This window comes from Lissotriton helveticus, chromosome 10 (assembly GCF_964261635.1).
Source record: "Lissotriton helveticus chromosome 10, aLisHel1.1, whole genome shotgun sequence".
Lineage (NCBI taxonomy): Eukaryota > Metazoa > Chordata > Amphibia > Caudata > Salamandridae > Lissotriton > Lissotriton helveticus.
The window spans coordinates 235,195,387-236,348,819 of NC_136071.1; the positions used below are offsets into that span (position 1 = coordinate 235,195,387).

Here is a 1,153,433-nt window from a genome sequence, read left to right on the forward strand (position 1 = left end):
TAGAAATAAAATAACAAGCATGAACATTGCCGGCGCCATCTTGCCTAACAAGAGCCTCTGCATGCGCGTAAGCGCGAACCATTTTAGACATCACGGCCATTTCATACTCTGCTGGTCACCTATGTTTCACTCTGACCTCGCTATCATCCCCCAGTGCTCTGACTAAGCCTGAACCAATGTACTGGGATCATAAAACATTGTAATCATGACAAAGCCCCGGAGCCACTTCCCGCTTAAACCCGTTTGTCCTTTCATCCTCCATGCACAGGAAAGCCCCTTTGATAACCTCCTTCCCTGCACCTGGCCACTCAGTCCGGTCCCAGGCACTAACCGACCCCTGAGGACATTGTTTATTGCCTACACACGGCAGGGCTTGTTTCATCAACAAAGGGGCCTGACTTAATCAATAACCCAAACCCCTTAGATCTCACCGATCCCACGTGTTTTTAGATCCTGTCGGAATGACCAGCTGCGAGATAGCGATCATCTGTTACATCTGGGTGGGGGACGATTGCTGCTGGGTCTGTGTGGGAACTAGCTTGAGGCGGGGATTCCAAGGATGTTTGACTATGCAATAAACTGATGCCGGGAATGTTTGACCGTTTAATAAACTGACGAAAAAGCATATAAAAGGCCAGGCCACAGAGATGCAGTTAGAGCACCTCCTGACGATAGCCCCGGTGTCTGATGTGATGTGTTCTCCTCCTGGAGTAATAAACCTGTTCTTCGCTTTCCAGTTGCCAGCGCCTGCCTCGTTATTTTGATATCTAATATTAAGGTGAATTAGAGGTGGTTTGCACCAAGCGGCATCGAAAGTCTTGGGAGTCACGCTGCTTTTCATCACCGGCTGGCACATTCTATGTATCACGGGAGAAGACAACTGGACAAAATATAAAAATACATGGTTAATGCTAGCAGACATGGTCGCAAAGAAGAATATAGCCAGGGCATGGGGCAAGCCACAGCCACCAACAATGAGAGAATGGGAACAAGACCTTGACTGGTGTTGCTTGACAGAGAAGTTGGTATACCAGAGCAGAGGCTGTCCCCCGGAATTGGGATAAAGGTTGGGCAGGTTGGCTGCACACAGAGGACTGTAACCAATGTGGCAATTCTTACTAGCAAACCTAGATGAGCTCGATGCCACAAAGAAATGTAATTTGAAGATACTCACTAAATAATGCAGTATAAGGATAGGCAGGGATATGCACAAGGAGATTTCTGTGTATTGTAAATTGTGATTGACAAATATACTGGAATTGTGATAATGTAACATGTATTAATGTGTTGACGGGTCTTCACTGCATCCTCTGCACAGTGTGCCTCCGTCTTTCGTGAGCCGTTTGTGGTCCTCCTGCGACTCCTGTGCCTTCGGCCTGTGGGTCCTCCTAAGGGTCTTCTCTTACTTCAGTGGGCTCCCCTACTTGCTTGGGCCTGCTCAGACTCTCCTGCATTTGGTGAGTCCCTTGCTGGTCCCAACGTTTGCTCCTTTTCGTTTTCCATGCCAGTTGTGACTACCAAGGCTTGTTGGTACTCTCACCAGACACCGACCACCTAGTGACGACACCCAATGTGGTACAGCTCATGAACGGCTCCTTGTCTTCGTCGGCATCACCTGGTCCTCACAGCTTCAGCGACATGGTCACCGTCGTCTCTTCGGAACCTTCCGACATCCGTGGGCACTGTGATTCCAGGCCTTCTAGTCATCTCTGAGTGGCACAGACTCTATCCCCTCTGCTTGCAGGTTCTTCACTTCCAGAATCCACACTTGGATTCCCCCGGACTCCCTCGCAATCTTCTTCAGAGGCATCTTCTTCGAAGTCTCACTTTACTGTCTATGGCAGGTTTTGACGTCTCTTCACCACTATGCATTCGGCTTCACTGGTGCAGGTAACCTGTTTCCTAGGGCATCCATGTGTGGAGTAGCTCTCCAACCTTCTGTCTTCCAAAGGGTTTCTTCAGAGTCCTCCGGGAAGAATCCTTCTTTAAAACTGCGACTGCGACTTCTCAATTGACTTCCATTGGGCAAGCAGTTGTGTTTCCACTCTGCGCACAGCCTCCTTGGGGCTCCAGGGTACTTATCTTGTGCGGTTCCTTGTGTCCCCGGCTCCTCTGGTTCAAGTACCGTTCTTGTTTGCAGTTCGTATTCCACTTTATTAATATATGGTTTGGTCTCCCCCTTGAGACCACTCTATTGTGTGCTACTTACCTGATTGCTTTCTCAGTATTCATGTGTATTGTGTTGATATCTCTGAGTGGGAGATATACCAATGTTATAGTGTGTGTAATAAATAAGCCCTATTTTTCTAAACACTGTGTGGTTTTTTTGTCATCCAACCTACACTACAGATTAAGGATGGTAAAACAAGCTGCTTTACACTCCTTAAAGATGAGCCTGAAGCCCGCTCTCCACAGCTACCACTTTCAGAGCTTTCAAAGGTTATCAAAGACCACTAAAATCGCCATTAGGGTTGTCTGGTTAAAGTGCAAGGTTCATCACTTAAATAAGTGTGCACCATATACCTAGCCAGCCTCCTACATTGGTGTGCAGTGGTATAAAGCCTGCACTGTTTTACCACTTGATCTAGGTGAGGGTTACATGAAATACCATCCCTAGCTAGGCACATATAATTCTTTGTAAACTAGTAATTTCTACTGAACTTTGTGGATTGGTAGTTGAGGGTCTACCACAACCCTTTCTCCAATCTCCGGAAGTTTCGTTTTCACTAGGGTAGGCATGTGCAAAACTACACTACACCTAGTACCATATTTTTGGTTGGTGAGTCCAGTGAGGCCCCTCCCTCTAGATACAGAGGTCTTAATTTCCAGGAACGTAGGACCCTGGCTGCATCCAGAAAACTTAAGGCTGGTAGCAACCCTAACACAAAGCGGCTCTTAGAGTTGCTCCTGCAGGGTGACCCCCAGAATCCTGATAAGTCAGAAGGGCAGGACAAAGTGGATATGGCTGCTGTGGCTCCAGAAAAAAAATCAGGGGTGTCTCACACCAGGGACCCCAATTCAGAGCCTGACCAGGAGTAGACTGAAGACCTGTCACTGGTGAACTCTAATCCCCAACACAAATAGTTCTAGTGACACAGAGGTAGGACCTCTTTATACCTGGGAGGGTGCAAAGAGTCGTGGGGAGGTCTGGGTCCCCTCTGTAAATTCAACCTCCTTTGCTGCTTCCATAGGTACCTCCATCCCTAGCCAGAGGGAGGACTCTTTAGAAAGGGAAAAACATCTGCTCAATCTTGAGAGAGCCAAGCTCAGAATCAGGAAGGAACAGTTGGCCCTAGAAAAGGTGACCCTAGAAGTTCAAAGGGCTAGGAAGAATTTGGAATTAGGATCCCATGGTGGCTGCACGAGTGGACATAGGGTTAGGGAACACACCTTTGACAGTAGGGGGCGTGGCCACAGAGGCGACCAAGATGGCCGCTTCTGTCTGAAGCTCCGCTGTCCGGGCGGACTACGCACGACATCCTGAGGGCCTGAGGAGTTGCTGACACCGCTCCCCTCTTCCATCCTGCTGCGGAGGCGAATTGCTGCCGATCGGTCCCAGAACTGGGCTCGGGGGAGCCCGGGAAGAGACACTACGGCGGAGGAGCGGGTCGCCATTCCAACCGCGACCGCTCTCCCTGCGCCTGGTCCACGGGTGAGTCCATTGCTGGGGGCGCTGCGCCTACGGCCCGGGGTCCGCTTTGGGTGTCGGGTGGCTGTTCCCGTTCTCCCCGGTTGTCTCCCTGGGGGCTAGCCGGTGCCGGCTCTGGGGTTCTGGACCGCGCGCAGCCTTGCGGCCTGGTGCGCGGGCCGGAGCAGCGGCTGCCCGAGCGGGGAGCGGGGGGTGGGTCGGACGCCGGCGCCTGGGGTAGGGCTTCTGGGCGGGGGTGGGCGTCCTCTGATTCTGGACTGCCGCATGACCGGGCGGCCCCGCCTTTCCCATCCTGTGGTGTCCGCTGTTGCCTGACGGTCACACGGAGCGGTGTGGGCCTTGGACTTACAGAGGCCTTCCCGCCCTCAACCACCATCTTCTCGAGTGATTCTGCTGCAGCGGCGCCGAACGCGCTAACGACCAGCTGCTGCCCGTTTGCCATACTGCCCATTCAAACATTGGAGAGTGGGGCCCTGCCACGTGGTCAACTGCTCCACGCTTGCCGACCGGCCTCCTGCTTGACACTGTCCGTGTCCGCGGACGCGACTTGCCCTGGGTATCCCATCCTGCCCTGCCAGCACGGCTGATATCACTGACGCACCTGCCGCCGTGAGCCTTGGCTGCCAGTCCTTCTCTCCTTTGCCCCTCCAGGCTTCGACTCAACCCTACCACCTCTGTACCTGACAGCAGATTGACCTCCGGCGACAATGGGAAAGAGGGACCCAAACCAGCGCAAACTTAGTTTCGATAAAAACCCCCCTGCTCAACACAGATGCAGCCATGGGTGCAACTTCGGAAGCGATCCCACCCAACTGGACAGCGCTGCTACGATGGTTGCGACCATGATGACCGAGATGAGAGCAGGGTTCAAGGCGTTGGACACTAGATTTGACACGCTGGAGCAAAAACTCGCAGATATGGGCTCCAAAGTACAGGCCCATGATCGCCGCTTGGACGTAGCTGAAGCCCGCGTTTCAGACCTGGAAGACTCGGGCGCTAAAACACTGAAACGTCTGGAGAGGGTTGTGAAGATCTTGAAGGAGGTGGCCATTAAAAATGAGGATTTAGAAGCGCGAGGACGACGCAACAACATACGCATTTTGGGTTTGTGGAGACCACCCAGACTGGCCGGATGGACGTCTTCGTTGAGAAGCTTCTTATTGACTTGTTTGGGAGGGACCTCTTTACCCAAGGGTTCGTAGTGGAACGGGCTCACCGTTCATTAGGCCCGTGGCCACAGTCCGGCCTTCCACCACGCCCAATCATCGCCAGGCTTATGAACTTCAGGGACCGCGACGCAGCCCTGCGAGCCGCTCAGGAGAAAGGGGAGGTCCAATAGCAGGGTAACTCCCTGTCTTTTTACCCTGACTTCACCGCCATGGTTCAGGAGGCGAGAAGGAAAGACACAGGGGTGAAGGCCACACTGCGTGATCTGGGCCTGAGGTACGGCATGCTTTACCCCGCACGCCTACGGGTTGAGGTGGCCGGCAGGGCCCGCATTTTTGACTCACCGTCCGAGGTGCAAGAGTTTTGTCGTACCTACAGGGCCAGCAGCTCCCAGAACCCGTCCGGCTCCAGGGCCCCGTCCCCAGCGCAGGGAGACTCACAACAAAGTGTTGATCTATTCACGGACACTGGGCGGGGTTGACATCTACACTCCGTGTTTTGTTTTCATGCTCCAAGGGTACCTGGTTCGTGTCGCTGGCTGTGCTTCACTGGATTGACTACTCCATTTTAGTGTTTTGGTTTGCCCGGATGACGTGGCGTCGCTGCCCCCCCTGGCGATTGCCGTGTGCACTGGGGACTTGCTTGGCTCTGTTCTTTTTGGTTTTCCGGAGGTTTTGACTGCATTTGTGTTTTCATTGTGCATGATGTTGCGTTTTTCCTCCTTAGGGGGTGGGGCGGTCCTCTTTGGGGTTTCTAAGAGGTTGGGTGGAGGGTGGGAGTGGATTTCCGTTGAGTTTTGTTCTGTTTTCAGGTGTCCTAAAGTCTCTGTGATCACTGTTGTGATAAGTACCGGTTCCTATTGCAGGTCGTTAAACCCCATTTCATCCCTATGGCCGCGTTAGGACTGCAACAGGGCCCTTCGGACCTGTCTCTAATGACCTGGAACGTTAGGGGTCTGAACAATGACAAGAAATGCAAACAGGTGTTCAACTATATCGCTAGGCACAAGATCGACATTGTCCTCCTACAAGAAACCCACCTGACCGCTGAATCTGCCGCTAGGGTAGCCAGGAGTTGGGGCACTCATCGTTTTTTCGCTAACTACAACAGATACTCTCGGGGGGTGGCGATTTGCATCCACAAATGGCTCCCATTTCAACCACATCGCACCATCCTCGACAGGGAAGGCAGATATGTACTGGTTACGGGGACCCTGATGGGACATAGGGTCACGATCGTTGGAGTATATGGCCCTAACACTGACACCCCCGCCTTTTTTAGCGACCTACTGGTCCACTTGTTGCAATCGGACACTGGCTTGTTATTGGTGGGGGGGGATTTCAATCTGCTCCTTGATCCACTGAGGGACAGCACGGCGACTACCCCGGATGCGCGACCCCGCTCACGCCCAGTTCTACGTGACCTCTGCGCGCGCTTTCCCTGGTGGACATTGAATCACTACTGCACACTGCTACCCCCGCCTATTCCCACTATTCAGGATTTCACGACACCTGGACCAGGATCGATTATTGGCTGTTATCCCCTGAGGTGGTTGGGTGGGTGTCAGACCTCCTTACACTCCCACGTACACTGTCCGACCATTCCCCTGTGGTGCTCCGGTTGAAGATCCCTCGGGAGGGGGGTTACGAGAGGAGATGGCGCTTCCCTGGGAAGGCACTGCAGGATCCGGTTTTTGCGGAGGAACTCCGAGAGGCCATAGTAGAGTACTTTGATTTCAACACGGGCTCGGTGGACACACATGCTGTTCTTTGGGAGGGTTTTAAGGCGACCATCAGGGGAGTTTGCATCACTAAACACACTGGTCTGCTTCGTGACGTCAGGTCTACCCTCTCACGCATAGAGCACGACATAGCGGCACTGGACGCGGCACAGCTGCTTCACCACACAGAGGATGGGGAGCGCAGGCGATTGCAATTAATGGTTGACTTTCGGGAAGAGGCCGAACGGGAGCTTCGTTTCCTGTCCAGATCATTTACGGCCAGACAATATGGGGAAGGGGACAGACCTGGCAAGCTGCTTGCGAACTTACTTAGCCCCCCCCGCTCCACCTCATACATCACTGAACTCAGGGGCCCGACCGGGGACATGGTGCACACTACACCTGAGATCTGCGCCGCCTTCCTATCCTACTACACCAGCCTCTACACCTCCACCCTAATTGACGATGCTGATGAGAGAGGGGACTATCTTAATGAGATTGCCATGGTGTTTTTAGAAAAATGGATGATTGATTTCTTAGCAGACCCCATAACAGCAGACAGTATCGAAGAGGGCATAGATTCTATGAAAAGCTTGTCGGCCCCCGGGCTGGATGGGTTCTCAGCTGACTTCTACAAGGCCTACAAGGACCTCCTGGTTCCCCGATTAGTTGACGTGTACGCGGAGGCGCTCGAAACTGGATGCCTGCCCCCGACTTTGAGGGAGGCGGTCATTGTGCTGCTGCCAAAACCGGGTAAGGATCCTACCCCTCTGTGGCTCCTACCGCCCCCTGTCCCTATTGAATCTTGATTATAAGATCCTAGCGAAAGTTCTAGCCATTCGCCTCTCCCTCCTGATGGAAGCCATAATCTCACCCGCCCAATCGGGCTTTATCCCGCACCGCTCCACTTCCCTCAACCTCCGCACATTGTTCTCTGTCCTGCACAGAGTGGACCCTGACACTCCGGCGGCGGCGATATTACTGGATGCAGAGAAGGCATTTGACTCCTTGGAGTGGCCTTTTCTGATGTCGGTGATGCGCCGCATGGGCATACCGGAATGCTTGGTCAGCACGGTTGAACTGCTGTATACCATGCCCGCCTCCGCCTCAACGGTACCCTCACCGCCCAGTTCCGACTATCACGCGGCACTAGGCAGGGCTGCCCACTGTCCCCCCTACTGTATATATTGGCGATTGTCCCACTGGTTCGTCATTTCCAGGAGAGGCATTTACATCATGGCCTCCAATTTCGCACGGGCCCACTCCTTGTCTCGTTATATGCAGACGATACTATCCTTTATGTCCGACACCCACAAACCAACCTGGAACCGTTACTCCTTGAAATTACCAGATTTGGCAAGTACTCTGGCCTTCGTATCAACTGGCACAAATCGGTAATATTCCCACTCGCACCCAGCACCACCGACTGGCCCAATTCTTTCCCCCTTACATGGTGCCGCAAATCCGTGAAATATTTAGGTATTCACATTCACTTGGAGACGGACTCCATTCTTAGATTGAATTACGGCACTGCACTCACGGCTTTGGAGGGACAGATAGAACGATGGAATAGACTCCCACTATCCATGGCTGGGCGAGTTTCTATCATCAAAATGGTAGTTTTGCCTAGGTTCCTATACCTGTTCAATAATATACCTATACCCCTCACCAAGACTTTTTTTACGCAGCTCCGCTCCTTGCTCCTAACGTTGGTGTGGAGAAAAAAAAAACCCGGGTGGCTTGGCAGGTGCTGACACTCCCGTACGACCGGGGTGGCCTGGGCGTACCTGACTTTTACCTTTACTTTTTAGTGGCGCAGTGCTCGTACGCACATTCATGGTTTCATCCTGACGCCAGGATCCCTTATCTAAAGCCGGAGGCCGACTTGGTGCTACCGGGTGCATTGTCTACCACACTCCCGTCGGGTTTCCCGAGGGATCCGACTGACATTCAAATGGTTTCCTCTACGTGCTGGGCGTGGGGGAGACTGCGCCGTCTGGTGGACCTCCCGCAATTGTATTCCCAGGCCCTCCCACTTCCAAACGCCACTTGGCTCCCGATTACCGGGGAATCAACGGTTCGCCGAACGTTAGCCAAGTTTCACTTAGACACCATCGGGGATCTGTTCCCAGACGGGCACGCTTTCACACTGACGGAGGATCCTAGATTTACTGATAGGACGTTCATGGACTCTTTTGCCCTCACCAGACTACGCTCTCTGCTGCGCGCTTCCTTCCCTTCGTTTCCCCTCCCCCCTGAGGAGATGACACCTTTAACTTTCGTTATTCAGCACCCTTCGGGTACTCATCTGGTCTCCAAACTATACCGACTGTGCTGTGATCTCCACCCCTCCCGAGATCAGACCGTGCGCGCTGCTTGGGAGGCCGATTTGGGATACTCTATTTCTGACGAACAATGGTTGTGGTGCTGCAGGGTGACCAAAAATGTGTCTATCAATAGTAAACATAAGCTTTTACACTTCAAATTCCTACGTAGGTTATACTTTACTCCAGCGCGACTACACAGAATAGACCCAGCACGCTCTCACAGCTGTCCCAAATGCGGTGACCAATTCACTGATTTTGCTCATCTCTCTTGGACTTGTTCTAAGCTGCATGACTACTGGTCCGGTGTACATGCTACCCTTGGCACCATGCTCAAACTAACCCTGGTCCCGATCCCTGAAATCGCCCTTCTAGGTTATGTGGCAGAGTTCCCGAGGGCTGTGCGCAGACTGGCGGCGCTGGGATTTCTCCTGGCAAAACGAGAAATTGCGCTGAGATGGTGTGACCGGCGTCCCCCTACACACGACTCCTGGCTCCGGAGCATGGCCCATTGCAACTTCAACAGCACTGAATACTCAGAAATGGTCCACTTGACATCCAGGCCAGTCGACATCTGGGGCCCATATCGGGCGTACATAGCGAGCTCAGCCGAGAGTACTCAACTTTCGCCTGCCCCCATGATGGCACCGGAGGGTATTGGTTGAAGGGTGGGGCTGGATGCTGTGGCTGGTCATTTGTTATTTCCACACTTGGTGAGTGCGCCCCTGCTTAGGGCATGGCTCCACACGCTCGCTTGATTGGTGGAACTGGGTGGGTCAGTCACCCTGCATGCTCAATGTCGATATAGTTCCCTAGCGTTGGCCTCTTTCCCCTTGTTGACTGCATAATTGGAACGTGGTTGGTTAGTGTTGCAGTTACTTGTTGAGACTGAAGTGACACCTTTTGAATCCTCAAATCGTATTGCATTAGCCTGCTCTGTTTTGTTGTTTTTTTTCTATTTTTCTTTCTGGATGACAATGCTTACTTTACTTGCATGTTATTTCATGATGCTTCAAAAAAGAAAACGTTCTGCTGTAATGATACACCACATTTATATTGCACTCGATGCGCGCTGCGATATATACTATATTTCCAAACGCCTCCGGGCCTCCGGGCTGTCAGTACCAAGGCTGTGTCACCGTATCGTCCATCTGCCTTGCTTCAGACATATCATGCTGCCGGCCTCCGGGTTGTAGGCGCTAACAGCAGTGTACCGTTTGCAACATCCAATAAACAGTTTAATGCAAAAAAAAAAAACACACCTTTGACAGTAAGAGCCTTAGCAGGATAGTCCCTCCTTACCAGGAGGGGGATGATATCCCTAAAAAGGATCACTGCTTTAGAGAGGACCTTTAAGGTACAGAAGGTCCTTCGGGGGAAGTGGGCAGCAATCCTGTGGTTCTCCTTTGCTCACAAAGTTAGAGACAAATTTAGTAAAGAAGGAAGATGCAGATAATTACACACTCTTGAAGAATGCCCTCAGAGATGGGTTTGGTTGAACAACAGAGCAATACAGGGTTAAGTTTAGGGACACACAGAAGGCACACACTCAAGACTGCGTAGATTTTGTAGACAGTCCTATTAAGGCCCTGGGAGGCTGGCTTCATGGAAGTAATATACATGACTATTAGGGACTGTACAATTTATTGATGAGGGACCACATCCTTAATAACTGTCAAAATCAGCAACTGCAACCGTACTTGGTGGACTCGGATCTGACCTCTCCCCAAGAATTAGGAAAGAAGGCCGACAAGTGGGTCCGCACCAGGGTGGAGCAGAAATCTCATGGTGGTGGTGGTGACCAGAAGCAAGATTCTCCTAGGGCCCAAAAGAAAGGTGGGGAGAAAGGTAAAGACAAAAAGGAGTCTTCACAAGGTCCCCAAAAGTCTTCCATTGTAGGTGGGTCCCAAACCTCTACCAACAAGAAACCTAGGTGCTATCTCTGTAAGGAAAAAGGCAATAGGGCAAAGAATCCAAATTGGTCTAAGTCCAGCACCAAGGACACTACTACTACTGCTCCTAAAGCACCTAATGTCCCTAGCAATAGCACTGGTGGTAGTAGTGCCCTCAAGATTTTAGTAGGGTTAACCTTGGGTACTGAAGTTGTTGTTGTTGTTGCAGAGTTTTATATAGCGCGAACTAGACCCTAACCGAATCAGGTATCGAGCGCTTTACATAGCACCAGTTACGTTACATGAGGACGGACACACATTCATTTTAGGCACGGGGAGATTAAGTGATTTGCCCAGAATCACAGGAGGTTTTGGCGTCGTTACCGAGACTCGAACCCAGATCCCCAGGTCCGAGGTAGAGCGCCCTAGCCGTTAGGCCAACTCCTCTCCAGTGGTTCTGGCCTAGTCAGGACACCCACTCAGGCTGTTTTGGTTTGTGATGGGGGCATGGAGCTTGCCACCTTACTTGTAAGTCTCACTAATTTGGGCAAGTGCAGACAACCGCCTCTCACCAATGGCCAGGAAACTGTAGCTTGCAGGGGCCAGTGTCACTATGGTGGCAGAGAAACTTGTGTCTGCTGATCAAATCATATGTGGTCAAATTTACCAAGTGACCAATGCAAGCAATGTCAAAACAGATCATTCCATGAAAGTTGTGAATCTCAGCAGGGAGGGGTAACCGGCCCAAAGAGAGTTGTGGTTTCCCCAGCTCCATTGGGTCTTCTGGTCCAAGTCCTGTTCTCCTTTTCAGTTCGCATTCCACTTTATTAATATATGGTTTGGTCTCCCCCTCGAGACCACTGTATTGTATACAACTTACCTGATTGCTTTCTAAGTATTCTTGTGTATTGTGTTGATATCTCCAGGTAGGAGATATACCAATCTGATCGTGTTTGTAATAAATAAGCCCTATTTTTATAAACACTGTGGTTTATTTTCATCTAACCTACACTACAGATTAAAGTTGGTAAAACAAGCTGTTTTACACTATTTCAAACTGAGCCGGAAGCCAGCTCTCCACAGCTACCACTTTGAGAGCTTTCAAAAGTTATCAAAGACCTGTGGACTATCAATGATTTAGTAACTTCAGCCTGGTCTGAAGTGGAGTTCAGGATGCATGCAGAGATAATGGGAATCTCAGCCAGTGCCTTTGCTGTTACTAGGGCTCAGGCCAAATAGTTAAGCACTTAGGGAGCTCTGGATCCTGGAAGAATGGACCAGGCAGCTCCCAAGAGAAGGAGCAGGAAGGGTAAGGAATGATCCACCTCACAGACTCCCAGTGAGAACCAGTCCTCACTGAGGGAGATGATTTCAGTACCTGTGAAGGAACTGTCCCAGAGGAGCTTGGGACTCACAAGGCAGAGCTGCTGGGAGTAAGGGACCTTCCAGGGAAGACTTGAGTTTGGAGAAGAAAACATACCTCTCTTTTGAACAACTCAGACAGCAAGCTGCTGCTGGGGAGGCAGGGAATGTCAGTGAATCCCATAGGACGTATTGGGAAGATGGGCTCCTGTTTTCTAAAGGAGTAGAGACCCCAAGCCTGGTGCCACCAGGGGGTTGGTCATACCTCAGAAATGTAGGGGTTTTCTATTTACCCTAGCACATGATATCTTGGGCAAAGCAAGACTTGTGACAGGCTTGTCCCTCATTTTCACTGACCCCACGTGTCTGAGGATACCAAGGAGTTTTGTTGCACCTGTGTCATCTGCCAAGTTAATGGTAAGTCAGGTGGCACTACAAATGCCCCGTTAATCGGACTCCTTGTGGGTTGGGGTTCCCTTTGAGAGGGTAGGAATAGACATTGTAGGTCCCTTAAACCCTTCAACGGCATCTGGACACAGGTACATCCTAGTGGTGGTGGACCATGCCAGACCAGAGGCTATTCCGCTTAGGACCACTACAGCTTCTGTTGTGGCCAGGGCCCTCCTGGAAATATTTTCCAGAGTTGGTTTCTCTAAGGTGGGCTTGGCAGACAGAGGTACTAACTTCATGTCTAGCTACATCAATGCTATGTTGTGGAAAAGTGTGGTGTTACCCAGGTCAATGGGCTTGTTGAAAGTTTCAACAAGACTCTAAAGGGTATGATCATGGGACTCCCAGAAAAGCTCAGACGTAAATGGGATGTCCTACTACCCTGCCTTCTCTTTGCCTTCAGAGAGGTTCCTTAGAAAGGTATGGGTACAGCCCATTTGAACCTCTCTTTGGACATCCAGTTAGGGGTCCACTGTGTTTCGTTAAAGAAGGATGGGAGCAACCTCTCAAGCCTCCTAAACAGGAAATTGTTGACTATGTACTTGGCCTGCGTTCACGTATGGTTTGGTCCATGAAGAAGGGCAGGAAAACCCTTGATGCCTGCCAGGAGCTTCAGAAAGCTTGGCATGACCAAAAGGCTGTACTGACTGTTTAACAGCCAGGACAGAAAGTGTGGGTGTTGGAGCCTGTGGCCCCAGCCGCTCTCCAGGGCAAGTGGAGTGGCCCCCACACCATACTTGAGGAGGAAGGGGAGGTCACCTACTTGGTTGACCTAGGTACTCCCAGAAGTCCCCACAGGGTACGTCATGAGAACCACCTAAAACATTTTATTGACAGGGCTGAAATGAGCTTTCTCATGGCCATTGATGAGGGACAGGAGGAAGAGAGGGACCTGCTCCCGCATCTCCTCTCACAAGACCCTGTTGATGGATCAGTTGAAGGAATAGCCTTGGCAGGCAGCCTCACTGATCAACCGCAAGCTGATTGTAAACAGGCACTCAATCAGTTTCCCAATCTATTCTCTGACACCCCGTCAAACCACTTGGTGTACCCATGAAGTTGGCACAGGTGACAGTCTGCCTGTGAAGAGCAAACTTTACAGACAGCCTGGCCATGTCAGAGATTGCATCAGGGCAGAGGTCCAACAGATGCTGGAGTTGGTGGTCATTGACACTTCAGATAGCCCTTCGGCTAGTCCTGTAGTTCTTGTACCAAAACCTCACATTCAGGATGGTAAGTGAGAGATGAGCTTTTGTGTTGACTATAGAGGCCTCAATGCAGTCACTAGGACTGATGCCCATCCAAGTCCAAGGGCAGATGAGCTGATTAATACTCCCCCCATCTTCCCAGCAATGTTATTTTATAAAAGAATATGTAGCATCAATCTTTGCCTTGTGATCTGTCCAGTCTTGGGTTGCCTTAGTTCTGCACACTGCAAAGTCAATAATGTTTTCAGCTTCAAATTCTCTGATTCTTAATTTCGCACTCTACACAGTTGTATCTGCCTTTGGGCTCCTAGTCTTTCTGTGCCTTGTTCTTTTTCTGTGTGTATCCTCTTCCCGGTGGTCTACTCCTACTCTCTGCCATTTGGACCTTTACTCAGTTGTATTGTTTGACACAGGGACAACTTCAGGGTGGTCTTCTCCCTCTGTAATATCCAAGATGAAACATGTTTGCATATTGTATTCCTCCCCAAACAATGGAGATTCTGAATATCTACCCTCATCAATTATATATTTCTTTTTTTCATGAAAATCTGTAAATGGTGTAGAGGGTTTCCAATTTGAAGAGTGATAATTAAGGCTCCCAGTTTTCCATTTTTACAGATTTTTAAAGATTAAATACAGACAGATTACAATTTATATCCTGTCTGTATTTATTTGTACAAGTGGAACAATACAGAAAACTGAGCCTCTTGTTAGGGACTCTCCATGCTGTCCTTCATGAATTCCAGGTCAACAGCTGAACAGATAAACAACACGGGAACTAAAAAACAGGATGAGCTATTCTTCAATTCAGGGATATGTTAACATACATTTGTTTATAATGCTAATATTGACCTGTGGCTATAGTGTTTTGTTATATTTGGCTGCTTAATCTGCTAAAATGCGACACGCACCAAAGTAGAGTGGATTTTATTTGTTAAATAAATGAGGAAATATAACATTTTACGGCTCCATTTTGTTCTCAAAACACAAAATAAATATGGATAAATACCAATAAGAAGGCTACAAAATAAATATGGCTAAATACAGACTAAGTGTTAAAAAAAGAAATACCATAAAACCGGGAGCCCTAGTGATAATGCATAGATTCTGGTAAATAAGCAGTGAAATCCCATTGTAAGAGATGCCTCCTGCTCCTACTACCTTTCACATTATTAATTATTTATCTTCATAGTAATTAAACTGTGGTATTAAGTTGGGGAGAATGTGGTCATACTTTTTGATTGCCATTTGATTCACTCTGTATATTCTGAATGGTGTATAACCTCAATAGCCCATGATTGCTCCAACGGTCTTGATACATTTGCCTTGTCTTCCCCTGACAACCCATCTGATCAACACATTATTTTTCTGTGAGTGGTTCTTTAAGTCTTCCTGCTTTTCCTGGATGTAGACATTTTGTTTTAGTGCCGGTTAGCCTGATCAATTCTGTTCTATGTGGGAACTGACTCGCCGAATCTCCCCTCTAGTGTGTTTGCTCTCCAAGGTCTGCCACATATAGTCTAAAATCTTTCACCTCCCTTGTCGTCCATCCAAGCTTCTTGAACTTAAGTGTAGTAGTTGTCTACATTACTCAAGTCCATCTCAATCCCTGGGCCACTCTATCTCCTCACATCTAGTGATCCATGGTTCTCACTCTAAAAGATATTGTTAATTGCCAAGCCTGTCCCACCGCAGTACCATCATAAAGATCCACCCACCAGCTGCATCCAATGCTGCTCGCTAGCTGGCAGATGCAACCTTCCAAGGATTTGTGGCGCCTGCTCAGCACTGTGGTTTAAAACGTCACTACTGTCTCCTCCCTCTCTTAGTCTGGTGAGACCCATAGCTGTCTTCTGTGTCGGTGGAGCTACAGAGCTTTACTTTGGGAGCTGCCTGGGATACGGCTTACTCCTCCGTTGTTAGGGATGGTGCCACTCTCAAACTGCCACCTCGCCTCCAAACCTCCTCGAGTCAGTAGGACCCATCTGGGAGGAGACTAGCTTCAGGGCATGGGTGCTCAAAACGTCAGTCTGACTGGACGTTGACAGAGAGCTCCCCTGTCAGAGGTCCTCTGCCATCATAAGTTCAGGACACGACCCTTGTGCTTCATTATTTTAAAAGAGACTGAATGCCTTAAACTCCAACAGGGACTGTTTGATGTATTGTACCAATAACATGAAGCAATGTTCTTCTTATGCCATGATGTTGATAGTCCAATAACCATACTTGGGAAACTACATTGCAAGTATGTAACTCATATCACAAGTTGCATCAGCCAAAATTGTATTTTTAAATTAACTTGCAATGAAGTGAAAGGGAAGATGTTCGAAAAGGGATAAAGGTAATATAGCATATGACAGAAAACAATTTATGGAATAACAAATAAAGACCAGGTTTTGCGTGCCTAGTCTTCATTTGTTATTCCATACGTGAAATGACCGCAGAGACTCAAAGCCCTCTTTTCAGAGAATTATGAGCATCACTTCCTTATAAAACCAAGCTCTGCCTTGAAAAAGCCCACGGCCAATAAGTCACTACGGCGAAACACGTGTCAGCTTTTTTTTCACTATCTCTGTTCTCATTTCACGTATGGAATAACAAATAAAGACCACGCATGCAAAAACATCAAAGAACGTTTGTTTATTATTCTGCACCAATGTTGACAAATGAAGAGGGCACATTCCTCCATCCCTATCTGTCCAGAATGCAAATTAAAAGAACTGGACTGATGAGCTAGTTATGCCTTGACCTAGAAAATATTGAACGGCTGTCAGAGAGACACTCGATCATGTCAGACTTGTAAACAATAACTAGTGCTATGAAAAAAGATTGCCGGCACACTATCAACTGCAGCTTTTGAGCCAAACAACCATCCCTTCACAGTAAGTAAAATCTGCAATTGCATGCTGAGATGAACACCCCACCGGGTTGTTTTCTTTGCCATAGTAGGCACAGCCCACATTTCGCCTGTGCCTGAAACAGTGTAGTTTAATGGGCCTGCCTGCCCGCCTGTAACTAAACTTTGCATGCTCCTTTCACACTTGAAGTAAGCCTGCCTGTGCATAGGGGCTATGGCAGGGCATTTCTTGGAATGTGCCTGGAAGTCTTGGGTGACTTAAGAGGTATACTATGAACTTCCTGGACCTGTGTATGCCGCCCGGTCCACCAAAAAATAAACAAACAAGAAACACTACACGTGTGCCTATCGTCCACCTCATGTCCCTAAGAACCGACATGGACTGGGTGAGAGAGGGGCCAGAAGAGCAAGCTGAAAGAGGCATATCGGGGATTGACTTAAAGCCAGGCATTGTGCTGAGCCAGGAAAATGCTTGGTTGAATTTATAAGTGCATATTACTCTGTATTGCAGGGAGGCCACGGAGGGGAAAAAAGCAACAATAAATAAATAGAATTGACGGTGGTGGGTGCGTATGCAAGCATGGAGGTTGGGGGCGTGTGGGAAATGGGGACAGAAACACGGACAAGTGTTGGTTGGGATTTGAAAGATGCAGCACAGACAATACATTAAAAATGCATATTACTTGCAGCGTGTGGTGCAGAGACCTGAGCCTTTAAAAACAGGATCGCATACGAAACGACTCAAATTACTCGGACCCGAGGTGTTTGCGTGGTGCAGGTAGGTGGTGGGAGAGAAAAAGAGCAATAATACATAACTAAACGTGGGTTAGTGCGTATGCAAGCATAGAGGGTGGGAGACTTGTGGGGACAGAGCAGCGTACACCTCTTGTCCCAAAAGGACGGGCATGGACTGGTTGGGGAAGGGGCTGAAAAAGCTACATAAAATGGCGGGGGAGCAAGATGAAGCAGCAATGGGGAATGTGAGGGATTGTGTCAAAGCTGGGCACTGCGCTGAGCCACAGTAACTGTTGTTTCAGTTATAAAGGCAGATTACTCGAAGCGTATGGCACCCGGACCAGAGGTGTCTGCATGCTACAGGGAGGTTGAGGGAGACAAAAAAAGCAACAATAAATACATTAAACAAGCATTTGCAATGCAATAGGTCTCGCAGCATTAAAGTTTGAGTTATTGGCATTGTATATGACAATGTGTTGCATTACATTTTTAACAAAGTCTGTATTGGTGTATAAAGATGATTTGCAAGATGATAGCGATGGAGTGGGGATGGATGGATGGATTGATGGATGGATGGAGTGGAGGGGATGGATGGATGGATGGAGTGGAGGATGGATGGATGGAGTGAGGGATGGATGGAGTGGAGGGGATGGATGGATGGATGGAGTGGGGGATGGATGGATGGAGTGAGGGATGGATGGATGGATGGAGTGGAGGGGATGGATGGATGGATGGAGTGGGGGATGGATGGATGGAGTGAGGGATGGATGGATGGATGGAGTGGAGGGGATGGATGGATGGATGGAGTGGGGGGATGGATGGATGGATGGATGGAGTGGAGTGGAGTGGAGGGGATGGATGGATGGAGAGGATAGGTCTCATATTTACACTAGTTTATGCTATTGGCATTATAAATGACAATGCTTTTTATTTATGTTTTGGTTTTAAAACATAAAAGGCATTGTCATTTACAATGCCAATGGCTTAAACTTGCGTAAACGCGAGATCTATTGCATTGCAAATGCTTCTTTAATATGAGTGATTTAAAAGTCTGTGGAGGGCGTTGCCTCAGTTTAATGCATGACTCACTTAAACTTCTGTGGAAGGGATGCCTGTCAAGAGTCTGGGGAGGAGCTAGAGCTGAAATTATTGTTAAATGGAAAGAATGCTGTAAAAGGACGGAAATCCTGATATTGATAATTTCAAGAAAAAGAATGAAGTGAAAATGGCATGAATAAAGATTTTTAACGTTAACTTTTGGAGCCCTAATAAGAGATGCTTCTTTCTGGTTGTGCATGGGACTTTTCATCCAACAGTTGCTCGACAGAGTGGACTTTATACTTTGAGAGGCCCCAGCCGCCCTGCACGCACCCCAGCACCAATTGATTTTCGGTGTAGGCTGTTGGGAGGCACATACTACAGGATAGAGAGGTCTGTTTACAAAGGCATTTATGAGGCCAGGAAGTAGTAATGCACGAATGCTCTTTCACATGCTATTGCACTTTTGTGAAACGGCCCCAAACGTCCAATTCCATATTAGTGAAAGTGCACACACAGAGTGCAGAGCTTTTTATGTGCACCAAGTGTGTATCATTATTATTTTTTTTAATCTTTTGGAGACAGTTCACAATGGCATGTAAAAGTAATTACCTGCTTCATATATTCCAATATGCCTTTCTGAATATGTCCCTCTGTGTTCTGCCATCGGACAGTGGCTGACTTTGCCCCTTCTCCACAGGGGCGTAACACAGGCCCCCGCAGTGTGGGGGGGCCCCGGGGGCCTCGCGCTTCAGGGGGCCCCTCACTCAGCAAAGGTAGCAACCAAGCCTCTTCAGTGCGCGCATGCCATGGCCTCTTCATTAATGAAATGGTTGGTGCGCATGCGCACGCCCGGGCCCTGGCGTAACAGATGCCATTTCTAACTCAGGACTGGGCCCCTCTTCGCGCCGCCCAGATCAGACCGGGAATGAATCTCTTGAGGGGCCCCACGCCCCCCACATGCAGTGAGTGTGGCTTAGGGGAGCGGGAGGGAGGCTGCCAGGAGCAGCAGGAGCGGTGGCACGTGATCCGAAGGACGCAGTTGGAGGAAGGTGTTAAGGTAAGTTTAGTTGAAATTGTATTTACATTACTCTGTCGCTCCCCCCACACTCGCGCCGAGCTCCCTCCCCCCCCCTTTACCCCCTCTTGCCGGCCGCGACGGGACTCCTGGAACGGAAGAACTCCGAGGCCCAGAGAACCGAAGGATGTAAGGAGAGAAAAAGAGAGACCCCATTTATTTCTTATTATTATAGACCCAAACGGACGTGAGAACCGAAATATGTAGCAAGATAAACGAAAGATGCAGGGGGGAGAACCAAAGGTTGCAAGGAGAGCAAGAGAACGGAAGAGTGGATGCGCTGAGAGAGGCGAAGAGAGAGTGAACCGTAGGGTACAGGAGGGCCATAGAACCATAGGGTGCAAGAAGGGACCCAGGGCCGGCGGGAGCAGAGATAGACAGACAGCCATAACAGGTCCCAGGACCGATGGGTGCAGGAGAAGAGAGCTGAAAGGTTCAGAGGCCCAAAGAAGCGCATGGCGCTGGGAGAGAGAGAACCGAAAGCCGCAAGGGCCCCGAGATCCAAAGAGTGCAGGGGCCAAGAGAACTGAAGGGCCCAGTGGTGAGGAAAACCGAAGGGTGGAGGGGCCAGAGAACCGAAGGGTGCAAGGAGCAGAGAACCGAAGGGTGCAAGGAGCAGAGAACCGAAGGGTGCAAGGAGCAGAGAACCGAAGGGTGGAGGGGCCAGAGAACCGAAGGGTGCAAGGAGCAGAGAACCGAAGGGTGCAAGGAGCAGAGAACCGAAGGGTGGAGGGGCCAGAGAACCGAAGGGTGCAAGGAGCAGAGAACCGAAGGGTGCAAGGAGCAGAGAACCGAAGGGTGGAGGGGCCAGAGAACCGAAGGGTGGAGGGGCCAGAGAACCGAAGGGTGCAAGGAGCAGAGAACCGAAGGGTGCAAGGAGCAGAGAACCGAAGGGTGGAGGGGCCAGAGAACCGAAGGGTGCAAGGAGCAGAGAACCGAAGGGTGGAGGGGCCAGAGAACCGAAGGGTGCAAGGAGCAGAGAACCGAAGGGTGCAAGGAGCAGAGAACCGAAGGGTGGAGGGGCCAGAGAACCGAAGGGTGCAAGGAGCAGAGAACCGAAGGGTGGAGGGGCCAGAGAACCGAAGGGTGCAAGGAGCAGAGAACCGAAGGGTGGAGGGGCCAGAGAACCGAAGGGTGCAAGGAGCAGAGAACCGAAGGGTGCAAGGAGCAGAGAACCGAAGGGTGCAAGGAGCAGAGAACCGAAGGGTGCAAGGAGCAGAGAACCGAAGGGTGGAGGGGCCAGAGAACCGAAGGGTGCAAGGAGCAGAGAACCGAAGGGTGCAAGGAGCAGAGAACCGAAGGGTGGAGGGGCCAGAGAACCGAAGGGTGGAGGGGCCAGAGAACCGAAGGGTGCAAGGAGCAGAGAACCGAAGGGTGCAAGGAGCAGAGAACCGAAGGGTGGAGGGGCCAGAGAACCGAAGGGTGCAAGGAGCAGAGAACCGAAGGGTGGAGGGGCCAGAGAACCGAAGGGTGCAAGGAGCAGAGAACCGAAGGGTGCAAGGAGCAGAGAACCGAAGGGTGCAAGGAGCAGAGAACCGAAGGGTGGAGGGGCCAGAGAACCGAAGGGTGCAAGGAGCAGAGAACCGAAGGGTGCAAGGAGCAGAGAACCGAAGGGTGGAGGGGCCAGAGAACCGAAGGGTGCAAGGAGCAGAGAACCGAAGGGTGCAAGGAGCAGAGAACCGAAGGGTGCAAGGAGCAGAGAACCGAAGGGTGCAAGGAGCAGAGAACCGAAGGGTGGAGGGGCCAGAGAACCGAAGGGTGCAAGGAGCAGAGAACCGAAGGGTGCAAGGAGCAGAGAACCGAAGGGTGGAGGGGCCAGAGAACCGAAGGGTGCAAGGAGCAGAGAACCGAAGGGTGCAAGGAGCAGAGAACCGAAGGGTGGAGGGGCCAGAGAACCGAAGGGTGCAAGGAGCAGAGAACCGAAGGGTGCAAGGAGCAGAGAACCGAAGGGTGGAGGGGCCAGAGAACCGAAGGGTGCAAGGAGCAGAGAACCGAAGGGTGGAGGGGCCAGAGAACCGAAGGGTGCAAGGAGCAGAGAACCGAAGGGTGCAAGGAGCAGAGAACCGAAGGGTGGAGGGGCCAGAGAACCGAAGGGTGCAAGGAGCAGAGAACCGAAGGGTGGAGGGGCCAGAGAACCGAAGGGTGCAAGGAGCAGAGAACCGAAGGGTGGAGGGGCCAGAGAACCGAAGGGTGCAAGGAGCAGAGAACCGAAGGGTGCAAGGAGCAGAGAACCGAAGGGTGCAAGGAGCAGAGAACCGAAGGGTGCAAGGAGCAGAGAACCGAAGGGTGGAGGGGCCAGAGAACCGAAGGGTGCAAGGAGCAGAGAACCGAAGGGTGCAAGGAGCAGAGAACCGAAGGGTGGAGGGGCCAGAGAACCGAAGGGTGCAAGGAGCAGAGAACCGAAGGGTGCAAGGAGCAGAGAACCGAAGGGTGGAGGGGCCAGAGAACCGAAGGGTGCAAGGAGCAGAGAACCGAAGGGTGGAGGGGCCAGAGAACCGAAGGGTGCAAGGAGCAGAGAACCGAAGGGTGCAAGGAGCAGAGAACCGAAGGGTGCAAGGAGCAGAGAACCGAAGGGTGGAGGGGCCAGAGAACCGAAGGGTGCAAGGAGCAGAGAACCGAAGGGTGCAAGGAGCAGAGAACCGAAGGGTGGAGGGGCCAGAGAACCGAAGGGTGCAAGGAGCAGAGAACCGAAGGGTGCAAGGAGCAGAGAACCGAAGGGTGGAGGGGCCAGAGAACCGAAGGGTGCAAGGAGCAGAGAACCGAAGGGTGCAAGGAGCAGAGAACCGAAGGGTGGAGGGGCCAGAGAACCGAAGGGTGCAAGGAGCAGAGAACCGAAGGGTGCAAGGAGCAGAGAACCGAAGGGTGGAGGGGCCAGAGAACCGAAGGGTGCAAGGAGCAGAGAACCGAAGGGTGGAGGGGCCAGAGAACCGAAGGGTGCAAGGAGCAGAGAACCGAAGGGTGGAGGGGCCAGAGAACCGAAGGGTGCAAGGAGCAGAGAACCGAAGGGTGCAAGGAGCAGAGAACCGAAGGGTGGAGGGGCCAGAGAACCGAAGGGTGCAAGGAGCAGAGAACCGAAGGGTGGAGGGGCCAGAGAACCGAAGGGTGCAAGGAGCAGAGAACCGAAGGGTGGAGGGGCCAGAGAACCGAAGGGTGCAAGGAGCAGAGAACCGAAGGGTGCAAGGAGCAGAGAACCGAAGGCTGCAAGGAGCAGAGAACCGAAGGGTGCAAGGAGCAGAGAACCGAAGGGTGGAGGGGCCAGAGAACCGAAGGGTGCAAGGAGCAGAGAACCGAAGGGTGCAAGGAGCAGAGAACCGAAGGGTGGAGGGGCCAGAGAACCGAAGGGTGCAAGGAGCAGAGAACCGAAGGGTGCAAGGAGCAGAGAACCGAAGGGTGGAGGGGCCAGAGAACCGAAGGGTGCAAGGAGCAGAGAACCGAAGGGTGGAGGGGCTAGAGAACCGAAGGGTGCAAGGAGCAGAGAACCGAAGGGTGGAGGGGCCAGAGAACCGAAGGGTGCAAGGAGCAGAGAACCGAAGGGTGCAAGGAGCAGAGAACCGAAGGGTGGAGGGGCCAGAGAACCGAAGGGTGCAAGGAGCAGAGAACCGAAGGGTGGAGGGGCCAGAGAACCGAAGGGTGCAAGGAGCAGAGAACCGAAGGGTGCAAGGAGCAGAGAACCGAAGGGTGGAGGGGCCAGAGAACCGAAGGGTGCAAGGAGCAGAGAACCGAAGGGTGGAGGGGCCAGAGAACCGAAGGGTGCAAGGAGCAGAGAACCGAAGGGTGCAAGGAGCAGAGAACCGAAGGGTGCAAGGAGCAGAGAACCGAAGGGTGCAAGGAGCAGAGAACCGAAGGGTGGAGGGGCCAGAGAACCGAAGGGTGCAAGGAGCAGAGAACCGAAGGGTGGAGGGGCCAGAGAACCGAAGGGTGGAGGGGCCAGAGAACCGAAGGGTGCAAGGAGCAGAGAACCGAAGGGTGGAGGGGCCAGAGAACCGAAGGGTGCAAGGAGCAGAGAACCAAAGGGTGCAAGGAGCAGAGAACCGAAGGGTGCAAGGAGCAGAGAACCGAAGGGTGGAGGGGCCAGAGAACCGAAGAGTGCAAGGAGCAGAGAACCGAAGGGTGGAGGGGCCAGAGAACAGAAGGGTGCAAGGAGCAGAGAACCGAAGGGTGGAGGGGCCAGAGAACCGAAGGGTGCAAGGAGCAGAGAACCGAAGGGTGCAAGGAGCAGAGAACCGAAGGGTGGAGGGGCCAGAGAACCGAAGGGTGCAAGGAGCAGAGAACCGAAGGGTGGAGGGGCCAGAGAACCGAAGGGTGCAAGGAGCAGAGAACCGAAGGGTGCAAGGAGCAGAGAACCGAAGGGTGGAGGGGCCAGAGAACCGAAGGGTGCAAGGAGCAGAGAACCGAAGGGTGGAGGGGCCAGAGAACCGAAGGGTGCAAGGAGCAGAGAACCGAAGGGTGCAAGGAGCAGAGAACCGAAGGGTGCAAGGAGCAGAGAACCGAAGGGTGCAAGGAGCAGAGAACCGAAGGGTGGAGGGGCCAGAGAACCGAAGGGTGCAAGGAGCAGAGAACCGAAGGGTGGAGGGGCCAGAGAACCGAAGGGTGGAGGGGCCAGAGAACCGAAGGGTGCAAGGAGCAGAGAACCGAAGGGTGGAGGGGCCAGAGAACCGAAGGGTGCAAGGAGCAGAGAACCGAAGGGTGCAAGGAGCAGAGAACCGAAGGGTGCAAGGAGCAGAGAACCGAAGGGTGGAGGGGCCAGAGAACCGAAGGGTGGAGGGGCCAGAGAACCGAAGGGTGGAGGGGCCAGAGAACCGAAGAGTGCAAGGAGCAGAGAACCGAAGGGTGGAGGGGCCAGAGAACCGAAGGGTGCAAGGAGCAGAGAACCGAAGGGTGGAGGGGCCAGAGAACCGAAGGGTGCAAGGAGCAGAGAACCGAAGGGAGGAGGGGCCAGAGAACCGAAGGGTGGAGGGGCCAGAGAACCGAAGGGTGCAAGGAGCAGAGAACCGAAGGGTGGAGGGGCCCAGAGAACCGAAGGGTGGAGGGGCCAGAGAACCGAAGGGTGGAGGGGCCAGAGAACCGAAGGGTGCAAGGAGCAGAGAACCGAAGGGTGGAGGGGCCAGAGAACCGAAGGGTGCAAGGAGCAGAGAACCGAAGGGTGGAGGGGCCAGAGAACCGAAGGGTGCAAGGAGCAGAGAACCGAAGGGTGGAGGGGCCCAGAGAACCGAAGGGTGGAGGGGCCAGAGAACCGAAGGGTGCAAGGAGCAGAGAACCGAAGGGAGGAGGGGCCAGAGAACCGAAGGGTGGAGGGGCCAGAGAACCGAAGGGTGGAGGGGCCAGAGAACCGAAGGGTGCAAGGAGCAGAGAACCGAAGGGTGGAGGGGCCCAGAGAACCGAAGGGTGGAGGGGCCAGAGAACCGAAGGGTGGAGGGGCCAGAGAACCGAAGGGTGCAAGGAGCAGAGAACCGAAGGGTGGAGGGGCCAGAGAACCGAAGGGTGCAAGGAGCAGAGAACCGAAGGGTGGAGGGGCCAGAGAACCGAAGGGTGCAAGGAGCAGAGAACCGAAGGGTGGAGGGGCCCAGAGAACCGAAGGGTGGAGGGGCCAGAGAACCGAAGGGTGCAAGGAGCAGAGAACCGAAGGGAGGAGGGGCCAGAGAACCGAAGGGTGGAGGGGCCAGAGAACCGAAGGGTGCAAGGAGCAGAGAACCGAAGGGTGGAGGTGTTTAGAAAACTTCAAAGAGAGCAAATGGAACCAAAAGTTGTAGGGGTGGGGGGGGCGAAAGCTGCATAGGCCCACTGTACTGAAGGGAGTGGGGCCACAGAGAAAGAAAGGGACTGAAGATCCGAAGGCTCAAGTAAGAGAACTGCAAGATGCAGAGGAACCAGAGGGAGGGGGTGAGAGAACCCAAGGCCAAGGGTGGAGGAGGGGCCTAGCGTACCAGAGGATGCAAGGAAAGAGAGAGAGTGAGACGAATGGGTCGTGGGCACAGAGAAATAGAGAGTACAGGAGGGAGACCGAACTGGAGGCCCCAGGGAGAGAGGCCCAAAGGGTCCCAAGAAGGAAGGCGCAGGGGCTAGGAGAACTGAAGGGCCCAGAGACCCAGAGCATCGCATGGTGCAGGAAGAGGTACAAGGACGCTGAGAATAGAAGGTTACAGAGGTCAGGAGAATCCGAGGGTGTAGAGGGGCACAGAGAACTGAAGCATAAAGGGCGAAGAGAAGCGAATAGCGCAGAGAAAAGCACAGGGAGGAAACAGTACGAAAGAGGGCAGAAGGGTAAGGACAATGGAACAAAGGGTGTGCGGAACAAGAGTTCTGAATGATGAAAGGGCACAGAGACTGGTGGTTTGTTTCCAGTTCAAACATGTCTGACTGCCGTCCACTTTTCCTAGTCATGACAGACTCACATGGATTCAGTTATCAGCCAGGGGGTAATACCGAAAACACGCACGCACTTCTGGCGTGAACAGATGCAGATTGTTCAGCATAGACTAGTGAACTCCGAGCACGCACAAGTGCGCTCCTAACAGCTGCTTGCACACAGGGATCTGAAATGAACCCCTTTTTCTGACACTATACTGAGCGGAATGTATGGAACACAAAATGATGAAAGGCTGAGATAAATCACCTCCATGATATCTTCAGACCCTGAGAATAATTCCAGATTCGAGCTCAGCTAACCGGTTTTATTGCAGAACGGAGGCGAACTGCAACTCCTAACACTTATACACTTTTGCAACTTAAGTAATGTTCTCGCTGCCGTGCTTTGAATGTGCTGTGTAGAGGTTGAGTGCTGTTGTATGGGAACACTGAAAGAAATTCAAATGTACTACAACAAGTTAATCTGCAATTGTTAAGGCTAATCTGCAAGTGTAAAGGGTGGTTGGGAGCTGGGTATTGGGAAATTGGCATTTATTGATCAAATCACTCCAAGGTTTGTGGCAAATATTTATTGTTTTTGAGCATCAGTGCAAAGAGTTGACAACTGAGCTGTAAAGTAAGTGTGTGCTTTTAATTGTAAGTGTATATATATATATATATATATATATATATATATATATATATATATATATATATATATATATATATATATATATATATATAGCCGTTACTACCCCATACCAGGTATGGAAGGGACAGTTATGTTAAAAAAAATGCATTAATAGTGCACTGTTAGCTCTGAATCTTGCGTACCCCAAACACATGATACATATAACTAATAAGGGAACGATTTTCAGTCTGTGTGGCTGACTTCCTTATTTATTTCTATATTGCTGCACTAAGCACATTACATAGATAGTACAGTGTGCAACTGTCTGTATGTGAGGCTGCACGTCACACACATATTTTACAGCATTTTAGTTTTAGAAACACGGGCACGTATGCTTGGAGCAGTGCGCGGCATGTCTTTGGGTATACTGAATAAGCAGCTACCTATGTTGTTGAGGGATATCTCTTTAATAATTTATTCAACAAAAGGAGGGACTGAGGGGGCGTGTTTAACGACGTCCATGTACAAGCCCCAAAATGACTAGTAAGCAAAGAGAGTAAGAAGTTCCTCTGTGTGTGGTTGGTAGAGGACCAAGAGGGGCCAAAGCATAGTGAGTCCAACTGGACCACTTCGTGTTTGCAGGGACAAGGGAGGGGGGATTCCCTTATCGTAACTAGGGCTCTTACACACCCAAAGCTAGGTGTCATGCTTCATCATATGAGCCTTCCCCTTGTCAGGTCGGCGCTGCAATACCTGATGGGCACCCAAACCTTTGGCTCTTTGTACCATGAGCTGTGGTGCATTGTACAGTAATATGTACTGTAAAGTACTGTATGTTATAGAGTGATGTGTATTATAGAGTGATGTATGCTGTACAGTAGAATGTGCTGTAGAGCGGTGTACGTTGTAGAGTAGTGCTTTGTAGATTGATATGTGCGTAAAATGTTGCACACTGTAGAATGTTTTGCACTGTAGTGTTGCATACTGTAGAGCAGTATGTGCTATTGAATTGTATGTACTGTATAGTAGTATGCACTGCAAAACAATGTGTGCTGTAGAAGGGCATGTTTTGTAAACGGGCATATGCTGTAATTAGGCATGCGCTGTCAAGGGGCATGCGCTGTAAAGGAGCATGCATAGTAGAGGAGCGTGCGCTGTAAAATGACGTGTACTGTAGTACAACATGCATTGTACAATGGTATGCGCTGTAAAAGGCTATATGCTGTAGAAGTTTATGCACTATACAGGGATGTGCACTGTACAGCATTGTGCGCTGTAAAGGGCTATGTGTTGTAGAGGACTGCATGTTGCAGAGCGATATGCGCTGTAAATTAATATGTGCTTTAGATTGGTATGCATTGTAAAGTGATATGTGCTGTAGATTAGTGTGCGTGCTAGAGTGGTGTGCGCTGTAAATAGGTGTGTGTTGTAGAGTAGTGTATGTTGTAGAGTAGTGCTCATTGTACAATTAGGTGCGTCGTAGAACAATGTGCGCTTTAAAGTGTGCATTGTAGAGTGCTGTGCGTTGTCGAGTGCTATGCATTCTACAGGTGCGCATTTTGTAGAGTGGTGTCCATTGTAGAATGCTGTGCATTGTAGAAAATGTGCGATGTACAATACTATGCGTTGTAGAGTGGTGTGCACTGTACAATGGCGTGTGCTTTAGAGCAATGTACACTGTAAAGGGGCGCACGCAGTATAGAGGCGCATGCAGTATAAAGATGCATGCAGTACCCAAGTGCACCCTGTAGAAGGGTGCATGCTGTAAAGAAATGCGCCCTGTAGAGACGTCTGTGCTATAGAGGGGTGCGCGCTGAAGTGTGTCATGCTGTACAGGAGTGTGCATTTTACAGTGGTGGTAGAGGCGTCTGTGCTGTAAAGGGCTGCGCGCTGTACAGTGATGCACGCTATAGTGTTACACGCTGTACAGGAATGTGCATTGTACCGGGATGTGCGCTGTAATGGGATGTATGGTGTAGAGAGATGCGCAATGTAGTAAGGTGCCTGCTGTAGAGGAGTAGGTGTTGCAGGCGTTGTGCACTGTACAGTAGTACACGCTGTAAAACACCATACGCTTCAAAAGGCATGCAGTGTAGAAGGGCATGCGCTGTAGAGTAGTGCATGCTGTAGAAGCGCCTAAGCTGTAGAGAGGTGCACACTGCAAAGGGGTGCGTGCTATAATGTTGCGCACTGTAACAGGATGTACGCTGTAGAGGAATAAGTATTGTAGTAAGGTGCGCATTGTAGAGGGGTGGGCATTGTAGGAAATTTCCACTATAAAGTGGTGCACACTGTCTAGAGGTGCACGCTGTGAGGGCGCATGCTGTAGTAAGATGCGCGCACACTGTAAAGGAATGTGCAATGTAGATTAGTTATAGAACAGTGTATACGTAATAAGTATTAATAACGTGTAAATGAATTGTACTTTTCTAACAATATGGCATATTAATTTGAGCATTAGTTGGTTTGTAAGACTGTTTGTGATTTAAAAACTGCGTGGTCATAGACTGCAATACAGAATAATAATGAGAATGTGAAGTTATTTTGTTTAAGTGAGATTGCAAAAGCACTTAATGAATAGGATGGAATTGCTAATATACCTTTCAGTTGTTTGAGCTTTTATTTTGTGTTTCTTTATGTATTTTGCAGCCGTGAAAGCGTAAACTGCAACACATAAAGAGAATGATATCTTAACATTTTTTGTTCAGAAGAATTGTAGTTATTTTTAAAGGCTATTTAAAACACACCTAATGTTCTAAGTCCTTTTAAAGAAAAATTAATGTCTGAGTTACATGTACGCAGTTTAAAAACGCTTTGTTTGTGCTAAAATGGCTTTTATGTTATAAGAAAGTTTCTACGAATATATAGCATCTAAATGGGCAAATGTTGTCGTTTGAAACAGTTTCGTGTGTCCAAATTGAAGCCAGCTGTCCATGCATGACTGAAAATGAAACTAAATGTGTAAGCACGGCTAAGAACGAAACTAAATGTCTAAGCAAAAACATATTTTGCAACAACAGGGAAGTGCCATCTCGATGTAAATAGCTGTATGCCTTACAATTGTTTAAGCATTTGCCCTTCATTGAAGCTATATGTGCCTTACTTAACAAACGTATTGTTGTTTTAGAAAGCTTTTTTATTGTCTCAAGAATTAGCTTGTAGTGTGGTGTATGCTGTAATAGATGGTATGTGTTGTAGTGGATGTCTGCTGTTGAGTTGTATGTAATAGAGCGATATGTATTGTTAAGGGCAAAGTACATAGTAGTGTAAACTGCAGACTGGTATTGAATGCAAAATGCACATTGTTGTTAAGTGCAGAGTGCCTATTGTTAAGTGCAGAGAGCAGTTTGCTGCTAAGTGCAGGGCACAGATTGTTTCTGAGTGCAAAGTGCAAATTGTTAATGAGTGCAGGGTGCAGATCGCTATTAAGTGTACAATGTTAAATGCACAGTGCATATTGTTGTTAAGCGCAGACAGCAGATTGTTACTGAATGCAAGGTGCAAATTGCCACTGAACACAAAGTGCAGATTGTTGCTGAGTGCAGAGTGCTACAGCGCAACGCTCCACTCTACAGCGCAGTGCTCCACTCTACAGCGCAGCGCTCCACTCTACAGCGCAACACTACACAACGCAGCATTCTGCTCTACAGCGCAGCGCTCCACTCTACAGAGCTGCATTCACTCTACAGTGCAGCATTCACTCTACAGTGCAGCGCTCCACTCTACAGCGCAGCGCTCCACTCTACAGCGCAGCGCTCCACTTTACAGCGCAGCGCTCCACTCTACAGTACAGTGCTCCACTCTACAGCACTCCACTTCACAGCGCAGCGCTCCATTCTACAACGCAGCAGTCCACTCTACAGCGCAGAATTTCCCAGTATAGCACTCCACTCTACAGCGCAACGCTCCACTCTACAGAGCAGCGCACCACTCTACAGCGCAGCGCTCCACTCTACAACGCAACACTACACAACGCAGCATTCTGCTGTACAGCGCAGCACTCCACTCTACAGCGCAGCATTCACTCTACAGTGCAGCATTCACTCTACAGCGCAGCGCTCCACTCTACAGCGCAGCATTCACTCTACAGTGCAGCATTCACTCTACAGCGCAACGCTCCACTCTACAGCGCAGCATTACAAAACGCAGAACCCAGTCTACAGTGTAGCACTTCATAGCCCGGCACTCCACTCTACAGCGCAGCACTATACAATGCAGCACTCCACTCTACAGCGCAGAGCTCCACTCTACAGCGCAGCGCACCACTCTATAGCGCAGCGCTCCACTCTACAGCGCAGCGCTCCACTCTACAGCGCAGCGCTCCACGCTACAACGCAGCACTACACAACGCAGCACTCCACTTTACAGCACAGAACTCCCCAGTATAGCACTCCACTCTACAGCGCAGCACTCCACTCTACAGCGCAGCGCTCCACTCTACAGCGCAGCGCTCCACTCTACAGCGCAGCGCTCCACTCTACAGCGCAGCGCTCCACTCTACAGCGCAACACTAGACAACGCAGCATTCTGCTGTACAGCGCAGCGCTCCACTCTACAGTGCAGCATTCACTCTACAGTGCAGCATTCACTCTACAGCGCAGCGCTCCACTCTACAGCACTCCACTCTACAGCGCAGCACTCCACTCTACAGCGCAGCGCTCCACTCTACAGCGCAGCGCTCCACTCTACAGCGCAGCGCTCCACTCCACAGCGCAGCGCTCCACTCTACAGCGCAGCACGCCGCTCTACAGCGCAACACTCCACTTTACAGCGCAACACTCCACTCTACAGCGCAACACTCCACTCTACAGCGCAACACTCCACTCTACAGCGCAACGTTCCAGTCTGCAGCACAGCGCGCCACTCTACAGCGCAGTGCGCCACAGCGCCATGCTCCACTCTACAGCGCAGCACTACACAACACTCCACTTTACAGCGCAGACCTTCCCAATTTAGCCCACCACTGTACAGCGCAGCATTCCACTCTACAGAGCAGCACTCCACTCTACAGCGCAGCGCTCCACTCTACAGCGCAGCGCTCCACTCTATAGCGCAGCGCTCCACTCTACAGTGCAGCGCTCCACTCTACAGTGCAGCGCTCCACTCTACAGCGCAGCGCTCCACTCTACAGCGCAGCGCTCCACTCTACAGCGCAGCGCTCCACTCTACAGCGCAGCGCTCCATTCTACAGCGCAACACTACACAACGCAGCATTCTGCTTTACAGCGCAGCGCTCCACTCTACAGCGCAGCATTCACTCTACAGTGCAGCATTCACTCTACAGCGCAGCGCTCCACTCTACAGCGCAGCGCTCCACAACGCAGCACTCCACTCTACAGCACAGAACTCCCCAGTATAGCATTCCACTCTACAGCGCAGCACTCCACTCTACAAAGCAGCGCTCCACTCTACAGCGCAACGCTCCACTCTACAGCGCAGCGCTCCACTCTACAGCGCAGCGCTCCACTCTACAGCGCAGCGCTCCACTCTACAGTGCAGCACTACACAACGCAGCACTCCACTCTACAGCACAGAACTCCCCAGTATAGCATTCCACTCTACAGCGCAGCACTCCACTCTACAAAGCAGCGCTCCACTCTACAGCGCAACGCTCCACTCTACAGCGCAGCGCTCCACTCTACAGCGCAGCGCTCCACTCTACAGCGCAACACTAGACAACGCAGCATTCTGCTTTACAGCGCAGCGCTCCACTCTACAGCGCAGCATTCACTCTACAGTGCAGCATTCACTCTACAGCGCAGCGCTCCACTCTACAGCGCAGCGCTCCACTCTACAGCGCAGCGCTCCACTCTACAGCGCAGCGCTCCACTCTACAGCGCAGCGCTCCACTCTATAGCGCTCCACTCCACAGCGCAGCGCTCCTCTACAGCGCAGCACGCCGCTCTACAGCGCAACACTCCACTCTACAGCGTAGCACAACACTCCACTCTACAGCGCAACACTCCACTCTACAGCGCAGCGTTCCAGTCTGCAGCACAGCGCGCCACTCTACAGCGCAGCGCGCCACAGCGCAGTGCTCCACTCTACAGCGCAGCACTACACAACACAACACTCCACTTTACAGCGCAGACCTTCCCAATTTAGCACACCACTGTACAGCGCAGCATTCCACTCTACAGAGCAGCACTCACTCTACAGCGCAATGCTCCACTCTACAGCGCAATGCTCCACTCTACAGCGCAACGCTCCACTCTACAGCGCAACGCTCCACTCTACAGCGCAACGCTCCACTCTACAGCGCAACGCTCCACTCTACAGCGCAACGCTCCACTCTACAGCGCAGCGCTCCACTCTACAGCACAACACTACACAAAGCAGCATTCTGCTCTACAGCGCAGCGCTCCACTCTACAGCGCAGCATTCACTCTACAGCGCAGCGCTCCACTCTACAGCGCTGCGCTCCACTCTACAGCGCTCTACTCTACAGCACAGCGCTCCACTCTACAGCGCAACACTCCACTCTACAGCGCAACACTCCACTCTACAGCGCAGCAGTCCACTCTACAGCACAGAACTTCCCAGTATAACACTCCACTCTACAGCGCAGCGCTCCACTCTACAGCGCAGCGCTCCACTCTACAGCGCAGCGCTCCACTCTACAGCGCAGCACTCCACTCTACAGCGCAGCACTCCACTCTACAGCGCAGCGCTCCACTCTACAGCGCAGCGCTCCACTCTACAGCGCAGCGCTCCACTCTACAGCGCAGCACTCTATAGCGCAGCGCTCCACTCTACAGTGCAGCACTACACAATGCAGCACTCCACTCTACAGCACAGAACTCCCCAGTATAGCATTCCACTCTACAGCGCAGCACTCCACTCTACAAAGCAGCGCTCCACTCTACAGCGCAACACTCCACTCTACAGCGCAGCGCTCCACTCTACAGCGCAGCGCTCCACTCTACAGCGCAACACTAGACAACGCAGCATTCTGCTGTACAGCGCAGCGCTCCACTCTACAGTGCAGCATTCACTCTACAGTGCAGCATTCACTCTACAGCGCAGCGCTCCACTCTACAGTGCAGGGCTCCACTGTACAGCGCTCCACTCTACAGCGCAGCGCTCCACTCTACAGCGCAGCGCTCCACTCTACAGCGCAGCGCTCCACTCTACAGCGCAGCGCTCCACTCTACAGCGCAGCGCTCCACTCTACAGCGCAGCGCTCCACTCTACAGCGCAGCGCTCCACTCTACAGCGCAGCGCTCCACTCTACAGCGCAGCGCTCCACTCTACAGCGCAGCGCTCCACTCTACATCGCAGCGCTCCACTCTACAGCGCAGCGCTCCACTCTACAGCGCAGCGCTCCACTCTACAGCGCAGCGCTCCACTCTACAGCGCAGCGCTCCACTTCACAGCGCAGCGCTCCATTCTACAGTGCAGTGCTCCACTCTACAGCGCTCCACTCCACAGCGCAGTGCTCCACTCTACAGCGCAGCACGCCACTCTACAGCGCAGCACGCCACTCTACAGCGCAACACGCCACTCTACAGCGCAACACGCCACTCTACAGCGCAACACGCCACTCTACAGCGCAACACTCCACTCTACAGCGCAACACTCCACTCTACAGCGCAACACTCCACTCTACAGCGCAACACTCCACTCTACAGCGCAGCACAACACAACACTCCACTTTACAGCGCAGACCTTCCCAATTTAGCACACCACTGTACAGCGCAGCATTCCACTCTACAAAGCAGCACTCACTCTACAGCGCAGCGGTCCAGTCTGCAGTGCAGCGCGCCACTCTACAGCGCAGCGCGCCACTCTCCAGCGCAACACTCCCCTCTACAGCGCAACACTCCACTCTACAGCGCAGCACTCCACTCTACAGCGCAACACTACACAACGCAGCATTCTGCTCTACAGCGCAGCGCTCCACTCTACAGCGCGGCATTCACTCTACAGCGCAGCATCCACTCTACAGTGCCGGATTCACTCTACAGCGCAGCGCTCCACTCTACAGCGCTCCACTCTACAGTGCCGGATTCACTCTACAGCGCAGCGCTCCACTCTACAGCGCTGCGCTCCACTCTACAGCGCTCTACTCTACAGCACAGCGCTCCACTCTACAGCGCAACACTCCACTCTACAGCGCAACACTCCACTCTACAACGCAGCAGTCCACTCTACAGCACAGAACTTCCCAGTATAACACTCCACTCTACAGCGCAGCGCTCCACTCTACAGCGCAGCGCTCCACTCTACAGCGCAGCGCTCCACTCTACAGCGCAGCGCTCCACTCTACAGCGCAGCACTCCACTCTACAGCGCAGCGCTCCACTCTACAGCGCAGCGCTCCACTCTACAGCGCAGCACTCTATAGCGCAGCGCTCCACTCTACAGTGCAGCACTACACAATGCAGCACTCCACTCTACAGCACAGAACTCCCCAGTATAGCATTCCACTCTACAGCGCAGCACTCCACTCTACAAAGCAGCGCTCCACTCTACAGCGCAACACTCCACTCTACAGCGCAGCGCTCCACTCTACAGCGCAGCGCTCCACTCTACAGCGCAACACTAGACAACGCAGCATTCTGCTGTACAGCGCAGCGCTCCACTCTACAGTGCAGCATTCACTCTACAGTGCAGCATTCACTCTACAGCGCAGCGCTCCACTCTACAGTGCAGGGCTCCACTGTACAGCGCTCCACTCTACAGCACAGCGCTCCACTCTACAGCGCAGCGCTCCACTCTACAGCGCAGCGCTCCACTCTACAGCGCAGCGCTCCACAGCGCAGCGCTCCACTCTACAGCGCAGCGCTCCACTCTACAGCGCAGCGCTCCACTCTACATCGCAGCGCTCCACTCTACATCGCAGCGCTCCACTCTACATCGCAGCGCTCCACTCTACATCGCAGCGCTCCACTCTACAGCGCAGCGCTCCACTTCACAGCGCAGCGCTCCATTCTACAGTGCAGTGCTCCACTCTACAGCGCTCCACTCCACAGCGCAGTGCTCCACTCTACAGCGCAGCACGCCACTCTACAGCGCAGCACGCCACTCTACAGCGCAACACGCCACTCTACAGCGCAACACGCCACTCTACAGCGCAACACGCCACTCTACAGCGCAACACTCCACTCTACAGCGCAACACTCCACTCTACAGCGCAACACTCCACTCTACAGCGCAACACTCCACTCTACAGCGCAACACTCCACTCTACAGCGCAGCACAACACAACACTCCACTTTACAGCGCAGACCTTCCCAATTTAGCACACCACTGTACAGCGCAGCATTCCACTCTACAAAGCAGCACTCACTCTACAGCGCAGCGGTCCAGTCTGCAGTGCAGCGCGCCACTCTACAGCGCAGCGCGCCACTCTCCAGCGCAACACTCCCCTCTACAGCGCAACACTCCACTCTACAGCGCAGCACTCCACTCTACAGCGCAACACTACACAACGCAGCATTCTGCTCTACAGCGCAGCGCTCCACTCTACAGCGCGGCATTCACTCTACAGCGCAGCATCCACTCTACAGTGCCGGATTCACTCTACAGCGCAGCGCTCCACTCTACAGCGCTCCACTCTACAGCGCAGCGCTCCACTCTACAGCGCAGCGCTCTACTCTACAACACACCACCCCACTATACAGCGCTGCACTCTACAACGCAGCACTCCACTGTACAGCACAAACAGTTCCTAACATGCTCATTGTATTGAAAACACACACATTATTATTGTAGTTAAACACAAACACTTTTTTACGGACTAATTATCGAAAACACCCACTTTTCAACACACTTGTATTAAAACACGCACATTATATTAATAAAAAAACCATTAAAAAAAATTGTATGCAGAAGCTGTTTGCACACAGTCGGCAAGGGGAAACTGAAACTGACATGTTCTTCACAAACCAGCCTGCAACAAAGTAACAAAATGTAGAACTGCTCGTGTAAAACTGAAACTGACATGCTCTTCACAGTTGACGTGCGCGCGACCTAATCCAAGTCGAAGATCTGCGCGTTCACATCTCTTGTCTCTTGTCTGTTCCCCTTGAGCCCTTGAAAACTGAAATGATCACAATAAGTCTCGCAGCGACGGATCGCTTTCGCGATCCGGTTCGCAGGTGCGAGACCTAAAAAGACAGAGGTGGATGTGTGTGGATGAGAGGAGGGTGGGGGGCTTATGGGGACAGGGGCAGAGTGACACTGGAGAGTAAATCAAATGGCTTTCCTTGTGCTGTCATAAAAATGCAGGAGGATGTAAATGCCTGAGCGGGTCATTAATCTTGCAAGTAGTAAACACGCAAACGTTATTAACCCCGCCGCTCAGCCTGCGGCCATGCTTCACTCTGAATGAAAGATTTGTAACAAACAGGAAGACGCTGGCCGTCTAGTGCCAAGCGAAATAAATAAGGGCAAATTAATATTGCAGCGATGAAAGATGTGGCGGGCTAAATTATGGAGACTTGTGGGTTCCAGGAAAGAGACCGTTCCGATTCCAGGTGCACACATTGCAGTTTATTCTAGGAGTAGAGCATGTTATGTCTCCAGGCGTAGAGCGCGTTGTGCAGTCCAGGAGCAGGAGTACAGACTTGGTAGATTTAACGTCACAATATGGTTCTGGACCTTAGTGGTAGAGACAGTTGTAAATGAGCGGTTCTGGCAGTCAGCAAGCCAAGGCTCTCAAAAGCTGCAGCCAGAGACTTCCACCCTGCCTGGAGCTACAGACAGCTGGGACAACTCACAGAAAGGGCGAGTTTTCATCCAGGTGCCAGAAAACATCCGGTCTCAAGTCAATCTGCTTCGTATTCCAGTGAAATACAGTAGCAGATTACTGCAACAAGCAGGGCTGTGTAGAGACTGCTGGTAGAAACAGGCCGGGATAAAGACCCCGTGTAGAGACAGCTAAACCGAGAGGGCTAGAAGAAGACTTCTCTGCAAAATTAGACGTTTTTCGGAGAATGGGGTTAATATAGACAGCTTTAGAGAAAGGATTCAATAAATATGCTTTCCTAGAGACGAATGATAACATGTATAAAGTGCCTTTGGAGAGTGGGGTAAACGTAGAATGTTCTTGAAACAGTGGGGCGGCCTCTAGAAAGGGGAAAAGAGATCCTTCTCGGTAGGCAAGGTTAAGACAGTCGATAGAGATAGACAGTACAGTAGAAGCGTCCCGCGAGTGGTGCACGCGTGGCCATGTGGCGGCAAAAGTGAAAGCAAACAAACAGCAGCTGTTTTGAAGCATTCGTATTTGTGCTGGCCTCCACCTTGCGGGAACGAGCAGCAGCGGCGCGCGAGCCATATGTTTGCAATTAGCACGTACGCCGCTGCTCGCTCCCGCAAGGTGGATACAAGCACGAGTGTGGGGAAAAGGAGCAGACCGATGGCTAAAGGCCCTCCTAGATCAGTGCATGCGCGCTGCCTAGGCGAGACCTAAAAAGGACTATTTAGTATAATTCCAGAAATCTCATATAAAGAATTCACAGTAATATATATATGAATAAACACACACATATATATATATATATATACACACACAATATACCATAGCAGTTTTAATTGCCCCTAGGTCAGGTGTACTGCTGTAGGTACTTCACTGCAGAAATGTACACTATGCTGTTGACTACCAGTCCCAGAATTCAAAGGAAAAGCATGTCCTAGATAGGCTAATCAGATATGGAACTACATACTTGAGCTCCCTGGGGGGCAGCACGTGCACAGTGTGATCAGATGACTCTCCCCAATTTTCGAGTCCTATTATATTACAGATCAATGCAATCTGGGTGGCGGCGGCTTGATTAAATGCTACTGAAACAATTGCACTAACGCACCCAAAAATAATTACTGGTAAAAAGAGAGCATTCGGCGGAAAACATGCTGTTACGGTGGCATGGAGCTATCTAGTTACCCGTGTTGTTATTTTTGTGTGGGCATGGGTGTTTAGGGACTTTACAAATGTTACATGTATAAAGTGTGATTTAGGTTAAGGTGCGCGAATAATAAATCATATATCAACCAAACCTATTGGTTTTGTCAATGTTTGACCGCCATGACAGTGGACAAGGATATCGAACTCTGTATTTGTGACCTTCTGCATACATTTCGTAAAATCTAAATCATTTGACCTTATGAACGTTTGTTACATTACCTCTCAATACAAACCGCCGAAAATGACACTTTCAAAAGCATCTCTACATCGGAAGTGTCAGGTTTCTCGGCGAATTTGCAATCTCAAATTTCAAACCTGTCCCGCAGCTGAATACTGAGAGTGAAATCTAATTTTGGATTCAGAGCTCCGCTGACGGGGTTACTAACGGACAACCGTTTTCTCCCGCCCACCTCGTTTACTGCAAGCTGGATGCGTTGTTGTAACTGAACCACGAGACTGACTGAGAGGATTACCATATGATGTAATCACTGGTTAGAGAGCAGTGACGTAGAATCACCCCATACAGGCTCAGCCCGCCATTGGCTGAGGCTCACTGGTACTACTGGAAGGGGGTTTCCCTGCCGCACAGACAAGCTTTGGCCGAGCTAAACCCGCCCTCGCTCTCTGATTGGCCAGCAGGGTGCCGGGAATGGGCGGGGGGTTAAGAAGCATTTTCGCTTTATTTTCTGGCTAGCTTTGCTGCCTTTGCTGCAGATATACAGGTGCATGATATAATTAAACAAGTATAAAACTGACCTTTCAGAATAGAGAAATCAAGATACAAATTCCACATAGGAGTTATCAATAGGGTGCCAAAGCTTAATTTTTTGACCAAAGGCCGTTGAAGACACTGCATTTCAGAGGGAAGTGGGGTGAAAGGGGTTTGGCCTCAACTTCGAGCCAAAGCATGGGCTGAGCCATTAAAAGATATAAACCGGGCAACATATGTCATGAAAAAATATGATAAAGACTTTAAGATTAACAAAAATATATTATCAACATTTCTTACTGTCTCAAGTACATAATAGCTCAACTGAATTAAGTGGCATTATTGAAAGTAATTTAGTTTTAATAAAATATTCAAGAATACCAACATGCCCTGCTGACATTGCCACAAGATATATAGAATGTGTCCGTTTGTCATGTTCTCTATTACATAGCCTATATAGGTATTCACTATCAAGCAAGATTACATCCTCATCACTTCCGTTTAACGTCACAAGTGAGTGCTTTGAGTTCAGTTATTCAATTCATTTTATTCAATTGGTATTAGTATGCGGAGTTCAGTATATACTCTTATCACACCTTAAATTCAACTGACACTATACACACATAGATCCATGTGCATAGTCATAAGATTTAAAGGTGTGCGTTTCAGTTAGATACTGAAGATGAAGAAAAGTGACAGAACATGCTGGTGTAAAAAGATGCTTCTGGAGTTAACTATGTAGGGGCTCACAGACCTCTGTTTTTTTGTTAATTATTTAATTGCAGTCATTGGGGTGTTCAGCTACTCCTTAAATGTTTTTCTCAAGTCAGCGGGACCAGAAGTAAACTTACCATAAAATAGTATCTCCTTCCTTTCCTTACTCTGCTGGCTCGACACAAACAGATTGATTTTAGAAGCTCAAAACCTCAGTCACTGCAAGTAAATTAATGGAACAAGCAGGTCTCAGAGCCCCCGCAGAGTTTGTACCTCAGATTAGAGCACTTCAAGGAAATTTAGGTAACTCGAAGCATGGCTTCTTCATGGTGAGATACTGTCTGTCCCCTGTGTCCTAACCATTCCAAAATCTGGGGGCATATTTCTCCCCTACCCACCACGGTTCTAACTCCCATGGTTTGGACATAAAAAATTATTCCCGAGTGTGTGACTCATGGACTAAGAGCAAGGAGACACTTGACACTAGGTAATCAGTTTGCAGTCCTATTTCATTTGATAACAATGAATTTCTGGTGTTGTTGTCTTTGCTTGTATCCACTTTACTAGATAGACTAATGTTAGAAATGTGATTTCTCGTTGGATAAGGCATGCGCCTAAGCCAGGCAGAAACCCCACTCAAGTCAGGGCAAGGGAGTTACACACTGAATATAACCCCTGCACACCCCCTTGATAGCTTGGCACAAGCAGTCAGGCTTATCCCAGAGGCAATGTGTAAAGCTTTTGTGCAACACACACACACACAGCAGCAACGCACTAGGCACACCACAAAAGAAACTCCACACAAGGTTATGTAAAAAAATAACGTTTGTATAACTCATAAACACATTAGAATGTAATCATATATGAACACTGTGCCACCTGGCACTAGATATAACTTAAAAGGGGATTATATACATGACAAGGCCAATTGGGCCACTGTCATAACCATTAGAATGCAAGTAGTGAAAATAAAACAACCAGCAACTACTGGTATTAGCACTTATGCATAAACCCCATTAGGCAGTCACATTAGGCATAAACACGTTATGCATAAACCACATTAAGCAGTACCATAGTACCACTAGTAAGGTGCCCACATCGCCCGAGGGCCTTACGCCCCACCAGGACGCCAAGTGATCCCTGGCCAACTGGCCTTCCTCAGGGGCCCGTCTGAGCAGTCCCGTATGCCCTTTGTCCCACAAAGTCAGGGCTCCAGGAGCACGTGTCTTCCATCAGCCGGTACTCTAGTGGGGGAGAGGGTGCAACTCGCTCTTGTTTCTCTCATGCCAAAAAAAAAAGAGAAAGGCCGGTCGTCGCAGCTGCCCGCAATCTGGCGGTGCAGCTGGGAAAATTAGCACTAACAGTGCTTTGTGAGCCCCACTAACTGGGACTCCTCTGTGTATTCAAAACGATCAGGACATATGCGACCAGCACCAGCAGGCAGCAACAGGGTGTTTGGGGTACCCCAACTCGCTGGGGCTCTTCTTCAAGAGTAGATTTGACCCCGCTGCACTTCCTCTCTCCTCCTTGGCAATGCGGAGGTCAACCAGCCTGGAGCAAAGTCTCGGCAACCCCTTCCCTCTCGTTGCGCCACACGCGGGGCTCTCTATGGCACATGGGAGCCCCGCCCTCTTCCAGGCACGAGTCTGCCTGACTTCCGACAGCCGGGCCAGCTGTTTTCTTCTCTCGGCCCCACCCGTAGTCAGGCCCAAGATGCTGGTTACAGGGGAAAGTCAGAGCCCTCCCCTCTCAGACTGCAGATATCATCAAAAAGTGTCCATCACGCGCTTCAGATGTAAACCTTTGGTGGCCCCCAACTGAGGGGAGGCCGCAAGGCTTGAGTTTCTCCTTATAGGGAGCCCTACTGTTAGAAAGGCGAACCCGGGGGAGGCAGAAGGTGTCTGACTGACCACCCCTAGGTCTACCCCTCCTTCAGAGAAGGGACCGAGCGATGTCGAGAGGCCTCCGACGGGAGGGCCCTCTCCTAGAATCGTACAGCAGAGTAACCACACCACTCCAAATATACAACACACGTAGATAGAGTTTTCAATCTTTATCGGGCAATAAGTATCGTTTCAATATATACAGCAGATCCAGAGATCTGGAAAGTCTCGTGGCAAGGGGCAAGGTAGCGGGACAGTCTTATAGATGGTTGGTTGCAATGGGACCCTACGCACAGCTCTCAATCCTCGAGCTGGGGGGTTCCGGAAGGTGGGGCCGCGGCAGCGCCAGCAGGCTCCAGGATGGTTCAGCGAGTGTGGACCGTGGCAGCGCCAGCAGGTTCCAAGATGGTTCAGCGAGTGTGGACCGCGGCAGCGCCAGCAGGTTCCAAGATGGTTCAGCGAGTGTGGACCGCGGCAGCGCCAGCAGGTTCCGAGATGGTTCAGCGAGTGTGGACCGCGGCAGTGCCAGCAGGCTCCAAGATGATTCAGCGAGTGTGGACCGCGGCAGCGCCAGCAGGCTCCAAGATGATTCAGCGAGTGTGGACCGCGGCAGCGCCAGCAGGTTCCGAGATGGTTCAGCGAGTGTGGACCGCGGCAGCACCAGCAGGCTCCAAGATGATTCAGCGAGTGTGGACCGCGGCAGCGCCAGCAGGTTCCAAGACGGTTACGGCAAAGATGGACCGCGGCAGCGCCAGCAGGCTCCAGGTAGAACAGCAAGGTGAGTTCGTCTCAGGGTCAGCCGCGACAGCGTCAGCAGGGCTTCTCGACTCCGGGATACAACTCCCGTCCTACTCCGGGGCTGGCCCAGATATAGGTCTGGAGTCCTTTGATGTCCGGACCCTCTCGCCTGGGGGTCAGAGGGGCCGGGATGATGGTGTCCAGACACCCAGCAGGGGGGTGGAGCCGGAGCCCAGGGAGGCCGGAGGGTGATCGAAACCAGGCATCCGGGGATGGTGGGAGAGCCATCGAAACTCCCCTCTCCTTGTCTCTGGTGGAGTGGCCACTCTACCACCCGGAGGGTTCTTGGTGCCTCGATGGCGGGCTCGCTGGGGCCGTGGCCGCGGCTGGTCCAGGACCACGTGTCTGTGACGTGATGGGCCCAAGATGGCATCGGGCCTGGAATGAGGGTCGGGGTGGGCACCGGACCGGTAATGCTGGGGCGCCCGAGGGTGCCGTGTCAGTGGTTGTGGGCCGCCGGGTGGCGGATCTGGTGGTTTGGAGGGCGTGCAGAGGTGTGCCCGAGGCCGACCCGGGCTGGATGGAGGGCCGATGTCGTCCGGGGCCCGCCATGCGGGAGGGGTAGGACCACGCCACGAGGCCGGGTCCCTCACGCGTCCCCTCCAGCTGAAGGCAGGGGAGAGTCACCCATCTTCTTGGGGATTCTCCTCGCCAAGGCGGAAGAATCTGGAGAGGCCGTCAGCGTTGGCGTGGTCGTTGCCAGGGCGATGTTCCACGGTGAAGTTCATCCCTTGGAGGGAGATGGACCAACGTAGCAACTTCGGGTTCTCGCACCGCATCTGCATCAACCACCGCAGGGGCCGGTGGTCGGTCTGTACTTGGAAGTGGGTGCCGAAGAGGTAGGGCCGGAGCTTCTTTAGGGCCCATACGACGGCGAATGCTTCCCTCTCGATGGTGCTCCATCGTTGTTCTCGGGCCAGCAGGCGTCGGCTGATGAAGGCCACAGGAAGGTCAACTCCGTCAGAGTTCATTTGGGACAGTACGGCCCCAATGCCGTGTTCCGAGGCGTCAGTTTGGACAATGAACTCTCGGCTGTAGTCGGGGGCCTGGAGCACCGGGGCGGAGCACATGGCAGTCTTTAGTGTCTCAAAGGCTACTTGGCACTCGGGGGTCCAGTGCACCTTCGGGGGTAGTCTCTCGGAGGTTAGTTCTGTGAGGGGCTCCACAATGCTCCCATAGTCCTTTATGAACCGTCGATAGTATCCAGTGAGCCCCAGGAAGGCTCGGACGGCGGTCTGGGTGACGGGGGGCTCCCAGGCCTGGATGGCGTCGATCTTGGGTTGAAGGGGAGCCACTTGTCAGGACCTTCCAGAGGTGGGTCAGGTGCTCGTCCCAACAGAGGCTGTACACCGCAATATCGTCCAGATAGGCGCACTGAACTCTTCCAGCCCTGCCAGCACCCGATTCACTAGTCTCTGGAAGGTGGCCGGAGCATTCTTCATGCCGAAGGGCATCACGTTGAAGTGGAAGTGGCCATCGGGGGTTGAGAAAGCGGATCGTTCTTGTGCCCCTGGCGTGAGGCCGATTTGCCAGTATCCGGCCGTGAGGTCTAAGGTGCTGAGGTACCTGGCGGCTCCCAGGCGATCGATCAGTTCATACGCTCGGGGAATGGGATGGGCGTCGGTCCTGGTGACGGCATTCAGTCCCCGGTAGTCGACACAGAACCGCAGCTCCGGGGGTACCCCGTGGGCGGCGGCCTTAGGGACCAGGACGACGGGACTGGCCCATGGACTGTCTGAAGGTTCGACTACCCCTAGGGCTAGCATCTTGGAAACTTCGGCTTGGATGCAGGCCCGGACTAAGTCGGGGACTCGGTAGGCTCGGTGCCGCACGGGCGGACTGTCCCCGGTGTCGACGTCGTGGACACACCACTGGGTGACTCCGGGGGTGAGGGAAAATAAGTTTGCAAATTGACCCAGCAGTTCCTGGCAGTCCTGGCGCTGTTTGGGTGTCAGCGCGGGAGAGAGGGAGACCCCCTCGACGGAGCCATCTTTCTCGGAGGTGCTCAGGAGGTCTGGTAGAGGCTCGGAGTCGTCCTCTGCTCCGTCATCGGTAGCCAACAACAGGCTCAGTTCGGTGCGGACAAAGTGGGGCTTGAGCCGGTTGGCGTGTAGGACCCGGAGGGGGTTCCGGGGGGGCTCCATGTCCACTAGGTAGGTGACGGGGCTCTTGCGCTCCACCACTTTGAAGGGCCCCGTCCATCTGTCCTGGAGGGCGCCGGGGTCGACCGGGGACATGACCCAGACCTGCTGGCCCGGCTCGAATTCAATGGACGAGGCATTTTCATCATACCAGCGCTTCATCTCCTCTTGACTGGCCTTCAGGTTGGTTTCGGCCAGTTCCCGGAACTTCCGAGTCTGGTTGCGGAGAGTCAAGAGGTATCGGAAAACATCGGGCGGAGTATCGGAGGCAGCCAGCTCCCAGCCTTCCTTGACCAGGCTGAGGGGGCCTCGCACCGGGTGCCCATATAATAGTTCAAAGGGGCTGAACCCCAGGGACTTCTGGGGTACCTCCCGGTAGGCGAACAGGAGGCATGGCAGCAGAACGTCCCATTTGCGCCGGAGGGGCTCTTCTAGGCCCTTGATCATTCCTTTGAGGGTCCTATTAAATCGCTCCACTAGTCCATTCCCTTGAGGGTGATACGGGGTGGTGAACTTATACGCGACCCCGCACTGTTGCCACAGGGACCGCATATATTTCGATATAAAGTTTGTGCCCCGATCACTGACGACCTCTCGGGGGAAGCCGACTCGGGAGAAGATCCCCATTAGCGCCCGACCCACTACGGGGGCTGTGATAGTCCGGAGGGGGATAGCTTCTGGGTAGCGGGTGGCATGGTCCACCAGGACGAGGATGAAGCGGTGCCCCTGGGAGGTTGGAGGATCCAGGGGCCCCACGATGTCGATCCCGACTCGCTCGTAGGGAGTGCTCACCACGGGAAACGGTTGGAGTGGGGCCTTGATTTTCCCCCCACTCTTTCCGCTGGCTTGGCAGGTCGGACAGGTTCGGCAGTGGTTGTACACATCGCGGCGCATCTTCGGCCAATAAAAGTGTGTCACCAGGCGGCTGTAGGTTTTGTCCTGCCCCAGGTGTCCGGCGAGGGGCACATCATGTGCCAGGTTTAAGAGAAAGTCTCTGAAGTGGAGGGGGACGACTAGCACTCGGCCGGCCCCCAGCTCGGCAATCTTTTGTTCACTGTACAGGAGGTCCTGGTCCCAATAGATCCAGTGGGACCCCGAGGAGTCTCCTGTGGCTTACGTGGCGGCTTGTTGTCGGAGTCCCTCAAGGGAAGGACATGTCTTTTGTTCCCGACGGAACTGCTCGCGGGTGGGGCCCCCTTCTTGGCGCCACTGGGCGAGCTCGGGAAGTTCTTCATGGCTGGGGCCCTGCGGCCCCAGTTCGGGTTCGGCCGTGGCAGTGGCGGGTGGCGGAGGTGCCGGCCATTCAGGTTCTTCGGGCAGATTGTCTTCGGTTGGGACGGCGTCCCGGGTGGACATGGATCGGGTCGTTACGCAAACCCATTCAGGAAGGCCTAGCATCCCCAGATGCTCTCTTCGCTCGATCTGTGCCCAGGGGGAACTTTCCAGGTCGTTCCCTAGGAGGCAGTCCACCGGGGCATCGTCTCGGACGGTGACTTTCAGCAGGCCGGACACTCCTCCCCACTCGAAGGGGATGCGGGCCATCTGGCACAGGCTCTCGGAATTGTCCGCTGACCGGACAGGGCACAGAACGTGGGGCAAGATTTGTTCTGGGGTCACCAGATGGCAGCGGACGGCGGTTATGCTGGCCCCCGTGTCACGGAGAGCCTCGGCCCGGCGTCCGTTGATGGTGACCCACTGGCGGTACTTCTGGGTGTTGACCGGAATCTGGTCTCGGGGGATCATGTCTTTGTCGCCCAGGGAGGTGAGGCACATGGCCGCAGACTCCCATTCTTCTGGTTCCATAGGGACCTCTTCTTCTTCATCCTTTTCTGCGCCCAGGGCAGCTGCAGTGATTTGTCGACCGGGGGGCCCGGTGGTGCCGGGCCGCTGGTTCATGGGGCAGAGAGGATCATTGGCATAGTGACCCAGCCGTTGGCATCTGTGGCACGTAACGTTGGGGCGTGGCCCCGGTCGGGCTGGATGGGCCCCCCTCGGGCTGGCGGCTGGTGTAGAGGAGGCGGCCGAAGACCCCGGCGGAAGGTCTCGACCTCGGCTGATGCCAGACCCGCCGCCTCGCGGCCGGTGGTTCCCCTGGGACCCTCGTCCGTATTCTCCTGTGGTGTTCCGGTGGACGCGGTTGCTCGCCCACCGATCTGCTTCGACCGCTAGCTTCCGCGGCTCGGTCAACTTGCTGTCGAGGAGGTGCTGTCGTAGTTCAATGAAGCAGTTGTTGGAGAGGTGCTCCCATAACATCAGGTCGACCAACTGCTGGTAGGTAGTGACCTGACTGCCTTTGACCCACCCCTCGAAGGCTCTGCTAAAAAAGTTCACATATTCTACCCAAGTGGTACCGGGGATTTTTTTACAGTCTCGGAACCTCTGCCGGTACATTTCGGGGGTGAGCCCGTAGCGCGTGAGTAGGGCCGTTTTCATGTGTTCATAGGAGGTCATTTCGGTGTCAGGGAGTTCCAACAGGGCGTCTCTCCCTTCGTTGACGAACTTTCCCCACAGGCCGGCCCCCCAATCCTTCAGGGGCACCCGATGGGCGGTCTTGGCCACCTCGTAGGCTTTGAACCATTGCTGGATATCATCGTTCTTGTAGTATTCTTTGACTACATCTTTCGGTAGGTGAACCTTGGTGTCCACGGGAGGGGCCGCGGTCTTGGCCCCGGCCGCGCTATCTTCGTTGATCTTGGCTTTGATTTCTAGTTCTCTCAGGCCTCGTTCGTGTTCATAGGCTAGTCGTTTTTCTTCGAGGTCACGTTGTCTCCGTTTCTCTTCTAGATCCCCCTCCAGCCGTAGTTGCTCGAGGGCTATCTTTTTCTCCGCTAGCTGGAGTTCTCCGTCTAGCCGGAGTCGTGCAAGTTCCACTTCGTGTAGCCGGTTGCGCTCTCGTTCTCGAGCGTCTTCATAAATGAGGTCCGCGTTTAGTGTTGCGGTTCTTTCCCCCGTCGGGGGTGCGCTGGTTTCCTGTTGCCCGTTCGGGCCATTCTCCTCTTGGGGTGGTCTGTCTCGGGTTTCCACCCAGGCTTGTAGGGCCGATTTGAAGTCCTCTTTTGTGCTCAGGCCAGTGGTAGCGATACCCATGTCTTTACAGAATTGTTTTAGTTCTTTGTGGCTGTATTCTTCTATCTTCTCTTTCTGGAATTCGGCAGGTAGGTTGGTTCCTTGGGTCATCATGGTCTCTGTGTGTTTTTCCGTTGTAGCGGGTCGATCACTCTCTGTACGATTTTGCGTTGGCTCGGATCGAAGCGCCTGCCACCAATGTTAGAAAGGCGAACCCGGGGGAGGCAGAAGGTGTCTGACTGACCACCCCTAGGTCTACCCCTCCTTCAGAGAAGGGACCGAGCGATGTCGAGAGGCCTCCGACGGGAGGGCCCTCTCCTAGAATCGTACAGCAGAGTAACCACACCACTCCAAATATACAACACACGTAGATAGAGTTTTCAATCTTTATCGGGCAATAAGTATAGTTTCAATATATACAGCAGATCCAGAGATCTGGAAAGTCTCGTGGCAAGGGGCAAGGTAGCGGGACAGTCTTATAGATGGTCGGTTGCAATGGGACCCTACGCACAGCTCTCAATCCTCGAGCTGGGGGGTTCCGGAAGGTGGGGCCGCGGCAGCGCCAGCAGGCTCCAGGATGGTTCAGCGAGTGTGGACCGCGGCATCGTCAGCAGGTTCCAAGATGGTTCAGCGAGTGAGGACCGCGGCACCGCCAGCAGGTTCCAAGATGGTTCAGCGAGTGTGGACCGCGGCAGCGCCAGCAGGTTCCGAGATGGTTCAGCGAGTGTGGACCGCGGCAGCGCCAGCAGGCTCCAAGATGATTCAGCGAGTGTGGACCGCGGCAGCGCCAGCAGGCTCCAAGATGATTCAGCGAGTGTGGACCGCGGCAGCGCCAGCAGGTTCCGAGATGGTTCAGCGAGTGTGGACCGCGGCAGCGCCAGCAGGCTCCAAGATGATTCAGCGAGTGTGGACCGCGGCAGCGCCAGCAGGTTCCAAGATGGTTACGGCAAAGATGGACCACGGCAGCGCCAGCAGGCTCCAGGTAGAACAGCAAGGTGAGTTTGTCTCAGGGTCAGCCGCGACAGCGTCAGCAGGGCTTCTCGACTCCGGGATACAACTCCCGTCCTACTCCGGGGCTGGCCCAGATATAGGTCTGGAGTCCTTTGATGTCCGGACCCTCTCGCCTGGTGGTCAGAGGGGCCGGGATGATGGTGTCCAGACACCCAGCAGGGGGGTGGAGCCGGAGCCCAGGGAGGCCGGAGGGTGATCGAAACCAGGCATCCGGGGATGGTGGGAGAGCCATCGAAACTCCCCTCTCCTTGTCTCTGGTGGAGTGGCCACTCTACCACCCGGAGGGTTCTTGGTGCCTCGATGGCGGGCTCGCTGGGGCCGCGGCTGGTCCGGGACCACGTGTCTGTGACGTGATGGGCCCAAGATGGCGTCGGGCCTGGAATGAGGGTCCGTTGTGGGCACCGGACCGGTAATGCTGGGGCGGCCCGAGGGTGCCGTGTCAGTGGGTGTGGGCCGCCGGGTGGCGGATCTGGTGGTTTGGAGGGCGTGCAGAGGTGTGCCCGAGGCCGACCCGGGCTGGATGGAGGGCCGATGTCGTCCAGGGGCCCGCCATGCGGGAGGGGTAGGACCACGCCACGAGGCCGGGTCCAACACCTACCTACAATCAGGCTTCCTTGGGCAAGTCCCGCCCCAACCAGGCAGCACGGGGGAATCCCCATGCTGGGTTTCCTTCAGAGAAATTAGCGACCCATCGCTTTGGAGGTCAAAGACCCCTGGGGCACTGCTCAAGCCCCGGGGCAGTGTGGGCCCCTTCTGGGGTTCCAGTCACTTTGGGGAGGGGAGCGCGGCCCACACTGCAGGGCACAAGCCTTCTGGTACCAGGCAAATAACCCTGAAGCGCTGACAAGGCGCTTAGTCCCAAATTCCGTGGGGCAGAGCTGGGCACAGACAGGCCAGCACGTAGGGACCACCCAGGAAGCAGCAGCTGGGTGCCACGGCGGTTCCTTCTTGCCCAGCAGTCCTTCAGCTTCATGCTCCAGGGAAACACACACTTTACATGGGGTCACAGCCCCAATATTTATACCTCATTTTTCTGTGTTCTTCCTCCTGACACAGGGCACTGGACCTAGTCCAAACCAGTTCTGGGGGGCACTCAAGCATTTCTTTACAGTGCTCACACACCCTCATTGTTAGGTTAGGCTCTGGCCCCAGTCACACCACAGGGGGGTGGAGCCAGCAGTGTATAAGGCAGGGACAGACCTATTCAGGGTCAGAGGCTACTTCTCCCACTACTCCAAATGCCTATCTGCCTATTCAGCCTAGCGCTGACTCATCCAGCCCCCCTGGAGCCACTGCACCTCACCATCCCCTGTCACTCCAGAGCCAGACATGTAATGCACATCAGGCAGGCGCAAAGACACAAAGCACACAGAAATGCTCACTTCTAAAAGTGGCATTTCTAAAATAGTGATAATAAATCTGCACACACCATTACGCATCATTTATTACCACTATTCCAAACATACCAAACTTGATCATACTACTCCTCTCATATCAGGAATTACCACTGACACACTTATCAGGAAATCCCCAATGTATTCATATGAGAAGGCAGTCTCACAGCAGTGAGAAACCAAAATTGCTGTTTGTCACTACCAGGACATGCCACACAGTTGAGGCACATGTCCTAGCTTTTACCTACATTGCACCCTGCCCATAGGGCTAGCTAGGGCCTACCTTAGGGGTGACTGATGTGTAGTAAAAGGGGAGTCACAGACGTGGTACCCACTTTATGTGCCATGTCACAGCGGCAGTAAACTGCATGTGCAGGCCCTGCAAAGGCAGAAGCCTGAGACAGGTTTGAAAGGCTACTTTGGTGGGTGGCTCAAGCAGCGCTGCAAGCCCACCAGTAGTACTTCATTTACTGGCCCTGGGTATATTAAATACCACTTTACAAGGGACTGACAGGTAAATTAAATACGCCAAACAGGTGTAGACCAATCTTACCATGTTTACCACAGAGAGCACATGCACTTTACGCTGGACAGCAGTGCTAAAGTGCCCAGAGTCCTAAAACTACCAACACCAGGTCAGAAAAAAAGACTAGGAGGAAAGCAAAGAGTTCAGGCATGACTCTCCAAAAATGGCCAAGTCCAACAACTAACGTGAGAGCCATGATTTATTGGGTGAAAGGCAAGGACTGAACCCCTCCCAGATGGGAGCTCCCAGGCCATTGCTAGATGCACTTTACCCTCTTTATTTATACACAATAGCCATTGTTGGTGCAAAAACGCAATTTATTCACATATCAAGTATCATCAACAACAAATCCATGATCAACACAACCTTCATGTACAGCTGGTATTGTTAACACTAGGTTTCGTTTTAGTCGTTTGCCAAGACAGCACCATCTAACAGCGCCTTGAGCGCTAGCCTCATCTTCTTGTGAGCATCTAGCACTTATGCGAACCCTAGGCTTCACCTTGCTGCTGAGGTGTGTGTGAGAAGACCTTGTTCCTGGTCTGGGCTGTAAGTGCTGTGTCTGCCCTGCCCTAACCCCCTTTGCTGACCATTTGCCTGCTTTCCAGTGCCCTTGCCGTAAGGCATCCTAAGGACATGTACTTGAGCGGCTCCTCCTTATCGGCTATTAAGCTCGTCCTAGCTGTTCTTCTCTGCTGTCTGCGGCATGCTGCCTGTAGTTTTTGGACCTCAGGCAGCTCCACCCACACTATATGACTTTCTCTTCTAGCTAACACCCAGTTGTTCAAGAGCTCCCACTATATTAAGTAGAAAACGGTCCATGCCCACCCCAATCAGGTTGACCCCGTCTGCCTCATAATACCCTTGGGTTTTTGGGATAATGAGCTTGTGTCATATGAAACCTCATCTATTACCTTTGCATGTATTTGCCATTGAGATATTCAGCTTTCGACCTGGACCTTTCCACTACTGCATGATCCTAAGCTCCTTACCAATTGCACAGTGCTAAGATTTCCGACCAAACCAGCACTGCTAGGGGAATGAGCCTCGCAGTTGCTCTGAGGATGAATATCATCGCCCCTAGCAGGTCCCTCCAATCCAGGCTGGCCATCATTCACCTGTTGTGTACTACTATCGCGTCCAGCTTCCCTAACCGTTGCAGCATACTCTGAATGGTGGGTAGGAATTGTTTCCCTCTCATGCCAGGCCTGCCCATCTAAGTCACAGCTGTGTTGCGCAACCAGAGGTCCTTGTAGTCCTTCCGTGCTGATGCCCACCATTGACCCCTCACAATGTAGGAATGTCCCAAAATCCAAAATCTGCACCTGTGTCCAAGAGGGCCAGGTTTTGCAGCTGTTTTGGGAGCCAAGGCATTCTCCACCAACATTGTCAAGTCGTGTCTACCAGTCTCCAGTCGTACCGGAACTGGTGTCATAATAGGATCCTCATGCAGCCACAGGGCTCTGAATGTCTGCCACTGCCAATGAGTTTTCGCACCCCAGAAGGTGTCTGGCTCTAATGGGCTGTGTTTGCCCAAAGCTCACAACCGACCAAGTGTCTAAGCATGCGTAACACCACTAGGCAACGACCTGTCTCTAGGTTCAGTACTTGGACCACCACATGATTGTCCTCCCACAGAGTGATTTGCCTGCTGGTGAGACGTTCTTCCCATTTGGAGAAAGCGACTATGATGGGGAAGATTTCGAGAACCGTGACGCTCTTAGTAATTCCTTTTACGTGCCATTGCGCTGGTCAGCGGGCTGCTGTTCAGGCTGAATTCAGTATGGGCCCGAAACCTTCACCCGTTGCTGCATCAGTTAAAAGTTCTAGTTGCTCTGCTGTCACCCAAGGTTCGCGCCACATCATTGTTCCATTAAACTCTTCCAGGAAGCCTGCCCATTCCCCGAGGTCGTATCTTAACCCTTGAGTGAGCTTAACCCTGTGGTGTCTTCTTGTCCGTCTTTTGGTCAACAATGCTGGGTTCCTCACAAACGGTCTCCCTGCTAGGATCACGTGGTTTGTGGAATTCAGTTTCCCTAGCAGTTGCTGCATTTCACCTAGAGTGGCCTTGTTCTTTGAGAGCAGCTGTTTGATTATCCACCTGAAATCCTCTACCTTGGCTGGAGGCATCCTACATAGGTCCTCCTCTGTGTCTAGCTCAATCCCCAAAGAGGATAGCTGCATGACTGGGCCCTTTGTTTTTTTGTGTGCTAGTGGTGCCCCCAGTTCCCCTTCCATTGTGACACAAAATGGGCCAACAGATCCTCAAACTCGATGATGCTTGGTGCACTGATGAAGAGGAAGTCATCGAGAGAGTGTACTTGTCCTCCTGCCGGGTGATGGACCCTCAATTCCAATTCGAGGAAACTGCTGAATGTTTCTAAGTATGCACACAAGACTACGCAACCCACAGTAAGGCTCCTATTCTAATAATATCTGCCCTCGAGATAAAGGGCCAGCAGGTAGTAGCTTTCAGGGTGCACTGGTAGGAGGCGGAAGGCCGACTTGATGTCTGTTTTGCTAGCAACGCCCCTTTTCTTATAGAGTTAATCAGATCTATGCCATCATCCTGGATAACAGGATACGAACAATAGTTACTTACCTGTAATCTGTGGTTCTCCAGTATTGGTGTCTTTCATAGATTCACATGCCTGAATCATTCCCCGTCGTCGGAGTGGGAGTCCCACGGTATATAAAAAAGCAATAATATGCTATAATAACATTGGAAAAACCAATAAATACCAACCAGGAAGTAAAGTAGCCCAAGCTACAGTAGAAAAAACTTCCACACTCATGACTATCCTAGTCATTTTGTATAGTCCAAACTACAGCCAATCAGGCGACAGCACCCACCAGAATGTTCTCCCCAGAGGCTCAGGCTCTCAGATTTTCTCGCACAGGAGTGAAACTTAAAACATCCTAGCCTAAAGAGCCTCAGAGGGGAGGTGGGCGGGTTGCATGTGAATCTATGAAAGACACCAATACTGGAGAACCACAGATTACAGGTAAGTAACTATTGTTCTTCTCCAGTATTAGGGTGTCTTTCATAGATTCACATGCCTGAATCAGAGTAGATAGCAGTACCGAAATAATGCTTGGAAGACGCTTTTTGTAACAAATTTGTACATAGCAAGTATATACATTCACATAATAAAATGCCAACACTCATATGCATGAAAAAACTTGCAAGCACATGAGAATGCATCCATAGTAGGCATGGAATAAGCGTCTGGAAAGCAGTACAGAGGAGGTGGGAAAAACAGAGGCTCATCTTATCTGAAAAGATTGCGTAGAACCGCTTGACCCACTGACGTAGCAGCCTCGCTGGCAGCATCCGAACAATAATGCCTGGTGACAGTATGTCTGTTGGATAAAGTCGCTGCTCTGCAGATTTGCTGACGAGGAACTCCAGCGAAAAGAGCAGTCGAGGAAGAAACAGCTCTTGCAGAGTGAGCTCTTGGAATTGTCTGTAAAGGTCTTCCAGCCTGAAGATGGCAAAAGTCAATAGCTGCAGAAATCCATCTAGCTATGGTTTGTTTAGACACTGCTTGTCCTTGCCTTATCTTTCCATAGGCAATAAACAGTTGATCAGATTTGCGAATGGCAGAGGTCCTTTGCAAATAGAATTTTAAACATCTTCTGAAGTCAAGGGTATGTAATGCCCTCTCCGTAGGGGATTGCGGATTAGGAAAAAACATCTTTAAGATGACTGGTTAGTTCAGGTGAAAAAACGAAGGCACCTTAGGCATAAACCTTGGGTTTGTAGTACCACCACAGAATTGGACGTGAATTGCCAGAAAGGTGAATTGACGGTGTCAGCTTGAACATCACTGACTCTTCTAGATGAAGTTAATGCTACCAAAAAAGAAACATTCCATGTTAGGAATTTGAAATACACCCTGTGAATTGGCTCAAATGGGTGGCGCATGAGCTGCGCTAAAACTACATTAAAATGCCATGATGGAGGCGGACGACGTACAGGAGGAAACATTCTGAATAGTCCCTTAAAGAACTGTTGTATTCTTGAAGAATAAAGAGAGGTGGACCCATCCTGACGTCACCTTGAAATGGTTGCCAAAAAGACCTTCAACGTTGCATGAGATAAGCCTGATCTTGCCAAGTGCAAGAAAAAAGGTAATATCTGGTCCAGCGTTGCATGAAATGGGTGAACCCCAGCAGATTAACACCAAATGCAGATTCTTTACCATTAAAGTCTGTATGTCTTTAATTTAGCAGGTGCTTTCGCGTAAGCCAGTACCTCCTTACAATCCGGCAAGATTTTCAGATGAGCTAATTCAAGGTGCTCAGAACGCCAAGCTGCTAATTTTAGAGAAGCCGGATCCGGATGGCACATCTGACCATTCTGAATGGAGAGGAGATTCGGTATTGGTCGAAACTGTATTGGATCGCACTCAGAGAGGAGAAGAAGTTCGGTGGACCAGAATTGGCGAAGCCACCTGGGGGCGAAGAGAATAAAGCGACATGGCTCTTTCTTCATCTTCCGGAGAAACTCCCGGAACCAACAGTATCGGAGGAAAGGCGTAAGCATATATTTGAGACCAGGTTATCGAAAAATGCCTTCCCTTGCGAGTCCCTGTGGGTAAGCCAGCTTGCAAAGAAACAGGCATTAGCTGTTCTTTTTCATCGCAAAGCGGTCCAGAACGGGATGACCCCACTGCTGGAAGATTCAATCCGCTGTTGGCTGATGTAATTCCTATTCGTTGTTGGACACCGTTGACCTGCTGATGGTGTCCGCCAGCACATTTGCAACTCACGGCACATGAACAGCCAAGAGATTGATCCTGTGTCGTATCGCCCAAGCCCATACCTCTTGGGCTTCATAAGATAGAAGAACCAACCTCGTTCTTCCCTGTATGTTTAAGTAATGCATACTTGAAGTATTGTCTGAGCGAACCAATACTGTGGCCCCTTGAATGATTGCACGAAAGGATTTGAGGGCTAAGAAGATGGCACCTAGCTCTAGCAGATTGATGTGCCAAGCCTTTTGTTGAGGGTTCCATTTCCCGCTGACTTTCAGCCCTCGATGACATGCTTCCCAACCCTCGAGGGATGCGTCTGTAGTGATTGTGTAATTTTGGCGCTTCTTGAAGGAAACGCACATACCTTATACAAATTTCTTTCTTGGACCCGCCAAACAAGAAAGGCCTCTTGCATCCGAGGAGTGATTAGAATGATATCTTAGGTTGAACTGGAGACCTGCAACCACTTCTTGTCTAGCTCCTCTAACAATTTTATCATGTGTAATCTGTAGAAGCACCACCAAGTGGGAGCTGCAGGCCCGTCGTTCGTGTGAGACAAACACCTTTGCTAGGTTTGTACGGATTGATGCTCCGAGAAACGTTCATATTGGAGTTAGTACTAGTTGGGACTTGTCATGATTTATTGAAAACCAGGTTTTGAAACAGTGAGTGACAAGTCTGGGTGTGCTGGACTGCCTGTAAATAAGAGCGAGCACCTATTATACAGTTGTCTCAGTAGAGATGAATTTGTATGCCTTGCAGACATAGATAGGGTGCCACTGGTGCCCGGAACTACGTGAAGTGAACTACAATTTTATCATGTGTAATCTGTAGAAGCACCACCAAGTGGGAGCTGCAGGCCCGTCGTTCGTGTGAGACAAACACCTTTGCTAGGTTTGTACGGATTGATGCTCCGAGAAACGTTCATATTGGAGTTAGTACTAGTTGGGACTTGTCATGATTTATTGAAAACCAGGTTTTGAAACAGTGAGTGACAAGTCTGGGTGTGCTGGACTGCCTGTAAATAAGAGCGAGCACCTATTATACAGTTGTCTCAGTAGAGATGAATTTGTATGCCTTGCAGACATAGATAGGGTGCCACTGGTGCCCGGAACTACGTGAAGACACGTGAAGCCGACCTAAGTCCAAAAGGTAGGACTTTAATTGAAAATGTTTTGTACCTATTGTAAAGTGTAGCCACTTCCTGTGCTTAGGAAGAATTGGCACATCAAAATAGACATCTTGGAGGTTGAATGTAGTTATAAAGTCGTTCTGGCATAAGAACCTTAGGACTTTCTTGAGGTACAACATTGGTAAAGTTTGCGCAAAGATCTAAAATCATGCGCTGCTTTCCTGATTTGCTTGTTGAGGAGGAACTGAGAGTAAACCCTAACGCTGTTGGAGATTCGGAACCACTCCGACGGTCCCTGTTTGTATCCATATAGACACTTGTGCAAACGACTCCCGTAGATGAGAAAGGTGGAGGTCCCTTTGGAGGTGTAGAAAAAGGGAAATTTGACAAATTCTAGAGTGTGCCCTTGGGCATGACGTTTAAAAACCCAACGGTCCTCTGTCACCTTTGACCAATTGGAATAAAAGTGAGATATTAGACCTCCGACGTTTTTTGGAGGGAATAAAGGTGGGTTCAAGGTAATCCATTGTTTCTTAGAAGAGTTGCCTCAGCTGTACGATGATTTTCTATGTAGGAACTGTTGGTACTTTGCCCATATGACTGTGTTTGATTTGAGTGACGCAGTTGGTTTTGATTGTAGGAGCCAATACTGGATGGAACTCCCTTGAAAAAAGGACGTGGATCTACGTCCTCGGCACCCCGAAAAGGCTGCGATTCTATATCCAGAGGGTGTGGGCAGTATCTGTGTGCTGGCCAGAAGGGATCCTCAATCAAAAGGCAAGTGAAGTATTGAAGTTGGAACCTCCTTGCGAAAGACGTAGCATTGAAGCAAAAATGTCTGCGCCATGCTGCCCCTCTTGCGAGCTGTCGAAAAACTTGTACACGCAATGTCCGCTGCACAGTGTATTATTAATGATGCACTACTCTCTCTCTCTCCCTCCTGCAGGATCTTCAAAGTGTGAGGCTTGGAGGATTCTGGAATACGTTCTACTAGCGCCAACATGTCAGAGCACATCTGGCGGCATACCTGCCCACTGGCTTGCAAGATAATCGCTGAACCGCCTGAGTAATGACTGAGTCAGGGTAGGCTGAGAGACTAGAAAAACAGGTGAATAGTGGCGAGCTTCACACGTCTTGTCAAGGCGTGGAAAAAACGCTGGCACAGAGTTTGGCCCCTGCATGAGTTTAACACCTTCTTCCTAATAAATTCTATGATAGGAAGTGAACAAACTTGCATCTGTGGTTTCCCCAGGACGAGGGGAAAGGGGAAAAACCGATTCGCCGCTCTCTTAATAAGGAGGGGAAAACCTCCAATATTCTCCAAGAAGAATAATGGCGGAAGTAAAAAGCCATCACGCCATCATGTGGATGTAGCGGACAGCTGCTGTCGACGAAATAAATCGTCTACAAAAGCACTGTGCATAAAAGTCAATAGTGTGTGAAACCAACTGTCAACGGGCTCAAACGTCGACGAATCCAACAGTTGACAGGGTCATCTGTTAACGAAGTCAACTGGCGTCGAAGCTGAATGTTGACGGAGCTCACCGTCTACAGAGCTCACCGTCTACAGAGCTCACCGTCTATAGAGCTCACCGTCTACAGAGCTCACCGTCTACGGAGCTCACCGTCTACGGAGCTCACCGTCTACGGAGCTCACCGTCTACGGAGCCCACCGTCTACGGAGCCCACCGTCTACGGAGCCCACCGTCTACGGAGCTCACCGTCTACGGAGCTCACCGTCTACGGAGCCCACCGTCTACGGAGCCCACCGTCTACGGAGCCCACCGTCTACGAAGCCCACCGTCTACGAAGCCCACCGTCTACGGAGCTCACCGTCCACGGAGCTCACCGTCCACGGAGCTCACCGTCTACGGAGCTCACCGTCTACGGAGCTCACCGTCTACGGAGCTCACTGTCTACGGAGCTCACCGTCTACGGAGCTCACCGTCTACGGAGCTCACCGTCTACGGAGCTCAACATCCACGGAGGTCACCGTCTACAGAGATCACCGTCGACGAGCCTACCGTCGGCGAGCCTACCGTCGACGAGCCTACCGTCGACGAGCCCACCGTCGACGAGCCCACCGTCGACGAGGCCACCGTCGACGAGGCCACCGTCGACGAGCCTGCCGTCGACGAGCCTGCCGTCGACGAGCCTGCCGTCGACGAGCCTACAGTCGACGAGCCTACAGTCGACGAGGCCAACTGTCAAAGACATTTACATCGAAAAAACTCCCAGTGGTCGACGAGCCTGCAGTCGACAAGAGGGCACTGTCCTCACTGTCGTCGATGTCCTCCGAGAGTAAATTGACCGTATCGTCGACAAGCTGGCACATTTTTACGTAGAAAAGTGCGCAGAGTGAGTCTAGACGCCTGAGAGTAAATCTCGTGGGCGTAGATGTGGGAGGCACAGACTCAAAGAAGGCCAGAGACCCCTTAATTGTGATGTTACTTCAGCTGGTGAAGTAGAGGAGAAGCATCTCTTAACATCTTAACGTGCAGGACAAACAAAAAAATCCTCCCACATCAGAAGGGGGGTATAGTCTAAGCACAAGAACAACCCCTTCTCCTCCTACCATGTCAGAGACAGGCAGAGTGCTGGTCCATATACTCTTCATGAGGGTTCACAGAAAAAGTCTCAGCTTTCCACAAGGCACGCAGGGCCTGAAGGTAGACTTAATGTAAGAAGACATTACAAAACTGTGATATTTTGAAGAAAAATTTGAGAAAAAACTATGAAAATTGAAGAAAACTGAGCAGAGCTCAGGGAGACTCCCTTCACACGACGTGCGGTAGAAAATCTGAGAGCCTGAGCCTCTGGGGAGAACATTCTGGTGGGTGCTGTCGCCTGATTGGCTGTAGTTTGGACTATACAAAATGACTAGGATAGTCATGAGTGTGGAAGTTTTTTCTACTGTAGCTTGGGCTACTTTACTTCCTGGTTGGTATTTATTGGTTTTTCCAATGTTATTATAGCATATTATTGCTTTTTTATATACCGTGGGACTCCCACTCCGACGACGGGGAATGATTCAGGCATGTGAATCTATGAAAGACACCCTAATACTGGAGAATGAACAGCTCCCTTGGTCTAGCCAATTATTTACTGACTGACCAGGGGTGTGTGACAGGTGTTGAATCAGCCTATACTATCCTTCTTCCTTCTTTGGTCCCACCTGAGAAGGGAGACCACAAAACTGTCTTTATTCACCTTCTGTCTAGCCACCGCTGAGTTCATTCAGACTGACTTCAGGTTCTGGCTAAAGCGTTGTACTCTAGGGACTTGATATGAAATGGTGAAACCCCTAGTTAATCCGTGTGCCAGCAACTGACTCTGCTTCCGGTAATTGCTCAATAACCGTAACAATCTTGCCGTCTTCATGGGTGTGGGGAGAGGGGTGACTTGACTGCGGTCACTATTACATGCTCCCGGTGCTCGGTTGCTACTTCCTGTTGTTGTTGCTTTTGCCTTACTCTGCCCCTTAAGCCCTTTTGCAATCAATTGCGGGGTGCCCCCCGCTGCAGTTACTGCAAGCATGTCTGCTTTTACAGGACTACCCCCACTTGTATTCGTCCTTATCATATTTCCAGCAGGCCGTTTTGTGACCTTTCCCAGGCTTCCCCCAGAAAAGGGCTTCATTCCGTTGCTTTGAAAAATCCCTGCTTGTCTCCTATTTGGCCCCATTGTACGGAATGTTGGCTCCCATCTTCTAACACCTTCCCTGGCCGCTACCATGTGATTTGTGAAGCCCTCCATGTCCTGATGGTCCCAGTCTGTTACGGGCCAGGTCTGCATTTATTTTCTAAAGGCTCGTCATAGCGGAGCCATGCTTCCCCTTGGTACTTCTGCTGTGCCTCATGTACCTTCTCCTCATGCAGGAAAAGTGCTGCCTCACTTTGAGGGATCTTTTCTACAAAGACACATGCCAGGGTCCTGAAGGCTCATAGCCAGTTTCTGATAGACCTCTCTACCCTTGGCTTGCACCTATCCCTTTTGTCCTCTTCCTTTTTGTCCTGCAATGTCAGGTCCAACCCCGACTGGCACACTTCTAGTAGGGAGAATATGTCTATAAATTCGTTCCTCAAATGTTTTCTTTTACCGCTAACGGGATGAGACTGACCATGCCAGTTTCCCAGGCTATAATGGGCTGATTTTCCGGAGAAGGTCGAATGTATTAGTTAGCGGGTTTCGCTTCCGCACCCCCAGTTGGCCCTTCCCCTGCCCAGGCTTTTGCAGGATCAGTTCTTCTGGGCTGAGTTGGTTCTTTGTTAGCTACCAGGTTCACCTCTTTGTTAATCTCCCCGGTCTTTGCTTACTGCCTGCTGATTACCCGTGACTTTCCTGCCCGCTGGAGCCTCGTCTGGAGTCTCTGCTGCCTTCCCATGGACTCTCTTATCTTGAGCCTAAGTTGGGTGTGCCCCACTCTGCTTCTACCCCTGCCAGGACCCCATGCCTTGCCAGAAGAAGGTGGGGGACCCCCGGCCCTGGGCCAATCCCACCATAGTGTCACTGGGAATGGTGATAGGCTCTGTTCCTGTGCCCCTGGTCATACTTGCCAAAGCCCTACACTGTGCAGCATGGCCAGTCCTGCCAGCATTGCCCTGGTAGCCCAAATGTCCCTGCGATGTGAGTTCATTACCTCTACTTGCATGCCAAAGTTAGTAATTCCCCCTATGGGTACCCCTTCTCCTTGTGGCGCAGCTGCATCACCCAAATGAACCCTCGCCCCTGCGCCACTTTGCTCTTGTGACTCATAGGTGTCTATAGCTTTGTATTTATCCTTGCCAGATTTAGACCCCTTGGCTCTGGCCGCCATTCTTGCTACAGGCACCGTCCGGTAGCCATAAACACTGTCTTCGCTGCTGCTGTCCGTTCTGCTGTCTTCCGAGGCGGTGGTCCCTTCTGTACTTTTGACCCCTTACTAGGCATCCCATATCTGACCAAGTTGCATCCTCTCTTGGCTGAGCTCTTAGCGTTGAGCCGTCCTCCTTGTGCCACTTGCCATCATCTTTTGTGGTTGGTGGCCACCGTTCCAGCTGCATATATCTCGCAACTAGGACCTTGGGTCTGCGATCATCCTGTTGCGCTGCGCCTAGCCTTTGCCACCATTCCTCGGGTAGCCCCCTTTTGCTTCCGGGTGTCTCAATTTTCCTGCTTCAGCATCTGCCCGCTGACCCACTCCTTGCCTCTGTGTACCATCATCTCCAGTGCCCTACCGAGCAGGTCCTCATCCAGCTCTGGACCATCATTCTCCCTATGATCGCTGAAAATGCGTCTCTTTGTGCGCTCTGCCTGCCTCTCATCATCCTCTGTGTCGCTCCTGTATTTGACAGGTTTGTGGTGCTCTCTCCTTTCGTTTGCTTCCCTGCCTTCAGGCGCCATATTTCAAAGCACTAAGGGGCAGATTTACAAGCCCCATTCACCACATTTACGCCGCCGTCGCATCACTTCTGTGACACAGCCACGGCGTAAACCATGCACCACGTTGCGCCCTATTTACAACGTGACACATCTAGAGAGATGCGTCATGTTGTAAAGCCCTGCGCCACATGAAACATGCGTCACTGAGTCACTTTTATGTCCATGCTGCATCAATACCCTGCGCCTGCTTGAAGCAGGCTTAAGGAGTGACGCAGCATGTTAGGCATAGGGAGCCCCTGAGCATTGCTGGAGCCGCGTCGTGCTTGCAACAGGACTCCAGCAATGCGTCGCCTTTACGTCACAGATGCGACACACATTGCCCTCTCCTTGCGCCACGGTGCTATGCATTTGTGGTGGCGCAGGCATGGAATTGCGTGTTGCATCTGTTCTGGCGCATCCCTGCTGATTTGCAGAGATGCGCCAGAACTCGTAAATCTGACCCGAAGTTCCTTGCTCAAACCAGCTATTGCCACCGCTGCCCCTGCCTTGCACTCACTGTGACCTCTGCTCCCGCCCTGCACTCACTGTGACAGCTCCTCCCGTCTCCGTTGGGTGTTCGTTGCAGCTGACAGCTCTCGCAGCATGTTGTCTTGCCCGCTCCTCTTTCTTGCTTCTTCCTCAGGCTCGTAGGGTCGGTCTACCTGCTCTTCTGCGGTCAACTGCTCCTTTTTTGACCCCACAATGTAGCGGCACACTTTCCTGTGCTGCAGCAGGCCTGCTGGGTGGGAGTCCGAGATGCCCCTCTTTTTGGACACCAGGAGCGCAGCCTCCTCAGGGTCCATGCTGGGTGCTATCCGCAATCCTTCTGCAGCCAATAACATACCAGGCTGGTGATCCTCCAGAGTTCTTACAACTGAAGCTCATGGCATCCTCACAGTCAGGGGGCAGTCCAATCTTCTGGGGCAAATTGCAAACTGTGCCACCGCTTGCCCCTTTAACTTGTCCTGCACAAACGGCCATCCTTTTGATGGGCCATTTGAATGCCGCCAGCCAATCGCGGGGCCCACTTTTCACGGGCTTGCTGTCCTTTCCACCTCCTGGGTGCCAACTCGCGGGAGGCGTTCAATGCAAGCCCCTATTTGGACGAGCTGCACCTTCCCGGCCTGCGACTCAAAACAGTGCTGGTGAGGACATTGAGTGAGGTGACCACCCTAGGGAGTGTTGAGATTCACACTTAGGGTAGGACTCACTCCATGTCATCAGGGATATCATGTTTTTGGATCTGAGCTTCTTAGTTACAAATCATTATTTAAATATTTTAGTCTGTTAATCCAACATAACTAAAAAAGTCTAGAACATCACAGAACACATTATTATACTTGCCATCATTCTGTGACTAAAAAGAGGTAAGATTTGTCAAAGTTGAAAACCCTTAGTAAGCATAATGAGGATCTCATAGAAAAATCCCATCATATGCTGGGCCACTGGAATTATGCGACAGGGGAGGGCCAAATTATGCGGCATGGTTAAGTAAATTCTGCAGCAAGAAAAGGTCAATTATGCAGCAGAATGTCGCACATTAAGAAATAACATTACTTCATTATTTTGTCATTTTTACACTTGGTAACACTGTCTGGGCATTGGTTGCACCTCAATAGTACCAGTTTAGTACTCAAATATAGCAATAAGCAACAGAAAGGTAAAAAAGTCAACCTTCGCAAAGGGCCTTCCACTTCACAGCAACACATGTTGCAGCATTTTTAGTCACGTTTGAACCTTTGGAGCTAGTAACAATTTTTTTTGTTAAAATCTGCAGATTATGTAGGAGATGATGGATTATGTGGCAAATCTATAATTATGCGAAAAATGCAGCTGCCACAGAATAGCATCATTTCAGTGGCACTAATTATATGATATGAGACGCGGACGAGAGGAAAAGTCCACGTGGCTTCATGAGAAATAAATGTAATTGCATAATAAATGACCTCTGTACAGTATGACCAGTTGTAACTTCGCTAACATGTCATCAGCAAACAAACGTGTGCAGTGTAGTGATGTCAGTAACTCTAGCGGCATGTGAGTCATGCATTTTAGAATATTACATTGTCTCCAAAGACTTTATGGTATGTTCTTCGTGCTTGGTGAACTTGGTTTCAACTCTTATTAGATTTGAATGCACAACTTCCCCAAGAACATTATTAGAATGACTAATATGAATGAGTTGGCTCTAGTTACAGGAAGAAAGAAGTAGCCTACCAGCTAAATCAGTAGGCTTGGCAAAGATACATTAAGCTCAAAAGCCCAGGACATGTGCTGAAATGTGACGCAGTGCAGCAACCAAAGTTACAAAAGTTATTCAAACCCTCTGCAATGTTTTTTTTGAAACTATGTTTCATACCTGCCATCTTGAAGAACAATCTTACAGTGTGAGGAGGGGGTGGTGCCTTGAAGGGGCTGAGAAGTACATACAAGGCCTCACCCCGCCCCCAAGTCCCCTTCTTCCCCCCCAAAAAAAACCTTGCTAAAGCTGTCGCGGAGGTCCTGCGGTGTTTTCACACTCCTTAATGGACGTCGGCAGTTCAAAGTCGCAGAAAACGAACTGGAAAATATCTATTTACAGTGGTTTTCAGCTTGTTGTCCCTGCAACCGTGTGATATCAGCTCCGCACCAGGAGACCCTATGATGGGAGCTGATATTGTGTGTCACACGGTGGTACTGTGTGAGTTGGCAGGTACGATGTTTACTGGCATTTTTAGAATGCAGTATAAGTATTCCAGTTTACAGTGGGTGGGAGAAGTGGGCTGCAGCCTACCTTGTATGGCATGGAGATCAAAAGCAGAAACAATTAACAAGCACAGCCACCCATTGCACATTGATGGTAGAAATTAATCCGTCACCTACCGCAACGGGGAATCATGCATAGTCCCAATATAAGACAGAACAGTGAACAGCAAACGTAATATCTCTCTTCTAGAGACAGAGGGACTTGGCAGTGTTAAAGCAGATGGATGGGTGGTCATGGTATCAACAACTGGCACGCGCAGGGTGATTGATGTCTGAAGCCACTCTCCAATCAGCTAGAAAAGAGGTAGGAAGTAGAAGAGGGGTCGAGAAAAGCGGAGTGAGCGTGACTGGGGCCAGGTAGTATCCAGCAAGAGTATCCATTAAGAGCATCCAGTAAGTGCTGGGTGAGCATGCTAACGAGTCTAATACCAAGGCCTGTTTGACCACCGTCATCCGGGTATATGACAAGCTCAGAAGTCTTTTAAGGGACTCCCTGCTAGAATTACAGTGGCAATGTATCGTCTTTGGGTTCCTCCTTCAGATTTAGCAGCATAGTGTCTCAGTCGCTGGCAGTCAAAGGGAATCAACTAGGACCCGGTACTCAGGAGCTGTCCTTTGTCAAACTGTTCCCTAAGTACATCAAAGGAGAGCTGTTGGCCTTCCTGAAACAGATCCCCAAAGATGCGATGCTCGCTTCTTTCCAGTGCTTTATATCAGCAGCCATAAGATGGCCTAAATGCTTAGGTAAGCCAAGGTAGGGAATGACTGGGGCAAAGGATGTGACGTGTTTAGTGATCAGCAGACTTGTGGCGAAGCCCCTAAAGGCAGTATGTGCTAACTGAAACCATTCTTACTCCAGTTTAGTACCTAGAGGTAGGAACTCACATAGATCCCCTAGACGCAGGGATTGTCCATTAGTGCACGCAAAATTCGGAGCCCACTGTCCACACTAGTAGACCTGGATTCACAACTTAGGCCCTCATTACGATGAGAGTCGGAAAGCCTCCGACCGCCGGTCCGAGGATTTCCAAGCCTCATTGTGGTTACATTTCGTCTGCCGCATTACAATGCAGGCAGTCGAAACGGAAACCGGCCGGTCGATCCGGCTGGATTCCGATGGGATCAAGGAGCCCATCGGCCATTCGGAGACCGGCACGTAATCCTTATGGATGGCGTTTCCCCGTAGGGATTACTATGTTGGTTTCTGACAGGCTTTCCATGCCGTTCTTTCCAACATGGAAACCCTGTTGGAAAGCGACAATAGGGGCCCCTGATAGGGCCTCCTTTATCCTGCGGCCTCCAGTTGGGGGCCGTGGGGGCACCTACGGTGACCCCTGTTAATCCCTGCACCATGCTGCAGGCACCCAGAAGAATATTCCCAGAAGAAGGATGGAGAGATTGATGACAACGCAGCAATTAGTCCAATGACTGAGAGTGGAGAGTCCTCCGCAACATAATTTATGCCCCAAAGATAGAAACTGTTTTGAGTAAATTTTTCCAAAGGTCCCCATCAGCATGAAAAATCCCAATTTCCAGGTTGCATAAGAAGACACTCTCCCATTCTATTGTGCTGCCGCCCAGATCCAGACATGCCGGAGTACTGTGTGGTCGGCAAAAGGAATGGACAAGATGTAGACTAATTAATGTACAACCCGGATCCAGGGCCAGATGCCTTAAGAGTCCAGCTAAATCTTCATGGTGGTTGTCCACCTATAACTCTGATATAGATCATAATTAGGATCTGCGTTTGACACGTGTTCTATCAGTTAGTGGGAAGCTACAGGCTCCCCACTAAAATCTCAGTCTGATGGCCATTAGTGCAGGAACCAACTTGCCTAAATTGACCCTGGCAGTAGGGCCTATGTAAAGTGGCCTGACCAACCGCATTCCCACTCCGGAGCCAAATTTGGCCAGCTCTTTAAACAGATGCTTTCAGCCTAGCATACCGACTGCCTTTTGGATTTTTCAGCTTCAGCATCTGCACCGTTGGCCTTGCCCTCACAGAGCACACAATAATATTCAGCAAAGGCTGTGTAGATGTCTTGCTGGGTGAGTAAGGTAGTTCCCTATGTGGTATGGGTTGATGAGCTAGGCACATGTGCATCTTCTCAATTAGTGAGCCACACCAATAGCCTTGCTGCCCTGTCCACTTCAGGATTAGCCTGAGCTGTATAATGGGTATAATCAATGCATTACAGTTGTTCCATTATGGTGGCCTGTTCCTCAAATGCAATCCCAAGAAAGCCCTGAAGGTTGGCGGCATCCACCAGATTTCTTCGATTAGGGAAAGGGAATCTTTAAACTTATGTTGTTCCTTCTCTAGGGCTTTGTGCATGCCACCCACAGTGACCTCTAACTATTTCCACATAGGGCACCTCCTCACACCTGAAGGTGTGGGCTATAACTCTGTTGAGACAAGGGAGCTCTTGCAGGTTTTTTTTCATATTTTGAGAGAGCTACCTAATAAAGGATGTGTTTATCCTAATGTAGAGCATACAGGGATATAGACAATTAAAAATACCTAATTGTGGACATGCCATATCTTCAATCTTGTCCCCTTATGGATATGGTTAAAATCGGAAAGGGGGACCCTGAGTTGAATTATACCCCTTTCCAGTTCTAACCCTATGATGAAGCCTGCAACCATATTTGTGGGTGAGGGCTACCATCCTTTATAAAACTTTTTTTATACAGCAACATTTGTAGGACACTGGCTCTCTAAATAGTGCACTGTGCACAGAGTCCAGGGGATCCCCAATAGGTGCGCAGTGGTAAAATCTGATGATTCTAATGCTCTTTGTGTGATTGTGTGAGCGAGCAGTTAGACTTATCAGAGTATTGTGCTAAGCATTTGCTGTCACACACAGAGGCAATAAATGAGACACACACTCAGGAATAAATCTGAGATCACTTTATAAATATTTTTAGAAACCAAGAACTTCGTTCAACAGTTAATAATTGCTTTGTTTAACCAAATGCAGTTCAAGACACAAAAGCTCACAGTTTTTAAGCAACAGCAGTCAATACCACCAGGCAGAGACAGTCGCAGTCAAGGGGAAGAAAGCATAGGGTTAGGTAGCGGCGTACTACCAACACATTTACCATCGCGATCGTGGAAGCAACTCTCCGCCATAGGGTTTTGGGGGACAACGGTCGCCCAGAGTTCAGGGGAAGTTTTACTCCAGGGAAGTCAGAGTTTTGGAAGTCCCAGGGATCGGGCACAGCAGGCAGTTCTGGGTTACATGGATTGGGGATGCCGGAAGTCTTGGGATGCAGAATTGGTTCTTCGTCGGCAGCATTCAGCTACAGGTGCAGTGATGGCAGTCCATCGCGGTCGGGGCGGTCTTGCCAATGTTGCTGCTTTCACGCAGTCGACGCCACCAGAAAGTGGGTACAGGTTCACAGTGGGTCTGTTTCCAGCATCAATCGCAGGTACTGTGAGGGTCCCTCAGGCTGGTGGATGCGTTGTAGGAATTGGTTACCGGCCTGGCAGCCAACAAGCCTTGGCTGCTGCAACTTTTGGTTGGTGGGGTAAATCGCGTCAACACGGTCCGTGCCAGATTTAACCCCAGCTGCCTTTTCTGGCGGTGTGCTGGGGACTGGTACTACTAGTCCAAAGGGAGGTCCTAGGCAATTGGTGAAAGCTGACAGGGCTCTGGGGTTCTTGGAGGCTGCACAGGTTTCAGGTAGGGACGGCAGGCCATAATTGTTTAGTCCTTTTGCTGTTGGCAGGGTTTGGCGCCGGTTTCTTCTGCAGCAAGGCTCAATTCAAGCTAGGAACCTTGTGCTGATGATTATTCATCCCATATATTCTTTATGGCTTCCCTGTTCACTTACAACTGCAGAGTGGACTGAACATAGGAGGGGCATATCTTCTCACGCTGATATGCTCACACATATAGTGCACCCCTGCCTTAGGGCTAAAGGCCTGTGGTAGGGGTGGCTTACCTATATCTTATGCAGTGTATACTCTGGGCTGTGTGCCATGTCGACTCTTCTGACTTTCCTGCACCAAGACACGCAGCCTGCAGTGGCAGAGTGTGGAGCCTTGATGAGGGGGCCCTGGGGTGGGACAAACAGTCCTGAAACCCCAGAAGCCCGTCTTCAGTAATCATGCGCTAGATACCAGGGGTACCATCTTCTAGGGACTTACAGGGGTAGCTGAAGTTGTACTAATCGTGGTACAGTGTTTTGGGAAAGAGATCTGACACTGGCAACCTGGTTAGCAGGGACCCAGTGCACATACAGTTCAAAATTACACCAGGCATCAGGCAAAAAGACGCACTTTCTTACATTTGATTGACTATGACCCATTAAATAGTTGTTTCATAGGCTGCTTTAGTTTTGTTATGTTCATTTGAGGGTCTGTACCCTATAGTGTTTTCCTCCTTTACCCTTTAAGTATCTCTAGTGTCTGATGTTCCCTCCTGGGAGGCACATCTGATTGTGCTGAGGATCCCTGTTGCTCATCCCACTCCCTAGCATCTTCTGGTTCAGAGAAGAAGAGAGCAGTATGGCATGCCACAATCTAGAGCTTAACACAATCTAGAGCTTACAGAGAGTACTACAAGTGCATCTCTGTAAGCTTTCTCTTTATCCATAGAAAAGAGGCGTGTTGATTCTATTTAGCCAATGTGTAATCAGGGACATTGAGGAGCTATTGATTATCTAATTAAAGCCACTAGACCTACCTTGCCGCCAGCAATATTTCGTCTCTGTCCTTGAAATACAGCAATTTGGTAAACATCGACCAGGGCAGAGCACCAGGAGCCGACCTGCCTGCTTGTATTAGGTGGGCTTCCACAATGGAGGAAAAAAAGGAGAAAGTTTGTGAGGCACCACAAAGCCCTTGACCCAGTGTCCTCTGGCATTTTATGTACTCTGATATTGCTGCACCGTGAGTGGAACTCTGTGTCCTTTACCGTGCCCTCCAGGGAACGCACTTGTCCAATAAGTCTTGGATTTACTGCTGTCCGGATGCTCTTCGGTCTGCCCAGAACCTGCTCTACTTCTGACTTCATCTCCAGAATTCATTGGCTTCTGGTGGAGAAATGAATCTACTTTAAAGCTCTTTGTATCTCCATTGAATCCTGAATGCCCAATCCCCCGATATCCTAGCTGATCATCTCATACCCTACATACCCACCCGCCATCTGCACTCGTCTGGTCAGCAACTGACGCCTGTTCTTCGGGACAAGAGAGTTAGGGCAGGAGGGCGCTCCTTCTGATCTCTTGCTCCAAAACTCTGAAAGTCCCCCCCCCCCCGGTGATCATCAGAAGCATCCAAAACAATGCGGCATTCCGTAAGGCTATAAAACCGTATCTCTTTCCTATGTAATCTACTTCCCTGCCTGCTTCCGCCCTGCCCCTCTGTCTTACTGAGATCAGCGCTGGGACGCCCCTTTGCTGGGGCAGCCATGCGCTATACAAAAATTATAACATAAAATAACACATAACAGTTTCAGTCTGATGTCAGGGACTGCAGCTCCTACAGCACATGCACTGACTGGGTGACCTTTTCTGCTACGTGATTTAGGTCTTCTCGCAATAGGCTACGGTTGAGATTGTCCGGCCAAATTCTGACTGCCTACGATGGGTGGACGCTTAGGGGCTGATGGACTGACCGCTGAAACTTTTCAGACATTCATCCCCAGTAACAGATCTGGGTTGAATCAATCATCGTTCTTTAGCTTACTTCGCCACCCGAGTTCAGACACAGCTATATGCAAATCAGTCTAGACCCTGTGCCTCATGGGAACAGTCCAGCCCAAACTGCCAAGCCATGTCTTCCCTGGACTGGAAACAAGCACCCTGAGACCAGTTTTGGGCTCACAGCCCTTATCTGCCAGACTAGCTTCAATCCAGTGGCAAAGTCAGCAAGGGACCCACGTCTGGGCATACCCTGCTAACTTAAGGCGAACAAAGCAAACAAGGAGATGATGGACGGAGTGCTGAAACTTTTCAGACACTCACCCCCGGTCACAGATCTGGGTTGAATCCATCATCGTTCTTTAGCTGACTTAGGGGCTCATTTACAAGAAAATTACACTATACAGCGCTGCAAGCCAGCTTGCAGCACCGCGCTGCACCATAAGGAAAGTGCATGGATGCGTCGTATTTATGGCAACATGACACATTCCTATCCTTCACTTTGCTTTGCGCTGGCCCCGTTTAGGCATCCTTGTTTCAATGCAGGCATCCTTGCACCAATGGCACATGGGTGCCAACTTTGAAATCTGGTTGTATTTGTGCAGAAAGGGACACCTTCTTTCACAAAAACAACTGTGGCGCCTGCCCTGGGGAGGCTCACAGTTTTTACGCATTCCCAGAATTATGCTATGTTGCAAATCGGGGAGTGTGTCAAAAACCATGGAAGTTGAGTCGGAACACCCACTGCAATGCCCATGGCTTGCCTCCCGGTGCAGTGTGAGGCAACGCAGTGACTTGCACAGCAGTGCCTTACACCATATCTACAAAGCCATGAACAGCCATGCAGGGTGCCTTTTTAAGCCTCGTAGATATGGGTCTGCACTGTGCACCGCTGGAACGTCAAAAAAAGTGATGTTCTGGCAGAGCACTGGGATTGTTAATAAGCCCCTTCGTTTTCTAACTTCAGCCTCCCCCTTGGTGTTCTGGCGTAGCGTCAGACTCTGGCTATATGACGTTACAAATTACCTAGCTTGGCGGGCCAGGAAGGGAGCTGTGCCTAGGTGGAAGAGAGGACAAATAGAGAGATGAATTGCAGATAGCTGCCTCCAGGCGAATACCTCCCTCGCCGAAAGAGAGCAGCCAGTGCCCATAGCATGAGCAGCCTGACCCTCTCACCTGTGAATGACTCAATGTCGAGAAAGTTGGGTGTAAGGTGCCAGAAGACTAGACCCAACCAGTTACAACTCTAATTAAGTAAGCTAAGTATTGTCTCAGAGCTTTATGTGCACTTCCACTTAGCAGCATGGTGTCCTCTGCCCTGTGTCTCAATCAGTTGGTCCACCACTTGGGCCTGTAAGGGAGCCAGATGCGCCCCCACATATATGTCAAGGCACTGGCAGACACTTAGGGGCACATCAGCCTGCTGGAGGAGGAAGGTGCCAGTACCTAGGACAGGGTCAAAGCAGGAAAACAGAATGCAGCAATCTAATAAGAGAGGGTGTGGGCCTGCGCTCTTTAATCAAATGCAGCTTGCCAATACAGATGCACATGGAAGGACTTGCTAGAATGGCTGTCATGAATAATATTGAGATTCAACTGCCTCATGGATGCACTGTATCCAAGCTTCTTTCTCATTGGTACTTGGGGCCACCCTTCTCAGGCCAGAGAGCTAGGACGATTTAACATTTTCTTCCTTAGGCGATTGCTATGACCTGCTGACACAGGACCACTTGCAGTTTTGCCTTTCATCTCCATCGTGCTCCACAGATCAGCCTGTTAACTACTTTCCTGAACTTTCCTTTTTGCCCTTTACTCTAGTTGGCACTGTATTGCAAACCTCGGGACAAGCTATAGTTATCAGGCCTAGGAGGAAGCACAACACTGTATATCTTATCAGAATGGAAGGGTAAAGTAATCAGGTGTGCCTTGTTGGGGTGAAAGTCCACTGTATGGTCTGGAAAAGCTGTGCCACTTTGCCCTGTACTATTATTTTTGGCATGACAGTCTGCGAGTAAACTGAAGGTGCTCCATGCTTGTGATGTGTGGTGTATTATCTCAGTCTAGCTCTGTTGACATCGAGTGATGAAACGGAAACTGAGTGGCGGGAGGGACTCCGTCCTCTTCCAAGGCTTTATGGAGACTGGTGAGGGTGGCAGTGTGATTCTAGTCCAGGCAATCGACCTTTTTACTTATACCTTTGTGGGAAAGGTATAGACTACCTATCTCCTATAATGGTCCATTAGACCCCCTGACTGGGGTTCTTTACCTAATTTCATGTATGAGCATGCTCTCTGTGTGTTTCTAAGTAAGAGTGAATGAGGGTGGTTATTTGGGACAAGTCTTGGATTCATAACCCCATCATGTTGTCGGAGAAGTGGTTCTGAATCTAGAATAGTTTGGGCCACCTCTCTAGCCCCTAGGTTTCTGGAAATTATATTGTGTGTAGTCACGGGTAATCTCTGACCCTAAAATCTAGTTCCCATGCAGCCAATCGTCGTTCACAACTACTGTGATGTGCTAGTTTTAGGCCATTAGGTGGGATGCTTATTCTTTGCCAATGGATAGGATTTGCTGTGAACAGTGGCCCACACCCATGTTAGAAACGCTAATACTTTTCATCGAAACATTCTATGCAAACCCCTTTATAGGTAAACTATTAGGGGGCATAATGAGGAGAGGCTTCACATCTGCTTGCATGTTACCCAAGCTGCCTCATTATTAATTGTGCTAGCACCACAGAGGAGATGTCAGGCATTTGTGGGCTATGTACCATGCCATGAGGAAAGTTATAGCCAATAATCCAAGATGGCCACCATCTCTCTGGAACATGCATGAGCATGGTCGGATAGAAATTGTAGTTTATTGCCAGCATGCTGTTTTGCAGCTAATGCTGCGCAGTTTCAGTCCAAACAGCAACGGCGCTCTATGATGCATCAGGCCTTGCTTTGCTGAAAGCCACCCAGCACAAATAGATTTGGAGTGCAAGGGTGCACAAAGCGGTCAACAGAACCTCCAGCCTGCTTCCTGACCAGAATAAGGAACACTAGATCTAGTGGTTTGCAAGCCGATTTTTGGCGGCTGTAAGGGTCTTCAATTTGTCACGCGGCGCCCCCAGTCGCAGCGCGGTAATGATGACCCCAGGACACGCTCTTAGTCTCCGCGTGGTCCGGACTAGTTCCGTGACCACGCCTCCCTTTATTTATAGTATACGCGACCGTGATACGTCACGGTCGCGCTAGCGCACGGCTACGTGCGCAAACACTAGACCGCGTACATGTGGTCTTCAAACATTACACTCCTTTCAACCTTTATTAAATCAAAAGGAAAAATCAAAAAAGGGGGGGGGGGGGAAACCCCAACAGTAGTCTGTCTCAAAGTCACTTGGTTAATCAAGGACAGGTGATAGATCAAATGGCCGGCAGGCCTGTTACCAGTCTGATGAGCAGGTGCCACAGTCTTAGCCCACGGCAAAGTCCGCCAGCTGCGAAGATGGCGCGGGATTTCTTCTCAATCCATAGCCAGCAGCCTCTCCTCGGAACAGGACCCTTCGAGGGGTGTCTTGTCGGGCTGGGGTTGGCGATAACCCCTCACCGAAGAGGTGAGGGCTATCTGCATTTGACCTTCCGGAATCCTGAGAGTTCGCCACAGCTCTTTCATCGGGGCTTCTTTGCTCACTCCCTGGGGAGTCGATGCCGGACGCCGTGGGGCTTGACGAGGTTCTGTCTTGGTCTTGATTTTGTTGTCCTCCCGACGGGGTGGCTGCTCGCTTGAAGAATGATACGTTGCGTGTGACGCTTTCGCCGTCGCGCTGGGCAGTTACCATCGTGCCCGACCGGCGAGTGACTGTCCATGGACGGGGCTCAAACGAGAGCCTGAACTTGCTCCCGGGGAACCGATCCCTCACGTAGACCCAGTCTCTTTCCGCTATGGGTGATTGTCTGGCCCGGCGTCTAAAACTGGCATATTCATTCGATCGTCTTCTGTTCCGCAGTGTCTGCTGGGGGTCTGCCTCATGAGGGGTCCAGGTGCGGTGATTAGGAATGGTGTCTCTGACGATTCTGCCCATTGCGGAGGGTCCCGGGGCAGCAGTAGTTGTGCGGTGAGGCGTTAGCCTGTATTCTCTTAGGAATGTGTACAGGGCCCTCTCGACTGGTGTTCCTTCTGCCTGAGCGATCCTGATGACCTTGTTGAGGGTCCTCATGAACCGCTCCACCTCGCCATTGGCTTGGGGCCATCTGGGGGTGATCTTCCGGTGTTGAATCCCCCATTCCTGGAGGTAGTCGGCGAGCTCTTGGCTTTGGAACGGTGGCCCGTTGTCCGTCTTCATTTGTTCAAAGATGCCATGAGTGGCGATTATCTTCTCCAGTTTGGCAGTCACTTCCCTGGCGGTCAAAGGGTAAAGAGTCATAATATCGAGTCTTTTATTTCGACTGGACAGAATATCGAGTAAAAAATATAGAATGGACATAATATCGACTAGACATAATATAGACAACAAAAATATCGACTAGAGAAAATTAATATCGAATAGAATGGACATAATATCGAATCAAAAATATAGAATGGACATAATATCGACTAGACATAATATAGCCAACAAAAATATCGAATTTAAGGTAAGTTAATAATAATTTTTATTTTTTGTGTAATATAAGTCTGTAGCGGGTTGTGGGTTTATAGGGGAATAGGGTGGGAAGTAATTTAATTATAATTAATTAAATATGTTAATTTATTTATTGATATTTATTTAGAATTAATTGTTAATTACTTATTAATTGGTAATTAATTAAAATATAATTGGTAATTAATTATAATTGATTAATATTTTAATTTTAGTAATTTATTTTCTGTAGCGGGTTGTGAGTTTATAGGGGAATAGGGTGGGAAGTAATTTAATTATAATTAATTAAATATGTTAATTTATTTATTGATATTTATTTAGAATTAATTAATTAATTATTAATTGGTAATTAATTAAAATATAATTGGTAATTAATTATAATTGATTAATTGATAAATATTTTAATTTTAGTAATTTATTTTCTGTAGCGGGTTGTGGGTTTATAGGGGAATAGGGTGGGAAGTAATTTAATTATAATTAATTAAATATGTTAATTTATTTATTGATATTTATTTAGAATTAATTGTTAATTAATTATTAATTGGTAATTAATTAAAATATAATTGGTAATTAATTATAATTGATTAATTGATAAATATTTTAATTTTACTAATTTATTTTCTGTAGCGGGTTGTGGGTTTATAGGGGAATAGGGTGGGAAGTAATTTAATTCTAATTAATTAAATATGTCATTTAAATTATTGGTATTTATTTTGAATTAATTGTTAATTAATTTTTAATAGGTAATTAATTAAAATATAATTAGTAATTAAAATAAATTTATTAATTTTGAAATTGTAAATGAATTTATTGTTAATAGGTAATTAATTAGTATGAGTAGGCAATTTTTATAATTAAATAATTTTATTTTGGATTTATAAATAAATATTTAATATTTTTTATACACAAGTAAAATATTTTATTTATTTGTAATTGGTATTACTATTTATGTTATTTATATCTATTTGTGAAGTATTTACTTTCCCTATTATTGCACTCTCTGAAGTTGGAATAGTAATTTTAACCCCTACGCTATACAACCCTTTCCCTACTGTTGCACCCACTGGAGTGGGTATGCAACGTTTACAACGCAACTTTTACTATGCACTACCATTACAACGAAACTTTTACAACGCAAAAACTTTTACAACGCATACATTTACAAAGCATGTTTTTACAACGCAGATACCTTTACAACGCATACCATTACAACGTAAGTATTGCTAAGTATATAATTATTTTTAAAATGTTATATGTTTGGGTTTTTGGGTAAAGGGGTATTTTTAGGGTTCAGGGTCGGTTTTCAGTTTTTGGGTAAAGGGGTATTTGTAGGGTTCAGGGTCAGTTTTCAGTTTTTGGGTAAAGGGGTATTTTTAGAGTTCATGGTCAGTTTTCAGTTTTTGGGTAAAGGGGTATTTTTAGGGTTCAGGGTCAGTTTTCAGTTTCTGGGGTAAAGGGGTATTTTTAGGGTTCAGGGTCAGTTTTCAGTTTTTGGGTAAAGGGGTATTTTTAGGGTTCAGGGTCAGTTTTCAGTTTTTGGATAAAGGGGTATTTTTAGGGTTCTGGGTCAGTTTTCAGTTTTTGGGTAAAGGGGTATATTTAGGGTTCAGGGTCAGTTTTCAGTTTTTGGGTAAAGGGGTATTTTTAGGGTTCAGGGTCAGTTTTCAGTTTCTGGGGTGAAGGGGTATATTTAGGGTTCAGGGTCAGTTTGCAGTTTTTGGGTAAAGGGGTATTTTTAGGGTTCAGGGTCAATTTTCAGTTTCTGGGGTAAAGGGGTATTTTTAGGGTTCAGGGTCAGTTTTCAGTTTTTGGGTAAAGGGGTATTTGTAGGGTTCAGGGTCAGTTTTTAGTTTTTGGGTAAAGGGGTATTTTTAGGGTTCAGGGTCAGTTTTCAGTTTTTGGGGTAAAGGGGTATATTTAGGGTTCATGGTCAGTTTTCAGTTTTTGGGTAAAGGGGTATTTTTAGGGTTCAGGGTCAGTTTTCAGTTTCTGGGGTAAAGGGGTATTTTTAGGGTTCAGGGTCAGTTTTCAGTTTTTGGGTAAAGGGGTATTTTTAGGGTTCAGGGTCAGTTTTCTGTTTTTGGGTAAAGGGGTATTTTTAGGGTTCAGGGTCAGTTTAGGGTTTTTGGGGTACAGGGGTACTTTGTAGAAATAAAGTAAAATTACATTTAAATTACATTAATTAAATACAATTAAATAAAATTAAATTATATTATAATATTTTAAATTAATTTATATTAAAAATAATATGATATACTTACCAATACTTATGTTGTAATGGTATGCGTTGTAAAGGTATATGCGTTTTAAAGGCTTGCGTTGTAAATGTATGAGTTGTAAAAGTTTTTGTGTTGTAAAAGTTTTGATGTAATGGTAGGTGTTGTAAAAGTATGCGTTGTAACGTCATACATCCCTGGAGTGGGAATAGTAATTTTAACCCCTACGCTATCCAGCGCTTTCCCTACTGTTGCACCCACTGGAGTGGGAATAGTAAATTTTACCTCTAAGCTATCCAACACTTTTGCTAATGTTGAACTCACTATAGTTGTTACAATAAATTTTAACCATTTTCTATGCTACGCTAAAAATGTTATATATGTTTATTTAATAATATGTTTATATATATATATATATATATATATATATATGTATTATTTTTGGTGATATAATTTTTTTAATTATAGAAATTATTTATTAAAATTAAAATTTTAAAATAATTATTTCTAAGTTTATATTAAATATATATATTACTATATTAGTTTTAACTTAATTTTAAGACATTTAAAAAAATCGATATTTTGACAGTCTATATTTTTGTAGGTCGATATTTTGGAGTCGATATTTTGGTACTTACCTGTTTGTAGATAGGGAGTCGATATTTTGTCACTCGATATTTTTCACTCGATATTTGTGTATCTCGATATTTGTGACGTCGATATTATGTCAGTGATCCGGTCAAAGATGTTATTATCTCTACTTCGGGATATTTTGTCAAGTCGTCGATGACGACGAGCATGTAACGGCCATCTGGAAGGTGTCCGAAGTCGGCGCTTAGTCGTTCCCATGGTCTTGTCGGATCATCCTCAGTGATTACCTGGGTTGGAGGCTCGGGTGGACTTGCCGCTTGACACCAGTGGCATCCTTTTACCAGCTGTTCGACTTTATCATCCATCTCCGGGAACCAGACCTTCGCTCTAAGCCTGCTCTTCATTTTCACGATCCCTTGGTGGCCGCGATGCGCCAGCTCGACGGCCTGTTGTGTTAGACTAGCAGGCATTACAATTCGGGGTCCGCGGAGAAGGCAACCTTGCGCGTCCACCGATAGTTCATCTTTCACTCTGAGGATCGCTTCTAGAGCCCTGTTTGCCTCGGGGGTTCTCTGACCCAGTGAATTCTGGAGTGACTTCCAGCGCTGTTTCGTGAGGCGTCTATTGCAAGCTGGAGGACTTCGTCACTGCGGGTCGCTTCCATGATCAGGTCGATGCCCATGGGTAGGGGTCGTGAGCGCTCCAGGATGATCTTTACGTACTCCTCCGTTTCTTCCGCATCTTCCTGTTCCTGCGTGGTTGCCGCGCGGGGATGCCGGGAGAGGTAGTCGGCCGGATTATTTGCTCCGGGCTTGAATTCCAGTTTGTAGTCATACTCTTGGAGCTGCAAGATCCACTTTTCTATTCTGGGGGGGGGGTTTGGAGACTGACCCCCGGAATAGAGGAAGTAGGGGCTTATGATTGGTGGATACAGTGAAGGGATGTCCATAGACGTACACATGGAAGTGTCTGCAGGCCCAGTGGATTGCGATGGCCTCCCTTTCAATTTGAGAGTAGCGCTGTTCAGTCTCTGTTAGGGAGCGGCTCGCGTAGGCTATTGGCACCCAGTCTTCTCCATTTTGGCTCTGTGTCAGTACTGCCCCTAGTCCATACGGGCTGGCGTCGACCGCGATGTTGGTTGCTTTAGTGGGGTCGAAGTATGACAGAGTGGTGTTAGCAGACAGGGCGGCTTTAGTGTTCTGAAATGCCAGCTCTTGCTCTTTTCCCCAATGCCACGGGGTGGTAGATTTTGTAAGTTCCCTTAGTGGTCTCGTGAGATTGGAGAGATCTGGGATGAACCGCCCGCAGAAGTTCACCATTCCGAGGAAGCTCCGCCCTTCTGACGTGTTGGTCGGGGCGGGTGCTGCTTGCACGTCTCTCCCCTTTTCAGGGTCTGGCGCTACTCCCTTGTCGGAGAAAGTGTATCCGAAGAAGCTGATTGTGTTATGTAGGAATTGGCACTTTTCTCTGTGTAGCGTAAGGCCTGAGTCTTTGATCCTTTTCAGCACGCTCCTGAGCCTCCGGTGATGTTCTTCCACGGAGTCGGCGTATATCAGCAGGTCGTCGCTGACATTGAGGACTCCAGTTATTCCGCTCAGTACCTCTCGAATGGTATTTTGGAATACTTCTGCTGCACTTGATATCCCAAAGTTGAGCCTTTGATAGCGCCGGAGTCCGACATGGGTGGAGAAGGTGGTGATGTACCTGGAATCCGGGTGCAGGGGCAGTTGGTGATATCCTGACCTCAGATCCATTTTGGAAAACCACTTCGCTCCATTTAATTCTCCCAGGATGTCATCTATCGTGGGTGTCAGATGTCTTTCTCTTTTGACTGCGGCGTTGGGCAGGCGCATGTCGACGCAGATGCGTACTTGCCCTGGCTGCTTGGGTTTTCACGCCACCACGATTGGCGATACCCAGGGGGTGGGCCCACTGACTTTCTCGATAATTCCCTGGTTCTCGAGGTTCTCCAGTTCTTGTTCCACTTTCTTCCTCAGGTGGAATGCTATCCGTCAATGGCGCAGAGCCAAAGGCTGAATGGACCGATCGATGTGTAAGGATACTTCCTTCCCTCAGAGACATCCAATGCCCTTAAAAACGTCTTCGAACTCTTCAATGATCGTCTCGAGTTCTTCCTCCAGTACTGCCATTGTGAAGGATATTAGATGAAGTTCTTCGGCTGTTTGGCCACTGAGTAGCATCCCACTGCCTTCTTTGGTGACGTAGATGGTAGATGGTGCTCTCTTGTCCTGGTGTTGTACTTCCGTTTGGAAGCACCCAATTAGCGGTATGGGTGTCTTCTGTCCGTATGCAAAAACTCTGATTTTGGCAGGCTTCAGACTCGGCTTGTCTCGCAGTTGAGCGTAAACGTTTGCCGCCATCAGTTCGATGGATGCACCTGTGTCGATGGTTGCTCTCACCTCTTGGTTCTGTATCATTATCCTGCACTTTGGAAGTCGTCGCTTCTTTTTCAGCGGCTGGTCTATGGCAAACACATAGTGTACCGGGTAGCTGTGTGTGTCGTCATCCATGTCTTCGCTCTCGGGGTCTTCCCGTATGGCGTGAGCGGCTTCGGGTTTGGGCTTGGACGACCTGCATACAGATGCGAAGTGATTCATGCGCCCGCATGACCCGCACTTTCTTCCTCGAGCTGGGCAGTCCTGCGCTCTGTGTGGCGCGCCACCGCAGTACCCACAGTCTTTGCGGCGTTCTAGCGGCCTTCCTCTCCCCGCCGGGCGTTGTTTGGGCCGCACCACGTTGACGTGTTCTGCCACGTGCACCTGTTCGGTTTTAATTGGTCTGTGGAGTGCTGCTTCCATATGAGACGCCCTTGCCTGGGACAATTCTTTGGAGCGGCCCAGCTTTAGGATCTCCGCTAGTGGTTTGCCATCCTCTTGGAGGATCTTCACCCTCAGGTCTGAGGAGTAACAGGCTTGGATGAGTTGTCCGCGAATTTCTTCTTGCTCATCGCGGAATCCGCACGTGCTCGCTAGCTCTTTCAGGCGGCCGTGGAAAGCGTCGAGGGATTCATCCGCTTCCTGTCGCGCTTGCCGGAAAATGAACCGCTCGTAGTCCTTACTTTGCATCGGCTCAGAATGGGCGTTGAGCGCGTTGAGGAGCGTGACATAGGTGTGAGGAGTAGCTTCCGTAAGGGTTTTGTAGATCTCTCTCTCGCTGTGCCTGCGCCTTCGAAATAGAATTGTAGTCTTTCAACCCAGTCCTTCCATCTTGGGGCAAGGGCTGCTGGCGCGCCGTTGACGGAGAAGGGTTCAATTGGCGGAATGGACGCCATGTTGGGGGAAGGTGATGTCACACACTGCCTCGGGCACACAGGGCAAATAGCCGCAGGGCTGATGTCCCACACCGACCAGGCAGCCGGGATGCACCTGCAGGGGGCGGATGCTGAACTGTTGTTTTTTTTCAGGGCCCCCTCTCAACACAGGTTTTCTTATTTTGGAGGGCTTGTTTAAAATCCCAGCACCCTTGGTGGCACAGAGAGCGCGTGGCACCCTAGTGCAAGATTCTCTTTCAGGGCCCAGGCGCTTCGGGGCTGCGTAGAAAGCTAAGCTCCCCTCTGACCTTTCTGGCAGCTGGGAATTCATGCGTGTGCCGTCATTCACTCGGCTCAGGGCACTTCACCCCACGTGGTGTTGCCAGCGGGGCCCAGCCAGGCACAGGACCTCGCCGATCAACGGAGGGGCGGGGCAGGCAGTGCTCCAGGGCACGCTACGGGCTCTTCAGGCCCTCGTCGCCATTGTAAGGGTCTTCAATTTGTCACGCGGCGCCCCCAGTCGCAGCGCGGTAATGATGACCCCAGGACACGCTCTTAGTCTCCGCGTGGTCCGGACTAGTTCCGTGACCACGCCTCCCTTTATTTATAGTATACGCGACCGTGATACGTCACGGTCGCGCTAGAGCACGGCTACGTGCGCAAACACTAGACCGCGTACATGTGGTCTTCAAACATTACAGCGGCCATGTTAAAGTGCCTGTTGTGTCTGCATAGTCAGGCAGCACAAAACAAGCCCCACCGATTGTTGAAATTGCAAGTTTTTAGATGCACGGTGGCCATCTCTGTTGTTTGGGAAGGTGTGGATGGATTTGCATGCACCTTAAGTGTTCTAAACGAAACACATTTCGCAAGCCTGTTGTTATGGTGACAGGCACACCTTTATACAATATTGCACACTCTGCACACCTAAAAATACGTATCTTCGCGCACATTTTTTGGGTAAAGTTGCATCCTGTTGCCAGTGTACTTAATCGTGACAGGCACACATTCTAGTGTGCCTATCAAGCTTGTTTTTTACGATGACAGGCACACCTCAATACAATATTGCACGCTCTGCACACCCAGAAATAATTATTTTCGTGCAACTTGTTTTGAGTTTAGGTTGCAGCCAGGTGCAGTGTATTTTACTGTAACAAGCACAATTTCAAAAGTGCATAAAATGAAGAAAAAAATAGAGAACAGTTGCGTGCGTGTATATTACGGTGACAGGCACACCATCACATATTTCTTCTGCTGATTTAAAATTTTTGGAAGGTATCACCACGAGTGTATGTTACGGTGACAGGCACACCTTTTGGAAATAATTACAGCCTGCCTATCGGCAACGAATATTATTACAGTAACAGGCACACTCTGGGTAGAAGACTATACCATAGTTTTTATTTTAAGTGTCATTCATTGCATATTTTACCCTGCAGATTTGAGGTATACTGTTAGTACAACGTCTATACATCGGTTGTAAACATTGAAACTATGCAAGCTATTAACTCCCCTCCACCATTCTTACAATCCCCAGGAGAGCCCACCATACCTTGGAAGCAATGATTTAGAGTGTTCAACACATTTCTTGGAGCTATAGATGGGTTTACATTTAGGCCTGAAAGGAGGAGATGGTTACTAGAGCACTCTGTGGGCCTGGAAGGACCAGAGATAGTTGTTTACCTTCCTGTATTTACAACTGGAGATGAGGAAGAGCTGGATGAGTATAAGGAGGCCATAAAGAGATTAGAGACTTGACTTGACTTGACTTGGTTAGGAGACACAAATTCTTTTCCAGGGAACATTCATACTGAATCTGTAGACACGTATGTAACATCATTACGTGTACTGGCAGCCAAATGTGAATTTGGACATTTCACTGATAAATCGATCAGGTATCAAATTGTTGACAGATTTTAAAATAAATAAATTCAAGAGAGACTTCTCACTTGTAAAAATCTGTCATTAGATGAAGCAATAGAGATAGCCAACGCAATTCAAGACTCAAAGGATTCAGCAAAACAACACAGTAAGACAGATGATCCTGTTTTGTTAATTAAAAGCAACAAGTCTTATGTGAACAAAAATATGACAATGGACATCGTTGTGGATCCATATTCCAAATCGCCTCTTTTAAGCAGTGTCCTGCTTCCACCAGCAAGCGTATTAGGTGTGGGGCTACTGGTCATTTTGCCAAGATGTGCTGATCTAGCAGTAAGAAGAGAAAGGTGAATCTAGTAACTGATGATTGCGACCAGGGTTTGTCTGATGACATGAACAGTTTGTTGCTGTGTGTAAGGGTCCAAGTGTAGGAAGAATCCAGTTCTGGCAGCAATGTGATACCACATGAGACTGTCATCAATGATCATAACAATTCAGTGTGCTGTATTAGGATTCATGAAAGTGACATACCCAAATCTGAGGATCCGGTAGAAATGTTCAAAGTGGGTGAGGTAATGATACCCTTATTGACATGGGTCCAAATTGATTATTATCTCCAAAGATACTGTTCTCATTAAAAATATAAATGAGGTGTTGTTGCCACTAGATGCCATCCCTCAAAGGTATATCGTCGCAAGAATTATTTAGTGAAATATTTTGAAACAGTTCAGGGGTCGAGAAGTGCAAGGGAAGGTATGTGTCTCACAACGTGGACCAGATATTCTTGTTTGGCATCATCAAGCCTGTTTAGGTATTATTCTCAAACCTCGTGGTGCACATCAAATCTTGATGATTGCAGGTCAACCTGATGTGCACGATAATTGTTTACATGCATTATTAGAGAAGCATAGAAACATTTTTGATGAATGACTAGGATGCCTTTTGGACTTGCTTCCGCTGCGGCGGTTATTCAGAGAATTATATGTGATGGTTGTGAAAGGTTTAAAGGGTTTCCTTGTCTTCCAAGACGATGTTCTTGTCTTTTGGAAGGATGACTCAGAACACTGAGGCAGGTTAGATGCTGTGTTAACTGCTATGGGTGAAAGGGGGTTGAGACTGAGAAAAGATAAATGCAATTTTAGGGTGCGTGAAGTGGAGTATTTGCTCCATGTAGTTGCTGGCAAAGGGATTGGCCCACGGCAGGTTTACTGAAGGCCATTGAGATGTGCCAATTCCTTCAGGCAGAGAACAGCTCAAGGCATTTCTAGGTATCTGAGAATATTATACTAAGTTTGTGCAGAACATTTCAACCATTGCTGAACCTCTACTTGCATTGTTGAAGAAGAATGTCGGATTTGAGTGGGGTGAGTTGCAGAAGGTTGGTTTAAGGAGATCAAAAAGGGATTGGCCAATGCACGTTTGTTGAGTTAATTCACTCCCCGTGAAACACTGACTGTGACTGTGGATGTGAGTGGTGTTGGATTGGGAGCTGTGCGGTTCCAGGGTAGAGGAAATTATGAGTGTACCATTGCGTTTGCATCTCGTACTCTTAGACCACTTGAAAGACAGTACTCAGTCATTGAGCGTGAAATGTTAGCATATGTCTGGGTGGTGGAACTGTTTAGATCTTATGTGTGGGGTACTAGGTTTAGACTCAGATCAGATAATAAGCCATTGACACCTATTCTGAGGGGGGCGAATGCGCATTCCAATAAAGCCACTGCTAGGTTGGTAAGACTGAGTGTAAAGCTGCTCGTATGTGATTTTTCGGTCTAATTCATACCGGATGGAAGGAACATAAAAGTTGACTGTCTTTCCAGATTGCCGGTTCTGGGAGAATATGAAGAAGCGGATGATCAGCAGAATTTGGAGTGCTTGGTTGCCAGTGTATTTTGGTTAAATTCTAAAGGGTTATGATGTCGTTTGGAGTTGCCTCCAAACTACATCATCACGGAATTGTGCGACCCACCTCCTAGGTTACCTGAACTTGCATCATAGTGTTATGTATAGTTGCGCAATCAATTTGTAGATTCTTTTTTTTTGTATTGCATTGTTCTGTTTTTTTATGTCATTTCAACTTTTTTTTGCATTTCTTTATTGTAAGGCGAAAAGAGGAGATGTGATATATGTGCATATGTATGTAGGGAGATGTGGCTTGTGCCAATGCCAGCTTGTGACACCTCTGCGCCGCTGCCATTGACAGTTGGTTAGAAAGTCAAGGAAGTGGTGTGGCAGTTGGAATGGCAGAGAGCAGGTGTTGGTGAGTGGCTGCCCTAATTAGATTTACTTTTCATTTCAAGTAAATAACCTCTCATCTATGCTGCATCCTATGATTATTCTCCATGTAACATAATTGTTTTATCTTAAGATATTTTTTTAAATATAAAAATATGTGTATTTATATTTTTAAACAGTTTAAATAATGTAATTTAATTTTAAATTATTTTCTATAGGGTTTTATTTTAGGTCCCTACCTCCAGTACTTTCTGTGGGAAGGTGTTGCGGTACCTGTGCTTGGCCATATGTGGTGCTGGACCTACTTCAGCTCTGAACTAGAGTACATTTACTACTGTTTTGGGTCCTTTTTGGCTTCAGTAAATTTAGCAGTGCAGTTTGTGAATGGCAATAGGCTTACTCATTTGTGGATGGACGTCTATCCCTTCCTAGACCCCCCTGTTAGACCTCTCTAAACCACTCCCATTTAGTAGTAAGTTTGCTCCTTTTTCCAACCAATCCGCTGGGCCCACCCACATTTACTATTAAGGTATAAACTTACATTTTTGAGGATCTCTAAATAGAAAAGACAGGCGAGATAGAAGTGGAGATTTACACTTGTAGGTTTGTGAATTTCATTTTGTTGTAAGTACTAGACTAGTACTGTAGAACTACATTACGTCCTACAATATGCAGTTTGTGAATCAGCCCTACATGTTTTCAATGTATGAATGAAATATGTTTATCGGGTTAGACTGGAGGACTATGGGATGCATATGTTTTCAGAGTGCTTATGTCCTGCTGCAACAGTAGCAGATGATGTGTACAGAAAGTACCAGAGTATGGCACCTAACCTTTTGACTCCCTGTTCTTTTTCTGGAAGTAAGTGCAACGGGCGTGTGAACCTCATGCCATTCTTTTTGTGTATTTACGCAAACTTTCATTAAAAATATCCTAAATTATGCATAATTGTGCGAAATGCAAATCTGTAAGTTAGTGCTATTTTTTATAGCAAAATGCATCCTCGTCAATTTTTGACTGACTGGTGTGCAAGAAAAAATAGTCTGAAAGATACAAGTGACGCAAGCTTACATTCTGGCTGATCATGTTATTTCCACATGCTGACAGTAAAATGTTCTTGTGAATGGTGTGTAAGTACGAGACATGGCATAATGACATAATTTTGTGTAACAAAATAATTTTGCAAATTTCGCTGGTGTAATTACAATTCGCCTAGCCCTAGTGACTATAGGGATTCCTGGACCCCAGTCACCAGATGGAGACACTAGGTATGTGTGGTTTGCTTTATTTCAAGTACACCACAGCAGGCACAGTATACAAGTCTAATCCTTTGGACATTAGCACCAAACACAGATAGAATGCCTTAGTGAGAGTAAGATAATGCTGAGCTACACTATAGACATAATGTGCTGCAGACATATCTTGCTGTAAAAGTTATTTGGGTGCAGATATAAGATCTGTAAAAGGCCAGAGTTATTTGACAAAGGGTACTGAAGGGAGAATAAGCCAGGTTTGGTAAATGGTGTCCTCGGTATGGATACAAACGTAGTAATTCATAAGGCCTGACTCGGATTTGAAGATAAAGAGTTTATGGCTTCCACTAACTTGTATGTGAAGTATATGTTAAGTATATAAAGAATCATTGCAGCAGGTACCCTGTTTTACTAGCCTCATGGTAAGACATTGTTTCTCCTACCAGGAAGGAAAGATGGGATAGTCAGATAAGTCTGGTTTGTATCCAGTGAGAGTGGGAATGACTGAAGCAATGTGGTTGATTTGTTTATACAGAGGCGTGGCAGGTGTTTATGTGTATCTGGAATTTCTAAAGGGCCAGTCTGTGTGGAAGCCATGGTGGGCCTTAGTTCTGCCAAGCTTGGCATGGGTGGCAGGATGATTCAAACATCTCCTTTCAGGAGAATTGTATTCCTATTCGGAGGGAACTTAGAGGAAGAACCAAACCTTTGAGAACCCAAGGGCAAGGTGATCTGGCAGTAGGTCATGTCCGAGCAATAGGCATGCTGATTCTACATTGTCAACCATGGTTCATCTAATTCTCAAAGCGTGACAGGATGGGCTGCAAAATGGATGAGAGGTGAGGAGGATGGCGAGGAATCTAGACCCACTGATGCCTGTATATGTAGAAAGTGAGCAATAGTGTGCAGGTCACTACTGATATAGCTACAACCTTCCAGTGGGTGAGAAAAGGGCACCCGGTAGGATCCTTCTTCAGTGCCCGAGAGCTGGGTCCTGCTCACAACATGGGCCCATGGCCAAGCTAGAACACTGCATGCTTTACAGAAAAGAACTCTAGTCAAGGCTCATACTTAAGCTGGCTTTTAACTGCAAATAAGAGTACAGACAATGTAAAGAGTCACTCTCAGCACCTACAAAGATACATATTGAGATGCTAGAAGTTAGTTAAGGAATGACATCAGAGACAGGACACATGTGCAGGAACAAGCTGAGTATACAAGCTGCATATATTGAAGAAGAATTAAAAATTTCCTAGCTAACGTAACGGAAAGTTTCAATTCTATTAAGGACTAGGAGGCGAGGATTATGCAGTCCTTTCTTCTCTTTATTCAAATAGCAGGTTCAAAGTTAAACAATACAAAAACTTTATTCAACTACACCTCCCATGAGCACATGGGGCACAGTGTCCATAGTAACCATAGTCCAATGCCGAGAACGTCCGCCGTATATATGCTTATTACGTCCCTTCCGCTTCCTCTTCTTCTCTGTGAGGAAAATTCTCTGTTAACCCACTCAGTCCATCTTCTGATCTTGTGCTAAACAATACAAGAAAAAACGTTATTCTGTTCCCCTTCCATGGAAGGAAGCATAAGGAGGCAATTTACATAAGTCCTCTAATAACAGAAGGACATTTTTTCTCAAGCAATGCCAAGGAAAACGTAGAACATATTATTCATATCCAGAATGAACCAGTCAAATCGAGACATATCAGTAAACAAACCCTCATCAAACCCATATTGTAAGAACTTACTTACTGACCAAACGAAGGTTCCCGGGTGGGACGAGACGCCCCAGTCTCGGGGAGGGATAATCCTCGCCTCCTAGTCCTTAATAGAATTGAAACTTTCCGTTACGTTAGCTAGGAAATTTTTCATTCTATGTCAGGACGGAGGCGAGGATTATGCAATTTCAAAGCGTATCCACCACCAACGCTGCTGCGCCATAGATGGGTTTGAAATAAAACTTCTTGAACGTGGATTCGGAGGACCAATCCGCTGCATTCATAATATCCTCCAACCGGCCACCTACCTGTACGGCTTTCGAGGCCATAGCTCCTCTCGTGGAGTGAGCCCCAAATGTAGTCACATCCACCCCCGCCTCGGTCATGATCCAACGGACCCACCTAGCTATGGATGGAGATGAAACCGCCTTAAAAGGCTTCTGCAGGGCGATAAGGAGCTGACGCTCCCCCGTAGGGCGATACTCTGCCGTCATTTCCTCATAAGCCTTAAGGCATCGTACCACACAAAGCTTGGGTTGCTCCGGAAATACAGGGTAAGATACCGACCTGATATTAGTCTTAGTCCTGCTCGCGACCGTGAAAGTTACTCCATCTGGAGTGAACATACGAGCCGTGATGTCCAACGCCCTTACATCCGAGACACGTTTACAAGAAACCAGACAAAGCAGGATCGCCAATTTTGCTGACAATTCCTTCCTGGAGAGGTACTGGTTGTCTCGCCAAGAGCCGAGAAAGCGCAGTACGATGTTGACGTCCCAAAGGCATTCATACCTGGGTTCCGGGGGCTTAGAAAGACGTACACCCTTCATCAATTTGCAAACCCAAGGGTGTTCCCCTGCTGGTTTACCATCGATATGGGCATGCCCCGCCGAAATGGCGGATCTAAATGAATTGTTAGAATGATATGCCAGCCCTGACTGTGCCAAATCGGCTAAAAAATTCAATATGTGACTAACATCTGCCCCCACGGGATCGGCGTGTCTTCCCAGACACCAACGACGCCACCGTCCCCAAGCCAAGCGATACCTCTTGACGGTTCCTGGAGCCCAGGCTCGTTGGATGAGGTCCGCAGCGGCCGCTGAAAGGCGGCCGTCTTGCCAACGTCCCCTGAAATCCTCCATGCCATGAGGTGCAATGTCTCCTGCAGAACTAACAGATGGGGTTCCCCCAGGGGACCCGAGAGCACAGAAGGGAACAAGGGCAGTCGAATCGGACGGTCCCACGACAGTTCCAACAGGGAAGGGAACCACGCCTGGGCCCGCCAAAAAGGTGTCACCAGGATCATGGACGCTTGCTGTCGGCGAACTTGCGCCGCTACCCGAGGAATCATCAGGAAAGGAGGGAACGCGTATGGCAGCTCCTGCGACCAATCCTGCCGCCACCGCCGACGGGTCTGGTCTCCAGCTCACAAACTTCGGAAGCTGACGATTGAGCCGGGATGCGAACAAGTCCATCGTGCAAGGACCCCACTTGGCCATCAAAGCCCGGAAGACTGACCGCTCCAGTCGCCAATCGCTGAAGTCGCGGAAGTTCCTGGAATGCCAGTCCGCAATTGAATTCTGAAGACCCGGAAGATATTCCGCTGACACAGAGATCTGCCTCTCCAGGCAGTAATGCCAGAAGTCCTTTGCGAGCTCTGCCAAGGCCCGAGACCGCGGGCCGCCCAGGCGATTGATGTATTGCACCGCCGACACATTGTCCATGCGTAACAGGATGCAACACGACACTCGGTCCTGGGTGAGGGATCGCACCGCAAAAGAGCCTGCCAGGAGTTCCAGGCAGTTGCGGTGAAGTTGTAATTCCTCCACCGACCAGCGGCCCCCCATCGTAATGTTGCCGCATCAGGCTCCCCAGCCCGACCTGCTGGCATCCGATTCTATGATCAGATCCGGGCTGGAGCCAAAGATTGCTCTCCCGTTCCACGCACTCATGTGCTCTATCCACCAATGCAGTTCCGTTCTGGTCTCCTCCGTCAGAGAGATGAGCTCGGAATACATGAGTCCCTTTCTGAGATGCTGCGCTTTCAGCCGTTGGAGGGCCCTGTAATGCAAGCGACCCGGGAATATCGCTTGAATCGAGGACGAGAGGAGACCCACGATTCAAGCCAACTGCCTGAGGGAGATTCTGTCCTTCCGAAGGACCTGAGAAAGTTCCTTGCAAATCTTGGTCACCTTCTGCAGGGGCAGGCTCAGGGAGGCCGTCTCTGAATCGATTATGAAACCCATGATCTGTCTGGATGGTCGGAGCTCGGATTTCTGTGCATTTATCACGAACCCCAGGTCCTGAAGCAGAGAAATAGTCATGCTCACGTTGCGTCGGAGGCGGTCCGACGATTGCTCCATAATCAGGATAACGTCGAGATAAATGATCAGCTGAACGCCCCTCTCGCGTAGAGTCTCCACTACCGGCCGAAGTAGCTTTGTAAAGCACCACGGAGCCGATGAGAGGCCGAATGGGAGCGCTTGGAACTCGAAGACCATCCCGTCCCATAAAAATTGCAGGAACCGCCGATGAGGCGGAAAAATGGGAACCGAGAGGTAAGCGTCCTTCAAGTCCAGACGGACCATCCAATCCCCCAGGAGGAGGATGTCGCGCAGGAGATGGGTCCCTTCCATCTTTAAGTGGCGGTAAACCAACCACTCGTTGAACTCTCGCAAGTTTATGACCGGGGGGAAACCTTCGTCCTTCTTCTGGACTAGAAAGATATTGCTCAAGAAACCCGTAGGGTGAATAACTGACCTGCGGATCGCTCCTTTCCTGAGGAGCTCCGTCACCTTGTTGCCAATCAGAACCGTGTCCTCTTTGGAAAAAAACAGCGGACGGGGGCGTATCCTCTGACGGGGAGTCCCGTAGAACTCTATTTTGAAACCCCGGACCGTTTGGAGAACCCAAGGGTCTGCCGTGATCTTGCACCAGTTGTGGAGATGATCCTGTAACCTCCCCCCCAGTACGGATGGGGAAAAAAGGGTAACACTCACCGACTGGACTTCCCGGTGCGTTTGCTCCACCTCGGTAGCCTCTGCCGCGCCCTTTTCCTGCGCCTCTACTGGGGTAGAAAGAGCCCTGGCGGCCGTCGTTCCAGCCGTTGTTGCGGCGCTGCTGGTTTTTGTTGTTAGGGCCCTGTTGGTAAGGGCGGCCAGAGGAGCGACCCCGCCCTCTTCCGGCCCCAGCAAAAACCCGTCCAGGGAAGATCTTGTTTATCGAAGTTTGCGCCCTATCCAGTGCGGAAAAGGTGGTAACAAACTTGTTTAGTTCCTTGATGAACGGTTCGCCGAACAATTTGCCCTGTGCAATAGGCCCTGCCTCTGAAGTTGCGAGATCGCCCAGCTTAGGGTCAATCTTAATGAGAAGCGATCTCCTACGCTCGGCCGCCAACGCACAGTTCGTGTTGCCCAAGAAGCATAGGGCTCGCTGGGCCCAATCTGCCACGACGTCCGTGGATAACGCGGTCCCCGACTCTTTAGCCCTCTCGGCCAACTGAATGATCTGGGTCACGGGGCCCACGGCATCCAGGAGCTTATCCTGACAGTTGCGCCATGAGTGGTCTATGCCCTTCTTAGGGTCTTTCATGAACTTGGCGAAGAACGCGCAGAGCTTCTCATCAATATCCGGAGTGACGGCCACCTTGCCCTCCAATTTCGGCCGAGGGCATTCACCCCGCATGCGGGTCCTAACCTCCTTCTCCAGAGGTTGGCGGACTTTACTCGCCACATATGCCGCCACCTTAGGGTCCGGAAGCCACTCAGACGACCTAGGGTGATATATCCTAGTAGGGTCAAACATGTCTGAGGTCTTTCCGTCCCCATCCTGGGACTCAGAGGAATGCGACGCCGGGCGCCAAGGCCGACCTGCATCAACATCCCCGTCTGAGGAAACGTCATACTCGGACACACCCTCCCCCTCAAAGGGGAAACCATCGTCCTGGTCTGATTCAAGAGCGACCTCGTCGCCATCTTCTCCGGGGTGAAATCCCTCCCGGCAGGGTACAGGTTTAAGCGTCTGCGCACTCTTACGGAAGGAGTCCCTCAGGCGATCGAACTCCTCCAGGTGCCCCGCGTGACGTTTCGCGGTCCTCTTACCACCACCCTGCGCGCCGCCGGAGCCGTGTCCTGCTTGCACTGGGGTACCGAACACCCCGGGGATACTCTGGGTGAGAGGGTCCACTTTATCCCTCAGGGGGGCCAGCGCCATGTCCCGGGCCTGCGAGAGCGCGAGACCCACAGCAGGCAGCAAGGGTTGGGGAGGCCAAAGCTGTTCCGCCTCCTGAATTGAGGTGTTTGACTGTTCACATGACCTGTTCAAAATGAGGGTGAGAGCACTAATATACACCTTTCCTATGTACCTCAAGGTAGCCCCCTCGCCAGTGCTCAGACAGCTTTAGCTGTGAAAAGTTGGGTGCGGTACCCAAAATACGCCACCAGATGGCGCTGCGCCCAATGCGCGTGTATGGGGATGCACCGATACCGGTGTCAGGGCAAGAGTTGATGAGGCTGCGAAGAGCTCGCCTCAACGCGCCGTCACGCCGAGGAGAAAACAGTTGAGAAACCGCCTCTCCCCGTGTCGGGCGCCCCACAGAGCCGGTAAGTGCGGGAGCGCGCTAACGCGGTCCGCGATGACAGCGGGATAGTGACGGGGCAGTCAGAGCCTGACGCGCGTCCAAAGCGGGACAGTAAGAAGGCGCGAGTTGAACCTGACGCGCGTGTATCAGTATCGCTAGAGACAGCGGGCATGCACAGGCACAATTATCGTGTAACAGATCATCAAAGACAAAACAGTTTGTCAGGAAAGTAAATAAAGCGTGACTTATCTGACGAGCAGAGAAGGAAGAGGAAGCGGAAGGGACGTCATAAGCATATATACGGCGGACGTCCTCGGCATTGGACTATGGTTACTATGGACACTGTGCCCCATGTGCTCATGGGAGGTGTAGTTGAATAAAGTTTTTGTATTGTTTAACTTTGAACCTGCTTTTTGAATAAAGAGAAGAAAGGACTGCATAATCCTCGCCTCCGTCCTGACATAGAATTGAGACACTTTAGAAAAGTTACAAACCGATCAGCCACACTAAACTATGCTCACAGTAAAGGTGCTGCACGTGATCTCTGGGGAAACAACCAGTGTGAAAGAAGTGAGTCCTGCTCCTGGAGAATAACCGGATAGTGTCACTGCTCACTACGACTGCAGCCACCAATGACTTGTATCAGTTCGTACTCATGATGCCTCTTATAGTACCTGTGCCATCATCAGCACCAGCCACAGTCCAGCTATGATACAGTGCCCACATAGGTGACTGTTTCTTTGAAGACTTCATAAACGCAGTGAATGTTACGCTATCTATGCTGTACTCCATGTCACCGCGACCTACTCTTACATCTAGATTTAAATAATTTTGATTATCTAACATTAAAGCATTAAGCACGTACACTGTAATCTTAATCAACTATTCCATCATAAGTAGCACTGCAATTAACCATGTATACCCGAACCGAGCATTACTTAATAGACATCACTATTATAGAACATAGTTCAATCTCAAGGGCCCAAGAACCTAAACCTAAGTCAGAACAGGGGAGGAAGGTGAAAAGAGAGGAACAGGCACATAAAAACACATCAAAGTATACTGTTCACATAAAAAATGTTGCACCATACAACCAGAAACACTGACTGTAAACATTCTGTCCAATCTCAACAGGATATCAACTTCAGACAGGACCATAAGACAAGAGATCCAACTTCATAGCTTTCTCTAGGAACGATAACTTCAGTGTACAGCAACACCCATATTTTTCCTGTATCTCAAGAAATTCGCAAGCGGCCTTAGTTTCATAGGGAGCCACAAACATGCCTGTCCTATGTTTCCCTTTTTTCAGAGGTTGTAACCAGGGCCGGACTGGCCATAGTGGGCATTGGGCAATCCAAAATCGGCCCTGTACCAAAATCGGCCGAAAAACGGCCCCGGCAAAGAGCTCGGCGGCACTACCCGAGTGGGGAGGGGGGGCCGGCCGAGTATTTTGCCTGGGCCGGTTGTGGTTCCCAGTCCGGCCCTGGTTGTAACTCTGCTTATCTTTGCTGATTTGCACAGCGTAGATTATGGAACAATAGGGGCCTGATACACAAAGGTAACTTACACTTTTGAGTAAATGTACTCTTCACTTTTTACTACTTTTCGGTATTCACAGACTTTTGCAGTCAGTCCAGCACTAGACATGGCCAACCACTGCTACTTTTGTAATCGTCAGAGAGGGAGAGAGAAGTAGTTGTAATTCATTCGGTTTCCGGCCATGTAACGTATAATCAACAGAGAATGAATCACGTGTCCTGTGTATACCAGGGTCAGGGTTCTTGTCTATCTTAAAAAAATACCTCATTCACAAATTAACCTTGGTTTTGGTATATCTTAGGTCTCCACAAGAGAATGGTTACGTGAAAAGCATCATCATAGGGTTTTAGTTATGCTTCCCTCCACCTAGAGGAGGACCAACAGCTATTGACAGTAGTGATTAGGGAAAGTGAGTTGTAAGGTGCAGTGAGATTAAAATGACCTACATCTGACGACCCAGTGTTTATTTGTCGTGGATAGGGCATGGTTAAAATTTTGTGGTGGTGCGATGTTAGAAAAGTTACTGTTCTAACGCACCTGTGGTTCTAGCGATCGTGGTTCAAGAGGTCGACATGTTTCAGCCCTACTTAGCCTCGTAGGGTCTATGGGCCTTCTTTAGGACCAGGTGTAGCACGCAAGTGTGAGATTGCATGCTGAGGGCAGGTGATTCACTTACTCTTCTTCTTAAGTGAACATATAACACTATTTGTGTGGCAGAAATTTCATTGTCTACAACTGGAAAGAAAAGAGCATAGAGACAAGTAATGGTGCAAAACAGTCTGGGTTAGCAATCATGTGCACACATACTTGTCATTTAAGATGCTTTTATGTTGAATTGGAACTTATGGAATTGTACTGGGAAGTCTGGTTCATAGTGACGCTATGTGCTGTAGTCGGAGAAATGTGCCTGATCGATCTCAAGCTAGTGTTTGTGCTTTAGGCCAGATGGGTGTGGTGTATTAGTACTAAATAAGGTGGCCCAGTAACGTGTTGGTATACGTTAGCCCTCCTATTTTATGGTTGTGCTCCTCATTGAGGTGAAGAGCCACTGTTGGAAGTGGGTAGCCTGGCCTAGGGCAAGACAAACATTTCAGAGGCACAGTGTTAAGGTTGCAGACCACCCAAGAGTAAATCCACGCAATAGCACACAAAAACAACACTACACCAAATTTTAGAAAAATAAGTACTGCTTTATAAAAATAATTTCTTCTATTCTTTTATGCTTTAGAAGTTACAGTTCAGTACTTTATGATCACTCAGGTGAAATCCCAGTCCGCTAAAGTTTTGGAAGAGAAACTACTACTCACTATACGCAAGGGCGGATATCATCACAGTATTAGCATTCTTTTTAGCAGAGTCACTGGTATTAAGAATTCACATTACATTACTAAGATTTGGTATCAGTTAATTAGGCATAGTTTCTAAATATGACTTATACTCTACAACTGGTCTCAGCAATAGAAGTAATACGCTTAAGTTACTAGGCAAGTTGTTAATTAATTCCAATAGCCTATTTCAGTTAAATATGAAAATTAGAGTCACTTTAACAGCTGCCCTTTCGTTACATTAATCAGGTTTCAAATTCACTATACTTTTTCATTCAGACATAAAATCTGTGACTTCCCCAAAGATTAACAACTTAACCACTTTTCTTGGCTTCAAAAGAGCACATCACAGCACAGTAGCCTCCAAAGGAAGAAGTTTCTATTCTTTACTAGAGACAGTTAACTCCTTTGCCCTCTTTACCACAGAACCAGAAGAATTGGTAAGCCTTTCGCACTTTAGTGGTTTTTGAATAACTCCCCTCTCAGAACTGATAAAGAAAAAGAGGGGGAAGAAGTGACAAGAAGTCGTTTCAGTCATTAAGGAGGGAACGAACCAGCTTTGTGGAACTTGTCTTAAGGATCCCTCGTGAAAATCTGGTTGGTCAACTGTAGGTTTAGATTTCCCCTGGGGTTACTAAGGCCTCCAACGACCCCCTTCACCACCTCCTTACTTCTGTTTGGTTGGGCCCTGTTCTCACAGGCCTGCAGTTATGTCCAGCCAGCGTGGGTATTACCAGCCTGCAGCAGCGCTTATTGAGGGACTTCACCCCTCCTCGTCTGCGCAGCTCCGCTCCTCCTCGTTGGAGCTTCGGCAGAGGGAGAGGCTTCCCGAGGGTAGAAGCGATGGGGCTCGCTTCCCGCCCACTCCCTCGGAGAGTTCTCCTCAGGTGCTTCCCGTCGCGTCTCCTTCAGTGGTGCCACCGCGCATGCGCGGGTGATCAGTGTACCTATCCCGGAGTCTGCTCCAGCCACACTACCGCGATCAGCGGCTTCTCCTCGGGCCTGCTCCCTCCAAGGCCCCTCCTAGTAACGAGTAGTGGGTCCGCCTGGGCATGCGCGTTAGCGCTCAACTCTCCTCAGCCAGCCCTCGCACTCCAGGTCAGTGGCTCCACCACAACAACGCGGCCGGTGCCCCCGGGGTCCTGCACACAGCGAAAACAGCGCTGCCTCCTAGAACCCGGCACCCCTGTCCTTTCTCTGATTCTTGCGGGGAAATGGAGCTCTGACGACTGCGTGACGGGTAAGGACCCACAGAGTCACTTGGCTAATAGCCTGCTGTACATCCAGGGCGAGGGGGAATAAAACCAGATCTCTATCCTTTTCAGAGTCTCATTACCCCTCGGTGCTGGGCAGGGGTTGGGGTTGAAAAGCACCCTTTCATAAAGTCTCTCCCTCTGGGCAGAGGACTGCGCTCCGCAGCGCTGCAGTCTCCTTCTCCTTTTTACACCCCAGTATTTCTAAGCTAGGGGTCGGTCAGGCGCCCAGGGTCTCCCTGAATCCTTCACAGCGGGGACAAGACAAGGATCCCAAAGAAAGGGTAGAGAAGTGGATTTAATAGGCTGCTTCCCAGTCCAGGTGATCAACCCCTTCACTAATCTCTCCCCACCTCTCAAGATAGCCTGTCCTCCAGCTGACTCTCACAGGTAGACAAAATGGCTGCCCCGCATTCCGCCTTTTATAGGCTGCCCTTCAGTGGTCCAGAATGGACCAGAAGGTTCTAGAATGCCCTATGCTAGGCTATGGCCAAGTTCTAGGTGCGACAGTTGGGGCAGTTGGTGGCCACCATTTTAGGTGGTGCCAACTTTCCTGTCAGAACAGGCCTCAGGGCCTGAGGTAAAAGATTATGGGGGGAAAAAGAACACCTATCCCCTTGACCAACACCTAAAAAAAATAGTAGACAGAAAAATAGTAAGGGTATGAGGGGCAAAAAGGGGACAAAATAAATAATAATGAGGAGGGACTGCGCAAAAAAATCCAGACAGGTCTAACACGCGTCCCCCCCAGCTGAAAGTGGGGAGAACTACCCAACCCCTTGGGAGTCCTCATCACTAAGGCGGAAATACCTGGAGAGACCGTCTGCATTGGCATGGTCCACTCCAGGCCGATGTTCCACCCGGAAGTCCATTCCCTGTAGGGAGATGGACCACCTCAACAGCTTGGGATTTTCCCCCTTCATTTGCATCAGCCAACGAAGGGGGCGGTGGTCAGTCTGAACCAGGAAGTGCGAGCCAAAGAGGTATGGCCGCAGCTTCTTCAGAGCCCACACCACCGCAAAAGCTTCCCTCTCAATTGCACTCCACTTCTGTTCCCGGGGAAGCAGTCTCCTGGATAGGAAGACTACAGGCTGATCCAGGCCCTCTTCATTTAGTTGCGATAACACTGCCCCAATGCCATGTTCGGATGCATCTGTTTGAACAATGAACTCCTTGGAGAAATCGGGAGCCTTCAGGACCGGTGCTTCGCACATTGCCTGCTTCAACTTTTCAAAGGCTTGCTGACAAGCCTTTGTCCAAACTACCCGTCGAGGTTGTTTCCTAGAGGTGAGCTCTGTGAGGGGCGCTACAATAGTGCCATACCCCTTCACAAAGCGACGGTAGTAACCTGTGAGGCCCAGAAAAGCTCGGACCTCAGTTTGTGTCTTGGGGGGTTCCCAGGCCATGATTGCCTCAATTTTTGCCTGCAGGGGCTGCACTGACCCCCTACCCACCAAGTGTCCAAGGTACACAACCGACCCCTGCCCAATCTGGCATTTGCTGGCTTTGATGGTCAATCCAGCTTGTTTCAGCGCCTGGAGAACTGCTTGCAAATGTTGCAAGTGGTCCTCCCAACTGCTACTGAAGACAGCAATGTCATCCAGGTAAGCAGCCGAGAAACCCTCCATTCCAGAGAGGACCTGGTTCACCAGTCGCTGAAATGTGGCAGGAGCGTTCTTGAGACCAAAGGGCATCACACAGAACTGGAAGTGTCCCTCGGGCGTGGAAAAGGCTGACCTTTCCCTTGCTCCATCTGTCAAGGAGATCTGCCAGTACCCTGAAGTGAGGTCAAAGGTACTGAGGTATTGGGCAGCTCCTAGCCGGTCAATTAACTCATCCGCCCTGGGGATTGGATGAGCATCAGTTTTGGTAACTGAGTTCAGTCCTCGGTAATCCACACAGAACCTCAGTTCTGGTGTGGTGCCCGGTGGGGCGGCCTTTGGGACTAGCACCACTGGACTGGACCAAGGGCTGCTGGATGGTTCTATCACTCCTAGCTCCAACATCTTGGCAACTTCGCCATGGATGCTAGCCTTCACCTTGTCCGACAGCCTATAGGTCTTGGATTTCACGGGGGGGCTGTCTCCTGTGTCCACATCATGGGTACACAGGTGGGTTCTTCCTGGGACAAGGGAAAACAGTGAAGAGTACTGCCCCAATACCTGTCGGCAGTCCTCTCGTTGCTCGGGAGTGAGAGACGGGGAGAGAATCACTCCCTCCACCGACCCATCCTTCTCTTGACATGAAAAGAGGTCTGGGAGAGGCTCGCTTTCTGCTTCCTCAGCACCATCAGTCACCAACATCAGGATGACCTCTGGCCTCTCATGGTGGGGTTTGAGGCGATTGGCATGCAGCACCCGTAGGGGCTGCCGCGGGGTCTTAAGATCCACCAAGTAAGTGGCCTTACCCTTTTTCTCCAACACCTCAAATGGGCCTGTCCAACGATCCTGAAGGGCACTTAGCTCTCCAGGTTCCATCACCCAAACCTTCTGGCCAGGCTCCAACTCCACCGGGTGAGCATTTTGGTCGTACCATTCCTTCATGACTGCCTGACTGGCCTCTAAGTTGTCAGCAGCCTGCTTCCACAACTTGGCCATCTGGCTTCTGAAGGCTAACATGTAGCTCACCACATCCTGGGGAGGTTTTCTGGGAGACTTCTCCCATCCTTCCTTCACCAGGCTGAGAGGCCCACGCACCGGGTGCCCATACAACAATTCGAATGGGCTGAAGCCCACTCCTTTCTGTGGCACCTCTCTGTAGGAGAACAGTAAGCAAGGTAGGAGGATGTCCCACTTCCTCCGTAAGCTCTCTGGCAGACTTCTTATCATGCCCTTCAGGGTCTTATTGAACCTCTCAACCAGTCCATTGGACTGGGGGTGATAAGGAGTGGTGAACCGGTAGGTCACCCCACACTCCTTCCACATGGTCCGCATGTAAGCAGACAGGAAGTTAGTCCCCCTGTCAGACACAACCTCCTTCGGGAATCCTACCCTAGTAAAGATTCCCATCAGGGCCCTAGCTACCACAGGTGCAGTAACAGTCCTCAGAGGGATGGCCTCTGGGTACCGTGTGGCATGATCCACCAGAACCAGGATGAACCTGTGACCAGCTGTTGTTGGTGGATCTAATGGCCCTACAATGTCGATGCCCACCCTTTCAAAGGGGGTGCTAACGACAGGAAGTGGTTCCAGGGGAGCCTTTAGCTTCACCCCGGTCTTCCCACTGGCCTGGCAGGATACACATGTCCTACAGTATGTGTTGGACGCCACTTTCATCTGAGGCCAGTAAAAGTGGAGGACAAGCCGTGCAAAGGTCTTGTCCTGGCCTAAGTGTCCTGCCAGTGGTATCGCATGAGCCAATTCCAACAGAAAGGCTCGGTATTGCTGCGGGACCACCAAGGCCCTTGATGAGCCAGGTAGAGGAACCTTAGGTTCACTGTAGAGGAGGCCATCCTCCCAGTAGATATGGTGGTGTCCCGTAGCATCACCTGCTGCTTGGGCTTCAGCCTGACGCCTCAGTCCCTCAAGGGTAGGGCACTCCCTCTGCCCCCTACAGAATTCCTCTCTGGTAGGGCCTCCCTCCACATGCCATTCAGCAGGGATGGGCAAATCCTCCAGAGAGTCTACTTCCCCCTCCACGGACTCCTGGCCTACCACTGCAGGTGACCGATCTGTCACATGGGGCGTGGAAGCAGGAGCAGGCTGTCCCTGTCTCCGTTTCTGACCCTTTTTAGCAGCGGGTTGGGCCATTGTTCCAGGCTCCAACCCAGGCGAACTCCCTCTCCGGGCAGTCGCAGACCTTGTGCTGACACAGGCCCAGTTAGGTGTACCCAGCATCGCAGAATGCGTCCGGTATTCCACCTCTCTCCAAGTGTTGTGTTCCATGTCATTCCCCAACAAACAATCGACTGGCACGGCAGGGCTTACGGCAACTCGAAGTGAACCTGCAACCCCCTCCCACTCAAAGGGAACCTCAGCCACTGGATAGTGGCCCATTCTGCCGTCAGCCATCGCGGCGGGGTGGAGTACATTAGGAACAACCTGCTCTGGGGACACCAGCTGACTTCTCACCATAGTCATGCTGGCTCCTGTATCCCTCAGAGCCTCCCCTCTCTGGCCATTGATGGTAACCCATTGCCCATACTTTGTAGTATTTGGGGGCACCTGGATCTTTGGCACCATCTCCCGCTCTCCCAGGGACACTAAGGTGACACCCGCCCACTCACCCCCCTTATCTAAGGGCAACTCCTCCCCGAGCGCTACACTAGCTACTCCCGGTGACTTTCCTCCGGTGGGAGGGGGTGGTCTCTTTGGGCATCTGACATCTCCCTTATAATGTCCAACGCCACCGCATTCAAAACAGTGGGGAACCCTGGGCTGCTGGCTTTGGCCAGGATAAGGGTTCCGGGGCGGGTTTGCCCTAGGGGTGAAACCTGCTCCCTTCCCTTGGAAGTTATTTTGGGGACCTTTGGAGAACTCCTTCTTTTTATCTCCTCCCTCTTTCTTCTGGGGGGCGCCCTGTCCGGCTTTTTGAGAATCCCCTCCAGTCCCCTTGGAGGACACCCGGGTACTTGCCCAAGTGTCCGCCTCCTCTGCAAGCTTCCGGGGATCGGTCAGCTTGCTGTCCACCAGGTGTTGGCGCAACTCGGGAAAACATTTCTCGAGGAGGTGTTCTTTCAAAAATAGATTGTACAGCCCCTCATAGTCCTTTACCTCGCTGCCCTTGACCCAACCCTCTAAAGCTTTCTTGGCGTAGTCTAAAAAGTCTACCCAATTCTGGGTACTCATTTTGTGACTTCCCCTGAATTTTTGTCTGTACCTTTCAGGGGTAAGTCCAAACTTTTTCACCAGTGCCACCTTCATGACAGGGTAGTGGGTTTGCTCATCCTGCTCCAGAGCCAACAAGGTGTCTCTGCCAGCAGGTGGCATGTATTTATACAGCCCACCTCCCCAATGGGTTTCCAGGATCCCGTGAGCCCTTAAAGAAACCTCATAAGCGGCCAGCCATTTGGCAATGTCATCACCTGGCGTGTAACTAGCAATTACATCTTTGGGTAGGTAGGGTCTAGATTCCCTGGTGTCTACTTTCTTTTCGCTGCCACCATTGTCTGGAGTGGGAGGCCTTTGTATTAGGACCTGTAGGTCCATCTCCTTGAGGGTTCGCTCATGAGCTAACCTCCTTTCCTCCCTTTGCATATCCATCCTAGCTAACTCCAGCCTCATTCTCCTCTCCTCCCTCCTATCTTCCAGCTCGGCTTCGGTTAAACCCCTGTCTGAGACGCTGCTGCTTGCCCTTGAAGGTATCCTGGGACCTGTCAAAAGATTCCCTCTCCCCACTTGGTTCAGCGATGCAGCCTCAGTAACAGTGTCCCCTTCACCCACTTCAGTTTCTGGTTCCTCCCTCAAACGAGCTTCCACCCATGCCCTTATGCTTGTCAGCAACTCTCCTTTCTTGGCACCTTTGTTAAAAAATACCCCTTTCTGCTGACACCAATCCCTGAGTTGGGCCACAGTATTGGCTTCCAGCTCCTTAAGATTCACCTCCATCTTTGCCATGGAATGTAATTACTCGCAGGAGAAAACCACGAAGTGATCTGAGGTTAACCTCCACCCACCACCAGAAATAAATTTAGAAAAAAACAAAAATGTAAATTAGGAGGGCCGCAAGGAGAAAACTCCTGGTGTAGGTTTAGTGTATTGCGTTGAATTACTAGTGAGTAGCTGCAACCAAGTCAGTGATCCCACCGCTAGGCACCAAATGTTGGAAGTGGGTAGCCTGGCCTAGGGCAAGACAAACATTTCAGAGGCACAGTGTTAAGGTTGCAGACCACCCAAGAGTAAATCCACGCAATAGCACACAAAAACAACACTACACCAAATTTTAGAAAAATAAGTACTGCTTTATAAAAATAATTTCTTCTATTCTTTTATGCTTTAGAAGTTACAGTTCAGTACTTTATGATCACTCAGGTGAAATCCCAGTCCGCTAAAGTTTTGGAAGAGAAACTACTACTCACTATACGCAAGGGCGGATATCATCACAGTATTAGCATTCTTTTTAGCAGAGTCACTGGTATTAAGAATTCACATTACATTACTAAGATTTGGTATCAGTTAATTAGGCATAGTTTCTAAATATGACTTATACTCTACAACTGGTCTCAGCAATAGAAGTAATACGCTTAAGTTACTAGGCAAGTTGTTAATTAATTCCAATAGCCTATTTCAGTTAAATATGAAAATTAGAGTCACTTTAACAGCTGCCCTTTCGTTACATTAATCAGGTTTCAAATTCACTATACTTTTTCATTCAGACATAAAATCTGTGACTTCCCCAAAGATTAACAACTTAACCACTTTTCTTGGCTTCAAAAGAGCACATCACAGCACAGTAGCCTCCAAAGGAAGACCCACTTCCAACAGCCACCTTCTCTGTGCCGAAATTTGGAGCTGTATAAATTATAACCTCCATGGTTACTGGCTAGGCGTTCAATGAATGCTTAAAACTGCCAAATATTACTGCATGAGATAATGTGTGTAAATTGAGTGAGTGCAGCTTCTTGGTTGCAATAATATCCCATTAGGCATTCTCGTTTGCAGTCATGATTACGCGCTATTAAGCGTTTGACATTAAGTGTTCGGTTGGCGATTAAAAATGCGCGATTCTTTTACCTTTACAATGGGTGGAGATAGTCTCCTTCGAGGAACGTGTGGCTTAACTCACTGTGAGGAAGAAAGAGATTTCTAATAATCTGTTAGCGTGGTCATGTTGACAGCCATGCTGGTTCAGGCCGCAAGTCTTGGCATACCTCTGTGAGCCTCAGGAACAACTTGTTCTGATGCTGTCTGCCGTGCCCCGGTGAATGGCACCAGCAGCGGAGCTTGTTTTATGCTAATGCCTTTCTAGTGGGCATAGTCGAAAGACTTGCGTGTGTGAATATGTTGAGAGACTTACATGTGGGCATATGTCCGAAATGTATTATGTTTTTTAGAATGTATTGTTGAGTCCAAAGAACTGTAGACAGTTATCTCATCATTGTGTGATGTCAGCTTTCTCAATAAAATGTTCCCTCAATGTCAAGACTATTCCGGCGAGCAGTGTGGAAAGACTCACATCCATTTTAACATTGGTGATACAAATAAATCACTACTGGCCTCATTCTTTTTTTTATAAATAGCCTTGTATGGTATATGTTAGAATGGTGTTTCGATGTTGCAGGAATTGATTCTCTCTGAGTAAGGACTACTATATAGAAAACTTCTCACGATGGGCATTGTGGAAAGGCTTGTGTACGTTCTGACAAGAGGGGGATATATTTGCATTATACCAGATATTATACAGGGTGCGATGGTCATTCTTTTTCATTAGGACTTTGATGGTTTGCCATTGCTTGGATGTGAGGATGTTACTGTACGTTTGACATTTCAAGGTGATGTTCGCAAGCAGGGTCGGACTATATTTGTCACGTTGTAGGTCTGGTTCATCGTGAGAAGGAAAGCAATGGTATATTGTCATTCAGTCCTTCTTTATAAGTTTTCAGACGATGGACCAGTCTTTGCTCTTTTTCAAATAGGATGCGCTCTGCGTTCTTATTTTTGTTCTTTAGGGTCTCTATAATTACCCCGCTAATTTCATCGATGGAGTGTTTTGAATTGATGTAGTGGGTGCTCATTTTGGTCATTGTTTTATTGCAGTTGATGTTACTCCTGTGCACAGAGATTCTCTGCTTTACTTTTCTATGTCATCCTTATATATTTAAGGTTGCATGGACAGGTAATCATGTAGATTGCATGGGTTGTGTTGCAGTTTGTGTGGTTTCTCAAGGTCCATTTCAAATCGTCTGTTAGTTGTAGGGTCTTTGTTGTTTTAGTAAGTTTGCATACTGAGCAGGATCCACAGGGGTGGTGTCCTGTAATTGGTAATACACAAATTGGATAAAACACGCACCGTTTTCAGTATACCAGAGATTGAATAGATGAAAGATTGTTGCGTGCAGACCAGGGCTTCGCTGTCTGAACAAAACAGCGTTGAGATAAACACAAGGTAGCAATCTCCCAGTGGGAGTTGTCCCCCAGTGCACCGCGTTATATAATACCCGTAGGTATGAAAAAGTTCAAACAAACACCAAGTTCATTGCAATTTGTTTTGTAATTGTAGTATTCAAGTATTCATTGCAAATCCATTTGTTTTTTCATGTGGTACAAGTATTCCTTTAAGCATCAGTAAATACATCCACAGTTTTTCATCATACGTCCCTATGCATTTCGGGCTAATCCAGCCCTTCATCAGGGGGATTGTCTGTAAATGAAAATAAAAACGAACTGTTTTCAGGGATGATCTCTCCTGTAAATAATAAAAGTCTAAACAACAAGTGTCCGATGAATTTCAAAACAATCTCCGTGATTATTAAACATGCAAGAATAATAGTCAAGAACTGTGCCAATAATTCAATAACTGTCAGGTTTAAAGTATCACCGTAAACTGAGTATCGTGCAACCAGATAGATAAAGAGTCAAAACCACAGTGAAACGCAACAACGATATGCCCTTGTATACATGGTGTGATTTAAAGTGGTCCGCATTGTGATGACTGACGATATCAAACTAGGAGTGTCAATAAAGTTAGAAACAGCGTCCTATGTATGTATGTATGTATAGGCATTTATATAGCGCACTACTTACCCGTAGGGTCCCAAGGCGCTTCGACCGCTGCGAAACCCTTCCTGGCTTCCCTGAGAGATGGTCCCTTAATGGGTATCTCCAGGGTGAGACCAGGCATCCCCGGCGGTCTGGTGGGGCCGTTAGTGAAGATGAGGCAAGCTAATGCCCAGAGTTGCCGAGTGTGATCGCTGATCAGAGTGGGCACCGAGGCGAGAGAATTATCGAGTCCGCTGACCCTGGTCCAGAAACCTGCCGCGCCGGGAATCGAACCCTGGTCCCGGGCCGTCCTCTGCTCTCGGGTCTGCCGCCTCTAACCAGTGAGCCACACTACTTCACTCCTAGGGAAACACTGACAGAACGCATAATATTAACGTGCTCAATATCACTAAAAACATACTCGTGTGCGCAGGTAAAGTTTAAACACCGCCCGAAGCGGATACTTACTAGAGACGTGATTCAGACGCGCAGTTAGTCGCAGGTTCCTGCTCGCGTGTGCGTTTGGAACCGATTAATACTCGTGTTACATACAACACGACCGGTGCATTCAAAAACATAAATGACGGACTGTAAAACAGTCCGAAGTGCGGGGGCCATTACGAAGCGGGGAAAGAGTGCATAACAGTGCAGTATACAGGAGCCATATTGCAAAAGTAAAAAGGTTACGGAGAAAAATCACGAAGTGTGTGGGAGCCAGATGGTAAACTCACATGATTAACAAAAGCAGAAAAACCCAGTGCAGGAGATGTTAAAGCGTTTCAAAAACTAAAGAAAATGAAAATTGAAGTAAAATAAAATGCGAAAAATCTGTATATACAAATACATTCTTATACTATCAGAAACATGTTAATGGTAGATTAATCAGACATTCATGGGTTAAGCTGGAAGCAATAAGAGTCAAAGATAACAAAGAAATTCCATGCGATCATTGAGCCCTGTGGGCTGCATCGTGTTCAAGTAGCGTATCCAGAAGTTCTCCCTTTGTAACAGTTTATTCTTGGGATTTGTGCCCTCCTGGTTGACAACATTATCCAGGATCATAAATTGTAGCTGAGCTACGTTGTGTCTGCGTTCAAGGAAGTGTGTGGCCACAGATGATTTTGTGTTAGCTGTTCTTATATTGCTCTTGTGTTCCAGAATTCTGGTTCTTATCTTTCTTTCCGTGTGCCCAACATAGCACACGCCACATGGGCATTTCAATAAGTAGATCACGTTTGACGTGTTGCACGTCGCGTTCACTTTGAGTTTGATTTTATGACCTTTCATCGGGTGATGTAAGATGTTGCCCTTAATAACATTGTTGCAATTACTGCAGTTGTAACAGGGTTGAAGTCCTGTTATTGGTGTCAGGTTCCAGGTTTTGATTATGGACTCGATTTGTTGATTGTGAGGTCGTGGTCTCGTGTGGATGAGGAGGTCACGGACATTTCTGGTTCGTTTGTTGGCAAATCGTGGTTTGGGCCACTTTAATTCTCCTGATGTTCCAGTTTCTGTTGACCATTTTCTTGACTGCTTTTGAAGCCGTATTGTATGTTGTCACACAGGTGATTATGTTGTCATCTTGTTCTTTTACTGAGGTTTCAAGGAGATTGCCCCTATGCTGATTCCTGGCTCTCTTTTGGCATTTCTGGATGATCTTCTGTGGATAGTCCCTTGCTTCTAGTTTATGGCTCAGATCTATGCTTGTACTTTGTAATCCTGTAGTTTGTTTCAGTTACGTATGAGCCTCAGGAATTGACTGTATGGTAAATTTTCTCGAACGAGGGTGGAAGCTGTGGTTGGAGAGTAGACTGTTTTTGGCCCTGGGTTTATTAAAGGTTTTGGTGTTAATCTCATTGTTTTTGACATAGATTGTGATGTCAACCACTGCTACTGCAAATACCTTCGTATACAAAGTAATTGAGTAGGGACTTACTACAAAAGTATTATTTACCCCAAAAGTGTAGTGGCCTGATTTAGATCTTGGCGGACTTGATCCCGCCATTGATTTTCCGTCATATTCTCTATGCGTCTACTCGGCGGAAGCCCACTCTCTTTAGATGCTGGTGAGTCAATGAACTAAAGACCATCAGAGTGCCACTGTCTCTGTCTGAACTTTTCTCTTGCATCAATGGCACCATAGTAACATTAAAGCTGCAGAGCTGCCCTGGTCCAGGATGGCTCTTAGATCCTCTGCGGCTGCAAGCAGAGTCGGTTGTGTGCTGTTACCTGGTCTGAAACACATTTGGGAGGGATGCAGAATCCCATTTGTTTTCACATATAGTGACAAATTCATTTCAACAAAAGTTTCCAGTATTTTCCAGTATTTTGAGTCCTGGAAGAAGGAATGTAGTTTTATAGTTTTCACATTGCAGGGGGGTCGGCCGAAGTTTTTTTAATAACGGTTTCACAATAGCGTGTTTCCATGCTGATGGAACCGACCCAGACTGTAGTGAATGATTAAGCATGCCTGTCAATGTTGATATACCTACTTTTCCACCTTTTAGCATTATCTCCAGGGGGGGCAGGATCCTGGGGCGAGTCTAATTTAACCAATTTTAAGATTTGCTCTGTGTCCTGCATGTTCATTTCTGGAAGGCAATTAGCTTTCTTATCGCTGTGCTGATGACTTGTGGCATTTGGATAGGTTTAATTGCCCTACAATAGGAGCCTGTACTTTAGTCTTTCATATAGCCTTCGCTTTTCTTGCAAAGAACTCTCTCTGAAGTTTTCAGTAACCATATGCCTTATGACCTGGTCATTGCTGTAACCTAAAGGGTTACCTGGGCTTTAGGTAGGCACTTGGCTTGATTCAGTCCTTTCACACTCAGCCATCGTCAATTGCCAATGACCTTCCTTTAAACTGGAAATAGATGTGGAAGCACTGATGGGCATCAGAAGTGATTCATGACGTTTGCTGACCACAATACCTGTGAGGCAGGTTTAGCTGGTGTGCCCATTTCTCTTAGGAAATGGTACCCACATGGTCACATCCACCTGTGCCACAACACTGGGAGAGTGTGAGGTTCCTGAGTATTTCTGCCTGGAGCCACAGGTCCTTAGGTACCAAGACACTCTTTTGTCCTCAGTGCCTGGGTAAATAATGAAACCGCCTGGCAAATCCCCATAAACCCCATCCTGTACAATGATAGAGAAATAATGAACCCAGAGAACAAAGTTAGGAAAGAGGTAGAAAGAATGCGGACTAAACTAGGTGCCAGTATGAAAGCCAAGACACTTATCCATCGGTTCGTGCCTCCTGGGGACCATGGAAGTTGTGGTTCTGAGGTTACTCCTGGAACAAGCTTCAGGAGCTGGAAGCCAACTACAACTTCCTGATAGGCCTACCTGACAGGACATTGCGTTCTCAGGGAGAGAGTGAGGTTCCAGAGGATTTCTGCCTGGAGCCCCAAATACCTTATGTACTGGGACGCTCTTTTGACCTTAGTCCCCAGGTAAATGCTGTGAGGGCCTGGCAAATTCCTATAGACCACGTCCTGTACAATGATCGAGAAATAATTAACACAAGAACGAAAATAGGAAAGAGGTAGAAAAAATGCAGACTAAATTAGGTGCCAATGTCAAAACCATAGCAAAACACACAAGATGATGGACGGAATGTTGCACAATGGCAACACATTCACCCTCAGTCACTGATCTGGGTTTAATCCATTGTTATTTTGCTCACCAAGCCACCCCAGTTCAGACATGGCCATATGCAAATCAGTCTTGACACTGTGCCTCATGGGAACAGTCCAGCCCGAACTGCCAAGCCATGTCTTTCCTGGACCGGAATCAAGCATCCTAGGACCGGTTTCTGGCTATCAGCCGTCTTCAGCTAGGATAACTTGACTCCAGTGGCTTAGTGAGCAAGGGAGCCACGTCTGGGCATACCCTTCCAACATAGGGTGAACAGCAAAACACACAAGATGATGGACGGAATGCTGCACAATGGCAAAACATTCACTCCCAGTCACAGATCTTGGTTTAATCCATCGTTACTTTGCTCATCAAGCCACCCCAGTTCAGACATAGCCATATGCAAATCAGTCTTGACACTGTGCCTCATGGGAACAGTCCAGCCCGAACTGCCAAGCCATGTCTTTCCTGGACCGGAATCAAGCATCCTAGGACCGGTGTCTGGCTATCAGCCGTCTTCAGCCAGGATAGCTTGACTCCAGTGGCTTAGTGAGCAAGGGACCCACATCTGGGCATACCATTCCCACATAGGGTGAACAGCAAAACACACAAGATGATGGACGGAATGTTGCACAATGGCAAAACATTCACCCCCAGTCACAGATCTGGGTTTAATCCATTGTTATTTTGCTCACCAAGCCACCCCAGTTCAGACATGGCCATATGCAAATCAGTCTTGACACTGTGCCTCATGGGAACAGTCCAGCCCGAACTGCCAAGCCATGTCTTTCCTGGACCGGAATCAAGCATCCTAGGACCGGTTTCTGGCTATCAGCCGTCTTCAGCTAGGATAACTTGACTCCAGTGGCTTAGTGAGCAAGGGAGCCACGTCTGGGCATACCCTTCCAACATAGGGTGAACAGCCAAACACACAAGATGATGGACGGAATGCTGCACAATGGCAAAACATTCACTCCCAGTCACAGATCTTGGTTTAATCCATCGTTACTTTGCTCATCAAGCCACCCCAGTTCAGACATAGCCATATGCAAATCAGTCTTGACACTGTGCCTCATGGGAACAGTCCAGCCCGAACTGCCAAGCCATGTCTTTCCTGGACCGGAATCAAGCATCCTAGGACCGGTTTCTGGCTATCAGCCGTCTTCAGCCAGGATAGCTTGACTCCAGTGGCTTAGTGAGCAAGGGACCCACATCTGGACATACCATTCCCACATAGGGTGAACAGCAAAACACACAAGATGATGGACGGAATGTTGCACAATGGCAAAACATTCACCCCCAGTCACAGATCTGGGTTTAATCCATTGTTATTTTGCTCACCAAGCCACCCCAGATCAGACATGGCCATATGCAAATCAGTCTTGACACTGTGCCTCATGGGAACAGTCCAGCCCGAACTACCAAGCCATGTCTTTCCTGGACCGGAATCAAGCATCCTAGGACCGGTTTCTGGCTATCAGCCGTCTTCAGCCAGGATAGCTTGACTCCAGTGGCTTAGTGAGCAAGGGACCCACATCTGGGCATACCATTCCCACATAGGGTGAACAGCAAAACACACAAGATAATGGACGGAATGTTCAGCCAGGTTAAAACCATGACACTTATCCATCAGTCCATGAAACACTCATTAAAGATAGTGAATGGACACTTTTCAGAGCTCTATAAGGAAGGGCAGGTGGTCATTAAGAGAATTCAGAAGGAAAGGTGGCTGGATTCCTTCTTCATCTGGGGCATAAGGGCCAAACAAGTGTTTAACCAAAAATTATGTTCCTTCATAATGTTCTGCACAATCCTTAAGTTTTGTGTAGTAAAAAAATATATGTGCTGTATGACAAAAAATATGTTTTCAAGAAGAGAGATCATGGGTTTGGAAAGGAAATAGTGGACAGGAAGGGGAAGGAAAAAGATGGGTAGAATAAAAGTGCTAGAGAGACTCATAGCCATCAAAGATTATTTTAATTGTGCTTGAGGAAGAACAGAACAGTAGAGTGTGAAAGATAAATAAAAAATATGACAGTGCCCATGATACCACGACAGTACCCATGATAAGAAAACAAAAAAATGAAACGTGTGTGTGTGTGTGTGTGTGTGCAGATGACTTCCTGGCCGGCGGACCTCTACTTGACACCAAGAACATCTGTACAGATCACTTTTCATCCTTGGTTGACCCTGGAAGAATGCAAGCAAGCAATTCTTGGTTTGAAACATGTGCTGTCCCCACACATTGCTTACCACATGTCATTGTACAAGACAGAACTATTAAGCATTTTATTCTCTATTTTGTTTTTGGAAGCTGAAACTGTTTCTAAAAACAGGAATCCTTACTTAAATTATGTTGCTCAGCGTTTAAGCTGTAAAACACTATGGCCCTCATTTATGGCATTTTGGTGTAGGGCAGCGTGCAGCAAGTTACCTTGCTGTACTCCCCTACCCCAAAGTGAAAGGGCAGGAATGCACCGTATTTAAGCAATACTGTGCATTCCTATCTTTTCTGCCTGCGCTGGCACCCGTTTGGCAGCCTAGCGCCAACATAGGCATCCTTGCACGAAGGTACATGGGTGCCTCTGTTTTAGGCAGGATTGTTTTTGTGCAGGAAGGAGCACCTTCCTGCACAAAAACATTCCTATGAGTCATTAGTCATTTTCCTCTTTTAAGTGTGCTTTAGAATGCAGCACACATGGAAATATGAAAAAAAGAAGAGAAATAAACATATTTCTCCTTGTCATGCCTTAACTTGGGAGGCGTACGGATTTGACGCTCCCCAGGTTTACATCACTTTGCAAATCTGGGGCAGCATCAGCTTCCATGCGTGTTGCATGGGAAAACCCAATCTAACGCCCAGGGAACCCCTCCCAGGGGCAGAGTAGGGCGATGCAGCGATTTGTGCTGTGTCGCCTTATTCATGATTTATGAGACCACACAAAGCCACGCAGTGTGGATATGTGTGGCTTCATAAATAAATGGTAATAAATATTTATGAGAGCCCTGCGTCACGCATGTACCACTTTACGCAGTGCAAAAGTGACCCAGGGCTCTCATAAATAAGCCTCTATGTTTGTACAGGCCTAATCTTACGGCAAATCAGATAATCTCTGAGCATGGAGATTTGTATATATTCTGGCTGGGTTTTCAGTTTTAGGAGGTGTCTGGTGGTCGATGTTCTCTATCGGTCAGCACACTACCTCGGCGTCTAAATAAATGTATATTCTGATATTACCTGAGTAAAGTGTTTTTTCCCACAACACCAGATTGTTAAAGACATATGGAAAGGATTTCCGTTGACCCTTGAAGACATTGGATATCTTGGATCAACCAGAAGACCAGTCTCTTACCTTCACATGGCCCTGAAAAAAGGCAGGACGAAAGTTGCCCAAAAGGTAAGGGCCAAGTGGGCCTGATCATTACTCAGTAACTTATAATGACTTTCATAGAAGAGACGACAGTAACGCAGCTCATCCTAGCAGATCTCTTATTCTCCCCCATCCAATCAGCCCAGATCCCTCAGATCCAGCAAACTGGACTGAATATGTCAGGTAATCATAATTATCATAGAAAGACTTGCAGAGCTGATCAAAACTGCTAACATACCATAAACCATAACTGCGCGCCTGTCTCTCACACTTCTTCGTCCATTGTACCGCTAAGCAATGCGTCCCATAACACGATAACTGCATCTCACTGGTCATTATGCACGACTGGAAACACTTCCACATAGGATGAAAAACAGATACAACGCCCTACCAACCACACACCCTACACAATATAGTGGCTCCTGATGCATGCACAATTCAAGCTTCTCACCCACACAAAGCACTCCATAACTCAGGCCCAGACTACCACAACAGCTGCATACATTTGGGCCAACTCCCCAGGCACCTCTGCTCAGCAGGGCTCATACTAGCACACATCCACAGAAGCAGTTCTGGAGGTCAGGCCTTCTCGTACATTGCTCCAAAAACACAAAATAACCTTCAGAGGATGTGGCATAAGGGGCAGAGCTGCCAACTTTGCAACTGAGGAACCAGCTTTGAGTCTCGACGGCGGCTCAACATCCTGTGATTCTGGGTAAATCACTTATTATCCGTGTCTACCAAAAAATGAATGTATCCTTGTGTAATGTAAGTGGTGCTCATGTAAAGCACTCTAATACCTTTGAGTCGAGTTTGCGCTATATAAAACTGCAAAAAAAATGTATTACAGCCCCCTCCTCTCGTCTTGAATTCTGTAAGAAGTTGAAGACTTGCTCTTTCTGTAAGTCCACCCGCTGAGGGCTAGCTGAGTAGCCTCCAAGCACTTCAGCGCCCCACATGGGGGTTTTAAGCGCTATATAACTACTACCCTACAATTTTCGATCCCCTCACTTCAAACATCCCACTCTATACATTCAAACCCCATCATTATTTGGCACTTCCCCTACATCCTCGAGCCTCTACTCCCCTCCAAACCCATATTACCACGGCAACTTATTGAAAGAGTTATAAAAAAAAAGTCAAACGTGTTTGTAACAAGTACAAGCAGCAACTGGAAAATATTTGCTCTTTACTTTAATAGGTTGCCCGCCCCGTCCCTTAAAACATACAAAGCCTAGATAAACAACCGCCTAGCTGCCTGCCTCCACGCCGGCTTCCTGAATGCTACTGTGTATGCTGGCTTCTATCGCAGCTGCTCTGTCACATTTTAAGGGGCTGGTCTCGGGAGGAGGAGGGGTTACAACAAGATTTGCCACTCAGTGAATAGGGGCGGGCACTCCACACCCACTCTTTTTGGGATCCGCCCCTCGGTTCCCCTCTAGGCAGCAGGTTTGATCTTCCAGTTTACAGAACAACTTTTCACGAGACAGACCTGCGAGGTGGAGAATGCCAAGCCGGTAACCTTCAGCTACCCTACCCGGGGCAAAAAATAATAACAACGAGAAACCACGTGCCGTTTCCGGGGGACAGGTTGAGGCGACCCTCGATTGCCAAGTGCATGGGGAGATAGCCGGATGGGGGACTATTCATTAATAATGAGTGACAGAGGGCCGGCGGGGGTCGGGATGGACAGCATGGTCTTTGAGGACCCCTCCCTCGAGGGGCTGGATCCCTCGATCGCCTTCAGCGACCCCCATGAGATCGACACCGCCCTGCTCAGTGACATAGATGGTGAGTACCTGGCCCCAGTACTTAGTTATCTCTGCCCCTCCTCCTCCGGGATGCATGTCACATCTTTACGTATGTTTAATGAGTTGATGTCATTTCTACACGATTTTCCTGCTTTATGTATTTGTTACATTTCTGTCATATAGGCTATAGAGCTGCATGTGACTGGAGACTGCTTCTGGGCTCTCAGTGACGCCATAAAGTAAACATAGATTGGTGCACGTACATGAGCTATGATTACTCCAGAAATGCCTGTATTCTGCTGTTGGGAAGGTTTGGTTTAAGATGGGAAGGGTATTCGTACGAACACCCCTGCCCATCCCCATGTCTCCTATTCAGAAGTGGGGTGGCTTTAAACGTGTGAAGAGACATGATTTACTCTGGAAGGCAAGGACGTTAATAAAAAAATCTGCATTTCAAGTTATATCGGATTTTGTCCACAGACCTTTCTTCTAAGTGATTTTATGGTTAGGTTAGGTTAATGACATTTGTTAAGCGCATGGTTGCACAAAGAACAGTGCGTCCCCGCGCTGACAGCCCTATCTACATCTCATCAGCTGGAACCCAGAAGGAGAGCCAGGCCTGCTATGCTGAAGTTAGCTTGGGGAAGAGGTTGGTTTTCAGCCTCTGTCTGAACCTGGTTTCAGACGGCTCCATCCTCAAATCGATGGGTAGGTTATTCCAGTCTTTGCTGGCATGATGTCTAAAGGAACGACCTCCCATCCTTGCTCTATGTATACGAGGCGCCACTTTCCTTTTCAATCTCTATCAGAATGCGACTGCACCGCCTCTGTAGTCACCGTCTACCAGATGTTTTGCTCGTGCTTTTTTTCCCCTGGTGGCCTGGCCACCTCTTCTTGCATAGTATTAAATCCAGGGCCACTTGAATTATGAGATTGTCGCATAATTATACATTTCCCGCATTTGCCTCATAATGCATCATCTGCTGCACAATCTGCTGATTTTAACAAAACATAAGAATAACTTCTAGCTCAAACGGTTCAAAAGTTACTAAAATGCAGTGTCACGTGTTGCCGCACAGAGGAAGGCCCGTTGCAAAGGTTTACTGGTCAATGAGGTGGAACCAGGGCTCGAGTCGGGGTACCACGCGGGTGGACGGTGTCCCCCCACTTATTTTACTGGGAGCTCAATAACTGGAGGAAATGGAGCCACACATTCACTCTTTGGCCTCTCTGGGGCGAGATTGGAGCTCATTCAGAATGCTGCTGGCTTCTTTGATGCAATCGCATGTAAGGGGTGAGCGAGGGGAGGCAATGAGTCTGATGGTGCAAGCCACCTTTCGTGACATCACTTCCTGTCGTGACGTCATCGTCCCCCCACTTCTTTTTTTAGGACTTGTGCTCTGGGTGGAACCAATGACAATACTGTGTTACTAAGTTTAATAAAAAGGACGAAAAAATGAAGTAATAGTAGTACCAAACGTGCTGCATTATACTGCATAATTTGCCTTTTCTTGCCGCGTAATTTAACCAACCCTGCTTCATAATTTAGCCCTCTCCTGCCGCATAATTCCAGTGAGTTCCAAATCTCACCCATTCTCACTTCTCCCTGAAGGCTATTATAAATCATCCCTTCTCTGTCACAAAAAGTATTATAGTCCATTTCTTTCTCTGAATGAGTGGGATCACACTTCCTGGATGGCATCATATACCTGAATTTTCATATGCTGGGTTTGTTCCTCGTTACATATTTTATCACCTTTGCCTGAATGCATGGCATACATCTTAAACTTTCCCTGGCAGACATTCCTTGTCCTTTGCCCTGCCTGGCTGGTTTATATAGCTCACCCTTCTCCTGCCCCAGGATGGGATTAAATCTCCTAACTTCTAATGGTTTAGAAGCTTTATACCCCACCCCTTGGGGTGTGTATTCATTCCTACCTGGTGCCTTCCACTCCTCAGTCTGTAATAACGCGCCCTCCCACTCCTGCAAGCATGAATCTTGGTGTGCCCTTTGTTCTAATATGGTCGTCCCCCTTCCAGGCTCTAACACACACTGGCAGTTAGGTCCCCAATTTTGCTCTACATGCACTTTTCAGTGAAATATAATTCTGTCAAATACTCCCAGAAAGTCTCCCAGCAGCACAAGGTCAGGACATTCGTTCGCGTTGAAGATGCCATCGCAGCCCTAAGACATGCCAGCCAAGGCGTGATTTCGCGCAGATTTACTGTCGAAGTTTAACGGGAAAGGCCAGTGCCACAAAATGTCCCCCGCCTGCCGCTCAGCGTCGGAGAAACGGCCGTTTCCTGGGTCGCGAGCTTCGCCTCGCGGCTCCACGCCAGTGCTGAGCTGTGTTTGTTCGAGGCCACGCCCCTCGGTCCCCAGAGCCCGTGACGTCACCGGGTTACTAGCGTTCATTCCCTGAGCTGCTCTAACAGGGTTCACTGACGGGCGGCCATGTTTTCTTCCCACGCGGCTGTGCACGGCACGAGCGCCTAGGCATGCAGTAGCTTAATGCACTTCAGTGCCCCGCCCTTTATCCTGGGTTACCGTATACTTTATTTTTATATCTGTTAATCTGGTCTCAGCAGGTACTTTAGTGATCTAGAGAGGATAGCAATGCGAAATGCAAGAACTGTATTTGAGTCCTTTCCAATATTTATGTATGAAATTTATTATGTAAATGTCTAGGTCACCCATTGGGTCTTGTCTAAATAAAGTCCTTGAAATTACACAAAAGAACATGTGTTGAATCTCCTAAAAAGTCTTCTACCAAGTGTTCTTTATTACACTTCCTTCATCATCCAAGGGCTTCTGGCCAACACATGTTTCGTCCAGCTTTATCGCCTAGGCTTCCCCAGGCTACAAAATATACATGAATTGGTGGACCCTAATGTGGCATCATATGTAAAACATTAGACCTTAACTTAGATGTTATGAACCACAGTGGCATAATTACAAAAAATAGATTGCTGGCATAATTACAAAAAATAGATTGCAGCCCATTTCAAAATGGGAAGGTAATGCATTGAAAATAACTATACATGTTGACTGTCTACAGGGCCCATAAAGAAAGCTACATAAATAATCGTGAGGCAACACATTTGGAGTAAGTAGTCAAGCTAAGTTTGAGTAAGAATAGGGACGGAGAAAATCAATAAAAGGAAAGTAAGCGCACCTTGTGTCTGAAAGATAAATGCCCCAATATTGCATTCTCCCAATGAAATGTCAATTAGGTTCCAAGGTTGTGGTCTAAAATAAGAGAAATAAATTATGTATAGGTCAACCAAAAACGAATTTTGGCAACATGATAACGAGTTACACATGTGCATCCCACAAGCCACCTCAATCCAGTTCATGCCCAAACTGTGTCCCTCAAAAACACATACATAACCACAATTGATATACATGGCCAGCTCTGATGCCATATTTGTGTAGTTTCTAACATCAGGTGATCACAAAACCCTAAAGTGAGAAAAATCACATTAGAAACAACACGTCTGTGCTACATACACTTGCATAATTCACATCCACAATGAGATTTGCAGCGGAGTAAACATGAATAATCAATTGAAGAGCAGCAATTCCAATCTGAAATATATATTTCATATAAAGACCCCTTAGTTCTAGTGTCAAATGCCAGTGATATAAAACCCCAAAAACATTTTATGACCATAATTCACATGGAGTGTGTTTTAATAAGGCCCTATCACTATATTGCGAATGCTTCTTGCAGCTCAAGTATAAACGAGGTTATGATGTGAGCCACAGAGTTTTACCAGAACTTCTATAATTAAATACACATAGTGTAACCCATGGATGTCCATTATTCCCAAAAATACAGGATCTTGGACAAAGAAACATAAGCGGCAATACTCCCTGTATTACAGCCTGGTGGTTATTTCATCCTGAAATAGTGTGTGTCCACGGAGTCCTGTCTAGGCACAATCTTATACCCAGGTAGGATCAGAAACTAACATGGCCTAGCTCAATCAAGTAAATCCGTGTCAGCCATGTCATAATGGGGAAGAGAATAATGAAATTAAATATACAAAGCGTGTTTCCGGCTAGGTCCCTAATACGTTGCTACCATTATAAATATAATATCCAATAAACTACATATTGCAGAACAGTGAATCAAAAAGTACCCATAGTAAAACATGGAAACATAAACTTGAAAGCCGGCCAAGAGCAAATGTAAATTATGGACCTAACATCCACAGCAAGTGTACTCCCTCAGTCAGTGTGCTGGTATCTTTGTATTATCAATTTAAAATGTATATATTTGAACCAAAATGATCATGAAGCGATCAGTATGAGGAGAAAGGTAATTAAAAGAGGTCTGAATAAGTGTATATTTAACACTATATTGGAAGCAGTAAATAACGCAGCTTACTCCAAATGCGTTTCCTCTTGACAAAAGAGCATATGATGTACCATATCCATCTAGTCTTCAAGATAAAAATTCCATAAATGATCCCATCAGAATAAATTGATTTAAAGTAAATTACCTTATAATGAATATATGTACTGATTCAGTGTACCTCAGTTGGTACAACATAAGTCAATCTTTCATGTAGTTGCCACAGCTCGTTAATGATAACCTTGTAGTTTATTCTTCATACATAGGTTGATTACGAGGCCCTATATCACCCCATATTACTCCCTCCAAAAAATCTTGATCCATATTGAAACCTCGTTCAATTGCTTTTAATTTTAAAATCCACAAGGCTTTTGTTCTACATGGTGTCAATGCCATATTTCTATGTCTGAAGTCCATTGCAATATGGCGTATTCCATGAAATTTAATTGGTCTATCCTGGAATTCGGCGAGGCCGGATTGAGCAGGGCAGCGCTGTGGAATACCTATTATCTCACTCTGTGATTGCTCAAAGGTGTTCCAGAATTCGCTCCCTAAGTGGTCTAACAGTGCTACCGACATAAATCACACCACACCTGCATACAGTGTATTTAGTGGAACATGTCATGTGGATATGTATTTGATATTTGACGATTGTACTGTATTGAAAATATTGCTTTCTATCTTCAGCAAATATACAAAAACTACAGTCCCTACATTTAAAGAAACCTTTGTTGGAGCGAGTCAACCAATTGTCAGCCTGACTAGTAGTGGGAAAGCTAGAACTCACAATATTTCCCAGGGTCCTTCCTTGTCTAAATGTAATACCGGTGTCATTTAGGCATAAGGGAATCATTAGTCTATAAACCCCAGTGCCTATTGAGTATCTTGCCCAATTTCTCAGTATTATGGTCATCTGTTGTAATGACCCTAATGGTCTCAGCATTGGCTTTGTTCTCCTTAGAACCCTTCTTGTTTCTCAGTGTGTCTTCTCTGTGCTAAATGAAACTGTTCGTAAATATAACGTATTAGTGGCAAAATTGAAACAGGGCAGTGGTAGGTATTGTGGGAGTATTGTTAACGAAAGACATGGTGTAGACACTGAATAGGTTCTATAATGGCCGTCACACTTGGGGGAAAGAAAATAATGCCTATACACCACCAGGTGAGACATATATGTATTTTTGTTATGTCATACTGCAACATCAAAGGCAGAGTCAGAGACTAAATAAATTATGCTTTTGTGCTTCCCCAGGCGATGGTCAAAACCCGTAGGCATGCCGCTGCTTACATGCCATCTATACATTTACATCAACGCATCATAACAATTCGACTATGCACACCGCTGTCATCACATGGGATAGGAGACTAAGTGGACAACCAGCGTTGTGATACTTGCAGCATTATTTCTTCTTACTTGCGGCATTATTTATCTCTGGCTCCTCCAGTCGTTTCTAAGTAAAATACAAAATCTGGTATTTTACATCAGCTTTTAAGACTGCAAATGTCTTTCCATTTGCAAATATCACTCTGTTTGTGTAAACGCTTGCTCTTTAGGGAGCTCGTCCTGTTGCACTACCGTTGTATCTAAGTTCTGCCCATTCTACTGTATTTAATGGTCTATTTACTGGCTTGGGAAGTATGGCAGGCTAGTTGGACGTACCTGGGAATCCATATTGTGGCCCTATGGGCATCACCTATTGCAGTGGGAAATGACTCACACTTTACTGGCTGTAAGTTATGTAATTGTAAATTTAATTTATATAACACTTACTCGTTCTGACAAGGCTGTAATGTTGTTTTATTCGGGTTTGCGAACTGTAACACATAGCCGATAGATAGCATCTTGAAACTCAACAGTGTTCGAAACATGTGTGCAAAATAAATGATCTTTGGGCACTCTTGGGAACTTCATTAGGGTTGCCAAAAAGCTTTATGTCAGAAGGATCCTGCGTATACAGTCGTAGACTCTATGTTGACAAATAGTTATCGGGTATTAGTCAAGTTAGTTCCACTGAAGCAAAGTGAAAGAGGTAGAAATGTATGAAAAGTGGCAGCTGAAGTCCCATTCAGCACAAACTACCACCTTTCGCTTGTCTCTGGGTGTCAAATCTGCTGAATTTGGATGTAAGATTTGACCAGACTGCACCCCCAATCAATGCATGACCTTTATGGTAGGTCTGTCAAAGCGGCTCCAACCTGTGACAGTTGTTTAAGGTGCTTACTTTAAAGTGGACTTCCTCAATATACTAAGAAGCGAACCTGTGACAGCTATATTTATCGCCTCACTCGATTAGTGTTATCATATCAAGAGAACACCTCTTTTGCTGTCCAAGGCTGAACTTTTGCACATCTTTGTTTCCATGTTTGGTAGGTTCAAATGGACGAGACCAAGAAGGTAGGTCTCAGAATGCATTGATATGATAAATGGAAGGTAGTAATGAAAACGGGTGTGCTCATGACTTGGCATTATGTGGAAACTCTACCGTGTTCCAGCACCAGTCTTTATAACAAACAGAACTCTCGCAAGTGTGTTCGTGTTATTGATGGTATACAGGAAGCCGAAGAGATAGAGGACACCTTGAAGTCACAAAGATGGCGTTCGTTTCTTGGAGCCTTAAAATTACTGTCCTAATACCAAGAACTCTTTCCAGAGGCTTGCTTGTGTACAGTTTGCTTTTGCCCCCACTTCTGTAGACTTTGCGCTAATAAGTGTACCTCCTAAATATCGAGTAGGGATTATCGTAGGAACTTAATATTGTTGACAGATTATCGAAAGGTAAGTATGTATAGATTTTCTGTTCTTAACTCTATATCCGGATTGGGTGGAGAACATGCATATAAAAGGAGTGTTTAATAAAGTAAGAAGAAAGGAAAGCTCCTTTCTGCCGGAATAACATTTTTGAGAGGTCAGTCATTTATTTGTTCATCGGTTGGGCTTGGTTTTGACTTGTGTCCTTATCAGGAGGCCATAAATATGAAATCCATAGTTCTTCCAGTTCCTCTATTTCTAGAACGTATCCAGTAACTCATTGAGAACTGCCATTCGGGTATTCAAATGGGCCCCCCTCTGCTTTGTAATTAATACTTGGAGCCAACTCTGAGGATGAACACCAGAAGACATCCACTTCAGCATTTACAACATTTCCTTTTCAATCTGTATGTAGTTTCCCATGTATTTTCTCACACTTCTGCGATCTGCTGACTCTGACTACAGCCGAAAAGCTCTTGATGTTTCTCGTCATGTGAGCCAAGTATATAATGTTGTTGTTTCTTTCTACCATTTTGCATCCTCAAGCTGTATGCTCATCTTCTGATTGTCACCTCTCCTTTGTGTCCTTTGTTTCTTCTCTTTTAAATGCCCCTCTTCTTCCCTTCCTTTCTTCTGCATACCTCCTCTCTCTGAGCACAACCTACCCTGACACACGCATGCTTGCCTTATTCTCTATTATTGTATTTCTGCAAACTGTCCACAACTCATTTACAAGATCACAATCTCTCCTCCTTTCTCTGAGTCATACCTATGCAACCTAACAATACCTAATTTCCACTAACTCAACTATTAATCCCACCAACCAACCAATGACATGAGCTCACACCCCGCTAATAATTGCAACTAACCCCTATTAATTGAGTCCGCCATAAAGAAACTGGAATGACTGCATGGAATGGGTTGCTTAAGCACACAATACTAGTCCCAATCACTCACACTAACTAATAACACTGGACTAACCACTAACCTTGGGTTCCAGAGCAGTGTTCTGCCCGGCATAAAGCGCTTGAATGCCTTGTCAGGGTAGTAAGCACTATAGAAATGCAATTTCAATGACAATATATGCACCTTAATGATATATATCTTTAAAGTATGTAGATGTAGTTAAGAATAGTTAATCTATTCTTCCTCTACCTCTCTCGGTATTTGGTCCCTCTCTATTTTGCCTATGATATTACAATTCAATGATATTCCTGTCCTTCGAACAATTGCGCTAATGTGACATAAGTTTTGATTTCTCATGTATGGAAGAAATAATACCTTTTGCCGACAGACCTTTAAATTTAACAGTGAGAAATGGGGACCAGTCAGCCTGGAGGAAGTTCCTGCAGTTATCTATGAGATATGTTCCATGTGAAAACATAGACTGCTAAAACATATTCCGCAAATACATAGACTCCAGAATATGGACATGCAAAAACAATTGCACCTCACAAAAAATATCTTCATACAAACATTTTGACTTTTATTTTGGGAAAGTTCTTGATTGTGTGCTGGTGGAATATTTTGGTAGTTTATGTTTTGGAGTATGAGGTACTGCAAAAGGTGTGTTTGAAGTCTGCATTTTTACGTATTACAACGACGTGCCGCAGCTATGACACAGGTCTGTGTTTGTAAGCAGATTTGAGGTCAAATGTAAGGACCATCTGAATGTCTCATTTTTAACATGGGGCAATGACCTCTATCTGTCCCCTGAAATTGTTTTTGACCAGAGTTATCTTCCATGTAATCTGATAAAATAGTTAAGCTGGTGTAGCTGCCAAGTGATGTCTGATGGGATCTGGAGCCACATAGCAGCCATGAAACGAGCAGTGCAGAAATAGGTGTGTTTTCTACATATCATTGCTAAGACCCTCCACTGGATACCATCCCCACAGATTAACCTGCAGTATGCCCACCACTGCGAAATTAGACATGTCTGTGTTATGTTCTTACACAACAGTCTGGAATAACGCCCTTCCTTTGCAATCGCAATTGCGGTCTTTTAAGCTGAATGTCTCCTTGAACTGCAATTGGAGTCCCACGGCTAGCAACTTTTCCTTGCCTTCCCAAGAGAGCCCACATTCATTGACATTGGTGGGATAAGCGCTTAAGCATTGACAACGTAACTTCCATGGTATGATTTAGTAGTTTATTATTTTTTTATGTGTATTGTTTTAGAGTGTGGACATAGCTTGGTGGGCAGAGTGGTGCTTTAAAGACTGGTTTAACAAGAGATACAAGTGGAACAGGCATCTGTAACAAAAGAACAATAAGAACAGAAGCTAACAAGCCACACTGCAGATAAATATCAGGGTATGCTAGACTTTGAGGTATATTTTTAAGATGTAAGTCTCCAAGTTCTTTTGGAAAGAGGTTAGGTCTGAGGCTGATGTGGTCTGGGTTTGATTGCACAATCTGTGGCCAAGCATAAGAATATCTGATTTCTAGTCTTACTTTTCTTTGTCTTTGGTTTTTCAAGAAGTCTGCACGTTATTCTGCATTCCCAGCTACCTCACTTGTCTCTAAGATATGTTGGACCCAAACACCCACATCAGTACTGTCAACTATAATGCATTGTGGATGAAAAGTACAACTGCCTTTGTAATGCATTGCTTTTTATTTCCAAGAGCCATAATTTAGTTTAATTTGAGTATTTATAAACCACGATATAAACCTTATTGTTTCTTGGTGTTGATACATTAAGGAACACACCTCCATATCCTTGTACGTGTTGCGGCGAGTGTTACATTCACATATTTTCTTTATATTGTGGCCACCCATTGGCAAAGCTGGAATATGTGGTTGGATTCTCCTCGATTTTTCAGTCAAACTGATAAGGAAAGTACTGGGGGTGAAGGGTTGAAAGTTTCAGCACTCTGTCCATCATCTTGTTGTTTACTATGTTCACCCTAAGTGGCCAAGGGTATGCCCAGACGTGGGTCCCTTGCTTGCTGTGCCACTGGATTCAAGCTAACCTGGCTGGTGAGAGGTGATACCCCAAAACCGGTCCCGGGATACTTGTTTCTGGTCCAGGGAGGACCTGGCCAGGCAGTTCGGGCTGGATCTGTTCCCACCAGGAGCAGGGCCACGACTGATTTGCATATGCTAGGTCTTAATTTGGGTGTCATAGTGAGCAAAAAATGATGGATTAAACCCAGATCTCTTGACTGGGGGCGAGTGGTTGAAAAGTTGAAGCACACCGTCCATCATCTTGTTGTGTTTGCTGAGGAATGAACTTTGCCATGTTCTTTGGATGTAGAAGTGCTGGCAGGAGCATGGGCACAGTGAAGTTTTGGCAGCTTCTTCTAACACGCAAAACATAAAGTGACTCATCTCAAAAACTTGACTGTGAGAGCAGAGGTAGTAGGGATGGTAAAAAAGACACTAAAGGGTGGCAGTGAAAGTGAAATCGCTAATGCCGGGGAAGCAATGAAAGAAATCAGGAGGTGACAATATGAGAAATCAATGGACAGTGAAATTGAGGGTGTCTATGAAAAATCGAGTCGACATGGAAAGGGGATAACACTAGAAGATAAAGAAGATTGTTCAGTTTAGTGTGCAGTCAGGGGTCACACTGAAATAGTTAGTAGTTTATTAAGATGAAAGGGACGACAAGGAAATTGATCAGGGCCATACATTTGCAGAGAAATCTATATATATAAAAACAAAAGTATGTCTGTTTGTCCTTTATGCATTACTACACCATTCATCCGATCACCATGAAACTTTGGGAAGTTGTTGAGTACACTCCTGCGAAGGTTTCTGGCAAAAAGAAAAAGAAAAATGTGTTAAATATCGTCCCCCCAACCCCCTCATAATTTTTACAATACTGAACGTTTACAGTTTACGGTGCGACTCGCTTTTGCAATGACCATCAACAAAGCACAAGGACAATCTCTGCAAGTGTGTGGACTAGATTTGGATAATCCGTGCATTGCCATGAAACTTTGGGAAGTTGTTGAGTACACTCCCGCGAAGGTTTCTGTCAAATTTTTTTTTTTTAAATCGGCCCACCAGGGCCCTCATAATCTTTCGAATACTGTAATAGACAGCGAATTTGCGAGCATCGTCGACAGTTATGACCCCCAAACGGAAATCGATTGGTCAATCTACATCAGAAGCACGAAAGAAAAAGGCATTATGAGCTTCCGAAACAGACGAGGAATGGGAAGCAAGATTAGAAGCTGTTCGAATACAAACTGCTCAAGCCCATAATTCTCAAACGAACGAGCAACGAGAATCAAGATTGGAAGCCGATCGAGTACGCACTGCTCAAGCCCGTTCTTGTCAAACGAACAAGCAACCAGATTCAAGATTGGAAGCCAATCGGGGATGCACTGCTCAAGCCACACTTAAATGTTTTCAAAAATAAAATGAATACGTTTCAATAACAATGACACAATGTAAATTTAATGTTATCATAACGAGTTTCCTTGAATTTCCTTTCTTCTGAGATCGCAGCAACGCGCGACGGTTAAGCTAGTAGGGAATAAAATGGAAGAGAATATGGGTAACTTTGACTGAGGGTGACTGTCAAACAGGAATCGGAGAATGACAAGGAAATACATTTGGTAAAATGAGTGACAACAAAAAATGAATCTGCACAATATCAAAAGACAAATTAAGAGGTGATATGAAAGAGGACCTGGAAAGGAGGAAGGCCAGTTTCGATCTTGAAGCTTCCATTCCTCCTTATTGGCATCTCTAATGCCAGCAAAAACTATTACTCAGCCCACTGAGCTTCCTTTCCCGTCCTGACATTTGAAGGTATTGTCACTGAATTATCATTGAACCACTGACGAGGAGACTTAAGGGGTTACGTGAACGTAAAAGTTCCTACAAGGATGAGGGGCGAATAGTCCCTAGGTAGGACAGTGATGCTCCAAGTACGGTCCTCCTATCCTTCACATGCGCCTCCCTGGTGAACACCATACCTGGGGTACTGTTTACTTGAGAGAGCATTAACATTCAGAAAGATGTTAAATAAACCGGCAAATATGTATTTACACGGTAACTGAAGTAAAAGAGAAGACGCAAATAAGGTGTCCTGCAACTCCTAACTCCAGTAACACATTTGTTTTAAAGACATCCTGCAACAAACCTGGAAAAATAGGATGAAGTCTATTCAACATTCAAAAAAGTGTATTTCGTTATAATGTAGAAGTGTTACACCACAATACATCAGATTATAACAGTGCATTGAGAAGTACGTTTTAAAAGTGATCGTTTTCAAAATGAATCTGGAAATATTCATGCCTGCTCCCATCCCGACTAAGGCAATAGTGAATTAAGTGGCAAATCAGTACATGTATTTCAAGCAGTCGCGGTCCTTGCAGGTAAGCGCAGCGGGGCGGGCGGGGGGAGTCAATAGACGACAGGTTAGGATTTATTTATTTTTCCCTATTCTGTCGTTTGTTGACACCCCCCTCACCACCATGCTTACCTGCACCGGCTGCGACTGATTTCAAGGTGCTCTCAGATGTGATATTGAAGAAAAAGGCGGGAAGGTGAAATAAAACAATAGCCTAGAATCACACTATTTGTTTGGTGGGAAGCCTGGATTGATTCGTTTTCTGGTCTCATATTGTGCAATTCTATTTCACTCCACTTCAATAATCAAGTAACTTTGTTTTTCCACTTGACTCTCACAGGTTAGCAAAGGCGAGTTAGCCCAAGGTGTAATAGAGGGATAGCAATTCATATAATGCATAACGCAGTATTGTCTAACCTATTACTCTCATAGAGATTAGGGGCTTCATTTAGAGGCAGTATGACATTTATTTGTATTTATTTATTTTATTTAATGCGATTTTCTATAGCGCAAACATTACCCGGAGGTGTCAGAACGCTTTACAAAAGAACCAGTTGCGATACATAAAGATTTACATAAAAGATAAAAAACAGGAAAAAAAATTGCAAATGTACAAGTTGTAAAGTCACACAGGTAAGAGATACAAATACAAAAAATTGCAAATGTACAAGTTGTAAAGTTACTCAAGGAAGAGATACAAATGGATACACTCTAAGAATCACATAGGAATGGTAGTGACTTTCTGTCCACACCATGAATATGCTTCGCTTCCTTTATTCCCACCCTACACTCAGGCACACCACCGACCATACTTTTCGGGGGGAGGGGGTCTTTGAGAGTTCCCACGCCCTAGGAACTATGTATGGACTTTGTGTGAAGCACATCTTTCTTACTACCTGAGACACCTACTGAAAATATTCAAAGCGAAAGTACACGCGGCGCGCGCTCTCGGGCCTCCATTGCGGCTCTTCGGCGCGCGGGCATGGCCGAGAGTAACCTCAGCGCGGAGGCAGTGAAAGGGTTACTCCAGCAGCGCCCTGCAGTAACCCCCGCTGGTCACCTCTCGGGCTCGGTCTGCAGCCAGGGGAAGGCCCCAGGTCTGCCAGCCGAGGGAGGGCAGCCCCCGACGGAGGCAGGCGAGCAGGGCGGCCCTCCATTGGCCCAGAGCGATCACCTCATCCCAAAGCCGTGATTCCGTATTCCGCCCTCCGTCTTCAGGGAGGCGGGAGCGGGCGCGAGGAAGGGAGGGAGGGAGCGCGCGCAGGGGAGGAGGCAAGCAGAGGCACTCAGGAAATAATAAAGCATATATATAACCCAGCGCAGGTCTCTGCCTCTATTGTGCACCAGAGGTGGAGGCTGTCCCCAGAGCAGTGTCTCAGGCCCCCAGCATCTCGTGTGTAAGGCTGCCTGGGAGCTGGGTGCATAGCCATGGATTGCACATTTGAAGGTATACATGTTTTTTCCTTCTAGGTACACTTCATCTTGTAGCTCTCAAGGATCTCAAGGTGTATCATGTAAAGTGTGAGTAGTTCAGCTAGTCCTTTTTTAATTTCTGGTAATTTATAGGGCTGCATTTCTAACAGGAAAAAACAGGTCACAAGTAGGATGTGCTATGAAGAGGGACAGAGTGACAGTTTCTGAGAGTTTAGGGGTTCGTCTGGTGCTGCCTTTTTTTCTATCTCGTATTTGTAGTCCAGTAATTGTAATGGGAAAAGCAAAACTACACATACCAGAAGGTAACAATTCTTTCTAGTTTCTACTCTGGTTATTGTAGTCCTGTATTTACGTTGAGAAAAGCAAACCTTGCCTGTGCACACGGGGCACTAGAACATTATGTAATACAGAGTGGGAAGGCTTCAAAGTGTTATATGGTAGGCATTTAGATAGCACCTGTAACGCTCCTAGCGTTTTGTGGCACTTTAGGCTTATGGACTCTTGTCTAGACGTCAGACACCTGGGAAAACTCACCAGTGGCAATTCTGCCCTAAAATGAACTTTATCCACTAGCATATACACAAACAGACAACTACATATCTATCTATCTGTTTGTCTGTCCAACTATCTCTCTCTATCTCTCTATCTATCTCTCTATCTATCTATCTATCTATCTATCTATCTATCTATCTATCTATCTATCTATCTATCTATCTATCTATCTATCTATCTATCTATCTATCTATCGATATGGATATATGTCCAAGAAAGAAGTGACTCAAACAGATGGACTTGCCTAAGAACACAAATATATTTCTTCTACAATGTTTCAGTTTCCGCCTTCCTCAGGTAGTACAAGATGGTTTGCTCAGTGGCTGCACAGAGGATACTGCTGGAATTTCAAAAAGCATCAAGAGTGAAGATTCCATTTGGAATGTGGAATCAATATAGTCCTGAGATCTCTTGATATATGCAGTCATCAGGTGGTATTTATTGTCAGTGATGTTCAGTCCATCTGGATGCAGTGATTTTAAACGGTCCATCCAGAAGTTTTCTCTGGGGTCCAGTAGTTCTTCCTGTAAGACATGTTCCACAGGGAAAATCTTCAAATCTGATAGTAAATGATCCTCAAGGTTAAAATGATTAGCTACAGGCTGGTCAAGTTTCTTATTAATTATTGCCGATTGGTGGTTCCTGAATCGTGCCTGGAGGCCATTCACTGTTTGGCCTACATATTGTTTTTTACAGCTTTGACGTTGGCACTGAATCGCATAAATAATGCATGTAGAGAGACATGTAAGATGCTGTCTTATTCCATAGGTCCTTCTTGTCAGAGAACTAGTTACTGATGATGTTTCTAAAAGGTTTTCACACGTGATGCAAGTTTTAGAGTCACAGCAATGAACCCCTGCATGTGTAACAGCTTTCCTGAGTTCAGCTCTCACAATAAGAGATCGCAAATTGGGAAGTATGCGTGACGCAATGACTGGCGGTTTTGGAAAAACTTTTTGCAATTTTTTACAAGTGGGCAGTAAGGGAAATGTTTTTTTGCATTATATTTATGTATTTGGGAGCTGATAGATGATAGTCGACCACAAATGGAATCCTGTTTCTATTGTTGGTATTACAAATAAGTACTCCTCTGGGTTACTGCAAAGACGCCAATTTGTTGCTGTATGATATGCCAAGGATAGCCTCGCCTTTTAAATAATGTAGCAAGCTCATGTAGATGGTCTTTACAGCTGTCCTCCTTGCTGCAGATGCGTCTTAGTCTGAGTGCTTGGTTGTAGATGAATCTGAGTTTAGTGTGGTGTGGGTGACTTAAAGTCCAGTTTAGATACAAATGAACATCTGAAGGCTTGTCGTTATAGATCAGTTATAATTTTCTGTTCATGAATAGTGAGTAGCACATCCAGGATAGGGAGCTTGCTCATTTCTGTATGGAGTGGATCTATTAACAGTTATGCTGTATCTCCAGTGAAAGAAGCTCATTTGTCTTGCAAACAACTACCCATACAAATGCACATTCCTAGTTAATGTGTCCTTTTCCATTATATCACTTTTTGGTACAGTGACAAAGGCCTGACATTCTTAAACGTATGCACCAAGGCAAGTGGCTGGCATTGCATTCCCTTGGCAGCATGACACCTGCTCGAACAGGTTATAAATAAATAGGTTGATAAAAAAAAAAATTCCCCTCCATCCTTTTGAACTGCCACAGGATTTGCGCAAACTCCACTAGTAGCTTTGAATATTCAATTTGATTCTAAAAGGGAGTTTATCATTCCCGGCTCAAGTCCTGGTCTTTCATTTAAGAAATCAGTGCATTGTGGTTGTTATAGTCGTTTTACTTTAGCCAGTTGAACAAGTTTGCTGATTTGTAGAAGGAAAGCTCTGCTTGGAAAATTGCCTTGATGGAGCCATCTGGTTATCCTGCATCCATCAGCTTCTCTTTCTTTGAGAAATCTACGATTAAATGACACAAATATTTCCAACCTCAGACTGCCCTTTAGAATGCACTGGTATCTGGTACTTCATTTCTGTTGAGGTGAACCTCACAACAGCTCCCAGGTTACATTAGTTTGTTACATAAAGCCCTAGACCAGGAGGTAGGGTGTGTTAGCGACTTGTGCGGCTCAGGAGGGGAGAGGTAGCATCTTCCAAAACAATGTACCTTACCTTGCTGGTTAGTTTGTGTGCCCCTGAAATGTATACTGCTTTCATGGATCCCCTTATGTGCCCAAATGAAGGACATGTGCGAGAAAGACTCCTTTGCCAATGCTTGTTTCATTCGGCAGAGGCAAAACAAGATGAGCAATTATCGACAAATGTAATAGCTCTGGCGATGGCTGTCAATCAATCAATCAGGGAATTTTAAAGCACGCTACTCACCCGTGATAATCTCAGGGCGCTGGGTGGGGGGAGCTCCGGTCAGTCGAAGAGCCAGGTCTTGAGGGTCTTCCTAAAGATGTGCAGGGTGGAGGCGCATCTGATGTTGATCGGGATCTTGTTCCAGTTCTTGGCCGCGATGTAGGAGAAGGTTCTTCCACCCGTTCTTGCTCTGCAGATGCGCAGGGGTTCGGCGAGGGCGAGGTTGGCGGATCGGAGGTTTCTCTTGGGTACGTGGAGGGAGATTCTAGAGTTGAGATATTGTGGTCCAGTGTTGTGGAGGCATTTGTAGGTGTGGGTGAGTATCTTGAAAGTTACTCTCTTCTCGAGGTGGAGCCAGTGGAGGTTTTGCAGGTGTTCAGTGATGTGTTTGTGTCGAGGGATGCAGAGGACGAGTCTGTCTGCTGTTTTCTGTATGGTCTGGAGTTTGCGGAGCAGAGACTTGTTGATACCAGTGTAGAGGGCGTTTCCATAGTCCAGTCTGCTGGTTATGAGTGAGTGGCTGACGGGCTTCCTTGATTCAGAGGGTGATCTATTTGAAGGTCTTCCTGAGTTTGCGGAGGGTGTTGAAGCAGGTGGAGGTGACGGTGTTGACCTGTCCGCCTTTTGCTTTGTTGGTACTTGTTTTGTAGTGGGTTTATTAATGTTATTGTTGGATGAGCTGCCAGGCTATCACTAATAGTTAAAAATGCTGGCAAAAAGTAAAACAATTTTTTGGTTTCAAAAAGCACACATTGCCATAAGAACTACCCTGTGTGCTAATGGACTCCTTGCGGAAAAGCAGAATGCCATCACTTACAGTGAAGTTAGCCAGTGACTGAAATGAGCTGGCCTACTGCCCCATTTTGTATGCTGTAGTGGGTGGGCAGGGGGGGGGGAGAGAAGGGGGCTCACCGAAAGCCCCTATAACAGGGGTTCCCAAACTTTTTTGACCTGTGGCTCCCTTGACGCAATCAGCAGTTGGCCGTGGCTCCCCACCATTTTTTTACCGGTGGGCGGATGGAGGGGATGTAAGCCTGACCTTGGGAGTACTTCCTGTTGCCTTCCTTAAAGTAATTGGGACGCAATGATGGTTGGACTGCTTGAATTATTAATCTCATCCACTTGCAGTGGGTGATCAGTTGGTGTACTTTGCAGTGTGTGGTCAGATGGCACACCTTGCAGTGTGTGGTCAGGTGGCGCAACTTGCAGTGGGTGGTCAGGTGGCGCAACTTGCAGTGGGTGGTCAGGTGGCGCACCTTGCAGTGGGTGGTCCGGTGGTGCGCCTTGCAGTGGGTGGTCCGGTGGTGCGCCTTGCAGTGGGTGGTCAGGTGGTGCGCCTTGCAGTGGGTGGTCAGGTGGTGTACTTTACTGTGGGTGGTCAGTGGTCAGGTGGTGTACTTTGCTGTGGGTGGTCAGGTGGTGTACTTTGCAGTGTGTGGTCAGATGGCACACCTTGCAGTGTGTGGTCAGGTGGCGCAACTTGCAGTGGGTGGTCAGGTGGCGCAACTTGCAGTGGGTGGTCAGGTGGCGCACCTTGCAGTGGGTGGTCCGGTGGTGCGCCTTGCAGTGGGTGGTCCGGTGGTGCGCCTTGCAGTGGGTGGTCAGGTGGTGCGCCTTGCAGTGGGTGGTCAGGTGGTGCGCCTTGCAGTGGGTGGTCAGGTGGTGTACTTTACTGTGGGTGGTCAGTGGTCAGGTGGTGTACTTTGCTGTGGGTGGTCAGGTGGTGTACTTTGCTGTGGGTGGTCAGGTGGCGCACCTTGCAGTGGGTTGTCAGGTGGCGCACCTTGCAGTGGGTTGTCAGGTGGCGCACCTTGCTGTGGGTGGTCAGGGGGCGGAGTGTGCTCAGTCCTCCAGCCTGCACCCTGTGCTTCTCTGGAAAGGCCCCCCGTTTACCAGAGGATCACAGAGCTCGAGGTAGAGCAGTGATCTCGGGTGATGGAAGCCCCCGCCTACAGGGCCTTGAAATCTAACCAATCAGCTTCGGGTGATGTAGAATTATGTGGCGAGGGCGCCCTCTACGTGCCACAAAGGCTGTTTCACCAGAGCTGCAGGATTTGCGCCAGCAGCTGCACAAATCCAATGTAAACGTTTTATATTAACCCACAGGGCCGCAGTGGGCAGCCACCGGGTTATCTGAAGCACCGCATCATTGTACACCATGTCCTGGGATGCTGAGGTCACCTGAGAGGTGACGTCTGATCCCACCTCAGAACAGAAGGAAAGACGTCAGGGAGAGCCAGCCCCTCCCCCACCCTAACACCCCTAACCCCCCTCCCGCACCCCCAGACATTTTCATCACGATGGACTTCCCTTCCTACAGATTTACGACCCCCCCCCCCATCACAGACCCCCTTTCAGGAGGGAGCTAGGCGCTATTCTAACAAACAGGCTCATGTCCTCCACAGCGCCTGGGTGTCCACAATTCTATTTTTTTTTAACCTTTTATATTTTAAATCAGGATCCAAACTGAGGTTCACGTTCTCATGACCTGCATTGTATACAAAACTACGTATCTGTACAATTTAATGTATTGTTTATTATTTGTTTAAAAGTTATTTCGATTTTACTTGATTTTCTCTGTCCCAGGAAACAAGTCAGCACAATGCTTAAACATATCTTTAAGTCTTGTCTCACAGCATAACAAACATATTCATATTGATAATCATGCCGTCTTATGTCTTGCTCACGTACAGCCATTGTTTTGATCTCTAAGTCTACCTTAATCTGTAAACCTATAACTACTGCTATGCAAAATTTGTGAAGCGCTCTTATGCCTTCGGGTCAAGTTCGCGCTATATAAAACTCCACAAATTAATGCTCTACATTCTCTTCGAAGACTTTCTCACACTCCCGGTCGGTCTTATACAAAGGAATATGTCCAAGCTGTGATGCAAATACTATACTCAACCAGCCCAGGGAATTTCACTTTTACAATACAATTATTTCGGCATCCAAATAGAGTGGAGTTTATTTAAACACTTGGGCAAATCACTGAACATGAGACTCAGTTTTTTGTCCTGATCTCTCTGTTTTTCTGTGTCGTTGCCTCTGTCACACTTACCTATCTCTTGGTGCCTTTGTCTTTTTATTTTCCATCTCTCTCTCTCCTTCTTATTCGTGCTCTCTCACAGTTTCACTTATGTGTGTCTCACTCCTGTCCAAGCCGTGCCCGCTGAATGACGGACGGGTAAGGGTCGTTGGTAGCAATTTCCCACAGTGTGCGCGCGGCGCCCCTGGCACCTCATTGCGGCGCACCGGGGTGCCGCGGCGCACAGTTTGGGAACCACAGCCCTATAAGTAAGTATATTATAAATATAACTTTTGTAGAATCAGAAGGTCTTGTCTAACGCCAGACTTAACAAGCATTTACAATGCAACGGTTTCGCCTTTTCAAAAGTTAGAGCTATTGGCATTGTAAATGACAAAATGTTTATTTATGTGTTGGTTTTGAAAACAGATAAATAAATGGCATTGTCATTTACATTGCCAATAGCTTAATCTCTCGCAAATGTGAGACCTATTTTACCCTACTGGACGAGCTCAGCAGACAGCAATTACTACCACACACACACACCCAGAGCCACAGACACCCAGACCACACACACACAGCCAGCCACACACACCCAGAGCCACGCACACACACACACACACCCAGAGCCAAACACACACACACACCCAGAGCCACACACACACACACACACACCCAAAGCCACACACACACACACACATACACCCAGAGCCACACACACACACCCAGAGCCACACACACACACACACACACACCCAGAGCCACACACACACACACACCCAGAGCCACACACACACACCCAGAGCCACACACACACACCCAGAGCCACACACACCCAGAGCCACACATACCCAGAGCCACACACACACACACACACACACACACACAGAGCCACACACACACACACACACACCCAGAGCCACACACACACACACACTCAGAGCCACACCCACCCACCCAGAGCCACACACACTCACCCAGAGCCACACACACACACCCAGAGCCACACACACACCCAGGAGAGCAAGCACAGCGAGGGGGCAGGGAAGCAAGCACAACGAGGGGGCAGGGAAGCAAGCACAGCCAGGGGGCAGGGAAGCAAGCACAGCCAGGGGGCAGGGAAGCAAGCACGGCCAGGGGGCAGGGAAGCAAGCACAGCCAGGGGGCAGGGAAGCAAGCACAGGCAGATTGCAGGGGAGCAAGCACAGCCGGGGGCAGGGGAACCAGGGGGTGGGGGAGCAAGCACAGCCAGGGGGTGGGGAAGCAAGCACAGCCTGGGGGCAGGGAAGCAAGCACTGGCAGGGAAGCAAGCACAGCCAGGGGGCAGGGAAGCAAGCACACTAGTCACTAGTAGGTTTCAAAAGAGATCCTGGGCTGCACAATTTTGAGATCAAGTATTTGTGCAACAGCTGGCCGGAGATCCCTACTGGAATACTGGGAGAGGTCATGAACCCTCTGCCTACTCAGAAACGCAGATAAGGAGCAAGATTAAACTTTCAAGCAGGATGAAACAGAAAGCATGATGATCAACGCATAACCAGTGTTGCTGCCACAGCCAGAGTTAAAAAAAAACGTAAAGAATGTCGCTACGACGCTTGGACAGAAAACTGACACCTACTGCAAGTCTGCAACTTTGGATCAACTGGCCTGCAGTGCCAGAGTCTCTCGTGAGCAAAAAGCATACCGGGCTCCTGTTATTTAATAATTAAATCGCGCACCGGGCGGAGAAGAGCTGCGGCAGAGGGAAGGGGGGGAGGGGGAGGGAGGCGAAGCGAGAGCGCAGCCAGAGTTTAAAAAAACGGTAAAGAATGTCGCTACGACGCTTGGACAGAAAACTGACACCTACTGCAAGTCTGCAACTTTTGATCAACTGGCCTGCAGTGCCATGGTCTCTCTTGAGCAAAAAGCATACCGGGCTCCTGTTATTTAATAATTAAATCGTGCACCGGGCGGAGAAGAGCTGCGGCAGAGGGAAGGGGGGGGGAGGGAGGCGAAGCGAGAGCGCAGCCAGAGTTAAAAAAACGTAAAGAATGTTGCTACGACGCTTGGACAGAATACTGACACCTACTGCAAGTCTGCAACTTTGGATCAACTGGCCTGCAGTGCCAGGGTCTCTCGTGAGCAAAAAGCATACCGGGCTCCTGTTATTTAATAATTAAATCGCGCACCGGGCGGAGAAGAGCTGCGGCAGAGGGAATGGGGGGAGGGGGAGGGAGGCGAAGCGAGAGCGGGACGGAGAAGAGACGGAGAAGAGCTGCGGGGAGGAGAGCTGCGGGCAGAAGGAAGGGGGTCCACGCACGACAACAAGCCGAGACCACAGGACACCCAGATGACAAAAACAAGCCACGGACGACGATACACAGAGACGACGGTACACCCAGAGGACGGTACACGGAGACGACAGGAAACGAGATAGACATACAAAGTCAATACATTTAAAAAAGTAGTACAAAATGCAGCTTACCTGCTTGCAAATCAAGGAAAGTGAAATCGCGCAGCCCACCCCTGCAAAGCACACGTTAGAAATGACAAAAACATGCCGAGCCAAAAAAAAAACAACAACCGCCCACCGCCGCATGACGTACGAAAAGAGGCGCAGAGCGAAAAAATCACCGGAACGCCCACGAATCTGCTCCCACAATGACTGACGCATCTCTCTTCCAATGGCTAGCCTCCATTTATGGAGCTAGCCAATGGAAGAGACAGGCGGGACAAAGCCCCGTACTGCTTAACAAAAGATTTCGCCTGTGCGAACACTGCTGCGCAGTGATGCCAGGCGAAACCTAAAAATGGCACGCTCATCTATCATGACAAGAGGCTATGTGGTCTAGCTTCTAAAGATGCTGACTTTGAAACCCAGGGATACAGGTTCAAATCCCAGCCTCAGCGCTTAGTTCAACATCCTGTGAGTCTTGCCATGTCACTTAATCACCCAGTGCCTAAAAATATAAAATGTGTGTCAAATCATTGGTGTAATTCCCTCCTTGATGTTCACGATCAAATATTGTCTCCAAACCCCATTCTACATACATCGCTCAGTTGCTTCCTATGTAGATTTGTTACATACAATAAATACATACATGACATCACGATGCATCTATTCTACACACCAATGCAGCCATGGTGTTTTCTCAAAGAAAACGTCAATCAAAGATGGCCGCCAAACAACCATTGTATATAATTGTATCAGTATCTGTGTTCTCTAGCAAACCGGTGTACTTACAACAGCTATAGAAACCCTTTTCGGTTTTATTTGCAGCACAGGAATACATGATTCATACCTGTGCAAAGAATTGGTACAAAGGGCTTAAAAGTACTGTAACCTGAAAAAATAGCTTAGCTACTAAAGGATGACTCGAAAAACAAAAAAAAGAATGAAGAACGTAGGGAGAAAGCCCTGACATAGTAAAGTATTGGCCCGCAAGTCATGGCACTGAGTACATTTCGTTGTAAGTATAGGTGCACATGTGATCAGGGTAAATGCTGTTACTCACAGTGCAAGAAACCATTGGCTGAAATGGGCTGGCTGGTTGTCAATTGGGCAGTATCGAACTCTTAATGACATTTGAACAGGCCAGTGGATGACGAGGGGTGGACCCTAGGTCCATTATGTATGTGTTTTTTTTATTTATGATTTGTTTTTTTATCGCCTGAGACTGGTGAGTAGCTAAAGCTGGTCGAAGGCCAGACCTAAAAACACTACTAAAACACTACTGTATACCCAAAAATCCATCTCCAACTCCAAATGTTGGGTAGAGTCTCACAAAGCAACAAACCGCAAAATCACAAATGCGCTAAAAACCCCACTCAAACCCGTAATTCGTTCACATGGAGTCCTGGGAAGTTACTTAGTTGTCTAATAAGAAGCAACAAAAAGGTTAGATACTAGGGGCCCCATTATGATATCGGGCAGATCGCCACTGCCAGCACGGCGATGGCGATCCGCCGGCCAAATGTCCCTGGTTCACCCCCTGCCATACTAGTATGGCTGGGGGCACCGCGGCTGACGGGAAGACGGTCTGCCTCTTTTCCGCTGGTCGGATTGCCGGCCAGGCGGAAAAGTGACACAATATGGTGGCGGTGCCTTGCAGGCACCGCCATCCATATTAGGATGCATGCCTTTCCAGAGCGGAGACTCCGTCATGGAAAGGCATGCAGGAAATCTCCGTGGGGGCCCATTGCGGGCCCCCGGGGGGTGGGGGTGGCTGCACTGGGAGGTACCCATGGTACCCCCCATCAATGCCATGCACAAGGTGGAAGGCACCGCGCGGTGTCTGTCACGTTATGCATGGCAATGCACAACATGGGCATTAATGCACCCGCCGCAATGGTAATGTCTAGGATGCGCCTGCCAGTCTAATTTGCATGGCAGGACCGCTACAACTTTGGAGGTCAGTCCCGTGCTCCGTTGCGGTGGTGGGCGGACAAAGTCTGCCCGTCATCGTAATAGGCCCTTAGGTGTTCTTCTTCATGACGGTGTGGTGCTGTCATAAGTAAGGCAGCGCCACGCCCACCCCCTAGCTCTGCCCGCGCCGCGGCGAAAAGGGTAATTCCTTTGTTTACTTTTTGTTCCGATGAATGGCAATAAAGTGAGTAGTATCTTGGCCTTGATCTCTTTCCCAATCCTACATCACAAACAATCACTAAGTATAAGGGTTTCAGATTGTCTTTTAACGTTATGATGTCTCATGGGGGTTTTGACACCTTTTATTGGATCATCTACTATATGCGTCCCCTAGCCCCCCTCCAATCCGCTCAAAGAAATGGTCTTCTGATAACTTTGTCTTGTCCATGTGATGATTCAACCCACCCAATAGACTAGTTACCATTTACAAACAAATTATTAGCAAAGCCAATAAGTCTTTGTTGCCTGCAAACATGTTGGCTTTGCCAATGCTTATTTTCTATGGAGATGTTTTTGAAAAACTTTATTACAGAAATGTTTACAAATGACGGCCCTTGCAGCACTTGTGCAACAGAGGCACCGGCAACCATCTTGGAATGGATTGTGTTTTACAGTATTATATAAACCATCCAACTATGGCCGCTTGTGTGTTACAAAAATACACCCCCCTCTCCCATGTGACGTGTTGCAAACAACTGTTGGGGACCAGTAGAAGTGCCTGGGGTGCTGTTGTTCCTTCACACTAGGAAAACAAATATCAGGAAAGGGTAAAATGATTTTTTCAAAAGAAAAATCAAAGTTTGCCTAAACAGACTTGGGGCACATGTTATGTAATCCTTTGCAGAACTGCACAGAGTTGCCAGTTTTAATTCAAATCTTGTGCACACTGAGGGTTGTAGATTGGTTCTGAAAGCTATAGACACTTCCCGGTACACTTTAGGTACACCTCTTTCCAGCTTATTTCTTCTGGAAGGGTGTTCCGCAGAAATGGGGCTGCTCCAATATGGGATTTAGATGTCGTGGGATTTATTTTGAATATCTTAATTTCCAGTGTTAGCACGTGTTGCTATTTGGGGTGTTACTATCACTAGAGAAGTTTATGAAAGAGCAACTTTAACGTGCAGGTTGTAAATTGTGACAGAATTTTAGTATTATACATGCCAGTTTGAATTTGATTCTAGATTCACCAGAAGCCAATGGAATTATGGCAGGATCTTACTATGTTGTGTTAAATGAAATCACAGGAGTGTGGATTACACTAATGGATGCAGGAAATAACCAGTGTTTGGACAATATTAATCTTCCAAATATGTAGATATAGAGCTAGGAATAGTGCATCTGTAGGTAGTCAATATTCTGGATTTAGTATTTTTGTAGGTCGATTTAGACAACTCAACAATGTTGCAGAATGTCATTTATACATTTTTGTACTGTGCAACAAGGCAACAACACTAGTTTATATTAGCACAATATTTAAAAAAATGGTACCTAATTTCTCTGCATTCTCTTTTCAGATATGCTGCAGCTCATCAACCAGGAGAATGATTTCTCTGGCCTTTTTGATGCTCCCTTCATGAATGGCAGTGCACCCATGCACCAGGAACCCTGTCCGCCGCTGAGTCTCTCAGGGCCAGGCTCGCTGGCCACCTCTCTCGACAGCCTTTTGGGGAGCACTGACCCTTCTCCTGTGGTCCCTGTCAAGGTATACCAGTCATCACTGGCAAGTTTCCAAACGCCACCACAGCAGCAGCAGGCCACCTCACCTCCGCAACTCGTGAGCATGCCCCCCGCAAGGCCGCCATCCCGCCAAGTCAAAGATGAGCCCATGCAGACGTCCGCTGCACCCCAGCCGCCGCAACTGTTGCAGGCGCCGCCTATTCAACAAGCACATCTGCAACAAAAACAGCAACATAAACAGGTGCAACAACAACAACAGCCGGATCAGTTGAAACAGTTGCAGCACCAGCAGCAATTGCAACATCCACCACCCCAGCAGGCTCCACCTCAGCAACAACAGCCACTGCTGCAACCACAGCAAGGTGTGCTCCTGGGCCATAACTTCATACCTACGTCACACTCGCAGTTTGCAACTCAACCTGTATTGACCTACAAGAACCAGAATGGCTTCACTGGTAAGGACTGGTTGTGTGCTTTAGAAAATGTTGCTTCTGGGTGAATTGTGGGGCGCGGGAAGGCCACGAACTCCCACACTTTGACAGCTGTGATGTGAATGTCACTCAGTAAGTGACAAAACAGACATCATGTACGTACTGATCCTAAAACACAGGTACCTTCTCTGTGCCAGCAGTGGGCATGTACTGGAAGGCTGATTTATGGTACTTCTTTTTTTTGATAACCAATTTTATTGACTTTTAGTTGCAACAAAGAACACCGCACCATTTAGAAATATTTATTTTATTTATTTATTTCAATTCATATAGCGCATTATCACCCCAAGGTCTCTAAGCGCTTGTACAGAGAAAAGAAGAAGACACCGACTCTACCGAAAACAGATGACTACCTTACGACCCTCCCCATGCTTCCCGAAAGAGAATAGTTTTTAACATTCAGCGGAAAGGCAGTAGGTTAGACTCCTTGCGGAGATTAGTTGGTAATTTATTCCACGCTGCAGGAAGCAGAGTGGAGAAAGCACGCCCTCCCAAAGTGGACAGGCGGAAGCGTGGATTAACCAGAAGAGCGGCTTCAGAGGACCGTAGCATCCTACCCGGAACGTAGCTAGATAATCTGGTTTTAATGTAACTAGGCGCATTACCATAAAGTGCCTTGTGTGTAATACACAATCCTTTAAACAATGCCCTCTGTCTAACAGGGAGCCAATGTAACTGACGCAGGAGAGGTAAAGCATGTGTTTTCCTAGGCTTCTTAAAAATCAATCTCGCTGCATCGTTCATTACTGTCTGAAGCCTCGCAAGTTGTTGCTTGGGCAGCCCTATGTACAGTGCATTGCCGTAGTCCAGTCGTCCCAAAATTATAGCTGACACAGCACTTCTTAGCGTGGAAAACGACAGCAATTGGGCGATCTTACGGAGCTGTCTCAGAAGACCAACACACGTACCTACCACTACAGACACCTGTTTCTTCATAGACAAAGTGCTGTCAATATGGATTCCCAGGCGTTTCACCACGGTTGCTGGTTCCGGCGTCCTGCCCAACTCCCTGGGCCAAAACCCATCATTCCAGGGGCTACCCGAGATGGCTATAGGCAGCACCTCGGTTTTATCCGGATTAATCTTCAGGGAGTTTGCGGACATCCAATTTACCGTATACCTTAGAATGTTATGCAACCTGGCTTGTGCTCCCGGAGAATCCTCTATTTGGATGACGATCTGTGTATCGTCAGCATAATTAAAGATCTGACATTCCATCTGATTGAGAGCCGAAATCAGTGGCTGCAGGTAGATGTTAAAAAGGAGCGGTGAGAGAGCCGAACCTTGCGGCACTCCACAGGTAATGGCCGCTGATGTTGATACTAGGTCGGACACCTGCACCTTCTGCGATCTATCTTGCAAGAAAGAGGTGAGCCAACCTAGTGCAGGCCCCCCGATGTCCAAGTCTCTCACCCGGACAGCAGTTGACTATGACACACCGTGTCAAAAGCCGCGGAGAGATCGAGTAGCACCAGGGCCCCCGGGATCTTCTTATCAGCTCTACACCTCAATTTGTCTAGAATAGATACCATCACCAGCTCTGTGCTGTGATGTACCCGGAAGCCAGCCTGATTTTGCTCTAGCAGATCATTGATCTCCAGATGTTTAGAGAGATATGTCAGCACATGCTGTTCCAAAACCTTTGCTAAAAAAGGTAGTTGGGAGATGGGCCTAAAATTCGTTAGGATTTTTGTATCCGTCCCTGGCTTCTTAAGCAGCGGAATCAACCGGGCCTCCTTAAGCATAACCGGCACTTGTCCAGTTTCCAAAGACTTATTAAGAAGATTGAGAACATCCTCTTCCATCCCTGGCATAGCTAGCTTAAAAACCCTCGGGGGGCAAGGATCCACCTGGGAGCCTGACTTTACCCTCCCTACCAGGCTGGCTAGCATCTCCTTCGTGATCAAGGGAAAAGGGAAAATACCCCTTAGAAAACAAGACCAAGCATATCACATTGGTATAAAAGACTTGACGTACATACGGCCAATCTCAGCAAACCCACTTCCAAGCTAGAGATCATATCAGTCCAAATCAGTCTTCTATCACTCCGACCCATTTGCCCCACATTCTGTGAAATTTCTTAGGACAACCCCATGCCACATAAAGAGGCCATTCCTGTGTGGCTCTCAGCCCTGGTGCCATCCAGCCCCTCTGTGATGCCCAGGAGAACACGAGTAGGGACGATGGGAACCTCCCAGCACAAGACCTCCGAGAGCTCTCCCGTTACTGACTCCCAATACCCCTGTATTGCAGGGCAAAGCCACACCTATGGAACTTCTTTTTATGGATTTTTTAATGTTACAACAACGGCACCGATGTCCCTGTGGGGGAGCTATAGAGCGATTAGCCACAACGTACATAGATTTGGGTGGGTTATACAGGGTAGAACATCGTTGGAAGCTTATTTTGTTTATTTAGAATAACATATACAGCTTACATTTAAATGTTTATATTGTTTGTTAATTCAAATATGTGTAGAAACCATAACATAATAGCAACGGTAAACAATAATTCATAACTCAACACATGGCAAAAATCATGAAAACAAACAACTATCTCACAGGACACTGGCTATTGGGCTTGAGGTTGCTTTTCTCACAGTCGCTTTCCATCAAACATTGAAGTGTTTTAAACCGAAGACAGAAAAAGATCTGCTTTTACAGATCTAAAATATAGAAAAGATGGGCAGAGGTACTGACCCCATATGTAGTGTTAGTATTATTTGTCATTATTTGAACTTTAAACTTTATATAATAATTTAAGATATTATGCTCAAACTTTGGATAGATCCATAGTAATTTGAAGAATGCAGGCTTGAATTTATAATGTATCTAAGGGCCTTATTAGACTTTGACGGACAGGGTAAAAAACGTAGCAGGTGTCCTGTCTGCTGTATTGCAAGTGCATTATAGTGAAAGGCACTCTGAATACTGTGGCCGGGACATCGCCGCCTGCTGTATTACAAAAGCATTATAGTCAAAGGCAATCTGAATACAGTGGACGGGACATTCCAAGGTACTCTAAATATGGTGGATGGGACAGTCGTCGTCTGCTGTATTACAAGTGGATTATAGTCAAAGGTACTCTAAATATGGTGGACGGGAGGGACAGTCGCCGTCTGCTGTATTACTAGTGCATTATAGCAAAGGCACTCTGACTACGGTGGACGGGACATTCGCCACGTTCTAGTGGAGTCCCAGGTACGTCAGGCTCGAATTAATATTTGGCATAAAAACAGTTGATGGGCCTATCATTTAAAATAAAAAAATACCACTAGTTTGGACCATGTATTCGCACACAGCCTTCCTTTTTGCATGCTGCTCATCATTTCGTTTAGAGTGTCAGTGCTCGATTCATTGCATATCCTATATTCTCGACGAATATAGGATATGTAATGCAACGGTGGAGTGAGCTAAAGAATGATGATGGATTCAACCCAGATCAGTTGACTGAGGGTGAGTGTTTGATTTGCTCCAACGCTCCGTCCATCATCCCCTTTGGTATCGCTTTGTTCGCCCTAAGTTGTCCGGGTATGCCCAGACGTGGATCCCTTGCTCACTTTGCCACTGAAGGCAGTGGAGTGAGCTAAAGAATTATAATGGATTAAACCCAGATCAGTTGACTGGGGGTGAGTGTTTGATTTGTTCCAATGCTCCGTCCATCATCCCCTTTGGTATAGCTTTGTTCGCCCTAAGTTGGCAGGGTATGCCCAGACGTGGGTCCCTTGCTCACTTTGCCACTGGATTCACGCTAGCCTGGCTGATGACTGCTGATTAGCCAGAAACCGGTCCCAGGATGCTTGTTTCCAGTCCAGTTAAGACATGTCTTGGCAGTTCGGGCTGGACTGTTCCCATGAGGCACAGGGTCAGACTGATTTGCATATGGCCATGTCTGAACTGGGGTGGTGGAGTGAGCTAAAGAATGATGATGGATTAAACTCAGATCAGTTGACTAGGGGTGAGTGTTTGATTTGCTCCAACGCTCCGTCCATCATCTCCTTGGGTTTCGCTTTATCCTGTATTCTCAGCACTTCTTTATTGCTTTATGACATAATTGCACAAAGCTTATTAAACTTGTTATCTTTAGTTTTGGGTAAATTTAACATTAGAATATTATTCCTCAAGATGGCGCAAGGAGAAGATTGAAAAATCCTGTCCTTCGTAGCGGATGGTAGGCTTGATTAGAAATACCCAGTATGGGCAATTTCCCAATCAAGCGATATATGTATATGTGTGAGTTTGGCTTTTTGCAGCGCACGCTGTCTGCTAATTTTGCTAACTTGGCGTTGGGAAGTTTAACCAAGGTTGAAAATGTCCTATGTAATGTGTGCATTTCACATTGTGTTGATGGTGTAGATGTAAAGATTGTGTTAGCAGAGCAGATTTTATTCAATTTATTTTTGGCAAACAGTTCTCCTCTCTAAATAGGTTGCTCCCCTGTCTCCCCGCTTAAATTCTAAAATGAAGCACTCTGGCCTTTTTTTGTGCCAGATTAAAAGAATTGGGTCACCAGGTCAACTTTTTATTTTTTCCAATATTTTGCTTATTTTTTAGTTGGCTGTGGAGTTCACGATTTTGGAGATCTTTGTTCTGGAGCAGGCGGGAAGAACATTAGCAGTAATTGCTAGCGGTTTGAAGACTGTTCACTTCACTAACTAGTAAATTATTGGTCTGCGCCACCCTTTGTCAGTGTGTAAGCCTCCATCCAACCAAACTAAGTACTCATACCTTTCTGAAGAAGACTAGTTAACTGAGCTGTTGACGGTCACACCTCTTTACTTTCAGCTGTAGGCTTGCCTTACTTGGTCCAATAGCTTCTGTTGTAGGCAAGCTACATTGCTTTTAAAGGTCAGTCATTTCTGAAGTAGACTGTAACGCTTGTAAATATTTATTTTAGATATTTCATGACTAACATTTTGTCAAGGAGCAAATCTACTTGACATTACAGTAATTTCTATGCGGACTTACTTGACTTGAATTTACACCTTGTTTTGCAAACACATGCCCATTTGAGGTTTAGGCGGATAAAGTGCTTGGTCCAGGATCGAATCCAATTTTTGGGCTAAGTGGCGACACCGAGGTTAGGACCCAGGCTTCAGGTCCCAAAACCAACAATTTAGCCTCTGTCTCACATCAGAAAGGCAGTATTTGCTAAAGTATTGCTGTTCTCCCATTTTTTTCAACTTTAAAGCTTTATTAATAAAACACAAATTGCGTATATCATATCCAGGCCATTGAAGTGTCGCATTCCTAAACATACGTTTGATGAGCCCTCTGTTATTAATAATCTCGATTTCATTTGGCCAATCATATGCTTTCTTTTATTTTACATAATGCCATTAGTAATGTCGGTCCAGAACTCTGAGATGCACTGGTTGCATCGTGCCTCAGAAGCGTACTATATGCCTCTACATTAGTTCATGATGTCCCAGAATCACCATCTCCGATATGTCATAATTAGGCTCCTGGTTTTATGGTATTTATTTTTTCGCCTTTTCCGTCTGTATTTATCCATATTTATTTTTTGATAATTTTATCTGTTTTGATCCATATTTATTTTGGGGTTTGATGAAAAATTAAGCTGAAAGTAGTATATTTCCACATTTATATAGCCAATAAATATGCACTCATGCTTGAATGTCTATCAGGTTTCAGTGCTGTGAACACCCGCAGAAGATAAATCAGTGCCCTTATAAGAAAATATGCAAATTTCAGTATTAACCATGTGAATATCTACTGCTGTTAAACCCTCTTTACTAAAATTCCTTTATTTTTTAACCCCCCCTTATCAATCCACACATCTATTGGCTTGGCAGTCGTGGCAGACAATATTAGGAATTACTCAAAAAGCAACCCAATTTCCGTTTTTATCAACATTTAAAAATAAATACAGACTAGAAAATGAATGTTTTCTGTCTGTATTTAACTGTAAAAATCAGTAAAAACGGAAAACAGGGAGCCTTAGTCATAATTTGGGTATCCCAGGACATTCTTAATGCGACTGAGTAGTTCCGTCCATTGTAGCTTCAGTTGTGAGCATGTCTTCTATTCTTTAACGTTCATACCTTTATCAAGTGCACATCTTCAGTAGACTAGCAATAACCCTGGAACCAGCGCGTGACCTTTTTGTGGCATCAAGTACCAATTAATTTGCAGAACTGTTGTCAGGACTGCATCATCCTGTGACCCACTGCTATATCCTACCACAGCGTTTTGTAATCCATATAGGTGATCTTTCTATCAAGCGTGTGCTCCTATGACAACAGATAAGGCCACTTTGACTATATCTCACCTTTCTGTAGTAGCTTATTGATCTTCTAAACTACCTCTTTTAAAGTAGTATATTCTCTCCCCAGGGCCAAAATGGTGTAAAAATTCTAACTGCGGATTCTCTGTTCATTGGATATATTACTGTATGACGTATATGGAAATAATGCAGCCTGTCCAACTCACTCAGTCATAAACCAAATATTTAGATGGCATGCTACTTCTGTACAGCCTGTTGGCGAAAAACTAGTCAACCTGTACCTACTGTGCTACTGCTTGCAAGGGGTGGGTCTTAGTTTTTTTTTATATCTCCCTATGCCCAATTTCTGGTCATCGGTGAAAAGGCAGCTCATTCCAGAGTGTTTTTGATTTCTCGTTCTTCCCAAAACACGTGTTAGTTGATTGACGCGTTTTTACAGGCACATATAGCATAAACAGTGATGTATATTGCCTTCAAACACTCCAGAGTAGCACAATGTTTTAATGTGTTCACTGTTGGCCACATCGAAGTCTTTCTGAAGTAGCAGTGGTATGATCTAAGGGGATGCTTTTGTGATAAACAGTTCTTGCTGCAGAGTTTGCAATTTTCTTAGTCTGTTCTTTTTGGCAACCCTCAATATAAATGCATTACGGTAATGTAGTAGTTCCCAAATGAGCACCACGGGCACGTTGCTTTATGCTTGTGTTTGCGTAATCTGAGGTAGTACTTGCTGCACGGGCAGAAGAGGATGTAGAGTCACCACCAAGATTTTAAGTTTGGGTAAATTTGGGATCAGTCACTGAAATCTTTATACGAAAGGGCCAGTTTGTGTACAGCATTTTTGGGCCAATGATCATCATCTTTGTTTTTTTGTGTTGTAGTTAGTTTCATCCTGTCTAGAAGGGTCCTATGGTCAGTTATATCATAGACTGACATAGGATTAAGATATCTGCATACATCAGAAACTACTTTTTCCATTAGTCCTTGCTCAGCCCTTGCTCCTGCCTTGGAGAAAATTGAATTAGCAACTTCTCAGTGAGCTTTGCTTTCTAATGAGGGTTCCCTGCAAAGCTGATTTCTACTGAATACGTTTCACAGAGATTGCCTTTCTTATTGGTCAGTAGCTGGAAGGATCCGCATGAACCGCTTTTTTTTCCAACCAAGGTCAGTCTTGTTTTATTTAATGCATCTGGAATACCGCATTATGTAACCGACAAGTTACTATTTTTAGCACTTTGAACAGTAAATACTTCAGCATGTACAGTTCACAGATGTAGCTGAAAGGGGATGCTTTTTATATACTTAAGACTTCCACCCTCAATCTGATTTTGTCTACATTAGCTATTGAATTCAGCCCAAATTATGTACCTCTTGACCTTGTTCTATAAGGGGAAGCATTACAGGGTCACCTCAAGCGATCAGGGACAGCTTATTTTCTGTACCTTACGTTATGAATGTTTCCAAAGACAATATCATATATATCGTTACAGTACTCCACTGAAAATGGAATTCTGAAACCTGGGGTACTGATTTTCCATTTTCTTTTGAAATAATTAATTTCCCTCCTTGAGACCCTCGCATTTTGGATAGGTCTGCTACCTCTCCACTGTCCCATTAGGGAGGCCACCGCATTTCACACCTTTTAACCAGTCACAAGTATAAAAGCACTGGCCAGTGCTCAAGACGGGCATACTTGCAGCTCCTCTCATGGCCACAGGGGTCACTGTTGCTCTCTTCCATTAACTTGTTTATTTTTGTAGAGTGCAACATTGACTATAGTTTCTTAAAGCAGCTGATAAAATGCTACAACTCCATAAGCATTTAGAATGGGTGAAAATGATAAAACATACAAGAGCGAATAAGGAGCGAATTCAGAATTAAAAAGCAGCCCCTTTGCCTTCATGCAAAAAATCTGAAGGTCAGGAAGATCCTCTTTGCATTATAAGTGATGTTGTTGTATAACGGTGGCCAAAAACTGGCTTAAAGAGAAAGTGCCCCTCTTCTGTGTGCTGTCCTGGAAGCCCACAAACTCTTGACAGAAGCGTACACTTAAAACAAGCTTTGCTAGTATTGTAAAGACTACCAGGAAGATTGTTTTCAACTTAAAAAAAGGATTAAGAGTACAAATGAAACTACTTCTTTACCTGCTATTTGCCAGCCAACATCCACTACTCTGGCTAAAAAAGGGTGTATTGCACTAAGCGACAACACGTTTTTGCTTTTGTCCAACCGGCTTCCCATCGGAGTGAGGCATGGCCAGACCCTCGTCGACATTGAATCCATAGAAATGAGTGTCATGCTAGGACTGACCCAAAGCAAACACCATTCTGTTTGTCTCAGCTAATTTAGAGGATGTGTCCCATCCTCTCACAAAGTAGCAGAGTGGACATATTTGAGATTGCTGACTGTGACGTCCCCATGCTGCTTCACACAGTCAACTTTGATGGTTTGCGGGTTATGCGGCGCTGGGTTCTGCATTTCCAGCTCTTTCTCGAGCAGGTATCTCCTATCTTATCAGCTTTATTGTAACCAATTGAAGCTGCCTGATGTTCCATTCGATATATGTCCACCCCATCTCCGCTGGTGCATAACAGTGATCCTCTAACAGATTGCGTTTACACAACATTAGTAAAAAATTTGCTTATGGGTCTACCCCTCAACAAAATTAAAGAATTTAGCATGTAACCTGTAGTAAATATACATCCATTTGTTGGTCTTTTTAAACTAAACCTTGGATCTTTGGTTTTGTGGTCTCTGTGTCAAGATAATTCTAGGTTAAGAGGGTTACATGTTCATTAGTGTGTCACATAGTAGGACCCAAAATGGAGAGGCATGGCCCTGATAGGGGAACTGTGTCCTGTCAAACTTGTCGTTCAAGGAACACTCTCTAACAAGGCCAGAGACACAAATGCAGAAATCCCTAATAATACCTGTTAGACATGGCAACTTTAGGGTGGTCTTCCCCTAAACGTTTTGCCTTCTCCCCTCCTGTTGTTGCTGAAATTCGTTTTGTTGGCTTTAGGACTCTGTGCACTTTACCACTGTTAACCGGTGCTGAAGTGGTTGTGCTCACTCCTTTAACCCGTTAAGTGCTGCTGTCGGCCGTTGAACGTTCGGAGCACTACCTGGCTGGTGCTGCGCCGTTCAACGGCCGACGCAGCCCCGCCCGCTCTTTAAAACGGCCGCACTGCCGCGAAAAAATGGCAGCGGTTAACGGGTTAAACATGGTCACATTTGGCTTACATCCCATTGGCACATTTAATTTACTTAACCGTTCCTAGTAAAGTGGTACTACACGTACTTAGGGCCTGTAAATTAAATACTACTAGTGGCCTGCAGTTCTTATTGTGCCACCCACTCAAGTAGCCCAGGTAAACAGGCCTCAGGCCTGCTGTTGCAGCCTGTGTGCAGTTTCATACTGCTAATTGGACTTGGAAAAATAAACCCTTTGCCAAGCCTAAAACCCCATTTTTACTACATATAGGTCACCCCTGGAGTAGGCCATTAACAGCCCATAGGGCAGGGTGCATCATATTAAAATAGTTGGACATGTACTTGTACGTTTTACATGTCGTGTAATGAACAACTCATAAAGTCTTTTTTCAATACTTGGATGCCTACCGCACCCATAGAATAACATTGAGTTAGCTTATTACATGTAATAAGTGATAACTTTTGTTTGGGAACAGGTAGAAATATCATGCTGGGTGTCTAGAGAATTTTAATTTAAAATCTCCTTTAATGGTAAAGGTGGATTTTCAGTCACATTTCTGAAAATGCCACTTTTAGAAAGTTGGCATTTTCCTGGCCTAACCATTTGGCACCTGAATCCTCTGTCATATGATTATTTGTAGTTGGCATTTGGACTTTATATACTCTTCCCAGACTGTAACACAAAAGGGAACTGGGTGTTGGCAAGGTGGGTCATCCTGGTAAGATAGAAGTGGAGCTGTGCACACCCCCACATACATTTTAAAGGAGCTGCTTCCGCACACACACAAAGACATAAGGGACTTCACATTAGCCTTTTGCCACCCCAGACATACTAGGACCAGGGCAGGGAGGAAGGGATTTCCAGAACCGTCTTGGGGGGGACTCTAGAAGGTTCTACCACTTCAAATCTGGCAGCAGGTACAAAAATAAGACCCTTGACCCACTTTTCAGTATACTCCTGGACCTGTGTAAACTACAAAAGAATGACTGTTGTGCTGCCAGAGAATTGCCCTGCTGCTTGAAACATGCCCTACTTTCTGAGAAGGAAGACTGGACCTGCTCCCTTCATCCCAGGCAGATTGACTCCAAGGATCTGCTGACTGACTTCCTGTTCTGAGTGACAGGGACACAACAAGTTCCAGAGCCCTCCCTTCAACTGCCAAGCTGGCCTGCTACATCTGGACCTTCTTGAGCCATGCAGGCCTCTGCTAAAGTCAGTTCCTGATCCACTAGAAGCACTTCCTCAGGTCCTAGGCCCCTGGTTGGCAACAGAGTGCACTACTCTGAAGTAAAATGGAGAAATCTTGGAGTTCGTGCCGATATCTTGCCACCTGTGACAACCCCGAATGTGAAGCTCAGGTGGACTGAGCTGTTTACCCTACAGTGACCACCAATGACGATGCCAACACAAGATCTTCACATTGTGCTACAGCGATAACAGCCGAGAGTGACAGTCCATACGAAACTCCAGCAACGACCATCCATGATGCCTCATAGGACCGTTGCACTACAGCGATGACCATCTGTGATGCTGTTCTAACGGACTCCTCTCCCATGAACTGTACTCTTTGCACCAGACTGAGAAGATAACTTTTCCAAAGACTAACCTGGTCCCTGTATCCTGCTGTCCATGCTTCAAAATGGCCGGCCTAAACTAGTAACTTTCCCCCGGACTAGCATGACAAGAAAACCGTGAGTGGCGCCTTGTGCTGTTAGGTGATGTGCTTACCTCTTTGAAATTACATATCTCCGTTTCTAATGATTGGATTTTTGTTATTTTGGTCTAATTGTACTTATCAAAATTTACTCTGGTTTTCTAAAATGGTGTGGGATTTTTTCTTATGTCATGTTTCATTTTATTACTGGTTCTGTGCTGCAAAACTACCTTACACATCACCTCTAAATTAAGCCTGGCTGCTTTTGTGTCAAGCTACCAAGCACAGGTTGATTTAGTGACGCTTGTGGCTCACACTGACAGGGATTGTAGTTGTTGCTTGAGGAGGGTCATCACCCTGTCCGCCACTCTCCTGGTTTTCACCCTCTATTTAGAGTTGGGCGAGCCGTCATTTTTCTGCCAACAGACCCGTTGTGGAGAGCTTAGACCGACTGGCATTGTACTGTCAGTGGAAGTTTTGCAGACCTTCCCGCCTATTGAGGGCAGACAACCCAAAATACTTTGTGATCGCCATGGAAAGCTTGGTTCTCCTGAACATGAAATCAAATAAATGACCCCCAAAATACTGAGAGAAAACTCAAATCGTATCAGGAACATTTATTTTAAGTCTTGGATGTTTCTGTCATCTTCTGTGCCTGTAATGAACAACATTCTATAAACAAAAGTAAGTGGATTATTTCCGGTTTGGAAAAGACCAGAAATTAATTTGCATTACTTTATCCCGACAGTGATATCACTGAAAAATCGAATCGTGTGACGTTTTACCCAGTTCAGGCGATAGGACAGTTGTGTTTTGGAAGCCGATGACATGATGAGGAATATATGACATGGCAAAGCTTGCCTTTTACTCATTCTGGGCTGCTTTAACCCCTTGCGTGCTCCCGTTGGCCATTGGCCGACGGGAGCACTACCTCTCTAGTGCTGCCCCACCCACCCTTTAGAACACCCACACCGCGGCGGAAAAAACGCCGCGGTTAAGGTGTTAACCTCACTGCTGTGTAGCTGCAAAAGCAAACATCTATGCTGGACTTCTTTATTTGCTCCATGCTATTCAATACTAAGGGGTTGATTACGATGTTGTTACGAAAGCATTCCGAATGAATCGGTTTCGGAATGCTTTCCGAATGACTTGGATCAGGGGAGTCGGAACGTTTTTGATGCATCCGGATACGATTTGGTCAGACTCCCATTGACTTCAATCGGAGCCTGTGTTCCAAATGAGAACACAGGCTCCCATTGAAAAAGGGGTGGTTGGGGAAAATCGTGCATCCTGTGGCGGGCACCGCATGGTGCCTGCCGCATGCATGGGTAGGGGGACCCATGGGTACCCCCACGGGCCCCCTTCGGCAGGACCCTAGTGAAGGAAGGCCTGCTACGGGCCCCCAAAGTCAGATTCCAACAGATGATCTATTTCGGAACAACCGATCCAGAAAGGCTGTCCGAATCTGACATCCTAATTGCTCGGCTAGAAACGCACTCTGTAGACTGCTACGATTCGGCACTGTCCGACTCGGTTGCTCCCAATGCCTTTCGGAACCGAGTCGAACAGTTTGAATGCTTCCACGCCATTGTAATCACTCATTGGGAAACGTTTCATAGTCGGTCCGAAAGGTGGGTTCCGAATCGGATTCAGATGAATCGAATGCCATTTGGAGCCTTTCCTAACGACATCTTAATTGACCCCATAATATAAAATTAAAATGAAATGATGAACATGTGTTTAAAATTCCTTACTGGATTGTTTGGAATATATAGAGCACTATCATTTTAGCTGTACCGGTATGGATTTATGAATGATTTTTTATCGGAATAAGGAGTTGGAGAGACATATCAAAGCAGCGGCATCTTGTCATCTCGTAACTCCTGCCACTGCTTTGGAGCATACATTCAAGGAACTACGCAACTTTCAGAGTCTTAATAATAATTCTCTTTATGCTTAGGCAGCTGGCTTTCACCTCTTAAAAGGTTCAATTTGCTGCTTCCCTATAGGGAGTATGACGACTAGTAAATATGTAGGCCCAGATCACTATGTTGGCAGGTATGTGTCTCTTCCACTCTGTTTCAGCAGCCGTGGGAATTCTGTGTCTCTGTTGAATGCCTGTCTGTGTGTTTCTTCTGCTTTATGTATGACGGCACTGTCTGCTGGTGTCTGCCGATGCAGTGGGTTATTGCTTTTGTATTAATTTGTGCTGCTGTTGCATGTTTTAGCTATGTGCTTTTGTATGTCTCTGTGGTTGTATTTGCTGGGTGTGTATGGGTGATTTCTGCTGCGTGTCTGTTGAAGTGTGTCTTTTCTGCTGTGTGTGTGTTGCAGTAAGTTGTTTCTGCTGTGTGTCTGTTGCAGTTTCTGCTGTGTGTCTTGCACACATGAGGAGACGTAGATTGGAAGAGACATTCAAAAGAAACACCCTGTAGAGGAAATGACAGGTGGCAGGGACATAGGTCAGCAATGATTATTTTTTGTGCTGCTACTGTTGCCTGCTATACACCCTTCTGTGTAGTGGGTGAGCGTAGAAGCTGGAGTGGGCTATCCACGACAGCCTGTTGAAGTCGCTCAGTCTGTGGGTCCCTTTATGCCTGTGAGGCAATACGGGGAGCTCTGGACGCAAAAAAAGGAATGGGAACGGGGCATGGTTTGAGCAGATACTCCAAGAGTGAGTTTGGTTGTGTTGACTTATCTTCACAGAAAAGTCATAAATACCTGCTTTATAAATCTGCTGAAGTCAACCGGACGCGGGAAACTGGACAATAGTGTTCTGGGCTGCCTGTAAAAGTCCATGTGTTGAACCTTGGATTTAAAGCCCAGGTCCAACCTATGGAAATAACCTGACAGGAGATTTTTTGTTGATGGTGATAAAGCCATCTTACTGGTTGCTACTCTGATGTCCTGTTACTTTCTCCTTCGTCCTCCGTTCATTGTATGCAGCTGTGCAGCAGGCGGTACCAGTGCAACAGTTGCAAAATCTGGCGACCTCATCCCAGCAGATGCAGCCGGTTACCATCCATACTCAGCTGCAGAACATCTCTCCCCAGCAACTTCTGACCGCCACCACCATGAGCTCGGGCCAAGCCGGCTCTCCACACATCCAGCAGGTAGGTGTGGGGGCTGGGGCCAGGAAGTGTTAAAATAAGGCTAGGCGTGCACAGAGTCCAGACAGGAAGTGTCCAAACTCAAATCAGCAAGTAAACAGTTCAAGGCACACCAGTTGCTTACTCACACATATACTTCTGATAGGGCTAGCCTTGTAAACGATTTTCTACAGCTGTTTGAAATCATGGATTAAACATGAATAACTTTCACCCACAACTGATTTAAGCCAACACATTCACTCTACTGAAGGCGCCTCTCCACAGGCTAAATCACAATCTGGGTTGTGACATAAACCTTGGAAACCGCTTAGAAAGTCATCCTCCCACGACTGATGCCGTACCAGTGACAGATTGAGCATTTTATCAAATACTTTAACATGACATATCAACAAAGTACATGTTCAGGACTGGAAATGCACTATGTCAAGGCAGCAAATGTGCAAGATTGAAGCAGCAAGTACCCAAACTCAGATCAAAGTCATAAAACTCAAAGACTGGGAGTGCGTGCATTCAGAACGCGCAGATCATACGTTCATCGCAAGTAGTGCCCTTCCGTGCCAGGAGTTTGCACAAGAACAATCTTCGAAGTGAAGGAACTCTCGAAATTGCACAAACTCAAACCAGAAAGTGCAGGAACTTGAGGCATTAAGTGTGATAAGTCAGGGCTGGAAGCCATTAACTTAAGAAAACATGTCCTTTGTGCTAAACTCAAGTCAAAAAGTGTTTCCTAACTCAAGACAAAGCACCAAGGTGCTCAGAGCATTCAATCCTAACATAAAATGTGGGCTATCATGGCAGAAAGTGCAAAACCTCAACAAAGGACATAGTGATCTCCTGACCAAGACTAAATGTGGGCTGAGGTAATATGCTTGAGTGCTCAACTTGATATGAGAATGGAACAAGATAAATAAATCTAGGAAACAAGACAGGAAGTGCATAGATGTAAAAGAGGCAGAGTGAAAAAGCAGGGAGTATACAACCTCAAAAGAAAGAGAAAGGTGACGCAAAATTGGAGCTGGAGAAAGTAACAGCCTTATATGCAGAAGTTATGGTCCCAGCTTTTGTTTCCCACGAACCAGAACAATACTATAGTAGGCCCTCTCTGTAACTGGACACACTACACCCAAAAGGGCAGGTTTTCTCTGTAACATAAACAAAGGTCTATCCATACCTCTGGTAGATCACACTATGGGCCAGCTGTCCGCCTGACCTCAACATGTAAGCCGAAACTTTCGGATCGACCTGAGGGCATCAACCATATACAGAATGTCGAGGAATACATTTTGAGGATAAAAGAGAAAGCGAAAGACAAGCAGTGTGAGAGCATGAGACAGGCAGTGCAGGAACTTAAACAGAGATTTCAGAAAGCAGGAATCCAGAAGTGAGGTTTTTCACTGAACTTTAAAATAACAGAGAAAAGTCATAATTCTTGGATGAGACTCCATTGGGTCAAAGGGCTGTTGAGGCTTCCTCAAAGTGAGACTATCCTCAGAGGTCACAGACTTGCACCCGATGAGCTAGAATTGGTGTACCCAGAAGTCTGGGAATCCTTTGCTATTAAGTGGGTATTAGACGCAAAGCAAAAAGTTAAGACCAGGGTCCATGTCAGTTGAGAGCGAGCATTTGGAGCAAAGGGAGACAGAACCTGACACGGTAGTGATGAATCGAATCAAAAGGAGTGGTTGAAAGCCAGGAATTCTCAGACTAGGAGGTGGGAGAACGGAAGGGAGGAAGATCGATGAACAAAACCAGGAAAGCTAGACCAGGAGGTGGGAGAACAGAGGACAGGGTGAATGCTGGGCACAGAATGGAAATCTGAGACCAGGAGGTGGAAGAACGGTGATCTGGAAGAAAAGTGACCAATAGCAGGGAACGTAACAAGACTACTAAAGGGAAGATGGTAACTGGAAATCTTGGAAATAGGACTACAGGGAGCCACAGCCACGAAGTCAGAAAACATGAACTTTGAATTGTGAGGATTGAGGATGGGGAACAAAGGAATTCACAGTCAGTGTTGTTCCCTGTCTTACCAATAAGTGGCCTGAATCAGACAAACAGTTAAAGAAAGTTTTAAGAAGAAGCAGCGGTTGGTAAGGGTGAAAATCTTTATATACAGTAATTTGGAGCTATATTTTCCTCTTTCTATTTCTATGGGACGGACAGGGACTCAAAGGGCGATATGTGGATCTTGTTTGAGGCGATTTGTTAGTCTACTCTTGAGACATGTAACATGTTTCTTCTGTTGTCAAAAACTAATAAAAGATATTTGAAAATTAAAAACCTATTTACAAGTTAAAAATCAACACAACAAAAGAAGTTAGTGAAAAATTAACCTATTTACAAGTGTAAAATCAACACATAGGAAGAGACGGAAGACAAACAGTACACAAAAATGTTATGCAAAAGAAGAGAACGTGTGTGTATGTTTTACGTAAAAAAATTGTACTACTTAGATCTTCTCTAATTGGTCAACCATCACCATGAACATGATTCCCCGCTTCTTCTCTCACTTCCTGCCCCGTTGTTTTCTCATGGGTTCATTCAGGGCTTGTGACTTTTTTGCCTTTGTTCTTGTCCTCTTTCTCCATTTTGCATCATCCATTTTAGCATTTCTTTTTGCTACTGCTTTTTTCCTTCATTGGCCTGTCAAATTTTTTCTTTCTTTCTAAAGATTTGCCTCCTGCTTTCTCTCGTCTCTTTCCTCTTGCTGAGTCCCTGTCTTGGTACCTACCGCTTTCTTTCCCCCTCTTGACCCTCTCACCTCTCTCACTGTCTTTTTACAGTCTTTTCTTTTGCTGTTGCCTTCTCTCCCTTGTCTGCTACATTCCCTTTTCACTCTTTCTTTCCATTTTTTTCTCCGTTTTATATTTCTTTCATTTACATTTTTTAATCTCTAATTTTTAAGGTCCTTTTGCAGCCGCATTTCATCAAAGCCGACTCCCTGCTCCTGACTGCTGTAAAGACTGAGGTTGGTGCAGTGGTCTCCGGAGTGAAGACCTCAGGCATGGCGTCACTTGCAACTACCACCGCTATCCAGAGCGCCCCGCTTCAGATGCCGGTAGGTGATCCTAGACCCCCATGAAATTAAACAGCAATTTAATACAATGTAAAGGAAATTACAAAACAAAATAAGACTGCAGGGCACTGCCAAGCAGTTTTATTCTCTCCTGAAACCCCAAAGCATTCAAAATTGTTCAGAGGTCAGCGAGCAAAATGTGGCTTTTCGGTGTATCGCTATAATACTGACAGAACAACTTTAGGAAACAAATAATGAAAAACTGTAAAATGTAACATTTTTCTACCTGACAAACTTTTCCTCCGGAACTCGAGGAAGTTGCCTCCAACAGATAACACCAGAAGTAAACAGGAATCTTCTGTAAAAATGCTTACGCTGGATTGCTTTTCTTCAGTGTTTTTAGGTCTGGGTTTGCTAGCACAGTATTCTTACTAGACCTAATGCTTACGTTATATATAGCGTGGGCTTTGGATGTGCCTACTTGGATTATTTGGATCCACCTCTTTCAGCATGTGGGCTTTCTTTTTTTTCCATTTTTTTTAGAGATTGTCACTCACATCTTAGTCAGGTCAGAGAGGTATTGCCTTCTCGACGCATGCTAATGACTGAATATACATTGAATCTCTGTATCCTTGCACCGGTAATATATTACATCCAGAAATTAGAGTGACCATCACACTTTTTGTTGCATTCAATTCTCTATCTCACAATTTAGTGCAGGCCTTACCCTTACCCTAGCATTCTCTCTTAATTTGTTTTCATTGTTTATAATATCAGGAAGGCCTATCAGGCAGTCTCGAAGTGATGCCCTCTACACCATAACATTTTCAAGAAATTGAACACATTGATTTTCCTGCTTTTTAAGGACTTGTGATTGAAAAGAATATTCCACATCTTTAAAAGAAAAATGTTTACATAGCAGGATTTTTTGGCCACATTACCTTACAGTTTTTAGCAGGCGTTTCTTCCTGTTTTTGTTTCAGACAGAAAGAGAGGCAGGGCTGCAATGAAGGCTTCCATGCTATCAGGCATAAATCTTTATAGACCTGCGTTTGTTTTCAATGCGATTGCAAATCAATGCGAATATGACAACTATTAAGGGTGCAGAGTCCTTTTCTGTGAGGAGATTGTGCAGATATGGAAGATCCTACAATAAAATCCCTGGTTGAATGTATTGCCTTGTGACTTTTCGTGATGGTACGCATGATCTTATCTGGTGAAGTTGTACATTACGATCCATGAATTGTGGCTCTCTTTCTGGTCCAGTTCGAAGGACATAGAATCAGCATGGCCGCCTGCTATGAAAGCTACACAGACGAAGGCATATTTTAATAATAGTGATAGGCATAGTTTTAGGAGTGATGTCAGTGACCCTACTGAATAGTCGTGACCTCCGATTCCATGTGTCCTATCCAGACAACGGTGGCCATATTATTTTCTATCTTAAAGCTCCTTCTGCGAGTTTGTGCATCTCTTTGTTTACATGTTTGTTGGCACCGGGGTGATGTTGCCATGGATTCTTCTTGCAGGCTTTGATGAGTGGTGGTACCATACTGACAACAATGCCTATGGTTATGGACACTGACAAGTTGCCCATCAACAGGATTCCAGTGAATGGAAAGCCCACCATTCTGCATGGCAAGGGCGAGAAGAGGACTGCGCACAACGCCATTGAGAAGCGCTACCGATCTTCCATCAATGACAAGATTGTGGAGCTTAAGGACCTTGTAGTGGGCACAGAGTCCAAGGTATATGACCAATGGAACGAAATGTCCTATGACTAACAGCGTGTAATAAAGGGAATAATAGGCTCAAAGGTGTCTAGGTTGGTAGTTTAGGTGCTTAGGGGAATATGGTAAGAAATTAAGGGCTGTGTAGGGCGAGAGGTGTCAAGGGGAGCACAAGCCTATGGGGGAGGGGCAGAAGAGGAATATAGGAAGTGAGGGATTGGTATATGTATGAAGACCTCAGGCTAGGATTACAGAAAGATTAAAAGGAGAGACAGAGGTGAGGTTTGGAGCTGAGGGGAATTGAGGGAAGGTGGTAGTGGATAATGCCTCATCAATCAATCAATCAGGGGTTTGTGAAGCACACTACTCACCCGTGAGGGTCTCAGGGCATTGGTGGGTGCTGCCACACGTGTATTTAAGGCCTGGTGGGAAAAGGTGTTGCAGGGCATGTGCAAAGGGATTATAAGAAGGGAGCTGGTGGAGGGTGTCACATAACCAGTAGAGTGTGGTTATAAGGTATTTACGCGCTAAGTCTTTTAATGAAATAACAATGTAGGGTGAGGGGGCAAACTTAAGTACATCACTGACACGACAGGTTCGGATAGACTGGAGACTATAGGATTAAAACAATAGAAGGTGATACAGAACCGTAAAAATGTGGGTCTAGCGGACTTAAAGCGAGAGAACAGGATTAATAGTAAAACATCTGCATACCAAAGGAAGGGCTTCCATTGGGGGAACGGATGGGATGGGCAGTTACGATACAGAATCTCATCGAAGAAAAACAGGGCCTATTCCTTAATAACCGATGGCGCAGGAGGAGACATTAATATAGTGGGATAGATGGCGGCAGAGTGGTTGAATGGCAGGGTTGGACTAAGAATAGAAAAATGCAGAGATGGTGGAGGGGAAGCTGTTATTAAATGGGGGATATATGTCGTTACTACGCATGCTTTTACAACGCATGCCTTTACCTCGCAATTTTCCAACGCAAGTCGTTACAACGACTTGCGTTGGGGGGCGCTGGATAGTGAATAGTTTAATTTACTATTCCAACTCCAGTCCCCGTGGATAGTAGGGAAGGTTTTGGATAGTAAATTAAACTGTTCCCTATCCTATAGCGCCCACAAGCGCAAGTCGTTGTAACGACTTGCGTTGTAAAAGTTGCGTGGTAAAGGTAGTGCGTGGTAAAAGTTGCGTTGTAAACGCTGTTTACCTTAAATGGGGTATAATAACGTTATGTTACTGGACCAGCAGGGCTGGTGCATGTGGATGGGGGCACAGGATGAGAGATGGATGGATAGACGATGACACAGGACCTGCATGTTTATCTAGATCTGCAGAGGGTGAAGGAGAGGGAGATAGTTAATAAGGATTGACAGCAGTGTGTGGGTTTGCAGTTAATAGATGGGGAAGGCACACGGTTGCAGGGATTGCACCTGATGATAAAGTGCAGGAAAGAAAATAAGCACGGCAGTTTCTACAGCAGATATTTGTTTGCACAGCTAGTGATGGTTAGCGCTTGTAGTTGTAGGCCACAGACCCCATGCTAACTTGCGTATACAGCTAGCTGGGAACGCATCTGCTCAAACTCCAGCCCCATGGACACGACTGGCTTAAAACAATTTGTGTTATTGCGTCAACAGCTGAACAAGTCGTCCATACTGAAAAAGGCTATTGACTACATCCGCTACCTGCAGCAGACCAATCAGAAGCTGAAACAGGAGAACATGGCGCTAAAGATGGCTGCTCAGAAGAACCGTAAGTAGTGACACAAGGGCAGGCGGGTTGCAGCCCTCAGAACAATCAGAGCTGCTAACTTTCAGCAAATATGCCACCATTTTCAGTTCGCTGGATGCTGTACATAGTGACTCTGCTTGTGTCCCATGTGCAACATGCTTCTGCAGATCTCTTTTCACCTTTTGCATGCCATTGAGTAACTCGGGCTTCACTCAGGTGGTGAACCACAGCACTGTAGTTGGTTTCTCATAATCACCAGGGGCTGCCTGTGGCCGAGTTCATAACTATGTGCCCTATGCCATATTCATCTCTCGCATGGAAGGTCAGTGGTACATTGCAACCTGACTCGGATGCCAAGCCACTCACTGTAGAGCTTCCAAGTGTCACTCATCCAAGCAATGATTATCTCCCGGTTGGACTACGCTAGTTCTCTCCTTTTAGGAGTGAACCAAGCTGAGATCCTTCGTCTACAACGGGTACAGAACGCAGCGGCCAGGGCGGTGGTCGGTTTGCCAAGGACCTGCCCCACTTCTAACACTCTGCGGTCCTTTCACTGGCTACCGATTAAAAAGAGAATTCATTTTAAGGCCCTTAGCCTGGTTTTTAAAATCCTGCGAGAGTCGGCTCCAGAGATTCTCAATAAACTTATCTCTCCCTACGTTCCCACCCGTTCACTCAGGTCTCTTGGTCAATCCCTGGTGGTTGTCCCCCGCTTCAGACTCTGCCGGATGGGTGGACGCTCCTTTCGGGTGAAAGCTGCGATTCTTTGGAATGCACTCCCCTTGGAAATCCGTCTCTTGGATGACCTTTTATCTTTTCGTAGGGCCCTGAAAACCTTTTTGTTTTAATTCTTCCTTTTAGCATTTCTGCTTCTTTGTTTGCTGGTTTTAGTGTTGTGTTATGTTTGCCTTTCCCTGCGCCAGGACGCTCCTTCGCTGGAGCAGCTGTGCGCATTAAAAATATAATTAACATAACATAACATAACATAACTCATCTAGAGTGAGGGTCTGTTGTAATGCAGCCTTGACGCCACTCAAAAATGCATTGCACAACGTGCATTTCAGTATGTGGTAGAACATTGTACTCATTGGTACAGTGTACCAGCTTTGCCAGCTTGGCAGTGGTGTGACTGCAGAGGAGCACCGAGCAATGCAAGAGTACAGAATAAGCTGAAGCATGTAATGTCAGTGGTGTTGCAGAGGCGGCAGATGGGCAATACAGGCAGTTTTAGTGGTTCCTATATTCTTTTTTAAGCTACGCTTCCATGTAGGTTTCCTGTAGCACTAAGGGAACACATTAGCTTGATCCAATTGAAAGATCTAATGTGCCACAGTGTTAGTATTTTACATAAGCCCAAAAAACAATTAGTTGATCACGAAGAAAAGTTAGCAAAAAAGCCATGTTTTTAAAGCTTTGCGAAAAGCCAACAAGATTAGTATTTGCAGAGCTTAACCGGAAATTTGTTGCAGAGTTTGAGTCCAATGACAGAAAGCCCCCTGTAGCCCAGAAATTTGTTTTTATCAGAGGGGCGACGAGGAGCATTAGAACAGCAGATGGCAGCGGCCATCTTTTTTTGCTGTTTAACCCTTGTTTTGACAGTTTCTTCTTCCTCTTGCAGAGTCGTTGAAAGACCTGGTTGCATCCGGCGTTGGCAGCGTCGACCCAACAGAGGGCATTAAACCTGAAATGATGGACGTGCTGACCCCTCCGCCATCGGACATCGGCTCCCCATCCAATGGCAGTCCGGTGTCCCAGTGCAGCAGCGACTCTGAACCGGAGAGCCCCTTCTTCGAAGATGCTAAGGTGGGTGTACTGTTACATGCTTGCATCTTTTCTGTGATATTGGGGTCAGTTCTAGCATACACTGTGCTGGTGAAATTGCATTACAAAATTTGTCGTGAATATAAAACTACCATTATTTACTTATGTATTTACTTTATGTTAGGTTGAAAGGCCATCTGATGTCCACACAAATTTGATAAGAAAAAGTTAAAACGTCCAATTAGGTGTTAGAAAACCCTGGCTATTTTAAAATACAGCAATTAATACATGACACTTAAAAAAACAACTTCTCTTTGCTACATAATTACAGACATACATTATAAGTGAGGTATTATATTTGCACGTATCTCCATGTCATATCTAAAAAACAAAAGGTGTTAAAAAATTGCTTCACTGTGTGGAAAACTTGGGGTAGAGGTAGAACAGTGTCAAGTGTCACAGCCTATTGGGACTTTTAAAAGAGCAGCTACTATGAACTGTATATAGGGCAGGATGAACCGGTCCATTTTGAAGTTGCGGGAAAGGGCCTAATTAAAATTCAGCATTCGCGCATCACATCTGATACAAAATGCAAATAACATTCACATCCGAAATTATTCTTAGTGAGCACATATTGAGAACTGTTTGAAAGCCCTGTGTTGCCCTTTATTTCATTTTTGCATGTTTCGTTGGAAAGCTGTTTTTCTGTGAGCACCGTACGTTTAGGCCACTGAGCAGCACTTGCCTGTTAGTGAAGAACATAGGGGCCTTCTGTGACCGAGAAATGCTGAGGGCCATTATTTTGGAGATTGTGTAGCGTTTAGTCCCACCTTGCATTTGAAAACGTCTTTGGAAGGACATGTGATGCTATAAAATAAGGCAAAGAAGACATAATTTCTGTCAATGGTACATCATGTACTTGACTCATTTGAAAATGCTACCATACAAGCTTGAAAAAACACGAAACACAGTATTTCCATTGTTGACCTAGCACAACCTGTATCCTAATGAGCTGAACTAGACCCAACCCGCCCTCCAGAAAGCTCCTGAGGGCTCTTTTAAATGTGCTCTGCACCAGGCCTTGCCTTGTTCTCTAAATATGCACTGTGTAAGAACATCTGTATCTCCCCTTATTCTTCTATTATTTTATATCTGCTGTGTGAGAAGTTCGCCTGGTATATGATGTTCACTATTCTAGTGAGCACCTTGCACCAGTCCAAACAACCCTTATGGTGATGGTTGTAAAGTCAACCTTATAGACCAGCTATCCTAGTGGTAGCATGGACAAAGCAGTCTTAGGCTAAACTCAAGAGGGCATGTGAAGCCAGCTCTTTTACCATATGCACACCTTTTAATACCAAATGAAAGGACACCACACAGGTTATATATTTAAAATATATATGTATTTATTTCTAAATCAATCCCCTTAACTCTTTATGAGCACAGGAGCACAAGCGCATAACAAGTAACTTAATATAACATACAAAAGTTGCACAAATATGGATAGGCCCTGGTGGCCCGCTAAACCATATACTAAAATAGTGGTATAAGAACCACGTCACGAACAATGGTAAGGCCTAGGGAATCGCTGGGGCTACACTGGACTAACAGCAGTTAGGGAGTGGGAGGCCCACGGGATGCGGGTGCAGTGTCTAAATGCAGACGCGTGCACACATAGAAGTCAATGGGTGCGTAAAGGTAGAAAGTTAAAGATTTAGGAGTCTTCCGGCTGGACTAGAAGCTAACCACTTGAAACTAGGACACTAGGAGAGTTACTCTTTACAGGAGCACCGCAGTACTCGCGTTACCTCACCCACAGGAAGCGGGTGCATAGGTGTCAAAGTGTGTCGGGTTTCGTCGTGGAGTTCTATGGAGCCTTGAAGAAAAGATGCTGCAGGCGACCAGGAGCGAAGAGTCCGGTTGGATCCAAGGGTGGATCGAGGATGAAGAGTACCTGAAAGCAGAGGGGACAGAGTCTGGGTCACTAGCCAGTGACCAGGAAGGAACCAGGCGATGTCGGGATGCGATCAGGTGATGTCGTGAAACTTGTCTCTGCAGCCACGTGGACCAGGAGGTGTCGAGGACGACCAGGAGCTGGATACGGACTGTCTCATGAAGGCTCTCGCTGTTGGCGGTGTCGGATCTTGATTCGGAGTCAACAGGCCTTGGCAAATGCAACCCACGCAGGAATCGAAGATGGCTTCTTACTCAGGCCAGCAAGGACTGAGGGGCTTCTCCTTCGCAGGGAAGCAAGGAGCAGTCTGGAGCAACCAGACCAACGGTGTAGATTTAGGATTTCGTCGTCACAGAGTCCACCAGCCAACGGGCAAGTGACCGGACAGACGCGTCGAGCAGGAAAATGCAAAAGGGCCCCACGCAGCACTCGGTGATTGTGGAGAGGTGATCTTCGGTGCAGTTGGTGCTCGGGGCTGGGGCTTCTCAATCCCCAATGCACAACTTCGAGGGTGCCTCAGAAGTTGCACGGAAAGCAATTCGCTGGCTTTCCAAGATGGCCGGTCCCTCGTCTCTCGTCGCCTCCACGGGTCTCAGCTTTGCTGTGGCTGTGGATCGGGCTGTTGGATGTCTGGAAGTCCGGGTCTTGTCAGGCTCTGTGTTCAAGTTCCGGCGGGAGCAACGACAAAGCAAACCGTTGAGCGCTTGATAGTGCCTGCTTGCACAGGGTGGTCACTCCTTGACCACAAGGGAGATTCTTCAGTATTCTACGTCGAGTAGGATGTCGAAGGGTCCAGAGTTTCGTATCAGAGTTTCAGTCAGGATTATCTAAAGTCTAAGGACACAGCTCCTACCTATATACCAAATCTAGGGGCTGGATTACCTGCTAGGTCCCTCCTATGGGTGGGACCCAGGAAGGGGGTGGTAACACCCCTTTCCCTTTGTCCAGTTTCGCGCCAGAGCTGGGACTTGAGTGCCCCAGCACCGGTTTGAACTGGACTATGCATTGGACACCTTGTGTGCCCCAGGCAGTGTCTCATTCCATTCAGCCCTCCCTGCCCCAATCCACTATCTCCTGTCTGGGGTGGTGCTAGCACCTCCCTGTGACAGGAAACCTATTGTCCAAGCCTCCCTCGCTGGAAGGACTCCCAGCAGCAGGAGGTCAGACTTGTGTCTTTGGCAGCAGCATCCATTTTGTGATGCTGAGGCTCTGGTTAACTTTAACCGGGATTAATGGAAGTAACATGTCTTCTCCCTCTAGAAGGGTGGAATGCTACCCCCGTCGCCAGGACTGGCGTGGGGGTTGTATTCCAAAGCGTATGACACCTTACACGACATGTTTTGATAAAGCCAAACCAAAGTTAGCATCTGACCGCGAGGTACTTAATGCACTTAAGAGTATATGGTATGGCAATACCCTAGAACAGCTATACGGACATGGTTCCGAAAGCTGCAGACAGGCTCAGCTCATGCTAGAGCCCCATCTCACATAAAACCAAGCACTCTGCCTTCAGGATTGTTAAGGCCTGCCATAGGAGTGACTTATAGGTGTATATGTGTCTAGATATAAGGTTAGATATAGGAATACTATACCTAAGCAAGGGGTGATTACACGACCTTGCCCCAGCTGAGTGATCAGCCAGTTGTGTCATTTTGGAGGGCCAGCCAGGGGTGGCAAAAGATATGCTGCAGCCCCTGGTAGGCCTGGATGCACCTATGCCCTGGGTACCTATAGTACACTATAAAGGGGCTCATAAGGTGACCCAATATCCAATTGTGTATGTACCTAAGGTACATGGAGTCCATTTTATAGAGAGAGCAGATAGCCTGGGGCCCTGATTAGCAGGATCCCACGCCAACTAAGTCGAAAACCAGCTAAACACAAGGCAAAAAAATCTGGGGTAACCATAGTCAGGTATCCACCTTCCTACATGCTGCACAACAATTACCTGGTCCTCTAGATATTTCACTTGGGTTAGGGGTCTCAGTACAGATCAGCTTATTTCCTGAATGTGTTCATTCTACATGGGAATTGCCTCAGATTTACTCCTGTTCTCAAGCCATAGCCTCCAGGTTGCATTACTCTGCACTATACTGCTCCTATTTTCCACACATATCTCTGTATCTGCCTCAATTGTCCAGACATGACCCTGGAAGTTAGTGCTGATGTTGTGGGTTTGTGAGTTCCCCTGTGACCAAGTCATTTGTGTCAGAGGAGACTGCTGCTTGTGGTGTGGCATGTAGACTCTATATTAATCTTTACTCTTAATCTTAAATAAAAAAGACTTTTCTTATACATCTGCGTGGGGCCTCTTCGAAACGAATGGATTTGGAATGGATCTTGGCCTCGTTGCCAATGTATATGGTACTATGGAAGTAGCCCCTTTATTTTGCTCTACGTTTGCAGGTTAGTTGCCTCTTAACATGCCACATCAGGAGCTGGTATATGGTCTCTCCAGCCGCAGCTTTCAACATCACAAACACAAAGTAGTCAAAGTAGTAATTCACTGGCACTTCTATCAGTCCATTTCATTATATCTCACTTCATCAGCAACTGCACAGACTACAAACCCTAAAACTAGTCCCCCAGGTTAAATTCCTCAGTCCCGTATACGTTTCATTCCATCCATGGTTTGTATAGGAGAGTAGGACCAGACCTGCTGTCCTCTAAATGGTGTCTCCAGGTTGGTGTTCTCTGGAGCAGATCTGGCATATTTCCTGTGGAGCCTCTCTGTAGAGGAGAACGTACCCTTTTCTCTGCAGACCACCCAGATAGGTCATCTAGGTGGGCCAGATACACTTTTTTCTCTTTATCTTAAGCAGCGTGCAGTAGCCTACCTGCTTAAGTGCCTATAAGCAGAGATTCCTATGGTGTGATGGAAAATCTTGGTTCGCCATACTTGCTCTTCTAGCGAGTTGCCAGTTCGCCATCGAGGTTGCTTCCGTTTTTTCCAGAGTGACTCTTGGGTGGGTGGGGGGAGCAAAGAAAGGTCAGGAAACCATATCATCTGTCACCAACCACTACCATAACGACCAAGAGAGTACTTGTGCTCACTGATTCATAGTGACGTGCACTACACAGGGGGCTGGAATCTATACCCCCAATAGGGGTAGTTTTTACAGTATTTTGTCATTTGTCAAACTATTTAATGGAGGAGTATGTTTAGGTGGTACGTGTGTTTCCTACTATCCCTAACTTCTGGTAGAGTTGTTCTCTTTTCTGTCAAGATCTGTCATAACCCCAATCCCGTCTCTCAATTTCAAGGTGAAGCAGGAGATGCCATCTCCCACCAGTCTTGGAATGTTGGACCGCTCACGGATGGCACTGTGCGCTTTTATGTTCCTGTGTCTCTCCTTCAACCCTCTGTCCTTCCTCTTTGGGAGCATCACCAGCTGGGGCTCAGCAGGCAGTGCAGACTATCATGGCGCGAGTAGGAGCATGCTTGGCTTGGACACTACAGGTAACAAGACACTTATTCATTCATTTGTTTATTTGGTTTCATATAGACTGATGCAGTCCCCTAGGGGGATCAGACCACTGTTTATGTATTGGCGGGTGCCCGGGGACATGTGTGAACTGTCTAACACGGGAAACGGCAAATACAACTACTGCCGAACAATGTGTTGCCTTTGCAACACGGGCAGAATAACAAATGTGTCTGAATCAACATATACAACGCAAGTTGTTACAACGACATGCATTAGGTCAAGTGGCATTGGACTTAAAAGTCCAACGCTTTCCCTACTATTACGGTGACTAGAGTTGGAATAGTAAATTATACTATTACAAAGTCCAGCACTCCGCTAAGGCAAGTCATTGTAAATGGAATGTGTGGTTCAGATGCATTAGTTGTTCTGCCAGCGTTGTTAAGGAACGCATGGAAAATTAATGCGTGGTTGTGTCATACAACCGTCTAACATACCTGAGAGCATGTTATAGATGCAGAGGCACCACTTGTATCCCCGCCTTCTTCCGATTAAGCAGAATGGGACTAAACTTAGAACCTGATTTAAAGTTTGGCAAATATCCCCTTGCCTTTTTAGAGTGTACACTAAATGATGTGGAGAGGACAGCCGCTGCTCTTAGTGGATGTCCTGTCACTGTGAAACTCTCAAGCCTCCCCCTAGTTACCTTAAAGTAATTCAAAAAGGGAGCTAGTTAAGCTAAACTTAATTGCAGCATTTAGCACATGAAACTCAACATTCACGCTGGCTCAACTGGAAGGCGCAGGATGTGGGCAGCTCTGGGAGGCATCTGGAGCCAGTAGATAGAGTGGAGCAGGAGACAGTCCAACCGGGGCGGGTGAGAGAGGGTTCTGTGAAAGCAAGACAGGGAAGCTGAGTAGAAAGTGTGACAGCGGAGAGAGACAGCGAGAGTGGCTGAGGCAGGGAGAAATACTGGGGTGGGGAGAGTGAATGAGGTAGGTAGAGAGAGTGGGGTAAGAGACAGGCTCAAGGTGGCCAGAGGGAGTGCCAGGAAGGACTATGGGAACAGAAGAGAAAGAGAAAACACACACCAGGAGAAGGGACAAAAAGGGTCACAGATCAGGGCTAGGACACAAATACCAGTGGGCTGAGGGTCCTAGAAACGGGACTGAAATGGGGTTACGGAGGGATTGGTAAATTAGAATGAGACTATCATGTGGTACCAAAATGGCTTCGCTTTGTATAAGTTACCAGCGTTGGAAGTGAGAAGTCTTACTTTTAAAGCTGGGCAAGTCTTACCATTACCAGATACTTCTGTCGGTGCTTCAGTTATCTTTGGCTCTGGTACCTCTGTCTGTGTTTTACTTCTGCGCCTTCATTACCTCTGTCTGTACCTCGGGTACCTTTGACTCTCGCACCGCTGTCTATGCCTCTGTATTACTGTCTGTGCATCAGGTACCTTAGGCTTTGCCTTAGGTACCTCTGTTAATGCCTCTGTTACCTCTGTTTGTGTCTCGAGTGCTTCTGTGCCTCCGTTACCTCTGTCTGCACCTTTGTTAGCTCTGGCTCTGCCACATCGGTCTGTGCCTCCCTTTCCTCTCTCTGTGCCTCTGTTACCTCTCTTGGTGCCTCATAACCTCTGTCTGTTTCTCCTTTACCTCTGACTCTCGCACCGCTGTCTATGCCTCAGTATTTCTGTCTGTGCATCATGTACCTTAGGCTTTGCCTTGGGTACCTCGGTTTATGCCTCTGTTAACTCTGTCGGTGCATAGGGTGCTTCTGTGTCTCCTTTACCTCTGTCTGTGCATCGGGTGCTTCTGTGCCTCATTTACCTCTCTCTGTGCCTCATGTCCTCTGTCTGTGCCTCTGATATCTCTGTCTGTGCCTTTGTTACCCCTGGCTCTGTCACATTTGCCTTGCCTGTGCCTCCATACCTCTCTCTATGCCTTTGCAACCTCTCTCTGTGCCTTTATTACATCTCGCTATGCCTCTGCACCCTCTCTCAGTGCCTGCGTTACCTCTCTCTGTGCCTCATGACCTCTGTCTGTACCTCTGATACCTCTGTCTACGCCTCTGTTACCTGCACCTGTGTCTCTGTACCTGTGCCCCAGTTTCCTGACTGCATAGTGCCAGTACTGGGACAATAGATCAATTCACTGTAACACCTGCCTTCCCTCCTTACAAGGTGCCCACCAGTGGACTCCTGGGACTGAAATGAGACTCCTGAAAATAACCAATGGTGTGGTTTGTGATCCTTCCTTCAGCAGAATCCTTTGGGTGGTCGGACTGGCTTCTGTCCTCGCTGCTGCTGTGGCTGATCAATGTTGCTGTGATCCTGGGCGTCTTTGCCAGGCTGTTTGTATATGGCGAGCCTGTCACCCGGCTGCACTCGGAGTCCTCGGTCCTTTTCTGGCGGCATCGCAAGCAGGCTGACTTCGACCTGGCCAGGGTAAGTACCATGTTCATAGGTGTAGGAGTCGGAGGCTCGTATGTGGGATATGAGGGGCCGCGCTACGCCAGAATGTACATGTTCCATAATGAGACTGGCCAACATGATGGGTATATCAACATATATCTGAAAAGGATGGGGGTGTTCCCATTATATCTTCTAAAAGGAGGAGGTGTACTATCACATACGTGCCGATATGAGGATGGCGTAACTGAATAAATCTCCCTATTGGAGCTGTACCATATTATACGCCCCAAAAGGCAAGGGTGCACCAAAATATACCTTCCTTCGGGAAAAAGTTGTACCATATTATACCTTACTGCAGGAGAAGCATGGACCATATTAGATCTCTCAACGGGATGAAAGTGTACCTTTGCAGGGGATGAATGGGTACCATAATACTCCACCCAACCGAACAGGGAATACTAGAACGGTTGCACCTGCCAATAGTAGAAGATGTATCAGAATATGTCTTCTAACAGAACAACAGGTTTCCACTAGATACCTCCCAACAGGAGGAACCTGTACCCTAATATAACTTCCAGAGGAAAGGGGTTGTACAACAATTTGTTCCGAACTGGAGGATGGCACACGATAAGATACTTGGTAACTGTTGGAGGGCAATGTTTTCCAACAGGAGGAGGATGGTACTTCCCAATAGGATGAAAATGTAGCATAGGATTCCTCCAATTAGGAGAAGGGTGTTTAAGAATAAGTATATCATATCATACGTCAAAACAGCTAGGTCTACAGAACATGTATATCAACAGAAGGAAATGCGCCCAACATAATCCAAAGTCAGAATAGCGGTGTATCAGAAATATATTCACCCGAGTGGGCTGGGGATGCTCAGACGTGAGTCCCAGGCTCTCCACACCACTGGAGTCAAGCTATCCAGGCTGAGTACTATTGTGAGAGGTATGTGTTTGTTCATGTCCTGAGGCGAAAAGCCGGGACTTGCTGTGCGTGACCTTTTGCTGTAATCTGTGTATTTTGAGTTAAACCTTACCAATATTGTTTCTTTATGTAGCACCGAAATTGCTTTTAAAAAACCTTTTAACTCACTTGCTGCCATCGCTAGACATAGCGTGTTTCCTCCCTTGCTGCAGACTCAGGTCCGCCCACTCTGATCGTGAGACTTGCCAGGACCTCCCCCTTCCAGCCGAGTAAGCGCTGGTTAGGGTCGCGCCATCTTGGGTGAGGAGCAAGGTGAGGGATAGCAGATTAGTGATAAGCCCCTCCCCACCTCACGCCCTGGCCAGTACAAAAGCCCCACAGCCCATGCCCCCCCAATGAGTACTATTGTGAGAGGTATGTGTTTGTTCATGTCCTGAGGCGAAAAGCCGGGACTTGCTGTGCGTGACCTTTTGCTGTAATCTGTGTATTTTGAGTTAAACCTTACCAATATTGTTTCTCTATGTAGCGCCGAAATTGCTTTTAAAAAACCTTTTAACTCACTTGCTGCCATCGCTAGACATAGCGTGTTTCCTCCCTTGCTGCAGACTCAGGTCCGCCCACTCTGATCGTGAGTCTTGCCAGGACCTCCCCCTTCCAGCCGAGTAAGCGCTGGTTAGGGTCGCGCCATCTTGGGTGAGGAGTAAGGTGAGGGATAGCAGATTAGTGCTAAGCCCCTCCCCACCTCACGCCCTCGCCAGTACAAAATGGAGCTACCACTCCGGAGGCGCAGCGGACGGGCGCAGCGGGCGCGCCAAAGGCAAGCCCGTCTGCGCCCGTCCGCGGCCGGCCGGGGACAGGGGCTATGACCCCTGGCCAAAATGGGACTTTAATATGCTGGAGCGCTCAACAACTCCATGATCTATGTCCCGACTATGCCAAAGCATGTCTCCACAGTCTGAACGTGGAAGATACCATCAGCTGTAAGGTGTGTCAGTACAACTGGCAGATTAAACCTCCTGCCAGGGCTGAACATACCAAGCTTACGTGTGGGCTACTCAACACCAGATCCATGAGGAAACACAGTCTGGATATTTATGATCTGCTTTCAGACATGAAACTCGATCTACTGTTTCTCACGGAGACCTGGCTTGATTCCAATTCAGAGCCAGACATAGTTGCCTCTCTTCTCGCCAACTACACTCTGGTTTATTTGAACAGACCCGTAGGTAGAGGTGGGGGGATAGGGATAATATCTAAACAACCATTGAGCTGCCAACTCGAACCTCTCGCTATCGCTGACAGCGAGCTAGGAGCTTTCTCCATTAAGGTTAACACGGGGAATACGCTGAATGGCCTACTGATATATCGTCCACCGGGCCCCTCTACCCAGTTCATCACTAGCCTGACTGAAGGCATTACGGAGACGGCCCTGCGTAGGGATAAGTTTCTGCTTCTGGGTGATCTTAACATCCATTTGGACAATCTAGCAGACAAAGGAATTACTGACTTCTTCCAGCAACTTCAATCCCTCCAATTATCCATTGGATCTAAAGCCCCAACTCATCTAAAGGGCCACTTGTTGGATCCCATTTTTGCCAACTGGGCAGGTGTAGAAGTTCAGTCTCCAGTTCCTGTCCCCTGGTCAGACCACTTCCTAGTACCTTTTATAATAACCATCCCTGCCGGCAATGCCCAAAAGTTTTCCAGCACTAAATATCTGAGCCGCAAATGGACGGCGTTCTCCAAAGCTAGGTTCGATTCTGCCCTCACCAACGGTGGCAGACCAGGAGGGGAGGATGCTGCTACAGCATCCGATAGACTTGATGAGCGCATTACTAATGCCCTGGATAACATAGACACTCTCTGCCATAAGAAACCTTGGAGTAGACCGCACAAATCTGCCCCTTGGTTTAATACCGAACTTCGCCTAGCTAAAACTGAATGTAAGCGATTAGAAAGGCAATGGAGGGTGGCCTATCTTGATCAAGTTAAATTGAGATATATAGGCAAACGCAGGGAATATCATAACCTGATCAGGCGCGCCAAAACCAACTATTTCTCAGGCAGGATTGGAGAAGCTCATAACTCCACTAAGGAGCTATTTAAAATCTATAAAGAAATTTATTTATGCAGCTTATCTGTTGATCCTTCCTTGGTCTCAGTGGAGTCCTGTAACCGCATTGCCACCTACTTCTTTGACAAAGTGGCCACTATCTACTCCGCCTTCACAGGGGGAAAGGAGAAGGCAACAGAGTTTAGTGAAAACTCACCATTAGTTGAGGGCGCAAATAGGCTAGATAACTTTATCATTCCACCCTCCAATGAGCTTCAGCAGATCTGCCGCTCTATTAAGTCCGGGTCCCCCCGTGATCCGGCCTCACCGAAACTTCTTGGAGGGAGTATGGAAATTCTTGAGCCTTACTTTAGAGATGTTCTGGATCTTTCTTTCAAGACCGGCACCGTACCCGAAAAGTGGAAGCAAGCGATTGTGCTCCCGCTCCAAAAGAAACCTAACCTCAGTTGGGACAGGCTGGACAATCTCCGGCCTATTTCCCTTCTTCCCTACATGGCCAAAGTGGCAGAGAAGGTGGCCAATCTCCAACTTATGACTTTTGTGGAGGAAGCCAACCTTCTTCATCCTACCCAGTTTGGATTTCGCGCACGTCACTCTACGGAGTCTGCGATGCTCCTGGCCACCGAGACCATTAGGCAAGGGGTAGATGAGGGACATACCATGCCTCTCATTTTACTCGACCTAAGTGCCGCATTTGACACTGTAGCACATTCCACCTTGCTACAGTGTCTTAACAATGGTGGAGTAAATGGGGTGGCACTCAGTTGGATGCAGTCCTTCCTGACAGACAGGACCTTTCAGGTTAGACAGGGAGAACACTACTCTCGTGTGTTCAATCTCGATCAGGGGGTTCCCCAGGGCTCTGCCCTTAGCCCCACCCTGTTTAACCTTTACGCCTCCCCTGTAGCCACTATTGTGGAAAGGTATGGCATCCAACTGGTATCGTACGCCGATGACACACAGCTGGTCATCTCTCTGTCACGGGCACCCGGAATCGCGGCATTCAACTTCAGAGCCTGCATGCAGGAGCTTACCTCCTGGATGTCTAACAACTGCCTGAAGTTGAATGGGTCCAAAACTGAAGTGCTCGTGGTGGTGGGGGGGGTGGGGGGGGGGCGTCTGTGTGGTCCTCGGCATGGTGGCCTGACTGTCTGGGCTCAACCCCGTGCTGGGTCAACAGGCTAAAAATCTTGGGGTGCTTTTCGACTCCGATTTGTCTTTTGCTCCCCAGGTAAATCGGGTGGTTGGAATGTGCTTTGGGATACTTAAGAGTTTACGTAAGGTCCTTGACCTGCTTCCTGTAGGTGCCAGACAGACTCTTGTGCATGCCTTGGTTACATCGAGACTCGATTATGCCAACCTATTATATCTGGGTATCACGGCTAAAAGTCTCAATCGTCTCCAAGTACTGCAAAACGCCACAGCCCGGCTGGTGCTGAGGCTTCCTAGGAGAACACCCTCTAAAGCCGCTTTGAGGTCCCTTCACTGGCTTCCGATCCGTGAAAGGATTGCCTTCAAAGCCTTATGCATGTGCCATTGCATCTTTGGAGGTAGAGCACCCGATCCTCTGAATAGCCTTATCACTCCCTATAGACCAGAGCGGATGCTTAGATCCTCTGGCACAGGTCTGGCTGTTGTCCCCAAAATCCGTAAAGCTCGGATGGAGGGCAAATCGTTCAGGTTCCTTGCAGCCAAGAATTGGAACCTGCTCCCCACTGAATTGCGCCTCGAACCTTCTGAGACCAAATTTCGCAGAGCCCTCTAAACTCATCTTTTCCGCCAAGCACTGCTATAGCCTCCCGATCCTCTCACAGATGTACTCTCAGCGCGGGGACACGCCGGAGCGCGTAACGAAGCGCTTTATAAAATCCCAAAATAAAATAAAATAAATGATGAAGGCTGATAGCCAGAAACCGGTCCTTGGATGCTTGATTCCGGTCTGGGAAAGACATGGCTTGGTAGTTCGGACTGGACTGTTCCCATGAGGCACAGGGTCAGAGCTGATTTGCATATAGCCAGGTGGTGTGGAGTGCAAAAAAACGATGGATTTAGGCCCAGATCCTTGTACTGGGGTGAATGTATGACATTGTTCTACATTCTGTCCATCAACTGTGTTTTTTCAGAAAAATATCTCACATAAAGAGGACAGCATACCAGAAAATACCTCCCTTCTCTGGAAAATCTGAAAGAGATTGACACTTTGGTCATAAAAGTATTTAAAAAGTGAAAGTCTCTCAATTGAATTTCTCAGCATTTAGGACAGTTGTTGTAAAGAATTGTTACTGTTTCCCTTTCAGGGTGACTTTGCTCAGGCCTCCCAAAACCTGTGGACTGCGCTGAGGGCCCTCGGTCGCCCGCTTCCCACATCCAACTTGGACCTGACCTGCAGCCTTATGTGGAACCTGATCCGCCATGTGTTACAGCGGCTGTGGGTGGGACGCTGGATGGCTGCACGTGCCGGCGGCTTCCGGAGAGACCAGGAGCTAAAGGATGACGTACGCAAAAGCTCAAGGGATGCCGCCTTGGTGTACCACAAACTGCACCAGCTGCACATGACAGGTACTGAGAGAAGTGGGCATGTATTGATCACTGAACTCCATGTTACTAGGACACTCTTTCCAGGGCTTTTATTTTACAACTCATTGTAATCTGGTACTTCAGCCCAATCGGATAGACTCTAAATCTCCCAGAATGTACTTTCAGTTCCATGAGCAGTGACGGCTCCGCGAGGGAGTGCTGCGGGGTGGGGCAGGGCAGGGCAGGGTGGGGGAGGGACACAGTGGGGGGTAGTAAACTCTGGCATACGGCCGAACTGAGTTAAATACATAAATAAATAAAATAAATTACATTGCGCCCGCTGCACCGCCGATTAGGTTGCAGTGCGCGCAATGTAATTTGTTTTATTTATTTTTTAATTTTATTTTTGCACTTAACTCGGTTCAGCCGTATGGCGGAGTTTCCTACTCCCCACCCTGCCCATCCCCCGCCCCGCCTCACCGCCCTCAGCACTCCCTCATGGAGCCGCCACTGTCCATGTGTGTAATCATGGTGTCCTGTCAACCCACAGTCTGCTTACGTTTCCTAAATATGTTAGAGTCCTACTAGCTCAGCACCAAATTCAGAAGTGGATTACGGTGCAAGCGTGGACATGTGGGCAGACACATGCGCTTACATGTACACACACACTTGAGCCCACATGCACACTGCAAACCAGCAAGGGTTTTAGCACAACTCAAATATCCTAAACATAACGCTGATTCCGCGCCTGCGCTGAGCGTTCTATTAAGCGGGTGGGGCTGTGACGGAACCATTCCGTCACAAGCACAGCGCCACTGCGGCTCGTGACAGAGTGGTTCCGTCACGAGCATGGCGGCGCCGCGCGGCCCCCCCCGGCCCCCTAGCGCCGCGCGGAATTACCGCCGCGGCCAAGGGGTTAAAGTTGGGCGGATGAGTAACTGTCAACAAAACGTGTGTCTTCTCTATTTAGAATGTACTATGCTTCAGTACACTCCAATTGGGCACATGGGACCACCACTGCTCTTTTATGGATGTCCTTCATTGGTCAAGCTATAAATAAGGCCTATTGTTATATATTTTTAAGGCAAAATAAAGTGTAATTCCTGGAAAAAAATCAACTTATGTGCCCTTATTTGCAAAATACTAGAAAACATCACAATTTGTTAAATATAGGGAAAGGTAGCATGAATGCAAAAAGAAGCAGGAAAACTTAGAAGTCTGTTTATTTGGTAATTGCATGCTCAACATCTTCAGTTTAGGGGATTCTTGGTAGATAGGGATCCCCCCCCTGTGCTGGGGAAGATACATAAAACATTTCATGGACACACAGTGAGCCTTCCTCTCATTCTGCAGGAAAGCATGTTGGGCGTGATCTGTCTGCGATCAACATGGCTCTGAGTGCTGTTAATCTGGCAGAGTGCGCCGGCGACACCATCTCTGTGGCGACCCTTGCCGAAATATATGTGGCGGCAGCTCTGCGGATCAAGACCAGCCTTCATCGCAGGCTTCATTTCTTGGCTGTGAGTGCGTAGTGCAGACTGAGCATTTAAGGTTGTGCATGATTGGTACATGTGTGTCTAAAGTGCAGGCTACTGGGCAGCAGTGCGGGGGCTGGCATTGGCTGTACACACACAGCAAGTGTACTTTCTGTGTGGCTGCTGTCGTCTCAGGAAAACCATCCCTTGTATCTTTCTAATTTAGTCTAATAGAACCACTGGAGTGGGGAGAATTTTGGTCCAATTCCCATGTTTAAAGTTCACTTATTCTGCAAGTTATTGCTACCATATAATTTTGAGTGATGTAGTTGTTAAGTTCAATCCAATGACAAAAAAGTATTACATCCAGAAGATTTATTCACAACAGCACAGTACCCTTCACAGCAAACAAAGATCAAGTATTGCCTTTCTTCTCCCAGCCCCTCACATTCCATTCTAGAATTTCTCTACATTATACTGTCTGACCTGAACTAATGCATGCACATATAACCCTAACCTACACAGATAATAAACTGCAACAGTATTTACAAATTGTCTGCTTTTTTGGGGTGTAATATATCTATAATAGAGTTAGGAAAATACATTTTTTCTTACATCCCCTTTTATTTACCAAAGTTATTTAAATTCCAACAATAGACTGATTACCTTTTGGATGGAGACAATTTCTTGTGTTGAATTCCCCCCTACCAAATACGTTGCAGGGACACTGGTCCCGGTTTTACCATCCATAAATTCTTGTCGCTAAAATCGCTTGAGGCTTTAGCCGCAAACCCAGCAGGCCTCAGTCCTGTCCCTCTCTGCCCTCTTTCTACGGTGAGTAGGGAGAATGCAGTGCTTCCCCCGTCTTTTCCCTAGTCCTCAAAACTCTATCCCTGCTCTGCCGCCCACACAGAGAACAGCTCCTGCTGCTATTTACCACCTGCTCAGCTCCATGCAACTTCTAATCAGGGCCTATGTCAGCAAAATGTCAGACTGAGGGCTGGCTTGTTGCTACCCATGTGTGTGTGCAATAGGAGGTGTCCCAAGAGGGGAGTGGGTTTCCTAGGGTTTTTGAATACCAAGCCAGCTCACAGCAATGCAACCAGTCTATATAAGAAAATATCTTTAAGACTGCCTCATGTAAACCATTTATTGATCGAAAGATGCATTGATGTTGTTGCCCCAGTCAACTAAATAATGTCTACAGTCGCCTCTTTACTTGCCCACAGTCTGCAGTTCATTCCCCGATTTTCAGGCAGATCATTTCTGAACAGACTGTACTCCCTGCATGTGATGAGTGGTGACCTCTCTTCCTCTTTCCTGATTCTTGTGTGTGCTTAAGGGATGTACCATTGAGTTGGGCAACAATAAACATCTGGTATTCAGTGCCAAGATGCCTATGGGCAAACGTGCTCGTTACAATTACATGTTCTGTTATTTTGACATACCCAACCCTTCTCTTTGCAGCGCTTCTTCTTGAGCAGTGCCCGTCAAGTCTGCCTCTCCCAGAGCGGCACCATCCCAACGGCTATGCAGTGGCTCTGCCACCCTCTTGGGCACCGTTTCTTTGTTGATGGAGACTGGGCGGTGAAGAGTGCTCCGCGAGACAGCATCTATAGCACGGCGGGGAACCCAGGTAGGCCACATAAGCTCATATGTGACTGTGTGAAGCTCTCACAAGTCGACGTGTGACTGTCTGGAAGTAATACAAAGTCAGGCACACAATGGCACATGTGTCACTGTTGAAAACACACAAAATCAGCGACATTGTGACACATTTGCGAAGAAACACACACAAAGGCAAGGACATGCTTGGTATTAAATGAACTCACAAGTAGGAAACCACTACAGCAAGTGTGACCACCTCAAACAGGGTTGACTATCTGCAATACACAAAGACAGTGCCGCACTTGTACCTGGGTGACTGAAAAATACTCTAAGAAGGGTGCCACTGGCACACATAGGACTGTCTGGAACACCAAGGAAAGGACATACTTGTTCCTGAGTATCTGTCTGAAATGTACAGTTAGGTTACTGCTATCGCAAGTATGACTGTCTCAAACACACATGACTGTCTGAAAGATAGACCTGGGGAGCTACTGGCATATGTGAAGATCACTGAAGCCACAGAGAAAGTTATAAATAACCTTGTACACCTGTGAATGTGTAAAACTTTAAACATAGGTATTGGGTACACTACAGTAGATATGGCTTTCTAAAATGTGTGTGGCTGTTTGCAGTGTATGCAAAGGCAGTGTCCTGCTGGTAGTGTGATACAATAAAAACATCTCCTTGAAATAGGAGGGGTCTGTTTATTATCCATGGAAACGCCTGATCCTCAAAACACTCTCACATTCACCCGCGCTCACTCATCACCTCGAACCTTCACATGATACCTGTCTCCACAGCACACTCGCAGAACAAATTCCCAGACAAATTGGCTTCTGTCAAATCTTCACTGCTCATTACTGTTTTCTTGCTGAAAAGAAAGGCAGCACATTGACCTGCCATCTCCTCACCATGGAGTCTGGCTTGCCTCAGCCCACTAACACTAGCCCCCTCTTTCCTCTCCACACATTGAGTGGCCCCTCATTGAGACCAACACTAACAGACACCCACTGAACTCTCCTCCATGTTATTCACAAATGTCTGCAGTGGGTCACTTCAATATGTATGCTCTGCTCTCTCTAACCCTTTCACACAAGATAAACCCTTTAAATGTTGGATTAGTCTTCTACGTACTTCATTCACCCCCAGGACCACAAACCCAAATCATCCCTGAGCAGGACAATGGTGAGAAATACTATGAAGAACAGGACAGCGAGGGTGAAAATCAATGAGACCGCAACATGTCACTCTCCCAACAGCCGTCTGCAACCATCTCAAACAGGACATTCCAGGAGCACAGACTCCTACATCGCCGCAATCGCTCAGGCCAAAAGCCAAAACTTTTTCTTAATGTTTCTACCACTTCCTCAGCTGCCTTCTCCTCCTCCTCATCCAACACTCTGTTAAGGCTTGCCCTGCAATCTTAAGATTTACATCACCACAACTGACACCATCAATGTTGACCTCAGCAACAGTTTGCACAACCCCACTGATCTGCTCCACTCCCCCATTGCACTGTTATCCTCTGACCTTCGAAGACTTGGCCAACCTCATCAATTCCCTAGACCTAGAACTAAGCACCTATGAGACTGAAACAGTCCTTGACTCCTTAGCTCCACTTAAACCATAGTCAGAACCTCACTATCTACCAGCGACATCCATTTCACACTAAATTCACCTGTTTAAACCCCAGTTGAGTTCAGAGGGACTGGCCAATATCCTCCAAGCACTCACATCTCATTCTTTAGCAGAATACTGAAAGTGACGTTGAACCAAAACTACACATCTACATTCCCCAGCACCTGCTCCAGAGTTAAACATCATGGTTTGTCGAAAGTGGAGACAAGGCCATTGTACATGTAGTTGATGGCAACTGTGAGAACCTTAACAAAAGGAACCATAATACTGTTCTTCATTGATCACAACACTCTTCTACGTTGGCATTGACCATAAAGTCCCTCCATGGTTCACTTTCACCTTGCAGAAAGAAAGCAATTGGTAAACTTTTAATTCTCCTAAGCATCCCTCCGGATTTTCTCCTACTTTCAAATCATCACAGAACAGCTGAGGGTCCTGCTAACTGATTAGAGTCACATACACTGATCATACGCAACATCATCTCACTGTATCCTTGGGCAGAGGCATCCTAAACCATGGGTGTCCAACGTAGGTCTAGAGAAGCAGGATCCATGGCAGGTGTTTAAGAAAACAAAAGTAACTGAGATTCATTTAGACAGATTGTATGCAATCTTATCTGATGTAGCTATCAAGAAAACCTGGCATAGATTTACCCTTCGGGATCTGCAGTACACACCTCTGAACTAAACCAAAGATCTTGTGTCACCTTTATTGAAACCTTGATGTTCATGACATCCTTTATCTAAATCGACCACAATGGAGTCGGTCCTACTCTGCAGTTGCAAACGCAACCGCCTCTCAGGCTAGGTGTGTATCACAGTTTCTGGAGTGTTTTCTCCTTTTCTCACTCCTTGCTCAAAACCGGTTGTGTTCTTCAAAATCCACATGAACAAAAACACGACTTCCTCAACAAAGTCAAATACTTCCTCTGTCCCACCTGCCCTGGAGATTAGAGTAGTCAAAACAGGCTCTTGTTCGACTACATATAGGCGGTGGTAGTGTACTCTTGACAACCACATCTTCCTCACACTGGGGATGCCACACCAACACCGCTTACCCACCGGGATTCAGTACTGGACATACTGCATCGGTTATACATCAGTTACCATTACAAACGTCTTGCATAGATAATGGCAATCTCTTGACATCACGCCCTACCGGAAACCAAATTCTGGCTCTGATTAAGACCCAAAAGTGCTGCAGGGATAAGACACAATGAGAAAACGCATTTACATCTTCCACCCTTCTCAAGTTTATGGGATGACCTTTATCTTCTCCAGAGGCTCGCCCTAATGATTCTGAAATTCAAAAAAAGTCTATAGACTCTACTTCTCCAGTGCTACTTATCCCCTTGCCTGTGACTTCTAGTCCCCTGTGAACCTAAGATTGGTCGCCTTGCTTCATGCATCGTCTACACTTTCGATGCATCCTACAGCGTAACCGACTAAGGGCAGAGTTTCATACATTAGGAATAGCGATTACGTAATTGCGATTCTCTTCAAATCGCAATTAGGAAATCGCTATTCCTAATGTATGAAACTCATACAGTTTCATTTAGCGATTCCTAGTGAGTTGCAAATCGACCAACACATGAATATTAATGACTGTGTTTAAAAAAAACAAATTTTTTATTGTTTTAAAAATGCTGCTATGGATTAAAAAACCTGTTGGATTCACTTTGTGATGTTCAGATAAATTTTGATAATCGTCTTTAACATTGGATGTGATTTTTGTAAATTACAGCCTTAAAGATCTTATCAATTTTGTTATTAGAGTGGTATTCAACTTTATCTGAATTGGGGGTCAAAGCTGAGTATTGTATGAAGTTGAGAGTTATGAGAACCTGAATTAATTGATGTATCCTTGACTAAATCCCAAGGGGTGTTTTTTTTAAGTATCTTTGGGAACCCTTTGGTGTGCAGACTGAGGTGTTGTGATAGATAGGAAAAGCTGATGCAGTACAGTGGTCTACAGTGGCACTGGTCGCATGTGAATTATGATGCCTGTCTTCCTTAGTTTGTTTTCTATTTTCTGGTTGTTGTGGCCAATATCTTTTTTCTGTTTCTTGTGCAGTGGATCCACTGGCCCAGGTCACTCAGGCATTTCGGGAGCACCTTCTCGAGAAAGCCTTGTACTGCCTGGCGAAACCTGAGCAGACCAAACCTCTTGCCGAAGGAGAAGGGTAAGTGGAGAGTGGTCTTGTCTTCCATGGAATGTCGTTGTTTTGGGGTTGTGGAGGGCATGAGAATCTGAGCATGTCTAGCAAAAACTACTCGTGTTGTGCCACATACTCAACAGAAATAGGAAAGGTTCACAGACCAGCTGGTCTCGGCTAAAGTAAAGTCTTAAAGTTGTTCATAAGGCTGTTGCTGTGGATGGCTTAGACCTAAGGTTGTTCATAAGGTCCAGGGTGTAGATGCTTTAGCCTTTAAAATGCTCATAAAGTCAGAGCTATAGATGACTTTGCATCAAATGCTTAAGGGAAGTGAGTTGAGACGAAAAAGGTTTTACTCAACTGAGAATTCAGTATAAATATTTTAAAAAGCTCTAAAGGGGTGAAGTACATTTAATAGGAGAGTCCCAGCACTTCTTAATAGCAAACGGGAACTCTGGAATCGTGATCAAATATTTTACTACATGTGCTTAAGTACCTGCCTGGTCTTGAGCTTTCAAATACTGTGGAGGGTTACATTTTAAAAACCGCCTCCTCGAGGTCTCATCCCTGGAGGGCTTCCGCCGTTGGGATTGGTGGAGATAACACAACTCGGTGACGTATGGGTAGGGGATCACATGCGCTCCTTCTCTGACCTACAACACAGGCCCACTCTCCTACACTCCCAGTTCTACAAGTATTTGTAACTCCGCCACGCCCTTCACATACACCTCCCAACGCCCACCTCCCTCCCGGAATTTAGTCCCCTTGAAGCACAAGTCATGATGGGTAACTTGGGGAGAGGGGGGTGTCCCGTATATACCGAGCCCTGGTAAATAACTGTTTCACATCCCTGGACCGGCTTAAGGAGCGATGGGAGGGATGGGTAGGTCCTTTGGACGAAGAAGACTGGCGTGATGCCCTTATGGCACCCAAAACCCTGACCACATCTTCTAAACTACACCTGGGCCAGCTTTCCTACCTCCACGTGGCCTACCTCACCCCGGCGTGTCTCTTTCGCGCTGGAATACGAGCCTCCCCGGACTGTGCGCGCTGCTCTGGTGCCCCAGCCGACTTCTACCACATGGTGTGGCTATGCCCGGCCTTAGATCTGTTCTGGGGAGGGGTGGAGCGTGAGCTCACTCAGGCCTTGGGATGGGTGGTTCCTCACGACCCGAGACACTTCCTACTGGGAGTGTTCGACGGCCTGGATGGCTCCCGGGCCGACAAGCGCTTCCTGGGAACAGCACTAGCAGTGGTGAAACGAGATATAGTGGCTAGATGGTCCCAGGCTGGGGCTCCGACACTGCAGAAATGGAGGAGGGGTGTGGACTGGTGCGGAGTGCAGGAGGAGTCCTTCTTCAAGGCTCGGCGATGCCCAGAGATGTTCAACAAAGTGTGGGGCAAATGGTTTGGCCTGCTTCCACCTTGACTGGCCCCAATCCGCTCTGCCGGTCTGATGCAAAAGGGCTATTTCCTTATTCAGAAGTGACTAATAAAAATTTGTGATGTCATCATGGGGGAAACAGGGGTTTTTAAATGTGATATGTGACTCGCTGCCATTGAATTTACATGTAGTAAGTTACTATGGGGTAACCCAGTTCCCTCAGAACCTGGGCAAAGCGTTTCAAATAAACAATAGTTCTGTCGGGTAAAAATTAGTAATTCAAGCTTATAGGAATTATATTCACAAAATGATTTCAGGTTACAAAGCTAATTGTTCTGCGTAGACCAAATGCAAATCCAAGTTGAAAACAAAAACAAAGGTTGGGGTATAAATAAATTATTTTATGAATTAAGGTTTATTTATTTATTTATTTATTCAAAGTTTTATATAGCGCGAACCAGATCTTTGCAGATATCAGAGCGCTTCACAGGGGGGGGAGTGGGCAACAGGAGGGTGACTAGACATAATAATTGGGTACAGTATAGTAAAACGGTAGCATAATAGGATAACAGTCATGTGCTGATAAGATACCAATAGGCACTCAGATAGACAGTAAAATAAAGGGGGTGCAGAGTCTTTGATCTAGCTACAATAGAGATCATGAGATAACAGTAAACACTCCAATAGGCAATAATATAAGACGGTGCAGAGTCTGATCTAGCTACAATAGAGATCATGAGATAACAGTAAACACTCAAATAGACAATAATATAGGACGGTGCAGAGTCTGATCTAGCTACAATAGAGATCATGAGATAACAGTAAACACTCAAATAGACAATAATATAAGACGGTGCAGAGTCTGATCTAGCTACAATAGAGATCATGAGATAACAGTAAACACTCAAATAGACAATAAAATAAGGCGGTGCAGAGACTCTGATCCAACTACAATAGAGATCAGAAGATACCAATAAACACTCAAAATAGACAATACTATAAGACGGTCTTTGATCCAACTGCAAAGGAGGTCAGGAGGTCATGAATATAAAGTTATTGGACCATTAAGTATCCAACGTTACCGAAACGGTGCAAAGTCTCTGAACAACAACAGTAAGGATCAGGTGAACTTGGCCATAAGGATGGCTTTCACTTCTTTCTTGAAGAGTGCAGTGGAGGAGATAAGCCTCGTTTCAGGAGGGAGTGCATTCCAGATCCTGGGTGCCATTCCTGAGAAGGAGCGTTTGTATGTTTTTTCCTTACGGAATCTGCGAGGTTTCAGGAGCAGAGTTTTTGTACTTCTGTTGGATCTCGACCCTCCTGATATAGACAACTTTTGAGTGAGGTAGTTGGGTGCTTTGTGGTGTATGGCTGAGTGTGTCATAACAGCAATTTTCAGCTGTATTCTGGCTTCAAAGGGAAGCCATTTCAGGGATTTCAAGTCAGGGGTTATGTGAGAGTGTTTCCTTGAGCCAGAAATGAGTCTCGCGGCAGCATTCAAGGAGGCTCTTAGGGGTGCGGTTGTTGCTAGAGGGAGTCCGCTGAGGGCCACAATTCCATAGTCTATGCGGGGGATGACTAGGGCTTGTACAGTAGTTAGGAAATCTTTGGCTGGAAGGAAGGGTTTGAGTTTCCTCAGAGTGTTGATTTGGAAGTTAGCTCCTTTCGTTGCTTTGCTAATGTGCTGTTGCATATTGAGCTTTGCGTCAAGTGTGATACCTAAGGATTGCGCAGAGTCCACGATGGTGGATCTGACATTGAGTGCTGTTAGGTGATTGAGCCATATTTGGGTGGTGGTGATTTTCGCAGGGGGTGATATCAGGAGGAACTCAGTTTTCAGCGCATTTAGTTTGAGGTGATTGTCGGCCAACCACGATTGGGTGTTTCTAAGTGTGCCGTTCAGAAGTTTGATATCATCTGGGGATTGTACCTTTAGGTAAAGTTGAGTGTCATCGGCATACATATGGAAGTGTACATTGGATGCTTGGAGCAAGGTAGCGAGTGGTTCCATGATGAGGTTGAACAGCGTGGGTGAGAGGGAAGAACCTTGTGGGACGCCTAAATCTACTGGCACAGGTGAGGACAGCACGTTGTTGATCTTGAACTTCTGAGATCGGTTGTGTAGGAAGGAAGTGAACCATTTGAGCACAGTCCCGGATAAGCCCATTCTGGTATTTAGGAGCTCTAATAGATTCTCATGTTTGACCGTGTCGAATGCTGAGGAGAGGTCCAAGAGGATGAGGAGGCAGGAGTCGTTGCGATCAAGGATTTGAAGGGCGTCATCAATTATGTGTGTCATGGCTGTTTCCGTGCTGTGTTTCGCTCGGAAGCCTGATTGATGAGGGTCGAGGAGTTCGAATTTGTCAATGTGTTTTGTTAGTTGGAGTTGCACACATTTTTCCAGCAGCTTGGCCAGGGTGGGGATATTGGTGATAGGGCGGTAATTGTTTAAGTAAGCAGGGTCAGCTGTAGGTTTCTTGAGTATAGGCGTGACTTGCCTCACTTTGAGGGAGTCTGGGATGAGACCTTGCTGAAGGGAGCTGTTAATGATTTTAGTCCAGAGTGGGAGGAGAACGGGGGTGAAGTCTCTTACAGCATTAGCAGGTAGGGGGTCTGTGAGGTGATTAGAGGGCTTCAAGGTGCCGAGCAGTTTGTGTATTGCTTCTTCAGAGTAGGTGTCGAAAGACGACCAGGAAGCGTTATTTTTAGGTTGGGTGTCAGGCCTTTTGATGAGGCTCGGGTATCGACTTACATCATTAAGGAGGTCACCCCTTATGTTGTCGGTCTTTAGCTTAAAGAAAGCAGTAAAGTCTTCACAGTGTGGGATGTCGTTTGTTGTGTCGTTTGATAGTAAGGGTTGCGTCTTGGTTTGAGTTTTGACTAGTTCGAACAGCTTTCTTGGTCTGTTTTTTGCTTGGTCCAGCTGAAGGCTGAAGAAGTCAGATTTCGCACGCTTGATTTTCCTAAAGTAGGCATTTCTCTTGTTCTTAAGTGTTTTGCGATGTCGTGATGAAGGGTCAGATCTCCATGTGCGCTCTGCCATTCGCATAGCACGCCTGTCTTCATTGAGTCTGCCAAGGGTTCGAGATCTTGGTGGAGACTCTCTTTAGTTGCAGTGGGGCGGCTTCATTGATTATTGAATTCATAGAGTCGAGGTAGTGGTCAGTCAGTGATTGAACATCAGAGGTGCCAGGAGGGGGAAGGAGGCGATTGGTGAGGAGAGGAGGCAGGGAGTTTGGTTTAAAATTCTTCATGTCCCTTTTCCAGATCTTAGATTTGGTGGGTTGAGCCGTGATAGGTTTGACTTTTTCATTGATGAAGAAGGTGATAATGTGGTGGTCTGACCAATCACAAGGTTGGATTGCCCCTAGTTGGGTGGAGTCTTCGTTGGCGATGATGAGATCAAGTATGGAGCCTTTGTCGTGTGTTGGGCTGTTGCATATTTGGGTGAGGTTAAGCGCGTCAAGGAAAGTTTTGAGACTATTCACCACTGCGTCTTTCTGATCGTTCCAGTGGAGATTGAAGTCACCCAGGTAGATTTGCGTGATCTGCCGACCAGCGTTGGATGAAATCGTGTCCATGAGTTGTTGGGTGAAGATGAGGTTGTCCCCAGGCGGGTGATAGATGAGATGTAGAGCACATACTGGTTTGCCCTCGCTGGAGATATCAAGACAGAAGAGTTCACCAGACGTGAGGGAGGGGGAAGTGATTTTAGCAACGGAGAGGTTGCTCCTGAAAATGCATGCGATTCCCCCGCCCGTCTTGCTGGTCCTGTCGAGTCTAATGATGTGGTAATTGGGGGGAACTAGTATGTCCATGATAGGTGTAGAGGCTTCAGTTAACCACGTTTCAGTCAATATGGTTAGGTCAAGATCCATAGATGTGACGAGATCTGCAATGTTGGAGGAGTGCCTCTGGGCCAATCTGCAGTTGAGTAGGATGCATTTGAGTCTGGGGGTGAGAAGGGTGGTCGAGTGTTCTAGAGCGAGGGGGATTTTTCTGAGATTGTTGGGGATGGAGCTTCTGCTGCTTAGAGTTGGATGCCTAGTGGGATTTGTGAGAATTGTGGGTATGGGGAGTTGTGAGGACGATGTGTGTTTTACCGGGCCAGGGCCAAATGAGCGGAGGAGGGTGTCTAAGTCTTGATCCGATAGGGAGTTATGAGCACGACGGGGGCGGTGTATGTTGTTGCGGTCGGGGATAGTGGGCCAACGCGGAGAGTGTGAGCCCACCCGTCTCACCCCTGGAGCGTGCTGAGTGCGAGGGCCTGTGGGGAAGGTGTGGCCTTTGTTGGATACGGAGGTGTTGGTTGTATGTCGGTGTTGTCTGGGGTGTGTGTGGAGAAGTTCTTTGATGGTGTGGAGCTCGTCTTTGACTTGTAGGAGGGTTGTTAAAATCAGGTCGAGCTGTGGGTTGGGGCTAGCGTTGCATTCATACGTGCCCCGTTTCAATATACAATTTACAAATTCGGTATTACTTACACAGTGGCGCATCAGAACAAGGTGATTGTGAAATTGAGTGCAGTGATCTAAAGTGCAGTTGTGATCAGTGACTTATATACAAGTGAGAGCACGAGGGGAGGGGGGTAGGATGTTGGCCAAAGTAACGTTCGATTGGAGTTATTCCCTTGAGCCACAATGTTTGGCAAGTTCTATGGAATACTCTCTGTTGGTCCAGGAGTTTGTCGACGTTTCGACCCTAGTACAGCCCGATTCTCGGGTCAGGGTGGGTCTTCATCAGGACGGGGAGGTGCGGGAGGGGCGATGTCGCCTCTGGGGACCCAGGAGGGTCGCACCTAGACTTGACTTGTTCTGTGTCTTGTAGGCAATTTGATTTTAGTTCCAACTGGGACTGGATTCCCTAATTCAAGGATAGAATGCTCATTCAATTCCTTCCAGAGCGTCTCCTATCGTTTTCAAGTTCATTCAATCAGTCTGAAGGCGGACTGTCAACGGGAGGAATCTATCCGTGACAGCGGGATTGGAAGGAACTTGAAAACGATAGGAGACGCTCTGGAAGGAATTGAATGAGCATTCTATCCTTGGATTAGGGAATCCAGTCCCAGTTGGAACTAAAATCAAATTGGATTTGCATTTGGTCTACGCAGAACAATTAGCTTTGTAACCTGAAATCATTTTGTGAATTTAATTCCTATAAGCTTTAATTACTCATTTTTACCCGACAGAACTATTGTTTATTTGATAAAATTGAATTTACATGTATCAAAAACTTTAATAAAATGTGATTATCAAAAAAAAAAGACCGCCTCCTCTGACTGGTAAACTTCGTAAAATGGCTTTGATACCTGGCATACCCCAAAGACTAGAATAAATAAAGATTAGGCAGTTGCTTGGACAGGACTTGCACGTGCCTAATCTTTTACTATGACCTCGTAGATGGAGTAATTTGGTAATACAGATGAAACAACAATTTGACACTTGAAGTGCACTTACTCTGCAGCAAGAGAACAGTTATGTGACCATTCTTTCAGCTCCTTGGATGGATATGCTTTTTACAAACATAAAATATTATATTTAAGAAAACTGTATATAAAAAAACTAGTTTTCCCAGCCATACTTAAAATGGAAATATAAAACTGCTGGTATTGCCCAGACGTGGGTCCCTTGCTCACTGTCTCACTGGAAACAAACTGTACCCAGCTGATGAGCCCATAACTAGGCCGAAACTGGTCCGGGGTTGCTTGTGTTCTGGTTTAGGGAGGATTTGGCTTGGCAGTTCGGCATGGACTTCGGCAACTGTCTGATGAGGGACGAGGCAGGTTCACTCACAGGCTCCCTACCTTGATGAATGTGTGACTACATGAGAGAGCCTCTTGATAGATGCACATGATATCTGAACCATCTGAATATATACTTTCTGAAGGAAAGTGTCTTTGAAATATGGTGAGAGCCTTAAGCCTCATTTCTGCCTGGCATGACAGCTTAGATAGGCAGGGACATCCCTAGCTCTGGTGAAGGCCCTACATGCATGAGGGCTTTTTAAGGCAGGCCGAAACATGTGGCTTAATAAGGGTCTTTTTGAGAAATTTCAACTCAACTACAAGATCCAAACTCTGTTTTTAGTTAGGTCTATGGTTCCCACTTATTAAAGGATATTTACCTGGGTTTACCCTGAGACATTTTTACCTCTTATCTTCTGGATCCCTGCTATATATTCAGCTACAATTTATATGAGAACTCCCATCCTTTTTTAGGTTGAGTCTCCCCTGGTTGTACTATCATTCCGGGGTGTGGATAGGCGCCAGTGATAAAGCATGCCAGTATTAAGTGGATGAGGAGTCTACTCCAAAACCTTTGAATTTCCCACATGACCTTCCCTTCTGACAACTCTAGACTAGCTGTCCATTTGTGTTTGTGTTTGTGATTATAGTTGGGAGAATGCAACTAGGGTTCCTTTTCTCTCGCTCTCTCATTCTGATTGAACGGGATGGACTGTGCCCATGAGGAGCAGGGTCAAGACTGATTTGAATATGGCTGGGTTCAAACTGAAGTGACGTGGTGAGCAAAAGAAGGATGGGTTGGAGTGCTACCCAGAGCTATTGCCAGTGGTTAGATTTATTGAAAGCAGCCCCCCATCGCCTTTTGTGTGTAGCTTGTATCTCGAGACATTGAAAGATCTCTGAACTGGAAACAGCTTGAGAATGACAAATGCAATGGTGCTTTTTAGCTATGGTAATCTGCGTTAGAACTGCCCTTTCCTCATGGTTTACTGGTAGTGGTTTCCTTGTGCATACAGGTTAGGGTTTTCTGCCTTATCATATATTTTTCTCTTACCCTGTGCAGGGAGTTCTCAGATGCCCTAGAGTATCTGCAGTTACTGAATGGATGGTCGGACGCTGCAGGTACAACCAACCACAGCTTCTCCATCAGCTCCAGCATGGCATGTGTCACAGGTGAGAATATTATCTGCCATAGTGATGTCACACAAGGTCCAGCCTGTGCTTTGGGTGGAGGTGCCTCAGATAATGATGTTTCACAGGGTCCAGCCTGCGTTCACGGTTTTGGTCACATGAGAGAACATTATCTGCAGCAGTGATGTTACTCAGGGACCAGCCTGTTCTCTTGGGCATGCATCACAGGTGAGAGGGTATCTCTTAGTGAAGACACACAGGCTCTGGTATGTGTTCGGGGTAGCGCTGCACACGTGAATAGGTACCCGGTGCGATAATGATGTCACTTGGACCAGGCTGTCTTTGCTGTGGTACCTGTCATAGGGATGGTACGCATGGGTCTGACCTGCTTACATGGGTGTGGGTAAAAGGAGAGCACATCACCTACATGAGGGATGCCCCTCTGGGACCAGCTTGTGCTCCTGGATGTGTATCACCTGTGAGAGGGTTTCCTGCTACTGTAATGTCAGACAGAGGAGTGCGCTGCTGAGCACATATCACTGGTGGTGACATAACCTCCTGTACTGAAAACCTGCAGGGCCTCAGGAGTGAGGAACCCATCTTCCTGCTCCTTTGCTCATGGATGCCAATTCACTCAAATGCTAGGGTTAGCAGAAGTAACATCATATGCCCTTGGACCTCCACTTTCAGCCAAACACACATACTTACACATACACACAAATCCACACGTATACACTTTCACACATAAACACTCTCACCCGTAAGCACGCACACAACATACATTTAAAAGCATTTTTTACTTACCTCAGCTGCCAAAGAAGGGCATATTCCTGCTTATTGTACCCCATTTTTTATACACTATTAGTGAATGTTATGTTTTATTTATTCACTATTAGTGTAATAAACAATTGACAGAAAATCAAGGGAGGAGAGCCCCAGCTGCCTCTGTGTTCCTGGCACTGAATTTGCCACCTCTGAGGCCATGGGTCACAAGGGGCAAGCAAGGGGTCGCAGCTGCGACTCCTAAATGGCGTCCATAGCTTTGCTCTCTTCTGTATTTGAGTATAGGTGGGTCACATACATGCATTCCTGGGGCCCACTGTAGTGTTCTTCCTGTCACAGGCTTCCTAGCTCATTTCTTCCTTTTCTCCATATAGTTGTCCCTTCTTGACCTGTTCCAACTGCAGCTGATGCTAATCCGTTTTGTTCCTCTCTCCGGCAGGCACAGATCCTGTCGCCAAGTGGTGGGCTTCCATCATAATTGTGGCAATTAATTGGCTCCAAGGAGATGACGAAGCAGCAGAGCGATTGTATCCTCTAGTGGAATACATGCCAAAGGTCCTCTGTGCCACTGAGTGAGTATTGGACTGTAATTGAGATGCACAACTTGGGTACTGAAATACTATTGTCAAAGACAGAGCATAATGTGAAAAGATAACCCAGGCACGAGAAATAAGTCCTAGATTACTAACCCTGGGGGCAGGGGATTTCATAATAACGATGGGGTAATGTGTCAAAAGGCAAGAGTAAGGGGTAATTGTATCCTATTGATGCTTCGTTTGAGAACTGAAAAATTAGATGTAAGGACTCACTATCCGTGACGTATTTCTCTTGCTTGGACGATTAAGGATGTTGTGTAACTACTTTAAAACTCATTGGAACATTGGAATGTTGAGCGCTCGATAGAAGACAGTGGAGTGCTCCGGGCTTCTATAGAAGCCCCGGAGCAGCAACATTCCAATGTTTGTTCACAGCTGTTGCTGTGAATAAAGGCCAGGAGATTTCAACCCCACCCCTCCTCCGGGCTTGGTGAGGCCTTTATTTTACAAATTAGAACATTCTGCCCTCTAGGAGAGGAATGTTCTAATAGCCTTAGAGCCCTCCGTACCAGGCTCTACTGGCCATTAGAACACTGGAATGTTGGGAGCTCCATTGAAAACAATGGAGTGCTCTGGGCTTATAATGGCTGGTATAAGCCTGGAGCTCCAACATTCCAATGTTTCTTTGTTCACAGCTTTGCCTGTGAACAAAGGCTTCAGGGAGCCTGGGGGATTTCAATCCCCTCACGCTCCCATAAGGCTTTGTTCTTTTTTGTTAGAACATTCTGCCCTCTATTGGCAGAATGTTCTAATAGCCTTATAGCCCTTCGTAGCTGGGCTATACCAGCTATTAAAGTCCCTCTCCCTTGTCAAAGGCACTCGCCTTCGGCTCGGGCCTTTAAAGCTGGAGAGGGCCTTTAATAGCCGGTATAGCCCTCTACGGCGGGCTATAAGGCTATATTAAAGGCACACATCCTTGTTAAAGGTTTAACACTGGATAGGGCCTTTAATAACCGGTAGAGCCGCCTACGTTGGGCTTCTAGGCTATAATAAAAAACGATTTGAGGAAAAAAAGCAAGAGAAATACATATTAGAACAGAAAGAAAACCCGAAGGGTGTGACAGAGAATCATGGCGTGTGACGGGCTAAGGCACACCTCAAAAGAATCAATCATACTTCAATGACATAAACCACACCTTGGGAATAAATGATACTGCCTGGTGGAGTAAACAAACATTGGATAATGTAAATATGATTTAAAGACGCCTAGGATTAATTTCCACAGGTCTTTGTACAATTATGAATAATACATACGCCTGGGGGCAGGGGATTTCATAATAACGATGGGGTAATGTGTCAAAAGGCAAGAGTAAGGGGTAATTGTATCCTATTGATGCTTCGTTTGAGAACTGAAAAATGAGATGTAAGGACTTACTATCCGTGACGTATTTCTCTTGCTTGGACGATTAAGGATGTTGTGTAACTACTTTAAAACTCATTGGAACATTGGAATGTTGAGCGCTCGATAGAAGACAGTGGAGTGCTCCGGGCTTCTATAGAAGCCCCGGAGCAGCAACATTCCAATGTTTGTTCACAGCTGTTGCTGTGAATAAAGGCCAGGAGATTTCAACCCCCCCCCCCTCCTCCGGGCTCGGTGAGGCCTTTATTTTACAAATTAGAACATTCTGCCCTCTAGGGGAGGAATGTTCTAATAGCCTTAGAGCCCTCCGTACCAGGCTCTACTGGCCATTAGAACACTGGAATGTTGGGAGCTCCATTGAAAACAATGGAGTGCTCTGGGCTTATAATGGCTGGTATAAGCCCGGAGCTCCAACATTCCAATGTTTCTTTGTTCACAGCTTTGCCTGTGAACAAAGGCTTCAGGGAGCTTGGGGGATTTCAATCCCCTCACACTCCCATAAGGCTTTGTTCTTTTTTGTTAGAACATTCTGCCCTCTAGTGGCAGAATGCTCTAATAGCCTTATAGCCCTTCGTAGCTGGGCTATACCAGCTATTAAAGTCCCTCTCCCTTGTTAGAGGCCCTCGCCTTCGGCTCGGGCCTTTAACGCTGGAGAGGGCCTTTATATTAAAGGCACACATCCTTGTTAAAGGTTTAACACTGGATAGGGCCTTTAATAACCGGTAGAGCCGCCTACGTTGGGCTTCTAGGCTATAATGAAAAACGATTTGAGAAAAAAAGCAAGAGAAATACATATTAGAACAGAAAGAAAACCCAAAGGGTGTGACAGAGAATCATGGCGTGTGACGGGCTAAGGCACACCTCAAAAGAATCAATCATACTTCAATGACATAAACCACACCTTGGGAATAAATGATACTGCCTGGTGGAGTAAACAAACATCGGAGAATGTAAATATGATTTAAAGACTCCTAGGATTAATTTCCACAGGTCTTTGTACAATTATGAATAATACATACGCCAGGTTCCCATGCTTGACAGCACCTGCCTTCAAAGGGAATGTTTCCCTCTAAGCCATCCGGAGGAGTCTAAAGTCTAGAATACAGAAAACTGAAGAAGCTACTGCACATTAATTACCATATCAGAGGAATCATGCATTCCATAGGAAGAATTAATCAAAAGGCAGTTCCGAAAAGAAAAAAAAGTACATCACACCATCTGCCCTAAATAGAGTGGACAGTCTTATGTATTTACAGTGACATGTAAGGTTTCCCTTGGCGGAGCCAGGAGAGGCACCGCTGCTGGAAACATGACAGTCCGCACACTGTTCTAAATAGAGCCGACAGGCCAGTTTAGAGAACAGGGCACTCCACCACGCTTGCGGTGGAGCACCCTGTTCGCCAGGCTCTAGACCCATGCACAAATCGTTAGATTCTCAGTAACTAACAAGCTCTTACACATGCTAATATTGCTTTGGAGACGTATACCCAGAGCTCAGATGATTATCGGGTGCCCTTCTTTTTTGGAAATGGATGTAACCATTCCTAGGGGAAGTAAATATTTTGGTATGTTAAAATGTATTGTGCCAAACAGCACATTTACCAGAGTTTCTTGGGGCTGGTGAGGGCAAGAAGAGACAGGGACTATTTTTCCAATTACCCAGGTGCAATAAAGCCTGAAGGGCCATTAGCTAAGTTTCCAACATTTTCCTAAATCTCAGGTGCTCTGGTTTGCTAGACACAAAGCTTTCCATAGGTCTTTGAAAAATGTGAACTTAGTTTCAGTTGTGTAAAGGATCTAGGCGCTTTGTGGTGGCTTATTGATGCCAACATGTTTTTTGTCCAGAAAGCAAGGGTTTCTCCATAGCTGTGTGAATCAGACACATTAATATGAATGGAATGATTTTTGAAGCCAGCGGTCATTGTAGTGCTAGAGACACATGGTTAAACAAGACTGAGTTTGGCGTTTTGCAAGTGATGGATGGATTTTATAGGGGCTCCCAAATAAATGCTGTTTCCATAATCAAGATGGAATTGGACAAACACATAAACCCTATTACTAGGGCAATATACACCATAACTCATGAGATGAAACATGTCTCTGTGAAACAAACTGTACAGCTGAAGGATGAACTATACCTCATGAATCAAATGTGCGGCAGGGTGTTGACCCATCCCTCAGGGGTATTACATTACACCAGACTAGTTCTACAACAGACCAGTTGACATTCAGCAGTCAGCGGTTTTTACTGATGTCCGTGGTGCTGTGTGGCTCAGTTTCTGCTGGTGTCCGTGGTGTTGCATGGCTCAGTTTCTGTTGGTGTCCATGGTGGTGACAAGAAAGAGGTGTGGCGCCGCGGCTAGGGCGACTGACTCTGGAATCTGGGGATCACGGTTCGATCCCCGGCACCGGCGGCAGATTAGTCCAGCACCATGTGACTTTGGGCATTAGCTTGCTTAATCTTCCCGACGGCCCCCAGCGCCTAGAGACCCTTACGGGTGATTGTGCGCTTTACAAATGTGGATTATTATTTTGCTACAGCCAGTCTCACCGCTATTTTGTCTCTCCTTGTGCTTAGAAACCCCTTGCCCAAGGCGGCGCACTACACATTCAAGGCTTTACGTACCATGCTGGGGAAGCAAGACAGCAGTCAGGCCAGCCTGGCCCAGTGTGATAAAGCCAGTGTGTACCTGCGGGACAGTCTCACCATGACCTCTACAGCCTGCAGCGCTATTGATAAAGTAAGTTCAATTCTGCTGACTTGCCTTATGTCTCCAGACTAGTTGGTAGTGAGTGTCTCTCTCTAGTGGGTGTCTCTCTCCATGACTAGTGGGCAGCAGGTGTCTCACTCAAGACCAGTGGCTAGCGGGTGTCTCTCTCCAGACTAGTCGCAGCGGGTGTCTCTCTCCAAGACTAGTGGGTAACAGTTGCCTCTCTCAAGACTAGTGGGCAGTAGGGTCTCTCTCCAAAACCTGTGGATGGCAGATGTCTCTCTTCAGAACTTTCATGAGCCATGAGGGTTCTACAGAGAGACATCTGCCGCCCGCTTGTCTTATGAGTTGAATGGGATGATGTCCATGGTGTTCTTTGGCTCAGTTTCCGCTGGTTTCCGTGGTGTTGTGTGGCTCAATTGATGCTGACGTCCGTGGTGTTCTGTGGCTCAGTTGATGCTGATGTCCGTGGTGTTCTGTGGCTCAGTTTCTGCAGGTGTCTGTGATGTTGTGTGGCCCAGTTTCTGCTGATGTCCGTGGTGTTGCGTGTCTCTGTTTCTGGCGGTGTTCGTGGTGTCGCTTGGCTCCGTTTCTGCTGGTGTCCATGGTATTACATGGCTCTGTTTCGGCTGGTGTGTGGCTCCATTTCTGCTTGTGTCCATGGTGTTGCATGGCTCCGTTTCTGCTTCAGTCCGTAGTGTTGCATGGCTCCGGTTCTGTTGGTCTCCATGTTGCTGCGTGGCTCAGTTTCTGCTGATGTCCTTGGTGTTGCATGGCTCAGTTTCTGCTAACGTCTGTGGAGTTGCGTGGCTCAGTTTCTGCTGATGTCCGTGGTGTTGTGTGGCTCAGTTTCCACTGGTGTCCGTGGTGTCGCGTGGCTCAATTTCTGCTGATGTTCGTGGTGGTTGCGTGGCTCAGTTTTTGTGTCTATGGTGTTGTGTGGCCCAGTTTATGCTGGTGTCCTTGGATGTTGTGTGGCCCATTTTCTGCTGGTGTCTGTGTTTTTGTGTGGCTCAGTTTCTGCTGGTGTCTGTGGAGTTGAGTGGCTATGTTTCTGCTGATGCCCGTGGTGTTGCAGGGCTCTGTTTCTGGTGGTGACTGTGGTGTTGTATGGCTCAGTCTCTGCCGATGTCTATGGTGTTGAATGGCTCAGTTTCTGCCTATGTCCGTAGTGTTGTATGGCTCAGTTTCTGCTGATGTCCGTGGTGTTGTATGGCTCAGTTTCTACTGATGTCCGTGGTGTTGTATGGGTCAGTTTCTGCTGATGTCCGTGGTGTTGTATGGCTCAGTTTCTACTGATGTCCGTTGTGTTGTATGGCTCAGTTTCTGTTGATATCCGTGGTTTTGTATGGCTCGGTTTCTGCTGATGTCCGTTGTGTTGTATTGCTCGGTTTCTGCTGATGTCTGTGGTGTTAAATGGCTCAGTTTCTGCCTTTGTCCGTAGTGTTGTATGGCTCAGTTTCTGCTGATGTCCGTAGTGTTGTATGGCTCAGTTTCTACTGATGTCCGTGGTGTTGTATGGCTCGGTTTCCGCTGATGTCTGTGGTGTTGTATGGCTCTGTTTCTGCTGATGTCTGTGGTGTTGTATGGCTCGGTTTCTGCTGATATCCGTGGAGTTGCATGGCTCGGTTTCTGCTGATGTCCGTGGTGTTGTATGGCTCGGTTTCTGCTGATATTCGTGGTGTTGTATGGCTTGGTTTCTGCTGATGTCTGTGGTGATTTACGGCTCAGTTTCTACCGATGTCTGTGGTGTTGTATGGTTCAGTTTCTGCTGATGTCCGTGGTGTTGTATGGTTCAGTTTCTTCTGATGTCCGTAGTGTTGTATGGCTCAGTTTCTACTGATGTCCATGGTGTTGTATGGCTCAGTTTCTGCTGATGTCTGTGGTGTTGTATGGCTTGGTTTCTGCTGATGTCCGTGGTGTTGTATGGTTCAGTTTCTGCTGATGTCCGTGGTGTTGTATGGCTTGGTTTCTGCTGATGTCTGTGGTGATTTACGGCTCAGTTTCTACCGATGTCTGTGGTGTTGTATGGTTCAGTTTCTGCTGATGTCCGTGGTGTTGTATGGTTCAGTTTCTTCTGATGTCCGTAGTGTTGTATGGCTCAGTTTCTACTGATGTCCATGGTGTTGTATGGCTCAGTTTCTGCTGATGTCTGTGGTGTTGTATGGCTTGGTTTCTGCTGATGTCCGTGGTGTTGTATGGTTCTGTTTCTGCTGATGTCCGTGGTGTTGTATGGTTCAGTTTCTGCTGATGTCCGTGGTGTTGTATGGTTCAGTTTCTGCTGATATCCGTGGTGTTGTATGGCTCAGTTTCTGCCTATGTCCGTAGTGTTGTATGGCTCAGTTTCTGCTGATGTCCGTAGTGTTGTATGGCTCAGTTTCTACTGATGTCCGTGGTGTTGTATGGCTCGGTTTCCGCTGATGTCTGTGGTGTTGTATGGCTCTGTTTCTGCTGATGTCTGTGGTGTTGTATGGCTCGGTTTCTGCTGATATCCGTGGAGTTGCATGGCTCGGTTTCTGCTGATGTCCGTGGTGTTGTATGGCTCGGTTTCTGCTGATATCCGTGGTGTTGTATGGCTTGGTTTCTGCTGATGTCTGTGGTGATTTACGGCTCAGTTTCTACCGATGTCTGTGGTGTTGTATGGTTCAGTTTCTGCTGATGTCCGTGGTGTTGTATGGTTCAGTTTCTTCTGATGTCCGTAGTGTTGTATGGCTCAGTTTCTACTGATGTCCATGGTGTTGTATGGCTCAGTTTCTGCTGATGTCTGTGGTGTTGTATGGCTTGGTTTCTGCTGATGTCCGTGGTGTTGTATGGTTCAGTTTCTGCTGATGTCCGTGGTGTTGTATGGCTTGGTTTCTGCTGATGTCTGTGGTGATTTACGGCTCAGTTTCTACCGATGTCTGTGGTGTTGTATGGTTCAGTTTCTGCTGATGTCCGTGGTGTTGTATGGTTCAGTTTCTTCTGATGTCCGTAGTGTTGTATGGCTCAGTTTCTACTGATGTCCATGGTGTTGTATGGCTCAGTTTCTGCTGATGTCTGTGGTGTTGTATGGCTTGGTTTCTGCTGATGTCCGTGGTGTTGTATGGTTCTGTTTCTGCTGATGTCCGTGGTGTTGTATGGTTCAGTTTCTGCTGATGTCCGTGGTGTTGTATGGTTCAGTTTCTGCTGATGTCCGTGGTGTTGTATGGTTCAGTTTCTGCTGATATCCGTGGTGTTGTATGGCTCAGTTTCTGCCTATGTCCGTAGTGTTGTATGGCTCAGTTTCTACTGATGTCTTTGGTGTTGTAGGGCTCAGTTTCTGCTGGCCTTGTGTTATATGTCTCAGTTCTTCAGGATCTCAATCATGTGTGGAGAGTCCCAGCTCTTCGAACTCCTAGTCGTATACATAGATGGGGGTTCTAAAAGCATTGCGCAATGGCCAGTTAGAATGTGCTGTTACTCCAATACTGAAGTTACGAGTAGTAAGAACAAGGAATAATGATTCTATTCGACATTTTAATTTTTTATTTACCCACATTATCACCCAACCTAAATGAGCCTGATAGTCTTATACACATGAATGCAGGTGGGGAATGACCCTCCTCTTGGTATGGTTCAGTGGTTCGTTCTCTACAGTATAGCCATCTGGTTGCTGCCCCTTGTCTCTCCAAACTTTTCTCCTGTGTGAAGTTCAGTGGGTCACTTCCTACAGTGGCATCTCACTGGTGGAACCTCCATGGCTGCAGCTGTTGTGCATTGTAGTTGCATTGCATGGTTCAGATGAGGTGTCCAATGCGTCTGCAGTGCAATACAGAAGCAGCTTCTTTGGCATCTGCAGCGAGTGACCTGAAGAAGGACATACCAATCGATACTATTATCGACACAACAATCGATTTTACTATTGTCTGCTTCAATGCTACAAGATGGTAAATTTCTTATTTTTCATTGGCTGTTTACTTTGATGTCTCTGTGATTATTTTTGCTTCTCTTTGTGGAAAACCAGGATGGACCCTGAATTCAGGGGAAAACTATATGCAATAATCATACTATTAGAAAAGACATCTTCATAAATCTGTTTTAGAATGATGAGATGTATTTCTCTTTCAGCATATTTCTCATAAAATGCTCGAGCATCACATCGTATTCATCAAATTCCTCCACAGATTTTTTGACAACTTCTTTGCCATTTTGGTGCTTACCTCTCCATTTTGATTTTTCACATTCACAAAGGAAGCAAAAATGTGATTATGAGTGGTTTAGTGTTCAACTTCAGTCATGTTATTCATTGGAAGTGCATTTACGGTTGTATTAGTTCAAACAGGCAAAATACTGATGGTCAAGTGCTAATGAGCTAACGGGTACTGGTTGAATGTAAACAATGTTTAAGGTGCAGGCGAGGGCAAAATGTATGCCGGGAATCTTGATTGGGGATAAAATGTGCTCATTGGTACAAGTTTAGGTCCTTAGAAATTAGAAACAAATTGTTAATGTCCAGTGACCAGACTGTGTAATTTACTTTGTAGCAAGTATTAATGTCAATAGATGTATTCGCAATTAAGAGTACAGGTAAGATGGATGGTACAATTCTTCAACATGTTGTGGAATCTGTTTTTTTATTTTATTTATTTTTTTAGGCCTTCATTATTATATTATTTTTAAAATATATCAATGTCTCATTCTTCCCAGGGACCATTCATTTTAACTTCGGTATTTTCCTGTTCTGTCTGTCTGACCACGGTGGTAGTTACTATAAAATGCCTCGTGTTTGGCAAATGAGGCAGTGAATTAAATTTCTTGAAAATTGGAAATATTTTCAAGATCAGTAAATACAAAAAGCTGAAGATAGGGCAGATTACTTGTTTGCTTATAATCTTACGTTTATGTTTTTTACCTGGATGTTTTTCATATATATCCCACAAATTCATTTATTCACTGAAGTTTCTGCTACTTATATTCTTGTACTAAAATGTAGAATGGAGCATACATAGCTTTGAAAACTTGCATTCTGCTACCACCTAGTGGCAGGAAACAGAATTGTTCAAGTTATGTATTTAAAATACACCAAGCAAGTCGAATTGCTCAGTTTGAAACATTGGACATTTAATGTGTGCATGTTTATTGAAGAATGTTCCCACCATTACTTGTTTGTCGTATGGCAAGCTGAAAATATCAGTATCTTTGCTTTTTATTGTGCAGGGAATGCAGCTGGCTTTATGAAGAATTTAAACTCTCAGACGTGGTGTTATATCCAATCCATTTTAATTAACCGAGAATGGTTTTTAGTGAGCTTGGAAATGCGACATTAAATCTACCCAGGTCTTCATATGTTCACTCTTTTGGGCATATGTTGGGAAGGATGTTTGTATACACCAAAATCCAAAATCAGAGTTATGAAATTGCTCTACAAGTAGCAGCTTTACCTATATATTAAAAACAGGTGCAAAAGATAATCTGGTTGTTACTCGAATTATGATTAACATCGCAGGGGGATGAAAAAGGCTATATATTGAAGGATTGCTATAATATCCGTTGTTAGGTAGATCAGTAGAGATATGCTTTAATGACTTGAGTGACCCTTCAAAAAATAGTCTGTAAAAGCTACAACCCTTCCATCCTGTTTTTTTTTTTGTATGGTCTTTGAAGGCGGTCCAGCTGCTGTTCTGTGACCTGCTATTGGTGACAAGGACGAATGTTTGGCAGCAGCAGATGAATGCAGCAGGGCAGCAGATGAGTGGTGTGTTCCAAGCTTCTCCACTGGAGCTGAGGGGCTTCCAGCAGGACCTGAGCAGCCTCCGCAGGCTGGCGCAGTCTGCCCGGTCTGCAATGCGCCGGGTGAGTCTCACAGGGTCCAGTCCCTTTATGGAGGGTGTATAGGAGGCCGTCTGAGGTCTTGTGCGATTGTATGATCTGCTGGCAACATGTAACAGCATTATATTCAGAATCTGCCATTATATCATCTGTCCTGACAGCTACTCATCAGGCCCTCCTTTATACAGTGATGACGCGCACTATGTCGCTTTCGTTGATAATAGGCACACTTTTTCTTGTCGACTAATGGACAAACTTACCCACTCGCATCCCCAAGTGCATTTTCCAGCTAAAATGCATAATGTCCCAATCTTAGTTAGACTCTTAAATGTATTTCTCTCTCACTCCTTTGATGAAGGATTTGCGGTTTCCCATGTGTATCCTTTGAGGTGAAACCAGCCCTCTCCTTCAGTTGCTGCATTGTACCCTGCCTTCCCCCCGCCCTAAAATGAAATTTTCCCCTCTCCACTTACGAGCTTTGTTTTCCATCCTCACCCCCTCCAGAGATCATTCTTTCCTTCAGCTTCTCTAAGTGCACCCTGTCCCACTCTTATACTTTTGCTTTGCACCTTTAGTCCTCCAAGATCATCCTCCCTGTACCGCTCTGCTGAGTGTGCTGTGCTCCTAACCCGTCCATGAATGTTCTCGGAAGGGAAACATCCTTTACCACGAAACTTTTACAACGCGGTACCATTACCACGCAGGTTTTACAACGCAAGTTGTTACAACGACTTGCGCTGGAGGGCGCTGTAGGATAGGGAAGAGTTTAATTTACTATCCAACTCCTTCCCTACTATCCACGGGGAGTGGAGTTGGAATAGTAAATTAAACTATTCACTATCCAGCGCCCCCCAACTTGCGTTGTAAAACCTGCGTGGTAATGGTACGCATTGTAAAAGCACTCGTTGTACTGTCATACATCCTTCTCGGACTGTCTCACTCTTCTAGAAACTAATTCTTTGCTACTCCTTGACTGCTTTTAGTAGACTGTTCTAATAAGTGTCTTTTCTAGGTGTTTCTGCATGAAGCCACTGCACGGTTAATGGCTGGAGCGAGCCCCACCAGGACCCACCAACTCTTGGATCGCAGCCTGCGGCGGAGGGTTGGACAGAGCAGCAAAGAAGGTGAGGGAGTGCTGCACAAGATATTGGCTAATGGGTGCCTGTGACCCTTTGCTGAGCTTGTGGACGAAGTATGGGACCAGTGCCCCATTGATAGGCAATTTTGTAGTGCAGTAAATTCGTATGGACACATGCCATTTGCAAGGGCCAGTCCAGCTGGATTTTTAGCACGGAAAATGTAGTTTACCTTTTTATTTTTCTCCGTTATTTTTTAAAGGTACCGGTAACTATTCCTTTGGGTTATACACATTTTGGAGATTTAATTTTTATATTAAATGCTTCCTATGTTCTATGTAAAATTTACATTTCAAAAACTTGAGTTTTTCAGGAATTGTGTGACATGTACTGCTGGTAACTCAGAAAGGCCCTTACTATGCTTGATAGAAATCTGCTTCTTTGCATGACACAGAGACTCTTCTGAGGCTACACTTCTGTTCAGTCAGGTCTTCTTCACGTCCATGGATGTAAACAGACATGTGCCCGATTGATTGGTGCCAGGTTCTAGTAACAGGTGCATGTTGACACTGGCATCCAAGTGCCTGCATACCAGTGGATCCTTTATGTGAGGAACTTGGAATTTGTTTAGCCAGAATTTCCCTAAACAAAATCTACCTCACATAATATTCAATGCCATATTCATGGTGCTGGTGCTCTTCCTCCCTGCGCTGGAGCACAAACAGGCTTCCTAGTACAAGGCACACACGTTTGCACTATAGTACAAAGATGTGTGTGCAGTGTCGATTATTATTGGTTCTGGAAGGGTATTCTTTCTGTACAAAATACCATGCTTAGACTAACTTTAAAACGTTTCACACACTGGATGTGTGTTATCCAGTGCAGGAAATATTTAGGGGCAGATTTATGTTGGGAATGCGCCACGTTTGCGTCACGCAACTGCGGCGTAAACGTGGCGCATCCCTACGACCCATTTACACCGTGACGCATCTAGGCAGATGCGTCACGTTGTAAAGCCCTGCGCCACTTGTGGGCGTTCCGGCGCAGGGTGGGCGTTCCGGGGCAGGTGCGCCTCGCAAAAGTGGCTGAGTGAAATCTATAAGATTTCACTCAGTCACTTTCAGGCCAATGCTGCATCAAAACCCTGCGCCTGCTTGAAGCAGGCGTAGGTCTTGACGCAGCATTGTAAAGATGGGGCACCCCCGAGCCTTGCTGGAGCTGCGTCGCGCTTGCGATGCAACTCCAGCAATGCGCCACCTTTACGGCACAGATGCGTCACGCATCTGTGCTATTTTTGCCCCATGGTGCGCCGCATTGTAAATGCGGCGCACCATGGGTGGCGGAGCAGCGGCGCAAAATAACTGGCGCATCCTTGGGGATGCGCCAGTTATCATAAATCTGCCCCCAAATGTGAGAAAAGTTAAGAGAAGTATTTACCTTTCTCCTTGTTAACGACTCTCTCAAAGAGGTGTTTTTTTGCGCAAATCCCTCTCTAACCATTTTAGTGGATAGTGGTTTGCGTAAAAACGCATGAATGTGCCACAAATGAAACCTCCTTTGATGCAAAGCGCTCTTTGTGTTACTTAAACAGCTATTTCCTAGTGCAAAAATGTTTTGTGCTGGAAAGTAAATACTTTATCGTGTGCCACTTTGCATCGGCACAGAATGTTGGTAAATCTGACCTTAAGTATCACTGAGCTTGAGGGGAAAAAGTATTTTGTTGTTTTTGGGCACATTGGGAGTTACAAATGCACCTCAGGCCTGGTGAGGGCAAGCCTGGCTATTGAGGATGGTGGGTCTAGTATGTGTATGTGCACTAAATCGTCAGATTTCAAATGCTTGTGCAAACCTTTCATGGCTGGTGGTTTCAATTGGTGCAGAATAACTTGGGGCCAGAAGCCTCCAATTCAAGAAGTAGAAATAGTCCACCCGCCATATGGAGACCAACTACCTTACGGTCTCCCAGGGCTTCCGTACTGGCATATAGTCCGGGACAGACGCCAGGAAGTGATTCTGTGAAGTAGGGGTTAGTTTCACAACAAAACTGAAGTTAATGTAATTCTGTACGTTTGGATTGGGAATCAATGCTATATATTGGTTACATTACTTTCTAAAAGAAAAGGGCTGGGGATATTTATAGCATGAAACACTCAAATCAAAGCAGCAGTAGGAGGTGGATCCAGTGTCAGTGAGGCTGGCCTAAGGGCATCTGGCCCAATACCAAATATATTACAATGACAGATTATTTGTTCTGCCTTTAGTATGGTTCCTTTATCACACTGTGCTCCCAAAGGCCCCGTACTAACTGCACTATTAACGTACGTATTAACTGTACTAGTAAATATTTACATTGAGTACCAGTTCAAAAGTATGAGATTAACAACATCAACTTTCTGTGATGCGCCCAAGCAATATAAAAAGGTAACGCTGCTTCAAACAAATCGTTCTCCACAAGCTGTTTCATACCTTTAATATGTCAATGGTCCAAATGTTAGTTATTTCTGCCCTGGCCACTGTTTGCAAACTTATAAGAGATCAGTAGCAGTTACCTTGAACCTACACTTTCTAGCTTCTTCACTTGAAAGTCAGACCTCCTCTTTCTGAAAACCAGATTAATAATTTCCCTTTTCTTCCTATGTTTATGGTACTTCTTAACGCTGCCCAAGAAGTTTCATGAGGAAGATGGCTGACATGCCATGAAGGCTTCAGGTGTAGAGATAGGAGCTGCATGTATCTCGCTGGTCTCCAGTTGATTGCTAGTGCCTTGTATTTGATAGTCTATTCAGCAGAGAGGATTGTACTTCCTCTTAAAGAACAATTTCTTGTCACTCAATCCTGTTCAAAGATCTGTTCAATGTCGAACTCGCTGGGTGCAAGCTTTCTGTAGTATTGGGTTCACCAACCTGTGCTGCTTCCATCATTCTGGTATTGTTTTGCTCACATGTATGTTCACTTAACTTATTTGATTTGTTGATTTCATGTTCTGGAACCTTGATTAGTAATGCACAAGCTCTTGGGGACTGTTTCTTTAGTTACTTCTGAGCTTCATGGATTGCAGGTCGTGGGCATTTGTACTTAAGAATAAAAATGTATTACTACAGACCTCCATTTGGGTGGAGTCCCTTTTTGGACACTTGCCTAATCAGCCTCACCAAAGGGCCCTTCGGTGAGGCCGCCTCCACTGACCATTAGATTGCAGTGGAGGCGACTTAACAGTATAAACCTACCCAAGATGGCGTCTGAAAGTGCTTCAGAATACAGTAGCGCCGAGGTCCTTCCCAAAACCAACATGGCTGCCATGTTCTGTCTATAGAGGCACAGCTTGAGGAGGAGGACACAGATCGTTAAGGTACATGCAGGGGATCTTTTCTTTCGGTCCTTGGAAGTCTTCAATCATTCTAAACATATAGGGGCATATTACCAAGGGCCTGATCGCCGCTTTAGCAGGAATTTTTCCCGCTAAAGTGGCGATAATTTTATCGCCCTATTACCTAGCTGTCGCTAACGCCAGTTAGCGACAGCTAGTAGGAGATAGCGATCATCTTGGGGCCCACTTTGCATGTCAGCGATATTCATCGCTAATGACATGCAAAGTGGGCGTGCCAAGAAGTAAGCGACTGTTTCCAGTCGCTAACATTGCTATCTCCTATTACCTACTTTTGGAAATAATCGCGCTAAGCGCGATTATCTCCAAAAGCTAACGCCTGCCCAGAGCAGTTCTTATCCATGTTATCCAATGGTAGGTGGATAACATGGCTAAGAGCATTAGCTCAGTAATGCATGAATATCGCTGACTTTACAGCGATATTCATGCATTTCGGCCGATTTTTATCGCTTAGGAGATAAACCTTGATAATTGCAAGGTTCCTAAGCGATAAGAATAGGCGAAGCACGGCGATAAAATTACTGCCTCTAACCAAGCTTAGCGATAATTTTCGCTTATTCTTGGTATAATTTGTTGCCACTGACCCTTTGTGTTTGTCCTTCTTTGCCACTGCCATACCAGTGACTTAGTAGAGACAAATGACTCCACAATGTACCAGCTTACACGATTGTATTTACTTTTGCTTGCATATATAATATACAATTGTGCACAGAGATACAGGGCATTGTTGAGCACATGGATCTGAAGTTGTGTGTCTTTTTTGTTTATCCACAGATGTTATAAGGCTGGTCAGCTGCAGCGTGAGCTTCCCCACACTTCCTTGCCAGTGAAACCCACTCTTGTGTTGGGCGAGACCCAGGTGGGAATGATGAGTTTAATTCCACCTCCCTGGCCGTCTTCTCCTCACCTTCACACACTGAAGAGAGACTTAGATGAAAGCAACATGATGGTTTTAGGAGGCAGACTCCTGTCTGAATTTGGGCTGAAACAAGAGAGAAACAGAAAACATTATTCTCAGTGAAGGGATAACTAAGGTTGAAAAGTGGCTTCTTCCGTACCTTGAATGTGATAGGCGAGTTACTCCCAGTTGACACCAGACTGTATTGTTTTTACAATTGTTTCATTTATACTGTATTCTTGAGTTGGATTTTATTGTCCTTGTGTGCTGTTCCTTTAGCATTTCTCTCTCTCTGCATGTGGTCTTTCTCGGTTTTCTTAAATTTTCTGTCCTTACATGGATAAGCCGAAAGGCTGTGTACAGATCGAATATACACACATTGACAATCACAGAGAGGAATTCACAACTGATGCTGAGACTGTTCAGTTGGGGATGCCAATACTACTGCTGCATTGTGGGTTGCGGGAGCCTTCTTTAATAAGGTGCGTCCATTCGTAATCCTTGGGAACTCTGATAACCACTGCCCGCAAAATACCTTATGATGCAAAAGTTTAAAGGAGTTAATTTGTTCTACCCCTCCAGCTGGATCTGAACGTGCTGCCATTAAACACAGGATGTCAAGCATTTTCTGCAGATCTTTCATGGTCACAGGGTTAGATGTCGGTGGGATTCGTTATGAACTAAGGCTCTTTTTCTCACACAAAATTGGGGGATATCCCATGTGTAGCTGTGCTTGGTATAGAAGGCGAAGGCTCGTCCGATGGTGCTTATGGGTTACTTTTTTTTTTTTAAGCACTTTACTCTTGGTAAATTCAAAAGCTAACCCCCTTTTGCACCACCTTTCTTCTTAATACAGTAGAAACAACGGGAGGAGAACTTTCTTGGTCGCCAGTAGACGGTCTTACCTATAAATAAAGAATTGTGAGTCTGTGATCTGAATGCGAAGAGACAAGTCACACATTCCTCCTACTCTTTTAACCAGGCCGCTTGTGAAATCAATTTAGAAGCCAGTTCTGGCATGCACCACATTGGTTGTAGCCAAATTTTGTGAAAACACTGCTTGAATTTTTGTTTTGATGGTCTCAAATAGATCTCTTCTCTGCTTGAACGGGTATGTCCCTCATAAAGACCCTCTTTAGGTTTAGTTTGTCACATCTCTCTTGTATAAATATGTATTTAGTGTGACTGATCACATCTGTCTCTCAAGCGTGCATTTAGTGTAGATTTTCAACTCTCTTGGGTTTGATCTGCATTTATTTTGCACTGATACTTTTCTCTCTCCTGGGAATCTTCTATGGGCTTAATGTCACACAACCACAACTTCAACTCTACTCCAAGTTATTATACCAAGACACCCAACTTCTTTCTCATATTGTTCTGCTAGGTTTCTAATTTGTAGCTTTTTACTTGCACTCATGCAGAACATTTCTCAATAAATACATTTTTAGGAAAACATCAGATACAGTTATATGTCAAAGTCTTTTGTGCAACAAAAATATAGTTTGTTGAGTTTGGAAACAAAAAAATCGTTGTGAAGAGCACTTTTTCGCTGTGCTTGAATTGCAGACGCCAGTCATTTAAGGGATGTCGGTAAAGATGTAACCAAGCTCACTGGTGGCACAAAAGATTTGTGGAAATTTTTAATTCATATGTCTAGGATAAATCCATTAGTTGTAAAAACAAAATGTTTACAAAAAGAATAGGATAGGTTTCTAAAACCATCACTGTTGATTATCTAAGTCTCAAAAGAGAGACCAAACTGTGTGTTGGTCTGGAAATATCTCCCTTGCCCAAAAGGATGTTTACTTAATAGCATGGTTGGGGTACACTGGCTGGCTAACGAGAAGGCTTACGCTGCTGCTGCTGTCACATGTGTACCAAATATGTGGATCAACAGAAAATATGTAATTTCTGAGTGATCAGCTTGACACAAGAGAAGAAGTGGGCCAGCAGTTTGGCAATAGATACTTCCGCGTCTATTTTGCAGGTTCCAACAAAATAGTTGAAGATTTACCCTCTGATGGCTTACATGATATGCATCCTGAAATTGATTTGGGGTTTCTACGCAATTCCCAGTTAAAATAGGGTGATGGAGCCCTTCATTTAAAAGTAGTCGCAGCAGTAGGCTCGACAGAGAATGATCCCCATAAATGTTCTTTTCTTTGTAGCAGAAGCAGGACAGTGGGCTGAAGCTTACACTGCCACTTCCTACACAGCAGCTGGTTTGTTTATAAAGGAACCAATGTGGTTTGTAGTTTGCTCATGTTGCAGCCTTTCACAGCAGAGCCATCAAACGTACACACATCAAGTGTACATAAGAACCCTCTCACATGTCCTCTTAATTGTGTGCACATAATTTTGGGGTGTACAGCCTAAACTACAGAGAATATGTATTGATAGTTTATGGAAGGTGCTCACAGTGTTCGCTTCTTTGCTTCTAGTTTATGGAAGGCGCTCACAGTGTTGGCTTCTTTGCTTCTCAGCAGGTGAAATGGAGATGCACCCGACCCTGCGGGAGCACGCTGAGGCCCTCCTGCTGGCCTGCCGCTACTTGCCACCATCCTTCCTCTCCGCACCCGGGCAGCGGGTGGGCATGTTGGCCGAGGCAGCACGCACCCTGGAGAAGCTGGGGGACAAACGCTCACTTTACGACTGTCAGCAGATGATCATAAAGCTTGGCAGTGGTGGAAGCCCCGTCGCCTCTAGCTGAAGGGATCCACCATGAACAGCACCCGAGTCGTCTGCCAACTCGTTTTTATCTTGCTCTCTGATGCTTTCTCAGAAGTGGGCATACCCGTTGGCCACATTGGCTAGAACAGACCCCATCTGAGGGCAAAACGCTGCGTCAAAAAGTCCAGAAGATTAGGATCAGCTACGCAGAAGACCTTTCGCCCACATCAAAGAAATGGCATCAGTATTTTGGGCAAAAAAAACGCTGCTCTTCCTTTTTCTGTGTTTTCAAACCTGTGGTGGCTGAGAAGTTGACCAGTGTTTCCCTCAAACCCTTCCTGATGGAAAACAAGCCTTATCTCTGAGATAATTAAGATGCAGTCCCTTGGCTGGTGAGGACTCTTTACGTATGATGGCGTTGACTGGTCACACTAAGTGAGCTCGAGCACCATTAGAAGCGAGCTTTGCATCAACGTTGCGTTCATCGTTTTACTGTGTATGTAGAATCAGTGCATGGGCTGAGGTCCCATTGGAACTACAAATACTGACCTGCTCCCCTTATTGTTGGTGACAACCCCACTGTGTTCCTGACTTGCCCCAGATATTCTGGGTTGTTACTTCTATAGATGAGGAGGAATACTGTATAGTGAGAGGCCGATCGTGCCGATACATGGACAAAGATGGCACTCTACTCTTGGAATTGTGGCCACGTGTTATATTAGATTTATTTATATAGATTACAATTTTTTTAACGATACATTTTTAACAAATTCTTCTTAAAACAGATATGTCTACTTCATAGTTCCATATATCAGTGACATATACAGTAGCATTTTACCACAATATGTTGTATATGAAACGAAATTCATCCTCTACTCTCAGACTAAAGATGTTTAATGTTAAATTTGGCCTACATATTTATAGCAGAATATATAGTGATAAGTCATTCAGAATTGGTCCATATATCTTTGATATAAAATATGTCATGTGTCTCTATCTGTAAGAGTATTTGGTAAGAAATCTGTACAAATGATAACATAGGAGTCCATCCTTTGGCACCATGGGCTGACTAGTAGCATTTTCTCGTCTTTATTTGTAGGAATCAGTCAAATTCCCGAAATATGTGCTCGTGACAAAAAGAAACCCAAGTTATAGTTTTTTATGTGGATGCTACTGGGGTACACCTGCCTTGTGCCTTGTATCCTACGTCCAACCCAAAACCATTTAATTAATGGGTCAAATAGGTCCCAAAATGTGGCTACATGTTGCTTCTCTAGGTTTCCAGTCCTGATGGTTGGGGACAGGCAAGAGCATTCCCATAAAGCCAAGCTACCCCTATTTTGAAAACTAAAAAAGATTCTAGTTTTGTTGCATTTTCCTTAAAAATATTTTCTGCTAGAAATCATTCTAAAAGAGAGTTTGATCCGGTCTCATTTGCACTGTACATCTAACTGATATCACCGTTAATTACTGGTGCCAACTGTTTTTTTCTGTCACACTACAAATGTCTAATCTTGGTACAGACACCATTTTTAGTCAACGGTTTTTGATTTCGCTAAACTTGTGTGTATAACATGCTTACATATAGAGGATCTCAGCAGCCCTCTTTATTAGTCTGTTATTGTCATTCACATTTTCCTTCCGCCCACTACAGCATACAGGACGACACATTGGTCAGCCCACTTCTACTATGGCTAACTTCACTGTGAGTGATGGCACTCTACCCTTTTACAAGGAGCACATCCACACACAATGTAATTCCCTGAATTGCACAGAAGTACATTTGCAGTGTGTGCTTTTTGAGAACAAAAATATATATTTTTTGCTTGTAGCCAATTTATTTATTTTTTCTTTTAGATTGAAAAAAGTCTGACATCTTCACTAGTAATGTTTTGTAAAAACATTGACAAAACAAAAACAGCAATGGCAGAGTCAAAAAACTGGCTGTAGGCTTGCCACTTGGCCATTTTTTCTGTATGACAAGCATGGAAATAGGTACAGAAAATCTGCTTCAGCCTGTATTCTTTCCTCTTATCAGTATTTACTTAAAACAGCAAACATAAGAAGAAAGCACATTAAAATATGTTCTAAAGGTGCCTGCTTGCCTTGATCTGTGACCAAGTTAAAATAGACAAAGGCAGAAAAAGCCAAGTTAAAAATTAATACAGACTATTTTATACAAAGTTCTATTTAACTATCATGCCCAGGCCTTTGCAGAAACATGAACAAACTACAGTGTTTTCCTCTGGAAAGGCTGGCAACCCTACCTCTCGGCCATTGCCAGACGTTTTGGCTTTTCCAGTGCATGTTTGCTAGCCAGCAAAAATGAGTGACATGATCAGAATAACTTGCTGAGCCGTCCTACCAGCTTTATTGCCCTTGTAAGGGTTGGAAGCCTGGAATCAGCCATGTTGTGTTTCAAACCCTTGACCTACAGATCATTACATACGTCATCAGCAGCCTTCCTGCAAAATTTTGTCTTGGCTGGAGGATGCTACATCAAAGGACCACTTGTAATACAACACTCTATAATTCACAAGGTGGGAAGTGTCTGTTTTTTTTTTTTTAAACAACCTTGTTGAGAAAGACGTTTGTCCTAGGCCCATTAAGGCATATTAGAAGTCACCGCCTTGAGTTACTGGGAGTTTTTTGCCTGCAATTTCTGGAACTACATTTGTGAGAATCAGCATAGCCACAGGTTTTCCAACTTTTCCATGTTCCCCTTTTCTTTAGTTTAAATCCCAGGCGGAATAAGTGCAAGTAGCCTCTGTAATGTGTAGATTTTCCATCGAAATTTAATTTGTATGGCACTGCACGAAATAACAGTGACGCAGTTAGAGCAGAGATGTCCGCCATTTTCCCGGTAGAGGATGATTCACTGCTGCTCTTCAGCGCCGGGCTCCGAATAGTAATGGCTGCGTTGTTGGCGACGAGGAGGCGGCCATATAAATCTCTCCAGGCGGGGCACTGATTTGTGGGTCCCGGGCACTATCTTTCTCCTCAGAAATGGCGAGGGCCCAGAGTACAATACTTTGTCAAGGCGTCCTGGAATACATTGTATGTGACAACGGTGCCCTCTAGAGGGTACTTGAGGGTACTGCTGTACGTCAACGGACTGCAGAGCACCATGAATTACTAGCATGCTTATTAAATGTGGGTTTATATAGTGCGGGCATCACCCGAAGGTGTTCCAATAGAAGTAGCATATCTCAAACGAGGATATATTTACACTATTATACGAGTTATAAGACGTAAATAAAGCGAATTGCAGACTCGTACAATCATGGGTACGCAGTAATACATAGGGCAGGGAGAGAAAACGGGCCCGGCGCTGAAACAAAAGTGGACCCCATTATGGAATTATAAATCTAAAAAAGTGGCCCATGTTTGTAAATTGGGGCAGTTTGGAAAGACACGTGGATAAGTTTCTTGTAAGATATGGAAGACTGCATAGATAGACGCTTGCTGCACTCACGTTTGTATTTAATATCAGGTAATTCAACAGTAAAAACAGGCACATCAGTTAATAAAGCAGGCTAAAGAACAGCCAAACAACCGGCCCACACACTGACCTGTCAGATCAGCCCACCAAGCACTGTCTAGTTACCCTGCAGGCCAGCCCGATCCCGGCAATACAGGTAGGGTTGCCACCTGGCTGGTTTTGTACCAACGCCTCTGGTATTTTAACGACCCTGCCGGTACAAAAATAACAAAATCAACTAGTGCCGATTATATTTTTTGCTCCTATCTATACATACTCCAAATATAAATAGAAAGCACGTTTATATGTGTTCTAGAGCTGCATTAATGAATACTGACTAATAATAAAAGTAAACAAATGCAGAAAAGTCATGTTACAAATGAATGCCTACGATTTTGTTTACAGTCCTATTTAGTATCATGTCTGGGCCTTTGTAGAGGTGGCAACCTTATATACACAGCTAGAGCAAAATCTCAGTACTATTGCAAACAAATACAAGTCAAATAACGTATTATACAAAGAGTAAGAAGCAGTACTGGGCAAGTGTAAATTAACAGTTCGCTGCAATTGCAGCAGGAAGTGAGTGTCAAGCACTAAAAGCTACAGTGAGCCATATTGCATATTGAAAAAGATTATTTGACGTATCTTTCAAAGAGAAGGGTTTTCAGTTCGAATTTGAAGATAGGAAGATTTGAAGTGATGCGTAGGCGGGGAGGTAAAGAGTTTCATATTTTGGTAGTACTCCCTTTGAAGGATTGAGCCATGGTGCGGGCAGGCGCAAATTGAGGCGATGCGATATCCAGGAAGGGAGGTAACCATAATGCTGATTGTATGAGGTGCAATACACACTGCAAAGAAAAACTTCAGAGATGTGCTTGCATTTTACTCTACATAGAGGACACATTTTAGGCACCAAAAAAGAGAAGAGTTGTGTGAGTGAGGGAAGGACACTGGAACCCCAGGCACCCATCATTACTTCATTATCTCTGGACAGAACAGAGGCTCTTTATTACTTGATACAAGTGTCTGACCACCTCTGTGCACTCACATGTTTGTCAGACAAGAGAACTAGTGCATAGGAAGGTACACTGACCTGCCCAAGAGCTCACCAAGTTGGTTAAGTGGCCAGACACTGGGATTGGAATCTTGGTTAGTTAAATCTGAACCAAATGACCACTGAAAAATAAGTATTGCAGAACGGTGTCAAACACAAATCCTTATTCTTTAACCATTAATGATAGGTATGGTATGCTCATCCCCAATATCCAACTTGCCAAAAGGCCAAGCTTATGTCTTGAAGGGTAGTCCTTTTTTTGTAAGCACTGTAAATAATGGCTGTCCTGTTACTCAGTTTAATGCTACTTATCAACCTTATGAGGTTGAAAGTCTGAGTTGTCCTTACCGGTATTCAGACTCTTAATATCCTGTTCACATCAGTTGTCAGCAGTGAACAATTAACTCACAGACCTCTTGGCAACAAAGCAAGATACTACACAGCGCTCCAACTTTTTGGATCATTTTATGAAAAATTTCAGTATGCAGTTGCAATTCAAATGTTACTACTTGTATTAAAAAAGCCTATCACAATAATTTGAAAACTGTTCATGTGAAGCATGTGTTGAAACAAACCGATCGGTTTCTAACAGATGTATTATTTTTAGAAACACAGTATGCTCATTTCCCTTTGGTGTAAATTTGTTTTTTTTCTGTTTACAAGTATACACCGTAATGTCTATTCTTTAAAGAACTTAGATTTGTAAGCCAGTTCAGTTGTAGTCAGACCACCGAGGGACCAGTCCCAATCGTACAAATAAGGTCTTCCTTATTTTCTCTTTTTCCAACCAGTGTGCAATTTATTTACTCAGGTCCCCTCCTCATCCCCCACTTACTTTTTTTCTCAAAGGATTTGACTGCTGTCTCACACAAGGGAGGATTGAATCCTTAGCTCTTTTGCTGCCTACCACTTGGTCAGCGTAGTAGCAAGTAATAATTACATTCTTCAAGAAAAGGCATGTTTAGAAGCAACCACTTGATTGCTAACCCCACTGGAGTCAGTATAGATAATCTAATTTATACAAAAGTCTCACTAACCCTCACTTTGAACCTTCCACCCCCCCTTCTTCTGTATTATGCTCTTTGGCTTTACATCTAGGTATACTCAGACTTTTAACACTGCATCTTAAAGGGGCCATCCAGTGTAAAGAGAAAACAGTTCTCGTAGCTCAGTCCTGCATCGCTAACAATCACCAACAACAAACCATCCAGCCTGTTCCTTTTGATGATGTCTGCTTGGGTTTTAAGATCTGTTGGGACCTCATTCACCGGGTTGCATCTTTGAAGAAGCTAGGCAAGAGTGTCGCCTCTTTGCTTTTTGAATTTTCTAAAAGCAACACCATTCACTTGAAAGCAAGAACAATGCTAAAGCTATTTCTAAAGTTGGAGGCACAGTACAACACCACGTGCTACATGGGTTGATGTTACTGAGGTCAGTGCAAAAATGATAAACAGATAATCCATCTGATGGTCACAGGTAAGAAGTGCAGGTTCCTGGTTTGGACAAAATGGAGTATGAAAGGTAGGGCTAAAAGACGCACAGTACTATTGTGGTTGTTGGTAAGAGGGGGCATTTTACATTAAGATGCTAGGTTTAAAACAGCATCTTTACTGCTTGTTACTTTATCATGTTTGGAAAATCTCTATAGGTCCATAGTTAACTTTTATAAATTTGTACCATTCTCACTTGTCTCATGGCACTTTTATCATGCTCGTTCACAATTCCAAGCAAACCAATGTTTAAAAGAGACCGCATGCGAGGAGGTTTAATTCTCGAAGCATAATTACAGATGGGCAAGATGTTGATCCTTTCTCATCAATTTGGAATTTCAAATACGGTTTCTTATTTAAAAGTCCGAAATACGAAATTTTGAAACTCTGACCATTCAAGTTCAAAATTTTAAATTCTGATCTGATGTAATTTAATGCATCTTCGGGTTAAACATTTCAAATTCAACATGCAAAATTACATAAGAAGCAGAAACTTGTTTTGGGAGGAACTTACAATTGGAATGTACTTGTTCTATGAGGTAGAGAAATCAGAAATCCAACGAAAAAATGTGTGGTCGCGAACTATTGGATTTCAAATTCACGAGATTCTATGGTCAGATTGTAGTAATCTTACCAGTAGAAAACACCGACCTCAGCTTCAGAACTCGACTTTCTTATTCCCTCCATTGCCTGTCAACAGGTGGGGCGTGATGCACTAAAGCAGGTGTGTAGAACGTTGGTCCAGAAGTTCTGGGTCCTAGCCATATTTTCAGAACACAACTACCGGTTATAAGATTTTTCCATTCAGGTGTACTGTATGACATTTCATCTCATGCCTATCTTGAAAATTTGGCAAGGTACCCATCATCCTGAATCCAACGGGACACCCCTGCACCAAAGGGAATGTACTTGGTCTATGGACCAGGTACATCCCCTCACGTCACAAATGTTAAATATGTGCAGTGTATGGCCATTGCTTTTGTAAATACTGTACACAGAGGGTGAGGCCTCAAGAATCAGCCACTTTAAGTTTTAATATAGATTGTTGTTATTCATTTTTTAAACCTACATTTTCATAGTTGTAAAGGAGTTTTGTACATATGGTTTAGAAAATAAATATTTATAATTGTGTTTTTGTATAGACAGGAATGTGTTTCTTTGGGCTACCAGGGAGTAAAAAAACGTAATGGTATTTTGTAGATCTGAACTTGTGTCTTCAAACTGTTGTTTTTCTCTACCCTGCTATTTTTGTTTCTTTGCTGAGATTGTAAGATTAATACACAGTATTTTCAGCTATTACCCATTTGGGGTGTTATATTTTTTAAAGAAAGCAATTTCAAATCAAAGAAAATGTTTTTAAAAATAATAAAAATGATGGTTTCAGTCTCGTGTTGTCTCCTTTGTGCACATGGCAAAACAGCTGTAGCGGGGTCTTCTCGCTTAGTTTTGGAGTATTAGGCCCACTGGGCAGTTCAGGAGTTTGAGTCCTGCCAGAGGTGTTTAATGCAGTGTGCTCCTGGGCCTGACAGATGTGTATTCCTTAGTATCTTTTCTATGAAAACAAGAAGTTACCTCTTGATATCACTGTGCCTTGTTTCTGCTACTGCAGGAAGGACAGACCAGCCATGGTACCCTTAGAGCTTTGATACTCACTACTCGCGACTTCTGCTCTCATTTAAACTATTTTTGTTAACTTATAGAGGGCAAAGGAATCATAAGTTTTCCTTCTGCAATTGATAATGCGGACAGAAAACGGTTGGCCAGTTTAATAATGCAATGCTAAGACAGCTGCAAATATATATACGCTTACCACTGATGGTCCTCCAATCTCTCCATGTTCACAGGAAGAGGTGGAGGAAGACCGCTCTGCACAGGATAGTTCTTCCTCTTCCAAAATTTGTGGAAGTAGTTATGATCAAGTTTGAGCTGATGCCCTGGATAACGTAATTGGATTATGCGAGGGAAATGGCGGCATTACTTTAGTGCTTCACTGCTCTTCTGCTACTGTTGTCAAAAGCTCAGAGTGGAGACGGCCTGGTTTACAACCAGCTACCCAAATTTGAAGATTGGATACGAAGTATAGTACAGTGATACAGCAGAAGCTTTGTACATCTACAGCCAACCACTAATAGACCTCAAATATATCAGGCCCCTGAGACATTACCTGGAAAACGTAAGACAGATGGAGAGAGTGAGACACATAACAGAGAAAATGCTGAGCACTGATATTATGATACTGTTTGGCTTATAGAAGATGAACAGTTGAATGTATACTGCCTGAGTAGAACATGTCAAATTCCAAGTATAGAAACTAATACTAAATTGTTAATATTGGAATTCAAGTTATCAGTGCTAAAGAGAAAATGGCCAGAAGTAGTATTTAGTGGTCACAATTTGTGACCAAAATGTTTGTGTCCAGTAAAGAGTATTAAGAACCAGCCGATGTACTAATAAGGGTGGTTCTTAAAAATCCGAATTGTAGTGGATCTGAATCGGACCTACCTCATGTTTAATACGGTAGGTTGCATAGTGCGTCCCTCTAATTTGTTGCCATCCTATGAATGGTGGCCTGCTTGGGTCAGCAGACAACCATACCGGTTATTGCTTTTAAATAAAGCAATATTATTTTTCCCTGCAGCTCTTTTTCCTTAAAGCAAAACGGAAAGCGTACAAAAAAATAAGAAACATTTGATTTTTTTTAGCTGTAAAAGGTGTTCCCATGGATTTAGTTGAAGAATATTAAAGCCGACATTTTGTAAAATGGGTTGCTACACATTACCATAGTGGACAACTGTTTGGTTACCACCCATCCCCCCCCCCCCCCCAATCACATTAAAAAAATGTTTTTTTGTTAGGATTTCATTGGGTTGTAGGTCAAAATTGAATGTTGGTCTGCCTAAGACGTAATGCCATTGCTCACCACTGATAGGGACATTGGGCCATATTATCAAGAAAGGGCGATACATTATCGCCGCTTTTATCGGCAGGAAACTGCCGCTAAAGCGGCGATAAGGAGTAGTTTCTGTCCTGTAACTCCAGTTCTGTAGTAGGGGTATCTCTGTTATAGTCATAATCTAGTGAATAGTCCCGCCCATGTGCGTGGACCCTGCAGCAATCAAAAATAATCTCTTAAAGTGTCAAAAAATGCAGAAATGCACAGACACTTAAGAGAGAATTTAAAGACAGATAATGCAGCCTATATCCACAGGCTACACTGTCCCGTACTTCAACTAGAAATTCCACCAAAAATCCACAAATAGCAAAGCCTGTCCAGATTTCCCTTGCTTTAACAGCAAAACACCTCTGGAATGATAAGAGAGGAAGACATGGACAGACAAGCCCCATAGGCTGCCATTATGTGGCTCAAAACAGGATACTGTGCCTTTAAGAGAACCTTCCAGAACTTCACAGTATCCCAGAATGCACTGCAGGTCCCTTTTACTTTCAGTTCTTTTTTAATGCGTAACACGCCAGACCTGTAGCATTCCTTACATGAATATCTCTCTCCACCGGGGAGGAGGGCGGGCGCTTATAACTATAACAGAGATACCCCTGCTACAGAACTGGAGTTACAGGACAGAAACTACTCCTTCTGTAGTAGGGGATCTCTGTGTATAGTCATAATCTAGTGAATAGAATGGCAAGCCCATCCCCACACCAAAGCGGCGGTGGAGAAAAAAGAAATAACACCACTACTGTGCGAACAGATTTCGCAGCGAAGCCTGCCCAACCTGAGCGTCTGCCCAGGCATCAGAGTCCAGGTAGTAATGCTTAGCAAAGGTATGGACCGACTTCCAAGTGGCCGCCTTGCAGATTTCTGCAATTGGAACATTACAGAGCAAAGCAGTCCTGGCAGCTTTGCCCCTGGTGGAATGAGCCTTAGGTTTACCCCTAAGGTCTTACCAGCTTTTTGGTAACACAATTGTATACAGGACACAATCCACCTAGAGATGGACTGTTTAGAGGTAGCAAGACCCGTCCTGACTGATTCATAATTGATGAACAATTGGTCTGACCTACGAATATCCTTGGTTTTATCCAGATAAATTTCAACACCCTCCTGAAATCCAGGGAATGCAGGGACCTTTCCGCTGGAGAGGAAGGATTCTGAAACAAGCATTTACAATGCAATGGTTTTGCCTTTGTGAAAGTTAGAGCTATTGGCATTGCTCTTGACATTATTTTTATTTATGTTTTTTTTAACATAAATAAATGGCATTGTCATTTACAATAGCAGGGCAGGGCACAGGGAAGGGGGGCGAGGAGAGACGAAGGAGAGCTGCGGGCTCAGGGAAGGGGGGGCGAGGAGAGACTAAGGAGAGCTGCGGGCTCAGGGAAGGGGGGCGAGGAGAGACGAAGGAGAGCTGAGGGCTCTTGTTGTAATGCTTGAATGGATGAGTTGGTGGATGCAAGGATGGGTGCATGCATGGATGGATGGGTGTATGGATGGATGGACGGGTGTATGGATGGATGGATGGATGGATAGATGCATATATACAGCCAATCCCTCAACAATTTATGCAATCCACCAACCCATCCAACCAACAACCCATCCATGCATCCACCCATACATCCATGCATCATGCATACATCCATCCATCATGCATACATCCATCCATCATGCATCCATCCATCCATCCATCCATCTATCCACTGCGTCCCACTCCGACCCCTCTAAATATAACTCATTTTTTTTTATAGAGATGACTGTATTCACTAGTATATGCAGTAGACCTTTCTACTCTAACATTCTTATGTGACTCTTGCAGTACATCTATTCATATCCCTTCCATATGTATATAGAAATATAACGAGAATCAACAGTCTCTTCTTTGTGTGACTACATCTAGTACATTTCAATTGTTTTCCTGTTTGTATCTTTTACTTAACGCATGTAAATCAAAGTCCTTAGGTTTGGCAACTGGTTCTTATGTAAAGCGCTCTGACACCTTCGGGTAAAGTTCGCGCTACATAAAATCACATTAAATAAAACTTTACCCCACAAATCCAACCATCCATTTGTGCCTAGGCTTACATGTTACTGCCTCGAAGCACACAGAGAAGGGACAGTTTACTAAGTCGAGGCTGTGTAGGTTGCATGGCAAGGGACAGTTTTAGGTGCCAAGGAAGGGTAGGGAGCAGAGTCAGAGTACTTCACGGAGGTAGGGGCAGTTTTTTATGGTTCAGGGCAGGGGGCTGCGGTACTTTTTGGAGCATGGCCTTATTTTAAAGGGCTCAGTTCAGGTGGAGGAACGGCACAAAACACCAGGCAGACAGAGGGCAGAAGTACACAAAAACGAGTGGAAACAATTATAACTGAGGGCAGATTGGCACAAAAAACCAGGCAGACAGAGGGAAGAAGGACACAAAAACGAGGGGGGGGGGATGATTCTAAAGGGTGGGCAGAACGGCACAAAACACTATGCAGACAGGGCAGAAGGACATAAAAGCGAGGGGGGATGATTGTAATGGAGGGCAGAACGGCACAAAACACCAGGCAGACAGAGGGAAGAAGGACACAAAAACGAGGGGGGGGGGGGTGATTCTAAGGGTGGGCAGAACGGCACAAAACACTATGCAGACAGAGGGCAGAAGGACACAAAAACGAGGGGGGGGGGATGATTGTAACGGAGGGCAGAACGGCACAAAACACCAGGCAGACAGAGGGAAGAAGGACACAAAAACGAGGGGGGGGATGATTGTAACGGAGGGCAGAACGGCACAAAACACCAGGCAGACAGAGGGAAGAAGGACACAACAAGTAGTGACAAAGCCAGTAGGTCTAGGCTGATTGTACTAATGCATGCAACGTCAGCACACTAGAACACGACTCAGGAGCTCCACCGCAAAACAAGGATACACACCACGGGCTGTGGTAGGCAGTCAGGCGGCGGGGCTGCGATGGGCCACGGCCAGAAGCACTCCACTTCACTGTGTGGGCATCTACACTAATAAACACAACAAGAATTTGTGTATTGCTCTCAGTGTGTGTTTGTTGCCAGAACTGTATAACTTTCTTGTGCATGCATAAGGCCGAACGTGGACGGTTTGGGGAATGATTTTAAGGTGTAAGGAGATCCCGGAATCCCAGATCCCCGAAGCAGCGGCAAGATGCCGGGCAGGCGCGACCGCGAGCCCCGCACAGCAGTATCGCGAACACCCAGAGCTGCAGGCAGGGCCACAGGATTCCCAGCAGCCGCCGCTGCCCCACAGGACAGAAACACATCTCTGTCGGCGGGTGACATCACCGGGGCTACGGTGCTCCAGAGCCTCCTGCACGTACGGGTCCTCCCACAGGACACGGCAGAGTGAGCTCTGCTCCGAGTGGAGTCGAACCTCGCAGCCACTCCGAGTGATCCCGAAATGAGCTGCATTATTCCACATAATTTACAGCAAGCCCCCGTTCGTTACTGTTGACTTATACGCGAGTGTCTTGAGTGAGTGAGGGCTGGGGGAAGGCCTCTCTCTCACGTACCATGTGCACAGCAAGCAACGAGGGCTACGGCTGTTTCGAGTCCTTGCCTATCACGCAGACTTAATCGTTGTCTACACAGAATCACAGCAGGACCTGACCACGGGCAGCGGAAGCATTTACGGGCCGGGGGGGGGGCGGGAACGGGGCACACACGGACAGCGGGAGGGGGGCGGGATATCAAATCAAAATGCAGAGCACTCACCTGGACTTCTTGGAGCAACGAGAAGTCGACGGGCCCCGGCGCCATCTTCGGCGGAATGAGAGAACACGCCCTGACAGAAAAAAAAAAAACACGCCCACCGCCGAGATGAGCGCACAGAGGGGCGGAGAGCGAAAAATTCTCGGGAACGCCCCCGAATCTGGTCCGGCCTTGACGGACAGGTCTCTGTTCCAATGGCTAGCCTCCATTTATGGAGCTAGCCAATGGAACAGAGGGCGGATTCAAGTGTCCCTTACTGAAGACTACAGATTTCTCCTGGGGGCGGAGCTAAAGCTCCGTGCCCCAGGCAAAACCTACAAACGTAGGTAAAGTTATGGTCTGGTTAACATGAAAGTCAGATATAACTTTAGGAAGAAATTTAGGGTGAGTAGGCATAACAACCTTAGCAGCATGAAATACAGTATAAGGTTCTTGGCAACACAACGCCTGAATTTCACTCACCCTGCGGGCCGATGTAATGGCCACGAGGAACGCCGCCTTCCAGGACAGGTGCTGCAACGAAGCCTTATAGGTTCAAAAGGCTCCTTCATCAATCTGAACAGCACCACATTCAATTCCCATGAAGGCAAAGGAAGCCGGACAGGAGGGAACACTTTCTTCAAGCCTTCCAAAAAGTCTTTGATCACAGGGATCTGAAAGAAGGAAGTCTGTGAAGGGCATTTCCTGTAGGCAGTCAAAGCAGCCAGATGAACCTTAATGAAATGGACATTCAGGCCAGACTGCGCCAGATGTAGACGATATGGTAGGATGGCATCTTCCTTACATGTCATTGGGTTGTAGGTCAAAATTGGGTCATAGTTCTTGGACTTGCACCAGATGCAAAACCTCTTCCACTTGTAAGCATAAGAAGTCCTAGTGGAAGGTCGCTTAGCCTCCTTCAGTATGTCAATGCAATCTTCTGGGAGATTCAGATGGCCATATTGCACTATCTCAGGAGCCATGCCGCCAAACTCAAAGACGAGATGTTGGGGTGCAACATCTGCCCCCCGAACTTCGTGAGAAGGTCCGGCCTGCACAGCAACCGTATGTGAGGAAGGAGAGACCGGTGAAGCAGGTCCGTGAATCACCACTGTCTGGGCCATTCCGGGGCAATCAGGATCATCCGCGCCCTGGACTGGGACAGTTTGATGAGCACCGCTGGAATCAGGGGAATGGGTGGAAAAGCGTACAGAAAGCTGTTCGACCAGTTGATCCATAACGCATTCCCCAGCGTCTCCGGCTGGTAGTACCTGGAGGCGAAGTCTCGGCATTTGCTGTTTTCGGCGGTGGCGAACAGATCTACGTCTGGAGTCCCCCACCTTGCGAAGACTTCTCCTAGTACTTCGTCGTTTATGACCCATTCGTGGTTTTCCTGAATCAGTCTGCTCAGTGCGTCTGCCTGAACATTCTGCACACCTGGTAGATGGGTAGCCGTTATCGTCAGTCCTCTGGCTAGAAGCCAGTGCCAGATCGCCTGCCCCTCCTGCGACAGAGTGCGCAATCTCGACCCCCCCCTGCTTGTTGAGGTAACACATCGTGGTCGTATTGTCCGTTTGAACAAGCAAAGAGTTGGTCCGGAAGGACGGATGAAAGGCCTTCAGTGCCAAGTGAACAGCTCTGAGTTCCAGGAAATTGATGTGGTACGTGGACTCCGTCAGGGACCACGTCCCTTGAATCTGTAGGTCTCCGGAGTGCGCCCCCCCAGCCGCGGAGCGACGCATCCGTCACTATAGTCTGGGTGGGAATGTCCTTGTGGAAGGGAACCCCTCTGAGTAGGTTCTCCGCTGAACACCACCACTTCAGAGACTGAAGAGCATGCAGAGACAGTCGTATCTTGTCGTCCCAAGATCCTTTCCTCTGATCCCACTGATCCTCCAAGCACTCCTGCAATGGTCTCATGTGCAGCCGTGGGTGTGGCGTGAGGAAGATACAAGAGGCCATCGACCCCAGTAGAGAAGACACCGTCCTCACTGTTGTAGATGGAGCGGTCATAAGAGCCTGAGCCTTCCGAAGGAGTGATAACCGTCGCTCCTCCGAAGGAGACACGCTTGCTGACAGCGTATTGATGGAGGCTCCCAAGTACTGTATGCACTGGAACGGAGTCGGGGCAGACTTGGACATATTGATGTGCAACCCCAGCTTGTTCAAAAGAACGCACGTCTTCTGGAAGTGTGCTTGAGCTTCCGAGAAGGAGGCCTTGATCAACCAATCGTCCAGGTACAGGTAGACAAACACCTTGTTCTTCCTCAGGTGTGCAGCTACCACTGCCAAGCACTTAGAAAATGTTCTGGGAGCAGACTTCAGCCCGAATGGCAGTACTGTGTACTGATAATGATTGGCGCCGACTTGGAATCGCATGAACTTCCTGTGTTTGTGTGCAATGGGCACATGGAAGTACGCATCCTGTAGGTCTATAGCACATAGCCAGTCTCCCTGTTGCAGCTGAGGATAAATCTGATGCAACGACAGCATGCGAAACTTCTCTCTGCGAATCTACTTGTTTGTCTGTCGCAAGTCCAGAATGGGCCTGAACTCGTTCTTGTCCTTCTTGCGAACCAGAAAGAACCGGGAGTACAGACCTCTTCCTCTTTGAGACAGAGGTACGTCTTCTATCGCCCTTTTCCTTAACAGGATATCGGGCTCGCGCAGTTGAAACTGTGAGCTGAACGGTGGAATTGATGGAGGTGGGCTGGTGAACCGAAGACTATGCATTGCAAACAATATTCAGCACCCACTTGTCCCGAGTAATTTTTCTCCACTCAGCCAGAAAAAAATTGAACGCTTCCCCCCACCGGAGCAGGTAACGGATGTAGGGGAAGTAATCGAGACCCAGCCGGGCCTTTGTTCGCTGTAGAGGACTGTTGGCCTCCTCTACCCTTCTGGCGCTTCTGGAAGGGCCTCCGGAACTGCTGCTGTTGTTGCTGCTGCTGTCCCGAAGCCTGTCCTTGCCCTCTGCCCTGTGCCCCGAACCGTCTCTGGAACGGGCGGTAGGCCTGCTTTTCTTTGGGCTTCTCCAAGCCCACAGCCGTCAGAGTCTCGGCCTCTGCCTTCATGAGGGCCATCTCATCATCCGCATGTTTGCCGAACAGGGTTTCCCCCGAGAAGGGTAGATTGGCCACTCGCTGCTGGGCCTCCGGCTTGAGTGATGTGAGCCTGAGCCAAGCATGGCGCCTCTGGTTGATCCCATGACAATACCCATGGGCCGCCAAAGGAGAGACATCAGCGGCCGCGCTGATGACCTGGTTCGAAACCAGCATCCCTTCTTTCTGGATCTCCAGGAAATCCTCCCTCCTATCTTGTGGCAGGAGTTCCGTGAACTGCTGGAGGGATTCCCACAGGGCACAATCATAACGCCCCAGCAGAGCCGCATCGCTAGAGGCCTTCATGGCCGTAGATACTGTCCCACAGGCCTTCCTGCCAGCTGAGTCGATCCATCGGCTCTCCTTATCCGGAGGCACGGTAGAAGACGGAGAGGTTGAGTGTTGTTTCCAGGCTGCCGTCACTATAACGGAGTCCGGAATCGGGTCTATCCGTAGAAAGGCCGGATCGGAATCCGGAGGCCTGTATTTCTTCAGAAGCCGGGATGGGGCGGCTTTTGTCACTGCAGGCGTGAGGAACAGCTCCTCCGCAGGCTCTACCAATCCTGGTACGAGCGGTAGTAAGGGGCGAGACAAATGCTTCTTATGCAGCGTCTCGAATATCACGGACGTCGTAGGTGTTGGAGCCGTCACCGTGATTCCCAATTTTGCTGCACCCCTCAGGAGGACATCTTGGAACGTACTGATATCGTCCACAGGAGACACTCTCGTCCCCGGGGAGTCCGACAAAGTCGGCGAGTAGGATCTGGTCCTGGAAGAGTCCGTGTAGGACCGTGATCCACGCCTCCTTTGGCGCCATCTTGACCTCGTGGAGACTCTGCGACGACTGCGCGATCTCCCCTTCCGTCCGGAGCGCGACCTCCTTGGCTTTGGTCGCCCCGCCGGTTCAACCGGGGCAGGTGACTTAGGCTTTGCCGGGGCCCTCGGCCGAGGGGTCCCCTTAGGAGGAGTCTGAAATCGTGGCAACAAACCTGTCCTCGGAGGAATAGGTAGAGGCTTGTCAGCCGGCGGTTGAGGAGGAGGAGGAGGAGGAAGTGGAGGCGGGGTGGGAACCCGCGGAGGAAGTCCTCTTGGCAATGGAGGAGTAACTGTCCTCGGCCTAGCCGGTGTATACACAACAGAGTACACCGAGCCCGGTGACTCTCCCTCCTTACTAGGCTGGGACTTTGGAGCGTCCCCCAAAGGCACTGGACGCCTGTCAGACCGACTCCTGGCGCCAGAACTCCTTCTACGCCTCCTTGGCGTCGAAGAACGGCGACCCGACGGCGAGCATCGGCCCCTCGACGTCGAGCTTCTTCTCGACGGTGAGCGCCCCTTCTTCAACGTCGAATGCCTTCCCCTCGACGGCGACCTCTTTCGCCTCGACGGCGATCTCCAATGCCTTGATCTTGTTCTCGACGACCTTCTCTTCGACGGCGAAGTCGCCGTGACGGCGAGCGCCGACGCCGGTCCCTCTCTCGACGTCGAGTCCTCGACGCCGACGACGAAATCGTCAACGGAGACTTAGACGGCGGTCTGTTCAGTTCCTTCGACTTCGAACGTCGACGCCGCTTCGACCCGGACAGGGAACAGACTGTAGTCATCCCTCTCGACGCCGTAGTCGGTGCAATCGACACAGACGGAGAATGGTGATGCTTGATGGTCTTCCTGCTCCTGGGGAGCCCCCCAGAGGCCTCAGCATGGTCAGAGGAAGCCCCTCCAGCCCACCTTGTGCGTTCAGCCTTCTGTCCTCCAGGCCCTGAAGTCTGATCTTCATTCTGTCCCTCAGGGTCCTGCCAGAAACGCCCTGGCAAATGTCACACTCCTCTGGGACATGAGAAGAGGGAAGGCAGATGATACACACCTCGTGTGGATCCGACTTGGCCAGGCATTTGTCGAATAATGCAGGCATTTCGACAATCAAGAGTGCACCAAAAGACAAACAGGAAGAAAACCCACCAAAGTACTTCAGAAAAGTACTCAAATAACTTGAAAAAAGTGAAAAAATCACCAATAAACCCTTGAAATGGGAGAGCTCAATGTTCCAGGGTCCTGCTTGCAGGAGCCGGAAAAAAGAACTGAAAGTAAAAGGGACCTGCAGTGCATTCTGGGATACTGTGAAATTCTGGAAGGTTCTCTTAAAGGCACAGTATCCTGTTTTGAGCCACATAATGGCAGCCTAAGGGGCTTGTCTGTCCATGTCTTCCTCTCTATCATTCCAGTGGGGTTTTGCTGTTAAAGCAAGGGAAATCTGGACAGGCTTTGCAGTTTGTGGATTTTTGGTGGAATTTCTAGTTGAAGTACTGGACAGTGTAGCCTGTGGATATAGGCTGCATTATCTGTCTTTAAATTCTCTCTTAAGTGTCTGTGCATTTCTGTATTTTTCGACACCGTAAGAAATAATTTTTGATTGCTCCGGGGTCCACGCACATGGGCGGGACTATTCACTAGATTATGACTATATACAGAGATCCCCTACTACAGAATGGGCTTGATAATATGCCCTTAAGAATTCCCATAGAAGCCCAGGTTCTGGTGTTAACCAGGGCTTCTATGGGAATTCACAATGGCATATTATCAAGCCCATTATCGCCGCTTTAGCGGCAGTTTCCTGCCGATAAAAGCGGCGATAATGTATCGCTCTTTCTTGATAATATGGCCCACTGTTCCTGTAGATCCCAGTTCAAAAGCTGTAGAAAAGGCCTTTGCCTGGTGTAAACCCATCACCAACACTGTAGGAAGAAGTTTCACACTATGAACTCTGACAAATACTTTAGGTATGGGTTTTACATCGAACTGTCTGTCACAATTCATACGAAGTGGCTTTGCATGGTGAACTCTTACTTTGTAAGGGGTTTTCAGTTGTGAACTTCATATCAATAACCATAAACAGGGGCTTTACATTGTTACTTCTCTGACAAATGCAATAGGAAGGAGTTTTATAATATAAACTCCATGACAAACACCTTAGGGAGAGGCTTTAATACTTTAAATATTTGCCAAATACAATAGTAATGGGTATAGCATTGACAGGTCTCTGACAAACGCAATAGAAAGGGGGTCAGTACATATATTCCTTTATATGTCCAGCCACAGGAAGCGCTTGGTGTCTTGGAAGGTGAGTTAATGTTTATGTTCAAGTTAAATTTTGGGGCTGACTAAATTGTTTGTTGGATCTCTCTGGTCAGAGACCATGAGCCTATTTACGAACTTGTCATGCAGTACAGCGCAGAAACACTGCGTGACAGGGAAAGGCCAGGAGTATGCTGTATTTTAGTCAATCTGGTGCATTCCTGCCTTTTCCCCTGCACTGGTGCTTTTTTGACAGCCTAGCGCCAATGCAGGCACCTTTAAACCATAGTGCAAGGGGGCATCGTTGCATGCAGAATTGTTTTTGTGCAGGAAGGGGCACCTTCCTGCACAAAAACAATCGGAAGAGCCATAATCCTCTTTCTATGTGTGCTGCAGAATGCCGCATACATAGAAAGAGAAAGCACCAAGGAGAAATCAAGATACTTCTTTTTTCTACTCCCCTGGGAAGATGCATATTTTTGGCACATTCCCAAGTTTACCAGTTCTGGTAAGTCTGGGAATGCGTCAAAAACCATGGGAATTGCAACGTCCATAAAACACCTGCCCTGGGCAGAATAAGGCAACGCAGAGTTTTGCGTGGAGCTGATTTACTCCAGATCTATGGAGCCACTCAAGGTGGCCTTGTGTGGCTTCATATATCTAATTTAGGACTTGCGTCGCTCTGGCACCACCACCTTGCGTGGTGCAAGGGCAATGCAACTCCACTCGTAAATAGGCCCCTACATGTTTAAAGCCAACAGCCTTGCTTTACTGATTATTAAATGTGGTAACACAGGCAGTTTGCACTCTCATTTTACACAGTGAGCATCTGACAAAATCTGTAAATGGAACATTTTTGGTTGTGAAAAACCTACGGGTTTTCCAATAGGCATTGCAGGACTATTGCTGGTTTTTCTATTAAAGTCTGCTGGTGGGTAAATGGCCACATTGTACCTCACAGATAATGGCAGACTACTTTCAAACGGTTAGTTGTTCATGTTGTTCTTTTGGGTATGTGATTTGCACCATAGTGAATGCGCAAGCACCCTAAAGGAGGGATCACAATTTTAAACTCCACCACAAATAATGGAAATATTTGTCATTTTCAGTTTAGTTTTTAGTTCTGTGTGCATTAGTTTTTCTTTTTTTTTTTTTTAAAAAGAGACATTGTTTTATACATTGATGTGTGTGTGTTTTTTCTGTATCACTCCTTTTTGAGTTTCCAACACACAACACCTCCCTATTTCAACTGTCTGCTTCAATACCTTGAGGGCACGTTATACATTGTGAGCTTTTGGGCGATTGCACTAGGAAGGGGCTTTAACCTATGAACTTTGATAAAGGCAATAGGACAGGGTTTTAAAATGAGAACGATTTCACAAATTAACATGGAAGGGGATTTATTTTGTGAAATATCTGACAAATGCATGAGAAAAAACGTTTTGTATTAAGAACTATGTGGCAACGTCGGAAAAAGTGACGTTCTGGTGGCATTAACTCCTTGTAAATATGCCCCTTAGTGTCGATGGCACCTGTGTTGCGGGGATGATTATTTTTGTGCAGGAAGGGAAACCTTCCTCCACAAAAACATTCACAAGAGCACACATAGAAAAACGAGGAGACAAAGATATTTCTCCTCGTTGTGCCTCCCTCAAGCCTCCCCTGGAGAGGCGCAAGTTTTTAGCGTGGTCTCAGATTAACAATTTCGCATACATCTGGGGCAGATTTAAAAAGCCAGAACTATGTGGCAACGTCGGAAAAAGTGACGTTCTGGTGGCATTAACTCCATGTAAATATTCCCCTAGTGTCAATGGGTATATGGAGAGACCAAACACTACCAAAATATACTCAGTTGTTCTGTAATACATTAACCCCTCCGCTGCGCCGAACGTTCTGCGCTGGTGCGAAACGTTCTATTGCGCAGGCGGGGCCGGAACTTTCAGAGGACGTGCGCAGCACTACCGAGGTAGTGCACGCGACGAACGTGCGCCGCACAGAAGGGGTTAACCGTTGCAAAACTAGACTTTGTGATACAATGCAGCAGCCAGTCTGTCCCCGTAACTTGAACAATGAGAATGGACTGGTGTGCGGAAGCTGCACAAACAGTGAACAAAGCGAGAGGGTACCCACAAAAAAAAAATCACCAAATTCTGGAGCCCTTGGAGGGAATGTCGGGGTGGGTGATGAACGAGTAGTCCTCACTTGGGACTGTGAACTAGAAAACAAAAACTGATGTATTCTACTAAGGTGGTACAATGGAACGTCATGAGGTGATGACAAAGGGCGTCTGTGTTGCGGGGATGATTATTTTTGTGCAGGAAGGGAAACCTTACTGCACAAAAACAATCACAAGTCTTTTTCCTCTTTCTATGTGTCCTGCAGAATAAAGATATTTCTCCTCGTTGTCCTCCCTTAAGCCTCCCCTGGGGAGGCGCAAGTTTTTGGCGCGGTCTCAGATTAACAATTTCGCATACATCTGGGGCAGATTAAAAAAGCCATGGATGTTGCTGGGAACGCCCACAGCAACACCCGTTGCACACCCCTTTATCACCAACAACTGCGTTAAAGTGAACAATATTTACGAGGCAGCATTAAGCCAAAAAAGATGGCTTATTGCTGCTCGTAAATATCGAGCAGGCTCCAGTGCCACGAAACATCACAAAAAGCATCTGTTCCAACGGTGCAAGGGGCGAGGCCCTCCGTGTATACTTTGTGGAGTACTTTAACATTTATTTAACCCCTTTAGTTGTTTTATTTCATTAAACGTTTGAACTAGGCTTTTGATATTCAATTCCTGATACTACAAAGTCATATTAACTCTTACTTTCCACTTGAACCTCAGGAATGTCTTCCTTCAGTTGCATGTTTGATGAACGACAACTGGAGGCTTTGGTTCTAGAGAATCAGCCTTAGACCTGGACCTCCATTTTGTAGTTACTGGCTATTGGTCAAATCCCAGCCTATACTACGTTGACAAAAAATGTTGGTGTTGCTATTAAAGCTGATCTTCCCTTCTGTCTGCTTCAGACTGTGCAAAATGCAGCTGTCACGTCCATTACTTAATTTACCTCAGCACATATATGTTAAATCCCAGTTGGAATTCCAATACAGACGGCCAGTGAATAAACCTACTGAGTATAAGACATGGTGCACAAGACACTTGAAAGCACTTGTCCTGAGAACATTAGTTCTCGGCTTCAGCCCTACATGCCCACTCAAATGCTTCATGCATCTTCTCATGCACTCTCAGTTGTTCCCATGTTCCACTGCACCAGACCAGATCGGTTCTTGTTCATCTTCCCAGTTACACCAGAGGAAAAAAGACAAATGTGAGTGGCGGGTGAGCAGTGTGTCTGTGAGAGTGCAGCACATTATGGTTAGACATTTTGGCATTTCCAATGTGTGTTTGTAGGTGGAACAGTGCTTGTCCGTAGTGTTTTCCATAACCAATTCAATGCACTACTGTGTTTCAATTCCATTCAATAAAGCAAATATTAATCAGTCGGCAATAGCTAAAAAACATACACATTTTATGTCATTGGCACTTCCCATGTTTTTACTGCCACACCCTCCCAACCATCCCTCAAAAAATGTGACACACAGAGACAGCACAAAAGCTCACATAAACATCCTTCCAAAACAATTGTATCTTTATTGACGGTTGAATGCAATGACTCGTTTTTACTTTTAAGGAAAATAAACATCTTTTAGAAACAGCTTGTCACACACAATCTTCAGTGTGAAGCAAATGTACTAATAAGAACACTAGTCTTAAACATTTACAGTCTTCATATATATTATATATATGTATATGTATACATATATATATATACACACTATATAATGAGGCATTATATAATACACACGGTTTACCATTTTACAGTAATATGTACAGTATACCACTACATAGCCAGAGTCAGGCATGGCGCCTGGGACAGACTGTAGTCCAAGGCAAGCTTCAGAAAGTGATAGTGGGAAACAGGCTGACAAACCTAGGACAGCAAGATCCGAATTGAGATAGTGTATTCGAACAGGATGTATTTGAACAGGTCAACCATCTTCATCACCACCAAATGGGCTCCAGGCACCAGAAGGTAAGGAACAAATAAGGTATCCACTTAGAAATAAAAAACACAGATAAGATTTAGACATTAAGATTTCTTTTTTTTAAAGAAAATAAAAGCAGGAATTTAGTGTACTTTCCAGGGTATGGGTGTAATGGTTTATTATGTTTAAAGTCTTTGTAGCTGATTTGTTACCTAGGACATGGATGTGTCCTGTAGTATACCACCTTGGCTGAATGGGAGTCTGATTCTAATATATTTCTATAACTGCCTGTTGAAAGCAGGTGTTACAGACAGCAGAAGGTCTCGCCAATGCCATTTATATATGGCTGTCCTGATTTATATAAAATTGCCTTTAGATTTGTGTGTGTGAAAACAGTAAAGATAATCTCCACAGAAGTTGAAACCTTCATCCTAATAGTTGGTGCACTTATTGAGGAAGATGATTCAACAAAAAGTTTAGGGACAGATGTACGTACATTTAATTTTGCAAGTCTGTAATTGCGATTTTTTGCGACTCGCAAAATGAAATATACTGTGTCTCAGACACATTAGCGATTCCGAAATGGGTCACAAGGGACCTGCCTCATCAATATTCATGCGGCAGGTCGCAATTTGCGACCCATTGGGAATTGGCAATAACACAGGGATTGTGGCCTGCTGGAGACAGCACACCACCATGTCTGTGTTTGCTTTTTAATAAAGCAACTTTTTTTTTAAAATGTACATCTCCCTGCGATGCGCTTTTAGAAAGAGACGCCCTTGGCATTCCACTTCCAAAAGCGACTCGCAAACCCTATTTTGTGTGCCGTAATAAGTTACTGACTCGCAAAATACGGTTTGTACACCGAAAATTGCATTTTGTCAGTCACAAATGGACCAATGGGCCGTTTGTGACTGGCTAAGTGCGTTGTACATCTGGCCTATAGTGTTCAGCACTCAGCCGACTATCCCAGAAACACTCACCTCTACAAGTGCGCATCTGCTGCAGAAACTGATTTGGAGTTATATAGCAGGAAACTCTGGAGGAAATGGTTGACCCTTCTGCAAGCAAAACACTTCTATAAACTGTTAATTTGATCCACAAGTGATGCTGTGACTAGACTCTGTCACAGTTGTTTGAAAGCACTATGATGCTTCCTGCGGCATAGTCTTCTGCCACCTGATGCACTATGTGAACGAGGCTGAGACACTATTAATGGTCAAACTGAGGGTCCACTATTGAACTAAGAAGAAAAAAATATTCTCTGCACTGCATCCTCTAGCGACTCCAAATTGATGAAGTGAGAAATGAGCTTTCACAAGCAACCAGTCCAGTGTCTAGAAGGGCTTTCTGAAGGCAAAATAAAAAACATTTAAATGGTGTGGTGATTTTAAAAATGTTTCCTGAAGAATACAAATAAACAAATCAACCAGTAGAATTGCATGCAAATCACCAGGCAGTGATCTTGAGCTAGCAAGGACGAACTCTACAATCCATCAAAATGCCTCAACTACTCAGTGATGGTGGTACATCAGGCGTTTGTCAGGCTTCCTCCTTCTGAAGACCTGTTGCCCTTTAAGCTAAGAACAGAAACAGAAAGGAAACAAAGTTGTACCACAACTTGAGGGTGCTGAGGCCCAAGATTGTGAAAGAACAGAAAAGCACAATTTTAAAGGGGTGGTTCAATGACTTTCACCTACCTCTTCATCAAAACGCACTATCAGATGGACACAACCTTCTGCAAAAATGAAGCAAGTGATGAAAGGCCAGTTTGGAAGCTAAGCGGACCCAAGATGGCCATCACTCAATCCACAATGTAGCTAGTTCTTCACCTATAGAGGCGAGGTTAGCTCATAGATGCCTGGTCGTAGAGGTGGAGGAAGGATACAAAGCTCCTCAAAATGACAATTTATGGTGTAGTCTTTCGAATCCTATTAGGACCAGATATAGCAATTTATCTAAAATCTGCCTGATGCTTTAAATGCTGCTTCTACCAAGAAGGTGCATGCACGGCCACAGTAAAAAATGAGGGGATTATTCTAGGATTACACCACACGACTGAATCGAATAAAAAGCAATTATTATGCAAAGCTGATTTTCCAATCTTTTCAGGGTTGTGAGTTTCTTGTCACTGAGGACCCAGTCACCTTGGCCGAACAAATAAAAGATAGAAATCAGATGCAGAGACGCATGAACACAAAGCTGAATTGGTTTTAGTTGCACACTGTCACACCAACTTTGGGGTGTTTCAACTCCAGGCACTGCAACTTTCATGTGCTGGGAAGTTATGCAAGATTAGTTCTATAAATTGATTTGCAGACATGGATTCTGCACGTAGAAGCCTCAGAGGTATGGGAATTATTAGTACAATGGCCCCTAGATTGTTTGTGGTCCACTCTGCATTTCCAAACTAGTAAAAATGTTTACACATGATATAAACAATCTATTTCAGAAGTCGAGGAACAGCTGTGGGTCAGGGGTGAAAGCAGGGTCTACTACTGGTGTTCAAGTCAAGCAGCTATTCTACGTCAGTGAAATAGTAATGACATGGTAATGGCATTACATACCTCACAAAGCACTGGCACTGCCTGAAAGAGTACCATATAGCCCTATTTACTGACTAAGAGGCAACATGGTCTCCCTAAGATCTAGAGAAGAGTCGTCTGCATCACCTCAGCCCAGGAAGACTGTGCAACATCATTGCTGTCGGGTAGAGTTTGTATCACAACAGTCATACTCAATTTGGGTCAGAGGATGAAAGGCAAGAAGATGGCAAATGACATACCGTGTAGAAATCTTTATACCCTACCCTTACCTGAGAGTCAATCAAAGGATCATTGAGTGTCACGAGGAAAGAAAGGTTCAATGACGTGATGATGACTTTATAGACGAATGTTGGATAAGACTTTGAAGTAAACACCACACAACTGCAACAACCTTTACACACACACGAAGTGAAGAAACACACAAGGAAATGTTGGTGTGCTGGGATTCACAGGTATGCGCAGCAAGACTTTGGCTACCCGAATTAGAATGAATCTTTAACGAGTGGGAAACGCTGCTAACAACGGGTTTCCAGCACCAATGTTATTTTACAGAGAGCCTTTAGAGCTCTGCAGAATGTGCAACAGGAATCTTCAATACCAGGGCACAAATAAACTTCCATATTGGACGCATTGCGTTGGCTCACATGAATGCTTGTGTAGTAGAGGACAGACCTACTGGAACCACTAGCAAGGAAGACAGCTACCCTTGTCAGTGCAGTGCGGTACTGATGAGAATGTTCAGCAAAAAAAAAAAAAAAAAAAGAAAGAAATATAAAAACCAAGACGATTGCTGAAACATGTCATTGCATTCGGTCTCCAATTTACTCATAAGTGGTGATCAGAGTGTGGGCGAAGGCAGAATTGAGGACTGGAATGTGCGGAACAAATGCAAAAACTAAATAAAGGATTCAATTGCACAAAGTTGAATTTTTGCAAATTTCCATTGTATCTATACAGCACAAAGGGTCAATGCCCTCTTCAGACCCAATTTCTTAGAGATCAAGAATTGCCCTTCAGAAAACTGTGAAAGGCATTCAAAAAGGTGCTGATAGTGAACTTCTGAAATATTCCTTCTCCTCAAGTGCGCTCGTCTCAGGAAATGGTGAGAGGATCCTATTTCAATGTGCATTAATGAAGAGTAAATTGCACACGCTAATGCATTTTGCCAGATAATTTCAGATATTTTCCATCCGACTGCCTAGAAAGGACTGACAAAAATGACCCTATTATTGTAGTTCAGGGTTCTCTCCCCTATTGTTTCTCTCTGTGCTCTTATTTTCACGAGGATGTCACAAAGTTGTGCACCCATGAGGTCTCTTCTCTCCTTTCTCTCAACTTTTTCCCCAAAAATGTGCACGTGCCCAGGACAGGCTCTTTTTCTTCACCTCAAACCCATTTCTCCCCTCTATGCGCTTCTTTCGTAGACCCCCTATATGAAATCAAGAAGATGGCTGTTAAATTCCTTGTCGTTTTGAAATATAGTGCACCTTAGTTGTCATCATTGTTTATTTCTTTTACATATATTTAAGGGTTAATGCTGAAAAGGGAAAAATCTCACACTGGTTCAGGGTTTCACAAAGAAGTGATATGTAGGTGAAGGCTGGTGAACTATTGGAAAGAGGCTGCCGGAACCGTCTCTATTCGGGGGTGGGAATAGGCAGATCGGCTCCTGAAGAAATTAGGAATATTGCCCAATAGTCTGAGGGCTTCTAATGTCTTGTGGGCTGTGCAGCACTCTTCCAAAGCCACTGGAGTTTCAGAGGCAATGGCCCGTGCAAGGAAAATCTTGCTTTTCCTTTTACGCCAGGTTACCTTTCGGCCAAGCCTCCTCTGGATCATAAAAAGCAGGACCTATGAAAAAGCCCATGTCTCCATCTCTCACAATAAAATAAGCAGCTTATTGTAGCAGCTAAAGTGGTATCAATGTACATAAATACATCATAAAAGAGTAAAGGTGCTGAATGCAATGTACTGACCACACTGTAGTGAAACACTGACTCTAGCAAGGCAGAGGGAAACCAAGCTTTCCGTCGTCCCTTTCTGAGCCCATGGCAACAAGTAACCTTCTTCGTGCTCAAAGGGTAAGGAACACTGGGATAAAATAAATTCTTTGATTCATGTCAATTTATGTTAACTATTCCGGGAGACCTTATTTGGACACATAACCAGTTTAAGAATCAATGTGTGAAAGGTATACTAGTTCTCTGATATAGTCTGGTCAAAAGGTTATGGCCCATTGAAACAGAACATCTGATCAAATAACACCCGTAAAATTTTATATTTTTTCATGGATCAAAGCAGAACCGTAGGATACATAAAGTTTTGAACTCAGAAACACGAAAAAAAGGCAAATTAATATTTTTGGTTTTCTACACCTAAGTTGATGGTTTCAAGTTTTCAGTGAAAAAAAGTTCAACCAGCGTTGCTCTTCTGCCTCCAACCACTGGATGCCGATGTACACCTTTCCTTTCTCCTCTTACACCCTCAGTCCCTACATATAGCATAACCCTACCCGGAATGTTTCTGCACACAAGTTTTTATTCCAACGTGCCTGTGTCACCACCAGAGTAATTCATATTACGTCTGAGGTGTTATCAGTTATAGAGCATCAGCAATTTCCCGAGCGAACAACTGCATATGAAAACATTTTTCACACTGGGGCTACTGCAAATATTTTGTAGCTATGTTGTAGGAGGTTCAATCCGAGCTCTGATTGGTGCAGGAGAGGTGAATAGTGGAGATGTGGAACTCAAAACTCCAGAAACCTTGACTCTTTGAGGTCAGGGGTTGGTGGTAGGAATGCAACACTCTTGCCACAAAAGAACATTTCCTAAGCAATGCTGAATTCTGGTGGGGGTGGGGAAAGGAGATGGGTGTGGGCAGGATGAGAAGCTTGCTGACCAGGAAGAGGCATCAGTTGTGGCTCTCAACAAGAAAACATTGCCACTGTGTGGATTTAGCAAGTATTAACACAGTGTAGTGCACACACTAGCTTGGTAGCCCTCCCCCTTCTGCCCCACCATACGAAGACTGTCAATGGGGGAGTCTTGATGGGTGACTTTGCGATCCACCAGGTTTACCCATGATGTCTCTAAAACAAATGACTACCTGGGCCAGCAAGGCTTGAGATAGTGTTTGAAACCCAACAACGAGGCCGCAGGAAGAAGTCCATGAGGAAAACTATGAAAAAATACAAATAATAATAATAAATTATACTGTTTTTTGAGTTTCCGCTAGTTTGCCTTAATCTTGAGCAGTTTGAAAGTTCCCTTGGAACTGGGTGCCAACCCAGGGCAGGTTTTCGCCAGTCCTCACACCCTGGAAATGCAGACAGGCCTCGTGCAGAGTATTGCCGTTAGTGGGTGCTGTCCACACCCTCTGTCATGATTCCCTTTGGAACAGATGCTATAGTAGTGCCATCCAGATAGATCACCCAAGTCTCCATCAGGCACAGAGTACTCCATGGCTGTGAAATGGTTGCTATCAACATCTCCGCTAAGGTCCGAGAGGCCACAGTCTCTATGAAGCCCCCCTTGCAGAAGAGCTGAGAGCTCGTACATCAACCAGGAACAGACTAAATGGGATTCGTCCTCGGAGAGAAGGATCTCAGAAGAAAAGACGAAGCGATCAAAATCAGGTGCTTGTTGTCTCGCTTTCCTTCTCATGGGGTCCTGGTAACACCTTCTTGCAGTGCCAAAGACGGGTGACAGATTTTCGGCATATGTTTCACAAGAACTGACGCTGGAATAAAAAATAAATATATCTATTATAGTTAATACTGTTAAACAACAGAGCTTTTTCGCTTCTTTCTATCTTGGTGAGTGCTAATTCAGCTTTGTGAGACAACAACTCTATCTGAAGGTGAGCATGCAATGTGTTCAATGAACTGAAAAAAAGTTGAGAAATTATAGCAAGTCTCATCTCCAACAACCAACAAAAAATGAAAGCAATGTACAAGTTAAAGCAAACAGAGACAGTCCTCTTAAAAAAGCATTTTAAAGGTCAAAAATGTGAATCACTAAAATATCAGAGTGACTGACGCTGTATGTCATATCGTCCATATATCTTGGAATTTATCTTAAAGGGGGCATTTGGTGAATGATGTCAAATATGTCTTAAAACCAAGCAGACGTCATCAGGCAAAGCAAAGTTATAGAATGCTTACTGTTGGTGACTGGTAGTGAGGAGGAGTGGGTAAAGGGAGTTGTTTTTTACTCTTCACCGGAGGTCCCTTTAAGGTGGCCCAGCAGTCACAATAAGTATGAGGTTGTAAGGTCAGTAGCTTTAACAGCAAGTGACTGCCCTATCCCAATGTACCTTCTAACAACAGGAAACATTATCAAAAGCCACACCCAGCCCCTAGTCACAGTCTTGATGAAGAATTGACAACAGTGCTAACAGCAAGTCCCTAAATGCTACTGATGTTCAAATACACGATGGCTCAAAATTCATTTGAATATATTGTGAATGGGGATTAGGCCAGCTAATAAATGCTGTAGTGACTTTCTACCAACACAATCCTTACATACATCTAACAAATGCTACAGTATGTAATTCATAATTTAAAAAGCGTATAGAATGCCAGCAATGTGGTCTCAAAGCAACCAACAGCTGATGGATGATAGATCTACAACTCTGAAGACGATGATGAGAGTGTGGGGAGCAGCGTTGGGACTGCTACATCAGGCTGAAGGCACACAAGCTTGTGATAGCCGTATGATGAGTATGTGAATCTATAACAGATTCAGACTGAAAAATACAGCAGCCTTCTTGACACTCCCCTGCAAGTAAAGTAAATAGCCAGAGGTTGGTACATCTACAGGCACTGCAAAGGCTGGATCAGTACTAGCTCCTTCAGTAACATCATACCTGGTGTGAGAATTAGTACAGTTAAGTTTGGGCCTAAGGTGTTTACTTATTTTCAACAAGAAGTGGATTTTTGTTGGAAAATACTGCATGACTGAAGGAAGTTGTTTATATAAATGAACAGTGAGATCAGGGCCACCATCCTATTGTGTACCTTCTATATTATTCAAGGATAGACATATCCCGTGATGCAGTTTTTTTCCTTTTTGCCATCCTAATAGTATGAGCATGGACAGTGCAGCCTTCAAGTAAAAATCTTTCTCTCATACTATGTTATGGCAGGCATGTGGAATTGAGACTTTGATGAGAGAGAAAAAGTAAAATTATAGTTTGCTGTACCTTATGTTTCAGACACCTCAAGGAAAAGTTGTCTTCATTTAATAAACAACCTGACAAGTAGAAAAACAAGAGATTAAGGTTCTTCAACAGTAATGCGTATGGTAAAATGTCATCTCCACTGAAAGCTCTTAGCAATTGCATTGTTCTCACTCAAAAATAGAGAAGCTACTTACTATAGTAAATCTGTGTATCCCAGTTTGTTGACTGTTTCGAGTTACTGACCTTTAGGGGCTCTGCATTAGACAACAACTGCACTGGAAGTAGTAAGTGTAGCTTTAAGGGTCTGATGTACGAAATTTCCATTTGCAAAAAAATGGTCATCATTTGTGCATCAACGTTTTTAAAAAGGGAATTTTTTTGTATTACATAGGTCAGTTCACAAAATTTCGAATCGTAGCGGATTGCAATCTGACCTACCTCAAAAATATTGATGATGCCGGTCACAAATTGCAACTCACTAGGATAGGATGTCATCAAAGGTATGGTGGCCTGCTGGGGTCAGCAAACCACCATGCCTGTGTTCACATTTTAATAAGGTGAATTTGTTTAAAGTGCAGCCCATTATCTTTAAAGGAAACAAGACTGCATTTAAAAATTACCAATGCCTACTCCTCAACAATTGTTTAATGTACTTTTACAAATGGGAGGGGTCCCGGAGGTGGTCCTGGGGGACGCTTTGCCTTTTGTGAGTGTTTGACCACCTCAACTCAGGAACTTTTCAATGTTTTGTGAATTAATTATCGTAAAAAAAACATTGAATCATCATGTTACAAATTGCTATTTGGAAGGGATGCCGTAAAAAAAGGCCCTTACAAATAGCGATTTGTTATGGGTTTCAAAACCATCTGATTCAGTAACCGGTTTCCAAATCGCTAAATATGTTTAGTACATAAATATCCATTTTGCATTGATAAGCACCGTGATTTTCCGAATTGCTGGCTTTGAGATCGCAAAATGGCTTTGTACATCAGGTTGGACATTTTGCAAAGAAGGTAGAGCAAATGTCCTACTTGTGTGGCCTGACAAGATATATCTTGTCAGCTTCCACCAGTACCTCCACCTATGTCTGTCAAGCTGAGCTGGGCCTCCCATACATATCTGACCTCATAAAATTAGAGCCAATTCTTCTTTGGCGTAGGATTTGGTCAAAAGAGGAGACCAAATTAAGGGTCCGATTATGATGGCGGACGGACTTGAGTCCGTCCGCCACCATAGAGTAGGAGGGACCGTCCGCAGGGGCAGCGGCGGTCCCTCCATACAGATTAGGATGTGACCGCCAGGGTGGCGGTCACATCCTCTATTTTTAACATTGCGGCGGGTGGAGCTTCAAGCTGCACCCGCCGCAATGTTAAAAATGCATGCACAGCATTTGCGTGCACAAAGCGGCAGACACCGCGCGGTGCCTGCCGCTTTGTTCACGCAAATGCACGGGGGTACCATAGGTACCCCCCATGTGCACCCCCCACCCCTCCTTCACCCAGGGGACCCGCTACGGGCCCCCGAAGTCAATCTCCGTATGCTTTTCCACGGCGGAAAAGCCGCCGTGGAAAAGTATACTTTCTATGCGATCATAATATGGCTGGCAGTGTCTGATAGACACCGCCAGCCATATTATTGCTTTTCCGCCGCGGTCGGAAGGCAACCGCGGCGGAAAAGCTGCGGACTGAAAAACGATCCCCCAGCCATCCTAATCTGGCGGGGGTCTTTTTCAGTCCGCAGCGGATTTCCCGCATCCTCCGGGCCGGCGGTGGCTTCCGCCGGCCCGGAGGATGCGGGAAATCCACAATCCTAATGAGCCCCTAAATAGGGAGATCCTACAGGATAGTCTGAGGCTTAAAGGGGTGCAAAAAATTCTATGGGTCAAGTTTGTGAAAGAGTTTATGAAAGGCTTAGGCCATCCGGAATATTTTACTTGCCTGAGCTCGCTCACGTTGATTACCAGTAAAAGCCTAAGAAAGAATGCCCTTCAATTCCTGGATATGTTACGATTATCTGGGGAAATCATGAAGCCAAGTGTCCAGCAACATCAGATGCTCCATACTACTTTTAGCCTGCAGCCATATTTAATATTTGTACCCGGCGGTTTTGGTAGGGTGCTACATTTAGATTGGGGACAATCCATAGATTTGTCTCTTTCCCAAAAATGAATGATTGGGAAAGTGAATTACAATTATGTCCTTGTGATAACAAATCGGCTCAATCTTCATCTCATCTAGTCTTATTTTGTAAATGTTATATTGAGTTAAGAAAGACCTGTATAGTTCCACTTTTAAAAAGTCGTCCGGCTTTTATCAAGCTCCAGCTTTTAGAAAATGAACATGTAGCCTGGAGGATATCCATGTTTTAAAGAAAGTCTGTTGTGTGTCGATTTAGATACCGTATATAGGTTTCCCGACTTATGCCCGTATACAGGCACGATTCCTGCTGCTCTTATTTAGGCATAGAAATCCTACCCTATTTAGGCATTATCCATGCTAACCAAATACAAGCATGGTCACCTACATCAGTCACCACGAATTCTTGGAAAACCAGACTCTTAAGCCTTTAGGGCTTCCCCTTGCTTGGATTACTGATTTCTCCAAGAACTCATTTATTATGCATGAACATCTATTCCTTAGGGGTTCATTCATGACGTTCCTATGCCCAACTTTTACGTCAATACTGGCATTCCTAAACAAACACCTTCAAGGTATAAATATACCTTCACTTGCCCTGGCAAACTACGGTGCACGGTACGGTCCAGCTGCATACTTGCACGACGCGGTCCGTCACGGCAAGTTCGGAAGGAGATCGAGTCCCAGCCTGAAGCACTGACCAGATGCTGTCATCCTCCTCGCAGAGAATCCAGCTCCAGTGTTTCTGACTACCCTTGCGGGGTGTTAAGAAATCGAGACCCGGAAAGAGATTCCAACCTCTCTCATTCTAAGGTATGGAGCGGACTAGAACCGTGAGGGACTTTTGGCAAATCTTGGCAACACCAATCTAAACTATAGCTAAACTAAACTATAGCGAAGCAACACCTTCTTCTCACCTCATACTACACTTAGGTTAGGTACACTGGGGTAGAACTAGCTAGAAGCATTAGTTGAGTATTTATATTTTACCCTATGTTATTTATGTATGTATTTTTATGAATATATGTCATAGCTACAAACCATGCTATTGCAGTATTATTTTATCCTACTGCTAACACTGTACGTATTATACTTTGCATTATGTCTTACGATTGTAGCAGCTCATATCTCTTGCATGAGTAATAAGACTGTTCAATAAACCCCTTTTTATTGAAACGCCCATCTATCTATTTCTGTGCAACTCTGTAGAAACGAAGCATGCACAATTGACTGAGTGAAACTGTTATCTATTGTTTCCGCGACGCTGAGACTGTTCCGATTCTAAAGGAAAACAAAGTTGTCATGTTTATGCAGTTGCCAGAAACTAATCCCTTCTTGTTCATTCGAGAAGTTTCTAGTGACCTCGGAGTTAGCTGGCACACTCAAGTAATTAAGTTTAATGTACTCGATACCGGCATACTGACCGTAGTCCTATGTCAAAACTATAGTGTATATTATTCCAATGCGCAGAGCCTATCAGGGATATAGGAACTACTCTACAAGTCCTTTGTCAAAGGAAAAGCATTATGATTTAGGGGGGCGACATTATTTAGATGTACTGTCATTTTAATGTATACTATTCTTTTTAATAATATGGAATATATATATCAAGCTCACAAGTGTTATAATGGATACGGTCTCTAAATTCTGGCGTAATTTTTTGTGTAATCTGTGTATTTTATCTGTGCTTTTATGATTGTAAAAAATGCAATCAAAATAAAGCTTTTCTTGACTCTCTCTTGACTCCACAACTGCTTTCATGGAAGGAATACTTATAACACAGTTGTGGGTGAGTCAATGTGACTAACCTGCAGAATTAATCTATGGACAAGTCAGTTAGCTTCTGTAACTATTCAGAAGGACCTCTGTGTGCCAGTAAGTGGTGCTGTGTGGTTCCACACAGATACCCTTCTGTTCCAGAAATGACATGCGGAGCATACATAAGCGCCACGCCTACACGCTGACACCAGTACCTTTCTCGCGGCGCCACTAGATGCCGATTCGGAGCTACCTCTCATCTCTTTGAGACCATTTTTACCTCAAACATTTTACAGTGTGGAAGGAAAATGTCACCTCCCAAAACAATAGGTTTTAATCACCATAAGGACTGTTGCAAGGAAATATCTGTGAAGGATCCTCATCAGGTTTGTCTGTGGTGCCTGGAATCGAGTCACAAATCTAAGGCCCACAGTGACTGCATGCCGATGAATCCAAAGGTCATAAGGGACTGCGACAGAAACACTACTTAGTCGAGCATCACAAGACTTCTTTTCACGACCAGTTCAAGTCCAAGAGTATCTCTTCTTGGAAGGAGCACAAGTAAGCAAGAGATTGACACCTGCTTCGAAGGAATGAGCAAGGCCTTCCTCTAAAATATTTTTACAGTGGAAAATGAAATAAGTTATCCATTGAGGGATAGCAAAGATGGAGCTTGTCGTGCTGAAATCTACGTAAGGTAAACTATGAGGGAAAGACTGAACTACTCGGTGCACTGAATCTGAACACCAACAAAGTTTACTTCTACGGCAAAATCCCTTTTACAGGTACAAGTGGTGCCTTTATTAGATTTTGCATTTAGTGTAGACTGTTTTACTGTGTTGTAGATGGATGCACTGGGGAGGAGTGCAGTTTCACCACCAGACTCAGGACGAGCCAACTATTTGCTTCTCAGGACCCGACTTCTGTGCGTCACAAGTGTCATGATTCCAGCTTTCAAGAGCATTTAAAGAGAGCCAGCACATGGTCGCGTGACGAAGACAGGGAACCTGGCAAGCCTGTCTGCTGCCGGACATGTTAATGAAGACTCTGGCACACCTGTGTGTCACTGGATAAGGTACTCCAGCCGGGAGCCTAAGGACCTCCCTACATCGGCTTATTAAACTGAGCCCCGAAGAGCCATTTCATTACTCCACTTTGTCCAAAGTGGTGAGCCATGTGATTCTAGAATGTCCGTTAACATCCTTGGGATGGGAATGGACAGCACATTTAGTTCCACGCCATACTGTGTTCCTCTAAGTGCTAGATGTGGTGGGAAACATCAAACAAACATCTTCGATTAGCTCCACACCAGTTACCAGACTTAGTATTTATTACAGAATCATGGCATAACAACTCTTTGTCCTTCTCCTTCTCCTCCTCCTCGGTCATTATGGATGCAATTCCAGCTGGTAAAGCTATCTATTTTAAGTGGTCATCTCTTGGCAGAGGACTTAATGATTCCCTATAAAGAACATTTTAAAACTAAAGGTATTGGTCATTAAGAAATAGTGACTTCTTTATCGCAACCGAGTAACTCCTCCTCCTATGAAATCTGTTCTCTCTTGCAGCTCTACCACCCTCTGGCTCACTTACAGCATGCATTTATACCTTTAATCTTTTAAATGGCTGCTGTCACTGTACAAATTGATACCATGGTGATCTGTCTGTGCTGAACTCCGAGTAAAAAACACATGACCTGCTTTTATAGTCTAAACGTCATCAGTGGATTGTTATGCACACACAAATTAAGGGGCACACTCTCGCCCAATCATTTGTCAAAATAACGTTTGCCAACTCCATTCCCCTCTGGTTCTGTTCAGTTCTTTCCTGCTTACAAAATACCCATGTGTGGGGTTTCACAGGGGCATGGAAAGTAATGAAATTACAAGTTACTGTTGCGGCACCGGAGTGTGTTATTGTTGGGGGCATTGTATTAATCTAAATGTGAAATGAAACAATACAATCTAGAAATCATGACAATATAAAATAAAGGAGAGTCTTTGCATATGCATTAATGTATCAAACAAATTATTTGTTAAAGGACATTTGTAATTTACATGGTTACACCTGCGAACAGGACGTCATCATATTACAGCTAACCATGTGGCAACCTCAGAACTAGGATGCGTTTATACTGAACAATTGCCCCAAGGCTGAAGGCAGCATACCTGGCTGCGTGCTTTTTAAGTATCAACATGTGAAAATCCAAGGTGTATTAGAAGTGTGGAATCATGCATCGCTGGATTACAATTTAAGTAGTTGCAGCACCCCAGTTAGTTCAAATGCCATCTACTGCTCTGAGCTTTTATCACCACTTTGTCAATGAACCTGGAACACCATAGACAAAACTGCCCCGCTCAAAGACAATAAAATATGATCTCTTTTTTTGCCCTTCGGTAGTCACGACCAATCAGAGGAACTGAGTGATCCACTAGATTACTCAAAGGCATGCTTTGTGCTGAAAGTTCTTCAGTAAGCCACACCAAATATAACAAGCATTTACAATGCAATGGTTTTGCCTTTGTTAAAGTTAGAGCTATTGGCATTGCTCTTGACATTATTTTTATTTATGTTTTTTTTAACATAAATAAATGGCATTGTCATTTACAATGCCACTAGCTTTATCTCTCGCAAATGACACACACAAACACACACAGAGCCCCCCCACACACACACCCACACAGACACACAGAGCCCCGCACACACACAGCCACACAAAGCCCCCCACACACACAGCCACACAAGGCTTCCTACACACACAGCCACACAAAGCTTTCCACACACACAGCCACACAAAGCTTCCCACACACACAGCCACACAAAGCCCTCCACACACACCCACACAGCACAAGCAGGCAACAGGGGCACACGGAGGCACAAGCAGGCAACAGGGGCACACGGAGGCACAAGCAGGCAACAGGGGCACACAGAGGCACAAGCAGGCAACAGGGGCACACGGAGGCACAAGCAGGCAACAGGGGCACACAGAGGCACAAGCAGGCAACAGGGGCACACAGAGGCACAAGCAGGCAACGGGGGCACACGGAGGCACAAGCAGGCAACAGGGGCACACGGAGGCACAAGCAGGCAACAGGGGCACACGGAGGCACAAGCAGGCAACAGGGGCACGAAAACGGAGGCACAAGCAGGCAACAGGGGCACACGGAGGCACAAGCAGGCAACAGGGGCACACAGAGGCACAAGCAGGCAACAGGGGCACACAGAGGCACAAGCAGGCAACAGGGGCACACGGAGGCACAAGCAGGCAACAGGGGCACACGGAGGTACAAGCAGGCAACAGGGGCACACGCAGGCAACAGGGGCACACGATTACTGGTGGCTGACATTATTTCATGAAGTCGACCCATCACTTGTTTTGCTTTCCTTAAACAGAACAGGGTAGGAATCGAGTTCCTGCAGGAAACACATTAAAATGCACATGGAGTATTCCAAGCTAGCAGAGAAATGGGGTGGACAGTGATATTATTATGTGTCTTCTACCGTCAACAGAGGGGTGGCTGTCTATTTGTTCTAGAAGTGATAAACATGGACCAGGAAGATTACTTCTGATAGAGGTTTCATAAGCAAGAGCCCTATGAAACGGACAAGCAATGGTAACTGTGTAATGACGGGTAAAATGGATATCCTCAATGAACAGGGACAGAGCACATATTTTCGAATGTAGTTGGCTGACTTGATGGATAGCGTAGATATGATGGATGACTGGAGAGAACTGCATTGCACTGAAAGGGCTTATTCCTTTACCCTCTCCACCTACCCCCTACCCCTCCCCTAGTCATGTGCTGTGTGAGGGGAGAATATTCTCAGATCATTTTCTGATCTGCAGGTTCACTGTGCTAAGGGCTTTGATTATTTCACCCATAGCAAATAATAATTGAATTACTTACACCAATCACATGAAGTCTGTGGCTAGAAACGTGTGGTAGACCAATTGCGTTACAGTACACTTTCCACCAGGAAAATGTTTCCTTCTCCACCGCGCCGTTTGCAACCATCCACAACCCTTTCCTGTCTGGACAGGTGCCATATGTCTCTCTGTGGTGGCAGGAATTTCCCTGCAGTGCTGGACTCCCTATTCTGTCAGACACAATAGTGCTTCCCCATTACATGCTGGTAACAACAGCGTCTGTCCGGCAACAAGCCACATTCCACCCGCTCAGATGCCAGACCCCCACCTGTCAGAAGATAGCTTGGCCCGCTCGCCCCACCGTTGCCACCTATAGATACCCATGCTGACGCGCTCCTGACAGGTATTCGAGGCACCCTCCTCCCTGTCAGGTACAGCTGTGTTCATCTGTTGTCTATCCTCCTACACCAGCCCCTTCGCGGATTCCTCCAGCCTCCTACCTCAGTGCTCCTTGTCAGTCTCTCCGGCTCTGATTGACCGGATTTCAACCTGCTCGGCTCTCCGGGTCGGGCCTTCCCTTTTTTCGGCCCTGCAAAGTCCTGGGGAAACACGGACAACTTCCTCCTCCTCCTGCCCCCCTCCCCGAAAAAAACAACAAACACAGCAACTTCCGGTCCGGCGCGAGAGAACTGCATTGCACTGAAAGGGCTTATTCCTTTACCCTCTCCACCTACCCCCTACCCCTCCCCATGGCTCAATAAAAGTAAAGACACGAGAAAAAAAGCTAAACCTAGCATCTTCTTTCAGCCAGTGGGGCTCTCCTGCAACTCCGGCAGCCGAGGCAGCGGTAGGGGGGCGGGAACGGGAGCCGAGGCAGCGGTAGGGGGGCGGGAACGGGGCCGAGGCAGCGGTAGGGGGGCGGGAACGGGGCCGGGGAGACACAGAGAGCGAGGCAGCGGTAGGGGGGCGGGAACGGGAGCCGAGGCAGCGGTAGGGGGGCGGGAACGGGAGCCGAGGCAGCGGTAGGGGGGCGGGAACGGCCACACACTGACGGGAGAGCGGGAGGGGGGCGGGAACGGCCACGGGAGAGCGGGAACGGCCACACACTGACGGGAGAGCGGGAGGGGGGCGGGAACGGCCACGGGAGAGCGGGAGGGGGGCGGGAACGGCCAAACACTGACGGGAGAGCGGGAGGGGGGCGGGAACGGCCAAACACTGACGGGAGAGCGGGAGGGGGGCGGGAACGGCCAAACACTGACGGGAGAGCGGGAACGGCCACACACTGACGGGGGGCGGGAAACGAACCAACAGCGGGAGGGGGGACAGGAAAGGGAAGACTCACCTGGACTTCCTCGGCCGGCCTAAACAAACCTCGAGGAGCCCGAAAAAACGCCCCGCCCACCGAGTGAACACGTCTACATGACGTGAGCAGAAAGGGAACAATTCTCGGGAACGCCCCCGAATCTGGTCCGGCCTTTGACGGACAGATCCGGCTCCCAATGGCTAGCCTCCATTTATGGAGCTAGCCAATGGGAGGAGGGGGCGGGATACCCGACTACACAGAAGAAAACTGAAGAAAACATTAGATTTTGCTAGCGCATGCGTACTTCGTACGCATTGCGTAGGCAAAACCTAAAAATCACCCTCTCACAATTATCCTACCCCTTCTTCCTTCCTTTACTCTAGAAATGGTATTGACCAACTTCCTGTCCTGAGGAGACCCCGGAACCAGGTGGGGTAGAAAGGAGCCAACAGCACTTCCTAGAGAGTTCCAGGGTTTTCAATTCCCCTGCTGTATTTACGATGTAACAGGAACCCATAGTCAGGATATTTCTGCCAAACTCTACACTCTAACATTACTGGACTGGTGTTTCATTAAAAAAACGGATTTTAGAGTATTTTCACAACTATTTGAACTTCCTTTTCACTGATGATGGTTTTCACATTTTAGTGTTTATTAAGGTTACTAGTAAATTGTGTGATTTTACCATTTTCATTGTGAACTGAAAGTTTATTGAAGGTATCAATTCTAATTCAAAAACCCTGGTTATAGAAATTATTGATTTTAGAAGAAATGAATGATGTCATTTGTTGGTTATCTAAAACCGTGATAAAAAAAAGTGAGGGAATTATTACTTTTTTGTTTTCTAAGCTGGAAAGACACCAATTCAGTTATGGCCTTCATTTTGGATGGCCTGTATTTCGTTATAGAAGGAGAGCCTACTGGTGTATCCTTCTAATGGAACCCTCATACAACCACTGTACAGACAGGTGCCACTATGAAGGAGAAGTAGTTAAAGTCCGGAGAGTCCTGACAGCCTAGGCTAATACTTCGCTTCATGTGAGAAACCTAAGGACAGCATGCAATTGACTCTAAAGCTGCCCTCAGGGAGGTAATGCTCATAAAATACAAGTGGACGAATCAAGGTGACTGACTACCCAACAGATCGATTTGATTTGTCATATCTGTGGATAGCCACAGTTCCTGGTGTATTTCTAGTTAAACGAGCACACATCATCTCTGAAGGACATCAAAGAATCAAGAGCATCAAAACAAAGACACAAAAAAAGTGAGAAGCTTGCTGGCCAAATAATTCAATCGTAGGTAACTATACGCAGTTAAGAGCTATTGTTGCATCTGAACTGTAGATAATTTATTTTACCATAATGGACTGGGGCATTGGTGCTGTGAAAATCGTAGATTAACAATAAAATAAATGAAAAGTGGGTCCAGGTGATCACATAAGGCCACTATATTTCTAAAGAAAGGGTTACTGCAAAGTCTAAACAGAGAAAGGACGTGCGGTTCAACCATTCATACGGCAGAGTTTATGGTTACTAAAACCATATCTACTACGTATTATGAACTTTGAAGCACCCTCTGCCCTTCACCACTCTTCCTAGTTGTGGACTTTGTTTTTTACTCAAGTCTTTCACCTGCTGGCACATAATTTGTTGATGAAACTCCAATTATGCTTAACCTTGCTACTCCTATGGTCTTTAGGACAGAAAAGATAAGAAACTGCCAAATCAACATTTGAACACAAATTAACATACTTACAGTAAACCATAAAAAGCAAAGGTTTTGTTAGTGGGTCATTAAACCAAATTCTGACTTCAAGACTTGAAGTTAAGAGATGTTTGTAAATGTTAATGCACAACACTTGCTTGAAAAAATGGGATTTTGAAAAAATGGGATTTTAGTTTTACGTTTAGGTATCTTAAAAATTCCCAGATAGTCTGTAATGTTAAGGCAGAGTTTTCTCCAATTTTCCGCAGGGATGTTGCATCCTTACCTAAACTTCTCACAAAGGCTCAGGACAGTGATTGCACTGGTAGTATTGCAAACTAACGAGAACAGCTTGTGTCTGGGAGACTCCCCTTAAATCAGATCGCACACCAGCAGGCACGATGAAGCAGCACGGAGACCAGTATACAATGTAGTATGTAATAAGTGAACTTCAAATTGTCTGTATGACGAACAAAGCCTTTTACAAACGGGGCCTTGTGTTACGGTACAGGAGACATATCCATAACCTAGTTATCATTATCGCCACTTTCGTCTAAAGTCTCCAGAGGTCAGGCAAAATGTATAGATGAAGCTCGTTTGTGGCTCTGGGTCTAGGACTATAGAAGGCACTACCTAATCAGCTCTAGTGTTCATCTCCTACAACCCCAATCAGGAAACAAAGAAGTGTATTTTGCATAAATTAATCAATGTGGCACCAATAGATGTCCTACTTTTCAGATCTCAGATTCTTTTCCTCTTGTGCAAAGAGAGAGATAAAGATAAATGCTCTGTAAATGTAAAGGAAATTGAATTGGGAGCTAAAAATTAAGTTGGTATACTTAGCTTGACTTGGTGGATCGGGACAAGCACAGCCAACAGAATTTAGTATGGCTGACTGGTGATATCAACTAAATCACTGGTATATGCCAACAAAATGAGAGCATGCTTAAGAAGTAAAAAAATAAAAAGTGATATGCTACAGTCTAGCATATGTATTCATCTTTTAAAAACAAAATCAAAGTCTGAAGATATCCAACCTTTCCATTAAATTACCATTATTGTTCTTTGTATTTTCTTGCTTGTGAACTAAATGATTTTTTTCGTAATCTGTGTACATGAACTATATTTGTTTTTGTATTTGTGTGTATTATTTTGAGGTTCAAATCATTGAAATTCCGTTGTCTGGAGTTCCCGGCTTCCAACAGTGATTCAGTGGGGGGGGGGGGGGTCCACAGAAGTCAAATAGTTAAGAATAATGTTCTAATGTATGAGGGGTCTATAACCACTCAACAAACAGTAGGGTGGAATTCTGACAGAGGCGCTTTCTAAGTCACAAACGCCTGAACAATTTCTGAGCTGTAACCCTATACAAGAGTCCTGTTTGCTGTACGACATCAAAACAGTCAACCATAAGCAGGCCAGAAGAATAAACCCGGCTCAGCATGGTCCAAATCTGCTTTACAAAAGGGATATTGCCTTTCCTGTACGTTCCTCATTTTTACAGTGCTAGGGGTATAGGTTAACATCACCCTGTAAGGTATTAATGCATGTCAGTCCCCACACTAGCACATCCAGGGAATCCTGCCGGATTAATTTCACAATTTTAAATCGCCCAGGAACAGCCAAAACCTGATCTGCCAACATCTCGCCTTCTGTGCATAATGCATGGGAGAGGAATGCTATTTACTCTAGCATTTGTGCTATTTACAGAAGCATGCCTTGATAAAGGCAAATATCACAAGCAGCCCATGTGATCGCCCCCCCACGTTTTGGACGTGATACTGGAGATAAGCGCCTTCAGCCTGTGCCCTACCTAAAATTAACAGCATCCAATGGATGACCCTTATATATGTGACATCTGGCCTCAGAGATGGCACAATCAGTGCCAAGAACACAAGGGTGTCTTGCATCATCAGAGGCAGGCTCCAACGTTGTTTTCTGGTGATTTTTATGACATAAATAGTGAATAATAGTTATTAGTGCAATAAAAAGTGGAGTAGCAAGATCTGTACCTTCACTGGCTTCTGAGGTAAGAAAAATAAAATGGATTTAAATGAATGTTGTGTGCATGCATGTGGGGGAGAGTGAGTTTGTGTGAGAGTGTGTGTACATGTTTGAGCATGTATGTTTTGCATGTGAGATCGTGGGTGTGTATGTGTCAAAACGAGTAAGTAGAAGTCAGTCAGAGAGACTGCGAATGAGCGATTCAGAGTTAGAGTGCAAGACACTATGTGAAAAATAATTACTGCAACTGAATGCTAATGAGTGAATGAGATTGAATAAGTGAATGTAAGAGTCCTGTGTTATGCTTGCAAATCCGCTGTTGGACCTGGCATACTTCTTGGCATACAGAAGCACCCGTGGCAAAATGTTGGCACTGGCATACTGGAGACAATACTTGCATATGGGATACCCTTGGCAAAATGCTAGTGTTGGCACAATGTAGGTACATTTTGGCACGGTCAACCATGAAAAAATGCTTGCGCTGGCCTATTAGAGGGAAATCCTTGGCATAGGTAGCACCAGTGGCAAATTGCTGGTGATGGCACTTAACATGGAGGAAATTCTTGACAAATGGGATGACAACTGTGGCAATGTCATGGGGCCATCCATGACAAAATGTAGTCCACGACATATTAGACATAACCTTTGACACGAGGGACATCCATAGCGCAAGAGAAGCAGTATTAGGAAAATTCTGGCACTGGCATATTGTATGTAATGTTTGGGCAAAAGGGTCCACAATAGCAAAATGCTGGTCCTAGCAATGGAGGTAATTTTTTTTACATAAGGAGGCACCCATAGGGCATTTTAAAAACATAATTGGGTGAACTCATGGGGACTGTCAGGTTTGATTAGCTATGCACACCATGAACGGATTTGAATATAAAGGGAGTGTTTTTTCAGAGCCTAGAAGATTAAAAAATATTAATTGTGCAATTATTATATAACTTCAGCAATGTTAATTATTGTCAAGTCAACAGGATTAGGGTCGTGTGCCATCACGTCTTGGGACGAATCAGGGTCAAAGGTCATAGGATGCAACTTCCTGTGACATCATTAAGGTCAAAGAGTATAGGCTGTCATTTCCGCTCCCACTGGGATTTTGGTGAATCAACGTCCATGCGCTCCTTACCTGCGTCAATGGCACATGTGAAGTGATATGTCTGCGCACAGCTTTTGTGACAACAGCTGATAGAGGCTCCCGCTTGTTGGCACCCGGGACATACCTTGAAATGTAACAAAAGAGAAACACAAAAAAAGAGTTAGGATGTGCACTCACAGGACGGCCATCTTAGGTGTTAAACTGAGTTTGGAGAATATTAGACTGGAGAGGTTAAGCAGTCTTTAGCACCTTCCTACCAAGCAGGGGAAGATGTGAGCCTGCCGAACCAAGTGTGAGCAGGTGGTTGTCAGGAAACGACCGGTCTGCGGTTTATTTTGTCGTCGTTTCACTTATGTGCCTATTTGGAAGTAAACACTTTCCTGGCAGGTTGAATCAGCAGTTCTCACTTTCTCCGTGGATCCCGCAGAGCAGTCGTGCATGTAACTGCAATTTTATTTACCCAGGCAGTGACCCTAACTATGGGGGTAGGCTATGAAAGGGCCACAGATAAGGTCAAGAGTTTATCTGTGCTGTTAAAGCCCTTTCACATAGCAGACACTGGGGCCCCTTCGTGTCTTCATTCAAGTACTTATTGCCTTCAGGTTAATTTGCAGCTGAAGAACAACAGTTTGACACAACAATAAACTTTGTAACAGCCTGGACTGGGAGTACCGGAAAGGTTTAGCGTTAAACATTTTAATTAGAAGGGGTTCATCTCAGGTGAATCTGGGGTCACACAGGGGGTGGCAAGACCCTTCCTGACTCCCACAGGCAAACAGAAACTCTGGATTCACAATCCTCAAGTAACACATTGCTCTATTGGCATTGTAGAGCATTGCCTTGACTTACCTGGTCCTCCTTCACTGCTGCCTTATTTATTATTGGAGCCTCAGCCCTCTGGCTAAGGGTTACTTGGTCCTCTCACCCCATTTAGTTTGGTTTTTAACTTATTTTCGCTGTTGGTGTGCCAAAGGCAATCCCTTCTGCACCTATCAGCACACTGCCTGCGCCTAACGCCCAAATCCTTGAATCTCCCATGCTCTAGCCACAGGTCAGACTCTGTTACACCATGGCTACCTTGTGCAAACTCAACGCCGACCCCTCCTTTTACAAATACTTCATGGTCTTTCCTTCCACAGAGCATGGCGCCTTCTGCTGCCTCCACTGCCGCTTCAGCTGCGACCTGACCAACTTTCCTGCAATGAAGGCCCTACAAACCGACCCTCATAAAGGGGTTAACCACATTGCTACCCGCAATGCTATATTCCTAACCCCTAAGGAAGTTTCAGTTTGGCCAACCTCAACCACGTTTATAACAACGGCCGCTCCCTCGCGAAACATGCCAGACAGATTTGGGACATTATCTGTACTCTGGTTCCTGACAGGTTTTTCGATGAAACATGGCTCAATCCCATCACTGGACCTGTCTCTGCCACCACTATCTTACCAGGTTTCAATATTTTAAAGCAAAATAGAGCTCACAGCCCGGAGACTGGGTAACCTTAATTTACTGCTCCTCATCAACTGCATCATTGTGACTAAGGATGCAAAAGATTGGCTAGAAATCCTATTTTTTTTTTTAGAAATAGAGGTCCTAACCGATCTTATATGGGAGGTATTCTCGTCGCCTTCCCAGGCTAGAAAAAAAACCTTCAGCCCAAATGAACGGAGCTTATTTCCCATTTTGCACTCAATGCAACACTTCATTACACTAGTCGACCATCTATAAGACACCACTAATAGCTACTCCTGCAACTGCATGGATGACCTGAAAGCCTTAGGCCTGTCGTAGAGTAGAGTAAAGGATGTACCCATCTGGCAGGCCATGTGCTTGATCCCATTTTCACAAACCTCATCCACATTTAGATACAGACACAACTCCTCCCTCAAACCAGGTAAAATCATCATCTGATTGCTTTTCACTTCTCTACTGATCTACCAACTGCCCCTCCCAGGCTCAAGGCTCGCTCTTGGAAAGAAATTACAAAAAGAAAACTGGGAATCTGAGCTCTCTAAACACCACCCTCACTTGGTGACCGATATAGTCACAACCACCAGCAAATTTCAACACATGGCTCACCAATACTGCCAATGCCTTTACCCCCTTAATAAGCACCTTATTCATGAAGAATCCTACATGCCATCTGGTATACAGAGGACCTAAGGCTGTTGGAGAACCACTGTAAGCATCTAGAGAGCGCCGCTGGAGATGCACCTGATCCGGTCTAGATAGAATCACTTACAAATCCCGCCTTACACAATTTTCATACTCACTTGCATGAAACTAAACAAATGCCCCTGTTCTCCTGCACTCAGGAAAGCTGTAACTCTATGAAATAATTCTTCATCATTGTGAAGGAGTACTGTCAGCCACAAACAAACTCCTGAACCATTGATTCTTCTTGCCACCTCTGTATCGACCCAATTTCTTCTATCACAAAATCTAACATATTTATGCTAACTTTAAACCACAACCCTTATTAGACTTGTTAGATTACATCAGCCTTCCATCCACTACTACCTCGGGGCATCCATGCCATTCCTCTCATCGACAAACATTGGATAAGCAACTAGATCCATGCTCTCCATCACATCTAGCTCCACCCACGATCCCTTGCCCTCAGTACATGTTCATGGTTAGTCTAGAACCTTTAAGCCCTGCTCTCAGCACCCCAAATAATCACTCGCTATTATCTGCCTCCTACATAACTCAATGGAAACATGCCCAAGACCTGCCCCTCCTCAAGAAACAATTGGCTGATTCCAAATTTGTAACTAATTTCAAGCCTGTCTCTCTTTCCTCCATCCCTACCAAAGTTATTGAGAAACTGGTTAATTTGAAACTCACAAGTAACATACGGACCCATCAACTTTATGATTCATTGCAGTCGGGCTTTCGGTTTGAGCACAGCATGAAACCGCCCTTTATTGCTCCTACAGATGACATTAGCTGCATCACTGATCACTGAGCTGCAGCTGTCCTGGTTCTATTGAACCTCTTGAAGGCGTTTGTTAATCTGTTCTATTCATTCTCTTTGGGCACTTCCACAACCGGGAGTCTGCCTGAAAGCTCGCCAGTGGTTTCAATCTTTTTATTTCATCAGTCACAATCCATCTTCAGCCTAGCTTTTCACTCTAATTCTCTCACAATTACGTGTGACGTTCCACAGGGCTCTCATTCACCCAGACCCACTTTATTTAACATATACACAGCCCCTCTTATAGCAAATATTTTATATTTCAGCTGCAATGAGATATCCGAGGATGATGCCACTTAGTTGATCCTATTCCTATCGGAAACACAGACAACGCCAAAGCCAACTTCAACCTCTATGTTTCCGTGGTTCCCAAGTAGATGATCTTCAAATGCTTAAAACGTGACGGCGACAAAACAGAGATAGTACTGTTTGGGAAAAACACAACACTCTGATCTGAAGCCTGGCAGCCAACAGATTTGGGCACAGAGTCAGCACAATCCGAGTTATTACAATCTGCGAAAATCTTGGTAATCATTTTAGACCGCCAGTTTCAAGAGCAGACCAGACCACTTGGTCTCTGCTACCCAGTGCACAATTTTTGTAAAATAAGTGCTGGTGCGTAACGTTTTGCCCAGAAGTCCGCGGCCAGCGACACAGATAGTCGGCATGCTGAATACCAAGGATGCGTAGTCTTGATTTCATCTCATGCCTCTTTAATCCACCACCCTACACCATTATTTCATTTGTAAGGAGTTGTTTCATCGCTCCTTTCTCCCCTTAATACGGTTTTCCCTTCTTTCTCTTAATTCTTCTTTCTCCTTTTGTGTTTTTTTCACTCTTACTCTGGTTCAAAGTTTGTTGCTAAAAAATAAGTGCCAGTCCCCAAACATAAGAGCCAGTCCCCAAAAATAAGTGACAGTGGGCTCCACCTGAACCCACAGTCTCAAAGTGAGCACTACTACCACCGGTTTGATCATCCAAGATACTTAGAAAAATTTCAAATGGCTTCCAATGGCCATGAGGAAAGCAGTTACGCAAGCCCTCATTACTAGCAGGTTAGATTACAGTAATGTTATTTACGTAGTCATCTCTGCCTACCTTCTTAATAAGCTGCAGGTGGTTCAGAATGCGGCTGCCAGACTGGTGCAGAACCTTCCCCATGGTACCTCTGTATCCAACCACCAGCGCACTTTCCACTAGCTCCATATCCACAAGTGCTCTCATTTTTATACTCCTCTCACACCTATAAGTCACTCCACAACTTAGGCCACCATATCCCAGCAACAGAATTCGATTTCACATTCAGACCAGACTCCTCCGGTGAGCTTCTCTCTCTCTTGCTTAGACCCTTCATATCGTCTGCAGCAGAGCCGGAGAATGCTCCTAGATTGCCCCTGATGCCTGGAACAAACTTCCTGTCCCCATTTGATCTGCCAGCTTCCTACTTGTTTTCAGAAAAACTCAAAAAGTGGCTGTTTTAATCATCTGTCTTCTCCAGGCTTTTCCAAACAATGCAACCCTTCAGACTTGTACTAGGTTACCCTGAGGTTATCACCTGCCCTACAAATTCAAATAACACCCCATAACATAGCTTGGAGATTTAACTGAACAGCACACCCTGGAGAGAGAAGTAAACTCTTTGGATCCTACAAACCAGGTGAGTAACAGCCAGACACACCAACAACTCCATGTCCTTGATACCAAGAAAAAAAACCTTCATCTGCATTTACTGCACAAATACAACCAGATACCTCCTACCGCCCATCAATGTTGCCAAAGTAAAGAACATGTGTAGCATCCTTCGGAGCTGCATGAAATGATTAGATTTGAGGATTTCTGCAGTCAAAAAACATGTGGCTAGGCACAGCATGCAGAATTCATTAACTCTCCCATTCACTCATGCAACTTACCCTTACACAGCATGCCTTGTAAGCATGGTAAACCAATACCATCAAGATGCGGCAACATTCTACCCAAGTAGGAAAGAGCCATCCTGAAACAGAACTCTGGGAGAAGAAAACACAAATATCTCAATCTTCTACTTAGAGAGCACAGAGGGAACTCCGAATGAACATTCCTGACAAAATAAAGGATCTCCCTAGACCTTTGAGACAGAATGAAGCAAAATTACATTTAACAGTCCAAATGACAGAATATACTTCTCGCTTGAAAGAGAACGTGCCAAACTCCCAACTATCACTCGACACAGACTGATGCACCTCACACTACCTTTGAACTGAGGGAGGTGTTTTACACCTCCAATCACAGACTGCTAAAGGTCAATAATCCATCAATCAATCATCCCAATGGCTAAAGATTATAAATAAAAGTAAGAAAAAACCTAGCACAGTACCTGACCTTCTTGAAGGAGCCAGTCAGTCAATGTGTTGGAGAAAGGTAAAGAATGCAGGGCCAGATGATGGCATCTATTCCTACTGTTCCCACACCAAGAAGGTTACAGGAGTCAATCGAATTGACCAGAAACCTGATGCTTACAAGTGCCCAGAACATCTGCATAGTGAGACTATGAGAAACCACCCTTAGCTGAGCTGGAAAGCCTTCCCCAAAGACATTGGAATTGCCAAATATCCCAGACAAGTTGGCACAAGTTCTTCGTTGGTGCCCAACTCTTATTCCAAAACAGAGTTGCCATCAATTTCTGCATTAAACAACATCATTCATTCTTTTCTGGATGTGCATATGTCACTCACGAGCAGCAGCACCAGCTATACGCTGAGTTCCCACATTATTCACATATATTTGCCCTGAGCAGCAGGCTGCTACCCACACATGGACAGAGGCATTCAATGCAAGCAGGTTTGCGAGGCAGAGCATGCTTGGCTTAAACCCACAAGTCTTCCTAACAAGAACACCATAGTAGAAGCCAGGTATTCCACAAAGTAGAGATGGGCAAGAACCCTAACATTTTAACATACGCAAAGAATAATAGCCATAATTTGGTATATGGAATAACGAGTACTCATGTAGAGATGGAAAATGTGCTGTTCTAATCTTCTTAGTCACAGGACACAAGCTCAGGCAGGTATGTGCAAAACACTCCCCACTAAGTCCTGGCATCCTTTCACTCCAAGCTACAACCACCAGCTGCCAACAATTGTGGAGCACTTGTACCACATGCAACTGCAGAACAGCCAACTCAGTTAAGCAAGGCAAGCAGGACCAGGATATAACTCAACATGGCTAGTGAGCAGTGTAACAACAATGGTGATCTTTTTGTTTAATGATGGGGTAGACGGGTTTTGCCTGGTGGGTCTGTCTGAATAATGCTCCTGCATGGTAAGAACAATCTGACATAAGAGGTTGATGTGAAAAGTGTACTCTGCCAAGTAAATTACTTATTTTGACTAGTACCGAATAAGTTTCTTTTTCCAACACCTGCTGCCAACAGACAATTGGCCCTAGGCATCTAAACAAGGCAATGCTCACTGGAGATGAGCAACGTGTTGCGCCTAGTGAGAGTGGTGTGTTTTGCCAAGTTAACTAATTGTATGGGAAGGGCTAGAGAACGATAGTGTTTTTGTATCCATGATGTTTTAAAGCATTGCTACAGCCTCTCTGTGTGCAGAGGGAGGCTGTTTTACCAGCTGCGGTCGGTAGGGGAGTACCTGCCGGGGCGGTGACGTGGGGAGAGGGCAGGGTGGGGGTTAGTAATGTATGGATAATGGAGGTTTGTAGGTAAGTAAACATATAAATTAATCAAACGAATTTCGTTGCGTGCACTGCACCCCCAAATGCAATGCAGTGCGCGCAACGAAATTCGTTTGATTTATTTAAATGTTTACTTACCTGCAAACCTCCATTATCCATACATGACTAACCCCCACCCTGCCCCTCCCCCTCCCCACGTCACCGCCCCGGCAGGTACTCTCCTACCGACCGCGGCTGTGTTTTATGACAGACACCAAAACTCCTGTATAATCATTTCTTGGCTATGTCCCTTGCATCAGGGAACAATGAAGGATTCTCCCCTCACATATATGTAACATCCACCAATCTGGTGGCATTGCCAATGTGGCAGCAGACCCCTCAGGAACTAGAAGCACTTCTCATTTCTCCTGCCACATAGTAGGTCAACAAGCCTAAAATATTTCTTAAGACTGTGATTATGAGAAGAGCTCGGACCTCCATATGGTAAAGTATATAGAAAAGTAAAATAAAAAACTATTTAAAAAACGAAAAGGTAAAAATCTTTTTGTTAAATGCTGTTGTAAATTAATGTTATATATTTATTTTAAATGTACAACAAAATAAAAAAAATGCCACTGCACTAGTAACTTAATTTTGAATTAAATATGACTTGGGCTCTGTTAAACAATCAGTGGATCTGTGGTTTTCTGGTAACAACCTGGTCTCAGTCGAACCGTGCATCATTGAATCAATGATTCACTGGTAATCACTTAGGACCTGTCCAAATTGCCATCAGTGGACCTGTGGTTCATTGGTATCCACTTGGGCTTTGTCGAACTACACATCAACGAACCTGTGGTTTATTGTAACCATTTGGGGTCCAATAAACCGTACATCAGTAGACCTGGGCTTCATGGAAATGACTTGAGCTCTGTCGAACCACGCATCAGTGGACCTGTGCTTCACTGGTAATCACGTGTGTTCTATCGAACTGCACATAAGTGGATGTGTGTTTCACTGGTATTGATTTGGGCTCCACTGAACCACCCATCCCTGTGTTCCACCAGTCTTGATTAGAGCTCTGTCGAACCTCGCATCAGTGACCCTGTGGTTCACCAGTACTGACTTGAACTCTGTTGAACAAGGCATAAGAGGAGCTGTGGTTCCCTGGTTTACATAACCTTGAGTATGTCACATGGAGGCTTTTTAAGTATAATTTTTACTCTTCTTATCTCATCCTCGACATTTCTCACTCACCGCAAGTCCAGAAAGACTTGTGTAGGAGTGAGTGCTCTACAAAACTGATTCTCATCTTTATGTAGCCAACACCACACCATTTGTTAGGAGAGAAGCAGACATTTTCTTAATATAACCTCCTCTCATCTGTGATGGCACTTATTATGTTATATTTCAAATTATACCAGCACAGTTGTTGCTGTTACTCAGCACTGTAATAGGTAGGTCTTACAATGATGCAGTGTAGTCGTAAACAATGTATAGACCTCAAAGGGCAGAAAAAGGCAGGCCTTTTAGCCATGTAGACCACGCCAGGTGTCAGCACAGAGCGCTTCACTCACTATGACATCCTGTTGGCTTGTGCTTGTTATACATACTTGCTAGCTCATTCTTTTCTGGGGGTTTCTGTGTGGTAATTATTTTGTCCAGTAAAACATCAACATTAGAAGCAGATCATTTGGGGAAAATGTTCGATAGTATAATCATGAACACATTTTGGGATTTGTGAACAAAAGAAGCGAAAACCTCTAAACTCAACACATTCTAGGCTGCAGCATTTGCTCTCCTGATAGTCTGCATGCATTCCTGCAGTGAGGTCATTTATCTTCTCTTGGGGTGGGGTGACCTTGAGATAGGTTCTGCTGAAGTCTCCACCCTGACTCATTCTTATGTCTTGGCTGTTCTGCAAGACCGCTACCATATGCTGACCTCATTCTGCGTGCACCACTGCAAGCAGTTCAGCACTGTGTAATGGTGAAACTGGGAATAGGCAGAGAAATCCCCCCCCCCCCATGAATAAATGATCTGGCAAAGTCAGTCGGGGCCTGCTGTGCCCTTCTTCTGCTATGTGGCAGGGCTCCTGAAAAATAGAGAACAAGTCTCTCCACCATAAAATCTGGTCGAGTTTTGGTGTCAAACTCTTTAACTTGATAACATTCATGCTGGGGCTTAGTCCCCATGCAGAAACCGGTTGATGGTCATACAGCTGCAACTACAAAAAAAATTGATTTGACGTGCTGAGAAGATGAAACTGAAAGAACTTATGTTCTGCAGAACATTTTTCTAGCACATGGCGTGGTAGAGCAGGGCTGTTCAACGTGGACCAACTGAGCTGGATTCATGTCATATTTTTAGGATAATCACGGATTATGTGAATTATTCCCACTCAAATTCACTCATCTTAAAATGCTCTGTGAATCTCTTGAAAATCTGTCATCAATCCAGCACTTATGGATCAACACCATTATCGAGATTAAGGACTGAAATGTACTCCCAGCAACAGATGCACTGAACATTCCAACTCAATTTAAGAATTATAAGTATCTCAGTGACCTCTACTTGGGGCTGTTAGTAAGAAAGTGTTTTGTCCATGGTGCAGCACACACCTTGTTCTTTCACATTTAAATATATATGACTTCAGAAAGAGTAGGCTACTTCCATGCATCTTACTAGTGTCTTGCTTGACATGCTTTACTTCTGCACAAACACACAACATGAAATTAAGCGCAGCGTCGTGGAGGCAAACCCTCAGACCCTTAAGATTACGCTTATCTGAAAGCAAACGTCTTGATAAAAAATGTTACACCCTAAATGGCACTACATTTATGCCCAATATAACAGCACCATGTGAAATTGACATTGGAGGATGCTTTATGCTAAGTATGTGGTTTTCTGGGTGTTCGAAGCAAATGTGAATGACAAAAACAGACCAATGGATGAAGATAGCAGGCTGAAAGCATCTGCCCATACATGCATGTAATGTTAAAGACTATTTTTCTGGAGATGCCCGACCTAACAAGAAGAGACACTAGAGTATAGGTGTGGATTTACTGTTGTTTAAACCAGGTTTGCTAAAGCTGGTCAGATGTTCAGTTGTTATTGGGTAGAATTACTCCTACCTTCTGGACACGAAACCTCAGCCTCAACCTAGGGGTGAAATTGGCATCTGTCGTCCTCTACATATATGCTGGTGCCACAAGGTGACAACGCGATACATCCCAGCAGATAGGCTGTGTTTTTGTGGCTTGTCTCCATCTGAGAAGATCAAAGCACTGGGGTCCGTGTGCTGGAGCTACACATCTAACCATGCTCTACCACCTTTTTAGGTCTCGCCTAGACGAAAGCAAAGCGAAGCTTTGCTGTCTAGGGCGAGACAACTTATGTAGTTACCTCAGGGGGAATGTGGACAGCAGAGTTCCACGCGCTTTTCCTGGCCGAGATTTAACCTCGGGAGCGCGCACGTCGCCGTGCCTCGTATTCCCATTCACAAACGAAGCCACTCTCACGCATGCGCACATACACACACTGCATACACACACGCACCCCCCCTTAAACAGACACACGCTGCATACACACACGCACCCCCCCTTAAACAGACACACGCACGCACGCACAGACACACTCAAACAGACACACGCGCGTACACCCCCACCCTCAACCCCACTCACCGGGCTCCTCTCCCCTTACGCATGGGAAGGCACTGTGGAGCTCTGTGGCAGAAGGAGCGCTGTCTGAAATCACCGCCGCCTCCCACAGCGGCATTGTAGGGAAATTAAAATTTGGCTCCCCGTAAACACCGCCGCAGCCCGGGAACCTTGGGAGCCTGAGAAATCCCGAGCGCAGCTCCTCTGACGTCAGACGAGGAGCCGCGCTGGGATTGGTGCCGGTGGGGCCGTTGCCTAGCAACGGAAGACCCGTCGATGGCGGGCGGGAGGGGCTTCTTCGCTCCTCACCCGGGCAGCGCCTGCTTTTTTTTATCAAGCTCAATTTGACTCATGTAGGTGCAATCCGTGCACAGCTGTCTTATTATTTTGGGGCACAGGTTGAGAAGAAACATTTTTCTAGTCACTCTTCTGCCTCAAACACTGGCTGAGTGCAGCAGCCTAACCCCCTCCAAGCCTCCGCCCCCATCCCCTCCACCGCCCCATCCCCTCCACCGCCCCCGTTCCCGGGCTGTAAATGCTGGCTTTGTTTGCAATGGCCAAGGCTTTCGTGAAACATGTGGAATGCAGGTGATAAAAGGAACCAACATTCAGAAGCCTACTCTTCAGTCAAACCCTGCAAAAACATACTTGTTGCTGTGCTTTTAAGGACGAGCTGTGAGGGATGGGGAGAACCCCGTTGAGTACAGGGGCGGGCAGGGATGTGAGGGGGTAGCACCACGAGAGAAAGAGAGAGCGAAAAACATGCGCCCCTATGGTGTGCTCAAAGAAAAAGAAACAAGCATTTGCAATGCAGTAGGTCTCGCATTGACGTGAGTTTGAGCTATTAGCATTGCAAATAACATTGCATTTTACTTTTGTCTTCTTTTTAAAAACATTTAAAAAAGGCATTGTAATTTAGAACTCCAATAGCTTAAACTCTCGTCACTGCGAGACCTATTGCATTGCAAATGCTTGTTTTGAATATGTGAACACATTACATGCTTGTAGATGGACAAACTTATATTTAAGTTTTTCCTGGTGGCTGAGATGACAGTGTGTTAACAAAAATACACTTCCCCATTAATTCGAGGCTTGGAGTTAGAATAGTACATTACTCTGACTCCAACTATCAGGGCAAATTTCTATGCCCTTCTTCATTTTTTCAGGGAAAGCACAGAAATAAAATTGTGTTCAGGAGGCCTTTAAAGACAAGGGAAGCTTTAATAGTTAGAACACCAGCATCCTTGCGAACATGTAGTGCGCATGAAACCGTCACTGCTTGGCGTGCAGTACGCCAATAGTGGTATCGTGCCACAGTCCACTGGGTTGAGTCGATGCCTTTTAAGCCTAACCTGACCTCACATCCACTTCATGGGAGGAGTTTACTACTTCCAAGTATACAGTAGGACTGCAAAAGGACATGCACACATGCTGCTACTAAGACTTGAAAAGGCTCCACCATTAAGTTGAGTTCAACTTAAAATTCATTCGGCACGGGCGCATGCTTGGGAGGTTCAGTTACACTGATTTCTCACTTTCACTTTTCAGGCCCTTTGGGGTGATTTAGCCCTACGCCATAGGATATATAGAAGTGCTCGTAATGTTGCGGCACTGGCACTCGGTATTCCTTTTGATGCTATCACTGCTTTTGCTGACATACACCCAGGTGTGACCTTCCAGGAGGTAAATGATATTGCAAAGAAAAATGCAATCTGAGGCATTCATAGAAGGGCACATTCACTCGACGGAGCATCTAGTCTAGGTGATTATGACTGGGAGCAATAGGGTTTGGCTCTAGCATTTTAGATAACTATACATTACTTGTGGTAAAATCACGACAAACAGATGGTCTATCTATAACAGCATATACTTTGCCAAATTACATGTGGAACAGGTGCAGAACCCTTGGTGACATATGAGGACAATAAGCTTACAGCAGGCCCTGATGCGGTGCTACAGTAGCCCTTTCCCAGAAAGGTATTGTGAACAAGCTCCGAGCTGCCCCCAAGATACAATGTCCCACAAAGTGTGCAGCTACAAACACCTGCCACCTTAACATCACCTTTCCCAAGCAATATAGGAGTTAAAACACAGACACACAATGAAGCAATTGCAGTTTCCTACATAAATGTCCTCCAGACTTCCAGAAACTTATTTTGGCGAGTTTACCCAGCTCAGTGACCTGCCTCCAAACTGCGTTCTAGTGCCTCCTTGAAGGGAATAACTAGTCAAGACATACTTATTGACTAGACACACTGAACTCTCTCACTCTTTCTAGGTCTGCGGTTCATGACCACTTCAGTAGACGTCCACTGCACTCAGAATCAATTGCAAATTTACAAGCTCCCTCCCAGAGCCATACTGGACCTTTTCATCACAGCCCAAAGTGATTTAGCTGTTCCCCATCTGAGAGCTGTGTGTTTGTATCATCATTCCGGTAAGACCGCACCCATCATTTGGAGCCCTCGACAGTCAGCAACCTGATCCACGGTTTGTTCGTGAAGGCATGAGTCAACACCAAAGTGTAACACACCACAGCGAAACATTCCACTCAACTACCTCCTCCGAAATCAAACCAGCAAGTGATCGAACAAACATCCAATCAAGTTATACGTTAAAAAGTCATCACATAATGTCACACATTTTATAAATATGTTTCACTCGTACATTAGGATCAGCTGACCTAAGAAGGGATTTTTTTTTCCAACCAAAGACAGCTGCAAAGTCAACCATTTTACAAGGGAGAATCCCTCATAGACGCCTTTCTTGTATATACCTTGGACACGATACTTTGATTGCCTCTGCAATTTCTGTTTGAGGAAGTAGGGAAAGAGGCAGTTAAGAAGGAAAATTCCTGGGTAAAGTTGGGACCATGCAGAAATCTGAGTCATTTAAGGTTAAATGTTGAAGAACAAGGAGAAAATTAGAAGTAGACCAAAGGCAGCGACAGAGAAAGGCTGTTTTATTAAACACTTCGATAAATAAATGTACTTTGAAATATTGCTACATGTTTGCTAGGCACCAAGCGCGAGTTAAGGACCTGACCGTCCACAACAGTACATAATAAGAGAACAGCCGGCTGTAACAACATCAATACCCAAGTGGGAGCTGACTCTAGCGCAGAATCCAATTGCAATGTGTATAATGCAGCTGTCTGCAGCTCAAGGGTTACTGTCTTCAAAGAGGATAGCACATCAGCATATCGAATAATGGCAAAGTTAGGTAGCGGGAAGCTGCTTAAATTATTTTACCCCGAAGGATAAACAATTTTACAGCGAAAGAAGCCGGATAATTTATAACACAGCTGCTGGCATGGCTTAATTTTAAAAACGCAGCTTTGGAGAGGGACAAAAAGTTTCACATTTTTCAACTTTCTTGCGGCTTCCTTTGCGATTCTGCTGGTCTTAAAGAACATTTTTTGTTGCTGACATCAATGTTTATTTGCAGGTTTTATAGAAGGATTTATGTTGCATACGCAAAGATTTGTTAAAATGAATGTGCTAATGCTGTTCGCCTCTGCAGTAGTTTTCAACTGAGCCTCGTAGTTAGTTGTAATCTAGAACCACCTGGTCTACATTGGTACTAAGCCAAGCAGAAAAGAACACATAACAGGCAGAAAAATCAATACCCTAAGTTTGCTTTCCTCGAGGGCTAGATTAAATGCAGGATCACCTATTTTTGTTGACCCTGGGTTTATATCTTCCCAATAGTTGCGCAACGTGTAAGAGGCTAAATTAAAGTATACAACGAAATAAAGGCACTACGTGGTTGTAGCTGGTTAATAGGTAAAAAAAAAAAAAAAAAAGACAGACCTGCAATTAAGTCTGGGTGAGAAATCAAAATTCAACTTGCGCCTGCGTCATGAGTGGGACTTCCCCTCCCCCCCAACATACGACGCAGACCCGAGTTTCATCTAGTTACTCCACATTAAAAAAATATCTATTCCTACTCTGCACTTTGTCTCATAGTGTCAACCTTGAGTAGCAGTCATTGTACAGGCCTTAATATTCGATCGATCGGATGAAGTGCTCCCTTCTTCAGGAAGTCTAGCAAAGCAAGGTATTTACACAGGCCTGCAAGGATGGGACCAGGATCAACGGACGTAGAGCTACCAAAGAAGGCTTTTTGGCACTTCTGTTGACGAAACACCGAGTCAAGGTGCTATCCGCTCATACTGATTTGGTTCCCCAGTGCACAGAGACAAAGGTACTGGCTGTGGTTGTACTCTCCTCGGGTTACTCAGCTAGGGTGAGGTCTTCCCAAGTCTGAAAAGTAAAAAACAATGACACTAAATTACAAGTCTCTGGACTCGAGCTATCCAGCATCAACAGCAGTTGGTGTCAAGGGATTCTGATCAGAGCCCTGATTTTAAGGCTTCTAGCAGAGCAGCAGCAGGTCCCCCAACTGGACCTCAACACTTTCTGTCATATCCTTTCCGTCAGGGCTACATGGCTTTACAGGTGCCAGTTAGTACTTTAAAAGCCTTCAGGCCCTTGGTCTTGCAGCAGTGACGACGTGCCCAGGAGTCAAAAAAGGGCTAGAACGGATCAAACTGTTAATTGCAACCTAGTCCTGAAACACCAATGATTGTATGTGTTTAAATAAAAAAAAACCTGCATAAACTGTTTCTGACGAATAATTATCGTCAAACCTTTTATATCAATTCTTCGCCAAGAATGGTTTTCAATAGGCTGAGAAAACACAAACTGGAGAATGGTCCTCTTGGAGAAAAATATTTTCTTGTAGGGTAGTTTTTATTTTTCTCAAAGGGGGCTGGCCTCTCCTTTGAACCTTTTCTTCCACCTATATATGCTGATCCAGCTCTCCTTTTGGCCTACTACCCCAAACCTTGGAAGGTGGTGTGGCCCTGTCGTTCTTCCCCTCTATTTTTTGTACTCCTAGTCACCAGTACTTATTCCTACTTACTGTTGTTTCTTTCCTACCTTTTATCTTCTTTACTCCTTTGCTTTGCAGTGTCCCTCTTTTTCTCTTTTTCTATTCTTCTGATTGGTATAGCCTTTCATTCAATTCCCTAAAAAGGAGCTTCCTCAGCTCGATTTCATCAAGCAGGGTTTCTTTATTTTGCGGTTCTGTTATAATGACAGAATTCCAAAACTGTCATATCATTCCTGAAAGCAATCTCCTGTCCTGCTAGAACTCTTAGAAAGCAGAGTAGGTCTTCCACTAACACTTAGGTAAGGCACCTTCAGAGTGTTCGAGGTGGAGATAGAAAACTTGGATATATAATTGGATAGTGGCTTTCCTTTACTATGATACACACCCAACTTTAGAGGCAGAAGGAGCTACAAGAACCCTTGTGTAACCTGCCTAAATATACAACTACGCTATTGCCACATACCTAATGAGACTCCATGATGTTTTATTATTAGCTCATTCTCCAAACTACCTCCTCTGCTTTGTTCCTCATCCCGTTTTCCTGTCTACCTCAAAGGACCAGATACCAGAGTGTTGGGGTTTGGATCGGACTTTCATATTGTGTAAGCTCGATGTTTTAATGTGTCTATTAAGCAGGTCTCGTGTTGACAAAAGGTGCAATGCTCCTTCTTTATCAAAATTGGTAGATGCAACTGAGGACATTAAAGTACCCTGGCAGACCGTGAGCTGTAGTTTGTTGCCATTTCCAAATGCAGTTTCCCTGTGGGAAGGGGGTGTGGGTGGGAGTCATTCACACAACCTTCTCTCACTGTAGTCATTGTGGGTGACGTGATTTGAAGGGTCAGGGATTCCGTAAGGGTTAAATGCTTCAAACCTCCACCTAAAATGTGTGAGTGACAACTACATTGCAGGATTTCCCGTGCAAGATCAGTAGGTGCGCAGGATTTAATTTTTGTACCCATGCCACCTAATCCGTGCAAACTATAGCAGTGTTGTTTTTGTAATGCTATCAGATCCTTTGCAATGATGGCTTGTCTACTTTCCGTCCAAATGCATGAAGGGGTTTCCCAGAAACTACTGTGTGGTGTTTTGACTCTGAGATGTATCTATCGTGCATGATTCCTGAAATTAGATTATATTAGTGCCTTCTCATTCCAATCTCATTGTCTGACTTCCCCTTCTCTCAAACTGCTTTCTTTTGAGCTAAAGTCCATTTTTTCTGTGTTCTTGTGTCTACAGCTCTAGAGTCCATGATTCAATAGATGTCAAGAGTGTCCTGTACTTAGTTCCCCTGGTCTTCATGTCATAATGTCTTTTTGTCTCCCGGACTACTTGTCTCTGAGGTACCATATCCCTAATCCACCCTCCTCCCTTGCTACCCGTCTCACAAGCTTTCCTGTCCAGGTATAATTATTTTTCTGGATTACCATGACCCTTGATTTCCTGGTCTCCATATTTTCCTGTTTTTAGGTTCGTCCTCTGTCCCAATATTTTGATGAGGAATATGACATGTAGGGCAAACCCTTCCAACACCATGCTAAACTTGCTCTTAATCAAGCAACTACTATTTCTCTAAGACAGTCCTGTCCATTCGTTAGTAGCACAGAACTGAAACGGAAGACTACTTCTGATAATGAAGTAGTACTAGCACAACACTGGGATCAAGATACCACCCAATAAGGCTCCCAGATCAAGTTAGTTCAATCAAAAAGCATTTAATGATTAAAATAAGGCAGAAAATACAAAACATTGGTCAGTCACTGTAAAGTTAGAGCATTTTAACGTAAAAGTTCCCTTTACTATGGATTTTCAATTCTGCATTAACAGTCAATGAACATACCAGTACATTACTCAGAAATGGCCACAAGAGGATTCTTCCAACTCCAGTAATAAGGCATGACTCCCAGCTCCAGGCTACCTCGAGCCTACAGTCAGTCCACAGTAGCTGGATGAGAATCAATACCCTTCTGTAGGCAGGTACAGTTCACAGATTTCCAAACATCACATAGTTTGTCTCTACCATAGGTCTCCAAGATATATGGCAAATGAAGCCTCAAGCAGGAGGACGGGTGGTTCATAAATACAGGGTCGAGGAAGAAAGAAGAAAGAATCAGAGTGAGGAATATTACTGGTAAGTATTCTACACATTACCTCCTCATCTCCTTCCTTATTCCATTCTGTATTTGATGAGCATCTACGCAAGCTTCATAGCAATCAACCAACCTGATTATAATATATACCGAAATCCAAAGCAACACAATATTAAAGAAGGAGGCTCACATAAAAAACGCCATACAAGAGTCATTAGTGTCAATGATACTTTCATAGCTACAAGTCACATCCAAACCAAAGTGGAAAATTAACATGAAAGTAGCATCAACGTAACTATGAAGCCTCTAATTGGGATATGAATTTGACAATCGGGAAGAGACAAACCTACCAAAGAGATGACAGAAGCCACTCAGAGGCCCTGAAAGTGAAAAAGACCTGATACTACTTCAACACAACAATAATTTTAGAAAACAATTCCTCAAAGTGATCTATAAACCACAGTGCTCATACAAGCATGATATGACCTAATGTATATTAGATGAGTGTGATATCACAGGCAAGAGTGCCTGCCATTGAGCTACTACTTCTAGCAACATTTTCCTACGAGGCAAACTCAAGCCATCTTTCAACAAGCATTAGAAATGCAATCGGGCTCGGATTTATTTGAGTTTGAGCTAATGGCATTGTAAATGCCAATGTCTTTTTGCCATGTGTTATGGAGTGTGTGCATGTGGTGTGTAGTGGAAGTATGTTGGTTGAATTGTAATTTTACCAATGGTGGCATGCTGTGCTTTATATGAATATGTTTAAAAGTAAAGTGTACCATACTGCGATTGCTTGGTGGAAAAGTGCACTGCCGGCTGGAGGTGTGTGTGCCTGGTGGAAGGGTGCACTGACGGCTGGTGGGTGTGTGCTTGGTAAAAGCGTGCACAGATGGATGATGGCTGTTGGTGTTTGTGCATGGTGAAAGCATTCATTGACGGCTGGGGGTGTGTTGTTGTGTGTGTTGTTTTCTGTGTGCTGGTGAGTGTGTGCTGGTGAGTCTGTGGGGGTGAGCCTGGGGAGTGAGTGTGGTGGTGAGTGTGTTGTGTTGAGTGGTGACAAGTGTGTGGTGTTGAGAGACTGAGGTGTGTGGTTTGTGTGTGCGTTATGTGTGTGTGGTGTATGTGTGTGTGGTGTTTTCTGCACACTCACACACTGCCCCGTAACATTCACACACTGCTCACCCGCACACTCCCAATGTCACCCTGCATAGTCACACACTGTCACATAGTCACACACTCAGCAGCACACAGCACTCAACAACACTCTGCCCTCAACAGCACTCTGCCCTCAACAGCACTCTGCAATCAACAGCACTCAACAGCACTCTGCCCTCAACAGTACACAGCACTCTGCCCTCAACAGCACACAGCACTCTGCCCTCAACAGCACACAGCACTCTGCCCTCAACAGCACACAGCACTCGGCCCTCAACAGCACACAGCACTCTGCCCTCAACAGCACACAGCACTCGGCCCTCAACAGCACACAGCACTCAACAGCACACAGCACTTTGCCCTCAACAGCACACAGCACTCTGCCCTCAACAGCACACAGCACTCTGCCCTCAACAGCACACATCACTCTGCCCTCAACAGCACACAACAACACACAGCACTGCACTCAACAGCACTCTGCCCTCAACAGCACTCTGCCCGCAACAGCCCTCTGCCCTCAACAGCCCTCTGCCCTCAACAGCACTTAACAGCACTCTGCCCTCAACAGCACTTAACAGCACTCTGCACTCAACAGCATTCTGCACTCTGCACTCAGCAGCATTCTGCACTCTGCACTCAGCAGCATTCTGCACTCTGCACTCAGCAGCATTCTGCACTCTGCACTCAGCAGCATTCTGCACTCTGCAGCATTCTGCACTCTGCACTCAGCAGCATTCTGCACTCAACAGCACTCTGCACTCAACAGCACTCTGCACTCAACAGCACTCTGCACTCAACAGCACTCTGCCCCCAACAGCACTCTGCACTCAACAGCACTCCGCCCCCAACATCACTCTGCCCCCAACAGCAGTCTGCCCTCAACATCACACAGCACTCACCAGCACACAGCACACACTATCAACAGCACACATCACTCAGCACTCAACAGCACTCAACAGCACTCTGCCCTCAACAGCACTCTGCCCCCAACATCACTCTGCCCCCAACAGCACTCTGCCCCCAACAGCACTCTGCCCTCAACAGCACTCTGCCCTCAACAGCACACAGCACTCATCAGCACCCAGCACTCATCAGCACCCAGCACATAGCACTCAACAGCACTCAACAGCACACAGCACTCAACAGCACACAGCACTCAACAGCACACAGCACTCAACAGCACACAGCACTCAACAGCACACAGCACTCAACAGCACACAGCACTCTGCCCTCAACAGCACACAGCACTCTGCCCTCAACAGCACACAGCACTCTGCCCTCAACAGCACACAGCACTCTGCCCTCAACAGCACACAGCACTCTGCCCTCAACAGCACACAGCACTCATCAGCACCCAGCACATAACAGCACTCAACAGCACACAGCACTCAACAGCACACAGCACTCAACAGCACACAGCACTCAACAGCACACAGCACTCAACAGCACACAGCACTCAACAGCACACAGCACTCAACAGCACACAGCACTCAACAGCACACAGCACTCTGCCCCCAACAGCACTCTGCACTCAACAGCACTCCGCCCCCAACATCACTCTGCCCCCAACATCACTCTGCCCCCAACAGCAGTCTGCCCTCAACATCACACAGCACTCACCAGCACACAGCACACACTATCAACAGCACACATCACTCTGCACTCAACTGCACTCAGCACTCAACAGCACTCAACAGCACTCTGCCCTCAACAGCACTCTGCCCTCAACAGCACACAGCACTCAACAGCACACAGCACTCAACAGCACACAGCACTCAACAGCACACAGCACTCTGCCCTCAACAGCACTCTGCCCTCAACAGCACTCTGCCCTCAACAGCACTCTGCCCTCAACAGCACTCTGCCCTCAACAGCACTCTGCCCTCAACAGCACACAACACTCAACTGCACACAGCACTCAACTGCACACAGCACTCAACAGCACACAGCACTCAACAGCACACAGCACTCAACAGCACACAGCACTCAACAGCACACAGCACTCTGCACTCAACAGCACTCTGCACTCAACAGCACACAGCACTCTGCACTCAACAGCACTCAACAGCACACAGCACTCATCAGCACCCAGCACATAACAGCACTCAACAGCACACAGCACTCATCAGCACCCAGCACATAACAGCACTCAACAGCACACAGCACTCTGCACTCAACAGCACTCAACAGCACTCTGCACTCAACAGCACACAGCACTCTGCCCTCAACAGCACTCTGCCCTCAACAGCACTCTGCCCTCAACAGCACTCTGCCCTCAACAGCACTCTGCCCTCAACAGCACTCTGCCCTCAACAGCACTCTGCCCTCAACTGCACACAGCACTCAACAGCACACAGCACTCTGCCCTCAACAGCACTCTGCCCTCAACAGCACTCTGCCCTCAACAGCACTCTGCCCTCAACAGCACTCTGCCCTCAACAGCACTCTGCCCTCAACAGCACTCTGCCCTCAACAGCACTCTGCCCTCAACAGCACTCTGCCCTCAACAGCACTCTGCCCTCAACAGCACTCTGCCCTCAACAGCACTCTGCCCTCAACAGCACTCTGCCCTCAACTGCACACAGCACTCAACAGCACACAGCACTCAACAGCACACAGCACTCAACAGCACACAGCACTCAACAGCACTCTGCACTCAACAGCACACAGCACTCAACAGCACACAGCACTCAACAGCACACAGCACTCTGCACTCAACAGCACTCAACAGCACACAGCACTCAACAGCACACAGCACTCTGCCCTCAACAGCACTCTGCCCTCAATAGCACTCTGCCCTCAACAGCACTCTGCCCTCAACAGCACTCTGCCCTCAACAGCACTCTGCCCACAACAGCACTCTGCCCACAACAGCACTCTGCCCACAACAGCACTCTGCCCACAACAGCACTCTGCCCACAACAGCACTCTGCCCACAACAGCACACAACACTCAACTGCACACAGCACTCAACTGCACACAGCACTCAACAGCACTCAACAGCACACAGCACTCAACAGCACACAGCACTCAACAGCACACAGCACTCTGCCCTCAACAGCACTCTGCCCTCAACAGCACTCTGCCCACAACAGCACTCTGCCCACAACAGCACTCTGCCATCAACAGCACACAACACTCAACTGCACACAGCACTCAACAGCACTCAACAGCACACAGCACTCAACAGCACACAGCACTCACCAGCACACAGCACTCAACAGCACACAGCACTCTGCCCTCAACAGCACTCTGCCCTCAACAGCACTCTGCCCTCAATAGCACTCTGCCCTCAATAGCACTCTGCCCTCAATAGCACTCTGCCCTCAACAGCACACAGCACTCAACAGCAACCAGCACTCAACAGCACACAGCACTCAACAGCACACAGCACTCAACAGCACACAGCACTCACAGCACACAGCACTGCACTCTGCACCCAACAGCACACACCACTCTGCACTCAACAGCACACAGCACTCTGCACTCAACAGCACACAGCACTCTGCACTCAACAGCACACAGCACTCTGCACTCAACAGCACACAGCACTCTGCACTCAACAGCACTCTGCCCCCAACAGCACCGTAGCGCTGCTCTTTAACGTAAACGACAGACGGGTGCCGTGCACAGTATGTTCGCTTGGGAGCCTTGAGATTACCGGCTCAGGATTATCCCTCCTGGTAGGTTTTGCATATGCACCCTTTAAACACAGTGTTTAAAATATTGGGGGTTAAGAAGGGTCCTTCATTTCTCTCCGTTGGTTTGCGGTAGCCTCATTTACGTTCTGTTTACAGAGGTGGGGCTCCTCCTCCACATTGGATGTGGCTGCCTCATCCAGCACGTAATGTTTACAGAGGTGCCCCCTCCCGCGTTGCCTGTTGTCTGAGCCTTGATTTACACAGCACAGATGGCAGACACCATCGGAAGCAGATCAGTGGAGGCTTGCGCGCGCACTCCCCTCTCGGAAACGCAAGTTACATGCATAATTAAATATCGTGTTAGCCTCGTTTTGCACAAGGTGCTTGTGAGGATGGGTCTTAACAGTTCGCATCTGTGTTGAGCTCTTCTATTTTGACTTCCCGAGTCACCTATACCAGGATTATACTTTGTGTTTCATATATTGTTTGTTTACGAATGCGCTGATTATCGTGGGCTAGACTTGTTTCCTGCAGATCATAATGTGTTCTGCTGTCATTTGTTTGGCCGCAATGTCAGTATAAACCTGGCTTGGAAACAGCACGCATATAGGCAATTCTGGCTGGTGAAAGGTAGCTGTCTAGTCATACCAGGCTTTTAGAAGAGATGGTTGGTTTATCATGCTCAAATTGTTTTCAGTGAGTGTTATCTTGCAACACATTATTTGGTACAATATGTATGCATTTGCAGAATGCATGAGGGTAGCTAAAGGGTTGCTGTGTGTTGCGAAGTGAAACCGATCCATACGTAATATTAATTTTACATTTCACCGGGGAAAGCACTATCATGGCACGCATTATTTGGAGAAGAAACAAATAAAATAATACTGTGAATACAATTAACAAAGGCACACTGTTGCCTGAAGTCGTACTTAAACGAAAGTGCACTGTGAAATTTTTTCAAGCTGCTTAACTAAAACGACTACGAAATCAAACAAAGGGAGCTGCGCGCTGAGCGCTGCTGAATGGTGAACGCGCCCGGACATCTGGATTCACTTACGGAGGCACCCTGACAGCTCCTAATTATAATTAATGTACTTCTTTGCGCGAGCACGAACGAAATATGCCCAAAATGGCGGAACAAAACTACATTTACCCTATCACTTCAAGCCTATTAAAACGAAAACACAAGGAAGACGAATCACTGGCCAGATGACAGAAAACGCTAAGGAATGTGTGGAATTCCTCTCGCCGAGGCCCTAAGGATACTTCTTCTTTTTTTTCTTATAACATTAGGATCTCGAAACTCCTCCCCCACTTACAGTGGGGAGGAGTCCGAGCCCTAAAAATGCAGAACAAAAAGGCAACTAAAAATAAAAACACGTAGGTATTTTTAATTTGCCAATATCTTCTGACTGCTTATTGTAACTGTTATCACAGATGCAGTTCAGTCCTTGGTCAGACACCAAAATCCTCAAGTTCCTCTTTTCGGATATCAACTAGCCATGAGTGTACGTTGAACTTGTCACTCACTTTTCACTTCCAGAGACTATTAACCAAGTCAAGTATTAGACCAGTTACAACTGGTCAAATGATCTGCCTAAAAAGAACAATCTTTCAGGTGCTCTGCTGTGGTCCTGGGAGCTACCAGGAAATCAGCCAACACTAATCATATCGTAGAACAAAATACACAGGACTTGGAAGGGACGGGTCACCCTCTCGCCCGCAGCTTAGCAGTCTGTGCCAGCTTCCAAGTTCTGCATTATGCATGTGCGAGGGTCTGTTAGTATTCCCTTCACTTTCAAATGTGTCCAGTCTTTTTGAAGCCTCACCAGGCTGATAAGACAACCTCCCACTGCTTCCTTCTGGTCAGGGGGTCTATGTCTGAGTCATGCTGGTGATACGCTGAAGAAGTGTACCAGTGTCAAATCCAACACATTTATCTTTAACACCATCATACAGATCACCTAGCAGAAGTGGGAGGGAATGCTTTTACTGTGATTTGCCCCACCCACAATTTACTGCAGTCTCAAACTTAAGGTGAAAACTTTGTTACATGAAAGGTCGGGTCAAATCTTTCAAAAGGTTTCACTAGTAATGTTCAAAAACTGGGCTGCCATGTATTAGTCCATTCACATTGATTCCTCCCATTGAAAACCAAGGCTGTTCTCCCTTAAACTGTTCTGATGACATCTTTTCTTATGCTTCCATGAAATAACAGACCTATATTTCTTTCTCTGTCCTTTGAACTCTTCCTATATGAGTGGGCTTAGCTCTATAAATACACATGACTCTTATGTCTTCTTGGTGCTTATTAGGGTGGTGTTGTCATACACTCTTCAGGCTTAGGACTGCAGACCATGTGATGGCCACGAAGGGCCTTTCTACAGCTCTCTCATGAATAGATCAGACATACTGTGCGTCTGTGGTTGAGAAACTTAATAGAATGAACGTGTATACTGTAAAGGAGCCACATGCATTGACATATCAGTGACTTCTCAATCAGCAGAGAAAAGGGACAGGAACCATGAACAAAAGAGATTTTCTACACACTGAATATTTGAGCAGTAATATGATTAAGTAGATGCTGGCTTGAAACATTTTGCTGCTGTCAATGTGCATAGAAAAGAATGAGAGGGAGGTGGGGATTTCCAATCTTAAGATACCATGAATGCATGTTCAGGTCTGAGAGTGGAGAACAACGAGAAGAAGGTGGGTTGGCCAGACAGATTCTTGTTGCGATTCTCATGTAAAGTGTATTACTTCCACACTAGAGTCAGCACGACAGACCGGTCTATACTCAAGGTCTCACTTATGTTACCAATGCAGAGTGTGAGGTATCCACAAAATTGGGGTATGCAAAATAAATATTGGTAAACAAAAAAGATTTATTTAACAGAGCGAAAACAGACAAAAAACACCTGTGTATTGAAATGACAAATGGAACTCCTGCACATACACAATATTTGTCAAACATTGTTTTCAAATATACTACTGGACAAAGTATTTACAAAAGATGAATCATAAAAAGTTGATGTCCACCACAGGTAGGAAGCTCTTTTTCTCAAGTCACTGTTCATATCTCAAGTGCCCTGCTCTTGAACTTGCTTTTAGCAAGTGTAAACGGCAAGGATGGCCAGACGATTATTTATCCCGGTTCCCTAAATGGATATGTGTGCTATCCATCAGGGTTACTGTCTTGATTTGGGCCTGCTTAAGGCAATATTCACCCATGTTTGCATCACCCAGTCAGTGGTTTCATTATCCACGACAGCAAGCTACATGTCTCCTGGGCAGTGAAGCCTGTCCCACCTGCTGGGCTTGTAGGATATGTACTGTGGATAGACAATGGCGGATCTGTTGTTTGTCACCAGGCACTGTGCTCTAAGGTGAAATCATAGCTCCTCTCTGTACACTTTCTCCTACCGGGAAAAGACTCAGAGACTCTCTGATAACTCTGATAGGAGAATTTAAAAGTCAGGATATCAACAGATTATGATTTGGTTTCTAATCCACCCACCCACACAAAAAAATAGGTTATTTGACAAGAAAATCAGAGAAAGAACAGCAAACACAAAGATTCTTGTTGCAAATGGTCTACATTTATGGGTTCCGGAGTGGTGTGCTACTCGCCAGAAAAGCGCTTCAACACCCATCAGGGGTAACAAGTGCTATATGAATGCAAATCTTTCTTCCCCTTTTACCCCTCTGCTATCCTTCTCACTCCAAATAACTGACTAATATCCACCATTGAAATTACTTCATATTTCACCATATTAATTCACCACTAATCCTTTATAGGCTTCCTGAATAGCGTGCGTCAACAAGCGCTATATAAATACAAACCTTTGTCCTCCTCTATCCTTCTACTATCATTCCAAATAACCGACTAACCTATCCACCACTTAAAATGTACTTGCATGTTTCACAATACTAATTCAACACTAATCCTCTACGGGTCCCGGAGTAGCGTGCTCCTCGCCAAAAAAGCGCTTCGACGCCTCGTTAGGGGTAGTAAGCGATATATAAATGCAATTACAATACAATACATCCTGCTTAAGTATAGTCAGTACTTAAGCAGACTTTAGAACCTATTGAAAACATGCAGTGATCCTCAAATGTGTCTAAAACGCATGAATAATCTCCTTACTCCCAATCCTTCTCCAAATCACATTCATTAAAAGGGACCTTTTTCCCATGGTAGCTACCTCGCTAGGAAAACTATTTTTTTCCACATCTTCTCTTGCCTAAGGGGCCACCTGTCATGACAATGCAAATCTACCCTCGAAGTTGACCCACACTTCAGGACGGAATAGGTTAAGTAAGTATTGGCATAAGGAAAACGAATTGGAGCAATAATATTTCTAGTAAGTAACTGAAAAAAGATCTCCTCATCTTTTACCTACTGCCCAACTCTATGTGAGGTTGAAACCAAGAAGCTTGAATCAGTATTGAACTGCTACATACGCTTAAGCAGTCACTGTGGCAATTCATTAATCATTTCACAATCATGTTCACAGACGTACGTACCCTAAGCCCAACCTCTCAATCACAACCTTCATCCGGTTAAGAGGGCACAAATAGAAGACCATCAGATAGTACACAACCAAGCAGGCATCGGCCAGATACGCCCTAGGAGTTTCTGCCAAAAACTCAACATGCTGCTTGTGGAATGTCACAGAAAACCTCCTTCCTGTAAAGGAATAAGCCATAGATACCATGGATTGGCGAAAACACTTTCTCTGTTGAGAAGATTCTGGCCTGCTCACAAAGCAGGAATTTGCCGTCACACAAAATAAGAGCCCACGGCCAATCGCTCTTTTGAGGAAAATCAGGAAAAATATTCAGGGCATTATCTCCTCTTCCCTGTGGAACTTGGGGGGTCAACTTGGGCACAAGCCATGGATCAAGCTTTAATATCCAAGAGGATTTACAGAAAGGCTCAGGAATCCAAATCTCCCACATGTTTACCTGATGTAACACTGGCCAAGAAAAGTCTTATACGTAAAGAGTTGGAAGCATTTCTGCTTTAAAGGCTAAGAGGGAGTTTCTACTAGAACGGTCCCAACCAAGATACTTTTGTGAAGCCACATAAAAGAAGATCAAAAGAAGATCACTGTACAAGTCTGGAGGCAAAATCCTCCTAGACCGTCTAAAGACGGTCTCTCCACCTCTGTGCCCACACCTTCCAAGATCTGGTGGGGGCCCTTGTAACAATGATGGCAGTGTTTGAACGTGAAGAACATAGTTATTTTTGGCTTTTGCTGATGTTCTGCCACAATTGCCAGGGTCATGTTCGCGCTATACAAAACATTTAAAATAAATAATTAGAAAAACAATGCTGATTTAACAACGACTTTGTAGAAGTACCACACGGTTACAGTTTCCTAAAGCTTGTATAACATATTCTCCAGTTAAGACTAAAACAGCCTCCGTCTGGGAGAAGAAAAATACAGAACCACATTGTATTGTTTCCACCATCTAATCTTGGGAGCCAAACCGTTCTACTGGCAGCCACAGAGCATGGACTGCTGCACTGCTACCACTAAAAGATGCATTCACTAAAATCTGGTCTTGAAGTTCTATTCAACTCAGTTAAGTCCTTCACTTTTTTTGCAGCCCGAAAAAACAAGCAATTGTTTTTCATAAGCAACTGAGCTGCATGACTGGAGTAAAATCCTGCAAGTAGATCCACATTAAGCCCTGCAAAATAATCTCTTCTCTCCTGGATGCAGCATATTCCAAGTCCACAGATGAGCAACCTACCCAGTGAGCCAGCATAGAGCCAACAAGAACTGTCTGGGCAAGATTATTTCACTCAAAAGAGAACATTTTTGTAATAAATGTAGGATGTGAAGATATGTCACCTTTCACACAGCAACAATTTCCATGACTTGTGGGTAGGGAGCTTCAAGGTAGCAGGCTTCCACAAATGAGAAGAAATATTATCACTAGTAATAGCAGACTCTTCTACCACCTGTGGTTCAGATACTCCCAAAGGTAGTCCATGATTACACACACACACTTCTCCTTGGTGACTAGTCGGTGACTGTGATCAGTCTTTGGAGCACAATCTTTAATAGTGTTCTATCTGGGAAAAGCCTGGGAAGGTGAAGAGGGGGCAGATATAGGAAGGACAATAGGCTTCTCTCCTGTGCTGCTGCACGGTCGTCTTTCTCACACAGCACACCAGCTAGTATTTCTCCAACCATTGGCCACTGCTTTATCACAAAGAGATTTTGCAGAGGGAAGGATGATAAAGGGCCCACACCCGTCCCACAAAGTGAAAGACAATTTTCTTAAGGTCTGCATTACAAGGGACCTGCTAATTTAGATGGATCCTGTAATAGGAGTTACTGGGCCCACTAGAATGATACATTGTGTTGTTTCCCGTGGAACGTTCAACTTCTGAAACAGCCAAAATCACCTTACGAAAAACTGGGAGAAGCATGCAGGAATGGGTGTAGAAACACTTACTCCTGCATGGTATTACCCAAAAAGTATATTTACTGTAATTTCCCTGCCCCAAAAATACCAGTAATTCCAGGTAGGGGAATTAATGGGATACTTACTATGTGCCACTGATAATAAGGGCCTGAGAGATATTCTGAAGCTTGCTATCTCGTACAAAGAAAATAAGACACAACTCGCCTTAAAATACAGGAACATTGTCTCCCCGCAATGCCACTGTGTATGCCAGAGGAAGCTCTATGCTAGAACCATCAGCCTGCCCAACTCCAAAATGACTGCCTGACATCAATGTAAAAAGAAAACAAGGTCAAAGAAATACAGCCAAGACCTTATATTTTCAGCCTATATCTCAGCAGGCAACTGCTTGGCAGCAACCTAGCCAGCACCATGCAACTGCTGGTAATATGGTGTGAAAAGGTAGTGACTTCCGAACCCTTCACTCAAGCAAGCCCATCAGGAGCGGAGGAAGGTCACAGAGGAAAAGCACCAGTACCCTCAACACCGTCAACCAAACCTAGAAGCAGCATCAAGGTGGGTAACACTTAACCCCTTGAGGGCGCATGACGGAACCACGCCGTCATGAGCCACAGGCAGTGTGTGCTCATGGTGGCGTGGTTCCGTCATGCTGCGGCCGCACAGCCCACGTGGTACTGTTTCCCCGCCTTTGCGAGCGAATTAGTGAGCGAGCGGGCCGTGACGGAACCACGCCGTCATGAGCACACGCCTCCCGCGGCTCATGACAGCATGGTTCAGTCACGAGCATGGCGGCGCTGCACTCACCCCCGCACTACGGCGGAATTGGGTAAAGGAAGTGTGTAATTTCCACATTTAGACCCTATATTCTATGTGTATCCAAAAACGTACGGGGTCCTGCATCAGACAAATATAAACGAGGACCCACTCTTGCCAGGCCTTGCGGAGATGATAACTCATAGTTTAACGACTGCTGTGAGGTAGGGAAATTAAGGAGGTAATTGGGGTTCTTCTGAACAGCCTTTGCTAAGGGAGGCTGCGCACACGGCATGCTTATGGAAAGTGACGTTATTTGTGTCCTTTTAGCATGCTAACTGAAGGGCAATTCTTAAATTACCACGAGCAGGCTGGATGAGAGCGTTAAAGAAGTATCCGGGACCGACAGCTGTTCGTTTTTTTTTCAGCACATAAACTTTAGCTTGCTTTATTGTTTTTTTCGACTGGTTTCGGTCTTCTTTAAAAAGCAACTCTTCGTGCACTACCAACTCTTTATTCTCCGCTTGGAAGTGACTGGTTGCGAAGGAGAAAATAAAGAGCCTCACCTCAAACTCAAAATGGCCAAGTATCATTCCATAGGCTTCTACAACCAGTAGCCGTGAGCTACAGGTAGCTCTCCAGCTACCAGTAAGTAGCTTTCCCTCTGTGCAGCCTAGCCTTACAAATTGGAATGTTTTGCTTGGTTTACTAAAATAGGTATACACAATCTGAAAATGTGTGTATTTTTGGAACTCATAAGCAGATCGATTTTGATATTTCAATGATAAATTATTTTGCATTGGAAAGACGTATTGCTAAAATGATTAAGTTGGTAATATGGGCATTGCAGCATAGCGGTTATGTTTTATCAACGATAAGCCACTTTTTGACAATACTCCTGATGCACTAAGGTCCTCGCAATTGATAATCTTGCAAAAGCTATCCACTAATTTTTTCTTGTCTGATGTGGTCACTATTACAACAATATTTGTTAGTAGCTCAGGATGACTTTTATTGAACATAAGTAGCTCTTATTACAGTAAAGGTTGCAGACCCCTGCAGTGTTTATTGGAATAAAGAAACAGCTGTATAGTAACTGCTGGCAAAGCAGGCCTGTCCATGCAAGTGTAGAACTGGCTGCTTTTTACATGGTTGCAGAACCAAAAGGTTTGGTGTCTCAATTCACAAGTGTTGCCACTCCAGTGCAGAACACTGCTAGTTACCCCACTGAAGGACTAGTATCTTCATACCACAAAGGGTAAACCAGCGATTTCTAACCCAGCTAAGTGTAAAGACAGCCGCTTTCTAATCCATCACTGATCCGCCTCCTTTACCTCGGTGGAGCACCGGCAGATCTGTTTCTCACTGCAGAGCTCGTCTCATCCTGTCCCCGATGAGAACCGCCTGCTTCTTGTCGGGGCACAGGAACAGCTGCTTCCCTGTAGCACAGACCCACCGCTTTCTTCTCTACTTTAGTACCGTGCTGACTGCCCACGACAATGCTTCAGAAGCCGCTTCTTTCCATCGACTGCTCTTAGAGAGGCTCCTTACTACTGCAGTGCAGAAAATGCTGCTACCTGCATCAGTGCTGCACTGCCTGCTCCCCACTGCTTTTCACTTCCAAGTACAACTGCATGCTCTAAGTAAAGAAAGGACTTTTGACTAGGCAGTGAAGAACCCACTGCTTTGTACCATTGAGTAGAGGCGTCTGCTCATTGTAGAGAGGACATTTAACTGTCACTTAGCAGAAGGCACTTCTCTCCCTTCTAGCGCATAGCCAACTGCTCCGTATAGCGACAACTACAGCACTGCAGAGCCAACTGAATTGTACCTCCGACTAGAACCGTCTGCTCTTACTACAGAGAGGGCTTCTCGTCACCGCAGTGCACACCCTACTGCCTTGTACTTCTGAGTAGGGGTGTTTGCTCTTACTACAGAGAGGGTTTCTCGTCACTGCAGTGTAGACCCCACGGCCTTGTACCTCTGAGTATGGCGTTTGCTCTTACTACCGAGAGGGCTTCTCGTCACAGCAGTGCACATCCCACAGCCTTGTACCTCCAAGTAGGACTGGCTGCTTTTACTAGAGGGAGAACTTCTTGCTACCGCAGTGAGACCCCACTTTTTTTTTTACCTCCAAGTAAAACAGTCTGCTCTTACTACAGAGTACTTAATGTTACTGTAGTGCAAACCTCACTGCCGTGTACCTCTGAGTAGAGCTGCCTACTGTTACTATAAAGAGAACTTCTGGTAACCCCAGTGCAGACCCCACGGTCTTGCACCTCAGAGTAGAATCGTCTGCGCCTACTACAGAGAGGGCCTCTCGTCACTACAGTGAGTAGAACAGTCTGCTCCTACTACGAAGAGGGCTTCTCGTCACTAAAGTGCAGACCCCATAGCCTTGTACCTCGGAGTAGGGTGTTTGCGCTTACTAGAGAGGGCTTCTCATCACTACAGTGCAGACCCCACAGCCTTGTACCTCGGAGTAGGGTGTTTGCTCTTACTACAGAGAGGGCTTCTCATCACTACAGTGCAGACCCCACAGCCTTGTACCTCTGAGTAGGGTGTTTGCGCTTACCACAGAGAGGGCTTCTCATCACTACAGTGCAGACCCCACAGCCTTGTACCTCGGAGTAGGGTGTTTGCTCTTACCACAGAGAGGGCTTCTAGTTACCGCAGTGCAGACTCCACAGCCTTGTACCTCCGAGTAGGGTGTTTGCGCTTACTAGAGAGGGCTTCTCATCACTACAGTGCAGACCCCACAGCCTTGTACCTCGGAGTAGGGTGTTTGCTCTTACTACAGAGAGGGCTTCTCAACACTACAGTGCAGACCCCACAGCCTTGTACCTCTGAGTAGGGTGTTTGCGCTTACCACAGAGAGGGCTTCTCATCACTACAGTGCAGAACCCACAGCCTTGTACCTCTGAGTAGGGTGTTTGCTCTTACTACAGAGAGGGCTTCTCGTCACTACATTGCAGACCCCAAAGCTTTCTACCTCTGAGTAGGGTGTTTGCTCTTACTACAGAGAGGGCTTCTCATCACTACAGAGCAGACCCCACAGCCTTGTACCTCCGAGTAGGGTGTTTGCGCTTACCACAGAGAGGGCTTCTCATCACTGCAGTGCAGACCCCACGGCCTTGTACCTCTGAGTAGGGGTTTTGCTCTTACTACAGAGAGGGCTTCTCGTCACTACAGGTCAAACCCCACAGCCTTGTACCTCCGAGTAGGGTGTTTGCGCTTACCACAGAGAGGGCTTCTCATCACTGCAGTGCAGACCCCACAGCTTTGTACCTCTAAGTAGGGGGTTTGCTCTTACTACAGAGAGGGCTTCTCGTCACTGCAGTGCAGACCCCACGGCATTGTACCTCTGAGTAGGGGGTTTGCTCTTACTACAGAGAGGGCTTCTCGTCACTGCAGTACAGACCCCCCATGGCCTTGTACCCCTGAATTGAATCCTCCGCCGTTAGTACACAGAGGACTATCGCATGCAAAAGCCACTGCTTTCTCCTTTAGTGCAGAGCAGACTGCTTTTAGTCTAGGGAGGGCTTCTTGCTCCTGCAGATGACAGCTCTTTCCACCTCCAAGTAGTACAGAGAGGGCTTCTTACTACCGCAGTGCAGAAGCCAGTGATTTCTACCAACCAACTACGGAAGCCGCTGCATATCCATCTCAGAGCTGGGGCAGCTTATCACTCTCTGGGCACATGGCGCGCCGCTCGCTCGCTCATCAACTCGTCCCTGCGTTTCATTGGCTAATCCAGAAGAGGGAAGAAGAGAGCGGCTCCTGCTCAGTGTTTGCTCTCCTAGGAGGCCCATCATTTCAGAATCTTATCTTGTGTCGGGGCAGACTACCTGTCAGGGCAGAAGCACAGGCCCCACACGGATCACCCAGGCATCCATCATGGAACATTCATCAGCCTCCACTGCACATCTGCTCGCACAATCAGATGGGCACCCAGCAACTGACGTCAACAGTGCCAGCACCGAAATCCTACTCTCCAAAGCTCGCGCCGGGGAGGTAGTTTGCTTGTTTAACCCTTCTACTGCGCCCGCGATTTTGCGGAAGGGCGGGGCCGTGTCGGCCATTGGCCGACAGCCGCACCAGCGGGGTAGCATTGCCGTCGACCAATGGCCGACGGCAGCATGGAAGGGGTTAAGATGCACGGCAAACACCCTGGAAAAGAAAATGTTACCAACGCAGCAGGAAACACAGCTTGTAAAAAAAAAAAAAAAAAAAAACACTATTAAAAAAAAGTTGTATTCGTTTTCTATGGAAAACGTTCTGTTTTACACACTCATACATTATTCCCTTCAATAGCTAGCATCGGCCTGATGAACATCTCTATTCAACCCACTCCCCCACCCCTTACAAACCGTGTCCACCTGTACCTTTTCGATCACAATCTTCCGGACCGTTTGTGAATGTCGGGAGGTCTGGTCTTATTTCATTTGAGGCTGCCAGTAACATGAGCTATGAGCATCCAGTCAGATCTCGTCAGGCCCTCCTAGAAGTCTGGGCGCACTAGGAGGAGATCGCTGGGTACCAGGAATCCCATCACCTTCTTAATATGGCTTAAAATCTCTTTCCAGACGGATTTTCGGTCTGAACCCGCCAAGGACGGAGGCATCGTGTCCCCACCCATCTACGCTCTGTGTGTGGCGACTCGGACGCAACTCTATGTCAACACAATACTTTTAAAAGCTGCTCTTAGTGTATGAAAGGAATGCAAAAACACAAAACAGCCGTATTTTCCAGCTTAAGCTCCAACACTCTACTTTACCGTCAAATATAAATCCAGTGTAAATCACAAAACCTAAACGACAAATAGATTTTTCATACATGGAGCAATGGATAACGTTGCCACACATTATTAGTTAATTTTACCTAGGTATTAACTTTGTTGGACATAGTAAAACCTTTACACATGTTTCACATCACCCAGAGGTTTTATGAAAAACCTCCGCGTTTCCTAGGGTACACCCTGTCAAAGAGAACTCACAACAGAACTTTTCACATTAATGGCATAAAATAAATTGGTTTACCGCGTGCGGATGACCTATTGTGGCATTATTGTATATTGAGAATCCTGCATACCGCAACAGTATGTTTAACCACGCCATTTTATAACATGTCGACCCATGAAACAAATGTCACCATGAAGGATTTTAATTCCCAGCTCTGTCATTCACGTGCCAGTACACCCGGTTCGAACTTCTCGGTCTCTTAAACATCCTTCCAAACGACACCATCGTCTTAAGGCCCATCTCAGAACCCCACATCGCACAAGCAAACTCTTTAAAGGCTTTGTATAGAATGCGCTAAATGGGTTTCTTCAAAGTTAAATGGCACCAAACGTTGATGTTCCCAATGTTTGCAAATCGAAACAAGCCGTGGCACAGGCAAGAGATCTTTCCTATGTTTATTTTTAGCCAGCTTGTACAACAGCGTGGCTGCTGAGCATTGTATTGCATGGTATGGTAAGGCGTGTCATTGTATAGTATGGTATGACCTGTAATTGTATGGTATGGCTTGCAATTGTGTGGTATGGTATGGCCTGTCATTGTATAGTATGGCATGGTATGATATGGTAACCGAGAGAGGAGCTAAAAGCCACAGGGACAGAGGGCAGAGTTGCAAAATCACACACTTATGGGGATGGGAGGGAGGGGTAAAGGCAACACGGACAAGCAGAGAACGAGAGAGAGCACAATGAAAATGAATATCATGTCTGCAATACAACTAAAATAAAAGTCAAGAAAATGCTATAGCGGAGGACCATCTCCCCATTGCATTCAAGCAGGGCGAGAAAAAAAACATAAAATGATAACTTTAAGTTATTATAATTTTATGTTTGTGCTGCTTGGCGGGCTGCTCTGCTCTTGGAACAGGGGAGGAGTTGTTTGCCCACTCCGTGGTGCGCAATGATCGTTTGGTTGGCCCAGTCATGTGCACTTTCCCCATTCTCCATGCAGGCTGCATTACAGCCTGGAAGGAGCACAAGCCCACCCCTCCAGCCCCTGGCTGAGTACCGTGTCACGGCGTTCAGACCAATCACAACGCTGCATTGCAGTGTTGGGACTGGCTTAGTTAGGGGAGGGAGCCTGGCTGCCTGCTTCCTGTTCCTTAAGTAGGAGGCAGGTGAGGAGGATCGGAGACATGAGACCCGGTGGAAAGGTAAGTTATTATTATTTTTTTTGTGGTAAGGCCCCCTCTTGCGATTCTCTAACTCCCCGCGTGAACCCGGCCCCCCCCCCCCCCCCCCCCCCCCACCCGTGAGCCATGACAGCCACCAATGGAAAATGTAAATGACACGTGCATTGCACAATATAAACTTTTCCAACTATGGTGTAGCATGTATGAAGCAGCACCAAAGACGGAGATATGGAGAGAGGTCAAAAGCTACAGGGATAGAGGGTGGTGAAAATGCAACACAGGCGAGGGGAAGGAGGGTGCAAGAGAGGGTGCAAAGGCACCACAGAAAGAAGGACATGTCTGGCACACAACAACAACAAAATTCAGAGAAACATAATGAACACGCGCAGTCTGAAAATAAAGTTTCTCTGCCACAGTGAAGAGTGTTTGAAGCAGAAAAAGGAGCTGGACGGAAATAGACAACATGCAAACAGATGCGGAGTTATTGTGTGCTTCTTTTCAGATGCAGTATTATGGAGTGCTTTCTCCAAAAGAAAAACATAGGGCAGATGTCAAAAAGTGAACAGCGGAAAGATACTCAGTACTTTAGCCATGCGCCACACAAGGGAAAAACACCAAAGAGGAAATAATACCAGCATGAATGAGCTAACCAAACAAACACATGGAAATAAGGGTGATGATGAAGTAAAACAAATCTAAGCAATGGGCGGGCTCTAAGCTCCCTTTCAGCTAATCAATAGTACACACGCCGTCGCAGGAGAGACCTAAAAACAAGCACTGACAAAGCCAAAAGATGCGTCTTTTGTGTGATGGACATGTTTCCAAACTTAAAAGAAATACTACTGCAAAGACTAGCACACTGCAAGATTCCATCACTGTTGGAACAGATACAAAGATCATAGGTTGCACCATCCAAGCTTCTGTCACTCACAGAATAGATACAGCTAGCAGCAACCTACCAATTGTCCCCTACAAATGGGACCCATAAAGCACCAGTAGAACTTATTAACTGAACAGCTAGAGGGCTGTAACAGCAGAACAAAAGACTTCTCTCAAAAAATCGGACAGATACAGCACAAAAGCCCCTACACCCAGAACACAGCACAACCAAGTACAGGGTTTTTGAAGGCCTGATTAGGAATGCTCGTTTTAATACACATGCTGCTAAGAGAAAAGAACTCTTGCCGCCTCTGAGGTAGATCTAAACTGTTAGCTGTTGGTTCTGGACAGTGCTTAATTTGAGCCGGTGGTTTCCGGTGATCAGCACCAGCACTTAATTGTTAACACCAGCACTTATGAAAGCTGTCAAATGGTGGCATTGTTCGTGTAATTTAGAGATACGCAGAACAATAGATGTTCATTAATTCAAAGTACATTAAAAACAATTAATACCTGCTGCCCACGCCATTCTCATATATTTTGGGGCCTCAAACAGTCTGAATTGTCACACTTGTAGAATAAACATCTGTTATGCAGCACCAAGATGCCCCTTTGGGGGTGAACATGCGCTTTACAAATGCACATGTTAAAGTTAGTAGTTATGTAGGTACTGTCATTGCCAGCGCTGGCAGTGGCAATGGGTGGTGCAAAACCAAGATGGTCCCCTGACGAGAGTAGGGGCACTTATTTAAAAAAAAAATTTATTTACAAATTAAGCACTGGTCCTGAAGCATGTGGGACAAATTAATGGGGGGAAACAACATGCAACAGTCAGTGCCGCAGAAATGTGATCCTAAAGGCCTTGAAATTCAAAATTCATGAGCAATGCTCTAGGTGGCGCATATGGAAATACTATGTACTCCTGATAGTAATGATTTAAGCCACTGCCAATATGCATAAATTAAGTTGGTATCCTCACAGTGATTTGTGGGATGTTGCAAGAGCATCAAAGACAATATAGTATGTACAATGGGTTGCCTGAACTAAATTTAGAAAACTCCAAGCTTCCCATTAAAATTAAAATTTTGATTTTTTTTTCTCGTTACACTTGTGTGACTTTATAACCACTTAATTCTGTATTGTTCAACTATGATTTATGAATCAACTCATGTACCTCTTGTAAACGTTATCACATGTTAAGCGCTGGGATACCTTCGGGACTAGCTAGCGCTATTTAAAACTCATAATAATAATCTCACATAGGTTCTTAAACTATACAATGACCACGATTAAGAACAACACCATGGTAATGTCAGTAGCCAGGATTATGGATTGGCCCAGGAAGGGGGTGCTCTCAGGATCTCAGCCTTAAGGTCACACACACACACACACACACTAGTGAAGAGAGTCTATGCATTCTATGGAGATATAAGTACTGTAATCCCTGAAGAAGGCATGAATACAAAGTTATAATATATGCTACCATTCTTTCAGTCTCTCCTGAATTCAAAATAATCAGCTTGTTGATGAAGCTCAAGCAGTAGCTTGTTCCAGGTGAGCGCCCCTAGGAAAGTTTGGCAGCTCCATCTTTATATTCGTACCTGGGGACTCTGAACAGCACAAAGAACCAGTTCTCACGTCCAGATTAGGGGTGTGCTTCTGAAATCTATTAGCCCAGAAGTTTGATCTTCCTTCATGGAATATTCTGTCATTGCACAATATTTTAAACAGCATCCTCTTCTCAACTGTGGGCTAGTAAAGGCTCGGCCGACAAGCTGAAATGTGTGTTTTAATTTTTTTTTTAATCAAGATCATCCCTACTGATTTCCGAAAACCCTGGAAGCCCTGATAATTCCAAACTCAAGGCCTAGTTGAACTGCAGAAGTGAGAACTAAGTCATAGGTCATTTTGATACGGTTCCCTATACTGTGAGTTTTGATGAATTAGTGAAGAGGATTTCTTAATGCATGTGTGCTCAGACCCTTTTCAGTTTTATGGCTTCAGTAATGGTTTTAAGATTAGAAGAGAATTTTGACATGGTTCCTAGGAATTGTCTGTTACTATTATATAATCCAGTAGTAACCAAGACAGAAACAAACATTGGTTAAGCCACCAGTTCTTGTCGATACATATGTATCACCACACATGAGCGCGCCTGCACTGTGTTAGTTTTTACTTTAAAATTCCAACATTGCAGATGGAATGGCAAACTAAAAAAAAAAAAAAGCTCAGAAATTAAGTGAGCTACCCAGTAACACTTGGCATCTGTTGGATAATCAGAAAAGAGAAAAATACATTAAAAAAATTACAAGAGTGGGGCACAAGCATCAGAGCAAAGTTGGATGAGCGGATGGAGGGAGGAGTAATTGCAGGTAATATCCAAATTAAACAATCCAATCATTGACAAAGCCGAGTGGTCTGGCCTTTCACATATCTACAGTACATCATCAGAAAACCTTTATTCGGATGAAATAAACATCCATTAAAGTTTCATAACAATCCATTACAATTAAAATTACATAATATTAAAACCAGATATCAAAATGAAATAGAAGCATACATACATATGTTAAAAAAAACTTGTAGAGTGCATTAACTGTATACAGAAAATTGTGCAAATGATTATCAAGCAGCCAGGGATAAAGTGTTTCAGTGCATCGATAAAAATGTTTAAAACGATAAACCCAAATTTACTATATATAATCTCATAGTTAGATAATAAGATCCCTCATTTAAAACATTTTCTATTTTCAGTTCCTCTCCCGTGTTCTATGCCTACCCGGTCCTCTCCGAACAAGCTAGACAATCATGCAGTATCATCAACTAATTCATCACATAAACAAATAAGATGCCACAATATATTAAAATTTTAAAAGAATAATTTGAAACCCTAAATACTAAGCAATGAATACTTAAAAACATGAACAATTAGCCAATATATTATCATTATTTCCCCACAATTCTTCTGCATTTGACAACAAGGGAAATAAACCTATATACTGTTATGCATACTTGGTCAGTCAGGAGCAATTGTAGGTTTGCCAAAGTCTCTTTGCACCTTCTGATATTTAAAGTTCTCAGGAAGGATACGAATACCTGGATTCTTTGGTCTAGTAAAAGCCCACAGAAGAAAAACAGGTGTCATTGTGATTGAAGGGAACTTGAATTTCATGGGCAAGGTATAAGATCATTCGCAACAAACACTTTAGATAGGTAAGACATCAATAGGTGGGCTAGGCCCAGGCTAAACCTCAACAAATAGTATATTTGGTGGCGTGGAACCTTCAGCCGATATGGCTCAATGTTTTGTGCCGCCACCATCCCTTTCTTTAAGTCAGCCTCCCACCTCTTTTCGACTATCTGATTTTAAAGTTCAGTTTTTACCAAATACCTAAACCGAGTTTCTATAGACATTGGATTATTGAAAAAAAAAATCAGATCTAGCAATGGCATGGAGTTCCTTAATCACATACATGAGCCACTTGATCTTGTGTGCCCCTGCTAAATTTAGGCAGACAGTAATCACCATTTGGGTTATTGCTGCTTCTGGCCTGGACCAGATTGACAACCAGGGTATAATTGGTACCATCCTTATTATGTCTCCCAGGCAATGTAAGGGCACGCAGATCAGGAGCCTTTGGAAATGTACATTTTGATGTTCACGGAGGCAGCAGGGAGGAGGGACAGATTTCTTCGATATTGTGCACACTGTAGAAACGATATGGCCCCCAAGGAAATTAGTGGCAGCCTATTCAGGATGTAACTTGTGGGAAACAAAGTTTATTTTGCCATGTGCGTGAAGATATATGTAAAGTGCTTGGCGTTTTTGAGCCAATTCGTTGGAGAATATTACTTATTGGGACACTGCAATAAGGGATTAATGTGACATACGTATAAATGCATGTACTTCCATTGGGAGTGATTCTGAAAGCATCAGGCAATCATGGGGATCAAATAAGTATTGGGACAAGATGGTATTAGTCCTCCCTCGCTTGCCACATTTCCATTCACCAATAAAAACAATTTCTTGGACTTTTAAACTAGCCAATGACACAGAGGCCGACTTCACTTTGGAAATCAGCATTGAGAAGGGCAACTTTGCCAAAAAGTGTCTGCTGAAAAAACAGAAATTATTTGATCCTGTGAGTGCTCCGTGCCATCTTTTCTTTGTATATTACCGTGAGTACAACATTCACGATATATGGATGCACCCACCTGTGAGTTTGGCAAAGTCAGGTGGAACCTTGCAGAAATAAAAAATATCTATCAAAGCTAGGCATTATGCCAATATATGTGTGCTCTACTCTTTAAATAATTCACGTCTGGGACATGCGGATACCAAGGCTGATGGACAACCCTGTCAGCCAATGCCTAAAGCCAGTTTAACCAGAGTAACCAATGGCTGAAAGGGCATTTTAAGCTGTTTTCTGTATCTGTTGTGCTGATTTTTATGACACGTGCTCTCGCCAAGCATCTAAACCGTTCTGTACGAGAGACCTAAAAAAGGAGTTGGACTTGAGGAAAACAACCACCCTCTTTAGCAGGATCTATTTGTCATTTTGTAGGTTAGTTGAAACAGATCCTTGACTTGGCTTTGGAGAAGGGTTCCTTGGTAGCACACCACTGACTACAGCAATTGTTCTGAGAAAACGTGCTGGTAAGGCAGTATAGAAAGTAACACCACTTGGAGAGTGGTGCATTGTGGATAAAACAATTACTGAGTGTGTACACATTTTTTTACGATTGTGTTTTGGAGATTTGACATTTTTGGGAGTTCAGTTTCATAATAAATCTATTATCGATTTTGCATTCAGCAGTGGTCCGTGCAGGTAAGGACGCTGGGGTGGGCGGATGCAGACAGACGACGGTATACGATAGACTATCTATCCCTATTCCGTCAGCTGTCGACTCACCCTCCCCACCCGCCACGCTTACCTGCATGGACCGCCGCTGATGACTGGGGATTGTGTGAATCTGTGTACATACTTCTGGAGTTCAGCACACATCATTAATATAAACTCCCCTGTGTCATTTTATCTGGATGACGTCTAGTTTCTAGTTTGCCAAAAAGTGACCAAATGGTATCGTCTAAAGGAGGCCTTTGTCCAGACTTGATAAATGGATTATCCTGTACAAGACGCTAAGGCTGTAGAGTAGACCAAGTGATCAATTGGAACGAAACCAGATTCAACCACAAGACACTGTCTCTTTCATAATGATCAGGTTGCTGCTTTTTGGGAATCCAATGTGGAATGTTTCTGTCAATGCACCAGCTCAAGGCTATAGTGGTGCAGCTCATCACTACCTTAAGACCAGGCTACTTTCTGTTTTTATTGTCAGTACAATGGTGTGTGTAAAAGCAGGAAACCACATAAAGTGGAAGTCGACTGAAGGAAGGAAGCACCTGGCCATTTTTGTGCTTTTTTTAACTGTGCGGTCATTTGGCTCATGCCACTAGCTTTTAATTATGAGTTTGTTAAAAGGTTGCTACTTGGTTTTGAGTTATACCGGGTGGTGAATAAAGTTCAGCTGTGCAGCGTTGGCCCAAGGAGCAGTTCTTTGTCAGTTTGGTCAGGAAAGTTACAGTTAGAGTTGCTCTGAACTGAGTTTAGTTAGCAAATCTAGGTGCTATGCTTTGAGGTGTGGGAAGCCATTTTTCAGGTCAGGCAGAATGTCATTGGTTGAAAGATTTATTAATCAAAGAGCACTCTGTAATATTGCATTCGGAGCGTTGCAGAAACACAAGCCCTTGCAGCACATGGAGCCCACGCCCTCCACCACCACTTCAGGGCCTCTCCCAAGACCTCCAGGGGCCCCCATTCAGCCCAAGACCAATGAATAATTTGTGAAATATGGGAGCCATGGGGCCACTCATCACAATCTGCAGGGGGCCCCATCATTTTATGTTACGCCACAGAAAAAATGGTCTAATTTTACTTTGTTTAAAAGTTACATATTTAGGGCAACTAATGATACTGGTGTTAAGACTAACAAGCCTAACTAAAACGTTCTCTTGTTTATATTTACTGGAGATTGTCAGCCTTAAGTGGTCCCAGTGGGGGCCCAAACTTTTTATTTTATTTTATTTAAAATGTGCTTACACGTGCTCCACTCTCCTCTGTCTTTTTCTTTTTTCTCAGCGCTTGACTGCACCTTGTGGAACCTCAGGCAACCCCCTTCTGCAAATCCCGACGCGGCTCTCATGCTGCAGATGAGCAGCTTGAGAGCAGTGCCAGGAATGACTGGAACTGGCTGCCTCGAAGCTCAAGCAGCACCACCCACCTGTCTGAGACATCTAGGTGAAGAGGTTTACACTGCACATGTCAGGCCGGCCCTCGCAAGACAACTGGCCAAAGTGGCTAGTGCACTGTAAACTGGTGGAGTGAACATCACTTCCCAGCTGCCAGTCAGCAGCAGCCCCGCCCCCAAACACTGCTTGGGCTGGGAGCAGTGAAAAAAAAGTGTCAATTAATTTTATTAACGTTTTAATTTTCGTTTCTTAATGCACTGGCAACGGGGGCGATGCTCCTCTGCTCTAATTGGGTTCGGAGGAGGCCTCGGCTGGTGTATGTGCTTCCTCATATGAAATATTCTTATTCAAAGCTTCTTTTTATTTATTTGAGCCTTCTTTATCTTTATTTTTCAAACTGACCTAGCATAGGTGAACTTGAAGGGAAAACCAAAACCAGAACGGAGGTTTCACCTCCAGCTGGGTCCATTTATCTAGAGAGTGCTTAGGTTGTTACAAAGCTACCACTTTCAAAGACAGGTTGGGGGTGTTCATACACATACAGTTCACTCGCGTTGTCCACGTGTGGCCCCTAGTGGATTATTAGTCATCTGCCCTGTGCAACGCCTTTCTTTGTCCACAAAGTTAGGATTCCTCACCACCTATCTCTGTCCACAACGTTGGGATTCCTCAGTGAAAGAATTTACAGTCTGGCTGTTTCAATGATAAAACGGACTACATTTCCACCAATTTCCTTTCACAGGTGCAGCATCCTTATATCTGGGTTACGTTTTGAGAGACTGGTCGATTCATTAAAACTGGTAGAAGAATTCCAATGGTTATAAATGCTGTGTGCATCATAATGCACTAAAAGAACTGTGGCTACTTATAGCCTATATTTGCCTGCGACTTTACAGAATACAATGAAGGTCTGATAAGTCAATACTACATACTTTTTTCAGTCACACAAGAGACCTACATAAGGAGTTAAGGTTGAGGAGTGGTGTGGTCTCATGGATTGGCTATATGTGTCTGCAACTATCCCCAGCTATGGTTTCCGGTCCGGCCTATTTTGCATTGGGTAAGCTCAACCCCAAAGTGTTTTATTTCACATTCGGATGGAAATGACTTGGCTTGTTTTAGCAGGAGGGCTGCAAATGCACTTCTTTAAGGCAAAAATCTCCTCAATGGCATGTCTGTGCCACAGTTTACCAACCCGCAACCTGGCTGCACAAGGAAACCATGAGATTCTGAGGGTAGGGATTCACCCTATGTCACTGAAAAGTTATGCCGATTAGATGAAGAAACTTAACTGGGATCTAGAGGTCACAGGAGAATGCCCCATATGTTTTCTAAAGGAGTGTATGTCACAGTGGTAGCATTCATCTTTCCCAACGAGGAACATACATTTTCACACACGTTTGTTGTTTTCGTGAGAACTCTCTTTTTATTGCTAGTGTGGAGGATAGTGGTGGGAGGCGAAGAGCCAATAGGCCGCTGTCATGCAACGGCTGGATGAGCAGAAATGTTTATACTCCAATCACAGTAACTTTTATTTTAAATGGAATGGTGCACCAGGAAGAAATTGTACTTTCAAATGATATTCAAGACGGTGTATCTTAAAGTAGAAAATGTATTCCTTTTTATCATGGACATTATATATATATATATAAACATGTCATCCAGCCAACGTGTTTCGTTAAAAAAAAAAAAGGGTTTCTTGAACTTCCTCAAGGCTCACAAGTATTTAGCTTGAAATCAATGGCAAGCTTCATGCTCAAATCACATTGCAAAATTTCGTATACTCCACATATAGTTGTATATCCGAGTTCCTTCTAGTTATCCATATCCATTTGTGCCAGTTTTTCAGGCATACAACAATGGGGAATGTACTCCCATCCAATTGGCCTGCAGTATGTATATCACCCTCAAAGAGATTCCGAAAAAAAATTGGAATGCGATTTGAGCATAAAGCTCGCCCATGGATTTAAAGCTAAATACTAAGGAGTTCCGAAGAAGTTCAAGAAACCCCCCCCCCCCTTTTTTTTTTAACAAAACGCGTTGGCTGGACGACTTGTGTATATATATATATATATATATATATATATATATATATATATATATATATATATATCCATAATAAAGAAGAATACAAGGAATACATTTGCTACTTTAATTTATTTATTTATTCGATTTTTAGAGCGCACAAATACCCTTGCGGGTGTCTCGGCGCTAGTGTTACAGAACTCTCTTCATGAGGAGGGAAAGGAAGTGCCTATGCTGGGAACAACCACGTGTTAAGTTTCTTTCTGAATTGCAAAAGTGTGGGAGCAGTTTTTATGTGGAATGGTAGCGTGTTCCAGAGCCTGGCCATTGACGTAGTAAAGCATCTGTCTCCCCAGTTAGACTTTCTTTTCCGTGGGACTTTTAGCAAGTGGGCTGATGCCGAGCGTAGAGTTCTTGAGTACTCAGGTGGGGCAAAAACCTTTTGTAGATATAGTGGTCCTTGCTTATTGGTGGCTTTATATGCTATACATAGGGCTTTAAACTTGATACGGCTCCTGATAGGAAGCCAGTGTAGCTGTCTAATGTAAGGGGAGGTCGATGTAAATTTAGGAATCGTTAGAAGGATCCTGGCTGCGGTGTTTTGTACGGTCTGCAGTCTGTTGAGGACTTTTTCTTGGGAGTTCAGTAGGAGTGAATTGCAGTAGTCTGTTCGAGAGAACACTAGCGTACTCACTAGCATTTTTCCCGCAGATGGAGGCAGGTATGGGAGTCGTTTTTTTATCCGTTTTAGAATAAAGAATGCTGATGATACCACCGAGTTGGCGTGTTGGAGAAAGGTCATCTTGTTATTAAAGATTACTCCCAAGTTGCGTACCTTAGTTACAGGTTGGGGTGGGTGCACCCATCTGAGTAGGCCACCACTGAGGGGACCAGGTGGGTTGCAAGTTCCCGAATGTCATCACCTCTGTTTTGTCAGAGTTTAGTTTCAAACAGTTGGATGACATCCAGGAACTTATTGCCATCATTCCCTCTTGAAAATTCGCTGCGACCGACGTACCGTTATTATATACTGATAACACCAGTTGGGTGTCGTCAGCATAGGTTGTCAGGGCAATTGCATATGATATTATAACCCTCGCCAAGTCCGCAACATAGATATTAAAAAGCGTCGGACTTAGCGAGGAGCCCTGTGGTACTCCGCAGGGGAGGAAGAATGTTTGGGAGGTGTAATTGCCCATTTTAACTGTCTGAGGCCGGTTTGCCAGGAACGAGGATATGAGCTCTTTGGCTTTGTATTTAATTCCTAATGCCGAGACACGGTCGATCAGTGTGACATGATCGACCGGGTCAAAAGCCGCGGAGAGATCCAGGAGTATCAGTACCGCCGATCCTCCCCTGTCCATTGTGGCCCTTATCTCGTCTGCTGCTTTAAGCAGCGCTGTCTCAGTTCCGTGGCCTTTTCTGAACCCGAATTGGGTATCATCCAATAGATTATCATCAATAAATTTTGAAAGTTGCGTATTCATGACTTTCTCGAATATCTTGGCTGGGAACGGGAGACAGGCAATAGGCCTGTAGCTGGCAGGGAGAAGAGGGTCCAAGGAGGGCTTTTTTAAAAGAGGTTTGATAATAGCCTCCTTCCAGACAGATGGGTAAGTACCTGTTAGGAACATTGTATTGCAAATTGAAGTTAGGGCAGGTGAAATAGCTTCTGGGATGCGGTTCATGATCATGGGTGGACATGGGTCAAGGGGAGAGCCTGATTTAGTGCAGGTCACAAGTTGTCGAATATGTTCCTGGGTGGTTGGTGCAAAGGCTAAGAAGTTTCATACTTTAGGGGTGGGGGGTGCTTTGGGTGAGGGGGCCGGGGAGGTGTGAGAGAAAGTTGAGAAGATGGAAATAACTTTTGCCTCGAAGAATTTGGCCAAGGTGTCCGAAAGAACCTGAGAACCTTCTAAACGCGGGGTCGGGGGATTAGACAACTGGGTGACAACCTGAAATAGTTCTCCTACCGAATTTTGTGCCTGGTTAATTTGAGATGTATAGTATAGGCTTTTTTCTGATATAATATGCTTTTTGTAGTTGGAGAGGGCGTTTTTATAAGTTGTTTTGTCGTCGGGACTAAAACTGCGGCGCCATTGCCTCTCCAGATTCCTACAGTATTGTCTCTGTATTCGTAAGGGTTCCGTGAACCATTGTGCGGAGGGGCGCTTTCTCTTGCAGTGAGAAGTTTTGACTGGGGCTAATTTGTTGCATGCTGTATTTAGCATGCTCAGAAAATTGGAGGAGGCTAGCGCCGGATCTTGTGTATCTGGCAGGATACTATCAAGCAACAGCTCCTCTAGTAGATTAATGTTGATATGTTTCCAGTCCCTAAATGAGACTGAACTGGAGGAGGTAGCTGGCAATATGGTCGGGGCAATATTAATAGAGAAGCAGACAGCTGCGTGATCAGTCCAGATTAGGGGGATTACCTGAGTAACGGAGATATGAGGGCTGCTAGTGAATAGCCCATCTAAAGTATGACCCGCTTGATGGGTGGGTTCTTTTACCATTTGTAGAAGACCTGCTGCTTCTAGGTCATTAATTAGGAGTGATGTGTCTGGGTCATTTAGAGCTTCAAGATGAAAATTGAAGTCTCCCAGTATTGTGAAGTAAGGGGATCCTGTAGAGGCCTCAATTAGATTGCCTAAGTTCGTGAGAAACTTTGATCTAGATCCGGGGGGGCGATAGATTAGGATACCCTTAAATGAGGTTTTACCTGAGATGCCAATGGTGAAGAGAAGCGCTTCACACTCAGGTAGTTTTGCCTCTACCATTGTGAGTTTAAAATGGTCTTTGTAAATGATTGCTAACCCTCCACCCTTCTTTTTACGTCTGTCAAGTCTGCATACGCAGTAATTGGTGGGAGTGGCAGCGCTGAAATCTGGCCCAGAAGATTCGTCACTCCATGTCTCCGTGATGAATAACAGGTCCAGTTTATGTAGATCGATAAACTCGGATATTTCCAGTTTATGTTTGGGAAGTGATCGCGCATTTATTGATGCTGCAAGGACTTGCTGCGGGGGTACCGAAGGGGAAATAGGTCTAGCCTCTGTGCAAAATGGGCATTTGTGCGGGCCTATACTGGGGTTTGTATAGTCAAAGCGTGGTGGGGCATGAGGTGCCTCTGCCCGATGCCTGAGGTTAAGGAGTTGGGAGGGTGTATAGGTGCGAATAGCGATGTTTTGGCTGAGGCAGGGGCCCGATGTGACAGGGGGGGTGGCCCTAGGCCCGGCCTCGGCGCGGACGAGCGCAGACGAGCTTGCCTTATGCGCGCCTTCGGCGCGCAATCGTCGCGCCCGCTGCGCTTCCGATACCTCAGCATAATTTATGACACCCGAAAGGAGCCGTGGCAGGGGGGCGTGGCCAGCGCGGGTGGGCGTGTCCGCTGCTGGGTGTGGCGGCGTTTGTCCAATCAGCGCTGTCGCGTCAGCCTTCACTCGGCTGGGCGGTGAAGAGCGCGAGAAGACAGTGGCCGTAAGTAATTTCGATTTTAAAATACAAGTTATCACACAAAGATGCTAAAAAGTTAAAAAACTCCCGGCTTTCCGCCTCAGGAGTGAGTCCAACAACACAGAACACCGCGCTTGTGTTCAGCGCGCCTCTTATGGTGTGGCAGGGGGCGTGGCCAGCGCGGGTGGGTGTGTCCGCTGCTGGGTGTGGCGGCGTTTGTCCAATCAGCGCTGTCGCGTCAGCCTTCACTCGGCTGGGCGGTGAAGAGCGCGAGAAGACAGTGGCCGTAAGATACAGCGTGTTGAATAGCATTTAAAGTACAATATCTTCCTGGTGCACCATTTAATTTAAAATACTTGTTTCCCTCTGCGGAGCAGTGGTACCAATCATCGTCAGGTACAGGATTTGTAGTGCACGGGACCATAATTTTTGACAACGTGGAATGAGGTGCAGGATTTGAGGTCCGCCGTTGTTTCTTTGGAGCTTGTGACTTTTGATTAATCACTGTAACTTTGAAATAAATAGAAGAGAAGAGTCCAACAATGGGTTGGTTACTAGAGCTTGTTGCTATCATTACTTTATTCTATGACAAACCCCTTTGTGGTTCATAAGTGTGGAATGTGTCTGGGTACGTGTGAAAAGGTTTGCGGTTGCCTTGGATCCCCCTGCCAATAAGTGCTTGAAGGTGGAATGAGCAATCTTGCATGTATTTTTTGACTGCAAAAGATGTACACAGACAGGAAAAATTGACCATCGTTTTCTTTCTTGTAAATAGTATGTGTTAATTGCATCTACTCTAAATTTACTTTTCATTTGCATAAAACAAAAACAATGGAGATGAATAAGGTCTGTAGGAAGACGGAGCTAGAGGACACGAATACCAAGAAACAACAAGCAATGGCAAAGCCAAATGGTCTGGCCTTGGCTGCCAGTCTTGACTTTTTCATACTTGTTTTGACATGTTTTCTTGACAAACTATTTTTGGGGAAAATGAGGAGCCATCACAAATAAAAATAAAATAAATTGGCTAAAAGCAAAAATATGTTTGGTTCTTGAAAAGCACACATTACCTTAGTAGTAGTCCCTGGCACTAAAAGGAACTACTCTGTGTGTGTAAGTGCTCCTTGTGAAAGAATAGAATGCTGTCCCTCACAGTGAAGTTAGCCAATGGCTTAAGTGGGCTGACCTTGTGCCTCATGCTATATGCTGCACTGGGCAGAAACAAATGTGAATGACACAACTACAGACTATTGGATGATAAGAGGTGCCTGAAAGTCTCTTTTAGTAAGTACATTATATATATATATATATTTATATCTCATTTTAGTAAATCAAAACGTCTTAGCTAAAGCCAGACATGAAAAGGGAACCAGAACATATTCTACCGTTGGGTGTAGATTTTCTATCATTAACGCAGATTGAGTAATATTAATATAATCAATATTTTGGACACAATGTTTTTGTCAGGCGATAGTCAACCCACAATATTCTGGCACCATAACAAATTAAACCTACTCAGTAAGGTGATGCATGCTAACTCTTGGGTAAGGAGATATGTGGCACACTTCTGAACAGGTGCCTATGTGGAAACTTTTTACAAATAGTTATGGGGCGTACATGCCTGAATATGCTAAAATGTAAATTTGACTCGCTTGAAAACGGTGAGGTGTACGGCATATTCCTCAATGTGCTGAAATCTAGGACAATCCTGAATACTGCAATATTTGGGGTACACTCGAAAATAAACTGATATACAGGGCACAATTCTGAATTATTTGGAATGTGTCACAATCACGATAAACGAGTCATGATCCACAACAATGTGAAATGTGAGACATAATCATGAAATATGGAGATTGAGGAACGCGCTTCAATAGCGATGAGAGGCAAGCAATTCTACTTGGTAATATATATATATATACACACATATACATTCCTGCATAAGGTATGTCACACTATACTTGTATGTTAGATAACTGTGTGCAAGTTTCGCAGAAAATATCGACAGTGGTTCTTCAGTGTTCGTTTTTTGCTGGCTTTTTAATTCACATAACTCTGTATTCTGTTGGTTCCACATTTTCATATCCCATAACCTTGAATTTGGATGGTTCTAGTTTTTTACCTACATTACTTTGAATTCTAATATTCAGCAGTTTTACTTATACCATTTTAAATGTTGGCCCAAAGGTAGCAGAGTTACCCATTCAGGGTTACAGACACTAAAGTCCAAAATGATGCAGTCTTAGCTGAAAATGGCAGGACTTTTTGAGCATCTAAGATACGATTTCAACTTCTGCCATAGGGCTTTTTATACCATCACAAGTGTTGTTGAGTTGCCTTCCATAAAAAAGGAGGGGTATTTTCAAAGCACAAACTTTGCTGGAAAGCAGCTCAGTAATAGTGATACAGCCTGGGAACTTAAGAACTAACTCCTAAGGAATCTGATAAAAATTCCTCCATGTGAAAGTTCTCAATGGACACACCAGATCTCAACCTGACTAAAATGACCTGCAAAATCTGAGAGACTTTGTCCCCACTCCTGTACAAACACCCTTCAAAATACAACCATTATTTCCGAGTTTTCATGTTAACTTCATTAGATATCACTCTCCTTCACTGTGGCACCTTCTTTCCAGTTCTGGATTTATTTTTTACATACTAGTGCATTATGGGGGTTGTATTCGTTCACTGTAACTGAACTAAACAGACTAAATTTAGCATATCGAAATGGATTGCCACACATTATAAGCTATTTTGAGTGAACCTCTTATTAACAGGATGGGATTCTTAAACTTGAAATGCAGCCTCCAAGGTGGACTCCCGCAAGGGCTTTATTGACTTTAATGGAGCATCACATTTGCCTCAAATGAAATTTCATGAATCAACCAAAACAGTAATGCCTGAGGAAGCTTACTGAGGAAATTGAGGCAAAATTAAGTAGTAGTGCCATAATACCACAAAATGTAAATACGACAAGTTCAAAATCATTTCTGAGACAGAATAAACGAGATTCCACATAACTGTCAAGTAGCCTCCTTCATGTATGACATTAGCAAGCTGCAATATTTTGACTAAACATTTTGCATGTCAAGTGTTGAAGACCCATAATTATGATTAGAAAAATCTATATAGTAAGTCCCAAAATGTATACTACTACTGGCTTCAAAGTTAGGGCATGAGGCCAGTTGGTAGGTACTAATTTTTCAAAGAATATACATAGTTCAAGAAGGAACAAAAGGCAATATTGGCCACGCTATCCCACTATCTCCCCAACAGTGACTCCTATGTCTACACATTAATTTAGGTGACAGTTGCATTTTTCTTACCACTTTGGCTGCCATGTCTGATGCCTCCTGCAGTCCGTACAGCTTTCCGCCCACCAGGTAAACCCCTCTGGTCCATATGACACAGGCCTCGTGAACCCAATGCTCCTGCATCTCGGGAGCCAAGTCCTGCGGTGGGGATGGCAGAGCGGCCTTGCTGCATTGGTGCTTACGGGACTTCTCATGTTCGTCTCCTTCTGCCCGCCTGTCACAGCAGTAGCAGTTATGAAGCTTCCGGTACAGGCCCCGTGTACTGGAACGCAGCGTTTGCTTGCCAGAGTCAGTAGCTACACCATCCAACTCAGTCTGCTTGCCAGCCATGCTGGCAAGATGGCTGCTTTCGTTGGCCCTTGGCGTCCTATTGGGAGGCAGCAAGGGCAGCTCGCCTAGAACCTCCGCTTTCATTTTCTCCTTCAGCCTAGACTTCTTTTTAGGCAAATAGTCCTCAGGGTAGTAAGGTCCACACAGGTCCCCCAGGTCCTTGTGATTGGAGGGATTTCGGCACAAGCAGCATAAAAGGCAGCTGACGGGCAGGGCCTTGGTGACTATAGGGCCCAGCTTCATGGCAGAGGAACATGGCAAGGCAGGCCTGGCAGCAGCTTTAGCGCTAGCCATGCCCGTCAATGTGGAGCACTCCACCTGGTGGAGCGTCAATTCCTCAGCCAGGGAGTTGATGACAGTGCAGACAGTGGAAAAGGCATTTTTTCTTTCTACCTGCACATAAGGAGCAAAGGGCTTGGCCCTACTCTCTCGTTCCCTCTGCAGGGGCTTGCATGACAGGTACTTCAGCCTAATCTCGGGTTCTGTGGGGGCAACTATTGGGGCCTGCGCCTGCCTCCTCCTTTTAGCCCTGCTTTTTCGGCTCTTAGCCTTACTCTTTTTGGCTTTTCCCGGGGACAGGCCCTTCCGCTGCCGTTTGGAGTACCCGTTAAAGGTGGCGTGGCTTGCCCTCTTCCTCCCCCTGCCCTGCGAGAGCTTGCCGTCCGTCTCGTCGTCCTCCTCGAAGTCCTGCTCGTCGCTGCTGTCCTGCGTCTCCTGCTTCGGCCTCTCCATCTTGCCCAGGGGCCTAGCTGCGGCCGGAGAGCGGCAGGCCTGCGGGGGCGGGCCCTCTGCCGCTAGGCCCAGGCCCGCGGCCGGCCTCGCCTTCCTGGTCCGTTTGCCGCGTCCTTCCGTTGCCATGCTGCGGATCCCCATGCTGCCCCCGGCCTCGGGGGACGAGCAGGCCTCGCCCTCGCTGCTCTCCGGGAACAGCCTCTTACTAGGCCCCGGCTTCCCTTTCAGAGGCCTGTTCGTGTTTCTGCATAACTGCTCGGCCGCCGGAGAGCGTTGAGCCGAGGCCTGCCCGCCGGAGGGCCTGCCGGCGTCTCCCGTCGCCAAGCACGCACTTGTATTTCTCAGGGCCCTGTCGGAGGGAGAAAGGCTGAGCGGGTCATCGTGGGCGGAAGAGGCCGCAGCTGCTGCCGCAGCGGTGCCGGGGAGTTTCTTCAAGTGGGGGGAAGCGATCTTTTGAACAATGGACTCCAGCTTCAGGCCTCGGCCCTTCCTGGGGGGCAGCACTTTAGTCTTCAGGCCGCCAGGGCGGCCAACCCTTGAGGCGATCTTGAGGCCTGCTCTGGGGCCTCGCACGGATGCATTTTTCAGTGCAGCTCGGCAGGGGCCGCTTGCAGGCAGCTTGTTCTCCCTTTGCATTAGTGGCGTCTTTTTAAACAGGCGGGGAGGGGCTCCTTGCTTTTGTTGCTTTGTCTTCCTCCTGAGCATCAGGGTTCTCTTCTTTGCCGGGATGGAGGAAATCAGGGTGGATTTTCTTTTCAGGGAGAGGAGCGCCCGTTTGGCGGCCTTGCCACCCGCAGCAGTGCTGGGCTTGTTTGGTATTTTCGGGGCTTTGCTGCCTTCTTCCATTTTCTCTGCACGATGGCATGCCAGCTTGAAGGCGGGGGAGGGGAGCCTTCTGTTTGCACCCAACCTCTTGGCGACTTTGCAGTTTTTCAGCATGGCTTCTGTCGCTCTTTTCCCGTGTCGCCTTTTCATGTGGAAGAGGTCTTGGACCTTGGTTCTGGACCTCAAGATCATAGACCTCTGGTTTCTGGCTGACAAGCGTTGGTCTTCATTATCTTTTGCCTTTGGGGTGAAAGAGTCTTCGCCGTGCGGTGGACTGGCAACCCCGAAGTCATTGCTTGATGTTTGGTGCGCCTCCTGAACAGGTGCCACATCCTGCAATTCATCCTGGAGAACAGCTCTTCTTTTCAAGCCACGTGGTCCTCTCTTTGCGCTCTTTCTCTCATTAGGTTCCACTTTGCGGGGTTCAGCCATGGCTGTGGACGAACGGGTGCACATCCTGACCGGAGGATCAGTGACAGAAAGCAAAGGGGTTTGGGCGTGTAGGCTATTGTCTATACTTTCCACTGGAGATGGAACAAGCACCATTTGGTCCACACTTTCGTTTGTAACCTGGATGGGATCCGTTTTAGCCACACACTGAATTGAGTCTTTAATATCTGTAATTTGATCCAGATTTTTTGCAGGAGATTGGCTAGAAACTGTTGGATCCATGCTTTTTGTTAGTGCTTCAAGGCGATCTGTTTCATGCACACTTTCTGATGGAATGTGGATGCTTGTGGTTTGATCTATACTTTCAATCGGACTTTGAGCGTGGTCAGTTTGATGCACACTTTCCATTTTGCCATGCAAGTCATCATGTTGATTATCATTTTTCATATGGGCTTGCTTGCTGTCAATTTGATGCTCATCTTCCACGGGAGCCTGCAAATTCCTGCATTTATCAGTACTGTCTGTAGGATCTAGCAAATTGTTGATTTGAGCTACCCTTTTCGTTGGTTCTTTTAACACGTCTTTTTGATGCACTTTTCCCTCCGGTGTTGAAAGGTTGTCCTTTGAAATAACATCATCCATTGGTGCATGCAGATGGCTAGTTTGATGTACACTTTCCATTAGTCTCTGTTGGGCTTCAGTCTGATCAACTCTTTCCAATGGAGCTTTGATATCTGTGGTCTGACCCACGCTTTCTACTGGAGCCTGCCGGATCACTCTTTTATCTTTAATTTCTACTGGTGCCTTCACATGTGAGGTGTTATGCACACATTTCATCACAGCCTGGATGTCTTCTGTTTGAGGCACTGTTGTTGTTACAGCCTGAATATCTGTGGCTTGATGGGCAATTTCCACTGAAGCCTGGGTAGCTATGGTTTGATAACCAGGTTTCAGGGAACTCTTAAAATTGCTGGCTGAATGTGCATGTTCCATTGGAGCTTGGAAGTCATCAATTTGTTGCAAGTTTTTCATTGGAGGCTGGAAGTCCGTGTTTTGTTCCCCAATTTTTGATGGAAGCATAATTATTGTTTCATCCACACTTTCAGTCCGTGCTTGGATAGCTTCTGCTTTCTGCTTGCTTTTTAGTCCAGCCTGGGAGTTCATGGTTTGAGCTACACTTTCAGTTGAAGTCTGTATGTGTTCAAGTTGATTCTCACTTTTTCTTGGAGTCAGTTTGTGCGCAGTTTGAGGCATTTTTTTGCTGTCTGTTGTAACTGAGTTTTTACTTGAAGTTTGTGACAACGATTTTTCTGATGAAGTCCCGATTTCTGTGGTTTCGAGCAGAGTTTTCATTGATGCCCATGTATGTGTGGACTGAGCCATACTTTTGAAGGGAGCAGTGGTGTCTGTGGGTGGATGAACGCCTACCTTTGAGGCCAAAATATGCTTTTCATCCACAAGTTCAGTTCCAACCTGAATGTGAACCTGTCGCTCCATATTTTTCAATGGAACCTCGATATTCACGGTTTGAGACAAGCTTTCGTTTGGATCTTGAATGTGTGTGATATGTTCTGCTGGAGCATGGACATTTATCTCTTGATTAACATTTTCCTCAGGAGTTGGAATGTGCACCAGTTGACTTGCACGTTGTGTCCCGCAACCAAGGGCAGTGCTCTGGGAGGGTGCATTAACAAACATGTCGATATTTGCAGACTGGTCTTCTGTTATTTCTCTAGATTCGCCCACCTCCAGCGTATGGGTGAACACCTCTGTGTTATGGAGGCTTTTGCTTTTGGGAAGATCTATGTTCATCTTTAAGATGCGTTCGGGTACAATTTGGCTATTTAACTCCTGAGCTAGGGTTTCATCGGATACTAGTTTGTCTGTTTGTTTGTCAGCCTCTTCATTTGAACTGACTTCTTCCTCATCTTCTATATGGGGCAGAGAAGTTCCAAACCAACTTTTCACCTTGGATTCAGTACCAATGACTGGCCCCAAAAGCATAACAGATTGGCTGGTCAAAGGTGGAGTACATACTGGGTTTTTCTTTGCATCTATGGCGACATCCTCTGTTGTGGATTCAGGAGATTCCTCTGAGGTAACCACATGAGCTTTTTCCATAGATCTCGTAGAGACGGCATCGTCCATCATGGATTTCCTTTCTGGGCTTGAGATATCACCCAGAGGCGAATACTCCCCCTGCTCTAGATCAGATACTTTCACATCTGGAGATCCTATCAATGAAATATCTTGAAACTCAGAATCAGCAGAACAGTTCCTAGCATCATCAAGCCACCTTTCAGTGTCTGCTTTAGTGGCATCCAGGAAACGCATGGCTTCCTCTTCTTCCTCTGTCATTTCATTTTTCCTGTCCAATTTCTCACCACATTTATTTTGATGGGTTCGCTGCTTATCGGGGCAGACACTTTCTTGTTCCTTGTCAGGCATGATCAGCTTGCTTTGAAATAAGTCTTTTTCAGGGTCAGACGAGTTCAAGCTCATCTCCAGCTCTTTCCACCTTTGGCAGGACTCGTTGATGCTTTTATCCAGCCAGCCAAAGGTCTCTGTGTTTTTGGTGGGCATAGAACTGGGCATGGAGTTTGAAACACAGTTGGCCACAGAGTTTGAAAAGCAGCTGTAACTGGCACTGGAAGTAGCACCCGGGAGGATGTTATTTGAGTTATAAGCTAAAGTGTTTGCTACTGGGTGAGCTTTCTTGGATTCTGCTGTAGAGTAATCCGCTTGTGTGCTCTCAAACTTTTCAATTCTAAAATCGGTGCAGTTGTTTCCAACTCCAGTTTTGTTTAATTTTAATGTCTCATTGAGTGCTCCGCGGTCCTCCGGACTGGGCCAGGCACCCTTTACTGTTGTGTCAATGCAGGTTCTGTTATTTTCTAAACGGAACGGGGATTTGGCAGGTTCTTTGCTTGGTTTTGCTGCAACTATCTCTTTCATGCTATTCGTCATACAGGGCTCAACAGCCTTATAACGTTCTCCAACACTGGCAGATCTAACATTGCAGGTCTGTAACTTCATCTCCCAGTCCTTGTCTGTCTTTTCACTGTTCATTGCATCTTGAAGGGCTATGATTTCTGAGGATAAATCGTCCTGAGACATCAGCAGTCGTGGGCAGTCCCCGTCACTGCCCACGTATTTGGCAAATGAGTCTAAGGGCAACGTTGCATTGATGCTCTGGAATGAGTCATCTGATTTAACCGACATGTTGTCTGGAGACGTCACAGAGCATGTGGATAAGGATTCAGGTTTTAGCTTGTTGTGCTTGGCCCTTGCTGGACTCCTGCTTGGGTCACAGAACAAATAACCTCTCTCTAATGGATCCTCAGATCCACTCAGATAATCAGTATCCTGTGCTTCATTGTGTGTGGACTGTGGGGTGCCAAGTGTGTCCGACACTGGTGTCCCCATCTGGTCCATGGAGTATGTATTGTTTTCAGGACTGCAGTGCTGTCCTTTTCGCTGCTCCGGTGTTCTGGCAGGATTTTTGGTGCCCTTTTTCTGTGGCAACCCCGATTTGGAATGGAGAAGTTGCTGCACAGTGTTGGAGATGTTTTCCACTTGTGATGTTAATGCGCTCAGACTCTGTAGACTGAGGTCAGAAAGAATGTTGTCGGCTAATTTATCCTTTTGCAAATTCTTGCATTTCCCGGGTTGATGATCCGGGGTCGCCGTGTCCGTAGGGGAAGGATTCAACAGGGGCATGTAATGGCTGTGATCTGTTATTGCTGCCTGGAAAGCCCCAGCGTTGAGAGACTGTTGATTATACTGGAAATTTTCAAGGTTAGGCATCAGTGGCGAAGGCGTCGAGCTGTAGGACGGAGATCTTCCTACAGAACGAGCTGGAGAATGGTTTGAATTTGGGCTAAACGTTTGGTAGTACTGGTCCGGTGTCCTCACTGGGGTGTCAGACTGGCAATAAGTTTGACCCTGCTGGTTATAATGTTGGTATTTGGATAGGTTTTGGTAATGCAGAGTCTCCTGAGCATGGTGTCTACCTTGCAAGGACTGTTGCTGTTCATAGCTGATCCTATTTGGTTGATAGCCATGAAGGGCCTGCACCCTTTGACCAGTGGCCATGTTGGCACTTGCCAGGGGCCTTTCTTGGTGCTGGGTGGAGGGGGCAGAGCAGCTCTTGTAGGTATGGATCGAGTGGGCCTGGACAGAAGAGTATGTTGAAGATGGCGGGAAGGACTGAGAATGCTGTGGGAAGTGCGTGCTTTGGGGAAAGGAGGAGACATCGCTTTGGATTTTCTGCCTCTGGAGCTTGGAGTAGGCGACTGCAGCCTGTTGTTGTTGTTGTTGTTGTTGCTGCTGCTGCTGCTGCTGTTGTTGTTGTTGTTGTTGTTGTTGTTGCTGCTGCTGCTGGGGCAGGTGCAGGGGGTGCGCTTGAAAAGGTAACTGGGTCGCCTGTTCTTGGTACGGCCTGCCGTCAGCCGTGGGCACGGCAGTCTTTTTCATCAAAGTCTCCTCATACTTGGCAACCCCGGCTGCCAAGGCCTGCTGCGGCGAGCCCCAGTTCTGGAGCGCCTCCTCCCCCGAATACTGGGCCTGGTAGGCGCTGTTCTCTTGCACGCCGCCATAGGTGGGGAAGGCGGGCCTGACTTGCAGCTGCTGGCCGGGCACTTGCTTGTTTCCCCGGTGGTATTTGTCGACGGCGCTGTTCTCGTACCCCGGGAAGGCCTGCTGAGTGTAGTAGTCTTTCGCCAGCAGCCTCTGGCGCTCGCAGTTCAGGCCGGGCTGGCTTTGTTGGCGGTAATTCTCCAGGCGTGCTGGTTCTTGCGAAGGAGCCTGGAAGTTCTGCTGGTTGCTGTGGAAACCACACCTTTCCCGAAAAGACTGCATGGCTGGGGCTTGTTATCTGTGAAAGGAGAGAAGAAAGAAATGATTGAAGTGCGCGGTTTTTATTAATTCTTATTCCCTCGGCCCTCCCCGTGTATTCACATTGCATTGATTTCTCTGCCCATTACTCCTGAAATTAAGCGGGCAGTGAGTGCTACATCTGTAGAATTTTCTACAGGCCAGTATCTCTGACAGAACGGTAGGCCTCTGCCTAGCTTCCCCTGTCCATGCGCTACTCCAGTCCAGGTTTTACTTTGAAATGTGAGATTTGTAGTCTTGTTTAAAAACAGGACTACAAGTCCCAGAATTCAAAGAAAATAATCTAGACTGGAGCAACACATCACACACGCACATGGGAAAACTCAGTAGCTATGCTAGGGTGAATTCAGTCCAATTTCGAGCACTACCAACCTTTACATATTCATCAAGGTCATGTGTGATAACTTCCGACAACTCAGACTTTGTAGCTTACAACACATTGGATTTTATGACGGAGAGCTTTGCAATTCCCACAATAAGCTTCAGGTTTCGTATCATAGCGTCCAAAATGTTGATGGCTAAAAACCAAGGACTGACTGGAGTTGTGACATACGTGCCCACTCTCCACTTGGCAGCCTGGGGTAGTAACATGAAGTCTAAAAGGATACATCCCTCGTGAGATTTGATTGTTTTTCTTTATAGATCTCAATTCGCATGCAGCCTTGTCTTTTCTACCTATCAATATAGGGGTGTGTGCAGTGCCTAATTTGTTTTTAAAAACAATATATAGTAAGTGCCAGGGCCCTCCTTGTGAGGCCACTGCAGCTTACACCACACGTTGCCCGTTAGCACTGCCAAAGATAGTGCCAACACAATTACTAGGTATCACACTCCTTATAAGTGTCACAATTGCAGGCCACCCAAAACTATAAAAATGGCGTGGGCAGCAGGTTTTATTCATATTTAGTGTCTATTGAATTAATAAACAACTGTTGTGCTCATCTCAAAATTAGAACGATCGTCCCACCATATGCCAGACTGTCATAAGTGCTAGTGTTGAGAATTGAGTGCCTGTGCCAAGCACCAGAAACCACCAGCTCAAATTAAGCACTAAGTGTGTGTGCATATTGGTTCTCATCCAACAGGGAAGAACACAGAATTCTCTAGTTGTTCTCAGCGATGCAACCATAACATGGCCAACATACATTGCTCATGGCTGCGTGCATGATACCATAATTAACACGAGGTACCCTGACTTTTGGCCACATCCTGCAAGTAGGGCATGATCTTAGTGCATACCCAGCGGGCACTAAGCATAAGCCACCCAAAGCTGTGTTTCTACTGTCGGCAAACGGATGTGGAAAAGGAAATTGCTGGCAACTAATGTAATCAATGATGTCAATAGTGGTATAATATCAATGAGATGGTCATTTCAAATGGCATTCATGTGTGTGTGTGTTAAATAAAGGGTTCTGCAGTTGCACACTTGCAATAGACCTGCCCTGTACAGAGAAAGCTGCAGTCCAGCTTCCAACATAAAGATGCCCCCTCAATGCTAGCATATAAAACAAGTTTGTATTTCCACTGCCAAAAATCAGATATGGAAAACACCAATTGGTGCAGCTTCAGTGATGCTTAATATTTTACTATTTTTCAATATTTCATTTTATGGCTGTGCAGGCCTCCATGGAGCCTATCACTAATCCCTTGAAAGGAAGTGTAGTTCATGCAGTGTTACATTGAAAAGTACTTAATTTGCCTGCTTGCAGCGCCTAAAGGAACTCTTGTCACTCTGCTACACATAAGATTTTTCTACTTGCTGTTGCGACACTGGCAATGGCTTTTGGTCCTGTTTCTTGAGCAATGGCTTTACAAAGTGTTTTGCAAAGCTCGTCCATAGGACAGCATGGCCACAGACAGTTCAAAAGGAGGTAGCCCCGCATTTATGCAATAATTTTTTTAGAGTCATAACCTTTGAATTTTATGTTCGAGAAACATCTAGTATTCTTCATAAATCAGCATTTTAACTTTGTTATAAACTGTATTAAATATGCAATCTTAACAGTAATACTGTGGCCATTATTGACGAACTTGTAATACATTGTATCTGATATCACCTTTCAGGAGTCAGGCCTGGACTGCTCCACTACAACTAGCAAGGGAGAGGCAGGGAACCTGCAGACTCCTGTCTAACCTTTTAATGCTAGTATCCCTAATCCTGGGCCTTTAGAGAGAACACGAAGTGTTACTTATACAAGTTTTAGGAGCTCCCTACAGCAGATGGAGTTTCTAGGAAAAGTGTCACATACTTGAAGGGCCTCCCTATTTGCTTTTTTGGAAAATAGGTTATTAATGGACTCCGATCTCAGTCCCTACACTTTCTGCTCTTTTACTAAGAGTGAGTGAATACATGACTTCAGTAACCAGGCCACTACTACTGATGTTATTAGAATGGTGAAGGTGAAGTGGGGGCATGATCCTGTTGACCCAGCTGTGGGGCACTGCTGTACCCGGTCCTATGGTAATGGGACAGCAGACACCTATCTGCCAGCAAAGAGAGAGTGAATGATAGTTTGCATTGTAAGCCATGTACCTAGAAGTAGAGAGTGACTGATCAGGTGGATGACTGGGCGGCCAGGTGGTAGGTTGGGTCTGGCTGAAGTCAAACTAAGCTATTTGTACTGTGAGGGTGAGTTAGTTGAGAGAGATTGGGTCTCGGGATGGATTGGATGAGGGCAGGGCTCGAGTCGGGCTACCACGTGGGTGGACGGCGTCACCCCACTTATTTTACCAGGAGCTCGATTACTGGAGCAAATGGAGCCACACATTTACTCTTTAGCCTTTCTGGGGCGAGATCGGAGCTCATTCAGAACGCTGCTCACGCGCTGGATTCTCTGATGCAATTGCATCTAAGGGGTAAGCGAGGGGAGGCAATGAGTCTGATGGTGCAAGCCACCTTTCGTGACGTCACTTCCTGTCATAACATCAGCGTCCCCCTACTTTTTAGGACTTGTGCCCTGGATGAGGGCCTCTAGGGGAGAGGATCGCTCTGCACCATGTAGGTTGTGCTCCAAGGAAAGGGTCTGCCTGGAATGAATCCCCTTTAATGGGCCAGGATCTGAGGAGGATAGTAAGTGTTGGCCAGGAGGGCGAGGAGCCCAGCCCTAGCTGCTGGTGTGACTCCTTGATCCTTTTTACACTTTCAGAGGAGGCCCCTCCATATATCTATTGAAGTTCAACATGAAAAAACACTTTCTAAGCAGTCTATAGCAGGACACTTAGATCCCTACTACCTCCATCAATGTGTACATCACCACCAAATGCAATTTTCTTTGCCTTCCTCTTTGCTAGCCTACCTTATATTACCCTGACATGAATATTCTGCAAAGGAATGAACGTTGTCAAAGTTCCTCTGAGATCTATGTTTTATACCAGAGCTGAAAACTGTGATGTTTATCACACGGTGAAACACACAAGTATTTTTATTTCCCCATTATTGTTAGATCCCCAACACTTTTTTAGGTGGCTATGCACATCAGATCAGGAAAAATGCCATCACTCATGTCACAAGAAAGACAATGGTTGAAGTGGGCAAACCAATCCTATATTCCCTGGTGGGTGTAAGCAAAACAAGAATGATAGCTAATCAGCATATTAAATGTTCTAGCTCTTTTGTTGCACAAAATGCAGACATATAAAAACCATTGTTTCACAGGAAATATGGAAAATATTTCACTGTCTCCTGTGAGATACAGATTTAATTATCACAATGATAGCCCCCAAACCACTTATCAGCGATTTACCATTGCCAGGACTATTGGATAATGCAGCACGGAGGACCAAATTATATGACAAATTTATGTCAATTATGTGGAAAAAATTCTAATTATGTGGCACATTCTCAGTATTGTTTTAGCCATTTGAGATACAAAACAAAATTTTTAGTGAAATCTGCAAAATGTGCCTATTATATGTCCAATGCAATAAATCCATAATTATATGGTAAACCTAGCAGCCACAGAATTACCCAACCGCCACTGTTGTCCATATTTTGTTTAACAGTATATTCAAGAAAGATAGCCGAAGCCCAAGCATTCTAATTCCAAACAAGGGCAGGCCAGACTAAAGCAGCTTCTTCAAGTTAATCACCCCAAAATGAATATTTCATATACAAAAATACCATAACGGACCCCATGTATAATATGGCCTTAGATCACCACCTCAGGGTCCCGAAGACATTTACAAAACACTTATGATGTCACAGGAAGTACTTGATGTCCCATATTACACGGTGACCCGCCATGTTCACTATGTGCATATATTTTCTTTATTTCGTTTTTAGGTCGAGGCTACCGTCCCTCAGCGAAGCTGGGGGCGGAGCCGAAGATTTAATGATTTCAACAGTGGGGCTTTATTTCACCTCTCTCTTCCATTGGCTAGCTTCGTAAATAGAGGTTAGCCATTGGAAGAGATGTGTGTCAATTACTATTTTCCCCGCCTTGATGCGATCCGTGGGCGTTTCTGCCTCTTTTTTTAAGTCCCGCCCCTTTTCGTCGTCATTCGGAGGTGGGCGTTTACTTTTTTTTTTTGCCGGCGCTTTTGTTTTGCCATTTTCCTCGACCGCCGCTGGAGAATGGTTGTGCTGCCCGCCCGCCCCCCGCCCCCCCCTTCTCGTTGTGCTTGTTTAGGTTAGGTAATGTCCAATACAAGACCATAAACACGGAGGCAAGGTCTGCAAACATGCAATCAGCGACGACGTCTACCGGGCAGCCATTTAGCGGCTATCCAGGGGCTATCTGGTGTCTGCTGGGGAAACTTCAGGACAACACGATTGTGTGCTGGGCTCAGGGGGAGTTAATTGTCTGCTAAACGCCCTCCCTCCATTCAAGGTTTTGTTTACCGAACATGAAAAAAACACACCGAGGACTCTCAGCTCGGCTGCCTAGGGCATGAAACTTCAATTTTCTTTTTTTTCCGAAAAAAAAAAGATATTGAATTTCAGGTCGCGGGATTAGGAAGAAGACTTCTAGAGGGCTGCTTTCTCGAAATTAAAGGAAGCCAAGGCAGCTGGCAGGGATTAGGGTGAGCTGGTGTCTGCTAAAGGAGGACCAGCGGAGCCCACCTGCGGCCTGCCTATAACTGCCCCCGTAGTGAAGCAAGGCTCGCGGAGCCCACCCGCGGCCTGCATGCAATGTCCCCCGCAGCGTGTGTGAAGAGCAGCGGCGGGGGGATTAACTGAAGAGGAGAGCGCCCGCAGCGTGAGGCGAGCTGCCGGGCGCCCAAACAATCAAAGCGGAGCCCACCCGCAGTATCGTAAAGCCCCCTCACCCCACCGACAATATTAACTACCGGCACCCGATCACCCAAAATAAAAATCTATTTTGCAGTAAATCCACCGGCACCCGCGAAGATGTAAGAGACTCACAGGAGCACTGGGGACCCTCCAGTGTTAAAATCTGGATTGTGGCGTAAACATTATCGGCGCCATCTTGTCCTTTTCAGATCCATACGTGCGCGTAAGCAGCAACCATTTTGATTGCCATGGCCTCTCTGCCCACTCCCGATAGCCGGCGTCTCTCTCTCCTCCTCACTCCCCAGCCTCGCGAGCATCCCCGACAGCCCCCGGTCTCTCCTGCTTGGGTCATAAACGCACCTCCAGCGCGACCCTGTCTCCGAGCCACATCCCGTGCTGAACCCCCCTCACTCTTTCATCTCATTCATAGAACAGGCCCTTTTGATAACCTCTTCCTCCCTGCCCGATTGTCCGGCCTGACCCCAGGCCATCACTTAGCTCAACAGATGCAGTTTATTGCCCCCTACAGTAGGACCTCGCCCCACATCAAAGGAGCGGGGATTAATCAATGCCTTCACACCCCTAGATCCGACCGATCGCCCACAATCCGGTTCCCAGCGGAATGTCCAGCTGCGCGATAGCCATCATGCTGAGATTTGGGTGGGGACCTCTACTGTAGATATGTGTGAGAACGGGCCTGAACCGGGGATTCCAAAGATGCCTTTTTGAACTTCAAAGCAATACCACGGATGTCAAATGTAATAAAGCCATAAACCTGTGTATAAGAGGCCAGGCCTCAGAGATGCGGTTAGAGCATCTCGAGAAGATACTCTGTTGTCTGATTTGACGTGTTCTGCTCCGTCGGAATAAACTCCTGTTTCCTGCCTTCCAGTCTCCAGCGCCTGCCTCTTTATTTGGTAACCGTGAGTTGGGTGAGAGGCGGCTAACGCCGGGCAAATCTTGAAAAGGGGTAATCGACCTGATCTGCCTGACCCCCTTTTCCTCAATTGGCGTCCCAAACGTGGGGCCCATCAGCGACACGTGGATCCAGTGGGAGAGGTCCTGACGACGGAGTGAACGACTGCAACGATCCGGAAGTGCACCTGCCCGATAGACCCTCGTCTGGCAGCCGATCATCCGAACTTCACTGGTTCCGAGCAGACCTCTCTCGAGTGATCTACGGTCCTGACTGGGAACCATCAGGAGTGCCACGACAGAAGATAGAGGACGATCGGGCGCTGGAATCGGAAGACGGGAAACTGTCCATGCGGTCCGGGTAAGGTCGTGTAACACGACAAACTGTGAAATATTTGATTGATTGATTGGAAAATACTAGTATTACTCTCCGAATTGTTGGTTCTCTTGGAGATTCTCTGTCTGCAAACGGAGAGGAATAGAAAGTATTCTCTCTTCCTTTGCAGGTAGTGAAGGGTAGGTAACGCAGGCCTTTGCCCCCGTTGTAATCCGTCGTGCCTATCTTTCTCCCCCACTGATTGATTGTTTGCCCGAACATTGTTTGTTCGAGGATTGTTTTCTCGAGAATTCTCTGTCTACAAACGGGGAAGGATAAAAGTATTCTGTCCTCCTTTGCAGATAGTGAAGAATAGGTAACGCAGGCTTTTGCCCCCATTGTAACCCGTCGTGCCTATTTCTTTCTCGCCACTGATTGTTTGATTGAACGGACATTAATTGTTCGATATTGGTTCTTTGGAGGTATTCTCTGCTTACAAATAACGTGGAATAGAGATATTCTGTCTAGTCTTTGTGAGCAGTGAAAGGGTAGGTAGCGCTGGCTTTTGCCCCCGTTGTAACCCGTCGCGCCTATTTGATTCCTCATTTGATTGATTGATTATTTGTCCGAACATTGACTGTTTGGAATTGGTTCTCTCTTTGGGTATTCCCTACTTGCGAATACTGTAGAATAGAAATATTCTGTCTAGTCTTCGCAAAGTAGTGAAGGATAGGTAGTGCAGACTTTTGTCCCCATTGTAACCCGTCATGCCTATCTTCTCCCCATTGTTCAGTAGTTGGTTCAGCCCGGACCGCTTATTAGAGGTGGATCATCCGGCTCCTCTGGAGGGCACCCCTAATAAGGATATGTTTTTAAAGTATGGACTAGTCGCCGTAGCTTATAGTAAGTTATGGCATAAATATACTAAAAAGGATTTGGAAAGTCAGTGGCCACTGATAGGATCCTTCGATGACGCAAAAATAATCGTGCTGGAAACAGCCCTTTGTAACAATAAAACAACGCCCACTATGCTTGATAGTTTCGGCATGTGGCGCAAGGAGACGGAACAACGAAAGAAAAGAAACGAAGTCAGACTAGAGAAAGAATTGCGAAAAGCAGCTCATTTAGCCACGAGCAAGTTGAAAGAAGAGATAAAGGAAAGAGAGGGAGCTAGACTGAAGCAAGAATCCGAGACATCGAGCCAATGTCCCGTTAGAACACCCTCTACGCTTTACCCTGAGCTACCTTCGAAGCAGCGAGCGAACGATGATCTACTGCTAGGTCCCCCGATCATCTACATGCCCCCTCCATACGCCCCTTCCCAACCTCTAGTGCAACGCACGCAACCCCCTAGCACAGATGAGAGCAGTGCCAGAACCTCGGTCCTCACGGCCTCCGCGCCGGCCGAGCCCCTTGTACTCAGCGCAGCGCAAGCAGCAACATTAGATGAGCCCGAAACTGAGAAGAAAGACTCTGCTAGGCTCCATCGATTGAGTAAGAATGAACGAGCAGGGATTGATAAGATCGCAAAGACGCTAGTAGAACGGAAAGAAAACGAAGATTACGTGACAGATATATGCAATACATATGCTGATAACCACAAACGACACTTTGTTGCACGTTTCTGTTACCACACCCTTAACGCCTATGAAGACCGGTATCGTAACAAAGGTCCTGAAAGCCTAACGACACTGTATAGAAAAGTCGACATTGGAGACGAGGGCGAAGGTGATGTGACGGACCTCTTCTCGTGCACGCTTGAAGTCTTCCGCCACCTCACTGAACAAAGATTAGAAGCCGACACCACGACCCCTGTAGCGACTGAACCTCAAACCGAGAGAACTGACACCATGATGCCAATAAGAGAAGCGGCACCTTATTGGGTCCCCTCGCGAGGACAGGGAACACACGACGATATTAACCACCAAGATGCGAGAGGGAGGGTAGTGTACAACTGGGTCTACCAACCCTGGGATCGGCAAGACATCCTGACTTTCCGAAAGTCCTTGCCCGATCTACGAAAGAACCCCACTGCCTTCTACACAGAATTAGGTACCGCCTTGGGTTCGACGATTATGACCCTAGCGGACATCGACTTGTTTTTCGGGCTATGTCTGCCAGCTGATGTGTGGAAGCAAATCCGGAAAGTCGACCACCTTAAGCTGTTCGGACATACCTGGTCACAACTCGATGGCATAGACAAACAGCGAGAGCCCGGACAGAAACCCTTGAAATCGATTCTAGACCTGCCAGACAAAATAGTACTAAAACTGAAAACCATAGTACCAGAAAAGAAGGTGGACTGGTCGATAGTAACCGCTTGCTGCCAGAAACCACAGGAAGACGCCTCAGAATATTTCTCCCGGTTCGAAACGGTGTTCTCCGATTACAGTGGCCAGGACATGACCTCTGCGACCGGACATCACTTGTTCGTCCAGAACTTTGTAAAAGGCCTGACACCAGAAGTCTCGCAAAAACTGCAGACTAGTGAAAGTAGTTGGGCTGCCTCCAAACCCGCGGCTATCCTTCAGATGGCTCAATACTACGAACGGCAAAAGAACGAGAACGATAGGGCGACCGAGAAAAAGAAAAAGGACTTGAAAGAACGAGTGATGATTGCTCAATTGCAAGGAGTGACGACAGGAAGGGAACAGTATAGAGGAAACTACCAGTCGAATGCTCCTAGAAATCCACCCCCTAGAGACCGCACACCCGCACCCGGCGCTCCACGAACAGACCTCGATGAGAACCAGTGTGCGTTTTGCAAAGGATTTGGGCATTGGAAGTCCCAGTGCCCGGTCCTGCTAGAAATGTACAAAAATAGGGACGCAAAAGACGTAGCGGGTGGGCCGAGAAATAGAGGACAGGGACTAGGGCACGCAAACGACACCAGAAATGACAGATCAGGCAGACCGAACACTTTTGACCACCCCCGACAGAACCAATGCCAGCAGACTGACTGTGACGATGCCCGCGACTGGGCATAGGACTGCCTAGGGCAAGGGAGGGATCCAGTCGAGCTCTATGTTGACCAGCAAGGTCCTTATGTCACCGCTAAGGTCCTAGGCACAAAGTCTCCATTTCTGGTAGACACTGGCTCGACACGTAGTGCGTTATCTAAACGACTGATTCCAAGGGCACCCTTGTCTGGCTCACACATAACATCAATAGGCTTTGATGGAACGCCCTCCACTAACCCCTTATCCGCACCGGTTTCCTTCGACTTGGACAGTAACCCCACTGACACGACGTTTCTGCTTTCCTCCAACACCTCCGATGCCATTATGGGACTTGACTTACTGAAGCATTTCCGAGCTACTATCAGGTGTTCACAGGACGGAGTTCGAGTCATTCTGTACGATAACCCGACTTAGCTCAGACCTCATCCTGCACGACACATGTTCTCCATCTCTGACGCTGACGCATCCTTACTTGACTCTCTACCTCTGTATCTGTGGGCTAAAACTGACGCTGACGTAGGACGAATGATGATCGACCCCGTGCACATAACTGTTCGCCAAGATGCGATACTCCCAAAACTCCCACAGTATCGGATATCGCCCGAAGGTGAGAAGGCATTGGTAATGATAATCCAGTCCCTGGTAAAGGCAGGAGTGGTAGAGGAAGTAGTCAGCAATATTTGCAACAGCCCTATCCTACCCATTGTGAAGAAGCAGGGCAAGGGAGATGAGAAAGCGTACCGCTTCATCATCGACCTTCGAGAGGTCAAAAAGGTAGTTGTACCTCAGTACCCCGTAGTCTCAGATATCGCCACCATTCTGACCCTGATTCCTTCCACAGCCACCACCTTCACTGTAATAGACCTCAAGAACGCTTTCTTCTCCATCCCCATCCACCCAGACAGCCGCTACCTTTTCGGCTTCACGTTAAAATCCCGCTCATATAGATTTTGTAGAGCTCCCCAAGGTTACACAGAAAGTCCCAGCATCTATAGCCAGGCCCTCAAGAGACAGCTGGACGCCGTTCAGCTACCGGAGGGAGTGGTGTTGATACAGTACGTCGATGACATCCTTTTGGCGGCCGACACCACTCCACTTGCAGTCACAGCCACCATCCGACTCTTGCACTTCCTTGCGGAAAATGGCCACAAGGTCTCCAAGAGAAAGTTGCAATTCTGCCAACCCCAGGTCACCTACCTAGGCCACCTCTTGGCCAAAGACGGGAGAAAGCTTACACCCGATCGAATTCAGGCCATTCTAGAAACTCCTGTCCCAAAGACCCAGAAACAAGTCCGCTCCCTGGTAGGCCTCACCTCCTTCTGCCGGCAGTGGTTGCCAAATTTCAGCCTCATTGTAAAGCCACTACTTTCCCTACTAGCCAAAGATGTCTCCTTCCCACTCCCTTGGACCCCCGATTGCCAATCTGCCTTCAAAGAACTTCGAGACGCCCTTTGTTCTGCACCAGTCCTAGGAACCCCCGATTACACCAAGCCCTTCTCTCTCTACACTCACGAAAGGGAGGGGTGCGCTTTGTCTGTCCTGACTCAAACTATTGGCCCCAAGCAACGACCATGTGCCTATTTCTCTGCCACCCTTGACCCCGTAGCGAGAGCCTTGCCTGCCTGCCTTCGAGCCGTAGCTGCCGCTGCTGTCTCTATCCGACAAAGTGAGGGGATCGTACTATCGAATTCCCTCACGGTATTAGTGCCCCATGCTGTTGACACCCTCCTGAACCAGACTAAGACGCAACACCTGACTAGCGCACGACTGACTGGATACGAACTGACTCTGCTTGCACCCCACATCACGCTGAAAAGATGCACCACACTGAACCCAGCCACCTTGTTGCCTCTGCCCGAAAACGACCCAAATGTCCCCCTATACATGACTGTGTGACCCTCACAGACGAACAGACTAGGAGTAGAGTTGACCTCCGAGACACCGCCTTCACAGACCCAGACGGAGAGCTATGGGTAGACGGCTCTTGCATCAAACTCTCCGACGGCACCACCTCAGCTGCCTATGCAGTAACGACAGCCCGAACAGTAATTGAGACAGCCCGCATCACACAACGATCCGCACAGGCGGCAGAACTGATTGCCCTCACACGAGCATGTATTATAGCGACAGGGACCACGGCAAACATTTACACGGACAGCCAGTACGCCTTCGGAGTGGTTCACCATTTTGGACTCTTGTGGAGAGAAAGGGAATTCCTGACGTCCCACGGCACGCCCATCCTCCACGGAGATCTAGTCTCCGCCTTGATTGAAGCAGTTCTCCTCCCCAAACGATTAGCCGTAATCAAATGCCAGGCACACAGGAAGGTGACAGACTTAGTCGGACAGGGAAACGCACTGGCCGACATCACTGCCCGAACCACGGCTGAGAATAGGACGACGACACGCATGTATGTGACCAGGTCACAAGCAGAAAAATGGACTGACGCTAGAGAAACGATTAGGGACATCCAGTCGGCCAGCACACCTCACGAACTGACTGGCCACGGGTAGGCTTAAAAGACGATGAAGGCTGCTGGCGGACAAAAGACACAAACAAATGGTTGCTGCCTGACTCGTACCTGATTCCCATACTGACTATGGCACACTCCCCTGCACACATAGGATCTGCCCCCATGATCGAACTCATCTCCAAGGTCTGGCACAACGATAAAATCCGACAAAAACTCATCTCCAAGGTCTGGCACAACGACAAAATCCCCGACTCAGCCAGACGCCTGGTCCAGCAATGCCTTATCTGCCTGCAACACAATCCTGGGAAAGGAACTGTGGTACCCCGGGGAGGGTTTGGGGTCCCCGACCATCCCTTTGAGGTCCTCCAGATGGGCTACATCCAACTAGAAAGATGCCAAAGCCTGAAGTATGTATTAGTCATTGTGTGTGCCTTCAGCAAATGGGTAGAAGCCTATCCAACCCGTGATAACACTGCCATGACCACTGCCAAGGTACTACTGAAAGAGTTTTTCCCTCGCTACGGTCTTTGTCGAATTCTATGGAGCGACAACGGCCCCCACTTCATAGCTGAAGTTATCCAACTAATCTTGAAAGGGTTGGGTGTAAAACAGAGGTTTCATGCAGTCTTTCACCCCCAATCTGCTGGCTTAGTTGAGCGACACAACGCCACACTGAAACTAAAACTGTCAAAGATAGTGGCCACCACAGGACTTAAATGGCCAGATGCCCTCCCACTGGCATTGCTATCGATGCGCTCCACTCCCACTAAGCACCATTTGACCCCCTACGAGGTTGTATTTGGGCGACCGATGAACCTCTGGACTGCCCCTAAACCGACCTCCATTCACGACGTCCCGGATGTCCTACTGTCTGATTACTTGTGCAAATTGACTAAAACGTTGTCTGTCATTCATCAGCAGGTGCAGCAGGCCATCCCCGATGCTTCCAGGGGTCCGGGTCACGATATCCAACCGGGGGATTACGTGCTGATCCGAAATTTCCAACGGGCAAAGAGTCTGGAACCCCGGTGGACGGGCCCCTGGCAAGTACTGATCACCACCCAGACGGCTCTTCGAGTGGAGGGGAAACGACACTGGCTGCATGCACACCACTGTAAGAAGGTCTCCTCGACCCTGGCCACGACAGAAAACGTCAGCACCCAAGAAGAGCTCCTGAACAAAGACCGGCCATCACTGAACTGTTATCCTGATACAGAGGCACTCGAACTTGCAAAATTCTCTGATCCCACTGTGCCATCCAGGGAAGGGTATTTCCTGCGTCGAAAGGAGGGAGCTTCGGCTAAGTAGACCACGGACTAAGTTGAATCTCAGAACGGTAGCCTAAACACAACCAAGGGTTACCCGGAGAGAAGCTAAACGAAGTCTGCGGTTCTGCCCACTACCGAGCACCTCGAAGATGATGGAAGCGCCAGATAAGAAGATGATGGAAGCGCCAGATAAGAAGATGATGGAAGCAACCGGAAATACCCACTACAGGAACCCAAAGACTGACAGTATGCACAAATCAAAGACAATTGCCCTTTTCATTGTCCTCCTCTTTTTGCCTCCTCCTCATGACTTCCTTCTGGATCGTGGAAGAGAGCGCACCCGCTCATCAGATATTGCTGACCACTGCACAGCCAACCACTATGAAAGAGCATCACCTGATCTCCCTTTCGCCTCAGCTCCGAGAAAGGCGTAAGGAGTTCTGGAACAATTCCTTCGTGCAACTGTTGCACCAACACAACCTTGCCGCCAACGCCACAAACTGCTGGATCTGCGGGTTGCTCCCGCATGCCACCGGACACTCCATCCCTTTCATCCCTTCCCCTTTCTCAGTTCATGGCCCCTGCCTTGCCTGGTTGATCCTCTTGAAAGAGAGCTACAAGGACAACGCCACTTCTGGTCGAACAGTGTCACACTTCTACCATGGGTTCTGGCTGAACAAAACCGGGAGGACATCTGCTCCCTTTTGTCCTTTGACCTCTGGTTCCTCCTTCCATATGGACATCCCTGCCAAGGAACGAGTTGAAATGCAGGTGTTCCATAATCCAGCCAGACCCACCTTCTCCTACCTACGGAAACGAACTGCTGCCACTCTGACTGTGGCTATGTCTGTTATCAATGTCACGGGCCTCGTGTGCCTCGAAGGCCTGGGAACACAGCTGGTGGGTCACAGTTCCTGCCACATCACCAGAACATTGGACTCGATTGATCCCCCCTCCTTTGTTGCTTCTCCGAATATGTACTTTGTTTGTGGCACCAAAGCTTACACTTGGCTTCCAAAAAGTTGGGGGGGTACTTGCTACATCGCCTTCATTCTCCCTCCAACGTACGTGGCCCCAGCAAACCATCACCGGCAGAAGCGCGCAAGAGACATTGAACAAGCCGACTCCACCGGAGCACAGTTCCTGGATGCAGTGAAGGGACTTGTTCCTCTGTGGGGCCCAATGGCAAACAGCCGCGCCATCCGACATCTGACCCAGGCAGTAGAAACGACCATGAACATCACGGCTGGCATCCTCACTAACAATACGGCCGAACTTCAGGCAGTCCGCCTGGTGGCTCTTCAGAACCGCCTTGTTCTAGATGTGGTTCTAGCTGACCGTGGAGGAGCATGCCGCATCATCGGATGCAGCTGTTGCACCTACGTGCCAGATAACTCGCCCTCAGTCTACAAAGCAATCGAGCACCTCCACAGACTTTCCTCAGAGGTTCACCAGGAGCAAGAAGGATGGTCGCTTGGGAGCTGGTTTTGGGGTACTTTGAAGGACTGGGGATGGAGGTTGTTTACATTTATATTGATACCGGTCGTGGTACTGTGTGGGTGTTGCCTAGGTATTCAATGCTTGCCACCTTTGTGTTCACTCATTACGAACTGCATGTGCCCTAAGACTCCGAATTTCGAAGCTGAACGTATGAAAGCTTTGTATGATATCGAAATACGGAATATAATGGGGATAGACATAAATTGACAAGCTGGCTAGATATGTTGAAAAGGGAGGACTGTTAAAATCTGGATTGTGGCGTAAACATTATCGGCGCCATCTTGTCCTTTTCAGATCCATACGTGCGCGTAAGCAGCAACCATTTTGATTGCCATGGCCTCTCTGCCCACTCCCGATAGCCGGCGTCTCTCTCTCCCCCTCACTCCCCAGCCTCGCGAGCATCCCCGACAGCCCCTGGTCTCTCCTGCTTGGGTCATAAACGCACCTCCAGCGCGACCCTGTCTCCGAGCCACATCCCGTGCTGAACCCCCCTCACTCTTTCATCTCATTCATAGAACAGGCCCTTTTGATAACCTCTTCCTCCCTGCCCGATTGTCCGGCCTGACCCCAGGCCATCACTTAGCTCAACAGATGCAGTTTATTGCCCCCTACAGTAGGACCTCGCCCCACATCAAAGGAGCGGGGATTAATCAATGCCTTCACACCCCTAGATCCGACCGATCGCCCACAATCCTGTTCCCAGCGGAATGTCCAGCTGCACGATAGCCATCATGCTGAGATTTGGGTGGGGACCTCTACTGTAGATATGTGTGAGAACGGGCCTGAACCAGGGATTCCAAAGATGCCTTTTTGAACTTCAAAGCAATACCACGGATGTCATAAATGTAATAAATTATTTACAACAAGGGGTGGTGATGGACAGAGTCTCTGAATTAAGCAGAGTACTCTCACCCAGTCAAGAGATCAGGGCTAGATCCAACACCGTTTTTTAGCTCATTGCACCATCCCAGTTTCAGAACCTGGCTGTATGCAAATTAGTCTGTCCCTGGCCCAGTGCATCATGGGAACAGGGCAGACCAGACTACAAAAGCCAATTCTTACACTGGGAAGGAAACAAGCTTCCGGGGACCGGTTTCTGCCATTTCAGGCGTCTTCGGCCCGGCTTGCTTGAATCCTGATGGTGCAATGAGCAAGGGACTCACATCTGAGTATACCCTTCCACGCTTAGGGTGGACAAAATTATTTACAACAAGGGGTGGTGATGGACAGAGTCTCTGAATTAAGCAGAGTACTCTCACCCAGTCAAGAGATCAGGGCTAGATCCAACACCGTTTTTTAGCTCATTGCACCATCCCAGTTTCAGAACCTGGCTGTATGCAAATTAGTCTGTCCCTGGCCCAGTGCATCATGGGAACAGGGCAGACCAGACTACAAAAGCCAATTCTTACACTGGGAAGGAAACAAGCTTCCGGGGACCGGTTTCTGCCATTTCAGGAGTCTTCGGCCCGGCTTGCTTGAATCCTGATGGTGCAATGAGCAAGGGACTCACATCTGAGTATACCCTTCCACGCTTAGGGTGGACAAAATTATTTACAACAAGGGGTGGTGATGGACAGAGTCTCTGAATTAAGCAGAGTACTCTCACCCAGTCAAGAGATCAGGGCTAGATCCAACACCGTTTTTTAGCTCATTGCACCATCCCAGTTTCAGAACCTGGCTGTATGCAAATTAGTCTGTCCCTGGCCCAGTGCATCATGGGAACAGGGCAGACCAGACTACAAAAGCCAATTCTTACACTGGGAAGGAAACAAGCTTCCGGGGACCGGTTTCTGCCATTTCAGGCGTCTTCGGCCCGGCTTGCTTGAATCCTGATGGTGCAATGAGCAAGGGACTCACATCTGAGTATACCCTTCCACGCTTAGGGTGGACAAAATTATTTACAACAAGGGGTGGTGATGGACAGAGTCTCTGAATTAAGCAGAGTACTCTCACCCAGTCAAGAGATCAGGGCTAGATCCAACACCGTTTTTTAGCTCATTGCACCATCCCAGTTTCAGAACCTGGCTGTATGCAAATTAGTCTGTCCCTGGCCCAGTGCATCATGGGAACAGGGCAGACCAGACTACAAAAGCCAATTCTTACACTGGGAAGGAAACAAGCTTCCGGGGACCGGTTTCTGCCATTTCAGGCGTCTTCGGCCCGGCTTGCTTGAATCCTGATGGTGCAATGAGCAAGGGACTCACATCTGAGTATACCCTTCCACGCTTAGGGTGGACAAAATTATTTACAACAAGGGGTGGTGATGGACAGAGTCTCTGAATTAAGCAGAGTACTCTCACCCAGTCAAGAGATCAGGGCTAGATCCAACACCGTTTTTTAGCTCATTGCACCATCCCAGTTTCAGAACCTGGCTGTATGCAAATTAGTCTGTCCCTGGCCCAGTGCATCATGGGAACAGGGCAGACCAGACTACAAAAGCCAATTCTTACACTGGGAAGGAAACAAGCTTCCGGGGACCGGTTTCTGCCATTTCAGGCGTCTTCGGCCCGGCTTGCTTGAATCCTGATGGTGCAATGAGCAAGGGACTCACATCTGAGTATACCCTTCCACGCTTAGGGTGGACAAAATTATTTACAACAAGGGGTGGTGATGGACAGAGTCTCTGAATTAAGCAGAGTACTCTCACCCAGTCAAGAGATCAGGGCTAGATCCAACACCGTTTTTTAGCTCATTACACCATCCCAGTTTCAGAACCTGGCTGTATGCAAATTAGTCTGTCCCTGGCCCAGTGCATCATGGGAACAGGGCAGACCAGACTACAAAAGCCAATTCTTACACTGGGAAGGAAACAAGCTTCCGGGGACCGGTTTCTGGCATTTCAGCCGTCTTCGGCCCAGCTTGCTTGAATCCTGATGGTTCTGAGCTGGGATGGGGCAGTGAGATAAATAACGGTGATGGATCAAGCCCTGATCTTTGGACTGGGTAAGAGTGGTCTGCTTAATTCAGACACTCTGTTCATCACCACCCCCTTTTCTGAATCGTTTTTGGCCACTATAGGTGTGGCAGGGTATACTCAGACATGAGTCCCTTTCTCACTGCTCCATCAGGATTCAAGCAAGCCGGGCCGAAGAGGCTGAAATGCCAGAAACCGGTCCCCGGTAGCTTGTCTCCTTTCTGGTGAAGAATTGGCTTGGTAGTTTGGTCTGCCCTGTTCCCATGATGCACTGGGCCAGGGACAGACTAATTTGCATATAGCCAGGTTCTGAGCTGGGATGGGGCAGTGAGATAAATAACGGTGATGGATCAAGCCCTGATCTTTGGACTGGGTAAGAGTGGTCTGCTTAATTCAGACACTCTGTTCATCACCACCCCCTTTTCTGAATCGTTTTTGGCCACTATAGGTGTGGCAGGGTATACTCAGACATGAGTCCCTTTCTCACTGCTCCATCAGGATTCAAGCAAGCCGGGCCGAAGAGGCTGAAATGCCAGAAACCGGTCCCCGGTAGCTTGTCTCCTTTCTGGTGAAGAATTGGCTTGGTAGTTTGGTCTGCCCTGTTCCCATGATGCACTGGGCCAGGGACAGACTAATTTGCATATAGCCAGGTTCTGAGCTGGGATGGGGCAGTGAGATAAATAACGGTGATGGATCAAGCCCTGATCTTTGGACTGGGTAAGAGTGGTCTGCTTAATTCAGACACTCTGTTCATCACCACCCCCTTTTCTGAATCATAAATGTAATAAAGCCATAAACCTGTGTATAAGAGGCCAGGCCTCAGAGATGCGGTTAGAGCACCTCGAGAAGATACTCTGTTGTCTGATTTGACGTGTTCTGCTCCGTCGGAATAAACTCCTGTTTCCTGCCTTCCAGTCTCCAGCGCCTGCCTCTTTATTTGGTAACCGTGAGTTGGGTGAGAGGCGGCTAACGCCGGGCAAACCTTGAAAAGGGGTAATCGACCTGATCTGCCTGACCCCTTTTTCCTCACCAGTGATGCCTGTTACTGCCCCAGCACTGCGAGCGGATAAAGCAGCGGCCCCCCTGGGTGCGCGTGCGACCATAAAAGCGTTGGCACCCTCCCCCGCCGCGCATGAAGAGTCAAGCTGCAGCGGAGAGGTGTAATGAGCACGGAGACAACATCCGGCCTGGTGACAAGCGGAGCCCCCAGCGCCTCCCTATGCCTCGACACAGCAGGCAGCCGGCGGCTAATCAGAGCCGCATTTGAAGGCCGGACAGCACATAGAGGACAAGTAATCGGAGGCTTACCGGGAGATCAGTGCCCAGAGTCCATCGAGGGAACCTTTGCCTCCCAGCTTCAGAAGGGTGTCGAGGCCCTGCAGGGACAGCGTTGAAACAAGCCCTAGATAGAAGGGAACTTTTAGAGTATATCCAGTCTTACCCCTTCCCTATGTATATAGAGATAACTCTAATCACTAGTTTATGCAGGAGTCCGCTCTGCTCTCTACCATTCCTATGTGACTCTTAGAGTATATCCATGTGTATCCCCTCCCTAAGTAGATAGAGATATCACTAGTATATGCCTAGAGTTTATAGATTTGTATCTCCTCCGTGTTGACTTTATCTCTTGTACATTTGCAATTTTTTTCTGTTTGTACATTTTTTTATGGCGCATGTAATCCTAAGTCCGTATGTTTTCAACTGGTTCTTATGTAAGTCAAAAATGTGCAAATTTTTTGTACCGTCAGTCCTTATGTTTGAAACTGGGTCCTATGTAAAGCGCTCTGACACCTTCGGGTAAAGTTCGCGCTGTATAAAATCGCACAAATAAATAAATAAATAAAAATTTCAAACAGATTAAATTTTATTCTTACAAGACATTGTATCTGCGCCTTTCTGGGGATGGCCGTCCAGCCTTCGAAGTGTTCATTTGACCGATTATCAAGTGATGGCGGGCGGGTCCCGAAGTTCGAGGGACTTCTGAGCTCTGGCTCCAGATGGCCTGAGCGGGTGCCGCTCGGAGCTCGCGTCAAAACAACAACGACAATATAGCAAGCAATGTACGAAGTGGTTTGGGGTCAGAGCTCTGCAGCCACTAGTTTGTCTTTTTGATGTTTCACTTTAGAATAATTAAACACAATATCATCGACGTGCCTTCCCCATTCGTATGTACAATGAAAGCATTTTTCACGTCAAGTGATTGTTGCTTTATTTACATAGATAAGAAATGGTTGACAGAATGTTAATTGACATTATTTCTGTATTTATAATTGTTTCCAAAAATGCGATTTGAGGAAGTTGTGATGCAAGAATAATTCAATGGTAAAACAAATAATTTTAAAATGTTCCTTTTTACTTTATTTGTATTAGGGGTTTCCCTTTGACAGTGTAAAGTATGATTTAGTACAATGTATCTAATAGCATGGCATCACGCCAGCCTTTTAAAATTACAAATATAAATGAGCTAAACAAAACGTTACGCACTTTTTATCGTCTCTTTTTCAGTGCAGTGCCGTCTGAGCAGTCAAAATGCAGTAAGTACCGAGAACACAAGCACACTTTACAAGCAGGCAGCAGTTCAGAAGGGCGTTGTCAACTGAACCTTACCTGTGAGTGGCAGCAGGCGTTTCTGCTATTTGTAGCGCCTCATGAATGTGAACGCTATTTGAGGAGCTGGAGTATGTAAACATTTCGGCTTGTTTTTTCTCGACCTTGCACACCGTTCTGTAATGAACATCCTGCTTCGCGCCCCTCCTGGAAAAGTACCCGCTATCCAGAGGATGTCGTTTTGCATCTGTCCTTTTTGTGTGACCTGCTCTACCTTTCTTTGCGCTGAGTTTTTTTTGCAGTGTTTCTCCTGAGTGAGACTGTATAGTCATCTGTTAATATCAAATTTCAAATTTCCATGTCAAGCCTTTTTTTATCATAAAAGCCCTCTGCAATTCTACTATTTACTGCCCATGCCCTCTGCACCGCTGCCTCTCTCCCCTTTACCTCTCACTTTTCTAGCTCATATTTCTCTTAGTCTCTCCTCTCTACCTCCCACCTCTCTTCCTCATATGCCTTCCTTGCTCCTTCTCCCATCTATACATTAGTTACGAAGCCTTTTCCCATACGCCTTGTTGTTGTTAAACACAGTAAATTGTATGGCAGCCTGCACACGGCCAGTTATTTCCATTAGGCTATTGTAATTTTATTATTATCATATTGCTATTTTGCATGTGTTTTATATGTCTGTAGGTGTCTCTTCTTGTAGACTCTTTGCTGGTTTATTGGTAGATCGTTTAAGTGCTGAGAACTATATAACTCTGTCAATGCGCCTTAACCTGCTCCAGGTCGTATATGGAGGACATTTTACGGGCCATACACCTATCTGTAATTATTGTTACAACTATTTCAACACTTGGCCCTGTTCATAGTTCACTGGCAAAATCCATTTCAATTCCGACATTAGGCCATACAAAGACCTATGCACAACTCTACACAGGTTCCTCAATCCCAAAGCGTAGAGGACCCCGGAGTCCTAGCACTGAGGAAACACAGCTCTATCAATGCATCTTTATCTAACCCGCAATGCTCCATGCTGTTTCACGGCTGACCCCATGCACAGTTATACTAATGGTCTGCTGCTCCAGTCCCACAGATGGGCACCTGCAATGTGATTTGTAGAACCTCTGCCAATCCATCTTTCTCACATGTTCCGCCTTTCTGTCTCTCTTTACCTCTGGTACAAAGTCTGAGGGAGAAAAGTACGTCCCTGCATAAAAAATGACTGCCTCACTCTCTCTCTTTCTATCTCACTAACTCACTTTCACTCTCTTTCACTACCTCACTCTCTCTCTATCTCACTACATCACAACCTCACTCTCTGTTTCTATCTCACTACCTCAGAACATCCCTCTCCCTCACTACCTCACTCTTTCACTACCTCACTCTCTCGGTCTCTCACTACCTCACTCTCTCTCTCTATCTCACTACCTCACTACCTCACTCTCTCTCTGCTAATGCAATAGGTCTCGCATATGCAAGCAATTAAGCTAATGCCAATATAAATGACAATGCCATTTATTTAGCAATACAAAAAAAAGAATGAGCAATGTCAATAGCTCTACCTATAATATTGCCGAGACCATTGCATTGTAAATGCTTGTTTTAAATGACGTGAGGCTGAACGTGGCCCTCCCTGCCTCCCCCACTCTTTTGCCCCTTCTGCCACACACTCTCGCCAGCGTCGCGGCGCAGGGCAGAGCCCGGCACGTCCCACTGCGCCTCCCCGCGCGCCTGCGATGCCCTAATTCTGTTCCAGGCATGGCATATTTATGAGCTCTCTGGATGTGTGAAGCCCGGGAGAGGCTCGGCGTCAGAGTGCGGCCTTACCTCCCGCCTGGGCCCTCGTATATCTGCACAAATTACATTTCTGCTTTTATTAGCCCCGGATCGCTCTCATTTCCTGCTGACTGTCCTGTGGATATCATTAACATTTCAGATCCCTTTCCAACAGCTCTGCGTTTTATGCTGCCTACTACCAGCGCTGGAGAGGCAGGCAAGTCGCTCATGTTAGTAACCGAGTTTTCTTTCTGCTCTCGGGCAATATCTTGTTTCTCATCACAACCTCGAGGAGGGACTTCCTGCTAGAATTCCTTCCCAGCGTGACGGGCTTTTAGCACGTGAGGAGTGCAGTAGGACGCTGTTGGAAGCACATGTTATAACAATCTTAAAACCTGGCTTTTTTAGTAGCAAATGGTTCTTGACAGCTCTTTTCTAGCAATTTGTGTGCTAGGCGCCGGAAAAACCCTTCTTGGGTATCTCCGCGCGTTACAAATCTAATTTAATAATAATAATAATAATGTCGAAAATGAAAAGTGCTACAATAGCTCATCAGGGGGAGCAAGCGCTATATAAATGCAAACCCTTCCCTCCTTCATCCCTCCACTATCCTTTTCAATCCAAATAACAGACTAACATGTCCACCGCTCAAATTAATCTCATATTTCACTATACTAATTCACCACTAATCCTTTTTGGGTTCCGGAGTAGCGTGCTACTCACAGCAAAAGCACTTTGACGCCTCGTCAGGGGTAGTAAGCGCTATATAAATACAATTACAATACAATACAATGAACCCTGCAATGAGATGGTGCATTTAAAACATACAAGGCATTGCCGCTCGATGGTAACGGAGACTGCATGGACGGGACTCACCCACATACCACATGCAGTGGAAGTGACAACACACTTTTACATTCCAGTGGAATCAATGGGTTGAATGATCACCCTTTGTAGCCTCCGATTTGCCTCTCGAGGGCCAGTGGAAAGGCAAGTTGTGGAAACCACAGAAAGTGACACTGCCTTCACAGCCACTGAGAGCTGTAGCAACACAGCCAGTGCCTCGGGTAGTATAGACCAACAGGTGGGTAAAAGCTGTAACCCCTGAAGGACAGTCCAGGGGTCGAATGATTTCACAGCTTCAAAACATTGAAATAATACCCTTCTTGCTGCAATTGGTCTTGTGTGTTGCAAGCAGCAGCCAAATAGCCAATAGGAAAGGATTTTGATGCGCGTCCTGAATTGCATTGTTGCACTTATATATATTCCCCCGTACCAAATCCTCCTTACCACCATCTCTGTTCCTTCCTGCCCGTAGGCGATGTATTACAAACATATTGGAATAGCCCCAACTTGTGGGCAGGATAGGGCTGCTGCTAATACGGTGATCTGAAAAGGCAAACCCAAGGGACTGCTCTCTTTATGACCATGTCCCCCACACGGTATCTCCTACTGTTAGATCTATGCCACCATTTCTCTTGATATCAAACCAGCAGCCAGAATTGTGTTGAGGAAGCCACAGTGGTTGGAGTCTGTGGCTCCTCCTTCGCTAAGGCGGGGAAGTGTCACCACACAGTTTTTTTTAGCAGTATAAGAAGATAAAAAAATGATAACTCAGTTATTAGCATTTTATTTCTTCATTTTTATTGCACGGCAGCTAAGCTTAGGAAGGCGAAGCGGGGAGGGACTGACAGAGCAGCAGAGGAGTTGTTTGCCCCCACTCTAAGTTCACATGACTGCTTAGCCGGCCCTCTCAGGCCGACCATAACAGTCATGCACACTTTCCCTCTTCTCTTCCCAGGCTGCAATACAGTCTGGGTGGAGAACATGCCCAGGCCCCCATCTGAGGACCGAGCCATGGCACTCAGACCAATCACAATGCTGCATTGCAGCGTTGTGATTGGCTCAGGGGAGCCTGGGTGCTTTCAAGCTGCTTCCTGTTTGTGTCGGTGGGAGGAGGAGAGATGCGACCAGGAGGAGTGGCAAAGAGGACGCGGCAAGCAGGTAGGTTGATATATTTTTTTGTATTTAACCTCATCCCCACCTTCCCAAGCCGCCGCCCCTCCATCCACGATCAGTGCCGGCCGCTGCTGGTTGGGGTGTTACCCTGGGGTAAGCACTAGGCCTGGTGTCACTTCTGCTGCATGATGAGCCAGTTTTTTTGCAGTGGATGGAGACTGTGGGGGTCACTACTGCAGCAAAGTGACCCGTATAATGCAGTTCATTGAGAAGCCATGTTTATGGCCGCCACCCTGCGCTAACTCAGCAGGACTCCAGGTTCCCACCCTGGCCTTTCCTTTTTCACCTAACCCACAAGGAGGACTGCGAGGAAAAACAGAGCCAATGGATAAGGGTGCACCCTCACCATGAATACCAGGTCCTTAGTGGGGACAGTATCAGGTACCTATTAATGGAGGTCCCTTACCGGGAAGTGAACACTTCCTACAACGTGGCATGCTTCATCTTCCGGTCCCCCCTCATCATGAGCTCCATAGGGTGAATGCAATGGGCACCAGCAGGATCTCTGTGAGGGGTTCTTTTTCCTGTGCTTTAATTGGTTACCTTCTTGTTGACATCTGGATTTGCATTATACAAGATCCTCGTGTATCTTGGTTTTTATTAAAACATCTGGGAAGCACCAAAAAAACCGACTGGCCTCCGTGGATGCATTTTTATATTTCTTTGATGGCCCCAGCTTACCTTACAAACATGCAGGTATTCACTTAAGTCACATACATAAGCGCCACCTCACAGAAAGCTCAATCTGCAGCCCCCTGCACACACCGTAAGGTGTCTGTGATGAGAAGTGGCCTGATAATGGAACATGCTACCTTGATGAGTGAGGGCCTTCACCTTTTTAGGAAAAATCCCATGCCAGCTTTGCGGGAAGTATTGCCTTCCTGATTAAGAACCTCTATTACATAGATACCCTATGGTGCCTTTAAGGCTCCAGTACATTGTTTACTTTCCTTTTCGCAGTGTTTGTTATTGGATGTGTACATTAATTGGCTTAATTGAAGCAAAATGCAAATCCTAGAATGCACTGATGTCAGGCCTGGAAAACGGCTGTTATGCCAATATGGAGGTAACTGGCCACCTAAGTATCAGGGAACAAGAACAGAGAACTCCCGACCGCCTCCTACAAGAGTCCCCAAGGAATCCTATTGGCATTTCTTCTCTTTTCTGGGTTAAGACAGCACATGTATTTTGATGGATATATATACTAAGTGCTAAATTCTCCAACCAATATGCAATTAACCCCTCCAAATCAAGAGAAAATGGAAATGTCGTTTGGCGCACCCACCTATATACATAAAACACCATAAGGATCTTCCTAGGTCTTTTTCCTTTCATTTTAACTAACAAACTGTTTCAAAATTTAACATTGAAAAAAATCTCCACTAAACACAGAAAACACGAAAAAAAACAACACGCACTGAAACCACAGTGGACAACATAGAAGAAATTGGATCACATCTCCTTCTTACTGATGTTAGGAAGTAAATGGAAAGATGCTAGAGAACTCGAATCAGAAGCTGATGTGTAACAGAGTTTGCGGTATATGGAAAATGTGAGAAAATAATGCTGAATATTATTCCAACTGAGGTCGAGTGTTGCAATGGCATGCGCCTAAATCTATACCCAGCACTGCTGTATATGTCCTTAAATACACCACACTTTTATTTGTAATACTCAGCTGCACGTCTGCTTTCTGTGTGATCGTTGGCAAATGTTTTGCCTCCATTCGTTTAGCAGCCAACTCCATCTATCAGCATATCTGCTGAAACAGGCCTGGATGAGGGGCAGGACGAACACAGACCAGACCAGAGGGGTTTTAACCAGATACACGCCATGCATTGCTCTCTCCTGTTCGACCTTTGTAATACTTTCTTCCCTCCGACTGCACCCTTCAGAATGAATCATGCCAGACGGAGAGAAAAACAATGCGGCTTGGGCGGGTGGCGACACATGAGCGCAGTGACCTCAAGGGAGGTCGAGCTGAAACCTAACTAACCGGTTCAAGAGCAGATCACGACGGGCGCACATCCCGGGGGGGGGGGGAAGCACTCTCCCTGACTAGGATTGAGGCGCCTGCATCCTTACTGCCAAGTGATGGTATCGCCCAGCTAATGTTGCACTTTAGTCTACAACTCTCCCAAAGCTTCCTTTCTAGCACAATCATTGGCCAGGCACCCGTCGCTTGGTTGGTGGTGCAGTGTACAGAAAGTCCTGTCGCCACTGTGGCCAATCATTGGACTTCACATCGCCGTTGAGATTAAACAAGGCCGGAACCAGACTGGAGATGCGCGTGTTCTTGTACACCAGGTACCAGGCATGGCTGTCAGGCTTGACTGTTTCTGCTGGAGCAGGACCAAGGTTGATTTGCATAAGGTTGATCCCTGCTCAGACAGGCCAATCTTGAAAACACACCTTGTAAGAAGGGAGGTGGGGCTTTGAAGGGGGCAGGTCTTTCGGCCAATCACTGTCTGAGCAGACTTGGATGGGCATCGGAGGGACTGAGATAGGGTGATCACCCCATTCCATGTACGGGCATCGGAGGGGATGAGCCAGGGTGAACAGCTCACTCCATGTATGGGCATCGGAGGGGCTGAGATAGGGTGACCACCTCACTCCAAGTATGGAGGTTATGAGCTACGCTGAACCACCTCACTCCATGTATGGGCATCGGAGGGGCTGAGATAGGGTGACCACCCCACTCCATGTATGGGCATCGGAGGGGCTGAGATAGGGTGACCACCCCACTCCATGTATGGGCATCGGAGGGGCTGAGATAGGGTGACCACCTCACTTCATGTATGGGCATCGGAGGGGCTGAGATAGGGTGACCACCTCACTCCATGTATGGGCATTGGAGGGCCTGAGCTCGGGTGACCACCTCACTCCATGTATGGGCATTGGAGGGGCTGAGCTCGGGTGACCACCTCACTCCATGTATGGGCATCGGAGGGGCTGAGCTAGTGTTACCACCTCACTCCATGTATGGGCATTGGAGGGGCTGAGCTCGGGTGACCACCTCACTCCATGTATGGGCATTGGAGGGGCTGAGCTCGGGTGACCACTTCACTCCATGTATGGGCATCGGAGGGGCTGAGCTAGTGTGACAACCTCACTCCATGTATGGGCATTGGAGGGGCTGATCTCGGGTGACCACCTCACTCCATATATGGGCATTGGAGGGGCTGAGCTCGGGTGACCACCTCACTCCATGTATGGGCATCGGAGGGGCTGAGCTAGTGTGACCACCTCACTCCATGCATGGGCATCGGAGGGGCTGAGCTCGTGTGACCACCTCACTCCATGTATGGGCATCGGAGGGGCAGAGCTAGTGTGACCACTTCACTCCATGTATGGGCATCGGAGGGGCTGAGCTCGGGTGACCACCTCACTCCAAGTCATGATGGACACTCTCTCCTGAACTGTTCACCTACAAATCATTCATTTTTGGTGTGCTGGTCTAATTAGTTCAATGTAAGCAAAACAAGACTACAACACACAGAATTATTTAGGCTAGCACAGAGACATTGAGGAATGGAAACGGTCTGTGATGACCTGGAGGGAGGTGGTCACCCTAAGCTGAGCCATGCCTGGGAGGACGAGGGCGGACCAGTGGATAGGGGTGGTTGGGTTGATGAAATCCTTAGAGTTTGTCAAAGTTGAACTGCCTCTTCTACTCTCACTAAAATATACAATTGCGTAAGAAACCACCTCCCAAATCCCAGGGAGGCGGCTAAACCCGCAGCAGACTCCAAGCTGCACAAGCAAGCTGGAAACCTACACCGTGTACGGTTTTTCACTACAGCTTGTGTTCAAGGTGCAATATCGGCACCACACTGTGTGAAGAGTGTCGATATTTTGTGAGTTTCCAGCTCTGCCTGTCAGTAGTAAAATCTTGTTAAGATATGCTCATTGGGGGCTTTCAGTCAGGTCTCTTCATCTATTGGTCTGTTATAGTGCCATTTACATTCTACAGTGGGGGCAATGGTTTAGCCCACTTAAACCATTGGCTAACCTCACTGTAAGTGATGGCATTCTGCTCTTTCACAAGGAACACATCTGCAAAGTAGTTTCCTCAGTGCCAGAGACTACTATGGCAAAGTGCATTTTCGGAGATTTTTTTTTTACTATGTTGGCGAGGGCCTGGCAGTTCATCCATAATGCAATTTTATAACAAAACAAAAGAAGCATTCACAAAGCCAATAGGTCTCGCCTATGCAAGAGCCTTATGGCTTTGCCGATGTGTTTAGTCATTTTGTACACCTGCATGGCTGCTGTTGAGCATGGTTGAAAGTTAAGCACAAAGAAGTGTGGGGTGGAGATGAGTGTCGTAGAGTGGAATGGCTTAGAGTGGAGGGGAATGTCGTAGAGTGGAGTGGAATAGAGTGCCGTAGAATTGAGTGTCCTAGAGTAGGGCAGAGTGGAGTGGCGTAGCGTGGAGTAACGTGTCATAGGGTGGAGTAAAGTGTTGTGGAATACAACAGAGTTGAGTAGAGTGGTGTAGTGTGGCGTGTCTAAGAGTGGCTTAGAGTTGATTTGCGTAGTGTCGTAAAGTGAGGTATCGTAGAGTGAGTGGCATAGAGTAGGGTGGCATAGAGTGGAGTAGAGTGGCACAGAGTGGAGTAAGTACAGTGGCATTGAGTGGAGGAGAGTTACATAGAGTGTTGTGGAGGGTCGTAGAGTAGAGAGTTATAGAGTGCAGTGGCGTAAAGTAGAGTAACAAGTGGAGTGTCGTAGAATCAATTGGCTTATAGTGGAATAGAGTGGAGGGGTGTACAGTGGAGTGACATAAGTGGAGTAGGGTAGAGTACGGTGGAGTAGAGTGGAGTAAGTAGATATGATCTGTTTTGATCATATTCAAATATTTCTTTCCAGCATACTCAGGATTACAACAAAAAATTTGCTTCATGTCTGCTTTCCTGATTCTGCTATATTCTGAAATACTTACACAATTCATTTACAGACATTTACATTTTGTTGTGTGCTAGAAAAAAAGCCTTTAGAAAGTAAGCAGATTGGAATGTCATAGAGAGGGCTAGAGTGGCCTAGAGTCAAGTAGCAGAGAGTGTTGAGTCACGTGGAGTGGAGCAGAGTGTCGTAGCGCAGAGTGGCATAGAGTGGAGTAGATTGTCGAGGAGTGGAGTGACGTAGAGTGGAGTATGCATAGTGTGGTAGTGCACTAATATTAAAGATAACACATTTTCAATTGAAATGACCATTACATTTGCACAAAGTTTTACTGATAAAACTATACAGCGCACAAACGATAATGTGAGGAAATGACAGCAACTAGTGTATTGATTTGTTTTGATCGTATTCAAATATTTGTTTCCAGCACACTTCAGAATTACAATTTTTTTTACTTGATTTGTGCTTTCCTAACTCGGATTTATTCTGAAATATGTGCACAGTTCATTTACAGACATTTAAATGTTGTTGTGTGCTGGAAAAAAAGCTTTTAGCAAGTAAGTAAAATAAATTTGAAGACTGCAAACTACCCAAAGGTGTCAGGGCGCTAGAAGCTGCGACAGGCAGTGAAAGCAAAGGCAAAAGACAAAAAAAAATCCTACTCAGAATGAAAGGGAAAAACACCATCCCCCTTTCACACCCTTAGAGTGTCAGATAAAGCCTCTCACTTTGAGAAAGAGAGAAAGAAAGGTAAACACCAAGGTCTCTCGGATGACAGCCTGACATTTGATATCTGTCTTTAAATGCACAGCAGACATTTGACCGTTGTCCTTAAATGCACAGCACATGTAACAAGATAAGAACACAATTTAAAGGTCTGTTTACAGAAAGCAGGCACTGTGGAAGAATACAGTTAACAGGGTATGTTCCATTGAATGGACTAACTTGAGCTGGACAACCTAAAACAGTCAAAGCCAGCCAACAGAAAGCAAGCAAATGTGAGTTACAAGCCACAAAGCCAATGGTAAACAATGGGTGCAATGCATTCCTAGCTCAGCTTTCAGAATGTTCTCAAGATGTCTTTAGCAAACCAGACAGCTGCACTGTCTGGTAGGTTTCCACATGAAAAGAACCAATACTGTTAAAAGGCTGGCAGCCAATGCCCAACCAATTAGCATGGCTGATACTTGTTCAAAGTACAGCGAATGTGGGGTGCCCAATCCTGGCACTAGAATGAGAGGAAATTACAAGCAAGAACGTTTGAATATATCTGTAACCCTACAGAAGTCAACTTTTGATGATCTCACCTATTCCTAATTTTCATGTCTACAGCACAAACCATTCTTAGACTTGTAGTTTCACTTTCTCCTTCATAAAGAAGGCCCTACATGTCTGAGCACGCTGAGTGCTATTGGATTAAAAAGCCTGGGCCCCCAGCTGGCCCGAAATCAGCGCCTCCAAGCTGCCACTTCACAGTAATATCTTATAACTTGGGTTTTATCTGCCCTCAACCTGAAGCCAGGCACTGTCCTGCTTCTCTCTTGACTCGAGATGCCTAATTATGGGTACATACCAGGGATGTGACCCCCTTACAAAGGAATGAACGCCAATAGTGATGCTTTCAAATAACATTAATTGCCACAGACTAGCAACTTTGAAGCACTATACGCACAGAGTGTTATAACCAGACCGAGGGATGCTCTGTGCTGTCATCTTATCTACCTCAAATGGAGAAACATTTCGACCACCTCTGTGACTAGTAGCTGGCAGAATTCTGCATCATGCACCCAAGCCCATTGAGTTATTTTACAAGCTTTACATTGACCGTCCACTCTACATATATCTGTTGCCTAACTTGGGCCTTAACTTCGTCACCCAAGTTTAATCACTTTGCACCATCCCGCTCAACCTTTCCAGTGCTTAATTTGACCCGAAAATGAACCTGCAAAAGAAAAACAGAGTCTGTAGGTGCGGGGGTAAGAGAAAAGCCTGAGCTAGAATCAAAACTGGGCAGCGTTGGTCTTCAGCAACGACAGAGATGGATTCCTAAAAAAAAGCTAAGCCACAAACTTATTTAATTTTTTGAAAATTAAACACTGCTACCCCGTTGACCACGATTTCTCTATTTATTGACAAGAATATCTTATTAGTTGTTTACCCTTTCTCAGGCCCTCACCCAAGCTACCACTACACCAAAACCATCATACCCACCATAAAGTAATACATCATTGCACAGAGTACACTACTTTCATATTACTTTGTACCCCGCCGAGTGACTTTCTTTGCACAAATCTAAAGAAAAAAAAGTGAACCGTCATAGGAAGACGAGCTAACTTGTTCACCATGTATGACGTACGTGGACAGCCAGGAGGCTGATTAGAAACCTAGGACTCTAACCACCAGACAGCACGACAGTGAGGATTTCCCAAGAGGCCCTTGATGAAAAGTCGTAGTTTTAGAAAAGGCTCAAAAAAGTAGAATTACATCTTTTTTTGGGGCTCCTGCAGCAGCGAAATGAAAACCAAAACCTACTCAACAGAAGCAAGTTGTTTGTCAAGGTACCACCTGACGTGGACCACCCACCGGCAACACCTGTGGAAATCACTCCCTCTCCAAAGTCTCTACATTGGCACTCAGTAGAAGCCAGGATCCAACTGAAAACAGCTTGCCTGACACACAAGACCCTGCGCCATGATACGCCTAGGTACCTCAGAAATAAGCTCAAATAAAAGGGGACAGACACTCCTTTTGGAGCGAAAACTCTCTCCTACTGGAACCTCCCAAATTCAGGAACAAGAAGACCTACACCCACACCTTCTCTGGATCTGCACAGAGAATGTGGAATTCCCCATCTTCGAAGATCAGGTCAACCCCTTCGTCAACCACCTTCAAGAAAGAGGTCAAAAGGGTCTTACTAAACAGGTTCCTAAATTAAGCTGTTTGGACTAAGCTCTCAACCCTAGCAGGGGTCCGGCTTCGACAGACTCAGCCATATCAACTAAGCACCTGCTATCATGCCTAGACGGGGCGTGCTATGGTATTGAAAATGGCTCTTTTCTTATGTTTATGAGGTGTAACAGGATATGTGTGCAGCGCTCTGAAACCCCTAGGTTATGTTCATGCTTTATAACATTTTCTAAATAAATCAATCCAGCCACTGTTGTGATCTAGAATGGAATCATCTATACATTCGGCTTGAATCACACCCAGAGGTGCCATTCAAGGAGAACATTAAAAAGTCCAATCCAAGCAAGACATGCAAATACGCTGTTCCATACATGGATCCATGCCATCCTTTCCACTCAACCTTATTGATCAGGGGTAATGGGAGTTTGATTGGAGAGCACAGCCCGTGGGAATGGTGTAATGTATGCTCTACCAAGGAAATGGATGAAAAACATCATAATGGTGGCCAGGCTCACTGATTATCGGAGGGACCACATGACCCAATTTTGCCAATAAATAGGGAAAAATTGCAGGCAGACAGCAGTGTGGAGGGATTTTTTATTTGTGAAATGCATGCAATTTTTTCCACGTGAGGATTGGACAATGAGATGATTTTTACTGCCAAATCTCTGTTCCTGCCCGCTCTGCACAAACACGTGCGCATACACCAACACACACACAGTTACACACACACAGCCGACTCTCCTCCCTGCCACCTCTGATCATCAGTGGTGGCTGATGATCGTGTGGCGCATTGTCTTGAATGTGAGAGAAGTGAGTGAGCCAGACTTCTTCAATGAAGGTTAAGGGGTGGATGGGCAGAAAGGGTTCTCCTAGCCTACTCCCAAAAAAACTAAAAATGTGTTCAACTACTACATTATAAACCACAAATCCCACATAAATTAGCTAAAAAACTAAAAAGCCATATGCTCTGAGGCACGCATGAACTATTACACTACTATAATTCTTTTCATGGTGTACCAAGGTGCTAATCTATTTTATTTAGAATTTGACATGGATTGACACCAAATGTTAGGAAGTAATTCCAGTGTAACAGAGTCATTATTTTGTCATAGATACCCATCTCACCCAATAGCCAGTGGGTGACCCTACATGTCTAAAATGACCTCTGGCTTGTAAGGGTCAGCATTTTATAATGCCCCTCCGCCCTCATATCATAAGCGCACTCTCTTATGACACAAATAACCTGCACTATGTCAGCAACAGCATTTTCCTACTACATAACCTTCTGTGTGCATTCCAGCTTGATTCAAATATCATGCAATAACATTTCTAATCACAATCGAGACAGTGGGCGATCATTTATGAATTTTCATTTGGTTATGAAGGAGATAATTTTGTTGGATGAAATCGCGACAGTGCTGGAATGCACATTCAAAGTGGTGCAGCAGTAGGAATGGCGCAGGCAGTGCATGGAGAGTGCTGTTTGGACTTAAAGTGATAAGTCACAAGACCAGTGTGACTTACCCTCATCTTCACACAAAAAGAACACAATTAGATTGACAAGTGGCAAACACTCAGGATCAACGGGTGTGTGCCTAGAGAGTTTTTTTCAATATCTGACGCTGCAATGTTGTGCAAATTCTACCTCATATGCCAAGAATTACCTTCAGTGTGCCATGGCCTGCATTTTGTCTTGGATCACCCCAGCACCTATATGCCGTGAGTGCCCACCCTCAGAAACCAAGAATTACCTCCACTGTGGCAGGCCAACAACATACTTGCAAGCATAACATGCACGCTCAAACTCACACACTCCCACACAATCCAAATTCTCTGATATTCACACACAAACACACACACTCACTCACTCTCTCTCTCAAACTCACACTCTGTCACTCACATTCCCATTTTCCAATCCACTTGTGCTGTGTTTGGAACTCGCGGACTGCTGCTGCAATCCCTGTCTTACAGGGTCAATGGTTATTTTTGTGTGTGATGCCAATGAAATTGTGCACTTATATATAGGATGAGAATTTAGATTTGCTTTTACCTGCGGATCATGCAGTAACAGTATTTGAAATGGACTAGACCACTATTTATGGGATCATATTATTTGAGAGACCTGTTCAGGCGGTTTTAGCTGCTTAGGAAGCACTGTGGTGCCTGAAAAGTCAGGACTAGCTGAACGTGTGACAAAAGACAGTGAACAGTTGGCAAATATGTAAACAGTTCCAAAAATCAAGTATAGGATTATGATTTTTAGGCATTTTGGAAGCAACCAGGGATTAATCAATTAAGTGGAGACAACAGCATTTCATATGCAGATGTTAGAAATTCCAGTGCTTATCGATCAACATTCACACTTCTACAATAATGTAAAGTATGAAAAAACGTCTCTGCTTTCCACAGAGAGCGCCCCCTATTTGAAACGGATTCGATGCTTTAGAACCACTAGCAACCCCCAACCTTTTTGTTGTCAACCTGGTAGTGTCAGCAGCACCTACATTTGTCTGAACTGAAAAGATTTACAAAAAGCCTCAATGCTGGCGGCCATACTCCCAAGCAGAGCCCTGGGTTTGCGCGCTTTCACAAGCCCTTCAGCTCAAATATTGCTGGGGCTCGAGCACCAGTCCGCCACAGAAAATGACTACTGTGGTTGTATCTTTATGTCAGAATAGTGAGGACAAAAACATTGATTGGCCAAAATATTGTGGCCAAAATGTTGACAACCATTTATATATTCATTATACTTGGACGTGGAATTAAGAATAGTACATTTATACTTTCCTAGATATATACACTTGCATTCACAAGATAGATGTAGTTTATATTTCGGAGTAAAATCTTAATGTTCTTGTAGAATACCTCACAAAGCTGCTAGATGGTGCAAATGACACACAGTACCTCATTCTCTACTAAAAAAGTGTCCCATATCAACGATTGCAAACGCTACATAAATGCAATTGCAACACAATACATATACCCCTTGCCCTTCAGCAGACCAAAGGTACACGAGCTGGCTGGTTCTTGTCATGCCTCCCTTAACTTACGCAGAAGCATTTGTCATCCTAGAAAAAATACTTCTTCAGGCCAAGCCTGGATCTGTTGCTTGAACAATACACTTAGCCATGCGGTAGGTTTGCAAGGAGTGTCTGTGTTGTACATTTCTCTGTGGGTTGTGGGCAGTGCTTGAAATGGAAAAACAGAAGTGCAGATACCCTATACCAGAGAGCCTGCTTGTTTCTGACAAGAGCTGGTACTCAGAGCTCCTGGTATTTCAGCTCTTCTTAGAAGTGCAGGTATTTTTGCTCTCAAAATAAAAAAGTTCCTGTACTCATTAACAGAGAGTGCTGGCAGATTTAAAGCACTGGTTGTGGATAGTCCTGAGAAAAGAAGTTGCTCAAAGCATGATCAGGACATTTACTTTTTTGGGCCCAGGGTGCATCTTAGTGGTGAAACCTAGAAGGCGGTTGAAGAGGGGCAGTGAGAGAGTACAACAAGGTGCATCTAGAGATCCCTAGAGCGATCACTACCAATGTACTTCACATGACGTCAGTTTTTGGGGGTCTTGGTGTTGGGAGACAGTTGTCTTTTACTTTTAATGGGCCACCTTGGATGAGCGCAGGGTGGAGGCATATCTTGCGTTAAGGAATCAGGTGCTCCAACGAAGGAGGAACAGGAAGGTTTAGAGATGACCAGAAGGCTTGGATCAGAGTATTGGAGGTACAAATGGAGGCTGGTGTGAGGTAAGAAGAACAAGGATAATGGTAGATGTGTATATTATAGCGTAAAAAATCATAAATGGCCCCGTTTTATACTACAAGCCAGATAGCATGACGTCTGTAGCGAGAGAGAGAGTCGTGGAACGGTAAACCAAGATTCAAGTGGAATAAAATTGCCGTTGCTTCCAATCTTTAATGGTAAACAATGTGGACCTGGAATTCCCCTGGGTTCTTCAGGTCCAAATAAATGCCAAACATGGGGATTCCAAAAGTGAGTTGGTTTTCAAGTGTTTGAAGCAGGGAAAGTCAATTAGACTGTTGCATAAGTGCCATTAGCTGAGGTCTGGTATTTGGCAGAGCAGAAAGTGAGGTGGGCGGGCCTGTGGACTTTACTTTGATGTTATTGGGTACAGGTGATAGTTGAAGTAATAAAGAAGGAAGGCCTCATTTTGTTGCAGAAAAGACCACTTGGTTAACGGTCCAGGGGTCAGGAGAAAAGACTTAGGCGATGGAATGGCTGAGGGGGCAATGAAACAGAAGAAGTAAATAATCTTAGTCTAGGCATGGTTGCACAGTAGCCTGAGGTATTATAACACTGGTGAAAGAAGTGCCAGTTTAAAGGATGGGAAAGAGCAGTGCTTAATTTGTGATAGTGTTGCCGGTGCTAAGCATGGCACTTATTTATGCCACTCTACCACAGGGTGGGGCTATCTGTCTATTTTTTGAGCGGAGCTCAATAGCATTTTCAATATTTATTTTTTTTAAAAAGCTGATCCAGGCCATATTTGCAGTACTAAGTGACGTGGAATAGTCAAAACATAACGATTGCTAGGATTTGGCAGGGACAATGTGCAGTGCCAATCATATTGTGACGCAGCGGCCAGAGCTGCCGACTCCGTAGTGCGGGGCTCACGGTTCGATCCCTGGCGGAGGCTCAGCTCAACATCATGTGACTCTGGGCACTAGCTCATTCAATCTCCCCGACGGCTCCCAGCGCCTGGATACTCTTAGGGGTGATAAGTTTGCGCTTTACAAATGTGGCATTATTATTATTATTGTCTGAGAAATATCGCTGGCCCTGGTACTTTTCAAATGTGGCATTATTATTATTATTTTCTGAGAAATATCGCTGGCCCTGGTACTTACATTACTGCAAGTTAAGCACAGGGAGGGAGATTGATATATGGGTGCGGTCCAGACAGCAGGCTTCGTTGCCTAGGTCGTACAGTCGATAGAGTGCTCTGCCAATGATGCCACCACTTGACAGGCCAGATAAGACGGGATGGCCAAAGGTGTTGGGGCAATCGAAGTGAATGTGGGTGGAGAAGAGATGGCCGAAACGTGCTGACACTATTGCGTCAGAGATGTGGGTGTCTGTTCCCTTATTGGAGTGAATGCAGCAGGAGCTCGATTTTTTGGTAGAGAACAAGGGAGGGAGCTGGTTAACCAAAAGTCTAATATAATTTGGATCAGAAGGAGAGGATGGAGGCCGGGTGCTAGATGGAGAGGTTCAGAATTGAGGTTTAATTACTACTACAAGCATAAGCACATCAACTCCAGACTTTGGTTGATAGGTACCGGTAAGTACAATACAAAATAATGCACAAACAAAATATACAAGGGTACATAAGAAAGCAAAGCGCTTAATAATAATCACTTGTTTTTATTTAGCGCTTTGTATGTAACACTTCTTTGGTTTCTATGTGCTGCTCATAAAAGATGCTACTATTACCCAATTGAAAGGTATTCAATGTACCCAGCTCGGAAGGAGAGAAGTCTGAGTTGACCTTGCGGGCATCAAAGTCATGACATTCATACCACTTTAGATGGCAGCGGCGCAGATTTACACACTGAGCCATTTAGCTAGCGATAAAATGTTCTGCTGTAAGGTTGCTTGCAGAGCAGTCTGCGGCGGCTCTTCCACTATGGCTGTGGAGCATCGCCCCACCTGCCAGTAGCCCAAAAAATTAAAATAAAACGATAATAAACCCTTGTTTATTATCAGTTTATTTGTTTTTCTCTTGGAGCTAAAGCATGGGGGCGGTGCCAAATTAACAGGCTGGTGGAGAAGTGTTTTGCACTGCTATTCAGTGCGCATGACAGTCTGGCCAGCCGTCTCAGGCCGGCCAAACCGCCATGCGCACTGAAGCTACCTCCAACCCGAGCTGCGTTTGTTGGGTTGGAGAGGGCAGGTACAGGCTCTCAGTCTAACAGTGCAAATCATCGGTGCTCAGGCCAATCCTAACGCTGCTTTCTCTGGGAGTCTGTGCCTGCAGAAGAGAGAGGCGCAATGCGGCGAGGCAGGTAAGTGGGTATTTCTTAATTTAATTTATGTCGGTTGGCCCCCCATCCTCCTCACCCCCAGGCCATCCACTCAATCCACACACCAGCCGCTACTGAGAGCAGTGCAACTGAGTTTTAGCTGTGTTGCGTCAACTGGACCGCAGAGGTGTACACAGGACTCTGGTGGATTATTTAGCGTCTTCCATGTTGCTAGGGGTTTACCCTAAATATATTATTGAGATGTAGACACGTCTGGTCGGTCCAGTACGGTAGAAGGGTGGGATTTGAAGGCCAAAATCATCTTTCCACAGCTGTCCTCATGACCTTTAATCTGTCGAGAAGTAATAGTCCCTGCAGGGCCCAGGTGATTCATGGCCACCGTCCGCTCACACTTTGTTAGCCACCGATCCATATATTGGCAACCTTTCAGCGCTGATTAAGGGAATGCACCAGGAGCAGCCTCTCACGCATCTTAGCGTGCTTGTCTGCATGTTCCTGCCTCTGGAGCCTGTGTGCATCTGTGCGAGGCTTCTGTGTCAGCATGTCTGACTGCACCTGCATCTGTAGGCGTGGGTGGGCCTGCCTGTGACTGAAAACAGAGTGAGTGTGGCCGCCTACGCATGTATGGCAGCATTTGCAGCCGGCTGTGAGATTCAGTGTGCAGTTGTGTTTAGGACAATTGCAATCTGAAATGATGCCTGCATCTGTAATGGCTGCAGCTTAAGCACCGCCCTCTGCAGTTCCAACAAACACTGCTGCAGCCAGTGCACATTTTGCATTTCCAGCAAGCTTTGCAGCAGCCAGTGCACCCTCTACAGTTCCGACAAACACTGCTGCAGCCAGTACATTATTTGCAGCTCCAGCTAGCAGTGCGGCAACCTTTGCGGTTGCAGCAAACACTGCTGCAGCCAGTACATTCTTTGCAGCCCAAGCTAGCAGTGCGCTCAACCTTTGCAGTTACAGCACACTGCTGCAGCCAATGCCATTGTTGCAGTTCCAGCAAGCATTGCAGCAGCCAGTGCACCCTCTGCAGTTCCAACAAACACTGCTGCAGCCAGTACATTCTTTGCAGTTCCAGCTAGCAGTGCGGCAGCCAGTGCACCCTCTGCAGTTACAGTAAACACTGCAACAGCCAGTGCACCCTCTACAGTTACAGCAAACACTGCTGCAGCCAGTGCACCCTCTGCAGTTCCGACAAACACTGCTGCAGCCAGTGCACCCTCTGCAGTTCCAGCATGCACTGCTGCAGCCAGTCCACCCTCTGCAGTTCTAGCAAACACGGCTGCAGCCAGTGTACCCTCTGCAGTTCTAGCAACACTGCTGCAGCCAGTGCACCCTCTGCAGTTCCAGCATGCACAGCTGCATCCAGTGCACCCTCTGCAGTTCCAGCAAGAAGTGCTGCAGCCAGTGCACCTTCTGCAGTTCTAGCATGCACAGCTGCATCCAGTGCACCCTCTGCAGTTCCAGCAAGAAGTGCTGCAGCCAGTGCACCCGTTGCAGTTCCAGCAAGCACCGTGGCAGCCAGTGTAGCCTCTGCAGTTCTAGCATGCACAGCTGCATCCAGTGCACCCTCTGCAGTTCCAGCAAGCACTGCTGCAGCCAGTGCACCATCTGCCGTTCCAGCAAGCACTGCATTGGCCAGTGCACCCACTGCAGTTCCAGAAAACACTGCTGCCCTCAGTGCACCCTCTGCAGTTCCAGCAAATACTGCTGCAGCCAGTGCACCCTTTTCAGTTTCAGCAAGCACTACGGCAGCCCGTGCACTCGCTGCCATTCCATCAAGCACTGTTGCAGCCAGTGCACCCTCTGCAGGTCCAGCATGCACTGCTGCAGGCAGGACACCCTTTGCAGATTCAGCAAGGCCTTATTGAGATTTCAGTGGTGGGGAATGTCAGATGTTTTTTTGCAGGGCAAGGGTTAACAAACTGACACAAGCCTTCCCGTTAATTATGTGATTTGTGCCTTACAATCTATAAATAAATGGCTTTCAGCATGAGAATGGGGCCCCTTTGGAATAAATATCCCTATAACCCACGTCTAACAAGTCTGCGGTGGTAACCTAAAACTCCGTTATTGGATGAAATGCTAAATGCACTGGGGAATGAATCCATCAAATTTCCTCCGGCAAAGGAACTTGGCTATCTTAGACCTACTGATTGTAAACTGTACCCATCTGTTCTAGGTACTCCATGTCTCATCTGCTTTAGGATTAAGCCTAACAAAATTTACAAATAAATAAAGCAGAAACAACGCTCACATTTGCAACCAGGACAGTCACAGTATCTGCAGAGTAAGCCTGGATGGCTGCAATCTAGCAAGTGCAGGCAGGACAATAGTAAGGCAACTGCAGCAAGGGCTGTGGATGCCCGGGCAGCTGTCGGCAGCCCGATTGCAGCCAGGACCGATGTAGTGCGTGCAATTATATCTCAGATAGATGCAGCCAGGACAGTCTTTATACATACCTATATAAAAGAAGCCTTTAGAGCCATGTGACTGGGTCATCTGTGAACAGGAATAATTAAGTAGAGCATTGATGGTTGAGAATGAAGTCACAGGTTGGGTACATCTGCTAATCTGGGTATATACATGCCTAGAACCTCCCCCTTCAAGCCCCCCCACCCCTTAGGGAGAGGAGGGGTCCTTGTATGGCAGAGGAAGGCAAGCATGGGATGAGATGGGGTCCTTATATGGCAGTGGCAGGCATGGGATTGGTGATGTTGATTTAACGTTCCACACAGAAGAGGGGTGAGGGTCATATAGGCTTAGACTCTACCACCCCAGACCCCCAGAAGTCTCAAATGTACATACACAAAGGGGGTGAATAGAGTAGACCACGTAAATAAAACACAGAACATAAACGCCCCAATCAGGCAAATTGCTCTGTTTGGAAAAACTGCCCTCACTCACATACCGAAGTACGTGACATGCTTCATCATTGGGCCTGCTTACAATACGCCCTGGTGTAGCCACACTCAGGGCGGAGCATAAGGGAGGGGGGGGGGGAATAATAAATTCCACTTAACAGGACGTACAACCAGAGTAGTTCAACATAATACAACACATAACATGAATAGCGGTGAAAGCCGTGCAAACACCCAGTGACCAAAACTGTAAGTGCGACCGAAAGTGCAGTTCAAGAGAAGTGCTTAAAACTGATTAGGGGTGGCAACCAAACAAGTGTCTTTATTAAACTTTCCTTGGTACCCCTATCAGGATTAAAAAATAGGAAAGGGATGGGAAATGCCTTAAGGAGAAAATTAGGAATCTCAAGGCTTCCCTCCTACCACTGCTAAAGTCAACATGTTTCGACCGTTTCTTGTGTGCCTCTATAGGTCACTCTGGTCTTCTTCAGGACTGTCGCAATCAGTGCCACTCTGGGTCCTCCCGTAATTCGGACGATGGATCCCAAGGAACAGGCAGGTCCACTAGATCCGTACCCTTCCTAAGTTATGTGTGGAGACTGATCCCTGTAGTGCGGGAGTACATTTACGAGTTAATGAGCTCCATAAACCCAAACTGGTGTCCGGCAGGGAGGTGGCCAGAGAACACAACTGTTCCGAAGGCACACCGTCTCCTGCTTGCCTGTAATCCGTAACACCGCGCAGTTGATTTAACCTCAGGGCGGGGAAGCTCACTTTATAAGATTTGAAAAAGGATATTTATTAAGGCAACAGAAAGTGGTTTCAACAATGTCTGTAGATCCACGATCTCAACATCAAGTCCCAAACCGTTTGTAGAAACTGTGAACTTTGATCTCAGAATCTCCAAAGCACCATACAGTAGGTACATATCTGTCTAATTCTCAAAAGACACTCATGGCTCTACGAAACCGTGAACAAAACAAGGGCATGGAAAGCAGAGGAGAAGCAAAGTCTGAGGAGGGGGTTGCCTTAATAAGTGAACCAGGCAATTAAGCATGCTTGCTTCAATCCTAGAACTGACCCCAGTACTTTGAACCAGCCTGTGGGTGATATAGGTGATAAACAGTAAAGCCTCTAATAGGTTTTTGTCTCAACCCTTGAAGCCTTAGGAAGTGCTCTGTAATATCTAAGAGGAGACTGCAAATGTTTTCTGCAACAGCGTAAAGTTGGCTTTCTCAAGTCTCTGTGACTCTTCAGGGTTGCTTAGCCGAGCAGTCAATTCTTATATCCGAGGAGATGGTCTAGAGGTAAAGACTAGATACAATATAACACAATCATATCCTCTTTCATTCACCGTTGATGCAAAAAGATGTTTACAATCATTTAAGTTTTACAATAACGACACATGCCCTAACGCTTACGGCAATCATCCTTCCATCTGCACCCCTTACGATTTTCACGATCATTATTGCAAATGTAAAATGGATAAATATGGAAACAGTCTCATTTAAAACTCAAAATAAATACAAAGAGTTGATAAACAAAAACTGGAACAGTTTTCCAGAGGCCATTTAAATTATAAAAGGGTGAGGCCAGTAGGAATGATAGCAGGAGGGGGACACAGCAAGCAGCAACATTACGGAGGGGGGTGGGGGGGGGGGGGGGGAATGGGGCAAACTAACAACAACACTGGAGGGGCGGGGGGACGGGATGGGCAAACAACAACTCATAAGTGGGGCAGAAGGGAACAGACAAACAAGCAACAGAGAGGAAAGGTCAAATGGGACCGGTCAAGGAACAACGCAGGAGGGGGGATGGTACATGGCAAGCAACAATGCACCAGGGGGCAGGTGGAACCTGCAAGCAACAACGTGGGAGGAGGCAAGCAATGAGTTGAGGGGGGTGACATCTTGCAAAAATGAACTCTTATGGAGAGCTTAATATAAAAGAAACACGTAGCTCCAAAAGCATGCAGTGGAAGAACCCTGGCCAAGGAAAAAGTACTTGGGCCATGCTCCAGGGGAGGGACAAACAAATGAAAAGGAAGTGAAGCCAGCACACGCTGACCAAGATGAAACAAAGACATAAGAGCGATGATGAAACCAAACAATGATAAGCAATAGGCGGGTTCTAAGTCCTCTGTAAATAAACTAAATATCTCACAAGTGCTGTCTTTGGTGAGGCTGAAACACATTTTGCAAACTGGTCCATAGTTTTCACAAAAGAGAGGGTAAAGACATGGGCACCCGGGCAGTAAGTAGGCCTGAGCACTGAAATCTCACCTGAGGTTTTAGGGACAGCCAAATAGGTGATTTTACTGAATCAGGATGCAATAACATATCAGATGGATGGAATCCGGTTACATTTGTAAATTTCCTATTTTCATGTCTGGCGGTAAATATAGCTTCAGCTATCTTGCAAGAGCTCATGTCGCAAAGAAAAACATTATATAGAGAGGGGCTTTGGGTCAACACCCTTCAGTCACTGCCTCCTGTAATACGTGTCTTTCAAATTTTAGATCAAACCAATTGGCAGAGTGCCAGTCATTATGGGTGACATCATTTTTTTCTTTTTATGTCTGAGTCTGCATCTAGGAGGGGTGATCACTGGAAGGAAAGCCCTTTTAAGAGACACAGCTTCCACAAAAAAGTACATCTCCCGCAGGCCTCTCTGCTTAATTTGGAGCCGGCATACCCCCCAGAAAGAGAATATGTTAGTCTCCAAGCAACCTATACATGCCTTACATGGGGCTGACAAGGCACTGCCCTTCATGGAGCTGCAAGAAACACCACTAATGTTGAACGGCTATTGCATCGGGTAAATGTGGTGCACAACACTAGGGGTTATCCAGTTTCTAAGCATCCTTAATGATGGCAAATAAAGGTGCTGAGGGACAGTGAAGTAATAAAGTATTTTAAACTTTAAAGAAAATTCTAAAGCAGGAATTAAAAACGGACATGGATAATGTCACAGTACACATTTGCTGACGGGGAGTGCTTGACAAAATAAAGATTGCTTAGTATAAAAATACAAGATTAAAACAAGTATAATCAAGGAAGTCAGAGCTTCTGCTTCACTGGCAACGTTTTTAAGTAGAATATCCATCACCACTATTCCATAGGATCAAGCACTGTAAACCTGGATCTGACTCACTGATGGGGGCCATTTTTATTTTGGTCTATTTTCTGTCCCAGTCCGACTATGTCCGACTATCAGGGCACAAGTTGGGGGTACACTATGGTAGAAGGCGTCCACCCACTATTTTCACAAGGTGGATATCGTCCACCCTGCCAAGAAGCTGGACCCCAAAGAAATATGCTGAACGCGTTTGTTGTAAGTTTCAGACACTGTACGTTGTCTCCTTTAGTTCGAAACAGCAACGTGCAGGCAGTGGGGGGGTTTAACATGCAGTAAGTGGAATTCTGGGCATTCAACACAATGTATTCTATATGGGCAAGAAAGCGGTGTTAACACATCAAAAAGAAGTAATAGCACTTCTCTGCACAGGAAATCTGGGCCCATTATCAAAAATTTGGTGCCAATGTTGTCCCTTTCCACATTTTGTACTTAAATAAAACTATATTTACGGGAATATGACTAGCAATTCCCATTGTGGTTATGCTGTTACTGAAAAGCAATATTAAGACCTCCTAAAATTGTTAGCTGTAAAACAAAAGTTCATGGGTTATACCCCAGTTTTTGTACTTTGTGTGATCTTCAACAATTCATTAAGCTCACCTATTAGTTCCCCTAGGTTTCGTTCTCAGCCTTCAGTTTGAAAACTAAATGTAATACCACAGAAATCCTCTGCTTCTGGTATAAACCTGGGGAGTATAAAAAATCAGCATACGCCAAAGAGCACGGGAGAGCAAAACCAATGTCTACAGAAGAGTGGAGTCAGTGTGCTTAATGTGACGGCTGTATGATACTGCTCCCTTTACAAAAAGAGTGGAAGCCTTGTTGAAGCAGGCATATAAATACTGGCTTATGGTCTACAAACTAATTTCTGTTACATACCTCCATTGCAGGAAAAAAATGAAGACCTTCTCTTCAAGTAACAACCTTGGAGATGTAACAACTTTGATTAAGAGTTCAAAATGGACGCCATTGGTAAACAATTCTTTCTTCCGCTGGCTTTGTCCCCTCCTTCTATTGTACAGTGACCTGGTGCTTTATACCAAACTTCGTGATACATAAATACCCATAAATGTCTATAAACAGTTCATTAGAAAATTGCAAGAAATCAATGACATTTGACGACCACAAGGGACATTCTCTCCCATCTTTCTTTCTTACAGAACCAACAACGCATACAGATTCACGCAGTGGAGCGTCGCCTCACTGTTTTATAGCAGTGAAATGAAGAGAAAATAAAATTATAATAACTTCTCCTACTTCTACAACTTTGTGTGAGGGGGAGGGGGCAGGGGAGCGTGGTAGCACCCTCCTAAGTGTGCAATGACTGCTTGGCCGGCCCTCTTGGGCCGTCCAAAACCGTCTTGCGCACTTCGGCGAGTAGCACAGTACTCCGGAAACAATAAAGGATTAGTGGTGAATTCGTATAGTGATACATGAAAGTAATTTGACTGGTGTATATGTTAGTTATTTGGATTGAGAAGGATAGTGGAGGGATAGAAGAAGGAAAAAGGTTTGCATCTATATAGCGCTTGCTACCCCTGTTGGGAGTGTTGAAGCGCTTTTTCGGTGAGTAACACACTACTCCTGAACCCATAAATGATTAGTGGTGAATAAGTATAGTAAAATATGAAAGTAATTTGATCAGTTGTCGAGGAGCCATTACATTAACGGGGTCCCCTCGATAAAACAAGGCACCAACTCATGTCAACAGTTTGGAAATCCCAAATGAATGGGATCACAGAAGCTTTTTGAAGACAGTGATACCCACCACGAGGTGACAAAACCCGAGGCAGGTCGTGTGTATGGAGGTCAACTAAGGGAAGAAGGCGGGGGTCTGCCCTGTGTACTTCGAATTCCCAGACACAGTCTTTCATTACTGCTAAATCATCAAGAAAGCAGCAGGAACATAAAGGAAGCAGGGCTCTCAAAGCCATGCGTATTTCTTAAGTTTTCTCCCATGTTCTTGGACTTAAGAGACTTGTTTCGAAGAGGCTTAGGGTGGGACAAAGGGTCAATCCAGAGAGGTTATAAGGGGACGGAAGTTGTATGACGTCCCTTCCGCTACTCCTGGAATGTTGGTGGCCTTGGGCAGCCTAAAAGCATGGACTGCAGCTGAGAGACATGGGAAAGCTGTCACTGTCTGGCTGTTTTGCCACGTCACCTATTGATGACTTCAGGCCAGTCGTCTGCCAGGCACACACTGAGACCAGCTGCCTGCTTTGGGTGGCACCCGCCTGCTCCGGCTGCAAGGGCGAGCTGGGCATTAACAGGCGCCCTTTCTGCAAGCACGAGGCTGGCTTTTCTTATATCTTCCTCTGCGCAGACAACAAGAAAATAATCGATACAACGCCTACGTAATCTCACAGCTTGTGGGCCTTGGCGAACGGCAGCCATCCTGTGGAAACACACAAGCCGCAACATGCACGCGCGCAAACAAAAATGAAAATAACTACATACACTGAGATAATGGTGAAAATACAACCTCGCTTGGCTTGAGTGACAGTATATAAAGGGGTAGGATTGAGGGGGAAAGTCCCTGGTCCAGCAACATAGAGGGCGGGGCGCCGTGGGAAAGGAGCAGTGGAGCTCACCAGCTAATGCTGCGAGAGGAACCCTGACAAATGACTATATAAATCTGATGGCATTGTGCATTTTATTGGAAATAAATTCTGATGGGATGGGAACTGCATAGGAACTGTGATGAGTTTTACATCTCCTGGCACAGTAACTACAACAGATGTTCTTTTGCTTTGCACCGGGTTTATTTCCTGTGTCTATTTTCTGGGATTGTGTTCTGCCGGGGCCAGGGCTATAAGTGGGAGGAAAAAACTGGGGGGTCTTTTAAAGGGGCGTGGCCGATGAAATTAAAACACATCAGCTGGAAATCTGTGATTAACACAGTGTGCTGTCCAACTGTTTTTTCACTGCTTCTGTCATTGCATAGCATCCAGATATAATACAGCAAGTAACATTACACCTACAACAAGCCAGGACTACTGGCTTTGTCAATGGTTGTTAGTTGCCTAACATAAATAAACAACTATGGGTTCATTGTATAGAATAGTGAAACTGCTTCAGTCTGACATGATAAGACTGTGAAAGAACTAGGAGTCTCTTTGAAGCAAAATCAAAGGCAGGGAAGGGTGGTGCTGCTGCAGAGATAAGTTTTTCCCCACACTGAGGGCAAAAACAGAGAGCCCGATAGGGACCCGTCTCAGCGCCTGCTTTTTAGAACTGCGGGTGCTGAGTAAGCACCTGCAGGACCTGGCCCACTTAGTAACAGCCATAGTCAATTTTGTTGAATGGTTAATAAAAACCTTAACAAACAGTAAAATAGCAGACCCAGCCCACTTAAAGTCCTGGCTGGGGCACATTACATGTTTGCTCTGGATCACAAACATTAGTTGGCTGTGCACACAAACTTTTCTCATGGACACATAGACCTAATAACAACTGTAGAGAACCACCAATGGCGAAAGAAAAAAGAGCACAATGCAATGACATGTACGTGTGAATGTGCATTTGCGTCATGACGCTGTGGTGGCAGAACAAGAAAAGTAATGCGTGTGCATGCACTTGGCATGATGTAGCTGCCATTTTGTTAATATTTTTATTTACCTGTTCCAAGATGGCGGACACCACTTGGTGTAGTGATGGTGCAGTAAATGTAAATGTACAGGAATTTATATAGCGCAAATCACCGAGCGGTTTCTAAGCGCTTGCTTAGGGAACCCGTCCTGGTATTCCCCTGTGAGATAACCCCGGCAGGGTATCCGCAAGGTGAAAGCCAGGCATCCCGCCGCGAGGGGCCGTTGTGGAGATTAAGCAAGCTATTGCCCAGAGTCGTGTGAACCCGTGAATCGAGTAGGCACCGGAGCGAGAATTGTCGAGTCCATGGACATTTTAGGACTCAAGACCCCGCCGAGCCGGGAATTGAACCCTGGTCCCGGGCTGACCTCTGCTTCCAGGTCTGCCTCCTCTAACCAGTGAGCCACACTTCTCCACCGCAGTGGCATACAGTAGAGTGGAAAGGCATACAGTAGACTGGTGTAGAGTGTTGTAGAGTGTAGCAGCATAGAATTCATTGCCGTAGATGCAGTTGTGCAGATTAGAGTGTTGCATAGTAGAGTGCAGTGGTGCCAAGTAGAGTGGCATAGAGAGCAGTGGTGTAGAGTAGAGTTGCACATAGTTGAGTGGTGTAGAATGCAGTGGCACTGAGTGGTGCAGAGTAGACTAGAGTGGCGTAGGGTGGAGTGGCGTAGAGTGCATTGGAATAGAGTGAGGTAGGGCAGAGTAGAGTGATGTAGAGTTCAGTGGCATAGAGTGCAGTGCAGCAGAGTAGAGTGTCGCAGAGTTCAGTTGTGTACAGTGCAGTGTTGCAGAGTATAGTGAAGCGGCATAGAGAGCAGTGATTTAGAGTAGAGTGCCGTAGAGTGCCATAGCTTACAGTAGATTGTTTCAGAGTAGAGTCAAGTGGCACACAGTGGAGTGGTGCAGGGTTGAGTGCAGTGGCGTACAGTAGAGTGGCATGGAGTGTAATTGCATAGAGTAAAGTAGTGTACAGTGCAGTGGCAACGAGGGCAGTGGTGCAGAGTAGATTAGAGCACGTACAGTGGATTGGCATAGAGTGCATGGTGCGTACAGTGGAATGGTACACAGTAGAGTGCATTGGCGTAGAGTGTATTGGTGTAGAGTGCAGTGGCGTAGAGTGCAATGGCATAGAGTGCAGTGGCTCAGATTGGCAAGAGTGGAGTTGCATAAAGTGGAATTGCTCTGAGTAGAGTGGAGTGGCCTAGACTGGAGTGGTGTAGAGTGCAGTGGAGAAAAGTGCAGTGGTGTAGAGTAGAGTGGCATAGAGTAGAGTGAAGAGTAGAGTAGAGAGGCGTAGAGTGCAGTGGAATGGAGTAAAGTGGGATGGTGAAGAGTAAAGTGCAGTGGAAGTGCATTGCGGTGGTGCAGAGTAGAGTGGAGTATGTAATGTGTTGCAGCCCACTGCCATTACAGACAACACATTTTTTATTGAAATGCGATTACATTTAACATACAGAGTTTGACTAATAAAGATATATATATACATACACACACACACATCAAGAAGGCTGCTGTGTCAGCTGAAACACGTCTCTCTTGTCTGCAGGGTCAAAGGAGGCTAGATTCAATAAAAAGCCTTAAACCCAGTTGCCCTTGTGTGCATGCTCTTTTCCATGTGGAGCAGAGGTTTTGTTGAATATATGTATATACACATATATATATTTGGTTTCTTAATCACCTCAGCCTCTTATACCTCTGGTTAAAAAAAAAATGTCATTGAGCTGGGTTAGATAGACTGACGGGAGGAAATACCACGATTACAAAAAAGCATAAGTGTAACTTAATCAATATTACAGTAAAACCCACTGGTATTAATCAACTGTGCAACGGTTCCCGCATTATAACGAATTTGCTGCATTTGCCATATAATCCATCCTCTGCTGTATAATCTGCAGAATTTACAGTGAAATTAGTTTCTAGCTCAAACAGATCAAAAGTTACTAAAAACATGACAAAATATGTCCCTTCACAGTGAAGGGCCTTTGTAAAGGTTCTCTGGTCATCTTTCTATTGCATATTGATGTATTTGGGTTTGAAACTAGTACCAATAAAGTGACATATTATCCCAGACAGTGTTACAATGTGTAAAAATGACAAAATAATGAAGTAATACGATCACAAAATGTGCCACTTAATGCCGCATAATTTGCCTTTTCTTTATGCATAATTTAGTCAACCCTGCTGCATAATTTGGTTCTTCCCTGATGCATAATTCAGTGGCTCTGATTATAGTCTATATCGAACACAAGCCCTCTCTCAGAGAACAGGGAACAGTGTGACGAGCGAAGACAAAAAGGGGAGCAGGTGAAATAAAAATCCCCGACAAGGCTGGGAGACCGACAGATAGACACACACGCTTTACTTCTTTAACCAGTGCTCTCTCTAAACACCTAAGTAAGTGACAAAGCAAGAGGCAAAACGCAACCTATTCTCCACATATCAGGGCTGCACATGTTGGCGTAAATCACAAGACAAGTTGACCAAAGAGGCCTTGGTGGTGATTATATATATAACCAGAAGGAGAGCATATGGAGAGTACGAACACACAACCACCAAATATTATGAGCAATTAAAACACAACCGATTAATAACACAATTAAAGCAGAAGTACAAATAGGGGTCGAGAATGAAGGTCGCAAACATCTAAACTCCATAGTAATCCACTCATTTTTTTGGATAACCAGTCTCCAGGCCTACAAGTAGTAATAACCAAGAACCAGCGAAGACACAGGAGAATGTACTGAATATCACATATTTGTGTAACTGTGTGAATTATCACATAATGCAGACTCCACACACCTGGTTATCATACAGAAAGAACAAATATCAACTCTAAGATACCCAGGGTCCTCTTCCATTAGCATAATAAGAATAAATCTGTCATATAATAATAAAAACAACTAATGTATCTTTAGTGTTATTATTGTAGTTTTGTATTTGAAGCAGTTATTAGTTATAATAAATGGATGTCTGCAACCTCTGTATAAAAATCTGTCTCCAATTTCTTCATAACAGGCGACTTGTGACTTCTCTAGTCACCTGTAACAAAGAAATAATGTAGCTACTCAACTGTAACAAGTTATTACAGTTGAGTTCTGCCAGGGAATGCAGCCAGGTTGAAAAGCAGGCCACAGCGCATAATTAATAGCTTTTCCTTTTTCTCCTCTCTTTTTCTAGATCAACAGTGATTAGCAGAAAGAGATGTTTGTGGAAAGATGCAAATTGTTTGCATGCTTTAGATAATTATAGGAGAGAATCCCCATGCATATTTCTGCACATCTGTGCGACAGTTTAAAAAAAAAAAATATGACTTGCAAAAAGATATTCGAATCAGCTTAATACAACAAACAACAAATGTCCAACTGCTTTTTGGAGCACTTGATTTTATACTACAGTGTTTACTTTTATTCTTCATGTCTCCAAACATATTGTCTCTTTCATGTGGAAGAGAAATACACCACGGATTTTTAGCAGTTTGTGGGAAGGGTGATAGTATGATGTATTATAGGGAATAAATTACCCCTTGCTGTACATTGTAAGGATATTTTCAAGTCACCTCGAAGTTCAATAACCTTGTAGAAGTTCTGAGTCTTCGGCGTTGTTTCTCTATATGGTCTCTGAACTCATAGGTAACTTGCAATATCCTTATATTTATGGCAGGGGTACTTAATCCCATATAATATTATTCTTATTACAGTTATTATTATTATAGTAGCCACTTTGAAACAATGGTGCACCATTTAGCACGTCCCCCTGTTGGCCCGGGGAGCTTCAGTGACTCCAGGGACATGTTCTGATTACAAGGCATAGCCCGTGGAGCTGGCCTACACATTTTCCACCAAAGTGAATCTGAATCAGTCTCTCATAGTCTTTTCTTTATTTTTATTCATCGAATTCATATCTCTTACTTAATCACTAAATATATCCTTGTAAGCGAAAAAAAATTTGGGAAAAGAATCCCAAAACGTGTCTCCTATAATCTGCAATATCTGTGTTGATTTCAGTGAACTCTGCCCACGTAAGACGTTATTAGTTTCATTTCCAGGATGAGTTAGATTAGATGTTAATCAGTGGGACTCCCTCCAACGGAAGGAGACTGGGGCTGCTTTGAGAAAGCACAGTTCACCTATTGAAATCCACAGATAAGCTGCATGAACCCGCAGCAGCTGCACTGGCCCTTCCAAGCTGCCCCTGTAGGCTCCTGCCCTTGAAGTGGCTGAGAGCAAACAACCACTCCCCTTTTAAGTGCGTCGTGGGCGTTAAAGGCATACCATGTGGCTGCCAGGCAAGCGCCAGGGAGGAGGCGTGACGTCATCCCTCACAGGAGAACTTAAAGGCATTAGGAACAGACGGTTTGATATAACGCGAAAAAGAGCCAAAGTGCAAACCAACACTAGTATTACAATTTTGAATTTAAATAAGAGAATATATTTCACTTCTTTTTTCAAAGATACAGTAGATAGTATGCTTGCATTGCAATACAGAAGAGTATTTTACATCTCAAAAGTAAACTGAATCATCATACAGTAAATTATTTTTCTCCTATGTGCTGCAAATAAGGAAAATGGAGGCAAATATTATATTTTTCCCAATGACATTATGCTAAAATGTAAAGGAGAGCAACAGAAGATGCCTGGTGTTAATGTTGCTAGGTGCCACATGTCTCACTCCAATAATAACCAATATTATGAGTGCCACTCAGCTCCGCCCCTCAAAGCGTAACCCTTTGTGCTACAACGTTCCTGAAACTGGTTTTATAATGTAGAATTACTACTAGAGTAAGCAACTTCCTAATCCCTTTAACATTAGGGCAGAAGGTGCTGTGCAGCTGTGGAAAACTAGTTGCTAAATCAAACGGGAAGACCAACAGGGTGTAAATACCAACACATCACTTACCACTTAAGAAGACACATTAATAAATGTGGGTATTTCTCCCACTTATTTTCCTGCAAAGATAAAGCCACTTCTCTGGTCACTGACACGCAAGACCAAACCGTCAGGCCGTGTGATGCGAGACGATACTGCACGACACACAGGAGCACCATGGGAAGGTCAGCCATTTTCTCAAAGTGATGTGATCAGACATATTCATAAAAAGGTGGCAGGTTTGGGCAATGTAATGACTTGTTGGAAAATGACATTACAGTAGTAGGGCCTCTGAATCCTATATGCAGAATATAAGGTGCAAAGTATCCATTGCTGTTTCATTTCGGAACATGACCAGACACAAGCTGGCATGGAAAATGAAATAGGTTTTCACACAGTAATGTGATGTGTGGTGTTAATGTGTGAGAATTCGGCTTGCGAGGATACAATAAATTGGACAAAAATCAAATGCAGACTGTAATTGCTTTTCAGAAGTCAAGGGTAATTTGGCCCAGTAAGCCAAGCTACTAAGACTAGACAAATAAGTGCATGTTTGCATGCAAAATAAATCACATTAGTGCATGTGGCAGGATTTAAGCGGTGAAGGCACAGGATGCAGCATGTCTTTTCTGACAGCAGATACACATAAAGTGGATGAGGCCCGCTGGGCAAAAGGATTTTCGAAGCCTGAAGCAAAATCATATTCTGCCTCGAGCTAAGAAAGCCATTTGGCCATTGGTTGCCATCTGGCGCCCCTTCGTGGCCTCTTGTGGTCATAGCCGAAGGCAGCAGCACGCAGTAGCCTTAATGTCTCACCAGTCATCTATGAGGCCAGGCTAACTTCTTCTTACCGCAAGCAGCTTGGTGTTCACATAAAGGTGTCTAGGCACCATCAAGGCTGTGAAAAAACCACATTATACGCTCATGGACAGTGGGAGGTGGAATCGCTTGAGGGGGAATTGGAAGTGCTCGGGCTGCAGAAGGAAGACAGAGAGCGAAGCACAGTAGCTTCTTAAGGATCAGAAGAGGGAAATGGTGACCGTGAACGGAAAGGCAGTGACAAAAGCTTGCTTTATTTACCATGACCTGAGAAGTGTTGTTATTGTCTTTCTACCAATTTTTATTCCTATCTCAGAGGAGCTCACAAAGATATTTTCTCTTGCGCAACAATTTAATGCAACAAGATGACCTTGTGTGGGACACACCCACCGACAACACCCTGGAGATTGAGAAATAACACAAGTGTGCATGCGCGCATTTCAGAGGGCATGTAGATTCCGGGTCGAAGAACGAGAAAGCATACAGAGGAAATTCACCTTTAAAGACATAGAAACCTGGAGAAAAAATATTTTAAAGTAATTTCATTTTGAAAGTATGTACGATTACATAATACTGTACTGGCGATATCCTTTTGCCTTTAAAGGTGGACTTCACTTTGCTGCTTAGCTCCCACTTTTCCCGCAGGTGTTATGCGGAAAGACACTACACTCGCTGATCCCAGATGCGTTTATGTAAGGGCACTTAAGAGGACATCAAGAACTTTAGAGAATCTCAGCTACCTTCAAAGAACCTGAAAACACCCTAAAATTATTATAAAGATTTACAGTTTTTCTGAAATACTTATCTTAGAATGAGTAACCGTTGCATTTTATGCAGCAGGGATTCCCTATTAGGACCTAAGCCCCAATCACAGTAGAAAGACAGGGAACACATGTCAGATAATATAACTAGCCCTGATAAATAAAAGAAGGATGGGCCAGGTGGACTAAGATGTCATTTGAGAAAAAAGGTCGCAAACTGCACACAGACTTTATGTGAATGAAACCAGATTGTGCAAACCAACTTATGTACTAACCGATTTGTTTCCAAAATCACCATTTGGGGTGGGTCGCCATTTGTTCTACCTCATCAATATTCATACAGTACGTCATAAAGTGTGACTCACTCTCAGTGGATGCCATTCAGTAATAATGGCCTGTTGGCGTGAGCAGACCACCATGTCTGTGATCGCATTTAAATAAAGTGATTTTTTTTTAACAACGCAGCTCATTTCCTTAAAGGAAACAGGTCTGAATTTTGGGGGGGAAAAAGCACCTATAAAAAAAGTTGGTTTTAAAGTTGTCAGCAGTCCTTTGGACCAGTACCCACTTCCAAACCATTTTTTTATTCATACAGGGCAAGGGGTCCTTTGCGAATGGGTTACAACCTCTTTTGAGGAGTCGGTAACTTATCATTGGTTTGTGACTGAAATTGCGGACGTCTGATAGAATATTGATTACAAAAATATCATGTGGACAGAATATCATGTCAAAAATGTCTAGGATCAAAATATCTTGACGTTAAGTGTAAATAGGTAAGTATAGATTTACTATTCCTAACCCCACATCTACGTACCTTGAAGATATATATATATATTGTCAAGGTACATATAGAGTTAAAACTTTGCTTTCCCATAGAAACTTTCCTTCACAATATTTTTGTCCTCAATATTCCTGACATATTTTGTCCACGCAACATTTTTTCCTCGATAATTTGTCCAAACCACAAAATTGCGATCACAAACTACTGATAAATAGGATTGCGAATTGGAATTTTGAAGAGATGCCCTAAACACACTCCTTCCAAATTTCGAATCATAATGCATTTCTAAACCAATTTCGTGATTGATTAAACAGTACCTGAATCACAAAATGAGTACATTTGTATAAGCCATTTAGCTGTCCTAAACAATGTGATTTAGTGACTCGCACCTTTCCGACTTCTAAATGGCTCCATGCAACTGGTCCAATATTTGTAGCACAGACATTTTTTTTATAGAGCAATTATATAACACCCGTCATGAGGCCTCATAACCCCAGTTTGTCGTTAACCAACTCTGAAGTGTAGAAAAAACATCTACTGGACATTCACTGGCAATCAAGAATACTGCACTATCCAGAAAGGCAGAATTAGAGACAAAAATACTTCTCAATTGGTAGGTTGCCTTTCCAATAGAAAAGATCCTACTGGATATACAAGTAATAACTGATGAATACAACATTTTTAACACTAATGTAGTTTTTAAAAATACATAGGCACTGAATACTGTACATTCCAAGGGCACTGGAACTACACAGCAAACTGTCAATGTGGTAAATAGGGACGAGACTAAAAAAGATTACTAGTATTGAAAGATAAAAAAGGAAATCGGTCACAAAGACTGATAAAAAATTGTAGATTGTGTTAGTAATTAATTCAATGCTTTGGAAAGAGCGCGGACAATATGTAGATGTAAACTGAATCTCCTCCCTCAATGGTATGACAATAGTTGAACAATTAAAAATCTTTAACTGATATAGGCATCTGGTACACATTCTGAGCTCTAGAATGTATAAAATATTCGAAAGAAGCTCCTAAAGATTAAGCACCCACATACCATTTGCCCATGTAAATCTCTCAATGGTTTCTGGTTAAAAAAATTAATGATTTTGGAATATGCAAGTCAAACACATTTTTCCTATAAAGGTACATTTGTTTATAAATACATGCAGACTAAAAACTGCTTTAGCCACCATAGGATATGGGAGCACCTTGCACAAACTACAAATTTGGCCCTACGTTATAGGGGGTTTGGTAAACCGGCGACAACAATTCAAACAGGCGGTGCAACAAGTGGGTCGGAGTTTTCTGCACCACTTGGAATTTTTCCCTGGTAAATACTGGTTGATTTATCCTATCCATTTACCACGTAAAAAGGGCTGGTGAATACTGGGTCATGGGGATTTTGGTGCAGAAAGTCGCACAATCTTCATATTATTCCCACTGCAGTGGGGAAAACACGATTTAGGTACTATTTAAATCTGAACCCATGGGTGTCTGTATATAATGGCTGCAATAAACAGTAAGTGGCCTTCACGTAAACCAGCAATCAAGGCCTTAGAGGCTAGAATTCTTTTGATTTGCTTTATTCAGTATTTTTTACCCACTGCTCTGTTCTAGTTAAACTTAGGTCTGCATTTTAGGACACTGAGTCAGATTTCCGTGTTGTAGAAATAGCCCAAGGCAGCAACCACACTAAAAACATCAGGCACAAATGAGCGGACTTCTTTTAAAATGAGGCAACAGAAAGTCATATTCACTATTTTCATTAACATTGGAACCCCTAGTGTAGTACAGTAAGAAAAAATAAGAAAGCTGTGGGATTATAGAACAGGAGTACTGGAAAAAATGGTTTGAGTGCACAATATGGTGGCCTACAACATTTACCCAGAATCCTCTTTGTCACAAATGTGATAGAAAATGGTTCTCTCTTGATCGTGTGTAGGTATAGAGCAAATCCTGAGTGAACCCATCGGAGCACCTGGCAAGGCAGCAGCTTATAACCTGGGATTTGTAATGATGAATGGGTGTTTGCAACTCTTCTATTGACTCCAACACCAGACTTGGTGCCGTCTTGAAATGGAGGATATAACCAGAAACTGGAATGCATGATCTCAGCCTAAGGCCTTGTAAAGACCACTATTATAAAACTGAAAGGTGGCTCGCGCTATCCAGAATAATCGCTCCTCGAAGTACTTTATTCCAGTGATCTAAGAGTAAAACTGGGTCGGATGTTAGATGTGTAGGAGATGCACTAAGGCGGTGATATTTTGTAAATTGATGACAAGGATCACCTTGCTTACAGAAGAATTGGAGAAGCTATGCCTGCACAGCACCTGAATGCAGACCGAAATACAGAGCATTTACGGCTTTGGTTGTGGATGCATGTAAGACGTCATCAACCGAAGCTGTTAACAGCCCTGCCAAGTATCACGCTTCAGGTGTTAGACTAATGTATTTTAGTGTGGTGGTCCGCATCACCACACTAAAATGCATTATTCACATATTTTTTGCGCCCTGACAACACCTGTGTGCTGAGAGCCAGTGACCGCGTCTGTCAGAGTTGAATTTACAGCAGCGAGGCAAGTGCTGTGCAGACGGTGCTGTAGGCAGGTCACTGGGGAATCAAAGGAGCTGGGGCTTTCGGCCTGGATCATGGCTTTAAGTAAGCATTTTACTTGCTCTCTGATTACGCAGGACTGATGCCGCGAGGCTGAGTGTGGGAAGCAGCGTACTGCACATGTCTGCTTTGGGAAGGGTTCATGGTGAACGCCACTTGAGCTTACAGGTGAAAGCGCATGATTCGCGAGAGAGACCCCCGTGGGCCCGGTCTAGCATCGGTCACCGACCAGTGCATGTTTGCGCATATGCCCCACAGACCCAACGTCTAACATGAGAAAAGGGGAGGGCCCGGCTCACGCACAGAGGCCGTGTACTGTTGACACCTCAGGTCTGAACAGGTAACCTGGGAAAGCAGGCTTCCTCCTGTAAGGATACAACACAATACCAGTGCACACGTTATAGTGAGTTAGTCATATAGGTTTTCTTCCTTTGTACAACGAACAAAAAGCGCAAGTCCTGAGTAATAAGACAAGGTGGACACAATTAGGTCAAATCTTTCAAGATGTATTAAGCCCTCCTGTTCTGGAAGGGTGACATCAAGACAAAAAACCACATACCCAGCCGACACGTGTTTCGTCAAGCGAGCCAGTTTGCTCGTGACTCTTCAGGGCTGTAGTAGGTTTAAGTATAACTGTTTTGGTTAGCCGGTGATAATTCCAACCCGGCGTTGTCGGGTGAGTGTACTGGGTAAATGGTGAGGATCACAGGAAGGTAAAAACATGAAAACAAACAACGGGCGGGTACATCCGTCGTTGTTATGGCACTCTAGAATGCAGATGTCACACGTCTACGGTCAATCGGTTCCTCCAGAGTAACGGAGAACCTCCTGTAAGGGACCAATGCAAATGCTCCTGCATGCACAAGAACGATGAGGGGAATACCGGCATGTAAAGCGTTGTACTTTAAATACAAAAATATGTGCAAGCACAAGAGATACCAGGGAGGTGAACGGCAGGGCTCATCTATGCACAGTGTAGTGCTATAAGAAACAGGGTAAAGGGATACATGGCAGAACCGAAGGATTGTATGTGTGCAACTTATTTGTTGCTGTGTATCTTCTTTTTTGCTGAAGGACGTGACTCCTCGCCATGGACGAGTCCGTTAGCAGAACCGCAGCCCCCAGCACCGTCACTGAGACCTCCTGTACCAGCAGCAACCCGGTAAGATGGCACGGATGGGAAGTAAGTTGGAACCTGAGGGTGGGAAAGGTGGTGTCTCTCTGTTACCACATTGGCCGTAGGTGTTTTTTCTCATTAAAATGTGGGTTCATCTTGTGGCTCCTCTGCTCCCACCCATTCCTCAGAGTTTCTGTTTTAAATTGACTTGCAAAGTTTGTGCTTGAAGTGCCTTGGGCACAGGAACTCTTGAGTCGATCATGTGTGATATTTCCTTTCAGTTAGTTGTTATATAGCCCGTGTTTTCATTTTCAGATACTCAACATTACCTGCAGTTTCTAGTGTTTTTCAGCTAGATTCATGAAAGAAAATCCGGCTCGCAAAGAGCCAGATTCTGCGAATCTGGCCCTTTGCGAGCGCAATTTTTGCATTTTGGATTCATCATCCCAAATGCAAAAATCGCTATTTGCGAAATCGCATATTTGCGAGGAATTTGAGATTCCTTAAATGCAATTCATTAACTATTTTTAAATTGCGAATTTGCAATTTTTGGGCGCTATTTACCACGAAGTCTGACTTCGTGATAAATAGCGAAAAAATAGAAAAAAGCACTTTAGTGCATTTTTCTCAGTTGCATGTTACACACACACGTCCTTTGGACATGTGTGTGCGCAACACCTGTGTAAATTTGCATTTCAGGGGTGCTACAGGGTGTCCTTTGGACACCCCTGACACCCTTGAAATCGCATCCTTATTTGCGATTAGCAAATTGCTAATCGCAAATAAGGAAGATGTAGGAATCGCAATATTTCTTGCAATTCCTACATGAATCCCGTTTTGCAAGTCCTTAATAGCGATTCCTTATGAATCGCTATTAAGGACTCGCAAAACGGGATAATGATGAATCTAGCTGTTTGTGTGTCGAAGTAGAAACTCTGTAGCACTCTATTCTGCATCATCGAATTGTTAAATGTTTGCATTCTTTGAATTTTTCACTTGCAAATGGTTGTCGCTCCTTGGCAGTATTATAATAAGCAAATGTTTTTTTCCAAAAGTTCTTCCCTTAATTAGCGTAGTTTTGTCATAAAACCGGCACAGCCAACGCGTTTCATTCCCCTAGTGCCACGAAAACTTCGTCAGGGCTTACTCAGATTATACCAGGACACGTACGACCTGAAACAGATTCAAAATTAACCTCAGTATGTGACGCCACCAATTATGAATCGTCTTAAGCATAAAGTCCAAATGGCCGTACAGGAGTGTTGCGCCGTACACAATGGTGTTTTCCGGTTAATATGCCGCCTCGAAGCCATTGATTTTGAAGAGGGAAGGGGACGCCACTTATCCGTACTACGGACTATTTGAAAATGTATGAATACTGTGTGCCCAGGGGCCTACCGGTTAGCATGCCGTCTAGGACCTTTATGTCATAAGGAGCTTGACTAACATTTGAGAATCAGTGCACAATTTGGGTCCCCTCTTTTTGGATCCCACATCCTCTGACTTTGATCCTTTGTCAGATAAAGGAAGACTCTTCACGGGAGGACTCAGTGCTGCTGTCTTTTATCGTCGCTCATCTTATATCCCCATTGGTGGTGTACAAGACTAACCTTAAGAACCAGGGAAGGTACGGCACTTTTTACTTTGTGATCATTGACATCCATGATATTGGCATTGGAAAACAGCAGATTATACTAAAAGATCCATTTGGACTTTAGGCTTAAGATGATCCATAATTGGTGGCGGCACATACTGAGGATAATTTTGAATCTGTTTCAGGTCGTACGTGTCCTGTTATACTCTGAGTATGCCCTGATGAAGTTCTCGTGGCACTAAAGAAACAAAACGCGTTGGCTGTGCCGGTTTTATGACAAAACTACGCTAATAAAGAGAAGATCTTTTGGAAAAAAACAATTGCCTTCTGACTGACTTCTATCAGAGTGCACCTTCCTTTTTTGAGGACATCAAAATATTTTAACCTTGACCTGCCGACCTTCCTTAAGGACTCTCAACCATGATGAGGGAAGTAAGAAAAATTGTGAATGTTCCCTCGCTGGGGACATCAGATGTGGAATAACCCTATGGTGTTGGCAAGGTCTACACTGCAGGTATGGGCGTCATATGGCACCTAGCACGTCAGGAACACTGGTGGATATGACTGGATAGCGGCACACTTCGCGCGTTACAAAAATACCAGTCGGTCAAAACAGAAGTGCCAAATTTTCCAACTGACAGGAAGAAAAACAAGAGTGGTAGTTGGGTCAAGTGGGTCAGTGCCCAAATGCTCTGATGGAACCATAGCAGGTCTGGCTTTTTTCTTTTATTCCTGCTCTACCACTAGTGACCCAGGCAGCCCTCTCTGGCAGGTGAATATGACTGTGCCCTACCACGGCTGGAGCGCACTTTGACTTAAGGGATCGCCCTCTGGAAACAATGGCCAGAGCCACACAGATCTTAGCCCAGTAGCATAGTCCGTAGTGGTGTCCTTTCCCTTCTCTGCACGATCTGTGGAAGGCACAGAGATTGCAGCACTGGTGTTGATGACATCATTCCACACAATGATAGGTCATCACGCATCAGCTTGCATCATGTACTTCTCCTCAACAGTGCAGAAACTTTACAAATGTGGGCTGGACATCCCAGGCTCAACAAAGATCACCACAGACAAACCACACATTTCTAAAGAAGACAACCCTGTGCAAACACAGCAAAGTTTGAAGCAGACAAAACCATGCTATGAATTTGTGCACAGTAAATAGCATCAAAAAGATGTGATAAACCAGACATAAAATTTGACCACCACCAGAATTATCTTGTGACAACTTCCTGCAGTGGTACTAGCTCTGAAAAGACCACTTCATGAGAAAATGGAAAGCACTAAAGATCAATTACATTTCAGAGTCCCATCTTAAGCAGATTAAGTAAGGAGAATGATACAGCCTGCATCAACCAGGGACCAGACAAGTGCAGTTTCCCACATACTCTGGGTCCTAAGAGTTGAAATAGCCAGCTTTAAGAATGGAACACCAGTCATGGGAGATGATCCATCTTCAGAAGCAAATTTTGATGCAGTGAAATGGTGTCAATGTTTGGGTAACTATGAAAGACTAAGTACAGGGGAAACATTGCCTGAGCCTGGTATGCTACAACAGAAATCAGACTACACTTCAACAACATGTGAAGGTCATTTATGCCTTCTTAATTAAGCTTGCATTAAAAATGGTAAAATGGTTCATATAATTGATTCAGAGAATGCTTACATTGTTAGAACATAAGAGCATTTTTTATGATCTGGCTTGACAGCCCAGCTGTCACCAGGCAATTATGTGAGCATCACTAGAGAGGGGCTTTGGCTCAGCCCACATGTTCGGAGCCAAGAGTACATGTTTTGATTGGGAAGAAGTAGGGTGCTTCTACCAAAAAAAGGCTAGTCCTCCACACAACTGTGATTATTTTGTTTATTTATCCAGCTGCTTGAGCTTGAAATTTTTGGAGCACAGACCTGACATTGTCCTGCTATTAAAGTGTCTTAGGTAACCAGATCATTTATGGTGTGCACAGATGGGAGGCGAGCAGTCATTAACCTACATGGATGTTTAGATCTGGCTTGACAGTGCAACTGTCACCTGATCTTTTAACCTACACCAATATTATTCTACGGTCCTTTGCGTCCACACAAATTCATATCCATTTTCATTCGATCTACTTGCACTGTTTCACATTACCATACAACATTCCTTTAAAGCCAGACCTACTGGTATTGCCAATGCGCGTTTGTCTTTCATGTAGGGACTGAGTTTTTACAGAAATGTCCTAATAATTAACTGTACCATGCAAGAGCCAAAGATGAGCTTTCCTGTCACAATGACCTGGTACATTCTGAAATGCCCTTGACTTGTACACAGACGCAAAGTGAACAATAAAAATAGCAGTGACTCCATGACTGGAGAAGTGGGATTTAAGAAAGGAAAATGCAGGCAAAGAAGGGGGATGTTGGCTGCACCACCGTACAGAAAGATTTATGGAAGCTCACTGCTACAGGCAAAGTATGTTTTTCTATTGAAGTGCTCAAGTTTGTTTATAACAAAAAAGGTAGTTTTTCCTGACCTTTCCTTGTACTGTGGTTCCACTTGGTGCTTTCATCTACCGCATTGCCTCCATCAACTCCATAACTATTATACAGTCACTGTCAATTCTGGAAATGTGTGGAACAGGATGAATCTTTTTATTTAAAACTCTATTTTTGTATACTGATGTGCTAATGTTTATATATATGAATTGATATGAACTAAACTATTGGAAAAAGTAGGTAAATATGAGATTAGTATAATAAACAAGAATATATATTTTTGACATTATCTTTGGAATAGTTGATCACTTGCTAGATTTCACCTTTTTTTCTTCTAATTTTTTTGTCATTTGTTAATTTAACTTGCTATAGTCCTTTACCTATTGTGTTCCACTTGGTAGTGGCATCTTAAGGCTACTGCCATAACATACCTTATGGAGCTGTTGGCACCTTTTACAATTTGTACTACCTCCCAGTCTAACTACCTCCCGATCCATTAGGGCGCAAGTGAAAGAACTGGCTTCAAAGCATGTGTACAAGGAATACTTTGTCTGAAAAAATGTCTCCAAACTGTAAAGGTTGTTCTAAAAGAAGTGCTGCAAAACATTAAAAAATAGACCTAGCAGAACTTGGTTCCCATCAGTTTCCGGTCACTTCTTACTCGGCATGTAGAGAATCTGATATAAGCGTGTGCTGCGCTGACAGGATTTGACAAAAGCATTACTTTACAATTCACATATGGAAGATGACCTCCTGTCCTACTTTCTATAAATGACACAAGTCCTCCTATGTGGAGTAGGCAACGTGGGTGACATGGTCAGTCCCTTCAAGAACAAAGGGCAGGCATAGTGAGTACAATAATGTGGGACAAATCAGTTGCAATCCCCCACATCCTGCTGTCCACACGGTGTTGCATGCATTCCCTGGTCAGGCCACTGCAGCTTGCACCACCCATTGGCCCTGCCAGACCTGCAAATGACAGAACCAACACAACTATAAACCATCACACTCTTAAAAGTGTGATAATTCCAGGCAACAAAAAGTATAAAAACTGCCTTGGTGGTAGTTATTAGACATTTATATTATGTACTGAATTAATAAACAGCCGTCGTGCTCATCTTTAGATTCGACAGCCATGTGGCACCATGATAGCTCCACCATGTGAAAGATTGTCATAAGGGTTGAAAATTAAGTGCAGTGCAGTGCCGAGCACTGGAAACCGCCGGCTTAAATTAAGCACTGGCTGCATGGTCCTCGCTCCCAATCCAAACATGAAAGCGTGTAATGAAATGCTACTGCGGGGAGGGGATGAGGCTAAGACTAGTGGTTACTTTTGTGGAGAGGGGGTGGGGCAGAGGTTAGGCTAAGACTGGTGGATTGTTAGGTGAGTGCTTGAAGCACCAATAATCAGTAAAGTTGAAGAGGGTCTAAAGCAGGGTTGGGTCCTCCGTAATGGTGGAGGAGCGTCACCCTCACCCCACAGGGCAGCGTCAGCAGATGATAACAAAAATAATAACAGAATGTTATTATTAGTTTATTTATGCTGTCTGAGCCGCGCAATGAGAACTGTGTGGGGCCAGACATGGCAGGGAGAAGTAGTGTGCACTTATAAGTGTGCATGCCGGTTTGGCTGGCTGTCTTAGACCGGCCAAACAGACATGCGCACTTCTGTTTCTCGAACCCAACTGTGTTGCACTGCCGGGTGAGAGAAATGCCACAGGCTCCAATGTACTGTCTGAGCGGCAAACGAGGCCGCTCAGACCAATTCCAGTGCTGCTCTATTACTTCTCCCCTTCAACCCCCACACCCCCCACGGCCGCCATACCACTTCAGATAGGCGGTAGCCATCACTGGTCTAAAGCCTGTCCCACCTGCTGCCCTCTTGGTGATATAGTGATCAAGATACACTCCTTACCAAGCTTTGCCTGTCTAAGCAGAGAGACATGCACAGGGAGTGGCTTAGTAAACACCTCTCTCTCCACAACTGGTCTTGTGCGCTGACATCCTTAAACTATACTATTCAAACCGACTTTCTGCAATGTATCTTTGAATTCTGGGTCAGCTCTGAGGAATAACAAGTAGGGGATAAAAGTTACATTTGGCTGAATTTTAACTGCCCCCGATCCAGGCATAATGAACACTTTGGTGTGCAAGGCAGTGATCTGAAGTGGCCAAAAGGAAACGACTTAAGCTTTAGAGATCTCAGAAATGCTTTAATAGACAACTTTGGACTTGTCCTACCAGCCTTTCAGAGGCACCGGCCTCCTTCGAATCCTCTAACCCCACATCAGTGAACCCACGTATAGATCGGTCCTTGGAATAAATAGTGGTACGGCATAGCCTTTAGTCCATGTTCTTGTAAATCGATATGTATGACCGTGATATTCTGGCAAACCACTCTGCCAGAAAACAGATTCTTCTCGTACGTCTCATCGTGAAAATGGTCTTCACGCTTCGAAAATGCTCATTTACTTTCCTACATTTATCAGTCAAAAAATATTATCTGAAAGTAACCTGTGTTAAATTCAAGCGAAAATTCAAATTCTGCTAAAATCTGGGTTAAGTCTCTGCTCTGGTTCGGTCCCCTGGTGGTGTCATATTTTGTCAGAATGCACAGGCTGCTAGGTGCTTTTCTGCAGTGTATTTTCCCTGTGGTTGTCCTTTGTGCATTATGGGCACCATCTATGGCATTATATTACAAAACCGCAGGCTCCTGGCCTCCCAAGCTAATGGCTGCCAATCCGGCTCTGCTGCTGTCCGCGCGCACAAAAGAGCTTTGTAAAATCAATGGAGAATGGTATCGCCGGCGCATTCATGATCTGTAAGCTGCATGGCACCCTTGACCGCTCCCTCAGCCTAATCTCCCTCCTCGCTCCTACATGCAGATCTGACCTCTGCATATTTATAGCTATGTTCGTTTGGAATGCAATCCTTGGTATGAGATCTTCTGGGCATTTATTTTAAGAGGTCCCCCTGAGAATCTAAACTGGTGGACTATGGCTGCTTTTCTGCAGTGGCATTTAAGGCTGTGGACAACCTTCCTGCAGTGGCATTTAAGGCTGTTGACAACCTTCCTGATGTGGCACTTAAGCTGGTGGACAACCTACCGGCAGTGGCACTTAAGGGCGGCTGTGAACAACCTTCCTGCAGTGGTAGCAAAGGTTGTGGACAACCTTCCTGCATTGGCACATAAGGCTGTGGACAACCTTCCTGCATTGGCACTTAAGCCTGTGGACAACCTTCCTGCTGTGGCACTGAGGCCTGTGGACAACCTTCCTGCAGTGGCACTTGAAGCCCAAAGACAGCCTTCCAGCTGGGATAGCCCACAGACTGCCTTTCAACAGTGGGACCTGAAGGCCACAGACCTTGCCTGACGCCCATCAACCACCTTCCAGCATTGTGCCTTAGGTTCTCCGTCTCCGACGTCTTAGCTGCCGAGGGGCTCCAGCTCGAGGGCCATTTTCCAGCAATGGTACGTGAAGCTCACGGAGAACTGCTTGAAGCCCACAGAGACTTAAAGCCCGTTGGCCAACTTCCTGATGAAAAAGACCACAAACCACTTCCCTTCTCGCTGAATGTCTACTGCGTAGGGACTTGAGGCCCACAGGATGCCTTCCAGAAGTGGGACATAAGCCTGCCGTCTGTCCTCCTGCAGAGGGACCTGGGCCTCCAGAGCACCTTCTTGCAATGAGACTTGAAGCCAGCAGACCTTCTTGAAGCCACAGGCTGCCTTCCAGCAGCGGGACATAGGGTTGCCAGCTCCCGTTCGACAGAGGGACTTTAGTCCGCAGACTCATTCCTGAGTGGAACATAAGCCCTCCATATGGCCGCCTTGCAGTGGGATTTCATCCCTCCTGCATAGGGCCTTGTTCCCTTCGTAGGGACCCCTGCTTCGTCACTTAAATCCTCTGTGGCCATCCACAATGGTGCTTCGCCCTCGTGCAGCCTTCCTGCAGAGGGACCCGAGCCCTCTGGGTGGGCTCTGTGTGGTCTAGGGGGGAGTTAGCCCTTCCAAGCACTATGGGGGGCGATTGAAGGCTCTGTCGCCCGTCAGTCGCCGTGACCAGCACGAGCCTGTCGCGCCAGGCCAGCGCAGCTTTGTAAATTAAATGCCGAGTACAATCGAGGGAGCGTCAGCGACGTGCGCGCCCCTCTGGTCGCCTCGCGCGCCCCTCTCCCCTCATCGCGCGCCGGGGCGGTCCGGACCGCCCGGGTGCGGCTCGCGCCCTCTGTGGAAGCTGCCGGAGGCCGCGTGCTATGAAGCGCTCTCTGGCCTGCTGCCGCGTTCAAAACTGCTGCGTCCCTTTTTACGGGAAATAAATACATTTAGGAAATTGCTTCGACTGCGTCTCGGCAAACTCTGGTCTGAAGGAAGGATCTCCGTTGTGCTGGCTCGGTTAATTGTGCAGCTAGTGTCTGGAGGGAGGCGCGGCCAGTGTGCCCTGAGCCCTTGCGGAAATGGGCCTCCTGGCTGCGGTGTGAATGAAAAATACAGCAACAATCAGGGTTCAGTGGGCCCCTCAGACCTCTGGCCCCGGTGCCACTGCACCTGCTGCACCCGTTTCTGGCTTATTTAGCATGGGTGCTGTGTGAAAACAGAGCCTGCAGAAACATCTTTTGCAAACTCCAGAAAACAGACTGCCAACATCTCTATATTGCATACACATCTCCTTGCGAATATTTCGACCTGTTTTTAATTCCAAAATCAAGACGAACTCGCTTCCTGCATTTGCTTCGTTTAGTATTTTAGCACGGGCGTGCCATACGTTTTTAGGAGTCTGTGAACAAAAAAGCGTCGCAATGGGTCCTGCATGTTACAAGCACCCGTTTATAAGTCAGAAAACTGTCCCCAGGAAAAGAGAAAACACAGCAGCCCCAGTATCTGGCACCACCTAGTGGCTACAGCAGTGTTAGCTACCCTGAATAAATGGGAAAGGTTTGCTTCAAAATCTATCTGTACAGCACGTGCAGAGGAAACAAACAGCACAGGGTCTGGGGAATAACAAACCCTGGAGAAGTGTGGCTCAATAGTTAGAGCGGCAGACCCTGATGCAGAGGTCTGGCCCGGGACCAGGGTTCAATTCCCTGCCTCGGCGGTTCTTGGGCTCAAAATTCCACGGACCTGATAATTCTCGCCTCGGTGCCTATTCCAATCACTCTGCAACTCTGGGCAATAGCTTGCTTAATCTCACCAACGGCCCCCACAACGCTATGGATGCCTGGCCTCCACCTTGGGGGTGCCCAGGAGTGGACACCTCACAGGGAAAGCCAGGAGGGGTTCCACAGCGGTATTCGTACAAGCGCCTTGAGACCCTTGCGGGTGAGTAGTGCGCTATACAAGTATCAATTTACATTTACAATTTACCCTCAGATGTCATCGAGGCATTTTCTGCCAGTCCTAGATTTTGGTTCAAAGCGCTGTACATTGGGGGAGCGGCATACTTGCTTCTGTCGTGGTATGCAGGAGCCCACAAGTCCTTGAATGAAGAGAGGGTTTTGGCTAAAGAATCCAGGCTGGTTGACGATGGCACGGATACCTATCCCCACCTTGAAAGACCTACACTGGAGGCTACTTCAAGATCCTGTCATCTTCAAGACCTGCTGCATCATATACAAAGCAGTGACAAACACTTTTCCTACCTAAGAAAAGAACAGTAAACACAATTCTGAGCACCTTCTGTCACCACTAAATTGCCAACTATCTATTTCATAATTCATTCTTGGTAAGCAATGTCCATCAATCAGTCCAGGTCAAGGGGAAAGTGGTATCCTTTATTTTTCTGTACATGGCATATTTTCAAGCATTGCTTGTAGCCAACGTGTTTCGTTCTAATGAACTTCTTCAGGACTCAATTGTGGTAGGCAAGAGCTTCTATGTAGTTTCTTGTTGTATATGAGATAGGCCTTTCTGAGTAATTTCTCATTGGTGCATGGAATAGTCTCTCCACTATGTTGCTCAATTATGTTGCCCATAGGGCAGATTTCTCAAAGGTCGAATTCCATGGGTCCTACTTCTCTTCTAGCTCGTGAAAAGACGGTACATTCCAGTATCACGCGGCACGTCTCACAAAAGAACTGAACATCTCTACCGGTTAATGCAAAACAAGACGCCAAGACTGTGTCAGACTGGAGATGAAGATCCTAGAGAGAATCCTTCTGCATCACCGTGACCACACTATGACACACCAGCCCGTCACGCATCAGGCTTGACCCATCATTCCTGCAGATGTGGCCTTTTATTAAGACATCTCTATTTAAGTAGCAAAAAATCACAAATGAATGTGCCCTTTATTAGGTCTCGCCTGTCGATGCGCATGCGCATCGAGCAAGCGAGACTATAGGGGCTCATCCAGACTTTATCTAACTTGCAAGGAATCGTGGCGATTCCTTGCAGTGCCCGTGACTTTTAAGCTCAATGCGCATGTGCATTGAGCTTAAAAGCGCGTGCACAGCCGCCCGCATTCCTCCGACACCTTTGAAGTGAAGCTTAGCTTCACTTCAAAGGCCCGGCTTGTTCACACCCACATGCCGCTCTGCCCCGCTCCGCCCCCTCCCCTGAGTCATCCTGCCTGCCCCTTCCCGCCGTGTCGCATTTCTCCTCCCCCCTCCCCTCTCTTCCCTCCGTCTTGTTCTTCTTGCTCACTTGTCACTCTTTGCCCCTTACTTCTATCCCTTCCTTTCTATTCCCTCTCTGAACCTCCTTCTATGCCCATCTCCTGTTCCTTTCTTTTCTCCAACATTTGCCACGTCTGCTTTCCTCGTCTCCCCACACGTTTGCCTCCCTTTACCTCTGTTTCCTTAGCTCCTCGTTTCTCCCGCCTACTCTCACATCTTTCTCTTTTCTTTCTACCCTCTCGCCCCCACTTCTCTTCGTGCTCATCTGTTCTCCACACATTTCTCTCACTTAATTCTTCCTGCCTCAACTCTCCGCCTCCCGCCCCCTCCCCCTAGTTTTTTATTTTTTAATTAATTTCCTGCTGAAAGCCTGACGAGCGGTACATTTCCCGTCCCTTGAGCCGTCAGACCTCGATGTGCCGCCAATCATCTACTTAGCATCTGCATCGTTAGAAGTCATCCTGGCCACTTGCAAGCACCCTGGCAGCCTGCTCTGGCGTGGGGGAGGGGCGCCTGCTCTCATAGGAAAGCTGGCAAACAACCCAAGTGTAACTAGCGATAGCAGGAGCCAATTAAGATCAAAGCTGATATATGCAGCAATAAGCCTTCATCCCTTTAATATTCAACATTCTTTTTCACTTTGACACAGATCAAGAGGTGTTAATGCATATTCTTTCAAATGAGTCGAGCAGTGCTTTAAAGTGACAAAACTGTTATTTGTTCTTTCACAATCAATTAGTATCATGGTTCAGCCTACTCTGAATTGCTCTACAGCTGGGGTGAAACATGCATCCTTGTCGCTGCAGTGCCACAGTCTATTCGAGGCTATGTTCTGCTGCAGAATAGCTCGAAGGGGCCTATAAACAATAGACCGAGCACACCCTTGGAGGAGCACGCGGGGGTGCAGACATTTTGTTCAGTTCATAAACGATCTGACAGATGCTTGCAGGTATGCAGTCATTTTTAGCAGGAGTAAAACAATTAAAAATGTGCTTCGGGGTTTGAGGCGCTCCCATTTGCATCTGACAAAATGCATTTCTCCAAGCAGACAAAATGTCCTAATGTTAACACGTTCCGAACTGTGAATTCATTATTGAACAAGCAGGCTCTGAGCAGCAGATGCGAATGTAACGCTAGCCAATTCGAAGTAACAACACATCTTGTGACGATGGTGTGTTCGTGTGGAAAAGCACCCACGAGAACTCGTTATCCCTGCTATATAAAGAGGTCAGTTAGCAGTGATTGACTCTTTTCCAGGGTACTGGGTACTCGGCTATGTCACTGTATTCTTTTCTGTTGCACCTCTGTTGCAGTGGTGGACTGGGAGGAAACAGCAGCCCAGGAAATGTGTTTTTATCAGACCTATTGCATACCCAGAGAATGTAGGGAACGAGTCTGCCATCTACAGGCACCCTCACAACCCTCTCACCCTCACTCACTCTCACAACCCTCTCACCCTCACTCACTCTCACCCCCTCACTCACCTCACTCACTCTCACCCCTCACTCACCCCCTCACCTTCACTCACCCCCTCACTCACCCCCTCACCCCCTCACTCACCCCCCTCACCCCCTCACCCCCTCACTCACCCCCTCACCCTCACTCACCCTCTCACCCACCCTCTCACCCACCCTCTCACCCACCCCCTCACACGCCCTCACCCCCTCACACCGCCACCCCCCCACTCAGAATGCACACCCCCTCACCCTCACACGCCCTCACCCACTCACACCGCCACACTCCCTTAGAATGCACACCCCCTCACCCACCGCCTCACTCCCCCTCACCCCCCTCACCCTCTCCCTCACACCGCCACACCCCCTCAGAGCCCTCACTCTCACTCACCCTCACTCACTCACCCCTCACCCTCACTCACTCACCCTCACTCACCCTCACAACCCTCTCACCCTCACTCACTCTCACAACCCTCTCACCCTCACTCACTCTCACACCCTCACTCACCTGACTCACTCTCACCCCCTCACTCACCCCCTCACCCTCACTCACCCCCTCACTCACCCCCTCCCTCACCCCCTCACTCACCCCCTCACCCTCACCCACCCTCTCACCCACCCTCTCACCCTCACACACACCCACCCTCTCACCCTTACACACACCCTCACACGCCCTCACCCCCTCACACCGCCACACACCCTCAGAATGCACACCCCCTCACCCTCACACGCCCTCACCCCCTCACACCGCCACACACCCTCAGAATGCACACCCCCTCACCCTCACACACCCCCTCCCTCCCCCTCACCCTCACACTCCTCACCCTCTCCCTCACACCGCCACACCCCCTCACACCCCCTCACTCTCACACCCCCTCGCTCTCACACCCCCTCACTCTCACTCCCCCTCACTCTCACTCCCCCTCACTCTCACTCCCCCTCACACTCACTCCCCCTCACCCTCACTCCCCCTCACCCTCACCCCCCTCACCCACACACCCCCTCACCCTCACACCCCTCACCCTCCCCCTCCCACCCCCTCACCCACACACCCCCTCACCCACACACCTCCTCACCCACACACCCCCTCACCCACACACCCCCTCACCCTCACACCCCCTCACCCACACACCCCCTCACTCACACCCCCTCACCCTCACACCCTCACACCCCCTCACCCTCACACCCCCACACCCCCTCAGACCCCCTCACCCTCACACCCCCTCACCCTCACACCCCCTCACACACCCTCACACACCCTCACACACCCTCACCCTCCCTCACCCCTGCACGCCTCTCACCCCTGCACGCCTCTCACCCCTGCACGCCTCTCACCCCTGCACGCCTCACACTGCTGCACGCCTCACACTGCTGCACGCCTCACACTGCTGCATGCCTCACACTGCTGCACGCCTCACACTGCTGCACCCCGCACACTGCTGCACGCCGCACAACACCACCATATCACTCTGGGACGGCGCCACATCACTCTGGGACGGCACATCCACCGCCACATCCACCACATCCACCACCACTACATCCACCACCCCATCCACCACCACCACCCCATCCACCACCACCACCGCATCCACCACCACCACCACATCCACCATCAACACATCCACCGCATCCACCACCACATCCACCATCACCACCACATCCACCACCACATCCACCACCACATCCACCACCACCTCCACATCCACCATGACATCCACCGCCACATTCACCACCGCATCCACCACTGCATCCACCACCACATCCACCACCACCACATCCACCGCATCCACCACCACATCAACCACACCCACCACCACCACATCCACCACCATATCCACCACATCCACCACCACATCCACCGCATCCACCACCACCACATCCACCACATCCTCCACCTCCGCATCCACCACCACATCCACCACCACATCCACCACCACATCCACCACCAACACATCCACCACATCCACCACCACATCCCACCACATCCACCGCATCCACATCCACCACCACATCCACCACCACATCCACCACCACATCCACCACCACATCCACCACCACCACATCCACCGAATCCACCACCACATCCACCACCACATCCACCATCACCTCCACATTCAATCGCTGACACACACAGCACGTTCCCATCTAATTGTGTGTATACAGTACAACATATTATATCCTATGTCTTCATTAACAATATAGTGTATCTGTACTGAATATATATCCAGCATTTCAGACTGCATTTCAGAGCTTTTAAAAATGTTTATGGCTTTTTTTTTTTGAAATTCTTTAGCATTGGCTACAGGAAACAAAAATGCTAAAGATTTACAAAAAAAACCCATAAACAATTCTAAAAGCACTAACTCTAATGCTGCGAGACCTATTGCATTTTCAATGCTTGTTCTTTTTGTGGGCAATTAGGAGCTCCCTTCCCATGTACCCTGCTTCAATCAGACCCTCCCAGTTCTTATAACTTGGTGTGTTTAGATCCAGCCTTCCACAGTTCTCAGCTAGTTTCACACAATATAAATAAATACCTGAACATTCATGCATACAGGTAAGCGGCCAGTTTACAACTAAGCATTCATGCCTATCACGGTCTAGAGCTGTGTGAGTAATTTATAAAATGAAAATAGGAACAGGAAGGTACATTTTCTATCTACCTCACTTAATAAACAGGTCAGATAAAAAAACACACACACTTAACACATGCACCAACCATCAAGTAATCATGGCACACCAAGCAGCATTACTCAATAAGGGCAGATGCATGCACATCCAAAATATGTTTGATACACCACATAGACCTTACATCATGCACAGAGCAACTCCAACTACTGGTCAACAGTCATTCCAGAGACCTAGGAGGTTCATAAGCAAAGTGCTCTAGTCACACATCTCTTGTGATAGCATTTTATATTTCAAGCTCAGAGAACAAGGCACTATAACCCAACCATCTAACAAGATGGGGAGAGGAGTTGGCCTAACAGCTAAGGCGGTGGACCTAAAATCTGGGGAACTGGGTTTGAGTCTCGGCAATGACGCTGAACATCCTGTGATTCTGGGCAAATCACTTAATCTCCCCGAGCCTAACAAAAATGAACGTGTGTCCTCATGTAACGTAACTGGTGCTATGTAAAGCGCTCTGATACCTGATTCGGGTCAAGTTCACGCTACATAAAACTCTGCAAAAAAAAAAAAAATCCCTTGTGATCTCTTGCAATTAAAGTAAATGATGACCTTGACGTCACACAATGGAAACATCATTCTTCCATCCCCGCGGGCCTTCTCTCTCCAGCCTGCCCCTCAAACCACTTACTGGGCCTTGCTTTTCCAACTCTCCCGACTCATCTCGAGGGTTCAAGTCTGACATTTGCCAGCTGATATATCAGTGGTCCTTCCGCCCTCTGGCTCTTCCTAGGATCTCTGGCCACCCTTACAGGCACCGCCTTACCGCCCCTCCCATAGCGTCCTTCCTGGGAATCCAGGTAAAGACCAGAGAGGTTAAGGGCGTCTTCCGTTGTCGACTTCCTTGCATGGGTATGGTAGGGCTGGAAACGGCTTAGGGCCAGAATCCATGCCCCTCTTATGCCACACGGTACATTCCCTGTGCCATCTGTCTCAAATCCCCAAAACACTCCTTGTTTCAACAGGACAATCATTGTCACCTCCTCTCGTTTGTTCCCAAACAGAAAACACTGCTCTGGGTTGTGTCTCATTGCCTCTGATTAGACTGGTGAATCCTTTACACACTATTGCAACCTCTAATCCAGGGTCGTTCACCTCTACTCTGGTGGGTCCAGTAGAGGCGCTAATATGAGGCTCTCTGGAGAGTGATGCAACATTTCCGAACCTGGGTTGGACCTACGGACCTACAAACGTGGTATCTCCGATTATCCTAGGGTCATGCAATCTCCGCTTCTGTGTGAAGCCACACTCTGTAGTATCCCTGGCTATTCCATCTCTCCCTTTGGGTGCACCCCAAAACCCATTGATGTGGAGTCACTGGTTATCCCCGGGTGCAGCACTGCCAATCCTGGTGGACAAGTCTTGTTTGATCATATCAACACACCCATTTGCAGGAGATGATAACTTCATGTAGTAACTCTTTCATGCAGCTATTGGTCCAGCGCTAGAAGTTTGTGGAACACATCCAACACTAGAGCAAGGCACTAACATTCTGCTCAAACAACCCACTCTAAAAAACATAGCACATTACTAAATAGGCATAACAAATGGAGTGGCCCCTTATTCGATCATTTGAACAAGCTTTAGGCTTTGCAAGGTATTTCGAACGAGCTGCACCTATACAATACAATACAATACAATACAATCACAAAACACTGGAACATAAAGACGTCACAGTATGATGGCTCAAGTATTGGTCTCCTAAGTAAAGCTGGACCTATGAGGTCACGGGTATCCATTAAAAGCCTTCTAGCTACAAGACCATGCTCATGGCAGATGTGGCCTACACAGACTGGGACAAAGGAACCCAGACTCCCATACAGCGACAACAACACTATAAAGGGAACATACCGCCCAGCACACTGATTTAAGAGAGAACCTTCACTGGCAAGAGGCCAAGTCAACTACAGATGTCAGACTATACAAATGCCAGCTAATATCAGATAGGTCTCTCAGTCACCCGATTTGCATTCCATTAAAAGATTCACCGGATGAGGCTTGGACCGACGGCTTGCCTGGAATTAGAATATAAAACACGAGGGACATTTAAAAGCCAAGATGTTTTCTGCCTGCGAGTACAGCTGCGCCAAGCCCATCATGCAAGCCTACACAACTTTGTGGGTAGCCGTCAACCACAGCGATGTTTTTTACCAGGGAATTCTGAGTGACATCATCAACAGCAAGTGCACACCTCTGTTTGTCTATTGTGGAATATGAGGTTATTTTATGTACAGTTTAGGTATTAGGGAGAGGATGAGGCGTAACGGCCAGAGCTGCCTACTTAGGAGTTGAGGAACAAGTTTCGAGTCTTAGCGTCAGCTCAACATCCTGTGATTCTTAGTAAATCACTTAATCTCCCTGTGCCTACAAAAAAATGAATGTGTCCTTGTGTAATGTAACTGATGCTCATGTAAAGCGCTCCAATACCTTCAGGTTGAGTTTGCGCCTATATAAAACTGCAACAAAAAAGAAAATATGTTATGAACAGCATGCTTTTATGGTTTTTGTTTTCCTTAAAAGGAGATAGTAAAATGCTAGTAAATGCAGCATGCCATCTTTGTTTTAACGGTGATGAATTGCCTTCTTTCAGTTGTTTGCTATTTTGGGAGAGCGTTTCATGATTAAATGTCTTGTGTTTGCAGAACAAAGTATCTTTTCATTTGAAACGTCTTGGAGTTTTGTCGGATGAAAGTATTTGCTTTTTATTTCAAGTCCTATTCAATAAGAATGTATTTTCGTTTAAGAGGGTCTGCACCGTTTCTCATGCTGCTCAGAAGAGCCCACTTAGTGTGTTTTGCTTGATTATTGTTGGTAATGTCACAGCAATTAATAACTTTATGTTGAAATGTGTGTGACTGCTAGGAAGCTCTATATCATGAGTGAGGCCAAAAGCCAAATTAACTTTTAACCAGCGGCATTTTGCATTCTCGATTTTTTTGGCTTGTACTTACCGTTTAAAAGCTTTGATGTAAATACGTCACATTATGGCACTGCACTGAGAATTACTTTATTAAAAGGGATAGTTTTAATATATGAACCATTGGTGAACTAAGAGGCAAGACAATTGTCATGTACTCCCTGGAAATAGCCCAGATTATTCCAGGGCAACGTTACAGACTTAGTAAATCAAATACAATACTGGTATTCTGAACTTACATATTTGAAAGTGTTTTTTCATACGTTTTGGTGAAATTGAATATTTGCCCAAGATCACACTATTTAAGCAGGAAAGCTGCAATTTATACAGGTTTTCTGGTTTCACTTTGTACGAATCAGACGGTAAATTGGTATCTATGTCATCCGTCATGTTAAGTCTTCATTTTTACCTCTTTGTGCATTTTTCGTATGGCGTGAACTCGACCCAAAGGTATTACAACGCTCTACATGCCCACCATTTACATTACACAAGGACATCATTTATGTTAATTGGGATTTTATTTATTTTATTTTATTTATAGTTTTATATAGCGCAAACTTGATCCCGAAGGATATCAGAGCGCTTTAGGGAAGATTAAGTGACTTGCCCAGAATTATAGGATGTTGGGCCAATGCTGAGACTCGAACCTGGTTCCCCAATTACAAATTCAGCAGCTCATCCAGGGTACAGGTAAGAAGGCAGACAGAAGCCACATTAAAGCTAGGCTCTGGGCTCCAACATGACCTCAAGCTGAGCCAGGGCCAGGCTTCAGGCTCGAGTTTTCAGTGGTTCACCCACCTCTAGGTTCTACTACCAGCTCTTACAAGGAACAAAATCTCCGAAAGGAGAAATTCAACCGGGCGCGAAGAAGCTAAGTAATTAGCGAACACAGCGCTACAGAAATGCCAAGTAACACCTATAAAGTGCGTACTTTATCCATTCCTTGTTTAGTTATTTGTCTTGCGCAAGGACAGCTTTGGTATTCATATTATAAAAAAATGGACAGCAAGTTCCAGAATGCACTGGGAAAGAAGAACCGGATGCGCTACACAGGTGTGACCGTGCCGTTAACTGGGAAAAAATGACCACTGGCTCAAAGTCACCCTGATGATATGGGACTGGCTGACAGCTGCGCGATATGAAAAACAAGTTTGGCAGCTCCGCCTGCCTAAATGACTAGATGTCCCCAGTGAAAACCGCATACTAATTAATGGTTTCATTTAATAACAGCACGTGACGCCTTGCAGCTCTGATCACTTACTCTCCTGCGCACGTGGGATGCATATTTTCCATTATCCTTCTCGGTCCGCTTGCTGCACACCTGACTCCGCCGGCGCCATGTTTAATCACCAGTCCTTTAATTGGGAGCTTCACGCGCCCGCGCGCGGCTGCGGCCGGGGACCCGCTGGCCTGTGGGGAAATGTGTTGAGTTGCAGACAGGCCGGCTCGACTGAAAGGCAGGGACGGATTGGTAACGTGGGCACTCGGGCAATGCCCGAGAGACCGTTATCCGAGTTCCAGGCGTGGGCTTCTTTTTTGAGCAGTCTGGGGGAAGTCGACTTGAGTGGTTTCTGCATTGTTTGGATGCCGCCAGTGGCACCCTGAGTGGCCTTTCTGGAGGCAGATGGGCATCCATTATCCCCCTTTTATCAATGGCAGAGATTTTGCTCACTCCCAATCTCTTGCTGGGCTGGCCCATTGATGTATGCATATTGAGTGGGGCAGGAGGACAGAGCAGAAGTGGCCTCAATTGTTTTCAGGTGTGCTTCACCAGTGTGAACTAATCCTTGCATTTTTTACCCCCCCCCCCCCCTTTTTTTTATAAAATTCCGCCAAAGCAGTGTTTTGCGGAAAGGCAATATGCAAAAGTGAGCCACTTTTTTTTTTGCGTGCCCGGGCTGATTTTTATTCCCAATCCACCTGCTGAAAGGCCTTGCACCGGAGCTGGGCGGGAAACGGCCACTACAACGCGGCCGTTTCCACGGAAACATTAACCACGCATGCATTACAACGCATGCGTGGTTACCACAAAAGCCTTTACCACGCATACCTTTACTACGAGGTACGTAGTAAAGGCATGTGTGGTAAAGGTTAACATTAAAAAAGGGGGCTGGGGGAGGGTCTCCCCCCCAAATAAAAAGAAACTCACCGAAAGTCACTCGGCGTCGTTTAAGAGGAAACGGAAAGAAACCCGCTTCCTCTTAATGACGTATGACGTCACCACGAACAATTAGAGGAAAAGGTTGTTCGTTGAAATAGCATTCCGTTGTAACGCATGCGTGGTAAAGGCATGCGTTGCAACGGAATTCGTTGTAATAACATACAACCAGCTCGGCTAGCGGGGTGAGTGACGGAACATGCGCTTCACCAGCCCTAAGTTCCTCCTTGAGGCGCTTTGTTTGTCCAAACTGGTTTGGAACTAAGCTACGGTGCGTCAACTAGACCCAGCCACTAAGTTAAAAAGACCTCCCCCTTCGGTCCACGTGTAAAACTGTTTTACTTCCAGCTTTTCGCTTTGTGCTTGTTCACAGTCCTTAACGGACTTGCACAAAAATAGGCCTGGGCACCGAATTAAAAGTGGCCCACGTAATAGGAGTATTTTGCAAGGTCTGGAAAACTGCATGCATTTGTGTTTGCTGCAAGCAATGTTTTTTTTACCATCAGAGAAGTCAACTGTAAAAACCAACCAACCTGGCCATAAAGCTGGGCCCCAAAACTGCTAAAACAAGCATTTGCAATGCAATAGGTCTTGCATTTGCGAGAGTTTAAGCTATTAGCATTGTAAATAACAATGCCTTTTATGTATCTGTTTTGATAATTAACACATGAATAAAAGTCATTGTCATTTACAATGCCAATAGCTCAAACTCTTGTAAATGCGAGACTTATTTAATTTCAAAGATGGGGCTGCTATTGTCCTAGGCTGCATGGAAAGTGAAAGTGCACAGGGCGTGCTGAATGCTGCAGGAAAGCATGTTGTGCTTGCAGTAGGCGAAACTCATTAAGGAAAATCGTGCTTACAGACTAAATAAGACCTACCATGTAACAGAAGTAAAAGGGCCAGTCTTCATGGGAGGTTACAAATAAAGACAAGGCAGTACACAGGAGGGACTAACAAGCCTATTAACGAATCAGAAGCCAGCATTTACAAAGGACAATGACACATGGCAATGAAAAATATGGGCGGAGAGTGGGCGGAACTTCAAGGCCATACTCTAATACAGCATGCCTATAGCAGTACATGCGCTGCCCAGGCTTGACTTAGAAAACCGGTCCACAAAATGATCAGTGAAAGCAGCCCATGGGCCATTGCCTGGTTCCCTATAGGCCAGTCCGACCCTGGTCTTTAACGCTATTCCAGTTTTTGAATTTATTTTCAATCCTGTCTTGACTTTAAATTTTTTTCCAACTGCTGGGTGGTACGTTTTCCTTTCTTGCACGTTGTTATAGTCTTTGTGCACATTGGCATTAAAAAACATATATATATTTAACACCGTGTGTTTTAGCTCTGCCTTGAGCATAGTGGCACGTTTTGCAATCTTTGTATTTCTTGCTATAGTTATCAATTTTTTTTATCACAGACACGGCATCCAAAATTCACTGATTTTTGTTTCTTTACACCCACGCACCATTTCTGAATCCTCTATAAACTGTGCTTTATGACTTCTAGGAACAATTACACATTTTTATTTTATGTATACTTTGCATTTAAGCACTTTAAAAAAATGTTTACGCTTTGCTACCTACACAACTGTACAGGGTTAGAGCATGGACATGATAAATAACTGCAGCGGAAGGATGCCAATGTGAACATTTCAATGGTGATCAATTTATTAATGATGTATGTATGGTGCATGCCTTGTTTACAGTTAGGGCTATACTAATGTGTGGTTGTGAGCCCCAAGTTGATTTGAGAATGTTATGTTATGTTAAAGGGGGGATTTTTATAGCGCTCAGCTACTCCGAAGAGTGTCCCGGCGCTTAAGATCCTCAGTGGCACAGAAAAAAGGAGAGCAGAAGCACTTACTGAGAGAAGAGCAGAGTCTTAAGATCCTTCCTGAAGGCCAACAAATTGCCATTGGTTCTAAGGGAAAGGGGTAGAGCGTTCCACAACTGAGGAGCAAGGCGTTTAAAGGAGCGTCCGCCACACCGAGCGCGCCGAATCGCTGGTACGGCGGCCAAGGCCAAGGTGGAAGATCTAAGTGATCTGGAAGGTTGGTAGAACGTCAGCCGTTTCCGAAGGTACCTGGCACCCAGGCCGTGCAATGCTTTAAAGGCCATTGTCAGCGCCTTGAAGACAATACGCTTTCTGATTGGGAGCCTATGGAGGGATTTGAGCAAAGTACTGGCACTGGCTCTCCTAGTGAGGCCAAAGATGGCTCGCGCGGCAGAGTTCTGGACAACTTGCAGGCGTGAAAGGAGAAATTCGGGAAGGCCCAGATACAGTACATTGGCGTAGTCAAGGCGGGAACCTATCAGCGCCTGCACCGTTACTCTTCTGTGGTCCAGCGACAATAGGGGCAGAAACTTCCTAGTCATCTTGAGGATGTCAAAACATTTGCCAACCAAGCCGAAGACCTGGGATTTAAGAGAGAGACCGTTGTCAATTTGTATACCAAGAATTTTTGCAACCGCCGAGTCGCTGACGGGAGGAAACATGGCGGCCGGCCACCAGGCCTTCCACCTGGGGTCGGAGGGGCAGCCGAAAAAGAGCACTTCCGACTTATCGGAGTTGCATTTGAGGCTGTTCAGCTGAAACCAGCCTCAAGGCAGCCCCTGATGTTCTCGCCATCAAAGTCGGAGTCTCTGTCGCACGTGAAAAGGAGCTGGGTATCATCCGCGTACGACACGATCCGAGCCCCGTGGGCCTCTGCCAGTGCCACCAAAGGGGTCATATAGATGTTAAAGAGAGTTGGGCTCAGAATGGAGTCCTGAGGAACTCCCACCTCCAGTGGCGGCATCTTGGCAGAGAAGGGAGGAGCCCAGACCGTTTGTTGGTGATTGGCCAGAAAGGACTTAAACCAGTCGAACACCGACCCCCTCAAACCTATCTCCCAGAGTCTAAAAAGGAGACGGTCATGGGGGACGGTGTCGAAGGCCGCCAAAAGGTCAAGCATCACCAACATGGCTTTGCCCCCCGAGTCCAGGGTTTCCTTAATGGTCTTGGTGACTTCGAGCAAGGCAGTTTCGGTGCTCATGTTGGATCGGAATCCCGACTGCGATTGGTGAAGAATGTTATGCGTCTCAAGAAAGTTAGCAAGAGTGACATGGGCATGCTTCTCCACCACTTTCGCAAGTGCTGGCAAAAGGGAAATGGGTCTGTAATTTGCGTAGTCCTTGGGGTCCAGATTAGGTTTTTTTAGGAGTGGCAAAATAAGGGCCTGTTTCCAAAGCTGAGGGACCACCCCTGTACTAAGAGAAAGGTTAAGCACTGGGTTAACTAAAGGATTTAGCTCATGTGCCACTTTGGTGATAAATTTAGCAGGACAAGGGTCTAGGGGGGAACCTGATTTTAATTTGGTAAGTAGGTCCAAGGAGGCCTGAAAGGTAAGAGGAGGAAAGACCCAGAGAGTGGGGCCCTCAGAGTGGGAAAAAGCTAGGGGCAGGGGCACTTCCTGAGCTGTGGCCACACCATCGGACACAAAAGAAGCCTGGATAGACTTGATTTTTTTAGCAAAAAAGTTGGCAAGCTCGGTGATCCAGCGCTCGGAATACTATATTGATATCATGATTTTAATAATGTATATGTTTATATTTGTGTGTGACATGTTTTCTTCATAATTGTAGAGAATTACATTTTAATAATAATTTGTCGTATGTGTTTTTTATCAGCCCTGAAGAAGTCCTGTTGCCTTTGGGATGAAACACGTTGGCTGTGTTTGTCATTTATATTGCAAGAAGGAAATAAAGATTATCACTTTGATTACAAATGAGTGTTCTTCTGTTTAAAGAATTGAACACTCATTTTGGAATTATATATGAAACATTATTTCTCCTACAAGAAAAAATACAGAGTTGGCCTATCATTTACGGAGTGCCTCTCCAATATTTAGTGTATGTTTATAGCTTGTGCTTTGTTTCAAGATGCGTTTTTGGTACTACGTTCATTATATTGTCACTTTGTTTTTAGTCCTTGATATATATACAAATTGTGTGCTCTCTCTATGACCTATTAGACACTTTTATGCTTTGTACTCATGCATTTATTTAAGCAATGTGTTGAGCATACCACTAACAGGTTACAATTCAGAAACTTCATGGCGTTTTGCTAAAATCACAGTGGCACAGAGCAAAGGTGGAATTGTATGAGTGAGACACCTGTGAAAATGTCCAATGACATATACATTCTCTGAATAGAGGGGGCGTCTATAGTCAGTCACAGAATTTCGCCTGGCTGCCTGACCTAGGCAGAGTTTAGAATGTCTGCTTTCTGTGAATACTGATATTTATTGCCTCTGTAGCGCATGTTTCTTTCTTCATTCGTGTGCAGATTACATTTATTGTATCTTTTGAAAGCGCCAATTGGGGGTAGCTTGGTGCTGTTTCTGGTGCCTCTCTCGGGCTGCCCTGGAGACATGGCCTTTGGATGGTGCACTACGGCTGGCTCCAAGCTGTAGCACCCACAACACGGGCACAATGCACCGAGAGCTCTGCACAGGGCTGTCAATACCCATTACAACGCAACAATTAGACACTCACAAACAGGCGGGCCCGGCCGGAGTAGAACTCAGGAAGTCTAGTCTGTTTCCTTGTTAAACTACAGGGCTCCTGAAATTTCTAGAGGCAACTTGTTTCTCGATCCTCAGTTCAGTGTCTGGCTGCCCTTCAGTGTCTGGCTCTCCTTCCTCCAGCTACAGGACTGCAAGTAGTGTACTGCCGTTGTCTGGCAATCTATGGTCACCCCCATTTTGGGCCATGCTAAATCAGGGGCATCTAAATGGATCCCACTTTAGTTCGATACTAATACTGCGAAGCAAACTACTTGAAAGGTAAATTTCAGACTAAATCCGCTCCAGCATTAGCAGAATCTCCTTTTCAAAGTTTTCATTATTTACATTGTGTATTCTCTCACATTGCTTTGATCATTTCACTGCTTCAATGAAGCAAAGCCTAAAGCTCAATATGTTTATATTGCGCTTCCAACAGCAGTCGCTGGCTGTTCATGCTGAAGTGGTGGTCTTATGGTAACTTAGCACGAGACCGGCTGTTCACGTCATTTTAGGACCTGTCAAAGTACCTAATATATTTCTATAGCTCACCAAAATAATAATATTTCTTTCCACAGTTTTGCATCCTCAGAGTGTATGCTGTCTCAAAAGTCTACACTGGTCCTAAAACCCTGAACGAAAATTGTGTCCCTGATTTTAAATATAAAATTGTCTTTTTTTCCCCTTCCGAATGACACTCCTTACTTTCCTTCTTTTTTTGCATGCCTCCCCTCCCTGAAAAAAGACGATTCTAAATTATCTGCATTAAATAAATCTGTATTGTATTTGTGTAAATTACTCACAGCTCATCAAAAAGATCACAACCTGCCCTTATCTGAAGGTCGTACTCTGCAACCTAGCAACATCTAATCTCATGTAGCTCATCTACTAATCCCACCAACCATGTGCATGAGCTCAGATACCATCCCTCCCACCCCTTCAATGCATCCCTAGTGATCACACTCCTCTCCTACACGATTAATCCACCTCGAAGGCACTGGAGTAAATGCAGGGTCTTCTTGAAAGCACAAGACGAATCCCGGTAGCTAATAACCAATACTCACTGGATTTTGCCAATAACATTGGCTTCTGGAGAAAAAAAGAGCTGCCTGGTATAAAAGCACTTTCAACACCTTGTCTGGGGTAGTAATATCTATATACATGCAATTACAATAAAATCCCAGAAAAGGAAGGCCATCACAGCCTTCCAGGGTTGGTAAATTAGGTACCAATAGATTGGGTAATTTAAAATCTAGGCTATTTTCTGGGGGGAGACCAGCAGCACCGATCACATCAGGTGAATATATAAAGTTGTAGCTGTCAACTACAGGGGTGTTTTTCGTCCAGGCGTGACAGCTTTCAGTTCTTCCAATGTTGGTAAACTGAGTATCATTAGATTGGGTAATTGCAACACCTAGTATTTGGTTTTCACAGCAGTTGTGTGATACAAGGTGCTACATAAAACATGTTACTATTATTCAGTTTAGGGCACTGTACACAATGGAAGGTACCATGTCTTCCTACTGGTCTCAGCCACCAAATGAAGAGCAGTCAAGATGATTTCTCTGAGACCAACATGCCCAGGAAGCCTTGTCTTCCGTGCAGGACAAGGTAGAAGCTGTTGACGTAGCGGACATACAACAAGATGCCATGTTCACCGGTGTCGCTCTGCTTAGAAAGAATACGAAAGAGAAGACTGGCACTGCAGCCTCAGTTCATTAAGCCACCTCTGGTAAGGGTGCTTACGGAGGGTGTCGAATAGAGATGGAAATGAAGCTTAGGTTTCCTCCGATTAGTGCCTGGTGCTCCCCTGCTTTGCCATTCGCTCACCTAAACGTGCCTGGATTGTGCAAACAGAATGTGCCTGAGGCGGCCTAAATATTTTATGTGAAACGCCACAGCGCTGCATCGCGGGGAGCATAAATCACCAGTACTCCAGCTACTGCGCTAGCTGCAGTCTCCAAACGAACAGAATTTAATTGCAAAGACGTTTGTATAGCGCTTTATCCCCTTGCGAGGAGCAGGCGCGCACTGTTAAACGGGTAGCATGCCACACCATAGGGAGTGCTTGGTCCTGGAAGGATGCTGGATTTGTAGAGGGATCTGCGTGTGAGAGGTTTTGAGTGAGTGAGTGACGAGCATGGGACTCTTATCCGGTCTTGGTTTACTGTGCTTAGTGTGGTGGCTGGAGAGAGGGCATGCTCAGTTTCATTTAATCAGCTGTAATACGTTTCTTTGAAGGTCTCCTATGAGGGGTACTGAAATTGTGTTTATGCAGCTGCGGCGTTCTCTACATTATAGTGCATTTGCCACATAATCCAGAATTTGAAGATTTGAAGACAAAAAAGTCTAGCTCAAACGGATCAAGAGTTACTAAAAATTGAGCAACACGTTGCCACGTAGTAGAAGGCTGACTGGTCATCTTTCTGTTGGCTTAAGCTGTATTTGAGTGTAAAGCTAGTACTGAGGTGAAACTGATTCCCCGAGGGTGTTATTTCAACATGTAAAAAATTTCGAAATTAAAGAAGTAATACTAACAGAAATGCCACATTACGCCGCTTTCTTACATAATTTAGTTACCCCTGCCTTGTAGCTTCGTCCTCTGCTGGCTCATAATTCCAGTGGCCCTGCATATAACACTGATTTTCATTTTTTTAATGTTCTTTTTCCTATTTTTTGTTTTTGGGTGACATGTACTGTGCTCACTGGAGCAGCTAGTGGTAGCCATTCTGTGAGATCCTGGTGTAAACTTGAGAGGAGAAGAGAGAGGAAGGGTAGGATGTTCCGCATGATAAGTTGTCCTTCAATGCTAGGTGGTGTATTATTGGACTTCAAGGGATTGAGTGCGTCTGAGCTTGAAGGTGGTGGGGGACAGATTGGGGACTGCAGGAATGGACAATATTAAAGCCATCCAAGGTGCTAGCTAGTTGTATTGTGGTCATTGCTTAAGGTGTATACCAGCACTAGTATGTGTCTTTGTGAGTTGGAAGCATGACTTCTCAGTATTTAAGTGGGATGTAGTAAAGGATTGATGGGCGTGGTCTGAAGATATAAGCATGCACATTGGCTTTCCTGATTACAGGCTGCCCTAGTGTTCCTGTGTCTTGAAGCCCAGTCTAGGGTAGGAGATGCACATGCAGATAATCTTATTAGGACCACCGACAGACTTGTAAACCTTGGCCACAAGATGCACTGATAACGGTCCCATGGTTGTGCACAATTACAGTAGTTTCTTAGGCTTACCCAGGAGCAGGCCTTGTTCCTCTTTCGTATTGTTGGCGCTCTTGAGTAGGGTGTTTTGTTTTAAATTTAGAGTACCTTATTTTGTGGAATCAAGTCGCTGGATTGGTTCTGCATTTTTATTTTTTGGAAGCAGTCGGGGCTTTATTTCGTCTCTGAACCTCAGACGCACTTGTGTGGTTCAAAATTTAGCTTGCAAGGAGCTCCAAAATGTTGTTGCTTGCGCGGAATGTTATGTTGCAATGTTTTTTCGTGTAGGCAGGAAATGTCAGTTGATGTACAAGTCTTGAGCTGAGTGTTCTTTTATGAGGTTCTCTGTGGAATTCAGGTAGCTGCTGTTTTCCTTGGATGGCTTTGTATGTAATGCACAGTGCCCTGAAGGGAGTTCACCAGGCCATAGGTAACCAGTATACTATAGTGGTGGAAAAGCAGGGAGTTGTGTTTTCTTGACTGAAGGCATAGTTGGGGTCTTACTGCAGTGTTTGCGAAAATTCGCGTTTTACGTTTCAAGAAGCTCCTCAGCAAATTATGTGTGGGTACCCCTGACATCGCGAGAGTGAGAATGGCCTGTAGCTTGTGGGTATTCTTGGGAGTATTGGGTGACGGGTGTGCTTCCAATATGACTCTTTGCGAGCATTTAGTGAATGTGATATTTGCTTTATGTATTGTACTGAATTGTTACATAAATATATTTTGCATACCCTACTCAGAGTACGCCTTACTGCACATTTACAGTTTCCTATGGCTTTTCATTGTTCCCAGTAGGCGGATTCTGTTGACACAAACCACCCTGATTGAGTAGGACTTACATGTAAGTTACTCCTTCAGGTGCTCACTGTGGTTTCACACCAGCATGGGCAGTGTGTTCTGAACAGACTGCCTGCTCATCTGTGTGCCTCGTGCAAATGCACTGCTTCAGTTTATCCCCTTGTGGACATTTTTTAATACAGATAACGTCAAAAGTCTACAAAAAGAATGCTTCTGTATTTTACAATGTCTTTAAAATATGATAACGCCTCAAAAGTATTTTTAAACTGTCTCCCTAAGTCATTTCCTCCTTCAATTATGATTAGATTGGACGTCTTACAAAATCATTGGCTATTCTGTAATTACAGAAATAACTCCAAAATATAAGTAGGAGCATTCTGCCTTTGATATAAATGAACTATAGACTTCCATAATTTATGTTACTGCCAGAATTATAGTCAAAGGAATATATATAGGCTTTAAAAAAGTGGTGTGACTTCCCAAAAATGTTTAAGGCTAAAATGTTATGACTTCATCTCGCAAAATGCAAATTGCTGCTCTGCCTGCAGGGGAAGGGACTTTGTACTGAGCCTGCTCCCCTGTGTGTGCCCCGTGCAAACTGGTTGTTTACCTGCATGGAAAGGGTGTGTGCACAGAGTGTCTGTTCCGATTCACTCTATGGCTGTTGTCCCTGACAGCTTGGTGGAGCATGAAGGCCAAGCCCCATTGGCAGAATAATCATGAAACCTTTTTACAGGTGTTTACAAAGCTGCCTCCTTATTGTTCTTAGTGGAAGATCACGCGATACCCACAGATGGCATCTGCATGCCCCACTAGGTGCTGGCCTAGAGCTTCCGCCCCCAACACTGGGAGACCAGTCGCTGCCTACAGCACCATAGATAACCTTCTCAGTGTGTACATGGGCAGCTGGAGAGATTATACTTGGTAGTAAGGGTGACTCATGCTTGCAAAAGTTGGTGACCAGGTTAAATATTTAGAATAATGCCACCTGGCGCATTCCGAGTACCAAACGAAGCGTGGAATGTGCATAAATAGTCTAACCTTCCCCCTTATTCACTGAGTGCACAGTATCTGTTTAATATAAATATTGCCTTTTTGCTTGTACTATGTTCTTCTCCAAACCATACGGACAAAACTGTGTGAAAAGGGGAATATCACACGCGGGCAATATATTTTTTTAGATGTTATTCCCCAATGAAGTTGAAATCTGGTGCAAAAACCCATACAAAGTGCAAACTGTATTTTTGAAGTATGTTATGCACAAAATTCTGATGTCATGCGAGGCATTATACAGTCATTTAAAAGGTTGCAAGGGCATGACAGGCTGTATGTAACTGCTGGTCAGCGCCTTGTAAGGGACAGATGTGAAGGGGAGGTGTAAAGCCCGAGGGAGGAATGGGAGAAAGGGTGGAGGAGTCGAGGGAGAAAAATGAGGAGTCGAGGGTTAGGAGGAGGAAAACGAAACTAAGGACAGTTGGGGTTCAGCTAGGAGAGGAATACCAGCGAAGTGCCCTGTAAGCTTGGGTAGCTTTAGAAACCAGGCCACAGAGAGCAGCTCCCAGAGGGCTTTGTTCAGGCTTTGAGACCTGCTTTGTACTCCACGAATACATCAGACAGGACTGCGGGACGGGCACCTGGCGACGAATCACAAGATGGAGGAAAGGCGCGATCAATGAAGAACCAACACTTCAGTAGCAGAAAAGGGCAGGAGTGAGAAGTGGGGACAGCTACAGAGGCTTGGAGGAAAGGGGGAGCACGTAAATAGAACCTAGAGTGACAGATGTATTAGGTGGGACACGGTCTAGACATGGTTTAGTATCATATTTGTATAATGTGCTCAGTGCAGCGAGACACAGATTGCAAACGTGGGTAAGAACATGAGCAGACGTGGAGAGAGAGACAGACAGGGAGTGACAGAGGGAGGCAAAGACAGTGATGGAAAAAGATAGATCTGTGCAGACCGCATCAGAGGTGAGAAGAAAGATCTTTGAAGCTAAGGACTGAAAAAGAGAGAGAAGACACCTTGAAGGACATAAAACTAGAGAGTAGGAAGTGGGAGACAGAAAATACACACACTGGCAAAGCCAATAGGTTTTGCCTATGCCAGATCTATTGGCTTTGCCAACGTTTAATAGGTTACACAGCACTGCGTGCCAGCGTTGACCACGCTTAGTGGCTTTTTTCTTTTTACTTTAAGCCATGTGGCACAGCAGCACGTGTCCAACATGTAGAAAACATTGACAAAGCCAATAATAGATCTCTCTTGGGCGAAACAAATTGGCTGTGCTAATGCTTGTTTTTACTCACTGTGGTATGGAGATGTTTTACCATGTATTTCCTTTTCCTCAAGCTAATCTCAACAACAAAAAAATCAACTCCAAAGACAAAGAAGGAATAGAGTGAAATGTCAGTCAATAATAAACATCTTTGAGAGAAGCATCATTTTGTTGACAGTCACATTTAAAGTGGCACTGCCTATAAAGTTGTTTACAGAACCCGAAGATTTTGTTAGAGGATATTCACCTGTTTTAATGACAAGCATTGGCAAAGCCAATAGATCTATGCAATGCCTGAGCTATTGGTCTTGTCAATGTGAATGCTTTTGAGCTATATTTTCTAGCAGCACATCTGCTGTTCAGCATGGTTGAAAGTCACTGAAAGCCCAGAATCACAGAATGCTGAGCCGACGCAGAATCTCGTTGCCCCCACCCCCATGATGTGCTTATTGTCCTGCCCCGCAACAAAAAAAAAGCGCTATGACGTAGCTAGCGTTGGCCGCATCATAGCACTTTTTTCAGTGACTTTCAGCCAGGCTGACAACATGGCTAACAGACATTCACAAGGCCAATAGCTCAGGCATTACCAAAATCTATTGACTTTACCAATGCTTAAGTGTTGACGGGGTCTTGCTGAGCAAATGTGGAAGTGAGAGTGAGAAACAGTTGAGGAGTTTTGAAGAGAAGCAAGGATGTGGCATAACGACCGGAGCGGCTGGGCAAATGGAGAAGCGGTTCAAATCTTGGGGGTTGGCTGAACAGTTTGTGATTCTGGGCAAATCACATACGCTTCACCCTGCGTACGACAATGAATGTGTTATGTAACGTAACTGGTGAGCACTTAAATACCATTGGCTGGTGTTAGCACTATGGCAAGATGGAGGACGGAACAGGCGCTCTAATACCATCAGATCATGCAAAAAATTCAAAATAAACAAAAGCAGCAGAAACTAGGGTGTTGGTGGTGGAACCGGTCATGCAGGGAACCAGGAGGGGATGGAAAGATGGGCAAGCAATGACGGGAGAGTGCGGGAGGAAGTAACAATGAAGGGGGAAAAGTACCTATATTGAAGCAGAATCAGATACACAAATGAATGCGTCATTGTGGAATGTTACTGGTGAGCACTTAAAGTACTTCAATACCATCGGCTCGTGTTAGTGCTATGGCAGGAACTAGCGATCGCTCCAATACCATCTGATCGGCAAAAAAAATAATTAAACAAGTGCTGTTTGTGTTTAACCAACATTTTAAGAAATGCCTTCATTTATGTACACGTACATACATTTTAGTGGTGTGTGTGTACGTTTACAAGGGAGATGGCCTGAAAACACAGGTACTCCAATTGAGTGCTTGAAAACAAAGAAAAAATAGCTGCACCCACCGAGGTCAGTGTAATGAGACGTACTTGGTAGATGGGCGGCCTGTGCTGTCTAGCAAGCAAAGCTTGCGCAGTCTAGCCAAGACCTAAAAAACAATATATTTCGCACAGGCGAAGCCTACTGGCTTTGCCAGTGCTTATTGTGTTTAGAAACTGGGAAATAACGCGATTAATTCATAATTACAAAATGTAGAATGGTGGCAGAGGCAAGGGAGATGATATGGCACCCATTTCAGGAGAGGATGTGGCACAAGGGTCAGAGCGGCCAACTATAGACCTGGTAAAAAACACAGGGTCGAGTTTCAGTGTTGGCTTAACTTTCTTGATTTTGGGCAACCTACTTAATCTGGCCATGCCTACAAAAATGAATGTGTCCTTGTGTAAAGTAACTGGTGCTAACGTAAAGTGCTCCAGCTCCTTCGGGTGCTGTTGGCGTCATATATAAAACTGCACAAAAAAAGTAACTGGTGTTTATGTAAAGCGCTCCAATACCTTTGGGTGGTGTTGGCGCTACATAAAACCGCACACAAAAAAATTGAAAAACAGAGTTGGGAGAGGAGGAGATCTGTGCAACGGATTTCAGTGGGGCAAGCAGCGACAGGCAGGAGGTGGACGGGCAACCAACAGCAAATGCGGGCTGCCACAGGGAGAGTAAGGTATTTGCCCGTAATCACCAAATTTTGAGCCGAGGTCAGGGAAAGGATGTAGCATCCTCTTGGGAGAAGATGTGGCGTAAGGGAAGATCTGCTGACTATGGAGCCAGGAACCCGGGTTTATGTTTTGGCATCGGCTTAACATCCTTTTCTGGGCAAATCACTTAATTTCCCCGTGCCTACAAAAATGAATGTGTCCTTGTGTAAAGAAACTGGCGCTCATATAAAGCGCGCCAATACCTTGAGAATGGGAAGCAGCGAATGGGAGGAGGAAGAAAACTGCGGGGAATGATGGGGAGAAGGAAGAAAACTGAAATGCCGAAAGGGCTGAGGGAACTAAAATGTAAGACGGTGAGGGAAAATGTTGGAGAGGAAAATGACAGAAAAAATAGCGTCAATACGGGGAGGGCGCGTAAAAAAAGTGCAAGGAGAAAGCAAGGCAAGATGAGAGCGCGTGGCGAAGAGAGGAGCAAAGAGATTAAAGGAGAGAGGAGCGGGCGAGGCGGGAGGGGCGAGGATCGGTGCAATCTCCCCACAGGGCCATCACTCATGCTTTCCGTGTGAAGTCTCTGCTCATCTGAACCGGGGCGGGCCCGCCAGCTGCTTCCAACACACTTCACTTGCTCACAGATGATGATGAATGAGGCTGGGGCTGTTCATGGAGCAGCCGAGGGCCCGCGTGCAGCCGGCGCTGGCCACCGCGGAGAGCCCCGGGGCTCACCTGGGGCACCCCCGACCCCTCCTGCGAACCACTCTGCCCTCCTCTTCGCTCAGAAAACTGGCCTCCTCATAGCGCCTCGTGTCTTTTGGAATACATGGCGGGCACAAAGGAGGAGCAACCTGTCTTATTACCCCAGGACTCACTCTTTCCGGGTCCTTTGAGTGAGCCGAGCCTCACGCAAGGCTCTGAGAGTGTTTTGAGTGACCTGAGCCTCACACAAGGCTCTGAGAGTGTTTTTGAGTGACCTGAGCCTCACACAAGGCTCTGAGAGTATTTTGAGTGAGCTGAGCCTCACACAAGGCTCTGAGAGTGTTTTGAGTGACCTGAGCCTCACACAAGGCTCTGAGAGTGTTTTGAGCGACCTGAGCCTCACACAAGGCTCTGAGAGTGTTTTGAGTGACCTGAGCCTCACACAAGGCTCTGAGAGTGTTTTGAGCGACCTGAGCCTCACACAAGGCTCTGAGAGTGTTTTGAGTGAGCTGAGCCTCACACAAGGCTCTGAGAGTGTTTTGAGTGAGCTGAGACTCACACAAGGCTCTGAGAGTGTTTTGAGTGAGCTGAGCCTCACACAAGGCTCTGAGAGTGTTTTGAGCGACCTGAGCCCCACATGAGGCTCTGAGAGTGTTTTGAGCGACCTGAGACTCACACAAGGCTCTGAGAGTGTTTTGAGTGAGCTGAGACTCACACAAGGCTCTGAGAGTGTTTTGAGTGAGCTGAGCCTCATTGTAAAGTGACGGTTCTCTTGTTGAAAGTAATATACAGGAGACGTCGTTGAAGTCTTTAAGTGGGTTTATTGAGATAAACCAAAACACATCACAGGAGCACATCCACACCCGGTAAACTCCAACTGTAGAAGTGACAAACTCACAGTTGAAGCTTACAGGTAATCATTGCCACGAGAGACGCGTCTCTTGAAAGATAACATTCTTCAAGAGATGCGCGTGATAATATACATCATGAGAAACTATGCACGTGATAAACATTTACTTGAATTCTACGAACTCTACATCTCCTCTCTCCTTATCAAATAAAGAAATTGAAAGAAAACTTAACTACTAGAAATGAAACTTAACAAAAATAATAATCTCTAAAGCGAGTGGGAAAAGAGCAGTTTCTATGAGTTCTAGATGCATTATCAGAAGTTTGGCAAGCAGTACTATCATTTTCAACATCGTCAGTAAGAGTAAGTGACATTTCAATGGGAGGTGAAGTTTCCTCATCAGAAACTGGAGTAACTTGAGAATAAGAAGAAATGTCACTAGGAGTTGGACATTCTAATTGTGGTAAATCAAGAAAAGACCCAGAATGACTTTCATTTTCACTCTTGGTTCTGAGGATGCTCTTGGCTTGGTCAGAAGTTAATTTGACAAGTGAACGTTTATTACGCCATCCTCTCTTATCTAAAAATAAAGAACCTTTGGACACTTTAAGTACTTGAGTAGGGAGTGAAAATTTAGAAAGGCCTTTTTTAATTCTATCTACAGACTTAAACATGACCCAATCACCTACTGCAAAAATTTCAGGGTTAGAGACAACTTTGGTATTAAAATTCCGTGTTTGTACTGCTTGTTGTTTCTCAACATTATTCTTAAGTTTTGTTCTGTCAGAACATGCTAAACAAACAGTTTTCTCTGGAATCAGATTTTTAATCCAGGAAGGACAAACAGTATTATGTGGGCTTCTTTTCTTAAGTAATCTGAAAGGTGATAAGCCTGTGGTGGAGTGTGGTGTAATTAGGTATGCCCAAACTTTCTCTCTTAGAAAAATTTCTACATTTTCTTTACATGAATAAGCAGTCTGAATGCCCTCTTTTAAAAATCGATTCATTCGTTCAATTAAACCATTTGATGTAGGAGAATATAGGGCTACTCTCAAGTGTTTTATGTCAAATTTCTTGAAAAATTCCTCTATGACGTTAGAACAAAAATGCGAACCATTGTCGCTAACAATTTCTTTGGGAGGTCCTTCCATCCTAAAATTCTTTGTAAAAATCTTATAGCTGAAGCAGAATCAGGGTTAGTACAAAAATCAAAATCAAACCATTTGGAGTAATAGTCTATAACAGAGACAATGTAACGTTGATTTTGAGGCAAAATTTCAAAGGGTCCTGAAAAATCAATGGCTAGCTTGAACCAGGGGTCATCAGGAATAGGAACATTATGTAAAGATACATTTCGTAACTTCCAGTGTTTATCAGAAGCTAAACAAATGCTACAGGTATCAATCCAATCATTTACATTCTTTTCCATAGCTGGCCACCAAAAATGCTCTTTTAATTTGCGTGAGGTACCACCTACCCCTAGATGACCTTGATGCGCAGTGAAAAATAATTTTTTGCGCAAAATTAAAGGTGGAATGCAACGGTCATCTCTAAAAATTATTCCATTAACAATTGTTAATTCTTCAGAAACCTGTGCAAAGGATTTTAAAGGGGCGGGAAGAGAACGAATTTTGGGCCAGCCTGAGATTATAAGGTTTTTTACTGCCATAAGAGTTTCATCTTCAGTGTAGCATTTGAACCAATCCTCTTCAGAAATAGAAAGAGGAGAGAGAATTAAGTCCTCTAAGGAGGCAACAACGCACTCAATATCATTTCCAAGTACGTCATTATTATTTTCTAATGGCAATCTAGAGAGAGCATCAGCTCTCATATTTCTGCCTCCAGCAATGTGGTGAATGCTGAAATTGAAGTCATTTAATTTTGAAAGGATTCTAACTAACCTTGAAGAGGCTTTGCCAGTGCCATTCCCATTTAGAAGATGTATTAAAGGTTTGTGGTCAGTGTATAATAAAAATTGAGAGCCCCAAATGTAAATCTTAAATTTTTCTACAGCCCATACACAACCTAGGGCTTCTCTTTCAATGGTGCTGTAATTGTATTCCGCACTGCTGAGTGATTTTGACGCAAAACCAATGGTATGTTCTACTGAACCTTTCCATTGACAAAGGACAGCACCAAGGCCTTTTTGACTTGCGTCTACAAAAATGCCACATTTGAGACCTGGTGTAAAGGATGAAAGAGCTGGAGAATTTATGATGACCTTTTTGATGTTATTAAAGGCCAAATCTGCTTCATCATTCCACAAAAATGAAACATCCTTTTTCATTAAAATTCTAAGAGGCTGAACCAATTGAGAATAATTCATCACAAATCTCGAATAATATTCGGTGAGACCAAGAAAGGATCTCAAATTATCTTTGTTGTTTGGGATGGGTACATCTTGAATGGCCTGAGTAAGGGAAAGTTTAGGTTTGATACCTATGGTAGAGATGGAATGACCTAAATAGTCTAATTCTTCAACAAAAAACTTGCACTTTTTTGTACCAAGGGTGATACCAACATCCCTGAAGCGAGATAAAACAACATATAAGTCTTTAACATGTTCATCAACATTTTTGGAATGAATTAAAACATCATCTTGATATGCTTGTACATTCTTAATATTGCATAAAACGCTGTTCATAAATTTTTGAAAAACACTTGCGGCACTTGCTAAACCAAAGGGGAGTCTTAGATATTTAAAGGCTCCAAAAGGAGTAATAAACGTGGTAAGTTCAGATGAACATTTGGTTAAGGGAATTTGGTGGTATGCACTCCTTAAGTCTAAAAGCGTAAACAATTTAGAATCAGCAAGTCCAGTGAGAAGTTCTTGAATTTTGGGTAATGGATAACAGTCAATCAAAATATTTTGATTTAATGATCGAAGGTCGGTACACAAACGAATGCTGGAATCTTTTTTTTTAACAACTACGATCGGACTGACCCATAAAGATGAGTCAACAGCTTCAATTATTTTCTCATCAACCATCTTCAAAATTACCTTTTTCAAATCATCTCTTACATTAAGAGGAACATTCCTCAATTTGTGTATGACAGGAATAGCATTGGGTTTAAGGCGAATGTGATGTTCATAGTTTTTAATCTTACCAACTGAATCATTGAAGACTTCTGGAAAATCTGAAATGATTTTGTTAATTATTCCTACATCAATGAAATTAACGAAGGATACATCACATTGTTCATTTATCTGAACGGGGCAATCAGAACCAGGGACTAGCTTGAGACCCATTTTGGCAAGATCTTGCCATCCAACAATGCATTTTCCATTAGTAGCAACATATACTTTTGTATATATTTTTCTACCTAAACAAATTATGCTAGTAATGAAATATCCCCACATTTCAATGCTTTTTCCAGCATATGCTTTTGGTATGATATCCAATGGTTCAAGGGCAATCTTGGAAGACCAGTGAGTATTGAATAGTAATTCAGAGATAATGGTCACGGGGGCACCGGAATCTGCCATCATGTCAATTGTTAAATGATCAACAATTACCTGGCAAGTTGGATCTTTTGCGTGTGCCAGACCATTGGAATCAACCATGCAAATAGAAACTGAATGAATAGAAAGAATTTCTTTTTCAACTAAGTTTCTATTGGGAGTAACAATTTCAACAGTGTTAATAGTGGTATTTTTCATTTCAGTGTTAATAAATTCGACATCATCAGAGTTTTCACCTGTAATGTAAGAAATATTATTAATCTGAGAACTCTTACGATTACGACAAACGGTTTGAAAATGCCCTATTTTTTGACAAAAAGTGCACTTTTTTCCTTGAGCTGGACAAATTGGGCTGTTACTTAAGTGTGTTTTCGAACCACAACGAAAACAAAAGGCATTTGTTCTTCTTTGAAAAGGTTTCTGAAAGGGCTTATTTCTAGTATATAAAGCATTAATATTTGTATCAGGTTGAATGAGAGAAGAAGTTTCAGTAATGCATTTTGACGATACAATGGATCTTTCAATACCTTTAGCTATTTCCAATACTTCAGATAAGGAAGGGTCTCTACAACTCAATATTCTTTCTTGAATTTTCTTGTGACAGCAATTATACACGAATTGATCTCTCAATGCAGTTTCAAGGTAAGTTCCGAAACTGCACTCAGCAGCAAGGTTTCTTAAAGCAGATATGAATTCTTCAATAGATTCATCTTGTTCCTGACGTCTTTTCATGAAATTATAACGTTCGAGTATGACACTAGGTAGTTCAAGGAATTTTCTTTTCAATTTTAAAACTGCAGCAGAATATTCATTAATGTCACCTCCACCACTAGAGGATGGAAGAGGGTTGGGAAGATTGTTGAAGATTTGTCTGCCCTCTTTACCTAAGTTGCTGTAAAGTATTGCCAATTTCCTTTTAGGAGAGTATTCATCAGCTCCTATGGCAATTAAATAACTTTCAAAGTTTTGAAACCAATGTCTCCAAGGTTCTTTAGGTTTCCCAGGTACTGGTAAAAAATAATTTAATGTAACTATTTGCTGGCTCGTGGCCATTTCGCTTATTGCAATGTAATGTTGAAAAGACAAAATTTGTAAAATTAAAATTTACTGAAAGTTGTTTAAATATTCCTTTAGAATCCTCAAAAAGAGGTAAAATTCAATATATTTCTTTAAAAACCGCTCACCGTAAATCCTTTAAATGAGTAAACGCGGTTGTTTCCCTTCTGATCTCTCCGATCGGTAACTGGTTGTTATGGTAACGTGGAAACAAATTAAAATGGCCTCCAAGCGTAACCACGCTCCTACGCATGCGTGATGACGTGTTAGGAACGAGATGATGATCTCGTTAACGTCATGAATGACGCGCAGCAGGGTCCGTCAACAATTGTAGAAATGCATAAAATTATGCAAAATTGCAAGGAGACGGCCAATCGGCGGCGGATTTTTCCGTAGTGAAGCTTGTGGAGGTCTTGGAGTCGGCGGTGAGGGTAGTGGGATCGTGCAAGGTAGGTGATGTGCTTTTTCTTTGGTGAAATGGAGGTCCTCGTCGCCAAATGTAAAGTGACGGTTCTCTTGTTGAAAGTAATATACAGGAGACGTCGTTGAAGTCTTTAAGTGGGTTTATTGAGATAAACCAAAACACATCACAGGAGCACATCCACACCCGGTAAACTCCAACTGTAGAAGTGACAAACTCACAGTTGAAGCTTACAGGTAATCATTGCCACGAGAGACGCGTCTCTTGAAAGATAACATTCTTCAAGAGATGCGCGTGATAATATACATCATGAGAAACTATGCACGTGATAAACATTTACTTGAATTCTACGAACTCTACACTCATGCAAGGCTCTGAGAGTGTTTTAAGTGAGCTGAGCCTCACACAAGGCTCTGAGAGTGTTTTTGAGTGACCTGAGCCTCACACAAGGCTCTGCGAGTGTTTTTGAGTGACCTGAGCCTCACACAAAGTTCTGAGAGTGTTTTAAGTGACCTGAGCCTCATGCAAGGCTCTGAGAGTGTTTTGAGTGACCTGAGCCTCACACAAGGCTCTGAGAGTGTTTTGAGTGACCTGAGCCTCACACAAAGTTCTGAGAGTGTTTTGAGTGACCCGAGCCTCACGCAAGGCTCTGAGAGTATTTTGAGTGACCTGAGCCTCACACAAAGTTCTGAGAGTGTTTTGAGTGACCTGAGCCTCACACAAAGTTCTGAGAGTGTTTTGAGTGACCTGAGCCTCACAGGTAGGTATATAGTGCCCAAGCCTGTGAGAGCCGAGTAATATGGGTGATAACTGTGCAGTCTAGTGACTGAGCTATTGTGATAAATATAACTTTTAGTTTCTAATCCTGTGCCCTCAAAATAGATCCTCAATCCTAATATAAGACTGGGAATCTACCTGGAAGGGAAAGCACAGAAGCACAAAAAGAGGTGACGGGTGGAAGTCAGGAAAGATGCTATATAACTCCAGAAAGATGATCGGCTTTATCGAACTGCATACTCAAATACATAAAACTGGGTTTAGAACCTATGGCTTTTAGCCAATATTTACGGAAATGGGACTTAAAATGTGGTGTTTTTCACCCTTTATTTTGCCTAGTTTTCTTGTAGATAAATGACAGTCTTAGGGAGAATAAGAGTTGTTTTGCACATCATAGATGTACTGGAATAATGTGTGAGTCCCCTTTCGAGCTGCCTGGTAAACATAAGCTTGTTTAGTAAATGTATTTGAAAATGGTGCTATGAAGAGGATGATAGTCCCGTTTTTAGGTCGAGTCTGAGAGCCATGCTGTATTGGAATATGGAATAGAAGCCCCGCCCACTCTCCACCCATATTTGTCAATGGCTTGGGTCATTGTCCTTCGTAAATGCTGGCTTCTGATTAGTTAATAGGCTTGCTAGTCCCTCCTTAGTACTGCCTTCTCTTCATTCATAACCTCCCATGAGGACTGGCCATTTTACTTTGGTTGTTACATAGGGAGTCTTTTTTGGTCTGTAAGCACTAGTTTCTCCTACTGCAGGCATGACATGCTTTCCTGCAACATTCAGCACGCCATGCATGCTTTCACTTTCTAAGCAGTCCAAGACAATGGTGGCCGCTTCTTTGAATAGGTCTCGCATTTACAAGAGTTTGAGCTATTGGCATTGTACTTGACAAGGCCTTTTCTTTATGTGTTTATTATCAAAACATATAAATAAAAGGCATTGTCATTTACAATGCCAATAGTTTAAACTCTTGCAAATGCCAGACCTATTGCACTGCAAATGCTTGTTGATTATGTCAGGTGGCAACCTGTCCAACCCATTTAATGCAACGAAATTCGGATCAGCTATTCAAACCCCTCCACTTTATAAGATCACGGGCACCACTGAACCCTCCCACCCTCTGCATTTCTCTTAGTCTTCTTCCAACCCCTGCCACTTAAGATGAGCGTTCACAGGTATGAATATTTTATTGAGATTAAAGCTGTACAAAAAATAGAGAAAGGACCGCACCTCCTCGCACAGCGCCGTAGTTCTTCCATCAAGCCCGCCTCCTGGAATCAGACCACCGTTCCTTCTCCACATTCCCACTGGATGGTTCCATGTTCCTACCCTATGATTTAGCTCACCTTCCTCCTACTTCCTGGCTCTTCTCTCATCCACATCGACATCCTCCTCATGCTCTCATCGTCCTCCTCACCTCGCACCATCCTCTAATCCAGAGCACTTATACTTTCCCTATTCCCCTCCAGCCCTATAAGACTCCTTCTAAATTAAACAAATGCTCAGTGCTCCACCCCTTTCAGCCATTCCTTCAATCCACCTCTCTGCCCCATGTCCTCTTCTGTCCAGGCTGCACCAAAGGAGAGGTTGCAGTTCCCCCTGTCCTCCTCAAGTCTCCCAACATCCTTGTTTTTCAATAAATACACAAGTTGCAACAGTTACAATGCACCCATCACACCATCCTATAGAATAGATCAATTTGTCCTTCGTCTTTTGACTTCTGTGGACCTCTCCTCTATAATAATCTTGGCCAGACCTTGCAACTCCTTGGTTGCTTACCTATCCAGTCTCCAAACTCTTAGTGATCCTATAGGAGACTTGTCCTCCTCCTATTTGCGCACTTTTGACTCTAGTCAATTTTGCATGGAGGGAGATACGTCTCTCAATAAACCAAGTGCCATGCTCCCCAGCTGCTGAAGTTGTGGTTTTTTTTGTTTTTTTTACTTTTACAAAATCCTAACCAATCCCCAGCTGGGGCGATAAAGCCTAGCGCCCTTATCCACGCATTACACACAGACACAGAACGGTACATCAGATCCTACATGTCCCAAGAGCTAGGTGCGCGTTATCAGCATCCTCCGACCCTACCTCTGCGAGCTGAACCAACTTGAAAAAAGTCACATGGGCGTGGAACCACATGGGCAGGAACGCTATCTATAATTAAATAGCGTTAATGGGCCGCATGCAGAATCCGCTTCAATCAAGCCTCTATCGACCGAGGCATAAGCAGTCACGAGGGTCCTGCAGCTCTGCCAGGCTGAGGAGTAAATTCACAAGACTTACAAAACTCAAAGGGCTTGCTTCTTGTCGACGTCAGAAAGATGAAGGGATGAGAAGGATGTATGTCACTACAATGCGGGCTATTACCACGCGTGCCATTAGAACCCTGTTTTTAAAACGCAAGTCGTTACAACGACTTGCGCTGTAAGGGCTGGATAGTGGAATAGTTTAATTTTCTATTCCAACTCCAGCCCACGTTGACAGTAGAGAAGGTGTTGGAATAGAAAATTAAACTATTCCTTTGCCAACAGCGCCCTCCAGCGCAAGTCGTTGAAACGACTTGCGTTGCAAAAGCAGCGTAGTAATGGCAGCGCGTGGTAATGCCCGCGTTGTAAAGGCTGTTCCCCGATGAGAAGCACCTCTTAAGGATGAAAGGTAAAGCAGAGTAGGCGTATCTATCCATCTATCCGTGTCCTGCTGAAAAAATACACTGAGTCCAGTTCAATTTTACTTCTGCTGTTTCAGTCATTTATTATTTATTATCTAGAGAAAATATCACATTTGCTGGTGCGGTCCACTGCTTTCCCCATTCTTTGTGGGGTGTTATCTTACAGTCCATATGTGTTTCACTCCCAATCGTGAAATTACCATGGTGTGTCTGCAAACAGTTTACCATTACATTTTATTAGATTAGGGAGGGATTATTTCATTATTATTCCAAGTTTGCTCTCGGCAACATGTTTTGTTCAGTGTATGCTTTTACGTTCCTACTGTTTGCAAGACCTTTTGTTACTATTTTTTTTTAAATGTATGTAGAGTGGTGCTTTACCTTGTCCCACAGAAGTTATTCTTCCTCACATCACGAAACTGGCTGTATCATTCCACCTTCAAAGAGGTGCTTCCATTCGATTGCAAGAGAAACTATTTTACAACTGAAAAGTACACCCACTCATCATATGGTTTGTTACATTTCTTAACCCCTATACCCATTGTATACAAAAAACAATTGTTTGTGTTACCTTTTTTCAAAAGCACTGGATAGGTTAAAGGGGCTTACATTAATATGCATTTGTGCAGTAATGGCGTGCGAATGCTAGTGTTTATATGCGTTCGCACATTAAACCAACACCTATTGGCTTTGCCAATACTCATTTGCTTCTGCAGCTGGCAGGTCATTAGCATTTATACATTAACGTGCCTCCAGAGTGTTGGTGCATTCAGATGCTGTTGTGGAATATGTCAGTTTGTCGTAGCCAAGAAGATCTGCGCCGTTGGCGCACATTATTCACACCACAACAGATCAGTTTCGTACAACAACAACTGGACTTTCCAGTGTTATATACACCACACCAACACTGACTTCTCTCAGATCTAGTGGTGTGGAGGAATGGATACATACATAATAACCATAGGATAGATCAAATTATCCTATTCAATGGTACATCGTCCCATCCCAATTACTAATATTAATCAAAAACCACATATCACAATTTAATCCTGGTCGGAACAGTTATTACCTTCATTTAATTATTCTTAAGTTGGTAAAGAATTAATTAAAAAAAATTAAACATTTTATAAAAACACATACAGGATTGGACTACCTCATAGTGGATTGCTGTTATTTGGAGTGCAAACACGAAATTGAAAATTGGGGAATAAGAGACAACATTTGATGAATTTGATTATTTGTAAGTGTTTTTGTAAAATGTTTTTAATTGATGTTTTGTTTTAAATTCTTTACCAATTTAAGAATAATTAAATGAAGATAATAACTGTTCTGACCAGCATTAAACGGTGTTATGTGTTTTTTGATTCATATAAGTAATTGGGATGGGACGATGTACCATTGAATAGAATAATTTGATGTATCCTATGGTTAATACATATATATCCATTCCTACACAGCACTTTTTTGTATAGTATGATATTTCCTTGGTCAGGCAGTGGAGGGGGTTAGGGCAAACCCCAATGATTTCCTATTATTCTCTCAGATCTAGGCAGCAAGAGTCCCCTTATGCACCCACAATCTAGTGACTTCTATCACTTTTGATTAGATGCTTGCCTTTGTCCCCCGGAACAGCGCTCCAATGCGTTTGGCTGTTTGTAGATATATGTATATGATATTTATCTTGCACAATCACACCCAAGCAATTTCTTGTGTGTAGGCGGGTATGCGGTTGGGAGCTGTCATATACGTACATATACGTAAGGGAATGCGTTGTATCTGGGCGCCCCTCAGTCCACAATCCAGAGATTACAAGTAATCCAGAATTGTGCGGCTCGCCAACTGGTCCAGATTACTCGGACAAAATCAGCAAAACCTGCCTTGAGGAATCTTCACTGGCTTCCAATTCGGTCCAGGATACATTTTAAGGGCTTGTGCCTGGCCCATAGAGCTATGTGGAAGTCAGGCCCAGCCATCATTCAGTCCCTGGTTACCCCCTATCAACCCCCCAGGAGTCTTCGTTCTAGCTCTGTTTTTCTCGCCACCCCAAGGAAAGTACGAAGGTCCAGATGGGGTGGACGCTCTTTCTCCTTGAATGCCTCCAATCTTTGGAATTCTCTTCCCCTTACCCTTCGAGGGGAACCAAACATTACTGGCCTTTTGAAAACTTCTCAAAACTCATCTTTTCTGCACGTCACATTAGTATGACATACCTATCTGTCTGTTCGCTCCATAAGCGCTAGGAGGCCTCAGGGTAGCTATGAGCTACAGAAATCCAATTTCATTCATTCATTCATTGGGGTTCCTTACGCAAGTATAGTGGAAACTCCGACCTCAGGAGAGATGGGGGAGGTCTATGGGAAATCTAAGGTGGAGGACTTGGGCATGACTGAGTGATTGTAGTAGGGTAGGCTGTGACTGTTTTACTGATTGGGAGGATAACTGTGAATGCCTTTCCTCCGTCTCTACTGTGACCCTTGTATGTCACTCCCTTCAAGGGGTGAAGGGAGTAGACATAGGGTGAGCTCTGTAATGAGTGCCCCACGACAGGTGTCAAGGTGTCTGAACTGTACTATGAGGGATAGAATTGACCAGATAAAGAGGAGGCTAGAATATGCGTTCGAATTGCCATTCTAGAACTCGGAACCCCTGTAATAAAGACCTCTTTTTCAGATGAACCCGAAATCTCAAGTGTTCCTCATTTTATTCAAATTTAACGAGGAAGTGATCCATTTTATGTTGTAACTCTTGAAATGTTTCACCAAGTACAAACATTTTCAATGGCAACTTCAAAATGGGTCAGCATTTCAAAGACTGAAGCTCTGACAGGATAACATGAGCATCTTCATAGAGGAAGCTGTGCTTTCATACTCCCACTCTTACACCCCTAGAACCTGCAGGTTGCTTTTTCCACCCCTTGGGCACAGAAATGGCTGTATGATAATCCAAGGCACAGGTTTCTGAAGCCTACTAGGAAAGAGGCCCAGACTCAATTACTTTCTTCCTTCCATTCTGTTTGTTGCCACGTTTCAACTTTAAATTCAAAAGAAGATGGCAGAATCATGTAGGCGATTCCCAGCGGAGCACAGCATTGACTCCTAATGGGGGCACTCTCCAGCGCCATGTAGCCATAGCTGCAAATCAACTACTAGTGGGATCATCAAACTGAATTCTGCTTTTTTCGGGGCGCAAGTTTGCTGCTTACTTAGACATCTGTCTGGTGGTCCCAATATCTCTCATTAGCCATCGCCCCAAAGTAATGCCATTTCGCCTGTCTGGGCAGCGTATAGGCACATTGACAAAACAGGCGTAAAGGATTGCACAGCTGTAGATAGATACAATGCAAGTAGTGGAAGGCCTTCTCTTGTACTGCCCAAGCAAAAAAGGAACAAGAGGGACATCCTGTGATCTTCCCATCCGCCACATCCTTTTCCCTATAATCGACCCCGCCCACATGACACCTAACAATTTTGTCGCAGTTTCATTGGTAGGATAAGGCTCTGCACACCTGCACTAAATTTGTTGTGGTGACAAACCACCATTCAGTTACCTGTGCTCTCCAACCATACTAAATCCCAAACACAAGGGGCTAAGAAGGGGTCTTGCCCCTAGGGTAGCAGGGCCACAACATGATTTACATATTTCATTCAACCCAGAATGCATATGCTTGATCCATTCACTGTCAACAGATTTAGAAAATACCTGCAGGTTCTGGAGTAACTTGTCTGCTTTACCACAATGTTTCCACTTGCCCTGTTTTTTCCACGCGCCCCTCTTCCGTTGTCTAATATTGGCCTAGATTAGTCATCCGTCTGAAGCGGGTATTATCATGTGCAATTCTACTCCCCAATGTATGCAGATATAATTAAAGCAGCAACTAACGGCTTTCTGCTGCCCCAGCTGGATTTGTGCTGCTTGAAATTGAGGAATCGAAAATATTTATAAAGATTCATTTGGTTCTGAGTCACCCAGACCCCATGGTTACCCTCCACTTTTATTGCAGCAAAAGCTAACTTTGCAGCTTTTTCCTAGCAGTTTTTATGAAGTATTATTTTCTGACTGTCACTGGTCAAAAGGGCAAAAATTCTCATTTTCTAGTCGGCAAAAGCCAGTCCGGTGAGATTCATTGATCAGGACAAGTCAGTTCAGCCGGGTGAACTTGCTGACCCATCGGAAAATGGGCTGAGAGCCTTTGTGACAAGCAGCTGCCGCAGTGCCAGGTAAGAGAGGAATACATGATCACAGGGAACAATATCAACCTGATTATTCTATAGAGAATTTGTCTACAGTTCTTTGCAAGATCAGCCAAATTCAATAGTTATTACTCCAACAAAACCCTATACTAAAGTTATCCACCTCAAGAAAGGTGAAAGACCCAACGTGTCACCTGATGAAGTACAAACCTAATAACCATGATGCATCGGCCCAGGAGGCTAGGGTTTGTGCCAGAATTTCATGTTATCGGCTTAGATACTTTTTATATACAGTCAGTCTAAATGGAACTCATTTACAGAATATGAGATTATTCTGAAATTCTGGTGCCTTCCTAGGTACTGGGCCCAGCTTGGAAACCTGCTATCCATTGGTTATCCATAAAGGATGCAGATGCTGTTACTATGCTTATAGGGGCCATTCAGTGACTGATGATGTAGTAAGTTTCACATCATTTGCTGAAATCCTCAAACAAAGCAATATTCCTGAAGTCCTGTTGGTGGAGATCGTTAGAGATGCAGGACTGGGTAAAGATAAATGTACTACTTCTTTATACTGGATGGCCTTTTTAACCCGTTGGCTGAGGCGCACATTTCTCCGCAGTGCAGGCGAATTCTATGCATGCGCAAATCGGACGGCCCCCAGCCGCCCGACGCACACGTCCACTGTGACGTCAGACGGCCGGGGGCCGTCCGACGCACAGAACGAGTTAAAATAGAGGTTTTAGCCACCGAGAATGTAAATCAGTTCCATTTATATTTATTGCATGTTAATTAATTTTGGGTAGATATTCAAAAACATCTGTCCTGGACCTAGGAGTCTTGGACTCCTTGTGCTAAACCCAACATTTACACAAATGCATTTATCAACTGAGCCCTTGGATTGTTATCAAAATATTGCAAAACTCTGAAAAATGGACCAGCAATAAACTTTAAGGTGAACACAAATGCATGCGGAGTGCAACTTGTACGCACTGATCTCCATGAAGGCCACCGACATTATCCAGATCTTTTTGACATGGCTAAAATTTTATTGAACATGAGCAAGGGATTCTAGGTTGAATACATTATAACCCAGTTAATCCTATGGTCTCGCCGAAAGCTTGCTTCAAGCTCGCGATATGTGGTGTCCGCTGTGATCAACATCATGTGCAGTGAGACCTGTGCCCGGGTTGGCGAGGTGGTGTATAAGTTACAGAGGGGGGTCTACCATCATTTTCACTATGGAGATTGGGATTTTAGGACCAGGGAAAATCTATGTTTAATGCACGTAAAAATGAGCGATTTTTTTTTAATCTGGTCCCAGTGACGTCTGACAGCCTAAGTCTGAAAATTGATTTCATGGAGCTGAGGGAAGAGCAGGGGCATTACTACATTTAAATAATGTATTCACCTGCAGGCATGTCTTGCATTCTGAGGGCCTAAAAGAGATTCTACAAACTCCAGTATTGTTTAGGAATCCATTTGCTGGTATTCATGGCTGTTAATTTGCTTTGAATCCCATTCACTCAAATGGTTTCCAGCACTCAGTGTGACTGTCGTCTATTTTATTTATTTATTTATATCATTTGTAAAGCGCGCTGTTACCAACCGGTGTCCTGGCGCTGAAATGTTACCTCCCTGAATTTCAAGCCTCCCGACTAGAGCGTAAATAGCCATGTTTTCAGATTTTTTCGGAATCCCAGCAGGTTCGCACTTTGCTTTAGGGCCAGAGGCAAGGTGTTCCAAGCATTTGCCGCCCCTCTGATGAAGCTTCTGCCCCCCCAACGCGCCTTCCTGATGCGGGCTGCCCTAATCAGCCCCAAACAGGCCGACCTTAATTGTCTGCTTGGCATGTACCATTGGAAGTGCTGTTGGAGAAACGCTGGGCCCAGTCCATGAAGCGCCTTGTAGACTATGCACAAAGATTTGAACATAATCCGTTTCCGTACCGGGACCCAGTGCAGCTTATCCAGCTCCTGGGAAACCGATGAAAACTTAGGCAATCCGGTGATGAGACAGGCGGCCGCGTTTTGCAAGACCTGTAGCTTATTAAGCAGCCGTTGTTGGGCCTCAAGGAGAAGACTGTTGCAGTAATCAAGGCGGGAGAGCACAAGTGCTGACACCACCGTCTTTCTGCTCCCTACCGGTAAGAAGGGGAGGATCTTCCTAATGATTTTCAATGTCCAATGGATTGAAGAGGTGAGCGCCTTAACTTGTGGTTTAAATGAAAGCTGATCGTCGATAAGAACTCCTAGGTTCTTCATCTTCGTTGCAGGGGAAGGAGGGGACCCCATGTCTTCCGGCCACCATTTAGGGCTCCAGAGATTAGTGTTAGAGCCAAATAGTAGCACCTCAGTTTTGGAGGCGTTCTGTTTTAAGCAACTTTTTGCCATCCAAGTGCTGACTGCTGTCATACAGTCCTGAAACCTAGCCGCCACACCTAGTTCTTTCCCCGGGAGCAGCGATACAACAATCTGTGTGTCGTCTGCGTAAGATGTTAACTCAAACCCGTAGGATCGGATCACCGGGGCAAGAGAGGATACGTAGATGTTGAATAAGGTGGGGCTTAGGGAGGATCCCTGAGGAACGCCACCTGGGAGTTCGAAAGGTCTAGACTCAAAATCTCCCTTCGCCACCACCTGGACCCTGTTCATAAGGAAAGCTTTCAGGATACTCAGTGCTCTCCCCTGAATCCCGCAGTCCTCATCAGTCTACATCTCTCACCGCCACTGCTTAACTGGTGCTGGTGCTTGCAGGTGGTGGGTACCTGGGCTTCAGACTTGTTTTTCATCATCAGACATTGAAATGGAGCAAAAGACAGACAGAAAGTGGAGCAAGGAGGAGGAAGAGAAAGATAGGGAAACAGTGACAAAGGGTGAAATAGGGAAAGAATAAGGACGTACACGATTGAGATAAAGAGCCAAGAAGAGAAGGGAGGATGAAGAAAGACATGAGGTGGAATCAAGACATGGCACCATTGACCCTAGCATTCGGCAGCAGCACGCTCCTAACAAAACATAGGCTTCTGCACTATTTTTTGCAAATTGAACCCTACTCACCATTCGACCACGTCACCACCGTGGTTTAATCCATGATGGATAGTTGTGGTCAGCAAGAAGTATGACAGCAGCCAAAAGCGGTACCTATTTTTCGCAAGGTCCGTTGAAGAGCCTACATTCCGCAAATAGTTCTCCTATTACTGTATCCTAAATGTCCTCCTTTTTGATTTTCTGTGTTTTTAATGTATTTACATTTTTTATAGTGTCTACTGTGTCGAACAGCAAGACAGCGTTTTTCATTTAAGGGATTATGGAGATATGGTAGGCCACAAGCGAGAGGGCCATGACTATGAGACAAACACGAGCCTAGGATATATAATTGAAGAGTATGTAATTTTAATATTGCATGATATGGGTTGCGTTTCTACTCCACGCAAAAAAAAATTGTTTAAGACCTCATAATTCACGCGGATTGCGTAATTTCCTTCCTTGATTTAAGAGTTATTAACTATTGGGGAAAAGGTGAGACAAAAACATGCAAAGTATGTAAAATGTTTATGTAAATAGAGTGCATAACACTGTCAAATCAGTTTACGCCATATTTTTCAAAAAAGCAATGCACCCCTCTGGGGTACAACCTCGGCTATCATGCCCTCGCAGAGGCAGGAAGTGAGGCCTCGGTGATAGTACTTTTTTCTTCCAACACAACAGTCTTTTTTCCAACACAAAGAACTGCGCACTCTACCTTGTTTCACTGAGTGGCGACGCAGACGTGAGCCAGTCAGGGAGCAGCTGCTCCCACAATTCCAGAGCGCCTCCGTTTGCGAACAGGAAGTACCACCAAAGACTCCCCTCCAGTGGGGGGTGATAGCAGTTTTAGAAACCAAATCAGCTCAGGTGCAGCTGTGGCTAGGGCTGAACCATAGCACAGTGACAAGGGGGGTGGCGAGTGGAAACCCTCAAAAGCCGCCTTCTATCATTGTGTATCAAGACTGTGATAGGGGTTGCCTTCATATAATGTCTGAATTGTCACCAACATGGGACTTTCTAGTTTTGAGAGTGGCGAATTCGTTAGTGGAGTAAGCTTGCACCCCCTCACTCGGCTCGAATTCCCAGAAGCCTCTGGGGAGGTTAGGGAGCCAGCAGTAGGGACTCTGCCATTAAGGTCACACAGCAAATTCTTTCTTGTGTCCAATTTTTGTAGACCTGTGTCTTTGGCCCCTCTCAATCAACCAGTCCTAATTTAAAATGTATTTTGTTTTAACTGATAGACTAATTTTTGGGGAAACTGTCATACAAGACTGGTCAAGCGGAGCTTGGGGGTTGTAAGGACGTCCTTTAAAAAAAATGCTATTTAGAATATTATTGAAATGGGAATTTTCGAAAACTGCTGCACCACAGCCCAAACAAATTGGCAGCCTATCAGTTATATCTGAACTATGGCAAGATATAAGGATTTTCTTTAAAGGGTTTGAAGGGTAGAAGACAGCAGAAAAGCTCTTTAAGTCCAATGTTCAAATCCCGGTAATGACTTTTGCTCGGCTGATATATTTTGGAACTAAAAGAGAAAACGTACATGCACACAACACACCATTTGTGCTTAATTAGGTTGAACCCAGTGCTCGGTAAGGAGAGGGTAGGAGTATCACAGCCAATGCCCCATGGGCCCCAGGTAAAACATGGGAGACCTGGGCAACAGATGTCAAACTCCCCCCAGACCATCACATATCTCCTAACAAATCCTCAAGAAACACCTCACCGCCTGTCATGAGCTCCCTAGAGGCCCTCCCATACCATCAACAACCCCCTATCACATCTGGGGAATATACAACCTGGATTCACCTCAGTGCCTTTCTTAAACACTATAATTCCAAAATAGCATAAGCTAAAGTAAGAAGCTCCCTCCCCTACACATCTTTCATTCATAAGGTGGCCCCTTGGTGCTGTATGAGCCACCTGTCCCTCATAAAGTTTGAAACCGGTCTGACATTAATACCCTGATGAAGACAGACCACAAAGTGAAGCAAGATGGGCAAGTGGGTGAAGAAGCAGCATTCTCTCCCACAGCATTTTTTTAATACTTCAATATTACTGCTACACAAGTACGTCCATTCCCACAGCTATTTGGCATTTTATCTTAACAAGAATATTTTGAAAAACAAGTGGGATCAAACAGTTTGTTGTTTTTCTGCAGAAATTCCCAAACAAACTGTCTGAAAGTCTTAAGATTTTTCTGCCAGTTCAAATAATTCCATAACGCAATTGAACAAGATTTTGATTAATTTAAAATGTATAAAAGAAGGCACCTTCCTTCTACTTCATACTTTCCAATCCCCTTCAAGCAACTTATCAGTCATATTTCATGACTGCGAATTTTGGGCTTAGGAAGTATCAGAAAATAAAGTTACAAAGGCCTCAAATTCTCAACCTTACACAGCAGAGAGTTGCCACATGTAGACATATTTTGCAATTCCAGACAGAGACCATATCTCTTGGTACACAATACTTATGGGCTCAAGCGTCATAAAGCAGCATCTATGATAATATCACCAAGAGCTAACATTGTGCCTCAACGTGCGTAAAACACATAAGTGACAGAAGCAAGTGTCCTTTTGCACCAAAGAAAGAACATCTGCAAACATGTACCCAATTCAGAATGTCCGCAAAAATCACTATAAAATTAGATTTGGGATTTGAACTCTTTGTCCTACTGAAAAAAATCCGTTTATTTTCTGAACACTAACATTAACTTCAGTCAACAGTGTTTACATTTTTGCACATAAATATTATTTTCTTGAATATTTGCCTTTCACTATCTGAAAGTACACAGATGTTGGCCTCAAATACCCGCTTTTGCTTTTTGATGAACCTACTTTCTCCCAAACAAAATCCTGTAGTTTTCTAATAATACCACTTTACACCCCTAATATCCCTTCTTTATGTTTTAGTAACTATACTATTGTGGAGCTCAAAATTAGTTAGACATTTCGAACATGTAATCACATTTACTACAGCCCTGTATGTCAAGATCCTGCTTTTGTAATGTCCATGATTTGCCAACACATATCAGGGATGCCCACCACATGCCAGAGGTGGCCAGTTTATGGCAAGGAGAAGTATCGATTGGCAGGATATATATCTCAATTTCACCTTCGCATGAAAGGACTGTCCTCCATATGACAGGCATGACCAGCAGATGTCAGGAACACTGCCCTTGTACCAGCCATGCCTCCTAAATGCTCACCCAGGGTCATCAACAGGACCCAATAGTGGGCATTGGATTCTGTGAGGATGTCAATAGAAGTTAAGAGTGCTCTCCAGATGGCAGGAGTACATAGCAGAGGTTTGCAGCGGATATCCAAAGTGGCAACCAGGTGCCAGACAGCAACAACCACAAGATGCTGGAGGTCACGATAGACATACACAAAGAAACATAAAACACACACCAATAGTGCAATTTGTGACACCTTTAGTTAGTCTTTTGCTGTTTACAAAAAATAACAGCTTCCAGCAGATGCCATCCCAGGTCATACTTTAGCCAAAGTGTATGGTGCAGTTTGAGGTGTCTCCCAGTTGCTTGATTGGGCTACTAGAGGGGAGGTTAACAGTGATCTAGAATGGCTTGATCCATGCCAGATTTGCAGGCTATCCACATAACATATATTTACAAGGAACAACTTTAAAGGGTGCGAATTTACACAGTGTGTCATTATCTTCAAAACTTGGACTATATCTGGCCCCACGTTGAAAACCCCTGAGCATCCCGTGTATCCTAGAGGATGGAAAACTACAGCTCATCTTAATCTGGGCTTAATGAACTTGGGGGAAGAAAGATCATGTGACTTAGACCATGAAAGAAATCCATTGGTTGGCTATCTGTGCACCAAAGGCTGCAAGTTAAAACTCTGCAGGTAATCTACAATGGCCTTGCGGGATATTCCACAATACTTTAAAAACTGGGTCTACGCTACAGCTAGAAACAAAACCCTTGATGAGGCATCTCCTCAATCATAGCTGCCAAGGTTCCAGATGCTTGTGTGTGACATTTTCATAATTTCAGTGTATTGAGTAGCATTCAACGAAAGTGACACTTTCTTGTGAGCAAAATCAAGCAATGAAGACTAAGAAAACGCATAAATATCAGAAATTACACCCATTTGAGCAACAGCAAACTCTAAGAAGATCTTAAAACTGCTGCAAAGCACCAGAAATGGAAGGCCACTAACCTAGCGCTCTTGTAACCTGTGTAGCTGAGCAGTCTGCCCCGGTCTGAGACCGCCTCTACCGCCCGCAGTGGCAGTAACATGGATCTCAAACCAGTCCACCAGAGCCTGTGCTATCACAGAGGTACAGGCTCTGAGGCTTCTGAGCACTCAGCACTGAAAAAAAGGCTTAAACTAGCACTAGTTGTTGGACTAGCACGCTGCACCACAGTGGTTCACCCCGACTGGACCCAAAATGAGTTAGTGCGACTAACGGGCTCGTCATGAGGTCAGAGCATCGACTGACTCCGACTGTACTAGTGTGAGACTGCAGAGTTCTGATCACCTATAACAAACACAGGGTATGCACAGGAAGCTGTGATGAATAATCACTGATCGAGTGCTAAAAAGCTAAACAAATTTAGAAGCACTGCAGACAGAGATACCTCATTCCACAAGCACTCTGCGAGTGGGAATTTGGTACGGGCCGCCTCGTGGCAACATTGAAATGACTCGGATTCTCCTGCTTTGGCAATGCTGGGCATGATTGAGGGCGACGGCCCAGCTCAGCTGCTATACTGTAGTGGAGGACTGTGGTGTGCTCTGGGCTGCTGCAGCTGGGTAAGGAACCACTCTGGCGGCCGCCGTGGTCTGTGGTTCACTCAGCTGGTGGGTGAGAAGGTGGGGTCCGGTCACTGGATCATTTTTAAGGCTATACAACCACCTTGAGCCAAACTAACTATATTAAACTGCAGCCACCTGCTATGATTGCACAGCGGGCGGAAGGATGTCCCGCCTATTAAAGGGTGTCTGACGGAAACCTATGTTCTGAACTCACCTCTCTGACTGTGTCGGTAGTAGGCATTGGGTGTTCCTAAAGTCAGTCTTGATGTACGATCACTAATGCCGCACGCGGTGTGTCTTGGGTGAATCCTTAATGTTGTTACATTGTTACCAGAGTAGCAGCCCAGAGCTTCGAACAGCTGAGCCAGTGTTGCCACTCCAGCTTGTCAGAGTTATGGTGCATGACGAAAATCATTTGCAGTGTGAGCGATCCGGCTTGACAGCTGAGGAGGCGCTAAGACGTGACTTTGCATTTCAGTATGTTGAAGCGTACAACCACACTGAGAAGTGTTAGTCTAACGCCTGATGTGTAGTACTTGGCAGGGCTGCTCAATGAGTGAGTCACAAAGTCTGAAGCTCAAATGATGCACAGACGAAGCCCCATCAGACAGCACAGTGCCCTCTACTGGACTGAATTGGACACGCATATAATTGTACTGGCCAGATTCCCCTCCTATAACAAGCACCTGAATGAACACGTTACAGGAAGCCTTCTCCATAAAAGCCCTCCACCCACTCCAAAGAATGAGGGGCACTTGTCTTGCTGACAGAAGCATGCTTTGCTCAGAACAGATGATGAGTGTATTAATTTGCGACATTTTACATCATTTTATACCCCTATCGGTGCCCCCAAAATAAGCCCCGACCTCACCCTGGCACGCAAGGCGGCAAATGTGAGAATCTACAACTGCCACCTGGGGCTAAGGTCTATGTCCTGCTCAACTGCCTGGCTCAAACGTAAGTAAATTTTATGCGCTATATCAAAACTAATGATTATGAATATTAATTTATAAGAGGTTAAAGGGGCAACCTAGTGTAGAGAAAAAACAGTTCTTGTTACACACAATTGTGCTTCTCTGACTCGAACACTTTATTTGATGTCGTCAACAGGGGATGACGACAGTGTGACATCGTTCACAAAATGGCTTCTTCAAGGACCAGTTAAACATCTTTTCAAAACCAGTACCCAGATTATCGCTGATTTGGTTTCTCACAAAAGCTTGGTCTGATTTTCACCCCCTCCAAACCATCCTAGAGCAGCTGAAATTTTAGGATCCAGTCATGTTGGGCCTTGCCTCTACTCACACTGCTTTTTTTACTCTAATTATACAATAAAGTACAATTTTAAAGGGCTTCAGCAAGGGGAGCGTGTAAAAAGTGTTGAAACGGTAATACATCTAGCCATCTGTTTAGGGTCTAAATATGTAAGTTCTATGGTTAAATAGAGTTTGAAAATCGCAGCTCACCAATTCCATGCTTAAGATAAATGTACTAGTTTATTCAACCTTCTGCATATAAACACAGTTCTCCAAGGAAATAATATGAGGAGTAAAGTTTAGGAAAATCCGGATATTTCCTGACAGACTAGTGCTTGAATAGGGGCCAATGTGGCTGAGGCAGATTCAGTCTAAGATCGGGGTTGGGTTTGCATGTGATTAACGCTTCCTCTGCACTGCTGGTATTTTAAAAGTATGTCGAAATGTCTTGCAATCTCTATGAAAATTCAGACCTCAGAGTCTGGGACGGGACAAAAAAATCTACCACATCATGTGCTTGCTAATAAGGACACTTCACACAAAGCAGTGCCGTAAGATTAACAGGGATTTAAGTAGGCCGGGTCCTGCTGGTGCTCAGCACCGGCTGTCTAACAAACATTTGCAATGCAATAGGTCTCACATTCACGAAACTCTTGCAAATGCGACTACTATTGCATTGCAAATGCTTGTTTGTAAAGGCGCCCATGCGGCGCTTTCACTTAAATGTTGGCCATGCCCTGTTCCTTAGATGAGCCATGTTTAAAGAAAGGGGTGCGGCTGCCATTACAGTGAAAGCGCGATATGGGGCGCTTTTACAAAAAGAAGCATTTGTTTGTCAACTTGACAGACAAATGCTTTTTTTTGTAAAAGCGCCACATGCCAAAGCCGCGCCCCTTTTCCTTAGACGCAGCTGGTATTAGGAAACGGGCGCTGACACCATTAAAGTTAATAAATACGCAAAAAAAAACATGTGCCCACTTTCGGTGTGGCAAATAAACCAAAAGCACGGCCACCACTGTTTGAGAGAGACGTGCTAAGGAAAAAAATAAAAAATCAATGCAATGGGGGAAAGCGTGTCCTGTCTGCAACAGCAGGCAGGAGAAATCCATTTAAGCAAGCAGTGCTCAGAGGATGTAATTAAAGCCTACCGAGTAACAACACATGTAACAAGGGGTGTCCTCATGGGAGGTTACAAAATGAGACAAGGCGGTACTAAGCAGGGACTAGTAAGCCTATTGGCCACTGTTTCCAAAGGACAATGACACAACCAATGAAAAATGTGGGCGGAGCTACAAGTCCATACCGGAGTACAGCAAGCCTTGCAGAGCTGGGCGTATGCTGTCCAGGCTCGACCTAAAAAGCAGGTGCGGAGACAGGTGTCCATTTTTGCCCTCATTCAGGGTCGGACTGAGAACAGAAACCGGCCCTAGCAAACTGATCAGCTGGCCCCCCCTGGGGTGAGGGGGAGAGCAGCTTGCGAGGGCCGGTTTCGGCCGATTTTGTTACAGGGGGCTGATATTGTCGACCCTCTGGTAACAAAAATGTCCCCCACCCTAGCGGCCTACCGGGGAAATGCCTGGTACCCGCTAAGGCCAGTCCAGCCCTGCCCTTACCCTCAGGGTGAAAAAAAAAATCTTAACTCTGCAGCAGTACCACCCTTAACTGCCTTTGATGTAACTTCAAAGAGACTCGTTATAGTTCTTTCATAGTCTCATGTCAGAACTGAAGCATTTTCAAAGTCATATACAACGAAGCCGTAGTTGGTGCTTATGTATCATATCCAACTAACAACCACTGACAAAATAAATAATCCTGGCTGCTTGTAGGCGTAATGTTACTTGTTGTATTATATATCTGGATGCAATTACAGAAGCGGCAAAATACCAGTCGGGCGGCACACTATGCTATGCACAGATTTTTAGCTTATGTGTTTTAAGCCACGCCCTTAATTACAAAGGCCACACCCCTTTGAGACCCCCCCCAGTTTTTTCATCGTACCAAAGCCCTGGAGATGACCATGCCAGCGTGTCGTAGTCAAAGCCCTCTAATCTTCCTACAGCTAGAACGCTTGGTAGGCAGCCCACGTCTCGCTTGGGAGCTGTGGGCTTTGCTCAGCTGCTGGCTTGTGATCGTGTCAACAACCTCGCACCAACACTAACAGATATGTGGGTACAGGAAGGACAACAGCCAAACTCTACCTTTAAAAGACTGGAGAGTTTACTGTCATTTAAAAAAACTTTTAGGAGTATGGAAATCCGATGTCGTCCCTGTAGTTAAAAGCCTGATTTTAGAAATGTCTCTTATTTCCAAACAGGAGAACGTATGTTTAACCCCTTGGGCGCGGTCGCGATTCTGCGCCTGTGCGGCGTTTTTCGAAGTGGGCAGGATCATGACGGCCCCCAGCCGGCATCAGCACACGAGCCCCGTGATGCATGACGGCTGGAGGCCGTCATCAGCATCAAAGGGGTTAAAAACAAAAACCTGGATGTAGAACACAAATATGAAGGAATCTGTTGTTATTATTTTATTGAAATATTTGGTTTGAGTTTAAAGATTGAAAATTCCCCCTTCTTTTTAATTTATTTATATGCCTCTTCTTTACCGGTTGTTCATGTTCCTCCAAGTTGAGCTGTTCTGTGGAATGTGATACTTTTATTCATTATTGGCGACTTTGAGGAGGATCAATACGTAGAAATTGTTTCTGACTCGATGTAGACTGTACTTTGATATTTCGCTATATGGAGGCATTTGCATTCTCCCTATGCGCAGTGGAACATATAGGTATGTGTTTATTCTCTACTCCCACTTCAAATGTTGTGTATGTGTATATATTAAATACGATAAGAAAGTAGGATTTACCAAAGTAAAAAAAGAACTTGATTACTGCCCTGATAATCATGATGACTCCTTAGGGGTTGCGATAGAAACATATCCATTAAGTTATCCAAAAAACTGAATGTGTGAGATGTTCCCAAATTTCCAAGCCTTTACGCACCAGTTTGGAGGAGGGATCGGGGCTATCAAAAAACCTGCCTGCTAGCTTTGCACGGGCCGGTCTGTATAGGAGTAAGTGGTTGCGTAAGCATTACATACTTAAGACTGCATGTCCGCGATGCCCTCTCTAACAAGCCATCCCTGCGGAATGTTACGTTGCAATTAAACATGCAGAAATGCTGGCACTGTCAACTGTTCAATTGCCAATCCATAGAAGGCTTGAGGGGATGACCCCAATTTCAGCCATGCCTATAAAAGCAAGAGCTTCTCTGACAACGCCCCCCTTCCCCCTGTGCACGCAGTACAGCACTTGGGAAGACATCATCCTGGGTCCTGTTGGGATCCTTTAGTGTCAAGCTGTCAACAATGATAGTGCCAAAGTCATAAAACGTCCCCCTCAACCCAGTGTATTATGGGCCTGTCCAGATGTCTTAGTTCACTGTGATCTAAGGATTTTACAGACATAATTACTTTCATATTTCACTATATAATTCACCACTAACACTGTATGTGTTCCAGAGTAGCGTGGTACTCGCCGGAAAAAACACTTCAACCCCACATCAGGGGTAGCGAGAGCTATATAAATGCAAACCTTTTTTACCTTCTCTGAACCTTCATTATACTTTTCAATCCGAATATTCTAACAATTCCACCACTCAAATTACTTTCAGATTTTCATTATATTAATTCACCACTAATCCTTTATGGGTTCCGTAGTAGCGTGCTGCTCACCGAAAACGCGCTCCAACACTCTATCAAGGGTAGGTAGCAAGCGCTATTTAAATGAAAACCTTTTTCCCTCTTCTATCCCTCCACTATCCTGCTCAATCCAAATAACTGACTAACATATCTACCACTCAAATTACTTTCATATTTTGACTATACTAATTCACCACTAATCCTTTATGGGTTCCGGAGTAGCGTGCTACTTGCCGAAAAAGCGCTTTGACACCTCCTCAGGGGTAGTAAACTCTATATAAATGCAATTACAATGACAATACAAGATGCAAGATATTTTCAGTTTTACCCTTCCAGAGTGTACTGTTACGTTTTTAATTGGGAAATTATTAAATTAAAATATCAGCTGCAGAAGACGCTGGTTTTGTAAGTGCGACTCGTGTTGCTTTAAGGCTGCCATGTTTTTTTAGGATAAAGTAAGTCGCTTATATAACCGGTTTTTCGAGGCGGCTGTCCCCGCAGACAACAGCTAAGTGGATTTGAAATGCTCCTCCCCCCCCCCCCCCCCGTCCTTTGTGACGAGATTGGGTTTCTAAAAATAAAGTGCAGATGTTCTTGCTCGCGTGAAGTGCAGGGTGGGGCGCCGGGCTGGAGAGATGACAACAGCTCTCGATCCCTAGGCGCCACTTGCTACGTAAGTAGCTGGTGCTTCTTACTGACAAATTATAAATTCCAATTTTTTTTCGAAATAATGACTGATCGATTTCCCTGGGTTAATGGGGGTGTCGCTTCTTTCTGAACCGTTTTCTCCTCTCTGGTGTCAGCGAGGGCTCTGGGGTGCATCGAGTTTTTGCTTCGATTCGTGACTGAAAGCTTTTTTTTTCTTCTTTTTGTTGTTGCTATTTGCTGGTGAGGTCACACGTGGCAAGCGTCAGCGTCAGAGGTCTCTGGTGCAGGTGGCGGGAAGGGCAGTACGTTTGCCCCCTTCTGAATCAGAGAAGTGGGGAAATAAACACAGCACGTAGGCAAGAACTTTAACCCTACTGGCGCTGGGCATTCCCTTATTTACAAGGGGCAACCCAAAGCCTGCTCTGGCACACACGCTATTCGAAAGCAGCCGTTGTTGTGGCTGAATTCTCCGATTCACATTCAAGTCACTGTGACCCTTGAGGAAATTCGACTCGACCAGTTACAGATGGTTTCTATTGTGTCCAACTGCTGCCACGTGTTTTTTTTTTATTTCAACAGTTTTATAAAGACAATTCTTGAACAACTTATAGAGAAGGTTTTAGTTACCTTGTGGACAGATATAGGAACAACACCAAAACACTGTGGATTTAATATCTTTCTGCAATAATATCACCGTCGAAATATCGACGAGCAAAATATTGTAAAGTTAAGTATTTATAGATTACAAACATTTAGTTAGGTCCATAGATACTTACCTTGACCTAATGCAGATTTTCAAGGTAAGTAGATGTGGTGCTACGAATATTATATTCATAATTACCTATGTATTGTATTATATTTATATAGTGCTTCCTAAACCTGACGAGGCGTCGAAGAGCTTATTCGGCAAGTGGCACGCTACTCAAGAAACCATAAAGGATTAGTGATTAATTCGTATAGTGAAATATGAAAGTATTTTGAGTGGTGGATGTTAGTCAGTTATTTGGATTCAAGAAGGATAGTGGAGGGATAGAAGAGGGGAAAAGGCTTGCATTTATATAGCGCTTGCTATCCTTGATAGTGATAGGGTGTTGAAGCGCTTTGTCGACTAGTAGCACCCTACCTCGGAACCCATAAAGGATTAGTGGTGAATTAGTATAGTGAAATATGAAAGTAATTTGAGTGGTGGGTATGTTAGTCCGTTATTTGGATTCAGAAGGATAGCAGAGGGATAGAGGAGGGAAAAAGGTTTGCATTTATATATCGCTTGCTCCCCCTGATGGGGTGTTGAAGCGCTTTTTCAGTGAGTAGCACGCTACTATGGAACCCATAAAAGATTAGTGGTGAATTAGTATAGTAAAATATGTAAGTAATTTGAGTGGTGGATATGTTAGTGTATTTACCATGGCAATATTTTGGTAGTTGATATTTTGCATACGATTTGCTTGTTGTACAATATTAAACATTCTGACTGAGAACCACAGGTAAGCAGTATCTGATGGTGTCAACTGGCTGCAGTTGGTAGTTTATTTAAACAGTAGAATGCCCATGGGTTTTTAGTCCAATGTATAAAACTTCATCCCAGTGCAGTAGAAGTCGTTTCTAAGGGGTCACATGAAAATTGCACAAGGACATAGGAAATTACTGTTCAAAAAGTTTGAGATTGAGCCGATAGGGGGAATTAGCCCCAAAGCTCTTGGTTGAACTGCCTTGAGTGGTTTTGTTTACTTTTGCGTACTTGTGACACGAGTAAGCAGACATTTTGTGTGCCTTGCCATTTGGTTCTTTCTAAATATCACATCCACTTAGACCTCAACTAAAATTATTATTAAATACGTGCTTGGTCAGTATAGAGTCAAAACGTCTTTGGTGGGTGCAAAACAGAAGTCACCAGCAGAAGTAAGTACTATAATTCCTGAACCTGGTCGTTGGTTAAAATAAATAACCTTCAGACAACTCTTTCTGACTTCAAGATCTCAAAGGGAACACAAAAAATGCATGATGACTGCATAAAGTAGTGATGCAATGTGGTTTTAAGACAGTATCTATGTGCTGCCAATTCACAGTTGCACGTACGAGAAAGGGATATCGCCAAAAAAAAATAAAAAATAATAATAATCTGCAAAGTGAATTTACAATTCTAGTCATGAATCTCTGTGATTAACTACTAGAGCCCATTAGACACCGCCTGCTTGGATGAGGTACGTTTCACCAGCAGAGAATGAGATACGTGGGCAGCTGAAGCTCCATAACCCATCAAGCTGACCGTGCGAAATTCTTAAGAACTGGTCTTTCAAAATTTAGAGCAACAATGTCACAATTCTGTGCACACCCCATATCTAGACCGAAAAGATCCTTCCTACATTCCTTCTAAGCAGTGGTTTTGAGATATCACAGAGGACTCCGTCTTGGTGCTGTGATGTAACAGAACGCACATGTGAAAATGCGCAGTCGTCATGAAGACAGTGACTGATTACAAGTGTCCCAGTGAACGGCAATCCAAGGGCAAACAGGGTATTGGGATTATAAGTGTTGTAATGTTTAGCAAGTCCGGTAATTGACAGGTACAGTAAAAATTGCCTACTTCACATTTTGCCAGGTGAAACCCGCCAGAATTTAATAGGTTAAGAATTACTGGTAAATACAGAGAAATTCGCATATTGGTGTGCTAAGCACCAAAATCTGCAATGTATGCCCTATTTTCTGTGCTAAACGTGGAACAGTCGATAACAGATTAAAAGGACCTGATAAATTCCAAACACCTTGGCATCAGATTTTATCGGGTGCGACTATCATCACATCTGACATCAGGACACTTTCAATCAGATACTTATACTGTATATGGAAATGTACTTACTTGTAAAAAGGGCATCTCGACAATGTCGCTGCAGTCCCCTCTCACATAACATCCCATAAAGCAAAGAAAAGGATCCCAGAACCATTTTTAAAGAGACTTTTTGGCGCCAATGGGTTCCTATTTATCATGCCAGCCACCCTGGTTTCAATTATGGAATAGAACAAAAGAAGGTGTTAGGACTATTCTGAGAAGGGGAATGTGGGAGACTTGGATAAATATATGAATCTTTACATGTGATCCCCAATCTAGAGAGTCTGTTACAGCTATTTTTCATGTTTTCGTAGGACAAAATAAGATGGAACAAGATTTAATGATTATTTTGCCTTCCTATGTTAGCAAAAAAAATTAAATTTGAGTCTTTAAGGATACAGTTTACCAGATCCCTTGAGATTCACGCTCTGGAACATCTATGCCCCATTTGTAAGAGGTTGTCCTACCAACCCATTCAGCCCCCGCTGCAAAGTCAAAAGTATCCAGCAATCAAGTAGAGAACGCCAGATATTGCCATCAGACGTGAAACACTCGATAATATCAAATCTCTAAAAATCCAAGCTCTGTGTCTTTCATTGAAGGACCTGGAAGGAGGGAATCTTCCCTCTCAGGATGAGGAGCATTAACTCTGACTTTGTGTAGGGGTCTAGGATGGAAAACCACGCTAACGGGTAAGCATCAGTTTGTTGACAAGAGCGCCAAGCGGTGCCCAGACCATGAGAGATGAGATGCAGATGAACGAGCATTTAATGAAAGAGATTTTTGAGAACAGATTTGTCTTTGTAGGTGTCTGCTCTGGAATCCGTATCCAGGCAACGGTGCTTGTAGAACGTGCGAAATGACATTCAAGTGGAAGCTCTGCAAATTTCAGCGAGGAGCATTTTATCCAAGAGGGAGGCAGCAGGAGCAGGTTCCCCCTTCCCGAGTGAACTCTGGGGATGCTGAGTGAACCCTGAGGATGTCCGGGACCCCAGGGGGACTGGTTAGCACTTAGCAGAATTGTGCATCTATATGCAGGTCATTTAATGCTGGAGCCAAAAACAGCAGAGCTGTTTTTTTCTGAACACCTGCAGGTTATCTAAATAGTTACATCCAGCTATATTTGTATCCATGGTGCACAAAATGTGTTCTGCTGAAGCAGAGGGGTTTGGGCAGGGGGGCTAATAGAAACAAAAAAAAACACCGTTTGGTAGCTGAGAAAAAAAGGCAATCTAAACCAGACATGTACAAGGTTTTCGGAGAAGGTCTTCAATGTACAACAAAGCAAACAATTTGAAAACTGACAGGCAATGGATTTCACATATATTGTACAACGTGAACCTTGCAATACAGCGCTGAGCAAGCGCAGAAGTCCGGAGTTACCATTCATGATGGTCTACAGTGAATCCAGATGTTCACGGGGGTGAATCCTACGGATCTTTTCGGGAAAATCGAAGATCTGAAGCAGGCCTGACGATGATGGCCGATGTTGGCAATGTGCAGATACGGCGATTGGTTGAAGCACTCGAAAGGCTAGAGCTGAGCACTTGCGCTTATTGGGCTGTGGGTATAGGGGAGCGAATAGGAAACTTCACTCACACTCAACATTCCTGGACAACTTACAAAATAAAGCCGAGGACCACACAATAGCCTCTTCTTCTCTTTGCCAGGCACTGTTACCAAAAAAAACCAGGACTGAATAAATGTGCCATACAGGGAATTTGGCCACATGGTAGGAAGGAATAAGGTATTATTGACATTAACCGACCCAGTGGTAATCATGTCACCGGACTTTGTAGCACCAAGAGACATTCATGGAGTTCATGCTACGTAAATGCAATCCATAAATCAATAAAACAAAGGATGAAAAGCGAAGTAAGAGGATTGAACCCTGTTGTCTGGAGGTTGCACGCAGTGCTCTCCGAAAGGCTCACTAACCTACTGACACATATTCGGATCTACCGATTTGGCCTAGAGATGCAGATGGGGCTCTTAGGTACTCATTGTTGGGGTCTGGCACTTATTTGTCCTGAACAGACCGTGATCCAAAGAAACAGAGAGAAAAACACAAAAGGGGGAAGAAGTGGGAAGAGGAAGACAGAAAAACAGAGGAAAGGGGAGAATGCAGGGATGGAAGAGAACCTGCAAGGGTGAGGTGAAGAGGCGCCTTCTGCGGGTTTCCGTGCAAAACTAGGGTCCCTGACAAATGAAGCACTGGGTACGAAGTTGAACGGGTGGGAATTTTGAGACAGATCAGCAGCTGGTGTACAAAAGTATAATGGGTTTGGGAAAATAAGTCTTTTCTAGTGCTGAACAATACCCCCCAGAGTCTTACAAGTACTGAAAAAAGGCAAGATACCAATAAGTACTATCAAAGTCGTACGTGCACAGCTGAATTATTCAAAAAAGTTCTCCGATGTACCGTGCTCCCTGGGTATCGCTCTCTGAACCAGAGTGGATCAGTAATCAAACTTAATTGCATCCCCATGAACGTGGGGAATGTCCCCAGGGCTAGTTACGCGACCCCCCCAGCGGGATATATAAAGTTGTTGATTTGAAAAGCACCATTGATGCTTTTTCGGAAATGAAGTCTCCATATTTTCCAGAAAACCTTTGTGTTGTGAATGAACAATACAAGCAGAAACTGCATTTGAATTTGATGTGAAGCGTCTTTATTTAAACATTTTGAGCCTCATTCAGAGGACCTTCGACCAGTGCCCTGGGGACATTCCCCACGTTCATGGGGATGCAATTAAGTAAGATACCAATAAGCCCACTTGCCTGTGCCATTGAACAGAGAAGGTCAACCAACTTAGCACAAAAATAAGCAGTCTTGAGACCTTCCTAAAGAATAAGTGACATTCATTTAGTCAGATATCTTATTACAGATTATTCCAAAGTATTGCTGCCAACACTGAGAAAGAGCAACACCGTGCTCATGCTTTCCTGAATCTTGAAATCAGTAAGATGTAAGGACCTGGAGATTGCCGGGGGCATTGGAGGTGCTCACAGTTTAAAATAATTCTGAAGGCAACCATGGATTTGGGATATTTCTAGTGTGGTGGGCATGCACATAAATCTTTGAAGCAAATTCTCACCTCTACTAATAACCAGTGTAGAGTGAATATCCGAAGAGACATGGCCCGATGCCTGTGTGCCCTAACAGTTTCGAAGAAGCATTCTGCACCAAGAAGACCCAGACAGGCAGTAGAGCAATAAACTCAAGATGGTACAACATCATTTACTGCTGGCACGTGGAATGGAAAGCTTGAGAGATTGAACTCTTTCCTAAAGGGTTTTATGAGAAACAAAAAGTGCTTTACGACCATCGAGCTTTGAGGTTTTAGGGTGAGCGCTTCATAAATGATTGGTCCCAGAATCCTAACATGGAGTAATGAGTGTGGGCTTGGTCCCATCACTTCTATCCAATACAACATTGGTAGGGGTCCCGGGTCTCTATCAATAAGGGCTACAGGAGTTTATTTTTAGGTAGCTGCTACTCATACAGGAATCTAGCGCTGTGAGTGAAGAGTTGTTGAATATCAGCTGAGCGTCCCCAGCGTAGGTAATGGCTATTCATTTTAGCTGTGATCCAAGATTGACATTAATTAGAGGCAATGTGATGACTGCGATTGATGATATTGTTTTTCTATGTGCTGCAATTCTTCAATAAAAAGATTTATTACTAAAAAAGAGAATTGAGGTAGCAGAGCCCTGGGGTACTCCACAAGTTAAGACTTGTTTTGTCGTCTTGCGCAGGTAAACATTGGGATCTTCCAGCCAAAAAGGAAGTGATTCATTCTGATGTTTTTCCACAAACATACGACAAACCCTCGCCAGCAGCAGAGTGGTAAGCCGTGCGGAAGGGTGCTGAAAGATCTAGTGATATGCGCACTTCAGTGTCGTCAGTCTCCTGCGGTAGCTCTTCGAGGCTGGTGACCTCTGTGCCTCCCAGAGTTTTAAGGCAAGCTTTAGACATGACCAAGGATATGATTTCTTTCAATATTAAGTTGATCAATGACCAAGCAACTGTTTCTGATTACTAAAAGTTAGAGATGGGTTAGGAATTTGACAACACACCAAGATCTGAAATCAATTTATCAAAAGTAGGCCAGGACTGTCCTCATCAAGGATCTGGAACAAGTGCATACGGCCGCGAGGGATTTATACACACCCCATGGGTTACAGTGATTGGTAAATCGCTGTAGACTGAGTCTGGGCACATACCTTCTTTTGTGCCTGCACATTTATTGAATAGGTATGTGAAAACGAACAATGTTGCTTGGGAGTGTAGTCTTCTTAATTAAAGCGTTATTGCAACTACTGCAATGGGGCTCTCAGAAGCTTGCTCAAGGATGCCAGTGCATGCCTTCATGCTTCCTACCCCTCTAGGTGCAGCAGTGTCCCATGCCAAGGAGGTGTGGTCAGTCTCCGTCCCACTTGCTGCACCAGTCCTCTTCCAGCTAAGACATCTCAACATTTTCATAAAACAAGCACTAGTCTTCATAAAAAAGTCCCACAAGTCACTAGTCTATTATATGCCCTGGCACTAAAATGACATGCTTTCTTTAGGGCACTGGACATCTCTCAGAATTACACATGCCTAATTCTATGGAGTCTGCAGCCATACACAGTCTGTTTAATTTCACAGGTCATTTAGCTTCACAACATTAGTTTGCTGCCCATTGCTTTGATGCATTTTTGTGTAGCTCCTTGTCCCAGCTGCTGTGCAGTTTTTACTGTAAAAAAATAATAATCTTAAGTCTGGCATTTGTAAAGCACAAACTACTCACCCCTACGGGTCTCAAGGCGCTGGAAGCCATCGTGGAAATTAAGTGAGCTATTGCCCAGAGTTACATGGTGCTGAGCTGAGCTGCCGCCGGAGCTGGGGATCGAACCGTGAGCCCTGTGCTCCGAAGTCAGCTGCCCTGGCCGTTGCGCCACACCTCTTGCACTGTATTTGCCGCTTTTGAAAAACCTTGTGAGCTGGGACATGTGTTCAGAAGGCAAAAAAATGAAAAGCATTTTTTCCTACGAATAATTTCCGTCACCTGCTATTCATTGCCGGTTGCATCCTAATCCCTGTCTGAGATGCATGTGTTCGTATGGGCAGCCTCATGAAATAAGCCATATGTTATGCAATCAAAAGACACACAATTGATGGACGGAATGCAGAACAAATCAAAACATTCATCCTCAGTCAAGAGATCTGGGTTAAAACCGTCATTCTTTTGCTCACCATGCCACCCCAGTTTAGACCCGGCCATATGCAAATCAGTCTTGACCCTGTGTCTCATGGGAACAGTCCAGCCCGAACTGCCAAGCCAGGTCCTCCCTGGTCAGGAAACAAGCATCCTAGGACAGGTTGTGTACATTTTTAACTGTTTTTATGGCACCTAAAAGTTTTTTATGTATGTGTAATTGCTGGAATAAATTGTACAATTTTCTATACATCATTTTATAGTTGTTTCATGATTATTCTCCTCTATTATTGTGATTTATTATACGTGTGGTTATGGCATTTAAGGGCTAGCGATGTCTCCCCTTTGTATTAATTTGTAACAAGCACTTTTTTCTCCAATTCTTTGGCTAACCAGGGACCCCTGTATGATCAGGGTGGTTGACGAACCAGTAGTGGACCACGCTCGCTAGGTAACAATCCAGTGCAGCCCTGATGACGAAAACAAACAACAACAACAAATCACAGTGTGAGAAGGCAATATCGCTTCATGACCCCATGAACCCCATCTTCAAAACAAGCAGAAAAGATTTCGGAGGGTCATGTTGATGCCCTGGGGTGTTTCCAAACCTCTTGACCAATATCAGTTGATCAAAACCTCGAAAGATGAGCTGGAAATTCCCCCTTGCAGTAGTGTCCAGCTCGTTTTTCCTACCACCGGGCGATATCGGCTCCTCACCTGGAAACCGTGTGAAAGCAGAAGATATTGTGTGACACCATGTGAGTTTGCAAGTCTGCCAGTGCCCGACATCACATCCCTCAAACTGAGAAAGTTTGACGCAACGCTCTATACTGTAATACTACTTACTTATAGAGTAAATGTTAAAGTTCTCAGAGTAGTGTTGATGAATATGTGTTGAATAAGTGTTCATCTGTGCATTAACAGAAGTTTCCACCAGTTATTGAAGCCACCGTCTATATCACACTGTAGTGCATGCACTACCTTGTAATGCTGTGGTTCTTGTACAACAACACCATAAGCATACTGCTCTACAGTGCTTGAACAGCACAACTGCATGACTACTGTGGAGACTCTGCAACACTCCATTAGGCATAATATTGTAAAGCTGCACACAACGCAGTGCTCGCACAGCACTCTCTCCAAGCTTCCACTGAAGCACGCACAACAAACCAAAAATCACGCAGCAGTTTGCGTACAGCACAGTATATAGATACTGCAGCATTATACGGAGCGCTTTGTTACAACTGCAATACACAAGTAGTACCTCACATATACAAGGAACCCTCTCCCTAATTAAGATGTGTGTGCGCACCATCATGCATACTGCGGTATTTGTGCAGCACTCCTTTACCAGAAGTGTCGTGGACATCTACTCTGTAAGTGTCAGCATGATCTGCCCATCTTTTTCTGTGGGTGCCCCAGACAACCCTCCTGCTATCACTGTGCCCGGAGTCTCAGCATCTCCCACCCTTAACAAGTGGATACAGAGTACCTGCTCATCACCTCACCTGATAGCGCGGTTCAGGGAAGATGCGTGGCTCGCTTCCAGGATTTTCCTGCTCGGTTCAGATCTGGCCAGCCGTGGTATCCTCCCATCTGCAACATACAAAATATTTTATTACTCTTTGTGGTACATTCCTCAAGGTTTGGCATACATAAAGGACTTTACTGTGCTGTATAAAAGTGTAGTGAAGCAGGATGTTTTTATAATGTAGTGTTTCCTTAAGTGCAGTATTTGGTAGCTCACTGTTCATAGTGGATTATCTGTAAGGCGCAAATCGCTTCTTTGCGGTGAGGTGCGTCTGAGGGATGGATGTCACAATACCATATATAGAAATAGCACCTGACAAAAATATTTTTTATATATTGTTTCAAATGTCCTCCAGTGCTATTTTTTTAAACTGGGTAATATTTTGGTAGAGGATATTTAGGACACAATATTTATGTTACACAATAGTCTGACAATGATATTCTGCTACCACACTACAGTACTTACAAAGGGCAAATCAATCCCACTGCAGTACTCTGAGACCATCATCCCTACTACAGTACTTCAGGTGTCTCTTATTTAGTATTATAGGCATCTCTTATTCCAGTTGCGGCACTAGACAGCGAATATAAGTGCAGTGAGGCACCTCACATTAACACTAGTACAACATGGTTTAGTCACTCTGACACATTTGCATACTGCTCTCATCTGCACTGTTGTTGCAAGCCATCTTTCACTTTCATTGCAATATAAGGCACTACTTCTCTTTCACACCCCTGCACCTGAGGGAAGCCGCTCCCTCACAATTCAGTCCTCGTAACGCAATTTATTGCACTGCTGTACCTGTGGAGCCCTTCTTCCTGAAAATGCCACACTTGCGGAGTAATTCTTTCACAATGCACTCAATTTGGAGTACCTCTCTTTCACAACACTGTAAGTGTAGTGGGCCTACAGACATTCGCTTACCTCTCTGGCAATATGGCGGAAGCATAGCCCAAATAGCCAGGATCGGCTGGCTTCTTGTCCAAGATGGCCTCTTTTCTAGGACTAAGATGGGGTAGTCTCTTAACAAATAATGCATTAAACTATGGGAACTGAAGCTGCTGATTTGCTGGGTAGCGCATAATAACCAGTGTGCAGCTTACACTGGGTGAGCTCATGAAGAGTCTTAAAATGTGCTACTAAGTTAGCCCAAAATTCCTTTGGTAGATAGTCTTTCTCACTCCTCCAAAGACCCCTTCAAAAATCCTATCCATTTTTTATTATTACTAGGCTAATGTGCTTTAAACTGCACCACTTGACACAGATGTCCCTAGAACCAGACTACCTGGGAAAATCGGGCAGAACCTGCAATGTACCTTGTATAATATTCACATTGAAAGTACCTGGTACCACCATTAACCCCTTCGATGCTCATGACGGAACGGTTCCGTCATGAGCTACGGTTGAGCTGTGCTCATGACGGAACCGTTCCGTCATGACCACGCCCGTTTTTATTAGGGCCCAGCACCGGAGGGGGAATCGCGGTCGCGCTGAAAAGGTTAATACACAGTGAGGGTCAGGCACCTGTGAATCAGACAGCAAGGTACACTCCCCACCACACAGTTTGGTAACAGTCATTGGCATTGTACTTGTCAAGCATCCCCCCCAATGCCTCTTCTTTTCTATGTATCTTTTTTAACACCATGGTACACGTGCGTAACCTCTTTTTCACACACTGATTGTTGCACGACACTACATTATGCATCTTAATTATTACCTTAATCCTTTTCATTGGATAATTATCATGCCTCTGAACCTTCTCCCACTGCTCCTTTCACAGTTCAGTCTATTCTTTGAGACCAAATTTCCTATGTCCAGAGCTCATGTTTTCTTAGTGGATTGTGAGATTCAATGCAGCCCTTATATATTATCTGCGATGTAGACTATACAGTACGGGTCATCGTCACTTTGAAAATTCCCTTATTCAGCCCCCTCAATGGACTATATTTTGGAGCTGTGGTCTAAAAGGAAAGAAAAGCTTTAAAATGTGCAAGAGTCTTCACGCGAGAGCATCTACTAGCATGGCAGTAGTGCGTTTTGCAATAGTGCATGCAATGGAAATGCCTCCCACTGTACTGTATTATAGCACTAGTATAGCACTTACTATGTGAGTTGCCGAAGAGCTAATCCATATGGATAGCACACTTCATTCGCCGTGTGGAATATAGATGGAAGTTTCCTGCCTTTGCTTTGAGCCTACGTGAGAAGTGTTCCCTGAGGTGCGGTTATCATGTAATGGGACGAAGCACTTGGTGGTGTGATGGGTGAGCAAGCGGTAGCTGCACTCTGCTCTTTCACAAGCAGCAGCACATCTGCCCACAAAACAGTTACATTCCATAGCAAGTACTACTGAGGCTGTGTAAGACCGAAAACACTTTTTTTTGTGCTTTTAGCCATTGTTTTTTTTTTTTTTTACTATTTGGGCCCAACAATACCGTTTTACAAAATCGACGACAAAACAAGCATTGACAAAGCTAAAAGACCGGCAGACTATTTTACACTGGGTCATTATAACAAACTGCATAATTGGCGCGCAGTGGACTCCTAACTCACCTAGACTTGGGTGGCACTGCACCAGCTGCACTACTGAGTTACTGCTAGCAGCAGTCACAGATCCTATACCCGGTCACCGTGGCTGTGCAACGTCAGCGATTGGGGCACCTGACGAAGGTACCATTTTGCAGAGAAGCATTTCCGCCCTCGCCTCGTAGTCCGGCGCGCGCACGCCAGGTCCGGCGGAGTCTCGTGCCGCCAGCCCCGGCGCGCGCTCTCCCTGAGAGGAGCAGACAGCTCCGTAATGAAGCGCGAGGCTCCGGCGCGCGCGTGAGTGACACCGGACAGCGCCAGCTGCGCCCCCGCCGCCTGTCACAGCCCCCCTTCCCCCGGTTTCCTCCACTCTCCCTTCGTGGCACGTTTGTTTGAACACAAAACTCTTTCTAGCGTTACAAAGAGCCGCTTCTTGAACACCGCGCCCAGAGCTGTCGAAGCTGTTTTCATGACGAAGCTCTTTGTGAGAATAGTCTCTGAAATACCGAGCAGTACCCGCCTTTGGTATGCGACGCAGTAATCGGGCTAGGGAGGTGCAATATAGGTGTGTGGCGCACACACTCGCTTCTCTGGCAGAGGCTTCTCCTCTGACATCTGCACAGCAGGGCCATTAACCAAGGTTTTAGCACATGACCGGAAGCGGAAGTACCTGGAGTGCAATGGGCTCTTCATACCTCAAGCCCCAGTGTGTGGGTCCATGTTGCACTAATGATAGCGACGGCCCAGGCTGGGCCAGTCACCGTGCTGGCATCACTGGTTTTGTGTGGAATTGACTCGCCTGACCGCAGCTGTTACTTCAGGCCTAGCTGGAGGGTCGGTTCTAGGATTTGCGGGGGGCTGTACCAAAAGGGAATGTGGGAGGTCCCTCTAATTTAGATAAGTGACCCCTTGCAAGGAGACCATTCAGGGTCACTGCGGGACGCCCCTTGTCCAGCATTTTGGCGCCCCCACAGTTTTAACTTTTAGCCCCCAAGCAATTCTCACACCTTCAGCAGGATAGGTGTGAGAATTGCTTGTGGGCTAAAAGTTAAAACTGTGGAGGTGCTAAAATGATGGACAGTGGGCGTCCCGCAGTGTCCCTGAATGGGTCTCCTTGCAATTGGGACAAGGGGAAGCATCTTCCTCCCCTAGGCCTGCAGACACCATTCCTGAGAGGCCCAGGGAGGGCCCCTCCCATAGATCCTAATTGCAAGGAGACACTTTTCTTTCAGTTGAATTGACAGGGAAACAACAGGACACGCGATCGGTGCGGGGCCCCATGCTGGTGGGCTGAGTGCGAGGCCCTGGGCAGCTGCCCACACTGCCCATGCCTAGCGACGGCCCTGGCTGGAGCTCTGGCACACCAATCAAGGTCCTGTGGTCGCACGCTCCACCATGCCACCCCACCAACCATCATGTTTGTTCAGGCCTGATGCCTCTCCTGCCAGACCACGTACCATGTTACCGTTATCCTGTGGGCACTCCAGTTACCACGCTCCAGGACCTGGCTACATCCTGTGCCACGGCTTCCGTAACTGACCTCACCCACTTATTTTAAGCCTTGTACTGGATCAGACGTCACTCTCCCATCTCATAAACCAGGTGCCCGGGCACCACGGCTGCAACACCAGACTTCAAACTGTTATATTAAAGATGGTACCCTGAGACCAACGCCATGAGACCACGGTATGCTGCTTTAATCATGGTGTGTAGTCTTTTCAGTACCATTTTCATTTTTGCAATAAAACAGAGATTGGTAGCAAATATTTCATGCATGGCCTATGTATAGAGTATTATCAGGTGCTATTTCTCAAACTGAGGTTTCACACTGAAAGTTGTAGTGGTGTTTGAACAGCAATAATCATGACCAAAGGGTTTCATTTGAACCAGCAGCACTAGTGAGGAGGATTGACCGATCCTTCCCCAAGGGATGCTGACCTAAGTATCTTTTCCCAGCCTACCTCCCCCCGAGGAAGCCTGACTTGGCCTAGCACTATGGATGCTGACCAAAAGTTGTTAAAAATCCAGATTCTGCAAATAGTCCTTGCTATGACTACTCGAAAGGATAGTGACCAAGGAGGTTTTTCCTCACCCCAGTGTTCTCATGAGGCGGCCTGGCTGGGCCTACCCCATGGAATGGCAACCAGAGGTCCCAGGACGCCTGGCTGCTCCTACCGCATGGGTTGGTGATCAAGGAAGCTCTTCCAAAACCTACAGCTCCTACTGGGTTGACTGTCCTGACCGCAGAATAAAAATGCAGGCAGGGTCTGCAGCATTAGCAGATTATCCACTGCAAGCCAAGCAATAACCACTCATGTTCCATCTAATGAAGAGAGAACCGGGAGGCGCGAGTGTGGGAGGAGTATAGAAAGCGATTTCAGCCGAGAAGCCCACAGGAAACACAGTGGCGGGGGCTAACCTATTTTACAGGACGCCGAGCATCCTCGCCGTCAAAAACCTGCGCTTGATGTTAGATGATGAATTATTTCTCTGCTTTTGAAACCCAAGGACACATTTTCCTGCAGGTTAAATATTAAAGAGGGTTTTTCGCGTGGGCTCTCAACACACATTTCCCCTTTATTATTACTGCCAATCATCCCATAGCCAACCTCCCTGATGACCCTCGCCATAATGTCGTTTTAGTCTTTTGTTTTTCAGAAATGGCAGGCGGTGGTTGAATTTGGGGAACACAATCTTCCACAGGGGTGGTTAAGGAGTTATTCTGGCTAGGAGAGATAAAGAGCTTAGGGCTGCTGCTGTTTTATAGCCACAGCCCATAGGCATTTCATCTGAATGCGAGGCTGCAGCATGCATGCCCTAACCGTAGCAGAAAGCCGCCAAGACACAAGCAGCGAATCATAAAAATGAATTTGCGGTTCTCACGGCGCGCCGAGAAGACCATCCAATCCACCCGTGGGCACCTTTTCATGGTCTGGCTTTACAGCGCAGCTGTCATCAGACAATTGTGATGATCACTAGGAAAGGAGCTTTGGTTCCGCCCACACGTTGGGAGCCAGGAGTACATGTTTTTTATTGGGCAGAAGTTGTGTGCTTCCACAAAAGTGTGCTTGTCCTCCACACAGCTGTAATCATTTTATTTATTCAGCTGCCTGAGCTTGAACTTTCAAGGGCACACACATTTATTTTTTTAATGCATTTATAAAGCGCCTGAATCACCACAAATGGGGTATCTACGCGCTGAGGACAAAAACGGTACAACATAAGGAGGGTAAATAAAGTTAGAAAAGGTGAGTCTTGAGCTTTTTTCTGAATGTCATATAGTTGGCACTGAGACGAAGATCCAAAAGTAGTTGATTCCATAGCAAGGGAGCCATGTAAGTAAAATATTTTCCTCCTAGTCTAGATAGTTTAATACGAGGTACCACCAGTAGGCCTTTTCCCTCGGAATGAAGTGTCCGAGATGGGATGTCATTATAATGTCACATGACATTATACTGCTATTTTAGTATCTTAGGTAACTAGATCATTTATGGTGTTTTCTCTGTAAACAGCACAGATAGTAGGAGAGCAGTCTTTAATCTATAAGGATTTTTGGTCTGACTACACAGTGCAACTGTCACCTGGCCTTTTAACCTACACCAATATTATTCTATAGTTCTTTGCTTCCACATAAATACATATCTATTCCCATGTCATCTACTTGTGATGGTCCAAATTATCGTACAACATTCTCTTAAACTTAAAGCCAGACCTTTGGCATTGCCACTACTTGTTAAGGCCTTGTGATCATTTGAAGGAGTTGTTATGCCACAGAACACACATAAGGTGGCAGACAAATGCCTGGAGGACTCTGCTTTGAGTGCCCAGGTTTGACCCTTGGCTCCCACAATGATGCTCTGTGGGGTCAGGGCTAGCAGCAGTCATGAAACTGGATAGTAGTCAGCCTCACAAGCAAGTACATTTATCTGAAACACTGTGCAATATAGTATTCAGAGAAAATATCTATAACAAATTAGCTTTGCCTCTATTTTCAGTGAAAGTAATGGCATAAAAACAAGAGGACTCTTTATTACGTTTATCCTTGAGACATCATTGTGTCTCACCCGGCTCGTGTTTTAAAAATTCATAATATAATACATACACCTATACATTCAAGGGCTTTCTATCTCTCCTCTACGTCTACTGGTCTTTGGAACGGTCACTCACAGTTTGCTTCCACCTACAACTGCACACAGCATGTGGCATAGGTCAGCCCACTTTATCTACTGGCTGTCTTTTTCACAGTAAGATAAGCCATTCTGCCAAAATATATTTGCGCAGCAGTCTGAAAAGGAGTGTCCTTCAATGCCAGTTGTCGTGAGTGCTGGGGCTGCCGGGCCACTGAGTTAACTTGCCAATTTCTGTGTGCATATTGTAAGCTTGCAAAAAAATTAATTAAAAACACTCTTCCCAAAGCCAGAGTGACTGACTTTGTCATTATTTGTTATGTTGTGTTTGTAAAGCGCATTATCACCCGTAAAGGTATCCTAGCGCTGAGCAAGTGTGTGTGCCTAGCCCTGCCTATGGTGGGTTAGTTAATTGAAAAGCCAGGTCTTCAGATTTTTGAGGAGGAGAAGAAGAGTTCTAAAAAAGGCAGCCTATTTTAAGGTGACAGTGTGGCGTTACTGACTCAAGATTTTGTCATAGTCTGTACCTTCTGTCCGAGGAGGTTTATATACAGTGAGCCAAGTAACAAAGTACATCTCAGACACCTGCTGCCTTAATCTGCAATAATGCACACTGCCTGCTTCCTTGTGCACAAGCCAGCTTCTTAAAAGCAATAATGCCTAATGGGGCCTTTTTTTTTTTATAGATATAACCCTGCCTGGAGGTCAGAGAGCCAGACAACGTTGAACTCACCTTGGAATACAACCCAGCAACGTCACTTAAGATATCTTGAGTTAACAGGTGTAACCCCTGTAACAGTAATAACTTAATTAGAATATATCACATCATACTAAGAGGTGTAAGTAATAGATGTTACTATTATTCCCAAATTTCTGCTACTCAATTTACAGACCGTTGGGAGGATGGACAGCTGAGTCTGACTTGCCAGGATTCAAAATGTGACTGTGTGATTATCACTTTGTTCAGTTCAGTGAGCTATCCCCAAACACTGTGCTTTCTCAAACCTGCCTACTCACATGGCGACACCATGTGTCACACAATATGCAGTCACTTCACACGGTCGCCCACTGATGAGCCGATATCACATGGTGGCAGGGATCGCAAGTTGGGAACCTCTGCACTGAGTAGGTTTCTAGCTCATATTTGGAGGGCTCTCAGCAGCCGATGTCCATTAAACAATATGAAACACCCCAGGACATCAGCGGCAATTTCTCAGCGAGCATTTTGTTTTTAAAGAGCATGGCGGTTGGTCAGAGAAGGTTACAGAAGTGCCTCTCAGCAATCAGGCAATTCTTGGCATGAAGTCCACCACCACCAAGGCCTCACCCCTTTCACACAAGGGATTTTATTTAAGTGTTTTTTAATAGGCAGGTCTGCTTGCTACCTCTGTTCCTATTGGCTATGAAGGCAGCAAAAGAACAACAAAACATTGGCAAAGCCAGTAGGCCTGGCTTGTATTTTAAGTCTAAATTCAAATATTTAAAGAGCCAGGAGGTGTGAGAAAGATGGGAGGATGGCAGGGGGTTGATGGGGGTGCTAACAATTACACTGAGGTACATTAAGGGCTGATTACAAAGTCATTAACAGGACCCGATGGAGACCAAGTGGGATGGACGAGCTACTGTTCGCATGACCTTGTCAGGCAGCACCCTGCTGCATGTATGTATGTATTGCGTATTTGTATAGCGTGAACTGTCACCCGAAGGGTATCCTGGCGCTTTGACTTATCCAGACCAACGCAAAACACAGCACTACACTGCCCTGGGGAATATATGGAACTTCAAGCCTTTCTTAAATGAGAAGAATTCCCCCGTGCTCCTTAGTCACTGGCAGAGAATTCCAGAGTTTGGCCGCAGTGTATCCAAAGGAACGGCCTCCCATCCGTATCCTCCGGATCTTAGGGACTGTGACCAGATATGCCGATGAAGATCGTAGGGGTCTGGAGGTCGAGTACCAGGAAAAAAGCTCTTGTAGCGGGACAGGCCCCTGATCATGGAGGGCCCTAAACACTAAACACAACGCTTTAAAACAAATGCGCTGGTGGACAGGTAACCAGTGGAGGTCCTTAAGCGCAAGGGATGAAGAAGCCAAACGCAGTCGAGAAAGGGCCAGTTTAGCAGCCATATTCTGGATGCGCTGCAATTTTCCGATCAAAATACCAGGGGCACCCAGAAGCAGTGCGTTGCAGTAGTCGAGCCTACTGAGAATAATACTACGCACTACTTCTGGTCTAGCTTTAGCCGGAAGCATAGGGAGAATCTTACGTAGAATGCGGAGCAGCATCATACATGTAGCGACAGTTTTGTTTACAAAAACGTTCAGCTGCAAATTTGGTCCGAACATAACGCCCAAATTACGAACGGAGTCTGCTGCCGCAACTGTACCCTGGAAAGCGGTGGGCCAGAAATCCGCCGGCAAAGGCCGAGGAATGCGATCCATGGAGCAGTGCAACACCTCAGTTTTTGAGCCATTAAACTGAAGAGAGTTAATGCGCAGCCAGTTCGCAGTGGCTGTCATGCAGCGATGTAAGGTCTCCTGGGACACAGCCTCTCTACCTTCCAAGGAAAAGATAAGCTGCGTGTCATCGTTAACCGAGATACCGAAAGATTTAATCAGCTTAACTAAGGGGCGGAGGTAGAGATTAAATAAAATGGGACTGATGGCCGACCCCTGAGGTACCCCTTGCCCCACTTTTTTTGTGCCAGATCTAAAAGGCGGTAGAGCCACTACTTGATGTCGATCCTGAAGATAGGAGACCAGCCAGTCTCTAGCCAGACCAGTCACCCCGGCTTCCTCCAATCTGCTGATGAGAATGGCGTGGCTGACCGTGTCGAACGAGGCCGACATATCAAGCAGCACTAAAAAGGCTGCATGACCTGAGTCGACACGCGTACGAAGATCATCCAGGACAACCACTAGCGCAGATTCGGTGCCGTGGGCAGGCCTAAAACCGAACTGCATCCCGGGGCTATGCCCAGCTCACACATGCCCAAGGCTGGCCTCCACAATCAATCTGTGAGCTAAAGATTTCAGGATTCAGTGTATTTGTAGGACAGAAAATAGTCTCCAGGGCATTGGAATGCAAGCACTCCAAAGGAGGAGAAATTTTTCAGCAAACAACTAATAGCATGTGGTGATAAGGAAGTACTCCTCTTAGCGGAGGCAGAGCCCACTCCGTATCTGTTAAATAATTTGAAACAATCAGTCAAAGACACCAATGCACTGTCAAGAATAAGCAACGCATGCAGGTCCGGACTGGCCATAGCGGGCACCAGGCATTTCCCCAGTTGGCTGGAGAGGTGGGGGCCGGTTTGCAAGCAATGCTGCAATAGCGGCTCCTTGTAACAAACGCAGTGGCAGAGCTTCTTGCCAACACCCCCCTCCCACCCCCACCCCGCTCCCTGGGCCAGTCGAGCAATAATCTGTCAAGGTTGGTTGCTGTTCCCAGTCCGGGAGAAAAGTAGAGGGCTCCGAAACCACTGTTTACGTTCTGTAGTTTCAGCCCTTTGCTTTTCCCTACTGTACGGCAGCAAATAGAAGAGAGCTGAAAGCTTAAGCATAGGCCAAAGGTTTAATCATGTAACGTCATCAGGATCAAATGATGTCATTTCCTTTATCCCTGGAATCTTGATGAACTGGACTCCATTAAGCTAACTGCAAAGTAATATTATTTTTTAATACAAGAGCTTCAAACATCACCGAGTACAATAAAAATGCATTCATAATATGTTGTTGTTATTAACCTACTCAGAGTTCAGGTTTTATTGACCTCGGGAGGATGAAAGCCCGTGCTGGCCCACTGGGATTCAAATTGATGATCAGCAGGTTACACGCAGATTTCTGCCGCAGATAAACTAACCTACAGAGAGAGAGCACACACAAAGCAGAAGCCTTGTTGCCAAGGTGATCCAAGAAGGGAGAGCGCAGCTATCTCCAGGTCTGTTTCAATTCTGATCGCCACTTGTCTTAGGGACCCTGTCCAGACACCACTGTTGTCGGGGGCAACCTCTGACATCTTTTTTGACGTGTACCCCACTGCCTCTCGAATTGGGACGCGGGCATGAGGTTTGTGTTTGGAAACTGTCACGCTTTTCGGCTCGTTCTCCAACGTCAGAAAAAGACATAATAAAAAGTAAACACGACAAAACCAGTCCGCAGAACACACATATTAACAATCCTTCCGTGGGTTTGAGGACTTTGATGGCGGGCGTTGGTCGCAGGCTCGGCTTAGGGACTGCCTGAAGACTCTTACGATGGTTACAAAGGGCAAAAAGAATGGTTTATGACACCATCTTCTTAAAGAAAGTCCCCAACCCTATAGAAACGAAGAGAAAACGTGTCTTGTCACAGGAATTTCCCCCCCAAGTCTACAAGTCTGGATTCAGACTCCCAATTCAGTACAAAGACGACGGCCATCAAGGTAGCGAATGATGCGCTAGAGATTTAAGACAATGGTGACCCCTTACCTACTGGAGCTCCGGGGCACTGCCTAACTATACCAGAACTCCTAACGTCCCCAATATGTGTTGCCTATATTGTCCTGCAGTGACTAGTGGCAGTCCTGCAAGAAAAACAGAGCCAAATTGGTCCAGAACAGTTTCTACCGATCCCTTTCCTCCTTCTGTGACGTCCCCCAAGGTTTCATCCTCTTGCCAAGGATCGTAAACCTATAGATGGAGTCCCTCGGCATATGAAGGCCGACACAGATGTTATAACCTACCAGGACGTTGATTACTAGCAACTTCATCTGAAAGTCTCGTCTGGATGTTCCATTAAGGGAGAAGATGACTGGCTACCTTCCTGCAACCCAGGCCTTGATGACCAAGACCTACTTCAAACTTAACGCCCGGGAATTATCGAATCGGCCTGAGACAAAAACGCGTTAGAAGGGAACGTGGAAGGCTACAGATGAGCACCTTAACACTGGGTTTAATGGTCAGAGCCCAATTGGTAGGACAGAGCTTGTAATCTTCGTGAAGCAAAGAGCCCTGATGATGTCCACATTGGACGAAACGCGTTGGCTGGATTGATTTTTGTGATGTTTTCGATTAAATAATAGATCAACAAAATAAACAAAGACTTGAAAATACATAAAGACTCCATACGGACTTTCTTTGAATGGGAATGTCAAATGGACTACTACAAAGCACCTTGCTTGTGAAAGATTAATGATCTGTGCGCTCCTTTTTAGGTCGAGCCTAGAGCAGCGCATGTGCTGCTCTAGGCTCTAGGAGAAGGCCTCTTGGAATCACTCCAGAAATTTGTGCGTGTCCCACGGCCTCCAGCTTGCGGGAGGGAGCGGGGGCGCTTATGGTGCCATCTGTTCTGGATCATGTTTCCGGTCGCTTTCACTTTCGCGGCCGCGCTTGTTTAATGCAAGGTGTATAAAGCTGTACCATAGTAGCTCGGAGTTTCCCCAGTTAATGCAAGGACTTTAAACCAAAAAAGTCGGAAAACGGGGCCAAGGATTGCCTCTCTCCTATCTCGAAGTGTTATGCCTAAAGTAAGTTCATATTCAAGTTTCAACTTTAAGACACCTCACACGCAAAAACAAAACTGACGCTCGGCTCACCTTTATATGGCCCTTGGTGTACACCCACTGTACTACTTCGACATCAGTTTTTACCCATTCAAAGGAGTGACTTTTGATTTAAACATACATTTGTACAGGCTTGAAATTTGCGCACAGGATGAGCTGGCGCCGTACAACTAGTGCGGTTTTAAACAGAAGTGCCTACAAATGTACACTCTGGCTCTAGGACGCCCATTCACCTTTGGAAAAACATGCCTTTATTATCTCCTTGTTTCTATTTTGCATTTTCTTTCAACCCACCAGCAGCTTTTGTGGCTAGCGTCGACGTGTCTCCCTTGAAATTTAACAGCCTCTCACCTCAGGAGCTGCTGCTAAGGAGCGAATGACAGGTCAACGGTTGGAGATTCGAGGTCGAACTTGTCCCACGAGCACCAGGGAATGAGCAGATATTTGATTATGTACGGGGCTACGAGTGGTAAGGAGAAAAAAATCACAAGACGATTCTTCTTGTTAGCGCGTTTAAAAAAATGAAGTATCCACTTTGCAGTACTTTTTATGAGCACCGTCGAGTGATTACCTCTTTCAAGCAAGTATGCCCGCTTGCGATGAACGCAGTGGGTGTGTCCGCAGCCTTTTCCAGTGCTTTATTTGTACCGGTGGGTGCAGATGGCAGCCACCAGCACTCGTGGCTCAGACATGTGTTTTACATTTTCAGAGTTTAAACCCAGGGCAATAGCGAGAAAAGTTAAACAAGCATTAGCATAGCCAATAGGTCTCGTTTTGGGACCTTATAAGTATGTAGTTATGCAGCAAAATATCCTAGGTGCAACAACATCAACTGTTGCATGACTAAACACTTATAAGATCCCAAAGGCGAGACCTATTGGCTATGCCAATGCTTGTTGTATAGGTTGTAGCTTGGTGGTAAGTGGCCCACTGGCGGTGGGACCGCAGAAAGTAGAGCGTGGTTGGAGCTCAGTGATACATTACTCGTATCACACACCAGTGCACACATTTTTTAGCCCTCACCGCCGGTGAGTTGTTTTATAGATAATGGAACTGCGTGACCTTGAAGCGGGCATTGCTGGCAACCTCACCGACCTGTGCAAATGCTTGCCGCCAGTCCCCTCAGTGAGAGGCAGTGGCTGGTCTGCTAAACATATGTTCCTGATCTTCATTACGTTGACCGAGCGGTCAGCCTTCAGAGCTTTATAGATGCGCGAAATGAAGCCCCTAGTGGAGCCAGAGTCAAGCAACAACCGCAATGTATGCAATTCCTCCAGCGATGGCAAGCTTAATGTACTATCACTCTGTCCAATGAAACATCAGGGACGTAAGGAAGCTTACTCTATTCACAAGGCTGTTTCCTCATTCTTCTCGACTTGCTGCCCCCCCTTTCCTCTCTCTAGTCTCCTTAACAGTGACAGCAAGCACTATATGTAGATAAGATATTTTTGGCGTTGTTACTATTCTTATGTCTAGCATCCTTACACGCCCTGCTCCATAACGGATTGTTTTAGGCCTAGATGTATGATATTTATTTTGACATTTCTCCAGTGAGACAGGTTTTGCACACCTGGCATGTATTTAACCTCCTTAGACCTGGCTCGGTCAGGGTTAGAAATCAGTAGCACACATCTATCAGCCGCGATTAGCTCCACAGCCGGTTTGATTATGCGCTTAGATTCCACCAACCCTGAGGATTAAGTAAAGCCCTGGCATTCACGCTCTGTCCCCGGTGGTAGGAGCCATGCCGCCTGCCCTGTCACATTTCTTGCTTTCCGTGACTTGTTCAAGTACACCCCGATATTCCTGCTCCTTTTGCTTTCCGTAGCTGCTGAAGCGAAACTCGACGCATCTTAAACAGATGATACGCCGCACTCGTCAATCCAACCTTCCAGCATGCCGTCGCTCATTCTGCGGCCTATCGCACCTTCTACCGCTCATCGATTATGACGATGGTAGGCCGCCTCATGTCAACCCTCCCTTCAGTAAATGCGCCACAGTGTGACATATTTCTCTGCCAATTGTCTTTTGCAACAGCACCTTGGCTCAATGTACTGATGCCTTAGACGCCCTCTCTATGTGGTAAATGTATTTGAGATACATCTACCTGCAATGAATCTAAATGGGAATCAGTTACATAGCTAATGGTTATCCTGAAAACCTGGCAGGGATCTGACAAACATGGAACAAAGTTGTCAATTTTGCATGTATGGTTCTGCCAGTGCTTCTTTTGTATTAAGAGGCACCTATGCCCCCACCTATCCTGGTTCTACCAGCACGTTTTGCTGCACACAGTAACCACTCACACCACTACATTATCCTTCTTTCCCAGTGCCTCTTGCTGCGCACACTTATCCACAGCGCCTCACGCCTCCACTCCAGGCACTAATGGTCATCTGGGTGACTGTTTCCTTACAAAGAGGGTCGACTCCTCTCTCTCTCTCTATCTCTTTCTCTCTTCTGCCTTAGGATAGATTTGGGACTCTTATTTCCTCCTCTCATTCCTCCTCACATGTATCTGCTGCCAGCCAGTTCTATTTTCTGCAGATTTAGTGCCTGCATTTTTTATTATCTTCTGGTAGAAATAAAACCGGATATGAGACGCAGTGAGAAGCCTGTTATTATCCAGAGAGTGAATGATAGCATCGCTGCTTCTAGCTGAGCACAGTTCTCTCTGTCTTTGCGCTTTTCGTCTCTCTTGTGTGGTCCCTCTGTGTGATGCATCTTCCTGCATTGCATCTCTTTGAGCTGCGTCGCCTTTCATCTCTGTATATTGTCTCTAAGCTGCATCGTTGTGTGTTGAGTCTCTGACCTCTCTACTCTTCCTATGTGTTTTGACTTTGTATGTGGTGTAGTTCTCCGTGGTGTTTCTTTTCAATGTGTCCCTTGCATTGTGTATCTGTGCGTGAGCATCCCTGCGTGGTATTCTGCGTTTTATTTCTGTTGTAGACTGCACTGTGTCTGTGACTGGCATATGGCTGGCTCTGTGCGGGCCATCCAGCCAATCAAGGACACCGGCATGGCAGGGCACCTCCCTACTTGCCCTTGAGCCAGTTTGCCTCTTGGGAACAAACCTTGAGGCGTCTAGGCCCAAGGAAGGGCAGTCTTGCCCAGGGAATTGCTTTACACTTCACTTCACCTTGCAGCAGTGACTGGGCATTATGCCAGTGGGTCAGGACGCATGAACACCCTGACATCATATCCTACCCAGGGGCATTACGTGATATTTATATTGCCCTGCACAGTCGCCGACCCCACATCAATGTGAGAGTTCTGGTGCATGGTGTGCAACGAGGATCCAAAAATGTAGACACGAGGAACTCCAAAATTGTTTTTCCTACCCAACTAAATAAGCATATATTCACCTACCAAATTTATATACCATTTTTAAAATCGGACTATTTATATTGTGGCTCTAGCTTTGAAGGGCAGCAGTGAACAGTACACAGCAAAAGGACACGGAGACCTAACCGATTGCATGCGGCAGGAATTCCAGCCCTGTGCTGGACATTCGAATCCCGGGCGTGGTCGTGACTGAATCATTCCGTCATCAGCACAGCCCAACCGTGACTCATTACGGAATGGTTCCGTCACGAGCATGGAAGGAGTTAAAGAGGACAGTGAAAAGGGTTCATGCATTGCACACAAAATATAATTCACATTCTCACTGGTCCAGAGACGTTATTAGCAAGAACACTAGAGAACACTCAAGAAAAACACGACAACCAGAATTGTTCTAATAACAAGAATTTGAATGAGGTTCTGCAGTTAACATAAATTGTTACATGGGTTTGGGCAAAAAATAGATGTTATAACAGAGAAGCACAGATCCCAGGTATAAACATTTGTTTTATGTGACCCCATGAATGCCTTGAGCGGTGTGGTCCACACTTTTACAGGGATCGATTCCCCAGTGATTCCCCGTTTCCTCGTTGACCCTCTGGGTACAACCTGTAATGGGTCAAATCTTTTCCATCCCGCGAGTTGAGGTACCTCTGGTATCGAACTCCGGGTATGCAGAAAATCTGGCCCATGTACTGGACCAGTCATGATGAGGGCCAGTGAGGTACTGAATGATGGGCTACCAGAGCACATAAATGAAAATGGCTGGCATACGAGGGGGAAAAAGGGTACATGGCCAGGTGTAGGCAATAATGTCCGGCACTTATTTATTTACAATAAAAGTAAGAATTGTATCTGTGGACAAAATGAGCGCGTTTACTGAAAATATCAAACCTGTTTTTGAGATCAAACGACATTTCTCTAAAGATGAAAGTTGAAATGTAGGAATAAAATTGGCACTTTTAAGAAAAAGGCAAAATAAATGAATTTACAAAATATTTCAATAGGATATCTGAATCCTAATTTATGAGTTGTGGTCACTTTTCTCTGATGTTTTGGCATAATGATTGCTTTCTCGCACCTTCGTCAGTTATTTAATTAAACAGGAGGGAGCATTTAATTATCTAAGGCTTCAATATAATGAGTTCTAAAGCCTTAATATCAGAATCTGTAATTACTGCTAAGGTCTGAGCGTACAAAAACAGTGCAATCTAGGTATTTTCCAAGATGTGCTTAACATAAGGCATAACTCTACTTTAATGTAAGGCACAACTCTACTAGCTAACGCCTAAGATTGAATGATCTCTCTGTTTTGAGTTCCTGCCCATTGCCTTCGGAGTACATTGTCATTCATGACCAAAAATCAATTTAAAAGTCGGCAAGATTTGGAAAATGGAAGGAAAATTAAAGCATATACCTTGAAAAATAATAGGCATTGCTGGCAAACTTCATAGTACGATTATTTAAACTACATGCACAACCAATGGATTTTTACCCATTTTTTGGAAATTGTGCCAGAAAATGTTTGGTCATACCCTTTTTGAAATAATCTCCGGTGGTCAAACTGTCAGAGCTCCAATGGGGCGAAGGCCTTGCAGGCTATGCCTGCATGGACCAGATGGGGACTGTTGTTAAGTTCATCAGGCTCTATGGTTCATAATCAATAAACATATCTACCTTTATAAATGTTTCCAGCTTTTTTTTTTTTACATGTCGCAAAGACCTATATGTACATGCCAACTGCATCAAACAGCACTGGAAGGCTTGCTGAACAAGATTAGTGGTGAACATCAGTCATGTGACATATATATGCTTAGCATATGACGGTGCGCTGAACTGGTATTGTACATAATTATGGCCAGCAATGCATGTTCTTCACAATGCAGCAAACTTTAGGAACTGAAATATTTAAATGTAGTTCTAGCTTTTGCCATTAACACTTTTATGGAGGAGGGATGATATAGGTTTGAAAAGCAGATCACCCCCAATAAAGTCTTTGTAGGCATTTCGACAGACAAGAGAAAAAAATTAAGTGTGACGCCGGCCAAATGCAGGTGAGTTGCTTGTGCAGCTTCCATCTTCACATAAAGCTACCTATTTCGGTATTTGCCCTACTAATGCAGGGCCCTGTTCTGACCAATTACTTTACCCCTGCAACACCCCACTGCAACTCTACTTGGACTCTCACTGTGTATTTGCTCCCCAAAGTAAAATGTGAATTTAAATCTTATTTTTGTAATCTTTTACAATACTTCCTGTAGTTTATGCTATCAGCAAAATGTGTTTTACAGCCACACTGGTGCAAGAATTGTTTCAATACATATTTATTAGGGGTTTTACATAACATGGACCAGACCCAATGAGTAACAAACTGCTTTTCCAAAGGCCTATGCCACAACAAATGCAAAGATACAAAGGCAATGTTGCAATTATTGTCAAAATGAACAGTAAAGATTAGAACATACATAATCAAGCAGATAATAGATATACAAATATGTTCTTTTGAGGGAATTAAATATATTTTTTTTAGTCAGGTGGCACAAGTCGTATATCTTGACATATTATATTTTGACACACTGTACAATGTAGTCTGGTTGTTCTTCCCTTTAAGGTACAGATCTTTTACAGTTATAATGTAACTAAGGGGCCACTACAGTCTTTAAATCTAGCAACCAAAATATTAGTTTGCCCGTTAAAGCTGTTACATCATATTATGTGGGTTTTTTTTTTTTTTTTTTTGTTAAAGTACCCATGACACGTCCCTTACATTTGTTTAACAGTTTCATTTTGTATACTTCCAACATGTGTATTGTTTATCGGGTAATAGCGTTAAAATATTTCAGAAGCCGCATTTTCATTCATCAACGAAATTGTTAAATGTGGTGCCTGGTTTTACTCTTTACAAAATAGCTATATCCCTGTACCTTAAATATGTATGTATAAAAATGTAATAGGATTATATGTTTGTGAAATGTAAGGTTAATGTCTAAAACACCGTTTGATGTACGCAAACGTGCATCGGCCCTTTAATATACTGTGCTCCCAAGCAAGCATTGTGATACATAAATTCCAATACATATATGCAAGATGCAAGATTGGGATTGCGAGCTCTGACTCACATACCTTTGCGCCCAACAGATGACTATCTCTGGCACCGGAATAACATTTGAAATATCAGATTTTTCGATTGGCCAGGCTTATATTTTCAATTTTCTCAAGGCCTTCTGCAATCATGCAAAGAGTGGCTATAAATCCAGGACTGGCGGAAGGTGCGACAGGGCACGCGCAGTCCGTCTGACGTCATCGCGCAGGACCACATCTCCTTTCAGGCTCTGTCTCCTTCCGCACGGGGACTAGGTGTTAGCGCTTGTCTCGTCGGAGCACATACCTGCGGGCCGGCCCTGCCTCTGCACGCCTGTCTGTGTCTGCTTCCGTGCTTGCCTCTGCTAGAAGCAGGCGTGGTGGACATCTGCAAACTGAAGGCCTCGGTGGCAGCAGGAACTATCGCTTCCCCTCCCCCCTGCGCCGGGCGGGTGTGCTCATCCGACACCTCAGCGTGTCACGCTGCCTCTAATCAGGGTTTGTTTATGTCTGAGGAGACGCTGAAAGCATCGCTCCTCCTGCAGGGCCCGGGCAGCAAAGCGCCAGGATTAGCGGGTTTATTATTATTTTTCTGTTTTTGTATAGCGCCGCGCCCTACTTATGCTGAACAAATGCTGCCGTTGTCACAGGTTACCTGCACGTGGACGGTAACTATACCTGTCAGCTCCATCTCATGTGGCGGTGCCACTCTCACAGTAAACCGATTGCAAAAACTCACATTTTGTCCACAAGACACTAGGGGCCAGATGTAGGAAGCGTAATTCCGGTCGGTAACGGCCGAAATTACCGTTACCGACCGGAATTAGGCTTTTCATATGTAGGTGGCTTCATTTCAGATTCGGTAATTTACCAAATCGGTATTTAAGAATTCGGTAAATTACCAATTCTTAAAAATACCGAATCGGTAAATTACTGAATCTGAAATGTAGGGACCCATTTTAGGATTCGTTATTTACCACCAACTAGAAGTTGGTGGTAAATAATGAAAACCTTAGAAAACACATTTTTTTTGCTTTTCCAACAGTGCCATGTTTATGTCTGCAACATGTGCACCCATACACATTTGAGGGGTGCAACAGGGTGTCAAAGTGGCACCCTGCCACCCTTCAATGTTTCCCCCATTTACCGAATCGGTAATTGACATTCATTTCTATGGGCCATCAGACCCGTAGGAATGAATGGCAATTACCGAATCGGTAAATACCGATTCGGTAATTACCGAAACTTACCGATTCGGTAATTATTTAAGAAAAATTACCTACATCCCATTTGCCTGTTCTTAAATACCGAATCAGTATGATTCGGTATTTAAGAATCGGTAATCTGGGATTACCTACATCGGGTCCTAAATCTTGTGTTTTGCCAGATTCCAAAACACCAGTCTTTTGCACATTAGGTACAATAAATGAGTATCCGAAGTGCTCGTTTTACTATAGATTGTAGGCAGAGTAGTGGAGCTAGTTAGTTGTTTATGAATCTGTAGGCAATAGCTAGCACAAGCAGTTTAGCTCCAGGTGGAGTAACCCCTGAGCTGTTTTAGCTCACTGTATTCAGAGGTGAAGCACTTTTTATACAAAGGAAGTAAAGTGCGAGTCGTTTTTAAGTCCGGCCTATGCCAGCGCATACGGTGCATGTGCTCTCACTTGCGAGACGTACTGTTTATAATTAAGGGCTTGGAGCCCACCTATTGCTTCGTATTCGTTGGCTTCATTGTCACTCTTCTTTGCTAACCCTCATTTGGCCAGCGCATGTCAAGCGTTCCTTCCATCACTTTCTGTGGAGCATGGCTCAAGCACCAATTGTTTCAACTTAATTAGTGCCACTGCCATTGACTTACTTCCCCTTGTGCCTGCTGCCTCTTTCCCTCTCGCCCACCCAGGGCTTAATTTCTATTAAAAAAAACAATGCAAGGGCCCTCGTAAGGAGATTAACGCAGTTGGCACCACCCATTGCTCCTGCCAGCACTCCCAATGACAGTACCAACACAACTACTAACCAGAGCACTGATCTAAGTGTGAGAATTCAGACTACTCCAAGCCCCCCCCCCCCCGAAGCATTAAGAATGACGTGGGCGGCAGATATAAGTTATGGATAATGTATATAGAATTAATAAACAACTGATGGTGTGCTCATCTTAAATTAGACAGACAGCAGCATCATTTAGGGAGAGGATGTAGCCTTACAGTTAGAGCGGTCGACCTCGAAGCTGGGGAACCGGGTTTGAGTCTCGGCAACAACGCTCAACATCCTGTGATTCTGGCTCAACATCCTGTGATTCTGGGTAAATCACTTAATCTCCCTGTGACTAACAAAAATGAATGTGTCCATCAGTAACTAAAACTGGCGCTCATGTAAAGCGCTCTGATACCCAATGTCTCGGGTCTAGTTTGTGCTATATAAAACTCTTACATAAAAATGTGGCAGGTTATCATGAGTGCCGGTGTTGACAATTAAGTGCCGGTGCGCAGCACCGGAAAAAACAGCTCAAATTAAGCACTGCACCCACCCCTTCTCCATGTTGCTGCCCCCTCCTCAAGTGCTCCCTTGCACCTCCCTCATTTTGCTTTCCCATAACTCCCTCCTTTGTTATAACTGCTCCCTCACCTCCATTGTGTTGCTTTTTCCCATCCAGGTGTTGCTTATCCCACCCTCCTTCCCTGCACCTCCCTCGGGTTGCGCTAGCTGCTGTGCAAAATTGCCTCAAAGCGCTATGACGCAGTAAGCACTGGCCATGTAATAGCGCTTTTTCCTTGACTTTAAGCCATGTATAAAAAACATTGACAAGCCAATAGATCTTGCATAGGCAAAAAATATTGACTTTGCCAATCTTTGTTTATTTTGTTGCACGGTTGACTAAATCTTGCTTTTGGTGAAGGCGGTGAGCAGTGGAACAAAGCATCAAGTTAAAGGTATGCCCAGAGTATGGAATGGAAATATAGATGTGCAGATGCCTGCTATTTGGAGTACCTTTTTACTCCATAGGGGCGCCAATACTCTCCTAATAGATGTATGGCAGCAATCCCAAGAAGTGCAGGTATTCTACATTCAAATACAATAAGTGCAGGTACTCTGTGCCGGATGGTACCTGCCCATTTAAAGCACTGGGTACACCGAACAAGAGATGCAGTATACGCAGGCAGACTGGCCAGCAACCATGGTGTTATTTTCACATACAGGCCTGTATGTCTCAAGAGTAGATTTATGGTTTGTGATAGCACGCTTTACTAATTGATAACAAAAACAGGCACTACTGGACGAGGATAATTCTAACAGTTGGGGCTAGACTATTTTCTGGAGCAGGTGCTAGCGGCAACAACAAAATGTTAAATGTATTCTGTACTGTCAGTGGACAATCAGCTCTGGCCATCCTCTGGTGGATGGAGTCAGGTGCTTCTGGGACAGACATTAGAGCACGGGTTGTAGAGCGCAGATCATATATGGGTGTGAGGTGTTGGATTTAATCTTTAACTACTACTGTGCCCAGTGGTTAATTAAAAAAAAAAAAAGTGCTGGGGCTCTCGTCAGGAGGCAGCTTGCAGCAGCCCATTTCTCCTGTTAGTGCCGCCTAAAACAGAACCAACTACTAACAATGAAAGTGGTGAGAGGATGGGACGTAATGGCCAGAGTGGCCGACCTTGGAGCTGGAGAGCCAGTTCGAGTCTCTGCATTGGTTCAACATCCTGTGATTCTGGGCAAATCACTTAATCTCCTCATGCCTACCATAAATTTCTTGAACTGGTGCTCATGAAAAGCACCAGTTTGATTAAGTGCGGGTGCTGAGCATCGGAAACCACTGCCTCAAATTAAGCACTGACTCTGCCTCACCAAATCCACATGTAAAGTTGGGTAGTATTTACAAATAACTTGTCTTTTTTCATAGAGGCTGTACTGTATTGTAGCATTTGTATAGCAATTACTACCACTATGTGGCAGCGCTAAAGCAGTTATCCACATGGGTGGCACGCTACTTCATGTTGGTGTGTGGTTGGAACTGTGTGGTCTTTGAGCCTAGGTGGAAAGTGTGCATTATTTACAGGAGCAAATATTTGGTACTGCGTAAGCTTTTGTAGCCTCCGAATAAAAAGCAAGCACATGAGCATAACCATAAAGCCAATCAGTGGTAAGCAATGGGCTGGTCAGAAGCCCACTAAGTTTTCTGTGTGATCCACTAGAAGTGTGTTACCATCCACTGTAGATTTGACTTGAGAAAAGAGCATATGTCCAGCCTGTCCTTCACCCAGCTAGGGCAACAATAATATACTACAGTTGGATGCTACTGTGGTGTAATAGCAATGTCGTCCCATCAGAGCAATAATACTTATTTTTGGGTAGGAAAGGGAGCCAAAAATTCAGTAGTTCTGCCTGTGGTACTTTACCCGACGACCGACCCATTACCAGGACTGGGAAGGTGGGACTGTACCGCAGGGGCATGGTAGGGGCATCAACAAGCTATGGGCACAAGCCTGCAGGGCCAAAAGAAGGGACAGCAGGCCTATCCTTTCCAATGGGACAGAGCCACGAAGCTGCCCTAAGACAGCGTGGAGCAAGACAGACACAACAGGCGCGTTTGTTTTTGGGTGTAGGGGCGGGGTTTGCCATGGAAAGTGCCAAGCTTAGTCCTTGCAGAAAAATAATGTTCACTGGTTAGTTTTGGGGTAGCTTGGGCATTAATGAGCTGGCACTTGCACGAGGAACCGGTTTCTTTTTTGAAGGCAGCTCAGAGTGTTTATGCACGTGCTTAAGAAGCAATCTCTGTAAATCCTGCAGGCCTCGTTTTCCAGTGTTTGCTGGACTGATTCCGCCCAGCATCCTTTCAAGGTTGTATATAACAGTTGTGTGACAGTATTAGCTCGATTGAGGCCTCTAACTCGGGGGTCTGTGAAGGTGCAGAGAGCAGGGGCACGTGCTGGCAGACCGTGCCTGGGCTGGCAGAAGGTGATTCATATCTGCTTCTGAAGCCAGCCATGCCCTGGCAGGCCAAACAAAGCGCCGGAGCCGCCTTCCTGCAGGGAGTGTATAAATACCTGCGCGCAGGTCCCGCCATAAGTCCAGATGGCCGGCGTGGGCAAAGCAGAGGAAGTCTCCGGGGCCTCCCGGGGATGCGCTGTGCCCCCGCCGCTCCTTCCGCCGGTGCAGCATGAAACCCTATCCCCCCCCCCCCCCCCCCCCCCCCCCCCCCCGGCGGAGCCTGAGCCCGCCGCCCTGTGCGAGTCTGTGCAGAGCCATTCACGGCAGAGCGGCTGCTTCTGAGACCTGGGCACCGTGCCAGAGGGCGCCTGGCTCGGCACCGCCTCTGCCTCCGCCCCCTTCACTACACAAAGAGCACCGCTCGCACATCTGAGGCCGATCAAACACACAACCTCGCAAACACAGGTATGCACGCACCCTCACAGCACTCACTGGCAGGATACGGGAAAGGGTCTCTCTTCGTCATACCACGCCCCCTTCCCAGCCTTATGTTTCCCCTCCACAACCGACCTCTCCGTGGCCTCCTCCATCTTCAACTACAACTGGCCAATGATTCATACATGCCAACGTTTTAGGACAGGGACGTGGGAGATTTAAAATAAAATATCGGGAGAATGAAAAGTCCCCATTGACTTCTTTTGTAGAAAATGCAATTTCAGGCGGGAGACAAAATCGGTAGTCTCCCGCCTGAATCGGGTCTATTGACGTATGCCAATGTCATGGGATTCCTACTTGGATTCCACCGGATCTTGGGTCCTGTGCCACACGCGGTTGACCATTGGATGCCTCAAGCTAAATGCGTCATTGACGGAGATGCCAGCATGCTGCATGCAACTTTACCAACTACCGCCATTCGCCCACTTAGCAAAATAATCTTGGCACAACACCGATCCTTTCAAACCAAGAAAGGAATCGTGGGTCTTTAATGGACTTTAATATCTCCCTTGTGGTACAAGTTATTCATGTCGCTAAAAGGGTCTTTTAATGTTGAATTTTCTTGCTCCTAAGTTTCCCTCACATGGTACGAAACATTAATGCCTTAGCATCGTGCTGTGTAGACTGTGCCAACTGTAAATACCATGGTGTCCCTCTCCATCTGACTTGCAAACTAAACAGAAATCAGAATGCAGCTGCAAGGCAACTCCAAATTCTACTTATCCTGCCTTTCACCACCCCTTCAGTCATTCCACTTCAGGGCTATGGGCAGGCGCATTACTGGTAAAGCAGAGTGCATCTCACATTCAGCCATTCACGACTCCTTCACAGTTCAGTTGGCTAAGATATGGAATTTGATCCCTGATAAAATAAGACTTCTAGAAAAATATCTTGAATTACGTGTAGCATTAAATTACTGGCACCTCAAACTCACATATTTGTATCGTATAGAACACTCCTTGAAAAATGGTGGGTAGGTATCTGCATGCATGACTTTCACACTTTCCTGCAACCCCTCAGGCTCCACCAGTTCACTGCATCATGTTTAGAGCATGTCTCAGAACCTCGCAACTATCACCCAACATGTCCTATTGAGGCCTAACTACAACCAACCCTGTATCAACCATGCACTCTGAAAAGGGTGCCCAGGCCCTGGATGGAAACTGGACTGCTTTTCTGCCTTGGCAGGGGCGTGAAGTGCTTTATAATCCCCACAATACAACAGGAGTCCCTTGTACCATGTAGTAGGGCGTGAGACTGGTACCAGAAAGCAACTGTTTTGTGTACTAGGCATTAGAATGTACTAGGTCATTTCAGCCATGTAGCATTAGGTAAAAGAGCAGCGAGGAAGCAAGACCTATAGCCAGATACCAGGAAGCGAGAGGCAAGGACCTGGTGGCGTCCCACGGAAGGTAGAATCTACCTTGCTACTTTAGTCCTTTCTCTGTGTAGCACAAAGTCTTCCTTTTCACAGTCATTGTCATCAAATAACACTGCCAAAAACCACAAGCTAAACCTGATCTCACAATGATGTCTACTCGCCACTCCTCCAGAACACCATTCCCAACAAAATCACAGCACAGCCACACCCCGAAAAAAAACACCACTCTTCAAAGTTCGACGCCCTAGAAGCCCCACGCGAGTACCACCTTCTTCAAAATACAAGCACAACACCTTGCTACACTCATTCAAAAAAAAGTAGGGGTTCAATCACTCTTTTGAAAATGAACAATTTCGATCAACTTCAAATATTACAAGAACATCTCTGGTCAGCACGAAACAGCTAGCACCAAGAAAGACCATGCGACTAAAAACAATTACCAACGCAAGCCATCCTGATCATCTTTTATTCTAAAATGACACCTCACAGTAATTTAACCACACATAGCATTCAGTCAAATGTCTGAATAAATATAATCATAAAATATCTGCAGTCACTTTCTTCAAAGTTGTTAAGTCCCCTCTGACCCCAACTTCTACAACTGATCACAACTAGTCAGAGTGGCACGCGTTCTTCCAAAAACACCACTGAGGCCCTACCACTAGTAGTAGAGAAATCCCATCAATAAAAGTTCAACTACACCAACTCCTGCAACCAAGGCCATTCTAAACATTGACTCCTGCTTCTCCGAGGAGCATCTCATTGACCACCTTCAGGGAATCCAAGCTCCTCAGACATCAGAAAGGATCACCCTCACTATTCCTCTTAAAGTACACATTTTAGCATCCCCAAACTTCTCTTTACCAATTGGTTTGGAAGCTCCCTTAGGTCCTGGATCGATTTGCACTACAAAAATAAAATCCAATGAAGTCTCCTGTCTCCATGGGATTCACAACAAAGAAAGCCCGAAACCGGTCCTAGGATGCTTGTTTCCAGTCCAGGGAGGACCTGGCCTGGCATTTTGGGCTGGACTGTTGCCATTGGGCAGAGGGTCAAGACTGATTTGCATATGGCTGCGTCCAAACTGGAATGGTATGGTGAGCAAAAAAATGATGGATTTAGGCTCAGATCTCTGTACTGGTGTGAATGTATGACATTGTTCTGCATTCTGTCCATCAATTGTTTTGCATTTGTTCACAACAAAGAGCCATGCTGGTAACATCACAACAAAGCCCTGCATCTCCCTGGCTATCACCTGCCTGACTCCCAAGTGCATTCACAGAAACAAAGCAACAGCGCAGGTCTCAGTCGAGCAAAACCAACTGCACTTGCATATTCAAATCCCAGAAGATGCTGCAGCCCAAAGGAGCTCAGCAGCACACAGGCCATGGCTAGGAAATCCAATACTAGAACGATAATTTCTCCTCCTAAAACCCACTGCTTCTACATTCTACAGCACCCACTCCGCAAGGCCAAGAAGCAGGTCAAAGCAATTCAGATGCCATAGACGCAGTGTAGAAATCTAAGCATGCATGCATTCATTCATGCCGCAAGATGTCTTACAGCGTGCGATAGCTGCTCATGAACTACCCACGGGGATGTAAGTGAGCAGGGAGGTCGATATTGCTTTGGACCACCTTGCAGGAGGCAAGCTTTAAGGGAGGCTGTTCTTTACAGCATGGGCCACAATGTGCAGAGCAGAGGGGGCAGACCCACTGAAATAAAGCTCCTTGAGGCAGGCAAGGAGAGGGACGTGTACAGGGAAACAGTGCATGCTTTTGAAAAAAGCTCCTTACACCAGGACGTGGGGTGGCATGGAGGTAGCAGGCTTCGTTCAATGGTGCATTTTACTTCAACGTGTGCAGTTGACTGGATCTAGTGGTGCCCCTGCATTATATTTTTGGGCACCGAAACATGATGGACGTGAATGTATCAAGTCCTTTGTAACTTTAGTATGATTTTGAAGGTGGGTAGGATCGTAGTGGGCCCATTTAAACTACGTATATATGCCCACCCACTGTAACTATTTATCTGCACGCATGTGCAGGTGTAGTGTGCCCCTATTGCTGCATGTATGTGAGAAGAGGAAGGAGGGATATTGTAACATGGTATATGCTGGGAGACTGTCATTATATGTATGTGGGTAGCTGCCGCAACCCCATTTAACTAAGTATCTGTGCAGCTGTAGCACAGACTATGTATGTAACTATGTTTGTATGTGGGCGGGGCAAGATGCCATGGTCCCACATCCCTTCTTTTAGTGACTGAAGAAATAAAATCTCTAATATGGCCGAGTTCCTGGTGGGTCCCAGCTTTATCAAGCACCCGAATCTGCATTTTTATTTGCCTTTTTATTTTAAGTGCCCATGAAAAAGGAGGATTAACAGCCCTGCCAGACCAAGCGACAGCACAGGGCAGCCTTCTCAGACATGGGGGAGGGTGAGCTAATGAGCCCCAGGGGCTGAGATATGGCCTCCCTCCTCGCTCCGCAGTCGAAATAAATGTGAAATGAAACCTTCTGGTCGTGCGTTACATGCATATACACGCAAACATGCTTGTGAGTGCTGTCACACTGGATGCCTGAGCGCTATCGAATGCTGGAGGCTTGTACTATCACACCCTAGAGGCTTGTGCACAAAATCACACTAAATGTTTGTGTACTATTTAGCACTATCACGCACTGGTGGAAAGTGCACTATCACACACACTGGTGGATCAAGCACTTTCACACACTGGTGGGAAGTGCACTATCACACACTGGTGGATCGAGCACTATCACACACTGGTGGATCGAGCACTATCACACACTGGTGGATCGAGCACTATCACACACTGGAGGCACGAGACCTATCACACAGAGTACTCAGCACTGTCACACACTGGAGGTTGTAGCACTATCACACACTGGAGTATTGAGCACTATCACACACTGGAGGTTGGAGCACTATCACACACTGGAGTATTGAGCACTATCACACACTGGAGGTTGTAGCACTGTCACACACTGGAGTATTGAGCACTATCACACACTGGAGTACTGAGCACTATCACACACTGGTGGATGTATCACTATCACACACTGGAGTACTGAGCACTATCACACACTGGAGGATGCAGCACTATCACACACAGGAGGATGTAGCACTATCACACTCTGGAGGCTCGAGAACTATCACACATTGGAGGATCGCGGACTATCACACAATGGTTGATCGAGCACTATCACACACTAGAGTACTTAGCACTATCACACACTGGAGGATGTAGCACTATCACACACTGGAGGATGTAGCACTATCACACACTTGGAGGATGTGGCATTATCAAACACTGGAGGATGTAGCACTATCACACACTTGGAGGATGTAGCATTATCAAACACTAGTTTTGAGCACTATCACACACTGGAGGATCGAGAACTATAACACATTGGAATATCGAGCACTGTCACACACTGGAGGTTGTAGCACTATCACACACTGGAGTATTGAGCACTATCACACACTGGAGGTTGGAGCACTATCACACACTGGAGTATTGAGCACTATCACACACTGGAGTACTGAGCACTATCACACACTGGTGGATGTATCACTATCACACACTGGAGTACTGAGCACTATCACACACTGGAGGATGCAGCACTATCACACACAGGAGGATGTAGCACTATCACACTCTGGAGGCTCGATAACTATCACACATTGGAGGATCGCGGACTATCACACAATGGTTGATCGAGCACTATCACACACTAGAGTACTTAGCACTATCACACACTGGAGGATGTAGCACTATCACACACTGGAGGATGTAGCACTATCACACACTTGGAGGATGTGGCATTATCAAACACTGGAGGATGTAGCACTATCACACACTTGGAGGATGTAGCATTATCAAACACTAGTTTTGAGCACTATCACACACTGGAGGATCGAGAACTATAACACATTGGAATATCGAGCACTATCACACAATGGTGGATAGAGCACAATCATACACTAGAGTACTTAGCACTATCACACACTAGAGTACTTAGCACTATCACACACTGGAGGATGTAGCACTATCAAACACTGGAGGATGTAGCACTATCACACACTGGAGGATGTAGCACTCTCACACTCTGGAGGCACGAGAACTATCACACATTGGAGGATCGCGGACTATCACACACTGGTGGATCGAGCACTATCACACACTGGAGTATTGAGCACTATCACACACTGAGGTACTGAGCACTATCACACACCGGAGGATGTAGAACTTTCACACACTGGAGGATGTAGCACTATCACTCTGGAGGCTCGAGAACTATCACACATTGGAGGATCGCGGACTATCACACACTGGTGGATCGAGCACTATCACACACTGGAGTACGGAGCACTATCACACACTGGAGGATGTAGCACTATCACACACTGGAGGATATAGCACTATCACACTCTGGAGGCTCGAGAACTATCACACATTGGAGGATCGCGGACTATCATGCAATGGTGGATCGAGCACTATCACACAATGGTGGATCGAGCACTATCACACACTAGAGTACTCAGCACTATCACACACTTGGAGGATGTAGCACTATCACACACTGTAGTTTTGAGCACTATCATACACTGGAGGATCGAGAACTAGAACACATTGGAATATCGAGCACTATCACGCAATGGTGGATCGAGCACTATCATACACTAGAGTACTTAGCACTATCATACACTAGAGTACTTAACACTATCACACACTAGAGTACTTAGCACTATCACATACTAGGGGATGTATCACTATCAAACACTGGAAAATGTAGCACTATCACACACTTGGAGGATGTAGCACTATCACACACTTGGAGGATGTAGCACTATCACACACTGGAGGATATAGCACTATCACACTCTGGAGGCTCGAGAACTATCACACATTGGAGGATCGCGGACTATCATGCAATGGTGGATCGAGCACTATCACACAATGGTGGATCGAGCACTATCACACACTAGAGTACTCAGCACTATCACACACTTGGAGGATGTAGCACTATCACACTCTTGGAGGATGTAGCACTATCACACACTGTAGTTTTGAGCACTATCACACACTGGAGGATCGAGAACTAGAACACATTGGAATATCGAGCACTATCACGCAATGGTGGATCGAGCACTATCATACACTAGAGTACTTAGCACTATCATACACTAGAGTACTTAACACTATCACACACTAGAGTACTTAACACTATCACACACTAGAGTACTTAGCACTATCACATACTAGGGGATGTATCACTATCAAACACTGGAAAATGTAGCACTATCACACACTTGGAGGATGTAGCACTATCACACACTTGGAGGATGTAGCACTATTTTATTTATTTGAATTTTTTATATAACGCTGGCTAGACCCAGAGGTATCAGAGGAACATGAGTTACAAGTTACAACTGTTACGAGAGCATAGATAAAACATAGGCCAGAAAGGTAATGTTACGGTAGTTCGTAGGTGGGAGGGGGAGGAAAGGAGAAATGAACAGGGAGACGAAGAGAAACTGTGCCCAATGACCGGCTGGGTGGGTGACGGCAGAGGGGGTGAACCAGGGCCGATCTCCTCGATAGCTGTTGAGGCAGCTCCACCGGGCATCAACCAAAGTTCTCGGACTACGCTGTCAGGATGGTGATCAGGGTTTATCTAAAGAAGGTCAAGTTCAAATGGGGAGTAGGAGAGATGGGAGCCACAGTCAGATCAGAACCTAGGTGTGGGTGGGGGTAAATGTTTTGATGTTATCAAGGCACAGTCCAATTGGGGGCTCAACGTCCGGTGGTGGCAGCCGCCAGAGAACCGGTGAAGGCTGCGGGCAGAACGGAGTTAAAAAGGCGAAGACACCATCTTAAGGTCAGGCGTTGTCCAGGCCCGTCCTTAATGATGATACCCACGTCATAACATGCCCCTAGAATAGAGCACCATCCTCACACACTGGAGTTTTGAGCACTATCACACACTGGAGGATCACGAACTATAACACATTGGAATATCGAGCACTATCACACAATTGTGGATCGAGCACTATCACACACTAGAGTACTTAGCACTTTCACACACTGGAGGATGTAGCGCTATCACACACTGGAGGATCGAGCACCATCATACAATGGTGGACCGAGCACTATCACACACTGGAGGATGTAGCACTATCAGACAATGGTGGACCGAGCACTATCACACACTGGAGTACTGAGCACGGTCATACACTGGAGTATTGAGCTCTATCACACACTGGGTGCTTGTGTACTATTGAGCAATGTCACACACTGAATGCTTAAGCACTATCAGACCCTGGATGATTGAGTACTACCTCACAGTGGATGCTTAAAAGTCTTGCGTGTGGTCCAACGCAGGATGATTAAGTGCTGTTGTTCCCTATTAGACATTGGATGCCTGAGCACTATCACATACCCTGGATGACTGAGGGCTATCATACCCTGGATGACTAGGCGCTATCATACCCTGGATGACTGAGCGCTATCGTACCCTGGATGACTGAGCGCTATCAATCCCTGGATGACTGAGTGCTATCATACCCTGGATGACTGAGCGCTGTCCCACACAGGATGACTCAGTGCTGTCACACTGGATGACTGAGCGCCATCATACCCTGGAAGACTGAGTGCTGTCACACACTGGATGCAACACGATCCTTCAGGATTAAACCATGCACAATAGATACACTTCTCCTCCTCTGCAGTTTATCCATCCATCGCTCTTCTGTATACCTTAACCCAGAGGATGTCCTTCCCCCTCTCTCCACCTGTAACTAGGACTGCTATACTCAGCACTCTATCTTTGTTGCCATGGTAACGTGATATAACCTGCTGAATATCAGAAGGATCTGCTCTTAGCCATAGTACAAGGCTTCGTAAGACTCGGTCAGTGTACTCTCCTGCAGGCAACAACCTCATTCCTAGACTCCAACATCCCTCTTTCCGGCTCTTGGAGAAAGTCTTGAACTTGACAGCACCCACACCCTCCTCGACTGCCACAGAGCGACTCCCACCTGGATTGAGTGCACGAATCCATAGTTCTGCCCACCGCTGAGATATGAGAACAACTCACCCGCCTCACCCCGAATTACTGCATCCAGTCTATATTCCAACTCCACCTTACCATGGCTAAACCTTCCTGCGCTAAGATCAGTTAGAAATTATTCTCATCACCATCTCCTCTCCACTGATGGCTCCTCCATGGGATCTGGAAGTGGTCACCAGCAGGAACGCTGTAGCGCCGGGAAGGCCCATCATGACCAACCCTTCAACTCTACTGCTTAAACTGCTGATTCATCTTCCCAGTTCCAGATTTTGCAAAAGTTCTACGAATGTTCTATAGGTACGCCCTCTGATGAAAGATCGCGCCAGAGTAAAATAATTACAATTACAGAATTTATTGCACTCTGTTCCTCCTTCTGCACGGTTCAGGACTCTCAAAACGTAGCCTCAGTCTGAAAAACAAATAACTATTTTGTGCTTTCACTTCTTTCTTTCCCTTAGAAGCAAGATTTGATTCAATTTCTTGCAATCTCAAGACCTTGTGTCACTATCTGTAGCGGTGCTCAAAGGCTGCTGCCTGAATGAAGTGTTACTAATGAAACAATACCATGCTAAAGAATCAGAAAAATGCATATATGCATTTATCCACATTTTGCTTATGTTGCATGTCCCTGCCGGTCACCAGGTGTAATCCCAGAAAGAAATGTACAAGCATATCAAGCAAACCCTTCCTGCCTCCTAAAAAGCCAATCAGCTGGACTAATTTGACCAACTTTTCACCACATTGGACTTTTTACTGTCAAAAAAAGCACTACCTGATCTCTCCAACTACAAACATGGCACGCTACACAAAATTAGTAATGTTATGCAACAGAGAGGGGAGTTTTATTCTCAAAACCTATAAATGACAGAAATTCTTCAATCCCGTGATAGCGGATTTTTAATCATTAGAACAATTGGACATGAATACTTATTTTAGAAGTTAAAAAAAACATGCCAGTGACTATATTATAACCCATCTTCTGTGGGGTGTTAACAACTGCTAATCGCCCTTCTCCCTCAATAGACACTTTTGGTTTGGCCAGTGCTTATTTTGAGTTGGTGGTTGCAGGTGGGGCCGTCTAACACTCATTTTTGGGGACTGCAAGTTATTTTTCCTCAACAATATTTGAATCAAAGCTGGAGAGAGAAACATACAAAAGGGGGCGAAGGAGGAGGTGTAAAATGGAGAAATTGTGACAAATGGAGGAAAGCAGGGACGGAAAAGAACCTGCAAGAGTGATATAAAAAGATGGTGAGTGTCTGGTCATGCATTAAAGAGGCATGAGGTGGAATCAAAGCTACTCCGCCTTCGTGCGCTGCACCCCAACCTTTGCTAGCGCCAGCTGCGGGCTTCTGATCAAAACTTTGGGCACTGGCACCTATATTTGACAAATTAAGCACTGTCTCTGGTCCATAATTGCAGGAACTAAGTAGAAAAGGGACTGGAGGCATTTCACAACAGATAGCACCCAATCCTCTGTGAATGAAGATAAAGCCCAAATAAACATCAGAGTGCACTCAGCTTACAGCTGAGCTAAAGCATCGACCACAGTAAATGGACAAGGCCATTAACAGGGCTACAGTCAGTATTCAGAAAGGATCAGCTCTCCTCAGCAGGCCTCTGTAAATGTATTCTGTATGAGGAGCAACAGAGGTACGCAGCGTAAGTATGGGAGGGGCATGATCCATACCATATGGAAAGGAAATAAGGCAAATGTACATGCTGTGGATCTAAATGTAAATACTGTATAAAGTTAACAGTTATCCTGAATATTTGGCAAGGATCTGGACATATGTTGTACAACTCTGATCTAGAACAATTCTTCCCCTCTTCTTGTGTTAAGTGCATTGTGTCTGGACTCTGCTACACCGACACTGAGCATGCTGGACTGGCTGCAATTGGCTCAGTGTGTGAGTATATGATCCTCACATCATAACATTTACAGCAATAGCCTAGTTTTTATGCATCACAAAGGCAAGTATTATCTCCAGCTATATCCTTGAGATCATCTAGTAGCCGACTTCTAAAGTCCCTAGAATCTTTTAAGTCTCAATCACTAGGCATACAGGCTTGCACGCCCATCTGAGGTCTTTGGAAGTCAGTTCAACCAAAGGCAAAGAGCAATTTGGTAAACAGATGAAGACCTGGCTCTGCCCCAGATAAATGCTGTTGATCTGCCACGACTCTCCAGCTACAGGTAAGGCAGAACGTTCAATGGAAGCATTTTCGCCTTTTTACACCAATTGGAAAAGAAGTACAGCTACACATTAGCATCTCTATGCATGCTAAATTACACGCTGCAGGTATAGGTGACTAAAATGATGATGAGCCCCAATGGAAAAATAATATTAATTGTTTAATACATCATTCTACTGTCCATGTACACCAAATATAGTGTGGATAAAAATTCTGCCTTAAGCTTAATTTCAAATTTCATTATAAAGAGTTTATTTTGAGAATTTAATTTAAAAAAAAATAGCCGATTTCCACATAAATGGCTGTTCTAATTATATCTCTTATGCCACTAGTGAACGACTACATAAACCACACACCTACTGCACAAAATACAAGCAACTATTTGTTATGGTTCTGTAACATATTCAAGGGCTGCTTGTGGTGTGATGATCAAACTCAAGGCCGAGAGGTTTCTAAATGTCACTAGAGCTCAGAGATGGCATTAATAACACCTGTGGGAAGGGGACCTGCTGTCTCCATTCCACCTCCAAGAAGTCAGAGGGACATTGCCTATTGCTCCGAAAACTAGTGCCCTTCTGGTTTTACAATTCATCCCTATAAGTATTAAACACATGAAATAACCGTGTAATTGGTGTCAATGTCTTTGAACTCTATATCGTGATATGACATAAATTGCATTGGTGCAATACTATGTGGGGTTGAAGCCCTTACCCAAATGGTTAGAATGCTTCACCTTGTGGGGTGTATGGATGAAAGAGTGTAGCGCCTTTGTTTCAGACAAAGTGGGAAGTGTGTTTGTGTCAAGTATGGTTGACAAGGGAGGTGCTCCCCTGGGAAGCAGCACTTACTGGTGTGATGGGTGTGGGAGATATATGTGCAGGTTAAAATTGTGCAGCTCTGAAGGTTCTAGGACTTGTGCCTTTTCACCAAATTCCTTTCAAACCTGGATGCTACAGAAGGATGCCCACTTGAATTAGGGATGGTGCAGCAGGCTAAGCCTGGTAGAGGAGAAAGCTAGGTTATAGATCTGCATGGATGACTTGAAAAACATATCTAAGGTATGAATAGAGTAGATGCAGTGAGGTTCAGAAGTGGTCGAAAACTGCAAGGATGTACTAGTGTAACCGGCCTCTATTTCAACAGCTAGGATGGAAATTTCAGGCACTAGGAGTTGTTACCCACCAAGTTCATAAAGATGCCTGTCTTCTGGGTAGCTTCTTTTCATTGTATGTATGTGGTATTTGTATTAAGAAAAACCTAGCCAAAAATGCAGAGCAGTGCTCTCCTGGGTGAAAGACAAGCATACAATCAGCGAGATGTCAATGATCATTATATTGTTACCGTGTTGTGATGTATTGTGTCTTCATCTCTTTCCTAATTACTTTGGCCATCTCGGTTCGCACAAAGATACTTGCTCAAGTTCAAGAGAACCTGGAGGGTGTGGGGGGGGGGGGGGTATCAGGGTGCACTGCACTGGTCACTTGACCAAAATCTTGGGACAAATGAAGCTGTAGAACCCAATCCCGAGAACAAAAAAATTGATTTCTGAGGTAATGCACATAAATTACAAACCAGGCTCTACATTACCTGAACATTATCTAAATTGTATTGAATATTACAACATATATCGTTAAACAGATAACGTGATGTCAAGAGCACTTTTACCCTCTGTTTCTTACATAAGGCACAATAATCACCTTACGAGTAGCGGTGGGCGAGCCACTGAAAGCTCAAGCAAAGCCTGAGCTTAAAGCTTGGCTCTGGCCCAGCTGGAGGGCCTTTTGGAACCTCGAGCCCATAAAGAGACAAGTTTTATGTTGTTTCTGCCTGCTGTACTTCGGCTCCTGTAAAGCACTCTCCCTTGAATCAAGTTCGCACTATAGTTAACACCTGCACTAACAAGCATTTGCAATGCAATGGGTCTCGCATTAGGAAAGTTTGAGCTATTGGTATTGTAAATGGCAAAGTTTTTATTTATGTTTTTTTTTTTTAAATAGCTAAATTAATAGCTTTGTCATTTACAATGCCAATAGTTATAACTTTCGCAAATGTGATACCTATAGCATTTGTAATGCAATATGTTTTGTATTTACATAACTTACATGGCATCCCAGAAGCGCAACCGCGCTACGCCGCCGGCCTGCGACCAGGAAGTCAGGCAGGCCGGGCGGGACAACCGGAAACAGGAAGTAGGAGGGCGGGAGCCTACCTCGCCTCCCACGGAAGAGCCGGAAGAGCCGCGATTGTTTGCAGCACCGGAGCAGGCAGGAGCCTACCCTGCGCCCCGGTGCCGAAGAAGGGAGGAAGAGTCCTGCTGCCGGTGAGTGGGGCTTCGCTTTGTGGCTGGCCTGCGAGGGCGGCATGTGTGTGTGCGCGCGCGCGGCGGCGGGCTGTGTATGTGTGTGAGCGTGCGTGCGTCTTGGAGTCTGTGTGTATGCGTGTGTGACTGTGGGGGGGGTGGAGGGGGTTGCTTGTCTGGGTGCCTGCGTGTCTGTGTAAGTGCGTGTGCGCGCGCGCGTGTGTGTGTGTCTGTCTGTGTGCATGCATGCATGCGCGTTAGGCTGGGAGTATGGGAGGGCGGCGCAGGACGGAACGTGCGCGTTCGCGCACACGAATCCAGCCTGAAAAAGCTCATGCACCCTCTTGTCCTCCTTCCCCCCAGACTGATCGCTATACGTCTCCAGCTGGACACATGCATCCTTGCGAATGCATTTTGCTAGCGAGACCCAAAAAGTAAATACAAAGCCTTAACATAAGGAAAGACAGATAGCCAACCATTAACTGGCTTCCTCGCTTAAATTGTGTGATCTTAGGCAAACATATTATGTCACCAAAAAAAACCTCCTTGTTCTTCATTATCACACATGAAAGCACTTTCAAATATGTGAGCGCAGATGTACAAAACGATCACTTTTAAGAAATTAGTCAAAGTGACACATGTTACAGAAATACACTATTTTGAACTTTGAAGAAGCATTATCCTATTACGTTATGTTTGTTGTATGGTGTACATAGCAAAATATTTCAGGGCTTGTGTGTAGGCTCTAAGATCCAAGCCGGTCACTTGGCTCTCCCTGTTAATTTTTTTGGCTCGTCCTCCTTCAATTAGGAGGTCACATGGCCCTCAAGAATAACTCAATATGTATTTCCAGGGTCGCAGCGTTTCTGCGCATGCGCACTCCCAGGTGGTCGCTTCCTCCAACCGCTGGACTGTTTCCGGGCCTAGTAGGCGCGCTCCAGGACGTCACGCGTCCCTGCGAGGGGTTGCGTGAGGCGCGCGCCAGGGCGAGAGGAAGGCTCGGTGCACGCAGGACTCTCGACTGATTTTCCGAGGTCCCCGCTGGGATAAGCTGCAGGACTAGCGCGGCTTCATCATCATTCTGCTCACCGGAGGAGAAGGCAGCTGCCTGATTGAGGGTGGGAATTGATTGCTGAGAGCGCTGGTACTCGCTTGCCTGCCTCCTGCTGCTTCTGCATGAATAAGAAATACGAGCAGACCAAAGGGATTCCCCCCCTCCCCCTGTTTCGGGAGCCTTTCACCATTAAAGAAATTGTTTCCTCTGCATTATTCGGAAAATCATAAACTCTGACTAGAATCCGACCAACTTTGGAGATTCAGTATATTCATTGGGGTCAACAGTACGTGTTTAGCACTATAAAGAATAGAGGACTGAGGAAAATAAACCTCCATATCACCTGGGATAATCACTGAAAAATTCATTTAACGTCCTACCTGTATTTCGAAATCTAGTATCCCGTAGATTTTGTAAAAATTATGTACAGGACCACAAACACTATTCAGCCTTGTATTGGGGCATTTCTGCTTCGCTTCAAGGCACTATCGAGTACCACGGATCAAAGGGATCAGCATGAGCTGCAGTGGTTTGCTTGTAACCTGCAGATAAAAAAAAAACAGCTCAGGTTTTTATCTTTTTAATTTCAACCACTGAGTCTCGTAAGTATTCTCTGTTCAAATAACCGAATGACAATTCAGTTTCTGATGTTTGCACAATACGCATCAATATTAAGGTCTGCATGTTCAGATATCTTTTCTGAAACTTCAGTGTTCAAGGCGAGACGGTGACCTGGCAGCAGGTGAAACGTGCCACACCGGAGAAACAGACTTCTACAGGGTGTAGCCTGGACAGGCAATGCTCAAAAATATAATTCCATAAGCACGTGGGCCGCCATCACACTAGGTAGCCCATGCACTTAAAAATGGCCTGTTTAAGATGACACTTTTGAACCAGAAATTCTCTATTCGCAAAACCCAAGTTCTGATGGCCCAGAGATCCTGGGGCAAATCAGGCAGGGTTTTGCACCTTCTGTAGGCCTAGAGACATCAAAACGTGCGCTCCTGCCTTCAATGGGCAAATGCTGCAATAGCTTCACCGAAACAACTTCGATCATGGTCTTGAGCATTGAGGGTGTAGTCTATGTCACAGAAGATTCGATGAGTTCTAACACCAAGCCTTCAGCCCAGAAGCCTAAGCACCTGTGGAAATAACCCCGACGCCTCCTTCAGTTCGCTTTTTTTAAGCCCTCTGTTTCTGTGGGCCACAGGTACATTAAGGAGCTACGAACCTCAAGAGCCCCCACTGATGTTGTAGTCTGTGGATGAGACCTTTGCCTGCCTCCTAAAGGCTACACATGACACTCCCTGCTATCCCTGGAACAAACATTTTTGGGGGTGAGTTTTATAAGCGCAAACTAGACCAGAAGTTATCAGAGCGCTTAAGATGTGGACCAGTTGCGTTACAGATGGACACATTAATTTTTTTAGGCACTGGGAGACTACATGATTTGCCCTGAATCACAGGATGTTGACCGTCCCTTACGAGATGCAAACCCGGTGCCCCAGCATCAAGGTCAACCACTCTAGCAGTTAGGCCACAGAGCATGAGAACTGTCACTTCTCGATTCCTCTCACCTTCTCGTCGACCTTCTTCCCCCTTCTGTTCCCTCCAGCTCGCCCCCTTCCCTCTTCTGGTCCCTGACAGACACCTACGCTCAGACACCCCCAACACACTATTGCCATGTCTGGTGAAATGCTAGTTTTTTGGGAAGCCCATTCCACCCACAAGTCCAGCCATTATTCCCTTTATCTTGTCCCCTCCTTTCTGTCTCTTTGTGCCCTTTTCCCATCACTCCTGTCTTGCCCTCAGCGTTTTGAGGCAACCGTAGCCTTTTATGGAGGGCCTCACAAATAATGAACATAACATGGTGTATCTTTGAGAAATGCCTGCCTTAGATTGTTGGACGTTTCAAGGCTGCCTGTGATTTTAAAACAGCCCAAGCTGCTGGGCATTGGACAATCACTGTTCCTCCTGAGACAAGAGATACTGTGAAGTCCTACGGCTCACTCACTCAGATAAAAAAACAGCATTTCTGCAATGCAATAGGTCTCGCATTTACGTGAGTTTGAGCTATTGCCATTGTAAATGACAATGGCTTTATTTATGTTTTGGTTTTTAAAACATAAATAAAAGGCATTGTCATTTACAATGTCAATAGCTTAAACTCTCACAAATGCGAGATCACTTTGCATTCCAAATTCTTGAAGGTATCGCTGAGTTGCCCCCTTCTGTCTCCCATGGCCCCTGAATAGCTCCCCATTTGCTACAAGTTAAATAATTAAGCCGGTGGTCACAACTGCGCAGAGACCCTCGTGCCCCCCTGCAGTAAGATAAACTTATCTAAGCAAATAGTGCTTACAGACTAAAGAAGACATCTCATGTAACAGCCGAAGTAAAAGGGCCAGTCCTCATGGGAGGTTACAAATGAAAACGAGATGGTACTAAGGAGGGACTAACAAGCCTATTAACAAATCCGATGCCAGCATTTAAGAAGTACAATGACACAAGCCAATGACAAATATGGTCGGAGAGTGGGCGGGGTTTCATGTACATACTTCCATACAGCATAGTTCGCAGAGCAGCGAATGCGCTGCCCAGGCGCAACCTAAAAAAACACATACACACCGCAAAGTTGCCACTAAGCCCCACACAACAAAAAACATCATTACACACAGACCAGACCAAGAGATATCTGACCGAATTGAATGACCAGAGAGAAAGACCAAAACTATGCAGAAAGACACCACAGCCGAAACTGCCTCAAGGTCAGACGAACGACACAAGTAGGCAACAGAAATGCTGATAATAGAACAACGTTCACTGATTCACTGCGAAAGTAATATTTACTTCAAAATCTTTCAACAAACGCCAGTCAGTTTTGGATCCTTCTGACTCAAATTCTTTTTAAATGCAACTATTTTAGCTGGCAGACACTCAGAGGGCCTTAAAAATGGCCAAAGCAACATGAAGGCCACTCCCACACAACAGTGTAACTGCAGGCATGGCTGTCAGTAAAGTATTAACAAAGAAGAGTCTGTTTTATGAGACGAGGACAAGGGTCTTGTTCATACTGCAGTTGTGCAGAAATCTCAAGTTTCCCAAGTCCGTGAGAGAGTAGCTGACCGAGTCCCAGTTTTGTCTCTGCGTTATGATGTTTGCAGTCTGAACTTAAGATGCCATACACAGAACTACATGTAACAGAACACGAAGATATCACCATGGAAAGGATGAGCTACTCGTGCATGTGGAACTGGAAGATTTAAGAGATGTTTGTGTACAAGTCATTGATGTAAAAAAATAAATTATTTCTTTCAGGATTTTTTACTTTATTTTGATCTGCTCGATAAAATTTTTTTTTTCTTAAATGCATTATATTTCCCAAGTTATGCCTTTTTTAAAGGAGAACTACTGGCGTTTTGTGGCATGTAGAAGAAAATCACTTTTCATGAAATGCTGTTGGAAGGGCAACTATCAGTTCAGGTGAAACAGGGCTTCTCGTTAAGTAGTGGCTACTAATGTAGGTATGGATTAAACTTGTTTCTCAAACTGGAGCCTTAAAGAGGTTTGATATTATTCTGTAGCAACCGCCACTGCTATGTCAAATCAGGAAGTCCTGTCTTGTGAAAACCGGAAGTCCAACATGGGGACTTCCTTAAAACGCAGTAGGTTTTTTAAAGGAGCATTTTCCTTTTTTAGGTGTTTACGGCGACTGCAGACGCGAGTGATTCCATCAGGATACACATTTTGCTCTCTTGTTTTTTTCTCTCTCACATTTTGTTATCTTGTTTATTTTTTCTCTCTCATATTTTGCGAGGTAATACCTGATGGAATGCGCACTAAAGAGGTTGCAAACAGGGACGTGTGCGAGTGCACAGACTGTTAATTCTTTACGTTACCCCTCACTCCCGCCTCTGAAACTCAGAACTGGGCAGTAATATCGCCACAGGTAAGGCTAGAAGTGTAGTATTGGTATTTCCCAGGGTACAGTAACTCCTCAGAACTTGGAATAAGGGCAAACGTATGTTTTGGGGGCCGCAGAGATTCTGGAGAGAGAACAGCCTGGTTGCTGCTGATAACAACCTTAAATAATCAATTCATAGGACAAGGACATAGTAACATGCCAGCCAGAGGTAGTGAACTGTCAAAAACTGAAATCTGCAAGTAGTTCGAAACCTATTCGGCCTGGAATTATAGGTATCACGATTGCCCGACATGCACCGCTGATGAATTTAAACCTAATATTTTAAACATGCAAGCCACAGATAGCTATTCCCCTCTACCCAGATTACATCTTCCACCAATGGTAACTTCACAGAGGCAGTCAGGAAGACTTGCAACTCCACTAATTACATGTAGAGACAGAGCTTGGGGTCATCGAAACATAAGATGCGTGTAGGATGCGACTCGGCCTGCCGATTGAGGCGAGCTCCACCATGTTGTACTTGGTCTATAGCCAGGGCAACTAGAAGTAGGTGATTCTGTGGCGGTCTCTGGATACGTATGTATTTGCTGTTCTTGAAGCATAATCCGTCTGCTGAATAATTTACAGACTTCAACTTGAAAGGATCAAACATTACTTTAGAAAGTGATACACACGTCACACAAGGGCAGCCTTTTGCAAAGGCTCAAAGTTCACCTTTTTGTTGTTAAAGTTATACTGAGGAGGGTTTGCCCAGACAGCATTAATGTGTGTAAAAGTATTCAAACAATATTGCCTCTGCAGATGCAGCAGCACACCACATAATTAGCAGCTTCTTGCCACATTATTCAACCCAGATGCATAGTTTGGGTCATTATTCCTGCAAAATTCCAGCAGCATTGCCTATGGCAGCACCACTAAGGTGTGGCCGCAAAACACTCCTAGCGCCTAGAAGCCAGTGTGATTACTGTGCCAGATCCCTAGAGAGCAGCACCTCATACACTGGTCTGACAATGTGGCCTGCCTGGGAGGTACAAAACAACCCGACACCGACAAGCACCTATGGTGTCCAGCTGCCTCCGCGCATAATTAGAAAATCACAAAGGCAGTACCGAGTAAAACATAGCAAGCCTGTTAATTCATATGAGATGGTGTGAGATTTTGTTGACACTGTTGCCTCTGTGCATGCCTGTCACGTTTTTTCAAGTGTAACCCTTTTAAAAATGTGTGTTCCAAGAATATATATATATGTCAAAATTAAGGAACATCTAAAATAGAGTTTGGAGAAAAAAATGGCGGAAATGCAGTTTCTCGTTTTACTGGCTTTGGAACGGAGCAAACTTCATGTAAATGGAAAGCTAAAGATTCAGCATTTTTTGCTTCAAATATCAGGATGCTCTCACCCAAATCTTAGTGTGGGTATGTGTGCTAATGAGTGCCAAAAATCTTGTTAGACTTTCTATGCCCATCACCAATAAGATGGAATTTGATAACCGCTTTCCTCCCCCAATAGGGCACCCAGAGTGAATTAAGGGAGAGTCTTAGGCAGCAGCCATGTTGGGAACAGGAACAGGACTCTAGAGGAGCCATTTTCTCGAAATTATTGTTGTTCGGTAGAGCAATGTCACTTGGCAGGGGAGACTGCCTGGGGGCAAAACAATGTAATTCATTCCTGTGCAGGAGGTAATCAATGCATCGATTTTCATTGAAGATGATTACACGATGCCAGCATTCTTCACGAGGAGGTCTGGAAGTAGCAAGAAAAACAGAAATTTGACTTGTCACATGCAGGTACTCCTGTACTTTCTTCATTACCAAACAGCACTGCAATGTGTCTCTAATGTCTGCAAGCTGCACCTAAATCATAAAGCACAGAACTGAACAATAATAATAAATATTAACTTTTAATATAGCGCTTGATATCTGCCATCACAAAGTGTTGCAAATGACAGGTGTTAGTTACTATTACTCTACTCAGTTTACCAATGTCTGAAGGATGCAAAGCAAAGCTGGCCTTCCTGGGATTTTAACTCATGGTTTGAGAGTCGAAGCACACGTCAGCCTAGTTTAAGCCATCAATGAGAGGTTTAGTTTCACGAATGTTGCCTAGTTCCATGTCCTGAGAACACCATGGTTCCTGTATATATATTTTGCAATTAAGGGCTGATGTTCAAAGGTATTTTGCGGTCAAAACGCTTATAATTTGAGAAATCAAAGGTTTTATGAGCAGAAAACTTAATTGTGCAGAGCAGAAAAGCCATTTTTGCAAGTGAGGAAAGTCTTTCTGACTCATCAAAGGGCTTTTGCAACACATTTTAAATCGCACTTTGCATGGTCATGAAAGGGGGTATCCTACTATTTTAAAGTCACAGTGGGGTGTGTCATGGTGTTTGCATTCTGAAACCACTTTTCACATGACACTCAGATTGTGTGGCAACTGATTTGGAAAGGGGGCTGTTTCTGAGGGGCTGCTTTGCTTTTGAGAATTGTATGGGTGGCCTTTTGGAGAACATCCTCGTCCCGGGGACCACTGCAGGCTCCCACCATATCTTTCCTTGTATGGATTTATTTATTTAAGGAGTTTTATATAGCGCTGGCCAGACCTGTGGGTCTCAGAGCACTTTACATCAGTGCATGAACATTACAATTCATGTTCTAAAAGGTTTCTGTGTCCCACACTGCAGCCACATTGCGGCGCTATGAACACAGGGCTGGAGGTGTGTTGTTCCTGGCAGGCTTGCCTTCGTTTTCGGGCAGGCATTTGCAAGGGGCTGCAAAATGCCTCATTCATATGCATGAGGTATGCGGTATGTGCAGAAAGATGCAGTAAAACAAGTAGCACTGTATATGGCCAGGATGACAGACAGCTAGTGGTGCATGTGCGCAGAATGATGCGGTAAGACATGAAACACTGTATGTCCACAGAAACGACGCAATAAAACAATTAGCATGATATATGCCCAGAAAGCAGGTAGCATTGAATATGTGTGATATGACAGTGCGAAAAGTAGTATCAAATACGAGCAGAATGATGCAGTAAAAAAACTGTATGGGCAGAATGACCCAGTAATGCAAGCAGTATTGTATATGTATAGAATGAGGCAGTACGGTATGTATTGTATTGTAATTGCATTTATATAGTGCTTACTACCCATGTCGAGGCGTCAAATCGAATTTTCGGTGAGTAGCACACTACTCCAGAACCCATAAAGGATGAGTGGTGAATTAGTATAGTGAAACATGCAAGTACATGTTAAGTGGTGGATAGGTTAGTCAGTTATTTGGATTTGGAAGGATAGCAGAAGGATAGAGGATGACAAAGGTTTCTTTTTATATAGCACTTGTTGACGCACGCTATTCATGAAGCCTACAAAGGATTAATGGTGAATTAATATGGTGAAATATGAAGTAATTTCAGTGGTGGATATTAGTCAGTTACTTGGAGTGAGAAGGATTGCGGAGGGATAAAAGGAGAAGAAAGATTTGCATTCATATATAGCACTTGTTACCCCTGATGGGTGTTGAATCGCTTTTCTGGTGAGTAGCACGCCACTCCGGAACCCATGCAGGATTACTGTTGAAAATTAGTATAGTATAAATATGAAGTAATTTGAGTAGTGGATATGTTATTCAGTTATTTGGGTAGTATATTAGTATAGTTTAATGTGGAGTTTGAGAAGTGAACATGTTAGTCTGTTAATTTCGATTGAAAAGGATAGTGGAGGGATAAAAGAGTGAAAGAATGTTTTAAATTTTTTTTAAGGTCTTAGCAATAGGAGGAGGCTTTTGGATGAATAAAAATGAGTTTTGGAGGGGAGGACCCAGAGGAAAGAGTTTAGAAAGGTTTGTTTTAGGGGATCGGTATAGTAAAAGAGGTGTTAGATGATACAAGGAGGGGTAGAGTAGGAGAGAGTCTAGAAAGGTTTATTTTGGCAATCATAGTAGTGGTATGGGGTTTGATTGATGCTGTGAGACGGATAGACTTGTGTGTATCCAGTATGATGCAGTAAGGCTGTAATATTGTAAACGTGCATAATGAAGCATTGTACATGTGCGCAATGGTGCAGTAAGACAAGTAGCCTGGTACAGAACGATGCAGAAACATTAAAACGATGTGCCACATGCACAATCTAATTACACTTAAGAAATATTGTATGTGTGTCTGCAGTATTGAATAATGTACAAAACGCATGCGTAGTAGCATATACATGCACAGAATGAAGTAGTAAGAAGATAATATTGTATATTTGTGCAAAATAAAACAGCTTGAATAAGGAAGTACTGTACACGTGTACAACATGACGCACCAAGACTGACAAAGCATTGTATATGTGTGCAGTAAAACTGAGGTAGTCTGTCTCCGCGGCGTGTCATGCACCAAGGCAGAAATTGTACAATTTATCTTGGCAGACAAGTATGCAGTGCAACAGCAGAGTAAATCTACCATCTCAAAAGGGACATTACCATTCAAACTGCTGCATTACGATTCGAATGCAGTACAGTGAGCAAGAATACTGCAGCACAGATTCAGAGCTGGAGACAAACTGCAATAACACTTGTTATTTCATTACCGTAATGCTTGTGGTAGCTTTACCTACCGTCTTGATTTCGAAATGCCATGTTGCAATGCAGTACTCGCTGAAAACAGATATATACTTCTCAGGACATTTACGTATTTGGCTCTAGAAAAATACAACCTATTCTATTTTTTCAGCGCTGTGATTCCGTGCTGTGATTCAGTGTAAAGGTCGCATCAGTGCTGTGATTCAGTGTACAGGTGCCATCAGTGCTGTCAGTCAGTGTAAAGGTGCCATCAGTGCTGTCAGTCAGTCAGTGTAAAGGTTCCACCGGTGCTGTGATTCAGTGTAAAGGTTCCTTCAGTGCTGTGATTCAGGAAGGTGCCATCAGTGCTGTCAGTCAGCGTAAAGGTGCCATCAGTCAGTCAGCGGAAAGGTTCCATCAGTGCTGTGATTCAGGGGAAAGGTTCTATCAGTGCTGTGATTTAGTGGAAAGGTGCCATCAGTGCTGTCAGTCAGTGGAAAGGTGCCATCAGTGCTGTGATTCAGTGTAAAGGTTCCATCAGTGCTGTGATTCAGTGTAAAGGTTCCATCAGTGCTGTGATTCAGTGTAAAGGTTCCATCAGTGCTGTCAGTCAGTGGAAAGTTTCCATCAGTGCTGTGATTCAGTGTAAAGGTGCCATCAATGCGGTCAGTCAGTCAGTGTAAAGGTTCCATCAGTGCTGTGATTCAGTGTAAAGGTTCCATCAGTGCTGTGATTCAGTGTAAAGTTGTCATCAGTGCTGTGATTCCGTGCTGTGATTCAGTGTAAAGGTCACATCAGTGCTGTGATTCAGTGTAAAGGTTCCATCAGTACTGTGATTCAGTGGAAAGGTTCCATCAGTGCTGTGATTCAGTGTAAAGGTTCAATCAGTGCTGTGAGTCAGTGGAAAGGTTTCACCAGTGCTGTGATTCAGTGTAAAGGTTCCATCAGTGCTGTGATTCAGTGTAAAGGTGTCATCAGTGCTGTGATTCAGTGTAAAGGTTCCATCAGTGCTGTGATTCAGTGTAAAGGTGTCATCAGTGCTGTGATTCCGTACTGTGATTCGGTGTAAAGGTCACATCAGTGCTGTGATTCAGTGGAAAGATCCCATCAGTGCTGTGATTCAGTGGAAAGGTTCCATCAGTGCTGTGATTCAGTGTAAAGGTGCCATCAATGCGGTCAGTCAGTCAGTGTAAAGGTCCCATCAGTGCTGTGATTCCGTGCTGTGATTCAGTGTAAAGGTCACATCAGTGCTGTCAGTCATTGTAAAGGTGCCATCAGTGCTGTCAGTCAGTCAGTGTAAAGGTTCCATCGGTGCTGTGACTCAGTGAGTGTAAAGGTTCCATCAGTGCTGTGATTCAGTGTAAAGGTTCCATCAGTGCTGTGATTCAGGAAGGTGCCATCAGTGCTGTCAGTCAGTGTAAAGGTGCCATCAGTCAGTCAGTCAGTCAGTGTAAAGGTTCCATCAGTGCTGTGATTCAGTGGAAAGGTTCAATCAGTGCTGTGATTCAGTGGAAAGGTGCCATCAGTGCTGTCAGTCAGTGGAAAGGTGCCATCAGTGCTGTGATTCAGTGTAAAGGTTCCATTAGTGTTGTGATTCAGTGTAAAGGTTCCATCAGTGCTGTCAGTCAGTGGAAAGGTGCCATCAGTGCTGTGATTCAGGAAAGTGCCTTCAGTGCTGTCAGTCAGTGTAAAGGTGCCATCGGTGCTGTCAGTCAGTCAGTGGAAAGGTTCAGTCAGTGCTGTGATTCAGTGGAAATGTGCCATCAGTGCTGTCAGTCAGTGGGAAGGTTCCATCAGTGCTGTGATTCAGTGGAAAGGTGCCATCAGTGCTGTGAATCAGTGTAAAGGTTCCATCAGTGCTGTGAATCAGTGTAAAGGTCCCATCAGTGCTGTGATTCCGTGCTGTGATTCAGTGTAAAGGTCACATCAGTGCTGTGCATCAGTATAAAGGCTCTATCAGTGCTGTGTGGCCCTAGAAAGACCCCATCAGCGATATGCTCACTTCTTCTCCCGTTGAACCGCCCCTTCCCTGCTGTTCTCCAATAGAAACATTCAATCAGTGCTCTGCTTCCATCAGTCCAGTGCCACCACAGAACGGTCCTTGCAGGGAGGTTCTGTCATTAATGTTGTGTCCTCAGTCTGTTGTCCGTCTTGTCAGGAAGGCCACGTTCCTTCTTTACTGGAACATACCGTGCAATGTTGCTCATGCCTAACGCAACACTAGAGGACACAGATGTGCGCGACAATAGCAGCACGAAAAATCTACTAGGCCATACAACGCTGTGAGGAGATGTTGTGAAGGTCAATTGTTGTAACCCGGAGCGGGACAGATGTGTATTGTCTATTTGTAAGATGCTTGTGCTGTCCTCGACAGGCTCACCACATGTTTATTTTTAATATTTTATCTTCCCACAGTGAATCACTCCTGGCCCTTATCTTGTTCCTTGTTCCGCCCTCCCCGTCCTCTTCCTTGTCCCTCCTTCCCTCTCCCCCTCCCTTGGTCCACTGTACTCAGGAGATAAGATTTTTTTTAGCGCTGGGATACCTCCGGGTGACTACGCGCTCTACAAAATAAATAAATAAATAAAAATAAAAATAACATTTTTATTGAGATAATCAATGCATTTCCAGGAATATAGAATTGGCACCATTTTTTCCCACAGTTCTTATAGTCTCACATTCGGATGCCACCCTTTCGCACCTGTCCTTTGTACATACGATCATTCTCTAACAGTCTGCTTCGCTTAGTGTATCTAAGCACTCGCATCCGAATTAGAGTCCTCCGGAGGCGGTGGTTCACATATATCTCCCCGATAGAGTTCCAGCCCCCCCAGAACTTTTCCCACTTTTTCGGACAGCCACAGTGAATATAAACTGACCTTTCCGCTACCATTGCATTCAGGTCCCTATCCTTGCACCACTGGGCAAGAGTAGGGCCAATCCTAGACCCCCAACGTTGGGCAATATTCCGCCTCGCTACTGTCATGCCAAGAGGCACCCATCCCTGAGCCGTCGCGCTTAAGTCCGTGGGCTCCCATATACTGAGCAGGCAACACCGCGGCTCCGGCAATACAGTGAATCCTGTGACCTGAGTGAGTGTCCTTATCACTGCCATCCAGTATCCCACAATCCTGGGGCAGCCCCAGATGGTATGAAAGAATGTCCCTAGCTCTCCGCACTCCCTGATACAGTTCGGCGTGTCCGTCTGTCCAATTCTATGGAGGAGCACCCTCGTATAATATGTACGGTTGAGAATTTTAAGTTGAACAAGCCGTAGCCTTGACGGAATAGCCGCCTCTCTCGGAGAAGCCACATGTTTAGTTTTAAGTCTTGCGGTTAGCTAGAAAGAATTGGACTTGTTAGGAGATCTACTGTAAACACTTTAGCAGAGAAGAAATAATTCAGTGTCTCTAGCTTTAGAATCTATTCAAAATGGCAAATAACAATATTGAAAGACGTTTTGGCCTTTTTTAGTCCAAAGGCGTGTTTTATTACTCAGGTATTCTGTTTTGCAAAGTGCTTTGTATTGATACGAGCCTGCTCGAGTTTCTAACATACTTAAATGTAATGTCAATTTACATGAGAATAGGATAATGCCGCAGGCCTACAGCTATTCAGAAACCTAAGCAGTGAACTGGTGCATATATTTAGCAAACTTGGGGGTTGGGCAAACTTCATGCTAAATGCTTTGAATGGGAAGTAAAACTGTTTGCAACCATTGCACAGTTGAAAACCAGCCATTTTGAGAAGGGTAGCCATGAAGAAGTTGTTTTTGTTATCCTGCTTTACTGTACTGGAGTATGTCTAAGACACAGGAGTGAAGTAATCCTTCAGTGCTCATTCGAGCTCAGGTTTTTCCATTATGACCACAGTTCCTGTGAGGAACAGCATTTGAAATGGTGCAGAAACGCACACATGTTGTACTCTGAAGGCAACTGTGCCTGGCCTTGTATCCCAGGCCACTGAAACACAAAACTCCAGTCACCTAAAGCATATTTATGCGCTGGCTGGTGGCACCTTGGTGCAACAATTGGGATATTTCTAGCAGCAGTATTGTACGTTTGTCATTGGATGAGTTCAGAACTCAGAGGCCTAGGAATGTCAGTCATTTACTGGGCTTGTGGGTCCCTCTGAAGTTTTCTACTTTTCTATGTCTGTAAATGAATGTTTACAAAATAGAACATAACACGAATCAACTTAAAAACATACAACATTGAACAGCTCCCCCAGATCTCAACCTGGTTATCCCAGAATTGGGAGATGTGGCCTGTTTGCTAGAGCTGCTGACTTTGGTACTTGGGGACCCAGGTTTGAAATCCCGGCCTTGGTGCTTGACCCTACATTGTGTGATTCTGGGCAAATCACTTACTACCCCCTGTGCCTACAAAGGTGTAAAATGTAATGTGTGAATTGTAATGCCCACTAGATATACATGATCTTGCTGCTAGTCTCCTGTTCCCCCAAGTAATGTACAGTGCTTCATTACTTCATAGTTCGTTTCATAGTATATAAATGCCAATATGCAAAGACATACCTGCATGACACATTGAACGCCCTCTAACCATTCTGTAAGCTGCAAACAGTCTCGAGATGAATTAGAAAAGAAGAAAATGTTGATTTCTTAAAACGTCAATGCATATGAATGCACTAAGATGTAAAAATGGCAACCTCGAGACATGGTGCAGACTCCATTAGCATCAATCAACTGTATCCTATGGATTTTTCTATTGTTTCCCTATATTTGGTGTGAGCAGAAGCACCTGAAAGGACGCATGTTGGAATTAGATTAAAATAGATATACAAAGGATGGTTTGGCACTTCTTGGCTCAGTCTATATTGCCACTACCAGCTTTCTGCTGAAACTCAGTTGACCCTGTTACTTGCTGCTGACAACCGCCCCCCCCCCACAGTCTCCCTTCGTTTTAATCCAACTAAAGATTTTGATAAATATAATTTATTGTTGCTATAGTTAGTACAGTATTTACAACATTGATGGCGGACATATGGTGCTCTATAATTCCTTTAAGCGACCCTGGATCAGCCTTCTACAGCCATTGGCTTCTTTTGTTTCAGAACCTTCTGCCATTGGCTGAAGACATTGTGAATCCCGTGCTGAATCCGGCCTGAGAACTAATTTAGCCTCAGTGTTTTTCTAGTGGCTGTTTAGACGTGTCCTTCCACCTTCAGTGGAGTACACCAGAGAGAATGTTACTTCAGATTCACTTGTGAAGCGCGCTGGGGCTCTGGTGGGTGAGTGCTGGCAAAAGCAGCTGAAAAATTGATTGGTTGCTTTACTTCCTGAAGCATCCATTTGCAAGATGCTTTTGTCTGCACTTTAGCACCGTAGGTTGGACGTTTGGCCTGTGCATGAATAATGAGAACGACATGAAAACCATGGGCTTTGCCAATGCTTGTTTTTATAGGATTCTTTCAGTGCGTGCTCCCTCTCTCTCTTTACCTCGTCTCCTCATCGCCCCACAAAAAGGAACGGTTTACACATCCAGCAATCTGAGGAAATGGAATGATGGTTTTTTGTTTTTTTTAGAAGAAAACACAGCTCTCAGGTATCCCACCGCAAATCTCTGCATTCCCACGTCTCCTGGTCATTACCCAAAAATCACAAAGAAACATTTTCTCCGGTCAAACATTGTATGCAAATGTAGTCAACAATATTTTGGATACAATTGTCTCCATGTGTGCTCTTGGTATTTCCTTCCTAATCCTACTTGGCGCGGTCAGTTTAAGTACCTTCAGGGTGGTTTCGCTTCTAGGGTTTTCTGTGGTGTTCTTTTTTATATTTCAGTTTTTTTTGTAATTCTTGCTTCTCCCGGCTGGTACTTGCCCTTTGCTGTTGGGGCCTGAAGTAGTGAAACACAACCCACGTGGTGCTGCGCGTTGGACGAGAGAGTCGGTGGTGTAACGCAAAATGACCCCACCCCCTCTCCTTCCGAGGAATGTGACGAAGGGCCCCTAAATCTCCCATATCTCACAAAGTTGCATTGGTTTATTGGTTTGGGGCTTTTCGGGGGCTCCTTAAAGGCCGGGGGGGTTGAGGGTTTAGCCCCCAACCCCCCCCCCCCCCCCCCCCGCAGCAATGGCTGGCTCGACCTACGTCACAACCCGCAAGAGAGTGCTTAGAGGCTAAAGTGACACTACACACCAACTATGTCTGGCATGGGCCCGAGTGAGTGCAGGTTCAGTAAGAAAGTGCAGGCAGTCTGGGGGAGGGGAGCGGGTCCCCCTCCTCTCTGGTACGGATCTGGCCTGCACAGGGGCGAATATAAGCGGAGGAAGAAAGGCCATAGAGGTGAACAGCGGCTCAGCATCTTCGCTGCCTCTCTAGCACAGATCTTGGCTGGGCGGGGCTCTTTCATCCCAGAGGTGAAGGGTCATTGGCTTTGAAAGCCCGCCCAGCTCGTACATTCGAACTTCTTTGCTGCTCTCAGATGAGGGTGACCAGAATTTTAGAGCAAAAAAACCGGGACATTCCCCAAAAATAGAAGAAGGACTACGATTTTACTTCCACACAGCGCACAGAGTGACAGTGCTCCTTAGCAGAGAATTACAGAAGAGGCAGTAATAACGTACATAAAATGCTATTTTTAAAGCCAGTTGCATGCCTGTTAATTAAATTGACTTCTTATAACAGCAGCTAACTATCCCTGCTTTGCAAAACTTGAAAACCTAAAAAGATACCTCCCAGCGTTTTCAGGTGACCCTCTCTAAAAACCGGGACAATAGCTTAATTTCTTGAAATTTGCCCGGACAGCTTGTCAAAAACAGGGACTGTCCGGGCAAATCCGGGATGCCTGGTCACCCTATGCTCTCACCATCACCGCGCCCCTCATGTTGTCTTTGTATGCACTGAGATTGTTACCGGTAGCAAGTTCATTCCCCTCAATGTTACAATCCTACCAGGGCCGGGCCAGCCTCGGCTTTTGTTAGATATGGAGGTGAAATGTGGCCAAAATTCAAGGCTTTCTGTCCAGTGGGAGATTTTCATTTCTCATAAACCCTTGGAGGTGACGCCGGCACTCATTCCATTGCGCTCTGCATCTGTAAGCTCGAGGCCTGGAACACCTAGAAATACATTTCTTCCACCAGGACGTTTGGTAATTTTGCTCCGCACAGTTATCACAGCTTATCCTATGGTAAGCAGTGCTTAAAAAAAAATATATAGTCCAGTCGAAGGCAACAGCCGAAACGCGTCGACCGTCCTGTTTTGCTTGCACACGGTGTAAAATAATGTAATAAATTACCTGGAAAAGGAGAAAACGTTGTGGACTCCCTCTGTGCTGTGGAAACTATGGTGGGAACCGTGCCAAGTTTTTTTTAAAGATATATATATATATATATATATATATATATATATATATATACAGAAGTGCAGCATCTGTTTGATCCTGAGAAGTTCAGGTACTCCCATTAAATGTATTGTAGCAGTGCTGAGAAGTGCAGGTACTCTCCCTATCAAATGAAAGAAGTGCAGGTACTCCGTATCAGACATTACCTGTCCTCTTAAAGCACTGATGGTAAGAAATCCCTCACTGTTCTATAACCTGCCGAGATGACCCTAAAGCACTTCGTGCAGTCAAGACAGTTGGGAAAATCTAACAGCCTACACAACATCACACTTGACTGGGCTGTCCAGTCAAGTCTCCGCACAAACCCTCCCTGGCCAGCCTCAAAACTGCAGAATCACACATTTGCACTTAAAAAGGGTTACAACTGGCACACACCCAGTGGTGGCTCCTTGCTTAGGAGGAGGAGCGTCGCCACACTAATTTTTAGTAGTGAAGTAAAGGAAAAATAAAATGATAACTCGCTGTATTATCATTTTACTTTATCCTGATGTCCGGCAGCTTTGCGGGGCTGCTCTCACGACAGGAACAGGGGGAGTGTTGAGCACATTGTAAGTGCGCATGAATGATTGGCTGGCCGTCTCAAGCCGGCCAAACATTTATGTACATTTTGTATATTCTCCAAGCAGGCTCCATTACAGCGCCAAGAAACCAACCGGTGTACGTGGGCTTAAGAAGTAATTTTAACATAACGTAACAGAACATGCCCAGTCAGCGTCTGAGCGCCAAACCACGGCACTCAGACCAATCCCAACGCTACATTGCAGCGTTGTGATTGGCTGACTGGGAGCCTGGGTGCGCTTCCTGTTCCAGACTACGGAGGAGAGATGCGGCAAGAAGGTAAGTTATTTTCTTTTTTACACCTTCTCCTCCCCTTCCTGCCCCTGCACCCCCAATCTGTGCCGGCCGCCACCGCACACACCTGCAAGTTTCACAAATGACAACTAAATGCCTCCCACCTGGATCATTCCATAAACCGACTCCGTACCAACCATAGACAACCAAGGCAGCAGCCTCTTCCGCAAAGAAACAGAAGTGCTTTGAGACCTCCATGAGGGGCATGCAGCTCTATCCAAATGGTACAACAGGAGAGTGCACAGGTAAAAGTGATCTGCAAATCAGGATTTGCGCTATATAAAAAAAAGTGTAGCCTAACATAGCCAGTAACACTTTTGAGTCTCTATAAAAGGATCTGCTTCATGAAATAGAAAGCATCTGGCTGATACTCATGAGAATGTGTGAAAAATCTCAGATTCAATTTATTTTCCTTGTGCACCCAGGATTCAGAGAGGAGAGAATTTTGTAGCCAACAGCTTCATCTCGGGTCCCCTCGCGGCTTCGATAATAATCTGCTGAAGCCCAGCTCCTGCTCGGTCATTAATTGTTTGCGCCCAGCAGGTCGTGCTTTATTGCTTTAATAACTGAATGTATGAAAGGGGGGCTCATAATGGATAATGGAGGGCGTGCATTATCCCTGGAACTCAATCCGGCTCCCAGCGACTTGCTGAGGCAGCGGATGGCCTGCACACCCTGCATACAGATTTCATGAACCTGTATCGCACAATCCAGAATTCGCAGACCAATCATCGCCCGCCCCCCATACCTTGCTCTCGCAGATTTTTAATTATGTAGCAGATACTGTTTTTTGCATAAAATGGAGGTTCCTGATTGCTTACCGCTGGCCTTCAACACACAAAAGGGCTCATTCAGACTTGAAAGCAAAACCGAAAACGATGCCCAAATGGTTTTTGTGGTTGTTTTTAGGTCTCGTCTTCTGCGTCTGCTGCCTGTTATCGAAAGATTTCTTGTAACCCACACCAAAAATGTATATAGGGATAAGAGCCCGCCCATCAATTACATTGGTGGGCTTTCTTGTCACTCACATTTGCTTACTTCTTCTTTAATAGATGTCTATCCCCTTCTTGTGGTTTCCCTCCCCTGTAGCATAGCCTCTTAACCATCCATATCATGACTTATTTCCAAACATTTGGCAAACCTTTCCCTTTTAACGCCAATACTTTATCTTTCTTTTAAATTATGTTCAGAGTTTCCTGAGAGATAAGGTTTTGAAAAATACAGCCGGCCGCTTATAAAGATTAAAAATACTGAATTCAATATAAAGTTTTGGAATACCTTATGATAAGCATTTACTTTTTCTCCAGTTTAAAAAACATGTTTTTCTTCTACTTGTTTTTAAATACTGCTTTACAAATGAGCATTTGTAAACCCAATATCTAAGCCATATTGTATTTGCCAATGTTTGTTTTGCTTTGCTCCTATTATGTGATTTGTGCAAATTGGGATCACTTTAGAGTTTTGCATAGGTAACGTCTTTCATGTCTAACCTGGTGGAAATTGTGCATGCATGGAAAACAGTGCGGTAGGGGCGATACTACGCACAAAAGCGTTCGTAAATACAGATTGTCAAACCGTATTCCCCATTTAAAATTACAGAAGTAATAATTAGGTGCAAAATTGACCCAATACTCTTTCAAATGGGGGAATTTTCACTGGTTATTACTTTGGCACTCGGAATAAAATTACAACCTACCTCAAGGCCTTTAAAGGGGTGCAAAACAAACCTCTCTCTCTTACTCAGCCAAGACAACAGTATGCTTCCTTACTGCTGACCCGACTCACTGGCCGCTTCGTGAGTACTCTACGAGAAGAGAACATGTGTGCTAATGAAGATTACCGGTAGTAATACAGACATTAACCACACATATCTCTACCTCTTCAAAGTACTTACTATGAAGTACAGTAAAAACCAAGACCGACAGGTAGGCCACTTCTACGCAGGGAGCTATAAAGGGGATAGAACAAACCTCTCTACCTGAGCCACGGCTGAGGCATACACTCCCTTCTGTGACATGCCGCAACAGTGTGTCTCCTAGTATACACCAGTAGCTGTTGTGGATTCATATCTACAATTTGTTGTACTGTGATGTTAAACACCAGCTACCTCTGAAACAGGCCACTTGTGTCATTAAGTCTAATGAGGCCAGTCTACAAGAGTGCAAGCCCAATAGGAAGTCCAGTCTTTTTCCTGGAAGTCCCATCTCACTCACACTAGTTACACCTACAAGATGACGGCAGCTCCAAACTCTGTGACAAGAACATTATTAAATGTAAGCCTCCATTCTGAACCTGACACCTGCCATTCATCACATTAACATAAAAGTTTCTTAATATTTAAGGGTTTTATATGCACTCTTACAAGGGCAGTTGTTGGCACTTGTAGGTGCATTATAACTGAAAAATAACCACACCGGAATATTAAAGGGGTACATTTTAGCCACCTTATGTATGTTGCAATCATCTACTCTCCATACAGAGGTCTTGTCAGCATCCATCTTGCACAAATATTTTTTAGCAGGCAACACTCTGTGGATATCAGCATCCACAAAAGTATAAATGTACTTAAAACAAACATGTACACAGCAAACCCTGTAGCGAAATAAATCGTCAGTAATACATCACACCCCTGGCCGTCACCATCAGGAGCCACGGTCTCAACATCATGTCCTTTGCCGCCGACACCAAACTCATCCTCTCCCTGACAAATTACCCAACAACCATCAAAGATAAGTTCCAAGGATACACAAGCATTGGAAATGCAATAGGTCTCGCATTAGGAAAGTTTGAGCAATTGGTATTGTAAATGACACTTTTATTATTTATGTGTTGGTTTTGAAAATAGCAAAAGTAATAGCTTTGTCAGTTACAATGTCAATAGTTTTAACTTTCGCAAATGTGACACCTATAGCATTTGTAATGCAATGTGTGTTGTATTTACGTGACTTAGATGTATTGATATTGCAAATAACAATGGCTTTTAATTTTGTAAATAATTAATACTTAAATAAAATTTATTGTAATGTATAATGGCAATAGCTTAAACGTTTGTAAATAACTTTTGTGAAGATTATGTTCAGTGTATTTTATTGTGACGAAAATCCAAAAACATTGCATTTGCACCTACACACACACACAGCCACACAGCCACACACACACACACACATAGCTGTGGTGGTGGTGGATCTGGGGGATATGGTGGTGGTGGATGTGGTGGTGGTGGATGTGGTGGATGTGGGGGTGGATGTGGGGGTGGATGTGGTGGTGGATGTGGTGGTGGATGTGGTGGTGGAGGTGGTGGTGGAGGTGGTGGTGGATGTGGTGGTGGATGTGGTGGTGGATGTGGTGAATGTGGTGGTGGAAGTGATGGTGGTGGAAGTGATGGTGGTGGTGGATGTGGTGGTGGTGGATGCGGTGGTGGTGGTGGATGCGGTGGTGGTGGATGTGGTGGTGGTGGATGTGGTGGATGTGGTGGCTGATGTGGTGGTGGTGGTGGGTGTGGTGGTGGTGGGTGTGGTGGATGTGGTGGTGGATGCGGTGGTGGTGCATGTGGTGGATGTGGTGGTGGTGGATGTGGTGGTGGATGTGGCGGTGGATGCGGTGGTGGTGGTGGATGCGGTGGATGTGGTGGTGGATGTGGTGGATGTGGTGGTGGTGGATGCGGTGGATGTGGTGGTGCATGTGGTGGTGGATGTCATGGTGGATGTGGAGGTGATGGTGGATGTGGTGGATGTGGTGGTGGATGTGGTGGTGGATGCGGTGGATGTGGTGGTGGATGTGGTGGTGGTGGATGCGGTGGATGTGGTGGTGCATGTGGTGGATGTGGTGGTGGATGTCATGGTGGATGTGGAGGTGATGGTGGATGTGGTGGATGTGGTGGTGGTGGATGCGGTGGATGTGGTGGTGCATGTGGTGGATGTGGTGGTGGATGTCATGGTGGATGTGGAGGTGATGGTGGATGTGGTGGATGTGGTGGTGGATGCGGTGGTGGTGGTGGATGCGGTGGTGGTGGAAGTGGTGGTGGATGTGTTGAATGTGGTGGTGGATGTGGTGGTGGATGTGGTGGTGGATGTGGGTGTGGTGGATGTGGTGGATGTGGTGGTGGATGTGGTGGTGGATGTGGTGGTGGATGTGGTGGTGGATGTGGTGGTGGAGGTGGGTGTGGTGGATGTGGCGGTGGATGTGGCGGTGGATGTGGCGGTGGATGTCATGGTGGATGTGGAGGTGATGGTGGATGTGGTGGTGGATGTGGTGGTGATGGTGAATAGATAGACAGGAGTATTCCTTAAAGACTCATTCCCTGATGACCAGGTATTTTTCAAGGCAAACAAAATCCTCCTTTATGAAGATGGTGAGGGAGGAGGCATAAGATATTTTGTAAGCCTCTTGGAGTGCAGCGCCCGAAAAGCTATTTCTTTAAATGACAGGTGTCTCCTTCATGCCCGTATATACTGAAAGTAGTTGATTCCATCCCTTCGTGGTCCAAATCCAGGCAGAGGCTCAAGAAAAAAGTCTTGCAGCTGAAGGTGGCAATTGTCAGAATATCAAATTTCCAAGTGAAAACAATCAACAGAAATGTTCCTTATACGGTTTACTGCGATTTGCAACATTACTATAGATGCCCACCTGACTGCGCGGATTAGGTTAAGCAAAGAGGGTAGAAAAAGAATCCGGCATATCCTTTGAGAATTACACCCAACTACTGAATACCCTATGCTACCCTACACTTACCCTCCAGTTAACATGTATGTTCACTTGTATATCAGACTAATTAATGCTGGGAATGTTGAATGCTCAGGAGTTCATGAGAGCTGTAACCAGGGCAGCAACTATAACATTCATATTTTCTCCCAGATGCTCGAACATTCCTGTTTGTTTGAGTTAGCATTAAGTTTAATGAAATCATGAAGTAATTCATCTCAATGTAATGCTTTAAATAGAACACAGCAGCTGCGTATAGCCACACATGGGGGGAGTGGGGGGGGGGGGGGAGCTGAAGGGAGCCCATTCAGCACAATACTCCGGCCAAAGAGCTCCGGCTTAAATCCGGAGGCGATTCCCCCTCAAGTTTTTCTTACGCACGTGCGCATAGCATAGCATAGGAGTACCTTGATTTGAAGAAGTCAATATCATAAGTATTGGCTTTCAGTGGTAGGGTCGAAAGTGCAGAATGGGGATCTGGATCAAGCGTGGCCGGATAGTTAGCTGTGGGTGACTCTTGATGCATTGAGGGGCAGGGTGGTGCAGGGGAATCAGCATGTTATTGTACACACGTTAGATATGAGAGTGGAATGAAGGGGTTACAGTCGAAGTGAATCCAGATCTTGAGAGCGGATGAATTGTGGATGGAAACTGCAAGTACACTGAAAGGCTCTCTTGATAATCAAAGACCCGCATATGTGGAGAAAAGGAAAACATATTTTGAAAATTGCTGGTGGCGATGATTTTTCGTGTGAGGGAAGAAGCTGTGCTTTGGTCATTAGCGTGCCTGGCCCTGCGCACAAGTCTGGGAGTGTGGAAAAAATGTGTAGGATTAAAAGGCATATTTTTTGCGATGAAAGCTGACTCTGTCCGATGAGGTCAAGGCGCATGTTCGCCAGTTCTTTACCCCTCTCTTCCCCTAAAGTATGCATAGTCATAGGGTCAGGCAGACAGGGATCAGGAGAGTGCAGCTGGTGGGGAGGGGCACAAAAAAGGGAGAACTGGAAGCATAGATGAGAGGACCAATACAGAATCAGAGAGAGGAGCGAGGGCACACGGGTGAGAAACAGGATGGGCGAAGATCACATGTCAAAGAGTGAGGAGGGCATGATGGACGCTGAAAAAGGGGACGGGGCACAGCCGTCTGAAATAAGAAATGGAAGAAGTTGAAAAGGAAGCAGGGAGGGAAATAATATGATCGGAACTACTGGGAGGGAGTGTGGAATGGAAGCGAAGGAGAGAGGGGTGCAAAGGCTGGTACAACGTGAAAAGGAGACATGGGGAAGGTTGTGAATAACAAATGAGAGAAAAGATGAAAGGAACTTAGAGAGCCGGAAGGTGAAAATTTGACAAAAAGCGCGAAAGGGAGCTACAAGCAGGAGTCTGATATGAGGCCCAGGAAATGAGAAAGAAAGAAAGAGGGAGTGTAGGAGCCCGAAAGAGAAAAGGAAGAAATGGACGAGACGTGGTGACAAAGATGGCGAGAGGGTAAAGGGAAGAGAGAGAAAGATGATTGGTCACTGGGAGGGAAGGAACAAGTTGGTGGTGAAGAGGGATCAATAGAGTGTGAAGGCAAGAGTAGGAGAAAGAGACAAGAGAATGAAAGACAGAAAGGGGTGAAAGGGAGAGTAGCGGATAATGGGAGATATTGAGGAATCAACGAGGGGACAATGAAATGAAAAGAATGGCGAATGAAAACGATTGAGGGGTGAGGCAAACCTGAGAAATAATATGATGTGAAAAGATGTGGACGGGGGATTAAAAAGAGATGTCAGGATACGGTGAAGGAAAGAGATAATAAAATTTCGAAGCACACAGCTAATGTTACCTTTCCCAGTGGGAGAATACAAACAAAACAAGATGGAGGGCATTGCTGTGGGGAGGGGGGAGGAGAAATGCGACACGGCGGGCAGGGGAGGGGGTTGAGCGGGGAGAGCGGCATGAGGGTGTGAAGCAGCAGGGGCCTGAGACGCGCCGCCTTTGATGTGGTAATGCGAGGCAGGCAGGCAGGCGGCTGGTGGCATTGTGCACGCGCTTTTTAGGGCTTGCGCTTGCGCAATGACCTAAAAAGCACATGCACTGCAACAAATCGCCAGTGGAATCGCCAGTTAGGTAAACTCTCGATAAGCCCCTATATATCGAGCTCCCGCTCAATGCGCATGCGCATTGAGATAGGTCGCTCGACCTAATAAAGGATATGGCCATCTGAATGAGCAACTACTGTCTGAAACTCAACACAGATAAGACAGAAGTACTCATCTTCGGGAAAATCAAGGACACCCTGTGGAACAATGAATTGTGGTCACCTGAACTGGGCCCTATCCCCAAACCCACCGAACACTACTGCAACCTCAGCATCATCCTCGACAGCCAGCTATCCAAGAAGAAGCAGGTCAGCACTGTCTCCTACAATTGCTTCCTCACCCTCCGAATGCTCAGGAAGGTTTTCAGTAGTTGGTTCCCACCCAACACCAGCCAAACTGTCACACAAGCTCTCATCATCAGCAGACTTGACTACAGCAACTTCCTGTATGTGGGAATCACCGCCCAACTTATGTAGTCCCTGCTCCAGAACAGAGCAACCAGACTCATCCTCGACATCCCCAGACAGACGCAGATCACCCCTCACCTCAGGAAACTCTATTGGGTACCAGTCACAAAGAGATGCCAGTTCAAACTGCTCACCCACGCTTACAAGGCACTACACAACAAAAACCAGCATAACTCAACAAATGAGTGAATTTCCACCAACCTACCAGAGAACTCTGTTCTGGATCCTTCTACCTGGCAGGCCGCCACCCAACACATCCGCCAGACAAACGGAAGAGACTGCTCCTTCTCCCACCTGGCAGCTAGGACCTGGAACCCCTCCCCTGCACCTCTGAGCCTCACCATCGCTCCAACAGTTGAGGAAGGACCTCAAGACCTGGATGTTCAACCAATAAGTACAGGCAGCATGATCCATCAGCAGGACCCCGCAGCGCCTCGAGACCCTCACGGGTGAAGCAGCCATGTTGTACAAATCCCGATTGATTGAATAATAATAACATTAATTGACTTTAAGTGTTTGAAATCCTTTTATTTTATTTCAAAATGAATTGGCAAAAATGTTTAGTGGGCTAGGAAGTTGTACCAAAGAGAGGGAAAGTGTTTGTAAAACATATATAGTGCACAGAAACAGCCCTTTATGCTTAAACAGTCCGGTAGCTGAATTTTGATTGTTTATTGTTGTATGCACTATGAGGGACGTGGGGCTAGAGAAAGGGCAGTGACAAAAGAGGGGAATAGTTTTACCCTTCACAGTCTAAAGAAGTTACAAACACTTTCTCTACATTACTGAGTGGACAAAAGATGCCAGCCAAGTCTTTATTCTGCCTCACATGCAGTAAGGACTGCGTGTACGGTCATAACCGCACAGGACTGTGTTGCACCACGGAAAGGTGAGTTTTACCTAAAGTGTATACATTTTATACTTGCTTATATGGGTATTCAGCAAGCCCTAATAAGCAATTGGCCCATTATTGTGTCACTCACACTTTTCTTCTTCTCACTACAGTATTTAGCATGGAGCAAATGGTTATCCCCCTTCAGCCACTGGGTGGTTTCACTGTGAGTGACAGCATTCTGCTCTATGAACAAATCCACAGAAAAAGTAGCTCCCTTCAGTGCCAAGGACTATACAGTAATGTGTGCGTTTTGGAACCACAATTTTCTTTTGCTTTCAGCCTTTTTATATTGGTTAGAGGACAGCAGCTCCCCCGACAATAAAGATGTATGGCAAAATAAACAAGCTTTAACAAAGTCAAAAAGGCGGGCAGCCATCCTAGACCAATTGACTTTGTTGGTGCTGGGACTGGAAATAAAAATACAAAGACTAAAATAAAACATGCCACTTAACTCTCCCTCAGCAGGAGGTTCTCATATATCCTTGACACATATTCCCCCTTCACATAAGCAAAATGCCTCCTGCAGACTTCACTGGGATCAGCCACCTTGAAAACCCTCCTCTCACTCTCAAAAATGTTTCATCTCAATTTATTTCAGTGGGCTCTCCATCCAAAACCACTCAATCGCACCCTGCGCAAAGGGAGGAGGTGAGAAAAACGCATAATAAGAACAAACCAATTCATACCGTTTTTCAGACACTCAGCCTAAAGTCAGACCTAAATTTAATATGGTCTGTTGGGCTCTTAACAACTAGAAAGTTTAAAATCCGACACATTTCGGGTTTTTTTTGTATACAAATGAGAAAGTAGCTTCTCACACAGTCTCAATTGGGGAAGATACCATGATATTGTCTAGTCCTATTCACTGGAAAATGAATAAAGTAAAAGCTTAGGAGAGGCCTTATTTTCTCTCAAGTGTTAGTTATCCGTCTGTGACATTTAATCATTCAATTACTTTCATATTTTCCCTATACTAATTCACCACTAATCCTTTTATGGGTTCCGGAGTAGCATGCTACTTGCCGAAAAAGCACTTTAATGCCTTGTCAGGGGTAGTAAGCGCTATATAAATGCAATTACAATTACAATAATCTACTTCTTCAAAAGCAATATATTAACATTTCTGCCTCTAGACACTTCCAACAAGCCTTAACATGCCGTGCTTTTTTCAGACGCCATTTTTGAAATTCAATCGATTGTACTGATACACAGCACTGTGGTTTAAGACCTCGTGCAACCTGAAGGTGCCGGATTGGAATCCCGACTCTGTCCTTTTTCAGGACCGTCTTGCCAGTGCAGCTCTCTGCACGGCCTGTTGTTGCTTTTCAATATATTCATAGAGTTTGCTTTGGCTCACCCCGGATATCTATTCTTCTCTCATCTTATGCCACTGACTGTCTGGTGTATTTTTCCACCACCTATGAGGGAATATTTTACATCTCAAAAGTACTCAGGAACATCATACATTAAAATGCATTGTATATAGAAAGCAACTGTTGTTTCTTTTAAGGAAGCAGGCTTTTTGAATATTTTACTTGGTACCCAAAAAGCTAGCACGTCTTTTTGGCTTTGTTTTATCGTTTCTAGTAACAAGTACAAACCTGTGATGCCAAGTGACAGGTATACAACAAGTTCCTAATATTCACACCTGACTATCACGCTCTTTGAAAAAATAGCTTTTCCAGAGAAAATTGGTGCCAGCTCAGCGGCATCCTTCTATCGGAGCAGCTGGAAGCGAGAACACTGGAGAGCTTTTTGATAGCTGGGATGCATATTTTGCCTCAGCTATTGAGTAGAATGATGAAAAAGCGAGACAGAATTTTACTTAAGCTCCGTATTAAAAAAGAAACCTATGTTGTGCTGAAGTTTCAGGGTGTTTTAGGAGCTGAACTTTCTGGGTGCAATTTCCAGGTTCATACACTATTGAATAGGGAGACCAACCCCCTTCCAGGTCATTACGGGCACTATTTGCAGACCAGGGCGTTTGTGTGATAGTCTAATGCATTCTGGGTGTTGTAGTCTTGTTTTGTTTCCATTTAACTAATCAGACTAGCACATCTGAAATGAGTGGATTATAGTGAAGGGTTCAGGGCTGGAGACCTTGTCCTTAACTCCCCAGAGTGAGGTGGTCAGCCTATTAATGATATTTAATTAGATTGGTAGTATTTGATAATGTCCAGGCCTAAAAAGCTAGAACCCAAAATGTTGTACTGGAAATGTGGAATGGTGGATGAAATTAAGTATGTTTTCTTGTCCGAGCTTTAGAATCATGTATGGTTTCATCAGTTTCAATCCTTCACCATCCTATTAACACTTAACTTTTCCCGCTTTATAACATAGCCTCTGTCTTTGTAATCTGTATCCAAAACTGTAAGAACAGAAGGTACGGCAGGGCAAAGCCACACATTCCCACACTTAAGAAAAAAATAATTTTGCAACATCATGTGCGCTTATCTAGCTTTGGGTGAAATGTTAATTTTACAGGAGGAATTTGCAAAATTCTTGGATTTACTTCACACTAAACATGAAATTTCTTAGAAGTTTGCAAGGTACTATTTTGGGTAACTTGTGCTTGTTTAAAACTAGCTTGCACAGAGAATGTGTCAATCCAGTCTCTTGCCGACATAAGATTTTTTTTCTTTAAGGATTCGACATTTAAGTCCTTCATGTTTCCAGTTGTAGAGGATCCTAAGCAACAGCATTGCAAAAAAAAAATTAAAAACATGCAATACAAAACCTGTTGCACGTATATGCCAGTGTAGCAACAGATACGAGGTTGGGTTATTCCAGTGTTTTGTGGCTGAGCGTGCACGTTTTTCATGGTACATTTAGGCAGAGGGAGGTAGGCTTTTGTATATATAGGTCTTGTATTGCATGTTTTGAATTTTTGTTTGTGATGCTGTTGCTTAGGATCCTCTATAATGCTAATGGGCCTTTTTTCGTAATTGCAGTTACCCCTGAAGAAGGGCTTTCAGCCCGAAAAGCACTGGGACTATATCTTCATAATTAACCAGGATGTACCGTTGATTCCATTGTGCTACATGTTAAGGCCTGGAAGGGCATCCTTGCAGCATTTTAAGCTTGGAATTAAGTTGCCTCCGTTGGGAATTTGAAAAATATTGAAAAAAAGATTTGAAAAAACTGAAGAACATGAATAAAAATGACTAACATGAAGAGAAATTGGATGTTAGTTTCATTCAAGTAATCTATGCTCTGCAGCTTGCGACTGGAGTAAATATTGCCCCAGCCTATTTTTGAACTTATAACACAGAACGACTGCATAGTAACAAAGACAGGTCTTAGGGAAGAAGGAACCAGAGCTGTGTATAAAACTAGTAGTGGACTATGGCTAAAACAACAGAGGAAGTGGCAACAGATGTATATAAAGATATGCAGTATGTATATAATGCGACGCCCTGCTGTCCAGCAACAAAGCACTAAAGAGCAGACTTGATCCCAATGATAAGATTCAACATTGTTTAAATAAGCCGGGAAATAATATTAATAATTATAGTGAATGTTGGTAGAGCTCCATGTCTTCAATTTCTTTCCGAAGTGCCGTTCTGATGTTGAAGGGGAGGTTGTTCCAGGTTGTTGGTGCATAGATTGAGCAGGCTTGAACTCAGGTCTCTGCCTTCTTGCTTTTTTAGGCAAACAAAATCCCAAGCTTGAATTTGTTAAAAAAAAAATGTTGTTTGATTTATAACAACAGTGTCTGATATAGGTCCCTGAGCGACAGATTCTTGCCAAAATATGAGGATATCCACAGAAGATACATTTAACCCGTTGCGTGCTGCCGTCGGCCGACGCGGCCCCGCCCACCTTTTAGAACGTCCGCACTGCGCCAAAATAACAGCCACAGTTAAGGCGTTAAGGTACAAACCAACACTAAACAATGCATGTCTTTTTCAACCTTGCCAGCCACTATGCACTACAATTAAACCACAACCTATTACAATATCAAAAGATCGACCAGACCAGCGGTTCTTAACCTTTTGACTTCTGTGGATCCCCACTGAATCGCTGCTGGAAGCCGAGCACCCCCTCACAAGCAATTTCTGCTACTTGAACCCCAAAACAATATACAACATACAGAATCAAGTATACATCAAATAGATACACAAATTATGAGATATCTTATTCACTTAACCACCAACAAATATGCAGAAGTCGAAATTTTTGTCTTAACAGGAAGGTTGGAGCTTTTCAAAATGTACTTTTATTCCTAAGAGATAAAACAATATGCTAGAGCATAGCATGTCATGATCTCATGTCATGATCTTTTTTGCTCCTATGCATGCTTTTTCTTGGCGCATCCCAGTGCTCATTTGAGGCCACCAATCATCCGTGCTAGATTACATTTGCTGCTCTCCTGAATCAAGATAACAATGTAAACCTAATTTTTATCCTCCAATTTCAAATTCCTTCACATTTACACAGTGTTTAAGAATTTTCAATTTTTTAATATATATTTTATTAACCTGCTAATATTATTACATTTTTAAACAGTTGTTGACCCCCTGAGAAGGCGTCATGGACCCTCAGGGGGTCAGAACTGCTGATCTAGGCTCAGGCCTAATGATAATAACAGAACCATGAAGGTTACCCAGATTACGAGAGCATTCTGGGACCATACCAATTTTGGGAATGCCGTAAATAAATGTACTTGACATAACTTGATTTAGTAGTAATTGGCTATCATGAAAATATAGCACAGATCCGAGCCACCTTAGACTTAAGCTTAACACACTTGTTTTATTGGTTGTCTATGGGTTGTAATGATGCTATTGTTTAACTGAAAATACTATTGTAATATTTTGCGTAGAACTAAGGTGGCAATCTTGTTTTGACACCTTGTTTAATATTAAAAAAATACCACTTCACTGTAAACTTCCTAACCACACGTCTAACCAATATATTTCTATACAACGTTCAGATTGGACTGGCATTTTTATATTCTGAAATGGTCATCACAACTTTAAAAAGTAGGCAGTGGGTAGGCGCTATCAGTAGGGCATGTGACATAGCAGAGAGTGGAGGGAATCTTTGAATTCGAGGCACCTGAGCCTCCAATGTCCAACGAAATTTGGATCCCAGGTTTGCCTTATCCAGGCACACTTTATGCTAAGCTCATTAGTAAATCAGGGAGCTATATCATCAGAAACACGAGTGAGATTCTTTGATGTTCTTGGCACAGACATTAAAAAAGGACTAAAAGCCAATTTCATGGACACTGAAGAAAGACTTGCAACAATTGCCTAATGTGCAACTACGACCAGAATATTAAAGGTGACAGGGAAGTACTTAGCTGCAGACACTGCTAATGGGACAGGACGCTTGTTTTATGAACATCTAAGAAAGACTTTAGTTCTTAAGTAGAAGAGATTGAGAATTACTTGCTGTATCATAGCTCCCTGCTGCAGGCTGGCAAGCTGTGTATGGTTGGGTTATGTCACCTTCATTGAGGGACTATTTGTACCCTGGTCCTGAAGGAGATGAAGCTTGGAGTAAATGTGAGAGGAAGAGTAGCAATAGTGGGACAGTGTCTGGAAGGTTGCCCGATACCACTGATGTAGAGAAGGTAGGAACAGAGATAGTGAAAGGAAAGAACAACATTGTGGTGATAGTGACGTGAGGGAACTTCACCAGTGTGGCCTCGTTGAGTGTTGCCATTGTCGGTTAGTGATTCCCCTCTTCCCCTGTCCCACAAAGATCCTCTTCTCTGGGCGGTCTTCTGCGGCTTCTTTTCTCCTCAGTTTCACAGCACAAAGCCCCTTCGGGATCACAAAGATTCTTTTTCAATGGCATATGAAAACTCACTGATAAATATATCTATAATCTACAAAAAAATGATTATATGTGGGAAAATGATAAATGATGAATCAGCTGAGGTTTGCATAAGATCAAACATGCAGCCAAATGTTCCAAGTCAGCTCCTAAATACCTGAAGAAGTATCTTGGTCTCCAGAAACGAAGATCTGTTGGCAAGGTTACCAGATGACTCTGCGTTACCAAGGACAGACTGATCTAGTTCTACGGTTTCTTTTAAAAGTCTCGTTTTCCAGTGTTTTAGTTTGAGAGGATCAATTGAAGGACATCAAGTCCACAGCTCTGACTCTGAGGCTGCAACAGGTCGTTAAATTAAACCCCAGCAGGAGAGCATTGTGCCACTGACAGGAAGCCACCTTGTAACCACATTTATTGTATCACAATCAAAGAAGAAAAGGCGACTCAGGTTTGTTGAGACTCAAACATCTCGTATCCACGGCCACAATGCAAAATGATTTCTGTGTCTGGAGGACGGACACAAGATTGTCAGAAGGTTTTGAAAAGGTTTGGGGAAAACTTCATGAGAAGAGCCTGCGGTGCCCTATTGAAACCTCTTCCATTCTTGCCAGGTGCAATAAGCAACTGGTTCGAAGTATTAAAATGCATGCAGTCCACGGTAAAATGGCATCAGGCGCCATCTAGTGGTACGGCTATGTAAGGAGCTTCATTATCAACGAAAACTGAGGGTTAACTTTCATTTACAAATCTATAAATACATTTTGCTGAAATGGAGCAGACCTTGGAAAACAAGGGGCATAATGCTCCCTTACTGCTTCTCTTGTGACAATCCTGGGTGTGACTCCACACGCCCATTCTTTAGTAGCTCTTAAGCATAGCTGCTAAGTGCCTATGTCTCATGGGGTTCACCCTCAGCCACTCTTTCCTTTTTAGCCATCACCACGTTCCATGCTGGGAACTGCATGCCCATAGCTTCCAAGGCAACGCCGAGCCCCAAAATGCTAGTCACCAATGGCTAAAAAGGCAGGGCTGATGGTGTTACACGTTTATGGGGCCTGTAGGAAGTGATGCCTTCTGTTTATATGCGTCACTAAGGCAGCCTTGGATTTTTCCAAGGCTGCCTTGAAAATTAAAAAGTCATCATGCTAATGCAGCAGGTCTGTGCTTGGAGCCCGCGGCGCACGCGGCTTTCAGAGGCAGCAGGCTGCCGGAGAGTAGCCCACACTTCTCCATAACCGATGAGAATTGTTCTGAGGCGCTCATCACATGGTCACGAGGCCTCACTGCGCCAACATGTCCTTCGCCTCAGCACGCACAGCATTTAATTCCAAGGAGCTCTGTGGAACATCGCTTCACACTGAATCCCTGGCTCTTAGCTCACTCGCGTTCGGCAGGTGTCACTCAGTGTCGTGGCTGCCCGCCAGCTTGGGCTTTCGCTTACCAGAGACAGAAAGCTGCGTGCTCTGGTGGGAGGGGTTATTCCCCATCTTCCATGTATCTGCTTTGTATTCGTTCCAATGCAGGAAATGGCGGCTCTGTGTCTGGGCCAGGGTTATGTCGAGTGAGCTTGTGCCTGCTGGTGAGCCAGTGGAGTTCCAAGGCTCATGTCTAACCCTGGGCGTAGTAGCACTACGCGTAGCTACGTGAAGTGCACTTCGCACTATGCAAGCTATGCGTAGCTACGTGAACTGCGTAGTGCACTGTGCAAAATGATGTTCGCACTGATTGCACAGTGCCGGATGCTTGTCCGCACTGTGCAATCAGTGCAAACCGCATCTTGCACAGTGCGATCGTTTTCTGCCGCTTGAGTAGATTTCTACTCGAGCAGCAGCTTTTTCAACGCCGACTGGTAGTTTCTCATCGCGAGCGGTCGCGAGCATATGCGACCACTCGCAATGAGAAACCTGACCTCCCCGCGTTGAGAATCTCGCCGGGAGGTTTATTTTCCACGCTCGCGATCGGCAACTTGATGTTGATCGCGAACGAGGAAAAAGTCTCGCCGGGATGTCATTTTGCTCGCTCTCGGTCGCCAACTTGCCGTTGAGGACCGCGAGCAAGCAAAAAATTATTGCTGCACTACGCTACGCATGTTTGCACTGTGCTACGTGCAATTCGCGTAGTGCAAAGTAGCGCAAACTACGCGAGTGTATCGTAGTGCTTCTCCCAGGGTTACTCGGGTCCCACTCCGCCACTTGGGCTGTGGAATGCTATGAAGTCACCAGAGACAGAGAGCAGCAGGCCATTTCCACTGCAAGAACGGTATCGCTATTGCGTTATTCCTCATTCCACTGCCGCATGGTGAGAAAGAAGGTATGTAGCCCCTCAGACATATTAGAGGGGTGCGCGTGTCTGTCTGTCTGTTTCATGCTTCTCCTACTCTCTTCCACAGAGAAAAGATGAGAAAGCGGAAGTTTAAGGGGCTGCTCAGGCGAGAGAACTCGTCCTCTTCTGCTCAGGTTTTTACGGGGAGAATGTTCATTGCTGAGGCGAGTTGGAAGAGGCATAAAGCAGTCATGACATTAGTGAACCTATGTGTTTATGAGGCTGGCTACCCTTGGTGAGGTTCGAAGATGTCATTGTGCCATCTGTTTTAAGAAGCATACATTTCTTTTTCTGCTGACTGTGTTGCTACACACAATTTTGGAGAATTGTGTTATAAGGGCAAGGGATGCAGGGGAGTAGCTTGGAGGGGGGTGTTACACCGCCCCTAAAAAAAATATTCTGGAGTAAATAGTTGGGTACAAGTGCTTTCAGGCGGATATGGTGAAGTGTGTAGGACTTCACCTGGAATTTTTACATGTCCACTCTCACAAACAGAAACACACACACACAGGCACACGCACACACTCTCTCTCTCGTCTCTGTTTTGAAGGTCTTAAAAATGAGGAATAGCTTAAAAAATATTGTGTTTTAAGTAACCCTGGCAAATCCGTCCTTCTCCCTGTTTCCACTGCTCCCTAAGATCCCTAATGTCCTGCTTCTTATTTAATATTTTTTTTTACAAGCTATACCAGCATGATTGTTGGGAAATCTGAAGCTAACTCCACCCCCCACCTTACTGGCCAAGCTACGCCCCTGAAGGGATGTCACCGCATCAAATGCCTGCCTCTTCTTGGAATGTTATCCAATCAAACTTTGTGCAGTGTCACTTCCTATGACGTCATCGTGGTCAAGAGCCATGGATCCTGGCTGTCATACTCTAAGCTGCTGTGCAAGGCTGAGATGTATCCTGCAGCAGGGGCAGCCAGATGCCTGCAACAGTGCTTAATCTTTTCTTTCTAACGCCGCCCACCCTTCTCGCCACCTGCTGGCGGGGAGCCACTCTGCCTCCCCTGGAAATTATGTATGACTTGTCTGTGTTCCAGGCAGTGATTTGGCAGCAACAGATTATGGTGACAGAACTGCGCAAAGCCAGAGAACTGGGAATGTGTGGAAAATGGAGGCCTCTGTGTGAGGGAGAGGCCGCTGTAGGCTTTCTGCAGCATTCTCCATCAGAGTAGAGTGGCACACACAAGAATTGGCAAAAACCAATGGGTATCACCTTTGAGACCTACTGACTTTGTCTATGCTTTTTAGCAATGCTGTACAGCATACCTGATGCTGTGGACCATGGCTTAAAAAACCTACGACATGGCTGGCCAATTGTAGGCATGCATCCCTAAGGGAGGGACTCACACAAGACTGACAAGCTGAGGCACGAATATCAAGCAAGCAAATGGAAGTGACAGGAAAGCCAACCAATGTAAGCAATGGTCTCAGCCCCTTCACTTTCTTGGTAAGCTTACAATGTCTTTCGCAGTCAGTCGGCTACGCTATCTGGTAGGCTTCAGCACACAACGAGAGGGATGTGAGGATATACGAGAGCAAGCAAAAATCAAAACAGTATTTCAGGATGCCTGTTGGTTCAAATATCACATATCTGCCCAATTTTGAGAATTTCGAAGAAAAAAAAGCTTTCATAGATACATCAAATCATGCCAGACACATGAAACTGAGCAATGGACAACCGCACAACCCAGAACAAACACCAATGCCCTTTCAGCCACATGAGGTCCATCATCACACATAATAGATCCATAACAGGATCTCATTGTTCACTATTACCAAACAATCCACTGGTCAATGTAACCTCCCCAGTATTAACCTATAAACTTCACCTCTTAACAATATGACTTGCAACCAAACATAGTTCGACCAGACCTCTTTGACTCCAGGCAGACGGTGCCCCAGAACCTTCAGGTGTACGCAGATTCTGAAAGTGCTACGAGGCCAAACAAATGATAGGTAAAACGCTATACAAATGCCCCTAACACAACACTATTTGTAATAATTGATACTGTTTCCTCTGAAGATTCTTTACCTTTGTAATAGCCGGACGACTCAGCTTGGACCTTGAAAACATGTTCTATACTGTGACATACCATAGAAGTGTTCTCGGATCAGTGCATGCACCCAAGCCATGCATAATCGGTACTGCCATGTCCAGATAGCACTGTGCCATGGGAACTGGGCACAGGGCATGGGACAGGGCTTTTTTTTAAATCACTATATATCACAAGTTTGCCAATAGTTCTTGCACAAATAGCAATGGTTTCTAAACCTGTATTGCCATGAGTTATTTATTCCACGTAACCTGTGGAAAATACAATTATGCCCATACATTATGGATTTCAACCATGATAATGAGGGCCTCTTTGTAAATGTAAATGTAAATATATAAATGTAAATGTCGGAATTTGTAAAGCGCACAGCTACCTCCACCGGAGGTGTCCCGGCGCTGTCCGTATACCGCTTAGAAACCCTTCCTGGCTTTCCTGGAAAATGTCCACTCCTGGGCACCCCCAGGTGCAGCCAGGCATCCCAGCGCTTTTGGGGCCGTTGTGGAGACTAAGCAAGCTATTGCCCAGAGTTGCAGCGTGGGACCCATGATCAGAACAGGTACTGAGGCGAGAATATCCAGTCAGGGGAATTAATGAGTCGGAGACCCGCCGAGGCGGGAATCGAACCCTGGTCCCTGGCCAGAGCTCTGCATCAAGGTCTGCCTGCTCTAACCATTGAGCCACACTTCTCCACTTCTTTGCACGGTCACCTACTATTTACTCGCTCTATATAAAGATACAAAGTATGCAGCAGTGCAAAATTCAGTTTTTGGCTCTAACTTTTGAAATCTTTGATTAAAGTATTTCAAGTTTCGAACAGTCTCTTAGGATATACATGTACTTACAAAGTGATGGTTGGAAAATATTTATCAAGAAGGTTATGGATTAAAATCATTTTTGAGATCCCCTTTTGACCACTATTTTGACACGGGTGTAAACATATTAAAAGCAAAACTGTTTGAATCAAATTTTACCATACTTGACATGAACATGCAAGTTACACAAACCTTGCGTGTTTTAAAAGTGATGGAGAAAGCCTCAGCACTTTGAGAAAAACGCTTTGATTACAACATATATCTATATATATATACACATATACATACACACACACACACACACATATATATATATATATATATATATATATACACACACATATATATACATATATAGGTGTGCGTATACATAATACATTATACACACACACACATATATAAATATGTCACATGCATAGGTGCAGAGGCAACTTGATAGTTGGTATTTTAGCAACATTACTTGCATAGCGACTGCAGAAAGCCATCAACCACTATACAATTCCACCAAAGAATATACATTTATACAAACGAGAGTGAATTCACAAAACAGTACAGTTCATGTAAAACATCACATTCACAGGAGTCAACAACACATGTATAGAGCATGTGGCCCATAAAAGAATCCATATTTATTCAAGAAAAATCAAATACTGCATGCTCTTTACTAAACAAACATAGAAAGACCGCTGGTCTTACTGGAAAACTCTTTGCTAGCTAAACTCTAATTTATTCATTTACTTAAAACAAAGGTTTGGATGGGATTAAAGCTTACTAAGGAGTCCAGACTACAACTCTTAAAACAAGAATAAAAGAACGAAAACTTATCAGCAAAAACATACCTTTCGATAGCACACTATAAGATAGTGCAAAAAGTTATGCGCAGTGTTCACCAACACACAATTACGACACATGGCGACATACTACGTTTAGGGCGAATTCATTTTTTTTTTTTAAACACCGCTTTTGTGATGCTTTTCTTTGGAAGTGCTGTAGTCGACCCAACAGCAACTTTAACTTGCATTGAAAATGTGGGGGAGAGCCAAATTATGTGGCAGGGTTAAGTAAATTATGCAGCAAGAAAAGGAAAATTATGCAACATTATGCAGCACATTTTGAGATAGCATTACTTTTTTTTTTTTTTCCATTTTAAAACTTGTTAACACTGCCTGGGTATTAGTTCCACGTGTTTAGTACAAGTTTAACAAATACATTTAGCAAAAAGCTACAGAAAGATGACTAATCAACCTTTGCAAAGGGCCTTCCACTGCGGAACAACACGTGTCGCTGCGTTTTTAGTAACTTTTGAACCGTTTAAACTAGAAACCACATTTTGTTTTGTTAAAATCTGCAGATTGTGCGGCCGACAATGGATTATGTGACATTTGCGGCAAATCTACCATTTTGCGAAAATCGCTGAGTGGAAGCCGTTTTAGTGTGGGCAGACAATCGCATAAATCCAGTGGATCTAATTATATATAGAACACAGTAATTACTAGATGCAATAAAGTCTGCACCTATGTTAAATGTTATCAAGTCAAATTTATTGAAACTTAATAGATGAAAAAGGCCAGTAAAAAGGGATGGTAATTACTGGGACATGCATATTTTGGTGCTGAATGAGAGTCTGAGATGCCCCTGCTAGCATTCCAACCTGTGATCTGCAGCTACACACAAATCCCTGCAGAGGGCTCAATATGGTCACATATACCCACATTTACAACTATGCATTTTGATTTCATTAAGTCTTTGTTGAACAAGGTGTCACAGGGCAACATTTCTTCTCCTTGGTTTATTTTTCAAATAGTGCTGCATGCTGTGAATGATCTCGCAGCTCTAAGCTAATAAACCACCATGAAGATGGGTGTTCTAATTTCATACATATATTTCTTTATATTTCTGTGATGGAATAGATTGTTCTTGTCATATCATCTGGTCTATTCCTTAATTGCATTGTGATGGAAGTTCGCAGTATCTCTTTTTTTTGTAGTCTGGTGTTGTAGTTGAACCTACTGCGTTGTGTGGAAGGCTAAGGGATGTGATGACAACAGTTTCCACCCCTCCCTGCTGCTGCCGCCTTCACATCTGTTCCACACTCTGCCAAGTAAACAAAGCCTTTGCTGGTTGTCCTGCAGGTGAATTGAATAGGAAGCCAGAGCAGGGATCCCAGCCACACAAAACGCGTTCTAAAAACAAAGAAAGGACTGCGTGGCCAGCCGTGACCTGACCAAGAGAAATCCAGGTGGCCTTGGAAGGGCCTCCGCATGCACCTGGCACCGTGAAGGGCAAAGGCATCAGCAAGCTACGGTGTCCACAGTGGGTCAAAGAGAACATGTTTGCGATAGGAACCGGGCTGGAGAAAGACACTTTGATGAAGATAAGAGTCTCCGAGGCCTATATGGGGGACATAATAACCTATAGGGGGGGCAGAATGATCTATAGGGGGGGACAGAATTATATGCGGAAGGGAAAGGTCTGGTGGAAAAAGAGAGATGTGTTTTATAAATTACCCGCTGGGTGGAACTGAGGCCTATGTGGGGGACAGAGGCCTAGTAAAGGCCTTAGGTCTGTGTGGAAGTAAGAATTTATGACAGGATGACAGCTGCATGTCAACTAACAGTGCAGGCCTGACGACTCTCGGATATTTTGCCCCGTGAGGGCTTAAAGGGGCGGAGTCTTTTGCCAGACTAACTCCAGTCCACCAACCAATACCCAAAACAAAAGCTTCCAAGGCTGCGGCTAATGTCAGGCCTGGGGGAGTTTGCAACCCACACTCCATGAACGGAGAGTCCCTTCCACCATCGAAGGTGGTATCAGCTCTTCAAAGGGGCGCCGTGTGAACAGGGCTGATATCGTGTGACACTCCGTGGGACCGTGTGAGTGATATGGTCTGATAGTGGGATAGGGCGCTAGAGGGAGGGGCTGCTTGGAGCAAATAGAGTGGAAAAAGGGGGTGGGGCATATAATATTAATAGTGACTGGAGTGTTATAAGCGCTAAACCACCTATGCCTCAAAGCGCTGCAATAATTGTTCTGTTATTGTTAACCTGCTGAGTGGCACGCATTATATCGACCCTGGAAAGATGAAGAGCTTAGTTGGAATTGGGAGTCTCGACCTCAGACTGTGTGGGGTACAATGCTGAGATATTCATTGACTATCAAGCATGTGGGGGCAGGTCTTTTATTTGCAGGTGTTGCCGTCTGCCCCTCAGCAACCTCACCATCCATCGATTTTCTTTTTAAATTAACAAATATATAACTTGTTGTATGTAGTACTTGGTACCGGGTATTTTCTATTTTCTAGCCAGTTTCATCTTAAGGATTTTGGGGGCCCAGGGCAATATATTTTTGGGGGTGCCCTTAAGGGACTGATTTTTGTGTTATTGCCCATTTCTTGTTAACTCGTGCCCTCATGAAGCCAAACAATACTAAATTATGTGTTAAACAATAAAAGGGGCAGGTAAAGCAGCTGAAGTATGTCTTGCCTGAGGCCACAAACAACCTAAAAATGACATGGGATAGAGGGACAAAGTCATAGGCAGAGTGCTAGAGGGGATTATATAGAGAGTAAAATAGACAGACAGTCAAATAGAGAGACATTTCACATTCCCGTGGGGTCCATTTGAAAGTAGGAACCCTGGGCAATTGCTCACTTTGCCTTAAAATGTCTCTGCTTCTAGGGAGGTAGTCCATCTGAGTAGGAGATGGAAGCCTGTGTGAGAACCAAAGACACCTTCTGAGAAAACCAAAGATCCAAGGGACAGGGGTTTTCACTGTCTTCCCATATGCTACAGTATAGTGGGTGCCTGAGGCCAGTGGAAGGAGATGATGGAAAATGTATCTATATGTGCTTGGGGTGCTTTTATCAGTAGGTTATAAAACATTGTGATATGGTGCATTATTTAATGCAATGATTATGTATTTCCAGTGTGAAAAGGGGTCGCACGGAGGCAGCTTAGTGCACTTTTTAAAATAAGTGTATGCACTGGGCCATTAAACGAAAGAACCTTGTATGTCAGAGGATTTTATTTATAAAAACAAACTAAACACTTCACTGTTTTGGCGATTTCCTTCAAATGCGCAGTAAAATGTACATATGCTCAGTTCTGCGGTACTCTGAAAAAAACGTCCCAGGGACGACCTGGGCCACACTGGGATAGAAAATAGGGCCAGGCTCCAGAATAAAGGTGGCTGCCACTTATGAACTGGACTGTAAAAAAAAAAGTGGCCAATATTTGTAAGTCTGGCAGCTCTCGACTTTTTAAGACATGCTGTCTTGTTAGTCTCTGAGGGATGGGAACAACATGTATTGTGCTTGCTCCAGGCAAAGTGTGTGGTAATGTTTGAGAAATGCAGCAACGAAATTCACAATGTTCCTTCCCTATCAAAAAGATAAAAACATTGACACATCCCTGCTCTTCCACCCACAAAGTGCGATTGGTCCATCGTGGCTGCACAAGACGCGATAACAGCACACCCCGCCTGCGCAGTGCTGTTTGTTGTTGCTGCTCAGGGTTTATTTCAAGATGTTCACACCACTAGCCCAACACCGGGCCACCACACCACAGAACCAGCCCAAACACAGCGACAAAACCGGTCTACACGCCGACCTGTCAGACTGGTCCATCTGGAGGCGCCGGCTTGCTCTACTGGGCAGTCCAACACAGAGGCGAAAATGCTTCTGTTACTTTAGAAAGCAGCATCATTGTAGCAATCATGAAAAAAAGAGAATTAAAAATTGCCACAGATCACACAGTGTGTCATTTGGGTTCCAACACAACTCATGGCTACAAAGCAACTGCAGGAGGCATGTGGGTGCCGTCACCAATGTGTCCTCTGTGCTGGGACAGAGGGAGGAAGGTGAAACATAGCATCCTAGATCAGGGGTATTTCTTCCAAGAAGATCGTGGGGTTGAAGGCAAGAGTCAGTACTCGATTTATTAAAAAAACATGATGAGTGGAACATGCACTGCGGTGCCCAAGCAACCTTTGTCCGATGACCGGTGGAGCTGTCCCACGCAGCTATAAAGGAGTTTGTCTCTGGTTCACCCCTTGGCCATCACCTACCCAGTCGGACGTCGGACACTGTTTTTCCTCGTCACCCCGTTGTGGCTCCTACACCCTCCCCCTCCTCTTCACTCCATTATTCTCCATCTACCGCCCCTATTCCTTCCCTCTCTCCACTAATCTTCTCTCCCCTTGCCTATTTTTTTTCCTCATGTTTATGCTATGCTTTTGTACTCATGCAATTCCTTTAACTACACTCCAGTAACTGATGTAACTTTGTAACCATAAAATACAAAAAGCACCCATGCACATCGCATCAAATCACTTTTATCCCAGTACCTTGTGCACAAAGCTTCAATGCAAGTTCTTTTTCCAGATACTCCTTCTCAATCCAAAAGAATCACGTAGTGTAGACAAAATACTTTATTATTTTTTTTTTAAATCAAGTGCTTCACAGCCGACACGCGTTTCGCCCTTTCCGGGCTTCCTCAAGGCAGATTTCCAACGATCTTAGCACTATGTGTTTCCTTAATGTTTGTCAAAATACACCACTCTCAGAATACGATTTGTCTGCTTATTAAATCCAAAATTTCCAAAAAACAAGATAGTAGATGTAGTCCTTCTAATATTATCACTCTGGAGCCATGATAAGTTCCATCCACAAACGCCGTGCGCTCAACCGACACACGTGTGCAACGCCAGGAGTAACTTTGTAACCATGTTCTGAAACAGTGTTTCTTCCTCATGTAAAGCGCTCTGATACCTTCGGGTCTAGTCAGCGCTATATAAAACTCAATAAATAACGTTTTTCTTAGGAGCTTTTTACCGATGCTCCCAAATGCCAGGCTTACCTAATACCAAAGCTGTCTAGTCTTGATTTTACCTCATTCTTGCAACACCCCACATATCCCGCCTCGCCACCACATTTTGAAAGATTTTTTCATCCCTGTGTCTTCGCTTTCTTTCCTACCTCTTTCAATGTTCTGCCTTTTCCTTCTGAACCTGGGTTAAAGTTCAATATTGAAAAATAAGTACTTAAGACAACAATGCCCACCGGCTGCAGCCATCAGCCACATCAAGCCCTGGTTCTGCTCCTGTAAAACAAACAGAGGATGAAAGCTGTCTTCTAAGAACTCTCCTCCCACTCGCCCTCGCTCCCCTTGGATATCCTGCCAGCAGAAGCCTGCTGCTAGGCCTGTCCTGCCCTGACTTGCTCTGACACAGTACCTGCCCTCACAGGAGCTGATCCCATGCTTTGTTCAGCCCAGTGCAAATAAAGGATTGCCTTTTGCACCTGATATCCCGGTTTGTAAGGCTGTGGGCGGTGCCCATTTCAGGGTGTAGCTGTGCCAGTTTCTCAATTAGGCTGTGTGCTTGCTCTTGCTTAGTATTCCAGACTCCGAATCACATTTGCCAGGTAAATTAGTGCCCAAGGACCCAAGCAGTGAGTGAAAGGCAGGAGCAAATACTCAGAAACTTAGAAGTGCCTAATTTGTAATAAATAAATAAATGACACAAGTGCAGGGATTCTAAGCGTTTCCGCCTGATGGCAGAGTTGCTCAATACCAAGGGTTCTTAGTGTTGATTTTCTCTTTTTTTCCACCACCCTACACCTTCTGTCGCTTTATCTCCATTTTGCTGGTTCTTTTGCATCCATCCCGGTTATTCACCTTGGTAATGTTTTTTTCCATGCTTTACTTCTTCCTTCTGTCTCCCTTTTTCTCCTTATCAATTCTTTAAGTGGGATGAAAGGTGGGCGGAGGCCTCGAAGGGGCGGTGCCAAAGAAGCTTAACTAGGAATCATTTTCAAAAGATAGCATCTATGTAATTCAGGCCATGGCTTAAAACATGTAAACAGAAAACATGCGCTTGATACGGCATGCCACCGAGAAGTATAAATATTTGTGTGCTTCTCTGTTATTGCATCCAGACATGCAACAAACATATACCATAAGGAAACCAAACCCATTGGCTTTGCCAGTGCTTGTTAGAAGTTACAGATTAACAACAGACAACAATGACTTTGTTAGGAATAACTAGAACTAAAAAATTTTTCAATTCTGAAAATAAAACCTTGAATTAAAGATTACTGTGGTCTGTGGAAGGGTAGTGTTCATCAGACTGCCTCAGTCACCCCCATTCTTCCATGTCACACTACTTTACAGTCTCTCACTCTGGAAGTCACTTACACCCTTTTTGTTTGCGACATCCTTCTGAAATCCTACATCTGCATCTCACACGTCATCTGCATCCTCTTCATCACTGTCTTTTCACTCTGTTTTTCTACAAGTACTTCCTTGCGTCACCAACCCTTCACCACAACCCGCTCACTCACCTGTAAGCATTACACTTCCCTTACCACCAACACTTGGACAGCTGTGCACATCCAGAATCACAATCAGGGACTGCTCCTCCACTAAGGGGGAGGAACGTCGCCCCACTTCCTTTCAGCACTGTAAAAAAGGAAAAATAAAATGATAACGCACGGTTATTATCATTTTATTTTTCCGTGCGGAGGCAGTTTTGTGGGGCGGGCTGGGGAGTGCAGGGGGAGTAGTGGCCGGCCCAACAGTTATGCGCACTTTGCATGTTAAGATGCCCAGACTCCCATCCCTGTCTAAGTGCCAAACCAAGGCACTCAGACCAATCCCAACACTACATTGCAGCATTGTGATTGGCTTAGGGGAGCCTTGGTGCTTCCTGCTTGCACAGAAGCCAGGAAGAGGATGGAAAGAATGGAGGAGAGGAGGTGGCCAGCCGGCTGGCAGATAAATGTTCTTTTTGTGTGAGTGTGTGTTAAACCCTCCCCATCCCCTTTTTCCACCTCCCAGCCCCACTGTTGCTTCACGGGAGTTGCTGCTACTGATCACAATTCACACATGGTACATATACAACCATCGCTCTGAGGGCTCTTCAGATAGGCCAAAGATTGGAATTGGATGTAGCCTGAATAGTTTCATGAACCACTGGCAGAAACATGCACTGCCTTCAACCTCAGCTCCAGAGCTCCCCATCATGCCCCACCCTTACCGCACACCAACATTCTGGACACACCAAGACCCCTAAAGGCAAATCAGTTCACAGTAGGCACTTTTCAAGAGTAATATGCTGTGGGAACAAACTACAAAAACACAACATTTCTAAAAAGTAAACACAGAAAGCAGGATGGGATCAAAACATGTGAAATGTAAGGAGGAACTGTGTACCTCACATGTACTAGTTAGTTATGTGTTTTCAGTCATTGTAGATAAATTGAATACCATTTTTGCCTGTAATGTTAAGGACATGAATATAAGGCTCATAAGGGCCAGTTTCAAAATAGTTTTTCTTACTTCCAGGACTTAGACAGGACCTGCCCCACTTAAACCCCTCATCCTTATTCCTTCGGATAACCGAAAAAAAGGGGGTTATCCACTCCCTGCTAACACTGACACAAATTATTTGCCTGTCTAGCCCAACTGGGGCAGTCTGCGCCAGGCTATGTCCTTTTATTCTCCAGGAAGAAATGCGTACCTTGCAAGTAAGACTAGGGGGGTGTCAAAAAGCACTACTTAAAATTGGCAGGTGCTGTCTGGCTGCGGGTTCATGAACTCCTTCATTTTAAGCTGAATTAAGGATTTTTTGTAAAGTGAGAAGCCCACCCAGGAGCAAACTTGTTGCAGCATGTACAATGTAGTGTGGTGCTGACACGTGGTCCCCTGGCGCCTCTAAGCAGGGCCACTGCAGGCACGTTTAGGGGGGGGAGCTAACTCTAAGTGCCGGCACTTCTACAGTGATTGTTCACACATTACTAAGGAAAACATTGTTTACAACGCAGTGTTTACACCGCAGTGCCTTTACAACGATGCCATTACAACGCAAGTCGTTACTACGACTTGCGCTGGATGGCGCTGTTGGGCAAGGAATGTAGTAATTTTATATTCCAACACCTACTGTTACGTGGACTGGTATTGGAATATAAAATTATAATATTACAAAATCCACGCCCTCCAACGCAAGTCGTTGTAACGACTTGCGTTGTAATGCCCGCGTTGTCAAGTACCGCGATCTTTTAGATCACGTTGTACTGACATACATCCCATTACTAATAAGGGGGCATCTGGTGGTCTATCTCAGCAGAAGTGGTGTCCAGTGTACCAGACAGTGAAAGCGAAAGAGCACTTTTCAGCGAGCAGGAGTCCTTTTAATAGGTCTATGCGAATTTAACACTTTAAATAGAAAAGTACTAGCACTTCTCTGCTGAACGAATTTTTTTTATTAGCTAGCACGTGCACTTTTTATCAGGACTGTGCCAGTTTAAAAGAATAGTGCTAACACTTGACAGCACCATTGCACCATATTTTAACAGAACAGCGCGTCACTTCTTAGCTGGACTGCTTATTTAAGGGGAAGTAGCGGCACCTTTTAGAAGGACAGTGCAGCTTTTAAAGAGGCAGTACCATCACTTGATGGCAGCCCGCCTATATTTAAAGAGGGCGGTACATGCACTTTCCAGAATGGCAAGTGTCTTTTTAAACACTTTAATGGAAGAGGCCTTTCACTTTTTTAAAATATTAAATATGTAGAGCTTCTTGATTATTGGTGCAGTTGATCGATCACTAATTGTCCTACATATCATCTGATTTATGCTGGAAACAGTCACATCTAATCATATATATATATATATATATATATATATCCGTTGAAACAGAGTAACGTTTGGTACCACTTTATGCAAACTCCACTAAAAAATAAATACTTCGGACTCTTTGCAGCATAAAAGTGCAGATTATCTTTTGCTTATTTGCAATTTTATATTTCACCAGGACTTCCACGACGTAAATCCCGCTGTAAACAGCTGGGATTGGAACGTCGCGTCTAGAACAAAAAGAGCCCAGAGGGATTTTTCAACAAGATTAAGTTGATGTCACACGGCATCTGCCACCCTATGCCACAAAGGCAGATAGCCCAGAGTTGTGGCAAATTACTTCTTGGAGACTGTGGGTTATTACCTAATCTGCATAATTTATTCAACCCAGAATGCATTGCCCTTCCTCAATATTTTTAGTGATTTCAGAAGGGGGAATACGATCTTATTTAATGGTTGAACTACAGAGGCTGGGAGTAGAATCCAGTGTTATGATATTCTCAGATTGTATAATGGTACTGGGCCTGTTATGAGTGTACAGCACTGTGCGTCCTCAGAGTGAGTCCCTGGGGATGCTGCCATTTGCATGTTCAACTCTTCCTCCCCTACTCTTAGTTTCACACTGCAGTTCTGCTGCACCCTACATTTAATTTCTCTTTTCCTCTACTCACCATTATCCCCCCTTTCCGCTCTGTACTTAATTCCTCTGCTCAATTCCTTTTCTCCCTTCTACGTCCTTTTTTGCTGCCCCTTCCCATATTTTCTCTACGGCACCGCCTCATTTTATTTTGTCAACTAGAAAGGATCGGTTTATTCTCAAACAGTTAAACTGGCTAAATCAAAGTATGCGTTTCTAATGCTGCACTTTAAAATGACCGACTAGTTGCATCAAAACAAGGGAGCATTTGAACATTGCAAAGTAAATGTATTGTAATCCTGAAAAAATGCTTCAAATTGGTGCTCAGATCACTTATCCTTGAATTTTAGCTCTCATTTCTCCAGCCCACTCCTTCAGTGCAAGCCTCTTTTAAGTCACCCAAAAAACTGATGCCGCAGCGACAACAGGATGGTGTTGCGAACGGCTGCATGTGTCCTTGCCAAGTAAACAAGGCATGTAAAGCAAATCTCTTGCCAACACCTGCTTAGCAATATGTGGGATGGCTGGGGGAATGGAGGGCTGCTGGTTCTGAAAAATAAAATATTTAGTGTCTCATGCTGAATCTGGAGCTTATAACTGGCGAAAAAACATTCAACTAGGAGTACAAATTGGCACTGTATTGGGTGTGATTTTGCATCAGATTATAATGGGGAATATTGTGCACAAATTGGGTTTGTTCATGATTTTGTGGATTGTGTTAGCCGTAATTCACAGTTTCACGCGCAAAGTTAACTCCAGCTTCGAACCTGAAAGAAACCCCACAAGAAAGACTTGGTAACGACAAGTATTTACTGTGATCCTAAGGGTGACACAAAGTGTATTTTATCCACTGCTCAGAGTGAGGAAATAAGGGGCTGATCACAAGTGTATGAGGAAGGTATGACTCCTGACAAACCTGTTGGCATTGGGACCAGAATACAAGTTGTGCTGAATTCACGGCACCCGGTAATTACAGAGTGAGATCAGGTCAGCTTTCCTCAATACATATCAGCTGGTGCAACCTGTTAAGAGTTTAATGAGGGGAAAAAGGCTCATTATTTAAGGGGACATACAGATTTGGTATGATAAACACCAACATCCACATGTTATTCCATACTTGCTTGGAATCCGATACATTTCAAACCCAGGATTATATTGGGTGCAATAAATTGATAAATTTCCACTACGGATTCAAGGCACTCTATCATGCCCCAAGGCTTCCTGGTTTGTAATTTGTGGTTTGAACTTCTGCTGGGTTAACTAACTGGCTCTGCCTTACATAAAGTGCCATGTGGGGGATGTGGCGGGGTAAAGCAACAGGTGTGTGCACCTGCTTTCTGTGCTCCGGTGTACTTTGGTATTACAGAAGAGACCGTAGACGTTTGCGCGGCCCCCTCCGTAATGCGGATCATGTCAGCCCAATATTTGACTCTAAGGGGGTGTGCCCCCATAAGCATGGGGAATTGCCCAATGGGAATTGGGGGATGGGGGGGGGCATACAGTGTCTTTGTGCCCACTCTGTATTATCGAAGCAAGCACAGGGGTAAAGATACAATCAGAAGGTGCAATGACTGTGCACCACAAAGAGTTGGAAGCAGTCAGTGTACCCCCACGTGCAACCCCTGCACAGGAGTAAGGGTTGTCCCATGGATAGCCACAGACATTCTCCAGCAGGAGGGTGCAGTCAATCTCTGCACCAATCAGAGGTAAATCTTTGTCCCTCTCAGTAAAGCAGGGTGGGTGATGCGTATATAATGTGAAAGATAGACCGCTGCTTCAAACAGCGGGTCCGCCTTACATTAAGCACCGCCCCAAGAAAGAAGGGAGTTTGCGGCTGCCATGGGGCAGTGCATTATCTATAATGGTGCGCACCTAGTTAATTTTGCACCACAATTCAAGCAGGGACAGTGGTCCTATGTACAAAACATCCTGAGGGAACCCGTTCTTCTGTGTGGCTTGGAGGAATTGTACGTCAGGGTAGTGAAGCTACCTGGCCCCGTGTTTCCATCACCATTCAAGCAGGAATCGGATTCTTCGCACTGTTGTGGTACTCGGTTTGAAGTAGTCGCAGAATGTATTATTCATCTACTTGGCCTCGCTGCCCAGCTTTAGTCAAGCACAACCGGGTGGGCCATGCTGTCTACTTCCTGAGGGGGTAACCAGGGGTGAAGGGGGGCAGAAGCACTCTGCAACCACCTAGCCCGGCCAGCCTTTGTCCTTTGCCTGCACGCACACAAGTGTGAATACCAATTATGATTTGGGAGAATGTGTATCTGAGATGTACAAACACAAAAGCCTGGAAAGAAAAGTCATCTCACTGAAGAGAAGAGGTAACCATGACTACCTGAGCTCTCATTTAAAAACCGCGCAGGCTATGGGCTAAAAGGCACCACTTTCTATTCTCAAGAAGGTGCGCAAAACGCTTTGAAAATGCAAAACCCTCTAAGAATCAACTTGGGGGATGGAGGGGGAGGTGAGTGGGGGAATACAAATAGGGAAACAAAGAAGTTATATTTGTTTTTGTTTTACAGACAAAAACATTTACACCGGTGGTTGAAAAGGAAGGGAAAAAAAGGGACATTACTGGCCTGCCTCTCATTACCATTCCATGGCTTCTTCACTTTTCTCAGAGTGTTGCACGACACTAAAATCGATGTAATGACAATGATATTGAATAATATCGCAAAGACTACATCGCTTACAACAACATTATCATGGTAAGTATTGAAGCCTGAAATCCCTGCATAAAATCCTTTTCAATTTTCTTACTACTGGCAGCTTCTGAGGTCTCCAGTGGAATGTAATAACGAAATGACGTAGCTGCTCAACTGTAATAACTTATTACATGTGAGGTTTGAAATCGCGATGGTTGCTGCCATTGCCAGCAGCTCAGGAGCAAGGTGGGGCTCAGAGTAGAATTGCAGCTGCAATTTTAACAAGCCACAAACCAAAAACGAGAGTTCCATTTGTTTATTGTTTTGCACACTAAAAGTCATAATAAGAAATTAGAATCTCTGCCTTATTCTACACATTGTAAGCATCAGCAGTTTTTAAATATGAATGATTACAAAATACTTTTGCAATATATTTCTAACAGCTTTTGGTGCTGTTTAGGGAAGAGGTGTGGCGCTGAGGCCAGGGCGACTGACCCTAGATGCTGGGGATCACAGTTCAATCCCTGGCTCCGGCGGCAGGGGTCAGCCCAGCACCATGCGACTCTGGGCAATAGCTCCCTTAATCTTCCCAACGGCCCCCAGCGCCGAGATACCCCCTTGGGGGTAATTCGAGAGCTATACAAGTACTGGATTAAATTTTTTTTTTTTAACAATTCACATTAGGGTTAACTTTTATCCTTCGTATCTGCAGCTATGCTCCCCTTTTCACATGATAGAGGAATACAATAAGAATGTAAGTAAGTGGTCTGCAGGAAGGGTCTTGGTGTAAACATGTATTATAAGGAATAAAATATTCTCTACCGTACATTTTAACACCTTCAGCGCGGCGCGAATTTTCGCACTGTGCTGAAGGTTCTAAAAAACAGGCGGGGCCGTGACGGAACGGTTCCGTCATAAGCACAGCCCAACCGGCGCTCATGACGGAACCGTTCCGTCACAAGCATCGAAGGGGTTAAACAGGAGTTTATACAGTGATTTCATTCAGTTTCATATATCTATATGGTCATGGAACTCCTCAGTGACTTATAATGTACAGCATCGGGTACTTTATTCCAGTGGCGTAACGAAATTTGAGGGGGCCCCCTGCAGCTCAGGCCCCCCCGCACCGCGGGGGCTGCGTAGGCCTGTGTTACGTCCCTGATTTATTCTTTATATAATACAGGGGAGCCTGCAATCCCTCTTTGCAAACCCCTGTTTCTAATTTACTTATTACCTTGTAGTTGTGACAGTTGAGTTGTGATGTCATAATGTCTGCTGCCAGCTACCAAGGTGAAAGGAAGGCAACAGAGCTTATTACAGCTGCGGCTTAAATACGTTGTTCATGTGGTCTGTTTTTCAAAAATGAACTGTGATAAGCAGAAAGGAGCTGGTCCTGGAAATATTTGTATTTTTTGCACAGATAGGTCATTTCAGGAAAAAAAATCTCTGCATGATACTACGGTATGTTCATTATCCGACTTACATTAATCTGATTCTTATACATTTTTTGTAACAAATGACTAAATGTTTTTTGGTGTGTTTCATTTCACAGTGCAGACTCTGTTTTTATTCTTCATGCCTGTAACCATACTATCTCTTTTTTGATAAAGCACAAGACACCAAGGATTTATGCAGTTTGCGGTAAGGATGATGGCATGACTACGTATTCAGGAATAAAATACCATCTGCTGAACGTTAAAATGATATTGCAAGTCACTTCAGTGTTCCATGAACTTATAAAGGAACTCGGCCTCACTCCTTTTTATGGTCATGGAACTCCTATATGGCTACCATTATCCTAATTATGTACGGCAGGAGGTACTTTAGCTCATATGTTACTATTCTTTCTTAAAGAACGCTTAACAGCTTCTATCATATTTACCTACTAAACTCGGGCCGCTGGAATTATGCAGCAGGAGAGGGTCAAATTATGTGCCAGGGTTGAGTACATTATGCAGCAAGAAAAGACCAATTATGCAGCATAATGTGGCACATTATTATTTTGTAATTTTTATATTTTTAACACTGTCTAGCATTGGTTGAACCTCATAAGTACCAGTTTAACACCCAAATACAGCAATAAGCAACAGAAAGATGCCCGGTAAACCTTATCAAAGGGCCTTCACTGCATTTTTAGTAACTGTTGAACTTTTAGAGCTAGAACAAAACATTTTTTGGATTAAAATCTACGTATTATGCAGCAGATGATGGATCATGTTGAAAATGAGGCAATTCTATAACTATGCAAAATACGCCACAGCCTCATGGTCACATAATTCCAATGGCCCTGACTATACTTAGCTGTATGTACCTTGTTACATGTCATTAAGTTGAAGCAGTGGGAGCAATATTATAATTCATGCAGTATAATGCATGTGATAAGAGTGGGTGTATGCCGCACAGAGCTCTGCTTTCAGAGACGATAATATGGCCTCTTAACAAGGACACAGCTATAATCAAAGCAGAATGGACTGTGTGGTCCTGGGGTGTCAGGCGCCCACCGCATCCGCATTTAGTCTAATCTTTTTACTGCATAATCAAAGCGCATAGTGCAAATTTTCCTTAGATCAAGGCCCACGTGATACGTGATACGTGCTACGCCACTGCCCCTCACACTCAAAGGAGAGACAAGGAAAGAGTGTGTGGTGCCACAAGGCACACTATGTGGGGAAGCAGAAAGGCATGAAAACAATGTAAAGGAGGGCTGGCCGGTCTGGAAGAACCCTGTTGGCGCAGCGCAGAGGTATTCACTCCGGGGAGAAAACAGGGCCTGTGCAGTTGCACCCGCGAACAACAGAAACTGTGCAGCAGAAAACAGACCTGTTCCAACTAGGAAGTGCATAGGAACAAGAGCCTAAGCCCCTTGCCTCTACATGAAAACATAGCCACCCACCACACAGGCTGGACCATGGGCCTCAAACCCCGACCTAACTGCCAATCAGCAAGCACATACAACCCACTACCCAATGGACATCACGCAGGTTAGGTTGGAAGGTCGCAAGACCCACCCCCGCCTAATGGAGCGCCTCTGTGAGGCTAAGTCACACACACAACAACAAACCACCCACCCCACTCAACGTGATCTGTAAACTAAAGCCCCCAGTCGAGAACATCTACTGGATGAAGCACAACTGCAGGGCCATGTCAGCACAAAGTGCCAAGAAGCCGAGCATTTGCCAAACGCTGAGCTATTCCCATACTCAGTAACAACACACTGCAGAGATCTGGTAGAATCGTATGTGGAGCGTGGGAAAGCGCGAAGGCATGAAAACAATGTAAAGATGGGCGCCCCATTCTCTGGCCAGCCTCCCAGCACCATCTAAGGGTTCCTTGACTCTGCACAGGACATGAAGGGAGATAGCAAGGCCTCTCAAAGTGAAGGGAGACGCTGTGTCGCAGCACTCGGGGAAGAGAGAACGAGGAAGTGGCGAGCGCGGGAGAGGATCGGCTTTCTTCGCTTCAAGCCTCGGTCTTGGCCGCCTTCCTCAGAGGCCTTTGATCGCGCGCGCAGGCAGTGAGGCGCGTGAAGGTGGCGGCGTCACGCGACAGGGCCTCCCGGCCGCCACGAGACATGAAGGAAGGCTTCGCTCTGTGATCGCGCGGCCGGACTCCCCGAAGGGGATTGGAGCCATTTTTTGAAGGAGATCAAAACCTGGCTTCAAAATAAACAAATATTCTGGCGCTTTAGGGGGTGCAGACGGTTCCAGTGGCCTCCGGAGGAAGGACGGGGGATATAGGCTGTTGCCAGGGTCGAAAATGTATCTGTAGTTACTGAAGAAGTAACAGCAATTTTGCAACGAGCATTTGCAAACCCAGTAGGTCGGGCCGTGGGCAGACTGCAATCTTTTTTATAAACATCTGCAATAGTGATTCAAAATTTAAAAGTAATATTTAAAATGGTATCTCTGCATATGCTTAGCTGGGCCGGTTGTGGTTCCCAGTCCGACCCTGCCTATGAGCCTTTTAAAGGCAGCACAGTGGGCCAGCCGCCGAAGGACCGCCCAACAGGTTTACATCTTGTAATCCGGCGGGCGGACAGCTGTGAATTTGACGGGGTGGTGCGTACCGCCTCGCTCCCACAAAGCCAAACCCATAATGAGGCCCTAAGTTACTTGAGTCACTCCATGGGGAGGCAACTATTTTAGAATGATTGCCCTGAAATTGCACCAACGCTGCATCAGTCCCTATTCTCCTCTGGGTGGCGCAATTCTGCTGGTTCAGATACCTTTGGAAAATGGTCCAGCGGATGGTATTTTCATCAGATTTGCTATTGTGTTGCTTTCCTAGCTTCATGAAGATCAAGTTAACAGCAAACAGGGCACATTAGACAAGGGCTGACAGCACCAACGTGGGACAATTAAACAGTTCTGTGGCACTCAAGACAGGAAAAGAGATCAGAGAGGACTACATCCGTCCTTATACATGCAGCCCTCTGCAAGACCTCAACCTCTACATGGAATAATTCAGATACCGAACCATAAACAAACGACAGCCTACACACACTGCTAAGATGGGCCACTCATTGCAGTCGAATAACAAACATATACAAGGAGCTCAGGGGCAAAAGATAGCCTATCAGCCCTTAGGACCAAATGTGGAGGAGACCTTGAATGGGAATTGGCTGACTGATCAGCAATTCTCCACTATGTTGCAAAGGTAACCAGAAACGTATGCTTCAAATTGTAGAAATTCAATGATATGCACTGCACGTACCTTACACCTGATAGATTACACTTGATTAGTGCTTAATTTGTAAAAGAATAAGTGCAGGGCCAAAGGTTTTGCTTAGAAGGCCGACATTATCGAAGGTAAGAGTGCTGAATACCAAGTCTACGTTATCTTAAATCCACCTGATGCCTCTTAAATCCACCACCAGACACTCCCCGCCTTTTTAATCTCACTGCTGCACTTGTTTTTCATTCCTGCTTTCATCCTTTGTCACTGTTTTTCTATCTCTTTTTCCTTCCTTACCTTTTGAATTTTTCTTTCTCCAGCCCTGGATTAAAGTTTGTTAAGGAAAAATAAGTGCAGGTTCCCAAAAATGAGTGCCGGTGCGCCCCAACCACTGGCTCAGATTAAACACTGCATATGATGTTCCCTAACGTACCTCACAGGTGCCCCAGTTGCAACGCTGATGACGCAGATTTCTAACCCATGATCTGGGACTGCATTGTTATCCAGACTTTCTAGAGTGTGATATGCAAAAAGTGACGAGGCTGACCTATAAGCGACACATGCAACCACCAAAAACGTGTTTCTTAAGGGTGATTACTTGGCCAAAAACTGACCAAGCCAACAACAAATGAATCGACTTAGCAATGGCTTTCACGAGCCATCATGGTTAAGGGGAGGTCCCTAGCCGCCCTTCCGTTGAAGCTTGGAAAGCAGCATTACATAAGTGGGCACAGGCCAAATATGATTCTATTAGAAATACATTTAAATACATAGCCAGGAGTTCTGGTGAACTAACAGGGGGTTGGGACTCAAACCTGTCGGGACTAGCTCCCAAGTCAGATCATCGACCACCATGAAGACAATCAGGACACAATCACATACTCTAGCATGCCAAATAATATCAAGCATTACCATTTATTTAACCTAGTTTTAACCTTGAGGATGTGGCCTAACGGCTAGAGCGGTCAACCGCGGAGATGGGGATTCGGCTTTGAGTCTCAGCAAGGACCCTCAAAATCCTGTGATTCTGGGCAAATCACTTAATACCCCCATGCCTAACAAACAAAATGAATGTGTCCATCTCTAACGCAACTCGTGCTCATGTAAAGCGCTCCGATACCTTTGGGTCGAGTTCGCGCTATATAAAACTCCCCCCCCCCCCCCCCCCCCCAAAAAATACCATACACTGATACTCGGTGTCGGGCAGCCAGACCCATTATGACAGCAATGCAGCTGAAAAGCGGGATCTCCTAGACAACGGCTCTTGTAAATGTCAGAGCCCTGACATACTTTTCGATTTTAAAGCTCTCTTGTCCTCCTGACAGCTACCCTACCTTGAAAGACGATCTCATTACATTAGGTAATGAACTTTGAAAAGTGCACCCTTGTATTACTGGCTGCTTTGACTTATATGAAGAAACACAGTATATAGCATTCTTTTTTATAGAAAGGTGGGTTTGGCTGTATGGCGCAGCGGCCAGGGTGGCTGACTCTGGAACATGGGGCTCAAGGTTCGATCCCCAGCATCGGTGGCAGGTTAGCCCAGCACCATGTGACTCTGGGTAATAGCTTGCTTAATATTGCTGATGGCCACTAGTGCCTTGAGACCCTTAGGGGGTGATTAGTTTGCACTTTACAAATACTGGTTTATTATTATTATATTGAGGAAAAACATTTCTAGCTGTAGCAGTGATATTAAGGTGCCCTGCACAGATGGAGTTTGTGCATGTATAAGTAGCTGCACGTATAAGTAGGGGTTGTGTAGCTATAGTAGTGTATTTATAAGTAGGTTTATAACTGATGGTAGGTGGGTGTGGAGTGAAGAATAGTAGATCTAAACTTAAGTGTATATTTTTACCTCCACACTGTGACAGTCTGTATTCTGTTGTCATTACTGTTATAGCTCGACGTTAAAGCTTCGATATTGCGAAAGCAGACTGCCAAAACAGTACAGATGGTCATGAGTTTCTTGAGGAGAAATTAATTTGAACCATGAAATGGACAAATACGGAATTTGGGAAGGAACTGCAAAGGCCCTACCATGAATACAACAGCGCCTAGAGCATCATCGTCAACAGCCAGACCACAACACTTCAATCCACCAGCAGCTAAAAAAAGATGACTTGTAGGCTTAAAGGGCGATAATGGTTTTATTGATTTACGTTGTTGGTCTCTGCTCGTCTTGCATTGCCTCTGTCTGAGGGCGTTTTAAGCCCCACAGGAATTAAGCCTGTGGCATGGGCAACTTAATAGAGGTACAAACTGCTTGAGTAAACTGTCGGAACCAGGCAGCCACTGAGGGCTTAGCTGATGGGGTGGGAGCCCTGTAGACTTCTAAAATATGAGAGAGAGAGTGAGAGAATGAGAGAGTGAGGGAATGAGAGAGAGGAAGAGAGAGAAAGAGAGAGACAATGAGAGAGAGGAAGAGAGAGAAAGAGAGAGACAGAATGGGAGAGGGAGGGAGAGGAAGCGAGAGATAGAGAGAGAATGAGAGAGAGAGAGAGAGAGAGGGGGAAGAGGGAGAGAGTGAGAGAGAGGGAGGGAGGGGGAGAGAGAGAGAGACAGAATGAGAGAGGTTTTGACGCAACCCCGCCCCCCCGCCTACCGATAGGCCCACGCGCTCCCCGCCTCCCGCCTGACCCGCCCTCCAGGATCCCTTCTTATGACGCCCCCTCAGCGACCGCGCAGCGGACGCGCGCAGCGGGAGCACCGACTGAGCGCCGAAGGTGCGCCAAAGGTAAGCCCGTCTGCGCCCGTCCGCGCCTGGACCGCGCCCAGCGCCAGGACCCCTGGCCTCCGCAGACCCCAGCCCACCCGCCGGACGTACGACGCCGCCACCCTCATCGCACTCAACGACGGACGAGCCCCGGGATGCTACCGTGCCACCCCGAGACGCACCCACGGACCCTTCATCTGCCAGTCCTGCAAGTTCACCTGCATCCGGACCTGCCTCGCACCAGCACCCGCCAAGACGAACACCAGCACCAACCACCTGAAGTGCATCCTGCTCAACACCCGCTCAGTCCACAGACACGCCATCGAACTCTGGAACCTCATCGACACCACAGCACCAGACGTTGCCTTCCTCACGGAGACCTGGATGAACGCCTCTTCAGCTCCCGACATCGCCATCGCCATCCCAGAGGGCTACAAGATCACCCGGAGGGACCGCACTGCCAACCAGATAGGAGGAGGCATCGCCATCATCCACAGGGACACCATCCGCATCACGACCAGCACAGACGACATCCTGACCACCGCCGAACACCTACACTTCCAGATCCACACCGACCCGAAGACCACCCTCAGAGGCACCCTCATCTACCGACCCCCTGGACCACGCACACGATTCAGCGAGGACATCGCCGACTTCGTCAGCCCGCATGCCCTCCCCTCCGCTGACTACATCCTCCTGGGGGACATCAACTTCCACCTGGAGAACAACAACGACCGCAACACCACCACCCTGCTGGACAACCTCGCCAACCTCGGACTCAAGCAGCTGGTGACCACCCCCACCCACCTCGCCGGACACACACTCGACGCCGTCTTCTCATCCAGCAAAGACATCACCTTCAGCCACGCCACTGGACTCCACTGGACGGACCACAGCTGCGTCCACTTCACCTTCAGAAGAACGACGACCCACCACCACCAGCAACAGGTTGCCCGAAGAAGCTGGAGCAAGATCACAGCCGACCAGCTCGCCGCTGCCCTGAGCCAGCACCCTCCCGCCAGCTCAGCGAACCCCAGCCAGGCCGCCGACAACCTCACGAAGTGGATCAGCAACTGCGCGGACGTACTCGCCCCACTGAAGACCCCGCCCAGCAGACCCGGCAGCAAGAAGGCCCCATGGTTCACCGACGAACTCAAGAGCTCCAAGAAGAACTGCCGAGCCCTCGAGAAAGCCTGGAGAAGGGAGCCAACACCGGACAACATGACCACCCTCAAGCTTGCCACCCGGAAGCACCACCAGCTGATCCGCGACACCAAGAAAACTGCATTCAAGGACCGACTGGACAACAACGCACACAACTGCAAGGAACTCTTCAACATCGTGAAAGAGCTCTCCAACCCCAACGCCGGAAACAACGACATCACCCCATCGCAAGAACTCTGCAACTCCCTCGCCTCCTACTTCCACAACAAGATCGCGGACATACACAACAGCTTCAACACCCAACCGACGAACGCCACGCCCGACTCAACCGAACCACCGCCCCCCACCACCACCCTCCGCGCCTGGACTCCTATCAGCACCGAAGACACCGTCCGCACGATGAACTCCATCCACTCCGGATCTCCGACCGACCCTTGCCCTCACCACGTCTTCAACAAGGCCGACGCTGTCATCGCACCCCACCTGCGGGACATCATCAACACCTCATTCGACACCGCCACCTTCCCTGAGAGCTGGAAGCACGCCGAACTCAGCGCTCTACTCAAGAAACCAACAGCGGACCCCACCGAACTGAAGAATTACCGCCCCATCTCGCTCCTCCCGTTTCCAGCCAAAGTCATCGAGAAGACCGTCAACAAGCAGCTGGCCGCCTTCCTTGAGACGAACGGATCCCTCGACCCCTCACAGTCTGGCTTCCGAGCCAACCACAGCACCGAGACCGCCCTCATCGCTGCCACCGATGACATCCGAACCCTGATGGATAACGGAGAAACAGCGGCGCTCATCCTCCTAGACCTCTCCGCGGCCTTCGACACCGTCTGCCACCGCACCCTAGTGCAGCGCCTCTACGACGTCGGAATCCAGGAGAAGGCACTGGAATGGATCATCTCCTTCCTCGACGGAAGAACCCAGAGAGTCCGCCTACCTCCGTACAAATCAAAGGCCACCGAAGTCATCTGCGGCGTACCCCAAGGATCCTCGCTGAGCCCAACCCTCTTCAACGTCTACATGAGCCCCCTCGCGGCCATCGCACGCCAACACAACCTGAACATCATCTCCTACGCCGACGATACCCAGCTGATCCTCTCCCTTACCAACGACCCCGCCGCCGCCAGAGCCAACCTCCACGAAGGAATGAAAGAAGTAGCCGAGTGGATGTCGACCAGCCACCTGAAGCTGAACTCGGACAAGACGGAAGTCCTCATCCTGGGATCCTCGCCCTCCGCCTGGGCCGACTCCTGGTGGCCCCCCGCCCTGGGAACTGCACCCAAACCGACAGACCACGCACGCAACCTGGGCTTCATCCTGGACTCCTCCCTCTCCATGACCAAGCAAGTCAACGCAGTCTCCTCGTCGTGCTTCAACATCCTGCGCATGCTACGGAAAATCTTCCGGTGGATCCCCACCGAGACCAGGAAGACTGTCACCCAGGCCCTCGTCACCAGCCGACTGGACTACGGCAACGCCCTCTACGCCGGAACCACCGCCAAGCTCCAGAAGAGACTCCAACGGATCCAGAACGCCTCAGCCAGACTCATCCTCGACATCCCACGACACAGCCACATCTCCGGACACCTAAGAGACCTGCACTGGCTCCCGGTCAACAAGAGAATCACCTTCCGTCTCCTCACCCACGCACACAAAGCCCTACACGATCAAGGCCCGAGCTACCTCAACAACCGCATCAACTTCTACGCTCCCAAACGACACCTCCGATCAGCCAGTCACGCCCTCGCCGCCGTCCCCCGCATCCGAAGAACGACAACAGGAGGAAGGTCCTTCTCCTACCTGGCTGCCAAGACCTGGAACTCCCTCCCGACCGACCTGCGCCTGACCCAAGACCACCTCGCCTTCAGGAAGAAGCTCAAGACCTGGCTGTTCGGGCAGTAGCAGCACCCCCCCCTAGCGCCTTGAGACCCTCCGGGTAAGTAGAGCGCTCTATAAATGTCTATGATTGATTGATTGATTGGAGAGGGAGGGAGAGAAAGAGAGAGAGAATGAGAGCGAGAGAGAGGGGGGAAGGGAGAGAGAGAGAGAGAGAGAGAGAGAGAGAGAGAGAGAGAGAGAGAGAGAGAGAATATGAGAGAGAGAGAGAGAGCGCGAGAGGTATTTATTGAAGGGAAAAAGGCAAAATTACCATTCCTCGGAGACGAAGTGCCGCACCTCTTAAAGTCACAAGGGATTTGAAAGGGTCACGTTTCTTTGTTACTTCACGTGGCAGCTCTACATAAAGTAACAAAGCAACTCATGTCCCTTGTTCCGTTTGAAAAAAACAAGCAGGGAGAAGGAAGGTAACTGCCAGGTGTTACATTGGATAAAATAAAATGCATGGATGATTCAGAGGTATTTTAGTGACGGACATTCAGGGTCCAAAAATACGCTTTGTGTTGAGCTCTGACGGTCTTTCTGGAATCGAAGTAATTGAATTTTGTTTGTTTTTTATAGCGCCCTGACTGCAATGCAAGTCTATCAGCGAGAGCACTGGGACTAATAGGTAAGTAATGGCAGTACTTGTGGAAATTAATGTAGACAGGAAGATAGAAGAAGTTAGGATGAGATTAGTGCTTATGCCTGACCAAGTAATAGTCATACGTCTACTTATATAGTGCGTCAGAGAGCACCCGTCTTAAATTCTGTAAATAACAGTTGTTATTATTACCACTTAAAGGACTGAATGCGTCTACCACATAATGATGGAAGCCTAAGGTGATCATGAAGATATTGGAACCCTTGGACTCTGTGCTACCATAGAGGTCAGCAGCGAGCGCTTAACTGAACCATGCTGCCTGGTGTGGCTTTAATCCTTTCTGCTACTTTCTGAATTCCGCCTCAAAAGAAAGGACTGTGAAGAGCTTCAGAGAAACGAGTCTTAAGAGTGGAATGACTTCCTTCCAAAGTCCCCGCGTGGTCCAGTGTGGGGGTCACCTACACTGAGCTTTTGAGCTGCCGGCCGGAGGCATCTGGTTGGCTGGTAGGGAAGCAGCAGGGATATGGGTGTAATTATTATTATTGAAATAATCTTTACAGGTGAAGTTTAGACAGCAGAAGTAATTTTTTAGGGATGTAAGCCTAACAATGACTGTGAACAACTCAGATGGAATTTTGACCGTGGTAATACATCTTTAGGGTGGGACTCTGGCTGCAGTATAAAGATGGGATTCTCACCACAGCAGTATCGCTTTATTTGTCCTCATTTGTGCAACAAAGTGTCGGAAAAGATCAGGGGCACACCTTCTCTCTGTACCGAATGGATGTCCTTTCTGCAGGTGTCCTGTCTTCCTAGCTCATTATAACAGAGGGAGGATACCTCTGGAGTCGCCATCTTCAAGTTCCTATAGATGAGGTTATTGCTGTATTGCATAATCATTGGACTTCTGTACCCCTTAGACTCCCCCTAAAACCCAGAGTTAAATTGATGTACCCATATGTCCCAGAATCCCAATCTCTTATTCTGTATCCTACACTGATCCAATTTCCCGACGTTTTGGACCGGGGCCAGACACTCCCCTCTCGTAGGGGGAATATGAGTTATCCATTTAATACACATCTCCCGCCTTGCTAGCAGTATTAACACAAATGCCAGTTTTTTTTGTTTATTACTTAACTCTGCCCTTATCCCACTTCCATTTACACCCCCAAACAATACTAAGCTTATGCTTACCTCCAGTTCTTTACTCAACACCTCAGAGAGAACCTTACCCACGTCTTGTCAGAATAACTGTAGTTAGGGGCATTGCCAAAACATGTGTCTGTCATTAGCCTTTTCCTCTTTGCACTTGGGAGCAGTATCGCTTATGGGTGTAGTAAAACCTCAGGGTACAGTTAAGACCTTGATAGTCGATTTTATGTGTGCAATTTTGACAAATGTAGTAAAAAAAAATGTACAAATATTGTGGAGTTCCAACCATGATAGCAAACCCCAAGAGTGCGTCTTTCAATGTGGAGGTATTTCAAGGGTCTGAATCAGACCTTGGCAGCACACTTTTATATTACATTCTGAGGGTCCTTCTGAAATTAGGCGTACGTAGATCTTACACTCTTGAATCGTATGTGATCCGAGTGGAGCTAAGGTGGGTCACACATACCCTTTCACAAACAGGGTATTGTGCTTATACACAGAGCGGGCTAGTGAGGACTGTGCTACCCCAGAACGCAGGACCACTTTCATGATAGCTGAAAGCATCTTGAGATGCGGTTTCTAAATCGTTTTGGCTTCCTTGGCTCAGATTTTTAATTTGTCGACACATAATTTTAGCTAAAATTGAATGATATGGAATAAGCAGCCATTGACCGGAATGCAGCAAGCATTGAAATAGTGCGCAACCATAGCGATGGTGGCACCTGTCAAACACTGAATACGGTCAACTGGTGCACTACATGTGGAGTGCTTTTCACCACCAAATACATGGTCTATACACAACTTCTGTGCATCTGCGTTCATGGAAGATTTCAACCAACCCGACTCCCTCCCTCAAGGTGACTGCGGAGACAAGCTCCTGGCTGCTATCACTACATCACAGGCCCGCCGCAGCTGTTCTAGACCTGGCTGCCTGCCCTTGCCTTTCGAAACGTAAATTATTTCTTGCACTCTGGGAGAAGGAGTACTGCAAATCTTCTCCTCTCCTCCTGAGGAATATGTAATTCCCTGGAAAGCACTGCGGAGGGATCCATCTGTACAAGAAGCAGGTATGGTAGAAATGTTTTGCCAACCGGTTTTGCTGTGGGTAACACAAAGGGGCAGAGGAAGGACACCATTGTACCCTCCGTGGGGTACGGCATGCCACCATCACCTGTACCTTGAAGCACACAGAGACGCTTATGTTACTACTGGAAAGAGTTCTAAAATCTAAATCCAGTTGGGTTGGCAGATTGGGGGCAGAGCTAGGTTCCTTCAAGATTTTGACAGTCTTCTGCAGAATTATAGCACACATGGACCTGGAAGGGAAACAGCGATTACAAAGCGGTCTGAACCACACATGCCACTACAACGAAAGCTTAACAACGCATGCATCTTTACCACCGCTTTTTTACCACAACCTGCCTTTACAATGTATGCCATTACCATGAAAAATGTAAGTATAAAGGTAAGTGTATTATAAGTATATCTGTGCAAGAAGGGATCTTTTAGGATTTAGGGTGGGTATGGGTATTGGGTGGCAAGGCGATTTTTAGGGTTTAGGGTGGGTATGGGTTTTTGGGTAGTAAGGAATTTTTAGGGTTTAGGGTGGGTATGGATATTTGGGGAGTAATGAATTTTTTTGGGTTGTGGGTTGGTATGGGATAATTGGTTTTGGATTGTTAAGGCCAAAATATATATATATTTTTAATTTTATTACATATAAGTATATGTATATAAACCAAATTGTATGTGTTTACACATATATGTAAAAATATATACACACATACGTGTGTGTATAAAAATACATACATATATATATATATATATATATATATATATATTTTAAAAACGCATGTTTCTACCACGCTTGCCTTTTCAAAGAAAATGTAAGTATTCTGCAGATAACTATAAAGCCAGTACATATATAAAGGCTTTAAAACATACTTTTTCATTGCAAAGGCAAGCAGTGTAAAGGCATGCGTGGAAAAGACACTGTCGCTGTAATGACCGTGTTGTTAAGGTATGCACAGTAATTGCATATGTGGTTGCGTCATACAACCACCTGGAGCACAGGGCAGGAATTTAATTGGCAAGCAGGGTGTTAATGACTCCTTTTGAGTCGAGCCTCAACTGCTTTGGCAAAAACTGAAAAATATACCTCAGGATGATGACGACCGGCTTCCTTTGCCCTCTTGTTGAGTTCGCTGGTTCTCCTCAGACTCTGAGGTTCAAGGGATGACGGCAGTCCTTCAACACACACATCCAGATATATAATGCGCTACAAAGAAATATAAGAGGATCAAGATGGCTGATATCCACCAAAATCCATTACTAAGCCATACATTAATTTAACCTAACTTTCCAGTTTCTACATAGGTCTAGCAAGGGCAGTAAGGGTGAAGATTGGGGGCCGCGCACCCTATAATGGCTTTATTTCAGAGTTGGTAATCGGCATTACCCTAGAGTGGGCACAACCCCTTTTGCCCACGATAAGCAACCAGGTAGAATGTATGTAGGGTAAGCAGTTGAAGCAATTATTTTTAATTGAAAGTCAGACTCTGAAAATGTAATCTATTAAAAAGTGTATTCAAATTGTGGAGGCAGAGGTAGAAGTACACATTAGGGGGAAAATGCGCTCCAGGTTTTAATTGGTTCATCCTAATTCCTGTATTGTCATTCCAAATGGGCATGTCTTGCTTAGGTTAGTAGGAGTTTAAGTCTCTGTGGTCCGTTAGAAAAAGGAGCATGTAAACGTGGCGATCCTACCACATGGGAGTGCTTTTTCAGCTTAATGTGTACTTATACTTATGCCTCGACAAGTTGAATACACTTTTTTTGCCTTGAGAAAGCCCCAAGTGCTGCGTAAGGGATGAAACATGTGTTGGCTGGCGTATAAAAAAGAAATTGCTTGGAATTACACTTACGAAATTAAAGGATGAAATTATCACAAACCACAGAGCGACTTTGAATTAAAAAAAATACATTTTTGCTTCAACTGCTTACCCTAAATACATTTTACCAGTTTCCCAATAGGCCACTATCCAATTTATTCCACCGCTAAACATGACAACACACCCAGATGCAATGTCCATAGACCACTTTGACTCAGTCTACGAGAATCCTGGTACTGTAACTAGTGTATAGATTCCAAAAGCACAAGTAAACCATACAAGTGCTAGAAATGCACCATAAAAAATGCCAGTAACAGAACAGCTGACAACCTCCAAGGGAGCATGTGACAGTATTGCTAGCAGAGCCTGTGGTGGGACTGTGGAGTGAGCACATGGCCATACCTCTAGGGGAGAAGCGTAGTCCAAGACCGGGCGGCCTGCTGTCTCTTACCCATCTGCTGTATTAAAGTCCCGAAAGAATGCCTACACCATTCCGAGTGGTTATGAATAGGATTCAAATCATTTTTGCTTTCCGGCTTTCACTTGAAGTGGTGGCCAAGCAATGCGCTCGGAAATTACAAAATTTGAAAAAAATAGATAATTGGAGACACTGATGTGTACCAAGAAAATATTTCCCAGAAGAGTTTGTAATGAAAACATATATTTCCTTGGATACTTTGAATAATGAATTGCAACATAAAAAAACGAGAAAAATAAGGCTTAGATGGAATATAAAAAACTGATTACAAGTAATAATCGAATATGTATTGGTTTAGTTTATTTTACTGAACAAATTACCCACCTTTTTAATATAACAACATGTATTTACTTAGCCAATTTGTTTAACCTAGAACGTGCCAAAAGCATCTAGACTGATGTACTGAATACAAAGTAAATGTACACTACACAAAACACATTAACAAAATAAATACAACAAAAACTGCTATAATAAAAAGCAAAAAATCAAGTTTCAATTAAAAAATGATAAGGCTGGCGCTGACAAAGAAACTGATATTTTCCTTTTCCATATTTTATTCATACAGTCACTTGAAAAAATCAGTGATTACAAATAGGAAATACGAAATGTCACAATGAAACGTCTCCAAGAAAACACAAACGTCCATCACACTTGGCATTCACAAACCAAGAAGTGGGCAAAAAATAAAAAAAGGTAAAAGTAAAATTCTATACCTTGCTTTAAACTTCAATTAAGGTGAAAATCATTGGGGTTGAGGTGAATGGCTTCGAAGTAAAAATGAACCCTGGGAAGCTGTAGCCAGATATCACTCGCCCAGGAAGCTAGAAGCCCTCTGCAGATTAGATTTTATGCAGGGGAATGTTTCCGAGGCTGAATTCACTCAAGTCTCCACGCTTGATACCCCTGGGCCAGAGTGACTGATCTGCTTCTCTTTCTTGGGAGCAGAAGGGGAGGATGGCTATTGGAGGAATTTGGCCTTTAGGTCTCAAAAGGTAATGTTGTGCTTTGCTGGGCCATCTTTAGAGATTGGTCCTTAGGAATATGTACTGGCCTGGAGGTTCTAAGATGCTGATTGAATAGTTTGACAGACGCCTATTGGCGTCTGGATCAATCATTGTCAAAGCTCCAGTAATGGTAATGGTACTAATGGATTGTTCAATACACGAATGGACCACAATGAGCAATTTTGTTGCTGCCTGATCCACTCTATACGCATGAAAGCAACTGGAGGGCAAGCAAGGAATCCTGATTGCACAAGTGAGAGGCATTCGCAAGAGCCACAGAGGAGGTGGGTCAGAGTGGCGGGTGCAGCACTTTGGCACTTATGAAGACCAGACTTTGTGAATTTTCAAAATCTGGCATTGTTCAAGAAAAAGCAAAAACTTGCATCATCTAAGAGGTTGCATTAACCTTCCACAAAACCTCCAGGACTATCCTCTCCAAAAGGGCGGTGCAATACTGGTTGCAGAATGACCGCCAGGACTTGAACAACCCACAACAGACAGTGGTCCTTCTTCCCGCAAGATGAGGTAATGGGTTCTCTTAATTTTGCCTCAGCAGTTACAACAGAGGTATGAAATGGCGTGCATCACAAGCCAGCACTTTACAAAGCAATTATATCAATAAAGATTAGGGTCCCTAGCTAATATGATTCAGTGGAGTGTCAACCTCTGGTTTTATCACGAAGAGATTACTTTCACAAACAGAGGCAAAGAATAAAAAAAAATGTACAGGAGTTTTAAGTTGTGCCACCGTGTTAATGTTTAAAGCATTTAATCCATGTCGAAGTAGCAGTTGACATGCTTTTGACCTAAATAAATGTAAGTGAGCCATAGTAACTCAGGTGGTTTTCAGTGTTTTTAAGGAGTTTTAGCCAGCTATCTTTACTGGAACTTTACAAATTAACTAAGGTAGTTAATTGTGCTATGTTGGCTGTTTGCAACATGCAGGCCAAGAGCTGCATTTTCTGTATCGCTGCACAAAGCGGAGGCCCTGTGGACATAGGTAGATCCCAAGAAGGCATCCAAACAGGTGTTGGGGCTGTTGAATTAAGCTGTGGCAACCATGGGGAAATGAACGCAAGGGAGCCTTACAAAAAGGGAACTTATAATGACAGAAAATCCCAATGAGAAATCAGCGGAAGGCTTCATAATAAAAAACTGTGTTAGAAACACAAATGACTAAAAGGTGGCACTTTAGCACATCAGATAAAAAATAAAACAAAACTCAGGTAAGTAAAAAAAATAGCAATAAAATTTGGTCTAGGCCTTGCCTAGCAGTCCTAGGTAGACCCCCCACAGCAGATGGCGCTGTGCACATTGTTCAGTTGGGACTCACACTTGGCAACTGTGCACTCAATCACAACCACCACATTCCTGGTTGTTGGGCGGGATTTAGCAGACGGCAGGGTGTATCGTAGAAGCTGTATTGGGCCTAAGGTCATATTGTTTGTGCTACACCAAATCCCATGCGGCGAAGGAGGTGTGTCCAGACATGACCCCATCTGCCAGTCTGCAGCCAGCCTCTAGTTTGGACTTTGGCTTGGAATTGCACCCTTTACCCAGATGCTCCTGCCGAGCCAGTTATGTTGTAACCAGCCATGCAGTCATATGTAACTAAAGCAGGGAGACCGTGCCCTTGCATTTTGTAAAATCGGAGTATTATTTTACAAGGTTTATGTCAGTAGCAAGCTGGTGGAACTGCTTTTCAGTCAACCAAGATGAGACTTTTGAAAGATGCATGAAAACAATATCTAGAGCCTGACGAAAATAAGGTCAATGCCTTCGAGCAAGAAAGGTGAAGGACCAGGTATTCTTCTATCAGAGCTAGAGACTCGTTAACTCCTGTAGACTGCATCTGAGAACGCTCTCTGATGATTCGAAGACCAGGAAGAAGCTTGTTTACAAGGCAGCACATCAAAGCATCTGCCCGTTCTCTCAAACCAAGCCTTGAACGTCGACGGTAAGTGCAGACACCAATTAGGTGGTAGAAGTCCCTTTCGGTGGTTTTCTTTAATCTAGTCCTTCAAAACTGTTTCATAATCTCAATCACAAATCCAGGATCGGTGTCACGTCTTTGACAAGAGTCGAAAATAGAGGTGTTTGATGGCTGGTGTCATGCTCATAACGAAGGACAAAAGTGCACCTGTTTGTGGGCGGGAGTCATATTCGTGGTGAGGGACAAGCATGTATGGCATTTGTTTGGAGTCTCAATGAGTGGCGTAACGCAACATGATGCCCCCCCCGCACCCCCCCCCACAGAATGGGCTTAATGGGGGGTGGGTCCCCTAAACGGTTGCCCCCCCCCCCACCTTCTACACTGCAGGTGCCTGCTCTATAAAACAGAGTGGCTTTTTCAAGCGTTTAACTATTTCTTATTCCATGCCTTTACACGCATCCTGCAAGGCATGCAATGGCATGGCTTAGAGGGTGAGGGGGTCCCCTCCAAAACAAGAAACCCTGGGTCCCCCCCTCGCACCGCAGAGTCTACAGGGGCATTTATGCCCCTGGTCTCAATCACTGACGGGGCAGGATTAAGAGCCATATACCACAGCATACCAGAAAATGTGTCTCTTTCAATATGGCCGCCAAGCCGCCAATAACTCTTGGTTGGAGTTTAAGTGACCAGCCCCCCAAAAAAATAAACGATTTTCTGGAGTAGCTACATTGTTCAGAAGAGAGTGACAGGGTCATTCTCAGGGCTGAAACCAATAGGCATTTGACAGTGTCACCACTAGGATGTAGAACTGCTAGCAACTTCTACTAACAGGTTTAAACAAGATATTAAGGTCTGCCATTGGTAACGGGCCATCACAAAATAGAATTTTGACATTTCACTGGCAGCCAGGGCGGCTACCGGGCATTTTGGTCAGCTGCCAAGCTGGGTCCTGATTTTACTGCCATAGAGGCTGATTTATGTTGATGGGGATCTGCATTTGCTTCCAAGTAAAGAAAGCAAAACAAATGGTTTTAAAGCATACTTTAAAATGATTTGTTTTTCCATTCTTTACTTAGAAAGGTCCGGTAGCAGGTCTGGCCCTGCTGGCGGCTGGTTAGCTTGCCCAAAGTACTTCTAGAGACACCAAGAACCACACAACCGGCACAAATTAGTGAATGTACCAAGAGTAGTACCCAGGTCTTTTTAATGTCTACTAAACACAAAGTAAAGCATGATCTTACATGTTGTAAAGATAATTTATTTTGTCAAGAAGAAGAAAAGGGAAGCTCACCTTCCAAGTAGAAGGTGGGCTTTAATACAGAAAGAATGGGGAACATATTCATAAAGGACATTTCATACATTAAAATAGTCAATATTGTTTACAAAGGTACATGCTAGAAAAATGTATATTATGGCGAAAAATGCTAGTAAATAAATCCTAGGACATGTTGTTTAGGAGCGCTAATAAATGGCACCTTTGTTTGCCCGAAGAGCCAATACAAGACGTCAGGAATCAAGCTAGTACCAAATATTTCCTCCATATGCGGAAAGACTGAAAGTAGGAAACAGAGGGGGGCTATTATCCTTTTCCCCATACTAAATAGTACCTGAGCATGCTTCAAGCTTGTTTTTTTACCTATAATCACACATTGAAAGGTGCTCTTCACTGACAGGTGAATTGAGAAGATGCAATTGAGACGAGTGGATGAGACAATAGCTGTAATTAACGTTATTCTTCTAATAAACAATTCTCCACTTGGCGCTGCCTCAAAAAGCACACTAATTTCAATAATAGATTAACTGCATTTCTAAGTAGATCTGAATTTAAAAATATGCTCTTTTGTAAAAAAAAAAAAAAAAAAAGAATATGCTGTGATCCTAAAAGCTCGCTATCCGACATATACAGACAGCCCCCTCATACACTCCTGTTCACATTGCAGTCACTCAAGATGCATTCCAGCACTCTCCTCAGCGAGTAGACTTCATTCACTCACGCGGATTTTTTAAACTTTCACTCTCTCTTTCTGTCACACACTCACACTCCCACACACATATACAAACTCTCTCTCAAGAGGAACTTTAACACTCTTGGGTGCAAGTGAACTACTGATGCTCACTTGAGATGTTTGGACACTCTTCCGAGCAACCATTGTGCCTTCTCATGGGCAGCCTGCTCGCTCTCACGCAAAGCAATGCCTTGCAGTCTCTAAGACAGAAGTTTCCCACTCTCCACACAGTACAGCCAGTGTCCACTTAAGCTCCTTCCTTTTCACTACTCAATCGATCAGGTCCATTTTGGTCTATAAACCCTTTCCCTGGGCGGATCAAGCGAGTCCAGGTCATTCCATTTGGGTTCAAAACATCCCTGCGGGAGAATATAGCAACCAATGAGGTGGTCACACCAGCTGGCCAACAGGAACTGAAAAAGACGATCAGCACAATATGGATCAGATGAAGACTGACTCCGCAGGTGGCCCGCAAACCTGGTAAGCATATAAATGAGGCGCCCAAACCCATGAGCTTCAACTCAAAGGAGATGATGCTGTTCTCGTGTCCATCAAACTACAATAAAGGGAAGGCACATTCTCGACCTTGAGAGGACAGCGGAAAAATATATACTTCAGAGGAAGAGATCGTTACACACGGGTGGGGGCGTCACATCAAAGATGCACGCACTCTACAAAGACATCCTAGTCAAAGAAATGGCCATCGGGGGATGGAGTAGAAAGGGATTTGTAGGTGAATGCAAATGCATTTCATCGTGCAAATACTAATTTATATTGGAATCTGGGCTTCAATGTGCAGCTAATATTTCCTGTAAATTCTGATGTCTTTTTTAAGAGTCCTCTTCAGATCAGTGAGTAGCAACAACAAGCAGTGGCCTGTGCAGGTAAGAGCGGTGGGGCCGGGTTGGGCGGGGGAATCGACAGACGACCAGGAGGGAAAATTAAATGATACATTTTCCCTCGTCGTCGTCTGTCGAAATCCCCGCCCCCCCGCCACCCGTCCCCCACCCCACCAAACGGCCTCACCAGTCTTCCATGCATGGGCCGCGGCTGGCAACAACTGATTTGCCCCTTGTAGCATGGTCCTCCTGCTACCCCAGACCCGATGATGCCAGGTGAACAGTGCCCGTATACAGGCCCGGACTGGCCATAGTGGGCACCGGGCAATCCCCCGGTGTGCCGCACGGGTGGGGGGCGGTTTTGGGCCCCTGGGGGTCGTTTTTGTTACAGGGCCGTTTTTGCAGCATAGCTGCAAAATCGGCCAAAAACCGGCCCCGGCAAAGAGCTTGACGGCACCTCCAACCCCCCGAGTGGGGAGGGTGGGCCTGCCGAGCACTTTGCCAGGGCCGGTTGTGGTTCCCAGTCCGGCCCTGCCCGTATAAATAGGTGCAAGCTTGCTCGTATTTTTATCTCCCGATTATTATTTGCTTTCTGTGATGAGTCTGACTTTGGGGAGCTAAAATCCTGTATGGAGGCTACCCTATGAGAGGTTTGCATATGCATTACTTTTCGTGCCAGGGAAGAGAAAACTCATTTTAATAGCATGAGGGGGTCTCTGAAGTAATGAGTAAAAAAAAAAAACTAAAGAGGGGGGAATACATAGCATGTCCATCATCAACTATGGTCATTGTCTTCAGAAAGCAAAAAAAATATTTTATGATCGACTTACGATGCACCTAATATTCCAGCCAAAGGTCCCTAATCAACGTAGGCAGACCAGAGACGCGCACCTGTCCCAGTGTCGGTTCTGTTGCAGATGCATCCTTATGGGAGCGTCCAAAGGCCTTCAGGAACTATGTAATGCACAGCAGATTTCACTCTAGCATGCAAGGTACCTAAGGCAGGAAATAAAGATGGGGAAAATATATGCAGTTTGCGAATCTTGTTACAGGCCTTTCAGCACACATAATTCCTTTTTATTAGAAAATTAAAGGGTATGAAATGCTTTCCAAAGCCGGAGAGCCAAAATATCCTTTCAAAGAGATGTGTTCTGGCCAGCGAAACGGATTTGCTCTATACACCATCACCCGCTCTCATTACTCTCTTGCAAAAGGAGATGCTTTTGCCAAAATATTGATTTTTGTCACGGGCCAGATAATCCTTTAAGCACATGAGAAATCAGGCCGAGGGAGCTGAGACAACAAGGACAGAGAGATAGAGGAAGGGAGACAGAGAATAATTAGTTTGTGAGTCTGGCGGGGAGGGAGTGGGCGGTTCGTTTAAGTCTGGCGGGGAGGGTTGGCGGGCGGGGGTGGGGAGAGGGGGGCAGTGGGAGGTGGCAGAGACTCGTTTCCAGACACCTAGAAATAAGAAAGTCTGCAAGTCCCTATCGACTGTGAGTTGCCCAGCCCTCAGGGGAAAAAAAACCAACAACCAAGCATTGGCAAAACAAATAAGTCTCCTCATAGCAAGCAAACAATTCTTTTTTTAAGTTGCAAACATATGCAGCAACCAAAATGGGAATGTTATCAAATTTAAAGGAGGGGCAATGTAGCAAGGCTAACCGGCCCTGGAAATGAAATGCAATGCTTTTCTGACAGCAGTGCGCCAGTGATGAGGCAAAACCTTGTCACTTAAAGCCAACACAGCAAAAGGAGGGAGTGAGCTGACTTATTGCTTCATGCTGTATGCAAATGAAGGCAGAAGCAAAATGTGCTTGACACTTTAAAAGGTCAATGGATGAACAGTACTGAGAGAAAACCCCTTTACGCATGTTTGTAGGTATATATTGTTGGTATGAAATTTATGGAAAACGTGGACAGGGAGCCAGTTAACACTTCCCAAAAATAATATTGCACAGCGGGGGTAAGAATTTAGATCTGGTCAATATCTTGCTGGCTTGCCACCCCAAAACTTGAAAACCAACCTCTCATCTGGGCAGACATTTTTTGAGGGACTCGCTGCAGCTCGTAAGGACGCAGAGCAATAATTATTTGAAAATTAAACAGAAAATTCTTCTGTTGCATATGTAAGCTCCCATAAAGGCTCCATCTAGAATATGGCCATCCCATCTAAAGGATAAACCAAGCTCTTCAACCTCTCAGCACATATTCAAACCACACACACAGGGAGTGTCTAAGTGGGAGAGTTGTGTGTGATGCAATGGGTTTCTGACACTGATCTGGCCTATCATTGTGGACTTGACACTGCCAGAGAACATGACAATGTTATAAAGATTAGTGAGACGGGATACAGAGCACTTCATGCTGCATAAGTACTATGTACCCAAATAATCAAAGGCACATCCATTGTTCCAGCCAATTGTTTGGATGAAAGGTCTCGGTGTAGGGCATCTGCGCAGCCTAAAAGTCTTTGAACAGGAACACGCCATGTAAACCACGTGTATAAATGCATCCCACACACTTGGGCATCTCGACTATTAGAGGTGATTGGAAGATCAGTTATTGGAAAATAACAAACTGCGCAACTTTGTAGATCTGGGCTGCACTGCTCCCAGCTAAGGCAGGTCCTACCCGTGAAGGTCTTTCCTGAATTTGAAAATGCTCTTTAAGAATAAAAGGGCTTCTTGGGGTCGAATTGGCAATTAGTCTGATATGAGTTAAGACTCACTAGGTTGGCTACTGCTAAAGTAAAATCACCTCACTATACTTCAATGATGTGTTCACACAATCTGTGCCTCTGGGTTCCTTCCTTGTGGAGCTACAGGGGTGTGAGCAGGGATGTATAGGAAGCTTCCAAACCAGGGTGTAAGGGCATCTGGGCCTCTGGTTGCTCAGTTCCTGACCAGGCTTTTACTCTATTCAGAACAAGATTACAGCTAAGGACTGCTGTCTGGTACCTGGATTGTTACGTATGTAAATTAGGTTCCCGACTGGTTGGCCAGTGCTGCACTGGGACATAGACATTGTTCGTAAGCCAGAAAAGCGTAGCCGCAGAGCATTATCATAAAGAAACATGAGCTTCCAGGCAGGAGATGAACACTGGAAGCTTTTATCCACCAGACAGCAAATACTCAGGCCTCATTCTGACGTCCTACTTGTTAAGCTCCTAAATTCTCCCCATAGATTAACTAATCTCTGGGAACCCCTTCCTCTGGTAATTCCAAATTTTCCCCTGGAGTTTTAACCTGGCATTTCTATTGCTTTCACCATCCGAAATTTCCAGATGAAAACAATCGGATCTGAGGTGTTCTCACAGTGTACGCTGGGAATATCGAATCTCGAGTATCGAAGGGACAGAAAACTGTTACAAGAAAATCCAAGACGTATAACGAAAGGTAGGTTTCCATACATTGTCTATAACTAACTCCACTCCTACATACCTTGGTGATACATATAGCTTCAAGGAAAGTAGATGTGGAGTTAATAATAAAACGTTACCTTCCTCTGTGCTCTTACCTTCAGATATTTTGTCCCTCTGTATTTATTTATTTTATTTATAAAGTTTTATATATCGCTAACTTGACGATATTCTGGCCTTTCGATATTCAGGATTCGATATTCCCAGCCACAATAGTTCTCTCAGATCTTGTAATTCAAATGGGACCAGTAACCTTTGTTGCTAGCCCCATCAGATTTGAAGCACTATGAAAGGATGGAAGACATTAAAGATGGGCTACCCAGGTAGAAACCCCTCTCAAGTTGGATTATGAGGAATCAGGCCACAAGATTATGTCACTTGACTGTGGAGGGATGTGGAAGACTGGAGTAGGTCATGGAACTCTGCATGTTGGCAGTGGACATGACAGACAGCATATAATGAGCATTTGATCGAGGGAAGGGGATGGGTTACAACAAGAACATAGTGAAGAAAGTGCCTGAATCTGTAACCCCTAAACTGAAATGTTCTGCTGCATGAAGACTGGGAGATGCTGACGAGAACCAAGATGGGTCTTGCATAAAAGAGGAGCTAGACCTGGAAAAACAGCGTCACTTCAGTCCCGGAAGAGAAACTTACTGGCCACCAGGTATGGTCTGCAGACTCGCACTCGCGAAAACTCTGCAGGGAAGCTCTGTTTAACGTTTGAACCACGCCAGATTTTCAGGTCATCAGTACAAGATAAATTTACCAGCATTGAATTTGAACAGAAATCATCTTCTTCCGCAGCACTGAGCATAGGTCCAGTTCCATGTCAGATTGTGGAGCTACCACGTACGAAAACTATGCATGCAATTAATCTTAATTACACAGTCACCGGTTATCGAGAAAATCTAGCATGGCTTCTGTCCTCCTGAACCTATGATTGGCCACACATGAGCTTCGCAATAGGTGGTTATTCTGGCATGGATTGCTAATTATGGGATATATATCTATATCCATCCATCCATCCATCCCACAACTTCCTCTTTTGAAGAGTACCACACTTTGACAGGGCGACTTCGTCGTGCAGGAACGAAGAATTCTGCTATACATCCCAACACATTTCTTTCACAGAAATACGACGATTCCTGTACAAAGAAAATTTCAAGCACTTTATTCCAAGTGGAATTCGGATAATGTTGCCATTTAAGAATTTATATTGTGCCTTTATTTTAGATACTGCCCAATATTAAAAAAACATTGGCTGATACATAAGCAAAGCTCCCAAGACAGCGTCTCCACTTGAACTACGAATTTTACAACACTCAGAAGTTTAAAGTTGGCTTTGAAGTCACTTTTGTAGGGACATTGGTCCCACCACAAGGCTTCTCAAATAAAGTTAATTGACTCTGGAATCAACCAGACTCTTTTGCCATCTGGAGTGCAGGAATGATTGGGTCTGGGGAGAAGGTTGAGTCACTCGGATTTATTCATCAAGCATTGGCAAATCCACATTGTCTTGTAAATGAGGAAAAGAGGCATGTTTGGGAGGGAAAAATGACAGTAAGTAGTAGTGTGGAGCAAGGAATAACACATTGGAGAGAGAGGTCACGTTGGAACTAAGCAACCAGATGCAGACACATGAATGGAAAGAGGAAAGGGTGAGACACACATGTCCATCAAGTTCTAAAATTGAAAGGCTATAGAAACATGCAAAGGAAAAACAATTCTTACACCTCAACAGTGGAAAGATACAGCTCATCCAGTCAAACCATGGAGAGACTAAAAATACTACTGGGAACAGGACAAATACAAGAATGAGAGCTAAGAATTACAATCGGATGCAGGTAATTGAAATAGACAGGAAAGCTACTGAATCATGAGCAAAGGGTAGATCCACAGCCCACGAAGCATGTTTTAAAGTATCAGGAGAATACGTGTCACTAGCAAGACTGCAAAAAACAGTAATGGCGAAATCAGAGTCAGCAAAGGAGTGCGTTCAATGCATGAAACTTCACTGGTGTTTTAAAAGTTAGACTAAACAACCCAGGCAAGATCACAGAAGGCGAGACTTTGGTTATTTAAGGAAGTATCTTCCAGCTGGCTGTACCTTTTACGTTTTTGTCCTAGAGGGACAGATGAGTACAGGTGGGCCCAGGGGAACATTCCCAGCCAGCCACTTCTTCTCAGCACTGTACATATATTCATGGCTTTACTGAGTGGTACACTATGTTACTAGATGTGAAGTAGAGGAGCCGGTTCACCTTCCCTCAAGGCACCTTTGTATTGTTCCCAGCCGAGCCCCAATAGACATTCCTAGGCTAGGCGAAGTCAGGTCACCAACAGTTGTGTAAGCGCAAGTGTTAGCAATCTTCTGGTGTCTTAAATATCCCTTTAACCATTCACATGGTACATGGAAAACCAATGCACAGTTCTTACATTTCCCTGCATGCTGGATAGAGAATATTAAGCTCTTACTTACAGTGCACCATGAGCACGCATCATCCATTCAACCACCCAATAACTCATTCTTAGGCACACACCCTCTCATCCATCCACAAAGACACACAAAAGTGAATAAGTAAATAAAAATAGAAAAACTGAATAATGGCGCCACTTAAACAGGATGGGCACGTGGTAGGAAAACAAAAGGAATCAAACAAAAAAATAAACATAGCAGTGGGCGGACATATCACAATGGCATTGTGCATTATCTATATTTACTTTACTGATCCAAGGACGGGTTGACATGTTGTTTCTAAACATGGCAGCGATTTTAGAATGGTAACAAAATGATACACTATGGACAATACCATTTTAGGAAGTGACGCACTGCAGATGAAGTAAGCGGCAAGAGAGCCACCTAGTGACACTGACTGAGGAGTTGTTGGGCAACAAGCAATGTAACAAAGAGAAGGAAAATATAATTTTTAAAACAGAAAATAGAAAACTAAAGAACTGGGGCATAAGCCTTGGCACTGAAACACATTCAGTTTCAAAGGGCTAAATCACAGTGCATTAAGGCAAATAGCTGAAATGACTGTCACATGCAATACGCTGTCATAGATGGTAACAGAATGTGACTGACACTCGAACAGACCAAAGGTTGAAAAAGATTGACTCAAAGCTCCTCTATGTATGTATGTATGTATATGTATGTATTAACTTCTTACACTTTTTTTGTTTACAAGATTATGCCAGACAGCTAACACTGTGAAGCTATATCTAAAAAGTACATTAATACACACACACCTAAATCCTATGTATTTCATCACAAATTACCACTGGCAAAAAAAATAGAACTTCTCTTAGGATGGTCTAGCAAGTATTCTCAATATCCAAATTTTCTTCCACCAATATTTATCTTGGGATCAACAAACACCAAAACCCTTTCCTACCAAGGTATGCTGTGAGATTCTATGAAACAAAATACTCATATACAGGCCGTACCAGTGTAATAACAATCCACCCATAAAGTCCCATTGGCTTTACCATTTGCCCTTCACAAGAAAAGCAAAAAACACAAGCGTACTGTGTTCATCATAACTTATTCACAGTAACCGGGTAATACTAATGGCATCTGACATACTTTTTCCCAATGAACTGATAAGATGTATATACGTTATAACTAGCTTGTCACCTTAACCAATTCAGGTCTACTGTTTTTAACATAGCTTCCCAATAAAGTCGTCAAACAATTACATTTGGCAAAACAATATACAATTAATTCCTTCTAAGAGGAGTAAACAATGAGTATCATAGTGAAATATTCTATTCCCCAAATGTTGTCAGAGAGGGTAGCAAAAATCTAAATATTTCCCTTCTATAGTAATCTGTGTGATTTCATGGTACAAAACCCTGTCTATAGGTTACAAGAGAGGTTAATAACAATCCACCTTCAAAGGTGTACTGGCTTTATTTAACATGTGTGTCATTATAAATAAGTCAGGCATACTCCCTTTGCCATAACATTTTATAGTAAACATATCAGATCTATGGCATCTGAAATAGAGTTTTTTCAGTGAACCAATCACGTTTAAAAACCTTTATTAGTGGCTTGTCACTATAAAACAAAACTCAGGCCATATAGAGCAGAATCTTTCCCACAAGGCAACCAATAAACAAACAAACACTAACAACTGCAGTTTGCCAAACAATATATAACAAAGATTATCACAGTGCAAATCTTCTACCCAGGGTTTGTGAATGGGGGTAACCACGACCAAAACCATTGCTTACTACGGTAATCTGTGAGACTGCAAGTAACACAATACCGGTTTTCACACTTTCAAATAGTATAATAATAATAAGTCTACAGACTTATACACATGCTTTTAGCAATAAATAGCCACTTCGCAGCGGTGCGGGCGGGGCTTGGTGTGGGCGTGGTGCAGCGTGCTCATGACTGCTCCCGGCCATCATAAATCACGGTGGGCGTGTGCTCATGACGGCCGGGAGCCGTCAGAACTCTGCCCACTGATTAATTCACCCGCACAGGCAGGGAATAAACCGCGTGTGGGCGGAGCGGCAACGTTCTGACGGCTCCCGGCCGTCATGAGCACACGCCTACTGTGACTCATGACGACCGGGAGCCGTCATGAGCACGGAAGGTGTTAAATCTGGTCTACTGGCTTTGTCATACCTTTTCATAATAAACAGGCATCTGACATATGCCATCATTGACGTGTCCCCATAACCATTTCAGGACTACTATATTTCCTAGAATGCATAAGTACAATCACTCTTTTACAGCGGAAGCATATAACTTCTGTCCAAGTGAATACTACTTGTAAGAGAATCAACATGTACTCCGAGCCAAAGTCACTCTCTATGTACTGCGTCTTAAAGCTCTTTTTTCTGTAAGTCACATAAGGTAAGCGACAGCCGTGCTGTCAAGCCAGGCTTAAACACTTCCTTCAGACCATCATAACATATTTAAAATAATGTTGCAGTGTAACTGCAAATTCTTAAAGGAAACAAAAGTAGGGCTTTTGCCCAGGAGAGGGGCAGATGAAAGGATCCCAAGCAACTCCAGACAGTGTTATAGCCAATGACTGACAGAGGAGTGCAGAACTAGGATGAACATTATGTGCTGGCTTCGGTGATGGAGACTGTCTCAGGTTGGGCCATTCAATATATTTGTTTAAATCTGTAGTTGGCGGCCAAAGTTTACTCACGTTTTCTGAAACTGCCATAAACATACTGTCTTCTATACTTACTTTAATGGGCACTGGGTCAGCCTCCCTCAACTCTTCCCTTCTTTTGCTCTGGGATCCGCAGCCATAGGTTTGAGGGAATTTTCAAACATACCCTAGATCAGCACACAGGAGTATTTAAGTATTCCCATTCTTCCACTGGCTCTTTAGGCATGGCCTTCTGGCTCCATTGCAGTGCAGAAGGGACAATTTCACAGGCAGTATACTGGAAAGCGAGCATGGACTAAAGCCTATGAAAAATGGATGTTACAGAAAACATGCATTGGCAAAGCCAACAGGTCTGGCGTTCATGTATTAAAGCATGCAAACATAGCATGCAAAAATGCTGTTGTGCTGGTAATGATGGCAGTGATGGTGGTATTGGCAGTAATGGTGTTCCCAATGGTAGAGGTGATAATGGCAGCGAGGCTGTGATGTTTAATGCTGAAGGTAAAAGTCACACCAATATGTCTTGCAGACAGCTGTGCTGTCACACCAGACCTAAAAAGAGATACTTTATTGTCTTTAGCATGGTGAAGATGCAAAAGTGTCTTTGAATGGGGATGGCTGTGCAGAGGGAGGGCTGTGGAGCAACTCCAGTAACCCTGGAGTTGAGCAGCCACACAGTCCCTCCACAATAATGCTACCTCTGTCTACTCCCCAAGCCCAGGGGAGGAGGCAAAAGTGAAGATTTTGTACAAATCAGCTTGAAAGCCTGGCTCTTTTTAAAGGTTTCTGGTGCATCCTTCAGTTCACTGTGTGAATTTGCCCCTTTATCATTGGTTGACTAGAGTGTCATTCAAAATAAAGGCTCATTCCACATTACCGCATCATTGGGCTTGCAGGCCCCGCACAGGCATGGTATCTCAAGGGCTTCATGACTGTGCTGCAGTGAAGCTTGAGCAATGCCTACACTTCAGAGGTGCGAGAGACTCACGCTTTGGTTGGTCCTTCTGAGACAACTCTATATTTAAAAATAAAAGTAATTGAGATGGATGCATTTCCTCACCGCTTGCTCCTGTTCATCTCCGTCACGTTTTACTGGGAACAGATTACCAGGCAGAAGAGTAGTTAGGAGTTGGTGTTGGCGTAGGCCGATGCCAGGCTCGGTGCCAAAAGGCTGAGAAGAACAGCTTGGCCAAATACCTTGATGTAAATGAAGTGAATGTTTTATTGAAAAAGCACCAGGCATCTCATTTAAATTTGGAAGGCATCAACAGAACGCGCGTTCCTTGCAAATGGGAGACTTCTGCTGCGTGAGCGATCGAAAAGCCACATATTCACTTCCCGGTAGGAAGGCCCTCAGGAGAGAGGTAGGCAACGCCTGCTGTTGCCGTCAAAGTAGTTTGCCAGGATGGAATCTCGAATCCTTCCATTGGAGTTGGCTCATCAATGCCCAGACGCTGAGCCCAGCAATGACCGCCTCCTCTGGATCATGAAACAAGGGTCTGGGAAGGTAAGAAGCAAACTAAAAAAAAATATTCTTCCACCCCAGTCTGGGCTAATCGGGGGAATTATGTTGTGTCAGCTCCTCCCCAAAAATGTTTTAAGTAACACCACAAAATATGCTGTTAATTCAAATGACATTCTAATGTATGTGCTGGCTAGGATACACAGGGGCAGGTGTGACTGTCCTACATATAAGAACCCAAAAAAATGAATGACACTAAAAACGGAATATTTTTGGGGTCTATAAAATAACCAGATTTTGAAATCCACAAAAATGTGACGTTTCGCAAAAACAGAAAAGGGACTACAATTTTACATCAACCGAGGGGGACAAGATGATAGTGCCACTAGACAGCAACGAAACGCAGACAAGTAGGCACTAATGAAATAAATATAATCCCATTTTTAAACCCAGTATCATGCCTGGTAATTAAATTGCTTGATGGCAACAGCTGCTAACTTGTCCTGCGAGGGAACCCTTAAAAAGTGCCTCCCACTGTTTTCAGCCGACCCTGTCTGAAATGAGCCAAATTTGCCGAATTCTCGCAGGACAGCTGGTGAAAAAAATTAACTGTCCCGGCAAATCCTGAACGCCTGGTCACCATAGGGGAGTATGATCCTGTGTAAACAGCCTATATCTGATCTTAGACCCTGACATTGGGTCCAAATTCCTTCGAGGGGAACCCCTTAGAGTTCCCTGGCACGCTGCTCTGCTTGGCGTCTGTTCTAGAGGTGAGGGGGAGTGGTGTGGCTCACTGGTTAGAGGTGGCAGACCCGGAAGCAGAGGACGGCCACCTCACCCCTTCCCTTCAGATTCTGGGGGAAGACACGACCTGGTCGGTTTCTGTCTGTGTATGATTTTAAGATGCATTTTACCACCATGGTTGTGCATCCGTCACAAATACTACACAAAACAGAAAGAATTATACACAAAGCAACACACACGCACAGCAGGGTATGTGAGAGGAAAGGTGCCGTGTTCTATACAGCAGCGAGTACAATGCTGCAGTCAGCAGATCCTCTCAAAGGCAGGCGCCATAATCTGTTTGGGTTTCAAGGCCCCCGTTCTGCATGTAAATGGGATAATAATCTGGAGCGAATCCAGGGATTGTGCGCAGTGAGGAGGCGTGCCTCGGTGGCCTTGGCGCCAGCCATGAGCGATTGATCGGATTCACACAGCACAGAACACGACATGAAGGCAGCGATCACGGGCCAGCGGCTGGCAGAGGAGAACCGAAGGTGAGCGAGGAAAAGCGCCCAAGATCACAAGCTCAGCCGGGCGACATGGATGATTCTGTGGTTGTTTGGTGCAGGGTTCCAGAGGTCTGACGTTGTACGACACGCTTTACTGCTCTTAGCTCTCATTTATCTGGTGATTTGATGAGTGGACGATGTGAACAGTAGGCTAGTCCAGTACTACAAGCGAAACCACCTAGGACTGCACGGCCAATGGAATTATGCAGCAAAGAAGGACCATATTATGCGGCAACAAAATGCCAATTATGCGACCATTTTATGCTAAAGTCAGTTCATTATTTTGTGGTTTTTACACATGATAACATTGTCTGGGCAGATATTTCACTTTATTAGTACTAGTTCAACACCCAAATACAGCAATATGCAACTGAAAGGTGAACAGTTAATCTTCACGAAATGCATCCCGCTGCATAGCAACACGTGTTGCCAGATTTTTATTAACTTTTGATCCGTGTTAGCTGTAAACATTTTTTTTTTAAATCTACATATTATGCAGTAGATGATGGATTATGTTGCTTAAGTGGTAAATACAAAACTAGCATTAAATCACTACTGCTGCAGAATCGCATAAATCCAGTGGCCCTACTAGTCACGGAAGCAAAAAACCCAACTGGTTGAATGCACACAGATAACAATCCATAAAATGGGGATGCATGGTGGACGTTGCGCAAGCCAAATTCAAAGAAGAGGAAAGAGAAAGAAGCAGCCAAGCAAGTAGTACTGCTCACTGGAAGAGGAGAAGCAATGCTCGCTGGAAGAGGAGAAAGACCACCTCCTGGGAGAAGAGGAGCACCGCTCACTGGAAGAGGAGAAAGCCCACCTCCTAGAAGAAGAGGAGCACCGCTCACTGGTAGAGGAGAAAGACCACCACCTGGAAGAAGAGGAGCACCGCTCACTGGTAGAGGAGAAAGATCAACTCCTTGAAGAAGAGGCACACCGCTCACGGAAGAGGAGAAGGACCACCCCCTTAAAGAAGAGGAGCACCGCTCACTTGAAGAGGAGAAGGACCGCTCCCTGGAAGAGAAAGCCCACTCCGTGCCAGACAATTTGAAACAGAACCACTACCTGGATGACAAGCAGCATCGCTTGCAGAAATACCTGCCAGAGCACAACCAGAGCCCCCACAGATAGGGATCATAAAGTGCAAGAACCCACTTTGCTTCTCCTTCCCTCAGGAGACATTTTGGGTTAGGATAATGCTAGTTGTGACTGGCCACTGCTGAAAATGACTACCCTGGACTAAATTTTAAAGCAAAACAGTTCACACCTAGTGTCCACATGTTGGAAATTGTCAGTAGGTGCCAGAGCTTGACCTGGCCAGGATACTGCAGACTAGGGAACATGCCACAATCCTTCCCAACAAGCAACATAAGAACAAAATACTTGTAAGAAATATTAAGACATGATGAACAAAACAGGCCAACATAATTGGGTATTGCCTAACAAGTGCTCATGTTTCTGCAATCCAACAAAAGAAAACATATGCCACTTCCTTTTTGCATGATAATGTCACAAACACACAAGAGCAGATACCCTTGGGAAGCGACTGTCATAATTTCTGTCAGAAAAACAAATAGGAAAAAGTTGCTATCTCTACGTGGATCAGGCTACGGAAGTATCTGGGCAAGGGCATCCTGCCTTCTGAATGTAACGAGTGGCAGAGATAAAGATCCACCAAAAGGACACAAAATCAGTATGGACAGACCTTCAATGACTACGATAGGAACATTCAAACTGGAACTAACGAGTGGGGCCCTGCAGGAACTCGGCAAGGACTTTCCATAAGGCCGAGGTTAAAAAAAATGAAACCAATAGCACCCGCTGGACACAAGAAGGTTAATCAAAAGGACTTAAAAATAACTGTGACTGACCACACTTGACAACTCTGTTGTCTGATTGCAATTCCCCGCTTTGATCATGTCCAACCTTTTTGAGTGGTGTTTTCCATTTGTTTGTTCTTATATTTTTCATTTACACATTTTTACACAAACCCCAAAACCAAATGCGAAAAAAAATCCAAACACTGAATTGAACAACATAAAACTGCCAAGCACAGTGCCAGCTATCAATTCATATGAGCCCAATCTGGAATAATCAAAAAATACTTGCAAATAGACACAGATTCATTGACGATATGATCTGGCCCAGAAGGACATCTCGCAAAACTAGACTGCTTCCCAGCAGCTAGGAATGTACAGAAAGTATCAAGCAACAAAAACCCACACCACACTTCAATGCAAAAGTCACTGAGGTCACTAAATACAAGTGCCCATTATCAAAGAAGAGGCTGATGTAAACATCCAGGCCAATTTCAGAAACGTGGCAAAACGACTCCTTTGGTCTAGTGACCTCACAGTGGATTAAAACAATGTGAAAAAAACAGTCTGGGAAAAGATTAGGGATTGCAGAGTTCCAATTAGACATGGCCCAAATCTCCTGCATTACGAACATCACATGAGATCAACGCAGCTCGTGCAAATTACAAAAGCATTACTCAGCCAAGCTACTCTCCAACTCTGGCAAACATTTATTTGCGGTCAAGAGCTTGCATCGTTTACAAATATAATTTCTAGAATGATCCTCCTCCCTTCGTACTTTACAGACAATGGCTTCATTGCCAAAGATTCAAGGATTTCAGTACCTGAGACGTCGACTCATTCTTACACTCTCACCCACCTCCGAATCCTACTCCAGTAAAGCCCTTCCTAAAGCCACTCATTGCATGCAAACCAACCACAGCCGATTCCAAGTGGAGCAAACAAATCACGCCTCAAACTCGGACTAATGCTCACACAGAAACTGCCAACTCAACAACAACCACCAACTCCCACATGAAATGAACATGCATGGAGCACTGGCCAGAAACCTAGAGCAGAAACAGCCCTGGCAAAAAACATACTGTACAAAATTTTCAGACGAACACCACAAAGCAATGCCATTCTGCCGCCCTGTTTGCTTTTCAAGACAATCTTGTGTCCTAACGAGATGTTAACCAGCCTAGCCAACAAATAGTCCAGCCGTACTTCGTGTGAGACACAACAAAGAACACCTGGTTCACAGACGAGCTCCAACTTCTAAAGCAATCCGCAAGTGCCTGGAGACTATGTTAATTGGAAACAGACAACAGGAGTGAAAATGTAGGATAACCAATAAAAAGCAGCACTCCATGGCACGCACAGAAAGGAATCCTTTGGACTGGTAGCAGAGCAGAAAGAACTGGGACACAACTCAAAAAACCCAACATAGCTATCACCAAAGCAGACTTCAAATGTCTGCCACCCAGATATACTTACAGGCAACACTCAAATGCTTGCATCCCATAAGCGAAGTTATTAACCATCACAGACACAACATATCTATGTAATGGCACATGCGTAGGCCTCCAGGGCTGCCTAGTCTGTCAATTCCACAGCACACTGCAAGATCAGAAGTTACCATCTTCTGATAAGCTTACAGTCCCACCGACACTAATGATCTCACAAAAGAAGGCACCCCACCCAAGTATCTCTCTCAATCATCTCTGTTACCAAAAAGGTAAAACTCCATATTGGTGGTGGATAATCCCACTTAACTGAGTGGAGGTGAACGATTTAGGTGAGCAAGGAAGAAGTGCACAGAAGGGAGCTCCAGTGAAGTCAAAATAAAGTATTTGAGCTGTTGGGAAGGTGAATGTGATTCCAAGGCAGCATGAGGCACTCAAGGTGAAGATGTGTTGAAAGGTATACCCATATACATTAAGTACTATCTCAGCTGGAATTATCGATGCTGTCACTGCAAAGTGCCATTAATATAAAAGAGTAACAAAACCCTCAGTCAAAGGGAAATCATACTCACCAAGAGCCACAACACTACAGAATGCAAAGTCAAAATGCACCACACCGCATTATCGGGGCTACTGCTCATGTCATCAACTTATGATTTTGCTGATTTGGAATCTTATTCATTTGACGGCATGACCGCCGTGCACATGATGCTGTACCGATGACTGAGCCTTCTCCAATTTACCCCATTTGTTTGGGGTGGGGGTGATAGGAGATACCCGCTGACCCTCTAGCTTGGTTGGTGCTATGTTTTAGTCCCGTAACCCCCCCCCCATCCCACTGCCAAAATGAATAACTAATTTGCAGATTGTCCAGGCAGATCTCTGTCAGAGTAGGCTACATCATACCCGGCAGCCAATTTCAATTATAATTTGAGCCGAATTATCACACCTCCTCCTCCTCCTTTATCATACTCCAAGGCACGGCACCCCAAGACAAGATAAGAACACCTCTGTGTTCACTCACTGACACAAAATGCTTCCCACATAGGGTCAAAACAGAAACAACCCTGTGCCAACCGCACTCTCCCACCGTTTAGAATGCTATCCATTCGATAATGCACTTTGGTACTCCCTAGTGGGTTAAGAAGAGCAATATAAATGCTACAATATAATTACAAGTCCAGGAAAGCACAGAAAGTCTATCAGTCCAAGAAAGCTTATTTATTTCAAGTCTATTTATATCAGAAGAGCAGAATTACAATTAGTAAGGAAGGCACAAGTGGACTGTTGAGTGACATATGCAACCTGATCCCTCTTGTTTGCCAAAGCAGTGGTGTATCAGTATCACCGGTTCTGCTCCCACCCTCGCTCGTACAGAGTACCAGCCTGTTTGCGGCGTTACCCAGCGAAGGCTAGCCAGGCTGGACATTGTCTACTTTTGTCCGTATGCGAGTAGAAGGGAACACAAATATCTGCTTGAAATCAGATTTCAGTGACAGAGGGACAGCAGGTGAAGATGGAACCTCTAAAAGGCTGCTCTTGTCACCAATGGTATTACCGTATGAAGTGTTATTCCACCCTTTTGAAGTGAAGGTATTGCTAGTTGTAAGGAAGTGTGACACAACAAGTCTTTTACAAAATAAATGCTTGTACCAGGAAGACCCTGCAACTCTGTACCATCTTTCACTATCGTCTCTCCAAAGGGTTTCCCCTTTTTTCACCAGTGAGAGGGGAAACCCTAGGGGGAAGGTAGATCCACTCATGACAGCCGTGAGGGAAGAAGATGTGGCCATGGAAGTTTATGATTCCCTCTGGCATGGACTTTCAGCATGGGGGAAGATGGTGATGTAACTTTTAGTCACCATTGGTCTACAGTGGAATTTTGGAAGACTCTCATAACAGCCATCTGGATGGAGGGACACTGAGTGCAGTCTTAAAACCCACAGGCTACACCAAGGAGGGGTTATTTGATCACAGTGCAGTCCCCAGATCACATATCTGCTGCAACGTGGTCTGCCCCACCGACTCCCTTCATTTGAGTACAGCATACCTGAATGGCTGATTGGGCACGGTTGTCTTGCCATTGACATTTGACACGGGGCAGTGGAGAGTGCAAATCTATGTTGAGCGCATTCCTTAGCGGCTGTGGAAGGACCGGAGTCATCGCTCAATGTGAAGCACACCCAGACGTTCAGTTTATACTATTATTGGGAGCAACACATTATAAATACACTGCTACTCTACTAGGCAGACGTGTTGAATATTCTGCTCGATGGAATTGTAATAATATGTCAACAGGCACATGTGTCGAAGAAAAACGGATCCATTGCTTTGAGCCTCACGTTCCCAAAGAGTAGAGCATCTTTGTAGGCCAAACAGACAGCCCAGGTCCAACCCAGCTTTTCATGAATCCCCAAATGTGATCATCTTGAGGAAAAAGTACTGACTATTACAATGAGCTACTGCCCTCAACCCTATGCCCAACTCTGGTTGTCTGTGATGTGCTCTAGCACTTAATTTGTGGTTGTCGTTAGTGGGCACCTGCACTCAATTTGTGGGGACCAGGAATAATTTTCCCTCATCAGGCCTATCCCTTGGCATGAGGGGGAAAGGCAGATAAGTGGGAAAACAATACCAGAAGGAGAAAGGAGTAAGGAATAATTATATTGAAAAGTTAAATAAAAATATAGAAAGTGCAGAGCAGTGCTTGAAAGAGGCATAAAGTGAAATCAGAGCTAGACCGACTTGGTATTCAGCAAGTCTGACATTCGGCAGTGGTGGGCTCCTAGAAAACACTTTAGGCTCATGCACTTTAAAAAAAAAAAAATTAACAGATTAGGCAAGTTTGCTCTGATTGAACAAACAAGCGATCTACCCACTGGAGTGTCAGCTACTCATAAAACATAACAGTGGGGAGTGACGATCCACTCGGACGACAAGCGAAGAATGAGAGTCATTGTAAGCCAATGGAATTTAGTAGACCCGCGTGTTGGTTGTACCATGGCATCCAACTGGGGCACAAAATTCTGGGAAGCTGTGCTCAGTTTTACTAAATATTAAAAACAGGACTACATGCTGCGAAGTGCATCTCCTCCAGACGTCTTTTAATATGCTCCTCCGCTTTCTGCTTTTTATTTCCCATAGCCCTGATGTAGATAACAGGAGCATGTATGCAGGCGTTTAACGCATGAGAGACCCGAAAGAGGCCATATTGTTTTGATTTCAAGAAGAGCTTTTCCTCCTGTTTTTCTGAGTTTCACTAACCTGTAAACATCTCATGTCTCCCACAGAGAAAGTACAGCTGTTTACAGCTTTGCCGCTCTAAATGTCTTTCTAGCATCTTAAGTTACACATACAGGATTTGCGTTGCCATTTCAAATTAATTTGTAAATCACGTTCAATTTTTGTTCATTCAGTGTCTGAAAAACACTATAACCTCAGATGCACCAGTGAGCTCAAGTACAGGCAGGCTACGTAAATTCACACCAGATCTCTAATATACTGCTGATTTGGATTTCTCATCATCCTAGAGTGGGTTTGGTTAACTCAAGATCGGTCTTAAACATAGTCACCAGTTGTACAACGTGGTTGCCTGTCAGAAGGCAGCGCTTTACAACGTAAATGAATGCAAAGTGAGTTGGCTTTACTGAAATGTAATTAGGAGAAAAATCTGCAATACAGTGTTTTGAAACATGTAAGAAAAAAATAGTAAAAATTACTTATTTGTTCCAGAATTTCTAATCATAATGCCTCGCTCCTTCAGCCTTAGTTGGCCATACTAGGGTTTTCACGCTTTGGGAATGAACGGAACACATGATCTAACAAACTTTGACATAGAACGGTCTAAAAAACAAAGATAGATAAGACAGACAGAAAGATGGCTAGATAGATAGATGAGAAGAAATATATAAAAGGTAAACAGGTAAAACGATCAAATGCTGCCACAGAAGGGTTCTTGTGATATTATAAATCAAAAGCAAAGTGGTTTGTAAATATCACTAGAACCACGGAATAGCAATAAGGAACAATATTAAATTCCGTTACGTATTTTTTTATATTAAATATTTATTTTTGGGGCGTGTGCTGGAAAAAAGCTGTAATCTTCAAAGTACTTCTATGAATAAGCACTGATTGGAATTAATATGCGTGGGTTTTGTTTGCCTTTCATGAATAAATTATAGATAAACAATGGCCGATGGTGAAGGCCAGTGTTATTCAAGCAATTCTGTGTTGTAACCTTCATTGCTAAAGTGTGGATTTACATCATTTTCCACATAAACAGCAGATTTCTAAAACAATGTTGCTAGCTCAACTGGATGAAAATAATACTGCCAGAGAGTTTGTTGCATAATTTGCCCTTTATTTAAATGATTTTACTTAATCTTGCCACACAATGTGGGCCTCCATGTAGAACAATCCTTGTAGCCTTCACATTGGTAAAGCTCTGCAGAGTGGTTTGGATACCGGCCATTTCGATTAAACTGATATTTCAGAGAACTGTGAAATATTTTCTATATTTCACCGTTTCCCCTGAAATAAGGGTTTAATACCACTGAATGTTGCTGCAAAAGCAACCACACACACACACATATACACATAAACATATATTGTGACGAGCTCTTAAGAAGATAAGTGTGGGTAATTCAAATATTCTCATCGATGAAACAAAGAGGGTGGGTGGCTGAATTCCTGAAGGATTCTGCCGCCCGCCCCAATGTGGAACGCACCATTTTCTAGTTTCCTTCTGTTTTTTAATAAGGCCTTCAGCATATAACGGAACAAATGATTGATGATTCTGGGAAGGCATCCTACTAAAATGGACAAAACGAGGACAAAGCAAACTACTGACAAAACGTCTCTGCTAATCAGGGGGCCAAAACACATTAAAAACGTCTTGAGTTTTGTGTGGCTGTACGGTGTATCCTCTGGCTTCATATGGAAAGCTAATGCAGAAAGCTTGCATTAAAATCCAAGATGGATTATATTACATCTCAAAAGTTACTCTGAATCATCGCAAATTTAATGATCTTGTAGATGCATTGTAAAAAGAAAGTATTTTTTTTGCAGCAGGCTTTTATAAACAATTTAGACAAGACTCAAAATACTACCCAGACCTACTGCCTTTACCACTGATTGTTCTGCCTGCTCTTGCACCACATAAAATACCTGTTTACTGTGTTCGCCCTATTACTCTTTATGCAAATTGCAACAGAAGGTGACACTGAAAATAAATCAATACATTAGGCCTTGATAGGCTTGGAACCTGCGGCATCAAAGGCACTATTGTAATATCTGCCTTCAAAAAGAGCAAATGCTATAGCGTGAAGAAGGTACCAGCAACTTTCAAGGCAGATTTTATTAATCAAAAGGAAAAATAGAATTGGAGGCAATGTAGGGATGTCTCCCATAATTCAACCGCTAACTCTGCACTGAGATATGGATTAAAAATTACATCCAGTATCAATTCAGTAGACCGGGAAGCATTTCTTAATTTGAGACAGAGTAACAGGTGGGGTCCACAGGTACGTTTTTTCATAATGGGGAAGGATTTTTAATCAGCAGACATTCGCTCAGAACAAGAGAGAGTAAGGCAGCAAAGAGGGAAAGAAGGAGACCTAAAGAGACTGAAAAACAGGGACAAATGGAGTAAGCATAGACTAAAATGAACCTACAAGAGTGAGATATAGTCAGAGAGTATGTTGGTGCAACAAAAAGGCATGAGGTCAAATCAAGACTAGACAGACTTCCACCTTGACAAACCCAGCGACTCCAACTCCACCACCCTTCGTGATAACCTCGCCAACATCGGACTTAAACAACTCGTCACCACACCGACCCACAGAGCAGGACACACCCTCGATCCCATCTTCGCTGCAGGAAACAGCGTTCACTTCAGCCACACTACACAACCACTATGGACCGACCACCACTGCTTACACTTCACCGTCGACAACCCCAAGGCACCCAAATCAGTCCCACGCCCACCACGAAGAAACTGGAGCATGGTCACCGATGAGTAACTCAACGCCACCCTCTCCCGAGAAAACCACACCTGGGCATCTGACACCAACGTCGACCCTAGAGAACTCCACATTTGGATCTCCACCTGCGCACACAAGCTCGCCCCGCTATGCAACCCCGACAAACAGCGCCCCAGGAAAGCCGCCTGGTTCACCACCGATCTCCAAGAAACCAGACGCACCTGAAGACGCCTGGAGAAGAAATGGAGAAACACCAAGAAACCTGAAAACTACACCACCTACAAGGACTCCATGACGGACTACCACAACTAAATCAGAATAACCAAGTGGAACTTCATCCACTACAAAATCCTCGCCAACTTAACCAACTCCAAGGAACTCTTCAGTGTCATTAAGGAATTCACCAACCCACGCAGCGAAGCAACAGACATCACCCCGTCCTAAGACCTTTGCGATAAGCTTGGAACCTACTTCTACCTCAAGATCAAAAATCTCTCCAACAACTTCGTCGACCATCCACCAGACGCCGCAGCCTCCCCCCAGACATACCAGCCAGCCCACCGTCTCCACCTGGGTGCGGGTCACGTCTGAAGACACTGCTTCGACCATGAAAGGCATCCACACAGGGGCCCCCACCGACCCCTGCCCTCCCCACATCTACCACAGAGCCGCCGACACCATTGCACCCGAATTACAACACACCATCAACACTACCTTCAAAACAGGCACCTTCCCAGACGACTGTGAGCGTGCAGAAGTCAGGCCCCTGCTCAAGAAGCCTACAGCTGACCCCACCGACCTCAAGAACTACCGGCCCATTTCACTCCTCCCCATCACGGCCAAAGTTGCAGAGAAAACAGTCAACAGGGAACTGACACGATTCATCTAAGACAACGCCGTCCTCGACCTGTCCCAGTCCAGATTCCGAAGCAACCATAGCACAGAGACCGCCCTACTCGCTGCCACAGACAACATCCGCACCCTCCTGCAACAAGGCCACTCCGCAGCCCTTATCCTACTCGACCTATCAGCGGCCTTCAACACCATCTCCTACCACACACTGGTGGCCAGACTATACAACGCCGGCAACAACGAACAGCCCTAGACTGGATCCGATCATTCCTCACCGGAAGAATCCAAAGGATCAGACTGCCACCCTTCCTCTCCGATCCCACAAAAATCACATGTGGAGTCCCACGGGGATCATCACTGAGCACAACCCTCTTCAACATCTACATTGCCCCCCTCGCCGCCATCGTCCGTCAACACGGCCTCAACATCGTATCCTACGCTGATGACACCCAACTCATCCTCTCCCTCACCAGGAACCCCACCCCACCAGACTCAACTTCCAGAAAGGAATGCAAGACATTGCAGTCTGAATGACCAACAATTGCTTGAAGTTCAACGCAGAGAATACAGACGTACTCATCCTTGTAACCACCCCTGCAGCATGGGACAACACCTGGTAGCTGACCGCCGTTGGAAGCCCACCCACCCCCTCGGACCACGCCAAAAACCTCGGCATCGTACTCAACTTATCCCTCACCATGAACCGATAGGTCAACGCCGTCACCTCCAGCTGTTTCAACACCCTCGCATCCTCCGCAAGACCTTTAAATAGATCTCCCCCGAGTCAAGGAAGACAGTCACTCATTACCAGCAGACTGGACTATGGAAACGCACTCTACGCCGGCATTAACAAGTCTCTACTCCGCAAACTCCAGACGATAACAGAACACCGCTGCTAGACTTTTCCTCGGCCTCCCCCGGCACGAACACATCAGCCAAACACCTACAAAGACTCATGTTGTAATTAAAAAGTCCTTGAGCCAGGTATATAAAACATGCTGGATTTATTAAAGCTTAGTTCCAAGTTAAGTTTCAAGTAGATAAGTAAAAGATAACAAAGCTTCACCAGGAGCAGCCTCCCTGCCGCTCAGCCTGCCTGCCATCAACTGCCACTCCACACACAAGCCAGGCACCAAAGATTCCATGATGACATCAAGCATTCCAAGACCCACACCAGCTGAGCAGCAGGGAAGACACACACGCCAACTATAACATATCCCCCTTCCTTAGGATTTTCATGCATTTAGTGATATGCCAACCAGTGCTATTAAGGCTTGTTTTAATTTTTTTTTTCTGAGGGAGGGGGATGGGGCAATGTTAATGTTTAGTTTGAGAATGCAATGTATATATTGGGGCGCTAATTTCAATGTCTTTAGAATGCAATGTAAATGCTTTCTTTTCACAATGCATTGTATATTTTGATTGTATAGTTTGGTGGATGTTTACATTTCCTTCCTTCACTTGTGAATTCTTGTTTCCCTAAGGAAGGGGGATATGTTATAGTTGTCTTGTACTTGAAACTTAACTTGGAACTAAGCTTTATTAAATCCAGCGTGTTTTATATACCTGACTCAAGGACTTTTTAATTACAACAACTCCACTGGCTACCCGTGGAAAGAAACAAATCACTTTCAAAATCCTCACTCATGCTTACAAATGCCTCCACAACTGACCCAAATACCTCAATGACAGAATCAACTTCCACGTACCCAAAAGAAACCTCCGATCTTCCAACCTCGCCCTGGCCGACACCCTGCGCATCCTCAAGCAGCAGGCGGAAGATCCTTCTCTCACATTGCAGCCAAGACCTTGAACAAGCTACCGCCTGACATCAGACATGCCCCCTCCCTGAACACCTTCAGGAACACCTCAAGACCTGGCTCTTCGGGTAAACAGATCTGCGGACACCCACCCCCCCCACCCCTCCTCCCTCCCTCAGCGCCTTGAGACCCTCACTGGTGAGTAGCACACTTGCAAATCCCCTGATTGATTTGACTTAATATTCATCAGTCCCAATATCTGGCAGCAGCACCTTTTGAGAAAAATTAAGAGCAGCATCTTTATGGGGTCTAACAGTTGCAGAACCCCTTATGAATTAGTCCATTGCAAGTTTCAAGAATCCAGGGCCAGGTGGACCACAGAACCAGATTTACCAACTGTCCAGTACCAACGTGCACGGTGTTTTTTGGTCAATCCATAAAAAAATCCAGTACGTTCCCCTTTTGAAATATAAATCTAAAACTACACCTTCAATAAGATATGACTTAAAAAGCGCTTTACCAACGTCTAAACGAGTCCTAAATAAATGTTAAGGTAAAAAGAGCACAGATCTGAAATGTCATAAAACCGAACATATATAAAATTTCCGGAAATGAGTATTTAGGTTCTTTCTCTCGCTCCTTTCAAACACGTTAAACATTAACTAACAAGCACGGTGTTTTCCCCTGGCAGTGTTGACCACTCGCAGGAAGGGGGCCTGAGGCTTCTGGAGCAGCCAGCCGCCCTGGCCTCGCCATCCCTCGGCGCCGGCGGCCTCCTTGCTCCTCAGGTGCCACTGTGAGCGCCACAGGTCAGGTGTGAGGCTCGTGAGTTACGTCGGCAGCAGCTCGGGGGCACGTCCTTGCCTCCGCCCGCACGCGCCGGGTCAGCCAGCGCTGCTGAGAGACACAGCGTTCCTTCCTGCGTGCGCGTGCTCCGAACGCGGCTCCGGGACGCTCTGATGCGGGACGCAGACCACGGCCGCGGCGCGAGACTCGCTGCAGATGTTGCCTGCTGGCGCCCAGGTGTTTCTCTTCAGCCTCCCCCTGGCGCAAGCGGCTGAATCCTTTGCAGCCTCGGATCAGAGGGTTACAGGCGCAGCCAGCAAAAGGGCACCTTCAGCACCGAAGTGCGCACGCACTGTCCCCGGGCAAGGGAGGAGGGCTTTGTGGATGACTGGCGAGGAAGTGACCTTGGCGACCATAGGGTTCAGAGGTCTGAGCGACGGGAAATCTCCAAGGGCCAAGATTCCGTATTGCTTGGTTAGATATAAATAAAAAAAATCAGGGAAACAAATAAGACCTACCATGACCGAGATTTGGGCAATACTCAGACAGATGCTGGTTCGAGATCAGCTTTGACCTGGGCTGTAAAAGTGTACAGCTGTAGTACATCCCACTTGCTCACTCAAAACCTGTACGACATGGGCAGATTGTGGCGGCTTATCCACTGGTTAGGTTGAAAAATGGTTTTCGGGGTTTCAGCTGCTGCAGTGTTTTTAAGTTGAGCCTATTGGCCTGAAGTAAAGTTGGATTGGGTTACAGCTAACTGCAATGCGTGTATACAGTAACAGAATTATGCCCCACCCCCTGCAAAATAGGGGCCCGGCCCCCTGAGTACCCCATTCTCACATATATTGACTTTGGTCTGAATGAGTTCCCCCCCATGAAGAGTTGGGGCCATTAAATCTAACCTAAAAGCAACAGCATGAGGTTACCGACTAACAGAAACAAATATGCTTGCATTTACTGCAAATGAAAGACAGCTGGTAGTGGTAACTTGTGTAGTAACTAATACGGCCGGCTTGTTCCTCGGTACCCTTAACACTAACTTTGCTACCACTGGTCTCAGATGCCATGTGGTGGCAGTTCACAGCAACACAAAGTGATGGGAAGTTGTTGGAACCTTCATACTCTCACTAATCCCCCGTCTATTGAAATTAATCTCAAAACTCCTCTGTAATCAATGGCTTCCTATCAGCTGGCCAAACCAAGATAAATTCAAGCACTCTAAAGACGTCTCAAATCTCTGGGAGATTTGTGGTACCTGTTGCACCTCGTGAACCTCCTCAGAGAATCAATGGGTCACAAAAGCTCCAACATTAACATTTTGCTGTGTACTCGTTCCCCAAGCAGTCATTGTTCTGTTGACCTTTTAATCTCGAACCTTTTTTATCCTGTATTTTCCATCCTATATTGAGAGCATAGGGCACTTCTCAGAATGTTGTTAAGACTGTTTCCCTCTGCATACCAAACAGTCCTGTAGCAACACGATCCAGAATGTGTAATAATTATTTTTGGTGCAAATATAGCCAATGCTTCTATACGAAGAGTTGCACAAATGTAGTGTATTATGTGAATTGACACTAAAATGAAGGACTATTAGGATCCTGCCTGAGCAAGGCAACACCTTTCATTTGAATCTCAAGTGATGGAGCAGCTTTTATAAGCTCCTTCAGCAGACGATAGTTTCACACTCTTTGTTAAAATGAAGGCTCACAGTTTTACACTTTTATTTATTGTTACACTTAAATATAGATCGTCACATTATGTTCCTGGTCTGAATTTATATTTTAGAAACAGAAATAAACACAAAGTAGATCTTCTTTTGAGTGAATTTCCGTTCTGCTAATCTTGATGGCCAGGCTAATGTCTGTACAGATTGACTGTTTTGTGATTGGGGAAACAAGCATTGACAAAGCAAGGATGCCTGACTTGATTGTGCTAACATATGCAACATTAATACATTAGAAAAGGGCACACAGGAGGGAGCCAGCAAGAGCGGTCAGAGAAGGGCTCTAGTTGTAAAGTAGTCTGTCATACAGTTTAATGCAGGCATCCAGGTGAAGGTGGAAGGAGCCGCCCCAGAGCTAATAGGATTAATTGAGAGATGAATATTCCACTGGGTTAAGGTAAAACGTGTTTAATAACATCCCAATCCAATAGTTGAAAGGGGCTGGTCGAAGAAACTAATGAATGAAAGGGGTGGACTCAAAGCCACTGATAGTATTTTATAAGTTATAAGTCTGTTCTATTGACAACTTTGCTGTGTAAACCCAGCCCTTAAGAGGGGGATGAGATTCGGTAATTAGTTCCAGATGGACACACAGGCCCCCCTCTTGGTATTCCATCTCTCAAAAGGATCCCCAGACAAACTGAAAGTCTTCTTCTGTCCACACATCAAAGGACTTTGGGACTTAATTCCCGCTAAAAATCAGTAATTGGCAGATTCCTCGAATGTTGGGGGACCTTAAAACGCTGTTTATTTACAATCACATGACTTCTGTGAGACATTAGCAGGTAAAAGTGCCTACAAGGGATTTATTTCAGTAGATATTTCACTTAGTTAGTCAGTTATGTTGAAATAATTGTGAATAATATTCTTTGTCACAAATGTTTACAGACAAGCAAATTGAGTTAGCCTTTCCAAAGTAAACTGACTAAGTGAAATATCTACTGAAATAAATCCCTTGTAGGCACTTTTACCTGATAATACTACTTGCTCAAGCCATCAAGGGAGAATAGGTTCCCCATTTTGATTGATATTCTGTGAGACATGGCAGTCCTAAGAACATGGTGGGTAGTGGCTTGCATGACCATGTTGATGCCACCCCTCTCTGCTCCACCTTTGCTTCAGGGCAGCTGCCAAGTTGATTGCCCTACAATCGGAGAAAGTCTCCAGTCTCACTCAATCGTCACTCGCTTCCCAATAAGGTCATACTACACTCTCATACCTTTCCTGCTGTACAAATCGAAAGTGCCACCCTGTTTTCAAATTTCCAGCAGAATACTTTGCTGCATACTTTTCACTCAGTCGATGCCTATGACGTGTGACACAAATATGTCTCCGCATTTCACAAAGCCAGCACTATTTGGTGTACATAAAATAATATTGAACTTTGTGCTCATTTTCTCTACTGGAAAAAGTGAAAGGCTGGGTCAGTGGACATGTGGCTTGCAGGCTACACACAACCATCTCTGCAGTGGATGCCTCACCCACTGAGCTAGCTCACCGGCTGCATGCTGGGATCTACCGGTGGAACCTATGCGGAAGAGGCTGCCTCGCAGAGGTGCACAGCGTGAGGCTGCAATGCCTTCAAGCTGAAGGCTTTGGAAAGATAATGTGTTTTTCATTTAAAAGAACTAAGGAAGCTATCTCCGAGCACGTTCGCCAGGCGTGAGATCACCTCTGCAGAGCTGTCTGCTTACAGGCTCTTGTGCATGGCAGCAGGCTTGAGGTCTGTGGGTGTGCAAACTGCAAGGGGAGGACCAGAACCGGCTCTTAATGGTGTACAGTTCCGTATGCCACTTAAGGCGGTAGAAAATCCTAGGAAACCAGACCTTCAAGAGGGACATGGATTTTTAAATGTGTAGTGGTGAGAGCAGGGTGCCTACAGCTGAGCCAGTATTCGGTTCTTAACCATTGTATTATATTGTTGCGTTTGTGTAGTGCTCCTTCCTTCTGGCAAGGCCTTGAAGCACTTCTGAATGGACAAGTAAGACGCTCTTTGGTTGGTGGTGCTGCAATGAAAGAGAGTGAGAGTAGGTTTATTGAGTGTCAAATGTAGGAAGCCTTGACTTTTACAAAAGCCAGGCTGAGATACTGTGAGAAGCCAAGCCTTGACCCAGATCTGTCCCTAGAGCTGTTAGTCCATTCATCCATCTGATGGGGCATGGAGGGGAGAAGAGAAGAAGTCTGACCTGTGATTCTACACGGATACTGTGTGGTGAAAAATACATAATTACATGTTTACTTGCAAATCAGCATACTGGGAGGATGGGGACATGCAGGGCCGGCTTTAGCGTGGATGGCGCCCGGTGTGAGTTTTTGACGCCCACACACTCCCTTACTGCCTCCTCAAATTCTCTCACTACTGCCGGGCAAAAGTGCCCCTCATTTCTCCACTCATAAGTTATAGCTATAACACAGCGCCCCCCTCCTAAGGTCAGCGCCCAGTGCGGCTGCACCAGTCGCACTGCCCTAAAGCCACCCCTGGGGACGGACAATGCTGCAATCCTGGACATGGCGATTTAAATGAGTGAATCAGAAAGACCCACAGCAGGAGAGAAGCACCTACATATGTTTACACCTGACCTTCAGTGCTTTGAAGTGGCTTTTGAGCAGTGTAAGCAGTAGACACACATTATACCTCCGTGGCTGAAATCTCTTCTTAGAGGGGTGGGTCGCGGATGGGAATGCTAGGTCGCGGGTGGGAATGCTAAATTAAGGAGGTGGGCTTATGCAACACACTGAACAAATGTAAGGAGGGAAAGCAGCCTCTGTATTGATTAGTCATGAACACGAGTGTATTGGAACATTAGGGGTTAAAACACTACAGAGGTAAAATCAATGACGAGGCTGGGGTACTTTGCCATTTAATTGCATTTGTATAGCTCTTCATATCCCTGACGAAGCAGATGGGCAGCACCCTGTAACCTTGTGTTGAATGACAAGAGTGGCCTATGTAGGAGGCGTTTTGTTCCCGCATGAGAGACCAAAATGATGCTCTTATCTTGTCTTTGGCGGTAGCGCCTAGGCATGCTTCAGAGAGGTGAGGAGTGAGAATGCATGCAGTTTACAGTTAATTCATTCTTATGCCTGATTGAATGAGTCTGTAAGGAGCCCACCCGTGACCGATGGAGGAGCAGCCCGCGGCAAACTCTGAATATTCCCCCTCAATGACAGGCCAGCCCCCCCCCCCCCACACATGCACTGAATCCATATAGCCATGGTAACACGAGTGACAAGCAGTGACTTTACAGGCGTACACAGTAGGAATGCGGTCCTAGTAATGCGCCTTAGAAGAAGGTAAAAGATGAGTGACAGTGGAGCAACCCACCAGAGCGCGCTGGTTACAGGCAACCTGGATAAACGCACTATAGGGTCCAACCAGAAACGAGAGAAGAGTAGCTCACCGCATGAGATTGCTACAGGCAGCCAGGATAAGTACCCAATAGTATCCATTTAGGAGCTCCTCCGAGGAGTACCCTGGTTACAAGTAGAGTAAATGCTCCAGGAGGTCTACTAAGAGGTGACGCGAGGGCCATTCCTGGGCATGCACTGGGTACAGTCAGCCATGATTAGCATTCTAAAGAGCACCAAGGAATGTGAAACAGGCAAGAAGCCAGAGTTGGTGCTCTTCACAAGCCACCCAGGCATGACAGCAAAGCATGGCGAGCATGCATTGGCTAGAGACAGCCGGGGACGGAAGGTCCCACTCAGGTGAGCTGTTCCACAAAGAATACATCAAAACAAGAGAAACCTGGCAAGTCACCAATCAAAGAGCCTATGGGCTAATGGCCAGCTCGTACAAATACCATTCATCCAATGGAATCCCTCAGAAATAGGTGACAAGACCCATAAAATGGCATAGGGGCCACAGCTGGGAGTCTATGGAGTCCATCAAGATGCAGGGAAGGAAGAACGCATACATTACCAACAGGCAGGCCAGTACATGGTTGCTTGTGCTTATACAGAGGCGGCGAAGGCTTAACCCAAGGAAATACACAGACACATCAATAGTGAGCCCACCCAGAAGTGGTGAGGGTGCACCCCAAGGGCATTCACAGACACATTATTAGAGGGCTACTGGTGTACTACCCATTGCCAGAGGAGGAACAACCCAAACTTGCATCAGTGGAGGGAGGATCTAAGGTGTATACCATGAAGCTGTGATGGAACAAGCTTCTAATGTGATGGGAATCAGAAATTCTTGGAAATTAAATATTTGGATTCATGGTAAAAGAAATAGGCAGAGGAGAATCTAAAGGAGGATCAATGCAACTAAAGCCAGGATTTCTTGCCCTTAGCCCCTTTCAGGCTAAAAAAGGTCCAAACAGGGAGGATGTCAGAGGAAGATAGCTGTACTCTTGCTTCCCTTTACATGGAACACTAGGCTGGATTCCCAGGGAGAAGATGCTAAACATCTGAAGCAAATATCAATGTATTGCAGGTCATCTGAGGGACAGAGCTAAAACCAATCAAGTCCATTACAGGTGTGCCTCGCACATGTGTATCCCCATTTCCACCCCTCCACCCTAAGACTCCCTGCCAAGCCCAGGTGTACCCATGTTGCAGTGTTCCTCGCTGGCCCTAGCATGGCCTAAGAGGGCAGGTTCTTAGTATTAAAACATAAGTGTAAACTCTAAGGAATACAGACCCACAAGATGCAAGGTCTGAATCCTCTCATGTCGACCAGAGTCCAAGCCGAGAGCCCGGTGCACTCTGCTGTGGCCTTGGTGTTAACCGTCATTAAGATGAGATGCCTTGAGTCATTAATTTAGGAGGGGTCCAGTCGCTGGTATCCCCAAATCCTGTGGCACCATTTCCTCAGCATTCTTGAGCCAAACAGAGGAAATATCAGGCATGGAAAAACGCACAACCCTCTTCCTTAACACGAAGCCGCTAGAATCCGGTGCTCCTTGATTTTACACAGTCACCTGCCCACCGGTGGGCGCCTCGAACACTCTGTCCCTGGTTCCCCTCCAGGCCCTTTGCTTCTCCCTTTCCCTCCCACCAGCCGGCGCCTTCCCTCCCCAGCCCCAGCAAACCGCTGAGGCCGAAATTTCAATCAGGCGGCAGGAATCATTGCCCGTCGCCCCGTCCTTCTGATGAAACGATTGCTCGCGCTGCAGCACCGGGACTTGCATCCCTTCCACTATTAATCTGGCGTGGGGTGGGGGGCGTGAAGCAGATGGGCGGGGGGTAACATGAGTGATGCATAATGTGGGTGGGAGGACGGGGGGGGGGGGGGGGGGGGGGAACAGATTGCTTCATGCGCGTGGCTCACAACTCAGAGCGGCAACTGCTAGCACCAGGAGGTATAGCGAGGGAAAAATCAGGTCGGAAAAGGATAGCTGACGAGCAATAATCTGTATTGTCTCAGCTGCTCGAGATCTGTGATTTAAGATGTCTCTGTCCCAGCTCTTATTTGCGCCCAAGGATGCTGGGAGGACAGCAGCGTCTTCCTGGAGCAGCCTCTCGCCCAATGGTACCCGGAGGAGACCGGCTACTGGCTGATGTGTATGTATGTTCGAAGATAGCCGTGCCACGTCATTCACTGTGTATGTAGCCCGCGCCCCCTCCCCCGTCTCGGCCGGTTCTGCATTTATCTTCCAATGTAATATTAATATTTCATTTGTATTTCTCTTAGGTTCACGCCTGTCAGTTCTTGCATTAGATTACTGCCCTGTGGATGCTGCCGGTCTGCTCCTACAATAGAAGGGAGCTTACATGATTGCGGAAACAGAGCAGGGCTTTGTTTTCCTGGGTATAACTGAAATAGATATTGCAAAGGAGAAGGTGAATTGAAAACAACGAAGTGAGGACAAGGCATTTAGCCAGACAAAGGGTGAAGAGAAAAAAACTGAAATTAAAGAAGCAAAGAAAAGAGAAAAGCACCAAACGAAATAAAGTATAGAAGGAAAGAAAAAGAATAATCTGAGCAAAGAAACGAAACAAGAAGGCATGAGCAGAGTAGTGTACAAAAAAAAGAAGACATGTATGAAAGGACAACAAATCAACCAGTGACAGAAATAGAGTATAAAAAAGAAGGAACAAACAAGAAATGGAGCTAAAGTAGAGAAGAAAAGATAGATAAATAAAACCAAGGAAGACACACTGGGTGGAAAATAAGAATAAAAGGAAGGATACAAAGGAAACAAAGCCATTTAAAACGCAGAATAAAGCCAAAAAAATAACACCATATGACGTAAGAGAGGAAGGAAGCAGTAAAAGAAGGATAAAGAAGAATAACAAAGGACCCAAAAAAGAAAGAAAAAAAAGGAGTAACTCAAGAAAGATTCTGAGAATGAAAAAAGCAAAATTAAAAAAGAAATGTATGATAAATATTTATATTACATAACGCTGATAAGAAAGTATTTGAGTCTAGAGTTAGACTAATTTGAGGATATCTTTAAAAATCAGCACAGGCCCACAAAAGTAAAATCACTGCATGCCACCAATGATGCAATGTTCTGGGCTTTTGTTCAATAACCTATTGCATTTAAGTAGTTGCAGTCTTGATTCCCAACTAGTGCACTTGATCTTGGGCGAGAAGAGTGATGCCATATAAAAGTGAATTAGCATATGAAGACCCCATGCTTTTTTTGGAGTGAAGGATGGGGTAAAAGTGATGTGTGGGGGGGCACTGGGTACCCTCGATTTCGAAAGTATGACAAGGTAGAGAGGCTAAAGTAGTGCATGAGCATAGAGTGATTAACCTTACAGTGAGGTGTAGAAGGATGAGCGTATGAAGGCCCTGGAGTGAGACACCCTTATCATTGAAGTGAGGTTGAGCGGTAGCGGGAGTGGAATATTCCATGAGCTCATCGGGCCCACACAAGCCGGGTGAGCTCTGAAGGGCACTACTGCTGCGAGCAGATGAAGATGGATGGGACATTTTCATGGCAAGGACAAGAAGTGCAACTTTTATACAGGCATTGTAGGACACAGCTCAGAATGCACTAACAGTGACCTCTGTATCGGGCGTGGGGGCTTAGCTGGGATAAAATGGACCCCTTCAAAGTTTTTTGCCAAGGCCAGAATTCACCTTTTACAGCCACGGGGCTAGAAAGACGTGTTCTAACAAAATGAAACAACAGATAGCTCAGCTTTCTGATGCTCTGTTGCTGCAAGCTGTACAAAAGGGGGTGGTGATGGACGGAGCATCTGAACCAATCAAACACTCACACCCAGTCAAAAGACCTGGGTTTAATCCATCACCGTTCTTTAGCCCACTCTGCCACCCCAGTTCAGACATGGCTATATGCAAATCAGTCTGACCCTGTGCCTCATGGGAACAGTCCAGCCCAAACTGCCAAGCCATGCCTTTCCTGGACCGGAAACAATCTTCCGAGGACCGGTTTCTGGCATTACAGCCGTCTTCAGCCCGGCTTGCTTGAATCCAGTGGCAAAGTGAGCAAGGGACTCACGTCTGAGCATACCCAGCCACACTTGTGGCGGCCAAAAGCGGTACAAAAGGGGGTGGTGATGGACCATCATCCCCTTTTGTATCGCTCTGTTGCTGCAAGCTGTCACAACCTCAGGCAACCACGGCAACTTGCCATGCTCGCCATCAGCTGCAGGGGGCACAAATGAGGCTGTAATGGCACCAGATGTTTATTCCCTAGGGCTACAGGCTCTCAGAGTAAAATACCAGCCATTTATTCGTGTTTTTTATTCTGCAAGTACCAGAATTTATGTAAAATGCTCTGTATTCCAGTTGTGCATGTCACTTCGGCCTCTGTTTACTTTATCTATCAGTAAACAAATCATTAAAGGTCACTCATATGCTTCTTAAAGGTCTGCCCGATTTTGCTATCATAAGCACGTTTCGAAAAGGAGAAAGAAAATAAATTGTAACTAATTTCATCTTTTTTTTATCGTACTGGATTAAAAAATACTTGCCACGGCTGTAAAAAACATCCAGGTTAATGGTGCACCGAGTGATGTTCAGAAGTGGAGCACTATTGAAGCATAAATGATCATTTGGTGATGTCACTTCCAGGAGAAGCATGTGCAATTCACCAGGGAGCACTGGCTGTTGAGCACCAGAGGCAGAGGATGAGCTACAGCTCAGGGGCACAGACCATCGTGCATCTTGGGGGCACAGGTGATTGGCCGCTGGGACAATGTGACCTACAGCAGGGCACTTGGTGATGTATATAAAGCGGATCAAGTTGATGTGCAGTAGGCAGCATGGGGTACTTGTCTGCAAGGGCTCAATATCTCATATTTCTCACTGATTCTGTTTTTGCTTGGATTTTTGAGACTTAGGGCCTAATTAGGATGTTGTTCGGAGCTTACTCCAACCAACATCTCAGACCAACACCGTTTCAGGGAAGAAACCACCCAACCATAGGTCGGCGGTTCTGACAACCCCATTAGAATGAGACCACACATGGTGCGGTCGCAAACTTCTATTTTTCAATGGAAGCTTATGTGGCGGGCCCAAACCGCCCGCGGCATAAGCTCCCTTTAAAAAATGGAAGTTTGTAAACCTTCCTGCACCGTGCCCCTGCTGGGGGCCCCCAAAGTCAGTTTCCGACCGCCGATCCTGGACCAGTCGGAACCGGATTGGATTATCCTGCTGTTTTAAACTCCGACCTCCGTCATCATAATACGGCCTACCATGTCGGTCAAAAAGTCTCTGACCAGTGGTCGGAGGCTTTCCGACCGACATCGTAATCATGCCCAAAGTGTTTTTCTCACTATAAACACAGGGCTACAATTTGCGTCATCCAATGGAAATAAATATAAGAAAAGGATTAGCTACTCACACCTGACTTTTTGGAATAAAAGGAATTTGGTTTCCTAGTGTTCTAACATAATGGTCCCAGTTAATTTTGCCAAAAAAAAAAGGTTTTCCATTTTGAAAAATACGAGAAAAAGTTGCCATTATTACCCTGGACCATTTACTATTCCCACAGAAGTTGCCAAACTGTAGCCCAAAGGGCAAGTGGTCCTAAAGAGACCCTTTCACCTTTGAAAATCAATTACCACCACAAATTGGGAATTGGAGCCTGATCAATGGTTTGAAACTGGAGTAAAAATCACAAACCATTGATACATAGTTTACCGAACCACAATTTGGAAGGGACTTCCCTGACGCTCCCATTTTAAATGGAGATTTGGCAATCATTTCTAAACCTTTGCGGTGGTTTGGAAAATCTTTTATGTATCACAATCGTGGTTTTGCAAACAAGTGAAAGTTTTTTTGTGGTCGCAAATTCATTTTTTCTCTGAATCAGAAGGCTAGCAAAAAACCCTTTCTGCATCTGGCGTGCAATTTTTATTAGGCTTTCTTACTAATGCATTTGAGTGATTTGTGCAGAGAGGCCGGAGGCTAGTAGCGGGTAAATATGACATTTAAAACACGCGGTTTCTTACAGGTTCCCATGAACATAGATAACACACACTGGTGTACGTACAAACAGGTGCGACTCATGCACAGGTCCACATGAATACCAGCATGTGTTTTAGTGGCTGTGATGCCATGTTGAAGAGCGGTGAAGAGAGTATCTCCTCTTAGACACACTCATAAGCAGTTTACTTGCTTGAGGATTAAAAATTTGGAGTTGCAAAGACAGCTATATAGGAATTGCAGCTTCAGCCCTTGGCCACCTCTAAGACTCTTCCCATTTCTAAATCAGAGTGATCAATAGGGGGAACCAGACGCAATCCTTTTAATAACTCATCGCATCTGATCCGTCAAGCTAATGATCTCTCTCGCTTCCTACGGTTGGCATGCTCGTCCCTGGGGCAGACAGATGAAAGGAAGCCAGGTCTGAGATGCAACCAGCATTCTTAGAGCTACCGCCCTTTGCTCATCAAACAAACTAAGCTCTGGCTCACAGTAGAAACAGAAAAATCTGTTTGAAAAAAAATTTGTGGGGGTTATGTAAATGGGAGTCAGCTACCTACATTGCTTAAATTCTGCATGTACAACGGCCAGTAGCTACATTGCTACCTGACTCAAAGTAGCCACTCCCATGTGAATAATAACCAATACCTGTCAGCTCACTGACAAAATCAAGGGGTTGGCGACCCCGGCATTCAGTAAGAAGGTCGGAGCAAAATCCAGCTGATGGGAGTGCAACCATTTTTAGCACCAGCGACTTAAAAAAAATGTTTTTTTAGATAAACTCATCTGTCCAAAGAAACGTCCAACTTCCTTACTAAATTATACAACTAATGCCTTAGAACATTTTGAAAATAAATGTTCCTTACATTGGGGGGAAACCAATCAGAAAATAAGAGGGTTTTGCAGTAGTACTGTATAATGCATCTATGCTGTGCATCTTAGGTGTGGAAGGAATTCAACTCTCTGTTTCCGTTCTGGAAAGAGGAGTAGGTCAGAGATGTCCCAGTGGCTTTCTTCTGGGTAGATAACCTTCTGTAGTGAACCCAAGATTGTAGGTCTTAGTCTTCTTGCAAATCAGTCAAGTCAGCCCCTTCATTGGCCTACAAAACGAGAGAACCACTTTAATGGTCCTAAGTCGCACTTGGCTTCTCATAGGTCTCTCCAAACCAATGGTGCAAAATTGGTTCTATATGCTAATAGTGTGAAGGGTATCTCAATGTTTGAACCATTCATCCTACACTAGCTATAGCAATATCAAGAAGGGTGAAAGGCAAATTACCTCACATTTGATAAAAACAGATACAACGAATAGGGTAAGGGGTGGATAACCAGCCAGAAAACAAGTGCTGAATAGCATAACAGAGGGTTCCCAGTTAGTAAACAGGAGACTGGAGCTTTGGCAGCCCAGGACATTGGCTACCAGAAGATATGAAATACTGCGTAACCTCCATGTTCTGAGACACCATAGAGAGACACATCTCTGCATGCAGTATGTACTGTAGATCAACACCAATTCCTGGATCACGGAAAGGCGGCTCAGAGAGCAGTGCACCCACTGTACAAGTTCTCAAACTTGTCCCATCGTTTCCCCAGAGATGCTCATCCCATAGTACGAGTGGTCTGTAGGAGCCAGTGTTATCCATCAAAATTACTAGCTCTGTTGTCTACTGCGCCCAAAACATGTTAAGTTAAATTATGGGGCTGAAAAGTGTGGTTTAAAATTCTTTGTCTTGATTAAGAATATAATAAACAAGAATTACAATGTCACTAGAACTGGCTTATGTATGAAAGTGTCTTTAGTGTCACTGATGAGTTCAGGCACTCAACAAGTCATCATGCATGCACTCTGTCTGTTACTAATCTTTGCACTTATGCCGCCAATGATTCATCTACTGATTCGTTCTTACGTTCCCACACTGAAACAACCATAATAAAACATACACAAACATGCTGCATTTTGACATGGCGAGCACATGCCTGCAATAACAAAACGAGATGTAGCAGCAGGTGTCCTTCTTGCTGTGGTGCTATACTTAGACTAGCACTGTTTTAAAGTTCCATCGGGGCAGCCACGTTTACCGTTTACAGCCAACGTAACGGCCATCTTGGAAAACTAGAGCATTGATACACTATGGACAGTAGTATTCCAGAATGGTGCCTGGTTTAGAGGAAGGAGCCAAGTGGGGTGGGGAGCACCACAGAAAAAATGTGCGGCAAGCAAGTGGCTGTGAGCACTGCATAGGAAACTGTAGTATAAGGTTAAGAAACATGTAAATAAAAGGAAGAGAAACAAATAAATGAAAGGAGAACTATAAAGGAGAAAACTGAACACTAAACGACTGACCACCCAGACCCAACACCGAGCCGCATGCATTTTCAGGTGAAAGGTCAAGTGACCAGAAAAAGACATCACTCACAGCAAAATACCCAATGACTGATACAGACTACACCATTTCCGCATACAGTGAGATGCCATGGATGGAAGCAGAGTGTAATTGACACCCAGGCAGACCAATGGCAGATGAGGTATGGCAGATGAGGTATGATGCAAAAGCCCTCTACGTACTTTATATTTGCAGAGAGAGAAGAGAGAGAGAGAGAGAGAGAGAGAGAGAGAGAGAGCGATAGACAGCTATAGATATATTTAGATATATATTTATTTATTTATATATCTGGATGTAGGTCTTTTTAATTTTTGTTAATTGCAAGATACTAGCAAACAGCTAAGCCTGACAGGCCTTCAGAAGAGATTCTAGCAAAAATAATTACAGGGCAAACCTTCTACTCCTAGGGTTTGACAAAGGGGGTAACCATCACCAAAATCCTTCCCATCAAATGTAACCTGTGAGATTTCATGTAACGAAACACCTGACTGCAGGCTTTCACACAGTGCAAAAACAATTCACCCTTAAAAGCCCACCTTTTGGCCTAAACATATATGCTACATAGTAAATAAATCCGCCTATCCCTTTGTTGTAACTTATTATGAACAGGAGAGACCCTTGGAATCTGGCATATCTTTCCCCAGTGAACCTAAAGCTCTATCAATATCTTTAATCTGCATATACTTACCTCCTTTCTGCATCTATATACTTTCAATGTACTTATGGATCTATATATTTATCTTTCTTCTAATTTAGCATTTTCAATGCACTACCCTATTTCTCAGCCTTTACTTCTCTCAATATATCTTCTAGCCCAAATTTCTGACTCATCTCAAACTTCTTTCTACTACTCTTTCCAATTCACTACCCTATCTCTCACCCTATACATCTATCATTATATCCTCTACACCCACTCTCTCATTTATCCCAAACCCCATACCACTACTATGTCCCCCAAAATAACCCTTTCTTGGCTCTCTCCTACTCTACCCCTCCTTACATCATCTGACACCTCTTTTACTATGCCGATCCCCCAAAACAAACCTTTCTAAACTCTTCCCTCTGACTCTTCCCCTCCAAAAACCCTTTTCACTCATCCAAAAGCCTCCTCCTACTGCTATGACCTAAAAAAATTAATCCTTCACTCTTCTATCCCTCCACTATTCTTTTCAATCAAAATGAATGAATGAATGAATGAAAGGCATTTTTATACCGCGCAAAACTTAGCCCCAAGGGGCATCAAGGCGCAATACAGACAAACGTAAAAGTCCAAACTACCAAGTAACTAGAATAAAATGCCACTGGAAAAGCATAGCCTAATATGCTTGAGAGAAAAACCAGGTCTTCAGAAGTTTTTTAAATATTACCAAGGAAGATTGACTGGTGAGTTCGAGGGGGAGGGAGTTCCACAGTTTTGGAGCCAAGACGGAAAAGGCTCTACCTCCCAATCTTACTTTTGCAAACCTAGGGGCCACAAGCCTATTCTTCGAGGATGAGCGAAGAGTTCTGGTGGGAGTGTAGGCACACAGAATCGATCTAATACCTTCAGATCCTGAGCCATGGATGGCAGACTAGCATGTTCACTTCTCTAATTCCATATTCCACTATTCACCACTAATCCTTTATGGGTTCCGGAGTAGCGTGCTCCTCGCCAACAAAGCGTTTCAACACCTCATCAGGGTTACAAGCGCTATAAAAATGCAAACCTATTTTTTCCATTCTATCCATCCTCTATCCTTCTCACTCCAAATAACTCACTAATATCCACCACTCAAATTACTTTCATATTTCACCATACTAATTCACCACTAATCCTTTATGGGATTCCGGAGTAGCGTGCTACTTGCCAAAAAAAGCACTTCAACACCACATCAGGGGTTAGAAGCGCTATATAAATACAAACCTTCTTTCCTCTTCTATCCTTCTGCTATCCTTCCAAATAAAAATAACTGACTAACATATCCACCACTTAAAATTTACTTGCATGTTTCACTATACTAATTCAACACTAATCCTCTATGGGTTCCGGAGTAGCGTGCTACTCGCCAAAAAAGCACTTCGATGCCTCGTCAGGGTGTAGTAAGCGATATACAAATACAATTACAATACAATAGAATACAATAGCTGTATTAGCTGGTTTGCCACTACAACCAACTTGGGTCTAATGTTTTGAGATTCTGCTTTCTCACAAGGCATTATTCAGGCATACCTTCAATAAATTGCAAAACTATACAAAATTACAGTTGGTGATTGAACATATTATCTCTCCTAAAATGGTATAACAAGGATTGTGGCAGAGCTCATCTTTTATACACAGTTTATCAGAGGGGAGAACCAATACCAGACCCCTTGCCTTGTACAGTAGTCTGTAGAATTCTATGTAACAAAATACCTATCTGTTGGTTTTAATGCAAAGTAATAAAAATCCACCCTTAAATGACCGTTGACTTTAATGCATGCTTTTAACAATTAATATGTCAGGCCTACTTGCTTTGTCATAACTTTTTATGATCACGCTTAAGGAATGTACCAAAACTTTTCCCAGTGAACCGATACACCCTGTAGCCTTTTACCATTGACACAACACTATAACCAACACAGGCCTACAGAAGTGTGCATAAACTGGTAATCATCATGCAGACAGGTACAGAATTAGAGATATATACAAAATTACAGTTGGTAAACATTTTTACATCTCCTCTCAATGGGGCCTAACAAGAATCATCACAGTAAAAATCTTCTACTCACAGGTTTTGTCAGAGTAGGTGACCAAAACCCTTGCCTACAATGGTAATCTGTGAGCTCACATGTAACAAAATACTGGTCCACAGCCATACCAAAGTGTGATAAGAATCCACTGTTAAGAGGCCTAGTGGTTTTACCAAATGTCACAATAAATAACTCAGTCTTACTGCTGTAGTCATAACTTTTCATAATAAACAGAACAGATATCTGATATAACTTTCCCAGTAAACAAATCAGGCATATAGATTTTATGGTTGAAATGAAACCATAATACCCAACTCAGGTTGTCTACTGTACTGAAAGTAAGCCTTCCCACAATTCAAGCATCAGGCATACAGTCATGAAATACAAATGTATGCAAAATTATAGTTGCAAAGCAAAATCTCCAGAGGGTCTAACATGGACTCTCACAGTGCAAACCTTGTATACCCATGGTTTGTCAGAGGGGGTAAACCAACACAAAAAAACCTTGCATATTATGGTCATCTGTGGAATTATGTGTATCAAAATGCCTTTCTTTAGCTTCAATACGGAGTAATAAAAACCTACCCTTAAATGCCTACTGATTTAACCATGCTTTTCACAATAAATACACTAGACCAACTGCCTTCATCATAACTTTTAATAAGAAACAGCCAGGCCTATACGCTTTATCACTGTCTTGTCACCACAAGCAACAAAAATCTACTGTGTTTGCTATAAATGTTTGACAAGGTACGAGGTATACCGTACCAGATTTACTAAAATGTACGAAGTTACAGTTGTCGAAACAATATAAAATCTATCCTAAAATAGCTTAATAAGGATTATCATGGTGCACATGTTCTGACCCCATGGTTGGCTTAGGTGGGTCACCAGCACAAAAACCCTTGTCTACTACGGTAATCAGTGAGTTTCCACTTGATAAAATACCTACTGGCTTTGTCTGGAATATGGATTACGTCTGGAATATGGATTAACAAACCAGACTCCGGCAAGACAAGGTGCCCTGGCCAAATATTACTGGCGTATGAGGGACGCCGAAGACAACTCACTTGCCCACCTCTGCTGGCTAGAAGTTGAAAAACAGGCTGGGCTCTCTAATTCAACATATAAGTCACTTAGGCAAGCGCTTCAGTCTTTAAAGCTGGAAGAAGCCTGGCTTTCACCCGTGTCTTATAACATTTTTAAACAGATCACTAACAAAGCCATCAAACAAGCATCGCTGATAATGGACAAAGGCGCAGTGGCTGGCAAACGCCATGCCTGGATCGTGTTACCAACATATAACCATCTGAAACATCAGCCATACTTGCAAGATTGTTTTAGGGATCACTACAAGAGGAAATTAAGCCTTCTGAGGCTGGGTTGGTTCTCGAGCAAAGACCTCACCCCCAAATGGCTGCAGACCTGGCCAACTTCAAACTGTCGCCTTTGCGGCAAGGGCGTAGAGTCATTATTGCATTTATTATGCATATGCCCTGCACTCCAAAATTTAAGGAAGACGCTCTTGTTACCACTCCTAAGAGAAGCGCAAGTAAGAACCTGCAGGGCGGCTGTAATAAAATGCCTTAGCGGGTCTTGGATACAACTTTCCTGCAAAACTATAAAATTCTTGGCCCATGCTGCCCAAGAGCTGGAAAACAAGGAAACAATTAAAGACGACCTGTGCCATTTGGTCCCCCCAAGGCTGGGCCCGGACTCTCCCTCAATCTCTTAATGGATACCCTTTATTTTCATTTTTCCAGCATAAAAAAAAAACTTCATTCTGAGTTAACAATGTTTTATTTCCATCAAGTTACACTTAACCCCCAAGCATTGTACCCCTGCTTAGAATACCCATTTGTTGTCTGGCAGCTGTAATGAGACAGTTATCCCCTGCCCAGCTCCATTTGTATTTTTTAACTTCACACAGTAACTGCACATATGAGCACTTTGCTAAGCTTTGTGTTATTTTAACGTATTATTTTTTATGTGATTTTATGTTGTTTTTAAGCTGATTCAAAGATGTAAAGCTTTATCCCATGGTGGTAAGATCCACCCTTTTATGATTTTCACAAATCAAATAAAGTATTACTTACAGCGCTACTGGCTTTGTCATAATGTTTCACATAAACAGATCAAACCTACAGAATCTTGCATAACTTTTTCCAATGAACTGATAAGTTCTGTGGCCTTTCCCGCTGACTTGCTACCTTAACCAACAAAGCCCTATTCAAGTGCATTTAAACGGGCTAAAGCCATGCCTATAGGTGTAAAATTACAAATATGAAGAAACATATTGGTTGCAAAACAATACACAACCATTTCAATAGATAGGGCCCACTAAGAATTGTCAGTGAAAACCCTAAGGTTTGTCAGAGTGGGTGGCTGGCACCAAAACCCTTGCCGACTAATTTAGTAATCAGTGAGACTACATGTCACAAAATACCTGGGTATTACCCGTAACACAATGTGAAAACAACCCACTGCTAAAGACCTACTGGCTTCAACACATGATTTCCACAATCAATAAGCCAAACCTACTGCCATTGTCATAACTTTTTAATAATTAATCATAATGAGCAGGTCAGTCCTCTGGCATTGGACATAACATTTCCCAGTATATCGATCATGCCTATAGCTTGTCACCATAACCAACTCGAGCCTACTGCTTTGAGAGTAAGCTTTCCTACAAGGCAAACATCAGGTACTCGGTCATAAAATTATACAGGTATACAAAATTACAGTTGGCTAAGAAAAATATTCTCTCTCCTAAAATGGCCTAACAAGGATTTTCAAAGAGTAAATCTTCTATATGTACAGTTTGTTGCGGGGGTTAACAACATTAAAACTCTTGCCTACTACGGTAATCTGTGAGACTTTCCTTAACAAAATCCTTCTCTTCAGGTTTTTATAAAGACTAACCATAGTCTACCCTTAAATAGATTGATGTTAAAATATACTTTTCACAATACAATTGTCAGGTTACGGTCATGTCGTAACTGCACATTGGCATCAGGTCGCTAGGACCCTGGTGGGTACAGAAGTTCTGGGAGAAAAGAACATAGTCAGGGAACATGAAGGGGAGGGGGGGAGTTTTGTGGGGTAGTATGGAGACGGAGTGGCTCATGGAGTGGTAGCTTAATGAGTTCCAGTGTTAATGAATAAAAATAAGCAACTTTCAACCCCCTGGTGTCGTTCATTACTTCCCAGCACCTTCGATCTGACACTTACTGACTTTAAAGTAAGATCTCATATTAAACATTTCAGGCCTACAGTCAGGATCAGTGGTTTGCCAGCATAGCCAACTCAGTCCTGCTTTACCGAGTATAACCTTTGCCACAAGCCAAAAAAATCAAAACAGGTACTCTTTTCAGAGGAAGTACAGGACTTTGGCCCAATCAAATTCTGTACTCAGCTGCACCAGCATGTGGATTGAGCCCAAGTCCCTATCTCACTCAGAGTCTGAAAGCTCCTATTTTGTTGATCGCATAAGATCAGGCGAAAGCGGAGTTCTAAAACCATAACTAAAAAGGAAAAAAAACAGCAAACATGATAGATAGGAATTAGCAGATATTGCCTCAATTTGGGGATTTTTTTTTCTTTCAGCCATGTGCAACATGGCTCAAAAAATGAACAACGCCAATGCCTCATTTTGGTGTGACCTGTTGGCTCTCCCAATGATTGTTTATATAGCAGAGGTCCTAGAACTTTTAGTCCACGGATCACTACACAAATGTGATGCTGTGCAGCAATGACAACGCAAAGGAGAAGAACCGTGTCATCCAGTTCTGCGCACCGAGAGCAGGAGCAGCAATCAATCAGCCTGCGAGTCGGGTCTGTCAGAATCTTGTGAATTTCTAAAAAACACAATTAGAAGATCACAATAAGTGGGCCAATGAAGACTGCTGAATTCTGGCTATCAAAAGAAAGCATTGGCAAAACCAATAGGTCTGGCTTTCATTTAGAGTCCTGCTGATAACACTGAAAAAGTAAACACAGTGGTTAAAAAAAAATGTTTCCTCTCTACGATGCATCAATGAAATAAAGAATTTAATGTGTGATGATTACGTGTACTTTTGAGATATAAACAGTCCCCAAATGAATGTCAATGCAAGCACTCTATAGTAGGTGGAATGACAGACCAAGAAGGCAATGTCAGGCTGTGAGATGGTAATAGTCGTCTGGGTGTGGTCAAAGCCCACTCTATGTTTGTTATACAGAATTGGTGGCCATCGGTCACCAGACAGCTGCACTGTGAGGCCTGACCTAAAAAGAGCCAGTTGAATTGGCATCTTTAATGGCCAACACACAGCATCTTAAAAACAATCGATTTAGGAGCTTACAGTGGTTCTACCTGCATAGTGCCTGAAGGTGACCAGTTATACTCTCCTCACAACCGCCACCTTCAGCGTCAGTCCGTGCAGGTAAGCACGGTGGGGCGGGGCAAATTCGACAGAATAGGGAAAATTAAATAAATAATATCCTATTCCATCGACATCTCCCCTCGCCCCACGCGCTTACCTGCACAGACCGCTGCTGTTCAGCGTTATGCATCTGCCACTCTCATTCCTCTACTTGCTCTTTCAGAGGCTGCCTGAGATGGGAAGGCTGGAGAACATGTACACTGTTCCGAAGGTGCAAAAATCTTTATTTGGCCTTGGCCACATGTGCTTTACCCCAGCAGCACAACACCTTATGGCTTATATCATCTGTATGTTTTATGATTATGGATTATGTTTTTATGCAGTGCTTAATTTGTAAAATATATAAATGTAGGGGCACAACATTTGTCTTAGGAGCACGCCACTAGTGCTGCCGAATGCCAAAAAATGGTCAACGTGATCCTGTGACTTGTATAGCTACACATATCTTTCGTTAACAGTCGACAGCGAACAAACAGGCTTTCCTATCGTACAGAAACCACAAATCAGCTGAGCTGGGAGGCAGGGAATTAGCCTACATCAAGCAGTAATTGAAAAAAAGAGTAGTTCCACAATCACGGTGGGCAAGATCATGCATGTGTACTTGTATCAACAAATAATGAATGAATTAATGAACGAAAAAGTTTGGTATACCATAACAAAAGAGCTAGAATATTAAAGAAGCATCTCATCAGACTCCAGAAGCCTTGTAGTTAATTCACAATTCTTCACTCACTCCTCGGATGATCATGAGGAGAGGATAGCACAACACTCCAGGGATGTTTAAAGGCATGGGCAAAGTAGGCAATTGCACAGGGCCCCCACTTTCCAACGGCCACCCGATAAAGTGAATTTAACACCCGTCTATCATATCTATGTTGATTTCTCTATCAGAACCTCTTTCTGCCACCTCAGACTTTCTCTACCGAGTATCATTTTAAAGAATTTTGAGGTTCCAGGAAAGACTTTCTTTCAGCTGTTTTTGTGTGAATGTTACAAAGTACAAATCAATATTGTTTGCCATCGTGTAGACATTCATTATTGGAAAATAGGTAAACAAATTCAAACTCTTTCCACACTGGGGGCCCCAAAATATTCCTTGCCCAGGGCCCCTAAACTCCTTAGGATGAAACCCCAAAGCCTCAATAAAATATAAAAGACTAGGACTTAGAACCTGCTTAGGAGGTGTGAAAAGCTATGTCAGAAAAAAGTGTTATAAACCTGTAGATTTCAAGTGGAATCCTAGCGCTGGACTTGCCAATTCCCACCGTATGTGAAAATGAAGGCTTTGTACAAGGCATGCTTTCAGACTGTTCACGTAATTTCAGATTTCACATGGAAAAAGTGGTTCAGCCTTTGAAGCATAATAACCCAATGCAAGAAAGGACCCTGAAAGCCTTCATCTCCAGTTAATCCTCAGCAATCTCCCCAACACACTATCCAAAGGGCGTCAAACAGCGTCAACAGATGCTTTGGTCCAAAGCCTTGCATTGTGAATAAAAAACAGAACAAAGCATAGCAGACGTTTATCTCGATTTACTTCCATGCAAAACAGGAGACAGGATGTACTATAGCATTATAGTCTATTGCCAAGGACGATGTCGGCTGTTAAAGGCCGCCATACAAGAGACCTGAGCTGCTGGCGAGGGCCTATATTGAGGGAGAGAGCCGTTAACATCCGATATAGTTAGATGTAGAAAGGGCCATAAGGCTTTGATGACATTCGACCAATTGAAGGTAGAATGCTCAAAATTATACGGGAGAAATAGAAAGGCAAGTATTGGAATGTCGGAGCAGAGAGCCTATACCAACGATTATTGGCCACTCCAATCTCTAATGGGGCTCTCAATATTCCGGTATTCTAATGTAAAATATAACGTGTCTAAGCTAAATGGGCATAGATCAGCTGCTAACCCTTTTCGTGTTATGTGGGGAAATTCTAATTACAGCACTCCAAATTAGTAAGTATCAGTAATGAGCTCTAGTATATAGCCCTCAACACTCAAAGTTTTGTACAAAAGATTGTAGAGTGTTAAACAAACAACCATACATAAAATTCAAAGAAGCAATTGTTTTCTTTATATGTGGTAGGGGATCAACAATTGTCACGCCAATATAATTCGAGGTCCAAATCTGTGTTCTTCAATAATTCCTTTATTCAAAATTTCATAAAAGACTTTCCCAGCATATTGTTCGCCGATTTTGCCTACAGGAAGTCCTGCTGTTAAAAATAGATTGACACCACTCTGTGTAGGGTAGGTCTCTCCACTATGTAGGCACATTCTTAACGTCTTAACCATGGCAGACATTCTGCAGCGGTGCAGGGCGTTCCATTGCGTGGGCGGGGCCGCGTCGGCCAACGGACGTGCGCAGCATTATGGAGGTAGTGCTCGCGACAGCCGTTGGCCAACAGAAGCAGCGAAGGGGTCAACCACAGTACCAGAGCTGGAGTTCCATCAACTAATCGTTTACAGCAGAGGTCTTCAAACTGTGGGCTGCGCCCCCCTGGGGGCCGTGGATGTATTACCAGGGGGTCACAAGATGGTCTGCAATTAAATGTAAACGAAGATAGCCTAGAAACAAGCTATTTGTGCTTCCAGGCTGTCTTCATTTACATGCAGCAGTTAAAAGCCATAAAAAAATAAGTGGGGACGGTACTACTGAGTGGCATGGTGCAGGGTCAGTAAGAGTGAAGACGGGGTCAAAGACATGGCTTAAAAAAAGAAGAATTAAAAAGAAATCTGCATTTTGTAGTTTTATTTTTACTTTCAGGTAACTGCATATAAAAACATGCACACATCTCAAGAAAAAAATAAACGCAAGTTAAACCAAAAGGGAAATATAATCTTTTATCTTATGCAATTTTCATTTGGCTAATGTAATGACTGCAGATGCCTTCGTGTGTGACCAGAGAGTTACAGAATTAAATTCTGATTGGTGCAGTGAGGAATAGTGACTTGTTTATAGTGCTATGAGGTCATGTGACAGAAAGCACTGTGAATGTCATTATTTTAAAAATGCTGCTCGAAAAAGTTGTTTTATGATAAAAAAAGTGCTTTAAAAATATAACATTTTTTGATAAGTATTCAGACTATATCTAGTGTAAATATTTTTATATGTGTCCATTAAAATGGTGCACTCCTTTTAGCGGACACATATTACCTCTCAAAAATAATATTTGTCACCATGAAGCTGAGTGACTCAATTAATTAAAACCTACACTGGGTCTAAAACAGCCTTTATATTTGGTGATTAACCATTGCACACATTTACATTTGTTTCAGGTAGCGGGCACCTTGGAGAGAAGGCATGTTTCTTCTTTAGTTCTCTACTACCTGTTTCACAGCATAGGAGCCACACAGCCCCCTCCCTCTGTGAGGCTGTCTTACTAGAAAAAAGAACACTGGGTTCATTCTCGTTGCTAGCATGAGGGCCCATCTCACCATTATTGCACATAGAACAGGGCCCAAGCATCGGGGAGGGGGAATTTCATGAGATAAATGTGCTTTTTTTTTGTTGTTGCTTAGGGCATCTCGTCTAGAAGTAATGGCCCTGTTAAGTGGGCAGAGTAGACAGCCTGCTAGGTAGCTGTAGGTATCATTGGTGCTACAGTTGCATTAAAGGCTCAGGGCATACTTGTTGTGCCAATGTTTCTGGACAAAGGGAGGGGAAAAATGAAGCAGATGAGACACCTTGATTTGGGAATCGAAGAGATGAGAGGGATGATGAGAGATAAGAGGGAGAGAGTTGATGCGAGATGGTAGCCAATGTTAATAACAAACATCAGAGGTGACAGCAAGGCACTAGCTATCATTGATGAAACAAGTACAGTGACACTTTTGCCCAGGGGCTCACTGCATCACAACTATAAATGTTTTACAATAAAAAGTGGGCATGGGGGCCCATTTCCCTTGCTTGCATTAGGCCAGATGGTGTCCTTGGCGCAAAGAAGGGGGCAGCATGCAGTAGCTCATTTTCTTTCAGAAAGTGAACTGCCTTGTTTTGAGATTGAAGTGGTGGTCCAACATGGTGGGAAAGGAGTGAAAGGCGAAAATATAGCCTGCTTCTCGGGGCTACAATCATTATTAGTACAGCAGGTGGAGTGCATTGGGGCCCACAGCCCTCCAATTATGGGGAGTAGTGTTTTTGGTCCAGGGCTTGAGAAATCTGAAAAATGATACTAGTCCTGCAGGTCTAGTACTTTAACTCCTCGACCTAACAGTAACCTACTTGACCTCCGTCTCTGAAAGCGGAGCAAGATAAGATTTAAAGGCATCTTTATTGCTCATTTGCTTTGTGGGCAATAAAAAGGCCTTTAAATCTTGTTATCTTGTCACATTTGCTCCGTTTTCAAAGACGAAGTACAAAAGTTAGTATATTTTTCTACTCACCAGAAAGGGCGAGTAGGACCTAAAAATAGCTCGACCTCATGAAAAATTACCTCGCAAATGCGAGCAGTGAAGTGGAGAGCCCTGTGGTCAATTCTGTTCTTGTTCAATGCTGTTGTGTTTTTGTTTTATTATAAGTCCCACATTTAATGTGGGTTACGAGCTACAGAAAAGCACTCTTGAAATGATTCATGATCCCCACCCCCTTAGATCACCCCTCACCCTCTCACTCTCCAAATCCTTGCCATAAAGTTTTAGTGGTGGGCCCAACTTCAAATCATTTTGCTTAGGGGAGCTCAGAGCAAAAACGTTTAAGACCTCTGGTCTACACCCTAATACTTATATTACACCCCTGCGTCAACACACAAGTATGTATGCCAGAGACCTTGTGAACAACATCATTTCTAGTGCAAACAAGCTCTAAACACAGAATACAGTGTACCCTACACCCACAACATACCGCTTGAATTTTCTTTGCTTGCACTGTGCCCTGGGATTACGTACAGGAGCACAGCAGGTACAGTCAATGAAATGAAAAAAATGAGAGATGGAGTTGTAATGGTAGAATTCCTGTAAAAAAACAAATGCACAGCACCTGAACAGATTTATTATCTTCGAAGAAGTCCCTTGGCAGCAACCTACCATATTGTCAAAACATACTGCTAACTCCACATTCTAAAATCATGATGCTCCTTAAATCTCCTCTGGATCTCTCTGAATTTTGCCATTAGTCACTTTAGAACCAGGATCCCAAAGATGTATTAATTTGAATAGGCTACAACTATTCACAAAGTGATTCACCACATACTGTGCACCTTAAGCAACCAACATCTCTTCTCACAAACAAGACAATCACTACTGGAAGCTGAAGACTATCATTGAGTAGTCAATTCACTCTTTCATCTGACTCATTCATTCGTGGATTATGTAAAGTGGCTTTATAATGCAGAATCCTCAACTGTTGTAAAAATATAGAATCCTCATTTTAAGTTAAAAAAAAATGTACAGCAGGGGTATATAAGTAACATGACCCAAGAGGGAAGGCGCCAAAATATATCACATTTGAAATCGTGCTTTTACATTGAAAGTGTAATGTGTTTGTAACAATTAGTTTCTTTTTGCATTTTATTGGCATTCTTACTTTTAAAATGTGGTGAACAATCATAGCACAAAACCTATTACTCCGTTTTGACACGTGCCCATACCTGCCTTTACTGATACATGACTTGATGTTTAGGTTTCAATGTTTCTATTGTGATATTCTTTTACAATATTTTCTACTGAACATTACCAACAGGAAGAGAGACAATCATAACCTCAAAGACAAATTAAACAAGAATTTCCAATGCAATTGGTTTCGCAATTGAGAGATTTTAAGCTATTGGCATTGTAAATGCCAATGCCTTTTATTTATGGGTTTAAAACACCTGGAATAATGAAAGCCATTGTCATTTACAATACCAATAGGTTAAAGTTTCTAAAATGCGAGACCTATTGCATTGCAAATGCTTGTTGTTTACAAGCGCCCCATTTTGTACGTTCACGCTAATAGAGGCCACGCCCCATTCTTTAGACGAGCCGTGTCTAAAGAAAGGTCTGCGGCCAAGATTAAAGTAAATTGCGGTATGGGGCGCTTTAACCAAAAAAAGCATTTGTTTGTCAAGTTGACAAACAAATGCTTTTTTTGTATAAAGAGCCCAGTGAAAGCGTGCATTGTGCGCTGAATGTTGCAGGAAAGCATGTTGCGTCTGCAGTAGGAGAAACTAATTAAAGAAAATAGTGCTTACAGACTAAATAAGAAGTACCGTGTAACAACCAAAGTAAAAAGGCCAGTACTCATGGGAGGATACAAATAAAGACAAGGCTGTACTAACAAGCCTATTAACGAATCAGAAGCCAGCATTTACGAAGGACAATGACATAAGCCAATGACAAATATGGGCGAGAGAGGGCAGCGCTTCAAGTCCATAATCTAATACAGCATGCCTCGCTGAGCAGCGCATATGCTGCCCAGGCTCGACTTAAAAAGAGAACCTTAGCCAACCATTATCCCTGCTCTCCCCAATCTCTAATCTAATCCCCCTTTGTCACAATGTGCATGTCTTGTAAATAGCATTGCTCGGACTCGAGTCAAAAGAAATTAAGAGGGACAAAGTTAAGTGGCTCAAATCAATGTGCATTGCAATTGGTTCACTAGACCCTCCTTCTTAAAGGCCCTTAGGTTGCGTGTCTTCTGGTGTTACTGAAGTTGAGATGTGACCAGAGATACAAGAATGATAACAGTCACCAAGGGCTTCTCAATTAAAATGTTATGGCTAGGAACTTCAGCATCGGACCACACTCAAGTAACTTGGTTTTTAAAAGAAAAGGCATACGTTTTTAAACGCTTCCAGGAATTCATTTAAATTGTTTGTCAAACAAACAGTTTTTATACTTTCCTGGATTTACAAATTGATAAATTTACAAGCAATCGGCTTAAATGGAATTTATTTACATAGTCAGTGGCTACCATGAAAATTGATCATGTCTCCAGCCTTCATGGATCTACACTGACTACCCCTGCTATAGGCAAAAAAACAATTGATGGACAGAATGCAGAACAATGCCATACATTCACCCCAGTACAGAGATCTGGGCCTAAATCCATCGGTGAAACCCCAAACCTGTTCCTAGGATGCTTGTTTCCAGTACAGTGAGGACCTGGCTTGGCAGTTCAGTCTAGACTGTTCCCATGAGGCACAGGGTCAAGACTGATATGCATATGGCCAGGTCTACACAGGGGTGGCATGGTGAGCAAAGGAATGATGGATTTAACCCAGCTCTCTTGACTGGGGGGTGAATGTTTTGATTTGTTCTGCATTTCCTCCATCAATTGAGTGTCTTTTGCTTTCTCGCCTAAAGTGCTCCGGGTATGCCCAGACGTCATTCCCGTGTTCACTGTGCCACTGGATTCAAGTTTTCCTGGCTGATGAGGGGTGAAACCCCGAAACCAGTCCTTGGATGCTTGTTTCTGGTCCAGGGAGGACCTGGCTTAGCAGTTCGGTCTCGACTGTTCTCATGAGGCACAGGGCCAAGACTTATTTGCATATGCCCAGGTCTAAACTGGGGTGGCAACGTGAGCAAAAGAATGATGATTTTAACCCAGATCTCTTGACTGGGGTGAATGTTTTGTTTTGTTCTGCATTCCATCCATCAATTGTGTGTCTTTTACCCCTGCTATACAGCACTACTGACTAGGACATCCTTTGGTTAAGTCTCATGACAGAACTGAGTCTGAGCCCTTCAAGAATTGATAAGGGTCTAAATTTAGGTTGATGTATTTTGTTACTAAGAATGCAGGCACTGTATTCAATTACCATTTCCTGAACAAATGGGCCACCACTTGCCAACAACAGCTTTGCCGTATTGTGTCAAACTGTGTCTGAAATGGTCCTCTAGGGACATCAACAAAATTGTCTTTCACAAATCTAGTGGAAGAATGGGAATGCTCCCACTTCCAAAACACCTACTATGTAGCCTCAATGGATAGTTCAAATACAAGTATATTGTCGGCTTTTGCCATTTGTGAAATGATGGCCCACGACAAACAAAGAGTCTCCTTTGAGTGCATTGCCTGAAAACTGTACAACACTGGCAGCAAGTGGCTTTCTCTATTCTTGCTATTCTCGGACACATTTCAAGTGCAGCAGAGGCGTGAGTTACTTTGTTACCTTATGTGGAGGTGTTGCCATGCGTGCTTCTTATAGAGTAACTAATAACATGTGGATGTATAACTGCTTGAAACATATCAGAGAACAGCAAGCAAGGAGAAAGATGGCGGCTGACAAGTGTAATCTTTTTGCTATTTTGTTTAGAAAAAAGTAACATTGGGAAAAATACGACTGAATCTAGAATTCTGAACTGTGGGCTACTCAAGTTCCCCGAGTGGAAGGTCCCTTTAAGCAGAGCTTCCTAATGTGATCAGACAAGAAAATTAGGCAATGGAAGAAAGTAGCTTACCTTTTTTGCTTAAGTAATTTACCATGATGTGCTATATACTGCATGAGGTATGATCGCAAAGTGTGTAAGAGTCTAAGGGCCATATGCATGAACACATTTTCCCTTAGACACAGAAGGGGCAAAACCCTTTGATACATCTGGCCCTAAGAAACTCCTTCAGCATCAGCAAGTTCCTCAACTGGATGAGGGATTCCAACATTAATAGCAAAGCACCATGTCGGGCTTCTGCACCACAGAATGTCGTAATGTCAGCAGTGGAATTTCTTCTTGTTGCTGGTAGAAGACAGGCAGGTTACTACCTTTGACTCCCCGGTAAGCAACACTGACTCAAAACCTTGTTTTCACTGCAGGTTGTCCAGGCTCTAGAGGCTTAGATTTTGGTTTTTGTCTTCATATATATAAATACATCCTATGAACAGAACTACCCTATCGGAAGAGATGATCTGTAAAAAAGCCAGGGTTAGAGCAAACATAGCCGCATAGTATCTGATTTAAGGACATCACACCAATGCTATGACTGATGTTCTTGCTCCAATTCAATTCAACGCCAAGTGTCCGTATAGCACGTCATGGGTTTTGGCCTTGTCACTGTCAGAGCCAAACATCCATCTTGTGGGCTAGGATCTAAGTACAACATTCTTCTTCCCTCCACATACAGCACCCAAGGACGAAAGGCCCTTTCTGTGATGACTGAAGTGCTTACTAATCCAGATCTCCCTGTCGACTGACATACCGACTGCACTAAGTGTCAAGCTGTTTCCATGCTGTTCCTATTTTTCCATCTATTCTTTTTAATGTACTTTTTGACTTCGGCAGCGTTCTCTGATGTCCCCTTATAAAGGAACAAGAACTGTAGGTTTGAAGAAGTGTAGTTAACATCATAACATCTTCTGTGTAGCGTTGCATTGCACCAGCATGCCACAAGGACTTTAACAGGCAGTTTTTGTAGAAGGAAGTAAACTAACTTGAAAGGCTACTTCTGCAGCAATAACCTCATTATGAGAGTAAAACCGAATGCGGTCAGGCGGAATAAGTCATGTCTTTTTGATAAAATAGAACACATGAGTTACTGCAACACACATTTCCTGCATTACAGCTTTAATTAACTTAACTTAGAAAAAAAATGCAATACTCTCATCCCAGATAAACTCAATTTTATTACTCATGCACATTCCATGGCTATCAGCAAGGACATCAGGGGGACATCTACAAGCAGAAAATAGGACATCACTGGGGAAGAAGAGAAAGAAAAGACAAGCTGACGTCTCTTTTCCATAGTATAGTGCAAATCAAAATTTGCCCAAATTCTGCATTGTGGAAGTGATACTCCTAATAACATGACTTCAAAAAGATCACTGTGAACAAGACACATGGAAGATAGTTTAAGATTATGATTAAAAAATGGGCACCACTTATTCGGCTGATGCCTTAGCCATGACTCCAAAAGGACGTGTTCTCAGGAGACATTTGGCAGTTACCCTGGGACCATGACTTCAAAAGTGCAACAAATAAGACTTAATTTAGTGGATATCTTAGTCATGGCTCCTAAAAGCCTTCTACTTGGATGCATTTTGTATGCATTTTAGGGTTATGACTTTCCGATTAGGAGGCATTATGGTACATTTTTATATTATGAACCCAAAATGGTCACTTCTCAGAATACATTTTGATGGCCACTGGAAGGTTAGGCAGAGGGAGGGCTTTGGTTCCATTATTATTTAATATTAGGTTTTTTTGTAGGATTAAGCCCGATTCGTATCTTTCTGATAGAAACTCTACTAAAGTCTATGCATGTGAGCTGCCAATATAATAAGTTGCTTCTTTACATAGAAATCAAAATGGATACACAAAATAGCTATCCATAAACTTTATTATATGGGAATTGATCCTGCATATTAAAAATGGGTTACAGAAGATTCACAAACTTACAAAAAAAGGCCAGCTTCAATAGGTTAGACTTGATTTATTCTGTTTGTGCATCATAACACGCAGGCACTGCAGCCATACATAATGTTGTGGGAGGAAGCTGGCAAATAAAAATAAAAGAGAGAGAACTGCTAACAGTGTAGCTGCACCAAGCTAGATACAGAATGGAAGCAGCCTAATAGCTGAATATGTCTAAGAAACAAAAGTTCTTTCTCACATTTGGCATGGGGCAGTCTCTTGATGCAGTGAGAGGGTTGGCAAGATGGCGGTGCTGAGACTTAGTACCTGATATCCAAGTGAATATGAGGATGAAGAGAATGATGAAAACAAGTTTGCCATTAAGATTCGGCTGCCAATGCTTGTTGGACACTAGGGAGCTGTGCAGCTCGTTGCTTGGCAGTTAAGGCAGATGAGGCTGCAGGGATGACCTCAGAGTCTGACTGGTGTAACTATGTGGCTACTGGAATTATGCTGCAATGGAAGATCAAATTATACGGCACTGTTGACTCAATTAAGCAGCATTATATTACACATTCAGTTGCATTATTGTTTCACTGTTTTGTTATTTTAACCCACGTTGATGTTGTCTGGGCAAACGCTCCACAACGTTAGTACAAGTTAAGCACATGACTCCGGCAAACAGCTAGTGAAAGGTTACCATTAACCATAGCAAAGGGTTTACCACTGTATTGCATTGCACTTTTCTTTAGCAACTTTTGATCAGTTTGAGCTGCAAATATTCTTGTTAAAAACTACAAATGATGCTGATGATGATAGATTAAGTGGCTGGTGTGATAAATAAATAATTATATGGCTCTGAGTGAAGGGAAGTCAAGATTTTTAAGGACATCTGGTCCTTGTGTAATGACAGCAGGGCTGGAATAAAATCACTGTGACAGACCGTCCCCAACCCCACGTGCCTGGCAGATGCCTTGCAGCCTTTCCTTAGCTCTCTCTCTGCTGCCTGGAGAAGGGGTTGGGCTATGAGCCTTTCTAAGGCTTGCACAAAAAGCTCAAGAATTACCACTGAGGAGGGAAAGGCAGACTTGACACGTGCAAGATGCAGCAGGCCTGAGGCAGACGCACTGCCCTCTGAGTTGCTGGAAGATAATAATGCAAGGAAGAGATTTCTCCATATAAGTAAAAGTTCAATGCATACCTAATCCCTCTCTAGGCCACCTGGGTCATCAGAAGAGTATTTTATGTAGGGTGATAAGCGCCCAAACTCCGTGATGAGGTCTCCCTATATGGCCAGGACTGGATTACCGAAAAGTGATGGCGAAAATGCACAATTGCACAAGTTACTCTTTCCTTCACTTCTGCCATGATTGTGAAACTTGGAGACGACACACAAAGTACCCCTCAGGGTTTCATAAGGCGTGTTGAATGTCAAGCAATCTCCCTAATGCACAGTCGCAACACAAACATCGCCATTATGAAGTTTTGATAAATATCCATGGAAACTTACTACAGGCAGCCCTAAATTTGTTACAGATATTTAAAAAGCAATGCATTCTGGGAGGCACAAATATGCTAATCAACGTAAACATTATTCACTCCTATGATGTTCCTGAACTCGGTTGACCAAACTTAAGCAGCTAGGAGGTAGACACATCTTAGAACTGCGTTTTTTGACAGATGTTCAGTGTTGATCTTTATTATTATTATTTTTTTAACTACCACCAATTACAAAACTTCTACACTGTATTATTTCAAGTCCTATCCTTTTTTATCCCTCATCCTACTGAATATGATGATTTGCTGTATTTTCCTGGAGCTCTTAAACAAAGTGCCACAAATAAAAGAATGCAAAAAATTTTTGGGTAGAAGAGAACTTTCTAAACCCATTTCCTTAAAAAAAATCTTACACGAAGCTGTCCCTTCGTATTTTGCATTGATACCAATGTAGCAACAGCTGTGACGTTAGCACCAGCAGAGAACTCAAAATACCATCATTTTTGTACATAAGGATGTATTGGTATCTCTATGTAGGTGTCTATCTAGCTGGTAAGCAAAGGCGAGCAGCGTATACTTTGAAAGATGATACAATACTGTGCTCACCAAGTGTGGATTTGCATTATTGTAACTATACAATTACATGACCTGGCTCATATTTACAAATGTTGTCCTCATATTTACATTTTTAGTCTCAGGAAAGTTAAGAGATTTGCCTAAAATCACATGATTTTCAGTCAAGTAGAGAGGCCTGGACTCGAATCCAAGTCCTTATATTCGAGGATTTGATCCCAAGTCTGCAGGTTCCAATGTCAGCCATTTGGCCACTAGACCGCGTTGAAAAGAAATGAACTACAATGACGCATATCTGGAAAAAAAAATCCATGCAAAATCAGACAATAGCGGGAATGTATAGAATGCATTCTCAAGTTTCCAGTATTCGTATCTAACCCGCTTCCACGTGTGTGCGGCACTAAGCACTGCGTTGGCAGGATAATGGTGTTTATGCACCCTGGGGAGTTCCGCTCTTCAAGCTGGCGGGAGAGGATTGCTTTGTTCTTGGTCATTGGGTCCATAGAAAGAGAAATCGTCTGTCCCCTGGAGATAATGGAACAAAGCTGGCAGTGCAATGCATCCGTCTGGTGATAGCGGTGCCTCCATCAGAGCCCAGGCTCCTCCACACCATGTGTGTTGTGTTTGATGTGCATCAGGCAGGCCCTGGCTGTGAGCCTTCCTGGTCAGTATCATCTCTTGGCACAGGCAGAAGATCAAATGCAAAGCGCGGTGTGTTTTCTGGGTCTGGTGCCTTCATATGCTCGTTCTGGGACAAAGTCTTAAACATGAGCCGGGGAGAAGCTATATCTGAAAAACCAAAAGAGGATTTCAGAGAACACCTTCCTGCACTCTGTGTTTTTCACCATGGCAGAACAACCGGGTTCCATGAACCTAGAGCGATCTCATTGGTCAACTCAGGTTGTGTTGAATTTGGTCAGCTAAGGTTATGTTCAAAAGCTCCACCCTAATACATCCCAAATCCATGCATCTTTCCGTTTGTTTTTCCAGGGGTGCTTTGTGGTACTTATGGTGACCATAATCATTTCAGTGATTTGTAATTGTTAGATAATGCCATCTACACAAGTAGCTTTGTACCAATGTTCACACTTTTGTGAATGTTTCTGTGACATAAGCTTTTCAGTGTATTTGTAGAGTTTTTATGACACACCAATATTTGTCCTAAGGCAGTGTTAATCTTTATAACAGTAATGTTGGTATTACTGTCATATATGATGACCTCTATCACTGAAATACCTTTGCACCCCCTTGTTTTAAAATGCTCCAACTCAGACATTTGAAGGCATGGGCAAATACCCAGCACCCTTCTGATAAAGTGAACCCTACCCCGCCCCCCCCCCCCAGTCTATTACACCTATGTTGATTTCTCGATCAAAACCAATCTCTGCCTATGTGCACCTCTGACTCTCTCTACCCAGTATAATTTTTAGGAATTTAATGGTCCCAGCAAAGTCTTTCAATTGTTTTTGTATGAATGCTAAAGTAAAATGTAATATTGTAGGCTTTAATTTGCAGAAACTATGAAATAAAATTACAATTTGTTCCAAACAGTGGCCCCACAATATTCCATGCCAGGGCTCTGAAAATCCTTTAAATTACACTACTCAAACTTCTTGACATTAGGCAGCACTTTTGGTAGAAAATGAGGACACAGTCGTCCTCTCTTGGATGAGCCCTGATATTCCCTGAGGTGGTTACGTTGTAGACATATCCCCACCCTGGCCTGTTGCTGATATTTGTGGGATGAAGGTGATGAGATCTGCAGTGTTTACTATGTGCTGGTGGTTGCAGGTGGTGGACGCCAGTGCCTAATATTGGGGTCAAATTCAATCTAAAACAAAAGTGAGAAAAAGGGACAGCAGAGAGAAAGAAGTAAGAAAAGAAAGAAAGGTAAACAGCAGTGGCGGCCGGCACAGGTAGGCCAGGCGGGGAAGTCGATAGACGATGGGATAAGTAAAATTAAATAAAAACATTTTGTAAACCACTCCGCTTGCGCTCGCTGACTCAACGATGCGGCGAGCGCAAGGTACGTGTTTTATTATTTAATTTGACTTACCCTGTCGTCTGTCAACTTCCCCGACCCCCACCCCGACCTGTCGCTCTTACTTGTGCCGGCCGCCACTGGTAAACAGTAACAAAGGATGATAGCAGGGATTAAAAGGAACCTTCAAGAGTGAGATAAAGAGACAGAAAGTGTAAATCGTGTAAGAAAGAGGCATAAGGTGAGAAAAAGAATAGATAGCCTTGGTATTTGACAACCCTGAGCATTTGACAAAGCTGGACATCAGCTTGAAGGGGGTCGCGTAAACCCCTCCCATAATAATAACAAGCATTTGCAATGCAATAGGTCTTGCATTTACTAAACTCTTGAAAAAGCGACACCTACTGCATTGCAAATGGTTGTTTGCAAAAGCACCCCGTGCAGCGCATTCACTTTATTGGCAGCCGTGCCTCTTTCCTTAAACACGGCTCGTCTAAAGAAAGGGGCGTGGCAGCAATTAACGTGAAAGCGCTGCATGGGGCGCTTTTACGAACAAAAGTTAAAAAATAGAAGAAAAAAATGTGCCCGCGTTCAGTGCCATAAATAAAAGATAAGGCGAGGCTAAATGAAGCCCTATGAAAAAGCCTGTCCCCCAAGCAGGCAGGGAAAAGCATTAAACAAAACAGTGGTCTGAGGCTGTAATTAAAGCCTACCGAGCAACAACACAGGTAACAAGGGGTGTCGCCATGGGAAGTTACAAATGAAGACAAGGCGGTGCTAAGGAGGCACTAACAAGCCTATTAAGGAATCAGAAGCCAGCATTTACGAAGGAGAATGACACAAGCCAATGATAAATATGGGAGGAGAGTGGGCAGAGCTTCACCTCCATACTCCAACTACAGCATGCCTCGCAGAGAAGTGACTGCGCTGCCCAGGCTGAGCCTAAAAACGGCCATGGTGAACTGGGTCCCCAAGGCTCAGAGGTTCCCCCTCTCCCCTTATTATCAAGACGGCCCGTGGCTGGGGTCCCTAGTATCTCATAGAGGGTAGTGCACATCCTCCACTCAAAAGAAAATAATGTGCAGTCCCTCGGCCATGTGGATCTTCTGCAGATTGGCGGCACTGATTTTAAAAACAAATTCTGTTTTTGGGCCTAGTGGAAAACGTGGTGGTCTTCACAGTGTCATTAGTTAAGTCACTCTTTCCATAGGAAGAGTATCTTTTGTTTTGCTAATAACTCTTGAACAGTTTAACAAATCTTCATGAAACTTTCCAAAAAAAACTTGATCTACCTTACCCTCCATTCTAGAAAGTTTCATTGTGATCAAGCAAACAGGGGCTGAGAAAAAGGGGGTCTCAAAACTAATTTCCCCCATGCAATTTACATAGAGAAAATTAGACAGTGATACAGAAAAAACAGCTGAACAGTATTATACCAAGTTTTACATAAAGCTAGATCTTTCTACATAAGCTTACTTTTTGTGATTTGGTGCATATTCGCTCAGTAGTTTTGGAGAATTTAGGTTAAAAAAATAATATAGATACATGGACACTTGGTCCTTGGGTACCCCGCTTGAGCAGGAATGTAAAAAATAACGCTTTGTGATTGGTCGAATTGGCTGTTTCTCCCGTGGGTCATAAAGTTCCAGTTGAATTGAGATCGAGCTCTCGGATTGGCTGGTCGCAACATTAAAAAAATACTGCAGCTGCCATTACAGGACACAGGGGCTCGGTCTGGCAGGTCCTGTGCTTAACCCCACACTGCGCACGGTTGAAGGCTATGCAGCGATAGTTGGACCACGATGGGTGGGTGAGTCTGGCAATGAGATCTTACTTTATGTTTAAAAAACACTAGAAATTCACTCAAAAATCTAAATGTCAAAATCACGTTATAGTGAGGTAGGGTAATAATACTTAAATTGTATTTAAAAACTAGAAATTCACATAACAAAAGAAGGTTAAGATGACATTATATTTAAGTGAAAATGCCTGTTAGAATGTAACATTTTAAACTTGAAAAAAACTCACAAAACTTAACCGGTTAATAGTTTTCAGAGCGAACTAGAACAAAATCACTACCTTGCTGCTGCACGTATTCTGTGTTGCAATCGCTCTACAGAGGAAAACACCTGGGGACATGATCGCAAAGCCTATCTGCTACCATTTCATCCCACTGCATGGATGTAACCCCCAGTATATTGGTTAAATACCTTTGTTTTATAAATTAAACTCTATGCCTAAAAACACTGGATGACATGAATCCAGCATGTAGCTCCTCGGAAGGTAATCTATTTATTTGTGTGTGCTCCAATCACAACAGCCAATCTTGGTGCCATTTCTACTCTTGTCAAGGCTCAGAGGGAATATAAATCTTGTTTGGGAAGTTCCTGTTTGGCCTTCTCCTTTGTCGCGAGTGCATTTATTGAGGTTTGCTGTACCCAATTCTCTCTGTGAGCCACTGTTATAAATTTGATACTCAGTGAAATAAACCTAATGTTCTTTCTTATGACCAGGCGCTTTGATGGGGATGCTATTGAACTCCTCGTGAACTCCTTCCCTTCCAGACGATGGGCAATTGACTGCTTCATCCCCGGCGACGCCGAGCCAATTAGTTGATAAAAGAAAAGCTAGAGCATCAAAGAGAGCGCATTAATTTTCTTTTCCTTCAGATCCCACCTAGACTTCACTAACAATAGAGGTCAGCGTAAGAATAGATTCTGGTTTATTCCAGATCTTTGCAGCGCTGCCGTCACACACCTCTCTGCAATGCAAAAGTAGGCTTGCTAAGGACCAGCAGTTGATTTTGATCGGTGATTAATATTGACCATGATCTGGGGAGCAAATCAAGATATATGGTCAGTGGGCTGTACCCAAAAAGCTCAACAGGGAACTATTTCGACCTGCGTGACCACTGTTCCTGGCGGACAAGCCCTTTATCTCTTTCCCCCACTCACTGGGGTTAACTGGGGAGGTTTCAAGAGAAAAAGAGAGAAAGAATGAGAAAGAGAAAGGTAGGGAGGGAAAAGGTACAGAGAGGGAGTAGAGAAAGAGTGAGAGAGGAGTGAAGGAAAGAGACAGAGAATAGATGGATGGAAAAATAGAGTTTGCTTGAGGAGACAAGGGGTAAGAGACAGGTTTCACTATTTTTGCCAGGGTTGCTTTTGGTTACCCCGTCCAGCCCTGCCACTGGCTGGTAGATACCGGAGTTTCTGTTGTTAGGTGTATCCTGTTCACTGGGATTGAAGGTACCCAGTGGGAGCACATTGGTTGCACTGATGGACGTGATAATCCTTACATTACTTGTGGACCCATGGAGGCACCTCTTCCCTACGGGGCGGTATAGGAGTGTGTATGAGCTCCCTCCAGGTTGTGAATTTGTGCATTCCCCAAGGGAGACTTGTGCTCTAGCAAACCTTCCAGTGAGTGCCACATTTAGCGTGTTGCTCCCTTGTAAGCTCCTGGAGTGTCAAGGAGGTGTGTCCATGGTGTGCAAGGCTAGTGGGTGGAATGACTGACAGTTCCTGCAGGAGACAATAGTGAGCTTGTAGGGGTGGCTTGAGAGACAATATCTGATTAGGTATGATTTGACACTCTTGTGAAGAGCTGTAGAGAGGGGTAGACTTCTGTAGCTAACTTCGGCCCTACAACCCCGCCAGGGTGAATCTTACCTCAGGAGGCCCCAGGACCCCACTAGCCTGGAGCGTCTCTCAATACAAGAATAGGGACTCTCGCGCCCTATAGTAGCACTAGTCTGGCTCCAGCCATCAGAAGACACATTCTCTGGGGCTCTCCTGGTCCTGCACCATCTCAACAGTGAGCCAAGGCCTACTGGAACCCAGAACCTCCAGACTCCTAGCAAGGCTCCCGAACTTCGAGTAATTGTAACCCTAGGATTGATTTATGGGGTTTAATTCCCTCAGATGCTGAGATTGGTGCTATCACCTGGCTGATGGTTGCTTTGCAAACCCGGATTCTATATCTAAAGACGCATACCGGCACCTATTAAGAAGGGGCTTATATCTATTGTTGGAGTGTGGGATTTTACCTTTGCCGTTAGGAGCGGCCTTTCCCCCTTTTTTTGGGGCATTATATCTGGCAGGTCCTGATGAAGGTGGCATTCTACCACCTTGCGGCCGCCGAAACGCGTCGACCACTGCCTTTATAACATCCTGCCCTTGTGCAGTTTTTGTCTTTGGTCATCCCAGTTACTTTGTCACTCTGTAATTGTGTTCACCAGATATGTTATGAATGTGAAGGTGTGTCTGGATATGTGTGAGTTGGGTTTGAATGGGTTGTTGTGATGCTTCTGTTTGTCTCTTCCCGGGTCCCCATGATTTGATTATATGTATGGTTTTCTCATTTGTGTTGATCTGTGACCTTATTATGCTGAAAAATTTTACTTGTAAAAATATCTATGGAATTGTATAGTTATGAAAAAGTAGTTTGATAAAATGAAATGAAAATAAAAAGTGTATATTTTTTAGGTATGTTGTAATAAGTTTTTCTGAGTGGGCTCACATTTTGGCTTGGGCGCTCACAGTGGTCATTGGGATTAATTCCGTTGTATAAATAACTGTGGTCATGAGGGAGATTATCTTTTAGGTTTGACTATTTTCCCCTCTTCTCCCTGACCTTGTTCTTTACCTTTAGAGGGGGTCCCCTTCTTTTTTGCAGATGCTTCAAACCTTGCAGAAATCCAAGAAACCCACAAGCAGTTTCCATGTGGCCACCCTCAGAGCCTGCTCGGTGGTGTTCTCAGGTACCCATTGGTGTCTTTGGGTCCATAGCAATTTGTCCAATAGTTTGATGGCCAAACCTAACAAATACATTATACACAGGCTTCCTGGAAGGAGTCTATTCCCCTACTTGGAATTGGTTGTATATTATACTAACCTCTATTTGCTTTTGGAATAGACACATTCGTTGGAAGCAGCAGAGTAGTACTTCCCAAAGTAAGTGAGCCACTCAAGTTTCAAACTTTTCATTTACAATATTCCTTGAGTCCCTAATCTTGAACTGTGCACTATAGTACTAGCACTCACTCCCAGCAAAGACAACATTTAACACTAACTGGAATTCAAGGAGGCATTAAAGACCTGCCTCTTCACCAGTTGATGATGAGGGATCACATTTGCCAACAGACCAAAGCGCTGAACATCAAAAGGAAGGACAGTACGGACAGCATAGTCCTGTACATTATATGTATCTACACTAGAACGAGAACCAAATCTCACACAGTCATGGTAGACATGGGCAGTTGTGCAGTGATCTTTCAGTTCCCTTTGTTCCATTGTAGCATACGTGCAGGTTCACAATTGCAGCAACACCATAAGAGCAGCTACTTCGAGTCGTGCACAGAACCAAGACACTTTCCACATAGTACACCTGGATTTCCGCACCGTACCCACCAGACTATGGGCCTGATTTAGACCTTGCCGGAAGGGTTACTCCATTGCAACAGTGCTGGATATCCTGTCCATCGAAATATAAATCACATTATACCTTATGGGTTTTATATTTTGGCGGACGGGACATCCGTCACCATAGTGACGGAGTAACCTGTCCGCTGAGATCTAAATCAGGTCCCAAGTGTCCTGTCTTTGGCTCTTTTCGCTCCACTGCACACCCAGTGACAAAAAAACACGAAAAGAGGTCAACATACACGTCAAGAAAAAAGTTTCAAGTAGGTCACACTACAAACTTGCCCCTTTCCAAACAAGTACACCCTGCAGAGTAGATACCCAGCTGCTAATGCTTTTCAACACATCATCAGGGGTGTGACGCACTCCTGAAATGCAACTCCAGCACAATAAAATAGGTTATTGACTTTGATAAAATGATTGTTTCTAGCACAAACAACAACATTTAGGCATTCAAACAACTGTGCAAGCTCTTCTAATAAAGGTTGATCCTACCTCGAAGGTCCTTTGACTATACAAACAAGCCTTCTGCCTGTGCCCATACCTAGAAAAGATAACTACTTTGATAACGCGCAGTCTTTAGCACCAACCAACATGTGGTAAAAACTGGGAAGAGGGTATTTCTGTCCACCTCCTTCCTTTTGGCTACCATACCTGTGCAACCAAATCGTCATTTTTTCAGAAATTAGAAGCCAAAGAACATGCTGGTTGGCAGCAGGCGGCTACCGCAGATTTAGGCTGTGACTAGTTTCCATGGCAACTGAGCATCGGGGCCTGGAGCTGCCTGAATCCAACATGAAAACAACTGTAAAAAATTGTTAGCACAAGGCTGTCGACAGCGGAAACCTGGTGATTTTCCATCTGCGGTTGATGTAGCAGAAAATACTTGTAGGGAGGCTGGGGGAGGAGTATTTATTGTAACTGAGTGACTTATGCCTCAGTTTGAGGCATCGCCGTCATGATGGTGCAGCCCTCCAGCTAGAATCCCGCCTAGTTGGGAACGGCAGAAAGTAATTTTTACCTGCTGAAATAGTGATGCCCAATGGCCACTGAAACACTGCAAAACACCAAGTTGTTCCAATTGAGCTGGGATTTAATAGCACCACACTGACACCACCCCTGGAAGGGCTCCTTCCTGCTGAGTCACCTTCTATCATGGGCTTGAATAAGTTCCACAGAAAGACCCCAACCAGAGGAAATAAACGGTCTCCACCTCCAGGGCTGGGTCTGCCTCAAGACCAGCCGCATCGGACTGTAGGCAAATAAATACAAAAAAAGAGAAGGCCAGAAGACAGGCCTTCTCCATCGACTCACCCGTGATCTCGATCAAGTTCTCCAGTGTTCTCAGAAATCCTTCCAACCTTCTACAATCCAGATGGAAACTGAGAACACAGCTCCTTGGAGAGCCCCAGCATCTGTGCTTTCTGCTCTCATTCAAAGCAGACAGGCAGCTCTGCGCTGACCGACTTTCAGCGAGCTCGGTCAGCCTGGCCTGGAAGGCCTTGATGATGTAGCAACAGTGAGTGGTTTGTTACCAACTATTGTTGCATCATAGCATTGAGTTATGAGATTTAGAAACTGAAATAAACGATAGAGGCTGTCTATAACAGCCGTACGTAACAATAGCAGAAAAGGCATATGGTCAGAAATTCAACTTACTTTAATATGCAGGCACTGTATATTTAACAGTGGTGTAGATTTATTACATATGTTGAGAACTTTGTTTAATATAAAGGAACAGCAACATTCCTTCCTCTGCCCACAATGCCTTTCGATAGAGGCTTTCCATGCTCGTCAGATACAGAAACGCAGCAGTGGTACAGCGAGTCCCTTCCCTTTCACCATGAACACTATTGCGCCTTTGGACGCAACCACTGCTTTGTTGGAATAAGTGCGCTTCTCCCCCACGGGGCCGCAAGCAAGGAATTAAACTGCCCAACTGAATCGACTGTGTGCGTGTTGTGGTGTCACAAAAAAGATGGAGGGAGGCAAGACCAGCAGCTCAAGTCAAAAACATTTTTAATGCACATTCAAACAATACCTGCCTTAGGTAATTTTGAAGCCCAAGATTGAGGAACATTTGTTGAATTGAGTCATTGAGGAATGAGGGCAGCATTTCAAATGGGTAGGTATTATCAGGTACTCAGTTTTGGCACTTCTTTAATTTGAAAGGGACAGTACAGTCACTTCTCAGCACGTCTCTAACACTTTTAATGTGAGAGTAACTGGACTTCTTAGCAGCAAACTGGTACAAGGCGTACCTGCTTATCTGTATTTCTATTTTTTGCAAATGCTGAATCACAGAATAAATGAATGAACTCGTAAAGGGCTGAAGGGCCAATGATCACAGAGTAGCACAGAGGTGGAGCCGAGTACCCTTCTGAAGACTTGTTGGCTTGCCTCTTGCAGGTATCTGCACAGACCATGTTCTGAGGGCAGGGTCCTTGACCTGCTCTAGCATGTCCACCACTGGAATCGCTGAGACCTCTAGGGATGCAGGGTTTGATGACAAGGACGGAGAGACCAGAGGCACAACGCTTTATTATGTTGCTTAGACAATCATAGGTTCAACTCAAGGAAGTAGGACATCATGGTTGAGTTTTTCATGTCGTTCAACTTTCCAAGAATTTACCTGATAGTATCAAAGGGATAGAAATATAAATCGTGTTGTCGGTATTTTTTTCTTACATGCCAGATCAAGAAGGAGAGGTCACAAAATAAAATGCTTTTATTATAAAGAAAACTGCAAATTAGGATTTTTTGAAAGCAGGATATAGAAAATGATGAAAATACTGCAGGCCATGTTGCGTCTAGCTATGCGAAGTCTGCACATTGCAGTGATGCTAACGGATGATCTGACTTGGAGGAGGGATGTGATGATGTCATGTCCAAGCCGCTCCTGCGTAAATTGCAACCCTCATGCCAGACTCGTTAGCTGGCTGTTAAACAGCGGAGATGTATGTGAAGGAGAAGGCAGGCATCAGCAGTCTGAAGGTCTCCATTTTATGGAGTGACTTTTATCACTGGAAGGACCTTCATAAACCCGCAAAGTGATCAGTATAACATAGGAGTCGCCATGAAGTCACTGGTGCTAAATGTGCAGCCGCGTCGTCGAGCGGAAGATGCAAGTTATTATGCCTGCGGGATCGTAATGAATGCAATTATGCGTGACCCAGCCGGCGCCTAACTGCGCGATACCAGGATATTGCATAGGCTGCCATGCCGTACGTGGCGATATTTCACGCGCAAGTTTCTGCCTCACTGAAGCGTGAGACCGTAATAGTGAAGCGGTTCATGCGGCAGAGAGACCTTGAGAATAAAACATCACTATGGCAGCCAGTACATTGCACTTGGGCCTTATTACAAGTTGTCGACAATTTGTGAGGGTGGGGGTGCCCAGGCCAGAATTAAGGATTCCAACCAGTGTCTCCAACCCTGAATCCTGCCATCACAAGTTAAAGTCCAGCGAAAGGGGAATAATATGCAACATCAGGAATTAAAAGGCTCTTTTCTGCATGTGTTTACAGGTTCTGGGACTCTACCATGAACATTTTTGACTTGCTGTGAACAGGTAAAAAATGTCAGTGGACCGTCAGGTGGTTTCACTGGGTGTGAAAATGCACCTGGTAAAACCAAGCTCAGTATTCTCTGACCTGGTAACTTCTGGACTGGGTAGAACGGAACCCTCAGAATCAGCTGTACCGATAACTTCGTATAATGCTCTGGTTGGCTAGTAATGAGGGCCTTTGTGTTATATTCAAAATCAGTGGTGGCTGGTTAATTAGAGAATTAGCGGGGTAGGACAACAAATACACACTCACTTCCACTTATCCAAAAGCACAGGCACTCACAACCATCAATCAAGCAATCAATCAGAAGAAAAAAGGCAAAACAGAGGGCAGAAAAACGAGCACAAAAGGCAAAACAGAGCAGAAGAGGGCAGAAAAACGAGCAGGAAAAGGCCAAAAAAGGGGGTTAAAAAATTAGCAGGAAAGGCAAAACAGAATGAATCTCTCTCTCTCTCTCTCTCTCTCTCTCTCGCTCTCTCACTCTCTCTCTCTCTCCCTCTCTCCCTCCCTCCCTCCCTTCCTACCTCCCTCCCTCCCTCTCCCCCCCTGAGGTGGTGAAGGCAGGACCAGCAAATGGCTGCAGTGAGAAGCATGACGGTCCACAAAGGAAATAAAGGCTTTGGAGAGGGAAGAGATAAAAGGAAAATCCCACCACCAATCTCATTGGCTAAACTACCCATTAGTCGGCCAATCAGAGGAGGACTGTCCCCAACTCAACTCAGACTTACTGATGCCACCCCACCCCACTCTGTGACAAGCAGGGCAAGGGTGGTGTGAGGCGTCATTCATAGACAGCCCTAGGTACTTCAGTTGTTTAACCTGAAGCGCTCAGGACTGACTCAATTCATGATGCCACCGCTCTACAAGGGGGGCACATATAGAGCACCTGGCTGCCTGACCCTGACATGATGAGTGAGACTGACCTTTGCTTAGTATGAAAGACATTTATTATATTTTGGAAAAAGAAGGGAGACCATAGCCCCAGCGTCTATACCACGGGTACTCATAGTACGTCCCGGCCGGCCTTCATTGGCGGCCCGCGGACCTTGTCTTGCCATAATGCCATTTCCTGGAAATAAACAGATAAGATGACCGCAGGAGCTTACGAAGTGAATAAGTATTAAATACATATTCACTACGTTTGCTCCTGAGGCCATCTTCTCTGTTTACTGCTTGACTCTGAATAGCCCGCCTCTGTGAAGTCACACACGGCACACGGAGGAAAGCACAGGCCCTTTAAACCCCTTCGGTGCTAACAACGGCCCCCGGAGGTCATGCATCATGGTGGGCGTGTGCGCACGACGGCCTGGGACGGTCCGAATCCGCCCACGCGTTAATTCTCCCACTGTGCGGGAGAATTAACACCACGTGGAAGGGGTTAAAAGTCAGCAATGTTTTGAAACGGTAGTGATTTTTTCCCCCTCTAGCCCCGCCCCCCACTGACCCCGCCACCACCAGTGCGGCCCTTGGCCACAAACCACACTGAAAATGTTGCCCCCGAGAGAAAGTTTGCGAATACCCATGGTCTATACTGATGGTCTGCAACAGCTCAAACTATGTGACAAGTGTGTTCTTTCAGTATTTACATAAAGGCATTAGCTTGCAACACAAACAACTGTGAAGGCATAGAGTGCATACTGCAATGCCACACCCACCTGAACACAATATTGTGCAAAATAAAAAGCCAGAAAATCAGTAAATATGTCCCCAAACACAACAGCCAGCACAAGCCGAGCAGAGGTCAATTGACCTCCCCAGCATAACGAAACCAAGGATAATGTCCTTCTGGACACACACACATACCAATACACATAATGCTCAAGACAGATACTTAACATGATCTAGTTGCCACTACCCAAGCATCTCTTCAGTCTATCCTCACTTTGCCGGCCTCTATGCAATATGACGATGAAACAAAATAAAACACAAAGGACTATATGGTTCACAGACCATTTTGCCTATGTTCAACAAGACTCCTAGAATAGTAAATGGCACCTAGATTTCCTGAAAAGCACTACAAATAATACAAAATGTATATATGTGGTATACCTTTGCACATAATGTAGCAAGCAAACATAATGAGAGAAGTAGAGTGTCTCGTTAGGATTCAGGGTTTTATTCAACAACATGCCACTCTGGGCTGTCTTACTCCAATGATGAGCTCAGACAAGGTATCACACTTCTTTTTATAGCATCTTCGCATTTGAGCCAACTCTAGAATGAGCTGTGCAGCTAAAAAGATCTGTACAAAAAAACCTGTGCATAATTGATAGGCCATGACTCAGGGAGGATGGTGCAAATCAATTCTTTATTTCTTCTGTATAACTCGTCCCATGAGAGATATTCTTAGTACTGTTACGTCTGATGTAGCATTCCTTAGTTATTTTATTTCTTCCTAAGATGTTGTCTAAGTTAGAGCCTGGTTTCTTTATTGCTTCATAAGGAACCTTTAGCACAGATGTACATACTTTCTTCGCACAAATATTGATCGTATTTTGCAACCAGATATTTTTTCTCGAACCAACCTATGCACAAATAGGTTAGTTTGCAAAAAACAGGTTTCGGAGCAGCTAAGGATCTGAACTGCCTCGTGAATAATAGTGAGGTAGGTCGCAAATTGTAACTCACTCCGATTGGAGACCATCACAGGGATGGTGGCCTGCTGGGGTCAGCAGACCAACAAGTCTGCGACAGCGACTCAACAAATAAAACCTTTTTTAATGCAGCTAATTTTCCTTTTTAAAAGAAAGTTTACTTTTTTAATATTCACAAAGGGGTTGGGTTCTCAAAGGGACTTTCTGCAAATGAGTTATCTCATCCTTCAAGGACTAGGTAATGCTTCAATTAAATGCAACTGGTACGAGGACAGCAAAACACACAAGATGACGGACAGAATGTTGCACAATGGCTAAACATTCACCCCCAGTCACAGATCTAGGTTTAATCCATTGTTATTTGGCTCACCACGTCACCCCAGTTCAGACATGGCCATATGCAAATCAGTCTTGACCCTGTGCCTCATGGGAACAGTCCAGACCGAACTGCCACGCCATGTCTTCCCTGGACCGGAATCAAGCATCCTAGGACCAGTTTCTGGCTATCAGCCTTCATCAGCCGGGATAGCTTGACTCCAGTGGCCTAGTGAGCACGGGACCCACGTCTGGGCACACCCTTCCCACTTAGGGTGAACAGCAAAACACACAAGATGATGGGCGGAATGTTGCACAATGGCAATGCAACTGGTGCGAGGACACACATATTGATACATGTGATTCCAAAGGGATGCCTAAACACACCTCTTCCAAATTCCAATTTAGTATCTATTTCTAAACCAATTTTTCAATTGGTTAATTCTTTACAGAATTAAAAAAACGATTTGATGGATATCAAAAAGCCATTTTGCAGTTGCAAACGCTCTAATTTTGCTAATCACATGTTTTGCAACCAGAAAATTGCCCAGTGCAGCGGTACTCGTTTCTGTTGTCAAAATACCAGCTAAGAAAATCGAGCAATCTGCCTTTGATAATCAGAAAAGAAAGAAATAACTTGCTTATAACCACAATGACTGGCCAAGTGGTAGTTTGCAATGGGGAGCCAATATTATACATCTGCTGAGCTGGGCAGGATGAGAAGAGGCAACATGGAGCAGTAACTGGAAGGATGGGATCATACAACCAGGAAGTGGAGCTGGGGGGGGGGTAGAGGATATAAAGAGGGCAAGGGTGGCAAATACATGGGAAAGGAATTAAGGCATGACAGAGTATCACCAAGCCCCACCCCTTCTCTGTTTCAGAAAAGAGCCTAGCATACTGCTCTTTAAGCAGCATGTAACAAAATGTGTCACTTCCTGATCATTAAATGTCTGGCATGGATTCACACAGTCTCCTTCACCTAAGTTAATTTCAGGCTCTCCAGCTCTCATCTGCCTCCCTTTCATGCCTTCCTTCGGGTCCCTACAGAAAGTCCCCATTCGTTCCAACCAATGCTTTAATCCTAAACATACAGATGCCAGGGCCCTCGTCAGGAGGCCACTGCAGCTTGCACCACCCATTGTCCCTGCCAGTGCTGCCAATGAAAGTACCAACACAACTACTAACCGTCACACTCTTACAAGTTTGACAATCCAGGCTATTCTAGCCCCTCGCAGCTATAAGAATGGCTTGGGTGGCAGGTATTAGTAATTGTTATGTATACTGAATTAATAAACAACTGTTGTTGTACTAATCTCTAAATTAGACAGACAACACCACCACCATGTGGCAGACTATCATAAGTGCTGGTGCTGACAATTAAGTGCTGGTGCCGAGCACCGGAAACCACCAACTCAAATTAAGCACTGCCACCACAATAATTTATCCCACTCTTCATTGTACAGCACTCCATTGCTTTGCAGCTAGGTTTGTGGTTTCTAGAGTCGCATGCGTACAAAAAGGTGTAGCCTAAAGCAAAAGGATGAGTGCGAGAGAAAGAAAGAACTAAAAAGACAGACAATGTAAGAGAAAGGATCATGGTATTCACGTGCAATCGTCTATTCATTTCTGTGTGTATGTATCAGTCTTTCTGCTTGATGGAGGAATCGGGGTCTGTGAGAGGGAGTAACATATGACTATTTCATATGGATCTATGAACTAAATTTGGTTATGTGTTGAAATTAGATGTTAAAATATTTTTACATTGTTACTCTTAAAGTGTAGACTGTGGATTGAATCTTTGGTTTTTATCTATTTCTGGTGTTTAGGATGTTCAAATGACGTATGACGATTTTACATCTACTAAAATACTTCGGTTTACTTTCCTTGTCCTGGAAATTTACTAACTGAAAAAGTAAGCGATGCCTTCACAGGCATGTGCTCGGTGATGCACTGGGACTCAATCCAAAAGCCTTCAGTGAAAGGAGAGTTGAGCTGCATAGCTATGTGTGAGCAGTTATGCACCTGTACCACACCCATTTCCAAAACAAGCAGGCCAAATCAAAAATGTGTCGGTGAAGCACAGCTGCATGTTGTCTGGAAGCTCCTCTCCCACCTCTGGGTTACAATTTTGCTGATGTGGCATACACTTTGGCAGTAGAAGAGGTTAACCCATAATGGTTCTCCAAAACCTGTACATGTGGGAACACTGTGAAAATGGAAAAAGGAGAAAAGAGCTTACGTTCAGAGTTTTTTTTCAGCTAGGAACTGTGGTGGGGAGTTAAAATATGGTGTTGCCACGTTACTCCCCATTCTGAGCTGCATAACTCGAATGGGGGAGAAATACTGCATCTAGTAAATTCACATGGGCAGCAGGATAGGTATTGTCCTACTCAGAATGGCGCCCGAGACCGCCCCAACAGTGGCTGTGAATTATTAGAGGATTCAAGTGGAAATGGCAGAAAGGTCTTCTCAGCTTGTGTGCTTTGTGAAGGGAGTCGCCTCCACCCATTTGAGATTTAGCAACTTTGAAAGGTGAGGGATTGAGGTCTGTCAGTAGGGGTTTAAAACATCACCCCAGTGCCATTCAGGTGTCCCTCTCCATGGTTTCAGTGTAAATAATTTGTTCAGTTTGAGCTTAAAGGGGTTTACCATGCAAAGACCAACCTTGAAGCCTTTTCCATTACCTTCTTAGCTTTTTTTGAAGCTGAGAAAGGGGTGTAGCTCAGTGAAAACAGACTTCTCCATAGGATGTGTTCAGCTCCTTTGTGAAAAGCACTAAGTATCTCTAGCAATCTCCAGTATTTCCTGATTTGCTCCAGAGCAAATATCTGCAAACCAGGCCAAAGAAAGCTCTGGCCCATCCCCCTCTTATTTTAGAAGATGCCTCATTATCCCTCAAATGTGCTTTTAGCACCTTGCAAAGTGGATGAAGTACCAAATAAAACAACTACAAATCAAAACAAAAATACATCGTTCTCATCCAGTGGAATAAAAATGGTTTAAATGATGCACATCACAGGAATACAATGCAGAGGCTTAATTTAGCCTAGGATCTATCTTAGACCTTATCTTGGAAGAAAAGTGACCCACAAAAGGATTTTGTACTTTATACCCTTTGATGAGCTGCTCCAAAACAGGACCCTCCCGCTCACTATCACTCCACCACTACTCCTGCCCCCATTGACAAGGGTCTGCCTCCCCATATTTGATACTAAAGATGCAAACCATGGCCCTGTGAGACTGATCTGCACATAACCAAAGGGAGGAAAGATCAAAAATGTAAACCCGTGGGTGATCCGCTGGTGAAGAAATGAGCACCTTATGTGGACTAGGCGATAATAGTAGACCAGCCTACAGGGAAATGTGAAGATTCATCTAGACGACCCGGCTCTAAAAGGCTGGTAGCAGCTGGGAAAGTCTCACATGTTAGGTGAGCTGGTGGCATTACAAACATTCTCGATTCACAGATCCATCAGGTAAACTCATATTGTTCTTTTAGGTCAGTTTCTCTTCGTCACCCTCTGTTTGAGATTCCTTTAGGCCATAGGATCCAATTTGACATCCAGAATGGTTTGGAATTCGCCTCTGCCTTGGGATCCCGGTATGCTTATGACCCAGCTCTGTCTTGAGATCCGCCAATATTAACCTGTGATTCATCTCTACCTTGGAATCCAGCCCTGCCTTGAGATCAGCCTATACTCTGAGATCCACATCTGCCTTTAGTAGATGAATCCTTTTCTTCACTTTACATTAAATTAGAACATTGGAATGCTGAGGGCTCCATTAAAGACAACTGAGTGGCTCTGGGCTTATAATGGCTGGTATAAGCCCGGAGCTCAAATATTTCAATGTTTGTCTTCCTGTTTCTCTCTTTTCAATTTAGAACATTCTACTCTCAGTGGGTGGAATGTTCTAATAGCCTTATAGTCCTTCTGCCTCGGGCTACATTGGTAGTTAAAGGCCCTCTGTCTGGTGGCAGGCCCTCACTGACGGCTCGAATCTATAACTCTGGTCCAGGACTGTTAACAAGCAGTATAGTCCTCAAAAGCTAGCTATAAGGCTATGTTCGAATCTTGGGTTTTCTGTCTTTACCATTCGTCAATGACTTCAACGTTTATGTGAATTCACACCTAACTTGTCTTAGATGCCCTTCCTAGAAATGCACAGGGTGGACATGGGGAGGGTGATAAGGCAATTGTCTTTACCGGAAAAAAATATTTTCCGTATGGGGTTACAAAAACATCAAATGTTAAAATGCACATTTGCTTCACATTAGCATGGGTGGAAATGTTCACCTGGTATTAATTCAGCATTCTTAATTAAATGTTATGCAGGAGAGTACTCCTGGAAATCTATGACTGCTGTGGATTAAAAGGAGTAGTTCAGTAATTCTCTGTAAATTCAACATAGTTGGAAATGTTTTCCAAATCCACCAGAAGCAAGTCCATAGTGTTTCAGAAACCTATCCTTACATTCTCCCTGTAATAATGGCATCCTTCTGGAGGGTTCAAATTGAGACATGCATCTGTAGAGGAAATATCTAATATCCGTGGTGGTAAGATCCAATCGACCACTGTGACACATACCTTCAGGTTCAAACAATATTAATAAGACCTCAAGATTTAAGTTAATATTGTTCAGTTAGGTGCCATCATTTAACTATAGTACAGCAAAGTCCCATCAATTTACTACGGTACACCATCCTACCATCAATGAATACCACCACGACAACAAACTGCCAACTATTTACCAGAACACTGCATTCTACCATCAATATACCACAGTACAGTGCAGTCAACTTACCTCAGCACAGCAATCTATCATCAAGGTATTATAACGAAGTATTGTGCCACCGGTTTACAACAGTACACAGTAGTCCCATCAATTTACTCCATTAAAGAATCTTGGAAATAGCTTACTACAAGAGAGTGTAGTCCCAAAAATGTAATTTACTACAGCACTTTGCCATCAATGTAAAGTATTACACATAATACCAACTATTTTCTATCGTACTGCGTCATCCATCGATACAAAGTAACACAGCATAGTACTTCAACTTAACCCAGCATAACATCCTATCCATCAATCCATCATAACACAGTAAGATACAGGACTCAAATTCAAGGTTCTCTTTACCGCATGTAAAGCATCCAAGGATAAGGGGCCAGTTTATCTACTGAATATTATACCCATCTAAAACCCTCACTGGACTCTATGCTTAACCACAGTGGGCTTGATCACCCAAATAGTCTTCAAACAACTGAAACAAGAAGGGTGGTACTTGGAGTCCATGGTCCAAGATTGTCTAATGTCCTGAGCCCAAGTATATGGGTTGAACCAAATCCAATGTGCTTCAGTTTGAGGCAGAACATTGAACTGTTGCAGCTTATGAACAATTGTACTCAATTCGTAGGGGGTAGTGACGAAACACATGAGACTGGGGTCTCCCCTTACTAATTGGACTTTAACACCTTATTTCCAATCCTTGCACTTTTTTTATTCCACCTCATCACTTTGATGTAGCCACACACCGTGCTCTATGAAATTTCTCAATTAATACAACAACGATTTCCCATGCTACAGCATCTTGCCATCAATATAATATAAGAAAACATAATACCGCCAATATACTATAACGAGGCATCTGCTCATCAGTATGATAACATAGCATACTGCCATTAGATGACTGTAGCAAAGCAACCGGCCATCAATTAAACATACCACATCACCAGGCTAGATCACTACACACTGGCAAAAAACTACCACAACAAAGCATCCTGCCCTAAACTACCATCTTCTGTTCCAATTTACTGCAGCACAGTACTCTCGGCTTGGACATTTATCTGGCACTATAATGTCAGGATGTTAAGATGTATGTGGCAGAATTATCTCTTCCGCTTCGGTATCCTGGCAGTGTTGCTGTGAAAAGGCGTAGGGACACGGAATCAGTGCGCGTATCTGATAGGGACAAATTTTATCGCAAACTATCTGGAAGAACTGGGTGATTGTAAACATGAAATATGATATTAAATGAAATCCTGCTTTGCTGCAGTTGTAGTGATTTTATGGAGTTGTAGGGTTACTCAAATTAGTTCAGGTACATAGGTGACGTTTCCGGAAAGAGACAAACTGGTCTAATCCATAAATGTAGGTGATTTGCATTCACTAAGAAGATTTTAAATGCCAGATTCAATTCAGGAACTTTGGTTGATAATTACAGTCCTTCCAAGATGAGAGCAATTTTTAGATATGAAGGTTATTTTTACTTGCTTGAGTGAGATTATGAGATCAAGAAGTGTACATTGATTTTAATGCATTTCTAACCATTTCAATATTATGGCTTCCTTTGAAGTGTCATCTGATTACGGCTTCTGCTAATGAAATTTGGGGTGTAAATGGTAATCTAGGGGTGCCTGTCAGCTCATAAGAGTTATAGCTTCTGTGGCGTAACTTCCCATTAGATCTTCAACAAGTCAATTACCAATGCTGAGAATTTGAGATTATCTATGAGTGCTCTGCAGTTAGTCCCTGATCTGAATTTGGCATGACCTAAAATGGTGTGCAGCCTGAATATCAACATCAAAATGTCGACAGGACACAATATCACGAGGAAAATATTGAAAATAAACTATCGCCAGATAAGTAAGCCTACATTTCTATTCCGAACTCCAAATAAACGTACCTCTGTGATACATATATCTTCAAGGTACACAGATGTGGAGTTAGGAATAGTAAACATATATTGCCTAGATGCACTTATCTTTCAATATTTTGCCCCTTCACATTGCGTCCTTAATATTCTTGTACCAAAATTATTCTGGGGTTCGATATTTAGTAGCACAACCAACTAAAATCTTCAATAAAATAAATACATATGATGACATCTACAGGCTGAAGGGGGGAGCAGTATGCACCATGGGTACCTGGTAATGAGACCTGCACATGGATGTATCGAGGAACAGCACAAGACTAGTGATGGAATGGGGCGTGAGTGCCTACGGTAGGAAGCTTTCCGACTGCTGCATTTGCCAAGCAGCAGGAGTTGCCAGGAGATCCAGGCAGCAGGAGCAGTGGCCCCAGGGCATCCTCCAAGCGCTGGGCATGTTGACATGAGCTGGCCCAGAATATGGAGAAGAAACTGATTGCAGCAAATGAGAGCACGAGGGAGAGCGACAGAGAGGGAGAGAGAAGACGTTCGTAGGAAAAGCAGAAACAAGTGAGTGGGATTTTAGTAGATTGGGAAGAAAATTGGTATTTTAGCTGGGGTGAACAGAGTACCCTCAGGCCTGCATCTGAGAAGTCCCTGAAGAAGATATTCGGGGGTATGGGGTGGTAGAGAGGGGAATGATGCACATGAGTGATGATTGACTTGTCCTAGGAAATTTGCATTGTCACCTTGGGCGGGGGAGGGTGGCTAGGGTCAATGGTACAGGTTTCTTCTGTGTGTTTATGGGTACACTCACTGCCTCATCTCTTGTGTATTCTTCGGCCTGTGCGGCCCTAGTTTTCAGGGAAAAACCCAATAAAACTTGTTGCGATTGATTAACTTGGGGTTTTGCAGAGCGCTCGAATACCCTGGAGTGTCTTGGTGCTACTTCTGACTTTAGGAAGAAGGGCTCCCAATCTAGGTACTGAAAAGCCAGGTTTTCAACAATTTCCTAAAGGCTAAAAGTTCCAGACTGTTCCTCAGAGTCTTTGGGAAGGAGCTTTGAGAAAAAAAATGAAGTGCTGGTACCCGAAATGTTCCTTAGGAGACCGCTGCTGAGTGCATGAGTGGCTGAATACAAACGTGTGCCTTTTTCTTTCAACACCCTAAACTTCAAGGGTCTTTATTTCCCTATTACAAATTCTTTTTCGTCCCTGCTTTCTAAATCGGTCGCTGTTTCCCTTTCTTTCCCTTCTTCCTCACTTTTCTGCTTTTCCCTCACCAGCACTGGTATGATGATGACAAATGAGGGAGTGCCTGTCCCCAAATATAAGTGCAGATGCCCATCACCTACAACTACAAGCAAAAATTAAGCACAGGAGGAAAGTCAAGTGGGTGATGAAACTAAAGTGGAGTAAGAACATGTAGACGGACAGGGGCCATGTTTTTTTTGGATTATGTGACATTAATGGATCAAATGTACACAATAAACAGTGTTTAACTTAAAAAATACATAATTAAAAAAAGAGTTCTATATAACGGCTGTTTTCACTTTTGAGTGTAAGGGTCAGGAGATAAGTCATGAGACGTCTTGCATTATTTAAATAATTGGGGCTTATGAATGTAATGGTACACTGACTTCTGCTAAAAAAAATCAGTGATATTTCTTGTCCTAGTATCTGAAACAAATGTTCTGTGAATCATGGCTGCTACTTTTGGTCAGTGTTTGCATCTCTGGTGAAAGGATTATCAGAGCCCTGGGCAAAATGATATTTGGCATGTAGGTAGGCATTCTCCCTTGCAAGAAAGCTATTTGTATCAAACTTGCGCCCTCTTCTGGACATTTGTAATGGCGCCTGAAGGCAGCTACTCATAATAGCCTTGAAGGAATCAAACAATTTAGAGGAAAAAGAAGTTCTTGTTATTCAGTTCTGCATTCCTAATAATCAAAAATTGGCAAACCAGAATGTTCCTTTGGTGATGGCTGATTGAGTTTTAAAACATGGTGGAATAAAACAAGAAAGGAAAAGAGAGGAAGCTATTGTGCCCTGAACAGCAGATCATATTGTAATACATGCAAAACAGAGAAGGTACCAAGAGAACCAAGACAGAAATTCTAAACAGAGCAAGTTACGGTTGCAGTATTTAAACCGTGTATTTGTTTTTATGGAGCACCTTCTTGTGTGTGTAGAGGTGCACTCACAAGCCCTATTAAGATGAGGGCGTGGTGAAAGGCAGAACTGAGTTGTATAACTCTATGCAACCTTAAAGTGGCCATCGGGTATCAGGAAAAAACGTTTCTTGATACACAGCCCTACGTCTACAACAATAACCAACAACAGGCATTCCAGAATGTTCTTTTATTTGAAGATATGAGACCTATTGCGACATAATTCATCAGATGGCCCATTAATAGCAGGCCCTATGCTTCGACCACCCCAGTCCACTTCAAATCAACCAGGCATGTGCACGACTGCCAAGTAAAAACACATGTCCGGCTTTATTCCCACTTATAGACATAATTACAAAATCCAAGTACAAACGACACGTGGCCATAACATTAGCGTACCTAAGGCAGTAATAATAAGTGTTATAAAATGATAAGGCTGAGCCATAAGTACTACATGAAACAATTCAAGATCGTATTTTTCACACTCATATTTGAGTATTCTAATTGGATTTGTGTTGCATATTAGCCAAAACTGGAAGCATGCATAATAAAACATGCAAATACGACACTGACTGGAATTACATTATTGAGATTTAGAACGTATGCACAGTGATTATTTGGAAATCTCAGCATTGCCTTTGGAAATATCGTTTTTCGGCCTTACAACAGGGCGCGAGCCTGACGGTCGAACTATTATGCCCCTGCCACATCAGCCGGAAAATGTCTGCTACATTTTGCTTTTTCAGCCATCGAGGTGGGACTTTTGAACCATGAGCTGGCTCCCACCACCATGTCAGGAACTGCTTCGAGATATCTCTTTTTACTCAAAGCTCTGACCTGCCCCAGATGTTACACCACTGGAAATGGAGGCAACCCATCGCCCTATATCTGATTGTAGACTCGCCCCTTTTTTCAGAGGCATCGCCACCGCCCCATAGTGCACCCAAAGGTGGAGTCGTACAAGGTTCGGTCATTGACTCTGTTGCCTTCTCAACCCTCTAAATAGAAGATGCAGAGGAGGAATAGACAAGGGTGTGAATTAACCACGGGCACTGTGGTGTAAACGGACATCTTCCAGTTTCGTCAGGTGATGCTGCAGCGGAGCATCTTGTGGATCCTGACTCACCTGCTCAACTGCCCTATGCAACTTCAATGTAATGGTGCCTTGGACAGGTGCTCTATGGAGTTGATAGCATTGACACCACCTCAGCGATTATAACCCTCCATGCACACTGTGTCCTGGGTTTGCTCTTCAGGGATTCATAACCCTCCCTGCTATACTTAGCTGTTCCACTCCCACCCCATCCTCGTGCTCAGCATTCCCTTCTGTTTGACACTCCTGAAAGGTTGATGCTTGATCGACCCAGTGTTCTCCAAGTTCTGGTTCCTACATGTTGCTCCAGACCAGGCTTTTCCCCTGGGTCTAAGACCTTCTGTGTTACTCCAGTCCAGAACTTGGAAGTTGGGACACAGTTCGTACAGTTTGATAATATTAAACTCCAACCTAGGATGTTAGTTTGTTTCCTCCAGTCTTAAACCAATTCCTTTTCCGTCTCATGGCACTTTAGGCACTAGAAATAGGAAAAAGTTGCTACTTCTAGTGTCTTGCTACTTTGCTTGATTCTTCAGTATTTTGCTCACTCCAGGGAGGAACACTGAATCAGCTTGTTCGTAATGTGTCTCAGACTTTAAACTCATCTGGCCTGTTTGTGGTTCTCAGTGGTTTTTCTGCCTCCAGTTTTCCTAAGAAGGTACCAGAATTGTTGTTTAAGTCTACTTCTTCCCTACATTACCCTCCAGAAGGCTGATAATTAAGAATGTGAGGTGGCATAAAGATGCTGCAGGCCTTTCATGTGTGAGAACAAATCTAGATTCAACAAAGAAGGTTATGCTGTTCCTCAGTGATACGGTAGGAGAGGGTAGGTCGTGGCTGGTGCACAATCTGCAGAAACCTCATTCTCACAGATGAGCAATGCCTTTTGTGTGACCTACCGGGTACAGTAGAAGCCTGGTTAGTCTACAGAATTGGGTGTTCCAGGTCCTTCACAGGTTTACTAATAAGTAGATTGGTTGATGTAAGGATAATTCCATGTCACTACACTTCAAATGTAGATAGTCTCACCACCTTGGTCCTTATAAATCGCAGGTAGACTACACTCAAAGCGAGAAACATGTTGACCTTCACTGACCAATAAGGGCACTCCCACCCAAGGCATTACACTTGGGCGAGAGCCTTATTGCATGTTTTTACTTAGGGTAGGAGACCCCCAGAATAAAGTTAGTCTTTCTTGGTACTCTGAACCCTATTTTAAATCACTTCCTTAAAATTCTCCATCTACACAGTTCTGGCCTCTCAACCCCACTTCACCATACGACTATTGGAAAAGGATCTCCGATAAAGTGCCCCTACTATAGGGAGCCTGTTGGGTATTGCACCGCCAACCCAACGAGGAGCAAACCCAGATGATGAAGCATGACCCCTGAAAGGGTGTGTGAGGGCATTACAATCCAATAAAAGGATCCCCGACTCCAGAACCCCTGCTGGGGCTGAGTTGATCCTGACCTCCCTGACTCTTACATCTATCTATCCACTTTATCACTGAAGAACAGCATAACCTTCTTTGTTGAACCTTGACTCTAGGGCATTTATGCTGGACCTCCCAATTTCGCTTGAGAGTAAAAAGCCCTCTTGTCCCTTGTTTTGGATACAGAACAAATCTAGACACAAACTTTTATGATGACGAATCCTTTACAAAGACATACACTTTTTTTCTGGCAGATGCGCCTTTACCACCACCCTCTAAATTACTCCTGCCTATCCGAGAAACTGAAAGGCAAAAACAATTATTGCATTTGGTATTTGTGTTTAGTTTGAATTTCAGACTCCACCTGGGTGTTGCGGGCAGGGTGTTTTTGTCACAGTGAACCATGTGATCTAGAGTGCAGATTGGAGTCACCCACTAATGCAGGCCAACGAACAGCAATGTATACACAAAAAGCCTGTTTTGCTACTTCAGAAACACCATGATGATCTATCTCTTGGCCAATTATCTTTCAATTTGCTGTTCCATTTTTTTTAGGTCTGACCTTGAGCCAGGTATAGCAATCTAGTCTGCCTCCTGTATAAAAAAATCAGTAATAAAAAATACATGCATATATGTATACATCCAGAGGTTTTGGTAGCACCTTTCATACAGTGGCCTGTTCAACTATAATTGAAAGGGTTCTCCTCTTACTCGTTGATCTTTCACCATGTACAGCGCTCTGCTGACTTTTGGTTAGGTTGCATACATAAATACAATACACATACATTTTGCTTCCACCCACTACAACATCCAGCCTGGGGAAATGGGTCACACCACTTCAGCCATTGACTCTCTTCAAGTGTGAGTCTATGCATTTTTCGCCATCACACGTGCACATTCAACAAAAAAAAGTGTACTTCAGTGCCAGGGCTAGTGGAGCAATACTTTATTTGCCAATTCTTTTTTATACCTTACTGTTGTTTATCCTTTTTTTATTCACCCCTGGGTATTTATCTTGTGTCAAGTCGATAGTACCTTGTCTTTGCACCAATAAGAATATTTTTCTGTGGTGTGCATAAAAAAGCAAAACAGCTTCCAATGCCTGTTTTAGGTGCAGCTGCCTTCAAGGAAGTACCTGAACTGTTCCGTTAAAATTATTAAGCTATGGATATATTTTTTTCTTAATTTGAAAATGGTATCGCAAGCATATATTTAGGTGGCGGCATGTTTTTTTCCTTTTTTAGTTTTATTGGGATATGCCTGCAATAAAAATACAGAAGTACTGCACCCACTTGCAAAGGAAAGATCGGCTGGCTTTGCCAATGATTCTTTTACTTTTCATTGTGAGTTATAAACTTTATTTTAAGCATATGTTCTCCACATTCCCGAAGCTTACTGTAGTTTGTCTTTTATTTTTGTTGCATATGTTTGCAATAAAAAAAATATAATAAACACGGCACTAAACTGGCAAGGTCAGACATTTGCTGTGCCAATGCTTTCTTCTTTTTCCCCTACCATGCTCTTTTAGGAACGTGGGCCGCACTCTGTGTAGGATGTTGTACTGTGTGATTTGTGGCGTGCAGTGAAGTTTGCATCATTTCTTTTGTACTTCACATGTTAACATCGATTGTGCCTTTCTATATAGTTTTAGCTCTCTGCTGTGCATTGCTGTAATGCTCAGCTGAGCCGGGATTGTTACAAACACGTCTTTTTAGGTTTTTGAAATAAATCAGAAAAAAACACACGTGTTGAGATCATTTCCGTGCATTGATGACTATCTTGGACATTCTTAATTTAAATATTGTAAATTATACTACAGCAGTGTGGACATCCTTAGTGTACTCTTAGGTGTTTTCTATGTGCAGTTACCATTTTAATACATTTCAATGGTGGGGAAATAGCTTGTGACAAACTCCCCCCCCCAACCCCGAATTACCGTAATTATAATCCGGTCATGTAACGCACACCATCAGCCAGGTGGCACTGCTGCCAAGAGCAGACCTCCCGAGTTGATGACGCGCCGCCTCGGTAATAACAAGTGTAACTCGAGGCTGCCGATTGGAGCGCCGCCCCCGGCCCGGACACCGCGCTAATCCATCTCGCAGACTGATTGGAACGCTCGGCGCCTGGGCTGCGCGCTGATTGGTGGAGGCTCGAGGCGGTCGGATCCGCAGTGAGGGCTCCAGGCTCTGCGGCGGCGAGTAATTCACCGTGTGAGCCGCAGGAATGCCGCGCGCCTCTCGGTCCCTCCCGTGCGCCATCCTCCGAGAGGATGTCTGTTCTTGCGGTTAACAGGTCTGGAATTTCGGGCAGGACGTTTTTGCAGAGATTGGCTCCCTTCCTCGGTCACACCACGTGACCTGCTGGAAAAACGTGTTATCTCTGCTTAGCTTACCTAAAACAACTGAACCGCGCCGACTGTCTGGGTCAGTGAAGTGCGCACCACATGATTCTCTCATGCTGTTTTAGCCGAAACACCAACAAGGGTTTGTGTATGGAACTGCCGTCGTGTCTGTCCACAACTGCTTGCTCCCGCCTGTGTTCCCTTAAATGTCACACGGCTGCATGCTTTGCCGCCTTAAAGTCAGACCAGCTCACTTTGCCAGTGCTTGTTTTATTTTTCGAATCCAGTTTTCAACCAGAAAAGGCCTGCAGATCACTTATAACCCACCCCTCCTTATTGATGACTAAAAACGGCCTTTTTTGTAAATGCTTTATTATTTTTTATGCAGAGCCTCAGATATTCTGCAATTTCTAAGCACTGTGGATAGAATAACAAGTCACCGTTACTCAATTTATTAATAATCCATTTACCAACCTCAGACGGATGATAAGCTGAGTTGCCTTTGCTGGGTTTCAAGTTCTTGATCTGCAGATCACAGCGACTGTCGGCATAAAGCATTTAACTCATAGAAGGCCTGGCCCCGAATATCATTAAAAAAATACAATCTGACCAAAATATTGTGTCCTAAACCTTGTTTATAGAAATATCCAATCATTGGTGTGAAAAGAAAATCAACTTCTTAGAGGAGATCATTTTATAAACAATAATTGGGGTACAATCTTTCTGCCAGACAATATTTTGGCTGACCCTAAATGCATCATCTTGACAGCATCATCATGTATGTACCAGTAACAAGCTGCAACTGTGGTTGGGATTTCTTGATAGTTTAAAAAAAGCATATGTTTGAAAACACACGAAGCTTCAGTTTCATAATGTGCCTTTCTGAATTTGCTGATGTGCCCAAACCTCGAACTCTTTTTCTGGGTGACGTAGCGGTCTGAAATTGCTGTGTGGATTCAAGTCAAAGCATATTCCATCTTTCAGTACTAAAGAAGTCACATGAGGTAGCTCAATTTCCTGACCTCAGAAGGATGAGTTGACCTAAATTGGCCTTATATGGATTAAAAAACTGCGGGGACAACATGCAAACTGCATTTTGTAGTAAATGAAATACTACTACAGTAGTACTGCTCACGTACTACAACATGCTATTCACTAACCGACAGGTGGAGATCTCCACCTCACCTATCTTAAGTGTGCGGCGATCTCAGCCATGGGGCAGAGATTTCCAGAAGCAGCCCATGCAGGTGAAAGCAACAGGGCGATGGGGGAAGTCGACAGACATCGATGAGGGAAATTTTAATATTTATTTAATTTCCCCTCCTCCTTGTCTGTTTGAGTCACCCCCGCCTCACCGCTATTACCTGCACGGGCAGCTACTGGAGATTTCTGCAAACATAGGCCTAAGTTTTAGTAGTTAATATGGGAGGAACACTGATGGAGTGGCTAGAAAATGGTGAATGAGTACTACAAAATGGGAAAGGTTTGGGGAAAAGTAAGGACCGGTTTAATGTGGAACATGCTTCAACAAACAGCTAGCCACAAAAGAATAAACTCATTGCTATTCACAAACGACATTGCTAAAGTTACTATAGCCTTAAAGGTGACAAAACAGTAGTAAATGTACTGAAGCCCAGCCTTGAATTAATTCTGACACCATTATTGCCACTCACAGAACTGCAACACACTGCTGGGGAAAAATAATGGAGTAAAGGAGACGAAAGAATATCCCATACGTAATAATGTTGAATAAATAAAATGATGATGACTTTTTAAATATTTTATTTAACATAAAAAATGATTATTAAAGTAAGTTATTTTAACGTGCAATAAACTTACCCTAAAAATAAAATAACCTTTTCACTTTCATTAAAAAAATCTAAAGTATTTAAATAAATTTAACACATAACTTTTAACAACATGTAATGCATATTAAATAATTTTTTATTTACTTTCTTTAAAAATATCATTTATAAATTAAACAAATATATTTCAATTAATTAATACACATTTCATTTAATGGGTTGTGGGCTATAAAATATAACTTTAATAGTTCTAAGTTTGTAATACATATTTTAAAGTTTTTTAAATTTTATTTCTACTATATTTTTATAAAAGAATAATCTGCTTTCATATTTTTGCTGTACTTTCCCACAGCAGGAACTTTACACTCAATTTATATTGCAGGAGGATCTTACTTGGAGGAAATCTATATATAGAAATGGTGAATGGCAAAAAAGTAGATTTACACATAGGTGCAGTAGTAGATGTACATGTGGGCACATTTACATCTGTAAATTTAACTTTTTGACTCAGGCCCACGATCTTCAGAACACTCCAGGCTATTGATGCAAAAGTTTATAATTTCAAAGTATTACACAGGAAATGTAGAGAGAGCAGGAAAAAACCTGAAGCAGTTGCAGCCCTTTACTGGAACAACCGGTTGTCTGAGGTGGTTGAATGTTCATTACTGTAGTCTAAAACACCAGGGACATCTTACGGATTTTCGGGGGCCTGGGCCAAACTTAATTTGGGGCCCCTTGCTCAGAACTCAGATCTTTTTAATCCATATTTTGCTCATTCACACCCTCAGGGTCTATGGTCAGATCACTGACGACCCTTTTTCATGGCCAGCCTACATCTGTGCCCAAACTTTGAACAATTTCTCTCTGTCTGGCCGGCACCAAAGAAGCAGGAAGACAAGGGGCCTGAACAATCCTGCTGCATGTGATATAGTGTACTAGTGCCTCGCCGTTTGGGCCTGTGCAAATGGAGAGTGTTTTTATGTTTATTGCACTCCAGTCCCTGCTGTATGAGGAACAAGGACTGAGTCAGGTGGCTCTAGTTTGTGGTCACACCGGCCCAGCAGTGGCTCCAGATAGACGGTTCAGTCAAGGAGGGAATATATAATGGTGCACTGCATAGAGACACGTGGCGTACCCTCCGGCCCTGCCTTGGCACCAGAGGTCTCAAGCTGAACTGGACCAGAACAGCAGAAAGATTAGTGATCCTACCAAACCTTCTAGACACAATGTATGGCCTTACTAGTCCGTCAGCACCATTTGGCAATATGGTGCATTTGAGTGTGAAGCTAGGAGGCTGTAATGGCACTGGTCTGGCAGCAGCTCCACAATGACGACGCAGTCACAGAGGGAGCACACAATGACTATCTTTACTGCACAGTAAGTGGCACAAGCTGCATAAAAGCAACGGGCTGGCAGGTGGGCTAGGCATGTGAACTTCAAATGGTTAAAGGGCTTGTTGAATTCAACCAGACTATAAAGGGTATTTTCCTTTCTCCATCACTATCTCTCAAGTAGCGATTTGGCAGGCCACAGCCTATGCTGGATGAAAAAACCAAAAGTAAATAGAAGTGGTTACTGTAAAACTCTAGATAGTCTTGGACTTCCCCCGAAAGCTTAACAAGGGGGGTCTCTTGAAACATGGGGGCCAGGGCTACAGCCCACTTTGCCCATGCCTTAAATATCTCTGTTTAAATTAGTTTTAAAACATCATGTGTGGGTCTGAATTGTAATATTTCATGATCCACAGCGTAGGACAGAATGAACCACAAAGCCGTTCATACAGTTCCAAAATTCGAAGCCTTATCAATCAGACTAAAACAGCAAGGGGTTTCGTGACACTGTCACACTGAGCACCGCTTTGGCATATTATGCTAAACACCTTTATGGAAGGGGACATAAATCTGCAACCATATCTGAAGCTCAGCAATGGGTTTATGGTCTCATCAACATTTTTGTCAAAACTGAACTGCAGGGCACTTAAAGAGTATTGTGACCTACCGTCATATGCATATTTTTTTATTTTTTTTAGGGGGGGGGGGGGGGGGAGTGTTAACTCTTGCAAATTGTTCAGCAAGGTTCCATGTTTTTTTCTGGAAACACTGTGGAAATGCAAATCAGGTGCAGTATTTAATTTGAGCTGGTGGTTTCCGGTACTCAGCACAGGCACTTATTCATCAACACCAGCGCTGTTCATGAGCACCATTTAAGGACGCATTCATGTATAGTAGGCATGAGGAGATTAAGTGATTTGCCCAGAATCACTGGATGTTGAGCTGAAGCCAATACTCCAACCTGGTTCCCCAACTCTAAAGTCAACAGCAGGAAACCGTAAAGGGGAATTGAGGGGTCTTTATTAAAAGTATGAGAAAAATTACTTATAAGTCAAGTTACCCCCCATTGTCATCCAAAAGACCTAGTTTTCTAGTATTGGCTTCTCTGCTTTATTCAACCTGTGTGATCCAGGGCAAATTGCTTGGGTCCTTAAATTCCATATCTGCCCAAAGCAGTGCTTAATTTGAGCCGGAGGTTGTGTATTGGTGGGGCCCACCAGTACACATTTTTGGGAACTAGCCCATATTTTTCCTCAACAGACTTTGGTCCAGAGCAAAAGCTAGAGAAAAAACACCAATGGTGCAAGGAAGGAAGACAAGGAAGACAAGAAAGATGGGAAAACAGTGACAAAGGGAGAAACATTGGACGAAAAAGAATACGTAAGAGTGATATGACTGGACAGTGAATGTCTGGAGTGGGATAAAACAGGCTGGAGGTAGAATCAAGACTGCCACCTTAGCATTCGTCACCCGCTATTCAGTAGCCTATGCCGCACGAGGTTCTCAGCAAAAATTTGGGTCCCTACTCTTGGCCTTTTACAAATTAAGCACTTTGGGTATGATTACAAATGGATGAAAGCTAAGCCTTGGCATGAAGAGAGAGGTGATCTCAGAAACTCGACACATTTGCTACTGTTCACCTTTATAAATAAAAACACACCCTTCTTGCATTAATAACATTGCTAGGACATAGTTCTGTGTTTTATGAGGCGTGCAAATGCAGCTAAGAATAGCCTGAGACTCAGAACTCACGGCCTGCTGTGTTTATTTCAGGTTTGAGAAGTTCTCATCTCCAGGCCCCATTTTCCCCTGTGCCCAATTTCCAACAAAAAAACACAAATGTAAACCGAGCCTAATCTGCAGATATTCCCAGAAGTGAACTCAGATGTGGCTCAGGGTGTCAAACACACACGTGTTTTTTTCCCTTTGAGATCAGATAGCAAACGGAAATTAAACTTGCCAGTTCAAAAATGTTTCTTTCCGTGGGAGCCGAGGAAGCGGCAGGGCTATTTTTATATCCAATTTCTTTCTCGCTTTACTACCCTCTCCCCTATTTTTGGCAGTTAGGCGGGTACAGTCGAGCAATATCTCAATCAAGATGTATGTATTCTTTAATTAAAGTGTGAATCGTTTCGTAGGCCGATCTCCTTAGAGACAAAAAAGTAAGTAAAATGTCTGACTTGATTTTCTCAATTCCTTAATCCGCAGCTCTTTTCTGTCACTACCATTCTCCCAGTGCTTAATTTGAGCCGGTGGGGGCTAACAGCACTTATTTTTGAGGCATGGCACTCATTTTTCCTCATCAAACATTTCCCGAGACAAGAGAGAGAAAAACACACAAATCGGAAAATCGGAGGAATAGAATGACCGAAAAACCATCACGAAGGGGGGAAGCTGGAAGCTGCAGAGTGACATAAATGGCCAGGGAGTGTCTGGTAGTGGATGAAAGTGGCATAAAGTGGATTTAAGACTACCAGCCCAAGTTTTTAGAGTGCCTACGTTTAACTGTCCCGACTGCTGGCTTCTGAACAGAGCTTCGGGCACTAGCACCATTTATCTTACAAATTAAGAAAGGTTCCGTACCACTCAAGACTCTCTCAGATTTTTTTTAAAGGTTACTTTTTGTGTAGAACTACATGTGTTCGTTTTTTAAGATTCACTTAGCTGATGTATTTTAGCACTCAAAAACGTCATATTTTTTATCTTTTGATAGGGTGACCAGATTTTGAAAACCAAAAACGGACACATTTCACAAACATAGAAGTAGGACTACAATTTCACTTCCACAGCACCATACCTTTTGGTGAAGTGGCTCTGTAAGAAGAACTTCAATGAATGTAGAAGAAACTAAATTCACCAGATAGCCTTGCTTTGCAAAAGGAGAGCTGACTGTGAGCTGTATCCAGTATGATCACCGTGTACAACGTCATAACAAGTAGACATACAACAAATGTACACGACCGTAAAAACACACCAGGAGGTTGTCTTATTGACAAATCTGTCCACTGCATCCAATAAAACTAATTTCCAACACCAAGCCCGCCACATCAAGCTCCCAACACATCAAACCAAATCTACCCCATCTGGCATTTCAAGGCTCACCACTTCCATCAGCCCCCCCAGACACCTCCGTTCTGCTTCCCTTTCTCCAACCCTCACACTCCGCATGAGACGTAGCAGTTGCGGAGGCCGCTCCTTCTCCTATCTAGCAGGAAAGACATGGAACGAGCTACCCGTTCATCTGTGGACCTCCCTATCGATTCCAGAGTTCCGAAAGTCCCTGAAGACCTGGCTATTGGGATAATCAACTGGACGCTTCCAGCGCCTGTATACCCTCAAGGGTGACAAGAAGCGCTCTACAAATCTTTTGATTGGTCCTTACAGTGGGTAAGAAGGTGCCGATAAATGCCAATGCAAGACAATCTTATAATTCACAAACCACTGACCTATCCACCCAATGAACATTTCCCCTAATGCAGACAACTATAATCTAAATTTTAAGTACGCAGGAGGCCAAAGGCTGAACCATTAAAGATGGAGAAGAGGCAGAGCAGTGTGTTGAAGAAAAGGAAGGACATCAGAAGATACAAGAGGGCAGAAACCCTCAAACTAATGTCCATAGTCCGATCAAGCACAATGCGTCAATGACTCAGGATTAAGACTCGAACCATTGGGAAACAAATGAACAACAGATAATGCGAAACATGAAAACAGAGGATGCGACTGCATGGAGAGCTTCGTTTACAGCGGCAGAAAGGTTTGAACTACTATGGACCAGCTCAACATTAATCTCTGGGTAACTCTGGACCTTCTACTCAGGAACTAGCAGCAAGTTACACTGCCAATCAGCCTCCAACACGATCACCAGTCCAACACATACAAGTAGGCAATAAAGATGGACGCCCCCCTCAGCTGGCTTGGATTTAGGCAGAGGGTCAAAAGACACACACACACACTGCTTTAGACCCTACATAGACAGCCCTAAAGCATACTACCTACACACAGGTTTGATATGCAGTCGCAAGAAACTTTTCCCATCCGCAGGGGGAACTTTACCTCCACCCCACATCATGTTTACTCATTCGGGCCATTACTTGTCTACGACCATTCACCCCAAGCGTTGGGCCAGCGTGTGTTTATGTTAACAGTTCAGCTACAGCACCAAGATACTACAGTGATAGTGCACTTCAAAAATAAGGTATACCATATCTGATTCTCCGACAGTGGCAGACCCACACTCACAGACAGGGTCTGCAGCAAAGCATTACAGGGAAAGCCATTAGTGCATGTGCACTATACATAAACTGCATAACATATACACATCCACACATGTATACAAACACCACATAATGAAATGCATAGGCACATAACATACTTACTCATACATATCAGCAGGCACCTGCCCCCCACGCACACACGTGCATATACTCTTCCAGAATGCCCTTTTCTGATGGTGTCTGATTGAATTTTGAGCTCCACTATAACAATAAACAGTGAATAAGCTTTCTGATTGAATTTTGAGCTCCACTATAACAATAAACAGTGAATAAGCTTTCCCTTAAAGACGCAGTATTTATGTAGTAGTTTGATATAGTGTCATCTATCTTAATACTACCTAAATATGTTTTTCTGTAGAGCAGGAGTCACCAATTATGTGCCTTCCAGGCACACCAACCAGAGTGTCAACTGTAGGTGTTGCCAGAGGAATGGAAGCAATTCCTACAGTGATAGCAAGTCCTGGCATTGAGGGAAAAGTGAAGAAAAACAAGCACGAAAAATTCATGGCACAGATGTTTACTTTTCATTCTGGCTGCTGTTTTGGTCTTTTTCCCTTCCATTTCTTCTGTAATATCAGCCGCCCCAGGTTGGTGGTCCTGGTTTGCGGATTTAAATATTTTTTTCTTTTAATATTAAACAGCTGTTCCAATAACGAACTGATGTTAGTCTTGTTGGGCAGACTCTGTGGAAAATAACATCAGCTGCTTCTTACGTTATGTTCGGGAATAGCGGTGATTCGGCCTTGTGGAAAAAAGTCTTAAACACTTAAAATGTCCTTACCACCATTACTCAAGCAAAACGGAAGCTTCGTTTTTTATGACTCCCACCCATGTCCTCAATTCAAAATGTCTTGGCCTAGAGCTTTCCAACAAGACCATGCTTAGATGTGTCCTGGGATAAGGGATGCTGATGCATGTTGGGATTAGGGATGGGCAAATTCGATACCAAGTGTCCTGAATTTGACCGAGGCTGTAATAGTTTAACTCATCCAATCACAAAAGTGGATTGGTTTGACCAATTTGGACGGTACAACACATTTCAAGGATTTGTGCTTCCTCGTTGTCAAGGACGTGGGAGCGAGGGAAACACAGTGATGCTGGCCGGACATGTTACCTCCATTCGTTGCTCCGGGAAATCCTAGCCTAGGGCTTCCAGCCGTGGGGAAAGAAGAATCAGCAAGGCTTGACCACTACAGGCAGTGGGTACGTTTCCATTGCGGCAATAAGTCCTTTTTTAGTCCTTTTGTCTCTTATTTTTTTTCTTAGAATATCCTAGCAGATGATGAAGCAAGAGACACTTTCATAACTTTGTGCAGGTCTAGGTGTAGAGGCCAGTGCCCGAGGTCACATTGGAAATGCCCGCACAGCTGTTTCTCAAGGGGCTCAAGCAGACCCATTACCGTACAAAAAAAAAATCAGTGCAAAGAAATCATCACAGGAAGGACATCAGCAAGGTCGCCAATAGGCTAGCACGCTGACCAAATGCATCATCTTTTCTGCCCAATCATGGTTGCCATTTGCACTCATCGCGGGGGAGAGGCAGCCTCCTGCCCCTCGCTCACCCTTAGACAATGTCACCGCAACCTCCTGGGCTACAGCTTGCTCCCAGGAGGGAGGGTCTATTTTTCTTCAAGTATTCATAAAGTTCATGAAATTATTTGAATCCTCAATAGGCAAGAAATCACAATTTGGATGCCATGATGCCTCTTATCTGGGATCTCTGTTCTCTCCTTGTGACCTACGTCTCCAATGCATCTCCCAAAGAGCCGATGATTGGCTTCAGTCAAAATGGATACAGTGTTTCCAATAAATTCATGCCTTACTCTTTGCACATTTGCTATGATAAAGGGCCCCCATTCGTTAATTTTTGCAGAAGGATGAAGATGGCCTGACCTTAGACTACATTTTTATGCATAGAGAAACTAATTCTAACACTGAATTTGGAAGTTGCTCTTTTTTAACCAGAAAAACACTCTGGGCTTCATTCTGAGTGCTGCAGAAAACTAGAAATTGGGTGCAAACAGCGTTTGTTCTTAATTTCACATTCTACTGAGTGTGTAAATGATGCTTCAGCGTAGGGTTCTAACCTCACAGTTTACTCCTGGGACTATCTAGAGGGATTTTTGCAGTTAAAACACGGGCAAAATGAATAATGTGCAGTTTCCCATTTCACTATGGAAACTTTGGAATGGGTAACAAAAATAGTCAATGCACTACAACAGCTTTTTGATTGACCTGTTTTGGCAGCCCGAAGTACCACAACACTGAAGTCTTTCCGGGGTCAGTAAGAGAAAGAAGCCCCCGACCACCTTCACAATGTAACAGGATGTACCAATGACTTAGATTCCCTGTGCAGTTTGAAAAGCTTATGTCTGGACCAGAATTACTTATCTCTGCAAATGACTTAAACGTGCTGCCTGTAACAAGAAATGCTTATGACCGCTTACAGTATATAAAATCCCAATAAAAACTTTAAATTAAAAAAAAAATGATGTCCGAAGAGGCAACTCTCCCACAAGGGGTGACGCCATTGGGTTTCCTTCACTCCACTGATACTTGTCCAGGAAACATATGAAGGCAGAAATGACAGAGGAAAGTCGAGTTTTTCCGATATGGGTTTGGTATAAACATCCTAAGGAAACCGGGCAAGCTCAATATTCAACATCTGTATTTTTCATACATGTCTTGGATTCATGCAATAGAAGTTTACCTAAAAACACCCTCCCTTCACCAGCCCTGCACGAACAACAACACATTTGCAAAGGCGGCCACCGAGTGGTTTACAGACTCAGATTATGCGGTAATAACCGGAGGTTGCAATCTTGCAGAATGAGACAGGACGACACCGGCTTCCTACAGAGCGGTAACATTTTCCAGAGGTCCTGCGTAATCTTGGTCACATGAAAGGAGCAGAAGGAAAATGGAAATATGTTCCTTCCAGCAACTGCGGCCACTGATAAACCCGAAGCTTACGCGGGCAAATAGAGGTCTCTCCTGCTTTAAAAATGTACATAGACATCGGTCTCTGGCCAACAAACTACAGCCATGTGCGAGAAATGAAGAGCACGCAGAACTTTACAGGAGATGTGTTAATCCATGATTGATCAATCTGTGGTCGCAAAAGCCCACCCTTGTGATGGACAGAAGTCCCCAACTGTGGTCACAGCTGCTCACATTTGTGACATATATAAGGAGCCATTGTATGCTACGAGTCCTACCCTCAGGATGTACAGAAATTTCATTTGATACTACAACAGCCCACGTCATGATGTACGGGTGATCCAGTTTGAGGCTATAACCTCCAACCCTAATAACGAACAGAGAATTAATAAGATCTAAGGCTACAACACGATGCAGCAATACACTGTGAGGCTTCACTACTCTCATGATGCAAAGAAAATCAATCTCATCGAAGGCTACAAATCTCAAGATGTAGAGGGAATCCCATCTGCGGATACAACATCCAAGTCTAATGATGTGTAGGCAATCGAGTCTGAGGCTGTAACACTGAACCACCATGCCATAGTCCACTCTCATAATGCACACATGCCTCCATATGAGGTTATGAAACAATTGATGGACGGAATGCTGGACAATGCAAACATTCACCCCAAGTCACAAGGATCTGGGTTTAATCCATCTTTCTTTTACTCACCACACCACCCCAGTTTGGACCAAGCCATATGCAAATCAGTCTTGACCCTGTTCCTTGTGGGAACAGTCCAGCCTGGACTGCCAAGCCAGGTCCTCCCTAGACCGGAAACAAGCATCCTGGGAATGGTTTCAGGGCATCATCAGCCAGGCTAGCTTGAATCCAGTCGTGTAGGGAGGTTACAGCATCCAACCCTCGTGGTGTACAGGCGGTGTCATGTAGAGATTCAACAGACAGCACTGATGATGCACAGTGACTCAACCCCACCTGAGGCCACAAGATTCAACTAAAATCCACAGGTAGGTCTCCCTGGAGTAACAATACCCAACCCTCAAGATGAACAGGCCACGCCATCTGGAGATACAACACCCAACTCTCAGGATGCAGAGGCTGTGCCATTTCGAGATACAACACCCAAACCGGAAGAGGCATATCAAATCAATCCCATCAGAGGCTACAACACCCAGATCTCATGATTAACAAGAAAACTGCTCTGAAGGGCCAATCATCATAGGGTTACCGGGTTTATGGTATTTTTTTTAACATTTCCATATGTATGTATCCATATTTATTTTTGACAATCTTATTGGTATTTACGGATATCTATTTTGTGTTTTGAGAATAAATGGAGTTGTAAAATGGTATATTTCCACATTAATTTAACCGATAAACATGCACACATACTTTGCTACTTTCCGCGTTTCAGCAAATCAGGAAGCCAAATATAGCGAAACATTACACCCACAGGTGAATATCAGCATTATAATATTCATATATGTAAACATATGCCTGTATTCAGGGAAATCTGAACCTGTTTTTTTAACTTCCCATTCTGTGTATCTGTTCAGCTGTTGTCCTGGAAAGCAGGAAAGACGGCACGGAGAGTCACCCACAAGAAGCATAATTTTCTGGATTTTTCAGCTTTTAAAAATAAATACAGACAGGAAACACATTGTTTTCGCTCTGTATTTATCTGTAAAAATCAATAAAAACTGAAACTTGGGAGCCTTAACCATGATGTACAAGAATCTCATCTGATGCCAGAACACCAACCCACATGGTCTCCACAAGACCCTGTGTAAAGTAACAAAACTACACCATTGAAGCACGCAACACAATAGAACAAGCCGTGTAGCTACCACTGTCACTGCAAACAAGTATATTTTCTTACATATTGTAGTGGTACAATACCTGTTTCAACAGTGGAGTGGCGTCAAGTGGGTAACAACATTACATAAATACATACCCAAAAATGAAATCTGAAGATTGACAGTAGAGGTGGAGTCCACCATGCCCCAACCCTGCCTCTTTCAACTATGAGAAGAGTAATCTAAAGAATATCCAATATCTGCAATTGTCATAAAAAGGGGCACTGAGGCTTCACTATTCTCGCCGGTGACAAACGGCGGCTGAGGGGTTGGATGGAAAAGGCCAGTGTTGTACCACAGGGCAGATGTAGGCCTCACAGGCACTGCCCAATACTCACTTGCAGACTCCTTGGCCCCGGCAATGGTGTAGGACTTGTGTAAGCTGGATAAGCATCCATCAAACACAAGGAAGCATAAAGGAAGGGAAGGCAAAAGTGTGTTTGTAGGAGCGTGCCTGGATCATGCGTCTCTTGTTTTATAAATGTCACTCATTTAAGCTGCTGTCAGTGGGTGTTCTGTGTACCGGACTCAACTGGCAGCATGTGTGATCTTCGCCTTACACGATGACTGATGGAAGTTGTCACTGCTGGGCTGGTCTTTCAGGCACTCTAGAACTGTCAGATGGGCCAGCTTGAAAGGGCCAGGAACTGAGCCATTTTCTGATCCCATCACAGCTCTGGGACCAAAAAAACTAGCCCACACACTGTTCCTTTCAAGATGGCCTATTTTGCAGTGCCAGAGTGCCTGAAAGACAAGTTCAACACTGACTGTTGTACCCATGACAACGAAGGACGCGACGTCCGATTGGGTGTGTGAGCAACGATGAAACTTACTGTGCAACGTGGGATTGGGTGAACTCCCATATTTTTTCTTTCCTCTAAATGCTGTTAATGGAAGGAATCATTTTGGTGGAACTTCTGCTCCCTGCCCCTTACAGACACTGATTAATTTGCCAAAAAATTGCAGGGTCTAAATTTGCTTAGGAGCCAATAATGAATACCAAGGCTGTCTAGTCTTGATTCCACCTCACACCTTTCTTCCACCACCCTACACTTCCTGTCTCTTTCTCTCATTCTTAAAGGTTTCTTTTTCAACCCGGCTGTTTCAGTTTGTCACTGTTTTCATATCTTTCGCTTCCTCCTTTTTTCTCTATTTTCTTTCTTGCTCTGCGTCAAAGCCAAATGAGAAAAAATAAGTTCTTGCCACTAAAAGGAGTGTTTGTGGGAAACAATGGGGCACGGTTTAAACTTCAGGTTTTGGTACCTTTTATTGAACAAACTGAATATAAATCACAAATATGGCTTAAAGTAAATTTTTTCGAAGCCCCAAAGCCTGCTTCTCTGGAATGCATTCAACAAACGGTTCAAGAATTAATTGGAGAACACGTTTGCGCTCACAGGGAAATAAATTATTTGACCCTAAGGAAATGTGGTAAAGCATGAAGACTAGGGGGCTTGGAGTTAAATTAACCCCATGAACTATCTGATGTGGAATGCCTGATATGTGCTGAGAAAGAAATGCTATAATGCAGAGAGAAAATGAGGACATGGTAAACATGAGACAGAGCGAAATAGAGAGAAAATGAGAATTCTGGAGCAAAGTGTAAAGGAACCTATGAAGCATAACTGGGGAGCATCTGTTTCTTACTCGATCAAAATGCACGATTTACAATGATCCAATAGACAATCAATGGACAACTTTCCTTCTTTCTTGAAATATCTTGTATTGGAACAACAGAAAATATAAGCAATGTGAAAGCCAACAGGTCTCGCCCCAGGACCCTTTAATAAACAAGCGTTGGCAAAACCAATAGATCTTGCCTATGCAATTGGCTTTCTAATGTGTTTTGCCACTTTTTACACCAACACGGCTGCTGTTCAGCATGGTTAAAAGTTAAGGCATAAAGGAGAGTGGCATGGAATGTCGTAGGGTGGTGTAGCATAGAGTGTCCTATAGTGACATGCCAATGAGTGGTGTGGAGTAGTGTCGTAGAGTAGCGTGTTGTAGAGTGGTGTGGCACCGAGTGTCGTAGACTGGTGTCGCGTGGAGCATCGTAGAAGGAGTAGACAGAGTGTATTAGAGCAGAACGGCAAAAAGTGGAGTCGCATAGAGGGTCTCAGAGTGGAGAGGTGTAAAGCAAAGTGGAGTGGCGGAGAGGGGAGTTAAGTAATGTGGAAAGGCGTCGAGGAAGTTGCGTAGGGTGATGTAGTGCAGCAGAGATTGTTGTACAGTGGAGTGGCTTAGAACTGAGTAGTGTGGTGGAGTGGAAAGGCATTGAGTGGCATGGCATAGTGTTGTGGAGTGGCATAGAGTAGAGTGGAGTAGACTGAAGTAGTGTGTCATAGAACAGAGTAAAGTGGTATGGAGTGGCATAGAGAGAGTTGCGTAGATTGCCACAGAATGGAGTAGAATGTTGTTGAGTGTTTTAGAGTGGAATGGCATTGAGTGGAGTAGAGTGGAGTAAAGAGTCATAGAATTAAGTATCATGGAGTGTAATGTCAGAGTGGTGTGGAGTAGAGGGCCCTAGATTGGTGGGGCGCAGAGTACAGTGGTGAAGAGTAGCTTGGCACAGAGTTCAGTGGCGTAGAGTGGATTGGTTCTGAGTAAATTGGTGTAGAGTGAATTGACGTAAAGTTCACACAAGTACAGTAGAGTGGTAAAGAGTAAAGTGGAGTAGTGCAGCTTAGATTACAGTGGCGCAGAGTGGAACAGAGTGCCGGAGAGTGGAGTGGTGCAGGGTAGACTACAGGGGTGTAGAGTAGAGTGGTGCAGAGTAAATTAGAGTAGCGAAGAGTGGATTGGCTTAGAGTGTAGTGGCATAGAGTGCATTGGCGTAGAGTGGCATAGAGTTGAGTGTTTCAAAGTAGAGTGTAGTGCTTGAGAGTAGTATGTCAGAGAGTAGTGGTGTAGAGTGCATCTGCGTAGAGTGTATTGGCATAGAGTGATGCAGAAAAGAATAGAGTGGCACAGGGAGCAGTGGTAGAGAGGGCAGTGACGCAGAGTGCAATGGTGTAGAGAGAAGTGGCATAGTGTGTTGTAGAATAGAGAAGGGTGGAGCAGAGTATAATAGAGTGCAGTGGTTTTGAATAAAGTGGTGTACAGTGCTTTAACGTAGAGTGGCATGAGTGCAGAGATAAGAAGTAATGCAGAGTAGAGTGGCCTGGAGTAGGGCAGAGTAGATTGTTTCAGAATACAGTGAAGTGGCGTGGAGTGGTGCAGGGTAGAGTGCAGTGGTGTAGAGTAGAGTGACACAGAGCGTAGTGGTGCAGAGTAGATTAGAGTGGTGTAGAGTGGACTGCATAGTGTGCACTGGTGTTGAGTGGAGTGGTACAGGGTAGAGTGCATTGGAGTAGAGTGCAGAGTTGCAGAGACAAGTGACAGAGTGGAGTGGTATAGAGTGGAGTGGCATAGAGTGGAGTGGTGTTGAGTGCAGTGGTGCAGAGTAGATTAGAGTGGCATAGAGTAGAGAGGAGCAGAGTGGAGTGGAGACGTGCAGAGTAGAATGCAGTGGTATGGAGAGGGGCAGAGTAGAGGGAAGCTGCATAAAGTGAACAATGCATAGTGCTGTAGCCCACTGCGATTGCAGACAACACATCTTCAATTGAAATGACCATTACATTTGCACAGACATACAGTTTTACTGATAAAAGTATACAGCTCACAAACAATAATGTGTGGGAATGTAATTACCTAGTGTATTGATATGTTTTGATCTTATTAAAATATTTGTTTCTTCCACACTTCAGGATTATCAATAAAAAAGTGTTTAATTTGTGCTTTCCTATTCTGATATATTCTTAAATATCTGCATATTTCATTTACAGACATTTACATTTTGCTGTGTGCTTGACAAAAAACGTCCTCCAGCATACCCCAGCAGCAAGCATGATTGTCACATAAATACTCTCACTTGGAAGTTAGAGAAAGAAAGGTAAACACCAAGCTCTCTCTGAAGACAGAGCCTGACCTTTGACCTCTGTCTTTAAATGCACAGCCAAAGTGACGAGATAAGAACAAGATTTAAAGACCTGTTTACAGAAATCAGCACTGGTGGAAGGATATAGTAAAAAAAGAGTATGCTCTACAGGAGGAACAAACTCAAACTGGACAGCGTAAAACAAACAAAGACAGCAAATAGAAACCAAGCAAATGTGAGTTACAAACCACAAAGTCAATGGTAAGCAATGGGAGGAATGCATTCCCTGGGAAGCTTTCCAAATGTACCCAAGATGACTTTAGCAAACCCGACAGCAGCTGTCTGGTAGGCTTCCACCTATAAAGGGGAAGGAGAAGAAGTAGGAGCAAGCATTTTGGGTTGCAATGCGAGGACTGACATCAGCAGTGAACAATACATTCCATCCATCAGAACATTGAGACTGAAATGCTATTATGTGTGATAAACACAATGATTGAGAGGAAAGCCACTGAATCCAGAGCAAGGTAGAGAGAAAGACAAGAGAGTCATCCAATCATGTGCGATGTTCTGACCTAAAGCCCACTCTATGTATTCTATTGTTCACAACAGGTGTTGATAACAAGCTCTCTGCCAGCGAGACCTAAAAATTGAGTGATGGCACAATGCAGAAGTTTTCGTAGTTTGAGAGGCTTCTACCACTTATTCAAAATTCCATGGAGGAATTAAAGCTGCTTTGAACATCATTTTCTTACACACGACAAAAGGGGTTTGCCCATTCCCTTGCAGCTGGATCTCACCAGAGAACTATGGATTGTGGGCTGAGAGCTTGAGTTTTAAGTCACCAAAGTAAATCCAAGGACAGAAGATTGGTGGGAAAAACAGTCCTCTTACTGGAGCGTTGTAGAATTAAGAAAAAAACGCAACAACAATTAATGTGCTTTGTTAATCAACGACTTCAAATAAAACAAGTTTCATCAATTCACTCTATTTTGTCCTTGTAAACAAGGCTGTGTTGTGCTTTCTGCAGTTACGAGGACACTGTTTTGTGTGTGGACCTAGGGCTGATGTGCAGTGCTCCCTCTTACCTGAGTGGGAGCCCTCATCAGGTCAGGAGAGTTTGTCACTGATGGATGATTGCTACGAACTGTATAAAGCAGGGGCATCCAGTGTCGTCCACCAGGGTCGGATCCATGTCAGTAATTCAGGATAACCACCGATTTCCATCCATGACTAATCGTTCTGTGCCCAATGTTGGTCCACCAGGGCCATGTCAACTATCCACGATAACTAGTGATTACATGACTGACCTCCATTGGCTTAACAAGGTGTATTTACACTTTCCAACTCAGTGATCAATGTGCTTGGCAGAGGTGGCCCTACATTATTCTGGTTGTCGTCTCTGCCTCACATAACGAGGTGGAGCAGAACTGTTTAAAAGTTTCCTGGGTGATCAGGAAAATACTTTTTTCATCCAAGCACGAAGGCAGAACCACTTTTGTAATTACCAAATGTCTGCATTATCATGCTCACTTCCTCCCTCCACCAGCAGCTATCAAAAATCTGATTTCAACCAGTCTTGTTTTCTTTACCAACAAAACAAAGCATGCCGGGATTTGTAGTTTCATCAACGTCTATTAGAAGTATGGTCCTAGCAGACAAAGCATGCTTAGTGGTAGTGGCTGAGAAACACCGACTGGTGGAAAGCCACACGAAAAAGCACCTGTTGACAGCTAAGAGTTTCCCTCACTCACTCAACATTGTGGTACTTAAAAATGCTTTTTAGTCAATTCTGTTCACTCCCTTACAAAGAATACTCACCTGAGATGCTCAACATCTATATATTACTGGAAAAACAATAATTTTCAGAACGAGCTAAGATTACAATTATAGGCCAGGGCTAAATATTAATTGCGCTGGCAAAAATCGTCACATATTTCAAGTTTTGCATTAAGTGAAATTCACATTTTTTTTTAATTGTGCATTATAAAACCTAATGTATTTTTTTCCACAGAAGAATGCCTAAGGCAGAAACTCTCCAGGTAAGAGACATTTTATACTCAAAATAGTCTTCTAAAATACAGTTGAACTGCTTTATGCTGAGAGCTCATATAAAAATAGTCACAAGAGACACCAGGAAACCACATTTCACTCTGTAAGTGTAATATCCAGGGAATTTGGCAAATTTAAATTGAATTTCAAATTTTTTTATTAAAAAAAGTAAACAAATGAGCATTCTCCTTGGTGCTGACAAAATCAATTTAAAACGCAACTATCTCGAGAGTAGATACACGGTTGTGTAAAGATCGTTTTTTAGAAAATACAGATATAGTATAAAATGTGTTGAGGTAGCCTACCCTTTGGTGAGGGGGAATGCTGAGGGGCCCGTTTCAGGATATGGGACAAAGGCCTTCCACATCCACCTTTTAATTGCTACCTTTGGTTTGATGCTTGTTAGGTGCACTGGTAAAATCACTGGACGAATGAAAGGACACGCGGAATAAGAAGACAAGAAAGGATAAAGGGGGAGAAAGAACACAGTGATGTTCCCCAAAGAGCTTGGGACCATGAGGTCTGGTAGAATGGTAGCGCATTATAGGTAGCAGCCCGCTTTAGGCATCAAGAAAGGAAGATAGAAGGTGAAGAGACATGGTAGAGGAGCCAAGAAATAGGGAGTGAGAAAGACTGGTGGGGCCATACCGAGAGAGAAATCAGGGCCTGGCAAACAGAAGTAAGTTGTGAAGCCTATGGAGGGGTTGTGGATTGAGGGGCGTGAGAAGAAACAGTGGAGACAGAGATGTATAGAGAAAGTGAGAGGAGTGACAGGTCACGAGAATGCAGAATCAGGATAAAAAGCAACTATTGTGCAATGCTTCCTCTTTCCAGGTACCACAGGGTTTTTGTTTTTATAACAATCCGTTTTCAGGCTGAGTCAAACAGCAGAGATGTCGGGTTGCGAAAGACCTAGTTTGTGATAATTAGAACACAGAGGTTCATGCAGCCCTACCTTTGATTACCACTGTTTGGCTTTACGGTCACTCTAATTTGCCTGCATCTGATCCAATGGCTCGCCTTGTCTTTCTTGTGTCTGTCCCTCCCCCCAGCATTGGTAATTTACTTCTCTCTTTGCAACTCTCACATTTAGGTAAGTACTGTTTTCTTCCGTATTGGGTACTCCCTGGGAGTGCATCTGTTTTCCAGAAGCCTACCTAGAGTGCTTCTCTCGCCCACTACACTCTCCCTGCCGCGCTCTCTCCTGTGTACTTCTCCCCACCTCCATCCTGTGTGCTTCTCCCCGGCTTACTCGCGTGTACTTCTCCTCTTGTTGCTTTCTCACCGGTGTGTTCCTCCACACAGTTCCACGCTGCTGTCTCCCTCGGCTGAATGCTTGTCTCCTCCCCAAGCTCCACGTTGCTCTCTCACTCGCTTGTTTACTCTTCTCTGCCCCTGTGCACTCCTTATTGCTTATCTCACCCAAACCCCTGTGTTGCTTCCCCCACCCACACCTTCCGAGTTGCCTCTGTGCTCCCAGCTCGCCGTGTTGCTTCCACTCTATTGTTTTTGGGTGTTTTTTTTTTAAAAAAAAGCTTTTTTGCTTGTTTTTATTTACTGATGCAACTTGGTTTGGTTAATAAAAAAAGCGCCTGTATCATTCTGGAGACATGTGCACCTACAAAATGATGCAGGCTGTCACGTCATAAGCTATTTTAAAAAAATTCTTTAGCGATGCTGCGCAGCTTCAGAGATGATGTGCATCATCTCTAGAAACCATTGGCAATGGCAATAGACCCCCAAGGTAAGCCCTACTGGCTTTTTCAATGCTTGTTTGAATTCTTTCCTCCTTTCTGTTGCGAGTGCCTAGCTCACACCTGGTTAATATTACTCCAAAGTTAGCCATTAATGACCCCACTTGTGTTAATACTTAGATCTCCTGCTGTAGTGTTACCCCTTTTTAAAAAGATCCACCTTTTTTCCGCCATCCATGTGCTTCAAGGAGAAAGGAGTTTGTATCTATCCTTGCAGCCACTGACCACAGAAGTGTTGGCAGGGAGAGAGAACAAATAATAAGAAACAGTGACATGGCACACACCGTCAACCACTCTGTACCCTGGCACTAACATAAGAAGCAGCACTATTCCTCGACTCAATGATACTCAGATTATAAACCTCCGAACAAACAATGGCAAAGACAACCCTCCTAGGTATGGAGCAGCGGCTTACTCACTGATGCCTACAGGAGGGACACTGGGGAGTAGGCCGAGATGCATGCTTCACCCTCATACAGAAATTATTTAACTTCATAAATGTCTATTGACGTAGATCACAGCTAGACAATGACAGAGAGCTACAGCTACACAACTGTTTAGCCTCTCTCTGTACAGACTTCCATCTTTTGCATCATATGTGGTTCTGGAATGTGGTGTGTTCACCAGTGGGCGCGCCTTCTAGGAATGGTTGTGCAAGTAGGCCCTGTCAAGGTGGCAGCGCTTGTCTCTGACTTTCACAAAGCCATGACTGAATCTGCATTGCTCAGGTTAGCGCAGGCTGGTTGTTGGTATTTACTTTTGGGATCAGCCTGCCCCACCCTCAGACAGGTTCTGAAAATTGTGCTTTGCCCACTAACGCATGCAATTATCAAAGGGATTACTCTTTATATAAACCACACACCTAAACATACAGAAAGATTTGAACACTACTTAAAATGCAAACAGACAAGTATATAAATGAAAGAATGTGTTCAAATTTCTCAGGAGTACCATGTCGGCGCAGTTGAATATCAGCGTTGCCTAACACCAAGGCTGCTTGATTTTGACTCCACCTGATGTTTCTTTCTTCCAACTATCCTCAATACGTCCGGACAATTGTATAATATGTCCTGCACATCTGTGGTCATTCATGGTGCTGGGGAGAGAGCAGCAGGGCTTCAACAGTGTAGAAGGGTAAGATGGCTACCAGTGAAAACTACCAGAGGAGTCTACCATATAAAATGTTATTATTTTGAAATGCGTGGAGGAAGGTTAGGTAGTGTCGACAATCTCACACTCTGGTAAGACACCATCCACCTGGTGTCAATGCAAAGGGTTTGTGCTGATCACAAGATACTGTTAAGAGCAAAGCCAAATTCAAACCATCAGTAAAAATTAAAGAATACAAATTATTTTAAATGAAGGAATGCCTGTGATCCTTAATAAAAAGAACAATGGCTATGTCATGCACCATATGAGGCACTTATTGGACTGGTCGGCTATGCCTGTTTTCTGAACTAAACAGGTCCATCAGAAAAATATTTCTTATCGGTCATATTTCAGATGAATGCTCCACATTTCAAATAGAGTCAAACTGTGCCCGATTATCGAGTGGACCTCTAGAAAAGGAATGAGTCTGTGGACATGAGTGAATAGGAATGATGTCCGAGTCTGCCTGGACAGACTTTCCTTTAACTTCAAACATCCTATCTAAGGGACTACATTCTTAATACAGGGAGCCATACTTTTATCAACAATAATAAAGAGACTCAAGTCCTGGCTCTTTGACGGAGACACAGCGCCCAGATACCCCTAGGGGTGACAGAGTTGGGCTTTACAAATGCTGACTGATTGATTGCTAACACCATCCACGCTACAAGAACCGCAAATTTTCCATCCTTCAAAGACACTTCACTTGACAGAGACTGCCTTATTACCAACACACCATCTAATGTTTGGACTCAACAAAGAGGTTCATTTTCAAAACAAAGAGTGGTAGTAGTAATTTCCATTGACTTGCATTGTCGGAAAAAATGCCTTTTTACAGGGCTTAAGTGGAAAACGTATTTCTTCTTTGAAGAAGAAAAAGGATTTCAACCCTCTAGAGGATGCTTTAAAACTAATATGCCATCTCTTTGTAGGCCCACAGTGCCCTACTTTAGATAGATGATCTTACTAGAAAATATATAGAGAATAGAATATAGAAAATAGCAAAAATGCCTGTAAAGGAAGTCTGTCCTTTCCCAGAGGGTGTTTATACAAAATATCGGAAACAAATATTGTGGGGGAAAAATATTACGTCAAGAAGATCGAGGACAAAAATGTTGTGAAGGTAGGTTTCTAAGGGTAAACAAAGTTTAATTTTATATACCTCCACATATATGCACCTTGACAATATATTTCTCTTCAAGGTACATAGATATGGAGTTAAGAATAGTAGATCGATATTTACCTATTTGCACGTACCTTCTCAATATTCTGGTCCTCGATATTTTTGACATGATATTCTGTCCGCACGATAATTTTGTTACCAATATTCGGTCAGTGATCCTTCTGAGACTGGATGAGCGCACAGCCTAACTAGATTCAGACCTTAAAGAAATGTATCACATTGCTTTAGAATTGAGTCAAAAGTATCTGAATTATTAGAAAAGAGAGCAGAAGAGAAACAGATTTTTTTTGTTTAAATCTTGGGCTGAAAGCAATATTCAGGTCGAGGTTTGAGACTCTCAGTAATGCAAGCAAATTAAACTAAAAACATTCTACGTAAGGCTGTATCGATCTATTGGATGGCACCCGACTCTTAAAAATTGACCATAAAAGTATTCAATGAAAAAGTTGGGTGGCAGGTAAAATAATGAGCATTAAAGACACATGGGGACATATAAAAATGTAGTCAAAGCTAAATGGTATATATCAACCATAAAGAAAAAGGAGGAAAAGTAGATAACACAAATATAGGATAACTCTAACTGATATTTTGCAGTAATTGTCATATCATCGGAAGTGCTTGTGATCATCATTTGCTTATGTCTCTCAGGTGTTTTGCACCGACTGCAATACCAACACGTTTTTTTAAAATCAATGTGAAGGTATCTAGAGCCCTTTTGAAAAGAGCTGAATTATGTAAATAAAAACATTTCCAAGCAAACCTGAAATGTGTTCCATCACAGAGGCAACCCAAATATTTCCAGCTCAGACACTATCATTCTTTCCCTACCAAAAAGGTGAACTGTTAATGGAACATTGTCAGCTGCACTGGGAAAAGATTCCTGAAATCATTCTTGGGGCAACATTAGTGAACTCCCTTTTGGAAAAAAAGTTGGAATTGAATTGCAACAAATACATCAACATCTAATATGTAGGATGTGTGGGACACCAAGAGAACCTGAAAAGGATGGCTGACTTTCAATTCATGCTAAACAAGTAATACAGAAGTAGGGGCCCTGTCTCAAGTTTTGTGGAAATGCCGAGGAATTTCTTGGGTTTGGTTAGAAAAGTTTGAAAAATTGTGAGTGAAATTATTAAAACTCCATTTTAAGCCCAGTGCCATGTAAATTGGGTACTCGATTAGGTGAGCTGGGGCTAAACTCATCTAAGGTTGTTTTCACTCTTCTGTGGAAGTGGATAGTCTATTTGTCCGGCTTTCAAAATCTAGGACATCGCCCCACAAGAATGGAAGATGAGGTATAAGACACAACATTGATTTCAAGACATGATAAAATTATGTTCATTAGGAAGCATCAACAGGTTCGTTGTGATAAGATACAGATGATTTTTAATCATTTATATTAGCATCTTAAATTATTGGCTGTTTTGGTGTTTTGCTTCCTTTCTCCCGAATCGTGTTCTGTTTTTGTGTCTTTTTATAAAAACAACTTTTAAGTGTTGCTAGTCCTTACTACAAGTAGATCAGCAATCTCATTATCTTTTGAGTAGTAATTGAGATTGTCGCAGAACAGGACTTACCAGTGAAGACGATAAGTCTGTGTTTTTATCTAATATTGGACACGGCGTGTAAGACCAGTGTATTTATCAAGAACGAATGCAAATGCCATTCTGACCACTGGAGGCTGGACCTTAAGTTGGAGTAGGATCCAGAACTGGGGCCATAACCCCAGCCTGGATAGTTCCCATCAAATGGGAGGACTTCAGGATACATGTTACATGATCAGTGATCTTGAAGGTAACAAACACCGCAGGTTACCACTTCCACTGCTAGATCATGCTTGTTAGCCTCAGGACACTTGGAATCAAGGCCAGATCATGGCTAGGATGGCCATGGACCAGAATGTTCATGAGGCAGTACACATACCATAGATATGCCAATACAATGCTCACTAGAAATCCATAACCCTGTAGGCTGTCTCGCTGCTGATGACATCATGGTTGCTTAAAGGACCATGTACCAGATAAACGAGCGCCATCCGTGACATCAACAAGCCTTGGACTTAGCTTGGGAAGGAGCTGGTGATGCAGTTCTGTCGTCATTTCTAAACTACAACACCTGGAACTGAAGGAGGGATATTTATAGCCACAACCTTTTGCTGCAGAGACACTCATGGAGAACTCTGTTTCAAAACAACCTTCAGTATCAAAGCAAACATTGCAGCCACAACAAGTTACCACACTGTAAGCTTATCTTTTTTCCTGTTCAGCTTTGGCCCAGTTACTTCAGTGATGCCGAGGTAACCGCTATTTTCACCATTGGACAATAATGTTTTTCTTCATTTAGCACCCTGGAGGCAAGTTATGTGGCCTTGCATTTTTAAAAACCAGGTCTGAATACTTAAAGGGGAATACTTAAAGGGGAATACTTAAGGGGAATCAAAGCTTATGACAGAATATAGTTTTTCCACATGCTTGTTTACTTGCCAAGTTAAACAGAATTAGCCACCACTGGAGCATCAAATTCTCAAAAGTATGTCTGCTACATGGCACTACAATTGTTAAACATCTTTAAGAGATGTTGGTCTTCTGATGACAAGGTTACGTTTAAAGTGGTCTCCTCTTCAGTCATGAGACTATTCTCAACAATGTGCGTGCAATCACTGAAAATAGAAATCGTAGGTGTTCCCCAAACATATATTTGTACACTTGACGCTTCTGATGATTGTGCCTGGGGTAAACTTCCTTGATGAAGGTGATGTGTGAAGTGTCTAAAAAACAGCACAGAAACGCTATATCTGTTTCACTGCACATTCCAGAGGCTGGCTTTTCATGGTTTTTAGGTCTGGTGTTGGCCAATACCTTTTGATTTTACTGAAATGACATGTTTAACATAGTTATAGAGCTTTCAGCCAGTGCTCTTCACGTATTTGTCTGTTAATGTGTCCTTCCCATTTTTCTTCCACCCACTACAGCATGGGTGGGTCAGCCCACTTCAGCCATTGGCTAACTTCACAGTTATGGACAGCATTCTTCCCATGCACAAGGAGCACATACACACACAAAGACGTACCCTTAAGTGCCAATGAGTAATAAAGAAAAAAAATGTTTGCTTTTAGCAATTGATTTTTTTTATTATTGATACGGGCCAAGCATCTTCTCCACCAAATGTTTGCAAAAAAACATGAAAACACACACGACAAGTATGACAAAGCAAAAAGGCTGGCAACCAATGCCAGACCTAATGGGCTTGCCAATGCTTGTTCATACTTGCCATAGCAGTAAAGCTGTTACTTAATTCTAAAGCGTGCAAGTGTTCCCTTGTAGGGTGAATGTCCTGGTGGCTAGCGCTATACACATGTGACTGGAATGCAAAGTACTGTAAAACAGAAATGATAACCTGAAAAGCACAATAAAGACACGCAAAGTGAGGGTGGGGGTAGGCATGGAACAAACATGGCATTCTCCCCATACCCAAGACAGCAGCTTGTTTTTTCACTCGGCAAAAAACAGACACCTACCACAGCCCCTTCCAAGATTAAAGCCAAGAGACACAGGTAGATGCCACGCATCTTCCCTCAGGCGTCACTTCATTCGGACATAAATTAACTACAATGTACTCTCTTTCAGTACCGATAGGTGCATGGTTAGTAGAAAAAAATCCAAAATCCAATTCCAGATAAAAACCAATACCTCATTTTTTATTTACTTCACATCTATCTACATTTCAAATGCTGAGGTAGAAAAAAAGTGAATGGCAATTTCAGAGACACAACACGCATTTCTTTCTTTTAAATCTATCCATTGTTCGTAATTTTAGGTAATATTTGGGATCGAGAGGTGTGGGGTTTTCATTTCTCCGTCTCAAATGGCTTTGACGAAAATCCTATGAAAGACGTGCTGGGAATCGGTTACCCCGATTTAAAAGGACCCTAGCGCGCCCTGCCTCTCGCTGCAAACTGACCACGATCCCCCGTCCCAGCGTCGAGGGGGAACGCCGTCCCTTCGGGTGCTGGAGTGCCGCAGGCGCTCCTTTCACACACTAGCGCCTCATTATCCCGCTCTCTGCCCACCTTCATTGTCTCGTACAGTAAATTGGACTGCAGCTCTCTTTGTGCGTGCCTCGACGCCGTCCTTTTCATTTTCGACTCTTCATCTTAATGCTTTTTCCCCCCTCCCCTCTGTCCGCAGTACGGTAATTGCTGCACTCTCCTTTCTCGGAGGCTGCGTGCGCCGCCTCACCCGTGGCAGAGTCCGCCTGTGTGATCTGAGGCACACTGCTGCGTGCCCTGGTGGCGTGGGAGAACAGTGGCACGCGCATACGCCAGCCTGGCAGGCGCCGCTTCAGAGCCTCTCTGCCATCAGCTGAGTCACAGACCACCTGCTGAGTTCGAGTCACATAGGCCACCAAATCCCTTTTGTTGTAGTCACACAGGCCATCAAAGCCTTTTCTGTATAGTCTCAGAGGCCACCAAGTTCCTTTTGTTGGTAGTCACATAGGCCACCAAATCATTTTTATACTCACATCGGTCACCAAATCAATTTTGTTATAGTCACATATGCAAACAAACCCCACTTATTGCCATAGTCACATAGATTCTCAACTTACCCATTTTGTTACAGTCCCATATTACACTAAATCGTCTCTTTTGGGATAATAACATGGGAAGCCAACCGTCACTTTTGTGACAATTAAATACTCAGTCAACTCACCGCTTTTTCCGCACAATCAAGACTGCTAACAGCTACCTAGCAGACCTTTTGGCCAGTATCAGAAACATAGGGGCCACTTAATCACTCATTTTGCCATAGTAACAAGGGGCACCAAATCTCCAATTAGGTTAGTCACGTAGGCCACTAAATCACCTCTTTTCCAGTAGTCACAAAGGCCACTAAATCACGTCTTTTGCAGTCATGTAGACTACAAACTCCTCTCTTTTGTTATAGTCAAGTTGATCACTAAATCACCTCTTTTGCTACAGTTCCATATAGCAAAGGCACCTCTTCCCCCCATCAGTAGACCATCAAGACCCACCAAGCACCCTTTCGACCATCACCAAACACATACACCCCCCCCCCAATCACCTCTTTCACCAGTTACTGGCTACAAAGGGTCCATTAAAGAGCCACCCCTGGCCCTCACCAAAATGCAGGGAGATGCTTGTGTGCCTCTCACCAGACACAGGGGGAACTTCTGCGCACCTCTTCTACAGGACCTACAGAGTCTAGCTGGCACCTCTTTAGCCATCACTAGATTAATAGTGGCCAATAAAGTGAGTCCTTTACCGACCACCCGACTTGCGTGGACCACTCAACATGCTCATTTATCCACCACTTTCAGAGGCTATGGAAGCACCAGTTTTGCCTGTCACCAGACATACTTAAGGTCACTTCGGTGTCTGTTTTGTACTCATCAAAAAGCAGTATGACATTCATTTCATCAGTTCTTAATGTTGAAATTCTCTTGTATGTCCTAATGGCTTAGGTGTCAACTCAGAACCAAGAGGCCTTCAAATTACAGTGTCTCAACTTGACCAAGCTGTGTGATCCTAGTCAAACCAATTATCTTCATGTGTGTCAGTTCTCTTAGGTGTCAAAACTAAGAAAGTTTAAAAACAAGCTGAATACCTCTATAAAGGCTTAATAAAAACGTTTAGTGAATAACCACATCAAAAAAAGCTTACAACTAAAAGGAGAATTAGAAATGGCGTAATCTTGAATTATTCTATGCATGTCCTAACTAAAGTCTCCTACATGGGGCAGCATACTTGTGACTATATTTCTGTGCTTGCAAGATGCACAGTAAACAGCACACAGTACTGCAGTGAACGTTCAATAATCCAGTCGAGTTCCAATCTCAGCTTCCTCACTTGTCTAAAATGTGTGATCTGGGAAAATCAACTTTCTCTCTCTCAGCCTCAGGTCAATTATTTGTCAAAAACCAGAACTGGCCAAGGCTTCATAACACTTTCTGTAAATTATGTGTTAGTATACTGTGGGGCACATGATGTGTTTCAAGAGATCAGAAATGTAAAGATGTTGATTTGATGAGACAGCAGGCTCTCTGTTCCAGCTCCATCAATGTGCTCTCTGTCCTACACACACATCTATAGAAAGCGCTGCACAAGAACCACCGTCACTTGAGCACTGCACGGAATCAAATCAATAACAAACATGCATCATTAAGGGATTGAGCTTACGAATGAGGTCAAGGTGTAGCATTCAGCAAGGATTGGCTTAAATGTCCCTCTACTGCTATCATAAACTCAGAATATGAGGAGGTACCAGCGGGCAGACCTGCAGTGCTTCTGAGGAATGAACACAGGCCCTGACTAGAGGTTGTAGCTCAACATGTCCATCCCCTTTGGGTAGCAAGTTGAAGATCCACCGCAGGCTATGAAAAACCAAGAAGGGCTTTTTATTTCAACACTGGTGCCCAGAGATGGGGCAGGCATCTGAGGGATGTGACCACATTGAGCCATTTCCAGAATAACTGTGCCTGTGGCTACCTCGTCATCACCTGGAAGCACCCTCTTCACCAAAGAGGAGGAGATGTCATGGTTTCCATTAATGATGATCCAACTTCTAAACTTCTTTGAGGTGACACCTCAGCAGGAGTGAACGCAGCTCGTTACACCAAAGTATAAGTTTGCTGACTGTAAACTCCATGATGTATCTTGTCGCTGCTGGTATTCGCAGTTTATGTGACACACAACAAACAGCACCTTTGCGCAACACCTCCATAAACCACCTGGTTCATGTCACAAAAGCCAACTTCCATATTATGTACCACAACTGCACTTCAGCACAACATGTCTGTCAGAAATGCTACTTTTCAGCCTGAATAAATAAAGAAATACCAAACATAAGAATAACTTCTAGCATCACAAGCCATGGCCAGGTTTCACCCAGGGCTGCCTGCAGAAGACCCCTGCAGGCCAATCAGAACTCCCCTGCACCAGGACGACCACGGGTGCAATGCACCTCCACCCCACCGACCCCCATCCCAGGGGAAGGGAAGAGAAGTGGGACCAGATCAGAAAATAATTTACAAAAAAAGTGAAAGCTACAAACACAAAGGGCAGCAGTGGGTTTGGAGTGAAACGAAAGAGAAGTAAATAAAGTCAGTACCTGCAACGCTTCCGGAGCTGGTCCACCCCTCTAGGCTCTTCCTGCTTCTCCAGAGCTCAGCAGCCGCGGGTCAGATCCCTGGGAGGAGAAGAAACACAGCAGATGTAGTTCGCTTCGTCCTTCCCTTTCCCTCCTCAGCAGCAGCAGCAGCAGCCCTTCAGCAGCGATTATTCATGCACCACTCGGGGATAGCAGGTAATTAGAAGCGGGCCCGTGGCATCCATCCTGGGGGTGGGGTGGCGGGAGAGGTGGCGGAGGGGGGTCTGGCTGCGGGCTCCCCACGGCAGGCGGCAGGAGAGGAGAGTCAGGAGGCGGCGGTGGAGAGGTGGTGGGGGGGATGAGCGAGGAGTGAAAGGGGCGTGGAGGGAGGTGATGATGAGGGTAGGGGAGAAGTGGGTGTCCACGCTACGCACACAAACACACCGGGCTGCAGAGCGGCCCCAGGGGGGCTGTGTGCAATGAAGTCTCTTCGGAGGGGGTGGGAGGGCTCCCTGGAGGGCAGGTTTTATTGGACTGAAGCGGGGAGGGGGGGCCGGGCTCGCCCGTGTGATCTCCAGAGTGCGCCGTGTCTGTTGTGTGAGTGTGTCTGGAATAGCAATGCACGCGCGCACGCAGCTCTGCACCGACAACCGCGCGGGGCAGCGCGAGCCGCAGGCGGCTGCGGGGACCCGGATGCTTCCCCTTTTGTGTTGCACCCCCTCACCCCGCGAGACACCTTCCTTCCCGCGCGGCAGATGAGACCCAGACGGCGGAAGGCTGCGAGCGTGCCGGGGTGAGGGGGCGCGTGAGGGAGGGGGTCTGAGAGGGGGTGTGGGGGCGTCCGCTCGGACGCCCTGCTCCCTGGTGTCAGTGGGACGCGGGGTAACGTGTCACTCGTTATCTGTTTGTTGATGAGGTCGGAGCTCCCTCGGAGGGTGCAGGCGAACAAAGGAGGCGCGGAAAACAGGGAAGTGCAAGGGGGAAGGGAGGCAGAGAAAAAACACGCACATGCAAACACTCGCACAGTCATGTCCATGTGCGCCTGGCTGCCAGGCGGCTGGAACTCGCCATAAAATCAGAGGAAACAAGCATTGGCAGAAACAATCGGTCTGGCTTTAACGTGCGAGATCATGCAAACATTATACAGCAGTGTGCAGCAGCTGTGAATGCCTGCGTTGGCATGAAACATTGCCTTTCGCGTGCGTGTTCTGTTCGGGATATGGAGAGCTCCAGCAGCCAAAATGAGAATCTTAACCACAACATTTATCTACTGCAAAGAAAAAGAACAAAACAAAACAGAAAACGCTTTCCGTATGCAATGCATGTTTTGCAGAATTTTTGGTGATAATTCAGAATACTTTGAGATGCAAAATAGTCCCTTGTGCATTGCAATCCAAGCACTACAGAGATGGTGGAATGTTGCACCGAACGGCCAACAGTATGACAGTAGAGAGAGTCACTCCTCTGGGCGCAGCGAAGGCTCACTATATATATATAATGAGCTGCCATCCTAGGCCTAAAAACAATGCAAGAGAGCTTGAACAGTCCTGGTACCCCAAGTATCGGGATCAGTGTGTGGGTCTCACGTATTAAGACAGCCTCACACATTGGTGACTCACTCACAGGGAGTGAGTGTTTAAGCACAGTCCCTCTCAGTGGGTATTGGTTTCACACCATGAAGACCAGTGTCACTTATTGAGTACGAATCTCATATCCTGGAGTACAGTCTTACGCAGTGCAGTGTATTGTTGATTCAATATTTAGGGGGCACACCCATTACAAGGCACTGTAATCTGGTAGTTTGGTTCAAGAGGTTCAGTTGAAGTAAAGACATTCTATTACCAGAATCAGAATACACTGGCTGAAAACTGCGCGGTACCCTGTGATAAGGCTATTACATTCTGGCAAAATGGCTATTCCATCAGGATTCTTCTCAACCAGGCCAACACTTGTTACCAAGGCTCCGCTTCCATCTGTAGTGTAAAGCAAGGAGGCAGATCTCAGTCATGGCTGCCAGGCCAACATCAGTGCAGAATGTCAGCACAGGAAGTTAAACAAGGGATGAGATTGCCTTAAATAACTGAAGGTGTGCAAGTGGTTGTCCTAACTTTCCATAGGAGAGGAATTTAGTATTATATATGTGGTTGTTTATCGGATAACACCCAGCAGACCAAGAATGGGTGGTCATTTGTTGAATAAATACATATGGGAATGAACTAGTTACTACTTCTGTTAAGTCAGAATAAATCTGAATAGATTTTTATAATATCAGCAAAACGTAAGTATTGATTAAGAGAAGCAGCAATGTGAAAACAAAATCCAGAACACTGGTTTTCAGGTTCTAAATAATTACTGCACAATTCTATGAGGTTTTGGTGTCTGGTCTATACCTCAGACCTACGTCAGTGGCGATACTCGTTCAAGTCCAGGATTTCAATTAGGGATTGCCAAGGGTGGCAGCTCCTCTTCTGGGGTGTGTTCTGGTGCTTCTGACACTGCACTTGCCACCCTGATCTTAGCAGTCAGGAAGGCAGGACAAGCAGGGACAAAAAGTAAACAGGGCTGTGCAGTTTTCCTCATCGCCCTACACCTAATGAATGAGGTTGACGAGGAGCTACGGGTAGAAAAAGCGGGGACGTCATCCAGAGTCAAAGAGTTATGATGTCACTTCCACTTCCCTTGGGCTGAACATTGCTGACTCCAAGTCCTTGTTTGAAGTCCTTGTTTCAAGCTCTGGTTGTCTGGTGGACAAACATGTTTTAAGGGTCTGGGTTGCCTGCATAGTTCACCTGTAGACTATGACCTTAAATACACCTTGAAGCCACCAAAACCCTTAACCTCCATGTTTGGAGTGTTGCAAATTCCGGGAATCTCTCAAGATTAGAAAGTAAGCTATGGTTCGCGTGCTGACTCTTGTATTGAGAAATGAAGTGAATCACTGTACTCCAGTTACCCTCTCAGTCTTTGCCCTTGCACTGGATTGTGGCCACTGAACCTTGCATACCACTGGCCTCGGCACAGACGCCTGAGAGTCTGAGGCATGGCACAAGCCCCAGCCACAAGAGAACTAGGGAAATATGCATGGCCTGTGTACAACTTGGAGCACGTTCTAGACAATCTTTTGTGGCTATGAGGCAAGGTGAATGCTAGTGAGTCATGGTGTGGCCACAAGACACATTCATTCTGTGGACCGTGGTGTCTGATTTGTGGTGCCCAGTGCTCTTCAGGGTCTGGAGCAGGGGCCTTCACTTTCCTACGCCCTTCCGCACCCTGTAATGAATGCTTTATATCAACTATGCACTGAATTTACTAATGATGATTGCTAAAACATGTTTATCAACTGCTTGTTTTATATTAAATTGGCGAGTGTTCACATAACATGTTTATATGTGTAGTTTGTACGACGTAACATGATTTAACCCGTTAACCGCGCCCGTCGGCCTTTGAACGTGCGCAGCACCAGCCAGGTAGTGCTCTGAACGTTCAACGGCCGACGGAAGGACTTAACGGGTTAATTGCTTAAACTGTAATAATACTTCATAGTATTTAATATACACCTGCAGTAGGTACACACAGGTGTCCCTTCTAGGTTTGCAAGTATTTATATTGCACCTCCAGTAGGGCGGGGTGCACATTAGCTTTCTCAATGGTGCTGTCAAAGTCAAATGGTAATTACGGGTACTGGTGATATGTTTAAATGTCACTGCTTGACGGTCGCTCGTAAAGGGGTGTCATCATGAAATCTGCTGGCTTTTTGTGGCGAGGCAAGTATCTGCCAACTCTTGAAAGTTAAAGTGTCTCTAGAAAGACTGTTGAAAGTCACATTCCTTTACAGTACGATTCTAAATGTGTTTCCTTCGTCAGGTTTACATGCAAAGACTGCATGCTATGCAAACATTTCTCTGCTATATTCCTAACATCCTGCATGAATCATGACCTTGACTTAAGCTATTCAACATTACATTTTTTCCTTCCATGTTTATTTTGAATGTCACTCTGCATGCCTCCTGTTTATGTACACTTCTCTAAATTGCATGCCTTTCTTAATTTCGCTTTCAAACCATCTCCCTGCAAGCTAATGATATCTGTTCATTTCATTAACCGTTTGCTTCTCACATAACCCCAGTGCTTCAAATGGGCCAATACTGTACGGTACAGAGTACCGCCACAATTTTATTTTGAGAAGGAGAGTACCGGCACTTCTCAAGAGAAATGCAATACTTTTAATTGGAGAGTACCAGCACTTCTCAGAAACAAGCAGGTAAGGTACTCTGTAACCAGAGTACCTGCGCTTCTATTTTTCTATTTCAAGCACTGCATAACCCCCTCTAATGAGCACACAGAGTCATTACTGTACAACAAAGAAACTGGAGTAAATTCATGGAATACTTTATTTGAGAGCACAAGACTAATTCCATTAACCAAAAGATTGCTCACTAACTTTGGGCTTCCGAATAGCGTTCTACTCGCCGTTAAGCATTTCAACGTCTCATCAGGGGCAGTAAGTATTATTTAAACACAGTTTTAATATAATTCAATACAGATATGCCAAGGGACAGACCATGCTTTAAAACCCAGGGGAAGGAAGTATCAAATTAAATTTACCCCTCACTTTGAACCAAAACTCTAATGACACCGAATGAGAGAAACAGTAGGCCCAACACTTCCTAGATTAGTTCTCCTCAATTGTACATCCTCCGATTATCCATTTATCCTCCAATCCTTTCATCTATCCATTCTCTGATCCTTTACCCCATCATTTCATTATTCCAACAATCCATTGACAACCCTCCCATTCATTGGTCCACTTATTCATTCATCCATCTTTCACTCATTTACCCTTTTAAACGTCCATCCTTCCTTTCATCATTCTATCCATTCAGTGACCATTCCTTTCACATATTGATCATCCATCCTTTCATTCTTTCATCCATTTATGCTAACAGCCTTTTATCCAACCTTCCATCCACCCATTTATCCTTTTTTCCAAACGATTTGTTAATTGATCCTATCACCCATCCAAGTTTCATCCTTTCAACCATTCATCTTTGTACCCTTCTTTGTTGTTTTGACCCTTCCTTCCTTTCACGTCTCCTTTCCCATTTCCATCCTTTCATATTTCTTCCTTGTTTCCTTCCTTTCACCATTCTTTTCACCCTTCACTCCTTCATCCTTACCAGTTTCTAGCTACGATAATTTTTCTTTTCTTAAACAATTTTTTTAATTGTATCTCAACCCCCTTCCACACGTCCCCCCATTCACTTTGGTTCGTGATCACTGCTTTCTTTTTACAATTAGATTTTTAAATAATGTTCTTTCCATCTCCTTTCCCGAACCTGGCAATTTTAGTAGTTCTTGACCTCCACCTCTCCACCCTTCTCTGCTTTTTCTCCATATCATATTATGAGCCTTTATCTCCAGGCCTACAGACATAAAAGGGCAAATATACAATAAATCAATATTTAGTGGGACCCACATTACAAGGCCATCGAGTTCAGTGGCTATCTACACTTAAGCTGCTAAAGTGCGGGTGGTGGGGTTGAGGGTTATGGGGAGACTCCTAAGCCCCCAGGGCCAGAGAATCCTTTACTTGAGGTGGCTTAAAAGGACAAGCATTTGCAATGCAATAGGTCTCGCATTATTAAAGTTTGAGCTATTGGCATTGCTAATAATAATGCAACACTAATAGCTCAAACTTTAATAATGCGAGACCTATTGCATTGCAAATGCTTGTTTGATTTCTACTGGTTGCTGTAAGATATTTGTGCCTGTCTGCACTAGCAAGACTGATGTCTTCCCGGTTTGATAATCCATAGACATGAAATGAATATCTTTTTAACTGCTTATCATGGTCGAAAATGTCCACTGTAACCAGACTCCCTGGAACTTTGAATTGGTATGCTTGAGACAACATTTGAAGCAAGTACTTCAGGCAAGTAAGTATGGTTTGTTGTTGAAATTGGGTTTGTGTTTAGTGTCCGTAAGGCTTGGTTGGGCTCCAGATGACAAAATGCAGGCCAAAAAACCCGAGCGAAAGTTCTGGAGCCTCTGAGCGTAGGAGTCAACCAGGTCGACCTCTGCCCAGACTGGAAGTGAGAGCCATGTGTGTGAATTGAGGGCACAGATTCCTGTAGTCAGAGGTGTGTGCTGAACTCGCGTAGAGCGTATTGGGGGTGATGTAGTGTAATTTACATGCTCCCTTCCTCGTGAGTAATCCAATTGGATGTAGAACCTCGAGACTGAATATGGTGACTGAAAGATAACACTTGGCCCACAATTATTTCTTGTTCAGACTATATATCCTTTAAAGAACTAAGATGCCATTAATCAATTTTAAAGGATTCTCCTCACATATACAGGCCTCGTGGTCCTCGATTGGATGAGGCAATGCTGTTTTTAATAGTCATTTTGTGTTAATTTCCATAAAACGAATGAAACATTTTTTGTTGCAGCTGTGGACTCCTATGTGATAGTAGTGAGATGCCTCATAACACTATGGCTGATGCAGATGATCGTATTAATAGAACACGGATGCAATTGCTGTTTGTTTTATATTCACCTATTTGTTTTTTTCAAATGATGTATAAGCGTTCTGAGCTGTGAATAAAGTGAAGTGTTTTAGGCAGTATTATGTTCATGTTTTTTTACATGCTAATTATTTGAGTGTTTTTAACAGCACACTCACACAGTGTGTAATTATATTTATTGCTGCATACGAGAATGCCATGCATAGTATGTTGTTTGTCTATTGAATTACTTGTAGATATATGGCAGCAAAATGGCACTCGCCTGATTGAAACACACCATCTTGCTGAGCACATGGTTTAAAGATGAAGCCTCAAACCGAAGAGTCAGGTTTGATGCACAGTGTTCTGTAGGGCCGCACGAGAAATGGACTGTAACCTATACTTTAAAATATCAGAGGAGTTTTCTCTAGACACATTTGCATAGTCACGACCAAATTCTTATTAATGTACTAAAGATGCTTATGCAAATCCTTGGTGTGTCTGAAGGCAGGGCACGGTACGTTACTACTTTATTTAAGGCAAACAAGTGTAATATTTATCAGACCACACAACTCCTTAGGAGAGAGCCGGCAAAGGCTGGAGGAAGCGAGGAAACATAGACACTCCTCAGAATCCATCCAAATAAAACAGGCTGAAGGTCACAGAAAGGGTCCGTGTGTCTGTCACGTCACGAATAAACATCAGGCTCGCAGCTGCTTGCGAGATTTTTACATGTTTTGTGACAGCGTTGCACTGTGCTAAGCATTTGCGTTTAGAGGCGCAGCACCAACAGAAACCGCAGACATTGTTAGCAAGGAGGGTGAGGGAAATAATGTGAGGGGAGAGAAAGACTTGTTCATAGAAGAGGGGGCTCTTCTCGATTGCTCCTGTGTTGGGTAAGCGGCGCGCACAAATGAAAAAAAATGTTAAAGAGCGCCACGCACGTGTTGCACGCCGTGAGCGTGCACATCACCGTGGCCTGCGGCTCACGCCCGTGGTGCAGAGGGAGCCAGAGCGCCAGAGAGGAAGTGCGGGGGCTGAAGTCCCAGGTCCCAGGAGGGGGCCCGGGTGAAGATTGGCCAATAGCAGTACGGGACTCCCATGACTGAGGAGAGAGCCCCGCATCGTGCTGCAAGAAGTATAGAGGAGCTGGAGTGCTCCGGAAGTGCGCCCCAGCCAGCCGTCGTTCAGGAGGATTCCCCCCCTCACACCGGGTGAGTGGGGGTTTCTCCGTTTGTCTAGTGGTTGTGCCGATGAAGGCTCAGTGTACATGTTTATTTACTGAGCGGACCCGCAGTTGCGGGCCGCTCCAACGATGGGGAAAGACCCCAATCGCAAAAAGCCCTGCGTGTGCCCTGGTCTATCCCACTTCCGAGGCAAGTCGCTGACAATAGATCTAGCTGGCGACAGCGCTTTCGCGCTGCGTCGCCAGGCGAGACCTTAAAAATGAGGTAGACTCCAGTTCAAGGATTTTTTGAGTCCCAAGTAAAATTATATTTTACCTTTCTGATGCTCCCTTTCCTCTCGCAACAAGTTAAGGAAATCTTTGAAAACATATTTTGCAATGTGCAGACCTCTAGTGGCCAGTGATGTTGGCAGCATATGGCTGCTGCATACAATGGCCTTGTAGCCCAAGGCTTATTCTAGCTCTTCCTTACTTTACAGTGGGAACCCTGCAGACTTTTATCAAAAAGAACTTGGAAAGACTACTCCAAAAGATGTTCAAAGTTATTTTCAAGCCATTTTGGACAAAACATGCAATGAAAGGCTTTACTATACTTGTGTTGTATGGACTTTTATTATTTAAAAGAAAATACGCAAAAGGCTAAAATGCCACAAGTATGCCACAGAAAAAGTACAAGAATGATGCCACAATATGGCAGAAAGTCCCAGAAAATGTAAAACCCATGCCAACTAGTACACTGTCCTTGCCAACTAGTATACTCATCAATTGTGCTTTTCGAGATTCTGGTGCATTTCAAGATCAAATGTTCTTGTATTCATGTATCATAAAAAGGTACAAAATAGCTTTTCTTACCACAAATGATCACTTGCGGCCCATTAGAGAAGTAAACAATCAAATTACTGATCATTTTCTAAAGAGGACAACAAATTTGCTGCAACTCCAAATGTATTGGGCTTCCAGAAGAGAAAGTGTAATGGCTTTATAAAAACAGAGTGCGACGATAACGTGGCCCCAGAAGATTTAATACATTCATTTTATAACAGGTGTTGACTGTAGGTGTCACACAGCATTACTACTAGGTTTAAAATTAGCAAACACCATCATAAGCCATCAATCAAAAGATGTATCTCCAAGCATCACCTGATGACGTGAACACACAGTACTGTGCAGGCTCAGCAATCACATTACTTCGGATGGAGAGATTAGATTTAACATATTCCATCAGAGAATACTCTGTTGCGGCAAGGTCAATAACTCAAATGAAGGCTTGCTCTTAGACAGCTTTCAAAAATATATGTCAAAAGAGTAACGCAGTAAACAAAAAAGCCAAAGGTAATTTTATTTAGCAAAACTCCATGCCGCAACACTATAGACAGAGTTGGAACTGTAATTACTACATTTAAGAAATGGTTTTCCATAACTTAACACACTTTACTGTAGATCCTCATATATCTGCCCTAAACACAATATAGACTAATTAAGAATGAGATGGACTCCACTTACTGACGACCTTCTAAATTTCAAAACAAAGGTACATCAGTATAATTTGCATTGGTTTTTGAGGTTTGGGCAGGGATTGGGGGGACAGCTCTACACGGAATGGAAAATCTATGTGCATTTTTCTCTTTTAAATTTCATTACCATTTAAGGTATCTTTTTTTAATGACTTTGCAATGCACAATGCCAAAACTTACATTTTAATGTCAGTGAATCTGATTTTATTAATGTTGAACTCAAGACTGAAGTTAAGAAACTGCCAAGAGAATTGTTAGAACAGGCAGTATGAACAGTGTTGTCCTAAAGCAATATCAAAGAGTAAGGCATATGGCGTACTCAAAAGCATCAATTGTTAGCGTGAAGATGAAAAAGCACACACCCCACCATGGCCCAACTGAATTTGCATCAAATTCTCCATCTAAAAAATTAGAAGTAGAATCTTAATATCGATACTCCTAACTAACAGCTGAAATCATTAGCATCTGTTATTTTGATTAACAAAGGGTCAAAAGTTGCTCTAGAGTGCACAATGGACTCGTTTATTGGCACGTGACATAGTTCTGGTTCTGTAATGTTCTTAAAAAGTTTCTAACAATCCAAAAAACCTCTAAACACACCAAATTACCTCTGAAATATCTTCCCTAGAGGTTCTGCCTACCACACGGAACAACACTAAGTATGCTACCAACCTATGAGTGTTGACTTGACATCCTGGTTGTCAGCGTCAATCATTTGCATACCACAGCCAAATCAGCTGAATACATGAAACCTTGATCAATGAAAATGCGTCTGTTACCGTTCCACCTAACAGATCTGGTCCACATCAGTTTCTTGTCTATTTCTTTTCTGTTGCTGGGGCGGGAAGCTGATCTTGCTATTTTCTCAATAAAGAGGCAACGCCGGACCAAACCTCTGAGATCCTGGAAACCAAGGAGTCATGTTTTTTGGGTGGCTATCATATTGTGAACCCTACGCCAGCTCCAAATATTAATGAGAAATTAGCTGACCAAGAATTTTGGGGCCACTGCTAGAGGTACAATAGACAGATCTGTCCGAGGGGGTCTCAGACGTACATCATCCATCAGCAGTGGGTTGCAAGGAGTCATCCTTTCACTAGGTATGATCAAGGGTCTACTTACTGTGAGGGAGCAGGGGTGTATCCTCCAGTTTTTGGAGTCAGGTGGGGGGAACAATTCACCTCAGATTTTTAAGTGGCAACTGAAGAAAAACTTTGCAGACAGAGCATGTTTCTGAAGCCACACTGCACAGAGCCTACGTCTCCTTGAAGCGCTGTACCCTGAGGAGCCAACTCTGTGGGGGATCGGATACTTCTTTGTCTTGTTAATTATTTAATTGTGGTCTTTGAGGCTTGAGCCGCTCCGAAAATTGTTCTGTTTATCAAGCCTGGGGAGTCAGCAGAGTAAGGGACGGTTGGAAATGCTATGTTTTGTTAATTTTAATGCTGGCTGAACTGCCTTGAGAGAAAAAAAATATTAGGAGAAGCTCAGCACCTAAATAACCGTAATTAAATAATCAGCAACAATGAAGAGGTCTCTGAGCCACATACAGTTTGCTTCTTCTGTTACAACTCTTCAATGTGACGCTTGAGAAGCGCAGTGTAGCACCAGAAAGGCATGTTCTGTCACTGTTAGATCTTCATTCAGACAACAGATGCACTCCACAACAGCCCCACATATATATGGTTAATATAAAATAATCCTGCTTTACATTTACTAACAATATAGGATATATAAACTGACATATTTGGGGTAACTCATGGCAACAGCGTCTTGGCATGGAGCTATTCTAGAATTTTGAAATAATATTGCTTTCAATAAATGTCACTCAGTCAAGTAATATAATCAAATGTACTCAACTGAGACATTGAAAAATGTTGAAAATATTTTTTTTCATTTGAAAGTCTTTATCATATTTTTTTAATGATATTTCCTGCTCGATTTGTATCTTTTGATTGCTCGGCTCATGCTTATAGCCAAGTCAGACCCTGGCTCGACACTCCCCAAGGCTGCCCTTGTCCCCCTTATGAAATTTAGTGTCTCTTATATCCTTGACCATGATTTCGAAAGACTCAACGTGTCATTTTCTAGAGCATCAATGTCCTGGGGACAATAATTCAACCCTGTTAATTCAAGGTCATCCGCTTGCAAGCGAGCAGTAGCCCTCTGTTACTTTTACAACAACTAGCAGGCCTAGCAGTTGCAAGACCTGGTTCCTACTGACGAGTCTCGATTCACCATCTTAAAGGTGTGCTAAAAGTGTTAATCAGGCAGATCGGTGGGTCATATTCATCATAGCTCAGTGCAAGTTGCTGATATATATGTACACGACTCTCCTCTAACTCTAGTATCTGTAGGACCGAACTCCATAACCCTCTAAGGTAATAAATCAATCTTTCTCGAGGTTTCTTGTATTTTAACTAGTGGCGGCCGGCACAGCTCGCGGGTGGCGTGGCAGGCGTGCGGGTCACAATAAAAAAAGCACTTACCTTCCTGCCGGGTCCTGCGTCTCTGCTCCTGCTCTTGTCTTCCAGGAACAGGTAGCACCCGGCACACAGGCTGACCTGATTGGTCTGAATACCGTAACACTGCGCTCAGCCGGGGGCTGGAGGGGTGAGCATGTTCTCCATGCAGGCTGTATTGCAGCCTGCATGGAGAACAGGGAAAGTGTGCATGACTGTTTTGGGCAGCCCGAGAGGGACGACCAAACAGTAATTGCGCACTTAGGAGGGTTGTACCCTCTTACCTGCTCTTCAGTTCCACCCCACCCCTTCACGCAAGCTGCCGCAGCAGGACAAATAAAGAATGATAATAGCATTAGTTATCATTTTATTTTTCCTTTCTTTTCCTGCTTGAAGGCACTGGGGCAACGCTCCTCCGCCTTAGCGGAGGAGCCGCCACTGTGTTAAACGCCTCACCTGAAGAAGGTCTATTTTTTTGATTTTCTACAATGGCTGGCCGCTTTAAATCTATTCTATGTCCATAGGGAACTGGCACATTACCACTTGAGATGATAACATTTTTCCATAGTCAGAAAGGAAATGGCACACCCAGGACCTAATCTAGCAACTTATCATGCAAACTTAATGCAAAAAAAATAACAATAATAAACCTTTAGTTAAAGCACATTAAAAACGTAATTATCACCCTGAACTTAAACAGTAGGTGCTGTTGTTCCTCAAACTGGATGGAACTCCTATCAAACCACTCGTCTATACTTGAGATTTTATGAAAATAGAGCTCACTTCCTGTCATTCCACATTGGTTAAACTTGGTGAACCCTCTATCTTGAACAAACCTGAGAGACACTTGTGGCAGAGTTGTGTCCGGAACACGTATCCCTTCAGTCAAAGCTTTGATTGTTCTGCGGGCTCTCTGACAAGGCGGCCCACTGGATACAAAAGGCTATTTAAAACCCAAGGAATTGAATATTCTGAGCTATATTCCTGTTTCTTGAAGGATATGAAACGACCCACCAATCTGGATGCAAAAGTGTCACGTGTGCACTGGCGGGCCTCCGCTTAAGCGTTTCTAGATAGACAACTTGCTGAAGAGTGCCTTCTCTGCTGCAAACCACAAAAATGCACCTTTCTACACCTTAACTTTTCTGTAAACCAGATTTCAAACACATGTGTTATTAGCTTTTAAGTTTTCATTGGCGTGTGGTAGGCCCAAGCCGGCACTAGAAGGCTTTATAACAATTACTTAAAGAACACAAGCAAATCAATTTCACCCAAGCCTGAGTGGGATGGAAGAGTTGAGGGGTTACTGGTTTTACCCGTCTAACTTGAACCTGGAGTTTGAGCTAGAAAGGCTTAATGCAAGAAGAGGGGCTGGTGCTACTGTTGTCTATGGAGTTCTATATTCTGGTTAATTTCCAAACCACCCACAGAGCGCACATACATGCCACCCACTGAACATTAAGAGTTATGTTTCGAGTTAGAAGACAAATGCTACCAGCTATGTTTTGGACATGTAAATGAGTTGTTGGCAGAGCTTGTATTATATGAAGTAAAGTACTCCAGCACTGTATTTAAACAGGAAACAGCATCCATGTACGCCCCCGCCAACATATGCATAATCAGACTATATTAAGTCATTTTAGACTTTTGATCCTCATGAAGGCATTCAGTTTTCTGTGAATGGGTTGAGTGTTTGATCCTGTGTATGAGGGCAGTCAAACCTTTCCAAGGAAATGCTGCACCTCTCCACGGTCATCCAAGGAGAAAATAGTTTGACCCCCTTGGAAGAGAAATCGTTTTTGGGTGTAAACAGATTTCATGAATTCTTCTTTCTCATCTGGTTAACTATTTTTCAAACAGTGACTTGAACAACACTAAAGTGATATTAATTCTAATAACAACAATAACAAGGTGTATCAAGTGTTTAGGGAATCCTTAGCAAAGGGAAAAAATAAGCCTTCGTGTGTGGGGGCAGCGCATAGAGGAAGCACGGCTGGAGGGTAAGTGGGGCGAGAAAGTTAAGAGAGGATTAAGGCAGGACACGTTTCCCAGATCTGCCTCTTGTCTGAGCGTCTCTCCCCCAAATGAACATTTGGTTTGCAGTCTGAATTTCCATTTATTACAATTTTTTTGGGCATAAATGTGTTTTCATTTATCCTCCCATTAATTATTTTAAAACTTGAATTGCGCTGGACCGAAATGTTGGCACTTCCATTGGTCCAACTCTGTTTCGTCTCTGGCGGTGCTGGGCCACGAAACCTCCCATGAGAGTTAGGCGTAAGCATGGTTCTTTTCGCCGTCAGCAACAAGGATACATTTTCAACATCACACCTACGTGGATACAGTCACTAATCATGGGAGCGGTCACTGCTGTGAGGTCCAGTACAAATCAGAAATGATACACAGATGTGCCAAAAACAACCCCAGAGCATCACAGCAACTTAGATCACACAATCCAGCCTGCTGGTATTCATCAAAGAGACCCTCATACATCATCTACTCCCTCATATCCAAGGGTACTCCCATCCGCAATTTCAACTGCAGCTGTAGAATAGCTGCTGCAGTCATCCATCGCACCCCTCGATCAGCGCATTAAAAGCACACGTTGGATTGTCTCCAAGCTCTCCTTCCTACAACCTCTGATGCTTCACCCATCCAACTGCTAACACCGTCCTTTTCAGCCAAGCGACCAAAAACTCGGATACTACAACAACCCAACTTCATCAGACATATCACTTCCTCCCCAACAAAATCAATTCTCTCCGAGTACCCCGTTTCTTAGAGCAGGTAATTTTTTACCATCTGATTTTCTGGCACAAATAATGTATAACAAGAAGGGGTCTTTTACAACAAAGAACTTAATATGTGAGTTTGTGGTATCTTTCCTAAAGCTCCTGTTCTAATGTCTTGCTTGTTCACGGTTATTTCTTTGCCATTCTCTACTGAAAGCTCTGCCCTCCTGTGCTAGGAATCAGGGCTGGCCTTAAGCTTGGGCGAGCTGGGCCCAAGACAGGGTTGCCAATGTTCCGAGGGGCATCAGGTAGTTGCTTGACTTAATGTTATGCAAACAGCAGCTTGTCCATCCCTCTTGGTCTATGTCTGGTCTAGTTAAAAACTTTGTAATCATCCCTTACTGTACCTCAGCGTAATTGATAGCCCCCCTTCAACCCCCTGCCCTCTCACCACAACGACCCACCACTGCCCCTATAACAAACACCACATTTTCTTTCTCCCCAGGGCGCTCTCCCGGTCAATCGGATTTAGATCCAGCCCTGCTTGGGGTCTTGAAACACTAGATCAAGAACCTAAATTAATAAATCTTAAATCTAATATTCTCTCAACTCAGCTAAACATAACATCACGTCCCACTCGAGACTTTGTCTCTCATGAGTCAACTACTCAACCGACACTCAAAATTGGCAATAAATAGCACACTACACTCTACGCATCTGCGCTTCTAGTTGTATGATGGAATTAGAGAAGAATTAACATTTAAAAACCCCATAACTACTAAAATTCGGGTTTTACCAAAACAATTTATTGGATTGAAATATAAAACATAGTGAGCACCACAAGAATAGTACAGAGGGCTCATCTAGTAGAGTAGGAGTACCCTTTTGGTCCTGATGAATTGCCATCTATCCTTGGTGGGACACCTAGGCAAGAAACATGTTGACCGTGTATAGAACTCAAGGAACATTATTTCAAACTTGGCTCAATTATTTGATTTTAATCTTGCCAAGGATATCTAGAGGCATTCAAATTAATTCTGAGGTCCTTAGTTAATGTGAACTATTATCTATATCCCTCCAACTTACTATCATCACGCCTAAAGTACTCTAGAGGGCATGTATTTGCTGTCCGAAGACATTTAGCCACAAAAACAGCACGAGAAAAGATCTCTGGCAAAGTGCTCCATTTGAAGGGACCCACTGCACATTGCAGCTCGCTCAACAAGGAGCATTGCCCGATGATGAAGCATGCCACCTCAGTGGGTGAGGGCTTGTGCATCCTGAACGGGATGCTATGTGACCAGTGAGAATCACCTTGAGCCTCAGCGTGGTGGTTGAAGCTTCCCATGTTTATCAGAACTGCACGCTTGATTTATATGGCATTATTGTGGGAGGATGTTTGCTGGACCACAAATTCCTCTCATAACCCCCATTTATTTTAGAGCACTATCACATGGTCATCCTTTGATGATCCTGCAGGCGTAGGGCCTGTGGATGGAGTCGTAGGTGGTTGCTTCTGTAGAGATTGTTCAGCAGCCATGATGCATTTGGATTCTCTGGACAGCAATGTTCCGCTACTAAACAGTAATACGCAACCTGTGTACAAGAAATTGCTTTGGTGTATTTTCTGAAGTCCATGGGCTTATTTTTTGAGTTGTGTCCCCGGAGTGACCAATCAGATGGCTTCTTTCACTTGTAATATTTTTTTTTGATGCCCCAGTGGTCATATAGTACTTCTGCTAAATCCGGCGAGACAATGGTTGCCCAAATAATTAAGAGATTTTTATTTTTTTCAGTAAAATTCAAAGTGTTAATGTATGTTACCATGGACACGTCCAGAAGTAGTATTGTTAGATTTGCATAAAGGGGTTGTAGTCCAATGATATTTGTGAACCAACTTATGTACTAATTCGCTGGTTCACAAAATGCTGAATTGTAGTCGTTTGCAGGCCTACCTCCCTCAACAATATGCATACTTTCAGGATCCCTCTCTGAGGTGGTATATGTTAATAGGAGTCACAGTTCATGACTTTGTCATTGTTGGTTTCTCTACCCGGTGATCTTGACCCTTGATTTGCAGTTAAGGTAGGTATATGCACGTTGGTTTTGGGGCGGATGTGTGTGTGTTCTAAAGAAACAAGCAAGCTTTTTTGTACTTCACAAAGGTTTAGTTTCTCTGTATATGAACGCAGGCATGTTTGTACAAGGCGTGTGTGTTTGTGTCTCTGGGTACAAGTGAGAGTTTCAAAGGATACAGAATTCCACAGGTGAGCTCCTGAAGAAAACCAAACTCAGAACACTCATAGGAAGCCAGTCAAATATTGGCAAATCCAATAGGTCTGGCTGTAATGTACCAACAAAGGCATTCACAAGTGCCATTCTGTGCACACGTATTATTTATCACATTAAAGCCTGTACTACTGGTTTTGCCAATGCTTCATAAAACAGCAAAAATATTGCTTTCCATGTAAAAAGCAAATAGAAGAAAACGAATTCAATGTGACAAACAGCATAGTTGTGTTCTTTTCCAGATTTAGAATAATCCCTCATGTATTCTAATGGAAGCACTTCTTTGCAGGAAAAGAGACGGAAAGAATGCTTACACACTCATCTCTAAATTTGCCATAATGTCATGATTCCGGTTGTGGTAACAGTATTCCGTAATTGTGGTATAAAAGCAAAACATCTGATATTCTGTAATTAACTCCTTTAGTGGGGTGGATCTCATTTCTGCCAAATGGCCATGCAGCACAGCTCCATAGTACATAAACGGGCAGAACCAGTCCTAAGAGTGCTTCAGCCGCTGCCTTAAAAACGTCCTTCTAACTCTTTAACCCCTTCCATGCTTCCGTTGGGCAACGGCCGTCGCGAGCACTACCTCCGTAGTGCTGTGCACGTCCATTGGCCGACGCGGCCCCGCCCACTCATTAAAAAAGCTGCACGGTGGCGGAATTCGCACTGAGGTTAAAAAGTAATCTTTTCCGCAATGCTCCATTCCACTAAGAACCTTATAGCGACGTCCGTAATATCAGCTGTTAACTCCTCCTATGAGTTCCCGATACCGAGCCATTAATTACTGCAGGGAGAGAGAAAACACAGGGATCACAAGTGAGACACTGAGAGTCGACCCAGAAATGAGGAATTACCAAGGTAATCTGTAATCTTATTCCCAATTCCCTCCAGTATTTCACCCTTTGACTCCACCTGGTTTCAGCAGGCAGTCTCTCAGAGAACCTTAAGGGGTAGTAAGGAGTTTTTAGGTTCAGGAGAAGGGTAGTGTTAAAGGGAAGTAAGACGTTTTTGGGGGTACAGGGAAGGGTAGCATTAAGGGGTAGTGAGGATTCTTAGAGTTTATGGATGGGCACTGTTATGTGGTAGTAATGTTTTTTAAGGTTCAAGGAAGGGTAGTATTAAAGGGTAGTTGGGGTTTATAGGGTTCAGCAATGGGTAGTATAAATCAATAGCAAGGGGTTTGTAGGGTTTAGGAAGTGTAGTGCTAAGCAAAGTAAGTGGTTTTAATTGGCGGCGAAGGGTAGCATTAAGAAGTAGTTAAGGGTTTTAAGGTCCAGGGAAGAGTACTGCTATGGGGAAGCAAGGAGTTTTTAGGGCTCAAATAATGGTTGCATTATGAGGTAGTAAGGATTTCTTAGGGTGCAGGAAAGAATAGCGTCGAGAGGTAGAAAAGGGTTTTTAGCGCTCAGTGAAAGGTAGCATTAAGTGGGAAGTAAGGGAGTTTTAGGGTTCAAAGGTGGGTAGCATTAAGCAATAGTACAGCTTTTGGGGTTCAGGGAAAAGAACCCTTAAGGGGTGGCAGTGAGTTTTTAAAGTTCATGGATAGTTAGCTGTAAGGGGCAGTAGGGTGTTTAAGGCTCCTTGAGACTTACCAGTAAGGGGTAGAAAGCATTATTAAGGGTTCAGGGATGAGTAGCGCTAAAGGGCGGTAGGGTTTTTAGGGTCTAGGAAAGAGTAGCATGTAGTATTAGCAAGGGGGTTTAGGGAAGGGTAGCGTTAAGGTGTAGTAAGGGTTCAGGAAAGAGTACCGTTAAGGGGTAGTAACACGTTTTTGTGGGTCAGGGAATGGTAGTGTCAAAGAGTAGTAATGTTATTTAGGGTCCAAGGTTGGTTAACATTAAGGGGTATTGATAGGTTATTTGGGTTGAAGAGAAGGGTAATGTCAAGCAATAGTAGGGGATTTAGCATTCATGGAAGGGTAATGTTAAGTTGTTCTTCGGGGTATTTAGGGTTCAGGGAAGGGCAACTTGAATTTAGGGATCCAGAATGGTGGTATTAAGGGGCATTATGGGGTTTAAGGATTCAGACAAGGGTACTATAAAGTTACAGTATATTAAATAAGTCAAATAATTTAATATATGAAAAGAATACATTTAAAGTAAATTAAATATAATATTAGTGATGTAATAAAAAAATATGATAGTAAGATACAACTAATAATGCAATTACCTTTTGGGAGCTGGGTGCCTTAAAAAGTGTCTCCAGATCCTAAATCTTGAAACTCGGAAATAGAAAGAAAAAACACCATGCTCTCAAGGAGTGATATGTTAAGGAATATGTGGAGTTGATGATGGAAAGGGAAGTGGGGGTGTGGCTGGCACTGTAATACAGCAACACATTCCTCCGGATTGCCTTCCTCCCATCTGTGCTACTGTCATAGAAGAGCAAACACCCTAATTATCTAGGCGACATATAGCATTGCACTTGAAACACAAGAGCTAGACTTGAAAAAGAGCTCTGGCTCTTGCAATTTGTAAAAATAAATTTTAAAAATGGATGCACACAACTTCTACCTAATCAACACATGTACTCCTGGGCGGAGACAAAAATCCCTCTCTGTAGTACAGCTGAAAGCTCTTTTTAGGTTGATCACATAAAGCCAGATCAACTGAGCTGTCAAGTGAGACCTAAAAAGCGGTAAATATGCAGAAACAAGAGAAACAAAGGATAACAAACCCACTCATACACAGAAGATAGGCCATATTTATTTTAGAAGTTTAAGAGTACAGGCATTTGCCTGACTTTTAACCACAGCTATACCATGTCCACCATCTTCTTACCTACATGTGCGGTAGGCAGTGTGTTTATTAATGCTACACCTGACAGTATGCTGGTTTACAAGGAAGAGCAGCTACCTTGACCTGAAGACACCTGCCCACATTCCAATCCTCACCTGGTCGCGCACCGTGTTCCTATTAGGTGCGCCAAACAGTACAGCGCCTGGAGAGGGCGAAAGGCGTTGGCATGCACACACCTGTGTTTTGCATGAACTCCTGACAAAAAACATCACTCCCTTGGCAGCAGATTGTGAAGGTGTGGCGACTCACGTTACTGTTTCTCCAACTGAAAGAGAAGATCGTTTTTTTCCCAACCAGCGGAGAACGGTTGGCTCGAAATTTTCATCCCAGACATAGGAACCATAAAAAAAATACTTTGTGCTAAAGCCAGAGGAACAGCCCTGAATCAAAAAAACATGTTTTTATCCTGCCAGCTACGCTCAACACTTTCAGATGTACAGCTCCTATTTGAATCCCTCATTCTCCTCTGATCTTTTGTATCTCTGTTGTATATCCATGCTTAAATTTGTTACACTGAGCGGTGTGGGAATTTCAGTGTGTTTGTGCCACAGAGACATGTTTATGTGGCTCTCACTCAGTGGCGCCTACCTCCGGATGGGGGTGGTGAGGCAGGAGGAGAGGGGGAGGCATGAAAACAAAATAAAAAATTAACTTACCTTCTTCGCCGCCGTCGTATGTCTATCCTCCGTCCTCACTCTTTGCCACCGGAAGCTCCCAGACTCCTGGACTCTACCAGCCAATTAAGACGCTGCAGGAGCAGCATCGTGATTGGTCTGAGCAGCCTGTTTGGCCACTCAGGTAGTAGCGGAAGGGTGGGCATGTTCTCCACTGGGCTGTGCGCATGACTCGACCAAGCTGTCATGCACACTTAGGCGGAAGTGCAAATCACTCCTGCTCCCTCTGACAGCAGTGAGGCCAGCCCCGTCCCGCCCGACCTGGCTGGAGTCCCGCAAAGAAAAATAAAATGATAATGACTTCTTGTTTTAATCATTTTATTTTTCTTCTGCACTGCTCAACGAGCAGTGTGGCAACGCTCCTCACCTTAGCAGAGTAGCCGCCACTGCACTCACTGTGCACCCAACAGCACTCAACACAAACCCAACATCCAACAGGACATGCGCAAGCATCCTTCAGTATGACATAGAGTTGGGTCTCAAAAGCATTTGCAACTAATACAGAGCACATACAAAATCTAACATAGGCTGAAAATCTTGTGCATGTCCAGCACAGCAGAGATAAGCCTTATATAGTTTCGTATCAGCACACACTCAACCCAATACTTCACTAACTACAGAATATGTTGGATGGGACGCCTTACTCCCATGCAACACAAACCAGATAAGCCACTAGATTACAGCAGTCGAAAAACGTAATTATCTCCAGCTAATACCCTTGCTTTAGAAGATGTCGGGCAATGAGAATAAAAAATAGCACAGGTAACATCAAAACGTTTTCACAAGTTCTTGAGTGACAAGCATTAAAATCCTTAAACCATAAACCTATTACAATTCATCTACTGTACAATATGAATTGAACTACAAATATGCTACTAGTGTTACAATTCAGCAACCCTACGAGACTCCTGTACTTGTCAAGCTCTTCTGTGTCAGGCAACAAGGTACCATACGCGATAGTGTGGCGAGGCAACAAAGTGATGAGACAATAAGTGCCATGCAAATATTTCGAATACAATATGTATTGTATCTGCCATTTACCGACACAGTTGTGAGAAAATAGAGCATTATTTTCGTTGGTTTATTGTCCCCATAGCTTTCAACGATAATGTTATGTTTGAATGGGGTTGTAGGCATGTACCAACACTCCTGTTTTTTTTTAAGCCTTGAGACAGTGCCATGTCTGAGTGGCATGTTTTGCAGGCACCATGGTGACATCATGACATATCGTTGCAGTTCTCTCTAGGACTTTAGGCCGCATCAGACTTCCCCATCGAGTTTTAGTGGGAGGACATTATGTCATTTTATGTTTATTTGTATAGCGCACTAATCACCCAAGAGGGGATCCAGGCGCTTGTAACTGCCGAATCTCTGCAGGTATACTCCATGCAGTGCTCTTGTGTGTCGACCATGGGGGTGCAGATCTGCTCATGACGTCATCAGCCTAAAGCGCTTCTATTCTCTTTTTTATTGTTTACATTATTTTTTGCGGGTCTGCTGGTCATAAACAACGCGGCCCATCTCATTTTCAGAGAGGACACCACTGCAGAACCTTATCCTCTCTGGCTGCCACGGCAGCAGCATCATAAAGCCCCTGGATGAAAGGGATGGCCGACATTTCCACCACCAGGACACTTCGGAGCATCTGGCTTCTGTAAAGCGTGTTTTCCTCTGAATGCACTACCCTGGTGATGCACGAGTGCCAAGCCCGTGCAGTGGCTCGACAGGAGGCACATGGTCTACAAAGTTGCTCGCGTACATGGTAAACAGTACAGTGGTAATGCACCAGTGCCAAACATGTGCAGTGGCTTGACAGGAGGCACATGGTCTACGAGGTTGCTCGCGTATGTGGTAAACAGTACTGTGGTAATGCACAGTGCCAAGCCCGTGCAGTGGCTCGACAGGAGGCACATGGTCTACAAAGTTGCTCACGTACGTGCTAAACAGTACTATGGTAATGCACCAGTGCCAAACCTGTGCAGTGGCTTGACAGGAGACATATGGTCTACGAGATTGCTCGCATATGTGGTAAACAGTACTGTGGTAATACACCAGTGCCAAGCCTGTGCAGTGGCTCGACAGGAGGCACATGGTCTACAAGGTTGCTCGCGTACGTGGTAAACAGTACAGTGGTAATGCACCAGTGCCAAGCCTGTGCAGTGGCTTGACAGGAGGCACATGGTCTACAAGGTTGCTCGCGTTTGTGGTAAACAGTACTGTGGTAATGCACCAGTGCCAAACCCGTGCAGTGGCTCGACAGGAGGCACAATGTCTACAAAGTTGCTCGCGTACGTGGTAAACAGTACAGTGGTAATGCACCAGTGCCAAACCTGTGCAGTGGCTTGACAGGAGGCACATGGTCTACAAGGTTGCTCGCGTTTGTGGTAAACAGTACTGTGGTAATGCACCAGTGCCAAACCCGTGCAGTGGCTCGACAGGAGGCACAATGTCTACAAAGTTGCTCACGTACGTGTTAAACAGTACTATGGTAATGCACCAGTGCCAAACCTGTGCAGTGGCTTGACAGGAGACATATGGTCTACGAGATTGCTCGCATATGTGGTAAACAGTACTGTGGTAATGCACAGTGCCAAGCCCGTGCAGTGGCTCGACAGGAGGCACGCGGTCTACGAGGTTGCTCGCGTACGTGGTAAACAGTACAGTGGTAATGCACCAGTGCCAAACATGTGCAGTGGCTTGACAGGAGGCACATGGTCTACGAGGTTGATCGCGTATATGGCAAACAGTACTGTGGTAATGCACAGTGCCAAGCCCGTGCAGTGGCTCGACAGGAGGCACATGGTCTACAAAGTTGCTCGCGTACGTGGTAAACAGTACTATGGTAATGCACCAGTGCCAAACCTGTGCAGTGGCTTGACAGGAGACATATGGTCTACGAGATTGCTCGCATATGTGGTAAACAGTACTGTGGTAATACACCAGTGCCAAGCCTGTGCAGTGGCTCGACAGGAGGCACATGGTCTACAAAGTTGCTCGCGTACGTGGTAAACAGTACTATGGTAATGCACCAGTGCCAAACCTGTGCAATGGCTCGACAGGAGGCACATGGTCTACGAGGTTGCTTGCGTATGTGGTAAACAGTACTTTGGTAATGCACTGGTACCAAGTCTGTGCAGTTGCTCCACAGTAGACATGTGGTCTAAGAAGTTACTCGCGTATGTGGTAAACAGTACTGCCTACATAATATGCCCTTGACTACAAACTGGTTGCCTTATTCCTTCAAGATGTGACCACTGGCACTAATTTAGTTCACACACCCTGGAAAGAGAACGCACATGCCTGCCCCTTTCTGGGTGAGAGAACTGAACAAACCCTAATACAATCACAAACACAGAGACTTCCATCCAGCAGTTCAGATAATCAATAGCAGAGCTCTGGAAATAGAACAATGAGCACAGCAAGGCATGAGGTCTTACGCAGGAGACAAGGATGACATAACCTACTCCCCGCGGCACAGTGGTACAACGCCCTTGCACACCACACCTTTCAACCTACAGAGGAAACTCCTTGGGGGGTCTGCAGAGCTTGCCGGGCATTGCATCATGGCGCCACATAACCTCACAGGCCTTTCTAGGCACATCAAGCACACCACCACACTTGACAGTGTGTTCTCTCAGGTGGGCTGACACAAAAGCGTGTGCTGGACCCAAAACGGATGAAAACAACATGGAGTCATCAGCTCCAACCCAGGCATTATGGCACGTGCTCTGGTGTATGTCCCATCTCAAAGGGACCGTCATGACATTGAACAAGGTTTTAGAAACTAGAAGTGTGCAGTCATCAGGGATGAATTAAAAATAGAATACCAGTAATAGTACTACCCTATTCCCCCAGTGGCAGAGTTGCAAGAAATTTCTAAATTGTTGCATTACATTACCATAGCAGAGCCATTCCGGGTTAGCTAGCGCCTTGTGTGGAGTGCCCACTTGCAGACCACAGGTTCGAATCCCAACAGAGTTCTGATAATTCTCAACTCATCACCAGGCCTACTCCCGAACTGTACAACAGAACCCAATATTTAAGCACTAAAGGATATATCCGTCTGTGGTGTGCGTTAAGCACTGAGCCAACATGATTTTCCATACAAATCTTTATCGTCAAAATCTCTATTCGGTAGATGCTGCCATAAAAGTACATACGTGGATACAATTCACATAAAAGCATAAAAACATGATAACCAATAAAATCATTAAAGAACCATGAAACTTTGTTTAAATCATTGGAACATTATTTGTGTAACAACTCGAAGAATCGTCATCTATATCTATATCCGAAATACTATAACGAAGGCTGCACCCTGCATCTTGCTTTCACCCTCTCTGCTAGGATGCTGTGGTGTCCTAGGATGCAGTATGAGAACCACTCTGCCACGAGGGTAGCCCAGGAGCTGAAAATAATAACACTGTCTGAGTTTGGAAGGGAAACAGATAGTACAGACTAAAATATGGAAAAGAGAGCGGAAAAACAGACGCACAGACACATACAATTTTAAGTGTCAGCCATTTTGAAACCAGGTCGAATTAGCTACAAGGGGTAAATGGAAGGAGAAATTTACCATAAAAGTCTCAGTAGGCAGGCAGCTCACATAGCGCCAACTAGCCTGATATGCGACCTTCCACAAGCAATGAGATGAACACTATGTGCACAGTGACAGGTAATCAGACCCTGTGCCACATTTTCCTCTTCCTGTCACCGCGAGGCTGCTTTTTTTCAACATACAATCTACTCAAGATTAGAGGGCAAAACATCCTGGGACAGGATGTTTAATCAAAAATACTTGATATACTTGGCCAGAAAAAACATGCAGATGTGACATGGCATGCTTCTCTACGAATAGTGTAAGCCCCTTCCTCGAAGATATCGCTACCTTTCGGAAATCTTGATAACTGTTAAGCAATGGGTGAATTGGAGGCACTCAAACTGGACTCATTAGTAGAAGAAGGACCCTGAAATATAAAGGACCAGCAGACTTTTGGCAATGTCTGTGTTCTAGACTTTCAACATCCTCATCCGCACTTAATGGCTGGTAGACCAGTCTCCAAACGCATAATAGGATCAGTCGCACATGCTCTTCTGTTACCTGACTGACTGACATTCCTTGCTGTGGACTGGTTAGCACACTTTATTTTAGAGACAAGCTACCTCCCTCAAACACTGGTTTCTGCCACATCAACATCTCGCAGAACAACATCCCAATTGGGGGTATCAAGGAGCAACAATGAGTTTGAGAGTTATGAAAACAACCTTGTGTGTGGCCAAAGGGTTAATCGCTCACATGACCTTGTTGCACCGTTCTTACCATAAAAGTGTTACATTTGCAGAACTTCCGCTTTCCAGGTTTTTGGCCGTTTACAGGTGTTGTGTTACACATTTCTTCGCTGAGAATATACATGCATGCTGAAAGTTCTACGGGACGAGCAGTTACACAAACTCATGTTGTGATTTCGGCAATTATTTTCAGACCTCGGTGAGTGGTGCTCATACACTGTCGCTCTGTCTGGTGGGTGGGAACTCATATTATTGGTTGCCTGAGTGATTGCAAACTTAGTCAATGCCTTGTAAAAGAGATCTACCTCAATCCCCTTGTCATTCTGCTCACAAAGACCTTTTAGGATCAATTGCTCTTAGACAACAACACCTACTGCCCTCAATCAAGAGATGTACCACAATTTTGCTACGCCACTAGGTACATGGTAGAGTCTCAAGGCATTCTTGGTAGGGTCTAGCTTGATTGTGCCTTATCACCCCTTTTGGGTGCCCTACTATTGGGTCTGCCATTTTGCACAAAGTTGACACAGCAGTCCTAGCTCGCTTAGACCATTCTCGTTAACGATGGACCTGCAAAATGTTCACTTCAAGTAAGATGTGTAAAACTGATCTCATCACTGCATGCATTATTCTGAATGGGGCGGTACTGGCTGGTGGCCATTTTATTTTGTGGTCAGTATTTATCTTGACCCTTGACACTAATACTTCAGCAGTATCTATCTGCTGCTATGGCTAGCTGCCTGGATCTTCACCTTCTTACAGGAGAGTGGACAAAATGTAGCACAAATGTTCCCAGTCGTAAAAGAGAGCTTTGTATTGAAGAGCCAACTGGCTGAAGAAGAATATAAACAACACAAGTATTCTACAAAAGAGCATCAAAGAAATATTTTTTTAAAGCAACACTCCACATCTCAATCTTCAGGCCCCGTATCAAACACCGGTGCCGGAAGCCAAACAATTGAACTTGCTTTTGGGAATTACAACCTTGTTCAAGTTAACCTCCCATCAAACTGGTCTTCCGTCCTTAAAGATAGGGTAAGTAAATGTTTCCTTTCCTTCCATGTTTTCCTGTAAATAGTTCTTATCTACAATCATCAACTCTTAACGAAAGTACAAATTGCAATTCAATATAGCTATAATTGACGTGAAGAACTGGAAAATATGCTTTCATCGTATTATCCCAAGGTATTTTTCGGGAATTTTGAATTATTTATTGTGGTACGCGATTCAGACTGTGGAATCTGCCTAGAGACCTTTACGAAGGAGCACAAATTTTCGAGCTCACTGGGCGAGCAACCTGAACACAGGTTTGTATTGCAAGTAACAAAACATTTCTAATCCACCCTAAAGCAATAGCAGATAAATTAACATAAAAGTGAGATTATATTTCAGAGGAACTTTATGAAGTAAAGAAATAGTGCTTGCGTAGGGTTTGCGGGTGGTTGTGGGCTTCTTTCAATCTTTTAATCATGACCACCATTTCGCTATTTTAAAATCAGGAGAGACTACAAAATTAGCAACTAAGGCTGTACTTCGTCTCTTTTTAAAGAGCTAATGGAAAAGCTCTTCTAAAGCTCTTTGCCCTGTGAGAGCTGTTAGAGTGTTGAAACGGTCTCAACCCTTGTGTTATTACAATTGGTAAATAATATACCCACGTCTGGGGGACAACAAAAGACCAGCAGCCTGAATATCGCATAACTCAGATCAAAACATTGTACCTAGGAAAAAAAACGGAAGGTAAGCCATCAATGTTGATGCCTGCAGGATCTGGAACAGCATCCCTATCGATATCACATCAGCACCAATATAATTCAGAAAAACAGCTTAAGACACCAGTGGCGGCAGGTAATTTTGGCAGGGAGGGGGCGGGCGGGCCACACACATATACACAAACTCACTCACACCCATGCATTCACACACGTGCACATACACCCATTCACAACAAGTTCATAAATGTATACATATACGCACGTATGCATCAAACATTCAAAAACATAAAACTTACCTGTCCTGCAGCTCCCCACGCAAAAAGCCTCGGAGGTCCCAGGAGGGTTAAGACTGCTGCCTTCCCTAAGGTCAGCCAATGAGGGAAGGCAGCAGTCCCTCTCTCATTACAGAGTAGGATGGAGTCAAAGAGACTGCTGGCCCTACCCCACTCTGTGACGAGGTGTCACTGATTGACAACTGGCCTTGGGCACTTCAAGGCTTAAAACTGAAGAGCCCAGGTCCAAGGCAATCAGTGATACTCCCCCTCGTCCTGAGGGGGAGCGACTCAAGGCACTTTTACCAGGCTGAGGAGTTCACACCTACATGGCTGTGAAATTCCCAGCCTGGCAAAGTTCAGCTCAGGCAGCGAGGAGGCTGCACATTTAGATCATGTCTAGCTCCTGGCTGCCTGACTTGAACAAGAAGAGTGTCTTTCAGGCTGACCTTCCTACAATAATTGGCTCTTCCTAGGTCCCACATGCATACAAACAAGTACAGGAAAGCCTTTTCCTCAGGAATTTCATATAACCATCATCCAAAGAGTGCCAACCTCTACATGCAGAAAGTGACAGAACAAAAATGTCATTCATACTGATATGCTCTACACTAGCTCCTTGAGCAAACCATGGTTTAATTTACTATTCCGTTTGTAGAGAGAAGAGTGGGTGTGCTTTGTCTCAAATAACTCTTTGAGAATGATATTACAGCAGGTTTAACCCCAGCGAGACATCATCAAACAAAGCAACATTCAGGAACCCTCGGTGATAAGGATAACTTTTTACTATTTCACTGAAAGGCTGCTTTAATGTGCACTTCTCCATCTCGCCTGCTGACATCCCAGAGCACCTTCCTACAGCTCCACTCTGCTCACAAAAGTGACACTCTGGGAGATCACACACACCATGGCAGTGTGTAGTCCCTGCATTTAAAAATGCCCTCCCTGTGACATGGATAGCAGCAGGCGATCACTTTCCTTTACTAAAGCAGGTAGGGGCGTTTCTTTTAAACGAGGCGTTTGACTAGATAGGGAAGGACAGCCTGCTACATGCACTGGGTGTGATCTTGAGCAGAAAGGTGGGCCTCAGAAACACAATAAATCCACTTATTGTGAAAGGCCATCATTTCAGATGAAACAAAAAAGAATGTGAATGGGGAAAAAGACTTTACAGATCCAAGGGTTGATCAACGTTCGGATACTTGAAATCCATGGCCTTGCACATACCGGAGGGGTAATAATCTTGAGCATTGACACAAAGTTACTGGTTAGTTCTGGGAGAGGGAGAATAGGATCTTGCCCTAGGTGTAGGCTATTCGGTAAAGAGGACTGGCGTGGACGAACAGAACCTCCCGACTCACAAGACCTAGAGGGACAACACATCCCAAAACCAAGAGAGTAACACAGGACTCTGAACAACACACCCTCTCCCTTTCCACTCCATACTACGACTCATGAAGCCTTACATGGTGCAGGCCTTTGTATATCTGTGAGGTGGCCAGATAAGTGACATTTAATGGTTCCCGACACCATTTTGTAAGGCAGGCCCTAACATTTTGGTACCCTGTTGAGACATAGAGGAAGGTCGTGGTTTCACTTTGGAAGCAGGACTAATACTGTGTATAGCCGCGGGAGGCAAGAAGGGTTGGAACAGGCAGGTAGTCAGGCGATGGTGGAGCATGGATAAGCTAATCAAAGAGAGACAATGGTTAACCAGGATGGGGGCAGGGGGGAATGGTATAGCCCTGAATCCATGCAGCATGGAGCTACCCACAAACAGAAAGTGGAGAAGGAGCCCCCGTCATGACAGGTTCAGGAGCCTCGGAGGAAAGGGATACAGGAAGGAGGAATTCTTCCTGTCGTTGCAATCTAGTCAGAAGCTCAAAATACTGATTATCATGGTTGGAGCTGCACCCAGAAAACTTAGGAGTCTGCCTTACGGTTAATGGCTTATGCTTTTGTAGGTGAACGGTGGCAGGTAAAGAATGGGTATTACTGACTTCAGAAGTTGTGTAAAGTGGAATGGGTCTGAGTGCAGACGGAAATGGCCACCTAGCTAGACACAATAACTGGATCTTCCTGGGTCCAGGAGAAATCACAGAGAAACGATGAGCATGATTCACGGCCTTCTCCACCATAAGAGAAGAAAACAAATTCAGGCCAAACCCCCACACTGCGCTGGAACAGGGCCACAAACAGAAGGAGGGCACATCCTCTGCTGGAAGAGCAACAAAGACTGGAATAGAGGCAAGAGGTGGGATACAATAAAATATACGTCTGACTTCTACCTCACCTCCCCTTAACACAAAATGACCACATTGGCTCTCACTGCTTAACACTATGATTTTTCCTTGACATTCAGGTTTATTATACAGAATAAACCGATATTGAAATAATTTACTTATCGGTTGGAAATATACCACTTTCATCTCTTTACTACTGAATCATAGCTTATGTTGTACCTGCAAATACTGTCTAATAGAACAGTACACATCTGTTTGAGTCTAGATGGGAAGCTGCACATCCAACAAGCAACCGACTACAATGCAGTTCTTTCACACTGACCGGGCATGCTTTGTTTGTTTGGTTTGTTTCTTTCAGCTGTTTGACGAAATGTGACGAACGTCAGAAAAGATGAGATGAAACAGAAGTAAAAGCGAAATTAGATGAAAAACTAGGGAAAAGAAAGAAAGAAGGGGAAACCAAGGAGGCTAAGAGAGAGGGACACAAATACAACAGAGGCATTTTTAGGAAAATAGATTACATGAAAACATGACCACAAATGAAGACAGCAGAATAGGTACGGAAGAGATAGGAAGAAATAAAGAAAGAAAGGAATAAAGATTAAAATAAAGGAATAGGAAGAAGAGAAATAAGAAAGAGAGAGAGAGATTAAGAGGACAGGGGAACAAGACGAGAGACAAAGAGAATAGATGGAAAGAATGCAAATAGTCAGTGGGCATAGAAAGAAAACAAAGTAGAGGTGAGGATAAAAAAGGATGGGAACTCTGAAGGTGCCACTGTGTGCTGCTATTAATCAATGTCTTTGTAATGTATTACAGAAAATGTTAATAAAAATATTTTTTAAAATTAAAAAAAGATGGGAGATTAAGCGAGTGGGAGAGCAATGAGAGGGAACCGGGGCACAGATGATGGCAGACAGAGGGATGAAAGAAAAGAGAAGAGGTGGAGAGCTTGCTCTGTTCTCAGCATGCTATAAAAACCTTGCCTGGACCTTCTATTTCTGCCTTGCGCCCCCTGGGATGCTGCTGTTCCTGCCTCAGCACTGTAATATAAATGGACTGGAAGAGTCAGAGAACCTTTAGAGGATATAGTACAGCTGTGCTCCGAGGAAGCCTGGGGCTTGCTCCTCCCAGCAGGCCTGCCCCAGCCTTGGAGAGAGCCCTGATTCTGTGAGGCTGGCTGTCCCTGGTCCTTGTGAGAGACTGCTCCTGTGAGCATAGGCGCCCTGGCCCAGGTGAGAGGCTGGTAATGTGAGCACAGATGTCTCAGCCCTGGTGAGAGTCGTGTGCTCCTGTGAACATGGATGCCTCAGGCTAGGAAACAGGTCTATACGTGGCCAACTCACCTGCATTTGACAGGTGTCGGACACTTTTAACTTCTATTCACCCACCTAACAAAATGCAGAGATAGACAGAGTTACCCACTTTTAAACGCCTGATTTCACCTGCATTTTGAGGCGAGAGTAAGACAGGTATGGAGGTCCGCTCCTAAGAGTATGTAAGGCAACGCCACTTCTAGACGCCTCAAACATGCTTGTAGCAGCCGGGTAGCCTCGAAGGACGGGGCCAGCACCTTGGAGACCACAAGTACTCTCCCTCAAGCTAACACTCTTGAGCCTGAAACTAGGTATGCCACCTAACCGGTTTTATACTGACATGATTGGTATTTTAATGTCCCTGTCTGTACAAATATTTGGAAAATCACCCAAAGCCAGTATTTGTACCCTCATCAGTACATACTTTAAACGGTAAATGTTTAAAGAAAACACTTTAAAATGTGTTTTTACAGCTGCCTTTACGACCCCAGACTGCATAGCTAAATAAAGACAGAGGCCATAATAACAAGCATTGGCAAAGCCAATAGGTTTTCCCTATGCAAGAACTATTAGCTTTGTCAAAAAATGTTTTAACTTGCCGCACAGCAGGCGAACTACTGTGCAACATGGCTCAAAGTAAAAAATAAAACTATGATCGCAGCACCTGAGAGAGAGATGATCAGCCTCTCTAAACATCCCGACACTTGCAGTGGGAGTGACTGCAGCCTTAGGATCCACCAGCTGAACAGGACACCATTCAAGCGTACACCAAGCAGCACTCAGCAACTGGTCTGCAGAGGGCGCATGACCGACCAAGGCCCAAATTTACTATTGGCGCGTCTCAGGGGGAATATCTGACACAAGAGAGGCAAATGCAAGAATTGGAGATAAGACCTATTTGTAGGATAAAAAGTTGTGAGATCAGCAAAATATTCAGAGTCAATTATGTTACCACAGAAGAAGAATTAAAGTGACTTCATACGCTCTTAAGTGCTCTGAGGCTTGAACATAGCGAGTCATGTACTATTTTGTCACTTATATTGCACTGTACTCCCTGCTTCACTGAGTAGTGCACATGGAACATGTTCTTTCAGCACATGGCTTACTTTTACATTGGTAAAAGAGCTCAGGCACACACAATTAGCATTGTTTTGTAAATACTGCATTTAAGGGCAGTTCAACGTGATTCCAGAATTCATCATGTGTGTGCGTGCACTCAGATCATTTTTCGCGTCTTCTGGAGAGACTCATTTTAAATCACGTTTTGTCGTCTGATTATCTTTCAGTGGAGTGTTCACCGGCTCTGGGTGTGTTGGAGTGGCATTTCGCTGCTAAGGCATCAGCTTAGTGTCCTCTGTGTGTAGAGGAAAGACTGAATTGCTACTGCTGTGCTGCCCCTCTTCTGTGTGCAAGAGAAGCAGATAAATAGGCACTATGACGTGGCCAGCATTGACCATGTCATATCGCTTTTTTTTCCCCTTCAAACCATGTTGCCAGCAGGAGTTGCGCTGCTCTGCAACATGTAATACAACAGTGCTGGGGAGGGGGCTTTAGAGGGGGGTCTAGCAACAAGAGGGAGAAGAGCAGGAAAGACACCGGACAGCGGGGGTTGAGTGAAAACGCCCAGTGAGATGTTATACCACGGGGTGGGAGGAGGCTGAAATGGCAGAGGGTAGTGCAGCGGGTACCTCCACAGAAAGTGAGGGTGAGGGAGAGGGACTACACTTCATAACAGTGCATGTAGGTATGTTAAAAAGAGTATTAGAGGAGCCAGCTGGCCAGTAGAAGGACAACGGCCACAGGAAGCAGTACCTGGCCCATGCTCCACAGCATGGACGAAGGAAGGCTCCGAGGCCCAGGAGGAGCAACTGGCCAATAATAAGCAAGGAAACAAGAGTGACATGGAAGCCAACCATTAGTAAGTAAAGGTAAGCAAGGGGCATCCTCTAGCCCATTTTAAGATTGTTTTTTTTTTTATATACAAAAGAATTTTGCAGGAACAGCAGAACCGCTGTGCAGGCAAAACCGAAAAATGAATACTGATGATTTCATATCAAGTTCTAGTTAAGAATCATATCCGGGCCCTTACAGAATCTTACAATGTGAACAGATGACCGGTATTTTTCGTGGCAAAGTTGGCAACCCCATCTTTCAGCAGCCATCGGGGCATGCTACTATGAGCCTTCTGAGCAGGGTTTGCTTTTACAAGGCTCCTTGCCACAGTTCCAGGCTTGGGGTCAGCACCAGTGTGACGAGCCCATCAGCCCTGGGAGTCGACGGGAAGGTCTAAAAGACCAGGTGCCCGTTTACCTCAAGAGAGCTGATGTGCGCCTTCCTGCTAGTGCTACGACCCGGAGGCCTGTCCCTCGAGCACCTTCTCGCCGCAGCACAGCAGCCAGGGCCTGGGGCCTACTCCAGCCACCACCAAGCTGCCTCCCTCACTTTCGTGAGCCCGCCATCTCCAACCTGAAGAACGGGCTGGAGCTCAGAAACAAATGTCAGCCACTTTCTCTTTTTAATTAAATTTTCTCAGGTACCATATTTCACTGTTCAGCCGTTCTTTAATGCCAGAGGCCCCCACAAAGGCATGTGAGGGGGCGCGCAGTGGGGGTTGCGTGTGAAAATGCGTCATGGTTAATAGACATGCTGGTGTGTCGGAAAAGACAGGCTCCCTGCACGGCTCTCTATCAAGATTAATTGACCTTGGCTCTCAAAGCCATTGATCTCAGCGCATTATAATTCTGCTCACTATAACGGGGGTTTTACAGTACCAATTCAAATCATGCAGCTCGCGGGAGCGTGGCACGGAGGGGCGGGAGGCCTAAATCTGCGCATCTTCAGTCCGCTGGTGTCACAAGGGGCCAAGAAGCTCCCCACACCCTCCAAAGAAATTCTCAAGCACAGTCAGCCTCCCATGAAATGCAGCAATCACGGTTAACACTCCTAGCACGAAATGTACGAAGCAGACGCAACATTCCTTACAACATTTCACAAAATACACAGATCAAGGGGTATAGTGCTGAGAAGCCTACTACAAAATGCACAGAAGCTTGAGCAGCCTTACTGGGAAATCCACCTCCAAACCCACCAAGCAAGCATAGTCCTACCGAGAATATACCCACAAATGCAGAAAGGAAGCAGCAACCCTGCTGAGGATTCCGCTAGGAATGCACACTGGAGGATCAGCACTTCTGAGAATCTACTTCCAAAGAGCATCAAGGAGAATCCACCCCCAGATGCATCAAGCAAGGGCAGTCGTCCTGAGAATCTGCCACTGCAGAGTACCACGCAGGCTTAGATCTGCTGAGAAATTATCTGCAAATACAACAAGCGTTGGCAAAGACTATTGGTCTACTTTTGTTTTTAACTTTGGAATTTGCAAATGCTTGTGGCTGATGCTGAACAGGATTGACAAAAAAAAAAAAGGAATTTTGCTGAAGCTGAACAGCACTGGCAGGAGCAAACAAAAACACATGAATGCACTCGTATGCATAATGACGATGGAGAGTGTATTTTTTAATTTTTTTATTTTAATTAACTTTCTAAGATGGTGGACACCCATCTTGGAAGGTAAATTTAAAAATATAACGTACGGCTACACTTAGGGTCACCCAAGCTGAGAATCCGGCTAGAAAATGTGGCACGGTGAGATGGGGCTGGTAGAGGGCAGTGCTACTATGAAATGCTCCACGTTGAGTCAGCCCAGTCAGAAAATGTCACGCAGAATGCACAAAGCTGGGACACCAGTGGTGAAAATGCATCTCTAAAATGCCCCCTACAGTGACAGCCATGCCCGCAGCAAACAGGGAACCTTCTGCGTCACTGTGGTGCATTTCTCAAGCAGTTTCTTCTGTTTGCATCTTCCTGTGCTGCCATCAGCCAGGCGGATTCTATTATCTGAATATTTCTTATCAGCCTTAGGCAGAAGGTAGAAGGTCACTACCCTAACCACAGTCCATTCCAGCAGTACCATGTGTACCTTTGTCAACTTTTGCTCATACAAATCAGAAAAGATTCTACAGCATTTTTAATTCTACAGCAAACATTCTTGCTGCTTTTCATAGCTGCAGTGCCATTCCATCGTCAATGGCAAGGATTTTGCAGAAGCAAGACAACCATGTCAGATATATTGACAACATTGACCACTGCCTTTTTTCTGCAGAGTATTGAATGTCATCCGTGTTTTGTTTTTTCTACAGTGAAGTCTTTGAAACTCCCAGCCCGAGGAAATCCATCGATGGTTCACATCCAATTTAATTCCATATCATCTGCTACCTCATTGATATGTTGCATGTTGGTGTGCGGAGGGCTATCGCCTGCATGGCAGGCGAGCAGGGGCATTGCCGGACTAAAAATTAAATGAACAAGCATTGGCAAAGACCATAGGTCTGCCCTTTGCAAGCCCACAATATTCTGCAAACATCTATTATAGGCATATAAAGTAAAACAAAGTTAAAATCCATCGTCTAAATGTGGAACGCATATGTTTGGAAAAATAATTAAGTAAAAAAATGCCCTGTTGAAAAAATAAAAAAATACAATGAAAGCAGAGACTGGTTCCCCAATCGTGGCACTAAAGTAGATTTCTTTTTAGGCGGATGTGCACATGTACGTACGCAAATGAAGTGCAAACACATAGTTAATAGATTCACTAGCTGTATTGAAGTGACCCGCTGCAGTAGTGTATGTCACTTGAAAATGACCAATGGTATGAAAAGAGCTAACCAAAAGCAGCAGCGCACGAATGTATTTTAAATTATTTTTTGGGGGGAAAACAGGAGATTGATGACACAACAAAAGCTGTCTCTAAGCCACACCTGAACAAGCATTTGCAATTAAATAGGTCTCACATTTGTGAGAGTTTAGGCTATTGGCACTGCAAAGACAATGCCTTTTATTTATTTGTTTTGATAATTAAGACACAAATAAAAGGCATTGTCATTTACAATGCCAATAGCTCAAACTCTTGTAAATGCGAGACCTATTTCATTAAAAAAAAGCAGCCCCCATTGTCCCAGGCTGCTTGGAAAGTGAAAGTGCGCATGGTGTGCTGAATGTGCTACAGGAAAGCATGTCGTCCCTGCAGTAGGAAATAGTGCGTATAGACTAAATAAGGCATACTGTGTAACAACAGAAATAAAAGGGCCAGTCCTCATGGAAGGTTACAAATGAAGACAAGGTGGTACTAAAGAGGGACTAACCAGTCTATTAACGAATCAGAAGCCATCATTTACGAAGGACAATGACAAATATGGGCAGAGAGGGGGCGGGCCTCAAGTCTATACTCAAATACAGCATGCCTATAAGAGCAGCGCAGGCGCTGCCCAGGCTCGACCTAAAAAAGACTGGTGAGCATCGGCGAGGGTGTGTGCCTGGCAGGCAGGCTCAGGCAATAGGAAATGTGGGCAAATGTCATGGCAATAGGCCCATTGTAAAGAAAATTAGACCAGTAGCATTGCTCAAATCTACGTACGACTGAAAGACTACCTTTTCACAACTGGGTAAAATCCCACAATTGCCAGCTGCTGATGAAATACTTACAAAAGTACCTCTGCTAGTGCGTCTTCCAGTTCAGGGCCATAGAAGTTTATGGCGTGAAGATTGTAGAAACTTCATCACCAGTAGGCAATAGAGATTGAAATGACGCATTTGTGCAAGATGAAGCATTTGAGAAGCATAGTGGAAAATGTGGATAGGCTTCTCCGTCACCCACTACCTTTGCCACTAGGTGCTCATGCAAACTGTGCAGTCCTGCGAGGTTTGCCTAGCTTTAAAGGGTCTGCTTCAAACAGGATCTCCTTGATTGTAAAGTCACTAAAGGAAAATCATCTGAAACAGTGATCATCACAATGGACATTTCCCTAAATTGACAAGAGGAACTTGCCATTCCAATCTTGACTCCAGGTCCATAATCCCAAATCGATGTAAAAACTGAGCAAGTAAACACTATTACCTCGTGGTATTGCATCAGGTGATTTTGGCACCTACTTCCGATCTTTATCTGGTTGCAATAGGAAAGAATATATTATTGTGACTTTACTCCCATGCAAATTTTTCCACGTTGCATGGGTTCATGTGCAATGTATGCCCCTTAATCTCCTTGAATACAATTACTACAATCCTACCCAGTATAGACACCACATTTGGCAATTGAAGAAAAGTTAAGATTCATTCTTTTGGATTTTTAGCATGTACTTTAGAATAGTCTCTTGGGAGTCACAAAAGTATCTGGCCCGTGGAATCCCAGCATCCAAGTGTCTAGGGAAATGTGAAAACAGCTCTAAGCTCCTAACAGGAACATTCATTCTGTACCTGCAGATTCTCAGAAGCATGGCCCCTAAAGTACCGAGCAGCGCAACGTGGTCATTGGCTGGAGACACGGTAATGCCCAATTTCATCAGAGAGGCAGGCCTTTCAGGCATGTCAGCTAAAGTGGGGACAAAGTATCAACAATGTATGAAAAGGGGGAGGACAGGGAATGCCTGGAAAACTCTATCCAGTGGGAATGGAAAAAAGTGAAGCAAGATGAAAGGCAACAGAGTATACAGAATAGATTTGGAACAGAATGCTACACGATTAGAGATTATACTACTGAAGATCGAGGATATGAATATTAAGATACAAGAACATTATGGACAAAATATCTAAAGGTCAGTGCATGTAGAGAGGTATAGATTACTATTGCTAACTCCACTTATATGTACCTTGAAGATATATATCTTCAAGGTACATAAAAGTGGGGTTAGGTATTGAACTGGTTAGAGGCGGCAGACCCGGAAGCAGAGAACAGCCCGGGACCAGGGTTCAATTCCCAACACGGCAGGGTCGTGAACCAGGATCAGCGGACTCGATAATTCTCGCCTCGGTGCCTATTCTAACCAGGGATCACACTCGGCAACTCTGGGCATTAGCTTGTCTCATCTCTACAACGGCCCCCCACATTCGCCTGAGATGCCTGGTTTCACCTTGGAGATACCCAGTAGGGACCATCTCACAGGGCTAGCCAGGACAAGTTCCCCAGCGGTCTACAGCGCCACGACGCCTCAGGGCAGCAGTGCGCTTTACAAAAACACATACATTTACATACATTTACATTGAAAATCTATACTTTACTTACCTTCCTCTATTTTGATATTTTGTTTTCAATATTTCTATACCATGATATTCTATCTTCAATATTTAGGCGGCACTCCAAATTACAGAATGTAGTCAAGTATTTTAGTGGCTTTATGCCTTTTGCTTTTAATATGTGCAACAAAGAAATTGAGGCTTGATTTGGGTAATTACAAGTATATGTAGTAAAGCAATTACCAATCTATACTGAAAATATATGAAAGAAACTCCGGTTGACATTTTACAGTTGCATGGTATCTACCGGATGTCATGCAGCACAAAAAGGTTGGTGAAGGTCCAGCCAGACAAATACAATAGATTGCAGACTCTGTGACACATGGCTTAAATGAATAAAGAGCAATGGATGTGGCCTACTTGGATTTCAGCAAGGCTCTTGACACCGTTCCACAAAGTAGACTTCATGGGCAAGTGAAGCGAGTCGTAATGTGCGTTTGAGGATGGTGAATTGGATTAGAAATGGTCTAAGCGACAGGAGACCAAGCATGCTGCTAGAAGAAGCTCACCCTGGGCACAGGAGGGATTACCAGAGCAAAGACGCAAGGGGAAGCACTTTGGCATGTTCTTCATTCCTCGCCAGTGACACTAGAGAAGGACTGTGAGGGACTCTCTTTGAAGTCGACGTTAAGCTCTGCAACAGAGTGATAACCCGGAGGAGTTGGACAGATATGGAAGGTTTTCAGAAAACTGGAGACTGCTCAAACAGGTGGCAGTTCATATAGTAAATTAAGCCAAGAGAAGTTTCACATATTTTTGGTACAGTCAATATCTACATATCCAAGAAATGATTCACATAGATAACTTTGTACATTCCCTTAAGATGTGCTGGTAACCATCATGCAGCTTATTTGAATGAGTCTTCACACTCGCTTGTATCTTTGCCTTTGACTATGTACAGCACCCTGCTCCCTTTCTGGTAGGTGTTTTCTATGCAAACGCTGCAGTCATACCTACAAATGACAGAACATCTTCATTAAGATTCTTTTGGATCAGGGGCGTTCAATGTGGGTCCAGGCTGGCTGAATCCATATGGATTTTCTGGATTTCCAAATAGGATAAATTGACATAGTGTACTCAGAAATCATTTACATGTAGATCTGGGATGGATCTAGTTTTCCTGGATCAACCCTGGACACCCATTACTTAGATTACAAATAGGAACATGAGGATAGTGACGGAATATGCTATTTACCATTTTTTATAACTTTGGCTTTCAGTTTTAAGGAAAAAGTGCTTTTAGCATGGCATTGCCATTGTTACGTTGTTGTCATTTGCCATTGGTGTCATTAAATACAACCACACAGATTTTTACATAGATATGAGGGAACTTGTTTTGGTTGGCAGCCATCCTGAAGCGATGCAGTACACCGCCAGCTAGCTAGGTGCATAAAACAGCACAGAAGGCAATTATGCTGTTCAGATGAAGGACACCCATTCAGGGTCCTGTTTCTAGGCTGCCATTGCTCTCATAATAGCATCTTCAGGAAGTGCATCACCTCGTGCGCGGCCTTGGAGGAGTTGGAGGGCTTCGGTGAAACGTAATGCCTTGGAGACCAGTACGAGAGAGGTAATAAAGGCTTCTAACTGGCTCTATTAGAGGGAAGGAAGTCCTAATGCTTTAATTAATATCCGCTTATTGGTGCTGTGGAGGGAAATGGGGGGGCTTGTGGAGTTTTTTTTCATATCTACAACAATACATCATTGAGTGGGAATGGTTCATACTCGGCTGTCTTCGATTTCTGCGCTGCTACCAAACAGTCATTAGTGACAATGAAGTCTGAAATGCCAAGCTGGCATACTGGAGTTGGTATTGGAGTAACAAGAGACAAACTGGGGGTGAAGGAAAGACTGCGGAAGAGAAGAAAATGAGCGGAACAGAGGGCGGATTTTCAATGCTCCAGGAAAAATAGCGTTTTGCCTTCTGGGGCTCACCCAAATACTGAAGAATGGCCTTCTGTTATAATTTGTTAGCACCGCGTGGTGGCACCCTAAGGCTGTTGGTTTACCACGCTTTAAGGAAGTACTGGCCCTGGAATTCAAACGCAAAAAAGAAAGAATGAGAGACAAATGTAGGAGGAGGGTTTGCTAGAGGTTAAAAGTCAAAATAGGGGCCATCAAAGAAAAAATGAAATGAGACGTCAATGGTTACAGGGAAGGTGGGATCTTCTTTGCTGGATTCTGAAAATATCAAATGGTTTTACTGTTGCACAGGAAGGATGCGCTAGGTACCATGTCTGGTTTGTATTAAAATGCAGTTCTTTACTTCATTGTTTTAAAACCTGTTTGGTGGAGTAACCATATGCTTCACCGCAAATTCCTCTGCGGAGCGAGCCTGTTTCTTCATGCTTGCTTTGTGCAATATGGTTTTACTACATTTTCTTGGTGTGCTTTTGGTTTCTAATCCTGCTCCGGGTAGAAGGGGGAAGTTGAATGTCTAGAAAGGGCGACCGAAGGTATGTGTGAGGTATATTGACTGGGCAGGGAATGTATTAATTCAAAGGATTTTCCATTGCTGTTGTTCTAGTGTGTAAGGGAGATGGGAGGCAGGATGGTGAAAGTGTTATACCGGAATTCAAACAGTGCTCAAGAAGAAAACATTTTCCATAAACTTTTTTAGGCCACCACCTACCCTGCCTTACTACACTGTTGATTATCACAACTTCATCAAGCAAGAGAAATAGACAAAGAGGCCAGAATTGGTGTTAGTGCTCAGTGAGTTAAGAAATTGTTGCTCAAATTTGTGTGCATTCTCTGTAGATCACAGATTTAAATTCTTGCATTACCAACTCTTCTAATCCAGGGGCAATAAAAAGTGGAATAATTAATTAGATTGAAATAACGCAACAAAATTGCAGCAGCAGGCACTATTTAAAAATCTTATAATTATTAATGTGCTGCTCTCTACAAAGTCAATTTATTTCAAGGTCCATCTGTTCCATCCACTTACTCCTGCAGGATGTTGTCTTTGTTGTGGGTGTTATTGACTGTTTGGGTTTGGCAGGTGCACAAGGACAGTCATAAATTCGCAGTGCTGGTGACAGGGAGGGAAAACTACTTGCGCATTCTTTTTCTAACTTAGAGACCTTGGACCATGGATTCAGACTATTTTTGAGGAGTGGGGAAGAGGAACTGTAATTGTAATGTAGCTGGGGCAAAGAGGACTGCTAGTGTGGCTTACTGCAGGGCAATGTGTACTTAAATCCCTCAAACGTTTGCAATGAGGAAGAAGCTAAGGTTGAAGCAGTTCTTATGAAATGGGATTAGATGCATGTAGGTGTAGCAGAAATCTCAGGGTTTATTTGAGATGTTTTGGACGGGTGCTCTGAGAAAACCTTTCTGTGCAGCAGTCTTAAACCATATGGATTATGTTTGTCTGGTGCTTGTCTGATTTGGATTGACGCCAAATTGCCTGCAGTATGAAACACTGATGCTTCATATTAGTGACGATATAGTGGAGCCAATTTGGAGGGATTAAGGCTTGTGGTGTAGAGGCTTAGGTTGGGGTGGAATATACTTTACTATGGACTCAGTGAGAAACTCCTACAACAAGGAATTACCTACATCAGAGGAGTTTGGAAGTCCATTGCGAATATCGCACAACCTTCAATCACAAAACATTGCTTTCTAGAAGTTAATATTTACCCTCCTCGTTTTACCTTCCCATACCACGACTTCTAACTAGGGGAAAAGGGACTGCCAAAACCACTCCCAATCTATCACATCCCTCCATTTCCAAAACATTGTCTCATAAGTAAGATAAATTTGCGTTTGAAGCAACAATCCGAAATCAATCCAAACTGCTTCACTACAAACCATTGATTGTTGTTATCCTGCCTCTGTTTTTTGCTCTATGTAGTTTTATTGTCGATTGGTTAATTGACTACGGAGGCAGATGGTGGGATTTAAAAGAAGCTGCTATTTGATGGTTTGTGGGCCCCAAAAATGTATCCTGGCTCTGTTAGTTGAATTATTCAGCTCAAGAGTTCTCTAGATTTGTGGACAGGAAAATACACTGCTCACCTTTATTTTGCAAGATTTAAATTCGCCTGGTATGTAAGCCACATTTTTGCCTTAAATTGAGTTGTCTCTGGAGTCAGCACTACACTTGAAACATGCTATACCACTGCTTCTGCTTACCTTTTCTAAGAGTGAATTGTAAATCACAAGGAAGGAAGTAGCATGAAAACAGAAGGCAATCATTGCTACAGCCACAGCTGGTGTGCTTGGGCATCATCCAGGCTCAGTGTATGCCAATCTCAGCTCCTCCAAAGTAGAATATGATGCAGCATGGCCCAGCTGGCACCTTCCGTGCAAAACATAACAGACCTGAGGTAGCATCCAAAAGCATAACATGTGCACAAAGCACTCATCAAATACACCCACCTGTTCTCCCTTAACCCCTTAGCTGCGGGGTGTTTCCCCCCCGCTGTGCGTGGGGAGGGGGGCCGCGTGCGGCGCCGCTGTGCTGGTGACGAGCTTGGCTCGTCATGAGGCACAGCGGAGCTGCCCTCATGACAAGCTGAGCTCGTCACAGCCACACCCGTTTTCGAACGTTCAGCACAGCGGGGAAATTATCCCCGCGTGCGAACGTTCCAACGGCTGTGACGAGCTCAGCTCGTCATGAGGGCAGCTCAACCGTCGCTCATGACGAGCTGAGCTCGTTACTAGCACACAAGGGGTTAATAAATACCACCCTTTTTTCCTTGGCCAGTCCTTAAAGATCTCTTTCTAGATAGAAGATTTTGCTGCACACCGAGCGGGATGTCGCAACTCTCTTTCAAAGGTCTTAAAGAGGTGATTGACTATGGTGGCTGCTGGGGGGATTTTAAAAGTACTATTGTCCAAGGGTCTGTATTTAACCATACACTGCTGCCTTTCATCAAAAGTTAATGAGACTGGAGCCGACTCAGTTATATGTTAAGCTCAACCGAGCAATACACTACTCTTGACTTTGCCCCCATTTGGGCAGTGACTGCTGCACCCTTGTAGCGCAGCAACAGATAAAGCCAATACCCATTTACATTTAGCTGTATTGACTTTTATAAGTACATGGACTGCCCAAGGACAAAGAAAACTGCTGTGAGTGTAGGTTACCGTGCATGGATCGATGGGCAGAAATGGAGCAGATAGTTTCAAACAGTGCAGTAAATTGTATGCGAGCTTAAGGAGAAATCACATGACAGTCTTCACATGTTACAGAGAGAAAGCGATATGACTAGACCGCATAAACAAGTGTTGCAACAAAATTTGAAGCCATCACATAAAACAGACAACACGCTTTAGCCACAAGGTGGAGGAGAATGGGGACAGCCTGTCCATATTTGGTTAAAATTCGGAAGTGTTGATCTGCCTTACAGGAGTAACTAACATTTACTCCTGCATTAAATCAAATGAGGTGCTTCCCACGAACTTCATCCCACCTCACTAGGACAACGAAGTCACAAGCAACCAGGAGAATTTGTGATTAGTCCGAAAGGCATCAGTGAATGGCAAAGAGGGCCTTCATAGATGTCATGTGGCAGTTCAAAGAAAACTAGGTGAGGAGAAAGATTGGGACCAAAATAAAACATACACATGCAGATATCTGCTATGCCAATAAAGACTGGGGCAGATTCCTGATGAAAATTATCACAAAGGGTGTGATTTAGATTTGGGTGGTTGTTTATTCCATCACAAACGGGGCAGGTATCTTGTTCGCCTTATTAGAAGTGCCATAGTGTTGGAAGTGGGTAGCCTGGCCTAGGGCAAGACATGCATTTCAGAGGCACAGTGTTAAGGTTGCAGACCACCCAAAAGTAAAACCCCGCAATAGCACACAAAAGAAAACGCTACACCATAAATGTAGGAAAATAAGCACTGCTTTATAAAAATAATATATATATCTCTTAGCTCTTTTCACTTTCAAGATTCACAGTTAAATTATCATACAGGTTGGTTGGATTATAGCAGGAATACTTTTTCAATTCTAAAACATAAGAACGACCAATATTTGTAAAACAGATAAATCACCTGGACATTTGGCAAATAATTCTTACTCTTTTATAATTCAATCAAGTAATGTCTGTACCCAGCTTACTTTATATTATTTCCAAACACAGCATTACTTTAAGTTTTGGCACAAACAACTTCTAAATCCAAGCAGAGCAACACTCCCATCTACATAGGAGACATTTAGATATTCTTATTACTCAATTGAAGGCCATTGGGATAAGCCCACTTAAACCAGCATTTAATTAGGCCCCTACAGGTAGTCGAATGGAATTCTATGGAGTACTCTATGCTTGATTTACACAGTACCAGTAACCTCCTTCTGATAGTACATAGTCATTGAGGGATTTCTCAAGTTCCTCCCCACTGAAGGCTATACCACTGTGGAACAATGCTCATTGAATGAGTTATTTCTTGCTTAGGTTATAGCGTTTCTCTCCCCTTCCAATAATACCTCCTTACTTGCTTGTCAGGCGGTGATGTTCTTGTTGTATTAGAGGATGAGGGAGGGACAGTGGTTAAGACAAGGGGGAGACTCGTGCGGGTGAGGTATATTAATCTCTGGGGCCCCTCAGCTCTCCTCCGAGTATCACCAACACTCAAAGAGGCAGAAGGCCTCAGAATACTTCAGCCGCTCTTGGGCTTTTAGGCTCTCCCTTCCCGCTCGCGCTCGCCTCACCAGAGGGCGCTTGAGCAGGGGGGAGAGAAGCTCTTCTGCCTGGCTTCCGCCGAGGGACTCCCGGCGCCTCTCCTCACACTACCAGGTGTCGCGCTGATCCTCCGGTCATGCGCGAGGGCTCCTCCTCACTCGGGAAGGGGACGCGCTGTTCCCTGGGGCATGCGCGACGCTCTCCTTGCTCCCGCCTTCAAAGATCCGGCTCCGCCTCACGGAGCCTGACAGCGCCACCGGGCATGCGCGAGGGAGCAGTGTCTCACCGCCTGGGACCGCGCTGTTGATCTGACGCTGCTCTCCAACTTGGCAATTAACAAGGACTTCCCTCAGTCCACTTCTCACCACAGGGCACACAAATTCGGCTCCACAACGGCGCCGCTCGCCCAGTATCAGCTTGGGGTTGAAGAAGGGTGGAACAGCCCGTTTTCTCCTGGTCTCTGCTCTCCTCAGTGGCGCTCCACCACAGCAGGTGAGAGGGGACGCTCCAGGGAATCAGGGACAAAGGGGACAGTCTAGCACAATTACCAGTCTCTCCAACTGGGCAGAGGACTGCGCTCCGCAGCGCTGCAGTCTCCTTCTCCTATGGACTTCCCCTATATTATTTAGAAAAGGGGGCAAGCCAGGCGCCCAGGGTCTCCAGTAACTTCCCACAGCGGGGCCAAGACAAGTAACCAACAGGGGAGTAGTGGGTTGGACCAATAAGGCAGCTTCCCAGTCCAGGAGGTCAACCCTGAGTCTAACCTCTTCCCACCCTCAGCTACCACCTGTCCTCCAGCTGACTTCCACAGGTAGACAAAATGGCTGCCCCGCATTCCGCCTTTTATAGGCTGCCCTTCAATGGTCCAGCATGGACCAGAAGGTTCTGGAATGCCCTAGGTTAAGCTATGGCCAAGTTCTAGGTGTGACAGTTGGGGCAGTTGGTGGCCACCATTTTAGGTGGTGCCAACTTTCCTGTCAGAACAGGCCTCTGGGCCTGAGGTAAAAGACTATGGGGGGAAAAAGAACACCTATCCCCTTGACCAACACCTAAAAAAGTAGTAGACACAAAAATTATCAAGGGTATGAGGGGCAAAAAGGGGACAAAATAAATAATAATGAGGAGGGACTGCGCAAAAAAATCCAGACAGGTCTAACACGCGTCCCCCCCAGCTGAAAGTGGGGAGAACTACCCAACCCCTTGGGAGTCCTCTTCACTAAGGCGGAAATACCTGGAGAGACCGTCTGCGTTTGCGTGGTCCACTCCAGGCCGATGTTCCACCCGGAAGTCCATTCCCTGTAGGGAGATGGACCACCTCAACAGCTTGGGATTTTCCCCCTTCATTTGCATCAGCCAACGAAGGGGGCGGTGGTCAGTCTGAACCAGGAAGTGCGAGCCAAAGAGGTATGGCCGCAGCTTCTTCAGAGCCCACACCACCGCAAAAGCTTCCCTCTCAATTGCACTCCACTTCTGTTCCCGGGGAAGCAGTCTCCTGGATAGGAAGACTACAGGCTGATCCAGACCCTCTTCATTTAGTTGCGATAACACTGCCCCAATGCCATGTTCGGATGCATCTGTTTGCACAATGAACTCCTTGGAGAAATTGGGAGCCTTCAGGACCGGTGCTTCACACATTGCCTGCTTCAACTTTTCAAAGGCTTGCTGACAAGCCTTTGTCCAAACTACCCGTCGAGGTTGTTTCCTAGAGGTGAGCTCTGTGAGGGGCGCTACAATAGTGCCATACCCCTTCACAAAGCGACGGTAGTAACCTGTGAGGCCCAGGAAAGCTCGGACCTCAGTCTGTGTCTTGGGGGGTTCCCAGGCCATGATTGCCTCAATCTTCGCCTGCAGGGGCTGCACTGACCCCCCTACCCACCAAGTGTCCAAGGTACACAACCGACCCCTGACCAATCTGGCATTTGCTGGCTTTGATGGTCAATCCAGCTTGTTTCAGCGCCTGGAGAACTGCTTGCAAATGTTGCAAGTGGTCCTCCCAACTGCTACTGAAGACAGCAATGTCATCCAGGTAAGCAGCCGAGAAACCCTCCATTCCAGAGAGGACCTGGTTCACCAGTCGCTGAAATGTGGCAGGGGCGTTCTTGAGCCCAAAGGGCATCACACAGAACTGGAAGTGTCCCTCAGGCGTGGAGAAGGCTGACCTTTCCTTTGCTCCATCTGTCAAGGAGATCTGCCAGTACCCTGAAGTGAGGTCAAAGGTACTCAGGTATTGGGCAGCTCCTAGCCGGTCAATTAACTCATCCGCCCTGGGGATTGGATGAGCGTCAGTTTTGGTAACTGAGTTCAGTCCTCGGTAATCCACACAGAACCTCAGTTCTGGTGTGGTGCCCGGTGGGGCGGCTTTTGGGACTAGCACCACCGGACTGGACCAAGGGCTGCTGGACGGTTCTATCACTCCTAGCTCTAACATCTTGGCTACTTCGCCATGGATGCTAGCCTTCACCTTGTCTGACAGCCTATAGGTCTTGGATTTCACTGGGGGGCTGTCTCCTGTGTCCACATCATGGGTACACAAGTGGGTTCTTCCCGGGACAAGAGAAAACAGTGAAGAGTACTGCCCCAATACCTGTCGGCAATCCTCTCGTTGCTCAGGAGTGAGAGACGGGGAGAGAATTACTCCCTCCACCGACCCATCCTTCTCTTGACATGAAAAGAGGTCTGGGAGAGGCTCGCTTTCTGCTTCCTCAGCACCATCAGTCACCAACATCAGGATGACCTCTGGCCTCTCATGGTGGGGTTTGAGGCGATTGGCATGCAGCACCCGTAGGGGCTGCCTCGGGGTCTTAAGATCCACCAAGTAAGTGGCCTTACCCTTTTTCTCCAACACCTCAAAGGGGCCTGTCCAACGATCCTGAAGGGCACTTAGCTCTCCAGGTTCCATTACCCAGACTTTCTGGCCAGGCTCCAACTCCACCGGGTGAGCATTTTGGTCGTACCATTCCTTCATGACTGCCTGACTGGCCTCTAAGTTGTCAGCAGCCTGCTTCCACAACTTGGCCATCTGGCTTCTGAAGGTCAACATGTAGCTCACCACATCCTGGGGAGGTTTTCTGGGAGACTTCTCCCATCCTTCCTTCACCAGGCTGAGAGGCCCACGCACTGGGTGCCCATACAACAATTCGAACGGGCTGAAGCCCACTCCTTTCTGTGGCACCTATCGGTAGGAGAACAGTAAGCAAGGTAGGAGGACGTCCCACTTCCTCCGTAAGCTCTCTGGCAGACTTCTTATCATGCCCTCCAGGGTCTTATTGAACCTCTCAACCAGTCCATTGGACTGGGGGTGATAAGGAGTGGTGAACCGGTAGGTCACCCCACACTCCTTCCACATGGTCCGCATGTAAGCAGACAGGAAGTTAGTCCCCCTGTCGGACACAACCTCCTTCGGGAATCCTACCCTAGTAAAGATTCCCATCAGGGCCCTAGCTACCACAGGTGCAGTAACAGTCCTCAGAGGGATGGCCTCTGGGTACCGTGTGGCATGATCCACCAGAACCAGGATGAACCTGTGACCAGCTGCTGTTGGTGGATCCAATGGCCCTACAATGTCGATGCCCACCCTTTCAAAGGGGGTGCTAACGACAGGAAGTGGTTCCAGGGGAGCCTTTAGCTTCACCCCTGTCTTCCCACTGGCCTGGCAGGATACACATGTCCTACAGTATGTGTTGGACGCCACTTTCATCTGAGGCCAGTAAAAGTGGAGGACAAGCCGTGCAAAGGTCTTGTCCTGGCCTAAGTGTCCTGCCAGTGGTATCGCATGAGCCAATTCCAGCAGAAAGGCTCGGTATTGCTGCGGGACCACCAAGGCCCTTGATGAGCCAGGTAGAGGTACCTTGGGTTCACTGTAGAGGAGGCCATCCTCCCAGTAAATATGGTGGTGTCCCGTAGCATCACCTGCTGCCTGGGCTTCGGCCTGACGCCTCAGTCCCTCAAGGGTAGGGCACTCCCTCTGCCCCCTACAGAATTCCTCTCTGGTAGGACCTCCCTCCACATGCCATTCAGCAGGGATGGGTAAATCCTCCAGAGAGTCTACTTCCCCCTCCACGGACTCCTGGCCTACCACTGCAGGTGGCCGATCTGTCACATGGGGCGTGGAAGCCGAAGCAGGCTGTCCCTGTCTCCGTTTCTGACCCTTTTTGGCAGCGGGTTGGGCCATTGTTCCAGGCTCCAACCCAGGCGAACTCCCTCTCCGGGCAGTCGCAGACCGTGTGCTTACACAGGCCCAGTCAGGTGTACCCAGCATCGCAGAATGCGTCCGGTATTCCACCTCTCTCCAAGTGTTGTGCTCCATGTCATTCCCCAACAGACAATCAACTGGCACGGCAGGGCTTACGGCAACTCGAAGTGAACCTGCAACCCCTTCCCACTCAAAGGGAACCTCAGCCACTGGATAGTGGCCCATTCTGCCGTCAGCCATCGCGGCGGGGTGGAGTACATTAGGGACAATCTGCTCTGGAGACACCAGTTGACTTCTCACCATAGTCATACTGGCTCCTGTATCTCTCAGAGCCTCCCCTCTTTGGCCATTGATGGTAACCCATTGCCCATACTTGATAGTATTTGGGGGCACCTGGATCTTTGGTACCATCTCCCGCTCTCCCAGGGACACTAAGGTGACACCCGCCCACTCACCCCCCTTATCTAAGGGCAACTCCTCCCCGAGCGCTACACTAGCTACTCCCGGTGACTTTCCTCCGGTGGGAGGGGGTGGTCTCTTTGGGCATCTGACATCTCCCTTATAATGTCCAACACCACCGCATTCAAAACAGTGGAGAACCCTTGGCTGCTGGCTTTGGCCAGGATTAGGGTTTCTGGGCGGGTTTGCCCTAGGGGTGAAACCTGCTCCCTTACCTTGGAAATTATTTTGGGGACCTTTGGAGAACTCCTTCTTTTTATCTCCTCCCTCTTTCTTCTGGGGGGCGCCCTGTCAGGCTTTTTGAGAATCCCCTCCAGTCCCCTTGGAGGACACCCGGGTACTTGCCCAAGTGTCTGCCTCCTCTGCAAGCTTCCGGGGATCGGTCAGCTTGCTGTCCACCAGGTGTTGGCGCAACTCGGGAAAACATTTCTCGAGGAGGTGTTCTTTCAAAAATAGATTGTACAGCCCCTCATAGTCTTTCACCTCGCTGCCCTTGACCCAACCCTCCAAAGCTTTCTTGGCGTAGTCTAAAAAGTCTACCCAATTTTGGTTACTCATTTTGTGACTTCCCCTGAATTTTTGTCTGTACCTTTCAGGGGTAAGTCCAAACTTTTTCACCAATGCCACCTTCATGGCAGGGTAGTGGGTTTGCTCATCCTGCTCCAGAGCCAACAAAGTGTCTCTGCCAGCAGGTGGCATGTATTTGTACAGCCCACCTCCCCAGTGAGTTTCTAGGATCCCGTGAGCCCTTAAAGAAACTTCGTAGGCGGCCAACCATTTGGCAATGTCATCGCCTGAGGTGTAACTAGCGATGACATCTTTAGGTAAATAGGGTCTGGATTCCCTGGTGTCCCCTTTCTTTTCGCTGCCACCATTGTCTGGATTGGGAGACCTACGGTTGAGAGCTTGTAAGTCCATCTCCTTGATGGTTCGCTCATGAGCTAACCTCCTTTCCTCCCTTTCCATATCCATCCTAGCTAATTCTAGCTTCATTCTCCTCTCCTCCCTCCTATCTTCTAGCTCGGCTTCAGTTAAACCCTTCTCCGAGACACTGCTGCCCACCCTGGGAGGTGTCTTGGAACCTGTCAGTAGATTTCCCCCCTCCGCTTGGTACAGCATTGCAGTCTCAACGACAGTGTCCCTGTCACTTCCCTCTGACACTGGTACCTCCCCGGAATGAGCCTCCACCCATGCCCGTATGCTTGTCAGCAGCTCGCCTTTCTTGGCACCCTTTTTAAAAAACACACTTTGCTGCTGACACCAGTCCCTTAGTTGGGTCACAGTATAGTTATGCAGCTCTTCCACATTTATCTCCATTTTTACTAGAGTATAAACTTTTCACACAGGAGGAAACCGAAAGTGTCCTAGGGTCAACCTCCACCCACCACCAGAAATAAATTTAGAAAAACAAAAATGTAAATTAGGAGGGCCGCAAGGAGAAAACTCCTGGTGTAGGTTAGTGTATTGCGTTGAATTACTAGTGAGTAGCTGCAACCAAGTCAGTTATCCCACCGCTAGGCACCAAATGTTGGAAGTGGGTAGCCTGGCCTAGGGCAAGACATGCATTTCAGAGGCACAGTGTTAAGGTTGCAGACCACCCAAAAGTAAAACCCCGCAATAGCACACAAAAGAAAACGCTACACCATAAATGTAGGAAAATAAGCACTGCTTTATAAAAATAATATATATATCACTTAGCTCTTTTCACTTTCAAGATTCACAGTTAAATTATCATACAGGTTGGTTGGATTATAGCAGGAATACTTTTTCAATTCTAAAACATAAGAACGACCAATATTTGTAAAACAGATAAATCACCTGGACATTTGGCAAATAATTCTTACTCTTTTATAATTCAATCAAGTAATGTCTGTACCCAGCTTACTTTATATTATTTCCAAACACAGCATTACTTTAAGTTTTGGCACAAACAACTTCTAAATCCAAGCAGAGCAACACTCCCATCTACATAGGAGACATTTAGATATTCTTATTACTCAATTGAAGGCCATTGGGATAAGCCCACTTAAACCAGCATTTAATTAGGCCCCTACAGGTAGTCGAATGGAATTCTATGGAGTACTCTATGCTTGATTTACACAGTACCAGTAACCTCCTTCTGATAGTACATAGTCATTGAGGGATTTCTCAAGTTCCTCCCCACTGAAGGCTATACCACTGTGGAACAATGCTCATTGAATGAGTTATTTCTTGCTTAGGTTATAGCGTTTCTCTCCCCTTCCAATAATAGCTCCTTACTTGCTTGTCAGGCGGTGATGTTCTTGTTGTATTAGAGGATGAGGGAGGGACAGTGGTTAAGACAAGGGGGAGACTCGTGCGGGTGAGGTATATTAATCTCTGGGGCCCCTCAGCTCTCCTCCGAGTATCACCAACACTCAAAGAGGCAGAAGGCCTCAGAATACTTCAGCCGCTCTTGGGCTTTTAGGCTCTCCCTTCCCGCTCGCGCTCGCCTCACCAGAGGGCGCTTGAGCAGGGGGGAGAGAAGCTCTTCTGCCTGGCTTCCGCCGAGGGACTCCCGGCGCCTCTCCTCACACTACCAGGTGTCGCGCTGATCCTCCGGTCATGCGCGAGGGCTCCTCCTCACTCGGGAAGGGGACGCGCTGTTCCCTGGGGCATGCGCGACGCTCTCCTTGCTCCCGCCTTCAAAGATCCGGCTCCGCCTCACGGAGCCTGACAGCGCCACCGGGCATGCGCGAGGGAGCAGTGTCTCACCGCCTGGGACCGCGCTGTTGATCTGACGCTGCTCTCCAACTTGGCAATTAACAAGGACTTCCCTCAGTCCACTTCTCACCACAGGGCACACAAATTCGGCTCCACAACGGCGCCGCTCGCCCAGTATCAGCTTGGGGTTGAAGAAGGGTGGAACAGCCCGTTTTCTCCTGGTCTCTGCTCTCCTCAGTGGCGCTCCACCACAGCAGGTGAGAGGGGACGCTCCAGGGAATCAGGGACAAAGGGGACAGTCTAGCACAATTACCAGTCTCTCCAACTGGGCAGAGGACTGCGCTCCGCAGCGCTGCAGTCTCCTTCTCCTATGGACTTCCCCTATATTATTTAGAAAAGGGGGCAAGCCAGGCGCCCAGGGTCTCCAGTAACTTCCCACAGAGGGGCCAAGACAAGTAACCAACAGGGGAGTAGTGGGTTGGACCAATAAGGCAGCTTCCCAGTCCAGGAGGTCAACCCTGAGTCTAACCTCTTCCCACCCTCAGCTACCACCTGTCCTCCAGCTGACTTCCACAGGTAGACAAAATGGCTGCCCCGCATTCCGCCTTTTATAGGCTGCCCTTCAATGGTCCAGCATGGACCAGAAGGTTCTGGAATGCCCTAGGTTAAGCTATGGCCAAGTTCTAGGTGTGACAGTTGGGGCAGTTGGTGGCCACCATTTTAGGTGGTGCCAACTTTCCTGTCAGAACAGGCCTCTGGGCCTGAGGTAAAAGACTATGGGGGGAAAAAGAACACCTATCCCCTTGACCAACACCTAAAAAAGTAGTAGACACAAAAATTATCAAGGGTATGAGGGGCAAAAAGGGGACAAAATAAATAATAATGAGGAGGGACTGCGCAAAAAAATCCAGACAGGTCTAACACATAGGCTCTAATGCACTTCTGTTACAGCGGACGGGACACCCACCACATTTGTAATGAGGTATACCATCTGCCAAACTCAAAATAAGGTCCTAAGTTACTTCGTTCTGGGACTCATAACGTGTTTAAATTCTGTCTTCCCGTTGTATCCGGCTTTGGTGTGATCAAGTGTTCTGCACTGGAAACCATGCAATGTATCGCTTACCCCACGCAATCCCTGTAAGATTTTCTTAAAACATCCTTGTCACTTTGGTCCAATGTCAACATCTTACAAACGTGCATCATGATGCCTTTAGGAAGATACTTGGATTTCCAGACAGCAGGGTAATCACCTCAATCCCATCAGTATGGACAATGTTTTTAGTTGTTGGCTTTTCCCCATGAAATAATAGCAAACATGTGTTATTCTAATAAGGTAAATCATACAACTAAAGACTACAATACCCAGAATGCATTATGTTTTCGCGCAAAAGCCTAAAGCTGGGAACAGTGTACATGATTACACGTCATCAGATGCTCACACTAACCAACAGGAAGAGGTGTCTGGAATGGTGGCAGCTCTGTCGCAGAGTTCGTCATACATCCCGATCAAGGAGAACTTGGTTACAGTTATTGCAGTTTACAGATATACCGCTCTACTGTTTTTGCTGATGACCGAGATATTGGTCAAGCATTATTGAAGAACACGGAGTTAATTGGAATTTCTTGTGCCAATCGATGTGATGCTTGCTGCTGTAAATTCACTGCTTCACAAGGGACAGGGAATTGAGAAGAGGATTAGAAAGGCAACGTAAACTATTTTTAAAAAAAAGTGATTTAACGAACAGAAAGAAATCCTTAGTATATTTGAATACAGATGGTATCTAGAAACTAAAATGTATCATACGTAAACAGGAACACATTTGTAGAAAACAAATTATTGTTAGTGTATGAAAAGAAAGGGTTCCTCTAATCACTGGGCTTCTAGGGAATGTCCATGCTTAAAACTGATATGCAATATTTATTTCATATCTGTTTTTATCTTCCTTTCCTCCCAAGCCCTACTTGTACAAATTCTTCGGTGCTTATGAAAGTGTATTTTGGGATTTGTTAATTCCAGTCTTTTGTGGTAACCTCCAAGTGTTCGGTCTGCTTTTTTCATGTATATTGTGCGTCAAATGATATGCAAATGTGCTAATTAAACCTGGTAATTTAATCTCTTGAGAAGAGCTCATCATCTGCTTCAATGGGCAACAGGCAGGTTTCACGGTGAGGAAATCTAATCTGGCCTCGACAAGAGGAGCAAACGTAACCGTGTATTGCTTCTGTGGTGCAAGACGCGCCCCCCCATTTTATAAAAGGAAGTACAGACCTCCTTGATTTCACCATCCCTAAAGTTGGCCTAGGGTGACTGCTAGAGCAGACAAATGGGCGATTTTGGGCTCTAGATCGGGTCAGAAGGAGCGTGCTTTAAGGCACTTTATGTCTGTTAAAGGCAGTGCTTTAAATGAGCAGGTATTGTCCGGCACAGAGTACATGCACTTTCTTAATTTGAAAGAGAGAGTACCTGCACTTATCAACGCTGCTGCATCACACTTAATGGGAGAGTACCAGCACTGGTGTAACGAAAATTGAGGGGGCCTCCCTGCATGGTACGAAGAGAGGCCCCCTCCGGGCTCAATCAGGAGCTCTCACGCCAGAGTGCAGTGCCGAAGGGGCCCCCTGGAGCTTCGGCCCCCCCGCACCGCGGGGGCATGCGGGGGCCTGTGTTACGCCCCTGAGTACCAGCACTTCTCAACAGCAAGCCATTACTCTGCAGAGTAATTACCAGCACTTCTATATTTCCATTTAAAGAACTGGTAAAAGGGAAACTAATGAGAAGAGGCACAGGGGATACTATGTGATGTATATGGCTGCATGAGTGACAGACTAGTGCTGGAAATATTAAAAGAGACCTCAAAATCAAAGTTACACAGAAATTGGCATCCAGACCCATCTAGCGTGCCCATTTCGTTCTAATTGTAACACATACCCCTCTACTTACCTTGAGCACAGCAGTTACTTTTGTATGTCAGTGCTGGCCCTTCGACGTATGGTTGCTGCTTGCAGCATGTATTCCAAACATTTTGAGAACATAAGAAGCAGGGACTTAGAGTCCTGGCAAAAATGTCACATGCAGCTCAGAAAGATGTTTGCATCCGATTTGGCATGCTGCTTTCTGTGTAAAAGTGGCAACATTTGCTAAAAAAAATACAAAAAAAGGACATGCTATCTCTTGTTATGACTTTGAAAATACTGAATGGGGATGTAAAATTGACCCATAAAAACTGCAAGGTGCAGTAACAGGTTTTCACTCTGGACCATTTTCATTTTATCTCTCGATATTTCTGAGCAACTGAGAATGAAGGCCTCTGCATGAAATTTGGAGATTACCTGCTGTACTATGCTTATGGGGCATCTCAAGTTTTCATTGGTCGTGCTCCCTTAAAAATAAGTCTTCCTATACAAAAACTATTTGAGGGCAAGCTTCTGCTGTAATAGTCTCCGTGAAATGCAATGTACTTACATGTAGCGCACTGAAAGGTCTCTGCCAGCTCTTAACCAATGGAGCTCACTTTATCCTAAGTATAAGAGCCACAGTTTTCCGCTCGGTTCATGCAGGTGACATGTGACATGCGTGTTGCACAGACATCTTTCCAGCAAGAAGGAAGGTAAACAACCTGGGCGAGGTCTTAAGCTCTGGTAGCTTAGTCAAGGTGGCCTAGCTTAGGTGAGCACTAGAACCAGACCTTTGGCACTCTGAATGGCACTGCTCTTCCTACCCTGTCACCTCTGCCCTCACAGAACACAGTAGGTGGAATTCTGAATGAAAAAGAAGTATGTTTCCTGTTCGTGGGGATCTCACCTAGGGCTTGAAAGAACTGCATACAGGCACATAAACCACACATTGGCAGGTAAGTGGGGAAGAGCCTAGCTCAGGCCAAAGGTTATGTCTTTAACCTGGCTCTAGGACCCATTTAAACAGTGAGCAATAGCTACGGTAGGACAATTCCTTCTTCCACTTTTTTAATGCAGTTTTTAACAAAATATAAACAGCATCCTGAAGACTGAACTAATGCAAAACTATACATTTACGGATATAATAAAAGGTGTATATTTTTTGTTGCACTAAATTCCCCTTATTTAAGTCTGAGTTAGCCCAGACCTTTTGATTTTACAAAATTATATTATAATAAACCTAATTATAGCAGTTTTCAGCCAGCCCTCTTCATCCACTGGTCTGTTATTGTGTCATTTACATTGTTCTTCCACCCACTACAGCAGAAAGCATGGGGGTGAGGGTCAGCCTTTTTCCGTCATTGGTTATCCTCACAGTGAGTGACGGAATCCCCCCTTTCTCAAGGTTCACAAGGAGCACATCCACACACCAAACAGCTCCACTGAGCGCCAGGGACTATTATAGCAATGTGTGTCATTTGAGACAAAAAAAAGTATTTGCTTTTAGCCAATGTTTTTTTTCAGATTGAAGAGGGCACAACAACTTCTCCAAACAGTAATGCTTTGCAAAAACTATGGAGAAAAAAAATATTGACAAGCCCAAAAAAGCTGGCGGCTAAAGCCAGCCTTACTGGCTTTGCTACTGCTAGTTTTTACATGCCGTCCAGAGGGGGTTTACATGCTCGGTTTTTCAATTGACCGTCTCTGGCTCAGCTTTCCCTGCGAACATGGCAGCTTTCCCACCTCTACAGTGGCACCGGGGCTTTCTCATCTCTGCTGGCTGTCACTACTCCTTGGCAAACCAATGCCTTGCCTAACTTTGGATAAAGGCCAATGAACTGTATATCTCCACCACCCCTCTCTCTGAAGGGAACATATTAAAGTGTTTCCGGCATTTTCTCCCTAACGAGCTGTGCCAGTACAGCCCACTAAAACAACTCGCTAGATACTAAGTGGATACTCGAGACTGAGTCCACGTGCCTATTAATAGCCCAGTCATAGCTGAAGTCAAGTCCGAGTATTTGGCTCTCAGGAGAAGGCCTTTTGTGGGAGCTCCAAGGCCCCACTGACTCTGCTGCCCGTCTGGTGTGGGTGACACAGCCGCCATTTCCTCGCGCCCCTTTCCAGGGCCTTTGCTGGGTGCACTGCGCCCCTGCGGGCACGAGGCCTCCGTCAGGCCCTCGCTAAGCCCCTCCATCCCCGGCGCCGGAGCAGCTCAGCCCGCTCTGCAGCGCTCAGGGGATGGGATTTGCCAGCACGAGGACGCCGTCGCCTTAATGCGCGCGCGCTCAGTATTCCGCACAGACGTCCTCGCGCCTCCGCTCCTCCCCGCCAGAAGAGCCGCAATAAATTAATTAAAGGAATCTGCCGCGCTCTACGTCCAATCTGAAGCCGCGCGGCGCGAGGCTCGGGGTTTGGCGTGATTCTCCAGAGCATGCAGAAGAACCTACTGCTATCTCTATATCTGCTTGGGAGCAGGGGGGGCTCTACCCGGGCGCCCACCTGCCTCCCTACACCAATCAGCAGTCTGTTGCTTGATATCGCATCAGCTTTACATGCCATTAAGAGTGTCCGGGAGGGCGTGCAGCTGCCACGTCGTTCGTCCCATTTATATGGCCGCGTGCCTCCTGAGCGAATAGGCGCAATTAAACAAGTGCGCGCGCAGCTATTAAGCAATAATGTACCTCATTAGCACGGGGAGAGCAGGGCCGGACTGGCCGTAGCGGCCACGGGGCAAATCCCCGGTGCGCCGCACAGGTTTGGGGCCGGTTTGGGCCCCATGGGGGCCGTTTTTATTACAGGGCCGTTTTCGCAGCATAGCTGCAAAATCAGCCATGTACCAAAATCGGCCGGTTTTGGTTCCCAGTACGGCCCTGGGGGAGAGGAGGATGCAGACGGACTTTGATGCAGAGGACCCCATCTGAGTCCGACCCTGGGATGGGCTGGTGAGATATGAGGGGTCTACATCAGGGGTTCCACCACCCCCGAGCCTGACATGCCTTTGCGCAGGGGTCTGTGGCGTTCGCCCCCTAAAACCACTCATTAAGTTCATATTTTGCATGTATTACACTCACGGGCCTGGCTTGGGTAGCATATCACACTGGATTCTTAGGTTGTGGGTCTGTCGGTATTCTTCCCTTGCTCAGAGCGCTTTACACGAGCACCGGTTGCATACATTCAGAGGAACAGATTCATTTTTTAGGGCAGATTAAGTGATTTGCCCAGCATCACAGGATGTTTGAGCCTCCCACCAGACTCGAACCTGGTTCCTCAGTTTCAAGATTGCCAGCTCTAGCCGTTAAGCCACATTCTTCAGAATGCGTGCTGATTGGGTTCCCTAAAGCTATCAGACAGATGAGCTATGAAATCCCTCTTTAAGGGTGAGTGACCATTCAAAGTGACAAATGCTACCTCCCGGCTATGTCTGCTGACGTTCAGAAACTGGAAAACATTTGGCGCATAAAATGGCTGCACTGCCATTTGACCTTATGAATTCCAACTCTTACATAGAATCTTAAGCCACAGTTCATGTTTCAAGACCAATGTGTTAGAATGAGAACATGATGGCATGGCAACAGAAGGTGGCCAATAGCGAAGGAGCGAAGAGGGGACGAGCAGTGAAGCTTATGATCAAAGAATAGCACACTGACTGGGCCTTTAACAAAAAGAAACAGAGCAACTGGTCTTACTGGACAATGGAGTTGAAGAAAAACTGAGACCAACCATTTATTTGTTAATATTAATGGTGAAGCGATCATCTGGTGAAGAACATCAGGTGAACTTTGAAGCGCCTTGGCCACCAGTAAATAATTACCAGACACCATATGTTGCAGCACAGAGTTCCACGAGAAAGTGCACCTATAAAGACATCATGTGCAAAAACCTATAAGACTCCTAATTAGAGGCTGCCTATAACTCAAGGCTTACAAAAATACATTACATGAAAACATGTGACTTCCTATCAAATTCTTAAATACAGCTAAACTCACTTTTACAAATTTTAGGATTGGGGCAGTTTACTATTCTTCCACCAATCGTAGCCTATTTAGGGGCAAGTCCTTGGTAAAACTATAAGATGCAAGTACAATTTTTGTACACAGGTATTTACGTACAGTTGAGAATTTTATAGTCTATATTTTAAGAGGGTATCTTTTGGAAAAGGCAGGATTGTAATCTGGTCTGTTTGCTTTGTCACCATGGATTTGAATCTAAGCTTTTGTACAATATAATAACATATTACAAACGAGATGACTAAAAAACATCTGATTTCAAGGGGTTCATTTTGGATTGTTTATCTGTACTAAAGTCAAATGCTTCCTAAGGATGCATGATAGAATAATAACAAATATTTAATAAAATATTCCAGTCTTCCAACCTGAACCAATACGCCTTCAGTCAGACCTGCCTTTGCAGATATTCGTTTCCTTACTACCAGTACCCATCACACATTTTTCTGGAGTCTGATAAGCTACCACACATTATCTGATAGCTAATTCATTTCATATGTGTCGCTCTGACACGAGGACACAAAGCACCGCTGACAGAAGTCCATAGACATTGGTAGAGCCTCAGCAACAGAGGGAAAAACACCAATGCTGATCCAATCATCAATAAGATTGCCTGTTGCTAAGACACTGCTAACCACCAGAGTCTTATATTAAAAAAATTCTTGGTACGGTTTACTGTCTTTGTTTGAGATGTGAGCTTGATATTTCAGACTTCAGCTGGCAGGTTCAGCTCCAAGGGGAGGTAACCCAGTATTATGTCTGCAAAGGTCGACTCCACATTTCTCCTTACATATAGGTAAGCTCCAAGTCTCCATCACAAAGGTTTGTTCCCGCATGCTTGTGAAACACACAATCACAGCTACTGATGGTAAGCAGGAGCCCGGAGACTGCTCATGAATAAATTCTATGCTGTCGAACTGAGACATCCTGTGAGGGAGGAGTCAGTGTTTACATTTGTTAAAAAATAAAAAAAAGGAGGGACCAAAGTATTTCTTAGGAGCTTTCTGTTGGTGCTGCCAAATGCAGAGGTAGCTGAATACCAAGGCTGCCTAGTCTGGATTCCACCTCATGTATCTTTCTTCTGCCGCCCTACACTTCCTGACTCTTTATCTCATTCTTGCAGGTTCTTTTTCATCCATCTCTTATCAGTTTGTTGCTGTATCTTTCTCCTCTTCTTTCTTTCTCCCTTTTCTGCCCTTCTTGCTGAGGGCCTGATGGAGAACCATATGTCCCAGAGTGCCGGTGTCCGCAATCCTCAAACACTGGCACACATTAAGCACTGGAGGAGTATGCTGCAACATGGACCTCAAGCTTGCTCTGCCACAGGAACTCAAGATTCACTGAGGTTGCTTGTGGTCTCTCTCAGCGGGCACAGCCACACATGGTGCAGGCTGGACTCTCACCAGTAGAACAGGGTCAAGGTCGATTTGTAGGTTGTTTGGCCCGCACTATGATGGAACAGATTTGCAAATAAAAATGGAATGTCCACGGGTAATTACCAGTGGTTGACAGTGATTCACACATTTCCATCCATTCCCTCTGTGCTGTCTAAAGGAGTCTAGGCTGCCTATAGATACCCACCACTGAGCATTTTCCATGAATGGAAACAGAATGTAAATCTGCAGTCCTAAACACAGCCGCTCCTTACAATATTAGTCAACAACAAAAAAAACTTTGCTTCTTATTCTTTTCATTACAAAAATCTTTTACAAGTACCTTCCATGATTCTAACAATAACGATCTCTGAAATCCAGTTGCTGTTTCATCTACGTCTTTGTACCACTCATTTAAAATTCAATTATAATAGTACTTTGGGGCAGAAAAAAGAGAACACCTACTTAAAAACAAAATGTACTAAGCAACAATAAGGGAGCAATTCACCATCAGAAGAGAATAGAAATAAAGAACAGAGAACAATACGGAGATCCGCTATGAATCTGTGGCTCAACCACCACCTTGCACGATTCATATTTAAATTAGTTATATTTTTAGCATACACTGTTTATGTACACTTTTCACTGAAGTAGCTTCTAGAATCGAATACCTTATAATCAGAGTACAATGGGCCTGCAACAATTCATTTCTTAAAGGCCCCTCTCCAAATGTTGCTTGTCTGTATACCATAACATCAATACTAGAGGAAACAGGGATAGCACCATCATTCTCGAAAGAATGAATTCACAATCACTTGAATGGTGCATCCACGGATTCTTCCACTTTCCACAGTCTGGTTTCTTATTACATTTCACAAGTATTTTCATGTCCAGCAAAGACATTATTTCTAACAGGATAGATTGAGCTTCATTATTAAAATGGTTTCCATTCTCTCCAGGGTTAATTCTCTGAAACCGTTGTTGGGGTTATTGAAGCCTTTAAGGACATTTCTATTTAAAGAAAACAATCTCAAATTTATGAATATTTAACAAAAAAAAGACATTAATAGAAACAGAGATTAATACTATCTTTGGTTAAAAGGCTTCATGGTGAAGCCGTTGAATAGTCGTTGCTTCCAGCATACTACTGGAAATAACAATGATCTGCTGGTTAACTGCAGTTTTGGAACTTTGAAACTCTTTTCCTAATCCTGGCTACACAGCACATGCACACATATCATGATTCTGGGCAAATATGTACCTCAGTAAGCTTAAACTTGTAAATGTGTGAAAATCAAAGGTGCCGTGGGAATTTGATAACTGCCCCAATTACATGTTCTCAACCCCCTACTTCTCTGTCACATCCTGGCTGCTATGTCTATATTAGAGTCATTCTGGCAAGCGAGCCACTGATATTTGGAGCTAGGCTGACGTTATACTAGATATCTCTATCAAATTACTAAACTCAATTAAAAATGCACATATTAATTCTTACATGAGTTTGGGGTTTCTGGAACATCTGAATCAATCTTAAACAGGAGCTGTGCAAGTGAGGAAGAAAAGCATGAAAATTGGTGTACTGTGTTAACACATCCTAGATTAGCACAGCTGCCACAGGGCAATGCCCGCTAGTTAGTTGGACCATTCTCAAATAGATTAAATAATTCTCTGCAGAAAAATGCCTCAGATGACCTATGGGACTGACGGCAAAAGCCTCCACAAAGCGATAACCCTCTGGGGTATTCTCAAGCCGGAGATGATGAACCTGACTGCCATAAGTCAATATCTTCTAAATCTATGTTTCTAATTTTTAATAAATCAAGAAATGTCTACACAATTGGCAAAGCCAACAGGCCTCACCTTTATAATGTTAACGCAGTAGCCAGGGGCCAGATTTATGCCCCCCCCCAGGAGATGTAATTCAACGTAAATATTTAAGGCAACATATACAAAACAATCATATTGCAATCAATGTAATGCAACTGACAATTGGAGAGAAGAGAGAACCAACATATCTCTGTTTCTTAGAAAATTACAAAAATTATTTTAGTAGGAATATTTTGACAAAAAGTAAAATGGAATATGGTAAATCACACTGATCCATTCATGTCCACATTCATACAGTATCATACACTCTAAGCACTTTTTAAAACAACATAGTCCATGATCATTGATTTACAGGTGTTCTAGCCCTGCCTTAAGGAACATTGGGCCATATGTAGGTGGCCAAATACCGGTCGGTAACGGACGATTTCGGCCGTTACCGACCGGTATTTGTAGTTTCAGATGTAGGGGGCCAGATAATTACCGATTCTGTAAATTTACCGAATCTGTAAATTACCGAATCTGTAAATGTACAGAATCGGTAATATGGGATGTAGGTGGCACTGGAAACAGTGCCACAGGCCCTTAGGAATTTGTGATTTACCATGAAATACTATTGCATGGTAAATAACGAATTCTTGTGTACATGCACATCTGTGCATGTACACCTGTGCCATGTGGCACACATACATGCCCTAAGGCCATGTATGTGTGTCACATGGCACACAAGCCAGAATCAGGGGTGCAACAGGGTGTCAAAGCGACACCCTGTCCCCCTTGACAAATAGGTAATTTTACCGAATCGGTCCTATTCGGTAATTACTGAATCTTAACGATTCAGTAATTGTTACCGAATAATTACCTACATGGCATTTACCGATTTGTAAATAACGAATCGGTAAAATTCGGTATTTACAATTCGGTAAATGCCATTTACCTACATATGGCCCATTACCTCTTAGCAGGGGGCCTCTTACATTACATTATATTCCCCCCAGGAGATGTGTCATGCTAAGCACACCTTCTCGGTCAGAAACCAGCTCAGAGGGCGCAGGATGCTGACCCTCCCCAAGGCTCCATAAAAGCTTTTGCCCTCCAAAGCCTGTGCTTTCATGAAATATGTGGAATATGGGAAATAAACATTTTTAAAAACAACCATTAAAGTCTGTTCTTCAGCTATGGCTATACCCAAGCCAAAAATAACCCTATTGTGCTTTTATAGACAAGCTTTGGATGGGATAGGGGTGGAAAGCAACGCAGCAAGGGGAGGGTGTAAAAAAAGGGGAATCAGCATTAAGGAATGGGCTGGTGTACGTCAACTGTAAGTTCCCAATATGCCTTTCACCACTTGATAACTTGAGCCGTCTAGTAGGCAAAATGTAGAAAAGGCTTTAGAGGGCATTTGGTGAGGGGCAGTGGGTTCATTTTCATTATTATTTTAATTACCCATTAAGAGAAAAGGAAAACATGATTCAGACTTTTGCAAATTCAAGGGAAATGAGAGGCAATAACTTGCGTAGATCTTATTGATGATATTCATAAAAGCGTCCAGAAGCATCACAGGCTGAGGACATACGGGTGAAGAACAGGAAGGAGCCAAAATGTCTGGAATTAGCAACAAGCATCAGCAGATTTGATCACTGAAGATGGTTACATTTGTGTCCGAACTCAGTGGTCCATTAGACCTAGATGGGTCTGCAATATGGTAAGATCTTGTAAATATCACTGAACACACAATAAATTCTCAGTAAAGTACTCCACAACCCACTAGTATTGGATATTAGGTATGTGCAACATAAAGGGTCGCAAAATAAGATAAACCTAAAAATATACTGCTCTGTTAAAACAGAAGGTGACTTGTGGACAAACAACCTCATAGAACTTTTAGTTAAAAAGAATCAAGCCACAGCTGGTTAAGTCACATTTATGCTCACAAGGAAGGGGATATTAAATACATATTTTGAAGCATGCTCTTCATATTCGATCAGAATCAGGTCCTATATGTGCCAGATGCTGTTCATTGGACACAGGGTACAGCTGCCCAGCCCTCCATTTTTAGGTGCTTACTCAGAGGTGAGAACTGTTGTGAATATACACTGTGCCATAAAATTTATAGATATCTCTCACTAGTTATGTGCTGCTCTCCCCATGCCCACTAACATTTTTATAATATATGCACTGCTTAAATCACACAAAACAGTACCCACATCTCACAGAATAATCACTTTAAATATTACAAATAAATTCCAGATCTGTGCATTGAGACTTTGCTGCCTAAGGGCTGGGTGGAAGTGATGTCCTGTCACATGGCTTCTCAACCAGGAAAGTCTCTTTTAAAGTCCTCAATATGATGCACAAATGCTTGTATGGAAGAGGCCCTTCAAACCATGGTACATAAAGCCTTCTATGGGACAGGACCAACATGCCACGATACACAAAGAATTTTATGGGAAAGGTTACTCGTACCATGGCACACAAGGCCTTCTATGGGACATCCACGAACCTTGATATACAAAAGCATATATGGAACAAGCCCAACGTACCCTGATACACAAAGGCTTCTACTGAACAGGTGCCTCTTACCATGGTATACAAAGCCTTGTATGGTTTGGTTTCCTCACATCAAAATATACTAAGCAGAAACGGTATTGGTCTCTCTTACCATGGTACGCAAAGTATTCTATAGGGAAGTCCCTAATAGCATGTTACCCAGAGTACTCGTTATAAGGGAGTAGCCCCTCAGACACTAGTACCCAAAGAATTCTTTCAGACTTGTCCCTTCTTCCCAGGTTCAATTCTTTGAAATGATTGCTCATGTCCTCCTACACATAGCCTTCTTTGGCAACTGGCTGCTTGAACACGAAACATCAAGTCTTCTGTGAGAATGGTTTATCATAACATGGGAAAAATGCCCTTTATGAACCCTTCTCATACCTCTTAAAAAGCCCTTCTAATTAACTGGTCCTTCATTTTGACAACAAAATGTGCACATGCGCCCCCCACCCCCACCCCCCCACCCCCCCCGGCCACTTACTCCACTCCATCCACCTATTGGCTGAGTTAACTGTTAGAGTCAAGCATCTCTTTCTCCATCTCCAAATAACTACAAACACAAAATAATACTTATGCCTTCCAGGGCCGGACTGGGAACTGGCGAAAATGAAAAATTCAGCCCCCATGTGCAGAAGTGCTAATGCGTACTAGAACCAGAGCAACTCTTTCAAGTTGCCGCTGGGATCACGCAACGTGCACCACCACTCCTGGAGGCTGAAATCGGCCAAGAGTCAAAACCGGCCTCCTGGGGCTCCAGCCTCCTGGGGGATTTCCCGGTTGACCAATCCGGTCAAGATGCCTTCTGAAGAACAGAGAACAACCAACCTTTCACTTATTCTACAAAGCTGTTCTGTACTTGGCCACTTAACCTGTCCAAAGTTCTCAGTCTATTTCCCTAAACATTCCAAATACCAAATTCAATTCAACAATTATTTCTGAAGCCTGCATGGCTACACCTCTAACACAACCTATCCGTCCGTGGTCACCTCCATCATAAACGTATCTTCTTGGTTGATGAGCATTTCACTTCTAAGCACTAGGCCACCATTTCTGGTACTCCATAACGGCATGTCCTGGCGAGTGAGAACTTGAAGAACGCAATGACGACACAGCCTTGACCACTCAGGATGCTGGGCTCTTATCTAAACACAGCGCAGGTTCAGTGAAGCGGGTGTAAGGGTCATCGTAGTGGCAAACGATTATGGAGCAGTATAGGGGCATGAAGGTAACATCACCTCACCAAGTTAGCACTTCCCTCCACTTTTTCACCTTCCCCAGTCATTGGAAAACAGGAGGTGGTGGCGGGTTGGGAGTCAGGTAAGTGGTCAACCCTATTCTGCCTTTTAAGGTCAAAGTGCATTCGATGTCACTTCTGCTATGTATGGCCTTTTGGCGAATCGCCAACAGTGCCTATGGCTCTCGATAGATAGTGCTCCTGCTGCAGAAACTGCAGCAAAACCTTATCTTCTCAGAGCAGCACCTGTTGCTACCCAGGCCTAAATCATCACTTAAGATAAGGTTGCAGCACGAGCCAATGACAGCAAGAACCCAATTCTCCAGCCTTGGGCTTTCAATTCACAACTATTTATTTTTAGCTGTGTTAGCTCGATTGTGCATAAATGGAAGAGTTCTCAAGACTGCAACTCCCAGAATGCATTTGGTTGTTAAATGACTATCCAGAACAGAAGCGATGCGTCCCTGAAAATGAGCTTATCTGGTAACCTACCCTAAGGGTGGGCAAGATGTTCTTTTGCCTCTGCTGTGCAAAAAGCCTCGCTGCAAGAACAGTTTTTATCAGTCTAGCACAGAAGGGACAAGAGCGCGCCAAATCTGAGGTCAGAAACAACGGCGGGTTCACAGAACTCAATGCTGTCATCCGCGCGGAATGCCAGACATGTGGCGCTGGTGGGAGGGAAGCCTGGGAAAACCCCAAACAGCTGTAGGGCCCTGTGAGATGGTCCATGCCTTGGCTGTCAGTCTGGCTGTTGCTCAAAGGAGACCAGAGGCCAGAACTGGGCCTGTGAAACAACTCAACGAAAACGTGTCATAGAGCAACAAGGAAACAACAAAACCACGAATAAGAATTCCGTATATGCTGCGGTAAGCTCCAGCCTAGGTATCCAAAATCAGCATTACCAGAAAGAAGCAAACCACAGAGCTAGCCTATGCATATCATGTACTTAAAAGGCCTCCTGTGGGAAGCCGGAGGGAACGTAATCGCAGCTGCCAGGCTTCCCGGGTAAATGAGGGACCAGTTAGGCCAGTCCCAACTTTCTCTTAGCATTGTGGGGCTTGTTGTCGTTTTTAACCCAGTACTAAACCATAACCGACAAGTCCTAGAATTCTAATGACACAAAATGGAAGTGACCTAAACTATTCACACACGAACCCAGGAAACTGGGCAGATATGCATTATGGATGAAACGTCCAATGGCATTTGTAGAGCGCACAGCTACCTCCAATGGAAGTGTCCCGGCGCTGTCTGTATTCCGCTTAGGAACCCTTCCTGGCTTTTCCTTGCGAAATGTCCACTCCTGGGCACCCACAAGGCGAAGCCAGGCATCTCAGCGCTGTTGGGGCCGTTGTGGAGATTAAGCAAGCTATTGCCCAGAGTTGCAGAGTGGGACCCATGATTAGAATAGGCACCAAGGCGAGAATTATCAGGTCCGAGGAAATTGAGCCCAAGACCCTGCCGAGGCGGGTATTGAACCCTGGTCCAGGGCTAGACCTCTGCATCAGGGTCTACCGCTCTAACCATTTAGTTTAGTTTAGTTTAAAGGAGTTTGTAGAGCGCTTGGTAACACCTCCTGGTGTGTCCCCGCGCTATGGAGCGAGAGTGCAGCAACAAAGAACAGAAACCAATCACACAGCAAAGAGGCAGGTTTTCAACTTCTTCCTAAACATCATTTCATTACTCTCCAACCTGGTATCTAGAGGCAGGAGGTTCCATTGCTTGGCAGCTAAGGTTCGGAAAGATCTGCCTCCCATTTTGGCTTTTTTGGGGCATGTAGTTTTAAGCAGACCCATTCCTTTGGATCTAAGAGATCTGTTAGGTTCATATACAGACGCCAAATCAGACATATATGCCGGTGCTCTGTGATGAATTATTTTATGGCACCAAAGCATAGCTTTAAAAACAATCCTCTTACTGATCGGTAGCCAGTGGAGGGCTGCTAGAGAGGGGCGTGAAGGAGCTCGGCGGGGAAGCCTTAGCACCAGGCGAGCTGCCGAGTTTTGTAACACCTGTAGCTTTTTTATGTTTTTCACTGATGTCCCCATGAGCAGCACGTTTCCGTAATCAATACGGGACGTTATCAGTGCCTGCGTCATGGTACGCCTGGAGTTAATGGGTAGCAGGTCTAGGGTGCGGTTGAGGGTTTTCATTACCCCAAAACATTTACCAACAGTCTTCTTTACGTGACTGTCAAAGGACAGTTTATTGTCCACCCATACACCTAGATTCTTCGCCTCTCGTGCAGGGGAGGGCAGAGGACCCAGACAGCTAGGCCACCACTCTGACGTCCATTTGACCTCAGTGCCTCCAATAATGAGGACCTCTGTTTTTATCCCATTGAGTTTCAAACAGTGTTCATTCATCCACATAGCCAGTTTGGACATGCAGGCATTGAAGTTATCAGCTTCCTTAGAAGGGGCTTGAGTCAGAGATATGAGGAGTTGCGTGTCGTCGGCGTAGGAGACAAGCTCCACGCCGAACGACTGCACTACCTCTGCCAGAGGGGCCATGTAGAGATTGAACAGGGTGGGACTCAGGGCAGAGCCCTGAGGAACCCCCTGTTCAAGCATCACCCTGTCGGAAAGGAAAGTCCCTCTTTGAACCTGGAAGCTCCTATTAATCAAGAAAGATTTCAGCCACCCCAGTGCCTTGTTGGTAACTCCCGCTTTATTTAGACACTGTAGCAAGATGGAGTGTGCTACAGTGTCAAAAGCGGCACTGAGATCAAGCATGATGAGGGCCATTGTCTTTCCCTCATCTGCTCCCTCACGTAAGGTTTCAGTGGCCCTCAGGAGAGCTGTCTCCGTAGAGAAGCCTGTTCTAAAACCCGACTGAGATTTATGGAAAACATTATGGGTCTCAAGATGTTCCATGAGTTGACTGTTAGCGATTTTCTCTGCTAACTTGGCCACATAGGGTAGCAGGGATATAGGTCGTAGGTTATCCATTATGTCCATACTGATGTTCGGTTTTTTCTTGATGGGTAATACTATTGCCTGTTTCCATTCCTCCGGAAGGCAGGAGGTTGTAAAGGAGGTTTGTAGTAAGTGCCTGAGATGGGGTTCTAGTACAGGAAAAGCTTCAGCTAAAATTTTCGGGGGTGCCGGGTCCCGGGGAGAGCCCGATTTGATTTTGTTGCTCATTTTGGACAGAATTTCATAAGAGGGAACTACAAAAGAATTGAGACATACAGGTGTATTTACAAATTTATCATTTTCAATGAAGCCCGTAGCCGAATCTATCGGTTTAGAGAAACTAGTATAGATTTTGTTAATTTTGCCTGCAAAATACTGTGCAATGTTATTGCAAGCTTCCACTGAATCATTTTGAGCGGGGGAGGTCACGTCCACTATGGATATCTCTTTGTATATCTGAAACAGTTCCTTGGAGGAATTGCCTGCTTCCATAATACGGGTGTGATAATGCTCTGCTTTGGCCAGACGAACTGATTTATAATATACTCTCTGTGCCGTTTTATGTTGTATTTTAATATCTGCACAGAAGTTCTGTCGCCAAGCTCTCTCAAGCTTCTTACAAGCCGTTTTCATAGCCTGCAGTTCTTGGCTAAACCAAGGAGCAGTTTTCTTCGGCCTCCTGGCATTGGACAGGGAGCGGCTGGGGGCTGTGGTATCCAGGGCCTTAGTGACGATATTATTTAAATTATCATTAGCTGCCTCACAGTCGACCCCTTTAGGAGGGCCTTCGTCATGCACAATTTGATTGAACGAATCTAGAGAGAAGTTCTTCCATTTTCTGCGTTTGTATCGCAGGGATTGATGACGAAAAAGCTCCGTCCTGTCAAGTTGGACTTTGATAGGAATAATAAAATGATCCGACCAAGGTATGGGTATAGGAGCAGAGGTGTGCACTCCCTGCCAGTTTCCAAAGACGGGGTCTAGTAAGTGTCCTAATTGATGAGAAGGTTCTTTATTTTTTAGATCGAGCTGAACAGATTGCAATTCCATTCGGATATCATCAGCGTCTTTATCTAAATGATCTTCGAAATGAGCATTGAGATCTCCTAGCACTAACAGTCTGGATTTCCTCAGCGCTAGATGAGTGACCACCTCCATTAGAGTCGATGTAAACTCATAGTCTGCCTGGTGGTCGGTATATCAAAATGCCAGAGATCGAATGATTGGGACCAGTGTTAATTGTGAAGATACCGGCTTCACTATGATCAACCTGAGTGTGTACTAGGGAGCAGACTAGAGGAGCTTTCGTGGCTATGGCGATGCCGCCTCCTCTGCCGTCCCTCCTGTCCAATCTAGATAGGGAATAGCCATTGGGCATGGCCTGGATAATATCCGGGTCCGAGTGGTCATCTAGCCAGGTTTCAGTTAGGAAGAGGATGCTAAGATTTTGGTCCTCGAGTAAATGGTAAATATCTAGGGCGTGCTTACGTAGAGATCTACAATTCAATAATGCAGCTTTGATGGTGGGGCCCGAGCTAGTGTCTGGGATATGAAGGGGGGGTTCAAAGCGGCACCTCGTGCATTTTGTAAGTGACTGGGCAGGCATGGTGTGTTTGCAGACGGCAGGCGTGTCAGGTTGTAATGCAAGTAGAGCATGTCTTCCATACCTTATGGTGTTTTGTGACGAACTACCAGGGTTTGTGGCCCCTCGCCCCGTCCGGCCGCGGACGGGCGCAGACGGGCTTGACTTTGGCTCGACTTCGGCGCGCTTTGAGCCACACTTCTCCACTAGAGAATCCAGGAATGCTTAAGTGATCTTTTATCAAAAAGTTTGGAGGCTAAAACAGCACCTGAATTAGTAGAAGTGTATAACTTTGGGATGACATGGCTAACAACACATGATGCAACCAAGAGAAAGCATACAGTACACTGATTGAAGGATACTAGGGCGCTGCACAAAGGATGATAAATTAATACTTGCAGACTCCTGGATGACAACTGAACCCCAATATCAATGCACTGCACCTGAGGCTTTGGGAGACAGTAGCCGTAGTACAGATAATATACTGTACCACTAAAGACTATGGTCCATTCACTTCTACCTGGCAATGCTTGTCAGTATGCGCCAGGGGACAAATAAGCTAATGAGCAAAGACAGCCCGACAGTTTTGAATTTGTTCATGTAAACATACTTGGTGCCAGTGAAATTAAGAAGTAAATGAACCGTGGGGAGTTCAGTAAAAGTTTACTTTAATTCAGGTATGTAGAACAGGGGATGTGGGAAAGATTTTTTGGTAGTGTATGGGGTAAAACAATTTGACATAGCCGTTTTAAAAATCACATTGCAACTAAGCTCATTAACCATGTTAGTGTTGCCTTGAGAGGCACACATATAATGGAGAGACCCATGCATAGAAAAGTTCCCTTCTACCACCAGTCCAGGGTTACATTCAACTACAACACCTAAGTTCCTCCCACACACCTATCTGGAACACATACAAACCCGAAGGGAGAGGTGAAATAGTCAAAACTTCTCTGAAACAACCCTAGCACCCTAGCACTACAGATAAAATCTGCCCACATTCCTTCTGAACGAACCCTACCTTTCTGTGATGCTTCTGTGTCCAATGTGTGTGCCTGCTACTTAACCCTTGTGTGCTCATCTTCCATTTGCGCTCAGAAGCAATTGTTTTTTCGTGAATAGGTAAGAAATGTCCAAATCATACAGGAAGTCAATCTATGTGTATGTATTTGTATAGTGTGAAACTAGCCAAAAGGTATCGGAGTGCTGTACAAGATTGATGGCACAGATACAGTCAGTGAGTGACTAGATGCAATTCTGTGTCCTCAGCTTTATTCTCAACTGAAGCGGGGTTGGCGAAGCGGTAATGGACCAAGGGAAATCATTACAGATCCTGGATACATAAACGGAGAAGGCCTGTTGATTTTCTTTTTAGGTCTGGCTTGATATCACAACTATATGCAAGACATATTGTTACTAATTCTTTAAATTATACATACAGGGGGATTTGTCTCCACCCAGAGTATTATTCCTTTTCTCATTATGCTATTGAATATTTGGTAGGTCATTCCATCCTTCGAGAATTGCTTCAATTGGAATGCATGTGGGACTATTTTACATGTCAAACATATACTCAGTCATCAAACAGGCTGCTTGTCACATCCAATTCTTTACCATAGCAATTCAATAGAGAAAGCATCCCTTTTTGCCACTTGTTCCTAGCGTTGACAAAGTCAATAGGCTATATATTAATGTGAGAAATAGCATGTGTGCAAGAAAAGCATGCAAAAAAGCACATGTGAATGCTTTAGTAAACATGTGTTGGCACAACAATGGCAGACCTACTGGCTTTGCTAATGCTTGTTCTTTTTTGCACTTCTTCAGTCTGATGGTGTCAGTCAGTCAGTCTCCCCCTCTCTCCCTTTGTGTGCGGATAGTCATTAGGAATGTATCTTTCCAAGAGCACTTTGCAGTAGAAAGTGTATTGCCCTTTCCTTCCTAATGCCCTTTCACTCGTGTATGAATGTAAATATATTTAGGGGTCATTTGGACGCAGTTGTTAGTGTAAAAACCGGCTAAAAGGAATTTACGCCAGCTTGCGCCCTAATATAATATATAACGCCAGCTTGCGCACTAATGCCAATCGAGGGTACAAACTGTGCTCACTACTTTATGCTCACTCAAAAGTGCAAGTACCACAGGTCCTATATTACTTGTCTGTGCAAACCACTGCGTTAGTACTAATAATGCTGGCAAAGCGGAGGGGATTACTAATTGTGCATTTTAGCCCTGACTTTGAGCCCAGACCTGTAAACAAGATGCAAAATCACCAGGAGCACTTGACTTGTCTCGGAGTCCACATTTCCGGGTCGGATTCCACTGACCCGGAAAGGTGGCCCTTGGAAGCCATGTTGTTGATGTATCCAGTCAACGGTCATTGTTAGCTGATATTTTATGCCACACACTGAAATGAAAATCAGTTTAATAAAACGTAACCTGGATTATACCACGGAGAGGCGTCACGAGACCCTCCTAACCTGAGATCAGGAAGTCCAGGCTACAGGTCCATGGAAGTGGGGGGAAATGTAGACGCCTTTAAATGCAATGAAACCTATTCTGACTTGACGGGAGGCAAGATGGAGGCGCCGGAGTCGCCCGTCAATTATAAAATGGATGAACTATGCGTAACCTTGACAAGGTGACGGAAAGGTCAGCGTGTCTCGGTGACTCAGACAATGGCGCTGTGATCGCCTGTCACAATGTGGACAGATGTGAGGGGGCTGACGTGACGTATGCTCCCCCACTCTGGGGGTCACAGACGGGTCAGTGCGGACAGAAAAGGACAGGCCCTTGCCCTGATCTGGACGGAGGGTGCAATGGCGGTGTCATTCGCAGACAGGCATCACCACGGAATGCTAACTCCCCCGCAGGCCCCCTGGGAAGGACCAGGTCACGGTGAAGAGCACCCTGTACAGGGTTCCCCCGTGTGCTGCAAAAGTGTGGGTCTGTTTTGTTGCAATAGAATCATAATTAAGGTTCCCGGTTTTCCGTTTTTACTTTTTTTTTTTTACAGATAAATACAGACAGAAAACATTCATTTTCTTGTCTGTATTTATTTTTAGATGTGGATAAAAACGGAAATTGGGTTGCTTTTTGAGTAATTCTAAATACGGTCTGCCTAGAGACTGCCAGGCCAATAGCTGTGTGAATTGAGGGGTAAGGGGATTAAAAAAGAAAGGAGTTTTAATAAAGAGGCTTTAACACCAGTAGATATGCACAAGGTTGATACTGAAATGTGCATATTTTCATAACAGTGCATCGATTTATCTTCTGCAGGTGTTCACAGCATTGAAACCTGGCAGGGGTTAAAGCATGAGCGCATATTTATCGGTTAAATAAATGTGGAAATATACACATTTCTGCTTAATTATTCCACCAAACCCGAAATAAATATGGATAAATACAGATAAAATTAACAAAAAATAAATATGGATAAATACAGAAGGAAATGTAAAAAAAAAATATACCATAAAACCGGGAGCCCTAATCATAATGCAACTGTGACCAGTGCTGTTTTAAGGGTCCTGACCCAGCCACAATCCCAACTTTTTATTTCTGCAAAGTATGGAGACTCTATGATGGGGTGACCAGGCGTCCCGGATTTGCCGAGACAGTATCGGCACATTTCAGGAAATTTAGTTCATGTCCCAGTTTTTAGAGAGGTTCGACTGAAAACAGTGGGAGGTGCCTTTTTATGTTTTCCGAAGCAGGGATAGTTAGCAGCTGTTGTAGGAAAGCAATTTAATTAACAGGCATGCTACCGGCTTTAAAAATTGCATTTTATTTATGCTCTTACTGGCTCTTGTTTACTTCTTCCATTCTCTGTGCTCAGTTGAAGTAAAATTGTAGTCCTTCTATTTATGTGAATTGTCCTGGGTTTGGCTTTCAGTTTCTGGTCACCCTTCTCTCTGATCATCTATAGAGACAGAAAAGTCGCTGTCAGCATCTACTAGTAATACTGCTTGCACTGACTGAGGTACTGGTTTATTAGGCCTAACTTGACAGTGTAGATGTGTGAACTACTTACTGTTACCAATTCTTCAAGTATACAGAGAGAGGAGTTTAGCTCCACCCCAGAGTAGCATGGCTCTCTCACCTCCTGCTATTGGCCGCTTGGTGTATCTTTCCACTGTCTATGGAGTGTTTCCATTGCAATACACGAGGAATCATTTTACAATCCCAAAAGTGCTCTGAGTCATCACGCATAAATTAATTATACCATAGATGCATTTCATACAGAAAGCAATCTTTTTACTTGTTTTTACGCTGCAGCAATCCATAATGTTTTACTAAGGAGACCTAATGGTTTTTGGCAATGTTTGTTCAACAGCAACTTAGGTGCCGACTGGGGTAAGTGGGCAATTCCATTGCGTGCCTGTGCAGAAGGGTCGTCCAGCCCAATAATCAGACACCCCTGGAAGCTCTCCTCCTCTTCTTCAGACAAGGATAACCGAGGAGCAGCTGAGAATAATGCGGTGGTCGAGGAGATGCATATTTTAATATCTGAACGCTCAGGAATGCTGAAACGAAATACATTGAGCGGCGTTAATCGCTACTTTATTTCGTTGTTTTGAGATTGATTTAGACACTTCCTTTGTGTCCTTATCAAATATATTTCCACTGAGGTTTTATCTATTTTTCCTGGCAGAAAGTTTCCAATATTTTCGGCAGATTTTCACAACGGCTCCTGCCACATCAACAGGCCAAACGCCTGTGGTTGGTCGCTCAGGATCACCTGAGACTAACACCCAAAGTACGATTAATACTCTGTTGGCAGATATTTGATGTCGCCCTGGAACTTGTATCATTGATCAAGCAGACCTGATGGTTATATCCCAAAAATGCGTAAATTCCGAAAAAGTCACCTCACAGACTTTGGTCTGCTCCCTGCAGACAATAATAGTTTTAGAGGCCCCCTTGCATTTCTGTGATCTCCATCTAAGCTGATTCCAGACTTTCCTGCTTTCTTTATCATGGCCCCTCCAAAGAGCGATCAGTCATCTCTTTGCACCTTACACAGTAAACACTGGGGATATCTGCCTGGGTTGGGCTGTTAGACAGGTGGTCCTGCCTTCTCCTGAGGTTGATGGCCGGGCTCAAGCCTTTTCACTATTAATAACTCACTAGACATGCTGTTTGCAGACATAGATCAGCCTCTTCCCTCTTCTGGAGGTTGATGGGCTACAGGCCATTGTTTCCTGACAAGGGTGTGTCTTGATGAGTCCACCTGGACTTCATACCTGTCACTGACAACGATGTGGGCCCGGTCGTGCTTACCATTAACTCAATAATGCAATTGTTGGATAGGGCAGACTGCATTAAGGGTTTCAGAGCAGCAGCCCTGGTGGTTCAAGGCAAAGTCACTTAAGGTGTTTACATTCCTCCATATATGCATCTCTACAGGTGACTTGTTTTTAAATCTGGTCGCCGAAGATGGCCGCTCACAGAAATCCCTGCACAGATTCTGACCACAGGGTTCAGGGCTGAGAAGGATATCCTGCTGGTAAACCCCAGTAAATGCCTGAATGGGACAATTCCTGACTCAAAGGGATTGGATGATGCATGACGTGAAACGTGCAGCTTTTTTACAGATATGGACACAGGAGATTATTTTTCCTTAGCCAAAGGATATAGTGTAACACAAAAGTAGTACAACTGTGACCCGTTAGGAGGGTGTAAGCGCAAGGGCAGGATGCTATAAAGTGGGAGGGCTTTGATCGAAACCATTAAAGTTGAGGTGCCTCCCAACTCAGTGAAACCATGGGTGAAAGAAGTGGAAAGCCATTTAGCACCAAGCAAAGCTGATTAAATTATATTTCCTCCTAATTTAGCTCTAGTGCCAATATACAACCCAGAAGAAAAAACACCTAGTTAAACTTCCACGCTGTAGTTGGTGGTAACAGTTAGTGCAAAACAACTACAAGCAAAATGGGCACAGTTCTCATATTCATTTGTCATGAAGCCGCATTTCAATAGCTACACAAATTGAGAGCAAACATTTCTGTTTCCAGTTTTTGCACTTATCTGAAGGTTCTAGGTCAGCATCAAGGACAATAATGAAATAAAAGGTTATGCTCTAAGTGCTTGAGATAACTGTCAACAACTGCTAATGAGTATGAAAAAGTAGTGAAACTATTTAAGAGTAAAACTAAAAGAAGTGGAGCTCAGTTTCCGTTAGTTCCTGCTCACTTCGACCTTTGTACTCAGAGGCAGAGGTGTACACGCTCGGTGTTAGAGTTGGTGACCAGATTTTGAAAACCAAAAAGAGAAAAGGGACTTTAATTTTACATCAGCCGAGGGGTACAGAATGACAGCGCCGGTTAACAAAGAAACACAGCCAAGAAGGTACTGAGGAAATAAAATGCATTTTTAAACCCAGTATCTTACCTGTTAATTGCTTTGCTTTATGATAAGTGTTGCTTGATAGTCCTGCTTTGGAACAAACAAAAAGTGCCTCCCACTGTTTTCATTCAGGCCTCTCTGAAAATCAGGCCATGAGCCACATTTACTGAAATCTGCTGGGACAGGTGGTGAAAAACTGAGATTTTCTTGGCAAATCCGAGACGCCTGGTCACCCCATGTTAGAGGCAGGTCCTGCCGACTTCATGCAATTCCATGTTCTTGTTCCATAAAAATATACGGACCATATATGTTCAGCACATCACATAGTGATTCGCTACTTGGCTCTTGACATTATTATGCCACTGTTAGTAGTCAGTTCATCGACCCTGAAAAACGAAAGGCGAGTTCACCTGTTCTTAATTTGAACTTGCAAGTCACCAATGGCGTAGCATGGGCGGGGCCACAGGAACTGTTACCCAGGGTGCAAAATTCTTAAGGACGGAAGGGCATTCTTAGGGCCGCAAAATTTTAAAAGAAAATTGCCTTGCCCCGGACGCCGAAAACCCATGCTACACCGCTGCAAGTCACACAAACATTTCTGCAGCAGGTACTTCGCCCACTGAGCTCTCTTACTCATTATAGGTTGACAGAGCTAATCCTGACCCCTTCCGCACCAAAGATGGACTGAGACGGGTCACATGAAATGGACCCATCCACGTGAGTAGATAACCTCGGACGCTCCAGCCGTAGGAAGGTGTTACATTTCTACTGCTTGTGAATAAATCGTTTTTTCCCCTTCTTTATGGAGAAAAAAAATCCATCAACACGTTTGCTTTGGCATAACACGTTTTAATTGGAGTTCTGCTCCTGCAGAAGAGCTTCATGCTTCAGCCGCGCCAGCACATTACTCTCATCTCCCCTCTGCATTCATTTCTGGATTTGTTGAGCTTCGGCGTCCCAGAAGATGTCCAACTCCAAGAGACTGGATCCATGCCAGATGTTCGGAGTATCCTCTCAAGACATATTTACATACAGGGATTCTAAACGGAACTTATTTGAACACCCAGCGGTTATCTGGAAAATCTGTTGTGGCTCGGCCCTCCTGGCGCTCTCTTGTGCACCCTGTGTTAACAGAGGTGCTCAACATGGTGGCTGTATGATGATACAACGCATGCCTTTACAACGCATACCTTTTCCATGCAGCCTTTACCACACAGATGCCTTTACCATGCATAGTAAGTATAATAAGGCAAGTAAAACCCATTTCTCTCTCTCCCTCCCTCTACTGTCCCTGAGAAAACACACAGGTTAAACTACCGTTATAGTTAGGTGAGAATTCCAAGGACTACATAAGGTTTTTTAACAGTACAAAACCACGGAAATTCACCAGTTATAGTTATCTCTGGTAACTGCACCGCGTGCCCTAAGGTAACTATGGGTTACAAAAGGGGGTGGTGATGGACGGAGCATCTGTGCCGATCATACACTCACACCCAGTCAAAAGATCTGGGTTTAATCCATCACCGTTCTTTAGCCCACTCTGCCACCCCAGTTCAGACATGGCTATATGCAAATCAGTCTGACCCTGTGCCTCATGGGAACAGTCCAGCCCGAACTGCCAAGCCATGCCTTCCCTGGACTGGAAACAAGCTTCTGAGGACCGGTTTCTGGCATTACAGCCGTCTGCAGCCCGGCTTGCTTGAATCCAGTGGCAAAGTGAGCAAGGGACTCACGTCTGAGCCTACCCTGCCACACTTATGGTGGCCAAAAGCGGTACAAAAGGGGGAGGTAACTATAACTCACACCCTGCCATGCACAGTTTTCTTATCAATAATTTCATTGCAAATGTTGCAGTGATGTTATCAATAATGGCGTAGAAGATGTCATGAGTGATGGAATATGTGGAGCAATTAGCAGCGGATGGAGAGGGCGCGAGTCTTGGAGAAACCTTCTCTGGCTCGCCCACATCTAACCATGAGGTGGAAACAAGTAGCATTGGCATTCGTCCAGCCTAGCACTTGGCAGAGCTGGGGGCTGAGATTGTTAAAAAAATATATATCACTCTTTTTTTTTATCATTGGCAGAGCTGGGGGCTGATATTGTTAAAAAAATATATCACTCTTTTTTTAACATTGGCAGAGCTGGGGGCTGAGATTGTTAAAAAAAATAACACTTTTTTTTTTTATTACAAATTAAGCAGTTTGAGGCGAGCCTATTTTCCGGCAGTGGGAAAACACCTTATCTAAGCCTCTATGTGGTCCCCGCCACTGACCGGTGAGCAGACACTTATGCAGCCGCCCCTTCCTGCTCCCCTTATCTCTGTTCCACGGTGGATGTCAGTCAGCGGAGGCGATAACGGCGCGATGTGACACCCGCCTCAGCAGCGCCCTGGGTGATGTGAGAACAGACGTCTACCCCCGCCGCCCTACCTACGAGGCCGCCACCGAGCGACAACAAAGGCTGTAACTCACTTCAAAGCACTGTTATTTATTTTTCCCTCAATCCACAAATGGCAGCAGCGGAAGCAGCAAAAAAAAAAAAAAAAGCTCTCACATTAAAATTCCTTTAATGAGCGGAGGCAGGTGCCGAGTGCACACACCGCCCGCCTGCAGATGAGGGGATTATGGCACAGTACTTTACAGCACAAGGCCTGTATTTTATTTACATACCGCCCCTCAGACCATTTATCTTTCCCAGCAGTTACCGACGTCCATGGCCTATACGTGATCCCATTTTCTCCAGTGGGTAGTCTAGGTGCATCCGACAACAATAGCTGACTCCCTTTTATTTTATTTTTTACCTAGATAAAAAAACAGATAGCAGTTTACGAATATTGTTCTAAAATGCACACATCTTGGCGGCTGGGCATGATATGTTAAAATTCTTACATTTAAAAGCCAATAGGGCTGGGTTTAATTTGCTAACACGTGCACAGTTGGCACAGTGCAAGGCACACTGGACAGAACCAAGAGGATTGGACAGATAGGTCAATCATTGTAAAGAAGTCCCATGTGCAGTTCAATAGAAGCATTGAACTGGAGGTGGAAGGATACGCTCAACAACTAATAGCATTACGTGAGAGACAGATACTCACTCGATTACGCCAAGATGTGAATGGCAATGTCTCAAGCCAACGGTTAAAAGAGGTTGGTAGTAGAAAGTCAATGTCTGAAAAGGGTGGATCTAAGGTTTACTCTATGTACAAGAGTTCATCAGAGATAGGTTTCATGATCATCTATCGAGTCTTGAAAGTCTGAGACGTGTGAGAAGCAATGCTTTGGCAAAGAAAATGTGAGGGGTAAGACAATGATAAACTGCCTACTCCTTTTTAGGCCTGGGGTGAGCCAAGACCCTTTGACTTTACTAAACCTATAGGTATAATATATTTAAAGGAGCAATCTGTTAGCCCTCTTCATCCATAGGTCTGTTATTGTTTCATTCACATTTCGATTCTGCCCACTGTAGCAAACATCATGGGACAGTGGCTCAAGCCACTTCAGCAGTCGACAAGCTTCATGTAAATGACGGCGCTCTGCCCTTTCACAAGCAATACACCTACACACAGAGTAGCTCTCTCCAATGCCAGGGACCACTATGGAAATGGATACTTTTTAGACCCCCAAAAATTTTTGCTTACACTAATTTTTTGTATTTTTAGATTGACAAGGGCCCAGCTGCTTCCTCAACAATAAATACACCATGACAAAAATGAAACAAGCATTGACAAGGTCAAAAGGCCAACAGCCAATGCCAGAACAATTGATTTTGCAGATTTTTTTTAATACGAAGTAACATTTTTGTGAATGCATTACTATTCACAGAGCCCAGTCTTTGCTACTACAAACACTTCTGTGTATTTTTGTATGCTAAACATATGCATTAGAGACTTTTTAACATGAAAAATGCGATCCTCTAAGGTGACTTGATGACGACCTGGTCCACCTCCCTTGTTATTGTTGTCGCTTGACTGAGATATGTCTGAAAACTGGATATGACACACATCTTCCACAAAGTTCGCAAAATGTTTTTTCAGCTAACTCCCTATCCAGGTGACCTATTTACGGGAATACCAACCACAAATTCCTCCTAAACGCACACCACATAAAACATCTTAGAGAAATGACCGGGGAAAAGAGGAATTGAAATAAAACGCATTTCCATTCATTGATGGAGGCATCACCACCTCACCCCTCTTCATCACCACAGTCGTGCTATACAAATGTTAAGTAGAAATAACTAGAAAAATAACAATTACAGAAATCCGTGGATACATTACAGAAGCAAATTTGCAATGTAAAATAGGGAAAGAGGCAGCATTTGTCTGTAAACTCTACCTCCTTTCTTCCTCTGTCATCTCTGCTTCAATTTGAAAGCAATCCCGAAATGGAGGACATGAATATCAGTCGATAACTACGCATGCCTTTAACCCACAGTCATTACAATACGTGGACCTTTACAATGCATTGTAATCCCACGCAGTGTTTTACCACACAATTATTGTTTCAATGACTGAAATATATATATGATTCAGAAAAGGGGGTGGTGATGAACAGAGTGTCTGAATTAAGCAGACCACTCTTACCCAGTCCAAAGATCAGGGCTTGATCCATCACCGTTTTTTAGCTCACTGCACCATCCCAGCTCAGAACCTGGCTACATGCAAATTTTTCAGGGCAAACCAAACTACCAAGCCAATTCTTATACTGGGAAGGAAACAAGCTTCCGGGGACCGGTTTCTGGCATTTCAGCCGTCGTCGGCCCGGCTTGCTTGAATCCTGATGGTGCAATGAGCAAGGGACTCACATCTGAGTATACCCTTCCACGCTTAGGGTGGACAATATGATTCAGAAAAGGGGGTGGTGATGAACAGAGTGTCTGAATTAAGCAGACCACTCTTACCCAGTCCAAAGATCAGGGCTTGATCCATCACCGTTTTTTAGCTCACTGCACCATCCCAGCTCAGAACCTGGCTACATGCAAATGAAATATATATATGCACACACATCCACAACCATACATATACTTTTTTATTTTGTTTGTAACACCCCCAAATCCCACTGCTTTTTTAAACAATTTTATATATATATTAACTCTGTATTCACCGTTCTTTGGTAGTGGATGTGTACAATTATTTGTATCAACTAGAAGTGGAGAAAACAAATATTTATATGTATTTACACATGAATTGATACAATATTGCCCTCGTTTATTTAGCCACATGATCGTGATGAAGGAGTAGTCTTTTCTTTAGCTTCACGAAAGGTATGGGAGGGACTGCTCTCATGGTGTAACACTATATATAAACGTTATTGGGTCCTGACATGTCATGTGATCAAGACCGGGGAAACTCGGTCGAAAGGAGTCATGTTGCTGAATCCACAATAAAGCACTGCAATATTTAAATTACTGGGTGGTCCGTACCTGGTTTCCCGTTTGATGAGGATGTTTCATTCATCAGGATTGTGGTCTTTGAGATATATATATATATATATATATATATATATATATATATATATATATATATTTGGTGTGTGTTTTTCTCTCTCTTTGCTATGGTTGCTATGGTTTACATTTATCGCTTACAACCCATTATTCTTAACCAGTCCTGCAATTAAAAAACTCTCACTACCTGGCACCCTCACCTATCCCCGAACCCTTAAAAACAATGCAAAACCTTTACCTTCCAGTACCCTTACCCATCCGTCAAACCTAAAAAACTCTCACTACTCAATAAACTTAGCCATCCCCGAATCCTAAAAAAAAACTTTAAACCTTTAACCATCCCTGAACCATAGGTACCCTTGTAAAACCCTTACTGCCCCATACCTGAAACCCATCCCTAAACCATGAAAACACTTCAAACCCTTAATACCACGTTCCCTTACACACTCTAAACCTTAAACCTGCTTTAAAATCCTTACCACATCATGCCCGTATTCATCCACAAACCGTAAAAACCCTATAAATCCCTTACCAACTTGAACCCTTACTGATCCAATAGTCCTTAAATCAATTTTTTTAAATGACTTAATTATGTCATTAAAAAACATGTTTACATGCATGGTACAGTACCATGTAGGTAAGAAGTCCTATTAGGTACTTGCCTGCATAGTAAAGGCATGTGTGGTAAAGTTCAGCAGGATAAAGATTGCAGTGTAAAGGCTGTATAAGGGAAGACAGCCTTAGTTGGAGAAACAATCACAAAATCGTTAAAACTAGAATACATGAGTTTTTGATTAATGAATCAGCGAGAAGTTAAAATTTAACTACTGAAGAACATTTTATGTTTGAAGAAATTTTATGACCACTTGCAGGCCTTGCCCCGCCTCAACCTCACCAAAGGACAGCCTTCTAACCCAGTGGACTTATGCTCAAGCAGGGAAGTTAACTCAGCCCGTGCTGCTAACAGATTGAAAAGCACGACTTGAAAAAACATACCTGTAGATTAAAAACAGATGCTTTCAAATTCCCTTGTGAATCAGAGGCTGGGCTCCATTCTGTTAGTTTAATATGCATTACAAACTCAGAAGGCATAAACGCCACCATTCCCGATTAAGGAGACAGACTTCAGATTTTTTCAAAACAAAAAAACGTAGTAATTGTATCTTTCTCCCATCTAAAGACTCTTCTACTCCAAATTAAATTCTTCTTACTTCTTCTCTTCAAATTTCCCTTTTATGTGGTCTTAAATATTGGCACGTTTGTTGAAGGGCTCTTTCTCAACTTGGCCTTCTAAAACAGGAATAGAAAGGGTGTGTCTGGGTGTATTTTAACTAAGAGTTCTGTATCTGGGTAAGGGAATTTCATTCCTACTTCCACATATTGGCGGTAATAAGATTTCTGGGCCGACGCCAGTAATTGTATCTTTCTTCCATCTAAAGACTCTTCTACTCCAAATTAAATTCCCCTTACTTCTTCTCTTCAAATTTCCCTTTTATGTGGTCTTAAATATTGGCACGTTTGTTGAAGGGCTCTTTCTCAACTTAGCCTTCTAAAATAGGAATAGGAAGGGTGTGTCTGGGTGTATTTTAACTAAGAGTTCTGTATCTGGGTAAGGGAAATTCATTCCTACTTCCACATATTGGCGGTAATGAGATTTCTGGGCCGACGCCAGAAAATGGAAACATAATGGCCCTTTTTAGTTTCTAAATATGGTAGCATCCTTCTTCACTGAGACACATTAGAATCTGGTATTATAAATGTTTACTAAGCAGCATTTTGAGCTCAAGCTCTCAGCTAATTTCGCTTACGACACTTCTATATCGCATACTGCGCTCAGTGAGAGACATCAAGAATGTAATAAATAAAAGTTGCATTTTTTTAGATCCTTTGTGGGACCAGAGCCGACAGTGATAATCAATTTGTGATTAGGTTTTACCTTATTGTCAAACTGCCATTTTTTTCCTAAGTTTTAATATCTACCAAAAAGGGTAGAAATTATCCCAGCACTCAGGGGGTATGCACTGGCTGCGATATTTATTTTATGAAGATACTGCATTATGAAAACTTAATTGAGCTGCCAGCTAGTCAAGATGCACTAAGGAAAATGTTGGAGAAGCGTGGCTCAATGGTTAGAGCGGCAGACCCTGATGCAGAGGTCTGGCCCGGGACCAGGGTTCAATTCCCGCCTCGGCGGCTCTTGGACTCAATCTCCCCAGACCTGATAATTCTCGCCTCAGTGCCTAGTCTAATCATGGGTCCCACTCTGTGACTCTGGGCAATAGCTTGCTTAATCTCCACAACGGCCCCAGCAGCGCTTGGATGCCTGGCTTCACCTTGGGGGTGCCCAGGAGTGGACATCTCACAGGAAAGCCAGGAAGGGTTCCACAGCGGTATGAATACAGCGCTACGAGACCTTTGGGTAGAAGTGCGCTATATAAATACAAACACATTTACATTTACGAGGATGTGTTTTATTGCTGATAAGCGCTAACATCAGACGATTCAAATGAGGAACGAGGGCCACAGATGACTGCATATGGATGGATGTCCATTCACTAAAATGTTGTGGGTAGCAGAAGTGATAGCACACACTCATTAACCATTGAAGATTGCGCTTGGTGCTGCAGTACATGCCCATTTACTACTCAGTGGGTAAAGAAAGGGCATGTAGTGCCACTACAGTGGAATACACAGAATCTGCTTGTTTACTTTCTGTTCTTACCGTTGTCTTCATGACTGCTTAGAACAAGGATAGCAAGGGTTGTGCCAGAGGTACTAAATGGCAAGTTCAAGTTCAAGTTCAAGCATTTGTATAGCGCACTACTCACCCAGAGGGTCTCAAGGCGCTTGGGGAGGGGATCGTTATTTGTCGAATAGCCATGTTTTAAGTTCTTTTCTGAAGGCGATGTGGTTTTGGGTAAGGCGGAGGTGAGTGGGGAGTGAGTTCCAGGTCTTGGCAGCAAGGAATGAGAATGATCTGCCACCCATGGTGGATCTTCGGATGCGCGGGACTGCGGCAAGGGCTTGATTGGACGATCTTAGTTGGCGGGTGGGTTTGTAGAATGACTGTCGAGTGTTGAGGCATTCGGGTCCTAGATTGTAGAGGGCTTTGTGTGCGTGGGTGAGAAGGCGGAAAGTAATTCTTTTGTTGACGGGAAGCCAGTGGAGGTCTTTTAAGTGTCCGGAGATGTGATCTTGGCGAGGGACGTCTAATATGAGTCTCGCTGATGCGTTTTGGATGCGTTGGAGTTTTTTCTGTAATTTTGCTGTGATTCCGGCGTAGAGGGTGTTTCCATAATCCAGTCGACTCGTGACCAGTGCGTGGGTGACAGTCTTTCTTGTCTCGAGGGGGATCCAGCGGAAGATCTTTTTGAGAATGCGAAGTACGTTGAAGCAGGAGGATGAGACTGCGTTGACTTGTCTGGACATCGAGAGAGAGGATTCTAGGATGAAGCCAAGGTTACGTGCATGGTCTGTGGGAGTGGGTGCTGTGCCCAGTGTGGAGGGCCAACAAGAGTCGTCCCAGGCAGAGGGGGAAGATCCTAGGATGAGCACCTCGGTTTTGTCTGAGTTGAGTTTTAGGCGGCTATGTTTCATCCATTCGGCTACTTCTTTCATGCCTTCGTGAACATTGGTTTTGGCTGTTTTGGGGTCTTTGGTGAGGGACAGGATTAACTGGGTGTCGTCGGCGTAAGAGATGATGTTGAGGTTGTGTTGACGCGCGATGGAGGCGAGAGGACTCATGTAAACGTTGAAGAGGGTGGGACTGAGTGAAGATCCTTGTGGTACGCCACAGATGACTTCAGTGGCCTCTGAGATGAATGGGGGAAGTCGAACTCTTTGAGTTCTCCCAGCGAGGAATGAGATGATCCAGTCCAGGGCTTTTCCTTGTATGCCGATGTTGCTGAGGCGTTGTATAAGGGTGCTGTGGCAGACTGTGTCGAAAGCGGCGGAGAGGTCGAGTAGAATGAGGGCCACGGTTTCTCCGTTGTCAAGTAGTGTTCGGATGTCGTCAGTCGCTGCGATGAGGGCGGTTTCGGTGCTGTGTTTGGCTCGAAACCCAGATTGAGATGGGTCGAGGGAGTTGTTGGATTCAAGGAATGCGGCGAGTTGGCTATTGACGGCTTTCTCAATGACTTTGGCCGGGAATGGGAAGAGGGATATGGGTCGGTAGTTTTTGAGTTCCGAGGGGTCTGCTGTGGGCTTCTTCAGAAGGGCGCTGAGTTCGGCGTGTTTCCAGCTATCTGGAAAGGTGGCAGAGTTAAACGAGCAGTTGATGACGTCACGGAGATGGGGTGCGATGATGGAGTCAGCTTTGTTGAAGATGTAGTGGGGGCAGGGGTCGGTTGGCGAGCCAGAATGGATTGAGTTCATTAGGCGGGTGGTATCTTCAGTGGTGATTGGCTTCCAATTGCTAAGGATGTTAGTTGGCAGAGTAGGATCTGAGGGGAGTGGGGAGGGCTGATCGCTGGGGGTATTCTTGAAGCTGTTGTGGATGTCGGCTATTTTGTTATGGAAGAAGGAGGATAGCGCATCGCAAAGGTCTTGGGAGGGAGTGATGTCGTTAGATGCTGCGGTGGGGTTGGTGAATTCTTTGACGATGTTGAAGAGTTCCTTGCTGTTGTGAGAGTTGTTGTCGAGACGATCCTTGAATGCTGATTTTTTGGCGGATCGAATCAGTTGGTGGTGTTTGCAGGTGGCTGCCTTGAGGGTGGCCATGTTGCCGGTGGTTGGGTTTTTTCTCCATGTTTTCTCCAGGGTGCGGCATAGCTTTTTGGATTTTTTAAGGTCATTGTTAAACCAGGGAGCCTTTTTGTTGGCTGATTTGATCCGGTGCTTTTTCAGGGGTGCTAATTCGTCCGCACTGAGGGTGATCCATTGTTTGAGATTGGTGGCCGCTTGGTTTGGGTCCAGTGAGAGGGTGGGAGGGTTTTGGTTGAGTGATGTGAGGAGTTGGTCGGAGGTGATTTTGTTCCAGTTTCTTCGAGGGATAGGTTGTTGGCGGTTGTTGTTCAGGGTGGTTTTGTAGCTGAAGTGAACACAGCTGTGGTCCGTCCAATGGAGAGCTGTGGTGCGATCGAAGGTGATATGCTTGCTGGAAGTGAAGATAGGGTCGAGTGTGTGTCCGGCAGCATGGGTGGGGGTGTCAACAAGTTGTTTGAGTCCGAGGTTGGTCAGGTTGTCTAGAAGGGTGGTGGTGTTGCTGTCGTGTTTGTTTTCAAGGTGGTAGTTGAGGTCTCCCAGTAGAATGTAGTTCTCGGAGGCGAGGGCATGTGGGCTGATGAAGTCCGTGATGTCATCGCAGAATTGAGTGCGGGTGCCTGGAGGCCTGTAGATGAGGGTGCCTCTAAGTGTGGTCCTGGGGTCGGTGTGGATCTGGAAGTGGAGATGTTCGGCGGTTGCAAGATTATCGTCGGAGCTGGTCGTGATTTTGATGGTGTTCCTGTGGATGATGGCGATGCCTCCTCCTGTTTGATTGGTGCGGTCTTTTCGGATAATCTTGTAAGCGTCCGGTATGGCTATGGCGATGTCGGGTGCTGATGATGTGTTCATCCATGTTTCTGTGAGGAAGGCGATGTCCGGTGACGCAGTGTCGAGTAGGTCCCAGAGTTCAGTGGTGTGTTTGTGGACCGAGCGGGTGTTAAGCAGGATGCACTTCAGGCGGTTGGAGTCGGAGTTGTGTGTGGAGGGAGTGGGTTTGGTGACGGTCTTGAAGCAGTTGTACTTGCAGGAGAGGCAGGCGAATGGGCCGTGGGTACGACCTGGGGTGGCTTGGCAGCATTGTGGTGCGCGTCCGGGGTTGAGGGCGTGGAGAGTTGCGGCATCATATGTGGTTTTAGTGGGTTGGGAATGGCGGGGGCCAAGGGGTCTGGCGCTGGGCGCGGTCCAGGCGCGGACAGGCGTAGACGGGCTTACCTTTGGCGCACCTTCGGCGCGCATGGGCGCGACCGCTGCACGTGGACGCTGCGCGTAAATGCATCTGTCATATAAGGATAGTGGGAGGGGCGAGGGAGGATGATCTTGGAGACGGGGAGCGGGGCGGAGAGCCGGGCTGGGGGTCGTCGCAACAACAACAAGATGGCTGCAAGCCAATATGCGAGCGCGATGAGTTAGGGCACAACACAGGCAGCAAAATTAATATTTAAATCTTAAACAGTGCTCTTAGTCGGGGCTCTGGCACAAGCAGCGCGAGCAGCTCCAAAATAATCAATTTTCAACAATTAGAGGCACAAGCAGCGCGAGCAGCGCAAAAATAGCCAATTTCCAGCAATTAGAGGCACAAGCAGCGTGAGCAGCGCTAGTTACATAAAACCGTGATAGCTGTTCAGTAAATAATGCACAGGCACAGGCGGTGTGATCAGCGCTACGATACCAGCAGCAAGCAGCTAGGGGAGCGACCTCCTTCGGGGATCTCGGGATGGTCACCATGACAAGCCATGAGTAGCACCGGCTACTTTGATTGATATACCCAACTTCAAGTCAAGAGTGGGTCAAGGAAGGGCCTTCTGTTGCAAAGGTGAGCATATGTATACGGTAGACCACGACTGCACGTGCCACGCCTCACATCGGTCCGTATCTATGTAAATGTTGTAAGTGTTCAGAGTGCACTACCTCCGTATGTGGAAGTATTGGACACGTGAATTAGGCTGCGGGATGTCCAGGGTAGGCCACCTTTAAATCAATGGCCTATTTTTGCCACATACTTTTGATGACCAACACAGAAAGTCCTACAAAGCCACGGGCACCAGAAGTACAGCCAGTCCCGCGAGGTAGTGTCCGCAAGAGAGCAAGTAGGGTTTAGAGAACGCCGCTCCAACTGCCCTGGCCTATTTGCACTCGTCACTGTACCGAACCACCTGATCTTGACCCACCCACCAGCTTCTTTATGTTAATTCCCAGAGTACTTGTTTAGATGGATAGGGTGACACAGAGCTATTGTTTACATTTTGTCACAAAGTCGCAGCAGCATTCGTTCTGTTATTACATCTTAACAGAATGGTCAGTGATTCAATGCATTAAGTGTCAATCTTATGTTCTTTTTAAATGTTTTTAGGCCTTGGGCTGGTAGTCCGGGTCAGTAGGAGTCAGGACTTTGACCCTCACACATTCATCTCCTGGTTTGCAGGGGGTGTGTCTCAGAATGTAAAGTCTTCACTTGCCTAGAGCTGTCCCTCCGTGGGTGTCGGAAGAATGTACAATTTTATGGAATACTCATGCCAATTTGTTTTTACTTGAATGTTTTTACTTGAACCAATATGTGATACAGTTCCAAAATGCATTGTATGTTGGGTATTGGTATCTCTTAACCTCATTTACACTCTGGGAGATTGTCTGCCGCATTGGTGGTCCGTACCTCCGCCAGGACCTTCACCTTGTGTAGAGATACTCGTCTGCTAATACTAGACCTCAAAAAAGATTACACAGCAGTGGTGGCTCCTTTACTGTGGCGTAGGAGCATCTCCCTACTGCTTTTGAGTAGTGTAAAGGAAAGGAAATATAAAATGATAATAACTTTTAGTTCTCATTTTATGTTTCATTGCAGGTGGGCGGGCTGTTCTGCTCACAAAGAAGAGCAGGAGATGAGTGGTTTGCTCACTCCTACGTGCAAAATGACTGTTTGGTTGGCCCTCTCAGGCCGCCCAAATTAGTCATGCGCACTTTCCCCATTCTCCATGCAGGCTGCATTACAGTCTGCGTGGAGAACAAGCCTAGGCCCCCATTCCTTGGTTGAGCGTCAAATCAGGACACTCAAAAACAATTGCAGGGTTGTGATTGGTCAGGGGAGCCTGTATGTTCTGTCTGGCTTCCTGTCCCACGAAGAGAGCAGGAGCAAGAAGCAGGGCAGCAGCAAGGAAGTGCATCATTCCCCCCTGTTGCGCAACCCTGCACCCCCGCTCCCCCGCCACCCACGAGTCATGCCAGCCGCCACTGTTACACAGCACTTTGTTGCAGGGAAGTAGTGAAATTAGGTTAACTTCTGGAGTTGGTAGGGCACAAAAGGAAAGGCAGAAATGTAAATAAAGGTTTTAGTTTCCTTACGGGGGTTCTTAAAAAATGTGTAGTGCAGGATAATGAAGCAGCAGCGTCAGTTTCTTTAAAGCGGCAACGCCAGCATCGTTAGATGCAGCATACGGGTAATGAAGTTGTGAGGAGTCACGCGGTCTGCGGCCAACAAAGCAAGGAGGCACACTCACCCTGATGGCCACAGAAGTAGTGCAAGAGGCAGAGATCTCTCAGTAACAATGATGCCCCTAGCTAGGTAGGAGCAACGTGGAGACCGCAGAGGCCGAACGTGCTTTTGGTTGGAGTTTCGGGTCAGGTTCGGAGACTGTGATGCTAAAGTCAAAAACAACTCTGTGCACAATATGTTGGTGTTAGAGGTGTAGTGGGAAAGGTTAGTCACTTGTTTCCAAATGTCAAAGGCAAAGTCTTGTACTAGTTGTGAACTCATTATACATGAGCCTCCAACACAGGGCCTGCCAACCTTTTATATAGTGAGATCTACTTCTGCTTAAGGAAAACCCTCCAGAGTTAATGAGCTAATAGCAAACTTTATCACTGTAAAATAGTGGTCAAATCGGTTAACATTACACAAGGGATCATGCTGAACAGGATTATTAGTAGTGACCACCAAACAAGTATTTCAGATGACCAACAAATCTGAATGTGTTAAGGAAATGCAACCATTTACCCTCATCAAACTATCTGTTTCTCAAAATATACATTTTTCTATCAAAAGCCACTTTCAATTTTGGGTAAACAAACTCATTTTTCCAGATGAAAAAACATTTCTGAAAACATAACTTATTCTTTCAAAATATCAGTTTTCATTTTCAAATAATGCACAGTCCCCAAATATCAACTTCTCATCACCAACAAGTACTCACAAGTACAAATGCCTCACATGTACAGATTACGATTCAAATGCCCGGGCATTGCAGTCGTAGGTCATGCATGTTCACCCTAACACTATGGATGCCTGGAGTATGCCAAAGATGCTAACCATTATACCAAGACCATCATTGTGCCACGGCTGGACAACATAATGTCAAACAAAGGAAAGGGAAAAGACTGTCTGGAGGACCTGGGGGTCATATTGGAGGACCTGATTGATCCCGCAAGAGCCCTCAAACACCCAGATGGGTGTCATGCTTCATCATCGGGCAGCTCCTTGTTGGGCCGCCACTGCAATGCCCAACGGGCCAGGCAGGGTGGCTCTTTGCCGGAGTTTTTTTCCACTGTTATTGCCGATGTGAAGAGTGAGGTGTAGTGTGAATGTGAGTAGTCTGCTATAAAGTGATTTAAAAGTAACTAAAGGAAACCAAAAGCCACATTTAATATCTGTGTTCCTTTGTTATGGATAAAAACAAAGATTGGCTAGAGGGTGATATGATGGTCCACACTAGCTCTAAAAGATTATGTGGTGGTCAACATGTTTTTTGATTATCAAATGTCAAAAAAGATTGCGGCAATTCATAAGGACCAATAAACTGGGCTACTCAAACGGTGAGTTAGTGAACCGCCAAATCTTAGAAACCGTACCCAACCATAATCAAAAAGGTGTACAGTATACCTTTTGTGTTAAAAGACCAACCTAGAAGAGAGTACAGTAGCACAAAAATAAAATTAAACCAAAGCAACCAGCAGATATATGTTCAAAGTAAGGCAATTAAAGAACTTTCCACCCTATTCCCCTATAAACCCACATCCCACTATGGAACTAAAAATGCAAATTTACAACAAAATAGGGATCAAGTTCGCGCTATATAAAACTTTATAAATAAGTCAAAGCTTGCTGTGAATTATAAGCACACCTCCAACTCAGAAGTGTACATATAAATTGGCCATACGAGCAAATGTAGGTCATGAGGAAAGTCAGATAAGTAAACAAACAGACAAACAACCACACAACCAGTTATCGCGACATGCTGCCAGCGTCAAGGTACTTGATGGTGGTGGCACGTCGTGCTACCCAGTCTGAGCTTACAGAACCTAATGGGGATTGTGGATATTAAGCTGCATTATTAATATATGGCCTTTATTTATTGTTTTACAATAATATTGGAGATATACTAGTGTTCCAAGAATCTCTGGGAGATCTGATTCCCTCACACTTAGACTTCGATGTGATATTGTTGCAAAGAAATACATAAACCCTGATGAAGTCCTTTGAGAGGACGAAACGCGTTGGCCGAGCTGTTTCATTCATGTTTTATGGATTAATAAAGAGAATTGTTTTGAGACTTCATACTACGGCTCCCATGTTATTTTGGTCTTGGAGAAGAGTATATTGGGATCAACAGCATAGAATTATGTGTACTTTGTGAACGGAGGAGAAAAAAAGAGAACAAGCTCTATGTTACAATTGTTGGACTCTTGAGGCACTCCCTTTTGTGTGTTTTTGTCTGTTCAATTGTATTTATGGTTGTTGAGTAGTTTGACCATTAGAGGGCGAGTGCCCACAACTATTACCTTACAAGACTAGCATATGTTCAGCCATTTGTAGCCATAACTACCTTTGCTTTGGGATTATTTGATTTAGACCCCACATGCACCCTAAGGTTTCCCTTGCTACAATGGAGTACTTCTCCTCCGTTAGAGTCAAAGTACAGGATGCAAAGACAATTACATGTTTCGCCCCATTGTTACTCAACTGAGACAGAACTGCTCCTAACCCTTTGCTAATAGCATGTGTGGTGATTAAACTCCTACGCCTTTGACTAAAACCTTGTGGAGCTGGTGCTGTACTTATTTCCTTCTCAATACATTCAAATGCCTCTTGACACTTACTTGTCTATACTTACGGCCTTTTTTAAAAAACTGTCTGATGAGGTACATTTTTTCAGAAAAATTGTATACAAACTTGGAATAGAATTCTGCTAAGCCTAAGAAGGATCATACTTCATCTCTATTCTGTGGAGTAGGAACATGTTTAATTGCTTCAATCAATTTAGTTTTGGGGTGATTCCCTTGAAACTTATTTCATGACACAAATATTTCACCTTACGACTTGCAGACCTGCATTTAGTTACCTCAATAGTCAGACCATAATCCTCCAAAATCTTTAATACCACTCTTAATTTCTCATCATGTTTCTCCCAGTTTTTCCCATTAAAATATAATCCTGGAAGAAAATTACTCTTTTCCTTTCCTTAAACAAGTGGTATATGAGGCGCTGGAACATCGCTGCGGCAGATGTCAGTCCAAACGGTACCCTTTTGAACTGGAAACAGCCTACAGGCGTGATAAAAGTGGTTAGACGCTTACTATCTTGATGCAAAGGTACCTGGTGGTAAGCCGAAGTCAGGTCTAGGGCGGGAAACAAGTTCATCCCTTTTTGTCACTGATAACAATTCACTGGTGAGGTGCAAGGGAAACTGATCCAACAAAGAAGTTTTTGTGTAATTCCCTTAAGTCCACACAAAGTCTAACATGACCATTCGTTTTGCATACTAATTACAGCCAAGTTCTACAAGCAGCACTATAAAAGGAACAGACAAAGTAGAGCCGCACAAGAGGGACTGTCTTTCGGAAAGCATGCACATGGAGGCGTATTGCTCCACCATTCCAAACTGTCAGTCTTCCTGTGATGCCAGCATCTTGGTGAAGGCTGTTGCCTAGCAACATCAGTATCACGTGTGGACTAAGAACACTCTCCTGCAGCCCATGAAACCTTGATTCTGCTGGGTTAATAGTGCCAAGACTGATCTCAAAGGTCACAAGCTTTATACTGCTGACAAAGGACAGGCTCCTTTCCTTATCTGCGTCTGTTTGACTGCGGACCTCAATATGGTAAACCGTGACATCTTGTTGGAAAATCCTGCAGGCATGATTATCAGGATCTCACACGGGTTTATCAAACCAGGACCTTTCTTTGCAGGGCCATTCAGGCCTTCTAGGGAGTTAATGCAGTGCTCCCCCATTAGGGAGCTGTTAGATGTCTGAAACATGCCACTGGGTATGAAGAGAGACTTAGAAACAACTGAACACCTGCATCTCAATCTCGAATTGAGACAGAGGTTGGACTGGCACACAGAGAAGGCGGGCTATTCTCTGGGGGGCTGCTACAATTCAGGATGCTTTTGCTGCAGCAAAAAAATAATTCTGGTCACTACTGCTGCTGACGTCAAAAGCACCAATGCAACGTTTGTCCCATTTATTTAAACAAAGGAGGATAGTTGGATCTGACGATTCTCACGGGCAGCAATGCTCATGGTTGGGCTTGTTGACATGCCTGTTTGGTGCAATATGGCCAAGCTGGTATGATACCTTTTTTTGTCATTTGATTCTACTTGATGTAACATTAACAAACATTATTGTGACATCGTTGTGCATTCTCTGTCTGTGTACCCTTACACGACGATCTGGGAAGGCCATCCATCGAAATGGAAAGTCTAAATGACTTTTAAGGAATTTACATGTTTCTCATACAGCCTTCCTAAGCAAGTACGACTTACGGAGTAAAAAGCCTTAAGAAATTAGAGACTTCTGCGATTGTCATCTTTATCATCATAGAAAAAGCTATTGCTCATCAACCCTACACTCATGTGTTGGCTTGATCGCTGGGCCCAACATAACGTATCTCTGCCCTTGGGCCAGACCTAACCTAGTTTACCCATCGTCAGCCTGTCACCCATTCCAGGACTTCAGGGGCATTCTAGGGAAGTTATTCTTTCAGCTATATTTGTAACAAGTAAACACTGAAAGATGGCTGGTCAGAATTGTACATAGATCGACACAAAGCAGAAATTATAAGAAACTGGTGACATATTGAGAGCTGGAGTCTTAATATGTCACCGTGGCATAATTCAAAGACACAAGGTTTTTCATGTAACAATATAATATTCTTTGAAGTGCAAACGTTCTGCAAATGGCTACTTAAATTCCTTGGTGTTACATGTGTGCTGAGAATGGAGGTGGGAGCAGTATGGACCGAGGAGTTAGAAGCACTGATCACGTTGTTAGGAGGTGCATTCGAAGACACTGCTCAGCATGAGCATAGCCAACACTACTGTGCTTTCTCTGTGCTTGTAGCCTACCTTGGATGTAAATGGCAATAGCACAGGGGGAATTATGTAAAACTTGATCTTCATTGCTTCCCAATGCCGGAACGAAGGCTGGATCAAACCTTATACCAGGCCCTCTCCAAGATGGTGGTCCGTCCAGAGGATGTTGTCTGACAATACCACACCAAGAAGAGGTTTTCCTGTGATGTCTGTTCCTGTTATAATCATACATAAGCCATGCAATTTTTACTTTGTTTTACGTCGCATTCTTGATTCCTCGTTTCCAGTTTTGTCCCAGATTTTTGCTTTCTGCAGTTAGAACTTCACCTGGATATGTTGTCCGGAAATCGGTGCGCCTCTGTTCTTTTTTCTATATTTTCAGGGGGAGTCTAGTACTTGCTATACTCAATTCTCTTCATCTTCAGTCAATACTCTTATGATTACCTGAGGTATTTTCCTGTTTGTGGGGTTTCCTCCTGTATGGAACCCTCTCTATAGGAGACACTTGACACCCTTCACATACTCTTTTCTGTGTGGAGTGGCACCGAGGCTACTTCGAGAAGATGTAATTTTTTCCTTCACTCTAGAAAGGGACTCAACAGACCCTTGAATAATCCAGTCCTTGACAATGTACTTCTTCGTATTCCAAAATCAATGGGTAGTCTCTATGCTTGGCAGTGGACAGGACAGTTGATTCATCCTATCTTAAAGAATCCAGAAGGCCCAAAGTGCACTCGCACACTGTATGAGAATATCCTTGACACCCTTATAATACTTAGTTCCTTTTCGTTTCACCTAGGATTGGTAGGTTGGCATGCAACATTTTCTCGTCCCCATGGGGCCTCACAGTGCCATTTAACCTCTTGGTGAATCAGAGTATTTTTTTGTTTGCTTCTGAAATGTTCATTACCATTAGCAGGCTGAAACGTCACAAAATTTTGCCCATTTACACAGTTTCACTAACATATTATAAATATGCCAGCAAATACAGTCCATTGTTGAAGCAGTGGTAGCTAAATATACACAATTTGATTCTTTGGCACAATTTTTTCTGCATACCTCTCAAATTCATTATTAGAAAAGTAATTTTAACACACATTGTCCTTGTCAATGGATTTTTACAGATGTGCTCCATAAATACTTACTCCGTGATCCGCCGACAGGTAGAACAGCACCTGGTCATGAGGGTAAGGCATAAGAACATTCGTTATGTACAATATCCTCCACACCTCCAACTCATTACAATCATAAAGATTCTGTGTCAATTTCCTCTATGATCAATGTCTGAATGGTAAATCCATCCTTGTGTTGATCTCCAATTAGTGGATCCACCTCTGCACTTTCCTGATGCGTGGATGATCAACCTTCAACTGTACAGACATCTTATTTACCAAGCCCACCGGGTACCACAATTTCTGGATTGTCTATAAGCTTCTTCTAAGATTTATAGATAGAAGATTCTAGCTCTGTTCTTATTTTCAGGTTGACAATTCTGCGTACGTGCCCATCCTTTGCTTGGCAAGTTCCTTCTAGAATTATTTTTGGACTGGTCGGTATGCCTCTGCACACATTTCATCACTGGCCAGCCCTCCAGGTATGGATTTTTGAATTGGCTAGTTCAGCTCTGTAATGATTTTGGCATTGACTAGTCTGTTTCTCAGCCCATTTCCTCATAAATCAGGCGTCCGAGTATCCATTTGTAAGCCGGCGCTTGACAGCCAAGCCGTCTGCATGACATATTGTTACTCATTCTATAAAATATACAGAGCAGGCTTTGGTGCATCACAGACTCCTTCTCTCACCTGATTCTTTTGGCAGTTTTGGGTATAATCATTTTAAGTATGCTTGCATTGTAATCCATAAAGGAGTATTTAACTTCTCAAAAGCAAACTGAATCATCATACAGTATATTATTTTTCTCGTAAGTGCATTGTAAACAGAAAGCAATAGTTTTTATTTTGCTGTTTTCACTCCAGAGGGATTTTTTTATGTCTTAATCAGGTCTCAATTCGCAAGCCAGCCATTTTAGCTCTGACAGTGCTGTTTAGATTGACCGCCACAACCCTTCACTGAGTCCCAGACAGCAAATCTGCATTTGCATGGATGTCTCATTTGATCAGCCAACCTAAGCACTAATATCTCAACTGGCCATTGAGACTGTGCTCAGTGTTTCTGGAATGAGTAGTCACGTCTGCTTCGATTCTGGATTGGCCACACTCTGCCTTTACTCAGAAATGGAGACTGGCTCCTCCCACCCACCGCAATAATTTCTGGATTACTCAATCTACATTTGCAGCAATTTTTTATTTGGACAGCCCACCGCTCTATTTTAGTTGGGGTGGGCGGTACTGTTTAGCAGGATTTAGTGTCTTAGCAGCCCCATTGTGCCAATTCAGGGATCCCAGTAACACTATTTTAAGAGGGATTTGATTTCTGTCATATTGGCACCAGGAATTCGGTTGTCATTCTTTTGTTTCTGTGCCCTGTTCGTCTACCTTAGCGATGTCACGGCGTTCTATTTTGGGAATTTCCAAGTATACTTTAAGATCTTCAGAATCTATCAAGGGACTAGGCTACCAACATCCAAATCCCGTTGGGCATCAACTTGTGTACGTACCTCATTATTCAACATGTGTACTCAACTAATACACTCTTCTATATATGTATTCGACTGCCTCCAGTAATCTGTAGGCCTCGGCGGAGTTCACGGAATTCCGCAAACTGACCCAAAAACTCTGCAGCGATACGCAGAGGTCCGTAAGCGGTGTAGTGCGCATGTTGCAACACTCGTGCAGATTTTTAGCACCTGGTGTTTGTCCCACGCTGGAAAATCAGCACGAATGGCACCATGCACAGCACTAGAGGGCGCTGCTTCTTTCTGCTACTTGAGTAGATTTTCTTCAACGTGAAAAGATGGTTTCTCAACACAAGCGGTCTTGACTATCCACGACTGCCCACGCTGAGAAATCTCGCTGGGAGGTGGTCCAGCGTTGGATTTTCCCCGCTTGCGCTAGCCAACTTAATGCTTGCGAGCGCGAGAGAGGAAAAAACCCCGCTCATAAATTCAGAACTCCGCATGCTCCGTGGAGTGCGAGGAACTCCGCAAACGGAGCAGAGTCCACCGCCCAGGCCTAGTAATCTGCAGACGCATATATGCCTGCTGTCTTCTACACCTGTTAATTTTAAAAATGGAAAATGATGCGTGAAGTGTTTTTTTAAAGAGTAGAAAAGTAATTTCTCTTTCAAATTGAGAGTATTATTAAAACAGTAAACATACATTTCCATTTGAAAACATGGTGTTTCGTTTGTTCCTAGTTTAGTAACTAAATGAAAGCATGAACTTTTGTCTTAAAAGCTTACTTTAGATAAGGTAGCAACATCAGCAGTCTCCTTCCTTGTGATGCTGCCCTCGTTGATCCAAACATCTCAGCTGATGAGTGTTGGTGGAAGCGAGGAGCCGGCTGTTGCCTGACCACTACAAATAATTTCTTTTCTTGTAAGAATGAGCGAAGCTGATTGGTTTCTCCTCTTTCTCTGAAACCCTGTAACAGTCTTTTTCAGTCTCCTCTGCAGTTATTCAGATTGCTATTGGCCCGCTGACAACCAGTAAGGCCTTTTGCATGAATTTCTGCCTCCTCAACAATGTTACTTTGTACCACCCCTGCGGAAAAGAGTGCAGAGAAAACGACTTCCACCGCCTCTATACATGTACCCGCGGGGTGGGCCTATGTCCATTTGCTGAGTGGCCGCACAACATTTCCATGGAATACAATCACTGCAGCGATCTAAATTGTATCCACTGTGCGAAACAGCCAACCGACTCTCAGTATTCTATTATCGTATGAAACTGCTGATACTGCCGCTAGGGCTTGATAAGATTCTTTTCAGAACTAATAAGGAAAAGGGAGGGAACGGGTCTTAAGCTTTCGGCATACGGTTGCTCCTGACATCATCTGATGGCCATCTTGGGTGCAGCAAGGTTGCACGCACTTGATCACCAAAAGTACTGTATTTTGTATTTTTTGGCATTGTTTCATTTATGTACCTGAAATAAACACTGTTGTAATACTGAACTGAATGAAGGTCAGGAGCAATATTTAAAATCAATTCACAGTGACGAACGCAGTATGAATGTGAGACCTGCTGAAGGGTGAGGATTGAGTACGTGTTCAAAAACTTTACTATACAGTTGCTTCACAAAAAAGCGATTACATTGTGCACACAAGAAGTCAAACATCGCCAGTGCGAAGTCATTTTGTAAAAATCTTATGACCGAAATATCAGGCTAATAATTTCAGATAAATACATAAATGAATAAAAGGCCCTTTAGATGATTTAACATGGCTTCTGAGTGGAGAATTTAATTGATTATTGCACTGACTGCATTTGTACTAAGCACTTCCCTGTTGAAAATTCTGGGGTGTACTGTGATGTCCTCACCGCTAGGAGAAAGGGACATGCTAGGTTTGGGGAAAGGGACCTATTTATCCCGATGGGTGGTGTGTGTGTGGTGGTGTGGTGTGGTGTGGTGTGTGTGTGTGTGTGTGTGTGTTGTGTGTGTGTTGTGCTGTTCTAACACCAAATATCTGTGATGTCTGGGTTGTCCTCAAAACATTGTGGTTATCAGTCCGTTTCCAGACCAAGAAATGCAACAAAGTTGCCTGTCACAATGCCTCAGGGTGTCAATGCTAGGATACCTCTTCCCTCTCTCTTAGTTTTTCTAGTTGCAAAGCAGGAAACCTAAGTGAATCTGCACCCAAGCAGCTCAGAATCTGTCAAAATTCAACCAAATATACCAAAAATATTAACAACCGAAGTAACACCACCTGGAGGTGAACTAGTAATCACGCCCAATGCAACATAACCGACTAACATGTCCACTTCTCAAATTTCATATTTCACGATACTAATTCACCACTAATCGTTTATGGGTTCCGGAGTACTCACCGAAAAAGCACTACAACACCCCATCAGGGGTAGCAAGCACTATATAAATGCAAATCTTTTTCCCTCTTCTATCCCTGAGCTATCCTTCTGAATACAAATAACTGAGTAACCTATTCACCACTTAAATTACTTTCATATTTCACTATACTATGAGTTCTGGAGTAGCGTGCTTCCCGCCGAAAAAGCACTTTGATGCCTCGTCAGGGGTAGTAAGCGCTACAGCAATGCAATTACAAGAAAACAACAAGGTTAGGAGGGCATAAGGACAGCTACTGCTGCCACAGGCTCCAAAGGTTGTTGACATGGGATAAAGTTGGGCTAACTAATCCAGAAACTGACTATCAATTAATACATTAACAATTCATATTCCCTGAGGGCCTAGGGCCTCTGTAAGGGGTCTGTGGAGTTGTGGACGAGTCAGGTACTAGTCAGGCTAGCAAATGATAAAGAAAAGGAGCCAAGAATAAAGGAGGGCGGTGAGGGGCAGTGCGAGAGGGTTCTGTGAGAGTAGACGTCACCTAGAAGTGTGCATGGGAGGAAGCATCACCAGCCCTCTCCCCTGCATCGAGAATATCCTGTGATTTGGGAACATAAAAGCGTCTGTGTATACAAGTAGGCATGCATAAATGTTTGTATTTTAAAGAATTGTATAAAGTTGAATCCAAAATGCCATGTCTCTGAATCAAGGCACGGTGGACCTGCTATAGCTCCACCATCCCTTAACATAACAAAGAACTTTTACATATTGAACATTGTATGTACACGAAAATAAAGGGTTAACCTAAATGTTCCTGATATCTCTTCCAAAATGTTGTGGAAATCCTTGCGTGCCAGTGAACCCCTTGAATGGCAGAAAGGGTGATGGTGGGCTTGGTTATGACACGACCATGCGTGGAGCTAGTTTATGCCGGGTCCCATGGGCGGACATGGCTATGTTGGACCCATGAACAGCGTTAGGTTATGTTGAAGCAATGGGCAAACTCAGGTTCAGTGGCGGCTCCTCCGGAGTGGCGGAAGCGCATCACCCCACTGCCAGTAAATGAAAAATAAAACAATGCCATTGTTTTATTTTTCATTTTCAGGCTCTGAGCAAGCTTGCGCAGGGAGAGGTCGGGCATGGGGAGGAGGGGTGCTATGTGCACTCTTTAAGTGCGCATATGTGTTTGGCCGACCTTCTCAGGCTGACCAAAACACACATGTGCACTTAGGTTTCTCCAGCCCGGCTACATTGAGCAGCCGGGCTGGATAAACCCCCACAGACTCCCTGGTCTGAGCAAAGCATCTTTCCAGCACGCTCAGACCAATCCCCACACCGCTCTTACTTGAGAGCAGCACAAGGATTGCAGGGAGTCTGTGACGTGGCCCCAGAGCTTGCAAGGACCAGGAAGTACGAGGCTGAGCGCAACGTAGGAGGCAGGAGGCAGCTCCAGGTAACTGTTTCTTTTAAAAAATATATATATATGATAACCCACCCCCAACCTGCGTGCTCCGACCCACGCCCCCCTCCATCTGCCGCACCACCTCTTTATTGTGGCAGACGCCACTGGTCAGGTTACGAGCTGGCCATGGGTGGAACTAGGTTATGCTGAGCCCATGGGTGGAGCTAAGATATGTTGATACCATGGGCGGAACTTGATTATGCTGTTTTACATAATTATAATGGAATAAACAAGGCTACACGTTCCAGAATGGCTCTGAGAGAAATCCTTTTGCCTCAGCGGTGGCGTCTGACTGTTTCTCTGTACTAACTGCTTTAGGCAAATGCAGACTTTCCCCCCACAGCCTTACATATTCTCAGCCTGGCACAAAAAAAAATGCTGCAATTCGTCAAAATCCCTCCGGAGAAGTTACTGAGTGAATGCCTACTTTAAAACACTGGGGATGTGCAATTTATAATCTATGAAATTCTCTAGGATGCTTTCCTTTGTTGCGATGTTTGCATACCATGCTATGAGCCTCATTATGAACAGCCTGTTGTTTGGACAGCTAACCTGGTAAAAAGGCTACTCTACAAATCCGGATTTTCTGTATTAGGTAATGCTGCCCTACTCTGCACCTCAGTTTTCCTAATTTTGAAGCACGAAACTTGGATTATTATAGGTTTCTCTGTAAAAATACCACCTGATTTTACATGGCTAAATATGTGGGTGGGAAACATTTTAAATGTGTGCGGTAATACCAATGTGGAGGCAAACTTGCCTCAGAAGTAGGGTGCCTGGCACTCTTGGAATGATGTATTGTATTTGCTTTCATTGGTGTTAAAATGGTATACTGAACTCAAGGATGATGTGCCTCAAAAAACTCTTTTTGGGGGAATAAAAACGTGGATCAAAATGATCAGAAAACACAAATCTGTATATTTATTTCGTTTAAAAACACCTAACATCAGTAACTAATAATTCAGGTGTTAGGCACCACAGGAGGCACCATGCAGTGGCCTTTTAGTCATCAGCCTGCCAACTCAACGCGGGAACAGTAATAATTTAAGCTACAGTGGGATGCCTCCATTACCGTCTTACTATCCGTGGATAGGTAGTCAACTCTCAGAGATGCAAGTTCTGACATAGTCCTTCTGTCATTGCTCTCGCATCCATCACCACCAAGTCCTGTGTGGAACAGTGTGAAAAAAACTGCACCGCATTACAGTATAATTCAATAGAAGAAAATGATTTCAAATGAGTTAAAACACCCTTGCAGGCATTCAAGGGAAAAACTGTTGCTTATAATTATGTATTATGGGAATAATATTCTTGTAATCTGGGAACTGGCAATTATGCTTGCACTCAGTGAAAGGGTCTTTGACAGCGTGGCATAGTACTACGCCAGTAAAATGTTGGTGCCGGCATTGATGGTTGCTAATTACCTGTGACTTGTAATCCAGGGGTGTGAATCAATGCATTTATCCAGATTGTAGGGAATGTAAGAGATTACCTTTTTGAGTGAATGGATGGATGCCTCACTGTGGAAGTGAAACCCAATGATTCAGGTTGGTGGTAGGCGCTACCCTCCATTTAGGTTGGTCACCTCACACCATTTCATCGTGGACACTGCGTCGTTCTTGGACTTTTCGAATCCAGAGATTTGATTTACCCCCCTACACTACTGGTAATAGGCACTGCACCATATAGGGGTAGTAAGCGCTATATAAATGTTACAATAAAATACAATGATATCAAATTCTAGTAGTTCTGAACAGAGATGTATTAACCACTGAAAGCTCAAGCCTGAAGCCGGGCTCTGGTGCAACTCAAGATCCTGTTGGAACCTTGAACCCATAACAAGCTGACCTTTCAGTGGCTCTGCCTGCCACCCTCCATCTACCCAGGATGTGGCGTTATGACTAGAGCTGCAGACATTGGAAATGGGGAACCAGGTTCAATTCTTAGTGTTGGCTCAACATCCAGTGATCACTTAATCGGCCTGTGCTTATACAAAATGAATGTGACTCGTGTGTAATGCAAGTGGTGCTCACTTAAGCGCTCCAATAACTGCGGGTCAAGTTTACGCTAAATAATAAAAACACTGAAAAATGCACAAAGAGTTAAAAACAAAGCGTTAACATAAAAAGGCAAAGGCACATAGATACCCAAATAGTGGCTGATGTGAAACCAGAAAACCTGGATAAATCGCAGTTTCTCCGCTTTAATTGTGTGATCTCAGGCAAATAGTTTTTTTCACTCAAACTCCTTTTTCTTCATTGTCCCATATAACAGCACTGACAAATAGGTCAGTCCAGAATACTATTTGTAAAAAAATCTACTGTGGTGGATTTAGTAGACTATAATGTTGCTCTTTAATAATCTAGGCCATGTACGAGATTTACATAACAATTGTCTTTCCTCTTTATACCCTAATGGTTTATGTTTAAAAACTATCACTTTTAATAAGTACTTTTCAGTGTAGTCCTAAAATGTGACGTATTATTGTCAAAGCTTTCACAAGTTAAAGAAGTACACTTTTTTTAATTTTGAAGGACGATTTACATAGGAAATTTTTATATGGTTCTGTAATGAAATGAAATAGGCTTTTGTATAGCGCATGGCTACCCGGAGGCATCCCAGCACTGCAGCGGAAACTAGAGGGGGAACCCCTTATGGGAAGAGCCAGGTCTCGAGCTGTTTTCGAAACATGAGATGGTTAGGGTCCCTACAGAGGAAGTGCGGGGGGGGAGTTCCAGAGCTTGGCAGCAATATATGAGAAAAGACGGCCTCCGGTTCTGGCCCTTTTGATTCTGGTCACTGCTGCCAAGTAGAGCTCATCAGAGCGAAGTCTTCTAGTAGCCTTGTAGGGTCTAATCAAGGCTTTGATGATGGGTGGCCCATTCCCTTCTAAAGTCTTGTGTGCAACACAGAGAGCCTTAGAATGGATTCTCTCCTGCACCGGAAGCCAGTGAAGGAGCCATGGGCGGGCTTTGCTGAGCAGCGATTGTACGTGCTTGTGAGCAATCTTGCTGCCGAGTTTTGAATGATCTGTAGTTTTGCAACCACTGAGTTTGGGGCACCTAGGTAAAGAGCGGTGCCATCATCTATCCTGGAAAGAATTAAGGCCTGGACCAGCAACTTTTTAGCATGACATGGTAGTAAGGGGAGTACTTTGCACGTCATTCTAAGCAGGCTGTAGCACATGGCAGCAGTCTTCCTAGCTTGGGCTTTAAAGGTAAGATCTTGATCTAACCATATACCCATGCTTTTTATCTCGGTTTTGGGACTGGTGCCGGGCCCATGCAAGCTGGCCACATGGGCTCTGCTCGTGCACAGGTTTAAGAGCCAGGCCAGGCCCATGGCTGGGCTCTCCATGTTAATTTGTTGGCTTGCCCACCTCTAGTCTGGAACAATAGGTACTGCCGTCTTCAATAGGCACTAAACCTTGGCCCTCACGAGCTGCAAGCACTGTGCCCCGTCATTTATGTAGCGGCCACTCCAATGTAGTTCACGAGGTTCCCAGTTTATTTTCATAGCCCTGGCAGCAGTGCTTCATTTGAGCCAATGGTTTTGGGTGCTCGGCACCGGCACTTAATTGTGGGCCCCAGCACTTAATTGTGGACACCAGCACTTATGACAACTATTTGTATAATTTAGAAATGAGCAGAACAGCAATTGTTTATTAATTCAGTATGCATTAAAAACAATTAACACCTGCCACCAAAGCTATTTTTAGGTTGAGCCTTGGCAGCGCATGCGCTGCTCTATGGGGCATGATGTACTAGAGTGTGGACGTGAAGCTCCGCCCACTCTCCGCTCATATTTTTCATTGGTTTGTGTCATTGTCCTTTGTAAATGCTGGCTTCTGATTCCTTAATAGGCTTGTTAGTCCGTCCTTAGTTCTGCCTTGTCTTCATTTGTAACCTCCCACGAGGACTGGACCTTTTACTTCTGTTGTTGCACGGTATGTCTTATTTAGGCAACCCGAGACAATGGCGGCCGCTTCTTTGAAATGAAATAGGTCTCGCATTTACTAGAGTTTGACCTAGTGGCATTGGAACGGACAATGCCTTTTATTTATGTGTTAATTATCAAAACAGAAATAAAAGGCATTGCCATTTACAATGCCAATAGCTTAAACTCTGGCAAATGCAAAACCTATTGCATTGCAAATGCTTGTTATAGCTTTGGGGGCCTGGAATAGTCACACTTGCAGCAGTTTACTGGTTAATAGTTGTGTAGGTACTGTCGCTGGCGACGTGGAAGGCAATGGTTGGTGCACGCTGCAGAGGATTTATTTTTTACAAATTAAGCACTGCCTGGCAGGATTCCTTCCTCAAAGACCCTAGAGCCAGCTCGCTTTTACTGCTCCCGTCTTGGCCTATTTTTTAATATCCTTTTTTTTTTACTTCTTTTTTACTTCTTTTTTCAAGCAGAGCCCCCAGGGACTCCCAGCCTGTTCCTTTTTTGTCACAGATTCAGAATCCGAGCTTGCGCGTCCCTCTCATGTGCAGCACCTCCCAGGAGCTCAGAGAATAAAAAAAAGTGATTTAGGAGCCGGGCCAGCCTTATGCAGCAAATATCACCATCTTGTAGGAAGCAGATGTTATCACAGGAAGACAGGAAGAGAGCTAACGCAATGAGGGGGGTGGTGGGCGGAAGAGAATTAATGCTCAGAATTGTCAGTTTTGTCTGCAACCACTTAAAGAAATTCATAGGAAATCTGCACAAAACAGTCCCACCCTCCACCATCCAACATCCCATGCCAAAACAACAACACATAACACCCTAAACGCAACAACAGAAGTTAGAGGTTAGTTTTTAGTTTTGCAGATGTGGGACATCCGCTAAAAATAGGCGGATGTCCTATCTGCCCCATCTATATTGTATACAGGCCAATGCACCCTATATAGGCTGGGCGGAACACCCACCTTCTCTTGGTGGAGGACTTGAACCCCAGAAGTTTAAACCCACCCCTTAGTCTGATCAAAGCGTGCAGTAGACAGGCCGGAAGACACCATTCCCTCAATGAACACTTCTAACCGGGCAATGCACAAAATCTTCCCAAATGGCACCCACCTAAACTGGCAAATATCTCCAACTTCACATATCAAAGACCCCTGCCCACTATAACACACACTTGATGAAATCATACACACGAAAGCAGCAAAGAAACCTACACCACTGATTATACAGCAGAAATCAGTCTCTGTTCTTTGATGGAATTCTCAACACCAGGTCTTGAAGGTGCGGAAACACCAATAGCACTGGGAGGCCATTCTAAACATGGAACCAGCATTATATAAATGCAACATAACATATATTTTCTATCGACTACTTTTGGTGCTAATCTGTGCATCAGTGGTGTAACATTGGCCCCAGCAGCCCCCCGCCTCCCTCACCCCGTGCGGGACCCCGAGATCTGGAGTGACCCTCAGCACACTACACTGAGCAAAGTGGTAGGTGATGGGCTGGGGGAGCTTCCATGTACTTAGTAAGGGGGCCCCCCTCAAGTTTTGTTACGCCACTGCTGTGCATTAGTACAAAGTGCACACAGAAGTAAATGATACCCATCTCTAGACTGTGCAGTAGCGTACGGTACTGGCTGTGCAACCTCTCGACTACCCGCAAATCAGCGAACTCTCGCAAACGTATTGGGGCAACTGATGTGACATCAGAAGCTATTCGATCCCCTCCTGAAGGCATCACAGAAGGTGACATCACAGCATGTCTTTTAACCATGATTATCTCACAAGGCAAGAACTCAAAGCTTTTACTCAGTTGAAACCAAAGAAAGTGGATAAAAAAAACTTGCAACAAATGCAAAACAAATACATTATGTACAATTGATTTTCAAAGAAGCAGATGTACATTTGTCACAAAGGATTTGCACTTGCACCTCATGGTGAACTTCAGATTATGCGCTGCCATCAGTTGCTGTGGCACAAAAACAATGACTATCAGTGCCCGCTCCCATATTCTGATGGCATATAGGCATCTGTACCTCCTGTCCCTAGAGGGGTGGCAGAAAACTCAAGAGCTGCAACTCCTGACGACTTCTTTGTGACCAACTGATCTTGAATTTGTCTGAACGTTGCTCTAGTGTCCATCTCCAAATATTCAATGGCGCTTGCCTGGACAGGAACGGATAAATCATTTCATATTGGCTGCCAAAGTACTCCCAGGTTATCAAGATGTGTGTATGAAGAAACTGCTGCTCTAAATGAGATTTAACGTCACAAATCTGGAGTAGAACCTAATGGCATATAGGTACTACAAACGCATGGTCATTATAGGGAGGTTTAACATAGACCTTCACCTTTCTTTCAGTGCTGGTAAAAAAAAATACTCACAATGACAGTGCTGTTCTCAGAGCATTAACCCCTTCCATGCTGATGACGGCCCCCGTCCGTAATGCATCACGGTGGGCGTGTGCTGATGGCGGCTGGGGGCCGTCATGAACCCGCCCAATCATTAAAACGGCCGCACAGGCGCAGGATTGCAGCCGCGCCCAAGGGGTTAAACAGCACACCTGACGAAGCTCATCTGCAGGCCTATCTTTCAATCCAGTACCTAACAATGAACACTCTCCGCTGCGTGAAAATAATCATTGTAAACGTGAAACCATGTTAGCAGAAAGTTACACTGTCCCACATTGCACGTCATTTTCTTACTTCATATGTCACCTTAAGCCTCAATTTAATTCGCATTTTAGAATTCTTGCTTTTATCTTCTGTACAATGCACTTTGCTTTGAAAATGTAACTTATAAATAATACAAATTGTTGCATAAAACACATATTAGCACATTGTCTCCAAGACCACCCATTTCTAATATCATTGGCAAACATATCTGCAGTCCTAGGAAAACAATGGATACTGAACACATCGCACTCAAAATCTTCCTAAAGAATACTAAAATCAATTAATAAATCATGGATTATAAAAAAGACATAATGAATAGCGTGTAATATGGTCATATATTGCTGACTCGGGATTCAACGGTCATTTATAAAACATTCAGCCTTCTGCTTTTTTTTTTTAAATAATTGTCACCAGAACCCCTCCTCAGTGCAATACAGGCTCATATTATGGAGTCGCCTGCTATGTATATGTATTTGTATTTCTCTCTATCTCTCTCTGTCTCTCTCTCTCTCTCTCATATATATATATATATATATATATATATATATATATATATATATATATATATATATATATACTGCTATACAGTACAAATCCCATCATACTCCTTCCATGTTGTTCTGCATTGCTCCAGCATATATGTATATATTTAAAACTGTACCCTTTTTTTAGCCGCCGGCCCCTGTGGTTGTAGGCAAATGGTTGTGTTCATTTGTGACAGCACAGTTCGATTAAATCAATAAAAAGATTTGTTCCATAAAACTGTACCATGTCATGTTTGGATAAACACCTGCACACCTCCTCCAAATAGAGTTAACTATGTATGTCTGTTAAAAAAAATGTCATGGTGTTGGACGGGGCGGGCATTTGAGGGGGAGTGTTCTCATTTCGAGAAGAACCTAAGAGTGCCTCAGAAGCACCAAACCTTCCAATAAAACTTTCTGAGTCTAGTGCTGTTGTCCTGGAGTGTTTTCAAACCTTTTAAATGGCATCAGCTGTTCAAAGCCTCAGAGGACAGCTGGAAATCCCCTCTCTGCAGCGGTTTCCAGCTTGTCACTGTGTGAAGAGAGCCAATATCTTGTGACACAGGGCGGCACCATGTGAGTTGGCAGGTCTGTGTACCTCACTCCATAATCTTAGTAATGCTCAGGGCTTTAAGTGGGCCAGGTCCTGGCAGTTCTTAAAAGCAGGCACCGAGACGGGTCCCTATCGGGCTGGGTTCTCCATTTTTACCTTCAGTGTGGAGGGAAAAAAAGCTTAACTCTGGAATACTACCCTCCGTTACTGCTTTTGTTGCAACTTCAAAGAGACTCATCTTTCAGTTTTATATAGCACAAACATGAGCTCCAGTTACATTACACAAGGCCATATTCATATTTTGAAAGACAGGTTGTTGAGCCGAGTGAGGCTTGAACCTGCTTTCTCAGCTCGAAGCTCTGTAGCTCTAGCCATTAGGCCACAACTTTGCTTCCAAGAACTGAAGCATTTTCAATATTATATACAATGAACTCATAGTTGCTGCTTATTTATATTATGCAATTTACAACCATTGACAGAGCCAGTAGCCCTGGCTTGTTGCAGGTGTAATGTTACTTGTGTTATATATCTGGATGAATGGACAGAAGCAGCAAAATACCAGTGGGGCAGCACACTATAAATACAGATTTTTAGCTTGTGTTTTAAGCCACGCCCTTAATTACATCGGCCACGCCCCTAAGAGACACCCCACTCCCCTCAGCTTTTTCATCCCACTTAAAGCCCTGTTAATGCTACCCTACCTCCTGCACAGAATTATTTTTTTATTTGATTTTTCAAAAACCTTTATTGAGAAAAATTGCACAGCACAATTACACAAGGTGCCACAGTTGCGAGTGATTAAGTATCAAACTTGTGACACTTCGGGATAATGTCAGGGAAAATTGTTGTGTAACCACAGATAAGGTGAAACATACAACCGATAGAGGTACCATGAGTAGAGGAGAGAGGCAGAAGGAGCAGAGGGGAAAGGATGCTGCTCATCAGGGCCGGACTGGCCGTTGCGAGCACTGGGCAATCCCCTGGTGTGCCGCAAGGGTGGGGGCCGTTTTTGTAGCATAGCTGCAAACTCGGCCCTGTAACAAAATCGGCCGAAAACCGGCCCCGGCAAAGAGCTCGGTCGCGCCCCCAACCTCCCCTCGGGGGGCCAGCTGAGCACTTTGCCAGGGCCGGTTTTGGTTCCCAGTCCGGCGCTGCTGCTCATGGACCTTCACCGGCGGCCGCCGCGGGCGGGGCGTCAGCGGAGAGCGCGTGAGAGGTCGCAGGGCGCGGAGTCATGACTTGAGAGGTAGGTCACAAGTGGACTCCTTCCCAGAATTATTAACACCTCACACCATCCACACTATGACAGTTTCCTAACAATCTGAGCTCTCCCACAAAACTAGCCAATTGAAATTCCAGAACCGTACAATAAGCCCACTTAGTTCATGGAAACGCTTCTATGCCTTGCTATTGGCTGAAGACGCTACATAAATGCTGATAACATATTAACACTATGGCATGCACTCCTTCATAATACACAGTTCCCATGTGCCCTCCACCTCCCCGCACAGAGCTCGGCATGTGTTCCCCCTCTGGGCTCCTCGCGGGAGTGGAGCACGTGTTACCTGAAACCACACGCCCCCACCCCGGTGCTCCTGCCTCGTCCCAGCAGATCACATTAGCAGGCCGCAGGTTAGCTGTGAGCGCCTGAGCCGGTCTCCCCCAAGCCTTGGCTCCTCCCAGGGCCCTTTGTTGCCTTGAACAGCTGCATCAGCTTTTCCGCTGCTGTAAAAAGGGAATGCGCTGCTGTTGCTGCCGCCGACTCCCTGACATTGAACTTGGCCCGTCAAAGGCACGGGTTGTCAGGAACCAGAGACTCGCGGCTCTCCCAGCAGCAGCATCATGGAAACAAAAACAAAGCAAACAAAAAAAAAAAAAAAACGAAAAAAGTATAGGCTTTCCCGAACTCCTGCTACAGCTCTTTCTCTCTGAGGATTGTGCACGTGGAAGTTTGCTAAAACAGGCCTATTTTTTCGTTGTTCTCCTTTATATTCGAGGACTACTTCACACTTCTAAAAAAGATTAAATAACTTTAACAGGTAGTTTCTGAAATGTCGTGAGGTGTACCCTGACATTCTCCAGCAGTAGCGTCACTGCTTCAGGTTCCCATATGTATGCTGCACAGTAAGCCTGGATTGTAAGGGGATTTATGGGCCTATTAAATGTAAGTGCACGAATAAGGAAAACGTGCATTAGCAAATTAGTTAAAAAAAAAAACAGTCGACGTTGCCCATTAAGCTCTGAAAGCAGGTAATGTATCCCTGCACACACACAATGGGCCACAGATACAGTAACTAGAACAGGGAAATACGTCACTGGGAGAAGTAATCACTAAAACAAGGAAAACAGACTCAAGAAAGAGGTTCACTGAAACAGAAACACAAACACTGGGGCAGGGAGACAATGGAACAGGCAGCTACTGGAACACAACAAGACGGACACACAGGGGCTGGGAGATACTGGGCAGGGAAACACAGGACGCTGGGTGAGGAGAGACACACTGGAACATGGAAACAACTAGAACACAGATAAGACACACTCTGACAGATAGACTCTGCTACAAGCAAACACTGACACAGGTTCAAGGAGACAGCGTAACAAGGAAACACAAAACACTGGGACAGAGAGACACTAAAACCGCCCAACCTAAGACAGGGAGCTATTGGAACACAACAAGATGGACACACAGGGGCTGGGAGATACAGGATCTGGGTAACACAAGACACTGTGAGAGGAGAGAGAACCTAGACCAGGGAAACAAATAGAGTAGTTGTTCTTAACCTTTTGACTTCTGTGGACCCCACTTAATCATTACAGAAACCTGGGGACACCCCGCTGAAGCTTTTACCGGAAACCAGGGACTCCAGCCTAATAATTTTCAATGATTTGAACCACAAAACAACACACACAAAATACAGAAACATGCAATCATCAAAAAAATACACAAATTATCAAATATTTTATATAATCGGAGGGCTTGTCTAAATTCAATTGAGACCACCCATCGTCCATACTGTATTAATACTACATTATATTGGATGCACTTGCACAGAGGATATTTTTAAAATTTTCAATTTTGTATTTTGCTTCTTTATTTATATACAATTTATTGATCTGCTAATAATATTTAACTTTCTTATCAGTTGCGGACTGCCTGAGTAGGCTTTGGGCACCCCAGGGGTCCCCACACAACAGGTTAAGAACCACTGAACTAGAACACAGAAAGACAGTGTCTGACAGCGAGACTGTGCCAGAAGCAAACACTGACACAGGCACAAAAACACTGGGACAAGGAAACACAAAACAGGAATTCCCAAGACACTAAACAGTGAGACACAAAATATGGGGTCAGGGATAGAGCTGGAGGGCACTGGAACAGAGATAAATAAGACTATGGGAAAGGGAGACAAAGGAAGGAGGAAAAACAAGACACATGGACAGGGACAACAGGGATGTGACACATGAACAGTGGCAGAGGTAGATACTGGAACCGGACTCACATCACAAAAAGACTAATGTAACCTGTACAGCCTTAAACACCAACAGGCCAAGCAAGTGGCAGAGACTACATTTTACAAAAAACACGTAGGTTTCCTAAAACCCGGCGGTACTTAGTACGGTCGAATGCGGGCCCCGGAGAAGTAAGGTTGGCAGACTAGTCTTCCCCCGGGGTTTTCGTGCACAGGAAGGACAAGGTGGGGAGTTAGGGTCAATGGGTGGGGTTGGGGTGGGGTCTAGGGTTAAGGTTTATAGGGGGCAGGGAAGTAGGTTTCATCTGCTTCCTGCCCTCCACCTTCTTGGACCACCCTACAATTTTCAACAGTAGGATGCGGGCGTTGCCCGGTAAGAGCATGCCAGTTTAGTACAGGTTGAGTTATGGTGCTAGCAGTACTTTGGAGGGGTGGGGAGTCTACGACGGGCATACAAGGGTGCGGAATGCAAGAGTGCGACGGATGGAGATGCTGAAGGAGGTTGGAAGATAAGTGAGGAACAAATGGAGTAAGGGAGGAGTTTGCTGAGCGAAATGAGAGGGAGGAACAGGAGTGTGGGAATGAATGGTGGATGAAAGTTGTGAGGTTTGGGGATTGTTTATCAGTTATTGATATTTTGGTTAAATATTGTGTTAACAACCTTCTCCTAATAAAATGGCCTTTTATGCCAACATACAGCGTGGACTGGTTATTGCGCGATTACTTAATTCCCCTGTATGCTGGCGGAATTTGCAGTCCAAATCACACCCTTCAAATTCTTGCATACATGAAGAGGAATGTGCCATCTTGGATCGGTAAATAAAAAATAAAAAAAATGGCGTCTACGCTAATCAATAGGCGCATGTATGGACGATGAAGCATGCACGTCACATGCATGCACATGCCTACTGAATGATGCAGCACCAGTAGCGTCATAGCGCATACGTGTCGGGTCATGTGTTTTCCGTTTTTTTTGCCAGAGCTGAACAGCATCAGCGCATTGCTTTTTACAGATGCTGGGCAACATCACACAAACACATTGGAAAAGTCAACAGGCTACAATTGTGAAACCCATTCGCTTTGCCAGTGCTTGTTACACTTGTTGTTAGTCAACAAATACAGTTGGTCTCGACGTGTATGCAGCACTGGGACGTAACATTTTAAAGCATTCACCTAATGTGAAGGAAATGTCGTCTTGAATACCTAAAGATATTTCCTATAACGTCGTTATTTTGTCATTTACATAAAGGCATCCAGTGCTGTCATGCAATATGCAATTTATCCAGCTTGGAAGAATGAAAGGCTGAGCATTCCCGCCAGGAATTTTAGACTGCGTGGGCTCTATTTGCTAAAACACGAGCCGGCTTTTTATAAACCCATAAGATTGTAGGTTGGAAAAGCATTTAATGGACTAAAACAGAAGTGGGGGCCTGTGGGGTGGCTTTCGGGACCACACAGGTAGTGGCTTCGACAGATGTGCTCCTTTGACAGACCTGTGTGGTCCGGAAAGCAAACGTACAATGGAATCTTTCAATGCATTTTTTTTTCTTGCTCCAGTAAACCTAAAACCCAACACGTCACAAACAGCCTTTTCAGCCATTATGCAGGGTAGGTCCGGGCGACGCTTACATATTAACCAGGCTGCCTGGTCCCAAGTGCGCGCGCCCCGCCCCGGCCCGGGCCTCTCTTCCCGCCATGTCAGGCCGCCGAGTGGCGCGTGATGGCGGGGGCGGCCCGCCCCCAACCCCCCTCCGCGGCTCTCATGTTTATTGATTTTCTTTCATTATGCCGGTTCACACAGTGCGCACCTCAGTCCCGGTGCTTAACTTCTATTAGGCTGACAAACACTGATTCCTCTCAGCAGCCCCCCGCCCTCGCACCCCCCACCCCAGATCTCTGGCCAGAGGCCACGGGGAGAGAGGCTCGAGCCTGCAGAGGACACGTCCAGGCTCCAGGGTTGGCAGGAGCAGATAAGATTAAGAAACATAAAAAAAGAGCGTGAGAGACACAAACACACCGGGTGAGAGAAGAAGGAACCGAGGGAGAGAGGCGCACAACCGAGAGAGCTGTCCTGCGAGGACAGAGGTCGAGAGAGATGGTCCATATGTATCAACACATTTCCCCATAGACACAGAATGGGCAAAACCCGTTGATACATCAGGACCATAGAGACTGGGCAGAGAGACTGATGCACGCCCACTGAGATAAAGAGAGTGAAGGGGGGCGGGTGTAAGGGAGAAGGATTGAGAACTGCAAGGTAAAGCGAAACAAGAGACAACACATCCAGGAGAAGATAGAGCGAGGAAGAGGCTGTAAATTAGGAGAGAAAGGCCCAGAGAGCGGGTGATGAAGAGAGAACGCGAAAGGCAGTGGAAGAGAGAGAGAGAAAACGAACCAATGAGAGAGAGCAAAAGCAGGCCTGGACAAAAAAAAACAGACTCTAAATAAAGCATTGTTTTTAAGAGAAAAAAATTGTGTGGCAAAGATGTTACAGGCCCTCGCAATCTTAGGCATGCCTCTCCTTTCTGTGGCCCCTAACTTTAGTCGTTTCTTTTAGTAAAATATTTGATTACGTTTTTTATAAAGTGTAAATTTTGCTCCAACACAACACAGCGATGTACAGTGCAAACCTTCAAACCACCAATCATTCAACGATAAAAGTAAGAAAAATACAAACCAATGTACTCAATGCCATGCTTGCCACCAGTACTAACTGATGGACAGCGAAGAGCAAATTAGATGCGAAGGAGAGAAAGAAGGAAAAAATAAATATTGTGAAGGCCTGAAAACAATGTCACTTGTTTCTGTTAACGGCACTACTTGCATCTGTGAATGCGTGTTTAGTGAGTCGAGTCTTAGTTTCCAATATGATTTGTCTGATTGAGCATGTGCTCTGAACAGCTATGTTTAATTTAACAGAATACTTGCTGTGTGTTCATGACAAATGCAGCTCTGCTGAATGGTCCTCAAGCGGTACAAGTTGAGCAGAAAGGGTTAGTTAACTGTGCAGTCAGGTGAGATCTTGCTGAAAACCTGGTAATAGGCAGGTTTAAAGTGGGCTACTCTAAACAGCAATTGTGTGCCCTTGATGGAAGACTTGCACAATTATAAAACCTCAAACGTACAAATAATGAAAAGAGGTTTTCGTTATAAGAAAATCATAGCAAGAGACACAAACTAAACAAGATTGCTTTGCGTTTCTGTGAGCTTCAAAGAAGTACGGCCATATAATTGTTTTTGGACTATAAGGTGTTTAACCCAAAGCCATGAAGAAGGGAGAAGGTAGAGGAGATACATACAGGTCTCATGGAAGCCCTTCGGCCTACAACCCACAAAACAAATCTGACACCCTTTTGGAATACTTGCATGGCATCCACTGTTTTTTTCTGTCTTACATTACTGAGCGAATAGGGTTTATAAACAAACCAACGCATACTGAGACAATGAAGGTAAAGAACCCTTATATTTTACGGTAGCCCATCATTTGAAATCCATTCTGGTGTGTATTCTTAGTCATCTGACCTTGAGTGAAATATTTCAGAATAGAACATGTGTATGATCGAGAAACAATAACAGCTAACTGAGAGCCTATCCATTGTAAGGGGAGTCAGAAGAAGCTGAGCAAAAGTATAAACCCACTAAAAGAGGCTAAACTGACAAACCTGGAAGACAGCAAGAATGGATCTGCCCATGATGTGCTGCCCCATGCAGCATCATTAATACTGGGATGCACAGTGTGCTACAATCGATTCTCTGGAAGGATCTCTGATTTCGCCAAGATGAATGAAAGACTCTGCTGCCAAATTCTTATGGGAAAAAAATAACTGAGATCATATATCAGGCGGTGACACTATTGGCAACAGAAAGAACAATGTGCACATCATCTGGGCACGCTCATAAAGCAGTAACCCATGCCAAAATACATTGTAGTATTGGACAGTGCAAAAGAAAGAGAAAAAGATCAAGGGAAGGCTGAAGAGATGAGAAGAATCTATATGAACGAGTTGGGTGCCGTAGGCTACACTAACCGATTCTAAATCCTTGTCTGTCTTAGAAGTGTCTGGTTCCTTCTCATTCTTACTACCCTAATGATATGCTATGTTGGATACATTTGTACGGTGTGTTCCCATTTGTATAGTGGTCCCAAAGCACTTTCCGACTCTCGATACCTTTTACACATATCGGATTCTCATTGAGCAGACTGGAATTCGTCCACTTAAATTTTATCCAGTTGTGGTTCGTGTGGATTAGAGGCGAGTCTTGTTAGATAGTGACTGAGAAGGTTGGGTTGTATTACGGTGTTGTATTGCTTTGAGATGAATTATATAATGTTCTTAGAACCAGAGATTAACCTTTAGGTGCAAGCTTATCTGTACTTCCTTTACAGTCAATAGACAGGCAGTAGCCTGCAGAAGACCCCAGTACTATAAGCGCCGCAACGCTACCCTGCCGCAACGCTACCCACGACGGTTTCATTTGCAGTGTAAGTCACTGTGAAGCAATGTCTCACCTATCGTTACATTACCTACCTAGACTTATGTAGCAACTTGGGTGGATGCCAACTGGTTGAAATTCTTTGCTAATAACAAGCAGGCGCTTTACTGTCATTAGAAATTAGATTAATAATAGACACGCCCCACTTGCACCCATTTCGAGGTGAAGATTGCAAAAAACCCTGGAGGATTTCCTCATGCAAAAGTGGGAAAGTTCACACCACCGATTTCACAGACGGTGCGACAGTTCACTATCGACAGAGATTTGAAAATACTGCTCACGTATTTACCAAGACCTTAGTGACACAAATCTCCTATGAAGCTGGTGCAAAACCTATGCATGCGTTTTAGGCACTACAAATCTCTGATATACACCATGCTGCTACAGGATGTAGCAACATGGTGTGGAAAATATAACAAATCTGCTGTTTCTCAATTTCCTCACTGGGTCCATCAGTACCTGCACAACCTAACAGGACACATCCATATTCGTTTTCTCCCAACCCTGAGACTCAGGCCTTTGATAAAGCGTCATTGCCATAAATCCCATGGAACAATGACTTTCTGCAGGGGATTTGGACAATGTAAATAAATGTAGTATACTTGTAAATGTAGTATACTTGTAAAGCGCACAGCTGCCCCAGCAACGGGGCGTCCCGGCGCTGTATAACTCTGGGGAACCCGTCCTGGCTTTCCCTGTGGGATGGTCCCTTGCTGGGAGTCCCCAAGGTGGAGCCAGGCATCCCCGGAATTGGTGGGGCCGTTGTGGAGATTAGGCAAGCTAATGCCCAGAGTTGCCGAGTGGAACCCCCGATTAGAGTAAGCACCGAAGCGAGAATTATCGAGTCCGCTGACCAAGGTCCACGACCCTGCCGCGTCGGGAATTGAATCCTGGTCCCAGGCTGACTTCTGCTCTCAGGCCTGCTGCCTCTAACCAGTGAGCCACACTACTCCACTGAGCCACACTACTCTACAATGTGAAGCCCCACTGGTCAATAAAACCTGTCTGGCTCCACAACTGCTTGCTTCCAGAAGGAGAGGTCTGTGGCTTACACAGCTCCCCCCACGCCAAGTCCTTCCCCGCCTTCACCACTGACATTTTTGTCAATTGAAATGGTCTACACTAGCAAGAGACTGTTTCCAGGCTTACCCTTACAAGCATTCATATATCAGAAATTTAGCATATAATTTTCCTTTGTTTATTAGGCATGGCTTGAGACCCCACTTGTCAGCATGAACTATTGTTACCAATACTTTAAAATATACATAGAGTGGGCTTAAGCTCCTCCCAGAAGTGTGTTACCCTCTTACTTCATGCTACTGGCTGAGATATTTGAAAATACTTTATTCGAAACAAAATTTCATAAAAGTACATATACAGTATCCATAATAAATCCATAATAACTGTACGTAAAACAAATCATAAGCATAAAACAAATCAGACAATGGGTACGAGTTTTGACCTAATGAACCAAGCATTCGCCACATATTTAGCCACCCCACAGACCATATGCATTGAAGAAACATCTGTTAAAAAAATACGCATAGCTAATCTATGATCCCTCACCCCTAGGTTCCTACAAACAGGTTTCAACCACCTTCCTCTAGGTATTTTATAGGCTACACATGCAAATAGGAAGTGGCCCAAGGATTCTTTTGGACAGGGACAACCTGGGCATTTCTGCTCTGTTCCTCTATATCCCTTCCAACCTGCCTTGAATGTGTTAAGGGGTAGAATACCATATCGGAGTTTCAAAAACAGTGTTCTATCACGAGGGACCTGGATAAAATCCAAAAAGGGCTCTAACTTCCTAAAGGGCTTGTGATCAAGAAAGGTACTAGTTAGGTGACCCCAGTTTGGATTCCTGTGTTCTTTGGCAACAACCCAATCCCAATAAAGTTTTTTGACAATTGCCTTTGGGGGTGGCAGTTGCGAAGTCCAACTCTCTTCTAGACCTATTGATTTAACAAGCCTCTTTAAATTATTGAGCCATTTGATTTTATTTGCTACGTTTAAACTAATCAGCTCATCCAGAACCTGAGCATAATTATGAAGTTCTGGGGTCCTTCTAAGACGAACCCAGAATAACAAGGGACGAATTTGCACTAGATCAACAACCGATTTTTTACCCATGTCAAGAAAAAGAGGTTTCAGAGGGGCCGATAAGGGTAGCGAGACCATATCTCTAATAAACTTATTCTCAGCTACCGCTAAAACTTTGGTATTTTCCGCCCCCCAAAGTTCTGAACCATAAACTGCCGCTGCCAATGCTTTCCCTTCATAAATTGCCAGGGTTGGGGCTATGGGGCGACTAAAAGATCGACGCTGGTTCTTAAGAATTACTCCTGCAACCCTTTTGAGGTTTAAAACCATTTTGGCGATATGGGCTGACCAGCTCAGGTTATTACAAAGTCTCACCCCAAGGTAATCAAATTCCTCTACCACCTCCAACGGGGTGTCATTCAGCCTGAGGTTTACCTTCCTATGTTTCTTTTTATTAGATAACACCATCAGCTTTGTTTTTGAGGTGTTTATTGACAACCCCCTATCTATACAAAAACTGCAAAACCGATCGAGTAGTTTTTGCAAACCCATGGGGGACTTTGACATGAGCAGAGTATCGTCGGCAAAGAGGAGAGTGGGTGTTTTCTCTCCTGCAAGGACGGGGGCATCAGCAGGATCCTCCCTCAGATGGGCTACAACCCCATTAATAAAGAGGGAGAACAAGGTTGGAGCCATCACACACCCTTGCCTCACTCCCCTATTTACCGGGATCTTCTCTGTCAGTTGACCCTGGGATCCCCATCGGATCCTGGCATAGTTCCCCTCATGGAGTTTAATAATGAATTGTAGGAGGTAACTAGGAAAACCCATATCGGATAGGACCGACCAGAGCTTATTCCGTGGAATCACATCAAATGCTGTCTTCAAGTCTATGAAAGCCAGGTATAGACTACCCTTAGTAATTAACACTGACTTCCAACAGACTGCACAGAATCTAAATACCTGGTCTATTGCACCTATATTGCTTCTAAACCCGGCCTGGAAATGGGACAAAATGCTCTTATCCACAAGCCATACTTCTGTACGGTTTATGATCACCCTTCCAACCACCTTCTGAATTGTGTCTATCAGACTTATCGGTCTGTAATTGGAAGGGTCGTCCCTATCGCCCTTTTTATAAATGGTTATTACCTCAGCACCTTTCCAGGAATCGGGAACTGGATGACCAGCTTGTATCAAATTCATCAGATTAGAAATGTATTTAGCCCACACATTCGGTTCATACTTTAACAAGTCCCCTGGAAGACCATCTTGGCCTGGGGCCTTCCCTGGCAATAATTTAGATTACACTTTTCACATGTATACTGATTCATCACCTATCACATTATTTATATTAGAGATGCATTAAGACAGACAGTAACCTATTTTAACAACAGCAGGCCTACAGATCTGGCCTACACACAGCTTTAGCTATTTCACAAGCATCCGGTTGTCCCAAAAAATTAAACTTACAAATACATACAAATGTTTATGCTTAAAGGGGCTTTCGGTCAGCCCTCTGCATCCACTGGTCTGTTCATGTGTCATTTACATTTTTCTTCCTCCCATCAGAGAATACATCCAGGGGCAAATGGGTCAGTCCACTTCAGCTAAAGGCTTTCTTCAATTTAAGTCAGCATTTGGTCTACGCACCTGACCAGAAACTCCTAAAAAGTAGTCCACTTCAGTAGCAAAGCTTCAGGGCCAATCTCTCATTATTTAAATGTATTTATTTTTGTGTTGGGCCATTGTTTTACAGATTTCTGCAAACAGACGGTGGCACCTTTAGGGAACAACATTTTTATTTTTTTTATTACTTTCAAACTTGTAATGCCCACAGCATATGTTTGAAAGAAAACCTCAGGCCTGGCAAGTTCATACACACTGGCTATGGCAATGCTCGTTTAATGTCCTAATCAGGGCTCAAAATGCAAGCCATGCTTATTGGCTGTACCAATGCCTGTGTGATGTAGGCCCATGACGCAGTTTGGAGCATTAGCAAAAGCATTCCTTAAATCCCACTACAGCATTATCGCCTCATGCTGTAAGCTATACTGGTTGTTAAAAAAGCTCTCACTCAGTTTTAGGCCTGAGCCAAAGACAACTTCCTGTATCAAGTGACAGAGGGCCTTTAACAACCAGTGTAGCCTGAGGCAGAAGACCTACCTATGATATCAGAATACTCCTGCCACTGAAGATGGAACGTTTTAAAGTAAACAGGGATAAGCAGAAAGACAGACACTGGAATGGTGAAGCAGGAGGTCCATATCAGCCAATACCTGCCCCTCTGCCACTCCAATGTCACAAATGGAGCCCAATGTTGACTTTATATTGGCCGTTCAAAGCTCTCTTTCCAATTAGAACATGGAACTGTTGAGCACTCCACTGAAGACAATGGAGTGCTCCGGGTTTCTAATGGCTGACAGAAGCGCGGAGCATCAACATTTCAAGGTTTGTTCAAAGCTGTAGCTGTGAACAAAGGCCTCATGGAGCCAAAGGGGATTTCAGTCCCCTCAGGCTTCGTGAGATTTACAAATTAAAACATTCTGCCTTCTAGGGGTGGAATGTTCTAATAGCCTTAGAGCCCTCTGTTGCAGGCTCTACCAGCCATTAAAGGCCCGCTCCATTGTTAAAGGGCCAAGCCGAATTTAACACTGGAGGGGGCCTTAATGGCCGGTAGAACCCGCTACGGCAGGCTCGAAGACTATATGATAAGCTTGAACTACAGATGAGGGCCTCGATCGAGGGAGAGGGCTGTTAACGGCTGGTGTAGCCTGATGTATAAAGACTATTATACTATTACACCAGTTTTAGCCCATATCATTAATTGAGGGTTATAAATGAAGACAGGAGACACAGATAGCCATAAGTTGGAATGTTGGTTCACAAAGTCCAACATTCTAACACCACTTTTGACTTAGCAGAGCAAGCCAGCAGCAGGCTAAGAGGGTTCGGAGGTAAACCGCCCAAACCACCGAAATCACATGACCCAGAGTAAAGTGTACATCCTGGGCCCAGTTATTAAGTCTCAAAGCTCAAGCCTGAGGTGTGAGAGTCGCTCAGTTAATTCTGCTTTGGCAAAAAGTCTATTTTTACAGCCATTTCATATGTTCAGTATAGATTTTCCACGCTGCTCTCCCAGGGATAATAAAAACCAAATGTGTTCGTTCATGTAAGTGTCACTGCTCTCAGCGTCTGTCCGAGAGTCCCACAGTGCTTTCATGTACATTGAAAGAGACATGCTTTGTAAACTAACGGTCACCCGCTGGGTTCCTGTGGTCAGGAGACCATCAGAAGATTTTTTTGTCTGAATTAAAAAAAATATGCAAGACCCTGCCCCATCTCCACCCGAATCATTAACAGAAAAATGGTAAGCACGTGAAATAATCAAGGATACCTGAGCACCCCTCCTGCATTCACCCAAAACTCTTACCAGCCAACCTCTACCAAACAAACACAACCTTTCACATGTCCATAGAAAGACCTTCGGGTCAATCAGAGGGAGGAGACGTTATGCAAACGCAATGGTTTCAACAGTAGGGAGTGCAGATTTTAGATGGTCCTCGGTACAAAAGACAAGGGCTACCAGGCATATCTAGTCTGCCTGGTTCTTAGCCTTTTCCAGGTAAGAATTTTCTTGATTGTCCTCCAGCCTCCTTCTTCCGTTTTCTGTAGTACTGATTTCTTATCTCTATCTCAGGTTTTTGCATTACACCCACCACTTCTGCTTTGATAGTCCTCTTTGTGTTTACTGTAATTTCCAGAAATAAATCCACTCTCGCATATTCTGACTCCTAGGTCTGGGTGTACCGTCTTGTGGATAAACGCTTTCATCTTTTACGCTGTTCATTCTTATAAGAAAATGGTTGTACTTTTCATATTGTGCTTGCTGCATGTTCCTCCTCCGTGCATCTAGATAGAAGCTTGGGACTCTTCTCATAGATCGGGTGTGTACGTTAAAACTTGAACCATTTTGACTGCCCGCCCGGTCCATATTGTTACCACTATGCTGATAATGCTAAATGTGTACATAATCATAGACATGCTGTCTTTTGGAAAATCTCAGAAGAGGAGACCCTGAAGAAGACTGTGAGGTTGGATGAGAAACAGTACTACACTCTCTCGGATCATCGAGTATCAAGAGTCTCCTCCGTTCGTTAGCATTAGGGTCTCCCTCCTAGTATCAGGACCTTCTCCCGCTTGTGTCAAGGCACCTCCCTCAAGTGTCAGCCCTCCCTCCTCTGGCCTCAGGGTCTCCACCCTCAAGCACCAGGGCCTCTCCCTTCTACAGTGCCACTCTGGGGTCAGGGACTCCCTCCTCCACCATTTTGCGAGTTCTAAGAAATGGTTAAATCTACTAAAATTGTAGACATATACCTATGCCTTTTAATTTACTGGGTGAGATTTGAGCCGCTAGTGTGTTTGTACTTCCCGTCTGCGACTGGAGCCCCTGCAGTGACTAAAAAAGAATGACCCTTCTGGGTGACATAAATAACGGTGTTGCAATCCCATGTTCAACAGCAACAGCTGGAGTTATGTAATAGGATTTTACATTTAGTAGGGTGCTATGTAAGCTGAAAAGACTGTCCAGATGGAGTATGTACCGAGTCCAAGAGCAGTGTTTAGATTCACTGAGGTGTTTACAAAGTTGCGAGAGCCTTGCGTATGTGTGCTTGTGTGAAAGGCCGCAAAAGTGAGAAGACAAAGCCTGGCTGTTAACAGGAGAGGTATTGACGTCGAACTGCTGTCAGCAGCAGTTGTATTTCATAGGACCAGTTGCCTTGAGACTAATCGCATGCGAGATCTCTAAAGGCATGGTAAATCTCCATTGTGGTGACCCCAAGACCCAGCACTTTTAGTTAAAATGGACGCCAGTCGTTCATTAAATCTAAAATGGATACACTGCAGATTGGCAAGTAGCAGCACTTCAAGTGGGGCATCAGGATTCATGAATTTTGGATGTCGTGCATCAAGCGCCGCCATTCAGATTGGGCGGACTGGTGTTTAGGATAGGTCAATGTGTAAGTGGGAAGGGTGAAAGTGGTAATCCTCTATATTGTTAGTGTATTTTTTATCTCACACTGCCCGATACTGAGATGGTAGGGTTATTCATAAAAGATATGAGCAGACTCACTATTTGCATGTGAGAGGTCCCACAGATGGAAGCTCAGGGTGGACTTTGACAGAGGTGATTTGGAGTAGAGGTAAAGCAGAAGTTACAAAGGGTCAAGCTCCCAGAACTTACAGATGGCTGTAGGGAAAAATTATATAGGAGAAGTTACATGTTGAACTAACAGAAATGTATGTATTTTCAATACCGTGGCTCGAGAATGTATAGAATGTTTAACAGGCTGTGGAAAAACACTGGAAATGTATATTGTTAACAATATGGATTTTCTACTTACACCTGAATACAAAGAGGAAGATGGATTTAAAGTCTTGGCCATAAAGGTTTATGCATGATGATATTAGATACGATAATACTCAATATCCTGGAGGGGGCAAATGAAGTGTCATATTTTGCTTCCTTACTGATGAATGTACTCTATCATTAATTTAAATAAAAAGCACTGTCTGATTGCACACATTTGCGATGGAGGTTTATTGTTAGAAACAAGAAATTAAATGAAAGGTTTACTTCTGGGCCAAGGTTGCACTTCAATTTAACTATCAGGTGTGTAGGCTCTATCACGTGACAAAGCACAGCTGTGGTTTGCAGGAAAATTCTTCCTCTTTGTTTAGGTCTGCTGGGAAAACATCATCAAACACTTGAAACGAAAACATTCTACAGTAGGATGGCTGAGGTGTCCAGGTTTGAAAAAGGTAAATGTACTGTGCTTAAGGTATCACTGAAATATGTGTAATAGTCCACTGTGAATCAACAGATTGATCAAGTGTTAAAGCACTCAACTAGACAGGAGTATTAAAATATATTAATTGATGCGCAAACCACAAAATAGTTTTTGTGATATGTCTCTGACACATGAACTGATACTTGTTGTTTGAAAATTTGAGTGCAGCGGTACATCATGTGATGTATAGATGTGAAAGAAGTTATTGGCTACAGCCACTGACTTACGTCATTGGACTTGAGCAGTCTTTGCGTTAATCGCATTAGGCACCATATCACTGTATAAGCTCTTTAGTAAATCATGTGTGTGTGATAACTGAGTGAACAATGGTGGATTTGCAGGCTAAAATATTCACAGCTACACAGCTACACAGCGTGGGTGCAGGGATTTTAGGATTCACACCACGCTCCTAGCAGTAGAAACTACTGTGACCTTTATCGTCTTAAGGAATGAGACAGTACTAGACAGCTCTGTAGTCAATCTCTATCCTGGCTCATACGCAGAAAAGAAAGCTGGTTGTTTTCTGGGTGACTGTTTGGATAAAGCACACGTAAAGCCTATGCAGGGGGCAAATGAAGAACTTATCCCAAGATGCTGCCCCCTTGCATTTCATTTCTTGCACGTTTCTCTTTGCACAGCCAACGCTGACACCTGAGACATTTAATGACACTTATTGTATTTTAATAGGAAGAATCCTAACATAATTGTTCAAAATTAGCAAAGCGCTTTCTAGACCATCCCCTAGTTGCATATAAAGAAAATATAAACATAATTTCCCCAAAGTATGGCTATGGTTTATCTCATTTTTTTTTTTTTGCAAGCACAACACTTTGCTTTTCTAAAATCATAAAAGAAACCAATAGATGGAATGTTTGTCTAAATAAGAAAGTTTGGTAACATTATGGAAACTTGGATTCACTGCATCGTAGGCCGTATATATAGGTTTTGAGTGTCAATGGCATTCTTCTGCTTTGTCCCATCTTAGACTGTCTCCTATGATTTTGATTTTTGAATTTGTGGAGCGTGACAATTTCCCAAAGGCATCAAGGCGCTAAACCATTTAGTACCCCCTTTCTGTGCTTTCCTTTGGCGGATATTCCACACACTCCTGTCATTACGCCCCCCTTATCCACTCTATTTTAAACCCTCCTGGAATATCCTCAAATTTTTTTAGTTCAATTGTCAGTCTGTATAATCTCAACACCAAATGCCCTTTCATGGTGGTGTTATTGTTTGGCGCCTTGCAAGGCTGACTGTTTCACCTTTTTTTTTGCTGATGTGTTTGGACGATAGCAATTGTGTTTCATTACAGGTCCTGTGACCAATGAGCGTTGCACTTACATCACATGAGCTGTCTATCCCCTGCATGCTGCAGGCTTCTTGTCCTCTCTGCATGCAGCTACAAGTTGTGTATCTTCGTTGCCATTGTAAGTACCTACCGATAGTACAATGCTCGGACATCAGTTGTTGATGGTATATGCGCTACGAAAGACAATAAGTTAAAACAAAGATCTACACTGCACTAGGTAGCCTGAAAACAACCTTTCTCTCAGTCTTTTCCTGTCCATTCCACTCTCTAGAGGAAACCCCTCTCCCGCCACAGACATTTGTAAGAATATTAAGACCTGCCCCATGTTTAGCGCTCATTGCTTATAAGTGCAGGGTGGTCCTGAGTCAGGTTTGTTGAGACTTGATAGTCAATTCAAGGTTAAAGGGCATATTCCGCTACCCTGATAGTTTGAGCACATGAAACTGGTACCCTGACTTTGATTTTGGCCCTGGTGTCATGCTGACTTAGCATGTGTGCAGAGGCCTTGAAGGCAGTGGACAACTGCTGAAGCCCTGGGACTATCACAGTAAGAGTTAGATCAAAGTTCAGTGTTAAAAAGTACAAAGTTACCGTGTTAGTGAATTAGTGGTGTGACCGGACCTTTTCTCTGGGTCAGTGAGAGCATTGTCTACTGATCTGTATTGTGTAAAGTTCTGCTGTTATGTGAAACCCAGGCCTTTGTTCTGGCTTACTATGTTGAGTGAGAGACAGAGAATGAGTGTATAGCACTTACATGGTAGTACGACTCTGTGTGAGTCTAGGTACATGAGCCGGTGGGATCCATTTTGAATTTGTCCCTAGTTTAGCATGGCACAAGATGGAGAATGAGGACAGCCTCCCCCAGAGAGTGGAAGTTAATTGTCTGCATTCCTGTGGCTGGAGGGTAGTAACTTAGACAAAGATATGAAGAGGATGAGGACAGGGCTACCATCAGATATTCAATGAATGCCTGGTTAGCAAAGGATTGCTGATTCATTCTTCCTGATCACTGCCACTTGGTAAATGATAATGGTGAAGGGAGGGACTTTAGTTTCTGTTGTCCACGGTGACGAGGTTTGCAGGCAGGGCCCGGTTGTCTGTCCCTGGTTACTGGTCCAGAAATAAGATGGCTACTAGTTGCAGAGAACTATTCCTTCATTATACACGTTTTGGATGCTCTTGCTTGGACCCAGGCCCATAGCTACCTGCTGTGAGAACCATCGCTTTGCACAAAGGCTGTGCTTCAAAGAGGAACCTGAAAATGCCATTTGAAAGAGAACCAACTAAAACAAGTTCTGAAATCTTAGGTCGTGGATCAACATCCAACATCTGGAAATATGTATAGTGGGATTCAAGCTGCACCACTTTATTTCAGTTCCAGGTTCCTTTAGGCCAAGTAGTGCTCTGCAGAGAACTAGAAGAACTGGTGTGTGACCAGAACTGACAGCCAGTGCCCCAAAAGTGAGGGAATATCACCAGAAGTCAGAACTTTCTGTGGTAGGAGCTGATGATCTTCCTAGTGCTAGAAGACTGCCTGTTGAGAGAGGAAATGAGATGACCCATCCTTGCAGGAGGAGAGTATGTTGAGGAAGAAAACCTCAAGTGTGTTCCTAGTGTGAGGAACACACAGAGAAAATGGACTGCCCTAGAAAGTGAAGCCAGGAGAGACCTGTGTCATGAGGGGATCTGCCACAACGTCGTTCATATTGAGAAATGAACTAACACCAGTGCTTCATTTGTAAAATAATGCGTGCCAGGGCCTAAAGTGCTGCTCAGAAACCTGTGGCCGATGCAATTAAATGTTCTTGCTACACATACCAAGGCTTATAGTCTTAAAACCACCTCACGCCTCTCTAATCCACTACCACACTGACTGACACTTTATCTCACTCCAGCAGGTTCCTGATTTCTTACTTTGTGAAGGTTTTCTGTCTTCTTCTACCTCCGTCTTTCCACTTTTCATGTTTTTCCCACTCTCTCTCTTTTGGTTCAGGTCTAATGTGGAAAAATATGTGCCTTTCCCCCAAAATCTGTGTCAGTAGCTTCCACAGGTAACCATCATCTCAAATTAAGCACAGATGAACACTATACAGTAAGCACAAGTATCTTGTGTCTGCTGGAAGCCGATGTGGGTCTTTAAACTGGTGCTGCACGACTCAGACGGGAAGAGGAGTCGCATCACTACTGAAGTGGAGTCCAATTGGCATAGGTGGCTGCAACTGCTGAAGTTGAGAGTTGACAAACTGGCCTAGAGGCTGCAAAAGTACTGCCTGGGTTCCTGAGGGCCACACCTCCTAAGATGTTATGAAGCCACGCAAGACATGCTGTGTTGACCTCATATAGAGCCTACTGTTCTTAGGGAAAGCCAGCAGGGAGGTCCACCAGTCATGAGATAAGCCCTCCCATGCAGCGATAGTATGGGATCCCAGGTGAAACGCCAGTAAGTGCAATGCAAAGCCAGGATAGACCTTTTCTTGAGTCAACAATTGATTGCCGCACCCGTCAAGTGGGGGAGGGGTGGCACTCCTAGTTTAAATGTTATCTTATTAAACAGGGTTGGGCACTCAGACTCGATGGATATGTACATACATGTGATTTGCAAGTGTTGAATTTTTGCCGTTCCTGGTATGGACTTACACCTGTATACCGTAAGAAATGCAACTGTACTATGTGATATTATCAAGCATTATGTACCGTGATCCTCTATGCGACATATGTATCTAATTACCTGTTATTACCTAAGAGGCAAAACCCATTAAAATCTGTTAAAAAACAAAACATTAGAATAACCAGAGAGAAGAGATTTTTGAAAGGGGGTGAAATGCTTAGATTGGATGGTAACCATATTACTACTCTGTAATTGAATTCCAATTGAACTGTGTAGTATTTAGTTGTCCTGTGTAATTGAAGTACTTTATTTTTACATAAAAGATAAGCACAGGTCTGGACATTACGTAATTGTGTCTGTTGCTTGACTGTTGAGTTCTGAGCTCTTGCTCCCCGCACTACCTCCCCGAGGAGCCTGTGACTGCTCACCATCGCTACCTTTCGAGCCCACTGTGGAAAGGGTTATCCTTGGCCCAATTTGCAGTACCACAGTAGGACAGGCACCAGCAGCAAACAACCTCAACCACAAATGCTGGGGCCGAGTTGCCCCTAGCTGCCTTAGGCCCCCAGTAGGAGGACATCAAACTACATGAACATCAACCACAAAATATCATCAAAGTAAGTACATACCAGTAAGTAAATATTTACCATTAACTCCACTTATATGTACTCTGGCAAAATATATCAAGGGAAGTAAATGTGGAGTTAGGAATTGTAAATCTACAACAACTCGATAATACTTATCTTGACCATATAGTGGCAATCAATAGTCTGCAGTCGATATTCTTGTACGTCGATATTAGAAGCTCAATATTATGGTAGTCGCATCTATTGAAAATGAAGCATTTTCTCGGGTACTAGGAAACCACATGGACATAATAGTTAGGACAGCACTGCTAGGGATATGGGGAGAGTCCATATGGTTAGACAGAAGCAGCGGGTTTACCGAAGAAGTGGGGAGGTCGCAATCCACCAGAAGTGGAGAGCTGGTGAGTGAATCTGGATATGTGTATGACTGCGCAGAGGGTGGCCTCTACAACAGAGGTTACCCCCCTCAAAATATCATATCTGTGGCCTGTGGGTTCAACACTTTAGTCTAAAAAAATAACAAAAGGCAAGCACTCTCATTGTGTCACAATAGAGGCATTCATGGTGGAAAATGTCAGTTAGCAAAAGAGGTGATTTATGCATGACTTGCAATTGTTTCTTATGTTTTTCTACCAATGCACATTGCTGTGCATTGTGTTCATTGTTTATTGTTTGATTTATATTCTGCAAATTAAAAAAACATATGTATACAACATTAAAAATTGTTCCTGCAAAGCAGGGGATTGCTTACAGCATGCAGCATTCCCCTTTTTCATTAACAATAGGCATGTCTCTGAATACGAGACATGTTCACGGACATGCACACAATATGTGTGCCGTCCAGTGCCCTATCACGTTCAGAAGGCAGAAGATAGTTCCTGTGGAGTGAAGGTGCCTCTTTACTTGCCATTTCCAAGCTTCCACTGATTGCTCGGCTTTTAAAAACGCACTTACTACCCCCACTTAAACTGTCGCTTCTATTGTTCAGGATGAGGACGTTTCTAGGCAGGGCTTACCCTTTTGTCTCTCCCTGGTTACTGGTCCAGAAATAAGATGGTCACCAGTTAAAACCAGGGTGTGTTGGGGCAGAAGTCAATTGTTTTTCGTCCTCTGAAGTTGGTTCGTCACTTGGTAGGGCCTGCATGCAGATTTCATTTTGCACTCCCCTGACCCCCTCTAGCAGTATTAAGTGGTTCACTTTAAGTATATGCTTTGTCCTTGCCCAGCATTTACCCCGCCACCACTTACATCTAAGCAGGTTAGATCCCTGACCAATGACAGGTCTTGGCTTCTGTAGTTGACCGACCCTAGTTATCTGAATCTTGCATCTTAACCCCTTCGACGCTCATGACGAGCTCAGCTCGTCATGAGGTACACCTCTCGTACGCTCATGACGAGCTGAGCTCGTCATGAACCGCTGGTTTTTTAAAAGTTCAGCGCACCGCGGAAATCTGCACCGCACGCATGGTGTTAAGGAAAGCGAGGCTGGGTGGGGTATGCCAGTATCACGGTCCCATAGATAACTTTCTTCCAGAAGGAAAATACTTATAAATAGAAATGTTTCAGAAGAAACTATTTTTCTAACTTCTGTGCAAAAAAAAAAGGTGAGTGGTCTTAAATATGACAAGAGATTCCACAACAAAAGTTTCTATAAACTCCCTGACATCAATTTAGAAAACAAGAACCAAGATCATCTGGCTTGAGGCAATGCGACGGGGAACTTTCAGACCTCTTCAGATGGAGGTCTATTGCTAGTGAACCGGAGTATCATAAATAAATAAATAAATATCATAAATAACATCCACGTTTAGAAGGAAATTACATAAGTAACAACATATAATATTATTTAAGGGCTCTCCTGTATTCATAGCTGAATCTGGCATAACAAGACCAGAAAAAGAATAAAGATTTTTGAATAGTTTCCGGATAGTGTCTGCAGAAACCCTGCCTCCAACTATATAGGTAGTTTCCCAATGCTCAATTCTGGTCCGGGGCAACGAACAGTAGTTCAACGATACGAGTTGGGAGGCCAACTTAGGATAAGGCCAGTCATAGTCATGGGCTGTGGCATTTTAGAATTCCTCTGGTCAAGTGCTTAGCATCGCCTTGTGAACAACATAAAATGGACTCTTTAAGACAAAATTTGCCCTTGTATTTTCTTTTTTTTTTTTTTTTTTTTTTTTTTTTAAAACCTTTATTGAACAGAGAAAGCTCACAAATACGGGCCTACAACCCACCAGGGCTGGCCACCACATAACAAAAACAGCAGGAGACATATATCAGGTGTCACAACATACTAAGGCAACAAATCAGGGGAAAGAGCAAGCATCTTAGAGCAATCTCAGGAGCAAACAAATAGAAAGGTAGTTTTCTTTTTTAAAGAACGGGTTTGGGAGGTCAGGAGCCTGGCGGGCCATAACACAAGCCAGAGGGGCGGGGTCGCGGCAGGCAGCAACGCAGCAATCGTAAAGACACAGGAGAAATAAATATGACAGAGGTATACCAGTAAGCACCGGGCAAAACAACGGGTAGAAAGAAAAGCAATTGTGCACACGATCCACTGCCCGCCCACCGCAGCCACCACCCGTCCCACCGATCAGCACAATAAAGGACCCAAATACCAAAACGATACGAAATGCACCCCCAAGTAGAAAAAAACCCCACAAAAAGGGGGGGGAGAGGGAAGGGAAAGGGGGAAAAAGGAAAAGGAAGGGACCCCAACCCAACCACCCGCCCCCAGGTGACAAAGCAGGAAAAACAAAATTCCGGTACAAAATCGACCACAAAATAGGAAGACAAACAGAACAAATCACCATCTTTGTAATACCGGAAAAATACACCAGAAAGACACCCGGGGGACAGACGGCGATACAGAGCCCCGAAAAAGGGGATACACAAGGGCCATAGAACCAAGTAGGGGAAAAAGGAGGAGAGAAAGACCCCTCCAAAAACAACAACAGACCCTCCCACCCACCCCACAAGCCCTCCCTACACCCCTGCAGAGGGCTATGGCCTACCCCCCGGCAGCGTGCCTGTCGCCCTAAATAGAACCCGAAATATAGAAGAAAAGGAACAGGGTAGAAACAAAGATAAAAGGGAAGGGGCAGGGGAAGGGAAGGAACAACGCACACGGGGGAGGGCGAAAAATCAGTATCATCTGCTTCCATCCCGCCACCTGCTACAAGGGAAGGGTATAGCCCATGGGAAGTTAACGATATTAGAAAAAGTTTCAGGAGTCCCATAAAATTACAGGAACATCACAACAGCACTTGTCAATCACATAACAAAGAAACCAGACTACCGCATATAAAAGTCGTTTCAGCCCTGTCCACTTTTGTCCAAGGTTGTAACCATCCGAACAAACCAAGAGCAAACGATGAGGGACACAGGGCTCAGGAGAAAATTTCGCGGCAGTCCAAAGAAGAAACTGGAAAGAAAATATTGAAGATCCAGGAAAGACACAGTACAACAATCGTATTGCAGACAGAGTTCCAAGGACAGTTCGAACGAGGCAGGCCCAGCCGGGCCGGAACATACTTCTCGGTCGGGGAGTCGATGCGAAGAGAGACTGGAAGGATCGTCGACGCCAGGCCAGGATACAAGCGGACCGCAGCCCAGTGGCCGAGGCAACCAGACAGGACAACGGGGGGCGTCGGAGACTCTCCGAGCCAAGGATGCGGTCCCCGCCGGGGGCACAGAGTCAAGGAGCACATCAGTCGCGATCATCGACGAGGAGGCCAACTCCGATGACGGGGGCCCGCATTGTTCAAAATGAGGGTCCGCCTCCACAGTGGAGACAGACGCAGCCACGGTAGTCCGCCAGGAGTTCAATGCATCCAGGATAACTCGAAGCGCAGGAAACTCTTTACAAGATCCGACATCCGGGCCATGCGGCGGGCCCCCAGTGCTCGCCCGGGCCCGGCAAAGACTCCCAGGGCCGGCCGCCATCTTAAGAGCCCAGCACGTCCCCGGTCGTCGGGAACCCCGGCCGGGGTAACACCAGAGCAAAAGGAGGTCAGCCAGACTGCGGCAGGGCGCCCCAAGGCAGAAAGGAGAGCCACCAGAAGAAGGATGTCCGTCGGTCCCCCCGCACCGCCGGCCCCGTTCTCCGAGCCCGGGCGGAAAAATTCAAAATGGCCGGGCCGGGGAATATAAGGGGGACCCAACCAGACAATTGAGTAGGCTCTCCCGCGAGGAGCAGCGTTCGTACCTCTGGGCCCAGGCCAGTCGGGTCCGTCAAGGGGCACAGCCGGCCAATTCACACATCAGCCTCCGCGTCCAGCTCCACAGCGCCAACAAGGGCCGACCAACATGTTCCGTCACGGCCCAGCGTAGCAAGGAGGCCCGGCCAGACCGCCCCGGAGGCTCCGAGCGGGATCACTGCACAGGATCGACAGCACTCAGGATCACCGGAGCAACGGGTAAGTGTCCGCTAAGTGACTGGAGTACCGAAACACAGCAAGGAGGGCTTCCCGGGGCAAGAGGAATACAGGATAAATGAAGATAAACAGGCGGCCGGACGGAGCCGAGCTAAAACGCGGCCATCTCGGTCGCGAGCTAGGCTCCTCCCCCCTGCCCTTGTATTTTCTACGTGCAACGATTGTGGATTTTCTGCCAAAGCAGAATACACATTTTTACATTCTGGTGAGCCAGGTTTTTGCAGTTTCACAGCAGAAGGTTAGAAAGGTTGCCGCTTAGCTCAGTTCTTTTGATTGGGATACTGATGTGGATGACTGTACGCCATATGACCTAGTACATCTTTAGATGACCTATATGGACATACAGTCTATGCTCAGACGTATTCCACTATTTAACCAGGAATGCATTCTGTAGTACTATCTAAGGCAGAACATTCAATCAAGACTATGCATGGACCTGGTGCTACAGCAAACATTAAACACATATCCCTAAAAAATGATGGGAAGAGAGGGCAGTACTCAATCAACACACCATTACCACGAAAAAACGTCTGTCTGGCGCCACAGGATGGTGGAGACGCTTCAACGCACTATAGCTGGGAAGATGCATCACTGCACCAAAAATAAAAGGTTTTCCTCATAATAGACTAATGCAAAGTTCTGAGACTAGTTTAGTGTTCCTAAAACTCGGCCCATAAGTAGGCTAACTCTGGGGAGAATAGACTTAATGAAGTTGGGCTTGGACTTTGTTTTCTCCGGATTTGTTAGTGATTACCGAATGCTTCAAACCCAACAAGGTTACTTAACAATGGCAAACGGAATTTGTCAGTTTGTGTAATTTTTACATCACCCTGCTTGCATGTCCACAGGACATGAGAAGGTTGCTGTCAGCCTGCAGCTACAGTGTCTCAGTACTACCGCATAGGGAGCCGTTTGTCGCAATTTATCTCATTCTGCGCTGCCCCATACTGGGTCCGCTCAGTTTGGTGCCATGAGCCGGCAGGCAGTCCATTGTCCAGTCAATTTATGTTCGAGTAATTGAGCACTGATCAAATAGGGAGCCTGCGCAAATCAGAACAAGAACATTAGGTAGGCTTACCAGACTAGTCTACAGTTACAACTTGTTTTGTCATACAATAGTTTCCAGAAATATAGAGCACCAACTGTCTCTTAAGGTACTTAGTACACAATGTTATTGAAATCATCAACTGTATATTCTGCCTGATATGTTTGTCTTGTGTTCACATGTCAACTCGTTGCCACTAAACCAAGAAACAAACAAACAGAAAAACCCTTTGAAATCTCTGGAGTTGTTTTGAGGGTGATGCCAGGGCCTCTAGGGGTAGGATAATCTATTCTCGTTTTGGACTCAAAGCAGTTATCTCTGGATGGTGCTATTTTGCCATTATTATAGCCTTACGGCGCTGTTAGAGTTATAGGTACCTTCATCAATTAGTGTGGTGTTCTTGAGTAATTGGTTTTGTGCGTGTCCATGTTGTTTGTGTTGTACAGCTTGAGGTCTTTACCAATTTCAAATCAGACATGGTGCCTTCCCAACTGGTACAGTTCAGCCAGCCAGAGCAGCTATTCCATATCCCGTCAGGATGTAGTGGCCACCTCACTCCATGTCACCACAAATGAATGAATTTTTTTTTTATTATGCGCAAACTATGCCCAATGGGCGTCAAGGCGCCTAACATCAAAATAACAGCTTATCACCCCGCGGAGCGTTCAATCATAGGTAGGCCCTCCTAAAGAACCAGGTTTTAAGTTCCTTTTTGAACAAATCAATTGATGGCAACCTTTTAATCTCAATTGGAATAGAATTCCAAAGCTGAGGGGCCACAACTGAAAAGGCCCTAGCTCCCCATCTAGCCAGCCTAACACGAGGCACGACAAGTTGGAGAAGTTCAGTGGATCGAAGGCCTCTAGCTGGGACATAACGGGCGAGTAAGGAACTAATCCCACTCGTTGATCCCTCCGCCAGTGCTCTGTAGGTCATACATAGAATTTTAAAAGAAATTCTATGCTGCACTGGAAGCCAATGAAGGTCTTTCCTGGCTTTGGTGACAGATAATGACTTGGGAAGGGCCAAAACAAAACGTGCAGCTGCATTCTGCACAATTTGCAGTCGATGTATGTGGCTCTTGTTGGACTCCATATACAAAGAATTGCAATAATCCAACCTGGAGCCAACAAGCGCGACTGCAATTTGTTTACGCGCTTGGGGAGAGAGATATCCGCGGATTCTATTAAGGGTCCTAATCACACCCCAGCAGGTGGCCACGGTCCTGTTAACTTGAAGGGACATAGAGAGTAAGGTGTCAAATATCACACCCAAATTTCTGGCTGATTGGGATGGAGTGGGGCAGATGCCAAGAGAGGAAGTCCACCACTCGCTCGACCAAGCATCCTGGTTCTTTCCAAAGACCAGTACCTCTGTTTTATCGCCATTGAGCTTCAGGGAATTAATAGTCATCCAGTCTGCCACGAACTGCATGCATACCCTAAAGCTTGAGGCGGATGTTGCAACAGAGGAATGAGCCAGAGACACCATAATTTGGGTGTCATCAGCGTAGGATACTACCTCCATCCCCTGCGATCTTACTAGTCTAGCAAGGGGGGCCACATAGATGTTAAACAGGGTCGGACTCAAGGCCGACCCTTGTGGCACCCCACATTGCAACGACTTAGCAGGGGAGAGGTAGTTCCCAAGCATCACTCTCTGCTCTCTTTCTAAAAGAAAGGAGTTCAAAAGACTCAGGGCCGACCCCTCAACTCCTGCCTCCCTAAGCCGAGATGTTAAAATGGCGGGAGACAGGGTCTCAAAAGGACACTGTTGGCAATGATGTGCTTTTAACATACGCATCATTGCTATAATGTGCGGTGGGGTTAGTGCCTAGGACACAAACACAGGTTACAACACACAGAATGCATTAGGTTGTCACATGAAAGACCAGGACTGGAAAACATATCAGTGATGACAGAGTGAGGAACACAAGCAGCACATAAACAACATCCAGGAGTGTAATATGCTCTGGAAACAAGCCTGTGCATACTAATGCCACTTGGGACTATTCTCCTTTTCATGATGTCTTGGTTAGTCTATGCTGCACTCCATAAGGGACACTGTGGCCTGAACCACTGGGCCTGGGCTAAACGGTCTATGGACCACAAGTGAAGAAGATCCCTAATAAGTCTCAGCTGTATATGACCACATCAGTGAGGGCATCCTCATTCCCTATGCACAGTGAGCTCATACATGTCTTAGCAAAGTTTATCAGGCCTTGAGAAAGTGTAAAAAGAATTCCTGAATATCTCTTCATGCTCGAAATTACACCTCTGTCTACCAGGACTTTGAGAGATCACCAGTGCCCACTGCATCACACACAAGGACAGTCACTGGAAGGAGGTACATTTAAACCAAAAATGTAGTACAGAAACATTGGTCAGCCCAGTACAGCTCAACTGGTACGAATACTGGCAAAGAAAAATATCTAGTGTTAATTCATCTCCATTCCACTACTGTCCAGATATCCCATGTATTGTGTCCCGGATCAACTCTAATCTTACTTTTGTGAGTCAAACTCCATCTGCACCAAATCCTTCTTTGAACCCCTCCTTTCCTGGGCCCCAACTGCACAAGATAATTTGGAAGGCAGACTCAATATGTAGGAGAGCCATTAGGATCCCATGATGGCTATTCTGTCTGGCTGTGTATATTTATATTTTGGGCGCTGCAAGACCCAACAATTCTCACCTGTTGACTCTTGCAGAAACATTCTGTTGTGAACACAGAGCAAAACCATTTCGACTGCTTTTTAAAAAAAATAAACCTTTCGCCTTCTTCATTATGTCCTTTCATCAAACATACCTTAAAAAGTAGTCTCATTTTCCTGGATTTGTCAAGTCTTTTCTTTTATCTCTTTCCACTCACTTGAGGGCCTTCCCAGTTTATCTCCCAGCACCTTCCTGCCCATCTCCTGTAGATTCATGACCCTGTGCTAGACTTTTTTCCATTTCTACCATCGCCGGAATACCAATAGGGTTATTCTTTTTTTGCAACCCGCCTTCAGTGGTTGCTTATTTTCACACTTATGTGCACACTCCTCTATGAATCACAACGTCTGGAGAATGGCTCCCTCCGATTTTCCGAAAGCTTTCTCGCTAGAAGTCTGATTTTCTTTGTTATGTGCAGACTATGCTTTAGTTTGAAACATATTATTAGATAATCACTAGGTAAAAGCTATTCTCCTTCCGCGAGAATTACGTGTTCACAATATAAGTGAATAAAGAAACAAAGGGGATATAGAAAAGCACAATGATGAGAATGAAGCTAATTTATTGAACATTTATATTGTATTTTTATAAAACACACCTCTCTAAAATATTTAGCCTCTAGGCGTTTTAATATTTCTTGACATTGAATGTGCATTTAAAAATGGTGTTAATTAAACGATTTGATTTTCGAACTAATGGAAGGAATGCCAAAAACAGAAGGAATGTAAAAAAATTGTGAAGAAGGAAAGAAATGACGGAGAACGAAAACAGTGGGAAAGAACTAAATAAAGGAAGGCAGCTGTAAATAATAACAGGGTGAGTGAAAATGGAAACCTTCATTCTACGAACAGCTTTTTAAGGCAGACCAGAATTTAATGAAATGTAATCAGTGTCCTATTCCCGGATTTATATTTTTCTGGCTCTTTGAAATGGAATACAGAGACACAACCTTAACTGTGTTTTCTTTCATAATTTTCTGACAGGCGCTGCATGTGATCACCGGCGTCTGAGCTTTATTGCAAGGCCAACCAAAGACCAATGAAAGGCCTGGCGCGTGACGCCACTCTTTTAATCAGCAAGGAGATCTGAAAAGGGCAAAGACATTATTATTGCTATATCTCGCCGTGGTGGTCATTAGCTTTTTCTGCCAGCTCTTTCATCCTTTGGCTGATTCTACCAGAGTAGCTGGATCATACCAGCTGATCAGTAAGCAGTGAGCAACCCAATCTTCCAGGGACATCTTAAGGATTTTGGGGGCCAAGCATATTTATGGGGCCCTAGTTAGGAACAGTTTCGAATTTATGATCCAATTTCAGCTCTTTCATGCCGTCTTTGGTAGAGTCACTGACAGTGCACAGGCACACTCGTCCATATTCTAAACGTGTTTACATCTAATATTTATGAATAGTGATGTGTGTTTTCACTATTATAACACAGCAGCATCTCATTAACAATATTGGAAATAATCTCTGTGACACCCTCCCATTTCTCATATGTGAGGTTCTGATTTGATCCAAAAGAAACTTTTTTAAGGATGTTGTAGGCACAACATGTCACTGTAAATAAATGTCTGCAAATAGACACTCACACGTCATCCACATTAAAATATAACAAAGGAAAAAGTTATTTCAAACAATCTGTTTAAGAATTACTCCAGGTCAATAGGGCAAGACTCTCTGCAGAACAGAGCTGCTCTGTTAGGGGCCCCTTGACAGGCTGGGGCCCTGGGCCAAAGCCCACTTTGCCCATTCCTTAAAGCGTCTCTGTAAGCTTCTTACAGCAACGTAATTCTGAATAGCATTTCCAAATGCACATGTCCATTTAAATATAGCCAATAATGAGATTTGACACTTTACACCTTTTCAAGACACGCCACTGTTGGCATACAAAGCCACTTTTAACATGACTTTTACAAAGTCTCACAGGTTGGCCAAATGGAAATGCCAGGGTTAAAACTCCTGATAATGTGGTCTACAGTGGCCCACTGAACCACTGCATTTAATGAAAATGTCTCCTATCTTTATTCATGCATCTTGTCATTCGCTCAGGATAAAAGCTGTGGTGTCAAATTATCCCTCTAAAATGTGGGCCAATTTCCTCTTTATTCTCAATAGACTGGAATGCTGTTTCCAAAGACAATGGCAAAGTTACTACACCTCCACAAATCCACAGTCTATGAAATAGAACGAGCACGTTTTTCACTTCCAATTTTCCAAAATAAAAATATGCCACTATTAAAGATCAAACTAGAACACCAAAACAGGTATTCCGCTGATCCCTGCAGAGAGACAGGGGTGAACTTCATCCAGACTCACAGATGTTACTAGGTTCTTAACAGAACCTTATATAGTGCTCATGCATCGAATGATTATTTTGGTGCTGATAGGGGTACCTTATAACCAAATAAAGCAAGCAGTCTTTATTAAAATGATCAGGTGGCATAGAGTGGTGTAGCGTAGAGTAGCCTACAGTGGAGTGGCATAGATTAGAGTAAACTGGGGGAGAGTGCAGTGGCTTAGAGTAGAACAGCATAGAGTGCATTGGCGAACAGTGGAGTGGCATACAAAGCAGCAGCATAGAATGCAACGGCAAACAGTGCAGTTGCGTAGAATGCAGTTACGTAGAGTAGAGTGGTGCAGAGTAGGGTAGAGTGGCCTAGAGTGCAGTGGCGTAGGTTAGAGTGATGCATAATAAAAGTGTAGTAGGGTAGAGTGCAGTGGTGTACAGTGCAGTGGCGCAGAATAGAGTAGAGTGGCATAGAGTATAGTGACACAGAGTAGAGTAGTGCAGAGGCATAGAATGTAGTGGTGCAGAGTAGAGTGGAGTGTCCTAGACTGGACTGTTCTAGAGTGCAGTGGTAAAGAGTGTTGTGGTGCAGAGAAAAGTGGCGTAGATTGCAATGGCAAAGGGTATAGTGGTGCAGAGTAGAGAGGCGTAGAGTGAAGAAGAGTAGAGAGCAGCGGCGTAGAGTAGTGCAGAGTAGAGTGCAGTTGTGTGGAACAGAGTGGAGTAGCAAAAGTGTAGTATTCATGGGGTGGTAGCGCACTGCCATTAAAGACAACACATTTTCAATTGAAATGACCATTACATTTGCATAAACGTACAGTTTTGATGCTAAAACGTATGCAGTGCACAAACGATGTGTTGAAATGTCATCATGTATATACTGATTTGTTTTCATCGTATGAAAATATATTTCCACCACACATCAGTATTACAAAAGAATTTACTTTATTTATTATTTCCTTATTCTGATATTTTCTGAAATATCTGCACACTTCATTTAAAGGCATTTCAATTTTGATATGTGTGCTAGAAAAAAAGCCATCCCTTTCAGAGCAAGAGTGTCAAATAAATCCTCTCATTCTGAAGTCAGAGAAAGAAAAGGAAACACCAAGCTCCCTCTGATGACAGAGCCTCACATTTGACCTCTGCCTTTGAAAGCACAGTAAATGTGACTTGATAAGAACAAAGACCAGTTTACAAAAAACGAACATCATGGAAACATACAATAAACAGAGTATGCGCTACGGGAGGGAGGAACTCAAGCTGGACAGCCCAAAACAAATAAAGCCAACAAATAGAATGCAAGCAAATGTGAGTTACGAACCACAAAGCCAAAGGTAAGCAATGGGTGGAATGCATTCCCAGGGAAGCTTTCCGAATGTTCCAAAGATGTCTTTAGCAAACCAGACCGGTAGGCTTTGACCTAAAAAGGATTGTTCTCCTGCTCTGGGTTTTCCTATTCTTGGCACCTGTAAGACGTGTGCAGAAGAGGATCTCAGCGTCCTATAGGGTCTGTAATTTTTTTAATGCCTGGAAATAAATGAGGGAGCTAGGCCTTTTAAGGCTTTAAAAACCAAATGCAGTGGTTAAACTGTATTCTGTACTTAATGGGAAGCAATGATGATGTTTTAGTAAAAGAGTAAAGTGGGCTTGTATAAATGCATTTAAAACAAGATGCACAGCTGCGTTCAGAACCACCTGGAGTTTCTGAGTAGCCATGGCAGGAAAGTTGAGGAAAAGAAAGTTAATGTAATCTTGAGCCAATCACAGCTATGATCTCGAACTTTAAGAATCAGGGGATCAATAAGGGACTGGTTTCCTAACCACTCTCAATAGAAAAGGGCATTTGGCTGCTGTTTGATACAACCCCTCTTTAGGACAAGGAAAAAGCAGAAATATAAAGAGCCTGGAAAGAATGAGAGGCTCGCACCTAAACATGTGGCTCTCATCTACTGGATCAGGAGACCTGAGAAACTGATGAAAGTTGGGGGGAATAAGAAGCGCAGTAAAAGGTGTTGCTGTTGTGCACATCCATGAAGATGGAATGAAAGATTTAGAGAGAAACCATGTGTCAAGTTAAATTGCCATTCTGAGCAGGACAAGATTTGATTGCCCTGTCCTGATACTTTTTTTCTCTATTGTGATCTAGCCACTTATTGGATGTGGGTCCTTTTGATGTGAACTCCATGCTGAGAAGACTTGTGCTCATCCCCTGAAAATTAGGCATCTGTTTATCCAGCTTAGGGTTTCCCAAAGCCATTCCTGGAGGCCTGGATTCGTGTCAGATATTTAAGACAACTACATTTATCTAAATGGGGATACGCTAAAAATCTGGCATGGATCTGACCCTCCAGGACTGACTTTGGAGAGCCCTGATCCAGCTACAGAAAATATAGGCTGGTTGTAGCTCGTAAGATGTTAATTTCAAGGGATGAGGACAGGTAATTAGAAATGCCATTGTCTCCTGTCAGAAGCAAATCCCATTGTGAGCAGAATCCGAATGCGTGAGATTGTTATAAACTCTGCACAAAGATGCACTAGCCTGTGGCTGATTGTATCCCGATTGGAGGGTGGATCCATGCAAGGTTGACCTGTACGTCTTGATAACTGAGATGTGGCAACGGCCTTACTCTCCAGACATAAATTATGCCCGGTATGTGGTCAATCAGACATCTGTAACAGGGGAGGAGTGTGGAAATCTAGGGCAATCCAAATATAATAAATGGCGACCAGTGAATAGGCTGAAAAAAGGTGGCTGTGGTGACAGCTGTAAATGAGTTTAAGGTAAGTTATGTGTGTGTATATATATGTGAATACACAGACATGCCAATAATTACTACAAATGTGTTTGTCTCCTTTAAGTGCTACTACGTGGTGATGTGCATGAGCTGTTAACTCATAGAGGTTCTCCACAGTCCCGAAGGATCCATTATACCTAGGCTGCAGGAATGTATTCACAGATAAATGCATTATTTACCAAGTATGACATCGCCAGGCTGGTTTAGAAGAAATGAGACTACATGTAGGATGACCTATGAGAATCTGGATACGAGTCCCTGTTGTGTTGCTCTTGCTACCACTGGTTTCCTGGGAGTAAAGAGGGGAGACAGTCTTGAGGGAATAAATTGCAAAGGCTTCTTTCCACCCTCCACAAGATATGACACTTCATTTCAGTACGAGAAAGAGAAATTTCCCGAGAAACAGACTGAAGGACAACTGAGAAGTTTGCAAGCATGCCTGGCGGGCTGCCATCCCACAGGAATGAGTTGGATCTACAAAGACTGAACCGCTTCCAAACCCTTGAATTATGCTTGAAAGAAAGTATGATGGTCTCATGAGGCATCACGAAAACACCCCGCACCCTCTGTGATCCAACCACAGCAAGCAACCTTTACTTCAGATTAATGCAAGTACCGGGCAGCGGCATGTGTATATACAGAGCATAAGAGAAAATGCGAGCCTATCAGACAAGTACACACAATGATACTCGCATTGCACAAAGGATGGCCTTCAGTTTCTCAAGTGGTGAGTGAGTAGGTAGAAGCATGGGATATATTTACTATAGGTTAGTTCCATGAAAGTTTAGACAATGTGCAGATAACTAACATTAAAAACAATACTAATAAACAGACTTCCAGGTTACCAGTGATGACTGGTTTTGGTATCATGTTATTCCCCCAATTTCTGTCGAAGCAATGACGAACGCATTTATTATGGAGTCACGTCTTATGGAGAAATGCCTTTAGGACCCACTGGCACTCTTTCAAAATAAATGAACGTGAAGCGGGACCCATTCATAATCCACTGCTGTTCATTACAGGGACTGTTTGCATCAAACTCTGATGGAGTGATGGCCACCATTACACAACAAAAAGACAAAACAGGATAACTCCACTCATTCATAGTCAAATTCTACAATTCCTCTCACCATGTATTTCCCTGATGACAACCTCCTCCCTGTCATGAACTTGGTGATGCACTTCACTATTATATACTTTCTTCCACTTTCATCGCCTATAGCATCACTGCTGTCCACCACCTACTCATCTTCTGCAAAGGATGCCCGCTACGTTGTGCTCTATTTGGTCAAGATCTTGAGCAATATCTAGTCCTCAGCAATTTTGGCTACAGCGAGAGACTACTTATTGGTCTCATATACAACACATTTTTACTGGACGTACTCAACTTTGTCACCCATTCCTTGTTTCATAACCAGGGATTACAGGCTCATTGTGAAAAACCAAGCCCTATATACAATCCTCATGTTTATTCAAACGGATCCAGGGGGCCGTACCGTTCCATCACTCATTCAAAATATCACGTTTCCCTCGCTCACTTTGCCACGGGATTCAAGCTAGCCTGGCTGATGAGGGGTGTTACCCCGAAACCGATCCCAGGATGCTTGTTTCCGGTCCAGGGAAGACCTGGCTTGGCAGTTCGGGTTGGACTGTTCCCATGAGGATGAGGGTCAAGACTGATTTGTATATGGCTGGGTCTGAACTGGGATGGTAAAGTGAGCTAAAGGTCGATGATGGATTGAACCCAGATCTGTGACTGGGGGTGAGTGTTTGAAAGGTTTTAGCGCTCCATCCATCATCTCCTTGTGTTTGCTTTCTCAAAGAAGAGTCACCTGCTCAACTCCTACACTCCGCATCATCCTCAAATCCTCCTGTGCCACTTGCAAAATCATTTTTTTCTTCTAGTCTTGCTGCGTTAGAATGTCCCCCTTCTGGCTGGAAGGTGACCTCTTCTCTGAAAACCTTCAATAGAAATGTCCAGAAGTACCACTTCTACTGGAAATTCTCGAAAGTACCAAAGCCCCTCATGTTCAAAAGCACCAGCAACGATTGTGCAATTGTGACACCCTCTTAACCTCTATGTACAGATGGTAACTTTGTGTGCTATAATATTAAACTTTGCCCCAGTTTATTCTCAACACAATGCTTTAAGTTATCTCCAGCTGCTTTGTTTAGGGGGCTGTCAATAAAGTGTACACTTAGTTTACCTTTCATAATTTACACCCTAATGTTTCAACTGGAGACAAATCAGTAGGGTGACGTACGTAAGCAGCAAAAAAAAAAAAAATGTAACTGAAATGAGCTCCCGCCTCCAAGATCGAATCTGCTCTGATTACTACTCACAAAAGTGTTTCAAGCCTGTGTGGTAGGAGAGTACCATGGCATCTGCCCAGACACACACAACGATGATGGGCGAGTGAGGGTACATTGTACCTTCTCTAGCACTAACCTTGTTCAGCACGCAATACTATTTCATTTTTTATTAGGTGAAAAGTGCCTTCTGGGGCAAGAAAAAAAAACTACTCTAGAAGAGGCTAGGGTGGAATCACCTTACACCTGAAGTATCACTTGTAACCACTGTGTCTAATTGTCACCTTAAAATCTCTCTACCACCCAAAGAATTGACCACAAACCGAGTTGGTCTTTAGGTACTGTCATAAAAGAGGTTTATGGAAAACCAAAGAGAGACGGCACTTGCATGGAACTTCTGGAAGCAGCCTTTCCTGGATAACACTGAGGCAAGCGATGAACAGGATTTACTCCTATAAGAAAAAGAGCAGTTCTGATACACCTTTTGAGCTCTGACGGCCCGCACATTTTCTTCTACTTAGCTATTTCAGAGGAGGTGGAAGGAGAGGATGTCTTAACTGTAACAATGATAATATTAATTAAAGAGGTATTTTTGAAAAAAAGCAGAAACACACAAATCCAATTCTAAAAAAGGTGAAGACAAAATCATAGAGGGATCTGTAGCAATTAACCATGGTTTAAAATATTCAATCCATTCATTGGAGACATTTTATCAGATCATATCATGGTGAACCAACACATCAAAGTTACAGGAAGAACTGTGGTTCGATGGAAATCGAAATCTACGGGTGACTGTAGACATGGACAGGAGAGTAAAGTATGCGATGACTCTGCAGAAACAGAAAAGCGCAGACAGGGTAGTAGGGGACTAGGCAGTAAGGAAGATTTGAGAATGCACAAAGGAAAACATCACAATATTATTTTGCAGGTGAGAGGAAGTAACAAGAAGACAAAACATTTATAGCAAGGAGCAACGGGGGCAGTTCACAAAGCCTTGTGCACTACGATGTGAAAGCACACAAGAATTGGCCGATACCAAAAATTGTGCAGCAACTAATGTTGTACGCAGACTATGCAAAAAAGGAGACATTATGGTAGGGTATGTAGTGACTGATATCAAGTATTTTTTTAACAATTTAACTGTGGAAAAAGCCAATTACAGTGAACACGATCATGCCCTGGTGGTAAAGGTAAGAGGACACAGCTCTCCAAAGAACACCTCTGCCATAAATAAATAAAAACAATGATTTCTATAATTGCACACTCTGTATCCCCCCGTCACTCTGCCTAAAATAATGTGTGGGAATCAGTGGCAAAGAGAAGTGAAGTTACTTTACAGACACACGTTCCCCGTCCCAGCTAATGCTACCAACCAGGATGCCTGCTTCTTTCCTGACTAGTGCCAACATCAGACTCCAGGCCATCTGCCACACATAGGTGGGGTCAAGGGTGGATGTCAGTAGGTAGAACCAAGGGCTGCACTTTAACACTTTTGAAAACACACATGCTATTTGTCGCTACCTACAAGGGATATTCTCTTTCTTGACAAAAATGGTGACAGAGTTTGTCTTTTAGAGTCACACACAGCTACAATACAATGACCAGCTGATGGTTCACATATGGAAAGGAGAACCATTGCTGTTTGAAATGCTGAGAGGCCCACAGATAACTACAACATAACACTGAACACGCAATGTCAATTTTGGAGACGAGTGTGGATGAACAGAGGGGGGAAATTAACCAAAAGGAGCAAAAGCTCCAAGGTTTGGAGCAGGAATTTTTGGCCTAGGATCTCAAATGCAAAAGCAAAGGGAGGCCTTCCAAGGTACAAGACTTTCACGATCTTCGAAGTGACAGCTATTGTAAGCAGGAGGTAGAGTGTTTGGAAAATGCTTTAAGGGATAAGCGGTGGTAATTCTTCAGATTCTACTCATACCCACAGAGGAAGATGTAAAGTCCCCTCGGCCTTGATTTTTTGTTTTGTAAACTCACATTCTGTGTACTGACTCGTGGATCTGATGGTAAAGTCACAAGGTTGTTAGAATCCCAACCAGAGGTCCTGTTTATAGAACTGTAGTTGATAAGGTGGGAAGCCCTTCTTACAAGGAAATGTTAATCTGTGTGGCTAAAAAGAGAGACTTGTGTTTTGGGAATGAGAAAATAGTAAGTTTATGTCACAGCTTGTGAAAATATTCAGAAATTCAGCAAAAGTATGCATTCCCCCCTCAAACATAAACATAAAATAGCAAATACTTGAAGAAATCACTTCAAAAATGTTACTTATGTCTTAACTAGTCCTACATGATTACTGAAGCAAGTAGAAGCAGAGTTGCCATGTTAAAGAAAAATGCAGAGGATTTTAAACAAGATTTCATTCAAGTACCAGCTTGTGCCCCTTCCAGAATCTCAAAACATAAACAAATGACCAGTAATTTCGTCAGGGAACTATGGAAACCCTACACTCCTTTACAAGATGAAGATGGAAAGTAATGGTCACAAACTCATGTCTTTTAAGTTGTATAGAACTTTTCTTTTGAGCGGTTTAGCCGTGTTATCTTCGACCAGCTTTGTGGCCGGAATTCCTCGGAAGGGCTTATCAGTATTACATTTGTTTAGGTCACAAGTTTCCCAGGTCCATGCATGAGAAGCTGGTCCAACCCAGTCTTTGCACTTTAGGACTGACAAAGCCTATTTATCCCATTTTAAGATCAGGACCACATGTTGCATAGTGCCAAAAGAAAACCCTTTTTGTTTATCATCATGGTAAGTAGTAATTACAAACAAAGCAGGATTCATATCGGGATTGCCCCATTGATCACCAAGGACACACATGCTGGTCAACTTACTCTCAGATGGGGCAGGCATCACCCTCTTTTTAATGATATCACCCACTTAAAAATGAACGCGCCTTCAATGAATTTGATAATCTCACCATGTTTGCAAACCTGCCTCACACTCTCCAAATATATGTTTTCTCCGTTCTGATGGTATCAACCTCTTACACATCTAGTGTCACCCTCGTGTGAGCTCCAGCAGGTTGACAGTGAGAAATACTACTTTTTCCATTGAAAGATACTGTACCATTTTAAGATTTTGCAAAGGCCTGCAAAGTATTAAGGAGAACTTGGCATTAAATTGTTTGTGTTCATTCTTAACTTGGCCTTTCTGTCTTTGTTTATTTTAAATACCAGTCGGGGTCATTATGATAGCTGTAGAACCTATTTTGAAGCGTTTTCTCTTACATTTGACGATTTAAGTATGTACCGAAAGAGGGAAAAATATCGGCTTTAGGTGGTTCTCTTAATTGTTGTACCCGCAAGGATACTCTTAATAATTACGCCTATAGTATCCGAAAGAAAAAAAAATAATTTATTAACAGCAGCACAGCGACCCTTGAGCTATTTCAGAAATGTGGCATGTTGGAAGGTGAAAACAAGCTTTTTAGGCTGAGCCAATCAACAGTGAGAACACTGGCGCGTTGAACCGGGTCTTACCTACAACGAGCGCCCTCATTGGTTCTCCCGGAGCGTGAGAGCGAGCGACGAGTGAAGCAAAAGAAAACAAAAGAAGCCTTCAGCCTCGGGCCCCTTCTGAGGGGAGACGCTGGGCCGGGCTGACAGGCCGGCAGCGTGCACGTCTGTTTATCTAAAAAGACGTCTGTTTATCTAGAAGAACACCTCACGCGCAGCTCCCCGTCGTGCGACTTAACCACATCTGGAATGACTTCGACCCCAACTCTCCCCAAACACGTGCTTTTCCTGAGGGGCTCTTAATATTGGGCCCTCTCGAGGGAGACTGCTGTGGACGTTGCCACCCTTCAGGAACATCTGTCGTGCATACGGGCACTTCTTTTCTGTGCACACAAGTATTCCGATTTTTTTTGTTGCTTCTAGCACGCAGAAACTCGTGATTCATAGCTCAAATGTCTTAATTTTTCTACGAACTACCTAAAAGCGGGTTCATACACGGTCATGCTGTTTTTCCTCGCACTTTCATTAATAATGTGACGCCACGTAGTATAGAGATAAACCCAACGCGCATGCAGTAATTCCCTTCCGTTTACATATTTATATTTCTTGTATCTGTTTCTGCAGGTTCTGCGCCTGTCTGGGCTCGGTACACATTAGCAGCTGGTTGCTTACCTTTCTTCCGGCCCCCAGCTCCTGTCCTCTGCGGTCACCACCCAGGCAGGAAGGCCAGCCATTGCGCCCTGGGAAGCGAATGCCAGCCCGGCTGCTGCCTTCGGTCCTCCTCCTCGACGCCGGCTCCTCCAGAACAAATTCCCTATCAACAATTCCTCAGCAGGCGCCGTGGACGGCGGAAGAGGCTGCAACATCCACTCCCACTGGTGTCAAAGAGGGACGGCGGCGCTGCCCACAGGCGGCGAGGTGGGGGAGAGGAAGGAAGAGGGAGGAGGGTGGAAAGAGGCCGAGCGAGGAGGCAGACTGACAGGTTACAGAGGGTGCAGTCCTGCCGGCCACCGAGTGCTGCTGCTGCAGGCCTGTGCTTTGATAAGGCCCCAGGCCTCGCCTTCTGGAATTACAGCTCCATGGTTCCTATTCACGGTGCCCACCTAGACAGGATCCCAGCCCTACCGCTGGAAAAGGGAAAGCAGCAGGGAGACAGAAAAAAAAGTTAGAGGCATGGCTGCATGTCGGAAATAAAAGCTCACGTTTCACCCTGGAGGGGAAGGGCAGTGCAAGGTCTTCTGAGCAGGCTTATACTACCACCTGGCGTAGAATTTTTGGAACTGCAACAACAAATCTGAAATCACTGCAAGGGCAGTCTCGATCTGCTAATTGCCAAGTCTTGTGAAGTAAATCAGGGCTGCATTAGTCAATACAAACAAGCACTGACAAAACCAGTAGGGCTGAGATTAATGTATGGGTACTGCTGTTACCACACACATCACAGTTCCGAGTGGTGTGATAAATATCAGCAGGTGAATCTTGATGGGATTTTTGAGGGGGAAATGGCACTGTATTTTGCGGGATGTGTTTTTGTACAGTTAGCCCTAACATCTTCGTGTTATTCCACCCAAACTATTAATTGGCTGGTACATGTTGCACCCAATAAGTTCCAACACGGTGGAGTTGAATTTTATCAGGTGCACTAAATATCACACCAATGACAGGGAGAGGCAAAATGGGGGCCTTAGTTGAAAGATCAATGCTCTACTGGGATGAGCCAAAATGTGATTGGTAAGGTTTCAAGCCAATGGATGACCAAAGCTGAATAAAGAAGGTCAATAGTTGAAAGGGTAGGATACAAAACCCACACTATTTACATTGTAAGCAATAGGTCTATTTTACACCTGCATTGTCAAAACCCAGACCTAATGAAGTGAGAGTAGGCATCTCTCGTATCAATTTGGGGTATGCATCACTTAGATAGGGGACACACTTAGCATGTCCCTGCCCGTCTTACCAAACCACTGCCTTCTCCAATACACCACAGTGCACAGGAAAACAAAGGACATTATTAATATGGCTTTCTAATGAACAATGAAAGAGACATCACTCCTATTTAAAACCATGTTTCTCACAGTTTCTGCTCTGGGATAGAAGTTTTCACTTGTTTACTTTTGGATTAAGTACTTAGCAGCTAACAGATTTAAAACAACCAAATATCATTGAAGGTTAGAGGCAGTAGCGAGCAATGGTATTTTAATTGGACCACTGTTCTGCAGCTTTTTGAGGGGGAGGAGAAGACGGCAGGATAAAAGTATATGTCATCTCTTCTTACATGTTCATTTTTAAAGTGGGAATTAGGGAGCATGCATGAAGTAATCAGTGTATTTGTTCGTACATCCCAATTGTACACCTTCGTGGGATGGCCTTGAATGCCCCAGATATACTTGGCAAATGTGTGCATATATGTTTATCATTGGTAAAAATCTGTTCTACCAAATGATAGAAGGCACTGTTTTCTGTTGGTGAAGATTGTGTCTGTGAGCCAGTTAAGCTGTTAATTGCTCATAGGCTTCTGCATCCCACATCCCGCCTGGAGAAACATTTTTTTTACCTTGATACCTGCGTTCAGTGTTCTAACCCGGGTGGTACATGAACAAAATTTAGACCAACTGCTGCATCTCCATGTACCTCAGTTGACCATGGAAGTGATGTAACAATTGTTTGCAATGTAATAAAATAGTTGTATGGTGTTCTTTTTGCACCTTCACGCTGCTAATGTAATATGGTTTTAACACCATGTCCGATATCTAAATTAAAATCACCTTGATGTGTAGCTGCATTATTCCATTAAGTCCATCTTACTGAACCTGAATCTTATGCATTTATCTCTTCAACAGACATTCAGCCACCTTAGCTGTGCTGTTGAGATTGAAGCCTGTGGTTTTCTGGTGATACAGTTTCTTTGGCACGTACACATGTTGCCATCGTCTCTCAAACGAATTTTATAGAATTATGGAGACCTTAATAGTGGATAGTTTTGAAGGTCTATACAAATGTTTTCTTTCAGAATATGACCCTTCTTAGTTCGGGCCCCTTTTGTCACCCGCAACTCGTTATTTATTTATTTATTTAATAATTTATTTATTTTGACGCTTATAAAGCGCACTGTTACCTTCCGGTGTCCTGGCACTGTTTTGATAGCTCCCAAACTAAGTCCACAGGTTAATTTACAAAAAGCCATGTTTTTAACTTTCGCCGAAAGGTCATAAGCTCAGGAGACAATCGGAGTGCCGCTGGAAGGGCATTCCAGGCCACCGCCGCCCCTCGGCTAAAACTCCTGCCTCCCCAACCCACTTTTCTGATGCGTGGGGTCCTAATCAATCCCAGAGTCGCTGACCTCAGTAGTCTTCCGGGTTTGTGCCAGTGAAAATATTGCCCCAGAAATGCTGGACCTTTGCCATGAATCGCCTTAAAGACAATTATGGCATTAGAACAGGGACCCCCTGAATGAGATCAGAATCCTGGATCAGGGCAAAGCAATTTTTAGCTACAAAATATATCCAGGCATTGACAAAGTAGACAACTGGCACAAATTAAATATATCAAAAAACACAAGTAAAGAAGGCTAACAGGTAATCATGATTTCATAAAATTTAATAATAATGATAAAAATTTGATAAACACATTCAATTAAACATTCAAAAATGATGAAAGATACAAGGGATAATAAAAAGAGAATGCAATATTCGATTGTTATATTCTCTATAGGGTAATAAGGAAAAGGGGGGGGTTAAAATGATTTCCCCAGCTGATTATAAACGTTGATGTCTCTCTGCCAACGCGTTTCGACACCAAGGTGTCTTCGTCAGGGCAATATCAGCATATATCTATAATTTAAAAAAATCAAGATTACAATAGATATTTACTTGTGTATATACCGATATTTTTACATTTCTTTTTTTCATTTTCTTTTCTTTTTAATTTAGCCAGTTATGCCTTAAAGACAATACACAGGCTTTTAAATAGAATCCGCTTCCTTACTGGCAACCAGTGTAATTTCACTAATTCATGGGAAATGGGCGCAAATTTAGGCAAGCCTCTTAGCAGGCGCGCTGCTGCATTCTGCAGTATCTGTAGCTTGCTGAGTACTCCTTGCTGGGCTTCCAGGAGCAAGCTGTTGCAATAATCCAATCGTGAAAGCACTAAAGCCGTCACAACTGTTTTTTTACATTCCCCTGAAAGAAACGGAAGAACCTTCCGAAGGGTTTTCAATATCCAGTGGATGGATGAGGCCAGGGCATTTACCTGGGGTTTATAAGAAAGCCTGTCATCTATGATGACCCCCAGGTTCTTAACCTTGTTAACAGGAATGGGAAGATTCCCCATCTCTTCTGGCCACCAGCTCGGGCCCCAAAAATTGGCTGTGGAGCCAAACAGTATTACTTTAGTTTTGGCTGAATTAAGTTTTAAACAGTTTCCTGCCATCCATATGCTGACAGCTTTCATGCATTCCTGGAACTTGCTGGCCACGTCATTCTCCCTCCCTGGTAACAGTGACACCACAATCTGTGTGTCATCTGCGTAAGATGTAAGTTCAAACCCATGGGAGCGGATGACTGGGGCCAGGGAAGAGACATAGACATTGAACAAGGTAGGGCTAAGTGAGGAACCCTGAGGAACCCCACAAGGTGGTTGAAAAGGTTTTGATTCAAAGTCCCCCAGCGCAACTACCTGGACCCTGTTGGTCAAAAAAGATCTCAAAATGTCCAAGGCCTTCCCCTGGACCCCACATTCCTCCAGCCAGTCCACCAAGATGGTATGGTGGACCATGTCGAAGGCTGACGACAAACCCAGCATGACCAGAGCCGCCCTACCTCCAGAGTCCATCACCTTCCTGACCTGACCTTATCATTGCAGTGTCATTCTTAATCCCCACCTTTCCTTGATTCCACCCCGAAAGTGTAACCATCATTTTTAGTCCAGTACACCCCAATAATTGGTTGGGAATCACACAGTGAGGGAGATACACCATTGCGTATAGTACATACCCTCCAAAGAAGAAGCTTAGTATAGCCAAGCATAAAAGGAGTACAAATGAAATAACAAGACAAAAGTCAAAGGGTGACACACATTACCTTGCAGGATGCCCAGAGGAGTGCTTGACAACATACAAAATATGTTTGTTTTTTTTTTAGAGTTTTATATAGTGCGAACTAGACCCGAAGAACTCTAGTATCAGAGCGCTTTACATAGCACCAGTTTTGTTACACAAGGACACATTCATTTTTGTTAGGCACGGGGAGATTAAGTGAGTTGCCCAGATTGCGCTGCTACCCCCTACAGTTATTTTGACCAAGGAACTATGTGTTTTTTTACACATAGATGCTGTGAGTAGTAAGTATTGTCAAATCGTTTTTGCTGAAACGTTTGAACACTTTGTCGTATTTTTTTTTTTTCCCACAATATATGTCTGGTACAGGGCTACTAAAGTGGAATAATGAATTCCTCACAGATACCGGTAACCTTCGTGGCTTGGACTGGTTGGCACTGTAGGAGCCCAGACTTTCTCCTCTATTACCAATACTGTATCAGTCCATTTTGTATGTCAGGAATGGAGGCTTTGGATTATGCTTCTCTTTCTTTACTGACGCATTTACAACAGCCAATAAAATTTTAAACTACATAACCAAGTAAGCTTAGACTCTCATCCTCACCAATCACAGTTTACCCCATAGGGTATTTAGCACAGTGAGACTCCTTCCTCTTTCTTTGCTGCTACAGCAGCGAGTTGTGTACCTTTATTATTGATTATTACATTTGTATGTATACGTGCTTACATTTGCTCTTTGTATGGGCGCTACCATCCGGTCGCTCATTCTAGGATTGCCCATAATTACTGGTGGAATGGGAGTGGGTCAGACGCGATTCACACGTTCTATTGGGGAAGTCCCATTTCGGTTTCTGCCCAGCCCGTGCATGCCCAAGCAGGCGAATAGAGATAATTGCTCTCCGATCGGCTCCTCATGCTGTGCTGCACTGCAGGCCTTTCCCCGGTACCTGGAACACCAGAAGGGGCGCATAAACAATAAAGACACTGCCCTAGGAGAGTTTTGTGATGACTCCCTCCACACTTGATTGATTTTTGCAATCTGGTGCTGTAATTACCTACATATACTTTAGACTTGCTGACTTGAGGCTTTGGGCCTGTGACGGTCCAACACTAGATCACCCCTGGGCATACTCTTCCCCCTGAACCTCTTCCGCCCCGTTACCATGATGGCATACTTCGCAGAGGAGGGAGATGACTATACTGAATATAAAGGGCATCATATGAAGAGCAGCTTGTGGGGGCATTAGATTCACACGTGTAGGGCTCTGTGAATAGGGCATTAATTAAGGCCTTGTAGCCTTTTACCCAACCTGTAAAGAATTATGGCAGACGTGTGTTGGGAGGTACTTTCAGGGGAATCCTCAGTTAAAGAATTGCTTAAATTCTTCTGCAGAAGTGCTGTCGCACGTGGCGTCTGAAGTCCATAAAGACCAAGGTTATGGAAGCTCATATGTACCGGGTACTCTTGGTACCTCCTCCATTTCCACCCCAGGGGGGCTGATGTGTCTTCACCTTCCTCACCTGATACTTCAGATTCGGAGAAGGGGCAGGAGAAACTGGGCCCATCGACTAAATGCAAATGAAAGACACTTTTTGGGATCTGATGTTCCGACCAATAAAAACCTTCTGTTTGACCCCAAAAATATTGTTCACCTGAGAGCTACTGAATGGGTGTCCTACGTTATGGTCGCATACTATGTGCAAGAGAATATGAGGCAGGGTTTTGAGCGCGAAGTGCGCAACACTTTAAAATGGGAGTGCCCTTGTCCTACCCTTCTAGGCAAGGTAACGGAAACCCCAGAACAGGACCCTACTATGGCAACATTTCTGAAGAAGTTTGCTAAATACCAGAAAAGGAGTTTGGATAGAGCTTGGAGGGGATGCCTGGGCAAGTTCCTGGATGTGTCGGGTCTTCTCACCAAGATTTTGGACCTGGAGGGCCGGGCTAAAGATTCAACTCCCAACTCGACCCCACTGAAGTTCTTGAGTGGGCACAGAGAGCTCTGTGCTTTCTAAGGAACGCTAACTGTGCCCTATCTATAGAACATTGAAATCTTTTTGGATGAGGATTGAACCTCAATTGGCAGACTTGGCCTCTAAAGAGGCAGGCTCCCAGGCCAACAGTCTTTTGTTTTGCAAATTCGTCAATGATCTGGGGAAATATGTATCCATGTATTCTGCCATGGATAAAGCCAAAACTTCACTTAAAAAGTTTTGCACAGTGCCCTTTTTGCCAGGGCTGGATGCTTCAGGGCTTGGGCGCACTTGCTGTGGATTCTTTCAGGCCTCTAGAGCAGTGGTTCCCAAACTTTTGACTCCTGAGGACCCCCACTGAATCACTACTGGAAGCCGGGGACCCCCAAGCAATTTGTACAATTTCAATTTAAAAAAAATTAAAACAGTAATTCGTAAAAAATACACAAACAAGTACACACCAAACAAATACTTGCATTACTAAAGCTTTTATTATTTACAGTGTGTGTTAATTTGGTAATGCGAAGATCGGACCATCGCCACATCGGTTTTGCACTCTCTTCAGTGCACTTTGGGCAAGATAATCCGCAAGTTCATGCATATAAACTGACTGCCAATGTATTTGTTTTAAAAAAATGGGTGGCACTCGGGGACACCACCACATCACTCGGGGACACCACCACATCACTCGGGAACACCACCACATCACTCGGGAACACCACCACATCACTCGGGAACACCACCACATCACTCGGGAACACCACCATATCACTCGGGAACACCACCACATCACTCTGGGACACCACCACATCACTCTGGGACACCACCACACCACTCGGGGACACCACCACATTACTCGGGGACACCACCACATCACTCAGGGACACCACCACATCACTCTGGGACACCACCACATCACTCTGGGGGACACCACCACATCACTCTGGGGGACACCACCACATCACTCAGCCCAACCACATCATCACTCAGCACCACAACAGCACTGTCCTTTCTTGCTACCAACAAGCATTGCCATAGCCAATAGGACTCGCATTAGGAAAGTGTAAGCTATTGGCTTTGTGAATAACAATGCTATTAATTTATATATTTTTAAAGCCAACACATATTTAAAAAATGTGTCATTTACAATACCAATAGCTCACAATTTCCTAATGCGAGACCCATTGCACTGTAAATGCTTGTTTAAATGATTCTTATGCTGCGTGTGTCAGACTGGCCTGTAGGGAAACCCGCAGATAGAGAGACAGAACCGTGCTCATAGTTTTTAAATGTCACTCCTAATTACAGACTTGATGCTTCTCACCGCGCTCGTGTATTTTCTTCATGATAAACCCACGTGTAAATGTGCAATAATGATCATTAACTCATTTTCTGTGGGCACGTTTAGTGTCGCTCCCGTGTACTGCACCAGGGACACTTGGGAGATGTCATGCTTTCCCACGTGTGGTGTGAGCATCTTGTTCCACAGGTTTGCTCTCAGTCCTATTACTGACTGTTGCACTTTTTAAAGAGAGAGAAGGTATGTAAAGCGCTCTGATACCTACTGCTAAAGCTAGAGATATATAACACTTAAAATTAAATTAGGGCACAGGGAAGTCCCCACCACAACGTTTACGAACGTGCTATTCTTAACCTCTGACTCTGACTCTCAGCTGGATCAAACTGAGGAATGTGAAGAAAGTGGTTGTCTGTGGAAACTGCTACAGCATCAATCCTGAAGCCATGAAATCCTAGGCCTTCATTATATTATTTTATAGTCAAGTGTGCAGCAGATGAAAAGACAAGAAGTAAAGGAGAAGGGTCATCAGTTAAGAAGATTGTACCTGGAAATATACAGTCACTACTGGGTATGGTTTAAGAAGCTTTTGTAGTCAGCGAAAGGAAAGGAAAAGATTAAAATGCATGAATCATTTTAACTTCAGGGCAGTTGTGACAAGCGCACTTATTTACAAATATAATTATATAATTACTCTCACAGAGTTTGGACTGCTTTCAAATATACCCACACAAACACGCACACACAAATTAAACACTTACATGCAGTTCCAGCCTCCAATGCTCTTCTATCTCGCCACGCAGCTGCTTTCAGGGCATATGGGGACAGATAACAGAACAGGAAACGCACGCACTCCTGTGTGAGCTCGACGTCGGGCAGAAGTAAATAACACAATATAAGGGCAATCACCCTTCAGCTTGCACCTATAGCTGAAGGGTGATTGGCCAGATTTCACTGCTGTCTTGCCGCCCAGGCCCCAGGCGCCAGCAACATTCACACCTCTCTACTGTACTGTGCGCCTGGGGGCCAGATTCTATTGCAATCTTGCTGCCCGGCATCAAGTACATTCACACCTCAAAAGCCTTTTGTTTTTTTACCGACGTTAGGCACTCAAGTCCTGCGGACCCCCTGGGAATGTGTCACGGACCCCTGGGGGTCCGCGGACCACACTTTGGGAAACGCTGCTCTAGAGGATATGAGACCAGAGGACGTAGTGGAGCCCCTGCTCCAATTTCTATCCCACCAGTTATCGGGGTGGTAGAGGCAGACAAAACCGTGGAGGAAACAACTCTAGTGACGCCCAATATACAGGTAAAAGTTTGTCTTGGGAAGTGTTGGTGGGAGAAAGGATTTGTTTGTTTCTCCACAATTTCCCGGGTTCCATGATTTCTTCAGACAGGTTAGGGATTTTGCCTGGAATTCTACTCCTCCCTGTCCCAAAGTCAGAGACCGGGCTCGCTCCATTTTACCCTAACAGAGAGCACTTTATAGACAATGAGATTATGTCACTGTTGCAGAAAGGGGCAATTATAGAACCATGTCCTCACCCTTACAGCTTCACCAGTACAATTTTTCTGGCTCCAAAGAAAGACCAAGGGCCAGATTTATGACCCTTACATTTTGTGACTCGCAAATTGCGTCACTTTGCGACTCGCAAAATGCAATTCACAAAAGTCTTGCAGACACTGTTAGCGATTCCTAATGGGGTCACAAATGCCTGCCTCATTAATATTCATTAAGCAGGTGCTCTTTGCGACCCCATTAAGAATGGCAAGCACTCATAGGGATGGTGGCCCGCAGGGCTCAGCAGACCACCATGTCTGTGACTGCTTTTTTAACAAGGCATTTTTTTTTTAATGGAGCCTGTTTTTCTTAAAGGAAAACAGGATGCATTTAAAAAAGAAAAATGAAACATTTGTTTCATTTTTTAGCAGGCAATGGTCCCTGGGACCACTGCCTGCTCTTAAAAAATATTTTCACACACACTCACAAAGGGGAAGGGATCCCCTGGGGACCCCTTCCCGCTTGCGAGTGGTTTACCACCTACTTGAAGTAGGTGGTAAACTGTGAGTGTTTTGCGTCCGCAATGACGCCCCTTCCTAATAGCGAGAGTCACAAACTCTCTTTTGCGAGTCACTGACTCAAAAAATAGTGTTTGTACATGCCAGGACCCTTTTTTGCTGTCGCAAGCGGGACAATTTCCTATTTGCAATCGCAGAAAAAGTCATACATCTGGCCCCAAGGGTTCTGTCTTGTTTTAAATCTCAAGGAATTCCATTCCTGGATTGCATACCGCCCCTTCAAGATGGAGGGCATACACTTGTTGAGAGACATGTTATTAGGAGGAGACTGGATGGTTTGTCTCGACCTCAAGGATGCTTATTTGGTGGTTTCTATTTTCTTGCTTCATCGGAGATTCCTGCAGTTTCAATGGCGCCATCAATGGTTCGAGTTTATCGCCATGCCCTTCTGCCTTTCCTCCGCCCTTCCAACCTGTTGTACAATATCTCTGGGAAAGGGGAGTTTGTCTTATCATTTATCTAGAGGATATTCTAGTCATGGCGCAGAGCGTGGAGACTGTCTCAATCCATTTCTCTTGGATGCCTCAGCTCCTTCAGGATCTGGGGTTCGTCATCAATATGGACAAGTTGGTCATGATTCCCTTCCAAATGATGGAGTTTCTGGGGTTCCAAGAGGACTCTCTGTTGACATAGCTGTTGCTTCCGTTAAAGAAGCAGATTTCGATCAAGAAATAATTCAGGAGAGCACTTGCCTCTCCGACTATATCCTTGAGGATTCTGGCTCACCTGGTGGGTCTTTTGGCTTTTTCGATTCAGTTGATATTCCTGAGCCCTCTGCATTATCGAGCCCTGCAACGATTGAAGATATTGCATATTTGCAAGGGTTTAACCTACTCGGAACAAATTGTTCTGTTCATGGAAGACAGTACATAAATATCCTTGTGATTGGACCATATGAATGCATGGAATGGCAGGGCCATTTTTGCATCAGTTAAGGAGGTAGTGATAGAATCTAAAACTAATTCCAGATGTGTGAGTTTTCCTGCATTTCCACATCTTTAAAAATTATGTGTTTTATACAATGTGAAGATGGGCCAGGTCATCTTTAGAACTGCAGCCATCTTCATCTCCAACACCATTAAGTGGCAATAGTCCAGGTTGGTACATTGCATGAACAAATCACGCAATGTTCTTTTGAATGTGCTTAGGCTATTATTGCTTTAAATTACGGTAATGTTATGTTATGTTATGTTATTTTATTTTATAAAGCTCACAGATGCCGCAGCCAAGAGGCGTCCCGGCGCTTAGGATATGGTGAAACACAACACAGTAACTAATAGCCCAAGGGGAAGGAACTAAACAGTAGAAAATAGGAAGGTCTTCAAGGCCTTCCTAAAAGAAAGCAGATCAGAGATGGAACGGAGAGGGGCAGGCAAAGAGTTCCAGAGAGCTGCCGCCATCACAGAGAAAGAACGTCCGCCCATCCTGGCTCTTTTAAAACGTGGCACAGTGACGAGATTTAACCCTGAAGATCGAAGGGCTCTGGAAGGTACATAATAACAAATTGTCTGTGAAAGAATAGGAGGGGAGGCTAACTTGAGAATTTCAAAAGTTAAACAAAGAGCCTTAAATTTGATTCTTTGCCCAACAGGCAACCAATGAAGATCCTGAATAGTACGGCGTGCAGAAACAAACTTCGGAAGGCCGACCAACATCCTGGCCGCCGCATTTTGCACCCTCTGAAGGCGGACTAATTCTGCCTGGTTAACGCCCAGGAGCAAAGAGCTGGCGTAGTCTAATCTGGCCAGGACCATAGCTTGGACAATGATCTGTCTGGTGTCCGCATCGAAAAACTTGAAGATGGGTCGAAGGCACTGCAGGGCCCCAAAACAAGTGCCGGCTACACGTTTAGTATGGGTGACGAAGGAGAGTTTATCATCCAGCCAAACTCCCAAGGTTTCTGACTTCGGCCACTGGGGTGGGAACAGGGCTCAATTCAGATGGCCACCATTGGTCGCCCCAGAGCTCACTTTCCCTACCAAAAATAATAACCTCGGTTTTAGAGGCGTTAAGTTGGAGTCGATTATTCCCCATCCAGCCCGCCACAGCTTTAAGAGCGGACTGAAAGGTGGAAGCATCCATGTTGGACACTCCATTAAGTGCCACCGCCAGCTGCGTGTCATCGGCGTATGACACCATGGTGAGACCAAAACTATGGGCGACCTCCGCCAACGGTTGAACATATAAGTTAAATAAGGTAGGGCTAAGGGCCGATCCCTGCGGGACGCCCTGAGAGATAGGGCGAGGAGCAGAAACAAAAGGGGGTGTGGACACTTTAAAGGTTCGATCAGTAAGAAAAGATCAGAACCACTCGAGTGCTCTCTCTCCGACTCCGGCCTCCTCGAGGCGGTGTAAGAGGATCTGGTGGGACACCGTATCAAAGGCGGCACTAAGATCCAATAGGATCAGTGCCGCCGTTTGACCCTGGTCCAGCATCTTCCTGATGTGCTCCACCACAGCTAGAAGAGCCGTCTCGGTACTGTGACCCGCACGGAACCCATTCTGCGAGTTATCCAGTATCTTAGCTTCCTGCAGATGGGATGACAGGATGCGATTAGCATGTGATTCTACTAATTTAGCTAGCCAGGGGAGCAGGGAGATGGGCCGGTAGTGTTCCGATTTAGTGGGATCAAGGGCCGGCTTTTTAAGGATAGGAATGATGGTAGCCTGCTTCCATGCACTAGGAACACTGCCGGTGTTAAAGGACAGCTCAATAAGATTGTGCATAGCCGGGTAGCAGCACTCAGCAAATTCCTGGAATTGAATGGGTCTCATGGGGTCGTCCGGTGAGCCGGATTTAACCTTCGTCGTCAAGGTTCTGAACTCCTCCAGAGTAGGACTGGGAATGATCAGCAATGGTGCAGAAGCCTTAGGTACGATGATGTTCTCCTCGATGGAAGACTGAGAGAATGACCTATAAATGGCCTCAACTTTTTCGACGAAAAATGAAGCCAGATTCTCACAATGATCTAAGGAGGCTACAAGAGTAGTAGATTCGTTCTTTTTACTTGTGAGGTCCTTACAGACCCTAAAGATAACCTTTGTGGGATTCGTGCTGTTCTTTATCTCCCGAGAATAGAAGGCAGCCCTAGCAGAACAGATGGCCCGGTGGTACACTCTAGTACAGGCCCTATAGGCCGACTTGAGGTCCACGTCGTAAGTTTTGCGCCATGCGCGTTCCGCTTTTTTGCAGGTAGATTTGAGCATTCTAAGAGATGCATCATACCAGGGGCTGGAAGGACTAGATCTGGTCTTACTCCACCTAGCCGGTATTAACATATCTAGAGAGTGATTGAGCCACTCGCAGAAGTTATCGTAGCCAAGAGAGACTTCAGAGGGGGGGTGAGGATGGTGTTCCATCAGCAGCTGATGAAAGTGCTCAAGATTCAGGTTTCTCCAAGGGCGTTTAAAAAGATCCGGGGTATTGTTTCTATGGAGAGGGGTGGGAATGGAGATGTCATACCTCGGCAGCTTCTTTCCAAGCACACAGTTCTCTACTGCTTCTACATGCACAGCAGTAAAGGCAGATGGGGCTTTTATGATGCTTTGAGGCCACTTGTCCGCAGATAACTGTACATTTGGACCATTAGCCTCTACATGCCCTTCTAATAGAGTATCTGCCTAAAAGGCATCATGCTATCCTGTTAGTGCTTTTGAACTCCCATCCTCCAAGGTGCTTGTCTATTCTATCTTGAGCAAGGAAAGTGCAGCAGTAAGCCCTCTATTATAAACCAAATCTTCTTCCTCCAGGTTGGTGGAAAACAGGTGTTTATTAGGAGCGACAGATACAGAGACCTCATCCACCAGAAAGCCAGGTCCAACTGCCTTTCACAACACTCTAAATTCCAACCCAGCAATCACCCACATTCCGATGCCCTACATCATCAGGGGTAGTTAAACAACAGGAGAGAAAGGGTCAAAAAGTCACTCTTCTACCCCTTCAATAATCATTACAACAACAAAAGAGTGACTCAAAAGGTGCAAAAAGATGTCTGTTAGACAGTGCAACCTAAAAAGGAACTAATTTAACCTTATAGCCCCAGACAAGTGTGAATGGTGGAGAAACCGCGATTCTAAAAGGAACCCTCACGCACCAACAGAATTGGTGACTGGCTTCATCATCGGGTTCATTTTTGAGGGCTAGTGAATTCGTGCCCAGAATGTGTCAGTGAATTAAAAGAAAAGCAAACTATTCCCTATACCAATTCTTTTTTTATTTATTTTTTTGTAACTTTTTATTATTTGAAACACAAAGAAACAACCCTATACCAATTTTAATAAAGGGATAGTCAACCTTCAATAAAAAGAAAGTGAAAGAGGATAGCTAGTGGTCGAGTAAATTTGAACCAGTGTGTCCTATCTAGTCATCGTGGCCACAGAAAACCCTCCCTTTCAAAAAGTTCCTCCAGAAATTCAATGACTACTCCAAATTCAACAGAGTTAACAACCTTAATCTCAGGCCACCATGAAAACAAATCCAGAAAGACTAGCACATACCTGTCCTAGGATTTCAACTTGACAGGGCCTAAGATGTAAATCGCAATGTCAGACCACGGACCACTAACTTGTTCCCTTATCACCATAGGTTGTGTCCTGCACTTCAAAAAACTATCACTGCAGAAGCAAACTGTACAATCACAAACCACTCTTTCGATCTGCAAGTCCATGTCGGGCCACCAATAGGCCTCCCTGACTCTCTTTAGTTTTAGCAATGCCCATGTGACTGGCATGAGCATTGTTCACCAATTTGTCTTTGAGGCTACAAGGAGGAACTAATTTGCTTCCTCTCATGAGAAGACAATAACCGCCTCTCCTCCCTGACTTGCCAATATCCCTTTGATTTCTTCCTCACAATCTTTCTTCTCCACCCGTCTCCCTAGAACGTTCTTCCTCACCTGTTGTAACCACTTATCATTAGTTAACCGCATGCGTGCGGGCGGAATTCCGCCCGTACGCTGAGATTTTCAAAAGCGCATATTACGTGACGAGCTGGGCTCGTCATCAGCGTGCGAGGAGGCTACCTGATGACGAGCCCAGCTCGTCATCAGCGTGGAAGGGGTTAAACAGTCTCTCTGTTCTTTTTCTAGAATCAAACCTTCACTGATCAAACAAACATTGACCTCCTCCTCAAATTCTTCACCTCCAAACCAGTGACTTTCTTCTGCGACCTCAGCCTTCCTGCCACTTAATCTGGAAAGGCATTCTGCCAAAATATCACTACAACCAGGTAAGTTAGAGACTGCAAACTCAAATTCTTGCAGTGCCACAAACCATTTTCTTATGTGATGTGACACGAAATCAACACCTTTCTTGGTAAAATCCTCTTTTAACGGCTTGTGATCAGTCAACACTACAAACTTATTTCCCCACAAAAACCTTTTAAACGTCCGTACTGCCTAAAAAACCCACCCAGGGCCTCCTTTACACAACTGAATAGTTACACTCAGCCCCTCTTAATGGTCTAGAGATAAATAATATGGTCTTGTCTATACCATCCACCTTTTGTAGCAGAACAGCTCCTAAGCCTTTCGAGCTGGCATCCGTCATGACATAAGAAAACTTCAATGGATCAACACTTCCTAGATTGGTAGCTTCACACAAATACTTCTTGATGTATACAAACTCCTTCTCACCACCCTCACACGTTTTCCTGAGCAATGTCCTCATGCAGGAGGTCTTTTTGGCAACATTGGGCACACACCTATAAAATGTGGCCATTCCCAAAAACTTCACAAGCTCTTTCTTGTTTTTGGGACAAAAAAATCACAACAAACCGAGAAGAGAGGGTCAGAGGGAAACAGAGTTTAAAGACCTACTACTGGTTCACTTCCCCAGATACACAACATAAACAACACAAAGAACCCAGGAGGTCTAAGAGCCAATTACTCTGGCCTAACTGACATTGTTTATAATACGTCAGTGGGTGCTACAGTCACCATTAAGCAATTTACAAAGAAAAAAAGGAAAGGGGACACATGTATAGTAGACTATGAACACCGAACGTGAATCTTATTCAGAAGCTGGTCGACAAGATCCAGACCATCTTATGGTGGATAACCATCAAACAGACCAGGTGATCAGTCATATCATTTGGCCGTCCAACTTGTGAATTGGCAGGTCCTTTGATCATCGAGACCAAATGCCACACAGTAAGTTATCGGTACTGGATCTGGTCCACAGAAAACTATGAACCGCCTTCTGATAGCCGATCTTTGATGGTAGTGAAAATCGTGAAAGCACAGTGCAACAAACAGACCAAAGGTGGTGAGGTAAAATAGAATGATGTGTCTTAAAAGCTACTATTTTAATGAAAAACAAGGCACACCCCCTGATTAAGAACGGGAACAGCGCAAACGACAGTATGACCAAATATCTGTCGCGAAACGGGCCAACATGTTTCTGCCTACCGGGCAAAAAATCCCTTGGCTTTCATCAGGGCCACTGCTCTTAACTTGTTGCTACTGTTGAAAAATATGTGAACCAAATAAAATTGTGCACCAAACAAATTAGTGAAAAAATCAGATATTTAGTGGTTGGAAACGATACAACCTGTACCAACCCTGATATACTAATCCTCCATGTCAATGGATCTCAAAGGTAATCCAATGTGACTGGGGACTGGACCTCACCTCACCTGGACCGTGCTCAGGTATACGAGGCCCCGCTCTCTCCGTCGGTGCCACCAAACAATCCTGAGTCTTGGGGGAGGCTTAATTGCTTAATGGTGACTGTAGCACCCACTGACGTATTATAAACAATGTCAGTTAGGCCAGAGTAAGTGGCTCTTAGACCTCTTGTTTTTGGGACAGACAAGATTTCAAATAGAGCTAACTAACGAGAGGTAGGGCCTAATTCCAGATGCAGACACTAGATGTCCCAAATACTCCATCTCATTGACATCGAACTTACATTTGTCTGACCTAAGTGTGAGACCTGCTTCCATTAATGTCTTAACACAGATCTCAACCTCTCATCATGCTCTTCAAGATCGACCCCAACAATCAAAATACCATCTTGATAGACTTTGATTCCTTCAATTTGGTGCAAAATACCCTCCTTCGCTCTCTTAGAGACAGAGGCCGTAGAGATAAGTCCGATAGGCATCCTCAAAAACGTAAAAGTGCCAAATGATGTGATGAAAGCTGTAAGATCTTGAGATAGTGGATGGAGCTTGATTTGATGGTAGGTCGAAGATAAGTCTAATGAAGAAAAATGCTTCGCACCCCCAAGGGAGCACAACAGCTCATTTATGTTGGGAAGCGGATAGCGGTCAACCACCACCACTTTGTTGCGCTCCCTCAAGTCCATGCAAAGTCTAGCTTCCCCATTGGCCTTTCAACGGGAGAGTCCCACTCTGTGGCTTCCACATCTTGAATTACGCCATTCTCCAAAAGTTTATCCAATTCAGTTTTTATGCTCTCCTTTAGCAACAGAGGCACACCTCTCACCTTTGCCACCTTGGGGATTACATTCGACTTAAGTTTAATACCGTGCATATAGTTCGTGAGACACCCCAGTTCTTTTTTTAACGCATCTGGAAACTCCCTGATCCAATTTTCACTCCCTTTTACCGCCGATTGGACAGATCGAACCTCTTTCAAACGTACTGAGGGATTTTCATTAGGATACAAATATACATGCAGGTCCAGCTGATGAAACTAACTGATAAGAGAGTCTCCTTTCATTGAAATATATATTTTTAAGGAATAATCCTTCCTTTGAAATCAATTGTGCCCAAAAAATAACCCAAAAGATCAATGGTCTCACCACCATACCCTTTCCACTTAATATCTGGTTTCAATAAAACCACCTTCCTCAGCAAGTGCTGCTCATATAATGTTTTTGGGATGAGAATAAGTTTAGCTCCAGAATCGAAAAGAATGTGCACAGAAGCATCATTGACTAACACTTCCTCAAATGGGGAGACAGCGTTTACAATGCTGTCAGTACCACGCGCTCTGGTAACAACGCGGACGTTACCTCATCCGCGTTGTTACCATGCATGGTATTGCATCGCAAGTCGTTTCTACGACTTGCGCTAGATGGCGTGCAACACCAGGGAATGTGTTGAATTTTAAGTCCAACACATTCCCTGCTGTTAGGCTAACTGGAGTAGGAATAGTAATGTATACTATTCCTAAGTCCAGTGTGCCATATAGTGCAAGTCATAGAAATGACTTGCGTTGTAATTCCATACGTGGTAACAACGTGGACGATGTAACGTCCGCGTTTTTACCTACCGTGATGTAATATGTGGCGTAACGTCTTCATTTGTTCATGCATTTTCACAATGGTCAGAACTTCTTACAATTGCTTCCCACAACAAGTTGAGAGAAAAGGGAAACTCTACCACTTTTGTGCCTTTGTGTGGGTCTTCTGACAGCAGATTCCCAACTCCTCCCACCAACCTTTTTGCTGAGACTGTGAGACAAAGACTGTGGCTAGACCAGTTTGGGAGAAATATATGTCAGGAATTCAGGTACTTATTTAAATTTGTCACAGAGCTGGCCTTGTTGAAACAGAAATACTGTCTACAAACTTGGTATGAATGCTGGACAAAAACAGCAGGTCAGAATTCTTAAATGTCTCTATTAGAATACGTGGTCCCAGAACAGTGGAGAGGAGAAATTCGTATGTGTTCCGGGGTTGGGTACATGGACGGCCAACTCGCCCTTACTATGTTTGGGAACGGGGACATTGAAATTCTACAACCTGCCAGGAAAAGTGCTGCATTGCGCATGACCGGTCTGGGAACCCAAAGCAGCCCTGGCAATTTTGTCCGACCAGCCGCCCTGGGGTAAAAGGGGATGAGGTGGCATGTGCAAGTGTGAAGCTGCAAAATCGGCCCCAATAACAAAACCGGCCTCCACCACTGCATAACCACCCTCCACCCTTCCAGCCTCCTGGGAAGACGCCCGATGGCCACTACAGCCAGTCAGGCCTGGCCTTGAGCCAGCCTGAAGGAAAGGAGCTGACTGGAAAATGAGTACGGGTGCTGGAGATACACTTGCATGAAGAACACACAGCCTACACAGCCTACATGAAGGCAACTGTGAGGAGCTGAGGCAGGAAGAACTGCTAGCTACCTGCTGCATCCTAGGGATCAGGGTTGGATTGGGAACCCAAACAAGCTCTGGCAATATTGAAGGACCAGCCTCCATGCTGCTTTTGTTACCGGGAGCTGATATATCTGCCCCAGTCAAAATCGCCCCCAGTAACAAAAACGTCCCACCACTGCAAAACCGGCATCCATCCCCCCAGGGAAATGCCCAATGCCCGCTCCGGCCAGTCCGGCCCTGCAAGGGAATTATCTGCACTGCCAGAACACGTGGTTAAGACAAAGACCTTGGGGTTCCTACAGTGTGCCTGGAACCAGATACTCCTGTGATGGGGGGCTAGTCAAGAAAAGGTGAATATGAGGCACAAGGATTGGTAGTGTGCAAACCGAACAAGGAACTCTGGAGAAAGTGCAAGGAATATGCAATTCAAACAAGAACAGGACTGAAAGTATGCAGTATATGTTGCCTTGCTTGTGCATCATGCATGCCACCAGATAATTCTCCACCTGTACATCAATGCAGGAAAAACAGCGCTGATGAAGAAGATTGGGAGTTGAAAAAAGAGAGTGGGGTGAGTATGAAGACCCCCATCCCACAAGAAAACATATAAAAGACAAAGACACAATGGTGGTCCCCTGTAAAGCACAAAAAATGAATAGAAGAGAGATGTGCCAGGAGGTGGATGCAGTTAAGATCATAGTCTGTCCCCACAAACATGAGAGAATGTACCACCCATCCCAGAATAAGAAAAAAGATTCGAGGGGGGGTGTAAAGAAAAAAAAAGGTATCATGGTTGGGAGAGAGAAGGGCTAGGGAAACAGTGTCCTCACCGCTGTAAACATGTAGACAGAAACTGCATAGCATGGAGTTTCCCACAATGACATATCCTAAAACCCAAACAGAACAACAGGAATACTGAAATTCAAGACAAAGAATCTGTATGCAGTCAAGAATGGGACTAGAAGTAGAAGTATGCAGACAGAACAAAGAACTCTGCAGTGCAGGATAAAGGTAGCTACAGCATCAAAGAAAGGGGGCAGAGAAGCAATAGCATCAAAGAAAAGGGAGCAGGAAACATGTCTGGGAATCAATGAGTTGTAATTATGCAGATCACACAGAAACAAGGAAAAGGCCTTCAAGCAGAGCAGCAAGTCAGATCAGGTTCACACAAAGTCTGCGAGCACTGAGCTTACTTCGAAGCTGTAGCTGGCAGCTCAGGGAGGAACACAGCTGCAAAGAAAGAGCATGATGAAAGCAATTACCCTGGTGCTGGGAATCAGAGCTCCACATCGAGAGGAAAAGCTGCACTGAGCAATGGATTCACAAGAAGGGAACCAGGAAATCAAGGGCTGACAAACATGTGGAAAACATTTGTGTATGCTACAATGAATCTGTAGGTAGCAGAAACCATGCTAAGCGGGGCTACAGTTCCAGGATGTGGTCTTGGCAAGATTAGAGAACATGAAGGAATCCGAGAACTGCAGTGTGTTACCCTGGGAGTGTAAACACCAGAACTGAAGTGAGAAGTGAAGCAAGTATTCTGTTGTAAACTATGGAGAAGACAGGAGCCAAGGGGCTCTCTTGAACACCACCTGGAATTGGAAATGAGAGGCTAAAAAACAACAATGGTGCATTTTTAAAATGCAAGCTAACAAAAATCTCACTTCCAAGTAAAACAAGTGGAAACGTATGCTCAGTTGCAATCTTTCTCTTTATGTCTGCATTAAAGGTGCAGTACTTTATGTGGCTAATAAAGGTCCCTTTTCAACTCCACATTGACACATAGTAACAGCCTGTGGTACTGCACCCTTTCCTTAATGTGTGGATGTTGTTCTATTGCTTTTGCTACTGCTAGGATACTTAAAAAAAAAAAGTTAACAAATATTAACATTTGCAACGCCAATAGCTCAAACTTTCACTAATGCGAGACCTATTGCATTGCAAATGCCTGTTCTTTTCTAGCTATGGGTTGCAAATTGCATCTATTTTGAACATTTCATCCGCAGCCAAACCGGATCTTATGCCTTTCAGCATGTCTTTTAGAAAGAGCGGTCAAATGTCTTATGCCGAAATTGAGAGCATTATGTTACAAGATTGTGTACCGACATCAATAACAAAGATTAAGCCTATGCACTCCCGTTGAGGCATTGTCAGTATCTATGCAAAGGATAAGTAATGGGAGATAGCATGTCCTGACGAAGATTGGTGTGAGAAGTTGGCCTGATATATGATGCTTCCAATTCTTAAAACACCTTGTATCAGTCCAAACAATCCCTTATGGTGTCTGGTTGTAAGTCAACCTTGTAGACAAGCTATCTTAATGGTAGCATAGACTAAGCAGCCTTAAAGGCTTAACTCAAGAGGTCGTGTTAAGCGAGCTGTTTTACCAATCACAGTCCTGAAATATCAAATGAAAGGACACCACACAAGTATATATTATAAAAATATATGTATTTATTACTTAAAATGATCCCCACTATTCTTTATGAACAAAGGGGCACAAGCGTTAAATCAAAAGCACAGTATAACATACAAAGTTGCACAATTATGGATGAGGGCGAGGGGCCACTCAGACCATATACTAAGAAAGTGGTATAAGAGATACCAATCGAACAGTGGTTAGGCCTAGGGCCTAGGGAATCGCTGGGAGCAGTCGGGACGAGCAATGCTGAAGTCGGGAAAAGCTCGCGGGATTCGGGTGCAGTGCTTAAAGCACACGCATGCACCAATGTAAGTCAATGGTGCGTAAAAGTTAAACAAGCAGTGTTTAAGGATACTTCCGCTGAACCTAGAAGGACAAAACTTTAGACACAGACCCTAGAGGTGTGTACCAGTGTGGGAACACCGGCGTTGCAATGTTACCTCACCCACAGGAAGCGGGTGCATAGGGTCGAAGTGGCGTCGGGTTTCGTCGTGCAGGTTCTGGGTGCTTGAAGCTGAAGAGGCTGCAGGCGATGTGAAGGAGAAGTGTCCGGTGTGATCCAAGGGTGGATCAGAGTCATAAAGTACCTGAAAGCAGAGGGGACAGAGTCTGGGTCACTCAGCAGTGACCAGGGTGGAACCAGGATGGAACCAGGCAATGTCGGACGCAATCAGGTGGTTGTCAAGGAGCTTCTCTCTGCTGTCACGTGGGCTCTGGGGCATCTACGACGTCCAGGAGCGGGTCACGATCTGTCCCACAAAGGCTCTCGCCGTCGGCGCTGTCGACTTCAAGATTGGAGCAAACAACACTTGGCAAAAGCAATCCACGTGGAACTGGAAGATTGCTTCTCACTCGGACCAGGAGGGTCAGAGTGGGGGCTCCTTTTCAGGGGAGCTGGTGTAAATCTGGAGCAACCAGAATCACAAGTCGTATTTTGGTTTTCGTCGGCACAGGGACCACAAGCCAGCTGGCAAGTGACCGGGCCAACGCGTTGAGCCAAAAGAAGCAGAAGGGCCCCACGCAGCACTCGTCGAGTGTGGAGGGCTGAACTTCGGTGCAAGAGTGGCTCAGGGTTGGGGCTTCTCAAACCCCGGTGTACAGCTTCGAGGGTCACTCGTGGGCTGCACGGTCAGCGTCTCGTGGTCTTTTCAAGATGGCGTGCCCCACGCTTCCGGTCGCCTCCACGGGTCTCAGCTCTGCAGGGACTGTGAATCGGGCTGTTCGAAGGCAGGCAAGCTTGATCTTGTCGATCTTTGTTGCTCGAGTTCCGGCGGGAACTGCAACAAAGCAGACATCGAGGTGCTGGATGGTGCCTGTTTGCACAGGGTGGTCACTCCTTGACCACAAGGGAGATTCTTCAGTCTTCTACGTTGAGTAGGATGTCGAAGGGTCCAGAGTTTCGTTTCTTATGTTTCATCAGGATAATCTGAGGTGCATTGGCACTGCCCCCACTCTTATTCGAATCTAGGGGGCTGGATTACCTGCTAGGTCCCCTCCTATGGGTGGGACCCAGGAAGGGGGTGGGTACACGCCTTTCCTTTGATCCAGGCTGCGCTGGGACGGGGGCTGGTGTGCCCCAGAACCGGTTTGGCCGGATTATGCAAGGGGGAAACCTTGTGCTCCCCATGCAGTGTCTGGTTTCTTTCAAACCTCCCTGCTACAATCCACTATCTCCTGTCTGGGGTGGTGTGACACCTCCCTGCGACAGGAAACCCTTTGTCCAGGACCCCTTGGCTGAGTTTCGGTCAGCTTCAGGGGGTCAGACTTGTGTCTGTGGCAGAAGCATCCATTTTGTGGATCTGAGGCTCTTTTAAAAATCAACCGCATTTCAGTAAAGTAACATGTCTTCTCCCTCTAGAGGGGTGGAATGCTATCCCCGTCGCCAGAACTGGCGAGGGGATAGTATTCCAAATCGTATGACACCTTACACGACATGTTTTGATAAAGCCAAACCAAAGTTGCTATATAACCGCGAGGATTATAATGCACTTAATAGTATATGGTATGGCATTATCCTGGAACAGCTTAGGGATTTGTTCCCAACAGCTGCAGACAGGCTCAGCTCATGCTAGAGCTCCATCTCACATTAAACCACGCACTCTGCCTCCAGAATTGATAAGGCCTTCCATAGGAGTGGCTCACGGGTCTATATGTGTCCAGATATAGGTTTAGATATAGGTATACTATATCTAAGCAAGAGGTGATTACACCATCTTGCCCCAGCTGAGTGATCAGCCAGTTGTGTCAATTTAAGAACCAGCCAGGGGTGGCAAAAGATATGCTGCAGCCCCTGGTAGGCCTTGGTGGCACCTATGCCCTGAGCACCTATAGTGCATGGTACAGGGGCTGACAAGGAGTCCATTTCCAATTGTGGTATGTACCTAGGGTACATGGAATCCATTTTACAGAGAGAGCAGATAGCCTGGGGCCCTGATTAGCAGGGAACCAGGCCAACTAAGTCAAAAACCAGCTAAACACAAGGCAAAAAATCTGGGGTAACCATAGTCAGGTATCCACCTTCCTACATAACCCCCCCCCCCAAACGAAAGGAGATAAGGCTATCCTTGGCCAGGTAAGCCTATATTGCCTGAGTGGCCATATAAGGAAGTACCTGCACTAGCATGGGTACCCCCTGTCTCATGGTCCACTAAGCAGTCCCTCACCCTTGGGGTATTAGAGGGTCTCCACCATAGGGAATCACTACCTTGGGTGTGTAAATGCAAAGTTAAAGGCTGGTTTGGATATGGAGTTTTGAAGTGAGGCTCCACTAATTTAGGGCTCAGCTTCCTCCAATTATCTTTCACCATGTGTGCCTTTCTTTCTTCAACTGAGTTGCACTGTGCTCTCAGGGCCAACCTCTGGCTACCTAAAGCTGGAGGCTGGGTCCCTCTGTTTAGCTTGCTGGAGGGACAGTTCAGGTTTGGGCCTTTGGGTCCCAGGTTTGGCTGTGCCCAACAGAATCCATCTGTGGGAGGTCCCTAACTGTTTTTAAGGGGGCTCCATCAGGATTTTTTAAAGTTTTCACCTCACTAGGGCTACTAGTTTTGGTTCCCCCTAATCTGTTGATGGGGGTGCTTTATTTGACAGGGGGCTATCTGGGTCTCACTGTCCTTCTTGTCCTCTGCAGTCCTGGGCTGGCTAAGGCAAGGTAGAGAGGGGCAGGTTACCTGCTCCCAGACTGGGTCCCACCTGAAAAGGGTCCACTGACATCAGAGGCTCTGTCAGGCTAGGCCCAACCACCTCTGGGGCAGTTCCTTCATCAGGGGTAAGATCAGTTCCCTGAGGAGGCTGATCCTTTCCTAAAGTCTGGTGAGGGGGAGATTTCTCGTCCTCCTCTGTGCTCTCAGTTTGTGTGGAGTTATCCATCATTTCAGGCTTCACAACACACATATCAGTTTGAGTTTGGGCTGTGGCCATCATAGCCCCACCAACCTTTTCAGGAGGGGACTCAGTTTGGGTTTCTGCTGTTATCATAACAGCTTTGCTATTCTGTTCAGGGAGAGCTTCTGCTAAAGATGGGGCAGAGAGTTGCTCAGCCCTACCAACCTTTTCAGGAAGGACATCTTGAATTGGGGCTGTAGCCATTACAGCCCCACTAACCTTTCCATTGGAATTTACCATTCTAGAATAGGTTTCCTGTTCAACCTCAGCCCAGGCTGAGATTTCTAAATCATTACCAAGTAGGCAGTCTACAGGCAAGTTTGGTGACACTGCCACTCTCTTTGGGCCAGTGACACCTCCCCAGCTGAGACTTACTACTGCCATGGGATGATTTGTTTGGATGCCATCAATGTTTGTTACCTGGTATGTGGCACCAGGTAAAAGTTGTTTAGAGGGGACTATACAGTCAGCCACCATGGCGATGCTAGCCCCTGTGTCTCTAAAAGCTTCAACTTTCAAACCATTGATGATTGGTTCTTGTCTATATTTGCTCAAGGTATTTGGGCAATCAGAGAAGTTGGCAAACCCCATGCCAGTCTCATAAACAAGATTATTTGGTGATGGGGACCTGGATAGGCCAGGGTCCACCTGTGCTCCAAAAGTAAACCCACCCAGATTCCTGGGTGTGCTCCCACTTCCTGGGGGATTACTGCTGACAGTAACAGGAGGTGTTAGAACTGGCTTTGGAGGTATATTCTCTTTATTGCCATTATTGGGACAACAGTTGTCTGTTTTGTAATGCCCAACCTGTTTACAGACATGACAATAAGGCTTTTTCTGAGTTGAAGAAGTGTCTTGGGACCCACCCCCATTCTTGGAGTTTTGGGGCCCTGGGGAAGTCTTTTCCTTACTTTTATCCCCACCCTTTTCTTGAGGCTTGGTAGACTCCTTCTTCTGGTTACTGTCCTGATTCTTAGGCCTAATCCTGGTTCTGACCCATTTATCTGCCCTCTTTCCCAATTCTTGGGCAGAGGTCAAATCTGAGTCCACCAGGTGCTGGTGTAAGAGCTGGTTCTGACAATTACTTAGGATCTGCTCCCTCATAATCAAATTATACAATCCTGTGAAGTCATGCACTTTGCTGCCATGTAGCCAACCCTCCAGAGCCTTAGTAGCACAATCTACAAAATCAGTCCAGTCCTGAGTCTGTGTCTTCTGGGTGTCTCTGAACCTTAACCTGTACTGTTCAGTGGTTAAGCCAAACCCATCTATTAGAGCACTCTTCAGGACTTTGTAGTTTTGAGCATCCTCATGTCTGACAGTGAGGAGCTTATCTCTCCCTTTCTCTGAAAAGGAGTACCATAAGATTGCTGCCCACTGTTCCTCAGGAACCTGCTGTACCATGCAGGCTCTCTCAAGAGGAGTCATCCATTTGTGGATGTCATCCCCTTCCTTGTAGGGGGGCACAATCTTTGTCAGGTTTCTACTATCATAGGACCTGGGTTTCTCTCTAGGAATATTGCTGCCACCAGTGGCATCTAAGCCACACATTTTCTGTTCTCTTGCCAAGGCAAGTCTAGCTTGAGCCAGGACTACCTCCTCCCTCTCTATCTGGAGTTTCACATCCCTCATCCTGGCCCTATGCTCTATCTTCTGAGAGGAAGTCATCCCTCTCTGAGATTCTCTTGAGGCACTAGAAATATGTGAGTCCCCTGATGGAGATCTCACTCTTCTGTTGCCTGGGAGAATGATATTGTGGGATCTGGGGAGGTGCTGGCCCTCTCCATTCCCCAGTAGGTTTAAGTTGGCCTGGTTAAGCCTGGCAACTATAATCTGGCTACTCCTCTGATCCTGATCTTCAAGATCCTCTACATCTGAGTCATCCTCCTCCTCCACCTCCTCTTCTTCTTCCTCCTCTGGAGTGGTATCAGTTACAGGGGGGTTCACTCCATCTCCTGACTCTAAGGGAGCTGCCCTCGCCTTATCTAAGTCATCCTGTTCTAGAATGGCTATCAGGGTAGGAATGGTGGGACCTCTGCCCCTTTTTAGCCCTCTTGATATGCACAAAACACACAAGTCTTTGTGGCTAAGTTTGTCATAGCTGGAAGTTGCCTGGGTAAGGTCAACTGTCACAGGCAGAGAGCTTGGAGCTTCACCTGTGCCAGACATGACTGCTAGTGAGGTGTAAGTGGTGCACTTACCTACACTAAGTGTTTTCCTACTGTACCTTGCTAGTGAGTTGTAGTCAGGGTGTGCTACTCCCTTTAATCTACAACTACTAAGTTCAGTAGAACTTAATATGCTAAGCTTTTGATTTATATGTACCTAAGGTACTTGATGTGATCTTTCAATTTGATAAAAAGATTGCAATGGTAAAACAACAGCAAGCTCAAATCCGCACCGCTGCGCACCAATGTGAGAAGTTGGCCTGATATATGATGCTTCCAATTCTGGAATCACCTTGTATCAGTCCAAACAATCCCTTATGGTGTCTGGTTGTAAGTCAACCTTGTAGACAAGCTATCTTAATGGTAACATAGACTAAGCAGCCTTAAAGGCTTAACTCAAGAGGTCGTGTTAAGCGAGCTGTTTTACCAATCACAGTCCTGAAATATCAAATGAAAGGACACCACACAAGTATATATTATAAAAATATATGTATTTATTACTTAAAATAATCCCCAGTATTCTTTATGAACAAAGGAGCACAAGCGTTAAATCAAAAGCACAGTATAACATACAAAGTTGCACAATTATGGATGAGGGCGAGGGGCCACTCAGACCATATACTAAGAAAGTGGTATAAGAGATACCAATCGAACAGTGGTTAGGCCTAGGGCCTAGGGAATCGCTGGGAGCAGTCGGAACGAGCAATGCTGAAGTCGGGAAAAGCCCGCGGGATTCGGGTGCAGTGCTTAAAGCACACGCATGCACCAATGTAAGTCAATGGTGCGTAAAAGTGAAACAAGCAGTGTTTAAGGATACGTCCGCTGAACCTAGAAGGACAAAACTTTAGACACAGACCCTAGAGGTGTGTACCAGTGTGGGAACACCGGCGTTGCAATGTTACCTCACCCACAGGAAGCGGGTGCATAGGGTCGAAGTGGCGTCGGGTTTCGTCGTGCAGGTTCTGGGTGCTTGAAGCTGAAGAGGCTGCAGGCGATGTGAAGGAGAAGTGTCCGGTGTGATCCAAGGGTGGATCAGAGTCGTAAAGTACCTGAAAGCAGAGGGGACAGAGTCTGGGTTACTCAGCAGTGACCAGGGTGGAGCCAGGATGGAACCAGGCAATGTCGGGCGCAATCAGGTGGTTGTTGAGGAGCTTCTCTCCGCTGTCACGTGGGCTCTGGGGCATCTACGATATCCAGGAGCAGGTCACAATCTGTCCCACAAAGCCTCTCGCCGTCGGCGCTGTCGGCTTCAAGATTGGAGCAAACAACACTTGGCAAAAGTAATCCACGCGGAACTGGAAGATTGCTTCTCACTCGGACCAGGAGGGTCAGAGCGGGGGCTCCTTTTCAGGGGAGCTGGTGTAAATCTGGAGGAACCAGAATCACAAGTTGTATTTCGGTTTTCATCGGCACAGGGACCACAAGCCAGCTGGCAAGGGACCGGGCCAACGCGTTGAGCCAAAAGAAGCAGAAGAGCCCCACGCAGCACTCGTCGAGTGTAGAGGGCTGAACTTCGGTGCAAGAGTGGCTCAGGGTTGGGGCTTCTCAAACCTCGGTGTACAGCTTCGAGGGTCACTCGTGGGCTGCACGGTCAGCATCTCGTGGTCTTTTCAAGATGCCGTGCCCCACGCTTCCGGTCGCCTCCACGGGTCTCAGCTCTGCAGGGACTGTGGATCGGGCTGTTAGAAGGCAGGCAAGCTTGATCTCGTCGATCTCTGTCGCTCGAGTTCCAGCGGGAACTGCAACAAAGCAGATGTCGAGGTGCTGGATGGTGCCTGTTTGCACAGGGTGGTCACTCCTTGACCACAAGGGAGGTTCTTCAGTCTTCTACGTTGAGTAGGATGTCGAAGGGTCCAGAGTTTCATTTCTTATGTTTCATCAGATAATCTGAAGTGCATTGGCACTGCTCCCACTCTTATTCGAATCTAGGGGGCTGGATTACTTGCTAGGTCCCCTCCTATGGGTGGGACCCAGGAAGGGGGTGGGTACACCCCTTTCCTTTGATCCAGGCCACGCTGGGACGGGGGCTGGTGTGCCCCAGAACCGGTTTGGCCGGATTATGCAAGGGGCAGCCTTGTGCTCCCCATGCAGTGTCTGGTTTCTTTCAAACCTCCCTGCTACAATCCACTATCTCCTGTCTGGGGTGGTGTGACACCTCCCTGCGACAGGAAACCCTTTGTCCAGGCCCCCTTGGCTGAGTTTCGGTCAGCTTCAGGGGGTCAGACTTGTGTCTGTGGCAGAAGCATCCATTTTGTGGATCTGAGGCTCTTTTAAAAATCAACCGCATTTCAGTAAAGTAACATGTCTTCTCCCTCTAGAGGGGTGGAATGCTATCCCCGTCGCCAGAACTGGCGAGGGGATAGTATTCCAAATCGTATGACACCTTACACGACATGTTTTGATAAAACCAAACCAAAGTTGCTATATAACCGCGAGGATTATAATGCACTTAATAGTATATGGTATGGCATTATCCTGGAACAGCTTAGGGATTTGTTCCCGACAGCTGCAGACAGGCTCAGCTCATGCTAGAGCTCCATCTCACATTAAACCACGCACTCTGCTTCCAGAATTGATAAGGCCTTCCATAGGAGTGGCTCACAGGTCTATATGTGTCCAGATATAGGTTTAGATATAGGTATACTATATCTAAGCAAGAGGTGATTACACCATCTTGCCCCAGCTGAGTGATCAGCCAGTTGTGTCAATTTAAGAACCAGCCAGGGGTGGCAAAAGATATGCTGCAGCCCCTGGTAGGCCTTGGTGTCACCTATGCCCTGAGCACCTATAGTGCATGGTACAGGGGCTGACAAGGAGTCCATTTCCAATTGTGGTATGTACCTAGGGTACATGGAATCCATTTTACAGAGAGAGCAGATAGCCTGAGGCCTGATTAGCAGGGAACCAGGCCAACTAAGTAAAAAACCAGCTAAACACAAGGCAAAAAATCTGGGGTAACCATAGCCAGGTAGCCACCTTCCTACAATTGGACAGCCATCCTTACAGAGACAAGCAGTAGTATGCCCCTAAATCTCCCAGGATCTAGTACATTAATGATGTAGCCATAAAGGAAATTTTAGACTCTCACCACCTAGGGTAATCATATTTTTTAATTATTACATGGGTTACCGACCGCAAGTTCCAATTAGTTTACCCCCACTAATTTGCAACCAACGTTATCAAAGACACTGCTGAAATCCGGACCACACTGAGTCTAATTTGTGTTTGCCTAAGTATATTTCCAATTAAAATATGTAAAAAAAAAAGGAGTAATAATCACCCTCAGAGCCTGGATCCACGTTCAGGACACACTTGCGATGTATTGAAGGCCGAGGAAGCTTGTTCATACCTTGGACGTTATGTAAATACCAAAATGATTGACATGGAAAGAGGACTTGATGTTAAAAGTCCCTTGTACATTAAGATGGTCAGCAGATTCCTGCAATTCAGGGATTTGTTACCCAAATTCAAAGAAGTGCTACATTATGTAGAACCTAGATTTAAAAAACAAAATAAAAATCTTATGTAGTGGGCAGTAGTGCAAAATAATAGAGGCTCAACCTCAAAATGATGATATAAAATGTTCTGTAGTAGGGGATCTCTGTGTATAGTAATAATCTAGTGAATAGTCCCGCCCATGTGCGTGGACCCCGGAGCAATCAAAAATAATCTCTTACAGTGTCAAAAAATGCAGAAATGCATAGACACTTAAGAGAGAATTTAAAGACAGATAATGCAGCCAAAAAAGGCTACACTGTCCAGTACTTCAACTAGAAATTCCACCACAAAATCCACAATACAGCAAAGCCTGTACAGATTTCCCTTGCTTAACAGCAAAATCCCTCAGGAATGATAGAGAGAAGAACCTGGACAGACAAGCCCCATAGGCTGCCATTATGTGGCTTAAATAGGATACTGTGCCTTTAAGGAACCTTCCAGAACCTTCTCCCAGTATCCCAGAATGCATAGCAGGTCCAACTTAGTTTCAGTTCTTTTTTCCGGCTCCTGCAAGCAGGACCCTGGAGCATTGAGCTCTCCCTTTTCAAGGGTTTTGTTGGTGTTTTTCACTAAATTCGATTTTTTTGTACTTTTAAAGTACTTTGGTGACTTTCTTCTTGGGTTCTGCACTCTTTTGTTGTCCATAATGCCAGCATTATTTGACAAATGCCCGGAGTGCTCCAGGAAGAAGGCCAAATCAGACCCCCATGAGGTCTGTATTCTCTGCCTTCCCTCTTCCCACATCCCTGAGGATTGTGTGATCTGTAGAGGCTTCTCTGGCAGGACCCTGAAGGACAGGCGGAAGATCAGACTTCAGGGACTTGAAGAAAGAAGATTGAAGGCTCGAGGTGGGTCTGGAGGGGCTTCTACTGCCCATGCTGTGGCCTCTGGGGGGCTCCCCAGGGGCAGGAAGTCCAGCTCACGCCCAAGCTCTCCGTCTGGGTCAGTTGCGATGACCACGACGTCGAGAGGAAGGTCCACGGCCAGTTCCCGGTCTCCCCAGGGCTCTGGGTTGAGAAAACGTCGTCCGTCGACGTCGAGGGACGTTTACAGGCCGCCGTCGAAGCCGGTGTCGATTTCCTCGTCGTCGCCGTCGCCGTCGAGTGGACGACATCGGAGGACCCGGCGTCGGCGCTCGCCGTCGAGGCGACACCGCCGTTCGCCGTCGAAGACATCGTCGTCGAGGGGATCCTCGTCGTCAAGGTCGCTGTCGAGACGGGAGAAGTCTCCGGCGCCGAAGACGTCGACGTCAAGACATTCAAAGAGATCGACGTCGAGGCGTTCCAAGAGGTCGACGTCGAGACGTACGAAGAGGTCGAGGTCGCCGTCGAGGCACCATCGCCCGTCGTCGAGATTTCGTGGTTCGTCCATCTGGTCGGGGTCGACGTCGAGACGTAGACACCGGTCGACGTCGAGGAGTGTGGAACGGTCGATGCCGAAAGGCCGCTCGACGTCGAAGGACCCACGGTCGTCGTCTGAGCACCGATCGTCGGCGTCAGGAGGTCGTAATGCCAGGCCCAGGACTGTGGGGGGCTCCCCACAGTCCGGACGGGATGATGGTTCGCCGGGAACGGCATATTCCGAGGTATATACCCCGAAGAAGCCTTCTGCACCTCCTCCTCTGCCTCCTTTACCCAGGGGTCCACCTCCGAGGGCTCCGACCCCTCCTCCTCCGTTGCCTCCTCTGCCGGCTCCGCAGGCCCCGGTTCTGGTTACTCCCCCTCCCCCGGTTCCACCGAGAGCGGTGTCGAAGCCCAAGTTTCCGACTCCGCCGAAGAAGACTCCTAAGTCGAAGCCTCCGAAGCCTAAGGCTTCCGAACCGGGGAGGCCGACGGAACGTCCCAGGCCCAAGAGATCGAGGTCTCGCTCGGGTAGAAGAGACAGATCTAGGAGTGGACACGGATCTTCCTCGAGATCCAGGCATCGCCATAGGAGGCGTAGGTCCAGGTCACGTTCTGCCTCTGGGACCCGTTCTTACTCGCCTATGCTGTCTGATTCGCCGGAGACTAGAGTGTCTCCGATAGACGATATTGGCACATTCCAGGAGGTCCTCCTGCGAAGTTGGGGATCAAGGTTGAAGCGCCTACACCTTCTACTTCTGTGATCTTTGAGACATTACATAAGAAACACATGTCTCGCCCCCTACTGCCTTTGGTGCCAGGACTCCTCGAGCCGGCTGAACAGCTCTTCCTAACACCGGCAGTGGTGAAGTCCGTGCCTTCCAGGCTCCTCAAGAAATACAGAGCTCCAGACTCGGACCCAGCTTTCTTGAGAAAGGACCCGGTACCGGATTCAGTGATTGTGACGGCGGCTCGGAAGCTTCATGCCACCTCCCCTGCATCCACTGTGCCTATGGATAAGGAGAGCCGCTGGATTGACTCTGCTGGACGGAAAGCGTGTGGTACGTCCTCCTCATCGATGAAGGCCGCCAGTGACTCGGCGTTGTTGGGACGATACGACCGCGCACTGTGGGACTCTATGGAGCAGTTTGCGGACCTTGTTCCTCGAGACCGCAGAGAGGACTTCATGGAGATCGTCCAGGAGGGGATGCTGGTCTCTAACCAGGCCATCAGCGCCGCGGCAGATATCTCCTTGCTGTCTGCGCATGGATACTGCCACGGGATTAATCAGAGGCGCCATGCTTGGCTCAGATTGACGTCACTTAAACCGAAAGCGCAACAACGTGTGGCGAATCTTCCGTTTTCTGGAGACACCCTCTTCGGAAAACACGCAGATGACGAGATGGCCAGGATGAAGGCCGAGGCGGAGACCCTGACGGCGGTGGGCTTGGAGAAGCCCAAGGAAAAGAAACCCTACCGCCAGTTCCAACGGCGGTTCGGGTCACAGGGTCGTGGAAGGGGACAGTCTTCTGGGCAACATCAGCAGCAGCAACAACAGCAGCAATACAGAAGACCCTTCCAGAAGCGTCAGAGGGGTAGAGGGACTCAGCAGTCCTCTGCCGCGACCAAGGGCCCGGCCGGGTCTCGACCCTGAGCGGTTACTTCCCCCTCGTCCGTTACCCGCTCCGGTGGGGGGAAACGTTCAATTTTTTCTGGCAGAGTGGAGAAAAATTACTCAGGACAAGTGGGTGCTGAATATTGTTTGCAATGGATACAGTCTTCGGTTCATCAGCCCGCCTCCATCGATCCCTCCGGTCAGCTCGCAGTACCAACTGCACGAGCTCCAGGCGGAGGCAGACATCCTGCTAAGGAAAAGGGCGATAGAAGACGTACCTCCGTCTCAAAGAGGAAGAGGTCTTTATTCTCGGTTCTTTCTTGTCCACAAGAAGGACAAGAACGAGTTCAGGCCTATTCTGGACTTGCGACAGGCAAACAAGTGGATTCGCAGAGAAAAGTTTCGCATGCTGTCGTTGCATCAGATCTACCCTCAGCTGCAACGAGGAGATTGGATGTGTGCCATAGATCTACAGGATGCATACTTCCATGTGCCAATTGCATGCAAACACAGGAAGTTTCTGCGCTTTCAAGTCGGCACCAATCACTATCAGTACACGGTGCTTCCCTTCGGGCTGAAGTCTGCACCCAGGACATTTTCGAAATGCATGGCAGTGGTAGCGGCAAACCTGAGGAAGAACAAGGTGTTTGTCTACCCGTACCTGGACGATTGGTTGATCAAGGCCTCCTCCTTCTCGGAAGCTCAAGCACACTTCCAGAAGACGTGCGTTCTATTGAACAAGCTGGGGTTGCACATCAACATGTCCAAGTCTGTCCCGACTCCGGTCCAGTGCATCCAGTACTTGGGAGCCTCCATCAACACGCTGTCAGCAAGCGTGTCTCCTTCGGAGGAGCGACGTTTATCACTCCTTCGGAAGGCTCAGACTCTCATGTCTACTCCATCCACGACAGTGAGGACGGTGTCTTCTCTGCTGGGATCGATGGCCTCGTGTATCTTCCTGACGCCACATGCGCGGCTGCACATGAGACCGCTGCAGGAGTGCTTGGAGGATCAATGGGACCAGAGGAGAGGATCTTGGGACGACAAGATACGACTGTCTCTACATGCTCTTCAGTCTCTGAAGTGGTGGTGCTCGAAGGAGAATCTCCTCAGAGGGGTTCCCTTCCACAAGGACATTCCCACACAGACTATCGTGACGGATGCTTCTCTCCAGGGCTGGGGAGCGCACTCCGGAGACCTGCAGATTCAAGGGACGTGGTCCCAGACGGAGGCCACGTACCACATCAATTTCCTGGAACTCCGGGCTGTGCACTTGGCACTGAAGGCTTTTCACCCGTCCTTTCAGACCAACTCTCTGCTTGTTCAGACAGACAACACGACAACGATGTATTACCTCAACAAGCAGGGGGGCTAGAGATCGCGCACTCTGTCGCAGGAGGCGCAGGCGATCTGGCACTGGCTTCTGGCTCGAGGACTGTCGATAACGGCCACCCATCTGCCAGGTGTGCAGAATGTTCAGGCAGACGAACTGAGCAGACTCATTCAGGAAAACCACGAATGGGTCATAAGCGACGAAGTTCTGGGAGAAGTCTTCGCAAGGTGGGGGACTCCAGACGTAGATCTGTTCGCCACCGCCGAAAACAGAAAATGCCGAGGCTTCGCCTCCAGGTACTACCAGCCGGGGACGCTGGGGAACGCGTTATGGATCAACTGGTCGAACAGCTTTCTGTACGCTTTTCCACCAATTCCCCTGATTCCGGCGGTTCTCATCAAGCTGTCCCAATCCAGGGCGAGAATGATTCTGATTGCCCCGGAATGGCCCAGACAGTGGTGATTCACGGACCTGCTTCACCGGTCTCTCCTTCCTCACATGAAGCTGCCGTGCAGGCCGGACCTTCTCACGAAGTTCGGGGGCGGATGGTGCACCCCAACCTCTCGTCTTTGAGTTTGGCGGCATGGCTCCTGAAATAGTGCAATATGGCCATCTGAATCTCCCAGAGGATTGTATGGACATACTGAAGGAGGCTAAACGACCTTCCACTAGGACTTCTTATGCTTACAAGTGGAAGAGGTTTTGCATCTGGTGCAAGTCTAAGAACTGTAACCCTACGACATGCAAGGAAGATGTCATCCTTCCATATCTACTACATCTGGCGCAGTCGGGACTTAATGTCCATTCCATTAAGGTTCATCTGGCTGCTTTGACTGCCTACAGGAAAGGCCCTTCACAGACTTCCTTCTTCCAGATCCCTGTGATCAAAGATTTTTTGGAAGGCTTGAAGAAAGTATTCCCTCCTGTCAGGCTTCCTTCGCCTTCGTGGGACTTGAATGTGGTGCTGTCCAGATTGATGAAGGAGCCTTTTGAACCTATTCATAAGGCTTCGTTGCAGCACCTGTCCTGGAAGGCGGCGTTCCTCGTGGCCATTACATCGGCCCGCAGGGTGAGTGAGATTCAGGCGTTGTGTTGTCAAGAACCTTATACTGTGTTTCATGCTGCTAAGGTTGTTATGCGTACTCACCCTAAGTTTCTTCCCAAGGTTGTTTCTGATTTTCATATCAATCAGACTATCACTTTGCCTACGTTCTTTCAGAATCCGTCCTCTCCAGCGGAAAGGTCTTTACATTCCCTGGATGTGAGGAGGGTGCTGAAGTTTTATCTTGATAAGACTAAAGATATTCGTAGGTCAGACCAATTGTTCATTAATTATGGCTCAGTCAGGACAGGTCTTGCTACCTCTAAACAGTCCATCTCGAGGTGGATTGTGTCCTGCATACAATTGTGTTACTGCAAAGCTAATAAGACCTTAGGGGGTAAACCTAAGGCTCATTCCACCAGAGGCAAAGCTGCCACGACAGCTATGCTTCGTAATGTTCCCTTTGCAGAGATCTGCAAGGCGGCCACTTGGAAGTCGGTCCATACCTTTGCTAAGCATTGCTGCCTGGACACTGATGCCAGGGCAGACGTTCAGGTTGGGCAGGCTTCGCTGCGGAATTTGTTCGCACAATAGTGGCGTAATTTCATACTCTCCACCGCCGCTTGATGTGGGGATGGGCTTGCCATTCTATTCACTAGATTATGACTATACACAGAGATCCCCTACTACAGAAGGAGTAGTTTCTGTCCTGTAACTCCAGTTCTGTAGTAGGGGTATCTCTGTTATAGTCATAAGCGCCCTCCCGCCTCCCCGGTGGAGATTTGTTCAGGTACATAATGCTACAGGTCTGGCGTTTTTTACGCCTTCAAAAAGAACTGAAACTAAGTTGGACCTGCTATGCATTTTGGGATACTGGGAGAAGGTTCTGGAAGGTTCCTTAAAGGCACAGTATCCTATTTAAGCCACATAATGGCAGCCTATGGGGCTTGTCTGTCCAGGTTCTTCTCTCTATCATTCCTGAGGGATTTTGCTGTTAAGCAAGGGAAATCTGTACAGGCTTTGCTGTTTTGTGGATTTTGTGGTGGAATTTCTAGTTGAAGTACTGGACAGTGTAGCTTTTTTGGCTGCATTATCTGTCTTTAAATTCTCTCTTAAGTGTCTATGCATTTCTGCATTTTTTGACACTGTAAGAGATTATTTTTGATTGCTCCGGGGTCCACGCACATGGGCGGGACTATTCACTAGATTATGACTATAACAGAGATACCCCTACTACAGAACTGGAGTTACAGGACAGAAACTACTCCTGCTTGTTGTTCTCCACACCAACACATTAATGGTGCAGGTAATTATCGTCCTAGCAGCAGGTTATATACAGGCGGAAACAGAAGCGGAGATTGTGGCATTGTAGCAGGAGCAGAGAGGCCGAAGGAGGCTTGAGTCACGAAAGTCGGATTAAACACATCGCAGGGCATTGAGCTGAGGTTCACAGGAGCGAAGGGAGGGAGCATGGTTTGCAGGAGATGATGAGGTTAAGCAGTGACCGATGCAATTGGATGGTTAGAGACGATCTCCAAATATTGTGACAGCATCTTACCACTTACCTGACGTTACTTATGGGATTCCTGTGATGTGCCTAGAACTTGTGCTGTCCACAGATTGGCTATAGTAGGCTCAAGCTTGCAGGACAGCTTGTGATTGGCTGCAAGTATACCCGAAATAGAGATGTGGCGTAACAAACAGAACTGCCAACTTTAGGCCTGGGGAATTGGATCTGAGTCTTGGCATCAGCTCTATAAAAAAATGAAGATGGTAACAATTAAATTTAAAAGCATAACAAATATAATTATACAGGATCGGATGAACAAACATTCCAGAGCCAAAGAAAACAAGGAAGAGGGGAAGTGCATGGAACAGGCACCCTCAGGCCGCAATGATGGTAGAAAAGAAAGATATGCAAATGCCTCTTGAAAGCCAAAGCGAGAGGGGGAAGTGCACAGAAAAGGCACCCTGGGACAGCATCTGATTAGCAGTGCCCTGAGATCGCGTCTGATTAGCAGGAAACAAAGAAATGCAAACACTGTGTGTGTTAGCTCAAAAAGAGAAAAGTCAACAAAACAAGAGTGCCCACTGAGGGTGGGCAACCATGTAAAATTCCAGAGGAATTGTATATGGTTGACCAGGATCACTGAAAGAATATCGACTACCAAAATATCGACTACCCAAAATATCGAGGAAAAAATATCTACAGCAAAAATATCGAGTTTGTATGTACAAACAGGTAAGTACAAAAATATCGAGTACAAAATATCGTTTACAAAAATATAGTTGTAAAAAATATCGTATTTACTATAAACAGTGTTAAATTAAATTATTATTAATAATTAATTACTAAAATATACTTAAAATTACTTAAATTAACTTATAATAATTAAATAATTAATGAAAGTTAAATAAATATTTTTTTATTTCATATTTATTAAACATATATATATAGTAATAAAATATAATAAAATAATACCCAAAAACTGAAAACTGACCCTGAACCCTAAAAATACCCCTTTACCCAAAAACTGAAAACTGACCCTGAACCCTAAAAATACCCCTTTACCCAAAAACTGAAAACTGACCCTGAACCCTAAAAATACCCCTTTACCCAAAAACTGAAAACTGACCCTGAACCCTAAAACTACCCCTTTACCCAAAAACTGAAAACTGACCCTGAACCCTAAAAATACCCCTTTACCCAATAACCCAAAACTAACCCTGAACCCTAAAAATAAAAACGATATTACTTCACTTACCTTAAAAACGATATTACTTCACTTACCTTAAAAACGATATTTTGGCTGTCGATATTCTGTCCTGTCGATATTTTCTCCAAACGATATTTTGGAGTCGATATTATGTCCAAACGATATTTTGGAGTCGATATTATATCTGTGTACCGGTTGACCACCCTCAGCATCTGGTTGGACTCTAACTCTTATGTTTTGAGAACTTTCAATGCTGTGTGTTCCCTGTTTCTTTTCCAACACTCTAAAGTGACCTAGGTGACATGCAGTAATTTAAAAAACTCCAAATAAATATTTTAAAATGCAAAGTTAGTGTGAAAACACCCAGGAACCAGCGTTGTGCCCATTGGGCTACTCAGACCACGACTAATTAGACTACTGCCACAGACATTAGTCAAGGCAAGTAGCCCAGCTGGCTCCCCATATGTCCCCGGCCTTTTCAAGCCTTTAAGGTTATCCTGCTCTAAACAGTTTCTGCCACCCAAACAAGAGCCATTGTCAAGTATTCTTAACTTAATGCACCAATGACTCCAACCTCAAGATCTTTCATCAGACCCCTCAAGAAGAACAACCTAGATCCAGATGACGAAGCCATCTATTGACCAGACTCCTGTTGCCTGTTCTTAGGAAAACTGTTTGAAACAGCCAACTTCATGCTGATCTCCAAGTTTTATTAAGATGACAACCACATTTTAGATACTCAAACTGGCTTCGTTTGACAGAGGCGCCAAACTTGCCCTGATCTCCATCTGCAATGACCTGAATGCAACGGTGGACATAAATTGAACTTTTTAATGCAGTCCGCCATCAGTTCCTACCACTACTGAGGCAACAGAAACTTGGCATCCAAGGAACCATTGTGGACTGGATTACTTACCTCTCTACGTCTGATTACAAGTTGAGGCATTATTTATTGCCCCTTATTAATAACGATATGGGGGTATTTTATTTATCAGGTGTGATAAATAACACCTATTACAAGTTTCTGAGGAATAACATGCAGAATTTGGGTTTTTATGCACCAAAATCCGCATGCCACAGTAAATACTGTATGCTTTCCCCTGTTAAATTTTATCAGGTTTCACCTGTTGAGATTTATCAAAGGTTGGGTTATTTAATGCTGCAGATGATTATTGGATGCATTAAATAAAACCAAACTCATAATTCCGTCCCCTTCATAAACATGGGTTTTACACATAAGACGGAATTAACCACCCAACTTGTAATCAAGCGCTCTGACTGATCTAGCATAATTTCCATTCCATTTTTCACATCACCTCTCTTAAGCACCAATTTCATTCACTCCTCCAGAGAAGTTCCTCATCAGGTGGCCTATAAGATCCTAAAATATTGAAAAATGAGTCAGCTATCAGTAAATATAGACTGATGACGTGGGAACTTTTTCAAGAATCACCGGGGAGTCAAAGAACTACAGGGCTCAATTTGTAAAAAATGAGAGTCTTTTACTACTTCTATCTTGGGCCTGCCTTGTTTTCCCATTTGGTAAGGTTCGTCTGTAAGCTCTTTCTGTTCTGTACCCATTTTAATTTTCCGTTCCATAGTGCCTAGAATCCAGTCCTGCCTATCCTGAGCCCTATTTCTGAAGTCTGTTGCTCTTGCTCAGTTCTGTTTGTCCTCTTTTATGCTCATCTCATGTGACCTAATTTAGAGTTTGATGGGTGGGTTACTCTGTCACAAACTTGGCGAATATCGTGTCCACCTTTGTAGAAGTGCATTGTATCCTATGACACTTGTAGTAAGGGGATAGAATATCCATCACCTTGTTGATGGAGTAACATGTCTGCAAAGTGTAAATGAGGGCCAAAGTTTTCACCAAAAGGTACACGTGAGTTCAGAGGCTAGGTGCTTCATGCACAGAAATTCACTTAGCACTCTTCTTCCGTAAGAGCTTCTGGGTGTCTCCCATGACTCTTGGCCTAACTGTGATGCCTTTGCTGTTACCGGCAGGTAATTTTCCACAGAGCACGCAAACTCTCATATATAGTAGTAGTCTATTCTTTTTCTGCTTAATACGTTCCTTTCATCTTCCCATTGTATATTGTATTGTATGAGTGGTCTTTCTAGTTGTACCACTTACAGGCGTTACCCAGTTCCTACCCATTATTCAGAACCCATTCCGCCGGAAGCATCTTCAGTTTCAACTTCTGTCTTGTCCTCCTTCCAGGTTTCAGGTACTCCCTTTTGTATGCCAAACCCCACCTCACCTCCCTTGTCCTTGTGGAGAGCATGTGTTCCATGTTAATACGTCTAGTTCTAGTCCTAGTCTCTACAGGGAACCAAGCAGCTTTGTGCAAAATGCAGTGTTTTGAATTATACCTTGAACGCCACTGGGAGCCAATTGAGATATTTCAGAGCTGGTTTACTATAGCGCTCTTTGTCGCCTGGCATGTACCTCTTTCTTAGGAGATCAGTGTATACTCTCTTAAAACAATCCAGTCGACCCATAATTGGCTTGAATGTATGCTCTAAACTATGGTCGATTTGGGTCGATTTGTTGGAGAGGGGCGATTTTCTGAAGAACGAAGAGTTGTAAATTCCAAACCTCTTAATTCTCTCAATTTCATGGATCATAGTTGTGGTGTTTGGAGGGAATTGAGTTTTTAATCAAAATATAATTTACAGACTTCTGACCTGTTATGAAGTAATTGGCTATACGAAAAATGCAAGGAGAAATCTAAACTATTGACCGCACACACCTGTGATACATTCTTTACTGCTTTGTCTGAGTTCTCTTACAGTGTTTGTTGATGCCTTGGAAACGTGTCGCTTCGTGGGTCAGTGGTCTGTACTGAAGGGCTGCTCATTTGCTTGAAAAAGGTACTTGATTACTTTCCATTTGCATTAATCAGGAGCATTCAAACGTATTACCATCTAACAAGGTTCATAGCTGCAGAGTTCCCCAGGTCCCTGTGTGACTAGTTAGAAAAGTTCTATTTTTTTCTTATAATTCTGAGACTTGTAGTCCTGGTTTTAAACTGTGTTAAATAGGACTATAAGTCCCCTTTGCACTGAACTAACTAGTCAAGCATAAACCTGGAAGACTTGAAATCTATGCAAGTTATGTTCTTCTGAAGAGCTTTATTGAAAGTGAAACATCATAACGTCAGCCGATTACTTCTATGGAATTGAATCCGTGCAAGCAGTTTAAATCAAAGTTGATTGCCTAATTGAAAATTGATCCGGATTTACTGCTTAAATGAAGAGCGAGGAAATGAAAGTGTAATGACTAAATCAGACACAATGTTTCGAGGCCTTAACGAAAGCATGCACTTTTGAAAAGTTTTGTCATGCTTTATCTAAGTGCTTCCTCATACTGTGTTGATAGCATTTGCTTCCAAGATCACAGCTTTTTATGGATACATGCCATTCATCAGCTAACAGATCTTCTTCCCATACTAATCAAGTAGCATTGAATTGGAGTAATCCTGTGCCATTTAGACTTGGTTTATAAGAATCATTTTTTAAATATTTTTGTAAAACCGCAAGTCAAGACTTACAATGAATCTGTCCAGTACCATTGCTCCAATATTGAAAAAGAAAAGATATATTCCACAAACCAAAGAGCACTACCCCAAGTAAATCCAAAGTAGTGGTGGCCAGTAGCCAAATTGTGAAGTGATCATTTTCAAAATATTGTTTTCTTAAATAATTACTTTAGTTGGACTCTTCCAGAAAGAAATCAGAAAGTTGGTGTTGCAGTGACCTATACAGTGCTTCATTTGAGCTGGTGGTTGCAGGTGTTGGCCACTGGAACTCATCTTTGGGGACTGGCTCTTATTTTCCTCATCAGACTTTCACCCAGAGCAAAGAACAGAAAAAAACACAAAAGAGGAAGAGAGAGATGGTAAAAGTGACAAAGGGAGGAAGAAAGGATGAAAAAGAATCTGCAAGAGTGAGCTAAAGGGAGTGGGGGTGTCTGGTGGTGGATGAAACAACGTCGAGGTCGATTCAAGAGGACAAGGCACTGGTGTTCTGCAGCCCTGGTTTTCATAGCACTGGCCTGGGCCTCTAAGCAAAACCTTTTACCCTGACACTTATTATTTTACAAATTGAGCACTGTTTCAAGTTCAATCTTTATTTTGTTGCGTTGCAACATAAAAGATAACAATAAAATACAAGCATAACATGATACAACTCACAACAATAATCGAACTTACAGTTCATTATAATTGGGCACCCTATTATAAGATCTACATTTCATCATATTTGGACACACAAAATTATAGTTTAAATTTATCACAGAAATTTAATAAATATTTAAAATGTTTAAAAAACAAGTAAAAAAACATTAAATTAGTTTATAACAGCCAGGAATTTAAGATGGTACAACTAACTAGACATGATTCGTGGTTTAAACAAGTCCAGGATAAACATTTTTTCTTAGTTAAAATGAAAAATTTAATTTCCGTCTAATAAAATATACGGCCAATAAAAATTTGCTGGTTCCGAACACAATTACTTGACTGGTGTCTGTACTTAGGATCCTGCCAGCTTCCCTATGGGAAGTAGAGCCAATATTGCGGCACAAGGGAACTATCCATCTTTTCCTTGCCCTACCATAGCTAGGGCAGAAAAACAATATATGAAAAATATCCTCCCTTTGGTTGTTGGTGCACAGGGTGCAATAGTCATTATCTGTCTTCCCCCATCTTTTCTCGGTTACCTTTGTCCTCAGCGTTCCATATCTGAATTTTATATACAAGGATTTGGCCAATGGTGGCTGGATTTCATCAAAAAATTGTTCAAAGGATGCCTCATTTTTTACCATAAGGAATTTTTCTGTAAGAGGACCGTGTGTTCTTATATACACAGAATCATGGCTCACATATGACCAAAAAGACAGTTTGACTATTTTCTTGGAGGCTGAATTTAAAGATTCTGGCTCATTCCAATAGTGTGTTAATCCGAGCTTAGTTAACCAGATTTTTACATGTTTGAACCAATAAATTTTACTGTTACTATCAAGCTCAAGGACTTCTTCCAAACCTTTTTTGTAGTCGGATGGTTCAAGGGTTGTCCACAATCTGACCCACAACAATACTGGTCTCAATATTACATGATGATCTGTATGTTTGATGTTTAGATCAAGGAATAAGGGTATCAAAGGGGTATTGATGGGAACTTTTAGGAGCCCCCTGATAAATTTATTCTCCAGTATTTCGAAGGTTTTCTTGCATACTGGCCCCCAGATTTCCGCCCCATACAGTGCAGCAGATTGAACCTTGTATCTGAAAAGCTCTAATGCTGGGGTGACTGCCTTATTCACACTTTTATTGTATCTCTGTAATATTGGAAAACAATTTTGTTTAAACACCAATTTTGATTTCTCTAATTGTGGGCCCCATCCCATTGTCGAGTCTAGCAGGACCCCCAGGTATGTAAAACTGTGCTCGTAATCTAGTTTTTGACCGTTTAACATTAAATTCTTTTAAAAAGTTTTATGCGGATTTAGTGCCATGTATTTTGTTTTTTTATATTGATTTCTAATCCTTTTGAAATACAATACTGTTGGAACCTATCTAGTAAGGTCTGTAGGCCGCGTGGCGTTTGCGAAATTAGAATTGTATCATCCGCGAAGAGGAGGGACGCAACACGTTCCCCCCCCAATCGGGGCGAGTCATTGTCACAATTTTCCATGTAGGCTGCTATATCATTTACGTAAAGGGAGAAAAGTGTGGGGGCCAGTACGCATCCCTGGCGTACTCCCCTTTTTATGGGGATTGGGTCTGTACGTTCCCCATTTGGGCCCCACCTAACCTTAGCATAATTCTCCTGATGCAAGCCCATCACAAGTTTTAGCAATTCGCCTGGTAGTCCTTGCCTATTCAGAGTTTTCCAGAGTAAGTCACGAGGAATTAGGTCAAATGCTGCTCGTAGGTCTATGAAGGTCACATACAAGTGACCTTTGCGGATAATAACGTATTTCCAATACAAGCAGCATAGCCTAAATACCTGGTCAATGGTTCCCGTTTTATTCCTAAATCCCGCCTGATATTTAGATAAAACTGACTCCTCCTCCACCCATGAACTTATTCGATTTAAAATATGCCTGGCATATATCTTCTGTGTTATGTCTAAAAGACTAATGGGGCGATAATTGGCTGGATCGCCACGATCCCCTTTTTTAAAAATAGTAATGATTTCTGCGCCATTCCATGTGTCCGGAATGTGGCCGCTAGCCGCAACTATATTAAATAAATGATTCAAATAGGGTGCCCAGACGTCAACATTATACAGATAAAGATCGCCCGGAATTTTATCAAGCCCTTTTTTTATCATGGCAATTGCTGTCTCTGTTTCTTGCATGTCAAAAACTACCGGGTAGGTGTTAACTGGTATTATGGCAGAGGATGCGTCTGTTACAACATCAATTGAAGTTTTAGCTGCATACAGCGATGTAAAATGCTTGACCCATATATCCTCGTCTAGATAGACCTCCCTGGAGCCTTTCTCACGTTTATTCTCCTTAGCTGCAAGTTCCCAAAATTGTTTCTGGTCCTTGTTTTTGGCGGCTGTTAACATGCTGAGCCATATTTCCTCATCCCAACGGGATTTCGCTCTTAATATTATTTTATTGTAAGCCTTCCTTTTATCTCTAATTTCTATTGGACCTTTCCCTTTAACAGCATCAATCAGTGCAGTTTTGGCAAGACGACATTCCTTATTATACCAGGGTTTACCTGTAGATTTGGCATTAGTCGTACCTACACCTTTTTTAGGTTTTTTTGTAAGGAGTTCTAATAATTTACTGAAAAGGGACTTGTGCAATTTAATGAATTCTTTAGAATTGCAGCTATAAGGACAATATGAGTCAAAGGTATCTGCAAAAATGCAGTAAATGTTGGCCAGTAAATCCTCTCTTCCCAATATGTAGGCCCATTTAACCGCCCTGCGATTGTTACTAAGGATAATATTATCTGTTGTAGATAAGGATGCTAGGCTATGGCCTCCCTCTGTAGCTCCCAGCCCCTTTAACATACTTTGAAGGAAACTAGTTTCTAAAGGGCAATGGTCGCTTTCATATCTCTCTTTGACCTTTAAGTCTACTGTAAAAGGCCACAGGTCAAAAGAGACGATGACATAATCTAGTTTGCTTTCGTAATCACGCCTCTTAAAAGTGGGGGCTTTCGTGCTGTCAGATGGCATACGCCCGTTACATGCTCTCAGGCCATGAGAAGTTAACAATCTTGTGATCTGAAGAGCCAGTGCAGTGCTAACGACCATTCTATTTTCATTCAGGGCTGGTATTCCATTGGCAATGTCCTCATCTTCATACAATTGGGCTATGTCTGTAATTGGTTCAAAATTACAATTCAGATCCCCACATAGGATAACACTTGCATCTGTTTTTAATGTATCCATGAATGATTCTAACTTCCGTATGCATGGTGATTCCTTATGGGAAGAGTGGGGACTGTTATACACATTAAAGAGGTAGATCACCCTGTTGTCCGCAGTGGTTATTTCCAGACCAAGAATGTCTGGAGAATCTGTGTTAAGCATTTTTATACCTATTTTAATAGAAACACTGATCCATATTAATAGACCTCCAGATGCACGACCTCTTAAAGAGGGCACAGCCTCTATTTGATAGGATTTATAGCCAACCCTGTGCAACTGTACTGTGGCCCATGTTTCCTGTAGCACACAGATATCAAAAGTGTTCATATATTTGTTCCAGTCAGGATCACATAATTTCACACGCACCCCTGCTATATTCCATGAAACCAATGAAAACAAGGGGGTTCCCTCGTTTGACCCAAGAGACATTACCGGTGAGGCAACGGACAAACTACTATTAACTTCATCACCTATTGCAACAGTACATGAGCCCATCTTTGAACAACTAGTTCCTTTTTCTTCATTACACCCCACAGTACATGAAACATTTTCATCCCCCCTAACATCATCTCTACTTTTTCGACTTGAAGCGATTGTGAGCAAAGGAGATCCCTCATTTGTCCCAAAAGACACTGCAGGTGAAACAACATGCAAACTGCTGATTGCTTCATCACATATTACAACAGTACGTAAGCCTAACTTTAGACAACTAGTCCCTTGTTCTTCATTATACCCCACAGTGCATAAGACATTTTCAACTCCCCCAACATCCTCTCTACTCTTTAAACTTCAATCACACTCCTCCATGCCACTGAATACCTCAAACCTGTTTGATAATTCTAAGGGAGTGAATGGTATCATGTGGGCCATATTTCCTTTTTCTCCTACGTTGTGGCTAGTCAGTATAGTATTCCACCCAAGCATCGCAGGGGTTGGGGCTGGTTGATGCATGTAGGCAGGATTCCTGGCAATCTCCATGTTAGAGAAATGATTGGTAAAGGAGATATTGTTGGTTAGATGTTGGGGGGGAAATACTGTAGATCTTGGATAAAAATAGGTCAAGGGGCGCGGTACAATACAATTGTTTTCATTGCCATAAGGCCAGTTCAGGATGTATTGAACGGCTTTTTTGTCCCTAAAGTTAACAACAACAATATCACCCCCTATATCTTTTATTCTTCCTCCCAACCATGATAAGCGACGGACATGGACAATTTCTCCATTTACATGACTGGCTTTAGGTCTGTACAATGACAACCAGTGCATTATCTTGTTTTTTAGTTGAAAGTAACCTTCCCGTTTACCGCTTGAGAGTTCAGGAACCCCAGTGAGTACCACCACATATGGTAAAGCTTCCGGCGGGAGTTCCATGGGTGGTCTCCTACCCTGTCCCCCTCTTTCATGGCTAATCTCGTTCTCTTCCGATCTTAGGGGTCTATTCGTGGGGATACTTAATTCCCTTGCATGGGTGTTAATTAGAATATCGGTGTTATGATTGGGTGTTGTAGTTAGTCTACCCATAGATGTTTTTACCTGTTTAGGTTTAGGTTTATTGGGAGGTTTACTAACAGATGATGCTTCTGTTGGCAAGTGATTAGAAGCGACTGGAATAGCGGCTTTCTGGTTGTTGTCAATAGTAGAAGTGGAGGATGTTACAGCCACTATGTGTGTTAGGGGGGTATGTATCGGAGTTGGAGCTTTGTGAAGTTGTAATGCTTTCAGAGGCCCTAATGACCTGACAGAATTCCCAATAACTGTCAGATCCACCTCTATTTTCCCCAGCCTTAGTTCCACTCCCTTTAATCTTTCAGCTATGGCCACCATGTAAGTTCGTACAATCAATTCTATATTGTCCAAAAGAGTCTTAGGGGAGGCTGGATGCAGTCCTTCTTCCAATGGAATATGGATAATATCAGACTCTGTAGCTGTTTGGGAGGATGGTATCACAGATGTAGGGGGGGTTAAGTCAGATCCTATTATTTGTTTGCTGACATGTTCTCCCATAGTCGTATTAGTAACAGAGTTGGACTTCTTCCCGAATTCCGTATGACTTAATCTGGGCTTGTTTAAATCCAATTTTTTTCGTCTCCTTTTGGATGGTGGGGGCCCATGTATTTTGTGTGGCAATGGCCCCAGATTCTTGCCTCTTACTACCTTCCCCGGCCTGATTGTAGGTGAGATCATAGTTTTGAGAGGATTAGGTGAACTAGGGAGATCGTGTATCACGATTAGTGTTTCTAGCTGGGTTTGCGTAGGGGAAGTAGCAGGAGCTAGACATTCCTTAAGTAGTAGGGGCACACTAGCGGTCGGAGATATATTATCTGACAGTGTGGTATTCAGATCATTGTCCAAGGTAACAGAAATAATAGGCTCAGACAAGGTCCTATTTTTGATACGTTCAATTGAACGGCGACGATCAGCTCTCCGCTCTGCTAATAATAATTCTTTACTGCCCTCAGGAGCTACTTTGGGAAAATAGTCATCCAGAGTTCGATTTAACATGCCCCCATTTTTGTCCAAGCCATTAATAGCGGGACTAGCAGCAGCTGTGGCCATCGTACAATGGAAACGGTGGAGGGGCTATAATAGTAGGTGGATCACTACTTACTCAGCAAATAGACCAGGACTTCGGGCCCAGCACAGTCTCCTCAGGCCTCTGAGGGCCACAGAGGGCCCGCCCTTTGCCCGGGCTTCGCTCCGGGCGTCCCGCTCGCGTCCCGCGAGACGGGGGTGACGCTCTATTTCAGCGCCTCCTGGCGCGCAAATGACGCGGCGTGCGCCGCTAGGGATGCTGGGTCTTGTGGTCTTCTCCCTCAGACCGCGCTCCGTCCAACAGCCAAACTCCAAGGTGACAGGGGAGTCGGGCGGCGGCAGGCGGGAGGGCTGACACCCAGATTGTGAAGATCCTAATCAGGCAAGTGACGGCCGATTTACAAGCAGCAAGGGTTTTCCACTGGCAGAGATTTCCCCCACTCGACAGGGGTGACGCTCTATTTCAGCGCCTCCTGGCGCGCAAATGACGCGGCGTGCGCCGCTAGGGATGCTGGGTCTCGTGGTCTTCTCCCTCAGACCGCGCTCCGTCCAACAGCCAAACTCCAAGGTGACAGGGGAGTCGGGCGGCGGCAGGCGGGAGGGCTGACACCCAGATTGTGAAGATCCTAATCAGGCAAGTGACGGCCGATTTACCTGAGCACTGAACCTTTACCAATGGTACCACTTTAAGAAAACACTGATTGAAGTTATGTAAGGCTTTGGGGTGTCTTCAAGTGAACCACAATTAAGTTCAAGATTACTCTGAGATTGGTTTATGGGGTTCTTTAACTATGGGAAGATGACCATATGGCTTAAGCCTTTTATTATCTGAACATTACTTAATAGCACTTGATGGTTTACGTTTTTGTCATGTGTGCAAACACCCCTCAACCCAGTGAGCATAACTTCCCAAGGTCAAAGACATACCAGAGGCAGATAAGCTGGAGATCCAACTATATTAAAGGACCAGGAAACAAGGCCTTATTCCTGAAGTGACCTTTCTCCCTCATGGTTAGGATGCATAGGCATAGAACCATAAATGTAGGGAGGCACACACTTTAGCATTTCCCTTTGCCTAAAGTACCCCACACAGAGGTAATTGCTTTGAGTAGAAATACTTCAACTGAAACCTTAGCACTGGGTTCAGGAATTTAGAGAAAGCCTTTACCAGATACATCAATACAGTGTGCATAACTTTATAGGACATTTTGACAGATAACTCAATAGACTTTATGGGCTGCTTATGGGGTGTTCACCTGATGGCGCGAAAGACGTTTTTCAATTTTAGTAAAACATGTTCTATAGACAGCATGGCATTGGATCTGAACATTTCTCAAAGGAAACTCACAATATCTGGACCAAGGTTTTTTAATAGGTTAGAAAATACCAAGATATAGTTAAGTCCAAAAACATTATGTTGTAAAGGTCAACTTTGGGAATCGCTTACCTGTAATATATGGAACACCAAGTCCTACTATCTCTGCTGCTGTTGACAACTTGGCCTAGAAAAGTTCTTTCAGCTCTCCCCCATTGGACACAGACTTATGGCACAGCTCCCTCTATGGTGCAGTTGAAAAAGTGCATTCTTACTGCTGGCTTGGAGTTGCATGGCATCCTCAGCCTACTGTTCTACCTGAGCAACTCCATTGAAAGCATAATAGAACATTGGAATGTTGGGATCTCCAGTGAAAACAATAGAGTGCTCCGGGTCTCTAATGGCCAGCAGAAGAAAACGAGTTACTTACCTGTAACTACGGTTATCCAGTATTGGTATCTTTCATAGATTCACATGCCTGAATCATTCCCCGTCGTCGAGGGGGGAGTCCCACGGTAAAGTATATACAATAGCAGTGCCTAAAAATTTCTTGTAGTAGGCTGGAAAAGCCCAAAGGACTAACTAGGCCTCAAAACTTAGCAGCCTATCTACATCATTATGTAAAAAGACCTGAAATAGTAGCCTTAGCCAATCAGCTGTCCTCACCCTCTAGAACCTTCCCAGCTCAGGCAGTTCTCCTCAGATTTTCCCAGCACAAGTGAGAATGAGTATCCATAGAAAGAACTGCCCTACCGGGGAGGAGGGTGGGTGCATGTGAATCTATGAAAGATACCAATACTGGATAACCGTAGTTACAGGTAAGTAACTTGTTTTCTTATCCAGTATTAGGGTATCTTTCATAGATTCACATGCCTGAATCAGAATAGCAAGCAGTAACATCATGTCTGTCGGTAGAGGAAGGTGGGAGACAAAGAAAAACATATCTATCCCCACTCAACCAGGAAGGTAATAGAGTACAAACTTGTTAACACAACACATGCATCAAAACCTTCATAAAACATCACTGATAGGACAGCATTATAAATACTTAAACTTTAAAAGAAGAATAAAAAAAAAGACCATAAGCTATCCAACCTTAGTGAAGAAGATGCTGCAGCACCGCATCACCAACAGCTGTGTCATCATGAACCGCCGACTGCAGACAGTAATGTTCGGTAAAAGTGTGGACACTTTTCCAAGTAGCAGCTCGGCAAATGTTCTCCAGCGTCACTCCAGCGAAAAGGGCCGTAGACGCCGACATTGTTCTTGTGGAATGCGCTTTGACCTTCCTTGATAAAGGTCTGTTGGCCTTGTCATGACAGAAAGTAATTGTAGAAGACAACCACCTGGCAATAGTTGCTTTTGTGACAGCTTGACCCAAGGTGGCTTTGCCATAAGCAACAAAAAGTTGTTTAGATTTGCGGATGTCCTTTGTCTTCTGAAGATAAAACTTCAGACACCTTTTCACATCCAGAGAATGTAAGACCTTCTCCGCAGGAGTTTTCGGATCCGGGAAAAAGGTTCTGAGTTTGACCGGTTGATTAATGTGGAACTGAGTTGGTACTTTAGGAATGAATTTTGGATTGGTTCTAAGCGTAACAAAGTCTTTAGAGAATTGCAGAAAAGGGTGAGTAATAGTGAAGGCCTGTATTTCACTAACTCTGCGAGCGGAAGTAAGAGCCAACAAGATTGCCACTTTCCAAGTCAGAAACGTTAGTTCTGTTTTATGAATCGGTTCAAAAGGCCTTTTTAGAAGCTGAGAAAGAACAATATTAAGATCCCACTCAGGAGGAGGAGGGCGAACTGGCGGAAAAGCTCGGAATAGCCCCTTAAGGAATTGTTTGATCAAAGAGGATGAACATAAGGATGGTTTGTTGGAACTCTTCCTGAATCTGGATATTGCTGCCAGATGCACTTTAATAGAAGAAAAAGCTAGACCTGCCTTAGCCAACGACAGTAGGTATGGAAGAATGGCTTCAGGAGGAGCCTGAAGTGGATGAACCTCATTGTCTCCACACCATGAGCAGAATCTCTTCCACTTGAAATGATATGTTTTGATGGTACTCTGCGCACGTGCTTGTGACAATATCGCCCTGCAGTCCGAGGAGATGTTTAGGTCCTTGAACTCTAGGAAGTCAGGAGCCAAGCGTGCAAGTGCAGCGATTGAGGATCCGGGTGAAGGATTTGACCTTCCTCCCTTGTCAACATCGACACTGTCGGTTTGAGACGAAACGGAGGTTGTTGAGAGAGCAGAAGGAGCTCCTGAAACCAAAATTGCCTTGGCCAACGTGGAGCAATGAGGATGAGAGTGCAGTGTTCCCTCTTCATCTTTTGCAGCACCGTCGGAATGAGCGGAATCGGAGGATAGGCGTACGCAGACATTCCGGTCCATCTCATCATGAGGGCATTTCCTCTTGACCCCCGTTCTGGGAACCTGCTGGCATAAAACAGGCATTTGCTGTTTTGTTGCGTGGCAAACAAATCCAGCGTCAGCTTCCCCCAGAGCCGAAAGATCATCTCTACTTGATGTTGTTCGAGTTCCCATTCGTGACAGCCTGTGAACGTTCTGCTGAGACTGTCTGCTAGAGAGTTCCGAACTCCTTGTACATGCTCTGCTCTGAGGGATATGCCGTGACGCAGGGCCCATTCCCACATCTCCTGAGCTTCCAGTGACAGGGTGAGAGATTTCGTTCCTCCCTGTTTGTTTATGTAGAACATGCTGGTGGTATTGTCCGTACGCACCAGCACAGACAAATTCACAATCCTTGGCAGGAAGGCTTGTAGGGAGAGAAAAATGGCCCTTAGTTCCAAGCTGTTGATGTGCTTCTGTTGGTACTGACGAGACCATCTTCCCTGGATCTGAAGGTCCTGAAGGTGACCTCCCCAACCTTCCATGGATGCGTCCGTAGTCAGGGTGAACTCCGGAATTTCTTGGAGAAAGGTGAGGCCCGGCGACAAGTTGTGTGCCTTTGACCACCAAAGAAGAGCGTGTTTCATTTTGGCAGTGACTTTGATGCGGTCGTCGAATGATCCCTCGACTTGCTTCCACTGACGAAGTAACTCTTCTTGCAACGGTCTCATTCTGAGTCTCGCCATAGGAATGAGGCTGATCGCAGATGAACACATCCCTAGTAGGGAAGCGTATATCCGAACTGAAAGTGACCTTCTTGCGAATATCTGTCTTGCTAGGTTTACGAGTTTGTTTTGTCGCTCTTGTGTCAGGTATGCTTTGCACTGGCATGTGTTCAAGATTGCACCCAGAAATGTCAATTGTTGACGAGGTTGGAGCTGAGACTTCCTCGAATTGAGGGTCAGTCCTAGATTCGAGAAGAGAGAAAGCGTACTCCTGACCGCTTCCATTGTTGAGTTTCTGGTTGGACCTTTTAACAGCCAGTCGTCGAGGTATGGGAAAACTTGCATTCCCTGGGACCTCAACATTGCTGCCACTGGAGCCAGGCATTTGGTAAAGATTCTGGGGGCCGATTTCAGGCCGAATGGAAGCACTTTGAACTGGAAATGGACGCCGGCCACTTAAAACCTTAGGAATTTGCGGTGGTTCGGGTGAATAGGGATGTGGAAGTAGGCGTCTTGTAGATCCAGAGAAGCCATAAAGTCCCCTTCATTGAGACAATTCAGAATGTCCTTCAACGTTACCATGCGGAAACTCTGTTTCTTTAGATATTTGTTGAGTTTGCGCAAATCCAATATTGGACGCCACTCTTCCGAATTTTTCTCCACGAGGAAGAAGCGAGAATAAAACCCCCTCCCTTTTTGAGAAGGAGGGACTCGTTCTATCGCATTCTTGTGTTGCATCTTTAAGGCTTCTTTGAAGAGTAAGTGAAGACGAGGGGGAGGGGGACCCCTGGGCGGCGTTGTTGGAGGCTTCTGCAAAAACTCCAGAGTGTGTCCCTTGCTGACCAAATCCAGGACCCACTGATCTGAAGTTATCTTCCGCCATTGGTGGTAAAAGGCGGAGATTTTGGCGCCCACGGGAAGGGAAAGGTGAGTGGCTGACATCCGGCAAAGCTCATTGGCGCTTGTTGGAATCTCGCCCTTGATTGCCTGAGCGTCGTTTCCCTCCTTGCCGAGAGAAAGAACCAGAGGCAGGCTGCCTGTAAGAAGATTGGTAGTAAGGCTTGTTGTAGGTAGATTGATACTGACGATTTTGTTGGTTGGAATAATTGCCTCTGGAGGAGTAACCACGGCCTCTTGCTCCCCTAAAGGATCCCCTCTTGTATTGCAGGGTACCAAGAGATTTAGCTGTATCAGTATCAGTTTTAATAGCCAGTAAAGCGTCATCAATGTGCTTCCCAAACAATGATTCGCCATCGAATGCCATGTCCAAGATTTTGGTTTGGACCTCAGGCCTGAAGGTGGTAGCCCTGAGCCAACCTTGACGCCGCAGCACAGCTGCTCCAGCCAATTGTCTAAAATTGGTGTTTGAAATGTCCAGGGCGAAATCAATAATTTCTGAGGCCGCCCTTTCACCCTCTTGTACAATTCTGCGCACCTCCATCTGATGATCCTCAGGGATCAACTCAAGATATTCCGTGAGCTCGGACCACATTTGTCTATCATAACGAGCCAGGATAGCTAATGAATTAGCAGCTTTAATGGAGGCTGCTGCATTTGCTGAAAACTTCTTTCCAATTGCATCAAGCCTTCTGCCCTCCTTGTCAGGTGGCGTTGAAATGGGAGCAGAAGGATTTTTGGATTTTTGCTGCGCAGCCTGGGATATGACAGAATCGGGTCGAGGGTGACCTATTAAACAAGCTGGAGTATCAGATAGTGCTCGATACTTTTTCTCTATCCTTGGAAGGACTGCAGGAATGGAAGCGGGAGTTTTCATTATGTTGAGGCCTTCCTTCCATATATAATCAATAATAGGAATAGCTCTGATCACTCTGCGATATCCCTCTTTAAAGTCATGTAAAAAGCAGTCCGACTGCTCAACTGTGACAGCCAACTCAAATCTATTAGCAGATCTCTGCATAATATTGTGGAAACCGCCTATATCTTCAGGTGGAGAATCTGAAGGACGGGGTGCAGGTGGAGAAGGCATAGGAATGACATAATCCTCCCAAGGATCCACAGGTGTTTTATCCGGCAACTCTCCCTCTTCCCTGCTTTCTTCATCATCATTGGAAGAAGTGTCCGTATCATTTTGAGGAACTGGAGCAGTATTTTGCTGTGGCGACAATGAAGCCCTTGGTGACGGAGGTCTTGGCACGTCAACTGGAACAGGTGACCCAGCGGGTGCAACCTGATTTGATGGAAATCTCTGGCGATAATCCGCCAACATAGCCTGCAAATCCTGTATTAAGGAAGTTGGTAAATGTGTAGTGTCCTCAGACCGAGAAGGTCTAGTATGAGGTGACTGATATGGCGTGGAATAAACGTCATGTGTATAATGATCATGGACTTCCTCCTCATCATCCTCCTGATATTTAATATTTAATTGAGAAGGGTGACGGGCAATCCCAAAAGGACCATCATCCTCTTCCCCTTCATCTGACTCCTCTTCCATGTATGTCTCCAAAATGTGCGATGGCAAGAGTGGAGAAATATGTGAATAATCCTGCCTTTGATACGTTTTCATTTGAAAATGAGTGTATTGTATCTTTGCTGGAGGTGAACCGTGCAACAGATGAGCAGATGTCAGTGCGGAAGCCACTGTTACCGGGATCTCCGTCGACGGTCCTGTCAATGAGAAAGATCTTGCCGTCGACGAGGTCGTCAATGGTATCTTCGTCGACGAACCTTTCGTCGTCGGGACTGTCGATAGCATCTTCGTCGACGAGTCCCTCGTCGTCGGGACCGTCGATGGTGTCTTCGTCGACGAGTCCCTCGTCGTCGGGACCGTCGATGGTGTCTTCGTCGACGAGTCCATCGTCGTCGGGACCGTCGATGGTGTTTTCGTCGACGAGTCCCTCGTCGTCGGGACCGTCGATGGTGTCTTCGTCGACGAGCCCTTCGTCGACGGGTCCGTCGTTGGTGTCTTCGTCGACGAGTTCGTCGACGAGACCGTCGATGATGTCTTCGTCGACGAGTCTTTAGTCGACAAGACCGTCGATGATGTCTTCGTCGACGATGAAGTCGGCTTCGTTGTCGTCGACGGAGCAGAAGATTTAGTCGACGGAGCCGTCGTCGACAGAGACGTCGACGATGGCAACTTGGTTTTAGTCAGCAATGGTTTAACAGACATCAACGGTGAGGTAATAGCTGAAGTGGTAACCGTAGAAGTAGATGAGGAGGCAGAAGTCAAAGTAGTAGTAGGTACAGACACCAGAGAAACAGTCTTAGCCTGGGTTGTACTCACAGTTGAAGAAGCCGATGCACTCTTAGAGGGTTCTGAAACTTTCTGAGAGGTTTTAAGTTTTTTCTTTCTCTCAGGAGAAGCACCTTCTTTGGATCTAGCTCTCTTGCTGGAGGTAGAGGCTCTGTCCTCATCATCAGTGGAAGAAGACTTCAACCACAAAAGAACCCTTGCCTCCCTATCCCTGATAGTTTTCTGAGGGAAGGTACGGCAAATTCTACAGTCCTTCACAATATGTGAAGGGTGCAGGCAATAAATACAGTCAGAGTGCTGGTCATCCACATGGACTCTCTTCTTGTAGCAGGTCCCACAAGCTTTGAAAAGAGCCTTCTTTTCAGACATTTTAAGGAATAAAGATCAAAAAACTGAGTAGGCACTCAGGGAGACTCCCTTACACACGAAGTGCGGTGAAAATCTGAGGAGAACTGCCTGAGCTGGGAAGGTTCTAGAGGGTGAGGACAGCTGATTGGCTAAGGCTACTATTTCAGGTCTTTTTACATAATGATGTAGATAGGCTGCTAAGTTTTGAGGCCTAGTTAGTCCTTTGGGCTTTTCCAGCCTACTACAAGAAATTTTTAGGCACTGCTATTGTATATAATTTACCATGGGACTCCCGCCTCGACGACTGGGAATGATTCAGGCATGTGAATCTATGAAAGATACCCTAATACTGGATAAGACCGGAACTCCAACATTCCAACGTTGTCATACTGTTGCTGTGAACTAAGGCCCCGTGGAGCCCGAGGGGATTTCAATCCCTTCGGGCTCTGTGAGACCTTTGTTTTTATTTGTTAGCACATTCTGCCCTCTAGTGGTGGAATGTTCTAACAGCCTTATAACCCTCTGTTGCTGGGCTATACATGCATTAAAGTCCTGCTCCCTTGTTAAAGACCATCGGCTTCGGCTCAGGCCTTTAACCCTGGAGCGAGCCTTTAATGGCCGGTATAGCCCACTACAGCGGGCTATACAGCTATAGTGCATTTTCGGAATGTTGATGGGTTTGGAGAAGATGCTGTCAACTCCAGTTAATGTGTATAGCTCGAGAGATATCACATAAACTAGTCACATGTAGAGTTTCTCCTTTACATATCCAGATCACCAGATAATGATCACTAGTTGTAATGCCCGATTTGCCGAAACCTCCCTCGCTAGAACTTGCAACATGTCCTATATGTTGACTCCTTAGTATAATAGTATAATATGGGATAATATAGTAAAATCTGCATAGTATAGCCAACATGCAGCTTAACAAGTAAACCTGTGAGACATTTCCCAATGGAGTACATCGTTCCCCTGTCCCTCATAGGAGGAGGTTGTCAATGTCAAGAGTACAATCCTACAGCCGATTAGGTATTCAGAATTTAAGTTGATTGTGATTGTTAACTATGCTCTTTCTAGTTGTGTCGGTTCCAGCTTGTGGTAATCAGCAGCACTTTAAAAATGGGGATTCTTTCTGAAAAGAAAGCTCTGCATTTACACAAATCTTTAAAGATGAACTCCCAACTACCAGGCACTGGCTCTGTTTCATAAACACCCCTCCTTGCTACATGACAAAGGTTTCTGCAGCTGCCACTTGCCAAATAATGCACTACAGTAGTGTTTCCCATACTGTGGGTCGTGAGCCGATTTTTTGTGGGTTGCAAAAGTCCAAGCAATAAATAAACTTCTGCAAATTCTGTATTTATCTTGTCACAATTGCTGTGCTTCAAAAACAGAAGTCAAATGTCAGGCTATGTCTTCTGACAAATTACTGCTTACCTTTTTAACATGGGGATTGGTGTTTTCAAACCTCTCTCACTTTGCATTTAAAGAATGAAAAGTAAAGTGAATTATGTGACAATCCTGCTGGATTACAGGAAGTGTGAAAAGGGAAAGGCTGTAAGATGTAAATCTTTTATAGCACACAACAAAATGAAAATACCTGTAAATCAACTGTACACTTTCAACAGTTAGGAAAACAAAAATCACCTTTTTTTTATTCTGAAGTATGATGGAAACAAAGGTTTAAATAGGATCAAAACAAATCAAGACACTTTATTTGATGCTGCGCACATGATAAATATTCACCGAAACACTATTGATTTCCAAACATTATCATTGGTGTGCAATATGGTTTATCAGTAAAACTGTATGCAAATTTAGTGACTGTTTCAATGAAAAATGTGCTGTCTGTAAATGACAGTACACTAATATGATGCTTTAGTTACATTACAAAATTACTGCTTCATGTCCTTTAAAGCTAGGTGGGTCGTGTAAGTTTGTTGTTCTAAAAATTGGGTCACGGATCTAAAATGTTTGGAAAGCACTGCATTACAGAATTCGTGGCTGCTGTCGAAACTTGATGTTTTCTCCTTAGTTTGGGAATAAGAGTTGCTACAGTGACAGTATTGGTGCTGTGGAAATAGAAGCCTACTGCACTCATGGGGCACAAGTGAAAAACAATCAAAAAAATACTGATACGCCAATAATTTTGGTTTGTGGCGCCACCCAAAAACAATTACATTGAGTTTCACACCGGGCATCCCTCTGTGACCCCTCCAAAAGATCCAGGGAGTCAATATATCCCTGCCCAGCCCCTTTACATCTTATTGTTTTATGTGCAAGGCATGGGGACTGAGTCCCCAGTCCCAGAATTCTAGAATGGCAGCCACAACTTTTTTTTCAGGTTGTGGGCAGCCAGAACAGCTCAAGCTCCTGCCGGAGCAATACAGTCGATGGGGGAAAAATTCCTCTCAGCCAATCAGAACATTTTATTTTTTTAATACGAGGTCCCGCCAAACTCCCGAAGGACTCCTGTAGGACTAACTGTCAATATAGCTAGAAATGTTTTTAAACCTTAGTTTCCCAAAACCTAATGGACAAATTTATACCAAACCACACAAAGCACAGTGTCTTGTGAAAGATTTAGCTTTTTGCCAAATTTGGTGTAATTCTGTTCAGCTGTTTTTTCTGTATAGTTGTCTAATTTTTCCAATAGAAATAGCAAAGAGAAAAAAGCGTTTTGGTAGCCTCCTTTCTTGGCTCCTGTTTGACAGATTCCCCAAAACTTTCCAAGAAGGAGCTGAGGTGAATGAACCTTTTTTTGGAAAGTTTAGTTAAGGTTCTTCAAATGGAGCTAAAGTTTTTAGCTTAACGAAAAGCCCTCTGCCGCCAATGTGTAATAAATGTATATATATATATATATATATATATATATATTTTATTTTTATTTTTTTCGCTCCACAAATACCGGTCAAGAGACCACGGCTGTCTTGGGAGGTCCGAGTTAATAAAGCCGGCACTTTTCGAACATTCGCTCCAAGGCTCCCACAACTCAGGAACCACTCGGACGCCTCAGGTGCTGCAAAAATATTTATTCAGCTGAATAAATATTTTTGCAGCACCTGAGGCGTCCGAGTGGTTCCTGAGTTGCGGGAGCCTTGGAGCGAATATATATATATATGTATATATATATATATATATACATACATATATATATATATATATATATATATATATATATATATATATATATATATATGTATGTATATATATATGTATATATATATATATATATATATATATATATATATATATATATATATATATATATATATATATATATATATATATATATATATATATATATATATATATATATATACTAGCAGCCCGCCCCGACGTTGTCCGGGGCAGAAGGGGGCTGGGGGCAGCTCTGCTGCAGGAGACACGCAGCAGAGCGGCCAGCAGCGGGAGCAGCAGAGCGTACTCACCAGCATCACGTGCACAGGGTGTTGTTTCCTTGCCCCCGTTTCCTTACTCCGGAGGCTGTTGGTTTGGCGCTCCTACCCGCTTCTGCCCACGCTCCTGTCCGCTTTTGGCATGTAGAACTCCGTAGTCTGTCGGTTCGGCGCTCCTGTCCTACCCGCTTCTGGCCACGCTCCTGTCCGCTCTCCGAACACTTTACTACTTTACTAACATGGCGGACCCGTGATTGTGATGTCAGCACGCATTTAACGCACACGCCCACCTCAGACATGGCGCTACTTCCAAGGGACTACTTTCTGAAAGAACGTACTTTTCCCTTCTAAGGTATATTTTTTTATGGTATATCGCCTATGTCCATCTGCTTACCCTGACGTTTCCTATGATGTATTGGGTTTATTGATTGGCGCTGTGGTTCCCGAGTTTACCTGGCTCAAAGGTGTGTGTTCTCTCTTTATAATAGTAGTATAGATATATATATATATATATATATATATATATATATATACATATACAGAAATCCGCTTCTGCACAGCACATTCCCTTGGAAAAACGGACATGGAGCACAAAATCAGTGCTTGCTTTATTTATTGGACTAGAGTTGTCCGCCATTACACGTTTCGGCCGTCCTCGGCCTTGATCATATATATATATCTTCCTGGATTTTGATGGATTTAGAGCGGCCTTTCCCGGTCGCGGTAATGGCCCTTCATGAACTAATGACCTTTCCTGGCACTTACCGGGTGTCACGACATCAAAGGCGGAAGGGGAGCGAACGCTATCCAGGTTTGCGTTCGTGCCCACATTCATTTGCATCAGTAAAGCGAAGTGAGGGATGGCATGTTTTTCGCTTCTACCCACATGGGAAGTAATTTTGTATACAACAGATGAAGTGCGCATCCACTTGGGATAATTTTAACACTACAACACCCAGGAGGCCGAGCGCGGCCACGCCCAGTGAGGGGCAGGTGTTCGATATAAAGACTCTAATATGCAGCAACTTCATTTTTCTACATAAAGCCACAGAAGAAGAGAGCCTTGACTCTCGAAACGCGTCTGGCGATCTGAAGATTAGAAGTGTTTCCCTGCTTGTCTTTCACTAGCATGCTGCAATAAAGGAGTGTTTTTACCATCTTCCGAGTGGCCATTTCAAATTGGGTTCCTGGATTTTGATGGATTTAGAGCGGCCTTTCCCGGTCGCGGTAATGGCCCTTCATAAACTAATGACCTTTCCTGGCACTTACCGGGTGTCACGACATCAAAGGCGGAAGGGGAGCGAACGCTATCCAGGTTTGCGTTCGTGCCCACATTCATTTGCATCAGTAAAGCGAAGTGAGGGATGGCATGTTTTTCGCTTCTACCTACATGGGAAGTAATTTTGTATACAACAGATGAAGTGCGCATCCACTTGGGATAATTTTAACACTACAACACCCAGGAGGCCAAGCGCGGCCACGCCCAGTGAGGGGCAGGTGTTCGATATAAAGACTCTAATATGCAGCAACTTCATTTTTCTACATAAAGCCACAGAAGAAGAGAGCCTTGACTCTCGAAACGCGTCTGGCGATCTGAAGATTAGAAGTGTTTCCCTGCTTGTCTTTCACTAGCATGCTGCAATAAAGGAGTGTTTTTACCATCTTCCGAGTGGCCATTCCAAATTGGGTTCCTGGATTTTGATGGATTTAGAGCGGCCTTTCCCGGTCGCGGTAATGGCCCTTCATAAACTAATGACCTTTCCTGGCACTTACCGGGTGTCACGACATCAAAGGCGGAAGGGGAGCGAACGCTATCCAGGTTTGCGTTCGTGCCCACATTCATTTGCATCAGTAAAGCGAAGTGAGGGATGGCATGTTTTTCGCTTCTACCCACATGGGAAGTAATTTTGAATACAACAGATGAAGTGCGCATCCACTTGGGATAATTTTAACACTACAACACCCAGGAGGCCGAGCGCGGCCACGCCCAGTGAGGGGCAGGTGTTCGATATAAAGACTCTAATATGCAGCAACTTCATTTTTCTACATAAAGCCACAGAAGAAGAGAGCCTTGACTCTCGAAACGCGTCTGGCGATCTGAAGATTAGAAGTGATTCCCTGCTTGTCTTTCACCAGCATGCTGCAATAAAGGAGTGTTTTTACCATCTTCCGAGTGGCCATTCCAAATTGGGTTCCTGGATTTTGATAGATTTAGAGCGGCCTTTCCCGGTCGCGGTAATGGCCCTTCATGAACTAATGACCTTTCCTGGCACTTACCGGGTGTCATGACATCAAAGGCGGAAGGGGAGTGAACGCTATCCAGGTTTGCGTTCGTGCCCACATTCATTTGCATCAGTAAAGCGAAGTGAGGGATGGCATGTTTTTCGCTTCTACCCACATGGGAAGTAATTTTGTATACAACAGATGAAGTGCGCATCCACTTGGGATAATTTTAACACTACAACACCCAGGAGGCCGAGCGCGGCCACGCCCAGTGAGGGGCAGGTGTTCGATATAAAGACTCTAATATGCAGCAACTTCATTTTTCTACATAAAGCCACAGAAGAAGAGAGCCTTGACTCTCGAAACGCGTCTTGCGATCTGAAGATTGGAAGTGTTTCCCTGCTTGTCTTTCACTAGCATGCTGCAATAAAGGAGTGTTTTTACCATCTTCCGAGTGGCCATTCCAAATTGGGTTCCTGGATTTTGACGTATATATATATATATATATATATAATCCACCGCTCCAAAGGACACCGCAGATGCCGCACCCTTACGGAGAAAGAACGGACAACAGTCTCAGGTAGCAGATTGATATCTTTTTTTCTTTATTTGTTTTGCATAAAGTGCAGCAGTAGTGCCCTAGACCGGACGCGTTTCGGCGACCCTGTCGCCTTGTTCACCGGAAATAACGATATATATATATATATACATACGTGGCCGCTGGCTGGAGGAAGAACTCGGAGCATGCAATTTTGACCCCATTACCGGATGACGACAAGAACAGTGCATTCTGGAACTTGGAGGCGCCATTGGTGTAAGGCGCGCCAGAACTAAGTCAGGTGTTGGAATATACTCACCTGGGGGCAGCAACTCATTAGTTAAGAGAGAGGGCGGGATATTTAAATCGAGCTGTGAAGCCCTGCTCTCACACAGACACGCAAGCGGCGCTGACGAGGCGGGATGCCGAAATGCATACGCCGCAAGAACGTTGTGCCTGTTCACCTCTGCAAGAGCGGCTAAATAAAGTCTCCCTTTCTAATCCTCAAGTGGGTCTCGCTTCTTTCGTGTGGAGAAGGTGTTGGACATATATATATATATATATATATACATATATACATATATATATATATATATATATATATATATATATATATATATATATATATATATATATATATATATATATATATATATATATATATATACACACAAAATTGTTACCCTTACCTTTCCCTATTCCTAAACCGTAAAATTACGCTTATCTACCCTTATCTCTACCCAACTCTAAATCCTAAAATCACCCTTACCTCCCGTTACCTCTACCCACCCGACATCCAAAAATTACTGTTACCTTCCTTTACCTCTACTCACCCCAAAACCCTACAATTAACCTTACCTCCCATTACCTCTACCCACCCGATAATCCTAAAATCACCCTTACCTCCCTTTGCCCCACCTGTACCGTTACCCTTTTTTCAAATAACATACATAAATTATGTTATTTAAAAAACAAATATACATGCCTACAAGGTAAAGTAACACGTTGTAAATTGTTTGTGGTAAAGGTTAAAACCTACAATAAATATGTACCTGTGTGGTACTTACCTGTGTGCTAAAGACTGTGTGGTAAAGCTCATGCATGTTAAAGACCACGTTGTAAAGGCTGTGTCCCCTTCTGCAGTTATTCTTCAAAACAGAAGGCATGCTTTGAGAACATTCTGTGTGCCATTCGATGATAAAGCTGCTGTCGGCAAGCCAGCCATTTGCATAAAGGATTTCAATGCTTCACTATCACATTTTATGGCGGAATCCCAGAGGATCCATCTCATTCATAGAAGCCAATAGCAGAGAATCTTCTAGAAAGGAATATTTGCGAAACGCCAGGAATTCAGTTGACTAGTGCGTGATCCATAATGTAGTCTATTGGTGTTAGATGACTAACAAATGTTTATATCCAAAACTTGCATTTGAGGTGCTCATTTACTTTATTCATCACCCAAATTCCAATAACAATTGTTATAACAGTTTATTGCATCCACTCAAAGATTCTTTTTTCATCATCTTACTTTTCCATCATAGACAAGTTTAGAACTTTAGAGAATCCAGCTGATTTGGTTAGCAAGTACGCTCGCTTAAGTAAGACTTACTCTACAATCACTTCTTTCCTCGTAATGAGATTATGTGCTATAAATTATCCGTACAGATATGCTTCTAAATTTGGGGATGAAATGACAAATGCTCTACTTTATTTTCAAATGTGTTTTTCTCGTATGCATCAGCATCTAGTAGGATAAAATACCATGATATATCCCATATGTTTACAATAACTAGTACTCTTCTGCATAGCACTTTAGTTACAGACTTGAGTTACTCTGTTATATCCAACGTTGAGATCACACAATCTGATGATACTCATTTTATTGATCTTTGTAGGTTGAATGGTTGGATTCCTATTTTGGATTTTGAACCTAATAACTAGATGTTGCACAGGGCACAAGTCATAAAAAAAGAAGTGGGGTGACTAACCTAGTTAGGCAGTATGCAAGTGACATCAACCAGTCAATCAGGGAATTATAAGCGCACTACTCGCCCGAGGGTCTCAAGGCGCTGGAGGGGGGGATCAGCAGTTCCGTTCAGTCAAACAGCCATGTCTTGAGGGCCTTTCTGAAGGTGTTCAGTGAGGGGGCACATCTAATGTCGATTCCAGGTCTTGGCCGCGATGTGGGAGAAAGCTCTTCCCACTGACCTGGCTTTGTGAATGCGAGGGGTTTCGGCGAGGGCGAGGTTGGTGGATCTGAGGTTTCTTTTGGGCACATGGAAGGTGATTCTCTCGTCACGGTGCGCAACATCACAGCCCACGACATCACGGCGCACAACATCACGGCGCACGACATAACGGCGCATGACATCACACCTGGCATCACAGAAATTGACATAGAAAGTTACATCAAAAGCCACGACTTTACGGAAGTGACATGACAAGAAATGACATCAGATCTAAAGCCCTCACATATATGTTTAGCAGGTCTATCATGTGTAATTTTGAGCTCATTGCGAGGATAATAGCACAGTGAGCTATGAAACATGATATTTGACTTCTACACCTTGTAATCCCCCAGTTTTATGTAACAGATCCTGTACATTCATTTACAAACGTATGTATTTTATTTTACATGTAATATGCACGTGTTGATGTAAAGCGCTCTGACACCCTGTATTGAGATGAGTAGAGCTATATAAGAAAAAATTGTGGTACTTAAATTATTTCAATGCCTCCTCAGGGGAAGTAAGCTCTATATAAATGCAATTTGCTTTATGTAAATACTGGGAAAGACCAACACATCTGACATTCTTACAGTGCATGCATAGCTCCTAAATAGGGACTGAACAAAGTGAAAAGCAGCCTCTCTTAAATATGTGTGAAGTGCTAACAAGATGTGAGCCTTTGTTCCCACTGTATCTAGGTGTGAGGCTCCTGACTGCTCCCAGCCAAGAGACTCGAACAAAAGGAGGCCTGATGACCCCTCAAATTCGGCCTTTGTTATGGGCCGATTAGGAGCCTAAAATAAGAAAGCCCCCTTCTTGCCTGTACGTTGTTGCTTGTTGCAGATGGAAAGCCGACAACATACAGGAGCCGATGAAAGTGTCCCAGTGTTTGGAAATTACACCGGGACGAGTTCAGCACATTATTCAGTGGGGCTCAAATTCTTGGCGGGGTGGGCGACATTCACCCTGTGAAAATAGTGGGTGGATGCCACCCACATGCGTGTACCCCCAACTCGTGCTCTGATGTTGCATGCAAATTGCAAAAGCATATTCATCACTCGAAAGAGCTGTGAGTATGTCTGTCATAATTCAAAGGTTGTCTAGCTGAGTTGTTTGTGCCTGGTGTATTTTTCTTTCTAAAGGACACAGGAATTGATAAATAACACTGGATGTTCTGTAAGTGCTGCAGGTCAGGGGTGAGGTACAAACAGAACTGGCAGGTAGAGATTAATTAGTCAAGGCGGGGGCATAATGCTGACCCCTGCAGCCCCTGCGGTGCAGAAGGGCTTCAACCAGTCAGTGGCTCCCATTCAGCCCAAGCCTAATAAATATTCGTGGGATATGGTAGACTCAGGGGGCACTCTTCATATTCTAGGGGTGCCCCATCACTTTGCGTTATGCCACTAGCTAAAAACCAATATAATATCTGCACCGCGTGTGGGCTGGAGCACATGGAAAACAAGCATTTACAATGCAATGGTCTCGGCATTATTAAAGTTAGAGCTATTGGCATTGCTCATGACTTTTTTTTTTTTTTAAATCATAAATAAATGGCATTGTCATTTACATTGCCAATAGCTTAATCGTTAAATAAATGGCAGTCATTTACAATGCCAATAGCTTAATCGCTCGCAAATGCATGACCTATTGCATTTACACCCACACAGAGCCACCCACACACACATACAGAGCCACCCACAGAGCCACAGACACACACACAGAGCCACACACACACAGCCCCCCCACACACACACACACAAAGCCCCACACACAGAGCCCCACACACACACACAGAGCCCCCCCCCACACACACACACACAGCCCCACACAAAAACCTTAAAGTAGTTAGAGCTAAATGTTATATGCGTTGGGGCGTTCTCATATTTAGGCTCATATTTAGGTCCTGTTAATGCATACTTCAGGTAGCTCCATGAGTATTAGTGTTACATTCTTTGAGATACAGCTGCAAGCACTAGATAATCTCGTGGCATTCACATGCTCTTCCACCCTCGCCCTTCCATCCACGTTAAGTGACTGTGGGTTAAATCGTTTCATTCAAACTGACGAGGTTTCCTTTTTCTGCAACATTTGTTGAAGTGGAGTCAGAATTATGCATACTTCTGCTTCAAGTCCAAAGGCAGGGCGGGGTGTTACTGTGTGAATGTCTACCACTCTCTAGTACAGATGTCAGCCAGTTCCATATGACAGAACAACCGGAGATTCCGAGACAAGCAGTAATCAACTTCATGTTCCGCCGGCATCCCAAGCACTCCCTGGTTGAGAACCCTTTTACCACATGCCCAAATCAGTTCCCTATAAGAAGATGCCCATGTCTAACGCATTGTGGTCAGTAACACTAGGGTGCAGTTCTCCCACACAGCTCAGGGTTGAACTGCATACCATGCACCATTTCAGAGATCCTTTTGGAAATGCGCAAACATTAGTAAAACAGTTGACCAAGTTCTTAACACAAATCAGAGGTTGACATCATGAAGGATGCAGGGGGCCCTCGGAAACACACCTGCAACATTTTAATCCTACATAAGCACACATCTTACAGAGACTCGTCTGGTATTGAGCGAAATACAAACTGCAGAAACAAGAATAGAGAAACCTATCCACCTCACTCCATGTCACTACAGGCCTTCTGTTTCTAGACTTAACAAACCCTAGCTGTCAATTTGACAAACAAGTCAAGAAGCAAATGAGAGTGGAGTACAAACAGAAATGTTAAATGCGGTTGAGACAGAATACAGAAGCTCTGAGCAGCAAAGGGGGTAGAAAGTGGGTAGAAGAGAAATGTAACCATTTGAAAATGAAATGGCAAAGTGTGCATGGGAGACAAAGGACGTGTCTGCCCAGAGGACATTAAAGGAGCACAACGAGGGGGTAGACTCAGGGATAAAACATGGGTTAAAGGTAACGTGAACATCTAATAATGAAATGGTGATGAGTTCTGTGGAAAGAGGCTCTCTTCTCTCCAAGTAAATAAAACAAGCATACAGGACATCACAGGAGAAGACACCAATTTTATATTTTGGGTGGAGACCGGTAAAATTTGGGAAACAAGATGCATTCGATGAGTGGACACAAAATGTCTTGCACTGCCTTAAAACGTAACACCATAACCGACTTGCATGTTTTAAGGGGCCAGTGGGAGCTAGTATATTTAAGATCTATAATACACAAAGGTTTTTATATTCTCACATTTGTGTCAAGTGGTTCTGACCAGGTAGATGATCGTACGTCAAGGGGCCAAATATCATCAATCTCATCTGAAGATAGAACTTCAAGTGGACATTAGGGATTTCTCACCTGTTGAATGTTTACCAGCGTTCCTTTCTCTCAGCAAAGGCAATTCTCCAGCCTTCACTACGTGTGGTCCCCCCTCTTTGTGGATGTCTGCTTTTTGCGCCAACTGCATTGAGTAGTGCTATCAAGGAAGGTCACACTGAGAGCTAGGGAGGAATCGGGAGTAAGACTGAAAAATACACTACTGAGCCCTCTGGGGCTCGAAATAACAATGCAATGCCCCGGAGTCTCTTGAGAGCCTCGCAGGCTCTCAACTAGAACACTACCCCACTGCAACTCGAGCTCCACTCACCGGGACTCCTGCGATGGCGTCTCTGCTGGCCGGGCAGTCGCGGGGCTCTCCCTGACTCCGGACGTCGCCTCCTTAATGGCGGTTCCTTTGCGGATGGGGCACAAGCGATGGACCAATCCGTGCACAGCTCACCAGACGAGCCCCTTGTGACGCAGCAGCTCTAGCTCTCTCGGCGGCCCAGTCCTAGTGCGGCTTTTCCCGTCGAGCCTCCACAGTGGGCCAATCACAGCGCGGCCTCTCCGCTTACGACAGTGGGCCCGTGCCGGTGGCGGTATCTTTCTTCGGCTGTTCTTTGTCCCGGGCAGGCGGCGGTGAAACGGGGCAGCACGAGGGGTAGGCTCCCTCTTCAATTTAAATATAAAGCGAGGTGGGCACTCGCTTGGGGCCACAAAACGGCACCAGGTCCCTGGCGGGGTGGAAAAAAAATGGCGGCCGCAACTCCAAAATTTTTGGATTCGGGGGCGTGTTTAGGCGTTCTGAGTGACAGGTGACGTCACAGGCGAAAAGACCGCAAAAAACACGCCCCCGAATCCGAAAGAGACGGGGCTTAATTGGAGTGACACCTGTCTACTCCAATGGCTGGCCTCCGTTTAGGAAGCCAGCCAATGGAGGAGAGAGGCGGGTTAAAGCCCCGTTACAGAAACTACTCAAAATCATTAAATCTCCCCCGGAGACTGCGCAAGCGCAGCCTTCGGTCCTCGACCTAAAAAGGTATTGAAAAGAAAGGGTAAATGACATGTATATGAGGGGTGTTAAGAGGCATGTGCACTACTATTGGGATTATGATCAAACTCTTTACTCACTGGTTATTATTCCTTCAATATCTTATGCAGCATTTTTGGAAGAAAAGTGTTAATTTGGGTGACTGTATTCTTATGAGCGTCAATGAATAGACCAAGTTGCATGTTGGGCACTTGGTTTGTATTTTAAGATGTTTAATAGTGGTTAAATTGGTTTAAAAACTGGGTTCTTATTTACCAAAATATTGTATTTTGCAAGTTGATATTTTAGATCAATTGATTTAATTGGGCTCGCACATGTTTTTGCGGTAAGAACTTTAACCCACTGTGCTATTTCTTCCACTATATTTTTCAGGAAAGCTGTGAGCTGGTTGAGACTCACTGGAGAGATCTGTGTATCATATAGTCATAACTAGAGAAACTATTAAAGCACCTGGGTCAAAGGTCAATTACAAAAATCGCATTAGTATTATAATTAGTATTGTTGAAATCTCAAAATGTCCTGCCTATTTTTGGTTAGAAAATGTTGGCAAGTATGGGTTTGAGTGCGTCTACACCAAGGAAGAGATGGAGAAAGAAGTATGGTCCAAACAGTTGTCTAGATAGGGAAGAAGCATAAGAACCTGCACCAGTAGAAGGACCGCCATCGAAGCTCGTAACTTGGTGAATATCTTCAAGACTAACTTATCCGAAACGGTAGGACTCAGAATTGATACTGCCCGAAGGATTTGGAAGACACAGGAAACGCTGATAGTGGGGAGACACCGGTACAAGTGGAGTCCTCCAGGGTGTGGGAAAGTCCTCTACCAATAACATCAGGATGACACCCTTCAGGTAGACCATTTGAAATGACACATCTTTGATGGAGTTCACCTTATTGAGATTGTGATTGGTCAAGTTGACCAGCTTTGGACCAGGAAGAATGTGGAGAACACCTCCCAAGTCTCCCTGTGCGATACCCATTCTCAGCAAGAATTTCCCTATCACTTGTATGGAAGGCATACTAGCCCCCAAAAGAAAGTATGACCTATGTGGAGAAAAAGAAATAAGACAGGTATTTCCGACCCACATCTAGGAGTTACATTTATAGGAGTGAAGGGAGTTTAAAATCTGACAGATCTGTCAAAGAACCTATGGCGCTTACAGAGGAAACAAGCATTTACAATGCAACGGTCTCGGCATTGCAAAAGTTAGAGCTATTAGCATTGTAAATGAACGCAAGTTTAAGGTCTTGACATTGTAAATGACAAGGTCTTTTATTTATGTTTTAAAAACCAAAACATAAATAAAAGTCATTGTCATTTACAATGCCAATACCTCAAAGTCGCGTAAATGCAAGACCTATTACATTGCAAATGCTTGTTTTCAAATGTTGGCAACTACAAATTTAATTAACTGTCGTGGACCATTGCACTCTTGCAGTGTCAGCCATTATGTCAGTTGTGGTTAATCGGTGCTAAAGTGTACATGCGGCGAAGTTGGCAGCTCTGGCCATTATATCACATCCTCTCCCCACTTTCATTGTATGTAGTTGGTTCTGTTTTAGGCGGTGCTAAGAGGAGAAATGGGCTGGTGCAAGCTGCCCTGGATGAGAGGCCCAGCACCTATTGTTTTAGAAATTAACCACTGGTAGGGCCTCTGTCGCCTCAGGAGGCTGTAAGGACACCCACCAAATTGAAAATATGCCTGGGACTGTTTCTCAAATGGCTGGTGAAACTTCAGATTTCGGGTCAGCACTTCCACAAATCAAGGTGACGCAGTAGCCTTAAGGCCCCAATTGGTGTAAAATTACGACAAACAGTTTGAGAACTGTTTTTTGGGGTGTTGTTGAGGAGACGAGATATGCTTCTTACAGTGAAGCATTACATTCAATAAATGCAATATATAGCAGGTGTGTAGAGAGAGCTCCATGACACAACACTTTATTTTGCCTTGGGCTTTGAAAAGCTTTATTTGCGTTGGTTCACTCCCTATCTGTCTATAAGAGTTCAGGTCTCCACTTTTGCTTAAAAGGAGTGTGGGGTGGGACCAGCCAGCAATGACCTTGCTTTTTCCCCGCATTATCAATAACCCTGTGCTACCCCTGTGCGCCCACGCAGGTGCCATGCAAGGGTTTTCAAAGTACCAAGCAAAATCACTTTTTTTCCATTTTAGAGCTCCTTATTCCCTTGGAACGGGGATGTTTGGGCCTTTATTTATAATCTGGCAGCCCCTTGGTGTTCCGACCGTGGTATCGGCTTCAAGTGTCGTCGGAATTGCATAACCAATAAATATTTTTTTGTGGGTTGGGTAGGGTTGCGGGGTGCTCTGGGGTGTGCATGCTGTGGGAATCCGTGAAGTTTACAGGGCAACTGAAGTCATAAATGAGCATCGAATACCTCCCCCCCCAGTCACCGGGACCCCAGTGCAAGTGGTCCCTTTCGAGTGAAATAAGCGCCGTTTCAATGCATGCCTGAGAGAAGCAGACCTGTCACTGAAGCCAACAGAGAAAAAGCTATTTTAAAACGTTAAATTTAAAGAAGGCCTCTAAAATGTAACGGCAGTTACACAGATGAAAGGTGTGTGGGGGCCTGCAGAATCCTTACAGTAAAGGGATTGGAAACTGCTCAGTAACGCGTACCCGACCGAGCCTGCACAGGGAACGGGGCTGCAGTAACGGAGCCAACAACTGGAGGGGCTGGTTACTGGATCTGTAACGGTCACAGCCCACTAACTGAGCAGGAGAGGGTGGGGCGCACTACAGGCAGAAGGGATGCTCAACATAAGAGGAGCAGCGCAGCAGGCGCTAGAGTAGCGGCTGAGCCTCCTGTGCCCCTCACTTTCATGCTCACACACTGAATAGGCACTGACCTGGCAGAGCAAATTGCAGGGGTGGGTAATTGGCAGAGGGGGCGCGAAGCACAAGAGGAGGAAAGGTGCAGCGCAACAGAAACAAAGACAGGGCGGGGCACACAGTAGCGGTCTTGAAAAGCAACTTTGCGATAAACAGTCGCACTTGTGAAAAACACTCATAAATATTTTCCAAAATAGTCACTAACTCTGCTCAAGTAGTGCAACGCCATTGTACGCTTTTGTACGGTGCAGTGTGGCATCACACTGCTCTTTGGGCGCTCACACACAAGGGTGCAACTGTTTCACCTAGGAGTGCAGGGGTGTACTACCCGGTCCCCCAGCAACATGCCGACAGAGGCTGTAGATGATCGGGTGCACCGTCTCATGTTTCCACGCCGTTCTCCGCTTGCTCACCCTGCCTTGTAGCAAATCTATGTACACATACCCTCTGGTTGAAGAGAAAGCAACTAAAAGACGAAGTCTTCATATAATAATCGGCATAATTAACTAGATAACAGAGATTAAGAATAGAATATAAATGAGTGAGTTTTTAGCTGCGCTATAAACCAAAGAAGCAGTTCAGTTCTGGGGAAGTCACGATCGGATCAGCGCCGCGCGCCCCTCTGCAGACTCCCCCTGCATTCCAGAGAGGCGCGCGACACGATCCTGTCTGCCCTGCGATGCTGTGGAGACAAGACCTGGCCGCGCGCACAACGTTATCCTATGGAAAAACGCTGCGCGCGGCAGGTCTTGTCTCACTTCGGCGTCTCAGACTGCTGAGACGCCGACAATAGTTCTCGGCGAGAACGCGCTTTCAGCACGTTACTAGCCGAGCCCTAAAAAGGAAGAACCTCATTGACTCCTGGAACCAGTATACACACAAACCTTGGTAATTTATACTATATTTAATAATATGTATGACATTTTATAATAATTAGTAGTTGCAATGAGCTATTCTTCTGTAAATCATGTTAGTAAGAATTACCATAATAATAATGAACACCTCAGAAATCAGAAATGTAGCCAGAGTGAATAAGAGGTACACCCCAGAGATAGTTTGTCAGACATATCCTACAATTAGTTAAGCCCCCTACTTATCTTGTGGCATTGTATTATTACTATTATTCACTACATTGCAGAGTCATGTGATACACCTACAATACTATAGCCCAGAAGATCTTCAATTGGGTAGCCCAATCGACTGCATGCCTATCAGCACCTCTTTCACTCGCCGCCTATCTCAAAATAGGGTGTGTTTATATACCTTGCCTTTCTTATTGTTTCAAGGTGAGGACATACTCTCTCAAAACCTTCTGATTGCAATGCCAACCTCAAGACAATCACTTCATTTGAAGCATATTAGAAATATTAATTCTTGTTACCTTATTAGTATCTCACTCTGAAAGTAAATCTAGGACAGCTGTAGTAGACATGGCAGGATACAAGTATTCCAGTACTACCCACGACGAGCCTATTCCTAACCTCTACCCTATAGATGTCCTAAATTAGAAAAGTGTTGCCCATTCTACATGGAACTACCATATGACCTTGGAATCCACTCCTAATAGGTTGAATGGTACATTTTAGAGATCCTTTTGGGGCATTTCTAGTGGAAGTGATACAGCTATAGCTGGGTCTGGAACTGGTTACAACGATGGTGTCTCAGTTAACTCTTACATTATTCCACAAGGAATATAAACAAGAGTTGGTACTGGCCGTGATTTATGTGCCATGTTGGAATACAGGGCCGGACTGGGAACCCGAAGCAGCCCTGGCAATTTTGTAGGACCAGCCCACTCTCCTTTCCCACCCCCTGGACGGAGGGTGGAAGGAGTCGTGCAAGTGTGAAGCACTGCTGCTTTTGTTACAGGGGGCCGATATTGCAGCACTGCCTCCACCCTTCCAGCCTCCCAGAAAAAAGCCTTATGCCCACTACTGCCAGTCTGGCCCTGTTGGAGGTAGATAAGTCCCAATGATAATTATTGTTATAGTGCTTCTGTCTCATTTGGTGTAGGTCTGCCTCGTTTAATGAAGATGCCACCCAGAGGTTGACCTAAGTAGACCATAAGAAAATCTTAGAAGGCCCTACGAAGTCGAGTGTATTGAAATAAGTGTAGCTACAAGCTTCAGCTACCTTGTATTTAACTTATTGTTGACAAGCCAGCCTTCCCATGTATTTAATTAAATTACCCATATCTAAGCAGAATGCTTTATGTGAATGTGCTTTGGAAAACTACAGTTGCTGAAAGAGAGTAACGCTAGCGCAGACTGTAAAGCCTGAAATGGAAATATGTATTTTTTGCTGGTTTATGTTTTATTTACTTTAGTTTACATGGTTTATTATGGTTACACCGCCTTATAAACTTTTTGTAAAATATAATAGTGTCATAAAAATATGCCACAATTAATTCTTGAACTAATTGGCACATGTAATTGATTAGATAAGATGGTTTCAAAACAAGCTAGCAGCTGGGTCAAGACTGATTTGCATATAGCTGGGTCCAAAATGAGGTGGCATGTTGTGCAAAATATTGATGGATTGGGATGCTGCCCCAAGTAATTACCAGTGGCTGAGAAAAGCCACTAGAAAATCTCCAGAGCTTAATTTGAGCCTGTGGTTGCATGTGGTGCCCACCAGCAGTCATTTTGGGGACTGGCACTTAATTTTCTTCATCTGACTTTCAAACACAGCAAGGAAGAGACAAATCACAAAGTGATAAAGGAGGAGGAAGGGAAAGGGAGAAAACGAGTGGCAAAGGAGAAAATAGGCTTGAAAAGGAACCTGCAAGAGTGAAATAAAGGGGCAGGGAGTGTTATGTGGCAGAAGAAAGAGGCATGAGGTGGAATCAGAACTTCAGATCCTTGGTATAGGGCTGGAGTCTGGGCATGCTGGCCTTACTGGTACTTGTCAAATAACACAGAGCACTCTCACTTAGTTAGTAATGTGCTCTGACCAAAAATGGTCTGGGCACTTTTATTTAAGCCCTCTGGTTGTGCCCGGCCCTCAGGATGTATGTATGCAACATTGCTGTGTACTGGCCAGGAGGCTCAACACATCCCTCATAACCTTTAATTAAATGAAAGAAGCAAAATAAAGAACACTAAATAAATATCAGATATTCAGGCTTCTGGGACCTTAGCACACAATGTCTCTCAGTTTCTGGCTAAGTTGGAGGTTGGCTCTCAACCGGTATGCACCACCTCGCTGGCTCCCAATTGGTGGTGGAGTTGTGGTGGCATATGCGTCTACCTGAGACTGTATTCCCACTTCGTGGTCATCCCAGGCCTCCAGCTTGCTAGCTTCTTGGTTCTTCCACCGGGATGTTCTCCAACCCTATTTCCATAACCTCTTTCTCCACTCTCTCTGGAATCTTCTTGAACCAGGATATATTTTTCGATACTTCTATGTTTACTCTTACCACAGTTACCATGGTACACCTCACTCTCACTGTGAGAAGTAGGCCTGATATGTGATGTCCACTATTCTAGTGGGCTCCCTGTATCAGTCCAAACAACCCTTATGGTGATGGTTGTAAAGTCAACCTTATAGACCAGCTATCCTAGTGGTCGCATGGACAAAAGCAGTCTTAGGTTAAACTCAAGAGGGCATGTGAAGCCAGCTGTTTTACCATATGCAATCCCTTTAATACCAAATGAAAGAACACCGCACAGGTTATATATTCAAAATATATGTATTTATTTCTAAATCATTCCTCTGAACTCTTTATGAGGGCAGAAGCACAAGCGCATAACAAGTAACTCAATATAACATACAATAAGTTGCACAATATGGATAGGCCCTGGTGGCCCGCTAAACCATATACTAAAATAGTGGTATAAGAACCACGTCACGAACAGTTGGAAGGCCTAGGGCCTTGGGAATCGCTGGGGCTACACTGGACTAACAGTAGTTAGGAAGCAGGAGGCCCACGGGATGCGTGTGCAGAGTCTAAAGGCACACGCGTGCACACATAGGAGTCAATGGGTGCGTAAAATTAGAAAGTTAAAGATTTAGGAGTCTTCCGACTGGACTAGGAACTTACCACTCGAAACTAGGACACTAGGATAGTCAATCTTCACAGGAGCACCGAAGTACTCACGTTACCTCACCCACAGGAAGCGATTGCATAGGTCCCAGAGTGTGTCGGGTTTCGTCGTGGATTCCTATGGAGCCTTGGAGAAAAGATGTTGCAGGCGACCAGGAGAGAAGAGTCCAGTTGGATCCAGGGGCGGATCGAGGATGAGGAGTACCTGAAAACAGAGGGGACAGAGTCTGGGTCACTAGCCAGTGACCAGGATGGAACCAGGAAGGAACCAGGCGATGTCGGGAAGCAATCAGGCGATGTCATGAAGCTTGTCTCTGCTGCCACGTGGACCAGGAGGTGTCGACGACAACCAAGAGCTGGGCACGGACTGTCCCACAAAGGCTCTCGCTGTCGGCGGTGTCGGATTCCGGATTGGAGTCAACAAGCCTTGGCAAAGGCAACCCACGCAGGATTCGAAGAGGGCTTCTTACTCAGGCCAGCAAGGACAGAGGGGCTTCTCCTTCGGAGGGAACCAAGGGCCAGTCTGGAGCAACCAGACCAGCAGTGTAGATTTTGGGTTTCGTCATCACGGAGGCCACTAGCCAATGGGCAAGTGACCGGACAGACGCGTCGAGCAGGAAAATGCAAAGGGGCCCCACGCAGCACTCGATGAGTGTGGAGAGGTTGTAGAACCGGCTTTTTTGGAGACCCTCCCCCACTAGGAGAGTCAAAGCCAGTGGCGCAGGGAAACGCCTTGAATCTACGGGTCCTTCTTGCATCAATCATACATTACCAAAGAGACCAGGACAACCAGGCGTGGAGGGAAGCAAGTCATTTATTAGCTCGAGCTAAGGACAGAGGTCCCAGAATGGTACAAAGACAATTCTACGGAGACTGCTGCTTCAATCCGCAGCCTACACATACTTATAGCGCTAGCCACGCCCATTTGCATAATACATAGTTCCACATTTTGATGAGTTCCTCTTTTTTTCACGTTCTCCATTGAGCTCATGGTGCAATTGTGGCAAGGGACATCTGTTCTCTTATTGCACAATGTTCACAGCCTCGTGCTCCCTTGTGAAATGGCGTGGTCACAGGACGTAGCTTTCCGCTTACTCGACCAGGTGGTGCAGTCATGGGGCACGGGAGTTGGTCGTGACAGGCTGAGTCACCAACGATGCACAGGACGTGGCTAAGTCTTTTGACACCATTGGGGGGAGAAGAACACAGGCAGTTTCTGGGAATCGGTTTGAACACAAGGAACAAGGGTTTGTGTAAGATTCAACGGGTACGTGGAAGACGGGCCTTCATCAAGTTGCCGAGAGCATGGCAACACAAAATGGCGTCTCGAGGGTTTTTCGTTTACGGTTCAACAAGGTGATCTTTGGTGCAGTTGATGCTCGGGGCAGGGGCTTCACAATCCCCAATGCACAACTTCGAGGGTGCCTCAGAAGCTGCACGGAAAGCGTTTCGCTGGCTTTCCAAGATGGCCGTTCCCACGTCTTGCGTCGCCTCCACGGGTCTCAGCTTTGCTGTGGCTCGGGCTGAAGGAAGTCTGGAAGTCCGGGTCTTGTCAGGCTCTGTGTTCGGGCTCCGGCAGGAGCAACGACAAAGCAAATCATTGAGTGCTTGATGGTGCCTGCTTGCACAGGGTGGTCACTCCTTGACCACAAGGGGGATTCTTCAGTCTTCTACGTCGAATAGGATGTCGAAGGTCCAGAGTTTCGTATCAGAGTTTCAGTCTGAATAAATCTAAAGTCTTGGGACTCAGCTCCTACCTATATACCAAATCTAGGGGCTGGATTACCTGCTAGGTCCCTCCTATGGGTGGGACCCAGGAAGGGGGTGGTTACACCCCTTTCCCTTTGTCCAGTTTCGCGCCAGAGCTGGGGCTGGAGTGCCCAAGCACCGGTTTGAACTGGACTATGCATGGGACACCTTGTGTGCCCCAGGCAGTGTCTCATTTCATTCAGCCCTCCCTGCCCCAATACACTATAGCCTGTCTGGGGTGGTGCTAGCACCTCCCTGTGACAGGAAACCTATTGTCCAAGCCTCCCTTGCTGGAAGGAGTCCCAGCAGCAGGAGATCAGACTTGTGTCTTTGGCAGCAGCATCCATTTTGTGATGCTGAGGCTCTGGTTAACATTAACCGGGATTAATGGAAGTAACATGTCTTCTCCCTCCAGAAGGGTGGAATGCTACCTCAGTTGCCAGAACTGACGAGGGGGTAGTATTCCAAAGCGTATGACACCTTACACGACATGTTTTGATAAAGCCAAACCAAAGTTAGCATCTGACCGCGAGGTTCATAATGCAATTAAGAGTTTATGGTATGGCAATATCCTAGAACAGCTATAAGGACATGGTTCCGAAAGCTGCAGACAGGCTCAGCTCATGCTAGAGCACCATCTCACATAAAACCAAGCACTCTGCCTCCAGGATTTTTAAGGCCTGCCATAAGAGTGACTTATAGGTATATATGTGTCTAGATATAAGGGCAGATATAGGAATACTATATCTAAGCAAGGGGTGATTACAGGACCTTGCCCCAGCTGAGTGATCAGCCAGTTGTGTCAGTTTGGATGGCCAGCCAGGGGTGGCAAAAGATATGCTGCAGCCCCTGGTAGGCCTTGGGTGCACCTATGCCCAGGGTACCTAGGGTACACTGTACAGGGACTCACAAGAGTGACCCAATATCCAATTAGGTGTGTACCTAAGGTACATAGAGTCCATTTTATAGAGAGAGCAGTTAGCCTGGGACCCTGATTAGCAGGATCCCAGGCCAACTAAGTCGAAAACCAGCTAAACACAAGGCAAAAAAATCTGGGGTAACCATAGTCAGGTATCCACCTTCCTACACAACCTCCCCCCCGCCCAAACGAAAGGAGATAAGGCTATCCTTGACCAGGTAAGCCTATATTGCCTAAGTGGCCATATAAGGAAGTACCTGCACTAGCATGGTTACCACCTGTCTCATGGTCCACTAAGCAATCCCTCACCCTAGGGTTATCAGAGGGTCTCCACCATAGGGAATCTCTACCTGTGGTGTGTGATTGGCAAAGTAAAAGCCTGGTGTTGAGATGGAGTACTGAAGTGAGGCTCCACTAATGTAGGGCTCAGCTTCCCCAATCACTATCCACCATGGGTGCCTTTCTTTCCATGACTGAGTTGCACTGTGCTCTCGGGGTCAACATCTGGCTGCCTACAGCTGGAGGTTGGGTCCCTTTTGTTGGCTTACTGGAGGGACAGATCAGGTTTGGGGCCTTTGGGTCCCATGTTTGGCTGTATCCAACAGTGTCTATCTGGGGGAGGTTCCTAACTAGGTGTAAGGGAGATCCCTCAGGAGTTTCTGTAATTTTCACCTTGCTAGAGCTGCTAGCTTTGGTGCCCCTAATCTGATGATGGGGGTTTTCATGTGGACAGGGGGCCCTTTGGGGTCCACTGGCCTCCCTGACCTCTACAGCCCTGGGTAGACTGAGGCAGGGTAGAGAGGGGCAGGGTACCTGCTCCAGACTGTGTCCCACCTTGGAAGGGTCCACTGACATCAGGGGCTCTGCCAGGCCAGGCCTGACTACCTCTGGGGCAGTTCCTTCACAAGGGGTAGGGTCAGTTCCCTGAGGAGGCTGACTCTCACCTAATGTCTGGTGGGAGGGATACTTTTCTTCCTCCCCAATGCTCTTTGTCTGAGTGGAGTGATCCATAGTTTCAGGCTTCACAACACTAAAATCTGTTTGAGTTTGGGCTGTGACCATCACAGCCCTACCAACCTTTTCAGGAAGGAACTCTGTTTGGGTGTGGGCTGTGACCATCACAGCCCTGCCAACCTTTTCAGGGAAGTCTGCCTGAGCTTGGGCTGTGACCATCACAGCCCTTCCAATCTCTTTAGGAAGGAATTCTGCTTGAGCTGGGGCTGTAGCCATCACAGCCCCACTAACCTTTTCTGGAAGGCCTACCATTTGGAATGGGTTTCTTGTTCAATCCCAGCCCAGGCTGAGATCTCTAGATCATTTCCCAGTAGACAATCTACAGGCACGTTTGTAGACACTGCCACTCTCTTTGGGCCAGTGATGCCTCCCCAGCTGAGATTTACTACTGCCATGGGATGATCTTTCTGCACTCCATCAATGTTGGTCACCTGATAGGTGAACCCAGGTAAAAGTTGTCCAGAGGGGACTAGACTGTGAGTCACCATAGTGATGCTAGCCCCTGTGTCTCTGTAGGCTTCAACTTTCTGGCCATTGATGTGGGGCTCATGTCTGTACTTGCCCAAAGTGTTGGGACAAGCAGTAAAGTTGGCAACCCCCATGCCATCTTCACAGACAAGAGTCGCTATATTAGGGGACCTGGTTAGGCCAGAGTCCACCTGAGTTCCCAAAGTAAGCCCAGCCAAATTCTTGGGGGCACTCCCACCACCTGGGGGATTACTACTAACAGTAACAGGAGGTCTGGGAGTATTACTTGGAGGAATGTTTTCCTTATTGTTGGCCCTTGGGCAACTGCTGTCAGTTTTCCAGTGGCCAGGCTGTTTACAGACATGGCAATACGGTTTCTTTTGGTTAGAGGAAGTGTTTTGGGACCCACCCCCACCATTGGAGTTTTGGAGCCCTGTGGAGGACTTGTCTTTTGATTTATCCCCACCTTTCTCTTGAGGCTTGGTAGAATCTTTCTTCTGGCCACCACCCTGATTTTTAGGCCTAATCCTGGTTCTGACCCATTTGTCTGCCCTCTTACCCAATTCTTGTGGAGAGGTCAGATCTGAGTCCACCAGGTGCTGGTGTAGAATCTGACTTTGACAATTACTAAGGATCTGCTCCCTCATAATCAAATTATACAATCCTGTAACGTCCTGTACTTTGCTGCCCAATAACCAGCGCTCCAGAGCCTTAGTAGCACAATCTACAAAATCAGTCCAGTCCTGAGTCTGTGTTTTCTGGGTATCCCTGAACATCAACCTGTACTGTTCAGTGGTTAAGCCAAACCCATCAATCAGAGCACTCTTCGGGGACAGTGTAATTGTTAGCATCCTCATAACTAACTGTGAGGAGCTTATCTCTACCTTTTTCTGAAAAGGAGAGCCACAAGATTGCTGCCCACTGACTTTGGGGTACCTGCTGTACTTTGCAAGCCCTCTCCAAAGCAGTTATCCATTTGTGGATGTCATCCCCATCTTTGTAGGGGGGCACAATCTTACTCAGGTGTCTATTGTCATAGGACCTGTCTTTATCCTTAGGGATATTGCTGCCACCAGTGGGTTGTGACCCACCCAGTTTCTGCTCTCTAGCTAGGGTAAGCTTCTCTTTGGCAAGGGCAACTTCTAGTTCTTGCCTCTCAATCCTCAAATTAGCTTCCCTCATCCTAGCCTGATGTTCTCTCCTTTCAGGAGAGGTCATCCTTCTCTGAGCAGGGGTATTGGATCCCCTAGAGGCATTAGAGTGGAGGGACTCACCTGAGTGGGACCTTCTCCTCTCACACCCCTGGTTAAGTCTACTAATAGGTCTTTTTGGGGCTAGCCCATTCTCAGCCTCATGTAGGCTTAGGTTAGCCTGGCTAAGTCTCCCAACTTGGACCTGGCTATCTTGGAAATCTTCTTCTTCAGATTCTTCCTCTTGTTCATCCCCTTCTTCGCCTATGACAGTGGGGTCTGATGCATCATCTGAAGAGGGTAAGACCTCTTCTGCATGAACTGAGGGACCTTGTCTAGAGGTCTTCTCAGCATCAGCCCTCTCTAGGAGGTCTATTAGGTGGGAAATGGTAGGGTCGGAATCCTGTTTCAATCTCCTTGAGGTACACAAGTGTCTCATCTCTTGGAAGTTGAGCATTTCATATCTAGAGGGTGCCCTGGGAGGGTCACTCCCCACAAGAAGAGTCATACTTGGCTCACATGTGGTAGACATGATTCTAGTGAGGTGTGGTGTGTGCACCTACCTACACTATGTGTTTTCTACTAGAACCTCTCTAGGAGTTGTAGTCAGGGTCTGCTAGGCCCGTTGGTCTACAACAACTAAGTTCAGTAGAACGTATGTATTCTAAGTCTTGTTATATGTACCTATGGTACCTAATGTGATCTTTCAAATGATATCTCAAAGATTACAATTGGTAAAACAACAGCAAGCTCAAATCCCAACCGCTGCACACCAATGTGAGAAGTTGGCCTGATAGGTGATGTCCAGTATTCTAGTGGGCACCCTGTATCAGTCCAAACAACCCTTATGGTGATGGTTGTTAAGTCAACCTTATAGACCAGCTATCCTAGTGGTAGCATGGACAAAAGCAGTCTTAGGCTAAACTCAAGAGGGCATGTGAAGCCAGCTGTTTTACCATATGCAATCCCTTTAATACCAAATGAAAAGACACCACACAGGTTATATATTCAAAATATATGTATTTATTTCTAAATCAATCCTCTGAACTCTTTATGAGGGCAGAGGCACAAGCGCATAACAAGTAACTCAATATAACATACAATAAGTTGCACAATATGGATAGGCCCTGGTGGCCCGCTAAACCATATACTAAAATAGTGGTATAAGAACCACGTCATGAACAGTTGGAAGGCCTAGGGCCTTGGGAATCTCTGGGGCTACACTGGACTAACAGTAGTTAGGAAGCAGGAGGCCCACGGGATGCGTGTGCAGAGTCTAAAGGCACACATAGGAATCAATGGGTGCATAAAGTTAGAAAGTTAAAGATTTAGGAGTCTTCCGACTGGACTAGGAACTTACCACTTGAAACTAGGACACTAGGATAGTCAATCTTCGCAGGAGCACCGAAGTACTCTCGTTACCTCACCCACAGGAAGCGGGTGCATAGGTCCCAAAGTGTGTCGGGTTTCATCGTGGATTCCTATGGAGCCTTGGAGAAAAGATTCTGCAGGCGACCAGGAGAGAAGAGTCTGGTTGGATCCAAGGGCGGATCGAGGATGAGGAGTACCTGAAAGCAGAGGGGACAGAGTCTGGGTCACTAGCCAGTGACCAGGATGGAACCAGGAAGGAACCAGGTGATGTCGGGAAGAAATCAGGCGAAGTCGTAAAGCTTGTCTCTGCTGCCACGTGGACCAAGAGGTGTCGACGACAACCAGGAGCTGGGCACGGACTGTCCCACAAAGGCTCTCGCTGTCGGTGGTATCGGCTTCCGGATTGGAGTCAACAAGCCTTGGCTAAGGCAACCCACGCAGGATTCAAAGAGGGCTTCTTACTCAGGCCAGCAAGGACTGAGGGGCTTCTCCTTCACAGGGAAGCAAGGGCCAGTCTGGAGCAACCAGACCAGCAGTGTAGATTTTGGGTTTCATCGTCACGAAGGCCACTAGCCAACGGGCAAGTGACCGGACTGACGCGTCAAGCAGGAAAATGCAAAATGGCCCCACGCAGCACTCGATGAGTGTGGAGAGGTGATCTTTGGTGCAGTTGATGCTCGGGGCTGGGGCTTCTCAATCCCCAATGCACAATTTCGAGGGTGCCTCAGAAGCTGCACAGAAAGCGTTTTGCTGGCTTTCCAAGATGGCCGGTCCCACGTCTCGCGTCGCCTCCACGGGTCTCAGCTTTGCTGTGGCTGTGGATCAAGCTGATGGAAGTCTGGAAGTCTGAGTCTTGTCAGGCTCTGTGTTCGGGCTCCGGCGGGAGCAACGACAAAGCAAACCGTTGAGTGCTTGATGGTGCCTGCTTGCACAGGGTGGTCACTCCTTGACCACAAGGGAGATTCTTCAGTCTTCTACGTCGAGTAGGATGTCGAAGGTCCAGTGTTTCGTATCAGAGTTTCAGTCAGGATAAATCTAAAGTCTTGGGACTCAGCTCCTACCTATATACCAAATCTAGGGGCTGGATTACCTGCTAGGTCCCTCCTATGGGTGGGACCCAGGAAGGGGGTGGTTACACCCCTTTCCCTTTTTCCAGTTTCACGCCAGAGCTGGGGCTGGAGTGCCCCAGCACCGGTTTGAACTGGACTATGCATGGGACACCTTGTGTGCCCCAGGCAGTGTCTCATTTCATTCAGCCCTCCCTGCCCCAATACACCATAGCCTGTCTGGGGTGGTGCTAGCACCTCCCTGTGACAGGAAACCTATTGTCCAAGCCTCCCTCGCTGGAAGGACTCCCAGCAGCAGGAGATCAGACAGCAGCATCCATTTTGTGATGCTGAGGCTCTGGCTAACTTTAACCGGGATTAATGGAAGTAACATGTCTTCTCCCTCTAGAAGGGTGGAATGCTACCCCCCTTGGCAGAACTGGCGAGGGGGTAGTATTCCAAAGCGTATGACACCTTACACGACATGTTTTGATAAAGCCAAACCAAAGTTAGCATCTGACCGCGAGGTTTATAATGCACTTAAGAGTATATGGTATGGCAATATACTAGAACAGCTATAAGGACATGGTTCCGAAAGCTGCAGACAGGCTCAGCTCATGCTAGAGCACCATCTCACATAAAACCAAGCACTCTGCCTCCAGGATTGTTAAGGCCTGCCATAGGAGTGACTTATAGGTAGATATGTGTCTAGATATAAGGTCAGATATAGGAATACTATATCTAAGCAAGGGGTGATTACACGACCTTGCCCCAGCTGAGTGATCAGCCAGTTGTGTCAGTTTGGATGGCCAGCCAGGGGTGGCAAAAGATATGCTGCAGCCCCTGGTAGGCCTTGGGTGCACCTATGCCCTGGGTACCTAGGGTACACTGTACATGGACTCACAAGAGTGACCCAATATCCAATTAGGTGTGTACCTAAGGTACATGGAGTCCATTTTATAGAGAGAGCAGTTAGCCTGGAACCCTGATTAGCAGGGTCCCAGGCCAACTAAGTCGAAAACCAGCTAAACACAAGGCAAAAAAAATCTGGGGTAACCATAGTCAGGTATACACCTTCCTACACTCACCACTTCCCACGTCTCTTCCTCAAAGAGAGTGTGATACTTCCAACCAGGGTGATGATCCTTGATGACTACTTTGTCACCTACGCTCATTCCTGACTCATGCGCCCTCCTTCTGTGACTGGCTCGGTCATTGTTGTTCTGCCTCTTCGCTTGGGCTGCCATCATGTCCACTACTCCTGCCATCCACGGGGGCCCTGCTGTGACCACGTCTCTGCCAGACAGCTTCATGAGGAGATCATGAGTGCACATCCAGTGGTGCAGAATGAAGTTTGGCGGTACACTCTCAGAAATTGCTGCAGACATGATTCCAGGTCTTCTCCCTTTCCACCCCATAAAATCATCTCTCAAGGTGAGTTTCCAAAAAACTGGAAAATGGCCTGCATCAGACCTATTCTTAAAAAAGACTCCCTTGACCCTTCTGAGCCCAAACACTATCGTCCCATCTCCTGTCTGCCCCTACCCGCAAAAATCTTAGAAAAAGCCATGAACCAGGAAATAATGCGGCATGCGGAGGAAAAGAAGCTACTTGATCCATTACAACATGGCTTCAGACCCCTACACTCCATGGAATCAGCCCTTATCATGGCCACGGAAAAAATTCGTAAAACCATGGACGAAGGCGGGCGGTCGGCCCTGATATTATTAGACCTCACAGCGGCCTTCGACACCGTAAATCACTCCGTCCTATTAAAAAGACTTACTTCCCTAGGCTTTACTGCCCCTGCCCTGGCCCTCATCACCTCCTTTCTAACTACCCGCACTAACCAAGTGATTTGGAACGTACTACAATCCGTTGAATTCTCTCTTCTGGGTGGAGTCCCACAAGGCTTGTCACTGTCACCAACACTATTCAATGTATACGTCACTCCCCTAGCTGCCCTGATTAGAGCCCATGGCCTCCAATTGGTGTCTTACGCCGACGACACACAAATCATTGTGTCCATCTCACAATCCATTGATGCTACGGCGGAGTGTTTTAGGAACTGTCTCACTCAGGTGAAAAACTGGATGAGCAATAACTTTCTAAGACTGAACACAGGCAAAACTGAAGTCATCGAGTTCGGTCATAAACCTTCCATCTGGAACGACCTTTGGTGGCCCCCCGAAGCAGGCGCTTGCCCTTTCCCCGTAGACAAGGTCAGAAACCTTGGCTTCTTATTAGATAAAGAACTTTCATGCAAAGCACAGGTGAATCAGGTGACTTCCGCCTGTTTTCATAGCATTAAACTGCTCAGGAAAGTCCTACCCTACATCCCGGACATGCTAAGAAAAATGGTGATGGGAGCCCTTGTAATGTCCCGGATAGACTACTGTAACTCCCTCTATCTGGGAGCAGGAGAAAAACAGCTGTCTAAACTTCAGGCTATCCAAAACGCGGCGGCCAGAGCCTTACTGAACCTCCCCAGACGCCACCCCACGTCCAAAGCTATTCGGGAGCTGCATTGGCTCCCGGTTAGACGTCACATCCAATTCAAAGCTCTCTGCCTGGTTCATAGATCTCTACACGGTAAGGGACCTGATGACTTCAATAACCTACTGCCCCGATATGTACCCTCGCGTTCACTGAGGTCAGCTACCCACGATCTAGTCTGCCAACCCAGAATAAAGAGAGCCCGATGGGGGGGAAAGTCTTTTTCCTACCAGGCGGCTAAAATCTGGAACTCGCTACCCCCAGCACTTCGCGCCCAAAAATCTAAAACAAGCTTTTCCCTCCCTCTTTGTATCTTCAGTGCCAAGACGCCGCGGCATTCGTGCGCTCTACAAATATTTCAGTCAGTCAGTCAGTCAGTCACCCCAATTCGTAGGGCTTTGTTCATTGTTCTCATGAACCTCTTCACTTCACTTTTGGCTTTTGGCCACTGAGATGTGATTTTCTTGTGCTGTATGTTGAGATTGTGGAGGGAGTCCTTAAATTCTTGCCCTTGTGGTATTGACAATGCCTGGGGGCATGATGCCTAAGTGATCAGTCGTGTAAAGCTCTCTACCCAAGGATCGTCCTCTCACCGACTGCTGTTGCTGATGTCCACCGGGGCAAGTAATCTGCTGGGTTATTGACCCCAGGTTGGTAGGTGACTTCAAATGCATACTGCTGGAGCTGAACTGCCCAACTCTTAATCCAAGGTGGTCCATTGCGAGCTGTCCCTGCAAACAATAGCACCAAGGGCTTGTGATCAGTGATCACTGAAAACTTCTGGCTATAGAGTCAGAGGTGAAAATGCTTGCAAGCCAATTGGATGGCCAAGGCCTCTCTCTCTATTTGGGCATAACTCGCCTTGACTACTGTGAGTGCCCTGCTGGCGTACACTATTGGTACCCATTCACCTCTCTAATTTTTCTGTAGGAGTACTGCCCCCAGCCCTACCAGGCTAGCATCTATGATCAGCTGAGTGGGCCAGGCAGGACTGAAGTATGCCATGGTAGCATTGTGAAGTAGAGGTTCCTTGATTGCCTGGAATGCTTGTGCCACCTTACAGTCCCATTCCCACAGACAGTCTTTATGAGTTAAAGTTCAGAGTTCGTTAGACAATGTGGCAAGATAAGGAATGAGCCTGCCACAATAATTAGCCATCCTCAAGAAGCTGCAAACCTCCAAACGGTTTCTAGGTGCTGCCGCCGATCTGATGACCTCTACCTTTTGAGGGTCAACCTGTTTGCCATCGGGAGAGAATCGATACCCAAAGAACTCCACTTCGTTGGTATAGAATACACATTTCTTTGGGTACAATGTCAGTCCCCTCTCTGCAATCCGGCTCAGGGCAGCTCGCAGTCGGACATGATATTCCTCAAGTGTGTTCGAGAATATGAGGATATCATCGCTCAAGTTGATGACACCTACGACACCTGAGAGGACCAATTGGCCTCTTGAAATACTTCGGCTGCTGAGAATACCAAAGAATTCAGTTTCTTGAATTGGCGAAGTCACGCATGAGTTGAACATTTTGTGATGTAACTGGTGACTCCTCAAACACCAGGTGATGGTACCCTGAGTTTAAATCAATTTTTGAGAACCACCTGGCTCTGTTTAAGTCTGCCACTATTTCATCGAGTGTGGGGGTTATGTTTCTCCCTTCTGATAGCCTGATTGGGAAGCCTCATGTCCAAGCATAATCTTATCACCCTGGGCTGCTGTGGTTTTGGGGCGATTACCAATGGTGACACCCATGGAGTGGGGCTGGTCACTTTCTCAATTACACTGTTATTTGCCAGTGTTTCCAGCTCCTGTTCAAGCAGGGGTCTTAGGTGAAATGGTACTCTGCGGTGCCGCCTCATCTTTGTGGAGTTTGACTTGCACTCCTGTGAGGCACCTTGGAATAGCTCTGGGAATTCCGCCAATGTGTTTTCTGCTTTTGATTGGTGAATTTGTTTTGGGAAGAACACAAGGCTGAGGTCCTCCTCCGTATGACAGCCTAACAATGTTCCAGTTTCACCAGTAATCACATTGAATTTGTACATGTTTTGTTACCTCCATAGGTCAGTTCCCCCTTCACAACTCCCTGCAATGGAATAGGTTTAGTGCCCGCATAAGTGTATATTTCGGCTTTCGTAGGCGCTAGGTGCTGTGGGAGCCTGCTCTTCTTTAGTTGCTCCGCATCTATCACATTTACCGATATCCCATTGTTGATGAGGGCTGTGCCTGGGCAACATTGATGTCCATGTGGCACATGGTTGAAGGTCTCTTTTTCCGATTGTCTCGCCCCATGAAGGAGATGGCGAACACCTCCTCCTCTTCCTCTTCCTCTATAGGAGTGATGTCCTTCCACATGGTTCCTGTCTCTTCCCCCAGCGATAGCTGTCAAACATGTGCACCTCTTCTCCCATTTGCCATCACCCCTGCCGGTGCTCCAGTGCGCTCCAGTGCTGAGGCACTCTTTTTCAAAATGATTGAGGTGACCGCACTTCGAACACATCTTGTCTGGTGCTGGGCACCATCTGGGAGGATAGTGGGTGGGTCCGCAGTTTCACCTCTGTATTGCTTCCACCTGTTCCTCCTTTGCATTCACTGCCGGCATAGATGAAGGGCCCAACAGCTGATGGGCCAGGGCTGATTCCATGTCACCCACTCTGCTGTCTGCCAGCTCGTGGGAGTGGGCTAGGATAAGAATGTTGTTGAGTCAAATCCTCGGCTGCTGCAGAATGAGTTAGCGAAGATTGGATGTTTTGCACCCTTAAATTAACTGGGACCTGATTTCGTCCAGTTTGACAATACTAGAGCATGTGCTTGCTAGCTTGAGCAATCGGGCAAAAAATGCATCCGCAGACCCTTTCTTCTTGCCGTGCCTGCCGGAGTTAAAATCTTTTGTAACCGGAATTTAATTGGGGGTCGAAATGTCTATTGAGGGCTGCTACAGCCACATCAAAATCGTGGTCCGCCCCTCTATTAGGCAAAATCTCAAATAGGTCGCACAATTTGTTGCCACCCGTGTACAGCATCATTGATCTCTTTACCGCTCCGCCTGTCTCTTGAGTGGTGTGACACTAATGTGGCAAATACCCAATCCACTGGTGCCTTCTCAAAGCAGCCATTACTGGGTCCCCCAACTGACTGAATGGCGGCAAAGCATTGATGGGGACTGAGAGATTTGCTGTGGTGCCACAGGTGCTGCTGTTGCGTCTGGGGGTGGTTGTGACATGCTCCTGGTGCCCTGGTGCTGTTATGCCTGGAGGTTCTGGAACACTCCCTCTAGACCCTTTGCTCTCTGCCTGTACGTTCGCCTCTCACTGCCTTTTTTTACCGCCTTGGTATATTTGTAGTCCTGGCAGTCCCTTCTAGAGTATGTGCCACCCTCAGTCTTGGGCTTTTCAGCCCTCCTGCTCCAACACCAGTGTTACCTGGGGGAAGGGACCTCACAGGCCTTACAGGTAATGGCCCTGCAGGGCATTCCTCCTTGGTGCACGCAAGTGTTAAGGCACTCCTCCAGTGCACTGGGCTTCAGTTTCCCTGCACCGTTGGGGGAGGAGCTGCCACGATCTGCTCTGGCTCAGACAGATTGATTGCAGTGAAACTGGCTCAGTCCAGCCCTGCATGCTGAGCCCCAAGAAACACAGGGGCACACAGGTGCACCAGCTGCCCTGCGCCTTCCCAGCAGACAGAGCCTCACCCCAACGGCATCACCACCGCCGCTGCATGGGACATGCGCATCAGGTGATCTAGCACCACAGGATCGGGTGCTCACCGTCTCCGCGTCCCCACGACACAGCTCCTGGCTGGTCTCCGGCAGCCACCACACGCATCGACACTCGGCCCACTCATCGCCAGTGTGGTGGGCCGGAGTCGGGACTTGCAGGCCACCCTTGGGCCTTACAGGTACGGGACAAATAACACACAGCAATCTCAGTTAGTAACATGCTCTGACCATGAGCAGTCCGAGCATCTTTTTTTAAGCCCTCGGGTTGAACCCGGCTCTCTGGATGTATGTACACAACATTGTTGTGTACTGGCCGGGTGGTTCACTACACTTGGTATTCAGCAAGCCTGACGTTCCACAGCACAGACATCAGGCTTGTAAGAAAAGCTTTGGACAACAGAGTTTACTGTTTTACAAACTAAGCACTAGCACCTATATAATCAGTATTCTAGAAACCCACTGGCCAATCATGGGTAGTTCAACAGGTCTCGTTGCACAAGAGAATAAATCATTGCCATGCAATCCGATTTCAACTCAAGATCATCAAAATATTGAATGGAGTTTGATAGAATCTGACATAAATGTAAGCCTCACCCTATTCAATCTTTATGTACAGCCTCTCGCCGAAATAGCAAAAGAATGGGATCTGACACTAGTGTCGTACGCCGACGACACCCAGTTGGTCATTTCCCTGACTGAGGGCCCCTCGATCTCAGCGGCGAAATTTAAGAACGGGCTAGAGGCAGTTGCTCGCTGGATGTCACACAATTGCCTCCAGCTGAACGCTGGCAAAACAGAGGTGTTGCTTTTGGGCAAAAACCCTGACTATTGGACTGATCACTGGTGGCCATCCGCTTTGGGCCCGACCCCCTCCCCTAAAAATGTGGTAAAAAACCTTGGCGTCTGGGTGGATGCATCCCTTACCTTCCAGACCCACACTAAGAACCTGGCTGCCACCTGTGTGGGCCTGTTGAGGAACCTTCATCCTATTCTTGGCTTTTTTGATCGCCATACGCGTCAACTTATAGTCCAATCCACCATCCTGGCTCGGCTGGACTACGCCAATGTCCTTTTCCTCGGCCTTAATAAAGCTGAGATGATGCGGCTTCAACGCATTCAAAACTCTGCCGCCAGGGCAGTTGTAGGCCTCCCCCGAAGGTGTTCTGCCAGAAACACTATCCAGAAACTACACTGGCTACGCATAGAAGCCCGCGTCCAGTTTAAAGCCCTCACTACGGTCTTTAAAATTCTCAAGACTGACTGTCCTGGTCTCTTGCGTCCTCTCCTAGAGCCCTACATTCCTCAGCGGGCCCTACGTTCCTTGGGTCAAAACTTGGTTGTTACCCCACGTATAAGGCTAAGAAGAATGGGCGGTCGCTCTTTCAGAGTCCTGGGGGCAAGGCTCTGGAACTCCCTCCCATCTCACATTCGTTCCATAACTAATCTGCTCGCCTTCCGCAAATCGATCAAAACACTTCTTTTTTCCCCATCCTAATTTCTTATTGCCTCTCCGTTCCATTTCCCCCTCTTGGTTTTGTTATAGTTTAGCGCCGGGACGCCTCGTTGCTGGGGCAGCTGTTCGCGCTCAATAAAACGTTATAACATAACATAACATAACATCACTGCAGAAGCAGGTGGGTTGAGGACATTTTGATAAACCAAGTTTCAACGAAGAGGCTCTTCACCCCTGGTCTAAGAGAAAGACCCAATGTTATAATATCAGGCAGAATCAGTGTCGGCCGGCATAGCTCACAGGGGCCGAGTGGGTGCTCAGGGTTCGCACAGGGGTTGTGGGGAGGTCGCTCATATAAAAAAAAAAACTAAAAAAAAAACGTACCTTGCTGCCGGGTCCCACGTCTCTGCTCCTGCTCTCCTCGTGGAACCCGAGGAACAGGAAGCAGGCCCAACTGACCAATCACAACACTGCAGTGCAGCGTTGTGATTGGTCTGAGCGTCCCGGTTGGACGTTCAGCCAGGGAATGGGGGCTTCAGCATGTTCTTCAAGCAGGCTGTAATGCAGCCTGCATGGAGAACAAGGAAAGTGTGCATGACTGTTTGGACGGCCCAAGAAGGCTGATCAAAAAGTCATTGCGCACTTAGGAGTGGGCAAACCACTCCTCCCCTGCCCCGAGAGCAGAGCATCCCCGCCCGCCCGCAAAGCAGCACGAAGCATAAAATGATAACTCAAAGTTACCATTTTATGTTAATTCTCAGCACTGCCTAAAAGCAGCGGGGCGACGCTCCTCCACCATAGCAGAGAGCCGCCACTGGGCAGAATTTACATCTGCGCTCACTCTCCTCTTTGCCCTTCCCTCAACGTTTTCCTTCTCATCTCTGTCTCCTCGAGAAGCAAGGCACGCGCTGAGGGATAGCGCTGTGCAAGACGGAGCACTCTGGCATACTAAGATGGCGGCGTCCCCAGGCTTGGGTAATGAACCAGGCCCTCCCAGAGCCGCGGCTTCCATCTGCCAAGTGCGGAGGCAGAGTTCCTTCAATGCAGCGAGGGACCCTCGAGGCTCCAGGCCTCACTGCCTCCTTAAAGAGCTGCCTGCGAGGGCTCCTCGTACTCTGGGGCTCCTGGGAAAGTACGAGGGGAACAGAAGTCAGGAGAGGAGTGTGGCTCCCACAAAATCTCAATCTGTTCATGTCTGCTTTGTTCTTCCCCTTTGACAAACGCACACGCAGACACACAGACACACACACACTCTCACACATCAATCCACCGCTGCACTTGATGTTACATCAAAGCCAAAGGCTCGGATAATCCAATTTAGACGATTTTTTCACCCATTGTTGTTGATTTTGTCGAAATGGCGAGAAGGGGAGGGGAGGAAAAAAATGAAATGTGTGAGATTGAATAAACCCCGGATACTGTCACCATGGCAACAGGAATCCGAACCCCTCCATGGATGCTGTCACTTGGGAGGCGGATAAATGCCATTCCGCATTGATCGCTGTCGGTAAATCACAGCTGATTATCTGCGAGAGAAGCGGATCCGAAAGGTGTGGGTTCAGAGAGGCGTTTGATCAAGGGGCCCAGGAGCTAAGACACCAACCGCATTTTAGCATCTGTTCCTTGTGGCAAACCGAGCATGTCCTAGGCCTCCTTCCAACATATTATCTCAATGTATTTTTGCCAAACATACCCTCCCAGCACACAGTCCCCTTACCCCACTCGTGTTTACTTTGGAATGACACATCCACAGACTAAACCCATTATAGCGCCTAAGGCCTTCCAGGAAGACAGATGGCGCAGGGGGGAGGCCATAGAGCTGCGGCATCATGCATTGCGACTGAATGGTTTACGCACGTTTCAGTAGGACCAAACCATAGCATACTACTGCAAGGGCCTTTGTAATGTTCATAATATATTTTTTATACAGTGTTTTATATAGAGGTGCTGTAAAAGAAGTTGACCCTACAGGATCACGCAGGACAAAATAAATAGGCCCTTTCCAAATAAGTGACCCAGATTTCTGAGCCCCTGTTGGTGACTAGAACAAGGTGAAAATTAGTTTCACGATTCATTTCCCAGTTCTGCCCACTTCCCTCCGTGTTCCACACTTTCCCTTGTCCTCTTTAACCCAAAGATAGAGTTTCTTTAGCTCAGCTGTGTTTATTAGATTTTACAAATCAACGTTACAAACGCGGCGATTCAGGCTGCGGGTGTGTGCTCGTCGCGCTGCTTATTTTAATAGCTGATTTTAATAGCTGTGTAAACATTTAATTTTGCGTGTGCTAATGTGCATTATGTTGTGTGTTTGAGGGTACTTGGGCTTGGCAACCTACTTACCTGCTTCCTCTACGCTCTGGACCCCGTTCCGCCCCGGCATTGTGCCGTTTGTGCGCAGGGTCGTTTAGCCGAGCGCCACTTCCTCCTCCTGACACCACTTCCGCCCTGCCCCTCCACCTTGCAGGTTAGCGGTCTAGTGGCTCACTCCTTGGCTTATATAACATGGCGGCCTGGCGGAAGTGCAGCGGACGAGCGCAGAGGGAGCGCCGACTTCGCGCCGAAGTTGCGCCTAAGTTAAGCCCGTCTGCACCCGTCCGCGGCTGTCCGCGTCCAGCAGCCGTCCATTATGCCCGCCGCATCACCTATTCTTCTAAGGATTTGCACTCCCTTCAATGTCCCTGCTCTCCCGATCCTCGTGCCACCGGTGCCGCTCGAGATTGCGGCATCTTGATCCCTCACAGTTCCCTCCTAAGTACACTTGATGTGCGTACCCCCATCACTTGCAATAACTCTTCTACCTCGCCACTTGCTGCTGGGCTGCCAGCACCTTTTTCCCTGTCAATAGTCTACCTCAACAACCCGCTCGCTGACTAGGCACCAGCTTGCAATTTTTCAATTGCTGGACAATAGAATATTGACATTCTTCTCCTCTCGGAGACTTGGCTAACTGATGACTCTACCCCCGACATCCTCGCCGCTGTCCCTCCGGGCTATTACATCTTACAGACCAATAGGGCGGCGGGTAGATTGGGTGGGGGGTTGCCGCAGTCATCCGTTCGCAATACAATTTTACCAACTTAGAAACCTCCACTCTCCCCAAAACTGATATCCTCACGTTGAAATTTTCCTCTTCTAAGTTTTCCTTCATTTGTGTTCTGGTTTACCGCCCCCCTGACAATATGCCTCTCTTTTCCCAACAATTTGGAGACCTCATCTCCCGGTTAGTTATTAACTCCGCCAATATCCTCATCATTGGCGATTTTAATTACTGCCCGCTGGATCCCCGTGAAAGCAGCCTTTCTGCTGAATTCACGGATCTTCTACTTGGCCTGAACTGTGTACAGCACATCTCAGTGGCTACTCACACTAAAGGCCACACTCTCGACCAAGTGTGGACGGCCAATCTTGATATTTCTCCTCCTTTAGTTTATCCCTGCACTTGGTCGGATCACTTTTTTATCTCCTCACTGGAGTTTGTTTTGCCCCATCGCCCCTTACCTTCTATTAACTTCACTGCGCGGAACTGGAAGCAAGCTGATATCCCTGAATTTCCCTCCATTCTACTCTCTACAGCTCCCAGTGATATGACCATGACATCTGCCCAGACTGACGTCCTCGACCAGTGGCTGCAACAAGCGAGTGATGTGGTAGCCCCGCTGAGAACTACTAAAACTAAACGCCCTCATGATGCTCAGCGCTGGTTCACAGATCAACTAAAACAGGATAAATTGGCCCTTAGACAAGCAGAGCGCCGCTGGAGGCGTAATTATTACCCACTATTAAAAACTGCTTATGTTGACTTATTAAAACTGTACAAAAAATCTATCTTACTGGTCAAAACCTCCTACCTTTCCCAGAAAATCCTCAACTCTGCCTCTAAAACCAAGGATATCTTTTCCATCGTAGAGGAACTCTCTTTGCCCGATCGCGTTACTGTCCAACCCCAACCCTCACAGGCTCTTTGTGACTCCCTTAATTCTTTCTTTATCGACAAGATTACTACTATTAAAAACAATATTCCCCTCCCCTCCTCGTCCTCGGTCTTTTACCTCCCATGAATCATTGTTGTTTTAATGAGTTCCCTCCCATTTCTCAGACTGAGTTTATCTCTCTGTTACAAACGGTCAGCTCAGGTTCCCCTAATGATTGTTGTCCCCCTCAAATCCTGAAAGCCGCTTTCTTGGCTTGTCCTGGACCCCCGTTGGCACTCCTTAACAACTCGCTCACCACAGGCTCTGTCCCCGATGCCTTTAAACAGGCAGTTGTTGTCCCCATACTTAAAAAGCCTGGGACTGACCCTTCCGTTTAGGGCAATTATCGGCCGACCTCCCTCCTCCCCTATTTGGGGAAGGTCTTGGAGACTTATGTCACCCGTTGCCTCAGCACTTTCATTGAAGGGTCTTCCTTCTTAGATGATCAGCAAGCCAGTTTTAGACCGGCTCACTCCACGGAAGCTGTCATAGTGGCTGTAATGGATGTGCTGAGGCAAGGCGCCGATAAGAACCTCGCTCAAGCTCTCGTTCTATTAGATCTGTCGGCCGCTTTTGACACGGTCGATCACGTCATCTTGATCGACCGTGTCAAAAATGCGGGCATCCAGGACATGGCTCTGACGTGGATTCGCTCCTTCCTGCACCAGCGCTCCCAGTCGGTTCACCTGTCCACTTTCTCTGCCCCCTATTCCTCACTTTCCTGTGGTGTCCCTCAAGGTTCTGCTCTCTCGCCCCTTCTATTTAATCTCTATATGCAACCCCTTATAGTTCTTCTCCGCCACACCCCTGTCTCTACTTTCAACTATGCGGATGATTTACAGTTAATTTTTCCTATTGATTCTTCCCCTTCTTCCTGTGTTAATTTCCAAACCACCATGCTTGCCATCTCTGAGTGGATGCATTTCAGCCAGCTGAAGCTTAATCCCAGCAAGACGGAGTTGGTATTGACAGGTGGATTGCCCAACCCTTGGAGCTCTAGCTTCTGGTCCCCTTCTCTTGGCTCCCCACCCTGTCCTGTCAATACGGTGAAGAGCCTTGGTGTAATCATCTCCAGTGATCTTTCTATGAGGCCCCAAATCAATGCTGTCACCTCCTCCTGTTTTTTCCATCTACGCAGGATTTGTAAAATTCACAGGTTCCTCACCACTGAGGCTCTCACACTGGTCATCATGGCTCTTGTCACTTCCGTTATTGACTATGCCAACTCCCTGTATGCTGGGATTCCTGCCTACCATCTTCATCGGCTCCAGCTGGTACAAAATCAGGCGGCAAGACTGATCTTTCAACTGCCTAAGCACCACCATGTTTCGCCCTTGCTGAGGAGATTGCATTGGCTCCCAGTTGCTTCTCGATGCATTTTTAAACTGGGTTGCACGGTATTCAAGGCACTCCTCGCTCTTGCCCCTGCTTTCACTTCCCTTAGTCTCAAGCGCCACATTCCCACAAGAAATCTCTGGTCTTCTACACATAACCTCCTTACTGTCCCCAGGTTTAAATGTAAAAAGCACAGAGGTTCCTGCTTCTCTTTTCTTGCCCCCACACTTTGGAACTCTCTCCCGATCACTATCCGACTGTGTCCTAATTACATCTGCTTTCGTAGACTACTCAAAACACATCTCTTCCAGTTAGCTTACGAGTAACCTCGCTGCCTGCCCCTTTCTGCGTTTGCCCATGAGTGCCATGAAACCAACCCGGTGACCGTGCACGGTAGAAGTGATTTTAACATAACATAACATAATGCACCACATTGAACATACAAAAAAAGTGCACCAATCAAGTAATATCTTTGCAATTAAAGAAGCAAGAACCCATATGTTGAGTTTCAACAAGTGCATCTCATGTGGCCCCTAACTATCCAATTGTATTGCTAAGCAGATGATAACCAGATTTCCCTGGGCCTCATTTATGAGAAATGACACATCGCTGCGTGAAAGCAGCGATGCGTCACTTCTCAGTGCACACTCCTTGCGACATACCTGATGCGTCATATTTAATGTATGACGCATCATGTCGCAAGGAGTTACAGATACGTCAGTATTTCTGACGTATCTGTAAGCGCAAAAGTGATGCATTGCTGGAGTGTGTCACAAAAGTGACGCAACTCCAGCAATGCGTCCTTTCACATCGGGCAAGCTCCATGTGAAAGGACCTGCGTCAGTCTTACGCCTGCTGTGAGGCAGGCATATGATTTTGAAGCAACCGCGTCCTAGAAGTGATGCAGTGAAATCTCATTGATTTCACTGCGTCACTTCTACGAGGCTTTTTGCGGGGGAACTGCATACGTTATACCTGATGCAGGTATAATGAAGCGCAGGGATTTACAAAGTGACGCTTCTTCTTAGATGCGTCAAATTGTAAATAGTGCGCAAAAGGAGGCATGTTTTACGACGCCGATGCGTCACAAAAAGTGACGCATCGGAAGCGCAAAACTGACGCAAGGCCTCATAAATGAGGCCCCCTGTGTTTAGGCAAAGGCTTGGGTCTGTTTAACATCATGATAAAGGGATGTACCATGACTATTTGGGTGTGGTGAACACATACTAGCCAGTGCTTACTTTGTACAAAAATAAGTGCCAGGGCCCTCACCAGGAGGCCACCGCAGCTTACACCACCCATTGTCACTCCCAGCTCTGCTAATGATGCTACCTACACAACTACTAATGATCACACTGCTGACAATTCAGACTGGGGCCCCAAATGCTATAAGAATGGTGTGGGCAACATGCATTAGTTCTTTTTAATTATTAAACAATTATTGTGCTGCTTATCTCTAAATTGCGTAAGCAGCGTCAACTATGTGACAGCTGTCAAAAGTGCGGGTGTTGATAATTAAGTGCTGGTGCTGAGCACCGGGAACCCCTGGCTCAAACTAAGCACTGATACTAGCTGCCACTCTACAGTGATGAACCTGTGGTACATGTAATCGTTGAGAGCAAAGGACACTAGAACTCTTTCTGGCCATAGGATCCCATCTCACTCCATCTCTCTCGTATAGAATCTTGGGGGCATATTACCAAGGGCCTTATCGCCACTTTAGCAGGAAATTTTCCCGCTAAAGCGGCGATAATTTTATCACCCTATTACCTAGCTGTCGCTAACACCAGTTAGCAACAGCTAGTAGGAGATAGCGATCATCTTGGGGCCCACTTTGCATGTCAGCGATATTTATCGCTAATGACATGCAAAGTGGGCGTGCCAAGATGTTAGCGACTGTAAACAGTCGCTAACATCGCTATCTCCTATTACCTACAAAGGCGTACTTTTGGAAATATTCGCGCTAAGCACGAATATCTCCAAAAGCTAACGCCTGCCCAGAGCAGTTCTTAGCCATGTTATCCAATGGTAGGTGGATAACATGGCTAAGAGCATTAGCTCGGTAATGCATGAATATCGCAGACTTTGCAGCGATATTCATGCATTACGGCCGATTTTTATCGCTTTTGAGATAAACCTTGATAATAGCAAGGTTTATCTGCGATAAAAATCGGCGAAGCTCGGCGATAATAATATTGCCGCTAACCGCGTTAAGCGATAATTATCGCTTAATCTTGGTAATATGCCCCTTGGTTTTAAGATTTGCTAGCTCGTCTCTCTAGTTCCCTGGTTCAGGGCTGTGGCTAGTGCTTGTTCATTCCACCTGGAAACCACAAGGACATTCTTCTCTTTTCTTTCTCCTTACAATCCTAGATCTGGACTCACGCCCTCCGCTGCTTTCAGCAGACAAGCATATCAAAATACCCCTCATCGTTGGTATTCTCCAAGAGGTAATTTTCAAAATAAAAATTATTAAGTGGAGCTGCCCTCCATCCCCTGTGGCTGGCAGTTTTGATCGCATCTCACCTAAAATGTCATAGTTGCAAAACTACAGACGGAAAGTGGGTTATGAGTAAACGGGCATCCCACCAGGAATGTTGTGCTTGGCTTGTATCAATTCTGCGAAGGTACACAGATGGGATGTTAGGAATAGGAAATCTACACTTACTCTTGATGACAAGTTTGTAGTCAATATTTTGGAACTAATATATGTGCAGATTGATATTCTTGACATTGATATTGCAACATGCACCAAAGTAATATGGAGTCAAATCAGATTTTCTCGACCTCACTTTCCTACGGTGTTAGTTCTTGGGAAAGCATGCAGTCTTTGGAAAAGTGCTTGAGACTGTTTTCTCCTACATAATAGCTGCTGAATATAACTGATTGTTGCATCTGCGGTCTGGAAACCTCTTTCTGTATCTTTTTTCATTTCCATTCCCACTGCTCTTGTATTATATGGGTGTATCATATGGGTGTCCACATGTTTGTCACCTTTCAACATTTCAGGTAACATTGTGGAACATCAAGGGTGAAGTTCCCTTTTTCACTATAAGAAAGATTATAACATCAGCATGATATGTATTTAGTAGTTTTGGAACTAGGAATACAAAGATTTATTGAAAGTCAATCCATGCATGTTTGTATGATTCTGATTTAAGGCATTTGTTTCTTTTCGGAAATGTTAGATATAGCCAAGTCCTCCTTCAAATATCTCCAGCTTTCCCCCATGTTCTTTTCTCTACTCGTGCAAGCAGGGGCAGCCTTAGGCATGTGCAAGCTGTGCACCTGCACAGGGCCGCCAAACCCCAGGGGCCGCCACGCCAATATATATCCATAATATAATAATCTTCTGAGGATGAATACATAATTGCGTGGCATCCCCTGGCAGGGATTTGGCGGCCTCCAGCTCTGTTCCACCTTCCTGAGCTCCGGGGGGCTCCGCCCTGCCCGGACCCCCTCTTCCAGGGCCCCCTACCTACGCTCCCTGCCCAGGGCCGCCATGAGCCTAGAGCCACCCCTGGTGGAAGTTAAGGGTAGCAAGACCTTTCTGCACCAATTCACTCACTTTCTGCTCTAATGCACTCGCTTCCTGCACCAATTACCTCACTTCCTGCACAAATGCACTCACTTCCTGCACAATTCACTCACTTCCTGCACCAACGCACTCACTTCCTGCCCCAATGTACTCACTTCTTGCACAGCGCACTGCACTTTGGCTCTCTTATGATTTGCACTCCTCAACCTGTGTTTTTTAACCCTTGTGTATCAGAATATCATAGTCAGAAATTTCATATTCAGATTTATGGTATCCTAAATATCATTTATATGATTATAATCTCAAAGAGAATAGATTTTTTAATATTCACTCCAATGAGATAGGACACAATATAGCTGCAGTATTCTGGCATCCCACTGTTTAAGCATTTGTTGTTCCTGGAGGCTAAGGTACTACTCTAGCACCGTTCTTATTTATGAGGGAGACATCTTCATGGGTACCGGTTTCCCTGAAAGTACAGCTAGCTGTGACCTCATCCACCGCGTCATCAGTCTTCTTTGGAGTACCGAGACAGATGCCAGATGGACTCTAATTTAAGGCTGGGCTCATGAGGCCAAATAAGAGTAAAATTCAGTCAGGCTTTGAGGATGTCCACCATGAATATGCATGAGGAGAATTTAAATATAATTAATTTCAGTGCAAATTATATGCATGTCTGTAAGTCTTCATGAGAACCCGACCGTATTTTACTATTTGATGATTCAACGACTCCAGCTGCTCTGTTGTTGGGGAAACAGAGACGGAATTTCTAAAAAAACATTCGCACAAATGTTCAAAATAGAATGTCAATTTAGGGGGGAAACAGGTAACGAGGCATGCACTATGTTACAAATCTAATGCAATTTCTTTTTGAAGAAATGCTTAAACCAATTAAACACTTACACCATAAGAGAGTACTTGCTTAATCTTGAAGTTGCTTCAAATTGACCAAAAGGTACCAAATTGAATCTCTGTAAAAAGTAAGTCACAAAAACGAAGCCAATCACGGTTCTGCTAAATAGAAGAGAAATCCATAGAGATGGTGAAATACGGGGCTTAGTGGAAACGAACCCCTGTTATTGAATTTACTGCTTTTGTTTGAAATAAGATGAACCTATAAACAAGTGAGGAAAAATCCACTGCTGCCCCCCCTGACGTTTTTCTTTGTCCCCAATGCACCATTGAAACAAGTCCCGATGCACACCTGGTATTGCTGCAAAGGATGCTCAATTTTCATACTTTTCACTTTATGGGTCTAGTTTAGAGTTTTGATGGCAAACTTTCCATACTCCATTATTTGGGATGTGCCTCTTCTGCTAAAGCAGAGGAGGCAAATTGTAGCATAGCTACATATTTCTGCAAGTTTGTGGAGAGTTCCTTTACTAACGTGGCTGAATCTGTTGCTGGAACAACCCGTTAGCAAGGAAAATCTTGGTGGACAGTGTGCTAGCGCCTATGTCTGCTTGTGAATTTTCTACAAGAATCTGAAAATTGCAGAGTAGGAAATGTGGCGGCTTTGTCGGTCTCCACATATTTAGACTTTATAGTATGCTGAGGGTGTTTCTCAGCATGTTGAGAGCACTATAGTTAACTTGTATTTAAAGTCCTCTTTCTTTCAGGGCGGTATAAGAAATCAGCTTTTTATGGTTGGCCACGCCAGATTTTTTGACTTTTGCTGAGTCCTAATTTATTGCTGCTTTTTTGGACTCTGCACATTGTGGCACTGCTGTCCAATTCACAGTGTATGTGCTCTGACCCCTAAAACATGAAGAAATTAGCAAATCCCTGATCCACTTATTTAATTTTTCTATAAGCCATATTACATGGTGCAGAAATACACCCATGACAGGACAAGTTAACTGTCACCTGTGGACTGCAGCCCTTATTGTGCCACCACTAATGTGGCAAAAGAAAACATGGCTTCAAGCCAACACCGTGTAGCATTACTGCTGCAGTGTGACCTCTTAAATTAACCATTTTTCACAGGTAAAAACCTTCCTTTTAAATATTAGTAATTTAGTCTGATGTAAACCTTGCAACCCACAAGGTAGAGTGCGTGGTATTTAAAAGTGGTACACATAGACTAATAATACTACTATATCCCTATAGTGACAAGGCCCTAAAAGCCATTTTCAATGGGGAAGTTCTAGCTATCCTATGTAGAAAACCAGAGTACAGATTAAAACACTAATAGTGAATCTCTGGAATGGGGCCAGCTACAAAACTAATTACATCCCAATTTTTTATAGTTATCAAAAACTCAATTGAATTGTGAAGTTGGATTACTAATAAATATAGAGGAAAAGTATGTTTTAGAAAGTTGCCCTTTACCTGCCTGAACTGCTAGAAGTCTAATTACCATAAACATCTGCCAGCCTGTGCTCAGTCTTGAATAGGTGTAAAAATGCTGTGAAATGTCTCCCAGGAGCAAATACTAGGTTGACCTGATTGGGCCGAGATGACTACTCTGAAGTCCATTGAATATGCAGGGTAAGAGATGTCGACCTCCTTTTGTCAGCACAGTGTGAAATTCAGTTTGACCAGTCTGCTGAGCCCCATATAACACTTGGCACACACTTGAAAGGGAGAGAACAGAATGCCAAAACAACTCTTGTGGATCCCTGTCTGGTTCCTGAGGGACTGGGCTTTTGTCCTACCAGACTTCTGTCCCTGGGTTTGTTGAGAGTACAGTGCTTCCTCAAACTGGAATTTAGTGTTGGATATAGGAGGAAACTAGGAATACCATAGTACACTTCTTACACACACCCACATCCCTCAGAGCCCAAGTGTGGCGGAAGACTTTTACCATCTTGAAAATGCTCAGACATGTGGCATTTTGGGCCTCTTTGTAGTGTGGCAAACAGGAAGTACAGAAAATGTGGGTAGGATTGGCACCAACAACTTTTAGCCAATTGGTTAGGGAGTGCCCAGGAGTCACCCCCCTTTGCTGGTGACTGGCATAAATGTTGGCCTTCCAGGCACACTCTTCAGATCACTTTCTGAACATAAGGAAGATCAGAAGAGGACTAGACCTGCTGTCTGTGATCAGAGAGGAGCCTCAGAGGGCTAGAACTGCTCCCGCTGGTAGCCAGGTCAAATAAGTGGACTCCAGGGGTCAGTTGGCTGACCTCCTGTGTGGCCACTGGGAGGCAAGAAGCTGCAAGAGACCTTTTTCTGAATGCACACAGCTGACCAAAGGCAACTGGACCTGTACTAGATCCTGCTTTTGGTTACTGCTTGACACGTGAGTCTCTAAGAACCTCCCCTGATGGTCCTGGGGGTGGCTTTAGAAGTGTACTCCTGAGGTGCATCAGGACCTACAAGACTAAGGGCCTAATTTATATGTTGGCGGTATGTATACTCCTTCGCAACAGCAACAGAGTATACCTATTGCCACCATATAGGTCCGCCCCCGATTTAGATGCATATATCAAGAAACAGTGGTTCTTGTGGAAACATTGGTTGGGTACATGGATGATTTAAAAAAAGCGCAATGGCAAAAATGTTGGGTCAAGTGGATTTCAGACAAAGAGGTAGCCGAGTACACCGTCCTTATTTTTGAAAGTTTATATCAATTATTTGAGAAAAACAATTTCTTAGGTACAAAAAGATAGGTGCATAGTGTCCCCAGTGTGAAATTGGAACCAAGAAAAGGAAATGTAGTGACATTTGTGACAGTTACAGCGTGGTTTCGATTATTTTTTGACAAGTGATCATTAACATTTTCAGCAATTTCTTCCAGCACTGTAAACAATAATTAGTGCTAGTATAATGATTCGTTCTCTTCAGTGTCGACGGCGTTTCGACCCTTCAAAACAATATAGGGTCTCTTCAGGACCTAATGATATAGGGACATCTGGAGCAAAAACAATGTGTGCGCACAGCCACGTGGATTCCGTGAGAACACCGGTCAAGTGAAAGAAAAGAAAAAGATACTCACACTGAACCCAGCCAGGTACTCAGTGTGAGGAAAGTGGGAGGGCAGGGTGGGGGCTGGCGCTAGCGGATGAAGCAGGGCAGGCGTGATAGCCGATGGCGCTACAGGAAGTGGTTAGCTGAAGAATGTTTTCACAGTATAGGCGAAGGAACAGATACGTTGTTTATGTGGGCAGGAACTGGATGCGTCCTGGCCGGGTATGTCCTTTGGAATGAATCTATAGACGACGCGTGCAGCCGCTACGCGTCCTTCCTGTAAATGTTGCCGGGTACAGTGACCTATCTTTTTGTACCCAAGAAATTGTTTTTCTAAAATAATTGATATAAACTTTCAAAAATAAGGACGGTGTACTCGGCTACCTCTTTGTCTGAAATCCACTTGACCCAAACTTATTGCCATTGCGCTTTTTTTAAATCATCCATGTACCCAACCAATGTTTCCACAAGAACCACTGTTTCTTGATATATAATACGTACCCTGGTTCTCTGTGAGTAGGGTTTCTCTTGTGCTTGTTGAACACGATTTAAATGCAGGCAGACATAGGTTTGGCTACAACAGTGACTCCCATATCCGATTCGGGTCAAGTTTGCGCTATATAAAACTGTGCAATAAAAAGGGGGCATTACTTTTTTTTTTTTCAAAATGAAAATCCTGTTTTGGGATTTTCTTTTTGAAAATACAAAAAAGAAAACTGTTTGGTGCATAGCTATGTCATGGTGATGCAGCCCTGCGTCAAATATCGAAATGCATTGGCATGAACTGCTGTGATGACAGTTCCTGCCAATGCATTATAAATGACCGCCAGCTTGGCAGTTATTTTATAAATTCGGCGGGTGGTCCCTACACCAAGGGGATAGAGTAATATAATCCGTTCCCCTGGTGGAAGAAAGGGTCGTCCGTTGAAATCTAAATTGGACCCTAAGTCAGAAGGTAAAATATATGACTGGGACAAACCTGGTTGGTGTATCCAACAGATACTCTCTCGCAGTCAGCTTGAAATTGTGCCTACTGTGGCTATAGACTATCATTGGCACTTTGTGCATTTTGTTTTTATTTTCCCTTAAATCTTTAAAAACTCATATCTCTGGTTCCCACTATTGGATTTTTGCCATTTTGTTTATTAAATGTCACTCCACGTTTCTAAATCAGTTTGGGATTTCTATTGCTTGGCATTTCGACTTTATTACTGTTTTGGTGCTGCATAAGCACTTGCACATTGCCCTAAGTTAAGCCTGTCTGCTCTGTGCTACAGTTACCAGGGGCTGCTGCTCAGTTTATTTAGTGATTTGCAGGGTACAACCTGTTAAGAATTGTGATTATTCTTGAATGTGGGCAGTAGTCATCCCCAAATAATAATCTAATTTCTAACAGGTGATAACTTCATCAGACATGGAAGGTGATCAGTCACTCTAGATTGGGCAGTTGTTCCTCCACTACCTTTTTGGTGCTGATGAAGGATGACACCTTTATTTTCAATTGCTTTTATAGAACCAGTATCTTACCATTGCCCTTTTGAGAGGGTAAGAAAAGAGCGGGATTGTTTGGGGGCACAGGAGAAGGGGTGGGAAAGGGAAGGTATTTGATGTGTAGGCAAGAGAGTTGCCCCTGAAAGCACTTCAGGCCCTTGGAGTAATTTGGAGCAGAAGTCAGGGAAGGGCATTCATATGTATTGTGTGAGTTGGAGAAAAAGAGAGTGGATGGAATCAAAGGAATTTGTAAAGGAAAGATGAATGGGGGTGGAGTTAGAAGAAACCTCCGTGGAGCGGTAACAGGATAATTGATAGTTCTTTCTCGTACATGCACAGGCTACCACCATGCCAAGGGCAGCCCGAGGTATAGCGGTGAATGTGGAAGACTCTGGAATCAGGGTTTATAGGGAGTAAACAGTCATGGATGAGAATTAGGATCACTGAGGCTGACAGAGAGATCCCGGGAGAGGATTTGGTCAAACGGCTAGGGCGGTCGACCCCAAATCTGGAGAACCGGGTTTGAGTCTCTGCAATGACGCTTAACATCCTGTGATTCTGGGCAAATCACTTAATTTCCCAGTGCCTAACAAAAATGAATGTGTCCTTATGTAACGCAACTGGTGCTAATGTAAAGCGCTCTGATACCCAATACCTTCGGGTCAAGTTTGTGCTATCTAAAACTCTGAAAAAAAGGTGTGTCTGCCTACTCTGTACATCCCCACAGTATCTGTGGACATCATTGCTCTATGTTCCCTAGCTATGCATTTTTCCTCCTCATGAAGAGATGGAAGAGGGAGCTGGTGGGAGAGAGGAAGAGCTGTGGAACTACCAGAAGGCACTGTTGTCATTTCCCTGGTGCTGGGGGCTTGTGGCAGGAGAGCGGAACAACATTTCAGGGGTGAAGCCCTGCCGGGTGTGGTCATGGACAGGTTATGGCACTTTCCTACACCAAGGGGTTCTGGACTTCTAGAGCTCCTCTCCTGACCTGAGCTGGGCTGTTAACTGTTCCAGTGATGTCCAAGTCTTATGGAATATTTTGGGGGGCTTGGATGGTAAAGTATGCTTAGGCTTTCCTGTTTTCAGTTTCTATTTTTGGTCAATTCTGGTGGGGTTTTTTCAGTGATTTCGCTACCTTAAAAAACAGTTGTTATCAGTGGTTATACATTTGCACGCCTCTAAAAACAACAAAAAAAGTGTTTTTCCGTTGTTTATGGAACGTTTTGCTTTTATTATTGCTTGCTTTCTGCACTGATATAACATGGTATGTAGACATTGTACGTATATTGTATATGAAGTCCAAATAGACTTTTGCAAATTAAACTTATTGTAGTACACCATACAATACTTCTTCAGCGAGTCTTTGGTCATGTGTGCTCGCTCTTTACTTTCCATGTAAACGTCTGTGAAAAGGCCCTCTCAACATTGGCACTTGAGATGGGCAACGCCAAAACAGCCAGTACATAATTTGTTAACTCTGGCCACTGACATAGCTTTCCATGCCAATACTGGTGCACTTGAACATTCAATCAATCAATCAAGACATTTATAGAGCGCACTACTCACCCGTAGGGTCTCAAGGCGCTAGGAGGGGGGGGTGCCGTTACTGCTCGAACAGCCAGGTCTTGAGCTTCTTCCTGAAGGAGAGGTGGTCTCGAACAGCCAGGTCTTGAGCTTCTTCCTAAAGGAGAGGTGGTCTTGGGGCATTGCGATTCTCATTGCAGGTTCTGCAACATTTGCATTGAGCTGGCGCTTATGCCCTCAGAGTTATTGAAGCGGTCAAAAATGAAGCAGCACTTTTGAATCTATGGAGGAAATTCCTCTTTACTGAAGGGATCTAAAACTTGTACAGAGTACCACAGTGAGATTTCATTGCAAATGCCATTGGTGGTGAAGGGACCTTCCAATGCATTGTTGCAAGCCATTTCTCATTCATTGTAAAAAAAACGTTCCTGAATTGCTCTTCAACATTGCTTTGCTTACCAAGTGGCAAGCACTCTAACATGGAACATGTTGCAGTGCCAAAGTCACTAAAGGTGTCCCCCAGCCTACTCTCTAGGAGATGTTTCACATCTACACCAATTATGCTGAACACTTGGCAGGCAAGGGTTTTTTCAGACACTGTTTTTTGTATCATGTCCACTACAGCAGTTATGTTTTCCTGTAAAAATCTAAAAATGCAGTAGAGTGTACTTTTTTTACCTCACTATCAATATGCGACCAAAGATCCTAACATTTCTTGCCTTTGGAATCATCACTCAGCAAAAATTCTGTAAACGGTTTCCACATGGATAATATGGCATTCATAGCCCCTTGAACTGAGAACAATCAGCTAAAGGGCACAGTTGGGATGACTCTTTCTTTGATGCCACACAAAGCAAGAAATGATAAATATTTGCGTTTTAGTTCCTGTGCATAAGAAAACAGTGTTCCAGAATGGACTAAAAAGTAAACAGCATCCCTCATCAACTCTGAAGAATGTAAAGATGCTTTCAGCATACCATCTAACGAGTGGCAAGGATCTCCTACTGGGAATTAGATCAGCTCGGGTATCAATTTTGACAGGTCATCACACAACTTTTTCCTATACATAGCTGAATAACTGCAAATACAAACAATATCACTCCAATCTTAGTTGAACTTGGAAAGCACCCTTTTTTCAGAGCATTACAAGTGACACTGCTTTCCATGTTTTTCAAAAGTCTGGTGTCATGTTTTCACCACTATCCCAGATGCTTGGTGATAGCGCTCTTTATACATGTACTTGTCACTACACCTTGCATTGAATGTGTAAAGCCTGAGGTGTTGGCAATTCACCTACTATCAATACTGACCCATTAGAAACTGTGGGTTGATGTATTAAGGGTTTTTACCCATTCTCTGTGGGTAAATGTGATGACACATATTAGGAAAGATTCTTATGAAACCAGCCATTTTACCTATCAGTGAAAGAATCAAACGTAGCCAAAATATCAAATATGATTTTGATATTTCCTGATGCTCAACAACAAAACATGCTTCTAAACCCTGCATCTTTAGACCAAAGACCACAAAAACTGAAACAAGCAAAAGGAAGAAGAAATAATATTTTAATGGCATCCCTAAACATCAAAACTCAAGCAGAATAATTGTAGCCCAGTCTTTCTTACTGCCAGCTTGTATAACTAAGTTACATTGTATTGGCCCCTTCAGGAAGAAAAAAATGACTCTTTCACTCTCTTTATCCTTTCTTTGAATGGCATTTAGTTTGTGGTTGTGCATGTGTTTTTTCAGTGTTTATATGTTTTCCCTGGTGAGGGCTATTTCTATATCAGTGGGGTTTTATCTGTTATAATAGGGTTAAACCTAAAACCCCACAGCCTAAGTATGCTGAACTCTGCACATTTCACTTCAGGATTTCTGGACCAACATGTGCTAGCTGCAGTACTGATGAGCTGTGAAATGCAAAGGACCCCAGCCTGATGCCTTCCTTTCTCGAGAATGAGGCAGGGTAGTTATATGATGATGATGATGATGCAGTTGTGAAGGATGATGATGGAGATACGAGGGGTGATGATTCAGTAATGAGGGACAATGAAGATGATGCGATAAAGTCTGACAGCAACGAGAGAAGATAATGCAGTTTTGAGGGATGATAATCGTGCATCTCAGAGGGGGTGATGCAGTGATGAGGGTTAATGCTGCAGGGATGAAGCAGGATGAGGATGCAAATTGATGAAGGGATGAAAAATGAGGAGGATGTAGTGATGATGGTGCATTGATGAGTAATGAAGATGTTGTGATAAAGAATGATGATGCAGTAATGATGGATTATAGTCCAGCAGAGCATGGGTTTTGTAATGATGATAGGAAACAATGATGTACTCAAAAGAATTATGATGATGCAGTAATAAGGGATAATGCAGCAAGAAGGGATGAACAAGATGCATGGATGATGATGAGGTAACTAGGGACTAAAGATGATGAAGTGATAAAGAAGGAGGACGCATACTTGCTGTAAGCAGACCTTTCTGGCCCACAGGTACATTGGCCCTCAAACTCACTCCTCCGTACCGCCTACAGGAATGCGAGCTGTGTGGCCTTTCCGGAGTCGGAAATGCCATGATCTTCTCATTTGCCTTGCAGCGGGAGGCCTCGGAGATGGGTGAATAGAGTATGGTACTCAAACAAGTCCACACCACCTGGGCCCCACTGAGATCCAAACGTCTTTGCACCCGGAGGAGATGCATCTCAAAAGACCTTTGAGGCTGGCCGTGGATTTTGAGCTGCTAATGGGTCTTGGCATATGTCTGTGTTTCCATTACCACTCAAAAAATATGATTACAATCTTCTCCTAATTTCCTGCAAGTGGGTACGTCAGGGAGAATTCTCATAGGTCTGTACAACAGGGCAATCCCAGTCTATATGATAGAAGTAAAAGACATGCAGATGATGGTCGGAATGTAGAGCAAATCAAACATTCATTCCCAGTCAACAGATCTGGGTAAAATCCCTTGCTCTTTTGATCACCATGCCACCCCAGTTTAGGCCCAGCCATATGCTGTAGCGGCCGGCATTGCTCGTGGGTGGGGAGGCGGATGAGAGGGTCGCGAGGAGGAGCATTCATGGGGGTGTCGTAGGGGGCATTGCCGGGAAATAAAAAAAATATTTAAATAAATGAAACTTACCTTTCTGCCACACTGGGTCCCACGGCTTCTTGGCTCCTGCTCTCCTGCCTCCGAGAGGAAGCAGGGAGCCAGGCTCCCTCCCCTTAGCCAATCACAACGCTGCAAGCAGTGTTGTGATTGGCCGGGACGCCGCCCAGCCAGGGGGTAATGGGGTGGCCATGTTCTCCATGCAGGCTGCTAAGCAGCCTGCATTGAGAAGGGTAGCGTGCGCATGACTGGTTTGGGCGGCCGGAGAGGACTGACCAAACAATCTTTGCGCACTTAGGAGTTGGCAAACCACTCCTTCCCTTCCCTTCCCTTCCCTTCCCTTCTTAAAAAGCAGAGCAGACAGGCACCATCTGCCCGCCCGCAATGTGCAAAGGAAACATAAAATGGTAATAACTTTTAGTTATTACCATGTTATATTTTGGCTTTTTTGCACTGCGAGAAAGCAGTGGGGCGACACTCCTCCGCCATATGCAAATCAGTCTTGTTCCTGTGCCTCATGAGAACAGTCTAGCCCAAACTGCCAAGCCAGGTCCTCCTTGGACCGGAAACAAGAAACCTGGGACTGGTTTCAGGGCATCACTCCTCATCAGCCAGGCTAGCTTGAATCCAGTGGCACAGTAAGCCCGGGACCCACGTCTGGACATACCTGGCGCACTGAGGGTGAGAAAGCAAAAGGCATGCAGATGACAGACAGAATGTAGGGCAAATCAAACATTCACCTCCAGTCAAGATCTGGGTTAAATCCATTGTTCTTTTGCTCATCATGCCACCCCAGTTTAGACCCACCCATATGCAAATCAGTCTTGACCCTGTGCCTCATGGGAACAGCCCAGCCCGAACTGCCAAGCCAGGTCCTCCCTGAACCAGAAACAAGCATCTTGGGACCGGTTTTGGGGCATCATTACTCATCAGCCAGGCTAGCTTGAATCCAGTGGCACAGTGAGCCCAGGACCCACACCTGGGCATACCCGTCGCACTTAGAGCGTGATAGCAAAAGACATGCAGATGTTGGACGGAATGTACAGCAATTCAAACATTCACCCAGTTAAGAGATCCGAGTTAAATCCATTGTTCTTTTGCTTACCATGCCACCCCAGTTTAGACCCAGGCATATGCAAATCAGTCTTGACCTTGTTCCTCATGGGAACAGTCCAGCCCAAACTGTCAAGCCAGGTCATCCCTGGACCGTAAACTAGCATCCTGGGATCGATTTTGGGGCATCACCCCTCATCAGCCACGCTAGCTTGAATCCAGTGGCATAGTAAGCCTGGAACCCACGTCTGGGCATACCTGTCGCACTTAGGGCGAGAAAGCAAAGGACATGCAGATGATGGATAGAATGTAGAGCAAATCAAACATTCACCTCCAGTCAAGATCTGGGTTAAATCCATTGGTCTTTTGCTCACCATGCCTCCCCAGTTTAGACCCAGCCATATGCAAATCAGTCTTGACCCTGTGCCTCATGGGAATAGCCCAGCCCGAACTGCCAAGCCAGGTCCTCCCTGAACCAGAAACAAGCATCTTGGGACCGGTTTTGGGGCATCATTACTCATCAGCCAGGCTAGCTTGAATCCAGTGGCACAGTGAGCCCAGGACCCACACCTGGGCATACCCGTCGCACTTAGAGCGTGATAGCAAAAGACATGCAGATGTTGGACGGAATGTACAGCAATTCAAACATTCACCCCAGTCAAGAGATCCGAGTTAAATCCATTGTTCTTTTGCTTACCATGCCACCCCAGTTTAGACCCAGGCATATGCAAATCAGTCTTGACCTTGTTCCTCATGGGAACAGTCCAGCCCAAACTGTCAAGCCAGGTCATCCCTGGACCGTAAACTAGCATCCTGGGATCGATTTTGGGGCATCACCCCTCATCAGCCACGCTAGCTTGAATCCAGTGGCATAGTAAGCCTGGAACTCACGTCTGGGCATACCTGTCGCACTTAGGGCGAGAAAGCAAAGGACATGCAGATGATGGATGGAATGTAGAGCAAATCAAACATTCACCTCCAGTCAAGATCTGGGTTAAATCCATTGGTCTTTTGCTCACCATGCCTCCCCAGTTTAGACCCAGCCATATGCAAATCAGTCTTGACCCTGTGCCTCATGGGAACAGCTCAGCCCGAACTGCCAAGCCAGGTCCTCCCTGAACCAGAAACAAGCATCTTCGGACCGGTTTCAGGACATCACCCCTCATCATCCAGGATAGCTTGAATCCAGTGGCACAGTGAGCCCGGGACTCACGTCTGGGCATACCCAGCGCACTTAGGGCAAGGAAGCAAAAGACATGCAGATGATGGACAGAATGTAGAGCAAATCATACTTCCACCCCCACTCAAGCGATCTGCGTCAAATCCATTGTTCTTTTGCTCACCATGCCACGCCAGTTTAGACCCAGCCATATGCAAATCAGTCTTGACCCTGTATCTCATGGGAACAGTCCAGCCCAAACTATCAAGCCAGGTCATCCCTCGACCGTAAACTAGCATCCTAGGACCGATTTTGGTGCATCACCCCTCATCAGCCACGCTAGCTTGAATCCAGTGGCACAGTGAGCCTAGGACCCACTTCTGGGCATACCTGTCGCACTTAGGGCAAGAAAGCAAAGGACACGCAGATTGTGGTAAATAAATAAATAATACCCTATTTTTGAATGTATAAATGAATAACAGATAGCTCAATAAATAAGAGTCAAAATTCGAGGTAGTAGGAGTTTCGCAGGTTTATTACAGCATAAAGGACAGGAACAGGACAACCTGCATAGGAATAGGATGACAGGGCCCAGCAGCGCTGCTGGTGTCAGGATCGGGACAAGGAAAAGGATGACTTTTTTAATAACAGTGCATGAGCATATATACATAACGCAAACACATAGCATTACATTGCAATAGGCGTAGCAGTGGGTGGAGCAAAAGGCGTGACGCGTAGCAGTCGCGAAAGATAAGGGTGGAAGTGGGTGTAACAGGGCGTATACATAGACATGTGATGTAAACGTAACAGAATATGTCATGAATAGGGCGGAAACATTGGAGGGGGCTACCTAAGGAGCCGGGACCTCTAACCTGATGGTGCGCGCAAACTAGCAATGACGTATCACTAGGAGAAGCTGGGGGCTATGAACTCTGTGCTAGGAGCAGAGACTGAAGTCTGGAGAGTCAGGGCGACATGTACCTAAGCAGTATCTAGTATCTGATGTTTAGAGAACATGTTGATATAAACTAGAAGTTAGGAGGGGAAAGGCTGACTTGATTCTAAGACTGGACCATGCATTATTCTACATGTAGTACGTGATGAAGAATATTAAATGACCATTAAATGCAGTATTTCTCTAACGTGGAGACGTGAAGGCTAGACAATGACGGAAACTATTGATGCGATTCAGTAGTTTAGGAATGCAGAGAAGGAGGACTGAACTGATAACTGGAACTATAACATACTTTTGGCAGACTCAGAGGCAGAGCCAGGCTGAACCGGGCACTGTGAGGCAGGAAGTAAGTGAAGGGTCGAGGATACAGGTGGGGGCTGTATCGCTCCTCAGCGAGGCTTTAGGAGACAGGAGCTGAATCTGATGTCCGGGCCCTTTTGAGGCCTAGAAACGGGGACTTTACAATGAAATAACGTGCACACTGAGAAACGTGGCAACGTAACTTTACATAGGCCTGATATTCGTAGTATTCACGAGGACTAGAAACTGGCATATTAGAGATGGACACAACTATAATTGCGTCATTAATCGAACATGGGGAATGCATATGCATATTTAATCATGCACACATAACATATGATGGATGACACGTAGGGACACAGAACATGGCAAAATTTACTTTTCCACATTCCCTCCTTGTCACTACGTTTCCATCAGGAAACATCAATATTCATGATACCATCTATCATTTCATACAGTATCATTTGCTCGTCTCGAATTATCCTGGAACGGGATTTAGAACGGGGCTTGGGATTAGGAATACAAGAGGTAGCACAAATGCCGCAAATCGCAGGGCCACATTGTATACAGAGGCAGCAGCTGAATATGATCGCTACTGCAATACCTAGGAAGGACAATATTTTCCATCCCCAGGCGGAAATTATATTCCAGAACCAACCGGACCATGTCCAGGTGCCTGGATCTTGGTGTAACAGATGGGCAATTTTATGGAGTCTGGTTATAGCTGAATAAACAGACGGCGCGTTATTTGGAATGAAAATGCAGCAACTAGATCCGATGACTCTACAGGCCCCGCCCCTATCGGCCAGTATGACGTCAAGGACGAGACGATTCTGTAAAACGACAAATCTCATAGCAGATTGCTCTTCAGTTAAATTACCTAGAGCAGAAGCAGTCTCATTGACTACTGCTTCAAGGGTTCTGGTTAACCTACGGATTAGCTTACTATTCTGGATAGGTCCTATAAAGAAAAAGAAACCTCTGTTGAAATCTGTATACTGTTCTAGAGCAGTTTCAGTATAATCGACAATTGGGGACTCCCTTCTATGTCTAACGTGTACTAGATGTGTGTTTCTATGATAATCAGGTGGGGCTAGGAAAACAGGTGGCAGTAGGAAGGCAATGTAACAGGTTCCCTCCCAACCGAGGGGCAGACGAACATATGCAGTTTGACCACAAATAAAATAAGAATGACGTGAAGCTTTGAAGATAGATTTCCCACTGTCACTATACTTGACAATAGTAGTACAATCACTATGTCCTACATGTATGGAACCATTATTTCGGACACATAATTCACCTCTGACTGGCAGTACTGAAATAGCAGGTAAGTCTGGAGTAGTATCAGACTGAACATTCAAGACCATGAAATTCGAAGAATAATTACCTAAATTATACACTTCATTTTCTAGATCTAACCCTGTTCTGTGGGGAAGACCTTGCTTGTCTGGAAAACATGTATTGTTAAGAAAAGACATATCTGTTGAGGATGACGTTAACGTGGACCATGCTCCACACGAACCATTATGTGAGAATGGATAAGGAAAAAGTGGCAGAACTCCCTTCGGTGTCTGGAAAGGGGGGAGTCGACCACACACCCAACAATTAGTGGCATTGCTGGACTGGTGTGAGTAATGTAACATGCGGATGAATGAGTTATTTCGCATAGCGAGGCGGTAAGAGAGTTCATGAGGAGGCAGATCACTAAACGTGTGCTCTACTGTAGCATTAGCAGACGTATTTACATGAAGAACTGGGAAATACAAGAAAAATGCATAACTGGTGCAGGAAATCATAATGCTGAGAAATAATATGAAACATAGAAAAACGATACATCGAATTGAGTTTTGACTAACTCTCTCACTATGGGGGTCTATTTTATACATGTCAGAAACAGTCTAACCGTTTCACCTAGGGGAGGACTTAGACAATCAAACTGACTGACTTATTTTACTAGACCTTAACTTGAGTTTATACTCCTGTTGCGGAGTTTTCTCTAACAGGGGAGGGTTTGTAGCAATGTCTTTTGCGGGACAGTCCTTGAGAACAATGCTTTGGCAATCCTTCAAATCCTGGGAAATGTTCTTTAAGACGGGTTTCAGTCCATTAAACTTTTTTATATGAGAAAGGTGCACCCAGCCTTTGCGACCTTCCAACTTCACGGCTGTACGGGTGGTGAGGAGGACCTGTCGGGGCTCTTTCCAGCGAGGCTCCAGCGGACTTGATCTGTCGAAATTCCTCACCAATACCATGGATCCTGGAACGATTTCATGCGGTGCCACCTCGGTATTGTCTGGAAATGCGGCGGCAACCTGTGAACGACATGAGTTGAGGGCAGACATCAAGGAAGCTAGGTAATCTGTCAGCATATTACTTGAAACATCGGTAATACTTCGGGGTCTAGGAGTACCCCACATGTTAGGGGGGCGGCCGAAAACGACCTCATACGGGGACAGACCTGATCTGGAATGTGCGACCATGCGCATATAAAATAAAGCGACTGGCAGAGCTACTAGCCAGTCCACACCTTTTTCTTTGCATACTTTGGCGATACGGATTTTCAGAGTCTGATTATGTCTCTCTACAAGACCGGCTGCTTCAGGATGGCGTACACAATGAAACTTCCACTGGTACCCTAACAAAAGGGAAACATGCTTCATGAGTTCAGATGAGAATGGCTGGCCGTTGTCAGAATATACGACTCTAGGGAGTCCATAACGAGGGAAAAACTCACGAACCAACTGCTTGGCAGTGGTCGCGGCTGTGTAATCTGGGACTGGATATGCTTCTGTCCACCTGGACAAAGCGCATACAACTACAAGGACATACTTGAAACCTCGACATCGCTCCATCTGAATATAATCCATCTGGAGGACTTCAAAAGGGTGGTCAGGGGGCTGGAATCCACCTTGTTCCACCGGGACACTTTTACCTGGATTAAACTGACAACATATCATACAGGTACGGACTTTCTGCTTGGCTGCAGCTCGTAAATGCTTGTTGAACCAAATGTTCTGGATACTGTCTAACATAGCTTTTTCTCCTAAATGTGCTGGACTATGTGCGGTATTAATAATGACTTGAACCATAGAGTCGGGGAGAAACCATGTGGCTCTACCCTTCGTTAACCATCCTTGATCTGTCTGGACCCCTCCTTGTTCGGACCATTTCTTGATTTCTTCGGGAGTAGCATGTAACTGGATATCTATGACATCTTGTGTAGGGTCCTTAACTGTCATGCATGTAATCGGATCTGGAGTGTGTGTCATGTTAACTGGAATGTCTAGAGTCTGTGCTGTGAGCTTGGCTGTGCGATCTGCTAGATCGTTACCTTGAGAAATGGTGTCAGTAACTTTCGTATGTGCTTTGCACTTCATGATAGCGATAGATGTCGGTAAATGTATGGCATCTAACAGAGCTTGAATAAGGAGACCATGCTGAATCTTGGTTCCATGAGAAGTCATGAAACCTCTCTCCTGCCAGAGCACTCCGAAGTCGTGTACAACTCCAAATGCGTAGCGTGAATCTGTGTAAACATTAACTTTCAAGTTCTTGGCGTGTATGCAGGCTTGTGTCAGAGCAACTAGCTCTGCTGCTTGAGCGGACAGGGTATCAATACGGTGTGTTTCAATAACTTCAGTGTCAGTAGTCACTGCATACGCGGCGACTAGTTCTCCTGTACTTGTTCTCATACATGAACCATCCACATAAAGTGTCAGGTCGGGGTCTGGTAACGGAGTATCTGTCAGATCTTGTCTTGGCTTTGTCGTAATGTTAACTACTTCCACACAGTCATGTGTGGCTGGATTTGAATTAACTGATGGTAACAGTGTAGCAGGATTTAAAACGTTGCAGCGTCTGATTTCTATGTGTGGCTGGAACAGTGTCAATTCATAACCTGTTAAACGTGCAATTGTCAAGTGCTGAGTTTGTGTTCGGTTTAAAAGAACTTCCACGGAATGTGGAACTTGTACTGTCAAGGAGTGTCCTAAGACTATGGAATCACTTTGTCTGATAGCTAGTGCTGTGGCTGCAACTGACTTGAGGCACGCAGGCAGAGCCTGGGCTACAGGATCTAATGTGCTCGAAAAATAAGCACAGGGCTTGTATTGTCCTGCTTGATCTTGTGTGAGAACAGATAATGCTGTACCTTCGCGTTCAGTAACGAAAAGTGTAAAAGGCTTACTGTAGTCCGGTGTCGCTAGAACTGGAGCTTGGCATAGAGCTTTCTTTAACTCATTGAAACTAAGTGTATGTTCAGATGTCCAAGGGAGGACAGTCGATACGGCTGCCTCCTGTGTCGTTAACTGTATCAGTGGTTTGGCTAGAAATGCATACTGAGGAATCCATTGTCTGCAGTAAGAAGTAAGGCCGATAAAAGCACGTACCTCCTTCTGGGTCTTGGGCTGAGGAAGACTCGCTATTAACTGGATACGGTCTGGTGTCAACTGCCTACCCCTCTTGGACAGTAAGTGTCCTAAGTATACCACTTGCTGGACACAGAATTGAAGCTTAGAAGGGGACACCTTGTGCCCCATCTCGGCTAGGAAATACAAGACTGTAAGGGATGCTTGCTCGCAAGCACGTTCAGAACGGGCTGTGATCAGTAGATCATCGACATACTGGAGCAGGGCAGTGTCAGTTGGCATGTGAATGTTGTCTAGTTGTCTCTTGAGTGCTTGACTGTAAATACTAGGACTTTCTGTGAAACCTTGAGGAGCGCGTGTGAACATATAGCTCCTTCCATTTAAACAAAGTCCGAAAAGGAACTGGCTGTCTGGATGAATAGGAACACTGAAAAATGCGTTCTTGAGGTCTATGACAGTGAAGAACGTGGCTTCGGAATCAATGGCCGTTAATAGGGAAGAGATGTCTGGGACAACTGGGTACTGCGGAATAATACATTTATTAAGCTCTCGTAGGTCAATCACTAATCGATATACTGGGGGTGCATTTGGATCAGTACGTTTCATGACTGGAATGATCGGAGAATTACATACATTGGAGTCAGTTTCTACAACCACTCCTTGAGCCATGAGCTCGTCAATAATTTTGGATAAGGCTGCTACAGCCTCAGGTGGCAATCTGTACTGTCTGATTCGTGGTAACACTACACCTGGCTTGAGAGTCACACGATAGGGTGTGATTTGCATGTAACCTACATCAGTTGGACCTTGCGCCCATAAGTGCTGCGGGACATTAGACAGTCTTGAATCAAAATCTCGTAATACATAGTGACCCTTAAAGTCACGTAGGAACAGACGTATTCCCTCTGGGGAACAGCATATAACTGCACCTAACTCTTTCAGTGTTTTAATGCCTAATAGATTTTCTGGACATGACTTAGTAAGTAACAGATCAGTAGTGCGGGACAATGGACCTACTTCTAGAGAAACTGGTTTTGAAATCTCATTTACGATAGGTTTTCCTGAAAATCCAAGGGAAACATTTCTTGAGCCTGAGAGCGGAGCCCCTGGAACTTCGGCGTGACTAATTGTGGTCCTACTTGCCCCTGTATCAATCAAAAACTTTCTGTCTTTCCCTAATACTTGACTGTGAACATAGGGACCTTCTTGATCTACAGGTATCTCGATGAGAGGCAAGCCTACCTCCCTCTCTAGGCTGTTTCATGAATACTGCTGGTACTCTGGATACTCAGACTGTGCATACTGGTACATCTGCTGTGTGACGTGCTGTGTTGCAGCAATGGGCTGCGGAGCTGTAACTGTCTGTGGCGCATTCTGTGGCTGAGGAATCTGTGAAACTTGTTCTTGTCTTATCGGACGTGGTCTTTCTTTAGTCTTACCAGTAGATATGTTGTGTTTCAGAACTGCACACTCGTTTATAAAATGACCTGGCTGTTTACAATAATTGCAGTTCCCTTTAACGGGAGCTGCAGGATGACTGGCTTGATTTGGACCCCTCTTCTGACTGTCTTGAGGAACAGATTGTGCAACTAGTACTTTCATTTTCGTGTCTTTCATACGTTTTCTCTCGTGTTCTTGCTCTTCCCTGATTCTATTCTGGTGGTATTGAAGCATCTGCAACATCTGGGACGGGGTATTAGCTTGCCAGGTACTTTCGACTTTCAAAACTCGATTTTTAATTTGTGGGCTTGAATTCTCGACTAATTTAGTAACAAAAAGGTGAGGGTATGACTCACTACTTGTCTTGAGGCCACTGTTGATGCTAAAACATTTTTCAAATCTAGAATAAAAATCACTAATATCTTCGTCTTGTTTCTGTTTACAGGCTGAGATTGCATCCCAGTCTTCTTTTCTAGTTGTCAATAATCTGGGTAAAACTTGTATTAATAATTCCGGTAATTCTTTACATTTATCTCCAAGACCGGTACCTGGTACTCGTGCCTTATCTTCAGCTTCTAGAACTGCCCAATCGATCTTTTTCTCCCCCACCTCCCATTCTTTTTCCTTGAGCTTTTCATACACCCCTGCGGGCAGCAGAACCTTTAACATTTTAATTATATCTGGATACGTGTATTCTCCCATACGGAGCATGTCTTTTAATTCTCTATGGAACCCTGCTGGATCTTTGTCATGACAGGGAATTAATTTCTTCATCTCGAGGAGTTCCATCTTTGTAATCGGAGTGTAAACAAACACTCGTTCTAGTTCGCCACCCGTTCCTCTGACTGGGTGGACTTCTCGTAACGGATTCTGTCTCTCCATGTAAAATGGTTTACCTTCTGGGGGTGAGGCAGGAACAAAATGCGGGTTCAAAAACGTTCTATATTTGTGACGCTGTTCTAGAATGACACTAATTAAATCGGTACCTAGACCTTTCCATCTATACTGGAGTAACTCGTTCAGGACATCATGTAACGGGCCTGGATCAGAGTGCTGACCCTCATACAATGTAATGAGGTGCTGAATCATATACATACCCACCAGTCGTTGTTCGGCTGGGGGCCTTTTCAGAAACATCTGTGCCACTATTTCGTCTGGAAAAGTGGTAGAATCAGTAATCCATCGGACTGCTGATCGGGCTAGTTCTTGTTCATGCATGGTACTTAACTCACTGTAACCGATTCGTGATTTCAGAATGTGATCGGTAGCTTGGAATACTTGTTCTAGAGAACCTTGTTCTGGTGCTGGAGAATGAAAAATAGACTTGTGTTCTAGGCGTAAATGGCGATCTGGAAATCTAGATTTTCCTACATACGCTATTCTGGCGGGATTCTCGTCCTCTACCTCTTCAGTATCAGAGTTACTTTCTTTCTCGCTTACTTGTGCTGCTTTACGCTGTTCGTGTAATTTTATTATTTCTTTACGGATTTTCTTGTACATACTCTCCATAGCACCGACGGTCTTGTGCTTACCCTCGGCTATATTATCACTCCACCTTGTCAGGGTTCTCATTTCAGCCGGATCTTTAGACGGGTAATCTTGTTCTCTTATTAGACAATTGATCAGAAACTTTAATATCATGAGCTGGATCTCGGCTTTCCTTTGAGACATGGCCTCGCTAATACTTTCTGGATCATCCCCTGTACGGATGAAACGATATATTCTGTCTAGATCTTCTTTCATATTCGGTAAGGTGACTAGATACTCGGCCACCTTTCTTACGCGGAATGAATATAAAACCATATTATCCTCGCCTGGGACTGGATCATAGCCGCATTCGGCAAGGGATTTTCTTATTTCTGCTACAGTCTGATGTCTGGGCGTACGCTGTGACGCTTGTGCATGTAATTCGGCTGTCGTTAAACGCTTGTGTGGCGGCGGGGTTTGAGGAGTACCTCCCCCTGCGGCCCCTAAACTAGAGTCGTCTACTGAGGCTCTTCGTCCTGGCAGAGTGGGAAATGGAAATGTAGGCTGGACTTGTATGGCGGGCTGGACCGGGGGTACCGTAACAGGTACTCCGGTGTCTGGAGGAGCGGGAAGTGCCTGATTTACAGGGACTGGCGGAGCGCGAACAGGATTTGCATATTCTGGGACTGTGTCGTCCAAATAGGACGAAATAAAAATATCAGCTGCGGTCTGTTTGTGACGTAGTTTGGTCGGAACTAATGGTGGCGGGAAATTACTGGATGCCTCTGGGGTCGCTTTTGGCAAGCCCTCGGCAAGGAGAGGATACATACCCCTAATAAGGGCATGCCTCTGTCTGTCTGACTGTTCGGCTTTGACTTGTTCACCTATCTCGATTAGTTCTTTTTCTTGTGCTTGTTCTAAGGATTCTCTACTTAATTCTGACTTTCTGATTTCCTTTTCAGTTCTTTTATGAGCTTCTTTGCGCCATAACTCGATGGCATCTTTCTGTGACTGTCTGGCTTTCTTTTTCCATAATGCTTCTTCTACTCGCATGATGCATTCGGCATCCCATGTACCCGATACGGGCCATCTATACTTTTCTTCTAACTGTTTGGTATACTCTACCCATAAATCTAGATACAATATGGCGCTTATGCCATGCTTCTGATACATAAAATGACCTGGACTGTCCCTAGGCGGAACTGGAACTGCTGCTTCCAGCAGACCCTTTCTGGTTTTTAACTGACGTAATTTCGAAAAGAGCGGCATGACTGAACTATAATCTAGACACAATACAATACACAATAAACACGATACTTATTCCCCATTCATACCACGACATTAAAATACATGAAGAACATTTAAAAATAACAGTTCGAACAGAATACTACCTGGAATACGGAACACAGAATACATGAATTTTCTCGAGAACAGAACTGACTAGAACAGGAACTAGATGCACTGCTGAAACAGTACGAAACTTACCGGTCTCATAAAGAGACACGTCAGGACCCGCATCCACCGAAGTGGACACTTCGTTTGTGGGTCTGTGTACCACCAACCCACGGACCAGAGTCAATTAAATTGACCCTGTCTAGATACCACCCCAGTAATGGTACTCACCGGGCAGCAAGAACGGAAGGCCTCAGACTGGACGGGACTGCTTGGACGTCGGAAGGACGAACTTCGGACTTCTGTTACGGGTGGGCCTCCGGATACCTCGGACCTTGAACTCTCGGCTTGGGCTCTGGTCGGGACTCGCCGCGTTCCTCCACCGTCTCGTTTGGATGCTGGACCGCCTCCTCTGTCTCCTCCGTGGGCCTGAGGGATACTTGAAGCAGAAATATCTGCCGGTGCGCAGAAGAGTTCCGTCACGACTGCAGAGGGTCAGGGGGTCGGCGTGGCTTCACCGACGCGTGGGGAAAGGGCAAGTCCCTGTTCGGGCGCCATTATGTGGTAAATAAATAAATAATACCCTATTTTTGAATGTATAAATGAATAACAGATAGCTCAATAAATAAGAGTCAAAATTCGAGGTAGTAGGAGTTTCGCAGGTTTATTACAGCATAAAGGACAGGAACAGGACAACCTGCATAGGAATAGGATGACAGGGCCCAGCAGCGCTGCTGGTGTCAGGATCGGGACAAGGAAAAGGATGACTTTTTTAATAACAGTGCATGAGCATATATACATAACGCAAACACATAGCATTACATTGCAATAGGCGTAGCAGTGGGTGGAGCAAAAGGCGTGACGCGTAGCAGTCGCGAAAGATAAGGGTGGAAGTGGGTGTAACAGGGCGTATACATAGACATGTGATGTAAACGTAACAGAATATGTCATGAATAGGGCGGAAACATTGGAGGGGGCTACCTAAGGAGCCGGGACCTCTAACCTGATGGTGCGCGCAAACTAGCAATGACGTATCACTAGGAGAAGCTGGGGGCTATGAACTCTGTGCTAGGAGCAGAGACTGAAGTCTGGAGAGTCAGGGCGACATGTACCTAAGCAGTATCTAGTATCTGATGTTTAGAGAACATGTTGATATAAACTAGAAGTTAGGAGGGGAAAGGCTGACTTGATTCTAAGACTGGACCATGCATTATTCTACATGTAGTACGTGATGAAGAATATTAAATGACCATTAAATGCAGTATTTCTCTAACGTGGAGACGTGAAGGCTAGACAATGACGGAAACTATTGATGCGATTCAGTAGTTTAGGAATGCAGAGAAGGAGGACTGAACTGATAACTGGAACTATAACATACTTTTGGCAGACTCAGAGGCAGAGCCAGGCTGAACCGGGCACTGTGAGGCAGGAAGTAAGTGAAGGGTCGAGGATACAGGTGGGGGCTGTATCGCTCCTCAGCGAGGCTTTAGGAGACAGGAGCTGAATCTGATGTCAGGGCCCTTTTGAGGCCTAGAAACGGGGACTTTACAATGAAATAACGTGCACACTGAGAAACGTGGCAACGTAACTTTACATAGGCCTGATATTCGTAGTATTCACGAGGACTAGAAACTGGCATATTAGAGATGGACACAACTATAATTGCGTCATTAATCGAACATGGGGAATGCATATGCATATTTAATCATGCACACATAACATATGATGGATGACACGTAGGGACACAGAACATGGCAAAATTTACTTTTCCACAAGATGATGGATGGAATGTAGAGCAAATCAAACATTCACCCCCAGTCAAGAGATCTGGATTAAATCCAACATTCTTTTGCTCACCATCAAACGATGGATTTAGGCCCAGATCTCTGTACTGGGGTCAATGTTTGACATTGTGCCGAATTCTGTCCACCAATTGTTCTTTTTGTATATGATAGAAGTAGGCCTACGATTGGGTGCATATGGGGCAAGTGTAGTCAGCTCCAGTATACATCTTGGCGACCCTGTATGGGGAGAAGCAAGTCTGTATGTAATTAAGCTGCATGAGTCTAAATTTGGTATTCCCGGAGACTGGGTGCACATATTTTTAAATGTTCTCCCATACTCCATCTGCAAGCTTCGGACTAAAGGCACCCTCCCATACCTGACACGTCTTTGTTATGTAGGCATGAAAGACAGTGAGATAAAGCAGTGTGCAGGAGTGTGACTGATTGTGCCGTTTCCTAGTATTATGAGATATGATAGCACATGTTTTGGGTTCCTGATCCCCGGTAGACCATGTAGTTCTTGTTGCTGACAGTAGGTCCGCATGCACCATGGATTGATTAATGGTTAAACATAGTTTCCAGCATATAGTCTCAAAAGACCTAAAAGTTCCTCAGCAAAACAAATCTGCAACTACCACCAAACAGCAATACTCCATATCTGGATGTTATAATGTCTGGAGAGTCATCTAACTTGTGGGGGGTACCACAGTGGGACCTCAGGAGCAAAATTGGCCATTAACACAAGTCTATATACATATTTTTGCCAGCAATAGCTACGCACTCGGATAAAACTTGGATGTTGTTTAGTAATTTTCTCATTTCCCAGTAGTGAGGTGACCACTGATGACCCAGGTATAGATGACAGGATATATAGCTTTGCATCGCATATGTTACATCACATGCCTTTACAACGCAGTTGTTATAATGATCATGTTGTTACAATGCGAACTATTACATCGCAACTTGTTTCAATGACTTGCTGTAGGTGGCGCGCTGGACTTAGTAATAGTATATTTTACTATTCCTTCTCCAGTTTGTGCAACAGCAGGGAAGGTGTTGGATTGTAAATCCAACACCAGTTCGCCCCTACAGCAAGTCGTTGAAACGTCTTGTGATGTAATGGCTCGCGTTGTACCAACGTGGTCGTTGTAACAACCGCGTTGTAAAAGCTTGCGATGTAACGCATGCGATGTTATGGCTGTTTCACAGATGACACTGTTTCCAGTGCGTTCCGGATATGCGGGGTGCTATCCACTGCATTGGCCAGATCAGTTGCAACACTTCCATAATGGGCACTCCCATCCTTCCACCCTGTTAAGAGAGCATCATCTTGTGCATTACATCTTTTTTCTCTTCTTACTCCATATCAAATCAGAGAACAATCTGTTCAGTTCTACAAACAAGATCTGTTTTAAGATCATTGCTGCAGCCGTACAATAATACAGCAGCAGAACTGAATGAATGAATGAAAAGATATTTTTCAAGCGCAAGTGCTGCTTCACAAGAATCAACCCTGCGCTGTGCCGGCGGAAAACGTAGGACTAGATTACACCTCCTGAAACGCAAAAATCTACAAATGGGCCTTTATCAAGCTTTCTTTAGAGACAGCTCCAAGATAATCTGGTAAAGCATTCCAGAGGCTTGGAGCCAGGAAAGAGAAGGATCTGCCCCCTGCTGTGACTTTACACACTTTAGGGACGTATAACAGGTTTTGATTAGCAGAGCTTTATGGCCTTGCAGGAAGATGTTTTTTATATTGTTCTGTTCACACAGAGGGCCATTATAATGAAATGCCCTATCTGTAATCATGGGTGCTACCGTTTTGATTCTAGACTTGACATGCAGCCAATGAAGATGTTTCAGACCTTGCAGGATGGAATGCCTTTTTGGGATGTTTAAGACAAGGCGATCCACTGCATTCTGTACGCGCTGAATCTGGTTTAGCAATTCCTGAATGGCTCCAAGATAGAGTAGGTTGGTATAATCCATTCTCGATGTGATTCATGTATGCACAATGTCTTTCTGAGGAGCCAAAGTAAAATATTTCAAGGTCTTTCTTAAAGCTTTTAGAAGTGAAAAAACAGATGGCGGCGATGGCCTACATCTGAGGTTTAAAAGATAGGGTTGTGTCTGATAGAACACAGAGACTTATCATTTTAATTATGGCAATTCTGTTGAGCAGCATCAGAGGCAATTTCCTCCAGAAGGAGATCGAAGAGCGCACAGGAGCCACAGCATTCTCCAATTTGCCCCTCGCTAGTTCTGCATCGCTCTATATCCATGGCCTCTGGAATTATGCAATTTTGCGTCAGCTGTGTTTTTGCATAATTAGGGATTTGTCGCATTTGACACATAATCTATCATCTGCTGCATAATCTGCAGATTTTAATAAAACAACATTTTTTCTTGGTCAAACGGTTCAAAAAAGTTACTAAAGTTGTGGTGACTTGTGGTCCTGCTCACCAGATGGCCCTTTGCAAAGGTTGACTGGTTATCCTTCAGTTACATATTTCAGTATTTGGGTATTGGTAATAAACAGGTGTTGCCAGCTGTACAAATGATAATTAAAATGTGCAGCATTAAGTCACATAATTTGCCTTTCATACCGCATAATTAGGGCTCCTGGTTTTATGATATTTATTTTTTTAACATTTCCGTCTGTAATTATCCATATTTTATTGGGGTCATCTTATTGGTGTTTATCCATATTTATTTTGTGCTTTGAGAGTAAATGGGGTCATAAATGGTATATTTCCACATTTATTTAACTCTTAGATGTGCACTCATGTGGATACCGGTCGCGTTTTAGCAAAATAAGAAGCCCTATATAACAAAACACTACACCTGCAGGTACATATTAGTGTTATACTACAAGTATATGCTGATTTATGCCTGTATTTAAGGAAATCCTGTGTTTTAACTCCCTATGCTGTCTATCTGCTTAGTTTTTGCCTGAAGTTCATGAAAGACAGCATGGAAATTCTCTCACAAAAACCCCAATTTACAGTATTTTGCACTTTTAAAAATAAATACAGGCAAGAAGCACATTGTTTTCTGTCTTTATTTATCTGTAAAAATCAGTAAAAATGGAAAAATGTGAGCCTTATGCATAAATTAGTTAACGCCACGTAATTCGATCCTCCTCTGCTGCATAATTCCAGTGACCTTTCCTATATCCAGACACTGAGATATTTGAATGTGTCTTGGGTGACCACCAATGGTGTCCCCGTATGATTGGACAAAGAGGTCTGTTCCATGAAATGTATGAGGTACAAGTGAGATGTGCCACAATTAATTCTGAGTCTGGACGCCTCCCTGAAATCAGCCAAAAAAGACAATAGGCTTGTCAAGAGCGATCTGAGGCTCACAAATATAGTAGTGCGTTATCAGCATACATCAAGACTATGGGACATATTTATCAAACTTTCACGCAGCGCAGCAAGCCACCTGCTGCACTGCGTGAAAGGGAAAGGGCAGGAATACGTTGTATTTAATATTATACCATGCATTCCTTTAAGCTAGCGCACAATGTGCTGCCTTGTGCCAACGCAGGCACCCTTTCACCATGGTGCAACAATGCCTGTGCTGCAGACGGGATTGTTTTTGTGCAGGAACGTGTCCCTTCCAATGCTCTGCAGCATTCCTATGTGTGATGCAGAATGCAGCACATCTGCAGCACACTTAGAAAGAGGAAACAAAGAGGAGAAATAAAGATATTTCTCCTTGTTACGCCTCACCTGGGAAGGTATTTTTGACATATTTACAGGAATGGTAAATCTGGGAATGCACCTAAATCCATGGGTGGATGATTTGCTTTGCGTTACTCTGGATTTATGAAGCCTCTCAGGGCCATCGCGTCAACTGCTAAATCAGGGACTAAAAAGGCCATTCCTGTTGCGTACCTCTGGTTATAGTCCAAAACTCAGATACTGCATCCCCTCACTCATCCTTGCTACCGGGTCTGAATAGAGCAGACGCACCCAGGAGTAGGGTTTCTTCAGATATAGGATAAACCTGGATAAAGGGTTTTGAGTGCAGCCTGACTTGATCAACTGCTCCCAGAGTAAAAAAAGATTCAAATACATTTGCTTGACTCTGGATAAGGTAATTAGTTCAGGCTTATCGTAAGTTATTTAAGACCTAGGTCTACAACTTAATAAGGGAGACGTCCAGATGTTTCTTCCGTTTTGGCCAGGTATGATAAACAGCAGGTGTTTCTAAGGTATTAAAAAAAAAAAAGTAACTCAGGGAAAGTGAAAATGTGGTGTCTGGCGCCATCGAGTGGTCGGTTACACTTACTGCCCATCATTAATGACTGCAGTTCTGCTTGCAAGTTGTCACTCTATCAATAATGTTTGCTGAAAGTAAGCAAGACCAGAGCGTTGGTCCTTTATTTCCCCCTTCTTCCTGCCCCCGCATCCCCCAACTCGTGAAGGACCTGAATTAGCACCACCGGCCGCCATCTTGGTCTCCTGAAAATTAACTCAAGCCTAGGTGATAAACTTGGGACAGATATTTAATTTCCAAAAACAATAATTTTTGAAGTCGTACTTGTTTATTTGATTGTTAAATACAGGTGATAAGCGGTGATCTAGTATGTCAGGTTACAGGGATAGCATGAAATAGGGATACTAAGCCAGGGTTGGATTGGCCATTTATTCCATAGGGCATTTCCCTGAGTAGCTGGAGCAGTGGCGGCTCCTCCGCTAAAGCGGAGAGGCGTAGCCCCACTGCTCATGGAACAGTGTAAACAAAAAAATTAAATGATAATAACTGTAGTTATTATCATTCTATTTTTCGTATCGTTAGGATAGGGTGGGGAGTGGCGTGGTGTGACTCCCCTGACATTGAGGAGGAGGAGTGGTTGTGCATTTTGTAAAGTGAGCATGAATGTTTGACCGGCCGGAGCCATGCACACTCCACATGTTCTCCATGCAGGCTGCATTACAGCCTGCATGGGGAACGTGCCCAGGCTCCCATTCCCTGGCTGACCGCTGAACAACACCCATTGGAAGCCGGGTTTGAAGGGCGAATGGCGCTCCTGTGGAAGCCATATCCATGTGGTTTTCGACAGCAGGCAAAAAAAGAGAGAGAACCACAGAAAGTGAGAGAGAGAGATTGGAAAGAAAGAGAGGGGAAGAGAGCAGAGGCTGGTTTGAATGTTTTAGCAGGGGTTGGTTTGAACATTTTGCATTGAATTGTTTTTGGTTCCCAGTCTGGCCTTGCGCCTAGCTTAGTGTTACCCCTTACTATGAGAATAATTGATTCTCTAGATCTCTGTCCCACCACGAGGGTCCCTGAGGTAACTCAACAGGCTTTTGCCGTCCTTCCCCGACAATGTGGATTCATGGAGGTCCCAGAAAGTTAAAACCTACTTGCCCAATTTGTATTTTATTCCATTGACAAAGGGCCTGGAAGTTGGAGTAGGGGACGGGGGTGCTGCTGTACCCTCCAAAAGAACCATGCTAGAGTTCAGAAGGTGAATGAGCAATAAAGATGCCTTTATTTTTTTTAATGTTGCCATATTTACTGTGTATACAAAGACAAAGGTCACGTATCAAGTGTTTTCAGACTAATTTTTTCTGATTCGGAAACTTGTGTTTACTTCTATTTTTCTGACTCCAAAGTGAGAGGATTTTGTAAAAGCGACTCAGGTGACAATATTTCCATGGCACAAGAAGTGAAAGGAAAGGCTGTAGGATTTCAGTTTTTATGTAAAACACAACAACATTTAAATACCTCAAAGTATATCGACAATTATAAAAGCACAAATAAAGCACTTTTTTGTAATTTTGAAGAGTGATGGAAACAAAGATTTTAATAGGATTAAAACAAATCAAGACACTTTTCTTGGTGATAAATGATAACTATTTGCTGAAACCTGAATTTCCTACAGTATCATTTGTGAGTTAAAAGGTTTTAGGAGCAAAAAGGCATGTCTATGCTTATTTAGTGGCCATTTAAACTGAAAATGTGCTGTCAGTACCTCACCAGTGCTCCAAAATGAACCACTGGCTTCATAGCACGTTACTACTCTCCTGCTAAATGGACATGGCACATTTGCTAACTTTGTACTTTGTGTAAAGCTTGGATTTTTCACAATCCCTATGACTTCGGTGATATAACACTAGTGGCAGCACTCCCAATCTGAAAATTGTTCCAGCACCACTGACCATTGGTTGCTAGAATTGAAAATAGGTTTGAACATTATTACCCATTCTTGGTTCACCTCAAAATGTCTATTGACACTGCTTATTGCCTTCTGGATCCCCTGTACATTAACCCAAACCCGTATTATATTGAACAACTCTTTATATTCCAGATGAAAGATTATGCGGATTGACCAAGGTACCTAATAATGGTCTAGTATGTAGGGCCTCTCGGATTAGAGAATAGAGACCCTAAGGGATGGACTAATAATCCCCTTAAATCATAGGGGGAAGAATAGTGGCTCTTGCGTCTCCAAAGGCAACTTGCTATATAAATATATTTGTAAACTATTTTGAGGATAAGGTTTGCGATCTATGAATAGAGAGTCATTTAAACAGGTATCAACAACCAGATACTAAAATTAAATAAAGTAATAGGTCTAAGTTAACTAAATAGTCTGTGGAAGTGCGTGTGATTTGCCGGGCACTAGTTTAAACTCTGGCAGTGCTGACTCCATTATTCATCCTTCCCAGGTCGATGAGAGAACTGCCACTGCATCGGGTAATAGTAAATAACAACAAAGCTGTCATAGGAAGTGCTAGAAAAAAATAGTTGTGAATTCCTAATTTCAATTTTTCATGTTATTACATTTTCATATAAAATTCTAAGGTTAGTTGTTAGCTGGCAAAGTCTGGGATTTCTTAAGCTGGTGTGGGTGAGTCAGTGGATTACCATTGTTTTACGATGTTGAATAGTTCTTTGAGGTGGTTCGTCGTTGACTTAATCCTTTCGTAAGGAATGCACATTTGAATAGTATTCTTTATAGGTGTATCTTGTTCACGTGAGTAATGAGATGGTGTCCTTAGGTGGGCGCTTCCTTCATTTCTGTTCAGCTGCTCTCAGGGTTTGCATTTGAGTGTTGACTTGACACAAGTACAAGTGGGTTGTTATTCTTGTCCTTTTTAGGTCGAGCCTGGGAAGCGAAAGTGCTGCTCTGCGGCATGCTGTATTGGAGTATGGAATAAAAACCCCGCCCACTATCCGCCCATATTTGTCATTGGCTTGTGTCATTGTCCTTCATAAATGCTGGCTTCTGATTCGTTAATAGGCTTGTTAGTCCCTCCTTAGTACTGCCTTGTCTTCATTTGTAACCTCCCATGATGACTGGCCTTTTACTTCTGTTGTTACATGGTACGCCTTTTTTAGTCTGTAAGCACTATTTTCTTTAATGAGTTTCTCCTACTGCAGGCACGACATGCTTTCCTACAACATTCAGCGCACCATGTGTGCTTTCACTTTCCGAGCGGCCGGTACAATGGCGTCTGTTTCTTTGAATAAGTCTTGCATTTAAAAGAGTTTGAGCTATTGGCATTGTAAATGACAATGCCTTTTATTTATGTGTTTATTAGCAAAACAGATAAATAAAAGGCATTGTCATTTACAATGCAAATAGCTTAAACTCTTGCAAATGCGAGACCTATTGCATTGCAAATGCAAGTTCAGTTTGAAGAGAGGAGATGTAATAGTGTCCAATATGTGATCCCGATTGCAGTTGGTTGTGTTCTTGGATGTTGAAGGAGAGATGGGTGCCTAAAGTATTTGTAGTACGTAATGAAGCAACAGGTAGTTGATCCCCAGAGTGTCTATATTCTAAAGATCTCTAGTGTTTTTAATTTTTTTTAGGTGGCGAGTTTGTCACAGGAAGAGTGCAGAGGGGAAGGACCAGGGGATGTAAGTTATCTGATCAGTGCACAGGGAGCCGGTCTACTGCTTGTATTTACCTTTGTCTGGCAATGATGAAGTCAGTGATGGAACCATTAATGTGACTTGGAGATCTGGACATTCTTTTTTTTTTTTTCTAAAACCTTTATTCTGCATAGTAAGCGTACAGATACAGGCCCACAACCACACGGGCCGGCCTCGAAAGCAGTCGGTAGCACAAAAAGTAAGAATAGAACGATCCAGCAGTCCCCATGAAAACCTACGTGATAAGTGTCCAAGACATGACTCAAACAAGGTGGAACCGCTAGGCACAGGAGGAGTAAGGTTAATTTTAAAAGTTTTGTAGATAAGAAGGATCAGATGCATTCAATCCACCTAAGGCAAATGGCAGGCAACGAACCAGCGAGTCAGCAGCAAAACAAAGGAGAGGAATTAAAAGCAGGAAAGGATAAGAATCTTCAGGATAGATGCACAGTAGAACAGTACATGTCGGTCATCGCCCGCCCCACGGACTCAGTAAACCCAAATCCACGAAAATAACAACATCAACAGCGGAAAGAATAGGTATCACTACCCGGACGCACCTAACTGACCCAAAGGAAGAAAAAGAAAAGGAAACCAAGAAAAGACGAAAGGAAAAAGGGCCCATAGAAACTGAAACTAAAACAAAATCCCCATCCCCAACCCCCCACCCTGCACACATGCAGAGGCTACGGCCTACCCCCCCCTTAGCAGCGTGCCTGTCGCCCACAAACCGAACCCGAAATGTAGAACAGAAAAGGGAAAAAGAGAGGAAAAAGAAGAGACATAAGTCACATAAGACCGGAGGAGGGCCAGTAGATATTCCCAAAACCACCCTCATGTATCACTCCGGCCGCCCGATCCCAGACCCCGCGACCAGTACAATACCCATGTTCAACATCCCCGGCAGTCCATCAGCGTCCCAGCAGTACGATTGAGAACAGTCCTGACATGATGAGAGGCACACTTAACCCTGCCCCCTGCGATGCGCAGCAGCGACACAGTCCAGTCTCATGGCAGACATCTTGAAGGAGGCGAGCGAGCTAAGAATCCAGAACCGGGTGGGGGGACGACCAATAAAGTCCATACGAGACACAGCCATGTAGATATCAGCGGCGCAGGAAGTGACAACGTACAACACAGATCCACCAGAATCGACAAGCCCAGTCAATAGGAGCCGCGTCAGGATAGGGAAGCAATTCGTGCCGGGGACCTCCAGAAGGGCAGCTAAACATGGCGCCCGGCTGTGCGGCTCCAACCACATCGCATCTTCGGAAACTACAGTTCGCCCCAAGTTTAGCACCACCGCCGGCACCTCACAAAGAACAGGATCTCGCACCTTCAGCGCGGCAATAGCAGCCCAAGAGGAGGAACAACCTAAGGCAGAAGCAGAGTGTGGCAAAGTGTCCTGCCCCTGTAGGCATCCACGATCAAACAATGGTGCTGCAGGTGAAATCACATCCAGCCGGTCTCCCAATACACGGGCAAATGTACATAGAGCCGCTCTCAGAGTAGCTAGGGCGCCCAAAACGTCACCGATCAGCACTGGTGCAGCAGTGAGAGAGGATTCAGCAGTCCTCCGCACGCCAGGCGAACAAACACAGCACTGACCCATAAGCAGTCCACCATCACCCTTCGTAGTCAGCTGGGCACCGCGCAGACACGAGCCATGGCACAACCAGGCTTGAGACACAGGGGAAGCACACTCCATTTGCACACAGTATCAGCGTAATGTGAGCAGGCAGCAGCTCCGTCGGTGGCAGCCCAGAGTCCGCTATCCCAGGAAAGGAGAGCAGGCTGTAAGATGGCGCCCAGCCCAGCTTGTTGGGAGACAAAGTATCCAGCAAAGACGTCTCCGGGTGAAGGACACGATACAATGTGTTCCGCGCATCGGCGGCGTGCGGGTTAGATCTGGACATTCTTGTTGTAGTTCAGAGAGGCATCAGTTGGGCAGTGCTCTTGTTGCCTTTTTACCATTGTAAATTAAAGTCACCAATGAAGAGGGTCTCATGTGGGGATGGGGTCCATTAATTCTATCATCTCATTCACAAAGGGATATCCTTGTCGGCCTTGTTGGTATGGACGGTGATGGTGAGGCAATCAAAGGATGAGAAAGATTTGGTTTGTTTATTGAACAATTTAGGTGTTCTTTGGGAGCAACACAACTGCCTTCCTTTTTACGTCTGGAAGCAGTATCAGTTCCACAATAGATGGCTGAACCAAGTCTCAGTGAAGATAAGAAAGTCAAGGTCTCTGTTCTGTACCAGGTCTGTGAGCTCAGCAAAAGCAGATCTGCAGTTAATTGACACACCCTTAGGCTGAGTGGTTATTCGGGTGTGGACATATCTTTGCTGCTGCTGCTGGCAGGAAGATTGCCACGGAAGATTGATTTAACATTGACTTAGTGTTGCCTGGCTCTTTGTGGTAGCTGGATCTGTAACTGTTACTCAAGGAGGTGAGCAGTGTTTTGTGCAGATTCAGGAGGCAATGGTTGGCACTACTGTAATTAGGAGTAGTGAGTGTTTTTGGGTTGAGGAAAAGTAACATTAAGGGTGAATAAGAGGTCTTAGGGTTCAATGAAGGGTAGCATTAAATGGTAGTAAGGGTATTTAGGCTTAAAGATTGTGTAACATTAAGGGGTAGTTAGGATTTTGAGTTCAGTGAAGGGTAGCGTTTAGGTGTAGTAACCAGTTGTTAAGGTTCATGGATGAGTAGCATGTGAATGCTATTCTGTCATACATCTGTCCACTTCCTTTAGAAGCTGATGCTGCCAACAGGAGAACTATCCGAAAACTTCCTGTGACTGGTCGGTGGCAGTGCTTAATCTGAGCTGGTGGTTTCTGGTGCTTGGTACCAGCATTTAACTGTCAACACCGGCACCTATGACAGTCCGCAACATGGTGGCAATGTTGGTTAATTTTAAGATGAAAAGTACAGAGATCTGGGCCTAAATCCATTGTTTTTTTGCTCACCATGCCATTCCAGTTTGGACCCAACCTATGCAAATCAGTCTTGACCCCCCGCACAATGGGAACAGTCTGGCCCGAATTGCCAGGCCAGGTCCTCCCTGGAATGGAAACAAGCATCCTGGGACCAGTTTCGGACTTTCAGCCCTCATCAGCCAGGATAGCTTGACTCTAGTAAATAGACTGGCTAGATTTAGAGTAGTGTCCACATGGAGGCGCTTGTGGACCTCCGAGGATCTTGTACTTTTTGCAAAGGAGCTAGCAGAAGTGACGTCCATGGGGGGTTCTGAGCGAATCCCATGGCTTCGCTCAGTGAAAAAGAGTCTGTATGATATGGGTTTAATACATCTGTGGGTGTCCCCAGGTACTAATACTTTTCCATCGAAAAAAGAATTTAAGGAATTATTTTGGGCCTCAACCCGTCTCTCTTTGGTAAACGCTTCCAGCTCTGGAAGTCTAACGGGGCGATTTTTAAGCTTTAAGTTGGATCCCGCCAGAGAGACTTACTGGGATTCTATCACCAGGCCATTGGACAAAAAACTCTATCATCAGTTTCGGGTGGGCGCACTACCCTTGAATTCTTTCACTTCATCCTGGGGCAAAACCTCTTCTAGCTCTTGTAGCTGGTGCCCAGATCATAAAGAAACCGAGGGTCATCTACTGTTTGCCTGTCCTCAATACTCAGAACCTCGTTCAAAGTGGCTAAAACCCCTATTCAAACAACTTCCCTGCAGAAAATCATCGGATGCAATATGGACCCTGAAAACAAACACTTCTGAAATCATTGTGATATGCGTGTCCAAATTTTTAGGCTGGGCTTGGGCAATCAGAGCTAGAAGGAATTTATCGTCTTCCTAACTATATTTTGAATTGTTTTTGCCTTTATTGCTCTTCCAGTTTCAGGTTTATTTATGTCTTGTAGAATTGACAAAAGTTTAATAACTTTTTAACTGTGATTTTAGCCTTAGTGTAAATTTAATAATATGTTTAAGTGCGTTCTCATATAATTGTTTATACACAGTGGTGGTTTTGTTTTGTCTCGTGAATGTTTTCATTTTGTCTTTTATGATTTTATTATCGAAATAAAGACACTAAAACCTGAAATAGACAGAATATCGAAATTTTAATATCGATGTGACAAAATATCGAAGTTTTAATATCAATAGTAAAATATATCGAATATTTTAATATTGTTTTTTGTATGTGTACTTTAATATCGAAGATACAAATGTCGAATATAAAAATATCGTTGTACAAAAATATCGATAAAATGTAGTTTTTAGTAATAATTCTTTTTTTTATTATTGTAATATTAATTTTATATTGTGTTTATACAATGTAATTTGTTATGTTTTTTTTAAATAATATATAAGTTTAGGAGTGGGATGTTGGGTTTATAGGGGATAAGGATGGGGAGTGTTTTAAAAATGTTGATTTTTTGGGTAAAATATAAAAAAAATCATTAATTGAAAACAATAAATTAATAAATTAAATTTGTGAGAATATTTTATCAATAATTTTGAATATAAGGGTGGGGAGTGTTTTAAAAATGTTAAAGTGTTGGGCAAAATTTAATTTTTTTAATTAATTTAAAAGAATTTTATATTAAATTTGTGAGAATATTTTATTATTTTTTTGAATATTTACAAATATTTGAAAATATAATAGGAGTGGGATGTTGGGTTTATAGGGGATAAGGGTGGGGAGTGTTTTAAAAATGTTAACATTTTGGGCAAATTTTAAATAAATTATAATTAAAATAAAAATGTTAAATTGTGAGAATATTTTATCAATTATTTTGATATTTTTCAAATGTTTGAAATATTTTTGTAAATTTAAAGGTTATTGTTTAGAATTTGTTAATATATTTTTAAATAGTGAATTCTAAAATAAAAAAATGTATAATATAAAAAAAATATTTTTAAGAAATTCTGTTTACTTATTGGATTAGGATTAGTAAATTATTTGTAATTAGTGTCCAGCACCTAACCCTAATTAATGTAGATTGGAGAAGGAATAGTAAATTAGTTGTAATTAGTGCCCAGCACCTACCCCTAATTAATGTAGACTGGAGTGGGAATAGTAAATTAATTTTAATTAGTGTCCAGCACCTACCCCAAATTAAAGTAGACTGGAGTGGGTATAGTAAAATAAATTTAATTAGTGTCCAGCAATTACCCCAAATTAATGTACATTGGAGTGGGAATAGTAAATTTATTTTAAATAGTGTCCAGCACCTACTTCAATTTTATGTAAACTGGGGTGGGAATAGTAAATAATTTTTAATTATTGTACAGCATCTCTATCAAATGTATGTATGTTAGAGTGGGATTTTTAAATTATTTATGTAAATAAATACATTTCATACAATTTTTTAAAGAGATGTAATATTTTATTTGTTATTAATATGAGAAAAATGAAACAGAAAACATTAGTATTATATGTTTATTCCATACAAATATATTAATGCATATATTTGATTTTTTTTCTTGTTATTGTACAGTTTTTAATTTAAATTGAAATTGTAAATTTTATTAACAAATCATATTTAATACAGTTGTAAGTGTTGTATGAAGTTATAGAAAGCAAGTACAATTTTAGCACATTTTATATACAATTTTTATCTTGTAATACATGTTGATTGTACACAGGGCCGGACTGGCTACCGGGAAGTTGTGTCTGCTGCCGAGCAGGGGGATGATTTCTCCGTGGTATGGGCGTATTTCGTTGATGGGGACCTGCGTGCGCTTTGAAAAAAAAAAGCAAAACGAATTTTGTTTTGCACACGCAGGTCCCCATCAACGAAAGCATCCCCCTGCTCGGCAGCACACACAACTGCCCGGTAGCCAGTCCGGCCCTGATTGTACATAGTATTTTTAAATTAATATTATTATTAAAAATATTATTAATCATTAAAAAATATATATGTTTAAATGAAGAAAACATTTTAACATATGTTCATTTACATACATATTGAAAAACATTTGTACAGAATTTTAAACATTTTTTCTGAATTTTTTAATTATAATAATAAATATTATTTATTTCATAATATTTATTTTTATAATTTTACAATATATTTATATTTTGTTAAGCTTTTGTTTACAAGTAAAAAATAAACATTTTTTTTAGCTTAGTATTGATTTTCTTATGTGTAAAGCAATATTTAAAATAATTTTTTAATATGTTAGTAATGTTAACCGTCTTGATTTATTTTGGGTCATTTATTTTGTAACCGCTTTAGGTCGTTTTGTGTCATTTGGATGAAGAGAAGCTCGCGGTTGGGAGGCACTTCACGTCGCTTAAGGTAATGTTTGTTTTATATGTTTTAAGTGTGTTGTCTATTAATTTTGAGAGCAGTGTGGTGCTGTTTACTGTAGTTATAAGTCAGTTAGTTGTATTAGGCGTTTTTATATGTTGTTTTTATGTGTGGTAGATGTACGTATTTTTAGCGTTGTCTAGGCTTGTTTGTAGAGTTAGTGTTTCGTTGTTTAAAGTTTATTTAGGTGAAAGTTAATAAAAAGTATTAGTGTTAGTTTGTGTTTATTTGTTTGTTTACGTGGGTGGGAATGTATGTTTTCTGTGTTTTTATTTTAGGAGTTCGTCATCTCTGAAGGAGTCGTTTTTTTTTTAAAGAAGTGTTTGTTAGTTTTATTAACTAATATATTTTGAACACTTCTTTAAATTTTTCGGATTTCCTGGAGCGTTTTTTCTATATTTTATCTTTTTTCGGGTTTTTTATGGTTTTTCGAAGGATTTTCGTTGGATGGATTATTCTGTTTTGGGACAGTTGTATTTTTTAATTTTTTATTGGGCTTCATTTTTATCAAACATGGATTGTTTTGGTGAAAATTGATTCTACAGCCTTTGGGATACCATTGGTAAGTTTTTATTGTGTTTATTGTATTGTATTGTATGTATTTATTGTGGGTGGGTAATGTTTTTATCATTATTGGTATGTCATATTTATTTCAAATATTATTAATGTGTGTATATATCTTTTAGAAAATATTATATATATATTGCACACATTAATTGTTTTTGAGATAAAATAAATTATTGTTATTTCCATTTTATTGTTGGTATTTCTTTTTACTGCTTTGTTGGTGATAGTAATTTAAAGTAGTGTTTTGGCCATATAATGTTGAGGTATTCAATTCCTTTAGTGCTAGGATACAATTTTACTTGTTGATCTAGGTATTTATGCATTTGTTTGGTTTGTTTAGATGTTTTGGGAGTTAGTTCTGTAATGGATTGTTCCATTCGGAACTCTTGATAGCTGTGTTCCTTTTGTAGGCATTTAATAAAGTTTTCTAAACTTGGTTTAGTTCTGCCTATGGATTGAAGGAAGGCATTGTGCCAGCCTTCAACAGCGTTGTTTGTTTTTGATTCTCCATTTAGTGTACTTCTGTAAACGTTCCACCAGGGTACTAAGAATTTAGGATTTCTTCTGTGGCCAGATCTATGGAGTCTACCTACCCATGTGTCCTCGAAATAGTCTAATAGAGGACTTAGTTTAGCTTAATTTTGTTTGTAAAAGTTGCTGTCAATTAAAAAGCTGTAGTGTTCTGCCACATCTGTTTCTGGGACGTAAGCTAGTGCTGTTAGTTTTTTTATTTGATATGCAAAAGATGAATTTGTTGCATATTCTATGCTTTGGGGTCGATTCCGATCCGGTAAAATCCCCGTCCGTACGATTCGTATCCGGAGCCGTTTCCGTACGACTCGTACGGACGCCGTACGACCGGACGATTCCGATCCCGATCGTCCGACCCGGGCGCGATTCGTACGGTACACGTCGATTCGTACGGAAAAGCGCACGGTCACCTACACACCGTACGGCACGTACCCCCCATGATCGCAGGGGTACGCGCCGTACCCCTGTGATCATGCGGGGTACGTGCCGTACACCCAGCGTACATGGGGTACGTGCCGTACACCCACCGTACATGGGGTACGGTGCGTACCCCATGTACGCTGGGTGTACGGCACGTACCCCGCATGATCACAGGGGTACGGCGCGTACCCCTGCGATCATGGGGGGTACGTGCCGTACCCGGGGGGGGCGTTCCGTACCTGTTTCGGCGCGAACTCTGCGTTTACGACTGTTTTCGGCTCCCGTAGGAAAAGGGTCGTACGGTGCGTACCCGACACGAATCGTACTTGCTGGGTCATAAAAACCAGCCGCGAACAGTAGTGATGTCGTGTACAGCGGGTTCCGAGTGAGACTCGTACGGAGATTTGAGTCGTACGGAGTCATGTACGACTCGTACGGAGTTCGGCTCCTGGTACGGATCGTACTTCGTCGTACGTACGGGACGTTTACGGGTACGATTCGTACGGGGAAAAAACGCTCCGTACGACGATTCGGAGCGCATTTTACCGGATCGGAATCGACCCCTTAGTGTTGTCTTTTGTAAATGTCTCCATAGACATTGGTTAAAGTGATAATAACAGCCTTGGATACAGGTGTGGGGATGTATTTTTAAGATACTTGAAAGCATTGCTTGTTCAAAATCTAGTATTATTTTTTCTGGGGAATAGTCATTAGTTTTTTGTTTTATTGTTTGTAATAATTCCATATATGTGGAATTATTTTTGTTTGGTAGTAGTGCGTACAGTAGAGGAATATTGCAGTTTTGATAAAGACCATGTACTGTGTATACTTGGTAAAAAGGTTTGTGACAGATGTTAAAAGTCCCATCTATCATCCAATATTGGCTTTGTTGAAGTTTTATGAGGTTGATAGCTGTGCCAAAAATTATTAGTCTTTTGTCATTGTTTTCATTATCATAAATGATAAATGGTCTTTTGTTTAAAGTTATAATTTGGTCAGGATTAAAAATGATTTCGCTATATGTTCTAGGAGGTGGAGTGGTAGTGGTAGTTCTTCTTTTGGTACATGATATTGTTCTTTTTAGTGAGACTATATTTGGCATATGTGTGGTGGCTGTTTTAGGTATTTGGGGTATCTGTTCTTTTAGAATGACGCTAGTTGGTTTTTGGGAACCTGTACTAGCTTCTTTTATGTTTTCTAATGCTGTTCTAACTTCAATTTCAGTTATGTTTGGTGGGTGGTTGTGTTCCCTAGTATAAAGTACTGTTGCTTCTCTAGTTGTTGCCCTCCCATAACATTTGTTGGAATATTATTTACAACATTTCCAATTAACTTTCCTCCCAAATTGTTTCTCTTGGGTATAAGTGTAACCCATATAGCACAGTAATAGTTTTCCTTTCTGGCTCGTTACAAATTCTGCTCCGTCTGTCATTTTGCTGTTTCTTAATCTATAAGAAATATATTTTATAGTTATAATAATTTTTGCTATAAGTATATTAAGTTACTTTTAAAAACATTTGTACAGTATATACTTACATTGTTGATTAATCTGTATTTGATCGTGATGTATTTTACTGTTCAATTGTGTTATTGTTCTTCTGTGTTTTCTTTATCAGGGGGAAAAAGTACATTTATTTGTATGACTTGTTTTTATATACTTTTAAGGTGGTAGTTAAAGTTTTTGCTGTAACTTTGAGCTGACAGTTATTACATGTGTTTATAACATTGTTTGCAGATACTTACTTTGTTATTTGTATATTTCTTTGGTGAGTTCTGTTCTTTGTTATTTGTTTGTAGACTATTCTGTAGAGGGAAGAGAAAATAAAAAGTAGATATGCATTAGTACTTAGATTATGTTTAATTCTGTAAAGGTTTTAGCTGTTACTTTTATTTAGTTTAATTTAGTTACTTACTTTGAATCCACTGAATTTTAGGTAGAATGTTGAAGTTCTTGTAGGTGTAGTAGAAATCATGCAGTGTTTTTTTCAGTCGTTTTCTTTTTTTCTGGTGGTTTGTGTTTAGTGTTTAATTGTTTATATAGTAGTTTCGAGTCAGTAATTAGGTTGTTATTGGTTCATTTTTAATTGCAGTGTTTTTATTGGTTAGTTTGTATTTTTCAAAATATGTTTGGGTGGTTAGTTTCCATATAAGGCAAACGCTAATTAAGAATGTGGTTATTTGATTTTATAGTATTTATTCAAATAGTTTTAGTTAAAATTTAATCGTTTTTAATGTTTTGTAATTGTGAAATGTATTTTTATTTATTGTTTGTAATGAGAGATGTTTATTTTAGTGTTCATATAATTTATAAATATTTAAAAGTCATATTATAAATGTATAATAATTATCGATATTTTTAATTTAACGATTTTATTGTTGTCGATATTTTTGATTAGTCGATATTTAAAATTCCTATATTTATGTTGTCGATTTTAGTGAGATTGATGTTTATGCAGGTCGATATTTTGTATCCGATATTTTTGTATGTTTCTAGTTAGGTATAGGTTGTCGATATTATTGTTATCGATATATTTGTATCGATATTTTTGTAGGTCGATATAGTGTCTTTCGATATTATGTCAGTGATTCCTTGACTCCAGTGGCATGGAGAACATAGGACTCGCGTCTGAGCATACCCGTCCCACTTGGGGTGACGAATTCAAAAAGAACAATTGATGGACAAAATGCCCAGACGTGGGTCCCTTGCTCACTTTGCCAATGGATTCAAGCTAGCCTGGCTGATGAAGAGTAATACCCAGAAACCGGTCCCAGGATGCTTGTTTCCGGTCCAGGGAGGACCTGGCTTGGCAGTTCGGGCTGGACTGTTCCCATGAGGCACAGGGTCAAGACTGATTTGTATATAGGTGGGTCCAAACTGGGGTGGTGTAGTGAGCAGAAGAACGATGGATTTAACCTAGATCTTTTATTCAGCATTCGTCCATCATTTTTTTGCGTATCACTAATACCGCGATCCAAGCCATTCTTATAACTTTGGATGACCTTGAATATCAAATTTGTAGGTGTGTGCTGGCTACTAGACATGTTGATACTGTCATTGGCAGCGCTGGCAGGGGCAATAGGCGGTACAAGCAGCAGTATCTTATGACAAATACCCTGGCACTTATATTTTGTTTTACAAATTAAGCACTGGTTGGTGGTCTTTAACTATTACGTTTTGATCCCTTAATACACTTCCAATTCGCATGAGTTTCATCTCTTCATTTTTGGATCATACCACTGGTGACTAGCAAAAGTAGGCCTGCGTGAGTAATGAAAAACTGTTTTTTGAAACATTCAGCACCACTTTCCTTCTGTAGAAGTCCATGATCAGCTATGGACAAAACAGGGACGGGATATTTTGAGTCCTTTTAATTTGAAAAGGCCTGGGGAACAGTGTGTGTTATTACTGGTGGACTGCACGTTGAAGTGGATGACCCCGAAGTGGCTCCATTTTTGTGAACACAAACATAGCAATACCATTTTTTAAAGAGGAGTTGTCGCACAAGGGAATACTCAAAATTCCTGAACACAGACAATGGTGTCCAGTTCATTTCACTTGAGATGCATGAGTTTTTAGTTGGGTTTCTTAATAACATTAATAACACCATTGCACAGCGCTATGTCCACCCCAAGCCAATGGTGTGGTTGAACTTTTGAACAGGATTGTCAACTTCTGTGCCCAACAAGCTGTGGATTTAAAGATGTTCTTGAATGGCGTTTTGCAGGAGACTTGGTGGGCACATCTTTGTGCTCTCAGTTGCTTGGCAATGAATTCACCCTTCTTTTGTCTGAGAGGAAGAGTTCAAACTTGAAGCACAACATCCAACCTGGCTAGATTGTGGAAATTAATGTTGATGATGAAACAAACTTGTTAACGAGAGCAAGATACCAGAAGTTGTACAAGGCGAGCTATTACACCGGGAATTGTGTTAAGTGAATGGCCTGAAAAGTGGGGGTATGGTCTTGATAAAGGAACCTGGCATGATAAAGCAGTGGAGGTCAAGGTTCTTAGGGGCCTCATACCATTGCTGAAGTGAGGAGGAATGTTGCTGCATGTATATGATATGCATGTATGTGGTATTTCTCTGGTGCATAACTAGACAAAAGTCAGTGGAGCACTGCACTGGTCAAAGACAAGGTTACAGTCAATAAGTGATTGCAGAGGGAGCTGGTTTGTGGACTCTTGTGCTAAACACTTTAGGGGACACTGCTGAGGGATTATAGCATGTTACATCGAATGCATTCTATTACAACGTGGTCGCTACAACGACTGCGTTGTTAGAACACGAAAGTTTTACATCGCAAGTCATTAGATCGAATTGCTGTAGGGGGCGTGCTCGACTTAGGAAGAGTATAATTTACTATTCCAACTCCAGCGTGTGCAACTGTAGGGAAGGTGTTGGAATAGTAAATAATATTATTCCTTAGGTTAGAGCGCCCCCTACAGCAAGTCGATCTAATGACTTGCGTTGTAAAAGGAACGTGATGTAATGGCAGCGTTGTAAACACTGTTTCCCCTGCTGAGGTGGCCGTGGTTTCCAACTGTGAAAAGAACAATGTTGGTGAGCTGCTTAAAGGAATAAATCGCTTCAGTCAATGTCCAAGAGCCAGTCTGAGACCGAAGAGAAATAACTGTGGAGCAGAGATCACTTCAGTGGTGTAACAAAACCTCTCAAGTCCCCCTGCAAGTACACTGATAGGGACCCCTGATGTATGGTTATCACTTTACTGCCGTATGGTGATCCGTCTAATCAGATAAGTCTTAGGCCCTCATTATGAGTGGCCTCTTAATAATGATTTGGATGCAAACTTGCAGTTTGTGCACAAATTGGTACTGCAAGTGATGCAGTAATTTTGCGTGCAGTATCACTTCACGAATAATTACCCGCAACTTTAATGAGATCATTTTCACTTAATCAGAAATAGTGGAATTAGCTCCCGGAAAATGCCCCAAACTTTGGGAATTGTATGACAAAATAGGTGAGAAAATACCTATTTTTAGTGTTCTTCCCCATTCCACAAGGAATAGCTTAGAATGCTGTAGTCATTCCACATTCCCAAAAATAAAGATACCCATGTTGCTGCTAATTCTGAGTGCAAATTTATTGAACCAGTATGATCCTTGCGATGTGGATCTCAATAATCATTGAGGTGAATAACAATTGTATTCACATTGGATGTCCGCCAGTAAGAGATACATAGATGTGTTGACCCCGTGAACTATCTTACCAGACAGAAAGACTTCCTTCTGCACCATAATCAAAGAGTTTGAGACCGTTTTTAAGAATTCAATGAGTTTCTGTGCCACAGCACAGCACTAAAATACCAGTGCAGGTTGTAATTGAGAAAAGAAATAGTTTGCAAGAGCTCAGAGTGTGAAAGTTAGTAGATACGAGTACTAAGATATTAGTGTATACCTCAAGTCGGGGGTACAGATGCATTCTGGGAGATTGTGTATGTTTTATTGCTAGTGCATTCTCTCTTCTAGTAGTCCTCTTTCCTCTCTCGCTTATTTGCCTTACTCTCGCCTCTGCCATATTCGTAAATGTAGACAGAGCCGGCCTGGGCACACAAATCAGCCCTGGCAATTCTGCCGGACTGGCCCCGGTGGAGGGGGGCGGAGGGGGGGTGCTAGCGAGAAGGAGCACTGCATCCACTTTAGCACTGTTGCTGGTTTTGTTACAGGGGGCCAATATTGCAGCAGTGATGCAAAACCGGCCCCCACTGCTTCAAAGCCGGCCCCTACACTTCCGGCCCACTGGGGAAATGCCCGGTGCCCGCTATGGCCAGTCCGGCCCTGAATGTAGATCTACTCTCACTCTCTCTCTCACAGAAAGCTGTCTTATTATAACTTCTCTCTCTCACACACTTGGACAGTCCGTGGTGTGCTCTTATTCTCTTCTGCTTTTTTTTCGTCCACTGCCTTATTTCCAGCCGCGGCCCATGCAGGTAAGAGCGCTGGGGCCAGTGTGGGGGATTTCAATGGACGATGACGAGGGAAAATTAATCATTTTAATATTCCCTCGTCATCATCCGTTGAAATCCCCCCCATCCAGCCCCACAGTTCTTACCTGCACGGGCCGCGGCTGCTTATATTCCCTTTCTCACCCCTGCTCTCACACTTTTCCCCTCTCTGAGCTTATTTTTTCACTTTTATCTTTATCATTTTTCTCGTTCTCCAGTCTCTCTCTTTCGCTGTCATCTCTGGTCTGTCTTCTCTCTCCAATCTCTCTCTTTCTCTGAGCTGTCACTTACTCACCTGACTCTTTACTGCCTCTCTCTCTCCCTCCATCCCTCTTTCAGCGCTATTGGCATCTCTGCATTGTTCTCTCCCCTTTTCTCGTTCTCTGCTTGTTTTTCGTCTCTATTTCACCCCTCATCTCCTTTTAAGTTACTCAGGGACAGAGAAAGAGTCACAAGAGCACCTTTTTCCCACGGCCCCCATATTTGACAACAGATATTCGAAATTGTTGCATTCTGCTACCGCCTTTGAGGCTCAATAGACTTACTGTTCCTTATTTGGCTTTGTCACTGCTTCTGCATAGGGACCGAGGGCCCACTCCATGGTGGGGAAGCCAAGGGCTGCTCCCTCGCTGCGGGGGCTGCGGGGCCTTAAGTTATACCCCTGTATTAACTTATGGACTAACCTTATTTCGGGGATACAATGTCTCCTTTTTTGAGCTTACGTCATTTCCAACCGCGGCCTGTGCAGGTAAGAGGGGGGATTTTGCCAGATGAGGGAAAATGAATTATTTCTTTAATTTTCCCTTGTGGTCATATGTCGAATCCCCTCCAACCCAGCCCCACAGGCCCACCGCTCTTACCTGCACGGGCTGCAGCTGGTCATTTCATGAAATATCTGCTGTGTGATGTTTGAACTGTTTGCCTTTTGGAGTAGTGTTAGTTTTGGTCAATTTGTGGGAATTGTCTCTTCTTTGTTTTATCTGTTTCCTTTTTCTTCCACCACATGTCAGTCCATAATTTCTTTTTTTCTCTTCTGTTATCCTTTGAGGGACATGGATAAGTTGTGTCTGTGCTTTCACATGCTTGTCCACTTCCTTTAGAATATGATGCTGCCATCAGGAGGACTTTCAAAATGTCTGCATGTCACAGGTAATGTTCTGTCCCTGGGATTCAATTCTTGTGATTTAGGGGGTTGCCTTCCTTTGACGGGTTGGTGGTATTTCACCCTTAAGATTTAAGCCATTAGAATACTTCAGATTCTTCTGTGTTTCATCGCTTTATTTCTGGATCATAACATAACGTTAAGTGATAGTAAGGCTTTTTTAAGGTTCTGGGAAGGTTAGCGTCACATGGTAGTAAAGGATTTTTAGGGTTTAGGGAAGGATAGTGTTATGAGGTAGTAAAGAGTTTTTAGGGTTTAGGAAAGGATAGCGTTATGAGGTAGTAAAGAGTTTTTAGGGTTCAGGGAAGGATAGCGTTATGAGATCGTAAAGAGTTTTTTAGCGTTCAGGGAAGGGTTGAGTTAAGGAGTTTTTAGGGATCAGTAAAGAGTATTATTAAGGCGCTTTTAGGGTTCAGTGAAGGGTAGTGTTAATGGGTAATTAAAATTATTTAATATTTACATTTGTATATTTATTTATACATAGACTATATGTACATTTATATATTGGTATATGTATATATTTAGGTTATTAAATATAAAAATGTGTGTATGTATGTGAAATAATGCAATGTAAATGCATTGTTGTGATTTGCGTGGTAATGACAAATGTCATGGCATTGATGTAAATGCATTGTAAATGTACTAGCTGTTGTGCATTCATGGTAAACCTATGCAAGGTTTAATTGCAAATTACGTTGATGGTTCAGAAGGCCATTATTAGGACAATTGATTACTGAGTACAAGCGAGTCAATGGTCCCTAAAATAGAGCACATGGAAAATGAAACTAGAGAACTGAATGCTGTAATTGTACGCTCATTTTAAATTTCTGAATGCACCATCCAACAGGCTGTGCAGGCACAGCAGTTTGCACAAAATGGCGTAGAAATTAAACCAGCGTCACCACAGCAGTCGGCCACTCACAGGAATAAAAATGTTTAACGGAAAATTTGTGTTAAATTCTGGTCTGCATGGGGCCCCTATGGTCATGGGGCTCCCAGGCAACAGCCCAGCGTGCCCATGCGTTAAGATGGCATTGGTCTGCAACCATCCAGTGAAAGCAGGCTCTTGGTTTTTCCGTTGCAACTCAGGGCTGCGAAGCTGTGGCTAAGGTTAAACACCATCCCCTGCAGCCTGGTGTTTCACCCACAGTGGGTCAGGCATCTGTTTGCAGGGATTGGGGTTGAGAAAGTAAAGCTATATATCCCTGCCTGCATCTGATTACACAGGCGTAGGAATCCACCCCTTCCACTCCTAGTTATTATTTTGTACCCTATATACAGGGGCGTAACAAACGCCCCCGCACCCCGTGCGGTGCGGGGGGGCCCCACTCTCTTCAGTAAATGAAGGGGGCCACCTCAGCTCTTCAGTGAGAGTTGTGAGAGAGGCTTGCGCTAAAGCAAGCCTCTCTCCCTCTAAAGCAGGTGCAGGCTGTCTGTGCAGCCTGCTCTGAGCCCCTCCCTCTGACTGAAGAGAAACAATGTAACAAGTTGCAATGTTTCTCTTCAGTCAGAGCTAGTGAGGCCCAAAGAGGATGGGGTGGGGGCCCCAGAGAGCAGGAGGCTGCACAGAGCACTGCTCAGGACCCTGACAAGGGTGGAAGTGGGGGCCCCCTGAGAGAGCATTCTCCAGGGCAAAGCTCATATGAGAAGGGATGAGGCAGCAAAATGGTGCCTTCAGGTAAGCACTCTTGTTAGAACGCACCATGTGGGTGTCTGCAGGGGGGGGCAAGGGGGGGCCGAGAAGGGTGCAAGACAGAGGGGAGAAGGGTGCAAGGCAGAGAGGAGAAGGGTGCAAGGTACAGAGGAGATAGGTGCAAGGTAGAGAGGAGATGGGTGCAAGGCGGAGGGGAGAAGGGTGCAACGCAGAGGGGAGAAGGGTGCAAGGTAGAGAAGGGTGCAGGGTGGAGGGAAGAAGGGTGCAAGGCAGAGGGGAGAAGGGTGCAAGGCAGAGAGGAGAAGGGTGCAAGGCAGAGAGTAGATGGGTGCAAGGCAGAGGGGAGAAGGGTGCAAGGCGGAGGGGAGAAGGGTGCAAGGCGGAGGGGAGAAGGGTGCAAGGCGGAGGGGAGAAGGGTGCAAGGCAGAGGGAGAAGGGTGCAATGTAGACAGGAGAAGATTGCAAGGCAGAGGGGAGAAGAGTGCAAGGGGGAGGGGAGAAGGGTGCAAGGCAAAGGGAAGAAGGGTGCAAGGCAGAGAGGAGAAGGGTGCAAGACGGAGGGGAGAAGGGTGCAAGGCAGAGGGGAGAAGGGTGCAACGGGGAGGGGGAGAAGGGTGTAAGGCAGAGGGGAGAAGGGTGCAAGGCAGAGAGGAGAAGGGTGCAAGGCAGAGGGGAGAAGGGTGCAAGGCGGAGGGGAGAAGGGTGAAAGGCAGAGGGGAGAAGGGTGCAAGGTAGAGAGGAGAAGGTTGCAAGGCAGAGGGGAGAAGAGTGCAAGGGGGAGGGGAGAAGGGTGCAAGGCAGAGGGGAGAAGGGTGCAAGGCAGAGAGGAGAAGGGTGCAAGACGGAGGGGAGAAGGGAGCAAGGCAGAGGGGAGAAGGGTGCAAAGTTGAGAGGAGAAGGGTGCAAGGCAGAGAGAAGGGTGCAGGGTGGAGGGGGAAGGGTGCAAGGCTGAGGGGAGAAGGGTGCAAGGTAGAGAAGGGTGCAAGGCGGAGGGGGAGAAGGGTGCAAGGCAGAGGGGAGAAGGGTGCAAGGAACAGAAGGGTGCAAGGCGGAGTGGGAGAAGGGTGCAGGGCAGAGAGGAGAAGGGTGCAAGGCAGAGGGGAGAAGAGTGCAATGGGGAGAGGAGAAGGGTGCAAGGCAGAGGGGAGAAGGGTGCAAGGCAGAGAGGAGAAGGGTGCAAGACAGAGGGGGAGAAGGGTGCAAGGCAGAGGGGAGAAGGGTGCAAGGTAGAGAAGGGTGCAAGCCGGAGGGGGAGAAGGGTGCAAGGCAGAGGAGAGAAGGGTGCAAGGCATAGAGGAGAAGGGTGCAAGGCAGAGGGGAGAAGGGTGCAAGGTAGAGAGGAGAAGGTTGCAAGGCAGAGGGGAGAAGAGTGCAAGGGGGAGGGGAGAAGGGTGCAAGGCAGAGGGGAGAAGGGTGCAAGGCAGAGAGGAGAAGGGTGCAAGACGGAGGGGAGAAGGCTGCAAGGCAGAGGGGAGAAGGGTGCAAGGCAGAGAGGAGAAGGGTACAAGGCAGAGAGGAGATGGGTGCAAGGCAGAGGGTGCAAGGCGGAGGGGATAAGGGTGCAAGGCAGAGGGGAGAAGGGTGCAAGGTAGAGAGGAGAAGGTTGCAAGGCAGAGGGGAGAAGAGTGCAATGGGGAGAGGAGAAGGGTGCAAGGCAGAGGGCAGAAGGGTGCAAGACGGAGGGGGAGAAGGGTGCAAGGCAGAGGGGAGAAGGGTGCAAGGTAGAGAAGGGTGCAAGCCGGAGGGGGAGAAGGGTGCAAGGCAGAGGAGAGAAGGGTGCAAGGCATAGAGGAGAAGGGTGCAAGGCAGAGGGGAGAAGGGTGCATGGCAGAGGGGAGAAGGGTGCAAGGCAGAGAGGAGAAGGGTGCAAGGCAGAGAGGAGAAGGGTGCAAGGCAGAGGGGAGAAGGGTGCAAGGCAGAGGGGAAAAGGGTGCAAGGCAGAGGGGAGAAGGGTGCAAGGTAGAGGGGAGAAGGTTGGAAGGCAGAGGGGAGAAGAGTGCAAGGGGGAGGGGAGAAGGGTGCAAGGCAGAGGGGAGAAGGGTGCAAGGCAGAGAGGAGAAGGGTGCAAGACAGAGAGGAGAAGGTTGCAAGGCAGAGGGGAGAAGAGTGCAAGGGGAGAGGAGAAGGGTGCAAGGCAGAGGAGAGAAGGGTGCAAGGCAGAGATGAGAAGGGTGCATAACAGAGGGGGAGAAGGGTGCAAGGCAGAGGGGAGAAGGGTGCAAGGTAGAGAAGGGTGCAAGGCAGAGGGGAGAAGAAGGGTGCAAGGCAGAGGAGAGAAGGGTGCAAGGCATAGAGGAGAAGGGTGCAAGGCAGAGGGGAGAAGGGTGCAAGGCAGAGGGGAGAAGGGTGCAAGGCAGAGAGGAGAAGGGTGCAAGGCAGAGAGGAGAATGGTGCAAGGCAGAGGGGAGAAGGGTGCAAGGCAGAGGGGAGAAGGGTGCAAGGCAGAGTGGAGAAGGGTGCAAGGCAGAGGGGAGAAGGGTGCAAGGCAGAGGGGAGAAGGGTGCAAGGCAGAGTGGAGAAGGGTGCAAGGCAGAGGGGAGAAGGGTGCAAGGCGGAGGGGAGAATGGTGCAAGGTAGAAAAGGGTACAAGGCGGAGGGGGAGAAGGGTGCAAGGGGAGGGGGAGAAGGGTGTAAGGGGAGGGCGAGAAGGTTGCAAGGCAGAGGGGAGAAGGGTGCAAGGGGGATGGTGATGAAGTGGAGAGAGAGAGACGGTGGAGAGAGGGTGGAGAGAGAGAGTGGAGAGAGAGAGTGGGGGAGACAGTGGAGAGAGAGTGGAGAGAATGGAGAGAAAGAGAGTAGAGAGAGAGAGAGTGGAGAGAGAGAGTGGAGAGAGACAGTGGAGAGACAGTGGAGAGAGATAGTGGCGAGAGACAGAGTGGAGAGAGACAGAGTGGCGAGAGACAGAGTGGAGAGAGACAGAGTGGAGAGAGACAGTGGAGAGTGAGAGTGGAGGGAGAGAGTGGAGAGAGAGAGAGTGGAGAGAGAGAGAGTAGAGAGAGAGAGAGTAGAGAGAGAGAGTGGAGAGAGAGTGGAGATAGACAGTGGAGAGAGAGAGAGTGGAGAGAGCGTGGAGAGACAGTGGAGAGAGCGAGCGATAGAGAGTGGAGAGAGCGAGAGAGAGTGGAGAGAGAGAGAGTGGAGAGAGAGAGAGGGTGGAGAGAGAGAGAGTGGAGAGAGAAAGTGGAGAGAGTGGAGAGAGTGGAGAGATTGGAGAGAGAGAATGTGGAGAGAGAGTGGCGAGAGAGAGAGAGAAGAGAGAGAGTGGAGAGAGAGAGAGTGGAGGGAGAGAGAGTGGAGAGAGAGAGAGGAGAGAGAGTGGAGAGAGAGTGGAGAGAGAATGGAGAGAGAGTGGAGAGAGAGTGGGGAGAGAGTGGAGAGAGAGAGTGGAGAGAGAGAGAATGGAGAGAGAGAGGAGAGAGAGTGGAGAGCGAGTGGAGAGAGAGTGGAGAGAGAGAGCGGAGAGAGAGAGGAGAGAGAGAGGAGAGAGAGAGAGAGGAGAGAGAGGGGAGAGAGAGAGTGGAGAGAGAGAGAGAGTGGAGAGAGAGAGAGTGGAGAGAGAGAGGAGAGAGAGAGGAGAGAGAGAGAGGAGAGAGAGAGTGGAGAGAGAGTGGAGAAAGTGGAGAGAGTGGAGAGAGTGGAGAGAGTAGAGAGAGTGGAGAGAGTAGAGAGAGAGTGTGGGGAGGGAGAGAGAGTGGAGAGGTATAGAGAGTGGATAGAGAGTGGAGAGAGAGAGAGTGGAGAGTGGAGAGAGAGAGAGGAGAGAGAAAGAGAGTGGAGAGAGAGTAGAGAGAGAGAGGGGAGAGAGAGTGGAGGGAGACAGTGGAGAGAAAGAGAGAGAGAGTGAGAGAGTAGAGAGAGAGAAAGTGGAGAGAGAGACAGTAGAGAGAGAGAGAGAGAGAGGGGAGAGACAGTGGAGAGAGAGTGGAGAGAGAGACAGTGGAGATAGAGTGGACAGAGTTGAGAGAGAGAATGGAGAGAGAGAGTGGAGAGAGAGTAGAGACTGACTGACTCAGAGACTGAATACTGACTGACTGAGAAACTGACTGAGAGAGAGACTGACTGACTGAGAGAGACTGACTGACTGACAGACTGACAGAGAGAGAGAGACTGACTGACTGACAGACTGACTGACTGAGAGAGACTGACTGACTGAGAGAGACTGAATGACAGAGAGAGAGAGAATGACTGACTGAGAGAGAGAGAGAGGGAGAGAGACTGACCCACTGAGAGAGAGAGAGAGAGAGAGAGAGAGAGAGAGAGAGAGAGAGAGAGAAAGAGAGAGAGAGAGAGACTGTGATGGAATTGGGGTCACAGTGTGTATGAAGCTATGGAATGCCTCTTAAGATTGCTATTGTCTACTAATAAAAATGTATTATCAAAATGTGCTCTTTGTAGTTACATCTGCTTTTGAAATACTGCATTGTTGCATTGTCTAATGTTTTAAAACGGAAATGAGAAGGAGCAGTGGATGCACTTTTGTCAAAAATGAACGATGAGTGGGCCCGATGTTGTATATCATGACAGGAGTCTGCATCAGGAAACCCACCTAAAATTGGGCAAACTTCCCCGGCGTACGGACGGCAGGGACCCTTTAATGAATGGACCACCACCTATGATAGCCTGCTGGCACACTAAGCCCAACCTTTGACTCCACCACCCAGTGTTACTTATAATGGCTGGATTGGTGACACTGGCGTAGCAATCGCCCCGCATCCCCTGCAGTCTGACGGGTCGCTGGCCTGAGAGCTCTAGACTGGCACAGAGGATGGGAGGGGCCTCCATGTAGTTTGCAGGGGGGCCCCCTCAAGTTTCGTTACACCACTGCCTATATATAATTAAGCGCTCCCACTGTCATGCTTAAATACCAGCATTCAGTAATGCAAGGGGAGAGGAGAAGGGTGCAAGGCAGAGGAGAGAAGGGTGCAAGGCAGAGATGAGAAGGGTGCATAACAGAGGGGGAGAAGGGTGCAAGGCAGAGGGGAGAAGGGTGCAAGGTAGAGAAGGGTGCAAGGCAGAGGGGAGAAGAAGGGTGCAAGGCAGAGGAGAGAAGGGTGCAAGGCATAGAGGAGAAGGGTGCAAGGCAGAGGGGAGGAGGGTGCAAGGCAGAGGGGAGAAGGGTGCAAGGCAGAGAGGAGAAGGGTGCAAGGCAGAGAGGAGAATGGTGCAAGGCAGAGGGGAGAAGGGTGCAAGGCAGAGGGGAGAAGGGTGCAAGGCAGAGTGGAGAAGGGTGCAAGGCAGAGGGGAGAAGGGTGCAAGGCAGAGGGGAGAAGGGTGCAAGGCAGAGTGGAGAAGGGTGCAAGGCAGAGGGGAGAAGGGTGCAAGGCGGAGGGGAGAATGGTGCAAGGTAGAAAAGGGTACAAGGCGGAGGGGGAGAAGGGTGCAAGGGGAGGGGGAGAAGGGTGTAAGGGGAGGGCGAGAAGGTTGCAAGGCAGAGGGGAGAAGGGTGCAAGGGGGATGGTGATGAAGTGGAGAGAGAGAGACGGTGGAGAGAGGGTGGAGAGAGAGAGTGGAGAGAGAGAGTGGGGGAGACAGTGGAGAGAGAGTGGAGAGAATGGAGAGAAAGAGAGTAGAGAGAGAGAGAGTGGAGAGAGAGAGTGGAGAGAGACAGTGGAGAGACAGTGGAGAGAGATAGTGGCGAGAGACAGAGTGGAGAGAGACAGAGTGGAGAGAGACAGAGTGGAGAGAGACAGAGTGGAGAGAGACAGTGGAGAGTGAGAGTGGAGGGAGAGAGTGGAGAGAGAGAGAGTGGAGAGAGAGAGAGTGGAGAGAGAGAGAGTAGAGAGAGAGAGTGGAGAGAGAGTGGAGATAGACAGTGGAGAGAGAGAGAGTGGAGAGAGCGTGGAGAGACAGTGGAGAGAGCGAGCGATAGAGAGTGGAGAGAGCGAGAGAGAGTGGAGAGAGAGAGAGTGGAGAGAGAGAGAGGGTGGAGAGAGAGAGAGTGGAGAGAGAAAGTGGAGAGAGTGGAGAGATTGGAGAGAGAGAATGTGGAGAGAGAGTGGCGAGAGAGAGAGAGAAGAGAGAGAGTGGAGAGAGAGAGAGTGGAGGGAGAGAGAGTGGAGAGAGAGAGAGGAGAGAGAGTGGAGAGAGAGTGGAGAGAGAGTGGAGAGAGAATGGAGAGAGAGTGGAGAGAGAGTGGGGAGAGAGTGGAGAGAGAGAGTGGAGAGAGAGAGAATGGAGAGAGAGAGGAGAGAGAGTGGAGAGCGAGTGGAGAGAGAGTGGAGAGAGAGCGGAGAGAGAGAGGAGAGAGAGAGGAGAGAGAGAGAGGAGAGAGAGAGAGTGGAGAGAGAGAGAGTGGAGAGAGAGAGAGTGGAGAGAGAGAGGAGAGAGAGAGAGGAGAGAGAGAGTGGAGAGAGAGAGAGTGGAGAGAGAGAGAGTGGAGAGAGAGAGGAGAGAGAGAGGAGAGAGAGAGAGGAGAGAGAGAGTGGAGAGAGAGTGGAGAAAGTGGAGAGAGTGGAGAGAGTGGAGAGAGTAGAGAGAGTGGAGAGAGTAGAGAGAGAGTGTGGGGAGGGAGAGAGAGTGGAGAGGTATAGAGAGTGGATAGAGAGTGGAGAGAGAGAGAGTGGAGAGTGGAGAGAGAGAGAGGAGAGAGAAAGAGAGTGGAGAGAGAGTGGAGAAAGTGGAGAGAGTGGAGAGAGTGGAGAGAGTAGAGAGAGTGGAGAGAGTAGAGAGAGAGTGTGGGGAGGGAGAGAGAGTGGAGAGGTATAGAGAGTGGATAGAGAGTGGAGAGAGAGAGAGTGGAGAGTGGAGAGAGAGAGAGGAGAGAGAAAGAGAGTGGAGAGAGAGTAGAGAGAGAGAGGGGAGAGAGAGTGGAGGGAGACAGTGGAGAGAAAGAGAGAGAGAGTGAGAGAGTAGAGAGAGAGAAAGTGGAGAGAGAGACAGTAGAGAGAGAGAGAGAGAGACAGTGGAGAGAGAGTGGAGAGAGAGACAGTGGAGATAGAGTGGACAGAGTTGAGAGAGAGAATGGAGAGAGAGAGTGGAGAGAGAGTAGAGACTGACTGACTCAGAGACTGAATACTGACTGACTGAGAAACTGACTGAGAGAGAGACTGACTGACTGAGAGAGACTGACTGACTGACAGACTGACAGAGAGAGAGAGACTGACTGACTGACAGACTGACTGACTGAGAGAGACTGACTGACTGACAGAGAGACTGAATGACAGAGAGAGAGAGAGAATGACTGACTGAGAGAGAGAGAGAGGGAGAGAGACTGACCCACTGAGAGAGAGAGAGAGAGAGAGAGAGAGAGAGAGAGAGAGAGAGAGAGAGAGAGAGAGAAAGAGAGAGAGAGAGAGACTGTGATGGAATTGGGGTCACAGTGTGTATGAAGCTATGGAATGCCTCTTAAGATTGCTATTGTCTACTAATAAAAATGTATTATCAAAATGTGCTCTTTGTAGTTACATCTGCTTTTGAAATACTGCATTGTTGCATTGTCTAATGTTTTAAAACGGAAATGAGAAGGAGCAGTGGATGCACTTTTGTCAAAAATGAACGATGAGTGGCCCCGATGTTGTATATCATGACAGGAGTCTGCATCAGGAAACCCACCTAAAATTGGGCAAACTTCCCCGGCGTACGGACGGCAGGGACCCTTTAATGAATGGACCACCACCTATGATAGCCTGCTGGCACACTAAGCCCAACCTTTGACTCCACCACCCAGTGTTACTTATAATGGCTGGATTGGTGACACTGGCGTAGCAATCGCCCCGCATCCCCTGCAGTCTGACTGGTCGCTGGCCTGAGAGCTCTAGACTGGCACAGAGGATGGGAGGGGCCTCCATGTAGTTTGCAGGGGGGCCCCCTCAAGTTTCGTTACACCACTGCCTATATATAATTAAGCGCTCCCACTGTCATGCTTAAATACCAGCATTCAGTAATGTGCTCGGCAGCTTGTTTGAAAAAAATGTGACTTTCGTGCCCAAGCCATGCTGGGCTGTGCCTCTATCACAACCTATACTGAGGCCTTGCCAGCCCAGCCAAACATTAGCCGCTCCCTCTACGCAAAGTCCTCAGTTCTGTGCTTGACACAGATCCGGGGGCACGTGTCAGTCAGATGTGGGAATTAGATATGCCAGCACTGGTGCAGAAGAATAAACACCTGGCGAGACAGAAATAGATGCAGAAAGCTCATCTCACCTACGCTAATTACCTGCCAGGCTCACCTCACTGGTACACACAGGAGTCAGCACAATGCGCGAGCGGCTGGCAGCAGCCGGGTGAGATGGAAAAACACAGGTAGTGGAACAGAGACAGAGAATATGGCTACCTCTTCAGCAAGACTCAAGATGTGATTAGTGTAGCTTGTCCTTCTCACCCTACTACAACTGACCAACATTCCTGCCCATTATCCTGCCAATTCTCACCAGGACAGACCGCTGACTTGATACCTTTGTTGTAATCAGAGCTACCGACAGCCATTGGTGTTGCCGAAAGCCCCATCGTCCAACATATCCTCGACAGGTACAACAGAAAGACTCATCATCTGTGCTCAATCCTTTTTATGGAGTGCTTGCTGTGAGAGGACCTCTGGGCCACTTGGGCTTTCTTACTTGAAAATGGTGAGAACCAGAGAGGCCAAGGTACTACCTGGCAGTGTGACTGACCTCATATAGTCAGCCCACGTGCCCTCCTGCACTATCATTCTCTGCCCCTCTGCCAAGCCTGCACAGGTGGGTGCTGGGTCTCAGGCAAGGAGAAGCAAGTGGAAGCCACACAGGCTGCATTAAACAGGTTGTAATGCAGCCTGTGTGGAGAACAGGAAAAGTGCGCATGACTATTTGGTCAGACCCAGAGGGCCGGCCGAACAGTCATGCACACTTAGGAATGGGCAAACCACTCCTCCCCTGCCTCTGCATGTACGGCACACAGGTTGTAATGCAGCCTGTGTGGAGAACAGGAAAAGTGCGCATGACTGTTTGGCCAGACCCAGAGGGCCGGCCGAACAGTCATGCACACTTAGGAATGGGCAAACCACTCCTACCCTGCCCTGCTTTGGCCACTTGGGCTTTCTTACTTGAAAATGGTGAGAACCGGAGAGGCCAAGGTTCTACCTGGCAGTGTGACTGACCTCATATAGTCAGCCCACGTGCCCTCCTGCACTATCATTCTCTGCCCCTCTGCCAAGCCTGCACAGGTGGGTGCTGGGTCTCAGGCAAGGAGAAGCAAGTGGAAGCCACACAGGCTGCATTACACAGGTTGTAATGCAGCCTGTGTGGAGAACAGGAAAAGTGCGCATGACTATTTGGTCAGACTCAGAGGGCCGGCCGAATAGTCATGCACACTTAGGAATGGGCAAACCACTCCCCCCCTGCCCTGCTTGGAGAGCAGTGCAGCCCGCTCCACCAACCCGCAAAGCAGCACGGAAACATAAAATGATAATACCTCAAAGTTATTATCATTTTATGTTTCCTTTATTTTCACTGCTTAAAAGTAGTGGGCGACACTCCTCCGCCATAGCGGAGAACCCGCACTGCCTGCTGCTCATACTCATGGGGAAAAGGCAGGACCTCATCTAACAACCCTTCAGATTACACTTATCTGGATCATGTTCACTTATAGATGATTCCACAGACGTTGCAGCTTGCATCCTAGCAGTCACTCCAGTGGCACACAGCTGCAGGCTTTGGCTTTCTACTGTAGAGCTTTTCTTACAAATTATACAGGTCTTGCAGGTGCCGGCTTGAGACAACAGAGCTATCACTCAGGTGACACATAACTTAAAGGCTTTGGTAACAGACAGCGGTGCTATGTCTTAGGCTACATAGAATTCAGAGTTTGGAGTTAGATAACAGAGATGTCCTCAAGGAGAAACATAAGCGTCTGGTGGTTCTCAACGCTACCCTTCCTCTTCTCTGAGGCAAGCTCCATCTTTGTTATTCAGTGCTTGACGTTCCCTTGGATAATGTAGCAAATCTGGTTCTCACACAGTGAATTGACTCTCATGTTATATGCTCAAGCTCACCCAGGCTTGGGAATGGCCGAATGCCTTGCAAGTGAGTTGCAGGATAGCAGGCTGACACTTTGCCTCTCTATTGTCCTGGAGATGCAAAATAGACTCAATGTCAGATGCTGGCACATCCCATGGGTAACATTAGTCTGAACAAGAAAACATGGCTGAAACAGATTACAGATTTTTTTAAATTTTTCACTAGCTAGGCAACACTCTCTGTCTTCAATCTGTGTGTCCCTTTCATGGCCTGATTATGATTGTGTTAGAAAATTCCGATCCCGGTGCGATACCCTGTTGATCTAAATTCCAAGGTGTGTGGACTTTATTTACCCAATAGGAACCAGGCGTCATAAAGTGCGCATCCCCCAATTTTGTTAGGTCAAATCTGTTGGAATTTAATAGTGGCTAATAGCTTGGTAATTACTGTGACATGAGGATTTTGGTGTGACAAGGACCATGAGTACACATATTATGCCATATTACCTCGGAATAGGTGAGGTATCGGATTCTATTGGGTATGATACATTTGATCTGCCCCCCCTCCCCCCGAAGAACTCATAATGAGGCCCATAATGTTGATACATAGAGACCAAGAAGAGGAAAATTGTGAAATCCCCTGAATACATGCTAGTAAAAATAAATAGGACATAACACACAAGGGAAGACACAGGATGAGGCAGCTTGACGTATACGAATTACCACCAGTGGTAAACCATAGTTCCTTCCAAATGTACTCTTTGCCATAATTTTCCCCTTGCAGGACTGTGATTCTGCATTACCGCTGGTTGTATTACATTTTAATATAATTGCAATTATATAGTGCTTACTACCCCATACGATACACTGAAGTGCTTTGCGATGAGTAGGAAACCACTCCAGAACCCAAGGTGAATCACTTGTTATTGGTTATTGCTGGTTCCTGAGATTAACCTTATGCTCTCACTGAAACTATTCCATGTATTTACTCCGCTTTTCAGTTGAAGATCCAAATAAAAGAATTGGGTGTGATCTTTAATCAGCGGGACATAAGTTAATGCAGTTGGCTGGTACCATGAATAGATAGGCTCGAGGAAATTGAGTATTGTTAGTTTTCAGGCATAAGGTTTCAAAGAAACATTGTGATGTATGAAATGAGATGTGGGCAATTTGCAGAAATAAAATCATAGACAATAAGGCAGACTTAGTGGTGGCTATATTCAGAGAAAGGAGGCGTGCAGAGGATTGCTTGTAAGGAGAAGGAAGAAAGGAAGGAAGGGAGAAAGTAAGAAAGAAAGAAAGAAGGAAAGAAAGAAAGAAAGAGAGAAAGAAAGAAAGAATTGTAAGGAAGAAAGGAGACGGAAAGAAAGGAAGAAACAAAGAAGGAGCGAAAGAAAGAAAAAAGAATGCACGAAAGAAAAACAAATCAAGAAAGAAAGCAAGCAAGAAAGAAAGAAAGACCAAACGTTTTAGGTCAAGGGCTATTTTTCATGTAGAGTTTTAGGCGTATAATGGGAGGAGACTTTTTGAGATAGCATTCAATCTGATGATGTAAAACTGTAGAAAGAAATGACATTATTTGTATGTGAAACAATATTTTATAGTAGCATTTGGATAGTGCTTACTACTAAGATGTGGTGGTGCTGAAGCATTTATCCACACAGATAGCATGCTATACCAGGAGGGTATGCATGTGGAAGTATGTTATCTTTGCTTTAAGCCTATGTGGGAAGTATTTCCTCCTTGTGCTTGGTGACCACTGAGATGCGATTATCATAGTATGGGACAAGGCACTTGGCGGTGTGATGGCTAAGGAAGGAAGAAAGATAGATATTCATTTTTATAGTTTGATGTATGCTTTCAGCACTTATTAGCTCTATAGGTATCTTTGTTGTGTTGGAAAAAATGTTTATGTTAACAATCCCATTTTGCATGTGAGTTGTGGTGGAGGTTGTCCACTCTCTGATTTTAGGGATATGGCGGAGCTAAACAGTGACAGATTTCACTCATGCATATATTCAGGGCCACTGGAATTATGCAGCTCAGGAGGGGCAAATGTTCTGTTTTTTTCGTGAATTGATACTCATGTGTCCAGAGATGCATCATCCTCTTGCCACAGTGAAACATCTTTCTATTTGGAAACTGTAATCAGTTATACTGTGTGCCATAAATCAAATTTGTTCTAAAATTGTTTCTCATTGTGAAACACATTTCTGCTCACAATGTAGCAGCCGTTCTATCAAAATCTTTACTCCTCATTAAGAGTTTTAATAGGTGAAACGCTACGTTGCCCTGTTGTAGTTGAGGAAGGGACTTTCATTGTGCGGTTTCAAATATGTAATTCACTTGCTATGTGAAACGGATGACAGGTGTTATTCCAGCAACAGCCTCTAGATGACACTGTGGCACCATTATAAAAGAAAAAGACGACTAGCCGTAGCTTAACTAAACTTTGAAAATGTTGCGGAAATGTATCTTTATTTTGCACAATGTCAATGTAGCATTCAATAGTTCTACCATCCGAGATTTTGTTCGTGAAGGGGCCATACTTTCTTTAGAAAACAACATTCGAAAGAGAATATAAACTGCAGGGCGGACTGGGCACCAAAACCAGCCCTGGCAAATTTCGTCAGACCAACCCTCCCACTGTATTGCGAGAGCGACGGAGCCTGATGACTGCAAGGGGGTTTAGTGGTGTTGTTCTCCCCCAAGAACGTTTGAAAATAATGCCCATAAGGCGTGTTTTACAACACATTTAAAATGATAGAACAATCATTGAATGGATGGATGGAGATAGGAGATGAGCCTGCTTTGCTCAATACATGAAAGAATAGTTGAATTGAAGAGGTGTGGTTGGATGAATCAATTAAAAAAATGACGGTGAATAAAGACTTTTAGCTATGTGAAGCAGATCGCCTCAGTTCATTGACCATGGGTGGGTGTTCTTGTTTTTATATTTCCTTCTACTTTAAAACATCACCCTCCCCAAACACTGCCACCACCAATCCTTGATAACCATGCACAGTCTGAATCGATTTAGTGCCCCAAAGAATTAAACGCAAAAAGTATGATTTGATTTAAAATAGGAAGAGAAAAAGAAAGCCATGTAGTAACTGAATTGCATAATGTGAAAACAGGAAACCTTGATTTAATCCTGACTTGCACTTGGCTACATTGCGATGTAATCAATCAATACATTTGTAAAGCGCGAGGAAATGGGGCTTTAGGCTCACTGGCCAATGCTGTAGGAACACAGTCAGGACGACTAGGGCATTTCATACTGCCAGAGAGCCCACACTTTTCATTATCAGACATCTGTGAAAGAAGAAAAACATGAAGTTTAACAACTAATCCACAACAAGCATTGGAAATGCAATAGGTCTCGCATTAGAAAAGTTGGAGTTATTGGTCTTGTAAATGACATATTTTATTTATTTGTTGGTTTTTAAAATTGCTAAATTGATGGCTTTGTCATTTACAATGCCAATAGTTATAACTTTCGCGAATGTGACACCTATAGCATTTGGAATGTAACATGTTTTGTATTTACGCGACTTAGATGGCAGCTCTGGTCGTTAGGCCACATCTCTAGAGAGCAGGAGAGTGCAGCAGGGGAGAGAAGCACAGCAATGCAATAGGTCTCGCATTAGGAAAGTTTGAGCTATTGGTATTGTAAAGGACACATTTTTTATTTACGTGCTTGTTTTGAAAATAGCGAAATTAATAGCTTTGTTATTTACAATGCCAATAGTTTTATCTTTCGCAAATGTGACACCTATTGTAACACAATATGTGTTGTGAGGGTGAGTGAGGTTGAGGGTGAGGGGTTGAGGGTGAGTGAGGGTGAGGGGTTGAGGGTGAGTGAGGGTGAGGGGTTGAGGGTGAGTGAGGGTGAGGGTGAGGGGTTGAGGGTGAGTGAGGGTGAGGGTGAGTGAGGGTGAGGGTGAGGGGTTGAGGGTGAGTGAGGGTGAGGGGTTGAGGGTGAGTGAGGGTGAGGGTGAGGGTGAGTGAGGGTGAGGGGTTGAGGATGAGTGAGGGTGAGGGTGAGTGAGGGTGAGGGTGAGGGGTTGAGGGTGAGTGAGGGTGAAGGTGAGTGAGGGTGAGGGTGAGTGAGGGTGAGGGGTTGAGGGTGAGTGAGGGTGAGTGAGAGTGAGGGTGAGTGAGGGGTTGAGGGTGAGGGGTTGAGGGTGAGTGAGGGTGAGGGTGAGGGGTTGAGGGTGAGTGAGGGTGAGGGTGAGGGGTTGAGGGTGAGTGAGGGGTTGAGGGTGAGTGAGGGTGAGGGTGAGGGGTTGAGGGTGAGTGAGGGTGAGGGGTTGAGGGTGAGTGAGGGTGAGGGGTTGAGGGTGAGTGAGGGTGAGGGTGAGGGTGTGTGAGGGTGAGGGTGAGTGAGGGTGAGGGGTTGAGGGTGAGTGAGGGTGAGGGTGAGTGAGGGTGAGGGTGAGTGAGGGTGAGGGGTTGAGGGTGAGTGAGGGTGAGGGTGAGGGGTTGAGGGTGAGTGAGGGTGAGGGTGAGTGAGGGTGAGGGGTTGAGGGTGAGTGAGGGTGAGGGGTTGAGGGTGAGTGAGGGTGAGGGTGAGGGTGAGTGAGGGTGAGGGTGAGGGGTTGAGGGTGAGTGAGGGTGAGGGTGAGTGAGGGTGAGGGTGAGGGGTTGAGGGTGAGTGAGGGTGAGGGAGGGTGAGGGTGAGTGAGGGTGAGGGTGAGTGAGGGTGAGGGGTTGAGGGTGAGTGAGGGTGAGTGAGAGTGAGGGTGAGTGAGGGGTTGAGGGTGAGGGGTTGAGGGTGAGTGAGGGTGAGGGTGAGGGTAAGGGGTTGAGGGTGAGTGAGGGTGAGTGAGGGTGAGGGGTTGAGGGTGAGTGAGGGTGAGGGTGAGTGAGGGTGAGTGAGGGTGAGGGTGAGGGTGAGTGAGGGTGAGGGGTTGAGGGTGAGTGAGGGTGAGGGTGAGTGAGGGTGAGGGGTTGAGGGTGAGTGAGGGTGAGGGGTTGAGGGTGAGTGAGGGTGAGGGTGGGTGAGGGGTTGAGGGTGAGTGAGGGTGAGGGTGAGTGAGGGTGAGGGGTTGAGGATGAGTGAGGGTGAGTGAGGGTGAGGGTGAGGGTGAGTGAGGGTGAGGGTGAGGGGTTGAGGGTGAGTGAGGGTGAGTGAGAGTGAGGGTGAGTGAGGGGTTGAGGGTGAGGGGTTGAGGGTGAGTGAGGGTGAGGGTGAGGGTGAGGGTGAGGGGTTGAGGGTGAGTGAGGGTGAGGGGTTGAGGGTGAGTGAGGGTGAGGGTGAGTGAGCAATATGCAATAGGTCTCGCATTAGGAAAGTTTGACTTTTTTTTATTTATGTGTTGGTTTTGAAAATAGCAAAATTAATACCTTTGTCAGGTGGATGTGGTGGTGGATGTGGTGGTGGATGCGATGGTGGTGGATGCGATGGTGGTGGATGTGGTGGTGGATGCGATGGTGGTGGATGTGGCGGTGGATGTCATGGTGGATGTGATGGTGGATGCGGTGGATGTCATGGTGGATGTGATGGTGGATGCGGTGGATGTGGTGGTGGTGGATGTAGTGGTGGTGGATGCGGTGGTGGATGTAGTGGGGGTGGATGTGGTGGTGGTGGATGTGGCGGTTGATGTGGTGGTGGTGGATGTGGTGGTGGTGGATGTGGCGGTGGATGTGGCGGTGGATGTAGTGGTGGTGGATGTAGTGGTGGTGGATGTAGTGGTGGTGGATGTGGTGGTGGTGGATGTGGTGGTGGTGGATGTGGTGGTGGATGTGGTGGTGATGGTGGATGTGGTGGTGGATGTGGTGGATGATGTGGTGGTGGATGTGGTGGTGGATGTGGTGGTGGATGTGGTGGTGGATGTGGTGGTAGATGTGGTGGTAGATGTGGTGGTGGATGTGGTGGTAGATGTGGTGGTAGATGTGGTGGTGGATGCGTTGGATGTGGTGGTGGTGGATGTGGTGGTGGTGGATGTGGTGGTGATGGATGTGGTGGTGGTGGATGTGGTGGTGGATGTGGTGGATGTGGTGGTGGTGGATGTGGTGGTGGTGGATGTGGCGGTGTATGTGGTGGATGTGGTGGTGGTGGATGTGGTGGTGGTGGATGTGGTGGTGGATGTGGTGGTGATGGTGGATGTGGTGGTGGATGTGGTGGTGGTGGGTGTGGTGGTGGATGTGGTGGTGGATGTGGTGGTGGATGTGGTGGTGGTGGATGTGGTGGTGGTGGATGTGGCGGTGGTGGATGTGGCGGTGGATGTGGTGGTGGTGGATGTGGTGGTGGATGCGGTGGTGGATGCGATGGATGTGGCGGTGGATGTCATGGTGGATGTGATGGTGGATGCGGTGGATGTGGTGGTGGTGGATGCGGTGGTGGATGTAGTGGTGGTGGATGCGGTGGTGGATGTAGTGGTGGTGGATGCGGTGGTGGATGTAGTGGTGGTGGATGTGGTGGTGGTGGATGTGGCGGTGGATGTGGTGGTGGTGGATGTGGTGGTGGTGGATGTGGCGGTGGATGTGGTGGTGGTGGATATAGTGGTGGTGGATGTGGTGGTGGTGGAAGTAGTGGTGGTGGATGTGGTGGTGGATGTAGTGGTGGTGGTGGTGGATGTGGTGGTGGTGGATGTGGTGGTGGTGGATGTGGTGGTGGATGTGGTGGTGGATGTGGTGGTGGATGTGGTGGTGGATGCGGTGGTGGATGCGGCGGTGGATGTGGTGGTGGTGGATGTGGTGGTGGTGGATGTGGCGGTGGATGTGGTGGATGTGGTGGTGGTGGATGCGGTGGTGGTGGATGTGGTGGTGATGGTGGATGTGGTGGTGGATGTGGTGTTGGATGGTGTGGTGGTGGGTGTGGTGGATGTGGTGGTGGATGTGGTGGTGGATGTGGTGGTGGATGTGGTGGTGGATGTGGTGGTGGTGGTTTTAGATTTTGACATTCCTTGTACAGTCCTAAACTTCGATGAAGCAGTATTTTAAACAGTTGTATTGTGAGCAGAGAATTTTACGCCATGGTCTCTCCAACGTTCGGCTTAATTTTCGCTCGCCGTTCATGTGGGAGAGGAAGGTTTTACAGCAGACTAAGCACACTGGCTGGCAGTTGGCTGCAATTATTACCCAGAAGTGAATTCCGCACACTTTCATTAATCTGCCTCACACGTACCCGCTACATTCAACAGTGACGTCCCAGTTACAAACGTCCTTTCAGATAGCCTACCACGGGGCGAGCAGGTGAGGAGGCTTGTAAAGTGAGGAGGGGCGCAAGGGAGCGAGCTGTCGGGAGCAAATTTACAAGCCATCTGGAAGAAGAGTCAGCCTATTTCTGTGCCAACTGTCAGTTTTGGTTCAGAAAAGGCAATCGGTTCACTGGAGGCGGATGAGGATTCCAGCTAAGGCAACTTAAATGTCTAGATTGCTAGGAGTTGTTTGTTAAAGGGTCGCGCTTCAAACGAAAAGAAATGCAAAATGCAAGGAGGTTTAACATGAACCAGATTCCACATTAATACAAACTTCCACAGCACGTCCGAGGAAAAAGGTGCTCAGATTTACGGCGTATACTCAAACGAAATTAGACTACAAACAAAATATAAAACTATCAAACGAAGGATTAACCATTTCTGGATAGTTCCCGGTGCAGTTATAAAGCACTATACGGCAGGGTGTTCAATTTGGAGGGCTCAAGAAAAAGGATACATAAACAAGTACTGCAAAACTTAAACTGTGTTGCTTTTGAAGGGTTTGCATCGACACAAGGGAACTTCAGAATGGCTACCAGTGCGTTACGACATATACAGATGCATAAAAGGTAATCTTGCAGGCAGTAATAAAGAATAGTCGTTGGAGATGGCCACCGAAGCATGCAAAGTTGCAAACATTTTAGTATTTTAAGTATACCGTTTGAACATGGACAATCATTATTTTACAACAGTAAAGTAAAAATATTAAAGTAAGCAAGAGTAAGAAAAATAAGAAATAAACGATATTTGCTGCTGCCAGGCCCTCGGCAAAAAAATGAAAACTTCAAAAATGGGGAGAGGGATGGGAAACACAATCAGGCAAGCGAGAGACACGGCGGCATTGAGCAGCTTCCAGGCCTTAGCACAAGCATCAGTGGTGGGTGGAGGGGGGGGGGGGTTATTTTATTTAATATTTTACACTGGAAGCAATAGTGCCTGCTTAACTATGGCTGGATCAGGATTTCGATTGAAAAGGCATATTTTGTTAATAACTTTAGCACCGCTTGGCATTTCTGGACAAAACTTTCCAAAAATAAACAAGAAAGGAAACAAGACGGAGGGCATTGCTGTGGGGGGGGGGAGGAGAAATGCACACGGCGGGCAGGGGAGGGGGCGGAGCGGGGAGAGCGGCATGAGGGTGTGAAGCAGCCGGGGCCTTTGAAGTGAAGCTAAGCTTCACTTCAAAGGTGTGGGAGGAGTGCGGCTGAGGGAACAGACGGCGATTTGGTGATGTGCACGCGCATTTTAGGTCAATGCGCTTGCGCATTGACCTAAAAGCCATGGGCACAGCAGCAAATCGCCACAGTTAGGTAAGCTTTGTTTAAAGCCCTATAGTCTCGCTTCTCTCAATGCGCATGCGCGTTGATAGGTCACGAGACCTAAAAAGGACAGCCTGGCCTCTTGTCATCCCACACACATGCCAAATAAAGTACAATACATCCAACAGTTGTATGTCAATACAACGCTGGCTTTTACCCCGCATGCCTTTGCAACGCGGGGATTACAACGAAAGTTGTTACAACGACTTTTGCTGGAGGGCGCTGGATAGTGGAATAGTTTAATTTTCTATTCCAACTCCAGCCCACGTTGACAGTAGGGAAAGTGTTGGATAGAAAATTAAACTATTCCCTATCCAACAGCGCCCTCCAGCGAAAGTTGTTGTAACGACTTTCGTTGTAATCCCAACGTTGTAATGGCAATGCGGGGTAATCCCCGTGTTGTTATGGCTGTTCTCCCATCCAACTTCATTTGAAGCTCTTCTCAGCGACACACAGGTACCCATACTCTAGATGTCATAAATAAGTGACCAGAGTGGGTGTGGTTTTCTTTCACAGGGAAAAGAATGTTCCTGGAGGAGCAGAATTTGCATGCCCTCCCCGCAGTCAATTTTGAAAAGCAGATACTAGTGGGCTCAGGTATAGCTTTTGCCATAAAACAAGCAACGTACTGCAGGAGCTAAGTAAGATTGTGCATAGAAACATTACACTGATAAGCTAGCAAAGCTACTAATCAGCAGTGGTGGCTGCCACTGAGTAACACAGTGGGGTGGGGGGAGGAGATTGAAAAATAAATTAAAATAAACTTACCTTGCTGCCAACTGTCAGACCGCCTCGCCCCCATTGTCCTCTGAAGTAGGAAGTACAGGCCCCCTCCCCTAAGCCAATCGCAATGCTACAATGCAGCATTTTATTGGTCTGAGCCCGGCGGATCGGCACTCAGACAGGGAATTGGAGCCTGAACAAGAGGGCTGTCCAAACAGTCATGCTCACTTATGTGCCCATCATCTCTCTCCTTGCTGGCTGTGAGGACAGCCAAGCCCCGCCCCATAAAACTGAATTACAAAGGAAAAATAAAATGATAATAACATCATGTTATTATCATTTTAGTTTTCCTTGTTACGCTGCAAAAAATGAAGTGGGCGTTGCGCCTTAGCGGAGGAGCCGCCGCTGCTAATCAGTTCTGCATGAACACTATAGAAGAGGGATCTTGCCTCCTAGAAATCAGAATGCTGCTGGATCAGATATGGAAAAAAAGGTGTCAGCATGGAAGAATTCTTGATCCCCCTGTAAGGAGATTGCAGAGTGATTGGCTTCTGTTCCTTCTAGTCTTGCTGCTGTCAAGAGCCATTCCTTTGGTCTGGAGCTTTAGGAAACCAAGTATACAATGGCGTAAAGGAAAACGTTGGGGCCTCCTGCAGAACGTGATGAGGACCCCGGAGTCTCCCTTATCTCACAGATATTCTGTCGTGTATTTCTATAGGTTCTGAATCGATCCCCCTATTCCTGACCCTATTCTGGTTAAACTAACTATCAAGTTAACTAACAGTCAGCCCATGAGGCAAGAAATCCCCCATGATGCAGATACCGTTATCTGACGCAGTCACACTACGGCACAGGAACGTGTTATCTGATTAGGTCATAACGCTTGAGATCTAATTAGACAAGCGACATTCCTCCAGCCCCTGATAAGTCATACGACGTTCTCATAACAAATCAAACCTATGACAACCTGGATAATCCGTGCGGCCATTGTTTTGATTTCACAGAGAACTTTTGCAAAAGAATGTGCTAACGAGCAAGTCGTATGACATCTTTATTGACGTACCTATGTCCATCCTTACGTCAATCTCGGCACCTTTAAGGTATAAATATTGCCGACCTTGCCCTATGCAAACACACGCGTGGTGACAAGACGGAGCAGCCATACTTGCCGAAGCCGAGAGCAGAAGCAGACCCCGCTGGCAGCAGCCCCGCCTTCCTGACGCGCTGAGAGACGCGCTGCTATCTCAAGCCGAGAGACCCAGCACCGGCGTTTCTGGGCAGCCCTCGCAGGCAGCCTGGAATATCGAGAGCAGAGAAAGAGATACCATTCCTCATCCATCCTAAATTCCAGGTACAGAACTGAATAACCCCTCACAGAGAACTCTTTAGTTATTCACTTGGCAAAAACAAACTTAACTTAAACTGTAACTTTCTATTCCCGCCCACGCATTAGACTTAGGTCAGGTACACGGGGTAGGCGTATTTAGAAACACCAGTTGAGTACGTTTAGTCAAATGTATATGTGTATGTAAATATATTTTAATCATTTTTAAACATCATATGGCTCAGAAACCATATCAATGTTTTTACAGTATTATTTTATACTATTGCTTCTAATGTATGCACTTTACTTAACTATAAGTATTGCAATAATATCGATCCATTTCTCTTGTACGAGAAAAGAGACTGATCAATAAATAACATCTTTTATTGAACACGCCCGTCTCTTCCTTTTCTCTACATTCTGATGAGACTAAGAATGCACGTACTGACTGAGTAAAATAATTGCCTTGTGCTCACACGACTCTTGAGATTGACTCTTGATTAGGGGAGAGCAAAGTTGTCATGTTCTATGGTTGTCAGAAACTAAATCCCTTCTTGTCTAATCAGGGAAGTTAATCCTTCCTTGAACATTCGAGAAAGTTTCTAGCGAACTCTGAGCTTAGCTGGCAAACCCAAAAATTAAGTCTAGTATCGACAGTAGTAGACCTAGTTAACGTCTGGTCTAGGCCTTTACTGCTGTAGGTACTATTCCAATGCGCAGAGCCTATTGGGAAAATAGGAGCTACACTACATGGCGCCCAACGCGTTTGGAAAGGGCGATAAAACTAACGTAAGACATTTAGAGTAACTCAGTCGTGCTTTCTCAATCAGACCCCTTTTCCCGAATACTCCAAAGACGTCTGGAGTGGGTGAAAGGTTATATCCTCCAAAACCTCGCAGGAGGGAACTCCTATGTATGGTTCTTGGTCAAGTCAACGTTGAAGGATAAAACAGTTCCGAAATATTGTGCATCTTATCTTTGTTCCATAAAGAAACCTGATCTGCAAACAAACATAATACCATCCTGACAGTAAAATGTCAGAAAGTGATGAAGAAAGAGAGGCAGTTAGATTAGCAACTGAACTCGCAGATGCTGATGCTACCATGCAAGCAGCAGACGCGGATATAATACTCATTCCGGTCATTAAAAGGAGATCTATAACCTTAAAACTTATAGAAAATGGACTGACACCTAGAGGTGGCACAGTCATATTCGTAATTGAGGCACACGAATATCGGCAGACAGAGGTATACTATTCATGGATACATTTTCCAGCAGCAAATGCTGTAACAAAGTACTTCCACTATTACAAAGTAGAGGAACCTCCTGAAACGTACACTCCTTTCGAGGAGGTGGAAGTACCACTCAAATTCCAAGAGCATTTGCTCTTATTTGATGGTGCCCTAAAACATAACAATCACATTACAAGGCTCGGTCCTTTAGGAAGACCAGGAGCAACGTGGCCGGTCTTAGCCGGATACACACCACATCCAGACATCGAAAGAATGCCTGCAGCAGAGCTATTAATACAGCTAAAACAACTACTAAAAATTCATAGACAATTAGTTCAGTATGTAATGCGGACTTCAACAATTCAGCCAGCGATTAAACTTCCACAGCTGACCCCTCACCAGGGGAACACAAACAAAATTACACCACAGAACATCCAATCCTGCCTAGGTAAAGTTCCAGCTAAACGGGAACAGATACCATTCTGGTTGGCACAGAAAATTACCCAAATAGAGGCGGTGTTTCCTGACACCACCCCATTAGAAAAACACAGGATTCTGACTATATGTCTCCCAATGGGAATCGCACCACACATTGAGGACTGTGACACTTGGGGTACAGTCTTTGCTTCCATCTACACAAAAACGCACGGTGTCCCATCCATTTCGGTGATACCAGATGTGCTAAAACAAATTCAAGATGAATACGGTCCAGAACCTGCTTTAACTCTTGGTATGAAATTACTAAAAGACTTCAAACAGGTTTCGGCTATATTACTAGCCAACATAAAAGGTGAAGCAGCAAACGTGGCGATCCGCCAGAGGTTAAAAGAGACAGATATAGCAGACCAACCAGCTGAAATTGCCAGAATCATAGAAAAATCCTATGAAGAACTAGGCAGAGATAGTCTAGGTGGAATACCAGTAAAACCGCAACTGACTACAAGTCCAGAAAAAATATTTTTTAATAATAATAATTCACCAAAAAAGAACTGGGATGGAAACAAACAATCCAATCCTAAAGAAAAGAAATTCCAGTCCAGAGGAAGGTCTCCTAGGCGAAGAGAGAAATCTCCAAACCAAAGACAGAGGTCACCGCAGAGTGACCCCTCTGGGAATAGATATAACCTTAGAAATAGGGATAACATTAAAAAACCTGATAGATATCAAGACATTGATACACGTCCCTCTCAATCTTTTCAGAATTCCTCGCAGAAATCGGAAAGAAGAGGACGATCAGAAGAGCACGCCAAGTCCAAAGACAAGGAACCTGCTCAACTTAAAAAGAAATTACAATTTCCAAAAAAGAAGGTAGCCAGTATCAAGGTAGTTAAAAATGCCGAGAATACTGAGGACACAACTGAAAAACGGAGAATGGGCTCAGACAATGCTAGACAGCGCAGCAGAGGTGAGCATAGCTCGCAAAGTCCTTATGAATCATCTGGAGACAGTGGACACGAATGAATACCTTCAAGTGGAAACTGCAGACACCAGAGTTAGCAAGCCCCACAAGATATACGAGATAACATTACGTATAGAGGGAGATAAAACTAGGAAAATAAGGGGACTATTTTGGGATAACCTCTCCAAAGGCTATGACATCCTTCTAGCTGAAAAAGACTGGCCACCAGAGTTTGTCAGGGAGTGCCCTCATGGCGAAGAAGTAATTATGCCTGCCTTCTCGAATCAAATACCAATTCATAAAAAATACACACTTGCTAGAAAGTGGGCAGTGGCCTTAGCACCTGCTTTATATAAAAATCATGTAGGATGGGATGAGGATTCTCCTCCTCACAAAATCCAGTTAAAATCACAACCAACTGCACAAAGGCAGTACCCAATTAAGCAAGAAGCTAAAAAACAAGTAAATGAAATACTAGATCAGCTAGAATACCAGGGGGTGATTGAAACTTGCACCTCACAAATGAACAATCCTTTGTTTCCGGTCTCCAAACCAGACAATTCGTACCGTCTAGTTTTGGATTACCGACACCTTAACACATGTTGCAAAACCTTTGCAGTGCAAAACTCACACAGTGCTGCACTAATGAATAACATAGTGCGCAAAAAATACAAAACAACCTTGGACATCTCCAATGGATTCTTTTGTCAAAACATAGCACCAGAGAGCAGATCTTTAACTGCATTCTCAGTAAATGGCACTCAAAAACAATTCTGTCGGTTAGCCCAGGGGTACAAGAACAGCCCGGGGGTATTCTCAGCGAGAGTAACAGAATTACTACAACTATATGATGATGAAGCATTATCTTATGTCGATGACATTTACTTAACAGATGATGACTTGGAGACTCACTTGAAAAGGGTGAACACCATAATACTTGGGTTCGCTGCAGAGGGTTACAAATTCAACTTCAAAAAGTCCAGAATTGCCCATCTGACGGTCCTATTCTTAGGATATGAGTTATCAAGTGAAGGTAAAAGCCTGGCAGACAATTTCCTAGAGAAATGTGCCGTAATCCAAGCTCCTAAAACACTAAAAAACCTACAGTCAATTCTAGGCTTCCTAAATTTCGGAAGAACATACATTGCAAATTACGCAGAAAGGGTCAAACCCCTTTACGATCTAATTAAACCAGACTTTAAAAGATCCAGTTGGACTCAAAAACACACAGAAATTTTGAGATCCTTACAAACAGACATGCTAATTAAAACAAAATTAGAAACACGTGATAACACACGCAATCTTGTGATTCGAGTCATCCCAGGGAGATGCGGATTCACATACCTGACTTCTAATGAAGGAGAAAAGGTACCAATTGCATTCAAATCACACTTGTACACTAAGGCTGAAATGAAATTTAGCCCGACGGAAAAAATTCTTACAGCAACACAGACAGCTATAGCAAAAGAACGAGCCCTGGCACAAGGTAAACGAATAATAATCGTGACACCAATACCAGCCTTAGAGGCGGTAACAAAGGCAAGCATTCCAAATGCTAAAGCACTCCATCCGAGATGGATACAATGGGCTAATTCTCTTGCTGCAACAGACGTGGTGTACGAATTTGATCCTTACTTAAAAACACAAGAATTTCTCCAATATGAATTTGAATGTCCTCCGCCAACCGAAATTCTGCCTCTAGACCAATACGGCTGTATAATATATACAGACGGATCAGCACAACCCGCAGTAGGGGGTAAACAAGCTTACAGTGCTGCGTGCGCGATTGTTAAAGGTCGTTGGCACGAAGGGAAATTTAAACCAACCCTCACTAAAACCCAATCTCTAGGAGATTGCACAGCTAAGCGAGCTGAATTACTAGCATTCAAGATGGCGCTTGAAAATACCGATCGAGAATTCCCCACACTCATAGTGTGCGATTCGTATTATTGCGTTCAATCTTATAATGAATACTTGCAGATCTGGCTTCAAAACGGTTTCAAGGATGCAAAAGGTGGCACAATCAAGCATAAAATGCTATGGGAACAAGTAGCTCTTTTACAAAAAGAACTACCAAAGACTCACGTGATACATACACTGAGTCATCAACGTGATGGCGTTCACGTTGCAGGGAATTCATTGGCTGATGAGGCCGCGAAGGCAGCTGTGCAAACGGCTTCCGTAGCTGCCGTCACCCGGTCAAAAACAAAAATAGACAGCAAAATATTACAAGCTGTCAGCGCTTCAGAAAAGGATTCGATAGAACCACTCCCTAAAGGCTTTCCAGTAAAATATTCATACATAACTGATGCAAACAATGTTCCTTTTGCTCGAATCCCTGGAGTGGGGGATAGGGCAATTCCAAACATGGAACATAGGTTAGGACTAATAATAGCGGCACACGAAGGGCTTGCTTCTACCCATGCTGGCGTCTCAGCCACTGTATCATTATTAAAACAGAGATACTGGTGGCCACAAATGAGAAGACAAACAAGGAACTATGTTCTAGCATGTGAAATATGTCAAAAAATGAAAGTATCAACTGTGAGACGTCCAGCACAGACGCCCCTTCCAATCTCGGATAAACCATTAGCCTGTGTTTATCTAGACCACTGCGGTCCCTTACAAAGGGATGGTAACTATAAATATATCTTGGTCGCAGTGGACTCATGCACGAGATTCATATGGATGTGGCCCCAGCGAACGGCTGACGCCAGAACTGTTATAAAAGATTTGCGGGTCTTTATCGGCACATACGCAATTGGCATTCTGCATTCGGACAATGGTCCTGCTTTTAGCTCTCGGGCTTATAAGGAGGCCATGGTCAGCATGGGCGTGCAATTGCGGTACTCTTGTCCATTTCACCCTGAGGGGAACGGAATTGTTGAAAGAAAAAACCGTGACATAAAGCAATCTATAACGGCAAAGGTATTAGGTTCGGGAGCTGGGTGGGTCAAACATCTAATAAGTGTCCAACGTAGTCTAAATAACTTGCCAAGAAATTCTCTGAAGGGATTCAGTCCGTACGAATTATTATTCGGAACTAGGATGTTGATCTCTGACCTTGATAGTCAGACTTCAGTGGTAATAGAAAAAACCTTTGATGTCAAAGACCGTTTGGCTATTTTGCAGGACTTAAACAAAACAAGAAAAGACCTGAGCAACATACAGTTGAAACAACAGCCAACAACCACTGAAGAATCACCACCTGTCCCAGCAAGACCTGTCTGGATTCCAAAAGTCGGGGATCTAGTCAGGGAGAAGATCGCGGTAAAGAAGGAATTTGGGCCTTCTTACAGAAAAGCAGTTCCTGTCTTGTCTGTCAACGGGACAAGATCAGTTGTACTACCGCCACTTGCTGGAAAAAAGGAGAACCGAGTTGTATCCATCGACCTGGTAAAACCACAACATGTGGCCAATAACAAACAGTAGGCCAAGTGGACTCCCAATAAGTAGCAGAACACCAAGGTTTGCTACCAGTACAGAGGTCCTATCAAAGAGGCTCATCACATTCGAAACGCCTACAGAAGAACAACAAGGACTATGCAACAATGCAATAGAACTAAGACCTCTGAAAACCCAAATAAAAACATTTAGCAGAGACACACCTATCTATACTGAAGTACCAAGTGACAATGCAAAAAACAAAAATCCTGAACCAATTGGAACAATTGACAGAACTGCATCTGGTTACTTCATCAACTTCGATGATTCCTCTGAAGGCTTCAGTGAACCAAAGACACAGCCATCATCAAAATCCTTTAAAGACAAAGCTAAGGAACTTTTGAAACAACTGAAAGAAACATATCTGGTTTCTCCATGGATTGAATTTTGGGTGGGTTTTGGTGCATTTATCCTCATACTTTGGCTCATCATGGTATCTACTTTGGGACGCTTCATTGAGGGAAAATATGCTAAAATGGACACAGCAAGTCAGAACATCAACTTGGTCCTCAAACCACACACATCTTCACACGTCGAGAAAAGAGAACTTTCTCCAGAACTTTCTTCAGCCAACTTCACAGCCAATCCGATACCTGGTGGGGTAGCCTGGGACAACACTGACTATGAAATTTATGGTCCGGTCGAGATCCTGAAATATCCACACCAAATCAAGATCTCTTTGAGTGACTTTGCAAAACCAAACTCATTTGCTGATGATTGGGACTTTGAAAGTATTAACAATATGATGTCTGACTTAGTAATGTCTGCTAAATTTACAAAACATGATTATTTGCAAGGTTCTACAAATTATGATAGTATGTATTGCTATAACCATTATGGTAACCATTTCTTGCATAAATCTGCACAACCTAGAAATGTTTTAAATTATAATCAATGGGAACATTGTGCTACACCTCCAAAAGGGAGCTCTAGAACCGTTTATGACAAATATTCATATTTTTCAGGTTTTAACATAACTAATGCTGAAACATTTTATTACAAATTGTCAAACAAGACAGGGATGAAAACCATGATAACCAACACAAAATTGATATATTCAGATTCATTCTTTGAAAAAATGAATACTTTTGGATTTGATTATTGGGACAAAAATGTTGATTTGAAAAGTGTTTGGGGTACAAAAGAATGGCAAGTACAGGGTTTAGAAGCTTTGTTTAGAGCCTGCATGATCCCAGAACAAATGATATTTTTAAATGACACTGTTCAACAAACCACCTGTCTTGGCTTAGCCAAAATCAAAGATTTAAATAACCCGTCTATTCCAAAGCCAACAATGTTTAGCAATAACTCTGATACAGATGAAGGAATAGACATAAACCATATACTTAACCAAAACAGAACACATCCTGATTGGAAACAATGGTTGATCTGGCCCACAGATACAAATAACTGTCAAGATAGATTCCTGAATAAAACACAGGGTTTCAAAATGACCAGGCCAGACCCTAGATATCCCCAAAAGACATCACCCAGGGATAATAACAACCTACAGTGTGGGCAAATTATGCCTTCAATGGCTACAGACTTCCACACTGCCTGAAATTAAGCAACACCTAACTTTACTTACTGATGGTGCTGACTTGCGTGATTTCATACTGGGACCACGCAAACAGCGTCAAAAGCGTTTCATAGCAGCCTCTGTATATGCAGCATACAATGAGGCCTGGAAGGTTACTCAAATTGAAACAGCAGAAAGAATACGGGAAATTGACTGCATCAATTTGGAAAAATCACTTTCTGTAGTGGACAATGGGTTAATGACTCTGTCCTCCAGAATTTTTTCATTGGACAGCATTGTGTCTTCAGCAATCGATATACTATCGCAAGACTTACTGTTATTACAACATGGTCAGTCACAATTGCGTTCCATTGTACAGCTTGGCTGGACGTTACAAAATCTGCGTTCAGGCTATGTGCCTTGGCGTTTAATCAACACAACGTCACTATTCCAAATCTTTAACCTTACTGATAGACAAATCGGTATGGCGCAAAAGGGTGCTGATTATACAATCTTGAGCATTGAAAAACTAGAAAGATTACCAATGACAATGTCAGAACGACCTGTCAGTGAATGGATAAACCACGGAATAATAAATATTCCAATCTCAACCTTCAGGTTTCAATACTGCCAAAAATATATACAGGCTGGCATGTACGAGAAATTGGGAAAGGGGTACCTTAAAACAACTTGGAACCTGCCCTATTCACATGCATGTGTCAGTAATAAAGGACAGAAAGTGTTTCTTAGTGGCAACAATTGTGCTATGTCACTAAGCGGCACGCTTCTGTGTAACGGAATTAGTTTGCATGGAGCCTGTGCAGGGAATTCTTACAACCTTTCATGTCACCAGCAAGGCGCACCTGCAACTGAAATAGAACCATTCTTTCAAAGACTCTATAATGGGAGTTACATTCTTATTGTAGACCGCAGATGTTGCAGTCTTATGCCCGGGACTCCTTATCTAGTAACAACAACGGCGAAGGTCAAGTGCTGTGGACGTTCTTTATTCCCCAGCTCCTTTCCAGACAGGGAGGCAAGGGCATGGCCCAGTTTGAAAATTACTTCTATTCGAATAGACACTTTAAGCAGAATGAAAACAGTGCTTCTTCAGACGCCTACAAGGCTCACGTCATCAAAAGAAACGTATGATCTACAAGTCGCAAGGACGACTGCAGAGATACATACATTATTATCAACTAATTCCCCCGTACATTTCGTGGAAATCCTAAGCGAAATCTTAAATATTTCTGATACCACTGGGGTCTCAAAGGTATTTAAGACAGTATTTTCGATGGCATTAACACCATTCAAAGCCATACTGGGTATTTTTCCAGATTTCGTCCATTCGATTTTTGGCGGACTTCCCCTGATCCTGGGACTAATTGCAGGAATCCTATTCCTAGTCCTTATTTTTCGTTATGGCAACCCATGTCACAGATCAAACTCTCGCGACAATGGAAGATACGATCCTAGCCATTGGATACCGGGACCGGATATCAAAAATCCTGGGACTTTCCCGGCTTAGAGACCTAAACATGACTTGGTTTCTATCATTTCGACCAATGTGGCAAAGGTGTGTTTTACCTGTACTAAGGTGTCTGCTATGCGGAGAAGAATGCGTGTTAGACACCTGTCTGACGCTACAATCGGATGCGCCAGTGGATGCAGATACACTGTTGGTTCCTACCAAGGTTCACGCTTTGTGCTGCCCTCAAAGGCTGCCAATCCTGATGACGGCATTCCTGGAATCTTCACCACTGCGATTGAAGAGTAGTGAAGTTCAAGATGAAAGCAACATCGAACAGGTACGACCTTCTGTCAGCAATGCAAATCAGAATGTCAATGGAGACAATCATGCGCATGAATGCATGGTTACCCCTATTTCCGACTTAGTGGAACTTTCCCATGAAGCTGTTGACAGTTTTTTCGAAAGCCTGAATGATATGATGTTCTCTCCGGAACAGAAATAGAGACTTTTGAGTAAACTCGCACACGGCGTTCCCTGAATTCGGCCTTCAACTTTAAAAATAAAGTCACATGAACAATTACCATCCAGTTCACGGACAGCAATTTTTTCAGCATGCCCCTTAAAATATTTTTCTACATATTTTTTCCCGGGACACTGATCTTCTGCTTAAAGTAAGAAACTATTCCTAGAGAAATAAGATTTCTATTTTTAGATACTTTATATAGACTTTAGCTGCCCGCACAAATATTTTATTATGTGATGAAATGGTCTCGGACTTCCTTTCTGTATAGCCATATTAAGAGCCATTTCATGTGTATTTCTCATATACCAAAAAGCAATAATGCATAACAATGCGTGTTTACTTTTGCATTTAATTCATAGCTTAAGTGCATACAATATATATGACTGCAATTTTTCAGTATATTTGAAAATTTCGAAATGCATTTATGTATTTTGGGGTGGTAAGGTATACACTATACTCTATAGTATGTTGTACTATGTTATACTATGCATAGATTAGTAGATATGACCATAGTTAGCGTGGAGTGGGTGTCGTGTATTTCTATAGGTTCTGAATCGATCCCCCTATTCCTGACCCTATTCTGGTTAAACTAACTATCAAGTTAACTAACAGTCAGCCCATGAGGCAAGAAATCCCCCATGATGCAGATACCGTTATCTGACGCAGTCACACTACGGCACAGGAACGTGTTATCTGATTAGGTCATAACGCTTGAGATCTAATTAGACAAGCGACATTCCTCCAGCCCCTGATAAGGCATACGACGTTCTCATAACAAATCAAACCTATGACAACCTGGATAATCCGTGCGGCCATTGTTTTGATTTCACAGAGAACTTTTGCAAAAGAATGTGCTAACGAGCAAGTCGTATGACATCTTTATTGACGTACCTATGTCCATCCTTACGTCAATCTCGGCACCTTTAAGGTATAAATATTGCCGACCTTGCCCTATGCAAACACACGCGTGGTGACAAGACGGAGCAGCCATACTTGCCGAAGCCGAGAGCAGAAGCAGACCCCGCTGGCAGCAGCCCCGCCTTCCTGACGCGCTGAGAGACGCGCTGCTATCTCAAGCCGAGAGACCCAGCACCGGCGTTTCTGGGCAGCCCTCGCAGGCAGCCTGGAATATCGAGAGCAGAGAAAGAGATACCATTCCTCATCCATCCTAAATTCCAGGTACAGAACTGAATAACCCCTCACAGAGAACTCTTTAGTTATTCACTTGGCAAAAACAAACTTAACTTAAACTGTAACTTTCTATTCCCGCCCACGCATTAGACTTAGGTCAGGTACACGGGGTAGGCGTATTTAGAAACACCAGTTGAGTACGTTTAGTCAAATGTATATGTGTATGTAAATATATTTTAATCATTTTTAAACATCATATGGCTCAGAAACCATATCAATGTTTTTACAGTATTATTTTATACTATTGCTTCTAATGTATGCACTTTACTTAACTATAAGTATTGCAATAATATCGATCCATTTCTCTTGTACGAGAAAAGAGACTGATCAATAAATAACATCTTTTATTGAACACGCCCGTCTCTTCCTTTTCTCTACATTCTGATGAGACTAAGAATGCACGTACTGACTGAGTAAAATAATTGCCTTGTGCTCACACGACTCTTGAGATTGACTCTTGATTAGGGGAGAGCAAAGTTGTCATGTTCTATGGTTGTCAGAAACTAAATCCCTTCTTGTCTAATCAGGGAAGTTAATCCTTCCTTGAACATTCGAGAAAGTTTCTAGCGAACTCTGAGCTTAGCTGGCAAACCCAAAAATTAAGTCTAGTATCGACAGTAGTAGACCTAGTTAACGTCTGGTCTAGGCCTTTACTGCTGTAGGTACTATTCCAATGCGCAGAGCCTATTGGGAAAATAGGAGCTACACTACAATTCCTTAGGTTCTGAGTTCAATGTGGGCCTCCTGAAGGGTTGGGAACTCCCTATAGGGTTGTTGCGCCCCTCTGTGCCACAGCAGCTGCAGGGGCCTGTGTTACACCCCTGAAAGTGCAGCAACTGGCCGTGAAAATAAACTATCTACCCTCGTGGACCCCAGTATGTACAGCAGCAAGTCTTACTCGGTTAGAAGATTTTGAGCTCCCAAAAAGTTTCTAAGTCTCATGGTAAAACTGTGATGAACCACTAGCCCATGCAAGCGATGGAAAAAAGGTGCCTGCGTGGAATAATTCTTGATCCCCCGGAAGAAGACTGTTGAATGATTGCCTTCAGTTCTCACATAAATCTCTGCTTCTAAGAGCCATTCTCTTTGGTTTGAAGCTTTTGGACATGAAGTATGGGGAAACTGAGCTGCTCAGCATGAAAAACAGCTATTTAAACAGTTTGGTATAGCATCAAGCCTTCTTCAGCTTAAGGATGTTGATCTTCAACAGAGTTACTAAGTTGGATGGTGAAACTGGGATGAACCACTAGCCAATGCACGATCTTGACTTCATCCCTGTGATCCAAAAACAAATGTGCTTAGATCTCTGTCTACCACACCCCATAGGATAACAATAACTTTTATGGTCCGGCTTGTGGGTCCCGCCATGGCTCCAGTGGAGTTCCAATCTCCATTCATGGAAGGAGGGCCCCACAGTCTTCCTCCTGGGCTAGGCTTAGGGCCTAATAGTATAATTCCAGTTAACATGTGGCAAGAATAGAGAAAGGCTGCTGGACCATGATTGGTTCTGCATAGCAGGTGCTCCAATGATGTCTCGTTGATATGTCAGCTATGGAGTAGGTACTAACTGACATAAGTTGACATACTTTGGTGTGAGCTTCCCTTCCCTATCAGTGATTGCCTGACAGAGCTGTCAATCACCACAATGTTATACTATAGCCCTGTGCCAGGGCCTCATGAACAAATTCTGGAGGGACCATCAAAGGAATGACTACTATTTTAGATACACTTCTTTCCTAATGCCTATTTTCCTCCCAGTCTGATGACATTCATCACAAGGTTGGAGAGAAGGAACATGAACTCCTTGGCATGTAGTGTATTGCATGCTACTGCAGCCTGTATGCCATCCTGTTTGGTAGAGACTGTCTCTTCATCTCATCCAACAAATGCAGGCGGTGTCTAATGAACACACACACACACGTGTATTTGTAACATAGCATGTGTATTTGTAAAGCACACGTTCACCCGGAGGCATTTTGGCGCAGAATAGCAGATGTTTATTGTTACCCAACTCAATTGTACTCATTTTATCAACCTCAGATGGATGAAAGGCTTAGCGAACCTGCCGGGATTTGAACCTGTGCCCATGAGGTTGAACACAGGCCTCTGCAGTGAACTGTGGTTTATAGGGTACTCCCGGTGCTTTTGTGACTACAAGGCCTGTGAAAGAGCTTAGATGGGGACAACAGGAAATAGTCTTCCTCACATACCTACAAAAATATAAAAATAATGGTGCTTGGCAAGTGTAGTGTATTTGATACCTTGGATCCTTAATGTTTGCAAATTAGACCACATACGTCTAAAGTCGTAACTTGGGAATTACATTTACGAGTTATTTGAAATGGGCTGACCATTTTGCGCACCTCTCAACAGAAAGGTGTATCAGCTGCTTTGGTCTTAAATGCTTTAATACCACCAATGGGAACAGAACCATTGAACCTTGCTACATCTGTTCATCAGTAAATTTGTTTCTGTTCTGCTGTGTTGTTGCCCTATTTTTGCTGCTAGAGTGAAGTACTTGGACTTCCTGGAATGAAAACGGTTATCGAGTATTTTGCCAAGTTGAGGATATTTACTTATCAATACTTAGTTTGGCTAGAATTATGCCGAATACCTGTAACAGGAGGGGTTAATTTGGTTAAATGTACTTATTGATGCCACACTGCAACTAGCCCTGCCAAAAAATTAGCTGGTTTGATTTGGACTGAAATCTACATTGGAGCAAATTGCTGAGCAAGACTTTGGGATTAGAACAAAGAGTTGAAAACGTGAAGGCAATTTCAAGAAACTGAATAGCTTAAGTAAAAGTGTGGTACTTATTAGGAATTTTGAACCTCTGATTACCCAATGGTTATAATTTCCTTCAACTAGACCTATTATTTATAGTTGGCAGAGTGCTTGTATGTGTACATATATCCAGATGAGTAGAGAATGTTGCCAATTGTGAGGACTGTGGCGTAGGAAGGGGGTGCGGGCCGCCCCATGTGTCATCACTGAGGGGGGTGACAAAATGTCACTGAGGGGGGTAAAAATTGGCAAAAATATGTGTAACTATCTTTTTTTCCTTATTTTAATAATTTCAATGTGGGCGGGGGTGACAAGAAATGTTGCACACCGGGTACCACCTGACCTTGCTACACCACTGTGTGAGGAAATAGGTGTGGTTGGGGGAACGCACTGTGTAATACACTTACCAACTCCTTTAAGATCAGTGGATTTCGTTTGCTCAACCTTTAGCTCAACCGTGGGTAGTTGTGTCGCTGAGCAGTCAGGCTTACATAGTGTAAAGCACATAAACAAAACCAAAATAATTGAAGAAGAAATACACAAGACACTCAAGAAATCTAACACCAATTTATAAAAAGAGTTTATAATTGTATGTCATATTTGACACCAAAAGACCCATCAGAGGGTTCCAGAGATACAGAATGTACAAGGTATAGTAAATCAGCACTTTTTACTTAACCATGAACAAGCGTTGGCAATTTCAATGGATTTGACCCTAAGAAACTATTTCAAGAAAATCTTTGACAAATTGTACAGTGGTTACTTAGAGTTACTTTGGGTGACCAACTCCGGCACAGAGCCAGTCAGGGTGACCAACAAGGACCTCAGAAACAGTTACCTCAAGAAGAAAACCAGTCTTTAGTTCTATTCCAGCATCAGTGGCTCATTCCCATGGACTTCTGTGGAGTGGTCTTGATGCAAGGGATACAGGATGCTGAAGATGCTCAAGTATGCTGAAGATTCTGTCCTATAGATAGGGTCTTCCTTTTGCTCTTCCTCTGTCCACAGGCTTTGTGAGGCACTAATGGGGCTAGAGGTTGATGCCCCTCGAAGTCCTCTCGAGCTTGGTAAACGTCCAGTCATCGTTTAAGTGGTTCCCTTCTTTTGGCAGTAACTTTTAACATGACAGGCCTACGTTTGGGTGGCTTATATATTTTAAAAAAGGAGGAATGCACTTTACCATTATCTTAATTAGCAAAGTGGGGTTAGCAGTTTTAAACTGTCCTTCCAGTCTGCAGAGGCAGAATGGGAACCATGTTTTACCATATCCTGCTCAGAGTGGCACAACAAGTGCTGCAGTCCCTGAGGGGACAGTCTAACTTACAGATCCTGGGTACCCCTAGTACCATATACTAGGGATTTACAAGTAAGATAGGCTATGCCAATTGGGTATAATACAATCTATCATGTGCCACTTTAAAGGTCAGGGCACATGCCTTGCATCTTGATTAGCCGGTATGCACCTGTTACAACGCATTCGTTACTCCGCACTACCATTACAACGCGACTTTTATAACGCATACCATTACAACGCATTGCGCTGGGGGGCGCTATAGGATAGGGAATGGTATAATTTACTATCCAACACCTTCCCTAGGGTCCACGGGGACTGGAGTTAGAATAGTAATTTATACTTACCACTATCCAGCACCCCAAAGCGCTATGCGTTGTAATGGTATGCGTTGTAATGGTCGCGTTGTAATGGTAGGTAGTTGTAACGGTATGCGGAGTAACGTCATACATCCGATTAGCCGAATGTAGGGGACTTCAGAGCTATTACACCAGTACCTACTAGTCAAAATGAGGCAAAAAATGTGGGGTTGGGCTGACAAAATCTTGAGGTTTGTACTCCTACCGATTATACTGATACAAAGTTGAACTCAAGCCTCAGAAGGGCTTTTTCAGCTGAAAATGTTTTGGTTAAGGCCAGTATTTATGCTCCTATTCTGCCCAATCTTCAGTTCAGGACTTTGATAAATTGACTGTGGATGTGCAGGATAGGTTGGAATCTTCGGATTTGTTGGCTGCCATGGAACAGCAAGCCAGGCTATTGGCGGCCATTTCTTCGGACATTCCTAGATCCTCTCCGATGTCGACAGGGGCATTGATAGCGGGCAGGAGGAGCCTTTGCATGAGGCAATGGAGCGCTGTCTGGCAGAAAAGTCCTCCCTCCTTAAAATACCATTTTGAACGGTGGTTCTTCTGGTGGAAAGGTTTGGGACAGATCCTGTAGGTTGACGTGATTCCCGCTCCTCTTATTTTAAAAGAAAGAGATCCCAGCCTAGGTCAGTGTCCCCATGGAAGGATGTTCCCAAGCAGAAGGGATCAACAAAGAAGAGATTCTGACAGTTACTGGTCAGCCGACTCGCTTCTGGTGGGAAGTCGGATTTAGCACTTATTCGAGGGCTCGAGGGAGGATGTCAGGAATCAGTGGGCTTGTATATAATAAAAGGAGGTAATGCTATCAATTATCAGAAATTGCCTCAGAGACAGGAATCTTACGTACTTCTGTATCGGATGCTGGTCCAAAGTGCGTTGCATTTTAAATGGGATCCAAGAGCTGCTTTTGAAGAGAGCCATTTGTAGAAGATCAAATTTGGAGATCAGAAAGCATGCCTATTCCATTCTCTTTTTGGTGCAAAATGTATCAAGTGCATTTTGCACAGTAATAGATTTGAAGTGGTGCAAACTCATGGATCCGGACAAGTCCTTTACGAATTGTCACGCTGCAGTCCATCCTTCCTATGATATGTCCCGGAGATTTTTTTGGTATCTAAGGATCTCCAAGATGCAAACTTTAATTTGCCCATCAGACCTTCTCATCAGAGGGCACTTCGGTTCGCAGTAGAAGGATGAGCATTCTCAGTTCTGCATCCTTCCCTTTGGACTAACTTCCTCTGCAAGAGTCTTCACAAATGTTCTGGCTCCTTCGGTCGCAAAGGCTGCACTCCAAAGGAATTTCCCTCCATCCTCATCCTAAAGACTCACTCATACAGGTTTGAGAAAAGGTTCAGTAAGAGCATCACGTGGAGTGAGTTCGGACAGTCTTCCCGGAGCATGGATTCCTCATGAATTGTGAGCAATCTTGCCTTACTCTTTCCCAGGATCTGGTTTTTATCTATGGCTTGTTTCCAAACTCAGTTGGGATTGATTGTTTTGCCAGAAAAAAATGCTTCACAATCTTCAGGCGCAGGTGTGAAGTCTACTGCAAGAATTTCAGCCAAAGGCTTCAGAATGGTAGGTAGTCAGGGTAATTTGGCATCAGCAATATTTCTGGTTCCGTGGGCCAGATATCACTTGCAGAAGCTTCTGCAATGGATTCTTTGCAATTAGTCTCCGGCGTCCCACAGTCTGTCTTTTTGCTTCAGGATGACAGAACAGGTTTGGACGGTTCTGTCCTGGTGGTTGGTTCAGGAGCATCTGTTGAAGGGTGTACTTCTAGCTCCTCCAAGTCCAGTAACAATGGATGCCAGTTTCACCGAATGAGGGTCTTGGTTCATTAGCCATCAGGTGCAGCGGTTTTGTTCTCTCGAGGAGGCCCAGATTTCTTCCAATTGGAGGGAACTGAATGCAGTGTATCCACCCCTTCTGAACATCCGAATTCTGCTCTCAGGAAATGCGCTGAGTTACAGGGTGTATCAATTTTGGAGATTTGTAGGGCGGCTACATGGGCTACTGCCTCGACCGTTGTGCAATACTATAGGATTGCAGAGTTGGAGCTGCTTGGTAATGTCCTCGGTCATAGAGTACTGTCTACTATGAAGTAATAGAGCAGTGTTTGTATTTCTGAATACATGGGATTGCTGTGGTATTTCCAATTCAGTTGTCCTCTTTTCTTGCTTGCTAGGTTTCCTGTGTACTGAATTAAGGTAATGGAGCAATGTGGAGGTAATATGTCAAGTACTTACTAGCGATTGTATTACTCCTAGTCCTACATCCCGTCGCCTTCATTCAGTCTCCCACTCTCCTGGTACGGAACAAGTTAGATCTTGCTGAGCTTGTTTACACACAAGAGGAGGCAGTAGAAGGAGAGGTTTTATTTATGGTGGAGCTTGCTGATTGGGTCTGACTGAGGAAAGGAAGCCTTATGTGTACAGAATGAAGGTGAGGGAGAAGCGCTGGAAGTAATTCAATTACTGGCAAGTAATTGAGGCAGATCTCCTAAATTCACAGAAAGATCTCAACTCCGGAAACCAGAAGAAATCTCCATGCAAAAGTATAGGGACATATGCAGCTTTATAGGGGAATTAGACCCGGAATTATCAATGTCTTAGTAATTGCTCATTTCTTGGGGGATCATCAGTGTCCAACTTGTAATGGGTTGGAATTTCCCCACCCCTAAGGAAACTGGTACCCCGGTATCAATAACTCTTTTAAAAATAATTGTCAAAGTATTTTTCATGATCATTAACCATATTATTTTTAGTTTCTATGGTCAAAAACAGAATTACAGATTCACTGGTGAAATGTAAATTTCGTTTTGTATGTTTAAATTGTTAAAATAATGATTCTGTATGTTAAGTGTATAACAACGTAGAATTAAAATGTACACATAAAGCTCAACGAGCTTTACTTACTTAGAAGTGTACATAAAACCCGCCCACGCAGGACGTGGGGCCAGGGCCGGCCTAAGGCATGTGCAAGCTGTGCACCTGCACAGGGCCGCCAAACCCCAGGGGCCGCCACGCCAATATATATCCTAAGATACATATTTGCGTGGCGGCCCCTGGCAGGGATTTGGCGGCCTCGGGCCCCCTACCTACACTCACTGCTCAGGGCCTCCGTGAGCCTAGAGCCGGCCCTGGTGGGGCCTCTCCCCTCAATCACAGCACTACCTGTCTCCGGGGCGGCCTTTTGTGATGATGGTTACAATTTAGGATTGTATCTGCCCAATGAGAACCTAATATACAGTACCAACATATTTAACATTTCAGCCTGGTATCCAGCAATTCGACAGATGCGATATGGACATTATTGAAGAAACCTACCTTGGGTAGCATCTGGCAGGTCACTTTAATGGCTCTGTTATCCTGATCCCAAACATTGGACAATAAACTCACCATATCTGTGTATTGTGAATCCAAAAGTAAGGCTCAAAGTCCCACCATTGCATATCACAATGATGAATGAATGACTGAAAGAAGGAATGAATGGATTAGAGAAGTTATGCAACTCACTGAAGAGTGCTCACTTACCCCTGCTTGCGGTTGACCATCGCTGCTGCCACTCCACCTGCACCCCCCTCTTAGTTGTGAACTCCCCACCTTTGTTAACCCATCCTCCTCGCCAACCTTCCACTACAGGGTGTGATCCACTGCAGCAGTTGCTTGCAGATTTGTTTGCTGTTTGCACAATATAAGTCTAGGGGTGTCATGAGCCACCTCTATTTAGCAGCTTCCGGGGGGCGGCAGGGGAAGAGGGGGTGGTTGCGGTGCTATTGGGTGTTTGTGTTTAACATAAAACATTAAACTGTTATTTATGGCTCCTTTGACTTTGATGGGATCAGTCTAGAAACAGGCGTTCATAAATAGCAATGCGAGTGTGATGGCAGTGCGGGCTGGGGCACAAAAGGGACAAGAGAGCACAAAGGGAAAGAACAAGGGGAGGCAGATGGAGACAAGGGTGGGTGGATGGATAGATGGATGGATGGATGGATGGATGGATCAATTCATGCATAGTGGAGAAAAGGATAGATGGAGAAAGGGATGGATGGAGAGCTGGGTGTATGGATAGATGGAGAAAGAATGGATGGATGGAGAAAACGTTAGAAGGGTGAGAAGAAAGATAGATGGCTACATGGATGTATGAAATAAATGGATGAGATGGTGGATGGATGGAGAAAAAGATGGATAGACAAAGGATGGATGGGTGTGGAGAAGAATGGCTGGATGGAGAAACGGACGAGATGGGTGAGGTGAAGGATTTCTGGAAGGAGGAAGGAGAGATGGTTGACAAAAAAGAATGGATGATGGATGGACAAAGGGATGAATGGATGGATACAAGAGAAGAAGGGTGGGTGGCTGGTGAAATGATGGATGGATTAAATGATGGGTGGATGAATGGATGAATAGAAGATGAAAGGAAAAAAGAAGGAAAGAAAGAATGATAGGAAAATGAAAAAAAACCTGTAGATAAAGAAAAGCCAGAACGATTCTACCTTTTTTTAACACGTTTTTAGTGTCTGAAAACATGAAATACACCATTTAACCACATTGTTTTCTGAATTCTCTCAGGGGAGTAACAGCAACACTACCGCTGCCCTTCAGAGCAAGTGCCATCAAATGCGCTCGCTCAGTGCCATTCTGGACTTAATCAAAGTCAAACGCGGGGGTGTTTTGTTTTTGTGGCTAAAATCCCGTCATTAGGTCCTCATACGCGCGTGCACACATACACCACAGAGCGGGCGGCACAGGCGCGCGCCTCGTCCCGCGCTGACATCGGCAGGGCGCCAAAAGCAGGAGCAGAGATCACACAAGAATGACAGGGGCGCTCGAGCTGATCATTAAAGGGGATATTAATTCGCCTGAGGGGGCTCCATCACAGCCCAGCAGCATACTGACACAAATTAATGGGATTATTATTGCAACCTGGGTGACGGCTCGAGCACGCATGAACTGGCTGCAATGATAGCGTCAACAGAGCAGAGAGAGCCCACCTGGCTGCGGGGAGGCAGAGACGAACGTAAGAGCACGGCGGCCCGGAGCACCGCGTGCTCCTCGCGACTCAGGGGTCGTTATGAATGCGCGAGAAACATGTACCAACGACTGGAACACGATTACACAAGTCTCTCGTCACTGCTCCCTCTCCCCACCCCTGCGCGCGAGGACCCCAACCAGCCGCATGCGCGTTCAGTCGCTTCTTCTGGAAGGTTCAAGCTGTCTCTGGTTATTCATCTGGTGTCATTTGCGTGATTGTGAGGTTTTGTGAACTGTGTCAGAGTCAGGCGATGAGAGCACGTGTCGTCCTTTTTCTGTTTCTTCCAGAGAGGTTATTTTGCTCCATGTCACAGGACAATGTGAATGTCCCAACTTGAAATCATTTGTCGGTGTTGTTTTGAAATTAATATTTCTCTGTAAATAAAACAGTTTAACTGATATGAGATATATGAAGAAAATTATACAAAGATGAATTTTTATGTGCAGTTTTAACTTTTATTAAAGAAGGGGCTAAAGTTGGTACTATTACTGCGCTACTTTTGGCAACAAGAAGTCTGTTATCTAATGTATTGTTCCATCTCACAAGAAACCATATTTCAAGTCAGGGACCGACTTTGTTTTTCAAAATAATGCATTATGGAAGTTGTAGTTTTGGTTCTAGAAACAGCATGCCAGACAGCAATGGTTTGTAAAAGGAATGAGCATGGCCCGGGATTGCGTGGAGTAGGGTGTAAGTTGTGCTACTCCACCACTGCCGCGGCCTTCAGACACCTTAGTGGAAACGGAACCTCCATCTTCACCCCCCCAGTTTGCATTTTTGCTCTTAATCTATAAGACTTCTGCTTGTTTTTTCCTGCTCGGCCAAAAACGCACGTGTGATAAGTGGGTGCAGTTGAAACCATTTGCAGTGAACATTTACATAGGATAATAACATCCCCTTGAAACGTTTGCAAATGATAAGCTCGAATTTCCTTCATGATTAGTTTATATGATTGATGTATGGAAATCGCATTTTATTCATAGGGGAGAATTATAATCACATGTGTAGAGCGCAGCCAATATAATCTTTTGTTTTATCAACATGAAGTATTACAATTTTGAAATATATTAACTTGAAAATTGATGTGCTTAGCCCTTGGAAAAGTGCAAAAAGAACAATTGATGGTTAGAATGCAGAACAATGTCATGCATTCACCCCAGTACAGAGATCTGGCCTAAATCCCTGGTCTTTTTGCTCACCATGCCATTCCAGTTTAAACCCAGCCATATGCAAATCAGTCTTGCACCCAATGGGAACAGTCCAGCCTGAACTGCCAGGCCAGGTCCTCTCTGGACTGGAACCAAGCAACATAGGACCAGTTTCGGGGTTTCATCCCTCATCAGCCAGGATAGCTTAACTCCAGTGGCATGGAGAGCACGGGGCCCACGTCTGGGCATACCCATCCGACTCGGGGTAACAAATGCAAAAAAACAATTGATGGACAGAATGCAGAACAATGTCATCCATTCACCCCAGTACAGCGATCTGGGCCTAAATTAATTGTTTGTTTGCTCACCATGCCATTCCAGTTTGAACCCAGCCATATGCAAATCAGTCTTTACCCTGCACCTAATGGAAATAGTCCAGCCCGAACTGCCAGGCCAGGTCCTCCCTGTACAGCACAGCTTTCTAAACTGTGTGCCGCAACACGTTACTGTGTCGCGCCCCATGCGTAGGTGTGTCGCGCGATGCGATGCCATGACATCAGGGGCGGCCGATATAGGGGAATGCGACTCCAGCCTCGCTCAGTGTTTACGTCGTGCAAGGCGGAGTAGCAGCGGAGCCTTATGGTCAGGAGCTCCATTCAGCTATACCGAGGCTCATTATTATTATTATTATTATTCTGAGTTTTGTATAGCGCCTGGTTACCTATAGGCATCCCAGCGCTTACCAGAACATAACACTACTAGAGAATGAAGGGATTAAACAGAAAACAAAAAAGTTTTTAAAAGTTTTCGAAACCGAAGAAGGCTAGCTTCCGAGCGCAGTTGTAGGCTCAGTGGGGGCATTGTCAGAGTCTCAGCGGCGGTCTCAGTAAATGGTGTCCCAAAGGTAAAAATCATCTCTTTGGTTGTTGAAGTGGTGGAAGGTTGTCATTGCAATACGCCGGGTTAAAAGAACAAAACAAAAAAAAACATGAGTGAAGAATGGGGCTCTTAGGAATCCAGTCCGGGGTATGTTCACAGAGCGTTTAACAAAGCGCACACACAGTGTCTCACCGGCAAAAAGAAGGAGAAAATTGTGGTGAAAAAATGTGCTTATTTATGAAAGTTTTGGGGCAGTCCTAAAAAGCAACATCGCTAATATTTCGGGATTTATTGACTCTTGTGTGGGATTGCTCATATCGCAGCTAACTAAGCAAGAGCATTGCAGTTTTCTGCAAACAGTGTCAACACATAACTGTACACTGGACAATTCCAGAGACCCCTTTCCTCCAATTATGCCAGATCTGCTATTTAAGCACCCTGGGGTGTGTGATGCCTGAACCCCGGCTTTCAAATGTAGAAAGGTTACAGGGACCATAGGACCCGTACCATCCAGTTTTGCCCCCGCCCTCCACAAGATTACCCAAAACAATATTCCCCACACTTGTAATAACCAAAGATTCTGGTGGGGTAAAAAAGGCCATGTTTAATCTTAGCATTGGATAAACATGACGAGCATAAAAAACATGCATAATTGGTAAACATAATCACATTTCGTTATTCTGATATTTCATGTCCTTATCACATTCCCAGCCCAAAGGGAGGAGCCCCATCTGGCTCGCATCTCGCACTGGGTATCCTATGCCAGGTGCCGTGCACCTGCCCCTTAGAGTGGTGGGCCCGTACCCCTGGTCCTTGTCCGGCATTACCAGGGCCCACCCCCCCTACCACCAGGCTGCCCTGGGACACCCGGGAGGCACGAATTCTTTCGCCCTAGCCTCCCCAGCCGGTGGTGACTTCCTCCCAGCGGAGAGCTCACCATATCCCCCCTCAGAGCTGGCCTATGGAGTCCGTCAAGCGGCCTCCCATCAACCACTGTCTATTGATCGCAGGTCATATTTCCGCAACAACGCTCCCCCTCCAATCGCTATTCTCAAGGGACGGGTGGGTGGGAGTTACTTAAAGATGGCTGCTCCTGTTCGCGGTGGCGCTAATGACGGGGCACTATGCAGTCCTGGAGTGGTGGGGGGAACAGAGACCCTGGTCACAGGGAATTGACCCTAAATAGGCCAAAGGTCTCCGCCCCCGCCACTCAGGACGTGCGTCACCGCCTCTCTGACCCGGATGCATTAGGGGCGGCCGGCCGCCGATTGGCTGCCCGGCCGTCCAACCACCATGACTGCTGGGCGGGGCCCAGAGGTGCCGGGTCCTAAGGGCGTGCCTCGCGATACTCAGCTCTTGGCAAACTAATGCAGCCACCGAACGACCTTCAGGGGTCACAACAAAGGTTTGTATCCGTCCACTAGCACTTATAAATTAACTGTTGCGAAACCGAAGGTATCCACTTTCGGCAAAGTACAGAAACACGAGATGCAACAGCTCATTAGGCCACTGGGTGGCAAGAGTAGGCTTGAGTGTTGTGTGGAAAAGCAAACCCAGCTGAAGCCAGGATACTAGATCAAAAGTGTGGCCATGAAGAGCAGAGTTTTACGAGACAGAATTCCTCCAAGAACATGCAACATTCTGGGATTCTAGACCACAGAGATTTAGTCTAGTGCCGAAACTGGTGACCTGGTGATCTGGAACTTTTGGTTTTAATTCCAGCTCTGGCACTTGACTTTAAAATGTGTGATTCTGGGCAAATGAGTTGACCTCACTGTTCATAAAATTGTAAATATGTGTGGAATGTATCGTGATTGTAAATATATAATATGTAATATCACAAATGTGCAAATCTCCTGTTCATGCTCTGTTACGAATCATGTGGGTTTTCTTCAGATCCATACAAAACATACATACATTATCTGGGGGTGGGTGTGTGTGGGGTTGTGTGTGTGTGGGAGGGGGTTGTGTGTGTGTGGCGTTGTGTGTGTGTGTGTTTGTGTGGGGGGTTGTGTGTGTGTGGGGGAGGTGTGGGGTGTGTGTGTGGATGTGGGGGTGGGGTTGTGTGTGTGTGGGGTTGTATGTGTGTGGGGTTGTTTGTGTGGGGGTTGTGTGTGGGGTTGTTTGTGTGGGGGTTGTGTGTGAGGGTTGTGTGTGGTGGTGTGTGTGGGGGTGTGTGGGGTTGTGTGTGTGTGTGGGGTTGTGTGTGTGGTTGTGTGTGGGGATGTGTGTGTGGGTGTGTGTGTGTGGGGATGTGTGTGTGGGGTTGTGTGTGTGGGGGGTTGTTTGTGTGTGGGGTTGTGTGGGTGTGTGTGTGGGGGTGGGTGGGTGTGGGTGGGTGGGTGTGGTGTTGTGTGTGGGGTTGGATGTGTGGGGTTGGGTGTGTGGGGTTGGGTGTGTGGTTGTGTGTGTGGGGTTGTGTGTGTGTGGGGTTGTATGTGTGTGTGTGGGGTTGGGTGTGTGTGTGGGGTTGTTTGTGGGGTTGTGTGTGTGGGTTGTGTGTGGGGTTGTGGGTGGTTCGGGCTAGCTCGCTGCGCTCGCTCGCGTTACCGTGTCACCCAAAAAAAATTCACAAAAAGGTGTGTTATCAACACAAAAAGTTTGGAAAGCTGTGGCCTAGGGTGATGGTAGAGAAACAGGGTTATCTGAACAACCCCAAAACAATGGCTTAGTCGGAAAGGAAACACAGAAGATGGCTCCTCGAAAAGATGCACTGAGTATACAAAAAAGTGATGGGTGGAATGCTTGAATTATTCTCAGCCACTGGTAAAAGATGCAGCAGAGGGGAACAAGATGGCACCTGTGGAAAAGTAAATTTTGCCATGTTCTGTGTCCCTACGTGTTCCCCACCTTATGTTATATGTGCATGATTAATATGCATATGTATTCCCTTATGATCGATTAAAGACGCAATTCTAGTTGTGTCCAACTCTAGTATGCCAAGTTTCCAGTTCTCATGAAAGCTACGAGTATTAGGCCTATGTAAAGTTACGTTGCCACGTTTTACAGTGTGCACGTTAATTCAGTAAAAGTCCCCGTTTCTAGGCCTCAAAAGGGCCCGGACTCAGATTCAGCTTCTGTCTCCTGAACCCTCGCTGAGGAGCGATACAGCCCCCACCTGTATCCCTGACCCTTCACTTACTTCCTGCCTCACAGTGCCCGGCTCGGCCTGGCCCTGCCTGCCAGTCTGCCAAAAGTATGTTATGATTCTAGTTATCAGTCCAGCTCTCCTTCTCTGCATTCCTAAACTACTGAATCGCATCAATAGTTTCAGTCATCGTCTAGCCTTTACGTCTCCATGTAAGAGAAATACTGTATTAATGGTCATTTAATATTCCTCAACACGCACTACATGTAGAATAATGCATGCACCAGTCTTAGAGTCTGTTAGCCTTTGCCCTGATAACTTTTTGATTCTATCAACATGTTCTCTAAACATCAGATACTAGATAGTGTTTAGGTACATGTCGCTCTGACTCTCCAGACTTTCGTCTCCTCTTCTAGCGCAGAAGTCATAGCCCCCAGCTTCTCCTAGTAACACGTCATTGCCAGTTTGCGCGCACCACTAGGTCAGAGGTCCCGGCTCCTTAGGTAGCCCCCTCCATGTTTCCGCCCCATTTATGACATATTCTGTTACGTTTACATCACATGTCTATGTATACGCCCTGTTCACGCCTCCTGTTACACCTACTTTCTGCCTTATCTTTCGCGACTGCTACAGGCCCTGCCCACTGCTACGCCTACTGTATTGAATACCATGTATTTTGTTTAACTATATATATACTAATGTACTGTTATTAAAAGTGCCCACTTATGCCTAGTCCTGCCCCCGGCAGCGCTGCCATCCTATTCCCGTGCAGGTTGTCCTGTTCCTGTCCTTTATGCTGTATTAAACCTGCAAACTCTAGCTACCTCGAATCTTGACTCTTATTTATTGAGCTATCTGTTATCGTATGTCTAGTCAAAAATAGAGTTATTATTTATTTATTTACCACATAATGGCGCCCGAATAGGAACTTGCCCTTTCCCCACGCGCCGGAGAAGCCACGCCAGCCCCCTGATCCTCTGCAGCCGTGACGGAACCATACCGTGCACGTGCAGATATTTCTGCTTCAAGTATCCCTCAGGCCCACGGAGGAGACGGAGGTTGCGGTCCAGCGTCCAGACGAGGCGGTGGAGGAACGCGGCGAGTCCCGACCAGAGCCCAAGCCGAGAGTCCAAGGTCCGAGGTATCCGGAGGCCCACCCGTAACTGAAGTCCGAAGTTCGTCCGTCCGTCGTCGTAGCAGTCCAGTCCAGTCCAAGGCCTTCCGTTCTTGCTGCCCGGTGAGTACCGTTGCTGGGGTAGTATCTAGACAGGGTCAATCTAATTGTCTCTGGTCCGTGGGTTTGGGTACGCAGATCCAACACGAAGTGTCCACTTAGGTGGATGCGGGTCCTGACGTGTCTCTTTATGGGACCGGTATGTTTCGTACTGTTTCAGCAGTGCATCTAGTAAATTCTAGTAAGTTCTGTTCTCGAGAAATTCACGTGTTTCTGTTCTTAAGTATTCCAGGTAATGTTTCTGTTCGAACTGTTATTTTGAATGTCATTTCAATGTGTTTTTAATGTCGTGGTATGAGTGATCAGTCTTAAGTTATTATTGTGTTCATTGTGTATTGTATTGTGTCCAGACCTCAGTATAGTCATGCCTTTGTTTTCAAAATTACGTCAGTTAAAAACTAGAAAAGGTCTGCTCGAAGAAGCAGTTTCTGTCCCGCCTAGGGACAGCCCAGGTCATTTTATGTATCAAAAGCATGGCATAAGTGCCATATTATATCTAGATTTATGGGTCGAGTACACCAAGGAATTAGAAGAGAAATATAGATGGCCTGTATCAGGCACATGGGATGCCGAGTGCATCATGCGAGTAGAAGAAGTGTTATGGAAAAAGAAAGCCAGACAGTCCCAGAAAGATGCCATCGAGTTATGGCGCAAAGAATCTCATAAAAGAACCGAAAAAGAAATCAGAAAGTCAGAATTAAGTAGAGAATCCTCAGAAAGAGCCCAAGAAAGGGAATTAATCGAAATAGGTGAACGAGTTAAAGCTGAACAGTCAGACAGACAGAGGAATGCCCTTATCAAGGGTATGTACCCTCTTCTTGCCGAGGGCTTGCCAAAGGCAACCCCGGAGGCATCCAGTAATTTTCCGCCGCCATTAGTTCCGACCAAGCTACGTCACAAACCGACCGCAGCTGATATTTTTCTCTCGTCCTATTTGGACGACACAGTCCCCGAGTATGCAAATCCTGTTCCGCCAGCTCCTGCAAATAATGTAAGTCCTGCTCCTCCAGTCACCGGGGCACCTGTTACAGCACCCGTTACGGTACCCCCGGTCCAGCCTACAGTACAAGTACCCGGTACATCAGTCACTCTGCCAGCACGAAGAGTATCAGTCGACGATTCCAGTCTAGGGGCCGCGGGAGGAGGTCCCCCGGGAACCCCGCCGCCACACAAACGAGTAATATCAGCCGAGTTACATGAACGTGCGTTACAGCGTACGCCCAAACACCAGTCCGTTGCAGATATCAGGCGAGCTCTTACCGAATGCCGTTATGATCCAGTCCCAGGTGATGATAGTATGGTTATATATTCATTGCGTATAAGACGGGTGACCGAGTATTTGGACACCCTACCAAACATGAAAGAAGATCTAGACAGAATATATCGTTTCATTCGTACAGGAACAGACCCAGAAAGTGTTGGCGAAGTCATGTCTCTAAGGAAATCTGAGACCCAGCTCATACTATTAAAGTTTCTAATTAATTGTTTAATAAGGGAACAAGATTCCCCGACTAAAGATCAGACCGAAATGAAAGTTCTGACAAGGTGGAGTGATAATATAGCCGAGGGTAAACACAGGACACTCAGTAGTATAGAGAGTATGTACAAGAAAATACGTAAAGAAATAATAAGGTTACACGAGAAACGCAAAGCAGCACAAGTAAGCGAGAAAGAAAATGACTCTTCTACTGAAGAGGTAGACGACGAGAATCCTTCCAGAATAGCGTATGTAGGTAGAACTAGACTTCCCGACCGACATTCACGTCTAGACTACAAGAAAACTGTTCCTCTTCCAGCACCAGAACAAGGTTCTCTAGAACAAGTATTTCAAGCTACCGATCACATTCTGAAATCACGAATCGGTTATGGTGAACTTAGTACCATGCATGAACAAGAACTAGCCCGATCAGCAGTCCGATGGGCTACTGATTCTACCACTTTTCCAGACGAAATAGTGGCACAAATGTTTCTGAAACTGCCCCCAGCCGAACAGCGACTGGTGGGTATGTATATGATCCAGCACCTCATTACACTGTATGAGGGTCAACATTCTGATCCAGGTCCGTTACATGATGTTCTGAACGAGTTACTCCAGTATAAATGGAAAGGTCTAGGCACCGATTTAATTAGTATTATTCTAGAACAGCGCCACAAATACCGAACGTTTCTGAATCCGCATTTTGTTCATGTCTCACCCCCAGAAAGTAAACCGTTCTACATAGACAGACAGCATCCGCTACGAGAAGTACACCCAGTTAGGACACAGGGTGGTGAAATGCAACGAGTATTTGTTTACACCCCGATTACAAAGATGGAACTCTTAGAGATGAAGAAGTTAATTCCCTGTCACGATAAAGATCCAGCAGGGTTCCACCGTGAATTAAAAGACATGCTCCGTATGGGAGAATACACATATCCAGATATAATTAAAATGTTAAAAGTCCTGTTGCCCGCAGGGGTATACGAAAAACTTAAGGAAAAAGATTGGGAGGTGGGAGAGAAAAAGATAGATTGGGCAGCTCTAGAAGCTGAAGAAAATACACGTGTACCAGGTACCGGTCTAGGAGGTAAATGTAAAGAATTGCCTGAACTGTTAATACAAGTTTTGCCAAGATTACTAGCCACGAAAAAGGAAGACTGGGATGCAATCTCAGCCTGTAAACAGAAACCAGACGAAGATACTAGTGATTTTTATTCTAGATTTGAGAAATGCTTTAGCATCAACAGTGGCCTCAAGACGAGTAGTGAGTCATACCCTCATCTTTTTGTTACTAAACTAGTCGAGAATTCAAGTCCACAAGTTAAAAACCGAGTTTTGAAAGTTGAAAGTACCTGGCAAGCTAATACTCCGTCCCAAATGCTTCAGATGCTTCAGTATCACCAGAATAGAATCAGAGAAGAGCAAGATCATGAAAGGAAACGTATGAAAGACACGAAAATGAAAGTACTAGTTGCACAATCTGTTCCCCAAGACAGTCAGAAGAGGGGTCCGAATCAAGCCAGTCATCCTGCAGCTCCCGTTAAAGGGACCTGCAATTATTGTAAACAGCCAGGTCATTTTATAAACGAGTGTGCAGTTCTGAAACACAATATAGCTACTGGTAAAACTAAAGAAAGACCTCGTCCGCCTAGACAAGAACAAGTTTCACAGACTTCTCAGTTACCACAGAATGCACAACAGACAGTTACAGCACCGCAGCCTATTGCTGCAACACAGCATGTTACACAGCAGATGTACCAGTATGCACAGTCCGAGTATCCAGAGTACCAGCAGTATTCATGAAACAGCCTAGAGAGGGAGGTAGGCTTGCCTCTCATCGAGATACCTGTAGATCAAGAGGGTCCCTATGTTCACAGTCAAGTATTAGGGAAAGACAGAAAGTTTCTGATTGATACAGGGGCAAGTAGGACAACTATAAGTCACGACGAGGTTCCAGGGGCTCCGCTCTCAGGCTCTAGAAATGTTTCCCTTGGATTTTCAGGAAAGCCTATTGTAAACGAGATTTCTAAACCAGTTACTCTAGAAGTAGGTCCATTGTCCCGAACTACTGACCTGTTACTTACGAAGTCATGTCCAGAAAATTTGTTAGGTATTAAGACATTAAAAGAATTAGGTGCAGTTATTTGTTGTTCCCCAGAGGGAATACGTTTGTTTTTACGTGACTTCAAGGGTCACTATGTTTTACGAGATTTTGATCCGAGATTGTCCAATGTTCCGCAGCATCTATGGGCACAAGGTCCAACTGATGTTGGTTTTATGCAAATCACACCCCATCGTGTGACTCTCAAGCCAGGTGTAGTGTTACCACGAATCAGACAGTACAGATTGCCACCTGAGGCTGTAGCAGCCTTATCCAAAATTATTGATGAGCTTATTGCTCAAGGAGTGGTTGTAGAAACTGACTCCAATGTATGTAATTCTCCTATCATTCCAGTCATGAAACGTACTGATCCAAATGCACCCCCAGTATATCGATTAGTGATCGATCTTCGAGAACTCAATAAATGTATCATTCCCCAGTACCCAGTTGTTCCAGATATTTCTTCTCTATTGACAGCTATTGATTCTGAAGCTACATTTTTCACAGTCATAGACCTCAAAAATGCATTTTTCAGTGTCCCGATTCATCCAGACAGCCAGTTCCTTTTCGGATTCTGTTTAAATGGAAGGAGCTATAAATTTACACGAGCTCCTCAAGGTTTCACAGAAAGTCCTAGTATTTACAGTCAAGCACTTAAGAGACAACTAGACAATATTCACATGCCAACTGACACTGCCCTGCTCCAGTATGTCGATGATCTACTGATCACAGCCCGTTCTGAACGTGCTTGCGAGCGAGCATCACTTACAGTCTTGTATTTTCTAGCCGAGATGGGGCACAAGGTGTCCCCTTCGAAGCTTCAATTCTGTGTCCAGCAAGTGATCTATTTAGGCCACTTACTGTCCAAGAGGGGTAGGCAGTTGACACCTGACCGTATCCAGTTAATAGCGAGTCTTCCTCAGCCCAAGACCCAGAAGGAGGTACGTGCCTTTATCGGCCTCACTTCTTATTGCAGACAATGGATTCCTCAGTATGCATTTCTAGCCAAGCCACTGATACAGTTAACGACACAGGAGGCAGCCGTATCGACTGTTCTCCCTTGGACATCTGAACATACACTTAGTTTCAATGAATTAAAGAAAGCTTTATGCCAAGCTCCTGTTCTAGCTACACCGAACTACAGTAAGCCTTTTACACTTTTTGTCACAGAACGTGATGGTACAGTATTATCTGTTCTCACACAAGATCAAGCAGGACAATACAAGCCTTGTGCTTATTTTTCCAGCACACTAGATCCAGTAGCCCAGGCTCTGCCTGCGTGCCTCAAGTCAGTTGCAGCCACAGCACTAGCTATCAGACAAAGTGATTCCATAGTATTAGGACATTCCCTGACAGTACAAGTTCCACACTCCGTGGAAGTTCTTTTAAACCGAACACAGACTCAGCACTTGACAATTGCACGTTTAACAGGTTATGAATTGACACTGTTCCAGCCACACATAGAAATCAGACGCTGCAACGTTCTAAATCCTGCTACACTGTTACCGTCAGTTACTTCAAATCCTGCCACACATGACTGTGTGGAAGTTGTTAACACCATGACAAAGCCAAGACAAGACCTGACACTTATTCCATTACCAGATCCTGACCTGACACTTTATGTGGATGGTTCATGTATGAGAACAAGTACAGGAGAACTAGTAGCCGCGTATGCAGTGACTACTGACACTAAAGTTATTGAAACACACCGTATTGACATTCTGTCCGCCCAAGCAGCAGAGCTAGTTGCTCTGACCCAAGCCTGCATACGTGCCAAGAACCTGAAAGTTAATATTTACACAGATTCACGTTATGCATTCGGAGTCGTACACGACTTTGGAGTGCTCTGGCAGGAGAGAGGTTTCATGACTTCTCATGGAACCAAGATTCAGCATGGTCTCCTGATTCAAGCTCTGTTAGATGCAATACATTTACCGACAGCTATCGCTATCATGAAGTGCAAGGCACATACGAAAGTTACAGACATTATTTCCCAAGGTAACGATCTAGCAGATCGAACAGCCAAGCTCACAGCTCAGACTCCAGACATTCCAGTTAACAAGACACTGACACACACTCCAGATCCGACTACATGCATGACAGTTAAGGACCCCACTCAAGATGTCATAGATATCCAGTCACATGCCACTCCCGATGAAATCAAGAAATGGTCCGAACAAGGAGGGGTCCAGACAAATCAGGGATGGTTGACGAAAGGAAAAGCCACATGGTTTCTCCCCGACTCAATGGTTCAAGTCATTATTAATACCGCACATAGTCCTGCACATTTAGGAGAAAAAGCCATGTTAGACAGTATCCAGAACATTTGGTTCAACAAGCATTTACGAGCTGCAGCTAAGCAGAAAGTCCATACCTGTATGATATGTTGCCAGTTCAATCCAGGTAAAAGTGTCCCGGTGGAACAAGGGGGATTCCAGCCTCCTGACCACCCTTTTGAGGTCCTCCAAATGGATTATATTCAGATGGAGCGATGTCGAGGTTTCAAGTATGTCCTTGTGGTGGTATGCGCTTTGTCCAGGTGGACAGAGGCATATCCAGTCCCAGATTACACAGCCGCGACCACTGCCAAGCAGTTGGTTCGTGAATTCTTCCCCCGCTATGGACTCCCTAGGGTCGTGTATTCAGACAACGGCCAGCCATTCTCATCTGAACTCATGAAGCACGTCTCCCTTCTGTTAGGGTACCAGTGGAAGTTTCATTGTGTACGCCATCCTGAAGCAGCAGGTCTCGTAGAGAGACATAATCAGACCCTGAAAATCCGTATTGCCAAAGTCTGTAAAGAGAAAGGTGTAGACTGGCTAGTAGCTCTGCCAGTCGCCCTATTCTATATGCGCATGGTCGCACATTCCAGATCAGGTCTGTCCCCTTATGAGGTCGTATTCGGCCGCCCCCCGAACATGTGGGGTACACCTAGACCCCGAAGTATTACAGATGTTTCCAGTAATATGCTGACAGATTACCTAGCTTCCTTGATGTCTGCCCTCCACTCTTGTCGTTCACAGGTTGCCGCCGCATTTCCAGACAATACCGAGGTAAAACCGCATGAAATCGTTCCAGGATGCCTGGTTCTTGTCCGGTATTTTGATCGTTCAAGTCCGCTGGAGCCTCGTTGGAAGGAGCCGAAGCAAGTCCTTCTGACCACCCGTACGGCCGTGAAGTTGGAGGGCCGTAAGGGGTGGGTCCATCTGTCTCACGTCAAGAAGTTCCATGGAATCAAACCTAAAACTTTTGCCAAGGACTGCATTTTACCTAAAGACTGCCAAGATACTATTCTTAAGGACTGTCCCGCAAATGACATTGATACCAAGCCCTCCCTGTTAGAGAAAACTCCGCAACAGGAGTATAAAAGTAAGCTCCGGTCTAGTAAAATAAGTCAGCCAGTTTAATTGTCTAAGTCCTCCCCTAGGTGAAACGGTTAGACAGGTTTCTGACATGTATAAGATAGACCCCCATAGTGAGAGAGTTAGTCAAAACTCTATCAGATGTATCATTATTTTATGTTTTCTTCTATTTTTGAGTTTGATGATTACCTGCACGAGTTATGCATTGCATTTATGTTTTCCAATTTCTCATGTAAATAAGTTTTCTAATGCTACAGTAGAGCACACATTTAGTGATCTGCCTCCTCACGAGCTATCCTATCGTCTTGCTATGAGAAATAATACATTCATTAGAATGTTGCACTATTCACACCAGACCAGCAATGCCACTAATTGTTGGGTGTGTGGTTGACTCCCCCCTTTCCAGACACCGAAGGGAGTTCTGCCACTCTTTCCTTATCCGTTTTCACACAATGGTTCGTGTGGAGCATGGTCCACTTTAACGTCATCCTCAACTGATATGTCCCTTCTGAACAGTACATGTTTTCCAGACAAGCAAGGTCTCTCCCATAGAACCGGGTTAGATCTAGAAAATGAAGTTTATAATTTGGGTAATTATTCTTCGAATTTTATGGTCCTGAATGTTCAGTCTGATCCTACTCCAGATTTACCTGCAATTTCAGTACTACCAGTCAAAGGTGAATTATGTGTCCGAAAGAATGGTTCCGCACATGTAGGACATAGTGATTGTACTACTATTGTCAAGTATAGTGACAGTGGGAAATCAATTTTCAAAGCTTCACGTCATTCTTATTTTGTTTGTGGTCAGACCGCATATATTCGTCTGCCCCTCGATTGGGATGGAACCTGTTACATTGCCTTCCTACTGCCACCAGTTTTCCTAGCCCCATCCGATTATCATAGAAACACACATCTAGTACACATTAGACATAGAAGGGAGATCGAGTCCCCGATTGTCGATCAAACTGAAACTGCTCTAGAACAGTATACAGACTTCAACAGAGGTTTCTTCTTCTTTATAGGACCTATCCAGAATAGTAAGTTAATCCGTAGGTTAACCAGAACCCTTGAAGCAGTAGTGAATGAGACTACTTCTGCTCTAGGTAACTTAACCGAAGAGCAATCTGCTATGAGATTTGTCGTGCTCCAAAATCGTCTCGTTCTTGACGTCATACTGGCCGATAGAGGAGGAGCATGTAGAGTCATCGGATCTAGTTGCTGCATTTTCATTCCTAATAACGCGCCGTCTGTTTATTCAGCTATAACCAGACTTCATAAAATTGCCCATCAGTTACACCAGAATCCAGGCACCTGGACATGGTCCGGTTGGCTCTGGAGTATAATTTCTGCCTGGGGATGGAAAGTATTGTCATTCCTAGGTATAGCAGTAATGATCATTTTCAGTTGCTGCCTCTGTTTACAATGTGGCCCTGCGATTTGCGGCATTTGTGCTACATCCTGTATTCCTAGTCCCAAGTCCAGCTCTAGATCCCGTTCCAAGCCAATTCGAGACGAGCAAATGATGCTATATGAAATGATAGATGGTATCATGAATATAGATGTTTCCTGATGGAAACGTAGTGACAAGGAGGGAATGTGGAAAAGTAAATTTTGCCATGTTCTGTGTCCCTACGTGTTCCCCACCTTATGTTATATGTGCATGATTAATATGCATATGTATTCCCTTATGATCGATTAAAGACGCAATTCTAGTTGTGTCCAACTCTAGTATGCCAAGTTTCCAGTTCTCGTGAAAGCTACGAGTATTAGGCCTATGTAAAGTTACGTTGCCACGTTTTACAGTGTGCACGTTAATTCAGTAAAAGTCCCCGTTTCTAGGCCTCAAAAGGGCCCGGACTCAGATTCAGCTTCTGTCTCCTGAACCCTCGCTGAGGAGCGATACAGCCCCCACCTGTATCCCTGACCCTTCACTTACTTCCTGCCTCACAGTGCCCGGCTCGGCCTGGCCCTGCCTGCCAGTCTGCCAAAAGTATGTTATGATTCTAGTTATCAGTCCAGCTCTCCTTCTCTGCATTCCTAAACTACTGAATCGCATCAATAGTTTCAGTCATCGTCTAGCCTTTACGTCTCCATGTAAGAGAAATACTGTATTAATGGTCATCTAATATTCCTCAACACGCACTACATGTAGAATAATGCATGCACCAGTCTTAGAGTCTGTTAGCCTTTGCCCTGATAACTTTTTGATTCTATCAACATGTTCTCTAAACATCAGATACTAGATAGTGTTTAGGTACATGTCGCTCTGACTCTCCAGACTTTCGTCTCCTCTTCTAGCGCAGAAGTCATAGCCCCCAGCTTCTCCTAGTAACACGTCATTGCCAGTTTGCGCGCACCACTAGGTCAGAGGTCCCGGCTCCTTAGGTAGCCCCCTCCATGTTTCCGCCCCATTTATGACATATTCTGTTACGTTTACATCACATGTCTATGTATACGCCCTGTTCACGCCTCCTGTTACACCTACTTTCTGCCTTATCTTTCGCGACTGCTACAGGCCCTGCCCACTGCTACGCCTACTGTATTGAATACCATGTATTTTGTTTAACTATATATATACTAATGTACTGTTATTAAAAGTGCCCACTTATGCCTAGTCCTGCCCCCGGCAGCGCTGCCATCCTATTCCCGTGCAGGTTGTCCTGTTCCTGTCCTTTATGCTGTATTAAACCTGCAAACTCTAGCTACCTCGAATCTTGACTCTTATTTATTGAGCTATCTGTTATCGTATGTCTAGTCAAAAATAGAGGTATTATTTATTTATTTACCACATACCTGGTAAGACCAGAAGAAGCATGTCAGAGGAGGTACAGAGAGCAGCCCGAGTTGGGACATCACCCAGAATCAAGTGATGGTGCAGGACTAGGCCCAGATCAACAGGTGCATCAGAATGGAGCAGTGCCCCAACAAATCTCTGAAGAATTGGGTGCCAAGGAGCAGTGGAAGCCAGGAGTGCCACGGCCCACAGAAGAGGTGGTCATCAGCACACTGACAGGCACTGAGGAGGCACCAGAGAAGGTGGCAGAGCCCTTCCAGGCCAGGGGAAGACTTGAAGTGGCATGCCAACAACCCAGCACCAGGAGAGTCTGGAGACCACCTCACCTTGGTCCCTCAAATCAGTCAGACATCTCCTATAAGATGTGAGCTGTGGTGGTGCCAAGGTGGCTATGAAGAATTTGACAGGGAAAGGATCAGAGCAAAAGGGGAATTAGAACATTCACCTGATTTGATTGCAAGTAGGTGCATCTGAGCTCTACAGCCATAGAAGGTGATCAGTAGTATAAACCCAAGTCCTCTCATCCACTCTTAAAAGAAATACATCCCCCACACCCAGGTTGAGGTGGTCTAGCATCGGAAGGAGACAAACTTGAAACATTTGCCACAAATACAAATTAGGACTTATTACAAGTTGAGACTCAATAACACCTCATCCACCTTCAGACCACTGACTGCCCGCATCAAAGCAGCACAGAACTGTGACCTGCCCACTGCATTGGATTTATTGTAATATTTGATCATCCTCGGGTCTTTAGGCACACTTAGGAGAACATTGTTTGCGAAAATGATCATAAAAAAGCAGAAAAAACGAAGGAAGAATCGTTGACAGAGTAACGTTGAGACAGAAATTTCCACAGAGTACACCAGATTGCATCATTGCATTGTTGAAGTGGGGAAAGAAACCACTGTATAAGATATGCTCATACAAACCTACTGGTTGACAAATGATCGGCCCAGTCAGAACAGAGCTGATTCCTCCCCAGGCCATGAACTGCAAACTGCAACTACTACAGTGACTAGAGAAGATTATCAGAGGTCATGAGGTATGACATGGACAGGCTGTTCAGGGCTTAAAAGATAACTTTACTTCAGTTAGAGTTGTTATAGTTAAAGATGTACAGGAAATAAAGATGGACACCCAGGACCTGGGTGAGAGAGGTGCTCAACTAGAGAAATCCTCAGACAATGTATCTACAGAGTGAGAATTCTTAAGAAGGTAGGTAATCACTCTGAGGATCAGAATACCTTTTATTATACTAATAAAAATCTGAAGACCTCGAGAAATGCTCCCAATGTAATAACATTTATATCCAGAAAGTGCCCCAGTGGGGTGAAGACTGAATATCAAGATGTATGTTGAATGTTTTTCCGAACACTGCTGCAAATGGGTGATTCAGAAGAGATTGAGTTGGATAGAGAACATTAAATGACCGACCTGAGGCACTCAAGCAGCAGATCAGTGCACATACTGACCAGAGTTCTTTACTTCCTATTAAAAGAAAGAATCTTTCTGAAAGCCGGGTACTTTGAATCTGAGAGTTCCAAATTCACACAATATTCAGACCTTTTATTGCTGACATTACAGAGGAAGATATTTTTTTATAGCTGTTTTTTCCCTTTAATGAACAGTTAATGGGATGCATATATATTCATCTGGCGTCTCTCAGCATGTCGTATAGCAAATATAGTAAATTATAATGATATTTATCAGACTGTTCTTAGGGTTGCACTGCTGGGTTACCACATACATGCTCAACAGCCATGCAGCATACATACGAGAGGGTTGGCCACCCCAGCAAACCATTACTGTTCAAACATAGAGCTGAGCCACTTGTCTGTCTCTATTCATTGTCCATCCCCTGATGCACAGGGGCATTCACGTGCCCAGTATCCAGCTCATAGAATTATTTTCATGTTCCCCATATTTTCTCAAAATCATGAGGGCAACCACTCCTCGAATATACTACTTTCTCCCATGTATACATACACCCCCATAAGTCACTTTTCCTTTGTAGGCAACACATGTGACCCCAACAGTTGTGTAATATTCCTTTAGATGACCAATAGGCCTAACAAGCAGAATAGCAACTTCTTCCTGGGGAGGGTCATGTCCTGAGGAATATCTAGTAGCAACAACTGTGGACTATGCACAATGATGGTTTCCAACATTGCTCAGTTCTTGTTAGATGTCAGACCAACATTTTGTATCTCAGGCCTTTCCCATATTGTGATAGAAGGAGCCGTTTATATACATACATCGCAAACACATGGGGGTTGGACTCTTCACATTTTGAATAACTTAATCCTGTCCAAGTACACTCAATGGGGAAGTCTAAATTGACTTAGATGAATCCTCGCCCTAATAGCCACTTCACTGGGATGCATCAGGGTGCATTCCCTGTCCACATCTTCAAGGACACCCAGATCTCTTTCTCACCTCTGTCAAAGGGTTTAGAGGTTGTTGTGAATAATATTTATTATTGCTATGTGAACAGAGGAAACAGTCCCACTCCCCAGCAAATTACTCAGCAAGTCGCACTAGAGCGGTGCATATTCAGGCAGACCAGCTCAAACAGCAGACTGTGTATGCAAGGCATGTCTGAGTTGGTTGTATTTGTAACACTCCATGCTCTAGAGCCTGTACTCCTCTTGTAGCTGTTCAAAGTGTTTGGCTCTTCCTCCCTCAATTATGTCCCCTGGCATGGGGATCCCATTGGGGTACCATTGGGTGTATCACTGTAGCTTGTGTACCTCCTTCAGTACATTCCCTTCCAATTAGGGGCACCCAAAACTAATATTCCCCTTCCAACCAATATGAATTATCACCCTGTTTCAAGCGGCCAAGGCAACCCGTGCAGGGGCAAGGAGATTTACTCTCCCATGCCCGCCATGTATATAATGCACCCGCCCTGGTTCCGACAGAGCCTTTCTGGCAAGTTTGACTGAAGTTGCTTATTGCCTGTAATTGAGATGCCCAATAATAGGCTCTAGTGCGCGGCAGAGCTATCCCCCCCATTGTATACGGGTCTCCATATGGTTTTTAAAGCTATACTTGTGGCTTCGCCATCCTAGAGCCCTAATCTTGGTTCCTTCTCTAATCTCAGAAAGAAGAGTCCGGAATCAGGAAAGGCGGATCTTGCATCGCATACAGGAATTTGGGGAGTTTTAAATATAGCTGTACTCCTCAGGAGTGTTAGTGGTAATTTACACCACCCTGCAGTCCTGTCAGCTGCTTGTCGAGGTCTTCTTGAGGAACCTATCAGGTTGTGAAGTTATGTAGATGCTAAGGTATTTAAACCTTCAGGTTTTATTCTGCGGGTAGCCAGGATGTCACCCTCAGTGACCCAGTCACCTATTTGACAGATGAGCGATTTATTCCAATTCAACCTTTACCCAGAGTTCTCTCCAAACTCTTCAAGCAGACTTGGGCTGCAGCAGTCAGATCCTTGTAAAGGAGAGCCACCCAGTTGCAAAAGCAGAGCCCTAATCTGAAGCACTCCAATGGCCAGTAAGGGATATGGCCAATGTATGGAGTCGAAAGCTTTTTTTCTGCATCAACGAAAATCATTGCTGGGGGAGGGGGGTTGAGTCTTCTGCGGCATCCAACTAATTATGGGGACTCCTAAGATTCTGATGGGTGGAGGGGTTGGGCATTAATCTTGTTTGATCTTGATGAATGAACGAAGATTTTACCCTTTTCAGGCTGCAGGCCAATATGGTAGCCAACAGTTTTGTCTCCATATTTGTCAGAAATATGGGAAGCTAAGGCCCATAATCTGATCTCGGTTTGCCCTCCTTATACATCACGACAACCAGGGTGTGCCGCAGGTCGGCGATAGTGTGCCCTCCTCAAACATTTGTAACAAACACAGGTCCCCCGGCGAAGAGAATCTCTTATAGAGCCCAGCCAGGGACTCATTGGGTCCCGGTGTCTTCCCTCAGTGTAACCATTCAATTGCATCAATTAGTTCCTTCGATGCGCAACTCTCCTCAAGAAACTGGACGTCTTCCTCATCCAAAGTCAGGATAGGCAAGGCAGTCAGGAAATTATTTTTTTCTTCCTTTGTTCTTTGGGGTCTGGCCCTGTAAAAATCCAGATAGTAATGGGCACACTCCTCAGCAATGTCCTACCCATCCAGCTCCCTCCTCTCTTTGGGAAAAGCAATGATATAACGAGCAGCCTTGTTATCGACATCATACAGCCTCCGCTGAGTTGTAAGGTAGTGGCAAAGTGTCGTATTTTCAGCTTCATTACTTTATGCAGTCCTGGCATTTTCCAGTGCACTGATCAAGTCAGTTTTGGGACTCATAACAGTTGGAGTTTCTATAGCTGGGACTTGCTTCTCCAAGGCTGCTATTTCTTCTCTTTTGAGTTATAATTGTCGGAATTCTGTCCATAAGCACCGTCTTATAAGCGCCCCTGATAATAAAAGGTGATCAACCGATTCATTGTTTTTGTCAAAGTATAACACTGTGTCCACCTGAATTTCATCCATAATGTCCGGATCTCTCCAGCCTCGTGCATTGACTCTCCAGGGAGTCCCTAACATGTGTGTTCTGTTACATACGGTGACTAGCAAAGGTGAGTGGTCGCAGGTCTTTGAGCTAGATACTCTACGCCTAGGAGGAAAGGTGCTCTCTCACTGGGGAAAATATATAATCCAGCCTAGAGAAGGTTCTGTGCACACTAGAGAGGTCTGAATAATGTCTGTCTATGGGGTGATTCAACCTCTATAGATCAACAAGCCCCAGGGCCCTAGCAAACTGAGTAAGGGATGTACATTGCGGCTCCCCGCCAGCCATAGGTCGAGTTCTAGCCGTCTCTGAAGCCATACCATCATTACCCGCCTTCAATAGATAATTGTATCTAGTGTATCTTTCTGTAGGCGTCGGGGTGCATAGATGTTAATAATGGTGAAGCCTTTGGTCCCTTGTTTCCTTATACCCCTAACACTGTGCCACTTGGACTGTACTGTTTTAGTAACCAGAAAAGGGAGTTGTTTTTTTCTAATATTACAATTCCGCGGGCCCCCAGCAGTAGACATACTGGCCATGTGAGACATATTGATTGCGGTGCAAAAATCTACATTCAATCCCAAGCAGACGCGTCTCTTGAAGAAATTCCGTATCTGGAGCGATATTGCTAATATATTGCACTACTACCCCATCTAAATTTTGTTCCCCAAGCCTTTTACATTCCAAGAAAGGATTTTAAGGCTTCCTTCTAATTCTGTAGCCATTGTCGTACGCGTACAGCGGTTCCCCCGAGGCAATCTTTATCAACCGATCAAAGATGCCATGCCTGTCTTACTGACAACTATCCCTTGCTTACATCCATTGATGAACATTGCATCTATGAGATCAACCAACCCACCCCCCACCCTACACTTTCTCTTCATAAGCTTAGGACTGCTTACCCCAACTACAGAAGAGTCTGTCACCCACCCTCTCCCAAAATGTCTAGTAGGCCGTAGCCTACAACTTAACTCAGAACCATTTAACTAAATCACAAGTATGACACACTCAATATGTGCGAGGATCGGGAGTATTCAAAACTTGTAAACTGACTCTTTGTTGCCACCCACCCCAGTATCCAATGGAAAAACTCACCAGTTTCCATCCCATCACTTCCATTTTTAATGTCAGTGCAGTCAACGATAGGCCAGTCTCAATGGGGGACAGCCAGACACAGCAGGTTATGTGTCTTCTTGACACTTAGTCTGCCGCCGTCATAGAGGTCACTTCAGGACCCTGCCAGAGGTTGTTTCTCGGAGTCTAGCTCCTCTCGCGAGGTTTCTAGCTGCTCTGTGGCATCCCTCCTCAGCATGTCTACGGTTCTCCTTAACTGCCACCACCCTGCCTCTTTCGGATGCTGACTGCTCTCTCGATGGTTGCCTGGTGAGCCTGGATCTATGTCGCACTGCGCATTTTCTAGATCTCTTTCCAGTGGTCATACAGGCTTTATCACTGGATCTGAGCTTACCTTTGCACTCCAGTCACGGCCACATCTTATCTAGTGTCACAAAAAGGTGTAAGACTATGGGGCATCTTTACAAGCAGCTTGTGCTGTCTGTGTGTCACTTTTATTGATTCTCCAGCAGCACAGGCTGCAGGCCCATATCTACAAGACCATGCAAAGCCACTTTGCATGGTATTCACATGGCCTTGTAGATATGGCCCCCTATCTCGAATTACTCTGCGTTCCATGGGTGTTTCCACGCACCTCTTATGGATTCTGACGCATTCCCAGATTTACAAGGTTTTGTACATCTGGGAATGCATTAGATTCCTATGCCTCCCCAGGGGAGGCGTAAAGAGGAGAAATACCTTTATTTCTCCTCGTTTTTTGCCTTTTTCTATGTGGGTTGGATTCTGCAGCACACATAGAAAGAGGAAAACACCTCTCATGATTGTTTTTGTGCAGAAAAGTGTTCCTTCCTGCACAAAAACAATATTTCCTGCAAGCCCAGTCACCCTTGGCCTGTGGGGCAAGGATAAACCAAAGGTGGTGATGGACGGAGCGTTGACAATACAAACACTCACCCCCAGTCAACTGATCTGGGTTTAATCCATCACCGTTCTTTAGCTCACTCCGCCACCCCAGTTCAGACATGGCCATATGCAAACCAGTCTGACCCTGTGCCTCATGGGAACAGTCCAGACCGAACTGCCAAGCCATGTGTTCCCTGGACCGGAATCAAGCTTCCCAGGACCGGTTTCTGGCATTACAGCCGTCTTCAGCCGGGCTTGCTTGACTCCAGTGGCAAAGTGAGCAAGTGACTCACGTCTGAGCATACCCTGCCAACTTAGGGCGAACAAAGAAAAACCAAAGGTGGTGATGGACGGAGCGTTGACAATACAAACACTCACCCCAGTCAACTGATCTGGGTTTAATCCATCACCGTTCTTTAGCTCACTCCGCCACCCCAGTTCAGACATGGCCATATGCAAATCAGTCTGACCCTGTGCCTCATGGGAACAGTTCAGCCCGAACTGCCAAGCCATGTCTTCCCTGGACCGGAATCAAGCTTCCCAGGACCGGTTTCTGGCATTACAGCCGTCTTCAGCCGGGCTTGCTTGACTCCAGTGGCAAAGTGAGCAAGGGACTCACGTCCCCTTTGCAGGGCCTCCCAAATTTTTTTCAGGTGGATCAGGTGATCTTCCCAGGTGGAACTAAAGACAGCAATATCATCAAGATAAGCTGCACAGTAGTTTTCCAGGCCTGTGAGGACTTTATTCACCAACCTTTGAAATGTGGCAGGTGCATTTTTCAGACTAAAGGGCATTACCACAAATTGATAATGTCCACTAGGGGTTGAAAATGCTGTTTTTGGCTTTGCATCAGCAGCTAGTCTGATCTGCCAGTAGCCAGCTGTTAGATCAAATGTACTCAGAAACTTGGCAGAGGCCAAAGTATATATGAGCTCATCTGCTCTGGGTATTGGATGGGCATCAGTCTTAGTGACTGCATTGAGACCTCTGTAGTCTACACAAAACCTCATCTCTCTCTTACCACCCTGGGTGTGAGGTTTAGGCTAGACTACTGGACTAGCCTAAGGGCTATCTAAAGGTTCAATTTCTCCACATTCCAAAATTTTCTGGACTTCTGTCCTGATACAGTCCTTGACATGATCAGCGCATTTTCTAGATCTCTTTCCAGTGGTCATCCAGGCTTTATCACTGGATCTGAGCTTACCTTTGCACTCCAGTCACTGCCACATCTTATCTAGTGTCACAAAAAGGTGCAAGACTATGGGGCATCTTTACAAGCGCCTTGCGCTGCCTGTGTGTCACTTTTATTGATTCACCGGCAGCGCAGGCTGCAGGCCCATATCTAGAAGACCATGCAAAGCCACACTTGGCCCGTGGGGCAAGGATGCCTGCATTGGCGCATTGCAGCCCATTGCGCACCAGGGCAGGGGAAAAGGACAGGAATGTGCCGCAACTCATAGATACAGCACATTCCTGCCCTTTTCCTTTTGACACAGGGCAGCACAGCAAGATTCCTTGTGGGCTGCCTGGCGCTCAAACCTCGTAAATGAGGCTGTGTGCCTTCGGCCATTCTGATCTAAGCTGGATAGAGTAGTGAGTACTGCGGGCCCATCTGTCTCAGCCTTTCAATGGCCTAATAAAAGAGTTCCTCTGTCTTTGGACGTTCAGCATAAAGTGTGGAGAAAGATGATTGTTTCTCCCCTCAACAGTCCAAGGGCCATGTTACCTCGCCACCTGAAGGATGTGGTCTCGGTCTCTAAAATTCAACAGTCTGGTCACCATGGAGTTGGGTGGGACACCATTAACATGGGATGGAAACCAGTCTAAAATGTTTCTAAGGGGGCATTACACTTGCGACAAGTAACACACCATTGACAGCACTCCCTTTTGAAAGGTGCTGAGGAAATTGCGTGGAAAAATAATCCTTGTTGTATGTCTTGTGGAATCGTCTTAAAATCCACAGGTTCTGGGTCAGGGTCCTTAATGTTATAATTCAGAACATGGCGTTTTGGGCCCGGCCCTCAGCCCTCAACACCAGTTATCGTGTTATGGTGGATGACAAAGGCAGAAAAATCAAATAAGAGACATGAAGAAAATTATCCTTTCCCTACTGCTTAAGGGTAAACATACACTCCTGGTCATGTACGGGCCGACCCACCAACAGGGATGGACTGGTACCATAGAATATGGCACATGATAGCGACGAAGGAGAGCTTCCATGACACTGCCGAAGAGGGGTGTGACTTTCATGTGGAACGCTGCTGGCTGTCTTTGCAAATTACGTCAGATTTCAATCCCACCCGAAGAAAGGGGCGTAGCAACCACTGGTGCAGTAGGTGCATTAGCACCAGGTCCAGAGTCCGAGCGGCCAATGGAACCCTGATAATTGATATATTTTCCTATTCCAACAATAGTCACAGGGGGCATTTTTCTTTCTTGCCCCAGGACTAATGGCATCCTAGCTATGCTACTGCTTGAGGACTTTCAAGGCGCTACAGATCCTTCCACACTTGAATGAACCACCAGTTGACTGGGTACACTCTATTCGTTGCTGGGAAATGCTTGTGTGACCCTGATCAAGCTGAATTATTACACTGTCTTGCATAGCGGGCATCAAATAAGTGTGAATGGGAGGTCAAATAGCAAAAATACTGAATTCTAAAAGGAATGAGACTATGCAGTCTTGCAGATGGCCAGGACAGCTCCTGTTGAGTTATTGGTCTTTGTAAATAAGTGATGGGATGCAGCTAGCTCAGAGGATGCATCCACAGCAGCTTACAAGGCCACGCCACAAACATTTCCATGAATTCCATCCCAACTTTGAAATTTATGGTGAAATAAAACTCTACTGTCCATAGACCAGGTGCTACAAGAGCAGACCTCCCCACTTACCTCAAAATATGGCCCACTTTATCCTTTATAGCATTGTAACATAGGTCAAAGTCTAAGCCCATGCAACCAAGGCCGCTTTAGAGAGCTTTCAACTGAGCAAAAGCTGACTTTATTCCAGTAGACACCTGGATCACTGAGAACGGGAGTGGGACACAAAACTCATTGTGGAGAAGCCACCAGATGGTCTGCGACTGCCATCCATTGAACCCCAAGCCTTCATTGACTCCAGGATCTCTAGCCTTTGGGAAATAGAGGAGGGTTGGTTACAGTCCTTCACATTGCAATTACTACATTTTAAGGTCCCTGCACAGAGTATCTTGTAAAGAGAGAAAAACTGAGAGGAGGTGCATTGCAAATAGGGACCATGTGGGGTTTTTGTTGTGGAGGAAGGCAGTGTGGACACTGTGTATCAGGGCAAAGATCTTAGCATTCCGGGGGCAGCTGCGCCATCCTACTCTTTGGTTCAACTTTCTGGCTGTTCCTCTGCTTATCAGTCAGTCGATTTACTATCTGGGAGTCCACCGGAGGTGCTTCGTGTGTATTGTGCTGCTCACCATAGTGCAAAATGCTCTACTGAACTGGGGCTGTGCTTAAGTCATATCCCCACCTGCTGCTCCTCACTAAAGTATCAGGAGATTGATGGTTGGTGGAAGCTAAACTCCAAGTGAGGTTCCAGTCTTTCGACATATACCTTTAGAAGTGGAGTCCAGCCGCCCAAACCAGGAAAAATCCATTCAGCCACCCTTAACTAGGCTCATTTTCTCATTCAAGTCTGTGTGTTGTGTGTTTTGACCTTACCCAGTGTGTTATTAAGGACTTCCTTACAAGGATAAGTCACATTACACGTGGTCATGTTGCATGCAGCAAAAAATGGCACGTTTCTGCACAGACTTCCATATCTTTGGATCAGCCCTGAGCCTGCGCCTCAGAGACCCCATAACACTTTCATCAGTCTGCAATGTATATTCAGTCTTGAGTCTTGTTTTAAACACAAAAGACTGACCAACATTAGTTCTGCTACTTGGTAGTTCTGCAAGGAGATTGGCCTGGACATAAGTGGACCCTAATTTAGGATGTGAGGCCTGTGCTAAACCAGGTCCTGTGGTCAAGTAGCCTTCCACCTATGTATTTCTCAAAAATCTGTTTGAAAATCACAGAAACCTTACTCATGTACCATGAGCCTCCTTATTGAGAATACAAATTGTTTGAACAGTCAGTTGGCTCCCGTAAAAATAAAACTGGGTCTAAAATCTACTAAGATGCTGTCCACTTTGGATGGCTGGAATTACAATTTTGATCCTCGGTTTGAGGCCTCTTTCTTCATTGCTGCCAGAGTCCTTGGCAGAGGTTAGATAAATACTGAGCCAGCAGGTTGTCTTCAATTGGACTACTGGAGAAGTTCTACTTTCTGACAGGCAGGAGAGATGGGGAACTGCGGCGAGTGAGAAGCGGGCTGCACTAGAAATGAATGAAGATATGAAAAGTCCCCGCAGTGTCTCATTACTGTTTTATTATTTATTTTGAGAGTTTTATATAGCACTGGCTATTTGGTAGGAGCGGTATAGGAAGTGTTCAAGGGACAAAGCACTATCGGCCAGATTCATGAAACGAAAATCGGCTCGCAAAGGGCCTAATTCTGAGAATCTGGCCCTTTGCAAGCGCAATTATTGCATTTGGGATTCATCATCCCAAATGCAATATTCGCTATTATAGAATTCGCTATTGTGTGAGGAATTGCATTTAAGGAATCTCTATTTGAGATTCCTTAAATGCAATTCATCAACCAATTTTAAATTGCGAATTCCCAATATTTGGCCGCTATATACCACGAAGTCTGACTTCGTGGTAAATAGCGAAAAAATAGATTAAAGCACTTTAGTGCATTTTTTTCTCCTTTGGACATGTGTGTGCGCAACACCTGTGTAATGTTGCATTTCAGGGGTGCTACAGGGTGTCCTTTGGACACCCCTGGCACCCTTGAAATCGCATCCTTATTTGCGATTAGCAAATTGCTAATCGCAAATAAGGAATAACGCCCCATTCATTCCTATGGGCCTAAAGGCCTAAAGGCCCATAGGAATGAATGGGGAGTTATTCCTTATTTGCGATTAGCAATTTGCCGATCGCAAATAAGGAATGTGTAGGAATCGCAATTTATTTAGCAATTCCTACATGAATCCCGTTTTGCAAGTCCTTAATAGCGATTCCTTATGAATCGCTATTAAAGACTCGCAAAACGGCCCTTTCATGAATCTAGCTGTATAGCTCTTAAGCCCTCTTCTTGCGAAACTGTTGCTGCGTTTCCTTGTCACAAAGGAAATTTCCAGTGATACAATATTGCAGCTCTGATGTGTGACAAGAAGACAGGTACAGGGTTTTTCCTTCTGTTCATGATATGCTAATCGGGCAGTGGCGGCTCATCCATGGGGGCGTTCGGGCGCTGCCCCACTGCTTTCTCACCGTGCGAGAAGGCAGAAACAAATGGTAGTTATTACCGTAATAACTACCATTTGTTTCTGCCTTCTCGCACGGCGAGAAAGCAGAAGTTAGAGTGGGCGGTGTTACTCGAGGGCAGGGGGAGCGGCTTGCCCACTGTTGTTAATACTGTCTGTTTGGGCAGCCTGAGGCCGCCCAAACAGACAGTATTAACAACAGTGGGCAAGCCGTTCCCCCCTGCCACCTCCCACTCTCCCTGTTCTCTGTATGCTTGCTGCACAGAGAGAAATGACGCGGTTGGGGCAGCCGGCCGAACCAATCACAGCGCTGGCTGCGGTGGAGGGGAGTGAGGCTGCCTGCAGCCTTCCTGTTGACGAGAGCCCAGACGTCAGACGAATTCAAAATCCAGGTCGGCGGGAGTCGGGAGTCTGCAGTCTCGGGACTTAAGAAAAGCGGGAAGCCAAAGCCAAGGTAAGTTTTATATAATATTTTATTATTTATTATTGCATGTAAAGTGCTCTGATACCTTCGGGTAGATAATTCTGTGTCTGCTATGTTTTCATTTGTTTAATGCTTCCCTTCCACCTTTGTGTTCAAATTCCTTGACACGCTAAGCTTTACGTAAGGCTATTTTTCTTTGTGCTCCTTCAATTCAAGAAAATATTTGAAATTATATTTTGCTATAGAAGCTATTAGGTGTTATGGTGTAATGCAGCTTGAGCATAGTACCAGCATTAATTAGAATGGGTAAATTGCATTCTGGCCCTGCCCTCAACAAAGTGTAGGTTTGGGGGCATTTATTGATAAAGTCACCGAGGACTAATTTATTGCGCGGCTGTTGAGGGATACTGGAGCCTGGCACGGATGTGCCAGAGTGGAGTTTTGGTAGAATTTGTATCGGTAAGTAGCAGTAGTTACAGGGGCAACTGTTTGTGGGAAGGCTTTGTGTGTAGTCCTCAATTATAAACATTATTTATGTGTAGTCTTCAAGTATAAACATTATTTAGCTATTTAGCTATCACAGATCATAAAAATCTCTTGAGAAACTACTTTGAACCCTCTTTCACTCTAAGGGTGTTGTTCAAATGAGATCTGTATGTTTCAATTGACAACAATGCAACCAAAATTTATTTGGGAGGTAATCTGTCGGGAATAGCGGGAGTAGAATCAGTCCTTGAAAGGTTGCAGATAAAAATGCCCAGACTTTGGGAGGGACAGTTATGGCATGAAGGAACATGAAGGAACATACTAGGAAGGGCTGTCTCAGAGAATGTACACTTTTATCAACCAATTATCGTGGCCACCCTTCATAGATGGTTCCGTTTATTGGCTCTGGTGCTTCCAATCCTTTCCCGTTTTTCCTCGGAGCATTGCATTTCCCGGTCCCGGCTTTGCTTTTTATTTTATTTACAGTGCTTGCTTCATTTTCCCCAACCCCCCAGAACCTCCATAATGTCCGAATTACTAATCCACAAAAGTTTTCGCCTCACCACTTTGAAATGTCACCAGCCGCCACTGTAACCGGGCATATTGGGGCAAGTCCCTAACATGCTAATTAGCCATAATTGTAATAAACCATGAAGTTCTAGATGGGTTTAATAGACCTCCTTCATGATGTGTTAACTTGGATCAATAGAAGTGTTCAGGCTGTGCTAACTGGGGGTTATGAAGACTATCAATGGAGTGATAATGTGGCATAATGAAGATTGGTCATGGTGTGGTAACAAGCACAGTGGAAACTAGTCATTATGTGCTAAGTGGGTTAATGAAAACTGGCCTGATGTGCTAAATGGGTGTAATTGGAACTGGTGGGTATGATGGAAAGTTACCCTGATGTGGTAACTGGCGATAATGGAAGCTGGCCAAGCAGCACCACAGGACTAAATGCAAGGTTTCAGTGGTGCACTCATTTGGTTTGGTGGATTTGTCAATGATGTTCTCAATACGCTTAAAAGAAAGTGACAATAATGCGCTAAGAAGACTTAATGGAACCTGGCCATGAAGCACTAACTGGACAAAATGAAATGTGTCCTTGATGTGTTAACTGGGCATGAAGTAATATTACCGTTATGAGATACAGAGACATAATAGATGCTGGCCAGTGTTCTAACTGGGCATACTTGAACCGGAACATGATGTACTAACAATATATAATGAATCCATATGGTCACGAGGTGCTTACTTTGCATACATGGAAGTTCTCAAGGCATCCTTAAAGTCCATAACAGAATTCTGTCAATTTGTGCTGAATTGCCTCAGTGAAACATAGTTGTGATGTTGCAGTTGGTCATAATGCCATGCGGTCATTGTGTGCTAACCTGGCATTTGTGAAACAAGCAGAGATATTCTAGTGAGGCTTAATGGGCACTAACCTTTGTGTGCTAATGGAGGTTGCCGTTGCTGATTTTAAGGACTCCGGACCCTGTTTAAACTTTCTACCGTTGCTGTTAACCTTAAGGGCTAAGGACCTACGCCTCGCGGTACCCGCTGCGCGGTTCCCGCATCGTCTTGTGGCTTCAACCCTTCAGCTCCTGTGATTCCTGTGGGGCGTGCAAGTGGTAGCAGGGCTGCGAGCGTGGAACCGGGACTCGCTTTCCCAGGAGTCCCGGTCATCCACTGGCTGAGTCACCTGGCCCGCTCTCCCTGTCCGCCCCGCCCCATCTCCATCCAGTGAAAAGGGCAGGACGCCGACTCTTCGTGGGACACCTTCTTATTGAAATCCTTCGTTGCCGTTGCTGATTTTAAGGACTCCGGACCCTGTTTAAACTTTCTACCGTTGCTGTTAACCTTAAGGGCTAAGGACCTACGCCTCGCGGTACCCGCTGCGCGGGTCCCGCATCGTCTTGTGGCTTCAACCCTTCAGCTCCTGTGATTCCTGTGGGGCGTGCAAGTGGTAGCAGGGCTGCGAGCGTGGAACCGGGACTCGCTTTCCCAGGAGTCCCGGTCATCCACTGGCCGAGTCACCTGGCCCGCTCTCCCTGTCCGCCCCGCCCCACCTCCATCCAGTGAAAAGGGCAGGACGCCGACTCTTCGTGGGACACCTTCTTATTGAAATCCTTTGTTGCCGTTGCTGATTTTAAGGGCTCCGGACCCTGTTTAAACTTTCTACCGTTGCTGTTAACCTTAAGGGCTAAGGACCTACGCCTCGCGGTACCCGCTGCGCGGGTCCCGCATCGTCTTGTGGCTTCAACCCTTCAGCTCCTGTGATTCCTGTGGGGCGTGCAAGTGGTAGCAGGGCTGCGAGCGTGGAACCGGGACTCGCTTTCCCAGGAGTCCCGGTCATCCACTGGCCGAGTCACCAGGCCCGCTCTCCCTGTCCGCCCCGCCCCACCTCCATCCAGTGAAAAGGGCAGGACGCCGACTCTTCGTGGGACACCTTCTTATTGAAATCCTTCGTTGCCGTTGCTGATTTTAAGGACTCCGGACCCTGTTTAAACTTTCTACCGTTGCTGTTAACCTTAAGGGCTAAGGACCTACGCCTCGCGGTACCCGCTGCGCGGGTCCCGCATCGTCTTGTGGCTTCAACCCTTCAGCTCCTGTGATTCCTGTGGGGCGTGCAAGTGGTAGCAGGGCTGCGAGCGTGGAACCGGGACTCGCTTTCCCAGGAGTCCCGGTCATCCACTGGCCGAGTCACCTGGCCCGCTCTCCCTGTCCGCCCCGCCCCACCTCCATCCAGACGTTTTACGTCCCCCACATTATAAGTACTTGAGAGCTACGCTGCGCGGGAGCGCCCGGGGCTAAGCCCGGGCAAAGGGGGGGCCCTCTGTGGCCCTCCGTGGCCTGCAGAGCCTGGCCTGGGCAGGCCCCTTTATTCTTTCTCATATCATATTTGTTATGGCCACCGCCTTTGGGTTGTAAGTTCAGCAGCCACTTATGTTTTGGTATTAATTATATACATAGTTAGTCTTTTGTGTCATCCAGTTTAGTGTTAAATTGCTGATGGGAATTTGGCTAGCACTTGTTATTTCTCTCTTTATCTTGTCTCCCTTCTTTTGGCTATGTCTACTTGTAAAACTCGAAGCCAGAGAGCGGGTAATGCCAAAACAAAAAAAGTTATTGGCACCCTAGATAACTTCATTTCGCGCACTAACTCTCTGATTGATCAGGGAATTTCTCTTATGGAAAGGAGGGTTTCGATGGATCTTGCTCAAGCCAAAACGTCATCATTAGGCAATATTGCTCTAATTCGCTCCCCGATCCAAGGAACAAATAACTCTGCTCCTTCCTCCAGTCAGTCAGTTGACATCCCATCTCCTGCTATGTGTTCATCATCATTACCCATTGACCCTCCCCCGACGAGTACACCATCTATTGCTAACACCAATTTAAATAATACAGTAGCAACAGTGGCGGTAATTCATCATGAGAATGAATCTATTCAAGAGGGTAGTTTGGAAACTATTATGCCAGTTTTAAATACCTCGAATTTTTTAATAGATACCCCTGTCATAATTTCACAAGAGGCCGTGGGTTTAAATGTTGGGGAGGCTAACTCGGGTGTTGGGATGGTGGAGGATGGGATCCCCTGGATACCAACGATCATCCGGAGATTGATATGTTGGATTCTACCCCTCACTTACAAACATTGGGTGTCCCAGACGACATAACGCATGATAGCAGTTTGGCCAGTATCCTGGACGTTAGCGGTAGCAATGATTCTTCAATCAACTCAGAGGGTGGGATTGACTCTTTAATGAATTCCATGTCCATCCTTATTAAATCATTGCTCTTGCCTTTGGAGACTAGGCTCGCTAATATTGAACATCAACTTGAGTCTATTCTCTCAATACAAGATCCCAAGATGATTCACCCCAGCCCTCCCACCACTGTTGCAACACCTTCTGTCCCCAATAAGGTGCCTATTACTAAAAACCCTCCTACAGGGGCTACCACTGTACTTACAACTGGCCCGCCCAATACTTCACTACTGGCGAACAATATAAAGAGTATTAATAAACCCCCTACCTCCAAATGTCCCCGTGTTGTGAAGAGTAAGGTTCCCAGTACCCCAGCTCCTATTATTCCTCCATCACAGCCTAGAAATTCCAACACACGACGAAGCATCAATTTACCACCTGATGCCTGTCCGTTTGTGGTTGTTTTGACTGGTATTCCTGAACTGGCCGTGTCTGTTTCAGAGCCCTTTTGGGCAATTAAAAATAAAATGTGCCACTGGCTCGATAAAAACTACCCGCCACCACCCGGTTTAAACAAGAACATTCTTATGGTAGAGAGGGACCCTGGGTAGGTGGGAATAAGAAAAGTATAAAGGGTGACTGTGTTGTTATCACGTTTGAGGACCCACGATTGGTGGAATTTATTTGTTCCTTTCCTCCATGTGATAACAAGTCTGTGGTATCAGCCAAACCGCTGTCATTTTTTTATGCCCAAGAGGACCATCAGGATGCCAGGTGGAGTTGGTTGAGGCCGTCTAATAAAGGGTCAGGGAGAGGAAGTAATAGGAGGGTGAATTCTATCTATCAGATCCCACAAAAGTGGGGGGGGGGGGTTGATGAGGAAGGTTGGAATCTAGTCCCTGGGAGGAAGGGGCGACATTGGATGGGTGATCCCCAGCTGAATGGAGAAGGGTGGGGTCCGCAGCTCAACCATCCCTTATTCCCTTGCTATAATCGTTTTAGTGGGCTAGAAGGGGTGGACTGACCATCATCTCAGCCCACTGAAGTTCCCAATGAGAGAGGGGTACTTACTCCACTGGGCACCTGTCTTATTAACAACACTAGGGAGGTACCACCCAATCAAGATAGTACCAGTTTAGATACATTAATAAGGGATATTGTTCCTGTGACAACATCTAAAGACCCCTCATCCTCCCTTTCCCCTATCAATATCCTGTCTTGGAACATAGCAGGACTAAAGAAAAATTTGCCTAATCCTGCTTGGAATAATTTTTTTTAAAATTATCATATTTGTATGTTCCAAGAAACTTGGTGTGTTCGGCCAGAATATAAGCATGGATATTCTACATTCTTTGTTCCTGCGATCTCATTGGGGAAGGGGCGTCCATCGGGAGGTTTACTCATTTGGGTTAGGGTAGACTTGAACTGTGTTGTCATTGTTAATCATATCCCCTCTAATGATATCCTGCACATCACCGTTAAAAGCCAATCTGGCAAAAATGTCCTGGAACTTTTTTGTGTTTATGCCAGAGGTTTACCGGGTGGTCAACCCTCACCCACATTGGAGTTGCTAGATAACAGGCTATCCTCCCTCCCCCCCAAATCCTCAATATTGGTGGGGGGTGATTTTAACTGTACCTTTGAGCCCCTGGATGAGGAGGATCTTTTGGGTTCACATAACAAATTTGGGAACCAGTTTATACCATCTTTAACTTTGGCTCCAATTAAGAAATGGTCCGCACGAGCAATTCAGTTAAATGCCCTGGTTTCTGATCATGACCTATGGGCCCTAAATGGTCGTACCTTATCAGATCGTTCGGGCGCAATGACTTTTAATCGAATAGGCAGCCCATCACGGATTGACTACATCCTTTTAGATGTTTGGTCATGGGTTAACCTAGTGGATATGAAGGTCTGTCAGAGGATTGATAGCGACCATAATCCCCTATGTATGGGTATGTTTTGGGGAGACAACATTGGTAATAGTGTTCCCAAAGAAATGATCACCAAAGAAGTAGTTCCCTCTAATTGCAACCGTAGGCTTAAATGGAACATAGTCAGGTGCGACGAAGGGATACTAGATAACATCAAAGCTCTAGTCCTGGCCGCATCGAGTGACCTGTCATCAGTTACTCCAATAGTCCCCCGTTGTCAGGGGCTCACTATAGCAGCCAAGTACATGAACCTAACAGGTGAGATTGGTAAGTTTTTTACTAAAAAATCCAAGGGGCACCAACTGACTAAGCATACCCAAAGGAAGGGTAATCCCTGGTATACAGTCAATTGTATTGAAAAGAGAAAAGCCATCTCCCTGGCTATAAAAAGCAAGGATTCAACAGCTGCAAGAGTTGCAAGACAAGACTATCGCAATAGTATTGCGAGAGCCAAAAAGGAATGGGAAGAGGAACATTGGCAGGCACTGAAAGAAGCAGCCAATGGAAAAAACCCCACTGTGTTTTGGAAACTAATAAATATCCTTGATAGGCGTGGAGCCGAGCCTATCCCAAACCACATCACGGAGTGTCAATGGCATTCCCACTTTTCTAAGTTATACGGTGAAGGTAGTTTGGAAAGTGTGCCATCATCTCCGGTATTAGATATTGGTCGTTTGGGCCAACCAAATGGTGACAATATGGATGAGTTGTTCACGCCCCATGAAGTTCAGGAAGCAATCCATAAAATAATTCCGGGTAAGGCTCCTGGCCCGGATGGAATCCCGGGGGACCTATTGTTGTATGACCCCATAGTCTGGGCCGACTTTATTGCTAAAATAATGAATCTTATTCAGTCTGGCCATCAAGTACCTGATTCCTCGAAGGGCGCTGAAGTTATTACTATTTTTAAAAAGGGCGAAAGAGAGGATCCTGCCAACTACAGACCAATTAGTTTAATTGACACTATTCAAAAAGTAGTTGGCAGGGTCATTATAAATCGGACAGAGTGTTGGCTAGTGGAAGATAATATCTTGTCCCACTTCCAGGCAGGTTTCAGAAGCAATGTAGGTGCAATGGACCAGGTTTTTAGATTTTGTGCCGTTTTTTGGAAATCAGTGTCAATAGCCAGAGGGAGTCTTTACCTGGCCTTTATAGATTTAAAAACTGCATTTGATGTAATCCCCCGTGCTAAACTATGGGAGGTTTTATTGGATATGGGATTCCCATCCTACTTGTTACAGTTCATAATCAAACTACATGAGGGTACCTTTGCTAGGATTCGGTGGGGGACTCAGGGGCAACTCACCAAGAGTATTCCTGTTAACAGAGGGGTGCGGCAGGGGTGTGTGATGGCCCCGACCCTGTTTTCTCTGTTCATAAATGGAGTGGTGAACCATCTGCGAGAGGTACCGGCAGATGCTCCTATCATTGCCGGGGAGAAAACGCCATCGCTCCTCTTTGCCGACGACACCCTTCTGTTATCTAAAACCCCCAAAGGCCTGCAAATCCTTCTTGACCGTTTTAGTGTTTTTTGTCAGGAGCGGGGACTAACAATAAATACGACAAAAACGAAACTAATGGTTATGACTGTTAAAAGAAATCATAGGAAGATTCATCTTTCCTTGAATGGATCACCTCTTGAGGTAGTGGAAGAGTTCGACTACCTCGGGGTTAGAATTAATAATAACATGAAATGGGAACCCCATATGAGTAAAATGATTTTAAATCTTAAAAGAGTTTCCGGCACTATTTTAAAGAACCAGCGCCTCTCAGTAAGCAGACCAATAGCCCCCGCCTTGTCAGTCTACGAGGTAAAGGCATTAGCGTCAGCGGTTTATGGTTCAGAAATATGGGGTATTGAGAATACCAACACTCTTGTGTTAACTGAGAATAAGTTTATGAGAGATTTGGTTTCACTTCCAGTCTCAACCCCATTGAAACCATTATTTGCCGATCTGGGTAGGAGGTCCATTCGGGACATTGTTCAGCTACGTCCTCTATTATTTTGGGTGCGCCTTAGGAGGACCCCCGAATTAGCTAATTATGCTTTAGTGTTTGATGAAATACTAAAACTAAACACATCGGGCAAGATTAAGTGGCTAAATGTTTTAAAGCAACTTACAGCTAGCGTGGGATTAAGCGATGCTTGGGCTTCCCAATCTCCCCCATCGAAACAAACGGTAAAAAAACTTTATTGGGACTGGGTAGAGGCTAAGGCTTTGCATAACCCAAACTGGGGGCAACTAACTGAGAATTTTTTATCCCACAAGTTCACTACAAAGTTAGAATTGTTCTTGGACTTTATCCAGATTCCCCGGGATAGGACCCTTTATTTGAAATTTAGACATGGTACTCTCCCTCTCAAAAATGTCACGTCCAGATGGGGTAGAAAGAGGGAAGAGGATAGGAAGTGTCCGGGTTGTTCCTGCCCAGAAGAATCTTTAGGTCATTTTTTCTTTGCCTGTAAAGCTTATACCCAAGCTAGGAACAAATGGTTAAAACCTGCACTTAAGAATCTTGGAGTTAGGGATTATAAAACAGCCCTACGTATTATTATCTCCAATACCACCTGTATGGTCACTGTTTGTGGGGTTGCAAAGTTTTTATCATGTGCCTGGATCATTAGGTTAAGGTTGTTACCTCACACGTCTACAGTCAATATTTCTACATGATTTTTAAATGTATCTTTTTTGTAATGATGAAATGGTTTTATTATTCATGTATGTATTGTATGTTTGTACTTTTTATGATACTTGTGTCGAATAAAAGTATAATGACTGACTGGCTAATGGAGCATGATGTAAAGGGGCCATGAAGTGCTAAAGGAGCAAAATAGAAATTTTGTTTTTGTGCAAATTAGACTCAATGGAGACTGGCCACCATGTGCGAATTTGGCACATTGGAAACTGTCACTGTGTGCTAAATGGGCTTGACCCCTTCGCTGCTAGTCCTTTCCCCCCGTGCTCAGTTTTTTTGGGCTATTTGGGGTAGTATGTGCTTAGGCCTCCTGTAATTTTTTTAATCTATTTAAGGTATCCACGCCAAATTAGCGTCCTTTTCATCCAATATCCTTAGGATTCTAAAAGTACCCAGGGTATGTGGATTTCCCTTGAGAGGACCGAGAAATTAGCCAAAATACAGCTACATTTTGTTCTTTTTGTTTTTTGGGGAAAAATGGACAAAAAGTACTGCAGAAGAAAGTGTCTGATTTTTTCCCTGCAAATGGTATCAATGAAGGGTTTGTGGTGTTAAAATCACAATCTTCCCAGCTTTCAGGGACAGGCAGACTTTTGTCAGAAAACCAACATTTTCTACAAAGTTTTGGCATTTTACTGGAACACAGCCTATTTTCCTGTTTTGTGTGCTTTCAACCTCTTTCCAGTTAGTGGCAGAAATGGGTATGAAACCAATAATGGATCCCAGAAAGCTATACATTTCTTAAAAGTAGACAATATTCTGAATTCAGCAAGAGGTCATTTGTGTAGATCCTTCAAGGTCCTTCTATAGAACATAACAGTTGAAATACAAAACATATTAAAATTGAGTTGAAAAAAAATCTGTCATTTGTGCCTATGTTTTCACCTGTAACAACTTCTAAGTTTGTCACACTCACCAAGTACCCGATGTACCAGAGCCAAGAACCAAGCTGCACCTTGCAATGTTTTTTCATTGTGTACTGGGTATACAGCAATTCATTTAGTAAAATATAAAGAGTGGAAAATGGGTATCAAGCAAACCTATGTATTTACAAAATAGGAACAACATATGGAGTTTAGAAGTAGTGGTTATTTGCACATTTCCGAAATTGTGGGTACCCATACTAGCATGTAAATTATAGGGCATTTTTCAGAATGTCTTCTTTTTTACACACAGTCTTACATTTGGAAGGCAGAAATGCATTGAAAATCAAATAGTAATAACATTTGTTCTACTATACTAGATTCCCCTATGACATCCAATAAAAATGATACCTCACTTGTGTGGTTAGGTCTAATGCTCAGGACAGGAAACGGTCCAAAAAGCAGCGTGGACACATCTAATTTTTCCAACCAAAACTGTCCCTTTTCTTGCAATCTGAGTAGCTGTGGATTTCGGACCCTAGCTCAGCCAGCACCTACGAAATCCTAGCAAACCTTGAAAAATATACACACCGGGTAATCCAGGATGGGGTGACTTGTGGGGCTCTCACCAGGTACAGTGTCCCAAAATCCCTTGTAAACCTAAAACTTTGTAAAACACATTTTCCTCACATTTCTGTGGTGGAAAGTTCTGGAATCTGTGGGGACCACAAACTTCCACTCACCCAGCATTTCCCCAAGTCTCCCAATAAAAATGGTACCTCACTTGCATGGGTAGGGCTAGTGCCACCAACACGAAATGGCCCTAAGTGCAACATGGACACATCACATTTTTCCACTGATAACTGACCCTTTTTTTTGCAATGTGCCTAGCTGTGGATTTTGGGCCCTAGCTCTGCCGGATCACAGGGAAACCTAGCAAACCTGTCCAGTTTTTAAAACTAGGCACCTATGGGGATCCAGGATGGGGTGACTTGTGTGGCTCTCATCAGGTTCTGTTACCCAGAATCCCTTGCACACCTCAAACCTTGTAAACAAAAATCTTTTCCTCACATTTCTATGATGGAAAGAGCTGGAGTCTGGAGGAAGCCACAAACTTCCACCCACCCAGCATTTTCCCAAGTCTTCGATAAAAATGGTACCTCACTTGTGTGGGTAGGCCTAGTGCCTGAGACATGAACTGCTCAAAACATATTGTGGAGACATCAAAATTAGCTATCACAAAACAACCTGGGTTTGCAAGGGGGTTACCTGTGTATTTGGTCCCGAGGTCAGCGGCCAAGTAGAGGAACCTACCAAACCCAGACATTTCTTAAAACTAGACACCCAGGGGAGTCAAGTGAGGTGTGGCTTGTGTGGATCCCTCAACCTTTGCTTACCCAGAATCCCCTGCAAACTCATATTCAGCTAAACAAATTATGTTTTCTGCACATTTATGTGTGAGAATGTCACCGTACTGGCAAAAATCTCCTAACACTCCTCAGCATTCCCCCTGGTCTTCAGATAAAAATGCTACCTCACTTGTGTGGGTGGACCAAGTACCCGTGAAAGGAGGGGCCCAAAATGTACTGTGAAGGCATCATAATTTTCGATCACAAAATGACCTGGTTTTCCAAGGAGGTCATCTGCATTTTTGGTCCCTAACTTTGTGGCCATCTAGGGAAACCTACCAAAACAAGACATTTCTTAAAACTAGACACCCGGGGGTGTCCAAGGAGGTGTTGCTTGCACAGATACCCAAACATTATCTTACCCAGCATTCCCTTCAATCCTCAAATTGTGCTTAAAAAACCTCACATTCTCCTCACATTTCTGTGTGGGAAAGTTGTGGGATCACCGGACTGACACAAATTTCCTACCACCCAGCATTTCCTCACTTCTCCCGATGAAAATCGAACCTCACTGTGTGGATGGGCCAAGTGCCTGAGACATAGAAGGGCCCAAAACATATTGTGGAGACACCAAAATTATCTATCACAAAACTACATGATTTCGCAAGGGGGGCACCTGCGTTTTTTGTCTCGGCGGCCACCTAGGGAAACATACCAAACCCAGATATTTCTAAAAAATAGACACCTGTGGAGTGCAAGGATGTGTGGCTTGCATGGATATCTCAATGTTTTCTTACCCAGAATCTCCTGCAAACCTCAAATTTAGCCAAAAAAATCAGATTTTTCACACATTTCTGTGTGGGATTACCACACTGGCACACATTTCCTACCACCCAGCCTTCCCGTCAATCTCCCAAGTAATATGATACCTCACTTGTGCATGTGCCCAAAGCAGAGTCAGCCTAAAGACGTATTAAATAAATTGTGCTTATCAGCTCACTATGATATTCCTTCCCTGTCACGGGCACTTGGCCTACCCACACAAATGAGTATCATTTTACTTGGGAGACTGAGGGGAACCCTCAGAGGTAGAAAATTTGTGCTGGCGCAGTGATCCCACACAGGAATATTAGAAATTTTTTATTTTTTAGCTAAATTTGAGATTTGCAGGGGATTCTGGGTAAGAAAATGTTAGGGGATTCACACATCCTTGGACTCCCCCAGGTGTCTAGTTTTCAGAAATGACTGCATTTAGTATGTTTCCTTAGATGGCCGATGAGCCTGACATCAAAAACACAGGTGCACATATTACAAAACAAGGTTGTTTTGTGATCGAAAATGTTGAATTCTCCACAATACGTTTTGGGCCCTTTCATGTCGGGGGCACTTGGCCCACCCACACTATTGAGGTAGCTTTTATATCGGAATTACCTGAGGAAATGCTGGGTGATAGGAAATTTGTGCCACCCCGGTGATACCACAGCTCTGGGTAAGAAAACGTTGGGGGATCCACACAAGCCACACGTCCCCAAACTGCCCCGGTTATCTAGATTTCATAAATGTCTGGGTTTGGTGGGTTTCTTTAGATGGCCGCTGAGCCCGGGACCAAAAACGCAGATGACCCCCTGGCAAAACTAGGTCGTTTTGTGATTGATAATTTTGATGCCTCCACAATATGTTTTGGGCCCTTACCTGTCGCACTTGGTCCAACCACGCAGGTGAGGTAGCATTTTTATCGGGAGACCTGGGGGAACACTGGGTGGTAGGAAAATTGTGCCGGCCTGGTGATCCTACAGCTTTCCCACACAGAAATTTAAGGAAAATGTGAATTAATCAAAATTTGAGGTTTGCAGGGGATTCTGAGTAAGAAAACCTTGGGGATCCACGCATTCCCACCTCCCTGGTCTCCCCCGGGTGTCTCGTTTTCAGAAATTTCTGAATTTGGTAGGTTTCCCTAGAGGGCCGCAGAGCCCGGGACTAAAAACGCAGATGACGCCCTTGCAAAATTTGGTCATTTTGTGATAGATAACTTTGATGCCTCCACAATATGTTTTGGGCCCTTCCCTGTCGTGGGCAGTTGTCCCACCCACACAAGTGAGGTAGCATTTTGATTGGGGGACCTGGGAAAAGGCTTTGTAGTAGGAAAATTGTGCCGTCCCAGTGATCCCACAGCTTTCCCACCCAGAAATGAGAGGAAAGTGTGACTTTTTAGCTTCATTTGAGGTTGCAGAGGATTCTGGGCAAGAAAACGCTGGGGGATCCATGCAAGCCACACCGCCAGCCAAGCGGCAGTCCACACCCACTGCCAGCCAAGTGCCAGTCCATACACACACTGCCAGCCAAGCATCATCCACGCACACCGCCCCAAGTGCCATCCACTCACACTGCCAGCCAAGCACCATCCAACGCACACCGCCAGCCAAGTGCCATCCAGGCACACCGCCAGCCAATCGCTAGTCCATGCACACTGCCAGCCAAGTGCCAGTCCATGCACACCATCAGGCAAGCACCAGTTTACACACACCCCCACCAAGTGCTAGTCCACACATACCACCAGCCAAAGGCCAGTACATGCAGACCATCAGATGAACTCCAGTTCTCACACACCCAGAAACTTTCCTTGGTATCTAATCTAATAATCAATCAATCAATCAGGGGTTTATAAAGCGTGACTACTCATCCATGAGGGTCTCAAGGTGCTCGGGGTGAGGGGGGGTCTACTGGTCCCTCTAGGTGTGGAGGATCATTCGAAGAGCCAGGTCTTGAGGTCCTTCTTAAATTGGGTCAGAGACACGGCTTGACTAAGGTGGAGGGGCAGGGTGCTCCAGGTCTTGGCAGTGAGGTAGGAGAATGAACTTCCTCTGGTTCTGGTCTTGTGAATCCTGGGGATGAAGGCTATGGCACATTGGGAGGAACGGAGTTGTCTGACGGGTACGCGGAATACAAGGCTGTGTTCAGGTACGCTGGTACAATGTTGTAGAGAGCTTTGTAGGCATGTGTTAGGAGCTTGAAGGTGATTCTCTTGTTGACCGGGAGCCTGTGGAGTTGTTGAAGGTGTTGCGTGATGTGGCGGTGGAAAGAGATGTTCAGGACCAGCCTTACAGTGACGTTTTGAACGTCCTGTTGTTTCTTGTACTGTTTCTGGGTGGCTCTGGTGTGAAGTGAGTTGCAGTAGTCGAGTCTGCTGGTGATGAGTGCGTGGGTGACAGTTTTTCTGGATTTTGTGGGGATCCATCTGAAGGTCTTTCAAAGCAGGTTGGAGTGCGTAGAAGCAGGCTGAGTAAACTGCGTTGATTTGGTGGTTCATTGTGAGCGAAGAGTCCAGTATGATGCCATCGTTGGGTGCGTGGTCCGTAGGGGTGGAAGGGGTCTCAGAGCGGCGGGCCACCAGGAGTCCTCCCATGCTGAAGGGGTGAGGACCAGGATGAGTACTTCAGCCTTTTCGGAGTTGAGATTGAGGCAGCTGTTTTTTATCCAGGTGGCGATGGCCTTCATTCCGCTTTGGAAGTTGGCTCTGGCAGATGTGGGTTCGTTGGTGAGGGAAAGCATCAGCTGGGTGTTGTTGGCGTAGGAGACAATGTTGAGTCTATGGCTTCTGATGATGTCTGCGAGGGGGGCCATGTAGACGTTGAAGAGGGTGGTGTGGAAAAACAGCCAATCCCTAACGAATACCCAGGCTGTTTGGCGCAAGACTCCTCTAATTCCCAATATCGATAGTTACCAAAATAAAGAGGCAGGCGCTGGCGACTGGAAAGCAAGAACAAGTTTATTGCTCTAGAGGTGAACACGTCAGGTCTGACACAAGGGATGTCTTCAGGAGGTGTTCTAACAACTTCTCCGCTGCTCTCCTTTTTATACAATTTAGAGTAACTTTATTGGTGGTCAAACATCCTAGGAATTCCCGCCCCCAGCAGGTTCTCACAGAGTCCCAACAGTTTGTCGTCCCCCACCCGGGTCTTAATTAGTGATTGATATCTTCCAGCTGGACATTCCGACAGGATCTGTAAATGTGTGTGATCAGTCACATCTAAGGGTTATGCAAATGATAAGATCAAGCATTTCTGTTCGTGCAACAAGTCCTGCTGTGTGGGCAGGGCTTGGTTTACAGCCTGAGGGTGCAGTTGGGGGTTATCAGAAGGGCCTGCTCGAGTGTGGAGGATGAAAGGACAAACGTGTTTAGGGCGGGAAGTGGTTCCAGGGTCTTGTCACGAGGACAAGGTTTTATGACCTTAGTGCATTTGGTCATTCTGAATCACCGGGGATGGTTGCGAGGTCAGGGTCAATCAGGGTCAATCGTGGGTGACTTGCAAAGTGCGAGATGGCCGCGGCACCTAAAATGGATGCGGACAATGGCTCTTGTAAGGCAAGATGGCGCCGGTGATGTTCACATTTGTAAACTGCGATTTAACAGTGGGACTCAGGGAGGAACCATTGGGCATTTCGTAGCTGATCTCTGTGGGTTCTGAGAGTAACGGGGGTTGTCTAACTTGCTGAGTCCGGCCGGTAAGGAAGGAGAGGATCCAGTCCAGTGCCTTGTCGCGGATGCCAGCGTCATGAAGTCTCGTGATTAGGGTGCGGTGGTAAACAGTGTTGAAGGTGGCCAAGAGGTCCAGTAAGATGATGGCTGCTGTCTCACCCCAGTCGAGGAGGGATAGGACGTTGTCGCTGCCCTTGGGGGCAGATGAGCCTAAACGTATCGCTGATCTGCCTCCCAAGGGGGCCGAAACGGCTAAAGTATGTGCCTAGAAAAAAGGGGAGCGACCCCTGACAATGGGGCTTCTCCCTGACATGCCCATAAACATATCCATGGGGCCTAGTGGGCTTTCTGCCCCCAGCCAGGGGGGGGGGCGGGGCAGGTCGGGTATAATAACCACCATCTGCCGGCAGAAATACTGAGCCCCTACTATTTTTTGGTGGGGTGGGGGCATCGGCATGCCCATTCTGTGCAGCGCCAACCCTACAGAAAGTAAAAATAGTCCCTGGTGTCTAGTGGGCTCTCTGTCCCCATAAGGGGGCAGATCAGGCCTTTTGCCTATATTTGCCTTCAAGGGGGCTGAAAGACTGTGGCCATAATTTTTTAGGGGGGAAGTGGGAGCATCAGTCTGCCCCTTCAGGGCAGCCCCAATCCCTGCACAAAGAAAATACAAGTTCCTGGTGCTTAGTGGGTGTTCTGCCCCCCGGATAGGGCAGATCGGGGTCTATTGCCCTCATATGCCCCCGGGGGGGCAGAAAGACTGTGGCCATTTTTGGGGGGGTGGCGGCATTGGCTTGCCCATTTTTAGCAACCTCCACCTCCACACTAAAAAGAAAAAATATTCCCTGTTGCCTCACCTGCCCCCTAGAGAAGGCAGAAAGACTTTGGTCCCCATTTATGTGGGGTGGGTGCATGGCCATGGCCATTGTGGACAGCGCCCATCCCTCTTTTATAAAAAAAAGTAATCCCTACTGTCTAGTGGGCTTTCTTCCCGAGCCGAGCCGAGTTGCTGCACTAGCCCGATGAAGGAACGCCGACCACAGCGTGAGTCCTGCCACCCAAGAAGAACATAGGTAAGTGCACCAGACGCAGATGAGCAGCACGCAAAGACTAGAATGCAAAGCGCTCTTCCGCAATCTCAGGGCTGTTTTCAGCCCACACCGCTCCGCTCCTGCATCCTGCAGCCTGCAGCGGAGGCAGAGTATTCATGTCAAATTCCTGGTGTTTAGTGGGCTTTCTGCCCCCCCGGTGGGGCAGAAAGACTTCTGTTTTAATTTATTTTGGGTGGGAGCATAGTCTTGTCCATTGTGGGAAGCACCCTCCCCCTTTTATTAAAAAAAATCCATGGTGTCTAGTAGGCTTTCTGCCTCCCCTGGGGGCAGACCCAGGGTAATAACCCCCATCTGCCCTCTAGAGCAGGCATAAAAGACTGTCCCTTTTTTGTTTGGAGGGAGGGGGCATTGGTATGCCCATTATGGGCAGCCCACCCCTAGATATTAAAAAATAAATAAACCCTGGTTCCTAGTGGGCTTCCTACCCCTCCCAGGGTGGCAGATTGGGGGCTAGTGCCCCCACCTCCCCCCCGGGGGGGCAGAAAGACTTCTGTTTTAAGTTTTTTTGGGTGGGGACATGGTCATGCCCATTGTGGACAGCTCCCACCCCTCTTTTATAAAAAACAAAACAAAAAAATCCCTGGTGTCTAGTGGACTTTCTTCCCCCCTGGGGGCATTTGCCTACCAGAGGAGGGCAGAAAGACTGTCCCTTTGTTTTTGGGGTTTGGGGTCATTGAAATGCCCATTTTGGGCAGCCCCCACCCATTTGTTTTCAAAAACAAATAATCCCTGGTGCCTACTGTGGGGCGATACCCAAGCAGGAATCCACTAGGGAAGGGTACCGTTGGAAAGGAGAGATTCTCTCCTTTCCACAATACCTCTCCCATGTGTTTCGGTGCTTGGAGGCTCAGATAGCCAGACAAGCACTAAAGCAGTGAAACTGAAATGAGCGGATTGGCTCCTTTCAGTTTTACTTTCAATGTAATGACATCAGTGCGCAATGCGCGCCGATCGTCATTACATTGGAAAAAAAATGCCTTGGGCAGCTAGGGAACCTCTTCCACAGCTCCCGAGGCTAAAAAATAAAACAGGAAATCCCTCTGCTATGAACAGCAGAGGGATTTCCGGGTTGTGTGCAGAGGACGGAACGGTTCCATCCTCAGGACATTACCACCATGGCTGAGGAAGGAACTGTTCTGTCCTCAATACTGAATGGGTTAAGGACACATGGCAATTATATATTGGGTATAATGGGAAAAAGTGGTGACATGTATACTGGCCACACTGGATGGTAACTGGATGGTAACTTTGATGTGGGCTTAGTGGAGACCCCTTAATTTGCTATTTGGGCATAACAGACACACTGAATGGTGGTTTAACCACAATAGGTCCTAGATATATTGTGGTAACTGGTCATATTGTACAATGGCAAGAATGTGACAAGCAGGTTATTATAGAATTAGTCAATTGTGTATTAATTGATGTTTGTTGACCTAACTGACCTAAAAGTGAGCCATGCTATTTCAACTAGGGATAATAGGAAGTGTCAGTGGTGTGATAAGGACGTAAAGGAGATTGGCTGCTGTATGTTACCTGGGCATAACGGAAAGTGGTTCTAGTGTGCTGAGAGTATATATTAGAAATTAGTTATGATGTGCTAAGTGGGCATAATGCAAACAGGCAATGCGGTGATTATGAGGCTTGTTAGAAATGTAATGCCCGGTTGGCTGAGGTATGCACCCAGGCCAGGCAGGAACCACCACTTTAGTCAGGGTAAGCTAGATGCACACTAAAATATAACCTGTGCTCACCCTCTGGTAGCTTGGCACAGAGCAGTCAGGCTGATCTAAAGAGGCAATGTGTACTGTAAAGTATTTGTGCAACACACACACACAGTAACACAATTAATACACCACAAAAGACTCCACATTGGTTTAGAAACATAGATGATTAAATTCTGAACAAATACCAAAATGACAAAATTCCAATGTATAGACGTTGAGCTATTGAATTTTAAAGGAATAAATGCAGTAAAGCTCTTATGAGCAAGTAGTGCAAAAAAGGTTACTTTAGGTTGTGCTTGACCGTGGCAAAGTCAAAGTTCTGGATGAATGCGATGGAGCGCCAGCTGGCTACCTGACCCGCGCAGGCCCTGGTGAATAAAGTACCTTTCCTGGTCACAAATAGCAAGATGCGTCGATTTCGAGGTCCTCAGGATGAGTCGATATTCTCCACGCAGTGAGGGTAATGTATCAGTTCCAAAGACGGGTGATGGAGTTGAGAGGCGTCGAGTGATGCACTGGATTCTACTACGCAGTCAAGGGGATGCATCAATCTCACCAAGCTACAGCAGCGGGGATATGCTGTCTGATGCATCGATCTTTGGATGCAAAGCACTGGTTCTGGTGCAATACATCAAAATCCCTATTGCAAGTATCTGGGCCACTACTAGTAAGCCAGACACAGGAGCATGGGTTGAGACTTTGATATCAAACAACAGGAGGCAAGCCAACAAGCCCTTGGAGTGAAGGGAAAGGTAAGATCTCCTTCAGCAAAGTCAGAGAGCAGGAGGGCAACAAACAGAAAAGCAGTCCTTCCAGATCATCAGCAGTCCAATTGAGTCAGTTAAGCAGCACAGCAGTTCTTCTGGAACAGCTTCAGTTACAAGTCCAGTAGTGTCTGATTTTAGGGGATCCGAGACCCAGTACTTATACCCAAAAGTGCCTTTGATGTGGAGGGACTTCAAAACAGCTTTCAGAAGTGCACAAGTATCCCTTTCAACCCAGTCCTGTCTGCCAGGCTAACTGTGGGGGTACACCAAAAAGATCCGTAGATGACGGATCACAAGAACATAGCCAAGGGAAACGGGAGGTTCACCAATTTGGTGTGAACCACATCTGCTAGTAGAAAAGAAAAATGTATTTTCTTGAGTCCCCTCACTCACCTAGGGTTGCCCCTAGGTGGCATGCTTCATCATTTAGGCCATCCCAAACATCTACTGCTTGGGGCATGCTGCGACTTGCGGAGTTATGTAGGAGCACTTATTTTGTGAGTATATGTGTAGTGCAGTGTAGGGGGAGTGGAGTGTGTGATAATTAAAATGTACCTAACTAGTGAGCTAATGTTTTATTCCTGCTCCTAGTTGGTAAGAATAAAAAGGGGTTAATAAAAGGGAAGAATAACTGTTATGTAATTATAATCCATAGTATTGTGTCAACATGTTTCGAGGTATCCCCTAAAACCTCTTCTTCAGAACAACATGGGGACCAGCCCCATGTGTACCACTCCGTGCAGGATCTATATTAAAGTGAAAAACAAATTATGAATGCACACCTATAGTGTGCGCATTGAAAAAATACATACGGTTAATTTTGAACAAATAGTATTTCTTTTGTGGCACTGATACGCCTCATGGTCTGTCTGGCTGAAGGGGCCTGTAGTAACCTGTGCTCAGCTGCCCTCTGTCAATACGACCTATTCGTACCAGGCTCGACCGCATCTTGAAACTGCGGTGGTAATCAGTTCTTTGTGTGGGGACAGGACACTTCTTATTGAGGTGAAGTGTTAGCCCCTCCCTTCCATCCTGCCCAGGCAAGGCCTTCCGAATGCAGATGTATGTAGATGGGTACTCGGACACACCTATCCTTCCTATGTTGTGGCTGTCTAGAGGGAATGCACAAAGTGTAGCTGTCACCCACTCCTGACGTGTATTGGAAACAGACTGTCAAGCATACAGAGCACTAAGAGCAGAGAAATATCCACTTTATAAAAGCAGCATTTCTAAAACAGTAATGTTAAATCCAATGTCACCAGTGAAGAGGATTTATCATCACCATTCCAAAGATATGAAACATGAAAAAGCTACCCCTCTTTGACCAGGAATGACATCTTTAAAATATAATAAGGAATTCCCAAAGCTAGCCTATGAGAGGGATAGGTCTCACAATAGTGAACAACTAATTTAGGGGGCACTACCGGGATATGTATTGAATAAACATACATGTCCTACCTTTTACTTACATGGCATCTGCTCTTAGGGTTACTTAGGGCCTACCTTAGGGGTAGCTTATATGTAAAAAAAAGGGAGAGTTTGAGGCTTGGCAAGTAGTAATTTCAAAAGCCAAGTCGAAGGGGCAGTAAAATGCACACACATGAACTGCAATGGCAGGCCTGAGACAGGGTTGAAAGGCTACTTATGTGGGTGGTACAAGCATTGCTGCAGGCCCAATAGTAGCATTTGACTTACAGGTCCTGGGTATATGTTATATCACTTTACAAGGGACGTACTAGTAAATCAAATAATATTGTTATTATAGATTTTGTTAGGTGCACGAATCATCGCAGAGGGGATCTCTCAGTGCCTGAGCAGCTCGAACAGGTCACAGTTCAATGAGAAAATTAAAGATCAAACAGCCAAGATTTCATAGATTTCTTAAAAGAAAGAAAGTCTGCGCAAGAATGTAGCTGTAGGGATAACTGATTCCAGTGTTTGGGGGCCAAAAAAGAAAAAGAGCGGACCCCAAGCCTAGCCATACGAATGCACTTGGGGAGTAGCAATAATAGCTCACTGGACCTAAGTAGACATGCTGGGATATATGGCTGCAACTTATTTTTTAGATAACATGGTCCGTACCCATGCAAGGATTTAAAAACCAACACAAACGTTTAAAGAGTGCATGTTTTTTAATGGGAAGCCAATGGAAGGAACATAATAAAGGTTCAAAAAGAGATCACGGAGGGAAATTGCAGACAAGGTGAGCTGCCGTGTTCTGTACCACCTGAAGTCTAAAAAAAGGCCTTCATTCATTGCGACCACAAGAGGGTTCCCATGATCCAGGCGGCTCACTGTCAAAGCCTGGACCAGAGTTTTTCTTGTTTGCAAAGGAACCCAGTGAAAGGCTTTCCTAAGCATGCAGATCACACCGAACCATGTCCCAGAAACTGATTTGACATGCTCATTCTTGGAATGGTTGTCCTCTAGGAGAATAAGCAGATTTTTTGCCATTATTTGGGGAGTGGGAGACAGTCCCAGTTCAGATGGCCACCAGCCAGTTGACCATATTGCAAGTGCCTTCCCAATATGCTAATCAGGTATACACCAATGTCACCATGTTTAGGGGAGAAGCACATGCACTTTAGCACTGGTTAGCAATGATAAAGTGATCAGAGTCCTACGGCTAACAAAAAGAATTAGTAAAAACAGGAGGTAAAAGGCAAAAAGTCTGGGGAAGCACCACCCTAAGAATGACAGGTCTAACAAGGCTTAATAGAAACTGTAAAACATGTGCTGAGTGTGTCTGTATTTGTGCATGTGTAGTACACACCAGGTGTAAAGTCGAGTAGGTGGAAGAAGGAGGGGCATGTAGTTGCAGGACTAGAGCAGGGTGGTGGGAAGGAGATAAAAGAGGTGCACCTTTCTTCCGGTCATGTCCTTTAACTGATGATTTCCACAAGGATGATTTGTTGGTGGGGATCTCTCAATATGGTGGGATTCCTAACTTTACTACTACTAAATCCCTTTTATGAATATCAAAAGTAGTAAGTTTAGGATTTTGTCTCAGATTAGTTCTGTGAATCGGCCCCACTGGGTCTAAATTACTATTCCAGGTCTCAGAGCAGCAGAGTTCACACAGCAGCTCCCATTTAGCTCAGCCAAGCTTTTGCACTGCACCAAATGTACTAATTCAGCACAGACGAAAGCGACCATCCACAGGGATTCACTGAAATCCTACATCTTTAATATTCATGAGCAAGAATCTCTCGTGTGAATCCCTGTTATTGTCTACGAATGCAGATATCGAGGCATGTGCGTCTGAAGGGAAGTGATAGAGGGGTAATTATTCCTTAGCACGCCCCCATGTTTTATCAGGGCAGTCGCTCTGAGTGAAACATTTACTTATAGCATTTAAACCTGAGCTATTTGTTAATTATGAAGTGGCAACCATGGCTAAGACCTTTAGAGACCGCCAGATGCTGTGTGTTTGCTGACCTCGAACTGTAAAAACTTCCAATATGGCTGGATGAAGGCCTACAAAGAGCAGCTTTATCATACCGACACCTTGTTGGGAATCAGAAGGACTTGCATTGTGTGTGTGAACAGTGGCACGCAATGGCAATTGCGAATCGCCCTGCACAAAGTCCTTATGTGTATTGGGCATGGGCGGCTTTGTGAATGCAGAATTACACTGTCCCATTAGGACCAGTTTTTAAAATGTGTCCATCACCTACCCCTCGTTTAATACAACCTGGGTCTAATTTGCATCATAATAAATATGTACTTCAGGCTTTCCAAAATCTCATACAAAATGGAAGCAAACACTTTCCCCCAACATTACAAACTAGGCAGTACCAATTGTTATAATGACGTAGAGATGAGCAAATGAGCAGTGGCAAAGCCAGTATGTCATGCAGTGGCGTAACAAAACTTGAGGGGACCCCCCCTGCAAAGTACATGGAAGAGTCCCCCAGGACACAAGTCGGGGGTACACGGCGTCCACCCACTATTTTCACAGGGAAGATTGCGTCCCCCCTGCCAAGAACTTGGGCTCCACAGAAATATGCTGCACTTGTCTTGGTGTAATTTTCAGCCACGGGGACACGTTCAGTAGTCTCTGTACATTGTCTGCTTTACATTTCCAGCAGCAACGTGAAGGAGGCGAGAGGGCTTTTTTTTCACCTCCAACTGGGTCGAATTTAAGGGGCCATCAGGCCTACTCGAATATCCTGACTGGAGGTGGCCTGGAACCTCACACTTAAATCCAAGATGTGTTGATCTGTGACAGTATTTACACAAAATGACAATTTCAATAGCACTATTTTATTTCTGTTATAGCTCTACGCAACAAAATGCAGGGTGTCATAGCTCTATACATATTATACATTGACAATAAATCATGTACATGGGTAAATCAATGTACAAGGTTACATGAGAAAAAGGTACAAGGTGTAGGAGTCACATGTCCTTCATAGCACACTGTGCAATATTACAAGGATTACAATTTATGAACTGCAGGAAACAAAAGGATCTCTGTGTTAAAAGCAGTATATCTACATAAAATACAAATCTGTCATCTGCACGTTACGTGATGTGCTTTGCAAGAGACGCATTAAACCTGCTATGCTACTTTGATTTAAATCTGGGACTTCACAAAACACAGTTCTCTCCAACAAATGCAGTCATCTCCAGAGTTATCTCACTATTACTATTGCCTGAGATTTACTGGGCACTTTTCAAGCAGATGCTATAACCCATAAAATATTTTAAAATGCACACTTTGCAACCAATTAAGTAGAACAGATCTACTGCCATGCTTCTCCTTGTTGCCAATTTCTTTGTGGTAGGGTTTAAAAACTTTAATATATTAGTTGAGGCCCAGATTTTGCGTCGTGTTGTGCCACTTTTTAGGCACAACCCAGACGCCAAATCTCATTATGTGCTTAATGTACTCATTATATACCTGATCAACATGTATGAGGTCTAAATATCTGTTGTCACTTCTTGTGATGTCCCATCCAGTGAGGTCACTTCCTGTCAGGGCACAAGTCCTAATAAAAGAAGTGGGGGGACGCTGACGTCACGACAGGAAGTGACGTCACGAAAGGTGGCTTGCACCATCACTCATTGCCTCCCCTCGCTCACCCCTTAGATGTGATTGCATCAGAGAAGCCAGCGAGTGAGCAGCGTTCTGAATGAGCTCCAATCTCGCCCCAGAGAGGCCAAAGAGTGAATGTATGGCTCCATTTGCTCCAGGTAAAATAAGTGGGGGACGCCGTCCACCCGCGTGTGGGACCCCGACTCGAGCCCTGCTTCCTGTTATGTCACGTGCAATGTCAGGCATCCTTGACATAATGCACTGTGATGGCACATGTCTTGATTTCACTTGCATACTGCCCCACCTCATTTTTTTAGGACTTATGCCCTGAGTCCCCCCATGCTCCGGATCCAGCCAGTAAGTGCTATATAAATACAATTACAATAATCAGGGTCCAGTGGGCCCCTCAGGCCCTCGGTGTCATCACACCGGCTGCACCAATGGAAGTGCCTGCCTGCACAGGAAGAGTGAACTGCAAGAGGGGTCAACAGTTAAGGCGCAGGTGTGCATGTCCACGTCCCCCGTGAGCGCCCCCGCCTCCCTTTCAGAGGAGACGTGTTGAGTCCCTCGCGGGCTCCCGTACCTGCGCTCGCGGCCCAGTGGCCGACTGGTGACGTCGTTGACGTTGAGGTCAGCCGGCTTGCTATAAAAAGGCCCTTCTCGGCCTAATGGCCGCATGGGCTGAGGGCGGACCGAGCAGGTTTGAGGCGGTTTCTGCCGAGCAGCCTTATGAGACAGGATGGAAGAGGAAAGAGCGAATTAGCTGATTTAATTGTTTACCGTTGGGCTCTGCTGATTAATTGGAAGTAAATGGAGTGGCGCAGACAGGCTGAGTAAGAGTGATCGGCAGGGTGTGGGGAGCAGGCCTGCTGCGGGTCACGACCTGTGAGGTGTCAGAGGAGTGAGTCATGAGGTGGGGTGAGTGCGACCCCAGAGCTGGGGGTGAGGGGAGGGGGGGGGTCGCCCTATCTGGGTCGAAATAACGATATACGACATCACCACAATGTCCTCAACTAAATGTAAGTGGAGTTAAGAACAGTACATCTATACTTCCCTTGGTAAATGTACACTGACATTATAGTTGCAGTCGATATTGCAAGCGGGATATTTTTGTGGGTCAGTATCAGGACAGCTATATGTGCACAAACAGACCCGCCTCGAAATATCTTGAATGGTCCAGAAATGTGGGCTAGTATTGACTGGATGACCTGTGTACCCCGAGAGCTGAAGGCACTTAGGGGGCCACTCTGCAGCGATGGAGGAAAAAATAGCAGAATTACCAAATGGGCAAAATCCCACCCTTTTGTTAACCCTTTTGCAGAGCGAAATTTCGCAATAAAATAGCAGAATCTGGACAACGGGGGATTTCAGGCATTTTGTGAGGTTCATGCAGCTGCAGCAGGCAAAATAGAGCCCAGGGAGAGTAATGCAGAACTCGCCTAGTGGCCAGCGTGTGCCCCAGATCCAAAAATTCAACTTATGGTGACTTGCAGGACTGTGACACTGAATGTGTTTGTGTGTGTCTGGGAGAGATATACCCGTGGAGAGGAATGTGAAAGAGTTTATCAGAGCACCAGGACCCTAACAGGTAAAACTGATTATACACGTGCCAGTGGTGGAGTTACCACTTATTGAGTGTGCCTGATATGCACTAATCTAAGTACTGCAGACTGTTGCATTGTTTGGCCACTCTAAATAAGACCCTTAGTGTTCATCATCAAGAGGTGACAATGATTTCCATAAACCAGACCCTATTCCTCTCTTGATTGCGCTATTCATTCTTTATATTATTGTGGGCCTGGCTGTGGTCTAACATTTCTTGCTGACTTCTGATTTGCAGGGCCCAGTGGGGAGTTGTGGGCCTAACCATAGCATATTCTGAAAGGCCGGTCCTCTTAGGCATGCTGGAAATTGGAAAAGGAGTGTTCTATTTATAAGCTTCTCTTACCTCTGCAAGATGGTGCTGTCATTTAAATTGGTGCAGCAGCCACACACCCCACAGTTTGAGTTTGCAATTAAACGATGACTGCACACAGAGAATTGTGTGTTGGTGAGGAATAGGTGATCTTCACACGTGTGCACCGGAGTGTGGACCCTGTCGGTGGAGGTACTATCACACGGGGACAGGTGAGAAAGATACTAGGAGTGGCCTTCACACAAACTACAGAAAGCTCCTCAGATCTTTTTTTCCTAGATGGTTAGCATTGGCCCTGTGCAGAGAGTAACCACTTTCTGATCTGGTGACCCTCAAGCAATTGGCTAGCCAATGGAAGAGGTGCCTATGCTAATATGGCACGTCATCAGTATTTACCTCTAATGAGGTGCTCAAGCGTGTTGTAGATGAGCAGCACACTGCTTTGTTGGAGCCTCATCTTCAGGTTGTTAGTAAGGATTACAGTTAGCTACCTTCTTTCAAGCAGCTCTTCTGCACATTATATTTCTGTGGGTTTTGGTTGGTTATGTTCTTTCATGCGGTTCTTTAGCATTGTATGTAGTTGTGCATAAGGTTTATAGTTATGTTCATTCCTACAGTTCTTGTGCACACAGTTTAGTTATTCGGAAGAGTTAAGTTATGTTCTTCCATGCAATTGTCGTGCATGTTGTGCAGTCATCCATTTGTGCAGTTGTGCAATGCATAACGATTACAGTTAGTTATGTTCGTACTTGGAGTGGCTGTACACATGTAGTTGTGCTCAAGGGCTACATTTATTGATGTTCTTTCATGCAGTTGTGCACATTTGTTTGATCTGCATAGGGGTCACAGTTAGTTATGTTCTTTCATGCAGTTGTGCACTTTTGTTTACTCTGCATAAGGGTTACAGTTAGTTATATTCTTTCATGCAGTTGTTGTGCACATTTGTTTACTCTGCATAGGAGTTACAATTAGATATGCTCTAGCATGCAGTTTTTGGGCACATTTTTTTCCGTGTGGAAGGGTTACACTTAGTTCTGTTCTTCCACGCAGTTGTGCACATGGTGTTGTAGTTAGTGATGTTCTTTCATGACGTGTCATGCGCATTGTAAAAACGTGCTCGAGGCTTACAGTATCTTATGTTCCTTCGCGCACCCATAGTGCACATTGTGTAGTTAGGCATAAGGGGTACAGTTACTCGTTTTCTTTCATGCATTTGTTGTGCACATTGCGTAGTCGTGTATAAAGGTAACAGTTATGTGCTTTCATGCAGTTGTCAAGCATATTGGTTAGCAATGCTTAAGAGTTACAGTGGTTATGTCCCTTCATGCAGTTGTGCACAGTGTGACAATCGCCATGAATTTTTGTTATGCCATTTATATAAAAAGTTTGCAAATTGTTCTTTAAGTAAAATTATATGGGATGCTTCAGGCCTTATGACTTTGCCATGAACGGGAAGCTACACCTGTCTTACTGTTGGTTACACAGAGGTAATGCTGTTTGCAGACAATTCACCCTGCCACCATTTGTTGAATTATTTTACATGTGCAGAGCGTCATTTCGTTGGACTGAAGCATTGCCTTCATGTTAATTGTCACTCAGAAATCCCTGAAGATGTTATGAGTACAATTCTTGTGCAGTTATTCGGTTTGTGCTCCATGTTTATTCTAGTGATATTGCGGGACCGTATGCAGAGGTCACCCTAGACTGTAATCTGTGCAATAGTAATTCACAATTAATTGAAATATTAGGGGAAAATGTATGTCAATACAATGATAATGGACTTGGTCATTGATCCTGAGCTGGCTGGATATAAATCCCAGGAACACATGTTTCCGGTGGGTACCCCGCACCTCCTGGATATTCCGAGTTATGGAGGTGGTCCCAGTTTTCCAGGTGAAGTCCCACATGGTAGTCCATATTCCGAGCAGATTAATTTTCCCACTTACTCTGAGCAGGTACTGAATAGGAGTGGATCCGGTGCGGAGCAGGGCGATGCAGGAGGTGCGGTCGATGGGAAAAAGAGGATTTTGTAATGATATTGGAAAAAGGGGTTTTATGACTTTTCTATGTTGCTTTGACTGTAATAATTAAAATTTCCACTGGATGGCAGTATTGCCTAGTTTGTGTCTTTGACTTTTAATCGTTTATATGCCTAGTTATATAGAACTGGAATTAATGTTTTATGTAATTTGCCTTCCTATTTACATTGTTGATCTCATTCGAGGTCCAAATCAAACAATCAATAAATATAGATTGCTTAGTTTGTGTGTTTAGCCTTGCCTGCGCGCCTCTCCAAGTAGTTAGTCGTCTATCAGAAAAGCAATCACTCTACGAATATTCATGAAGCGCTTTAGCAAAAACAAAGATGGTAATTTTTATATACAGCGAGAAGTTGTGGATTACCATGCATGCATTAAATAGGGTAGGTCATGCTGTGTCATGTGTATTGCCTTTATTCGCCGCACTGCAGGGGGCAGCTGGAATCCTCCAGGTGTGTAAAGATGGTGTGTGAGGGGCAAGTCATCACACCACAAGAATAGCTATTATATGTCCAAGCCCCCTTCATATGTACAACAATCTGACCTCAACCGAATGCTGCACACATAGAAGTAACACGTCGCCATTAAGTGCTGTTTATGTGCAGGAAGGGACACCTTCCTGCATATAACACCTTCCTGCATATAAACCATCATTCCCTGTAACGCAGTAGTGCAAGGGTGCCTGCATCGGCGCTAGACAACTAATTTTAGTGCCAGTGCTAGGGAAAACACAGGGTTGCGCGGGATTGTTGTAAATATGGTGCATCCCTGCGTTTTGGAAATGCCTGAGCTCGTCAGTGCCACATTTGACACAGCTCCGTGCTCCAACATTTTGTTGTAAATATGCCCCAATATTTTAGTGCAAGACTGTTGAAAATTTGATTTAACCACTTGCAGTATGGAACGAGACAAAGCACTAACATTGACGTGGCCTTCAGCAGAAAGGGCAATCAGCAAATTAAAAGCCATTTCAGGAGATATATCAGCTGCACGGAACTTCCAACGTGTCCAGCATGGAGTCCTGCGTGACCCCAGGGAGGTGACCTCTGTACTGCACAGTGGTCACGTACAGCAGTGAGCTGTGTGATGCACAGACTCTTCTAACAATAGCTTGTACTAAATATAGCCTGCAGCGTCTCCATTCTTGTGTTTTAAAGATTGGGAAAATTCATCTCCTTAATTCAATGAGCCAATGCGTCCTTGTGACTCGCCCTGCGTGAGGGGGAGGGCGAAGAAGTAACGCACGCGGGGAGAGGGGATGGTGAAAGATGAGAGACTGTGTACGGGCACGTGTGAGAGAGAAAGGATTAGTGGTAAGGACAAGGCAAGAGAAAGAGTGGAGCAGAGAGAAAGAGAGGTAGAAAGAAAGAGCAGGAGAGGAGAGAGGGAAGAGCACAGGGAAATGGCCAAGAGAACCCGAGATGGGGGATCAGCATACACAGTGAAGAGAGTGGGTAGACAGAAGGGAAAAGAGGGAGGGGAGATGGGGAGGATGTATGACATTACAACGCATGCTTTTACATCGCATGCCTTTACAACGCTGTTTTTACAAAGCATGCCTTTACAACGCATAGTGCTTTGGGGCGCTGGATAGTGAATAGTTTAATTTACTATTCCAACTCCAGTCCCCGTGGATAGTAGGGAAGGTGTTGGATAGTAAATTAAACCTATTCCCTATCCTAGAGCGCCCCCCCAGCACAATGCGTTGTAATGGTTTGCGTTGTAAAAGTTGCATCGTAAAGGCACTGCGTGGTAAAAGTTGCGTTGTAAAGGATGTTTCCCGATGGGGAGAAAGAGAAGACACACAACAAGGGATAGAGAAAAGGTGTTGATGTAGTGGAAACACTGCTAAGCCGTTCAAAAGACACATACATCGAATTTGACACTTCAGCAAAAAATAAGGTAAACGAGCACCACATACACGTTTGTGAGAAATGAGAAAAAGTTAGAGGAATAAGGTTACTGTTTTGGAAAAGCATGCAGAGAGTGATTTGATTAACATAGGTTCACTTTATTTGTACAGTGTGGTTTTAAGGATCAAATACATGAATCTGATGATCGGTCTGTAGAGCAGCTATTCAATTCTCAGTCCTCGTTGGATGGCTGAGTGAACTCCCTCTTGGCCGACCCCTCTTGGCATAAAGCAAGGTCCATCAGAGGATCAAGAGAGTGGCTAAAAACCAGATGATAGAAAAAGGGCTCAAACGCTGCAACAGTATAACAGAGAGAGTTAGGGTGAGTGGACAAGATAAAAGATTGAGAGAAAGAAGTAAAGGGTGCGAAAAAGAGAAGTGTGATAATCATGAATAGATAGATTATTAGATAGTGGTAAATAGCAATAGTTTACAGCGTTTACTTTGTAAAAGAATAAGTCTCGGAGCCTAAAGTTAGGCTCGGAAACTCGCAGCTGCACTGCCGAATACTTAGTTTGTGTAGTTTTGAGTCTACAATAGCAAAAAGGAGCCAAGAGGGATATGGAAAGGTATATAAGGGATCGCCCTCCACTCTAAACAGTCAATAAACACCAAGATCCCTATACCTGGGGCGATTAATACATTTCATAGACATGAGTACACATCACTCAGGTTGTATTTTTTATTAACATACCGAAGTACACCCCTGCTATCTATCGCAGTGAGGTATGGATCCTCTAATGTCTAGTTGTCCCCACTTAATCTACTGTTCCAAGAAAATTAATTACTGAGGTCTCAATTCAAACAGTGTCCAGGGTGATGTCCAACAAATGTCTACCTTCTTTACTGGCAGTACATCTATCCACACTTAACCACATGTGCACAAACCTTAAGAGAAAAAATGTGTGGTGGAGAGGAAGGCACCTCACGGGCGAACAACCCTCGGGGATGTTGGCAGATGTTACCAACTCAATGCCCCTTTCTCATCATCGGTTGCCTTCCAATCCGAAAAGAAAACAAAATAGGTACAACACATAAACTGAAATGCGTGTAAAGGTGCAAAATAAAGAGTATCACAACATTAACTCATAACGGACAGAGTGACATAAAATCAACAGCCACACCCACTCAATTACTTTATTCTTCGTTTCAGTGTGAGCTGATGAGTTAAAAAAGAGGTTGGTAGCTTAGTATCGCCTACCAGTACCTGATACCTTAGGTATCAGGTACTGGTTTAAGGTTTGTGCACATGTGGTTAAGTGTGGATAGATGTACTGCCAGTAAAGAAGGTAGACATTTGTTGGACATCACCCTGGACACTGTTTGAATTGAGACCTCAGTAATTAATTTTCTTGGAACAGTAGATTAAGTGGGGACAACTAGACATTAGAGGATCCATACCTCACTGCGATAGATAGCAGGGGTGTACTTCGGTATGTTAATAAAAAATACAACCTGAGTGATGTGTACTCATGTCTATGAAATGTATTAATCGCCCCAGGTATAGGGATCTTGGTGTTTATTGACGGGTAGTTTTGAGTCTGCCTCATGCATATTTACTCTACCGTCAGACACTCACTGGTCCTTTAAATCACTTTTATAGGTTCTTTTTTAACCTGTGCTTTGTCCCTTTGTCACTGTTTTTCAATCTTTCTCTTGCTTCTCCTTTGTTGTTTTTCTCTCTTTTGCCCTGAGCCAAAGTCTGATGATGGGAAATAAATGCTGGTCCCTAAAAATGAGTGAATACCGGCCCAAATTGAGCGATAGATAAAGAGTAAGATAGGCAGAAACAAAACAGAGTGAAATAATGAATAGAGTGGAATTCTGAGGGATGGGAAGACAAAGGAAAAGAGAAAGAAGAAACAAAGAAAAGAAAAACAGGCATAGATGAGGGATCTCCCCTACTATCCATTCATCGCAAATAAGGGTATCAGTGACGGGTATCGTCACTGTAAAAGACAACAGCTGTGGTATCGTTAACACAACACAGATCCAGTCGGTACCCCCACCCACACATTCCTGATCAGTGGAATTATTATTAATGGAAGTATCTGCAGGGCCTTCACTGCTGCAAGAGGTGGGGTGCCTATGCTAAGGCTGGGATGTCATGTCCAGGGCAGATGCCCACCTAGACACCCTAAAGGTAGCCATCATGAAAAACCCATTGCTAAAATCTGTACCTTGCAGAGAAAACAGAAGGGAGAATTTGTTTCTGATTGATCAATAGACTTCTGCAGTCCTTCCATGAAGGTGTTACCCCATTTCACCCCGCTCATTGGATCTCCCAGTGAAGTTGACGTTGCAAATCCTGAGTGACAGGGAAGGCATTGGAGCCCAGCGAGAAAACGGACAATAGAGAGTTCGGAGCATATGAAGTAAAGTGGCTACTGCGTGCCTTGACCACATGTAGTTGGCATGCCCAGCACATATATGGTATAGTGAGGGTCACTGTGCCATGTTATGTGCAACACGTTTTGTATGCAGTGTAGTTGTGTATTTCCAAGTTTCTTTATCGCGTCCAGAGAGTTAGCTATGACAAAAAACGATTTGGCTCCATTTGACAGAATACGTGGCCAATATATCAATTTACTTCTAAATCTAAAGTATATGTCTGTCCGAAGACCCTTAATCCTTGCCCCTCCGTCTCCCAGAGTGCCAAACAGAATTGCACATGGAAATGTCAACACAAGGCGGCCTACTTTAAACGATGTGCAGGACAATTGCTAAACTTTGTTGTGATCTCACAGTGCATGCTGTCCTGCTGGAAACATTATTTGAAATTAGGAACAAGTGACTGACGTGTAATTAGAGGAGGAATTATTATTTACCAGAAACTTGCAAAACTCACCTTTGCCCAGCATGACAGTAACGTTTGTTTGTTTGCTTGCAGGAATCAATACAGTTCTTGTGCAGAGTCCAGATAAGTCTTTCATCATATCCAGGAAGCCGCTCCCACGCCCTTTGCTACCTGCACTAGGCAGAGAAGTTGCACAAAAGGCAGTTCCCCCCATAGAGCTAATCACGGTGATCAGAAAATCATGGCAGCATTTCCAGAAATGGGTGAAGGCACAGCATTGTGATAGTATCAGTGAAAGTGCAATAAATCTCCTTGGACAAGGAAGAGATAATCACTGAATAGCCTGATGATGCAAATCAATCAAGCACACTCTATGAGACAACACAACTGTTCAGACAGAACACATCATACATATATTCAACACAGCACAGATATGCAGTATTGGAGGGTATCAAATGTTCACAGCAGAATTTGCCCATCCCACCACTCCACCAACAACAGAACATATTAAACATAAACGCTTAATGCCACCCAGCACAATCAAGATAATCCAAGGATATCATACACGCCTGACACTATTACTAACTCCCGTTAACATGCTAACTTAAAAAAATAAATTCAAATTGAGTTTAAAAACATAGGAAGGTACAATTAGTCGCCATGCAAGGTAACATCTCAATAATGGTAGATTACAGAAGGCAACACCTCCCTCAAAGATACGTTTTGGGGAATATCTAGGGATATGGGAGGAGTGGAGTGGGGAATCAGCAGGAAGAAGGCCAGGCTGATTCGCGAGATGCGTGTTTAGAGGATCAACAGCTATTGTCCATGCTTGTTAGGGCTATGCTTGAGAAATAGCTAAGGGACTAATTGTGTGCTGAGGCGAGCATATGGAGTTCGCCCCTCATCTACCCCGCTTTGCCAACTTCTCTTTTCTTGGAGATTTCAATTACCATCTGGACAACCCGGCCGTCTCTAACCTTTCTGACACTCTGAATATTATTGGCCTTAATCAGCTGGTAACTTTTCCCACACACATTGCAGGACACACCTTAGATGCGGTCTGCTCTAACAACCCCAAACTGACAGTAGAAACTCCGGTTCAACAGTGCTGGTCGGATCATTATCTGATTCCCCTTAGAATCCTGATTAACCGACACAATCCCTTTACATTCAGTACTACCACGGTCCCTCACACTCTGTGCAATGGGGCAAAATGCAGCTGGACCCAAACCTATCCTCTATTCTTTCCACCTCTGCTTCTATCCCCACAGGAAGTTTAATGGAAGATCTCACTGGTTTTAACAATTGGATGACCAACATAGCGAACAAATTAGCCCCCATAACCTCTGTTAAAATAACATAAACCCAACCCCTCGGCCCCATGGTTCTCTCTAGTGGTTGCAGAGCAACGCTTGCTTTGTAAACAATCAAACAAATGGAGGCAAGCATATAACCCAGAGGATCTGCTTAAGTTTAAGACGGCACAAAAAACTTATCATGTCCATATTAAGGTGGCAAAAAAAGCTTACTTCATGACCCAGATTGAAGAAGCATGGTCTGATCCCAAAACCATTCTTAATATGTCCAAATCTTTTATACAACCAAAGTCACTAGCCAGGGACATCCCTCCCTCTCAAATGCTATGTGATCAAATGTCTTCCTTCCTTGAAGAAAAAATCCCGGCCTTTCAATGTGGTTTCTCCCCATTACTCCTCCCCTTGAGGCGGATGACTTGGTCACCCCCCGGAAATAGGGTCCACAACCTTGGTATCCTTTTAGGAGATTACACTATCACCGTCACAACAGGCCATCCTCACATGCAAATGGGGCTCCCCAAATGATCCATGTCCCCCAGCCGTTCTCCATAGAGTTATCGACAATGTCAACACTTACATTAATACAATTCTAAGCTCCTCACTCACTATGGCTGAGGTCCCCCAGAATGGAAATTAGCAGTCATGAAACCTCTCCCCCCCAAAAATCTCTTGCAGATCCTTTCACATTGCCCAACCTCTGCCCGGTCTCATTGCATCCCTCATTAAGCAAAATACTAGAATTTTTTTTTAAGGCACAATTAATCATCTTTTTAGAAAATTCTAATGCGCTGCACCTCTGCCAATCCGGATTCCGCCCCAAATATTCCAAAGAGTCAGCGCTGCTGGAAGTAGTAGATACAATAAAATCGACCCTGGATGCGGGAAAGAACACAGTGTTAATTTTACTGAATCTCTCCTCCGTATTCGCCACTATTTCACACGCCATACTTCTGTAGCGAATGAAGGACTGCGGGGTTTCCTGGACGAAGACAAACAGTTACACTCAAACCTTTTCCTCGGCAGAAAAACCAGTAGCATCAGCAGTCCTGCCGGGCTCATCACTAGCAAAGAAAGAATATTTTATGAAATGAATTGAGGAAAATAATAGGTCTACGAAGCGCCTTTTTAGAATAGCGAAGGAGCTGGCTAATCCCACTGGCCTTTCTCAGTCTCTCACTCCTTCTGTATCCCATTGTGAAAAAGTCAGCAACTTCTTCAATGATAACATTTCTAACATTTACGCTATTAAAGGCCTGCTGCAGCGTTAAAGGCCAGAGCCGAAGGCAACGGACTTTAACAAGGCAGTGGGACTTCATAAGTCAGTATAGCTCTGCTACGAAGGGCTATAAGGCTATTAGTATGCAGTGAATAGGGGACCCCCTCTGAAAGAACAGATAATGGTCAGGGAGAAGAGGGGGGAAATATCAAGACAAGAAAATAAAATAAGGCAATAAGGCTATTAGAACATTCTGCCACTAGAGGGCAGAATGTTCTAACAAATAAAACAAAGCCTTCAGGGAGCGCAAGGGGATTGAAAACCCCTCAGGCTCCCTGGAGCCTTTGTTCACAGCCAGAGCTTTGAACAAAGAAACATTGGAATGTTGGAGCTCCGGGCTTATACCCGCCATTATAAGCCCGGAGCACTCCATTGTTTTCAATGGAGCTTCCAACGTTCCAATTTTCTAATCCACATTTAAAACACAACCAGCATTGGAGGAGACTCATTGGGAACTTTTAGAGCCCCACGCTGATGCCACATGTCCCCTAGAGTCATTCAAGTTTATTTCGGAAGAGCAAGTGAAGAAATTGATGGAAGAGGTGACGTCCGGATCTCCGTTGTACCCATGCCTGCATTTGATCTACTCACATCTAACATCAGCACTGAGCCCATGCCTAACACAGATATTAAATGGCTTATTGTCCGAGGCAACATATCCAGATTCTTGGAAACAAGCATTGGTCACACCCTTGGCCAAAAAATCGGGCATGAATGTATCCATTCTTTCAAACTACCGCCCACTTTTTCAACTTCCCTATTTGTCCAAAATGTTTGAGAAGTTGGTCAATGGTCAGCTGACCGCTTATCTGGAGAACAACGGTCTATAGAATCTTTCTCAAACAGGCTTTAGAGCCAAGAATTGTACAGAGTCTACTCTGATTGCCGTGCTTGATACCGAGTCACACAGTTTACTAATAAATAAAATTGCATGAAATTGGATTTCATTTCAAAGTATTGCAATGGTTTAATTCTTTTCTAGGAAACTGAACTCAAACAGTACAGCATGGCCCTTTTAAGTCACATCCCAGATAGTTAAGTGTGGAGTCTCACAGGTCTCCTCTTTGAGCCTGACACCCTTTATTATTTATGTGTCTTCCTGGCAAAGATTGTGAAGAAATGGGGTTTGACATATATTCTTATGTGGGTGACACACAGCTGATTATATCAATAGGAGCAGGACACGAAGATACCATAAACAAGCTGGTAAACCGCTTATCGGAGACTGCAAATTGGATGCCAGATCACTGCCTCAAATTGAATGCCGAAATCTCCTTTTTGGAGTGGCAAACCTGACTTGGGATTCCTCATGGTGGCCAAGCTCATTGGGAGCCATACCAGAGCCCAAGAGGGTAGTGGAAATCTGAGAGTCCTTACTGATAACTCCTTATCTATGCAAGATTAAGTTAAGGCAGCTTGCTGCAAATGTTTTGCGACTTTAAAACTACTAAGGAGACTTTTTAAATGGATTCCAGTCAAGTGGAGGAAAACAAGGGTCCTTTGGATCAGACCTTAACTTCAAAAACTGCCTCACCGAAGTTGTTTTGTGGATGCAATCAGTCCATCTAAAATGCAAGCCAGACAAAACTGAGATCCTGGTATTCAGCAAATCTAGCTCTTTCACTGCAACTGAATGGTGGCCCAACACTGCGCCCCAACCTCCCGCCATGGTAGCAATAGCAAGAAACTTAGGAGTAAAGTTCGATACCTCTCTGTCCTTCTGCCCCCAAGTCCTTGCAGTGGAAAGAATGTGCTTCCAGTTAATTAAATCTCTTAGACAGTGTTTTTTAACCCTCTTCCTCTAGCTGAGAGGAAAACATCTGCCTTCACTCTCATCACTTCTGGACTCAACTATTATAATGGTCTCTATGCAGGTGTCGAAATACACTCTTCACAACCTCCAGATGGTTCAACACGTGGCAGCCAGACTCATGCTAAAACTACTTAGGCGGAGCACTGCCTCCGCTGCTTCAAAACACTGAACTGGTTACCAGTGTTATATTTCATATCGGTACCCTGATATAGGTCTAGGGAACATCGTACACTTGCCCTACATCATTTCCCCGTCATTTCATATGAACGAGCCTTATAAGGACATATCTCCAAATAAGGACAGGATGCCTTGTATGGACATAATGCCTTATAAGGACTGTAGCCTTTTATGGACTAAACCGTTCACCTAGTTCCATGCCAAGGGTGGGTTTTCCCCAATCGATATTGCTATGAAGTCATCCTTAGCACACATGAATAATTTATGCGTACACTCTACAGGAGGTCCACTTCACCTCTCCCATCGACGCACAAGGTTTAATCCCCAACACCCTCCTCATACTGAACAATGGGGAACATACACACATAGACTGTATAAATACAACACCTCTTGCTATGAGTAGACAGTAGAGAACTGAGACTTCAAGGCTGACACATTGACCAGAGACGCTGCAGCTCCGGCATGCCATCGCTCCAGCTGACAATGGTCTGATGATCCCTTGCGGGGTGTCCAACTCAAGTCCAAGATGAAGTCCCACACCCTCACTATTCAGGTATGGGGGTTTGGCTAAATCCTAGGGGGAGTCTTGGCTCTTAGACATAGGCTCTTAGACTTAGGCTCTTAGACTTAGCCTCTTAGACCTAGGCTCTTTCGCACCTACTCACATGCTAGGTACACTTAGGTACATCTAGACAGGCATCTTAGGAGTATGCACTTTATTTAATAAATGCATTTCATATTCATGTATGGGTTCATGACCATTGTAAAATGGTAGAACAATACTATTTCTTTTTATTCTCTGTAATGCTGATTCTATATCTCTGCTACTGTGTTACAGTTGTAGCAGCACACCTATTTTACATGAGAACTACGGTACAATAAATTCTTATTGTAAACATGCTCAACTGTTTCTTCTGTGTATCTCTCTGAGAGGAAAACAAGCATGCACAAGTGACTGGGTGAAAAGTAGTATATTGTTTCCACGAGTCTGAGGTTATTATGTTCTGAATTTGCAAAAACTCGTCTCTCTGATAACAGGAGATTCTAGTAGCACTGCAAGATAGCTAATGCGAAAACAAAGGCTGACATTTTCGGTGGGGGTGTACAGACTCAGTTTGCCACCAAGCCCACCGTATATGTTATCCGTAAACAGCGTAGGTCCTGCATGAAAGGGTACTATCAGAACTACACTAAACCAGTACACAAAAGGATCTTTTTTAAGATCCTTATACTGATCTTTAGAGCATTTAGAGTGTCCGAACCAAAATACCTGACTGCCAGGGTTACTCAATGTACAACTACAAGAACTCTGAGATCCACACACGCGAATCCCCTTAAGCCTCCTCCTTTTCGACGGAAAACCTGAGGCGATAAATCCTTCTCTGTTCTAGAATCCAAGGCATGGAACCAACTCTCCAGTGCATTGCGTTTGATTGAATCAGAAGATCTATTTAGAAAACACTTAAAGAACTGGATCTTTTTGGCTCCAGATGCACTCTGCCACTCCCTTCTCTAGCCAATTGTCCTTATTCCTTCTCTCTCAGCTGAGTACTCAGTTTCATTCTCCAGCGCCAGGATGCTCCATTGTGAGTGATAGCACGCTTTATAAGACACAATTCATTCATTCATTAAGAACTAGCTTCCTCTTTAACCGTAAGCTTAGCAATAGGAACTAATGGCAATAGAGTGCATAGGTGGATGGCACTGGAGAAAGCAGTAAGTAGAGACTGGGATATGCCGAATGTCTTGAGAGATCTATAGTCTGTCTGTGAGCCTGGCGCACACCCTTCATTTTCGCTCTTAACATTCCGTTTGATTTTATTTATCAAATTTGGCGTGCATGCACCCGACAGTGCTCCATTCCTTTAGCACTGGAACATTTAACAAAGACCAATTGATGACTTGCAGTATGCAAGTCATGAATGGGTTGCACAACCTTATTCACATCGATATTCATTTAATACACTTCAACCACTGTAATCCAATTTTATCCTTTTTATTCACAAACTCTTTTCCAAATTTATCTGACACGCCAAAGGGATGAAACTCCTTTAAATTTTTGCGTTTTATAATTCTAGAATTGCCCATCCAGGCCTATTCGTGAACATTTAGAAGTTTCAAATCCATCCGAATTACGAACATATCGCACCCAATGCATTTCGATTCATTGAATCTTCCTCAGGGGTATCTGCAATTTTATAAAAAATACACGTATCAGTCCTATGTTTTTTTGTAATTCATCCACCCAAACTGCAACGTAAATACTAAGTGCTGACACCGTACTCCCACCCCTCCTATAAACATCTCTCAAGTACCTGTCCCAATCAACTTAAACTCCCTTTTGTGCCCCGCGTTAATCTCTCACAAGTGCATCTCAACCCAACCAAAAATATCCTGTATTAATCAACCTGCTCTTCGTTCTGTGGTTATCACAAAATATACGAACAACCCAGCCTCTCTGTGCCCGACGATGTAAAGTCATATCCCCCGCAACCCTCCTTTGACAAAAACTAATCCCATACTCCCCCAACTACCCATACATTTCTACCAAGTTTCCCGTATTTCTACTTGTCTCCCCAATGGCATACCTGCTCAGTTCGTTCCCATCCACTTTCCTCATCTCACAGTATGCACTCGATTGTCAGTGCTTCCCACTTTCACTAAACCCAGTGTATTAAAATACGTTTAACCTACCCCCACCTGTTGAACATCACGTGTTTTGAATGAACCAATCCTATTCAAAACCAATTCCCTTTGAAACTAAAGAACAAAACGCCACCTTCAAAACCTATCCACAGTATCACGTATATCAAGCCGTAAATCAAAAATATTCGATACAAATAACTGAAAGGAAAACTTTAATTGCTTAGAACAAGTTCTGTAAATCACATATGTATTGACGATCTTCCTTATCTGTAACTCTAGTAAACAGCTTTTGACGTGAAAACCAAATCGTAAGTTCATATCTGCTCCTTATATCAGTGGGGTGCCTCTAGGGTTGGAACTGTGAGTTATGATCTATAGTCTGTGAGCCTGGCGCACACCCTTCATTTTCGCTCTTAACGTTCCATTTGATTTTTTTATCAAATTTACCGTGCATGCACCCGACAGTGCTCCATTCCTTTAGCACTGGAACATTTAACAAAGACCAATTGATGACTTGCAGTATGCAAGTTATGAACGGGTTGCACAACCTTATTCACATCGGTATTCATTTAATACACTTCAACCACTGCAATCCAATTTTATCCTTTTTATTCACAAACTCTTTTCCAAATTTATCTGACACGCCAAAGGGATGAAACTCCTTTAAATTTTTACGTTTTATAATATCTAGAATTGCCCATCCAGGCCTATTCGTGAACATTTAGAAGTTTCAAATCCATCCGAATTACGAACATATCGCACCCAATGCATTTCGATTCATTGAATCTTCCTCAGGGGTATCTGCAATTTTATAAAAATACATGTATCCATCCTATTTTTTTTGATGTCTTGAGAGGGCATGTGTAGTATGTTACAGGTGTAGGGCTGGGCTTTAAGCCAGATGAAATAACTGGGGGGGTCTCTCAAAGGGGCGTGGCTGATGTAATTAAGGGCATGGCTTAAAAACACGTACACTAAAAATCTGTATTAAGCATAATGTGCTCCCCGACTGGTATTTTGCTGCTTCTGTCATTGCATTCAGGTATATAATACAAGAAGTAACATTATGCCTACAACAATCCATGACTATTGGCTTTGTCAATGGTTGTTAGTTGCATAAGATAATAAGCATCAACTATGGCTTCGTTGCATATAATATTGCAAATGCTTCAGTTCTGAAATGATCAAATTGTGAACGAACTATAACAAGGTTCTTTGAAGTTACCTCAAAGGCAGTGAAGAGTGGTACCATTGCAGGGTTAAGATTTTTTTCACACTGAGGGTGATGGCAGAAATGGAGAACCTGATAGGGACCCCTCTCAGCACCTGCTTTTTAGATCTGCCGGTGCTGAGCACAAGGTTTAATCCCCAACATATGATACCCTTTTGAAACTGCCGTTGCAGCCTCAGCGCTGTGCCTAGATTTTAGCAATTGCACTACAGCGCTCGCACGGCTCGCACTTTAAAACTGCTAATTGTTATTTGTCACCTTGTTATTTGTTACTTGCACTGATCCTGTGAGGACAACAGCGAGTTAGGCTGTTCCTCGTCATTTTTAAAATCGGCCTATTTTGCACTGCAAGGACGGCAGCGAGTCAGGCTGCTCCTCGTTACTTTTAACATTTCTATTTCGTACTGTGAGGACAACAGCGAATTAGGCTGCTCCTCGGTATATTTTTAATATTGCCTATTACACTGTGAGGACAACAGCGAGTCAGGCTGCTCCTCTCACCCCAGCATTTTTGGATGCCAAATCCCGGGCTCTGTTCCACCAAGGCTGAGTGCTGATTGCGTGGAGAGCCTAAGGGGAGGTAGGCAGGCCAATCGGGGGCCATCCACCGTGAGCCAGAGGGCGGAGCCACGAGCCCGCGCTTCCCCCTATTTAACCTACTGCTCTGACAGTCGCGCAGCATACCCTGTTGAAACTACCGTTGCAGCCTCAGCGCTGTGCCTAGATTTTAGCAATTGCACTAAAACGCTCGAACTGCTCGCACTTTAAAACTGCTAATTGTTATTTGTCACCTTGTTATTTGTTACTTGCACTGATCCTGTGAGGACAACAGCGAGTTAGGCTGTTCCTCGTCATTTTAAAAATCTGCCTATTTTGCACTGCGAGGACGGCAGCGAGTCAGGCTGCTCCTCGTTACTTTTAACATTTCTATTTCGTACTGTGAGGACAACAGCGAATTAGGCTGCTCCTCGGTATATTTTTAATATTGCCTATTACACTGTGAGGACAACAGCGAGTCAGGCTGCTCCTCTCACCCCAGCATTTTTGGCTGCCAAATCCGGGCTCCGTTCCACCACAGCTGAGTGACGATTGTGTGGAGAGCCTAAGGGGAGGTAGGCAGACCAATCGGGGGCCATCCACCGCAAGCCAGAGGGCGGAGCCACGAGCCCGCGCTTCCCCCCCCCTATTTATCCCCATGTGCTGCCCGAGGCGCAGCGGACAGGCGCAGCGGGCGCGACAATGCCGCGCCGAAGGTGCGCCTAAGGTAAGCCCGTCTGCGCCCGTCCGCGGACCAGGGGCCATACCCCCTGCTGGTTTCAGTCGAAACTCGTCCACGCCTATCCGCTACTCTTGTAGCGAGTTGCTTGCCTATGCTGATAAAAGGGGTAATAATGAAAGGCTATGTATTCAAACTGGCCCAGGATCATCCTATGGACCTATTTCCTGCCTCGCTTGTTGTTGGTCTAGTATGGGTCAATTCCCACTGGGCCATCACACAATCCATGTTAACAATCACATGACCCTTAACTGTTTATATCTTAACGCCAGATCCTTACCTAGACATGCACTGGATATTTGGGATTTACTTACGTCCAAGACCCCAGACCTGGTATTCGTCACCGAAACTTGGTTATCTGATACCAATGCCCCGGACCTAGCAAACGCCCTCCCCTTTAATTATAAAATTATTACGCAAGACAGATCTGGTAAAAGAGGAGGGGGGTTGCTGTAATATTCAGGGAACATTTAACATGCCTTGTGGAATCAATAACTGCCCACTACGAACATCAGACCCTACCCTTCAAAGTACTCCATGAGGGTTTCACCATCTTAGCCGGAGCAGTAATATACAACCCCCCTGGACAACAAGCCAATCTTGGCGCTAAATTACTTAATCAACTCCTGCCACTCTGTTTAAAATATTAAAATTACCTAATTGTGGTCGACTTTAATATCCACTATGAGAAAATAGATGCTCTGGGAGCTTCCCAATTGGAATATGATATGGAGATCCTTAACCTTAAGCAGTGGGTAGTGGGCCCCACTCACATAGCTGGCCATACACTAGATTTACTTTTTACCAACGTTGAATCCACTAACATACGTGAGGTCTAGCCCCTATCCTGGTCGGACCATTCCCTCATATCCTTTTCACTCGACCTTTCCTGCAAATCTCTGAAACCAATAACAGTTTCTCAGATCTCTAAACGAGCATGGAGGTCGGTTAATAATTCTAATTTTGATAACCATTTCCAAGAGCTCCATTTTAAATTCCCGGACGATTCCTCCGTTTGTACAGATGTCGCTTTGCTAGACGCTGGAATACTGCAAATATTAAGCAAACTAGCCCCGATGCGGGAATCTACGAAAAAAGCTAAAACAGAGAAATGGTATACCCCTCATTTAAAAAGTCTTAAAAGGGAGTGTCAAAAACTTGAGCATCTTTGGAGACAGTCCAAGGACAGTGTAGCCAGACTAAATTATGTCCTTAATCGGAAACTGTATACCCTTGTCATAAAAAATGCAAAGAAAGATCATTTTACCCAGCGCATCCAAGATAATTGTAACTCAGCTAAGGAACTGTTCAAAATAGTGAAGGAGCTTAGCAAACCTTCTAGCATCTCTCAAACACTCACCCCCTCGGTTGAGGTCTGTGACCGTATTAGTACCTTCTTTTCTGAGAAGCTTAAGAAAATCTACTCTACCTTTACCCCCCGACACGCTTACAGCAACATAGATAAACCCTCCAACACTGTGATCATAACAGAAGCATCAACAGCCCCGCCACCAGACTCGGGAACTACACCCCTTTTAGCTGGTTTTGAACAACTCTCAGTGGACGAGGTCCTAGCAGCCATGAACACGGTCAAATCCGGTTCCCCCTCGGACCCCTGTCCCCATTTTGTGTTCTCAGAGATTGCGTCCACGCTCTGTCCCCTGATCACACAACTTTTTAATAAATCACTAAGAACTGCCATTTTCCCTGATGCTTGGAAGCATGCTTCGGTAATCCCCCTCTTGAAGAAAGCTGGATCTGACATTCTCAACCTAGAGAAATATAGACCCATCTCCCAGCTTCCCTACCTCTCCAAAGATTTGGAGAAATTGGTCAATGTACAATTGACAAGGTACCTGGAAGCCAACCTCCTTCTGGATCCCTCCCAGACGGGCTTCAGAGCAAACAACAGCACCGAGGCTACGTTGCTGGCAGTGTCAGACAGTATCAGATCCTCCACCGATCAAGGTGGAGCAGTGGCACTGATACTGCTTGACCTGCCAGCGGCGTTTGACACGGTATCCCACAATTGCCTATTGAATATACTTCGGAGCAAAGGAGTTCAATCTACTGCACTGAGTTGGCTGCACTCTTTTTTGAGCGACCGTACTCAGGCAGTACATATGGGTCAGTTCCATTCCAGGCCTAATTACATCGGCTGCGGGGTCCCCCAGGGTGCCTCGCTGAGCCCCACCCTTTTCAATGTCTATATGTCTTCTCTTGCCGACATTGGAAGGAAGTGGGGCATTGGCATCTGCTCTTATGCGGATGACACGCAGCTGATGGTGGCCTTGGATGAGAAGCCTGATATCACTAAAACCAAATTACCTGACTGCCTCTCAGAAATGGCCCAGTAGATGCATTCACACTGTCTAAAGTTGAATGCAGGAAAATCTGAGATTCTTCTGTTTGGTGGCGCCAAACATGTGTGGGATGCCTCGTGGTGGCCACCCTCATTGGGCTTAGCCCCCACTCCGAAACAACATACCAGGAACTTGGGGATAATCATGGATGACACCTTGTCCATGAAGGATTATGTGCGATCCTTCTGTGGCAAGGGTTTCACCATCCTAAAACTTCTCGCTAGGTTATTTCCCTGGATACCCCTGGACTGCAGACGTTCCGTCACACAGGCCCTATTGGTTAGTCGTTTAGACTATGGCAATGCGCTGTTTGTAGGGATGAATGAACATCTGTTCTCTCGCCTACAGGTACTACAGAATTCGGCGGTCAAACTTATTTGCAGCAAAGGCAAGCTAGACTCGGCATCGGAATGTTTGAAGAAACTCCATTGGCTCCCGATGCGCCAGGGGGCTGCCTTTAAATTGCTTAGCCATGCCCATCGGGCTCTGCATAAGACCGGCCCCACTATTCTTCAAGGGAAGATCGAATTCTATGTCGCACCAGGAACCTACGATCACTTCAATCTGCACTGGCTAGGACTAAACGCATTTATAAAGTCAGATCAGGTGGCCGTTCCTTTTCTTATTTGGCAGCAAAGAGGTGGAATGAGCTTCCCATCGACTTAAGACATACCACAAACTATCTTCTCTTTCGGAAAAAGCTGAAAACCCACCTTTTCCCCAATTTCTAAAACTCTCCTCAGTATTTGTCATCAGCAGTTTCTGCTTGGTATAAGTGCCGTGATATCCCTCGGGATGAGTGTTGCGCTCTCCAAAAACCGAAAATAAATAAATAAATAAATAAACATCATCCTGGTCCACTTAAAGCCCTGGTCCAGAGATGCTGTTACGAAGGAGTTCCGTCATCATTCACTGGGCCTTAGAACTTCGGTAATAAGCCATCCCATTCCATGGTGATGGGGTATTTTTGAAGTCCCCTGTCCTCCTCCCTGCGGAGTGTGATGCTTTCGGTGTCAGACCAAGCAAGCCAAAGGGGAGATTCTCCATGCCGTCAGCCCTCCAGTGATGCATAATAATGCGCTTTCCTAAGACCCAGAAAACATGCCTCACTGCACCACTTTGCAGAGCGCTGGAAACAGCCCAAGCCTGAAGTTTCCTAGGTGGAGAGAGATGCTAGATCAGTCTGCTGTGGGAGTTGGGTGGTCACCTCTGCCCAGTACTGTGAGAGTGACCCACACCCCCACAATATATGGTGCAGGTTCGCCAGTGGCAGCTCCACCACTAAGGCGGAGGAGCGGTGCCCCACTGCTTCAGCTGCAAGCTCAATGCAAAAAATTCAATTATAATAACGTTTGCATTCAGCTTGTAACTGAAGCCAGGTGGGCGGGCCTGGGCTCCCCGCACGTCACAGGGGGAGGAGTGGTGACAGCACCTAGAGTGTGCATGACGCTTTGGCCAGCCGTCTCGGGCCAGCCAAAGCGGCAAACGCACTTTGCATGTTCTCCAACCAGACTCTGTCTGAGTGCCAAACCATGGCGCTCAGACCAATCACAATGATGCTAAGGCTGCTAAGCCAGTATTGTGATAGGGCAGGGGATTCTCGGAGACTGTGCTTCCTGCTGCGTGCAGAGAGGAGGAGGGAGAAAGAAGAGGCGGAGGTTAGCGGTAAAAAAGCAATCCTTTTTTAAAAAAATGATTCCCCCTTTCCTCCTTCCCCCATCCCCCACCTGCCCTACCACCCGTGGTCAGTAGCAGCCGCTACTGAGGTTCGCATCAAGAGTTTGACAGCGGGGACATGCAGCATTCATTCTCGGGAAATATTGATTGATCTTTGCCAGGGTTAGATAGACACTATATAATTCAAAGAACTGTAAGAGTTTAAATCTAGCATTGCTTGATACCACTGCTGGATAGGCCAGTCTTCTGTCCCATTCTTTGTCGGGAAGGGGTTGACATAGTTCCACCTCCCATTTCTCGTGAAGATCTCTGAGGGGGTTTCTGGCTGGGTTCCCGTAGAGCTCCCGATACCTAAGGCTGTGGCCACTGCCCATGTTGTCTAGGTATTGTATAAAGGTATGAGGCGGGGGTTCTGCACCTGTGATGTTTCAGGTGATGAGCAGCATGCGAGACTAAGCATGATGCATTAGGAATTGTCCCCATGGGATGTTAGATTGTTCAACAAGTTCATTAAATGGCATGAAAACTCTGTGATTCAAAAGGTCACCCAGGGATGCCCCATCCCAAGTCGGTGATGTTTCCAATATCAGCGTTGACAGCGGCCCCCATGTGCTTGTTGAGCCCAGTTAGTTAAAGGCTGAAGTGTAGGTAAATGTTGAGTCAGTAATGCGTATACTCCTACGATAGCAGTGAAACACAACACGAAGGAGGCGAGGGGCGGCACGTGGCCTTATCAGATCAGGGTGGAACACTCGAAGCCAGAGGCCCAGACACCAAGAGGGTAGGGTTGAGGTGTCATCCAGGTGGCGTTAAACAAACCAGCAGCCCACCCTCTGTAACTGAGACTCCAAATAGTAATGTTCATAGTTCGGAGTAACAAGGCCTCCCCACGATGCGTGTAGGCACAGCTTAGCCAGGGTTACTCTGTAGCAGTTCCCTCTCCAGATAAGCTCGCCGGACAAAAAAAGAGGCCAGTAGTATGAGGGGGAGGTAGGCAGAATAGTCCAACAGTCGCGGGAGGATACCCATTTTGGAAAGCGCTATTCTCCCAGTCACAGAGAGTGGCGTGATAATGCCAATAGGAGGTCTGACTGCATATAACTGGGATTGCTGTACCAAAGTTGCTGCCCAGAAGGGCATCCTCGTCATGGTAAATATGGATCTTAATGTATCGAAATGTTTGCTGTTGACAGGGGAGCGGTTCGCCATCCACTTTCACACCAGGTTCCTTGGTGTGCAGGTGCAGGGGGAAGATACAGGATTTTCACCAATAGATGTAACGGCCAGAAATCTCAATGAATCTTGCCAGGCTGTTAGTGATGTCAGAGAGGCCTCCTCTCACGTTTCGTATATATACAGTATGGCATCTGCGTATAAAGAAATTGTGTGGGTTCTATCACCATGCAGTACCCCCATTCTAGTCCTTCCCTGCGCAAAAGCATTGCAGCCTGTTCTAACATTGACAGTGTTTATTGTAGATAAGTACTTGTAAACTCCCCTTTGCTCGTCCTGCTTGTGAACTTATATCTGCCAAGAAGTAAGAGGAGTACCCTTCCACGTGAACCGGACTAACGCACCAGGTCTTCCTGGCCCTAGCGCGATGATGTGGGCGCTGTGCTATCCGCCAGATGATTCCTGGTGCTCCCCCCGGTCCACCAAACAAAAGGCTGCAGGTTCAGCGGTTCCCACGCTGCAAAAGCCCGCGGACGGATTTCTAGCACCTTCTGGCACTAGTCGTGGGCTCTGTGCTGTGTGCCATGATCATTCCTGGTGCCTGTAGCATCGTGCTACAATAACTACAGACACACGTGGCTGTTATAACTGGAGCTTTATTACATACTTGTTACTCCTGCCCTATCCTAACTGACCCTTTCCTGTGTCTGCTCCTCCTCTTCCTCTGGCCCCCTAGCTCCGCCCACTCCCAACTACTGGTGTGCTGACTTCACAACATCTCCCCCCTTTGTAACAAAACAAACAAACATACTGACTTCTCAGTCCATCTCCACTATCAGTCTCTGGGGTGGACGTATGTCGTGATGAGTGTTCGCCAATAGTTCGTCTTTGAATAGACAAGCTCTGTTGCTGATGTCTGGAGGGATGGGGCCTTGAGTGTCTGAGGTGCCTATGGTGAGCTCAGTTTGATATCGGCAGTCTGTCCTCCATCGTGACTCTTGCTCACGTGACGCTCGTCCTCTTTTCCACGGGGATGTTACTCTAGTTCCCTTCCAAGTATCTGCCTGTATTTTTGCTTCATTTTGCCTTGTCAGGTCGAGACCAACACTGTCTTCCTGCTTCGAGTCTGGGATGCTAGCCGGTGGGGTATGACCTGGGGAGGCCATCTTGGTATGACTCGGAGATTGATTGGTTGCCTCGGGTTGCTTCTCCCACTCCTGCTCGCGCCTAGACCAGGCAAGCCTTGGAACCGGGTGGGTAGTTGTGTGTTTCGTTCTTATCCGATGATGACTTGGCTCTCCTGGCGTGTCCGACTTCCTTTGCAGATCGACTGGTTGGTCCGTCTTTATTTGAGTGCTACTGGCCACGATATCTGTTTCCATTTTGTAGGCCCAGGACCAGGACCTTCGAGTCAACCTTGCTGCCCCTACCCGGGGTGACGGTGTAGTCTTTGCGTCGCGATGCACCTGTGCTCGATGTGGCAGGTTGTCTGGTGGAGTGATCGAGTGTGCATTGACATTGGTGTTAGACACGTTGCTCTTGACGGGAAAAGTGTCCCTTGGTTCGCTGATGTGTTCAGGTGCTTGGCGCCATGGCCGTTGTCGGGACCCCGACTCTGTCGACTCAACGGATCGGACCGAGATGCTATCTGAGTCAGAGGGGTCCTCCCTCACTTCCCGCTGAGAATGTTTCTTTAAGAATGTTGCGTGTGGTCGTTGTCGGGACCACGATTCTCCCGACTCAAAGGATCGGACCGACATGCTCTCTGAATCAGAGGGGTGCTCCGTTAGTCTCCTCTGTGAGTGTCCCTTTGGGAATGTCTTACCAGGTGGTCTTCGGACCCGGGTAGTCCGTGACGAGCTGCTTTCCGTCTCGGAATTGCCTTTGCACAGCTTCTCCGTGTGTCTTTGTCGTAACATCTTCAATGTTGTCTCATTTGGGAGATTGTTTGAAGATTCCGTGCCTGTTCTTTGTGCTTGATCCCAGGCGTTTGCCTCTTCGTTCTTCTCGCCTGATGTTACCCATCCACGCTCTGTTTCTACGTTGTCGCGGGGCCCAGGGATGCTTTGAGGCCCATGACTGCATGGATCTTTTCTTGCTTGTTGTTGTTGTTGTGCGGGACCAGTCCGTCTTGTGTGATCTGGTTCTCCTCTCCAATTGTTTGGTGATCTAGTGTCTCTGATCTGTTGGTGGTGCATCCTTCTGCCAGCTGTTTCCTCGGACTCATCTTCGCTCCTTGGTGATTGATGTTCCGGCGTCGATTTCCTATGTTGATCACTGCAGCTCCTTCTTCTATGGTTTGTCTTTCTCCCCTACTGGTTGTGCAGAATGTCATTTTGTCCAGGAGTGCAATCTGTCCCACTGGACGCTCCCTCTTTATCAGAGTAACGTGTGTTATGCGGTGACTGACTTCTTGAGGGACTCCTGGAGGATGGATGATTCCGGGGAGTTGTTCTTTGGATGGTTGACTCTGAGTATTCTTTGGTTCTCTCTGAGTGGCCGGACGCTGAGTAATCTGACTCTGAGTATTCCTTGTCACTGTGCCTCCTCCGCTGTCTCTTTTGTCTTTTCTCTGGTCTGCCCTCTCTCTCTCTCTTTTTGTGTTTGTTGGAATTCTGGGTTCTCTCTTCCCAGGTATTTCGAAGTTTTGTACTCAGATGCACATCCCTCAATTTGCCTCTTGTTTGGACTTGCATCCCAATTTCAGCTTTCTTGATGATTTCTTTTAGCGACCAATGTCCTCTCAGTATTTTGTGTCTTGTTTCGGGGTTTTCACAACCTTCAATTATTCGGAGCCGAACAGCATCCTCATTCGTAAACGTGTTGAAATGGCAGCCTTGAACCAGACTTTGCAACCGAATGATGAAATGCGGCAATGGTTCGCCTGGTTCCTGCTGTGCTGTGTTGAAGACCATGCGATTATGATCCACCTCTGCCTGTGCATTGAGATGGGCATAGAGTTCCTCTTGGAGTCTATCATAAGTGTCTGCTTCTTCCTTGGAAAATGTTCTAATTGGGCATCGGCCCCCGGGACCCACCAGATGGAGGAGTAACACTAGACATTTTCTTTCTCTTTGCTCACCGTTGGCTTTCAAGAAATCGTCCAGTGCTTCCAGCCACCAGTGCCGTTTGAGGCCCTGAATCCAATCGTCACTCCGTGCCACTGGGGGCGATACTTCAAGATGTGGATTGAAACATTGAGTTATGTCTCCTCCCGCCCTGAGAGAAGGAGGTCCTGATCGGTCGTAGAAGCGGGGCATTGTGCTGTCCACTTTTCCTCGGGTTTCAGGTGCTTCAGTTTGTGTTCTAGCTTGAGCTTGCTCACTAGTCCTTCCTTCAGTGCACTCGCGTTCGGTCAACATTGCACCCCTGAACTTGTCCATGGTTGGTGACAATGTTGGATTTCACTTGCTTGTTGTGTGTTCATTGGCTACCCCACACGTGCATTGGCTCGTGCTCGTTGCTGATTCCGTTGTAATTACTTATGCTTTGTCCTTGTTTATGTTTGTTTGTTGCTTCCTCTATTTGATGGACGCGCGTTACTTCATGACATTCGCCACTGCACATTCGCTTGCGTATCTCACTGTTCGCGTTTCCACCCGTGCTGATCTTTGTTTTGTCAATGCTCGTTCGTTGAGTCACTCTTGTGGTTGCTCGTGCTTGTTGATTGATATACTCTCGTGTTAGCATGTGCTTATTCTGTTTGGTTGCCAAGACTTGTGCAGTGTTGTCCACGTGCCGTTGTCCCCGCTTACTTCTTTGCATTTACCAGCGCTTGTTTAGTTGCACACACCAAGGCTTGTTGACTTGCACGTACCAACGCGTGATTGTTTGCATGCACCAGTGCTTGTTTACTTGTCTTCGCCAGTGTTTGTTTGGTCATTGCCAATTGTTTGCATGCACCAGTGCTTGTTTACTTGTCTTCGCCAGTGTTTGTTTGGTCATTGCCAGTGCTTGTTTCCGTTTGTCCAACGTTTGTTGACTTACATGTGTCAATGCTTGTTGATTGGCACGTAACAATGTTTGTCTACTCGCATGTATCACTGCTTGTTTGTTTGCATGTATCAATGCTTGTTCACTCTTGGCCAATACTTGTCCTTGCAGGCACCAATGCTTGTTGACTTCCCTTTACCAATGCTTGTATGGCCTTCGCCAGTGCTTGTTTGTGTGTCTATATCAATGCTTGTTTCCAGACACTGCTTGCCTGACTCCAATATGGCCGCTTCTAGTTCTCACACAGGGGATGTCCGTGGCTGCCTGACTTAAAGATGGCCGCCGGGCTTGAAATCTCGTGTCTCCCGAGATTTGGATCCCTCTATTGACTTTCAGCAATCTGGTACCGGCAGGCTTCAGGCACTCACCGGGCACATGAGGTCCACGCCGGATGCTGGGATCTTTGTTCCTCGCAGCGCTCAGGATCTCCTCACATCAGGTAGGACCGGGGTGGGCTCCCGCCTTACTTTGCAGGGTCTTCGCGCTCCTTCAGCGGGGCCCTGCCAAAGCTCACGCATCGGGGGTGAGGTTCTCCAACGTCGGACCTCACCCGGCCTCAAATTTCAGCGCGCTCAGCAGCGCTTAACAGTAGACCTTCGTGGGGCGATCCACCCCAGGATTCACTCTTCTCTGGCCACTACGGACATCAGGTGAGAGCGGGGTGGGCTCCCGGCTCGCCTCCACAGTTCCCGCTCTTCTTCGTCGAAGACCTCCTAAACCTCACGCATCGGGCGTGAGGTTTTTCCGATGTCCGATGTCGCCGGGGCTCGGATTTCGGCGCTCTCGGCAGCGCTTGCTGGCGGCACGTCGTGGACGCCGTCCACACCTCTGGGGCACTTTTCCTACCTCTCTGGGCACTTCACAGGGTCGGAGTGGGCTCCCGATCCCTGCACACGCACAGGCTCTTCACACCGGGCACACGCTTCCAGCGTGAGGCGATTCTTTAGCGCGACGGACTGCTTTGTCTTCAGGCAGTTTGGCGCTCGTGTCTTCGACCCCTCTGCTCCCTCACAGGCCTTGGGGTCACTCTTGACGGCTGTTGGCCTTGATCTCCAGGCGGCAACGCGGTCCCATTCAGCAGCGTTTTCAAAGCTGCAAGCTGCTCGGGACAGGGCGTCTTTGTAGGGCTTTGTGCACAGTGGAGCTTGCTTCATCCCACCCTCGTCGCCAGCTGTAGCATCGTGCTACAATAACTACAGACACACGTGGCTGTTATAACTGGAGCTTTATTACATACTTGTTACTCCTGCCCTATCCTAACTGACCCTTTCCTGTGTCTGCTCCTCCTCTTCCTCTGGCCCCCTAGCTCCGCCCACTCCCAACTACTGGTGTGCTGACTTCACAACAGTGCCCCCCCCCCCCAAACAATATGCAGCAGGTTCAGCAGTTTCCGCGCTGTGGGAGCCCGCTGCCGGATTTCTAGCGGCTCCTCCTGGCGCTAGCGCGATGACGTGGGCGCTGTGCGTCGTGATGATTCCTGGTGCTCCCCCCGGTCTACCAAACAAAAGCAGCAGGTTCAGCGGTCTGAGACAAATTGCGAGTAGCAAATGTGATGCAATTTGCGGGTCGCAAATTAGTGAGTCATACATCTGGCCCCATGTCTTCAGGCACACCGTATCACTACATCCTTTCCTTCTTCAAATCGTTGTGATACACAACTTGAATCCAGTTAGTTCATCTGAAGTGAGCTAGTTTTGAAAATGCCAGTAGGCACGCGCTTGTTAAATGGAGAGATAGCACAGGATCATGGTTTCCCTGATGTCATTGAGTCATCTGGTTAGCCTTCCTTATAGACATTACCAGACACGAGGCCTACTTTGCTGACCATCTCTGCCTGCATATCTGAGAAGTAACTAACATTTTCCAAATACAATTTGGGGTCTGTAATGGTTACTCAGATCTCTCCTACATTTTATAATTAATTGCTTCTCATTGCAAAGTAGACCAAGAGCCTCGAGGCCCGTTTGGTTACAGTGGTCTGACGTCACCATTTTCTATTCAACAGCTGCCTTCATTCTTCTTTTGCTTTATATAGAAGCCATTGCCAATGTCATGGGCGAGTGGTCCAGGTCTTGTCTCCTAGATCCTCTTCAAAGGTCACTACTAAGATAATTACTGGCATGTCCCAGACACAGTCTCACTCTCTTTGAACCGTGTGTGTCCCTCAAATCTCGCCACTGAATTGTTCAGCAACCTTACCCCCACATAAAGAGCTTAACATGGCTGATGTATACAGCTTTAGTTATACAGAGCATCACTTTACTTCAAAAAGACAAAAATACATGTACTACTGTATATATCAAGGGCATAAGTTAAAACAAGCATTTGCAATGCAATAGGTCTCACATTACTGAAAGTTTGAGCTATTGGCGTTGCATTATTATTTGCAACGCCAATAGGTTAAATTTTCAGTAATGCTTGTTTAATCTTGATCTTACCTCTGGGATCCCATGACGTTCTTCAGCAGGCCAGTGGGCTGTAGAAAAGGACCTAAATGTTCTCCGTCCAGATAATGATATGGATGAATGCTGCATTTGCACGTGACGGGAGGTGGGGAGGGTGGTTGTGTGACCGAGGAGTCAAGAGATGGCCAGAGCTGGCAAATCAAAAGAATCAATTGGTGATGTCCACTGGGAGGGAACCAAGCACCGAAAGGTGGGGCAGATGCACACTATTAACCAACCAGAGAAAAGGAATTTTAAAAAGCAGCCCAACTAACTAACCAAAAGCAATGGGCGTGTCCAAAGATCCCGATAACCCATATACCAAAGACAGCATGCCTCGCAGAGCAGCGCATGCGCTGCCCAGGCTCGACCTAAAAATAGTGGGGAAAATAATTAGCATAGGCTTGTTTAGTGACACCGCAGCAAGTGATGTCACATAAAATGTTATGACCCTAGCAACATATTCATTTTAAACTTTTTGAGACTACTTTACTATCAAAGCAGATATTCAAAATTAGTTACATAAGATTTTCTAAATTTAATATATGTATACTATATATGCACCATTATCCATGTACATCTTTCTCTGAATGCAAAGCAGTGGATATTTTTGACAATGCAAAAACCTTTCTTTAAATAATATTACATAAATTTATAAACATGTAATCGTTTGCATATAATAAAGTAATAAATACTTGCTTCCAGTGAGAAAAAACTCGGCAGCTCGCTTAATTATGTGAGAATTTACCATTACTGTTACCCCGGATAAGGCATTTAATTCGTTTGGTAAATGTCTCCTTTTCTGAGTTCCCCAATCAAATTAGAAAAGTCCACACCTAATTATTGCGTTTTGCACCAAATTTCATATGCAAGCAATTGAAGTTACCAGTTATATCCCCCTTCAGTATATTTTGGAAGGTTTGCCCTGCTGAAATCTACTTGGGGAAAACAAGGGGATGCAATAATGAACGTAAAAACTATAAATCGGGGTCTTAGTGTTTTGGATTTTGCTGAAAACTGGTAATGGATAATCAGATGATTAGTAATATGATTGACCATTGCTAGTTTCAGTCTTTTTTAGGTTTCGCCTGGCGTCCACTGCGCAGCAGTGTTTTCGCGCAGGCGAAATCTTTTGTTTAGCAGTACGAGGCTTTGTCCCGCCTGTCTCTTCCATTGGCTAGCTCCATAAATGGAGGCTAGCCATTGGAAGAGAGATCTGTCCGTTATTCTCCGAGCAGATTCGTGGGCATTCCGCAGATTTTTTCTCATTCCGCCCCTTTTAGAACGTCATGCGGCGGTGGGCGGTTGTTTTTTTGTTTTTTTTGCAAAGGTTTGTTTTTGTCATTCCTCCGAAGATGGCGCCGGGGCCCGTCGACTTCTCGCATCTCTTCCTGACCTCCTCTTTCGACTGGACCGTCAAGCTGTGGACGACAAAGGTGAGGCGTCCGGGGCCAAAAGCTCGCAGAGTGGACATTTGACTTTCATTACCGCAATACTCGGGGAGGCAGCGAGTGCCCCCACTGCATACCCAGACATCCGGCAGCGGCCACAACTCCGGCTCACATTGAGTTGCTTGTTACGATAAAAGAGCATCGCACTCCAGAGCCTGCTCTCCGCCCACGCGAGTGTCTTATTACAGGCTGTGTGTATTCCGCGATTATTAGAAGGTTGTGAAATGTGGCTGCCCTATCTAGTGTTTTGTGACTACAATGTCTGTGACGCCAGTGAATCCGCCGACCCCCACCTAGCTAAAACAGTGGAGTGTCCCATGCAACGTCACTGCTTGTGATGCGTGCGAAGCTGGACGTGTGGCGCTGTGCTTCCTTCTGAGTGTTGTAGCTCGGGTGGTGTTTCTGGCATGCTCTTGAATGCATCAGCTGATCCACTGCGTGTGTCTTTGTAGGGGGGGTCAGCGGGGGCCGAAGGGGAGGGTTGTAAGGACCGAGGCCTTCATGCTAATAATGTGACATGTTTGTCTCGCCTCCCACGGTGTCCCAGCTCTCGGCACCGCCCACAGTTTATGCCATATGCTCTGTGCAATCGCCGGTAGACGCCTGCAATATGCAGCCGAACGCTCAATTTGGATTTTTTTTGCGATTAGTGACGGCGGTGATTTCGTGCACAGACTGTGAGGGCGCTGTACACACCCTGCCCTGCTATGCACTCAGTGGAGGGCGAGTCATGAGCAATGTGCATAGAAACAGACTGTCCGCAGCAGACTCATAGGCAGCAGTCAGTGAGGGCCCTGGGCACAGCCCGTGCTCCGATGCACTCACCGAGGACCATTTGCTCCCTCAGAGTGACTGCTCACAGGGAGCAATCGGTGAGGGCCCCAGGCACAGCCGCCCCCTGTACACTCACCGAGGGATGTTTTTGGCACCGTGAGGTCTCTGTAGAGTGCACGTGAGCTGTGGACAGTCGGTTTCTACACCTGGTCTGCGAGTGTCACCCTGTGCTCCTATACACTCAGTTGCGGGTGTCTGCTGCCCGTGAGGGCTCAGTGCTGTGAATGAGGGCTGCGAGCAGTCCTTGTTCCTCCCAATGCCTCTCCGTTCCTCCCTCAGCTTTCCCAGCTCTCGGCCCAGCCCACAGTTTCCACCCTCTGACTCGTGTCATTGGCAGCCCGAGGACCCAGCCTGTAAGACACATTCCTCTGGCGGCCTCTCCAGGCTCCTCTCCTCTCCCTTCTCCACTCCCCCCCATTCCTCAGTTTGGAAAAAGCAACATCTGTATGTGGGCCGTTTCCACGCAGCAGTCCCAGCTCTGCAGCCTGGCTGCATGGGTGGATGTGAGCTGAGAAGGGAGCAAGGACTGAGCGCGCTCTGAGGACTGACCTTTGTTCCTGTGTTTTGGCTTTTCATCGAACACTGCTATTCCTTCCACTCTGGAGTGCACCAAACCGCGAGGAGCCGAGGCCACCCCTGGAATGTGGGGATCAGCGCTGCGACCGCTGCCTTGCCACAGGTATGGGGGGCGTTGGATGCCTTTCGGATCTGCTGGGACGGGGCTGAATATGTATGAGAGGCCGTGACGTGGGCGTCTCGAGACCCGTCTCATCCCTCTACTGGAAACCTCAGACTTACCAAGATCTGAAGTCTTTTTGACAGCTTGTTTTTTCCGAGCTCCCCTGCAGGCCCCGGTCTCCTCTGGCATCAGTCCTTACCCTGGTGGATCTCACGGACTGTCTCTTTGGGGCTGGAGCCCAGCTCTGAACACCATTCACCCCAGTGACCACAACGCACTGACTCTGTAATCTCTGGACCCCAACTTGGCTCAACTGCGTGAGGACTTATCATGTTGCACAGCGCTGCTTGGACCACTGGTTCTGCTCGCACTGGCCCTGACGCTTTCATTGGCGTTTGTTTTGTGCTCTCTAGATGAAGGCTTCCCTCAAGTTGGCCTTACCGACCTCACAGCTCTCTGGAACTGGGCCCGGCCCCCGTCGCCAGTACCCAGCTCTGGTTCTGCACTGTGTGAACGCTCGCTCTGCCCGAAGTGGGCCTAGATTCGACCCTGACATGGACATGGATATGATTGGTTGCTGCCTCACTAGCTAGAAAGCCTCGGTTCTTCCCTCAGGGCTCTGGCCCTTTGCAGTTGATCGAGTACTGGGAGTCCATCCTGACCTGCAGGACGTAGAGCTATATCTTCAAGAATCCATCACCTCATAGCCCAAGCTAAGAAGTACACTATTTCCGGTGGCTGGAGTCACACCTTCATCCAGGTCCCCCCCACCCCCGCTCTTCCTGGTTGTGCTTGTGTCCCTCCCCCCCACCCCCGCTCCTCTTAGTTGTGCAGGTGTCCATCCCCCCCCACTCTGTCTGTGTGAGGGTGGCTCTGTCTGTGTGAGGGTGGCTCTGTGTAGGTGGCTGTGTGTGTGAGGGTGGCTCTGTGTAGGTGGCTCTGTGTGTGCGGGTGGCTCTATGTGAATGACTCTGTGGGTGGCTCTGTGTGTGTGTGTGGCTCTGTCTGTGTGGCTCTGTCTGTGTGTGTGTGTGTGGCTCTTTCTGTGTGTTTGTGCTCTGTGTGTGTGTGCATATGCAATAGGTCTCGCATTTGTGAGAGATTAAGCTATTGGCATTGTAAATGACAATGCCTTTTATTTATCTGTTTTCAAAACCAACACATAAATACAAAATTTGTCATTTACAATGCCAATAGCTCTAACTTTTACAAAGGCGAAACCGTTGCATTGTAAATGCTTGTTTAATTTATTTTTAACAGAGTTGTATATAGTGCAAACTTGACCCGAATCGGGGATCTGAGCACTTTACATAGCACCAGTTGCATTACATGAAGACACATTCATTTTTTGGTAGGCATAGGAGATTAAGTGATTTGCCCAGAATCACAGGATGTTCAACGTCATTGCTGAGACTCGAACCCAATTCCCCAGATTCGCGATCGACCGACCTAGCCCATTGGCGTAACACAGGCCCCTGTAGCCCCCGTGGTGCTGGGGGGCCCAAACTCCAGGGGACCCCCTCGGCACTGCACTCTGGCCAGAGAGCTCCTGATTAAGCCTGGAGGGGGCCCCTCTTCGTACTGTGCAGGGAGGCCCCCTCAATTTTTATTACACCAGTGCCCTAGCCCTTAGGCCAACTCCTCTCCCCAGTCTTGTCTACATGACTCCTGTTTGGGCATTTACACGCTGTTTAAATACCCTATATAGCTGTCATGTAATCGAATATGAATGTAAAAAATGCAGAGACTGCTTAAGAATTTGTGCACTTGTACAGCTATCACTTATATTTTAAATTCATTGAGTTGATGAAATATGATATCATAGGTGCATACTTATGATAAGGAGGGCGCCTTTGATCGACGTTGTGTTTTAAGGATTATTGGGGCCCCAAGCAAGACATTTTTTGGGGCCTTGTGTTCTGACAATGTTTACCACACATTTTCTGCTAATTCAAGCTCACTCCGTGGCATGCAATTTTGAATTGTACTGGGGGCACCCAAAAACAGTTCAATATATCTTGCCTGGTGTCCCAAAACTCTTTGGAATAACACTGGGTGGAAAATAAAGGAGCTCAGAGGTAAAGATTGGGAGTTAGTGGGAGAGTGGTTGAAGTAAAGAAATAGAGGTGACAGAAACATCACTTTTCCAGCTGGGCTTCCGGAAGATTGGCGACCTGAGCCATTGCCCACTTAGCCCAATTGTTAAAACGACTATTCTCAAAACAAAGGATAATATTGCCTCAGTGGGGCACAACACTAATAGGTGCAGTGTCTACTAATAGGGACACCTCTGAGCCTTGTTCAACCTATGGCTAGGGCAGTGCTTAGTTTCTAAAAAGATAAGTGCCTGGGCCATCATCAGTAGGCTACTGAAGCTTGCTCCACCGATTGCCCCACCAGTGCTGACAGTGACAGTACCAACATAACTACTAACTACCACACTCCTACAAGTGCGACAATTCAGACTATTTCAGATCCACAAAGCTATAAGAATGGCTTGGGTGGCAGCAATTAGTCATTTTAATGTATATTGAATGAATAAACATCTGTTGTTGTCCTTGTCTCTAAATTAGATAGACAGTGCCACAATGTGGCAGACAGCCGTAAGTGCTGGTGTTGACAATAAAGTACCAGTGCCGAGCACCGAAAACCACGGCTCAAATTAATCAATGGGTCAGACCCATTTCAGAATTTCTAGGACCCTGGGCAAGATATAGTTTGGGGCTCCCTGTTTGGTACAACTTGAAATGTATTATGTATTTTCAGCTTATTCAAGCTCTTATGATCCCAAACAATGCTGCATTATACTTTAAACTTTCAGAAACAAGAACACATAAAACCCCCAAAAACGTATAATTCCCAGTACCTACCAACAAAATAGTACCAAAACCAACCATGAGAAACATTGCCCACGGCCATTTTCTTATGCACTTGTGTGTAGAAATTATTTGTCTTGCAATAACATTTATTGTGGAATTTGATGTCAAACCAGCCTGTTCCTACTATTGTAGGAAAAACAATATAAGGGCAACGGTTAGTGGACTTGTGCATACTATTAAAATATGATCTATGCCTGTAGCACTTTAAATTGTAGATTTAATTACAGGATATTTATAATCCCACAAAAATCCACTTTCACAACAGATATTCTTGTTTCAGTTCTGAAAATGAAAGCACAGCTCATTTAATTTTCTTCTTTTCAGTAAGTGAATGAAATCAGATTATTTTCTCCACAGCTTTCTTCCACTGCATTGTCCTTCCACTCGTATCCATACATGTATACATTTGTAATTAGCAGCGACCTCCATCTCTACATAAGAGCAATGGGAGAGGCAGGAAACGGAGAGAGGTGGGATAAAGAAAGGATTGAAAGGTAGATGACGTACAAATAGATGGAGAAAGGGCAGCAGCGGCTCCTCCGCTATGTTGGAGGAGAGTTGCCCCCCCCCCTTACCAGCAGCTACAAAACTTTAAAGTGGAGTCTTGGGGGTTGAGCCAGGGGATGCCAGGCACTGAGGGGGAGTGGTGGGCACTGATATCAGTGTGCATGATGGTCTACGGCTTGTCAAACCGTCATACGTACTGAAGCTGTCTCCAACCCAGCTGTGTTGCCGGGTTGGAGAGAGCAGCCACAGGATCAGGCCTCCCTGGGAGTGCAAATCAAGGGTGCTCAGGCCAATCCTGTCGCTTCTCCCATGCTGTGTGAGCAGCGTCAGGATTGGCCTCAGGGCAGTCTTTGAGCCTGTGCCTGCAGTGGAGCCAGAAGAGCAGCGATGCAGCAGGATTCAGCAGGTAAGGTTATTTTTTTTTATTTGTTTTGTCCCTCCCTTCCCCTATCACTTTTCCCCGACAGCAGCTGCGACTGAAACAAGCACTGGCATAGCCAATAGGTCTCGCTTTAGGGACCTTATAAGAATTTAGTTATGCAGCACAATATCCTTGGTGCAACAACATCAACTGTTGCATGGCTAAACACTTATAAGGTCCCAAAGGCGAGACCTTTTGGCTATGCCAATGCCTGCTTTAGGACTTGTGCCCTGCCTATACAGAACTTGGTCGTAAACTTGTGTCCAGACTTGTTTGACTAGAGGCATGACCACCTGATGGGTTGAATGGGGCGGTGTCTTTATCATTGAGTTTTGTGTAGCTGCAACCTGGATGAATGAATCTAATTTTGTAAATCCCTTCAATCACTGTGCTGCTGCTGCCAAGTCTCTATCCTGCCAGTAACAGTCCGAGGGGACTGCAATGCTTGATTTGGCCATACTCTGCTCCCGCAAACTGCCCGTCAACGACATGGGTGCCGGGGACTACAACCCCCAGCGTCCCCTTGTGGCGCCCGCACACCGTGTCACGGAGAAGCGCCAGGAGGCGCTTTAAAACTGCTCAAGGGCTCCCGCAGCGCGGGTCCCTTTAATCACTCTGCTGCTGCTGCCAAGTCTCTATCCTGTAAGTAACAGTCTGAGGGGACTGCAACGCTTGATTTGGCCATACTCTGCTCCGGCAAACCGCCCATCAACGACGCGGGTGCCGGGGACTACAACCCCCAGCGTCCCCTTGTGGTGCCCGCACACCACATCACGGAGAAGCAACAGGAAGCGCTTTAAAACTGCTCAAGGTCTCCCGCAGCGTGGGTCCCTTTAATCACTCTGCCGCTGCTGCCAAGTCTCTATCCTGCCAGTAACAGTCTGAGGGGACTGCAACGCTTGATTTGGCCATACTCTGCTCCCGCAAACCGCCCATCAACGGCGCGGGTGCCGGGGACTACAACCTCCAGCGTCCTCTTGTGGCGCCCGCACACCGCATCACGGAGAAGCACCAGGAGGTGCTTTAAAACTGCTCAAGGGCTCCCGCAGCGCGAGACACATGCGGGCGGGCCCGGGCAAAGGCCGGGCCAAGGGCGGGCATGTCTGCGCCCGTCAGCAACAGGAAGAGGCAGGGCAGGGCCACCCCCCTGAGCAGTTGCATAGTCCTCTTCTTTGCCACCTATTAAAGGACACTCTGTTTCGGATTTCCGTCAGGGGCTGACAAGGAGAACAGCGCACGTTGCCAGGAGGCACCGAAAAGGGGAACAGGGCACCCGGAGTGAGGGCCGGCCTGAGACTGGTAGGGTCAGACTGAGCCACCTTATGATCATTTGACTATTGTTACTTTCTTGGTGTTAGGGACATGTATTAACACATTGTCTTGGGGCAATGTCTCTGGTGGGGAAGGGGCCCTCTTGTAAGCGCATACTAGGGGCGGGAGGGGGGGTCGTGGGAATGCTTGATACCTTCCTGTCTAGGGCAGAATCGGTTCTGATGCATGAGATCCAGATAACCAATCGAAGGCTATCCTTAGAACCCTTACCTCCAATCCCAAATTTGAGGGTAGGCCCCCAGGTAGTGGCAACATGCACAGGCCCCCCACCTTCACCCTCTCCAACGGTCCTAAGTCAGCAAAGTTGTGGCTCCGAGATCTTATTAGAATCCCCACCTCCTCCCGCCACTAACTCATGCCCAGCAATGGTTACCACACGGGGCAAAGAAGCCCTGCAGGCTGGCAAAGGTGGACCTCCATCGAAGAAAAGGAAAGGACGTGGCCCATCCAAGGCTATTCCACAGTCTATTGCTGGGGTGAAACGGAAGGCAGTACAGAGGGAGCAGGATGGATGTATCCAATCTAATCCATCTGGCATAGAAGTCAGCAGCCTCTTAAACACGTCTGAGGATTCCTTTTTTAAGCGACTGATGCAGGGCATGGCCGATCTTCTCGCACCCCTGACACAAAAATTGAGCCAGATTGAAGGTAGATTGGGCAAATTAGAACAGGTTTTATTACAAACCTCCCCCATCCAAGCCACAGCTCAGATAGCAGGTGGGTGTGGTGCTTTACATGGGGGAGGTGGCGAACAGCCAGCAAGAGGGGTTGTCCCGGAAGAATGAATTATTCCTGATCTAGCCTCTGATTCTAGTCATTCAGCCCCCGATGGGGGTCTTCTTTAATAGGGCTCCAATCCGCCTCAATGGCTTCCTGATTATGTCCCTCCATTCCATTGGGTCCTTTTGATGCTCTAAATGAGCCCTCCTTTTTGCACCTTCCCCCGGAAGCCACCCCTTATACCATAGTTTTGGGCAATGTCCCTAAGTTGGCGCCGTTGGTAACTGAAGACTGGCTGGCTTTAAGAAATAAGGCCTTACACCTACTGAGTTTAAGGACGGGGCTTAACAACCAACTGTTTAAAGAATTTAAAATGGTTCGTAGAGTTCCCTGGGTTGGGAAGGCGCACAAGTCGCTTCGGGGTGATTGTGTAGTTCTAAGTTTTGGTTCTCCTGGTTTGGTTCAGCAATTTCTGGAGAGGGCGGGTGCTGCTATTGCCCGATAAGGTATTTCTGTCCTTCCCCTGGGGTATTTTTACCATCTTATACTCGTTCCTAGCTATGACGGAAGGCGAAGGGCCTTGCAGCCATTTGGCCCAAGTAACCACCCCATTCCCCTTCATAATCGATTTAATGCCCTTGCCTCACTAGAAGATATTGACTGACTGCCGAGCTTTGATATTAGTACCCCCACTGGGCACTGTCCTTCCAGGGTCACGAAGGGCCCTGGACATGGTCCCTCCTCTTGAAAAACACCGAAGCTCCCTATCAGATACAGAGAAATCTCTCTAGTGAGGGATGCAACGCCTATTCATTTAGGGTATCAATGTGAGACTGTTCTTTTCATGAAAGACAGAGCAGGGAAGTGCAGGTAAAAAGGTCACTCAGTGCCCACCGGGCCGTACACTTATTCAGTCCCCTCCGGGTTGTGGTACTCAGGTGGAGAAGGAACCAAAGTCCCCCTCCTCCCCAGGGTGTACCAGGTCAGACAACCCCCTGTCCGTTATGACAGTTGGTTCCTGGAACATCGCAGGATTACAATCCAAATCTGTATCGAAGGAATGGGCCGGGTTTGTCGAACAGTTTGATCTTCTGGCTTTCCAGGAGACCTGGTCTGTAGACCAGGTCCACCATCCTGGGTTTTTAAATTTCTCGAAGCCAGCAATAGGGGGGCGGAGGGGTAGACCTCCCGGTGGTCTCATTTGCTGGGTGAGACAGCAAAGTGGGTTAACGGTTGAGGAGGTCACCATTGACAGTCTTGATAACCTGGCCTTACGGCTTCGGGTAAACCACGCCCTGCAATCCTGGTTATTAATGTGTACGCCAGAGGTCTTCCGGGAGGGAAGAGATCTGAGACTGTTGATCACTTGGACAGCCTCATAGAGCATCAGAGGGCAGGGTGCAATTTGATAATTATGGGTGACTTTAATTGCACCTTTGAACCATTGGATTTAGAGGATTGTAACTTAAGTGCAGATGAGGACAAGCAGTGGAGAATTCCGTGTTTAGATCTGTGCCCAGTTAAAAAATTAACAGAAGCAGCCCTTCAACTTAAAGGGTTGTGTCTGGAAAGGGGTGTGGGTGCCGTTAATGGGAGGACTGACACGGACAGGATGGGTGCTTCCACTTACAACAACGGTGCGAGGAGTAGTCGTATTGACTACATTTTCCTAAATGTTAAATCCTGGAACTCCTTAATTGATATGAGGGTTCAGGTACGGCCGGAAAGTGACCATTATCCATTGATCCTGCTAATAAAGGCCTTGACATCTTACAACCACCGTATAGAGCAGGTAGGCGAGCTCCTGCCAGCAATTTCTCTATCTAACGACATGAGGAGAGTAAGATGTGCCAGGCTTGTTGACAATGAAGAGGATCTCGCTGTAATGAAGGACCTGGTGTCTCAATCAATCTCCCTCTTTCAAAGATGCCCCACACAGGCGGACATCGATTTAATTTTCCCGCCGGTCCATTCTGACCTGTTTTCTAACTTAAAAAACCTTTTTACTAAAACATGCAAAAAAAGGTGGAGGTTGTGGCTAAAAAGGCCTCCTCGTACAATGAAAACTGCAGAGAGGCGTATTGCACGTTGTCCAGGGCCATCAGATCCAAAGACATGGGTGAGGTGAAGGCCGCCAGGGCCAATTACAAGGCAATCCAACTTAAGGCTATAAAAGAGTGGGATGAGGATCGTTGGGACGATCTTTTCCTAGTGAGCAAAGAGAAGAACATGACCAACTTCTGGCAGCTGGTGAAACGGGGAAGCGACAAGACACCTTTTAAACCAATTAATTATGTCCCGCCAGATCAGTGGGCCGAGTATTTTACGGCCAAGTTCTCCATCACCAACACCAACTTAGATGGATTCAAAATAACCAGTCCAATTCCAGCTTTGATATTTAGCAACTCTGAGGTTGAGACTGTCCTTTCCCTTGTTCCAAGAGGCAGGGCCCCGGGCCCAATTGTGTTCCTGCGGATCTATTTATCCATGATAAAGACAACTGGGTGATCTATATTACTTACTTGGCCAACTCCATTCCCAGTGGTGCGTGTATCCCTGACACTTGGACTGGAGCGGTAATCTTACCGGTTTACAAAAAGGGGGACCGAGCATTGCCAGGTAATTACAGGCCCATCCGCTTGCTAGATTGTATACAGAAAATCGTCGCTAGATTAGTCCTAAGCCGGATCCAATCATGGGTAGAGGATGCTAAGATTTTATCACCCATGCAGGCAGGGTTCCAGCACTGTACTAGTACAATCAACCAGGTATTGAGGATTGCGATGATATATTGGAGGGTTGTCCTCAAAGGTGGTGGTACGCTATATGCGGCATTTATTGATTTAAAGTCAGCTTTTGACCTCGTCCCACGTAATAAAATGTGGAGAGCCTTCTTAGAAGTGGGAATGCCCCTGGAGCTCCTATCGATGCTAGTTAAGCTTCATGATTCCAACTATGCCCAGGTTAGATGGGGTTCACACTGAGAGGTCACTGATAAATTCCCGTTGAAAAAGGGCGTGCGCCAAGGATGCGTCCTTGCGCCTACCTTGTTTTCCCTATTTATAGACAGGGTAGTGCAATACTACTCCACATGCCCCACTGATGCTCCAACGCTGGGAGAAATAAAACCCCCCAACTCATGTTCGCCGATGACACTTTGATATTATCTAAGACCCAATCCAGGTTGCAGGTGGCCCTGTCCCGTTTTGAGGAGTTTTGCCATAGACCATGAGTCGGTGGTAAACGTGGACAAGACGAAATTTAAGTTTCAGATAAACAACAGAAGGAGTATCCCCAAAGGACCAAATAGATGGTCCTAAATGGGACAAGAGAGAATAGAGAAATAACAAAAGAAAAATATTCTTTTGTTAAAAGACCCCTCACTCACCAACCTGGTTGGTGACATGCTTCATCATCGGGGTCCCACCCGGACAGCCGAGTGCCATCCGGGTGTGCTTCGACACCTGGCTACAGTGGAGCTGGTTTTTTTGTGAGTGAAGTGCAAAAAAGTGGTGTTAAAAATTGTCCAAGTATAACTTCCTGAAAAGGATTTTTATTCTGAAGCTACTGAACAATAATAAAAATATGCAATAAGATACTTCAGTTGGCTTCAATGACGGCTGTATCTATGTGAAACGTGGAATAGTGGTCTACATGTTTCAACCTGCGATGGGATCTACCAGGTTTTCTTCAGGACCAAGTGTGTGGAAACTGGGCGGTATACACACTCTAACGTGTACCCAACCCTCAAGTCCAAAAATACCTCACTGTAAACTTACAGTAGGTGTCCTCACAGCCTTGATTAGGCGAGGAAAAACAATGAAACCTATGGAAGAAAATACAATAATCACAAACAAACAAATTACGTGCCTGTAACGAAGTGTAGTTTCTCAGTAAGCAACATTCTCCATGTGAATCCCTTTATGCTTACTAAAATCACCCAGTTTGTGCATACTAAATGGTGGTCTAAAATGTTGACATTTGCCAGCATTTGTGTTCTTAGTATGCAAGGATTAAAGTTGTGAAACTCCTGATTACAAGCTAGATTCGCCTGTGTTTCAATATCTCACACACTCACAAATTCACACTGATCAATAACAGTGAGAAAGTGGGTGCGAAATAGTATTTTAAGTCACTCTGGCACTCAATTTGAGAGAGTGACTACCAGTGCTCACATCAATTGGAGTGAACGTTGTTCATGCATGCATTGTAAACTTAATATGGCATCATAAAACAATGCTGTAGGAGCAGTAAAAAACAAGGACTGTGGGTGGAATCTTACTCGGAATTGTTGTTTAATGTGCTTCACGGGGTGAAAAAGGGGGAGGCTTAGTCTTCACAAGACTGATTCTGAAAAAGAGAAAAGCCCGTGAGTAGAGGTGGGCTGGGACAAGAGTCGTGAGGCCGACTGTGGAGCACAGCGCGGTCATACACCGTAGGTGTTGGCCGTAACGCTCTCATTCGAATTGCAATAATCGGGTTTAGCAAAAACGTACAGTTTTGTAGACAGTGAAAGGCCGTTGTGCCTAAATGCCTTCCGACGAACCCCGGAGCCGTGGAGGACTGCCGACGGTATAGTTAAGAAGGGCAGTTGGTTCCGGGTGTGGGCGGGGCTACGGGTCACGTGGCTGGCGTGATGTGTTGGTAACCAAGGAAACACGGGAAGCCAAGAGTGTGGTGTCCCGGTAGGCTCAAAAAAGTGGAGGCACGGATCGGAAGGGAAGCGGAGTGACCGTAATCTCTTGCCGATGAGCTCAGAAAAGGAAAAGAAACGTGGCAGGATGTAAACTGATGTCCCGTATGACTATTGATGGCTGAAAGGGGGGGGGGTTGTTCATTCTCTCGAGGTGGGAGATTAAACCAGGGAAAAATACAATTTATCCATAAAGACAATAATGGGGGGAAACACAATAATAGGGGGCCCCCATCTTGTGTGTATATTTGTAGACGGGGTTAATGTCTATATCGAGGTGAAATTCAATGTGATAGCATGGCCCATCATGTTTGGACAGTAGAACAGGGAAAGGGGGAAAGAAGGTATGGATCATAAGTGTGTCCCTTTTCATAAGTCAATGGTCATCTCTGGAGGACTGAACCCCAAGGAATATTATCATTCAGGCCAGATATGTGCGTGGATAACCTGTAAATCCAGCGTTGCTCTTTTTCAAAGAGCTGTTGGTGTATGTTGGTTCCTATCTGCACCTGCTCAATGACAGTCCATGCCATATCATTGGGAGTGTGGTTCATTGCTAGAAAGTGGTCTGTTAATTTGGTCGCACTTTTTTTGCAACGGATAGTGCTGTGATGTTCGCAGATCCTCAGTTTTACTTTTCTGCTTGTCATGCCCACGTATGATTTGTTGCATGGTCATTTGATAAGATAGACAACATTGGTGCAATTGCAATTGGTATGTGCTAGTTGATTCCAAGTTCTTCCGGGCTCCAAGCACAGGGTTTTGGTGTTGCTGGTTAGGTGGCAGACGCTGCAGTCTCCACAACGAAAGTGACCCTTCACATCTGGGAGTCTCCAGGTCCTTGTGATTGACTGGACCTTGTTCTGATTGGTGACCCTCGGCCGAGTGTTCACTAGCGAGTCTTTTGGGCTGCGCGATTTTTTGAATGAGAACAGAGGTTTTTGCCAGTGGAGGTTGCCCGTGTTCAAGATAGACCAGTGTTTGTTGACCGACCTTGTCATCAGGTTCGATGCCGCGTTGAAGGTAGTGACACAGGAAAGGGGTATGTCCTTGTCTGTGTGTATTTTGTCTTCTAGTAGGGCATCTCTTGGTTGGTTGCGTGCTCTTTGCAGAGACTTCCTATCCATAAAGCATGAACCTGTGTTTGACCCCTAATGGGACCTTATCTTAAAACCACTGGATAGGAAGCTCTATCACCAGTTTAGGGTAGGTTTCCTGCCTACAGGAGCCTTCACCAGTTGATGGCTTAGGCCCACAACAGACTTATGCCCGTTGTGTCAGGCTTACCCTGAAACCATCCCCCACACGTTATTTGTTTGTCTGGCCTACAGCCTCACTTGGAGGAAATGGCTTAAACCTATCTGTCTTGTCCTTGGCACAAGGGTTGCCATCGAAGCCATGAGGATTTTACAGACAAGCCCTCAGGAGGCCATTGTTATTGCCATCGCTAAATTCCTAGGGTGGGCGTGGAGGATTCGGGCCAACAAACTCAGGGTTTAATGATTTGATTCATCCCCAGTGACTTTAGCCCTGGGGTAGCATGAATTGCTTTTACCTTGTACAAAGAGTTAAATGCTGTGTGTTTCTTAATTTTAAATATCCTTTAGGCATCAACTACTATTTTAAATTGAGAGTTTGGCTTGTAGTTTAATACTTGTTTTAGGGAATCTTGTGTACGTCTTAAATTATTTATATTAATGTATTTTAATGGACTCCTTTTATTGTTCGTATCTGTCTTTTATGATTTTACAATCGAAATAAAGACTCTATGATGGTAAATCAGTATAGATTAAATTAAGTTCAAGGATCTGAACTGCAGTTTGGTATAAAGGTTTTGTGTAGTGAGAAAAGCATTCAATAGAAGTTTCCTTTTTTGGTATGATCATTTCAGGCTCTTTGAATAAATGGTCGCATAGCATGATCTTGGCTGTATATGTCTTTCTTTATGCAGACTAATGCATTGGTATTAGTGAGTAAAATGGTTGAGGAAGGTAATGCTCAGATTAATTACTTCTATACTATTGTTCCACAGTCCTCCCCCCATTAGTCACATTAACGGGTGGGTGAGTGTTGATGCTTTTTATTGCGGCGAGAATTGTGGGAGTTGTTCCCTTTATTAATTAGAGTTGATGTTTTCAGTATGGAGGAAGCATTAGAGGGTTAATTGTTTAGTGTGTCTTCTTTAAGGTGTGGCCTCAAACAGCAGATAGTGAGGAAGAGGGCAAGGAATGTGGAATCTTAGCATCGGTCGCCACATATGTCACTTTATCAGTCACTCTATGTGCTCATACGACTCAAATTGACCAAATAGCAGAGACTGACTGGTCCTTATTCCCATTGTGAAAACTGAACTTTCGTCTAAACATATGTTGCACTCTTAAGTTAGTAGTTGAGATGAAAGCGCCGAAAAGTTGCAATTTTGTACTTAAAGAAACTTAGGGGGGGGGTATAAAAGAATGGTGAATGCTTGACCTTATGCAGGAAGGCGTCTAGAGAAACTATGCCCTGTCATTGGAGCTCCTATATTGAGGGGGGCTTTTATCCCTCTTGTGATAAGCCACCAGGATCACCCGGATGGGTGCAGGCTCTCTAGGGTTAGTGGTACTTCAGGGGCACATAGAGTAGGAGTGAGCTCCAGACTTCTGTAGTAAGTTGCAGGTTCAGGGGACCCCATTCCCCAAACAACTGAGTGCGGCCGGAGAAGGGGCTCTTTTGCAACCATAGAAGAATTGAAAGCAGAATCAAAAAGATGGAGCGCAATAAATGGCACAGGAGGATAACAAGATAACAGAAAAGGGAGGAGGGATATTAGAAAGGTGCAACTGCACATGGAAAAACAAATAGTATAAAGGAGGGGAGAGTAACTGTATGAATGGAGGGCTGCTGGTCCGCTGCCTTTAAGGCGCTATGTAAGGAGAACAAAGTTTCTTGCGGTTAACTAGAAAAGTTGTGCCCCCAGGCAGAAAACTGAGAATGGGGGCGGAGAGTAAGAAAGACAGAAGAAAGTAAGCACCAGAGGTGGGCTGCAGGAAAGAAGGGAAAGAAAGACAGCAGACGAGAGATAGATTCACCAGGGACTTACCTTTCCGCAAATTAGGAGCGGGATCTTCTGTTCGCAGACTGTGACACATTGATTTTCTGGCAGTGTGCCTTTTTTTGATCCAAACAAGTGGCCCAAAATTGCCTGGTCTAGTGCAGCTAAATAATTTTGTCATTAAATATATACCAAAGTAAGTGGATGCACCCTTTAAAATATGATCTGTTGTTATCTTGCAAATTCTGTCATGGAGGATTATGTTTGGGTTCCTCTGTAAAACATTCTCTCTGTGCATGTTGTATCTACCAGAGGACAGAGTTAAGGAATATCCTATCTCTATATTGAATTTTGGAATCCCTTCTCGTATTTGGAATATGCTGTGGGAAATTAATGACATGTTTTAGTGTTTGCAACAGTAATTTTTAATGCTGTATTCAAGTGATGTTTACTATTCCAGGCTAAATGTTTTTTTCCCCAGTAAAAATGTTTACAAGGCTTTTCGCATATCCTTCCTTTTAGATGTAACATTGACCCAAAACAATTTAAGGTTTTATAACGGAGTACATGTAACTGGGTGCTTATCACAGGCGACTTCCACTCCACGGATCAAATGCTAGATATCCCAAATCCTTCCCGAACTTTGATGGAAGTCGAACAAAAAGAAAGATTACCAGTAGTGACTCAAAAGTGCAGTTACACCATAGCTTATTCGTTCGTTTCAAAATGCTTTATTCGGTTTGTACAAGTACAACCATATAGCAACATTCATGGATACAATTGAAGTCACTTTTATAAAAGATTAAAGAATGATGAAACTTGCTAAAACAATTACATTAATTCAGCCAATCAAGTTAAAAACCTAAAATAGAAAATAATCACTAAATGTAGCGTCAATTTAAACGTAAGGTGCAAGGCATGCCAAGTGGGATAGTACTAAACAAGAAGCCTATGCTGGACGTAAAGTGCAGTAATATGTGCAAAATGCAAAAATTGGACATAGTATTTAACAGCAATTTAGCAAATTAGTGCAAAGCATATCACATTAATATACCGTAGAATAATCACTTATATGTAGCAGCCGTTTGAAACGTTTGATGCAGAGCATGCAAATAAGATGGTACTAGACAAAAGGCCTATGCTGGGCATAAAGTGCAATAGTATGTGCAAAATATGCAAAAATTGAACGTTGTATTTAGCAGCAATTTTAAAGTCTAGTGCAAAACATGCCAAGTGAGGTAGTACAAGTCGAAGAGAGGCCTAAACTGGGCATAAAGTGCAATAGTATGTGCAAAAATATGCAAGGGTAACTAAAGTGCAATGTCTATAAAATCTCTTACGTATTTTAGCAGCAATTATGTACAAAAAGTTTAAAAAGTATAAGTCCAGAGAGGTACAGAACCGAGGGAACAATCGATACCCGGATCTAAAAACATAATAATAACCAAAGTTCATGTATAAGAGAAATGCAAAAGGTTTGGCAGTAGCTCACAGTTGGTCAATAGGTGTCTTTCCCAACGGAGATCATATAATGATTGATTTCCTGTGCCCGATGCATTTAAGAACATAGGTGGCTACACGGTAACACACATTTGGGGACGACAGGTCAAACAACAGTTGCATTGCAGCTCTTATGTCACACGTACTATATTCTAAAAATAGTTGCTTTAGGTAAAACTTTCTAAAACCAGTATAAAAGTTACAAAGTAGTAAAAAATGGCAGATACTCTGTTCCGATTTCCCATCGCATGGGCACGGGCAAGACCCCGGCTTCTTTACAGTAGGGAAGGCCACCAGATGGTGGACTATACCCAGCCTCAGGCGTGCCAGAACGAAGCGGTGGGAGTTAATACTGACAAATGTAAGGTATGATGGGAATCCTGTGCTTAAATTATATTCCAGGTACAATTTAAAAGTACTTTGTGTAGCATACCCCTTCGTTCTAATCCCTTTTGCATGATCCATGTAGATGGATTTAAGGTCACGCTTCGTTAAAACTGATTCTGTTGGGGTGTCTTTAAAAATATCTTGACCAAAAAGGGAATTATACCAGTGAAAAATGTGTTTTAGCCAAGGGATTTTTAAGTGCTGGTCCAATTTAATGCAGTCTAAAATTATTTCCTGGGTAAACTTGGTTTCATCTTTGGCCCAAATGGATCGCCAGAGGGAGAGGGGGCGTAGTGCAATCAAGTCTGTGGCTTGGTGTATGCCCAGCTCCCTATGAATGATTTCGTTGGAGGCTGAAGCAGGAAGACATAATAAGCGTTTAAGGTACTTGTTTTCTTCCTGCTGAATGGAGAGGGCGATCTGCGAGTTATATCCCCATATCCCTGCTCCGTATAGAGCAGAGGACATGCACCTGGAGTTATAAATAGAAATCATCTCCCTTATTCTACGCCCCCCTAGTTTGGAAGCGAATCTGAAGATGCAGTTTGTATTTCTAATCATCTTCATGCCTATACAGGATTGCTCGTTTACCCATCTCCCATCCCCTGAGAAAGTAATGCCTAAGTAACAGAAATGTTGCACAGACTCAAGTTTATCCCCATCAAGGAAGAATGGCTTACTTTTCTTTAATTTCTTAAGAAAGACAGCAGACGAGAGATAGATTCACCAGGGACTTACCTTTCCGCAAATTAGGAGCGGGATCTTCTGTTCGCAGACTGTGACACATTGATTTTCTGGCAGTGTGCCTTTTTTTGATCCAAACAAGTGGCCCAAAATTGCCTGGTCTAGTGCAGCTAAATAATTTTGTCATTAAATATATACCAAAGTAAGTGGATGCACCCTTTAAAATATGATCTGTTGTTATCTTGCAAATTCTGTCATGGAGGATTATGTTTGGGTTCCTCTGTAAAACATTCTCTCTGTGCATGTTGTATCTACCAGAGGACAGAGTTAAGGAATATCCTATCTCTATATTGAATTTTGGAATCCCTTCTCGTATTTGGAATATGCTGTGGGAAATTAATTACATGTTTTAGTGTTTGCAACAGTAATTTTTAATGCTGTATTCAAGTGATGTTTACTATTCCAGGCTAAATGTTTTTTTCCCCAGTAAAAATGTTTACAAGGCTTTTCGCATATCCTTCCTTTTAGATGTAACATTGACCCAAAACAATTTAAGGTTTTATAACGGAGTACATGTAACTGGGTGCTTATCACAGGCGACTTCCACTCCACGGATCAAATGCTAGATATCCCAAATCCTTCCCGAACTTTGATGGAAGTCGAACAAAAAGAAAGATTACCAGTAGTGACTCAAAAGTGCAGTTACACCATAGCTTATTCCATCTGAATGAAAAAAAGAAAATCTGATTAAAGAAGTTTTAAAAAAAATGTAAATATAATTCAGAGTTCCCCTCAGTTTGATACTTTCCTGTCTGAGTTAAATACCCGTTTGTACTGCTGTTTCTTTCAGTGCGATCCAATTAAGAGCTGGGCTTTTGCTCTACTATGAGACTGGTTTATCTTTTAATGTAGATCCCCTATTCAGTATATGTGAGAAGTTGGCCTGATGTATGATGTCCACAATTCTGTGGGCACCTTGTATCAGTCCAAACAATCCCTTATGGTGGTGGTTGTAAAGTCAACAGGCCCCTTGGTGTCATGCTTCATCATCGGAGTCTTCGCAACCCTCTACGGGATGTGGCGTGCTACGACTCACGACTACGTAGGAGCACTGAAGGTGAACTATGTGTTGATGTGTGTGAAGTAAATAAGTGTGAGTGGTGAGGTGGTGAAAAGTGATGGTTAAAAGATACCTGGCTCGTAGGAGAAAAAATAATTAAAACTTTTTTATTAAGCCCTCGGCTGGTATTGTTAAAAAGGTGCAGGTGAGGTTGTCTGTTACTGGTTAGGGTACGTCAACCTCAAAAATGCGTCGACATGTTTCGGAGTTAAAGAACTCCTTCTTCAGGACGAGGATATGCACAGGTATCCTCACCTTACTCACATGAACATGTAGATGTCAAAGTGTGCTCTACAAAAGTTAAAAAGGTGAAATGTACCTAATCGTGTTACAATAAATGAAGTCTGTTGCGCCCAATTGGCGTTAATGTTACAGAACCTGTGAATGAACAAAAAACATCATGAAAACATAACATCACATACGGACATTAATGTTCAGAAAAGCCTATGCTAATACATAGGAGGGTAACGAAGAACCCAAAATGAGGTCCAGGAACCCTGTAAAAGAAAAAAGGACATGGACATACATATAGACAAGGACACACATTGATTGCAGAATATAGTCGCCATTGGAACTGGAACTGGAACTCCATCCCAGTGGACATGAGGACTACCCCTTCCTTTCCAGATTTCAAGAGACGCCTGAAAATCCTCTACCTCAACCGTGCATTCCCAAACTCTACCTCACCAGCCCACCCTGTAACTATGACTACCTCAAAGTCACTACCTCAAACACGCCCCTCAGGCGCTAAATAACAATGTTAATCCTTGAACTCGTATGAATCTTTTTCTTGATATACTGTTCTACACTTGTTCCCTCCAGTTCGATTGTAAAGCGCTCCGATACCCTCGGGTCTGGCCAGCGCTATAGAAAACTCCAAAAATAAAAAAAATAAAAATTGGATTCCATAGGAAAAAAATGGAATGAAAAACACACATTTTTGAATATATACAGTGCTTACTTATGGACAAAGGCTAACTGGCCTCATGAGCCAAAGCGTAGTATTGGGGGTTCTTTTGTTCCTGCTCAATCTAGCAACCTGTGGGATGTCAAAAGAGCTAGGTTTTAGGATCTAAGATGCTGATTCTTAACAGAGATATAGATGTCTCTATCGTCCACCTCCAAACTCACGGTTACTGCAAAGCCTGGTAGGCTGTCTTCCCCTCAACGCGGCTCCGACGGTATGTCGAGTCGTTCTAACCAAGTCCCTTATATAGTGCCAGTAATTGCTTTAATTAATGCCAAATTGAAAACGGAATCTGCCCAAAGAACGACATAGTCCTTAGAATCAAATCCGGTCCTGCGTGTGTGTGCAAGGTGTGTCAGATCGAAATGCGCATGCGCGAAAGGGTGGCGTCCAAGCCTCGCGCTAGCGCTCAATGAGAGCAGTTTGTAAATGCTAGCTACTCGCGCATGCGCGGAAGGGATCCCGGACTATTTTAAGGAAATCCCGGGCTTTTTCTAAAAAGGTGGGGTTAGTTTTGACAAGGCAATAAGGGGGTATGTCTAAGAAAATGGGGATTGTTTTTACCGATACAGGTTTGAACAAGGCAATCCTTAAAATACTAAACCCAATTAAGTAAGATCTCTGTGACATGACCTCAAGGGGGATGTTGGTCTGATTGATAAATGAAAATAGGGTTTTAAGAGATTAAGGTCAATTTCTGGGACCCGAATAGTCTAAGGGTTGAGCCAATGTCCTGCTATCCGGGAGTGTGTTATTTTAAGCAGATAAAGTTGATCATCGCAGTTGGCTCCATGGAATGGAGTCATTCAATCCGGTGGTGTCCGTGCCCAGACGGAACACCCACCTCTGTTCCTTCTCAAAAAGGCCAACATCAGATGGCAGTTGTTCAATCACAGTCCAGTATAGTTCGTTTACACAATGCTGTGCCTCCAAAAAATGTGCTGCCATTTTAGTAGTCGATTTTTTGCATCTTACGTTGCTTTTATGCTAGTTTATTCTGGTTTTTACAGCTCGTGTGGTCATACCCACGTACTCCTTGTCGCATGGGCACGTGATGAAGTAGACCACATTCCTGCTGTTGCAGTTAGTGAACGCTCGTTGTTCCCACTTGGTGCCATTCTGAAAAGTGAGCGTCAAACTTTTCTCAGTTAGATGGCAACTAATGCAGTTACCACATGGGTGGTGTCCATGTAGCCCTTGTAGTCTAGTTTGTTGAATCACAGTGGTTGGGGGTCTAGTGTGTACCAGGATGTATTTTAGATTTCTTTCTCTCCTGTTGGCACATAGAGGTTTCTCTAAGTCTAGAGTGCCACTCGTCAGAATGCGCCAGTGTTTATTCACCAACTTTGAGACCTGGTTGGAGATTGAGCTGTATGTTGTAACACAGACTGTTCTATTTTCTGTGTTTTCTCTCGGAGTTTTATCTTCCAACAGAGCTTCCCGGTTGTTATTACGAGCCCTTTTCATTGCATTTTTAATGACTCTATCAGGATATCGGCTCTGTTTAAGTTTTTCACTCAGGTCTTGGGCTTGGGATTTGTACTTTGCCACGTCGCTACAATTGCGGCGTAGACGTAGGAACTGCCCGTATGGTAATTTTTCTCTTAGGTGACGTGGATGGAAACTGTCGAACCTAAGGAGGCAGTTCCTCGCCGTGGGTTTGAAATGTGTCTCTGTTTTCAGAAACCCTGCCTCATGATAAATGTTAAAATCCAGAAACACCATTGACTCATTAGACATTTGGTGGGTGAATTTCAGAAAGGCATTTTGTGTGTTAAGCCAATTCATGAAATCTGTGATAGATTGACCATCCCCTTCCCAGATGACCAGGACGTCATCAATGTAACGCCGCCAGGTGCGGATTTTGCCCCTGAATGGATTGCTGGGATGGAGGATCTTGGTAGCTTCCAGATGGTGTACGTACAGCCCCGCCAGGCTCGGCGCGAAAGTACTACCCATGGTGGTTCCGTGACGTTGCAGATACAAGGTGCCTTCATACTCAAAGAAGTTCTTGGTTAGTGCTATGGAAATGCACTCCATTACTACTCCTCGCGGGGTTTGATAGTTTCATGGGTTGGAATGGAGCACCTCCTCAATGATTAGGAGGGTTTCATCATGTGGAAGGCTGGTGTAGAGGCTCTCCACATCAAGGCTCAGCAACAATTGTGAGTCTGGGTTAAACGGTTGGTTTTGTAGTAGCTGAAGGACCGCTTTGGTGTCCCTCAGGTACGTGTCCGTTGCCTGTACCAGAGGCCTTAAGAAGGCATCGGCGAATTTTGATAATGGTTCTAGTATAGATGAAATGCCGGACACAATGGGACGGCCAGGTGGATTTTGTAGACTTTTATGGACCTTTGGTATTGTGTAAAAGTAAGGTTTACGAGGGTTTCTTTGTATCAGAAATTCCGACTCCTTCTTTGTGAGCCAGTTGTGGGCCAGGGCTTCCTCAATCATTGCCCCTATTTGTATACGTAAAGATTCTGTGGGGTCCTCTGCGAGGATCTGGTAGTTTCTCCTATCAGAAAGGAGTCTCCTACATTCTTGGTTGTATGCAGTCGTCGTTTGAATCACCACTGCCCCGCCTTTGTCTGCCGGTTTTATAGTGAGTTGTTTGTTCTGCGAGAGTTCCCTTATCGCCTCGTTTTCCTGTTTGCTCATATTCTGGAATACTTTCTGGTTGAGGTTCATTTTGCTGAGTTCAAGCATAATGGCCTTCTCAAATGCCAGGACTTCAACGGGAAGTTGGTTGTCCATTGGCGTGAAAGATGACTTTGGCCTTAAACCCGTGTCCGAAGGATCCTGGGTAGGCTCTTGGTTCTTGAAAAAACGCTTTTAACTTGATAGTCCTCACAAAGTCTTGGATCTCTTTGTGTAAGCGGAACGTGTCCGGTTTGTTTGTGGGGACATACCCTAGGCCTTTATTTAGTACCTGGTTCTGTAGGTCTGTTAAGGGCCAGGGAGATATGTTGATGACTAGGTTCCTTTTTGCTTGTTGAAGCTTGGTTCGCTGTCATGCTCCTGGTGTGGACCCTGGGGTCTGCTTCGTCCACCGGCTGCCAGGTGACATTGTTCCCCTTCTTGTTCCTGCCTCTGCGGGGTCCTGGGCCCCACGATAAAAAAGGCTGCTGGTTTTGTGGTGTGGCAGTTGGGTCTTGCCCCCATTGTGGGTACATCAGTCCCATTGGTGGTGGGCCATATTGATATTGAGGGAATTGGTATTGGCCTTGGTAGGGGTTAAATTGTGGTGGCCCCTGGAAGCCTCTCCAGCCTCTTTGGCGTGGGAATTGGGTTCTCTGCTGGCGGTAGCCTCCCTTTGTTGTTTTCTATTTTGGAAACCACCCGAGTTGGTGCTGGTGGAGCTACCATCTGAACTTACGCTGTCAGCGTCACTTATGTTTCCATTAGTCACATAGTCAGCTTTTGTGTAAGGGTAAGCCCTCTCTGCCGTAAAGCGGTCTTTTTCTTTCTTTAGTTTATTGAACTTGCTTTGTTTTAATGTGGCCTCAAAGTGAGTCATTTGTTGATTAAGTTCTTCCAACCCTTTCTTCAGGGCTGCCGGTGAAATGAATGCTTTGAGTTGAACCTCAAGTCTTTGAATTTCTACCTTCAAATCCTGAGATTTTTTTGTGGCTGTTTGTACTATCAGTACCAGCCAGTCTCTGGTACAGTGCCAGGATATCAGAGACCAGGCTTTTTTAAACACAAGATCGTCTTGAAAGATGAAGGGTTCATTTTTTACTATGAGGCCCTGAGGGGCCATCTTGTTCCTTAGATATTCCCTCATTAGGAGACCATGTAAGGCAGCCCTAATCTGGACTTTTCTTAGGTTTGTTAGTTCGTCCCAGTCTGCCACCGCTGGGCCTGGGTCGTTGTTGCTTAATCCTTCGAAAGGATTCACTTCTGCCAGAATCCTGTCAATATCGTTCTCACTGAAGGTAAGGCCGTGTTCATCCTCCATTATGATGTTGGTTAGGGGAAAAAAGGGTTTTTTTAGGCGTTGGATGTAGTGTGTGGCGATTGTCTATAGGTGTCCAAGTTAATTGGGAGGGGCTCCCACAGCTGTGCGCTGTCTAGAACAAGAAAATAACAGGAGAGGGGAGGGAGAGGAGGAAGTGGATTCTGTCTCCCCTAGCAATTTATCGAAACAAAAAGGTATACACTCTGGTGGTGTCGGTGATCCCTACAGTGGTGGGGAGCACCCAGTGTTGTTTTAAATACCCCCTCACACACCAACAGGCCCCTTGGTGTCATGCTTCATCATCGGGGTCTTCGCAACCCTCTACTGGATGTGGCGTGCTACGACTCACGACTACGTAGGAGCACTGAAGGTGAACTATGTGTTGATGTGTGTGAAGTAAATAAGTGTGAGTGGTGAGGTGGTGAAAACATCATGAAACATAACATCACATACGGACATAAATGTTCAGAAAAGCCTATGCTAATACATAGGAGGGTAACGAAGAACCCAAAATGAGGTCCAGGAACCCTGTAAAAGAAAAAAGGACATGGACATACATATAGACAAGGACACACATTGATTGCAGAATATAGTCGCCATTGGATTCCATAGGAAAAAAATGGAATGAAAAACACACATTTTTGAATATATACAGTGCTTACTTATGGACAAAGGCTAACTGGCCTCATGAGCCAAAGCGTAGTATTGGGGGTTCTTTTGTTCCTGCTCAATCTAGCAACCTGTGGGATGTCAAAAGAGCTAGGTTTTAGGATCTAAGATGCTGATTCTTAGCAGAGATATAGATGTCTCTATCATCCACCTCCAAACTCACGGTTACTGCAAAGCCTGGTAGGCTGTCTTCCCCTCAACGCGGCTCCGACGGTATGTTGAGTCGTTCTAACCAAGTCCCTTATATAGTGCCAGTAATTGCTTTAATTAATGCCAAATTGAAAACGGAATCTGCCCAAAGAACGACATAGTCCTTAGAATCAAATCCGGTCCTGCGTGTGTGTGCTGGGTGTGTCAGATCGAAATGCGCATGCGCGAAAGGGTGGCGTCCAAGCCTCGCGCTAGCGCTCAATGAGCGCAGTTTGTAAATGCTAGCTACTCGCGCATGCGCGGAAGGGATCCCGGACTATTTTAAGGAAATCCCGGGCTTTTTCTAAAAAGGTGGGGTTAGTTTTGACAAGGCAATAAGGGGGTATGTCTACGAAAATGGGGATTGTTTTTACCGATACAGGTTTGAACAAGGCAATCCTTAAAATACTAAACCCAATTAAGTAAGATCTTTGTGACATGACCTCAAGGGGGATGTTGGTCTGATTGATAAATGAAAATAGGGTTTTAAGAGATTAAGGTCAATTTCTGGGACCCGAATAGTCTAAGGGTTGAGCCAATGTCCTGCTATCAGGGAGTGTGTTATTTTAAGCAGATAAAGTTGATCATCGCAGTTGGCTCCATGGAATGGAGTCATTCAATCCGGTGGTGTCCGTGCCCAGACGGAACACCCACCTCTGTTCCTTCTCAAAAAGGCCAACATCAGATGGCAGTTGTTCAATCACAGTCCAGTGTAGTTCGTTTACACAATGCTGTGCCTCCCAAAAATGTGCTGCCATTTTAGTAGTCGATTTTTTGCATCTTACGTTGCTTTTATGCTCGTTTATTCTGGTTTTTACAGCTCGTGTGGTCATACCCACGTACTCCTTGTCGCATGGGCACGTGATGAGGTTGACCACATTCCTGCTGTTGCAGTTAGTGAACGCTCGTTGTTCCCACTTGGTGACATTCTGAAAAGTGAGGGTCAAACTTTTTTCAGTCAGATGGCAACTTTTGCAGTTACCACATGGGTGGTGTCCATGTAGCCCTTGTAGTCTAGTTTGTTGAATCACAGTGGTTGGGGGTCTAGTGTGTACCAGGATGTCTTTTAGATTTCTTCCTCTCCTGTGGGCAAATAGAGGTTTCTCTAAGTCTAGAGTGCCACTCGTCAGAATGCGCCAGTGTTTATTCACCAACTTTGAGACCTGGTTGGAGATTGAGCTGTATGTTGTAACACAGACTGTTCTATTTTCTGTGTTTTCTCTCGGAGTTTTATCTTCCAACAGAGCTTCCCGGTTGTTATTACGAGCCCTTTTCATTGCATTTTTAATGACTCTATCAGGATATCGTCTCTGTTTAAGTTTTTCACTCAGGTCTTGGGCTTGGGATTTGTACTTTGCCACGTCGCTACAATTGCGGCGTAGACGTAGGAACTGCCCGTATGGTAAATTTTCTCTTAGGTGACGTGGATGGAAACTGTCGAACCTAAGGAGGCAGTTCCTCGCCGTGGGTTTGAAATGTTGTACAATGCACCTTAATACATTTAGATGGAGAACGAAGAGGAAAAGATTATAGCAGTTGAGTGAATAGACATGAGTACTTCAGTACCAGACATTTTGAAAGCCATAAGAAAATGACTATGGGATGTCATATAGGCTTGGGAGCTGGATATGGTGGTTGCAAGACGATTTACAGTGGAGTAATCATGGGTAGATTGGCAGCCCTGCATCCCTTGGAAGCTGATTCTGATAGTTGTATATATGAATATTGAGTTCTGAGTATTAATATATGCACAAATGAAGATCTACAATGGAACAGCATTTACTGTAATGAGATTGACTGCATTTGAATATTGTCAAGTTGAAAAGGGAGGCATGGTATCAATAAGTGATTCTGTGTTGTGGTATATAAGGGGATCTATCATACATGTGCAGCAATAAATTAAGAAGGGAATTAGTAATTAATGTATAACAGGATGTGCATATACCGATATAACAATACAATAGTACTATACTAATATATGCACCAATGAATATCTATTATGTGTACATTGGTTGCGGTTATGAGTCTGAATGGATTTGGTATACAACTTTGAAGAAGTGTGAAAAGGTATTATCAAGTGACTTTGGGTTGTGCTATACAAAGAGATCTATCAAGTACATGCAGCAACAAATCGAGAATGGAATTAGCAAATGATGTATAACGAAAGAAACAATGATTGAAAATGGCTTAATATGATCCCTCTATCTTTCGATCTGAAAGCCATAAAAGTTTTACAAGGAGAAATTAATACGATCCTGCTATCTTTCGATCTGAAAGCCTTAGAAGTTTTACAAGGAGAAATTACAAGCTTTATTTGGTCTTTTAAGGGAGTGAGGATCGCCTGGAAGAAACGTTGAAGATTGAAACAGAGGGTGGCATTGCAGGTCCTGATTTCCGCCTACACTGTTGGGTCTTCCAGTTAAAAAACATAAGACCACTCCTATTTAACTTGGCTTGTTTCCCTCCTAACTTAAAAGCAACAACAAAAACCAACCCCTCGGCGGTAATATCTTTCTTTTTAAATTTGGCCACCCGAAAATTTTCAAGAAAGTCAAACTAAAGATTTTAAGAGTGGCAAGTGATGTCTGGCACCAGACCAGAAGAATTTTGAGGATACCTTATTACAGCGTTGGTGCACCTATTTGGAATTCTCCAGGGACCCCATCTGCCTGTGGGACAAACTGGCTGTCCCACTCATGGAATCAGGTAAAAATAAATAGGCCGCAATTATTGCAGGACAACAAAAAGTCCCTGGGAGACCTTAAACACCAAAACCTGTCCAAGTTTAAGTTGTATCATCTATCTAGCTGGGCCCGTAGCCTAGGAAAAGATGGTGAAAGAAACGAAGAGTGTGAAAATAAACTACAGGGGCCCCTCTTTCAACGTAAAGAAGTTTCCAAGTGGTACTGGATGCTGGTAAGGGGGAAGGATACCACTTTACACCAAAGCAGGAGACCTGAGGAGAGACCTGCCGATGATCGACGTAAAACACCTATGGAAAGTATTGATGATCACTTTATGGTTGGTTGTAAAAGCTACACCACTCAGAAGAAATCATATCTTTACAGTTCACAGAGCGTACAGGACCCCAAAAAGGCTTTCAAAGCTGGGAGGCGGAGAATCCAAACTCTGTCTGCCTAAAGTGTTCCATAGGGGATACAGATGATGTACATATGTTTCGGCAGTGTCCACAGGTGCAGGTCTTCTGGCAAGATATTGGTAAGGCTATTTCAGAAATTCTGGGAAAAGAGATCGAGGTAGGCCTGGCTTTGGTTATTTTGGGGGGTTCTGCCAGGTGAGGGGTCACGTTTTAAGCTTATAAAACGGCATACTTAACTGCTATTTGTTGTAATATTTTTGGCAAGAAGGGAAATCTGCTTGAAATGGGTATCCCCCTTACCACCAGACTATCTGGTTTGGGTCAATTCTGTCAACAGAGTAAACAGTTTAGATCGCACTTGTTTATCCAAAAAAAAAGCTCGGGTATATGGACGGCCTGGGAAGAGTGGATAAATAAAAACCATTAGATTTCACTCATTAAAGGTACAATGATTAAGAAATAAGTAAAACCTTGGCAGTGAGGAGGAGACAGCCCCAGGTCGTTATAAATCTTCGTTCGGAGATGTCCGGGTTCCCCCTGAGCCATTAAGTTCTTCTCTCCTCTCGGGAACTCTCGCAGAGCTCATACCTCTCAATAAAGTTACTTATTGATAAATGAAGACTAAGAAACATTTTTTATTGAAAATGGCAGACATTTTTACCCACCATGTATATAGAAAGTAGCCATTTAAAGAGATGATCGACTTTGTGCTTTTATATGCATTGGAATGGAAAATCAAGGTCCAGTCGAAGGCATTCTGTCCAAAAAAACACACACACACACACACACACACACACTCACACACACATATACACACACGCACGCACGCACGCACACACACACACACACACACACACACCTCTCTCCCTCCCCTTCCCCAATGGCCAACAAGCTATGTACTTCGCCTACCCCCACCTGGGACTTCAGCTTTATAGATGGGGCATAAGCTGCTTGTTGGAATGGGCAAGGGGCAGCAGGCATGCAGCAGCTGGAATGCAGCAACATTTCTACCACTGACTATGTACGGGGGCAGACCTGCTCCCCACAGAACCCTTTTTTGCTGCTTTATATGTTTTTTTGAAGTTTCAGGTTCAGGGCTTCAAGCAGCTAGGAAGGCAAAGTATGTAGCTCGTTGGGCGGTGGCTAGTGTGTCAAGAATGAGATAAATGGACAGACACCAATGCAGGGGTCCAAGTGGGATGAAAAAACTGGGGGGGGGGGGTCACTCAAAGGGGCATGACTAATTTGATTGAGGGCGCGGCTTAATAGCACCTAGGCTAAAAATCTATGCTTAGCCTATTGTGCCCTGTCCAACTAGCATTTTGCTACTTAAGTCATTACATCCAGACATACAATACAGCAAGGAACATTACACTTACAACAAGCCAGGACTATTGTCTTTGTCAATGTGTGTTATTTGCATAACATGAATAAGCAACAACCATGGCTTTGTAGTATAGCATATTGAAAATGCCAGTGGTAGCCGCTATTTACCAGGGGTGGCGGGGCAGGGGGTTGTGGAGGGTTGTAAATGGGGGGAAAAACAACCACTTACCTTCAAGCCGGCCACCCAGCCGGCCGCCGCCTCTCGGTCTGCTTGCCGCCGCCTCCCACTCCTGTAAGCAAAAACAGGAAGCACTCAGGCTCCTGTCTCCCCTAGCCAATCACAGCGCTGCAATGGGACGTCGTGATTGATCTGACCGCCATGGATTGGCGCTCAGGCAGGGAATGGGAGCCTGGGGCATGTTCTGCACCCAGACTGTAACGCAGCCTGGATTCAGAGCATGCAAAGTGCACATGACGGTTTGGCCGGCCCGAAAGGGCCAGTCAAAGCGTCATTGCGCACCTTGGAGTGGGCAAACCACTCCTCCCCTGCCGCGCTCTGGTAGTCCAGCCCCGCTCCGCCCTGCCCACACCAGGAACGGAAAACTTAAATGATAGTAATGATCGTTATTATCATTTCAGTTTTCTTTAACTACTGCTTTGCAGAGGAGCCGGAGCCGCAGGAGCCGCAGGAGCCGCACTGCTTAAGTTCTGAAATGGTGAGACTGTGAAAGATCTACACAGAGTCTCTCTGAAGTTACATCAATGGCATTGAAGGGTGGCACTGCTGCAGAGTTCAGATGTCTTTTTTTCATCCTGAGGGTGAGGGCAAAAATGAAGAGCTCGATAGGGACCTGTCTCAGCACCCGCTTTTTAGAACTGCGGATGTTGAGCACTGGCAAGACCCGCCCCACTTAAAGCCCTGCACCAGTGTGTATACCAGCAGATTCCTTTTTTTTGGTTATATTCCCCCCCACCCTCCATCACACCCCATTCATCATCAGGACCCACCTGGGCCACTCCGTTACCCTTCCAGATCAGGAATCCTGGAGTGGGCCTGGGTAGCACGCGCAGGGTCAGGAGTATGAAGCCCTTGACGTCCGTCTTTAAACCACGGTCATCCATATTTTGTCTCCTATGAACCACGGATACCAGCAAGTTGGCCATAAAAACAAAGCGTACGATATTGAGCTAACATCCTCTTTTTAAAGAGGTCTGTTTCCTAGTTCACTTTTCAGATCGGATGCACAATTCTAAAGGCCGCATGAATGAACATTTTAATTTTTTACGGCTCAGATATTATTTCTGTGCGCTAAATTAATCAAACTTGTTGTCAGGTTTCCACAGAGCCTCCCCCAACACACGTTTCTTGCAAAATTGTTCATTTCTGTTTTTAAAAATAGAATCACGGGTTTTGCATAGTAGCCGTGTGCTTTTAATCAGGCCACCAGAGCCTGGCCTGGCCATGTGAGCCTTAATTACCGCCCAGTGGCGTCCAGCCACGTCCCCGCCCATTTCCTTCCCTGGGCCTGCTTAATTTCTGCTGAATGAAATTAGCAAAGTGCAGCAATGCTAATTGAAGGCCAGAGATGAGCTACACAGCACAGCATGTCCCTGCTTCCTGGCATTGCCGTCTGGTTGACATATTGGCAGAGAGAAACGACGCAGCAGGAGAGTCATATCAAGGGCCTTCTTGGACACTGCCCGGCCCAAGGACAAAGATTCCCAAACAAGCATTGGCTGCGTTCAGTGCTTTAAATGGGCAGGTACTGTCCGGTACTGAGTACCAACACTTTTTTATTTTGAGAGGGAGAGTACCCGAACTTCTCAAGAGATACGTAATGCTTTTAATTGGAGAGTACAGGCACTTCTCAGAAACAAGCAGGTACACTGGTACAGAGTACCCGCACTTCTATTTTTCCATTTCAAGCTTCGAGTGCATTTATTCAACATTACTGATGGGTGATGTCGGTGCATCTGATAATGGTGCAAGAGGATGTCCCTGCAGGCCATTGGCTCCTTGCTTGTGTCAACGATAACCAGTGCTTCATTTGTGACGGTGCTTGCAGATGGTGGGCGTGACACCGGTGCTTTAAATGGGCAGGTACTGTCCGGTACTGAGTACCTGCACTTCTTTAATTTGAAAGGTAAAGTGCCTGCATTTCTCAGCTCGGCTGCAATACATTTAATGGGAGAGTACTGGCACTTTTCAGGAGCAAACAGGTACTCTATACTAGGCACCTGCACTTTTATATTCCCATTTAAATGTAATGTACTGCAAGGCACTCATTTTTGGGGACCAGGACCAGAGAATAAAGTGGGCAGGATGTAATTGTACAAACACAGTTCCCCTACTTTTTGTTAAAGAACAACCGTCCCTGAACTGTGACCTTCCAATGCTTCCAGCTGAAAGTGTCCTGGAGATGTTACATGGGTCGAGCAAAAGCATTCCTGTACTTCTACCCAAGCATTTGACACAGACTCATAATTACCAAAGTCAATAAACATGCCACATTGTGCCATAATGGTGGGCCTAGCAGAGGCTGGCGTAACCAGAAGAAATATCTATATTTCTCCTCTTTAGTTCCTCTTTGTATGCGTGCTGCATTTTGCAGCACACATGCAAAGAGGAATACGCCTATAAGAATACTTTTGTGCAGAAAGGTATTGCTTCTTGCACAAAAGACTATTCTGATTCTGAGTCTGACCACTACATAGTCCCCCTTACTTCATGGAGTAAGGGTGCCTGCATTGGCGTTAGACAGCCAGAAGTGCGATAGCGCTATGAGAGTGCAGAACTGCGTCATATCCTAGTAGATTGGCGAATTCCAGCTCTATTCCTTGGACGCAATGCAGCAACTACCCTTGATGCATTGTGTTGTGTCACAGTTTAGGAAATCCGTCACTTACTCTTTTTGCTCTGTCGCAAGCTCTGGCTTCGTAGTAGTATAAATAAGCAAGTCACTATTGCACACTGTGCCAACATGGATTCACATGCTGCGCAAACAAATGATGGATGGAATGCTGAACAAATTAAACATTCATCCCTAGTCAAGAGATCTGGGCTAAATCCATTGTCCTTTTGCTCACCCCAGTTTGGGACCAGCCACATGCATATCAGTTTCAACCCTGCTCCTCGTGGGAACAGTCCCGCTCAAACCACCAACCCTGGTCCTCCCTGGACCAGAAACAAGCATCCTGGTACTGGTTTCTGGGTATCACCCCTCATCAGCCAGGCTATCTTGAATCCAATGGCAAAGCGAGCCTGGGACCCACGTCTGGGCATACCCATCCCACTTAGGGCTAAAAATGCTGCTCAAACAAATGATGGACGGAATGCTGAACAAATCAAACATTCACCCCCAGTCAAGAGATCTGGGTTAAATCCATCGTCCTTTTACTCACCACGTCACCGCAGTTTGGACCCAGCCATATGCAAATCAGTCTCGACCCTGCTCCTCATGGCAACAGTCCAGCCCGAACTGCCAAGCCAGGCCCTCCCTGGACCAGAAACAAGCATGGATTCACAGACATCTGCAGTGATCACATGAACCAATTGAGCTTTTATAACATAAACTAATGCATTTCCCACTGATCAGTTTAACAGGCATGTATTTTTGATTTAAGGTGAGTGTGCTGTTTAACATACAATTACCTAAAGGTCAACAAAATAGATGCAGAATATTTTGTTGTTTTTAGGCACGTCCATACCCCAGCTGCCACACTCAATGGCTCCACCTAAATTGCACTCAGGATCGCAGTTTGCATACTTTTTATGCACTATGTTTTCTCATTATCTTATTTTGAGCCAGAGCCCAAAATAGGGAGGCGGAGAATAGAGAAAGAAGATAATGAGAGAGCTGGGATGAAAAATAACCTATAAGAGTGTGGTAAAGTAACAAGAAGCGAAGAGGAGAGGAAGCAATCAAGACACAGCAGCTTTGGTATTCAGCAAACAGGACAGGTGGAGGGCTACTAAGAAAACTGTGAGCCCCTGAACTACTTCCTGTTTGTATTCTTCACAAGTGTCACTATGTCCTTCACTTTTATTGTCACTATGGATGCCAGAAAGGAGCGTAGCTGGGTGTGGTGGGTTTCTTGCAGGCAGGGCCGGCCTTTAGCATTTGTGACCATGGCTTGTGCCCATGGCTTGTGCCCAGGGCGCCAACCTCCAGAATGGCACAGGAGCTGCCTACACAGCCTCCCTTAGACCTGTGTCCAAAGAAAAGTGTGTTTAAACACTGTTTTTGTGGGCTGCTGCCAATCATGACCACTATTTGTCTGTTTTTGTTTCATAGAGCTCCTTAATTAGGTCCCCTTGCCTCCCCCCTACTCCTCCTGCATCTTTGACACACAGACAATTAAAAACAATGAGGTTTAGGGAGGGGAGGGGGTCTAATTTGGTTCCGTCCATGGCGCTATCTGAGCAAAAGCCTTCTCTTGTTGGAGGTTAGTCTTGCTACATTGCACCTTTCCCAAGAGCAAGTCTCCCCCTACTCTTGTCGACACAGACTGTCCTGCCACAGAATTCCACTGCAGCGTAGGAAAGGAGGGTGGAAGATAGCTGGCTGTGGGTGACTACCAGAGATCCCCACTCTTGCTTAAGAGGGCCATACGTACCATAGTGCTCGGCCTGTCTCCAAAAGGCTTTAGGCAGGACTCGGAACTACCCCCCCCCCCACATTACCAGAAGACTGGGACCCACTTTATCATGGGTATGTCCTCAGGTCCGCCAAGCTGAGACACACCTGAGGTTTCATGAAGAGTTACAATACTAGGATCTGACAATTAAATATCTCATAATGTTCTCTTTCCCAGCTACCATGCAAATACTCTCAGAGCCACAGGTAAAAATATAGTTTGCCATTTGTGTGCTCATTTACCACGAATACAAAAACAACAATTGATGTACAGAATGCAGAACAATGTCATACATTCACCCCAGTACAGAGATCTGGGCCTAAATCCATTGTGTTTTTGCTCACCATGCCATTCCAGTTTGGACCCAGCCATATGCAAATCAGTCTTGACCCTGCGCCAAATGGGAAAAGTCCAGCCCGAGCTGCCAGGCCAGGTCCTCCCTGGACTGGAAACAAGCATCCTAGGGTTGGTTTCGGGCTTTCAGCCCTCATCATCCAGGAAAACTTGACTCCAGTGGCATGGAGAGCACGGGACCCACGTATGGGCATACCCGTCCCACTCGGGGTGACAAATGCAAAAACAACAATTGATGGCCAGAATCCAGAACAATGTCATACATTCGTCCCAGTATCCCTTGCTCACTTTGCCACTGGATTCAAGCTACCCTGGCTGATGAAGGGTCTGAACTGAGGTGGTGAAGTGAGCTAAAGAATGATGATGGATTCAACCCAGATCTTGTGACTGGGGGTGAGTGTCTGAAACATTTCAGCACTCCATCCATCATCTCCTTGTGTTTGCTTCATTTACGACAAAGGCATCTTTGATACCATTTGATTCAGTCTGGTGCTCTCTTCTGAACTCTCATGGTCAAGCATAAGTCTACTCCCTCCAGTGGCTTCATTGTAGCACACGCCTCACTGGCTGGAAGGACTAGGATGGTGTTCGACTTTTTTCCAGAGCTCCAGTACATCTTCCTCACCTGACCTGTCGTGAGGGCCAGAGATAGTGAGAAGCAGCCTTCTTTGCCATGTATGAACTTCTAGAGGACATTAGCCCAAACCAGTGGATGTGAATCGGCTCATATCATGTGCTGCTTGAAATGATCCGGCGTGCCTTACTATTATTTCATGCTGGACAGAGGTGGGCAATCCATTGAAAGCTTGAGACCCCTTTATGTGATTTCAGCCTGGCACCCATGCTCTAACCTCATGCACCAAGGATTAAAGGCAAAGCATTACACTTTCAGGTAAAACAGGAGAAGGAAAGAGATATCCATCGAGCGGCCGGCTTGCACAACGTGAATCAGAAAAACCTGAGATCAATCCTGGCTTCTCTACTTGACCAACTTGCGTGAGCCGAGGAAAGCATTTTTTAAATTACATTATGGGCCTTAGTCACAAAGGCGAACGTATACTTTTGTGTAAGTTTCCTCTTTTTTTAGTATTCGCAAACATAAAAAGATAAGCCTGTCTTATCTTTTCATGTGTGGAGTTCTTAACTCTACAGGTGTAAGTTTACTATTAACTTACAGTAGCGGCTGCTTGGATCGGCAGAGGTGAAGTAGCGAGAGGGAGGGAGAAAGGGAGAGATACAAAAATAAGGACAGAAAAAAATATAAATAAAACTTTACTTAACTGCCACTGCAGTCGCCACATTGCTCCTCTCCCGATCCACAACTTCAGGGCAGGTGCACACTGCCCAGGCTCACAGATGGCATTCCTCCTGCTCCTCTCATGCTGGAAATAATATGTCCAGCATGAGAGCAGCATCAGGATTGGTCTGAAAGGTCTTGTTTGCTGCTCAGACAGTGCCTGGGAGCCTGTGGCTTTTCCACCCAGCTGTAGAACACAGCTGGGAGGAGAAATGCTAAGTGCACATGACGGTTTGGTCGGACTGAGTAGTGCCCATCACCCCTCCTCCCCACTGTTTCACATTGAGTGCATGGCCCTGCCCTCCCCTAGCTGGCACAGCCTGCAGGTAAGCAGAAAAATAGAATGATATTAACATTGTTTATTATGAATTTTTAGGTCTCGCCTACGCAGCGCGCATGTGCTGCATATGAGGGGACCTTTTGGAATCAATCAGCATTCTGGCCAAAAACGTGCACGTTTTACATGGCTTTCAATTGCAACACATGCACGTTTGGCGTTTCCCTCGTGGGAGTGAGCTTTGACGACATCTGTTTGTAATTATCTTGCAAACAGATGGTGCCCCTGCTCGCTCCCACAAGGGAAATGCTGTGTGTGTCCTCTCCACCCCACCTCCACAAGAGGGCGCATCGAAATTCATCGAAATGCTCGCTCCCTCTCTTCGGGCTGTGACTGCCTTCTCCTCCTCCCTCCTTGTTATTATTATTCATTGGATATCACCACCCATAGATAGTTAATTTTAATTTGAGAGTGGAGGCCTTTCTCGTTTGTGTCCAAAGGGACTCCATGGTTATTGGAATTGGCTGGCTCCAGATTATGACTCTGTGCTTGCGATCGGGGCAGTATTGACCTTTTCCTTACTCTACCCTCCCTCCCTCTCCCCTCCCCCCGAACCGTCCATCAACCTCCAGAAACGATGGCACGTCTGGGTAGCCAATTGCAGAAGACATAGAGGCCTGATCTCCGCACTGCTGCTCCTGTGGCCTTTGCCTGAGTCATGTTCTTAATTTATAAATAGTAGAACCAGAACGAAAGCTTTGTGATCCCGGCTTTCCTTTTAAAACAAATTGTGTGACCCTTGCCAAATCACTCTGTCTCCTTTGGTCTAGCAGCATATATCTCTTTACACTGGTGGCAGACCTATTAATGGCAATATTAGCTATTTAAGTGGAACACATCAGAAACTGAACTACTGTGCTCAACTTTAATAATAATGCAAATTTTACCCAGTTCTGGGTCAGTTTAAGATATTAAGTACAAAACAATTTCCATTATATTGAAGGAGGGATTTGATCCAGGTCTAATGTAGGCAACACAGTGTGTTTTTTGGCCACTAGACAAGTGACAGGAAGGCCACAATATCACACCGTTGACGCTTAGTCAAAGACCGGCCCATGAGCCCCGCCCTCTCCCACTAATGAAACATTACCTTTGCGCTACAAATATTTCAGATTCCTCTGCCATCGCCAGTGGTAACTTCCAGAGATAAAGAGCATTGTGATTGTCTTTTAGGAATCGTGCCACGCTTTTAAATGCGTATAGCCAAGCCCTCGAGGGAGGGGGAGGGGCAGGAATTAATCTGTTTTCGCAGAAAGCCAAATAAAGACCAGTTTAGGTGGGTCTTTGAACAGTCAAAACAATTTGTTGTTTGGGAACAAGTCCCGTGGTAAGATTCAAATGAGTCGCAGAGATTGGTCAAAGGCCACCATAAAATAAAAATTCTATAATATACATCCAGCCACTCATCCAATAACCAGCCGCAATTACCCTCCGTTTGATATAAGACAATCAGTTCGTCCATTCGTCAATCCAGTAATCTCAATCTTCTAAATTTTTATGTTGCCTGTTCCCTTGTAAATGATTAACAGGCTGGGATACAAATAACAAGCATTGGCATAGTCAATAGGTTTCGCCTTTAGGGCCTTATAAGTATTTAGTTATGCAGCAGGTCCCAAAGGCGAGACCTATTGGCTATGCCAATGCTTGTTATCATCTGTTTAAATATGCTGACACCTAGTGGGGAGACACTCCTCCGCCATAAAGGAGGAGCCGCCCCTGTTAACTCATAGTTTGTGAATACCAAAAAAACATAAACTTAGACAAAAGTGTAACTTTGTCTTTGTGAATAAGGCCCATAGTTTGTGAATAACAAATCAGTAGTAAAGTTTCTCCAGCACCTTCAAAAACGTGAGCTCTGAATACATGCTGTGCAAAACCCCACTGTGTTTCATTTCATATAATGTTGCCCCATGTATAATGAGAATATAGGTCATGTGTAGGGAGCACATGACAACTGACTTGCTGCTTAGCTCACTTGTGCTAGCTTCATTAAGACATGGGGTGGCATGAATGTTTATAAGTCCACCTTTAAAACTATCACTATCACTTTTAATAAATGCCTCTCGATGAAGTGATGAAATCTGACCTACTAAGGTAAACATTTCTGCTTGTTAAGGAAATATATATTTTTTTAATGTGAAGAGACTTTATCATATTTTGTACTTTGACATAATGTATGTCTTGCTTGATTTACAAGCAAAATGCATTCCAGGCTAGCCTTGTAGAAAGGCTGTTAGAGCCATCCCAGATCTTTGGCTTGGCTTTCCCACTTAGTTTGTTGGCTCGCCCTCTCTAATAACAAGGTAACACTAGAAAACAGATGAATTAATTAATAAATGCACAGATCTGTGCCGCAGGTGCACAACCCAGTGAGTTATCATATCAGCAATTACTATATCTTGCTTGGGTTAAGAAAAAAACGAACAATTGTTTTGCTGTTGTTTATCCCAACCTATTTTCATTTTTTCTCTCACATCCAGCCTTTAAATTCTAAACACTATTATTGAAATAAAGGGTATGTCTTTTTTCATGACACTGCCCCTCATTGTTTAGAAATGTAGCCTGGTGGTACTCACTTGGTGTATGTGATGTCTTGTTACTTTGGAGGGTAAAGGTGAGTTCCCAGCAAGAATGGCGTAGCTGTGGTGTGTGACAACTCATGTCACTCTAGTAGAATGAGGGCCTTTTGCAGGTGTTTCCTCAATGAGAAATTAAGACTTATTTTCTTCACAAAAATATAATATAAGACCAAACACCATGTATGTCACTGCTCTCCAAATGACATCTTTCAGCAATACTGCTGTGATAATAATGTGATTACTCTTAAAGTGAGTCCAAGTTCTTCCTTTTAACTGTGAACGTAACGAACAAAGGGTTTTTGACTGGCTGATTATTGGACTAGCATTGTGCCAGCATTTTATATATTTTTACGTTTATTTTATCTTCAAGGATTATGAAAATACTTGAATTGATGTGAAGCGCTTGTGAAAGTCTGGCGCCTATTTACAAAGGCATTACGGAATATGTAAAGTAATACTCAGGAAGCATTTTCTTTCAGTCTTTCTTGCCTTTGCAAATGAATCCCAAAACATCTAAAGTGGGAATAGAATGGGAATATTCATATGCAGTTAGTTCAAATAGAAAGGAATCTGCCCTATTATTACTAGAGAGTTGCCCATTCACAAAGGGGAGAAGATTTATATCACAGACCACTTCCAGTTCTGCCCCTAACGCATCTAGGGTGACGTGTTACCATTCAGAGAGGCATAGATTTGCATTTTGGAATCAATTGTCTCTTTTGGGGCTTGGCAAAGATTAAGTTACATGTTCACCCATTAAATTGTTTTGTCATTGACTGCCTTTTGGCATGCAGATACTTTAAAGCATTGCCATTGCCATGTGATCGGACTCTGTATTGAGCACAGGCTAGCTAAAAGAAGTAGAGGAAAAACCTATGGAATGGAATGATGCCCACAGCCATTAATGTGTTTTTTTAAAAAAAAGTTTTTATTGGTATTTTGAATAGTAAAAATACATTTTCAGCCAAATGTATTACAAGAACATGCTTAATCATCGCAGCCATTAATGTGTTTACGGTTAATTCAGACCATTACATTTAGCTTTTCTTTCTTTTTCGAAGAAAATCTCTTTCGGTGACACATTTAGCTGGCTGAAGTGGCCCTTTTGAGACAGGCCAAGACTATAAAGGGTATAAAAGGATACAATGGAGTTTATACCCGGATACTTACAAAAAATTAAGATTGATTCAAGCATTGCATACATTATTTAATTCAGCTTCATTTGTACATGCCAACACAGAGGCATGGTGTCTCGCTGTGTACCAAGAAATGGTACAAACACAACGGGTAACAAGGTATAGTTTTCAGAATTTGCAATATCTGCACAACTACTCATGTCAGGTATGACAAGCTACCCTCTTCTATTTCTTCATAGCATTCTTGGACTTCTAGATCTGTAAAGAAGCAAAGAAGACACCCAGTACTGGATAAGTTATTAGGCCCTAACACCAAGCACCCTGAGAGCTCTGTATGTAACAGTGGCTGCAATAAAGTTCAGCATCTAGGTGTGACCATGTTAAGGATATGTGTTCAGGATGCCATTAGGACCAGGTGTTTAGCAGTAGAGGAGGTTTGCTCATGCACTGGCCTCAAGAGATGCTTGGCAAGGATCTTGTTAGAAAAAGAGGCTGGCTTTGTGCAGTTTTATGAATTGTCAGCATTTCCTCAATAGGTGGGAAGGTTGGATGGTTTGCAGAGGCGGGAGCAGGGACGGCCTGTAAAGGATCTGCCACAGCAGTGTGTTTTTTAGCCCTTTATTAGAGCCAAACTAGGATTACTTAAATAAAGAATTGAAGTTGCACTTTTTTATTACTAAAGAAATACAGCCCCCCTAACCATCCACCCGAGCTGATCCAGTGAGCCATCTGAGGGTGGGGGTAAGAGCTAGGTAAAGTAGGCTCTCCTGCTCCCTCCACTTAACATGTTACTGGTAGTCGATTTATCTGAAGAGCTGAGATGGTGATTGTTGGAACAGGAATGTCCCCTTCTTGCTAAACAGGCATGCACCCCCGCCCGAATTACCCGACTGCATGTGGAACTGATATCCTGACTTTTTCTTTGGCCCAGCTAACACAACATACATGGTGAGGGATAGGTCTAGCCCTAATGATACTGATGTCCAGAACTTGTACTGTGACCTGGCTGAGCACCCCAAGTGCGCCCTCTGTCGTTTTTTTACCGTGCTGGAGGCAGCATACTGGGTTTTGCAGATAAAGTACAGAACAGATCTTTCTCCTAGTACTGATGGCATGTGGTGCCTATTGGCCCCCCATTTAAAGTTCTGCTTATATGTGATTCCTAGGTCCAGGCTGGACTGAAAACACAAACCGGCCCTGGCAATTTAGTCTGGCCAGCCGCCGGGAGTGGGGTGGGGGGGAGCAGGGTGGGGGGAGGGAATGAGGGCTGCGCATGGTAAACATTGCAGCTGCTTTTGTTACAGGGAGCCGATATTGCAGCTACGCTGCAAAACTGACCATGGTAACAAAACCGCCACCCAGGGGTCCAAAAGTGCCCCCGCCCTGGCGGCCCACCGGAGAAATGCCAGTGCCCGCTACGGCCAGTACGGCCCTAACCTAGGTCCATATGGTGCCATCCTGTGTGAGTGTCATGTGCCTGTGTGTAAGAATGGATAGTGGCAAAGACTTTATGTTGTGAGCAGAGCATGGTTGCAGGACCTGCGGGATCCATTTTCGATAGCTCCGGGTATGAAATGACACAATATTAAGGATTGCCCCTTTGCTTGCTGGTCAGAGAATGGGAGAGCGCCAGTAGAGTGCTTTAGGGGTAGGGAGGGTTCTAGGCGGGACCTACCCTTTTCTCTTTCATTGGATTCTACTTCAGGAAGGTTGATGACAGATCAGTGCCGGGTCTTGACACTTCATTATGCTCATGTTGTAGATACTCCTGCTTTGAGCCAACATCATCACTGCCTCCTGTGGCACCGATCTTAGTTGTGAGGGGTCACGTGGTAGTTAGCCTTGACGTGCTGTGAGTCCTGCAAGGCCCAAGATTACCACCAGGGAAGAGGAACCTCCTCTCACCAATCATCCAATCAACTGCTATAGACGAATGACCCTTGTTGAGGCCAGCGGTGATGGTCTTTCTCTGCAGTAAGATCCAAGAGGCGGACCGAGTCTCACCATCCTGTCCCCACTGGCTGAGGATCTGACGGTTGAAAGTGAAGGGTGCACCACCGACCCCTGTGCCGGACCGCATCACAATGAAGAGACAAAGCAAGGCCTGTAAAGAAAGATCCCAAAAGGATAAGATCTGTACATAATCAATAAATCCATCACTCAGGGAATTGTAAGCGCGCTACTCACCCGTGAGGGTACGTAAGAGGAAGTAGAATTGGCTACTATCACCTCTTTTATTTAAGATACGAAACAAACTGACCTACAGGTTACCAACCATAGTGTTGCTCACACAGCCTGATAGTGAGCACACACCTGTGCTTACTTCCTGCCCAATCTTTTTTCACTGAGTTTCACTGAGTTTGAGCACTGTAGTGCTGAGAACTGTAGCAACCGTGTTGGAGCATTGCAGGAATTGACTAGAGCCCCGTAGTTGTATTTTATAGAAGCCTGTTCCTGAACCCCCATTACTGCATGTAGCATATTTTTTTGTTTGAATTTGTTTTATTGAGTTTTTAATTAACAATACAGACATAGATTATATATATATATATATATATATATATATATATATATATATATATATATATATATATATATATATATATATATATATATATATATATCATGTTTGTAATAGCCATGAAGATTAGTTTCTTAATAAACAGCTTATAGTAGTACACGTGCATTCAGTGTGTGTTTGTGTCTCTAACAGTCACAGGCACATGCTCCTGCCCAGTGTGTATGCATGTCATGCACTAATCATTGTCATCTGCAGACACTCAGTATTTAAGTACTTGATGCCTGTCGACCCGGTGAGTGCCTGCGGCGTTGTTGTCTACTAGCAGGAGAGGCGGTCAGTAACGAAACGGGACAACGTAAAACATAACAGATGAATATGTTTTGACCTGGAGCTCTCCCTGGTCCCCTTTGTCTATGTATGCCCTTTGCATTAGCTTGTAAGGAGAGTCTGGGGCGTGCCCTAAGGTTTGTGGTAGGTAGTGTACGGTCATGCCTGTAAAACAGTGACCCTCAGTTACACCTTCATCAAAGTCTATCCTCCTCCCAGGGCCGGACTGGCCGTAGCGGGCACCGGGCGTTTCCCGGGTGGGTCGCCAGGGTGGGGGCTGTTTTTGTTACCGGGGGTCGGCAATATTGGTCCCATGTAGCAAAATCGGCCGAAAACAACCCTAGCAAAGAGCTTGCCCACACCTCCCCTCTCAGGGGTGCCGGCCGAGCAGTTTGCCAGGGCCGGTTTCTGTTCCCAGTCCGGCCCTGCCTCCTCCCCCGGTGCACACGCGAGGTGCTGTTATTTGTCGGGGCAGCGTATCTATGCCCGCTGTCACTGGTTTACAGCTCAACCAATATCGTATCCCAGCTTGTGGCGATTGGAGTCTTACGAATGTCCAGTGTGTCCTCTCGGTGCAGCGCCAATATGTGAGGGGGCTGAGAGGCCTTCCTTTTCCTGGTAATCCGCTTCTTAGCCACTGCAAGTCCTAGGACTAGTATGTGGGATGTCACCCCAGGTGTTTTGCTTCTGCTTTAGAGGTGTAGGTTGTATGCCTCCCATTCGACGGGGAGGGTGCAGTCAGTGCATTGGAAGAGAGTGTCCGCCAGTGCCCTCCAGTAACCCCAGAAGTACTGCATGTAGTATCTTGTTTTGCTGTGATATACCCGGCTGAATAGTAAGCAATCGTGTCTGTTGTTTGACTGTTTGAGTTCTGAGTCACTATCACTCACACTTCCTCAAGGAGAAGCCTTAGTCTGCTCGCTTTCGCAGCCCTGAGAGTCAAATGCCGAAGGGGTGCACTTGGCCCAATTCCGAAGCCCTAGTCAGATAAGGGCCAGTTTTAGTGCTGGTGGCTCCTGGTGCAACAATGCTTGTTGGCGCCCCCCAATGACCTCCTTCTCCACAGATTCCCTCATCACCAACCTTTAACAGTGCCACTCAAGTCTTCGTCCTCTCACATGCAATTCTACATGCAGTTCTTTGATGACAGGTAATAGAGCTCACTGTTCTCTATTAGGATTTTAACTTATAAACTGCAAGTAATAAAAGGATGTCTCTGACAAAAACAGTAACCACCTGAACTTTTTTCGTTATATGCATGTTGTGATCTGCATGGTACACATGCTTTGCAGCATAAACCTTCTGGGCTGGGAAACAACCTTTACAATGCGGTCATTATACCGCGATACCTTTACAACGCGGTCGTTACAACGACCGCGTTGTTAGTACGCAATGCATTTACATCGCAAGTCTTTACAACGACTTCCACTAGAGCGCGCTGAGGTATTGGAAATGAATTCCCACACCTTCCCTACTGTTGTGCAAACTGGAATCAGAATAGTAAATAATACTATTCCTAAGTCCAGCGTGTCCCCTAGTGAAAGTCGTGGTAAAGACTTGCGATGTAAATGCATTGCGTACTAACAACGTGGTTGTTGTAACAACCACATTGTAATAGCACGCAATGTAATACATTGCGTAGTAAAGTGCTATATTCTTCTGGGCTACCTTATAGTGAGTCAAAACTTCTGGGGCAAGAATAGACAGATGTGTGACGCATCTGCTGCCTTAAAGGTGACGCATTGCTGGAGTCACGTCGCAAGCGTGACGCAGCTCCAGCAAGGCTCGGGTGCCCCTATGCCTAACATGCTGCTTCAATCCTTATGCCTGCTTCAAGCAGGTGCAGGGTTTTGATGCAGCATGGCCTTAAAAGTGACTGAGTGAAATCTTGTAGATTTCACTCAGCCACTTTTAGGAGGCGTTCCTGCGCTGGAATGCCCCCCATGCGCCGGAATGCCCACATGTGGTGCAGGGCTTTACAACGTGACGCATCTCACAGATGCGTCACGTTGTTAATACCCCGCAGCATGGCGCTGGCTTTGCGCTGCTGCTGAGTCACAAAAGTGACGCAACGGTGGTGCAAATGTGGCGTACAGGGCTTGTAAATCTGCCCCTTGTGTTCTACATTGCACGACTCTGAACCTCCTTTCCCAGCCACTGAGTTTGGCCATGTGTGTAGATGACAGGGCATAAGAGGGCTACTGGGCAGCTGTATGGTAAGGATAATGGAAAGGGAAGAGGAACACACTGAGAGAGAAGACGAGGCAGCGTTTCTATTTTTGTGAAAGAAAAGAGCCAGTGGGTTAATGGCAAACCTCACAGATTAACATCTGTGATGAGGAAGATGGACGAAGGGGCAATGGAAAAGCGAAAGTACAAGTCCCAGCTTCAAAAGTGGCTTTTGCTAAAAGGCAATGCCTGCATCTCAGAGCTTTTGATTATATGGAATGAGTTGGCAATTCTGACGTTGCGGATAAAATAATTACATGCAAGGTATTATTTAAGCCTCATATTTCTAATCTTTAGAAAAAGTTTTAAATCTGCAAGTTTCATGGCATTTAAGGGTAGATGTGGCCTAACTGCCGGAGCTGCCAACTTTGGAACTGGGGAACAAGGTTTGAGTCTGGGCTCATCATCCTGTGATTCAGGGTAGGCCACCTCATCTCCCAGTGCCTACCAAAAGTGAATGTGTGCTTGTGCAAAGTAACTGGTGCTCGTGTAAAGTACTCCAATGCCTTTGGGTCGAGTTCGCGCTATATAAAACCGCAAAGAAGCAAAAGAAACGGTGTACATTTCTGAATTTTGGGAACTGACATCATTTTAACTGGGAACGTTTTGTTAATTTCCTTTGACATTTGTGCAAAGAGCTGTCCACATGTGCAATTGTATAGTGAGTGCAACTGCGCATGAAAAAACAACTTTGCGCTTTTTATCTTCTCGCGAAAATATTTTTTTCCAGAGAAAAGTCCAATTTCCAACGCCAAAAATTTCGGTTGGGGGTCCTCTATCCATTTAAAGACCAAAAAATCTTCCTCTGTCTGTCAAGAGCAAATGTGCAGCAGTGGGTAAGGAAAACGTTTTGGAATGAGATCAATAAGTTTGTTTGAGCATGTGCACAAACATTGGGGCAGATTTACAAGCCCCTTGCCCCACTTTTGCGTCACTTTTCCCGTGTTAAAAGTGACGCAAAAGTGGCGCAAGGGGCTTGTAAATCTGCCCCATAGTGCCTATATAGGCAACCCTCCCCACCTTTGCAGAACTTAGCATGCAATTGTAATAAATAAATCACACAAGGCAATTTTGTTGGGAAATGTTTGCTGCAGGTATATTTCATACAAAAGTATGCCAACGTGGTAGGTTAAGTACAGGCGATCCAAGGGCTGGCAGCGGTGACTGACCTACGCCATAGTAGTTGCATCGGTACCCTTGCCCCACAACCCTCCACCCAAATGATACACAGACAAGTATGTTTGGGAATAAAAAGTTGCAGGTTTATTTGTGATGCAAATAACAGAGCGGGTTATCTGACAGGCGACCCCTCCACCCCGCAACCCCTTGTTGCAGGGCGCCTGAAGTAGAGCCAAAGAAGCAGACACTAGTGGCCCTAGCCACGTGTCGACTGGGGAGGCAAGCCTCCCCCGGTGGACCTATCGTCCACCTGCCCCGCCCACCTCTGAACAAGGGAGAGTCAACTCACACCTTGCCCAGCTAGGAGGGGCGTTATTAGCAAACCCCCGGTTGCTCAGGTTTACAACCGCCCTAAGGACTAACGGGGTGCCGTTGAACCAAGTCCCCAAGAAGGGCCCCTTGGCTATGTATGACTCAGTATTGTGCTTCTCGCACTGTGGCTTCAGGTCCTGTTCCTGCGCCTGTCCTGTATGGGGGTCGCCTTGTAACTCCTCCTGCAACCTGGAAGACAAAAAACATCATTACTATTCCCCCCTCCCCACTTCCCCCCTTCCATCGGGTGAGCGGTAGGGAGGGGAGTAAAATTTGCGGGCCTCGCGTCCGGCGTCGTGGGGGGAAGTGAGGGAGAGGAGGGGGCTCGGGGCCTGGGACTAGGCTGGCGAGGACAGCCAGGAGCGACCGACGGGGACAAGGGGCAGCAGCAAAGAGGGCGCCAAGGAGGAAGTGCGCCCCATATCAGTACAGCCAAAAGGGGGGGTGGCCTGGATGTCCGGCCCCGCCCACCCACCCTCCCCAAGGCGGGCCTGCGGTTTCCTGTGCACTACTACGGGGTTTGCCCTCCTATGGGGTCCCCTGCAGGGACCGCGGGCCTCCCGCATAGTAGTTGCATCGGTACCCTTGCCCCACAACCCTCCACCCAAATGATACACAGACAAGTATGTTTGGGAATAAAAAGTTGCAGGTTTATTTGTGATACAAATAACAGAGCGGGTTAACTGACAGGCGACCCCTCCACCCCGCAACCCCTTGTTGCAGGGCGCCTGAAGTAGAGCCAAAGAAGCAGACACTAGTGGCCCTGGCCACGTGTCGACCGGGGAGGCAAGCCTCCCCCGGTGGACCTATCGTCCACCTGCCCCGCCCACCTCTGAACAAGGGAGAGTCAACTCACACCTTGCCCAGCTAGGAGGGGCGTTATTAGCAAACCCCCGGTTGCTCAGGTTTACAACCGCCCTAAGGACTAACGGGGTGCCGTTGAACCAAGTCCCCAAGAAGGGCCCCTTGGCTATGTATGACTCAGTATTGTGCTTCTCGCACTGTGGCTTCAGGTCCTGTTCCTGCGCCTGTCCTGTATGGGGGTCGCCTTCTCTTTTTCCACAGCCCTGGGCGTGGCACCCGCTGCGCCCAGAGCCCCCACTACCTAGCCTTTAGTTCCCTTCCTTATCTACATCCGGCTCTTTCTAGCGCTTCCCCCAAGTCTAAGAGGAAAATCGCCATCCCAACTTTGGACAAATGCACCCCATCGGATTCCCAGCAACCAATAGACTTGGCATGCAGCAGGCCATGCCTGATGAAACCTATGCCTCTTAAAAACATGGTAGGTTAAGTACAGGCGATCCAAGGGCTGGCAGCGGTGACTGACCTACGCCAAAGAGGGCGCCAGATGGGCGGGGGTAGATATAAATACCTCGCCCCTACCCTTTGCACGCCGGAAGTGATGCGGACGGTGCGCCGGGCTGTGGGACTACTCCCTTGGGTCCCCTCAACTAGAGGGGTGGCGGTGTGCCTAATGTGGCACTAAGGCGGCCGCCATTTTGAGGTGGCCCACTGCGTGAGCCGCGGGCAGCCTCATTCTGGACAGTCCATCCTGGAATGCCCACACCTTGCGACAGGCAGTACATTTATTCACACTAAAACCTTAGTATAATTAAAACGTTTTACTAGTGTACAACCACGTTGCGTAAATGTCAAAAGTGCCTTTACATTTGAAAACAAAAAACAAAAACAAAAAGTTCTTTTAACGGTCTGCTTTTTAACTTTTGCATAGATTAAAAACAAAATAAAATATAAAACACACACATTTCTCATTTCCTGCGCTTGAAACCACATAGTTAGAAACATGCTCAAGATGCCACAGTATTCTGAGAGCTAGTACACACGTAACACATGCTTACATTAATCGTTCTGTGAGACTACCAAGAATTCTTGTGTTGGGAAATCACACAACAGGCCTCTCCTTTCCGAGCTACCAGATGGAGGCATGTGACGTCAGCACTTGTACCCTACTTGGAAATCCATCCGAGGAGACATCTTGACTGCCCTTGTCCAAGAGCAGCTATTGTTCCCAAAACGGCTACCGAGAGCAGGCCGCAGAGCACATGCAATCTTCACTGTCACGGAAACCCCGCTGGAGCCATCAATGCTCAGAATGTTTTTAATTAACCAGAGTTTTATTTGAATTTGTGTCTTCCTTCGACAAGGACAGGGTTGTCTTCTTCCCGGAACTAGAGATCAACATGTCAGAAACAGCCTTGAACATGTTCAAAACAGGCCATACACTGAAATACACGCAGGATAGGGGAGAGGATGTGATGTTGTGGCCAGAGCTGCTGACTTTGGAACTGTAAAACCAGATCAGAGTCTTGGCGTCAACTCAACATCCTGTGATTCTGGACAAATCAGTTAGCGTCCTATTTAAATGTTGGTGGTATGTATACTTTGTTTCAACAGCGAAGAAGTATACATACCGCCAACGTGAAGGTCCGCTGGACCTCTTTAAATGCGGGCAGACCTTCTCTTTGGCTATGCTGGTGACTACTCCGTTACCACCATAAACAAAGAAATGGCTACGTTTCCACCTGGGCAATCAGGATGGGTGGACACATAGCCATTTCTTTACTATCTGTCACCCACCCTCCTGCCGTCAAACTCTGACGGTGAGGGACACGTCTTCCATGGGAAATGACTCCCATGGTGAGAAGAGCATTACTTTCTTTATTTCCAGAAAGAAAATTCTGTTTTGGGATCTTCATATTGGAAATAAAAAAAAGAATATAGCCTTAGTGCACCACCTAGCGGCCTCTACTGGCCATTAAAGGCCCGCTCCAACGTTAAAGGTCCGAGCCGAAGGCAAGTGCCTTTAACAAGGGAGTGTGCCTTAAATGGATGGTAGAGCCCACGAGAGGGCTCTAAGTCTATTAGAACATTCCACCCCTAGAGGGTAGAATGTTCTAATTAGTAAAAACAAAGGCCTCTCGGAGTATGAGGAGGTTTAAATCCCCTTGGGCTCCAATAGGCCTTTGTTCACAGCACCAGCTGTGAAAGTAAAACAACTTTGAAAAGTTGCTCTCCGGGCTTCAATGAGCCACTGGAAGCCCGAGCACTACATTGTCTACAATGGAGTGCTCAACATTCCAATGTTCTAATACTGTTTTGTGCAAGGTTGCATCATGCTGACAAGGCCCTGCACCAAACAGCGAGATGCATTGACAGGAACCACTGTTAAGGAGATTTCTGTAAATGCTTTATAAATTTGGCAGGTGGTCCCTCTGTCATGGGGACAGAGTATTTTTCTCCAGCCTCAAGGTGGATCGGCGGGCTCTCCATTAATATCTAAACCAGACCCTTAATGTCCCCGTGCCTAAAAAATTAGTGTGACCTTATGTGAGGCAACTAGTGCTCATATGATGTGCTCCAGAACCTTCTGGCTGCGTTTGCATTATATAAAACTGCAAAAAAAGTACATTTTTGCATAAAAACGTGTGCCTGTTTATTTATGTGAATAAAATACAGAAATGACTATAGTTAGCCAGCAGGTATCTGCCTACGCCTCTGTGGATATTTAATCACTTATAACGAGTTTTATAAAACTCCACACCTCACAGTGGATACATCAGCGAATACCTCGGTCACCTAAATTCAATATAGCTAAGTTCCACTCAAAGCCAAGGGTTGTCTGAGTCATGGTACCAGCACTTCCAAAAATCTCCCGCCATGTTTTAATCTTTTTAAGGAGTGTTCTTAGGTCAAAGGGGCAAGCGACTGCAAGTTTTTGGAAGGTAGGTATGTAACGGTGAACCATTTTTGGGGTCTCGGCTACCTAACAGCAGATGCGAAAGGCCAATCTTGGGTTTTCCAAATACCTACAGTAGGTTTACAGCCCTTTTCCTTCATATGCATGTCCTCCTCGTGTTGCCATCCCTCAGATGCCTCCCCACCACCCACTTATTGCACCATCTCTCATGTGCTGCTTTTCCCCTCCTCCACCACTCAACTTTATTTTTATTTTATTGCTCATGCCACCCGCTCCTTTATTGCCTCTCCTCCATCCCTTGGTCCTTATATATATAAATATAACAAATGTCAATCACATCATTTTGTACGCACGCGCATTTATGATGACGTGTGTGCCATTAGAGGCCACATTATTTCACCTTTTGTTTTCTTTTGGCCAATGCTGCATAACATCCACAAAAATGCTTTTTGGGTGTAGTGTGCAGCATCACAAAAGTCATTGTCAAAGCCAGCAGGTCCTCATGGTGAGACCTACTCAGCGGCGGCTCCTCCGCTATGGCGTTCGAGCGTCGCCCCCCCTGCCAGCAAAACGATAATAAAACAGGTTTAAAACCCATTTTATTATCATTTATTTTTCTTGTGGTGAGTCTTGGGGGCAGGGCCAGGGTGATGACAGGCTGGAGGGAGAGTGTTGACCACTGCCTTCACTACGCATGTGGGTTTGGCCGGCCGTCTCAGGCTCTCTTCAACCCCAGCTGCATTGCTACGGTTTGAGAGAGCAGGCTCCGGCTCCCAGTCTATCCCGGAGAGCAAATCATCGGCGCTCAGGCCAATCCTGAAGCTGCTCTCATGCATGAGAGCAACTTTAGGATTGGCCGCAGGGCATTCTGGGAGCCTGTGCCTGCCTGCAGTGAAGAGGAGAGGAGCAGAAAAGCGCAACGCAATGCTGGAGGACGGCAGGTAAGTTCTTTTTTATATTTTGGGTTTGTCTCCCTCGTTCCCCATCCTCCCCTGACCCACCTGTCCCAACTCTTTTCCCTGACACGAGCCGCTCCTGGACCTACTGGCTTTGTCAACGTATGTTTGAGATAGCCGAGACCTCTGTCCGCCAGTTTGCTGTCTTCACAATGCGGGGTGGTTGGATAATTTGTGACCGTAATTTTTGTAACACCAGGTGGGGAAGAAGAAAACTGAAATGTTTATTACTAAATAACAGAGTGTTTCATAGTCATATCACGTATATCTATTCAGATTTCATAGAGCGCTAAAATATGGCCATTTTTAGGCCTAGGTATCCTTTACCACACAAAAGCATTCCTGCCCGCAACGTAGGCATCCTTCCACCATGGCGCAACGGTGACTGCGTTGGTGCTCGGCAGCCCCAAGTGCACCATTGCATACAGTGATCTGGACAACACCATATCTTGATAAATATGGCGCTGTTCAGCTGTCTCCCATTCACGCAACGAAGGGAAGCAACTTGCTGTGCAGTGCTGCGTTGTATGATCCATTAGTAAATATGCCCCCAAATATTTTAGGACAGATCAATGCTTTTTGGAAGGTGAACAATCCCTCCTGCTCTGAACCAAAGGCAACGTTTTGGCCTTTCTCTCCCCATTCTATTCAAGTTGAGTTAATACTCTACCACTCAAATTACTTTCATGTTTCACTATGCTAATTTACCACTAATCCGTTATGGGTTAACGGAGTAGCGTGGTACTTGCCAAAAAGCGCTTCAACACCCCATCAGGGGTAACAAGTGCTATATAAATACAAACCTTTTTTCCCTCTTCTATCCTTCCGCTATCCTTATTATTCCAAATAACTGATTAACCTATCCACCACACAAATTACTTTCATACTCTCTTAGGTCAACCAATCCCTATCCACCCCCGTCTGTCACGCTAGGAGTCCCACAAAGCTCCTCCCTCTCTCCCACCCTATTCAACCTTTTCATGGAACCACTCACTGATCTTCTCAGCCGCTCCAAGATACACTTCCACATGTATGCTGACGACACCCAATTATACATCAAAATCCACTCTCTGGAAGACATCAAATCACTCAACACCACACTACAAAAAACCCAAATGTGGCTGGCCGAAAACCACTTGAAACTCAACTCCCTCAAAACTGAATTCCTTGTAATCGCTCCCCCTAACAAAACTCACACTATCATAGACTGGATGAAGCACCTAACAGCTCTCAATGGACAACCGCTCTTAGTCGACTCAGCAAAATCTCTAGGGGTAACGCTGGACAGTAATCTTAAGATGCAGAAACACATCAGCACCTCAACAAAGGGAGCTAACTTCCCCCTTAAGACCCTGCGAAAACTGAAACCCTATCTGCCCGCCTTCGATCTCAAACAAGCAGTTCAAGCCCTAGTTATCCCACGCCTGGAATATGGAGCAGTAACCTTATGCGGACTCCCTAGGTCATCGACAGCCCCGCTAAGAGCCTCGATAAACTCAGCGGCGAGACTCATCACAGGTTCTAAGAGAAACGCCCACATATCCCCAGACCTGAGAGCCCTCAACTGGCTACCGTTTGAAGCCAGAATTCATTTAAAAATAGCTTGTATGACTCACAAGGCCCTCTACCACAACGCCCCACACTACCTAGCCCAGAAATTGGTGCTCTCGGCGGGCAGCAGAGCTTCCAGGAGTGCCAAGACTCTGCTACTACAACCTCATCGATTTGCCAAGAAAAAAACATATAACGGATCCTTCTCTGGTTTGGCTCCGAGGATATGGAACGCTTTGCCCACTGAAACCAGAATGTACCCTTCCTCTACCGCCTTCAAAACAGATGTGAAAGCTATCCTCATGGCTCAATTCACGTGAACTCTATGTCTACTCACTGCACTGTATTACCTGCTTCTCTTCGTTCATATTCGTCCTTCTCTTTATCTTTGTTGTTTTTCTCTAGCTAAGTACCTTCCTCTTTTGATCTAGACGTATGTATAACTTACCTATTTTGTGTTATCCTATATCATAATATATCGTATATTTACTCCACTTGCCCTGTAAAGCGCTCTGATACTCGCAAGAGTCTGGTTCGCGCTATATAAAACCTTCAAAAAATAAATAAATAAATAAATAAATAAATATTTCACTATACTAATTCAACACTAATCCTTTATGGGTTCTGGTGTAGCGTGCTGCTCACTGAAAAAGCGCTTCAACGCCTCGTATGGGGTAGTAAGCGCTATATAAATGCAATTACAATACACATCAATGCACATAGCGCTCAAGGTATGAACACATCACCCATGTCCACACTAATGGCGCTATCAACTCTGCACCTTCACGTTATGTTTCTTGAGAAAAGGGGAGCCGGCAAGAGGGCGGCAGAGGTGGGCGGTCTCTGTTTTTCACACACAACCTCTTTATGAATCCGTTACTGTTCTATGAATCATTGTCATTCTTTGGCTGGCACCATGGAATGCAATCAGTGCCTTTTAACCCAGTTTGCAGGAAGAGGTCTGACGTTGGCAGCCCATGGGTTATATCAGAACATTGACTTGAGGGCTTCTCCTGTGCCAGGATGGGTGGAGTTTATGCAAGGTGGCACTGCACTTATTCTGCACATGCCAAAAGTTTGCTAATTCCTGACCCACTTGCTTAAACAACAAACAAAAGAAACCTAACAGAAATAAACAAACTTCGTATTGAGTTCAGTAATACTACATCACGCCAGTGGCATTCCCCGATGACATGCTTGTTTGTGAGCTTCACGTGTGTCCCTAAATCAAGGTTCATCAAACTTTTTGGAATATAATACACCCTTGTGAAAAGTAAACCATCTGGGCCCCACTCAATGACAAACATTTTTTATCATAATTATTCTATCTGAAAATGTTTAGCAGGTCAAACACTGCAGTTATTTTCAGTTATCTGCTTTTACAAATGCAATCAAATATATGATTGACAACATGCTTGTGGCAGCCTTTCTCCCTAAAAGAGTAATTGTGTCCAATGTGTGTTTCTTTATAAAAAACTAGCAGCCCGTCCCGACGTTGTCCAGGTATGAAATAGAAAGTGTGTAATGTGTGTATTTGGCAAGGGCAATTTATTTTAAAATCTTGCGGTAGACAACATTTTTTGTTTCATTAGAATAGGGACGGAGAAGGCCCAGCTGCAGCCCTGGTTGATGTTAGCAGGCGCGTGTAATTGGTGTAGTGATCCGCCGCCTGAGCCCGGCTACAGCCCTGGTTGATGTTAGCAGGCGCGTGTAATGTCGTTGAATGAGAGAGTTATCAGCCGCGGGTAAATCCGTTTAATGAGAGAGTTGAGTGACAGCGAGTAGGAGAGGCTGCAGTAATTGTCCCCGCAGACACGCTCATTTGCGTGTTCCCCCGCTTGAGGCCCAGATGCAGGCCTGTTTGATGTTAGCAGGCGCGTGTTCCCCCGCTTGAGGCCCAGCTGCAGTCCTGGTTAATGTTATCAGGCGCGTGTAATTAGTGTACTGATCCGCCGCCTGAGCCCGGCTAGAGCCCTGGTTGATGGTAGCAGGCGTGTGTAATTTCGTTGAATGAGAGAGTTCAGTAACAGCGCGCAGGAGAGGCTGCAGTAACGTTACTTACCAGGCCTCCAGGTGAACGCGTTTGTCACGCCCCCAGCACACGGCCACAGCAGACGGTCTTCTGATTAATGTACGACCCACATGGCATGAAGGGCGGAACGTAGCACACGCCCCCAGCGTTTCTCACGCCCCCAGCGTGCCCCTTGATGCGGCGCAATTGCGTTCACATGGCATGAAGGCCGGACACACGCCCCCAGCGTGTCACGCCCCCAGCGTGTCACGCCCCCAGCGTGTCACGCCCCCAGCGTGCCCCTTGATGCAGCGCAGCAACGTAATTGGCGCTTGTATGTACGACTCACATGGCATGAAGGGCGGACACACGCCCCCAGCGTTTGTCACGCCCCCAGCACACTCCCACAGCCCACGATGTGATGGCCGTACCACACGGCCCCAGCGTTAGTCACGACCCCAGCCCACGCCCACAGCACAACGCAGACACACCCACAAGGGACTACTTTGCTGGCACGGTTCTTTTACCTTTTAAATGTATAGAGGAGTTGGCCTAACGGCTAAGGCGCTCGACCTTGGACCTGGGGATCTGGGTTCGAGTCTTGGTAATGACGCCAAACCGCCTGTGATTCTGGGCAAATCACTTAATCTCCCCGTGCCTAACAAAAATGAATGTGTGTCCTCATGTAACGTAACTGGTGCTATGTAAAGCGCTCCGATACCTGATTCAGTTCGGGTCAAGTTTGCGCTATATAAAACTCTGCAAAAAAACAAATATGTTGGCCGTCTGCATAGCCCACAGCTTTCCAAACTGTGTGGCGCGACACATTACTGTGGCGCGCCCCATATGTAGGTGTGTCGCGCGATGCGATAATCTGACGTCTGCCGGCAATCGGCGGAGCCGGGCTGCAGGGGCTCTTAGAAGGGGTGAAACAACAACAAAGCCCTATTAACACGCACAAGGTCTTTAAAGACCTGTGAAGTGCTCGGGTGCGGCGGTGAGCGGTCCCGGGATGCCACACACGACGGGGGGTGGCGGGGGGGGGGGGGGTGGTCAGCTGAATCAAGATCGAACAGTACCAAAAAAGAGCAGCGAAAAGCTTTCTCTACTGCAGCGAAGCTACGCTTAGCATATTTTACCTGCTATTGTAGTTTCTTTTTGACAGGTGCAAATATTTTCTTAACCTCCTGGATTACCAATGTAAAATCTGGTTACATGGAGATGTTCAGATCTTGAGGCGCCAGTGCTCCATTTTCTCTGGTCATATGCAGGGTGACATCTTTATCTCTTTAATTCAGGTGGCAGTCCACAAGTATTGGTTGTTGCTTTACCTTGGCACAGGAGTTTGTGCTAACATTCTGTGGACTTTTTCAGTAATGAAAATAACGGAGAAATAAATTTCAACACGTTTCAACCTCCCACATATTGGTAGACTCTGGCAGCCCTAAAAGGGGAATATATTTCACCTGGAGCATAACGACCATAGGGAATATAGTAATCCGAGTGCTAGGGTGTGGGGGTGTGTGTGTGGGGTGTGTGTGATGTGTGTGTGTGGGGGTGTGTGTGGGGTTGTGTGTGTGGGGGGTTGTGTGTGCATGTGGGGTGGGTGTGAGGGGTGATGTGTCTGTGGGGTGGTGTGTCTGTGGGGTGGTGTGTCTGTGGGGTGGTGTGTGGGGCCCGAACCCACCATAGGTGGTTCGGGCTCGCTCGCTGCACTTCCTCGCGTAACGTGTCCCTGAATTTTTTTTCACAAAAAGGTGTGTCACCAACATGAAAAGTTTGAAAAGCTGTGGCATAGCCTATGTCCTTCTGCTGCAACTGCCCTTTCCAACGCTGTATTGGGTGTTGTGATTGGTGCTGTGGTTACTGAGATTACCCGCCTCAAAGGTTTGGGCTCTCTCTTTAAAATATTAGTATGGATGAGGGGAAGGACTTTGAGGGTTATTTGGAGCCTTCTGCCTTCCCTCCCAACATTGACACCTACTTCCAGTCAGGACATGAGTGAAAAAAAGTCATTACTGAGGGCCCATTACAGAGTGGCTCACAATCACTTTCTTTATTTCCATTAAAAAGCAGCCCAGTTTTAAGCATGATGTTTTTTCTGCCCTCTAGGGGCCTAATAAATGTTGCTCTTGGTCAGAGCTAGTACCCTGGTATCAAATCAAGCCTCATCAGGTGAGCCTTGCCTACATTTGAAGACTTCTGATTTAAAGTTAAGGCAAACCTAACTGCCTGTAGTGAAATTGATTGTGGAGACCCAGTGGGGACATAAATACAAGGAGAGTATAGAAAGAGAAAACGCGTCTGAGTAGTGGAGTTGTTTGGCTGTAAGCAGCTGATTGGTCACTGCATAGGCGTCAGGATTTGTTGACCGCTGGCGCCTTGGTCCCACTAACAGTTTGTATAAGTGGGGTTGTTAAATCTTGTCTGCCCTGCTGAAGGCTGAAGGGGAAGGCAATCGCGCCTTTCTGTATTGGGATCTGAAAAGGTTGAAACGTGATGGAACAGTTGAAGAAGACAAAAGGTAGTTCTCCCACCTCTGGCCTACGCAGGGCATTTTGTCCTGAACACTGGGAGCTCTTCGGATGTAACCCCCAGATTAATCAAAGTCCCGTTTTGCGAGTCCTTAATAGCGATTATTAAGGAATCGCTTTTAAAGACTCGCAAAACGGGATTCATGTAGAAATCGCAATAATTATAGCGATTTCTACTGCCTCCTTATTTGCGATTCGCTAATTGCTAATCGCAAATAAGGAATGGCATTCCCATTCATTCCTATGGGCCTAAAGGCCCATAGGAATGCAGTGAGAAAGTCCATGGAGCCGTCGTGATGAGGCGTTCTGTACTAGTTGTTTGTTTTAAAGATACTTTTGAAGTGTGGCTAGCTAAAGCCGATTTTCCTTTGATGAATCTGGCTGTAAGATCGGTACAGAAGAGCGAAGGAGCAACTACAACGGACATTTGTGATAAAATAGTGATGTTTCGATCAGAACCGGGGAGAGGGTTTTAGAAGCCCAAATGGTGATACAATTGCGAGGGCTGAATATGAAGATGCTGTAGCTTGCTTTCTGTGAATGCTATTAGTATGTATGCAAAAAAACAAAGGAAGCTTTGTGAAGTGCAAGTTCTGCTCTGCTTGAGTTAAAAAGGCCATATATCAACCTAAAAGAACATGCCTGTGTGTCCTATACCGTACATACAGCGCCAAATCTCAAAGGCTTCTTGACGTTGTAGGAACATAACATATGTTTAAAATTGTAGGGTAACATATTAAAAATCTAAGCAAAAGCAAGGTTGGAAAGACAGTCATAAATAAATCAATCATAAGACCCTAAAACCAAAGTTGCTCAGCGTTGTATACAGCACTAAGTTGTTGATTAAATTACCCTTTCTTCAGCTGTTTCTAAAGTGTATCAGGCGGGTTTTTGGCAAATGCCATAGGAAGAAAGTTCCATGCCTTTGTCCATGTCGCTGCCCGAAACCTACCATGCGAAACTTGGGTACGTGGAAAAGGGCGCGTCAGTTTCACCCGGACTAGTATCCGCTCAACTTATTGGCCATGAAATGTGGTGCTTTATGTGTTGAGTGCTCTGTAGGTGATCACCATCACCTTAAGAAATATCCTGCCACATCTGAGGAGCCAATGTACAGCATGCAGCATTGGCGAAATATGATTGCAGCGAGACAGTCCATGGAGCAGTCGTGATGAGGCGTTCTGTACTAGTTGTTTGTTTTAAAGATACTTTTGAAGTGTGGCTAGCTAAATAGCCTTGCTGTAATCCATAAAAGAACTGGACCAGCAGATTTACTACTGACTTGTGTAATTGAGGCTCAATGAAAACTTCTGAGAGTCTTGATCTGAAGAAACAGGCTTTGTAAACCTTGGCTACAGTTGCGGCCAATACAAATAAAAAGTGGTGGTGCAGGGGGAGTACTGGAGGAGCGGGGAGCTCAGGAAGGCGTTAAAAATAAACAAATATTGGCCTGAGCGGGCTGGTTTGAAGCTTGCTCAGGCACAGGAATTCTGTTCAATTTCACAGGGATTGTAGAATACAGCTGGGTTGGAGAAGTCTAAGTGCGCATGTCTGTTTGACTGGCTTAAGACAGCCGATGAAACAAACATGCGCTCTTGTGGCAGTGCGTACCACTCCTCCTCCGAGCCCCCCTCCCACCCCCCGGTGTCAATCAGGATGGCCCGGCCTGACCGCGCCCTTGAATCGGCATACCATAAAATGATAATGACATATTTTATTATCATTTTATTTTTTCTTTATTCATTGTCCAGAAAGCAGTGGGGCGGCGCTACTCCGCCTTAACGGAGGAGCTGCCCAGCTTGCATGTCAAGCGACTGGTAGGTCTCAAAGTATACTACAAGGATGTGAACAGTTTAGGCTTTTGTAAAAATGAAGGAAGGCATAGACTGTGCAATAAAAGTGGAAGATTTAATGTAAAAGTAGTTTGAAGTACAACAACGCCAGCCATACCAATGACAGGATCGCAGTGTCCGTTAGCTCTCGAACCTTAAATCTGCTACCGTCACATTAGATGTGCAGAACACAACATGCCCGAGTTCTGTGTAGGCATCACAAACAGCGAGTCAATCCAGATATAAGAGCAAGGCTTGGTGGTGACCTACTACAACCGGCCATATTGTTGGTCTCCAAACAGTGGTGGAATCCTTAGTTAAGAAAAGCTTTGTTTTTAATGGATTTAACTTATGAATGTTTGTCAACATACTTCGGCGCTTCAACGACAGGCAGTCCAAGAAGGATCGTGGTCCAGTTTCCCAGGTTGGCTGGCTGCCTGAGTTCTAAGATGAACCAAGTGTCCTCAGCATACATGGAAACCTGGCCCCCACTGAGGGTAGTAGGTTTGCTAGGGGCCTCATGTGACAGTTAAATAAGAGAAGAGACAGATTACACACCAGGGAGTCCCGCTGGAGATAATTTTAGGTTTTGAGTTGAAGGGTGGCAGAGAAATAGATGTATTCCTTGTAGTAAGGAATGATTTCCAGCTAAGGGCAGTCCCTGTCACCCAAGCCTCGAGTCTTGTGTTGAGGATGGTGTGTTCTATGGTTTCAAAGGCAGGACGGAGGTCTGAAAGTACCAGCACCCCAACACCACCCCAACACCACCCTCCTTTACCAGCCCTCTCAAGTCTTCCTCACACACAACTAGTTTGATGCTTCTTCTCGGCTGAAAACTGATTTGAAATGAGTTCAGTAGCTAATTTTCTTTGACATGTTTTTGCAATTGGACAAAAAACAAGTTTACCAATTTTGTTTCCAGATATGGAAGCACAAACATTTGGTGAAGTTTATTGGGGGTCATTCTAAGTTAGAGGCCTTTAATTAAAGGAGGCTTACCTTTCGCTGGTTCTGCTCTAGCAAGACTATTCCTATCTGAAGTGAGCAACTGAATAAAAGGAAAAGTTTCTTTACCAGGTGGGATGATAGTCCATCATCTGTCATCGATGAGCTGGATATGCGGGAATGCGGCTCCCTCTGAACACTTGGAGTAGCTAGTTTTCAGCGATGGGATTGAAATGGAAAGAAATATTCAAACACTCCAGGGAAGATGCCTGGAATTGAGGTTAAGAAGACCATAGAACAAAGAGCTGTAAGGCATTCTTGCTCAGTAAGCAGGCAGATGTTTGCAGTCAAGAAGAAAGTTATGTCTTCACAGAGGTTGAGCAGAGGAGCAGCATTGATTTGAGAGACAGTGGGAAATTGTTATTTCATAATGATCCTGAAGAGTTCTTTTGAAAGAATTGGGGCTTGCTAATTCCACCTGAAACGAACGCCCAGATGCCTGCTGCTACGTTTTCCTTGTGTCTCAGAGCCAGAACATTGGATGCACCTTTAGCAATAGTCAGATCTAATTGTCTCCGATTTCTTTCACTCGATGAAGCTCGTATTGGAGCTTGGATAGGTCAGGTGTGAACTATGAACTGGATGTGAGCCGAACGAACAGTTTACAGTTTCAAACCACTCTTTTGTTAATCACCTTTTCTTCGTAGCTGGCATTGCAGGCACAGCTATACAAAAGGGGATGATGGACGGAGCTTTTGAACAAATCAAACACTCACCCCCAGTCAACTGATCTGGGTTTATTCCATCACCATTCTTTAGTTCCCTCAGCCACCCAAGTTCAGACATGGCTATATGCAAATCAGTCTGACCCTGTGCCTTGTGGGAACAGTCCAGCCCGAACTGCCAAGCCATGTCTTCCCTGAACCGGAAACAAGCATCCTGGGACCGGTTTCGGATTCATAATCCTCATCAGCCAGGCTATCTTGAATCCAGTGGCCAAGTGAACAAGGGACTCACGTCTGAGCATACCCTGCCACACTTAGGGCGAACAAAGCGATACAAAAGGGGATGATGGACGGAGCGTTTGAACAAATCAAACACTCACCCCCAGTCGACTGATATGGGTTTAATCCATCACCATTCTTTAGTTCACTCAGCCACCCCAGTTCAGACATGGCTATATGCAAATCAGTCTGACCCTGTGCCTTGTGGGAACAGTCCAGCCCGAACTGCCAAGCCATGTCTTCCCTGGACCGGAAACAAGCATCCTGGGACCGGTTTCGGATTCATAATCCTCATCAGCCAGGCTATCTTGAATCCAGTGGCCAAGTGAACAAGGGACTCACGTCTGAGCATACCCTGCCACACTTAGGGCGAACAAAGCGATACAAAAGGGGATGATGGACGGAGCGTTTGAACAAATCAAACACTCACCCCCAGTCAACTGATCTGGGTTTAATCCATCACCATTCTTTAGTTCACTCAGCCACCCCAGTTCAGACATGGCTATATGCAAATCAGTCTGACCCTGTGCCTTGTGGGAACAGTCCAGCCCGAACTTCCAAGCCATGTCTTTCCTGGACCGGAAACAAGCATCCTGGGACCGGTTTCGGATTAATAATCCTCATCAGCCAGGCTATCTTGAATCCAGTGGCCAAGTGAACAAGGGACATCACGGAATCTCTGCAAACCTTCCTTATGGAATTAATGATATACACACTCTATCATAGTTATTTCGTACATGACCAACAGTGGTTCCTACAAATGTCCGGGATGTCAATGGGCAATTGCGCCGCACCTACCTATGCGAATCTCTACATGGGCGAATTTGAGTCAAAATACATATATACTGACAGCAATTGGACAGACAACCTTTTACTATATGTTGGCTACATAGACGACCTTTTTTTCATTTGGAAGAACACCCAAAACACCTTAGAGATGGCCTTAAACGCATTGAATACCAAAGATAACCGCATCACATTAACATGGAACATCAACGACAAAGAAATCACATTCCTCGACGTCTTGGTAAAACTCACAGAAACACGATTAGAAACAGATCTTTTCCGGAAAGCAACAGATCGCAATAATACGCTGCATCACACAAGTTTCCATCAGGATTCTTTGAAAAGACATTTACCATTCAGCCAAATGCTAAGAGTAAAACGAATTGTATCAAACCCAGATGTATGCACCACACAATTGACACAAATGGCTAAAAGATTCCAAAGTAGAGGGTACCCACAAGTAACCCTCAATGAAGCAATCACTAAAGTATCCAACATCTCATGAGAGGAGGCCCTCAGAGGATCCACCATTAAACAAGCATTGGCATAGCCAATAGGTCTCGCAATAGAAGAGTTTTACATTTTTCGTTTTGCAAATGGATGAGTGGCGTTGCGTGAAGTGGTGGTGGATGTGGTGGTGGTGGTGGATGTGGTGGTGGTGGTGGATGTGATGGTGGATGTGGCAGTGGTGGATGTGGTGGTGGATTTCATGGTGGATGTGGAGGTGATGTTGGATGTGGTGGTGGATGTGGTGGTGGATGTGATGGTGGATGTGATGGTGGATGTGATGGTGGATGTGATGGTGGATGTGATGGTGGATGTGATGGTGGATGTGGTGGTGGATGTGGTGGTGGATGCGGTGGTGGATGCGGTGGTGGTGGTAGTGGTGGATGGGGTGGTGGTTGTAGTGGATGTGGTGGTGGATGTAGTGGTGGTGGGTGTGGTGGTGGTGGTGCATGCGGTGGTGGTGGATGCGGTGGTGGTGGTTGTGGAGGTGGTGGATGTGGTGGTGGTGGATGTGGCGGTGGATGTCACGGTGGATGTGGAGGTGGATGTCATTGTGGATGTGGAGGTGATGGTGGAGATGATGGTGGATGTGGTGGTGGATGTGGAGGTGATGGTGGAGATGATGGTGGATGTGGTGGTGGTGGTGAATGTGATGGTGGATGTGGTGGTGATGGTGGGTGTGGTGGTGATGTGGTGGATGTGGTGGTGGATGTGGTGGTGGAGGGAGAGAGAGAGAGAGAGGGAGAGAGAGAGAGAGGGAGAGAGAGAGAGAGGGAGAAAGAGAGAGAGAGAGGAGAGAGAAAGAGAGGAGAGAGAGAGAGAGAGGGGGGAGAGAGAGAGGAGAGAGAGAGGAGAGAGAGAGAGAGGAAAGAGGAGAGAGAGAGGGAGGGAGAGAGAGAGGGAGAGAGAGAGAGAGAGAGAAAGAGGGGGGAGAGAGAGAGAGAGAGGGAGAGAGAGAGAGGAGAGAGAGAGAGAGAGAGAGAGAGGGAGAGAGAGAGAGAGAGGCGAGATAGAGAGAGAGAGAGAGAGAGGGGGAGAGAGGGAGAGAGAGAGGAGAGAGAAAGAGAGGAGAGAGGAGAGAGAGAGAGGAGAGAGAAAGAGAGGAGAGAAAGAGAGGAGAGAGGAGAGAGGAGAGAGAGAGAGAGGAGAGAGAGAGAGAGATAGGAGAGAGAGAGAGAGGGAGGGGGAGAGAGAGAGAGAGAGAGAGGAGAGAGAGGGGGGGGGGAGAGACATCTTAAGGCCCCGTTGTGGCTTGTTTAAAAAAAAAAAAGGTTTTGCGCATGGCTGCTGGTCCAATTGTTTAATTGTGTTGTATTTGCTTAAGAGGCTGCAGGGCGCGTGGAAATCAGCATTTAGAATAGTGTACAAATTATATCTGTTGTTTAAGCCAAGGGTTTGCCAGAGGTTAAAAGTCGGAAGCAGGCTTTGAAATGTGTTTTCAGTACCTATGAACTGTCTTTAGTCTGACTTTGATGCGGGCACATTTCTAGGCCTTGAGATGTCCTCCATTGTTATGCGCTAATGACATGAAAGAGAATGTTTTACTTGAAGGAATGACCTTTTACTAGGAAGACATATATTAAACCAGATGCTTAAAGTTGAGTATTAAAAGGGTGCTCTGAGGCAGTGACGGCCATCTGCTATCCACTGCTTCTAAAATTAGCTCTCGATACCAAGGCTTATTTGTGTGCTCACAAACGCAAGCGGGCATGCAGACGCAAAGAATTGGCTAAAACAGGCTTTTCTATTTTAAACCCCAGCCTCCTGATGTGATATTCTTTCAGCATTAGCCAAATTCGTCAGCACAACCACTCCAACGCTAATAACATGATGACAGCATTAGAGCTTTAGCAGCACTGAAAGCCGGCCTGCTAGAGCTGTAAATTACCGCGGCTTGATGAAGAACAAAAAACATCCCCACAGAAGCAGCAAGGTGATGACTAAGACACCAGGTCAAAGGTCAGGAGGGGGCGGGAGAGAGGGAGAAGCCGCCTGAAGTGAGTCAGCGAAAACATTACACAGCAGCACATGACCTTACACTAAAAGATGAAACACGGTAGTGTCCCCTAAATGAAAGGCAATTATGCCTTTCCCGATAAAGTCCCGTTTTAGTTGAAAGGAGGAGAGCCTCATTGTGGACGTTAAGGTGAAAACAGAGACTGAAAAAGAGCACTAAAAGATGAAACACGGTAGTGTCCCCTAAATGAAAGGCAATTATGCCTTTCCCGATAAAGTCCCGTTTTAGTTGAAAGGAGGAGAGCCTCATTGTGGACGTTAAGGTGAAAACAGAGACTGAAAAAGAGTTCAGCAGAAAGAATTTTTGAGAGTGCGGTTCACAGGCACTGTGTTTTCGGGAAGCAAATTAACCCATTTTCTTGGCCCCCTCTAGTTCACGACGAGCTGAAGAGAGAGAGAGAAACAAGACGGAGGGCATTGCTGTGGGGAGGGGGGAGGAGAAATGCGACACAGCAGCACTTCACACGGCAGGCCGGCCGTGAAACTGAAAGCACGGCTGGCCGGCCGTGAAAGCCTTTGATGCTGCAGGGGGTGGCGGGCAGGGGAGGGGGCGGAGCGGGTAAAAAAAAAACAAGACGGAGGGAAAGGCAGATAAGGGGATGGGGAGGAGAAATGCGACACGGCGGGCAGGGGAGGGGGCGGAGCGGAGCGGGGAGAGGGTGTGAAAACAGCAGGGGCCTGGAGTGCGGCTGAGGGAACTGATGTGCACGCGCTTTTAAGCTCAATGCACATGCGCATTGAGCTTAAAAGTCACGGGCACTGCAAGGAATCGCCACGATTCCTTGCTTGTTAGTTAAACGTTGTTTAAGCCGCAATAGGCTCGCAAGCTCGATGCGCATGCGCATCGACAGGCGAGACCTAAAAAGACAGCAAAAGAATGGTAGTAGTATCACGATACTCCACCGCCAGCAAAACCTTCAAAAGCATCATCTTGAAGCATTGGCGCATCCTGTCGTCTGAACCTGACTTTGGAAACCTCTTTAAAGAACCTCCAATTTTTGCATACACGAGAACGGAAAATCTCAAAGAATTACTATCTAAACAACAGAATGAACAGGTGTCACACACTGGCACACGTCCGTGCCACAACTGCAACAGTTGCAACAACGTCATCCTTGGAAACAGCATCAACCACCCAATGAGAGGTTTCGAAATCAAACTCAATGTAGACGCCACGTGTGATTCTTCCAACCTCATCTACCTTCTCAAATGCCCATGTGGCATGATCTATGTGGGTAAAACCACCAGAAAAATCAAAGTTTGCCTCAACGAACATAAATCAAACATTCGAACGAAAAACCAGAAATCCAATGTCGCAATCCACTTTAATGACGTCAACCATAATGTGGCCCAACTAAAATACATGATACTTGAGATCATTTGTAAAAAAGAAGGTAAAGACAACAATAAAGTTCTCCTTCAACGAGAAACAGCCTGGATTTACAGGCTACAGGCGATGAAGCCGTTTGGTTTGAACGATCAAATCGAACTAAGTGCTTTCTTGTAGTACCCTGTGTGGTACCTTCATTCAGACATTGCCCCTTGGTAGCACCAGCTTGAATGTTATTACTGTCTTTTGTTTAATCTTCATGTATGTTTTTCTGCTAACCTTAGATAGTGTGCAGTCAAGCATTCCATCAACACTGGATTCCATGACACCTTCCCCCCCCCCAATCCATTAACATTAGTCCTACCTCCCCATTCCAACATGGCCCCCGTGTACGCCACCCTACTCTCAGTCCTTTCTCCATGTTTAATCTCGAGCCGCGTCACATGGCTCTGTTCCACTCCGCCAGCTGACACTTTATTGTCACTCCGCTGTAACTCTGCACAAAGACGCCTGCTAACACAGCAGCCGACGGAGTTCAACTTGAAGCGTTTCGCACGCTTTCACCAACCTTACAAGTAAGTCGGGGCCCCGACGGGTATTAGAATCCCGTTTCACCGTCCGGTTGAAACGACCATTCACGATATTTCCCTTGTTTTTCCTGTTTAGGTTTTCACCCAACAAACCTGTTACCCTGGCGTAAGTGTTCTCATATGCTTCCGCATGATTTAAATTTCACCCACTTATTTTTTCATCCCTGTCCCCATACACCGCCACACCTAATCCAGTCCCCACGGTCTATAAGGTATCTGTCCACATGTTATTAGGTGATCAATTTAGCATGTTTTACCAGTGGGTTTTACACCAAAAGACAACTTAACGTAATGCTTGTACTTTTATGAGTTAGTTCTACATTTTAAAAGAGTGTACCTTTATGTTTTCAGCGCTCCTTGAAAAAGGGCTCCTCTTAGCCCGAAATGCATTGGAGCATTTTGTTCTATGTGGAATACTACAGTCTTGAATCGACTTAATCATATGCATTAATATGGATTAAATGAACTTATGAAACTATGATGAAACAATTGAATCTAAAATAAAAGCAAGTTAATTTTGAAACTTCAAAGGAGTCTGTCGTGTTTACGACGAACCCAACGGTGTGCCCAGTCACAAGGATGCGTCTACACACACAGTAACGCACTCAACCAGCCACCATTTTCCGGCGTATTGGGACGGTTACGCCACTTGTTGGAGCACCCTAAAAACCCACTAAACTGCCTAACTATCACACATCAATCATTCGAATAAACCTACACCCCCGTATAGCCTACGCAGTGCGCCTTACCTCAACTCACAGTCTTCAAGTGAACAAGGGACTCACGTCTGAGCATACCCTGCCACACTTAGGGCGAACAAAGCGATACGTGAGTCCCTTGTTCACTTGGCCACTGGATTCAAGATAGCCTGGCTGATGAGGATTATGAATCCGAAACCGGTCCCAGGATGCTTGTTTCCGGTCCAGGGAAGACATGGCTTGGCAGTTCGGGCTGGACTGTTTCCACGAGGCACAGGGTCAGACTGATTTGCATATAGCCATGTCTGAACTGGGGTGGCTGAGTGAACTAAAGAATGGTGATGGATTAAACCCAGATCAGTTGACTGGGGGTGAGTGTTTGATTTGTTCAAACGCTCCGTCCATCATCCCCTTTTGGATCGCTTTGTTCGCCCTAAGTGTGGCAGGGTATGCTCAGAAGTGAGTCCCTTGTTCACTTG

General features: G+C 45.4%; 2 protein-coding genes across 8 annotated transcripts; one reads left to right on the top strand and one right to left on the bottom strand.

Annotated features, from left to right (window-relative positions):
- The first annotated feature begins 113,866 nt into the window (after window positions 1-113,866).
- SREBF1 (sterol regulatory element binding transcription factor 1) lies at window positions 113,867-212,521 on the top strand. Of its 5 annotated transcripts, XM_078665203.1 has the most exons (20): window positions 113,892-114,216; window positions 139,853-140,470; window positions 154,567-154,733; window positions 157,636-157,788; window positions 159,276-159,494; window positions 161,123-161,237; window positions 162,835-163,019; window positions 168,196-168,391; window positions 170,621-170,805; window positions 176,074-176,335; window positions 177,647-177,813; window positions 179,236-179,404; window positions 183,088-183,196; window positions 191,357-191,466; window positions 192,647-192,779; window positions 196,742-196,904; window positions 202,497-202,685; window positions 203,674-203,785; window positions 207,897-207,981; window positions 210,504-211,829. In XM_078665203.1, the coding sequence occupies exons 1-19, from the start codon at window positions 114,060-114,062 to the stop codon at window positions 207,950-207,952; spliced, it is 3,465 nt and encodes a 1,154-aa protein (XP_078521329.1). In that variant the 5' UTR covers window positions 113,892-114,059; the 3' UTR covers window positions 207,953-207,981; window positions 210,504-211,829. The 5 variants fall into 5 exon arrangements, with proteins under 5 accessions (XP_078521328.1, XP_078521331.1, XP_078521329.1 ...); XM_078665202.1 differs by lacking the exon at window positions 207,897-207,981 and having other exon boundaries at window positions 113,867-114,216; window positions 210,504-212,521; XM_078665205.1 differs by lacking the exon at window positions 210,504-211,829 and having other exon boundaries at window positions 113,867-114,216; window positions 207,897-209,478.
- A 25,254-nt stretch (window positions 212,522-237,775) lies between these two features.
- On the bottom strand, window positions 237,776-813,826 carry RAI1 (retinoic acid induced 1). Of its 3 annotated transcripts, none has more exons than XM_078665208.1 (8): window positions 813,299-813,534; window positions 663,862-663,939; window positions 480,316-480,477; window positions 441,850-441,937; window positions 306,549-313,689; window positions 255,223-255,316; window positions 241,337-241,386; window positions 237,776-239,872 (listed from the first exon to the last, which is right to left on the bottom strand). In XM_078665208.1, exons 5-8 carry the CDS (start codon window positions 313,671-313,673, stop codon window positions 239,858-239,860), a joined length of 7,284 nt encoding a protein of 2,427 aa, XP_078521334.1. In that variant the 5' UTR covers window positions 313,674-313,689; window positions 441,850-441,937; window positions 480,316-480,477; window positions 663,862-663,939; window positions 813,299-813,534; the 3' UTR covers window positions 237,776-239,857. The 3 variants fall into 3 exon arrangements, with proteins under 3 accessions (XP_078521334.1, XP_078521333.1, XP_078521332.1); XM_078665207.1 differs by lacking the exon at window positions 480,316-480,477 and adding an exon at window positions 543,018-543,137 and having other exon boundaries at window positions 813,299-813,509; XM_078665206.1 differs by lacking the exon at window positions 480,316-480,477 and having other exon boundaries at window positions 813,299-813,826.
- Window positions 813,827-1,153,433: the final 339,607 nt, after the last annotated feature.

What these genes read in the sequence shown, in the direction of transcription:
- SREBF1 (XM_078665202.1), top strand. Translation starts at nt 114,060, where the DNA reads ATGGGGGACTATTCATTAATAATGAGTGACAGAGGGCCGGCGGGGGTC. An exon ending in GCTCTCCACACATCCAGCAG is followed by an intron (nt 154,734 to 157,635) that starts GTAGGTGTGGGG and finishes CTAATTTTTAAG; the next exon opens with GTCCTTTTGCAGCCGCATTT. An exon ending in CCTGCAGCGCTATTGATAAA is followed by an intron (nt 196,905 to 202,496) that starts GTAAGTTCAATT and finishes TGGTCTTTGAAG; the next exon opens with GCGGTCCAGCTGCTGTTCTG.
- RAI1 (XM_078665206.1), bottom strand. Translation starts at nt 313,673, where the DNA reads ATGCAGTCTTTTCGGGAAAGGTGTGGTTTCCACAGCAACCAGCAGAAC. An exon ending in CAGACATGGCAGCCAAAGTG is followed by an intron (nt 255,317 to 306,548) that starts GTAAGAAAAATG and finishes TTACATTTCAAG; the next exon opens with GTATGTCCCGGGTGCCAACA. An exon ending in CACATGTGCCATTGACGCAG is followed by an intron (nt 241,387 to 255,222) that starts GTAAGGAGCGCA and finishes TCTACTTGTCAG; the next exon opens with GTTGTTTATTAAATGAAGAC.